The sequence below is a fragment of the Chiloscyllium plagiosum genome, unplaced genomic scaffold, assembly GCF_037043375.1.
Source record: "Chiloscyllium plagiosum isolate Xiang-an unplaced genomic scaffold, Cpla_swu_hap1 HiC_scaffold_50, whole genome shotgun sequence".
Lineage (NCBI taxonomy): Eukaryota > Metazoa > Chordata > Chondrichthyes > Orectolobiformes > Hemiscylliidae > Chiloscyllium > Chiloscyllium plagiosum.
In genome coordinates this window covers 18,386,145-19,539,577 of record NW_028270188.1, presented here as the reverse complement: position 1 = coordinate 19,539,577, position 1,153,433 = coordinate 18,386,145, and the positions used below count along the sequence as shown (strand labels likewise).

Sequence of the window (1,153,433 nt, the reverse complement as noted above, 5' to 3'; positions counted from 1 at the left end):
TCTGTCTGTGATGCTGAAAGATGAGGAGATATATACACTGGAGGGATTATTTCCAGAAAAGGTACTATTAAAGGGAATTAATTGTGAGGCAAGAAAAAGCACATTTATGTTAAGCGAGGATAGAGTGTCCAGTGAAGTGTGGAGAAATTGTGATAGGATTACTGGACAAACTGTCAGCTCCAGGAATACAATTTGCCCTTGTAAAGTATGTAGCTGATTCACCAGTAGGAGTGCTTCCTGCTCTGGTTTAAAAGCCAGTGGAGGCACAGGCAACTGGAGCAATGCAGGAACCTTATCCTGGAATCTTTCCTGATTGTGGGGAAACAAGGTCCCAATGTCACCAGCTGAAACAGGAGATATCAAAAATGTAAAGATAAGTAAGCTTAAGTGGCATTAAGAGAGACTTCGTTCCATCAGACAGTTGAGACAAAACAGGAGTAAATAGGTGATCATTCAAACGTGTTTACTTCAGCTAAACTAATTGAGTTACAGCAGAAAGATGAATTTTTTAAGTAGTTGTATCAAAAGGGCATATACATTAGGAATTCAGAATGTATCCCTGAGTGTTATTACTTTTAAAATGGTGTCTGCATGAAGAATTGGGAACATATTCAAGGAGATGAGAAATGGGCAGAAATTCATCAAATTGCATTTCCAATGGGGTACAGAAAGGAGGTGCTGCAAGTGAAGCATGAATTACTACGTGGAGGTCATTTAGGAGTGAGAAAAACACAGTATAAGATAGAAGGCATTTTTACTGGCCTGCACTGCACCAGCATGTCGTTGAATTTTGCCATACGTATAATATATGTCAGGTAATTAGAAAACCACAGGTGGTAATAAAACCTGACACTTTAATAACTATTCCTGCAGTCGAGGAACACTTTGCAAGAGTTTTAATTGATTGGCTAGGTCCCCTATATCAAACAAAACAGAAAGTGAATCAGTAATTGATAACAATAATGGATGTATGCACGAAATTTCTGGAGGTCATTGCATTAAGCAACATCACAGCGAAAAGGATTGTAGAGGGAATACTCTTTTTTAAGTATATACGGACTATCAATAGAGATACAGTGCAATCAAAGTTCAAACTTCACATCCAAACTATTCAAGGACGTTAAGGGCAGTTCTGTCATAAACCAATTCAAATCTACTGTGAACCATCCAAAATCGCAGAGAGCACGAGAAAGGTAACATCAAACATTAAAGACCATGTTGAATGTTTATGGTAAGGATTATCCAGCTGATTGGGGTAAGGGAATTCCATTTGTGCTTTTTGTGATCAGAGATGCACAAAATGAATCGACCTGATTCGGTCCATTTTAATTAGGTTATTAAGATGTAGGACCGTTTAAATTGATTACGGAGTAATTAGTAAATTAGAATTAAAAGACCACACTATTGGACTATGTCTCAAATTTTACGGAAGGATTGAAAAGCGCTGGGGAGTTGGCTAGATGGCATTTAAAAGTATTGCAGAATGCACCTAAACAGGAAGTGGACAAGAACTCAAAAAAGTGCAGTTTTGCTATCGGGGATAAGATATGCTTGTTACTTCCAGTGATGGGGGGGATCTTGAAAAGCAAGGATTAGTGAACCTTATCAAATCGAAAGAATATTGAGTGAGGGTGACTATTTGTTAGGGACTCCAGACAGAAAGAAATCTCACACAGTATGTCACGTGAATATGCTCAAAATGTATTTCGACAGAGAAGGAGAGCAACAGGAGAAGGTGTTAATGATTACAGTACAGAAGGAAGAACAAAGTTCAGAGGATTCTGAATTGGACATTCCTCAAATTAAAGTGGACAATGAAGAAGTTGTCTAAAATTTGGATAAAGTATTGAGTAACCTTACTGAGGAAAAGCAAATCAAATGACCTGAAAGAGTTGTTAGTATTATATGGGGTGATATGAAGAAATTAAATGGGAAATACTACCTAATTGTGCATAATGTAGAGAAAGGACATACTGCTCCGATAAAGCAGCATCCGTATAGGCATAATCCTCTAAAGTTGGCACAGGTTCAGAAAGGGATTGAACACATGCTCCAAGATGAAATAATCGACCTGAGTTACAGTGACTGAAACTAAGCCAAAGTCATGGTACTGAACCTAGATGGTACCCAACGATTATGTGTGAACTATCGCAAAGTCAATGCAGTTAAAAAAAAAATGCACATCCAATTCCACAGTTGGAAGGCTTGAGTGGGAAGGTGGAACAAGCAACTGACATTTGGTATGAAAACGTGCCACTCACGTTCCAGAGACTAACCAATACGTTGCTGAATTATCCAACATGTTCTGTACATTGATGACCTGGTGATTTTTAGTCACTCATGGAAGGATTTATCAGACTTGTTTAATCAATTTTGGAAGGCAGGCTTGGTGGTAAACCGAGCGAAAAGTCAATTTGGCAAAGCCCAAGTCAATGGTGCCATGAGATGTAAAAGTGAAGGAAATAGGGGAATTTCCCATACAGTCGACAACAGGAGCTTTTCTACGGCTCCTGGGATTGAGTGGAATTTATCGAAAGTTTGTGCCTAATTTTAGCAGTATGGCTGCTCCTCTCACTGAATTGCTCAAGAAAAGCAAGAAACTTCGTGGGCAACGATCTGTGAAAAGGCATTTGACAGCACGCAAAATGTGTTAACCACTGCCCCAATATCAGCTACATCTGATTAAGCAAAGCCTTTCAAGGTGGCTATAAATGCGAGTGATATCGGTGTCGGTGCTGCACACCTGCTGGAAGACGACGAGAAGATAGAAAGACTCATTGGTATTTATCCAGAAAGTTAAACGTTTATTGGTAGAAATATTCAACAGTTGAGAAAGAGACTTTGAGCTTCGTGTTGGCACGACAACGTTTCAGTTTTTATATTATCCGCAACGCATCTGAGACAATTGTAAGTACTGATCATAATCCATTGAAGCTTTTGGAGAAATTTAAGGACAAAAGTGTGAGTCTGTTTAGCTCGATCCTGTAATTGAAAATTGTGCAAGCGGCAGATCTTGAAAACATGATTGCCAAAGCATTGTCGAAACTTGAATGACAGAACGACACACTCAGTGGTAGGTGTATCACACACTGAATTTGGATGTACCTCTGCAAGTTTGCATTTTTATACTATCTGAATGCACATGTGTGTTTTAGGGTATTAACCATTATTTATGGTGATTTTGAGAACTGACGACATCTTTGGATATTAATGATTCAGATTTATATGGTCCCTTCACAAGGTTATGTTGTGACTGATTTTTTTTTCAGAGAGGTTCGAACCGACCCAAGGTTCCAACATGTCTCAATTTTGAACGGCTCATTGGGGTCCTTTGGTTTATACCAAACTGGTAATGCCTCAAGAAGAAGATTTTCAAGTCTTAAAAAAAAAACTGATATAATCAAGGGGAGGTGGACAGCTCTCTATCTGCGCAGTTCAGTCAGTTCGAAGGTTATTTAAATCAGGGTCACTGTTGAAACTGGACGCTCTTCCCGTTCTTCTGTCCTCCGAATTCGTAACCTGTCAGCTTGTGTAATTTTTACTTTTTGTGCCAAGGGGTTTGTTTATTGTGAATGATGAAAGCAATTTGGAACAGCATCATTAAGTCGGGAAGACCTGTCAGGTTCGGATCCGATGGGTTATTCAGGTATTCTATCTTCGGTCGTTTTGTTTCATTGCTTAAAGTTTTAAATAAATTCTGGTTGTTTAAAACTCGGCAGTCTGACCAGCTAATTCACTCGAGGGATATCCACTATACACTAACCTTCAACAATTCGCAAATCTACGGTCTGGGTGACCTGCGTAAAATGTTTTGAAGAGTCGGGCATGGTCCATAAAAATGTACAATAATCTTGTTCATCATAAGTCTTGAATTAACGAGTAAGGGAAGGAATGAATATGATATTGGCTATGACTCAGAAAGGATTGGAGCCAGCAACTGAGGAGACCCGAGGGGAGAACAGTAATATCTCCCAATCCTGAGTATTTAACCATTACTCTTTCTGACAAATGGAATGAAATGCAAGGCAAAGGATGGGAATAGTCACCGGAGACGTTTGAACTACCTTCTTATCTTTCCTGACAGTCACCATTTATCTGACTGCTTTGCTGGGTAGTACCATTTTTCTAAATCTCTAGTCATCCTCTCTGTGGCCTAAAAGCACGATTTTTCACGACACCTTCTATATATGTTACCTTTCATTACCTATAGATAATAATGTTAAAATGGTAGAAAAAAACATATACATATCAAACATATAAAAATTAAATAAAATCATCCCTTTAGCTAATTAATGCAATATAAATATTCATCTTCAATATACTCCTAGAAGAAAAGCCTTCTCCTGAGGTGAAAACAGACAGGACTCTCCGGAAGAAAGCACAACAACTTATTTAAAAAAATAATACTTTTTCGAAACAAAAACAAACTTTCACAGCGTTAAAAAAGAAACCTTTAAAAACATGTGAAAACAGGATGTGTTGGTTTTGCCATCTCTGAGTTTACATTATTATCTCGCTGTTTTCATCCTCTAAGACGCCAATATTTAATTTTAACATTCTTTTACCTTATATCTTCTGGGAGAAATGTTATTTATCAATTCTTATGCTTTCTACTCATTTTGCTTCATAGCCATTTTGATGTTGTTTTTAGGAACCGTTTTCTGGCATTTAAAGCGTTTTTCTTTAATTCATTCATAGGATGAGGGCGTCGCTGGGTTAAACAGCACTCATTGTCCATTCCTAGAGGGCAGTTAAGAATTAAACAAATTTGTGTGGGTTTGAAATCATACATAGGTGAGACCAGATAAGAATGTTTTCTGTCCCTAAAGGACACTCGTGAAACATATGGCTGTTTCCAACAATGAGCAATGCTTTCATGATCATCAATAGACTCTTAATTTCAGGTTCATATTGAATTTAAATGCCGCCATCTACCGTGACAGCATTTGAACCCGAGTCCCCAGAACATTATCTGGATGAGCAGTCGGCGATCATACCACCAGGCCATTGATTTCATGTTATTGTTGACTTCCTTGTGGATCACTTTTCATCTTTTTGCAATTCCTTTTCCACTAAGGATTACACTTCAATTGAGGGGTTTTGATTATCTTGCGAAGTAGTTGCCACTGTTCTTCAACTGCTCTGCCCTTTATTGGTTTTGCCAAGTCCACTTGGGCAAATCGCTTCCTCAGGCCAGTCAAGTTGACATTGCCCAACACTAAACCTCTTGTATGTGACTATCTTCACTGTTTCAATCTGAATGTGAACCTCCAGCATGCTGTGCCACTCTTTCTAAGATGATCCTTACGACAATATGATTTATCACTCCTTCCTCATAACGTAATAACAAAGCAGGTTTTCTGGTTGGTTCCATGACATGTTAATCGAAGAAGCAATCCCTCATAGATTCGACGAGTCTTTCTTTGTGTCTCCCCTTAAAATTGATTAATCCAGTCAATATGTATGTTCAAATTACCCAGAATCACTCGTGTGCCCTTGTCTCAAGCCATCATTGTTCCCTGGTTCATGCTATTTCCTACGTTGCCGGGATGGGGGTTTGTAGGCTGGAAATGCTCCTCCCAATGGGTTTCTTTCAATGTGTTCTATTTCGAACCGGACTGATTCATCATTTTTGTCCCATGTGTTAATATCATTTCTTAATACAGCCTTGACATTACCCTTGACCAATACAGACACTCCATCGACTGTTCCTCCTTGTCTGAATACTCTGTACCCCTGGACATTTAACACCCCAGTCCTGACCTTCGTGTAATCCCCACCATGCCATATCTATTTATCTCTGTTTGAGCTGTCAGCTCATTAATTTTATTCCAAATACTGAAAGCGTTTAGTTAAAAGTTTTGTTACATAAATTCCATTGGTATGTCTTTATTTTTTAATACTTTTGTGCACAGGCTCCATCCTTATTTATTGATCCCCAATAACAATGAGCCTATCAATTCCTCCAACTTTCTACCCATATTTTTAAATTGTTATGATTCTTTCATAACACATGTGAGAGGGCGTGTGTATCTATGTTAAGACACAGACAGATTTGACAGATCCCATTCCCCACACACTCACTTCGTGGTTTCAGAGCTTCCCGTCTCTGAATCTCTGCTCATTTTCTGTTGTTCATGTTACAGACCCAGATGCTGTAACTCCAGTCCCTATGCTCCATCCAGATTTGGGTCACCAAATCATCAGGTCTCTCTGAATGTGAGAGGCAGCTCACAGCACGACCTGCAGCAAACCATCCCCAGCCCATTCACTAAGGTTTCAATAACCGGAGCTGGAAATGTGTTGCTGGAAAAGCGCAGCAGGTCAGGCAGCATCCAGGGAACAGGAGAATCGACGTTTCGGGCATAAGCCCTTCTTCAGGAATTCCAGCAACACATTTTCAGCTCTGATCTCCAGCATCTGCAGACCTCACTTTCTCCTTTCAATAACAGGAGACAGTCAAATGCTCCTCAGTTACAAGTTAGATGTCTGGTCCTTTATAATGATTGTCGAGGGGTTCCCTCGTGTTACTGACTGCACGGTCAGCTGAGAGCGACAAACAGAGGCATTCAGTGCACACGCATGTCTCTCAAAGCTACTGGAACCCCCTGTCCAACATGGATAAGCATTTGGGACACGCCAGGAAGTGAACAACAGCCCAATACACACTATTTCATTGTTTAAGAGCTTCACAATGCCAGCATTCGATACACTCAGAAGCCAAAAATAAAACAACAGGAAACGATACAGAAAAACAAACAATCAATTAATTGATAACATGTCGTGAAAATATGGATCAGGAGACAGGGGAGTGAGAATAACAGGAGAAGTGAGACAATGGTGGATCCAATCACAAAAATGAGAACATCAAATGAAAACATTGTCAGATCAGTTAAAATGCTTGGTTACATCAAAATCTGAATCATCCTCACAGAACCAACCCAGACACCATAAGGTGGGACAAGGTACCAGCCAGAATGGAGAGCTGTGCAGACCATACTAGTGGAGTACTCCATAAACTGGACTACCTGTCCAGCATGGCGACCATTGCAAACCTTTGCCAGTATATTGCTACTATACCTTCACTACAGAAATGCTTTAGACGGGAAGATTTGCAACCCATGCAGTGAGTGACAGTAAATGGGCTCCAACAAATATATGGCTATGTATCTCCACTGCATCAATGTAAGGCAAGAGATTGCATGTGTTTGTGTGTGTGTGTGTGTGTGCTTTGATGGCAATAAATATGAAAATTGTTGTTTGAGAGAGAACACACGGAGGAAATCAGTTTAAATGAGAACAACTGGCAAGGGTTTGAGTAATCAATATAGAGACACTGAGGATACTGCCACAGACAGAGGAAAAGATGTGCTTCAAAATATTAAATTAAAGGCATTGCCAGACCCAGCAACAATATAAATCGATCCTCAAAGAAATGATGGGATTTTGGCGTGAGGTGAGAACCGAGCCATGGAATATCGACTCAGATTTTCAGGTTTGAACTTGGGAGTGTCAGCAGCAGATTATTGAGATCATTAAGACTATATTTCATAGCTCAGGTTTCAAATCGCAGATAGAATAAGCCAGTGAAGTATCTTCAGGAAATGTTAATAATTACAAATAGGAATGGTTAAGATATGGGTTCCGAATCAGCTCATGGCCAAAGGGATCACCATAGTTGTGACTCATCTGTTTCAGCCTCAGATAATGGCCAGGAATGGATGAAGTCATAGGAACGAAATGGTGTTTGCAACCAGAACAGAAGACAGTGACCTCCAAGCTTTCGATATTTAAATAGGGCTGTGAAACAATGAATTTTGGTTCATAGCTGAAACTGAGTAGGTCAACCGACAAGGCACAGTGCCAGAACGAAAGAAGGAGTGAAAGAATGAACAAGTTCACTGTTCTTGTTCGTGGTGGTTTGGAGAGTGAATGTTTACAGAGTAGAGTAAATGAAAAGAACAATAATACAGTCACACATGATTAATGCAAATAATAAAGGGACAGTGAAACTTACCAGGTACACTAACAATAGCCAGGGTAGGATAATAAAAATATTGATTAATATGAAGTGCATATTCGATCCGCCAGGGTAATGGCCATAAATGATTTGTAGAAAGAATCCATACATAATAGGATAAACTCCTGTTCATTGTTGTTACATTCCCATCTAATGTTCTCAGATTCAGATATCCCATTCCCCTCTCTCTGTAGCTGCTTATCCCTGTTAGTGCTGTCGGTGATACTCCCACTCATGCTATGGGATAACACATTGAACGGTGCCCATTTTATCATCAAAATATGGAAACCCTCCACTGGGATAAGTCCAATCTATGGAGACTGATATTAATCACAGTCACCAAACAAACAGGTCCAGTTAACCAGTTCCTTACATCATTTTACACCTCCCAATAAAAGGGAACATTTACTCAGTCTGGATTGAGTGGATGATGGTGGCCGAGGGATAGATCATAAATCTTTCAATCTATTTAATCTTTCTTCCTTGTACGTAGGAGTATTGCTGGAACATTGCAGCAAAGTATTCCAACCAGTTATATATGTTCCACCCTGTTTATAAAAGGAGACAGGGATAGAATAACAGATCAGATGCATCAAATGCCTGGTAGGGAAATTTCTAGATACCTTGAGTAATGCTGCTCATAGCTTGAAATGCCCTGGCATCAAAATAATTCATAACCTCGAGGCACCAGTCAGCGCATTGAAATTGCTGCTCAGGAACAGGGAGAAACAATTCCGTCCCCACGTGCTTGCTACAGAGACAGAGGAAGACATAGGCCTTTCGGCCTGGACAGGAGGAACTGATCAGCCTCTCGAAACTGTTACTTGTTCACCTTCTCAGACCTTTATAACAAAAGTAGAGTCATCAGCATGATTGCTCAATTACTGAGAAATAAAATATAAATGCAACATTCTGATTTTGATTTTATTTTACAGAAACAGCAGAAAGGTTTTCAGTCAATACGAACTAAATGGAATGTGAAAAAGCCATTCAGTCACATTACACAAGAGCAGCAGGAGAGCACACCCATGCACACCCATGCATTGGAGCCGGTTACAGAGGAGCTGCAGGTGGAGAGCACACACCTATTGGAGCCTGTTACTCAGCGGCAGCAGTTGGAGAGCACACTGCTATTGGAGCCTGTTACTCAGGAGCAGCAGGAGGAGGGCACACAGCTATTGGAGTCTGTTACTCAGCGGCAGCAGTTGGAGAGCGCACTGCTATTGGAGCCTGTTACTCAGGAGCAGCAGGTGGAGAGCACATAGCTATTGGAGACTGTTACTCAGGGGCAGCAGTTGGAGAGCGCACAGCTATTGCAGCCTGTTACTCAGGAGCAGCAGGTGGAGAGCACACAGCTATTAGATTAGATTAGATTAGATTAGATTACTTACAGTGTGGAAACAGGCCCTTCGGGCCAACAAGTCCACACCGCCCCGCCGAAGCGCAACCCACCCATACCCCTACATTTACCCCTTACCTAACACTATGGGCAATTTAGCATGGCCAATTCACCTGACCTGCACATATTTGGAGTGTGGGAGGAAACCGGAGCACCCGGAGGAAGCCCACGCAGACACGGGGAGAATGTGAAAACTCCACACAGTCAGTCGCCTGAGGCGGGAATCGAACCCGGGTCTCAGGCGCTGTGAGGCAGCAGTGCTAACCACTGTGCCACCGTGCCGCCCACTATTGGAGCCTGGTACTCAGGAGCAGCAGGTGGAGAGCACATAGCTATTGGAGACTGTTACTCAGGGGCAGCAGGTGGAGAGCACACAGCTATTGGAGCCTGTTACTCAGACGCAGCCGGTAGAGAGTACACAGGTATTGGAGCCTGTTACTCAGGATCAGCAGGTGGAGAGCACATAGCTATTGGAGACTGTTACTCAGGAGCAGCAGGTGGAGAGCACATAGCTATTGGAGACTGTTACTCAGGGGCAGCAGGTGGAGAGCACACAGCTATTGGAGCCTGTTACTCAGACGCAGCCGGTAGAGAGTACACAGGTATTGGAGCCTGTTACTCAGGAGCAGCACGAGGAGGGCACACAGCTATTGGAGACTGTTACCCAGAGGCAGCAGTAGACGGCACAGCTATTGGAGCCTCTTACTCAGGATCAGCAGGTGAAGAGCACACAGCTATTGAAGCTTGTTACTCAGGAGCAGCAGGAGAGAGGCACAGCTATTGAAGCCTGTTACTGTAGAGCAGCAGGAGGAGAGCACACAGCTATTGGTGCCTGTTACTCAGGAGCAGCAGGTGGTGAGCATACAGCTATTGGAGCCTGTCACTCAGGGGCATCTGGTGGAGAGCACACAGGTATTGGAGCCTGTACTCAGGGGCAGCAGGTGGAGAGCACACAGCTAATGGAGAATGTTACTCAGCGGCAGCAGGTGGAGGGCACACAGCTATTGGAGCCTGTTACTCAGGAGCAGCAGGAGGACAGCAAACAGCTATTGGAGCCTGTTATTCAGGAGCAGCAGGAGGAGGGCACACAGCTATTGGAGCCTGTTACTCAGGAGCAGCAGGAGGAGGGCACACAGCTATTGGAGCCTGTTACTCAGGACCAGCAGGAGGACAGCAAACAGCTATTGGTGCCTGTTAAAAAGGAGCAGCAGGAGGAGGGCTCACAGCTATTGGAGCCGGTTACTCGGATCAGCAGGTGGAGAGCACACAGGTATTGGAGCCTGTCACACAGGAGCAGCAGGAGGAGGGCACGCAGCTATTGAAGCCGGTTATTCAGGAGCAGCAGGAGGAGGGCACACAGGTATTGGAGTCTGTCTCTCAGTTGCAGCAGGAGGAGAGCACACTGCTATTGGAGCCTGTTAGTCAGGAGCAGCAGGTGGAGAGCACGCAGCTATTAGATTAGATTAGATTTGATTACTTACAGTGTGGAAACAGGGCCTTCGGGCCAACAAGTCCACACCGCCCCGCCGAGGCGCAACCCACCCATACCCCTACATGTACCCCTTACCTAACACTATGGGCAATTTAGCATGGCCAATTCACCTGACCTGCACATATTTGGAGTGTGGGAGGAAACCGGAGCACCCGGAGGAAGCCCACGCAGACACGGGGAGAATGTGAAAACTCCACACAGTCAGTCGCCTGAGGCGGGAATCGAACCCGGGTCTCAGGCGCTGTGAGGCAGCAGTGCTAACCACTGTGCCACTGTGCCACCGTGCCGCCCACTATTGGAGCCTGGTACTCAGGAGCAGCAGGTGGAGAGCACATAGCTATTGGAGACTGTTACTCAGGGGCAGCAGGTGGAGAGCACACAGCTATTGGAGCCTGTTACTCAGACGCAGCCGGTAGAGAGTACACAGGTATTGGAGCCTGTTACTCAGGATCAGCAGGTGGAGAGCACATAGCTATTGGAGACTGTTACTCAGGAGCAGCAGGTGGAGAGCACACAGCTATTAGATTAGATTACTTACAGTGTGGAAACAGGCCCTTCGGGCCAACTAGTCCACACCGCCCCGCCGAAGCGCAACCCACCCATACCCCTACATGTACCCCTTACCTAACACTATGGGCAATTTAGCATGGCCAATTCACCTGACCTGCACATCTTTGGAGTGTGGGAGGAAACCGGAGCACCCGGAGGAAACCCACGCAGACACGGGGAGAATGTGCAAACTCCACACAGTCAGTCGCCTGAGGCGGGAATTGAACCCGGGTCTCAGGCGCTGTGAGGCAGCAGTGCTAACCATTGTGCCACCGTGCCGCCCACTAATGGAGCCTGGTACTCAGGAGCAGCAGGTGGAGAGCACATAGCTATTGGAGACTGTTACTCAGGGGCAGCAGGTGGAGAGCACACAGCTATTGGAGCCTGTTACTCAGACGCAGCCGGTAGAGAGTACACAGGTATTGGAGCCTGTTACTCAGGAGCAGCACGAGGAGGGCACACAGCTATTGGAGACTGTTACCCAGAGGCAGCAGTAGACGGCACAGCTATTGGAGCCTCTTACTCAGGATCAGCAGGTGAAGAGCACACAGCTATTGAAGCTTGTTACTCAGGAGCAGCAGGAGAGAGGCACAGCTATTGAAGCCTGTTACTGTAGAGCAGCAGGAGGAGAGCACACAGCTATTGGTGCCTGTTACTCAGGAGCAGCAGGTGGTGAGCATACAGCTATTGGAGCCTGTCACTCAGGGGCATCTGGTGGAGAGCACACAGGTATTGGAGCCTGTACTCAGGGGCAGCAGGTGGAGAGCACACAGCTAATGGAGAATGTTACTCAGCGGCAGCAGGTGGAGGGCACACAGCTATTGGAGCCTGTTACTCAGGAGCAGCAGGAGGACAGCAAACAGCTATTGGAGCCTGTTATTCAGGAGCAGCAGGAGGAGGGCACACAGCTATTGGAGCCTGTTACTCAGGAGCAGCAGGAGGAGGGCACACAGCTATTGGAGCCTGTTACTCAGGACCAGCAGGAGGACAGCAAACAGCTATTGGTGCCTGTTAAAAAGGAGCAGCAGGAGAAGGGCACGCAGCTATTGAAAACGGTTACTCAGGAGCAGCAGGAGGAGGGCACACAGCTATTGGAGCCGGTTACTCGGGTCAGCAGGTGGAGAGCACACAGGTATTGGAGCCTGTTACACAGGAGCAGCAGGAGGAGGGCACGCAGCTATTGAAGCCGGTTATTCAGGAGCAGCAGGAGGAGGGCACACAGGTATTGGAGCCTGTCTCTCAGTTGCAGCAGGAGGAGAGCACACTGCTATTGGAGCCTGTTAGTCAGGAGCTGCAGGTGGAGACTGGAACACAGGAACTGGAGGCAGTCATTCAACTGCTCTAGATTGGGACACAGGAGCAGGAGGCCGTCACTCAACTGCTCGACATTGGGACACAGAGATAGGAGGCAGTTATTCTCTGATCTGATTGTGATTCTCTCATTCCATTTTGAAGAGATTCCCCTCTCTGCAGTATCTGCTTCTTTTGATGGTCATGTTGCAGATCCAGATGCTGTCACTACAGTCACCATGACTCATCCAGAGTGGGTCACCAAAGCATCTGGTCTTCCTCAATTTCCACAGCAGCTTAAAGCACAGACTCCAGGAAACCTTCCCCATCTTTTCCACTAACGTTCCAAAACTAGAATTAAGTTAAATGTCACTCATGTGGTAGTGAGAAGCCTGGTCTGGATCACTAACAGTGGAAAGGATTCCTTGTGTTACTGAGCACATGATCAGGAGAGTGTGATTAATACAGGCGTTCAATTGATAGGCGCAGAGCAAGTTAGAAAGTCTGCATCAAAACTGCTGAAACTCCACTATCCAGCATGGAGCACAGGGCAGGATACCGAGAAGTCAAATAAAACACACGCTGTGATTTTTGAACATTGTTTCTAAGCTGCTTAATGTTGGAAGCTGATGCTCAGTTTAAATATCAACAGTTTAAATAGCAACAAATGGGAGGGATTTGGGAAATAGTCAGACGGAGAGAGACTCAGAGTCAGTGTTGTGGAAGGATGTGTTTGCAGGTTTCAAAATGCTGAAGTGAAGACATTTCGATAGCATCAAGAACAAAGGCTAGTATTTCCGACAATGGTGAATTCATGGGATATTGGTGTACGGTCAGACAGAATCATAGACTCTCGGAGATATACAGCGCAGAAACAGACCCTTCAGTCTAACTCGTCCATGCCGATGGGATATCACAAATTAAACTAGTCCCATTTGCCAGCATTTGGCCAATAATAATGTAAACCCTTCATCTTCATGTACTCATCCAAATGTTTTAGTCATAACAGCCTCCACCACCTCCAAACGCAGCTCATTCCACCATTGCACCATTCTGTGTTCGAAAAGTTTGGTCCTTGAGTCTCACCTGATATCCATGCCCTCTCGTTTTGGAAAAAGATCCTGGCTATTCACCCTATATATGCGTCTCATACTCCAAGGAAAATCACCCAAACCTACTCACCCTCTCCCTATAGCTCAAATCCTGGCAACATCCTTGTAAATCTTTTCTGACTCCCTTCAAGTTTCACAATATCTTTCTGATAGGAGGGAGTCCAGAATTGAATACAATACTCCAAAAGAACCGAAGTAATGTGCTGTACAGCAGCAACATGGCCTCCCAATTCAAATAGTCAAAGCACTGACAAATAAAGGCAAGCATACCAAATGGTTTTAACAGTATTCTGTAGAATGTAACACAACCTTCAAGGAATTTTGAACCAACACTCCAAGACTTTTTTATTCAGCAACACTTACCATTAAGTGTATACATCATGCCCTGATTTGCATTTCCAAAATGCAGTGCCTCACATTTATCTAGACTAAACACCATTCGCTGCTCCTCAGCCGATCAGCCCACCTGATCAAGATTTAATTGTACTCTGACGTAAACCTTCTGTGCTGTCCACTACAACATCAGTTTTGGTGTCATTTGCAAACTAACCAACTATCGCTGCTGTGTTCACATCCAAATGACCTATATAAATAATTAAAAACAGCACTGATACTTGTCGCACACCACTGGTTAAAACCCTCCAGTTCGAAAAGCAATCCTCCATCACCACCCTCTATCTCCTACCTTCGAGCCAATTTTGTATCCACGTGGCTAGATTTCCCTGCATTCCATGTGAACGAACCTTGTTAACCAGTCTACTATGCAGAAAGTTGTCAAATGCTTTACTGAGTCTATATCGGCAATGTGCACCTCTGCCTCAATGAATCCTCTTCGTCAGTTCTTCAAAAAATCGCAGTTAATTTAGTGAGACACCATTTCCTATGCTTAAAGCTACGTTGACCATCCCGTATCAGTCCTTGCCATTCAAAATACATGAAAACCTTGTGACTCATAATTCACCAACAACTTGCCCATCACTGACGTCAGGCTCACCGGCTTTTCCTTACCATCCTTCTTAAACTTTTTAAAGTAATGACATCACTTTATCAAACCTACTATGTTCTGGCACCTCACCTGTGACAATCAATGACACAAATATCTCAGCATGCGGCCCAGAAAAACCTTCCCTAGCTTCCCACAGAGTTCTAGGGTACACCTGATCAGGTCTTGGGGATTTTACCATCTTTGCAGGCTTTACGAACTCCAGCATCTCTTCCTCTGAATTTCAGACACTTTTCAAGATGTCACTGTTTACTTCCGAAGTTCTTTAGCTTCCATATCCTTCTGCACAGTAAATACTGATGCAAGGTTCTTGTTTAATATCGCCTCCATCTCCTGGGGTTCTGCACATTGGCATCTTGGTGATTTGAAAGTGGTCCAAAACTCTCCCGAGTTACTCTTTCGTCCTTAATGTATTTGTACAGTCCCTTTGAATTCTCCTTAACCCTATTTATCAAAGCTATCTCATGCTCCATTTATGGCCTCCGGATTTGCCTTTTAAGTGTACTCCTACTGGCGATAGAATCTTCTCGACAGTCATTTTAAATCTGGAATTCAGAGGCTGATGACGATGATATATCTAGTTTTTATTGTTTGAAAAACCCAACTAGTTCGCTGATGCCCTTGAAGGAAGCAAACAGTCATCCTTTCCTGGTCTCGGTTACATGTGACTCCAGGCCCACAACAATATGGTTAACTGTTAATTGCCCTCTGGACAATTAGTGATGGGTAATAAATGCAGGCTAAACCAGTTACACTCTCATCCCGTGAATGAATACAGTAAAAACATCGACTCCTGATACCTCTACATGACATATGCTTCCCTCTTATCCGTGACAAGGCCATCAATTTCTCCAGTCCTCCAGCATTCCTTACACATACCAGCCTTACCGTTCACCCTAACAGAGGCATACTGTCTCTGGGCTCCTGACATCTCATTTTTGAAGGCTTCCCTCTTCTCAGCTGACCTCTTATCTGTGAATATCTATTCCAAACCAGTTTGAAAGTTAGAATCACAGAGTCATAGAAATGTTCATCATGGAAACCGATCCTTCTGTCCAACTCGTCCATGCCGCCTAGATACCCCAACCTAATCTAATCCCACCTACTAGCATCCGGCCTTTCTCGCTCCAAACCCTTCCGATTCATGTACCCATCCAAGTGCCTCTTAAATGTTGCAATTGTACCAGCTTCCACCACTTGCTCTGGTAGCTCATTCCATAGACGTATCACCCTCTGTGTGAAAATATTGTCCCTTAGGTCACTTTTATATCTTTCCACTCTCACCCTAAACCTATACCCTCTTGTTCTGGACTCTCGGACCCCAGGGAAAAGACTTTATCCATTTACCCTATCCAAGTTCTTGCCTAATATCATCAAGTTCGCATTCGTCCAAATTAAAACATTATCTTTTAGACCCAGTTCATCCGTTTCCATCTCTGTTTTAAAACTAATAGAATTATAATTACTTGTTCCAAAGTGTTTCCCCACTGATAACGCAATCTCCTGCCCGACCTTATTTCCCAAGTGTAGGTCAAGTTTATGTCCTTCTCTGTGATGGAGAGCATGGGACAAGCAGCTGCAGCTTTGTGACTGTTAGTGGTTTCAACAGAATCTATGACTCACTGGGCTGAATCTAACAATAATTTGTCTCAGTGACATTTTCATTGAGTGCGACAGAGGGATCGTCTGTACGAGGCTGAGCAAGTTTCCTGGTGCTATCTTATCAAACTCACCTCATTAACTACCCCCCCATCCCATGGTGTGCCTCTTATTCAATACCAGCCCGATTCTCCCACTCATCATGGCTAGAGGTACACACCATCCCTCGGATGCCCCGAGAAATTCCGTGATCTCTGGCACTGGTGCCATCTTCAAAAGGCCAAAGGGCACGCGGTTGAGCTTTCTTAGTTAGAAGTTGCCCTGCACAGTTTACCCTGAGCATGGCAGATAAGGGGCAATTATACCACGGTTTTTTTGACAGGGATTTGGAAGTCCTGGTGGATGGGCTAGTACAGAGGTGAACCATTCTCTTCCCAGAGGGAAAACCACCACCAGACCCACTGAGCACGGTCCGAGTTTACCACCCAGATCAGTGCAGTATTTTCGGTCTGAGAAAATGTCCAGCAATACAGGACAAGCATCAATAACCTTCCCTGCTCTGTCAGAATAAGGGTCACTGTATTCTCTCTGCTCCCTCAAACTCACTGTATATTTGTTATAGCACCAACCACCGAACTAGGCTCATGCTCCACCACTCTCACTATTGCACTTTCTCTTCCTCTCTCTTCCAATTTCCCTTCACTATACCACCCACACTAATAACACAGCATGGACATAACACTATGGACTGACTCCCTCCTGACACCTCACCATTTCTCCTACCACACCTACACTGGCACTAAGAGCAGGGCCACCCACTGCAACCTTCCCTCCCTCCCTCCCTTTTTTCCCATTTCGAGAGAAACAGCCTGGAATAGGACAGAAAGGGTCAAGCCAGGCGGTGGAGTGCCAGATATCCGCTCCCTCATCCCCCCGCACCCCCGCCACATGGGGATGCCCCTGGTACGAGTCGGAGAGGACTGGAATGCCCAGTGTGGAGATTCTGAAACATCCATGTCCCACCAACCGAGTAAGAAGCAATGTTCAGTGAAGGGCAATTCTCACTTTAAACCCACTGGCAGTTCCGTTTCCCCCCAGCACAACTTAGAAGCCGTGGTCCTGATGCCATCTTTCTTTTGTGTCGAGCTGGTACAAATGGAAACCCCAACGTCTCGGTGGGCAGGAGGGTGGGCTTACATCACATCGTCATCACTACCTCCCAGGATGGGAGCACGGAGGCTCCCTCCCATACCTCCTCCTGTAAAAAGCTCAGATACTGAAAATAATCTGAGACATTTACTGCTCCCCTAATTTGCCCTGCCATTAACAAAAATCCGTCCTCATATGCATCCAGCATCCTGTGCTCCTGCAGCCCTTTTAAAACAGTACAGATGTTTTATATTGTCTGTCCATGTTATTCCTACCAAAGTGCATCATCTCACACTGCTCTGCATTGATGCTCATCTGCCATAATACTGAACACTACACCAATTTGTCACTGCCCTTTTGGAGTTCCACACTGTCCTCCACACACTTTACAATTCTTCCAGGTTTGGTTTCTGCAAGCATTGAAATTGTCCGACAATCACACTCCACACATAAATACTGACTCACTCACAAGTGTGAACAAGCACAATGCGAACACACTCCCCAAGAACAGACTGAAAAAACTGACACACACCAGAGAGCAAGTGATATATTGACAAAGTTACCGGAGCAATAGAAATACTGAGACACTCCATGTTTGTATTCGTGTCAGTGTATGAGTGAGTGTCTCTATGTCTCTGTGTTCGTGTGTGTTTATCTGTGTGCATCAGTGTGGGGCGAGTCTGGCAGTTTCTGTGGTGTTAATGTGATGAACTATCCCCCTGACATGAGTTTCTGAGGAAGGGGTACTCAACCCAAAACATTAACTTTAATTTCTATCCACAGATGCTGCCAGGCTCGCTGAGCTTTCTGTTGCTGTCCTCCCCACACCTCTGTACAGGTGGTAATGTAGGGCGAAAATCATAGGGAGTTAGTTTAGGAAGCTCAGAGGGAGTGTATCAGCTCACAGCACCATCCAAACTGAGAGCACCGTCAACACACATATACGCACAAACACGCACTACAAACACGCTCACACACAGACATGTACACACATAGAGCTGCACATAGACAATCACGCACAGATACACAATACTCATAGCCACCCCCACACACACACTTACACACACACTACAAACGCGCGCTCGCACAGACACGTATACAAGACATATACAGCTGCACGCAGACACTCACACACAGATACACATACACATAGCCACCCAACACACAAGCTTACATACAGACACACCCGACACACACACCCAGACGCAGAGAGCCACACAGACACAAAGAGACATACACACGCCCATGACACACACAAACACACACACACATGCTTACACTCATGCAGACATATATACCTTCACGCACACATACGCATGTACTCACGCAGACACACACACACACCCGCAAAACACACACAACCACAGATTTCACCCGTTTCTTCATTCCCCCCCCACCCCAACTTATCCCATATCCAAACTTCCAACTCGGCACGTCCCTTTAAAACCCTACTACTGTCCATCTTCATTCCAACTATCCACTTCACCCTCTGCTCCGACCTATTACCTTCACCCCACCTTCATTTAATTGTCGCCTTCCCAGCTACCTTACCCAAGCAACACCCCCGCCCATTTATCGTTCAGCCCACTTGGTCCACAAGCCTTATTACTAATGATGGGATTATGCTCGAAATTACAACTTTCCTGCTCCTTGGATGCTCTCTGAAATTCTGTGCTTTTCCAGCACCACACTCTTTGACACAGACACATACGCACACACAGACACAGAAACACACACAGACACACACACATACAAACACAAAGACAGCCATGCTACCCACACACGAAAATATCCACTCTCCCCACACAGAGACACCCACACTGCCCACACACACACGCATACACTCACACACAGACACATACAGCCAGGTATACTCAATCAAACATGAACACATTTTAACACACACAGAGACACACATATTCCCACACGCACACGCATACACTCACACACAGACACACGCATAGATAGACAGACATACACACTCAAACAAACATGCACACTAACACACACAGACACCCACACTCCTCACAAATGCACGTATGCTCCTCACGTATGCTCATACACGGACAGACGCACTCAGCCAGACACACAACTAACACACATGCAGACACGCAAAAAGCACATTTACGTACATATATGCACAATGAAACACACACAGACACAAGCAAAAACACACACACAGGCACACAGATACACACTGATATGCACATGCACACGCACACAGACAGAGGCATACACACATTGACACATAGAAAACACCCTTACAAACCCCCTGCACACAGACACCCACAGTCCTCACACACATGCAGAATCACAGATACACACAGACACACAGGCACTCGCACACACACACACAAAACAAACACAGATATTATCACACAGACACACAGAGATACACAGACACATGTACACACCGACACACGCAAACACAGACACACAGACAGGCACACATAGATGCAGACATACATTGACACACGCGCACAGACACTTCCTGTAAAATGCAATGTTTAGTAACTTACTCTTCCATATAATCTTATGCATGCGAAAGGATTGAAAAGTCCGAAAGCAGACCAGCAGAGTGTGGCATTGTATCACTTTAAACAAAGGTGGGACAGTCAGAGGGAGAGGGAGGGAGGGAGAGAGGATTTGAACCCCATTTCAATGATTCACCCCCAAAACTAAAGAGTTCCTATTGCTCAGAGATGCAGAGAAAGAGTTACAAACATATATACACACATTAATGCAGGAGCACAGATAAAATGCACATAGAAATACAGACACACGGAGACACATATAGACACACACAAATGTACAAGCGCAGACAGAAATATGCAGATAGAAGCTTGGGCACACAAACACACATGGTGTCATAGAGTTATACAGGGGGTTTGGAAACAGAACTATCTGCCCATAAACTCAATGCTAACCTGAAACTCGACTGTTCCCACGTTTCTGGGCTTGGACGTTATATTTCCAAAACTTCTCGTATTCTTTTACTTTAAAAAGTCTTCTAAATGTTGTGACTTTACCCACATCCATCATTTCTCAGGTCGTTCACTCCATTTACGAACCAAGTGATGTGTAATAAAAATGCACTTCATGGATCGTGATCAGGTATATACAAGAACTCTGTGGGAAGCTCGGGAAGTAATTGCTGGGAATCTTGATGACATGTTCTTATCATCAATAGCCACAGGTAAGGTGCTGGAAGATACGAGATGACCAACGTGGTGATATTATTAAACAAACTGGGAAGGAAAAGACAGGGAACAATAGACCAGTGAGCCTGACATCGAAGGTGGGCAAGTTGTTGGAGGGAATCCTGAGGGACAGGATGTACATGCATTTGGAAAGGCAAGGGCTGATTAGGAATAGATAACATAGTGTTGTGCGTGGGAAATCATGTCTCACAAACGTGTTTTTTGTTTTGTTGAACTAACAAAGAGGATTGATGTGCGCAGAGTGGGAGACGTGATCTATTTGGATTTCCATAAGGCATCCGAAAAGGTTCCCCATGGGAAACTGGTTAGCAGGTTAGATCTCACGGAATGAAGGGAGAACTAGCCATTTGGATACAGAACTGGCTCGAAGGAAGAAGGCAGAGGGTGATGGTGGAGGATTTGTTTACATACTGGAGACTTGTGACCAGTGGAGTGCCACAAAGATTGGTGCTAGGTTCACTGCTGTTCGGTGTTTATATAAATAAATAGGATGTGAAAATAGGTGGAATGGTTAGTACGTTCACAGATGACACCAAAATTGGAGGTGCAGTGGACAAAGAGGAAAGTCACCTCGGATTAAAACAGGATCTTGATCAGATGGGCCAATTACCTGAGGAGTGACAGATGGACTTTATGTAAATGTGAGAATGCTGCATTTCGGATAGGAAAATCAAGGTTTGACTTATACATTTAATGTTAAATCTCCAGGAAGTGTTGCGAAACAAAGAGACCTTGGAGTGCAGGTTCATAATACTTTGAAAGTGGAGTCGCAGGTATATAAGATAGTGAAGAAGATATTTGTTATGCTGGCGTTTGTTCGTCAGTGCATTGAATATAGGATTTGGAAGATCATATTGCGGCTGTACGAGACATTGGTTAGGACATTTTGATTACTTCATGCAATTACCGTCTTGCTCATAGAGGAAGGATATGTGAAAACTGAAAGGGTTCAGAAAAGACTTACAAAGACGTTGCAAGGGTTGGAGGCTTTGCGATTTATGGAGAGGCTGAATAGGCCAGTGTTATTTTCCCGGAACATCAGCGGTGGAGAGGTGATGTTAGAGGATTATAAAGTCATACATGGAATGAATAGTGTGAATAGCTAAGATCTTTTTTTCTGCAGGGTAGCACGTTCCAAAGCTAAAGGGCAGAGGTTGAAGGTGAGAGGAGAACTAACTAAAAGCTATCTAAGGGGCAATGTTTTCAAAGAGAGAGTGCTGTGTATGTGACGAGCTGCCAGAGGAAGTTGTGGAGGCTGGGACAATTACAACATTCAAAAGGCATCTGGATGGGAACATGAATAGGAAGCGTTTACGAGGATATTGGTCAAATGCTAGCAAATGGAACTACGTTACTGTAGGACATCTGGTCAGTAGGACGAGTTGGATAGAAAGGTCGGTTTCCATGCTGGGCATCTCTATGACACTATGTCTTCTGTAAAACCTACTCTTCTCATCTTAAAATCATACCCTTGTATTGAAATCCACCACGCTAAGGAAAGGACACCTGCCATTAAACACTACATTCCCAGCAACATGCTGGTAAATATTTTCGGAACTGTCTCCAGTTTAATAATTCCCTCAATGTGACTGGGTGGCCAGAACTGGACACAGTACTTCAGGAGAGAAGTCACGAATGCCCAGCACAACCTGAAGATAATGTTCCACCTCCTGTACTCAAAGGTCTGAGCAATGAAGGCCAGCAAATCAAAGGCTTTCATACCCACCCTGCCTACACATGATGCAAACTTCAAAGAACCCCTAGATCTCTCTGTTCTACAACACTACCAATGGCCTGACATTGAATTGTATATGCCCTCTCGTTGCTTGTTTTACCAAATTCTGATAACTTGTATTTATCGAAATTAAACTCCATCTGCCACTCCTCAGCCCAGTGAGTGATAGTACTGGGGTAGAAAGGTTTGAATGTAGTCCGCTGCCTTGGATCATTTCGTGGTTTTAAGAAGAGGGCAGTCACACGTTACAGGTGGAAAAGAGTGATGGGTGTTTTTGATCCAGAAAGAATGCTCTTTCTTCATCCCTGGTGTTCAGTGATAAGTATCTGTTCCAGATCCTTTATAGTGCAGAGTGTGTCTGCAGGATGTCTTTCCCTCATATTGCAGATGTCAGATCATAGCCACTTAAGGTGGAAATCATAGTTAAACAATTAAAGATCTTCATAGTTTTTCTCGAAGGCAGAGCACATAAACACAACATCCTATATTTGAGGTGAGTACCTATCATCTGTTAAACAATGTAATTCTTTTAACTGTGTAATTCAGTAAAAGTGAAACAAATTTTAATGAATCCACACAGAGTTGAAAGCTGACATTTAAAATGTGACCCAAAATCTGGGAATGGTTTAAGACTTGTGTATTGTGCAATGCCCATGCAGCTGAGCCAGAGCTCTGGGTTAGATTCCAATACCTGAACTTGCGTGGTAATGCCTCTCACTCTGGAACAGAAGGTTTGGATTCAAGTCCTGCCGGTCACGGAGGTATGTCACAGAATTTCAAAATTTGATGGACAAACACTCAGGAGAATAATATTACAGCTTTAGGGATTGTTGCCAAGTGGTGATAGTTTAAGCCCAAAAGTCTAGATTCAAATCCCATAGAGGTGTTTTGTAATGTGACTGAACAAGTTGATTAAAATGATTTTAGAATTGAGATGTGGTGGAGAAGGAAGAGATGTCAGAATTGAATTTCAGAATTTAGGCCTGGGATGACTGAAAACACAGCCATTCGTGTTAGTTTGAGTCACATTTGCACCTTCTGGAGGTTTATAACATCATGAAGACCTTGGATAGGGTGAATAATCAGGGTCTTTACTCCAGGGTAGGGAAGTCCACAACTAGATGACATAGAATTAAGGTGAGATGGACAAGTTTAAATGGGACCTGAGGCGTCAATTTTCAGAGACTGGTGCATATATGCAATAAACTGCCAGAAAAAGTGGTGGAGGCTGGTACAATTACAACATTTACAAGGGATCTGGGTGGGGACATGAATTGGAAGCGTTTAGATTGATATGGAAGAAATGCTGGAAAATAAAACTAAGTTAATTTACAAGATCTGGTTGGCACGAATGAGTTCAACTAAAGGTTCTGTTTCCGCGCTGCACGTCTCAATGATTCATTGATCTAATTAATTATGATATGCTTGCAACCTTCTTCACCTTCCACTATATAACTAAATTTGGTGTAATCCGTAAACTTGCTAACCATGCCTTCTATAATACTCATCTATATCATTGATATAAATGAAAACCAAAAGTGAATCCAGCACTATACCCTGTGGAACACCGCTGGTCACAGGCCTCCAGGCCAAAACACAACCCTCCTCCACTAACCTCTGTCTACTGTCAATAAGCAGAAACATTCGCATGCATACAGACGTGCAGAGACACAGACACAGTTCTGTTTTTTTTTCAGTCAGAGGTACATCCGTGTTGATTGATAAGGGGATCAAGGGTTACACTGAGAAGGTAGAAACATTTTGTTGAGAAACATATCAGTGATGACCGAATAGCTGATCAGACTCGACGGTCCAAACAGTCCAGTTCATGGTTTACACAATCGGAAATATTGACCCAAGAGAACAATGGAGGTTGAGTTTGATAAATACTTTAATGAACAGAGTCAATGGGAACGTGGGATAGGTTTGAGAGGCTGGATGATCTACATCTTTCCAATTGGTTGTACCCTCATTTCTAAAATAAAAGATAAGTTAACTTGCTCTGAGATTCATACACCTTTAAATTTAGAGGTTCCACCGTTTAAAATTGAGAAACGGATGTTCCTATCTCCTTGTGATTGTATTTTCTGTGGTATTCTCATCCCCCGGGAACGGTGAAGACTCGGTCATTGAAGATATTCAAGTCTGACCTTGACTGACCTTTGTTCGACAGGGAAGTCAGTGTTTGTTAACAATAGACAGGAAAGGGCTTTTCACTCGCAAACAGACCAGCCAGGATCTTTATAAACTGAGCAGCCGGCTGGAGCGCCTATCCCATGTTTTCTCACTGCACCCATTGAGGCGATCAGAATGGAAGAGGGAGACCCCATTAAGCCAGTCAGTATTACTGCAATGAGGCAGGAGGAGATCATTCTGCCCCTCTTATGAGATACATAGGAATAGAGTGAAGGAGTTGGACATAGTGTAATAGAGATACATATGGAAAAAAGACTCTCTAGTCCAACTCATCCTTGACAATCAGATGTCCTAAAGTAATTTAGTATCATTTGCCACCATTTCGCCCATATCCCCCTGAATCACTCCTTTCAATATATCCATCTGGATTATTTTTAGATGTTGTAATCACACCAGCCTCCTTCACTTCCTCTGGCAGCTCATTCCATACACACATAATAGTCTGTATGATCAAATTGCCCCTTAGTTCCCTTTTATATCATTCCCCTCTCACCTTAAACCTTTCGGTCTGGACTCCCTTACCCCAGGGAAAAGACTTTGCCTATTTACCCTATCCATGCCACTCAAGATTTTATAAACCTCTATAAGGTCCCCTCTCAAAGACAATAGTTTATTTTAATTTTACAGCAGCAATTTTTCAACGAAGCACAAACAGCCAAAAATGTAATTAATGATGAAGATTATTGTTTGTGTTGTTAAATGGACGAATGTTAATCAAGCTAATAAGAAACCTCCCCTCCTCCTCAGTGTCTGTATGGTGAAATTTGAGCACGACTGATCTTGCGGAATGGTTCTATTACTGCATCTAAAAGAAAGCATTTTTGACCTGACAGCAATCCCGTCAAACGTTAGTCTATATTCAGTGCTCATCTTTTAAACTGTCAGGGGCCTGGATCATTGATGGTACGAACTTCACCTGATCATATGACAACAAATGGCCCGAATGGACGACCGCTTAGCTCAGGAACAACTCGACAACCAACTGCACATTATAGCAGGAGGCCATGTAAAGTTTGTAAGGGAGCCCTGGTTAGAACCAGGAAATATGGAGTAGAGAAAATTACTTGTTTTCAGGTTGGAAAGCTGTAACTAGTGGAACTCCTGAGGGATCAGTGTGAGTTTCTGAACAGTTTACAATCTAGGTTAAGGATTTGGATGGAGGGGCTGAATGTATTGGAGCTCAGTTTGCTCATACACCAGGATAAACATTCAATAAGATGTGAAGTGGTGGCAGAGAGTCTGCAACCTTACGCACAACAAAAATGTACAATGTCAGTGATGGGAAGTTTGTTTTGGAGGAAGCATAAAACAGCAGTAAATTGTATAACTGGAGGCAGAATGCAGAATTCGGTGGGACAAAGGGATTCGTGTGTCCTGGGACATACATCGCAACAAGTTCATCGATAGATGCAGCACGTGATTTGGAAATTAAATGGAATGATACTTTTTCTTACAAAGGGTATCGGGTATGATTTGAAGGTTTTTTTTTACTGCATTTGGACAGGCCATTGCTGAGACGGCATCTGATGTACTGTGTGTGGGTTGTAATTCCACTGAAGTAAAAAACAAATTGCTTTTGAAACTTTTCACATTGTTTCCCTTTACTCGTTCTTGAGATGAAGGCATTATGTTTTGAACAATCAGAAGTTTAGGCCTGACAATGAGAAATGTTCTTATTGACCATGTACGATTTTGTGCGAGTGAATACCTGATGAATATTTTATCTTCTGTGGGAGAATAAGACTGGGAAAGTAATTTAAGAATAAAATGCCTTCATTTAAGTACGGATATTGTGAAGATATTAAAAGTTGTATTATAAAAGTGTACGGGAACATAGAAACACATCTTCAAATCTAATGGGGCGATTTGTTATGAAAGAAATGGCTGTGTGTCCTACGGCAGCAAAGATGTACCTACATGGAGCAGGGAACGTGATGGAGTCGTACAGTTCCGACACTGTTCAAAGAGACCTCATCTGGTCCAGTTTGCATCTGGATAACGTTAATATGTAATTCAACTCAGCGAGTGGGGAAATGTAGCCTTCCTGAGAAGGAACAGCCTGTTGTTCCCTCTCTATTCATCTTCCTTTTCCCAGCAATGTGTGTGAGCTGAAAACTTTTCAGTCATCTTTACCACTCAAGGAGGATTCCTTTCGAGGAATCACTGGAATCACCCCACTACCTGAAGTAAAGGGAATTCAGCTAAATCCACCTGTTCCAGGAAGTTATCCCATTACCAGTAGCTTGTAAGAGCAGAATAGCTCCATAAGCTGAATGGTATTTGGAACAATCACTCATGTTTCCTGTCATCATGACTTCAATTAATATTTGGTCAAAGTTCTTTCAAGCTAACTCTCTGCAGAGATTTCATTTTTCAGTTTGTCATCAAACGTGTGCATCTGTCAGTATTTTTAGAGAGGGAAACATCGGTACTCAGATTTGCACTATCCAAAATGTTTGTCATTCATCTTTCCATCGTAGTTTGAGTAACTTTGTTTCGGTCATAAACTTGTTAATTGTAGAAGATTAATGAATTCTACCGATTTGTTCCTAATTCTGACTCAATCTGAGACCTATATTGTTGGTCATATCACCAACTTATTTATATTAACAATTACAGTGATCAGTGGAAGCATGGGACGAGGAAAGGGAATAGTGACCTAAACTATTGATTAGTGAGCCTGCCGTGGGCACGTTGTTGGAGAGGATTGTGAGGGATAGGATTTACATGCATTTTCGGATGCAACTACTGATGAAGGATAGTCAACATGGCTTTGTGCATGGGAAATCTTGTCTAACAATGTTGATTGCGTTTTTTGAAGAGGTGGGAAGAAGAAAATGAAGGCAGTCTAGTAGATCCTATCCATACAGTCCTCAGCAAGGTGTTCAACAGGATTCTACATGGCAGACAAATTAGTAAGGTTAGATGACAAATGGATCCAAGATGAGCTAACCAATCGACTACAAAATTAGAGTGAAGGTAGGAGACAGAGGGTGGTAGAGGACAGCTTTTCAGATTGGAGCACTGTGACCAATGCTTTAACACAAGGTGCTGAGTCCACTGCATTTGTTATTTATATAAATGATTTGGGTATGAATATTTGCCTTTTTATTATGTTTATAGATGACATCAAAATTGGAGGTGCAGTGGCCAGCAAGATTTACCTCTGAGTTTAATGGAATGTCGATCAGATGGGCCAAGGAGTGACAAATGGAGTTAAATTTAGACAAATGTGTAGTGTTCCATTTTTAATAAGATAAAACAGGGCAGGATTTACATAATTAATGGTGGAGCCATGGGGAGTGTTGTCGAATAAAATGGTGCAGGCTCATAGATCTTTGGAGATTCAGTCGCAGGTAGACCGGGTGGGGAAGGAGGGGTTTGGGATGCTTGCATTTACTGGTCAGTGCATTGGGTATACGAGTTGGGAGATCATATTTCGACAGGGCAGGATATTGGTGAGGCCAGATTTAGAATACTCTGTTTAATTCAGTTCTGTCTGCTGTAGGAAGGATGCCTTTAAACGCGAGAGGTTGCAGATACGTTTTACAACGATATTGCCGAGCATGGAGGGAATGAGCTGCAGGGAAAGGGTGGGCAGACTAGGGTTTGTTTACTCTGGAGCAACGGAGGCCGAGGTGTGACATTACAGATGTTTATAAAATCGTGAGTGACATGGACAATCTGAATAGCAAGGTCTTTTTCCCAGTATCCGGGAGTCCAAAACTATAGGATAAAAGCTTAAGGTGAAAGGAGAGAGATCGTAAATGGACAAAAATTTCATGCAGATTGTGGTGTGTGTATGGAATGAGCTGTCAGAGAACGTGATGGAGGCTGGTACAATTTCAACATTTAAGAAGCATCTGGATGTGCATATTAATAGGAAGGATTTAGAGGATATGAGCCTAATTCTGGCTTCACAAGAATGAGGGAAAGCCATTCAGCCCATCAAAACTGGGCAAGAAGATGGTCAGTCCTTTCAGTCCCTCCCGGCGGTTACACAGAAAGACAAGGACTCTGCTCAGCCCCACACGTCATTTACACGGGATCTGAACGTGACCATTTTACACCTGGAGTCACTTAGAAAGGAACAGGAAGAGGTCACTCAGCTTCTCAAGTCACTAACACAGGAACAGGAAGGTGTCAATACATAAATACATAGAGCAGGAACTGCACAGAGAGACTGTTCAATGTTATTCCCCGTCATTACCCAAAATACATCCGTGTTGTGTTATCGTGGTTTGTTTGGCAGGGGGAATGAAGCCATTTTTTAAACCTGTCTCAAAAGCATCTTCCACAGCTGAGTGATGTTCTTTCTGAAAGTCAAGTGGGTGAGAAATGGCGAACTGTTTCAGACTGAATGTATTATAACTTCTGACAGGATTGTGAACAATGTAACGTTGAGTGGAGGCTCACACAGTAACTGCGCATTAAAGTGCATTCAGAGCCCGTACATCTCTGTCAACCGAAATGAGGGTTCTTCACAGGCGTGTAAACTATTGGGAATCGAGCATCCTGTGGGAAATCTGGAATTTCTCACCTTATCAATGGCTGTTTGAAACATCGTAATGAGTGTCTGTCCATACCCATTAAGTTTCAACTTCTTATTCTCTCACAGTGCTACGGGTTAAACACATAGTTACTGCACTACCTCCTGATTGTACTATCATGCCAGGGTTTGATCTGGTGAAAATCATTTGCACCGTCTCGGTGACATAGAGATCATTATTTATAAAGCATCACTGACAAGGGTAGCATTTGTTATCCACCAATAATTGCTCTTGACTGTGAGGCTATTTGTCAAGACAATATAGAGCCAACCATATTGTTGTATGTCTGCAGTCACACTTAGATTCTTTACTAAAGGCTATCAGTAAAATAATTTTAGAAATACTGATGTCTTATTGTTGATGTAAGTAAAATGAGGTTTAATTCCAATGTTTGCCAAACGAATTTAAGTTCTATCATTGGCTCTGGTAGAATTTGAAACAATGTATTTAAAGCCAGAACCTGTGCCTCTGAATTACCCATCCGGTGACATTATTACTCTGATATCGGGTCCCTATTATGAAATAACTGGAGAGACAAGAACAAGCTTATTGTCAAGATATTTGTATCTGGAAGACTGATCAGAAAAGAACTGGAGCCATAAAATTCGAAGTTAACAAGGGGACAGGTGACTGCTAATTCAGCAACAGCACTGAGGCTGAGAAAATACAGAGACACATAACAGTTCAGAGGTAAAGAAGATTTAAGTGTCTGAATAGCCTTGTTCCTTCTTAGATGTTTATGAATGAGGAGTCTGAAATTAATGGAATGGTTTTTGTGACTGAAACTAAGGATAACAGTTTATGTATTTGTTAAATATAAATAATTGAAATAGCAATAACTTTCACCATTGCTTATAGAATTGACAGGTCTTGGCTCACCAGGATCACCAACAACAGTAAGGATGGGGTAGTAACCTACCTGAATAATCATCAGTACGGCTTCTATCAGCAACTCTAACCATGGCCAAACTCGAACAAGATAGTAAAGACACAAGGATAAACTCCTGTCCATTATCAGAACATTCCAGTCTAATGTTCTCAGATTCTGATCCACCGTTGGAACATTCCAGTCTATTGTTGTAAGATTCTCTTTCTCTCCCTCTTTCTGTCCTGCAGATCCAAATCATCTTGAGGATGACACTATTGCTTATACAGTGGGATAACAGGTTGAAGGACGCCCCGCATTAATAGAAGAGGAAACCCTCCAGTGACGCAATTAGGTTCCATGGAGACTGACATCAATCACAGGCACTGAACAAACAGCTCCAGTTAACCTCCATTCACTATAACCCTCATATGCCACAATAATACTTGGTCTGGGTGGGATGTTGACATCGCTGACTATTGGGTGAATGGCACATATCCAGTTGCAAAGTTAGGGGTGAAGCAGAGAGTTGATGTTTTCTCTTCACAAGCTCGATGGTTCCACTGTGTTTTGGCAGAGTTGGAATTGTTGGGCTGCCGAGGCCGTCTGTGTCTGATCACGAGGACTGCTGCATCCTTTCGTTTCATTTATTTATGTTTTACTTCGACATTTATCTGGCCATCACTTAATGGCTTAGGCAGGGTTAGGCATTTTTAAGAGGCTCCGACAGTGCCATAGACAGTGTAGATACAGTCTATTCCTTGTGGTCCTTGCAGCCGCGGCCGAGTCCTATGGAGCGATGGTCAAACTCTCACAGAGCCAGGATCTAAGTTTTACCTTTCGCCAGTTATTGCTGGGGTCTCAGCAGGGTTGGAAGGTAATAAATCGCTGCAGGATGCTACACACTCTCTCTGAGATTTCTCTCAGAATTGTCTTTTGATGTGCTTTCCTCCTTTATTGGAGAACTGCTTGTGAGACAATCTGTTTCCTGCATGTGCTTTTGACAAGTGTGTGTTTATGGGATGTTACCATATTGGAACAGTAACTGTTTAGCACTTAAATAAACTGTTGTTCTGTTAAGTTTTCCAATAGTTATTCCAGGTTCCTCTTGTTGTTGCTGTATTTTGTCGACTGTGTTTGAATAGATTGTGTTTTGCTCAAAGTTGAATATATTGCATCTGAAATTGTATCTGAATTGTATCTGAAATAAATCACCTCGCATTTACCTTTAAAATAAGAATGTGTTCGGGTCGAGACTACCTTTTCCATGTGCATTGAGAGGATCTGCTCGGGTCCATAATAAGAGGGATAGATATTTACGTTTTACTTGGGTAATTACATAATGGAAAACATGTTGCAGAAATATGGGGTTTGACAGCAACATGTGCCTTGCAGGAGGATTGATAGCTCTACGAGGAAATGGACCGGATACTTAATCCACCTCACAGACCTAGCCCAGACACGTATAAGCCCAGTATGGAACATTGTACAGACCAGGATCTGTACAAACCAGCAAACTGTCCAGGATGGAATACTGTGCAAGTTTCACCAGTCCACAAGCTATCCCTTCAATACGAGGAGCAAACCACACAGGGGCACTGATTCAGAAACCCGGATGAAATGGTCTATCCAGCATGAACATGCAGTATGCAGCCCACACCAGTGTCTTGCTCTACAAATGCGGACAAGGTACCTGCTCAGTATTACAGCTGTACAGTGGATAGCAGTGAATTGATCTGTAAACTAGGAGCAGTTACCGTCCCAGCATGTCGGGCTGTGTACACCACCCCAGTGCATTGCTCCATAACGTTGTGTTAGATCACTGCCCAGCGTGAGGAATCTTACAGCCCATGCTGGAAGTGACAACATGTGCAGCTCCCATCCATTTCCAGCTCCATGTCTCCATTGTGCCATGACAACCGGTGCTGTGGGTATAAACATCACTGCCACAGAGAGATGGTATGGGGGAGGGTTGTGGGGAGACAAATTTAAATACCAATAAGCAAAAAGATTTTGGGAAAAAGAGAAAAGGAGATGGGGGAGACAAATTCATGGAAAATCAGAGGTTTCAGAATGCTGAAATAAAGATATTTCGGCAACATCCAGCAATATGAGCCAATATGCTCAGGAATGATGGGTGAACGGAATATCAGTGTGAGTTCTGGTGTTGGAGATTTTGATGAGCATTTGGTTTGCAGCTTTATAACTGGGAGTGGCCTCAGGAGAGTCTTCGACTTATTGGGTTGAATCTGGCAATAATTTGCCTCAGTGACATTTTCTTTGAGTGTGACAGAGGGATTGTGTGCACGAGGCTGAGCTAGTTTCCTGGTGATATCTTATCGAACTCACTTCATTAACTGCCCACTCCACTCCATGATGTCCGTATCATTCAATAACATCCCGATTCTCCCACCCACCATGGCTGGAGGTATTCACCATCGCATGGATGTCCCTGGATATTCTGTGGTCCTTGCACGGCTGCCATCTTTAAAGACCAACGAGCTCATGTTTGAGCTTTCTCAGTTTGGATCTGTCCTGCTTAGCAGATAAGGGGCAATTGCACCATGTTTTGTCGACAGGGGCAGATGGATTGGCTACTACAGACAGGGATCATTCTCTTCCCAGATTGGGGTACACCACCAGATCCACAAGCACGGTCTGAGTTCACCAATCCAGATCAGTGCAGTATCTGCAGTGTGAAGAAATGTGCAGCAATACAGGAAAAGCATTAATAAACTTGTCCACTCTGTCAGGATAAGGATCATCGTATTCTCTTGTTCCCTCACACTCACTGTTACAGCACCTATCACTCTCACTACTGCATGCAGCACCTTCCCTTCTTCTCTGACTTTCTCTGTCTCTCTGTCTGTCTCTCTCTATCTGTCTCTCTCTCTCTTTCTCATCTTTGCAATACCCCCACAAGGTGGTAGAATATTCTGGATCATGCCGATTATAGAATGTTCAGATAATGTTCCAATCAATTCACATTTTCATAAAAAAATGTCGATGTTCCCGTATGTGATGCATAAAGCGAAGGATTAGAAATGTGCGTTTTTCAAATCGCATATAATTCAAATCCATCATGAGACTATTCAGCCCTTCAAACATGCTCTAGCATGTCATAAGATCGTCGCTGATTTGATGGTTTTCTCAGCTCCATGCTACAGGAACGTTCAGCCATTCAACCCTCTGGGTTCCTGTCACTAACCAGACGACACTCAGGCACTTCTACCCCGGTTTTCTTCAAGTGCCTGTTCGAAGGCCTTTCCCACGGGAACAGACTCTCATAACAATGTATTCCATCAGCTCTATACTTCTCCATAATGGCAAGCACATTTTATATATACCCATCAAAAATATGTTCTTATTTAATTATTGTTGATATCCAATCACTCTGGTTACTTCACTTCTCTCACCTCAGTATATTCAGCCAAAGACAGTTTTAAATCATTTGTCTCCTTATAAAATGCAATTTCTAGCAGACAACATTTTTGTCCTCAGCTGTTATCTAGACTGATATCTGAATTGCATCTTCTTTCCTTGTTATGAAAGTTTCTCCTACCCGTTGTCAGTGACTGTTTCTGTCTGTAGCAGTGACACAGTCTTCCACTCAGTTGGCTGGACGTCTGGCTTGTGATGCAGAGGGAAGCCAACAGCGCAGGTTCAAGTCCCCCCCGACAGAGTTTACCATGAAGGGGACGCTCTCTCACCCTCAAACCATCACCCGAGGTGTGGTAACCCTTAGGGCAAATCACCACGAGCGGTCTCTTTCTCATGACAGAGCAACCCCATGGTCATCTGGAACTGTATTCTATCACTGTTAACATTTTAAAATGTCATCTATGTTATAATTTCGTTTTGCATTATATTCCTAGATGTTCTGCTGCCATTTCATTTGTACCGATGTCAGCATTTCCACCACACTGCACATTCCTGCCCATTTCACGATAATCCTTGACTCTGTTGTTATTTACGAACCTTCTGTCTGTGCTTCAAAAGCATTCAATGTTTCAATTTTTCTGCCTCTAATGCTCTGCGGAGAAGAGAGTTCCAAAGACAGTTCGAGAAAACGAAAATTACTCTCATCAGGATTGTGAGGTATTTTTGGCTCCTTACCTGAGAAAAGATATAATTCCATTGGAAACAGTTCAAAGATGTTTTACTTCATGTATTCCAGCGATGAAAGGCTTATATTGTGGAGACTTTAACAGATTACTCGTGTAATAAGAGGTGTTCTTATTGAAACATACAAGATCAGGTATTATACAAACACTGGGTGTTTGTATAATCCAAACTTGCTGTCATTGTCAGAGAAACTCTCCAGAGTGGAAGAAGGACATTCTGCCCATCGAGTCCACACTGACCCACCAAACAGCATCCCACATAGCCCTGTCCCCAACCCTATGCATGTAACCCTGCGTTCCCCATGTCAAACCCACACATCCATGGGCACTATAGGCAATCGAGCATGTCCAACCTACTCTCAGCAGCACATCGTAGGACTTTGAGTGAAACTGGAGCTCTGGCAGAAAAGCAACAGAGACATGTGGAGAATGTTCAAACTACACATAGGGGGTCGCCCGAGGTTGGAATTGAACTCAGCTCTGTGGTGATGTGAGGCAGCAATGGTAATCACAGATTCAACATGCTACTCCGTTAGTTCTATTAGTTACTTGTGGCTCACTGAAGAAATCAGTCTGACTTGTTCCTATCACTGAACCTGACCCAGTCTGAGACCTTTATCATTGGCTATATCACCAACCTGGTTACATTTAAAAATTTTTGTGAGCAGTGGAGGAGTGGAAATAGGAAAGCAAACAGTGACACCCTCCAAACTCAGTCAGAACATGAATGAGGAAAAATTCACAAAATGGGATTTCATTCCTGTGGTAATTATCTTTCCCAGAAGTTTGGGATGGCTGAAAAATTATATTATATCGAAGTTGGCTTTGTCTGATTGTCCATATACAGATGAATCAGGAAAAATGGTGCATGGAGGGAAAAGTGCAGTTGGGACCACAATAAGATGCGCCAAGATCTTATTTACTGGTGTAGTAGAGTCAAAGGGCCGAATGGCTCATTCGTGTCCCTCAGCCCCATGTTCCGATGTTCCATTCAGCCCATGAGACCAGCTACACAGGAGCATATCGAGGCCACTCCGATGGTTAGGTGTAGTTTCAGAAATGTACTTGGAAAATCCAGGATTGGTCAGGAAGTGACACCCCGCCCACAGGCTTCCCCTCTCTGTAACGTCTGCTGCAGATGTGGGTCATGTTATAGACCCAGATTCACTGTGAATAAAGCCTCCTACCTCACCCAGGGTTAACTCAAACAAGTCCTCTTCTCCTCCTGAATGCAATTGTACTGCATGACTTCCATCAAAATATCCAGTTACTTTCCAAAAGAATAACATGAGAACATAAGAAATAGGAACAGGAGCAGGCCATTCAGCCCCGCACGCTTGCCCTGTCATTTAATATGAACATAGATGACCTACTCCAGAGCTCAACTCCGCTTTCTTGCCGACACCTTGTACCCCTGCACAACTCTCTGGGTTTGAGAATTCCAGACATTCACCACCTTCTGAGTGAATACATTACTCTGCATCTCAGTTTGAAATCGATCTTCCAGATTCGGTATCTACATTCCTGAGTTCAATACCACACCCAGCAGTGGAAACACGTTCTCAACATCTAACTTGTCATGTCCCCTCGGTATCTTGTATTTTTCAGCAGTATTACTCCTCATTCATTTCAACCACATTGAGTAATTGCCTCCCCATTTTAGATGTTCTCAATAACACAACCCTTTCATCCCAAGAACCCACCTAAAGTACCAAACTAGTTACTTGCTGTATCAGCATGCTGACGTTATGTTTCATACACAGGAACACTCCAATCCCTTTGTACTGTTCCTTTACTGGAAGTCCTCTCCATTGAATTGCAGCCTGCCTTTTGATTCTCAGCGTCATCCTCCATCTCGGATGTACATTGCACTCAGCCCTCTTCTTCATGCTATCAGTATAGATTAACTAGGAGAAAGTGAGGACTGCAGATGCTGGAGTGCCAGAGTTGAAAAGTGTGATGCTGGAAAAACATAGCAGGCCAGGCAGCATCCGAGGAGCAGGAGAATTGACGTTTCGGGCATAAGCCTGAAGAAGGACTTATGCCCGAAACGTCGATTCTCCTGTTCCTCGGATGTTGCCTGGCCTGCTGTGTTTTCCAGCATCCCTTTATTTCAACTATTAGTACAGATTGTAAATAACTGATGCCATCGGACTGATATCTGTGATACTCCAGCAGATACACTTTTATCATAATCCTGATTCTCCGATTTCTATGTGTTAACCAATCGTCATCCCATGCTCATACATTATCCGTCAAACTATGATCTTCTGTCTTGTGTGAGAACCTTTATTTTGTGATACCTTGTGGAAAATCTCTGGAAAGCATCGTGTCCGCCAGTTCCTCTTTATCAAGTCCGCTTGTTACGTTCTCAGGGTTTTTCCAGAAATACATTACATGATTTTAAAGGGCAAAATGTAATTTCCCGTTCACAAAACGACACTGAATCTGATTGAAGCTTTTCTAAATGTCCATGCTGGCCAGCTTTTCCAAAATAAATTAGTCCCATCTGCTTGCATTTGGCCCATATGCCTCTAAATGTTTCCCATCCATATGTTTGTCCAAATGACTTTTAAATGTTACGGTTGTACATGCATCTACCACTCTTCCTCTGGCAGCTCATTCCATACCTTCACCACCCTCTGTTTAAAAGTATTGTTCCTTCATCCCTTTTAAATCTTCCCCCTTTCACCTTAAACTTATGCTTTCTATGATTGAACTCCCCCAACCTGTGGAAAAGACCTTGGCTATTCATCCTATCCATGCCTCCCATGATCTTCTGATTTCTATAATGTCACCCAGCAACCTCCTTCACTCCATCTGATACTAACTTCAAGATCAAGTATTTAAAAATAAACATCGCAAATTTGAAAAAAATACTAAAAGTGACTGGTAAACAACACACAGTCCAAACTTCATATTGTGATTTGCTTTTCTCTATGTTACAATACTGAGGCAGCATGAAACTTTTACTAGTGTCAATATGTAGTCAAACACCTGAATTCATTTTTGCGAAGAGGGTGATGACCTTACTTCTGGCCAGATCTACATAATAGCACATAGTTAACATTCTCCCTCCTGACCTTGTCTGGTTATGTCTCCTTCTCTTGCACTCAAGAGAAGGAACCCCTTTCCCCCATTCATATCTTAGTTTAAACCCGTTTTACATCATCTTCTCGTTCACCACTGCTAAACATCCGTTTATCTGTTGCCACATCCTCTTTTCCTGTCATCCATCCCCCACCTCTGGCAAGGGATTACAAGCCCATTTTCCAATCATTTTCAGTTCGGAAGAAGCATCATATTAGACTTGAAACTCTAACTCTGTTTTTATGTCTCTGCAGATGCTGCCAAACCTGCAGAATGTCTCCAGAAATGAATAGGAACAGCACAAATGTTCAATTAAACAAATAATTATGGATACTGGACCTAAAAATGCAAACATTGCTGGACAGACTGTGCGAATTAAATCACAGATATTGCAGATATAGTTGGGTTATCAGGTGCTGCTGTAAACAACAGCAGCAGAAGAAGCAGAATTTTACTCAATCATAGTCTGAAACCTTTTCCCAAGTATAATCCCTCAGTCTACCATTACCATCAAGACAATCCATGGTTAAGTGACGAATGTGTGTGAACATGCCAGAGTCAGAACTGTGTGTACCTAAACTTGACGATACACTCCAAACAACAGTACTCACATCTGATAGAGAGGGAAAATTGATCCCAATTCAAACAGATCATATCTAAAATCTGCATTACTGCAACATCTAGGGATAAAGGTCGATGGAACATTAAACAACTTACTGGCGGAGAGGACTCCTGAAATATCTCTATCCTAAATAACGGAAGAGCCCGGTACATCGTGCAAAAAAACAAGGATGTAGTATCCACACCGTCCGCAGCCAGAAGTGTGGAGTTGATGATCCACCTCATCCTCACCACGATGCCCTCAGAATCTCAGATGACAGTCTTCAAGCAATTCGATTCGCTTCCCGTGACATGAAGAAACAGCTGAAAACAGAAGTTACGACAAAGGCAATGGTCCCTGACCTCATTCGGACAATAGAACTGAAGACTTGTGCTGCACAACAAGCCATGTCCCGGGGGAAGCTGTTTCATTCCAGCTCCAATTCTGACATTTCCCTGGCAATGCGTAAAATTACTCAGGTATGTCCAGTCCCCTAAAATGGTTTTAATTACAATCTGACCAATTACCACCCCAACTGTCCCATCACGATACGAGTAGGAGTCATTTCCGACAAAGCTATCAAGTAGAACAGACATACTCTGCTTAATGTGGTTTCTGATAGGTACCCATGTGGAGATGGTGCGGTTGTGGAAATGTCATTGGATTACTAATCCAGACCAGGCCAATGCTCTGGCAGCTGGTGGAAGTTAAAGACAATTAATATAACATCGTGTTGTAAAATCTGGTCAGTAGTAGTGACCTTGAAGACAATTTGTAAACACCAATTTCCTTCCCCAATGTACTTTGAGGAAGTGAATCTCCCCTGCTTTCCTGATCTTGCCTAAAAGTAACTCCAGACACACAGATATGTGATACACTATTCAATGGTCCCTAAATTGGCCAAGGAAGATGCTCAATAGCATCAAACTGCTCCCAGGTCTGAAAGGATAAAGCTGGCCACAACACCCGGCACCAACGTCAGTATCAGAAAAGGGAATGGGACTCACAGTCTTGATGACCCTGCAGAGGCCTCCTTACTCACATCTGAGAGCTTCTGACAACATTTACCGAGCTTTCCCAGAAACTGCACAGAAACATCGGGAAAGGAATAGGCCATTCATCACACTGAGCATTTCCCCCATTCTAGCTCATGAAGGAAATCGCCTCAATTCAGTATTCCCATACAATATACATATCCCGTAATGTGATTAACCATCGGAAAAATACAAAATAGGAACTGCAGTCGTAGAGTTTTCTACCCCATTCATTACAATGACAGCTGGTCCTTTATCTCCACACCATAAGTCTGTTATCGTCACCCTTTTATGCCTTGGTTTCCACAGCCTGAACTGGGTCCCTAGGTTCGCCAGTTTCTGAGTGCAGACATTTATTCTCATCTCAATGCAGAATGGCCAGTCTGCACCTAACACTGTGGCCCGTGGTTTTAGACGTCCCAGCCAGGGTAATTATCATCTGTGCTTCCAATCTGTCTCACCCTGTCAGAGTTTTATATATTTCACTGAGATCTCCGCGTACATTCCTTAACACAATGGAATACAGGCCCAGTCGCATCAAATTCTGCTCCCACAGCAAGCCTGTCATCTCAGAGATCAGTCTGATCATCCTTCACTGCTCTCCCTCAATGTTAGGTTTGTCCTTTATTAGGTAAGGAGACCAACACATCACACAATACTCCACAATATTTGAGATGGGGTCTAACGAAGGTCCCCGACAGCTGCAGGTAAACACCCTTACTCCTGGACTCAAATCCCCCTGAAATGAAGGCCAGCACATTATTTATCTTAATAACTGCTTTCTGTTCATGCAATATTGCTTTCAGCGACTGGTGTAAAGGGAGATCCAGATCCTTTTCAATGTTTCAGCTCCCCACTTACTCGGTCCATATACCCTGGTCAGCGTGCCAATGCCATTCCCAGTATTGACTTCAGGGTTCAGAACTCACTGCCCTGCATGGACCTCGGAGGGCTGCGCAGAAGGAAACAAATAAAGGAGCATAAGTCCCTTTATAGATCAACATTTTAGAACCAATTCCTTTTCAAATGGCCGGCTGTTGTTCTATATATTCAACGAAGTGCACAACATCACATCTACCCATAGTGATCTGCATCTGCCAAATACTTACCCATTCACTCCACTTGTCTCAATCAATTTAGAGCTTTTCTACATCCTCCTTACCCACTGACAATCCAACATGGCTTAGTGCCGTCAGCAGGCTGGGACATATTGCATTTGGTTCCCTCAACCAAATGTTGGATGTGTGTTTGGAATAGCTGGGACCCAATCCCCGATCCCTGTGATATACCATGAGCCTTCGTCTCCAATAAAAGGGTCCTTTTATTCCGGTGCTTCTGGTTCAAGGGCTCCTTTGCTGGAGCTTGTACACTCTAACTTGTTTTTTTCCCTTATTTTCTCCCCCTCTCTTTTATTTCTGTAACTTACTGACCTTGTAGCTTGGACAGCATCAGCAGCAATGACAGCCTAAACATGCAGACTTTGAGTGAACTCGGGGCATGGACCTCGAGAGGTCTCAAGCGGAGCAGTGTCAGAACCTTGAGCTGGACCCAGTGCAGAGGAGAGTGTGTCCCTGCTTACTTTTCCGGAGCAAGCACAGGACCTTGAATTGGCGACTTCTACATCAGCAGAGGCAATGTGTGCGAGGGAGGTCCAATAGCAAAAGGTGATGCCGCAGGATCGGGAATTCGTTGTTGGTTGGGTGCTGCGCTGGTGCTGCTGAAGTAGACGGTGGAAAAGCATCATAGAATCATCGATGAGATGGGCACAACAGTAAGACACATGTCTCTGACATTGGTGGGTCTGGCATTGAGGGCGACTAGGCGGTTATGGAAGAGTATTGGCCCAGCAGAAAAGATGGCACCTGAGGATCAGCAACTTCGATGTTGGTGGCCTCTGGTGTCGATGGTGATGAAGCTGGTGTCCAGTGATGGGGGATGCAGGTCTCACCGATAGTAAGGAGCTGACTCAGGACCCATGGACTTTCTTCCAGCTACACCCTTTCTTTTTCAAGATGCAATATTCAAATTATTTATAACTTTGCCAGTTTGAGGCAGAAATTTCTTGTATTTATGCTGTAAACTACACATGAGAGTAAACTCAAAATCTATATCAAAATATTCCACTCATTGTTTCCTTCCAGCTATGTCGTGCTAAGGCCATGTCCATATGTTAGCCCTAGTTCCATAAGATGTGATGCTACACACTAGTTTTGGGACTTTACGGAAAAACATTCCAAAAATTCAAATAGATTACATCCATTGCTTCACCATAATTAATCTACCAGCCAGTATCTCAAATATGATTCCCATTTTAAAAATTTATGCTGACGTTGTCTATGTTCTTTACTTTCAGTCCCAATATTTTCTTCAAAACCATGAGTTTACTAATTTCATTCTATTCCTTTTTTTCACCTGACTTGGGTTTCCTGGTCGTGCTGGGAAGTGTTTTTTTTTGTTGATGTTTTGTTCTGTGAAGACAGATTGAAGTATTTGCTTCACAGTTCTGCCATTTCCCTGTTTTCCATTCTCCATTCTCTGGTTTCAGATTGTAATAAGCTGCTATTTTTCATTTTCTTCCACAATAGCATACTTTTGGAAGCTATTGCAGTTGAGTCGCATAATCTTTATTAATAGTGTTTTCAGAAACCCTGCAATTTCTGCCTTAGGCTGCTCAATAACGACCTTTCCACCATCATACAATCAGAGGAGGAGATATTCTACACGATCAGAAATGCATCACGATCTACACTATTCCCACTTTCCTATATGCAGCCTGTAGCCGGGAATGTTATGAGAGTTTGATGCTGGTCCATGTACTTCTTTACGGTTGTGAGGTGACCCACGACAACTCCCCTCTCAGAGAGTACATTCCAGACCACAACACACTCTGGGTGAAAAACATTTTTTCAATCCTCTCTAAGCCTCAAAGTCTTCAGTTTAAATGTCTTATCCCTTGTTCTTGGCCCTTTGACTAAAACAAACAGCTGCTGTCTGTCCACCATGTCCATGACCTTTGTAAACTTATCCTTCTGAATCACGTCCCACTCAGCCCGATCTGCTCCAAAGTAAACAACACGAGCTTATCCAATGTCTCTTCATCCGTGATAAGCTCCATCCCAGGGAACATCCTGGTGAATCTCCTCTGTGCCCCCTCCAGCGCAATCACATTCTTCCAGTAATGTAGCTCCCAGAACTGCACACAGCATTCTATCTATGGCCTAACCAATGGTGTGTTTAGATCATATTACGTATGCCTCGATGAATAAACAAAATGCCTACAGTCCCATGTGCTTTCTTAACTAGCTTATTACCCTGTCCAATTGCATTCAGAGATCTGTGAAGACTAACCCTCTGAGCTTCCTAGTGTGCTGCCATTCATTGAGTATTCCCCTGTCTGGTTCCTTCTTCTAAAGTGCATCACCTCATATTTATCAGGGTTATATTCCATCTGCCATCGATCTTCACATCTGACCATTCCATCTGTATCTTCCTGTAAAATAAGGCTTTCCTCCTAACTATCAACCAACTAGCGAACCTTTGTGTCAAACACAAACTTACCGATCACACTACCCAATTCTCCCCTCTCACTGCCCCTCCACATTCAAATATACGTCATTTATGAATACCACAAAAAAAAGATACACGGCACTACTCCCAAAAGACACTGGTCTATCTCCACCACATGTTTTGCAATGTGGGACCACATTAGCTGCTCTCCAGTCCTCTGGAAATTCCCTTGTGGTCAGATGTGTCTTGAATATTTGGGCCAGGTCATTTCCTCCCTTGGCTGAAACATTATCCTGTGATACAACTCGTCTTGACTTTACTTCATCCCAAATTGCATCTTATTTGAGAGCTCACAATGCGTCTTCTCGAATTCTGTACCTGCATCCTCCGTCTCCCAGGTCATACAGATACGAAGCTCTCATGAAATAATCCATCATTGTTCTCCAGCTTCACATGCTGATTGACCCCTTCATTTCTAATTGGCTTTAATTGTTCCCTGGTTATTCTGTTCTACTTGATTATTTTTGGTAGAATATCTTGGGATTTTCCCTAACCTTGCCTGCTGCACTTCTACAAGCGCATGTGTTAGTCAGTCTCCTGTGTGTGAATTTTCTAAATTTCCCTGAAATCACGTCGTATTCTTTGAAACAGTACAGAACACAGGTATAATCTCATCCGCACTCCATGCAGCCTGTGCAGAATGTCTTTAACTCTATGTTCCCGTTCCCTTTAAATGAAGGCCAACTTCACTTTTACCTTTCCATTTCCAAATGTTCCTCCTGAACCGCTTTGGTTTAATATTAGTTCCTACTTACTGTCTGAGCTCTTAGACCTAAATATCTGACTACATCACATCTACTGGTTTTCCATTGTCTCTGTCTACAAGAAACACCTTCAAACATTTTTAAAATAAAGTCATTAAAGGTGATTTCTTTTCGGGGGAGATCCAAGATATTGGCGACCCAGTAGGTTTGCCCTGCTCAGCAATACACCAGAACCCAGACAAAGTGGTGCATTCAACGTTTTCTTTCTGACACATTGTGTAAAAATACTGACCCCCTGTATTGCTGTATGTCAGTTGAAGTGAGTAAGGAAAATGACTAACTGTAAAGGACCATGTGGATCGCAACTAGTAGGCACTGCCCTGCAGCCATGGAAACACCCGCGGCCGTGGCGTCCGCCTCTGCGAACCCGCCAGGGGACTTACCATTAGAGCAGAGCTTGGTTATGGAGTACGTAAAAATCCGATAGAAGATTGATTCAGAGATGGAGGAGACCCAGACCAGGCTGGAACCGATCTCGGCCATGCTGCAGAAACATGACTAGTAGATCCAGCGTCTCAGACACATGCCATGGAGGTGGAGCAGCGGACAGTGTCCTCTAAAACTGCAGTAGTCATGTAGTCGGATCCAGGCCTTGGGATGGCGGGTACGGGCCTTGGAGGAGCAGGTTGACTTTGAAAATCGAGGCCATCATAAGATTATCTGCCTGTTCGGGATGGCGGAACGGGAAGAAGAAGGTCAGCCGTCAGTTTTTGGAGCAATGGCTCCGGTAATTTTTGAAGCTGGAATTCGAAGCGGGCCGGGTGCAGTTCGAGCAGGCCCACCAGGTCGCAGTGTGCAAGCTCGGGTCAAACCAGCACCCCCGCCCCGTCCTTGTACAATCCAGCACTATGGAGAGAAACCAATGTGTCTTCAGCACTGGGGAAGAATCCACAGGCTCAAAGATTCATAGGATCACGAATTACGTTTTTCCAGCATCTTTCTATGGCCATGGTCTACAAGAGGCAGGCCTTTGATAGCGTAAAAAGCGGGCTGAGGGAATTGAATATTCAGTATACTGTTAGATACCCGACAATATTAGTTTCAACCACGGAGGGTCCGTTTTTAATTTTCACTCACTAGAAAATGCAATGGACTTCCAGGACACCTTTAAATAGATTGGCTGGCTCACATAAAATGGGCAATCATGTTCTCTTTGTTTCTTCTGTCATTTGCCTCATTTACCTGTTTTTTTTTTTAATATATGGGGGACCCATTCATTTCTCTTTCTCTCTTTTCTCATTACATCCTCCCCTCCCATTAACCTTTGATGTTTCCATAATATCCCTCCATACCCTTCCTATTCATGTATCCATCCAAATGCCTCCTAAATGTTGCAATTGTACCAGCCTCCACCACTTCATCAGGCAGCTCATTCCATACACGTACCACCCTCTGCGTGAATAATTACCCCTCAGGTCTCTTTTATATCTTTCCCCTCTCACCCTAAACCTATGCCCTCGAGTTCGGGACTCCCTGACCCCATCAATAAGACTTTGCCGATTTACCCTATCCATGACCCTCATAATTTTGTAAACCTCTATAAGGTCACCCCTCAACCTCCAATGCTCCAGAGAAAACAGTCCCGGCCTGTTCAGCCTCTCCCTACCGCTCAAATCTTCCAACCCTGGCAGCATCCTTGTAAATCTTTTCTGAACCCTTTCAAGTTTCACAACATCTTTCCGTTAGGAAGGAGACCAGAATTGCACCCAAAATTCCAATCGTGGCCTATCCAATGTCTTGCACAGCTGCAACATGACGTCCCAACTCCTGCACTCAATACACTGACCAATAAAGGAAAGCATACCAAATGCCTTCTTCACTATCCTATCTACCTGCGACTCCACTTTCAAGGAGCTGTGAACCTGCACCCCCACGTCTCTTTGTTCAACAACACTCTCTAGGACCTTACCATTAAATGTAGAAGTCCTGCTAAGATTTGCTTTCCCAAAATGCAGCACCTCGCATTTATCTGAATAAAACTCCATCTGCCACTTCTCAGCCCATTGGCCCATCTGGTCAAGATCCTTTTGTAATCTGAGGAAACCCTCTTCGCTGTCCACTACACCTGCAATTATGGTGTCATCTGCAAACTTACTAACTGTACCTCATATGCTCGCATCCAAATCATTTATGCAAATGTCAAAAAGTAGGGGACCCAGCACCGATCCTTGTGGTACTCCATTGGTAACGGGTCTCCAGTCTGAAAGACAACCCTCCACCACCACCCACTGTCTTCTTCCTTTCAGCCAGTTCTGTATCCAATTGGCTAGTTCCCCCTGTATTCCATGAGATTTAACCTTGCTAATCAGTCTCCCATGGGGAACCTTGTCGAACGCCTTATTGAAGTCCACATAGATCACATCCACAGCTCTGCCCTCATCAATTCTCTTTGTTACTTTTTCAAGAAAACTCAATCAAGTTTATGAGACTTAATTTCCCACGCACAAAGCCATGTTGACTATCCCGAATCAGTCCTTGCCTTTCTAAATACATGGACATCCTGTCCCTCAGGATTCTCTTCAACATCTTGTCCACCACCGACATCTGGCTCACCGGTCTATAGTTCCCTGGTTTGTCCTTACCGCCCTTCTTAAACAGTGGCACCACATTTGCCAACTCCAGTCTTCCGCCACCTCACCTGTGACTATCGATGATGCAAATACCTCAGCAAGAGGCCCAGCAATCACTTCTCTAGCTTCCCACAGAGTTCTCGGGTACACCTGATCAGGTGCTGGGAATTTATTCCCTTTACCCGTTTCAAGACATCCAGCACTTCCTCCTCTGTAATCTGGACATTTTGCAAGATGTCACCATCTATTTCCCTATATCTTCCATATCATTTTCCGCAGTAAATACTGATGCAAAATATTCATTTAGTCTCTCCCCCATTTTCTTCAGCTCCTGGCTGATCTTTGAGGGGCCCTATTCTTTCCCTAGTTACCCTTTTGTCCTTAAAATATTTGTAAAAAATATCATTTGCATTATCCTTAATACTATTTGCTAAAGCTATTTCATGTCCCGTTTTGCCCTCCTAATTTCCCTCTTAAGTGTACTCCTACTTCCTTTATACTCTTCTAAGGATTCACTTGATCTATCCTATCTATACCTGACATACGCTTCCTTCTTTTTCTTAACCAAACCCTCAATTTCTTTAGTCACCCAGCATTCTGTATACCTACCAACCGTTCTTTTCACCCTGTCAGTAATATAGTTTTTCTGGATTCTTGTTATCTCATTTCCGAAGTCTTCCTATGTTCCAGCCGTCCCTTTACCTGCGAATATCTGCCCGACCCTAGCTTTCGAAGATTCTTGCCTAATACCGTCATAATTGGTCTTTCTCCAATTTCGAGCTTCAACTTTTAGATCTCGTCTATTCTTTTCTATCAGGATTTTAAAACGAATATAATTATGGTCGCTGGCCCCAAAGTGCTCCCCCAGTGACACCTCAGTCACCTGCCTTATTTCCCAAGAGTAGGTCAAGTTTTGCACCTTCTGTGGTAGGTGCATTCATATATTAAATCTGAAAATTGTCTTGTACGCACTTAAGAAATTCCTTTCCATCTAAACCTTTAACACTATGGCAGTCCCAGTCGATGTTTGGAAAGTTAAAAATCCCCTACCATAACAACCCTATTATTCTTACAGGTAGCAGAGATCTCCTTACGAGTTTGTTTCTTAACTACCCTTTGCCTATTGGGGGGGTCTATAATACAATCCCAATAAGGTGATCATCTCTTCCTTATTTCTCAGTTTGATCCAAATAACTTCCCTGGATGTATTTCTGGGAATATCCTCCCTCAGCACAGTTGTAATGCAATCCCTTATCAAAAATGCCACTCCCCCTCCTCTCTTGCCTCCCTTTCTATCCTTCCTGTAGCATTTGTATCCTGAAATATTAAGCTGCTAGTCCTATCCATCACTGAGCCATTTTTCTGTAATTGCAATTATATCCCAGCCCCATGTTCCTAACCATGCCCTGAGTTCATCTGCATTCCCTGTTAGGCCCCTTGCATTGAATAAATGCAGTTTAATTTATTAATCCTATATTGTCCCTGCATGCCCTGATTGTTTGACTCACTTCTGTTCTCAACTGTACCAGTGTCAGATTGATCTTTTTCATCACTATCTCCCTGGATTCCTCCCCCCCCCCCCCCCACTACCCACCTTATTAGTTTAAATCCTCTCGAGCAGTGCTAACACATTTCCCTGCCAGTATATTAGTCCCCTTCCAATTTAGGTGCAGTCCGTCCTTCTTGTACAGGTTACTCCTACCCAAAAGAGATTCCAATGATCCAAAAATATGAATCCTTCTCCCTTACACCATCTCCTCAGCCATGCATTCATCTGCTCTACCCTCCTATACCTACCCTCACTTGTTCGTAGTACTGGGAGTAATCCAGATATTACTACCCTTGAGGACCTCCTCTTTAAATTTATGCCTAACTCTCTGTAATCTCCCTTCATAATCGCAACCTTTTCCCTTCCTATATCGTTGGTTCCAATGTGGACAATGACCTCTTGCTGGCCGCTCTCCCCCGTGAGAACATTCTGCACCCTCTCTGAGACATACTTGACTCTGGCACCAGGGAAACAACACTCCATTCTGCTTTTTCTCCGCTGGCCAGAGAAACGTCAGTCTGCACCTCGGACTACAGAATCCCTTAACACAATTGATCTCTTGGAAGTCGTCGTATCCCTTGTTGCATTAGAGCCAATCTCAATACCGGAAACTTGGCTGTTCGGGCTACGTTCCCCTGAGAATCCATCACCCCCTACATTTTCCAAAAGAGCATGCCTGTTTGAACTGGGTATATCTACAATCGACTCCTGCCTTCGGTGCCTACCTCTCTTACACTTCCTGGAGTTAACTATGTGACTGTATCTGAGACTTCCCCCCCCCCACTTCCTATAACTGCCATCCATCACATACTGTTGCTGTTGCAAATTCCTCATCGCTTCTATCTGTCTCTCCAACCGATCCACTCGATCTGGTAAGATTCGCATCCAACAGCATTTATGGCAGATATAATCCGCAGTAACCCTTAAACTCTCTTCAAACTCCCACATCTGACAAGAAGTACATAACACTGCAAAGGCCATTTTTGGTCCTTCACAGTCTAGAGACCCAGAAAATAACACCGCCTTATTCCTCTGCAAAACACTGCACCGGGTTAAATTAATAGTTATGGCTTATATTTTAAGTTTAATCAAGATACTTATCTCTAAAAAGATATAATCAAGAAAGAACCCACTGCACTCACTACTGCAGCCTTTCTACTGCAGCCTTTCTAATCGTTAAAACAACGATTAACCTATCGGATTCTGTGTTGTGAACTTCACCCAAACAGGCTTCTCCAAGATAAGTCGTGAAATTCAATGTTTGTTAATTTTCCCAGATGCACTCCGATGTCCAGCGATATATGAATTCAAAAACAGCAAAGGGAATAACTGTGTAGGTTCTCTCTCTCTCTCTCTCTCTCTCTCTCTCTCTCTCTCTCTCTTTCTCTCTCTCTCTCGCTCTCTCTGTCTCCCCTCCACTGCCGGCACCATCTGCTTCCTTTGTCTATTCTTCTCCCTTTTTAAACTGCTGTTGTTTTGACTTTTTTCTCCAAAGTTCCAAAACAATGCAACAGCATAAAACAGCAATTGCTGCTCCTGGAATTCGAGGAAATAATCTCCACCACATAAAACACCTCAAAAAAGGTGGAGCTCTTCCAGCCAGAAATGTTTCCTGCCCCTGGTACATCCCTCAAATTTGTAACAGATACGCTCTCCAGGTTGATGTCCCTTGGGGGTGCGTCATACAATTATAGGGGGAGACTCTAACCCGACATCTGGATCCCAAGGTAGATAGCATGTTTCAGGTTCTCGAGGATATTTCCCTGCAATCCAGGCAGCTGGTGGATCTAAACAGGGATTTGTGCCTGGTGGATGTGTGGAGATGGTTCTCTCTAAGGGTCGGTACTTCACCTTTTTACCTAAGCCACACAACTGCCAAACTAGGATTGACATGTTTTTGCCTGATTGGCCTTTTGAATTCAGTGCTGTTTTGTAGAATTGGGAACATAGCCATTTCTGATCATGTGCCAGTTTACATGAAGGTTAAGGATGGTGGCGACAGGACTGAGTCGCAGCACTGGTGCATGGATACTTTCCTCCTGAAGGATAGCTAGATTATTGAATATTTTTCATGGGATTTAATTTTTTTGTACATTAATTTGGACAGCCAGAAATCCGAACGTGCTCTGGGAGATTGCCAAGGCATGTGCAAGGGGTTTGATTATTTCTTACTCGGCGACTCGGAAGTGGTAGAATAGTGCAGCTGAGACCGCATATTTTGAAGACCGTCTGTAACTAAATTGCAGCAGAATACAATGCTCCGGGCTGCTCTGAACGCTGCCTTCATCCGGACAGCAAAGAGAGTGATTTCATTTGCGAAACAGAGGTTATTTGATTATGGTGATAATCCGGGTAGATATCTGGCATACTTGGCCAGAAAGAAGTGTCCCCAGTCTATCACATTCATTCGTGACTGTTCTGTTAATATGACCTGCGATTCCAGAAAGATTAATGCAACATTCAGGAAGTTATTTTCTGTGTTGTTCCAGTCAGAGGGCTGTGAGGACAGATTGGCGATGATGGAGCTCTTTGTTTGGACCCTGGATCAGGCCCAGATGGATTTTAGAGTTAGATTTAAAAGGAGTTCATAGATTTGCTGGCTGGGCCAATGTTGGATATGTACAATACAGTCAGGATTGCCTCCCATCCTCTCTGAGAGAAATAAATATTTATCTTATTCTCCAGAAGATTGCACTTCATGTAGGCCTATATCACTATTAAACGTGGACTATCATATTTTGGTGAAAATGCTGACGTTGAAGCTGGAGAAGTTCTTGCTCTTCATTGTGAAATAACACCAGACAATTTTTATTAGGGGTCACAGGTCGTATAATAATATTAGGAGAGTGCTAACATGGTTCAGGTGTGCCAGCAAGGGTCGATTCCAGGCTTGGTAGTGGATGCAGAGAAAGCAGTTGACTGAGTGGAGTGGCCGTACTTCTTTTATGTCCTGGAAAGGTTTGGCATTGGAGGGGTCTTTGTCAGGTAGGTGGCTGTGTTATATAGGGACCCTAAATCAGCGGATTTCACTTATGGTGTAAAGTCTGAGAATTTTACCAATGGCTGAGGCAGCCGTCAACGGTGTCCCGTTTCACTGTTACTATTTACAATGGAGATTGACCCGTTGGCAGAGACCGTCCGGAGGGACCACAATATAATTGCCCTGGAGGCAGGATCAGGAAGGCATAAGATCACCCTTTACACAGATGATGCTCTTCGCTTTCGAACTAGTTCGATGATATCTATGCCCCATTTAATATAAGTGATTAATTTATTTGGATTTTTTTCAGAGTATAAAATCAATTTTATGAAATCAGAGGCCATGCCTGTCTCGGATCATATTAGAGTATCTTTTCAGATTCCCTTTCAGATGGTCAGAGGGAGGTTTCCTGTATTTTGGCATTTTTATCACCCCGGCCTCAATCAATTAGATAAGGCTAACTTCCTGGGAGGATCTTCTGATACCATAGTTGGGTAGAATTGCTCTGGTCGAAATTATATCCCATGCAAATGCACCTTTTGATGCTGCCCAGGTAGCCTATACGGAGGTTTACAGTCGGCTTTGATCTTTTATTTGGCATCACAGGCGGCCTCTTATGGAGCTCACCCTATTTCAGCTTCCGCGGGTCTGAGGGATGTGGATTTTACACACTTTAAGAAATATCAATTGAGTTCCCTCCTAGCCTATGTGGCTGATTGGGCTTGCCAAGACCCGCGGTCAATGTGCTTGGACATCGACGTCTCCCAGGCAAAATGTCCCCACATTAATCTGTTGTTCATGGACAAGATGAGGACTGTTATGGACCATTGCAGAAATCCACTATCCTTAACACAGATAAAACATGGAGAATGATGCAACAATGTGAGGGCAATCTACAAAAAAAAACTTACCCTTTTACTCCCATTGTAGGATTGTTGGATTCTGACTTCTGGCTTTGGGAGTCTGGAGGAGTTTCTTGTTGGGGAGACTTATTTGATGGGGAGGGCATAACGTCTTTCGAGCAGCTGAGCCAGAAATATGAGCTATCTAGAAGATTAAGGATTTTTATACAGGAAAGGACTACATTAATGGTTAGTCCCCATAAGTCGAATATCGAGGTGAGAGTCCTTCAGTCCACGGTCTCTCTCTCTCGGTCAGTACTCTCAGGCATTTAATAGGAGGTAGTGTCTCAAAGGACATCGAGCAGCTGTGTGGATTTTGCGTTCAGCAACTGGGGGTGGATATCTTCACCAGAGGAGTGGGCAAATATTTGGAAGAATGTCTAGAAGATTTCGATTTGCAATAGGACGCAAGCTATGCAACTGAAGGTACTCCACAGGGTTTATTTGGCATCGGAGTGGCTTGCCAAATTTAAGAACGTCCCCAATGTGCCCAAATGTAAAACAGATGTTGGTACTCTTACTCATTGCTTTGGCCACGCCACAAAAATCGTAGATTTTGGGGCGCTATAGCGAATGTTTTGGAAGGGGTCTTGGGAAACGAGGTCAAGATAGATCTGATGTCCCGCCTCTTGGGTTCGCCGAATCTTTGTGAAGAGATTGTTTAGTATCCTTTCATTTTGTGCGAGGAAGAACATTCTGATGAGGTGGGTGCCGGAAAATTCCCCAGGATTCTCGGGGTGGTGTAGGTTAGTTATTGAGTACATCTCCCTGGATTTCCTTGCAATTATCTTGCATCAGAAAATTGAACTTTTTGATAGGACGTGGCGGCCCTTTTTGAACCATGTAGGCGGGGACTTATTGGCTATTTTGTTCAGGGCCTTTTTGTAACCATACGCATTGTGTCTGGTGTCCTAGATGCCTCATGGGAGGAAATATTCTCAACAAACACGGCTTCACAATGCCAACTCTCGATACACTAAGAAGCCAAGTGGGACCCACAGACGGAACATGCAGGACAGCTCAAGCCATATGTCTTGCACATTATTTCTGAGCCTGATAATGATGTCCTTGGGAATCCAGGGATATGAGCACCAACTGCTAGGTTAAGGTGCAGAAGGACGGATATTCATGTTATAATTGGATGATTACTTCACTGACAAATCGAATAAGCGTGGCTCTTCTCAGAGAAATAGGACTAGTTGGAGATATCAGACTTTGGGGGCGGGGTCCAGTAACAAGAATGAGAACATAAAATAAATATGCTGAGCGATAAGTTCAAATGGTCAGTTATATGAGATGTCTAATCCGGCGCACAGGATCAAGCACCATAATTCAGATGAGATATCTGTTTAGCATGGAGCACAGTGCAGACCAGGCTAGTGTACTGCTCAATACAACCCACTACTCTGCACAGACAGTGCAGACCACACCAGTCCATTGGGGCGCTGTGCAGTGTATAACAGTGAATTGCTCTGTAAATCTAGAACAGGTACCCTCCCAGCATGTAGAGTTGTGTACATCACCCCAGTGCATTGATCTGTAAACCTGGAGCAGTTACCCTCCCAGCATGTAGAGCTGTGTCCATCACCCTAGTACATTGTTCAGTAACATTGTGTTAGATCACTTCCCAGCGTGGGGAAACTTGCAGCCCATGCTGGAAGTGACAGGATATGCAGCTCCCATCCATTTACAGCTTCATATTTCTATTGAATCAAGTAGAACAACTAGTCAAAAGGAAGGAGGAAGTTTACTTAAGGTTGAGGAGGCAAGGATCAGACAGGACTCTAGAGGGTTACAAGTTAGACGGGAAGTAACAGAAGAATGAACTCAGGAAAGCAAGAAGTAGGCATGAAAAACCCTTGGTGGGTAGGATTAAGGTAAAAGCGAAGACGTTCTACACGTATGTCAGCAACAAGAGGACGGCCAGAGTGAGAGTAGGCTTTATCACAGATTGTGGAGGGAAATGGAAGAGGTAGGGAATGCCCTTAATGAATGCTTTGCTTTAGCATTCACTACTGAGAGGGGTATTGAAGTTTATGGGGAGAGCGTGAAACAGGCTGCTATAATAGAACAGGAGGATGTGATGAAAAATTTGAGAAACATAAGGATAGATAATTCTCCTTGGCCAAACAGAATGTAAGCAAGGATGCTACAGGAAATGAGAGAAGAGATTGCTGCGCATTTGGCAATGATCTTTGCATCCTCACTGTCCACTGGAGTCAGGCCAGATGAAAAGAGATTGGCAAATGTTACTCCCTTGTTCAAGCAATGGAATAGGGATAATCTTGGGAATTATAGACCAATCAGTCTTACGACAGTGGTGGGCAATGAATTGGAGAGGATTCTGAAAGACATGATTTATGAATACGTGGGAAAAAAAAATCGTTTGATTGAGATAGTCAGTATGAATTTGTGAGGGGCAGGTCATGCCTCACGAATCTTTTTGAACTATTTGAGGATGTGACAAAACACATTTATGAAAGTAGTTCAATGAATGTGGTGTATATGGATTTTCGCAAGATTTTTTTATAAATTTACCCACAGTAGGCCCATTCAGTAAGTAAGGAGGCATGGGGTGCAGGGAAATCTGGTTGTCTGGATACACAATTCCTGGCCCATAGAGGACAGAGGGTGGAAGTAGATCGAAGCATTCTGTTTGGAGCTCTGTGATCAACGGTGTGCCGCAGTATCAGTTTTAGGACCTCTGCTTTTTGCGATTTTTATTAATGGTTTGGATGAAGAAGTGGAAGTATGTGTTAGTACGTTTGCCAAAAACACAAAGGTTGGTGGAGTTCCGGATAATGTTGAGTTATGTTGTAGGTTGCAATGGAACATTGACAGGATTCAGAACTGATCAAATTAAACCTGGAAAAGTGTGAAGTCATTCACTTTGGAAACTCGAAATAGAATGTAGAATATTGGGCTAAAGGCAGTATTCTTGGCAGTGCGGAGGAACAGAGGGATCTTGGGCTCCATGTCCAGATATCCCTCACATTTGTTACCCAGTTTGATGGCAAATCGGCAAAAGCGAGGACTGCAGATGCTGCAGAAAAATCGACATTTCAAGCAGGAGCTCTTCATCATCTGATGAAGAGCTCCTGCCCGAAACATCAATTTTCCCACTCTTCGGATGCTGCCTGACCTGCCGTGCTTCTCCAACTCCACCCTAATCTGGACCCAGGTTGATGTGCTTGTTAAGAAAGTATATAATGTGTTGGCTTTCACAAGCTAGGGAACTGAGTTTCAGAGTTGTGAGGTTATGCTACAACTCTATAAAGCACGGATTAAACCACTTTTTTTTAAGTTGAAGGTGTGTGTAGTACCTTTTAAGAGACAGTGAATGTTGCTCTCCTCTGAGAGCTTGCAAGCACCTGCTGCATGTGACCAGCTAGCAGTCCCAGAGTATACTGGAAAAGATAAAACATGCAACGTTTGACGGTGAAACAGATACCTTGAGTTGTGGCTGCTGTTTGACAACAATTCGAATTTAACCAATCAGTTTAAATTATGCCCCAGGATACTAAAGTCCATCGATTTTGAATTTATTGTTTTGCCAACATCCAACCAAAGAGATGATCTAATATTGAGGGGCATAATAGAAACAGGCAGTTCGCGAGTTAGGCTGAGAGTAACTGCCATCTAGTGAGAAACTGCCATGCAAAACTCTCTCTATCAAAGATACTGTTTTTGTATGAAACATCCTTGCACTAAAATTCAGAAGACAACCCAGGAAGATCTTCAGTTGAAAGAAGGAGAACACTGGAGATGACAGTAGCTGTGTGGATTTGAAATTAAGTAGATGCAATATTAATATGGGCTTTTCTTGTTGGAACATGATGTTGTTATAAAGTTGGAGGCAGATACCAATCAGTTCAGAGAAAGAGGGGCTTAGAGTTGTGAATAGTTGTTCAATGTTCACTTTTAGAGTTAAGGAATAAACTGATATTATTTATCCTTAAAGAGTGAAATTTGGGATTTGTCACTCGTACTTTAACAGCTTACGAGGCCACTTGAGCTTTTCTGGCTGTTTGGTTTAATTAGTGGAAGGGTTCATCGCCATGATGTAATACTACACGTGGAACATTGTGTTTAGTTCTGGTCGCTTTGTCATAGAAAATGAGTGGAAGCTATAGAGAGGGTGCAGAGGAGTTCCTGCAGTGAAATAGAAATATTGACACACAGCACACAGAGCAAGTGAAATATTGAGAATGTCACCACACGAAAGAAGTAAATACTGGCAGATTCTCCATGTCTGTATAAACATCAGTGTGTGAGTGTGTGTATAGTATTTATGTATTGATTATAGTGTATCTGTGTGTGCATATGCATCAGTGTATCAGTATGTATCTCTGTATGTCTGTATTAGTATCTGTGTGACTGCATCAATTTCTGTGTGTGTGTGTGTCTGTGTATCTATATTCATTACTGTGTGTCTTTCCGTGTCTTTATTCGTCACTGTGTGTACCTGCGTGTCTCTGTTTGTATCCGTGTGCATAGCAGATATGTCAGCCTCTGTGGTGTTTAAAGTGAAGCAATGCCCACTCGGTTAGCCTTCACACTCTACTACGTCGACGGCATTCCTGGTGAAGTGCTCCGGCCCAAAACATTGATTTTCCTGCTCCTCGGAAGCTGCCTGACCTGGGTGCTTTTCCAGCAGCACACTCTGGATTCTGATCTCCAGCATCTGCAGACGTAACTTTCTCACATCAGAGTTTCAGTCTGGGAGGGAGACAGCTCACAGCACCATCCAAACTGACAGCACCGTCACCACACACACGCGCACACACATATATGCAGGTATAGGGAGGATCGTAATTGTACTGAGGACCCTCAGAGTGGAGAATGCTCATGTAGAGTAATGTCTGCGCTCCCACTACAACCTGGAAGTGATTTGTCTTTGAAGATTATTCACAGATTGTACACAATAAATAGTATTTCCATTGCAACTGTATCCAATCAAGGTCGACTGAAACATTTGTAAGGTGATGTAATGCGTTTATTGCACGTTCTTTAACTTGAAATCTTTTGTAATGCACTCTTACAAATTATAAGTGAGAAAGGATTGAAAAGTTCTGAAACTGACCCGGTGATGTTGGTAATATCTCTCGAATAATATCACTAGGCATCAGTCGAAACTGTTCTGTGCTTAAAAAGGGGTTATTTGAAAACCCAAGCAGCCGTGCAATCTGAGAGATTCACAGAATTTGATGTCCACTGAGAGAGAAAAAAATCTGACATTGTGCAGGGGAGGCCAGCAGAGGGTGGCATTGTATGGATCTACACTTAACATTGACAGACAGTAGAGATGGAGGAAGGGGGAGGGTGTTGGTGTTAATTTCAGTGGATTTATCCCAAAAACTACAAAGACCACGTTGAACAGAGATGCAGATAGAGATACACACAAACATACATAGATACATTGAATACAAAACATATTTTGATACAGGTATGAACACTTACACACGAACACGTGCACACTCCTGCGCACAGAAAATGTAGTTTACTTACGATAAGAGATAAATACGTTTTTCATTAATAAGGGAATCATTTGATCAGTTGGCGAAGGCAAAAGAATGCGGCTGAGAAACATTTCACCCCTGATCAAACGGCACAGCAGATCCGATTGGCTAAATGGCTTAATTCTGCTCCATATTCCTATTTTCTGAAATGATTCATTTTGGAAGATCGAATTCAAATGCAGATTACAGGGTCAAAGGTAGCATTCTTGGCCGTGTGGAGGAAGAGACGGATCATAGGGTTCAGGTCCGGAGGTACCTCCAAGTTGCCATTCAAGTTGATAGGGGTGTTAAGATGAGTATGGTGAGTTGGTTTTCGTTAACAGGGAGATTGAGTTTAAGAGCCGCATGATTATGCTGTAGCTCTATAAAACCCTGGTTAGACCACACATGACGTATTGTGTTGAGTTCTGGTCGCCCCATTACGGAAAGAAATTGGAAGCTTTCCAGAGGGTGCAGACATGATTTACTAGGCTGTTGTCTGTGCAGGAGGGCATGTCTTATGGAGAATTTCCAAGGGAGCTAGGTTTTCTCATTGGAGCGAAGAAGGATGAGAGCTACATAATATAGGTGTGCAAGATGATGAGGCATAGATAGAGTGGACAACTGGAGACTTTTTAGCGGGGTGGAAATGGCTATCATGCAGGAAACATAATTTTAAAGTGATTGGAGGAAGGATGGAGGAGATCTCAGAGACAGTTTTTTTTTCTACAGATAGTGGTAGGTGAGTGGAATGCACAGCCAGCGGTGGTAGTAGAATCAGATACATTAGGGACATTCAAGCAACGCTTGGATAGACACATGAGTGATATTAAAATGAAGGGTATGAAGTTTAGTTTAGTCTTAGACGAGGATAAAAGATTGGCACAACATCGCATTCTTAAGGGCTGTGCTGTGCTGCACTGTTCTATGTTCCAATTTCCTACAATCTTGTGAGCTTATGGTATCTGGAGTTCATCTAACCTCATTTGAGGCTAAACTTGGAAAGTATTTGATTGTCAGTTGTTAAACAAAATGTGGACAGGTTTGAGTTTTGAATGGCCCATATCTGTTTCTAATTGTTGTGTCCCTGTGTCAAAAGATTGGTGATTGGCTAGAGGGGGATACATTTTAAGAATAAGGGCATTCCCATTTCTGACTGAGACAGGGATGTTCCTTTCTCTTTAGGGTTGTGTGATCTGTCATGTTCCCACGCCCAAGCAGCAGTGAAGACTGGGTTTCTAAAAACATTCAAAATTGAGTTTCATAGATCATTAATGAACAAAAGAATCCACGTTTATTGGGAAAAGACAGGAAAGGGATGTTTCGTTACAATCACATCAACAATGCACATTCTAAATGGAGTAGCAGGCGCGAAGGGCTGAATGGCGACCTGCTGTTCCTAACCCAGGTCTTGTTCTCTCTCTCAAACTCTCGATTCTGTTACAGAGGGAGAGGAAGATCCAATTCAGCCCGTCAGCAATGAGAGACGAGGAGAACGTTTTGCCCTTTAAGGATTTACAAAGGAATTGATAAAGTCATTCAGCCATTTGAGTACATTACAAAACACATGAGGAGGCCATCCAACCTTTCTGAGCTGCTACTCATGAACAGGGAACCCTGAGTATCTATCAGGAAATAGACAGTAGTGATTGATGTTTGTTTTCAAACATCTTTACCGTGGTGGAGTTCCTTAGAGATGAGTGCAAGATCAACAACTATTTCGAACCTGTCAATGATTTGGATGTGGGGACTGATTGGATTGGAGCTCAATTAGCTTAGCCACCAAGGTATTCTTTCAATAAAATGTCAAGTGGAGGTAGAGAGTCTGTAATGGGGTAGAGACAGGGGAGGTTACTGTGTAAACCTACAACAGAAACAGTATAACCTGGGCTCATGAAGTATATGCTGTGACAAAAGCGTAAAACAACAGTAAACAACTTAAAAGGAGAGAGATCACAAAACTCAGTGATACAAAGGGATTTGTGCATCTTGGTACATGCATCACACAAAGTTATTATGCAGATGTGGTAAGTGGTTAGGAAAGTATATGGAATGATTCTATTCCATGCAAAGGCTATCAGGATATTTTACTGCATCTGTACAGGGGCTTTCTGAGGCCACATCTGATGTATTGCGTGTAGTGATGATTCACTAAACTGAAAAATAAATATACTCAATTGATTCTGAAGCTTTGTCAAGAAGGCCTTATTCTGTCTTACAGTTCAGAAACAGACCTTTCAGTTCACCTTGACCATGACGACCTGGTGTCCTCAATTAATCTCGTCCCATTTGCCAGCACTTGGCCCATAACCCTTCCTATTCAAGCATCCATTCAAATGGTTTTTAAATGTTGTAGTTTTCCCAGCCACCAATACTTCCTTTGGCAGCTCATTCCATATACTCCGAGAAAATATTACCACTTTTATTTCTTTTAAATCTTTCCCCCTTTACCTTCAAACTATGTGCTCTAGTTTTGGACTCCCTAAACCTCAGAAAATTTCCTTGGCTATTCACCATTTCCATGCCCCTCATGATTTTATAAATCTCTACAAGGCTAGAGCACTTCAGGTTTGAGAATGAGATATTTGCGTACTGAACCATATAAGATCTTGAGGAGAGTGCATCAGGTGCTTGGCTGATGGACATTTCCTCTGGTGTGGGAAACTAGAACTAAGGGTTCAAATTTAAGAGAACAATGTATTCATTTTAACACAGATGGTCCAAAGGCATGAATTTATTGGACAAAATTATGAGGACACATACAAACGCATCTTCAAATAACAGCTTATAAATTGCGCCTACATGGAGCAGGGAACAAGGACGAATTTGTACAGTCCCAAGCATGTTCAACGAGGCTTCACATGGTCCAATTAGGTGTTCAGATAACATTATTGCATATTTCATATAAAAAGTGGAGACGATGCAACCTGCTAGGGAAGTCACGGCTTATTGTTTCCTTTGTTTCCTTGTTCCTTCTCACAGCAACGTATGAGAGGGGAAAACTCATCTTTAGCACTCGTGAAGGATTCTTGTTGAGGCTTCATTGGAATCTCCACACTGCCAGTCGCAAAGGGAATTCAGCTAAATCCAAATGTTCCAGGAAGGAATCCGATTGACAGCAGCTTGTGGGAACAGAATGACCTCAGATGCAGAATACAATTTAATATTTCCTTTTGTCTTGAATTTAACTTTTGCTACGAAAAGCTCTTTCAAACTGATATTCTGCAGAGTTGTTTTTCTGTTTGTGTTCATGCATGTGTATGTGTGTGACTGTGTACACCTGTGTATGTGACACTGTGAGTGTGGCAGTGTATGTGTATGTGCACGTTTCTGTGTATACAAACTGCGTCTCAGTATACATTGAAAGATAAATATTAAAGTACATATTTGTCCACACTGCTTTTCATGTACCTTTTCAACATAGGTTGAGTAAGTTTACTTTGGTAAATTACCTTTCCAAATTTAAGCTATCTACCTCACTTGTCCATAACAAAGAACCTGACCTAGTCTGAGAACTACATCATTGGTCATATCACCAACCTAGTCATATTTAACATGTGTCATGACCAATGGAGGAGCTGAAGTAGAAAATAAAACAGAGACATCTCCATGCCCAGTCTGAACGTGGATGAGTTGAAATTCACAAAGGTCTGTTTGAGTGGGAATGGTCTTCCCCAGAAGTTTGTGGTGCTTGTGTGTTTGCATTTATTCAAAGCCATGCTACTACGATTTCGGATAGTTAAAGGACAATGAACTACAGACAGGAAAATGTGGCTGAAGCCACAACCCGATCAGCCACAATCTTAGTGCCTGGTGGAGAAGGCTCAAAGTGTCGAATGACCAATCCTTCTCCTCTGTCCCATGTTCCTATGTTCCACTGAAACTCTCAAACCTGTAGGACAGGAACAGTTGGAGGCCATTTACACCAATAACCTGGTGCACAGAAACAGCGGAAACCATTCAGCCGATGAAGACTGTCACACACATTTTGACATGGCGTTGGAAAATATTCTTGGGAAAAGAAAGGGTAGGTGACGGAGTGAAACATCTCACTCCCTGATTGCAACATCCAATAACAGAATTGCCAGGAAAATAACTTCCCAATAACAGAATGACAGAACGTCAGATACACGAATAGGTCATTCAGCCCTTCTTGTCTTTTTTATTCCCGTCAATATGATCATAGCTAATCTGCAAAATCCTTAACTGTTCTTTTATGCTCAATCCCTGCAGCCCTCAATATTCTGATGCCTCACATATCCATTGTGCCCCCTTCCAAACATCATAGTGATCTACCTTCCCTATCTCTCTGGAATACAGAAGTCCTGACAGTCACGACCCTCTGTGAGAAGGAAACGCCCCTCACAAACTCACTGTGACCTATTCACATGAATAAAAGATATGAACACGCGATAAGAGTGACTGGCCCTGATATCAAGGCCGGATTTAACTGTGGATGGTATCAAGGAACCCGAACAGAACTGAATGCAATGGGAATGAATTGTAAACTCCCCACTGGTTAGATGCATTCAGAGGACAAGGGAAGATATTTGACGTTGGTGAGGATCAATCATTTCTGTCACAGGACATATCAGGGCGCATCCTCAAGGTAGCTTCCTTCAGCTGCTTCAACGTCTTTCCCACATCATACGGTCAGAAGTGGGAGATGTACACTGAGGATTTTTAAGAATAATTTGCCATCTGTCCACTGCTGAAACAGTCCATGTCCATGTGCAGCAAGGCCTGTGTTGCTAAAGTGAAGGTAACATTCATGTCGCAGTCCAACTTGTCCCACAGTTAAATAAGAGGAGCTCAATCAGCACCTCAAGCTGGTTGCAACGAAATGTATTCAACCCACTGAAACTATTGGACAAGAACAGGGGTAGCCCATTCAGTCCCTCCTGCCGATTACACAAGGAGGGAAGGAGTCGAGACAGAACATCGAGGTGCTAAACAGGAGACAGGAGTTGCCAAATCAGGTCTTTGAGTCTCTTCCATGTGAACAGGAAGAGGCTATTCAGCCTGTCAAGTCAATTATACAGAAATAGGAAGATGTCATTGATGCCCCAACATGAGAGACAGTGAAGCAGAGACTACACAAATAAACTGCTCTATGTTGTTCCTCCTGGATCCATTATCAATGGGGCACGTGTCACTTTAACTTGGTTTACTGAAGGTGAGAAAAGAAGGTGGATGGTTCATGCCAAGTCTCAACTAAATAGCTTCTGTCTCAGAGAAGACAGACTGATGTTTTGTTTGAGAATAGAAACTGGTGGGAATGGCTACCTCTTTCAGGAGTAAGGTATTGTGGCTGCTGACAGATTTGTAAACAGTGCAGGTTCGCACACCAATTGCATATTGACACTGTCAGAGTTCATTCAGAGCCTGGAGCTGCCTCTCAACCAACACTGGGGCTCCGTGCAGGTATTGGGAATCAAATATGGAAAAATTTAATGTTTCACATGATCACTGTCTTTGTCTTCACAATATGAGTGTTAGTTCCCAATCTTCAAGTTTAAATGTTACAGACTGTCATTCGCTCTCAGCGTCACGGATTAAACACACATTTTCCTCACACTTTCCTCACGGTACCATCATCCCAGTAATAAGTCTGGTGAAACTACTTTGCACTATTTCAGTTGCAACGAAATCATTCTTTATAAAGGAGAAAGAATCTGCACTCTGGCTTAAATACTGATCAAGCAACACTCGACAACTGCAGGAAGATGAATTTACTTCAACACTTGAATCATTTTGTAATGAAGGACAACATACCATTTACTGTCCTGATTATTTGCTGGCTTGTGTGAATTGTGTAAGTGATAACTGCAGTTCCTAATCTCTCATCTTCTATTGAATTCAAACCGAAAAGGACTGTATTTGTTGCTCACATTCAAATCATTTTTTTGCCTTGTGAGAGGCTGTGCTCCAAGCACTGATACATGTGATCCATATCAGCAATGGCCTTTAGTTCAGGGCAGGACCTTACTCTCAGTATTCTCACAATTATCCAATTCTCAATCCATTTAGTATATTCACCTCTTACACAAGGACTCTAACGTTCTTCCTTACCCGTCAAAAGCCTCCTAAAAATCCAAATACACTGTTCCCATTGGTTGTCATTTGTCGATGTCACAATCAACATCCTCCACAAACACCAAGTGATTTATCAAAAACGATTTCCCTGTCTAAAATCTAGGCTGACTCCGCAAATCATATCATTATTCTCCAAAGATGTAGTTATTATGAATTACTAAAAAAATCTAATATTTTCCCTCACATCTGAGATCGATGTATTCATCAATTGGTATTCTGTTTTCCCTCTCTCTCCTGTTTTAAATATTTGTGGCCACAGTAGTTACTTCTAAGTCTGCAGGATCCTTTCCATGATATAGAAAGCTTTGACATACTTTGTCCTCCCTCATAGAGTTAATGAATTGACAGTAAAGATCTAAGCCACAGACCCATCGTGTCTGTACCTGCTCCCGAAAGAACTACCCGGCAAACACAACTCTCCAGCCCTAACTCTGGAACCCTCGAAATTCATAACTCATTTAGTCCAGTTACTTACCAATATTCAATACAATGAGCTTTGTTTTTTTTTTCCCAGTACTTTCTCTTTGATAATTCTAACTTCTTGCAGTTCCACATTTTCGCCAGTCACCCGAACATTTCGGGAAGATTTTCTATTCCTTCCTCTGTGGAGACAGAACCAACACATTCACCACACCGGACGGAGATGGCCTCTGTCACCTTGTGAGTACATGAGAGGATCGCACTCTGGCAAAATGGATGCTTCACCCACTCCTGTCTGGATAGTTTCAGAATCAAGACAGTTGATGGGCATTTTGAGTACTGTCCTCTCCCTGGTGTGAGACTACAGTTTGTGCGGATGGAGGTTTCACAGCTCTGTGACCTCATTGCTGAAATTAACTGGCTTCACACTTTGCAAATGGGAAAGGTATAACATTGTGAAATATTTGTGGAAATCTCAGAAAGGATAGTGCAGTGTCCTGCTCCTTCCTATGCAGTTTCTGCAGACCCAGACTCTCTCCAAAATTCAGTGCCCAAACCTTGTCCAGAGTGGGGCCACCAGACCCTCAGGTTTCCCTAAATCATTGCAGTAGCTGATAACACAAACCCAAGGAAACAATCCAGAGAACCTCCACTCACTTTCCAGTGACGGGTACAAGTCAAATCTCTGGATACATGTCACACCCACTCAGAGTTAAGAAATGACCTTTTCTCCTCAGTTTCTTTTCCTGGCTGACAAACCATTGCAGCTCTGCACAGTCACCGTGAGCTGAAATATTACTGCTTCTGTTCTCCATGGAAATAGTTGACAATGTAACTGAACAATTTTCTGTACCTCAGTCACACTAACAGCAACACTACCATTACCAGTGTAGATGCTGGGGATCCGATGGTACAGTACTATTATCTCCAGACTATTAACCAAGGGGCCCAGCGAATGACTCTGACATGGACTTGAATCTGCCTCCTCAGATTGTGGAATTTGAATTCAATGTAGTATTTGGGTTAACAATCTAATGAAGATTGTCAATTGTCAAATAAAAGCAAACACGTGGCCCACTTGTTTCCTTAGTGGAAGGAAATCCGTTATCTTCACGTGGTCAGGTATACATGTGACACCAGACCCAAAACAATGTGATTGACTCTCAATTGCCCTTTGAAATGGCCAAGCCAGCCATTCAGTTATATCACTACAAGATCTCAAAGAAATGAATGCAGGTAGATCTAAGCACTGGCAGCCAACAGCATTTGGACTGCATTGGTTCAAGCAGGCAGCTCACCAACACCTTCTCATGGGCAACCCGGAAAGTGAAATATATACTGGCCCAGCCAGTAACAACCATGTTCCATTATTGAGTAAAAGAAGATGACCACACTCAGGGAAGAGAGAGAGAGGGAACATACCTCGTTTTAAGCAAGGACTTGGATATATATCTACAAAGGCATGATACTCAGGAATATGGAAAGATTAAAAAAACAATGAGATTAATATCACATTTTATTTCCATCCCAGCTGATTATCAACAATTCCTTTCTTTGATTATTTTTCTCCATCTCTCTATTTCTCCATATATTCACCTCACTCGACCAACAGAATTTAACTTTTTCCCAGCTGCTTTCAGATCTGATGCATGGTGAGTGGACTCAAAATGTTAACTCTGTTTTTGTCTCAACAGAAACTGCCAAACCCGCTCCGTTTCCCCAGCACTTTGTGTCTTTTTGTTTCAGATCTTCAGTAGCTTTCTTTGTTTGATTTAATGTTTTATTTTTGGTATTTCATGGATATCATCATCACTGCCAAGGGCAGCATTTGATGAGCATCAATTATTGCCCTTAATTGAGACCATTCCACAAGGCAGTACAGGACCAAGCACATTGTTGTTGGTCTGAACTCACTCTCAATCGAGACATGGTAACGATGTTAGATTTCTTTAGCAAAGTACATCAGTGAAACAGGTAGATTTTTAGATAAAATGCTCCTTGTTTTATAGTTACAGTTTGTGCATTTGTTTTTATTTAGGTTCTTATCCTTTGAATTTAAGTTCTGCGATCAGCTGTGGTAGGATTTGAAACAGTATTTTTAGTTCTTGTGGTTCTGTTCGCCGAGCTGGAAATTTTTGTTGCAAACGTTTCGTCCCCTGTCAAGGTGACATCCTCAGTGCTTGGGAGCCTCCTGTGAAGCGCTTCTGTGGTGTTTCCTCCGGCATTTATAGTGGCCTGTCCCTGCCGCGTCCGGTAGTCAGTTTCAGCTGTCCGCTGTAGTGGCCGGTATATTGGGTTCAGGTCAATGTGTTTGTTGATGGAGTTTGTGGATGAGTGCCATGCTTCGAGGAATTTCCTGGCTGTTCTTTGTTTTGCTTGCCCAAAAATGGTAGTGTTGGCCCAGTCGAATTCATGTTGCTTGTCGTCTGCGTGTGTAGCTACAAAGGATAGCTGGTCGTGTGGTTTTGTGGCTAATTGATGTTCATGGATGTGGATCGTTAGCTGTCTTCCTGTTTGTCACATATAAATTTTTGTGCAGTCCTTGCATGGGATTTTGTACACCACATTAGTTTTGCTCATGCTGGGTATCGGGTCCTTCGTTCTGGTGAGTTGTTGTCTGAGGGTGGCTGTTGGTTTGTGTGCTGTTATAAGTTCCACTGGTCGCAGTAGTCTGGCTGTCAGTTCTGAAATGCTCCTGATGTATGGTAGTGTGGCTCGTCCTTTGGGTTGCGGCATGTCCTCGTTCCGTTGTCTTTCTCTGAGGCATCTGTTGTTGAAATTGCGCGGCTATCCGTTTTTGGCGAATACCTTGTACAGGTATTCCTCTTCCTCTTTTTGCAGTTCTGGTGTGCTGCAGTGTGTTGTGGCCCTTTTGAACAGTGTCTTGATGCAACTTCGTTTGTGAGTGTTGGGGTGGTTGCTTTCATAGTTCAGGACTTGGTCTGTGTGTGTGGATTTCCTGTTTCCCTTGGTGGTGAATTCTCCGTTCGGTGTTCTCTGTACCATCACGTCTAGGAATGGGAGTTGGTTATCCTTTTCTTCTTCTCTCGTGAATCGGATTCCTGTGAGTGTGGCGTTGATGATCTGGTGTGTTTTCTCTATTTCTGTGTTTTTAATGATTACAAAGGTGTCATCAACATATCTGACCCAGAGTTTGGGTTGAATTTGTGGTAAGACTGTTTGTTCTAACCTTTGCATTACTGCTTCTGCTATGAGTCCAGTGATTGGTGAGCCCATGGGTGTTCCGTTGATTTGTTCGTATATCTGGTTGTTGAATGTGAAGTGTGTTGTGAGGCACAAGTCCAGTAGTTTAAGTATGCCGTCTTTGTTGATAGGTTCAACGTCCTGTTGTCTGTTCTGTATGTCCAGCAGGTTGGCTATTGTTTCTCTGGCTAGGGTTTTGTCAAAAGAGGTGAACAGTGCCGTTACGTCGAATGAGACCATAGTTTCTTCCTTGTCTATGTGTATATTTCTGATGATGTCCAAGAATTCTTGTGTTGATTGTATCGATTGTCTGGATCCGCTGATCAGGTGTTTCAGTTTCTGTTGTAGTTCTTTAGCCAGTTTGCGTGATGGTGTCCCTGGTAGTGATACTATGGGTCTGAGTGGGATGTCTGGTTTGTGCACTTTAAGTAGTCCATAGAATCTGGGGATGTTGTTGCTTTCAGGTTTCATTCTTTGTAGGTCCGACCTCGTTATCTGTCCGTTTTTTATAGATTCCTCAGTGTGTTATTTATCCTATTGGTGAGCTGTGGGGTGGCGTCAAACTCCCTCTTTTGGCAGGTGTTGGTATCTGCAAGTAGTTGTTGTGCTTTTTGGGTGTACTCTGCTTTGTACAGGATGACCGCCATCCTGCCTTTGTCTGCTGGTAGTATGATTATGTTCTTATCGTTTCTTAGTGATTTTAGTGCTTCCCTCTCCTTGGTGTTGAGGTTATGTATATGCCTTTTCCTTGTTATCCGGGTTACGATACTTTCCCTCATTGTTTGATGTGTCTCTTCTGTCAGTCCATTGTTCCTGAGTGTGCATTCTAGTGCTGCGAGGAAATCTGCTGTCTTGGCGTCCCAGTGGTTGTAGTTGAGTCCCTTGGCCTGTATTGTTCTTTCCGTTTCTGTGAGCTGTCTGTGGGAAAAGTTTTTAACGCAGGTGTGTGTTGTGGTGTCCTCTTTGTTGTGTGTTAGTTTGGCCATTTTTTCTTTTAGTGCCTTTTTTTTGCGGTGTGAGGTCCTGTTCTGTTCTACGGTGACAGCCCGTTCTATGGTCTGGGTCCATTCCTGATTAGTGGTTTTTGAAATTAACGACATTTGGCGCGCAATTTCTTGTCTGTATTTGTGAAGTCTGTTGTGGAAGGATTCGATTTTTTCGGCATTCATACAGGAACCGGAGTTGTTCGTATGTAGTGCATCAAGACACTATTCAAAAGGGCCACGACGCACTGCAGCACACCAGAAATGCAAATAGAGGAAGAGGAATACCTGTACAAGGTATTCGCCAAAAACGGATACTCGCGCAATTCCATCAACAGATGCCTAAGTGAAAGACAACGGAAAGAGGACTTGCCACATCCCAAAGGACTAGCCACACTACCATACATCAGGAGCATTTCAGAACCGACAGCCAGACTACTGCGACCAGTAGGACTTAAAACAGCACACAAACCAACAGCCACTCTCAGACAACAACTAAACAGAACGAAGGACCCGATACTCAGCATGAGCAAAACAAAAGTAGTGTACAAAATCCCATGCAAGGACTGCACTAAACACTATATAGGACAAACATGAAGACAGCTAACGATCCGCATCCATGAACATCAATTAGCCACAAAACCACACGACCAGCTGTCCTTAGTAGCCACACACGCAGACGACAATCAACATGAATTCGACTGGGACAACACTACCATTATAGGGCAAGCCAAACAAAGAACAGCCAGGGAATTCCTAGAAGCATGGCACTCATCCATAAACTCCATCAACTAACACATTGACCTGGACCCATTATACTGGCCACTACCGCGGACAGCTGAAACTGACAACCGGAAGTGGCAGGGACAGGCCACTATAAATGCCGCAGGATCCACCACAGAAGCGCTGCACAGGAGGCTCCCAAGCACAGAGGATGTCACCTAGACAGGGGACGAAACGTTTGCAACAAAGATTTCCAGTTCGGCGAACAGAACCACAACAACGAGCACCCCAGCTACAAATCTTCTCCCAGACGTTGAACGCCTTCCAGCAAGAGACGCTAAGACAAGCCAGGAAATGCGAATCCTGCGCTAACCACCTAATCGCCACATACGAACAACTTCGGTTCCTGCATGAATGCCGAAAGAATCGAATCCTTCCACCATGTGTCTGATACAGACCACCAGTTAAAAGTCCACAAGCCAGGGACACAACCAGACAGAACGGACTCAGGATGATCCAGGTAATGATTACAGACGCGCACAACAGACTTCACAAATACAGGCAAGAAATTGCGCGCCAAAAGTCGTTAATTTCAAAAACTACTCATCAGGAATGGACCCAGAACATAGAACGGGCTGTCACCATAGGACAGAACAGGACCACACACCGCAAAAAAAACGGCACGAAAAGAAAAAATGGTCAAACTAACACACAAGAAAGAGGACACCACAACACACACCTGGGTTAAAAACCTCTCCCACAGACAGCGCACAGACACGGAAAGAACAATACTGGCCAAGGGACTCAACTACAACTACTGGGACGCCAAGACAGCAGACTTCTTAGCAGCACGAGAATGCACACTCAGGAACAATGGACTGAGAGAAGAGGCACAACAAACAGTGAGGCAAAGTATCGTACTCCTGATAACAAGGAAAAGGCAAACACATAACCTCAACACCAAGGAGAGGGAAGCACTAAAATCACTAAGAAACGATAAGAACATAACCATACTACTAGCAGACAAAGGCAGAATGACGGTCATCCTGGACAAAGCAGAGTACACCCAAAAAGCACAACAACGACTTGCAGATACCTACACCTGCCAAAAGAGGGAGTTTGACGCCACCCCACAGCTCACCAATAGGATAAATAACACACTGAGGAATTCACAAAAAAACGGTCAGATAACCAGGTCGGACCTACAAAGAATGAAACCTGAAAGCAACAACACCCCCAGATTCTATGGACGACCTAAAGTGCAAAAACCAGACATCCCACTCAGACACATAGTATCACTACCAGGGACACCATCACGCAAACTGGCTAAAGAACTACATCAGAAACTGAAACACCTGATCAGCGGATCCAGACAATCGATACAATCAACACAAGAATTCTTGGACATCATCAGAAATATACACATAGACAAGGAAGAAACTATGGTCTCATTCGACGTAACGGCACTGTTCACCTCTATTGACAAAACCCTAGCCAGAGAAAGAATAGCCAAACTGCTGGACATACAGAACAGACAACAGGACGTTGAACCTATCAACAAAGACGGCATACTTAAACTACTGGACTTGTGCCTCACAACACACTTCACATTCAACAACCAGATATACGAACAAATTAACGGAACACTCATGGGCTCACCAATCGCTGGACTCATAGCAGAAGCAGTAATGCAAAGGTTAGAACAAACAGTCTTACCACAAATTCAACCCAAACTCTGGGTCAGATATGTTGATGACACCTTTGTAATCATTAAAAACACAGAAATAGAGAAAACACACCGGATCATCAACGCCACACTCACAGGAATCCGATTCACGAGAGAAGAAGAAAAGGATAACCAACTCCCATTCCAAGACGTGATGGTACAGAGAATACCGAACGGAGAATTCACCACCAAGGTATACAGGAAATCCACACACACAGACCAAGTCCTGAACTATGAATGCAACCACCCCAACACTCACAATCCAAGTTGCATCAAGACACTATTCAAAAGGGCCACAACACACTGCAGCACACCAGAACTGCAAAAAGAGGAAGAGGAATACCTGTACAAGGTATTCGCCAAAAACGGATAGCCGCGCAATTTCATCAACAGATGCCTAAGAGAAAGACAACGGAATGAGGACATGCCGCAACCCAAAGGACGAGCCACACTACCATACATCAGGAGCATTTCAGAACTGACAGCCAGACTACTGCGACCAGTGGGACTTATAACAGCACACAAACCAACAGCCACCCTCAGACAACAACTCACCAGAACGAAGGACCCGATACCCAGCATGAGCAAAACTAATGTGGTGTACAAAATCCCATGCAACGACTGCACTAAACACTATATAGGATAAACAGGAAGACAGCTAACGATCCGCATCCATGAACATCAATTAGCCACAAAACGACACGACCAGCTATCCTTAGTAGCTACACACGCAGACGACAAGCAACATGAATTCGACTGGGACAACACTACCATTATAGGGCAAGCGAAACAAAGAACAGCCAGGAAATTCCTAGAAGCATGACACTCATCCACAAACTCCATCAACAAACACATCGACCTGGACCCAATATACCGGCCACTACAGTGGACAGCTGAAACTGACAACCGGAAGCGGCAGGGACAGGCCACTATAAATGCCGGAGGAAACACCACAGAAGCGCTTCACAGGAGGCTCCCAAGCACTGAGGATGTCACCTGGGCAGGGGACGAAACGTTTGCAACAAAAATTTCCAGCTCGGCGAACAGAACCACAACAACGAGCACCCGAGCGACAAATCTTCTCCAAAACTTTGAAGTATTTTTAGTATTCAGACCTGTGCCTCTGAATTACTCATCTAGCGACATTACTACTCTGACACAGTGTCCCTGAATGAACTTACTTTAGAGACATTACAAGTTTGCAATCGATCTATTCGTAACTGGCGCATTGGCTAGACGAGAACTGCGTCTGTAAAATCTGATCTTTACCAAAGCATAGATATTGGTTTATTCAGCAACAGCACTGACACAATGGTGAAGACTCAGGGTATTATGAAGCATTTAGTGTGCAGGTTTGGTGATGGATACAATACCAAGACATACATCAGTTCAACTCAAAAAGCTTCCTCTCAGTTTTGTTTCAGATGTTTGTAAGGAAGCTGTCTGAAATTTGTGGATAATGAATGGAATTTTTAATGAAACGAAATACAGTATTTTCTGTTTTTACCAGATATATATAACAAAAAAAAAATGAAGTTGAACATGGTTTATGTAATTAATAATCGATAGAATTGGAAAAACTTACCAGGAACACCAACAATACCGAGGATGGGATAATAACCTGCCTGAATAATCAACAGTACACCATATATTTGTAATGCTAATGTTGACTGAGGCCAGGAAAACCAGAAAAGACCACCGGATATACTCCTGTACATTGTTGTAACATTCCAGTCTATTGTTCTCAGATTCTGGTCGATTATTGGAACATTCCAGTCTAACATTCTTACATTCTGATCCATTGTTGTAACATTCCAGTCTAATATTCTCAGGTTATGATCCATTACTGGAACTTTCCAGTCTGTTCTTCTCAGATTCTGATCTCTGCTCTCCCTGTCTCTGCAGCTGCTGACTCCGTTAGTGTTGGAGGTGGTGTACCTGCTGCTACCAAGGGATAAGGCACCGAAAGAAGTCCCTTACTAATAGGAAAGGGAAAGCCTCTGTTGACACAGTTGAATCCATGGAGGCTGACATCAATCACAGTTACTGAACAAACAGTTCCACTTCACCCTTTCACTACTGCACTTGCAGCTCACATTAACAACTGGACTGGATTGGATGTCGAAATCTCGAGTTGTTGGTCACATCTCCAGACACTAATTGCTCTTACAAAGTCAGTGGCGAGGTGAGGACGGGATGGGAGTGATGGATGTTTTCTTTTTGCAGGTTAGATGATTCTGCCGTGCTGATAATGTACAATGTTGTAATGGCTTGCAGCCCCAAACCTCACACAATCAAGTTGTTGCTATTGTGTTGTTCCCTTCTGTCCTCCACTAGCACAACTGCAAACCAAAAGATTGTCCCTGCGCATAGTTGCTATTGACGTACAAAGAAAGTTTGGATAGGTCTGGACATGACTCTGACTGCTATCTGAAGGCAACACTGCAATGTCAACACACAATGCGCTTCAGTTTTTTTTTAATCGACAAACATTTTATTGCTGTTTTATTCGCTTTAAAACTGAGATTTACAGTTTTAGACTTCAGTCCAAAGAAAAAAACCGGAATGTATAAAGAACTGATTAATGTGCCAGGGACAGAATGAAAATAACATTATTTCCGAGACAGAAAGGAATGGGGGCAGTGGTTGTGGAGATTTGAGGGGAAGACAATGATATTCCCCCAGACACCATCACGCTTTCTGGCAGACAGAATTAAATGCAAAGCAAAGCAACCAAAATGTGATAGAATGCTGATTGCTGATGTGGCTCTGTGGGTCAGGGATTAGCACTTCACATTCACAGTGCTAGGGCCTGGATCGATTCCAACCTCAGGCGAATCTTTGTGTGGGATTGCATATGCTCCCCAGGTCTTAATGTATTTCATCCCACAGTTCAAAGACGAGCAGATTAGATGAATTGGCCAAGCTAATCTTCTCATTGTGTTCACCGATGTGTAGGTTAGGCACAATAGTGATGGCTCAATATCCGGGGCGGGTGGGGAGGGGTAGACGAATGGGTCTGGTCTGGTTACTTTTCCAAGGACCTGTTTCCACACTACATGCATTCGATGCATGTGAACAGGGCTATTTCAAATGGAAAGAATAGTATGCTATATAAGTATTTCAATTATTGGATATACAGTTTGACAGGGTTGTGCACATAGAGAACATAGAACATTACAGCGCAGTACAGACCATTCTGCACTCAATGTTGCGCCTATGAAACCAATCTGAAGCCCATCTAAACTACACTACTCCATTTATCATCCATGTGCCTATCCAATGATCACTTAAATGGTTTTAAAGTTGGGGAGTCTACTACTGTTGCAGGCAGTGCTATCCACACTCCTGCTGCTCTCTGAGTAAAGAAACGACCTTCGACATCTGTCTTGTGGCTCACAGTGAGAACGAAAGTGTTAGGTTATAGGAGGGTACAAAAGGATTGTTCAAATGGCCACATCAATGACCGAAAAACTTAGCACTGCAATATGTGAGATGCTGCACTTTGAAAGAAATAACAAAACAAGAGAGTACTCAAACCATGGAGATAGGCTAGATTTGCTTTTGCTTTATTTTGGAGCAGAGAAGGTTATGGGGTGAACCTGATCGAGGTATATAACAGCATGAGAGATATAGACAGAGGGAACAGACAGCAGCTGTTGCCCTTCGTCAAACGGTTAAATACAAGGAGATACACGTTTAAAGTGAAACATAAGAGATTGAGTGATGATTTGTGTAATCTGTTTTGAACCCAGAGGGTGATATGGTTCTGGAATGCATTGCCTGTGATGGGGGTTGATGAAGGACCCGGACAAACTTGGCACAGCACTTGTATCAAAACTTGATGGTGCCCGATTTGATAGGCATCTTCTTTATTATACGATTCCATGATATATTGTGAAGCACCACCCTCTACCAGCTGTTCATCACAGTACAGCAGCTTGTTTAACACACCTCCACCACCAGTAATACTTACTCTCAGCTAAACTGGCACGAGATGCACAGCTGGCAGTCCCTCCCAACAGCCACTTTGGGTGGACCAACACCAACTGGACTGGAACTTCTCAACAGCAATTAATGTTGGACTAGCTCCATTAAAATCCCTGATGATTTTTTGAAAATCCTATTTACTAATAATAATTGAACAATGTAACCATGCTTATTCATCTGATGGAGGAGAAAGTGAGGTCTGCAGATGCTGGAGATCAAAGTTGAAACTTTATTGCTGGAACAGCACAGCAGGTCAGGCAGCATCCAGGGAACAGGAGATTCGACGTTTCGGGCACAGGCCCTTCTTCAAGAAAGAAGAAGGGCCTGTGCCCGAAACGTCGAATCTCCTGTTCCCTGGATGCTGCCTGACCTGCTGTGCTGTTCCAGCAATAAAGTTTCAACTTATTCATCTGATGAGCTTGTTGCGGACATTGAAGTAGTGTGATGCATTTGCAGACACCATTTCGTGAATACATTGAAATAAAAGGCCAACTGACAGCCCAAATCACGAATAACCACAAGTTAATGCAGCATTTAATCAGCAACTGAATGCGCACAAAATGCCAGAGCAGAGTCGGCCATGCGCCTTGAGGTAACTTTCATTAATGCAGATTGGTGTTTTCTGGCTGGTGTAGACATGTTGCGCTGAATGGCCTGTTTGGGTGCCATAAGACTCTATCACTTTAATTCTTGAAAACAGAAAAAAGTCTCACCATTTCAATAGCTTGTGAGCATCAATTGGTGAAGAATATAATCTCCAAGGTCACGTTGCATCCTGACTTGAATAGAAACCATTGTCCCTTGACTGTCATTTGTTGAGAATTCTGTAACTCTCTCTGAAACAAAAATGTTAGTGTTCATGCACCACGAGGACCACTGTGGTTCACTAACACATTATGAGTGGAAATTAAACATAGGCAACGGACCGGTGGCTTTGCTAACGAAACTCATCTCACAACAACAATTGAAAGGAAGCTGCACTATTAACACATCTATACGACATTCTATAATTTCTAAAGCAGTTTCAAAGGAGTTTTTCCCTTGTTTAAAAAAACACATTTGAAAAGTTGTGCCCATCAATCTGAAAGGAAAAGTCTTCATGTTGATGAGAATGATCTCCTAAGTTTTCGGAAGCTGAAGACAACAAAAAAGTGGAAGCTATCATCAGGCGTAAGTGTTCCTTCCTTGCCTATACAACGTTAGTGTGTCATTCTTAGTCAAGAATCTGCCTGCCTCTGCCTTAGGAATATTAAGTGTCCTAGCCTTCATCGCTCTCTGGGAGGATAGTTTCACAAATACCCAACACTTTCAGAGGGCTGAAACAACCCGCATCTTATGAAATTAGATTTTCTTCAGTTTTAATTTCCATCCACTTATTGAAATCTCTCATACAAACTGAAGTATTATTTCAGAATTCAACTTAAAAAGACTATTCGGAATATTCTGAGGTTAACAAGATCACATATTGTCCAGCTAAACTCCAGGAGATCCAGGGCCAGTCTGGTCAATATTTCCTCCTGAAGTACAATTCTTCACAGGAGTCAGTTGAGTGAATCTTCTCTGGACTGCTTTGCATGTCATTATGGCGATAGTTCTTTTGTTGTGGTCTCACTAGTACCCTGTAAAACTGTAAACAATTCTTCCTACTTCTGAATGAATTCTGTTTCAAAAACGTTTCAACATTTGTCTGGCCTCTCTAAAACCTTGATATACCCGACCTTTTTTGTGTGATCCACGTGCCTGATTCCTCTGTGCCTCAATCCAATCTCATCATTTAAATAATTCGTGCGTTTCCACTAAACTTTCAACATGTTTGAACAGACACATGTTCCATTCTATCTCCATACAGCAATATTTGTTCATTTGACCTACTTGTATCTCTTTATTAATTCGTGTATTCTTCATATACAAATAAAAACAAAACAAAAAAAATGACATTGTCAATTCCATTGGAATGTGGCGACAGCCAATGTCTTTGACCAAATATTCTGTCTGTATTATGGAAGAATAGAAACATTTGAAATTGTCTGTGTCCTCTCAAGCAGGTTCACATATTTATATTCTTTCATAATGCAAACAGAATATTTCGTCAAAGACATAGGTTGACGCCACAATTCATTAGAATCGACAATGTCATATATTTAGTCCATGTCCAAGCTATAAATTAGCGACAATGCTAAAGTGTTTTGCAGTCCCATCACTCAGTTCCCAGCACTGAAACATGGACAGATGGTGTAGAATCTGTGTGGGTGGAATTGAGAAACAACTAAGGTTAAAAAGGCAGAAAACAGTGAGTGAGGATAAAAATGGTCATGACAGAATGGGAGCTAGTGACATACGATATTCCACAAGGCTCAGTGTTGGGACCAGGACTTTTTACTTTGTAAATTAATGATCTAGATGAATGTTCTAAGGGCATTCTGATTAACTTTTCAGATGATATAAAGATGGGTGGAGAGACAGGTAGCATTGCGGAAGTGGAGAGGCTACAGAAGAGTTTAGCCACGTTAGGAGAGTGGGCAAGGAGTGGCAGATGGAGTACAATGGGGGTATGTGTGAGGTCATGCACTTTGGTAAGAAGAATACAGGAATGGACGATTTTCTAAATACTGGAAAATTCTTCAGTCTGAAGTGCAAAGAGACTTGGGAGTTCTCGACCAAGGTTGTCTCAAGGTAAACCTGCAGGTGAACCAATTGTTAGGAAACTTTTATATCACGACACAGTGTGTTTTAAAATCTTACATTCACCAAAAGAACTGTGAGTCGACTCATAAACAACAACATCTGTTTATTGAACTCAATTAATATTAGTACAATAAATTGTACTATAACGTAACGAAACACACTACCAACTACCATATGCTTTAACCTAACTCTGTATGATCATATACCACTCCAACAGAATATTGCCGGGCTCCACGTGCTGATTTCTCCTTCTTACGATGGACTTGGAGGTATCGCCTGCTTTGGTGGTTATTCTCGATTTACTGCGCTAAGTGGGGTTTTGCAGTGATTCTCATTCTTCAGAGACTTCGCCTCATTTTGAGAGGATTTGCAATGATCTGTCAACAGAATGACCATGTTGGATAACTCTGATCAATCAGACCCAACCAAAGGTTGGCGCATTTATGGCCTAAGGGCGGCATTCCATTGTCCCATTAAAGTTCAACTCCAGGATTGTATTCCGTGGTCTGTAGTTGTCAAGTTTGTTTACAAACCGTCTGTGCGTAGCTGCAGCCTGTCTGGATTCTGCAGCATATGGATAAGCACAGAGTTTACTCAAGGCTGTAACCCATTTCCCAGCATGCATTAACCATTGTTCATTTTTGTAACTCCATGCAAATTTGTTATTGTCCATCATAAGTTCATTATTTCAGATGGCACAAAGGTAAATATAATGATGACATTGATTTTGAGAGCACTTGAATATAAAAGCATGGATGTACTTCTGAGACTCTATAAGGCTCTAATCAGACTACATGTGTATTATTGTATGATGTTTTGGGCCCCATATCTCAGAAATGATACACTGCCCTTGGAGCGTGTTCAGCAGCAGTTCACAGGAATGGCCTCAGGAATGAAAAGCCTAACATATGAGATCTCTGGGATTAAGCTCGCTGAAGTTGAGAAGGATGAGGGGATCTAATTGAATCATACAAAATACTAAATGCCTGGCCAGAGTAAATGTCAGAAAGATGCCTCCATTGTTAGGAGGGAAAGGACCCAAAGGCATAGTCTCATAGTTCAGGGAGGACCTTTTATACCAGAAATAAGGAGAAACGTCTTCAGTCAGAGAGTGGTGAATCGATGATAACGATGGAAGTTTCCTTCCTTAAAGGACATTAGTGAACCAGATGAGTTTTCCCTTACAATCGGTTCATGATCACTATCAGTCTCTTAATTCCACATTTGAATTCCATCTCCACCATCTACTATAGCGGAGTTCAAATCCAGGTCATCAGAACATTAGCTGGGTCTCTTGCTTCACAGTTCAGCGATACCACCACCAAGCCACTGCCTTGTCCAGTCCTCCAGAGTGTGAGTAACTTGTGTAATATGATTTGCCCGAGACTTTTCCCTCAAGCTGTTATTGATTTCCGTGTCAAATCATGGATGATTTTTCTCCATTACGCAATTCATCTGCCTCTCACCAATATACTTTAATTGAGAGGTTATTTAGTATCTCCTTGTGTCTTTTTTTATCTGTCCTGCCCTTGATAGTTTTGTTTTTTTTTGTTTCCGGGCCATTCCAGCCAAGCCAACTCCTTCCTTAGCCCAATATAATTATCATTGCTCAACACTAAAACCGTCATATGTGATTCTTGCCTTTTACATTCAATCTGAGTTTGAAACTACAGCATGTTGCAGTCACTGCTTCCAACAGTATCCTTAACTGAAAGATCATTTATTAATCCTTCCTTGTCACATAATATCAAACCTGAAGTAACCCGTTCTCTGGTTGAATCCATAACATGTTGCTCTCAAAAACAAGCCTTCATACAGTCTATGAATTGTTCTTCGAGGCTACCTTTGCCACGTTGATTAATTGAGTCAATATGCATGCTCATCCCACTGTTGTGCCCTTGTCACCAGCCTTCATTATTTCTGACCTCAGAAATACTTCGGGGGGACAGTTTAAGAACATTATTCTTACCAAGAGATTTCTTCTCTTGCTTTTTATTTACGCCTGGACTGATTTACATGCCGTTCCCTCCTGCCAATATCATTTCCTAGTGCAGCCTTGATATCATACTTAACCAATACATCAATTCCACCTCTTGCTCCTCCTTGTCTAACCTTCCGGAAAAGTGAGTGCCCTCGGACATGTCACTGCCCTGTCTTGATCTCCCTGTAACCATGTTTCAGCAATCTGTACCAGGTCATGCACATTTGTCTCTGTACCCATTGTCAGCTCATCAGTATTTTTCCAACAACGTTGTGCTTTTTAGGTACAAAGTACTTAAATATGTTTTATTGGTTTGTCTTTCGCTTCTCATACTTTAGCTTCCTGATCTCACACACTTCGCTCCCTCACATCCCCAACACTGTCCAATTTTAATTGTTAATCCCTGATAATTATGCGCCTCATCTCTATGATTTATTCCAATCTCCAACTCACATTTTGAATTGACATGTTCCATCCTTCATCATGGTCATGAGACTGGCCATGCCTGCTGTCCTATTCACCTTTACCTTCTGCTCAGCTTCTGACTAGCTGCTTTGGTTCCTAGCCTCCTGGTTTATTCGTTTAAATCCACCCGATTTCCACTAGCAAACCTTCACATAAGGATGTTGGTGCACCTCCAGTTAAGATGCAACCTGTCCACTTTTGAAAGCTCTCGCTTGCCCTGAAAGATAACCTAATGATCCAAAAATTGAAACCCTCGCCCCTGTACTCGTTCTTTAACCACATGTTAAACTAAACCACCTGCCTATTCATTACCTCTTTTCTATGTGGCACCGGGAGTAATTCAGACATTCCAGCGGATTGCTCTCTCTCTCTCTCTCTCTCTCTCTCTCTCTCTCTCTCTCGCATACACACACACGCACACACGCATGCACACATGCACACACAAACAGACGTATGCACACAAATGCACACATGAACACACACACAGACACACAGACAAACACACACCGCATTACTTTGTAGAAGTATATCCAGTAACCTTATAGATAATCAGAATGACAACTAGAATGAACGAACTTGTTAAAGGTAGGATGCGAACAATTCGGGTTACTCTTCATTAAGCAGAACAGACAAAGCTGTGAAATTATTGCAGGACTCAAAATTATGGAAAAAATGACAGCTTAAAATACGAATACTCTGTTTCTGTTCGTTGGCATTACAGTGTCTAGGAGTCTTAGTTTCAAGATTGTCAGCACAAGAGCTAGGAGTGAGATAAGGAAAAACCACTTTATTGAGAGATTTGTTAGAATTTAGAATGCTCTTCCTGGGAGAGTTGCGAATGAAGATTCAAAAGGGAACTGGAGATATATTTTGTAAGTTACGAATATAAAGGGCTGCAGAGACCGGGTGGCAAATGGGAGGAGTTTGGGAGACATTTCTGGAGCTGATGCATACACAGTGGCCCAATAACCTCATTCTGTTCATTAAAGTTTTGCACTCTATCATGTACAGATGCAAGTGAACATCAGTATCTGATTATTTCCTGTTGTAAATGCTGGCAAATATCTGATCAGATTTGCTGCAGCATAACTATTTAAAATGGAAGTATTGCAATGTCAGCTGATGATGAAGTCTAATTATTACTCAGCATATAAATATTTTAAATCTTGTATCCCAATTACTAAAACAAATATTTCTTTGCTTTCGCACAAAACACTTCGTATATGTTTGGACTTTTCTCTCATACGGAAATATGTTCATCTTTTTTTATTATTAACCTAATTTCGCATTAAATGCCATTCAATCTTTTAAAGAATGCAAGATTTCAAATTATTGTTCTCTTCAACGTAATATCACAAATCATTTATTTAAGTTAATATTCACAGTGCATGTAGAATTATTGTCATTTCTCAATTGTTGGTAAATAGCTGAAGCTCGTACATTTAAGTTAGAAATCAAACTGATTGTTATTTAAAATTATAAGAATGCTTTTTCTTTATGATTGTTCAATTATTTTCTCAATCTGAATATGCAATCGGTCAGACGCCAAGCACTTTCCAAATGTTGGTGTGACAATGCATTTATTTGAATACCGACAATGAGTATGTAATTGTAATCACGTTGAAAGTCGGATAGCATATTCTTTGTTCAAAATAAAATGTCCATCTTTATTTTTGAATCATTAAATGTTGACAGGAGTTTGTATTTTTGTTCCTTTATTATAACATCAACCTCATTGTTTTCAGAGATTATACAATTATTGTTTGGTTGAATAATAATACTTCACATCTTATTTTTGCGCAATTCATGAAACATAGTAAATATCTGATTATTTTTCAATTCAGAAACTCATCACCTTGCAATCATAAGCTTCGGTGAAAATAGATTTAAAAGGATTTGAATTCAGACAGATTGTTACTGAACCTCATAGCTGCCTGTCGCACTTAGTGAGAACCTGGCCTGCACCTAAATGTACCCAGAGCACGACCAGGTGATTCAGGGCAGTCAACCAAGAATTATTTCACAACAAATCATTTGGAATCCACCTTGGGCCGGGTGGAAACTAGCCACCAGGCTATCATTGGTATCTATGTAAGTACGAATGCTGTCCAAATTAGACATCATTGACTCGCTAGCAACCAAGCTTTACAAATGCATTTCCAGTCAGACCCTGGCCCAGAGAGCAGATGTGTGGACATGGAGTGTCAGAAGCACACCACACAAATTACTAACGGTGATGAAATCTGGCCTACCTCCCAGACTCCATACATCTGCAACCTGGACAGGCACTGAGTGGAGACGTGAACAAAGCGAAAGCGATGCTGCAAGTTAGAGTCGTGAGGCTGGAGCTGGAAAAGCACAGCATCTCAGGCAGCATCCAAAGAGCAGGAAAATCGACGTTTCATGCATCAGCAATAAGAATGGGATCCATGAGGGTGGAGTGATAAATGGGAGGGGTTGGGGCTGAGGCAAGATAAATGAGAATGCGATAGTTGGACGAGGTGTTGGTAATGGTGATACATTGGAGGGGAGAGGGGAGCGGATAGGTGAGAAGGAAGATGGACATGTCGGTACGGTGGGTCAGTGCTTATCGCTGCTGTCTCACCAACATATTTTACCGACTCCCACAGCTACCTGGATTACACCTCTTCCCACCCTACCTCCTGCAAAAATGCCATCTCGTATTCCCAATTCCTCCGCCTCCACCATATCTGCTCCCAGGCGGACCATTTCCACCACAGAACACACCAGATGGCCTCCTTCTTTAGAGATCGCAATTTCCCTTCCCATGTGATTAAAGATGCCCTCCAACGCATCTCATCCACATCCCGCACCTCCGCCCTCAGACACCACCCTTCCAACCGTAACAAGGACAAAACGTCACTGGTGTTCACCTTCCACCCTACTAACCTTCGCATAAACCAAATCATCCGCCGACATTTCCGCCACCTTCAAACAGACGCCACCACCAGGGATAAATTTCCCTCCCCACCCCTTTCTGCCTTCCGCAAAGGCCGTTCCCTCCATGACCACCTGGTCAGCTCCACGCCCCTCTTCAACACACCCTCTCATCCTGGCACCTTCCGCTGCCACCGCAGGAATTGCAAAACCTGTGACCACACCTCTCCCCTCACCACCATCCAAGGCCTTAAAGGAGCCTTCCACATCCATCAAAGGTTTACCTGTACATCCACCAATATCATTTATTGTATGCGTTGCTCCTGATGCAGTCTCCTCTACATTGTGGAGACTGGACGCCTCCGAGCAGAGCGCTTTAGGGAACATCTCCAGAACACCCACACCAATAAACCACACCCGACTGTGGCCCAACATTTCAACTCCCCCTCCCACTCTACCAAAGACATGGAGGTCCTGGGCCTCCTTCACCACCGTTCCCTCACCACCACGCCTGGAGGAAGAACACCTCATCTTCCGCCTCGGAACAGTTCAACCCCAGGGCACCAATGTGGACTTCAACAGTTTCCTCATTTCCCCTTCCCCCACCTCATCCCAGTTCCAAACTTCCAGCTCAGCACTGTCCCCATGACTTGTCATGACTTGTCCTACCTGCCTACCTTCGTTTCCACCTATCCACCCCACCCTCCCCCCGACCTATCACCTTCATCCCCTCCCCCCACTCACCTATTGTACTCTATGCTACTTTCTTCCCACCCCACCCTCCTCCCACTTATCTCTCCGCAATTCAGGCTCTTTGCTTGTATTCCTGTTGAAGGGCTTCTGCCCGAAACGTCGATTTTACTGCTCCTCGGATGCTGCCTGAATTGCTGTGCTCTTCCAGCACCACTAATCCAGAATCACAGTGCCAGGGACCAGTTTCGATTCCAGCCTCAGGCGACTCTCTGTGCGGAATTTGCACATTCTCCCACATATCTGCATGAGTTTCCTTCGGATGTTCCGGTTTTGTACCACAGTCCAACGATGTCCAAGCCAGGTAAATTGGCCATGTTAAATTGCCCATAGTTATCGGTGCATTAGTCAGAGAGAAATGGCTTACTCTTCGGAGGATTCGACCGGACTTCTTGGGCCAAAGGGCCTACTTCCACCCTGTAGGAAATCTAAAAAAAAATCCACTCCTACTTTGAATAAAGAGATGGGACGGGTCACGAAGTCGGTACTAAGCTGGAAGTTTGGAACTGTGATAAGATGGGAGGAAGGGAAATGTGGAAACTGGTGAAATCCACATTGATGCCGTGGGGTTAGAGTGTCCCGAGGTCGAAGATGAGGTGCTAAGGGAGTAACGATGGATGAAGCCCTGGACCTGCATGTCCTCAGCAGAGTTGGATGGGGAATTGAAGCGTTCGGCTACGGGGCAGTAGGGTTGCTTGGTGCAGGTGTCCCAGAGTGGTTCTCTGAAGTGCTGTGCGAGTAGAGTTCCTATCTTCCCACCGTATAGAAGATCGCATTTGGAACAATGGATACAGTAGCTGACGTGTGTAACTGCAGGTGAAAGTATGATGGATGTGGAAGGATCTTTAGGGCCTTGGGGATGTGGGAGGGGTAAGTGTCGGCACAGATCTTGCATTCCTGTGGTGGTAGGGAAAGGTGCCTAGACAGGAGGGTGAATTGTTTGGGACCTGAGGAGCACTACCTATCTTTTATCCTGTTTACTGCATTCAAATTTGGTTTTCCAGAATGAATCGCTTCACACTTTTCCAGGTTGAAATCCACCTGCCACTTATCAGCTCCGTTCTTCATCCTGTCAATGTCCCAGTGCAAACTACAACAGCCCTCCACACTATCCACAAGTCTACCGACCTTTGTTCCATTGACAAATATAATAGCCCACCCTTCCACTTCCTCATCCAAATCATTTATTAAAAACACAAACAGCAGAGTTCCCAGAACCAAATCCTACAGAACACCACTTTTCAGCGAGCTGCAGACTGAATACTTCCCGTTTACTATCACATAGTGTCTCTATGGGCCAGTAGCAGGACAGACAGGTTTCTCCGTATCCCAAGACTCCTTACTTTCTGAATGAATCTACCATGGGGAATGTGGTCAAACGCCTTGTTAAAATCCATGCACACCCATCCACTGCTCTACCTTCTTCAATGTGTTTGATCTCATCCTCAAAGAATCCCATAAGGTTTGTGAGGCATTACTTGCCCCTCACAAAGCCATGCTGACTATTTCTGATCAAGCTATGATTTTCCAAGTAATCATAAAGTCTGTCTCTCAGAATCCTCTCCACTACTTTGCCCAATACTGATGTAAGACTATCTAGACTTTAATTCTCAGGATTATCCCAATTCCCTTTCCTGACCAAGGGTGTAACATTTGCCACCCTCAGTCATCTGGCACTCCTCCAATGGCGGGTGAAGACGCAAAGACCATCGCCAAAGGTGCAGAAATCTCTTCCCTCTCTTCCTGTAGCAATCTAGGGTGTTTCCCCTCTGGCCCAGGGGATTTATCTATTCTTATGTTTGGTACTTCAATTAGTCTGTACTTCACCTGAAATTGTCTACTCCCTGTCCAACCAATTGATTGACTGCTTTCCATTTTAAGGCTATATACCGTGCTGCTACACTTAACATGTATGGTTCCCAATATCTTGTGAACCATGCAATTAAAAATATGGGAAGGCATGAATACGCTCCTAATGAAGGGGTGATGCCCAAATCTTTGATTCCCTTGCTCCTCAGATGTTGCTTGACTGGCTGTTCGTTTTAGTGCCACACGTTTCAACTCTGATCTCCAGCATCTGTCGTTCTCACTTCCCCTGACCAAACCTGTGCTGTACCGGGCAGGAAGATCGCTCAGAGTCTCGCACTCCTCAGGGATACGATTGCCTACGTGCAGGACAGAGGGTTGGACACCTACCTGATCAGCCTGGACCAGGAGAAAGCCTTTGACCGGATATCGTAGACGTATATGAGAGATGTTCTCTCCAAAATGGGCTATGGGAAGGGAATCTCCAATTGAATCAGACTGCTCTACACCAACATTGCCAGTGCAGTCTCAATCATTGGGTGGGAAGAAGACAGCTGCCCAGTCAGATCTGGAGTCAGGCAGGGCTGCCATCTCTCTCCTGCCTTGTTTGTGTGTTGCATAGAGCCATTTGCCGAGTCCATAGGGAAGAATGCGAGCCTGAGAGGGGTGAGTATTCCTGGCAGCGGGGGCCTACAGGTTTAGGCCTCAATGTACATGGATGATGTCGCCATTATCTGCTTGGATCCACTATCCATGCGCAGGCTCATATGCACATGCGACCAGTTCGAATGGGCCTCGGGGGCCAAGGTAAACCAAGGCAAGAGTGAGGCCATGCTCTTCGGGAACTGGGCTGACCAATCCTCAATCCCCTTCACCGTCAGGACCGACAACCTGAAGGTGCCGGATATTTGGTTCGGGAGTGCTGGGGCGTGCGCGAAGTCTTGGGAGAAGCATATCAGCAAAGTGAGGCAGAAACTGGGCAGATGGAAGCTGCGGTCGTTCTCCATCGCGGGAAAAAACCTGGTCATCAGGTGTGAGGCATTATCATTGCTGTTATATGTGGCACAGGTTAGGCCTACTTCCCAGAACGTTTGTCGCTTCCGTCACCCGACCCATCTTCCAATTTATATGGAAGTCAAAGATGCTTTAGTGCGGTGGTCACGCCCAAGACTCACGCCTGGCCATGTTTCCGTAATGACTATAATGGCACAGTCCCACATAAAGATGCATGCCCTGAGATCATCAGTCTTACATGTCAGCCCTGTTGCATTTAAACAAACACAATTTAATCCAACAGACAGTCCTTGCTCCTTATCGTGTTTCAGGCAGAGAGTAGATTTGGGATGGGAAAGCGAGTAGGCAGAGAGTGCAGCTCTCCCCTGTGGCTATTCCCCTCGAACACAAGTATACCATTTCAGATAGTATTGAAGGGAACGACCATTCAAGGGAAAGCAGCAGTAGCCAGGTTGGTGGCACTACCACTGGCTCTGGGGTACAGCGGGAAATGGTAAATTGAAACAGGGTCTTAGAGATAGGAGAGTCGATTGTTGGAGGGACAGATTGAAGATTCTGGGGCCGTAAACTGGAATCCAGCAAGTTGTGTTACGTCCCAGGTTCCAGGTTGCAGGAGGTCTCCGAGCAGTTGCAGAACCTTTTCAAGGGGGAGGGTGAGTAGCCAGAAGTCATTCTGCACGTTGGCATCACAAATGATACACGTAGATATAGGAATGAGGTCCTCCAGAGTGATTACAGAGAGTGAGGACAAAAGTTAAAAACCAGACCTCGAAGTGGTAATCTCCTCATTACTTCTTGTCTTATGAGCTCATGAAAGTAAGAATAGAAGGATATGACTGATACACGCATAATCAAAGAACTAGTGCAGGGGGAGTGACTCAGATTTATATACCATTAGGGTCTTTTCTGTAACAGAGTCGACGTTTTCAAGAGGGAAAGGTGGCACATACAATGGAGGGCGGAACAATATCTGGCGACCAGGTTTGCTGGTGTTCCAAGGGAGGGGTTAAACCAGTTTGGCAGGGTGTGGGATCCTCAAGAGCAGAGAGGCAAGTGTGGGGCTGGAAGGAGATACAATAATCAGAAACAATAATGTGAAGAGACGGGTCAGACTGGAATACGATAGGGAGCAAGGAATGCCTTTTGGATTTCTTTCAATGCAAGAGGGCTGACAGGTAAGGGTAATGAACTCAGGGCATGAATAAGTACGCGGGAGTGGGATATTATAGTCATTACAGAAACATGGTTAAGGGAGGGACAGGACTGGCAGCTTAATGTGCCAGGGCACAGCGGCTTTAGGCACGACAGCGATGATGAAAGGAGGGGAGGGGGAGTTGCATTTCTGATGAAGGGAAGTATCACAGCAGTAATGACAGATGAAATAATTGAAGGAACAAACAGCAAGAATTTGCAGATAGAGCTAATAAAAAGTAAGGGGAATGGTGATGTTATAGGGGTTGTGCTATACGTGATGCTATGGGTCCCCAAATAGTCAACAGGAATTAGAGTAACAAATATACTTGAAGAGAGGTGGGACATTCAGGAGCAAAAGGATTGTCATAATTGGATATTTTAATTTTTATAAGATAGGCTGCGACTGCCAGAGCGTTAAGGGATTTGGTCGGGTCAAATCCATTAATTGTGCCAGGAAAATTTCCTCAAGCAGAATATAGAGGGTCTACTGATAAAGGGCAAAATTCGACCTACCCGTAGGAAATAGTACAGAACAGGTGACGGAGGTGACAGTGGGGGAGCACTTTGGAACCAGTGACCGTAGTTCTATTAATTTTCACGTAGTTATGGTTCACAGCTTCAAGTTCTAAATTGAGACAAGACGAATTTAGATGGAATTACATAGGACTGTAAAGTTTGTGAGAAGATGTGTAGCTCGGGTGCTCATTGCTGTGGTTCTGTTCGCTGAGCTGGAAGTTTTTGTTGCAAACGTTTCGTCCCCTGTCTAGGTGACATCCTTAGTGCTTGGGGGCCTCCTGCGAAGCGCTTCTGTGGTGTTTCCTCCGGCATTTATAGTGGCCTGTCCCTGCCGCTTCCGGTTGTCAGTTTCAGCTGTCCACTGTAGTGGCCGGTATATTGGGTCCAGGTCTATGTGTTCGTTGATGGAGTTTGTGGATGAGTGCCATGCTTCTAGGAATTCCCTGGCTTTTCTTAGTTTGGCTTGCCCTATAATGGTAGTGTTGTCCCAGTCGAATTCATGTTGCCTGTCGTCTGCTTGTGTGGCTACTAGGGATAGCTGGTCGTGTCGTTTCGTGGCTCGTTGATGTTCGTGGATGCGGATCGTTAGCTGTCTTCCTGTTTGTCCTATATAGTGTTTTGTGCAGTCCTTGCATGGGATTTTGTACACTACATTAGTTTTGCTCATGCTGGGTATCGGGTCCTTCGTTCTGGTGAGTTGTTGTCTGAGAGTGGCTGTTGGTTTGTGTGCTGTTATAAGTCCTAGTGGTCGCAGTAGTCTGGCTGTCATTTCAGAGATGTTCTTGATGTATGGTAGTGTGGCTCGTCCTTTGGGTTGCGGCATGTCCTCGTTCTGTTTTCTTTCCCTTCTGCATCTGTTGATGAAATTTCGAGGATATCCGTTTACCTCACCGGACAGAGTTGGCATTTGGCACCTCGTGAATACGGGAGAGGATGGGACTTTGCCACCCATTCCTGCCTGACAAGTTCCAGGATAAAAATTGTTGATGGGCATTTTAAGTGCAGTGCTCTCCCTGGTGTGAGACTGCACAGCTCTGTGACCTCCTCATTGTTGAAATAAACTTGCTTCGCTCTTTGCACCTGGGAAAGGTATACCATTGGGAAACATTTGTGGAAATCTCAGAAAGGATAGAGCAGTGTCCTGCTCCTCCCTACGCAGCTGTAAAATATATCCCCATACCTTGCATAGAGTAGGCACACCGGGCCCTCTAGTTTCACTGGATGAATGCAGCAGGTGACAACACAAATCCAAGAAAACCATCCAGAGAACCTAAACTGACTTTCCAATGACAGGAGCAAGTCAATACTTACATATATGGTACACCCACTCCGTGTTGAAAATGCCTATTTCTCCTCTGTTTCAATTCCTGGCTGATAAACTGTTACATTTCTGTGCCGTCCCTGAAATATGAATAGTTCTGCTCTCCATGGAAATAGTTGACAATGTAACTGCACAATGTTTTATACCTCAGTCACGATAACAGCAACACCACTATTGATGGTGGAGATGCTGGGGAGGTGATGGACAAGCAGTGTTTTCTCTAGACTATAAATTCTGAGATCTCCACAATTATTTCCCAATGGTATACCTTTCCCAGGTGATGACCCAAACCCCGACTTCAATCTCGCCACAGCAGATGGTGGAATTTTAATTCAATAAAATATGTGGAATTAACAATCTAATGAAATATTGATGGTTGTCAAAACTAAGAACATCTGGCTTACTAGTGTCCTTCAGAAAAAGGGAATTTCACTTGTCTGGCCTACATGTGATTCCAGACGTCAGCAGTGGTAGACTCTCAAATGCTCTTTGCAATGGCCAAGTCTGATATTCAGTTATACACTACAAGGTCTCAATGAAGTGAAACCAGACAGACCTGAGCACTGCCAGTCTACAGCACGTCGACGTGCAGAGGTTCAGAGATGCAGTTCCCCAGCACTTTATAAAATCAACTCGGAAAGAGAAATAAATACTGGCCCAGCCACCAACACCCATGTCCCATCAATGAAGAAAAGAAGATGACCACACTCAGGATGGAGAGATAGAGGGGAGAGAACTCCCTTGAAACAGGGACTTGGATATATATCTGCATGGGTATGATACTCAGGAATATGGGAAAAGGTGAAAAACAAGTGAAAACGATCTCCCAATTTATTTCCATACCAGCTGATCATCCACAGTTCCTTTGTTTATTTTTTTTCTATGTATCTATTTCTCCATATTCAACACAATCCGCCAACACATATTACACTATTTCCTAGCTGCTTTCATGTCTGATGCATGGTGAGTGGACTCAAAATGCTAACTCTGTTTTTCTCTCGACAGAGGCTGTCAAACCTACTCCATTTAGCCAGCACTCTGTTTCCTTTTGGATCAGAACCCCAGCATCTTTAGTTGTTTCGGGTCTCGGTGGGTTGCTCTTCGGAGGGTCGGTGTGGACTTGTTGGGCCGAAGGACCTGTTTCCACACTGTAGGGAATCGAGGGAATCTAAAAAATCTAAATAGTTTGTGGTAGAGAGTACTGACCGCAGGTGGACCCATCGGCCGAAGCACCCTCCTTCCCCTATCTGATTTATATGGAATAATTATCAATGTGGTCTTCTTTTTTATAATGTCTCGTAATTGAAAATATTTAAAAAGATCTTTACTCGGCAGCACAAATTTCTGACGCAGCTGTTTGAAGAACATCATGACCTCCCTATCGAGCAGTTCTCCCAAACAGGAGATACCTCTCGACTCCCAAGTTCTGAATACAGCATCAGTCGGCCCTGGCTGGAATCCCAATGTTCCCACAATAGGGGGGGGTGGGGGATTTTTGTAGGTTGCCCTCATCCTGTCGCATTATCCTCCAGGCTTTGATTATATATAATAGAACATATAACATAGAAAAGTACAGCACAGAACAGGCCCTTCAGCCCATGATGTTGTGCGGACCACTGATCCTCATGGATGCACCCTCAGATTTCTGTGACCATATGCATGTCCAGTAGTCTCTTAAATGTCCCCAATGACCTTGCTTCTACAACTGCTGCTGGCAACGTATTTTATGCTCTCACAAGTCTCTGTGTAAAGAACCCGCCTATGGCATTCCCTCTATACTTTCCTCCAACCAGCTTAAAACTATGACACCTCGTGTTCGTCATTTCTGCCCTGGGAAATAGTCTCTGGATATCGATTCTATCTATGCCTCTCATTATCTTGTTTACCTCAATTTGGTCCCCTCTCCTCCTCCTTTTCTCCAATGAAAAAAGTCCGAGCTCAGTCAACCTCTCTTCATAAGATAAGCCCTCCAGTCCAGGCAGCATCCTGGTAAACCTCCTCTGAACCCTCTCCAAAGCATCCACATCTTTCCTGTAATGGGGCGACCAAAACTGGACACAGTATTCCAAATGCGGTCAAACCAAAGTTTTATAGAGCTGCAACAAGATCTCACGACTCTTAAACTCAATCCCCCTCTTAATGAAAGCCAAAACACCATATGCTTTCTTAACAACACTGTCCACTTTGGTGGCCATTTTAAGGGATCTATGTACCTGCACACCAAGATCCCTCTGTTCCTCCACACTGCCAAGAATCCTATCCTTAATCCTGTACTCAGCTTTCAAATTCGACCTTCCAAAATGCATCACCTCGCAAGGGTGAACTCCATCTGCCACCTCTCAGCCCATTTCTGCATCCTGTCAATGTCCCGCTGCAGCCTGCAACAGCCCTAAATACTGTCAACGACACCACCAACCTTTGTGTCGTCTGCAAAATTGCAAACCCATCCTTCAATGCCCTCATCCAAATCATTAATAAAAATTACATACAGTAGAGGCCCAAGGACAGATCCCTGTGGAACACCACTCACCACAGACCTCCAGGCAGAATATTTTCTTTCTACTACCACTCGCTGCCTTCTGTAGGCCAGCCAATTCTGTAACCAGACAGCTACGTTCCCCTGTATCCCATTCCTCCTGACATTCTGAATGAACCTACCATGGGGAACCTTATCAAATGCCTTGCTGAAGTCTATATACACCACATCCGCAGCTCGACCCTCATCAACTTTTGAGTCACATCCTCAAAGAACTAATTAATAAAATATGAGTTTTACAACGATCGTAACAACTGTCATCTTGTCCATAAATAGTCGATTGATATGGAGATATTTTGCTTGGGAGGCCTCAGTATCTGACCAGATTGATTGTGGGTCACAAGAGACCCAATCAGCGACGTAGGATAATAGAGAGCTCAATTGGCACCTCCTGAAACCCGAAAAATCCAGCCCACCCCTTACTTGTGGAAGCTGCGGCTTTTCTAATTTAATAAGGGGCCGTCTATGACTCCAAGTAAAGGAGCCAAGCCAAGAATAAAGGTTACATAGCGCCTGTCTCGGCAGCTTCAAGGGGAGTATTCTCATATCGTATAACAGGCGAGGTAGGAGATTCATGTTGAACAAAGCTATTCTACCTATCTAGAATTTCGGGACATCTTCCCAGCGTTGAAGGTCCTATCTTATTTTCTCCAATAAATGTGTATGTTCGGCTTTATGTAGCTGACCGAATGCCAGAGTATTAAAAATATCTATGTAAAGAAAATCTCCCAGTGACCACCGAAAGGGGAAACGGGATACATCAGCAAAATTGGATATGCTGGCAAGACCTCCCAGCAGCATGGCCTCCGATTTCATAAAATTGATTTTATAACCTGAGAACATGCCGAATAATTTAACCGCTTGAATTCAGCGGGACACAGATGTCAATGGATCATTTAAGAAAAGGAAGACATCATCCACAGAGAGAGGAATTTTGTGCTGACCCTATACAACATCCGGAGCCATTATATTAGGGTCAGCTCGTATAGCTTCCGCCAACGGCTCAATCACTTGTGTAAATAATAATGGTGAGAGAGGGCATTCCTGACGACAACCTCTGCCAACGTGAAAGCTATCTGAACTTAAACTGTTGGTGATCACCGCTGCTTTGGGGATCATTATATAATTCTGTAACCCATTTAGTAAAGTCCTCTCCAACATCAAACTGTTCCAGCGTATAAAAGAGATATGGCCATTCTACCCGATTGAATGCCTTCTCTGCCTCGAGGGAGACAACTAATCCCGGTATCGCTCCCTGCTGGCAGGCTTGCACCATATTTAAGACTCTTCTAATGTTATTAGTTGATCTGAGACCTTTTTTAAAACCCAGCTGGTCTTCTTTAATAAAATGGTAAAACCCTCTCCAGTCTTAATGCCAACATTTTTGAGAGAATTTTAAAATCCACATTCAACAAGGATATAGGTCTATATGAAGAGCAGTCATCTGGGCATTTCTCTTCTTAAGAATGAGAGAAACATTTGCTTCTCTCAGAGAAGGCGGGAGGCAGCCCTGACTATGTGAATAATTAAACATATTTATAAGTGGCCCGACCAATTCCCAATCAATTCTTTGTAGAACTCAGCCTGGAATCCATCTGGTCTGGGCGCTTTGCCACTCTGGAGATGCCTCACCTCCTCCTGTACATCCTGAGTTGCCGGGGGGCATTAAACAAAAATACCTGTTCAGAGGTTAGGCCTGGGATGGCCAGATTTTTAAAAAAGACTTTATCTTCCTTGTTCTATCCTCACAGCCCTGTGATCTATACAATTCGAAATGCAACTTTCTAAATGCTGCATTGATCTTTTTACGATCACAAGTCTGGTACCAGCACTCTTTCTAAAGACGTTATGGAATGGGATACCTTTTTCTTTCTGGCAAGGTATGTTAGATACCTGGGAGGCTTAAAACTGTATTCAAATAATCTCTGCTTCACAAGTAATAGCTCCCTCTTTGCCTTTTGAGTAAGTGTGGTATTCAAAGTTACCCTAAGGGCTGTGATCCGCTGTAGTTTAGTAATGGAGGGTCTATCAACATACGCTGTCTCACCCGCCTTCAGGCGAATCTCGAGCAGAGGGCTTTGGTTCTCCCTTTTGTCTTTTCGGGGTCACAGAATATGAGATAATCAAGCCTCGCACATATGCCTTAGCAGTTTCCCACATCACCAATGGGTTACTGGCCATGTTCGAGTTGATAACCCAGAAGGTTTTAAATTCCTGAGATAAATATTTTATGAACTTACTATCCTTCAATAGGAAAGAGTCCATACGCCAATGTCGGGAACCTATCTCATCATCACGATTCTTAACCTCCATATATATTGTGGCAAGGTCGGAAATAGTTATATTACCTACTTTACAAAACAATATTGAGTTCGAAAGGGACGAGGGGACAGAAACATATCGATTTCGGTATGGCACTTGTGTGGGTTAGAATAAAAAGTAAAGTCTCTAGCGTCTAGGTGAAGACACCTTCACATTTCTACCTGCCCCAACTCCCTACTCAGATCCGCCAACTGACTAAATCTCAAAGATATGCCCACAGAGCTCTTAGGTATTCTGTACACCCCTGGGTCGATGATACAATTACAATCTCCCCCTATAATTGTGTGGTGCACCCCGAGAGCCATAAACTAAGAACTACTCCTAAAAACAAATAACATAAAACTTATTTGAAAGGAGAGTTTCCCCCTTGTTCAGAGGGGGCACTACGACCTTCCAATAATCCCACCATAACATCTCCCAGCCAGAGGCATGCCCTCGGCCCAGCCATTCCAAAGTAGACTAAATACTATACAAAGAAATTAATGGTGGGCGACACCCCACACAAACAGCTCGATCCACTTAGCAAAACAACACAAGATTAAAATATATAAAATTACAAAATTACAATCCCAGCAAGTAATAAGCAACTAAATTTAAAAAATATCAGAAACGTCCCCCAATAATCAAATAAGCCGCACGAACTATAGATAAGAGTCCATAGAAAGGATAAGGAACTAGCATTCCCTCTGTCCACACCCCCCCCCCCACACCCCAAACCCCCATCCACCATGGAAAGATAGCGAAGAGAAAAAAAGGAAGAAAGGAGAAGGAAGAAAAGAGAAAGGGGAGAGGGCAAAATAAAGTCATTATCCATACAGTTCAAATCCTGCAGTCTATTTGAGAGCATCCAGGAATACTTTTATTTTTTTCCGTTGATCTGAAGTCATATACAGATCCTCCATGACTGCAGCATAGCATTGCCGGGTATCACCTAGAATATTGAATATTTAAATCCCTCAGACGCTTCTTCGCCTCATCAAATGCCTTTCTCCTGCGGACCACAGCCAGAGAAAAACATTGTCCTGGAGCCCTTGTATATCATGGCATGGGCATCCTTCCCCAACACTGTAGTGGACTACAGCAGCATCTGTCTTTCCCTCTAATGTTGAATTTGAACGAGGACCTGGCGCGGGCGCTGGTCTGACGTGAGCCGGCGCATTGCAACACGATGGGCCCGCTCAATCGGCACCCGGCCCAGCTCTGACTCCAGTTTCAGCCGCTGTGGGAGTCATTGCTCCAGGAAATCAACAAGCTGCCTTTCCTCCTCGCGATCAGGAAGGCCCAGCACCAAATAATTTCCCAATGAGCTCGATTGTTGAGGTCATCAATATGTTCATCTAAGGTCCGGACTCGATGTTCCAGAGCCCAGACCTGACCCATGGATGACTCAGCAGTGGTCTCGGAGGCCGTGGCCCGTTGCTCTGCCTCATCCCGACGCGCTGCCCGAGTTTCTCGATCTCTCAGTCATGTTTCTGCAACATGACTGAAATTCACTCCCACCTGGACAGCGTCTCTTCAAAGGACTCATCAATCTTCTCTCAGAGGCTAAGAAACTCCGAGATTAGGCTCTCCCCTGCAGGTCAGGCCCCCAGTGCGGCCACAGATGTCTCTGTTGCTACGGGGTAGTGGGAGAGAAGTCCCTGTCTGTTGTGAACTGCGAGAGCCTTTACCTTTGTTCGTTTTAAAAAGCATCAGAATGCTAAAGTTTGATATAGAATGGCCAAGGCTGCTGGGCAAAAACTCTTTTAGCAATTTAACAGGTGAGGTGAGGGTGGGTACCCCACTGGCTGAGACTTGTGCAGAGCCCTGCAGACTCAGACCTACTGGGACGCGCCGCCATCTTGGATCTCGCTGACACCCTGTTTAAAAGGGGAATAAGGCAAAAGACAGAAAATTACAAACTGATCAGCCAAACCCCGGCCGTGGCTACGTTCCTGGAATCCATTGTGAAGGATGAGATTTCTGAATAATTGCCAGTGCATGGTAAAGTCGGGCGAAGTCAGTGTGGTTTAATCAAGGGGAGGTCATGCTAATGAATCTGTTAGAACACTTTGAGGATGTAACAAGCAGGTTAGACCAAGGAGAGCTAATGTATACTATGAGTCTGGACTTCAAGAAGGACGTTGGCATGTGCTTCACCGGAGGCTGCTGAGTAAGATAAGGGCCCATGGTATCAGAGATAATGTACTAGTGTGTACAGCAGCTTGACTGTCTGGCAGAAGGTAAAGAGTGGGAATAAAAGGCTTCTTCTCAGGATAGCAGCCAATGACAACTGGTGTTCCGCAAGGGAACCACAACTTTATACTTTGTACATTAACAATCTAGATGAAGGAACTGAGGGCAATCCAGCGAGGTTTTTAGATGATTCAGAGGTAGATAGAGGGACAGGTATCATTCAGATGGCAGGGAGGCTGCAGCAGGATTTAGACAGGGTGGGAGAGTGGGCAAAGATGTTGCAGATGGAGTACACTTGGGAAAATGCGAGGTGATGCACGTTAGTAGGATGAAGAGAGGCATGGACTATTTTATAGCTGGGGAGAAAATTCAGAAGTCTGAATTGCAGAGTGTTGCGAGTTCCAGTCAGGATTATCTCAAGGTAAACGTGCAGGTTGTGTCAGTAGCTGTATCTGGCACACAGTGTGTTTGAAATCTTATATTCAGCAAAAGAACTGAGACAACTCTTATAAACAATGGTATTTTTTTATTGAACACAATTAATATTAGAACAATAAAACGTATTACAATGTAATGAAAAACACTACAATCTATCTTATGGTTTAACTTAACTTTGGATGATCACATACCACCCCACTAGAGGTTGACCGGATTCTACGTGGTGAAGTCTTCTTGTTCTTCTGATGGTCTTGTAGGTGTACTATCTTTCAGTGGTTATTCTCGAGTTACCACTCTCTAAGCGGTTTTACGGTGATTCTTATCCTCCCAAGTCTTCACGCCTTTTGGGATGGTGTGGAGAATGTGCCAATGAAATGATCAGGTTCATTTACCCTGATCAATCAGATCCAACCTGGGTTGTCACATTGATGGCCCAAAGGCGACATTCCATTGCCCCATTCAGGTCCAACGTCAGGTGTGCATTACAGGGTCAGTAGCTGTCAGGTTTGTTTGCAAACCATCTCTGGGTAGCTGCAGCCTGTCTAGATTCTGCAGCATGTGGATGAGCACAGGGACTTTGGTCAAGGCTGGGTTCTACTTCCCAGAATGCTTTAATCATTGTCCATTTTTGTAACTCCATGGTAAATTTATTATTGTCCATCGTAAGATTATTCTTTCAGTTGGCCTGTCTGGTCAGAAAGGCAAATACAATGATGACATTTCTTTTGAGTTGACTTGAATATTACAGCAGGGATCGATTTTCGCGGCTCTATAAGACTCTGGTCAGACCACATTTGGTGTATTGTGTACCACTTTGGGCCCCATAACTCAGGAAGGATATACCACCCCGGAGCGTGTTCAGAGGAACTTCATACGAATGGTCCTAGGAATGAAAAACTCAACATATGAAGTCTCTGGGTCGATACTCGCTGGAGTTTATAAGGGTGAACGGGGCTCTACTAGAAGCATATTGAATCCTGGTTGCCTGGTCAGAGTAGATGTTGGGAAGATGCTTCCACTGTTAGGAGAGAAAGGACTCAAGGACATAGCCTGAGAGTCAAGAGAAAATCTTTAGAACTGAGATAAGGAGAAACGTCTTCAGCCTGAGAGTTGTGAATATATGGTAGAATGGCAGTTTCCTTCCCTAACGGACATCAGTGAACCAGGTGAGTCTTTCTAGGCAATCGATTCATAACCATCATCAGTCTCTTAATTCCAGATTTGAATTCAAGCTCCGCGACTTACTGTGGCAGGATTTGAACCCAGATCACCAGAACATTATCAGTGATAACACCAAGAGGCCACTGACTTGCTAAAGTCCTCCACAGTGTGACTAACGTGTGCAGTATGATATGCACTGGGATTTGCCTAAATGTTATCCTTGACTTCCTTATCAAGATATGGATGATTTTTCTCCGTAATGCAATTCCTCTTCGGTCCGTAGCCAAATTTCTTCAGCTGTCCTGCCTTTGACTATTCTTTTCTCCCCCCAGACCACCACAGCCAAATCCTTCCTTAGGCCAGTATAATTAGCATTGCCTAACAGTAAAACTCTCATGTATGACTCAGTCTTCACTCTTTCAATCTGAATGCGAAACTCCAGCATGTTGTGGTAACTCCTTCCAAGGCAAAGCTCATCCACCAATCCTTCCTTGTTACATAATATCAAATGTATATTAGATTAGATGCCCTACAGTATGTAAACAGGCCCTTCGGCCCAACAACTCCACACCGACCCTCCGAAGAGTAACCCACCCAGTCCCATTTCACTCTGAGTAATGTACCTAACTCTATGGGCAATTTAGCATGGCCAATTCACCTGACCTGCACATCTTTGGACTGTGGGAGGAAACCCACGCAGACAGAGGGACAATGTGCAAACTACCCGTAGACAGTCCCCCGAGGCTGGAATCGAACCTGGGGCGCTGTTGTTGTGCTAACCACCGAACCACCGTACCGCCCCATTCTCTGGTTGTTTTCACGACATCCTGCTCTCAGAAATAATCTCTCATACATTCTATGGATATTTATTCAAGGATATCACTGTCAAGTTGATTATTTGAGCCAATTTGCATGTTCAAACCACCCATAGATACTATTGTGCCCTGGGTACAAGCCCTCTTTTCTACCTCAGAAATACTTTGGGGGGACAGTGGCTGAAAATTACTCTTTTCAAGCGGTTTCTTCTCTTGCTTTTTATTTGAACTGAGACGGATTTCAATTTTTTTGGCACAAAACACTTTGCAAAGGTCAGGGTTCCCACTCGCACGAATAAATATTTATTTTCTTTTCACTAGTTACATTTCACAGTAAATATCGACGATTTAAGAGGGCTAAAAGTAGTCATGAGATATTGATAGCAAACAGGGTTTAGGAAAATCCCAAAGAATTATTTTTATGTATAAGGAGCAAGAGGGTAACTAGAGAAATGTTTGGCCCACACAAGGACAAAGGAAGAAAGTTATACATGGAGTCAGGGACAATGGGTGAGATTTTTAGCGAGTACTTTGCATCTGTATTCACCAAGGAGAGGGATGTGACGGATGTTGAGGTTAGGGATAGATCTCTGAGTACTCTGGTTTAAGTCGACATAAAGAGGGAGGAAGTTTTGAATACTCTAAAAGTTATTAAGGTAGGCAAACCCCAAGTCCGGTTGGGATCACCACATATACTGAGGGATGTGAGTGTGGAAATAACTGGGGCTTTAACATATATCTTTGCAAGATGATTGAACATGGGTGAGGTCCCGGAGAACTGAAGAATTGCTAATATTGTCCCTTAGTTTAAGAAGGATAGCGGGGATAATCCAGGTAATTGTAGACCGGCGAACCTGAGATCAGTGGTAGGGAAGCTGCTGGAGAAGATTCTGAGGGACTTGAGGAAGGTGTTTTATTAGGTTCCCCATGGTCCGCTGATGGCGAAGGTGAAGTCACATGGGGTCCAGGGTGTTCTATCCAGATGGATAGAGAACTGGCTGGGCCACAGGAGGCAGAGAGTAATAGTGGAACGGGATTTCTCAAAATGGGGACCTATGCCCAGTGGTGTGCAACAGCGATCTGTGCTGGGACCACTGTTGTTTATGATATATATATCAATGATTTGGAAGAAGGTATCAGTTGCCTGATGAGCACGTTTGCAGATGACACTAAGATTGTTGGAGTAGCAGATAGTGAAGGGGACTGTCAGCGAATACAGCAGAACATAGATAGATTGGAGAGATGAGCACAGAAGTGGCAGATGGAGTTCAATCTGTGCAAATGCGAGGTGATGCATTTTGAAAGAACCAGTTCAAGAGTGAACAACATAGTAAACAGAAAAGTCCTGGGGAAAATTGACTTAGAGCGAGATCTGAGTGTTTGGGTCCATTGTTTCCTGACCTGTCAACACAGGTCAGTAAAGGGTCAAAGCAGCATATGCCATGCTTTCCTTCATTGGATCAGGTGTTGAATACAAGCGCTGGCAGGTCATGTTACAGTTGCATTGGACTTTGGTTTGGCCACATTTGGAATACTGCATATAGTTCGGGTCAACACATTAACAAAAGGATGTGGATGCTTTGAATAGGGTACAGAGTAGGTTCACCAGGATGCTGCCTGGGTTGGACGGTGCTGGTTATGAAAAAAGATTGAGTAGATTAGGACTATTTTCATTACAAAGTCGAAGGTTGAGGTCTACAAAACAAGACAGATATACACAGGGTGAATAGCAAGAAGCTTTTTCCCCAGATTGTGGAACTCAATTACTCGGGTCCTGAGTTCAAAGTAAGAGGGAAAAGGTTTAGAGCAGATAAATGTGGGATGTTCTTTACACATAGGGCGGTGCAGCCTGGAATTTGTGGCCAGCGGAGGTGGTAGGGGCAGGAACGATAGCGTTATATAAGATGTACTTAGCCAGAAACATGACTGGGCAGGGAGCAGAGGGATACAGACCCTTAGAAAATAGTTGGCAGGTTTAGAAAATAGCAGGATCTGGATCAGCACAGGCTAGGAGGGCCGAAGGATCTGTTCCTGTGTTGAAATGTTCTTTGTTCTTTATCATTCATTCTAAAAATAGCAAGTTATAACTTATTGTATGCTACAATTTAATAATGTAAACGATTTATTTATTTGATAGTGCATGTCAAATTATTGTCATTTCTAAATTACAGTCACAGGGTCAAAGCGATGTACAGCATGGAAACAGACCCTTCGGTCCAACTTGTCCATGCCGATCAGATATCCCAACCCAATCTAGTCGCACCTGCTAGCACTCAGCCCATATCCCTCTCAACACTTTCTATTCATATACCCATCCAGACGCCATCTGAATGTTGCAATTGGACTAACCACCACCACTTCCTCTGGCAGTTCACTCCACGCACGTACAACCCTCTGAGTGAAAAAAATTCCCTTACATCTCTTTTACATTTTTCCCTTCCTAACCGAAACCGATGCCCTCTCGTTCTGGACTCCCCCACCCCAGGGAAAAGACCTTGTCTATTTACCCTATCCATGTCTCTCATGATTATTTAAACCTCTATAAGGTCACCCCTCAATCTCCAGCGTTCCAGGGAAAACAGCCCCAGCCTGTTCAACCTCTAGCTATAGCTCAAACCCTCCAACCTTGGCAACGTGCACGTAAAACTTTTCTGAACCCTTTCAAGTTTCACCTGATCGATCAGGTCCTGGGGATTTTTGCATCCTCATGTTTTTCAAGACATCGAGCACTTCTTCCTCTGTAATATGGACATTTTTCATGATATCACCATCTATTTATCCGTATATCTACATCTCCCATCTCCTTTTCCTGAGTATACACTGATACAAAATGTTCGTTTAGTATCTCTCCCATCTCCTGCGGCTCCACACAAAGGCCGCCTTGCTGATCTTTGAGGGCTTTTTTCTCTCCCTGTTTACCCTTGTGTTCTCAATGTATTTGTAAAATCCTTTGGATTCTCTTTAACTCTATTTGCCAAAGTTATCTCATGTCCCTTTTTTGCCTTCCTGATTTCCCTCTTTAGAATACTCCTCCTGCCTTTATACTCTTCTAAGGATTCACCCGATCTATCCTGTTTGTACCTGTCATATTCTTCTTATTCTTAACCAGCCCCTCAATGTCTTTAGTCATTCAGCACTCTCTATACCTACCAGCCTTTCCTTTTACGCTAACAAGAATATACTGTCTCTGGACTCCGGCTATCTAATTTCTGAAGGCTTCCCATTTTCTAGCCGTCTGCTTACCTGCGATCATTTGCCGCCAACAGCTTTTGAAAGATTTTGCCTAATACCGTCAAAATTGACCTTCCTCCAATTTAGAACTTCAACTTTTAGATCTCGTCTATCCTTTTCCATCATTGTTTTAAAACTAATAGAATTGTTGGCAAATAACTGAAGCTGACACATTTCAGGTGAGAAATTAAATCGATTGATTATATTTAAATGTTATAATTCTATTTGATTGTTCAATCAAATGCTCACTCTGAATATTCAATCTGTCAGATGTCAACTATTTTGCAAATGATAGAGCGACAATATAAGCATTTGAATACCGAGATTCAATGTATAATTGTGATCACCAGCATAGTCAGACAACATGTTCTTTTTCGATACAAACAAAATGTGCATTCTTTACTTTTGGATAATAAAAGGACATTCGGTGTTTATATTTTAATTCCATCAACATAGAATCAATTTTATTGTTTTCAGAGATGATGCAGATATTGTTCAGTTGAATAATTGTATTTCATACCTTATTATTGCACAATTCACAAACATGGCAAACTCCTGATTATTGTGCAGGTCAGTAAACCCATCACTTTGCATCATGACCGACATTAAATGTGGATTCCAAAAGGGTGAATTCGTGTACAGTGTTACTGGACCTCACAGCTGCATGTAGCACTCAGAGAGACACTGGCCTGGCCCTGAATCTGTGAAGAGAGTTTCCAACCTGGGTCAGAGCAGTCATTCAAACATTCCCTCACAGAGAATCATTTGGAATCCACCTTGAGCAGGAGGAAACTAGCCAAGAGGCGATCTCTGCTCTCAGTGTAGGTATAAATGCTGTCTAAATTAGATACCAATGACTGACCAGGAACCATGCCTTTTAAATTCAACCTCAGTCAGAGCCTGGCCCAGGGAGCAGATGTATGTACATGGAGTGTTAAAATCATATCGCACAAGTTACTTATGGTGATGACATCTGGTATGTGCCCCAGAATCCATACGTCTGCACCCTGGACCAGACACTGGGTGAAAACATTCACAATTGACAGTTTATTGCAGCATTATGTTTCTCACAGTGATCCCTCTGAAACTATATCCAATAAATGTACCTTCACATTCAACAGTATCAAAATAAAATTATACATGCTTGTGGATACTCAGATACTAAATCATAGGTCACCCAGCAGAATGCATCTGAAGAAAGCAGGAACAAACGGGAAGCCAAAGATCGTTTTAATAACACAACTTGGTGGATTTTGTCTGGTCGTGGTAACCACAAATATTGTTCTGACACTCAGGTGAATGTAACAATGCACATCAAAACTGGACCTCTTGGTCTAACGGCCCTCCCCACCTTCCTGACCTCACGCACCTCATTCCCTCACACATTCACCAACTGATGAGAATCCACAAGCTGAGTAAAACTTGGAACATAGAACGGTACAGCACAGTGCAGGCACTTCAGCTCTCAATGTTTTGGCAGCCTTTTATCCTACTCTAAGATCAGACTAACCTCCACAACCTTCAATGCACTAACGTTCATGTGACAATCCAGGAATCTTCTGAAATATCTCTATTGTATCGGACTCTACTACCACCGTTGGAGGAAAGCCCTAGCTGCTCAAACTTTCATTGTAAGACATGCCCTCAAATTCAGGCAGCACCCTGTTAAGTCTCCTCTGCGCACTCTCTGAGGCTTCCACGTGTTTCCTATAATGAGGCAACCAGAACTGAACATAATATTCCAAGTATGGTTGAACCACAGCTTTATAGAGCGAAGAAATAACGTCGTTGCTCTTAAACTCAATCCCCCTCATAATGAAAAACATCACACCGTATTCCTTCTGAACAACCAAATCAATTTGGGTGGCAACTTTGAGAGATCTATGGACAATGACCCCAAGTTCCCTCTGTCACTCCACACTGTCAAGAGTTCTGCCTTTAACCCTGTATTCTTTATGCAAATGCAACCTCCCAAAATAAATTGCTTCACACTTTTTAAGGTTGAACTCTAGGTGCCACTTATCAGCCCAGCTCTGCATCCTGTCAATATCCTGTTGCAACCTACAATAGCCCTCCACACTATCCACAACCCGACCAACGTTCGTGTCATCGGCAAACGTACTAACCTACTTGTCCATTTCCTCATCAAAGTAATTCATAAAAATCAATAAGGGCACAAGTCCCAGAGCCGATCCCTGTGGAACACCACTGGTCAACTGAGCTCCATGCTGAATACTTTCCATCTGCTACCATCTTCTGACTTCTATCGGCCAGCCACACCTGTATCCACAGAGCCAAATTTCTCTGCGCCCCATGCTTCCGTACCTTCTGAATGAGCCTACAATGGGGAATGCCTTGCGAAAGTTCTTGTTGACCACATCTACTGGTCTACCTTTATCAATGTGTTTTTTACATCTTCAAAGAATTCAATAAGGTTTCTGACGGATGACCTGCTCCTCACAAAGCCATGCTGACTATCTGTAATCAAACTATTGTTTACTAAGTAATTGTAAATACTGTCTCTCAGAAACGTGTGCAATACTTTGCCCACCACTGATGTAAGACTGACTGTTCGGTCATTCTCAGAGTTATCCCTATTGCCTTTCCCGAACAAGGGAATAACATTTGTCACCCTCCAACCATCTGGATGGCACTGCTCCAGTGGACAGTGAGGACGCAAAGACCATCGCCAAAGGCACGCCAATCTCTCCCGTCACTTCCTGGATTAACCGAGGGTAACCCCATGTTGTCTAGCGGATTTATCTATTCTTATGTTTGTAATTCATTAAATCAGTGGATACTTCCCTTCAACTTTACTACACCCTGACCAACCAACTGATTGACTGTTTTCCATTTCAGTGCAATATACAGTGCTGCCTTCCTGAGTAAGTACAGTTTACAACATTCTGTGAATCATGGAATGAAAAAAATAAAGGAATGCACCAATGCTTTCCTGATGAAGGGTTTACGACCGAAACATCGACTCTCCTACCCCTCGGATGCTGCCTGACCTGCTGTACTTTTCTAGCACCACACTTTTTGATTCTGATCTCCATCAACTGCAGTCCTCACTTTCTCCATGACTGAGGGCTGTCCCCTCTGCACACTGAGTGGGCAATTAGCCATCAGAAACTCATTGTATGTGGAGCTGACTGCTCAGTTCTCAAAAGTTGCACTTGATGAATGCATTTTTTAAAAAAGAAATTACAATTCCGCAGATATTCATTCAGTGCCAGAGTTAGAAATGTGGTTCATGGTTTCAGCAGCTTGATATCAAAAAGGGAATGACTGAAGAACTCTGAGGTACAGGGTACTCCAGGTATTATATTGCAGCTTACATTAAGCTGAGAGTATTTTCAGACAGGCGGACAGATGTGATAAGGGAATGAGTTGACATGTGGAGGTGTGACATTTTTACCATCACAGAGGCGCATTTGAAGGAGGCCAGGGCTAACAACTCAATACTCTATTGTACTGGAACTATAGACAGGACAGGGCAGGGTGTTAAAGATGAGGTGGTGTTGCTTTATTAAATAACAAGTCAGTTACTGGTGAAAGGATGGACAATATCTTGGAAGGGTCTTCAAATGAGGCTTAGAGGGTCGAGATTTGAATCAAAACGTTGACACACACACTGCTTTTTAAAGCACACTTTAGCTTACAGTGTGTAAACAGGCCCTTCTGACCAACATGTCCGCACAGACCCTCCGAAGAGCAACATTAAAATTGACAAGTCGCCAGGCCCGGATCAGATTTGTCCTCGGCTGCTTTGAAAAATGAGAAATGTGATTGCTTCATCACTTGCGAAGATATTTGCATCCTTGATCTCCACTGGAGTCGTTCCTGAGGACTGGAGAGAGGCAAATGTAATTCCTCTCTTCAGGAAAGGAAATAGGGAATTCCCGTGCAATTACTTTCCAGTAAGTCTCACGTCTGTTGTCTGCAAGGTGTGAGAAAGGATTATGAGGGATAGAATTTATGACCATCTGGAAATGCCTGGCTTGATTAAATGTAGTCAACACGGCTTTGTGAGGAGCAGGTCATGATGAGGGTCGAGCTGTGGATGTGGTGTTTCCGGACTTCAGCAAGGTATTTGATAAGGTTCCCCATGGTAGGCTCATTCAGAAGGTCAGGAGGAATGGGATACAGGGGAACTTAGCTGTCTGGATACAGAATTGGCTGGCCTACAGAAGACAGCGAGTGGTAGTAGAAGGAAAATATTCTGCCTGGAAGTCAGTGGTGAGTAGTGTTCCACAGGGCTCCGTCCTTGGGTCTCCATTGTTTGTCATTTTAATTAATGACTTGGATGAGGGGATTGAAGGATGGTTCCGCAAGTTTGCAGACGACACAAAGGTTGGATGTGTCGTTGACAGTATAGAGGGCTGTTGTAGGCTTCAAGGGGACATTGACAGGATGCAGAGATGGGCTGAGAGGTGGCAGATGGAGTTCAGCCTGGATAAATGCAAGGTGATTCATTTTGGAAGGTCGAATTTGAAAGCTGAGTACTGGATTAAGGATAGGATTCTTGGCAATATGGAGGAATGGAGAGATCTTGTTAGGCAGGTACATGGATCCCTTAAAATGGCAACCCAAGTGGACAGGATTGTTAAGAAAGCATATGGTGTTTTGGCTTTCATTAACAGGGGGATTGTGCTTAAGAGTTGTGAGATCTTCTTGCAGCTCTATAAAACTTTTGTTAGACCGCACTTGGAATACTGCGTCCAGTTTTGGTCGCCCTATTATAGGAAATATGTGGATGCTTTGGAGAGGATTCAGAGGAGGTTTACCAGCATGCTGCCTGGAATGGAAAGCTTATCTTATGAAGAGAGGTTGACTGAGCACTGACTTTTTACATTGGAGAAAGGGAGGAGAAGAGGGGACCTAATTGAGGTATGCAAGATAATGACAAGCATCGATAGAGTCGAAACCCAGAGACTATTTCCCAGGCCAGAAATGGCTAAAGCGAGGTGTCATAGTTTTAAGCTGGTTGGAGGAAAGTATAGAGGGGATGTCAGAGGCGGGTTCTTTACACAGAGAGTTGCGAGAGCATGGAATGCGTTGCCAGCAGGAGTTGTGAAAGCAAGGTTCTTGGGGACATTTAAGAGACTGCTGGACATGCATATGGTCTCAGAAATTTGAGGGTGCATACATGAGGATCAAGGGTCAGCACAACATCGTGGGCTGAAGGGCCTGTTCTGTGCTGTACTGTTCTATGTTCCATTTTCAAAGTACTTGCACTTAATAATAACTTGGTCTTGGGTGTGGAACTGAGGCCCATCATTTCAATGCTCCATACTGAGTTATGCACTGTTTTCACCATATTGTTAGAAAGATGAACTGAATAAAGGAGGGATTTTGTGTTTATTGGACAATCAAAAAGTTGGTATTACGAAAGGATGTCGGACCTTCAGTAAAAAGATTTTGCTGTTAATGGTTAGAACAATGGTGCAAACATTTACACAGAGATTTCCGGCTCAAGTCACACACAAAGATGTTGGGCTGGGATAATACTGGCCATCAATGGAGCTGCACAATTCTGTTTGGATACTGACATTATGGAAATAACATACACTGGATATGGTTTATGAGGGATTCAATGTAAGATGCCATCTGCTGCAGGAACCCTTCATCTTTATAACACATTCATTCAGGATTGGGTCCAAGGTACAAAATTACAGAAGGGATATACTTGCAAGACATGGTTGTTTACTGGTCATTGTTACAAATGTTGAACTGCATCTGGACCAGCGCCATGTGCTAGTCCATTGACCAGTCTGCCCCACACACATCTCCCTGTTGTTCAGGAATGTCTCTAACCAGCCTATTGTGAGGGATTGTGTGACTAACTATCCAGCTCAAGTTAGGAAGCTCACTGAACAGATTTTGGAGATGGCCAGTGTTTTTGGAGGTCATGGTGAGGGAGAGTAAAACTGTGCCTGAATGTAGGTATTTTTCTCAATGTCATTTCCAACAGCTTTTCTGCCTGCAAGATGGTGTGTTCACTGAACTGGACATGAATTGGCTGTTTACTGTAGTCACTGAACTGTAATACTTAGGTGTGCGCTCTGGTAAATCAAGTATTGTTCACTTCAATTGTTTTCAACTGAAAAACAATGATGTTTGGTTTATTTTAAAATATGTAAGAAATAAAGTGATATTAATTCATCATAATAGAGAATGTAAAAGTGACCTGCTGTATATTTCCCACAGACTAATCAAGCAACAATCAGATATTGTCTGGAAAGCAAGATTATGTGAACAGGACTATGTCCCAGGCAACATCACCATCCTTTGTGGTAGGTTCGGTCCCACTGACAGGACACAGCCAGGCAGAGACGGACAGCTCCTTGACATATAGTCAATATGGGGAGGCATGGTGGCTCAATGGTTAGAATTGCTGCAGTATCATAGCACCAGAGACCCAGGTTTGATTCCAGCCTTGGGCCACTGCCAGTGTGGAGTTTGCACATTCTCCCCGTGTCTGCATGGCTTTCCTCTCACAGTCCAAAGAAATGCAGATCAGGTGAATTGGCCATGGTAGTGGGTTGCTCTTTGGAGGGGGTTGGCTTGGAATGGTTGGGCCAAAGGGTCTGTTTCCACAGTGTAGGAAATCTAAAATAACCATAGTGCTCAGCATTGATGTTGGATCCTGTGGCGGCTGGACTTCTCTGCGGCAGGTTATGGGGAACCAATAAAAGGGAAACCAAAAATTGACGACATCATCACCGATCTGCTTGCTGCAGATACTCCTCCATTTCATATATCGGTAAGAATGGTAACTGCACAGTCCTAATGGGGAACAAGGGCTAACTTCATATTTTGCAGACACTCCACACCGTGATATCTACTGAATGGTACAGACTTTAAACAGATGAAGCAACCAGTGACGATGCATCCATGAGGTATAATTGCCCAACGGCAGCAGCACAATCAGATTCTGTACAACTCATACAACTTCTTGGACAGACATAAATCCCACTGTACAGTAACCACCACGACCCGACAACTCTCCCACTGTACAGTAAGCATCACGGCCCGACATACCTCCCACTGAACCGTAAACATCACGGCCCGACATACTTCAAACTGCACGGGAACCATCTCGGAGCGACATACCTCTCACTGTACAGTAACTATCACGGACCGACATGCCTCCCACTGTACAGTACCCATCACGGTCCGACATACCTCCAACTGTACAGTAACTGTCACGGTCTGACATACCTCCCACTGTACTGTTACCGTCACGGCCGGACATACCACACATTGTACAGTAACCATCACGGTCCGACATACCTCCCAATGTACAGTAACCATCACGGTCTGACATACCTCCCACTGTACTGCAACCGTCACAGCCCGACATACTCCCACAGTACTGTAACCATCACAGCTCGACATACCCCCCACTATACAGTAACCATCACGGCCTGACATACCTCCCACTGTACAGTAACCATCACGGCCCGACATACCTCCCACTGTACAGTAACCATCACAGCCCAACATACCCCCCACTGTACAGTAACCATCACGGCGCGACATACCCCCCACTTTTCAGTAACCATCATGACCCGAAATATCCCCGACTGTACTGTAACCGTCACAGCCCGACATACCACACATTGTACAGTAACCATCCCGGCCCGACATACCTCCCACTGTACTGTAACCGTCACGGCCCGACATACCTCCCAATGTACAGTAACTGTCACGGCCCGACATAACTCCCACTGTACAGTAACCATCACAGCTCCACATACCTCTCACTGTACAGTAACCGTCACGGCCCGACATGCCTCCCACTGTACAGTAACCATCACGGCCCAACATACCGCCCACTCTACAGTAACCAACAGAGCCAGACATAGCTCCCACTGTACAGTAACCATCACAGCCGGACATACCACCCTCTATACAGTAAGCATCATGGTCCGACATACCACCCACTATACAGTAACCGTCACGGCCCGACATACCTCCCACTGTACAGTAACCATCACACACCGACATACCTCAAACTGTACAGTAACCATCACGGCCCGACATACCCCCCACTGTACAGTAACCATCACAGCCCGACATACCTCCCACTGTACAGTAAGCATCACGGCCCGAAATACCTCCCACTGTATAATAACTATCACGGCCCGACATACCTCCAACAGTACAGTAACTGTCACGGGCTGACATACCTCCCACTGTACAGTAGCCCTCACAGCTCGACATACCACCCAACATACAGTAATCGTCACGGCCCAACATGACTCCCACTGTACAGTAACCATCACAGCTCGACATACCTCAAACTGTACAGTAACCATCTCGGAGAGACATACTTCCCATTGTACAGTAACCATCGCAGCCAGACATACCCCCCACTACACAGTAACCATCATGTCCCGACATACCTCCCACTGTACAGTAACCGTCACGGCCCGACATACCTCGCACTGTACAGTAACCATCACGGTCCGACATACCTCAAACTGTACAGTAACCATCTCGGTGAGACATATTACCACTGCACAGTAACCATCACGGCCCGACATACCTCCCAGGGTAGAGTAAGCATCACGGCCCGACATACCTCCCACTGTACAGTAACAATCACGGCCCGACATACCTCCCAGGGTAGAGTAAGCATCACAGCCCAACATACCCCCCACTGTACAGTAATCATCACGGCCCGACATACCCCCCACTATACAGTAACCATCATGACCCGACATACACCCGACTGTATTGTAACCGTCACGGCCCGACATACCACCCATTGTACAGTAACCATCCCGGCCTCACATACCTCCCACTGTACAGTAACCATCACGGCCTCACATACCTCCCACTGTACAGTAACCATCACGGTCTGACATACCCCCAACTGTACTGTAACCGTCACGGCCCGAAATATCACACATTGTACAGTAACCATCCCAGCCCGACATACCTCCCACTGTACAGTCACCATCACGGTCTGAAATACCTCCCACTGTACAGTAACCGTCACGGCTCGACATACCTCCCACTGTACAGTACCTGTCACGGCCCGACATACATCCACTGTACAGGAACCATCACAGCTCCACATACCTCCCACTGTAGAGTAACCGTCAGGGCCCGACATACCTCTCCCTGTACAGTAACCATCACAGCCAGACATAGCTCCCACTGTACAGTAACCATCAAGTCCCGACATACTTCAAACTGTACAGTAACCATCACGGAGAGACATACCTCCCACTGAACAGTAACCATCACGGCCCGACATACCCCCCACTGTACAGTATCCATCACGGCCCGACATACCTCCCACGGTAGAGTAAGCATCACGGCCCGACATACCTCCCACTGTACAGTAACCATCACGGCAAGGCATACCTCCCACTGTACAGTAACTGTCACAGCTCGGTATACCTCCCATTGTACAGTAACTTTCACGGCCCGACATACATACCAACCCACTGTACAGCAACCATCACTGACCAACATACCCCCCACTGTACAGTAACTGGCACGGCCCGACATGCCTCCCACTGAACAGTAAGCATCAAGGCCCGACATACCCCCCACTGTACAGGAATCATCACAGCCCGACATACCCCCCATTATACAGTAACCATCATGACCCGACATACCCCCCACTGTACTGTAACCGTCACGGCCCGACATACCTCCCAACGTAGAGTAAGCATCACAGCCCGATATACCTCCCACTGTACTGTAACAGTCACGGCCCGACATACATCTCACTGTACAGTAACTACCACGGCCCGACATACCTCCGACTGTACAGTAACTGTCACGGCCCGACATACCTCCCACTGTACTGTAACCGTCACGGCCCGACATACCTCCCACTGTACAGTAACTGTCACGGCTCGACATACCTCCCACTGTACAGTAACCATCACAACCCTGCATACCTCAAACTGTACAGGAACCATCTCGGAGAGACATCCCTCCCACTGTACAGTAACCATCACACCCCGACATACCTCAAACTGTACAGTAACCATCTCGGAGAGACATCCCTCCCACTGTACAGTAACCATCACACCCCGACATACCTCAAACTGTACAGTAACCATCTCGGAGAGACATACCTCCCACTGTACAGTAACGATCACGGCCCGACATACCTCCCACTGTACAGTAACCATCACGACCCGACATGCCTCCCACGGTACAGTAACCATCACGGCCAGACATACCGCCCACTGTACAGTAACCATCACAGCCAGGCATACCTCCCACTGTACAGTTACCCTCACGGCCTGACATACCTCTCACTGTACAGTAACCATCACGGCCCGACATAACTCCCACTGTACAGTAACCATCTCGGAGAGACATACCTCCCACTGAACAGTAACCATCACGGCCCGACGTACCCCCCACTGTACAGTATCCATCACTGCCCGACATACCTCCCACGGTAGAGTAAGCATCACGGCCCGACATACCTCCCACTGTACAGTAACCGTCACGGCCCGACATGCCTCCCACTGTACAGTAACCATCAAGGCCCGACATACTGCCCACTGTACAGTAACCATCACACCCCGACATACCTCAAACTGTACAGTAACCATCTCGGAGAGACATCCCTCCCACTGTACAGTAACCATCACACCCCGACATACCTCAAACTGTACAGTAACCATCTCGGAGAGACATACCTCCCACTGTACAGTAACGATCACGGCCCGACATACCTCCCACTGTACAGTAACCATCACGACCCGACATGCCTCCCACGGTACAGTAACCATCACGGCCAGACATACCGCCCACTGTACAGTAACCATCACAGCCAGGCATACCTCCCACTGTACAGTTACCCTCACGGCCTGACATACCTCTCACTGTACAGTAACCATCACGGCCCGACATAACTCCCACTGTACAGTAACCATCACGGACCGACATAACTCCCACAGCACAGTAACCATCACATCCCGACCTACCTCCCTCTGTACAGTAACCATCACAGCCAGACATAGCTCCCACTGTACAGTAACCATCACGTCCCGACATGCCTCAAACTGCACAGTAACCATCTCGGAGAGACATACCTCCCACTGAACAGTAACCATCACGGCCCGACGTACCCCCCACTGTACAGTATCCATCACTGCCCGACATACCTCCCACGGTAGAGTAAGCATCACGGCCCGACATACCTCCCACTGTACAGTAACCGTCACGGCCCGACATGCCTCCCACTGTACAGTAACCATCAAGGCCCGACATACTGCCCACTGTACAGTAACCATCACGGCCCGACATACATCCCAATGTACAGTAACCATCACAGCCCAACATACCCCCCACTGTACAGTAACCATCACAGCCCGGCACTCCCCCCACTATACAATAACCATCATGACCCGACATACCCCCGACTGTACTGTAACCGTCACGGCCCGACATACCACACATTGTACAGTAACCATCCCGGCCCGACATACCTCCCACTGTACAGTAACCATCACGGCCTCACATACCTCCCACTGTACAGTAACCATCACGGTCTGACATACCTCCCAATGTACTGTAACTGTCACGGCCTGACATACCTCCCACTATACAGTAACCATCATGACCCGACATACCCCCGACTGTGCTGCAACCATCACGGCCCGACATACCACACATTGTACAGTAACCATCCCGGCCCGACATACCTCCCACTGTACAGGAACCATCACAGCCCAACATACATCCCACTGTACTGTAACCGCCACGGCCTGAAATACCTCCCACTGTACAGTAAGTGTTACGGCCCGACATACCTCCGACTATACAGTAACCATCATGAACCGACATACCCCCGACTGTGCTGTAACCATCACGGCCCGACATACAACTCATTGTACAGTAACCATCCCGGCCCGACATACCTCCCACTGTTCAGGAACCATCACGGTCCAACATACATCCCACTGTACTGTACGGTCCGACATACCTCCCACTGTAGAGTAACCGTCACGGCCCGACATACCTCAAACTGTTACAGTAACCATCTCGGAGAGACATACCTCCCACTATACAGTAACCATCACGGCCCGACATACACACCACTGTACAGTAACCGTGACGGCCCGACGTACCTCCCACTGTACAGTAACCATCACGGTCTGACATACCCCCAACTGTACTGTAACCGTCACGGCCCGAAATATCACACATTGTACAGTAACCATCCCAGCCCGACATACCTCCCACTGTACAGTAACCATCACGGTCTGAAATACCTCCCACTGTACAGTAACCATCACGGACCGACATAGCTCCTACTGCACAGTAACCATCACATCCCGACGTACCTCCCTCTGTATAGTAACCATCACACCCCGACATACCTCGCACTGTACAGTAACGATCACGGCCCGACATACCTCCCACTGTACAGTAACCATCACGATCCGACATGCCTCCCACGGTACAGTAACCATCACGGCCCGGCATACCGCCCACTGTACAGTAACCATCACAGCCAGGCATACCTCCCACTGTACAGTTACCATCACGGCCTGACATATCTCTCACTGTACAGTAACCATCACGGTCCGACATAACTCCCACAGCACAGTAACCATCACATCCCGACGTACCTCGCTCTTTACATTAACCATTACACCCCGACATACCTCGCACTGCGCAGTAACCATCACGGTCTGACATACATCCCACTGTACAGTAACCATCACAGCCAGACATAGCTCCCACTGTACAGTAACCATCACGTCCAGACATAAATCAAACTGTACAGTAACCATCTCGGAGAGACATACCTCCCACTGAACAGTAACCATCACGGCCCGACGTACCCCCCACTGTACAGTATCCATCACGGCCCGACATACCTCCCACGGTAGAGTAACCATCACGGCCCGACATACCTCCCACTGTACATTAACCATCACGGCCCGACATACCTCCCAGTGTACAGTAACTGTCACAGCTCGACATATCTCCCACTGTACAGAAACCGTCACGGCCCAACATGCCTCCCACTGTACAGTAACCATCAAGGCCCGATATACTGCCCACTGTACAGTAACCATCACGGGCCGACATACCTCCCACTGTACAGTAACCATCACGTCCAGACATAAATCAAACTGTACAGTAACCATCTCGGAGAGACATACCTCCCACTGAACAGTAACCATCACGGCCCGACGTACCCCCCACTGTACAGTAACCATCACGGCCCGACATACCTCCCACGGTAGAGTAACCATCACGGCCCGACATACCTCCCACTGTACATTAACCATCACGGCCCGACATACCTCCCAGTGTACAGTAACTGTCACAGCTCGACATATCTCCCACTGTACAGTAACCATCACAGCCCAACATACCCCCCACTGTACAGGACCCATCACAGCCCGACACCCCCCCCCCCCACTATACAATAACCATCCCGGCCCGACATACCTCCCACTGTACAGGAACCATCACGGCCCAACATACATCCCACTGTACTCTAACCGTCACGGCCCGACATACCTCCCACTGTAGAGTTACTGTCACGGCCCGACATATCTCCCGTACAGTAAGTGTTACGGCCCGACATACCTCTCACTGTACAGTAACCATCACACCCCGACATACCTCAAACTGTTACAGTAACCAACTCGGAGAGACATACCTCCCACTATACAGTAACCATCACGGCCCGACATACACCCCACTGTACAGTAACGATTACGGCCCGACATACCTCCCACTGTACAGTAACCGTGACGGCCCGACGTACCTCCCACTGTACAGTAACCATCACACCCCGACATACCTCTAACTGTACAGTAACCATCTCGGAGAGACATACCGCCCACTGAACAGTAACCATCACGGCCTGACGTACCCCCCACTGTACAGTATCCATCACGGACCGACATACCTCCCACTGTACAGTAACCATCACTGCCCGACATACCTCCCACTGTACAGTAACTGTCACAGCTCGACATATCTCCCACTGTACAGAAACCGTCACGGCCCAACATGCCTCCCACTGTACAGTAACCATCAAGGCCCGATATACTGCCCACTGTACAGTAACCATCACGGCCCGACATACCTCCCACTGTACAGTAACCATCACAGCCCAACATACCCCCCACTGTACAGGACCCATCACAGCCCGACACACCCCCCCACTATACAATAACCATCCCGGCCCGACATACCTCCCACTGTACAGGAACCATCACGGCCCAACATACATCCCACTGTACTCTAACCGTCACGGCCCGACATACCTCCCACTGTACAGTTACTGTCACGGCCCGACATATTTCCCACTGTACAGTAACCATCATGACCCGACAAACCCCCGACTGTGCTGTAACCATCACGGCCCGACATACCACACATTGTACAGTAACCATCGCAGCCCGACATACCTCCCACTGTACAGGAACTATCACGGCCCAACATACATCCCACTGTACTGTAACCGTCACGCCCCGACATACCTCCCACTGTAATGTAACTGTCACGGCCCGACATACCTCCCACTGTACAGGAACCATCACGGTCCAACATACCTTCCACTGTACTGTAACCGTCACGGCCCGACATACCTCCCACTGTACAGTCACCGTCACGGCCCGACATACCTCCCACTGTACAGTAACCATCACACCCCGACATACCTCTAACTGTACAGTAACCATCTCGGAGAGACATACCTCCCACTGTACAGTAACCATCACGGCCCGACATACACCCCACTGTACAGTAACCATCACGGCCCGACATAGCTCCCAATGTACAGTAACCATCACATCCAGACGTACCTCCCTCTGCACAGTAACCATCACACCCCGACATACCTCCCACTGTACAGTAACCGTCACGGCCCGACATAACTCAAACTGTACAGTAACCATCACGGAGAGACATATCTCCCACTGTACAGTAACCATCAAGGCCACATACCTCCAACTCTACAGTAACCATCACGGCCCGACATACTTCCCACTGTACAGTAACCATCACGGTCTGTCATACCTCCCACTGTACATCACACATCACGGTCTAACACACCTCCCACTGTACAGTAACCATCACGGACCGACTTACATCCCACTGTACAGTAACTGTCATGGCCCGACATACCTCCCACTGTACAATAACCATCAAGGCCCGACATACCTCCCACTATACAGTAACCATCATGAACCGACATACCCCCGACTGTGCTGTAACCATCCCGGCCCGACATACCTCCCACTGTACAGGAACCATCACGGCCCAACATACCTTCCACTGTACTGTAACCGTCACGGCCCGACATACCTCCCACTGTACAGTCACCGTCACGGCCCGACATACCTCCCACTGTACAGTAACCATCACACCCCGACATACCTCTAACTGTACAGTAACCATCTCGGAGAGACATACCTCCCACTGTACAGTAACCATCACGGCCCGATATACACCCCACTGTACAGTAACCATCACGGCCCGACATAACTCCCACTGTACAGTAACGATTACGGCCCGACATAGCTCCCAATGTACAGTAACCATCACATCCAGACGTACCTCCCTCTGCACAGTAACCATCACACCCCGACATACCTCCCACTGTACAGTAACCGTCACGGCCCGACATACCTCCAACTCTACAGTAACCATCACGGCCCGACATACTTCCCACTGTACAGTAACCATCACGGTCTGTCATACCTCCCACTGTACATCACACATCACGGTATAACACACCTCCCACTGTACAGTAACCATCACGGACCGACTTACATCCCACTGTACAGTAACTGTCATGGCCCGACATACCTCCCACTGTACAATAACCATCAAGGCTCGACATACCTCCCACTGTACAGTAACCACACGGTGTGACATACCTCCCACTTTACAGTAACCATCACGGCCCGAATTTCCTCCCACAGTACAGCAACCATTACGGCCCGACACCCGACATACCTCTCACAGTACAGTAACCATCACGGCCCGACATACCTCTCATAGTACAGTAACCATCACGGGCCGACATACCTCCCACTGTACAGTAACCATCACGGCTCGATGTTCCTCTCACTACAGTAACCAATACGGTCTGACATACCTCCCACTGTACTGTAACCGTCACGGCCCGACATACCTCCCACTTTACAGTAACCATCATGGTCCGACATACCCCCGACTGTACAGTAACCAGAACGGCCCGACATACCACACATTGTACAGTAACCATCACGGCCCGACATACCTCCCACTGTACAGTAACCTTCACGGTCTGAAATACCTCCCACTGTACAGTAACCATCACGGCCCGACTTACCTCCCACAGTACAGCAACCATCACGTCCCGACATACCTCTCACAGTACAGTAACCATCACGGCCCGACGTGCCTCCCACTGTACAGTAACCATCACGACCCAACATACCGCCCACTGTACATCATCCATCACGGCCAGACATGCCTCCCACTGTACAGTAACCATCAGAGCCAGATATACCTCCCACTATACAATAACCATCACGGCTCGACATACCTCCCACTGTAAATTAACGATCACACCCCGACATACATCCCACTTCACAGTAACCATCACGCCCCAACATACCTCGCACTGTACAGTAACCATCACGGCCCGACATACCACAAACTGTACAGTAACCGTCAGGGAGAGACGTAATTGCCACTGTGCAGTAACCATCACGGCCGGACACACTACCCACTGTACAGTAACCATCACGGCCCGAAAGACCTCCCACTGTAGAGTAACCATCATGGCCCGACATACACCTCCTCCCCCTTGTACAGTAACCATTACGGCCAAACATACCTCCCACTGTACAGTCACTGTCATGGCTCGACAGACCCCCCACTGTGCAGAAACCATCACGTCCCGACATACCTCCCACTGTACAGTAACCATCACGACCCGACATACCCCCCACTGTACAGTTACCATCACGGCCTGACATACCTCCCACTGTACAGTAGCCATCACGGCCCCATACACCTCCCACTGTACAGTAACCATCACAGTCCAACATACCCCCCACTGTACAGTAACCATCACGGCCCGACATACCCCCCACTGTACAGTAACCATCACAGCCCAACATACCCCCCACTGTACAGTAACCATCACGTCCCGACATACCCCCCACTGTAAAGTAACTATCACGACCCGACATACCCCCCACTGTACAGCAAACATCACAGCCCAACATACCAAACACTGTACAATAACCATCACAGCCCAACATACTTCCCACTGTTCGGTAACCATCACGGTCTGACATATATCCCACTGTACAGTAACTGTGACGGCCTGACATACCTCCCACTGTCGAGTAACCATCACGGCCCGACATACCCGCCACTGTACAGTAACCATCATGGCCCAACATACCTCCCACTGTACAGTCACTGTCGTGGCCTGACATACCTCCCACTGTACAATAACCATCACGGCCCGACATTCCTCCCACTGTATTGTAACCCTCACGGCCCAACATACCTCCCACAGTACAGTAACCATCACAGCCCGACATACCTCCCACAGTACAGTAACCATCACGGCCTGATATTCCTCCCACTGAACAGTAAACATTATGGCCTGACATATCTCCCACTGTACATTAACCATCATGGTCCGACATACCTCCCACTGTAGATTAGCCATTGCAGCTCGACATTCCTCCGACTGTACAGTCACTGTCACACGGGCCAACATAACTCCCACTGTACAGTCACTGTCAAGGCCCGACATATCTCCCACTGTACAGTAACCATCACGACCCAACATACCTCCCACTGTACAGTAACAGTCACAGCTCGACATACCACCCACTGTACAGTAAGCGTCACGGCCTGACATACCAACCACTCTACAGTAACCATCACGGCCCAACATACCTCCCACTGTACAGTAACCATTATGGTATGACATACCCCCCACTGTACAGGAACCAAACCGTCCCGACATACCTCCCACTGTGTTGTAACCCTCACGACCCAACATACTTCCCACTGTACAGTAACCATCATGGCTCGACATACCTCCCACTATACAGTAACCATCACGGCCCGACATACCTCCCACTGCACAGTCACTGTCATGGCTCGACATATCTCCCACTGTACAGTAACCATCACCGCCTGACATGCCTCCCACTGTACAGTAACCATCACGGCCCGACATACCTCCCACTCTACCGTAACCATCACCGCCCGACATACCTCCCACTGTACAGTAACCATTATGGCCTGACATACCTCCCACTGTACACTAACCATCACTGCCCGACATAACTCCCACTGTACAGTCACTGTCACACGGCCCAGCATACCTCCCACTGTACCGTCACTGTCATGGCTCGACATACCTTCCACTGTACAGTAACCATCACAGCCCGACATACCTCCCACTGTCCAGTAACCATCACGGCCCAACATACCTCCCACTGTATTGTAACCCTCATGGCCCAACATACCTCCCACTGTACTGTAACCGTCACGGCCCAACATACCTCCCACTGTACAGTAACCATCACGGCCCGACATTCCTCCCACTGTGCAGTAACCGTCAAGGCCCGACATACCTCCCACTTTACAGTAACCATCATGGCCCGACATACCCCCGACTGTACAGTAACCAGAACAGCCCGACATACCACACATTGTACAGTAACCATCACGGCCCGACATACCTCCCACTGTACAGTAACCTTCACGGTCTGAAATACCTCCCACTGTACAGTAACCATCACGGCCCGACTTACCTCCCACAGTACAGCAACCATCACGTCCCGACATACCTCTCACAGTACAGTAACCATCACGGCCCGACGTGCCTCCCACTGTACAGTAACCATCACGACCCAACATACCGCCCACTGTACATCAACCATCACGGCCAGACATGCCTCCCACTGTACAGTAACCATCAGAGCCAGATATACCTCCCACTATACAATAACCATCACGGCTCGACATACCTCCCACTGTAAATTAACGATCACACCCCGACATACATCGCACTTCACAGTAACCATCACGCCCCAAAATACCTCGCACTGTACATTAATCATCACGGCCCGACATACCACAAACTGTACAGTAACCGTCAGGGAGAGACGTAATTGCCACTGTGCAGTAACCATCACGGCCCGACACACTACCCACTGCACAGAAACCATCATGGCCCGAAAGACCTCCCACTGTAGAGTAAGCATCATGGCCCGACATACACCCCCTCCCCCTTGTACAGTAACCATTACGGCCAAACATACCTCCCACTGTACAGTCACTGTCATGGCTCGACATACCCCCCACTGTGCAGTAACCATCACGTCCCGACATACCTCCCACTGTACAGTAACCATCACGACCCGACATACCCCCCACTGTACAGTTACCATCACGGCCTGACATACCACCCACTGTACAGTAACCATCACAGCCCAACATACCTCCCACTGTTCGGTAACCATCACGGTCTGACATATATCCCACTGTACAGTAACTGTGACGGCCTGACATACCTCCCACTGTTGAGTAACCAACACGGCCCGACATACCCGCCACTGTACAGTAACCATCATGGCCCAACATACCTCCCACTGTACAGTCACTGTCGTGGCCTGACATACCTCCCACTATACAATAACCATCACGGCCCGACATACCTCCCACTGTATTGTAACCCTCACGGCCCAACATACCTCCCACAGTCCAGTAACCATCACAGCCCGACATACCTCCCACAGTACAGTAACCATCACGGCCTGATATTCCTCCCACTGTACAGTAAACATTATGGCCTGACATATCTCCCACTGTACAGTAACCATCATGGTCCGACATAACTCCCACTGTAGATTAGCCATTACAGCTCGACGTTCCTCCGACTGTACAGTCACTGTCACACGGGCCAACATAACTCCCACTGTACAGTCACTGTCAAGGCCCGACATATCTCCCACTGTACAGTAACCATCACGACCCAACATACCTCCCACTGTACAGTAACAGTCACAGCTCGACATACCACCCACTGTACAGTAAGCGTCACGGCCTGACATACCAACCACTGTACAGTAACCATCACGGCCCAACATACCTCCCACCGTACAGTCACTGTCATGGCCTGACATACCTCCCACTGTACAATAACCATCACGGCCCGACATACCCCCCACTCTACAGTAACCATCACGGCCCAACATACCTCCCACTGTACAGTAACCATTATGGTATGAAATACCCTCCACTGTACAGGAACCAAACCGTCCCGACATACCTCCCACTGTGTTGTAACCCTCACGACCCAACATACTTCCCACTGTACAGTAACCATCATGGCTCGACATACCTCCCACTATACAGTAACCATCACGGCCCGACATACCTCCCACTGCACAGTCACTGTCATGGCTCGACATATCTCCCACTGTACAGTAACCATCATGGCTCGACATACCTCCCACTGTACACTAACCATCACTGCCCGACATAACTCCCACTGTACAGTCACTGTCACACGGCCCAGCATACCTCCCACTGTACCGTCACTGTCATGACTCGACATACCTTCCACTGTACAGTAACCATCACAGCCCGACATACCTCCCACTGTCCAGTAACCATCACAGCCCAACATACCTCCCACTGTATTGTAACCCTCATGGCCCAACATACCTCCCACTGTACTGTAACCGTCACGGCCCAACATACCTCCCACTGTACAGTAACCATCACGGCCCGACATTCCTCCCACTGTGCAGTAACCGTCACGGCCCGACATACCTCCCACTTTACAGTAACCATCATGGCCCGACATTCCCCCGACTGTACATTAACCAGAGCGGCCCGACAAACCACACATTGTACAGTAACCATCACGGCCCGACATACCTCCCACTGTACAGTAACCTTCACGGTCTGAAATACCTCCCACTGTACAGTAACCATCACGGCCCGACTTACATCCCACAGTTCAGCAACCATCACGTCCCGACATACCTCTCACAGTACAGTAACCATCACGGCCCGACGTACCTCCCACTGTACAGTAACCATCACGACCCAACATACCGCCCACTGTACATCAACCATCACGGCCAGACATGCCTCCCACTGTACAGTAACCATCACAGCCAGATATACCTCCCACTATACAATAACCATCACGGCTCGACATACCTCCCACTGTAAATTAACGATCACACCCCGACATACATCCCACTTCACAGTAACCATCACGCCCCAACATACCTCGCACTGTACAGTAACCATCACGGCCCGACATACCACAAACTGTACAGTAACCGTCAGGGAGAGACATAATTGCCACTGTGCAGTAACCATCACGGCCCGACACACTACCCACTGTACAGTAACCATCACGGCCCGAAAGACCTCCCACTGTAGAGTAAGCATCATGGCCCGACATACACCCCCTCCCCCTTGTACAGTAACCATCACGTCCCGACATACCTCCCACTGTACAGTAACCATCACGACCCGACATACCCCCCACTGTACAGTTACCATCACGGCCTGACATACCTCCCACTGTACAGTAGCCATCACGGCCCCATACACCTCCCACTGTAAAGTAACCATCACAGCCCAACATACCCCCCACTGTACAGTAATCATCACAGCCCAACATACCACCCACTGTACAGTAACCATCACAGCCCAACATACCTCCCACTGTTCGGTAACCATCACGGTCTGACATATATCCCACTGTACAGTAACTGTGACGGCCTGACATACCTCCCACTGTTGAGTAACCATCACGGCCCGACATACCCGCCACTGTACAGTAACCATCATGGCCCAACATACCTCCCACTGTACAGTCACTGTCGTGGCCTGACATACCTCCCACTGTACAATAACCATCACGGCACGACATACCTCCCACTGTATTGTAACCCTCACGGCCCAACATACCTCCCACAGTACAGTAACCATCACAGCCCGACATACCTCCCACAGTACAGTAACCATCACGGCCTGATATTCCTCCCACTGTACAGTAAACATTATGGCCTGACATATCTCCCACTGTACAGTAACCATCATGGTCCGACATACCTCCCACTGTAGATTAGCCATTACAGCTCGACATTCCTCCGACTGTACAGTCACTGTCACACAGGCCAACATAACTCCCACTGTACAGTCACTGTCAAGGCCCGACATATCTCCCACTGTACAGTAACCATCACGACCCAACATACCTCCCACTGTACAGTAACAGTCACAGCTCGACATACCACCCACTGTACAGTTAGCGTCACGGCCTGACATACCAACCACTGTACAGTAACCATCGCGGCCCAACATACCTCCCACTGTACAGTCACTGTCATGGCCTGACATACCTCCCACTGTACAATAACCATCACGGCCCGACATACCCCCCACTCTACAGTAACCATCACGGCCCAACATACCTCCCACTGTACAGTAACCATTATGGTATGACATACCCCCCCACTGTACAGGAACCAAACCGTCCCGACATACCTCCCACTGTGTTGTAACCCTCACGACCCAACATACTTCCCACTGTACAGTAACCATCATGGCTCGACATACCTCCCACTATACAGTAACCATCACGGCCCGACATACCTCCCACTGCACAGTCACTGTCATGGCTCGACATATCTCCCACTGTACAGTAACCATCACCGCCTGACATGCCTCCCACTGTACAGTAACCATCACGGTCCGACATACCTCCCACTCTACCGTAACCATCACCGCCCGGCATACCTCCCTCTGTATAGTAACCATTATGGCCTGACATACCTCCCACTGTACACTAACCATCACTGCCCGACATAACTCCCACTGTACAGTCACTGTCACACGGCCCAGCATACCTCCCACTGTACCGTCACTGTCATGGCTCGACATACCTTCCACTGTACAGTAACCATCACAGCCCGACATACCTCCCACTGTCCAGTAACCATCATGGCCCAACATACCTCCCACTGTATTGTAACCCTCATGGCCCAACATACCTCCCACTGTACTGTAACCGTCACGGCCCAACATACCTCCCACTGTACAGTAACCATCACGGCCCGACATTCCTCCCACTGTGCAGTAACCGTCACGGCCCAACATACCTCCCACTGTACAGTAACCATTATGGTATGACATACCCCCCACTGTACAGGAACCAAACCGTCCCGACATACCTCCCACTGTATTGTAACCCTCACGACCCAACATACTTCCCACTGTACAGTAACCATCATGGCTCGACATACCTCCCACTATACAGTAACCATCACGGCCCGACATACCTCCCACTGTACAGTAACCATCGCGGCCGGACATACCTCCCACTCTACCGTAACCATCACCGCCTGACATACCTCCCACTGTACACTAACCATCACTGCCCGACATACCTCCCACTGTACAGTCACTGTCAGACGACCCAGCATACCTCCCACTGTACCGTCACTGTCATGGCTCGACATACCTCCCACTGTACAGTAACCATCACAGCCCGACATACCTCCCACTGTGCAGTAACCGTCACGGCCCAACATACCCCCCACTCTTCAGTAACCATCAAGAGCTCAGTGCTTCTTACTGCTGCCTCACAGCACCAAAGTCCTAGGTTCAACTCCAGCCTTGGGTGTCTGTGTGGAGTTTGCACATTCCCCCAGCGTTTGCTCCAGATGCTCCGGTTTTCTCCCACCGTCTAAAGATGTGAAGGTCAGACGAATTGGCCATACTAAATTGTCCACAGTGTTAGGGCAATTAGTCAGGGTTAAATGTAGGGCAGGCGAATTGATCTGATTGGATTGCTCTTCTGATGATTTGTGTGGATTGGTTGGGCTGATGGACCTGTTTCCACAATGTAGGGAATCTAATCTAAACTCCAATGTTCAAGTCAGGAATATGATGGAATAGTCACTTGTCTGAATGAGTGCAACTCCAACAGTACTCTAGTGTGGACTTTCGAGCAACAAGCAACACAGTTGTGTGGGGAATATCCTGTCTCACAAACGTAATGGATTATTTTGAGGAAATGACAAAATTGATTGATGAGGGCATGGGGCTCGATGTTGGCCGTTTGGACCTTAGCAAGGCCTTTGATATGGTTCCTCATGGCAAGCTCATACAGAAGATGAAGTGAAATGGGATCAGCGGTCAGTTCGTAAGATGGATAGAGAACTGCTTGGTCATAGAAGACAGAGTAGTGATGGAACGGTGTTTTTGTGACTGGAGATGTATAAATAGATTGGTGGAGTTGCAAATTATGAGGATGATTGCCAGAGAATACAGCAGGATTTAGGTCAGCTGCAGACTTGGACAGTGAAAACACGGATGTAATTTTATCTGGGCAGTTGCGACGTGATGCGTTTTAGAAGGTTTCATGCAGGAGAGAAGTATAAATTGGATGGAAAAATTACTGGCCGCATCAACATCCGAAGTGATCTAGGTGTACAGCTCCTCAGTTCCCTGAAAGTGGCAACATGGGTGGATAGGGTGATCAAGAAGACTGACGGCAAACTTGCAGACATACACCGCAGCATGCAGTATGAACATTAGCAGGTCATATTGCAGTTGTTGAGAAACTTAGTTCGAGGTACATTTAGAATATTGTGTTCAGTACTGGTTGCCACACCAGTAGAACGATATGGAAGTGTTGGAGATGGTATGGAAAGGTTTTACCAGGATCTTGTCTGGTCTGGAGGGTATTCGCCAGAAGGAGATATTGAACAAACATGGTTTGTGTGCAGCTGGGCATCATTGGCTATGGGGCTACCTGATAGATATTTAAAAAAATATCAGAGGCATAGATAGAAGGACAGTTTGGTTTTAGGTAAAAGGGAGAAAGTTCAGGAGATGTGATAGGTAAGGTTTTTTTTCGCTGTTCCAGACAGAATGTGAAAGTGCCTGGAATGCACTGATAGAGGGGACGAAGCTAATATAGCAAGATTTAAGAGGCATGTTGGCACAAGTATTACTAAGTAGAGAATAGAATGACATAGAAGGTATCAGAGCAAAAACTTTTATTTTAACTTTAGAATGGCATCATGTGTCAGTGCGAGCTTGCTGGGATGAAGGGCCTGTTCCTGCGCTGGACTGTTCCTTAAAACAAGATTTGTGCAGGAATGGCAAGATGTTGACTGAATGATGACTGATGATCAACAGCCACATTCAATTGATATCTCAACAACTTGCAGCTTCATACCCTCCCACCCACATCAGGGAAAATCAATATGGAGAATTGGACGTGAAAGTCCGAGCTGGTAACTGGTGACTTCATCTCGCCCCTCGCTCCGACGGCCTTCTATCTTGGACACCAACATCTCGGCGGACACTGCACAGACAGAAGCTGCATGTACTCCACACCCACCAATGCAGGCATCTGACGCATGCCAGCCTCACCATGTCATCTCAACACATTTCCGACACACTGACAGTATGCTTCTGTACTTCAATGCTGCAGCTCAGGGTGCACTGACAACACTCCTTGCAATACTCCTGCAAGGACACTGTGCTCAGGGTCACACATCCAGCTCAGTGACTGTCCCTCTGGGCCTGCTCACTCCGTGTTTGTACACACTCAATGCTGCTGCAAGGACATTGTGCTCAGGGACACACACCCAGCTCATGGACTGTCCCTCTGGGCTGCTCACTCCGTGTTTGTACACACTCAATGCTGCTGCAAGGACACTGTGCTCATTGACACCTATCCAGCTCATGGACTGTCCCTCTGGGCTGCTCACTCGGTGTTTGTACACACTCACTTTGAAGTGACTTGAATACTCACAGAATTATTGCCTTGCCTTACCCTGCCCTCAGCAGTGTCTCCCCTTAGCCAGAGCTACCAGGCTCACCGCCTGCTGCATTGTTTTGGTGTTAAGCACAGACACAAACCCAGGTAGCTTGATATCATTGTCCACAGTCAGTCACGGTGCCCAGTGCAGTGAGACAAGAGGTGTATCAGATCTCAGTCCGGGAGCTTGGACACGGTCAGTCAGCCTTTCATGGTTGTTAGGGTCAGGAGCCTTCCCCTGTGATGGGGTGAGGAGCTTAATGTTGTGGAAACCCCTATTCCTCTTGGCTCTTTCTACTCTCGTGTGGGGTGGTTCATTCCAGGGAGGTGGAATTGCTTGTAACAGTTGGTACAGATCGAGAGAAGGTGCTGCTTTCAGTGACAGTGGGAGAACATGAGCCTTTGTGGGAGGTGGGTGCAGTAACAGAGAGACAGTGAGGGCGAGGTCACAAAGTGCAGATGGTGACACTTACCATGGTGACGTGGAGATGGTCACTGACCTCCTTCCGACACTGCTTGGCATTCACTGACACAGGGATCAACCTCCAACCAAGCTGGCAGGGTGTAGTGTTATGGCCTCCCTTGCCAGTCCTGGAGGAAGATAATGTCCCTCTCTTGCACCGTGCCATCCACCAAAACCTCAGCGGCTTGGTCTCAAAGTGAAACCACAGTTTTACCCCCTCTGCCATGTCCAGGCCAGTTTCGGATTGACAATCCAAGAGTATAATGACTTTTTAAAGATGACACCTGTAACAGGAGGGCTGGTGCATTCTGGGATATCCAGGCAGTGGGCAGTTGTTATGACAAAGGGAGAAAAAAAATCTGCTTAGTGTCAAATGAGAGGAAGACCATGTGGGCAGGGAAGGTAGTTAATGAGACAGATTGGGGATGGTATTATGAGAAAATACACTTCACCTTGTGGAGAGAAACCCTTCATGAAACCCGTCTAAAATGAGACTTGACCAAATCATTAGATGGCTTCGGCCTCTGTCTGTCTGATCAAAAATAGGGATGCAGTGTGAAATATTGGGAGCAACAAACTTGGAGCAGAGAATTTTACAGGAGATTCAAATCCTTAAAATAGGGGTAACACAATGTTTGAGACTGTTAAAACGAGCCGGGGAAAATCCCCTGCCTTATAGTTACCCACATTATCCAACCCTCACTGGATGCAAGGATGGTGCCGGAGGACTGGAGAATGGCTAACACCGCAGCTTTGTTCAATGCGGAGCGAGGGAATGACTGAATTCGTCGCGGCTGGAATTCAGAGACAGTGGATAAACGGTCACTGAAGAAGTCCCTGGGACTCCAGGACGGTCAGTCTGGATTTGTTCAAGGAAGATCGTGTGTAATTAATTTAACTGTGTCGGTCTGAGGCAGTAACCTGTAACTGCATGTGACTTACTTGGATTTGACGAGAGATTCCATGGCAGACAGTTTAAAAACAGAAACTATAGGATCCAGGTGAATGGAGCAAACAACCCAGAGAAGTGCAAGACAAGGCATTTGGGGACATCAACAATAGAGAGATATGTACAATAAATGACAGTATAGTCAGTGTGGGCAGAAGGAAGCTGGAAACATTAATAATCTTGTTAATATAGCAAATGGCATTATTTCCTCTATCAGAAAAATACGGAACTTCAAAGCAGCAAGCTTATGCAGGAACTGTATAAATAATGAGTTCAGTCACAGCTTGGGCACTGTGTACAGTTCTGGTCACCCCATCACATGGAAGGATGGAATTGGACTGGAGAGGGTACAGAGGAGATTAGTTATCCTGTGACAGTGGAAGTGCAGTTATGAGGAAAAATTGAAATGGTGGATGCTGACAGGATATTTGATTGGGGTGCACATGTTGTCAGGAGCCTGGTTAGAAAGGGAGAGAACACCTTGTTCCTGTTGAAGAGCTCAGTTACGAGCGGCGAATATTTAATGTAATTTGTTGAAATATTTGAGAAGTGGTGAGGAAAGTTGTTACTTCACCCAGAGTATGGTTGGGATCTGGGGGTCACACATGGAAGCGGAGTAGAGGCAGAAACTCTCAAACCATTTTAATAACGTGCCTGGATCTGCACTTGAAGTCCTACACTGTCCGGGGAGACAGAACTAGGGCTTTAAAAAACAACGTCACATCTTTACCAACACAGACAGTGGACAGAGTGATCTCCTCTATACTGTGCTATTTTCTGAATTTTTCAAAGGTTACCAATGTTTGACATAATCAATACGCAAGGATGAGCGGTGAGGGCAGGGAGGAGCAGTGTGTAAATTGATTAGAATCACGATAATAATGATCCCATTCTTTATACACAATGCTACTTCACTGTGTTGGCCTATTTAACCTACCTGTAAAAATGGGGAAAACGTTTGTTTATTCAGATCTCAGTCATGGTCACACTGCAGCAACATTTCCATAATCCCAGCTCAATCTGACCTGGGTTCACTCTATTGAAAGCTGCAATTTCACTGGCCTTGTTGAAAGATTCCCAGCTTAATTCTTGCCCCATTGAAGGCTGCTCCGGTAAACTAATGTTTCTCACTCTCAATTATTGCACATCATTCTCTACCATCACCCTGATCTTTACAATAAAATGATCGCTGCGCCCTAAAACGTTCCCCGACTGACACTGGATCCACTTGCCCCACCTCTTTCCCAAGGACCAGGTCCAACAGTACATGCCCTCTTGGGCTGGAAACATACTCCTGCAGTCAGCCCTCCTCCATATAACCCAGGAACACTTGCCACTCGTGACCTTTCACCACCAGTATCCCTGTCTATATCTGGAAACATTAAGTTTCGCAGTATAATCGATCTGTAGTATTGTCATCGCTCTCAAATGAACCTGCCTATTTATTCTCTCCATCCTTTCCGATGGTTGCTGGCTGAAGACTGTACCTCACAGTGTAATTGTACACTTGTTGTTCTGTAGCTCCAGCCAAATTCATTCTGTTCTTGGACGGATCCTCTTTCTCTTGGACTCCTTAACTAACGCTAATCTAAACCAATAATTCTACCTTCATCCTTTCCCTTCCCTTCTATCATTTTAGAATCCCTTATACCCAGCAATATTAAACACCCAGTCCTGCTATTCCTTGAGCCAGCTCTCGGTGATCCGTCCATCAGATTTCCACAATCTGCATCTGGAACTCTGCACATTCCGAGTATTCACGTCCATGCAGAGTACCTTAGATTAAGGCTTTCGTTTTTACTCCATCTTCCACTGATAAACTTGTTGTTGTAAATTAGTACCAACTGCATCTCCCATTATTTTGAGAATCCTGGTAGTCTCCTCTACTATTCCGTTTTGGATCCTAAGCACACACCAAGTTATTTTCAATCTCTCCCACACACCCCGTAAGGAATTCAGTCCCAGCTCTGTCACGTTAGCCCATCCAGCTTGTACAGTTGCTGCCTTCTCCAGAACAAGTCCCAGGAATCTGAAGCCACTCCTGCAGCACGATCGTTCCAGTCACACTCTCATCTACCTAAAACTCCGAGTCCTGTTCTCACTTGGACACGGCAATGGGAGTATTCCAGGGATTGCTACATTTGCGGACTGGCTTGATAACCATCCACCTAGCTCCCTAAATTCTGACTCCCAGACCACTTCACCCTTCCTACCCAGGTCATTCCTACCAACAGGGACATGACCTTTGACTGCTCATTGTCCCCCAGACAAATGTCCTGCAGCCACCGTGACATTCTTAACCCCACTATCCTGGAATTACAGAAACATTGACACCTTCTTCACTTTCCTGACTCCCCTGTGCCTGTTGCTCATCCTTCCTTCTCCCTCCACTCCTGTACAGTCAGGCTGCTTGTGGGGCCACAGACATGGCTCTTACTTCACTCCTCTGAGTAGCCAATACCTTCATCAGCTTCCAAACTGGGAATCTGAATTGGGAGGGAGACACCAGGATATTCCTGTATTCCCTGACTGTTTCTCTCCGATTGCTTAGTTCCCCAGACCCTTCCTTCTTCCAGGCCGTCATGTCTGCAGAGTGATCTGCTCTGCGTGTGTGTTATCCACCTAACTCTCAGCATCACAGATCTCCAATAGGGTCTCTAGTCACTGTCTGAGCTCCATGACCCAGTGTCCATCTAGGACACAAGCAGGGGGCTATGACTTGCTGACAAGTATGTCTTACCATGTCTTAAAGTACAACATGTCTGGAGTAACTTAATTAATTACTTAGAATGAAGTTAACGTTCGGGAAATAGCAATATGGTTAAGTCCCTTATTCAGCTGTGGCTTACTGAGGGTAATTTATTATATTGGCTCACAATTTCACTTGTCCCTCTTATTTCTGTGTTCAACCCTTATTTCAGAAGTTGAAAAAATAAATTTGCTGACTTACAACAATTAACTGACAGTCACTAATAACAGTGTATTTATCAGCCAGTGACTTTACAGCCTTTTCTGTGATGGCTCCTGCATTTCTTTCAAACTCAGTGCAGGTAGGTCCCAGCAGCAGAAAGTTATCTCTGTGACTCCCAGGTGTGTGTAATCCTTCAGCTCCCACTCCACTCTGCTCCCTCACAGGGTCACCATCTCGGTGACTCCCAGGTATGTGTAATCCTCCAGCTCTCACTCCACTCTGCTCCCTCACAGTTTCACCATTTCTGTGACTCCCAGGTACATGTCCTCCTCCAGCTCCAACTCCACTCTGCTCCCTCACAGGGTCACCGTCTCCGTAACTCATAGGTGCATGTAGTACTCCAGCTGCTACTCCACTCTGCTCCCTCACAGGATCACCGTCTCTGTGACTCCCAGGTTCGTGCAATACTCCAGCTCCACCTCCATTCCGCTCCCTCACAAGGTCACCGTCTCTGTGACTCCTAGGCACGATAAGGCCTTGATCCTCAGTGCTGATTTATATCCTCCCACGTTGCTGCCTCTGTAACTCCCAGATATGTTAGCCTCATGCTCCTGCTTCAAGTTGCTCCCTCACATGGTCACTTCCTCTGTGACTTGGTGCTGATTTCGAGCATCCTGCTCTGCTGCTTCTCTAACTCCAAGTCCCAGCCGGCCTCGATCCTCGCTGCTGATTTATATTCACCCACTCTGTGCTGATCTCTCTCAGTTTCTCTCCCTTTGTGACTCCCAGGTAATGGTAGGCCTCAAGCCTCAGCTGAGATTTATAACATCCCATTCTGCTCTGCTCTCTTACAGGATCGCTGTTGTGTCTGGAAGACAGTGGGAAAGAGGAGGATTACACAGAGCAGAGGGTTCTACAGTGATTGAGCGAGCTATATGAGATGGAACAGGTTATCTAGGGAGCTAGGCAGACCTGCAGCAACTAAAGAAGCTTACTGGAAGATACTGTGAGAGTTTCAGACACTGAAGAAGGCAAAGGAAATAGAGAGATGGTGGCTTGTTCATGACGGAGCTTTGTACAGTCTAAAGGGCTTTTCCTGAACTGGTTACATTGATGTGTAGACATCAATAAAAGGAAATTGACATCCAGCAAACGTTGTCTGGTCCTGGAGACTTGGATGGAGACTTGGATGTGACAGACTTGAATGTGACAGAGTGAGAAGATTTGCAGTAACTGGGGGGAAACATAAACCTTTGGGGCATGGTGGTATTCAAGTACCCTCAGAACATGAGGAGGTACAGAGAATGGGAGCATTCCAAATAGTGTGATTGTAGGGGCTGGAAGTCTTGAGATGTATAAGGAGGAAGAAAAGCGCCAATTTAACACGTACAACCATTATAATTATAGACATTTAGGAAAGGAACCTGTGCTGTCATTGATTACAGTTATATGGAGAGTAACAGAAACTGAAGGAGTTACAATTTTAAAAAGGGAGAGATTTTTGGTGATCAGAAGTTTAAACAAGAATAAAGAAATTTTAGTGATCTCTAGCACAGATGAGAATGGAGGAGGTGAGATATTGTGAGGAACCGTCAGATTTATATGGCGGGGAGGATGTCAGATATGAAAGGGAGAGCTGCATTATCTGTATGCAGTTACAGACATGAGGAGTGTTGTAGTGCCTGCTGGAGTGTACACAGATAACAATAGCAGTGGCTCAGGAAGGCAGCTCACCACCACCTTCTCAGGGACAACTCAAACTCAACAATAAATGCTGGGTCAGCCAACAAAGCTCGTGTTCATTAATGGATGAAGGAATAAAAGATCTACAAGTAGCACTGAGGTCACTCAGGCAGGGTCTTTCAACAGCCGTTCATAAACCTGGAACCACTATACCCTGGAAGGACAGGAGCTCCAGGTACACGGGAACACCAGCATTTCCAAGGTGCCCTCCAAGACACGCACCATCCTCCCAGCACTGTGTCTGTCCCGACAACCAAAGGACTGCAATGGGTCAGGAAGGCAGCTCAGCACCACCTTCTCCAGGGAATTACAGATGGGAAGGTAATGGTGAAACTCTGCTGTTTACAGCCAGACTGAAAAATAAATCCTGTAGTGGGTGTGAAATGAAATTTCCATTTCAGAACAACATGCTTAGCATGGATAGAGGATTTGTTAGATTGGCACAAGGCAGAGAGTGTGAAGAAAGGGGTCTTTTTCACGATGGGAACTGGTGATGAGGGGAGCTCCGCAGGGGTCAGTGTTGGGACTACACTCCACGCGTTATACATTAAGAGTCTGGACAAAGGAAGTGAATGGGCACGAGAAATGGGTTTCCAAGAACAATCCCAGGGATGAAAGTTGTGTCATATGCGGAGCAGGTGAAGTCTCTGGGTCTGCACTTGATGAAGTTTCATAGGCAGCGGCAGAATCTCATTCAAACTTACAGAATACTGAGGGGCCTGGATGGTGTGGACGTGGGCAATACGTTTCCATGAGCAGGAGAGACTAGGGGCCAAGGGCACAGCTTCAGAGTGAAGGGACGACCCTTTCGAATAGAGATGTGGAGGAATTTAATCAGCCAGAGGGTGATGGATCTGTGGAACTCACTACCTCATGGGGCTGTGGGTGCTAAGTGATTCAGAGATAGCTAGGTTCTTGATGAGTAAGGAGATCAAGGGTTACAGGGAGTGAGTGAGAGAACGAGGTTGAGAAACAATTCAACCATAATCGAATAGTGAAATAGACCCGATGGACCGAATGGCCTAATTCTACTCCTATTAGTGATGGTCGTATGGACTGCGCTTTTTTCCATAGGTTTCTAACTGTGCAGTTCGCATTTGTGGCATATCGTTTACCATACATTCCAGCACCTTCCTGATTATTGCTGTCACTTGTTGGTTTCAGATCAACTGCAGAAAGCTACATCACAGAGTAACTTGGGAATCCTTGTGTATAAATCTCAGAAAGGTGGTATACAGGGCAAGCAGGACATAGAGATGGCAAATGGAATGCTGGCATTGATTCCAAAGGGAATGGAGAATAAAAATAGGGAAGGCTTGTAACAACTATAGAGGACTCCTGTCAGCCCGCACTGAGAATACAGTGAACAGATTTGGTCCCCTATCTGGAGGGAAAATGTCCTTGCATTGGAGGCAGCCCAGAGAAGGTTCACCAGGCTGATCTTCAAAATGGAGGGATATTGATAAGAAGAGGTGGAGAAGGTTGAACTTGCAGTCATTGAATTTTAGAAAATGAGGCAAATCTATTGATACAACGAAGATTCGTGTGTTCTTACAGATTCAGTTCTGACACATTGTTTCCCTGAGCAAGGATCTGTAACTGGAGATAAAAGGGAATACAGTTACCAGAGAAACTAACAGAGAAAAGCTGGGTTGTAGAGACTGGAGAATGTTACAGAGTTCGGGTGGTTTGAGATCACTGTTGGTGATTAGAGTTCAGATCGGTTGTCGGGCTGAAAGATGTCAAGGAGAGTTACAGGGTTATCAGTCCTGAAGGAGTTACAGAGATCAGGAGGAATATAGGGACTAGAGATTACTCAGATAGGGGTGGTCGTTGGAGCTTCAGGAGATACAGAGACTGGGAGGGTTGTCGGGACTGAAGATTACACAGATATTGGTGGTAGTTGGAACTATAGAAGATTTTAGAGAAAGGGACAGTTGTAGGCACTGGAGATTAGACAGATTGGGTGATATATGGAGCTTCAGAAAGGGAGGTTTGGACGGACTAGAGATTACGCAGATTGGGGTGGTAGTTGGAGCTGCAGGAGTTTATAGAGAACGGGAGGATTGTTGGTGCTGGTAATTACACTGAAATGGACAGTAGTTGGAGCTGCAGGAGTGAGTGAGATAGGAAGGGTTGAAGGGGCTGGATCAGTTCACACAGCCAGGGAGAATTGTAGGGATTGGAGGAACCAGAGACACTGAGGGTTGTAGGGCTGCAGGAGTTCAGAGAGATACTGAGGACGCTGAAGGCTGGTTTACAGCATTCTCATCAGTTACACAGAGATGTGGAGTGCTGTTCTGCAGGAGGTTACAAAAATCAACAGGGTTGCAGATACTGGAAGATATTACTAAGACAGTGAGCTGTAGCATTTGAGAAGGTTACAGCAACAGGATGCATTGAGGAGTTGGAGGCCGCTACAGGTGTTAAACATGCTCTAATAACCTTACATCAATCAGGAGGATTGGAAGCTCTGGAAATAAAGAATTAGAATTGCAGTAACTGAAGAATATCACAGAGACGGGGAGTAACATATGAGGTAGAGGAGTTATAACATGAGATGACCTGTATTAAGTTGAGTCAGGGAAGATACAGGGAGATCTGAAGGGACCACAGGTGATCAAAAGGACAGTGAGGCTTCTCAGTATAGGATTGGGGTAACTTACGCAGACAGGGAGTATTTTATGGAATGGTGCTATTTACAGAGACTATGAAGTTGTATGAAATTGAGGGATGAACAGAGAGATGGAAGGCTGTAGTTAATGAATTCATTTGTTGATGTCGGATGCTGAGGTTCTGGAAATTATATGGACTGGAAAGCTGGACAATCTGTCAGAGCCTACAGAGACAGGAACAGCAATAGAGCCTGGAGACACTAACACAAATAGGGAGTATTGCAGACACTGGAGGAGGTTTCTGCTTTAGGGATGGTTGTAGGGGAGTGTAACGTTTACACAGATAGGGGTGTAAGAGCTGGAGACGATTATGGAGATGATTAGATTGATGGGGAGACTGGAGGAGCTTACATTGACAGGGCTGGTGAGAGCGACGGGAGGATGTTACATAAGTCTTGTAGAAACTGATCGGGGGAGTCACAAGCATTGGAGTTGTTTCCACACATCGAGGGTGTTGCAGGGACCTGAGAGGATTATGCAGATAGGGAGGATTGTAGGATGTCCACATTTTCAGAGTGTTTCAGGACTGAAAAAGGTGACATAGAGAAGGAGGGATGTTGGAGCTGTGGGAGTTCACACAGACCTGGAGGTTTGAAGGGTTTGGGGCTGTTTATGGATAGAGGGATATATTTAGGGACAACAATATGGAACGCAGAGGGAGAGTTTAGATTAGAAACCCTACAGCATGGGAACAGGTACTTCGGCCCAACAAGTCCACACCGACCCACCAAAGAGTAACCCACCCAGATCCACTTCTCTCTGACAATGCACCTAACACTATGGGCAACTTAGAATGGCCAATTCATCTTTGGAGTGTCGGGGGAAACCCACACAGACACGGGGACAATGTGCAAACTCCACGCAGACAGTCACTCAACGCTGGAATCGAACCTGGGTCCCTGGCGCTGTGAGGCAGCATTGCTCACCACTGAGCCACCGTGCTGCCCCAAATTGCAGAATTACACAGAGACAATGTTTGAGGTGCTGGGAGGACTATAGGGAGTGGAGGAGCAAACAGAGATGTGGAGTGTTGTTGTGGCTTGAAAAGTGTCTGGAGGTGTTTATGCAGATAAGGTACTCAGGACGGTTGGGAGCAGGTTACTGAGGTCGTGTGGTACTATAGGCCAGTAGGCAGGAGTGTTATAGGGCTGCAGAAGTTACAGTGATATTATGTTCTCTTGGGGCTTGAGGAAGGTACACAGGAGGGTATTTTGGTCCAGGCTGGAGGAGTGCACAGAAACGGGGGCACGTAAGTATTGTGCAAGACTACAGAAATAGGAATTATTGTACTGAGTGAAGGATGAGATTATTGAGATTGGGCATGTTATCGACACTGGAGCAATTTACACATAGGGAGAGTCGTCAGCATTGGAGTAGGTTTGAAATATACAGCGGGAATATGAGAGGGGTGGAGGTTATAGAAACAGGAAATTTTCTGGGAATTACAAGTATTCTAGACACTGGCACAAATGAGTTGGACCGAAAGGCATGTTTCCTTCCTGTATGACTCTATCACACGACAAGAACCAATGTGTGAATATAGAACAGAAATATCCCAGGGTTCAATACCATCTCCTTGAGGGAGACCTGCTTTCCCCTCTGTTGTACTGATCCTCACTAAGACAGCACAGGCCTGGATTGATTACTGTCAACTTCCTATATTGACACAGGAAGGCTCCGTACAGCAGAGATGAAAGTAAACAAGAGGGTGGGGATTGAGCCTGGGACCATCATGCTCTGTGTTCGTGTTTCAACACTGAATCTGTGTCATGTCTTCTGGACCAAAGTTCGATGTATTAAATACACTCTGCTCTGTCCACTGTGAGTGATCTTACCTCACTGCAGGATTTACTGAAGGCTCCAGATCTCACTCTCCATCTCTCTGGCTGACCAACTGTCTTCAGTGTGGTGGTGGACGAAACAGGAATTGGGAATTCTGCTGAGTCAGGAGCATCCTGAGTACCTACAGGAGACAGAGAAATGAACAGAATGGGAAATCAGACTGATGCAGTGATGGTTAAACATGGAGAATGGCACCGAGTCTCACAGAGACGTGGAAAATCCCAGTCTCCATCCCTGGTCTGTGCTGCTGCGTCTCCCTGGAATGGAGAATTCTGTTGGTTCAGGATCTGGAGTAGCTGCAAAAGGTGCAGTCACCGGCATCAATTAAACCCTCACAGTGACACATATCACATGGAGAGAGACTGTGTGACATAACCAGAGTGCAGGAAGTTATCAAGATCAAATCACGGTCAGGAAGAAGGTGCACTGGGATCAGTACTCAGGGATGAGCGAGCTATCAGTGGGCCAGGCAATGGCCTCGTGTTACTCTCACTAGACTGTTCATCCAGAATTTAATGCCGGTAGTCGGGATACCCATCTGACTACTTCATACCCTTTAAGTAAGGAAATCTGTTATAGGCTGCCAGTCTAGACTACATATGAATCCAGACCCAGAGCAATGGGATTGACTCTCAAATGCCCACTGTAATGGTCTGGCAAGCCACTCAGCTCTAAGGCTGGTCAGGGTGGGCATGCGATGCTGGCCAGCCAGAGACAGCAACATCTCACGATTGAATTAAAACTAACACTGCTGGGACCGGTGTCCTGGCCAGTCATGTCGGTAGGTTTATGGACAGGGCTTTAATCTGACATGGAGGGTGCAGGGACAGGGTACAGGTGAAAGGAGCTTTCCCAAATCCAAAGGGTAAATGTGAAGCCTCGGAACAGCATGGGAATGTGGCTGAAGACAAGCAGAAAGGAACAGGAAGGGACAGAGTTTAACGAAAACTGTACATCAATGAATCAGTTTGTGACAGGACATTGTGGGAAAGAGGAACCTATCATTTTTTTTTTGAATGGGCAAAGTACCGACAATAAGGTAATAGACTTGTGACACAGAGAAAAATGAAACTTAGTCACCAGACAGACGTGGTTACAGGTTGAACAAAAGGTGGAACATAAATATTCAACAGTAAACAACCTGACAGGATCTCAGGCAGAATGGAAAAACAAGATGGGAACCCTGACACTAATGGATAACAAAGGGATTACAGAGAAAGCATTTGGCCTCAGATTATGAAGCTGAATCAGCCTGAATGTGTGTCAAGAACACAAGCAGGAGAACAGTTTTTATGCTGCCTAATAGTATTTCATTGCTCATCCCTGCATTAAACAGGAATTCATTAGAATTTGTAGCAAAGGTGGTGAGATAATTTTTGGAGACTTCAATCTTTGTATAATCTGGGACAGACACATTGGCAAGGGTGATATTATCCGAGATCCTCCTTGAATGTTTTTGTCAGTGTTTCTTTGATTAATACATTGTGCAAATAGCTAGGATGTAACTATCTCAGATCGAACGTTGGATGATGAAGCTGAGTGAATGAGTAATATCACACCGAGATCCTCCAAGAAATTATACCGGAATTCAAAGAGATTATGACACTTTAAAGTGACCATAAAGCACACCCGTGCATCAGTAACAAAGCCAATTACATGATTTTGAGAGAGAACTGACCAAGGTAAACAGGGGAAACAGACTGAAATGTCAGTCTGTAAATGAACAGTGGAAAACATTTAGACCCAGAGAGTCCTAGAGACGTACAGCACATAAATGGACCATTCGGTCCAATTTGTCCACGACACCCAGATATCTTATCGTAATCTCGTCCCATTTTGGCCCATATCCCACTAAACCCTTTTTTATTCATATACCAATTCAGATGCCTTTTGAATGCTGCAATTGTACCAGCCTCCATCACTTCCTCTGGCCGTACATTCCATACATAACCACACTCTGCGTGAAAAGGTTGCCCCTTAGGTCCCTTTTAAATCTTTCATCTCTCACCCAAAACCTATGCCATCCAGCTCTGGTCTCCACCACCCCAGGGAAAAGACCTTGTCTGTTTATCCTATCCATGCCCCTCATGATTTTATAAACCTCAAGAATGTCACCCCTTAGCCTCTGATCCTCCAGGGAAAACAGTCCCAGTCATCTCAGCCTCTCCCGATAGCTCAAATCCTCCAACCCTGGCAACATCCTTGTAAAACCTTTCTAAACACTTTCAAGTTTCACAACATCCTTCCAATAGGAAAAAGAACAAAAATGCACGCAATATTCCAAAAGTGTCCTAACCAGTGTGCTGTACAGCTGTAATATGACCCCCAATCTCCTATAATCAATGCAATGGCCAATAGAGGAAAGCATACCAAACACCATCTTCACTATCCGCTTACCTGCGACTCTACTTTCAAGGAGTTATGAACTCCAAGGTCTCTTTATTCAGCAACATTCCCTAGGACTTTCACATGAAGTGTACAAGTCCTGCTCAGATGCGCTTTCCCAAAATGCAGCACCTCACATTTATCGAAATTAAACTCCATCTGTCACTCCTCAGCCCATTTGCATATCTGATCCAGATCCCGTTGTAATCTGAGGTAACCTTCTTCACTACCCACTATATCTCAAATTTTGGCGTCATCTGCAAACTTGTTAACTGTACCTCCTATGTTTATGTCAAAATCATTAATATAATGACGAAACATAGTGACACCAGCACCAATCTTTGTGGCACACCATCGTCCTCCAGTGTGATTAGATTCGATTAAATTACAGTGTGGAAACAGGTCCTTCGGCCCAACAAGTCCACACCGACCCACCGAAGCGCAACCCACACATACCCCTACATTTACCCCTTACCTAACACTGCGGGCAATTTAGCACGGCCAATTCACCTGACCTGCACATCTTTGGACGGTCGGAGGAAACCGGAGCACCAGGGGGAAACCCACGCAGACACGGGGAGAACGTGCAAACTCCACACAGTCAGTCGCCTGAGGCGGGAATTGAACCCGGGTCTCTGGCGCTGTGAGACAGCAGTGCTAACCACTGTGCCACCGTGCCGCCCACAAACGCAACCCTCCACCACCACCCTCTGTCTTCTACCTTCGAGCCAGTTCTGTATCCAAACAGCCAGTTCTCCCTGCATTCCATGAGATCTAACCTTGCTAACCAATCTTCCATGAGGAACTATTTCAAGCACCTCACTGAAGTCCATAGAAATCACATCCAATGATTGGCCCTCACCAATCCTTTTTGTTACTTCTTCAAAAAACGCAATCAATTTTTTTGAGACATGATTTCCCACACACAAAGCCATGCTGACTATCCCTAGTCATTCCTTGCCTTTCTAAATACATGTAAATCCTTTCTCGCAGGATTCCCTTCAACAATTTACCCACTACTGATGTCAGGCTCACTAGTCTGTAGTTCCCTAGCTTTCCCTTACCACCTTTCTTAAATGGTGGCACCACGTTAGCCAACCTCCAATCTTCAAGCACCTCACCTGTGATAATCAATGATACAAATTTCTCAGCAAAGGGCCCATCAATCACTTCCCTAGCTTCCCACAGATTCCAAGGTACACTGATCAGAGCCTGGGGATTTATGCGCTTTTATGCATTTCAAGACATCCAGCACCTCCTCCTCTTCGATATGGACGCTTTTCAAGACGTCACCATCTACTTCCCCACATTCTATATCCTCCATTTCCTTCGCCACAGTAAACACTGATGCAAAATACTTATATAGTATCGCCACCATCTCCTCCGGCTGCACAAAAGGCTGCCTTGCTGATCTTTGAGGGGCCCTATTTTCGCCCTAGTTACCCTCTTGTCGTTTATGTGTTTATAAAAACCCTTTGGATTCTCCTTAACACGATTTGTCAAAGCTATCTCATGTCCCCTTTTTACCCTTCTGATTTCCCTCTTAAGTATACTCCTTCTGCCTTTATATTCTTAGAATTCACTTGATTTCTCATGTCTATACCTGCCAATTTTTTTCTTCTTTTTCTTAACAAAAATCTTCATTCTCTCGTCATCCAGCATACCCTACACCCACCAGCATTTCCTTCCACTCTAACAGGAATACTATGTACTGTCTCTGGAAAGCCGTTATCTCGTTTTTGTAGGCTTCCCAATCTCCAATGATAAAGGTTTCATTCTCTTAAAATGGAATCACCCCAATTCCTGCATCTCATGAAACTGTCACTTGAAAATAATCATAAAAAAGAACATTCTAAACGAAGGCTTTGATGAGGTGAGCTCTGGTCAGTCCTGTCGATCTGGAGGTTACCATATACACGGAGAATACTTTCTATTAGAGCAGCACCAGGTCAGTGTCAGGCACACAGACAGAATGGGCAAATAGATTCACATCTGAACTCACATTTCCCAGCCTGGGAATCTGAAGCTGTGCACAGCCAATTCTGGTAAACATCAGCAAAATTAGGTCATCAAGATCGGCCCAATAGTCTAATAAAAAAAAAAATGAATCATTCAGACTAAAATATCCTTCAGGTTCCACAACGCAGTCTCTGTCCCATCCTGCAGGTTATATGAATCCCGCTACCTCTAACCTCCTGAAGGATCCCCGTCTCTTCCTACATTTGTACCATCCTCCAGGTTCTGCTGCCCTTCCTACCTCTGTAACATGACCCGGACTCTACAACTCTTCCTTCCTCTGCAATGTTCCCCAGAAGGGTACTGGAGGAATATCAGGACTGGAGTTAGTAATTAGTAATATTGAAGTGGTTAAAATTGGCTTTGGTAGTTTTGAGGGTTCACATCAATAAAGAAGGTTACAGAGATAAGGAGGATTATAGAGACCGGAAGACGCTTCACAGTTTATGAGTTTTGTGGGGACTGGAACAAGGTACCAAAACAGGGAGGGTTAAAGATTGAAGGATTCTGCAGAAAACCTCTACTGGGTTAAATGCAGGAGTCTTGGTAGTGTGGAGCAACAGAAGTTTCATGGGGTCCACGTCCATAGATCCTTAAAAATGCCAGCCATGTTGATAGGGGTGGTAAGAAGGCGTGTGATGTGTTAGCTGTCATTAGCAGGGTGATGGAGTTTAAGACCTGTGAGGTTATGTTGCAGCTCCATACAGCCCTGGTTAGTCCACACTTGGAATATTGTGTTATGTTCTGGTCGCCTCATTATAGGAAAGATGTGGAAGCTTTGAAGAGGGTGCATAAGAGATTCGTCAGGATGATTTCTGGATTGGAGGGCAGATCTAATGGAGAAATGTTGGGGAATCCAGGGCTTTTCTCATTGGAATGAAAAAGGATGAGAGCTGACTTGATAGAGGTGTACAAGCTGATGAGAGGCAGACAGAGTGGATAGCCCGATAATGTTTCCATTGTGAAAATGGCTATAACCTTGGGGCATAAGTTTAAGGTAATTGGAGGAAGGTTTATGGGAGGTGTCAGAGGTAGGTACGTTACACAGAGAGTGGTGGGTTTGTGGAATGCACTGACAGTGTTGGTGGTAAAGACATTAGGGATATTTAATTAACTTTTAGATATGCATATGGATGAGAGTAAAATGAATTTCTTAAAATGGAGACCTGTGCCCTGTGGTGTTCCACCAGAATCCGTGCTGGGTCCACTGTTGTTTGTGATATACATAAATGATTTGGAGGAAGATATCGGTTGCCTGATTAGCAAGTTTGAACATGACACTAAGATTGGCAGAGTTAGAGACAGTGAAGGGGACTGTTAGAGAATACAGCAGTGTATAGGTTGAAGAGATGGGCAGAGAAATGGCAGATGGGGAGTTCAATCCGGGCAAATTTCAGAAGATCCAATTCAAGAGCAAAGTAAATGGAAAAGTCCTGGGGAAATCTGACGTACAGAGAGATCTAGATATTCAGGTCCGTTGTTCCTTGAAGGTGACAATGCAGGTCAGTAAAGGGGTTAAGGCGGCATACGACCTGCTTTATTTCACTGGAGGGGATAATGAGTAAAAGAGTTGGCAGGTCATGTTACAGTTGTATTGGACTTTGATTCGACCATAGTTGGAATATTAGGTACATTTCTGTTCACCACATCAATAAAAGGATGTGGATGCATTGGAGCGGGTGCAGGGGAGGTTCACCGGGATCTTGTCTGGTACAGAAGGGGCTGGCTTTGAAGAACGTTTGAATAGATTCGGATTATTTTCATTAGAAAGACAAAGGTTGACTGGGGACCTGATTGAGGTCTACAAAATCACGGGATGTACAGACAGGGTGGATAGCAAGAAGCTTTTTCCCCCAGAGTGTGGTGAATGGAACAGATTGCAGAGATAAAGTGGGTTGTATAGACTGGATGACCAAACAGAGATGGAGGGTAGTCGTGACTGAAGATGTTTAGAGATAAAGGAAGGTTTACTTCTGCAGATTATTTGGACATGGAGGTTGTGGAGTCTGACAGATTTTCCAGAAGTACAGTAATTTTGGTTGGAACCAGTTTCAAAGATAAGAGAGCATTTGTAACCTCCTCCAGTTTGGTCAAAGTGGGAAGGATTGTAGGGGAGCGTGACATTTCCACAGATAGGGGTGTAAGAGCTGGAGAAGGTTATGGAGATGTGTAAATGCATGGCAATACAGGAGGAACTTACATTGATAGGGTGGGTGCTGGCGACAGGAGGATTTCACACATATATTGAGTCTTGTCGGAACTGGATCGGGAGAATTACAGGCTTTAAGTGGGTTCTGCAGACCGGGAATGCTGCAGGCACCTGAAAGGATTGTCGAGTCTCCAGCGAGTGATCTTGTCTTTAGGACTTGAATAGGGTACATAGATACGGAAATATTGAAGGCAATGTATACTATTTTCATTTTCTTGAACAGAGCGTCAATATCCCTCATGAGCCAGGGATCGCTAAACCTGCCAGCTTTTCCCTTCACTCGAACAGGGACACATTGGCCCTGGATTCTTGAGATCACACTTTTAAAAGCCTCCCATTTGTCCGTCATTCCATTTCCTTCAAACAGACTCACCCAGTTGATGGGCGCATAATGTGGAGAAGTCGATGTTGGACGGGGTGGGGGGGTGGGCAAAGTTAAAAATCACACAACACCAGCTTACAGTCCAACAGGTTTACTTGAAGGCACTAGGTTTCATAGCGCTTCTCCTTCATCAAGTGGTTGTGGAGCACAATCATAAGGCACAGAATTTATAGCAACAGGATGGCAGTGTCATGGAATATAATAACAAACACATTTAGTGGAAGTTTTATCTTTAAGGCTGATCACCTGCGCTTTGAAAGCTAGTGCTTTGAAATAAAGCTGTTGGACTATAACCTGGTGTTGTGTGATTTTTAATTCACCCAATCGACCTCTGCTCGATCCTGCCTCATGGCCCCAAAACTGTCCCTGCTCCAGTTAAAGACATTAATCTGTGGAACTGTCTGATCTTTTTCCATAACTATGTTAAAACTAAGACAGTAGTATTCACTGGACCCAATGTGCTCTCCGACTGACACTTCAGTCACTTGCCTGACCTCGTTTTCTGAGGGGAGGTCCAGTGTTGCACCCGCCTGAGTAGAGTGGGACCCTCGATATATTGGTTTAGGAAAATTTCTTGGACACATTTGACAAATTCCACTCCATACGGGTATTTTACACTCTGGGTGGCCAAGTCAATAGACGGGAAGTTAAAATCTCAAACCAATACTATGCTACCATTTCTATAGGTATCTGCAATCTCTCTACACATCTGCCCCTGTAGTACCCGCTGGTTATTTGGGGTCGAGAACACCATCCCAGCAGACTAACCATCCCCTTTCTGTTTCTAACCTCTCACCATATGACCTCATTTGATCACGTCGAAAGAGTATCCTGAGCACTGTTGTTCTGTCCTCCCTTTTCAAAAGGGCAGCTCCCTCTCCTCACTTACTTGTCCTTCTGTCACGCCTGTAGCTTCTGTATCGTGGAACACCGAGCTGCCAGTCCTGCCCATCTCTCAGCCATGTTTTTGTTAGGGCTATAATCCATGATCTGAGCTTGTCTGCCTTACCAGTCAGGCCTCGTGCGTTGAAATGAATGCCTTTTAAACCAGAATTTTTTTCCCTCCCTTGACTGTGCCCCAGGATATCCTGGATAGGAAACTTGCTCTTGATGGCTGATGCATTTTTGCCTTGACTGATCGATGGTACCTCTCTTATTCAGAGTCCAACCCCCTGTCAAACTAGTTTAAATCCTCCCTGCATAACACTGGCAAATCTCCCTCCTGTCAAGAGGTTTTAACAATTGATTGTTGAGGGTATTCACAGGTAAATGACGTCAGGCAGGTGGGAAGCATTCAAAAGGGAGATTAAATGAGAGTTCAGGGCCAGCATATTCCTGTTAGTGTGAAGGACAATGCCGATCACAAATAGAAACCACTGGATGACTGGGGTTATTAAGTCTCTGGTCAAGAAAATTGGGGCGCGTGTCATAAACATTGTGGGTGGAGTAATTCACTTAAGATGGAAATCAGGAAGGACCAAAGGGGACCATAGAAAGCTTTGGTAGATCAGGCTGAGGAAAATCCAAAGACAGTCTACCAGTATATTAACAACAGAAGATCAACTAGTGGTCGAACATGGATTCATGTGACCATCCATGTGTCGAACAACAGGAGATGGGCGAGACCCGAAACGAGGATTTCATGTCAGAACGTACTGTGGACAAAGACGAGGAAACAAAGGGAATAAACAGAGATGACTTGTAAACAGTAGAGGTCTTAGAACACAAAGGTACAGAAAGTGCTAGATCCTAAACAAGCGTATCCCAGAACATTGTGACAAAGTAGTGGCAGGGATATGAGCAGAAATATTTTCATTCTTGTCTTTTGCATTTCCACTGGGCGTAGGTGGCTGAGGGGTGACCTTATAAAGGTTTAGAAAACCCTGAGGGGTACAGGTAGGGTGATTAGCCAACGTCTTTTCCCCAGGGTAGAGGGATCCATAAATTGATGGGATTGAACTGCAGAAGGAGAAGGTGTTAGCAATTCTGGAAAGTGTAAAAAGAAAGTTCCTTCGGCCAGATGGGATTTATCCTTAGACTCTGGAAAGCCCGGTAGGAGATTGCCAAGCCTTTGGCTTTGATCTTTAAGACATCATTGTGTACACGAATAGTGCCAGAAGCCTGGAGGACAGCAAATGTTGTCCCCTTGTCCAAGAAGGGGAATAGAGACAACCCTGGTAATTATAGAGCTGTGAGCCTTACTGCGATTCTGGGTAAAGTGTTGGAAAGGCTTGTTAAAGCTAGCATTTTCATCAGCAGGAGATGAATAAGTTGATTAGGGACAGTCAGCACAGTTTTCTGAAGAGTAGGACATGCCTCACGAACCATATTGAGTTCTTTGAGATGGTGACCAAAGAGGTGGATGAGGGTAAAGCAGTTGGTGCGTATATGGATTACAGTAAGGTGTTTGTTAAGGTTCCCCACGGTAGGCTATTGCCGACAATACAAAGGCATGGGATTGAGGGTGATTTCGCTGTTAGGATTGGATAATTGGCTCGCTGAACGAAGACAGAGGGTCGTGGTTGAAGGGAAATACTCATGCTAGAGTTCACTTGCTAGTTGGAACTGCCACGATCTGTTTCGGAACCACTATTGTTTGTCATTTATATAAATGAATTGCGTAAAGGCATTGAAGGATATGTTAGCAAATTTGCGGATAACACTCAGGTCGGTAGAGTTGTGGATAGTGACAAAGAATGTTGTAGGTTATAGAGAAGCATAGATAAGCTGCAGAAACTGGACTGAGAATGTGAGGTGATTCACATTGGAAGAAGTAACAGAAACACATAGTACTGGGATATGCTAAGATTCTTGGTAGTGTAGGTGAACAGAGACATCTCTCTGTCCATGTACATAGATCCTTGAAAGTTGCCACGCAGGTTGATAGGGTTGTTAAGAAGGCATTCGGCGCATGAGCTTTTATTGGTACAATCATTAAGTTTCGGAACCATGAGATAATGCTACAGCTGTACAAAATGCTGGTGCGTCCACATTTGGAGTGTTGCCTATGGCTCAGGTCACCGTATTAGAGGACGGATGTGGAAGATTTGGAAAGGGTTCAGAGGTGATTTCCTAGGATTTTGCCAAGTCTGGAGGGAAGGTCTTATGAGGAAGGCTGAGGGACTTGAATCTGTTTTTGTTCGAGAGAAGACATTTGAGACCAATTAATTGAGACATATAAGATAGTCAGAGGGTTAGATAGGTTAGACAGTGAGAGACTTTTCCCTCGGATGGCGATACCTAGCACGAAGTAAGACAGCTTGAAATTAAGGTAGTAATTAATATTAATATTAATTAATAGATATGGGATAGATGCCAGAGGTAGGTTCTTTACTCAGAACAGTAGAGCCATGGAATGCATTGCCTGCAACAGTAGTAGACTCGCCAACTTTAAGGGCATTTCAACGGTCATTGGACAGGCATATGGATGAGATTGGAATAGGGAAGGTTAGATGGACTTCACATTGGTTCCACAGGTTGGCGCAACATCGAGAGCAGAAGGACCTGTACCGGGCTTCCATGTTTTGTGTTCTGTCTTCGAGAAGGCATAAGTGTGAGATGGGAGAGAAAAAAACTGAAAAAGGGATCGGAGGAGAAGATTTTTCACACAGAGGATGGTAAGGTATGCAATGAGCTTCTGGGGGAAGTGGTAGAGAAATGTAAAACAACAACAACAACAACAACATTTAAAAGACATTTGGGCAGGTATGGAGAGAGGAGAAGGTTTGAAGAGATTTGCGTCAAATGCAGGGAAACATGACTCATTCAGGGACTCTGTTCAGCATGGACGAGTTGGATTGAAGGAACCGTTTCTATGCTGCATGACCCTGTCTCCTGTTAATTTAGGAGGAGACTACCGAGATAAGGCATGATTCGCAAATGCCGGTGTTGGACTGGGGTGTACAAAGTTAAAAATCACACAACACCAGGTTATAGTCCAACAGGTTTAATTGGAAACACACTAGCTTTCGCAGCGACGGTCCTTCATCAGGTGATAGTCACCTGATGAAGGAGCGTCGCTCCGAAAGCTAGTGTGCTTCCAATTAAACCTGTTGGACTATAAACTGGTGTTGTGTGATTTTTAACGAGATAAGTCATGTTATAGACACTGAAGCAAATTACAGTGATAGGGATAATAGTCTGGAATGCAGTACTTTTCAAATATGTGTAGGGACTATCGGGAAGGGAGGAGGTTATAGGGAATGGAACTGTTATAGTAGTTGCAAACTATTGAAGATACTAGTCCACAAGACATGCCGCAGATACAGTGTTGCTGAGTAGTGAGTCTTAGTACAATAGAACTTACAGTGGGAGTGGTGATTTAGCCTTCGGTGTGTCTGTACTGAGCTCCCCTCCAACACTGTATCTATATCATGTCTTGTTAGCCGATGTTTGGAGCCCTCGGTAAGGGCTGGAAGTTACATACATTGTGGACAAGATGACACACAATGATTTTGGTAGCGCTTTGGGGATAGTGGACATAACACTAAGTGTCAGAGTCATTTTGGAAAGAGATAAGGATAGTGCAGAAGTGAAGATTCCAAATTTGGGGAAGCCCCCTAATCGTTAGAATATCACTGTCACTGGGTGTTCTCACGATCATGATACAGCACCTGGCAAACACAGACTAGGAGGAACTATCTGCAGTTGGGCTCATATTTGGAAAAAAAGAAGTATGTTAAAGTGATACGGTGAGAATTCAGGTCCGGTATGGTCCCCGATGAGTGAATGTCAAAGGCAGTAACTCCAGCGAATACTGATCAAGCGATGTCGTGATCCTGATCAAGAAAGTACACTGCGACGAAAACAGGCGAAGCCCTTCAAATGTATAGAACATGCAATGGGGTCCTTCAAATTGAGGGTCAAAGAATGGACATGAAATATCCTTGGCAGATACTGTTAAGGAAAGGCCACGAGGTATTTATCAGTATAGTTAGAGGGTTGCGCCTGTTACAAACCAAAGGAACAATCTGTACATGGAGCCAGAGGAAGTAGGTGAGGTCTTCAATAAATGCCTCCCGTCCTTATTCACACAGGAGAAAGGCATTGTAGCCAGGGATTTCAGTCGAGGATGGTGAGGTTCTCGAACATGTGACGACCAATAAGGAGGAGGTATGAAACGCTTTCACAAGCATAAAGGTGGATAAACCCCCAGTACCCAATGAAATATATCCTGGGCTGCTATGGTAAGTAAGGGAAGAGATTACTGGGGCCCTGGTGGGTACTTTGCTGGTCACAGGTGAAGTGCCGAATTACTGGAGGATAGGTAATCTGTTTCCTTTGTTCAGGAAGGGCAGCATGGATAGGCCAGGTAATTACAGAGCAGAGAGTCTGACAACAGGGGGAGGGACATTATTGGAAAATATTCTGAGGATGGATCAACACTTGCAAAGGCAAAGGTCAACTTGGCTGCGTCATCACGGATTTGGTAGAGGAAGATACCGCCACAGAAATCAGTTGTGTTTTTTGAATTGGCCTCTCAAAATATTGAGGAGGGCAGTGCAGATTAAGTGGTTTACATGCACCTGAATAAGGCCTTTGACAAGGTCCCAAGTGGAAGGCTGATCCAAGATTCAAGGCATGTTGGTAATTTGGGTACAAAATTGGGGTATAAACTTCTTCGTGTTTGAAATTCTTTCACCAGCGGGTGTACCACAGGGGTATGTGCAGGGACCATTGCTGGTTATTCTGTGGAATAATAGCTCTGATGTGAAAGCAGAAGATATCATTAGTCGGGTTGCAGATGACATGGAAGGTGAGGGTGTTGTTCACAGTGAGGGGGATGGTCTCTAGCTACAGTTTGATGACGATCAGATGGTAATCTGACCAGAGTTTAGTTCTGATGAATGTAAGGTCTGTGGGAGGTATGATGAGCAAAGGGCAGACATAATGAATGCGCGATCCTTTTGAAGTACTGAGGAACACAGGGACCTTAGTGGACAGGTGCCTAGATTCCTGAAGGTGTCAACACAGGGAGACAGGGTGGAAAAGGCACCTGAACTGGGAGCGGGAAGGGTTCCATACCCTGGTTGGGTGAATTGCTTGAGACGATATAACCTGAAATGGTGTTGGACCTTAAACAGCCATAAGGCCAGAAAGAAGATTGAGGCCAGTGCACATGTTAAAGAGAGAACATTCAACAGCCAAGGCAGGCAAGAACATCGCAGAGAATGTGGAAAAACTGATGTTTAAACTGCATTTATTTCAATGAAAGAGGCCCGACAGATGAACTCGGGGCATGGATTGGAACATGGGACTGGGATATTATAGTTATGACAGAAACACAGCTGAGGGAGGGGCAGGACTGGCTACTCAATGATTCAAGGTAGAGATGCTACAGGAAGCATCGAAGGGGAGGAAAGAGAGGACGCATGGTCGTGGGTTTTGATTGCGTGAATCATCCCAGAAGTACTTAGAGTGGATATTCCTGTGGGATCACCCAGTGAAGCGATGTTAATGGAAATGAGAAATAAGAATGGGTCATCACTCTGACATGATTGTCCCACTAACCCCGAATAATCCGTGGCAGACTGCGGAACAAATATGTCGGGAGATCTCAAATATCAATCATAATAATAGGGCTGTTATGGTTGGAATTTTTAAACTTTCCAAACTGAGACTGGGACTGCCAGTGTTCAGTGTTTGCAAGGGAGGAATTTGGTAATTGTGTTCCAGAAACTCCCAATCAATATGTAAATGGCCAGAAAAGAGAAAGGGGCAAAACCTGACCTGCCCTTTGGAAACAAGGTAGGAAAGGGACTGAGGTATAAGTGGGAAAGCATTTTGCCAAAGTGACCACAGTTCTATTAGTTTGAAAACAGCGATGGAAAAGGACAGGCCTGGTCCACAAGTTCAAGTTATAAAACGGGGCCAGACCAATCTTGATCGTAATGGGCAGGAACTTTCCAAACGTGACTGGGGAGTCTAGTTGCAGGGAAAGGGAAGTCTGGCAAGTGAGAATATTTTAAAAGTGAGATGAATTGTGCGATCAGCGCCAGCATGTTCCTGTTTGTGTGTAGGTCAATGCTGACAGCATTCGGAAACACTGGCTGTCTACTGAGGGTCTGATCAAGGAAAAGGGGACACGTGTCAGGTAAAGCCAGCTGGATCAAGGGAATCCCTGAGGATCACAGGGGCTGTAGGAATACAATTTGTGTGGAAATCAGGATTGCAGAAAGGGTACATGAAATAGCCTTGGCAGAGAATGATAAGGAGAATCCAAAAGTGATTGTATAAATATATTGAGTAAAAGAGTAACTCTAGACAAAGTAGCGTCCCTTCAAGATCAATGAGACCATTGATGTGTGGAACCATAGGATATGGCTAAGACCTTAAACACTTTTTTTTACTCCAGAACTTACTGTGGACAACGACTGGGGAATTCAAGGAACAAGAGTAATATGTTAGACCACATTTGGAGTTTTCTGCATTCCAGTATCCCCGCTATAGGAAGGATGTTGTGAAATTTGAAGGTGCTCAGAAAAGCTTTACAAGATGTTGCCAGGATTGTTGCTGAATAAGCTGGGATTATTTTCCCTGGAGGACCGGAGACTGAGTGGTGACATGACAGAGATTTATATAAACATGAGGGGTATGGATTGTGTAAACTTTCAAGGTCTTTTCTCGGGGTTGGAGAGTCCAAAACTAGAGTGCACAGGTTTAAGGTTAAAGGGGAAAGGTTTAAAAGGGACTGAAGGGACAGCTTTTTAAGCACACGGTGATGTGTGTATGGAATGAGCTGAGAGAGAAAGTAACAGATACTGATACTATGAAAACATTTAAGAGATATATGGACGGGTATATGAATAATAAGGGTTTAGAGATACATGGGCCAAATGCTGGTAAATGGGTTGGATTTATTTACGTCTTCTGGTCAGCATGGACGAGTTGAAACGAAGGATCTGTTTCCATGCTGTACATCTCTATGACTTGAATAGAGTGCATGTTACAGAAGAGGTGGTGCTTGAGGTTTTAAGACACAAAGGTATGGAAAGCCCCAGGACCTGAATAAGTGTATCACAGGACCTTGTGCGATGCTCGGGAAGAAATTGTGGAGCCCCGAGCAAAGGTATCTGTACCATTTACACCAATGTGCAATGTGCTGGAAAGGCTGGAGGGTGGCATAGTGGACAGTGAAGGAGGTTTTTTGAGATTACAAAGTGATCTTGATGAGTGAATGGACTAAAAAACTGTAGATGGAATTCAATCTGAACAAATGCAAGGTAATGCACTTGGGAAAACACACAAGGTTATACAATTAATGTTCTGGCCTCGGTTAGTGTTTTAGAGCAGAGCGACCTCCGGGTTCAGGAACATAATTCTTGAAGCTTGCATCACAGGATGGATACGGCAGTGCTTGGCATGCCTGACTATTGCTCAGTCCATTGTATGGAGGATTTGGGACGTCATGTTGAGATTGCACAGACATTTGCGAGGCCTGTTTTGCAATACTTCATCCAGTTCTGGTCGCCCAGTTATAGGGAGGATATTATTAAGTTTCAGGGGTTCAGAAGAGATTTACCTGGACGTTGCTGGACATGGAAGGCTTGAGTTCTGGAAAATGGCTGGATAGGCTGAGTCTTTTTTTCACTGGAGCCTGGAGGTTGAGACGTGATGTTATAAAAGGTTATTTTTAAAAATGAGGTATATAGATCGATTTAGTGGTGGTTGCCTTTTCCGCAGGATGGGGGAGTCTCAAGAGGAAGGACCACATTTTTACGGTTAGAAGAGAGAGATGTTCAAAAAAAAAAAGACACGGGGGCAAATTGTTACCCAGAGGGTGTTTTGATTGTGGAATGAACTTCCTGAGGATGTGGGTACAATTACAATGTTTAAAAGACAGAGATACTAAACGAGCATTTTGCATCAGTTTTTACTGTGGAAAAGGATATGGAACTTATAGAATGTAGGGAAATAGATTGGTGACACCTTGAAAAATGTCCATATTACAGAGGAGCAAGTGTTGGATGTCTTGAAATGCATAAAAGGGGGTACATTCCCAGAACCTGATTAGGTGTACCCTTGACCTCTGTGGGAAGCTCAAGAAGTGATTACTGGGCCTTTTGTTGAGATATTTGTATCATCGATTGGTGAGGTGCCGGAAGACTGGAGATTGGCTAACGTGGTGCCACTGTTTCAGAAGGGAGGTAAAGACAAGCCAGGGAATTATAGGCCAGTGAGCCTGACGTCGGTGGTGGGCAAGCTGTTGGAGGGTATCCTGAAGGACAGGATGTACATGTATTTGGAAAGGCAAGGACTGATTAGGGATAGTCAACATTGCTTTGTGAGTGGGAAATCATATCTCACAAACTTGATTGAGTTTTTTGAAGAAGTAACAAAGAGGATTGATGAGGTGTGATGAGGGTAGATGTGAACTATATGGACTTCAGTAAGGCGTTAGACAAGTTTCCCCATGGGAGACTGACTTGCCAAGTTTGATCTCACGGAATACAGGAAGAATTAGCTATTTGGATACAGAACTGGCTCAAAAGGTAGAAGACAGAGGGTGGTGGTGGAGGGTTGCTTATCAGACTGGAGACCTGTGACCAGTGGAGTGCCACAAGGATTGGGCCTAAGAATGGTGAATAGCTAAGGTAAGGGAGTCCAAAACTCGAGGGTACAGACGGGAGGTTAGAGAGCAAAGATTTAAAGAGGGAGCTGAGGGGCAACATTATCCACAGAAGATGGTGCACAGATAGAACGGACTGCCAGAGGCACATGGATAAACAAGAACAATGACAACATGGAAAACACATTTGGGCAGGTCCATGGAGGGGAGAAGGTTTGAAGAGCTAAGGGCCAAATGCAGGCAAATGAGATTCATTCGGTATATGAAACATGGGCAGCATTGATGAGTTGGACACAGATTCTGTTTCTGCGCTACATCACTCTGTATCCAGCGAAAGAGGATTACAGTACCGAAATAAAGCATGTTGTAGACACTGAAGCAAGTAACAGCGATGGGGATGGTAGTCTGGAATGCAGTACGTTTCAAATATGTGGAGGGACTATCGGGAAGGGAGGAGGTTACAGGGACAGGAATTGTTATAGGCGTTAAAATGACTGAAGACACTGGTGCACAAGCCATGCCATAGGTTCAGAGTTGCAGAGTAATGAGTCTTATTACAGTGATGGAGGGAGAACACAGAACAGAAAGATCCCAGGCAGCATTCCCAACCTCTCATCGGAGGCCTGCTTTCCCCTCTGTTGTCCTGATGTTCACTAAGACAGCACAGGCCTGGTTTGATAACTATGAATTCCCCATGCTGTCCCAGTGCAACGTAAGTTAATGTAAACGTGGTGTTTGAGCCAGGGGTGTGTCTGTACTGTACTGTGCTCCCCCTCCAGCACTGCATCTATATCATGTCTTGTTAGCAATATTAGGAGGCCTGTCATTGCTCCCTGCTCTGTGCACTGAGTGATCTTACCTCACTGCAGGATTTATTGAAGGCTCCACAACTCCATGCCTTTTGTCTCTCTGGCTGACCAATCATCCTCAATGAGGTGCTGGACGACACACCCAGCATTTGGGAAGTCTATTGAGTCAGGAACTTCCTACGTACCTACAGGAGACAGAGAAATGGACAAAATGGAAAATTAGACTGATGCAGTGAGGGTTATACATGAAGAATGGGAATGAGCACCACAGAGATCTGTAAAATCCCACTCCATCCCTGGCCTGTGCTGTTGCATCTCTCTGGAGTGGAGAATTCTGTTGGCTCAGGATCTAGAGTTACTGCAAGAGCAGGAGGCGCTGACAGAGGCGGCAATAAGATCCACACAGTGAGGGATACCACATGGAGAGAGACTGAGTGATATCACTAGAGTGCTGGAAGACCTCAGGATCACACAGTCATGTTGGAAGAATGGGTTTAACTTCACGATGCCCTGGTATCAGTGCTCAGGGCTGAGCAACCAGTGAACAAGCGAAGTGATAGCTGAGTGGTATTATTGCTAGAGCATGTATCCAAAACCTCAGCTAATATTCAGGGGAAGTGGGCTTGAATCCCACCATCAGAAATGGTGGAATTTGAAATCAATAATTTTAAAAATAGTAATTAACAATCCATAAATAAATATGTAACCATTGCTGATGTACAAAAAAAAACAAACACTTGTCCTTCAGATAAGGACATCTGCTCATCCACACATGATCTGCACGACGTACCCACAGCAAAATGTTTGCTTCTCAATTTCCCTCTGAAATGGCCGAGCAAGTTACTCAGCTCGAAGGCAGTTAGAGCTGGGCAAGAAAGGCTGGTCAGCCAGAGACACCCACATCCCATACCTGATTTTTAAAAATAATCCATTAGGATGATCCCACTGGAACTGTGCTGGGACCAGTGTCCTGGCCAATCATGTCGGTAGGTTTATGGACTGGGCTTTCAACTGACAGAGAGGATGCAGGGACAGGGTTCAGATGAAAGGAGCTTTCCAAATCCAAACTGAAAAGGTGAAGTATGGGAGCAGCATGGGAATGTGGCTGAAGACAAGTAGAAAGGAACAGGAAGGGACAGAGTTTAACTAAGACTATGCATCAGGGAATCGGTTTGTGACAGGAAATTGTGGGAAAGAGTAAATTATGTTTTTTTTTGGAATGGATAATGTCTCATCAATAAGATAGATTGATTTGTGACACAAAGATAAAAGAGATTTAGACACCAGGGTGACATGGTTACAGGGCGAACAAAAGGTGGAACATAAATATTCAATGGTTCAACACCTTGAGGAAACTCAGGTAAAATGGGTAACGCTAACAATAATGGATAATAAAGGTATTACAGAGAAAGCATTTGGCCTCAGATCATTAAGTAGAGTCAGCCTGAATGTAAATTCTGGCTACTATTTACAAAGGACACAAGCAGCGGAACAGTTTTCGCCACCGAACAACATTTCATTGCTCATCACTGCATTAAACAGGAACTCATTGGATTTTTTTATTGTGATAATTTTGGGAAACTTCAATATTCACATGATCTGGGACAGTCACACTGACAACAGTGATATTGGAAGATGAGGTCAGAGAATTTTTTTTCAGTGTTTCTTTGAATAACAAATTGTGCAACTGGCTAGGGACAAAACTATCTCAGAGCGATCGTTGTGTGATGAAACTTAGTGAATGAGTAATGTCACCTGAAGAGGTCCTCAGGGAAATTGTGATAAAGTTCAGTTTAAAGAAATATAAAGTTTGAAAGTGAATCACAGAAAGGACAAGTTACAACTAGAAACAAAAACAGCCAATTACATGGGTTTGAGAGGAGAACTGACCAAGGTAAAGAGGCGAAACAGACTGAAATATGTGCCTGTAAATGAACAGTGGAAAACATTTGAAGTAACGGTGTAAAACACTCAACAAAAGGACATTCCATTGAAATAGACAAAATCTCAGCAAGAAAGTCCCACCAGCCCCTCTCTCAGGACAAAATGGATCATATTAGATTAGGAGGATTAGAGGATCACCAAAAAATACTTAAAATCCTGCAGTGAGAGAGTGTTTTAGGAGTAAGATTTAAAGGTATTGCAAAGGGCCTGCTCGCAGGAGTTGGGCAGTGGGAAGAGGAATCAGTGTAAGGGTTTAATGTCACAAAAGGAACAGGGAGAGGTGAAGGTGCTGGAGGTGGTGAGAGTGTTACATAAAGTGGTCAGGACCTGAACGGTGTTACAAAGCCAGTCTGAATTGCTGCAGCTGGAGGTGTTTGCAGAGGTAGGGAGGGACATATGTATTTTTATTTATTCATTCATGGGATGTGGGTGTCATTGTTAATTACACAGAGGACAGCTCAGAATCAGCCATGTTGCAGTGGGTCTGGAGTCACATGTTAGCCAGGCCAGGTTAGAATGTCAGATGTTCTACACAAAACGAGGTCAGTAAACCAGATGAGTTCTTCCCACTGATCAACAATGCTTTTATGGTGGTCTCACCAATGTCCACCATGACATGACATGCTAACTCCTACTCTCAATGCTCTGCCTAATGAAGGTAAACATCCCAAATGCCTTCTTCACCAGCCTGTCTGCGTGTGAAACCACTTTCAAAGAACTGTGTACCTGCATCACTGGGTCACTGACTAACAACACTACCCAGGACCCGAACATTAACTGTACAAGTCCCGACCTGGTTTGTTTCACCAAAATGGAACACTTCACGTTTATCTAATTAAACTCCATCTGCTATTCTTCAGCCCACTATCCCAGCAGTACTGTTCATCCTGTTGTATCACAGATAACCTTCATCACTGAAAATGTGTTGCTGGAAAAGCACAGCAGGTCAGGCAGCATCCAAGGAACAAGAGAAACGACGTTTTGGGCATAAGCCCTTCTTCGACTTCTGCCCGAAACGTCGATTCTCCTGTTCCCTGGATGCTGCCTGACCTGCTGTGCTTTTCCAGCAACACATTTTCAGCTCTGATCTCCAGCATCTGCAGTCCTCACTTTCTCCTCGAACCTTCATCACTGTCCAGGTTACCACCAATTTCAGTGTCACCCAAACAACTTACTTAATAATATTCCCATCCAAACTATTTATCCAAATGACAAATAACAGGGGACCCACTCCACCACTGGTCACATACCTCCAGTCAGAAAAACAATATGTCTAGCATCACCCTCTGTCTCCTACCATCAAGCCCAATTTTCTGTCCAGTAGACTAACTCCTCCTGAACGCCATAACCTTTTTACACTGATCTGAGCTTATTACCCAGTTCACCATATGACACATAGAACACAGAACAGTACAGAACAAGACCCTTCAGCCATGATTATATGCCAATCTTTTATCTGACGGTAAGATAAAAAAAAACGTGGCAGATAGAGTTTAATTCAGATAAATGCTAGGTGCTGCATTTTGGGAAAGCAAATCTTAGCACGACTTATACAGTTAATGGTAAGGTCCTAGGAAGTGTTGCTGAACAAAGAGACCTTGGAGTGCAGGTTCATAGCACCTTGAAAGTGGAGTCGGAGGTAGATAGGATAGTGAGGAAGGCGTTTGGTATGCGTTCGCTTTTTTGGTCAGAGTATTGAGTACAGGAGTTGGGAGGTCATGTTGCGACTGTACAACACATTGGTTCGGCCACTGTTGTAATATTGCATGCAATTTTGGTCTCCTTACTATCAGAAAGATGTTGGGAAACTTGAAGGGGTTCAGAAGAGATTTACAAGGATGTTGCCAGGGTTGGAGGATCTGAGCCACATGGAGAGGTTGAACAGGTTGGGGCTGTTTTCCCTGCAGCGTTGGAGGCTGAGGGGTGACCTTATAGAGGTTTCCAAAATTATGAGGGGTATGGATAGGGTAAATAGATAAAGTCTTTTCCCTGGGGTTGGGAAGTCCAGACCTCGAGGGCATGGGTTTAGGATGAGAGGGTAAAGATATAAAAGAGACCTAAGGGGCAACTGTTTCATGCAGAGGGTAGTACATGTCTGGAATGAGCTGCCAGAGGAAGTGGTGGAGGCTGGTACAATTGCAACATTTAAGAGGTATTTGAATGGGTATATGAATAGGATGGGGTTTGGAGGAATATGGACCGGGTGCTGGCAGGTGGGACTAGATTGGGTTGGGATATCTGGTCGGCATGGACGGGTTGGACTGAAGTGTCTCTTTCCATGTTGTACATCTCTGTGACTCTAACTTCCATACTCTTCATTTTAGTATCATCCACGTGCCTATCCAGAAGTATATTAAACGTCCCTAATGCATCTAATTTTACTGCCACTGCTGGCAGTGCACTCCACTCAGCCACCAATCTGTATGTTACGAACCTACCTCTGAAATCTCCCCTTAACCAGCCGCTAATCACCTGAAAATTATACCCCCTTGTAATAGCTATTTATGTCAGGGTAAAAAAAAAACCTCTCTCTATTCACTCTAACTATGCTTCCCCTCACCTTGTTCACCTCTGCCAAGTCACCCCTCACCCTTCTTCATTCCAATGAGAAAAGCCTTAGCTCCCTCAACCTTTTTTCATAATACATGCCCTCCATTATAGACAGCATCCTGGTAAATCTCCTCTTTACCCTCTCTGAGGCTTCCAAATCCTTCCTGTAATGAGGGGATCCAAACTGAACACAATATTCCAAGTGGAGTCTAACCAGGGCTCTATAGAGCTGAAGCATAACCTCACAGATTTAAAACTCATTCCCCAGACTAATGAAATCCCACACAATATATTTCTTCTTAACAAGCCGATCAGCTCGGGTGGCAACTTTGAGGGATCTACGGACTTGGAACTCAAGATCCCTCTGTTTCTCCACACTGCAAAGGATCCTGCCTATAACCCTGCATTCTGCATTCAATCTTTCAAAATAAATGACTTCAGGCTTTTCCAGATCGAACTCCATCTGCCACTTCGCAGCTCAGCTCTGCATCCTCTCAATGTCCTGTTGCAGCCTACAACAGCCCTCCACGCCATCCAGCACTCCACCAACTTCGTGTCATTGGGAAACTTAGTAACCCACTCTTCCACTCACACATCCAAATCATTCATCAACTCAGAAAGAGCAGAGGTCCTGTAACCACTCCCTGCAGAAAACAACTGGTCACTAAGCTCCAGGATGAATGCTTGCCATCTATCATCACCCTCTGTCTTCTGTGGGCCAGTAATCCAGTATCCAGACAGACAGGTTTCCCTGTACCCCATACCTCCGTTTTGTCACGTTCTCAATAGATTCAATAAGACTTCTAAGGCATGACCTGCCCCTTACAAAACCATGCTCACTATCTCTAATCAAACTATGGTTTCCCAAGGAATAATAAATCCTGTCTCCCAGCGTCCTCTCCAATAACCTGCACACCACAGACACAAGACTGACAGGTGTGCAATTCCCAGGATTCTTCCTATTCCCTTTTCTGAACAAGGGAATAATATTTTCCTGCCTCCAATCATCTGGTCCGACTCCAGTGGACAGTGAGGGTGTAAAGGTCATCACCAGGTGCGCAGCAATCCATTCCCTCACTTCGTGTAGTAACTTCGGACGCATCCAGTCTGGTTCAGCGACTTATCTATCCTTATCTTTTACAAACTTATCAGCACATCCTCCTTCTTAACATCAGCCTGTTCACGTACATCAGCCTGATTCACGCTGTCCTCACAAACGACAAGACCCTTCTCAGCAGGGAATACTGAGGCATAGTATTTATGAAGGACCTCCCTACCTCCTGTGACTCCAGGCACAATTTCCTTCCACTGTCCCAGATTGGCCTTATCCTCACTCTGACCATGCTCTTGTTCCTCGCATAAGTGGAGAATGTCTCGTGGTTTTCCTTAATCCTTCCCAACAAAGCATTTTCATGCCCCCATCTTGTTGCCCTAATTCCATTCCTTAGTTCCTTCCTGGTACCTTCAGAGAATCCCTCCAGTGTGGAAACGGGCTATTTGACCCAGCACCTCCATATCAACCCTCCAAACAGTATCCAACCCAGCCCCATTCCCCCACCCTATTACTCCCCATTTGTCCTGACCAATGCACCAAACCTACACATCCATGAACAATATGGGTAATTTAGCATGGCTGAGTCACCAAACTGGCACATCTTTGGGCTGTGGCGGGAAACCGGAACACCTGGAGGAAACCCACAGGGAGAATGTGCAAACTCCACACAGACAGTCGCCTGAGGCTGTAATCGAAATGGAGTCCGTGGTGCTATAAGGTAGCAGTGCTAACCACTGAGACACCGTGCCACCCAATGCAAGTCTCTGGAACCCTGTCTGATCCTTTCTTCCTCAACCTTAAGTAAGCTTCCTTCTTCCTCTTGACTAGATGCTAAAGTCAATGTGGACAACGTTGACTGCTCTGCCTTCATTTAAGTTTGGCCTTCCTCGAAGAGTCAATCCAGTTTGAGAAACATGGTTATCCACTCACAAATCCATGCTGACCATCTACTACAAACCAACCGACTCCCACAGCTACCTGGACTACACCTCCTCCCATCCTGCCCCCTGTACAAACGCCATCCCATTCTCCCAATTCCTTCGTCTCCGCCGCATCTGCTCCCAGGAGGACCAGTTCAAAATACGTACAACACAGATGGCCTCCTTCTTCAAGGACCGCAATTTCCCCCCCGACGTGGTCGACGGTGCCCTCCACCGCATCTCCTCCACTTCCCGCTCCTCCGCCCTTGAGCCCCGCCCCTCCAACCGCCACCAGGACAGAACCCCACTGGTCCTCACCTACCACCCCACCAATCTCCATGTACAGTGCATCATCCGCCGTCACTTCCGCCACCTCCAAACAGACCCCAGCACCAAGGATATATTTCCCTCCCCTCCCCTATCAGCTTTCCGTAGAGACCACTCCCTCCGCGACTCCCTTGTCAGATCCACACCCCCCACCGACCCAACCTCCACTCCCGGCACCTTCCCTTGCAACAGGAGGTGCAACACTGGCGCCCACACCTCCCCCCTCACTTCTCTCCAAGGCCCCAAAGGAAACTTCCATATCCGCCACAGATTCACCTGCACCTCCACCCACATCATCTACTGCATCCGCTGCAGCCGGTGTGGCCTCCTCTATATTGGGGAGACAGGCCGCCTACTTGCGGAGCGATTCAGAGAGCACCTCTGGGCCACCCGGACGAACCAACCCCAACCACCCTGTAGCACAGCATTTCAACTCCCCCTCCCACTCCACCGAGGATATGCAGGTCATTGGACTCATCCACCGCCAAACCACAACAACTCGACGGTCGGAGGAGGAGCGTCTTATCTTCCGACTGGGAACCCTCCAACCACAGGGGATGAACTTGGACTTCACCAGTTTCTTCATCCCCCCTCCCCCTACCTTGTCTCAGCCGAATCCCTCCAGCCCGGCACCACCTTCCTGACCTGCAGTCTTCTTTTTGACCTCTCCGCCTCCATCCTACTCCGACCTATCACCCTCACCTTGACCTCTTTCCACCTATCACATTTCCAACGCCCCTCCTCCAAGTCCCTCCTCCCTACCTTTTATCTTCTCCTGCTGAACACTCTCTGCTCATTCCTGAAGAAGGGCCTGTGCCCGAAACGTCGAATCTCCTGTTCCCTGGATGCTGCCTGACCTGCTGTGCTGTTCCAGCAATAAAGTTTCAACCACTATCCACTCACAAAGCCATGCTGACCATCTCGAATCCGCCCTTGCCTTTATAAATGTGAGGAGCTCCTTTCTCTTACAATTTCCTCCAACAATTTCCACAAGACTGGTCTAACTGGGGTTGTAATTTCCTGGCTTTTTCCTGCAGCCCTTAAGCGATGGAACGGCACTAGCCAACCTCCAGTCTTCCAACATCTCACTGTATTTCTGTGAGGGACACTGCTATCTCTTCCCTAGCTTCCCTCAATATTCTAGGATCAACTTAATGAGCTACTGAAGATTGATCTATCTTTATTTGTTTTAAGATTCCAGCAGTTTCTATTCTATGGTCAGTATTCTTTCCAAGACATCACTATTTATTTCCCCATGTTCCCAAGCTTCCATGTCTTTCGCCACAGTAAATACTAACAAGACTATTTTGTTTCACATCTCACCCATCTCCTCTGGTTCCACACATGGGTGACGTTATTGATCTTTAAGATGCCCTATTCTCTACCAAGTTACTCTTTAGCCCTTATTGAAACTTGCGTAAAGGCTTCTGGTAATTCAAATAAACCATATCCCCCGTACCACTGCACCCCTCCTGTACCCTTACAATTCTGCCATTTATGTTCACACCAAGAAATTAAATCTAACAGGCTCAAGAACTAATTATCGATTATCAAATGTGTTTCTAAGTGGCCAGTTATTGTATCTTGATATATCCTTTCTAACAATTCCAGTATGCTCCCGACTTACTGTCAGGCTAACACTGTTTGGTTTCAGACGCAGTTGAAAGGGTTGAGGGAATTCTTGTTTATCAATCTGAAAAAGGTAGTTCACAGGGTCAGCAGGTAATAGAGAAGGCAAATCAAATGCTGGCATTTATTACAGAGGGAATGGAGTCTAAAAACGTGAAGGTCGAGCTAAAACTATACAAGGTACAAGTCAGACCACACCTAAAATATTATGAACAGTGTGAGTGCCCGAAAGAAAGATATTTTCGAATTGGAGGCTGTCCAGAGAAGGTTCACTCGGCTGTTCCTGGGAATGGAGGGATTTTCTAATGAGAAGAGGTGGAGTAGGTTGAGGTTGAACCCATTGAAGTTTAGATAATGAGAGAGAAATGGAATGAACCATCCAAGATTCTGATGGGGTCTGAACGGACAGATGCTGGGAAGTTAGTAAATAGAACAGTCGAGCAAAGCAACAGGCCCTTCGGCCCACCACCTCTATGCTGTCTAATATACTATTCTAACTCATACCATCTGCCTGCACATGGGTCTATATCCCTCTATTCTCTGCCTGTTCATGTTTCTGTCTAAATACTACTTCAAAACTTTACTCACATTTCTGCTTTTGTGACTTCCCTCGGTAACATCCACTCACGTTAAAAAAAAAACTTGCTTCACACATCTCGTTTAAACTTCCTCTTTCTCACCTTAAAACTATGCACAACCGTATTTGAAACATACACATTAGAAAGAGATTCTGACTATCCACATTATCTATCCCTGTTCCAAATGTTATATTCCTGTACCTGGTCACCTGTCAGCCTCTGATACTCTCACAAAACAATCCAACTTTGTTAAACTTCCTCTTACACCTAAAACACCCTTAAAAATCCCCAACACAGGCAACATGCTGATAAACCCCTTTTGCACCCTGTCCAAAGCCTCGACCTCCTTCCTATTGTGTTGAAATGAGAACTGCACACAGTACTCCACATGTGACCAAACAAGCATTTTATACAATTACAACATCAGATGCAAATCACTATACTTAACCTTGTGACCAATGAAGTCCAGTGTTCCATTTGCTTCCTTCCCCATCTGAAACACGTCTGTTGCCATTTTCTGGGAGTTACTGACTTGCACCAAGATCCTTCAGTATATCAATATCCCTCAGTATGCTAACTTTCTACTTGAATTTGACATCATCTCACACCTCTCCAGATTAAACTCAATTCGCCATTTCTGTCTATCTTTCCAACTGTTCTGTAACCTCCTGCAGATTTTAATGAATCAGGGAAACAAAGGTTTTGAGGAAAAGGCAGGAAAATACAGTTGAACAGTATCAGATCAGGCACGATCTTACTGAAGGACATAGCATACTCAATGAGCCAAATGGCCTCATTCTCCTACATCTCATAGTCTAAACACAAACTGAATATGTCCTGCATAATATTAAGGGTGTCTGCTCACAAAACGCCTTTATAATGGGATTATTGGATATTTATTAGTACACAGCATTTGATCTACAAATATGATATGACGTGATAGAAAACCATCTCACATTCAATCCAGGATTCTATCCGTTACAGCACTGATAGTCAGGCCATGGAGAATGCCAGGTTTCTGGGTTGGAGACAGTTACACAAATGGGGAGGGTTGCACAAACTGAAGGAGGTTCCTGTGGTCGCGAGGTATCGGGAATGAGGATGAAATTTAACAAGATAAAAGTTCAAAGAATTGGAGAAGGATAAGGCGATTACAATTTTTTCACAGCTAAGGAAGGGCTGTAGGAGCTGGAGAAGATTACATAGGTAGGGAGCGGTGTAGAGGTTAAAGACAAATACATTGACATGGAGGTGGTATTGGTGGGAGGAGCTTACAGGGATAGACAGGACTGTCAGGGTTTACAGGGATGAAGGAATTTAGCATCTACTGGAGAAGGTTAGGAATTAGTGCGTTAGGGATTGGAGAACCTGACAGAGACAAAAACAGAGGTGTAGTGTGGACAAGAGGAGATGTTAAACAGAGGAAGAATTATCGGGACTGGAGGATATTACAGAGATCACGAATACAGCATGGGTCTGGATTGATGCCTGCGATCCTCTGTGCTATCGCATCGAGGACCAGTGCAGCAGAGGTGAAGGCAGGACCCTCACAAGATGGTTGGAGTGAAGCTTAGAATGTTGCCGTTCCTTGCCCAGCTCTGTATCTATGTCCTGTCTTCCAGGTCTGAACGTAGAAGTCTACTACCTCCACCCTGTGCTGTTTACTGTGAGTGATCTTACCGGCTGCAGGATTTACTGAAGGCTCCAGATCTTCCTCTCCATCTCTCTCTGGCTGACCAACCAGATTCAATTAGGTGATGGATGAGACACGAATTAGGATCATCCTGATTACCTGCATGGGAAAGAAATAGACAGTTTGGGAAATTAGACTGATGCAATGAGGATAACTCATGCAGAGTGGCACTGAGTCCAGCAGAGATCTTGAAAATCCCAGTCTCCATCCCTTGTCTGTGCTGCTGCGTCTCTCTGGAGTGGACAATTCTGTTGACTCAGGATCTAAGATGGAGAAACACTGACAGAGGCAGCAAATAGACTGACACACCGAGGGATACCACATGGAGAGATACTGAGTGATGCCAAATTATTAGGCACTGCATTAACAGGGAATTATTGGAATTTGTTACAAAGGCACTCGGATAATTGTGAGGGGATTCAAATTTCCTATCTCATCATCTCATTGGCGGTGGGTCTCAGACGAGGCTGACTCTCTCGGGGAGTGGGGGGGAGGGGAGCGGTCTGGAGTTGGCTGTGCAGACCAATGTGGCCTTCCACACTTCCACAGACTCTGTTACACTTGGGGCAGAAGGTGGCTATGGGAAGGGTGTGGGTGGGGCATTGTTGTGGTCACGCGCTCCTTGTGCTGTTTTCTCCTGGATTCCCATTTTCCTCACGGAAAGTGTCGAGGTATCAACACCTTCCCAATGCTCCTCCTCCCACTTCGGTCGTTCTTGGCCCAGGACTTACCAGATTTGATTCAGAGATGAAAAAAAAACCTATCAATTCTGAAGAAGCCAACATTTAGAAATGTGGACGCATTTGTTAAAGAGATCGCCAAGAATTCTCCTAGTAGGAGGAGTGCAATAGGAAGAGGAAACGTTGCCAGCGTTTAATCAGATGATCAGAACAGGAAGAGCTTAGGTGCTGGAGGTGATGAGGGTGTTACAAAGCAGGGCAAAGGCCTGAACAATGTAACACAGCCAGGACGGATTGCTGCAACTAGAGAGGTTTGCAGAGATAGGGGTGGACATCTGTATTTTCATTGATTCATTCATGGCCTGAGGCAGTCAGCGGAAGGACCAGCATACATTGCCCTACTGCAAATTGCCTAGAGACAGCTCAGAGCTAGCAATATAGCTGTGGGATAGGTGTCACATGTGAGCCAGACCAGGTAAGAATGTCCTTCTCTAATGGACATACGTGAACAAGTTGATTTTTTCCAGATAATCAACAATGCTTATACAGAGGCCTCACTAATGTCCTGTACAGATATACCATTACATCCATACTCCTACTCTCAATGCTCTGCCGAATGAAGCGTAACCATCCCAAACGCCTACTTCACAACTAACAACAGGGCAATTCCAAACTATTCTTTCAAACATACTGGAGCCTTAGTGCACCACCACTTTCCAGACAATGCTGAAAAAAGAGAAAGAACATAATAAGAATGGGCCATAAAAAGTGAATTTCACCAATCACAGTCTCGATTAGATTACCTTTCCCTTCCGATGTCTCCAGGACGGAAATGAAGGAAATGGGAAACATTCAATAACATATGACATCGAAATTCATTGGAACGATTTTCCCATCGCCAGAAAACCAAATAACGATGAGTCGAGTCACCGCACGACTTTGTATCACAACAGCGATGAAATAACAGTCACCATTCGGTTCAAGTAAAGCCTCAACTGGCCTGGAACAGCAGAGCTGCTTGCGATTTTCCGCGCTGGAGGCGAACACGATCATGACACGTTGAAATATTAGGCATTATTCCACACCACAGTTAATTCCCACTTTTCTTTTAAACATCAGTACAGTGGGGACCGAAACAGCATACGAACAAGATGCAGAGTCGATCAGCAGAAATGGCAGTGGTGGGATTTGAACCCACGCCCCTCTCTAGGCTGGAACCTGGATTCAGCGCCTTAGACCGCTCCGCCACGCGACTAGCCGATGGATGCTAACATTTCCTTGCAATTCCAATTGTGCTCCTGCATAACAACAGATACAAAGTCACATGAAAAGGGTTCCATGATCCCTCTCCGACTCGCACAGCTGCTGGGATGTGACCGGCTACAATGTCAATTTCGCAGCAGATAATGATAGCCCATCAATCCAGACAAAAACCAATGGTAAGCTGAGTCTATCTTCTCAGACTCTTTTCAGCTACAAATGTATCTGTGAGTGCGTGAGAATACATGTTCGCTTATGATTTGGTGGAATAACCATGAACTGCTTGACATTACTGCAATTTCGATTCTTGCTTTGCTAAATGATTTCACCCATTGCTCGAAACAGGTCGACTTTCACATTTACACGGAACACGAAACACTCTGGACTACAGGGAAAATGCACAAAGCTGAGCAGGCCTGGTTCCACATCATACCGTGCAGCATAGTTTCAGTCACTGTGTCTGTTTTGCAGAATAAGAGTCCCAAAGAATGTTCTCCACCCTAAAACCGGAGGTAGCATTACAATCCGAGAACGACAGATCACATCGTGAGGATGCTCTGACCTCGGAGCCAGTTCGAGATGCCACTTTCCTTGCCTTTTACCTTAACCGTGCAATTTGCTGCAGAGATGTTCACTCCAAGAAATGAGCTATATGGATACCAACTGAATTGGAAACCTGTGTGGGAATCGATGAGAAGCGACTCAATAAATTTTGCAAAATTCCATGTTGCTTATTAGAAATGCAGTTTCTGTTCACGTCAATCTAAAAGGCAGTTTCTGAACATAGTAACAGAAGTCAAAAGGTAATTACTTCACCCCACCCCCCACTCCGGAAGAGGTGCTAACTGCACTTGAGTGCTTTTTGTTCTCGATGTGAAGCGCTCTCATGCCTGAGTCACCCTCACGTCTCTTGTTGCTGAGTGAATCACAAAGAAGGAGTTTCACCAGAGCTGCAACTGCCTCACTTCCCCACTCGCCCTCCCCGTTAACATTTTCCTGCTCGTCAGCGATTTAAAGAAAACCAAATGGATGCGATGTCATTCTGTAGCCTCTCTGTCGCTTCCTCCGTTTCAGTTCCAACATGACTGAGATCTCGGGGCGCACCTTAATACTAGCGACGCTATGAAAGCACAAGTCCAAAGGTTCCTCTGAGAGTGTAATTTCTTTCATTGCTGTTGCTGATTGAATGAGCCACTAACGTGCGAACTGCCCCAAAACATGACTCAGGACCTCTGGTGCCAATTCTCACACGTTGAATAACGACAGACAGCTTCCAAACGAGGCCTTTCTGAGACGACTTTAAGGTACATTTGACAGACAGACAAGTTCAGGAATTCGTGGTGCGCTGTGACACCAGCGCATCAGCTTCTTCCCTGTCATTGAACCGAGCCGCCTGCGCAAGGAATGCAAATGCGGTACTGCTTTTCGTGGAAGGATCAGAACGCGGTAACTGCACTCTCAAACAGAATGGCATATGATCAGAACCAGGTTGGAGAAAAACTTTGCAATGCTTTGCATAGTAATTAAATGAAATGCCATTACATTTCACTACGAGAGCAGATTTGTTCAAGCAAATTCGAAGGTAGGTTTGCAGATGGGAAAGTAAGCAAGAAAGCTCCGTTCTTGTCCATGTAAAAGGCTGCAGTTGAAGAACAAAGCAGTATCTGCCCAGTTTCGAACTGGGGACTTTTCGCGTGTTAGGTGAATGTAATGACCACGACACTACAGAAACAAGCCTCAACCGGCCACCCTGCGGCTCAGTGGCATCCAGCACTGAAAGTTGAAGCCATTCTACGTTTAACCTTTCGGTTTCCAATACCTCGTTGTTGTCCAGCGTAATTGACATCTTGAAAACGTAGAAAAAAGACACGTGAAATTGTTGATAAAATATGGACAAGGATGTCGTCAATGTTTGGACCGTAGGGCGAGGTGGAATAGGTTGGGACGACTTTCCCTGCAGCGTAACTGCTGCGACATGATCTTAAGGAAGGGTTGTAAACTGAGTATTTACGTGTTTTACCCAAGTTGGGGTGAGTTGAAAACTCGAGAGCATAGGTTTAAGGTGAGTGGGCTGAAATTGACAAAGGGCCTGAGGCACATTTCCCACACAGAAGGTTGTGAGTGTATGGAATGAGTTACCAGAGGAAGTGGAGGAGGCTATTTCACTCAGAAAATTGCAAAGGTAATTGGATGATTTCTGGATAGGATGGGTTTAGAGGGATTGGGGCCAAATGCTGGGGAACGGGACTTGTTTAATTTTGGCGATGTGGTGAGCATGGACGAGATACACCGAAGTATCTGTTTCCACGCGGTGTACCCCAATAGCATTGTGTTGCTTACACCGGCTTTAAAGGATTACTTTTTAGCATAGCTTGCCGTCGCAGTCTGTGGCACAATCATTTAGTCTGTTCGACTACTCACGGGAAAGGTAGTATTGTGAAACACTGCAGAAACGAACGACTTTCTTACTTTTGCTCCGACAGACCATACTCCGTGAAATTTTCCCAGATCCTCAGTTGAGGATTTTTGCTGCTGGAAGTTACCTCAGAAACCCTGTTAACTCGTAATGTATTGAGGGAATCGCAAAACAGAAAGCATTTAACACGCAACATAAACAAAACTGGCATACCTAATGCATTTTCAGACACAGCGAAGCATGAATGCTAAATGTGAGACAATCCGAGGACATGAGCCGTAAAGTAATCTCACAACTAACAACGGGGGAATTCCAAACTACTCTTTCAAACATACTGAAGCCTGAGTGCACCACCACTTGCCAGACAATGCTGAAAAGAGAGAAAGAAAGAACATAATAAGAATGGGCCAGAAAAAGTGAATTTCACCAATCACAGTCTCGATTAGATTACCTTTCACTTCCGATGTCTCCAGGACGAAAATGAAGAAAATGGGAGAAATTCAATAATATATGACATCGAAATTCATTGGAACGATTTTCCCATTCGCCAAAAAACCAAATAACGGCGAGTCGAGTCACCGCTCGACTTTGTTTCACAACAGCGATGAAATAGCAGTCTCCATTCGGTTCCAGTTAAAGCTCAACTGGCCTGGAACAGCAGAGCTGCTTGCGATTTTCCGCGCGGGAGGCGAACACGGTCATGCCAGCAGAGACACTTTGAAATATTTGGCACTATCCCACAACACAGTTTATTCCCCGGGAAGCAAACCGATATGCCTTTTGTTTTCAACATCAATGCAGTGGGGACCGAAACAGCATTTTAACAAGCCGCCGCGTTGGCGTTGATCAACAGAAATGGCAGCGGTGGGAGTCGGACCAACGCCCATTTCGAGACTGGAACCTGGACCGAACGCCTTAGACCGCTCAGCCACACCACCAGCCGGTAGCAGCCGCTCTTTCCTTGCAATTCCAATTGTGCTCCTGCATAACAACAGATACAAAGTCACATGAAAAGGGTTCCATGATCCCTCTCCGACTCGCACAGCTGCTGGGATGTGCCCGACTACAATGTCAATTTCGCAGCAGATAATGATAGCCCATCAATCCAGACAAAAACCAATGGTAAGCTGAGTCTATCTTCTCAGACTCTTTTCAGCTGCAAATGTATCTGTGAGTGCGTGAGAATACATGTTCGCTTATGATTTGGTGGAATAACCATGAACTGCTTGACATTACTGCAATTTCGATTCTTGCTTTGCTAAATGATTTCACCTATTGCTCGAAACAGGTCGACTTTCACTTTTACACCGAACACGAAACTCTCCGGACTACAGGGAAATGCACAAAGCTGAGCAGGCCGTCTTCCACATCATACCGTGCAGCATCGTTTCAGTCACTGTGTCTGTTTTGCAGAATAAGAGTCCCAAAGAATGTTCTCCACCCTAAAACCGGAGGTAGCATTACAATCCGAGAACGACAGATCACATTGTGAGGATGCTCTGACCTCGGAGCCAGTTCGAGATGCCACTTTCCTTGCCTTTTACCTTAACCGTGCAATTTGCTGCAGAGATGTTCACTCCTGGACATGAGCCATATGGATACCAACTGAATTGGAAACCTGTGTGGGAATCGACGAGAAGCGACTCAATAAATTTTGCAAAATTCCATGGTGCTTATTAGAAATGCAGTTTCTATTCAGGTGAATCGAAAAGACAATTTCTGAACATAGTAACAGAAGTCAAAAGGTAATTACCTCACCCCACCCTCACTCTGGAAGAGGTGCTAACTGCACTTGAGTGCTTTTTGTTCTCGATGTGAAGCGTCCTCACTCGCCCTCCTCGCCTACAGTTTCCTGCTCGTCAGTGATTTAAAGAAAACAAAATGGATGCGATTTCATTCTGTAGCCACTCTGTCGGTTCCTCCGTTTCAGTTCCAACATGACTTAGATCTCGGGGCGCACCTTAATATTAGCAACGGTATGAAAGCACATGTCCAACGGTTCCTCTGAGAGTGTAATTTCTTTCATTTCTGTTGTTGACGGCAGCTCCAGACCAATGTGAGGAGAGTCTGTGTGGTCCTACAGCCATTGGGAGCGAATTAGGGGTGTGGCCAGCAAGACAACACATGTATATGAGCTGTGCAGGTGCAGTGTCACTGGGTGGGGGTGGGAGAGACAGCAGAGACTGGGACAGAGGCTGTTGGACCTGAATTACAAACTCCCGGTAAATTAAAACCAAAAGAACTGCGGAAGGTGTAAATCAGAAACAACAACCAGGATGTTCTGGAAAAGCTCAGCAGGTCTGGCAGCATCTGTGAAGAGAAATCAGAGTTAAAGTTTCAGATCCGGTGTCCCTTCCTCAGAACAAATCCTGAGAGAAGAAATTGTTGGTTTATATGCAGAAGGTAGGGTTTAGGGGAGGATGTAAGGAGTAAAGACTAAGTGGGATAGAGCGAGAAGAAGGTTTGGATAAAGGAGTCGATAACGATCTGGCTGGGGGAGGGCGACTAGCTGTTAATGGAGACTGTTAGTGGCTAACCTTAGGTAGTGTGTAATGACAGGCTGTGAGAGCAAGGCCTGGTGTGTGGGGTCGGGGACTAGGACATGGGATTGCTAAACTATGGTTAGTCACTAACTGTCTCCGTTGTAAGCTGTTCCCCACAGACATCACTCTATGATTAGAGCTGCAGAGGACAGAGCTGCAGATGAACGGCATGGTGGCACAGTGATTAGCACTGCTGCCTCAGAGCCAGAGACCCGGGTACCATTCCCGCCTCAGGCAACTGTCTGTGTGGAGTTTGCGCATTCTCCCCGTATCTGCGTGGGTTTGATCAGGTTTCCTCCCACAGTCCAAAAATGTGTTGGTTAGATGAATTGGCCATACTAAATTGCCCATAGTTTTAGATGTACGGGAATGGGTTTGAGTGGGTTGCTCTTTAGACGGTTTGTCTAAGTAATCTAATCTAAAAAAACCTCTTGAATATCGTTCTTAACCCCCTCTTTTTTCCTCAAAGATGTATCTTAAATTTGTTCTCTTTAGTCAATGTTTCCAGCATTCGTGAAGCACTTTAGGAGAATTGTCATGTGAAAGGCTCCATACAATGCAGGTAGTTGTTGTTAATATCTGACATTAGGAGAAACTTGAATGAACCCTGTCTCTTTTATCTGATGAACAGCAGCAAAATCAGGAAACACTGAGCATGCTCCAGCTCACAATGGGCCTCTGGTGATTGATCTCAGCGCAGGACCAATAAGACGATGGGGATGGGGATGGAAGACCAGGCAGTGCCGGTTGGTCCTCCAACCAGTCTGAGTGAATGAGGGGCGTGGCTATACTCAACCACGTGATAAGCTTCACTGGCAGCACAGTGTGTGTTGTGACCAAGGCATTGGAAATATGTGAATCTGCAGGGCACGGTTAAGGAAAGGCATATTGACCAGGAAGAGAAGGAAAATTTAATGGAATGGGCTGAGCCGGTTTACACATGCACTTCGGAAAACACAAATTTGAAAATCCCAGGTCCGTGTTTGTGGCAAGTGGGAAATGCTTCAAATGGTGAATGGTACGAGTGAGCGCTGCCACCTTTATTAGGGACAGTGATTCATGGGACATGTGTGTGGCCGCCAACTTTGTGAGGGGCAAGCTGCAGGGGGACGCATGCGCAGCCTTCCTTGGCAGGGAGTGATAGAGTAGGATTTATATAGTATCAGAGTCAGGATGTTTTCAATGTCAGAGTGTGATGCTGGAAAAGCAAAGCAGGTCAGGCAGCAGCCGATCGGTGGGAAGGAAGATGGACATGTAGGACAGGTCAAGAGGGTGGTGCTGAGTTGGAAGGCTGGATCTGGGATAAGGTGGGGAGAGTGGAAATGAGGAAACTGGTGAAATTCACATTGATCACATGTGGTTGGAGGATCTGAACACAGAAGATGAAGCGTTCTTCCTCCAGGCATCAGATGTCTGGGATTTGGCGGTGGAGGTGCTCCAGGACCTGCATGTCCTTGGAGGATCGGGAAGGGGAGTTAAAGTCTTTGGACACAGGGTGTTTGGCTTGTTCAGTGTTTTACTGTTACTTTCACAGACCTTTTATAAGTTAATTTTCCTCTGCTGCCCAACCCCTGACAATGTGCTGCTCTCTAAACGGACTGAATTTTCCACAATCACTTTGTCAGTGAATAATTCCTTTTTACAACAAAAGAGTGCATTTTCCTTCCATTTCTGACCATCAAATTCTGACCATCATTTTCATTCCCTGTAATGCATTTTGCACTCCCTGAAATATCAACTGTGTTTCTCCCTCCACAGATACCAGTGATCAGTGCCAAAGCCCATTACCTGTGGAGAGGGTGATGTTTGACTTCCTTGTACAGCTGCAGTTTGTGTGGTCAAGGTGCTCCCAAAATGTGGTTGGGTAAGAGATGTTACAGATTATTCACTCAGCGACAGTGAAAAGTTGACAATGTGTGTGCAAATCAACAACAGTTTGTATTTTTATCATTTTTATAATTTCACAGAAATACTATTGATAATTTCTGACATTAAGCAACAGATGGGGATATAAGGTCAGGTGATCAAAAGAATTGCCAAATAAGCAGGTTTTCGGGAATACCTTAAAGGAGGAAAACAGATATGAAAAGGTTAGGATAGGAATTCCAGACCTTGTTACCTTGGCAACAGTAGAAATAGCCAGTCCGGTGAAGCAATGAATAAATGCATCGTTGGGAGTCTGAAAGCAAATGAATTGTCGAGGTCTCAAAGGTTGTGTGGTGCAGGGAGACAGGGATGTTCATCGCCAGGAATTACATCAAGAGTGAGAATTTTAAGTTGCTTGTAAATGGGAGCTTTTTGATGGATCAAGCTTTAGAACAAGTGAGCACTTGGGCAGTAGAGCTTTAGATATTCGTGAGATTACATGAATGTAGGATGCTGGCCAGGAGTGTGTTTGGATCATGAAGTTTGGAGATAACACAGGGATGGACAAGTATTTCAGTAAATGAGCTGAGACTAGGGTGAGGTTGGGTGATGTCACTAATGTAGAAATAGCAGTTTTGGAGTCAGGCTCCTCCTCCTCCTCCTCATCATCATCATCATCATCAATCCCCCTCACCAATTCACAGATATTGTTCCTTGTTTTGTCTGTCTTTTCTGGTTATGTCCAGCTCACCCATACTGCTACTAACTAATATTTGACTTCAAGGTTGTTGGAAAATCCTGCTCCATCTTCACTCTCCATTTCCTTTCTGAATTTCTTGTATTTGGTGTCCCTCAAGGATCTATCTTTGGCCCCTCCTGTATCTCACCTACATACTGCCAGGAGGTGACATTGTCCAAAAGCACAGTGTTAGGTTTCACATGAACACTGACAATGTTCAGCTCTCCCTCCCCATCATTCCTCTCCATTTCTCCACTGTTATTCTGTTATCAAACTGCTTACCACACTCCCACTACTCGATTAGCTGCAATTTCCTCCAATGAAACATTGCAATGGTTAAACCCATTGCCTTCAGTTGCTGTTACAAATTCTTTTCCCTTACTGCTGAGCCCCTCCCTCTCGCTGGGAACTGAGGCAGAACTATACACTTCACAATATTGCTCTAATATTCTGAACCCAAGGTGACCTTCTGATCAGACATCTACACAATCACAAACACAGGAATTCCAATCTGTAAAATGTTGCTTGCCTCCCCCTCGCCCCAGCTCCATTGCTACTGAAACCCCTTGCCATCTCTGTGTTGCATTAAAGTTGACAAAACTAAAACAGAACCCTTGATACCGTGACTGACCCAGATTCGAGTTCTAGGTTTCCTCATGATGGGATACATCCTCTCGGTATTTACCTTGTCAAACCCCTTAGGAAGCCTATATGTTTGAAAGAGTTCACTTCTCATTCTTCCCAAATCGTATGAGTAGAGTCCTGACTTCTTCAGCCTTTTCTTAAAAGAGAATCCCTTCAAACCAGGGATCATCCCAGTCAATCTTCTCTGAATGCTTCCAATGAAGTGATGTATTACCTTAAATAAAGGGACCAAAACTTCTCTCATTACTCCAGATGTGGTCTCACTCGCACTATATAAAGTTGTTCTCAGGTATATACTTCAAACTCTTATATTGCAAATCCTTTGAAATCAGGAACAATATTCCATTTCCCTTCCTGATGACCTGTTGTAACTTTGTGCGAGCCTGCTTTGTTTCCTGCACATTTACCTCTTGGTCCCTTTATGGTGCAGCTTTCTACAGTTTCCACCAATTAAATAGTACTCTGTTCTTTTATTATTTCCTCCAAAATGAACAACGTCACATTATCCCAAGTTATACTTCATTTGCCAACTTGTTGTCCACTTCTCCAATGAATCCCTCTCCGTAAACTGTTTATAATCCTTTTGGAACTCTACTGTTCTGCCTTTTCTAGGAGATTTCCCCCATCATTCTTCCAAACTTTTCCTGGGAACACTGGGCAGTGGGACGCATGCAGAGTTGCTGTCTTTTACGGGATACTCTATGGAATGCCTGGGAGGAGCTTACTGCCCATTTGGTCAGAATGGTGACAACTTGCCCATCAAGCTGCATGAGCCTTTCACGCCCCATGTCTTACTGATGAGGCACACGGCAGCACGGAAGGAAAGAAGACGAAGCAAATCCTGCTCTCCAAATCTCACTAACACTTGGAAAGTTCTGTCCCACGTGTCAAAGATCTACTCTGTTTAGTCACATGAAGTCCCAAGGTGGAAACTCATAGAAACCCAGATAGATTTCCCTCTGAATTGACTGCTGGTCTCCACAAGGGGTAATGTGTCACAGTCATCCTGGGACAAGAGGAGGGGATGGTGTGAGTTTCTAACCTGATCTGACAGTGGCGGACTTGATAAACTTATATTACAGGTGGACATTCAGATGGTTTACTCAGTATTTGTAGCACCAAACTCTCTCAGAATTACTCAATTCATCGGGACCTGGGTATTTGCGTTTAGTTGTGAGTATTGTGTTCCAGCTCATTCCTATTTGATGCATAAAAGTTCTCCTTTGAATCAAACCATCCTGTCAATAGATATCCCCCAAGTCTTCCATATATGTCTTGTCAACAGTTTATGATGAGCTGATGAGTGTAAGGTTGATTATTCGAATGTATAATTTCTGTAAACCCCTCTGTCACAGTGCACCCACAATTTCCTCTGCTACAAGGAGAACAATCTCAGTTTCTCCAAACGCCTGATTCTGTTTGCTCTCTATAAGGTACACATCAGGATTGTGTTGGAACATTCTCCACTTGCATGCATCGGTGCAGCCCCCAACACTATTAAAGAAAGTGAACATCCTCCAGCACAAGGCATTGTGCCTGAGTGGTGTCCCATCCACCACCTTCAGCATTCCCTCTCTCCACTCCCGAGGCACAGTGGCATCACTGTGTAAAAGGTAAAGTCAGCATTGTCCTACCAGACCTTAGTGCTGCTCTCTCATGAGGGAGAAATGACTGGTGGTGGGTTTAACCTGAAGGTTACCCAGCCCAGGCAAGGGGAGAGGTTGGAAAGGAGAGTCCATCTATTGTAGATGGATATTCTTGATATGTACCATTAACACTCATGTCCCTGCAACTAAAATCCCCCATTCCTTGTACCATCCTAGTAAATCTCCTGTGCCCCCTCTCAGGGACCCTGCCATCCTTCCCAATGTGTGGGCGACCTCTGGTTTGCACAGCTGCTCTGTGTTCCTGTGGGTGATGTCGTCATAGAGCAACAGTTGCACTAAACCTCACTGTCTGTTATGGTGGGAGACACAGAAATCCCGGTTGTATTTAAGAGGTATTTAGTGTGCACTTGCGATGCCATGATAGATGGCACTTTTCCACAAGTACTGGAAAATAGATCAGGATAGTTCGGTGGTAGTTTTATTTCTCACAGATGGATCACCAGAGTCTTTTTCTGTTCTGTATACCGCTGAGATGTTTATTATAGGAATATGACAGGCTCCATTGGACATCAGGTCAGAAAAGGTGATACGAGAATAGATGACACTTGGTTGGTCGATTGTTTTTGGGAGGAAAATGAGACGGAGAGTTTTAAGAGGACATTCAGAAGCTCAGCTCAGGAATCAGAAAGGGCCATCAAGTTAGAAATAAAATTTGGGCGTCCTGAAGGCAGGAAATAAAGAAAGGCACATATAGCAAAGTTTTGAGAGAGTGGAGGGGATTAGAAATAGGGAAGATAATGAAGCTGGAGGACATGAAAGTTGGAAAGGATTGTGAGGATGGAGGATGTTACAGAGATAGATATTTGTAATAGAGATTTTTGGGTTTTGAGGCTGGAGAGGAATTATTGAGATATGGAAGAGTTGTAAGGCTGGATGAGGTGGCATTGACAGGGATAGTTCCGAGCATAGAGGAATTTAAGGAGGTAGCGAGCGTTAGAGTCATAAAGTTATACAGCATTGACACAGACCATGTGGTTCAACCACTCCATGTTGACCATAATTTTGAACTGAACTAATCGCATCTGCCTCCACTTGGTCCAAATCCATCCTAGCATTCCCTATTGATATATGTGTCCAAATGTTTTTTCCTCTTTAGAATCCCATTCCCCTACCTTTTTACTCTACATTTACCCCTGACTATTTCATTAATCCTAATCATCCCTGAACACTATGGGCAATTTAGTACGGCCAGTTTACCTCCCCTGTATATCTGTGGTTTGTGGGAAGAAACGGGAGCACCTGGAGGAACACACGTTGACATGGGGAGGAATATCCAAACTCCGTATGGACAGCCACCCAATACAGGAATTGAACCTGTATCCCTGGTGCTGTGCGGCAGCCCTGCTAGCCATTGAGCCACTGTGCCACCCTGGAATTGTAATTGCATTCTCAGCTACCACTTCCTCTGCAAGTTTATTCCACACGTGAACCACTCTCTATGCAAAAACAAAAAATAAAATGCCAAACTTCGTTTAAAGCCTTCCTTCTCTCACTTTAAAATATGTACCCACTCTTGAATCGCGACCCCTCCTGGAAAGGGCACCTACTGTTCACATTACTGATAGTCTTCAGGACTTTATAAATCTCTAATAAGGTCACCCCTCAGCCTCCTACGCTCCAGTGAAAGAAGACCCAGCCTATCCGGATTCTGCTTAAAATTCAAACCATCCATTCCCATCAACCTCCTGGTAAAACTCTTCTGAACCCGCTCCATCTTCATAATATCATTCCCATGATAGCACAACCAGAACTGGGCACAGTATTCCAGAAGAGGCCTCCCCAACATCCTGTACAACCTCAACATAACGTCCCAACTCCTATCCTCTGAGGTCTGAGCAATGAGGATAAATGTGCTAAACACATTTTGAACCGCCCTGTCTACATGTGACACATACTTCAAAAATCTGAACACGGAGGTCTCTTTGTTCCATATCACTTCTCATGGCCTGACTTTTCATGAGTGTAAATCCTGCCTTTTTTTTATCAAGATGTAATATTTTGCATTTATTCCAATCCAAAACATCCTTCGAGTATAAAAGCAGTAGGAGAATACTGAAGAGGGAAATCAGGAGGGCAAAAAGGGCACAGGACGCAGCTTTGGCGAATAGGGTTAAGGATAATCCAAAGGATTTTTTATAAATACATTAAGAACAAAAGGGTTACTAGAAAGAGAATAGGGCTCCACAAAGATCAGCAAGGCGGCCTATGTGTGGAGTTGCAGGCAATGGGGGTGTTGGAGGGCGAGCGACTAAACGAGTATTTGGCATCAGTGTTTACTGTGGAGAAGGACATGGGAGTTATAAAATGTCGGGAAGTAGATGGTGACATCTTGAAAAATGTCCATGTTACACAGAATGTGGTACTGGATGTCTTGAAACGTATAAAGGTGGATAAATCCCCAGGATCTGTTAGGTGTACCCTAAAATTCTGTAGGAAGCTAAGGAAGTGATTGCTGGGCCCCTTGCTGAGATTTTTGTGTTATTGATAGTCACAGCTGAGGTGCCAGAAGACTGGGGGTTGGTTAATATGGTGCTACTGTTTAAGGAAGGCGGTTTGGACAAGCCCGGGAACTACAGATGCGTGACCCTGACGTCGGTGCTAGACAAGTTGTTGGAGGGATCCCTGAGGGACAGGATTTACATGTATTTGGAAAAGCAAGGACAGGTCAAGATTGATGAAATTGATGTGCTGGAAATTTTGGAAAACATTAAGATTGATAAGTCCCCATGCCAGACCAGATTTATCCTAGGCTGCTCCAGGAAGCGAGAAAAGAGGTTGCTAAGCCGCTGGCAAGGATATTTGCCTCTTCAATCTCTACAGGAGTCATACCGGAGAATTAGAAGGAGGCAAACGTTCCTCTTTTCAAGAAGGGAAATAGGGAAATTGGTGGCAATTACAGACCACTTCGTCTTACATCTGTTGTCAACAAAGTTGTGGAAATAATTCTGAGGGATAGGATTTATGACAATTTGTCAAATCATAGTGTGATTATTGAGTTCTTTGAGGAGGTATCAAGATAAGTCGACGAATGTAGAACAGTGGATGTGGTATAAATGGAATTCATCAATGCATTTGTTAGGGTTCCCCATGGTAGGCTCATTCATAAAGTCAGGAAGTATGGGATACAGGGAGATTTGGCTATCTGGATTCAGAATTGGCTGGCTGACAGAAGGCAGACAGTGGTTGTAGATGAAAGCCTGGAGGACAGTTTTGAGTGGGGTCCCGCAGAGCTCTGTTCTTGGGCCTCTGTAGTTTTTATAAATGACTTGGATGAGGAGGTTTATGGCTAGGTTAGAAATTTGCCGATGACACAAAGATTGGAAGTGTTGCCGATAATATAAAGGGCTACTCCAGGCTGCAGCGCGACATAGACAGGATGGAGAGCTGGGCTGAGAAATGGCAGATGAGTTCAACCTGGATAAATGCGAACTTGAATGCTGAATATAGAATTAAAGACAGGATTCTTAGCAGTGTGGAGGAACAGAGGGATCTGGGTGTCCAAGTACATAAATCCCTCAAAGTTGCGAACCAAGTAGATAGGGTTGTTAACAAAGCAAGTGGTTGTTTGTGTTTGATTAACATGGGTATAGAGTTTAAGAGCCGTGAGGTTTTTCTACAGCTCTACAAGTCCCAGGTGAGACCACACTTGGAGTTTTGTGTCCAGTCCTGGTCTCAATATTATAGGAAATGTACAGAGGCTTTGGAGAGGGTGCAAACAAGGCTTACTAGCATACTTCCTGGACTGGATGGCTTCCTGTATGAAGAACGTTTGAATAAGCTCGGACATTTCTCTCTGGAGAGAAAGAGGAAGAGAGGAGACCTGATCGAGGATAATGTGTACAAAATAATGACAGGAATAGATATTGTCAATAGCCAGAGACTTTTCCCCAGGGCAGGATTGACTTGTATGAGAAGTCATACTATGAAGATATTAGGAGGAAGGTATAAAGGACGCGTCTGAGGTAGGTTTGTTACACAGAGTTGTGAATGCATGGAATGCGTTACCAGCGGTGGTGGTGGAAGCGAAGTCATTGGGGACATTCATGCAACTGTAGGACATGCACATGGATAGCAGTGAGTTGAGGGGTGCGTAGGTTAAGTTACTATGTTTTACCTTAGGATTAAATCTCGGTACAACATCGTGGACATAAGGGCCTGTTCTGTGCTGTACTTGACTATGTTGTATGATTATGGATATTCGGCATGGCTTTGTGCGTGGGAATTCATGTGTCACGTACTTGATTGAGCTGTTTTTGAATAAGTAACAAAGTGGATTGTTGAGGGCAGAGCGGTAAATGTCATCTGTGTGGACTTCAGTAAGGCGTTCGACAAGGTTCCCCATGGGAGACTGATTAGCAAGGTTAGATCTCTCAGAATACAGGGAGAACTAGCCATTTATATACAGAACTGGCTCAAAGTTAGAAGACAGAGGGTGGTGGTGGAAGATTGTTTTTTCGACTGGAGGCCTGTGATCACTGGAGTGCCACAAGGATCGGTGCTGTGACCTCTGCTTTTTGTCATTTCTATCAATGATTTGGATGTGAACATAGGAGGTATAGTTAGTAAGTTGGCAGATTAAACCAAAATTGAAGTTGTAGCGGACAATGGAGAATGTTACCTCGGATTACATTGGGATCTTGATGGGCAAAAAGGCTGAGGAGTGGCAGATGGAGTTTAATTTAGATAAATGTAAGGTGCTGCATTTTCGAAAAGCAAAGCTTAGCAGGACTGATACACATAATGGTCAGGTCCTGGCGAGTGTTGCTGAACAAAGAGACCTTGCAGTGCAGATTAATAATTCCTCGAAAGTAGAGGCGCTGGTAGATAGTGCACTTGAAGAAGTGTTTAGATGGTCACACCAAGCACGACTGATGCTGCCTGACCTGAACACAATGACCAGTATGGATAAGATGGGGCATTGCTGGAAGTCAGAATCTATACTATGTGGACCTGGGGAGGTGCAGCAGGTCAGGCAGTATCAGAGGAGCAGGGAAGTTGATGTTTTAGATCAGGACCCTTTGTCAGTCCTGATAAATAGTCCTGACCCAGAAAGTCAGCTTTCCAGCCCCATCGTATTCATGCTGGTCATCAAGCACCTATTTATTCCCGTCCCACGTTCTGGCACTCACCGTGTAATCGTTATTGTAGTGCTTGGTGTGATCATCTAAACACTTCTTCAAGGCTGCAATGTTTCCTGCATCTGTCACCATTTCCGGTGCTGCCAGACCTGCTGAGGATCTCCAGCGCTTTTTGTTTTTATTGTGGATTTCCACCATTTTGCTGAGGCACTTAGAGTCAGAGAGTCATCCAGCACGGAAATAGACCCTTCAGTCCAACTCTCCATGTCGACCAGATAACCTAAACTGATCCAGCTCCATTTGGGAGAGTTGGCCTATATCACTCTGAACACTTCCTATTCATGTACCCCTCCAGATGCCTTTTAAATTTAATTTGGCCTGCGTTCATCATTCCGAAAGCATCTCATTCCATACGCTCACCAACCTCTGAGTGAACCGTTTGGCCCTCAGGTCCATTTGAAACCTTTCGCCTCTCACCTAAAACCCAATGCCCTGTAGTTTTGAAACCCCGACACTGGGTGGAAACAAAGACCTTGGCTATTCACCTTGTCAGTGCTTCTCCGTAAGGTAACCCCTCAGTCTCTGACGCTCTAGGGAAAAAGCCCCAACTCTACAGTCCTAACAATAGCCTTGCAGATATTTTCTGAAATCCTGCTCAAGTTTTGTAAAACAGAGTCATCGAGATGCACATAATGGAAACAGACCCTCTGTCCTAATCGTCCATGCCAACCAGCTCATTTATACATTTAGCAAGCAAGTTGTTCCTAGGGTCCCCTTGAAGTCTTTCCCCTCTCACGTTAAACCTATGCCCTCTGCTTTTGGACTCCCCTATTCTGGGAAAAAAGAAACTGACTAGTCAACCTGTTGTTGCTCCTCACAACTTTGTAAAGTTGTATAATGCCATCCCACAGCATCTCCTGCTACAGGGAAAATAGCCTCCGCCCCTCCCTATGTTTCAAATGTTCCAATACTGGCAACACCCTTGTAAATCTTTGCTGAACTTTTTCAGGTTTCCTAACATCTTTCCTGTAGCAGGGAGACCAGAATTGAAAGCAGTCTGGGGATTCCAAAAGTGGCCGAGCTAATAAACTGTACAACCGAACCATGATCTCCCAACTCCTATACTCAATGCACTGCCCAATAACTGCTAGCATACCAAACACCACTTTCACCGACCTATCTATCTTCAACCCAACTTTCAAGGAATTATCAACCCACACTGCACAGTGTATTTGTTCGTGCACACTTCCCAGGAACTTGTCATTATGAGGTTGAGTCCTATTGTGGTAATATTCTTTCCGAAATCAGGGAGAATATAATTAAATGTAATATTCTAAAACTGGCCTCAACAATGCCCAGTACAGCCACAACTGTAACTAACCCCTTTACTCATTGACCAAATCCTTACAGTGTGGAAGCAGGCCATTCGGCCCATGAGACTATGACAGCTATCTGAACTTGTGTATTTCCACTATCCATGCCCCTCATGATTTTATAAACCTCTACAAGGTCACCCATCAGCCTCTGACGCTCCAGGGAACACAGCCTATTCAACTTCTCCCGGTAGCTCAAATCCTCCAGTCCTGGCAACATCCTTGAAATTCTTTTCTGACCCCTTTCAAGTTTCACAATATTGTTTTGATAGGAAGGAAACCGGAATTGTATGGATTATTCCAACAGTGGCCTAAGCAATATCCCGTGCAGCCGCAATATGATCTCCTAACACTTGTACTCAATGCTCTGACCAATAAGGGAAAGCATACCAAACGCCGCCTTCAATATTCTATCTACCTGCGACTCCACTTTCAAGAAGCTATGAATCTGCACTCTGAGGTGTCTTTGTTCAGCAATGCTCCCGAGGACCTTATCATTAAGTGTATAAGTGCCAACTGCATTACCTCACATTTTTCTAAATAAAACTCCATCTGCCACTCCTCAGCCCAGTCGTCCATCTGATCAAGTTCCCATTTTACTCTGAGGTAATATTTTTCACTGTCCACTACACCTCCAATGTTGGTGTGATCTGCAAACTTACTAACCATACCTCCTATGTTCGCATCCCATTCATTTATATAAATGATGAAAAGTAGTGGATCAAGCAGCGATCGTTGTGACACTCCACTGGTCACAGGCCTCAAGTCTGCAAAACAGCCCTCCACCACTCTGTCTTCTACCTTTGAGTCAGTTCTGTATCCAAATGGCTGGTTTCCTCTGTATTCCATGAGATCTAACCTTGCTAACCAGTCTCCCTTGAAGAGCCTTGCGGAACACCTTACTGAATCCACGTAGATCATGTCCACCGCTCTGCCCTCATCAATCCTTTGTTACTTCTTCAAAAGGCATTATTCCCTTTGGAAAGTCTAACAGTTAGCACCAGAATAATCGGCCCACCATGTCTGTGCGGATCATGATGCCATTCCAAACGAATTCCATCTGCCTGTACATGATCCATATCCCTGCCAACTCATGCCTGCTTATGTGTCTGCCCAAATACCTCAAAAACGTTGTGATTGTTTCTGCTTTTACCATCTCCCAGAAGAGTACATTCTAGTCAACTACCACCTTCTGCTTAAGAAACTTACCTGACATATCTCCCTTTAAACTTGCACAGATATTGTTGGAAATGCCCAGCAGGTCATGCAGCATCTGTGAAGAAAAATCAGTTAATGTTTCGGGACCGGTCACCCTTTCTCAGAAACGTTAACTCTAATTTCTCTTCTCAGATGCTGCTGGACTTGCTGAGCTTTTTCAGAAACCTTTGCTTCTCTTTCTGGTTTACAGCATCTGCGGTTGTTTTGGTTTTCATTTCCTTTAACCTGCCCCCTCTCCTCTTAAATGTGTGGCTCTAGAATTTGTCACTTTCACCTTGGAAAAAAGATTCACATTATTCACTCTCTGCCCCTCGGGTTACCCCGCAGCTACTGACTTGCCAAAGACAAAAATCTATGTTTTTCCAACCTCTCCCAATCCAATATTCATCCTAGTAAACCTGTTTTCACCCTCTCCAAAACCTCCAAACTCCTTGAAGTCTTTCCCCTCTCATGTTAAACACATGCTTTCTACTCTTCGTCTCCCCTACCTGGGGAAAAAAAGAAACCATGACTAGTCACCCTATCGTTGCTCCTCATAATTTTATAAAGTTCTACAATGCCACCTCAAGCATCCAGTGCTCCAGAGAAAATAGCCTCAGCCTATTCAGCCTCTCCCTATGGTTCAAATGTTCCAATACTGGCAACACCATTGTAAATCTTTTCTGAACTCTTTCAAGTCTCCCAACATCCATCCTATAGCAAGGAGACTGGAATTGAAAGCAGTATGGAAATTCCAAAAGTGGCTGAGCCAAAAAACTGTACAACCGAAACATGATCTCCCAACTCCTATCCTCAATGCACTGCCCAATAATAGCTAGCATACCAAACACCACCTTCACTGACCTGTCTACCTTCAACCCCACTTTCAAGGAACTATCAACCCACACTGCACGGTCTGTTTGTTCATGCACACTTCCCAGGAACTTGTCATTGAGGTTGAGTCCTATTGTGGTATCATCTTTCTGAAATCAGGTAGACTAGAATTGAATGTAGTATTCTAAAACTGGCCTCACCAATGCCCTATACAGCCACAACGTGACCTCATAACTCATATACTCAGTGACAGAATCCCTACAGCGTGAAAACAGGCCATTCGGCCCATGAGACCAGACCAATCAACGGAATAGCATCCCACCCAACCCATGTAACCTCTCATTTCCCACAGCGAATCCACCTTACCTGCAAGTCTTTGGATTGAGGGAGGAAACCAGAGCACCCAGAGGAAGCCCACGCAGACACACACTGGGAGAACGTGCAAACACCACACAGACAGTGGAATTGAAACAAGTCCATTTATTAATCAGTGCCCTAACCAATAATGGTCACCATACCAAACGTCAACAAATGATCTCCCTGAAACTCTACTTTGCAGGAACTATGCAGTTGTTCTGAGCCCTTCAGAGGGATTGAAGGGAATGGAGAGAAAACAGCAACAGGGTTGAATTTTGATCTGTAAAAATTCTCTCCATCTTCCCCCTCTGTCTGTCTCCCCTGTCTGTTTGTTCCCCCGTCTCCCCCTCTCTATCTATCCCCATCTGTCTGTCTGTGCCCCCGCACCTGTCCCCTTCGCTTCCTCTATCCCCACTGTCTGTTCCCCATCTCTCTTTTTCCCCCTTCTCTGTCCCCACCCGTCTCTGTGGAACCCTCTCTATCCTGCCAGCCTCTCTGTCTCCCCACCCTCTGCCACCCCATCCCTGCCTACCCTCATCTCCCTATTCCCTGGGTCTGTACTCCCTCACCACAGGGAAAATACCTCGTCTGTTTAACCTATCCATGTCCGGCCTGATTTTATAAATCTCTAAGAGGTCACCCCTCAGCCTCCGACACTCTCGGAAAAACAGCCTATCCAACCCTGGCAACATCCTTCTAATTCTTTTCTGACTTCTTTCAAGTTTGAGAACATCCTTCTGATCGGAAGGAGACCAGAATTTCATGGAATATTCCAAAGGTTGCCTAATCAATGTCCTGTACAGCCACAATATGACCTCCCAACCCCTATACTAAACACACTGACCAATAAAGGCAAGCAGACCATTGCCGCCTTCACTGTCCTATCTACCTGCGACTTTACTTTCAAGGAACTATGAACCTGCACTCCAAGGTCTCTGTTCAGCAGCACTCACCAGGAATTTACTATTAACTGTATACGTCCTGCAAAGGTTTGCTTTTCCAAAATGCAGCACCTCACATTTTTCTAAACTGAACTCCTCGGTCCATTTGCCCATGTGATCCAAATGCCTTGGACTCTGAGGTAATCTTTTTCATTGTCCACTCCAACTCCAATTTTGGTGCCATCTGCAAACTTACTAACAATATCTCTTATGTTCACATCCAAGTCAATGATATAAATGACGAAAAGTAGTCGATGCAGCACCGATCCTTGTGACACTCCACTGGTCACAGGTCTCCAGCCTGAAAAGCACCCCTCAACCACCACCCTCTGTCTTCGACCTTTGAGCCATTTCTGTATCCAAATGGCTCGTTCTCCCTGTATTCCATGAGATCTAACCTTGCTAAACAGTCTCCCATGGGGAATCTTGTCAAACGCCTGACTGAAGGCCATGCAGATCATGACCACTGCTCTGCCCTCATCAATCCTTGTTGTTACTTCTTCAAAAAAAACTAACTCAAGTTCATGAGATGTGATGTCTCACACACAAAGCTGTTAATAATATCCAGGATTTAACTCAGTAACTCTGCGTCGTCCAGTTATAGATGTTAATAATCTGGATAAAGTTCACGTACATCAGCTTTATGTTAGTGACTGTGTATTGAGTCTTGTTAATATCGCCAACACAGGTGAGTTCCTTCTGAATGGCAGGCCCTATATCCCTAACCCCCACCCACCTGCTCTGTCTCCTCCATCCCCACCGTAGACAGTAAGTGGGAGGAGCTCATGGTGTTTCCATGTGAGTGAGATTGAGAACATCATCCCTTCTTTCCACAAGCCCACCAAGAAATGGTGGTAGTGTCCTTACCTCTGGACCAGGAGGATCGGATTCAGAGTTGAGTAACACCATCTTTGAAGAGGCTGATTAGAAAACATGCCCAAGCCACCAGGCCATACTGTCTCCCAGCTGTCCCTGCCTGAGTCTCAACAGAACCTTCCTGTAGTTTCTCTCCTGTCAGCCTCTCCCATTTCTCAGTTTGTCCAGGATCCCCTCCTGCTGCTGCACTGATCCTGTCCCTCACTGACCTGTCCATCCCCCAGTGTCCTCCACATTCATTCATCGTTTACAATCCCATTGTCCCAGTCCTCCAGCCACGCCCCTATAACCCTATTGGGCTGCAACTGCTGTCAATCACCCAAGCTTCTGTGTGATCTGGAGCATGTACTGTAGGAGGGGAGACTAGTGCACGGGCGCAGTGCTGGGCAATTGTTGGCGTATGTGCAAAATGGGTCAGTGCCAGGGAGGCTGTGGGTGTGTGGGATTAATCTGTCATTGGCAGTTCCTCCCTCTGAAAGCAGGACCCAGGGAAATGGCCCCTCCCCTGGTATCCTGACGAGTGGTCAAAGTATCAATGGGGAAGCATTTTGAAGAAAGGTATCGAACTCTTGTGAAGATTCAGGAATGTTATGGAGAGGGACAGGGGTGGGCCTGTAATTAGAGTTCTAATCTGTTTCATTTTAGTTCAACCAGATATGATTTGGCCAGTGTGTGCAGGATGGTTCTCATCAGAGATCGGAGTGGGGGAAATAAATAAGAGCTTCCAAATTGGGGAAAAAAACAATGTGGGTCTGACCAGGAAGGAAAGCTTGGGAGGTGGCGAAAGGATTCATCAACACCCCGGAGGCTCCGAGAAAGACTCATTGATTAGATTAGATATCCTACAGTGTGGAAACAGGCCCTTCGGCCCAACCAGTCCACACCAACCCTCCGAAGAGCAACCCACCCAGACTCATTTCCCTCTGACTAAAGTACCTCACACTATGGGCAATTTAGCATGGCCAATTCACCTGACCTGCACTGTCAGTCTTTGGAATGTGGGAGGAAACTGGAGCACCCGGAGGAAACCCACGCAGACACGGAGAGAATGAACCGGAGGCTGGAATCGAATCTGGGACCCCAGTGCTGTGAGGCAGCAGTGCTAACTACTGCGCCATCGTGCCGCCCCTTTTTTTTGTTCTTAGTCTGCAGACAGGAGCGAGGAAACTGAATTCAAAGAGAGGAGAGAGTGTTAGAACTGGGTGTGGAGGGAAGGAGTGAGGAGATTGGTTTGGATTTCAGTTCACAGAAGAGAGAAATTGTGAGACTGAGATTTAAAGCTTTGGGGGAAACAAAGAAACTACAATTTAATAGTCACACTGTCTTATGAATTTCCATTCTGTGTTAACGGTGGTGACCTGTTTTCTCTATTATAGGGTTCTGAAAGGGCGGATTTGTGGATGAGAATTTCAAATTGAACTTCCTGTTCAGTTTTGATGTTTACTTGATCCGTGCCGATCTGAATATCATTGGCCTTTTCATGTGGAAGGAAAGGTGTGTATTCTGTCCGTGGGCGAATATTTCAAATGTCAGTGTGACTGGAAAAGTACTGAGACGCAGCCAAGTCCATGTTAGCGTGGTGACTGTGGAGAGAGAGTTCATTTGCTTTTAAAAGTCTGAAAAAAACATGTCACATTTCCCAGGAACAATTAAGCTACAGATTTGTTTTGTATGAGGACAAGTTTTAAATTAATCATGCAACCAGAAAGACACAAGGATACATGCAGCATGGAAAATGCTATGAAAACGGGATTGTTGAAAAGGAGTTAATTCTCGATCATGGTTTGTAATCCATTGTCGTTGTCACGTCAGTTCCAATGCCGTGGGAAAACACTGGAAATGTGATGAATGTAATGTAGGTTTCAGTTATTAAATTGTAAAAAGTGCAGAAGAAATTTACAAGGATGATGCCAGGTCTCAGGGGTCTGAGTTCGAGGAAGAGGTTGGACAAGCGAGGATTTTTTTTTGTTTATAGCAGAGGAAACGGGGGGGGGGGGGATGCTTTCTGGAAGTGTATAAGACCATGAGAGGCCTGGGTAAGGTGAATGCACTCAGTCTTATTTCCCAGGGAATCAAGGAGTGGAGGGCATCAGTTTAAGGTTAGACGAGAATTTATGAAAGTGAACCTGAGGGGCACCTGTTTTACACAGAGGGTGGTATTTATATGGAATGAGGTGCCAGTGGAAGTGGTTGAGGTGGGTACATTAACAACATGTAAAAGACATTTGGACAAATACATGGATAGCAAAGGGTCAGAAGCAGATGGGCCAAGTGCAGGGAAATGGGGTTAGCGTGGATGGACATTCTGGTCAGTATGGGCCAGTTTGGGCCAAAGGGCCTGTCTCTGCTTTCGGACTCTGACTCCAAGTATATTTACTATTTCTCCCGCTATCTCTGGTAGTACCCTGGGATGTATTCCATCAGGGCAAAGAGACTTGTCCACCTTTAGCTCCATTAGCTTGCCCAGCTCTAACTCTCTCGTGATAACAGTTATTTCTAGGTCCTCACCTTCCTCAGTCTCCTTGTCAATTACTGGCATGTTCTCCGTATCCTCCACTGTGAAGTCTGACTGTTGTGCACTCATATTCCTAAACCCTGCTGAATAGGAATAACTGAGCACAGAACTCTGAGAGGTCTTCTTTGAGTCTTTTATTGATGAGACATGGCAGTTACCTGGATAGTGTACATGCAGAACACCTCCAGGCAGCATCAGGTAACTCCCCGCCTGTCTGATGTGCCACTCCCATTCTTATACCTTTGTGGTTTGGGACTTTGAATTGACGCTGTCTCTCAGTATTATCTCCATGCAACGGTAGTTAAAAAGTACAGTTCAGCTCAACACTTTGTGGTTAAACCACATACCCCTTCCCCACACCCCTGTGGCTCAGGTATCTGACAGGAACTTCAGTTTCAGTGGGGCTGTCTGTCAGGATTCTGATGTGGAAGTACTGGTGTTGGACTGGGGTAGGCAAAGTTAAAAACCACACATCACCAGGTTATAGTCCAACAGGTTTATTTGGAAGTACAGGCTTTAGGAGTGTGCTGTGAGTTTTAACTTGATCAGGATTATCTCCATGATAACAGTTAAGTGGTCCTCCTGGGAGCAGATGCGGTGGAGACGAAGAAATTGGGAATATGGGATGGCGTTTTTACAGGGGGCAGGGTGGGAGGAGGTGTAGTCTAGGCAGCTGTGGGAGTCGGTCGGTTTATAGTAAATGGTTCAAGACTGCAGCTCTCTACCATCTTCTCAAGGGTAACTAGAGATGGGGAATAAATGCTGGCTGAGACAGTGATGCCCATATCCTGGAAATGGTTTCTATCTCAAGTTGCTGAAACCCAGTTGCTGTTACTGCAGGATGATGAGGGATGCTGAGTGCATCCTCCAGGGGGCAGCACCATCACGTTACCCATGCCTACACCCACACAGTAACACAGCAATGTCACTGGAACAAAAGGCAGTGAAACCAAAGGAGGGCTTGGATATAGTTCTTCGAGGGAAAGTCATGAAAGGGGATTGGAGCACAGCAGGAACAGGAGACTGAGCTGGATGGTCAGCTGTTTCCCATTGAATGGTGGAGCAGGATTGAAAGGCCGAATGGTCTCCTCCTGCTGCTATCTCCCAGGTATGTATATAGCCATGGAGCCCAGGTAGGAAGAAGTGGGCAGGGATTCTCCAGGAGATTGCACCTCCACAACAGTTTTCAGTGAGGGATGGTTTGATGGATTTTATTTAACATTTATCTTTAAAACAAGGTTTGGAAATTTTGGTTTTAAAATGTTGTAAAAGCTTTTTGCACAGCAAATAAAATTAAAGAAAATAACGTAAACTGTCTGAATATAACAGTTTTAAAGCTTTCAACCTCTGTAAAACAAAATCCTATCTATTCCCGGACACCATCACTTTCCAGCTACTCAAACTCCAGGGAAATATTCCCTCCCTGTCTGAACCTTTGGTTTGATTTAACTGCTTTTCAGTTCTCGTTCTATGAGCTGTGAAGCGTTCTTTTCCCCATTTCTCCGACCCAGAAATGTGATCACAGCAACCTTCCCACCATCAAAATCATCATTACGCCAGTTTGCTTTTGGTTAATATGTAATCACCAGCAGTGCAAAAGTGAGGACCGCAGATGCTGGAAACCATAGCCGAGATTAGAGGGGTGCTGGAAAAGGGCTTTTGCCAAAACGTTGATTTTCTGGCTCCTCGGATCCTGCCTGATCTGCTGTGCTTTTCCAGCACCACTCTAATCTAGACATATAATCACCAGCAGTAAACCATTTGTGTAACCAATTGAATATTGCCAAACAAAGCCCATTACCGGCCAAGCAAACCATTACAAGTTACAAAGTGAGAAGGGACTAAATCAAAGTAGAGTTGTTGGGAGGGGGACAGCGGTGGAGTTAAAGCACTGTATCCCCTGAGATGCCCACCTCTATCTGAAGGCATCGAGAGCATTGATACACACTACATGCTCCTTCTCAGGGGACACCCTGCTGTGTAACCTTTATCCTCAATCATAGAATCAAATCCCTACAGTGTGGAAGGAGAGCATTGGCCCATCAAACCCCACCGACCATCCGAAGAACATCACGCCCAGAGCACTCTATCACTATAACACTGCATTTCCCAATGCTGATCCACCTAGTCTGCACAATCCTGGATACTGTGGACAATTTAGCACAACTGATCCACCTAACCTGCACATCTTTGGACGGTGGAAGGAAATCAGAGCATCTGGAGGGGACCCACACTATCATGGGGAGAATGTAGGAGCCCCACACAAGCCGTTGGCCAAGGCTGGACTCCAACCTTGTACCTGGTGCTGTGAAGCAGCAGTGCTACAATCACAATTTAAATCAAAACAGATGATCCCTGTTTATTGTCACATTGCTGTTTGTGGAGACTTACTGCCCAAAGAGACACCCTGTGGTTCAGAAAATGGCAATGTAAGTTCAGTCAACTCCAGCTCAGTTAATGTGATTAACAACCACAACATCAATACTCCAGCAGTGTCATGATGGACAAGATCCACTCCTGACTCTGATGAACAGTAACGTCAGAATCAGAGTCCTGCAGTCCACACGGAGCAGGTGGATGACCACTTCCCTGTGAGGACTCACTGGGCTCTCAATCGTGTTGAAGACGCAGCAAATCCCTTGTCACACAGAGAGGTGAACAGCTCCTACCCAGTGTGAACACGCTGGGGGCTCAGGGACAGGATGAATCACTGAATTCCTTCTCCCACACTGACCATCTGAATGGCCTCTCCCCCTGTGTGGGCTCACTGGGAACTCCGCAGGTGCTGCATTTGAGTGAATCTTCCCCCACACTGGGAACAAGTGAATGTCCTTTTCCCAGAGTGGGCTCGCTAGTGTTTAAGCAAGTCAGAGGACTGAGTGAATGCTTTCCCACACACTGAGCAGGTGAATGGCCTCTCCCCGGTGGGAATGCACTAATGTCTCCGCAGGTGAGAGATTTGAATGAATCCTTTCTCACACATGGAGCAGGTGAAGGGTCTAAATCCACTGTGCCATCTCTGGTGCCTCAGCAGATTGTAAGATCGAGTAAATCCCTTCCCATACGTGGGGCAGGTGAATGACCTCTCCGCAGTGTGACTGTGTCGGTGAGTGTCCCACTGGCAAGTGTAAGTGAATTCCTTATTCTGAATGAGCCCGTCCTCCTGTTTCTCTCAGTTCTTATTGACAATCTCAGACCAGAACCTGTTCCAGAGAGTGTTGCAGAACAGGCAGAATGGTCAGCTCCAGCTGGTCACCTGACCGGTCACTGGTCCTGAAAGGTTCACTCTCCACAGCTGCTGCTAGTTCTGCTGAATTTTTCCAGCAATTTCTGTTTTTATTTCTGATTTCCCAGCATTTGCAGATGTTTAGTTTTCTAATAATCATCTTGTCTGTTGCAAAGGAGTTTATTGATGAATTGGAGGGTTTTGAAAATTGTACGTTAAGTCACACATCAGCTGTGATCATCATGAATGGCAGAGCAAAGTCGAGAGGCTGAATGGCCTCCTCCTGTTCCAATGAAAGTTATCCATCGGCAACTTGTGGTAACATTTCCCCTCACTGCTCACTTCATCTCCATGTCGAACACACTGTTACTGACTGAACAAACCTCCTGTGTTTGAGCTAAACCTACTAATGTCCAGTGGCTCCCTTTCCTTCCACCCGGGTTTAACTCTCATCATGGATTGCTGTCTCGTATTACTGCGGCAATGCCCACAAGGACTAATCCTGGAGTCTATATCCTCTGGGATCCACAATCACCGTTTATTTCCTTCTTCCTCTCTCAGTCTGGCTATTGAACTCTCGGTTTCAATCCATTCTCCTGTCATGCTCTTCAACGTGCCCATGTGGGTGGACTAGAGGCAGCTGGGATTTAATGAAGGGAAATGGGAATTAGGCGGAGTAAGAGGAGAGGTGACAGCAAAGAGAGTTCTCATTGTAACGGCAGAGTTTCTCTGTGACCCAGTGAATGGTGAGGCACCTGAGTTTGTGGGGGAGACAGATTCAATCAAGGATTTGGTAAGACACTCAAACATTGACCTGTTCATCTGATTGTAAACTCAGACAGATAGACGAAAGAAAGATGCACATTTAGATAACACCTTTGATGATCTCGTGCAATGAAACATGCTTCCAACCCAATGATTTCAACCACAAATCTCTGAAAATACAGACACAAAGCTTTCTACTTGCACCAGGCTGTCTCTGAGCCTCCTCTTTTCTTGAGAAAAGCGTTTTGAGCTGTTCAGCCTTTCCTGGTGATTATAACTGCTATGTTCCTGTAAGATTTGTGACTGAACCTCGATTTTCCTGTTCCTTGTGAGTGATGAAAGTAGCAGAAACAGTTCCTGACCTGTGAGGGGTTTTGGTTAGAGTATATATATTTACAAATCCATTCCCATCCTCACATGCAGTGTGAAATTGATGTAAAACTGAAGGGAAGGAGTGAGTGAGCACCCACACAATCATATGTATCTGAGTTGAATGAACGTGGCATTAGGAAAATGTGACAACATTCACAACTAGTTAGAATCACAGAATCTAGTGGGTGCAGAAAGAGTCTATTCGGCCCACCGAGTCTGAAATGACCTGCTCACCTACCCGACCCCCATAACCCCACATTAACCATGGCTAGCCCAACCCACCTAAATTGCACAGTGCGGCCATGTTAGCATGGCCAAGCCAATAACGTTACACATCTGTGGGAGGGTCACAAATTACATCCAAATGCTCAGACCTGTGGATGAAGGCTCACAAAACTTGACTCTGATACATATGCTCTGCTTCTAAAAATAAAATCCGGGGGAAACTTCAACCGGAAAGATTTCTGATAATCTCAGGAGGAAGAGAATTCAAAACTTGCGCCGTTGACCCAGGGGGTGCAGTGAAAGTTATAGAGGTCTGGGAACCATCAGAAATGTAACAGGTTGTGAACAAGATGGGGATGAGACAAGGACAAAAAGACAGTCTGTCACACGGGGGAAGGCACGAGAGATTAAATAGCAGAAATGGTAGTCCCTCAAGGCCACGGGGAATGGAGTGAGGGCTGGGAAAGAAACAAGGAAACAAAGTGTGCAGCTGACAAAGAAATATGTTAAAAACAGATGATAAAAGCATAGAGGGCAGAGGACAGTCTAAAATTGTTGCTCTCAATGGTGAGTACAAAAAGCTGTAAAGCCTGGGGAGTTCTATTACAGCCAACAAATACCCAGGATTGACCAAGTGGCCTCGCTCTGTGCTGTAACTTTCTGATAATTGTTTTTCTGACATTTGTAGTTAAAGTCTGATGACGCTAGTAACTGTTCAAATTTTACTGGAGTTTAATATTCTGGAGCAGTGTCAAATAAATCATATTGATCACATTCTGCAGATCTTAGTCCATTACCCTGCATGTTCCAGTATTTCAGTTACATCCATGTCCCCTGCCGGTGGGACAGGACATACAGGGATGGTGACGATGGTGTCTCGGACATTGTAAGCTATGATTCTGTGTGTATGACTGTGTCAGCTTGTTGCTTGACTAGTCTGCGTTCCAGCTCACCCAATAAGATGTCGGCAGGGTGACACACTACAGTTCGAGCTCTTCTGCTCGCCAGTTCCTTTCCTTTCTGCATTTTTAGAATTTCATTCTCTCTCACTCTCACCTTTGCAGACTCTGACACAAGTGTCTCAACATTGAATCATGACATTTTCTTTTTAAAGAACATGTCTCGACAAGAAAACCATTGGAGGAAAATATATTATTCTTGCATCAACTGCATTTTTAAGCAAAAACAATTCTGTTCAATAAACACTCTCATTTTTTTCTTCAATTCTATCAAGCGAGCTATTATATTTTGTCCCTCAGTTTACCGATCTTAATAAATATCCAATCAATTTCAGAGCAACATGCTTACAAATTATTGAACCAATTTACCTGTTTAGGTTTTAGCATTAGATATTAAGTCATTACCATTACAATAATTGCATAATAATTGGTCTGGGTAAAAAGTATACTGAGGTTCACAATTTAATTTATTGACTGTTTGAAGAATGGTACAGGATATCCTTTTTTTCAGGATTCTAACAGTAATTATTAAAGAATTTGCATGACAATAATTATTATATGGTTTAGTTTATCTTGCTAACAACGACAGTGAAGTTTATATTTGAATTTAATCCAATCTTCCCTAGTACCTATATTTATATTATACAGTTATATTATATTTTATATATTATATTATTATTATATTATACAATTATATTATATAATTTTATATTATACAGTAATATAAAAATCCATTTTATATCCAATCAACACACCTACAAAAGAACCCATTATTTCTGATGGAACACGCACTGTTAATAATATGACTTTTGCTCATTTGAATGATCTGTGTAATCCCAGCCTTATAAATTTAGAAAAACCTAATTACTTCTCCCTGCAACAATTCCTGGTCATTTTTGCAGATAGCACAGTCAAATAGCAAGATGAAATTTATCATTATTCGTAAGTATGCTAATACAATTTTGAAATTCTATATGTTGCTAATATATAAATGTTCATTTCCGTCCATAGAATATAGAAAAGTACAGCACAGTACAGGCCCTTTGGCCACGATGTTGTTCCGACCTTTTATCCTACTCTAAGATCAAACTAACCAACATGCCCTTCATTTGCTATCATCCATGTGCCTATCCAAGAATCACTTAGATGTCCCTGATGGATCTGAATCTACTACCACCCCTGGCAGTGCATTCCACGCACCCACCACTATCTATAAAGAAACTATCTCTGACATCTCCTCACAACTTGCCCCATTCACCTTAAAATTATGCCATTTTGTGGGGAAAAGTCTTTCATTATCCACTCTATCTCTGCCTCTCATCATCTTACACAAAGCTATCAAGTAGACTCTCATCCTCTTTCATTGTAATGATCAAAGCCCCAGCTCCCTCAACCTTTCTTCATAAGACATGCCTTCCAGTCTAGGCAACATCTTGATGAATCTCATCTACACCTTCTCTAAAGCTTCCACATCCAATGTGTAATGAGGTGATCAGAACCGAACATAATATTCCAAGTGCAGTCTCACCAGGGATCCATAGAGGTGCAGCATAACCTCGTGGCTCTTAAACTCAATCTGCCCACTAATGAAAACCAACACACCATGCACCATCTTAATAGCCCTATCACCTTGGATGTCAGTTATGAGGGATCTATGGTCGTGGACTCCACGATCCCACTGTTCCTCCACATTGTCAAGAATCCTGCATTTAATCTGAAAATATGCATTCAACTTTGAAATTCAAAAATGAATAACTTCACATTTTCCCAGGTTGTACTCCATCTGTCACTTCTCAGCCCAGCTCTGCATCCTGTCAATGTCCTCTAGCAACCTACAAAAGCCCTCCACACTATCCACAACTCCACTAACCCTCGTGTCATTGGCAAACCTCCTAACTCACCCTTCCACTTCATCATCCAAGTCATTTGTAAAAATCACAAAGAACAGAGGTCCCAGAACTAATCCCTTCAGAACACCATTGGTCACCGTGCTCCAAGCAGAAAACTATCTATGTAATCTCACCCTGTCTTCTATGGGCCAGCAAATTTATTGTCTAACCAGGCAGGTTTCCCTTTATCCCAAGCCTCATTACTTTCTAAATGAGCCTATCATGGGGAACCTTATCAATAACCTTGCTAAAATCCATATATACCACATCCACTACTCTATCCTCACCAATGTGCTTGTCACATCCTCAAATAATTCAATAAGGCTTGTGAGGCATAACCTGCCGCTCACAAAGACATACTGATCATCTCTAATCAATCTATACTTTTCCAAATAATCATCAATCCTCTCTCTCAGAATCCTCTCCAATAATTTGCCCAAAACTGATGTAAGACTGATGATTCATCGATGATTCCCAGGATTATCCCAATTGCCTTTCTTGAATAAGGGAATAATTTTTGCCACCCTCCAATAATCTGGTTTGACTCCAGTGGACAGTGAGCTGGCAAAAATCATTGCCAAAATACAGTAATATCTTGTCTCCCTTCCCAAAACAACCTAAGTTATATCCTTTCTGGCCCAGGGGACTTATCTATCTCCATGACTTTTCAATATTTTCAGCACATTCTCAGACTTAACATCGACCGGTTCGACCATATCAGCCTGTTTCACGCTGTCCTTACAAACAACAACGTCCCACTCACTCGTGAATACTGAAGCAAATTACTCATTAAGGACCTCCCCTACCCCGTCTGACTCCAGGCACAAGCTTGCTTCACAATAAGGGGTATAAATGTGGAATTACGCCTCAGCACTGAATTTATGTAAAGATATTGCAGTGTACAATCACTCAATTACTTTGAATATTGAACAGTATTTTAACTGAGAAAACACAGTTGAATTGATTTGATTATATTTCACTTCATGCTAACGTTTATTGTATCTCGAACCACAATAAGAGTTTCATTTTTACATATATAAATCATACTTAAAATTCATCGCACGTTTATGCACAGAAAATAGAATTACCATCTGCTTGTTCCTTCCTTTTTCAATGCGTGTTCACTTTGAATTTGTGGAAGTTGTACATTGTTGAAAGGAAGGGAAATTGTCTTCAGCTGAATATTCAGCTGAAGTAAGTAATTAGATTGATTTTCTTTTGTTGCAAAGGGGCAAGTCCAAACAATTCAAACACATTAAACATTATTATCTCGTGTTATAAATTGGAAATAAAGTTGATAGCTTCTTCAGTAAACTAACAAATGCTACCACTTATTACTTGTCAGTCAGCTGATTGCCTACTTTATAACTAAATGTTGTGATTCATCTAAATATTACTCTGTCCTTTGATCAAAGTGAATTTGTAATTGTTGTTCATTTTATGAATTGTCAGAAACTTGTTTTTATTTTTCCATTCACCTGTTAATTTTGACCGTACGATTGAAATGCTTTGAAAATATTAGAGTTTGTTCGTCTAAAAATAAGGTTTGCATATCTCTCACATATCTCATTTCTTGTATTATGATTCAAGAATGTTTCCTGGTGGAATTCAAGTAAATTCCAAACATATGTTCACTTCAAATAAGATCCTTAACACCCAGTTATCAATCTGTTGTTAATGTTTCAGCTGTTTACATTGACATTGATTAGGCACTCATTCAGAGAGATCAACTCACAATTATAAACTATTTGCAGCATTATTGAATTGAAAGAAAGATGCAGACGTCCAAACATTTTTTGGAAGGAATTGCTTTTTCATTCAAATGTGTAGGCTGTTCAAGAATTCTATATCGCCTTCCACTGGTTTTCTTGTCGAGAAATCAAATTTATAATTCATGTGAATTTTAATGTGTTCTGTATTTTGAAATTTGTATCAGATTTAAGAAGAAAAAGAGGAGCAATTAACATGAAAACTTCAGTGAATAGAAAGCACAGTAAATTAAATTGACAGAGGCAACATTGAGTATTAACTCTGAATATTCAGTCAAATATTTCTAATGTCAAAAGAGCGTGGTGTCGGAAAAGCACAGCAGGTCAGGCAGCATTCGAGGAAAAGCAGAATCGACGTTTTGGGAATGAGAGCTTCATCAGGCATCATTTCTGAAGATGGCCTAATGCCCGACAGGTCGATACTCCTGCTCTTTGAATATGCCTGCTCTTTTCCAATGCTACAGCTTTCCTCACTTTCTCCAAATACGTTTAATGAACATGAACTGAAAATGTTAGCATCAGCAGTTGAACAAGACCAAATTGACACATCTTTTTGCCATATTTATAGTGAAAACCTGTTTGCGAACATGCAACAAATACGATCGAACAACATCTCTTGCCGTTAGAACCCTTGGCCATTCATAATAAAGAATAACTATGCTTTGAACAACCAGTGTGGTGTGTAACTACTGAACTGAAATACCAGAGGACAACGATTGCATTTATTGAAGGGACTGATAACCAGATCCTTACTGTGATAGTGGTGATTGATCTCAGGAACAATAAGATATTTACTGTGATTATCCCACTGAACAGTAATTAGATGGTCATGAAGATCTTTGTGTGGCTTTATGTGCAGTGTTTTGTTTGAACATTGATTTCAGTAACATGGCGATATTTTACAAGATTGACAATTGACTGTTAAAGATAAGTTTTAAATGCAACATTTAAAAAAAAAATAGTCAGTTTTGTTTAGCGAAACACAATTCTAAGGTTATGGAATCCCTACTGCGTGGAAACAGGCCATTTGGCCCAATAAGTCTACACTGACGTTCCAAAGAATAATCCACTCAGCACCATTCTGCTCTCAGATTACTGTACATTTATACCCCTGACTAATGCACATAACCTACACATCCCTGAACAGAACGTGCTGCTTAGCATGGCCAATTTACCTAATCTGCACATCTTTGGATTGTGGGAGAAAACCAGAACATACAAACTCCACACAAAAACGTGGCCGAGGATGGAATCAAACCCAAATGAATAACATTGTCAGACACGAGTGCTAGCCACTGATCCTCTGTTCTCAATGCCCAACCCCATGCAAGAAGTAAGATAAGTGAGAAATGCGCAAAGTCAAATTTCAAATAAACATTCTCTGATGTTGACAAAGCGTATTAATCTTACATTCAATATGAATAGGTGAATCGAAAACAAAAAAATAGAAATCCCTGACAAATCATGAATGAACAATAATTAGAAAATTAATATGATCAAAGGGCACAACAACATTCAGGTGAATTGCATTGTTTAATTACAAATTTGGGAATTAGCTAACTAATGAATAACGGGAAGTGACATTTGTTTACTTCACTGATGAAGACATTGACTTGCTTTTCATCTTTGTAACACTGCAGAATAGCAATTTATGTGCCTGCAATTTTTGAATTAAGCTCTTTCCAATGCAAAAAAAAAAATCAGTACAATCACATTGATTTCTCCATCTTTAAGACTGCAACAATATCAAGTACTTTCCAGGAATTTAGAACCAGCAGAATTAGTTAATTTGGTTGCTTGGGAACTCGCAGAGAATAACAGCAGATTCTGTGATTTAGGCATTTAATGCGATTAGTCAGCTGAAGACAACGTCCCTTCTTTCCAAAAATGCTCAACTTCGAAAAATTCAAAATGCATTGTTATTGTTTAATGAGACAATACAGAAACGTTAATTCTTTTTCATTTGACTTAACAAAACGCAGGAATTTTACATGATTTTGTGTCATGAAAAATACTTAAATCTTATTATGATTATAAATACAGTAAGTGTTTGCATCAAAATGAAATATATTTAAATGAATTCAACTATGTTTCCGCGGGTAAAATAAGAATGAATATGAACAGTGATTGAGATATTGCACACTATAATAGTTATTCGTGTGAAGAGCCGTAATTCCACATTTACAGCACGTACTGGAGTGAATAATTATTCGGTATGAGCAACAACTGAATTATAAAATGCGATGCATGAATTTAGAAATAATGAGAAATCTCGTTTTGCTATGTGACTGAGGAATATGTGCAAACAAACATGAATTATTGAAATGAAAAGTAATTGCAGGTCTGTGAATTTAAAGTCTGTGGTTACGGAGATCATTCAAATAAGCAAACATTAGACATTCATAATTCATATTGGATGGGAAGTCCTTGGATCCATTGTGGGAAACTTTACCTGAAAATAAAGTTTCATATTGCAGTGTTGGTACTCAGAAACAAATGGTTAAATTAAATGTGAATCTCACTTGTTCAAAACACTTTCTTAAATAATTGCGCAATTATTATCATGGCAATGACTTGATAATATTGTTATATGAGCAATTAAAATGATTCAATATTTCAAAAATACTTTGCTGTTATGTTGATTGGATATTTATTACAATTGGTAAATTGTGGAATTAAATATAGTAACTAGCATTATGAATTGAAGAAAAAATGAGCCATTCAGTGATTATAGAAAAACGTTTTCTTCCTTTACTAAAAAATGAAGGTAACACAAGAAATATGAATTTCTATCAAATGGTTTCCTCATAGAGTCATATTATTTTACTTTAGATGATTAATATTATGATCAGAGTTCAGACATTTGTGTCAGAATTTGGAAGAAAGTTAATAGATAATGAAAGTGAGCATGAAAGTGAACAAATGATGCAGTCAATGACATTTGGTACATAAAGGAATTATAATAATTGTCATTATTGTGCAGTGATGAATAATGTTGGAATAGAAAAGACAAAAAGAATTAACATGTTCAAAACAGTTCTTTTCTTACAATTAAATGAAAGCAATAATCATTTTGCAGAGCGCGTGATTTGGAAAAAAAACAGTCATTTAATGTGTTTATAAACTGAAACCGACTTCCATTTTGCAAAAATTGAGACTTTTCCAAATTCAAAATTTAGGTTTGCTGAATTACACAACAAAAATGGTTGTAATTTGAAATATCTCTTACACACAAATTTAAAATAAGTAAACTTAATGATTTTTAGAATGACAAAAGGTTTATTGTTTGCATGATTGTATTACAGTCAATATCCGTGATAAAGTAGAAGCATTGTTTTAAGCAACATAAATCATCTTTAACTACTGAACTGAAATAGAAGATATCAATTGCACTTGTTGCATGGAATAGTAAACAAGTGCTTACTGTTGTCATTGGTTTCAGGAGCAATAAGGTACTTACCCAGGTTATTCTACTGAACAATAATCAGATGGTGATGGAAGTCTTTGTGTTGCTTTATGTGTAATGTTTAGTGAGAACATTGGGTTCGATAAAATTGAGATATTTGCATGAATTAGGAACAGAGTGATATTTGAGTGCGAATGATCTGATTTAAAATCAGAAAGTTTTTGATTTTTTTTGAGGATTGCTGAGTGAATCATTCTTAAACCATCATGCAATCAACGGGATAAGTGAGAGATATGCAAATTGAACTTTCAAATGAACACACCCTGATATTTTCACACCATTTTAATATCACATTCAATATAAATAGATAACTGGAAAGCTAAAAACAAATCTCACACAATTCATAAACGGACCAATAATTAAAAATTGATAAATAATATCAAGTTACATTTGTTTACTTTACTGAGAAGTAATTGATCTTTTCTCATATTTATAACACTGGAGCATAACATTCTGTGTTGTTTTAACTAAGATCTACAGAACAAGAGAAAATTAATGACTGTCATTACTTTGTATATTTCAGCTTTATGACTCAAATATTTTCTGAGGAATATTGATTGAGTGGAATTAGATACATTTTGCTATGAGTGACCAGAAGAAAGTATATAGCAGATACTGTGATTATTGGAATGGACGATGATACCTCCAAATAATCTACTGATATTGTGATTGGATATACAGTAAGTGTCAGCATCGAAGTAAATTATAATCAAATCAATTCAAAAATGTTTCCAAGTTTAAAGTAAATACAATATTCACAATGATTGAGAGATTGCACATTGCAATGTCCTTGCAGTATTTATTGTACAGAAGCATAATTCCACATTTGTAGCCCTTACTTAGATATAAGATATATTAGCAACAAATGGATTTTAAAAATATATATATTCGTGAATTTGAGAATAATGAGATATCTCATCTTGATATTAGACTGAGTAATATGTAGAAATGAAGAGTAATATCGCAGGGAAAAGGACTTGGAGCTCTCTGAATTTCAAAGGCTGAGATAATTGTTATATTTCACCTGAGCAAAAATCAGACATTCACAAAGAATTTTGCAAGGGATATTATTGGTCGTTTTTTATGTGCATGGGCCTGAACAAATAGGTATTAATATAGTAGCATTGACAATAAGAAATAATGAATGATTTTTTAAAAAAAAACACTGTATTTTTACAAAGTCTACATTAAATTGCTGTGCAATTATTGTAATTGATAATTGTTTTAAGAATCCTGACAGATAAATTGACTTAATATTTTGAAAACACTTTGCTCCGATGTTGATTGGATATTCATTAAGATTAAGAAACTGAAAATTAAAGCATAAAACTTAGCTGTATGATGTGAAAAAAATCATTCAGCAGCAATTGAAAAAAAATATTTTGTTTAATAATACAGGCAATGCAAGATTTATATGCTTCCAATAGTTTTCTTGAAGAGTCATGTCAACTTTGTTGATGTAATTTTTACCACAATAAACGTTTCGATATTTATTTCAGAATTAGGAGGAAAAGAATTAGGCCATGAAAGTGACTATTATTGTGAACAAAATATAGAGTCACTGACATTTGATACGGAAAGGAATTCTCATAATTATGTGATTTTGTTTACTGACATCTAATATAGGAGGAAAAGGAGAATTGTCAACATTTCCAAGCAATTTTTTTCTTATAATGAAATGAAAATAAAAATCATTTTGGAGGGCAATTTGTTTGAAAAAAGGAAACAGTCATTTCATATGATATTTTAGCTGAAGACTCGTTCCGTTTTCCACCATTGGAGTCTTCACAATAATTTAAAACTTAGTGTTGGTTAAACAAAAGAACAAATTGATATAATCGATATGTTTTCTTGTACACCAAATAAAGTAAATGTAAAGCAATTTTATCATGAAAATTATATTGTCTGAATGTAATCATTTCACACATAATAAATGTTTGTATTGAATCGAAATGTCATCATAGTTGTAGAAGTGTTTTTCCCGGACAGGGAATGAAGACTCAGGAGGCAGGCAGAGCTCAGGCATGTGGAAGATGTTTCCTCATGCAGCAATCAGTTAATGAAGGGATCGTCCCCCGAGGCCAATCTCGGAAGGGAGGTCCATGACACACTGTAACGTACAATAAAAATCAGCATTTTTATGGACTTCCTGCATCACAATAGCCACATGCAATGTGGTTACAGCCCTTCCATCCTCATCCAGCCACCCAATTGAAATACATAATCGCAGATGGGCATTCTAATGGACATTCCCAGATTCCTATAATCTCATGTTGTTTAACACGTACTATAATCTTCAGGCTTTGCGATCTTTCCACGCATCTTATTAAGTTAGATTCCAAAGTTGTTCCTGCACTCCCTCGGACCTCTCAGGATGCCTTATCAGTTGGGACATCTTGAATTCTGCTATTTATTATATTTTATTTTATCAAAGTCAATTACTCCTCATACTCCTCACTGTCCTAATTATATATGTACAAAAGACATTTAGTTTTAACTTACTTGCTATAAGATTCATAATATGACTTGTGTTATAAAGTTCGTTATATTGTGTAAAATTATACAGCCAGTCGTACTGTCAGGACTTTATAATTAATGGGCAGTGAACATCATACCTTGAAGCTAATTCCAAAAACTAGCTAACTTCACATCTAAGTCTAAATGCTTTTCTATAATGTTTTTAGTAGGTATTGGTGCATGTATCAAACTTATGTTGCAAATTACCCGTATTATACTCAAGAATCTGTAATTAGAACCTTTTTTTAATATTCTGAGCAACTTTAAAATAATAATTATTTCTGACAAACGAACTCTTCTGTTATCATGATAGCTGCTTAGTGAGTTAAGTGGGCTGCATCCTGCAGCTGCTGTTTATTCATTTACTGGGACAATTATCCTTTCATTTATGAAGATCAGGATTGGTCATTTGTCTGTATGTCGGCATGCTCTTATCAAGAAATGTCTGGAATGCTGTAGTCCTGGCGTTGGAGTAGGTCCATTGATAGTGTGCTTTCTTTTAATTAAAGGCTGGAAAAGAATATTAGTCTAGTTTATCACCCCCTGACACCTTGTATTTTAGTTCTAAGGTAGCTGCCTGTTTTTGAATGTCAGGCATTTTGTATGAGCCAATATGGACCATTCTATTCCGGAAGGGGGCAGGCCATGCCCACAACAGCAAATCAACTAAGATTCAAGTATTAAAATAAAAATCACAATTCACTACCATTGGTATCTGTACAATGCAATACGTTTACGTTACTCAGCATTCATTTTACACTTAAAGCCAGATGTACTGGATTTGATCAATTCTTAAATATTAGATATAAGCAACAATTAATCTTAAAAACATTTCATAGCAAACTTAAAAATGATTAGAAATCTCATATAGCTGCCCATCATGTGTAAAAATGAACAGCATTTATTGGAGTGTAAAATAATCAGACGTCTCTTAATACGTAAGGCCGAATATTAATCCAATGATTTCTGTGAACATTCAAATGAGAAGGGACCAGATATCATCTGTGAGTGTTGGATAAGGAATCGTTAATTAGTTTGTGTTATCCTGGAATAAGAGAACTATTATTCTTTTTTTAATATTGACACTAAGAAATACTGGATTAAATTAAAATGTGAATTTGACGATGTTTGTTACAAAACCTAAACTGAATTGCTGTGTGATTTTTGGAATGACAATGAATTGATAATTATATTTAGAACATTGGCAAAGTAAATGATTCAATATTTCCAAATGGATTTGCTCTGATGTTGACTAGATATTTCTTAATCTGTCAGCTGAGAATGCACACTCTGACATGATAATATGGAAAGACATTAGATATTCAGTGAACCTTTTTCAGAAATGGTTTGTCATTCACAATTCTCAGATCTTCAAGATTTCTGTACTTAGTTTCTCTACTTTTCTTCTGGAGAAATATAACATATAATAAGAACAAATTCTGCATTGTATTTAATTCATGCAATTTTTCATATCATCAATATTTAGACATTTGAGTCAGAATTATAAAGAAAATAAGTCAATATGGAAGATTTATTTTCACAGAAACATACAGTGCACAGCATTTATCAACGTATTGGTTTCAATATTGTCTCTAAATAAACGGATAAATACTTTAATGGGGATCTGTTGACAATGTAATGAGCCACAATTATATTTTTATCATAATGTTTAGATTGGAAACCTATCAGAAAAAATTCCTATATTCAGGACTTGCTTCATCTCGATACATGTTACGTGTAGTATCCTCAGGCATAAGAAATAAGGTGTCATCATTGGTCTGGGAAAGATGTAGTGTGTAAATTATAATAAGGTTCTCTTACATATCTTTGGATCTGGTGAGACTGTGATGTTTGCTGTGATTATTCATCCTGAGAACAATAAGGCACGTACAAAGTGTTTTTCGCTGAACAGTAATTAGGTTGTCTTGAAGACCATGACGAGTACTTTGATTTCAATAATGTTGAGCTAATTTCCATGATCTGGGAAATGTTTCACAACATTTTACCAAAATTCTGGATTCTAAGCGTTCAATGGGTTTCGTGCAAACACCCTTCACTTGTCGTCCTTCTCAAGCAAGGTGGATAACGCGCAGGCACTGGCTGCAAGTCAAGGTGCCAGGAAGTCTGCTTAAAACTCTCCAAAGCACAACTCTCGGGCTGGTTGTGACTGGATCTCTCTAAGCTTTGTGATCTCTTTGACCGGGCTTTCCACAGTTTTCTGGAGCTGATTATTTTGTCGAATGTTTGCTTTAGTTTGGTCTTTTTAGCTCCGATTTCTCCAGCTGTAGGAATATTTAGAATGTTGAATTATGGGCGACAGGTCACTTGACCTTAGTGCACATGTAAAATATGGTTCACTTATTGTTTTAATAATAAATTGAGAATGAATCGTTGCATTTTAACAAATAAAAGTTTCAATTTTTTCAGTGGTTTACAATGATATTGATTAGATACTCATTAAGAGAGATCAACTAACAATCATAAGCTATTTGCAGGATTGTTGAATTGAACAAGGAGACAGACGTGCAGAGATATTTTTGGAAGGCATTGCTTTTTCATTCTAATATCTCGGATGTTCAAGAGGTCTATGCAGCTGTTCATTGGTTCTCTTGTCCAGATACTAATTTATAATTCATATCGCGGTTATTGTGCCTGGAATTTTGAGATTTGTCTCAAAGTTAAGAAGAAAACGAGGAGCAATTAATATGAGAAGTTGAGTGAATAGAAAGCACCGTAAATTTAAAATACCGAGTGTGAGAAACAAAGCTCACTCACTTCAATAATTTCAGTCCAAGACAAAATCTGAAGCAAACAGTGTGTTTATTAGACGCTTGCAAGCGTGGTGACTGAATAAGGCACATAGAGTTTAGCAAATACATACCTTATATAGGACTCACTACTCCAAACCCGGTGCCCATTACTATTGTTTCTCTCTTGCCTTCTCCGGCCTTGTGCATAACAAAGTAGAGTTTTACTTGGCCGTTTCACCACATCCTGCTGTGGCCCATTGTTAGGTATATCCTCCTTCACTACTATCTAAATTCCCCCACTTGTGACATTTCCTCCCTTTCCCCAACCATATTGATCCTTATGACCTTTTAATTGGGGTTTGTTTTTGTGTTTTTGCAAAAGTGGGAAACAGATGCTTATAACTACTGCTTGTACAAGCATATCTGGCTTAACCTATATCCTCACAGTACCTTAACTCGTTGTCTGTAACATCTACCATTGTTTGCAGGCACGTTTCATTCTTGTTATGCACATGTTAGCTAATGCAAAAACAATTATATATTTCCTTCACATTATATATTTCCTTTTCATTCTTGTTGACTCAGCTCTTGGTTGAAACAATTATACACTGGTGTGAGTTCACTTACAATGCATAAATAATTATGATCCCAGAAGTAACAATACTTTACCTATATCCCACAATTTCCCCCATTTTTTTTAGTTACCATTTGCTATCTTCTGCATTTTTCATTTAAGCATTGCCCCCAAAATTCACAAGCATCATTCCGGAGATTTCATCCATCTTGGTCTCACTCATCCCCTCATTATTTAATCCACAAAGTTCCTCTGCCTGATTGCCTTTTCGGGGCATCTGTTTTATTAAGGCTGCCTCAATCAGTCTTTGGGTGAGTCCTCATATACAGGGCATGATACAACAGCCAATGTCTACCAATATCCCGGCTACTACTATCAGGGAAGTAAGGATGGAAACCACCACCCCCTTCTATTTTCCAAACCATGATTCAAGCCATCCCGTGAGAGATGTGTCTACTCCTGAACTCACAGCCAGTTCCTCTGCTAAGGTAGTCAATCCCCTAAACGCCCGAGTAATTGAACCATCAGGTGCAGTGTTATTAGGAATAAAGGTGCAAGATTTTCCTCCTAACATCACACACACACAGACTTTTTTCCGCTAAAATCATATCAAGGGCCATCCTGTTTTCCCATGCCATCCTACTTGTCGCATCAAGCTGTTCTGATATTCCTTTAACCGCATCTCTTGTATAATTTATAAATCGCTGTTGATTATAGAAAATGTAATTTATCCAATCTACGTTTTTATTAATTGTTACCCACCAAAAGAGACCTGACTCAAAGGGTGCTGCAATCTGATTATGAGCCTTGAATTAATCAGGTACTCCCCTCGGGACTCCTACAGAATCGAGATAAATCCTGTCATCGAAAGAAGTGCCTAATAGTGATCTCTTACTCCTCCCCTTTTTCCCCACTATCTTTTCCTTCTCAAATGCCAGGGTAAATGGAATTGCCAATTGTTCAATTGCACATATCCCACTCCAATCTGGTGGTAGGGTGGGACTCAATATTTTGCCTCCACAGTACCACCACAGATCCGCTCGGGGAGACTTTGGTGCTGAGTAGTTCCCTCCCTTGTCCGTTTCAGTGACATTCTTATTCTCTGTACATACTTTCAGCTCCCCCAAATCTCTAGACCGATTTGTACTTGTCTATGCACACACGTCGTGTGATTTCCGACTCCGGCTGAAAACGCAGTGGAGGTGGGGGGTGGGGGGGGACATTTAAATCTCGCTTCTCCAAGGGAGCGAACATCAGATATAGGGAGGTACAATTCCTATCATTCCATGCAGTCTTATCCAGTTACAGGGCTATCATACATTTCATGCCCTTCCTGTCGCGCTTCCACCCAAGTGGAAAGGGAGCCACCTGGGCCACTGGTCTACCGGAGGCACATGCATAGCAATTGCTCTTGTTCAGACTTTTTACAGTATACTTTACTCATTCAAACCAGGCATTTGCATCCCCATACCCAGTTTCTATTTCGATGGTCTGTTTCAAGTCCTTTACCTCTATAATTTTTACTACTTTAGGGTCATCAGGAGGGGTGAAAGGTTCTACCTTATTATCCAATAGTTCTGTCCGTTTTCGCTGTCCTACGCTAATTTGAAAACAACAGCCCGAGAAATCCTTCCCGTTTGCTTACATTTCTATCCCAAATGTTTCATCTAATTGTATCTCATAGGTCCCCCCCACCCCGAGAATTGCTTTGTGCCATGTGGTTTTATTTATCATTCTGTATATTAGGCTACGCTCTTTATCTGGACAATTGAGAAGTGATCGGAAGGTGGCCCGGTGTATTGTGACAAGACCATTATACCAAGTGCCATCCCCAAAGGACTTAAGATGTATCTCTGAGCTGCGGTACTGTCTCTGATTATTTACATCCCCACAATTTACGAAATTACATGCATCAGGTCTATTACTTGCAGATTATCAGACTCAGGGACCGTTAGTAACACATATGAAAATTATATTTGACAAAATCCCAATACAAAGAGAGCTAGCATCACAACTCTAAGCATCCCCAGCATTCTAAAAATTGTGCTGAAGCACAAAAAAACTTATTACACAATCCTACAGAAATAATCCCGCGCTTGCGTCGCCACTGTATAATCAGTTAGTCTAAGTCTCTTCACCCTGAGTTTCAGCGGGTCTTGAGTTGATTCGGCTGTCCAGACTTCTTCCACAAATGGAGATTTCACTGGCCTTTTGATCCGAGTGTAGTGAGTCCAGCCTTTCTCCGCTGTCCTTATCGCCGTTTCGGTAATCAAAGGATCCTGATACGGCCCTTCGCAGTCCGGCTGCAATTTAGTCTCTGTCCATGATTTTACTAAGCCCCAATCTCCTGGCCAGATGGGATGAACGGTGAATTCAAGGGGCGGAGTCTGTGCCAATTAACTCTGTTTCCTGAGGAGAGACAAAGAGGCGGACAAGCCGAGTACATACTTCTTTAGAACAAGTTTTAGTTTCGGGAATTGTCAATTCACCGTTCGTTCCCATGTAAGGTAATCCAAATAAGATTTCATAGGGGGATAGTCCCAAATCTTTCCTTGGGGCTGTTTGTACTCGCAAGATAGCTATAGGTAAACATTTGGTCCAAGGGAGTCTGGTTTCTATGATCAATTTAGAGAGCTGTCATTTGAGTGTTTGGTTCATTCTCTCAAACCTTTCTGATGATGGTGGGTGCCATGGAGCATGGTACTCCCAGGAAATTCCCAACCCTTTCGTTATCTCCTGTAACAATTTAGGGGCAAAATTAGTTCTTTGGTCGGAATCTATACGGTTCACTAGCCCATATCGAGGAATTATGCGCTCTAAGATTGTTTTAGACACCCCACCCGCAGTGGCAGTAGCTAGGGGGTATGCCTGAACACAAACAGATAGATGATCTACTATGACCAGCATATATTTTAGTCTTCCTACTCAGTATAATCTACTTGTATACTCTGGAAGGGTCTCAAGCCCGGGTCTCTTCCTCCTGGGGTCTGTTTTCTCAAGTCTTTCTTATTTACCTTTGTGCATATTATACAGCCCTCACATATTTGTTTAGCATTTGTATGTATTCCTTTACATCCATATTCCCTAAGAACTAAATCGCACATTGCTTGTACTCCCCAATGGCTGCCTTGGTGTAGGACAGCCATAATTTCTCATATCATCATTTTGTTTAACATTTCCCTTCCATCAGGTAACATCCATTGCCCGTCTACGTTTTTTGCAGCCCCTAAAATTTTTAATTCTTTTTCTTCTCTTTCAGTAAATGTAGGAGCTTCCGGGGATCAGGGACAGCAGGTATTCGGGAGTGAATCAGCACTCCTTCTGGGTCCAGGCCTGTTTCCTTAGCCACTTCATCGGCTAATCTATTCCCCTTAACTTCTGGTTCATTTCCTTTCTGATGACCATTTACATGCACTACCACTATTTCTCGGGGGAGTAATAGGGACTCCAAGACCCGTTTAATCAACTCCTCGTGTGCTAATTCCTTCCCCCGCCTATTGATCAGTCCTCTTTCCTGCCATATCTTTCCAAAAGTGTGCACAACAACAAATGCATATTTAGACTCACTGTATGCTGCTCTCTCTTTATTTTCAAACGCCCTAAAGGCTCTTTCCAATGCGTAGAGGTCGCAGGTCTGAGCTGACCACCCATTTGGCAACCTTTCTGCCTCTACCACCCTACCTTTCGTCCCGTCTACATCTGCATACTCATTATGTCTTTTCCCTTCAGTCACCCGGGATGATCCGCCTATAAAAAGTCAGGCCCCTGCATGAAATGGAACATCTCTCAGGTCCATACAGACCTTAGTTTGGTATTCTATAACGTCAAGGCAGTTGTGCTCTGGATTCTGAGGAGATTCTCCTTATCCTTTCCAAAGAAAGGCAGCTGGATTTAAACAATTGTCCGTGACCAACACTAGATAATTCTTTTCTATTAATATTGCCTCATATTTCAGAACCCGCGAGTCTGTCAACCATCGCCCAGCTTTTTGGTTTAAGATCGTTCTCACTTGGTGTGGGTTGCTTACTATTAGGGCTCCCCTAAATGTAAGCTTTCCGCTTTCCTCCACCAACAGTGCATTGGCAGCCACGGCCTGCACACACTCAGGCCATCCCCGGGATACTGGATCCAATAGCTTCGAAAGATATGCTACTGGCTGTTTCATTCCTCCCCACCTCTGGGTTAATACTCCCAAAGCCGGTCGCTTAGCTACGGTAGCAAAGAGCTGGAAAGGTTTATCTAGAGAAGGTAAGGCTAACATGGGGCATGATTCAGATCTCTTTTGAATTCTTAAATAGTTCTTTTTCCTCTTCTTCACAACTCAGACACTTTGTTTCCTCCTCTAATAGTTTGAGATATAATTTCTTAGTCTGTTGAGCATAAGAATCAATCCACAATCAATATCCAGTTAAACCCCAAAAAAGTACGTAATTCCCGTTTAGTTCTGGGCAGCGGAATTCCCACTGTTCCCTCTAACCGTTCCGGGCTTATCTTTCGCTTTTCCTCACTAAATGTCCCAAGTATTTCACATCTCGCTCCACATATTGTATTTTGTTTTTAGATACTCGCATCCCTGCTGACCCAGGAAATTAATTTCTTTTAGTTGCTTCAACTACTCTTTCTCTTCTCTTTCCTGTTTTGCTAGGAGGTCGTCTACATACTGCAACAGTTCCCTTGGGGCTGTTAAATTTCTCCACTATTTGTTCTAACATCTGTCCAAATAAATTCGGGGATTGCATAAACCCCTGGGGAGCACGGTCCACTGGTATTGCTGTTTCCATCCTGTCTTGGGATCTTCCCATTCAAAGGCAAAAAAATCCTACTTACCTCCGCCAAGGGACAAGCCCAAAGGCATCCTTTAAATCTATCACACTAAACCATTTGTGGTCATAAGGGATCTTACTTAAAAACGTATAGGGGTTTGGCACCACTGGGTGCCTGACCTGTTCTCTTCGATTCAATGTTCTCAAATCCTGCACCAATCGATACATTCCATCAGATTTTCACACTGGTAGAATTAGGATATTATAACGAGACATACATGGCTCCAACACTCCATCTCTAGCCCCTCAATTACTGGCTGCAGTCCTCGTTTACCTTCTATGGAAATGGGATATTGTTCCGCATAAACAACGACCCCTTTCCTTTTTAAACTTATTTCTAGGGGACGGATCTGTACTTTTCCACGATTCCCTTCTCTAGCCCATATAATAGAGTCTACCTCTCTCTCCACATCTTCTGTCAACATTGCCATTTGTACAACTAATTCTTTTTCCTGAATTCAAATCTCCAGTCCGAAGAGGATAATTAAATCTCTCCCTAGTAAGTTACTTCCTATATCAGGGATATACAACAGTTCCCCTGTGACCCTATCCTTAGGACCTTCTATCATCATAGGTTCAAATACTGGAACAGTAAATCCTTCCACTTTTACTCCGGAAACAGCAATTGACCGTGTTGACATTCCTACCTTCTTTGGTTTAAAATTCAGCAATGACCGTGCTTCCAACGTGTCTACTCGGAAGTCGACCTCTTCACTACAGGGTCCCACCTTCAAGTTTATCAAGATTTCCTGGTGGCTCCCCGGGGACAGGAACCCCTGACACCCCTATTCTTCATCAAAATTCATAAGCGGAATTGCCCTTTCTTTCTTGTGTAGATCAGGACACTCCCGCTTAAAATGCCCGAGTTTCTACAATAATAGCATCCTGCCTGTGGAGACTTCCATCTCTTCCCCTGTCGCCCGAACCCTCTATCAAATGCTCCCCCTTGTCCTCTCCCTCTCCGTCTTCCTCTCTGTCCTACATGCTGCCACACACCGCTCAGGTTGCTCACTATTGGTTCCATTCTTTTCTTAACTACCTCATCAACCGTAGCTACCACCATTTTTACCTTCTGTTTTTGTCTCTCATCCTCTCTCTTTACAAACATTTTCTGTGCCACTCTTAACAATTCATCTTATAGTTTTTCGCTCCACTCTTCTATCTTCTGTATCTTTCTCTGTATGTCTGGCCATGCCTTTGTCACAAAATGTACTTTCAAAAGACCCTGTGCCACTGGGTCCTCAGGGTTCATTCTCGAGTATTTCCGCATTGAGTCTATTAATCTTTGCAAGAAAGCTGAGGGAGTGTCCTCTTTCTCCTGTCTAACTTCAAAGGCTTTAGTCAAATTCTGTGACTTCGGTACTGCCTCTCGTATTCCTTTTAGAATCAGTTCTTTCAATTCCCTCATTTCTTCTCGATGCTCCGGGTTTTGATTTTCCTTCTGGGGGTCTCTGAAGGGAAACTTCATCTCTCCCTATCCAGCATCCCCATCTCCAATGGCGTGTTCCCTGTCCCATATTTTAATGGCTGCTCCTCGTATAAGTCCTATTTCTTCCCCAGTAAATGGTATATACAAAGTACACATTAACTCAGCCCACGTATACAGATTGGGCCCCACAAATTGATCGATTTGTTCAGACAACCCGACTGGATCCTCAACCAGGACTTTCATCTCCTTTTTGAATGTTCTGACCTCCCCACTGGTGAGGGTGGCACTTACAAATCCAATCTCTTTGTCCCCTATTGATACCTCCCGAAGGGGATCATTCGTTACGTTTTCCCCATTTTTTTCCTGTTTTTGTTTTCCCCCTTCGGCTTTGGTTTAGATCCTCCGGAGGCCTCCTCTACCTCTACTTTATCTTTGCTTTCTTTTGTTGAGGATTGAGGGTAGGGAACAACAACATCCCGGTCCACCGCCCCTTCCTCCTCCTCTTGTAAGTCATCCGTTCCCTGTCCCTGTCTGTCTGTCTCTCCTCCTCCCCCATTTTCACCTAATCTGATTTTATGGTGTGGTGGTGGTGGTGGGGGGGGGGGGGGGGGAGCAGCCAAGAGGATCCCAGGGTCGGGGTGGGGCAGAGGGGGAATCCCTTATCTTTACTACCATACTACCATCATTCCCAAACTGCCCTTCCAACAGGACGCATAGTCCACCTCCTCTTGACTAAAAGGTTATTTTTTATTCACATACAAATCTAAATACTGACGGACCCAATCCTCGTCCGAACCATACTTTGGCCAGAAGACAGCCGGACAAAGGATTGGTTCTTTGGTCCATAATAAACAACAATATTTAATCATTTTCTTTTTATCTTTTGCCCTTGTACAAGTGTTACTTGTCCATTCCCACAACATCCTCCCCAACGGACTTTCTGGAGGAATGTTACTTTTTCTTCCTTTCCTCCGTGACAGTTACTCTGCCTACCCCCCATTTCCCGGGCCTTCGCCAGTCCCTCAGCGATTAAATACCCCTTTTCCCGGCCACCAAGGCAATACTTAAAAACCAGTTTTCTTACCTTGGTCTGTGCACAGAGTTGCCTGGCCCCTTTTCACTGTATTTTCTATCGACCTCGTGTCAATGTCTGATTCAGATGTCTCTCTTGTGGGATTCATACCAGTCGCCCAAGGGAGCGGACCAAACCGGGAAACGAGACCGCTCCTTAATTGGGAACGGGACGCATCTTTCCAGTGTCCAGGGCCAGCCACTCCCCCCGGCGATGGAAGAACATCCCGGACAGTCCCCAGTTGTGAGAAACAAAGCTCACTGACTTCAATAATTTCAGTCTGAGACAAAATCTGCATCAGTAGTGTCCTTTATTTTACTCTTGCAAGAGGGTGTGATGTCTACTGTGTACAAGGCAAGGGACACACACACTGAATTCAACTAATACACGATATGTATGTTATTTGGTTCCTTTTTTTATCCCATTGTTCCACCCTGTTTACATCTTCCACTTCTCCAAGACCGGCACCCATTACCCCTGATTATCTCTTGCCTTATCCGGCCTTTTCTGTACCAAAATGCTTTTTTTCTGGCCTCACAAGGCCGTTTGACCACATCGCACTGTGATCCATTGTTAGGTATATCCTTTTTAACCATTATCTACTCCCTCCATCTGTGCTTTCCCCAACCATACTGATCCTTATGACCTTTTAATTGGGGTTTGTTCCTGTGTTTCAGTAAAAGTGGGCAACAGATGCTATTGTGTACTCCTTGTGCAAGCATATCTGGCTTAACTCCCTCCGCTCACAGCACCGTATCTATTTGTCTGTAACATCAATCATTCTTGACAGACACATTTCAGCTAATACAAAAACAATTACGTATTTCCTTCACATAGTTTCCATTCTTGTTGACTCAGCTCTTATTTGAAACAATTACACACTGGTGTGAGTTCACTTACCTTGCATAAGTAATTATAATTGCAGAAGTAACACTACTTTACCTATATCGCACACTAGAGGTTGCCTAATAGATGCCACTACTTAAATGATTTAAGATTTAAGGGTGATAGGGAAAAGCCAGTGAGCCTGATGTCAGTAGTGGGTAATTTGTTGGTTGGGATTATGAGGCATTGGATCTGCACGTATTTTGAATGGCAATAACTGATTAGGGATCTTCAACATGCCTTTGTGCAAGCGATATTGTGTCTCACTAACTTGTCTGAGTTTTTTTGAAGAAGCGACTAAGATGACTAATTAAGGCAGAAAGGTGTACATTGTCAATATAGACTTTGGTAAGGTGTTTAATAATGTTGTGCATGGGCATCTGGTTAACACTGTTGGTTCATATGAATATATGGAGAACTAGACATACGGATATAAATTTTGTTCAAAGGTAGGAGACAGACGGTAGTGGCGGAGGGTTGTAATATACTGGCAAAAGTTTGCAATGCTGGGCAGATAGTCCAGTTCCGGGAGTATTCTCTGAGCACAGTCTGTACAGCTTTCCATCCTGGCTGTTACCTTGTCCCAGTATATGGTGTCAGGGTTGGTTCTGTGCGGCAGATTCAGACTTTGAGGAAATGGAAATTCCAGCTGCTCTGGCAATGTCTTTATTCAATGTTTGCATTCTTGTGAGTTGTCCCATCATATTCTCCCTTCTCCAGTTACATCTATTCCCATGCCTCCTTAATCATATTTTCTCGAAGTTATCAGTTTATTAATAATTTGTTTTTTTTTTCTGTATCTTTCCCTGACTTTGGTTTTTGGCTACTTTCTGTATCGTGTGCTGGAATTATGAAGCTCAAAAACATTGAAATGGTATGTGTCGGGCTGTTGTTCACTTCCCGCTGTGTCCCATGTGGTGTTCCATGGAGGGCAGGGGGATTCCAGTAGCTTTGACTCATGCCTTTGAAACTTGGTCTGTGCCTGTCCACTGAACACCTGTGTTTGTCCCTCTCAGCTGATCGTGCGGTCAGTTACACTAGGAAGCCCCTCGAATATTATTGTAAAGGAGCAGGCATCGAACTTGTAGCTCAGGGGCTTTTGACTTTCTCCTGTTATTGAGAGATTAGTGGAGCTGCTGGGGATGGTTTGCTGGAGATTGTGCTGTGAGCGACCTCAGACATTCAGGGAGACCTGATGATTTGGTGACCCAACTCTCGATGGAGCATGAGGACTGTAGTTACAGCATCTGGGTCTGCAACATGAATAACAATGGAGCAGAGATTGCAGAGAGGGAAAGCTCTGAAACCACGGAGTGAGCGTGTGGGGAAATGGATCTGCCAAATTTGTCTGTGTCTTCGTCTTGGCAAGCACACGTTCTCACTCTCGCCTTTACATACACTGATGCACACTCTCCCTCCGCTCCACACACACACACGCACATTCATAATCCTCCTGTCTCACATGTGCACACGCACACTCTGCTCTGTCACACCCATGCCCACATCCACTCTGTTTCCCTCCTGTACTCACACACACATAACCCCTTAGTCTCTCTCACTTACACACATTGTCTCTCTGCCCTTCACACAGACACCCTCCTTCACACACATATGCATGCACGTATAAATTTGTGGGGTGAAATTGCATATGCACGTTTACATTTGCAGATACACTTTATTTTGTTCCAAAAACATACAATTTGGAGGCAGTCAGTCAATGCTGTATTTTATGAACTCGTACTTTGGAAACAAGCCCAATCTGACTCCAGGCGAAGTCACAGACAGACTCCCAACAAGACCTCTCGCCTGACTGGAGGGGTCACCTCTTTTACATTAATAATGCCTGAAGGTATCTCCAGGCAGTGACTTGAAATAAATTCTGCGATTTGCATTTAAACAATCAAGACATGAACCTCCATTCTAAGTGATTAATGATTTAAGAGCCATCCTAGGTGCGTACCATTCATGCGCATGAGTTGTACAATCCTTATAACTTCAGTGTTTAAGGTAGTCCTCTCTCTAACACTTAATGAAGCAGCAGCAGCGCTATGGAAGCTTGTGTTTTCAAATAAACGCGTTGCGCTAAAACCTACTGTCGTGTGAATTTTGACCTTGTCTGACCCAGTCCCAGCGGCTCCATATCATAGCTTTTTATTGCTTAGCCAATCATCTCTCTTAGCAAATAAATCTTTCCTTTCTCCATGTGATCTTCTCGCGCATATAATTCTTTTATGAAGCACGTTTCACACTGCTGTCTGGAAATCCAGGTATAATACATCTATATGATCCCCATTATCCACCCTGTTTGTCAACTTTTAAGAAAGTTAGTCAAATCATTCAAACATGATTTATCCTTTATAAAGCTATGTTGACTGTGCTGGATTGTGTCTTGACATTGAAAATATCTTGCTATTAATTGCTTCCTAACGGATTCTAACAATTTGCCTTCATTACCAATACATTTCTCATTACTTTTCATTCCCTAGAGAAGTTGGTTATTCTAAGTTCTTTGCTTTCTATAAACTCTATGATTCCTTTCACAATTCCCATATAACAAGCACAAGACTGTAAAAGATCTGCTCCAATTGCTGTGTAAAAGGCATGAGTGGCTGATTGGACTCATTATGTTCCTGCTTTACACACTTACTAGGCTGAATGTACTCCTGCTATCACTATATTATAGTCACGATGGCTGGCATGACCTGCTCCTGTTCCTGACCAAACCGTTCAAGATCTCAATGCCGTCCTCCTTTCGCTCAATGACAGTTTTGGGGACTTATGGAATCTCCCTACTCAACTGTCACTTTTCAAGAGCTGAAATATGCAGGCAAATTGTGTTGCTCACATTGGATAGCTCAGTGGTTAACACTGCTGCCTCACTGCACCAAAGATTCATGTTCAAATACAGTCTCCAATTTCCTCCCACAGTCCCAAGATATGTAGGTAAGGTGGATTAGCCACGCTAAATTACCCATAATGTCCGGGGATGTGGAGGCTAGGTGCATCAGTCATGGAAAATGCCAAGTTATAAAGATTGGGTGGGGTGGGTGGTGGGGTTTGGATGGGATGGTCTTCGGAGGATCAGTGTGTTGTCGATGGGTCAAATGGACTGCTTCCACACTGCAGAGATTCTTGCAGAAATCAATTGAGGGAACAATCCTCGAGTTAATTCCAATATCCTTTCCTCAGTGAGGAAATTAACTCTGTTCACACTACTCGAGATGTGATCTCACTGAGACCCTGTACAGCAGCAGCAGCATTTTGCCAGCCTACTGTAAGGTTCCCACCCAGGTTAGAGCAATCTCAGCTCTCTGGGAATACACAGCATTGCTGAAAGATCTTTGTCCTTTTTAACTCCACCAGCATAACGGGAGATCTGGTGATAATGTCACAATGACACTTAAGAAGAACATGTCATGTGTGTTGAGATGATATCAATGTTGAGATATGCCTTGCCAAACATCTCGCCTGAATCTACCGTTAACCTCCCCAGAGCCCACGTCACTCAGATTCCACGGAAGCTGGTAAGGTGGAGCTTTGAAACAGCAAACATTGATGAGAGTTATATATCAAAATCAAAATTGTGATACAAATGTTGGGCATGTTATAAAACAGGAAATTAGATATACAAGTTTGTCGGTACTGCAGTAATAATGGACAGCTTTACGTTACTTCTGAACAAGTAAACCCAAGTGAATATTAATGCTGGGAAAATGGATTTCATAACCATGTATGAGATGGGTTGTTTTGACAATATGTCGACCACCGAGCTAGATATCAGGCTGTTTTGGAATTGCTGATGTGTGATCAGAAGAGGTAATTAAAGACTTTGCTGTAAAGGAGCTTTTGGGAATAGTAAGCTTAATATTTTGAATTTAAATGAGATCTGAATACAAAGCAGTTTTTTTTCCTTATATTACTGGTGTATACTGAGTCATGCACGCCATTAAGATACGAAGAAAAAGTTGGCTTCAGTGAATTTGAAAAGTATATTAAAATGATTTAATGAAAGACAGACAATGGCTGTTATTTATACAAACATTGTGAGGTCTGTAAGGACTTTCTCGAGATTAATTCCTCAGGTAGCAAGATTGTCTGATGAGGAAACTCCGCCGATGTTCCAGAGAGTTTCAGAGAATGAGAGGTTATCGAAATGAAACATTTTTTAAAAACTCACGCAGAGGGAAGTGATGAACACAGGGGCATTCACAAGTGAGAGCAAGAGTACCGAGAATCCTAAGGCATTCCAGAAGGGCATCACGCAGAACAGAATAACCAGGGAATGTTTGGTGATGGAGAGAATACCGGGAAATAAATGAATTCAAGGCAAAAGATACGTTTTGGATGGTGAACAGTCTAGTTCTCAGTTAGAAATCACACAACACCAAGTTATAGTCCAACAGGTTTAATTGGAAGCACATTAGCTTTCAGAGCGACACTCCTTCATCAGGTGATAGTCACTATCACTTGATGAAGGAGCGTGGCTCCGAAAGCTAGTGTGCTTCCAATTAAACCTGTTGGACTATAACCTGGTGTTTGTGATTTTTAACTTTGTCCACCCCAGTCCAACACCGGCATCTCAAAATCAAGTCTAGTTCTCAGATGTTTGTGAGGACTGGGGTGTTGGGTGGTTCGGAAGTTTATGGTAATGATGGAATTTGTATTGAAAACTGAAGACAGTAGTTTATGTCTTTGTCAAATATAGGTAACAGAAATAGCAATGAAGTTCAGCATAGTTTATGGGATTAATAAATGGATACAGATGGAGAGACTGACCAGGAACACCAGCAATAGCGAGTATGGGATTGTAACCCGCCTGAATAATCAACAGTACGGCTTCTATCCGATCTTGTAATGTTGACCAATACGACGAAAGATAGAAAAGACCCAAGGATAAACTCCTGTCCATTGTTGCAGCATTCCAGTGTAATGTTCTCAGATTCTGATCCATTAGTGTAACAATCCACAATATTCACAGATGTTTATCACTCCTCTTCCCGTCTCTGCAGCTGCTGATCCCCGTTAGTGTTGGAGGTGATGCATCTGCTGCTACAATGGGACAAAGCATTGCAAGAAGCCCCTTACGAATAGAAGATGGAAACTATCCAGTGACACAATTGGAATCCATGGAGACTGTCATCAATCACAGTCACTGAACAAACAGATCAGTTAGCTCCTTTCAGTGTGGTACATTCAGATCACAATAACAACTGGACTGGATTGAATGCTGGCATTGCAGGATGTTGGTCACATCTCCCATCACCAATTGCTTAGGTGAAGTTAGTTAGGAAGGCGAATGATGGATATTTTCTTATCGCAGGTTAGATGATTCTGGTGTGTTGTTCATTTGCAATGCTGTAACCACCTGAACCTCCCACCTCCAAAAACACAATCTCGATGTTGGGGTTAGCGTGCTCCCCTCCATTAGAACAGGCACCAAGCTATAGATTGGCAGTGGGCAGGAAGTCTGGATTTGCCTGGGCATTCTTCTAATTGCTCTCATAAGGCAAATTCGTATCTTCAACGCACAATGCACTTCACCTTAATACACTTTATTGGATTCAAAACAGTAAGACTTACATTTATTGAATTCAGTCCATAGTGAAATATGGCATGTTGGCACAAAGCTGGTCCCTTTACAAGGATATGTTTTTCGTGAGACTTTTTAAAGAGGTTCTAAATGACCAATATGTCTGAATTCTAAAAGGTTTATTGGCGTCCTTTTGTTTATACATAACAATAATGCCGTAGACAGACAACTTTTACGTCTTTAAAAAGAAGTTTGTTTCATAAAGAAGACGTGACCAGCTCTCTAGTTGGACAGGTCGGTTCAATCTGGGATTAGTTGAGTGAGCTAAAAATGTGCTGCTGGAAAAGAGCAGCAGGTCAGGCAGCATCCAAGGAACAGGAAAATCGACGTTTCGAGCATGAGCCCTTCTTCAGGAATCCTAAAGAAGGGTTCATGCCCGAAACATCGATTCTGCTGCTCCTTGGATGCTGCCTGGACTGCTGCGCTTTTCCGGCAACACATTTTCAGCTCTGATCTCCAGCATCTGAAGTCCTCACTTTCTCCTATTAGTTGAGTGAGGGTCACTGTTGAAATTGTATGCTCTCCCCTCCTTCTGCCCTTCTGACTTCATATCCTGTAAGCCAGAAGCCTTTAGACAATGTTTCAGGAATCTAAGCAGGTATCCTGGTCAAGACTATTTTGAGTTTGAAAGGATCAAACAAAGTCATTTTGATAGATTGATAAGAGCTTTAAAAATCAAGCAAATCTACGATGCTCGGCGAGAGACAATTAGTTGGAGGAGTCCAAAAGTGCTTGCCTGATGTAGTGCAAATTCATTTGGAACAGCAGAGAGTTGAAACAGCAAGGTTAGCAGCTGAAGTAGTTGATGATTATGAATTGACCCATACAACGCGGTTTGGCTTCCAGAATCAATTTCAGCCCATGAGGGATAGAAATTGGGCCAATGATAAATCCTCACGTGAAAAGGGAAAGGAAGATCACAGTGAAGGTCATAAGAACAACTTCCTATAGGATAAAAAGGAAACCCGTGAAGAGCACAATGAAGTTAGAAAACCTCCGATGTTTTTATTGCAACAAGTTAGGTCACATGAAATCACTCTGTTGGTTGGCTATTGAAAATAAAACAGATGTAGGAAAACAGGATAAGCCTGGGAGTTTTGTTGGAGCGGCAACAGAAAGCACAGTGGAAGCTAGAAAGCTGCATCAGAATGTTAAGCTTATTGGAGTTTGGTTAATGAGGAAGTGCCAGATCTGCTTATAAAATGTACCGACCAAGTTTATTCACATAGTCCAGGAGTAACAGGTAAAGAAAATGCGATATTAAGGGACACAGGATCCTCTCAGTCTGTGATGCTGAAAGATGAGGAGATATGTACTCCGAAAGGATTATTTCCAGAAAAGGTCCTGCTAAAGGAAACTCATGGTGAGACTGAAAGCACAAAATTACATCAAGCAAGTGCACAATGTCAAGAAGAGTGTGGATAAATTGTGGTAAGAGTGTTGGACACACTGTCAGCTCCAGGAATACAAATTGCCTTTGCAAAGTATATAGCTGATTTACCTGTAGAAATACTACCTACTCTGATTAAAAACTCAGCAGAGACACAGGCAACTGAAGCAATTCAGGAGTCTTATCCTGTAATCTTTCCTGATTGTGGGGTAACAAGGTCTCAATGTCACCAGTTGAAACAAATGTAAAAATGTTGAATCAAAAATGTAAAGATAAGGAAGCTGAAGTGGCATTAGCAGACACTTTATTCCATCAGTTAGTTGAGACAAAACAGGGGCAAACAGGGTCTCATGCAATATTTTTTGGCTCAGCTAAACCAATTAAGTTCCAGCAGAAAGATGAATATTTAAAGCTGTTATAACAAAAAAGTTTGTACATTAGGTATTCTGAATATATCACTGTTTGTTATTACCTTACAATTTATGTTCTAATGAGAAATGGAGACTATCACATAATCAAGGAGAGGAGAAATGGGCATTAAGGCATCAAATTGTATTGCTAATGCAGTATAGAATGGTGGTTTTGTGAGTGGCGCATGAGCGACCACCTAGAGGTCATTTATGAGTGAGGAAAACTCAGGCTGAAATACAAAGACATTTTTGCACACCTGGACTGCACCAGCATGTCGTTGAAGTGTGCCAGGTGTGGCATAGATGTCATGTAATTGGAAAATCACAGGCGGTAATAAAACCTGCACCTTTAATAATTATTCCTGCATTTGAGGAACCTTTTACAGGAGTCTGAATTGACTGGTAAGGTCGCCAACCTCAAACAATAAAGTGGGAATCAATACTTCTGAATAATAATGGATGTATTGACTAGATTTCCAGAGGCCATTCCCGGACGCAATATCACAGCTAAAAGGACTGTAGAGGAATTACTCTTTTAAAAAGAGATACGGTCTACCAATAGAGATACAGTGAGATCAAAGTTCAAACTTCACATCCAAACTAATCAAAGAAGATAATGGCCGCTTAGGAATAAAGGAATTCAAATCTACTGCGTCCCATGCAAAATCGCAGGGAGCAGTAGAAAGGTGACATCAAACATTGAAGACCATGTTGAGGGCTTATGGTCAGGATTATCCTGATGATTCGGGTAAGGGAATTCTCTTTGTACTTTTTGCGATCAGAGATGCATCAAACGAATGCACCAAATTTAGTCCATTGGAATGAGTTTTTGGGAATCAAGTGAGAGGACCGTTAAAATTGGTTAAGGAGAAATTAGTAAATCAGAATTCAAAGGGCACACATTTGGAATAGGTCTCGAATTTTATGGAACGAATAATAGCGCTGGGGAGTTGACTCGTCAGAATTTAAAAGTATTGCAGCATGCAATGAAACAGGAAGCGGATAGGAAATCAAACATTTGCAAATTTGTTATTGGGGATAATGTATTAGTGTTACTTCCAGTAATAGGTGAACCTTGAAATGCAAGGTTTAGTGGACCTTATCAAATGCAAAGGAAATTGAGTGAGGGTAATTTGATAGAAACTCCAGACAGAAAGCAATCTCACGGAGTATTTCATGTGAATATGCCCAAAAGGTATTTTGACAGAGAAGGAAAGCAAGAGGAGAAGGTGTTAATGATAACAACAAAGAAGGAAGAACCAATTCAAAGGATTCATCCCAACACCATCTACCTCCTACTGTCAAGCCAATTTTGTAACTGCATTGACTTTGCGATAGCCCACACATAACCGTTGGACGTTTTCTGGCTTTGGCACCATTTCTCAGGGTGAGTTCCAGTCACTGTAACTCACTTCAATTCCGCCATCTTGGAGCATATGTTCAAACTTCTTCTGAACCTGTGCCAACTTTAGAGGGTTATGCCTATAAGGATGTTTCTTAATCGTAACAGCATCTCCTGCATCTATACACAATTAGGTAAGTACTTCCCAGTTAATTTCCACATATCTCCCCATGTGATAGTAATAACTCTTTTATTTCGATTTTTCTCAGGAAGGTAACACAATAATTTATCTCAATTTTAGACTACTTCCTTATTGTCCAATTTAACTTGAGGAATATCCAATGAGATCTTGAGCAACTGGGAAAATGGGCTGAGGATTGGCAGATAGAGCTTAATGCAAATAAATGTGAGATGTTGCATTTTGTTAGACAAACTAGGGCAGGATTACTACCGTTAACGGTAAGGCATTGGGGAGTGTAATCAAACAGAGAGACTCAGGGTGCAGGTACATAGTTCCTTGAAAGTGGAGTCGCAGGTAGACAGTGCAGTGAAGAAGGCATTGGGCACGCTTACCTTCATCAGTCAGAGCATTGAGTACAGAAATTGGGACATCATTTTGTGGCTGTTCAAGAGAATGTTAAAGTCACATTTGGAGTACTGTGTACAATTTTTGTCGCCATGTTATAGGAAGGATGTTATCACCTGGAAAGGGGATAAAAGTATTTAAAATGATGTGACAGAGATGGGAGGTTTTGAGATATATGGAGAGGATGGGATTTTGTTCCTTTTGCATAGGAGACTGAGGGTGAACTTACAGAGGTTCATAAAATCGTGAGTGGCATGGAGAGGATGAATAGCAAAGGTCTTTTTTCCCAGGGTGAGCGTGTCAAAATCCAGGCAGGATAGTGTTAAGATGAAAGGGAAGAGATTTAAAAGAGATCTAAGGGCAGCTGTTTCTCACAGAGAGTGCTACAGAGACATGTAGCGAAATGTCAGAGGAACTGGCATTGGTGAGTGCAATTACAACAATTGAAAGACAATTTGATGTGTACATGAATAGAAAAGGTTTGGAGGGGAATGTTCCAACAGCAGAAAAATAGAACTTGTTCGGTTTAGGAAACCTGGTGAGCATGGATGAGGTGGGCCGAAGGGTCTGCTTGCACACTGTATGACTAAGAGTCTATGACTTGCAAACTCCTCTTTCAGCACTAATTCCTCGTTGCACTCAATTCATTTTCAAGTCAAAACCTCTCTGTAAATACCTTCAATGATATAACTATGTGAACGTTCTTAAATACAGAATTCCTGACATTGATGTGGTGCTGTAGACCATAGCAGAAGCAGTATTATATTCAAGCACAATCCGTAACTTTTTGACTGGGATAATCCCTCAGTCTACCATTACCACCAAGATGAAATCTCTGACATCTCCCTCACAAAGCCGATAATTACTTAGCTACATCCAATTCCCAAAGAGAAGAATAGTTACAATCTGACCAATTTCCATACCCTCAGTGCCATAATGTCACATTAGTGGTTGTTTTTCTGACAGAGCTGTCAAGCAGAACAGAAATAACGTGCTCATTGTGGTTTCCGATAGGTCACCATGTGGAGATGGTGCTGTTGAGGAAATGTCACTGGATTACTAATCCAAACCAGGCTAACGCTCTGGCAGCTGGTGCAAGTTAAAAACAATTAATAACATATCCACATTTAAAATCTGGTTTCATTAATAGTGACCTTGAAGCCAATGTTGATTGTAAACACCAGTTTCCTTCCCGAATGTACTTTCAGGAAGTGAATCTCCTGCACTTCCTTGGTCTGGCCTAAAAGTGACTCCAGAGACACAGACGTGTGATAAACTCTTCAATGGTCTCTAAAACAGTCAAGCAAGACACTTCAATGTATCAAAGTACCCAGAGGTTTGGAAGGATAAAACCGACAGAAAACTCTGTGTCAGAAAAGGGAATGGGAAACACAGTCCTGTTGACACTGCAGAGATCCTCGGAGGTCTGCACAGAAGACACAAAAAAAGAGCATAAATACCTTTAAAGATCAACATGTTTCAACTAATCCTTTTTGCAAATGATAAGATGCCGTTCTTTTGATCCCCCACCAAAGTACACACCGTCACATCCATCCCCATTTTTCGTCATCTGCCATGTATTTGTCCAGTCACTCCACTTGTCTCAATCACCTTGGAGCTTTTTTAGCATACTCCTCACCCACTCACAATCCGACCTCAGTTAGTGCTGTCAACAGACTGGGAAATATTGCATTTGATTCCCTCAACTAAATTTTTGGCATGCATTGGAATAGTAAGAGCCCAAGCACCAATCCCTATGACACGCCATGATCGTTTACTTCAAAACATATGGCTTTATTCCTGTTCACTGTTTCCTGTCAGCTCTCCTATTCTAAAACCATGTCCATATTTTAGCCCCAATCCTGTAACATTTGACTTTGCACAATAAGCCAGAGTCTGTACCATTATCTTTCTGAAAATTCAAATGCATTTCATCCATTGATTCTCCGTATGTATTGACCAGTCCGTTTCTCAAATATAATTCTCATTTCGTATTGACCCATTACATAAGAACTAGGAGCATCAATAAGATCATGGCCTCAGCTCCCTTACCCGCCCACTCACCATAACCTTTTGTTCCTTTACTGTTCAAAAAATTATCTATCTGAGCTTTAAAAACATTCAATGATAAAGCCTTTACTATTTTACTGGGCAGGGAATTCCACAGATTTACAACCTTCTTGGTCAAGAGGTTCCTTCTCAGTTCAATCCTAAATCTGCTCCACCTAATTTTGAGATTTGTACTCTTGTCCTAGTTTCACCTGCTACTGGAATCATCATCTTTATTTCCATCTTATCTATTCCCTTCCCAATTAAATGTGTTTATATCCGATCCTCCCTGATTCTTTCAAATTGCAATCAATATATAATTCCAGTCTAATCAGTTTCTCCTCATACACCAAATGCCTCAACTCTGGAACCAACCTAGCGAACCTCCTCTGCATCCACTGTAGTGCCAGGGTATACTTTCTCAAGTAGGGACACCAAAACTGCACACAGTGTTGCAGATGTGACCTCCCCAGCACCCTGTACAGCAGCAACATAATCTCCCTGTGTTTAAACTCAATCCCTTTCTCAAAGAAGTACAACATTCCATTTGACGTGATAATAACTGCTGCACCTGCAGACCAACTTCTGCGATTCATGCACAAAGACACTCAGGTCCCTCTGCACAGACGCTGTCTTTTTTACTGTTATTCCGACCAAAATGGATGACTTCACATTTATTATAATTGTACTCCATCTGCCAGACCTTTGCCCACTCACTTAAACTATTTATGTTGTTTTTTAAAGTTTATCAGTCCTCTGCACATTTACTCTGCCACTCATTTCCATATCATCTGCAATCTTTGAGACATTACACGTGGTCCCCAACTCTAAATCGTCGATGTAAGCTGTGAATAATTGCGGTCCCAGCACTGATCCCAGAGGCACACCACTAGTCACTGATCAGCAACCAGAAAAACACTAATTTAATCCCACTCTATGTTTCCTGTTAGTTAACCAATCCTCTACCAATGTGAATTCATTACCCATAACGCCACGCATCTTTCCCTTATGCAGCAGTTTTTTTTTCTTTGGCGGCACTGTATCGAATGCCTTTTGTAAATGTCGGTACACCACATGTTCTGGGATCACCCTGGTCATAATGTCTTCATAGATTTCCATTACATTTGTTAATCATGACCTGCCTTTCATGAACTGATGCTGTGTCTGTCCAACGGAACAATTTCTAACTCAATGCATTGCTATTTTTTCCTTGATTACAGATTGAAGTATTTTCCCCACTACACATGTTAGGCTAACCAGTCTATAATTCCCCACTTATTTTTCTACCCTTTTTATATAATGGCGTCTGATTTCCTGTTTTCTAATCTGCTGGAAGTGCACCAGAGTCCAGTGAATTTAGAAAGAATCCACAAATGCATTTGCTATTTCTTCCACCACCTCTGCTATTACCCTTGGATGCATTCCATCAGGGCTGGGAGACTTATCTACCTTTAGATCCATTAGCTTGCCCAACACTATCTCTCTCGTGGGAACGACAGTTTCCAGTTCTTCAAATACCTTCTTCTCTTTGACAATTCTGGCACGTTATTGGTGTCCTTCACTGTAAAAACCGAATAAATATGTGTTCAATTCCTCGGCCATTTCCTCACTGAATCCCCCTTCTCACCCTATAAAGGACCAATGGTTAACTTACCCATTCTTTTTAATACATATATTTTTAGAATCTTTTGCTGTCTTTTTTTTTTAATAATCTGAGGTAATTTACTCTCATAATCTATCTATCTGATGTTTCAAGATAGTTTTTTGTTGCTTTCTTTTAACATTTATAGTTTTTCCAATCTTCTAGTTTCCCATTGTTCTTTGCCATTATTTATGCCATTTATTTCATTTTGATAGCCTCCCTTATTTCACGAGACATCCATGGTAGCTTACCCTTTTCCGAAAATCCTTCCATTTCACTGTTGTATGCTGGTGCTGACCATGTGGTAAAACTGCTTTGAAAGCCTGCCACTGTTCATCAATGGTTCCACCTTAAAGTCTTTGCTTCCAGCCACCTCAGCCAAATCCTCCCTCATCCTATTGTAGACTCCTTTGTTTCAGCACAGGACCCTGGCATTGGACTTTATCTTCTCACCCTCCACCTGTACTCTAATTTCAACCATACATTCAGTTCCACTAATATCTCCCAAAACACTTATTTACGAATTTCATTCTTTTTCTCTTGTGACTTAGGCTTTCCAGTCTTGCTGGGAAGATTTGATTTGTTTGGTTTGTTTTCGTCTGTTAAGACTGAACTGAAGTATTTGCTTCATAGTTCTGCTATTGCCCTGTTCTCTATTCTCCTTCCTCTGAGTTCAGACTGTAACGAAGTCTGCACGTGTTTTCTCTAACTTTTCCATTGACTTTTCACTCTTATAATTCTTATAAGATTCTCTTCAGAAACCCATCAATTCGTGTCAACACCATACAATCACTGGAGCATAGTCCTTGTACCGTCAGGAATATCACATGCTCTACAGTAGTCCCACTCTCCGACATCAAGCCCATAGCTGTGAATGTTATGACACTTCCAGACCTTGTCCAAGTCCTATTTAGAAATTATGAGGTTACCAGGACAACTCCACCTCAGGAAGTACATTGCAGATCCCAACACCCTCTGGGTGAATAACATTCCGCAAATTCTCTCTAATCCTCAACCCCTTCACTTTAAAAGTGTGCTCCCCTGTTCTTGCCTCTTTGACTAAATGGAACAGCTGCTGTCTATCCATCCTGTCCATGCCCCTCGTAATCTTATCTTTCTGAATCACATTCCCCTCAGCCTTCTCTGCTCCAATGTAAACAATCTGAGCTTATCCAGCCTCTCTTCATGGCTGATAAACTCAATTCCCGGGAACAGCCCGGTGAATCTCCTCTGCACCCCCTCCTGTGGAACCACATTCTTCCTGTAATGTGGCTCCCAGAACGCCACAAAATATTCCATCTTGGCCGAACCAAAGTCCTGTATAGATCGTATAATCTATGTCCCGATGAGTCAAGGCTATTGACTATTCACAATGCCTTCTTAAATCCACTATTACCCTGGCCAGTCACATCCAGGGATGTGTAGAGAAGGACCATCTCAGTTTCTAAGTGTGCTGCCATTCATTGAGTCTTCCCCTGACTGGTTCCTTCTTCCAAAATGCATCACCTCATATTTATCAGAGTTGCATTCTATCTGCTATTGATCTGCTCATCTGACCAATCCATCTCTATCTTCCTGTAAGATAAGGCCTTCCTTCTCACTGCCAATCACCTGGTCAATCTTTATGTCGAACATACACTTATTTATAACACTTTACCTCCCCCCTACACATTCACATGTACATAACTTATGAAGACCACAAACAATAAGGGATACAGCACTGGGGTACACCACGGGTCACAGATCTCCAGTCACACAAAGAACCTTCTCCCATCACCCTCTGTCTCCTGCCCAGAAGAAAATTTGAATGTCATTTACCAAGTTACCCTTGATACCATGAAATTGTACTTTCTTTATCAGTTTTGCATGTGAGGATTTGTCAAAGGCGTTGCTGAAAATAAAAACATATAAACAACCTCCTTGAAAACAATCAATAAAATTCGTTCGGCGTGACCACCCTCTGACAAGTTCATGCTGACTATCCCTGATCAAACATCCCCACTACCAGCTCCATAATATTCACAGTTCCCACCTTGACGTCAGTGCGGGCCCTAAATACATCATTATCTATGCCTTAATAAAATTCAGATTTTATGTTTCCAGTTCTCTTCTCAGCATTTTGTTTGTTACAAATATGTCCATTAGAGCCTTGTTCTTATACCTATAATAAGTTCATGAAAGGGACAGTGTGTCAGAGAAGCAATGTCGCTGGACATGTAACTCAGAGGCCCAGGTTACTACACGAAATACACTGTTTCAAATCCTACCTCAGATGATGTCAGAACTTAAATTCAAATGACAAGAATTGGAAGTTAAAGCTAATTTCATTAATATCAACAATAATAGCACAACTGTTTGTCTATTTCACTGATGTTCTTTGGTAAAGAAATCTTACATTATTACCTAGTTTGGCTTCAGACTGATGTCAGACCCACAACAATGCGCTTGGCTCTTAACTGCCTGAAGGAATGACCTCACAGTAAAGAGCTTTTAGTGAGGTCCTTACCAGCGATGCAGACATCGCATGTTATAACAATATGGAAATTTAAATAAAATAAAGAATGATGCAAGAGGTCAGAAACAAAACAAAGTCGAAAAACTGCCACAGAAACTGAGCAGACTTTGCACCCTTGAGTCGAGGGAAAAATAGAATTGACATTTCGAGCCCACTGCCCATACATCATAACTAAACACAGCTTGAAAGTATTGTGATTGAGGTTGGTGACAGTGATGTCTATTATGAATGGGAGAAGGAGAAATTTGAATAGATAGAGAAAGAGAGAGATAAAAGAACATTTGTTGCATAGGGGAGACGGAGTGAGTTGAATCGATAAAGAGAGTGAGAGAGAACAAGAAGCAAACCTTATTTGAGAAGGTGACCAAACAGGTAGATGAGAGTAAACCAGTTGATGTGTATATGGATTTCAGCAAGGTGCTCGATAAGGTTCCCCACAGTGGGCGGGGGACAAAACACAGAGGAATGGGATTGTGGGAGGTATAGCAGATTGCTGAAAGAAGACAGAGGGTGGTGGTTGATGGGAAATGTTTATCCTGGAGTCCAGTTCCCAATGGTGTACCGGAAGGGTCGGAATTGGGTCCACTGCTGTTCGTCATTTTTATAAACGACCAGAATGAAGGCGTAGAAGGGTGGGTTAGTAAATTTGCAGACGACACTAAGGTCGGTGGAATTGTGGATAGTGACGAAATAAGTGGTAGGTCACAGAGACATAGATAATCTGCAGAGCTGGGCTGCGAGGTGGCAAATGGAGTTAAATGCAGACAAGTGTGAGGTGATTCACTTTGGTCGGAGCAACCGGAATGTAAAGTACTGAGCTAATGGTAAGATTCTTGCTAGTGTAGATGAGCAGAGAGATCTAGGTGTCCAGGTACACCGATTCCCGAAAGCTACCACCCAGGTTGACAGGGATCTTAAGAAGGCACGCAGTGTTTTATCTTTTATTAATACAGGGATCGAGTTCCGGAATCACAAAGTTATGCTACAGCTGTAAAAAAAATCTGGTGCGGCCGCACTTGGAGTATAGAGTACAGTTCTGGTCACCGCATTTTAAGAAGGAAGTGGAAGCTTCGGAAAGGGCGCAGAGGAGATTTACTAGGATGCTGCGTGGAATTGAGGGATGGACTTACGAGGAAAGGCTGTGGTAATTGAGGCTGTTTTCGTTAGGGAGGAGACGGTGGAGAGGTGACTTAATAGAAACATATAAGGTCATCAGAGGGTTAGATAGGGTGGACAGGGAGACCTTTTTTCCAAGAATGGTGACGGCGAGCACGAGGGGGCATAGCTTTTAATTGAGGACTGAAAGATAGTAGGGCAGATGTCAGAGGTAGTTTCTTTACTCAGAGAGTAGTAAGGGTATGGAATGCTTTGACTACAATGGTAGTAGATTCGCCAACTTTAAGTACATTTAAGTCGTCATTAGACAAGCATATGGACGCGCATGGAATAGTGTCGGTTAGATGGGCTTCAGATTGGTATGACAGGTCGGCGCAACATCGAGGAATGAAGGGCCTGTACTGCACTATAATATTCTATGTTCTATGTTCAAACAAAGGGATTGTGGATGATCAGCTGGAATGGAATTAAAAACGAGACTAATCTTATTTATTTTTATTTTGTTCTGATATTACTGAAAATCATACCCATGCTGGGTAAACACCAAAGTCACTGTTTAAAGTGAGCTATGCCGCTTTGTCTCTCTTCCCTGTGTGTATTCCTTATCTTCATTTATTCATTAGTGGGATTCTGGGCCAGTATTAAATTTCCTTTCCTCATTGTCCATGAGATGGTGTTGGTGAGATGCCTTTCCGACCCACTGCAGTCCGTGGGCTGGAAATAGTCAGTGCTTAGGACCGTTTGCTTTCATTTCTTTGAGACTTTGTGTGAGTGATATAACTGAGTGGCTGGCGTATCCATTTCAAAGGGCAATTGAGAGTCAAATGCATTCCTGGAGTCACATGTAAGCCCGGCCAGCTGAAGGTGGTATATTTCATTCCCTGAAGGATATTAGAGTGCTAGGTGGGATTTTCTGACAATTGACAATGGTTTCATAGCTTCATGTGACTTTATTGAATTCAAATTCCACCATTTGCCGTGGTGGGATTCGATTCCAGGGTGGGGATCAGCATCTAGGTTCCTGGATTAATAAACAGGAAATAATACAACAAAGACACTTTCCTTACATCTCCAACCATCGCCACTGGCAATAGTGATGTTGCTGTTGGTGTGGCTGTGATTGAAGAGCAGCTGTACTCGAGGCTAATGGATGATTTTGTAAAACATGCCATCCTTCTTAATGTTGTATTTATTAGAAGATTAGAGGGTCGGAAGAACCCTTGGCGAAAATGAGCTGTGTGTCTTTGATCATGAGTCACGAACAGAATTCATACCAGGCAGCAAGTAATCATCACAGTAAATTGCATACTGTCTTTCATTGCAAAATGATTCAAGTACAGGGGTGAAGGCACATTCCTGCCATCGAAGAGTGTTGTTCAGAAAGTACTTTGGGCACTGTGTGCAGATTATCTCTCCTTTATAATGAATGATCACTTTGCCACAGAGAGTCTGTGTAAAGGAGTTTCACTGGACTAATCCGTGTAGTGATGGTATCATGAGGAGACTGGGAAGGAAATAATCTGCCCCACTACAAAAAAAGGTGATTGTATTAAAATTTGAGGGTTATGGATCAACACTCTTTATTTTCAAAACAGAACACTGATAGCGTTATCTAAAGATGTGGTTTTTTTTCATAATACATGTTTTCACAATTTGGCAAATATATAGAAAGGAAACGATTAGATGGATACGGGAAAAATATAGGGAAATGGGGTTCGCATGGATGGACATTTTGGCCAACATGGACCAGTTTGGGCTGAATAGCCTGTCTCCACTCTGTGGACTCTATGATACTATATTTACCTGAGTGGGACCTCATATTCGTTAAGCGAGAGCTCCAGGTTCTGAATGAACTCTTACTGCCTCAATGTACAGCTGGTGTGTGATCCTGTGCTGACGTCATGTTGTTCACAAATCTGTAAGCATCCACACTCTGATAGAGTTCGCCATTACCATAGCTTCTGACCTCCATGCAGAACACTAGCCTGTCTTCTCAGCGATGGGAGATGCCTCCTTGAGACTTGGCACAAACCATCCGCTGTCACTCCTCACTGTCAGCAAACCATGGTATTGTAAATGTAACACGTTTGTACCATGAGCAATGGAGCTAGGAAGAACACCATGGAGCAGTCTGTCTGCGCAGTCTATGCTTCACTGATTTGTCATGTTGGAGCATCAGTGACATCCTCCTTTGTGTTACAGTCTGAAGGGGATGAATGGCCTCTTCTCTTCATGAATTAGTGTTTTGAGGGGCTGAAGGGGATGAATGGCCTCTTCTCTTCATGAATTAGTGTTTTGAGGGGCTGAATGTCCTCCTCCTCCTCCAAGGGAAAAGGTTCATGTACATTACTGGGCGACCCTTGCTTCCCGCTTACCAGTGTGATGTACTGACAAGACTCCTTATCTTCCTGTGTAATAGCAGACAGGCAGGGGCCTGAAAGAACATAGCAAGCCAGACAACACTGAACTCTCCAATTTCAGGTAATCTTTCTTCTAATCCACCAATTCCCTTCCCAGCCCCCTCCCTCTCCCCTTCCATTCCTGTGATCAACCTTTTTTTCCAGCTACCACCAAGATTCAGTCCTCCCATCGTCCAACCCAGTGGTATCCCTTTACCTGTGTTCACCTATCCCCACCTCACCACCCTGCCTCCTCGTATCTTGCCCCGGCCCTTTATCTTTAGCCCCTTTACTGTACCCGCAGCCCTGAAGAAGGATTATACCCAAGGCGTTGTCTTCTCCACCTGCTAATGTTGCCTGGCTTGTTGTAATCTTCAGCCACTTGCATGTCTACTTTGGATTCTAACGTTTGCGGATTTTTTTTTCATAATCTCTTCCTGTGTAGTCAGCCAGAGAAAGTGAATGGGCTGTGTCTCTTCTTATCCAATAGTTTTGATGGCTTGAGTGGCTTTCTCACATTCCTGTAAAACCAGCTTGAGATGCTGCATGAGCTTTTTTCTTTTAACCACGGAAATGTGCAGAGCCTGATCGCACAGTTACATGAATGTTGCCAGCACTTTAACAGCACAAGTTTGAATGTTTTCTGTCATTGATTCTTTAGCAGCTGAGGAGGAGACACAATGTTCTGAACATTGTGTGATCTTCACCGAACATCCTCACTTCTGATCGTATGATAGAGGGAAAGACATTGATGAATCAGCTGAAGTTGTTTATGCCGAGAAAGTTTCCCTGAGGATCGCCTACAGAGATATCCAGGGACTGAGAGGATTGATCTCCACCAGCCATATTGTGTTCTGAATGACCCAAACAGTGGGGATTTCAATTTTGTTCAGGCTCCTTGACACCTTGCACCGTCAAATCCTGCCGTGATCTCAGGGTCAGTCACTCTGACGTTGTGTTCATAACTTTTGTTCATGTCAATAGGCCAAGGTACATGTGTGGGGAATGTTTCCTTCTCTCAGAGGGTAGTGACTTTTGGGTCCTCTCTATTCCAGACAGCTACATCACTGAAACGTTTGAGGTCGCGGGGCGGTGTTAATGGATGTTGACACGTCCGGGAGTTGAGGGCTACAAAGAATTGGGCATGAAAGAGAAATTCCGGCCAAGAACATATCAGCCATGACCTAACTGAATTGAAGGGCAGGCCTGAGGGGCTATGTGGTCTGGTGTTATTCCAGTATACCCCATAATCCAGTCATTTTGTGGCCTCTTCCATTTCCTATGTTACTGACTTGAAGTAGCTGAATAGACTGATACTGTCGTTGCATGATCTAAACTGGATCTAGTTCTATCGACTTGAGGGACTGATAAGTCTTCTTCTCTTACTGCATATCAGGCTCCATGGGCTGAAAAGGTTCATCTTGTTCTGGTGTAACTGAAATCTATATAATACAACTCTACCACCTTTGGAGAAAGTTAGCACTGCAGATGCTGGAGATCAGAGTCGAAAGGTGGGACACTTGAAAAGAACGGCAGATCAGGCAGCATCCGATAAGCAGGAGAATCGATGTTTTGGACATTACTGATGATGACTTTATGCCCAAAACGTCGATTCTCCTGCCCCTCCGATGCTGCCTGACCTGCTGTACTTTTCCAGCACCACACATTTCGACGTCTACCGGCCCGCCCGAGTCAAAATTCCTGATCATGTCATCAAAGAACTTTAACATATTCATCAGGCGTGAGCTTCCACTCATGCTTACTATTCCTAATCAAGCCCTGTTTTCCAAATGCATTTTATCCCTCAGAATCGTCTCAAGTAATTTACCTTCCACAGATGTTAAACTTACTGGTCTATAGTTCCCTGGCTTTATTTTTCAGTCCTTCTTTAGTAAGGGTACAACATTTGCAATCCCCCAGTCTTCTGGGATCTCACTTTTGGTAAATGATGATAAAAATTATCAGCCAGGGCCACCGCAAGTTCTTCTCTAGCCCCTTGCAGTTTTCTTGAATATATCCCGTAAGGACGATGAGATTTATGCAACTTCAACATTCCAGTGCATTCTGTATCTACTCTACTGTGAAATGGACTGTCCGTAAGATATCATATTCAACTTCCTCAAATTCCCAAGTATTCATGTCTTTCTCCACGTTAAACACGGAGAAGAAATATTTGTTAAGGACATCGCACATCTCTTATGGTTACACACATACGTGTTCACTTTGGTCTTTGAGTGGTCCTATTCTCTCAATAGTTAATGCTTTTCCTTAAATATACTTAAAGTACCTCTTTGAATTCACCCTGATCTTCTCAGCCAAGGCTATCTCATAGCCCTTTATTGCTGTCCTGATTTCTGTCTTCAGTAAAGTCCTGTATCACTTATAAACATCCAGGAGTTCCATTGATCGCATCTGCCTGGACTTGAGCCACACCTCCACATTTTTTCAGGTCAAAGCCTCAATAATTCTTATCATTCAGGTTTCCCCATTCCTGACAACTTTCCTTTCACGCTCACAGGAACATATACTGTAGATTTTAAACTCTAGCTGTCTCCTATTTGCCAGTTTCCTTTGCCTGCAAACAAAATACTCCAACCAACCCTACAAGCTCCTGTATAAATCCATCAAAATTCATTTTTCCACAATTTAGAACTTGAACGTGTGGAGCAGATTCATCTTCACTCTCCATAACCATTTGAAAATTAATAGAACTATGGTTATTTGTCGCAAAATGCTCACCCACTTTCACGTCCGTCACCTGTCCTGCCCTATTTCTTAAGAGTAGGTCAAATTTTGCCACTTCTCGAACAGGACCCTCTATATAATGCTTGAAGAAACTTTCCTGACACACTTAATGGATTCCATTCCATCAAATCACTTAATGCTCTGGCAGTCCCAGTCTGCCTTATTAAAACCCCTATTATGACAACACTATTGTTCCTGCAAGTCTCCCCTCCCTCCCTGCATATTTGTTCCTCTAATTACCATTGACTATTTGGGGACCGATAGTACAAACCCAATAATGTCACCATCCCCTTCCTATTTCTTAGCTCCATCCACAAACCCTCACTGGTAGATCCTTTATATATATCATCTCTGATCACTGCTGTGATACTCGCCTTAATCCAAAATGCAACGCCCACTCCACTCCTTCCACCACCTCTGTCCCTCCGAACGCACGTTACCCTGGTACATTAAGCTGTTAGTCCTGTCCGTCCTTTAGCCATGTTTCTGTAATGGCTAAAATATCCCGGCCCCACGTACCTATCCATGCATGAGTTCACTGGCCTAACCGGTCAGCTCTTTTGTATTGAAATAAATGTAATTTAATCCAGCAGGCGTTCCTTGCTCCCTATCGTGTTCCATCCTGAACTGTCTCACCAGCTAACTGTTTCTGATTACTGTATCCTTCCAGCCTTGCATTTTCCTCCACGATCTTGAGGATAACTCACCACCCCACCCCACCCCACCTTGCCAATCTAGTTTGCACTTTCCCGTGTTGCACAGTTAAAACTGTCTGCCAAGTTGTTGGTCTCCCATCCATTGCATGTGCTACCTGTCCCTCTTGAACAGGTCAACGCTTTCACAGAAAAGATCGCAATAATCTAAAAATCTGAATGCCTCCTCACTGCATCGATTCGTTAGTCACATATTTATCTGCCATTTCCTCCTATTCTTACCTTCTCTAGTTCAAGACACTGGAAATAATCTGGAGATTACCACTGTCAAGGTCCTGGTTTTTAACTTTTCTCCAAGCTCTCTGTAATCACTCTGTAGGACCTCATTCCTATATCTGTCTGTGTCATTTGTGCCAACGTGCACAATGACTTCTGGCTGATCACCCTCCCCTTCGAGAATATTCTGCAGCCGATTGGAGACATCCTGGAGCCTTACACCTGAGAGGCAACATACCATCCTGGTTTCCCGTTTGAGGACACAGAATCTCCGATCTGTCCCCCTCACAATCGAATCACCTATACCTCAGACCATGTTTACCTTTATCGTTTCCTGCTGCTCCCCAGAGCCAATCATAGTGCAACCAACCTGGCTACTGCTGCTTTCCCCTGAACGGTCATTTCCTGACACCCATCCACCATCTCCCAACAGAAACAAAATTAGTATCCAAAATGATATACTTGTTTTCGAGAGGAATGGCCACAGGGGATTCCTTCACTCCCTGCCTACTCCCTTCGCCATTCCTGGTGTTCGCCAAGCTACTCTCGGCCTGGAACACGACAGGAAGCAAGGAACGCCTGTTGGATTAAATTGCGTTTATTTAAATGAAACAGGGCTGACAGGTAAGGCTGATGAACTCAGCGCGTGGAGCATTACATGGGACTGGGATATTATAGTCTTAACAGAAACTTGGCTAAGGAAGGGACTTAGGTGTGGCCACCTCGCTAAAGCTCTTATCTATGAAGTGCTCTGTATCTGGGTGATCCGGAAAGCAGCCAGGTACAGGTCCCGAACATGGTCCCCCAGGAGCTACAGCTGATTGTACTGCTCATACGTGTAGTCATCAGGGACGGTGGAAATGTCCCTGAGCTTCCACATCCTGCAGGAGGAATGTGCAACTGCCCTAACAGCCAGCTCAAGTGTTACCAGTCTAGCGTTAAAAGGACTTTACCTGAGCTTACCTGTACTTTGTGGAGAGTTGCTGCTCACTGAACCATAAGACCATAAGACCATAAGACCATAAGACATAGGAGCGGAAGTAAGGCCATTCGGCCCATCGAGGCTCCTCTGCCATTCAATCATGGCTGATGGGCATTTCAACTCCACTTACCCGCATTCTCCCCGTAGCCCTTAATTCCTTGTGACATCAAGAATTTATCAGTATCTGCTTTGAAGACATTTAGCATCCCAGCCTCTACTGCACTCTGTGGCAATGAATTCCACAGGCCCACCACTCTCTGGATGAAGACATGTCTCCGCATTTCTATTCTGAATTTGCCCCCTCTAATTCTAAGGCTGTGTCCACGGGTCCTCGTCTCCTCACCTAACAGAAAGAATTTCCTAGCGTCCACCCTCTACAAGCCATGTATTATCTTGTAAATTTCTATTAGATCTCCCCTTAACCTTCTAAACTCCAATGAATACAATCCCAGGATCCTCAGCCATTCCTCAATGTTACACCTACCATACTGGGGATCATCCTTGTGAATCTCCGCTGGACACACTCCAGTGCCAGTATGTCCTTCCTGAGGTGTGGGGACCAAAACTGGACATAGTACTCCTAACCAGAGCTTTATAAAGTCTCAGTAGCACAACGGTGCTTTTATATTCCAACACTCTTGAGATAATTGACAACATTGCATTCGCTTTCTTAATCACGGACTTAACCTGCATGCTTACCTTCAGAGAATCCTCAACTAGCACTCCAAGATACCTTTGTACTTTGGCTTTACGAATTAGCTCACCGTTTAGAAAGTAGTCCGTGCTTGTATTCTTTTTTCCAAAGTGCAAGACCTCGCATTTGCTCACATTGAATTCCATCAACCATTTCCTGGACCACTCTTCCAAACTATCTAGATCCTTCTGCAGCCTTCCCACTTCCTCAGTACTACCCTGCCTGTCCACCTAACTTCGTATTTTCGGCAAACTTCCCTAGAATGCTCCTCGTCCCTTCATCCAGATCATTAATATATAACGTGAACAGCTGCGGCCCCAACACTTAACCCTGCGGGACACCGCTTGTCACCGGCTGCCATTCCAAAAAAGAACATTTTATCCCAACTCTCTTCCTTCTGTCAGACAGCCAATCCTCAATCCATACCAGTCGCTCACCCCGAACACCATGGGCCCTCACCTTGCTCAGCAGCCTCCCGTGTGGCACCTTATCAAAGGCCTTTTGGAAGTCTAGGTCGACCACATCCACTGGGTCTCTCTGGTCTAACCTACTTGTCACCTTTTCAGAGAACTCCAACAGGTTTGTCAGGCACGAACTCCCCTTACTAAATCCATGTTGACTTGTTCTAATCTGACCCTGCTCTTCCACAAATTTAGAAACCTCATCCTTAATGATGGATTCTAGAATTTTACCAACAACCGAGATTAGGCTAATTTGCCTATAATTTTCCATCTTTTGTCTTCATCCTTTCTTGAACAAGGGGGTTACAACAGCGATCTTCCAATCATCCGGGACTTTCCCTGACTCCAGTGACTTTTGAAAGATCTCAACCAACGACTCCACTATTTCATCAGCCACCTCCCCCAGAACTCTAGGATGTAGCCCATCGGGGCCAGGAGATTTATCAATTTTAAATCCTTTTAGCTTTTCTAGCACTTTCTCTTTTGTAAAGAACCCTATCGGACCAAAACATTACTACATACTCAGCTACTAACAGAAGGTCAATAGACCAGTCCACGTTCAGTTTGGGTGAGAGAAGGAGGGAGACACTAAACTGATGTAACATTTGGGCCTTATGCACTCTTTGACATCAGGCCCGTACTTGGACTTGGGGGGTGTTTTGCTGAGGTCTTCCTTCCAGTAGTGGTGACTGCGCTGATGCAAATATTCGCCCCGACAGCTAATCCACGTTGTCGCAGTCCTTTGGGCTTTTCTGTCTATTAGTACTGCATTTATGAATTCCTTGAATCTATCGATTGCATTCCAAACTGTGTCGCACTCCGGAGGGAGAGAGGTTGATTGTCCAGTGAACACAAGCTATTACAAAAAGTTTGCCATTAGACAGATTGGCGACAGCATACCCATCTGCTCGCTGAGTCTGCTTTTCCTTTCAGTTCGCGTATATATATTCTGATAACCTTCCATTCCATTTTCCTGCGTTTTCCACATAACTATTGTTTAAAAATCTGTCCATCTCAGCCTTAAAGATAGTTAGTGATCCAACCTCAAAAACCTTCACAATTTTCTCCAATTGTTCCCTCCCACTGATGTGAAACTTAGTGGTCTTTAATCCCATGGTTTTTTTTTTCTCGCACTCTGTGTGGAAGTTGAACCTACATTAGATGTTCGATTCCGGTTCGATCACACCACCTCTTTGGCCAGAGACAAAACAATAAACAATACTAAGCTTAAGTGCCTGTAATCTCCTCCCTCATTTTCCACATACAGTTCATCCAGATCGAGGGATTTGCCCACTTTTTATCCTGCATCAACCTTCAATCCTTCCTCAGCTTCTGTGTCAATTTGCTTCAGTTCACTCTGGCAGAACAGACAGCGAATCCAGGAACTGCTTCTCCAAATTGAAGACCAATATATAGTACGCGTTTGACATATTATCTGGCTCTATGCACAGGTTGCATCCTCGACTCCTAATACTGTCTATTCTTTCTCATGTTACCTTCTTACCCTTAATAAACCGATAAAACGTCTTTGGATTCTTGAAAATATCGCCCACTAATGCTTTTATCAAGCCCCCTCCCCGCTTTCTGCTCTTCTACTTACTTTCTTGAGTTTTGCCCTACATGGTCAATTACTCTTCTGGGACCACCATTTACCTGCTCACTTTATTTCTCCTTTAATCTTCTCTTTCATTGTTAATTCCGTTCTGAATATTTGTAGACATCCAAGCTTCACTGGGCTGGTTTTCCGAGATTTCACCTTCGGTGTAACATGTTGCCGTGACATTCTCATCAATTCCATTTTGAGCATGTGACACCCCAACCCCACCCCCACGCTGTTTTGCTACAGTTTCACCCAGAAGTAACTGTCTTGTGGCCAGATCCTGTCTAATTTTGATAAAATCGGCCTCATTTTTCGAAATTATTCTTATTTTTCAAACATTTTCCTTTTGGTCTTTTCTTTAAGAAGCTAAAGTACATGAGTCACGGTCACTGATCCGACAATGTTCTCCTAATTCTGCCTGAAACACCTGACTGGCTTTGTTCCCCACAGTCAGACCCGGCACAGCCCCGCCAATTGTTGTATCTGCTACATGTTGATATTAGAGGCTCTCTGGAATAAAGATCAAGACATCTGCCCCCTCTTTAAAAATTATCACTGCCCGAATGAATGTTTGGAATTGAAATGCCTGAATACAATGATCCTTTTATTATATTTACACACTTCAGTGAATTGGTTATATATCTGCTCCTGTATTTTCTTTTATCTGGGGGTCGATAATATCTCCGCAGCAGTGTGTCTGCCACTGTTTTGATCCTAACCTCAACCCAGAAGGCGTTATTTGAATACCCTTCCAAGACATCATCCGTCCTTACTGCACTCATTGACTCCATAACTAACAATGCAACACCACTTTCTCTTTTACCCCTCTCCCGTGCTGCCTATTGTTCTTGTACCACAGAATATTGAGTTGTCAGCCCTTACCTCCCTCAAACACATCTATGTGATGGCAAAAATGTCCACTTCTCTATGTCACCATTTTCACATCAGTCGGTCCGATAATATTCCCTGCACCTCGGTAAATGACTTCCAGTCTGGAATATAGCACTGGAATACTCTGTACCCCAGAGTTGTTCTGCCATTTACTGTTTGTTATCAAGCTGAATTTCCATGAACGAGAACTGCAACTCTGGGACTGAATGAATAATTGTTGATTTGTAATTTCTTTTTAATTAATCAAATTCAACGTTCCATAATTGAACAGTTAGCTCCACATGCAATGAACTTCTGCTGAATAATTCCCTGCTCAGTATGCAGAGGAGTCAGCCCTCAGTAATGGAGAAAGTGAGGACTACAGATGCTGGAGATCAGAGTCGAAAACTGTGGTGCTGGTAGGTCACAACGGGTCAGGCGGCATCCGAGGAGTGGGAGAGTGAAAGCTTTGAACATAAGCCCTTCATCAGGAAGACATTGGTGTGGTCACATTTGTTTTCCATTCCATGATTCACAGGGTATTTGAAACTGTGTTTGCTCAAAAAGGCAGCAGTGTATATAGCCGGAAATGGAAAACAGTCAATCAGTTGTTTGCACAGGGAGTAGACAAAGTTAAGTGAAGTACAGACTGATTAAAGTACAAACATAAGGATACATAAGTCCCCTGGACTAGACTGGAAGCACCCGAGGTTACCAGAGGAAGTGAGGAAAGCGACTGCTGCGCCTTTGCCGATGATCTTTGCATCCCTTCTGTCCACTGAATTATTGCCTGATGATTGCAGGGTGGCAAAAGTTATTCCCTTGTTCAGGAAAGGCAATCGGGATAATCCTGCGAAATACAGGCCAGTCAGTCTTACTTCTGTCTTGGGCAAAGTATTGGAAAGGATGCTGAGAGACAGAATTTATGATTACTTGGAAAATCATAGTTTGATTAGAGATAGTCAGCATGGGTTTTGAGGGGCAAGTCATGCCACACACATCTTATTGAATTCTTTCAGGATGGGATCAAACACATTGATGAAGGTAGAGCAGTGGATGTGATGTATATGGATTTTAGCAAGGTGGTTGATGAGTTACCCTAAGATCGTCTCATTCAGAAAATAAGGCGGCGTGGGATGTAGGGAAACAGGGAAATCTGTCTGTGTGGATACAGAATTGTCTGGCCCGTAGAAGACTGATGGTGGTAGAACATGGAAAGTATTCAGCCTGGAGCTCGGTGACCTGTGGCATTCTGCAGGAATCGGTTCTGGGACTGCTGTTCTTTGTGATTTTTAAATGACTTGGATGGTAGGGTGCTTTCGTAAGTTATACAATGTAACAAAGATTATTGGATTTATACGTGGTGTGGAGGGCTGTTGTAAGTTGCAATTGGACATTGACAGGATGCAGGACTGGGTTGTTACATGACAGATGGAGTTCAACCTGGATACGTGTGAAGTGATTCATTTTGGAAGGTCGAATTTGAATGCAGAATGCAGGGTTAAAGTAAGGATTATTGGCAGTGTGGAGGACCATAGGGGTCGTGTGATCCATGTCATAGGACGCTCAAAGTTGTCACCCAAGTTGATAAGGTTATTAAGATGTATGGTGTTTTCATTAGCCTGAGATTGAATTTAAGAGCCGCAAGGTTATGCTGCAGCGCCAAAAAACTCTGGTGGGACTACACTTAGAATATTGTGTTCTGTTCTAATCGCCTCATTACTAGAAAGACGTTGAGGCTTCGAAGGGGGAGCCGAGGAGATTTACCAAGATGCTGCCTAAACTAGAGGAATGTCTTACAAAGTAAAGTTGAGAGAGCTCGGGCTTTTCTCCTTGGAACAATGAAGAATGGGACGTGACTTGATAGAGGTGTACAAGATGATGAGAGGCATAGATAGAATGGGTAGTCAGAGACTTTCTCGCAGGGTGGAAATGGCTATCTCGAGCGGGCATAATTTTAAGGTGATTGGAAGAAGGTTTGGGGAGATGTCAGAGGTAGGTTCTTTACTCAGAGAGTGGTGGGTGCTTGGAATGCACTGCCAGCGGTAGTAGAGTTAGCTGCATTAGGGATATTTAAGTGACCAATGGATAAGCGCATGAATGATAGTACAATGAAGGGTATGCCAGTTAGTCTGATCTTCAAGTAGGATAGAAGTTGGGCAGGAAGTCAAGGGTCGAAGGGTCTGCAATGTGCTGTACTGTTCTGTGTTTTATGTTTCACGCAGCCTGTGGATTCTTATCAGTTGCTGAATGTGAGGGAGTGATGTATGTGAAATCAGGAAGCTAGGGAGCGTCGTTAGCCCAGATCTTCCAGTTATGTTGTTCATTGTTACATTCATCTGAATGCCATTACAGTATATGTAGTGTCCTACACCAGGCAGGCTCCTCCAAGTTCAGTTATTAACGTGATTCTTGACTTGTCATTTGCTGCTGTTTTCTTCAGGTACAATCTGTTGGGTGACCCATATATTGATTAGACGTTTGCTAAGTTGCATGAATTGGGTAAAACATAAGACATCAACTATGATTATTCAACTGAGCTATAATCTCTGAAAACTATTAGGTCGATTCTATATTTATGGAACTATAATATAAACTCCTGTCAAGATTTTCTAACACAGAAATAAAGAATGCACATTTTACTTTCTGTGGAACAAACAACATGGATGTAACTCTTTTGGCGATCAGAATTACACACACAATGTCAGGATTCAAAACAATGCATTGTCACTCCAACATTTTGAAGGTGGTTGGCTTCTGAATGATCAAATGTTCAGGGCGAGCAAACGATTGAACAATCAAATAGAATTAGCGTTCTTATACATTTACACATAACCAATCAGTTTAATTTCTCACTGAAATGTACAAGCTTCAGCTATTTGCCAGCGAATTAGAAATGGCTATAGTTCAACATGCTCTTTGAATATTAAACTAAATAAATGATTTGTGCTATCAAATTTTAGTGAACAATAATTTGAAAACGTTTAACTTTTAGAAAGAATGTTATTTAATTTGAAATGCAGACAGTGAACAAAAACGATGAACATATTATCGTGTGAGTGAAAAATCAAACCTTTTCAAAGAGATTTGTGCCAAAGCAATTACAGATTTGTTTGAGTAATTGGAATACAACATTTAAAATATTCATATTCTGAGCAATAATTAGACTATATAGTGAAGCTGGCCTTGCAATAGTTACATTTTAAATGCTTATGCTGCACTAAACAATCAGATATTCATGAACATTTAGAATGGGAAATAATCGGATCCTGACTTTTATTCGTATCAGACACATGATAGAGTGCAAAACTTTAAAGTACATTAGATTAGATTACATTACAGTGTAGAAACAGGCTCTTCGGCCCAACAAGTCCACACCGACCCGCCGAAGCGAAACCCACCCATGCCCCTACATTTACCCCTTACCTAACACTACGGGCAATTTAGCATGGCCAATTCACCTGACCCTGCACATCTTTTGGACTGTGGGAGGAAACCGGAGCACCCGGAGGAAACCCACGCAGACACGGGGAGAACGTGCAAACTCCACACAGTCAGTCGCCTGAGGCGGGAATTGAACCCGGGTCTCTGGCGCTGTGAGGCAGCAGTGCTAACCACTGTGCCACCGTGCCGCCCATACAGGAGGAGACATTGACCACTGTGTGTGCATCAGCTCCAGGAATGTCTCCCAAGTCCCTCCCATTTGCCAGCCCTATCTCTTGCAGCCTGATAAATTCATATTTCCAAATACATATCCAGTTCTTTTTTTTAATGTTCATCCACAACTCTCCCAGGCAGTTCCATTCCAAATCCTAACAACTCTCTCAATAAAGAAGTTTTTCCTTATCTCATTCCTTGCTCTTTTGCTGACAAGCTTGAAATTAGGACTCCATGATGATGCAATGCCAACTAACGGAAACAGAGTATTCCTGTTATACTCTCCAACTTTTTTTTCATACGTTTGAGCACCGCAATTAGTTCACATATTTGTCTGTTCTGCTCAAGGAAGAATAAGCCTTGCAAGAACTGTTACAAGCACTACATCGGAAAAACAGGCAGAAAACTAGCCATCTGGATACATGAACAACAACTGGCCAGAAAAAAAGACATGACCCACTATCACTAGTATCCTTACATACAGATAAGGAAGAACACGATTTAGACTGGGTCTGCATATCCATCTAGGACAAGCCAAACAGAGACACGCACGAGAATTCCTAGAAAAATAGCATTCCAACCTGAACTCTATCCTAAACAAACATATCGATTTCGATTCCATCGAAAACTCTCTGACAAAAAGAACCGGACATAAAATCACCAATACTTGAAATTACATCACTGACTCATAGAAACCTAAACACGTAAATAGCAACCATGACATAACACCAGCACTTCACCAGAGGCTCACTGATTATGCTCCCTAGTATAGTGATGAACCATCTGAAACTAAACTCTCCAACTCAGCGAGCAAACTGACTTCCAGAAGAAGCACAATTTCTCTCATCCTCCCGTTAACTCAACACTTCATTCCACTTGTCATTCCGATTATTTTAAGGTTATTTGTATTCTTCTGCAAAGTAATATAGTATCTTTCTGTGTGTGGTTGAATGTGTGTCTGTGTATGTGTGTGTGTGTGTGAGAGAGAGAGAGAGCGAGAGAGAGAGAGAAAGAATAATCCTCTGTAATCTCTGGATTAGTCCCCGTGCCATGTGGAAAAGAGGGAAGAATGAGGAAGACAGTAGAGCTTAACATGTTAAAAATCTAGTTCAGGGGTGAGAGTTCCAGATTGTTGTATCATTGGGATCTCTTCCAGGACAGGTGGGGCCCTGTACAAAAAAGACAGGTTGTATCTTAACTGTACAAGCACCAACATCCTTGTGAGGAGGTTTTATAGTGCAAGTCAGATGGATTTGAATAAACCAGGAGAGTGAGAACCAAAGCAGAAGATCAGGAACTGAGCAGAAGGTAGAGGTGAATAGGACATCAGGAACGGCCAGTCTAATGACCATGCCGAGAGAAGGAATCAAAACAGTGAGTTGGGAGTTGGAATAAATTATAGAGATGAGGCGTAGGTTTTTCAGAGATTAACAAGTAAGGATGGAGAGTGTGGGGGATGTGAGGGAGTGAGGTGTAAGATCAGGGAGACAGTGCACAAGAAAACGGGAAAGAGGTTGGGGTGGGGAATTCCGTGATAAACAACTGGCAGCAAAAGACGGGAAAACTTGCTGCTTGTCAAAGTGAATACCTGGGAAAGAATTTATTATGCTTCAGATAAATAACACCCTTATTGCTAGAGGTCTGTATTATAATGGAGAAAAAGATGTCTTCATATTATGGCTGTAGCTTTAATAATGGTTGCATACAGCTAGAATAGTGTCAGTGTTGTTGGACAATGCGTGCACTGAGCATATGAATTACACTGGATGATCCCAGAGATGGCTGGACTGCCTTTGGTTAAGTGATTGCTGAAGTTGCATGAGATGATGCTGGTTTGTAATACAGCCACTTACTGAGTACGTCAAAGGAACTTCCATTGTTAATTGTTTCAGAATATACCAGAGTGTTCATGGCTGCCACTGCAAAGAATCATGCAATGAAAAACAGGCCTATCACGTCTGTGCAAGCAAGTGCAAATCCAAAGACATTTTAAACGTCTGTGAGGTTACCTGCCTCAACCACCCATCCTGACGACGCATTCCAGATTCATACCCTCATCTCAGTTCTAAACACATTCCACAAATCCTCTCTCAATCCCCTGACGTTCACTTTAAAAGTGTGTCCCTTTGTTTTTGATCCTTTGACTAAGAAAAATAGCTGCTGTCTGTTCATCCTCTCCATACCCCATTTGCTCTTGTACACCTGTACCATATTCCCTCCTCAACCTTCCCTGCTGCAAAGAAAAAAACGAGGACATGTAGCCCTCCTCTTTCGTACTCACTTTTGAGTCCTCTCTTGTCTTGATACTTCTGACTTGCATCTTCCCAATTTATCGGTGTTAAATTTCATCAGGCCATTTATCTGGCTATCTGAATAATCTGTTTCTATCCTCCTATAGTCTAACACTTTCCTCCTGACTGTGATCCACCCAGCTCATCTTTGTGTCATCCATAACATTGGTCATCATTCCACTGCTACCCACATTCCACATTCTCACAATCGTCATTTCTGGATATCACAAATAAACCGTGATTTCCTTCCTGTTCTCCAGATGTTATTCAGAGGATGATTGAACAATTCCACTCTCTTGCTTTTCCTATTTTGGTGAATTTATGAGTGATGTAGTTAACACATTTTATGAGGGATCCACAAATAGCATTTTCGACACAGAGTTGAATTCACCTTTTACACTCTGCCCCTCTGCATGTTTTGTTTATAAACATTGTAAATAATTTAGGGTAAACTAGGGTTTGGCATCTTGCGGTGTAACATTAGCATTTTGCGTGGCACTGTTCTTTGTAACATTCCCTGCAACAGCCAGAGCTGAAGAAAGTTTTCATCTGCAGGATGGACATGCACGCATTCATTGTTTGTTTTAATCAGCGAGTGTGATGAGGATAAATATTCAAATAAATTCTATATTATGGGCAAACTGCAGAAGATCAAATCATATTCTCATATCCACCTTGAATTGGAAGCAAATATATACTGTAAAAAATCAAAAATATTGAAACACCGCCATAGGAGAGAAAGAAACATGTCGTCTGCACTTGATGGAGATATAGAAATATATAGTACATGCCCAACCTGAACAAGAATCAAGTGATAGAAGAGAAAGTACAAGAAATCCTTTCTTAATTTTGAATGGAATCCAGATCCCGATTTTCTTGTACAGTGATGTTTTCTCATCCAATCTCACTTTCTCAAAAGCAAGCTTTTCCCTGTCACTAAAACTTCATCTGCCTTTCTTCCTCCTCCGTCCTACACTTTTCTTACACTCCTACTTCCCTTGCACTACCCCCATGCTGCTACATACTCTTCCACTGATGATCCCCCTTCACACTCTTCTTTTGCCACTCCCACTGTAAGTTACACCAATTCCCAGTTACTCCCACTTTCTCTGGCCAGTCCTTCTCCTTTTTGCTTTCCAACTGGGATGATGGGAACCGCTGGCTACTGTGCTGCTATTGGTCATCAGTGAATGATGAGATTGAGATGATCAATGTCCAATAGGAACAGACAATAGTGTGTTTCTGTCACTGTCTGATGCACCGTGAGCAGGCTGGTTTTGTTCCCCATGGTACAGAGTGGAGTGTGTTTCTGTCTCTCTGTCACAGCGCTTAACTAAAGAGCCTCATCACAAATAGGACAAACCTCTCCTCACAGTCAGAAATCCATGCATCAGTTTTACCTTAAACATTGTGAGTAGAGTGAGCACATTGTTCAAACAGGCTGTGTACTGGACTTTTGTTCTTTATTCATTTAACTGATCTTCCAATGTCAGTTGAGGTGTGATCAGAGTAACTTGTGTTGCATTAAAGTAGTATTTGACTCATGTGACATCAGAAATCCTGAGTAAACTGTGGTCACTGGAAATCACAGGAAATTCTGCGCTGGTAATTTCCTCACTGAACAATGACACTTTCCCCAGAGCTATTGTGAATTACAAATAAACTCTGCCCTTGCTAGTGCCTTCCAAAACCATAGATAATTTTTTCTTGTTAAATTTATTTCAAGACATATTATATTTTCACACTTTGGTCTAAAGTCTCTAAAAAATAAAACTTGCTGCTTGAGTGTCACTCCAGTGAAATCAGGACGTTACAATAAGATTACCTTCCCAATTATTTTCAATCAGCAACTTTCTGAGGTCTGATCGTGCGATATCCGTACCACTGAGATCAACGTTTTCTCTGTCCAGCAGAATCGCATTATATTGTCTCAAGGCTGCACCACTCCACAATTCTAATTTATTCACGGGCTCATTCGTTGTGCTAAACAGATGCACTGGGCACACAAATTGCAGCAAGGTAGAGATGCCCTTGACCCTCTGAAACCATCCTCCCCTCCCATACCTCCCCACTGACTCCAGGCCCTCCCCCAACGCCACCTCCTGTCGTTTATTCACCATCCCTCCATAACTTCCACTCTCTGATGCTGAATGTTCTGTACGAATCAAATGTCTGAACTTCACCTCTCTGTGCCCCCACTTTAATGAATTTTAGGCATGATAATTAGTTGAGCTCTTCCGCTGTCTTCGCCTCAGTGCCCATTTCTTTCGGCAAGGTTCCTCTCCTTGTCCCATATACCCTTTACCCAGCTGCAACACTCTCCCTCCACCTGGATCCCTCCCTCTGGCCTTTACCTGAAATAAATCGGTTCATTGAGAAATCTCAACATGACATTGGTTGTCTTAATTTATCTGCACTCCCCTCACCAAATCCATACTATCAATGTCCAAACAGCCTACACTCCATGTGCTTAGGTCCAACCCTGACTGTGTTATTCAGCCTGTGCCGACAAGGGTGATGCTGCTATAGTCTGGTGGATTCTATTCGACATTGCAGAGGTTGAACGCCCACTCTCAGGTACCTCCTCTAATCTCCCCCTGGACCATGACCCTACCATGGCACATCAGGCCATTGTATCAACTACAACAACTGACCACATTTCAACTGGAGATTTCTTCCCCACTCGCCCCACCCCCCTAACTGCCCTCGAGCTGATGGTCCTCTGATAGCAGAGCTCGCTTCTATCTAGTCTCAAAAATTCACAAACAGAACTGCCCGGGCAGACCCATTGCTTCAGCCTGCTCCTGCCACACAGAGGAAGTGCATGGATACACACTTGGGCCCCAGTTATGCCTGTTTCTTCTTGGGGGACGTCGACCATTCCCTGTTTCAGTTCTACTCCAGCACCCATCCGCAAATCTTTGTCCGGTACATAGATCATATCATCGCTGCTGCATCTCTTTCTTGTCCGGAATTTATAAAGTTCACCGATTTCGCTTGGAATTTGAAATTCTCCATCACTTTCACCTGGTCGATCTGTGGCTCCTTACTTTCTTTCCTCAACATTTCTGCTTCCATTTCTGGGGATAGACAAGCCGCTGATATCCAATATTAACCCACCGACTCCCACAGCTTCGTGGAGTATAGATCCTCACACCTGGTTTCCTGCATAGACTCAATTCCATTCCCCCAGTTCCTCCATCTCCATCGCATTGCTTCTGATGATACTAAATACAACAAGGAAGCCTTTGAAATGTCCACCTTGTTCCTCAATCAAGGGATTTCCCATCATTGTTGTCAATAGGGTCCTCAACCGAGTCTGACCCATCTGCACTTCTAGACTACCCCTCCCCTTCCCTCTAGCAACAGAGTTTCCATTGTCCTTGCCTACTATCCCAGCAGCATTCACATGCAAAGGATCATCAGCCCACATTTTCCCCACCTCCAGCGAGATGTCCCCACCTGCAGATATTCACCTCGCCTCCATTGTCCATCTTCGAGAGGGATCATTCCCTCCAGGACACACTGGTCTACTCTTTATTTACTCCCACCACAGGTCCACTTCACTTTCCCGTGCCGGAGGTGTGACATATTCCCATTTACCTCCCTCCTCATCAGTATCAAAGGGCCCAACTATACCTTCGAGGTGAAGCAGCACTTTACCAACAATTCCCACAATCCGGTCTACTACATGCGTTGCTCACAATGTGGTCTCCTCTACATCGGGGAAATGAAGGGTAGACTGGGTGACCGCTTCACAGAACATCCAAGTTGGACCCCTGCAAATGACTCTGAGCTTTCAGTTGCCTGCCAGTTTAACAGAGCTGAAAATGTGTTGCTGGAAAAGCGCAGCAGGTCAGGAAGCATACAGGGAACAGGAGAATCGACGTTTCGGGCATAAGCTCTTCTTCAGGAATGAGGAAAGTTTGTCCAGCAGGTTAAGATAAAAGATAGGGAGGAGGGACTTGGGGAGGGGCGTCGGAAATGTGATAGGTGGAAAGAGGTCAAGGTGAGGGTGATAGGTCAGACTGGGGTGGGGGCGGAGAGGTCAGGAAAAAGATTGCAGGTTAGGAAGGCAGTGCTGAATTCGATGGATTTGACTGAGACAAGGTGGGGGAAGGGACTACACTGGCAACTGCACTGGCCCCACCCCCCACCTTTTCCTCCGCTACATCGATGACTGCATCGGCGCCACCTTGTGCTCCCACGAGGAGGTTGAACAGTTCATCGACTTCACCAACACCTTCCACCCCGACCTCAAATTCACCTGGACAGTCTCAGATACCTCCCTCCCCTTCCTCGACTCAACCTCCTGCCAGTTTAACAGTCCATCCTATTCCTTGACCAATATCTCTGTGTCAGGCTTGCTGCAGTGTTCCAGGCAAATTCAGCGCAAGCTGAAAGAACTACACCTCCTTTTCCATGTGCAGACTCTGCAGCCCTTTAGACTCAAAATCAAGTTCAATAATTTTCGGGCTGAACTCCCCAATGTCCTAGCCCCCTACCCATACACCAGGCCGAGTTGTCACATAGCCTTACATTACTCAAACCCTATTGATAGCTACTAACAGTCTCCATTAAGAGCTATCCAGTCTCTTCTGCATATAAACCAAAATTTTCCGTGTTACTATCAGTTCTGAGGAAGGGGCACTGGACCGGAAACGTTACCACTGATTTCTTTACACAGATGCTGACAGACCTGCTGAGCGATTACAGCAACTTCTGGTTTGTTTCAACATTGTCATCGCAAGGTCTCACAATGCAATACCTCATCGATATTTAGAGCCCTGTCAAAGATAGGAACTTTGTAATTTCTCATTTAATGTCCATAACAAATTACTCGAGATTCATCTGAGATAACAACTTTGCTGCTTTCATTCAGATCAGACACTTTGTCACAGTTCAGAAAGAAGAAAGAAATCAAAAGAGCTGGAGCGAAACTCAGCAGATCTGGCAACATCTGAGCTGAGATGCAAAAAACCCCCTTTGATTCTAATAGGACTTTTCAGAACAGTGTCACATCATATGACAGATGTTAATTCTGTTGCTCTCTGCAGACACTTCCTCACCTTTTTCGTTTCTCCAGCATTTTCTGTTTGCATTTCATGTTTCCATTATCTCTATTATTCATGTTTCTTGACAGGTCTACATGGTGACCTTGGTAATATTTGGACAATGTGGTACTTTCATGTTTCTATTACAGTTGGTGTGTCTGTGACACCTGAATTACAGGAGAAAGTGAGGGCTGCAGATGCTGGAGATCAGAGCTGAAAATGTGTTGCTGGAAAAGCGCAGCAGATCAGGCAGCATCCAAGGAACAGGAGGATCGACGTTTCGGGCATAAACCGTTCCTGAAGAAGGGCTTATGCCCGAAACGTCGATTCTCCTGTTCCTTGGATGCTGCCTGACCTGCTGCGCTTTTCCAGCAACACATTTTCACACCTGAATTACAGCCGAAATCTGTTTCTTCTTTAAGACAGAAAGTAAAAACTAATCTGAACATCTTGTAAATCTCAGAATATCTATTTTGTTTGAAAACACATTTTAGAGGCAGCTGAACTTCATGAAACAATAGGGATAGATTTTTGATGATGGAACACTCCGTGTCCTTCACTGAACTAGCTTGTCTCCCCAATCTCCAAAAGCTTTCAAAGCATAACATAGAATTATTACAGCAAAGGTGGTGAAAACTCAGCCCATTGTCGCTTCCAGTTTGGAATGAGCGTTATTTCTACTATTATTCTCCTGTATTGTCCCCATAGCCCTATACATTTTGTTATTAGCATCTGCTTTTAATTGTAAGAATCCTGCCAGATATGAACAACATGATCAATCTCAAACAAAAACAGACGTTTGAGGGAAAGCTCAGCAGGTCTGGCAGTATCTGTGAAGAGACATCAAAGTTAATGCTTCAGGTGCGGTGACCCTACTCAATCTGTATTCCCAATTATTAAATGGTGTGTATATAAAATATAGTTCACTTTATCACATTTAAAGTGATCCTGTTCAGTTCACATTGTCATTGAGCATTGCATCTCCCAAACGTTGGCTCGTTCCTTGTTGTGAACTACATTCAATTCTATATGACGTTAAGAGTGATGATGACTGGGGAATATCATTGTACTCCCCATGCAGTCTCCACAGCCACTACCCCCCTTCCCCCCTATCTACTAGCTAAACCTGACTTATTAATTCATAAGTCTTAATGAATAAGTTCACTTTTGGTTTTGGACTGAGGGCAAAAAAGGTTAAAAATTACTGCTTGACAGCAAATAAAACTGCATTAAAATGTTTGTCAATTTGTATAAATTAATTACTGAAGCATATTCCATATGGAAGGTCCAATGTTTCTTTATTAGAGCAGTTAGAGGACCATTCAGAGAAATCCACACTTCCTGTCTATGTTCAGGGCAACTGTGCCCAGTGACAGTCTGTTGGCTGGGGTTTGTTCCCGTGGAGGAGAGATCAGCACATTAACAACATCCTGATTGTGTTTCTTTTTTTGTGTGGAGGGGCGGAGATTCGGGGTAAGATGGTGACAGCATTGCAAGCGTACAACAGGACAGAGTCATCTAGCCTGCAATAAGAAAACGTCCATCATTCTCCCTCACAACTGACTTCACTAGAGGAATTGCCAGCGATGTCAGCCTCAAGTCCAGTCCAGTCCAGATATATTGTGAACTGAATGTGCTGCATTGAAAGCGAGAGCTGTTTGCTCAGCGACTGCGATTGATATCAGTCCCCATGCATTGTAACTGTGTCCTATTGGTGAGGGGCTTCACTCAGTGCGGCATCCCAGCCTAGGAGCAGATCCATCCGCTCCAACAGTAACAGAGATCAGCAGCTGCACAGACGTGGAGAGGACAGATCTGAATCTGCGAATAATGGACTGGATAATTACACAAATGGAGAGGAGGCTTTCCTTGGGTCTTTTCAACATTTTCCTCTGTTGGAAATGTCTACATTATCAGATATTAGTGGTGCTGATTATTATTTTGGGCGGGGTGGAGAGTGTGTTACTGACCTATGGTGGAGGAGCAACGCTCCGAAAGCTAGTGTGCTTCCAATTAAACCTGTTGGACTATAACCTGGTGTTGTGTGATTTTTAACTTTGTACACCCCGGTCCAACACCGGCATCTCCAAATCATAACCTATTCTCGCTATTGTTGGTGTTCTCTACTTCTGTCCATTCATTAATTCCATAAACAATTTTGAACTTCGTTACAATTTCTGTTATCTATGTTTTCCATTGAAAGAAACTTTTATCTTCAATTTCAATTGCAGTATCCATTCATCTGAATTGCAGACCACTCCCTTACAAACATCTGAGAACAAAACTGTGCACAACCTCGAGATCCCTTTTTGCCCTGAACTGAATTATGTCTCCTGTTCTCTCTGTCACGAACCCTGTCCACGACCAGCTCAAAATATCCCCAGTCTCCATCTCTGCGTCAGTGTTGTGGCTGAACAAACTATTGTCTGCACGTTGGTAAAATTCAGACTTTATGTTTCAAGCTCTCTTCTGGCCACTTTTCCAGTTACAAGTATTTCAATCACAAAATTGTTCTTGTCTCGGACGTTGCTTCATGATTAGGACAATGTATCAGAGTAGGAATGTCGCTGGATGTAATTCAGGAGCAAAGCTTATTAAACGAAAGACATTTTTTCAAGCGATTTGTTTCAAGGCCTACCACAGCTGATGGCAGAACTTAAATAAAAATGCTAAGAATTGGAATAAAAGTGAATTTCACGAAAAACAACCATAAAACCCACATTTTGTCTGAAAACCTTCCTGTTTCACTGATGACCTTCGTTAAAGAAATCTAATGCTATACCCGGTCTGGGTTAAGTGTGACTTCAGACCCATATCAATGTGCTTGACTTTATACTGGCTTGTGGAATGGCGTCAGAGTCAAGGCAATTAGTGATGATTAACAAATGATGCCCTGGCAGACATGCCGACTTCCCATGGAATAACACATTTGAAGGTTAAACCAAATAAAGAAAGATACCGGAGATCTGAAATTGCATAAATAATGCAAAGAAAAGATCAGAAAGTGCTGGGAAGCTTTTCTGAACTGAAAGCAGTTGGAAAATAGTGTGAACAATGCTGGTCGCAGGGAAGTCTGCTTTGAAGGGCAGGCGGAGTGAGTTGAATCGATAGAGAAAGAGAGAGTGAGAAGAAAAAGAGCAAACAAAGGGAATGATGATCAGCTGGGATGGAAATAAAATGTGAGATCCTCCTCATTTATGTTTAACTTTTCCCATCTTCCTGAATATCATGTATCCCCCGCTTTTCAAAAATTCGCTTTTTGCCACTTCCCTTTCCTAAAATCCTCCATTACATCCTGTTTTCACGAATCAAACGAAATCCGAAGAGGATTTTCACTTTTAACAAGAAAAGTAAATTTTTCGCACATAAATTAATGCTACTTTTCTTTATGCCGTATCAGCTTATGAAAGGCTTTGTAGGAACACTCTACTTTCAGATACCGAGGAAATCTCTATCTATCTAAGATCATGTTTAAAGCGATTTGATCCCACCTGTCTGTGTTCCCTGAGTGTCGTCATGTTCTTATAATTACTGATTGGATATAGGAATCGCTGGCTGGGCCAGCATTAGTTCACTTTTTTGATTGCCCTTGAGAAGACCTTGAGCCTCACAGGGCACTTAGACAGAGTGAGGCACACAAGGTGACAGCTGCACAGGAGCTGTGCAAAGCAAGATCGACGTTAGCAAGATTAATATTATTTGAAAAGTTGGAGATGTCAATTCGTCAGTCTAATTACGGTAGGGAAGAAGGTGTTCCTGAGCATACTGGTCCATGTTTTCAAATCTCTGTATCTCCTCCCTTTTGGAAGAGGTTGTAGGATATCATTATTAGTTTGGGAGAGATATTTGATGTTGCCAGCCTTTCACTGACAATGAGAAGCATGAATGGATGGAAGGCAAATTTAAATTATGTCTAAGATACAAAACATAATTGAGTTTATTGTATTGCCAACATCCAACCAAAGAGCCATCACATTCTTCAAAAGGATAGAGAAGCCATCACCATCACAACGCGAGAGAGAGACGGAGACGTATAAGGAGAGAGAGAAAACACAGCGAGGCAAACAGAAGGACAGTCAGTAAAACAGAGAAAGGAAGCAAAACAAGAAACAAACAGTCACATGGACATGGAGAAGGGGAGATAGTAAGTTCTGGGAAATAAACAGAAGACAGAGAAAAGGAAAACACAGGGAAACAGACGGTGTGAGAGAAATAGTGAGATACAAAGCACACAGGGAGCTGGGGATGGGGTCACAGTGTGCTGGGGGTGGGTAATGGGAGGTTCTGGGGTGATGACCAGAGATAGCTGGCGGTGAACACAGTAGGAACTGGAGCAAGGGAGGTGAGGATTTACTTTGACCTGTACCAAGATATACAGGCAAAGCATAGTAAACAATGATGTACAGAACAATGGCTATAAAGTATGTTTGAGAGTCATGCAGGTTACGCTGCACAGGGCGTGGGCGAGGCGAGATCAACAGAAACAAGATCAGCATTATCTGAGATTAGGAGTACACTCATCAGTCTAATAACAGTCAGGAAGAAGCTGTTCCTGAACCAGATGCTCAATGTTTTCAAGCTTCTGTACCTTTTAGCCTGATGGAAGAGGTCATAGGAGAACATTACTGGGGTCTGATGGGTCATTGATAATGTTATAACAAAGAACATTGCAGTACAGAAACAGGCCATTCGGTAGTCCAAGCATGCGCCGATCCAAATCCTCTATCTAAGCCTGTCGCCAATTTTCTAAGGATCTGTATCTCTTTGTTCCCTGCCATTCATGTATCTTTCCAGAAACATCTTAAACTAAACCACTGGTCACAGTTCTCCATTTTGAGAAACTCCCTCCCCCGACTATTCTCTGCCTCCTGTCGCCCAGCCAGTTCTTTACCCACTAGCTCGCGCACCATGTGACTTCACTTTCAACATACCCCGACCATGGGGAAACATACCAAAGACCTTCCTGACGTCCACGTACAAGACATCTACAGACCCTCCCTCATCAATCAACTTTGTCACTTCCTCAAAGAATTCCATTGATTTGGTAAGACATGACCTTCTCTGCACAAAACCATGTTGCCTATCATTGATAAGACTATTTTCATTCAAATAAGAAAAAATCCAATCTCTGGACCCTGTCTTCGTGGAGTTTTTTACAATCTCCCCGTGTCTGCATTGGGAGAATTAACTATTTTCTCTCTCTACAGTATGTTTCTATGTTTGTTTCAGGTTTCTGCATCTGCAGTTTTATTACTTGTATTTGATGGAGAATTGCTGCAAATATGACGGGTTTATTGTAAAAATGGCACTGGTGCTCGGGCTTCCCGAGGACATGGGAATCTTGCCCAGCTACTTATGGGAATGCATGTCTCTGATTATCTGCTCTCTCTCTCTCAATCCCTGAGTCCATCCGTCACTGCATGCAGCCTTTCATCAAGCCATCCCAGGATTCCCCACACCACATCGCCTGGTACTGGATGCTCCTGACGCAAGGAGCGCACAAAGACACTGGGCACTTTCTGAACCGCTAGGGATGCGAGGCAAAGTCTCAGCATTAAAAGGAACAGAATAGCTAAAATCTAATTGAACAGCAAAGCAGAGTAAACAGGCTGAATGGCAGCCATCTGTTCTGACATTTTCTGGTCTTTTGGACTAATTCCATACGTATACCTTGTCACACAGGTTTGGTGAAGGTGATAGATTTCAGATCCTATGGTCATTGCGACTGATTCATTGGTCTCCATTTTCCTGGTTAATGAGATCACACTAAGTTTTTATTGTCAAGTCTATACATTTCAAAGTAAAGATCTTGCCGGAGTTGTGCAGAAAGGATTTTTGAATGTTGGAGAGACTAGATTATGCCACGTGGCAGTGAGGTTAGGAATAGGAAGGCAGTATAGTTAAAAACATGGCCAAAGAGCTGGGAGGGTAGGCTGCACTTCCAATATGTGGATCATTGGGATTCCCGGGTCAGTAGGATGTACACAAGAAGTACGCGATGCATCGGAACTAGCAGCAATCTCCGATATGTAGGTCATTGGGATTCCTGGGTCGGTATGAAATTCACAAGAAGGACGGGATGGACGTGTACTGGCAGCAATCTCCTGACAGTCAGGTTTGCTATTGTCACTATGGAGGGTTTCAACTAGTGTGGCGGTGGGGGGAAGGAGGGGGAGAGCCAGAGCAGTACATCTACAAGCACAGTGACTGAAGAGTAGTTGGAGACTAATCCCAGTAGAGCTAAGACCAACAACAAACTGGCAGTGTGGAGTGAACACAATGGGACTGGCAGTCTGAAGTGTGCTGATTTTAATGTGAGCAGTATGACAGGCAAGACAGATGAGCTTGGAGTTTGAATGAGTATATGTAACTATGATATAAATATTACAGAGATTTGGTTGAGAGAGGGATCAGAAAACAGTCAATCCAATGGGTCCAGAGAGAGATGAAGAATGTGCAGTGAGAGGCTGGAGACTGTTGTTTGAAGCATAATAATTATCCAGCAGTTTATTGGAAGTGGACAGTGTGTGATGCAATGTACAGATTGAAGGGACAAGGGAGAAAACTGAAATTGTATGTATTACAATATTTTCTGCTTTGCTGACAGTCTTTTCTAATCTCCTATTACCAGAGAATAGACGAGGAGAATTTACATCAGGGAAACTCAAACCAAATATCAGGTCAGGATCTGATGGAGTTGGGCTGAAGTGCATTTATTTCAATGGAAGAATTATTATGGTTAAGACCGATGAACTGACAGCCTGAATCCGTGCATGGGACTATGATGTTGCAGCTTTACAGAGACTTGGTTGAGAGAGGGAAAGGACTGGCCGTTCAACATTCCAGGGTTTCATTGTTTTATGCGAGATGGAGAGGAAGGTAAAAGAGGTGGACGAGGTGTTTTACGAATCAGGGAGAATGCTACATCTGTACTTGAAGAGGACATACAGGAGGGACCATCCACTGCAGCAATATGGGTAAAGCTCAAAAATAAGATGGCTGCAAGCACTGCGTTACTATAATCCCTCCAACAGCCACAGAGGGATTGAGGAACAGATGGGCTCACCCATCTCTGGACTCATAGCAGAAGCGGTAATGCAAAGATTAGAACAAACAGTTTTACCGCAAATTCAACCCAAACTCTGGGTCAGATATGTGAATGACACCTTTGTAATCATTAAAAACACAGAAATAGAGAACACACACCGGATCATAAACTCCACACTAACAGGAATCCGATTCACTAGAGAGGAAGAAAAGGACAACCAACTCCCATTCCTAGGCATGATGGTACAGAGAACACCGAACGGAGAATTCACCACAAAGGTATACAGGAAAGGCCCACACATACAGACCAAGTCCTGAACTACGAAAGCAACCACCCTAACACACACAAAAGAAGTTGCATCGAGACACTATTCAAAAGGGCCTCAACACGCTGCAGTACACCAGAACTGCAAAAAGATGAAGAGGAACACCTATACAATGTATTCGCCAAAAACGGATACCCGCGCAATTTCATCAACAAATGCCTAAGGGAAAGACAATGGAACGAGGACATGCCACAACCTAAAGGACTAGCCACACTACCATACATCAAGACCATTTCCGAACTGACAGCCAGACTACTGCGACCACTAGGACTCATAACAGCACACAAACCAACAGCCACTCTCAGACAACAACTCACCAGAATCAAGGATACGATACCCAGCATGAGCAAAACCAATGTAGTGTACAAAATCCCATGCAAGGACTACACAAAACACTACATAGGACAAACAGGAAGACAGCTAACGATCCGCATCCATGAACACCAACTATCCACGAAACGACAAGACCAGCTATCCTTAGTAGGCACACACACAGATGACAAGCAACATGAATTCGACTGGGACAACACTACTATTATAGGACAAGCCAAACAGAGAATAGCCAGGGAATTCCGAGAGGCATGGCACTCATCCACAGATTCAATCAATAAGCACATCGACCTGGACCCAATACACGGGCCACTGCAACGGACAGCTGGAACTGACAACTGGAAGCGACAGATTCCAACCACTATAAATGCCGGAGGAAACATCACAGAAGCGCTTCACAGGAGGTTCCCAAGCACTGAGGATGTCACCTCGACAGGGGACGAAACGTCTGCAACACAAATTCCCAGCTCGGCGAACAGAACCACAACAACGAGCACCCGAGCTACAAATCTTCTCACATACTTTAAACACATTTTATGACTGAGGAAGAAAGGACGTGTTCCGATGGGACAGTCTTCGTCTGAATTGTGCTTGGACCAGAGTCCGTGTGAATCCTAACCAATGATGTAGACAGAGTTTTAAACTGATTAGGAGTGTGTGTGTGCGCGGGGTGGGAGTTCCGTTATAGGGTTTAATTAGAAAAGAGTAGGTAAGAGTACAGAGCTCAGGAGAGGTTATTAAAATCTCCAGCATAGACGCAAATAGGACAGAGTGTGTGGAAAGTGTAACCAATCAAACTTCAAGCACACAGGACAAATAAATGGCAATAGAAGAGGGACCGTTAATACAAGATTGAAGGGTTATATCTGAATGCGTGTAGTATAAGGAATAGGGTAAAATAGCTTGTGACAGAGATTGCAATTGGTAGGTATGACGTGATGGGCATCACAGAGAAGTGGCTGCAAGGGGATCAGGATATTCAAGGACATATACCCTATGGAAATGATAGAGGGAGTGGGTTTACTTTATTAATAAGAAATGAAATTAAATCAACAATAAGAAAGGAAATAAGGTCAGATGGTGTAGAATCTGCGTGGGTAGAATTGAGGAACCACAAAGGTAAGACAATCACAGTTGGAGACTTGCACATGCCTCCAAAGAGTAGTCAGGAGCTGGGGCACAAGATACACCAAGAGATAGAAAAGATCTGTAGGAAAGGCAAAGTTACAGTGATCACGGGGAATTTCAATATGCAAGTGCAATGGGAAACCAGGTTGGTAGTGAATCGCAAGAAAAGGAATTTGAATAATGTCTACGGGATCGCTTTTTGGAGCATCATGTGGTGGAGCCCACTCGGGAACAGATGACAGTGGATTTAATGACGCAGGATGGACAAGGGAACTCAAGGTGAAGGAAAACTTCAGAAGCAGTGATCAGAGCATGGTTGAATCTATTCTGCAATTTGAGAGAGAACATAGAATCAGAATTAACAGTATTTCAGCTGAATAAAGGCAACTGGAGAGACATAAGGGAGAAGCTGGGTAGAATTGACCGGGACAGGCGTCTAGCAGGAAAGACAGGGTAAGAGCAATGGCTGGAGATTCCACGATAATTTAAACGACACTGCAGAAATTCATGCTGTGTATTAGAGGCATGGTACAGGGAGGATGAGGCAACCAGGGCTGACAAGGGAAGTCAGGGATTGTATATATGCAAAAGAGCAAGCAGAGTGAAGGGCAGTGGGAAACTGGAGAATTGAGACCAACAGAAGGCAAGAAAAAATAAATAATGATGGAGAAGAATAAGTATGGGGGCAAGCTAACCAGTAATATAAAGGAAACTGTCAGAAATTCTTTCGATATATAAAGTGAAAAAGAGAGGTAAATGTGAATATGGACCACTGGGAAATGATGCTGGAAAGACAGTAGTGGGAAGCAAAAAAATGGCTGAGGAATTTTGCATCAGTCTTCACGAGTAATTTGCCAGGAATTGAAGAGAGTGAGAGGGCAGTCCTAAATACAGTGGCCATCACCAAAAAGAACATGTTAGAAAACCGAATGGCCTGAATGTGGATAATACACCTGGACAAGATGGACTACACCCCAGCCTTGTAAGGGAGATCGCTGAAGAGTTAGTGCAAGTGTAAGTGGTAATCTTTCAGGAATGACTAAAATCAAGAAAGGGCCAAGAGGCTGTACAATTGCTAACATGACACCCTGCTTAATAAGGGAGTTAGGCAGAAGATGGAAAACTGCACACTGATTAGCCTAACCTTGGTTGTGCGTAACATCATAGAATCCATCGTGAAGAATGGGATTTCTGAATACTTGGAGGTCTTTGGTAAAATAGGACAAAGTCAGCATGGTTTCATCAAGGGAGGTCATGCTTGACAAACCAGCTAGAATACTTTGTGGGAGTAATGTGCAGATTTGATCAAGGAGAACCGATAGATGTTATCCATCTGCACCTCAAGAATCCTTTGACAAGGTGCCATGCATGAGGCTATTGAGAAAGATATGGGTCCATGGTGTTAGAGGCAAGGTGGACGTTGAAGCTTGGCTCTCTGACAGAAAGCAGTGGGTGTGGATTAAAGTGTCCTTCTCAGGATGGCAGCCAGTGACAAGTGATGTTCCGCAAGACTGAGTTTTGGGACCACAACTTTTCACTTCGTGCATTCATTATTGATGTGAAGGAAATGACGGCATTCTGGCCAAGCTTTCAAACAGTGCAAAGATAGATAGAGGGACAGGTAGCATTGAAGAGGTGGTTCGGCTGCAGGAGGGTGCTCTAGCGCATCTCCTCAACTGCCCAAAACTCCGCCCTTGAACTTCACCCTTCCAACTGCAACAAGTTAGATCCTCTCTGGTGCTTGCCTTCCATCCCACCAACCTCAGGATGCAACGCATCATCCTCCCCATTTCTGCCACTAACAGTCAGACCCCACCACCAGAGATATACTTCCCTCCCTACCCCTATCATCATATTGCTGAGACCATTCCCTCACAGCTCCCTCATCAGGTCCACGCAACCCCAACAAGCCACCTTCCACTCCCGGCACTTTCCCTTGCCACTACAACAGGTATGAAACCTGTGCTAACATTTCCCTCCTCACCTCCACTCAAGGCCCCAAAGGATCCTTCCACATCAGACAGATAACATCCTGTGCATCCAAACACCGCTTCTAGTCTGTCCATTGCTCCTGGTCTCAACTACATTGGCGAGACAGGATGTCAACTTGCAGAACGGTTCAGGGAACACTCTCGGATACACACACCCAACAACCCCACTGCCCTGTGGCTGAATACTTCAACTCCCCCTCCGACTCCGCCAAGGCTTTGCAGGATTGTGGCCTCATCCACTGTCAAATTCTAGCCACCTGACGTCTGTAGGAAGAACGCATCATCTTCTGCGTTTGGACCCTTCAAACACACGGTATCAAGGACAGTTTTACCAGTTTCCTCATCTCCCCTCCCTCCATCTTATTCCAGATCAAACCTTCCAACTCAGAACCGCCGTCTTGAACTGTCCTACCTGTCCATCTTCCTTCCCGTCTATCCACTCCACCTTCCACTCTGACCTAACACTATCACCACCCACCTTCATCTAGCTGTCACCTTCCAAGCTACCTTCCTCCCAGCACCAGCCCCTCTCATTTATCTCTCTGGCCCCTTCCGCCCACCCCACATTCCTGACGAAGGCTTTATGCCTGAAACGTCGAATCTCCTGCTCCTCGGATGCTGCCTGACAGGCTGTACTTTTCTATGACCACACGTTTTGACTCTGATCTCCAGCATCTGCGGTCCTCACTTTCACCTGTTGAAGGATTTTTACAGGTTTGGAGAGTGAGCAACGAAGTGGCAGATGGAGTACAATGTGGAAAAGTTTGGAAAAACATTTTGCCAGGATGAATAGAGGCATAGACTATTTTATAAATAGCAAGCAAGTTCAGAAATCTGAAGTGCACAAAGACTAGGGCGTTCTCGTCCAGGAGTCTTTTAAGGTAAAGTTGCAAGTTGTCAGTAGTTAGGAAGGCAAATACAATGATAGCATTTATTTCATGAAGGCTTAAATATAAAAGCAGGGATGTACTTCTAAGGCTCTACAAGGCTTTGGTCATGCTACATTTGGATTATTGTACGCAGTTTTGGGTCCCATATCTCAGGAAGGATGTACTGGTCTTGGAGCGTTTTCAGACGAGATTCACGAGAATGGTGCCAGGAATGAAAAGCTTAACATATGAAGAATATTTGAGGGCTCTGGGTCTGTATTTGATAGAGTTCAGAAAGATGTTAGGAGGTCTACTTGAAACTTACAGAATACTACATATCCTGGGACAGAGTGGATTTTGGGAAAATATATCCAATGGTAGGAGAGACGAGTACCAGAAGGAACAGAGTAAAGAGAAGACCTTTTCAAACAGAGATAAAGAGAAACATCTCTAGCCAGAGAGCAGTGAATCTATGGAATTCACTGCCACAGAGGGTTGTCGAGTCCAGATCATTGAGTACATTGAAGAGTGAGACAGATAGGTTATTGACTGTAAAGTGGATCAAGGGTTTCAGGTAGAAAGCGGGAGAATGGAGTTGAGAAGTTTAACAGCCATCATTGAATAGCGGGGCAGGCTCAATGGGCCTAATGGCCAAATTGCTGCTCCAATGTCTTCTGGTTGAATGGTTAATATTGGGTCTCCTCATTCCTCATTGGGGTTGTACACTGGAATTTGATCTTCAAATGATTTACAAAGAGTAACGTTTCACTACTGATGACTGGGAAATATCATATTCCCTCACTCCAGTCTCAGCAGCCATGTCCCCAATATCTTAATCACACTGCAATTGAAATCCAATGGTACTTAATCACAGTTGATTGACATCGATAGCATTAACAGCATGACCCTCTCCTGCCCTCTCTGATTCTCGAATAACCATCTGAATTGTGTGTCACGTCATGTTATCTGTTAACATATCCATGTTAGTTGTCCGTTATCACTCGTGTTATCGTAGGCACATTTTCCTGTTAGATTCAAGACTAGAAAAGTTCTCTCCATAGTTTACTGACATTATAATCACTGATCAGTAGTTACAGACTGTATGTTTCCATTTATAAACGGAGAAACTTGTTTATGTTCTGGAAATCCTTTGTCATGACTCCCATATCCATCATTGAATGATATCCTGTGTTATGGTGGACCAGGTATTTGGAGCAGGTGACCTCCATCTGCTAATATCAGGAGCTGTGAGGAGCTGAATAGAACATAGGTCATAGGACTGAGCAGCAGGAGTGGGCTATTAGACACTTTGTCACCGCTCCACCACTCATAAAATCCATGGGTGATGTGAATGTGGTCTCAGCAGCATTTTTCTGTCTGTACACCATTTTCCTACATTCACATGTCTGTCAAATGTCACCAAATATAACTTTGAATAAATGCAAGCATCCAGGCACCACAAACTTCTGGGGAAGGGAATTTCCACTTGAACAGCCCTTTTAAAATTTCTCATTTGTGTTTCAACCAATGTTGGAAGGTCACTACGTCCTTTTCCAGTCCCTCTCCTCCACTGGTTACACCAATCTTAAATGCAACCAGTTTTGTGATGTGACCAATGATGTAGGTCTCAGAGTATGCCATTTTCTAAAAATGTGTGAGACCCAGAAAGTTGAACTCATAACAAATGGTAAAATGATAGAGTGCCCCAAAAGTTATTCTGCCTTTGAAGTTATTCTGCTCACACAAGCTACTGGTAGTGGGATTTCACTCTGGAACAGTTGAATTTGGCTGAATTCCATTTGCTTCAGTCAGTGGAGAGATTCCAGTGAATTCTCACCAGAAATCCTTCACAAGTGGTATAGATAACTCAGGGATTTTATGGTCTCACACTTTGCTATTGGATGGAACAACATAAGAGAGAGAAATCAATAGGCTGCTGCTTCTCAGGCAGGGGACATTTTTCTCCCTTTCTGTGTTGAAACATACGATAATGTCAACTCAACACCAAACTGGACCATATGTGCACTTCTGAAACATTCTCTGGAAAACCCGATTATAGATTATATGCAAGTGCATTCGTTTCAATCGCAAAAAAAGTCCCCACTTTATAATTTGATGACATGCTTAGATGTGTCTGTGTAAGTTGTAAATATTGGTAGATGTCTTTATAGTATGTGTGTTTATATCAATGCAAGTTTTTCTTAAAGTTTATTCTCTAGTGTTAGTCTCCATGACAAGAAATAATATGCATTCAGTTGATACACTCTTCAGAAAGTCATGGATGGTTCAATACTATTTCTCAGCTAAGATCGAAACTGATAATCCCCCATAATAAAAGGCCAGCATTCCAGGAATGAGTAAAGGAAACCTCTTTGAAAATCTTCGAGAAGAATTACATCCTTTCATTTTAGTTTCGGGGATCAAAACAGCACACAGTGCATCAAATGTGATCTCAGCAATGCCCTGTACAGATGCAGTTAAACATTCCTGCGATTAAATCTAATACCTTTTGCCAAAAACAGCATCATTCCACTTACCTTCCAAATCACTTGCTGCATCTGCAGACTGACTTCATATGATTCATGTCCCAGGAACATGGAAACCGCCTGAATCACAGAGTTCTGCAATCTCTCTGCATTTACATTGTTTTCCATTGTTTTATTCTTCATGCTAAAATAGACAACCTACCTTGTGTTATTTCTGCTGAAGGTTTGCTCACTAACATTCCCTGTTTGTTTCTTCATTTGATGACACATGAAATAACCATCTTGGTGTACGAGCTAATTGAGCTCCAAGCAATTCCCTCTCTTTCTTTCAGTTCTTTGAAACAAATTGTTGATCATTGATGACCCCACAGTGACCTCTGAGGCACTCCATCAGTTACAGCTTTGCAGCCTGAAAATAAACATTTGTCTCTACTCTCGATTTCCTGTTAGCGACTGATCTTTGCTGGACATGAGAGTCAATGTTCCCTGCTCCTGGGTAGACGTTCAACGGGTTGATGGCCTCCTGCTGGGCTGTGTAATGTACTCAACGGGCTGAATTACTTCAGTCTATATTGCTGTGCAATTCCTTAGAGTGACAGAATGGTCTCCTCCTGTCTCATTGTATCGATCCTGTCTGATTGAATGGGGTGGACCCCTACCATGTAATAGCGTCGAGGGTGAATTGAGGGAACAACACATGGGGTAGTGGCAACAGTTGGTGATTTGGCTGCACCATTCAGAATGCTCATGGCTGATCCGAGTGTGTCTGTCCATCCGTCTCCTTTCTGTTCCCAATGAACATTGACTCTCCTGTCCAACAAAGATCAGTCAAGCGCAGACTTATGCACTTAATGGCAAGGTCCTTGGGAGTGTAGCTAAACAAAGAAACCTTGGAGTGTAGGCTCATAGCTCTTTGAAAGTGGAGTCGCAGGTAGATAGTATAGTGAAGAAGGCGTTTGATATGCTTTCTTTTATTGGTCAGAGTATTGAGTACAGGAGTTGGGAGGTCATGTTGCTGCTGTACAGGACATTGTTGAGGCCATTGTTGGAATATTGCGTGCAATTCTGGTCTCGCTCCTATAGGAAAGATGTTGTGAAACTTGAATGAGTTCAGAAAAGATTCACAAAGATTTTACCAGGGTTAGAGGATTTGAGCTACAGGGAGAGGTGAACAGGCTGGGGCTCTTTTAACTGGAGCATCGGAGGCTGAGGGGTGACTTTATCGAGGTTTACAAAATTATGAGTGGCATGGATAGTGTAAATAGGCAAAGTCTTTTCCCTGGTGTCCGGGAGTCCAGAACTAGAGGGCATAGGTTTAGGATGACAGGCGAAAGATACAAAAAAGACCCAAGGAGCAACATTTTTCACCCAGAGGGTGTACTTGTATGGAATGAGCTGCCAGAGTAAGTGGTGGAGGCTGGTACAATTGCAACATTTGAGAGGCATTTGGGATGGGTATATGAATTGGAAGGGTTAGGAGGTATATGGGCCAGTTGCCGGCAGGGGGGTTGAGATATCTGGTCGGCATGGACGGGTTGGACTGAAAGGTCTGTTTCCATGCAGTACATCTCTATGACTCTATACACGAGTCTTAACTGCTCCCTGAGGATGAGGACACCACAGATAGCACAACACTTAAGTGAAAGTTATGTCCTTACTTCTTGGTGGGACCTGTTATTTTAAAACTTTGTTAACTGAACTTCAAATCACCACCTCTTTGCAGATATAAGGACAGAATAATTATGAATAAACATAAACCATTCAGGGCTCCAAACCTGTCCCACATTCCCACTGAACCTTTCCAATTGAATATGTATCAAACCCAGCCTCTGCTGCTGTCTCAGGAAGAGAATACCTGTTAGCATAGCACCACATGAAAAAAGGAGCAGAATTAGGTCATTCGGCCCATCGAGTCTGATATGCCATTCAATAATTTCTTATATGTTCCTCAACCTCATTCTCCTGCCTTCCCCCAAGTATCCTTGATCCCGTTATAAAACAAAAAACTTATCAATTTGTATCTGTGTCTACATGTGCGTATGTTTGTCCATCTGCTTGTCATCTGTGTATTTGTGCATCTACGTTTGTCTTTCTGTGTATCAGCCTGTGTGTTTCTATCGATGTTTGTGTGTATTTGTGTGTGACTCTATATGTCTGCGTGTGTTCTTACGTGTGTGTATGCCTATTCCCTTGTATGTATTGTGTTGTTCGTATATTGGGGTGATACCAATAATTCTGTGTATTTCTGTGTCTCCATCTCTGTGCAGTGAGGTAACTGTATTTGGGAGGAGTGAGGGCAGGAGTGGATGGCCTTGCTGTTAGTGCTGGTGGAGGTGGATCTGGGAGTAATTGTGAGGCGTCCGGAATGAGGCAGTCGACAGTTTTGAATCCATACTGTATTATTAATGTGTGGGCGTATTGAGTAGGTGACAGAGAAAGTGTGGGAAGGAAGTTGCTGAATTCAATAGTGAGAGTGGTAGTGCCTGAGCCTTATTTGGAGTTAGAGCATGAGAATTTTCTGGGGGTAGGTGCTATAACAGATATACAGACAGGGTGACGGAGCAGAGAGAATTCGGTGACCATTATCTTGACAGAGTGGGGAGGATATTGATGCTTGTCCTGTACTGATGGAGATATCGTCAGATCATCTCAGCGTCGAGATGAACCTCCCCGAATGTCCTGTCCAAGTCTATCACTAATAATGACACAGACCTGTCCCTCAGATTCCACAGAATCAGTTTATGTAGAACTTACAAATAGCAAGGCGCAGCAAATATTGGTGTGTTCTATATCGGTTGCAGAAAATCTGAGCATCATATGCTCTGGAAATTAGATATGCAAGTAATATGGATACTGCAGTTTTATTGGATGTTCTCAAGTTGCATCTAAACTGTATTAACTCAGTGTCTGTTTATGCTGTGCAAAATAAATTCTGCACGTATATGTAAGGTGGGTTGAAGAGTATGTTGTGAAGCAAACTATAGAGCAGGTTATTTTGGGTTTGGTGTTGTGTGATCAGAAGGAAGAATTAATAACCTTGCTCTGAATCAGCTTTGAAAGAATAGAGACGTTAATAAGGTGCATTTTACACGGTGTCTGCATGAATATAGAATGCTTGAACGTTCTGGTTAAACATCATGGTCGCCTGGAGGCTAGAGGGTCAAGTTCACTCCAGTGAATTGGGAAAGTACAATATAACATATAGTGGGAGCCAAGCAATATTTGTTGGAGTCATAGAGTCAGACAACACGGAGACAGGCCCTTCGGCCCAAACACGTCCATTCCGACCGAAATGTCCATCCACGCTAACCCCATTTCCCTGCCGTTGTCCTGTATCTTTCTAATCCTTTCCTGTCCATGTATTTGTACAAATGCCTTTTAAATGTTGTGAATGTTCCCGCCTCAACCTCTTCCGCTGGCACATCATTCCATATGCATATCACCCCTGTGTGAAAAGCAGTTGGTCCTCAGGTTCCCTTTTATTGTTTCCCCTCTGACCTTAAACTGATGCCCTCTTGTCCGTGATTGCCTAACCCTGGAAAAAAAACAGAGTGCACTCACTCTGTCCGTCCTTTCCATGATCTTATACACTTCTCTCAGATTCCCCCTCAGCCTCATACATCTAAAGTAAAAAGTTCTATCTTGTCCAACCTCTCCCAATAACTCAGACCATTGAGTCCTTTGCAACATTCTTGTAAATTTCTTCTGCACTTTTTCCAGTTTAATACCATCCTTCCCATAGCAAAGTGAACACAGCAGACCATAACGCTCCCAGTATGGCCTCACCAGCATCCTTTATAATTGTAACGTAACTCCCTAATTTACATACTTAGTGATATACACTGATGAAAGCCAGCGTGCCAAAAGCTTTCTTCACTGCCCTGTCTACCTCTGAATCAATTTTCAGAGAACTATGCATATGAATTCCAAGGCCCGTCTGTTCCACTACACTCCTTCGGACCCAACCATTCACCATGAAACTCCAACCTTGATTTGACTTCCTAAATTGCAAGAACTTACACTGATCTATATTAAAATCCATTTGCCATTTCTCAGCCAGGTGATCAAGCTACTGCTGTATTTTCTGAAATTTCTGATAATCTTCCTCACTCTCCATGTTGCTGCCTATTTTACTGTTGTCTTCAAACTTACAAATCATGCCTGTACATTCTCATCTAAACCATAGATATATGTAATATGTAGTGGACCCAGCACTAACCCATGAGGCTTTCCATTAATCACAGGCTTCCAGGCTGACAAGCATCCTTCCACGATTACACTCTGCTTCCCACCATCAAGACAATTTTGCATCTAATTTGGCAGCTCCTCCTCAATTTCATGCGATCTAACCTTCCAGAGCAGCGTACCATGTGGAACCTTATTGAAGGCCTTACTGGAATCCATAAAGACGACATACACCATCCTGCCCTCCTCAAAGTTGCCAGTCACTTAATCAAAGAATTCGAAAAAAATTGTGAGCCATGATCTCCCATGCACAAAGCCGTGCTGGGTTTGATGGTGGGCTTTTCCCCAAAACGTTGATCTTCCTGTTCCTCGGATGCTGCTTGACCTGCTGTGCTTTTCTAGCACCACTCTAATCTTGCTCCTAATCACACCCTGCCTTTCAAAATGCATGTTTATCTTATCTCTCAGAACCTGTTCAAGTAAGTTACCTACAACAGATTTTACGTTTCGTGGTCTATAGTTCCCACGTTTTTCTTTGTAACCCTTCTTGAGTAAGGACACAGCATTCGCTGTCCTCCAATCCTTCGTGACTTCGCCCGTTGGCCAGCGATGATGCAAAAATATCAGCCAGGGCTCCGGCAATTCGTTCTTTGTCGTCCTGCAGTGTTCCTGAATATATCTGGTCAGGACCAGGAAATTTATAGAAATGTTGCAAAGTATTTTTATTTCAGATACAAGCACCAAAGAATGGGAAAGTGACACAATGATGTTTAACATAACAAATTCGAAAATGTAATAATCATAGGAAATGACTTCAGAAGAATTTCAGTCATTGTGGAAACCTGAGAACTCTCAGAAATTCACGACCCAGAAACAAGGGACATGAAACTGACAAGGAAATCAAAAATAGAACATGAATGCTAACAAACAGGAACAAAAACACTGCATTAATCTACAATGTGTATTTCAAAGGAAACAAAGTAAAAACAAGTTCAAATATGGAAATTGGTAATTGGGAGAGGAGAGAGTTTATTGTGAAGAACAAGGAAATGGCCAAGAAAATAATCATTTGTTTTGTATCTGTCTTCAAGGCGAAAGATCCATAAAATCAGCCAGTAATACCAAGTGATCATGTAGCGCTTGTGCAACTGAAGACAAAAAGTCAATTTATATCAGTAACAAGGTAGTATTTGAAAGTGTAACTGGATTGAGCATTGCTGAGTCTGACAAACCTGACGTACTTCATATTAAAATGTGAGACATAAATCAGCAACAGAAGTATTAATTGCACTGTCGATGACTGCGTTTTATTTTCCTGTGCATTCTGAAGAGGCCGGAAGCCATTCCGGATAAATGGAAGTTAGTAAACGTGGTCCAAGCACTATAGATTAATGCAAGGGATCCAAACATCTATAAAGAGAAAAAGACATAGTTTGGAGAACTGCCGACCAATTAAATTGACATCTGCAGGGAAACTGTTTGAATCTATTATGCAGCATGTGATATTGGATATTTAGAAATTAATAGGATCAATGGAGAGAATCCACATGTATTTCTGGCAGATGTTTAACTCGATGTGCTATTAGTTGTTAGACCCCATCTACCAGCCCCTGAGTAAAGGAACAGAAAGTGACTTGGCCACAGGAAATGACATCAACAACCCAAAGAAACCCTTTAAAAGAAAGCAGGAATGTGTAGCATCACTTCGCCAGAGGTCCAGTGAAGATGTTACCTAGTATGGTAAGGAAACGTCGGGAAATGAACCTGCCTGCTTAGCGAGCAAACCTGCATCCATTGTGTACAGTGTTGGTGACCCAATCTGAGAAAGAATATACTGACCACAACAAAACTGCAATGGACGTTCTCCAAATTAATCCCACAGATGGCGAGAATGTCTGATGAGGAAACTCGGCCTATGTTCTCTAGCGTTTCAACGAATGAGAGGTGGGTCACAGTGAAATTTACAAAATTCACAAAACATATGACAAATTGGAAATTATCGGGATGTTTCCCTGGCTGCCCAATCCAAACTCAAGGCAAATAATGGCAAGATAAGGGATTGGCCACTTAAGACCGTAATTTTGAGGAAATTCATCACTCGGTGAGAACTGCCTAAAACAGGGTCATAGAAACCTGCTGGCAGGGTAAGATTAAGGAAAATCTCCAGATATTCTGCAAGTGTGTCAAGCAGAAATGTATAACAAGGGAACAGGTACGAGTCATTAATAACTTGCCAAATGCATCCAAATCAACTTAGGGTTAGGAGACAGAGGGTAGTGGTTGAAGGCTGTTAGTGTGACTCGAGACCGATGTCCAATGGTGTATCACAGGGATCAGTTCTGTGATTCGGAGGTGCTGGTGTTGAACTGGGGTGAACAAACCTAAAAATCACATAACACCAAATTATAGTCCAGCAGGTTTATTCAGAGGCACGAGCTTTCAAAGCGCGCAACCACCTAATGAAGAAGCAGTGTTTCGAAGTTAGTGCCTCCGAATAAACCGGTTGGACTGTAACCTGGTGTTGTGTGATCGTTAACCTTATTATTTGTGGTATTCATAAATGATGCAGCTATGAATATAGACGGGAGTAGTGGGAGTGTGACAACTAAGTTTGTGTTTGATACAAAGATTTGCCGGGTGGTTGGCAGTGAGGAGGAAGGTCTTATGTTACAGGAAGATACAGATGAAGTGGTCAGATGGGCAGAGCAATGGCAGATGTAATGTAACCTTGATAAATATAATGTGATTCACTTTGGATGAAGGAACTGGACAGGGAGTACTCAATGAATGGCAGCACACGAGGAAGCTCAGAGGGTGTTTCTCCACACTTCCCTGAATGTGACTCAACACGTGAATGCACAATTTTGAGAAAGCATAAGGGACCATAAACATAATCTTTATTCATCAAGGCATAGATTATAAGAGCTTTGCGGAACTTTGGTTTGGCCAAGATGGAATACTGTGTGTAGTTCTGGGAACCACATTACAGGAAAGATCTGATTGTAGTGGAGGGGGCTCAGAGGAGATTCACCAGGATGTTACCAGGGATGAAGCATATCAGTTATGGAGAGAGGCTGAATAAGCTCGGGTTGTTTAGTTTGGAGCAGGGAAGGCTGAGGGGGCCGTGATTCAGATTGATAGGATTCCGAGGGACATGGACAGGGAAGATAGACAACAGCTGTTCTTTTTAGTCAAAGGGCCAAGAACAATGCAGCACATTTTAAAGTGAAGGGTTTGACATTTGGAGGGAATTGAGGTTTGTTTTTCACCCAGAAGGTGTTGGGGTCAGGAATGCCCTTCCTGAAAGAGGAGTTGTCATGGTAACTTCACAACCATTAGAAAATACACGTCTGTGCACTTGAAATGCCATAAGATTCACGGCTATGGGTCTTGTGTTGGAAAGCGGGACTAATGTAGACCGTGCTGTATTGTTGATGGTACAAAGTCTGTGTTTCTGTGTTTGTATGGCTGTGGAAGGTCAATCATTGAGTAGCTGAAGATAGGAATTAATGGGTTTCTGAAGAGTATATTAACAAGGGTTTTAAGATTGAACTTGTAATATCTTCTGAAAATATGTCAATGGCAAAATTAAGGGGAAAAAAGGTGCAGCTTTCTTACAGTCTGATACCAGAGAATTGAGGACAGGGAAAAAGGCAGAACAATGGAGCAAATACTTTAGTTATGTCTTCACAGAAGAAAACAAAACAAAAAAGAAAACTTCCCAACAATACTAGTGAACATTAGTCTGTTGAGAAAAAGGGAATAGAATGAAATTTTCAACCAAACAGTTTTAGAGGACGTATTGGAACTGAAAGTAATGGGCACAGACAATTTCAACAGAGATTGATCAAATGGGAATCATAATTGAGAAAGTGACGTTTAGCATAATTATGGAGAAGCAATCAATGCAAAATGAATGCATTTTCAGAAAGATTTTTGACAAAGCCCCAACACTATTATGCAAATTCAAATCCTCTGGGACTGGGACTAATATGGTTTTAGAACGGGACAGCTGGCTGGAAGCAGTGAGTAGGAATAAAACAATATGTTTTTTTGAAAGGAAGGCTTGGAGGATATAGCAAGGATCGGGGTTTGGGCTCCAGCTATTCCCAATACACATCATACATTTGATTGAGTGGATCAAATTCAATATTTCCAAGTTTGCTGATGGCACTGAACAATATCGGATTGTGGATGAGCAGGATGTCAAAAGCTCCAAGGTGATTGAGACAAGTGGAGTGTCTGGGAAAATGCGTGGCAGATGGAGAGCAACGGGGAGGGGAGGTGTGGGATATGTGATATTGTGACCTTTGATGGGAAAAAAGAACGGGAGCCTATCATTTGAAAAGGGATTTTTTTGAAAAATGTTGATCTATAAATGAACTTAAGCTGCATTTTTGTTTCCTTCTGTGCAGCCCTCCGAGTTCAGTGTAGTGCAGTCAGATCTGAATCCAAAAGTATATACTGGGAATGGCATTGGGACGCTGACCAGTGTACACAGACCCAACAAGTGGGGAGCTGTAACATTGAAAAGGATCTGGATCTCCCTGTGCACCAGTCACTGAAAGCAATTTTGCAGGAGCAGAAAACAGAAAAGCAGATAAATCGTGTATTCACCTTCATTTCAGGGGATTTGAATCCAGGAGTAAGGGTGTTTTACTGCAGCTGAGCAGGGCCTTGGTGAGACCTCATCTCGAACATTGTGCAGTATTTTGTGCAGTTTTACCTAATAAAGGAGAAACCTGACATTGAGGGATAGCAGTAAAGGATAACCAGACTGATCTCTGGGATGACGGGCTTGTTGTGGAAGCAGAGTTTGGGGCGGCTATGCCTGTATTCCATGGGCTTTAGGAAAATGAGTGGAGATCTCAGTGAAATATATAAAACTCTGCTAGGGCAGGACAGATTGGAAGCAGGGGTGACAATTCCCCTGGCTGGGACATCAAAACAAGGGGCCACAGTATTAGGTACAGACAGGTCACTCTGAATTGAGATGAGAATAAATGTCTGCACTCAGAGACTGGTGAACCTAGGGTATTTTCTCCCAGATCAGGCTGTGGAAACCAAGGCACTGAATATAAATAAGGATTTCTGGAAACTAAAGGGATAGGGAGAGGCAGGGTATGGTATAAAGATAGAGGATCAGATATCATTACTGAATGTTCTCCAATAACGTGATAGCTGTCTTCCTGTGCAACACTGTGTTGCAGAAAATCATGCAATATTAATGATGTGATCTATGGGGAAAAGAGGATAATGGGCGAACCGCAAAATATCAGAAAAAAAACAAATAAAGTTCGTCTAACACACACTAGCACAGTCTAATTAAATATTTAAATCAGAAATTGTAATGAAATAGTGCTCATAATGACAATGCAGTCACTGATTACATCCCCGTACCTTTCACCAAGCTCTTCACCAGAAAGCGCGCAGGGCTGACTAACCACGTGATGCCAAAATGGAATTCCAGTTCTCCTGAAGATTCTCCCCCGGTCTGAAATAAAGTTTCTTCTAATTGGAGAGAACAATTCCCCGTTTCAGGCCCAGGTTCAATGCTTGCAGAGGGGATTGCATTCCTATTTTAGCTGAATACTCAGAGGGTGCATTTTGCAGACAGAGGATCCTGAAGCTGGGTTTTGTTGTTCAGCTGGTGCCTGGCAAGGAATCGCGTCACAGTGAGCGGGAGTTCACTTTATAGAAAAAAGGTGCGCAATTCACGAATCGCATTGCAGTCAAATCACGTTTGATAAACACACGTTATCAGAGAACTGCCTGTATATTGAATCGAGGAGCAAGATTGATGGACTGAAGGGACTACAACAGTTCTTATTTTATATTTCACAATGTTTAAACATATTAATGGATATGAACACTGTGTCGGGAAAACTGCATTGAGGAGATTTTCTCCATGAACTAGAATGGGGAAGTCTCAATGTGTTGAATGGCCTACTCCTTTCGCGATGCTTCTGTGCAGTCTGTGGGAAAGCTCTGTAAATATTGTCACAAGCTGTCAGATGTTAGGAAGGAGGTCTCTGCAGGATCAACAGGACTGTGATTCCCATTCCCTTTTCTGATATTGAGGCTGGTGCCGGGTATTCTGTCTGTTTTTTCCCTTAAAGACCTTGGAGCAGTGTGATACAATTGAGTGTCTTCCTTGGCCGGTTCAGGGATCATTGAAGAGTTTATCACATGTCTGTGTGTCTGGAGTCACTTTTAGGCCAGACCAGGAAAGCACGGGAGATTCACTTACTGAAAGTACGTTGGGGAAGGAGATTGAAGTTTACAATCAACATTGAATGCAAGGTCACTGTTACCATCACCAGATTCTAGATCTTGATATTTTATTAATTATTTTTAACTTCCACCAGCTACCAGAGCATTATCCTGTATTGGATTAGTAATCCAGTGACATTTCCACAACAGCACCATCTCCACATAGGAACCTACTGGTAACCACACTGAGCGGGTTATTTCTGGACTGCTTGAGAGCTCTGTCAAAAAGAAGTCCCACCAATTTGATTATCGTGAAGGGACTGAGGCGGTGTTAAATGGTCAGAATGTAATTATTCACCTATTAGAGGACTGGACATAGTTGAGTAATTTTCCACATTGCCAGAGAGTTGTCAGAGTTGGAGCTTCCAGGGACACGGCTTGTTGTGCAGCATAAGACTTCAGTCCTATTGCAGGAATGGTGTCAGGGTCCATTGTCTTTGTCGTATCTACTGTGTTCAGCGGTTTCTTCATGTCACATGCAGCGAATTGGTTTAACACTGCCATCTGTGATTCTGTGGATATCATGGCGAGGGTGAGGTGGATCATCCATTCTACACCTCTGGCTGAGGATGGTGCAGATGCTACATCCTTGTCTTTTACACTGATGTACAGGGCTGTTCCGTTATTTAGGATGGGGATATTTCTGGTGGCCTCTCCTCCAGTAAGACATTTAATAGTACACCGACATTTATGTCTGGATGTGACAGGACTGCAGAGCTTAGATCTGATCTGTTGGTCTTTGGATCATTTCGTCCTCTCTTTCAGATGTTAGTTCTGCTGTTTGGAATGAATCCACTCAAGCGCCGTAGCTGTAACGGTTGTCATCAGCTTTAGGTACTCATGGTTCTGACCTTGGCATGTTCACCCACACTCCTCACTGAGCCATCACTCGGCTTGATGGTAATGGTAGACTGATGGAATATCCTGGAGAAAATGTTACAGATTATGTTTGAATACAATCCTGCTTCTGTTGCTGCTGTTGTCTACAGCATCACGTGAACGCCCAGTTTGAGCTGCAATATCTGCAATTCAATTCTCCTGACTGTCCCCAGTTCACATCGAGACCCAGTCCCCGATCAGCAGTGTACTCAGTGACCTCACCTGGTTTCTGATGCCGTGATACGTCCATTTTCATATTCTCATTCTGCTGAGGGGTCTCCTTGGTGTCATGCTTCCAATTTGTTACGTTACTCAAACCCTTTAACATATTAATCCGAATCTTTTCCTTGCTCGTCGTGCCATCTGCGTTTGAATTGAATGTGTTTCCCTCTGGTTTTCTCCCTGACCATGATTAAGAGCTCTGTAGTGTCAGTGATGCCAGCCTTTTGCAGTTTCTGAGCGAATGAATGTGTGCACTTCAGTTCCCAGTGTAGGACGCTCCGTATTGGACAGGGCATTTGAGCAGCTTTCAAACACGTCATTGGAACTTGTTCAAAAACAGAAATTGCTGAAGAAATAAAGCAGTTCTGGCGGCATCTTCTGTAGTGAATGTAGAGTTAATCCTTCGAGTCCAGTGGCCCTCTACAAAGCCCGCAGTTTCTTCAGCAATTTTTGTATTTATTTTGTATTTATTTCCTTTATCCATAGTTATTTGTTTCATTGAAGATTTGTACTGTGCGTATTCGTTTCTGAAGAGCCTCAGCAGGTCTGGCAGAATCTGCAGAGACAGAGAAACAGAGCTAGCGTAATAAGTCCAATGTGACTTGTTCTGAACTGAAACGGGTTGGACACTGGGCTTTTTAATCCCTTGCCGGAGATGGGGGATGGGTGACTTGGAAAAGAGGGTGTGGCAAAAGATAAACGGGCTATTGGCACTTGTGAACGAGAAGATGATGCAAAATGGCTTTAAATTAAGGTGTGAATGGAGGAAATGGGTTCTCTCTAACTGAGTCAAAAGATAAAGAAGACAAAACCACACAGGGCCATAGGGAGAACAGGAGAGAGAATGTTGACAATGTGGTATTTTATAGATCTAGATCTATTCGTTTTCAGAGTATACATCATCACTGCCTTCACATTATGGAATTCAGGTGCTTGACCTCTTATTGGCACTTGTAAGAGTTTCATGCTGCCTTAGTTTTGTAACATAGAGCAAAACTAACAGTATGAAGTTTGGGCTGTTTTCTACACCTGTCATTTTTAATATTCTTTCAAACTTGCAGTGCTTATCGTTAAACGTTTGATCTTGAAGTTAGTATCAGATGGAGTGTTCGAGGTTGAGGGGTGGCATTCTAGAAGTTTATAATGTCATAGGAGGCATGGATAGAGTAAATCGAGAAGATCTTTTCTGCAGGATCGGGGCGTTCAAACACAGATGCATAGCTTTAAGGTGAAAGGGGGAAAACTTGAAACGGACGAAGGGGCAACATTGTTTGCACAGAGTGTGATGTATGTATGGAATGAGCTGCCAGAGGAACAGTGGGAGATGCAAGTACAGGTACAATATTTCAAAGACATTTGGACCAACATATGAATGGGAAACGTTTAGAGGCATATGGGCCAAGTGCAAGCAGATAGGATTAGTTTAATTTAGAAAACCTGGTCAGCATGGACAAGTTGGACCAAAGGGTCTGGTTGTGCACGATATGACTGTGTGAATGTAGAAATTGAGGAAGATGTACGAAAAGACATGATGTAATCCCTGAGAAAGTGACAAGCAGATTTGATAAAGGGAACTGGTCAACATGAGGCTTTCCAGAAAGTTTTCACAAGGTATCACAAAATAAACGTGATAGAGGCTTGTAGTATGATGAATAATATATTTGCATGGGATAATGGTTGCTTAACACATAGAAATCGGAGAGTCAGGATTAATGGATCTTTATGATAAAGGTGTATCGACTGGATTACCACAAATATCAGGCCGATGGCATCAGTTATTTACAATCTATACTGATAGTCTGACGGCAGGAGCTGAGTGCAATATACATCGGAGTTTGTGGATGACTTTGAGAACCAAAATGCAGGCTGCTATTTAATGAAGAGGACTCCCAAAAACGGAGTAGTACAAAGGGATTGGAGTGTTCCTGAGTATGAAACGTAACGTCAGCATGCTGATGCAGCAAGTAACTAGGTTGGTTCATGAGTCGGCTTCCTGGGATGGAAGGGTAAAATTATTGAATACATTTAAAATAGTGAGGAGATTATTCATTGTGGTTGAAATGAATGAGGGTGATATTACTGAAATGTACAAGATACAGAGGGGGCTTGACAAGGTAAATGCTGAGAAGGTGTTTTCCCTGAGTCTCGAACTCGAGGTGATAGATACCGAATAAGGAACATCGATTTCAATCTGAGGTGAAAAATGATGCATTCTCTCAGAAGGTAGTGAATTTCTGGAATTCCCTAACCCAGAGAGTTGTGGAGAGATGTAGGAAATTGGGTAGGAAAGTGGAGTTGAGCCTGGAAGTATATCAGCCATGTTCTTATTGAATAAAATTTCAGTCTTGAGGGGCCGAATAGCCGTCTCATGTTCCTACTTTTTAGTTTTTTATGTCTTGCTTTTGGAAAGTAATTGGTTATTTTCCTGGAAGTCGTGTTGTACAATGTTGCATTCGGGAGAGGAGAAACTTTGCCTGAGTTAACACTGGATGGGATATGGGAGCTGCATTCAAAGCAATTCCAGAGCAGAAGTTAGAGAGTGGGGAAGCATGGAAAAAGGGATAGCGGCTGGGGGTCACTTGCTGACCGAGCCTGGAATTTCCAAGTGCATTTCCGAAACTACACCTAACCATCGCCGTGGCTTCGATCTGCCTGTTTGTAGCAGGTCCAAAGGGCTGAATGGAACATCAGAACATAGGGCTGAGGGACACGAGTGGGCTCAACGGCCCTTTGACACTACCCCACCAGTAAATAAGGTCATGGCTCATCTCATTGTGGCCCCAGCTGCACTTTTCTCTCCATGCAGCATTATCCCTGATTCACCTGTCTATGGAAAATCAGACAAAGCCAGCCTCTATATAATATAAAGATTCAGCCATCCCAAACTTCTGGGGAAGGGAATTCCCACTTGAGTGAAATCCGACTTTGTGAATTTTTCCTCACTCCGGTTCTGACTGAGGTTGGAGGGTGTCACTGTTTCCCTTTCTAGTCCCACTCCTTCACTACTCAGAACAAATTTTAAATGTAACCGGGTTGGTGGTATGACTGATGATAAAGGTCTCAGACGGGTTCAGGTTCAGTGATAGGAACAAGTCAGGCAGATTTCTTTCGTCAGCCGCAGGTAACTAATAGGGCTAATGGAGCAGCATGGTAGATTTTTGGTTAGCACTGCTACCTCATGTCAGCAAGGAGCTGAGCTCAATTCCAACCTCGTCTGACACTCTATGTGGAGTTTGAACATTCTTCCCGTGTCTGTGTGGGTTTCTTCTCAGTACTCCAGTTTCCTCCCACAGTTCAAACATGTGCTTAGTTTGATTGGCCATGCTAAATTACCCAGAGTGACCAGAGTTGTGAAGGTTAAGTGGGTTAGTCATGAGAAATGCAGGGTTAAATTGATAGGGTAGGGGGACAGGTCTGGTGGGATACTGTTCGGGAGGTTGGTATGGACTCGATTGGTCGAATGTCCTGCTTCCACACTGTAGGGGTTCAATGACAACAGCATCAAGTTTGGGCTCTACAAACTCCCAGTCAGTATATATCTGGTTCACTCGCCTCAAGGCTTTGTATATTTCAATACGATCAGCTCTCACTCCAAGGGTAACCTGTTAAAGTCCCCATAATATCAGCTCTGCATGCATGGAATAAATTAAATGAAACTCCTATGAATTGCTTCCAGTGTTACTATATCCTTTCTCAGATAAGAATGCAAAAATAAAACTCATCTCACACACCGATGAGTCTGTTTAGTTTTGTTTTCTCAGGGTGTAGTGAGTCTTTGGAACACTTCCCGGCAGACCATTCGAGGCAGAGATATTGAATATTTTTGAGGCAAGGTTCACGAATCACAGATGAGTCAAGGATTATCGAGGAGTGGGCAGTAATGTGCAGTGTTGGGGAAACTGTAGACAGTGGTACTGAATGACACCGCTCCAGAATATCCAGGAATTAAACAAAATAATAACATCGATAAAGTTTTAAAGGGGAAACAAAATGACAACGATCTGAAAGGTCAGCTTTGCTGATCTCTGCATCACAATAATGCTCTATCGCACCCCACCACAGTCATTTACTTACAATTGAACACTAAAAGAGCGATAGAATCCTTACTAATGCCATTTTGTCAAGTGGAAATGACAAAACATGGGAAAGGATCGAGTAAGTCCCAACACGCAGCGCACCCGTCAGAAGCTGTCAGTATGCCTGGGGCCTGTAACAACCTCTGCTCGTTCAATGGACCGAGTTACTCACCAGGCCTTGGGCACCGAGTTCACCAAGTTATGGAAATGATTGAAACCATGATTGAAGAAAAAATCAGCAGGAAGATAGAACCACTCTCAGCCGTGCTCCAAAAACATGAACAACAACTTGAAAGCCTTGGAAACAGAACGGATGAGGTCGAGAGCCAAACTGCAGGGGCAGAGACTGTGATCGATTCCTATAAGGAGCGGATCCTCACCCTTGAAAAACAGATCCGTACCTTAACTGAACAAGGTGACGACCTCGAGAACAGGGGCAGGATGAAGAATGTTCATATCATCGGTCTGCTGGACCAGACATAAGGTGATCAGTCAGTGAGTTTTTTTGCGAGAACTGACTGCAGAGATTCCTTCACTTTAAACTGAAGAGTGAAGAGTGAGACAGTTCATCGGGTTACGGTGCGCAGGTCAAGCTCAGACCAACGCCCTCACCCTGTCCTTGTGCGATTACATTGTTGCAGGGACAAACAAAGACTTAGGGAAGCTTCCAGAACACAGGGAAGAGACCCGAAGAGGGCTCCATGATTATGTTCTTCCAGGTCTTTTCAGCGGCAGTGATTCAGAAAAGAAAATCTTTTGATGATATCAAGAGAAGATTAAGGGAACTTGGGATTCAACATTACTTAATGAACTCAGCGGTGCTCCGTATGCACTAGTGGAGCTTTCAATAGATCCACTGACTCTCCAGAGAATGTGAAAACTTTGTGGACACTTTAAAGTAGGCTGGATGCGTTAATGGAAAGCGATAACCTTGTTTCTCTTTTTTAAAAGAAAGTTTGTTGAACCTTTCTGGTATTAAGCTGTGTTAAATTATAGTCGGGAATGGGTAGAGTACATACTTTTAACTTCTTCATTAGTATCACTACTCGTTTTTCTCCTGCTTAGTTTGTGTGTCGGGTTCGGCTAAAGCTTGAGGGAGTTACGAAGGTGATCGTGATGACTGAATGCCTACCTAAGGACAGTTCAGTCCCGATGTTTGTGATTAATTGTCCTGGATGCAGTATTGATAATGGGGCAGAAGATAGAGATTTGTGACGTGCAAATGCCCACAGTCGACGGGGGTAAATGCCCCTCCTGAGTGCCATTGGCAGTTTGTATCTTTTTTTGTTTTTGTATGTATTTGGTTTTGGAACGTTTTGAGAGCTTGTTCGTTGTAGTAGCTTTAGTTTGCATGTTTTTTAAGCTCTACGATTCTTTTTTCATTGGTGCTCAGTGATTTGTAATTCGAGTTCTTCCTCTCTGGATTTCAAATATTGTTTCAGTCTGTAATGGCTAATGTCGTGCTTAAATGGTGTATCTGGAACATTAAGGGGAGCCATTCGCCAGTTAAGAAAAAGGAGAGGGTGGATATTGTCGTATTGTAGAGATGCACTTTGATGACAAGGAACATTTGACATTAAAGCAAGGTGGGTTTGATCGGGTTTATTTCTCGTCTTTTAATACTAGGAATAGGAGAGAAACCATACTGGTGAGGAAGAATCTTTCATTTAAATTAGTAGATTGTATTAGACACCCACGGGAGGATCATCACCCTTAAAGATATATGGGGAAGAAAGCAGTAGTTTGAATGTTCATTGCCCCCAGCTCACTGCCTTAAATTCCTTATAGATGCATTTTCCAAATTAAGTAATCTTTATTCGTAGCACTTTATTGTAGGAGGAGATTTCAATTGTCTTTTGCACTCACGGTGGACAGCATGCTCAAAGGCTCCCAGCACCATCTTTCCAATCTAAGCAATTCGTGGATTTTTGTGTGGAACTGGGGCTGGTGGATGTATGGAGGCAGATCTACCTCATAAATAGGGATTTTACTTTCTTCTTTAAACCGCAGAAATACAACACTAGTGTTGATCTCTTCCTCACCTTGCAGCAATCTTCGATTCAGTGGTTTCTGTACAATTAGGAATATTACCAATTCTGACCACGCAGCAGCATACTTACTGGTTAAGATTAAGGGCTATATAGTAGGTTCGAGACAGTAGCGAATCCCTTTATTCTTAAGGATAGTAAGTACATTGAGTATTTCTGTAATGAATTCAGATCTTTCTTAGCCATTAATTCAGATTCAACCAGTAACACATCCATTCTATGGAAAATTGCTGAGGCTTATGCCAAAGGAATAATTCCTTAGGATGCGGCAGAAGCTGGAGCAGGAACACTTGCTCCAGATATGGTTGAAGGCAGCCGAGAGGGCATACTGTGGTAGACCCTCGGTGGCTAGGCTGCAGAGGATCACAACGCTTCGGTCTGCAGTATATAGCCTATCTTGCAATGAAAAAGAGACCCCAAAGCCATTACCTCAATTAGGGAAGGTACTGGGACCCTTTTCTGCGATCCCATAAAGATTAAAGCAGCATTTCGGAGATTTTACTCTGAATTATATCAGACTGAGCATTATGTGGATAGATGGATTAAGATGGAATCTTTCTTCAAGAACTTGGACATTCCAGAGTTAACCCCCAAATAAGCGTCTTGCCTTAATGCACCATTGCCAGTGCTGTGGGGTGTAAAACAGCTTCCAGGCGGAAAGGCGCCCAGTCCTGACGGATGTCCACGTGAGTTTTATGAGGAATTTATAAACCTGTTAGAGCCGATGCTTACTATGTTCGTCACTCACACAGTCACGACTGCGTCCCACCATCCTTAAAAGAGGTTCATATCTCTCTTATTTTTAAGAAAAGGAAGACACCAAAAGATTGTGCTTCCTATAGGTCCATCTCACTTCTAAATGTTGATTTCAAAATTCTGTCTGAGTCCCTTACATTAAGGATGGAAACTATTTATCCTTCCATTGTCGAAGTATAACAAACCGGCTTCTAAAAGGCTGCAGATATTCCAACAATGTTTGGAGATTACTCAATATGATCCAAGTGTGCCAATAGCAAATTATACAGGTATTAATGATTTCTTTAGATGTAGAGAAGGCAATTGCTTGGGTTGAGTAGCTGTATCTCTCCTATACATTAGAATGGTTTGGTCTCGGCAAAGTTTTTATCAAGTGGGTGAGTGTCCTTGAAAGTGACCCACTGTGTACGATCCTGTAAAACTAATATTTCTAGAGGCAATAGACAAGGTTGTTGACGCCAGTGTTGTTTACGATGGTGATTGAGCCACTGGGGAAGGCCATCTGCAGGGACCCCCACATATCTGCCCCAGAAGTGGGATAGAAGTCACGTAAGATTAAATTGTCTGCAGATGATGGTCTTAAATTTTTGTTAAATCCCACAGTTTTGTTACCTCACCTCATGCAATGCATTAGTTCGTTTGGTGCCTTTTCCGGCTATACCATTGATTTTACAAAGTCGGAGGCCATGCCTCTGGGCGAACTCAGGGAAATAACTGATGCCGTGGGAGAATCCTGATTTCCTTTTCAATGGTCCCGGGGGTAATGGGGATGTTTCCTATTTAGGTATATTCATTAATCCTATCTTTGAATTTATATTTAACGTGGGATTTGTCCATTTGTTTTACAAAATTAAACAAGACCTTCTAAGACGGGAGGCAGTTCCAATATCATGACTGGGTCAGATAGCTCTTATTAACATGAATTCCCTCCCTTGTTTGCTATACCCCGTGTGAATATTTTCTTTGATGTTTCCCAGACAGACATTTAGGAGACTAAATGGATGATGTTGCCTTGATTTGTCACCATAAGCGGTCCCTTACCAAGTTAACCAAATTACAACGACCCCACAGTTTGTGGGGAGTCGATCTCCCGGATATTAAAAGTTATCAATTAAGATCTTCTTTACCCGGTGTTAGTGAGGCTTCGGCGTTAATATGGTTAGATATTGAAGCTTCTCAGGCAAAGTGCTCCCTTATTAGGCTGCTACTCATAGACAAAATGAGGACAGTTATGAAGTATTACCATTTCCCAATACATATCAATAATTTTAAAGTAGGGAGGGCAATGAGTCCGATCTAGGGCAATATAGCCAAACCTCATTTCTTACCCCAAAACATGGTGTACCATGTTTCCGACCGGGGGTACTGGATTCCATGTTTAAACTATGGACAACTCGTGGGTGTATTTTGCTTTGATGGTTTATCTGAGGGAGAAACAAGGCTGTTCTTTGACCAAATAAGTCGTAACTATAGACTACCGAGTAGAGATCTCTTCTGTTTTCTTTTTATCAGATTAGAGATGTTATTCAGAAAAGAACCACGCTTTTAACGGACCCGTACATATCCGATACAGAGAAGAGGATGCTTATTGCTAAGAACACACTCTCTGACAGTACCCTTTATCATTTGTTGGAGAGTGCCCCCTTAGACGAGACTTTGTGCCTTTCTGATGTCTGCAAAGAGTTTTGGGGGTTCAGGTCTCTTCTCTTGCAAGAAGTATTTCGATCTGTAAGAAGACTCTTACCCTGAAGTTGAAGATTCTTCATAGAGTCTATCTGGCCCCAGATACTCTCTCAAAATTCAAGGTGGGAGTATGTCTTAAATACAAAATGACGATGGACACTTTTACTCATTGCTTGTTGACCTTCCACCGGCGCTATAGGAGCGGTGTGTTCGCTGGTATGGAGAAGATCTTGCAGACAGAATTGGACATGGGTCAGGTTTCCCTTTTCCTGGGCCTGCCCAGTCTACTTTACTCAGATGTGCACAGGAAAAAAATACTTCAATACCCTCACTCTCTGAGTTCAGAAAAAAAAGGTTCTGTTGTGTTGGGTGTCTGAAAACCCCCTGGGTCTGTTGAGTTGTCGTAACCTCGTCATGGAGCATAGCCCTTTGGACTTTTTAAAGGTATGTTGCACCATAAAATAGAGGATTTTTATACGACATGGCGGCCCTCTTTGAATTACCAAGGTACAGGCTGATCTGCCACTCTAATAAGGACATTTATATAGCTATGATGAACTTGACTAATGCATCTAATGTTCAGAAGGAAGAATTGCAAACAAATGAACATGTATTAGTTAATGCTCTTGAAGTTTGAGAGCTATAGTTTTGTTACACTGAGTTCTACTATTCGTTTTTTTATTTTTTTTTTATTTCTCTTCGGTCCGTTGATTTACCTTTTCTTATGTACATGCCACATGGGTGTAATTGTGTTCAATTTGCATTGTTTTGTGAGTTGGGTACTTATTGGCTCATTGAAGCATTAAAAAGATTTTCTCTGAATAAAAATATTTTTGAAAAAATTAAAATGTTAACATGGATAGAATAGAGTCCCAAAGGACCACTTTCTCATTAGTGAGACCACAAATTATCGTTTATTTTAAGGGTCATCACACCTCGGGTGACAGGATGATGTTGAGAGGGTGTGCCCTTCGTGGCAACCTCCGTCTGTGTGGGGAATTGAACATTCGCCCTTGGCTTTACTCTGCATCAAAAGCCAACCATCCAGCCAACAGATTACGAGACTGTGTAACTGTTATAGACAGAAATAGCCAAAGTCAAAGTGAAATATAAACTTTGATAAGAAGGAAAAAGAAAGGTTCAATTCAGATAACGGTCAAGATAATGGCTGAGGAAAAAAAATCTCCGCTGGAAATTGTACTTTATAACGAGAGAGTTGACTGGATGCTGACTTTGGTTGAATAAGTTGACCCAAGCAAAATAATCAGAATTACTAATTGTGATTAGATATCGATAACTATAAAATATGAGTGCATTTTTGATTGGTCTGTGTGAAGCATGCTAACCATTGTATGAAAGTAAAAAGCTGATGGAACATATTTTTTGGAGGGTTGGTCCCCATGGGAAATGCCTGCCAAACACATGCTTGAAGAAACCCAGGGTAGAAAGTGCGTGAGAGTCGTCTGGTTTGTGACAGGAAACCAAGGGGCTGAACGATTGAACGTTCCTGCAACGTGAAGCTCAGGAGACAGTCAGATCACCCCGATCTTATTAAATGGTACAGCACATTTGAAGGGCTGAATGGACTCATTATGGATTTTAATTGCATATGATTAAAAAAAAAACACTCTGTTCCTTCACCTAATGTTTTACACACTGGGGCACTGTCATTTTCCTGAAACTGGGAATTATTTGGAATATTATCTGGAACATTCCATAATCAACATTCTCCGGAGCATTCTACAATATGTGGAGATATTACAAAGGAAAGAGAGACGGGGGGGGGGGGGGGGGGGGGGGGGGCGGGGGGGGAGGGCGTGCTGCATGCAAGAGGCAAGAGTGAGAGTGGTGGAGCATGAGCATTGTTCGGGTATCGGTGCTGGAACAGACATACATTGAGTGTGAGGGACCAGACAGCATACGATGACCCTTATCCTCACAGAGTTGGGAATGTTATCGATGTTTGTCCTGTATTGTTGGACATTGCTACAGATCGCAGATACTGCACTGAGCTGGGTGGTGAGCTCAGATCCTGCTCGGTGGGTCTGGTGGTGTGGCCCACTCTGGGAAGAGATGTTTTAACCAATCCGCCAAGATATCTGTGACCCTGTTGACAAACCGTGGTGTAATTGACCCTTATCTGCTATGCTGCTATGACGTACATGGCAGCTCCAAACTGAGGAAAGATCAATCGAGTGCCCATTGTCCTTTTAAAGATGGCACCAGTGCCAGGGATAATGGAATATCCAGCACCATCTGGGCAATGGTGGGTACCTCCAGCCAAAGTGGGTTGGAGAATCGGGTTAACATTGAATGGGAGTGACACCATGGGTTAGGGTGGGTAGTTAATGAGGTGAGTTCGATAAGATAGCACCAGGAAACTAGCTCGGCCTCGTGCAGAGAATCCCTCTGTCACACTCAATGAAAATCATTCAAAGATTAATTATTGTTAGAATCAGACGGATAAGTTGAAGACTCTACTGAGCCCATTCACAGTTACAGAGCTGCAGAACAAATCCTCATCCACAACTCTCCATCATCAGAACTCACACCTATATTCTATTCAACATCATTCCTGGTAACACTGACTTATTTTGCCTGATGCTATCGAAATGTCTATATCTCAGCATCCTGAAACCTGTGAGCACATCCTTCCATGATATTGTTGCTCAATCTCACCCGCTCTGTCTATACCCAAAACCACTTTCATTTGCAGTCATGCACAGGGACAGGCCCTTCAACCAAAACTGGTCCATACCAACCAAAATGTCCGTCCACATTAACCCCAATTCCCTGCACTTGGCCCATATCCTTCTCTGCCTTTCCAATTCATATATTGTTCGAACAAAGTGCAACGAGGTTTTGTGACGTCAAGGAAGGCGTCAGGAAAGATCTCGCTGAATCTACCATTTATCTCACCCTAGCAATCAGATTACACAGAAACAATTTGACTGGAGGTTATAAACGAGAAGTACAAGCAAACACTGATGGGAGATGTGTATGGAAGTCAAGACTGCAGGGAAAAATGTGTACGTTCTAAACAGGAAATTAGATATACAAGCGTTTGCAGGCAAACTCCTAGGGGTCTGGTACCATTTGAATAGCATATCAGGTTAGGGTGCATCCAAGGAGCAGGAAAGTCTATGTTTCAGCCATAAGCCCTTCATCAGGAATTCACTTCAGAATTCAATTTTTTCCTAATCCTCTGAAGGAAGAGAGTGAATCAACATTTTTAATTTGGGAATTCTTCATCAGAACAGCTTTTGTTTTTGATCTCCAGTATATGCAGCTCTTTGTTTTATTTTAGATCAGCAAATATCTTGCATGCTGCAGTATTAATGGACAACTTGATCTGGGAAGAGGGGAAGGGGTGAGGGCGAAGATCAGGCATTGTGTCAGTCACAGCTTAAGGCCCTGTGGAGGTAAAGGAAGGCTTCTTGGAAGCACCACACTGGAATTCGGCATCATTTGAACAGATGTGACAGATCCGGAGAAAGTGGGAGGATGCAGATTCTCGCGCAGCTGGTCATTGAGTGTCACACTGGCTAGCAATACTGCCTTACAGCATCAATTACCTGGGTTCGATTCCACCCTTTGGTGACATTCTGTGCGGTGTTTGCACGCTCTCCTTGTGTGTGCGTGAGTTTCCTCTGGGTGTTTGGTTTTCCTCTCACAGCCAAAAATGTCCAGGTTAGGTTCAATGACCTCACTAAATTGTTCCGCAGTATCCAGGGATGTGCAGGTTCGTTGGATTGTCTATGGGAAATGTAGAGTTACCGGGGTAACGTTTGGGTCTTTTGGTCGGGATGTTATCTCGAGGGTCAGTGTGGACTCGGTGGGCCAAATGGCCTGGTTCCACACTACAGGGCTTCTATAATTTCTATGTAGCTGTCTGTGTTTGAAAACACTTCCCAGGATCCTACCTATAAGTGCTAACACAATTTGCCTCAACAAAATGTTACACCTTCCGTTTGTCTAACATAAACTCCATCAGCCACTCCTCGGCCCTTTAGTCTATCTGACCAGCGTCCCGTTTTACTCTGAGTAAACCATTTTCACTGTCCACTACCTCACCAATGTTGGTGTTATCTGCAAACTCACTAACCATTCCTATTGTATTCACATCCAAATCATTTATATAAAATGACGAAATCCATTCGAGTCTTGTGGTACACTGCTGGTCACAGGCCTCCAGTCCAAAAAAAATAACAGTTCATAAACATTTACTTCGTCTATTACCTTCGAGCCAATTACCTCCAACTCTCCCTGTATTCCATGTGATCTCACCATGCTAACCAGTTTACCATGCGGAACCTTTTTGAATGCTTTACTAAAGTCTGTATTCTATTCCACAGTTCTATTTCTGTGCCTTCGTCAATCTTATTCGTCACTTCTTCAAAACACTAAATCAAATTAGTGGGACACGATTTCCCACACACAAACTCATGTTGACTATCGCTAATTGGAATTTGCATTTCTAAACAAAAGTAAATGCTGTCCCTCAGAATGCCCTCCAACAACTTACCCACCAAAGACATCAGTCCCACTTTGTCTACAGTTTCCTGGCTTTTCCTTACCAACTGTTCTTAAACAATGGCACAACCTTACCTGCGACTGTCCATGATACAAATATCTCAGCCAGAGACCGAACAATTACTTCCCTAGCTTCCCACCAGATCTGGGGTACATCTGATTAGTTCATGGATCATAGAACAGTGCAGCACAGTACGGGCCCTTGAGCTGCTGATGTTGTGTCGGCAGTTTATCCTACTCAAAGGTCAGACTAACCTTCATGCCCTTCATTGTACTAAAATCCATGTGCCTAACCAAGAGTCACAGAAAAGGACAGAGGGGATTATCCACCTTAATGTATTTTAAAATATCCAGCTCCTCGTCTTCTGTAATATGGACAAATTTCAAGATATCACTTTTCATTTCCCCAAGTTCTCTACCTTCCATATCCTACTCCACAGTAAATACTGATGCAAAATATTTATTATCTCACCGATCTCGTGTAGTTCCACACATAGGTCACTTTGCTGAACTTTAAGGGGTCCTGTTCTCTCTCTAGTTACTCTTTTGACCTTAATGTATTTGTAGAATCACTTTGGAATATCCCTTACCCTATTTTCGAAAGATATCTTATGTCCCCATTTTGCCCTCCTGATTTCCCTCTTGGGTATTAGCCTACATCCCTGGTACTCCATAATGGATTCCCTCGATTCCTACTGTCTGTACCTATCATATGCTTCCGCCTTTTCTTGAACAGAGCCTCAATTCTGCTCGCCATTCAGCATTCCCTACACCTACAAGCCTTACCCTGCTCATGGACAGTAACATGCTGTCGCTAGACTCTGTAAATCATTCGTGAAGGCCTCCTACTTTCCCGCCAATAGCTTCTCCAAAGCAGCTTTTCAAAGTGCCAACATAAAACGTTCAGAGTTGGCCTGACTCAACTTAAAACTTGAAAATTTATATTAGGAGTATTCTTCTCCATAAGTATTTTACAACTGATAGTTACTGCATAACAGACTCAAGAAACAGAATGACCTCCTCCTGTGCCTCTGTTACAGACTTCAGAGGCTGAATGGCCTCCCCTATCCCTATGTAACAGGGGCGTGTGGACAGAATTACTTCCTCCTGTTCCTGCGCAGCAGTCTCGATGCTCTGAATGATGTCCCAAGGTTATGGAAGAAATTGACAACAGTGCACATAAAACCAGGAGCAAAATTACACAAAGTAAATGGACAATAAATATATATCCTGGTTTATTGGCTCTGGAAATTACCCCACCAGTCACCTTATGCAGCGGGTCTGTTACTTTTTCACTTTCGCCATTTATAAACAGTATGTAATATACACAGTCCTGCAGTGTTTTGGCACTACTCCCACATACAAAAGAAGCAATAAGAATCTTTAAAGATTTATGGTCCATCCCTAAGCAATGCCCATCCATTCCACCCACTCCGAGGAAATGTTCACTTTTATTGGGATATGAAAAGTGATGTCAGGAAGGGGTTAACTGGACCTGTTTGTTCTGTGACTGTGATTAATGTTAGTCTCCATGGGTTGCAATTACCCCAGTGGACGGTTTCCATCTTTTAATGATAAGTGGGTTCCGTTCAATGTGTTATCCCACAGTATGGTGGGCGCATCACCAACAGTGTTAACAGGGATCAGCAGCTCCAGAGAGACAGGGGGGAGAGATCAGAGTCTGAGCACAAGAGTCTGGAATGTTTCAACAATGAATCAGAATCTGAGAACATTAGACTGGAATGTTACAGCAATGGATCACAATCTGAGAACATTAGACTGGAATGTCCCAAGAATGGACAGGAGTTTAAACTGGGATGTTTGTTTTCTTTCTACGTATTATGATCGAGGGTCATTATTGTGGCGGATCAAATATTCACTTTACATTATGCAATATTTTTATTATCCAATCCTGGCTTTTGTTAGCGTACCTAGTAAGTCTCAATGTTCAGTCATTAATTCTATAAATCATGTTTGACAGTATCATTCTTAGCACTGTTATTGTTCCTGCTAGGACTCTAAATCCACATATTCATTTGACAAACCACTACTAAATTGTTAAATCGCTCTCTCCCTCCTTGCTTCTGGCAGTGTTACTCATGGGTTGCTATGTTAACCTGCACAGTTTCAGCTGTGAACCATGATTCGTTGTATCACTGAACTTGCTATCTAAATATTGAAAACATTGAGGTCACTATCTTCTGTTCTGGTTGCAAACTGCATTTCCTTCCTCTGTCTCCGTCTCATCCCTGGCCAATATCTGAAGCTGAAATAGACAAATGACAACAGTGGTGATCCCTTTGGCCATGAACCAATTCCTGACACTACATCCTGACCATTCCTAATTATAACTGCTGATAAATCCAGCATACACTTCACTGGCTCATCCCATCTGCTATTTGAACCATGAGCTGTGAAATACAGTCTTAAAGATGGCATTCGTCGGTTGCTGACACTCACAGCTGCAAACCCGCAGAAACAAATCTGCGTCAATACTCCACAGCTCATATCTGATATCACACAGAACTCCCCATCCATCCATCATTCCTGTGCGTACTGATCTATAATGCTATTGGGTCCGGCAATGCCTTTACTTTATTATTCTCAAGCACGTCATTAACAGCTGCCCATGAACTATCTCTCTCTGTCCATTATACCAAGCCCTAACAGTTGTTCACATTTGAACTGATTTCCATGTGTGCACTCTCTTAGACAATGATTTTCACATCTAACACTGCCCCAGAACCACACACACGCACAAATAAAACCCCTTGCCTTGAACTGATGCATGAAGATACAGAGACATTATTTTGAGGGAGCCTATTTACTGTCATTCGCAGTATAGGCGGTAAATTTTCCCGTGTTAGTCAGTTGCGTAGTGCAAATGTGGCAACAATATACTGGCAAAGCTTTACAATACTGCTATGCTGGACAGCTGGTCCACCTTACCGAGCAATACACTAGCATGGTCTGCATAGTTCCACATGCTGGCCAGATAGTCCACCTTACTGAACAATGAACTGGGATAGTCTGCACAGTTCTCCATGCTGGGCAGATAGTCCACCTTACTGAGCAATGCACTGTCATAAGCTGCGCTGCTCTCCATGCTGCCTTGTCTACTTGTCGCAGTTCAATAGTTTCTGCGTTTGTTCAGTGAGGCAGATTCAGAATTTAGTAGAACAATTTTGGTCAGCTGCTCTGGCAATGCCTTTATTCAATGTTCTCATTCTTGTGAGACCCGCCAAGGTCTCACTGCTCCAGTTAGACCCACTCCCTTGTTTGTTCCTCATATTTCAACAACATGCTCTGTTTTCTGTCTGGATTGTCCGTTTCTATCGCTAATATGAATGTCTCTGTCCATCTGCATCTTTCCCTCGCCTTGGTGTTTGGTTATGCATTGTATCGAATACTGGCATTATAAAGTTCAGAAATAATGTAATGGTGTGTGTCAGGCTATTGTTCACTTCCCGTTGTGTCCCATGTGTTACTCCATGGACGGGGAGTGTGTGTTGGGCTGTTGTTCACTTCCTGGAGTGTCCCTTGAGGTGTTTCATGAAGAGGTGTGTGTGTGTGTGTGTGTGTGTGTGTGTGTGTGTGTGTGTGTGTGTGTGTGTGTGTGTGTGTGTGTGTGTGTGTGTGTGTGTGTGCAGGGCAGCTGTTCACTTCTCGGTGTGTCCCACGTCGTGCTCCATGTTGAACAGGGAATTTCAGCATCTTTGACTCATGTCTTTAAAACTTGGTCTGTGCCTGTCCACTGAACGCCTGTGCTTGTCCCTTTGAGCTGATCACGTGGTCAGAAACACAAGGAGGACCCTGAAGTATAATTATAATGGAGTAGATATCTCACTTTTAGTGGAGGGAAGTCTGATTGTCTCCTATTATTGAAAACTTAGTGGAGGGGCTGGGGATGGTTTGCTGGAGGTTGTCCTGTGAGCTGCCTCAGACATTCAGGGACACAAGAGGATTTGGTGACCCAACTCTGGATGGAGCATGGGGACTGTAGTTACAGCATCAAGGTCTGTAACATGAACAACAAATGGAGCAGAGGCTGCAGAGCATGGAAGCTCTGAATCCAGGGACTGGGTGTGTGTGGGGAAAGGGATCTGCCAAATCTGTCTGTGTCTTAACGTGAGCACAGGCTCTCGCTCTCATCCTTAAACATACACACACACACCCTCTTTCTCTCACAGACGGACACAAAGATACACACCCGCACCCCCACCTCCCCGCCCCCCCCCATACACACACACACTCCGCATCTCTCGCACAGTCACACATATAAATCTGGGGACCTAATTTGCGTTTGCAGATTTATATTTGTGGAAAGATGTATTTCCTTCAAAACAACATTCAATTTGTACTCAGCCAATCATTGTGGCATTTTATAAAGTCCTGTTTTGGAAATAAAACCAGGATGACTCCAGGGTAAAACAAGTCGGACTCCACATGATACGAAAGTCGGAGGAGTTGTAGACAGTGAGGAAGGACGTGGCAGTTTACAGCAGGATATAGATAAGCTGCAGAACTGGGCAGAAAGGTGGCAAATGGAGTTCAATGCAGCTAAGTGTGAGGCGTTTCACTTTGGTAAGAGTAACAGAAAGATGGGGTACTGGGCTAATGGTCGGATACTTGGTAGTGTGGATGAGCAGAGGGATCTTGGTGTCCATGTACACAGATCTTTGAAAGTTGCCACCCAGGTAAATAGTGCGGTGAAGAAGGCATATGGCGTACTGGCTTTTATTGGTAGAGGAATTGAGTTCCGGAGTACTGAGGTCATGTTGCAGTTGTATAAAACTCTGGTGCGGCCGCATCTGGAGTATTGTGTGCAGTTTTGGTCGCCATACTTTCGGAAAGAAGTGGAGGCACTGGAACGGGTGCAGAGGAGGTTTACCAGGATGTTGCCTGGTATGGTAGGAAGATCGTATGAGGAAAGGCTGAGGCACTTGGGGCTGTTTTCATTGGAGAAAAGAAGGTTTAGGGGTGACTTGATAGAGGTGTACAAGATGATTAGGGGTTTAGATAGGGTCGACAGTGAGAATCTTTTTCCACGTATGGAGTCAGCTATTACAAGGGGGCATAGCTTTAAATTAAGGGGGGCGGGGGTAGGTATAGGACAGATGTTAGGGGTAGGTTCTTTACTCAGCGAGTCGTGAGTTCGTGGAATGCCCTGCCAGTAGCAGTGGTGGACTCTCTCTCATTATGGGCATTTAAGCGGGCATTGGATAGGCATATGGAGGATAGTGGGCTAGTGTAGGTTAGGTGGGCTTGGATCGGCGCAACATCGAGGGCCGAAGTGCCTGTACTGCGCTGTATTCTTCTATGTTCCATGTTCTATGTTCCACACAAGACCTTCCATGATTTGTGCAGGGAAGGTCACATCTTAGCAAACATAATAGAATTCTTTGAGGAATGACAAAGTTGATAGTGGAGAAAGGGCTGTAGATGTCATATACCTGGACGTTAGTAAAGCGTTTGATGAGATAGACTGATGGAAAAGGTGAAGTCGCAAGGCGTCCATGGTGTACTAGCTCGATGGATTAGAGAACTGGCTGGGCAACAGAAGACAGAGAGTAGTAATGGAATGGAGTTTCTCAAAATGGACAACTGTTCCGTGTGGTGTTTCACAGGGATCCCTGCTGGGACCACTGTTTGTTGCGATATACTTACATGATCTGATGGAAGCTATAGGTGGTCTGATTAGCAAGTTTGCAGATGACACTATGATTGTAGAGTAGCAGAAAGTTGAGGGGACTGTCAGAAAACACAGCTGAATGTAGCTAGATTGTAGAGTTTGGTGGAGAAAGGGCAGATGTGAGGTGATGCATTTTGGAAGATCCAATTCGAGAACGTATTATACAGTAACTGGAAAAAGCCCTGGGGAAAATTGATGTACAGAGAGATCTGGGTGTTCAGGTCCATTGTTCGCCAAAAGTGGCAGGTCGATAGAATGATCAAGAAGGCATACAGCATACTTTCCTTCCTGCATCCGAACAATTTATGAAGTGGAGAACCACAGACCAGTTAACTCGTCACCCACAGGAGGGAATCTGTTGGAACCTATTGCGTACAAGGGTAGGCAGGCCATATCACAGTTGTATAGTACTTTGGTTCGGCCTCATTCAGAATACTGCGGACAGTTCTGATTGCCACATTACTGAAATGATCTAGATGCTTTGGAAAGAGGGCAGAGGAGTTTAACCAGAATGTTGCCTAGTATGGAGAGAACGATATATAAAGAGAGGTTTGGTAGATTAGGATTATTTTCATTAGAAAGACGGAGGTTGAGGGAGGACTTGATTGAGGTCTACAAAATCATGAGAGATGTAAACAGGGTGGATAGCAAGAAGCTTATTCCCAGAGTGGGGGACTCAGTTACTAGGGGTCAAGAACTCAAGATGAAAGGGGAAAAGTTTATTGGAGATATGCTCGACAAGTTCTTTGTGCAGAGGGTGGTGGGTGGCTGGAATGAGTTGCCAGCGGAGGTAGTAGAGGAGGGGATGATAGCGTCATTTAAAATGAAGAAACAGAGGGATACAAACCATTAGAAAATAGGCGACAGATTTAGATAGAGGATCTGGATCGGCACAGGCTTGGAGGGCTGAAGGGCCTCTTCCTTTGCTGTGATTTTCTTTTTTAATTGTAAATACTGGCGAAAAGCGTCTGTTGATACTTGAAAGGAAAATAAAATCAAGATCAAGTGGGGCACAACGAATGTGTGGATATGATAATTTATTGCAGAGAACGAAAGGAGACAAGGAGACGAAACAGTGACATTGCATCTGTCTTCAAAGAGAAAGGTCCAGAAAATCTCCGAGAAATACGAAGTCACCACGGGACCTTTGTAACTAAAGACTAAAATAATTCATATACAGTTACGAGGTGATATTTGGAAACAGAACTGGGATGAGGATTAATAAGTCTGATAGACCAGATATAATTCAAACTGAAAGTTCTGAGAAAACGGCAATATACATATTGATTGCAATAGGGACCACTGTATTTCTCTGTATTCACTTTGGAAGGTTATAAATGCATTCAAATGATTTACGAAGGGAACAAGTGGGAGAGTGGAGGACTACAGGCCAGTTAGTTGTCATCCACAGTAGGGAATCTGTTGCAACCTATTGTAACGAAGATCTTTTTGGACACTGAGAAAGTTATAGCAAATTTCAAGTGAATTGTTCTGCATTTATGAAAGGGAAGTTATAATTTTTTTTCTGGAAGATATCTCTTGTATTTGTAAACAATGGCGAATCAGTGCATGTGGTACAGTCAGATATTCAGGACGAGTTTTAATCAGCACATAGTAAGTTAGCAGAAAACATTAAAGCAAAGTGTATTGGTAGGAGCATATGCAAACTGGGGAAGTTAAGCATTAGAGAAACTATTGGAGAACATAGGTGGTGGTATATGGTTGCTTGTGTGACTGAAGACCGGTGTACGCTGGTGTGCCACAGGTTTCAGTGCTGTGTCCCTTTAAAAGCCGTCATTTAAAGGGAATCCGAATACAGACGATGAAGAATCAACTAGACTCAAAGTGTTAGATTGCTCTCTCTTTACGAATGCTGTCTGACTAACTGTGATCTTTAGCAAGTGTTGGTTACAGTACAGATTCAGCTTCTGCAGTGATTTGCTCCTACTAGAAGTAAAGACATTCTGCACTAGTAACAGAGAGTTGGGGAGACTGAACCTGGACTGTACCTGTACAATTTTGATGTCGTGATCTAAGTAAAATACACTGATCGCATATACTGAATGGGCTTCCTCCAGATTAATCTCTCAGATGGCACGATGATCTGCTGAGGAGACTTGGTCTGGGAACAAGGCGGAAATTTGTGTGTGAAACTGGAGACGCTGCTTGATTGTTATATGAGAACTTCACGTCTGTTTACTTGGGAAAAGGAGGGGGCTGGTACAGAATTCAAGAAGATGCACAGGGAAGCTCTTATACAGATTGTTGTAAGATGTGAGCAGGGATTGATGTATTGGCTGGTATAAAATTGGACCAGTGCCCATGTCCAGATCAGTTACATCTCAGGCTGTTGCTGGAGACAAGGGATGAAAGGCGCTGATGCAAATGTTTAAACATAATCTGGTCACAGGTGAGGTGTCTGAGGACTGGAGAACACCCTTTATTGGAAGGGTTGTAGAGATAGAGGAGGGAACTATACACCAGTGTGTTGCAGATCAATGTTAAAGAAAATTTTGCACAAAGTAGGTGGTGGTAGAAGGCTGTTTGTGTGACTGGAATCCGGTGTTCCCTGGTATACCACAGTGATCAGTGCTGTGTCCCTTATTACCTGTGGTATTCATAAATGGTACAGGTGTGAATGTAGAGGGAGAGTGGGAGTGTGATAAGTAAGTCTGTGTTTGATACAAAGATTGACCGGGTGGTTGGCAGTGAGGAGGAAAGTCTTATGTTACAGTAAGATACAGATGGAATGGTCAGATGAGTGGATCAATGGCAGATGGAATGTAACTCTGATAACTGAGGTGATGCACTTTGGAAGAAGGAACTAAATGGGGAATACGCAATGAATTGTAGCACACAAAAAGCTCATAGGGAGCTTTTCCACACATTCTTGAATGTGACGTGGGAGAATAAAAGGTTACGTGAGAAGTCAATTGAAGCAGGAGGCATAACATTTGCTCATCGAGGCATAGATTACAAGATCTATGTAGCACTTTGGTGTTGCCAACATGGAATACTGTGTGGAGTTCTGGGAGCCACATTACAGGAAGTATGTGATTATTCTGGAGGGGGTGTAGAGATTCACCTGCATGTTTCCAATAATGGAGCATATCGGTTATGGAGAGAGGCTGGATAAGCTCGGGTTGTTTAGTTTGAATGAGAGAAGGCTGAGGGGGACGTGATTCAGAAGTATAAGATTATGAGGGACATGGACTGGAGAGATAGACAGCAGCTGTTCCTTTTAGTCAAATGGCCAAGAACAGGGGAGCACACTTTTGAAAGGAAGGATTTGAGGTTTAGAGATGATTCAGTGATTATTTTTCACCCATGGGATCTGGAATGCACTTCCTAAGGAGGGCAGTTATCACGGGTCACCTCACAGCCATTAAAAATTATTTGGACGAGCAATTGAAGTGTCATACCATCATTCATGGCTACGGGAGTGATGTAGGAAATTTGGAATAATATAGATCATGCTGTATTTTTGATGGTACAGAGTCTATGCTTCTGTGATTTTATGGCTGTGGAAGGTCAATCATTGAACAGCTTAAGACAGGAAGTAATGGGTTTTGGAAGAGTGCATTAACGAGCGTGAAATGTAAAATCTTCTCAATGTACAATATATCAAGGTGAAATGTTGGAGAAGATAATTGTAGCTTCCTTACAGTCCAAAACCAATGAATGGAGAACAGGGAAATGGCAGACTATGAAGCATCTACTTCAGTTCTGCCTTCATGATCGGGTTTTTTTTTTCACAAAAAAGCTTCCAAACAATTCTAGGTCAACAGAGAAAGAAAGGAAATACAGCCAAATTACTAAATAAGCAGTTTTGGAGAAATTATTTGTACTGAAATCTGATAAATCCCCACGGAATGATAATCTATATCTCTGATTCCGAAAGGAGGTGGCCATGGGAATAATGGATACTTTGCTTGCCGTCTTCCAAATTCCTGATGATTGAATTGACAGATTTGAGAGCAGCAAATGTAACCCCAATATTTCTAAAGGAGGCAGGGAGACAGCAGGGAATTACAGTCTGCTTAGCACCAAAGAAGCAGTCAGGACAATACAAGAGACTATTAGAAAGAATGCTTTGCCAGGGAACTTTGAGCATTATGTTAATTTGAAAGTAATGAACATGGATCAAGTCAATATTAAATTATTAATGGCGAATCATATTTAAGAATCCGATTGCGAAATAAATTATGGCGAAGCAATATATGCAGTGAATTTGGATTTACAGAAACATTTTTGATGACGTCGCAAGTGTAGTGTTGTGACAATGCTACTCCTTTAACAAGGTTATGCTGTCCTTGTTTTTCTGTCATAGCGGTCTTAAAAGCACCGAATCCAAAGAGTCTGGGTTTGAACTGGAAATGTGTTGCTGGGAAAGGCGCAGCAGGTCAGGCAGCATCCAGGGAACAGGAGAATCGACGTTTCGGGCATAAGCCCTTCTTCAGGAATGATATATTGTACATTGAGAAGATTTTACATTTCACGCTTGTTAATGTACTCTTCCAAAACCCATTACTTCCTGTCTTAAGCTGTTCAATGATTGACCTTCCACAGCCATAAAATCACAGAAGCATAGACTCTGTACCATCAAAAATACAACAGATTGGAGGGAGGACTTGGCAAAAGTCGACTGGGTTTGACAACTTGGAAATGCTTTCAAGTCTAAAATTAAAACACGTACAATGAGGAGTAAAGTATGCTAGATCCGGTCCTGTGTAATGAGACAGGAATAATTAATGACCTCATAGTTAGGAATCAACTTGGAAGGAATGATCACAGTATGGTTGATTTTAAAACACAGATGGAGAGGGAAGATGAAATTCAATACCAGGGTCCTGTGCTTAAACGAAGGAGACTACAACAGAATGGAGGGAGGACTTGGCAAAAGTCGACTGGAAATAAATACTTTATATTGAAAGTTGACGAGCAGTGGGGGATTTTCAAAGGATTTTTTCAAAGTCCTAAGCTAAAAGTATATTCAGTGAAAAGGAAAGACTCTAAGAAAAGGGGAAGTCTGCCGTGGGTGTCTAAGCAAATACGAAAGGTTATCAAATTGACAGAGATGGAATGCAAAATGGCTAAGAACAGCAGGAAACTAGAAGATTGGGAAAAGATCAAAGGTCAACAGAAAGCCACGAAAAGAGCTATAAAGAAAAGTAGGATAGAACACGAGAGAAAAAAAAAATCGCACAGTATATGAAGACAGATAGCAGATGATTCCCTAAATATATAAAATGAAAATTAGTGGCTAACTTAAATGTTGGTCCTTGAGAAGATAAGAAGGAGCATTTAGTTACAGGATATGATGAAATGGCTGTGGCATTGAACAGGTATTTTGTATCAGTCTTCATAGTGAACGACACTAATAACATGCCAGTGATCGACGAAGAGATGAAGATTCTAGATTAGAGTGGTGTTGGTAAAGCACAGCAGTTCAGGCAGCATCTGAGGAGCAGGAAAATCGACGTTTCGAGCAAAAGCCTTTCATCAGGAATGCTCTGGACTGTTGTGCTTTACCAGCACCACTGTAGAAACTGGTTTCCAGCATCTGCAGTCCTTGTTTTTACCAAAGAGATGAAGGTAGGTGAGGACTTGTGAACAATCATTATTACAAAGGAGGTAGCATTGGGAAAGCTAATGGAGCTAAGGCTAGACGAATTCCCTGGCCCTGATGTAATGTATCCCAGGGTACTAAAAAGATAGCAGGATACTAGTTAACTTAATCTGAGTAGTGGGGAAGATGCCTTGACTGTATTATCAAGGAAGAAATAGCAAGGCATTTTGATAGAAAACGGCCCATTGCACAGATGCAGCAAGGATGCATGAAGGGCAGATCATGCTTGACAAGTCTTTTGGAAATCTACGAAGACATTACGAGCAAGATAGACAACGAGGCCGCAGTGGATGTGGTGTATCTAGGTTTCACAAAGGCTTTGACAGGGTGCCACATAGTAGGTTGCTGCAGAAGATAAAGATGGATGTCGTTACGGCTGAAGTATTAGCATGGATAAAAGATTGATTGACTAACGGGAAGCAAAGAGTTGGTATAAATGAGTGCTATCCTGGCTGGCAATCAGTGCTGAGTGGTGTGCCTCAGGGATCAGTGTTGGGGTTGCAATTATTCACAATTTATATAGATGATGTGGAGTTGGGAGCATGCGTAGTTTGTCAAAGTTTGCAGATGGCACGAAGATGAGCCGCAGAGCAAAGTGTGCAGAGTACTGTGAAACTTTGCAGAGGAAAATAGTTTCATTGCATGAATGGGTAAAGGTCTGGCAGATGGAATACAATGATAATAAATATGAAGTAATCTATTTTGTTAGGAGTACCAGTAAAAAGGATTATTATTTGAATTGTGAAAAGATGCAGCATGCTGCTGTGCAGAGGGACCTGGGTGTCCTTGTGCATGAATCACAGAAGATTGAGCGACAGGTACATCAAATAATTCGGAAGGTAAATGGTATTTTGTTCTTCATTGCGAAAGGTGTTGAATTTAAAAGCAGGGAGGTTATGTTGTAGCTGTACAGGGAGCTGGTGAGATCATACCTGGAGTATTGTGAGCAGTTTTGGCCCCCTTACTTGCAAAGCGATGTACTGGTAGTGGAGGTGGTGCAGAGGAGATTCACTCTGGTGAATCTGGAGTTGAGGGGGTTGTCTTATGAGGAGAGACAGAGTAGATCAGCATTATATTCATTGGAATTTAGAAGAATGAGGGGTGGATCTTATAGAAACATAAAAAATATTATGAAGGGATGACGTAAGAAAAGTAGAAAGGATGGTTCTACTGGCAGGTGAAGCTCGGACAAGATGGAATAACCTCAATATTAGAGGGAGCAGATTTAGGATTGAATTGAGGCTTGTAATTGTATGGAATGCCCTGCCCAGTGAATTAGTTGACGCTACTTCAGTAAATGTTTTTCGAGCTGAGATAGATACGTTTTGAACAATGAAGTAAATTACGGATACAGTGAGAGCGCGGGTAAGTGGATATGAGTCCATGAGTAGATCAGCCTTGATGTTACAGAATGGCTGAGCAGGTTAGAAGGACCATATGGCCTACTCCAGCTCCTAGTCCTTCTGTTCTTATGAAAGGGGAGTGGCCAGTTCTCCCAGCGCAGACCCTCTGCTTTGATTTGTTTGGACTGATTTCTCACAGACTGGCTGTTTACTGAAAGCAGGCAGCCAGTTGTGAAGCATTCAGGCTAAAGAAGAAGGTCCATGCGATCCCCCCTCTCTCTCTGCCATCTCTCCTGGAAGAACCTGGGTTTGATTTTTCCTTTCGAATGTTCCATGGGGTTTTTATGGGGATTGTTTCAAGTACTTCGAACAACACCTTAGATTATTTAGATACAGATGATTTACAGTGAGGTAACAGGCACTTTGGCCCAACAAGTCCACACCGACCCCCCAAAGAGCAACCCACCCAGATGCATTTGCCTACATTTACCCCTTCACCTAACAATACGCGCAATTTAGCATGGCCAATTCAGCTAACCGGCGCATTTTTGGACTGTGCGAGGAAACCGGAGCACCTGGAGGAAACCCACACAGACACGGGGAGAATGTGCAAACTCCACACAAACCGTTGCCTGAGCCGGGAATTGAACCCGGGTCCCTGGCGCTGTGCGGCAGCAGTGCCAACCACTGTGCCACGGTACCACCCAATGGCTTTCAACCATTTTCAGATTCTCAGTTGAGAAGTGGAGTGCTATTGAAGACCAGAAAGCTTCACCTGGAAGATTAGTTGAGTAGCCAACTTTTAATATTTTTTAATATTTATTTATAAAACTTTAAAATGACAAAAGCTGGGAATAGTCACTTTAGTTCTACTTACTGTGGAACTAGTAGCGTGGATATGGCTTCTAATTGGCTGTCTCTTGGTATTGTCATTCCTAATCATGTTACACAGTAAGGCCCTACATTTTTGTAGGCTGGATTGAAAGTCAGTTCTTGGTCTTCCCATGTACCCACTCCTTATGAATTTAATTTGCTAACATCATTAAGTTAGGATAATCTGTTGGGATTTCGGATAGGTTGTTATTCTGCATGCTATTCTCTTCTGTTTGTGTTTCATTCCGTAACCTTGAAAATAAATTCTGTTTTATTTAAAACTAAGTGGCTTTACCAGCTGCGTCACTCCTGGAATATCTGCCTTACACCTGCTTAAGGCAACAAGCAAAGTTTGAGTCTGCACTGCTTCCTTGAAATGACTTGAGGTGGTCTGTCCTGGCCCATAACAGTGTGCAACAGTGATATCTAATATACTGGCATGGGTTGAGAATGGTAGAGAGCTGAAAGAAAAAGTGAGTCAGAATAAGCAGTTCCTTTTTTTGGAGTGGAAAGCAATTACGAGCAGGATGATCTCGGAATTGATGTTTGCACCCATCTATTCAGGAAGCAGATTAAACATCTGCTCGAGGGTACTAAATGTAATGTTTCAAAATCTGCTGATGGCACCAAACTGAGAATTGATTGGGTGAGGCGGATGTAAAGAAGTTCAAAGTAATTGAGACATGTGGAGGGAATGGGCAAATAAGTGGTAGATGAACAGCAATGTGGATGGACGTAACACTGAACATTTTGGAAGGAAAAATATAATATCAGGCTAGCATTTCAAAAGGAATTGATGTGAAAATGTTGATCTGTGAAGATACTAACGTGCATCCTTTTGTTGACTTCTTCACCGAACTCTGAGGTCCATTCACGGCGGTGAACTCTGAAGCCAGAAGTCAATACTGGGATTGGCAGTGGCACGCTGCTCAGTGTACATAGACCCACCAATTGGGTATATGTAACATTGTAAAGGATCTGGATCTCCCTGTACACCAGTCACTGAAAGCATTATTGAAGCAACTGAAAGCAGTAAGGAAGGTAAATGATGTGTTGACCTTCATTTCCGGGGAATTTGAGTCCAGGAATAAGGGTATTTTATTACAGCTGTACATGACCTTGGTGAGACCCCATCTCGAACATTGTGCAGTATTGTGCGCAGTTTTGGTCTCCTTACCTAATAAAGGACAAACCTGACATTGAGGGAGAGCAGCAGAGAATGACCAGACTGATCTCTAGGATGATAAATTTGTCGTGGGAGCAGAGTTTGGGGCGACTGAGTCTGTATTCCATGTGGTTTAGGAAAATGAGTGGAGATCTGAGTGAGATATATAATACTCTGACAGGGCGAGATATATTGGAAGCAGGGATGATAATTCACCCGGGTGGGACGTCGAAAACAAGCAGCCACAGTATTAGGTACGGTCAGGGCACTCTGCATTGAGATGAGAATAAATGTCTGAACTCACAGACTGGTGAATCTGGGCATTCTATGCTAACCAAGCCTGTGGAAGCCAAGGCACTGAATTTCATTCAGTATTTTTTGACACAAAAGGGACAAAGTTGCAGCAGAAGTTTGGTATGGGGAGAAATGATCAACCATCGTTGTATTCAATGGGAAAGCAAAATTGATGGACCGAAGTTCCTAATTCATACTGTTCCAATAATTAATCACTTCAAAGGATATACAGTATGCAGTGTTTGTGAAAAAAATTGAAGAGAAGTTAGACCAAAAAATAGAATGGGGGAGGCTCAATGTGTTGTATGAACTACTCTTTCCCGATGTTTCTGTGCAGTCTGTGGGGAAACTCTGTAAATGTGTCACAAGCTCTCAGCTGTTGGGAAGGAGGCATCTGTTGGATCAACAAGACTGTGTTTCCCATTCCCTTTTCTGATACCGAGACTGGTGGTGGGTGTTCTGTCCAATTTTATCCATTATGGGCTCGGAACAGTTTATACAATAGAATGTATTGCTTGGCATTTTAGAGACTGTTGAAGAGTTTGCCACATGCCTCTCGTTTGGAGGAACTTTTCGGCCAGAACAGGAGAGCAGGGGAGAATCACTGCCGGAAAGTACATTGGGAAGGCAATTTGTGTTTACAATCGACATTGGCTTCAAGGTCACTGTTACTGACAGCAAAGTTTAGATTTCGATATCTTATTAGTTGATGTTAACTTCCACCAGCTGCCAGAGCATTGGCCTGGTCGGGATTAGTAATCCAGTGACATTTCCACAACAGCACCATCTCCACATGGGGACCAATCGGAAACCACACTGAGCAGATAATTTCTGTGCTGCTTGACAGAACTGTCAAAAATAACTCACACCATTTTGTCTATCGTGATGGGACTGAGGGGGTGGTAAATGGTCAGACTGTAATTATTCTTCTCTTAAGGGACTGGACATAGTTGAGGAATTTTCCACGTTGCCAGGGAGATGTCAGAGTTGGAGCTGGAATGGAGCAGTTTCCCATGTACACGGCTTGTTATGCAGCACAAGTCTTCAGTCCTATTACAGGAATGGTGTCAGGGCCCATTGCCTTTTTCGTACCTACTGTGTTCAGCTGTTTCTTCATGTCAGGTGCAGCGAATCGAATTGGTTGGAGACTGGCATCTGTGATTCTGTGGGCATCATCTAAGGAACACTTCTGGCTGAGGATGGTGCAGACATTGCATACTCTCTTTTACACTGATGTGCAGCAAAGTTCCATTCTTTCGGGGAATGGCAAAGTAATAACCTAGTGGTATTTTAGCTGTTAGTCTAGCGACCCAGGCAATGCTCATGTGACCTGAGTTCCAATACTGCCACAGCAAATGGTGGAATTAAAATCCAATAAATGTTTGGAATTAAGAGTCTAATGATGATCATGAAACAGTTGCTGATTGTGTGGGAACCCCATCTTGTTCGCAGATGCCCATACGGGAAGGAAACTGCCATTCATTCCTGCTCTGGCCTCCTTGTACGTCCAGACCCACAGCAATGTGTTTGACTCTTAACTACCCTCCTGTCAATAAATGATGACCTACCCAGCGACACACTAATCCCATTGAACATTTTTTTAAAAAAATATTTGTGGAGTCCTCTTCTTTCGTCTGTTATTTAATAGTTCAACTCCATTTCTAACTGGCTGTGGCAGGACTGCAGAGCTTCGATCTGATCTGTTTGCTTTGTAATCATTTCGTCCTCTCTATCAGATGTTAGTCCTGCTGTTTGCAATGTAAGTGAGTAGTCAAGTTTGGTAGCTTGAAATGGGTTGTCATCAGTTTTAGGTACACACGACTCTGACCCTGGTATGTTCACCTACACTCGTGACTGAAACATCATTCAGCTTAATGGGAATAATGGACTGAGGAATTATCCTGGACAAAAAGTTACAGATTGTGACTCAGTACAATTCTCCTTCTGTCCAACTGTGATCTACACTACTACATGAATTCCCGGGTTTGAGCTTCAGTTTCTGCAATGCAATTCTGATGTCTGTCGCCCAATTCATACCGAGACCCATTGACCCGTACCCCGTGAGCTACTCTGGTTTCTGATGTGGTAGCATTTCCATTTTCATATTCTCATTCCTTTGAGCGTTTGTTTATTGTGTCACACCTCTTACTTGTCATGTTTTTAAAAACTCCAAAACATATTCCATGAGGTAGCACCATGGCTCAGTGTTTAGTGCTGCTGCCTCACAGCGCTATGGACCCAGGTTTGATTCCATCCTTCAGAAACCGTCTTTGTGGAACTTGCACATTCTCCCTGTGGGATTCTTCTGAGTGCTTTGGTTCCCTCCCACAACCCAAAAATTTCCAGGTTATGTGCATTATTCAGGGGTAAATATAGCATAAGAAAATGGATGTGCTTGGTTTACTCTTCAGATGATCGGTGTGGACTTGTTGAGCTGAAGGGCCTGTTTCAACACTGTAGAGATTCTAATTTTAACATTCATCTGAACGTTTTCCCTTGCAGTTATGCCATTTTCGGTGTTTAAATTGAATGTGCTTCACTCAGTTCTCTCCATGGCTTATAATAATAACTCTGTAGTGTCAATGATTCCAGTCTTATGCAGTTTCAGAACCAAGATATTTGTGAATCTTTTGTTATTTTTCACTTCCCAGTGTAAGACAATCCAAGTGGGTCAGAACATTTGAGCAGCTTTGACATATACCTTTGAACATGTTCAAAACCAGAAATTTCTGGAGAAACTCAGCAGGTCTGTCAGCAACGGTGGAGACAGAGAAACTGTTTCAAGTCCAGCATGGCACTTGTTCAGAACAGAAAAGGGCTGCTTAATGCCTTGGCAAAAGTGGACGAGGGATGATAGGAAACAGAGCATGAGGAGACGCAATGGCACAGAGGGATGGGCTTTTGATTGTGGTGAAAGAGAAACAGATATAAAATTGGTGTAAATAAAAGTGTGGATGGCAGAAATGGGTTGCCTCTATTGAGTGCAGGAAAAAAAAGACACAGACGAGATCATTGGGAGGCCAAGAAGTAGAATATATGAAAAATGGAGAGCAGCCATAATGGAGTCAGGCTGTGAATATGGAATTGTGTATTAACTCCTGCAGGCTGTGACACATCAAAGTGTAAAGTTCGCTGTTACTCGAGCTTGGGTAATGTTTCACTGGAACATTGCAGCAGCTCAGGACCGAAATGTTAGGATGAGCGCAAGGTCGGTTATTGAAATGAGAAGCAATGAGAGGCTCAGGGTTATTCCTACAGACAGAGTGAAAGTGGTCCTCGAACCAGTCTCTGTTTGGTCTCCCCAGTGTAAAGGAGACAGCATTGTGAGCAGCAATGACAGGAGACCGGATTGAAAGAGTAAAAGTGAAATGCTACTTCACCAGGAATGTATGTTTGGGGTCTTGGACAGTGAGGAGGGAAAGGTGAATGGGCAAGTGTTGAAGCTTCTGTAATTGCATGGGAAAGTGTCATGGGGGATTTGGGAAGTGTTCGGGATGATGGAGGGTGTCACAGAAGTAATGGTCCCTATGAAATGCTGTCAGTGGTCGTGAGGGAAAGCTGTGTGTGATGGTGCTGTCCCATTGGAGATGGTGGAAGTGGCGGAAGATGATTCTATGAATGTGGATTCAAGTACAGTAGAAGTGAGGACGAGGGGAGATCTATCATTGTTCTGGGAAGGAGAGGACGGAGTGAGGGCAGAAGCGCGGGAGATGGGATAGTCACAGCTGAAGGCCCTGTCCACCGTAATTAGCGGATTTCTAATTTGAAGAAAAAGGAAGTCACGTCACAGGCAGTTCACTGGAATGTGGTGTCATCAAACAGAAACTACAGGGACGGAGAAACTGGGAGAATGGAGTCACCCTCCGCTGATCATGTGTTCAGCTACATGTAGAAGTCCCCCCGAATGATTGAAAGAAACAGACATCTAAATTGAGGCTTTCTATCTCGCATCTGATCTGAAGCGGGAAGTGGAAGTACACCCAGAGGAAGGTCAGTAGGTATGCCTGGGCAGAAATTCAAGCAGATATCCAATAACGCTCAGAAATTATTGTTTCTGTTCAAAAAGAAGGACTCGATAAGAAAATGTACCACCCATGGTTGCAAGGATACTATGATGAGCATTAGTGTAAGGCCTGATTTAGGATGTTTATTTCAGGGACCATAAGCAGATGCTGGGCATGACTTTCAGCATTGCTTCCTGAATTCCCCCCATAAACTTTCAGTAAATTAGATTAGATTAGAATAGATTGGATTGGGTTAGATTAGATTAGATTAGATTACTTCCAGGAAGGTACCTGAAAGGTCTGTTAAGGAATGTTGCAGTCAGGGAGCCCAGAGGACTTTGTGAGCCATCTCTGGGTGAGGTATGGGGGCTGTATTCACAGTAAATCTGGGTCTACTAACAAATGGAGCACAAGTTGCAGAGAGGGGAAACTCAGTAAAGAGAAATGACGGACTTCTTTCATATCCAGCCTGGGTTTTCCAATTACATTTTCCAAATCTCCCAAACCGAGTGTGACAGTACTGAGGGAGTGAATGTTCTCCTCTGTTTCTGTGCACCAGGTGATAGCAGTAAGTGGCCTCCAACTGCTCAGATCCAGCAGGATTGAGGGTCTGAATGGAACATAGAAACAGGGGGCTGACGAGTAGGAGTGGGTCCTGAGATACTTTGAGCCTTCTCCACCAGGCACTAAGATTGTGGCTGATCAGGTTTGGTTTCAGCCCAACTTTCTTGTCTGTATCTCATCAGCTATGATGCAGTCTCTGTGAAATCTTTAACTAACTCAACTGTGAATACTTGCAATCAGAGTGGCACCACAAACTTCTGGGGAAGAGAATTCCCATTCAAAAGCCCTTTTAGCATTTCTCCTCATCCCTGTGATAGAATAGGAGAGTCATACAGCATGGAAACACATCCTTTTGTCCAAATTCTCCATGCTGATCAGGCATCCTAACCTGACCTAGTCAATGCCAGCAGTTGGTCCACATCCCTCTGAACCATTTCTATTTATGTATCTATCCAGATATATGTTAAACATGTAATTGTACCCGCTTTCACTACTTCCTCTGACAGCACTTTCCGTGCACCCACCAGTCTCTGCTTGAAAACTTTTCCCCTCAGGTTCCGTCTAAATCTTTCCCCTGTCCTCTTCAACCTATGCCGTCTAGTTCTGGAGGTCCCTACACTGGGAAAAAAGATGTTGGCGATTGAGACTATAAATGGCCCTCAGGATTTTATAAGCCTCTGTCATGTCACTATTCAGCCTCTTTTCAGTACAGGGGGAAAAGCCTCAACCTGTTCATTCTCACCTGCAGCTCAATCCCTCAGGTTCCAGAAAATCCTTGTATTTTTTTTCTGCACCCTCTCAAGCTTAGCAACATCCATCCTTTAGCAGTGCCAACTGAATTGTACGCAGTATTCTTAACGTGGCCTCACCAACGTCCTGTAGAAACGTAATATGCTACCCCATCTCCTATACTCAATGTTCTGACTGAACATTAATACTCTGTCTACCTGCTACTCCACTTTCAAGTAACTATGAACCTGCATCCGTAGGTCTCTTTGTTCAGCAACATTCCCCAGGGTACTACACTGCTTTAACTTACCAAAATGCAAAACCTCACAAATGTCTGCATTAAATTCTATCTGCCAGTTCTTGATCCTTTTTTTGTCAAGGGTGCCTTTGTACTCTGAAATAATCATCACTCTCCACTGCCCCACTTTTTTTTATGTTACCTGTAAACCTACTAACCATGCCTCCGATAATCACATACAAGTTGTTTATATACATGATAAAAAGCACTGAGCTCAGCACTGATTCGTTCAGCACACCCCGGCCCATAGGCCTACAGTCTGGAAAACAACGTGTTACCTTCAATCCAATGTTGTATACAATTGGTTAGCCTTTCCTGAATTCCATATGACCTAACCTTAGTATTCTGTGTACGATGAGGAACCTTATTAAATGCCTTGTTGAAGTCTGTGTGAACAATGTATACAACAGTGCCTTCCTCAATCTTTTTCATCACTTTTTCAAAATACCAATCACATTAATGAGACATGATTTCCATCGTACAAAGCCATGTTGACTATTCCTAATAAGTCCTCGTCTTTCTAAATGCATGTAAATCCTATCCCTCAGATCCCCTCCAAAAATCTCCTCTACACTGGCATTAATTAGGCTGACTGAGTCGATAATTTCCTGTGTTTTTGGATCGCTGTTCCCTTTTCTAGTCCCACCCGTCCACTAGGCACAAAAAAAAATGATACCTAGATTGGTGATATGGCCAATGATATAGTCCTCAGAGTGTGTCAGGGTCAGTGTTAGGAACAAGTCAGACAGATTTCTTTAATCTGTTAAAACAACATGTATATGACAAAAGCAAAGTTGCTCACACTATGATGGAAAGAAGAATGACGAGTGGATATTGCACATACGTACATTGATATGGCATTGAGGGTGAGTTGGAGGTTTGGATTAGGAATTGGCTGGATGGAAGAAGACAGAGGGTAGTAGTTGATGGCAAAGTTTCTTCATGGAGTGCCGTCACTAGCGGTGTTCCGCAAGGATCTGTTTTGGGACCATTGCTGTTTGTCATTTTTATAAATGACCTGGAAGAGGGGTTAGAAGGTTGGGTGAGCAAGTTTGCGGATGATACGAAAGTCGGAGGAGTTGTTGACAGTGAGGAAGGATGTGGCAGGTTACAGCAGGATATAGAGAAGCTGCAGAGCTGGGCAGAAAGGTGGCAAATGGAATTCAATGTAGCTAAATGTGAGGTGATTCACTTTGGGAAGAATAACAAAAAGATGGGGTACTTGGCTAATGGTCGGATACTTGGTAGTGTGGATGAGCAGAGGGATCTTGGTGTCCATGTACACAGATCTCTGAAAGTTGCCACCCAGGTAAATAGTGCGGTGAGGAAGGCATATGGCATACTGGCTTTTATTGGTAGAGGAATTGAGTTCCTGAGTCCTGAGGTCATGATGCAGTTGTATAAAACTCTGGTGCGGCCGCATCTGGAATATTGTGTGCAGTTTTGGTCGCCATACTATAGGAAGGATGTGGAGGCACTGGAACGGGTGCAGAGGAGGTTTACCAGGATGTTGCCTGGTATGGAAGGAAGATCGTATGAGGATAGACTGAGACACTTGGGGCTGTTTTCATTAGAGAAAAGAAGGTTTAGGGGTGACTTGATTGAGGTGTACAAGATGATTAGGGGGTTAGATAGGGTTGACAGTGTGAATCTTTTCCCGCGTATGGAGTCGGGCATTACAAGGGGGCATAGCTTTAAATTAAGGGGGGGTAGATATAGGACTGAAGTTAGGGGTAGGTTCTTCACTCAGCGAGTCGTAAGTTCATGGAATGCCCTGCCAGCAGCAGTGGTGGACTCTCCCTCTTTATGGGCATTTAAGCGGGCATTGGATAGGTATATGGAGGATAGTGGGTTAGTATAGGTTAGGTGGGCTTGGATCGGCGCAACATCGAGGGCCAAAGGGCCTGTACTGCGCTGTATTCTTCTATGTTCTATGTTCTATGTTCTATGTTCTATATTTCCCTTTGAAAAATACTGCAGAATACACACACACACACATACACACAAACACATACATACACACATACATACACACACACACACACATACACACACACACACACACACATACATACACACATACATACACACACACATACACACACACATACATACATACACACATACACACACACATACATTCACACATACATACACACACACATACACACACACACGTACGTCTGTTTGATATCAAACTGAAAAGGAAAATCTCTGCAAAGTTATCTTGAAAGAACGTTATCCAAGTATTATTAGAACTCATGACCAAAGGAGAGTTTGACCCAAATGCTATTCTACTTATGGAGTCATCAAGTCCTACAGCATGGAGAGAGGACCTTTGGCCCAAACTGGTCCATGCTGACGCAAATATCCATCCACATTAACCTCTTTTCCCAGCACATGTCACTTGTCGTCCTTTCACGTCCATGTCATTGTCCAAATGCCGTTTAAATATAGTTAATATAAATGCTTCAACGACTTTCGCTGGCAGCTCATTCACTTTGTCTACCACTCTCTGTGTAAAACGTTTCCATCTGTTTCCCTTTTATTCTTTCCCATCTCACCTTAAATTGATGCTCTCAAGTCCTCAATTCCCCAATTCTGGGAAAAAAGGCTTAGTCCATTCACCCTATGCATGCATCTCATAATCTTGTACACTTCTATAAGATCCCTCTCAGTCTCCTACGCTTTAAAGAAAAAAAGTTCTCACTTGTCCAACCTCTTCCTATAATTCAAACGATTGAATCCTGGCAACATCTTTGTAAATTCCGTCTGCACACATTTCAATTTAAAAACATCCTTCTGATCGCAACGTGACCAAAATTGAACACAACACTACCAGTGCAGTCTCACCGACATCCTGTATAACTGCAACATAGCTTATCAACTTCTCTCCTCCATGTTCTGACCGTTGACTGCCAGTGAGCCAAAAGCCTTCTTCACTGCCCATGTCTACCTGTGACTTCACTTTCAGAGAACGGTGGACCTGAACTTCATGGTTCCCTCTGCTCAACGACACTGCTTAAGGCCTTACCATTCACCATGAAACTCCTACATTGATCTAAGTTTGCAAAAAAATATTCCTCAGCCCAGTTCTCCAGTTGATCAAGATCCTGCTGCAATTTCTGATAACCTTCCTCACTGTCCACAATACCACCAATTTTAGTGTCACCTTCAAATTTACTAATCATGCCTTATACATTCTGAAGAATATCATTGAAAGAGATAATAAACAACAATGGGTCCAGCACTGACCCCTGAGGCATTTCATGTGTCACAGGCCTCCAGTCGGAGAGTATCCTTCCACTATAACCCTCTGTTTACGACCATCAAGCCAATTGTGTATCCAATTTGTCAGCTCCCTCTGGATTCCATGTGATTCTAACCTTCCAGACCAGCTTATCAAGAGCAATCTTGTCAGAGGCCTTACTGAAAACCATACAGACTATGTCTGCCGCGCTGCCCTCATCAACATACCTGGTCACTTCATCAAAAAACTCAAGCAAATTTGTGAGGCATGATCTCCCACTCACAAAGTCATGCAATCGTTCTAGTCTAAAAACAACTATTAATAATAATTATTAAAATAAATAACAACAAACAATAATAAATAATAATAAGATGACATTTTCAGCGGTGAATAAATTATCCATGGTATGTGGCATTGGAACGTGCATCATTGGTGAAGGGCAGAATAGATTTTGTCCCTGCGTCATTGACCTGCGTTGACAAAAAGCAAGGGTGGCATGGTGGCTCAGTGGTCAGCACTGCTGCCTCATAGTGCCACAGATCCGGGTTTGATTTCAGCCTCGGTTGACTCTCTTGTGGAGTTTGCACATTCTCCCTGCGTTTTCTGGGAGCTTCATTTTCCTTACACAATCCAAAGATGTACAGGTCAGGTGAATTGGCCACAGCCTCATGTGCATTAGTCAGGGGTAAATATAGGATAGGGGCATGGGACTGGGTGGGTTGCTATTCAGAGGATCGGTGTGGCCTTGTTGGGCGAAATGGCCTGTTTCCATACTGTAGGAAACTGAAAAAAATAAACTATTTCAAATCAAACCTTGTCTTTCCAAACATGTTCATATCTTATCCCTCAGAATCTTCTCAAGTAACCTACCTACCACAGATGTTTAGGCTTCCCGGTCTATAGTTCCCAGATTTTTCTTTGTTTCCCTTCCTGAATAATGGCACAACGTTTGCTACACTTCAATATTCTGGAACCTATCCTGCGGCTAACGATGATGCAAGAATATCACCCAGGTCCCCGTAGTTTCTTCTGTAGCCTCTTGCAGTATGTTTGGATGCATCTGTTTAGGACCAGGAGATTTATCCACCTTCATACATTCTAATGCATCCAACACGTCCTCTCCTGTGATATTAACTAATCCCAAGATATCACCACGACCTTTGTTAACCTCCCAAGTCTTCTTGTACTTCTCCACGGTAAAGAGAGAGGTGAAATATTTGTTGAGAATCTCATACATCTCCTATGGTTCTAGACATGCATAGGACCTCGAGTGGTCATATTCTCATGTAGTTATTCTTTTAACTTTAATATACTTAAAGAACCTCTTTGGATTCACCCTAATCTTCTCAGACAAGGCTATCGTGTGCGCCCTTTTCACACTTCTGATTTCCTTGAACTCCAGCCATTTCACTTTTGAAGTCCTCTCACTTGCCCGAGGTCCCTTCTCCTGCAAACAAACTCCTCCAACCAACCCCTACAAGCTCCTATCTAATTCCATCAAAATTCGCCTTGCCCCAATTTAAAACTTGAACATGCGGGCCAGTTTTGTCCTTATCCATAAGTATTTTAAAACTAACAGAACTATGGTCCCTGTCCCAGCGTGCTCCCCGACTGTCACCTCAGTCACCTGTCCTGCCATATTTCTTAGAGTAGGTCAAGTTTTACCCGTTCCCGAATTGCACCCTCTCCATAATGCTTGAGGAAACGTTTCTGAACCCACTTAATAGATACACTCCATCTCAGTCCTTAATTCTATGTAATTCTCAGTCAATGTTAGGAAAATTAAAATACTCGATATGGCAATCCTATTGGCCCTGCAAGTCTCCACAATCTCTCTACATATTTTAATTATTCTAATTCCCCGTTTACTATTTGGGGGCTTATAGTACTCCCGATATAATATCATCATTCCCTTTTTATTGCTTAGATTCCCCCACAAATCCTCACTGGATGATCCAACTGTTATTTTATCCCTGATTACTGCTGTGGTACTCGCCTTAATCAAAAATGAAACCCCCACACCTCTTTCCACCATCTCTGTCTCGCAAAAAGCACCTGTACCTTGGTACATTAAGCTGCCAGTCCTGTCCCTCCCTTAGCCATGTTTCTGAAATGGCTATAATATCGCAGTCCCACGCACCTATCCATGCACTGAGTTCACCGGCCTCACCTGTCAGCCATCTTACATTGAAACAGATGCAATTTAATCCAACAAGCATTCCTTGCTCCCTGTCGTGTTTCTGCCTAACCTATCTCTGCACTTTACTATTTGTGATTACGGTATCTCCTTCCAGCCTCGCACTTGCAACCCTGCTGGTGAGGATCCCACGCCGTCCCCCACGCCAGCCAATCTAGTTGAAACACTCCCTTGTCGCACTAGCAAAACTGCCTGCCAGGATATTAGTCCCCGTCCAATTCAGGTACAACCTGTCCTTCCTGAATACGTCACCTCTGCCCCACAAAATATCCGAGTGATCTAAAACTCTGAATCCCTACCTCCTGTACCAATTATTTAGCCACGCATTCCTGTACCATGTCCGCCTGTTCTTACCCTCACTAACACGGAACACTGGAAGTAAACCGGGTATTACCACTGTCGTGGTCCTTTCTTTTACTCTTTTTCCTCGCTCTCTATAATCACTCTGCAGGACCTCATCACTACTTCTACCTGTGTCATTTGTACCAATGTGCACAATGACTTCTGGCTGCTCCCCCCACCCCGGTGAGAACGTTCTGCAGCTGCTCTGAGACATCCTGAACCCTGGCACGTAGGAGGCTATACATCATCTTGGATTCCCGTATGCAGCCACAGAATCTCTTGTCTGATCCCCTCACATATCGAGTCTGAATAATTACTTCTGAAGTTATTCGTCTCGCATAATACTTCTGACAATGGGATTTCTTCCTGAAACAGTTGTATTTGGCTGAATTGCTTTGCTTCAGGCAGTGGGGAGATTCCAATGAATCATCATCAGGAATCCTCCATAAGTGGAAAAGACGACTAGGCTTTTTTTCACTCCCACACAGTGCTGTGTTGAGCGGCAGGGAAACAGAAAAGGAGCAATAGGCTGTTCCTTCACAGGTAGGCTACATTTTTCTATCTGTAACTTAAATCAGTAATGTTATCAGGTCCCAAACGGGACCATCTGAGCTCTCCTTTAATATTGTCCGAACTATATGACTCCATCATATTCTCGACTCCAGGTCAGTGCATTATTGCTGTTGCCATACACTGAATCAATTCATTAACAATAAATGGCCCTACTCGTTTTGAAGATGTGTTAATATGTGCCTGCATAATGTAAACATAAGCGTTTGATGACTTCACAATATCTGTGTTAAGATGAATATGTTTTATTCTTAAACAAATAAAGAAATTCCTGGAAAAGCTCAGCCTATCTGGCATCAGATATGAACAGAAATCAGAGTTCAATTTTTCAGTCCAATGACTTTTCCTTTGAAACTGACTTATTCTTAAATTATTTCTCCAATTTTATTCTCCCACACAAGAAGAAATATCCATCAGGTATTCACCAACTACACTCTTCTCAAGATGTTATACGGTCAATAAAACATCTCTCATTCTCAGGTCGAACTGTTACTTCTTCGTAACATAATGCCTTCCTCCCAAGAATGAGTAAAGAGAAAAATCTTTGAAACGTTTCGAAAGCAATATTGTTTTTATCAGTTAAGGCAATTAAAACGACACATAGTACATCAGATGAGATCTCAGCAATGCCCTGTACTGATGCAAAAATCATCGCTAAGATCAAACACAACACCCCTTACATGAAATAGAATAACTCCATTTACTTCCAAATCACCAGCTGCATCTCCAGAGTAATTTGATGTGATTCATGTACTACGACACACAGATCCATCTGTACCACTCACTTCTGCATTCTCCTTGCATTTAAATAATTTTCTGCTGTTTTGTCTTTTCCCCAAAAGAGAAAATTCCCATCACAGAAATGCTGTACTTTTTTTTCTGCTTAAGGTTTGCTCAAAACTGTCCTCTGTCTGTATTCCATTGCTTGATGCTCTGCCCCTCCCCGTCTGAATCCCATTGCAGATGATCCGACCTCCCCCTGTCTGTATCCCATTGCAGACGCTCTGCCCTCCCCGTCTATATCCCACTGCAGACGCTCTGCCCTTCCCCTGTCAGCATCATATTGTAGACGGTCTGCCCTCCCCCTGTCTGTATTCCACTGTAGATGCTATACCTTCCCCTGTCTGTATCCCATTGCAGACGCTCTGTCTCCATTTGACATCTTATTGATTGACTAACCTGATGTATGACCAAACTGACCTCCATCCCCTTCATCCAATTCATTGGTGTGGATTGTAATTTATTGATGACCTCACACAGATCCCTGAAGAATTCCACTTTTACAGCTTGCCAAAAACAAAATGAGTAATGATCTCTTCTCTGTATTTCCTGAGGCTGCCCAAGGCGCCCCTGCTCCTGCGTAACAGCCTGGGATGGTTATATGGCGTCCTCCTGTGCTGTGTAATTTACTGAAATGATTTGAATACTTCATTCTATTCCTGTCTAAACCCATAGAGGTGCATTATGGCCTGCCCCTGCTGTATTCCCACGATGCTGACTGGCTGAATGGGATCTTTCTCTCCCTCTGTAACAGCCTTGGTGGTGAATTGACAGAACAACGGATGAGGTCTGTGCAGCAGTTGGTCATTCGTCCCCTCCAACTTGCTGCCCAATTTAGAAACATCATGGTTGGTCTGATTGTAACTGAATACCCCTTTCCTGTCAGTTCCCAATAAACATTGACCCTCCTGTCCATCAACGGTCAGTCAAGGTCAACCTTGAATATCCTCAATAACCCAGACTTCACTGTTCTCGGGGGATGAGAACGCCACAGATCGCATAATCCAAAGGAGAAAGGAGCAACGTTATCTCAAATGGAAATGGGAGACCTCTTTTATATTAAAGCGTGTTAACCTCACAGCAAGTCACCTACTCTTTTTAGAAACAAGGGCACAGCAAGTTGGAACAAACATATACCATTCAGCCCCTCAAACGTATCCCACAGTCCCATTGACTGTTCAGTCAAGTATTTATCAAACTTCGCTTCTACTGCACCCTTGGAAAATAATCCTGACACCTTAAGGCCACAGAGCATAAGAAATTGGAATTATGCCATTTGGCCCATCAAGCCTACTTTGCTATTTGATCCTGTCGGATGTGTTTCTCAACACATCATTCCCACCTTCTCACTGTAACTCTCGATCGTTGTTTTAATCTAACCTTTGTCATAAAGACATGGTTGTGTCAGTGTCTCTGTATGTGTGTGTGATTGCGTGTGCGTCTCTGTGTATATCTGTTGAATGGCAGGAGACAGGCTGGTGGTGGATGGTTGTTTTTTTGAAATGGAAGCCTGTGGGCAGCGATGATCCAGAGGCAAAATTGTTGGGTCCACTTTTCTTTGTCATTTATATAAATGATTTAGATGAGAGTTACAGAAGGTATATTTCGCAAATTTGCGGATGACATCAAGTTTTGGTGTACAGTGGACAGTGTTTGTATAATGGTGAACAGCTGAAGATTACAAAGAGACCTTCATTAATTAAATCAATGATTCATAGAGATGTACAACAGGGAAACAGACCCTTCAACTTGTTCATGCCATCCGATTATTCTAATTTAATCCACTCCCATTTGCCAGCATTTGGCCCATGTCCCACTAATCATAACTCCATCCAGTTGCCTTTTAAATGCTGTAATTGTTCCAGCTTCCACCAGTTTCTCTGGCAGCTTATTCCATAGAAGCACCACCCTCTGCAGGAAAAAAACGTCGTTCTTCATTGTCTTTCAAATATTTCTCTTCCCACCTTAAACCTATGCCTTCTAGTTTTAGACTCTCCTACCCTGGGGGGAAGGAACCTTGACCACTCACCCTATCCATGCCCTTCATAATTTTATAAACCTCTAGAAAGTGTAAATGTGACTCCAATCATGCCGCGTGTTTGTTGGCTCCCGAGGCAGAAGATGATGTGTTACTGGTTACATCCTGGTACATCTCTTCTGAAACTTCTTCAGCTTAACAATCTCCTTCCTATAACAGAACTGCACACAGAACTACAGAAGAGGCTTTATCAATGTCCTGCACAATCTCAGCATGCCTGCTCAGCTTCTAAACTCAAAGATCTGAGTTGCTTTCTCAACCTTGGATCTCATTAACATTGTGGTTCTATGGTGTACTGATGGTTATTCAAAATGGTTACTATCCCATCCTCATTATAGTTGGTGTTCCTGGTAAGTCATTCTATATGTTCATTAAGCCAGGTTAGACTGAATTGCTGCTCATATTATTTAAAATTTAGAAAGGTGAACGTCAATATTTTCAATTCCAATGAAATATTCCATTCCTCACAAATTATAACGAGCAAATTATTCATGACAAATTACTCACCAATATTCGAGGAGGAACCAGACTGTTCTCAAACTCCATAATCCTTCTAGCCCTGCACAGATCTACATTTCTGTATCCTCCCCACTCACTAATTCTGTCCAATATCGCCATCATGATATCCCCATCTCCTCCCCAGCCTCAGTGCATCTTCTGAATAAACCATCAATTGTGCCTTTGTTCAATCTGTATACAACTTATCAAGTCCCTTGTGACCACATGTCAGTTGCAGAATAATTGCTCTTGAGTATGTTTACCTTATTCACTACACAGAACCTGTCAGACAGGCAATACTGCATGCTGCGTAAATCATTGACACATAATCTAGAGGCACAGAATAATAATCTGTTGATAACTCAAGAAGGGAATTGATGTAATTGAAGTGAAACCATCATCATTTGTGATAAAAAAAAGCCCATCTGCTTGCTTCATGTCCTTCAGAGAAGTCAATGGGTTATTCTTCCCCAGTCATGTCTGTGCAAACCCACATCAATATGTTTTACTCTTTACTGTCCTGTGGAGCAGCTGAACCAGGCACTCAGTTCAAGATCAGCATGATATGCTGGCCTTGCCAAGGTTGCACACATCCCGTGAGGGAAGTACTAAAGTAAAGTTAGTTCCCTTCCTCTGCCTGTTTCCCTTATTTCTACACTACATTTCCATTCAGGTAGATGACCATTCCCTATTTCAAGTGCAATCTTTCTGACTGAGTTTCTCCCCAAGAGTGATGTTCATCTCCACAGGCACCTTTGGTGCTGGATTTACGATGCTGACATACAGATGTAAGGAACTTTTAAATTCCACATCGATGGCAGTACATAGAGACGGAATGGGTTTTTATGTCATAATAAAAAAACGGAGACCGTCAGTGTGGGAAAGGAATTATTGTGATCATCACTGAGAGTGTGGTTGAGACAGCATTTGGGGTATTATGGACAGATTTTTTTATCCTTAGAACGAATGATCTCATTGCTATAGAGACAGTGTCAAGGAGTTTCACCAGAATAATCCCTGAGCTGATGGTAAAAGAGGAGTGAGTGAAGGTTAATCTGTAGCACTGTCAGAGAATAAGAGGTCATTGCATTGAACCTTGATGGTGATGGGCAATCACCCGTTATGTTCTACACAGACACTGAGAAGGTGATAAATTCCATGGCTTGTACTTTTTATTTTATTCGGGATGCATGATTCTGGATGTTTAAGTGCCTCTGAGGATAAAACCTTCAGTCAAATCCTGTCTTGATATCGGGGTCAATCCCTCTTACCTGAGCAGGTCAGCTAACCCTTTTTGTTAATGTTAATACGTGATGGCGAATCTGTGGAGAGCGTTTTCTTCTCATAGAGGGTAGTGAATGTCAGGAATTCTCAGGTATAGAAAGTTAGGGGAGCTAGATCACTGCAAGTTTAAAGAGGAGGTAGATGGATTTTTAACCTGTCAGAGAGCTGAGGGGAGGGAAGAATTGGGCATTAAAGATGAGTTAATACCAACAGTAGGTCAGACATGATCGCATACAATGGCGTGAGCATCGGAATTATGTACTCCTGTTTCTTATGCTCTCATATTCTGTCATTGGAAAGTGAATGGTTGTAATTTACCCACTTCTCTGAAGTGCTGTTATTGAATGTTGAGGACAGTGAGAGAAAAGTATCTGGTGAGCCATCTCTGGGCGAGATGTGGGCCCGATATTCACAGTGAATCTGGGTCTACAAGATGACCAACAAATGAAACACCAGTTGCAGTGAGGAGACACTCTGTAAAGAGGTGAGACGCCTCTTTTGTATCCAGCCTGGATTTCCCATCACATTTTCCAACCCACACCAAATCACCCAGTGTTGAGGGACTGAATGATATCCTGTAATACTGTGGATCAGGTATTTGGAACATGTGGCCTCTAGCTGCTCTTGTTCAGGTGGTTGTAAGGACTGAATGGAACATAGGAAATAGGATTGAGGAGCAGGAGTGGGTCATTAGACACGTTGTCATTGCTCGGCCAGACAGTAAGATCATGGCTGATCTGAGTGTGGTCTCCGCAGCACTTTTCTGTCTGTCCACAATGTTCCTCCATTCACATGTCTGTCAAATGTTGAACAAACCCCACTTTGAATAAATGCAAGCACCCAGGCACAATACGAGGGAACTGCACAAAGTCAAAGTACACAGGCAGCACAATTCTGGAAGGCACCAGGCTTTTGTCTAACAGTCTTGTTCCCATCCAATTAATTCTGCTGCTGTTCATCATTTTTTATTTATTCATGGAATGTGGGTGTTGTTGATAGGCCAACATTTATGGGCCATATTTAATTACGCTGGAAGTAGCGGTATTGAGCTGCCAAATCGGGAATAAACTTCCAGGGAAGAGAATTCCCATTTGAACAGCCCCGTGAGAATTTCTCATTCCTGCTCTGACCAATGTTGGATGGTCACTGTGTCCTTTTCCAGCCCCACTTCTCCACTGGTTACAACAGGTTTGAAGTGTAACCCAGGTCATTTTCTCGAAAAATGTGAGACATAGAGTCACACACATACAGACACATACACCAACGCACATGTCTGAAGACGATAAAGAATAAGGAATAGTTTCATAGTATTTTTACTTATATCAAATGGAAAAGAGATAATGTGTCCCAACTGCTATTCTGTCTCCGACATTATTCTACTCAAACAAGCTGCTGGCATGAGACTTCTTCCTGGAACAGTTGGATTTGGCAGAATTTCCTTTCCTTCAAACAGTGGAGCGATTCCCATGAATCCTCAATAGGAATCCTCCACATTTGTTAAAGATGACTCAGGGACTTTTTTAATCTCACTCTTTGTTGTCAGGAGGGACAAAGTAAGAGAACGGGAGCATCAGAATGCAGCTTACGACCATATGATCATCGAACAACGGAGCAGAAATGAGGCCATTGAGCCCATCAAGTCTGATCCGCCATTCAATTATGCTGACAAGTTTCTCAACCCCATTCTCCTCCTTTCTCCCTGTAACCCTTGATCCCTTTGATAATCCAGAAGCAAACTATCTCTATCTTTAATATACTCAATGATCTGACCTACAATGCCTTCTGTGAAAATGAATTCCATAGGTTCTCCACTCTCTGGCTGAAGACATTTCCCCTTACCTCCGTTCTAAAAGGATTTTCCTTTACTCTAAGGTTGTATCCTTGGGTCCTAGAATCTCCTACCAATGAAAGTTTTCTCAACATCCACACTGTGCAGGCCATTCAGTATTCTGTATGTTTCAATTAGATCCACTCACATCCCTCTGAACTCCATCATGAACAGACCCAGAGTCTTCAAACGTTCTCATATGTTTAGCTTTTCATTCCTGGGACCATTCTCGTGTACCTGCTGTGAACCCATTCCAAGGTCTGCACATCGTTCCTGAGACATGGGGCTCAAAACAGCGCATAATACTCCACATGTGGTCTGACCAGAGCCTTACAGAGACTTAGAAGTACATCCCTGCTTTTACGTTCAAATCCTTTCAAAATAAATTCCATCACTACATTTGCCTTCCTAACTACTGACTCAACCTGCAAGTTTACATTGAGAGAAGCCTGGAGTAGAACTCCAAAGTCCCTTTGCACTTCAGACATCTGAATTTTCTCGGTAGTGCATGCTTTTATTCTTCCTACCAAAGTGCATGTTCCCAACATTTCCCAGTTTGTACTCCATCTGCCACTTCTTTGCCCATTATCCTAACCTACCCACATCCTTCTTGAGCCTCCCTGCCTCTTCGACGTTTCCTGACCCTATACCTATCTTTGTATCATCTTCAAACTTAACCAGAATGCATTCAGCTCCTTCATCTGGATGGTTAATGTATAAAATGAAACGTTGTGGCCCCGACACTGAGCCTTATGGAACATCACTTGTCATCCTGAGAAGGACACTATTATTGACGCTCTCTGCTTCCTGCCAGACAGCCAAATTTCTATCCATGCAAGCACCTTGCCTCTAATACCATGGGCCCTTGCCTTACTCAGGAGCCATTGTCAAAGACCTTCTGGAAGTTCAGGTGGATGACATCATTGGCTCTCCTTGTTCGAAGCTGCTCGTTACGTCCTCAAGGTTTTCTAGCAGATTCTCCAGGCATGACCTCCCCTCGATGAAACCATGCTACCTATGTCCTACTTTACCATCCACATCCAACTATTCAGAAATCTCATCCTTCACAGTGCATTCCAGGATCTTACCCAGAGCCAAGTTTTGATTAGACAGTCAGTGATTTCCCGTTTTTTACTTTACTTTACTCCCTTTTTAAACAGGGGTATCACATTAGCGATTTTCCAGTCCACTGGGAATCTCCCTGATTCGAGAGATTCCTGAAGGATCTCCGCCAACGCCTCCACTTTATCATCAACTATCTGCCTTAGAAATCTGGAGTGGAGTCCATCTGGTCCTGGTGATTTACTTACCTTCAGGTCATTCAGTTTTTCCAGCACCTTCTCCTAGGTGATTGGCACCTGACTCAGGTCTGTCCATTAAGTTTTTTCAATGTTTGGGATATTACTCGTGTTTTCAACCGTGAAGAGTGACACAAAGTAATTTTTCAGCTCCTCAGCCATTTCCTTGTTCGACATTCCTATGTCTCCTGTGTCAATTTCTAGCGATCAGATGCCCATTTTTGCCTCTCGTTTGCCATTTCCATATCGAAAGAAGCTCTTACAGTCTTTCTTTATATTTAATCATCTCACTACTTACTTCTGTTATTTTTTGCTCTCTGTTGGTCTTTATAAATGTTACGACAAAGTGGTGAATGCCTCTATTAATTAAACCAAACACCCAGGAAAGCTCAACTCACCTCGAAATCTGTTAGAATATGAATGACAGTGAACTCCCAAATTCCACTATTTAAAGAAAATAAGAAATTAACTGTAAAAGTGAACATTATGCCACAACTATTTACAACTTTCTCCAACCCCCCACCACACAACTGCCCCCAACTCTATAACAATATGCTGTTTCAATTAGACACTTATGAAGATGACATCAACTTAATTTCATAACCACACAGCCACTGCCGTCCTCTGTGATGTTACTCTCCTGGCTGCTGAATTCCCTGGATCGTGGTATTTCTGTTTACTGTGAATATGTTTCATATGAAAAAATATCTTTGATAGTGAGTATTTCCTAATTTCTTGCAGAGCAAGATGGTTGATCCCCAGGCTTCTTCCGTCCCGATGGCATCTGCTGCCTCCCCAATTTTCAAAATGTTCGCATTTTTATGTCCCCAGCATCAAATTGTCTCACTGGTTCAATGTTGGCAAAACAATAAATTCAATCTCGATTTGCTTTCAGTGACAGAGAGAGTGAAGGAAAGAGGGTGTTGCATGCAACAGTGTGACTGGTGGAGCAGGTGCTGTAACAGATATACAGAGAGTGTGAGCGAGTAGAGAGAATAGGGAGACATTTGTCCGGGCCGAGCGGGGAAGGTTATTGATGCTTGTCCTGTATTGATGGGCATTTCTTCAGATCATCTCACCATCGGGGTGAGCCTCCCCAATGCCTTGTCCACGTCTATCACTAATAACACCACAGAGCACAGCCCTCAGTTTCTTCAGAATATGTTTGCGTGGATCTTGCAAACAACAAGGAGGAACAAACATTGGTGCCTTACATATCTAAACCAAAACTGTTGTGCATCCGATTCTCTGGAAATTAGATATGCAAATATCGTGGGTGCTGCAGTAATACTGGATGATCTAAAATTTCATCTTATCTGCGTTAACAAAATGATTGCTAATGCTGTGAAAAATACATTTCACAAGTGTATATGAGGTAGGCTGAAGAGTATGTTGTGAACCAAAGTAGAGAGCAAGTTATTTCGGGCCTGGTTTTGCGTGGTCAGAAGGACTAATTATTTACCGTGCTCTGAGGAAGCTATTGGGCAATTATGACATTAATATGTTGCATTTTACATGGCACCTGCAAGCAATATAGAATGCTTGAACATGACACGCAAATATCATGGAAATCCGAAGGCTAGAGGGTCAAGTGAATTGGAAAAATACAATATGACATTTAGTGTGAAACAAACACTGGTTGTTAGTGATAGAAATACTGTAAAGTCTGAAAAATGCGTACATATCACTAAGTTACAAACAGCAAAGAAAGAGAAGATGAATCAATAATGGTTAACGTAAGAAAGCAAAGATTGCATTAAATCTAAGGAAGCAGCTTCAGAAGAATTCCAGATATTGTGCAAACCTGAACATTCTGAGAGATTTACTTTTCTGAAAATAAGAACGAAGAAAGTGTTAAGGAAATCAAAATGAACATTAATACAAACAAACAGGAAACACAAAGACTGCTCAAATCTCCGAACCATATACCAACGAAAATAAAAGTAAGGCCAAATGTGGAAATTTGTAAGGTATACGAGAATTTATTGTGGGGAACAAGGAAATGGCAGAGAAAATAACAAGCTACTTTGCATCTGTCTTCATGGAGAAAGCACCAGGAAATCTCCGTGTAAAAGCAAGTGATCACATGGGACTTGTGGAACTAAAGACATAAAGTCAATTCATATCAGCAACAAGGTAGTACTTGAAAATTGAGCTAGATTGATCATTGCTAAGTCTGATGAGACAGATATGCTTCATATCAAAATGTCAGAAATAAAACAGCATATTAATTGAACTGTCGGTGACTGTGTTTTATTTTCTTGCAGATCCTGCAAAGGCCATAGCCATTGTAGATAACTGAAAGGTATTAAACATGCTCCATCTTTGTACACAGGGAAGAAGAGATAATGTGGAGGACTGCAGAGCAATTAATTTGACATATGTATGGAAACAGTTGCATGTGATATAAGATGCGATATTGGGTACTTAGAAATGAATTGCAAAATTGCAGAGAATCACAATGCATTTCTGACAGAGTAATCTTGCCTGACAAACTTCGGAATTATTTGAAGTTGTTTCTTGCAGCATAGACCACGGACAACTAGTGGAAGTAGTGTGTTTGAATTTTCAGAAGTCTGGGCGGGGAAAGGTTCTGGCTGTAATAGTTGCTCCCTTTTTTGAGATATTTTAGGTGTTGGAGGTGATTTCCTCGAATTCCAGAAGCAGCAATTACTGTTTTGTATACTGTTGCATTGTTTTGGAACTTTGGGAAAAAAAGTCAAATTACAAGCAGTTTTAAGAGGGAAAAGAACACACAAAGGAAGCACATGGTGAGGGAAAGAAACTGACAGGACATTATACCTGCTCATTTACTGCCTTTTGTATTTGAATTCATGTATTGCTGGATATCGGAGTGCATCTAGGAAAATTAACAAACAGTGAAATTTACAACTGGTTTGGGGGAACTGTTTGGGCAAAGTTCCCTGCCAGATAAGTGAATTGTTTTAACTGTGTCCTACAGAAAGTCTGAAGAAGTGAGTAGAGTGGGCTCTTCCTCAATGATATGTTTTTGAGATATGCCTCTTGATTAATCTTAAAATATAAGCCATAAATATTAATATAACCTTGGGCAGTGTTTTGCAGAGGAATGAGACAGTTTTCTTTTTCTGGGTCTGTAGATTGCGAAGGAGCACACATGGCCTTAGTAGAATCATATGCGCTTTTTGTCAGATGTGGGAGTTGAAGGAGGATTTAAGGGTTACTGCGGATTATATCTGCAATAAATGCTTCTGCTTGTGAATCCCATCAGATCAAATGGATCGGTTGGAGAGACAGTTTAAGACAATGAAGGATTGGTAACAGCAACAGTATGTGATGGATGGCAGTTATAGGAAGGAGGGAAAGTCTCAGATACAGTTACGTAGATGGGTTAACTCCAAGAAAGGCAAGAGAGTTAAGCAGCTAGTGCAGGAGTCTTCTGGCGCTGTCCCCATTTCAAATAAATATGCTTGTTTGGAAAATGTAGCGGGGTGATGGATTCACAGGGAAACGTAGCACGAACAGGCAAGTTTCTGGTATGGAGACTGGCTCTAATGCAACAAGGGATATGTCGGATTCCACGAGGTCAATTGTGTTAGGGGACTCGCTATTCCGAGGTACAGACAGACGGTTCTATGGCCAGCAGAGAAATAAGCAGAATGGTGTGTTGCTTCCCTGGTGCCAGGATCAAGGATGTCTCAGAAAGGGTGCAGGATGTTCTCACGGGGGAGAGGGGCCAGCAAGAGGTCATTGTCCAAATTGGAACCAACGACAAAGGAAGGCAAAGGTTTGAGATTATGGACGGAGATTGCAGGGTGATAGGCAGAAAGTTAAAAAGGAGGTTCTTGAGAGTAGTCATATCTGGATTACTCCCGGCGCTACGAGCTAGTGAGGGCAGGAATAGATGGATAGAGCAGATGAATGCATGGCTGTGGAACTGGTGAATGGGAGAAGTATTCATAGTTTCGGATCACTGGAATCTCTTTTGGGGTAGAAGGAACCTGTACCAGAAGGACGGATTGCAACTAAATTGGAAGGGGACGAATATACTGGCATGGAGGTTTGGTAGAGCTAATCTGGACGATTTAAACTAGTAAAGTGGGGGTGGGGGGGGGGAGGGGAGGGGGCTGGGGGCAGTGAGGAAATAGATCAATCTGAGATTTGTACAATTGAGAACAGAAACGAGACAAACAGTCAGGGCAGGCAAGGATAAGGTAGGACTAATGAAGTACTGCATTTATTTCAATGCAAAGGGGCCGAACGGGGAAGGCAGATGAACTCAGGGCATGGTTAGGAACATGGGACTGGGATATCATAGCAATTACAGAAACATGTCTCAGGGATGGGCAGGACTGGCAGCTAAATGTTCCAGGATCAAATGCTACAGGAAAGATAGAAAGGGAGGCAGGAGAGGAGGGGGAGTGGCGTTTTTGATTAGGGATAGCATTACAGCTGTACTGAGGGAGGATATTCCTGGAAATACATCCAGGGAAGTATTTTGGGTACAACTGATAAATAAGAACGGGATGATCATCTTTTTGGGATTGTATTATAGACTCCCTAATAGTCAGAGGGAAATTGAGAAAGAAACTTGTAAGGAGATCCCAGCTGTCTGTAAGAAAGTCGGGTGATTATGGTAGGAGATTTTAACTTTCCAAACATAGACTGGGACTGCCATAGCGTTAAGGATCTAGATGGAGAGGAATTTATTAAGTGTGTTCAAGAAATTTTTTTGATTCAGTATGTGGATGAACCGACTAGAGAAGTTGCAAAACCTGACCCACCCTGAGCAAATAAAGCAGGGCAGGTGACTGAGGTGTCAGTGGAAGTGCACTTTGGGGCCAGCTACCATAATTCTATTAGATTTAAAATAATTATGGAAAAGGATAGACCAGATCTAAAAGTTGAAGTTCTAAATTGGAGAAAGATCAACTTTGACAGTATTTGGCAAGAACTTTCAAAACCTAATTGGGGGCAGATGTTCACAGGTAAACGGACGACTGGAAAATGGGAAGACTTCAGAAATGAGATAACAGGAATCCAGAGAAAGTATATTCCTGTTAGGATGAAAGGAAAGGCTGGTAGGTATAGGGATTGCTGGCTAACTAAAGGGTTTGATTAATAAAAGAAGGAAGCATATGTCAGGTATAGACAGGATAGATCGAGCAAATCCTTAGAAGAGTATAAAGGCAGTAAGAATATAGTTAAGAGGGAAATCAGGAGGGCAAAAAGGGGACATGAGATATCTTTAGAAAGTAGAATTAAGGAGAATCCAAAGGGTTTTTACAAATACATTAAGGACTAAATCATAACTAGGGAGAGATCAGCAAGGCATCCCTTGTGTGGAGCTGCAGGAAATGGCAGAGATAATAAACGAGTATTTTGCATCATTATTTACTGTGGAAACGAATATGGAAGATACAGAATGTCAGGAAATGGATGGTTACACGTTGAAAATGTCCATATTACAGCGGAGGAAGTGCTGGATGTCTTGAAACGGGTAAAGGTGGATCAATCCCCAGGACCTGAACAGGTGTACCATAGAGTTCTATGGGAAGCGAGAGAAGTGATCGCTGGGCTTCTTGCTGAGATAGTCACAGGAGAGTCACAGGAGAGGTGCTCGAAGACTGGAGTTTGGCAAACGTGGTGCAACTGTTTAAGAAGGGTGGTACGGATAAGCCAGGGAACAATAGGCCAGTGAGCCTGACGTCGGTGGTGAGCAAGTTGTTAAAGGTAATCCCGAAGGACAGGATGTACATGCATTTGGAAAGACAGGGACTGATTAGGAATAGTCAACATGGCTTTGTGCATGGGAAATCGTTTCTCACAAACTTGATTGAGTTTTTTGAAGAAGTAACGAAGAGGACAGAGCGGTAGATGTGATTTATATGGACTTCAAGAACGCGTTGGATAAGATTCTCCATGGGAGACTGGTTAACAAGTTTAGATCTCACAGAATACAGGGACAACTAGCCATTTGGATACAGAACTGGCTAAAAGGTTGAAGACAGAAGGTGGAGGTGGAGGGTTGTTTTTCAGACTGGAGGCCTGTGACCAGTGGAGTACCACAAGGATCAGTTCTGGGTTCTCTATTTTTTGTCATTTACGTAAATGATTTGGATGCGAGCTTAAGAGGTATCGTTAGTAAGTTTGCAGATGACAACAAAATTGGAGGTGTAGTGGACAGCGAAGAAGGTTACCTCAGAGTACAACAGGATCATGATCAGATGGGCCAATGGGCTGAGAAGTGGCAGATGGAGTTTAATTCAGATAAATGCGAGGTGTTGCATTTTGGGAAAGCAAATTTTAGCAGGACTTATACACTTAATGGCAAGGTCCTGCGGAGTATTGCTGAACAAAGAGACCTTGAAGTGCAGGTTCATAGCTCCTTGAAAGTGAAGTTGCAGGTAGATAGGATAGTTAAGGCGGCGTTTGGTATGCTTTCCTTTATTGGTAAGAGTATTGAGTATTGGAGTTTGGAGGTCCTGTTGCGGCTGTACGGAACACTGGTTAGGCCACTGTTGGAATATTGCGTGGAATTCTGGTCTCCTTCCTATCGGAAATATGTTGTGAAAATTGAAATGGTTGAGGAAAGATTTACAAGGATGTTGACAGGGTTGGAGGATTTGAGGTATAGGAAGAGGCTGTACAGTCTAGGGCTGTTTTCCCTTGAGCGTTGGAGGCTGATGGGTGACTTTCTCGAAATGTACAAAATTATGAAGGGCATGGAGAGGATAAATGGATAAAGTCTTTTCCCTGGGGAGTCCAGAAATAAAGGGCATAGTTTTAGGGTGAGAGGAGAAAGATGCTGGGTGGCACGGTGGCACAGTGGCACAATGGTTAGCAATGCTACCTCACAACACCAGAGACTCGGGTTAAATACCCGCCTCAGGCTGTGTGGACTCTGTGTGTAGTTTGCACATTCTCCCTATGTCTGCGTGGGTTTCCTCCCACAATCGAAACATGTGCACGCTAGGTGAATTGGCTATGCTAAATTGCCTGTAATGTTAGGTTAAGGGGTAAATGTAGGGGGATGGGTCTGGGTGTGTGGCGGGTCGGTGTGGACTTATTTCCACACATTAAGAAATCTAAACGTAAAAGAAACCTAAGGGGCAACTTTTTCACACAGACGGTGGTACGTATATAGATTGAGCTGCCAGAGGATGTGGTGAAGGCTGGTACAATTGTAGCATTTAATAGGCATTTGGATGGTTATATGAATAGGAAGAGTTTGGAGGGATATGGGCCAGGTGCGGGCAGGTGGGACTAGATTGGGTTGGGATATTTGCTAGACATGGATGGATTGGACTGAAGGGTCTATTTCCATGCTGTACATCTCTATACCTCGATAACTCACACAGTGAGTTCGGAACTGCAATTAGTGTGAATGGTATTTGGAGGAATATGTTCAATTAGAAAGTTAAACTTAGGTTGCAGTTTGTTTAAGGGAATCGGAATATAGAGGTAAAGACCTCATGAAGCAGTTGCATTGAGTGTTGGTGAGAATGTACCTGAGGTATTGAGTGCAGTATTGGTGACCTAATCTAAGAAAGATTACACTGATCACAGAGGACGTGCAATGGACATTCTCCAGATTAATTCCTGAGATGACAAGATTTTCTGATGGGGAGATTTGTCTTGCGACTTCTCCAGTTTCAAAGCATGAGAGGTGATCGCAGTGAAATTTCAACAATCTATGATACATGCGCTGAGATGGAAATAAATAGGATGTTTCTCTAGCTGTCTACTCTATATTTAAGGCAAATAATGACAGGATAAGGGTTATGCCATTTTATACCGTAATAAGGAGGAATTTCTTCCCTCGGAGGGGACTGACTAACACAGGGGCATGGAAGCCTTTTGGCAGGGCAAGATTAAGGAGAATCCCAAAATATTCTTCACGTATATCAAGTGGAACGGAACAACCAGGGAACATGTAGGGCCTATTAGCGACTTGCCAAGTTGCATCCCAACTCAATTCATGGTAGAAGGGTGTTTGTGCGACTGGAGCCCAATTTCCCCTGGTGTACCGCAGAGATCAGTGCTGTGTCCCTTATTATTTGTGGTATTCATAAGTGATGTGAATGTGAAGTGGGTAGGGGGCGTGTGATAAGTAAGTTTATGTTTGACACAAAGATTGGCCGGGTGGTTGGCAGTGAGGAGGAAGGTCTTATGTTACAGGAAGATACAGATGGAATGGTCAGATGGTCAGATCAATGGCAGATGGAATGTAACCCTGATAAATGTGAGGTGATACACTTTGGAAGAAGGAACCGGACAGGGAAGTACTCAAAGAATGGCACCACACTAGGAAGCTCAGAGCTTGCTTCTCCACGCATCCCTGAATGTGACTGGATATGATAATTGATGGATTCAGCATGACTGTAGATAAAGCCTTTATTCATTGACACAAAGATTATACGAGTTTTATATAGCACTTTGGTAAGGCCAAATGAAATATTGTGTGCAGTTCTGGGAGCCACATTTCATGAAGGATGTGATTGTCCTGGATGAGGTGCCGAAGAGATTCACCAGGATGTTCCCTGGGATGGAACATATGAGCTCTGGAGAGAGGCTGGGTAAGCTCGTGTTATTTATTTTGGAGCAGAGGAAGTTGAGTGGGTAAGTAATTCAGGTTTAAGATTACAAGGGGCATGCACAGGGTGAATAGACAACAGCTGTTCTTTTTAGTCAAAGTTTCAGCTTCCTTACAGTCTGAAACCAGGGAATGGAGAATGGAGAACAGAGAAACATGACACAACAACTTCACTTCTGTCTTCACAGAAAAATACATAAACAAAGCCTTCCCAGCAATAGGAGAAAATCTGAGTCTGACGAGAAAATGATGCAGAATAAAATTAGTAAATAAACTAATTTTGAGAAATTATTGGACCTGAAAATCATGGGCATAGAAAAAAATCAACACACATTGATGAAATGGGAAACATATTTGAGAACTGACTGGTAGATTAATTACAGAAAAAACGATAGAGGCACTGAACTTGGATTTTCAGCAATTTTTTTTAATGGAGTTCCAAGCTTAGTGTGCAAAGTAAAAGCACATGGGATAGGGGGTAATATATGAACATGGTGTTAAAATAAGAGTGTTGACAGGAAACAATGCGTAGGAATAAATGGATGGTTTTCAGTTTGGAAAGCTCATGAGGTATCGCAATGATTGGTGCTGGGGCGCCAGATATTCACAACACATCTCGAACATCTCGTTGAGGCAATCAAATGCAAAGTTTCTAAGTCTGCTGACGGAACTCGGATTTTGAAAAGTGAGGAGGATGTGAAAAAAACTTCAAGGTGATTGAAACAAATGGAGTGAATGAGTAAATATGTGACAGATGAAGAGAAGCGTGGATAGATGCTTTGTTGTCTACTTGGTTGGGAAACATTAAAATACCAGCCAACCAGTGGAAAAGGGAGTGGTTGAGATATGTCGATCTATGAAGGGAACTGCACTTTTCTTCTGTTATTGTTTGGACAGACATCTGAGTTCCATTCAGGGCAGTGAGTTCTGAAGACAGAAACCAATACTGGGAATACATTGGCACACAGACCAGTTTACGCAGACCCACCATGTGGGGAGCTGTAACATTGAAAAGGATCTGGGATCTCCCTGTACACAAGTCACTGAAAACAAGATTACAGGAGCAGAAAGCAGACAGGAAGATAAATGGGGTGTTGACCTTCATTTCAGGGGGACTTGAGTCCAGGAGTAAGGGTGTCTCAGTGCAGCTGTACAAGCCCTTGGTGAGACCTCAACTCGAACATTGTGAAGTATTGTGTGCAGTTTTGGTCACCATACCTAATAAAGGACAAACCTGACATTGAGGGAGTGCAGCGAAGGATGACCAGACTGATCTCTGGGATGACAGACTTTTTGTGGAGCAGAGTTTGGGGCGACTGAGCCTGTATTCCATGGGGTTTAGGAAAATGTGTGAAGATCTCAGTGAGACATATAAAACACTGACAGGGTTAGATAGATTGGAAGCAGTGATGATAATCCCCCTGGCTGGGACGTCTAAACCAAGGGGCCACAGTATTAGGTATAGGGAGGATAAGAATAAATGTCTGCACTCAGGGACTGGTGAACCTGGGAATTCTCTCTCACATAAGGCTGTGGAAGACAAGGCACTAAAGACGAATAAAGATGTCTAGACACCGAAAGGATGGGAGAGAGAGAGCAGGAATTAAGGGTCAGCCATCACTATATTGAACTGGATAACAAACTCGACAGACCAAAGGGACTACCGCAGTTCCTATTTTATAGCTTCACAAGGTTAATCACATTAAGGGATGTGTACAGTGTGTGCGGAAAGTGCATTGAGGAGATGTTAAAACATTAACTAGAATGGGGCAGGCTCAATGTGCTGTATGGCCTATTCCATTCCCGATATTTCTGCGCGGTCTGTGGGAAAACTCTGTAAATGTTGTCACAAGTTCGCAGATGTTAGGAAAGAGGTCTCTGCAGGGTGAACAGGACTGTGTTTCCCATTCCCTTTTCAATATTGAGGCTGGGGCTGCGTGTTCTGTCCGGTTTTATCCTTTAAGACATCGGAGCAGTTTGATACAATGGAGTGTCTTGCTTGGCTTTTTCAGAGACCATTGAAGAGTTTATCACGTGGCTGAGTGTCTGGAGTCACGTTTCGGCCAGACCAGGAAAGCACGGGAGATTCACTTCCTGAAAGTACATTGGAAAAGCAAATTGGTGTTTATAATCGACATTGACTTCAAGGTCACTGCTACTGACACCAGATTTGAGATCTCGATATTTTAATAATTGTTTTAACTTCCACCAGCTGCCAGAGCATTAGCCTGGTCTGGATTATTAATTCAGTGACTTTTCCAAATCAGCACCATCTCCATGTGGGGACCGATCGGAAACCGCACTGACCAGGATATTTCTGTGCTGCTTGACAGCTCTATCAAAAAGAACTCCCAATTTGACTATCGTGATGAGACTGAGGGGATTGTAATTGGTCAGATTGTAATTATTCCCCGTTCAGGAACTGGACATAGCTGAGTAATTTTCCACATTGCCAGGGAGATGTCAGAGTTGGAGCTGCAACGAAACAGCTTCCCCAGCGACACGCCTCGTTGTGCAGCACAAGTCTTCAGTCCTTTTGCAGGAATGGAGTCAGGGCGTATTGCCTTCGTCATCTCGACTGTGTTCAGTTGTTTCTTCATGTCACGTGCAGCGAATCGAATTGGTTGAAGACTGGCCTCTGTGATTCCGTGGGCATCATGATGAGGGTGAGTTGAATCGTCGACTCAACACCCCTGGCTAGGACGGTACAGATACTATTTCCTTGTTTTTTACACTGATCCATTGATAGACTGGGAATAATTTTGGAGCCCTCTCCACCAATTAATTGTTTAATCGTCCATCACGATTTTTGGCAGGATGTGGCAGGCTGCAAAGGTTTCATCTGGGTGTATTGATCTTGTGACAATTTCTCTCTCGATCCTATGATTTGGTTTCATTTGATTTGATAGGAGTCATTGTCGGATGTATCTAAGTAGAGTGAAACTTTTTTTTATATACACAGTTCTGGCAGATCAGAGTGAGAGTTGGAGCTGCCTTTTTTTAGGGACATGGAGTGGCCGACATTTAAAAGTCTACTTCAGCTGTCTGTTTTTGAAGAGCCACAAAATAGCTAGAAATTAAAATAGATTGCTTCAGCATTAGTGAAAAAGTGCATTTGATAAGGAAATAATTCCAAGGCCAAGGAAAGGACAATCTGATTCGCAAGATTCTGGAACATGCCAACATAGTGATAAAGAAGGTTATTTTTTTTTTTAAATGATGATTTGTAACAGAACACAGATGAAATAATGAAATTGTAGCACAAAAACTTTGAAGAATCACTACAAAAAGTAACTTACTCTGATCTCAGTAAGGATTCTTTTCATCCACAAAAACAGCATCTCAAGTTATCTTTCAGAAGCTAGCTGCGCCTTTGAAACTATTTACAATAGTAATAAGTTCTACTTAAATATTTTGTAAATAATCATGGGCACAGATTTCAACGTAATTATAAAACCTTAAAAAGATGCCTGGCATGTCTTGTCTAATTCGCTAAGAAAAAGGTTAACATAGAAATAATAATAATATTACGAATTTCGTAACAGAATCAACTTTTTTAATGTAAAATATGATAACAGAATTTGATAAGAGATAGCCTGCCCATTGGAGAATAGAATTCATGCAATCCTTCAAGATAAACAATGAGGGGTATGACTAAAAAGAGCACAGCCACGAACTTTGGAATGCATTATAGAAAGATCCCAAGGACTAGAGATAACAACAATCGTTAAACATGCGAAACAAATAAGAACCTCGGGCTGTCTATGCGAGTGTCCATCATTGATCAGTTGTTTTACAAGATTGGTTCTGCAGAAGGGGAGTGGAGGGTACACTGACAAGGTTGTATACGATCATTGCAACACAAAACGTATAAAAATACTGTCTTTTACTGCAAAATCGAAGTGGGTCATTGATTTGCCTATTGATCTGAGCTAAAGGTTAAGGAAACGATTGTATTCTCATGTCAAAGCCAGATTCAAGGAAGATCCTTTGGTATTCTCCCAGCATTAACCAGGTTTTGCTTGAATTAAAGTCCATTCCGTGCCAGTGCCCTGTCTGCCTCCAGAGTCTTTGACCCTCGCTGGGGAATCTAGCTTCTACAATAAGCAAGGACATGCAGATCATAGGGTAAAGGAAAAACTGAGACTGAGGCACAGAGGCTACACCTGAAAGGGAATGCAATAGGCAACATCAATGTGAGCAAGATCAGCATTATTTGAAGTTAGAGAGTCTATTCCTTAGTTTAATACTGGCTGGGAAGATGCTGTTCATTAGCCGCTGATTGTGTGTTGAAGCTTCTGTAGTGTCTGCATGATGGAAGAGATTGTAGGAGATCCAGGGTGCGATGGGTCTTTGATAATGTTGTCAGCCTTTCCGCGGCAGTGAGCTGTGTAAATGGAGACAATGGATGGGACGTTGGTTTCCGTGATGGCATGGGCTGTGCACACAACCTTCTGTCATTTCTCTTACTGTCCTGGACAGGGCTGTGGCTACACCAGTTCATTATGCACCCAGATAGTTTGCTGTCAGTGGTGCATTTGTAGACATTGATGAGGGTCCTTGTGGACATGTCAAATGTCCTGAACTGCCAGAGAAAGAAGAGGCGTTATTGTGCCATCTCGACGGTCACATCTACATGGGAAGTTGGTTATCATCACTCCAAGCAATGCTTTCCACCCTTTCAACTTCAGTTCCATTGATGCAGATGGGGGCATGTTCTCCTCCTTTCTTTCTGAAGTCATTGATCAGTTAGTTAGTTCTGCCGACGTTGAAAGAGAGGATGGTCTCAGTGCAGCATATCATCAAGTCCTCTATTTCCGTTCTGTAATTTGACTTGCCATCATTACATACCTGTCCTACTATGATGGTGTCATCAGTGAACATGTCGATGGCATTCGTTCAAAATTTGGCAATACAGTCGTGGGTGTACAGGGGTATAGTAGGGGGCTGAGGACACATCCTTTGGGATTTCCGTGTAGAATGTTATCATGGAACAGATACACTTACCTATTTTCACTGATTGTGCACTGTAGGTCAGAAAGCTGAGGATCCAGCTTCAGAGGGCAAAGCCGAGACTAAGGTCAGGGAGTTTTGTGATCAGTCTGAAGGGAATAATGGTGTTGAAGGTGAACCTATAGTCAATGAGCAGGAATCTGTCGTGGGTGTCCTTGTTGTCCAGATGTTCCAGGGATATGGCACCCGCTATGGACCCATTCCACTGGTAGGAAAATTGTAGGGGATCGAGGCAGGCTGGGAGACTGGAACTGATGTGGGCTATGACGAGCTTCTCGAAGCACGTCATGCCCCCCTCAGTTTCCTGCGCTCTAAAAAGAAATCTCCCAGCTTATCCAACCTCTCCCTATGACTCGACCCTTGAGTCCTGCCAACATCCTTGTAAAGTTACAGTTTAATATCATCCTTCCTATAGCATCCTTCCAAAACTGAACACAATGCTGAACTTGGAAATATTTGGAACTGTAAATTTTACTCTGCTGCCAATTATTATGCTGCTGTGATATTGTTTTTTTGTGTGTTATTCTGAAATCTTATTTTTCATTGAATCCTCTGACGGCAATCCCCTCGGGTGTACATCATCCTGACTGCTTGAATTTGAATCTATCTATTTTGTTTGGACTGATATTTTGAGGCCGCTGTATATCAAGAAAACAGGTAAAGATGATGGATGATTGTGCAGTGTGTATCCTTTACTGGACCAGCTTGTCTCTCCAGGTACCTCAAGCTTTTATTGTGGGTCAGAGTACCTCAGAATCGTTACATCACAGAAGGAAGCTATTTAGCCCATTGTAGGTCCATGCACATAGAACATTACAACTCAGTACCTGCAGCATCCTTCAGCACTGCCCACAGCTTCACCGACCTTACTGCCAACCGTAAATTTACTAACTCATCCTTCTATTCCCTCATTAAGGTCATTTTCAAAAGTACAAACAGCAGTCACTCCAAAGTAGATCCTTGCAGTATACCACTAGTAACTAAACTCCAGGATGAATATTCCCCATCAACTACTACCTTCTGTCTGCTCTCAGCTAGCCGATGTATGATCCAAACGCTAAATCACCCACAATTCCTTGTCTCCATATTTTCTGGGAGATAGTAAGGACTGCAGATGTTGAGATCAGAGTCGAGAGTGTGGTGCTGGAAACGCACAGCAGGTCAGGCAACATCCGAGGAGCGAGGAGAAAATGAAGACTGCAGATGTTGCAGACCAGAAAACTGATTCCTGATGAAGCGCTTCCAAGAGAAACATCAACCTGCATGCATCTTGCATGCTGCCTCATCTGTTCTGCTTTTCCAACACCACACTCTCCATATTTTGTCAATAGCCTACCATGGGGGACCTTAGCAAACGCTTTACTGAAATCTATCTACCCCACTTTACCCTCATCCACCTGGTCACCTTCTCAATGAGCTCGGTAAGATTTGTGAGGCATGACATACACTTCACAAAACCTTGTTGACTATTCCTAATCTAATGATTCCTTTCTAGATGATAGTAAAACCTATCGCTTATACTCCTTTCCAACACATTACCTACAACTAAAGTAAGACAGGGAGACAATTACCAGGGTTGTTTCTTCTCCATTTCATGTGCCAGGGGACAACGTTTGCTGTCCTCCAGTCTTCTGGCACTATTCCTGTAGACAATGGCGATGTAAAAATCCGAACAGATGGTTGTGTAAACTCCTCCCTCGCTTCTCAGAGAATCCTAGGATAAATCCCATTTGGCCAGGGGACTTATCTATTTTCAAACTCTCCAGAACTGCTGTCATCTCCACGTTACGAACTTCAATCCCGTCTAGTCTAATAGCCTGTATCTCAGTATTGGCCTCGACAGCATTCTCTTTTTCCATTGTGAATACTGATTCAAATATTAATTTACTGCCTGTCCTATCTCCTCAGACTCCACACACAACTTAACACTACTGCCCTAAATTGTCATTAATCTGCATTTGGTCATTCTTTTATTCGTGACATACTGATAGAACGCTTGAGGGTTTTCCTGGATCCTACTTGGCAAAGACTTATCATGCTCTCTCCTGGCTATTTTTAGCTCTTTCTTAAAGTCCTTCCAGGCTAACTTGTAACTCTCAAGCATCCGAACTGAGCCTTCACGTTTCATCTTTACATAAGCCTCCTTCTTCCTCTTGACAAGAGATTCAACTGCTTCAGTAAACCACAGCAGCCTCACTCGACCACTTCCTCCTTTCCTGACAGGTATAAACTTATCAAGGACACACAGTAGCTGTTGTTTGAAAAAGCTCCCCACTTAAATTGTACCCATTCTCTGCAGTTTCCTTCCCCATCCTATGCATCCTAAAACCTTTCCTAATCGCATCATAATTGCCTTTCCCCCAGCTATAACTCTTGCCCTGCGGTATACACCTGTCCCTTTCGATCGCTAAGGTAAACATAACTGAATTGTGGTCGCGACCAACAAAGTGTTCACCTACCTCCAAATCTAACAACTGGTCTGGTTCATTGCTCAGCACCAAATCCAATTTGTTAGGCCCTTGTTAGCCTATCTACATACTGTGTCAGGAAACCATTCTGCACACATCAGACAAAAGCTCATCCATATAAAGTAATTGAACTGTAGCATTTCCAGTCAATATTTGGAAAGTTAAATTCTTCCATAAAAACTACTCTGTTACTTTCGCTCCTATCCAGTATCATCTTTGTAATCCTTTCCTCTACATCTCTGGAACTTTTCAGACGGCAATAAAGAACTGTCAACAGGGTGACATCTCCATTTTTGTTTCTAAACTCTTCCCATACTACCTCAGTAGACGAGTCCTTATCAAGCATCCTTTCTACCAACGTAACGCTGTCTTTGAATTTCAATGCCACCCCACCCCAACCCCCACCCCCAGCCCACGTTTAGTACCTTCCTTGTTCTTAATGAAGCATCTAAACCCCGGACCCTCCAACGATCAGTCCTGTCTCTGCTCTATCCATTTCTCCAAAATGGCCACCACACCAAGCTGTACAACTGCACAATTTGGAAACAGGGACTGATTTGGAGGGATGTTAAACGAGGGCGAGTTGGATAGATCAGAAGATAGCATGAGGGGAGATAGACAGGAACAGACAGAAAATGGAAGTTTTATTTAGGAATTCTCGCGGACTGCAAGGCCTTTATCTATTGCCACTGCATGAGCACTATGCGGATACTGGCTGTGGTCCCAGATCATTTATCGCCAATAATATCACAGAGGTGAGTTGCTGACAGTTAATCAGAGTCCAAAAGGCCAAGTGATTTTTTTCCACCGTGAGAATGTGATTTAATTTATATAGACTGGGCGAACAACAGCAGGAACTGAGAACCCCCTCAGTACTGAGATACTGCACCAGAGAATCTCAGTGAGGTGGATCACTGACAGAGGGGAAATCAGCATCTCAGCTGTGGGCCAAATAATGATTGATAAAGATTGCACACCATTTCCGTGGTTTTGTAATACACATTTCAATTTATGTAGCTCAATATCGTGAGTGTATCTTATTTATTTGTACTTCCCATAGTTTAGTATGGACAGAAAATCATTTTATCCCCGTATTTTGTGTTTAATAAACAAATTTTACTCCTCATTCCTCACTTTAGATATATCATTGAATCCGTTCTTCATATGATTTATAAAGAGTAACATTCCAATACTGATGACTGAGGAATATTATTGTCCATCCCTCCAGTCTGAACTGCCATGTCCCAAAATTCTCTGTTTTCTGTCTCCTCCACAATGCCATAATCACACTGTAATTGAAGTCCAGTGAATGACATTTCATCACAGTTCACTAACATCGATAACATCAATAGCACAGGCCTCATCTGCCTCTCTCTGATCCTGGAATAACAAACTTAATTGCATTTGTCACGTTCAGTTCTCTGTTAACATATCCATGCCATTTGTCTGTTACAACCCCACGTTTCTCAGACACACATTCCCCTCAGATTGTGAACTATAAAAATTGTCTCAATGTTTAATTGAAATTATGATGCTTGATCAATTGTTCCAGGATGTATGTTTCCATTTATAATCAGAGGCGCATGTTTACGTTCTGATTAACTTATGGCATTACTCCAGCATCCAAGACAGATTGTATGGTTACACTTAATTGATCTGCCAGCCTCAAGATTTGTTCCATCAGTCACCCTCACATAGCCCATCCAGAAAATGACAGTTTGAATCATTGTTTTGAATTTGAATAAAACAATATTGAATTGAAAGGCGTTGGCTGGAGCTATTTGTTCAGTGACTGTGATTGATGTCTGTCTCCGTGGATCCGAGATGTGTCACTCTGGAGGGTTTGCCTCTTCTATGAATTAAGGACTCGATTCAATGTGTTACGCCAGTATGGGCGGGAGCATCAACGACTGGACTAACAGGGATCAGTAGCTCGGGAGACGGGGAGAGGAGAGCAGAATCTGAGAACATTACACTGGGATGTTCCATTAATGGATCAGTATCTGAGAACCTTAGACTGGAATATTACAACAGACAGGAGTTTATCCTTGGGTCTTTAATACCTTTCTCAGCCTTGGATATCATTAGCATCACGGATCGAAGATACCCTTTGGATTATTCAAGGTGGTTACTATCCCATCCTCGAGATAGTTGGTGTTCCTGGTAAGTCATTCCATCTGACCATTAAGCTGAGTTGAACTGAATTGCTGTTCATATTCACATTTTAAAATTTGGAAGTCATCATTTTCAGATCAGGTCAAAAAAATTATTCCTTACAGATTATAACTAGCATATTACTATTCAAAACTTACTCAACAATACGCGAGGAGAAACCAGACTCTTCTTAAACTCCATTATCTTTTTTCTCCATTCATATTTAAATTTCTACATAATGTCCCCACTCACCAATCCTGCCCAAGACCACTATCAGGATATTTCAGTCTCCTTCTCAGCCTCAATGCAGCTGCTGAATAATCCGTCGTTTGTGCCTTTTGTAAATCCAGATATAACCATTTCAAGTCCCTTCTAACTATGCTTTCGTCACAAAATATTTGCACTTGAGATGGTTAATTTGTCCTCTCCACAGAATCTGTCAGATGGGCAGACAGTGCATGGTGGTCAAGTCATTGACTCATAATCAAACGACACGGAATAATAATCTGTTGGTGTCTCATGAAGGAAGTTGATGGAATGCCTCATGTCCTTTAGAGAAGTCAATGGGTTATCCTTCCATGTTCAGGTCTCTGTGTGACTGAAAACCCACAGCAATGTGGTTTACTCGTTATTATCCTGTACAACAGCTGAATCAACCATTCAGATAAGAGATCAGCGTAACATGCTGTCCTGTCCAGGGCTGCACACATCCCATGAGAGTAGAACAAAAGGAAAGATAGCTCCCTTCCTCTGCCTGATTTCCATGTTCCTGCAAGTAATTTCCATTGAGGTAGGTGACCATTCCCTGTTTCACGTGAATTCTTTCTGATTGAGTCTCCCTCTGAACGTGATATGCATCTCCATCGACAACTCTGGTGATGAATGACACAAAGATGTAAGAGACTTCAAAATTCCACATCATTCGCCGTGTAGAGAGAAGGAATGGCTTTTTTATACCACAGGAAAAAAGCCGAGACAGCTAAGTGAGGGAACAGAATCATTGTGATCAACCCTAGAGTGTTGTTGCTATAGTATTTGGGGTATTGTGCACAGATCGTCTCTCCTTTATAAGGAATAATCCTCATGGCAGAAAGAGTGGAAAGGAGTTTCACCAGACTAATTGTTGGGATAATTGTACCATCGGGAATGCATGAGGATTAATCTGTAGCACTTTGAAGAATAACAGATGATTGCATTGAACCTTAAGGTGATGGACAATCACTCATTATATTCCAAGCAGAACTAATACGGTGATAAAATTCCACGTTTTATTACTTGGTTTACATGATTCCCGATGATTTAAAAGGCTCTGAGAACGTTCCTCTCACTCAACGCCACTCCCCATTTCGATTGAGAGAGAGAGAGAACCAGTCTTTAACTAAACCCTTCCAACATTAATACAGTGCATTTGGTGTGTGATCATACATCGAACTTCATGTTATCCACCAGCCCGTCAGGAGCCACAATACCTTCATTTTAAAACAGTTAATTATTCCCACCAGCTTCTGACCCCACGGAGAACATAGGATCTGTCTTCTGGGAGATGGAAGATGCCTCCTTGAGGCTTGGCACAAAACATTTGACTTCCTTCCTCACTGCCGACAAAACACGTTAAAGTATCATTTGTTCCACAGGCAATGGAGCCACGAAGAACATTGTGAGCAGTCTATGAGTGCAGTCTCTGCTCCATTCGTTTTCCAGGTTAGAGCATCAATGACACCCTCCTATTCCTGTGTAAGTGTCTCGAGGGGTGAATGGTCTCCTCCTGGTTCTATAGAACAGGTTTAGGGGTCTCACTGGACTCTGCCTGTTCCTGTTTAACAGCTCAATGTACTGACCAGACGCCTCCTCTTCCTGTGGAACAGGCAGTAGGATTGAATGGGCTGTCCCTCTTCTTGTTCAATCATTTCGATGGGCTGGATGATTTCCACATATCCATGTAACCAGCTTGAGATGCTGAATGAGCTCGTCTTTTAACTGTGGAAATGTGCAGTGTCTGGCAGCACTGTTACATGAATGTTACCGACACTTTAACAGCACAAACGTGAATGTTGTTTGGGTCTTGCTGAATATAGACACAGACCGGTTCAGGAGCTGAGTGAGGACAACATGTTCTGAACATTGCGTGATCTTCAGTGATCACCCTGCTTCTGATCTTGAGATAGATGGGGTGGGGGGGGGGGCGCCGGGAATGGGGGCACATAGACGTTGAGAAAGAGCTGAAGATGTTTGTGCTAAGGAAGTTAATTTGAGGGTCTCCTGAAGAGATGTCCCGGGACTGAGAGGATTGTCGGCCACCGACCACAAACATCTGCCTTTGCGCTCTGAAAGACCCCAACCAGTGGGGAGGTGAGACCTGATTCTCATTAAGCTCAGATAAGTAGGTGGTCCCGATGACATCCTCAGTCAACTACTGCTTTGATATCAAGACCATTCACTCTTTCCTGAGCCCCTGTGTTCAGCTCTTGTTCATATCAATAGGTGACGGTGTATGTGTAGAGAGTGTTTTCCTCTCACAGAGGGTAATCAATGTCAGGAATTATCTGGACTAGAGAGTTCGGGGAGCTACATCACTGAAAGAATTTAAAGAGGTGGTACATGAATCTTTGACCTGTCAGAGAGCTGAGGGCTGTGAAGAACTGGGTACTAAGGATGAGTTAATGCTAACAGTAGATCAGCCATGATCGTATACAATGGCTTGACCGTCCGAATTACCTATTCCTGTTCCTTATGTTTTCATTTTCTGTAATTTCAAAGTAAACAGTTGTAATTTTCCTGGTTGTACTGTTATCGCATGTTGTAATCAGAGAGAGCAAAGCACTTTTGAGTCATCTCTGAGTGAGGCTCTACCATGCACTATGATCTGATTAAGGTGTCAGCAGCACTTTTCTGTCAGTGTACAATTTTCCTACATTCATTTGTGTTTTAAATGTCTTACATACACAATTTTGAACAAATGGAAATATCCAGGCATCACAATCTTCTGTGGAAGGGAATTCACACTATGAGAATCTCTTGTTTGTGTTCTGATAAATGTTGGAGGGTCACTCATGTCTCTTCCCACTCCTCTATTGGTGAAAGCAAAATGTAAATGTAACCAGTTGAGTGCTGTGTCCAATGATATAGGTATCGGACTGGGTAATTTTTCTTGAAAAATCTGAGAAACAGAAAGTTGAACTGTGAACAAATGGTAAAATGATAGAGTGTCCCAAATGTTTTTCTGACTTTGAACTTATTCTGCTCACATAAATGTCTGGGAATGCGGATATCTTCCATGAACAGTTGGATTTGGCTGAATTCCCTTTGCTTCGAGCTGTACAGAGATTCCTATGATTCCTCATCAGGAATCCTCATCAGGAAAAATTCAAGAATGTCAACTGAAAACCAAACTGGACCATGTGCTCTCTCCATGTACATTCCCTGGAATGGATGATAATAGACTGTATGCTGTATGCAGCATCATTGCTGTTGTTGTGCACAGTGCCTTTCATTAGCAAAAGAAAGTAATGTGCCCGTTTTATGATTTGATGAGATGTTTATATGCATCTGCGTAATTTTTAAAAATGGGTTGATATCTTCATAATATTTGTGTTAATACCAATGCATCTCATTCAAAAAATTATTATCTCGCTTTAGTCTTCTTAACAAGAGAAAATATATATCCAGCTGAAAGACTTCTCTGAAAATCGTGGTTCAATAAGATTTCTCATCTAAGATCTAAACAGATAATCCCCGATAACAAAAGGCCTTCATTTCAGGAATGAGTAAAGGGAAGCATCTTTGAACATCTTTGAAAGGAATTGTATCCCTTTTTTTTTAGTTTAGAGGATTAGAACTGCACCCAGTGTATCTGATGTCGTCTCAGCAATTCCCTGTACAGATACAGTGAAATATTCCTAATTAAACCCAATACCCGTTGCCACAAACAGTATCATTCCACTTACCTTCCGGATCACTAGCTGCAACTGCAGATAGACTTCATATGATTCATGTACCAAGAATATGAAAAAATCTGCATCACAGAGTTCTGCAATATCTCTCCATTTAATTTGTTCCCGACTGCAATAGACAACTCACAATATATTATTTCTGCTGAGGTTACGCTCACTAACCTTCCCTGTCTACATCATAATGCAGAATCACTACCTCCATTTGAAGATCCATTGAATGATCATTTTGGTTTACTAGGTAGTTCAGCTTTGATCCATTCAATCCCCTCATCCAGATATTTTACATAGATCATTGATCATTGATGACCCTACAGTGATCTCTGAGTCAAAACTAGTTACAGTTTTGTTTAAAAAATCATATATCTCTACTGTCTACTTCCTGTTAGTGACAGCATCCCTGTTCCTATGCAGCAGTTCAGGGGGGTTGAATGGCCTGTCCTGGGCTGTGTAATGTACTCAACGAGCTGAATTACTTCATCCTCTATTCCTGTGTAATTCTTTGGAGGGGCAGAATGGTCTCCTCCCGTCTCATTGTAAAGATCCAGTCTGGCTGAATGGGATGGTCCTCTACCCTGTAATCGCACTGAGGGGTGGATTGAGGTAACAACACATGGGGTAGGCACAGCAGTATATTCCTGTAACGGCCTCGAGGGTGGATTGACGGATCAACGCATTGGAAAGGGGCAGCAGTTGGCCATTTGGCTGCACCGTTCAGAATGCTCATGGCTGTTCCGAGTGTGTCTGACCATCCGTCTCCTGTCTGTTCCCAATAAACATTGATTCTTCTGTCCGGCAAAGATCAATCAAGCTCAAACTAAAATACTTTCATTAACCGAGTCTTCACTGCTCCCTGAAGATGAGGACACCACAGATAGCACAACATTAAAGGGAAAGGGACATCCTTCTTTCACTGCGGGACACATTTTTTAAAAACTGTGTTAACCTCATATCAAATCACTGCCCCTTTTCGGATATAGTGGTACAATAACTAGGAATATCCATTAACCATTCTGCCCTCCAATCTTTTCCCCATTACCACTGACTGTTTCCAATCAAACATGTTGCTGCTGCTGTCTTAGGAAGAGAATACCTGATAGCATAACACCACATGAGCATTAAAAAAAAGGAACAGAATTAGACCATTAGGCCTATCGAGTCTGATATACCATTCAGTCATTTCTAATATGTTCCTCAACATTATTTTCCTATCTTCTCCCTAGAATTCTTGATCTCCTTATAAACCAAAAACTTATTTATTTGTGCCCTAATGGCACTTGCGTCTGTGTCTTAATGTGTATTTAAGTGTGTGTGTGTGTGTCCATGTACTTGTTACTTTTGTATTTGTGTGACTATGTCTGTCTGTCTGAGTATCAGCCTGTGTGTTTCTATCTGTGTTTGTGTGTGACTTTTTATGTCTTTGTGTGCTTCTACGTGTGTGCATGCTTATCTCCTTGTATGCATTGTGTATGTTAGTATATTGGGGTATTTACCAATACGGCTGTGTATTTCAATGCCTGCATCTCTGTGCAATGGGGTATCTGTTCTTTTGCGAGTGAGACAGATGAGGTTGGAACTGACAGTAGGTTTGAATTGAGAATTGCTCTTTACTGAACACTGCTCCTTATTCGGTTGGTGGGACGTGGATGTTTCAGAATCTCCACCCAAGGCCTCCTGGTCCTCTCCAGCTCTCTCCAGGATCCTCCCCACTTATCAGAGTAGGGGGATGAGGGAACGGATATCCAGATATCCAGCTTGGCCCTTTCTGTCCTATTCCAGGCTGTTTCTCCTGGAATGGAAGAAAGGGAGGGAATGAGCGAGGGTGGGAGTAGGATGGCCCTGCTGTTAGTGCTGGGGTAAGTGAGGTGTGACATGGTGAGGTGGCCGGAGGGAGTCTGTCGATAGTGTTGTATCCATGCAGTGCTATCAGTGTGCGGGGCTATTGCATCAGGGACAGAAAATGTGGGGGAGGGAAGGTGCTGAATTCAACAGCCGGAATGGTCGTGCTTGAGACTTATTTGGAGAGTGTGAGCCTTGGTCGAGGGTAGGTGCTACAAGCGACATACAGTGAGTGTGAGGGAACAGTGAAAATATATGTTGACACTTATCATGACAGAGCGGAATGGATATTGATGCTTGTCCTGTATTGCTGGTCATGTCTTCAGATCATCTCAGCATCGAGGTGAGACTCCCCGAATGTCTTATCCAAGTCTATCACTTATAACGACATAGGCTCTGTCCCTCAGATTCCACAGAATTAATTTGGGTGGGTCTTACAAATAGCAAGGAGAAACAAACTTGTTGTGTTATATATCTGAACAAAAACTGTCGCGCAAATATTTTGCATCATATGCTCTGGAAATTATATATGCAACTATATGCAAAGGGAAGCTATGACATACTGATATTGTCGCTGGGCTCTTAACCCAGAGACCCAGGTAATGTTCTGGGGATATGGTTTCAAATCCTGCCATGGCAGATTGTGGAATTTGAATTCAATACGTATCTGGAATCAAGGGTTTCTGATGATCAGGAATCCATTCCTGATTGTTGGAAAAACTCATCTGGTTCACTAATGTCCTTTAGGGAATGAAACGGCTGTTCGTATCTGGTCTGGCCTGCATGTCACTCCAGATCCAAGGCAACGTTGTTGACTCTTAACTGCCATCTGGCATGGTCAGTAAATGCTGGTTATAAAGCTAAGTCCTCATTCTGTGAATGAGTAACAAATACTCGTGGGTTCTGCAGTAATAATGGATGGTGTCAGGTTGCATCGAAACTGAGTTAACTAAGTGACTGCTAATGTTGTGAAAAATAAATTCCTTAAGTGTATATCAGGTAGGTTGAAGAATATGTTGTGAACCAAACTAGAGAGCAGATTATTTCGGATTTGGTGTTGTGTGATACTGATTAAGGATGATCAACCATGATCATATTGAATGGTGGTGCAGACTCGAAGGGCAGAATGGCATACTCCTGCACCTATTGTCTATTGTCTATTGTGTGGTCGGAAGGACTAATTACTAACCTTGCTCTGAAGCAGCTTTGGAGGAATAGTGACATTAATATGGTGTATTTTACACGGCGTCTGCATTCAATGTGGAATGTTTGAACATTCTGGTCAAACATCATGGAAGCCCAGAGGCTAGAGTGTCAAGTTCGCTCCAGTGAATTGGGAAAATACAATATAACATTCAGTAGGAGAACAATGGTTGTTAGACCCATATAGTCTTACAGCACGGAGACAGGCCATTCGGTCCAAACTGGTCCATTCCGAACAAAATGTCCATTCACACGAACCACATTTCCCTGCCATTTCCCTTATCCTTCTAATCCTTTCCTACCTGTGTATTTGTCCAAGTGTATTTTAAATTTTGTGAATGTACCGGCCTCTACCACTTTGCTGGCAGCTCATTCCATATGTATACCACCCTGTGTGTAAAAGAAATTATCCCTCAGGTTCCCTTTTACTCTTTCCCCTCTGACCTTATATTGATGCCTTTTAGTCCATGATTGCCCAATCCTGGGGAAAAAAGAGTGAGTGCATTGACACTATCCATGTCTCCCATGATCTTATACACTACTATCAGAACCCCCTTCAGCCTCGTACATTCTAAAGTAGAAACGCCTAGTTTGTTCAACCTCTCACTATAACTCATACCATTGAGTCTTGGCAACATCCTTGTAAATTTCTTCTGCACTCTTTCCAGTTTAATAACATCCTTCCTCGAGCAAAGTGAACAAAACTGAACATGACGCTACAAGTATGGACTCGCCAACATCTTGTATAATTGCAACATAACTCCCTAATTTCGATACTCAGCGCTCTAACTGAAGGCCAGTGAGTCAAACGCCTTTTTCAGTGCCTTGTCTACCTGGGACTCCACTTACAGACAATCGTGCACCTGAATTTCAAGGTCAGGGTGCAGGACCTAGAGTGTAGGGAGGTTAGGAACATGGCATCATTTTCAAAGGAGAGTGCCTGTAACCAGGGAAGTGGCTTGAAGTGTGTATACGTCAATGCAAGAAGTATACGAAATAAGGTAGGTGAACTTGCAGCGTGGGTTGGTACCTGGGACTTCGATGTTGTGGCTATTACGGAGACATGGGTAGAACAGGGACAGGATTGGCTGTTGCAAGTTCCAGGGTTTAAATGTTTTAGTAGGGTCAGAGGTGGGGGCAAAAGAGGGGGAGGTGTGGCATTGCTTGTCAAAGATAGTATTACAGCTGTGGAAAGGACGATGGATGAAGACTCGCCATCAGAGGTAGTTTGGGCTGAGGTTAGGAATAGGAAAGGTGAGGTCACCCTGTTAGGAGTTTTTTACAGGCCCCCGAATAGTCCTAGAAACGTAGAAGAAAGGATTGCGAGGATGATTCAAGAGAAGAGTGAAAGTAATAGGGTGGTTGTTATGGGGGACTTTAACTTTCCTGATATTGATTGGGAAAGCTATAGCTCAAGTTCGTTAGATGGGTCAGTGTTTGTCCAATGTGTGCAGGAGGGTTTCCTGACACAGAATGTAGATAGGCCAACAAGAGGTGAGGCCATACTGGATTTGGTTCTGGGTAATGAACCAGGCCAGGTGTTAGAATTAGAGGTAGGTGAGCACTTTGGGGACAGTGACCACAATTCGGTGACTTTTACTCTAGTGATGGAGAGGGATAAGAGTGCATTACAGGGCAAGAGTTATAGCTGGGGGCAGGGAAATTATGATGCGGTGAGGCATGACTTAGGATGTGTGGCGTGGAAAAGTAAGCTTCAAGGCAAGGATGTAATTGATATGTGGAGCTTGTTCAAGGAGCAACTATTGAGTGTCCTTGATAAGTATGTACCCGTCAGGCAGGGAGGAAAGGGTCGTGTGAGGGAGCCGTGGTTTAATAAGAAATTGGAATCCCTTGTTAAATGGAAGAGGGCGGCCTATGTAAAGATGAGGCGTGAAGGTTCAATTGGGGCGATTGAGAGTTATAAGGTAGCCAGGAAGGACCTGAAGAGAGAGCTAAGAGCAGCAAGGAGGGGACATGAAATGTCCTTAGTTGGTAGGATTAGGGAAAACCCTAAGGCTTTCTATAGGTATGTCAGGAATAAAAGAATGACTAGAGTAGGAATAGGTCCAGTCAAGGATAGTAGTGGGAATTTGCGTGTGGAGGCTGAAGAGATTGGGGAGACACTGAATGAATACTTTTCGTCATTATTCACTCAGGAACAGGACATTGTTGTCGATGTGAGTACCGAGTCACAATTAAGTAGAATGGATGGCTTTGAGGTATGTAGAGAAGAGGTGTTGGAAATCCTGGAAAAGGTGAAAATAGATAAGTCCCCTGGGCCTGGTGGCATTTATCCTAGGATTCTCTGGGAAGCAAGGGAGGAGATTGCAGAGCCATTGGCCTTGATTTTTATGTCCTCGTTGTCTACAGGAGTAGTGCCAGAAGATTGGAGGCTAGCAAATGTGGTTCCCTTGTTTAAGAAGGGGAATAGGGATAACCCTAGTAACTATAGGTCGGTGAGTCTCACTTCTGTTGTGGGTAAAATCTTAGAGAGAATTGTAAGGGATAGGATTTATGAACATCTGGATAGGAATAATGTGATCAAGGATAGTCAGCATGGTTTTGTGAAGGGCAGGTCGTGCCTCACAAACCTTATTGAATTCTTTGAGAAGGTGACTAAGGAGGTGGACGAGGGGAAAGCAGTAGATGTGGTGTATATGGATTTTAGTAAGGCGTTTGATAAGGTTCCCCATGGTAGACTACTGCACAAAATACGGAGGTATGGCATTGAGGGTGAGTTGGAGGGTTGGATTAGGAGTTGGCTGGCTGGAAGAAGACAGAGGTTAGTTGTTGATGGCAAAGGTTCATCTTGGAGTGCTGTCACTAGCGGTGTTTCGCAAGGATCTGTTTTGGGACCATTGCTGTTTGTCATTTTTATAAATGACCTGGAGGAGGAGTTAGAAGGTTGGGTGAGCAAGTTTGCGGATGATACGAAAGTCGGAGGAGTGGTAGACAGTGAGGAAGGATGTGGCAGGTTACAGCGGGATATTGATAAGCTGCAGAACTGGGCAGAAAGGTGGCTAATGGAGTTCAATGTAGCTAAGTGTGAGGTGATTCATTTTGGTAAGAGGAATAAAAAGATGGGGTACTGGGCAAACGGTCGGATACTTGGTAGTGTGGATGAGCAGAAAGATCTTGGTGTCCTGTACACAAATCTTTGAAAGTTGCCACCCAGGTAAATAGGGCAGTGAAGAAGGCATATGGTGTACTGGCTTTTATTGGTAGAGGAATTGAGTTCCGGAGTACTGAGGTAATGTTGCAGTTGTATAAGACTCTGGTGCGGCCGCATCTGGAGTATTGTGTGCAGTTTTGGTCCCCATACTATAGGAAGGATGTGGAGGCACTGGAACGGGTGCAGAGGAGGTTTACCAGGATGTTGCCTGGTATGGTAGGAAGATCGTATGAGGAAAGGCTGAGGCACTTGGGGCTGTTTTCATTGGAGAAAAGAAGGTTTAGGGGTGACTTGATAGAGGTGTACAAGATGATTAGGGGTTTAGATAGGGTCGACAGTGAGAATCTTTTTCCACGTATGGAGTCAGCTATTACAAGGGGGCATAGCTTTAAATTAAGGGGGGGGGGGGGGTTAGGTATAGGACAGATGTTAGGGGTAGATTCTTTACTCAGCGAGTCGTGAGTTCATGGAATGCCCTGCCAGTAGCAGTGGTGGACTCTCCTTCATTATGGGCATTTAAACGTGCATTGGATAGGCATATGGAGGATAGTGGGCTAGTGTAGGTTAGGTGGGCTTGGATCGGCGCAACATCGAGGGCCAAAGGGCCTGTACTGCGCTGTATTCTTCTATGTTCTATGTTCTATGTCACTCTGTTCCATTGCATTCCTTAAGGCCCTGCCATTCACCATGAAACTCCTGCCTTGATTTGACTTTCTAAAATGCAAGAGCTTACACTTGTCTGAATTAAACTCAATTTGCCATTACTCGGCCCACTTCCCCACCTGTTGTAATTTCTGAAATTTCTGATAACCTTCCTCACTGTCCACGATACCACCTATTTTAGTGTCACCTTGAAACTTACAAATCATGCCTGTACATTCTCATCTAAATCATAGATATGTGTAATATATGAATATATGGTCCCAGCACCGACCCCTGAGGCATTCTACTCATCACATACCTCCAGTCCGACAAGCATCCTTCCAAGATTATCCTCTTCTTCCTATCATCAAGCCAATTTTGGACCCAATTTGCCAGGTCCCCCTCAATTCCATGCGAACTAACCTTCCAGAGCAGCGTGCCATGTGGATCCTTATTGAAGGTCTTACTGAAATCCATATATACTATATATACAACCATGCCCTTGCCAAAGTTACTGGTCACTTCATCAAAGCAGTCCAACAAATTTGTGAGCCATAATCCCCAATTCACTAGGCCCTGTCTTTACAAATGCGTGTATACCTTCTCCCTCAGAATCTTCTCAAGTAACTCTCCTGCTACAGATTTTAGGTTTACTGGTCTATAGTTCCCCGGTTTTTATTTGCAGCCCTTCTTGAATAACGGCACAGCATTCACTACCCTCCAGCCCTCCAGGACTTCACCCGTTGGCTACCGATGATGCAAAAGTACCAACCAGGGCCCCAGTTATTTCGTTCCTGTCCTCCTGCAGTGTTCTTGAATATATATGGTCAGGACCAGGAGATTTATAGAAATACTACAAAGTCTGAAAAATATGTCTATTTATTTCAAGTAAAACACTCAAGAGTGTGAAAGTGGGTTAACAATGATTAGCATAATAAATTAAAGAATATATTAATCACAGGAAGTGACTTCAGCAGAATTCCAGACATTGTGGAATCCTGAGAATTCTCAGAAATTTACGATCCAGAAAAGGAGGGTCATGAAATGGATAAGGAAATCAAAAACCGAACACGCATGTAAACAAACAAGATGCATAAATCTATGTTCTACATTTCAAAGGAAAGAGAAAGCATAGTCAAATGTGGAAATCTGCAATCTGGAGAGACGAGCTTATTATGGATAACAGGAAAATGGCCAAGCAATAACCAGTTACTTTGCATCTGTCTTCCTGGAGGAAGATCCAAAAAATCACCCAGAAATACGACGTCATCATATAGGACTTGTGGATCGAAAGACATAAAGTCAATTTATATCAGTAACAAGGCTCTACTTGAACATGCAGCTGGATTGAGCATTGCTAACCTTGACAAACCAGATGTACTTCATACCAAAATCTTCAGAAATAAACCACTAATAGAAGTATTAGTTACACTGTCGATGACTGTGTTTTATTACCCAGTGCATTCTGCATAGTCTGTACCCAAGCACTATAGATGAACGGTCGTGATCCAAGCATCTAAAAAGGAAAGAAGAGATATTGTGGAGAACCGCAGACCAATTAACTTGACATTTGTGGGGAAACTGTTGAAGTCTATTATATAGGATGTGATATTCGTTATTTAGAAATTAACAGTAACATTGGAGAGAATCAGTATGCATTACTGAAAGGGAAATCATACTTGACAAGCTTTGGAATTGTTTGAAGTTGATTCTTAAAGCATAGATAATGGGGAACGAGTACAATTGGCATATTTTAGATTCAGAACACTTTCTATAAGAACTCGCACAATGAGTTCGTAAATGCGATGAATGTGAAGGGTGTTTGGAGGAATATATGCAAGTAGTAAGTTAAAGTTTGGATTGCCTTCCTTTAAGGGAGTCAGAATATAGATGTAAAGACATGTTGAAGCAGTTTAACAGCGTGTTGGTGAGTACTGCACCTGGAATATTGAGTACAGTTTTGGTCACCAAATCTGAGAAAGAATATACTGACCACAGAGGAAGTTCAATGGACATTCTCCAGATTAATCCCTCAATTGGCGAGATTGCGTGATGAGGAAACTCGGCCTGTGTTCTCTAGAGTTTCAAAGAATGAGAGGTGGATCACTGTGAAATGTATAAAATTCACAAAACATGTGACAAGTTGGAAATTAACAGGATGTTTCTCCAGCTGCCTAATACATAATCAAGGGAAATAATGGCAGGATAAAGGTCAGACCATTTAAGACTGCAATAAGGAGGAAAATCTGCACGCGGAGGGGACTAACTAACACAGGGGCATGGAAATCTGATGGCAGGGCAAGATTAGGGAGAATCCCCAGATAATATACAAGTGTGTCCAGCGGAACAGAATGACCAGGGAACAGGTAGGACTCATTAGTGTCTTGCCAAATTGCATCCAAATGAAGTTTAGTGGTAGGCGACACAAGGTGGTGGTTGACTGCTTGTGTGACTGGAGACCAGTGTCCAATGGTATATACAGGGATCAGTGCTGTGTCCCTTATTATTTGTGATTCGGAGGTGCTGGTGTTGGACTGGGTGAACAATGCTAAAAATCGTAGAACACCAGATTATAGTCCAAGGTTTATTCGGCAGCACTAGCTTTCAAAGTTCTGCTTCTTCATCAAAGCGCACAATCACCTGATGAAGAAGTAGAGCTTCGAAAGCTAGTGCCTCCGAATAAACCTGTTGGACTCTAACCTGATGTTGTGTGATTTTCAACTGTAATATTTGTGGTACTCATAAATGATGTCGCTGTGAATATGGACGAGGTGTGGGGAGTGTGATAAGTAAGTTTGTATTTGATACGCAGATTGGCCGGTTGGTTGGCAGTGAGGAGGAAGGCCTTAAGTTACGGGAAGGTACAGATGGAATGGTCAGCTAGGAAGATCAATGGCAGATGGAATGTAACCATGATAAATATGAGATGATGCACTTTGGAAGAAGGAACCAGACAGGAGAGGACTCAATGAATGGCAGCACACTAGGAAGGTCAAAGGGTGCTTCTGCAGATATCGCTGAATGTGATGGACAGGTTATTACACAATTTGGGAAAGCATAGGGGACTGTAAACATAACCTTGATTCATTGAGGCACAGATTATAAGAAATATGTGGAACGTTGTTGATGCCAAGATGGAATACTGTGTGTAGTTCTGGGAATCACATTACAGGAAGGATGTGGCTGCACTGGAGGGGGTGCAAAGGAGATTCATCAGGATGTTCCCTGGGATGGAGCACATCAGCTATGGAGAGAGGCTGGATAAGCTTGGGTTGTTTAGTTTGGAGGAGAGGAGGCTGAGGGGGATGCGATTCTGAAGGATAGGATTATGAGGAGCATGGACAGTGTGGATAGACAGCAGCTGTTCCTTTTAGTCAAAGGGCCACACTTTTAAAGTGAAGTGTTTGCGGTTTAGTGAGGCTTTAAGGATTGCTTTTCACCCAGAGTGTGTTGGGGTCTGAAATGCTTTTCTTGAGAGGCGAGTTGTCATGGTAACCTCAAAACCATTAGAAAGTACACGGCAGTGCACTTGAAATGCCTTAAGTTTCACGGCGACGGTTATTGTGTCGCGAAGTGGGTCTAATGTAGACCGTGCTGTATTTCTGATAGTACAGAGTCTTTGCTGCTGTGATTGTATGGCTGTGGAAGGCCAATCACTGAGTACCTTAAAATAGGAATTGATAGGTTTCTGAAGAATATCTTAACAAAGTTTATAAGACAGAACTTGTAATATTTTCTGAAAATATGTCAATGGCAAAAGTAAGGGAAATAAATGTGCAGCGTTCCTACAATTTGATACCAGATAATTGAGGACCGGGAAATAGCAGAACTATGGAGCAAATCCTTCAGTTATGCCTTCACAGAAGAAAGCAAAACAAACAAGAAAACTTCCTAGTAATACGAGGCAACTTTAGTTTGGTGAGAAAAAGGGAATATAATTAAATTATCAACTAAACAGTTTAGAGAAAGTATCAGACTGAAATTAATGGGCATAGACAAAGTCAACAGAGATTCATGAAATAGGAATCATTTTTGAGAAAGTGGCTTTTAGCAAAATTGTGTAGAAGCTATCAACGCAATACGAGTGGAATTTCAGAAAGATTTTTGATAAAGCCCCAAGCCTATTGTGCAAATTCGAATCCTGTGGGACTGGGGCTAATACATGGACATGGTTCTCGAAGGACAGAGCTGGCAGAAAACAGTGAGTAGGAATAAAACAACGTTTTTTTTTAAATGGAAGCCTAGGAGTATATAGCAAGGATCGTGGCTTGGGCGCCAGCTATTGCCAATACACATCATATATTTGGTTGAGTGTCTCAAATGCAATATTCCCAAGTTTGCTGACAGCACTAAACAATGTCAGCTTGTGAGTGGGTGAGGAGGATGTAAAAAAGCTCCAAGGTGATTGAGACAAGTGAAATGACTGGGCAAATACGTGGCGGATGAAGAGCAATGGGAGAAATGAAATGCTGTGTACTATGATGGGAACAATAGAATGGCAGCCTATCATTTGAAAAGGGAGTGGTTGAAAAATGTTGCTCTATAAAGGAACTTAAGCTACATTTTTGTTTATTTGTGTGCAGACCCCGAGTCCATGGAAGGCAGTGAGTTCTGAATCCAGGAGTCAATAGTTGGAATGGCATTGGCACGCTGACCAGCGTATATAGACCCAGCAAGTGGGGAGCTGTAACATTGAAAGGAATCTGTATCTCCTTGTACACGAGTCACTGAAAACAATATTTCAGGAGCAGTAAGCAGGTAGGAAGATAACTGCAGTATTCACCTTCATTTCAGTGGGATTTGAGTACAGGAGTAAGAGTATCTTACTGCAGCTGTAAAGGGCCTTGGTGAGACACCATCTAGAACATTGTGCAGCATTGTGTGCAGTTTTGGTCTCTGTCCTAATAGAGAACAAACCTGACATTGAGAGAGAGCAGGAAAGGATGACCAGACTGATCTGAAATGACAGACTTGTTATGGGATCTGAGTTTGGGGGGACTGGACTTGTGTTCCATGCGGTTTAGGAAAATGAGTGGAGATCTCAGTGAAATATATAACACTCTGACTGGGCGAGACAGATTGGAAGCAGGGATGGTGATTCCCCTGGCTTGGATGTCTAAAGCAAGGGGCCACAGTATCATGTACAGACAGGCCGCTTTGCATTGAGGTGAAAATAAATGTCTGCACTCTGAGACTGGCGAACCAGGGGTACTCTGTCCCAGATCAGGCTGTGGAAGTCATGGCGCTGAAAATAAATAAGGATTTCTGGAAATTAAAGGGATAGGGATAGAGCAGGAGTACGGTGTGAAGATAGCAGATCAGCTATCAGTCCAGGTTGTTCTCCAATAACACGGTAACTGTGTTTCTGTGCAACACTGTGTTGTCGAAAATCTTTCAATATTAATAATGGGGTCTATGGAAAAAGACGGTAAGGGGCGAACCCCCAAAAATATCAGTAAAAACCAAAAAGTAAGTTTGGTCGAACAACCACACTAGTTCAGTCTAAATAAACCTTTAAATCACATGTTATAACGGAACAGTGCCGTAAATGTAACACTTTCACACTACAGTCACTCACTGGAGCACTGTACCTTTCACCAGAGAGCACGTGGGGACTGAATAACCACGTGGTGCCAATGGGGAATTCCAGATCTCCTCAAGATTCTCTCCACAGTTGGAAATAAAGTTCTTTCTAAATGTAGTCTACAATTTCCAAATTCAGCCTCAGTTTCAAGGCTTCCTGAGTGCATTGCATTCCTGTTTTAGCTGAACACATTGTTTGTACATTTTTCAGAGAGAGGATCCTGAGGCAGGGTTTTGCTGTTCAGCTGGTTCCTGGCAAGGAATCGCGTCACAGTGAACGGGAATTCACTTTATAGAAAAAAGATTCACGAATCACATTGCAACCAAATTGTATTTAATCAACACGTGTTATTGGAGAACTGCCTGTATATTGAATGGAGGAGCAAAACGGATGGGCTGAAGGCTCTACAGCAGTTCTCATTTTATATTCACAATGTTTAAACATATTAAGGGATATGACTATTGTATGGGGAAAACTGCACTGAGGAGATGTTCGGCCATTAACGAGCACAGGGAAAGCTCAATGTGTTGTATGACCTGCTCCTGTCACAATGTTTCTGTGTAGTGTGTGGGAAAGCTCTGCAAATATTGTCACAAGCTCTCAACTATTAGGAAAGAGGTCTCTGCAGGGTCGACAGGATTCCCTTCTCTACTAACGAGGCTGGGGCCTGGTGTTCGGTACGGGTTTATCATTTAAGACCTCAGTGCAGTTTGATATAATCTTGTTTGGCCAATTCAGAGATCATTGAAGAGTTTATCACATGTCTCTGTGTCTGGAGTCACTTTTAGGCCAGACCAGAAAGCACGGGAGATTCACTTCCTGAAAGTACATTGGGGAAGGAAATCGAAGTTTACAACTGATATTGAACACAAGATCACTATTACTGCCACCAGATTTTAGATCTTGATATTTTATTAATTGTTTTTAATTTGAACCAGCTGCCAGAGCATTAGCCTGGTCTGGATTAGTAATCCAGTGACATCTCCACAACAGCACCATCTCCACATGGGAACCTAGCGGAAACCACACTGAGCAGATTATTTCTGTGTTGCTTGACAGCTCTGTCGAATTAGAACACCCACCAAATTAACTGTCCGTGATGGGACTGAAGGACTAGTAAAGAGTCAGTTTGCAGTAATCCTCCTCTTAGCGGATTGGATATAGTTGAGTAATTTTCCACATTGCCAGGGATTTGTCAGAGTTGGAGCTGGAATGAAGCAGCTTCCCCAGGGGCACGGCGTGTTGTGCAGCACAAGTCTTCAGTCCTATTGCAGGAATGGTGTCAGGGCCAACTGCCTTATCTACAGTGTCCAGCTGTTTATTTCATGTCACGTGCAGTGAATTGAATTGGTTGAAGACTGGAATCTGTGATTCTGTGGGCATCATGGTGAGGGTGAGGTGGATAATCGACTCAACACTTCTGGCTAATGATGATGCAGATACTGCATCTTTTACACTGAAGTACAGGGCTGTTCCATTATTTAGGGTGCGGATATTTGTGGAGTCCTCTCTTCCAGTAAGTTGTGTAATGGTCCATCAACATTTATGCATGGATTTGACAGGCCAACAGAGCTTAGATCTGATTTGTTAGTCTTGGTATAATTTCTCCCTCTGTATTAGATGTTAATCCTGCTGTTTGGAGTGTATCCAGTTAGGTGTGGTCGCATTAATGGGTTGTCATCAGGTTTAGGTGCACGTGATTCCGACCCTGGCATGTTCACCCACACTCGTCACTGAACCATGGATCGGCTTGATGGTAATGGTAGACTGATGAAGTATCGTCGGCAAAATGTTACAGATTGTCATTGAATACAACTCTGCTTCTTCTGCTTTTGAGATCTACAGCATCAGATGATAACCCAGTTTTACCTGCATTATTTACAATTCAATTCTACTGACTGTTCCCCATTTCACACCGAGACCCATTCACCCATCAGCCCTCTATTCAGTAACCTCCTCTGGTTTCTGATGCGGAAATACTTCCATGTTCATATTCTCATTCTGCTGGATTCTTTCCTTGGTGCCTCGCCTCCAATTTGTTGCATAAACTCAATCCATTTAAGGTACTAATCTGAATCTTCTCCTTTTCATAATGCCATCTTCTGTGTTCGAAGTGAACGTGTTTCCCTCTGTTTTTCTCCCTGAGCATGATTCAGAGCTCTGTAGTGTCAGTGATGCCAACCTTATGCAATTTCAGAGTCAACGAACTTCTGCACCATGCGTTATTGTTCAGTTCCCAGTGTACGGCGCTTCATGTTGGACAAAATGTTTGGGCATCTTTGACATACGTCATTGGAAATTGTTCAAAAATAGAAGTTGCTGAAGAAATTGCGAAAGGTGTTGCACCATTTTCTGGAATGAATGCAGATTTAAACTTTCAGGTCCAGTTAATCTTCTATAAAGCTGCCAGTATCTCCAGCATTTTTGTACTCTTATTTCCAATATCCATAGTTATTTGTTTAATTGATTTTTTTTCTGTGCCTATTCATTTATGGTGAAACTCAGCAGGTCTGTCAGCATCTGCAGAGACAGAAAAACAGTGTTAGCGGTTCCAGTGTGACACTTCTTCAAAACTAAATACAATTGCAAAATGGTCTTTTAATCCCTTGCCAGAAGTGGGGGATGGGTGGCAGGGAAAGGAGGGTGTGGCAAAAGGTAAACGGGCTTTCAGCAGTGGTGAATGAGAAGATTCTGTAAAATGGGTTTAAATTAAAGTGTAAGTGGGGGAAAGGGGTTCTCTCTATTGATTGCAAGATAAAGAAGACACAACCACACACAGTCACAGGGAGGCCAGGAGGGAGAATGTTGACCATATGGTATTATATAGATATGGCCACAGATACGTTTTCACTGTAGTGATCATCATCCCCTTTAGACAAAGGAATTCAGTTGCTTAACTTCTTATTGCCACTAGTAAGCGTTTCATGTCGCCTTAGTATTGTAACATGGAGAAAAAACAAATAACAGTATGAAGATTGGGCTGAGTATTGGTTACCTGTGATGTTTAATATCGCTTCAAATTTGCAGTGCTTATCTTTAAATGCTTGTTCTTTAAGTTAGTATCAGATGGAGTGTAGAAGGTTGCGGACTGACATTGTAGAAGCTTATAAAATCATGAGAGGAATGGATAGGGTGAATAGCCAAGATTTTTCCACGGGCTGGGGGAGTTCAAACATAGAGAGAATGGGTTTAAGGTGTTAGAGGGAAATTTTAAGAGGGACGAAGGGACAACGTTTCTATGCAGAGTATGGTGTGGGTATGTAATAGGCTGCCAGAGAAAGAGTGGTAGATTGCGTGTACAGCTGCAATATTTAACATCATTTGGACTAATATATGACTGGGAAACACTTAGAGGCATATGGGTCAAAGGAAAGCAGATGGGACTAGTGTAGTTTGGAAAACCTGCCCAGCATGGACATTTAGTAAAGCTTCACGCAGAGCCAGTGTGGGTCTGTGAAAGGGAAATGATATTTTGCCCTGTAAAATCATGCAAAGTACTTCTGGAGATGCCTGAAAATGTAAAAAGCGGACTTGATAAAGGGGATCTGGTAGACGCAAAACTTTCCAGAGATTTTCCACAAGTATTACAAAATGAATGTTCTTACACAAAACAGATGTTCGAGGACGTCAATACTGTATTAACATGGGATGATGATTGGTTTACACAGAAAGCGAAGAGTCAGGATTAATGGATCTTTATGATAAGGGTGTATCTGCTGGAGTACCACAAATATCAGTCGGCATCAGTTATTTACAATCTATACTGATAGCCTGAAGGACGGAGCTGAGTGCAATATGCTTCTGAGTTTGAGGATGAAACTGAGAATCATAAGGCAGGCTGTTATTTAATGGAGAGGACTGCCAGAAAAGGAGCGGTACAAAGGGTTTGGAGTCTTCCTGTGTATGAAATATTACGTCAGCATGCTGATGCAGCAAGGAACTAGGTTGGTACATTAGGAATTTTCCTGCGATGAAAGGATTTAGTTATAGAGAATCTCTAAAAAGGTGACGCGATGATTCATTGGGTTTAAATGAATGATGAGTGATACTGCTGAAACATACAAGACACAGCAGGAGCTTGAGAAATTCGATGTTGAGAAGTTGTCTCCATTCTTGGGCAAAGTGTCAAACTCGAGGATATAGATTTCTAATAAGGAACATCGATTTCAATCTGAGATGCAAAACGATGTCTTCTCTCAGAAGGTAGTGAATGTCTGGAATTCCCTGACTCAGTGAGGTGTGGAAGGATACAAGGAGTCGACAAGAAAGTGGAGTTGAGCCCTGCAGTAGATCAGGCATGTTCTTTTTAAATGAGAAGGCGAGCTTGAGGGGCCGATTGACCTACTCCTGTTCCTATTTATTAATTTCACATGCTATGCGTTTGGAAAGTTATTTTCATGGAAATCGTGTTGTAAAATGTTGCATTCAGGGAGGGCAGAGGTTTTGTTGTTTTAACCCTGCATGGGGGGTATGGGGTTGTATTCCCAGCGTATTTGGGGCTGCAATATGTTCCTCATCTGGAGCGGAATTTACAGAGAGGGGAAGCCTGGAAGCAGGGATTGGGGGTTGGGGGGGGGGGGGGGGAGGGGGAGTTGTGGGGGGGCACTTTCTGGCCCAGCCTGGATTTTCCAAATACATTTCCGCAACTGCACCTAACCGTCGGAGTGGCCTCGATCTGCCCCTGTGCAGCAGGTCCGAAGGGCTGAATGAAACATCAGAACACAGGGCTGAGGAACACAAGGGGGCCATTCGGCCCATTGACATGACTTCACCAGTAAATAAGGTCGTGGCTCATCTCATTGTGGTCCCAATTGCACTTTACTCTCCATGCACCATTATCTCTGATTCACCTGTCTATAGACAAAGCCAGTCTCGGTATAATTTTAATATCTGGCCATCCCAAATTCTGGGAAAGAGAATTCCCACTGGAATGAAATACCACTTTGTGATTTTTTTCTCACTCCAGTTGTGACTGAGGATGGCGGGTGTCACTCTTTCCTTTTCTAGTCCCACTCTTCCACTGCTCACAACAAATTTTAAATGTAATCAGGTTGGTGATATGGCTGATGATAAAGGTCTCAGACTGGGTCAGGTTCGTTGACAGGAACAAGTCAGGCAGATTTCTTAAGTCAGCCACAAGTAAGTAATAGAACTAACGGATTCACATAGTGGATATGTGGTTAGCACTGCTACCTCCCATCGCTAAAGAGCTGCGTTCAATTCCAACCTCTGGCAACCCTCAATTTGGATTTTGAACATTCTCGCCATGTCTGTGTGGGTTTCCTACCAGTGTTCCAATTTCCTCCCACAGTCCAAAGATATGCAGCTTAGAGTGGATTAGCCATGCTAAATTTCCTATAGTGCCCAGGGATATGTAGGTTAGATAGGTTAGTGATGGGAAATGCAGGGTTACATGGATAGAGTAGGGTGGCAGGTCCGGGGGGAATACAGTTCTGAGGGTCAATGTGGACATGATGGACGAAATGTCCTGCTTCCACACTGTCGAGATTCTATAAAAATGAATAGAAGTTTGGACTATACAAACACCCAGTGGGTATCAATCTGATCCACTCTCCTCTAGGTTTTGTATGTTTCCATAAGATCACCTCTCATTCCAAGAGTAACCTGTTAAAGCCTTCATAATATAAAACCCTCATCATTGGAATACATTAAGTGAAACATCTCTGAACTGTTTCCAAATTAATTATATCCTTTCTCAGGTGAGGGGACAAAAATGATCTCACACACAGTTGAAGTTAACTTTTGTTTTCTCAGTGGTGAGAGTATTTGGAACTCTCTTCCCCGCAGAGCTTTGGAGAAAGAGATATTGAATATTTTTGAGGAACAGACAGAAGGTTCATAAGTAACAACAGAGTCAAGGATTATCGAGGAAAGGGCAGCAATTTGCAGTGTAGGGGAAAATGTAGACAGTGATACAAAATCACACTGCTCCAGAACATCCAGGAATTTAATGCAAACCGAAATGATAATATTGATAAAATGTTCAGGGGGAAATCCAAGATAGTGGTGATCTGGAAGGTTTGCTTTGTTGGGCTCTGCATCACAGCACGGGCAAAATGGTTCCCGAACCCACTCCACCCCAGCAACTTACTTAAAATTCAACCCTAAAAGAGTGATAGAATCTTTACTGATCCCGGTTTGTCAAGTGGAGATGACAAAACATGGGAAAGGATCGAGTCAGTCCCAACACACGGTGCTCCCATCAGAAGCATCGAGCATGCCTGAGGCTGTAGCTGCAACCCACTCTGCTCGTTCCATGGACCCAGTTACTCACCAGGCCTTGGTCACTGAGTTCACCCAGTTATGTGAAATGGTTGAAGCTATGATTGAAAAAAGGTTCAGCCGTGGCTAGAACCACAACGGCTCTCAGACGTGCTCCAAAAACACGAGCAGCAACTGGACGATGTCAAGCGCCGAACTGCATGACAGAGTCTGCGATAAATTCCTCACAAGAGAGGATCCTCACCGTTGAAAAACAGGTCTGTATCTTAATTGAACATGATGACGACCTTGGGAACAGGGGCAGGATGAAGAATGTTCACATCGTCGGTCTGCTGGCCCAGACAGCAGGTGGTCAGCCAGTGAGTATTTTTTGAGAACTGGCTGCAGCGATTCCTTCACTTCGAAACTGAAGAGGGACGGGTGAAGACTGAGACAGTCCATCGGGTTACGATGCACAGGACAGGCTCAGACCAGCGCTCTCGCCCTGTCCTCGTGCGGTTACATAGTTATGGGGATAAACAAAGACTAATGGAAGCTTCCAGAAGCCAGCAGAAAGATCCAATGCCTTTAATTCACGGGCTCCAGGATTATGTCCTTTCGAAACGTTTCGGCGGCGGTGATTCAGAAAAACATCTTTGATGAAATAGAACATAGAACATTACAGCACAGTACAGGCCCTTCGGCCCTCGATGTTGCGCCACCCTGTCATACCAATCTGAAGCCTATCTAACCTACACTATTCCATTTACGCCCATATGCTTGTCCAATGACGACTTAAATGTACTTAAAGTTGGCGAATCTGCTACCGTTGCACGCAAAGCATTCCATGCACTTAATACTCTCTGAGTAAAGAAACTACCTCTGACATCTGTCCCATATCTATCAGCCCTCAATTTAAAGCTATGCCCCCTCATCTTCACTGTCACCATTATTGGACAAAGCCTCACCCTATCTAACCCTCTGATTATCTTATATGTCTCTATTAAGACACCTCCCAACCTTTTGCTCTCTAACGTAAACAGCCTCAAGTCCCTCAGCCTTTCCTCCATACCAGATAACATCCTAGTAAATCTCCTCTGCACCATTTCCAAAGCTTCCACATCCTTCTTATAGTGCGGTGACCAGAACTGTACACAATACTCCAAGTGCGGCCACACTAGAGTTTTGTACAGCTGTAGCATAACTTCATGCTTCCTGAACTTGATCCCTCTATTAATAAAAGCTAAAACACTGTATGCCTTCTTAACAACCCTGTCAACCTGGGTGGCAACTTTCAAGCATCTGTGCGCCTGGACACCGAGATCTCTCTGCTCATCTACACGACCAAGGATCTTACCATTAGCCCAGTACTTTGCATTCCGTTTACTCCGACCAAGGTGAATCACCACACACTTGTCCACAATAAACTCCATTTACCACCTTTCAGCCCAGCTCTGCAGTTTATCTATGTCTCTCTGTAACCTATAACATCCTACGTCACTATCCACAACTCCACCGACTTTAGTGTCATCTGCAAATTTACTAACCCATCCTTCTACACACATCCAGCTCGCTTATGAAAATGACGAACAGCAGTGGACCCAACACCGACCCACCACTAACTTGACTCCAGGATAAACATTTCTCATCAACCACGACCCTCTGTCTTCTTTCAGCAAGCTAATTACTGATCCGAACTGCTATATCTCCCACAATCCCATTACTCCGCATTTTGTACAATAACCCACTGTGGGGAACCTTATCGAACGCTTTGCTGAAATCTATATACATCACATCAACCCATTTACTCTCATCTACCTGTTTGGTCACCTTCACAAAGAACTCAATAAGGTTCGTGAGGCACTACCTACCCTTCACAAAACCGTGCTGACTATCCCTAATCAATTTATTCTTTGCTAGATGATTATAAATCCTATCTCTTATAATCTTTTCCAACACTTTATCAACAACTAAAGTAAGGCTCACTGGCCTATAATTACCAGGGATGTCTCTACTCCCCTTCCTGAACAGGGGAACCACATTTGCTATCCTCCAGTCTTCTGGCACTATTCCTGTAGACAATGACGATTTAAAGATCAATGCCAAAGAGTCGGCAATCTCCTCCCTGGCTTCCCAGAGGATCCTAGGATAAATCCCATCCGGCCCAGGGGACTTACGGACTATCACACTCTGCAGAATTTCTAATACCTCCTCCTTGTGAACCTCAATCCCAACTAGTCGAATAGCCTGTATCTCAGTAATCTCCTCGACAACATTGTCATTTTCCAGAAAATGTTGAAAATATTGTTGAAAAACATTCATTTAGTGCTTCCCCTATCCCCTCTGACTCCACACACAACTTTCCACGAATATCCTTGATTGGCCCTAATCTTACTTTCGTCATTCATTTATTCCTTAAATACCTACAGAAAGCCTTAGGGTTTATCCTGATTCTATCCGCCAACAACTTCTCATATCTTCTCCTGGCTCTTCTGAGCTCTCCCTTTAGGTCTTTCCTGACTACCTTGTAACCCTCAAGCGCCCTAACTGAGCCTTCACATCTCATCCTAAAAAAAAGCATTCTTCTTCTCTTGACCAGAGATTCCATTTCCTTTGTAAACTATGGCTCCCGCACTCTACAGCTACCTCCCTGCCTGACAGGTACATACCTATCTAGGACACACGGTAGCTTTTCCTTGAATAAACTCCACATTTCTTATGTGCCTATCCCCTTCAGTTTCCTTCTCCCTTCTATGCTTCCTAAATCGTGCCTAATCACATTGTAATTGCCTTTCCCCAGCTGTAACTCTTGCCTAGTGGTATACACCTATCCCTTGATATCACTAAAGTAAACATAACAGCATTGTGATCGCTATCACCAAAATGCTCACCTGCTTCCAAGTCTAACACCTCTCAAGAGAAGAGTAAGGAAACTCGGGAATCAGTATTCCCTCTGGTACCCACCGATTCTCCGTATTGCATTTAATGGATCCATGAACTCGTCTGATTCTGCAGAGAAAGCGAAAACTTTGTGGACATTTTAAATTCCCCTATCGATTTTTTTAGTTTTTTTGTTTTTTTTTATATGTTTAGTTTTGGAAAGTTTTGAGAGCTTGTCAGTTGTAATAGTTTTAGATTGTGTAGTTATTTAGCTCTATGAGACTTTGTTTATTAATGATCAGTAATTCGAGTTCTTCCTCTCTCGAGTTCAAATGTTGCTACAGTCTGTTCTGGAAAATGATATGCTAAAATGGTGCACCTGGAATATTAAGGGGAGCCATTGCCCAGTCAAGAGGAAAGACTTACTTTCTAGTCTTAACAAAGAGAGGGTGGATTTTGTCCTATTGAAGAAGATGCACCTCGATGACTAGGAACATTTGACATTATAGCAGGGCGGGTTTGAACGGGTTTTTATTTTCGTCTTTTAATACTAGGAGTGTGGGAGAAGCCATACTGGATAAGAAGAATCTCCCAGTTAAATTACTAGATTGTCTTTGATACTCACGGAAGGATCATAATCCCCCAAGCCTTGAACTATGGTAAATAATCCAATATTTTGAATAGTAATTGCGACCCCTCACCCCCACCCCGGCGCACCCTCTTAAAATCCTGGAAGATGCATTTTCCAAATTCAGTTATCTTGCATCATGGCTCATTATTGTAGAAGGAGATTTCAACTGTCTTATGGAACCCACGGTGGACAGAATGTCCGAAGGTCCCTCAATACCCTCATTATAATGTAACCAATTGGTGGATTTGTGTGCTGAACTAGAGCTGGCGGATGTCTGGAGGCACATCTACCTCACAAATAGAACTTTTAATATCTTCTTTAACCCACAGAAATGCCACACCAGGTTTGATTTCTTCCCCATCCTGCAACAATCTTAGATTCGGTGGCATCCTGCACAATTGGGAATATTACCATTTGTGACCATACTTATTGAGAAAGATTTAGGGAAATATAACAGATTCGAGACACTGGCGAACGTATCCCTTTATTGTTAAGACTAGCTAGTTCGTTGAGTATTTCTGTAATGAATTCAGATATTTCTTAGCCATTATTTCAGATTCAACCAGCAACCCATCCATTCTATGGGAAATTGCTAAGGCTTATGCCAAGGGAATAATTATCCCTTAGGATGCAGCAGAAGTGGGAAATATCTGTCTTTGATCATTTATTTAACGTGAACTGTGTCCATTTGTTTGACAAAATTAAACAAGACCTTCAAAATGGGAGGCATTTCAAATATCCTGGCCAGATCAGATATCTGTTATTAAAATGAATGTCGTTCCTCATTTCCTAGACCCCGTGCGAATGCTTTCTTTGATGTTTCCCAGACAGATACTGAGGAAACAGAATGGCTAGTTTAGCTCTTTTATTTGGCACCATAAGTGATTCCTTATCAAGCTAACAAAATTGCAACTGCCCCACAGATTGTGGGGGGTAGATATCCCAGATTAAAAGCAATCAATTAAGCTTTTTTCTATCATCCTATGTTAGTGCCTGGGCCGCTGAGGACTCGGCGTCAATACGGCTAGACATTGAGCCCTCTCAGAAAAAGTGAACCCTTATTAGTCTGTTGTTCTGAGATAAAATGACAACATTTATGGAGTATTGTCAAAAACTAACGATTATCAATACTGTTAAAACTTGAAGAACTATGCGTCAGATCGAGGGCAATACAGCCAAAACCATGTTTCTTACCCCGTTAATTGGTATACCTGGTTGTCAACCGGGGATAATGGATTCCAGGTTTAAACTGTGGGCAGCGAGGGGGGTACCTTGCTTGGGTGATTTAGAATTCGTAGAATCCCTACAGTGTGGATACAAGCCCTTGGGCTCAACAAGTCAACTTCGATCCTCTGAAGAGGAACCTACCCAGACCCATTCTCCTACCATTCTATATTTATCCTGACCAATGTCTGAACTGACAGATTCTGGAACACTATGAGCGATTTCGCAATGGCCAATTCATCTAACATGCAAATGTTTATGACTGTGGGAGGAAACCTACGCAGACTAAGTTGAGAACATACTAACTCCACACAGCCAGTCACCCAAGACTGGAACCAAACCCGTGACCCGGGTGCGGTGAGTCAGCAGTGAAAACCACTGAGCCACCACGTGTGACTTGAGGGAGAAACAATGATATCATTTGATCAACGAACTCGAAAGTATGGACTACCTAGGAGAGATTTATTCTGCTTTTTTTTTTCCAGATTAGAGATTTGACTTTAAAAACACACACTTTTAACAGACTCTTACAGATCTGATACAGAGAAGCGGGTGTTTATTGCTAAGAATACACTCTTTCTCAGTCCCGTTTATCATTTGTTGGAGAGTGTCCCCTTAGAGAAGACTGTGCAGCTTCGTGACATCTGTGCGAGAGAGTAGGGGGTTCCAGATCTCTTTGGAGACATTGGAGAATATTTGTGAAAATGCTCGAAGGATTTTGATCTGCAATAGGACCCATTCCATGCAGTTGCAAATTCTTCATAGGGTCTATCTGACACCAGATTTTCTCTCAAAATTCAATGTGGGATTATCGTCAGCATGTCCTAAATACAGAATGACCACAGGCACTCTTACTAATTGCATGTGGTCCTGCTGCAGGCTTCGTATATAATGGAGCTCTGTGTTAGGTGTGGCAGAGTGGGTCTTGGGGACCGAATTGGAGATGGACACGATTTCTCTTTTTCTGCACCTGCCCAGAGTATCTTACGCAGAAAAAAAATATATCCTTACTTTCTATGCTAGGAAATAATATTCTGTTGTGTTGGATGTCTGAAACTCCCAGGATGTGTTGGGTCTTTGTAAGCTCATCATGGAGAATATCCCTTTGGAATTTCTCACCAGTATGGTGTACCAAAAAACAGAGATTAATATAAGTCATAGAGTCATAGAGATGTACAGCATGGAAACAGACCCTTCGGTCAAACGCGTCCATGCTGACCACATATCCCAATACAATCTACTCCCACCTGCCAGCACCCGGCCCATACCCCTCCAAACCCTTCCTATTCAATAAACTCATCCAAATGCCTCTTAACTATTGCACTTGTACCAGCCTCCCCCACTTCACCTAGCAGCTCATTACATACATGTACCACCCTCTGCGTGAAATAGTTGCCCTGTAGGTCTCTTTTATATCTTAACCCTCTCACCTTAAAATTATGCCCTCCACTCTGGAACCCCTGACCCCAGGGAAAAGACTGTCCTTATATACCCTATCCATGTCCCTTATACTTTTGAAAACATCTATAATGTCATCCCTCAGCATCCGAAGCTCCAGCGAAAACAGACCCAGCCTATTCAGCCTCTCTCTATAGCTCAAATCCTCCAATTCTTATAAATCTTTTCTGAACCCTTTCAATTTTCTCAACATTTTTCCGATAGGAAGGAGAGCAGAATTGCACGCAATATCCCAACAGTGGCCTAACCAATATCCTGTACAGCTGCAACATGACCTCCCAACTCCTGTACTCAATACTCTGACCAATAAAGTAAAGCATACCAAACGCCTTCTTCACAATCGTATCTACTTGCGACTCCACATTCAAGGAACTATGTACCTGCACTCCAAGTTCTCTTTGTTCAGCAAAACTCCCTGGGACCTTGCCATTAAGTGTATAAGTCCTGCTATGATTTGCTTTCCCAAAATGCAGCACCTCGCATTTATCTGAATTAAACTCCATCTGCAACATCTCAGCCCATTGGCCCATCTTGTCAAGATCCTGTTGTAATCTGAGGTGACCTCTTCGCTGTTTACTGTACCTCCCATTTTGGTGTCATCTGCAAATTTACTGACTGGACCTCTTATGCTCGCATCCAAGTCATTTATGTCAATGACAACAAGTAGTGAATCCAGCAACGATCCTTGTGGCACTCCAACAGTCAGATGCCTCCAGTCTAAAAAAACATCCATCCACCACCACGCTCTGTCTTCTACCTTTGACCCAGTTCTGTATCCAAATGGCTAGTTCTCCCTGTATTCCATGAGACCTAACATTGCTATAACAGACACACAGTGAGTGTGAGGGAGCAGAGAGAATATGGTGACCCTTATCCTAACAGAGTGGGGAAGGTTATTGAAGCTTGTCCTGTTTTGCTGGACATTTCTTCAGACTGCAGATACTGCACTTCGGTGGGTGGTGAGCTCAGACCATGTTCGGTGTGTCTGGTGGTGTGATCCCTCTGGGAAGAGTATGGTCCCCCTCTGTACTAGCCCATCCACCAGGACCTCTGTGTCCCTGTCGACAAACCGTGATGTAATTTCATCTTATCTGCCATGCTCGGGGTAAACTGTGCAGGACATCTCCAACTGAGAAAGCTCAACTGTGTGCCCCTTGCCCTTTTAAAGATGGCCCCAGTGTCAGGGGTCATGGAATATCCAGGGGCATCCGGGCGATTTTGAGTACCCCCAGTCATGATGGGTGGGACAATCGAGCTGGCATTGTATGAGAGGGACACCATAGAGTGGGGTGGGTAGTTAATGAGATGAGTTTGGTAAGATAGCATCAGGAATCTATCTCAGCCTCGTGCATACAACCCCTCTGTCACACTCAAAGAAAATGTCACTGAGACAGATTTTTGTCAGATTCAGCCCAGTGAGGTGAAGACTCTGCTGTCCTCACTCCCAGTTACAAAGCTGCAGAACAAATGCTCATCCAAAAGTCTCCATCGCCTGAACTCACAGCAATATCCCTTTCACTCATAATTCTTCTTAATACTGACCCGTGTTGCATGATACTATCGAAATGTCTTCATTTCAGCATTCTGAACCTGTGAACATGTCCTTCAATGACATTTTTTCTCAGTCTCCCCCACTCTGCATTCACTCCATAACACACTCATTTACAGTCATATTGTACGAGACAGCCAGTACGACTCGCCATTTGGCCCAGCTGGTCCATGCCAAACAAAATATCCATCCACACTCACTCCATTTCCCTGCCCTTGCTCTGTATCCCTCTAATCCTTTCCTATCTGTGAATTTGTCCAAATGCCTTTTCAATGTTGTTATTGTACCCACCTCAATCACTTCCACTGGCAGCTCAGTCTGTATGCATACCACACTCTGTGTAAAAACGTTGCCCCTCAGGTTCGTTTTTATATTTTTTTATCCTTTCCAAACATTAATGGATGTCCTCTAGTCCTCGATTCCCCAAACTTAGGAAAAAAATTGAAGTATTCACCCCATGCACGCCCCTCATGATTTTATAAGAGTTACACTTCAATAAGAACCTTCTCAGTTTCCTACGCTGTAAAGAAATAAGTTCTAACCTGTCCAACCTCTGCCTATAACTTAGAGTCTTTAGCCCAGGAAACATCTTTGTAAATTTGGTCTACACTCTTTCTCGTTAAATACTATCCTTTCTAGAGCAAGATGAACAAAACTGAACACAATACTCCAACTGCAGCCTTACCACCATCCTGTACAACTGCAACATAACGTCCCAACTTCTATACGCAATGCGCTGATGAAGACCAGTGTGCCAACAACCTTCTTCATTGTCCTGTGTATCTGTGACTCAAATTTCAAACAACCGTGCACCTGATCTCCAACGTCCTTTTGTTCCATTACAATCCTTAAGGCCCTCTCATTCATCATTAAACTCCTACCTGGATTTGACTTTCCAAAATGCAAGACGTCACACTTATCTGTATTAAACTCAAATTGCTATTTCTGAGCCTACTTCCTTAGCTGACCAAGGTAATGCTGCAATTTCTGATAATGTTTCTCATTGTAAATGATGCCTCCTAATTTAGAGTCATCTGCAAACTTACTAACCTTGCGTTGTGCACTCTGGTCCAAATCATTGGTATAAGATAACGAACAGCAATGGGACCAGGACCGACCACTGAGGCACTCCACTAGTCACAGGCCTCCAGTCCGACAAGCATAACTTCACTATAGCCATTTGTTTCATAACGTCAAGCCAATTGTGTTGCCAATTTGCCAGTTTACATTGGAGTCCATGCGATCTAACCTTCCAGAGCGGCTTACCATGTGGAACCTTATCAAAGGCCTTACTGAAATCCATATAGACTATGTCCACCACCCTGCCCTTGTCAACCTTTATGGTCACTTCCTCAAAATCTCGAACAAAAATTCTAAAGCATGATCTGCCACAAAGCTATGCTGACTGCTCCAAGTCAAACTCTGTTTTTCCAAATGCATACATATCTTTTACCTCAGAACCTTCTCAAGCGGTTTACCGAAAACAGAAATGAAGCTTTCTTGTCTATCTTTCCCAGGCTTTTCTTTGCAACCCTTCTTGAATAAGGGCACAACATTTGTTATCGCCCAGTCTTCCGGGTGCTTGGCCCCTGAACTGTCTTCTCTCGCTACCTGCAGTGCTCTTGGATATATCTGGTCAGGACCAAGAGATTTATCTCACTTTATGCATTCTAATATGTCCATCAGCACCTCTACTGTGATATGGACGGTACCAAGATATCACAACTAACCTCCCAAAGGTCACAGGTCTTCATGTCTTTCTTTATGATAAACACAGATGGGAAATTGAGGACCTCACCCATCTGTTGAGGTTTTACATATGCATGCCCATTTTGGATTTTAAGGCGTCCTATTCTCTCTCTAGTTGTTCTTTTTCTTTCTTATACTGAATTTGGATTCACATTAATCTGCTCAGCCAAGGCTATCTCATACCCCCTTTTCACCTTGCTGATTTCCTTCTTCCATAAGCTCCTGTATCCCCTGTGTAACTCCAGGGATTCCCTTGGTCCCAGCGGTCTGTACCTGAGCCACGCCTCATTTTTTTTCTGGTCAGAGCCTCAATATTTCTTGTTATCCAGGGTTCTCTCTACCAGTCTCACTTTCCCTTCATTCTCACAGGAATATATAGACCTTGATCTCGAGCTGTCTCACTTTTGAAGCCCTCCCTTCCCCAATAGGAACCTCTCTATATTGCTTGTGGAAGCTTTCCTGAACACACTTAACAAATTACGTTCCATCTAAGTTCTTAACCATCTGGAAGTCCCAGTCTATGTTAGGAAAATTAAAATCACCTATTATGACAACACTATTGCCCCTGCAAGTCTCGCCAGTCTCCCTGAATATTTGTTCCTCTAATTCACATTGATTATTTGGAGGCTTATAGTGCAACCACGATAACATCACCATCCCCCTCTTACTTCTTTGCACCGTTCTCAAAATCTCATTGGATATTATCTCAGTTATGTCAACTTTAAATACTAGAGTGATATGCACCTTAATCAGAACTATTGGTATTTAAATTGTTTCCATTTATATCTCTTCCTCACATTGATTTTCACATTCGCAGCACCCCTTGTCAAGGTACAGTGCAGATATGGAGCTGTAAATGGATGGGAACTGGACATTCAGTCACTTCCTGCATTGGTTACATTTTTAACGACACTGGGCAGTGATCGAATACAGTGTTACCGAACAATGCAACAGCCTGGGTTTTTATATAAATGAACCAGTGCGGACTGCACAGCTCCCCACGCTGGGTATTTAGCCCAGGATTATATATCAAGTATTGGTGTAGGCTGCACAGAGTTTCACTCTGCACATAGCTGGGTTGCATACAGCTGTACACTAGCCGGATCAACACAGTGCTCCATCCTGAATATGTAATGGATCGGCTGATTATGCGAGTTGGATTGCGAATGTGAGAGTACGGAACATCTGACAATACCTTTATTTTGTGTTTTCAATCTTGTCATTGGACCCCTCAAATCCTGACTTATCCTGTTTGACCCATCCTTCTGGATGAGTCATGGTGAGTGTTGTTGCAGCATCTGGGTCTGCTACATGACCAAGAAACGGAGCAGAGGCTGCAGAGAGCGGAGTTTCCGTAAAATGGAATGAGGGAATCACAATCAGATCAGCCGTGGTCTTAGTGAATGTTGGGGCAGGATTGAATGGACTACTATGCAACCTATTCATATATTTCTATTTGCTCCAAGCAAACTCCCCTTCTCTCCCAGTGTCCCATACTGGTGGGGAGTGAGTCACCTCCTGCTGTCCTTGCATAACAGGATGCTGGGGCCTCACTAACCTCCAGACTTCCCTGTGCTTCAGTTTCGAGCTCTTAGTGACTGCCTCCTGCCCCTGTGTCACAGTCTCAAGCAGTTGAATGACTGCGTCCTATTCCTGTGTCCCAATCTTGGGCAGTTGAGTGACTGCCTCCTGATCCAAGGTTTGCGAAAGTAGATGTCCTCCTCCTGCTACTGACTGACAGGCTCCAATAGCTCTGTGCTCACATGCAGCTCCTGTGGAATGGGGTCGAGGGCCTGAATAGCCTCTTCACATTCCTTACAGCTTCTCTTGGCTAAAAGCCTTTCTCCTGTTTTTGTAAAACTCCATCAAAATCTGAATGATGCATTTTTGTATTGTACTCTCAGCAATTGAACAAACAAGTTGCCTGACAGAATTCAGAAGCTGAATAGCCTCCTCCTGTTCCTGTGTTATACACTCAAAAGGCAATAGAGTTTCATAGATGTACAGCACGGAAAAGTACCTTTCGGTCTGATCGCCCATACCGACCAAATATCCTAAATAAATCTCGTCCCGCTTGCCAGCACTTGGCCCATCTCCCTCTAAACACTTCCAAAGCAACTATCCATCCAAATGCCTTTTAAATAGTGTAACTCTACCTGCCTCCACCACTTCCTTTGGCTGTTCAATCCATACACACAGTAGTCTCTGTGTGAAAATGTTGTCCCTCATGTTCCTTTTCAAATCTTTCCACTCTCACCTTAAACCTTTGGCTTCTAATTTTGGACTCGCCTGTCCTGGGTAAAAAATGATGATTGCTTACCTTATCTATGCCCCTCATGATTTTATAAACGTCTTTAATGTCACCCCTCAGCTTCAACACTTGAAAATAGTCCCAGCCTATTCAAACTCTCCCTGTAACTCTAACCATCCAACACCTGCAACATTATTTTAAGTCTCTTCTGCACGCTTTAAAGTTTGACAACATCTTTCCGACAGCAGGGAGACCAGAATTAAAGGCAATATTGCAAAAGTGGCCAAAGCAATGTCTTGTACAGATGCAACACGTCGTGAAAATGTGAAGACTCAAAGCACGCACCAATAAAGGGCAGGTCACCAAGTGCCTTCTTCACTGCGCTGTCTACCTGTCACGGCACTTTCAAGGAACGGAGAACCTGCACCACAAGGTGACACAGTCGCTCAGTGACTAGCATTGCTGCTTCAGAGAGCAGCGAGCTGGGTTTAATTCCATCCTTGAATGACTGCCTTTGTGGGGTTTGTACATTCTCCCCGTGTCTGCATGAGTTTCCTCCGGATGTTATGTTTTCCTCCGACAGTAAAAAGATATACAGATAAGGGCAGATTGGCCATGCTAAGTTGCGTTAAGTACCCAGGGATGTGTAGGCGAGGTGGGTTAGCCATGGGAAATGCAGGCTCAGAGGGTTCGGGTAGGGGTTTGTCCAATGGGATGCTTTTTAGAGGGTCGGTGTGGCCTCGATGGGCCGAATAGCCTGCTTCCTCACTCTAGGGATTCGATAATTTCTATGGAGTTCTCCTTGATTGGCAGCTTTCTCCAGGACCCTACCTCCATGTCTTGCCTTGATTTGTCTTGCCAAAATGCAACAGCTCACATTTAAGTAAAATAACCTTTATCTGCCACTTCTTGGACCACCTAAGCAAAGTCCCATTATAGTCTGAGAGATCATTCTTCACTGTCGACTACACCACCAAATTTGGTATTATCTACAAACTTACTGACCATACTTCATATACTCAAAAGCAAATGATTTGTATAAGTGAGAAAAGGCAGTGCACTCACTATTGATCTTTGCGGCACGCCACTGATCGCAGTTCTCTAAATTTAAAGAACAAATGTCCACTGTCATGCCCTGTCTCCAATATTCAAGAAAATTCGGGATCTAACAGGCGAGCTCGCCCTGGATTCCAGGCAGTCGAACCTAGCTAATCAGTCTACCATGTAGAACATTTTGGTTTTCATATTGAATTCCATTAAGTCAACATCCACTGTCCTGCCTTCATCAATCATCTTCATCGCTTCCTCAAAAACTTCCACCGAGTCAGTGAGACGTGATCTCCAATGTACAAAGCCCTCTTCAGTCCTTGTCTTTCCAAATGCATATACATCATTTTCCTCAAAATCCCCTCCAACAATTTAGTCACCATTGATGTCAGGCTCACGAATCTATAGTTATCTGGTTTTTCCTTACTTTTTTAAATAATGACACTATGTTAGCATCCCTCCAGTCTTTTGACACCTCACTTGTGGAAATCAATGAACAAACATATCAGCAAAAGGCTGAGCAATCTCTTTCCCAGCCTCCCACAAACTTCTGGGATAGAACTCATCAGTCCAAGGAATTTGCTCACCTTCGTATGTTTTAAAATGCCCTACATCTCCTTGTATTATAGATACTTTTCAAGATATCACGATATATTTTTTCATTCTCTCGCTCTTGTAACCCCCTCCACATTAAATACTGTAGAGAAATACTTGCTTCGTATCCCTCCCATCTCATGTGGTTCCACACATAGGTAGCCTTACTGATATATAAGGGGACCTATTCTCTCCCTAGTTAATCTCTTGCCATTAAAGGATTTGTAGAATTTCTTCAATGCCTCGTTAACCCTATTTCTAAAGCCATCTCATGTCCACATTTTTCTGGCCCGATTTCCCCATTGATTATGCACATTCTGCCCTTATACACCCCTCGGGATTTTACTTGATCTCAGCTCTGTTTACCTGACATTTGCCTCCTTCCTTACCTTCACCAGGGCATCAATATATCTAGAGATTCGACGTTTCGGGCACAGGCCCTTCAAGGGCCTGTGCCCGAAACGTCGAATCTCCTGTTCCCTAGATGCTGCCTGACCTGCTGTGCTGTTCCAGCAATAAAGTTTCAACTTTGATCTCCAGCATCTGCAGACCTCACTTTCTCATCAATATATCTAGCCATCCAGCACTCGCTGCACCCACCAGCCTTGCCCATCTCACAAAAAGGAACACGTTGGCTCTGGACTCTCTGAATCCAAGTTTTGATGGCTATGCATTTTCCAACAGTCCCTTTACCTGTGAATAGGATATCCCAAGCAGCCTTTCACAGGGCTCGCCTAACACTTTCAAAATTGGCCTTCTTCAAAGTTAGAAATTTACATCAGGTCTTTCCCATTCCACAACTAGCGTAAAACTAATATTTATGCGTAACAGATATGAAAGTTAAATAGACACTTCCTGTCCCTCTGTAACAGGCTTGAGAGGCTGAATGGCCTCCTCCTGCCCTTCTGTAACAGGCTTGAGAGGCTGAATAGGCTCCTCCTGTCCCTCTGTAATAGACTCAAGAAGCTTAATGGCCTCCTCCTGTTCTTCTATAACACATTCGACAGGCTTCATGGCCTCCTCCTGTCCCTGTGTAACAGACCCGAGACATTAAATGACACAGCAACCCGTGGATTACGAGCAGCGGTTAAACTGTATCTGACGGAAGTCCATCCCTTCTCAGTTACAGAAACACAGATAACAAAATGTACTCCAGGGGCCCTCTCAGTAACACCTCATACAGCTGCAACGACACATCTCTTTGTTTTGAATGATTCTGTTGGCAACATGTGCCAATATTCCAGCTTTCCACCTTTCAATTAGCAACAGGCTAATATGGGGCTGAATGGTCTTCTCTTATCCCTCTGTAATAGGTCCATAGGGACAGAATTGCTTCGGCCTGTTCCTGAGCAGCAGTCTCAATGCTCTGTCTCAAGGTTATGAAAGGATTTGATAACAGGTCATTAAAACCAGGAGTAGCCTCACACTGGTCATTAAGTACCGTACTTTGTGTTAAGGTATCTAGAAACTTGTCCACCCGACATTTTCTTTATGCAGGTAAAAACAATGACTGCAGATGCTGGAAACCAGATTCTGGATCAGGAATGCCTGATGAAGGGCTTTTGCCCGAAACGTCAATTTCGCTGCTCATTGGATGCTGCCTGAACTGCTGTGCTCTTCCAGCACCACTGATCCAGAATTTTTTTATGCAGCCGATCTGTTATTTTATAACTGCCTCCTTTCATAAACTGAGTGGAACATATATAGACCCCTGCAGTGCTCTGTTAATACTCTCATATACAAGGCAAAAAAGATTAAAAACATTGAAAGATTTATGGTCCATCCCTCAGTAACCTTCATCCATTCCATCCAAACTCAGTAAATGTTCCCTTTTATAGTGTTATGGAAAGTGATGCCTGTAACTGGTTAACTGAGCCTACTTGTTCAGTGACTGTGATTAATGCCAGTGTCCATGGATTCTAATTATCCCAGTGGAGGGTTTCCATCTTTTAATGATAAATGGGCGCCGTTCAATGTGTTATCCAATAACATGAGCGGTGCATCGCCGACAGCACTAACAGGGATCAGCAGTTCCAGAGAAAGGCGGAGGAGAGATCAGAATCTGAGAGCATTATACTGGAATGTTCCAACAATGGATCAGAATCTGGGAACATTATACTGGAATGTTCCAACAATGGATCAGAATCTGAGAACATTATACTGGAATGTTCCAACAATGGATCAGAATCTGAGAACATTATACCGGAATGTTCCAACAATGGATCAGAATCTGAGAACATGAGACTGGAATGTTCCAACAATGGATCAGAAAATGCGAACATTAGACTGGAATGTTTCAACAATGGATCAGAATCTGAGAATATTAGACTGGAATATTCCAACAATAGACAGGAACTTATCCGATTATGTTTGGTATCTTTCTGCATTGGATTGGTTGTCATTATCATTGCGGATCTATTACGCTCTTCTCATTATTCAATACTTTTATTACCCCTTCCTGGCTATCGTTGGTGTTCCTGGTAAGCGTCACTGTCCAGATTTTGTTTTCTATAAACCAATTATGACTGTATTATTGTTCTTTTATATAGTCTACACTTCTTGTCACTATTATTGTTCCTGTTGTAACTCTGAATCCAGATATTCACTCTACAGACCACTACTAACTACATTCATGAAGGTGTTCAATTATTGTTTTCCTCTCTGCTCTGGCAGTGTTATTCACGGGTCTCTATTTTGACCTACACAGTTTCAGCGGAGAACCATAATGCATTGTATCATTGCTTTCGTTATTTAAATATTAAGAGCATGGAGGTCACTGTCTACTGTTCTGGTTACAAATTCCACTTCCTTCCAATGTTTCCATTCCATCCCTGGCCAATATCTGCGACTGAAGCACACAAGTCCCAACTGTGGGGCATCCCTTTGACCATGAGCTGAATCTTGACACCATTCCCTGACCATTTCTAACATGAAATACTCACCACTCCAGAATATATCGCACTGGCTTATTCCATCTCCTGTTTAAATCTTGAGCTATGAAATACAGTATTAATGAAGCCAATAATCTGCTGCTGACGCTCCTGGCTTCAAACCTGCCGAAGCAAATCTGATTCGAACTCACACCAAACTCACATCCATCTGTCAGTCATGTGCACGCCGATGTATGTTGCTGTTATGTCTGGCAATGACTTTATTTAAACATTATCAAACACTTTACCGCATCTGTCCATGAAACTTCTCTCGTTCTCTCTGTTGATTAACAAAAAGCCTGCCAGTTGTTCGTATTTAAAATAGTTTCCTCCATGTGCGTTCCTCCTCAAACAATGAGTTTCACATTCAACCACGCCTATCGCGCGCACACACACACACACACACAAACACACAGGCAGAGAGATCAAACCTTCCCATTGTAGGCAGTAATCTGATGCGAATATAGTTAGCATATGGTAGTAAAGTTTGCAATACTCTTTATGCTGGGCAGATAGTGCAGTTTACTGAGAAACACACTAGCATGGTGTGCACAGCTCTCCATGCTGGGCTGTCATCTTGTCCCAGTTTATATTGTTTGTGGTGTTCTGTCAAGCAGATTCAGAATTTGATGTAACAAACCATTTCAGCTGATCTGGCAATGCCTTTATTCAATGTTCTCATTCTTGTAATTTTAATCTCGAAGGTCTCACTTCTCCAGTTACTCCCACTGCCCTGTCTTTTTCCACATATTTCTACAACATCTTCTCAGTTAATTAACTGCCTTTTTCTGTCTTTACTGTGAATCTCTCTGTCCCTCTGTATCTATCCCTGGCCTTGGGTTTTGGCTCCCTAGTGTATTGAGTGCTGGAATTGTGTAGCTCAGAAATAATGAAATGGGATGTGTAAAGCTGTTGTTCCCTTCCAGTATGTCCGATGTGATAATCCATGAACAGGCGTCTTTCAGAAGTCATGAGACACATTCCTGTAATTTGGTCTGTACCTGTGTTTGCCCCTCTCAGGTGATCTTGCTATCAGTAACACGAGGAAGCCCCTTGAGTAAAGGACCAGGCATCTAAATTGCATGACAATACTGTCATTTTGTTTGTTAAAAAAGGTTATTTTCTTCTTTTTTTGTAGAAAGCGATCTTAAAGGCCAAACTGCCTACTGAAAACGGTTCAAGTAAACAACTTGTGAGGCTTTCAGTGTTTTTAATAAATAGTAGTAACAATGGCCCAGCTCGCACAGACCGGTTTTCCAGATTTTTTCTTGTAGATGTAAAAGTTACCAAGTGCTTGGGGTCCCAGAAGGGTTGGGAGTTTTAGAAAATATTCCTCTATGCTATTCTCTCTGAAACCTCACTTGATACTGTTTCCTCCTGGATTGGAGAACTGTGTGCAAGAATGTCTGAATGGATTGGATTACTGACAGTGTGGAAACAGGCCCTTCGGCCCAACAAGTCCACACCGACCTGCCGAACAGCAACCCACCTAGACCCATTCCCCTACATTTACCCCTTCACCTAACACTACGGGCAATTTAGCATGGCCAATTCACCTAAGCTGCACATTTTTGGACTGTGGAGGAAACCGGAGCACCCAGAAGAACCCCACGCGGACACGGGGAGAATGTGCAAACTCCATACAGTCAGCCACCTGAGGTGGGAATTGAACGAGGGTCTCTGGCGCTGGGAGACAACAGTGCTAACCACTGTGCCACCATGCCACCCACGGTGCCGCCCTGTGATGTTAATAAATTGGAACAGGTCATTTGTGGAAGGAACTGTATCCATCATTCAGTTAAGGTTTCGAATAGTTAAGTTATTCTAAATTCCTCTTCATTTTTTATGGCTTTTCATTAGAGTGTTTAAATATATTGTGTTTTGCATAATGGTGAGTGGTTTGACTAGTAGAATCACATCTGTAACACCCACTTCCCATTTACCTATAAAATAAGAAAGGTTTGGCATCCAAGCTACCCTCTTAAACTAGTTTGAGGCAGTCCAGTTCGTCTATAGTAAACTGGGGACTCTTGTCTGGTTCTAAATCGATTTTACCAAATTGGGTTGAGAATTACCATCCCTACAGTGTGCAAACAGGCTGTTCGATCCAATAAGTCTACACCGACCCACCAAGGAATAACCTACCTAGACCCATTCCTCTACCCTATTATTACACATTTACCCCAAGGCAACTAACCCACACGTCCCTGAAAACTACGAACAATTTAGCATGGCCAATACACCGGACATGCACATCTTTGGGTTGTGGGAGGAAACCAGAAAATCCAGAATAAGCTCATGCAGACACTGGAGAGTATGCACCAGGAGGCTATTAGGTTTAAAGGTCGTGTATGGTAGTTGTTCATGTCTTTGGTTCCGGATGTTGAATTCGGTTGGTTTAATCAGTGTTTTTGTGCATAAAAATTCTTTCAGTCACTAAGAGTTGTCTGGGTGTGGAAGAAGTGAAGTTGGGGGTTTTACAATAGGTAATGAAGACAAGGCTGTCGGAATTGACAGACAAGCTGGTGTTAGGGTTGCATTTGTCTGTGCGAAAATAAGAGATAATTACAGCTATAGCTCGGCAATTACATTTGGTGGAACCGCCATCAGACTCTTTGGAAATGGCGAGAATTCAATTTCAAATGAGGGACGTTGAACATGAGAAGGAATTGAAACAGTTTGAATTATGATGAAAAGTAGAAATAAAAAAAGGAAATGAAGAAGAAAGAGAGAAAAGGACAGAAGAAAAGCAGAGAGTTCCAACTTAAAATGTTAGCAATTAGAGAGTAAAGTTGACATAGAAGGCGGAGATGAAGGTAGACGGTCGGCGGGATGAGGAGGAGAGTGAGGTTGAGCAACCCTATAGTAGCCAATGGCCTGATGGGGTTCTGTTTAAATACATCCAGACATTCTCTAAATTTGATGAGAAGGATGGGGAAGCCTTTTGAATTTCATTTGAGAAAGTGGCTAAACCAATGCAGTGGCCAATAGCCATGTGGATTTAGTTGATCCAAACAAAGCTGGAAGGTACTTGCATCCCTATCGGAGGAGGTATCTGGGGAGTATGAGGTGGTGCAGAAAGCCATCTGAAGTGCATATGAGCTTGGGCCAGAAGCCGACAGACAGCGTTTCAGGGATCTAAAAAAAGGGTAGCTGCTTAAACGCACATTGAGTTTGAAAGGATCAAACAAAGTAATTTTAAAAGGTGGGTATGGGTGTTAAAACAGGGCAAACCTACGACCCTCTTAAAGAGATTCTTATTTTGAAGAAGTTCAACAATTCACTTCCTGCAGTCGTGAGAATTCGTGTGGAAGAGTAGAGAGAAACAATGGCAAGCTTAAAAGCTGAAATGGTTGATGATGATGATTGAGTTCAGAAATCAAAGTTTGATTGCTGTGAGAGATTGAGAAGAATGTGCGAGATCTTATTGTTTGTCTAAGTGTTCCAACATATAAGCTATCCCAAAATGTTCTTTTTTTGATTGTATTTTAACTAAAGCATTTGAATAGATTATATTTTGCTTAATGTCGAGTGGTTTGACCAGTCACAACATATCTGGAATGCACACTGCTGACTCTTAACTGCCCTCAAGCATGGGCAATAAATACTCGTTATCCAGCGACGCCCTTATCCTGTGAATGAGTAACAAATAATCGTGGGTGCTGCAGTAATAATGAATGGTCTCAAGTTGCACCGAAACGGCAGTGACTACTAATGCTGTGAAGAACAACTTCCGTCAGTGTGTATGAGGTAGGTTGAATAGTATGCTGTGAACCAAACTAGAGAGCAGGTTATTTCAGATTTGGTGTTGTGTTGTCAGGAGGACTAAGTAATAATTTGCTCTGAAGCAGCTTTGGAGGAATAGTGACATCAATATGTTGCATTTTTACACGGCGTCTGAATACATATCGAATGTCTGAACATTCTGGTCAAACAACATGCAAGCCCGGCGGTGAGAGGATCAAGTACGCTCCAATGAATTGGGGAAGTATAATTTAACATTCAATGGTAGAAGCAATGATTGTGAGAGTCAGAGTCCGACAGCACAGAGAAAGGCCCTTCAGCCCAAACTGGTCCATTCCAAACAAAATGTCCATTCACATTAACCCCATTTCCCTGCCCTTGCTCCATATCCTTCTTATTATTTCCTATCCGTGTATTTGTCCAAATACATTTTAAATTTTGTGAATGTATATCCCTCAACCACTTCTGCTGGCAGCTCAATCCATGTCTATACCACCCTCTGTGTAAAAGAAATTGCCCCTCAGGTACCCTTTTAGTCTTTCCCCTCGGATCTTAAATTGATGCCCTCTAGTCTGTGGGTTGCTCAATCCTGTGAATAAAAACCTGAGTGCATTCACTCTATCCATGCTTCCAATGATCCTATACACTTCTATCAGATCCCCCTCAGTCTCGTACATTCTAAAGTAAAAACTCCTAGCTTGCCCAACCTCTCACTATATCTCAGGCCATTGAGTCCGGGCATCATCATTGCAAATTTCTTCTGCACTATTTCCAGTTTAAGAACATCCTTCCTACAGCAAAGGGAACAACACTGAACATAACACTACCAGTATTGCCTCACCATCATCCTGTATAACTGCAACATAACTCCCTAATTTCGATATTCATTACTCTGACAGATGAAGGCCAGTGTGCCAAATGCCTTTTTCACTGCCCTATCGACCTGTGACTCCACATTCAGAGAACCTTGAACCTGAATTCCAAGGTCCCTTTGTCTCAATACACTCCTTAAGACCCTGTCATTCACCATGAAACTCCTACCTTGATTTGACTTTCTAAAATGCAAGACCTGCCACTTATCTGTAAATATATATACAATTTCCATGCATAAGACAAACAGTAGTAGTCCCAGAACCGACTCCTGAGGCACTCCACTCATCACAGGCCTTCAGTCCAACAAGCATGCTTCCACTATTACTCTATGTTTCCTACCATCAAGCAAATTTTGTATCTGATTTGCCAGCTCCCCCTCAATTCCATATGATCTAAACTTCCAGAACAGCCTACCATGTGGAACCTTACTGAAGCCTTACTGAAATCCATATACACTACGTATACCACCATGCCCTTACTGGTCATTTCACCAAAGCACTCTCACGATTTTTAAACCATGAACCCCCATGCACAAAGACGTGCTGACTGTTCATAATCACACGCTGCCTTTCCAAATGCATGTATATCGTCTCTCTCAGAATCTTCTCAAGAAACCTACCTACGAGAGATGTCAGGTCTACTGCTCTATAGGTCCCAGGTTTTTCTTTGTAGCTCTTCTTGAATAAAGGCACAGCATTCGCTACCCTCCAGTCCTCCAGGACGTCACCCTTTGGCTACCGATGCTACAAAAGTACCAACCACGGCCCCCGCTATTACTTCTCTGTCCTCCTGCAATGTTCCTGAATATATCTGGTCAGGACCAGGACATTTATAGAAATACTGCATAGTCTGAAAGATATGTCTGCTTATTTCAGGTGAAAACACCAAAGAGTGAGTAAGTGACTTAATGATGACTAACATAACAAATTAAAGAATATATTAATGACAGGAAGTGGCTTCAGAAGAATTTCAGACATTGTGGAATCCTAAGAATTCTCAGAAAATTGCAATCCAGAAAAGGAGGGCCATGAAACTGATCAGGAAATCAAAAAGCGAACATGCATGCAAACAAACAGGAACACAAAGTCTGCAAAAATCTATAATCTATATTTCAAAAGAAAAAAAAAACATAGTCAAATGTGGAAATTTGCAATCGGGAGAGACGTGTTTATGGTGGATAACAGGGAAATGGCAAAGCAAATGATCAGTTACTTTACATCTGTCTTAATGGAGTAAGATCCAGAAAATCACCCAGAAATACGAAGTGATTGTATAGGACTTGTGGAAGTAAAGACATGAAGTCAATTCATATCAGTCACAAGGCAATATTGAACATGCAGCTGGATGGAGCATTGGAAAGCTTGACAAACCAGATGTACTTCATACCAAAATCTTCAGAAATAAATCACAAATAGAAGCATTGATTGCATTGTCGATAACTGCGTTCTATTTTTCTGTGCATTCTGCAGAGTCTGGAGTCTCGATAAATGCACATTAGTAAAGGTGATCCAAGCACAATAGATGAATGGTAGGGATCCAAGCATCTACAAAGAGAAAAAGAGATAGTGTGGAGAACTGCTGACAAATTAACTTGACATTTGTCGGGAAACTGTTGGAACCTATTATATAGGATGTAATATTGGTTATTTAGACATTAACAGCAAAATTTGAGGGACTCAGTATGCATTTCTGAAAGGGAAATCATACTTGAAAAACTTTGGAATTGTTTGGAGTTGATTCTTACAGCATAGATAATGGGGATCCTGTAGAATTGGTATAGATTTTAGATTATCAGAAGGCTTTCTATAAGAACTCACGCAATGAGTTCGAAAATGCAATGGTGTGAATGGTATTTGGAGGAATATATGTAAGTGGAAACTTAAAGTTTGGTTTGCCTTCCTTTAAGGGAGTCAGAATATAGATGTAAAGACACGTTGAAGCAGTTTCACAGTGTTGGTGAGACTGTACCTGGAGTGTTGAGAACAGTTTTGGTGACCGAATCTAAGAAAGAATATACTGACCACAGAGGAAGTGCAATGGACATTATCCAGACAAATCCCTCAGGTGGCGAGGTTGCGTGATGAGGAAACTCGGCCTATGTACTCTAGAGTTTCAACGAATCAGCGGTGGGTCACTATGAACTTTATAAAACTCACAACACATACGGCAAGTTGGAAATTAACAGGAAATTTATCAGGCTGTCTAATCCACATTCAAGGCAAATCATGGCAGGATAAGGGACAAACCATTTAAGACTGCAATAAGGAGGAAATTCTGTGCGTGGAGGGGACTGACTAACACAGGGGCAAGGCAGGGCAAGATTATGGAGAATCCCCAGATAACCTACAAGTGTGTCAAGCGGAACAGAATAACCAGTGAACACGTAGGACTCATTAGATTAGATTAGATTAGATTACTTACAGTGTGGAAACAGGCCCTTCGGCCCAACAAGTCCACACCGACCCGCCGAAGCGCAACCCACCCATACCCCTACATCCACCCCTTTAACCTAACACTACGGGCAATTTAGCATGGCCAATTCACCTGACCCGCACATCTTTGGACTGTGGGAGGAAACCGGAGCACCCGGAGGAAACCCACGCAGACACGGGGAGAATGTGCAAACTCCACACAGTCAGTCGCCTGAGTCGGGAATTGAACCCGGGTCTACAGGCGCTGTGAGGCAGCAGTGCTAACCACTGGGCCACCGTGCCGCCCAACTTGCCAAGTTGCATCTAAATCAACTTTAGTAGCAGGAGAAAGAGGGGAGTGGTAGATGGCTGTTTGTGTGACTGGAAGCTAGTGTCCAATGGTGTACCACGGGCATCAGTGCTGGGTCCCTTATTATTTGCGATTCGCAGGTGCGAGTGTTGGGCTAGGGTGGACAAATCTAAAAATACCATAACACCAAACTATAGTCTAACAGGTTTATTCGGCAGCACAAGTTTTCGAAACGCAGCTTCTTCATCAAAATGTGCAACCACGTGATATAACTGATGTTGACTGATTTTTAACCTTATTATTTGTGGTATTGATAAATGATGCAGCTGTGAATATGGACGAGGGATGGGGTGTGTAATAAGTAAGTTTGGATTTGATACAAAGATTGGCCGGATTGTTGGCAGTAGGAGGAAGGCCTTATGTTATGGGTAAATACTGATGGCATGGTCAGATGGGTGGATCAATGGCAGATGGAATGTAACCCTGATAAATATGAGGTGATGCAACTTTGGAAGAAGGAACCAGTCAGGGGAGTACTCAATGAATGGCAGCACACTAGGAAGCTCAGAGGGTGCTTCTCCAGACATCGCTGAATATGACTGCACAGGTTAATACACAATCTGAGAAAGGCTATGGGAATGTAAACATAGCCTTTATTCATCGAGGCATAGATTATAAGAACTATGCGGAACTGTGGTGAGAGCAAGATGGAATACTGTGCGTAGGTCTGGGAACAACATTACAGGAATGATGTGATTGTAGTGGAGAGGGTGCAGAGCAGATTCACCAGGATGTTCCCTGAGATGGAGCATATCAGCTATGGAGAGAGGCTGGAAAACCTCAGGTTGTGTAGTTTGGAGGAGAGAAGGCTGAGAGGTCTGTGATTCAGAGGGATAGGATTACGAGGTACATGGACAGGGTGGATAGACAGCAGCTGTTGTTTTGACTCAAAGGGCCACACTTTTAAAACGAAGGATTTGCAGTTTAGTGAAGATTTGAGAATTGTTTTTCAACCAGAGGGTGTTGGGGTCTGGAATGCACTTCTTGAGATTAGAGTTGTCATGGTAACCTCAAACCATTAGAAACCACATGGTTGTGCAGTTCAAATGCTTTAAGATTCACGGCTACGGTCTTGTGTCAGAAAGTGGGCCTAATGTTGACCGTGCTGTATTTCTGGTAGTACAGAGTCTGTGCTTCTGTGATTGTATGTCTGTGGAAGGTCAATCATTGAGTAGCTTAAGATAGGAATTGATGGGTTTCTGTAGAATATCTTAGCAAAGTTGTGAAGAGAGAACTTGTAATATTTTCTAGAAATATGTCAATGGCAAAATTAAGAGAAAAAAGTTGCAGATTTCTTAGTCTGATTCCAGATAATTGAGGACCGGGAAATAGCAGAACTATGGAGCAAATACTTTAGTTATGCCTTCACAGAAGAAAACAAAACAAAAAAGAAAACTTCCTAGCAATACTAGGAAATTTTAGTCTTGTGAGAAAAATGGAATAGAATGAAAATAGCAACTAAACAGTTTAGATAAAGTATTGGACTGAAATTAATGGGCATAGACAAAGTCAACAGAGATTTATGACATGGGAATCATATTTGAGAAAGTGGCTTTAAGGAAATGTATGTAGGAGGTATCAATGCCATGCGAGTGGAATCTCAGAAAGATTTTTAATAAAGCCCCAAGCCTATTGTGCAAATTCGAATCCTATGGGTCTCGGGCTAATATATGGTCATAGATTTAGAATGGGAGAGCTGGCAGGAAACAGTGAGTAGGAATAAAACAATGTTTTATTTTTAAATGGAAGGCTTGGAGGATATTGTAAGGATCGTGTCTTGGGCTCCAGCTATCCCCAATACACATCATATCTTTGGGTGAGGTGCAAAAATGCAATATTCCCAAGTCTGCTGACAGCACTAAACGATGTCAGCTTGTGAGTGATTGAGGAGGATGTAAAAAACGTTCCAAGGTTTTTGAGACAAGTGGAGTGACTTGGCAAATACGTGGCAGGTGGACAGTAATGGGGGACATGAAATGTTGTGTACTTTGATGGGAACAATAGAATAGCCTCCCATTTGAAAAATGAGTGTTTGAAAAATGTTGCACTATAAATGAACTTAAGCTGCATTTTTGTTTATTTCTGCGAGGCCCTCAGAGTCCATGTAGGGCAGTGAGTTCTGAAGCCAGAAGTCAACGGCACGGTGGCACGGTGGCATAGTGGTTAGCACTGCTGCCTCAAAGCGCCAGAGACCCGGGTTCAATACCGTCTCAGGCGACTGACTGTGTGGAGTTTGCACGTTCTACCCGTTTCTGCGTGGGTTTCCTCCGGGTGCTCCGGTTTCCTCCCACAGCCACAAAAGATGTGCAGGTCAGGTGAATTGGCCATGCTAAATTGCCCACAGTGTTAGGTAAGGGGTAAATGTAGGGGTATGGGTGGGTTTCCCTTCGGCGGGTCGGTGTGGACTTGTTGGGCCGAAGGGCCTGTTTCCACACTGTAATGTAATCTAATCTAATCTAATACTCGGAATGGAATTGCCACGCTGTATATAGGCCCAGCACGTGGGGAACTGTAACTTTGAAAGGAATCTGGATCTCCCTGCACATCAGTCAGTGAAAGCAATATTGCAGGAGTAGAAAGAAGGAAGGAAGATAAATGCTGTATTCACCTTCATTTCAGGGGGATTTGAGGACAGGAGTAAATGTATCTTACTGCAGCTGTACAGGGCCTTGGTGAGACCCCATCTCGAACATTGTGCAGTATTGTGTGCAGTTTTGGTCTCTTTTCCGAACAGACGACAACCCTGACATTGAGGGAGAGCAGCAAAGGATGACCAGACTGATCTCTGGGATGACAGACTTGTTGTGGGAGCAGAGTTTCGGGCGACTGGACCTGTATTCCATGGGCTTTAGGAAAATGAGTGAAAATCACAGTGAAATATATAACACTCTGACAGGGCGAGAGAGATTAGAAGCAGATCAGTAAATCGCCTGGTTGGAACGTCTAAAAAAAGGGGCCACAATATTAGGTACAGACAGGCCACTTTGCATTGAGATGAGAATAAGTGCCTGCACTCGGAGACTGGCAACCCAGGGGTATTCTCTCCCAGATCAGGCTGTGGAAGTCAAGGAGCTGAATATAAATAAGGATTTCTGGAAACTAAAGGAATAGGGAGAGAGCAGGAGTATGGTGTGAAGATAGAAGATCAGCTATTATTCCAGGTTGTTCTCCAATAACTCAGTAACTGTGTTCCTGTGCAACACTGGGTTGTACAAAATCGTGCAATATTAATAATGGGGTCTCTGGAAAAAAGAGGGTAAGTGGCGAACTCCCCAAACTATCACTAAAAAACAAAAATTAAATTTGGTCTAACACACAATAGGACATTCTAAATAAATCTTCAAATTACATGTTGTAATGGAACAGTGCTGTAAATGTAACGCTTTCACACTACAGTCCCTCACTGGTGCACCGTACCTTTCACCACAATATTCACCAGAAAGCGCGCGGGGGCTGACTGACCATGTGATGCCGATGCCGAATTCCAGTTCTTTCCAAGATTCTCCCCACAGTTTGAAATAAAGTGCTTTCTAAATATAGACTACAATTCCCAGTTTCAGGCTCAGTTTCAAGGCCTGCAGAGCCGATTGCATTCCTGTTTTAGCTGAACACATTGATTGTACATTTTATAGACAGCGGGTTTCTGAGGCAGGATTTGCTGGTCAGCTGGTGCCAGACAAGGAATCGCGTCACAGAGAACGCCCGTTCACTTTATAGAAAAAGGTTCATGAATTGCATTGCAGCCGAAATGTATTTAATCAACACGCGTTATCAGTGAACTGCCTGTACATCGAATGGAGGCGCAAAACTGATGGGCTGAATGGACTACAGCAGTTCTCATTTTATGTTTCACAATGGTTAAACATATTCAGGGATATGAATATTGTATGGGGAAAACTGCGTTGAGGAGATGTTCAGCCATTAAAGAGAATAGGGAAAGCTCAATGAGTTGTATGACTTATTCCTTTCCCGATGCTACTGTGCAGTTTGTGGGAAAGCTCGGTAAATGTTGTCACAAGCTCTCAGCTGTTAGGAAGGAGGTCTCTGCAGGGTCGACAGGATTGTGTTTCCCGTCCCTTTTCTGATATCGAGGCTGGTGCCGGCTGTTCTCTCCGGGTTTATCCTTTAAGACCTCGGAGCAGTTTGATACAATTGAGTGGCTTGCTTGCCCGTTTTAGAGACAATTGAAGAGTGTATCACATGTCTGTGTGTCTGGAGTCACTTTTAGGCCAGACCAGGAAAGCACGGGAGATTCACTTCCTGAAAGTACACTGGAGAAGGAGATCGACGTCTATAATCGACATTGAACACAAGATCACTATTACTGACACCAGATAATATATCTCGATATTTTATTAATTGTTTTTAACTTGCACCAGTTGCCAGAGAATTATTCTGGTCTGGATTAGCAATCCAATGACAATTCCATAACAGCACCATCTCCACATGGGGGCTTATCGGAAACCACACTGAACCGATTATTTCTGTGCTGTGTGACAGCTCTATCAAAAATAACCCCAACCAATCTGACCATCTTGATGGGACTGAGGGCGTGGCAATTGGTCTGATTGTAATTATTTCCTTCTTCGGGGATGGGACATAGTTGAGTAATTACCCACGTTAGGAGAAAGTGAGGACTGCAGTTGCAAATTACCCACATTGCCAGGGAGTTGTCAGAGTTGGAGCTGGAATGAAACAGCTTCCTCAGGTACATGGCTTGTTGTATAGCAAAAGTCCTCAGTCCGATTGCAGGAATGGTGTCAGGGCCAAATGCCTTTGTCGTATCGATAGTGTCCAGCTGTTGCTTCATATCACGTGCAGTGAATTGAATTGGTTGAAGACGGGCATCTGTAATTCTGAGGGTATCGTAGTGAGGGTGAGGTGGGTAATCGACTCAACACTTCTGGCTGAGGATGGTGCAGATACTGCATCTTCTACATGGATGCACAGGGCTGTTCCATTATTTAGGATGCGGATATTTGTGGAGTCCTCTCCTCCTGTAAGATATTTAATGGTCCAACGACTTTTATGCATGGATTTGACGGGACGACAGAGTTTATATCTGATTTGTTAGTCTTGGGATCATCTCTCTCTCTCTCTGTATCAGATGTTAGTCCTGCTGTTCGTAGTGTAACCAGTCAAGTGCGGTAGCTTTAATGGGTTGTCATCAGGTTTATGAGCACGTGATTCCGACCCGACCATGTTCACGCACAGTGTTAACTGACCCATGGATCGGCTTGATGGAAATGGTAGACGGATGGACTATCCTGGGTTAAAAGTTACAGGTTGTCATTGAAATCGACAGCATCAGATTTCAGCTGCAATATCTACAATTCCATTCCACTGGCTGCCCCCCAGTTCTCACCGAGACCCATTCACCCATCAGCCCTGTAGTCAGTGACCTACTCTGCTTTCTGATGCGGAAATACTTCCATTTTCATTCTCATTCTGCTGGAAGTCTTTACTTGGTGTCACGCCTCCAATTTGTTACACAAACAATATCCATTTAAGGTACTAATCTGAATCTTTTCCTTTCAGTAATGTCATCTTCTGTATTTGAAGTGAATGTGTTCCCTTCTGTTTTTCTCCCTGACCATGATTCAGAGCCCTGCAGTGTCAGTGATGCCAATCTTATGCAGTTTCAGAGTGACACCATGCGTTACTGTTCACTTCCCAGTGTACGGCACTCCATGTTAGACAGGATGTTTGGGCAACTTTGACAATATGTCGTTGGAAATTGTGCATAAACAGAAATTGCAGAAGAAATTGCTGAAGATGTTGCAGAATTTTCTGGAGTGAATGCAAAGTTATACTTTCAGGTCCAGTGAACCTTCTATAATATTTTTTTCCAGTATCCATAATAATTTGTTTAATTGAAAAATTGTTCTGTGCCAATCCATTTCTGGAGAAACTCAGCTGGTCTGTCAACATCTGCGGGGAAAGAGAAACAAGGTTAGCGTTTCCAGTCCAGTGTGACAATTCTTCAAAACTGAATACAATTGCAAAATGGTCTTTTAATCACTTGCCAGATGTGGGGGATGGGTGGCAGGGAAAAGAGGGTGTGGCAAAATATAACGGACTTTTAGCAGTGGCGAACGAAAATATTCTGTCTCACGGGTCGGATTTAAGGTGTGAATGGGGGAAAGGGGTTCTCTCTATTGAATGCAAGATACAAAAGACACAACCACACAAAGTTATACGGAGGCCAGGAGGGAGAATGTTGACGATGTGGTATTATATAGATTTGGCCACAGATACGTTTTCACTGTTGTCATCATCGCCCCCTTTAGATAAAGGAATTCAGGTGCTTGACTTCTTATTGGCACTAGTAAGCGTTTCATGCTGCCTTAGTATTGTAATATGGAGAAAAACAAATCACAGTATGACATTTGGGCTGAGTGTTGGTTACCTGTCATTTTTAATATTGTTTCAATTTTGCAGTGCTTATCTTTAAACGCTAGTTCTTGAAGTTAGCATCAGATTGAGTGTAGGATGTTGAGGAATGACATTATAGAAACTTATAAAATCATGAGAGGTATGGATAGGGTGAATAGCCAAGGTCTTTTCCAAAAGGTAGGGGAATCCAAACATAGAGGGAATAGATTTAAGATGAAAGAGGGTAGATTTAAAAGGGACTAAAGGGCAGATTTTTTACACAGAGGGCGGTGTGGGTATGGAATGAACTTCCAGAGGAAGAGTGGGAGATGCAAGCACAGCTACAACATTTAAAACTCATTTGGACACACATATGAATGGGAAACATTTAGAGGCACATGGACCTAATGAAAACAGATAAGACTAGTATAGTTTGGAAAACCTGGCAAGCATAGACATTTAGAAAAGCTTCACTCAGAGTCAGGGTGGTTTTGTGAAAGGGAAATGATATTTTTCCCGGTAAAATCATGCAAAGTATTTATGGAGATGCCTGAAAATGTAACAACGGACTTGATAAAGGGGATCTGGTGGACATGAGGCTTTCCAGAGATTTTCCAAAAGGTATTACAAAACAAAAGTTCTTACACAAAACAGAAGCTCCAGGACGTCGGATACTGTATTAACATGGGATAGTGATTGGTTAACACAGAAATCGGAGAGTCGGGATGAATGGATCTTTATGGTAAAGGTTTATCTGCTGGGTGCCACAAATATCAGTCCGATGGCATCAGTCTGAAGGAGGGAGCTGAGTGCAATATACATCCGAGTTTGAGGAAAACAGTAAGGATCAAAAGGCAGGCTGTTATTTAAAGGAGAGAACTTCCAGAAAAGGAACAGTAAAGGCATTGGAGTCTTCCTGTGTATGAAGCATAAAGTCAGCATGCTGATGCAGCAAGTAACTTGGTTGGTACATTAGGCGGTTTCCTGGGAAGAAAGGGTTGTGTTTTTGAGAATCTCTAAGGTGGTGAGGCGATAATTCATTGGGGTTTAAATTAATGAGGAGTGATAATGCTGAAACATACAAGACACAGAAGGTGTTGGAGAAGGTAGATGTTGAGAAGGTGTTTCCATTCTTGATCAAAGTGTCGAACTCGATGATATAGATACCGAATAAGGAACATCGATTTCAATCTGAGATGCAGAGTCATGGCTTCTCTCCGAAGGTAGTGAATGTCTGGAATTCCCGAACTCAGAGGTGTGTAAGGATACAACGAGTCGGGAAGAAAGTGGAGTTGAGCCCTAGAGTATATCAGCCATGTTCTTATTAAATGACAGAGTTAGCTTGAAGGGCCGATTGATCTACTCCTGCTCCTATTTATTAATTTCACATGTTATGCTTTTGAAAAGTAACGGGTATGTGACTGTATTCCCAGTGTATCTGGTCTACAACATGACCCACATCTGGAGCAGAAGTTACAGAGAGGGGAAGCCTGGAAACAGAGATTGGGGGGGGGGGGGGGGGGGGGGGGGATGGTGGTCACTTCCTGATTCAGCCTGGATTTTCCAAGTACATTTCCAAAACTACACCTAACCATTGAAATGGCCGAGATCTGCCCCTGTTTAGCATGTCCGAGGGCTGAATGGAACATCAGAACATCGGGCTGAGGAAAACAAGTGGGCCATTCGGCCCTTTCACACTACTCCACCTGTAAATAAGGTCATGGCTCATCTCATTGTGATCCCAGCTGCACTTTTCTTCCCATGCACCATTATCCCTGATTCACCTGTCTATGGAAAATCAGACAAAACCAGCTTCGATGTATTATAAAGGTTGAACCACCCCAAACTTCTGGCGAAGAGAATTCCCACTTGACTGAAATCCCACTTTGTGGATTTATCCTAATTCCTGCTCTGACGGATGTTTGAGGGTGTCACTGTTTCCTTTTCCCGTCCCATTCATCCACTGCTGACACCAAATTTTAAATGTAATCAGGTTGGTGATATGGCCGATGATAAAGTTCTCAGACTGAGTCAGTTTCAGTGACAAACAAGCCAGGCAGATTTCTTTAGTTAGCCACAAGTAACTAATAGAACTAACAGATGCGCATGGTGGATCTGTGATGAGCACTGATACCTCCCGTCACCAAGTAGCTACGTTCAGTTCCAACCTCGGCCAACCCTCTATGTTGATTTTGAACATTCTACCCATGTCTGTGTGGATTTCCTCCCAGTGATCTAGTTTCCTTCCATCGTCCATAGATATGCAACTTAGAGCGGATTGGCCATGCTAAATTGCCCATAGTGCCCAGGGATGTGTAGGTTAGATAGGTTAGTCATGGGAAATGCAGGGTTACATGGATAGAGTAGGGCGGCATGTCCGGGGGAGGGGAGAATCCTGTTCCGAGTGTCAATGTGGACTTGATAGACGGAATGTCTTGCTTCCACATTGTAGAGATTCTACAAAAACAACAAGAGGTTTGGACGATACAAACACCCAGTGGGTATCTATCTGATCACTCTCCTCTAGGTTTTGTATGTTACAATAATATTGCCTCTCATTCCAAGAGGAACCTGTTAAAGCCTTCATAACATAAGACCATCATTCCTGGAATACCTGAAGTGAAATATCTCCGAACTGCTTCCAATTTAATTATATCCTTTCTCGGATAAGGAGACAAAAATAATCTCTCACACAGATGAAGTTATTTTTTGTTTTCTCAATGGTGAGAGTATTTGGAACTCTCTTCCCTGCAGAGCATTGGAGGCAGTGATATTGAAAAAGTTTGAGTCACAGTCAGAAAGTTCATAAAGAATAAGGAGTCAAGGATTATCGGGGAATGGCAGAAGTGTGCAGTGTTGGGGAAATGCTGACGGTGGTAAAAAAACATCACACTGCTCCAGCACATCCAGGAATATAATGCAAAATGAAATGATAATATCGATAAAATGTTAAGGGGAAATCCAAGATGGTGGCGATCTGGAAGGTCTGCTTTGTTGGGCTCTGCATCACAGCACGGGCAAAGTGGTTCCCTAACCCACTCCATCCCAGCCATTTACTTAAAATGCTTAGTTTTTGTAAGTTTTGAGAGTTGGCAGTTGTAGTAGCCTTAGTTTGTGTAACTTTTAAGCTCTATGAGACTTTGTTTATTAATGATCAGTAATTCGAGTTCTTCCTCTCTCGAGTTCAAATGTTGTTACAGTGTGTTCTGGGTAATGATGTGCTTAAATGGTCTACCTGGAGCATTAAGGGGAGACATTGGCCAGAAGAGAGGAAAAAAATACTTTTTAGTCTTAAAAAGAGAGGGTGGATGTTGTCCTATTGCAGGAGATGCACCTTGATGACAAGGTAATGCATTGAAGGTGTGAGGTTAAAGTCTGTGTCCCAATGTTCGTTCAGACTGATTGCATTTCTAAAATGGGATTGTCAGAATCTTAAATGAATAATGCAGTTTTCGCGCAAAATAAAATGTTGTGCAGCAAGTACAAATTCATACAAAAATCTTTATATATGTGTGAGTGCAGGGTAGACCAAGTGAGTGTGTGCATGTGGATGTGTATGTGGGCATGTGAGTGTCTATGAGAGCGTGTGTGTATGTGTGTGCAATGGGGTATATGTTATTGAAAGGGTGCGTGCGTGGGTTTGAGTGTGGGGATATATGTATGCGTGCATGAGGGAGAGCTTTTGTGTGAGAGAAAGTTTGTGTGAGTGTCCAGGTCTATGGCTGTATTTGTATATGTGCGCACGCGCCTATGTGTTTACGTGCACGCGTGTGCTCGTGCTTGCACTTGTGTGCATGGTTGTGAGAGAAATCTCAGTGCAGTGAGGTCACCTGTAGTGTGACATGAACTCAAGTTTATGCTTGACGCCATCCCCATGGGTACCAAACTTGGATGGCAGCCTCTCCACGGCCACTTTGCATTTTTGCCTAGCTCACAGTCAGCCTTGGAGGATGGAAAACCGAAGATTCAAGGCCGAATGTCCTGGACCACTGAAGAGCTCCCCGACTGCGAGAGAACACTCCTGGTTGGTGATTGTTTCCGGTTTCGACTCAGCCTTTGTTGTTGCCTCTGCTCTTTATCACCAAAAACACATATAACAGTGCACCACGGTTTATGTTGCATTCTCATGGACTCCTGTTCTATTATTGTCTTTTTCATTTTTCATTCTGTTAGTTTGTTATGTCTTATATTGTTATGATATTCAGTTCTCATGTTCTTATTGTCTCGTTCTCTTACTACTATACCTTTCCTCTGTTTTGGTTTTATTCTCTCATGTTCTCATGCATTTAAACTTATGCTCTGATTGTATTCTTTGCTTACGTCCTAACTGTCATGATCTTATTCATTCATATGTCTATGTTCTGATTCTATTATTCACGGTCTTCTTCTCCAATGTTCTTATTCACTTATGTTTCTATGTTTCTACTCGGTTATATTCTTATTCACTTATAGATTTTTCACTTCAGTTCTAAAATGTTTATATCTTCTGCGTTTAAGTTTATGATCATAAATGTTATTATGTTTTTATTCCCTTATTCACGTATGTTTTTAACTCGTCATTCACTTTGGTTCTTATTTAGTCACAATGCTATTCTCTTATGTTCTAATTCACATATTGATGTATGTTCGAATTCACCTATATTCTTATTATCTAACTTTCACATTCCCTTATGTCAGTATTTGGATATTCACTTATGTTGTGTTGCCTTCGTGTATTCTAATTCGCTTTTGTTCTCGCGGTCACACACACCTGTGTTCCTATTCAACTATTTTCTTATTTTCTGTTTAACTTATGTTCACATTATATTATATACTTATTCAGTCCTATTCTTCTTCTCTTCTGTTTTTATGTTGTTTGTCTCTTATTTTCCCCTTCATTCTTCCCCATGATTTTGCGGGCGTATTTTACCAATCACTTATGTTCTTATTCGTTTGCTCTTGAAATATTTTAGAGATGTTCTTGTTCTTTTATGCTCGTCTGTTCTTGTATTTGCGTGTTTTTATTCTCTTGTGTTTTATTCCATTATGTTCATATGTTCCTAATGTCCTATGTCCGCTCTAGCGTCTCTATTTTTTCTATTCTTGTCTTGTTCTCATTTTAGGGTTCGCAAATGCTATGTCGGTGTTATTTTCTTATTTCTGTATGATCTTATGCTCTGACCTTGCTAATCACTAATGTTTGTACTGTCTTACCTTCATGTTCTCTTTTTGTTCTTATTCACCGAGACACTTATTTTCTAAGTCGCTATTGTACGTATTCCATTATATTCTCATTATATTATGTTCTTATTCTGTTGTGTTCTTCCTCTCTGATATTCTGTTTTCTGTTCTACCCTTATATCCTTATTGTATTTTTTTATCAGTCAGTGTTATTCTTATTGTTTTTGTCTTGAATTTGAGTATTCATGTTCGGAATCGCTTGTGCTGTGATGTTCTTGTTCTCCTGTGCGCTTATCCTCTTGTGTTCTTTTTTCTAAAATGTTCATATATTCCTGATATGTTATGTTGGTCTTTAGATATGCTGTTTTTCTCTTTTTTGTGAATTTTCATTCTCTTACGTTCTTACCTGAATATTTACACATGTTCTTATGGTCTTATTCTCTTGTGTTATAGTTCACCTATGATATCATTATTGTACCTTCCATTTCCCTTATGTTTTATTTGCATATTTACTTATGTTCTGATTTGCTTCTGTACTTATTCTCTTTCTTTATTAACTTACATTTTTATTTTGTTGTGTTCTTATTCTCCAATGTTAATGAACTTATTCTCTTTTGTTGTCGTTTTTTTATTCCCTTATTTTCTTCATAATTTATTGTCTTATTATTTTATTCTCATGTACTGTCATTCTCTTATGTCCTCATTCTCTTCTTCTGTTATTCATTTGGAGTGGTATCGTCTTCATCTCTAAATTTCTTATTCACTTACGTTTTTATGCTGTTATTTATTATTGCCTTATGTTGTATTCTCACGTATTCCTATTCTCGTCAATTCGTTTTCTCCTACGTTAAAATTCTTTTATTCTCTTTTTCTAATATTCATAATCTATACGAATCTTTTGTTTTCATTCTTTTATGTTCATCTGCCACTAAACATATTCTTAATTTGTCTGTTTCAAATTCTTACATTCTTCTGATTATCCGTGTTATTCTCTCTTATGTTCTCACTGCTTGACGTTCCTATGTTCTGCTCACTTATGTTCTTAGTCAATTACTTTGAATTCTATTTTAATCTCCCAATTTTAGTCTCTTATGTTCTTCTTTTCCTAATCATAAATAATCTTATTTACTTATTCACTTACATTCTTATTCTGCTGTTCTCTAATTCTGATATTCTTTATTTATTCTCAAATGATCTTGTGTGTTTTTCTTATGTTCTTTTTCTTTTATTTTCCCATGTTGCTGCTCTCTTATGTTCTTGTTCACATCGATTAATTTCTTTTCCGTTCTTATTATTTTATCTTATGTACTCCTTTTCTTGTTCATAAAGCTTTTGCTTTTGTTTTCTGAAGGTCTTATTCTCGTACCATCTTACGTTCTTATACTCTTACATTTTAAGCTCTACTGTACATTGTATGTCCTAGTATATTTATGTTCCTATTCACTTATTTTCGTATTTTCCATTTATGTAATTCTCTGGTTCATGTGCTTATTCTCTAATGCTCTTCTGTTTCTGTTCTCCTGTTTAATTATTCCACTGTGATCCTATACTGTTATGGTTCTATTTTTATACTCACTTATGTTCTTTCTCACTTATATTGTTTTTTTTTCGATTTAGATCTCATGTTTTTTATTCTATATTCATATTTGCATATTCATAAATGTTCTTATTTTCTTATTATCTTATACTCGTATGTTGTCATTCTTTTATCTTATTATTCGCATAGGTTCTTCTTATTTTATCACCTTCTTCCCTTTTGTTCTTATTCGCATATATAACTCTGCTCAAATTTTCTAACGTTATCATTGTCTTACCTTCCCATGCTCTTATCTTCTTATTCATATATTGACTTATAGTCTGATGTTTTTGTTCCCTTATGTTTTTGTTCACTGTTGTTCTCACAGTCTCACGCTCTTATTTGCTTACTCACTTGTGTTTTGTTTTCGTATTTTCGTAAATATTCCTTTACGCTGTTCGTATCTTATGTTTTCGTTTCGTTCTGGTATTATTTTCTTATGTTCTCCATCTCTTACATTCTCATATTCTCTTCTTCTGTTATATCCCTCTTCACATATTTATTACTCACTTATGTTCTTCTTCTTTTGATCTCGAAATCTGTCACTCTTTTTTATATACACTTCTGTTCTTGTTCTCCCATGTTCTTATGCCCTTGTGTTCTTGTTCTGTTAAATTCATATATTTCTCCTCTCTTATTTTCTTATTCACTAATGTTGTTTTTCTCGTTTGTTTTGTGTTTATATTCTCTTCTGTTCTGAGTTTTATATTCATAAAATGTCTTGCGTACTTATTCAACTCCTGTGTGTCATATGCTCTTATCATGTTGTCTCTGATGCTCTTATTATCTTAGAGTCCTGTTCGGTAATGCTCTTATTTTCATGTTCACTTATGTTCTGATTCGCATAATACTTAATGTTGTCATTATCTTACTATGTTAATCTGTCCTGTTCTAATACACTTTTGTTATTCTATTCTTTATCATAGTTTTATTAAGATCTCATTCCCTAATGTCTTACTCGTTCATATGTTATTATCTCATTGTCTTTGGGCTCATTCTCCTTTGTCCTCATGCTCTTATTTTGTTATTCTTTCAGAGAAATATTCTCTTAATCTCTGATTTTCTTATTAGAACTCAGAACATAGAACATCACATCACAGTATAGACCCTTCGAAACTCGATGTTGCGCTTCTCATGTCGTCCATGTCTGAAGTCCATCTATCGTACACTTTTTATTTTCATCCCCATGTCTAACGAAAGACCATTTAAATGCCCTTAAATTTGAGGAGTCTAAAACTACTGCAGAGAGTGCGTTCCACGCTCCTACTACCTTCTGAGTAATGGAACTACCTCTCAAATCTGTCGTACATCGACCACCCCTCAATTTAAACCTATGTCCTCTCATGTTAGTCATCAGCATCAGAGCAAAAAGGCTCTCACTGTCTACACTATGTAATCCTCAAATTATCTTGTATGTCTCTATTAAGTCACCTACAACGTTCTTCTCTTTAACGAAACTGCCTCAAGTCCCTCCCTTTCCTCATGAGATCTTCACGCCACACCAGGCAAAATCCTTGCAAATCTCCTCTGAATCCTGTCCAAAGCTTATACATCCTTCCTATAATGCAATAATCAGAATTGTAAGTAATACTCCACTTGCGGCAGCACCAGAGCTTTGAATATTTGCAATACGACATCATGTTACCGAATCTCAATGCCTCCAGTAACAAACCTGACACACTGCATGCCTTCTTATCAAAACTAACAACCTGAATGGCAACTTTCAGGTACACTGAGACCCATCTCTCTCTGCTCATCTGCACTACGAGGAATCTTAGCATTATCCCAATACTCTTTATTCCTGTTGCTCCTTCTACTTTTCACACTTTTCCGCATTAAATTCCAGTTGCCACGTCTCAGCCCAGCTCTGCATCGTTTCTGTGCCCCTCTGTCACCTGTCACATTCTTCAGCACTATCCCCAACTCCACCGACTTTGATGTCGTCCAGAACTCAATTACCTTCCCTTCTGCGCCCTCCTCTTTGCAAAAAATGAAAAATAGCAGTGAACACCAAAACAGATCCTTGCTCTCCCATCCTAGTAATTGGACTCCACCATGAAATTTCTCTTCAACCAGCACCAGCTGCCACCAGTCTTCTTCCAGCCAGCCAAATTCTAATCCAAACCGCTCACTCACCCTCAATCTCATGCCTCCGTACTTTGTGCATTCGCCGACCGTCTGGAACCTTATCAAACGCCTTAATGAAATCAATATACACCACATCAATCGTTTCAGTCTCGTCCACGTGTTTGGTCACCATCTCAAGAACTCAATAAGGTTTGTGACGCATGGCGTACACTTTAGATACTGTATTGATAATACTGAATCAACTTATTCCTCTGCAGATGGTAATAAATCCTGTCTCTTCTATCCTTTTCCAAGACTTTACCCATAAGCCATGAAATGCGCACTTGTCAATATTTACCAGGGTTGCCTCTACTCCACTTATTGAACAATGGAATAACATTTGCAACCCTCCAGTCGTCTCGCACGATTCCCTTGACAAATACCAAAATTAAGGCTCTGTATTCTCCTCACTGGCTCCCAGCGAATCCTCGGATAAATCCCATCTGGCACAGGGGTTTCATCTATTTTCACACTTTGCACAACTGCTAACACTTTCTAGTTACAAACGTCAATTCCATTTAGTCTAGTTGCATTTGTCTCAGTGAGTTCCTCGAAATTATCTTATATTCCTTAGATTTTGATTTCTCTTGTTTTATTCTCTTATTCTGTTGTGCTCGAATTCCCTTCAGTTCTTTTTCTCATACCTTCTGATGATCTTACTCTCTTATCGAATTACTCCTGTACACTTATTTTCTTAAGATTTTTCATCTTCTGTGTCTTTTGTTTGGAATCGTAATCTTCATTTGTCTTTTCTAAGTTCTTATTCTCTTATGATGTTACGTTCTTGATCTCATATATTCTTACTCCCTTCTGTTCCTGTGTTATGCCTCACGTATATTCTTATTTACCAATGTTGATTTCTCTTTAGTTCTAATGATTTTATTACGGTATTTTATCTTAAATGTACTAGTGGCTTGAAGTAGCTTTAATTAGGGCAATATTTGGATCAGTATATTATTTTGGGTTTCAAGGCAGAAAATGTTAAGAGAATGTGGGTTAGAATTAAAATTGTTTGTTGTCTAATGATGAATTTTAGAGTTAAGAGACAAATTGTTTTTTTACAGTGGAAATTAGGAGTTTTCTGTCACTCTTACTTTACCAGATTATGAAGTGAGATGGGATTTGTTGGGTGATTTCTTCACTTAGCAGAAGTGCTCACCGCCGTATCGAAACAGTTTGGGGCTCGAGTCCATGGTTTCGACGGTTTTAGACAAAGCCAATCTGGATTTGGAGAGAGTTGAGTTGATGTTTGGTTGGAAAGGTTCAAAAAAATGTAAACACATGCCAATTAGTGGCCCACAGCTTTAAGAAAAAGTGAAGGTGAGAGTTTAATTTCGGTTACTTGTGTTCGGTTAAATGGAAAGTGAGATAAATGGCTCTTAATATTACAAACATCGCTCTGGGATTTGAAGACTATTTCCAAATATTTTTGTAAAGTTCAGAAAGACAGAAATACGACACAAGTTTTAAATTAGCATAGAGGTTAGAATGTGGTTTAACCAATGACAAATGTAATACTGAAAGTGCTAGGGAGTTAATCAAGCAGGTAGGTCTGTCAGAAAAACAAACAACTGCAGCAGAGTTAGAAAAAACACAAACTTATATTACATGTTCGGAAAATGGAGTTAGAAGATAAAGAAAAGGAAATAGAGACATAAAGAGAGAGAGAGATACGAGATAGAAAGAAGTGAGAAGAGACAGAAAGAGTAAGAGAAGGAAAAAATACAGTGAAAAGAACTAAAGAGAAGGTGCTGAGTTGAACAAGGCGACATCGAAGACAGGGGAAAAAAAAGAAGAGCGAGAAAATAAAGAGAAAAGGAGAGAGAAGCTAATCTTCAGAATTTGCACCATTTCCAGGAAAGTCAAGTTAACCAGGAGGATATGAAGAGAGAAGATTGTGATACACACAAATATGTTAAAGCGCATCCACATTTTGATGAGAATGATGTAGAAGCTTTCTTTATTTCATTTGAACAATTGACTCGGTTTTTGATGTGTTGAAATTGTGGGAAATGTTCGTTCAAACTAGGTTGGTAGGCAGAGCGAGTGAGCTATTCACAGTGCTGCCAGTTGAGTGGTCAAGTGATTATGAAGATGTCAAGCAGTCTGGTTTTGATTACTTATGAATTCGTACCAGAGGCGTATCGACAGCGGTTGAGAAAAGTAAGGAAGGAACAAGGTCAGACCTATGTTGAGTTCGATAGAATTAAAAATCGTAATTTTGATATTTGGGTGCCGTAGTTACAATAGCCAAGGCCGACGTGGCTCTCAGAGAGATTAATCTTCTGGAGGAGTTTTGAAGAACTCACTCTCAGAGATGACAACAATTTGTGTGGATGAACAATGACAAATAAGCGAGAATAGCAGCAGAGTTGGCAGATGAATACGCACTGTTGCATAAGGCAACGTTCAGCTTTTGACAAGAAATCCATCCTGTGAGGGACAGAAATTTGGTGAAGTACTGATCTCAATCTACAAAACAAAATTAAGAGCACGTTGGCACTAGTCTACAACAGGTTAACAAGGAAGCCCAAGAGGAGGAAAAGGAAGTGATATCCGACAAGTGTTTCCACTGTGATAAAGGAGGACACATGAAGTCACTGTACTGGTCATTGAATTAAGCCACTGTGGGAAAAGATGTGATGAAAGACGCGAAGCCATTGGCATTCGTGAATGTAGTAAGAGAAGCCCCCAAGTAAAATCGAGGAGCTACTGGATAGTGCACAGCTTATATACGGGCTGGGTAAAGAGTGAGTCCCTGATCTGGAAAATAATTCATCTCTCTGGGTAAAGTTTAATCAGAAAGAACACGGAGATAAGGGAAATGTTTTACTATTTTCAGACATACAGGATCGAGAGGTGAATGTTTTTGCACACGTTCTGACATGCTACCCGAGAGAACAGTGATTCGGGGGATAGTGGACAGGAATTTAGCGAACATTGTAAGATCAGTTTGGAAAGCAAACTCAAGACAAGTTGGAGTAGTGATCGAGTGTGAGTTCCAGGAATACAGTTTTTTCTTGGGATCTATTCATCAGTATCCAACGTGGGAGTGCCACCAGTGTTGTGGAGACACCAACGGAGACCAGGGAATTGAAGAGTTAAAAGGTAAATAACCTGGCATGTTTTCAGACTGTGTAGTAAAACGATCCCGCTATCATAGGTCACTGCACGTAGCAGAATGTGAAGAGAAAGGCGAAGAAATTGAGGTTCAATTAGCAGGCACACTGTTTGATGCAATGGTTCAGGAAAACTGGAACTGACAGGGGGTCAGGCAGAAGTGACTAAATGGAAGGCTAATGGACTTACAACTGAAAGACGAGACAATAACAGATATATATGTCGACGAAAACTCAGAAAATAAGTCAGAGATTATTCCTGATGGTTATTATTTTAAAATGGACACCATTCAGAAGAGCGTAGGGGGGAACTGGGCTGAAATGCACAAGCTTGTGTTGCAAATAGCAATAAATGAAATATTATGGGTAATACATGAAGTACAAGTACGAGGTCAACTGTGTGGAAATACGATTCAGGTTGAGGTACAAAAGCATTTATATTGGCCTCAAATGCAATTAGGATGTAAATAACGTTTGCCATACATGTCATATTTTCCAATAGCTACGTAAGCCACAGCAGTAACAAAAGCAACAACTTTATTGCCAATTAACACATTGGAAGAAGCTTTCATGCAGGTGATGACTAACTCTACACATCTCCTACCCAAATTAGAAGCGAGAAGCAGTGCTTGTTAACCATAATGGAAATGGCAAACAGATTTGCAGAGGCAATTCCATGACGGAGGAAGACGAAAAAAATAATGGTCGTGGAATCAATAGCTTTCTTCACATGGTATAGGCCACCCAGGAATATTCAATCAAACTAAGGCCAAATTTTACTCGTCGGCCATCTGACGAAATGGTGGATGGCTTAGGAATACAGCACTTTAAAACAAGTGCGTTCCATCCTGAATTCCAGGGAGCTTCAGAAAGGAGGCATCAGATGCTGAATACCGTGTTAAGAGAGCACTGCCAGGGCTGCCCGAATGTTTGAGATAAAAGTATCCTATTTGCATTGTTTGCCATTGGGCATGCCTCAAAACAAGTCTTCTAAGTTTATGCCCTTTGATGTAATATTCGGACATGGAGTGAGAGGCCTTTTGAAAATAATTACGGAGAAATTCATAGGGCCAAAGTAGGAGACCGCGCACTTGGATTATGTATCGGAGGTGATGCAGGGATAAAATCGGGTAGGTGAGTTAGTTAAACAACACGAAGTGGCACAGTGTAGAAAGGGACAGGGGGCAGATAAAATCTCTGAAATTCGGACGTTTTCCCGTGGGGATGACGTATAACCAGTTGTAATATTCACTCAAAAGCCAGCTGTAGTGATCCTTATCAAATTGAGAAGAAAAGTTGAGTCAGGAAAAACGGTCTCATAAAGATGCTGAATTCAGTGTTGGGGTCCCAACTTCAATTTATACATAAATGATCTGGAATAAAAGGCTGGTGGCACACTGGCGAAGTTCGTCGATGATACGAAGTTAGGTGGACAGGCAGGTAGTTCTGAGGGGTTGGGGAGGCTACAGAAAGGCTTGGACAGTTTAGATTAGATTACATTACAGTGTGGAAACAGGCCCTTCGGCCCAACAAATTGACACCGACCCGCCAAAGCGAAACCCACCCATACCCCTACATTTACCCCTTACCTAACACTACGGGCAATTTAGTATGGCCAATTCACCTGGCCCTGCACATCTTTGGACTGTGGGAGGAAACCGGAGCACCCGGAGGAAACCCACGCAGACACGGGAAGAACGTGCAAACTCCACACAGTCTGTCGCCTGAGGGGAGAATTGAACCCGGGTCTCTGGCGCTGTGAGGTAGCAGTGCTAACCACTGCTGGAGTTTAGTGTTTAGGAGTATGGTACAAGATATAGCTGATAGAATTTAATATGAGAGAATGCGAGGACTTGCAGTTTGGAAAAAAAGAACAGAGTCAACGACTACTTTATAAACGGTGAGAAAATTCATAAAGGCAAGGCACAATGGTATCTGGGAGTGCTAGTACACTGCGGAGTGATTTGCAGGTTGAGTACGTGGTTAAGAAAACAAATGCATTTTTTGTCATTTCTCTCGAGAGAATGTAAAAGCAGTGAGTTGCTACGAAGACGTTATAAAGCTCTGGTTTCAGCTCCATTTAGAACATTGTGTCCTGTTGTGGACCAAACCTCAGGAAGGACATACCGGCAGTCGAGCTTCTCCAACGGAGATTCACACAAATGATTGCTGGAATGGTAGGTCTAACAAACGATGAATCATTGAGGATCCTAGGATTGTATTCGTTAGAGTTCAGAAGGCTGAGGGGAGATCTAATATTATCATACAAGATGGCTTGGAAAAGGTGGACGCTCGGAAATTGTTTCTGTCTCGAGAGGATACTAGGACTCGTGGGCGCAGCGTTAGACTTAGAGGGGGTCAACTTAAAAAGGAAATGAGGGGACATTTTATCAGCCAGAGAATGGCAGGCCTGTGGAATTCACTAACTCGGAGCACAGTGGAGGCGGGGGCATTAAATGTCTTCAGTGAAGAGATTGATAAATTCTCAATCTCACAAGGAATTAAGGGGTACGAGTAGGTGGCGTTGAAATGCCCATCAGCCATGATTGATTGATGGGGAGAACTCGATTGTCCAAATGACCTTACTTCCACTCTTTTTTTTTAAATGGTCTAATGGTCTTATGCGGATAGAAGAAAACTGTGACGGGCATGTAATATGAACAGGTTGAAACCTTGTTACAACAGACAGGGCACTGAAAAAAACAGTTGATTACTGCCCCACAGAATGAGAAAACAAATTCAGGCGATGGGGATTTTGATGGACAGCAAATTAAACAATGAGGAAGTCCCTGAGTCCTGTGAAGCGTCAATGAGCTAACTGTCTCAGGGAAAAAACGCAGTTGAAACATAGCAGCAGTATGACGACAGTTGCAAGAATAACATGGGGAGGACTAATGCCATTGTGTATGGGCTAGAAGTAGGGAATGCTGTTCTGGCAAAACAACACCCCTATAGGATTAATCCTTTCATAGTCACGCAAGTGTGTAAGGAAGTGGATGGGAGCTCAACGAAAATATCACCGAACCGACTCAGACTGTACCGAGAAATTTGGATAAGCTAGTAACGTTAGGTAGTGGGAGCTACTGCGGAGTGATGGGCAGATACCTTTATCAGAGAAATGCAAAGAGTTTTTGAGTGTTTCTGACTTCAGATAGGTTACATCAATTCGAAGTGATGCACTTTGGAATGAAAAATGCACCAGCCACATTCCAAAGGCTCATAACCTTATGGCTTATGGCTGCGTTAGGAAACCGTGCAGTCCATCCAGATCATGTAATGACCGTTAGTGAGTCATGGGGAGATCACATGCTGCAATTGGCAGAGCTCTTTGAACGAATAAGAGAAGCAAAACTAGTAATAAACTGAAGGAAATCAACATTCACGAAAGCAGAGGAGAGGTTCTTGTTACATAACATCGGTCATGCAATTTGGACACCAACAACATACGCGTTGGAGCTGTACAGCTGTTCGAAGATCATGATGGAATTGAACGCCAGTTGTTTACTGCACACTAAACTCCACACCAAACAGATAAATTATTGAGTTTCGTACTGGCCTTCCAACAGTTTAATGTTTATGTGGCAGATTGAAATCCTTTTACATTCTTGGAACGAATATAAGACAAGAATGTGAGTTTTATGCGTTGGAGTCTTTTGTTGCAGACTCTTAATTTAGACATTGTGCATGTTATGGCTCATAATAATTTGGTTATAGGTGCGTTATTGCTGATTTAACAGTAAACCTATAGATAAGGTTGAATGGATAACAATATTTTGTGTGTATATATATATATATGTGTGTGTGTGTGTGTGTGTGTGTGTGTGTGTGTGTGTGTGTGTGTGTGTGTGTGTGTGTGTGTGTGTGTGTGTGTGTGTGTGTGTGTGTGTGTGTGTGTGTGTGTGTGTGTGTGTGTGTTGTGTGTGTGTGCGCGCACGCAGGAATTAATATGAAGTAACATTAAGGCCCAACGCGTTTCCTTGCAATGGTGGATAAAACCTGAAAAAAAAACATATTTTCATTGCAATGGTTCATATCGTTTTCGTAAGTGGAGAGATGTTATAAATTTACGTGTGTCAAATGTACATTAAAACGAGAGGGAAGGCTGTTTGGCAATGAGAGCGTGCAGGTACCAGTCATGTAACTGACTAGCAGTATCAGAGTGTACTGGAAATTTGAAAATATACCATATTTCATTGTGAAGCAAATACCTGAATATCGGTTGTTGTTTTTGCAATGATTCAAATTGATAAAAAAAACATCAGTTTAAATTAGGCCCAGCAAATTAAAAACTGATTATTTTGAATTTACTGTTTTGCAAATATCATACCACTGATATAATCCAATGCGTGGGCAGTAAAGAGTCAGACATCTTGACAGTTAGACAGAGTGAGACTTAATGTCGTCGATAGAGTAAACTGTCCACAAATTATTCCCGATCGTGGTTCCTTTTTCATCTGAAACATCCTTGAACGAAAATATCGAAGATGACCCATGGAGACCTATAGCCAGAGGGAGATGGAAACTGTCACTGAAAGCCGTTGTGTGGTTTTGAAATTAAGTTGATATAATTTTAATACATGGTTATTGGAAAAGTATGTTGCTGTACAGTTGATGGCCAATAACAATTATTTAAGAGAAACTGGGTTTAAAGTTGTAAATGATTTTGCTAAATGTTCACTTTTAGAGTTAAAGAACAAATTGAGTTTTTAAAATGTACTCGAATTTAGGAGTTCTTTGTCACTCATACTGCGACAAATTCTGAGGCGAGACCAGTTTCCTGGGTGTTTGGTTTGTTCAGCAGGAAGGTTTTCCACGTTGTCGACGCAGTGTCAAGCAAAACAAAGCTGACACAACCAATTACCGCAGAGTATCCTGAAAAGTTAACAGAATAATCTCAGTGATTCCTATGGGCAGGGACTACTGAACTGCCTTCCCATGCATCATGTGCAACAACGACACCACGTTCTTTTTCTCTGTGACTGCCTTTGGGAGTTTGTGGTGGAAGTTGTACGAGAGGATTAAGGTTGTCAGCATTCCAGTGATATATTATCGTTAGTCATTGTTTATCTGCAGCTGATATACTATCTACTGATAAATGCACGTTCTTGTTTAATATAGAAATGAAATCCCTGCATTCTGTACGTGTTTCTGTGTTTGAAAACATATATATATATATATTTATATATATATATATATGTACAGAGGCTAATTGGATTTGTGTTAGCCATGTGAATTGGAAAATATGTCAGCTCGGGAACAGGCAACTGCAATTTGCTGACGACAATAAGACAATTACTATCTGAAAGTTCAGAATGTTTGACGACGAGCAGAAGTGCATTGGCACAGTCGGGTCTGGGCTCAACATAGAGTAATAGGGTCACAGAGATGTATAGCATGGAAACAGACCCTTCGGTCCAACCTGTCCATGGCAACCAGATATCCCAACCCAATGCAGTGTTACCTGCCAGCACCCGGCCCATATCACTCCAAATTCTTCCTATTGATATACCTATCCAAATGTCTCGTAAATGTTGCAATTGTATTCGCCTCTACCACATCCTCTGGCAACTCATTCCAGAGACGTACCACCCTCTGCGTGAAAACGTTGCCCCTTAGGTCGTTTTTATATCTTTCCCCTCTCACTCTAAAACTATGCACTCTAGTTCTGGACTCCACGACTTCAGGAAAAAGACATTGTCTATTTATCCTACCCATGCCACTCATAATTTTGTATACCTCTATGAGGTCACCCCTCAGCGTCCGATGCTCCAGGGAAAACAGCCCCAGCCTGTTAAGCCTCTCCCTGTAGCTCAAATCCTCCAACCCTGGCAACATCCTTGTCAATTTTTCAGAACCTTTTCAAGTTTCACGACATCTTTCGGATAGGAAGGAGACCAGAATTGCACGCAATATTCCAATAGTGGCCTAACCAATGTCTTTGCACAGCCGCAACATTACCTCCCAACTCCTATACTCAATGCTCTGCCCAATAAAGGAAAGCACATCAAACGCCTTCTTCACTATCTTATCTACCTGCGACTCCACTTTAAAGGCGCTATGAAGCGGCACTCCAAGGTCTCTTTGATCAGCAACACCCCCTAGGACCTTACCAATAAGTGCATAAGTCTGCTAAGATTTGCTTTCCCAAAATACAGGACCACGTATTTATCTGAATTGAACTCCATCTGCCACTTCTCAGCCCATTGGTACATCTGGTCAGATCCTGCTTTAATCTGAGGTAACCCTTTTCGATGTCCACTGCACCTCCAATTTTGGTGTCACCTTACTAACTGTATTCTTATGTTCGCATCCAAATCATTTATATCAATGACAAAACGTTGAGGACACAGCACTGATCCTTGTGGCACTTCACTGGTCATAGGCCTCCAGTCTGAAAAGCAACCCTCCACCACCACCCTCTGTCTTCTACCTTCGAGCCGGTTCTGAATCCAAACGGTTGGATCTCCTCAACTTGCTAACTAGTCTCCCATGTGGAATATTGTCGACCTCCCTTATAGAAGACCAGATATCCCGTAAAGGAGTCTGCCCTCATCAATCCTCTTTGTTAATTCTTCAAAAAAGAACTCATTCAATTTAAGGAGACATAATTTCCTACGCATCACGCCATTGCTGACCATCCATAATCAGTCTTGCATTTCCAAATACATTAAATCCTGTCTCTCAGGTTTCCCTCCGCAATTTACCCACCGTCGACGTCAGAGTCACAGGTCTGTCGTTGCCTGGCTTTTTCTTACCTCATTTCTTAATTAGTGGTGTCATATTATCCAGCCTAGTCTTATGGCACCTCACTTGTGATGATCGATGGCACAATATTCAGCAAGTGATGCATAAATCACTTGTCTCACTTTTCACAGAGTTCTGTGGTGTGACCTGATCACGTCACAGGGATTTATTAACTTTTAGCCGGTCCAATACGTCCGGCGCTTCCTCTTCTGTAACAGTTCTTTTACTGCAGATAACAACATCCATTTCCCCACAGACTACATCTTTCATGCCACAGGTGAAACGTTATCGATGGGGCAAGGGCAATTATAATGCGATTAGGCAAACTTAAGATGCAAAGAATAGGGTAGCAAAATGCGAGGCATGCAGACAATGGAAATGTGGAGCTGGTTTAAGGAACAGATATTGCGTTCCCTTGATAGGCATATCTCGATCAGGCAGAGAAGAATTAAAAAGGTAAGGGAACCATGGAATACTACAGAAATTGCATCTCTTGTTATTAAGAAGATTGAGGCTCATGTGTTGAGAGACATGGTGGTTCAGATGATGCGATGGAGTGTTACTGATTAGCTCGGAAAGATTTAAAGTGATTTTTCAGAAGACGAGCAGTCTTCAGCAAATAGAATAAAGGAGAAACCGAAAACCTTCTGTAGGTATGTGAGGATTAAAATGATGACTGGGGTAGGAATAGGGCCAGTCAAAGACAGAAGTGGGATGTTGATTGGGGACCCTGTGGAGTTGGGAGAAGTACTAAACGAACATTTCCCATCGGTTTCCACTCAGGTAAAGAGAATAATGTCGGGGAGAAGAATGAGATAAGCGATATTAGAATAGAAAGGATCGATGTTAGTTAAGAAGAGGTGTTATCAATTCCAGAAGGAGTGAAAGTAGACTAGTCCCCTGTGCTGGTTGTGATTTGTCCGAGGATTCTCTGGAAACCTAGGGAGAAGATAGCAGAGCATTTGGCTTTTATATTTGAGTCGTCATTGTCTACAGGTTTAGTATTAGAGGACGAGAGGATCGCAAACGTTGTGCCCTTGTTCCAGAAGGACAGCAGAGATGACCAAGGTAATTATATATCAGTGAGCCATACTTCTGATGTAGGAAAGGTTTTGGAAAGGATTATGAAAGGTAAGATGTATAATCATCTGGAAAGCAATAATTTGATTTCAGATAGTCAACATGGTTTCGCCAAGAGTAGGCAGTGTCTCACAAACCTCATTGAGTTTTTTTTGATAATGTGACCAAGCATGTAGATGAGGGGAGAGCAGTTGACGTGGTATACATGGATTTCAGACAATCCTCTGTTAAGGTTCCATGTGATAATCTGTTTGAGAAAATGCAGAGGCATGGGATTGAGGGTGACTTAGCCATTTGGATTAGAAACTGGCTTCCTGAAAGAAGGCAGCGAGTGGTAATTGATGGAAAATATACAACCTGGAGTCCAGTTACTGGTGGTGTGTCACAAGGATCTGTTATGGTGCCACTGCTGTTTGTTATTTCTATAAATAACTTAGACGCATCATAGGTGTATGTATGAGTCCATTTGCAGATGACACTGAAGTTGGTGGAGTAGTGGACAGTTTGGAAATATGTCACAGGTTTCAGGGCGACTTGGATGGGCTGCAGAATTGGGTTGAGAGGTGGCAAATGGCGTTCAATGCAGCTAAATGTGAGGTGATGCACTTTGGGAAGAATAACAGGAAGGCATCGTATTGGGTCAATGGAAAGATTGTTGGTAGTGTGGATGTGAAGAGGGATATTGCAGTCCATGTGCATAGATCCTTGAAAGTTGCCACCCAGGTTGAGAGTGCTGTTAAGAAGGCATGCAGTGTGTTAGGTTTTGTAGAGGGATTGAGTTCCGGAGCCGCAATATCATGCTGCAAATACATAATACGCTAGTGTGGATGTATGTCGGGAAGAATGTGAAAGCATTGGGAAAAAGTGCAGAAGAGATTTAGATTAGATTCCCTACAGTGTGGAAATTGACCCTTAGGTCCAACAAGCCCACATCGACCCTCCCAACATAAACCCACCCAGACCCATTCTCCTATATTTACCCCAGCTAATGCACCTAGCAATACGGGCAATTGAGCATTGCCAATTCACCTGAATTGCATATTTTGGGACTGTGGGAGGAAACCGGAGCAAACCCACGCAGGCACAGGGAGAATATGCAAACTCCATACGGACAGTTGCCCGAGTCTGGAATTGTAACCGGGTCCCTGGCACTATGAGGCATCAGTGCTAACCAGTGAGCCAGCATGATGCCTGGTCTGGAGGGAAGGCCTAATGAGTTAAGGCTGAGAAACTTGGGTCTGTTCTCATCGGAAAGAAAAAAAACTCAGAGGGGATTTGATAGACACCTACAAGATGATCAGAGAATTAGATAAGTAGACATGAAAGTCATTTTCCTAGGATGGTGACGTCAGTTTGTATGAATGTACATAACTACAAATTGACATGTGATAGATTTGAGACAGATGTCAGAGGCAGGTTCTTTACTGAGACAGTGGTAAGGGCGCTGGATACCCTGCCTGTCAGTGCAGTTAACTCAGCCACATTAGGGAGATCGAAACAATCCTTGGAGAAGCACATGGGTGATGATAGTTTCTTGGAAGGGGATGAGCTGAGAACAGTTCAAAGGTCGGCGCAACACTGAGGTCCGAAGGGCCTGTTCAGCGCTGTATTTTTCTATGTTCTGTGTTCTATGTTCTTCCCCACAGTAAGCATTCATACAAAGCACAGGTTTCATATCTCCCCCATCGAGAGCAGCAACAAGCAGAGACGGGCTTATTGATTTTTATGATATCCCGGTACTCTTCACAGACGCCTCCTTGCCCATAATGAATTTATAAAACCAGTTATGACTGACTTCAACAAAGCAGCATGCTGCAATTGAGTTACGTAGAACTCAAAACTACAATAGACCGATTCAAATTCAGACGTGTTATACATTACACCACAGGGCCGACCGACAGTCGACTCCCTTTCATCTTTTCCATGTGTAATGGAGATATTTATATCGGGGGGATACTAGATTACCAAGGTGAAAAACCAGCAAAGATAATTAGCGTCACTGCTTTAATTCAATACGTCACACTTTGTGGTGCAGTGCCTTTCACTGGCAACTTGAACACATTCGTCTTCACGTGTCTCCTCCAGTGTTGCCTGCATGTCTGCTGGACGTTTCCATTGCTGTATTCACAGTCACTACGCGATTACATGATCCACTCCAGTGAAATGTACTTTCATAGTCTGAGTCATGGCCTCTTCCTTTCAAGACCCTAAACAAGTTCAGCGAGAAAACTCTGGTCATTTCTAGCCCGGGATCTGGAATCAGACAAGTATCACGACACCCTTATTGGTGCTGCCAGCTCACCGGATACCAGCACATCAAAATGAGGCCCTGTGACCACCAGCCTGTTCTGTGCCTTCCTGCAGTACATCTGTTGAACAACATCAGATTATCACAGCTCCTCTTTCTTCATATTGAAATCCAGTTCGATAATATGAACTTTTTCGAAACTTGGAGTGAGCAACTTTGCAGCTGAAGTTTGTTATGGAGTCAACGACAGACACAAGAGTGTCTACAACTCAGGTTTTAATTTTACAGTCATCATCACAGGAGGTCCCTGTTTCGGAGTCCGAGTTTGCATCGCACAGACCTGGATATAATTCCCACTCAGGTAATGAAGATTTATTTCTCTTTTTGTGAATTATTAGAATGAAAACAAATCTTGCTTGCATACAGAGCACACACCCAGATCCTGCCAGAATCGGTCAGTAATTGCTTCCATCCGTATATGACGACAAAGGCAGCAGGTACACTGGAAAGGACCACCGCAAATGCCCATTCAATCATATCATCTTTCCGAGTTGGATGTATCTCGCTGATCCTTCAGTGTCGCTGAGTGTAAATCCTGGAAATACCCCACGAGCTGCATGTCTGTGCTGAGGCGTTGAAAGCTTCAGGAAAGTAATTCATCCCCTCCATCATTGTGGTAATTCTGGATATGCAGTGAATCCTTTCCCATTGAGTGACGACTATACTCCAGGAATCCGTTTCGAAAATGTAAAGGTTCCTATCAGACATCTGTAACCGTTTGAAATAAGTTGAGACGTGGACGAAGACAGTGAAATAAAGTGATAGACAATGATGCCTGGGAGGCATAAGGCAGGAAGTCAGCGCGGAACTGATGGTGCAAAACTCAATGTCGGTGCCATTGGGTCAGCTTTTACTGCCCAATGCTTATACTTACTTACACATTACAGCTAGTCAATTCACCGCAATGACCTTGTTCCTCTTGATGTGATGTCCCTTCTGTGTGTATTAACGTGGTTCATGGGCCCCGATAGATTGAGCACATCCTCTTTCTCCTGTCACTTTAACCAGGTGAAAATACCAGTTTTAAATGAATGCAGGAAGAGATTATGTTTTTTCTGTGCCTTTTCAGTGGATAATTTTCAGCTATAAACTGTTTGTATTTGAAAATTCGAGGATTGAATACAATTCTCTGTGAGCAACATTGATCCGAAAACACATGTCCAAAGACTGTGAGGAAGTGGTTAAGCAAATCCACATATGGATGAGTGAGGGGATGAATGCTGTGGCGCCGTGGCTTAGTTGGTTAAAGCGCTTGTCTTGTAAACAAGAGAATCCTGGGTTCAACTCCCAGCGGTGCCTATTTGTTGCGTTCATACTTGGGCTTGGTGTTTCGCAAACATTACTGAGCACCTTTTTGGACTTTCACCCAATTATGATTTGGTGATCCGGGTTAAGTTCCAACAGTGAATGCCATTTTTTAATGTTCCGAACTATTACTTATGTCTGAGGTTTCTTTCCATTATTCCACAAGCACTTCTGCTTCTGCTCCTCTTTTATTCCCCCCCCCCCCCCGCCCTTCATTACCAGATATCGGAATAATGAGATGAGGCAGGAGACGCTGCCGATTTGCCGGGGAATTTTGTGGGAATGGCAGAGATACCAACAACTGATCACTCTCATTCTCTGATGCCACCGTTCATACATTTAAACCAACAATATATCCATCAATGTGCGTCTTTATTTGTAGAATAATTGCATTTTTTCTTGTGGATTAGGTATTCAATTTTGAATTCGAAACAGTCAGAATTGTTTGAGGAAGAAGTGTCGCCTTGCCTGGTTTGAAGTGACAGACCCATTATCCGGAGAATGTGAGCCCAGTTCAACGCACTCCAGTCAGTGGGCAAAAAGCCTCTCAGTAGCTGCACACTCAAATTGTCTCGAAATGTCGCACTGCTGCTTCACAGCGCCAGAGACCCGGGTTCAGTTCCCGCCTCAGGCGACTGATTGTGTGGAGTTTGCACGTTCTTCCCGTGTCTGTGTGGGTTTCCTCCGGGTGCTTCGGTTTCTTCCCACATTCCAAAGATGTCCAGGTTAGGTGAATTGGCCATGCTAAATTGCCCATAGTGCTAGGGTAGGGTTAAGGGTGGATTGCGCTTGGACTTGTTGGGCTGAAGGGCCTGTTTCCACACTGAAAGTAATCTAATGTCAGACTTTTCACAGGGCCGAAATAGGTAAAGAGCTATATAGACAGGCAGAGTGTCGGAGAATGTAACAGGAAGAGGGTGAGGTGGATGCACAGAGACAAAGAGAGACATATGGAGACACATGCTGAGTTAGACACCGAAATGACCAATTCTCTATTCGACATTGCTGCAAACTGAGAGAAAGGAAACGAAAGAAGGCAATCATTTCTGCACAGCCTTTCACCAGCTGAGAGCAACGGAAACAGCATTATAGTCAATAAAGTCCTTCTGAATTTGTAAAGGTGACGGTTGTCTGTCATTGAGATAAAAATCCTGATACAAAAGATAAGACTGATAATTTTCCCAGCATTATTATATAGAAATGTATAAGTAACGTGTTTCTGTCGATATAAAACTTTAACTCAGTTTCTCTCCACAGATGCTGTCAGGTCTACTGAGTTTCTCCAACAATTCATATTTTTGGTTCAGATTTACATTATCAAAGTAAAATGAAAATCAACATTCTGTTGATCGCTTCATTTTTAAAATCCATCAGAAAATATAACTGGTTACACTTTCAGACACAAATATACACGACAACGACTATGCACATGCAAACTCACTTTCAAATTTAGGCCGTGGAAGACCCAAGACCGAACGTCTCCGTATCGTATTCGAGTCTGAACAATGCATTGGGAATTCACGTTTTCGCGACCTGCCAAATGCACAACTCTCAAATTGACCGACTGTAACAAGCTCCATCGAAACAGCCTGTCCTCGGCAGAGTGGGATCGGGAGAATAATATTGATTTCAACTACAAATTCACTCTGTCATCACGACCACGTTATTACCTCTCAGGAACCGTACCTGAATGTACCGCACCTCAGCAGAAAGTGATAACTTCAGATGCTGGAGATCAAAGTCAATAAGTGTAGCACTTGGAAATCACAGCCTGTAAGGCAACATCTGAGGCGCGGGGAATCGACGATTCAAGCATTCCTGACGAACATCTTGTACGCGAAACATCAAATTTCCTGCTCCCCGGATGCTGCTTGACCAGCACCACACTTTTTGACTCTATTCCCACCTCAGCTGATCTGCTTCGGAAAATTGAAGTTTGAATCTTCTGTCACATTTTTGACAGCTTGCAACATTCCATTCCTCATAAAACTCAGATCATCCAAATTACTAAATAAAAATAAACTGTAGATGCAGGAAATCTGAAACACAAGCATAATTGCTGGAGAAAATCTACATTCTCTGATCTCAACTGAATAGTTGAACATTAAACTGAACAGGCAAAGAAAAAGCTGCAATTTGATAAATGCAACACTTCGTTTCTCCAAAAAAAGACATCATGAAATGCAGTGTTTCGACCAGGCTCTCACCGTCTCAAATACCGATAGGAGTGGGGAAATAAATGTTGGCCCAGTCATTGCTGAACAAATGAATAAAAAGACTTATTGCGTTCCTAATCAGTTGGTCCCCCGGCAGACCATGTTAATGTGATCCACAAAGCAGGACAGCCAGGTCTCTCTGTATTTCAGATTCCTGTAATATCTAATTTAAATAAAAGGGTCGTTTTTGAATGTTCCTGCGAACATCTCATTCTCCACTTCATACTGCATTGGTCAATATTTTACTCACAAACTTCCTCATCTCGACATCACTCATTTTTTATATCCTTAACGTTCTCTTCATGGTTTACCTTTCAAACTATTTTCCCAAGTACATGCCCATTTTTATTAAGTCGAAAACTAAGCTGAGATGATGTCTGTTGGAAATCCAAATATCGCTCTATCACACTTTGTCCCTTGTTTAGTGTGTCCGTGTAAAACACGTTAAACTTGTGCCCTCTCGTTTTGAATTCCACCATCCTGGGTAAAACCATGGCCTAGGCCAGTCACCGATCCAACCCCAGTCATGAGTTTATAAACGTCTAGAAGTTTACACACCAGCCTGGAACACTGCCGGGAAAAGCCCCTGCTCAAACACTCTCTACTTACCACTCAAGCCCTCTCGACACTGTAACATCCTTGTCAATTTATTCTGCACTCTGTCAAGTTTTACAATATCTTTCCGTTTGAAGTTGATCGGAGTTGTCAGCAGTATTCTAAATGTGGCTCCACTAATGCTCTGTACAGCCAGAACGTGACATGTGAACTCCAATAATCAATGTTCCGACTAATGAAGGCAGGCGTGCTAAATGCTTTCTTCACGAACTTTTCGACATGTGACACCTATTTTCCTGCTCTCGCAATATTAGCCGTGACTGAGAAGTCGTGCTTCTCTTCTTAACTACTATATTCTGCTGCCTTCACGAATCTGCGGACCCACATGCAAAGTGACTCTGTTCCTTTGGGTTTCCCAGTGCCCTACCGTTCTTTGAGTACTTCCATGACGTGTTACTTACAAAATGCATCGCCTGATGTTTTTATTGTTATTGTCAGCTCCCCCATCTGCTCATTTGACAAATCCACCTCTGAAATCCTGGAACCTAAGATCTTCTTCCTCACTGTTAACCACTTTGCCAATCTTCATATCCTCCTCAAATTTTCTTATCATTTCCCCAATATTATTTCTATATTGTTTATGTGCAATCACAAACATTAAGGGACACAGTATTGATCCTTGTGGTACACCACTGAATACCCGTTCCACGTCACAGAAACAGCACCTTCCTTTGGGTTCCACCACCCAAATAAGTTTGGATCCAACTTAACACGTGACGCTGTATCCCTTTTATATTAAACTTGTTACCAGTCTCCGTTGTGGGATCTTGTCAAAGGCTTTCTAAAATCCTCATAAACTGAATCAATTTCACTATCCTCGTTTACACATCTGATCACGTCCTAAAAACATTTGTTCTGTCAGGCATGACCTCCTCTGACAAAACCATGCTGACTCTCGCTGGTCAAACTTTTTCTGAAGAAATTGCAATTAATTCTCTCCCTAAGGGGCTTCTCCAAACGTTTCCCTACATGTGATTATCGACTCACTGCTCTGTAATTTGCTGCATTATCTCTGCCAGCCTTCGTGAAAACTGGAACTGTGTTAGTAGTCCTGAAATCCTCTAACTACTCCCAGGTGGCCAAAAAGGAATGTAAAACATTGGTCAGAACACGTGTAATTTTCTCTCTAGTCTCACAAAGCAACATGGATCATAACTCCATCCCGAACTGTGCATTTGCCCACTTTTAGCCTGTCAAAACTCCAATACCGTCTCAGTCACGATGTGAAACGGCTCAAGAAACTCTCAGTCCCTCGTCCATGCATTATGTACCCATATATTACCACACAAGGACTGTTCCCCGGCTGCATATGTAAGGTGAATCGCTCAGTTATCCCATTAACTGACACAACTGTACTATCACACTGGAGGAAGATCATTCAGGTATTATAAGTGAAAAAGCTGTTTCAGCCTTTGCGCTTATAAATCCTTTTAGCTTCGATAACCAATGGCACATTGTCAGAGTGAGAAAGTGTTTTAGTTTTCTCTATCTGAAAAAATGTCACTAAGTTCCACCTCCTGCAGAAACTCCAGTCTGTTCAGATTTGACATGAGTTTTCTTTTCTCTCTTTCTCTGTTGTTGATCGCATTCAAAATAGATCTGCGATACAAATCCCATGCTGAATTAATAGACCAAAAGGTTGATGCCTGTGGCTCACATTGTAATAGGATCAATCGACAAGAGAAGTTTTCAAAAGGAACAGAGGACTGTCTTTGGCGCAGAGGATCATTGAGCACGGACAATCTTAGGCTACTAAAAGGGCACACGCATGACCTTTGTTCCTTGATCATTCACAGTGTCAGATGGCCTGAGACAGAGATGTGGGCCAAGGAACATGTTCAAAAGCAGAAGGTGCTGGAACAGCCAAGCAGGTCTGGCAGCATCTTAGAAGAGAAATAAGAGTTAGCATTTCCGGTCCAGTGACCCTTCTTCAGAACTGATGGTACTTACGAAATGTTGACCTATATGCAGAAGATAGGGTGGTGGGACTGGGGTAAGAAGTAAACGGTAGGTTGTTGTTGAACTCAAAGAGAGAGAAGAAGAATTGGGCAAACTAATGGATAATGATCAGGCTGGGAGGGTGAGTAGCTTTATATGGCGACTGTTCGTGACTAAACATGGATAGTGTGTAATGGCTGCATTTGTGAGAACAAGGAGTGGCGTGTGAGGTAGAGGGCGAGGAGATGGATGAGTTCAGGTCCTAAAAGTATTGAAATTGATGGATTACAGAGGTCTGCAGCATCCCCAAATGGAAAATGAGATGTTGTTGTTCACGCATGTACTGAGCTTCTCCGCAACACTGCAGTTAGCCTGAGACAGAGATGTTGGCGAAGGAACGGGCTGGTCCGCTAATGGGGCGGGGAAGTGATAGTTTAGGGACTTTCTAGAAGATGGAACTTGGATTGTCTGAAAAGCAGTCACTTAGTCCACACTTCATTTCCCAAGATAGTGCAGACCACATAGCGATCAGTAAATGCAGTAGACAGGGTTGTGCGAAGTGCAGGCAAAGTGTTTCTTCATCTGGAAGGTGTTTTTGGGCCATTGGGTACTTAGGAGGGAGGACGTAAATGGACAGTTGAGGAGAAACAAGATGTTAAAAGGAAGGATTATTCAGGAGATGTTCTGAGAGATATTGGAAATCATGAGGCTAAGAAACCTATCATGAAGTCAGTTTCCCAAATGATTGTAGCAATTGGAACAAGGTTGAAGAGTTAATGACACAAATGAATAAGTTTTAGTAGCCATTACAGAGACATGGTTACAGGGTGGTCATGACTGCGAGTTAAATATCCAGGGTTTTCAGACTTTTCGGAAGGACAGACAGGAGAGACTGATATTCAAGAACAACTTCAACGCAGAACTGTGAGATGGTATAACTTCGATAGAGAATGAGTTTGAATCCATTTTGTTGGAAATTAGAAATTCTAAGAAGAAACGTTCACTGATAGACGTAGTCTGTAGACCACAAAACAAACGATTACATTGCGGGAATAAATACACAAAGAAATAAGTAATGCTGTTCAAAATGGGACGGATATTAACTTTGAGGATTTTGATCGACATTTAGATTGGTTGAACTAGCTCAGTCAATGTTGCCTTGAGGAGGACGTTGTTGGACTTAATCGTGACAGTTTTCTGAACACTATGTCAAAGAAACGGCGAGGTCGCAAGCTATCGTCGATCTGGTCCTCTGTAGTGAGACAGGAAAAATTAAAAAAACTCATCGTTAAGGATCCGCTTGGAAGGAGAGATTACAGTATGTTTGAATTGAGAATGCAGATGGAGAGCGTGAAGTTAAAAGCCAATGCCAGATTCCTGTGCATATGCAAGGGGCTCTGCAATAGATAGGGGAGAGCCTGGCTAAAGAAGACTCAAAACAAAAAAAAATGGTGGGCCAGCTGATGAGCAAAGCTTTCAATTACATTTTTCAAAGGTCTGAGCCCAATTATATTCCAATGTAAAGGAAGGCAGTAAAAAAAGGTGCAATCTGGCATGGTTATCTCAAGAAATAAGGGAGACTGTCAAATTGAAGGAGAAGGCATACGAAGTGGTTAAAATCAGCATGAAACTGGAAGATTCGGAAAGCTTTCTCGGTCAAAAAAAGCCACAAAAGTGCTGTAATGAATAGTAAGATTATAAAGATTATAAAGACGTTTAGAAGAAGTTTCGACAAAAATATACAGCGAAAAAGAGTGGTTAAAGTGAATGTTGGTCCTTTCGGCATTTAGTTATGGAATGTGATGAAATGTCTGAGCCATTGAACAGTTATTTTGTATCGTTCTTCACAGTGGAAGACACTAATACATGGCAGCAGTTGAAAAGAGATAGATGTTAGTGAGGACCTGAAAACAATCTTTATTTCGTGTTGGGCAAATTAATGCAGCTAAGGATAGACAGTCTCCTCTCGCTGAAGGAATCCATCCCAAGGTGTTAAAAGAGTCGGCGGGGGAACTAACAGGTGTACAGGCGGAAATCTTGCAAATTCGCTGGACTTTGTGGCAATTCGAGCAGATTGGAAACAGTAAATCTGGCGCCACTGTTTAAAAAAAGGAAGGAAGACAAGAGAGTGGGTTATAGACCCACTAGCTTAACTTCTGTATTAGAGAAGGTGCTTGAGTCCACTATCAAGGACGGGGATAAAAGGTCACTGCGATAGAGATTGAACAGACACAGCACGGACTCATGTAGAGCAGGTCATGCTTTACAAATATATTGGTATTCTGTGAAGACATGACGAGTATGGTGGACAACGAGGATACACTGAATGCGGTGTACCTAGAGATCCAAAAGACCTTCGACAAGGTGCGCACAAGAGGCTGATGCGTAAGTTGAGGATGCATAGTGTTAGTGGTCGAGTATAAGTATCTATCTAGGTTTGGTTAAATAACAGGAAGCAAAAAGTGGCGATAAATGCGTAGTATTCTGGTGGCCAGCAGTGAGTAGTGGTGTGCCTCAGTGATGTGTTTTGGAACTGCAATTATTTACAATTTATATAAATAATTTGCAGTTGGGGACAATTTGGAGCACGTCCAACTTTACAGATGACACGAAAATGAATGGCAGAGCACAGAGTGCAGAGGAATGTCAAACTTTGTAGAGGAAATAGTTACATTAACGAAATGGGCAAAGGTTTGGCAGATAAAATATGAAGTCATCCATTTTGTTAGAAGTTACAGGAGAAAGGATTATTACTTGTCGACTAAAATGTTGAAGCATGCTGCTGCACAGGGGGACGTAGGAGTCCTTGTTCATGAATCACAAAGGTCGGGTCTGCAGGTACAACAAGGAATTAGGTATGCAAATGGAATGTTGTCTTTCATTACGAAAGGGAGAGGTTATGTTGCAGCTGTACAGGGTGCTGATGACGACATTCTTAGAGTACTGTGAGCAGGTTAGGTCTCATTACTTGAGAAAGGATGGACTGGCACTGGAAGGGGTGCAGATGGGGTACACTGGGATAATGCTGGAGTTGAGGGGATATGGTTATGAGGAGAGACTGAGTAGATTGTGATTATATTCATTGGAATTCAGAAGAATTAAGAGATACCTTATAGAAATATGTACAATATTGAGGGAATATGTAAGATAGAAGTAGAAAGGATGTTTCCACTGGCGGGTGAAATTTGGAAAAGAGGGCACAGGTTAAAATGTGCTGCTGGAAAAGCGCAGCAGGTCAGGCAGCATCCAATCGGAAGATACATTTCAGTCAGAACCTCCTTGAGGACTCCTCAGTGCTTTTCCAACAATAATGCATTACCCAACACCACCCAGAACAGAACAGCCAAATTGATCAGCATCGCATGAATGACACAATATCGACACAGATCCACTTCCTCCTCCACCAAATACTCAGACAGGCAGGTTGTACCATCCACAAGATGAAGCGCAGAAATTCACCACGCCTCCTTAAACAGTACCTTTCACATTCACAATCACGTCCATCTCAAAGAGGGCACAGCCTCAAGATTAGACGGAGCAGATTCAGCACACAATTGATAAGGAACATTTTAAACAAAGGGTTGATACTCTTTGGAATCCTCGATTCCTGATGAAGGATTTTTGCATGTAAGGTCAATTTACCTGCTCATCAGATGCTGTCTCACCTGCTATGCGATTTGCAGCACTACACTCTTACATCTAATCTACAACATGTGTAGTCCTCACTTTCATAATTAGAATTCTTTGCCCAGTGAAGTAGTTGACACCATTTCAGTAAACGTTTTTTAGGCCATGACCTTATTTTTGAACAATAAAGGAAGTAAGGGATACAGTGAGAGGACGGGTAAATGGATCTGAGCGCACGAAATGATCAGCCATGAACGTATTGAATGGTGGAGCAGACTCGAAGGGCTGTAGGGCTTACAGCTGCTCCTATTTCTGAGATTTCAGGACTGCATGTTTCACATCTTCAGCAATTGGAGGGGAAGATTCCACAGTGCCGTGTTGGGAGGTGTTGTGAGTGAAGACAGAATGCATCAGTGTGTCCCAGACGGAAGGTTACATGCGGAAAGCAGAGAAGGGAGGTGAGAGGAATATGTGTGTGGTGATGGCATTTTGCTGGAGCTAGTGGAATTGCAAAAAGCAATCGATGATCACTTGAAGCACCACAGCGCATAAAGCTAGAGAACAAGTTCTGGAAAATAGGATGACAGTGGATAGGCGCTTGATGCCTGACATTGGCAAGAAGGGCCAAAAGGCCTCTCTACTTGCTGTGAAAGTCCCAGTCTCTTTGAGAAATTAATTGAACCAGCCTTTTGTGGCGACAAGATCAGTCAGAATCCGGGATTTCTTCAGCAAGTAATACAATTCTTTATTCCTTGAAGCCTATCTATCAGATTACCTGCCATTACACACCACCTACGAATAGCAACTAAATATCTCCATTCACCGATTTTCTCACTCCGAGTCAGATCGTTATCCATTCCATTGTCCAACTGTTCTTCTCCTTCTTTGGGTTCTTTCCCTACCTGTCGTTTATTCCTTTACAAGCCAGAAATAAGAAACATAACTAAATACTTCCTATTCGCCTGAATAAGTGGAGTATTGCAAACCTTGTTGCAGGAGAAGCACAACAGATAAGGCAGCATCAAAGTCGGAAGATAAAATTTCAGTCAGAACCTCCTTGAGGACTCCTCAGTGCTGTTCCAACAATAATGCATAGCCCAACACCACCCAGAACAGAACAGCCAAATTGATCAGCACTGCATGAATGACACAACATTGACACAGATCCACTTCCTCCACCACCAAACACTCAGACATGCAGATTGTACCATCCACAAGATTAAGTGCAGAAATTCACCACGCCTCCTTAAACAGTACCTTTCACGTTCACAATCACGTCCATCTCAAAGGTAAAGGACGACAGGTAGGTAGGACAACCCGAAAAACCAGTTGCCATACTGACCTGGAAATATTTTGCCATTCCTCCCCGGCACTTTGTCAACATTCTGGATTTCCTTCCCTTACAATGTGGATGTACTGATAGCCCATGGAAAACAAGGGTTCCAGAAGGCTGCTCATCATCACCTTGTACAGTCAAATTAGGAATGAGCAATACATCCTGAGACTGTCTTGAATCTTCCCATCCGAAAGAAGAATGATAATTAAATGATTTGGTGTTTTTTTTTAAAAGCTAGCCCTTACTAAGGTATTTCTGTTTTCATTTCAGAATTATTAAAGATGAGGATTTTCATTGGAAACTGACACGACACATCACATCGGTATCTGATGGAGTTGTTCAGTTTAAAGGAGCCTGAATACGTCGGCCTTTGAAAATGAAGGAGAAAACAACATTGCGAGTCGAGTGAAACCATTCACGTGTGCTGTCTATGGGCTGGGCGTCAGCCAATCATCTGGACTGCCAAGATATAACTGGAAGAACGCTGGAGAGAACCTTTGGACATGTTCTCACTGTGGAAAGTATTCAATTATTCGCCTACCATGACAATTCACCCGGCCACACTGGGGAAAAGCATTTCACCTGTTCTGAGTATGAGAAGCGATTTGTGCAGTCATCTAACCTGCTTTGCACTAATGCATTCACACTGAGGAGAGATTTTTTACTTGTTCAGATTGTGGGAAATGCTTTGAAAAAAAAGTTCTCCAAAACTGGTGTCACAAATGTGTTCATACTGATGAGAAATAAATCAAGTATTCTCATAGTGGAAATGGGGTCAGCCCGTCATCTGATCTCACTTTTCATCTGGGAACTCACTGAAGAGAGACCGTATACCTGCTCTAAGTGTGGGAAAGGATTCACTCGAGTATTTGGTCAGCTGAGACACCAGCAGTTTCACAGAGAAAAGAGACCATTTGTCTGTTATACGCGGGAAGAAAGTACTTGATTTCTGCAACCTGTTGAAATACAAGCGAGTTCACACCGTTGAAAGGCCATTCACCTGCTCTGAATGCGGGGAAGGATTCACTCCATTAACACACTTGCTGAGACTTCAGCGAATTAACATTTGCAAGGGGTCATTTATATGTTCAATTTTTGGGAAAGGATGCACTTAAATCTTCCATTCCGGTAATACACCAATGGGTTACAAGTGAAAAGAAACCGTTTAAATGTCCAGAATATGGGAAGTGCTTTATATGTTCCCAGGAACTGAACTCCTTTCAACGTGTTCACATTGATGAGAAACCATTCACGTGCTCTCACTGTGGGACTGACTTCCCACTGTGTATCGACACAATTTAACTGCTGCATCTCCTCAAGCAGTGATTACATTTCTCAAGGACTTCCATTGCAGTGAAACACAGTCCGTAATTCTGAATGCATCAAATACATTTTTTATACACATCAACTTTGAATAACGAAGAAAATGCTCAAGAACAGAGTGCAAATGCATATCCACCAGTCTCCTCTCATTGGAGAGAAATTGGGGAAAACAGTATATTTGATGTGATTGATACTTGAGCAATTAAAACCCAGTTCAATTAAAGAAGCTATTCACATCCAATGAAGTAAACGTCTACTGATAGAATGAACACAGTTCATTTCTGGATGCAATAACAGCAGGATACAATCACATTTGACCTCACTGGAATGTGGGTGCCACCGTCGATATGCAGACTATAGGAACTATTCTCTTCATTAGACAGACAAGTGACTGGTGGTGATTTGAAAATGTGTTGCTGGTAAAGCACAGCAGGTCAGGCAGCATCCAAAGAACAGGAGATTCGACGTTTCGGGCATAAGCCCTTTATCAGGGATCACTGGTGGTGATTTAACCAGTGGGCTCCAAGACCTCAGGCAACGGAAGAGGTTGAGAAGGACAGTTGCTTATGGTATTCTCAACCCGTTGATGGGAACGGAACCCATGATTTCAGCATCACACTACTTTACAAACAAGCAACCCAGCCACCTGAGCTAAACCAATCTGGTGCATCACATGTGCGGATGAATTATTGAATTCATTGCTACACATAGTGTAGATGAACGGCCTCTACCCACAAAGCGTTTACTGTCGTTTCATCAAAGCATTGTTACACCTGACGCTCTTCTCACAGTCATAGCATTTACTTTTTCGCGCAATGGTATGAACAAGCCCATATCTGCTGAGATTGGAGAACCAAGTGAATCCCTTACCACACAAGGGGGAAGTGTTTGTCACTAATGTGAATAATCTGTGCTCACTGAGTACAGATGACCACGTGAATCACTTCCAAAACTCAGTGGAGGTGTATGGTCTCCATCCAGCTTTTATCAAGTTTGTGCATCTGAAACTTTACTGATTTAATACACCTCTTCTCAAGCACAGAGCAGAAGGATGTACACGCTCTAGTTTCAATTCGACTGGTTGACATTAGAATGGATTGTGGAGGTGATCTCTGCCCAAACGGAGCGGAAAAGCTTCTCTCCCAGTGACGAAGACATATGTGCGACATTAGGCTGGATCCCCTAGTGAAAACTTGCCCACTCATGGAACACTGAACGAGTTCTCGCCCATGGGAATAACTTGATCTTGAATTCAGACCCCTGAATTTCAGATCTGAGAAAATCTTAAAGAGTTTTCCCCACAACCAGAGGAAAGGTCTCTTGTCAGTTTAAACCCACAGCTGTCACACGTGGCTGAATGACAGAGTAAATCTCTTCCCACACATGGAGCACGTCAACAGTCTATCTTTAGAATGTCTGTGTCGCTGAGCTTCCAGCTGCTCTGAGCAGCTGTAATCCTTCCCACAATCCAGAAATGTCCATGTTGCTGATCTCCTTTTATATCTCCAAATCCAATGATCTGTTGAATCCTTGCCTTTGAACACAACAAAGGTATGGCTTCTCTTCAGATCTTTTAAAGAATGTTAATTGGATTTTGTGATATACTTACTGCAGTCGTTGCACTGGAACACTCACAATGTAGAGTGTCTGTGTGCGAGTGTGTGTGTGTGTGCTTGCATGTGTGTGTCTGTGTTTGCATATGTGTGTGTGTGTGTGTGTGTGTGTGTGTGTGTGTGTGTGTGTGTGTGTGTGTGTGTGTGTGTGTGTGTGTGTGTGTGTGTGTGTGTGTATTGACGTTTAACAATCACACTGCTATTTGAAATCTTTTTCCCACAGACATACCAGATAAATATATAGCCTTCATGGCCTGGTGAATTTAGTGACTCCGTTGGATCTTGGATCAATATATTCATGCTTGATTTGACTCACTCAACTTCAATTCTTTCAATCTCGGTATTTGCCGAGAGGTGCGAGGGAGGAGCGAAGGACTCCTGGGAAGGTGAATTTAACAGTTAAAAATCCTTAGATCAGGCGTCGGGGCCTCAATTTGACCAGAGGTGTGAGGCAGGAGCGAAGGACTGCTGGGACGGTGTGTCTGAACTTTTAAAAACCTTAGTTCAGACGTCGGGGCCTACATTTGCCGAGGGTTGCAAGGGAGGAGCAAAGGACTTCTGGGAAGGTGAATCTAACGTTTTAAAAACCTTAGATCAGGCGCCAAGGCCTCCATTTGCTGAGAGGTGCGAGGGAGAAGCGAAGGACGCTTGGGAAGGTGAGTCTAATATTTTAACAACCTGTGTTCAGGCATCGGGGCCTCCATTTGCCGAGAGGTGTGAGGGAAGAATGAAGGACTTCTGGGAGTTTTTAAGTGTGTGACATCTAAACCCGAGGTCATTCACCATCAAGCCGCCCTCCGACCTACCTCTTCCAACCTTCCTAAGATTCTGTAAACTGGGTAAGATTTCAGGTTTCTGATTTTTTCCCTCTTCTCTTCCTTTGTTTAGATCTGTGCGGATTTTTAGACTACTGGGATATGGATGTCAGTGCAGTTGCATGTTTCTCCTGCAGAATGTGGCAGGTGAGAGACACTTCACATGTTCCTGTCGACTACGTCTACGGGAAGTGCAGCCAACTTCAGCTCCTTGAAAATCAAATTAGGGAACTGGAGCTGGAGCTGGATGAACTACGAATCATCCGGGATGCTGAGGGGAAATTGAGAAGATGTACAAGAAGGTGGTCACTCCCCAGACACAGGATAAGACAGCTGGGTTACTGTCCGGGGAAGTAAATGGAACCGACGGTCACAGCAAGGATTCCCTGTGGTCAATCCCCTCAGCAATAAGTATAGCGATTTGGATACTGCTGGTGGGTACAGCCTACCAGGGGAAAGCCATAGTTGTCAGGTCTCTAGCACCGTGGCTCAGAAGGGAAGCGGGGGAATAGAACAGCGTTGGTGGTATTGGATTCAATATTTTGGTGGTTTGACAGGGGATATTGTGGTCAGGAATGGGACTCCTGGAAGGTATGTTGTATCGCTGGTGCCACGGTCCGTGATATCGCCCATCGAATTTGCAAGATTCTGAAGTTGGAGAGTGAGCATCAGAAATCATAGAACATATTGGCACCAATTATAGACAGGAAAGTGATTGAGTATCTCAAAAGTGACTACAGAGAGTTAGGTTGGAAGCCGAAGAGCAGGTGGAGGAGAGTCGTGTTCTCAGGTTTGCTACCCCTGCCACGTGATAGTGAGATGAGGAACAGTCAGCGAATGGAACTTAACACGTGACTGCGAGACTGGTGCAGGAGGGACGGCTTCAGATACCTCGATCATTGGGATAGACTTCTGGGGAAGGTGGGACCTGTACATGAAGGACGGGTTGCACCTGAACTGTAGTGGTACAAATGTCATGGGTGGGAGATTTGCTCGTGCGATTCGAATGGTTTTAAACGAGTTTTGCAGGGGGTTGGGAATCGGAGCCACATGTCTGAGAGGGGGTCAGCGGCAGACAGGACAGTGACAGGATATATTGAATCTATCTGGAAGGTTTCTATTCAATAGTACACCCCAGAATGTTGTTCATGGAGGATTCAAGAATAAATTTGGTGTTGAATGTCAAAACGGGAAACTCAAATTGTATCTTGATGAAGATGGTCATTGCAAGGCATATATGTGATATGACTATTATTTGCCACTTGTGCAGATTTTGTATGATATCTAGGTGTTGTCACAAATTGATATACAATTTTTGGGAAGTATTTTTTTTACCGCATGTTGAGATTCTGGCTGAAAAGTTGTTCTCAATTAGAACACATCCACTAGCTCAGCTGGCAAACATACAACCTGAACATATGCATATGCGCGACTTCAGTATCTGAGCAGTTGAAAATGATGTTGAATGTTGTCAAACCGTCAACCAACATTCCCACCTTTTACATTACATTATTTACAGTGTGGAAACAGGCCTTTGGCCCAAAAAGTCCACACCGACACACCGAAGTGCAACCCACCCAGACCCATTCCTCTACATTTACCCCTTAAACTAACACTACTGGCAATTCACCTAACCTGCACATTTTTGGACTGTGGGAGGAAACCAGAGCACCTGGAGGAAAGCCACGCAGACACTGGCAGAATGTGCAAACGCCACACAGTCAGTTGCCTGAGGCGCGAATTCACCCGGGTCTCTGACGCTGTGAGGCAGCAGTGCTAACCACTGTGCCACTGTGTCGCCCACTGTGCCACCGTGCCGCCCACGGTGAAGGGAAAGTCATTGACAAAGCAGGTGAAGATGGTTGGGCCAAGACACCGACCAAAGGAACGCCAAAGGGCAAGTGTGGACTGTGTATGTTGGAAATCAGAGTAGAGAGGTTGTTCCTGGAAAAGCGTGAGATATCAGGCAGCATCCGAGGAGCAGGAGAATGACGTTTCGGCCATGCGCCCTTATTGCTTTTGAAGTTCTGATGCCGGAAAAGTCGACTCTCCTGCTGTTCGAATGCTGCATGACCTGTTCTGCTTTTCCAGCAACACATTCTCGACCCTTTGTAACTCCACTCTGACAAAGAAGGTCTGGATTCTCAAGCACCACCGGCTTCGCAACACGTCTGAACAGGTTGATTAAAAATGTCACCTGCAGAAAAGTCAAAGCAGACTGTGGTATTTTTTGACAAATGCACCTGTATGTTATGCAGCTAAAATGGCTATCAGCCAGGATAGCGCACCACCAAGGAAATGGATTCTGAAGAAAAGGCACACAAGACTGGAATTGTTAACTGTGCTTCTCTGTCCATGTATACTGCCAGACCCGCTGACTTCCTCCATCCCTTTCTATTTTAATCTCAGACTTTCAATATTTGCATGAATCACACTCAGTTACAAACCCGTACTAGGACGTCACCGTTCCGCCCACCCATGCGTCCAGAACCTTAGCCAGAATGGCAGCTGTTTACCTTGGAACTGTAAAACATTTACCCACTATTTATTTTTCAAGGTGCTCGATTTTCTCTAGAAGCGTTTTTAACGCTCTCGGCCTGAATCCCTCTCTCCAGGCTCTACAGCCTTAACGTCTGGAAAAGTGCATCTCTCCCATTGACCACGGAGGTGAAGCCAGCATGCGAATGCCCCTCCCTCTCCTGTAATGATTAAAGTCTCAAGGCGTGGAATGCTGGGTACTTACCCAGCCATTGAATCTAATTGTTATAGAGAGTTGATTATATTCATTCCTAATTTTCTTTTTCCTGCATTTCAAGCTTCTGCTTCCAAATGATCATTGGAAAATAAAATTGGCTCTTGAAAAGACATCTTAAATTGCATGCATCTATCACATCTCTTAAACCCTCTCGCCAACATAACCTTTTCATTAAAATACCTGACTCCTCAAACCATTTGGTAAATTCCCATCCTGAACTGACAGTGCTGGATTTTGGAAAGTTCTTTAACATTTGGATGGTTGGAACTCAAACGAAGAGGTGTATATGTCTCTTCTGAATGTCTCTCAACACATTTATTTATCATCTCATTTTACAGAAAAGCGGAAGGCAAGAAAACTGAAGTGTTTCTCTGCCCCCATTACTGTGTTATATTTTCAGCTACAGTGGATGTGAATCCATGATCATCCATAGCTCTGCTCGCGATCTTTGCCATTGTCCAAACTGTCGTATCTTTAATAATGAATAATTTCATTTTGTGTGTTAGTTTGTTGTTATTTCTTCCAGTCATGATTAAATGAGGGTTGCATCACTGCAGGTCCCTCAGCTATGTGCTGCAAATTTATTCCACTCGTATACGTGGTCTCTTTCACAAGCATCACTCGGACTCTCCTCAGCTCCTGCTTGCTCCTGCTTGGGTTTTGGGGATGAGCCTATGGGGACACACAGAAGGATAGGAATTCAAGGGTAGAAAGAGAGATAGTTGTCCTTTTGACAGAGTGAGGGGACTCGGCAGGAACACTATCCCACTATGGACATTCACCAGAGAAACAGAGAACCCACTTATATTTTTATGGGTGACGATTGGGCCTTCGGGATGAAGGCGTTTGTAACAGACATTTTCTTGACACCTCTTGGCTCCACTCCACGGGGAAATGGAAACATGTATGGGAAATACAGTTGTGAACCAATTATAAGGGAGGGGAAGGAGTTTCATAACTCTCCTAAAACAGTGCAAAAGGATGTGCGGTTTTCTCTTTGTTTGGTGAAAGGATCTCTCAGAGTGGTTACATGATATTCTGACAGAATGAGGGGTGAGTGAAGGGCGAATATTCAATAGTCGTCGGGCACATTGGCACCAACACTATGTGTGCAAAATAGGGGTGAGAACATAGGGGCAGACAGCAGCGTGTTGGGAAGCAAGCTCAACATTGTGATCTCAAATGGGGTGATCTTAGGATGATGTGAAGTGCCACCTGCCCATTAGTGTAGAAACAGCAAGGTATATCGGCAAAGATATGGCCAAAGAGATGGCGCTAGAGGGAGAAGAAGTGGAGTGGACGAAGTGAAGGAATGAATTCACACTGGACGCATGACAACTGGGCAAGGTCTGACATCATTGGGGTCGTGGGGTGGTGTGTTAGTTATTCACCCAGGCATATACAATGACTGTTCATCCAGAATGGCAGTGTGCATCGTGTAGCAAACCTGGTAAGAATTGGCCGCGGGAAAGCAAAAAGACAGGATTCCATAGGAAACTGGATATTTCGCGTTATAAAACGCTGTAAGCAGCTCTGAAGAGTTCCAATTTATAATCCTCTGGTTTAATGAGGACTGTGATTAACAATGCCTATTTATAATGTGAGTTTAGCAGTTCACTGCTGTTTAGTAAGAGTCTGTCCGACGATCTGGAGAAATCGAGGCCATTACCTTTGGTCTAATTCTAGCTGGAGCTGAAACGACGAGAATCATTGCTTGCAAGTCTGTTTCTGAGTGAGGCAGTTTGCTGGAGTAGTGCAGCTGGCGTTCGCTGCGGTGGTTTGGGTCCACCTATGGGCATGAGCAATGCGACATCACTCACCATGAATGGCCTAAGAAGGCACTGCAGGAAGAAACCTCTCACTCAGCGTTAAGTCATTCGTATGAGGAACAGAAAATTGAGCAAAGTGTCGAACAGAATTCCTAACAGATGTTTCTATGACCCCTATCCATGTGCAAAATCGTCTGTTTGCAAAAGTTTATTCAGCAAGTGAATTAAGTTTCTAACCAGTAATGAAATCTAGAGGACAAGGCGAAATCTTCATGGGAGATGTTACTGCGTGAATTTACATTGACAACGGTCACATCAAATGCGTTCAGATCTCCCCCACCCCCACAGCCCCTCACTCTGCTGGAAAATTTGCCATTTTGTTTCCCATGTGGAATGGACAAACTTGTATTCATCTTAAAATGTGTTAGTGTTTGACAATGTATCTCTGAGAGTCATTGAGAGCAGATATTGGAAAGGTAAGATTTAAAATTACAGACCGTCGTCCAAACTCAGGATGACTTTGAAACTAGCAAAACTGTGCCAGAAACAAGAACATATTTTTAGACATGCTTGGCCAATTTTTAAACCTTTGGACTTAATGTGTTCAGTTTTCCAAATATTAGCTGGATGCCTGAAATGTTTACTCCAACTCAAGGTGTGCAGTTGCGTACCAATGTTTCAATCACACTTTTTTCACTTTTCTGTACACTGAAATTACTCCATAGAGGCCAGCATCCTATTACTCAGACAAACCTCATGACAAGTGTGCAAGACTTGACATAAGTTCGTCTTCGTCAGAGCCAGCTCTCAGACAGGATAGAATCTCCCACACTTTAATTGGACCTGCCAGCCAATAATCTCTGTATGAATCATATTAAATCAATCTCTATGAATTACACATGGCTGACCTTCACATCACATTACATTACATTACAGTGTGGAAACAGGCCCTTCGGCCCAACAAGTCCACACCAACCCGCCGAAGAGAAATCCACCCATACCCCTACATTTACCCCTTACCTAACACTACGGGCAATTTAGTATGGCCAATTCACCTGACCCTGCACATCTTTGGACTGTGGGAGGAAACCGGAGCACCCGGAGGAAACCCACGCAGACACGGGGAGAACGTGCAAACTCCACACTGACAGTCGCCTGAGGTGGGAATTGAACCCGGGTCTCTGGCGATGTGAGGCAGCAGTGCTTAAGCACCGTGCGGACTTTGTTTTAAAAAAATTATCATTAGCTATTCAAACATAGAAATACCTCATAATCATACACGTGGATAAAAACTAATTCAGTTGCATTGATTGCCTCACTTGCAATTGTCGCAGCAGGAAGAGGAATTCAACTTTTAAGTGGAACAAACAGTAAGACAGAGAGAGATATGGGTGGGGGGAGAGACAGACAGAGAGAGAGAGAGAGAGAGAAAGAGAGAGGGAGAGAGAGATTTGTCGCTTGCACAACCACAACAGCTACAGAAAGCTGAAACTAAAACTGTGATTTTGTGGGATACGTCACAAATCTGGCTTCTTCTTTTGCATCAATATAAATACAAGGCTTCATAAACGTTTTGATTTTGTATGTTTCTGGTAGTGATCTCGCCAATTCTGTCTCAACTTCCATTTCTTTCAGAAAAAAGACAGGGGTCAAAGTCATAGCATCGCCCCATTCAGTGATGGTTATGGAACAGATTTGTTTTGGCAAATGTGATTGATGTAAGGCTTAGTGCGGATCCTGATGATAATGTTCTCAAATATCAACTGTCCTTGCTCTCGTAGACAATAGAGAGTATGAGTTTGGAAGGCGCTGCCTAAACAGTATTGATTATTCTCTAACCTATGTACGGCTGTGACATAAGCGCTGGCGTTCGAGGAAGAGGAATTTTAGTGTTGCCAAAGACGACAGCTACTTTGCCTGGGATGCCATCAGACTTCTTGGGCATTATTGAGGAAGATTCCAACTGGTAAGTTTTGTTGATTATGGTTTGCTGATAGTTGGATTCCATCCTCGGGCGACTGTCTTTGTGGAGAATGCACATTCTCTCCGTGTCTGCTGGTTTTTTCCCTGAATATTTCAGTTCCTCCGACAGTCCAAAGATGTGGTGGTCAGCTGAGTTGGCCTTGCTAAATTGATCACCGTGTTAGGTGCGTTAGTCAGGCGTAATTATATGGAAGAGGAATGGGTCTGGGTGGGTTACACTTTGGACGGTCGGTGTGGACTTGTTGGACCGAAAGTCCTGTTTGCATGCTGTCGGGAATCTAATCTAATAACAGTGTACTGGTTCTCCTGCGAAAATTATTTTGCCAGAATTTTGTTGCAATGTCTGCTTCAGAAACAGTGGGTAAACAGCATTGAGATCGTTGAATTGTTGTGTTTTGTTGAATTAAACAAAAGCTGCACATGTGGATGGACGGGCGCTCGCGGGGACACAGGTTTTTAGTTGTCCCAGCAGTTTAAGTTGGGGGGGGGGGGGCAGGTATTGATGAAAGATTGAAGCAGATAGACACAGATCTGTCCGTTTTGGTGAAAAAAACGGCATACTCTCTCGACTGTTGTAGAGTTTTTCTTTTGCATTTTTTCTTTCTCCATGACTGAAGATAACCGGTTAAAACGAAGAATCTGTGCTTATGGAAAAAAAAACAACAAATGCTGGAAAACACAGCAGGATTGGTAGCATCTCTGGAGAGTAACCCGAGTTAAAGTTGCGTGTCCAGTTACACTTCATCAGAACTCATGGTTTTTGGTACTGCTGCTGCATTTTAACAGTTGAGGATTTGTAGTTGAACAAAATATGTAAAACATAGAACATAGAAGAATACAGCGCAGTACAGGCCCTTCGGCCTTCGATGTTGCGCCGATCCAAGCCCACCTAACCTACACTAGCCCACTATCCTCCATATGCCTATCCAATGCCCGCTTAAATGCCCATAATGAGGGAGAGTCCACCACTGCTACTGGCAGGGCATTCCATGAACTCACGACTCGCTGAGTAAATAACCTACCCCTAACATCTGTACTATACCTAACCCCCCCCCCCCCCTTAATTTAAAGCTATGCCCCCTTGCTGACTCCATAGCTGACTATGTTTGGTCATCCTTTTAATGGATTGGAGGTGATGCCAATTTTACATTCTTTGTTGTATGTTAACTTTTTTAAAAAAAGAATAATGTGTATTTTGTTTAAAGCCAAGTAGCTTGAAGAAATCGTACACATCTGGAACACTACACGTTTTGCATGCCTTTAAATCAATACAGGTCAAGGTCTAGGGTATCATCTTGATTAATTTTGAACGGAGCTTGTCCAGTTCGTTATACTTCCCACACCTATCACTGGACTAGATTCTGAAGTTTCAACTTAATCAAATATTCATCAGAGGAACGATTGAAAATCAGAATGAGAAAATTCAGGAAGACAATGGAATCGGTCTCACTCTGTGAGTGACTTCTCTACTTTTGGCAACTACAACAGTAACATTTTTAAAAGAAGTACAAAAGATGTGTACTGTCTGTAAAATGTAAAAAAAATAAACAAAATCTGTATGGGAAACTCAGCAATTCTGGCACCATTCTGTGGAGAAAAAGCAGAGGCAACGTATCGAGTCCAGTGACTCTTCATCAGAAACGTCATTGAGATAAGTTGGTACCATGAGGCTGCCCATCATTGTTGAGGGATCACTCCTTAACGAACTCCGCTATGCGTGCTTTGCTCGGGAAGTTTTGTCATCAATTTGTGTTTTTACTTCTTGAGCAGTTATAACATGTTTTTGAAAACAGTATCATAGCAGCTGATGTCATGTTTTTGGTCAAGTAAGTGCAACGCAGTTCAATGATGAGATTCACAGCCATGTTAGTGAGGATGTTAGTGAGTTCCAGGGCCCACTTGAATGGATCAGTTCAGAGAATCTTGTTAAACTATCACTTTAGATTATGTTGTATCAGCAACGTGTTTGCTTTATTAATTTCTAGCATTCAGTCCGAGTTTAACAAAAGGGACATACTTCTTTCAAAAATGTGCTAGTTCTTCTTCTCTCTGTGGCGGTTGTGAGTCTTCAGAATTCTGGGCATCAAATAATAAATGATTCTTTTTATGAGAAGAAATCATGATGGCAGAGCTAGTTTCTTGATAAACAATGAAGTGAAAGAAAAGCAGAGATATTCAGAAATATTCAAGAAGTTCGAGACGAGGATAAACGTGTGTGAGTTATGAAATTATCGAATAGCAAAGGATGCTCTAAGGGAAAAATGATCAACTTATGGAATATTGGTTGTATCTTCAAATGGTTAACGAAATGTGATTTTCCTTGAGTGTTTGTGTTTAGAAATGGCTTCTGGTCAAGTGTCAGGGAGCGGGGAATCAGCAATTCTTTCGACATTTTACTTGTGAGCCTGGCGATCAGAATAAAAATGATCAAATACCTTTCGTGTGGAAGCAGGCCATTCGGTCCACGGAATCCACACCAATCCTTCTAAGAATATCCAACCTAGCTACCCAAAGCCTGTAACACGGATTTCACACAGCTGATACATCGACACTGCACATCCCTGGATATTATGGGCTATTTACCAAGTGTAACCCACGTTCTGTGCACATCCTTGCACTGTGGGAGGAAATCGGAGCTCACGCAGGAAATCCATGCAGACACAGGGAAAATGTACCAACTTTGCGTGGTCGCCTGAGGATGACGTGTCTGGCACAGTGAAGCTGCTGTGCTAACCACTGAGACACTGTGACAAGAAAAATAGTTTAATATAAATACTTTCAGGAAGAAATCTGTGCTTACCCGTCCCAAAATTATGCAGACGAAGCTGGAAATCGTCTCACCCTAATCAGAGGCTTATGTGTATTAGGATTTAACAATATTGACTATCAGTCTGATCTTATATAATATTTTTCATAACTAAGCCTGAAACAGATTGGCGTAAGATTTCAAATAAGGTGAAACAAAGATGAGAGATTAATGTAAGTTAGAAAGAGAATAACGTAGAGCACCTGCAGGCACAGAAATTGATCAGGAAGAAGTCAGTACAGGTATGGATCTGGGTGGAGCGAGCATGATCAGTAACAAATTAGGAGAGATCATGGATGAAGAAATCACACAGATAGAGTGAAGAAAGACACAGAAGGAAGCAACTGCTGGTTTGAGAGGAGACTGTTTTGCAGAGTTGAGATGCAGACGCAAAAAGGCAATTGTGAGTGCCTGAGAGAGAGTGACAGCGAGGGATGGAGAGTAATTTCGAGGGATAGAAAGACATGAAAAGGTATTGAGATTGATGGGAGAAGCTGTGAAACTAACAGACCATGCACAGTAATTCACGGCAGAAGCTGTGTTTTTTTCTGTTTCTTGACAGAATCCTGTCTTATTGAATGATATTGCAATTTGGCATTACTTGCTATAACTATGTTCCTTTCAGTATGGCAGGCTCAAATAAGAATGCGGAATACAGGGTTAATGGTAGGGTTCTTAGTCAGGTGGAGGAACAGAGGGATCTTGGGGTCTATGTACATAGATCTTTGAAGGTTGCCACTCAGGTGGATAGAGTTTGTAAGAAGGCCTATGGAGTATTATCGTTCATTAGCAGAGGGATTGAATTCAAGAGTCGTGAAGTGATGTTGCAGCTGTACAGGACTTTGGTTAGGCCACAGTTGGAGTACTGTGTGCAGTTCTGGTCGCCTCACTATAGGAAAGATGTGGAAGCTTTGGAGAGGGTGCAGAGAAGATTTACCAGGATGTTGCCTGGAATGGAGAGGAAGTCGTACGAGGATAGGTTGAGAGTTCTCGGTCTTTTCTCGTTGGAACGGCGAAGGATGAGGGGTGACTTGATAGAGGTTTATAAGATGATCAGAGGAATAGATAGAGTAGACAGTCAGAAACTTTTTCCCCAGGTACAGCAGAGTGTTACAAGGGGACATAAATTTAAGGTGAAGGGTGGAAGGTACAGGGGAGATGTCAGGGGTGGGTTCTTTACCCAGAGAGTGGTGGGGGCATGGAATGCGCTGCCCGTGGGAGTGGTGGAGTCGGAATCATTGGCGACCTTTAAGCGGCATTTGGATAGGTACATGGATGGGTACTTAATCTAGGTTAGAAGTTCGGCACAACATCGTGGGCCGAAGGGCCTGTTCTGTGCTGTATTGTTCTATGTTCTATGTTCTATGTTCTATGTTCTTCCACAAACCTGTTACCATTCCAAAATCTAAACCGCATTTGTGTCCAATGTCGGATCAATTCTTCATAACACAGGATTTGAAACTGAACATAAAAAGGCCTTTCCCACAGAAACCGAAAACAGCCCAAGTCTGATGGGCTGGAAAGCAATTTAATTCTATAAAAGTCCGCCGTGTGGAATTAATAAACTTGGTTTGCACCCTTCGCTTACCTGTCACTAACATCAAAGGCCATAGCGATTAATGATTGATACGGCTCTTGAACCATTTACTGTTAGTTTAGTTAAAGAAGCACGGCTGCACTTTAATCCTTCACAGATTGCCGACAGTGTGGAAACAGGCCATTTCGCCAAAACGTCCACACCGACCCTCCGAAGAGTAACCAGTTCCCTAGTCTATTACTCTAACTTTACTCCTGACTTTTGAACTAACCTACATACCCTTAAACTATGTACAATTTATCATTTACAATTCACCTTACCAGCATATCGTTGGATTAAGGAGGAAACCGGAGCTCACAGACGAAACCCGCGCACACAGGGAAAATTCTTCTTTCTCTTATTGTTTTAAATTGAATCGTGTGGAAACAGGCAACTTGGCCCAACAATTCCACTTTGATCCTTCGAGGAGTACCCCATTCAGATCCAACCGCTGGCCCGATTACTCTGAATTTCGCCTCAGGAATGCACCTGAATTGCACATCCCTGAACATTATGGACAGTTTCGCTTGGCCAATTCACCTGACGTGCACATCTTCGGAATGTGGGAGGAATAACACTCACGTGCAACCTCCACACAGGCTGTCGCCCGAGGCTGCAACTCAACGTGGTTCTCTGGTACTGTGAGGTAGCAGTGCCCACATATTAGCCATCAGGCCACTGAGCTTTGATTGCGTTGAAATATAAGCAAATGTGCCAGAATTGTGGGAGCATCACAGATATCGTAATCTCAGCGTCTCTGTACGGACATCGATTCTAATCCATTCATAATAGACACATTTGAATTTAATGATTAAATAGACTCGCATAATTGGCAAGTTTTCTCCCTTGTTTAATTTCATGGAGGAAATCAGTCGGCCTACGTGCGACATCAGAAGAGACAAACAAAAGGCAGATGCTGAAATCCAAGGCAGATAAGCAGGAGGCTTGGAAAACAAAGGAAGTCAGGTAGCATCAGGAGGTGAAGATATCAAAGTTTCGGTGTAACCTTCCTTCAGTCATTGGGCTGGGTGCAAATGGATCCGCAGATTAAGCGGGTAGTGGTTGAGGATGGCAGTGTGTTGTGTTCAGGACAGGTGAAATAAAATAGAGGGCATGGCCTGGTTGGTTGATTGGAACAATACATTTGTTTATTTCTGGAGGAAATGCTTGATTAGAGGAATGGAAGATAGGGAGAGGGGAGGGGCTGGGAATGCTGCGAGCGGATAGGAAAGGAAGCTGTTTGAAGTTCGAGAACTCAATGCTGCGTGTCCGGGCTACATTGTCAACAAGCAGAGGACGAGGTGCCATTTCCCACAACCTGCAGTCAGATTCCCTGTGACAAAGAAAGAGGCTAAGGATGGTCATGTTGAAAATGAGTAGGAAAGGGAATTACAACAGACAACGACGAGGAGGTCAGGTCGGCTCCAGCAGGCCAAGCTGAGATGCTGAGTGAAACGTGGACTCAATTTACGCTTGCTCTCATTGATGACGAGTAGACCAAATCGGGACCACTGGATACAGTAAACGAGATTGCAGGAGGGGCAGGTGAACATCAGTTTCACCTGGAAAGGTTGTTTGTGGCCCGGGATGGAGGTGAGTGAGTGGCAGTGCGCCAATACGTTTTGCATGCCTTTCAGTCGTATGGGAAGGTACATTTGGGTTCAGGAGTGTTTACAGGGCAATGTCCCCAAACATTTGAGGAATGGAACGATACTTGACGTCCTCAGGAGAGGTGGTGAGAGCAAGGTATTCTTAATGTTGTGGTCTAATTAGAGTTGTCAGAAGAGTTTAAGAATGTTTGGTTGAATATAGAGACTTGTCAGCTGTTGGGTGAGAACAAGGTTGAACTTATCTTTACTGTGTGTAAATTGGTTTTGAGAACAATGCAATGGGGAATGGAGGAGGTGCGCCCGTGTGCTCTCTGGATGACAGGGCAGAGCAACATGTTTACCAAAATGGATGGGCATCTGTGACATTTGAGAGTGGAATGTCTCCTCATCCACGCAGATTCGGTATAGGCTGAAGAATTGCGTGAATGCTGTGGACTGCTTGACGGTTATTGGCAGGGAAAAGTTGTCAGTCAAGTAGCGATGAGAGTCTGTGGGTTTTCTTATACTCATCCGCCTGGAGATTGCACCCGAGATAGAAACGGAGATGTTAAGGCAGGGGAGGATGATGTTCAGGATGGATCATGTGCCTCATTGTTAACTGACCTGATGCAGTTGTAGGTGAGTGATAAAATACTACATATTATACTACTCAATGCATAAACTATTAATAGAACATTTCCATTTTTGCTTCAAGTATTTGGAACTACCTAATTTAGTCAAGCTGACTTCACTTGCGTTTCATAACCGTTGCTCTCTCGAGAAACCCAATGTTCGTTTCAAAGTTACAAACCACACAACACCAAGTTATAATTCAACAGGTTTATTTGGACGCACTATCTTTCTGAGCGCTGCTCATTCATCAGGTCTTTGCGGAGTTTCAAACATCTTAGAAAAGATTAATTCAATTTGCACATTTCTCATGCATTCTGCCTTGGCAGAACGCAGTCTCCTCTTCTATTTAACATGTTGAAAGGAATATTTTGCCGTCAGACTTCACCAGCTTTCAAACTGGTGCCAAATCCGAACTTGTACCATTGGATAATCTGATTGACAAAACATTTTGCCAGTTGCATTGTCTACTGCATTTTACTTCAGCAATTCAAGTGGATCCCATGCAATTTTTAAAAATTAAATTACGGTACTGAGTAATTTTTTTTTAATCAAAGCAAATTGGACAGAAATAGAGAGAAAAATATCATCGTCCATAATAGAAATCGCGAAAAACGATAAAAAAAGTAATCCTAGAAATGTTAATTGCGACTTTGAATCTGCTTACAATCCAAGTATATTTTGTCTCGTTGGGATAACCTCAGTTGAATCTTTTTCCTGTCCCGCTGAAAGTGTGCTTTGATACTGTCGAATAGCCTGATTTATAAAACATTTAATCTCTACCTCACTTCACTGCACCTGACTTCGGCCATTCAAATGGATCTCGTGCTTTTCTTCCTCATTTCCGGTATTAAGTAAATCAATGAGAAGTGATTTCCCATTTCCACCAAAGGAAATTGAACAGAAATACAAAATAAAATTTTACTTTCCTCATTGAAGGTGCAGACTTTCGTCTAGACATGTTAATTGCGTCGTTGGCTTTGTATCTGATAAGAAAGCTCTGAGATTTTTTTCAGTCTCCTTCAGTTCACCACATTTCAGTTGTCATCCTTTCCCCCGCAGCAACTGTTCTTTCTTCAAAAACGTCCTTCACAATCGCCTGGTCATTCTCACGGGAGTGAGAATTTATTTCCGAGATTCATCCCTGCACATCACACCTGTTTGTTCTCTCATAGCCACTTTGAACTTTGCAGCCACCGTTGTTTCACTGGCTCACTGTGGTTTCCCCTCTGATTTATTTTTCTGGCCATTTGCTGTGAAAAACTTAAAACAAAGCTCTGCACTGAAAAAAAAGAAAGCAGCGATTTTGAGTCTAACAACAGTGAGCGTACTGGGCTCTTTGGAACTTCTTCCCCGAAGGTTTACACAAGAAGCTCGATTTATGATTGGTATTATTCCGTGGAAATGCAGTTTGAAACACAAACTTGTTGGTTACAAGTCATGGCCCGCATTTATCATGTTTCATTGCTCCCGTCCGCTCTTGTTCTGCTGCTCACGACATTCACAACGTAGTTACCACTACAGAATGACATGGGCACCAGGACTGCACCACTGGAGAGAATGACAAAGAAAAACAAATGGTAAAGGGAAGGATATACATTATTTTACTCTTCAGTATATCTGAATTTTTCATGCTTTCATTGGCTACTCAGCTTGTTTATGATATGTACGTGCGAATTGAAAGCATTGAGTTGTATCCCTCTGATTCAGATCACCGAATGATAACACTACGTGGATCTGCCATGATACAGCTCATCAGTATATGTGCCATCATTTCCATTGCACTGTAACACAGCAACAATTCTGAAATGAGCTCAATTATACTCTGAATTATCTATGCAAATGCATTGTAAAATTAGTAATAGCTTCTGACCGTTTACAGCGATTGTAGACTTGCTCCTGGCTCAAATATGCTGACCACAACACTGGAACAATGTCGAAGACAGAGTAATCCTCAATGTGCAAGCAAGTTTACATATCACTGCAGTCATCAGCTTTTGTCTTATTGAGTGACAAGTATGAGGCGGTGAATTCCTTGAATGGACAAGTTACGAGTTGAAACCTGCGGTGTGAATGCGGCATTTAGTGTGCCGTATATTCGGCTCTGCGTTGTTTCCTTAATTCTTTTTGTTGTTTTTGTAGTTAATATTATGCATACTTAAGTAATGTATTAAATATTTATCTCGATACACATTTAGCCTGTTCTCTTCAGTCACTTCCGACTTGATTTTTTTTATTCATATCCCCGAAAGCAGACACAATTACATGAGGGAGAGATGCATTTGGAGATTCGAGAACAGCGGGATTCTGTCTGAAGAGGGGTGCAAGGGACTGATAATATCGAACGGTTGATTTTAAGAAGGAGGATGCGCTGGAAAATGTTTCAACATGATAATGCATAAATCCCTTGGGGAGACGGGTCGTATCCAGGGTTTTCACGAGAAGGGAGGGAAGACATTACTGTTTCAGCTATGATCTTTTTCAGTCCACTTGAACAGTGCTAGATGATTGACGCTTGCTCATGCACTTCCGTTGCTCAAGAAGAGGAAGAGGAATAACCCTGGAAATTATGGACAAGTAGGTCTTATATCATTGGTGGGCACAATATGGGAGAGGTTTCTGAGAGTTACGATTTCTGATTGTTCGTTAAAACATAGTTTTGTGAGACGAAGAGTGTGGTGCTTGAAAGCCATAGCAAGTCAGGCAGCATCCGAGGAGCAGCGGAAATGACGTTTCAGGCATAAGCCCTTCATCAGGATTGTGGCTGGGAAAGGAGCTGAGTGATAAATGGAAAGCAGTCGTGTTGAGGTGAAGTTCACTGGGTAGCCAATAGGTAGATTCAGATAGGGGTGTGTGATTGTGATAGGTAGGAACAGAAGGTGGTGTGGATAGTTGGGCAGTAACATGGAGAGGTGGAACGGGTCAAGAGGGCAGTACCACGTTCAAGGTTTGAATGAGGGACGTGGTGGAGGGAGGGGAGATAAGAAAACTGGCGAAGTCTACGTTAATGCGTGTCATTCGATGGTGCCAAGGCGGATGGTGAGGTGTTCTTCCTCCTGGCGTTGTCTGGCAAGTATTTGGCAGAGAAGGAGGTCCAGGACTTACATGTCCTTAGTGGAGTGAGAAGGGAATTTGAAGTGATCAGGAACAGGACAGTGGGACTGTCTGTTGCATCTGTTCTGAGATGTTCACTGAAGCATTCCAAGCATTGCCGCCTTGTCTCCACAAAGTAGATGAAGCCATATCGCCACCAATGGACAGAGTAGATGGCGTGGTTGCAAGTACAGGTAAATCTCTGCTGGATGGGAAGGATCGTTTACGGCCTTGGATAATTTGGGGGGGGGGTGGGTGGGGGAGGCGGAGGTATAGGCGAAGGTTTTACACCTCTTGCTGCGGCAAAGGGATGCTGCCGTGAACAGACGATGAGTTGGAGGAATGCGTGGATTTAACGAGGGAGTCGTTGGTGGCATCATCTCTGCAGAAAGGTGGACAGGGAAATGTATCTCTGGTGGTTGACTCTGCCTTTGGTGGCGGGTGTGGCAGAAGATTATGCGCTGTATCTGTATGTTTGGGGGTTGGAAGGTGAGGTGCAGTGGCGTTCTATTCTTCTTATTATTTGGAGGCTTGGTGTTAAAGGGCGAGGGTCGGAAGTGGAGAAGATGCGCTGGAACGAATTCTGTTCCTGTGGGAGGGGATGCTGTTCTCCTGAAAAAGAAACGATCTGTCGTGATCTTGAGTGGAGCTGCTCCTGCTGGATACAAATATGGCCGGGACGGAGGACTTGGGATTAAAGGAACAGCGTTTAAACAGGAGGTGGGCAGGGAACAATTGTAGACAGTTAGCTGCGGGAATGGTTAGGATTGAACCTCATGTCCGTGTTGGAAATGGACATGGAGACGTCCAGGCAGAGAAGGGAGTTGTCTGAGAATGTCTGTGAACTTGAGGTCAACGTGGAAGGTGCTTGTGACATTGATAAACTGTTAAACTTCCTCACGGTCGCACAAGGTGTAGCCCACAGAGTCATCAATATAACGAATGGAAATACATCAGAAATGGTGGAATGTTCACTCCTGAAGGCGGGTTGATCCATTATATCTGATGAAGAAGCAAGCATACCTTTGGCTCACAGTCTGACCATGGCTGCTGTTTTGGTCTGAAAATAAATGGAAGGATTCGAAGGAGAGGTTGCTGAGATTGAAGACCATTTTCGCCTCTTGAATGAGTGTGTAGGTGGAGGGATAATACTTGGATCAGCGGGAAAGGATGAAACGTTGGTTTTAGAGGTTTGCACCACGGTGAAAGGATGTGAGTATGGAGTGATTGTCCATGGTGAAGATGAGGCATTGTGAGCACCAGGGAAACGAAAGCCCTTGAGGAGGTGAAATGCGTGGAGTGTATTTCCAATTTATATAGGGATGTATTGGACCAAGGGGGATAGGACATTGGCAAGATAAGGAAAGGTAGGATCTGTTGGGCATGGGTTGGCGGAAACCGTGTTTCGACAGTGGCAGTAAGGTTTATGAATTTGGGTTCAGAGATAGAAACAACCACCATGGATTTTCAGGACGATGAGACTAAAGGGTGTGCAGGAGACATCCCTGAGATGATGAGGTTGTGGATAGTATGGGAGATCATGGTTTGCTGATGGAAGGTGCGGCCGTAGCTGGGGGGTAGTAGGAGGAGGTGAGATGGCAACTGGCTTCCATGGTTTCGAAGTCAGGACACCAAATGAAGAAAGCGCACCCACAACCTCCCGTCACATGGTATTATGCTGACTTTTGGCTTGGAGTGAAGGGAACTGAGGACTGAGCACTGTGAGAGTGAGAGTTCGGAGTGCGTTAAAGGGGTGGACAAGTTGAGGTGACCAAAGTGATGGCGGCAGTTTGTGGTGTTGCGGTCTGGGGCGGGCAACAGTCCAGTATAATGTATCCAGCTGATACAGTATTTTGAAGGTCGCAGAAGGGATCGTCGCAGGTTGGATGGACAAAGTAAGGGCGTGGTTAGAAGCAGAACAAGAAAGTGGGATGTTGCAACACCTGTTGAACTTTTGTATCCCGGAAAGGAGTGCAATGAAGGTCAGAAATTTACTGAGGACTGAACGTTCATGCTCAGCAAGGGGGAGGTGTGAGGGATGGTTTCAAGAAGGACTCATCAAGGCTGCAATTAAGGACCTGGTGCAGAGTTAGAGTTAGGAGTTGTGGCAGAGACTGTCTCGCTGGCGAATGTGATCATGGCATTGTTCGAGACATCATCAAATGAAGTACAAATAACCATGTTCATTGGTGGGCGGAAGTGCTGCGTTCAGTGGCATCCGAGGCAATGGAAGTGTCCTTACTAATGACTTTCGTGGTGTCTTCAGCCGTGGCTGCGTTGATTGACATCACTGAGGGTGGAAGTGCCTTAGGGGCCAGCAACATCTGGGCTGTAAGTGGCGTTGCATATAGTCTTGGCAGTGATTTCATCAGAGGGGGACAATCCTGCCTTCAAATTATATTATGGTTCCTGCAGCGTGATCGAGTTTATCTCTCGGAACGCCCTCCCTATTGGAAATGAGGCTGCTCTGAAAGCTTAAAACTCTGGCCCTCTGTCACACGTAACATGCCTTTCCAATTCTTCAATTCAGTCTTTTTCTAGTCTTAGCCTTATTCCTTCTCAGCCTTTTCTGTGACAGCAAAATACTTGCATGTCAGCCTTGTCTTCTCTTCATGTATGTTGTTGCTTGACTCTCCATCTATCTCTCTGTTCCCCCCCCCTCTCTGTTTTTCCCTCTGTCAGTGCACCTCTCTGTCCTTCAATGTGTCTGGTGCCTCTCTCCATCAGTCTCCCTCCATTTGTAAATAATTTGATGTATCACGTATGACAAGTATCCACTTCGGTACTTTATAACTCACAACACGACCCTTCAGTATTCCAGAACACACAATATTACAGTGCAGATACAGGGTGCTTAATCCCTCGTGTTTGTGCCGTCAATGGTGCAGTTCAAATTAATCACAAAGTCCTACACATTGCCCATTTCCCTCGACGTTCACGTCCACGTTCGCCACCGACTGTTCAAGCGTCTACCGATATGCTCCTTAAACGCTGAGACCATATCTGCTTCTACCGCTACCCCGGAAGCTAGGTCCACGCCCCCTACCAACATCTGTGTTGATAAAAACATCTCTATCCTATCACATCTGCTATAAACGTGTCACCTTCCACACTAAACATTGCATTTGACACTTCCAGTCTCGGACAAGAGATTGTGATTATCCACCCGATGGATGTCTCTCATAATTGTAGGGGCTGTTGTCCGTTCCCAGTCAGCTTCCGACTCCCAGCGAAGATAATCCAAATTTCTAAAACTTCTCTTTTCAGATATTATATTAAATTCCAAGAAACGACCAAGATACTTCGATTGCACCCGCCTAAAAGCAACCAGATTGTTGTTCTGCTGTGGTGACTAAACTGTACTCATTGCAACAGTTTGCAAATATTATGGAGCTGCAACATGACTTGCCGAGTTTTGTACTCAGTGCCCCAACCTGATTAAGATAAGCATGTTGTTCGTCTTTGTTACCTTGTGCAATAATGATATATCACATCAAGGAGCTACGGACTTCTAACAAAGGCCCGTCCTGTGTCAATAGTCCTCTCTGAGTCATACTGTTTTTTTATACTGTCTCCTTACAGTCAACGTCATGAAGTGCGTCTGCTGCCACTTGCACAGATGATGTTTCATCTGCCATTTCTCCATCTATCTTCACACCCACACAAACAAACTAATTTATAGAGCAGAAGTCCCAGCACTCCTTACAGATTACCATTTGTTACATAATTAAAGTCAGAAACAACCCACCATAACGATACGTTCTTCCTCTGACCAAGCAATCTTATTATTGCTTATTATTTCATTGACATGCCACCTCAGTTAATGCTATGTCCCAGTCTTCCATGCTTGCTTGAAGTTTTCGAAAAGCCCACTCAGGTAATATTATGCAAGTTAATCTGGCAGTTATGTATGTAACTTAGTGATGTAATGCATACCCGGGATCATATCACAGGGCGCCAGTCACAGATAAAGGTCGTGCACTGTGATAGGCTAGTTAATTCACTGCGAGATAAGCTACTGCTGAAGGTGATGGTAGGACAATGTGATAGGTTATGTGTAATGTAGGGAACCAGTCTGGTAGACGATTATTAATTTAGAAAGGTAATGGAAGCCAAAATGATTTGTTATGCTAATGTCATCCGATAGGCCAGGGAACAACAAATGTATGAACTGCAGTGGAACAAAGGCTTGTTGGGCAATCATGCAGCGATTAGATGATTGTCACACCTTTTCCTCGCAAATTTAAATTTCTCCAAGTAATTTTTGGAAAATATTGAGTGATTCAACGACAAAAACGTTAGCATGCCAGATGAGACTCGGAGAATCATTCCCCTCTAAAAAGATGCTGCAGCTACAAGGCACTCACAGTTCTGCTGAAAGCTCTCCTGAGAAAGACAGAGTAAAAGTGCTGTCTACACACAAAAGAATGGCAAACGTTTTGCTGCTAATTTGACGATATTCTGTCAAATAAGGGAGGTTTTCAGAGTCGAAGAAGTGCAGAGAAAGCTGCTGGTGGGTCAGTCTGATCCAAAGAATGAAAGGATGAACGGTAATTTAAAGTTTGAGGATGTTCAGCAAAACTGCACGGGGAGGGGGGTGATTATGTATAGAAAAGAGAGATGTGACAAAATTCCATGTCGTGCATATAAATTCTGTTTGTTCCGCCCTGAAATAGTAACGGTAAATAAAGAAGAAAAAAAACAAGATCAGGTGACTGAACCCTCAGAGCTGGTGAGGACTGTTTTGTTGTTAGTACTATTGAATTTCAATGAAATTGAAAGCGGGCAGATTGGTAGTAGACTTAGAAGTAAAATAATAGAAACGAGACAAGTTTTCTAAAATGCTACTGGATGCTTGAAAAAAAGACTGGATGATAATCAGACCGATGTAATTCTACACATGAACAAAGGATCTGCTAAGACAGAAACGTTATTTGTGTAAGAGAGAGAGAGAAGCTCTGACTTGCAGAATTACTTTGTGTGCGTCTGTGTGTGTGTTTGAGAAAGAGAGACTCTGGAGTATAACCATTGCGGTCTGGTTTTTGTGAACAATTTCTGGTTCGCTAAATGGTCTTGTTCCTCAGAGCTCGATATGCGGGAGTATTTTGATCTTGTTTTGCACTGTAGGAATTCAAGATCGAGTTTTTCTTAAAAGTTTTTTTCAAGGAATCATCAGTGATTACTGTAATCTGCAGATGCAGTCTTGGAGTAGTATAGGTAGAACGAACGAAAATAGAATGTCTTTATTAATTAGTTGAAACTAAGAATGTTTTGGGACTGATGAACTGATGAGGGATGACTGTGATTTGTAGAGTTGTGGAATATTCACAATAATGGTCGACTTGCTGCCGGATATGAGAGGCATACGGGAGTGGATTGTGAGAATAGAAGCAATAGAGCAGCTGGACTGTAATATATGTCAGGATGAACAAAGTTGAAATACTGCGAAAGAAATTACCAATAGAAAGAAAGGATATCATAAAAACAACCTGAACAATGGGAATAAAGAAATGAGGGTTTAATACCTTAATGGCCAAAAGAGTGTACTTAGGATGAAAATCTGTGCGATGAAATGGAAGGATTAATTAAGAATTTCAGACCTCAGGATCAATGCTTCCGTGAGTTGCTTTGGGGGTACTTGTCTGCATACGTTTAGTATTGTGACTGCGGTACCTTGACGTGGCCGTGTGATACATGATGAGCTCATTATGAACTCTCAGTTTGTTCCCTTGGCCGATACCTGATAATTGTGTGGTCTCGAAGTTTGGGATGTATCTGACTCTTCCCTTTGTTTGGCATGGCACCCGTGTGATGCTTCTCCTTGAGATTGTTACCTTGCCACGGGTTTACTTTGATGTTCTGTCCCCGCTGACATTGCATCGACCGAAACGGAAGAGTGTCCTGATTCTGCGGTGCCAATGGACAGTTTTGATCAGCGACCGGGTATTCCCAATGTATTCAAGGCCAAGAATGAGATATCTGTGGGCTGGGAGTCACTTATCCCTATCATTGGTACGAGCAAGAATGCTGAGTGGATTAATTATATCTATTAAAATCATCCGAGATTTATTTATTGCTTTAATTATGGCCTTTCCGCATTAGCTGCGCAGTCGGATGGCGTGGCAGACAAGGCAGTCCTTCGACTCGTTGTTGGCTGAGAAAGGTGCGCTCTGTGTACAGATTTGGGGACATTCATAGCGCGGAGGGATACTTTACACGGGCTGTAGCGAGGCTGTGGAATTTATGGAAGGAGCTTAAGGTGGATGCTGGGTCTGCCCATCGGGTCTTTTGTCTTGTTGAATTGTATTTTGAGTGGATGGGGAGCTTGGTTCGTTAAGACAAGGGTTGTTGCGCGTATCCTGGTGCTTGTTGTCTTTTGCTGTCTTATACCTCTATTTGAATCTTTTCAGTGTGTCTTGCTGCGTGAGAATTCTCTGTTGTTCCAGTGGACTCTGGCCCGGCCCGTGCTCCACTATGGATCCACTGCTTGACCACTATGATCTGAAATCTGGTGCAGTGCTGAAGTCTTCTTCCGATCGAGACACCTGACTTGCATGTGCTTCACGCGCATTTAGATTAAGTGGAGTCTTTGGGGGTTTTTTTTCTATGCCAGTAATTGTGGGACAAGTTTTTGACGTGTGCTTCCAGGTGCAGAGGAAGGTTCCTTTGAGATCTGCACCCTGGAAATTGTTCTTGACCGGTTTTGCAACTATGCGAATGGATTTGGTCTTTGCGCATTCAGTTTCCTTTTATTCTTCATCTGCGTGAGAACTTTTAACCTCAAAGGGATAAATGCATGGATGTTAATTTGGCAGTTATACCGCTCAGTTAGTGTTGCAATGCATGCGCAGGATCTATCAGATAAGCACAGGAAAAACAACTCTCTCAAGTGCAGCGAAAGAAAAGGCGCGTAGACAGACAGGGAAACGGTTTTATAGCTATCACAGCTTTGATTTCACAAGAGTAAAGTTTAATTTTTGAAGGATATCCCGTGTCTACTGGTTTTTCTTTGGAATATTGAGTGATTCTCCCACAACAGTACACCGTGGACCCCATGCGACTTCATCGTCTCCATCAGCCTACGATGAGAAACCTAATCAAAATGTTTTATTGAAACCCATGGAAATGACATCAAGGACGCTTCCCTCATTCATCAACTTTGTCACTTCCTTAAAGAATTCTATGAAGTTGGGAAGACATGACTTTTCCTGCACTAAAACATGTTACCTGTCAATGCTAGCACACTTTATTCCAAGTGGGAATGGATCCTATCCATCACTATCTTCTCCAGCAGCTTCACTACCACTGACGTCAGGATGACTGGGCTGTAATTACCTGGATTATCCCTGCTAGCTTTCTTCAACAAGGGTACAAAATTAGCAATTTTCCAGTCTTCCGTATCCCCACCCATCTTCAAAGATGTTGCAAAGATATCTGGTAAGACCCCATTTATTTCCTCTCTTGCATCCATCAGAAAACTGTGACAGATCCCATTCAGATCTGAGGACTTTACCACTTTAACGCCTTTTAGAATATGCACCACTTCCTCCCTGCTTATTCCGTTTTGACCGAGAGTAATCAAACATCTATCCCTCCCGTCAGCATCCGTCATACCCTTTTCCTCGATGAATACAGATGTAAAGTACTCGTTAATAATCTCACTGGTTTTCTCAGACTCCACGCATAACTTTCCTCCTTTGTCCTGAAGTGGGCTAACCCTTTTTCTATTTCACCTCTTTCTCCTTATGTATGAATTTAAACAAATGGAAAAAAGTTTTCCTTAACCTTGCTTGCAAAACTGATTTCATGACACCTTTTGACCGCCTAAATCCTTCGTTTCAGATTGGTCCTACATTCACGATATTTTTCCAAAGCTTTGTTTGTTTTCAGTCGCCTCGAGCGTATGTACGCTTCTGTTACCTCATTGCTAGTCTCACGATTTTACCTGTCATTCAGGTTTCCATAACCTTGACATTTCAGTGCCGCATTTTGTTTGTAAGAGCCAGCGTGACGAGGATAAAGATTCTCTTTAATTCTAGGTTATAGGTGCACGGCAGGAGATCAAATCATATCGTCATGCATAACCAGAATTGGAGGCAAATTATTAGAACATATGCCCACTGTTGTTCATATTGGAAAGCAAAGTTTGAAAAAAAAACTTCTTAGAGAAGCATAGATCTTACAGCTGCTCCTGGAACGACAGACATAGTTAAATATTAATTATAGTTTTACTGCAGTTAATACACTCATTATAGTCTATTTATAAAAGATTTGCTTTGCATTTTGTTTAATTAACATGCAAAAAAAGCAAAAATCCAAAACATAATTCATAATTATTTTCAAACGGACATCTTTTTTTAAGCAAGGTGGAATATAATAATATGAGAAATGTCTGTATACGTTTTAAATTGTTTCTTTTTTCACTGCAAATCTTTTATTTTTGTTTTGAAAACCAAACAGTTTAGTGTTAATTAAGAAGTTGTGCCTAGTCCTTTCTGTCTGCCAGCCAATATCATATTCATTCTATTCCTGAATCATTAATCCTTGAATTTTACTAAAGATGGTTATAGTACGTAGGTATGGAGCAGACCCGACCACTGCATACATTTTCAACCTAATAGTTCAGACCAAAACTTCGCCATTTGTTTTAGGTAAGTGTATCATGGATATCCCCAGAGAGAATTAGCTGGTCCGACTGCCGAATTTTAAGCAATCAGAACTTACTTACAATATTATGAAATGAACACAAAATACAATACGGAATAACTTAACCTATCCGAACTTGACAGGCTATACAGACTTAACAATGCTGTTCCATACTATTTACAACATTCCCAAAAAACAAACCAATGAGTACAAAGAATAAAAAATGGCAAAAAAATTTCAGGTGACGATGTCAAAATGACAGAAGGAGGGGGAAAAGCGTCCAGTTTCAACTGTGACCCTGACTCAACTAAACCCCGAACTGACCTTACCTGCGCACTCAGAGTGCTGGCCACTCTCGCTTGGTTGTACCAGTTCATTTTTAAGTCATTTGCATGAAACATTATAGGCTTGGTATAAACAAAAGGGCCCCAGTGATCCACTCAACCTTCAGACATGCTGGATCCTTTGGTTGGTTTGGAAATCTCTGAAAAATTCAAGGACATTATAACATTTTAAAAGGACCCCTTACCAACCCCCTAAAAAATTGACCATCATTATCCAAAGAATGCTTCATTTGTCAAAACCAACCAATGTTTGGTTAATACTCTAAAAGAACGTATATTCACTCACTGTAAATATGCAAATATGTGCAGCGAACTTCGGATACAGACTTTCGAACTCCATCCACTGAACCCCTTCGGTGTTGTAATCATTAACACCTTCTCCAAATGCTTTCCTTCCTTATCAACATACCGTATGCGCCTATTCACATTCTCACCCTGTGAGATTTCTTTCTTTCTGGAGTTCCTAACAAGAATTTCACCTGTTCAATTTCCTTTAGAATTGAACGTGTACACAAAAACTTGGTTTTAAATGTTCACGTATCGATTGAATTAACAATATCACCTTAACCCTGAGACCAAAATTTCAAATTTTTGATTTCTTGCCCGTTAGCGAGTTCTTTGCATGATGTCATGGTTTAAAATGCGGTCGAGAAAACTCCCCAGCTCTGTTTAATCTCTCCCTAAAATTTGACACAATATCCATTTCTGTGGTACCTGCATTCTGATTTCGGAATTTCTCCTTAATCAATTTTAACGGTCCTTTCAATTCATGCTCAAACACTAATTCAAATGGACTGAATTTGGACGATTCATTTGGTGCATCTCTGATCATAAAAGGTACAAACGGAATTCCTTTATCCCAATTCATGGGACATCCTTGACATATGCATCAAAATCGTCTTTAATGTTTGAGGACACCTGTCTAGCCCTCCATGAGATTCTGGATGGTATGCAGTAGATTTGACTTGTTTTATACATAATCTGTCAAGAAGGACTCTGAATACTAGGGATGTGAAGTCTGAACCTGGATCACACTGTTTCTGTATTGGTAGTCCTTTTCTAATTGCAAATTTGAATAATTCGTCAATAATTCTTTCAACTGTAATAGTACATAATAGGTTGGCCTCTAGAAAACAATTAAAACATGCATTATGGTTAAGAAATAGTGATTCCATCTTTTCGTGTGAGTTAGGCCACCGAAGAAATCAATTAAGACTCTTGTAAAAAGATCCTCAAATTCTGAAATTGGTACGAAAGATGCAGGTTTGATTATCGCCAGCTGTTTTCCAATTCTCTGGCATGCATGGCATGTGTGACAAAATTCAACTACGTCCTTCTGCAATCGAGGCCAGTCAAACTGTTTTTGTACTTTAGCCTGTGTTTTCCTAACTCCTAAATGACCTCCAAGTGGTTGCACATGCGCCACTCACAGCACCTCCCTTCCATACCCCACTGGCAAGATAATGTGATGAATACATGCCCATTTGTCATCAGGTTAAATATGTGATTGTCCGCATTTCCTTATTTAGACATGATTTTTCAAATGATGACACCCAGGGATACATCCAGTGCCGTCCCAGCCCCACTGTATGAGTTTTTTGATACCAGTGCTTTAAATGTTCATTTTTCTCATGTAACTAAATTAGTTTAGTTGAGTTAAAATGTTACATGGTCACCTGTTTGTTCCTGTTTTGTCTCAAATAGCTGAGCAAAGTCTCTGCTGATGCGACATCAGCTTCATTATCTGAAGCTTCTCTATCCTGTTTAAAATGGTGAATTTGTGACCTTGTTAAAATACAATCAGGAAAGATTCCAGAATGAGTGCCTGACTTGCTTCAGTTTCCTGCGTCTCCACTGGCTGTTCAACCACAGTAGGCAGCACTCCAACTGGTCAATAAGCTACATCATTCAGAAGGACAAATTAGATTCCCGGAGGTGAGAGTTTGTCCAGTTCTCCTAACACAAATTCTCAATTTTTTCTTGACGTTCTCACGTCACGTTTCATAACTAAGCTCTTTATTTTGGTCTTAAACGCTCTCTGTTTTTCTTTTTCCTTTTTCTTCAACTAAACCCATTTGTTGTTTTACTATTTCTTCTGCTAAAACCGTTCGCTTGCTTTCTCTTCTGATTTTCATCGAAATTCAAAATGTTTTATTTCTGGAGCAAGCTCAAGCTACTCTATTTTCATTTGAGGTTGTGCCATCTCTACAGATCCTGATGGATTTTCAGCAAATTTAAAAGCTGAGATACTGCAGCGAACCTCCCATTTGTCCTCACGTTAGGAATTAGCTTCAATGCCAGCTTGTCTCCTAATTCCAGAAGCTTGGTCTTATTAGGTTTTTGTGAAAACCTCAATGTCACTGTTTCCACCTCCAGAACGTTCTTGCTGACTGAAATATTCATTGCTGTTCGAAGATATTTTTACTCAACCAAATGAACACCTGAAATAAAAGACACCAACACCTCCCACTCTCTACCTAAATCCGGCATTGAACCCACAGTGTATTATGGACCGGGCCCAACGGGTGAAAACAGTTTTAAGCTGGTCGCACTTGCCGTAACTTATCTTTTTGTTGAAAGTAAGTGGACAGTGTCTCCTGCTGGAGTGAATTAGCTGGTCAGATTGCCGAGGTTTAAACAAACAGAAATCATTCTGAAGGCGAAGGAATGGAGCACAACGAACCGAAAACACTATACCCGAACAAACCGTCCTCTTAGAACATGACAGACTACCCTGAAGTAATAACGTTGCTCGAAAGTACGAGCAAAAATCGCAATAAATGAACCCCTTTACACAAAAAATATACATGACACAAAAAGAACACTTGTCAGAAGCGCAGAAGGAGGCGTGACCGTTCAGTTTCAAGTGACATTCTCTCAAAGAACTCCCGAACTGAAATGAAATGCCCAGCTGCAGACGTGTCCATGTTCCCTTGATTATAAGTGTTTCTTAAGGCGTTGAAAGCCTTCTGACTGCGGCATTATCTGTTGGGTATAAACAAACGGACCCCTAATTACCATTCAAATATTTTAAAACTTGGATCGTTTAGTTCCTCCCTGAAAAAAAATCAAGGATAACATAACCTTGTCAAAAAGACCAGCTTTGTTACAGCATGCTACATTTGGCTTTATTTAAGATAGAAACTTGCCTCCGAGATGAATGTCCAGCGAAATCCACACTTCCTGTATCTCGTCAGGACAAATATGTCCACTGTAAATCTATTGGTAGGTACGTGTTCCAGTGAAGGAGAGCTCAGCACAGTAGCAACATCGTGATTGATTTTTTCGGGGGGCGTGGTATGGGATCAGGCAACTGTGGCATTGAAAACGGAAAAAAAACAGCACTATCATCTAGCCAGTGATAAGAAACATTTATCATTCTCCCTCCCGACTAACGTCACGACGGAAAATGGGAATGGAAGATGAAACCAATTGACAACGATCTGGATTAGTGGTGATGGAAGAGCACGGCAGTTCAGGCAGCATCCAAGAAGCAGTAAAATCGACGTTTCGGGTAAAAGGTTCTTCATTACCAATAGAGGCAGAGAGCCTGAAGGGTGGAGAGATAGGTGAGAGGAGGGTGGGGAGAAAGTAGCATAGATTACAATAGTTGAGTGGGGGAGGGGATGAAGGTGATACGTCGGGGGGAGGGGGAGTGGATAGGTGGAAAAGAAGATAGGCAGGTAGGACAAGCCAAGACAAGTCATGGGGGTAGTGATGAGCTAGAAGTTTGGCACTGGGGTGAGGTGGGGAATGGGAAATGGAAGGGGACATTGATGCCCTGGGGTTGAAGTGTTCCGAGGCGGAAGATGAGGCGTTCTTGCTCCAGGCGTCTTCTGGTGAGGGAGCGGCAGTGAAGGAGCCCAAGGACCTCCATGTCCTCGGCAGAGTGGGAGGGGGAGTTGTAATGTTGGGCCACAGGGCGGTATGTTTGATTGGTGCTGGTGTCCCGGAGATGTTCCTAAAGCGCTCTGCTAGGAGGCGTCCAGTCTCCCCAATGTAGAGGAGATCGCATCGGGAGCAACGGAAACAATAAATGATATTGGTGGATGTGCAGGTAAAACTTTGATGGATGTGGAAGGCTCCTTCAGGGCCTTGGATGGAGGTGAGGGAGGAGGTGTGGGCGCAGGTTTTGCAATTCCTGTGGTGGCAGGGGAAGGTGCCAGGATAGGAGGTTGGGTTGAAGGGTTGCGTCGACCTGACAGGGAGTCATGGAGGGAACGGTCTTTGCGGAAGGCGGAAAGGGTAGGGGAGGGAAATATATTCCTGGTGGTGGGGTCAGTTTGGAGGTGGCAGAAATGTCAGGGAATGATTTAGCTTATGCGAAGTTTGGTAGTGTGGAAGGTGAGCACCAGGGGCGTTCTGTCCTTGTTACGGTTGGAGGGGTGGGATCTGAGGGCGGAGGTGCGGGATGTGGACGAGATGCGTTGGAGGGCATCTTTAACCATGTGGGAAGGGAAATTGCGATCTCGGGCGCAATTAGCCATGCGGCTGCTGCAGCTACCAGCCCTACGCTGATTGATGATGTCACTTCCGCCCCATCATGGCCACTCCCACAGACACTTCGGCCCCTCACAATTCCTCCGGCACCACACTTGACATCACTTCCGCCCCTCACATCATCGCTGATATCACACGCTCATTGACTTCTGCCCCCTCCACTGCCGTGGTCACCACCACTTCCGCCCCCACAAACGCCACTCACCTGCATTCTGCTGACACGCCCCCCCACAGATACAACTGTCACCGACCCCGCCCCAGAACCCTGAGGGGAACACTACGCCAGCTCATGACTCCACCCCATTCCCCCCATCACCACACTCACTCCAGTTACAGGCTATGTCCCCACTCCAGGCTCCACATTCACACCAGATCCCAGCTCCAGCCCTGCCGAGTGTTTATCATCCCTCCAGACCTTCCCCTCACTGAGAGCAAACGATCAGTCCTCACCAAGGACTCACCTTCATCCCCCTCCGTCCACGCAACAAAGAATTTAATACATGCCGTGACGTCGAACTATTATTCCGCTGCCTCTGCCTCCAGGTTTACTTTCACAATCAGGACTCTGCGCCCACCATCCGAAGACACCTTCGCCTACCTCCAACACATTGCATCCACCTGGACACCCCGTGCTGGCCTATTACCTGCCCTCGACCTCTTCGTTTCCAACTGCCGCCGGGACATTAACCGCCTCAAACTGTCCACCTCCCTCTCCCACTCCAACCTCTCAGCCTCACAACGCGCAGCCCTCCAATCCGTCTGCTACAATCCTGACCTCACCATTAAGCCAAAAGATAAAGGGGGCGCAGTGGTACTCTGGCGCACTGACCCCTACACCGCTTTAGCCACATGCCAACTCGAGGACACCTCTTCCTAACGCCCCCTCGACCATAACCCCACCCCCATCACCAAACCATCATTGCCTAGACCATACAGAATCTCATCAGCCCAGGAAATCTCCCACCCACAGCTTCCAACCTCATAGTCCGGGAACCCCGCACTGCCCGTTTCTCCCTCCTTCCCAACATCCACAAGCCTGACCACCCTGGCCGACCCATTGTCCCAGCATGTTCCTGCCCCACTGAACTCATTTCTACGTACCTCGACACTGTCCTATCTCTCCTCGTCCAGGAACTCTCCTCATACCTTCGATACACCACCCAAGCCCTCCAGCTCCTCCAAAACTTCTGTTTGCACGGGTCCAATGCCTCATCTTCACCATGGGTAGCCAATCCCTCTACACTTCCATTCGCCATGATCAGGGCCTCCAAGCCCTCCGTTTCTTCCTCTCCTGATCGCCCCCAACAGTACCCTTCCACCGACACTCTCATTCGTTTGGCCGAACGCTTAACCATTTCTCTTTTGAATCCTCCCACTTCCTACAGACCAAAGGGGTAGACATGTGCACCCGCAAGGGCCCACCTATGCCTGTCTCTTTGTTGGCTCCGTCGAATAGTCGGTCTTCCGTAATTACACAGGCCCCACTCCCCACCTCTTCCTCCGCTACATTGATGACTGAATTGGCGCCACCTCGTGCTCTCGCGAAGAGGTTGAGCAATTCATCAAATTCAACAGCACATTCTCCCCTGACATTAAAGATACCTGGACCATCTCTGACACCTCCCTCCCCTTCCTCGACCTCTCCATCTCCATTAATGTCGACCGACTTGATTCCGACATTTTTTACAAATCCACCAACTCCCACAGCTATCTGGATTACACCTCTTCCCACCCCACCTACTGCAAAGATGTCATCCCGTATTCCCAATTCCTCCGCCTCCGCCGTATCTGCTTCCAGGAGGACCAGTTCCACCATAGAACACACCAGATAGCCTCCTTCTTTAGAGTTCGCATCAATGTGGACTTCAACAGTTTCCTCATTTACCCCTCCCCACCTCACCTCAGTGCCAAACTTCCAGCTCAGCACTGTCCTCATGACTTGTCTTGACTTGTCCTACCTGACTATTTTGTTTTCCACCTGTCCACTCCACTCTCTCCACCCGAACTATCACCTTCATTCCCTCCCCACTCACCTCCTGTACTCTATGCTTCCTTCTCCCCACCCTCACCCTCCTCTCACTTATCTCTCCACACTTAAGGCTCTCTGCCTGTATTCCTGATGAAGGGCTTTTGCCCGAATTTCGATTTTACTGCTCCTCGAATGTTGCCTGAACTGCTGTGTTCCTCCAGCACCACTAATCCAGAATCTGGTTTCCTGCATCTGCAGTCATTATTTTTATCCAATTGGCAGCGATTTCAGCATTCATTCCAGTACAGTTCTTATTGTCAAATACATGTGCCATGTTGCAAGGGGTTAACCAGAAGTGTTTCCACTGTGACTGTGATTGATGTCAGTCTCCATGGATTCTATTTTTTTCATTGGAGGGTTTACCTTTTTTATGAGTTAGGGGGTTCTTGAAATGTTTACTCCCATTGTAACAGTAGATGTATGACCTCCGACACTGACAGGGATCAGCAGCTACAGATACAGCGAGAAGAGAAGTCAGACCCTGGGGATAGTCTGGAATGCTACAGCAATAGATCAAAATCAGAGAACAGAAGCTTGGTATGTTGGAACAATGGAGCAAAGTTTGAGAACAGCAGACTGCAATGTTGCATAAACGGATCCGAATCTGAGAACAATAAACTGGGAAGTTACTAAAGTGGATCCGGATCTGAGAATAGCAAACTGGAATGCTGCAGTCAGAGACAGCACGTTATCCACGGCTATTTTCTATCTTTCCTAGGTTTGGTCGACATTATCCGATCGGATATTCGGTGCACTGCTGATTATTCCGTTGGGCTACTATCCCATTCTCGCTACTGTTGTTGTTTCTGATATGTTTCTCCATCACTATTAATTTCATAATCCCAAACACCTGTGGTGAACTTCTTTGCAATTTCATTATCTTTCTTTAGCAAAGATGGAAAAAATTGCCATCAGTTCCAATTGCAAACGACATTTATAATCACATATTTGCAAAGGCCCACACCACCCCGCCCACGCCTGTCAAACAGCTGAGAAGAGGACTGGTAGCATTCCCAAATTTCAAAGGCCCTGATCCGAAATTCGCGGCTCCACACCCACCTACAGATGACAGCGACACTCTCTGAGAGTAGTAATTTCGTTGGAGATGTAATAGAGAGGCGCAGGATATTACATTAAAAACAATGGTCCACATCCTCTCGCAGAAGATAGAGACACTGTGCCAGAGTAGTTAGGTCACTGGAGACGTAATTAAAAGGGAAAGGTTATTCCACGAAAGACACTGTTACACATACTCCCACCAACGATATTGACACATGTGTCAGTGTATTAATGTCGCTGGAGGCATAATTCAGACAGATTTTTACTCAAAAGATACAGTTTCGCATTGTCCTATAGATGACAGGAACATTGTGTCAGAGTAGCAATGTCGCTGGAGATGTGATTCAAAGGAGCAGGTTATTATACTAAAAGCACTGTTTACCATCCTCCAACAGTAACAAGAACACTGTATTAGAGTAGGAACGTCGCTGGAGATGTAATTTAGAGGGAAATGTTTTTACACTAAATTTTGTGTTTTGCATCATCCCATAGATGACAGTGTCACTCTGTCGGAGTAGTATTAACGCTGGACATGTACTTCAGAGTCCCAGGCTATTAAAAGAAAGGTACTGTTTCACTTCTTCCACAGGTAGTAAGGAAACTGTGTCAGTGTTTAATGTCGTTGCAGACAAAATTCAAATGGAACAGGTTATTACGGTAAAGACACTGTTTCATATCCTCCCACAGATCACAGGGGCACCTTGTCGGAGTCAGGATGTTGCTGGAAATGCAGTTCAGAGGGAAATGATATTTCACTAAAGGAACTGTTTCATAGTATCCCACAGCTGATACGGGCACTGTGCCAGAGTAGAAACGTCTCTGGAGATGTCGTTCTCAACGAAGGACTATTGCACGAAAGATACGTTTTCACATCTCCTACAGATGATAGAGACACTGTGTCAAAGTAATAATATCACTGGAGATGCAATTCGCAGGCCCAGGTTATTACACAAAGCACTCTGTTTCAAATCCTACCATAGATGATATGAGTACGTAAAATCAAATGGCAGCTATTGGAAATAAAATCGAATTGCATGAATATCAACCATAAGACTGCCAATATTTTCTCCAATTTTCAATATTTTTCACTTCTATCATGTGGAAAATAAATCTTTCATTAATACCTAGCCTAGTTTAAGACTGATTGCAGACCCACAGAAACATGCTTGGCTCTGGACCGATCTGAAGAAATAGTTTCATAGTAAATGGCATTTAGTGAGGTCAACAAACGTCTGCGATCCGAGCAGCCCATATAATAACAACATTATTATGAATTAATGAAAGAATGATGCAAAATATAGGAAACAATAAAGTCGAGCAAGTGCCAGAGGATCTAATTTGGCAGGCTCGAGTGAAAAAAAACACAGGTGGCACTGTGAGTCCGATGACCATAGATCAGAACTGACCGCAGCTGGGGAATAGCGTGATTGATGCTGGTCACAAGGACGTCTGTTCTGAAGTGGAGCAGGAGCGATTTGAATGGGTAGAGAAAGATAGAGATTAAAGAAAAATCAAAAACCGGGATGATTGACAATCAGTTAGAGTGGAACTGAAAAACGCGATTAATTTAATTTATTTTTCTCCGGTTCCCATCTTCGAGAATATCGTGCCCATGTAGGTAATACATTAAAATCATTGTTAAAGTGAGATATGTCCCTTTGCCTCTATTCCCTGAGTGTGATCACTTTATTTTGTTCATTAACGGGATGCTGTGCCAGCATTTAATTTCCTTTCACAATTGTTCCTTTGAAAATGTTAGTGAGCTGCCTTCTTGACACATTGCAGTCCGTGGGTTTTAAGTAGTCAGTCAGTGCTTAGATACATGTGGTTTCATTTCTTTGAAGCTTTGTAGTGAAGTAATATGACTGAGTGGCTGGCCTGCCATTTCAACGTGAATTCCAAAGTCAACCACACTGCAGGAGTCACATGTCAGTCCAACCAGGAAAAGGTAGTAGATTTTCTTCCATGGAGGATGTTAGACAGCCATGTAGGTCTTCTTTACGACCGTCAGCAAAGGTTTCATAGTTTCGTTTGATTCTTCATTCCCGATATTTTATTTAATCCAAATTCCACCATTTGCTGTCGTGGGATTCGAATCCGTGACTTCGGACATTACCAGGGTTCCTAGATTAATAATCTTGAAATAATACCGTGAGGCCATGTTCTCCCCAGCATCTCCAACCGTCTTCATTGGCAACTTTGTTGTTGCTGATAATGTAGTTGTGCTTGAAGCAGTGCTGTTTGCAAGGTAGTTCAAATGTTTTGGCAAAATATACGATCATTCCTAATTTTTTATTTACTAGAAGGTTAGAGGATCGGACGTGGTCTCGGCGAAAATGAACTGGTTGGCCTTCGTGATGACTCAATGACAGAATTCACAAAGTAATCTGCACATTCCATGATGTGCTGTCCTTCGTGGCAAGATTATTAAAGTATAGGGGTGAATATGCCTTCCTATAGTAGTAATGTGTTGTTATGACAATACTTGTGACACTGTGTACAGATGTTCCCATCATTTAAAGGAATGATATTTTTTCCACAGAGGGACAATGTAAAGTAGCTTCACCAGAATAATCTCTTTGGTGATGGTCCCATGCGGTAAGCGTGAAGGAAACGTGGTTTTAGTCTGGATGGTTATAACTGAATAAAAGGTGTTTATATTAAAACTTGAGTGCTTTGTACCAACAGAGTTAATTCAGAAACGAAACATTGATAGCGTGAAATGTAGCACATGTTTTCACGCAATTCGCGATTTCACATTTGGACAAAGAAATGGAAAGGAAATGTTTAAAATGTGGGTTCAAGGGCAGGAAAATGCTGTAAGCGTGGATGTACATTTTCATCGACAAGGACCGGTTTGGGCTGAAGAACCTGTCTCCGTTCTGTAGCACTCTATGACTGTAAGATATTTGCTGCGTAGAGCCCAATGTTGTGCGAGTAAGAGCTTCAGGCTCTAAACGTCTCCCACCGTCTCAATGCGCAGTTGCTGTGTGTACCTGCATCGAGCGTCATATTTTTTCCCAAGTCTGTCAACAACCACTCTCTGAAAGAGTTAAACATTCCCACCCGCTTCTGACTTCCAAACCGAGCACTAACCTATCTTCTCCGAGATGAAAGATGCCTCGTTGTGACTTGGCACAAACTATATTAACGTAACACGTATGTACCATTAGCATCAGAGCCAGGAGGAGTAATGTGGAGAAGTCTTCCTGTGCAGTCTCTGTTTCATTGGATTGTCATCTCGGAGCATCTATGTCAACCTCCTGCTATTGTGTTTCAATGGCCTCTTCAGTTAATGTGTTAGTGTCTCAAGTGGCTGAATGACCTCCTCCTTGTCCCAGGGAAGACGTTCAATGACAGTATTGGACGTCCCGTGGTTCCTCCTTATCCGCGTGCTGGACTCACTGGACTCCTTAAATTCCTTTGTAATTGGTGGCAAACAGGAAATTGAGGGACTCTGCACGATAGGCAGCAACATGAGGTGGAGAAGTCAACATTTCAGGTAAAACCGTTCTTCAGGACTTCGGGTGGTTTCGGAGCACCTGCAGTTAAAGAGGGAAGGAATGGTTCGGGTGGCGAAAACAGTAGAATGATGAGGTAGGAATAGGTGAACAGAGGTCGTGGGTTCAACTTGATCGGTTGATGGGAGGGGTGAATCTGGTAGGTAGCTGGGAGACAGGGTGGTTCGGTGGAATGGAAGGCAGGACGTGAGACTGGAAAGGGAGTTGGGGCATGGTTGGGAAGAGTATTTGAAATTGGAGAACTTACTGTTGAGTCCTCCAGATTGTAGACTGCCAAGGTGGAATGTAAGCTGTGAGAACATTGAACATTGCAGTACAGTTCAAGTCCTTCGGCCCTCAATGTTGCTCCGATCTGTGAAACCAATTTGAAGCCCTTCAAACCCACACTATTCCTTTTTCACTCGTATGTCTGTCCAGTGATCATTTTGACTAGTTTGCCACAGTTGTAGGCAGCGTATTACACGCCCATTAGACTGTCCCAGTAAAGAAACTACACCTGGCATCTGTCCTACATCTATCGTCCCTCAATTTAAAGCTATGCCCATCGTGCGAACTATCACTATCCAAGGAAAACACTTTCACTTCTCCCCCATCTAACCCTCCGATTATCTTGTATGTCTCAATTACTTTCCCTCTCAACCTCTTCTCTCTGACGAAAACAGCCACAATCTTCTGCGTTTTTACTATTAAGAACTTCTCTCCGTAACAAGCAACATCGTCGTAAATCAATCTCTTCTGAACCCACTCCAAAGCTTTCGCATCCTTCCGATATTGCAGTGACCAGGGCTGTACACAACACTAAGAGTTTTGTAAAGCTCAGCATGACCTAGTCGTTCCAAAACACAATCACTCTGTCAATAAACGTTTAGGGCACCGTATGCATTCTGAACAAATGCACCAACCTGCGTGTAGAAGACAGTGCATGGATCAAGACCATGAAGAATTTGAAACTATACATAAGTTTAAATTTAAAACGTGAGATGGCTCTGAGCCAGTTAAGATCTCAGTCCTCTCTCGATAAACACAAATTTAAGTTTACCCGCCTTGTCCAAACAACATTAAATGGGACTTGTATTTGCGCTGTGCATATCTCATGATTTCACAAAATATCGTCGTTTTATGAATGGAATAAAGTGCGATTTCCAACGTTTCAGTAATATATTAAATTGCAGTTAACATAAATGATCAATTTTCAAAAATTATCTTCCAACATCCAGACTGATACAATGGTCAAAGCAGATTTCTAAGAACAGAATAGGTTTTTCAGAGGGTTAAACCATTCCGTGTCCTTAACCTAGATTCCGTTTTAATCATATCAGTTGTATTTTGGATACCCCATTTGCAAAACGTTCCCATATTCAAATCCACATCTTGGGTCCTGCTTTAAAATAGCACATGTATTGCTCCAGTTTTTTAAAAATCTTACTTTCATCAGGATAGCTGCAGGAATATCAACATAAAGGGGAACAATATTTTACACTGCACAAGAAAAGAGTTCTGATGGGTTGGAAAGTGTGCACCATGATTGATGGAAATGTTATCAATGGAAAACGGACGAGTTAAATGAGGATGGACAGTTGACAGCTTACCGTTGCTAAATTTTAAAAGGGCAGGTTGACTGATTAGTCAAGGCATTGTCCTGCCAAATAAAACTGAGAATGGAAACCGTCGATTTGTTGAATCAGAACAAACAACAAGGCTTGGCAGTTCTCGTCCAATCTCTATGCTTTTACCAATCAGCACTCATTGCCTCGAGAGTTTGAACGTTTTCTCCCTTTGTGTTGCTACTGTTGAAAATATCCTGATCAGTAAAGGCTTCCATTTTTTTCCATCAATACTCAAACTTCTAAGTAGCACCCCAGATTGCAGGTGAATCTTAACCAAAACGTGTAGGGCTTACAATTAAATTGGAGAGATTTGCACAGATCTCAGAGGAACACGAGCAACAATGTCCTTGTGGAGAGAGAAGAACGGCAACATTACGTTGCCTTTGAGCAGATACAGCAAGAATTGCAAGCTACTGAGGAACAGAAATAAATAGAAACAAAACAAACACACATCGACACAACACACAATTATTTAAAGCAACAAAGCTGGTAAAAGGGAAAATCTCAGCAGGTCTGGCAGCATCTGTCAGGAGAGAAAAGAACAGAAGTTTCGAGTCTAACTGACCCTTTGTCAAAGCTTTGACAAAGGGTCAGTTAGACTCGAAACGTCAGCTCTTTTCCCCTGACAGATGCTACCAGACCTGCTGGGATTTTCCAGCATTTTCTCTTTTGGTTTCAGACTCTAGCATCTGCAGTAATTTGCATTTATAAAGCTGATAAAAGTATTTTCTCTTCGAGTAATTGTGGACTAGCAGAAATATTAAGTGTAATTCTGAATATTGAGTGTGGCATCAAAGAACACCCTGGTGAGAACAACAGTTTGAAAATCTAGCCCTCATTGGATTGCAGCAGTTGAAGCGTTTGTCATACTATTTTGTGCCATGTTCAGTTCCTATACCGTTTTGTGACCATATATTCAGATATTTTGAGAAGCAGATATCAGCATGAAGTTGCAAGTGAGCAGAAGCAGGGCTATCATCTGGACAGCACTAAGGAGATCCCACACGCATTGGCTTTTTATTAAAATAGTGGGGTGATATTTAACTGGTGAAGGCCAATACAAGAGGAAATAAATGGGAAGAGAGAAACCACTTCCACGATTTCATCTAATCAAATAGTTAGCGATACCTGACCACCAAAATCAGCTGCCATCTTTTGAAAAGATGCAAGAAGTCCAATGAAGAGATAGGACAGCTTCAACTTGAATCTATATCGCATTATTTCAACAGATTTTAGAGTTGCCTTCCAGCAGGCATTTTTCCATAAGCTACGTAGGTTTTACATAAAAACATTGGTTCTGCTCACAGATCAGAGCCGAATAGTACAAAACCACATCATAATTAATTTTGAGAAACTGTATCAATGGGCGTTTGGGGTTGCAGTGCCTCTGTGTTCTGAGCTTCGACTGCAATCTCTTGCCATTCCCTAGTTTTTCTGGGTACGTTGCAGTTCCAGTCTGTTTGTATTTCATCATTCCTGACACAATATGTCGACAAGTAAATAAGGGTCGAGGACACATTGAATTTGGAACTGGGGAATGAACCCGGCCAGTTGTTAAATTTGAAGGTAGGTAAGTACTTTAGTGACATTTCCCACAATTCGGTTATATTTACTTTAGCGCTGGAAACGGATGTGCATATACCGCAGGGCAGGAGTTATAGCTGGGACAAAGCTATTATGATGTGATTAGGCAAGATTTAGGATGCATAGGATGTTGGAGGAAACTGTAGGGCATGGCACAATTGAAATGTGAAGCTTATTCGAAGAACAGCCACTGCATGTCCTTGATAAGTATATCACTGTAAGGCAGGGATGAGGCTTTCGAGTGAAGGAACCATGGTTTACTCAAGAAGTTGAATCTCTTGTCAAGAGGAAGAAGAAAACTTATGTTTGGACTAGATGTGATGCCTCAGTTAGGGTGCTGGAGAAGTACAGGTTAACTAGGAAAGACCTAGATCGAGAGCTGAGGAGATCCAGGAGTGGACATGAGAATCCATTGGCGGATAGTATCAAGGAAAACCCGGAAGGTTTATCAGGAATAAAAGAATGGCTCTAGTAAGATTAGGTCCAATCAAGGATAGTAGTAGGAAGTGTATGTGGAATCATAGGAAATAGCTTAAGCACGAAGTGAATATTTTTCATCAGCATTCGTGATGGAAAACGACAATGTTATTGAGGTGACTATTGAGATACGGGCTACCAGACGAGATTGAATTCGGGTTCACAACGAGGTGGTGTTAGCAATTCTCGAACGTGTGAAAGTAGATAAGACCCCTGGCACAGATGGGATTTATCCGATGATTCTCTAGGAAGCCAGAGACGAGATTGCAGAGCCTTTGGTTTTGATCTTTATTTTGTCATTGTTTACAGGAATAGTGCCAGACAGCAGGAGGATGGCAAATATTGTTCCCTTGTTCAAGTAGGGGAGTTGAGACAACTCTAGCAATTATAGGCCAATGAGCCTTACTTCGGTTGTGCGTAAAATGTTGGAAAGGGTTGTAAGAGATAGGATTTATAACGATTGAGAAAAGAATATGTTAATTAGGGATAGTCAACACGGTTTTGTGAAGGGTAAATCATGCCTCACAAAACATAATGAGTTTTTGGAGAAGGTGATGAACAGGTGGGTGAGGGTAAAGCGGTTGATGTGATAAACATGGATTTCCTAAGGCGTTTTATAAAGTTCCCTACGGTAGGCTATTGCACAAAATATGGAGGCATGGGATTGAGTGTGATTTAGCGGTTCAGGTCAGAACTTGGCTAGCTGAAAGAAGACTAAGGGTTGTGGTTAATTGGAAGTGTTCATCCTGGAGTTCATTAACTTGTGTTGGACCACAAGGATCTCATTTGGTGCCAGCGGTGTTTATCATTTTGACAAATGACTGGGATGAGGTTGTAGAAGGATGGTTTCGTGAATTTGCAGATGACACGAAGGTCGATAGAGGTATGGATAGTGCCAAAGGATGTTGTTCGTTCCAGGACGACATAGATAAGCTGCAGAGCTCGGCTGAGAGGTGGCAAATGGAGTTTAATGGTGAAAACTGTGAGGTGATTCACTTTAGAAGGAGTAACAGGAAAGCAGAGGACCGGGCTAGTGGTAAGTGTCTTGGTAGTATAGATAGATAGAGAGATGTCGGTGTCCATGCACAGAAAGTTGCTATCCAGGTTGATAAAGATATTAAGACGACCAACGTTGTTTTGGCTTTTATTAATAGAGGAATTGTGTATCGGATCCATGAGGTTATGTGCAGCTGTGCAAATCTCTGGTGCGGCTGGTGTTGGAGTATTGCACATAGTTCCGATCACCACATTATAGGAAGAATGTGGATGCTTTGAAAAGGGTTCACAAGATATTTACTGAGATGTTTACTGGTATGGAAGGGAGGTCTTACGATGGAAGGCTGAGGGACTTCAGGCTGTTGTCATTAGAGAGAAGAAGGTTGAGAGGAGTCTTAATTGAAACATATGAGATGATCAGAGGTTTGGATAGGGTGGACGATGAGAGCCTTTTTCCTCAGATGGTGATGGCTTGAACGAGGGGACATACCTTTACATTCGGGGCGTGATAGAAATAGGACAGATGTCAGAGGTAGTTTCTTTACTCAGAGAGGTGGAGGGTTGTGGAATGCCCTGCCTGCAACAGTGGTACACACGCCAATTTTAAGGACATTTAAATGGTCATTGGACAGACATATGGATTAAAATGGAATAGTGTCGGGTAGACTGGGCTTCAGATTATTTTGACAGGTTCACACAACATCGAGGACCGAAGGTTCTGCATTGCACTGCAATGTTGAATGTTCGATTCTCTATTTTCTATGTATGGAACGAACTACCAGAGGAAATGTTAGAAACAAGTATAACTAAAACATGGGGGAGACACTTGAGCAGGTACATGGAGTGGAGAAGGTTTGAAGAGATATGGGCCAAACGCTGGCAAATGCGTTTAGGAAACCTGGTTCGCATGGACGAGATGGATTGCAGAGTCTGTTTCTGTGCTACATGTCTCCAGTTACTGGAAGAGAAGGATACCGAGACAAGACATGCTATGGAATCAATCACAATTCACAGAGATAGGGATGATCGTCTGGGTTGGAGTACGGTTCAAATCTGTGGAGAAATAAGCGAGAGGCGAGAAGGTTACAACGATGGTAACTGTTATAGGAATTAGAATGATTGAAGACACTGGTCGACAAAATGTGCCATAGATACAGTTTCAGAGAGGGAACACAGAACACAAGGATCCCTGGAAGCATTGCACCGTCTCTTGTTAGCGCTGCTTTCACCTGTGTTGTACTGATGCTCACTAGACAGTACAGGACTGGATTGATGACTGTGAACTCCTTATGCCGTCTTACTACAACATACATTAAATTAGGGATGGTGATTAAGCTTGGAGTGTGTCCGTACTGTGCTCCACCTCCAGAAATGTATCTATGCCACACTTTGTTAGCCGATGATTGGAGCACTCCTAATGATCTCTGCTCTGTTCACAGTGAGTGATCTTACCTCGCTGCAGGATTTATTGAAAGCTCCAGGCCTCCATTAACGTTTGTCTCCCTGGATAACAAACCATCTTCAATGACGTGATGGACGAGACACTCAGCAACTGTGAGATCTGTGGAGACAGGAACTTCCTGAATACATACAGGAGACAGGGAGATAGACAGAATGGGAAATTAGACTGATGAAGTAAGGCTGACATATAGATAATGACACTGAGTACCACAGAGACCCTGATAGACAGAGGTAAGTTTGGAAACAGAATTGTTAGGAGTTATCAGTTATCTGTAAGAATAATAGGATGGTTATGGTAGGTGATTTCCAACCATTGACTGGGACTGCCAAAGTGTTAAGGGTTTAAATGGAGAGGAAATAATTAAGTATGTACTAGAAAACTTTCTGATTAACTGTCTGGAAGCACATATTACAGAAGGTGTAATACTTGACCGAATGTTCGGAAATAAGGCAGGGCAAGCGACTGGGCTGTCAGTAGGGGAACACTTTGGGGCCAGTAATAGTATTAGTTTTAAAATAGTGGTGGAAAAGGGTAGACCAGATCTAAAAGTTGAAGTTCTAAACTGGAGGAAGGCTAATTATGATTATATTAGGCATACACTTTCAAAAGCTGGTTGGGGCAGATATTCACAGGTGAAAGGATGGCTGGAAAATGGGAAGCCTTCAGAAATGAGATGACGAGAGTCCAGAGACAGCATTTTCGTGTCAGGTTGGGGGGAAAGATTGGTAGGTGAAGGGAATGCTGGATGAGTAAAGAAATCGTGGATTTGGTTAACAAAGCAAGGTAGCATATGTCAGATACAGACAAGACAGATCGAATGAATCCTTGGAAGAGAACAAAGGCAATAGGAGTACACTTAAGAAGGAAATCAGGAGGGCAAAAAGGGGGCATGAGAGAGATTTGGCAAACAGAGTTAAGGAGAATCCAAATGCAAAACATGAAATGTATGCAGTATGAAGCAGAGCGGGCACAGCCTCGAATGAGAAACTGAGTTCAGGTTTCAAATCAAATCAAAGATATGTTCATTTTATTTTGCTGGATCTCTATCAATACTTTTCACACGTCTTCCAGGGGAATGAATTCGCTGGCTCAACTCTCATGCATCCACATTGGAGTTATCATATAACCTCTCATCCTGTTAGCAACGTGTGCAGCAATATCATAGAGCCAATAGATATGGACAGCAGGGAAAACACAGACTTCAGTCCAACTCGTCCATGTCCAACAGATCTCCTAAACCGATCCTGCCGCGATTGCAAGCACTTGGCCCATGTCTCTCTAAACCCTTGCCATTCAAATACACGTCCAGAGTACTTCAGAGTATTGGTATTGTACCAGCTGCAATCAACTCATCTGGTAACTTATTCCAGACACTCACCACTCTCGGCGTGAAGCCGTTGCCCCTCACTGCCATTCGAATTTTCACCCTCCCACACAAGATCTATACCCTTTATGTCTGCACTGCCCCACCTGAGCGGAAGGAACTTGTCTATTTACCCTATCCATGCCCATCATGATTGAAAAACCTCTATAAGATCAGCTCCTAGCCTCTGACAGGCTACTCAGCCGATAAATGTTTCCATCTTTTCCACTTTCAAATGTAGGATGGAGCGCTGTCTGAAGCATTCATCTTAGCAGCTGATCTGTCGCTGACAAACGCTGCAGGAAGGCTTGATAACTTGCTGAATCTGCTGTCAAGCGAAGATTGCATAAGCAACATGAGCCACTGAACAAAACGCGCAGCTGAGTTCTGAGCTGTTGCTGACACCAAAGTAACTGTGTCATTCGAGAGCGAAAAGAATCCCACTGTTAGATTACAATGCAAATGCATTTGGCATAAGGGTCGTAGCAGTTGCTCAGCAGCATATCACCATGACTCCAAAGGTCTGTGAGTACCAAGGAGCACAGTGTGTGATCGTTGAAGGTACGGTTCTCCTGACGATATTTGTCAACATGACAAGCTGTAGCTGGGCTGGTGGCATTGCGATTGAAATTGCATGTGTCTGGCATTTGTGGACAATTTTATATATCAGAGCAAATGGTTATCTCGAGTATGTGCGTTTGGAAAGGTAATGTGGAAGCATTGGAAAAGTTGCGGAGGTGATTTACCAGTATGTTGCCTGAGAGATTTGGGGCTGTTCTCATTGTAAAGAAGAAGGCTAAGGGGGATTTGATAGAGACATGAAAGAGGATCAGGGGGTTAGATAGGGTAGACAGTGAAAGCCTCTTTCCTACGATGATGATGTCAGTTTTTATGAGGGGACATAACTACAAATTGAAGACTGATAGATTTAAGATGATATCAGATGCAGGTTCATTAAATAGAGAGTAGTAAGTGCATGGAATGCCCTACCTGCCAATGTAGTTAACTCAGCCACATTAGGGAGATTGAAACAATCCTTGGATGAGCACATGGTTGATGATGGAATAGTGTAGGGAGATGAGCTGAGAATAGTTCATAGGTCGGCGCAACATTGAGGGCCGAAAGGCCTGTTCTGCGTTGCATTGTTCTATGTTCTATGTTCTGGAAGAGATCCCCTCAAATATCAACAAGGCGGCCATTGTGTGGCGTTGCTGGCGATGGAGGAAATAATAAACGAGTGTTTTGCGTCAGTGTTTACTGTGGAAAAGGACATGGAAGATATAGAATGGAGGGAAATAGATGATCACACCTTGAAAAAGATCCATATGAGAGGAGGAAGTGCTGGATGTCTTCACACATATAAAAGTGGATAAATCCCCAGGTCCTGATCAGGTGTACCCGAGAACTCTGTGGGAAGCTGGGGAAGTAATTGTTGTGCCCTTACTGAGATATTTGTAACATCGACAGTCACAAGTGAAATGCAGGAAGACTGAAGGTTGGCAAACGTCGTGTCACTGTTTTAGTATGGTGTTAAGTGCAAACCAGGGAACTATAGACCAGCGGGCCTGACGTCTAAGACAAGAGTAATGGAGAACAGTTCTGAAAAATATTTTCACACTTAGAATAAACTATCGTGATGCAGCATTGGTTGAAATAGTTTCTAATCTAGGGATAGAACTCATCGCATTTGAGTGGACAGTGTTATTGCTGTAAAATTCCAGATTCTATGTTTTTCTTATTTCATGATGATGTACTGAGCAATAACATTGGCATTAAGCTTGTTATTGTAATTAAATTGCTCATTGACAGAAAATTGAAAATCAGCAAAAAAAGCTGCGAAATAGAGTCAATGTGTAACATCGATCTCCCCAAGGCGCTTCCACACAGTAATAAGGCAGCATTTCGGAGAATGCATCAGCTCAGAGTTTCAAACAATGAGCTTGCCAGTTGCCTGAAGGGACTGATCATCTCGCATGGAAGAAATGTTTCGGCCAATTGATCACCTGGTCTTCGACACCACCCTTGCCTTTGCTGGCATTCCTGGTATGGCTTCATGTCAATTGAATTTGTTTAGATCTGCTGCTGATATGCTCTCCACTTTTTGCTGTTGAAGAATAACATCTCCAATTCACTACTGGTTAGCCTTATCCAGAGACCAGAACAGTGATAGCAATTCACTGAGTAGCATTCTTGGTACAATTCTCCACTGACAGAGATGTCCAACTCCACTGCTGCTGCAGCATTTTCAGATGTCAGTGTTGTATCAACTGTTCCACTTTCGCATGATTTGAAGTTATGCGGAGCGATCAGACAGGTTAGTTCTGAAGAAGGGTCACTGGACTGGAAACATTAACTCAGCTTTCTCTCATATAGATGTTGTCAGACCCACTGTGAAATTTCTGCTTTTGTTGTCCAAATAGAGACTGATACCGCTAGAAAATTGAAGTTTAAAGGATGATCTGAGTGAAATCCTTCAAAATATTAATGGGAAAAGACAGGCAAGAATAGCTATTTCCATTTCTTGTAGATTCTACAATGAAGGAGCACAATATGAATATTGGGGAGAGAAAGTTAAGGAGAGATGTTAGGAAGCACTTCTCCACACAAACGATAGGAAATGTTTGGAATCTCTTCCGCAAACAGCAGTGGATGCATGATCAGTTTTGAACATTAAATCGGTTGTCATTTTTTTCTGGAAGCAAAGGAATCGAAGGATATGTCCTGCACGGTAGTTTGCAAAGCTTTATCTAACTAACATATCTTCTGGAAAATCTTTCTTCCTCACTGTCTTTGGTCAATAATTCCAGTCTGGAGAGGTTTCCCTCCTCCTCCCTGCATGTTGAGATGCTTGTCATGTACAGATGTGTAGATTTACAGTGTAAATATATCATCAGTCCTAACACGCACAAATTGTCCTTAACCAGCCCGTGCATGCTGTGGAATGTTGTCCTGTGTGTCTTGTTTGAAACCTTGTGCAGTTTTTAACAATCATATTTTCCTGATCCTGTTGTGACTCTGATCATAATTTCATTCAGTAATAAGAGCGGGAAATAATCCAATCAAAGGAGGTTTGAGTTTGCTTTATTGACAGTCCAATCACCAGCCCTATGAGTGAGGTGGGAGTGAGTTTTCTAATGGGGTTCTCCTCTTGCCAGAGTTGGAGCTGAGAACTTAAAGAGTCTACTCCAATCATTCAAATAGTTACTTGGAATTCCTTTTGCTCGCCTAGCATGCGCTCAACTTCAGTCAAAACCCCATAATCTCTGAAACAACTGGGCTGGAGGAGCATCTGAGGTGGCTGCAAAGCCCTTCGACTTCAAACCCACTCAACACCAACCACTTCCACTCACACAGTGCACTGGGTTTCGGTGGTAAAATCATACTGTTTTTCTTTGGAACAGGCGAAGTAGTTTCTAATCAATCATTCATTGCTTCTGTTCCCATTTGTCTTCCACAGTTAATTTGCTGGTGATTGTTATCCTTTCCCGGGGAAATTGCGGAGTTTCTCGTTCCACTACTCGTTACCTGGTGCTGATGGCAGTTGCCGATCTGAAGGTCATTATCGCTGGTGTTATACTGAGGAGATTTACCTATTATTATTACCCACTCTGTTTTTTGGCCATCCCTCCTGTGTGTAGCATTGCGAGGGTTCTGTCTGGTTCACCGTCACTTTCTCCTTTGACAGATTTGTAACAATTTGTTGTCAGAAGCTGAGAACAAAATATTGCACTGAGAAAACTGCGACTGTGGTTCTAACAACAACATGCACCCTGTTCTTTTTGACAAATATCCCTATCTATTTTACAATTGAGCCTCGGTGGATTATCATTAATGTGCCATTCTACTGTAAAACAAAGTCAAGCTACTATACTGAGACTTGGTGGGTGGCATTCGATTGGCTTGATATGGTTTTAACCCCTTTACTGCCATTCGTTTTAATTCTGTTGCTCAATGCTCTAACAGTCAGACACATTTTAATAACCAGTCAAGTCCGGAAGGGGTTAAAGTGTCAGATCAAAGGATAGAAGCGCAGAGACCCAGAGATGGAGAGCAGAAAGAAATGTATGATTTTGCTCTTCGCCATATCTGGGAGCTTCATCCTCCTGTAGTTAATCACTGTTGTAGATTTCTTATATTATGTCATTCAAGGAATCCATCCTGATGATTACTCGCCTTTTCTATTTCACTTGAGGAAAGTTGGTTTCATGTTGCGGAATCTAACTTGCTGCACAAACACATTTATTTATGTAGTAACATTGTCTAGATTCAGAGCAAAGATCAGTCACACATTAAACTACCTGATTACGCGAATTCCTTGTGTTATGAATACATAAAACTCATTAAGCAAACGCACAGGAGGGTCCTTTTGTTTCCCGACGGATAAATGAGTTTTAGAAGTTCACTTATTGGATATGGGCATCGCTGGCTGGGTTAGTGTTTATTACCCTTCCCTAGCTCCCCGCTGGGAAGTTGTTTTGAGCTGCCTTCTTGAACTGCTGCTGTGCATATGCTATATGTCAACCCACATAATTAGTAGGGAGGGTAGTCCGGGTATTTAACCCAATTTTACGAAACAACCCGTGCTATATTTGCAAATCAGGAATGTGAGAAGCTTGGAGGGGAACTTGCTGGGGTGGTGTTCCCATGTATCTACTGGCCTTTTACTTCTGAATAGAAGTGGTCAGTTGCTGTTTGATGATTTGTGGTGAACATCTACCGTGCACCTTGTAGATGGTACACACCGCTCCTCCTGAGCATTGGTTGTGGAGGCACTCGATGCTTGTGGATGTGGTGTGAAAGAAGCAGTTTACTTTGTCCTGGAAGGTATCGAGCATCTTGAATGTTTGTTGGAGCTCGATCAATCCAGGCAAGTGGGAAGTATTCCATCACACTTCTGACGGACTGTCTTTATACCAATGCAGGCAAAGCGTGGAGCTGAGAACGTGCGGATTCCCTATTGTAGCACAATGCAAATGAATTGGCCAGGTAAATAGAATTTCTTCCTGGGCAATTCTTTCAGCTTAGAACCGTCTGTCACCTTCCATCAAAATTACATTATTCAGTGGGTTCTAATGAAACTAAACAGAATGGGTTAAACAGAAAATGTTTCATTATTAAATACATGATCTCACTGTTCAGTAACAGTTCAAGAAACCACATACAAATTCACACAGAGCAACATATGAACTGTTTCGACGTGTGAAATCGCAGCATGCTATCACAAATTGTTATCAGGACCCAACCACCAAAGGAATGATTACAAATGCCTTTGCTCCCTATTTTCCAACGTCAAGCTGGTCAGTTCCAATGGGCTGCTACTCCAATGTGGTCTAATCAGAAATTTTCTGTCCCCGGGAGCAGAGTTGAAACAGTGCAAAAAAGTTCCTCTCTACTGGCCTTCCCACGCCATTGCATGGAGTTGGTGGCGGGTGAAAACACTGAAGGATTCAGTCAGAGAGGAATGATTTGGAAGTGCCAGTGTTGGACTAGGGTGGACAAAGTTAAAAATCACGCAACGCCTTGTCATAGTACAACACGTTTATTCAGAAGCCCTAGCTTACAAGGCGCTGCCTCCTCATCAGGTGGCTGTGGAACGTCATCGTACAACACAGAATTTACACGAAAATTGTTACAGGGTAATGACAACTTTAGTTGTTTCAACAAGAAACCACACAACACCAGGTTATACTTCTTAAACAAATTTAAATTACGCCTATCATCTTTTGAAATGGGATGTGATGGTTTAGGTTCTTTAATATGTAAATGTCAGAATTGCATTCTCAAGGTGGGGTCAGCTTATCTAATAATAGAACATATGACATAGAACATAGAAAAGTACAGCACACAACAGGCCTTTCGGCCCACGATGTTCTGCTGAGGCTTATTCCTAATCTAAAATAAATAACCTAACATACGCACTTCTCAATTTACCGCTGTCCATGTGCGTGCCCAGCAGTCACTTAAATGTGCCTAATGATTCTGCTCCCACCACCGCCACTCGCAATGCAGTCCATGTGCTCATAACTCTCTGTGTAAATAACCTATCTCTGAAGTCTCCTCTGTAACTTGCTCTAAAACCTGAAAACTATGACTCCTCGTGCAGTCAATCATGCCCTGGGGAAAAGTGTCTGACTATCATCTCGATGTTTGCCTCTTCAGAGAGAATTGTCCGAGCTTTATCAATCTCTCTTCATAAGACAGCCTTCCAGTCCAGACAGTACGCTGGTAAATCTTCTTTTCACCCTCCCCAAAGCCTCAGTATCTTTCCTATAATAGCGCGACCAGAACTGGACACAGTATTCCAAGTGTAGTCTCACCAGGGCTTTGCTGAGTTGCATCAAAACCTCGTGGCTTTGAAACTCAATCGCACGTTAAAGAAAGCCAAAACAGCATATCCTTTCTGATCACCCTATCCACTTGGGTAGCAACTTTGAGGGTTCTCTGCATTTGAACACCAAGACCCCGCTGTTCCTCCACACTGCCAAGAATCCTGTTTTTAATCCTATATTCTCCATTCAAGTTCGACCTTTCAAAATGCATCACTTCGCATTTATCCAGGTTGAACTCCATCTACCATTTCACAGCCCAACTCTGCATCTTGTCAATGTCACGCTGCAGTCTGCAATAAACCAGGATATTATCAACGGCACGTACAACCTTTGTATCATCGGCAAATTTAATTACCCACCCCTCAACCTCCACATCCATGTCATTTGTAAAAAGAACAACGCGCAGAGGCCCCAAAACACAGATCTGCGGGAAACTATTCGCCACTGACCTCCAGGCAGAATACTTTGCATCGACAACTACTCTCTGCCTACTGCCAGCCAAGTAATTCTGAATCCAGGGAGCCAAGCCTCCCTGTATCCCATACTTGCTGTCTTGAGGAATGAGCCGACCATTGGGAACCTTACTAAATGCCTTGCTGAAGTCCATGTAGACTACATCCACTGATCGACCTTCGTCAACCGGTCTCGTCACCTCCTCAAATAACTCAACAAGCTTTGTGAGGCATGACCTGCTTCTCACAAAGTTATGCTAACTGCCTTTAATCACGCTATACGTCTCCAAATAATCATGAATCCTATCCTTCAAAATTATTTCTAAAGCCTTGCTGACCACAGACATAAGACTGACTGCTCTATAATTGCCAGAGATTTCCCCATTACCCATCTTGAAAAGAGGAATAACAAGCGCCTCCCTCCAATGCTCTGGTACGACTCCCGTGGAGAGTGAGGAAGAAAAGGTCTTCGTCAGCAGGTTAGCAACCTCCAGTTTCTCTTCCCAGATCAACCTAGGAGAAATCTGGTCTGGCCCTGGAGGCTTATCAATCTCAATGATTGCCAAAATTTCCAGCACATCAACTTCCTCAACCTCTATCTGTTCAAGCCTATTTCCCAGCTCCTCAAAGTTCTCATTAAGGCCCCTTTCCTTCGTGAAAACTGATGCAAAATAACTCATGTAGGGCTTCCCCTATCTGCTCAGACACCACGCACACAAGTTCCCCATGCTATCCCTGACCGGCCCTACCTTCACCTTGATCCTTCTTGTATTCCTGACGGATGAGCCTTTTCCATGCCAACTCACCCCAGATCTCCTCATTCCATTTCTGAGCTCTTTTCTACAGCTTGTAATCCTCTGAAGCTGTGCTGGATCCTTGCTTCCTCCACCTTACATAAGCTGTCTTCTTTCTTTTGATGAGAATCACCTCTGGTCTCGTCATTCAAGGCTCCTGAATCTTACTCCTTCTTGCCTGTTTCAAAGGAATAAATTTATGCATCACTCGCTCCAACTGCACCTTAAACTTTCTCCACATGGCTGTTGTGCCCTTTCTGTGGAACAATTGCACACAATCTGCATTTTCCAACTCCTGTCTGATAGCGTCATAATTTCCTTTTCCCCAAATAAATACCTTCCCATGGTAACAGCTCCTTTCCCCTTCCATGGGTATGGTAAATCTGAGGCAGTCGTGATCACTGTCACCAAAGTCTTCTCCATTGCTCATTGCCGTGCACCAAATCCAAAAGAGCCTCTCCCCTTGTCGGCCTGTCTATATACTGAGTAAGGAAACCCTCCTGAACACAGACAAAAACCGGCTTCATTCAAACCATCTGAAAGAAGGAGGTTCCAGTCAATATTGGAAAAGTTGAATTCACCCATAACAACAACCCTGCTCCATCTGCATTTTTCCTACATCTGCCGGCCTTTGAGTTCTTTGATCTCCCTCCTGCAATTGGGGGGTCTACAAAAAAATGAGGTAGCTGCTCATTTGCTGTTCCTAACTTCCACCCATCTAACTCAGTAGACAAGCCTTCCTCGACAATCTTCCTCGACAATCTTCATTTCAGTAGCTATGACGTATTCACTGATTAGCAATGCTACACTCTCTCCACTTTTTCCAGTTCTAAATCCTGGAACATGTAGCAATCATTCCTGCCTCTGCCACAACATCATATTCCCAAGTACTGATCCATTCTGCAGTACTTTTTATTCCGAGTACTCAATCCAAACTAAATCACTTCACACGTTTCCCCGTTGAATTCCTTTTGCCACCATTCAGCCCGTCTCTGCAGGTTATCTAGGTCCCTCAGTAATCCATAACATTCTTCTGTACTATCTACAACTCTACTAACTTTAAATCTGCAAATTTAGTATCCTATCCTTTTAGACTCAACTCAAGTCGTTCATAAAGATAACAAACATCAGTGACCCCAAAACAGATACTTGAGGTACACCACGAATAACTGAATTCCGGGATGAACATTTCGCATCAACCACGACTCTCTATCTTCTTTCAGCTCGCCGATGTCTGACGCAAATCGCTAAATCACACTCAATCCAATGCCACCAAATTTTGTGCAATAGCCTACCGTGTGCAACTTTACCAACACCTTCTTGAAATCCATATACACCCCATCAATCGCTTTACCCTCATCCACCGGTTGGTCACCTTCTCAATGCACTCAATAAAGTTTGTGAGGCACGGTCGATATTTCACAAAATCGTGTTGACTGTCCTGAGTCAACTTACTCCGTTCAAGATGATTATAAATCCTGTCTGTTGGAACCTTTTCTAACACTTTACCATAACAGAAGTGAGGCTTAGTGGTCTATCGAAACCAGCATTTTCTCTACTCCCCTTCTGGTACAAGGGGACAACACTTGCTATCCTTCATTCTTCTGCACTGTTCCTGCAGACAATGACGACATAAATTTCAACACCAAAAGCTCTGTGGTCTCCTCCCTTATTTCTCAGAGACTCCGAGGGCAAATCCCAAATGGGCTCAGTGGGCTTATTTATTTTCACACTTTCCAGAATTGCTAACATCTCCTCCTTGGGAACCTCAATCCCATCCAGTCTAATAGCCAGTTTCTCAGTATTCTCCTCGACAACATTTTTCTTTTCCAGGGTGAATGCTGATGAAAATTATTCATTTAGCTATTCCACTGTCTCCTCTGACTTTACACACAATTTCCCACGACTACCCTTGATTGGCTCTAAACTTACTCTGTCATTCTTTTATTCCTGACAAACAGCCAAGAAACATTGAGGGATTTCCTCGATCCGACCTGCTAACAACTTCTCAAGTTCCCCAAACCCCCCGACTCTTCATAGCTCTCTCTTTAGGTGTTTTCTGGCTAACATGTTACTCTCAAGCGCAGTAACCTAGCCTCCCCGTCTCAGCCTTCCATAAGCCTTCTTCTTCCTCTTTCAGGAGATTCAACTTCTTTCATGAACCACTGCTCCCTCGCTCGGCCACTTCCTCCATGCTTGACAGGTACATAGTTATTAAGGACACGCAGTAGCTGTTCCCTGAATCAGCCACAAATTTCAATTGTGCCATTCTCTAAAGTTTCCTTCCCCATTCTATCATCCTAAATCTTGCCGAATCCTGTCATGATTGGCTTTATCCCAGTAATAACTTTTGCTCTGCTGTATCTAGTTATCCCTTTCCATCACAAAGATAAACAGAACCAAATTGTGGTCACTACCAACAAAGTGCTCACTTGCCTTAAAATATAAGATTTGGCAAGGTTTAATATCCAGTACCAAATTCAACGTGGCGCCGCACCTTCTTGGCCTGTTACACACGGTGTCAGCAAACATAACTGCACGCACTGAACAAAAATTGACCGATTTAATGTTTCGAACTATTGTATTTCCAGTCAATATTTGGAATGTTAAAGACTCCCATGACAACTACCCTGTTACTCTCGTCCCTATCCAGAATTATTTTTGCTATCCTCGCCTCTACATCTCTGGAAGTATTCGGAGGCCCATAGAAAACTTCCACCAGGGTGAATGCTTCTTTCTTGTTTCTAACCTTAGCCACTAATACCTCAGCAGGTGATTCCTCAACCATTTTCTGTACTACCGTTATGCTGTTCTTGACTAACAATGCCACCCCGCCCCTTTTACCATCTTCTTTGTTCTTTACAAAACAACGAAACTCTGGAACCTGTTACAGCCATTCCTGTCCCTCTTCTATCCATATCTCTGCAAAGGCCACAACATCAAAATCCCAGTTGAATACCTATACTGCCTGTTTACACACCTTATCCAGGATGCCCCTGGCACTGGCGTAGACACACTTTAAACCACTTTCCTTCTTGCCGGTGCACACTTGCAACCTTGAAACCATATTTCTCACATCACTGAAACCATATTTCTCACATCATTTAAAATGAATAGGGAGGGGGGAAGAGGTGGGGTGTAGCACTACTAATCAGAGAGGGTATCACAGCGACAGAAGCTTCCATTGTCGAGGAAGATCTGCCTACCGAGTCAGTATGGGTGGAAATTAGGAACAGCAAGGGAGCAGTCACCTCGTTATGGGTTTACTACAGGCCCCCCAACAGCAGCAGGGAGATGGAAGAAAGCATAAGACGGTAGATTTTGGAAAAGTGTGGACGTAGTAGGGTTGTTGTAATGGGTGACTTTAACTTTCCCAATATTGATTGGAACCTCCTTCGAGCAGAAGATTTGATTGGAGCTGTTTTTGTAATGTGTGTTCAGGAGGCTTTTCGAAATCAGCACGTTGATAGGCCGATGAGGGGAGAGGCCATTCTAGACTTGGTGCTCGGAAACGAGCCGGGGCAGGTATCATATCTTGTGGTGGGAGAGCATTTCGGAGATAGTGACCATAACTGCCTCACATTCTACATAGCTATGGAGAGGGAGAGGATTAGGCAAAATAGGAGGATATTTAATTGGGGAAGAGGAAACTATGATGCGATTAGACATGAGTTAGGAAGCATGGATTTGGAGAAATTGTTCCATGGTAAAGGCACTATAGACATGTGGAGACTGTTTAAGGAACAATTGTTGCAAGTGATGAATAAATATGTCCCTCTGAGACAGGCAAGAAGTGGTAAGACAAAGGAACCTTGGATGACGATAGCGGTGGAGCTTCTCGTTAAAAGGAAAAAGGTAGCTTACGTAAGGTGGAGGATGCTAGGGTCAAGCTCAGCTCTAGAGGATTGTAGGCAGGCGTGGAAGGAGCTCAAAAATGGTCTGAGGAGAGCCAGGAGGGGGCACGAGAAAGTCTTAGCTGAGCGGATTAGGGAGAACACAAAGGGATTTTACACTTATGTGAGGAATAAGAGAATGATCAAAGAAAGAGTAGGGCCGATCAGGGATAGCATAGGGAATTTGTGTGTGGAGTCTGAGGAGGTAGGGGAAGCCCTAAATGAGTTTTTTGCTTCAGTCTTTACGAAAGACACGAACTTTGTCGTGAATGAAACCTTTGAAGAGCAGGTGTGCATGTTGGAATGGATAGAGACAGAGGAAGCTGATGTGCTGAAAATTTTGTCAAACATTAAGATTGAAAAGTCGCCAGGCCCGGACCAGATTTGTCCTCGACTGCTTTTGGAATCTAGAAATGCAATTGCTTCTCCACTTGCGAAGATCTTTTCATCCTCGCTCTCCACTGGAGTCGTACCTGAGGACTGGAGAGAGCCAAATGTTATTCCTCTCTTCAAGAAAGGAAATAGGGAAACCCCCGGCAAATACAGACCAGTACGTCTCACGTCTGTCGTCTGCAAGGTGTTAGAAAGGATTCTGAGGGATAGGATTTATAGCCATCTGGAAGAGCATGGCTTAATTAAATGCAGTCAACACGGCTTTGTGAGTGGCAGGTCATGCCTCACAAACCTTATCGAGTTCTTTGAGGATGTGACTAGAAAAGATGATGAGGGTCAAGCTGTGGATGTGGTGTATATGGACTTCACCAAGGCATTTGGTAAGGTTCCCCATGGTAGGCTCATTCAGAAGGTCAGGTGGAATGAGATACAGGGGAAGTTAGCTGTCTGGATACAGAATTGGCTGGCCAACAGAAGACAGCGACTGGCAGTAGAAGAAATGAATTAGGAATTCTACTTTGATTTCAAAAATGTGATAATATATTGAGGAAGAAATGTCTCCTGACCTCAGGTCGAAGGGACAGACGCATTAATCAGAGAATATGAGCTCAGTTCTAAACACTCCAGCCAGCGATTGGAACACTGTGCTTTTGAATTTGAAAGTTGCACCTGGACCCCTTGCCCATTTTCAATTCCAGCTCACCGCAACGTCTCTCATTGACTGTGCAACTGGCTTGTGTTCCACCTAAAGCTGCCTCTGTATTATTTAAGATCACAAGGAGAATCTCATTGACATTTACACTGGGAGTATCAAAACACTCAAGGTTATGTGTCAAAGCTGGTAGCTGGGACTAGTCCAGATGGATGCCTGATGAACCGCACTGCATGATGGGCTGAAATGTCTTTTTGCACTCTGTAAATGCTCGAATGCATGTAGAGACTGCTCTGCAGATGAAAAGATGAAAAATAAAAATGCAGAAGCAGTTTCATTGAGAGTAAATGCGACAGATTCGGTCCACTTCCCATGAAAGAGAAGGGTGGTCCTAAAGGAAGAGGACTAAATTGGTGGAAGGCCAACTATGTCAGCATTAGACTGGAGCTGGGGAATGCAGACTGGGAACAAGTGTTAGAACGTATATCCATATTCAATATGTGGGTGGTTTTTAAAGAAAGGTTGATTAGCGTTCAGGAGAGAGGATGTTCCTGGAAAATGAGGGATAGAAATGGCAAGGCAAGGGAGCCATGGATGCCAGGTGAAATGCCAGCCTAGCTAAGAGGAAAAGGGATGCGTACTTAAGGACCAGCTGACTGAAGACAGTCGAACTTTTGAAAGAACATGAGGAATGTCCTGCCAATCTGAAACGATGAGTTAAGAGGCCAAAGGATAGGGATATGGTGGATCTTAATGTTAGGGATAGATGTTTTATTACTCTAGGTCAAGCTGGCATAAGGAGGGAGGAAGTGTTGGGTATTCCAAAAGGCATAAAGGTGGGTTAGTCTCCAGGTCTGGATCGGATCCAGCTCAGGTTTCTGAGGGAAGTGAGAGAGGAGATAACCGAGGTTTTAACAAATACCTTTCCAACATCATTGAACACGGGTGTGGACCTGGAACATTGGAGAATTGCTAATGGTGTCCCCTTGTTTAAGAAGGGTAGAAGGAATACTCCAGCAATTACAGACCTGTGAGCCTGTTGTCAGTGACAGGGAAGTTACTGGAGAAGATACTGAGGATTGGGAAAATTTCCATTTGGAAGAAAATGGGCTAATCAGTGAGAGGCAACATGGTTTTGTGCAGGAAAGGTCATGTCTTACAAACTGAATAGAATTTTTTGCAAAGGTGACAAAGTTGAATGATTAGGGAAAGGATCCAGATGCCATGGACATGGACTTTAAACAGGCTTTTGATAAAGTACGCAGATGGAGAAGGGGAAGTCACATGGAGTCCAGGATGCTTGAACGAGATCGCTGGAGAACTGGCTGGGCAACAGGAGACAGAAAGTGGTAGTTGGAAGGGACTTTCTGAAAATGGAGATATGTGACAGTGGTTCCATAGAGATCCGTATTGGGTCCACTGTTCTTTGTGATATATAAAAGTGACTTCGAGGAAGGTATAGATGCCTCATGAGCAAGTTTACAGATAACACTAAGGTTGCTGGAGTAGCAGATAGTGATTGGGACGGTCAGAGAATACAGCAAAACAAACAAACGTAGGAGAGTTGGGCAGAGAAATGGCAGTTGGAGTTCAATCCATGCAAATGCAAGGTAATGCATTTGGAAGATCTGATTCAATAGCGATCTGTTCAGAAAAATGACATGTCCTGGGGAAAATTGATGGACAGAGAGATCTGGGTGTTTATGTCCATTGTTCCCCGAAGGTGGCGACGCAAGTCATTAGAGTTGTCAAGAATACATACGGCATTAATTCCTTCATCGGACGGAGTATTGAGTACAAGAGTTGGCATTTCGTGTTACAATTGTTTAAGACTTTGGTTCAGCCACATTTGGAACACTGTGTACAGTTCTGATTGTCACATTGCCAGAAAGGACGGGAAAGCTTTGAAGCGGGTGCAGGGGAGGTTTACCAGGGTGTTGCCTGGCATGGATGACACTAGCTATGAGGAGAGGTTGAGCAGATTAGGATCATTTTCATTAAGAAGCCGGAGGTTGGGGGAGGAACTGATAAAGGTCTCCAAAACCGTGAGAGGTTTGCAGGGAAGATAGCAAGAAGCTTTTTTTTTCCCAGAGTGGGAAACTCAATTACGAAGGGTCACGAATTCAACGTGAGGGGAAGAGGGGCGATGTTTAAGGGAGATATGTTTGGTACTTTCTTCACACAGAGGATGGTGAGTTCCTGAAACACGTTGCCGGCGGAGCTGGTAAGGGTGGGAACAATAACATAATTTAATATTCATCTGGGCAGGTACATGAATAAACAGGGATCAAAGGGATACAGACCGTTAGAAAATAGGCAGCATGTTTAGATAGAGGATCTGGATTGGCACAGGCTGGGAATGCCAAAAGGCCTCTTCCACTGGGGTAAGGTTATTTGTTGTTTGTTCTTTGTTCTATTCAGCTCGCCAACAGGCTAAACCGTGCAAACCTGACAACATCCCTGCTAACATTTCCTGAGCAATTTCACGTGATGTCCTTTAATTTTTCAATAATGCTGAATGACAATGATCTCCTTGAAAGAGTAAGTTAATGCATTGAATGGCCGCAAATGTCAGTGAGTTGGGTAGGACAGCGAGTACAGTTGCACTTCAGATTAGTGGTCCTCACGCTTGCCTCATGCGCAAATGTATCTGGCTCAAGTCCCCACAGGGACACACATGTTCCGTTGTTCATAGTGGTAGCTTTTGGGATTGGCGTGAAGGGTGCTTTCTTTCTCGTTGATCTCATCAGCAAACCTCGCTTTGAATTTGCTCGCGCATATCTGCTGCAGTGCTGACAAGGCATACAATTCTGATTAATTGCTGAGTGAAACTTTGTTAAATTTCTCTCCTCGCTGGTCCTGAATATGTACCACTGTGTATGGCACCGATGGACATTCTATTTTAAGAGCGCAGTTGTTGGGCACTGACTTTTCTGCAACAGTAACTCCGGATTCTCCCATGCGTGCAAAGGCGGCCCAGTTCACAGATAAGGAGATCCCGCAGTGAATACTGGATTACTGGTATACACTCTTTTCCAACTGATTCCCAAAGTAGGCTCTCTATGGCCTCATTGGGCTGCTGTGTGCTGTTTGTCAACGTGTGTGAATCAAAACCAGAAATCCTCAATCATGCTTTGGAGCAGTTCACATGTTCAAGAGTTTTAAGCACCGGCTTTGTTTGCAGCTCATTCAGTCAACAACCTGAATGTGGGGATTTACAGTCTCAGATGAACCTCTTAACTCGTGCTCTCATACAGTCGCTAATATTAACATGTGCTCTGAAATCTAAGCCGTGTGGGAACTGAAGCTGAGGAAATGACAGGCATGCTGCTGCATGACATTGTATCCATTTTATTTTCATTCACATCACAGAGGAGCAGGAACGTCTAAACTGAGAGAGATAAGAAAGTGGACCACATGCAGGTCTGGTGAAAGAGGTAAAAACCAGGAATGTGATGCTGCAAACCATAGTGTAGATTAGAGTGGTGCTGGAAAAGCACAGCAGATCAAGCAGCATCCGAGGAGCTGCCCTGGTCTTCGGATGATGCCTGACCTGCTGTGCTTTTTTCGGCACCACTCTAATGTAAGCTCTGGTGAAATACCTACTTTCTGATTCAGTCAGCAACAAGAGACGTGAAGGTGACTCAGGCGTGATTCTGTGGTGCCAGTGTTGGAATGGGCTGGACAAATTTACAAGTCACCTTTCAGGCAAACGTCCTTCATCAGGCCCAAAACGTCGATTTTCCTGTTCCTCGGATTCTGCCTGACTTGCTGTGTTTTTCCAACACTACTCTTATTTTGACTCTAATCTTCAGTATCTGCAGTACCCACTTGCACCAAGCTAAAAGGCACACAATACCAGGTTAGGGTCCAACAGTTTTATTTGGGATCACTAGCTTTCGAACAACTGCTTCATCATCAGGAAGTTGTCACCTGATGAAGAACAACATTTCGAAAGCTAGTGCCTCCAAATAAGGCAATTGTACTATAACATGGTGTTGCGTGATTTTCAGCTGTGACTCAGTCGGGAGAGCTTTTCACACCTCCAATAAAAGAGCAATCACGTGCAGTTTGCAGTTCTTTGAGATCTTGCAATGACTTTAATCCTTCTGTCAATACGCATAGACACTGCCTTTTGTATATCTCTGTTGGGCCGATTTCTTATCTTACAATGTGTCAGATCGAGGCAATACAGCCAAAACCATGTTTCTTACCCCTATAATTGGTATACCGGGCATAATGGATTCCAGGTTTAAACTGTGGGCAGTGAGGGGGATACCTTGTTTGGGTGATTTAGAATTAGTAGGATCCCTACAGTGTGGAAACAGGTCCTTGAGCCCAGCAAGTCCACTTCGATCCTCTGAAGAGTAACCCAACCACACCCATTCCCTACCACCTTATATTTACCCTGATTAATACCCCAACTTACAGATCCTGGAACACTATGAGCGATTGAGCAATGGCCAAGTCATCTAACATGCACATGTTTGAGGAAACCTACGCAGACACAATTGAGAATATACTAACTCCACGCAGCCAGTCACCCAATGTTGGAACCAAACCTGTGATCCTGGTGCGCTGAGTCAGCAGTGCAAAACACCGAGCCACCACGTGTTACTTGAAGGAGAAACAATGATACCGTTTGATCAAATAACTCGTAAGTATGGACAACCTAGTAGAGACTTCTTCTGTTTCTTTTTTCCAGAATAGAGATTTGATTAAAAAACACAATTTTACAAAACACTTATAGATCTGATACTGAGAAGCAGGTGATTATTTTAAAGAATACCATCTCTGTCAGTACCCGTTTCCATTTGTTGGAGAGTGTCCCTGCAGACAAGACTGGGAAGCTTCGTGACGTCTGTGCGAGAGAGTTGGGGGTTTAGATCTTTTCAGAGACATGCGAGGATATTTGTGAAAATGGTCAAAGGATTTTGATCTGTAATAGAACCCATTCCATGCAGTTGAAAATTATTCATAGGGTCTATCTGACCCCAGATTTTCTCTCAAAATTCAAAGTGGGATTATCTTCAGCATGTCCAAAATGCAGAATGACTACAAACACTCTTACTCATTGCATGTGGTCCTGTTGCAGGCTTCGTATACATTGGAGCACTGTGTTAGGTGTGGTAGAGTGGGTTTTGGGGACCGAATTGGAGATGGACCCGGTTTCTCTTTTCCTGGGCCTGCCCAGTGCATCTTACGCAGATGCACATGGGAAAAAAAATCCTTACTTTCTATGTTAGGAAAAATATTATGTTGTGTTGTATGTCTGAAAACTCCCCGGGTCTGTTGAGACTTTGTAAGCTCATCGTGGAGAATATCCCTTTGGACTTTCTCACCAGCATGGTACACCAAAAAACCGAGATTAATATAAGTCATAGAATCATAGAGTCATGGAGATGTACAGCATGGAAACAGTCGCTTCGGTCCAACCCATCCATGCCGACCAGATATCCCAAACCAATCTAGTCCCACCTGCCAGCATCTGGCCCATAACACTCCAACCCCTTCTTATTCTTTCACCCATCCAAATGCCTCTTAAATGTTGCACTTATATCAGCCTCCCTGACATCAACTGGCAGTTCATTCCATACACGTACCACTCTCTGTGTGAAATAGTTGCCCCGTAGTACTCTATTATATCTTTCCCCTCTCACCCGAAACCTTTCCCCTCTCATTCTAACTCCCCTACTCCAGGGAAAAGACTTTACCTATTTACCCTTTCCATGCCCCTCATAATTTTGTAAACCACGATAAGGTCAGCCCTCAGCCTCCGACGCTCCAGGGAAAACAGCCCCAGTCTGTTCAGCCTCTCTCTATAGCTCAAATCCTCCAACGTTGGCAACATCCTTGAAATATTTTCTGAATCCTTTCAAGTTTCACAACATCTTTCCGATAGGAAGGAGACCAGAATTATCGCAATATTTCAACACTGGCCTAACCAGTGTCCTGCACAGCCGAAACATGATCTTACAACTCCTGTACTCAATACTCTGACCAATAAAGGAAACGCCTTCTTCACTATCCTATCTACCTGCGATTCCACTTTCAAGGAGCTATGAACCTGCACTCCAAGGTCTCTTCGTTCAGCAACACTCTCTGCTACCTTAAAATTAAGTGTATAAGTCCTGCTAAGATTTTCTTTCCCAAAATGCAGAACCTCGCATTTATCTGAATTAAACTCCATCTGCCACTTCTCAGCCCTTTGGCCATTTGGTCAATCTGAGGTGACCCTCTTCGCTTTTCACTACACCTCCAATTCTGGAGTCATCTGCAAAGTTACTAATTGTACCTCTTACGCTCGCATCCAAATAATTTATGTCAATGACAAAAAGTAATGAATCCAGCACCGATCCTTGTGGTGCTGCACTTGTCACAGGCCTCCAGTCTGAAAAACAACCCTCCACCACCACCCTTTGTCTTCTACCTTTGAGCCAGTTCTGTATCCAAATGGCTACTTCTCCATGAGATCTAACCATGCCAATCAGTCTCCCATGGGGAACCTCATCAAAACCCTTACTGAAATCTGTATAGATCACATCTACCCCTATGCCCTCATCAATCCTCTTTGTTACTTTCCCAAGTTTGTGAGACATGATTTCTCACGCACAGAGCCATGTTGACTATCCCTAATCAGTCCTTGCCTTTCCAAATACATGCAATTCCTGTCCCTCAGGATTCCCTCCAACAACTTGCCCACCACCAACGTCAGGGTCACTGGTCTATAGTTCCCTAGCTTGTCCTTAACACCCTTCTTATACAATGGCACAACGTTAGTCAACCTCCAGTCTTCTGGCACCTCACCTGTGACTATCTATATTACAAATATCTCAGCAAGAGGCCCAGCAATCACTTCTCTAGCATCCCACAGAGTTCTAGGGTACACCTGATCAGGTCCTGGGGATTTATCCACCTTTATCCGATTCAAGACATCCAGCACTTCCTCCTCTGTAATATCGACATTTTGCCAGGTGTCACCATCTATTTCCCTACATTTTATATCTTCCATTTCCTTTTCCACAGTAACTACTGATGCACAATACTCCTTTCGTATCTCCCCCATACTTCTTGTGCTAGTAAAAATATTATGTTGTGTTGGATGTCTGAAAAACCTCCAGGTCTGTTGGGTGGTTGTAAGCTCGTCATGGACAATATCACTTTGGACATTCTCACCAGTATGGTGCACCGAAAAGCAGAGATTTATATAAGATATGGCAACCCTTTTTGGATTACCACGATACAGGCTTATCTGCCACTCCAGAAAGTGCTTTTATATAGCCATGACGATATTGTCTAATGAATCACATATTAAGAATTATGAACGTATGAATGTGTGTCAGCTCATGCTCTCGAAAAACGAGAGCTATCACTTTGTTATGCTGAGGCGTATTATTTATTTATTATTTATTGTTTATTGTTGTTTTTCTTCTGTCCGTTTAAAAACTAACTTATTTTGTATATACATGCACATGGGTGTAATTTTGTTCAGTTATTTGAGTTGTTTTCTTATTGGTTTAATATAATAATAACAGATCTTTTTCAATAAAAAAAATTGTTAAAAAATTAAAATCCTAACATTGATAGAATAGAGTCCCAAAGAACTCTCATTAGAGAGACCACTCATGGTGATTTATGTTGAAAGTCACCACATGGGTGATGGGGTGAGGTTGAGAGAGCATCCCCTTCATGGTAACCTCTGTCAGTGTGGGGAATTGAACCTGCGCTGGTGGCCTCCCTCTGCATCACAAACCAACCATCCAGCCAACTGAGTGGGAGACTGTGTAATGTTGCACACAGAATCAGTCACAAAAAAAGGGCAAGAGAAATTTTAATGACAAGGGAATTCGAGATAAAGATGTTCTCTGCTAGAAATTATATTTTATAATGAGACAAGTGTTTGGAAGCTGTCTTTGGTTGAATACAATAAGGTGAGACAAGTGAACGACCAATTGTGATTGGATGTCGATAACTATAAAATAAGTGCGTGTTTTTGATTGGTATATGGAAAGCATGCTGACTGTTGCATGAATTTATAAATCAGATAAAATATATTTTAAGGAGAGTCCGTCCCCATTAGAAATGCCTTCTTAACACATGCGAGAAGAAACCCGGGGTATGAAGTGTCTGAGATCGTCTGCTCGGTAGCAGGAACCTGGGGGTTGAATGACTGGAAGTTCCTGTAACATGGAGCTGAGAAAACCATCAGATCACCCCCGAACGAATTGAACGTTGGAGCATATTTGATGTACTGAATGGCCTCATGATGGATTTTAATTGTGTGTGATTTGAAAAACGTACATCTCTACTCCATCCTGTTACGTGTTACGCACTGGGGCACAGTTTTTTTCCTGAAACTGGGAATAAGTTGGAACAATACCTGGAACATTCCATAATTGACATTCTGCAGAATATTCCCTAACTATGTAGGGGGCATTAGAAAGGCAAGAGAGAAAGAGAGTGAAGGTGCTGCATGCAATAGTGTGAGTGGTGGAGCATGAGCCTTGTTCGGGGCTCGGTGCTATAACAGATATACAATGAGTGTGAGGGAGCAGAGAAAAGATGGTGACCCTTATCCTGACAGAGTGGAGACGCTTATTGATGGTTGTCATGTTTTGCTGGACATTTCTTCAGACCCCAGAAACTGCACCGAGCTGGGTGGTGAGCTCAGTCCATGCTCGGTGGATCTCGTAGCTTGCCCCCCTCTGGGAAGAGAATGGTCCCCTTTTGTACTACCGCATCCACCAGGACCTCCATGCTGCTGTCGACAATCCGTGGTGTAATTTCCCCTTCATTGCTATGCTTGGGGAAAATGTGCAGGGCAGCTCCAAACTGAGAAAGCACAATCGTATGCCCATTGATCTTTTAAAGTTGGCACCAGTGTCAGGGGTTACGGAATATCCAGGGGCATCCGGGCGACTGTGAGTACCCCCAGTCATGATGGGTGGGAGAATCGGGCTGGCACTGTATGAAAGGGACACTCTGGAGTGGGGTGTGTAGTTAATGAGATGAGTTTGGTAAGATAGCACCATGAAACTAGCTCGGCCTCGTGCAGACAACCCCTCTGTCACACTCAATGAAAATGTCACTGAGACAGTTTTTTGTTAGGTTCAGCCCAGTGAGGCGAAGACTCTGCTGTCCTCACTCCCAGTTACAAAGCTGGAGAACAAAGGCTCATCCAAAACTCTCCATCGCCTGAACTTACAGCATATCCCTTTCACTCATAATTCTTCTTAATACTGACCCGTGTTGCATGATACTTTCGAAATGTCTCCATTTCAGCATTCTGAACCTGTGAACATATCCTTCCATGACATTTTATCTTAGTCTCCCTCCCCTACTCTGTCTTCACCCCAAAACACACTCATTTACAGTCATATAGCACGGGACTGCCAGTATGACTGGCCATTTGGCACAGCTGGTCCATGGCAACCAAAATGTCCATCCAGACTCACCCCATTTCCCTGCCCTTGTTCTGTATCCCTCTAATCCTTTCCTATCTGTGTATTTGTCCAATTGCCTTTTCATTGTTATTATTGTACCCACCTCAATCACTTCCACTGACAGCTCAGTCCATATGCGTACCACACCCTATGTAAAAAAAGTTGCTCCTCAGTTTCCTTTTTATATTTTTTATCCTTTCCACACATTAATGGATGTCCTCTCGTCCTCGATTCCACAACCTTGGGAAAAAATTTGAAGTATTCACCCCATGCACGCCTCTCATGATTTTATAAGGGCTACACTTCTATAAGAACTCCCTCGGTTTCCTACGCTGTAAAGAAATAAGTTCTAACCTGTCCAACCTCTGGCTATAACCTAGAGCCTTTAGCCCAGGGAACATCTTTGGAAATTTGTTCTACGTACTTTCTTGTTCAATAATATCCTTTCCAGAGCAAGATGAACAAAACTGAACACAATACTCCAATACAGCCTTACCGACATCCTATACAACTACAACATAACGTCCCAACGTCTATACTCAATGCGTTGATGAAGGCCAATGTGCCAAGAGCCTTCTTCATTGTCCTGTATATCTGTGACTCAAATTTCAGACAACTGTGCACCTGATCTCCAACGTCCTTTTGTTGCACTACACGCCTTAAGGCACTATCATTCGTCATTAAATTCCTACCTGGATTTGACTTTCCTAAATGCAAGACACTTATTTATATTAAACTCCATTTGCTATTTCTCAGCCCACTTCCCCAGCTGATCAGGGTACCGCTGCAATTTCTGATAACGTTCCGCACTGTAAATGATGTCTCCTAATTTAGTGTCATCTGAAAACTTACTAATCTTGCGTTGTGCACTCTGGTCCAAATCACTGATACAGATAGCAAACAGCAATGGGCCCAGGACCGACCTCTGAGGCACTCCAGTCGTCGCAGGCCTCCAGTCCGACAAGCAGATCTCCATCATAGCCATTTGCTTCATAACGTCAAGCCAATTGTGTCGCCAATTTTCCAATTTACATTGGAGTCCATGTAATCTAACCTTCCAGAGCGGCTTACCATGTGGAACCTTATCAAAGGCTTTACTGAAATCCATATAAATCATGTCCACCACCCTGCCCTCGTCAACCTTCCTGGTCAATTCCTCAAAATCTCTATCAAAATTTGTCAGGCATGATCTGCCAGGCACAAAGCTATGCTGACTGCTCCAAGTCAAACTCTGTCTTCCCAAATGCATGCATATCTTATATCTCTGAAACTTCTCAAGTGGTTTCCAGAAACAGATGTGAAGCTTACTGGTCTATATTTCCCAGGCTTTTCTTTGCAGCCCTTCTGAATAAGGGCACAACAATTGCTACTGCCCAGTCTTCCGGGACCTCGCCCTTGAACTATATTCTCTCGCCTCGTGCAGTGCTCTTAGATATTTCTGGTCAGGACCAAGAGATTTATCTGACTTTGTGCATTCTAATATGTCCAACAGCACCTCTACGTTGATATGGACTGTACCAAGATATCGCAACTAAACTCCCAAAGATCACAGGTCTTCATTTCTTTCTTCATGATAAACACAGAGGGGGAATTGAGGACCTCACCCATCTCATGAGGTTTTACACATGCATGCCCATTTTGGATTTTAAGGCATTCTATCTCTCTCTAGTTGTTCTTTGTCTTTACGATACTGAATTTTGATTTACCATAATCTGCTCAGCCAAAGCTATCTCATACCCCACTTTAGCCCTGCTGATTTCCTTGTTCAGTAAACTCCTGTATCCCCTGTGTACCTCCAGAGATTCCCTTGGTCCCAGCTACCTGTACCTGAGCGACGCCTCCTTTTTTTCTGGTCAGAGCCTCAATATCTCTTGTCATCCAGGGTTCTCTCTTCCAGCCTTACTTTCCCTTCACCCTCACAGGAACATATCGACCTGGAACTGGAGCTATCTCACTTTTAAAACCCTCCCACTTTCACGGGATCCTTTCACCTGGAAACACACTACTCCAATCAAGCCCTGCAATCCCCTGCCTAATTCCAACAAAATTCGCCTTGCCCCAATTTAGAACTTGAATCTATGGACCAATTTTGTCCCTACCATACCTATTTTAACATTAATGCAGCTCTGGTCACTTTTCCCAAAATGCTCCTCCACTTTACCTCCGTCACCTATCCATCCCTATTTCTCAACAATAGGTCGAGTTTGTCCCTTTCCGAGTAGGATACTCTATATATTGCTTGTGGAAACTTTCCTGAATACACTTAACAAATTACGTTCCATCTAAGTTCTTAACCCGCTGGAAGTTCCCGTCTATGTTAGGAAAATTTAAATCACCTATTATGACAACCCTATTGCTCCTGCAAGTCTCGCCAGTCTCCCTGCATATTTGTTCCTCTAATTCCCATTGACTATTTGAAGGCGTATAGTACAACCACGATAACATCACCATCCCCCTCTTACTTGTTTGCATCATTTACAAAATCTCATTGGATATTATCTCAGTTATTTCAACTTTAAATACTAGAGTGATATGCACCTTAATCAGAACTATTGGTATTTAAATTGTTTCCATTTACATCTCTTGTTCGCAGTGACTTTCACATTCGCAGCATCCCTTGTCAAGGCACAGTGGAGATATGGAGCTGTAAATGGATGGGAGCTGCACATCCTGTCAGTTCCAAAATTGGCTGCAAGTTTCCCCACACTGAGCTGAGATCTAAAACAGTGTTACCGAACAATGCAACAGCCTGGGTTTATATATGAATGAACCAGTGCGGACTGCACAGCTCCCCACGTTGGACATTTAGTCCAGCATTATAGATCAAGCATTGGTGTGGGCTGCATAGAGTTTCACTCTGGACATTGCTGGGTTACATACAGCTGTACACTAGCCGGATCTACACAGTGCTCCATCCTGAATATGTAATGGATGGGCTGGTTATGTGAGTTGGATTGCGAATGTGAGAAAACTAAACATCTGGCAATGCCTTTATTTTGTGTTTTAATTCTTGTGAATGGACTCTTCAAATCCTGACTATTCCGGTTTGACCCATCCGTCTAGATGAGTCATGGTAACTGTTGTTACAGCATCTGTGTAGGCAGCATGACCAACAAATGGAGTAGAGGCAGCAGAGGGGAGAGTCTCTTTAAAATAAAATGAGGGTATCACCATCAGATCAGCCGTGTCTTAGTGAATGTTGGGGCAGGATTGATGCAATTTATTCATATATTTCCGTTTGTTCCAAGTAAACCCCGCTTCTCTCCCAGTGTCCCGTATTGGTGGGGAGTGAGTCACCTCCACCTGTTCCTGCGTAACAGGATCCTCGAGCCTCAGTAGCCTCCAGATTTCCCTGTGCCCCAGTTATGAGCAGTTGAATAACTGGCTCCTGTTCCTGTGTCCCAGTCTCGAACAGTTGAGTCTCCTTTTCCTGTGCCCCACTTTCAAGCAGTTGAATGATTCCCTCCTGATCCCAAGTTTGTCAAAATACATGTCCTCCTCCTGCTCCTGAGTAACAGGTTCCAATAGCTCTGTGCTCACCTGCTGCTCCTGTGGAATTGAGGTGAGGGACTGAATGGCCTCTTCACATTCTTTACAGTTTTTCTTGACTAAAGACCTTTCTCCTGTTTCTGTAAAACGCCATCAATTTCTGAATGATGTATTTTTGTATTTGACTCTAAGTCATTGAGCAAACAAGCCGACTGGCAGAATTCAGATGCTGAATAGCCTCCTCCTGTTCCGGTGTTATACACTGAAGAGCCAATAGACTCTCAGAGATGTACAGCAAGGAAAAAGATCGTTCGGTCTGGTCATCCATACCGCCAAATATCCTAAATCAATCTCGTCCCCCTTGCCAGCAGGTGGCCCATCTCCCTCTACACACATCCCATGCATATATCCATCCAAATGCCTTTTAAATGGTGTAACTGTACCTGCCTCCATCACCTCTTTTGGCTGTTCAATCCATACACACATCCAACTCTGTGTGAAAATGTTGTCCCTCATGCCCCTTTTTAAATCTTTCTCCTCTCACCTTAAACCTTTGTCTTCTATATTTGGACTCGTCTATCCTGGGAAAAGACATTGACTGTTTACCTTATCTATGCCCCTCATGATTTTATAAACACCTTAAGGCCCCCCTCCGCGTCAACACTTGAAAATAGTCCCAGCTTATTCAAATTCTGCCTGTAACTCTGACCCTCCAACACCTGCAACATTCTTTGAAATCTCTTCTGCACCCTTTCAAGGTTGACAACGCCTTTCCGACAGCAAGGAGACCAGAATTAAAGGCAATATTACAAAAGTGGCCAAACCAATGCCCTGTACAGATTTTGTCATGCAAACGTTTCACTCAAAGAAAACACCAATAAAGGGAAGATCACCAAGTGCCTTCCTCGCTGCGCTGTCTACCTGTGACGGCACTTTCGAGGAACGGAGAACCTGCACCACAAGGTACCTCACAGGGCAGCGACCTGGGTTTAATTCCCTCGTTGAATGACTGGTTGTGTGGAGTGTGTACATTTTCCCCGTGTCTGTGCGAGTTTCCTGCGGGTGCTATGTTTTATTCCGACGGTATAAGGATATACAGGTAAGGGTAGATTGGCCATGCTAAATTGCGCACCATACCAAGGGATGTGCAGAGAAGGTGGATTAACCATGGGAAATGCAGGCTCAGAGGGATAGGGTAGGGGTTTGTCAAGTGGGATTCTGTTTAGGGGGTCGGTGTGGCCTCCAAGGGCCGAAAAACCTGTTTCCTAACTGTAGGGATTCGATAATTTCTATGAAGTTCTATCATGTCTTGCCTTGATTTGTCTTGCTAAAATGCAACACCTCACATGAAACTAAAATATACGCTATCTGCCACTCCTCGGCTCACCAAAACAAGGTCCCATTATAGTCTGAGGGATCATTCTTCACGGTCACAAAATTTGTTATGATCTACAAACTTACTGACCATACTTCATATACTGAAACGCAAATGATTTGTCTAAGTGACAAAAGGCAGTGGGCCCACTATTGATCTTTGCGGCATGCCACTGGTCACAGGTCTCCAAGTTCAATGAACAAATGTCCACTGTCACGCCCTGTCTCCAATATTCAAGAAAATTTTGGATCTAAATGACGAGCTCTCCTGGATCCCAGGCAGTCTAACCTTGTTAACCAGTCTACCATGTAGAACATTTTGGTTTTCTTACTGAGTTCCATAAAGACAACATCCACTGGCCTGCCTTCATCAATCATCTTCATCACTTCCTCAAAAGATTACACCGAGTCTGTGAGAAGTGATCTCCAATGAACAAAGCCCTCTTCAGTCCTTGTCTTTTCAAATGCATACACATCCTTTCCCACAAACTCCCCTCCAACAATTTAGTCACCATTGACGTCAGGCTCAGCGACCTATAATTACCTGTTTTTTTTCCTTACTTTCATAAATAATGTCACTATGGTAGCAGCCCTCAAGTCTTTTGAAAGCTCACTTGTGGAAATCAATGATACAAATACATCATCAAAATGCTGACCAATCTCCTTCTTGGCTTCCCACAAACATTTGGGATACAATTGATCAGGTCCCAGGGATTTGTTCACCTTTATGTGTTTTAAAATGTCCAACACTTCCTTGTAATATAGACAGTTTTCAATGTATCACTATATATCTATTCATTCTCTCGCTCTTGTAACCTCCTCCTCATTAAATACTGAGGATAATTTTTTGTTTCGTATCCCTCCAATCTCCTGTGGTTCCACACATAGGTAGCCTTACTGATCTTTAAGGGGCCCTGTTCTCCCCCTAGTTAATCTTTTGCCATTAAAGGATTTGTAGAATTTATTCAATGCCTCGTTAATCCTATTTTTAAAGCCATCTCATGTCCATATTTTTCTGGCCTGATTTCCGCATTGACTATGCACTTGCTGCCCTTTTACACCTCTCTGAATTTACTTGATCTCAGCTCTGTTTACCTGACATATACCTCCTTCCTTACCTTGACCAGAGCATCGATATATCTAGCCATCCAGCACTCCCTGCACCCACCAGCCTTGCCCCTCTCACTAATAGGAACACGTTGGCTATGGACTCTCGAAAACGAAGTTTTGATGGCCTTTCATTTTCCAACCATCCCTTTACCTGTGAATAGGGCTCGCCTAACACTTTCAAAATTGGCCTTGTTCAAAATTAGAACTTTAATGTTTACATCAGGTCTTTCCTATTCCACAACTAATTTAAAACTAATATTTATGCGTAACAGAAAGTTAAAGAAACACTTCCTGCCCTTCTGTAACAGGCTCGAGAGGCTGAATGGGCTCCTCGTGGCTCACTGTAATAGACTGAAAAGGCTGAATGGCCTCCTCCTATCCTTGTGTAACAGACCCGAGACATTAAATAAGACAGCAACCGATGGATTACGAACAGCCATTAAACGGTATCTGATGGAGGTCCATCCCTTCTCAGTTATAGTAACACAACCAACGCAATGTACTCCAGGTGCCCACTCAGTAACACCTCATACAGCTGCAGCGACACATCTCTTTGTTTTGAATGATTCTGTTGGCAAAATGTGCTGAAAAATGTGTTGCTGGAAAAGCGCAGCAGATCAGGCAGCATCCAAGGAGGAGGAGAATCGACGTTTTGTGCTTTTCCAGCAACACATTTTTCAGCTCTGATCTCCAGCATCTGCAGTCCCCACTTTCTCCTTGTTGGCAAAATGTGCCAATGTTCTAGATTTCCGGCTTTTCTAGTAGCAACAGGCTAATGTGGGCTGAATGGCCTTCTCTTAGCCTTCTGTAAGAGGCCCATAGGGACAGAATTGTTTCGGCCTGTTGCTGAGCAGCAGTCTCAATGCTCTGTCTCAAGGTTATGAAAGGATTTGGTAGCAGGGCACTTAAAACCAGGAGTAGCCTCACACTGGTCAATAAGGAATCTAGAAACTTGCCCACCCACGTTTTCTTTATGCAACCGATCTGTTATTTTATAACTGTTTCTTTCATAAACAGAGTGGAACATATATAGACCTGTGCAGTGTTCTGTTAATACTCTCATTTCCAAGTTTTAAAAAAAGATTTAAAGATTTATGCTCCAACCCTCAGCAACCCTCATCCATTCAATCCAAACCCAGTAAAAGTTCTCTTTTGTAGTTATATGAAAAGTGATGTGTGGAACTGGTTAATTGAGCCTGTTTGCTCAGTCGTGATTTGGAGATGCCGGTGTTGGACGGCAAGTCCAAATTTATCCCACAAAATATATGTGTGCATGTGGGTCTTTGTCGGTTTGTATATGTGTGCCTGTGTCTGTCTGGGTTGGGGGGTTGTGAGTGTGAGAGAGAATGTATATGTGTGTGTAGTGATGTATAATGTGAGGGGGTGCATGTGTGGGTGTGGGAGTTTGTGTGCGTGTCTGAGGTGGGGGGGTTTGAATATCAGTGAGAGAGAGTGGTCTAAGTTTCTGTGAGAGTGCCGTGTGCGTGTGGGAGTGAGTGCATCTTCAAGGGTGTTTGTGAGTGTCTGTGTACGTGCCAATGTAATGTGTGTCCGTATGTATGTGTGTGTAAAGGAGTGCCTGTGTGTGTATAGTGCACTGGTGGTCACCTGGAATGTGACACGAACCCAAGGTCCCAGTTGAGGCCCTCCCTATGTGTATCAAAATTCGCTATCAGCATCTGCTCGGCCACTTTTCGCTGCTGCCTGTCCTGAAGTCCGCCTTGGAGGATGGTCACCAGAAAGTCCGAGGTTGAATATCCAGCACCACTGAAGTGTTCCCCAACTGGGAGGGAACACTGCTGTCTGTTGGTTGTTGTGCGGTGCCCATTCATCTGTTGTCGTAGCCTTTGCTCGGTTACCCAGTGTTTATTCAGTGACTGTGACTAATGCCAATCTCCATGGATTCTAATTATTCCAGTGGAGGATTTCCATCTTTAAATGGTAAAGGGGCGCCGTTCAATGTGTTATCCCATAAATGGGCGGGAACATCACAGACAGCACTGACAGGGATCAGCAGATTTGGAGAGAGGGGGAGGACAGATCAGAATCTGAGAACATTACACTGGAATGTTCCAATAATGGATCCGAATCTGAGAACATTACACTGGAATGTTCCAACAATGGATCAGAATCTGAGAAAATTAGCCTGGAATGTTCCAACAATGGATCAGAATCTGAGAACATTCGATTGGAATGTTCCAACAATTGATCAGAATCTGAGAACATTCGACTGGAATGTTCCAAAAATACATCAGAATCTGAGAACATTAGACTGGCATGTTCCAACAATAGACAGGAGTCTATCCAATTATGTTTGGTATCTTTCTGCATTTCATTGGTTGTCATTATCATTGCGAATCTATTACGCTCTTCTCATTATTCAATATTTTTATTATCCTTTCCTGGCTATCGTCTGTGTTCCTGTTAAGTGTTGCTGTCCAGATTTTTTTTCTGTAAACCAGTTATGACTGTATTACTGTTCTTTCATATAGTCTACACTTCTTGTCACTATTATTTTCCTGTTGAAACTCTAGATCCATAGATTCACTCTACAGACACTAATAACTACATCAAGGAATGTGCTCAATTACTGTCTCCCTCTCCGTTGTGTCAGCGGTACTCATGGGTCTCTATGTTGACCTACTCAGTTTCAGCGGAGATCTACAATTTATTGTACCATTGCCTTTGTGAATGAAATATTAACAGCATGCAGGTACCTCTCTACTGTTCTGGTTACAAACTCCACTTCCTTCCACTGTTTCCATCTCATGCCTGAACAATATCTGCGGCTGAAGCAGACAAGTCACAACTGTGGGTGATCCCTTTGACCATGAGCTGTTTCCTGACACCATACCCTGACCATTTCTAACTTGAAATACTCACCACTCCAGAATATATCTCACTGGTTTAGTCCATCTGCTGTTTGAACCTTGAGCTACGAACTACAGTCTTAATGAAGCCAATAATCTGCTGCTGACGCTTCCGGCTTCAAACCTGCTGAAGCAAATCTGATTCGACCTCACACCAAACTCCCATCCATCTGTCATTCATGTGTATTGCCGATGTCTATTGCTATTGTGTCTGGCACCGCCTTTATTTTGACATTCTCAAACACTTTATCTCATCTGTCCATGAAACTTCTCTCGTTCACTCTCTGTCGATTAACAAAAAGCCTGCTAGTTGTTCTTATTTAAAATAATTTCCTCCCTGTGCGTTCCTTCTCAAACAATGAGTTTCGCATTCAACTACGCATATTGCGCGCGCACACACGCACTGTCCCTCAGTTTCTGATGAACACACACTCACAGCAAATCTTCCCATTGTAGGCAGTAATCTGATGCGAATATAGTTTGCATATGATAGTAAAGTTTGCAATACTCTCTATGCTGGGCAGATAGTGCAGTTTACTGAGCAACACACCGGCATGATCTGCACAGCTCTCCATGTTGGGCTGTCATCTTGTCCCAGGTTATGTTGTTTGTGGTGTTCTGTGAAGCAGATTCAGAACTTGATGCAACAAACCATTCCAGCTGATCTGACAATGCCTTTATTCAATGTTCTCATTCTTGTCATTTTACTCTCGAAGATCCCACTTCTCCAGTTAGTCCCACTGCCCTGTCGTTTTCCCCATATTTCCACAACATCTTTTCAGTTAATTAACTGTCTGTTTCTGTCTTTAATGAGAATCTTTCTGTCCCTCTGTATCTTTCCCTGGCCTCGGATTTCAGCTCCCTAGTATATGGATTGTTGGCATTGTGTAGCTCAGAAGCAATGAAATGGTGTGTGTCAGAGATGTTGTTTCCTTCCCGGTATGTCCCAAGTAATCGTCTATGGACAGGCGTGTTTCAGAAGTTATGAGACACATCCTTGTAACTTGGTCTGTACCTGTGTTTGCCCCTCTCAGGTGATCTTGCTGACAGTAACACGAGGAAGCCCCTTGAATAAAGGAACAGTCATTTAAATTGTGTGGCAATGCTGTCACTTTTTTTATTAAAGAAAACGTTATTATTATTATTATTACTTGTTTTTCGTAAGACGTCTTAAAGGCCAAAGTGCCTACTGAAAACGGCTCAACTAAAAAAGCTTATGAGGCTTTTATTTTTTTTTTAATAAATATTAGTAACAATGGCCAGCTGGCACAGAGCAAGCTTTCTAGTTTTTTTTCCTTGCAGATGTAACAGTTACGAGGTGCTTGGGTCCCAGAAGGGTGGGAAGTTTTAATAAATTATCCCTAGCTGCTATTCTCTCTGAAACCTCATTTGATACTGTTTCCTCCTGGACTGGAGAACTGTATGCAAGAATGTATGTCTGAATGCTCATTTTTGCCAAGGGGTGTGATTAGGTAATGTAAGTATATTGGAACAGTTCATTTGTAGCGGGTTCTGTGTCCATCATTCAGTTAAGGTTTCCAATAGCTAAGTTATTCTAAATTCCTCTTCATTTTGTATGGATTTTCATTAGTGTGTTTAAATATAGTGTGTTTTGCATAATGGTGAGTGGTTTCACGAGTGGAATCACATCTGGGACATACAATTCCCATCTATCTTGTTATTAAGGAAAGGTTGGCATTCAAGCTACCTTCTGAAAATAGTTTGATGCAGTCTAGTTGGTCTATAGCAAACTGGAATCTCTTGTCTGGTTCAAAATCGGTAATTGGATTTAGAATTACAATCTCTACAGCGTGCAAACTGGTTATTCGACCCAACAAGTCTGCACCCGACCCTGCGAGGAGGAACATACCCAGACCCATTCATCTCCCATATTATTACACATTTACCCTCACTAAGGCACCTAACCCACACATCCCTCAAAACTATGAACAAGCTAAGCATCGTCAATTCACCTGACGTGCACATCTTTGGATTGTGTGAGGAAACCAGAGCATCCAGAAAAAGCTCATGCAGACACTGGAGAGTACGGACCAGGAGGCTATTGGGTTCAAAGATCACGTACGGTAGTTGTTAGTGTCTTTTGTTCCTGATGTTGAATTCGGTTGGTTCAAACAGTGTTTTGTGTATAAAGATTCTTTCAGTCACTAAGAGTTATCTGTGTGTGGAAGAAGTAAACTTTTACAAAAGATAATGAAGGCAAAGCTGTAGGAATTGGCAGACAAGCTGGAGTTGGGGTTGCGATTGTCTGTGAGAAAATGAGAGATAATTACAGCGAGAGCTCGGCAATTACATTTGGAGGATCTGCCATCAGACTCTTTTGAAATGGCTCGAATTCAATTTCAAATGAGGCACCTTGGACATGAGAAAGGATTGAAACAGTTTGAATTATGATGAAAAGTAGAAATAAAAGAAAAGGAAATGACGAAGAAAGAGAGAAAAAGAAAGAAGGAAAGCAGAGAGCTTCAACTTCAAAATTAGTAATTAGAGAGGAAAGTGGGCATAGAAGGCGGTGATGAAGGTAGACGGTAGGCTGGATGAGGAGGTTAGTGAGGATGAGCAACCCTATAGTAGCCAAAGGCCTGACGGGGATATGTTTCGATACATCCAGGCATTTATCTAAATTTGATGAGAAGGATGAGGGAGCCTTTTTAATTTCATTTGAGAAAGTGTCTAAACAAATGCAGTGCCCAGTGACCATGTGGATTTAGCTGATCCAAACAAAGCTGATAGGTATTTGCATCGCTATCGGAGGAGGTATCTGAGGAGTATGAGGAGATGTCGAAAGCCATCTGAAGTGCATGCGAGCTCGTGCCAGAAGCAACAGACAGCGTTTCAGGAATCTAAAAAAGCGTCCCTGGTTAAACGCACATTGACTTTGAAAGAATCAAAAAATAATAATTTCGAAAGGTGGGTAAGGGTATGAAAAACTGAGCAAACCAATGACACTCTTAGAGGGATTCTTATTTTGGAGAAGCTCAACAATTCACTTCCTGCAGTCGTGAGAAGTCGTGTGGAAGAGCAGAGAGTTAAAATGCCAAGATTAGAAGCTGAAAAGGCAGCTGATGATGATTTAGTTCAGAAATCAAAGTTTGGTTTCTGTGAGGGATTGAGAAGAATGTGCAAGATCTTCTTAAAACATATCCCTGTGAGAGTAAGGTTTACTGGCATAGGCCAGGAGTAGCAGGTAAAGAGGTTACAGCATTAAGAGGTACAGAAGGATGTAATTCTTTTATGCTCAGACATGAGGAGCTATGTCATTCAGAAGGACTATTGGAGAGATGAGACGTGCTCCATTATGTAACGTGTGGTTGGAGCGTCCAGTGGAAACATCAACAGATTTATTCCACAAAGGGGAAGGAGGTCTTGAGCTTGACGTGAGCGTTACAACATTTCAGCATTTAAATTGTGAATAACATACTTGAGACAATTTTTTTTATCACTGATTGTGACCCCGTAAAGTCTTTTTGGAGAGGTTTGGGAAGAATAATACCTGTCTGTTTCGATTGAGCTTATTATTGCTGCCATTCAATTTGAAATTATGCAGGTGACAGGGCGAGAAAACCTAAGTTTTGACACGTTGTGGAGACTTGGATGAAGAAAGACAAAGACATTCTGTGGCAGGAGTAAAATGACGGAAATCGAAACTACTTGTGAACATTTGTATGCTCACATTCAATGTAATATATATATGCATTTCAGTCTGCAAATAGAGGAAGATTAGGAGGTCTAAACTGAATCCACTGTTGTATATTGATGGATCATTTTATTGATAGTGGAGTTGTGAGTATACTATCACTATAAAAAGGTGATTGTCTCTTGAGTTTTTTTTAAGAGAGGTTTTAAAGGCAGAGGTGCAGAACTGCTGTCTGAAAACAGTTTAAGTAAATAACTGAGGGAGCCTTTAGGTTTCATTAAAACGGTGGTAACAATGGATGGGCAGTGGCCAGCTCTCCCAGACCAGGTTTTCTTGTTTTGTTTTTAGCTGCAGCATTCAGAAGCTGTTGGGCATCCCAGAAGGGTTGGAAGTTTCAATACATGATCCCTAGCTGCTTTTCTCTCTGATATCTCTGTTGATGGTGTTTCCTCCTGGATTGGAAAACTGCTGTAAGGATCTGTATTTGAATATATCTTTGTGCCAAACGGTGTAAACCAAGAAGGTACAGTATCTATTGTTTGTGTAAGTGTTCCAACATATAAGCTATCCCAAAATGTTTTTTCCTTTGATAGTATTTTAACTAAAGTATTTGAATAGATTATATTTTGCTGAATGTCGAATGGTTTGACGAGTCACAACATATCTGGAAAGCACACTTCACATCTATATTCAAACTAAGGAAAGGTTTGTGTCTAAGCGGCCTTCTTAAAATGTTTTGCGGGGATCTGGTCTGGTCCACAACACTTGTAGCCGAGGGGTTTATGACTGACTCCTGTTATGAAAGATTTGGTGGAGTGGCTGGGGATGGTTTGCTGGAGGTTGTGCTGTGAGCTGCCTCAGACATTCAGGGAGACCTGAGGATTTGGTGACCCAACTCTGGATGGAGCATGGGGACTGTATTTACAGCATCTGAACCTGGAACATGAACAACAAATGGAGGCTGCAGAGAAGGGAAACTCTAAAACCATGGAGTGAGTGTGTGTGGGGAAAAGGATCTGCTGTATCCACCCCAAGTATTCCAGGAACAGCTTCCCACGCTACACTTAACCCAGGAGCAGATAGTGAGGGGACCCTGACTGAACAGGGAGCTGGTCACAGAGCGGTGTCACCTCCTTCAACACGTCCTGCAGCTTCACACCAGGGGGAGGGTGGTGCTGCTAGTGGCTGTGAGGGTCACTGTTTCATTCAGCTTCTATGATCCATAACTTTCCAGGCAGGACGAGGTGAAATATCCATCATTTCCAAGTATCTCAACATCAATGTCACCATTCGGTGATTGAGAATATATTTGGTGGATGAGGTAAATAGATTGTTTCTCCCACAGCAGGGAGCTGCCGGGTGTATCCAGTATAGTGGTATTCCCGATGGTGTGCATGGCATCTGTAGAATACCCATGTCAATGGGGAGAGGTAGGAACTGAAGGAGCTCTCTCTCTATTCATGTTACAGTGTACGGATCTGAGTGAACCCCCAGTACACAGTATCGATAAGTCCTAAAATCCCTCTCCATTTCAGTAACATATTGCTTTCCGTTATTCCTGTAAATGAAATGACATGTTATATCATGTTAAATTCCACCTGCCAAACTATTATCTATTGCCTTTACCTCTCTGAATCTATTTTCAGACTCTCCACCCTCTCTTGATAATTTAATCTCTTGCTTACCACAGCGACATCACCAAACTCAGCATCTGTATATCTGTTCCATCCTCCTGATCATTAATATAGATTGTAAATAGTTGAGAACCAAGTCCTGGTTACTCTGTGCCCTTACTGGTTACGTTCTCTCTAACTGATTGAGACTGATTTATCCTGAGTGCCTGCTTCCTATATGATACCCTCTACTTCCCCATTCCTGTGGCAGGAATAAAATGCCTGAAATCGAAACTAGTTGTGAACATTTGTATGCTCACAGTCAATGTAATGTATATGCATTTCAGTCTACTAATAGAGGAAGATTAGGAAGTCTAAAATGAATCAACCTTTGTATATTGATGGATTATTTTATTAAAGATGGAGTTGTGAGAATATTACCACTGTATTTTCTCTTTTTCTGAAGAGAGGTTTTAAAGGCAGAGGTGCAGAACTGCTGTCTGAAAACAGTTAAAATAAATAACTGAGATTTTAGGTTTCATTAAAACGGTGGTAACAATGGACGGGCAGTGGCCAGCTCACCCAGACCAGGGTTTCTATTTTGTTTTTAGCTGAAGCATTCAGAAGAAGCTGGGGATCCCAAAAGGGTTGGAAGCTTTATTACAGGATACCTAGCTGCTTTTCTCTCTGAGATCTCTGTTGATGTTGTTTCCCCCTGGATTAGAAAACTGCTGTAAGGATCTGTATTTGAATATATCTTTGTGCCAAGCGGTGTAAACCAAGAAGGTACAGTATCTATTGTTTGTGTAAGTGTTCCAACATATAAGCTATCCCCAAAATGTTATTTTCTTTGATTGTATTTTAACTAAAGCATTTTAATAGATTATGTATTGCTTAATGTCGAATGGTTTGACCAGTCACAATATATCTGGAACACGCACTTCACATCTATATTCAAAATAAGGAAAGGCTTGGGTCTAAGCGGCCTTCTTAAAAGATTCTGGGGGGAATCTGGTCTAGTCCACGACACTTGCACCCAGGGTTTTCTGACTGGCTCCTGTAATTGAAAATTTAGTGGAGGGGCTGGGGATGGTTTATTGGAGGATGTCCTGTGAGCTGCCTCAGACATTCAGGGAGACCTGAGGATTTGGTGACCCAACTCTGTATGGAACATGGGGACTGTATTTACAGCATCTGAGCCTGCAACATTAACAACAAATGGAGCAGAGGCTGCAGAGAGGGGAAGCTCTGAAACCACACAGTGAGAGTGTGGGGGGAAAGGAATCTACTGTATCCACATCGGGTTTTCCAGGAACAGCTTCCCAAGCTTTACTTTACCCAAGAGCAGAGTATGAGGTGACCCTGACTGAAAAAGGAGCTGGTCACAGAGCGGTGTCACCTCCTTCAACACGACCTGCAGCTTCACATCAGAGGTAGGATGGTGCTGCTAGTGGCTGTTAGGGTCACTGTTTCATTCAGCTTCTATAATCCAGAACTTTCCAGGCCGGACGAGGTGACATATCCATCATCTGCCAGTATCTCAACATCAATGTCACCATTCGGTGATGGAGGATATATTTGGTGGATGAGGTAAATACATTGTTTCTCCCTCAACAGGGAATTGTTGGGCGTATCCAGTATAGTGGGATTCCCGATGGTGTACATGGCATTTGCGGAGTACCCATGTCAATAGGGAGAGGTAGAGGAACTGTAGGAGCACTCTCTCTATTCATGTTACAGTGTGTCCATGCACAGTACATCATATTGGTGAATACCCACTGTCCTGGCAGCAGTCACGGCCTCTTCGTTCAGAAACAGTCAGCCATTCCCATCGCCATCGGGTCTCCACGTGGAAAGAAATGACTATATCTTGAATAAAGGCCGTCCCCTTGACGCACGTTTCAAAACACCATCCCCACCATCAATCAACCACATCAAAGTATTCCATGCATGCGGAGAGCAATGGGGTCATTTGGAGTGTCTGGGAGCTGATGATCAGGGATGGAGCAAAACCTCCCATGTCTGAACGGATCTGAGTGAACCCCCCAGTACACAGTCTCATAAAGTCCTGTAATCCCTCTCCATTTCAGTAACATACTGCCTTCCACTTTTCCTGTATATGGAATGACAGGTTATATCATGTTAAATTCCACGTTCCAAACAATTATCTATTGTCTTTACTTCTCTGAATCTATTTGCAGACTCTCCACCCTCTCTTGATAATTTAATCTCTTGCTTATCACAGAGACATAACAATTATTTGAAGAGGTGACAAGTAGGTTAGACCAGGGAAACCCAGTGGATGTGGTCTATCTAGACTTCCAAAAGGCCTTTGATAAGGTGCCACACGCGGGGCTGCTGAGTGAGGTGAGGGCCCAAGGTATTCGAGGTGAGCTACTGGCATGGATTGAGGATTGGCTGTCTGACAGAAGGCAGAGAGTTGGGATAAAAGGTTCATTTACAGAATGGCAGCCGGTGAAAAGCGGTGTCCCGCAGGGTTCAGTGTTGGGGCCGCAGCTGTTCACATTATATATTAATGAGCTGGATGAAGGGACTGGGGGCATTCTAGCGAAGTTTGCCGATGATACAAAGTTAGGTGGACAGGCAGGTAGTAATGAGGAAGTGGGAAGGCTGCAGAAGGATCTAGACAGTTTGGGAGAGTGGTCCAAGAAATGGCTGATGGAATTCAATGTGAGCAAATGCGAGGTCTTGCACTTTGGAAAAAAGAATACAATCATGGACTACTTTCTAAACGGTGAGAAAATTCATAAAGCCAAAGTACAAAGGAATCTGGGAGTGCTAATCGTGGATTCTCTAAAGGTAACCATGCAGGTTGAGACCGTGATTAAGAAAGCGAATGCAATGTTGCCATTTATCTCAGAAGGGTTGGAATATCAAAGCAGCGATGTGCTACTGAGACTTTATAAAACTCTGGTTAGGCCCCATTTAGAGTACTGTGTCCAATGTCGGGGCCCACACCTCAGGAAAGACATACTGGTACTGGAGCGTGTCCAGCAGAGATTCACACGGATGATCCCTGGAATGGTAGGTCTAACAAACGAGGAACGGCTGAGGACCCAGGGATTGTATTCATTAGAGTTTAGAAGGTTAAGGGGAGATCTAATAGAAACTTACAAGATAATACATGGCTTGGAGAGGGTGGACGCTAGGCAATTGTTTCCGTTAGGCGAGGAGACTAGGACCTGTGGGCACAGCCTCAGAATTAGACGGGGTCAATTCAGATCAGAAAAGCCGAGACATTTCTTCAGCCAGATAGTGGTGGGCCTGTGGAATTCATTGCTGCGCAGTGCAATGGACGCCGGGATGCTAAATGTCTTCAAGGCAGAGATTGACAAATTCTTGATGTCACAAGGAATTAAGGGCTACGGGGAGAATGCGGTTAAATGGAGTTGAAATGCCCATCAGCTATGATTAAATGGCGGAGTGGACTGGATGGGCCGAATGGCCTTACTTCCACTCCTATATCTTATGTCCTCATGGTCTTATGGACATCTCTAAACTCAGCATCTGTATATCTTTTCTATCCTCCTGATCATTAATATAGACTGTAAATAGTTGAGAACCCAGCGCTGGTCACTGTGTGACCCTACTGGTTACGTTCTCTCTAACTGATTTATCCTGAGTGTCTGCTTCCTGTATGATACCCAGTCCTTCTCCATTCCTGTCCAACACAGTAGAAGAGTTGAATAAGAACAAGGAGCATCTGTGAGGAATCCAACCCCTCGATGAGGCTGATGTCAACGCAGCCTTTGTTCCACTTTCTTGCCATCTCTCCATCCTAAAACTCTCGTCTCTTGTTGTAGATTGCGCCAAATGAAAAAAATCCACTCCACATCTACACTTTCAATTACTTTTAGCATTTTACAGACGTCAATTAGATCTCCTTTCATTCTTATAAAGTCGAAAGTATAGGCCTAAACTGCTCAATTTCTCTTCGTAAGACAAACACTTCAAATATGGAATCAATCTAATGAAGCCCTTCTGAATTGTCTCCAATGGAAATGCCTCATTCTCCAGGACACCCAAACTGTACTCCGGTTGCAGCCTCACTAATGCCTTGCATAGCGACACCAACATTCCCTACCTTTCTACTCTATCCTTTGATAAATAAACACTGAAATTATGCTTGCATTTCTCATTACTTGCAGTACCCGCCCGCAGGTTTTCTGTGATATACAAGCAGACACCCAGATCCCTCTGCACCGAAGCACTTTGAACTTTCTCTCCATTTAGATAATAATTTGTCTTTCTATTATACTAGCCATCTTGAATAGCCCCATTTTTATTCACTTTAATTTTCCTTGCTAAATATTGGCCCATTCACCCAACACATCCATATAGTTTTAAAATATCTTGCATCATCACTCAAGTAATTTCCCATCGATGTTAGTGTCATCTGAAAATGTGGCATTTTTTTTTCTCTCCCATCAACCAAGTACAGTAATACCATCGATTGCAAATGCTTGAGGCATGAGAACTGAAATCAATGGCACAAACTGCATTTGCCAAAAGAAAATTACACGTTTATTCCATCTGACTACATTTTGTTGGTTCACCAATCCTCTATCCAAGCCAAAAAAATTACTCCTAAACCCATGTTGTCTGATCTTACCATTTACTCTTTGGAGAAGCGACATATCCGATGCCTTCAGGAAGACCAGATATGGTCCATCTCCAGGATTCCCTCTATCCACCTTTTTTTTGACATCTTCACATAACTCAAGCAAACAATTCAAACACGGTTTAGCCTTCGAAAAAACCATGTTGACTCTGAGGAATTGTGGTTTGAATTTGCAAATGTCCTGAACAATGGACTCTAACAATTAGCCTTAAATTACAATAGTTTATTGTTACACTTTAGTCCCTAATGTATATCATTATTATTAGTTCTTCCCTTTCGATAACCTTTACGTTTTCTTTTAATTCCTATTTAATGGGTAAACGTTTTTAAGAGATCTGCTCCAATTGCTGTGTAAGGGGCATGTGTGGGTGAATGGACTCATCATCCTGCTGGTGTACAAACTCGATGGGCTGATGTGTTTCTGGTCTTCCCATGTTGCCACCTCCTAGGCCAGAATGACCTCCTCCTGTTGATGTTTTAGAGGATTGGGAGATTATGGAATCTTCCTGTTGCTGTGTAACATTTTGAGGGGCTGATGGGTCTTCTCATACTTCTCCGTAACAGGTAGATATACTGAACGGTCTCCTCAGGTATCCCGGAGATGGGACCGAGGGATTGATTGGTCTTCTTTTGTTCCCATACAACAGTCACGTATTTAAATTACCTCTTCCTTTCTCATGAAAGAAGTCTCAGATAGTTTTTATCCTTATCCAATTCCCTTGCAATAGGGTCGGTGGGTCTGAATGGCGTCCTGTTACCCCAGTGTAACAATCTCCAGTCACTGTGTGACCTCTTCCAGTTTCTATGTTACAGACTTGAGGAGGCTGAATGGACTGATCCTGTTGCTGTTTAACAGGATACTGGTGCAGCATGGCCTACTGTTATAGGCTCGAGTGGCTGATTAGGTTCCTTCTGTAAATGTATATCAGGCTCCAGGGGCTGACTCGCCTCGTCCTGTTTTGGGGTAACAGGTTCGAAGGCCTGAATATCCTCCTGTTGTTCCCGTGTAACAGGCTGGAGAACGGAATGGATTCCTCCATTATCTGTGTAGTTCGCTTCACTTGTTGACTCCTTCTGTCATCTATGTTCAAATAAGATCATCTTTATTTTTTGTAAACTCCAATGACTACTGGGTCAACCTGATCATCCTTTCGTTATAAGAATTGATGTTTCTTTTAACGTGAGGAGGATGTAGAAAAGCACCGCGAAGACTAAGACAAGAGGAGTGAATGGGTAAATGCGTGACAGATGGAGAACAATGTGGATAGAGGTGACGTTGTGCCCTTTGATGGAAATGATAAATTGGCAGCCTACCATTTGAAAGAGATTGGTTGAAACATGATGATCTACAAAGGGACGTATGCTCCTTTAAGTCGTTTCCTTCTGCATAAACCTCTGAGGCCCATGCAGCGCAGCGAGTTCTGTAACCAGAAGTCAATACTGGGCATGGCATTGGCACGCTGCCCAGTGTACACAGACCCACCAAGTGGGGAGCTGTAACACTATAAAGGTTCGGCATCTCCTTGTACACCAGTCGCGAAAAGCAATATTGCAGAAACAGAAAGCAGTGAGGAAGATAAATGATGTGTTGACCTTCATTTCAAGGGGATGTGAGTCCAGGAGTAAGGGTGTCTTACTACAGCTGTACAGGGCCTTGGTGAGATATCATCTTGAACAGTGTGCAGTATTGTGTGCAGTTTTGGTCTTCTTACCTAATAAAGGACAAACCTGACATTGATGGAGAGCAGTGAAGGATGACCAGACTGATCTCTGGGATGACGGGCTTGTTGTGGAAGCAGAGTTTGGGGTGACTGGGCCAGTATTCCATGGGATTTAGGAAAATGAGTCGAGATCTCAGTGAAATATACAAAACTCTGACAGGGTGAGACAGATTTGAAAGCAGGTATAATAATTCCCCTGGCTGAGACTTCTAAAACAAGGGGCCACAGTAGTAGGTACAGGCAGTCACTCTGCATTGAGATGATAATAAATGCCTGTACTCACTGATTGGTGAACCTGGGGAATTCGCACCTGGAAACCGAGACAATAATTATGAATAAGGATTTAGAGACAGTAAAGGGATGGTGGGAGAGCAGGAGTACGGTGTGGAAATAACCGGCCAACCATCATTATATTGAATTGGTTAGCAAACTCGATGGACCAAACGTACGACTGCACCGCCTATTTTATAGCTTCCCAAGGTTACTCACATTAACGGATATGTATACCGCGTGGGGTAAATGCATTGAGGAGATTTTTTTCCATGAGCTAGAATCGGGAGGCTAAATGTGTTCTCCATACCCGATGTTTCTGTGCAGTCTGTGGGAAAGCTCTGTCAATGTTGTCACAAGCTCTCAGATGTTAGGAAGGAGGTTTCTGCAGGGTCGACAGGACTGTGTTCCCATTCCCTTTTCCGACGTTGATGCTGAGGCCGGGTGTTCTGTCCGGTTTCATCCTTTCAGACCTCGGAGTAGTTTGACACAAATGAGTGCCTTGATTGGCCGTTTCAGAGAGCATTGAAATGTTTATCATATGTCAGTGTCTTTGGAGTCAGTTTTAGGCCATCCCAGGAAATAATGGGAGATTCACTTCCTAAAAGTACATTGAAGAAGGAAATTCTGTTTACAATCGATTATGGCTTCAAGGTCATTTTACTGACCCTAGATTTTAGATCTCGATATTTTATTAATTGTTTTTAACTTCCACCCACTGCCAGATCATTAGCCTGGTCTAGATTAGTAATCCAGTGACATTTCCACAACAACGCCATCTCCACATGGGGACCTATCAAAAACCACACTGAGCAGGTTATTTCTGTGCAGCTTGACAGCTCTGTCAAAAAGAACTCCCTCCATTTGACTGTCATGATGGGACTGAGGGGTTGGTAATTGGTCAGATTGTAATTATTCTCGTCTTAGCGGACGGGACTTAGCTGAGTAATGTTCCACATTGCCAGGGAGATGTTAGAGTTGGAGCTGGAATAAAACAGCTTCCCCAGGGACACGGCTTATTGTGTAGCACAAGGCTTCAGTCCGATCGCAGAAATGGTGTCAGGACCCATTGCCTTTGTCGTATCTACTGTGTTCAGCTGTTTCTTCATCTCACGTGCAGCAAATCGAATTAGTTGAAGACTGGCATCTGTGATTTTGTGGGCATCATGATGAGGATGAGGTGCATCATCGACTCAACACGTCTGGCAGAGGATGGTGCACATAAAACATCCTTCTCTTTTACACTGATGTGCAGATCTGTTCCATTATTTAGGATGGGGATGTTTGTGGAACCCTCTCCTCCATCATTTGTTTAATCGTCCATCACCATTTATAACTGAATGTGACAGGACTGCAGGGCTTCGATCAGATCTGTTGGTTAAGTATGGTAGCTTTCTTGAGTGAGCATCAGTTTAAGATTAATGTGATTCTGACTCTGACATGTTCACCCACACTCGTCACTGAGCCATAGATTGTGTTGGTGGTAATGACAGACTGAGGTGTTATCCTGGCAAAATGTTACAGGTTGTGGTTGAATGCAGGTCTGCCTCTCCTGCTGCTGTGGTCTACAGCTACATGAATACGCAGTTTTGAGCTGCAATATCTGCAGTGCAATTCTGCTGTCTGTTCCCCAATTCTCACTGAGATCCATTCACTCATCAGCCCTGCACTCAGTGACCTAACCTGGTTTCTGATGTGGAAATACTTCCATTTTCAAACTCTCATTCTGCTGAGGGTCTGTCCACCGTGTCTTGCTTCCAATCTGACACATTCCACAAAAGCATTTAACTGATCTTAATTCAAATATTTAATCCATCTGAATCTTTTTCCTTGAGAAATGCCATCTTCTGTGTTTAAAGTGAATGTGTTTCCTCTGTTTCTCTCCGTGACCATGATTAATAGTTCTGTAGTGTCAATGATGCCAGCCTTATGTAGTTTCAGAGCCTATGAATCCGCTGGATTTCCAATCATCTTCAACACATTGTATGTTTCCTCTTTTGGTTTGATGCCTTATCACTCTGGCTGCCTTGTACTCCCATGAGTGTGTTTCATTTTCTTGGTGTTGAATTTCTGGTGTTATCTTCCGAATTATCCCCACAAACTCCTGCTATTGCTGCTCCATGGAACTTCCTGCTCAGCTTCCCTTCTAATTAACTCTGGCCAGCTTCTCCTGCATGTGTTTGTAGTTATACTGCTTAATTATAACCACATTACATCTTGAAGAGAGCATTAGGTATAAACTGAAAGAAGGAGTTTTGAGAGATAGGCCACTTTTGATCCAATTTTGATCATATCTACCTTCCCTTGAACAAAAAACTGGAAATGACATCACGCACCTTAAGAAACCAAGACCTATAAATTGAGAGGCGGGACATACCACCAGTGCATCACCAGAGACTCTCACTGATGATGTTACCTCGTCATGATGACGAAACATCTGAAAACAAACCTCCAAGCTCAGCGAGTTAACAAACATACTTATTAATTGATATTTTTCTCTTAATAGTGGAATTTGTGACTACTTTGTCACTCGTGTTTTAACAGATTACGAGGTGAGGTGAGCTTTTATGGGTGTGTGGTTTTAATTAACAGGGAAGTTCAACATCGATATCATACCAGTTTGAGGGCTTGTTGTATGGGATTTAGACAGATTTGAACAGATATGGGGTACAAAAGGTCCCAGCAGATTCCATCACTTGGCAGTTAGTGACCTGGATCTTCAAATAAAACAGGTGACAACATTCATTTAATGCGGTTTCCGTGTGGTTGGTTAATTTAAAAGAAATGGCTTTTATTATTACTAAAGAGGTTCTGAGGTTTAAAGATGATTCCCAAATTTGACAAGGAAGTGTAGAAAGACAAAGAAAGGGCATACTTTTAGTATTAACATGTAGATTAGAATTGGGTTTCACCAGAGACAAAAGGAAAGCTGTCATCATAATGGAGTTGGTCAAGCACTTTGATGTATCAGAGAAACAGGCAACTGCAGTCGAGTTCGAAAAAACTTCAATTGCAAATATGACAACTGGAGTTAGAAGATAAAGAGACAGAAAGAGAGAGAAGATATAGAAAGAGAAAGAGAGGAAAAAGGAAGAGAGGGAGAATTTGAAATTCAGAAGTTTGAAATTAGATAAGAAGATTAAATTAGCAGGATGAAGATGAAGGGAGAATGTAGGAATGTATTCAACTATGTTAATGCATTACCATATTTCGGTGCGAAAAATGCCAAAACTGTTTTTATTTCATTTGCGAAATTGTCTTGGCAGATGGCGTGTCCAGTGAACCGGTGGATAATACTCGTTCAGACTAAGCTGGTGGGTACAGCTTGAGAGGTATGTGCAGTGCTGTCACATGAGGGAGCAAGAGATTATGCAGGTATCAAACAGGCTATTTTGAGTGCTAATGAATTGGTACTAGAAGAATGTAGACAGCGGTTCAGAAATATAGAGATGGAACCAGGTCAGACTTATATTGAGTTTGAAAGAATTAACCACAGTCATTTTGATAGATTGGTGAAGGCCTTAAAAATGGATAAGACCTGTGAGGCTCGACGGGAGATTATTCTGCTGGAGGAGTTTAAAGACTCACTTCCAGAGATGGTAAGAATTCATGTGAATGAACAGAAATTTCAAGAAGTGAGAAGCACGGCAGAAATGGCATGTGCGTATGCATTGGTGCATGTAGATGAAATTTAGCTTCTGGGAGGATTTTCATCCTGTGAGTGATAAAAAATTGGGAGAAGGGGGAGATCCTACACTACAAAACACAGAGAAAAACAACTGGCAATAGTTTACCACAGGTGAAAAAACAAGTCCAAGGGTTTGAAAGGAAGTGAAAGGCCTCAGGTGTTCTTACAATAACGTAGTGGAACACATAAAAATCACAGTGCCGATGGTTTAAGAAGGGCACTGTGTAAAGGTGTTTTCACTGCAGTAAGCTGGGACACACAGTTCTGGGGGTTGAAGGAAGACACTTTGGGAAAAGATGTGGTAAAAGAGTTTAAGCCAGTGGCATTAGTGAACATGGTAATGGAGACCCCAAGTGGAGCCGAGGAGCTGCAGGAGAGTGCACAGCCTAGGCAGGGGATGTGTATGGAGTCAGTGCCTGATCTCTATAAAGAATTCGCCTCCGTAGAAAAACCTTACGAAGGAAAACCACGGTTTGGGAGGAGGACAAGTAGTTATAATTTTCCAAGATACGGGACCTGCTCAGTCTATAATAGTTGAATAGTAAGGGACCTGAAAGGCACAACAGATCAGGCAGCATTCGAAGAGCAGGACAATCGACATATCAGGCATAAACCCATCATCAGGAATGTGGCGGGGGACAAGGGAGCTGAAAGATAAATAGGAGGGTAAGAGCTGGGCTGGGAGGAGGCTCATTGGGAGGGAGATAGGAAAATGTAGGTGGGAGTGACAGTGATATGTCGGAGGGGAGGGTGGAGTGGTTGGGTGGGAAGGAAGATTGACAGGACAGTTCAAGAGGGCAGTTCTAAGTTGAACGGTTGAATTTGGGTTGAGGTTGGGGGTGGGGAGATTGGGAAATTGCTGAAGGCAACGTTGATGCTGTATAGTTTGAAGGTTCCAGCTGTCGTACCACCTATCCACTTCACCCTCCTCTCCGACCTTTCAACATCAGACATCATCTGCATCTACTGATGGCCTTGCAAGATCCCTTCAACCCAGCTCCATCCCCACCCTCCTATTTAATTCTCAGACGCTTTCCCCGTCCCTTACCCCCACATTCCTGATGAAGGACGTCGGCCTGAAACGTCAACTCTCCTGCCCCTCGGATGCTGCCGGCTTGCTATGCTTTTCCAGCCCCACACTTTCCAACTCTGATCTCCAGCATCTGCAGTCCTCAATGTCCCTCAGCCTCTAATAGTAAGAGATGGAAGTATTTTCACTCTTTCTGACATGTTACTCCACAGCGTGATAATTTGTGGGATGGGGACTAAAATTAAGCTTTCCCTTGTGTAACATTACGTTGGAGTGCCAAGTCAAGGTTAGGGAAGTAACAGTGAGATTGAGTGACAGGGTGTCAGTTCCAGGAATACAGTTTGTTCTTGGGAATGATTTAGCAGGATTCAATGTGGGAGAGGCACCCCTTGTGGTGGAGAAACCAAAGTTATGCCAGTGAACAGGGGAATTAAAAGAAAAATACCCAGGGATTTTTCCAGACAGTGTAGTAACAAGATCCCACTGTCATAAGTTACAACAGGAAGGAAAACCGAAAGAAAAAGCCAAAGGAGTTGATGCACGGAAGACTCAGGCTAAAGCATTTCTAGTGGCTGGAATGCACAAGGACTTGGTTTATTTTCATTGTACATGTCATACATGCCAAATGGTAGGTAGGTCACAGGCAGTAATGAAACCAGCAACTTTGTTGCCAATTCCTGTATTCAAAATTTCTTTCACATGGGTTATGAATAATTGTGTAGCTCCCCTTTTTGAAATAAAAGTGGAAACCAATATCGGCCGATCATAATGGATGTGTCTACCCGATTTCCAGGGATAATTCCATTATGGGGTGTAAAGGCAAAAAGGGAGGTAGAAGAGCTTTCTTTACTCGCTGTGGGCCATGCAGTGTGATTCAGTCAGACCAAGGGTCTCATTTTACCGCGCAGCTGTTTAAGGACGTCATGGATAGCTTCTGCATACAGCAGTTTGAATCAAGTGCGTCCCATCCCGAATCTCAGGGAGTCTTGGAAAGTTGGCATCAGATGCTGAAGACAATATTAACAGTGTACTGTCAGAATTACCCGAATGATTGGAATAAAGGCGGCTCATTATATTGTTTGCCATTGGAGATGACCCAAATAAATCTACACACTTAACTTCCTTTGAGTTAATATTCGTACATGAAGTGAGAGGTCCTTTGAAATTAATTAAATATAAATTGACAGGACCGAAGTTGGAGAACTCACACTTGGATTATGCGTCTGAGGTGAGGGAGAAATTAGATGGAGGAGGTGAGTTAGCTAAACAGCACCTGAAGAGGGCACAGTATAGAATGAAGCAGGTGGCAGATAAAATCTCTGAAACTTTGATGATTTCCCGTGAGGGTGAGGTATTAGTATTGCCAGCAGTCGTAGGAAATCCCTTCAAAGCCAGGTATAGTGTCCCCTTTAAAATTGAAAAAAAAATGTTGAGTCTAACAGTTAAACTATCTGGTAAAGGTACCGGATATGACAAAAAACTGTTAGAGAATGTCATGTGAATGAATAATGCTCCAGCCACATTGAAGACTTAGGAACAGAGTTGTGGCCAGATGAACAAATTGTGCAGTTTATCTGTATGATGTAGTGATATTTAGCAAGTGATTGAAAGCTCACATGTTACAGTTGGCAGAGCATGTTGAACGATTACAAGAAGCAAACTTGGTAATAAACTTAAAGAAAACAGAATTCGCGAAGGCAGAGGTGACGTTCTTAGGACATTACATTGGACATGGGAGGTTGACCCCATGGAACACAAAGACAAAGGGCTTTGAGGAATTTCCACGACAATCTTCGAAGAAAAATTTGCGTCGATTTTTGGAACTGAGTGGATTCTATCCAAGTTTGTTGCAAACTTCAGCAGCGTATTGGCACCACTGATGGATTGATTAAAGAAGAACACAGAATTATAGTGGACAGAACAATGCCAGGCGGCATTTGAGAATTTTAAAGCAGGTTAATCACCGCACCAGTCTTAGCTGCACCAAATATTTTGAAAATCTTTGAAAATTGTATTTGATACTAGGGATATAGGGCTCGGAGATGTACTGCTACAGAAAGATGATAGACATAGAAACATAGGACAGTACAGCACAGAACAGGCCCTTCAGCCCACGATGTTGTGCCGACCACTGATCCTCATGATGATTGAATTGAATGGCCAATTGGCTACTTGTCGATACTTGTCAATATCTACCAGAACGAAATACAAAATGTCCATTATTGAAAAAGAATGATCAAGTTTCGCACTGGACTGACAATATTTCAATGTTTATATGACAAATAAAATGTCGGAGATGATTGTGGATAACGACAAACCCCTTGCATTTTTTTGAATATTTAAAGGCCAGAATATGAGAGTATTTAATTGGAGTCTTATCTTACCGACTTTAAACTGACAAAATGTACATGCTGTGGGTCCTAAAAGGGGATAGCAGATGTGTTATCGCAGATTTAAAGGAAAACGTTCAGATAAGGTTTGACTTTTTGCAGTGTCATTGGAGATGACCCAAATAAATCTACACACTTTACTTCCTTTGAGTTAATATTCGTACATGAAGTGAGAGGTCCTTTGAAATTAATTAAATATAAACTGACAGGACCGAAGTCGGAGAACTCACACTTGGATTATGCGTCTGAGGTGAGGGAGAAATTAGATGGAGGAGGTGTGCAGAATTAATATGTATGATATAGCTGAGATTAATACTTCTGAAATTCATAACAATGGAATTAAGAATTAGAGGAAAAGAAATGAAGCCGCCTTTTCATTCTGCTGGTGCATGTTTTTTTATTTCTGAAGGAGGGAGATGTTAATAAGACAAAAGCATGTCCGGTCAATTTAAGGCAGAACTAGTTTTGCTAAATAGAAAGTACAGCCACAAAGGCCAGCTAAAGGTCAGCCTGTTCCACGTGTCACCATTAGCTGGGAAATGGATACCTGAGTTTTGGTTGCTGTTTTGACAACAATTCAAATACAACCAAAGTGTTTAAATAACGCTCAGGACACCAGAAGCCAAAGGAATGTGAATATTATTGTTTGGACACCTGGAAAGCAATCGATTATGAGAATTATTGTATCATGGGAAGTATATAAATCTAGCATTTTGAAACTAGAGGGAAAGCCACTGCCACCCAACAGCAGAGTAACAGCTGTAGACCAGGAGTGCTAACTGGCCATCTTAAACAGTTTCTATCAAAGATACATGTCCATGTAAAAGCTGCTTACAATAAAAAAAACATGACCCAGGGAGATCAGCAGCTGGAAGAGTGAACACAATGGGGAAGGTGGATTCTGTGTGGTCTTGAGATTGTAATGTTTAATATGTGGGTTGTTGGACTAGCATTTTTTACAGAGTTGCAGTCAGATAGTAAGTAGCTCAGAAAAAAAGGGGCTTGTATTTGTGAATAGGTGTTGTTTAGTATTCACTATTAAAGTTAAGAAAATAACTTGTTATTTCTTGTTTAAATAGTGGAATGTAGGAGATCTGTGTCACTCGTATTTTAACCGATTATAAGCTGAGGTGAGCTTTTCTGGGTGTTTCGTTTTAATTAACAGAGGGGTTCAACTCCACCTTGTAAATGTCCATCCACGCTCACGGCATTTCCCTGCAGTTGGCCCGTATCCTTCCAGTCCTTTCATATCCACATATTTATCCAAATGCTTTTGAAATGTTGTTAATGTACCCTCCCCCCAACCACATCTTCTGGCAGCTCAATGACGTACCGTCCTCTGTGTAAAGAAGTGGCCCCTCAGGTTCCCTTTTATTCCTTCCCCTTTAACGTTAAACTGATCCCATCTAATCCTCAATTTTCTACATCTTGGAAAGAGTAGTAGAGCATTAACCCAATCCATACCCCTTGTGATCTTATACAGCTCTATAAGGACTCCCTCAGTCTCCTACAAGCTAAAGAAAATGTCCTAGCTTGTCCAAACTCTCCCTATAACTCAGACCATTGGGTCCTGGCAACGTCTTTCTAAATTTCTTCTGCACTCTTTCAAATTTAATAGCATCCTCCCGATAACAAGGTGACAAAACTGAACACAATACTCCAAGTGCGTCCTTCCCAAAGTGCTGTGTAACTGCAACACAAATTCCCAACGTCTAAACTTAATATCCTGCCTGATGAAGGCCAATGTGCCAAAAGCCTTCTTCACTGCCCTATTTGCCTGTGACCCCACTCTTAGAGAACCGTGTGCTCCTGAACACCAAGGTCTCTCTGCCCACTGCACCCCTTAAGAACCTCCCATTCACCATGGAACTCCTACCTTGATTTGAGTTTCCAAAATGCAAGACCCCACACTTCTATATTAAATTCTATTGGCCATTTCTAGGCCCACTTCCCCACCTGATTAAGGTCCTGCTGCAATTTCTGATAAACCTCCTCATTGATCATGCTCCCACTTACTTACTAATGATACCGTGTACATTCTCAACCAAATCATCGATCACAAACAGCAGTGGACCCAGTCTCCAGTCTGACAAGCATCTTTCCACGAAACCCTCTGCTTCCTACCATCAAGCCAACTGTGTATCCAATTGTTCCGTCACCCAGCATTCCACGTGATGTAACCTTCCAGGGCAGCCTGCCATGTGGAACCTTATCAAAGTCCTTACTGAAATCCATAGAGACTACATCTACCACTCTGTCCTCATCCATCTTCCTGGTCACTTCATCAAATAACTCTAACAAATTTGGGAAGCATGATCTCCCACTCACAAGACTATTTTTTTCTTTTTTTTTCTTTTTTTTTCCTTTTTTCTTCTTGTAAATTAACCCCCACACTACCCCCTAACCGTGGTAGTGCTTATTTTTTCCCCAGCACCCATGTGTGTGCAGGTGTGAGACACAGTGAAAGACACAAAATGCACGAATCTTTATTCAATTTCCACCACCAGGAAGATAGGAAAACACCCGGGTGGCCAGTGACAAACACTGCCCTTCACATAGAAGGACAACGTTATGTGATCAAAACAGTGAAGGGGAGGGTAGGGACTAAATCAAAATAGAGTTGGAGGGAGAAATGATGCACTCCACTCCTTGCGGTGCCCACCTCTCCCTGAACAACTCCAGGGTGTTGGTGGACACCGCGTGCTCCTTCTCCAAGGACACCCCGGCTCTAACAGAACCGCAGAAGAGGGGCAGGCAGTCGGCCCTGACGACCCCCTCCACGGCCCGCTGCCTGGACCTGTTGATGGCCAGTTTGGCCAGGCCCAGGAGCACACCCACGAGGATGTCTTCAGACCTGCCCTCCCTCCTCTGTACCGGGTGCCCGAAGATCAGGAGCGTGGGACTGAAGTGCAACCAAAAGCAGAGGAGGAGGTTTTTAAGAAAATCAAAGAGGGAGTGCAAACGCTCACACCCAACATATACATGGTCCACGGACTCCACAGCGCCACAGAACAAGCAGTTGAGCTGGGAGTCCGTGAACCACGCAATCTGCGGTTGCAGGCGACTGTTGCGTGCAACACCCTCCACCCCAGATCCCCGAGAGAAAGGGGGAGGACTCCCGCGTAGGGAGCCCTCCAATGGGGATCCCCACCGCCCGATGGCAAATAGGCACGCCAAGGCGTATCCGGACGGTGGATGAGTGAGAGGAGGTGGACGGTGTGCAGCAGCAGTCTATACAGGGCCCTCCTTTTTACATCCCTAAAAGAGACAAAGTTAAAATTTCGGAGGCGGCTCAGGTTGTGGGGGCACAGGCTCCCGCGGGAAGTACGGGACCTTGGGGCCAATGTGAAATTCCGTCCGGGCTGGGGTGAGCGCGGACGGGATCCCACCGCACACCTGAGCGTCCTCCAACTGGTACACTAGGTCGTGTCCGAGCACCGCCGTTTTAAGGCGTCGGATGGCGGTGGCCACGTACTGGACGTCTACCGCTGCCCTGCTCACTATGTCCTGCGGCAGCGTCCAGCCCAGGTCCCCGGCACCCAGCACGTCCCCGACCCTGGTCGCCCTCGCCGCCACGGCCCTCCCCTCCGACAGCCACTCGAACCCGCGTGCTGGTTCGTACGGACGTGCGGATTCCTGAGCAACGGCTCCCTGACGACAGCCGCTACTCCAGCCGGAGGGTAGGCGCGACGCGATTCGACCATGTTACAGACAGTGCTCAGGTCCTGGTAAAAGACAGGCAGCGTCTTGAGGGCGACCTCCAAACCGTCACGGTCGACGAACAGGAGCTGCGTGTCGTAGTTGAGGCAGCACACCTGGGGGAAAAAATACGTCGCCAGGGCGCACCACCTAGGAGGAGGCTCGACATAAAGGTATCGCCGCAAGGTCTGAAGGCGGAACGTCGCGACCTGGGTGCGGACGCACACCAGCAACTGACCGCCCTCCTCAATAGGGAGACTCAGAACCTGCGCGGCGACCCATTGCATCCTTTTGTCCCAGAAGAAATCGACCAACGTTATCTGGATGTCAGCGACAAAGCCAGGAGGAGGGACCAAAGTGACCAGCCGGTACCACAGCATGGCGGCCACCAGCTGGTTTATGACCAGCACTCGACTCCTGTAAGATAGCACTCGGAGCAGTCCTGTCCAGCGGCCTAGGTGAGCCGAGACTTTGGCCACTCACAAGTCTATAGTGACTGCTCCAAATCAAAGCCTGTGTCAGTAATGGGTGTAAACATTGGTATGCTGTCCATCATTGTATGATGATTCGAGTACATCTGTAAAGCCATCTTCCTGTTATTGTCGAACCTCGCTGAGAGAGCATTTGAGGCATTCTCTACAGAGTTGATCTCCTTTGTAAGGAATGATCTTCTAACCACAGACACGGATGATGGTAACATGAGGACAGAGTTAATAAGCTGAGTGTTTAATCTGTGGAGCTGTGCGAGACGAAGGTATTGTGATGCTGAAACACGAGGAGTGGCAGCGATCACTTATTTCCAAAAGAGACATTGATAAGGTGAGAAATTCCATACTTTAACCAGGGTTGGTTGGATTGATTTATTGTCACGTGTATCTCAGTACAGGGAAACATTTTATTTATGAGCAGTAGAGGCAGGTCATAGTAAGCATGGCCAGACAGATCATAGGTTGGAAATAGACTTGGACATGGAAAGGCATACACTGAATAGGACGTGCACTAGACAAGATCAACATGAGCAAGATCAGCATTATTTGAACTTAGAGAGTCCATTCATCAGTCTAACGTGAGTTTCCTAATAGTTTATATGCCTAAATTAACTCTCCCCACATTATTGTGCAGTCGGCGTGTGAACGTACTGAATGCATTTTGCTCACAATCCCCAACAGCAGCCATAACATCTGAAACAGGTGGCCATTCTAACCACCTTCCTCCCTACATAGAGAACACCAGGCTGGCTTCTCGGAGATGAAAGATGCCTTCTTGAGACTTCACACAAGACATATGGCTTCCCTCCTCAACTTTCGTAAACCACGTTAAAGTCCCACGTGTGTGTCATGAGAATCGGAGCTAGGAGGAACAACGTGGAGCAGTCTGTCTGTGCAGCCTCTGCTCCAATTGTTTATCATATTAGAGCATCACTTTGGAGACAGTGAGAACTGCCGATGCTGGAGATTGGAGTAGAGAGTGGATTGCTGGAAAAACACAGCAGGTCAAGCAGTATCGAGAAGGAGGAAAATTGATGTTGCGGGCATAAGCCTTTCATCAGGAATTAGCATCAAATAGTTCATTCTGTCCCTGTGTAAGTGCGTTGAGGTGGAATTGTCTCCTCCAATTCCTGTATAGGTGACTTCAGGGGCTGAATGGCTTCCTCTTGTTCCTGTGTAATTGACTCAACGGGCTGAATGGCCTCATCCTCTTGCTGTGTCAGTGACTCAACGGACTGACTGGCTTCTTCCTTGTCCAATTGGACAGGGTCAAAGGCCTGACAGGGTTATCCCTGGTTCCTGTTTGACAGCTCGATGTACTGACAAGTGTGATGATGCTGCAGCTTTAAGAGGTTATTATGTCCTGGTTTCTTTTAAGAGAGAGATTGGACGACCGTTACCAAGCTGGCTAGTTAAGTGCACTTGAGTAAACAACGAGGGAGGCCTTGAGTTTGAGGAAGTGACCGAGTTAATAGTTGAAAGAAGGGCTGTTAATATCATAGACATGGACTTTAGTAAGACGTTTGATAAGGTTCCCCATGATAGACTAATTGAAGTTATATGGTGTGCAGGGTGTTATAGCGATTTGGATAAAGAACTGGTTGAGAAACAGGAGACAGAGAGTAGTAGTTCAAGGGAGTTTCTCAAAATGGAGAAAGGTGAGCAGTGGTGTTCCACTGGGGTCAGTTTTGGGGCCGTTGTTGTTTGTAGTATATATAAATGATGTGGAAGAGGGCACTGTTAATATGATCAGCCAGTTTGCAAATGGCACGAAGATTTGTGAAGTAGCAGAAAGCACAAGCCACTGTCAGAGAATACAGGAGGGTATAGATAGACTGGAGAGTCGGGCAGAAAAGTGGCAGATGGCTTTCAATCCAGACAACTGTGAGGTGATCCATTTAGGCAAGACTAATTCTAGAGTGAATTATATAATAAATGGAAGAGCCTTGGGAAAAGTTGATGGGCAGAGAGATCTGGGAGTGCAGGTCCATTTTACCATGAAGGTTGCTGCACAGGTGGATACAGTGGTCAAGAAGGCATATGGTTTGGTTGCCTTCATTGGGCAGGGTACTGAGTATAAGAAGTGGCAAGTAATGTTAACATTGTATAAGACATTGGTTCGGCGTTATTAAGAATACTGTGTACAGTTCTGGTCGCCACATTACCAAAAAGATGTGGATGCTTTGGAGAGGGTGCCAATGTTTACGGATGCTGCCTGGTGTGGAAGGTGCTAGCTATGAAGAAAGGATGAGTAGGTTAGAAAAAAGGAGCTTGAGGTTTACAAAATCATGAAGGGTATAGACAGGGTGGATAGAGACAAGCTTTTTTTCCCAGGGTGAAGGATTCAGTAACGAGAGGTCACGGTTTCAAGGTGAGAGGTGGAAGGTTTATGGGAGATACACTCGGCAAGTACTTCACAGAGGTTGGTGGGCATTTGGAACGCGTTGCCAGCAGAGGTGGAAGAGACAGGCACGACAGAATCCTTTAAGATGCATTTGAATAAATGCATGAGTAGATGGAGAGCATACAGATGCTTAGGAATTGACCGACAGTTTTCGACAGTAGATTTGATCAGCTCAGGCTTGGAGGACCGAAGGGCCTGTTCCTGGGCTGTAAATTTTCTTTGTTCTTTGTACTCGCGCACACACACACACACCCGATAAACAAAATCTCTGCAATTTCAAGTTGAAAGAACTTTGCCGAGATATTAGTTTGACTCATGACAAAAGTAAAAATTGAGAGTTTGTCCAAAATGCAATTCTGCTTCTGAAGATATTCTACTCACACAAGCTCCTAGCAATGGGATTTCATTCTGGAAAAGTTGGATTTGGCTGAATTCCCTTTGCATTAGGCAGTGAAGAGATTCCAATGAATACTGGTCAGGGATCGTCCAAAGAGTAGCACGGAGGCTTAGTGGTTAGCACCGCTGCTTCACAGCACCAGGAACTTGGGTTTGATTCCTGCCTCGGGCGACTATCTGCGTGGAGTTTGCACATTCTTTGCTGTCTTTGTGAGCTTCTAATGGGTGCTCCAGTTCCCTCCCACAGTCCAATGCTGTGCAGGTTAGGTGGATTGGTCATTCTAAATTGTCCACAGTTTTCAGGGATTTTTAGGTTCGTTACATTCGTCAGGGATAAATGTAGGGGAACGGGTCTGGGAAGGTTATTCATTGGAAGGTTGGTATGTACGTGTTGGGCTGAAGGGCCTGATTCCACACTGCAGGAAATATATAAAAACAAGAATGGTAACGATGACGGTAGAGTTTTTTTTTTAGCTCGCACACATTGCTGTGATGAGGAACAATGAAGGAGAGAGAGTGCAATAGGCCATTCCTTCTTGGGCAGATTACATTTTCTCCCTCTCCGAGCTGAGTCATGCAGTAATATCATCCTCTCCCAAACTGGACCATGTGAGGTCTCCTTGTACATTGTCCAAACTATGTCTCCATCACATTCCCTGTTCCTCCATTTTGATGTCGAACTGGCTCAAAGGTAGATGACAGAGGGTGGTGGTAGAGGGTTGTTTTTCCGAATGGAGGCCTATGATCACAAGGATCGGTGCTGGGGTTTCACAAGGATTGGTACTGGGTCCACTACCTTTCATCATTTATATAAATGATTTGGATGTGAGAATAAGAAGTATAGTTAGTAGGTTTACTGATGACACCAAAATTGGAGGTGCAGTGGACAAGGAAGGTTACTTCAGATTACAACGGGATCTTTTACAGAAGGGCCAGTGGACTGAGAGGTGACACATGGAATTTAAATTAGATAAATGTGAGGTGCTGCATTTCGGGAATGCGAATCTTAGCAGGACTTATACAGTTAATGGTAAGGTCCAAGGGAGTGTTGCTGAACGAAAATACCTTGAAGTGAAGGTTCATAGCTCCTTGAAAGTGGAGTCGCAGGCAGATAGTGAAGAAGGCGCCTGGTATGCTTTCCTTTATTGTTTAGAGTGTTGATGACAGGAGTGGGGAGGTCATGTCGCTGTTGTACAGGACATTGGTTCGGACACTTTTGGAATATTGCGTGCAATTCTGGTCTCCTTCCTATCGGAAAAGATGTTGTGAAACTTGAAAGTGTTCATAAAAGATTTACAAGGATATTGCCAGGATTGGAGGATTTGAGCCATCGGGAGAGATTGAAACGGCTAGGGTTATTTTCCCTGGAGCATCGGAGGCTGAGGGGTGACCTTATAGAGGTTTATAAAATCATGAGGGGCTTGGATAGGATAAATACACAACGTCTTTCCCCTGGGATGGGGGAGTCCAGAACGAGAGGGTATAGATTTAGGGTGAGAGGGGAAAGATATAAAAGAGACCTAAGAGGCAACATTTTCACTCAGAGGGTGGTATGTGTATGGAATGAGCTACCAGAGGAAGTGGTGGTGGCTAGTACAATTGCAACATTTAAAAGACATTTACATAGGTATATGAATAGGAAGGGTTTGGAGGGATATGGGCCGTGTGCTGGCAGGTGGGACAAGACTGGGATGGGATATCTGATCGGCATGGATGAGTTGGACACAAGGGACTATTTCCACGCTGTACATCTCGATGACTTTATGAGTTTCCACGAAATCCACGAAATCACTGTAAGAATGATGAGAATAGGGAGTATGTGATCACACAGAATGGTTGAAGTGAATACCTTAATATATTTCAAGTAAACTAGGCAAGCATATTGAAGGGAATGGAATAGGGAAATACAATATCCAGTTTAGATGAGGGAATGTGTGAAATATCTTGAGTGGAACATCAGCATTGGCATGAACTGATTGCACCAACTGGTCTGTTTCTGTTCTGTATGTCCTCTGTAAGCCTTTGTCTAAATTCGCAACTCCTCGAATACTGAAACTGTCCTTGCTCAAACGCAACAAGAGCTGTACAATTTCCAGGCTTCTGCTGATACATGCAAGTAACATACGCAACGCGCAATTACCAGGCAATGACCATCACCAATAAGAGACAATCAAGCCGCAACCCCATGACATTCAACGGGACTACAATCACTGAATCCCCACCTTTCAACATCCTTGGCATTAGCATTGACCAGAAACTCAAGTGGACTTACCACATAAACACACTGGCTACAAGAGCAGGTCAGAGCCTACGGACACTGTGGTGAGTAACTCACTTCTTGACACTCCAAAGTCTATTCACCATCTACAAGGCACAACTCGAGAGTGTGGTGGAAGACTCCCGACTTAGTGTCATAGAGTCATAGAGATATACAGCATGGAAACAGACCCTTCGGTCCAACCCGTCCATAACGGCCAAATATCCCAACCCAATCGAGTCCCACCTGCCAGCACACCGCTCATATCCCTCCAAACCCTCCTATTCATATACCCATTCCAATTACTTTTAACTGTTGCAATTGTATAAGCCTCTACCACTTCCTCTGGCAGCTCAATACTCTGACCAATAAAAGAACGCATACCAAACGCCTTCTTCACTATGAAGTCTACCTGCAACTCCACTTTCAAGAAGCAAAGAACCTGCAGTCCAAGGTCTCTTTTTTCAGCAACACTCCCTAGGACCTTACCATTAAGTGTCTAAGTTCTGATAAGATTTGTTTTCCCAAAATGCAGCAGCTCACATTTATCTGAATTAAACTCCATCTGCCACTTCTCAGTCCATTGGCCCAACTGGACAAGATCCTGTTGTAATCTGAGGTAACCTTCTTCGCTGTCCACTGCACCTCCAATTTTGGTGTCATCTGCAAACTTACTTACTGAACCCAATATGCTCGCTTCCAAATCATTTATATAACTGACAAAAAGTCTAGGTCCCAGCACCGATCCTTGTGGCACTCCACTGGTCACAGGCCTCCAGTCTGAAAAACAACCCTCCACCACCACGCTCTGTCTTCTACCTTTGAGCCAGTTCTGATCCAAATGGTGAGTTCACCATGTATTTAAGATCTAACCTAGCTGACCAGTCTCTTCCGGGGAACCTTGTCGAATGTCTTACTGAAGTCCATATAGATCATGTGTACCGCTCTGTCCTCATCGATCCACCTTGTTATTTCGTCAAAAAAACTCAATCAAGTTTTGTGAGACATGATTTTCCACGCACCAAGTCAAGTTGACTATTCTTAAAAAAATCTTTGCCTTTTGAAATACATGCACATCCTGTCCCTCAGGATTCCATCCACCGTTATCCGTTTCAAGACATCCAGCACTTCCTCCTCTGTAATATGGACATTTTGCAAGGTGTCACCAGCTATTTCACTACATTCTATATCATTTTCCATATCATTTTCCATAGTAAATACTGATGAAAAATACTCGTTTGACATCTCCTCCATTTTCTGCGGCTCCACACAAAGGCTGCCTCATTGATCTTTGAGGGGCCCTAGTTACCCTTCTGTCCTTAATGTATTTGCAAATACACTTTGGACTCTCCTTATTTCTATCTACGAAAGCTATCTCATGTCCCCATTTTGTCCTCCTAATTTCCCTCTTAATTATACTCCTACTGCCTTTATAGTCTTTTAAGGATTAACTCGATCTATTCTGTCTATACCTTACATATGCTTCCTTCGTTTTCTTAACTAAACCCTCAAAATCTTTACTAGATGGGTGCAGCTCTGACAATCCTGAACAAGCTTGACACAAAGCTGGTCGCATGTTTGGCACCACACCCATAAACATTCAGTCCTCCACCACCAGCACTCAGTGGCAGCAGTTATTACTATCTACAAGGTGCACTGCAGAAATTAACCAAAGATTCCAAGACAGAATCTTCCAAACACATAACCACTTCCATCTAGAAAGACAAGAGGAACACGTACTTGGGAACACCACCACCTGCAAGTCCCCTCCAAGCCACTCACCATCCTGACTTGGAAATATATCGCCATTCCTTCACAGTCGTTGGGTCAAAACCCTGAATTTCCCTCCCTACTGGCATTGTCGGTCAACCCACAGCACGTGGACTGCAGGAATTCAAGAAGGCAGCTCACCAGTACCTTATCGAGGGCAATTAGGGATGGGCTATCAATGCTGGACAGCCAGCGACGCCCAAGTCCCACAAATGAATAAACAATAAATCACCATTGTGTGAAACGAATTGAGTTTTAACAACATTATAAATCCTTTCGCACAAACACAGACAAAAACGTCTCAAGTGTACAGCACTGAACGTGAATAATTTTTCTCGCATGGCTGTTCTTCAATTTTAAAATGTGAAGCTTATTCGAGGAACATTCACTGCGTGTTCTTGATAAGTATATGACTGTCAGGCAGGGATGAGGGTGTCGAGTGAAGGAACCAAGTTTACTCAAGAAGTTGAATCTCTTGTGAAGAAGAAGAAGAAGGCTTATGTTAGGATGAGATGTGATGTCTCAGTTAGGGTGCTTGAGAAGTACAGGTGAACTAGGAAAGACCTTGATCGAGAGCTGAGGAGATCCAGGAGTGGACATGAGAATCCATTGGCGGATAGTATCAAGCAAAACTCGGAAGGTTTATCAGGAACAAAAGAATGGCTCTAGTAAGATTAGGTCCAATCAAGGATAGTAGTAGGAAGTGTGTGTGGAGTCAGAGGAGATAGTTTAAGTACGAAGTGAATATTTTTTATCAGCATTCGTGATGGAAAACGACAATGTTATCGATGAGAATATTGAGATACGGGCTACCAGACTAGATTGGAGTAGGGTTCACAACGAGGTGGTGTTAGCAATTATCGAACGTGTGAAAGTAGATAAGACCCCTGGCACAGATGGGATTTATCCGAGGATTCTCTGGGAAGCCAAGGAGGAGATTGCAGAGTCTTTGGTTTTGGTCTTTATTTTGTCATTGTTTACAGGAACAGTGCCAGAAAGCTGGAGGATGGCAAATGTTGGTCCCTTGTTCAAGAAGGGGAGTTGAGGCAACTCTAGCAATTATAGGCCAATGAGCCTTACTTCGGTTGTGCGCAAAGTGTTGGACAGGGTTGTAAGAGATAGGATTTAGAACGATTGAGAAAAGAATATGTTAATTGGGGATAGTCAACACGGTTTTGTGAGGGGTAAATCATGCCTCACAATACTTACTGAGTTGTTTGAGAAGGTGATGAAACAGGTGGGTGAGGGTAAAGCGGTTGATGTAATGAACATGGATTTCAGTAAGGCGTTTTATAAAGTTCCCTACGGTAGGCTATTGCATAAATTATGGAGGCATGGGATTGAGTGTGGTTTAGCGGTTGAGGTCAGAACTTGGCGAGCTGAAAGAAGACTAAGATTTGTGGTTGAATGGAAGTGTTCATCCTGGAGTTCATTAACTCGTGTTGGACCACAAGGATCTCATTCGGGGCCACTGGTCCGTGTCATTTTTACGAGTGATTGGGATCAGGCCGGAGAAGAATGGTTTAGTGAATTTGCGAATGACATGAAGGTCGGTAGAGTTGTGGATAGTGCCAAAGGATGTTGTTGGTTCCAGGAGGACATAGATAAGCTGCAGACCTCGGCTGAGAGGTGGCAAATGGAGTTTAATGTTGAAAACTGTGAGGTGATTCACTTTGGAAGGAGTAACAGAAATACAGAGGACTGGGCTAGTGGTAAGTGTCTTGGTAGTGTAAATAGACAGAGAGATGTCGGTGTCCATGCACAGAAAGTTGCCATCCAGGTTGATAAAGGTATTAAGACGCCCGACGTTGTTTTGGCTTTTATTAATAGAGGAATTGTGTATCGGAGCCATGAGGTCATGCTGCAGCTGTGCAAATCTCTGGTATGGTTGGTGATGGAGTATTGCACATAGTTCCGATCGCTACATTATAGGAAGAATGTGGATGCTTTGGAAAGGGTTCACAAGATATTTACTGGGATGTTTACTGGTATGGAGGGGAGGTCTTACGAAGGAAGGCTGAGGGACTTGAGGCTGTTGTCATTAGAGAGAAGAAGGTTGAGTGGAGTCTTAAGTGAAACATATGAGATGATCAGAGGTTTAGATAGGGTGGACGATGAGAGCCTTTTTCCTCAGATGGTGATGGCTTGCGCGAGGGGACCTAGCTTTAAATTCGGGGCGTAAGAGAAATAGGACAGACGTCAGAGTTAGTTTATTTACTCAGAGAGTAGTAAGGTTGTGGAATGCCCTGCCTGCAACAGTGGTACACACGCCAATTTTAAGGACATTTAAATGGTCATTGGACAGACATATGGATTAAAATGGAATAGTGTCGGGTAGACTGGGTTTCAGATTATTTTGACAGTTTCACGCAACATCGAGGACCGAAGTGTCTGCATTGCACTGCAGTGTTGAGTGATCGATTCTCTGTTTCCTATGTATGGAACGAACTGCCAGAGGAAATGTTAGAAACAAGTACATCGAAAACATGGGGGAGAAACTTGAGCAGGTACCTGGAGTGGAGAAGGTTTGAAGAGATATGGGCCAAACGCAGGCAAATGCGTTTAGGAAACCTGGTTCGCATGGATTGCAGAGTCTGTTTCTGTGCTACATGTCTCCAGTTACTGGACGAGAAGGATACTGAGATAAGACATGCAATGGAAACAATCACAATTTACAGAGATAGGGATGATAGTCTGGGTTTTGAGTACGTTTCAAATATGTGGAGAAATAAGCGAGAGACTAGAAGGTTACAATGATGGTAACTGATATAGGAGTTAGAATGGTCGACAAAATGTGCCACAGATAGAATTTCAGAGAGGGAAAACAGGACACAAGGATCCCAGGAAGCATTGCCACCGTCTCTTGGTAGCGCTGCTTTCACCTGTATTTTACTGATGCCCACTCGACAGTATAGTTCTGGATTGATGACTGTGAACTCCTTATGCTATCTTACTACAACATACATTAAATTAGATGTGGTGATTAAGCTTGGAGTGTGTCCGTACTGTGCTCCACCTCCAGAAAAGTATCTATGCCACACTTTGTTAGTCGATGATTGGAGACCTCCTATTGATCTCTGTTCTGTTCACAGTGTGTGATCCTACCTAGCTGCAGGATTTATTGAAAGCTCCAGGCCTCCATTAACGTTTGTCCCCCTGGATAACAAACCATCTTGAGTTACGTGATAGAGGAGACACTCAGCAACTGGGAGGTCTATGGAGCCAGGAACTTCCTGAATACATACAGGAGACAGGGAGAGAGACAGAATGGGGAATTAGACTGATGAAGTAAGGCTGACATATAGAGAATAGCACTGAGTACCACAGTGACCCTGATTGACAGAGGTAAATTGAGAAACAGATTTGTTAAGAGTTATCAGTTATCTGTAAGAATACTAGGATGGTTATGGTAGGGGATTTCCAAACATAGACTGGGACTGCCATAGTGTTAAGGGTTTAAATGGAGTGGAATTTCATAAGTATGTATTATGAAAATGTTCTGATTAACTATGTGGGTGCACGTATTACAGAAGGTGCAAAACTTGACCGAAAGTTCGTAAATAAGGCAGGGCAAACGACTGGGCTGTCAGTGGGGGAGCACTTTGGGGCCAGCAATCATAATATTATTCGTTATAATACGGTAAACGGAAAACGGTAGACCAGATCTAAAAGTTGAAGTTCTAAACTGGTGGAAGGCTAATTATGATGATATTGGGCACACACTTTCAAAAGCTGCTTGGGGCAGATATTCACAGGTGAAAGGATGACTGGAAAATGGAAAGCCTTCAGAAATGAGATAACGAGATAACGAGAGTGCAGAGACAGCATATTCCTGTCAGGTTGGGAGGAAAGATTGGTAGGTGAAGGGAATGCTGGATGAGTAAAGTAATCGTGGATTTGGTTAACAATGCGAAGGTAGCATCTGTCAGGTATAGACAAGATAGATCGAATGAATCCTTGGAAGAGAACAAAGGCAATAGGAGCACACTTAAGAAAGAAATCAGGAGGGCAAAAATGGGGCATGAGAGAGATTTGGCAAACAGAGTTAAGGAGAATCCAAATGCAAAACATGAAATGTATGCAGTATGAAGCAGAGCGGGCACAGTCTCGGACGAGAAACAGAGTTTAGGTTTCAAATCAAATCAAAAATGTGTTCATTTTATTTTGCTGGATGTCTATCAAGACGTTTCACACGTCTTCTAGGGGAATGAATTCGCTTGCTCAACTCTCAGGCATCAAAATTGGAGTTATCAAATCACCCTCTCACCCTGTTAGCAAAGTGTGCAGCAATATCATAGAGCCATTAGATATGGACAGCACGGACAACACAGACTTCAGTCCAACTCGTCCATGTCCAACAGATCTCCGAAACCGATCCTGCCGCGATTGCAAGCACTTGACCCATTTCTCTCTAAAACTTTGCTATTCAAATACACGTCCAGATTCCTTAGAAGTATTCGAATTGTACCAGCCGCCAACAACTCATCTGGCAACTTATTCCAAACCAGCACCACACTCTGCGTGAAGCCGTTGCCCCTCACTGCCTTTCAAATTTTCACACTCCCACACCAGATCTATGCCCTCTAGTTCTGCACTGCCCCACCTGAGCGAAAGGAACTTGTCTATTTACCCTATTCATGCCCCTCATGACTGACAAACCTGTATAAGATCAGCTCCCAGCCTCTGACGCGCCCGGGAAAATAGTGACAGGCTATTCATCCTATAAATGTTTTCATCTTTTCCACTTTCAAATGCAGTATGTAGCGCTGTCTGAAGCAATCATCTTAGCAGCTGATCTGTCGCTGAAAAACGCTGCAGGAAGGCGTGATAACTTGCTGAATGTGCTGTCAGGCGAAGATTGCAGAAGCAACATGAGCCATTGAACAAAACGCGTAACTAAGTTCTGAGCAGTTGCTGACACTAAAGCAACTGTGTCATTCGGGAGCGAAAAGAATCCCACTGTTAGATTACAATCCAAATGCATTTGGCATAAGGGTCGTAGCAGTTGCTCAGCAGCATATCACCATGAATCCGAAGGTCTGTGAGTACCAAGGAGCACAATGTGCGATCGTTGAAGGTACGGTTCTCTCGACGATATTTGTCAACACGACAAGCTGTAGCTGGGCTGGTGGCATTGCGATTGAAATTGCATGTGTCTGGAATTTGTGGACAATGTTGGATATCGAGTATGTGCGTTTGGAAAGGTAATGTGGAAGCATTGGAAAAGTTGTGGAGGGGATTTACCAGTATGTTGCCTGAGAGAGTTGGGGCTGTTCTCATTGGAAAGAAGAAGGCTAAGGGGGATTTGATACAGACGTAAAAGAGGATCAGAGGGTTAGATAGGGTAGACAGTGAAAGCCTTTTTCCTAGGATGATGACGTCAATTTGTATGAGGGGGCATAACTACAAATTGAAGGCTGATAGATTTAAGATCATGTCAGATGCAGGTTCATTCAATAGAGAGTGGTAAGTGCATGGAATGCCCTACCTGCCAATGTAGTTAACTCAGCCACATTTGAGAGATTGAAACAATCCTTGGATAAGCACATGGATGATGATACATTAGTGTAGGGAGATGAGGTGAGAATAGTTCATAGGGCGGCGCAACATCGAGGGCCGAAAGGCCTGTTCTGCATTGTATTGTTGTATGTTCTATATTCTGCAATAGGGCCCCTCAAATATCAACAAGGCCGCCATTGTGTGGCGTTGCTGGCGATGGAGGAAATAATAAACTAGTGTTTTGCATCAGTGTTTACTGTGGAAAAGGACATGGAAGATATAGAATGGGGGGAAATACATGATCACACCGTGAAAAATGTCCATATGACAGAGGAGGAAGTGCTGGATGTCTTCACACATATAAAAGTGGATAAACCTCCAGGTCCTGATCAGGTGTACCCTAGATCTCTGTGGGAAGCTACGGAAGAGATTGCTGGGCCCCTTGCTGAGATATTTATATCATCGATAGTCATAGGTGAGATGCTGGAAGACTGAAGGTTGGCAAACGTCGTGTCACTGTTTTAGTATGGTGTTAAGTACAAACCAGGGAACGATAGACCAGCGGGCCTGACGTCTAAGACAAGAGTAAAGGAGAACAGTTCTGAAAAATATTTTCACGCTTAGAATAAACTATCTTGATGCAGCATTGGTTGAAATAGTTTCTAATCTAAGGATAGAACTCATGGTGTTTGCGTGGACAGTGTTATTGCTGTAAAATTGCAGAGTCTGTGTTTTTCTTATTTCATTATGATGTACTGAGCAATAACATTCCTTGACAATTGGCATTAAGCTTGTTATTGTAATTAAATTGTTCATTGACAGAAAATTGGAAAACAGCAAAAAAAAGCTGCGAAATAGAGTCAATGTGTAACTTCGATCTCCCCAAGGAGCTTCCACACAGTAATAAGGCAGCATTTCAGGGAATGCATCAGCTCAGAGTTTCAAACAAGGAGCTTGCCAGTTGCCTGAAGGGACTGATCATCTCGCATGGAAGAAATGTTTCGGCCAATTGATCACCTGGTCTTCTACACCACCCTTGCCTTTGCTGGCATTCCTGGTAAGGCATCATGACAATTGAATTTGTTTAAATCTGCTGATAATATGCTCTTATCCTTTTGCTGTTTAAGAATAACGTCTCCAGTTCACTACTGGTTAGCCTTATCCAGACACCAGAACAGTGATAACAATTCACTGAGCAGCATTCTTGATACAATTCTCCACTGACAGAGATGCCCAACTCCACTGCTGCTGCAGCAGTTTCAGATGTTAGTGTTGTATCAACTGTTCCACTTTCACATGATTTGAAATTATGCGGATCGATCAGGCAGGTTAGTTCTGAAGAAGGGTCACTGGACTGGAAACATTAACTCAGCTTTCTCTCATATAGATGTTGTCAGACCCACTGTGAAATTTCTGCTTTTGTTGTAAAAATGAAGCCTGATTTCGCTCGAATTTTGAAGTTTAAGGGATGATCTGAGCGAAATCCTTCAAAATATTAATGGCAAAAGAGAGGAAAGATTAGCTATTTCCATTTATGGTAGGTTCTAGAATTAAGGAGCACAATATGAATATTGGGGAGAGAAAGATAAGGAGAGATGTTAGAAAGCACTTCTCCACACTAACGATGGGAAAGGTTTGGACCTCTCTTCCGCAAACGGCAGTTGATGCTTGATCAGTTTTGAACTTTAAATCGGATGCCATTTTTTTCTGTAAATAAAGGAATCGAAGGATATGTGCCGCACTGTAGTTTGTAAAACTTTATCTAGCTAACATATCTTCGGGAAAATCTTTCTTCCTCACTGTCTTTGATCAAGTAATTCCAGTCTTGGGAGATATCCCTCCTCCTCCCAGCATGTTGAGATACTTATCATGTACATATGTGTAGATTTACAGTGTAAATATATCAGCAGTCCGAACACGCACAAATTGTCCTTAACCAGCCCGTGCATGCTGAGGAATGTTGTCCTGTGTGTCTTGATTGAAATCTTGTACAGTTTTTGATAATCATTTTTTCCTGATCCTGATGTGACTCTGATCAGAATTTCATTCAGTACTAAGAGTGGAAAATAAACCAATCAAAGGAGGCTTGAGATTGCTTTATTGACAGTCCAATGACCAGCCCTATGAGTGAGTTGGGGTTCTCCTCTTGTCAGAGTTGGAGCTGATAACTTAAAGAGTCTACTCCAATCATTCAAATAGTTATCTGGAATTCCTTTTGCTCTCCGAGCATGCGCTCAACTTCTGTCAAAACTCCATAATCTCTGAAACGACTGGGCTGGAGGAGCATCTGAGGTGGCTCCAAACGTCTGAGACTTCAAACCCACTCAACACCAACCACTTCCACTCACACAGTGCGCTGGGTTTCGGTGGTAAAATCTTACTGCTTTTCTTTGGAACAGGCGAAGTAGTTTCTAATCAATCATTCATTGTTTCTTTTCCCATTTGTCTTCCACAGTTAATTTGCTGGTGATTGTTATCCTTTCTCGGGGAAATTGCGGAGTTTCTCGTTCCAGTACTCGTTACCCGGTGCTGAAGGCAGTTGCCGATCTGACGGTCATTATCTCTGGTGTTATACTGAGGAGATTTACCTGTTATTATTACCCACTCTTTTTTTTGGCCATCCCTCCTGTGTGTAGTGTTGCTCGGCTCTTAACGTTTGCTGCTACCGATTGTTCTGTCTGGTTCACCGTCACTTTCTCCTTTGACAGATTTGTTGTCAGTAGCTGAGAACAAAATATTGCACTGAGAAAACTTCGACTGTGGTTCTAACAACAACATGCACCCTGTTCTTTTTGACAAATATCCCTATCTATTTTCCAACTGATCCTCGGTGGATTATCAATAATGTGCCATTCTACTGTAAAACAAAGTCAAGCTACTATACTGAGACTTGGTGGGTGGCATTCGATTGGCTTGATACGGTTTTTACCCCTTTACTACCATTCGTGTTCAACGCCCAGGAGGATCATTTTGTTTCCCGACGGATAAATGAGTTTTAAAAGTTCACTCATGGGATATGGGCATCGCTGGCTGGGTCTAGCTCCCATGTGGGAAGTTGTTTTGAGCTGCCTTCTTGAACTGCTGCTGTGCATGTGCTATATGTCAACCCACATAATTACAAGGGAGGGTAGTCAGGGAATTCAACCCAATTTTACGAAACAAACCGTTCTATATTTGCAAATCAGGAATGTGAGAAACTTGGAGGGGAACTTGCTGGGGTGGTGTTCCCATGTATCTATTGGCCTTGTACTTCGGGATGGAAGTGGTCAGCTGCTGTCTGAGGATTTTTGATGAACCTCTACCGTGCACCTTATAGATAGTACGCACCGCTCCTCCTGAGCATTGGTTGTGGAGGCATTTGAAACTTGTGGATGTGGTGTGAAAGAAGCGGCTTACTTTGTCCTGGAAGGTATCGAGCGTCTTGAATGTTTGTTGGAGCTAGACATATCCACGCAAGTGGGAAGTATTCAATCACACTCCTGACAAAGTGTCTTTATACCAATAAGCGATGAGCTGAGAGCATGTGGATTCCCTATTGTAGCACAACGCAAATGAATTGGCCAGGAAAATAGAATCTCTTTCTGGGTAATTCTTTCAGCTTAGAACCGTCTGTCACCTTCCATCAAAATTACATTATTCAGTGGGTTCTAATGAAACGAAACAGAATGGTTAAACAGAAAATGTTTCACTATTAAATACATGACCTTACTGTTCAGTAACAGTTCAACAAACTCACACAGAGCAACATATGAACTGTTTCGACGTGTGAAGTTGCAGCATGCTATCACAAATCGTCACCAGAACCCAACCACCAAAGGAATGATAACAAATGCCTTAGCTCCGTATTTTTCAACGTCAAGCTGGTCAGTTCCAATGGGCTGCTGCTCCAATGTGGTCTAATCAGAAATTGTCTGTCCCTGGGAGCAGATTCGAAACGGTGCAACAAAATTCCCTCTCTGCTGGCCTTCCCACGCCATTGCATGGAGTTGGTGGCGGGTGAAAACACTGAAGGATTCAGTCAGAGAATGAATCTAAATAATCATAATAATTATTTAGATTAATCAAATAATCATAAATCCTATCCCTCAAAATTATCTCTGAAGTGGCCGGCATGGTGGCACAGTGTTTAGCAGTGCTGCCTCACAGCGCCAGAGACCCGGGTTCAACTCCCGCCTCAGGCGACTCTCTGTGTGGAGTTTGCACATTCTCCCCGTGTCTGCGTGGGTTTCCTCCCGATGCTCCGGTTTCCTCCCACAATCCAAAAATGTGCAGGTTAGGTGAATTGGCCATGCTAAATTACCCGTAGTGTTAGGTGAAGGGGTAAACCTAGGAGTATGGCTCTGGGTGGTATACGCTTCGTCGAGTCGGTGTGGACTTGTTGGGCCGAAGGGCCTGTTTCCACAATGTAAGTAATCTAATCTAATCTAAAGTCTTGCTGACCACAGACATAAGACTGACTGTTCTGTAATTTGCCCATTACCCATCTAGAGAAGAGGAACAAAAAGCACATCCCTCCAATGCTCTGGTATGACTTCCGTGGAGAGTGAGGAAGAAAAAGGTCTTCGTCAGCAGGTTAGCAACCTCCAGTTTCTCTTCCCAGATCAACCTAGGAGAAATCTGGTCTGGCACTGGAGGCTTATTACTCTCAATGTTTGCCAAAATTTCCAGCACATCAACTTCCTCAATCTCTATCTGTTCAAGCCTATTTCCCAGCGCCTCAAAGTTCTCATTAAGGCCCCTTTCCTTCGTGAAAACTGAAGCAATAATACTCATGTAGGGCTTCGCCATCTGATCAGACAACACGCACACAAGTTCGCCATGCTATACCTGACCGGCCCCACCTTCTCCTTGATTCTTCTTGTGTTCCTGACGGATGAGCCTTTTCCATGCCTACTCACCCCAGCTCTCCTCATTCCATTTCTGAGCTCTTTTCTACAGCTTGTAATCCTCTGAAGCTGTGCTAGATCCTTGCTTCCTCCACCTTACGGAAGGTGCCTTCTTTCTTTTGATGAGAATCACCTCTGTTCTCGTCATTCAAGGCTCCTCAATCTTACTCATTCTTGCCTGTTTCAGAGGAATAAATTTATGCATCACTCGCACCAACTGCACCTTAAACTTTCTCCACATGGCTGTTGTGCCCTTTCTGTGGAACAATTGCACACAATCTGCATTTTCCAACTCCTGTCTGATAGCGTCATAATTTACTTTTCCACAATTAAATATATTTCCATGGTAACAGCTCCTTTTCCCTTCCGTGGCTATGGAAAATCTGAGGCAGTTGTTATCACTGTCACCAAAGTCTTCTCCATTGCTCATTGCCGAGCACCAAATCCAATATTGCCTCTCCCCTTGTTGGCCTGTCTATATACTGAGTAAGGAAACCCTCCGGAACACAGACAAAAAACGGCTTCATTCAAACCATCTGAATGAAGCAGGTTCCAGTCAATATTGGGAAAGTTGAAGTCGCCCATAACAACAACCCTGCTCCATCTGAATTTTTCCAACATCTGCCGGCCTTTGAGTTCTTTGATCTCCCTCCTGCAAGTTGGGGGTCTACAAAAAAAAAAGACGATTAGGTAGCTGCTCATTTGCTGTTCCTAACTTCCACCCATACTCACTCAGTAGACAAGCCTTCCTCGACAATCTTCATTTCAGTAGCTGTGATGCATTCACTGATTAGCAATGCTACACCCTCTCCACTTTTTCCACTCTCCGTGTTCTTTTTAAAAGTTCTAAATCCTGGAACATGTAGCAATCATTCCTGCCTCTGTGCAACGCATGTCTCCGTTATGGCCACAACATAGAGTCCCAAGTACTGATCCAATCTATAAGTTGATCAATCTTATTTCTGACACTCATTGCGTTTAAGCAGACACACTTTAACCGATCCCTTTGTTTCATTGCATGAAAAACCTTCCCGATAGATTCACTACATCGTGTCACTGCCTCATCTACAATACCCCCCTCTCAGATATGTAACTCTGGTTCCCAGTCCCCTCCTGAACCACAAGAGCAAATCGCATACACAGGAGATGTGTGCCCCTCCAGTTCAGCTGCAACTTGTCTTTCAGGGACATGTCGCACCTTGATGAGAAGGCAACCCAATGGTCTAAATACTTGAAGATCTCTCTGCTCATCGACACTACCAAGAATCTTACCATTACTGCAGTACTTTTTATTCCTAGTACTCAATCCAAACTAAATCACTTCACACGTTTCCCCATTAAATTTCATTTGCCACCATTCAGCCCGTCTCTGCAGGTTATCTAGGTCCCTCTGTAATCCATAACATTCTTCTGTACTATCTACAACTCTACGAACTTTCAATCTGCAAATTTAGTATCCTAGTCATTTAGACTCTCCTCAAGTCGTTCACAAACATCAGTGAACCCAAAATAGATACTTGAGGTACACCACGAATAACTGAATTCCAGGGAGAACATTTCACATCAACCACCACTTTCTATCTTCTTTCAGCTAGCCGATGTCTGACCCAAACGGCTAAATCACATTCAATCCAATGCCACCAAATTTTGTGCAATAGCCTACCGTGTGGAACTTTACCAAAACCCTCCTGAAATCCATGAACACCACATCAACCGCTTTACCCTGATCCACCGGTTGGTCACCTTCTCAATACACTCATAAAGTATGTGAGGCACGGCCGATATTTCACAAAATCGTGTTGACTCTCCTGAGTCAACTTACCCCTTTCAAGATGATTGTAAATCCTGTCTGTTGGAACCTTTTCTAACACTTTACCATAACAGAAGTGAGGCTTAGTGGTCTATCAAAACCAGCATTTTCTGTACTCCCCTTCTGGTACAAGGGGACAACACTTGCTATCCTTCAGTCTTCGGGCACGTTTCCTGCAGACAATGACGACATAAATTTCAACACGAAAATCTCTGTGGTCTCCTCCCTTATTTCTCAGAGACTCCGAGGGCAAATCCCAAATGGGCTCAGTGGGCTTATTTATTTTCACACTTTCCGAAATTGCTAACATCTCCTCCTTGTGAACTTCAATCCCATCCAGTCTAGTAGCCTGAATCTCAGTATTCTCCTTGACAAAATTTTTCTTTTCCAGTGTGAATGCTGATGAAAACTATTCATTTAGCGATTTCACTGTCTCCTCTGACTTGACACAATTTCCCACGACTACCCTTGATTGGCTCTAAACTTACTCTGGTCATTCTTTTATTCCTGATACACGCCGAGAAAGATTGAGGATGTTTCTCGATCCTACCTGCTAACAACTTCTCAAGTTCTCCACTCCCCCTCCCCCCTGATTCTTCATAGCTCTCTCTTTAGGTTTTTTCTGCCTAACATGTAACTCTCAAGCGCAGTAACCCAGCCTCCCTGTCTCAGCCCAACAGAAGCCTTCTTCTTCCTCTTTCAGGAGATTCAACTTCTTTCATGAACCACTGCTCACTCGCTCGGCCACTTCCTTCCTGCTTGACAGGTACATAGGTATTAAGGACACGCAGTAGCTGTTCCTTGAATCAGCCACAAATTTCAATTGTGCCATTCTCTAAAGTTTCCTTCCCCATTCTATCATCCTAAATCTTGCCTAATCTTGTCATGATTGTCTTTACCCAAGTAATAACTTTTGCTCTGCTGTATATAGCTATCCCTTTCCATCACAAAGATAAACAGAACCAAATTGTGGTCACTATCAGCAAAGTGCTCACCTGCCGTAAAATCTAAGACTTGGCCAGGTTTAATATCCAGTACCAAATTCAACGTGGCGTCGCACCTTCTTGGCCTGTTTACACACGGTGTCAGCAAACACACCTGTACGCATTGAACAAAAATTGACCGATTTAATGTTTCGAACTATTGTATTTCCAGTCAATATTTGGAATGTTCAAGACTCCCATGACAACTACCCTGTTACTCTCGTCCCTATCCAGAATTATTTTTGCCATCCTCCCTTCTACATCTCTGGAACTATTCGGAGGTCCATAGAAAACCTCCAACAGGGTGAATGCTTCTTTCTTGTTTCTAACCTTAGCCAATAATACCTCAGCAGGTGATTTCTCAACCATTTTCTGTACTACCGTAATGCTGTTCTTGACGAACAATGCCACCCCCCCTCCTTTTACCATCTTTTTGTTTTTACAAAACAACGAAACTCTGGAACCTGTTACAGCCATTCCTGTCCATCTTCTATCCATATCTCTGCAATGGCCACAACATCAAAATCCCAGTTGAATACCTATACTGCCTGTTTACTCACCTTACCCATGATGCTGGCGTCGACACACTTTAAACCACTTTCCTTCTTGCCGGTGCACACTTGCAACCTTGAAACCATATTTCTCACATCACTTAAACCATATTTCTCACATCATTTAAAATGAATAGGGAGGGAGGAAAGAGGAGGGGGTGTAACACTACTAATCATAGAGGGTATCACAGCTACAGAAGCTTCCATTGTCGAGGAAGATCTGCCTACCGAGTCAGTATGGGTGGAAATTAGGAATAGCAAGGGAGCAGTCCCCTCGTTAGGAGTTCAGTACAGCCCCCCAAATAGCAGCAGGGAGATGGAAGAAAACATAAGTCGGTAGATTTTGGAAAAGAGTGGACGTAGTAGGGTTGTTGTAATGGGTGACTTTAACTTTCCAAATATTGGTTGGAACCTCCTTTGAGTAGAAGATTTGAATGGAGCTGTTTTTGTAAGGTGTGTTCAGAAGGGTTTCCGAATTCAGTACGTTGATAGGCTGACGAGGGGAGAGGCCATTCTAGACTTGGTGCTCGGAAACGAGCCGGGGCAGGTATCAGATCTTGTGGTGGGAGAGCTTTTTTGGGATAATGACCACAACTGCCTCACATTCAACATGGCTATGGAGAAGGAGAGGATTAGGCAAAACTGGAGGATATTTAATTGCGGAAGAGGAAACTATGATGCGATTAGACATAAGTTAGGAAGCATGGATTGGGAGCAATTGTTCCATGGTAAAGGCACTATAGACATGTGGAGACTGTTTAAGGAACAAGTGTTGCAAGTGATGAATAAATATGTCCCTCTGAGACAGGCAAGAAGTGGTAAGACAAAGGAACCTTGGATGTCGATAGCGGTGGAGCTTCTCGTCAAAAGGAAAAAGGTAGCTTACATAAGGTGGAAGAAGCTAGGGTCAAGCTCAGCTCAACAGGATTGCAGGCAGGCGAGGAAGGAGCTCAAAAATGGTCTGAGGAGAGCCAGGAGGGGGCACGAGAAAGTCTTAGCAGAACGGATTAGGGAGAACACAAAGGGATTTTACACTTATGTGAGGAATAAGAGAATGGTCAAAGAAAGAGTAGGGCCGATCACGGATAGCATAGGGAACTTGTGTGTGGAATCTGATGAGGTAGGGGAAGCCCTAAATGAGTTGTTTGCTTCAGTCTTTACGACAGAAACGAACTTTGTAGTGAATGAAACCTTTGAAGAGCAGGTGTGCATGCTGGAATGGATAGAGATAGAGGAAGCTGATGTGCTGAAAATGTTGTCAAACATTAAGATTGACAAGTCGCCTGCCCGGATCAGATTTGTCCTCGACTGCTTTTGGAAACGAGAAATGCAATTGCTTCGCCACTTGCGAAGATCTTTGCATCCTTGCTCTCACTGGAGTTGTACCTGAGGACTGGAGAGAGCTAAATGTAATTCCTCTCTTCAAGAAAGGAGATAGGGAAATCCCCGGCAATTACAGACCAGTAAGTCTCACGTCTGTCGTCTGCAAGGTGTTAGAAAGGATTCTGATGGATATGATTTATGACCATCTGGAAAAGCATAGCTTGATTAAATGCAGTAGACACGGCTTTGTAAGGGACAGGTCATGCCTCACAAACCTTGTCGAGTTCTTTCAGGATGTGACTAGAAAAGGTGATGAGGGTCAAGCTGTGGATGTGCTGTATATGGACTTCAGCAAGGCATTTCATAAGGTTCCCATGGTAGGCTCATTCAGAAGGTCAGGTGGAATGAGATACAGGGGAACTTAGATGTCTCGATACAGAATTGGCTGGCCAACAGAAGACAGCGAGTGGTAGTAGAAGGAAAATATTCTGCCTGGAAGTCAGTGGTGAGTGGTGTTCCACAGGGCTCTGTCCTTGGGCCTCTACTGTTTGTAATTTTTATTCATGACTTGGATGAGAGGATTGAAGGATGGGTCAGCAAATTTTCAGACGACTCAAAGGTTGCAGGTTTCGTTGACAGTATAGAGGGCTTTTGTAGGCTGTAGCGGGACATTGACAGGATGCAGAGATGGGCTGAGAGGTGGAAGATGGAGTTCAACCTGGATAAACCTGGATCAACCTGGGTTTCACCACCAACGGTCATTTGAGTGGGAGCAGCGGCCGAGTTGAGGTGAACCCGGGAGACTACAGCTAAGGTAAGAGTTTTTTTCAAAATTACTTACCTGTAGCGGGCATCGGTGTTTTGTTTTCTCTCTCCTTCACAGAAAGAGCGGGAGCAGCAGAGGAAGTGACGGCAAGCAGAGGGGCAGCCGGGAAGGAGAACTGTGAGTATAAATACTCACTGTTTCACCACCAACGGTCATTTGAGTGGGAGCAGCGGCCGAGTTGAGGTGAACCCGGGAGACTACAGCTAAGGTAAGAGTTTTTTTTCAAAATTACTTACCTGTAGCGGGCATCGGTGTTTTGTTTTCTCTCTCCTTCACAGAAAGAGCGGGAGCAGCAGAGGAAGTGACGGCAAGCAGAGGGGCAGCCGGGAAGGACAACTGTGAGTATAAATACTCACTGTTTCACCACCAACGGTCATTTGAGTGGGAGCAGCGGCCGAGTTGAGGTGAACCCGGGAGACTACAGCTAAGGTAAGAGTTTTTTTCAAAATTACTTACCTGTAGCGGGCATCGGTGTTTTGTTTTCTCTCTCCTTCACAGAAAGAGCGGGAGCAGCAGAGGAAGTGACGGCAAGCAGAGGGGCAGCCGGGAAGGACAACTGTGAGTATAAATACTCACTGTTTCACCACCAACGGTCATTTGAGTGGGAGCAGCGGCCGAGTTGAGGTGAACCCGGGAGACTACAGCTAAGGTAAGAGTTTTTTTCAAAATTACTTACCTGTAGCGGGCATCGGTGTTTTGTTTTCTCTCTCCTTCACAGAAAGAGCGGGAGCAGCAGAGGAAGTGACGGCAAGCAGAGGGGCAGCCGAGACCCGGAAGCAGTTAGTGTAAGCTTAGCTGGGTTAGTTTTTTCCCCCTTTAAAAGCGTGAAGGAGAGGAACCCGAGGCACTACACGGGTAGTGCCTCCCACCCGCCCTCCTCCTCTAACCTAATAATAACATCTGTTGTGGCAAGCAGCTAAGTGCTGAATTTTGCTGGTATTATTTAGACACAGTTTTTTTTAAACAGTTAGCTTTAGAGGGATGGCAGTGAAGGCAGTGCAATGTTCCTCCTGCAACATGTGAGGTGAGGGATGCCATCGACGTCCCTGCCGATTACACTTGCAGGAAGTGCACCCATCTCCAGCTCCTCCAAGACCGTGTTAGGGAACTGGAGCTGGAGTTGGATGAACTTCGGATCATTCGGGAGGCAGAGGGGGTCATAGATCAGAGTTATAGGGAAGTAGTAACTCCAAAGATGGCAGATAGATGGGTTACAGTGAGGGGGACTGGGAGGAAGCAGCCAGTGCAGGGACCTCCTGCGGCCATTCCCCTCAAGAACAAGTATACCGTTTTGGATACTTGTGGGGGGGATGACTTACCAGGGGTAAGTAACGGGGCTCAGGTCTCTGGCACGGAGCCTGTCCCCGTTACTCAGAAGGGAAGGGTGAAGAAGAGCAGAGCAGTAGTAATTGGGGACTCGATAGTTCGTGGCACAGATAGGCGGTTTTGTGGGAACGAGAGAGACTCACGTTTGGTATGTTGCCTCCCAGGTGCAAGGGTACGTGATGTCTCTGATCGTGTTTTCCGGGTCCTGGAGGGGGAGGGGGAGCAACCCGAAGTCGTGGTCCACATTGGCACCAACGACATAGGTAGGAGGAGTGCTGAGGATGTTAGACAGGCTTTCAGGGAGCTAGGTTGGAAGCTCGGAGTTAGAACTAACAGAGTTGTTGTCTCTGGTTTGTTACCCGTGCCACGTGATAGAGATTTGAGGAATAGGGAGAGAGAACGATTAAATGCGTGGCTTCAGGGATGGTGCAGGAGGGAGGGGTTCCAGTTTTTGGATAACTGGGGTTCTTTCTGGGGACGGTGGGACCTCTATAAACAGGATGGTCTACACCTGAACCTGAGGGGAACCAGTATCCTTGGGGGGAGGTTTGCTAGTGCTCTTGGGGGGGGGGGGGGGTTTAAACTAACTCGGCAGGGGCATGGGAACCCAGATTGCAGCTTCAGGGTGCAGGGCCTGGAGTGTAGGGAGGTGAGGAACATGGCATCAATTTCCAAGGAGGGTGCCTGTAAACAGGGAAGTGGCTTGAAGTGTGTATACCTCAATGCAAGAAGTATACGAAATAAGGTAGGTGAACTTGCAGCGTTGGTTGGTACCTGGGACTTCGATGTTGTGGCTATTACGGAGACATGGCTAGAACAGGGACAGGATTGGCTGTTACAGGTTCCGGGATTTAAATGTTTTAGCAGGGTCAGAGGTGGGGGTAAAAGAGGGGGAGGTGTGGCATTGCTTGTCAAAGATAGTATTACAGCGGTGGAAAGGACGATGGCTGAGGACTTGCCATCTGAGGTAGTTTGGGCTGAGGTTAGGAATAGGAAAGGTGAGGTCACCCTGTTAGGAGTCTTTTACAGGCCTCCTAATAGTCCTAGAATCATTGAAGAAAGGATTGGGAAGGTGATTCAGGAGATGAGTGACAGTAATAGGGTGGTTGTTATGGGGGACTTTAACTTTCCTGATATTGATTGGGAAAGCTATAGCTCAAGTTCGTTAGATGGGTCAGTGTTTGTTCAATGTGTGCAGGAGAGTTTCCTGACACAATATGTAGACAGGCCAACAAGAGGTGAGGCCATACTGGATTTGGTTCTGGGTAACGAACCAGGCCAGGTGTTAGAATTAGAGGTAGGTGAGCACTTTGGGGATAGTGACCATAATTCGGTGATTTTTACACTCGTGATGGAGAGGGATAAGTGTGTACTACAGGGCAAGAATTATAGCTGGGTTAAGGGAAATTATGATGCGGTGAGGCATGACTTAGGATGTGTGGCTTGGAAAAGTAGACTCCAAGGCAAGAGTGTAAATGATATGTGGAACTTGTTCAAGGGGCAACTATTGAGTGTCCTTGATAATTATGTACCTGTCAGGCAGGAAGGAAAGGGTCGTGCGAGGGAGCCGTGGTTTAATAAGGAATTGGAATCCCTTGTTAAATGGAAGAGGGCGGCCTATCTCAAGATGAGACGTGAAGGTTCAATTGGGGCGATTGAGAGTTATAGGGTAGCCAGGAAGGACCTGAAGAGAGAGCTAAAAGCAGCAAGGAGGGGACATGAAGGAGGCGGAAGAGATTGGGGAGACACTGAATGAATACTTTTCTTCAGTATTTACTCAGGAACAGGGCATTGTTGTCCATGAGAATACTGAGTCACAAATAAGTAGAATGGATGGCTTTGAGGTATGTAGAGAAGAGGTGTTGGAAATCCTGGAAAAGGTGAAAATAGATAAGTCCCCTGGGCCTGATGGCATTTATCCTAGGATTCTCTGGGAAGCAAATGATGAGATTGCAGAGCCATTGACCTTGATTTTTATGTCCTCTTTGTCTACAGGAGTAGTCCCAGAAGACTGGAGGATAGCAAATGTGGTTCCCTTGTTCAAAAAGGGGAGTAGGGATAGCCCTAGTAACTATAGGCCGGTGAGTCTCGCTTCTGTTGTGGGCAAAGTCTTAGAGAGAATTGTAAGGGATAGGATTTATGCACATCTGGATAGGAATAATGTGATCAAGGATAGTCAGCATGGTTTTGTGAAGGGCAAGTCGTGCCTCACAAACCTTATTGAATTCTTTGAAAAGGTGACGAAGGAGGTTGATGAGGGGAAAGCGGTAGATGTGGTATATATGGATTTTAGTAAGGCGTTTGATAAGGTTCCCCATGGTAGGCTACTGCAGAAAATACGGAGATATGGCATTGAGGGTGAGTTGGAGGTTTGGATTAGGAATTGGCTGGATGGAAGAAGACAGAGGGTAGTAGTTGATGGCAAAGTTTCTTCATGGAGTGCCGTCACTAGCGGTGTTCCGCAAGGATCTGTTTTGGGACCATTGCTGTTTGTCATTTTTATAAATGACCTGGAAGAGGGGTTAGAAGGTTGGGTGAGCAAGTTTGCGGATGATACGAAAGTCGGAGGAGTTGTTGACAGTGAGGAAGCATGTGGCAGGTTACAGCAGGATATAGAGAAGCTGCAGAGCTGGGCAGAAAGGTGGCAGATGGAATTCAATGTAGCGAAGTGCGAGGTGATTCACTTTGGGAAGAATAACAAAAAGATGGGGTACTGGGCTAATGGTCGGATACTTGGTAGTGTGGATGAGCAGAGGGATCTTGGTGTCCATGTACACAGATCTCTGAAAGTTGCCACCCAGGTAAATAGTGCGGTGAGGAAGGCATATGGCGTACTGGCTTTTATTGGTAGAGGAATTGAGTTCCGGAGTCCTGAGGTCATGATGCAGTTGTATAAGACTCTGGGACGGCCGCATCTGGAATATTGTGTGCAGTTTTGGTCGCCATACTATAGGAAGGATGTGGAGGCATTGGAACGGGTGCAGAGGAGGTTTACCAGGATGTTGCCTGGTATGGAAGGAAAATCGTATGAGGAAAGACTGAGGCACTTGGGGCTGTTTTCACTAGAGAAAAGAAGGTTTAGGGGTGACTTGATTGAGGTGTACAAGATGATTAGGGGGTTAGATAGGGTCGACAGTATGAACCTTTTCCCGCGTATTGAGTCGGGTATTACAAGGGGGCATAGCTTTAAATTAAGGGGGGGTAGATATAGGACTGATGTTAGGGGTAGGTTCTTCACTCAGCGAGTCGTTAGTTCATGGAATGCCCTGCCAGTAACAGTGGTGGACTCTCCCTCTTTATGGGCATTTAAGAGGGCATTGGATAGGTATATGGAGGATAGTGGGTTAGTGTAGTTTAGGTGGGCTTGGATCGGCGCAACATCGAGGGCCCAAGGGCCTGTACTGCGCTGTATTCTTCTATGTTCTATGTTCTAAATGCGAGGTGATGCATTTTGGAAGGTCGAATTAGAAAGATGAGTACAGGATTAAGGATAGGATTCTTGGCAGTGTGGAGGAACAGAGGGATCTTGGTCTGCAAGTACACAGATCCCTTAAAATGGCCACCCAAGTGGACAGGGTTGTTAGGAAAGCATGTGGTTCTGGCTTTCATTATCATGGGGATTGGGTTTAAGAGTCATGAGATCTTGTTGCAGCTCGAAAAACTTTGGTTAGACCGCACTTGGAATACTGCGTCCAGTTCTGGTCGAACTATTATAGAAAAGATGTGGATGCTTTGGAAAGGGTTCAGAGGAGGTTTACCAGGATGTTGCCTTGACTGGAGGGCTTATCTTATGAAGAGAGTTTGACTGAGCTCGGACTTTTTTCATTGGAGAGAAAGAGGAGGAAGGGGACCAAGTTGAGGTATGGAAGATAATGAGAGGCATAGATAGAGTCGACAGCCAGAGACTATTTCCCAGGGCAGAAATGACTAACACGAGGAGTCATAGTTGTAAGCTGGTTGGAGGAAAGTATAGAGGGGAAGTGAGAGGCAGTTTCTTTCCACAGGGACTTGTGAGAGCATGGAATGCGTTGCCAGCAGCAGTTATGGAAGCAAGGTCATTGGGGACATTTAAGAGACTAATAGACATGCATATGGTCACAGAAATTTGAGTGTGCATACATGAGGATCAATGGTCGGCACAACATCGTGGGCTGAAGGGCCTGTTCTATGCTGTACTGTTCCATGTTCTGTGTTCTACTAATTTCAACCTCCTGGACGCGAGAAGAACAATTTACGTTACCATTTCCCTGCTGCAATACTTAAAACCATCCCAAATAGCATGAGGTTTCTAGACATCAATATGTAAATCCCAGAATTTCTTTTAAGTCACACTCTCGAGACAACTTGAGATTTGAGATGGGAAGTGTTAATAGGGATATGGATCAAATGCAGGCAGTTGGGAGAAGCTGAGTGAGCACCATGATATGCATGGACCAGTCTGAGCTGAAGAGCTTGTTTCATATTGAATTTCTCTATAACTTGACTTTGTCCTTCAGTTCACCTCTGGAATTCAACCGTTTTTCAGATTGTGAATCAAATTTGTAGCAAACTCAGGATCTGAGTGATACTGGAAGAACCCAATATGGCCGTCGCTGAGCGGGTAATTGCTGAGCAGATGCGGCTTGATGGCACTGTTGATGACATCTTTCATCACGTTACTGATGATTGAAAACAGACTGATGGAGGCGAAATTGGCCAGGTTGTATTTGTCCTGTGTTATTGTGCTGAATATACGTCGGCGATTACCCACACTGTCGGTAGATGCCAGTGCCGTACTGGTACTGAAATACCTTGGCTTGGCAGGTGTCAAGTTCCAGAGCGCACGTCGTGAGTATTATTGCCAGAATGTCGGTTGCATCCAGAACTTTGCACTATTTGTTCATTTCTTTGTTATTATTTGAAGTGATGGCGACTCAGCGTCAGCTCCCTCAGGCGGCAGAGCATAAATCTGAAGGTGTGAAATCGAGCGCCACGCTCGGTACATTCATTTTACAGCTTAGTTTTCCTAGTTGGATCCCAGCTCTCCATTCCACTGTCAATGTCACCAGCCAAAACATGCTCTCTCTTGCTCTCTATCTCACACTCTCTCTCTGTCTCTCTCTCTGTCCCTCAACCCCTGTCTCTGGTGCTCTCTCTCTTTCTCTCTCTCTCTCTCTCTCTCTCGCTATCTCTTTCGCTCTGTCTCCTGTTTCTGAGTGAAAACTGTCCCCGCTTTACTGGAAATGCTAGAGACAAGTTTGTAGGTGTACCCGAATGTAAAATGCAAGAAATCCCCTTCAAGGGTGCAGGTTCCACTCCAAAACTGCAGCAAGCAGCATGTCCAGAGTCGCAAAATGAGAATGATTCCTTCACCACGCTGCCCCCACTACCCTCTATATCTGCAGCTTCCCTTACACTCAACACCTGATCCCGAAGAAGGGTTACACCCGAAACGTCGACGTCTCCACCTCCTGATGCGGCCTGGTTTAGTGTGTTCTTCCAGCCTCTTGCCTGTCTATTTTGTATTCCATCTTCTGTCGTTTTTGTTTTATTGTATCTAACGGAATTAGAATGGCCGCTTCCTGAGGGGGACTAACAGTGACGGCTGCATCCCAAATGGAGCTGAACTAGAATTAACTGATTCAGAAGGTTCCGATACAAAGCGACGGGAACTCTCCCCGAACGTGACGCAGTTCACACGGAAAGTAGTCTTCTTTTCTGACTGTGTGGGTTTACACAATGAACGGTTTATTCTCCGAGACGGAAGGACAGGATTACGAGGTTTCAGTGTGAGGCAGAAGTGACCTGGGGAACGGGGAAATCAAACATTCCCACACCAGAGAGAGCTGATTGATCCAAAAACCCTCTCCCATCTTCTGTTTCTGAAACAAAACCCGAAATTGCTGTAAATTCCCAGCAGGCCTGGCAGCATCTTGGAAAGGAAAGCAGAGTTAACATTTGGGGGCCAGTGATGCTTGTGATTTCACATCCATCTCCCTCTGCCTTTCAGCACCCTCCAATTTTGGTTGAATCTCTCGTGTCTGCAACCTTCACACTGAGCTTCTCTTTCATTATTTCCCTTATTTACCTCATAGAAGATTTTAAAATCACAACGGTCACACGTAGAGACAATAGTCAAGGATGTTTATTTCCTCAGGCAGATGAGTTAAAAACTAGAGGGTTTAAGGTGAGAAGGGTAAAATTTAAAAGTGATCCGAGGGACTTTTTTCACATGAAGTTTGTGCGTGTGTGGACTAAACTTTCAGAGGAAGTTGCAGAGTTTGGTACACTCACACCATTTCAACATTTGGATGGGTACATGGGTAGGAAGAGTTGAGAGATATGGGGCGAGAAATGGCAAATAAGACAAGAATAATTTCGAACATCTTGACTGCATGGACGAATTGGACAGGAGGGCCTGTTCCTGTGTTCTGCACCTTTGTGATACTCCAACTGCTGAACACTGACTTTAATAGATTGTTGGCAGGAGCGTTGGGCGCCAGGCACTGTGGTGTAATAATTTAGTGTGTTCGGCGGGTTTATCAGAAGGTCGATGTTTCCAAACTGCCCAGAGCCGAAGGCTTTCCTGACTTTTGCTGCTAAAAGATCATTACACTTGCACATTGTCAACTTCTCAGTGAAAACTTTTGGCTGCAGAAAATACCTCTGACCCAAGTGTGAATGCTGTCTGTGAGACAGTTCGAGTAGTCTGGGTTACGAACTGCTCAAACAAATGGCATAGAGCCAATTCCAAACCATGCTTCCAAAGATACTGAAAGTGTTGAAGTAACATCAGAACGAATATAATAACAGTTAACCATGAAAAGTGAAGATTACCGATTCCAGTCTCGATTAGATTAGATCGACAATGTGCTGGTGCTTCCACCGGATCGAAAAGACAAGTCACCAGTCTCCCTCACCAGGACAGAAATGGAGGAAATGAGAGAAATTTAACAAAGTTTCACAACAAAATTGCCCTCCTTTCCACCACATTACCAAATAATAATGAGTAGATTCAATGCAGGATTTTGTTTCACAACAGAGGTGAAATAATGATCTCCATTCACTTTCAATGATACTGGTGAATATAGAACATAGAACATTACAGCGCAGTACAGGCCCTTTGGACCTCGATGTTGCGCCGGCCTGTCATATTAATATGAAGCCCATCCCACCTATACTATTCCATGTACGTCCATATGTCTGTCCAAAGACTAATTAAATGCACTTAAACTTGCTGAATCTACCACCGTTGCAGGCAAAGCATTCCATACCCTTACTACACTCTGAGTTGAGAAACTATCTCTGATATCTGTTTTAAGCCGATCTCCCCTCACTTTAAAGTTGTGAACCTCGTGTTTGCCGTCCACATACTTAGAAAAAAGCTCTCCTTGTCCACCCTATCTAACCCTTTGATTATCTTGTATGTCTCTATTAAGTTGCCTCGCAACCTTCTTCTCCCTAACGAGAACAGCCTCAAGGCCCTCAGCCATTCCTTGACCCACCTTGACTGGAATATGAAACAGCAGCACAGCCTGCATGTGCCAGGGATTATGCCAGGGGACTTTCGAGTAAGAGGTAAAAGTGAAAACCACAGCACCAAGGGAACACAGCGTGGAGACTGACTGGTTAGAGGTTCTGTGCTCTCCCACTTCACCGAATGGTTTGTCGGTAATGATTATGTTTTACTGCATTGAACTTCAACGCAGCACCCCCCCCCCCCCCCCCCCACAGCCTCACTTCTTAAAGTTGCCATAATAATCAGTCAGCACAAGTGGGACTCAAGGCCCTGTTTTCTTTGAAACTGGAACCTGACCTCAGCGCCTGAGATTGCTCAGCCAGGCTACCAAACACGCAAAGCTCACAAAGCTAAGCAGGTAAGCACCCAGATGATACCCTCCACCATACAGTCATTTCAAGCGCCTGTTCTGCAAGATTAGCGGTTCAAAGGAGGTCCTCCGCCTCAAATCTAAGTTAGCAGCAGAATCCTAGATGGAGAGATCAGATTTCGAGGTTGTTGGATACGGTGCTGGTACAAATTGGTATTTTCCAGATCTTTGCCCTAAACCAGGCGTTTCCCTGCGCAGCTTTCCACATCAGGGCACGATCAATTGTCACATGGCTGCCAGCTGAGTTGGAAACCAATATGGGAACCGAAGAGAAGCGAACTCACTGAATGTTACTAAATCCCACGGTTCTTACTGAGAGATATACAAAAGGCAGTGTCTATGCGTATTGACAGAAGGATTAAAGTCATTGCAAGATCTCAAAGAACTGCAAACTGCACGTGATTGCTCTTTTATTCGAGGTGTGAAAAGCTCTCCCGACTGAGTCTCAGCTGAAAATCACGCAACACCATGTTATAGTACAACTGCCTTATTTGGAGATACTAGCTTTCGAAGAACTGTTCTTCATCAGGTGACAACTTCCTGATGATGAAGCAGTTGTTTGAAAGCTAGTGATCCCAAATAAAACTGTTGGACTCTAACCTGGTATTGTGTGAATTTTAGCTTGGTGCAAGTGGGTACTGCAGATACTGAAGATTAGAGACAAAATAAGAGTAGTGCTGGAAAAACACAACAAGTCAAGCAGAATCCGAGGAACAGGAAAATAGACGTTTTGGGCCTGATGAAGGACGTTTGCCTGAAAGGTGACTTTTACACTTGTCCAGCCCATTCCAACACTAGCACCACAGAATCACGCCTGAGTCACCTTCACGTCTCTTGTTGTTGACTGAATCAGAAAGTAGGTATTTCACCAGAGCACAGATTAGAGTGGTGCTGGAAAAGCACAGCAGGTCAGGCAGCATCCGAGGAGCAGGGCAGGGCTTTTGACTGGAAAGTCGATTTTCCTTTTTCAGCACCACTCTAATCTAGACTATGGTTTGCAGCATCTGCATTCCTGGTTTTTACTTATTTCACCAGAGCTGCATGTGGTCCACTTTCCTATCCCTCTCAGTTTAGATATTCCTGCTCCTCTGTGATGTGAAGGAAAATAAAATGGGTACAATGTCATTCAGCAGCCTGTCTGTCATTTCCTCAGCTTCACTTCCCACACGGCTTAGATTTCAGAGATGAAAATGTGTTGCTGGTAAAGCACAGCAGGTCAGGCAGCATTCAAGGAGCAGGAAAATCGACGTTTCGGGCATGAGCCCTTCTTCCGGATTTCAGAGCACATGTTAATATTAGCGACTGTATGAGAGCACGAGTTAAGAGGTTCATCTGAGACTGTAAATCCCCACATTCAGGTTGTTGACTGAATGAGCTGCAAACAAAGCCGGTGCTTAAAACTCTTGAACATGTGAACTGCTCCAAAGCATGATTGAGGATTTCTGGTTTTGATTCACACACGTTGACAAACAGCACACAGCATCCCAATGAGGCCATAGAGAGCCTACTTTGGGAAACAGTTGGAAGAGAGTGTATACCAGTAATCCAGTATTCACTGCGGGATCTCCTTATCTCTGAACTGGGCCGCTTTTGCACGCATGCGAAATGCAGTATTACTGTTACATAAATGTCAGTGCCCAGCAACTGCGCTCTTAAAATAGGATGCCCATCGGTGCCTACACATTGGAGCATATTCAGGGACCAGTGAGGAGAGAAATTTAACAAAGTTTCACTCAGTAATTAATCGGAATTGTATTCCTTGTCAGCACTGCAGCAGATATGCGCGAGCAAATTCAAAGCAAGGTTCGCTGCTGAGATCAACGAGAAAGAAAGCTCCTTCCACGTCAATCCCAAAAGCTACCACTATTAACAACAGAACATGCTTGTCACTGTGGGGACTAGAGCCAGATACATTTGCGCATGAGGCAAGCGTGACGACCACTACACTGAAGTGCAACTGTACTCGCTGTCCTTCCCAACTCACTGACATTTGCGGCCATTCAATGCATTAACTTTCTCTTTCAAGGAGATCATTGTCATTCAGCATTATTGAAATTGCTCAGGAAATGTTAGCAGGGATGTTGTCAGGTTTGCACGGTTTGGCCTGTTGGCGAGGCTGAATAGAACAAAGAACAAACAACAAATAACCTTACCCCAGTGGAAGAGGCCTCTCGGCCTTCCCAGCCTGTGCCAATCCAGATCCTCTATCTAAACCTGCTGCCTATTTTCTAACGGTCTGTATCCCTTTGATCCCTGTTTATTCATGTATCTTCCAGATGAATATTAAATTATGTTATGGTTCCCGCCCTTACCAGCTCCGCCGGCAACGTGTTTCAGGAACTCACCATCCTCTCTGTGAAGAAAGTACCAAACATATCTCCCTTAAACATCGTCCCCTCCTCCCCTCACGTTGAATTCGTGACCCTTCGTAATTGAGTTTCCCACTCTGGGGAAAAAAAAAGCTTCTTGCTATCTTCCCTGCAAACCTCTCATGATTTTGTAGACCCTTATCAGTTCCTCCCCCAACCTCCGGCTTTTTAATGAAAATGATCCTAATCTACTCAACCTCTCCTCATAGCTAGTGTCCTCCATGCCAGGCAACACGCTGGTAAACCTCCCCTGCACCCGCTTCAAAGCTTTCCCGTCCTTTTTGGCAATGTGACAATCAGAACTGTGCACAGTGTTCCAAATGTGGCTGAACCAAAGTCTTATACAATTGTTACACGAAATGCCAACTCTTGTACTCAATACTCCGTCCGATGAAGGAATTAATGCCGTATGTATTCTTCACAAATCTCATGACTTGCGTCGCCACCTTCGGGGAACAATGGACATAAACACCCAGATCTCTCTGTCCATCAATTTTCCCCAGGACATGTCATTTTTCTGAACAGATCGCTTTTGAATCAGATCTTCCAAATGCATTACCTTGCATTTGCATGGATTGAACTCCAACTGCCATTTCTCTGCCCAACTTTCCAACATATGTTTATTCTGCTCTATTCTCTGACAGTCCCAATCATTATCTGCTACTCCAGCAACCTTAGTTTCATCTGCAAACTTGCTAATGAGGCATCTATACCTTCCTCGAAGTCACTTTTATATATCACAAAGAACAGTGGTCACAATACGGATCCCTGTGGAACCACTGTCACATATCTCCATTTTCAGAAAGTCCCTTCCAACTACTACTTTCTGTCTCCTGTTGCCCAGCCAGTTCTCTACCGATCAAGTTCAAGGATCCTGGACTCCATGTGTCTTCACCTTCTCCATCTGCGTACTTTATCAAAAGCCTGGCTAAAGTCCATGTCCATGGCATCTGCATCCTTTCCCTCATCAATTAACTTTGTCACCTTTTCAAAAATTTCTATTCTGTTTGCAAAGAACAATGTTGCCTGATTAGCCCATTTTCCTTCAAATGGAAATATATCGTAATCTTCTGTATCTTCTCCAGTAACTTCCCTGTCACTGACAACAGGCTCACAGGGCTGTAATTACTGGATTATTCCTGCTAACCTTCTTAAACAAGGGGAGACCATAAGCAATTCTCCAGTACTCCAGGTCGTCACCCGTGTTCAATGATGTTGCAAAGGTCTTTGTTAAATCCCCAGTTATTTCCTCTCTCACTTCCCTCAGAAACCTGGGATAGATCCGATCCAGACTTGGAGACTAACCCACCTTTATGCCTTTTGGAATACCCAACACTTCCTCCCTCCTTTTGCAAACTTGTTCTAGAGTAATAAAACATCTATCACTAACCTAAACATCCACCATATCCCTATCCTTGGTGAACAGCGATGCCAGGTACTCAATAGGAATTTCACCCATTTTCCCTGACTGCACGCAAAAGGTTCCTCCTTTGTCCTGAGTGGGCCAATACCTTCTCTAGTACCCTCATGCTCATTATGTCTGAAAAAAGGCACTTTCCTTCACCCTGCTCACTGAGGATATCTCATGACACCTTTTAGGCCTCTTAACTCATCGTTTCAGATTGGCAGTACATTCCTCAAGTTCGTTCAAAAGTTCGTCTGTCTTCAGTCACCTGGACCTTAAGTACGCATCCCTTTTCCTCTTAGCTAGGCTGGCATTTCTCCTGGCATCCATGGTTCCCTTGTCTTGCTATTTCTACCCCTCATTCTCCAGGAACATCCTCTCCCCTGAACGCAAATCAACCTTTCTTTAAAAACCACCCACATATTGAATATGGATATACGTTCAAAACACCTGTTCCCAGTCTGCATTCCCCAGCTACAGCCTAATGCTGACATAGTTGGATTTCCACCAATTTAGTCCTCTTCCTTTAGGACCACCCTTCTCTTTCATGGGAAGTGGACCGAATCTGTCACATTTACTCTCAATGAAACTGCTTCTGCATTTTTATTTTTCATCTTTTCATCTGCAGAGCAGTCTCTACATGTATTCCAGCATTTACAGAGTACAAAAAGACATTTCAGCCCATCATGCAGTGCGGTTCATCAGGAATCCATCTAGACTAGTCCCAGCTACCAGCTTTGACAAATAACCTTGTGTGTTTTGATACCCCCAGTGTAAATGTCAATGAGATTCTCCTTGTGATCTTAAATAATACAGAGGCAGCTTTAGGTGGAACACAAGCCAGTTGCACAGTCAATGAGAGACGTTGCGTTGAGCTGTAATTGAAAATGGGCAATGGGTCCAGGTGCAACTTTCAAATTCAAAAGCACAGTGTTCCAATCGCTGGCTGGAGTGTTTAGAACCGAGCTCATATTCTCTGATTAATGCGTCTGTCCCTTCGACCTGAGGTCAGGAGACATTTCTTCCTCAATATATTATCACACTTTTGACATCAAAGTAGAATTCCTAATCCACTAGGAAAAAAAACACACACAATTACACTACAACTATAGGAGCACAATGATGTATTTGCTGTGGTTGTGAAATGAATGAACGGTGACAGCAGAGAATCAGGGGGGTCGGCTCTTACCGATATGTGCAGTCCTGTAACCACCTGGTCACTAACTCCGAAATGTGTTTTCTGTATCAATGTTGCTCAGTGAGAATTGCAATCAACCTACACTTTTGCAAAAACAGTTCACAGCTGAACATTCTTCACTGAAAATGGACAGAAAAAAAGACAATCTCCTTTTGCATTGGCTTCAACATGATTCTTTCGATCTGTCTAAACTGACAGGGTAAAGAGGATGTGTTCAACTTATTGGCCTCCCTTAATCATATTAATACACACTCAGGGAACCTTACACCAAGAGGAACAGGGTCATTGAGGTGAATTGGCCAGGTATGGTGTTTGAGTCAGTGTAAACAGTGCGCAGTGAAGACTGACCCATGAACACCGACACTGAGCCTTGTACCACCAGCTCCACCACACATCCTGCCTCATGCCTCCCAGACATCTTTGCTGTTGTCATAAACCTGGTCCCTTTTTGCCAAAAGTTGTTCCTTCTCTCAAGCATACTCTGTCCTTGATTTTTTTCAGATGGATAATAAAGCAGGTCAGGCTTACGATGAGACCGGTTTAGTACAAGGTTAAAAGGGTTTAGAGAAGCCTTTTGTTGATATATATACAGATGAGACTTCAGGCCAAAGTGGTCATGTCTGAGATGTCATCTGTGGAAGTGGTGAGCTCTCGTTGAGCAGTTCATTTCAGTCCAGGACTGGTTGGAAGTTCAACAGTGAGCTGTGTGGAAACTCTCTCTTCTGCCCTTCTAACCTCAACCTGGAAGCATTTGACCTGTTTTTGTACTCTGTTTTAAAGGGGGTTTGCTTATTGGGACTGTTGTGTATATTCGGAACTGCACACTAAGGTCAAAGTTAGATAGACTGAGTTCTGTAGGGGTTCCTAATTGTGTTGTTCGTGTTTCATTGTGTAATTTTGTGAATAATTTTATTCTCTGATTTAAACCTGGTAGTTAACTTCGTAAACTTAATCTGGACAATTGTAACTGTACACTTACCGATACAAATTGCAAAGTTATGGACTGGGCTGGCTGCTTAAGAACGTTTTGAGCGCTCTGGCCTAGTCCATAACACGGTTCATTTTTATTTCACTTCCCCGCTCCACTTCTCAACTTCAACCCGGCCGATTGCAGGTGTCTAAATAGACCCTATCACCATTAGAAACGCATTCCTGCGATATCGCTGTCACTCAATGTGCTAGGACTCACTGCCCATCCCGAAAAACCCCAGAGATGCAGGTAATGCCTTACTTTCCCGAACACTTGAATTCCTCAGCGCGTTTGTACAGCCATGGACCTCGGGAGGGAGGTCCAGGATTTAGAACCAGCCACACTGAAGGGACATCGACACATTTCCAACTCAGAACGGTGAGATGATTGGAGGGGGATTTCCTTTGATAGGTTCCCCCTGTATCTGCTGCCAGTGTCCTTCGAAATCGATGCATACAATCACTGGACTGATTCTCGCAGAAACCACATGCGTCTTCTCTGTGCAACGAGGAACGCATTCTCATTCAGGCAATTCACACAAAGAGAAATAAATCTTCATTCCCTGACTGGGAATCGTATCCAAGTCTGGGCGATGCAAATTCGTTCTCTTAAGCAGGGATCCGCCCCCCCCCACCCCCCCACCCCACCCCCGTGCTGCTGACTGTCACCTTTCTGACCTGACCTTTTTTTAGATTAGATTCTCTACCGTGTGGAAATAGGCCCTTCGGCCCAACAAGTCCACACTGCCCCTCCAAAGAGAAACCCACCCAAACCCGTTCCTCTTACCTCTATTAACCCCTGACTATCGCACCTAACACTGTGGGCAATTTAGCATGGCCAATTCACCTGACCTGCACATCTTTGGATTGTGGCATGAAACCGGATTACCCTGTCCCTGTCCTTTGGGTTATAACCACCTTCGGCAGCAATGCTTCTCTCTCCAAGTTTCCAAACAGTTCATGTTATCGCCCTGGGTTTCAATGTGAATAAAGTGAAGCATTGATAAATTGATGTTGTTCAGGAGTAGCACTGAAGGAAGGTACAGAACAGGCGGATGATAACATGGGCTCGTTCTCAGGCGATAGGTTGTAGTGACGTGTCCGCATCTATAAATGGGTCATTCAACTCGTCTGATTCTAGATCCCGGGGCTAGAAATAACTGGAGCTTTCTCGCGGAATTTCTTCACGGCTTTGACTGGAAGAGAACATAACGCCAAGTATGAAAGTACATTTCACTGGAGTAGATCATGAAATCGCGCCGTGACTGTGAATAAAACGCTGGAAACGTCCAGCAGAGGAGCAGGCGACCTCGAAGTAGGCACCTGAGAATAGATGTCTTTCCTTTTCCACTGAAAGGCACTGCTTCACAAAGTGGGGACTTCCAAGTGAAGCAGTGACGGGATTATCTCAGCTGGTTGTTCACCTTGTGAATGCTTTCTCTCCCCAATGTCCGTGTTTACATTCCATGTTGACAAGCTGTGGGCACGTTCATTGATCTATTGGCGTAATCGATAACGCGTTCTGCACTTCGGATCAGGAGGTTGTCGGCTCGAGTCTTATCAAGCTCGAGTTCTGTGGGTTCCCTGTGGCACGTTTCATCTCTCCACGCCTTCAGGCACTCTGCCTGTATTCCTGATGAAGGTATTTTGCCCGAAACGTCGATTTTCTTCTCCTCGGATGCTGCCTGAACTGTTGTGCTTTTCCAGCACCACTCTGATCTACCGTCTGGTTTCCAGCATTGGCAGTCATTGTTTTTATACAGTTGCATGCCCTTACCTTGTCTGTATTCGCCAGGGTGCAGGGATTCATTGGCGTGCTTTTGAAATTGGAAGTTGCATTTGGGGATATTGCATTTCATTGCCAGACAAGTGGATGGTAGGTCCTGTTATGTCAGGTTCTGAGGATCTGTAGGAATGGGATCAGTGGGGATTTTTTTTCGAATTTGAAAATTGCATTTGGGTCCATTTCAGTTCATTGCCAGAGAGGTGTACGACACGTCCTGATTTGCCTGGTCCTAAGGAGCTGCACGGATTCCATCCAAGTGTTTTTGAATTTGAATGTTGCCTTTGGGTCCATTGCAGCTCATTGTCAGAGAGGTTTGTGACAGGCCATGTTATGTCAGGTCCTGAGGAGCTGCAGCGATTCGGTCACTGTGCTTTTGAATTTGAAAGTTGCACCTGGACCCATTGCACATTTTCAATTCCTGCTCACCTCAATGTCTCTCATTGACTGTGCAACTGGCTTGTGTTCCACCTAAAGCTGCCTTTTGTCAGAGAACCTTGTGTGTGAAGACAAAGGGCGCAAGTGAAGCACAAAGAGCGGATATAATCCTGAAACCTTTGACCCTCACAGGGAATGTGTCTGTTTATTTCCCGCTGTGGGTGAAAAAGGAGATGTGTTCGTCAATGTGGTTACAACACAGTGTGAACAGGCCAAACGTCGGTCCAATTTCTGTTTCATTTAAGATCACAAGGAGAATCGCATTGACATTTACACTGGGAGTATCAAAGCACACAAGGTTTTGTGTCAAAGCTGGTAGCTGGGACTAGTCTAGATGGATGCCTGATGAGCCGCACTGCATGATGGGCTGAAATGTCTTTTTGAACTCTGTGAATGCTCGAATGCAAGTAGAAACTACTCTGCAGATGAAAAGATCAAAAATCAAAATGCAGAAGCAGTTCCATTGAGAATAAATGCGACAGATTCGGTCCACTTCCCATGAAAGAGAACGGTGGTCCTAAAGGAAGAGGACTAATTTGGTGGAAGGCCAACTATATCAGCATTAGACTGGAGCTGGGGAATGCAGACTGGGAACAAGTGTTAGAACGTATATCCATATTCAATATGTGGGTGGTTTTTAAAGAAAGGTTGATTAGCGTTCAGGAGAGAGGATATTCCTGGAAAATGAGGGATAGAAATGGCAAGGCAAGGGAGCCATGGATGCCAGGTGAAATGCCAGCCTAGCTAAGAGGAAAAGGGATGCGTACTTAAGGTCCAGCTGACTGAAGACAGACGAACTTTTGAAAGAACATGAGGAATGTACTGCCAATCTGAAACGATGAGTTAAGAGGCCTAAGGATAGGGATATGGTGGATGTTAATGTTAGGGATAGATGTTTTATTACTCTAGGTCAAGCTGGCATAAGGAGGGAGGAAGTGTTGGGTATTCCAAAAGGCATAAAGGTGGGTTAGTCTCCCGGTCTGGATCGGACCTACCTCAGGTTTCTGAGGGAAGTGAGAGAGGAGATAACCGAGGTTTTAACAAATACCTTTCCAACATCATTGAACACGGGTGTGGACCTGTAGCATTGGAGAATTGCTAATGGTGTCCCCTTGTTTAAGAAGGGTAGAAGGAATACTCCAGCAATTACAGACCTGTGAGCCTGTTGTCAGTGACAGGGAAGTTACTGGAGAAGATACTGAGGATTAGGAAAATTTCCATTTGGAAGAAAATGGGCTAATCAGTGAGAGGCAACATGGTTTTGTGCAGGAAAGGTCATGTTTTACAAACTGAAGAGAATGTTTTGTAAAGGTGACAAAGTTGAATGATTAGGGAAAGGATCCAGATGCCATGGACAAGGTCTTTAACCAGGCTTTTGATAAGGTACGCAGATGGAGAAGGGGAAGTCACATGGAGTCCAGGATGCTTGAACTAGATCGGTAGAGAACTGGCTGGGCAACAGGAGACAGAAAGTGGTAGTTGGAAGAGACTTTCTGAAAATGGAGATATGTGACAGTGGTTCCACAGGGATCCGTATTGGGTCCACTGTTCTTTGTGATATATAAAAGTGACTTCGAGGAAGGTATAGATGCCTCATGAGCAAGTTTACAGATAACACTAAGGTTGCTGGAGTAGCCGATAGTGATTGGGACCGTCAGGGAATACAGGAAAACAAACATATGTTGGAAAGTTGGGCAGAGAAATGGCAGTTGGAGTTCAATCCATGCAAATGCAAGGTGATGCATTTAGAAGATCCGATTCAAGAGCGAATTGTTCTGAAAAACGAATTGCCCTGGGGAATCTTGATGGACAGAGAGCTCTGGGTGTTTATGTCTATTGTTCACCGAGGGTGGCGACGCAAGTCAGCAGAGTGGTCAAGAAGACATACGGCACAAATTCCTTCATTGGACGGAGCATTGAGTACAAGAGTTGGCAGTTCATGTTACAGTTGTATCAGACTTTGGTTCAGCCACATTTGGAACACTGTGTACAGTTCTGATTGTTACATTGCCAAAAAGGACGGGTAAGCTTTGAAGAGGGTGCAGAGGAGGTTTACCAGGATGTTGCCTGGCATGGATGACACTAGCTATGAGGAGAGGTGGAGGAGATGAAGATCTTTCTCATTAACAAGCCGGAGGTTGGGAGAGGACCTGATAAAGGTCTACAAAACCATGAGAGGTTTGCAGAGAAGATAGTAAGAAGCTTTTTTTCCACGAGTGGGAAACTCAATTACTTCGTGTCACGCGTTCAACGTGAGGGGCGGAGAATGGAATGATTAAGGGAGATATGTTTGGTACTTTCTTCACACAGAGGGTGGTTGGTGCCTGAACCGCGTTGCCGGTGGAGCTGGTAAGGGTGGGAACAATAACATCATTTAATATTCATCTGGGCAAGTACATGAATAAACAGGGATCAAAGGGATACAGACCGTTAGAAAATAGGCAGCAGGTTTAGATAGAGGATCTGGATTGGCACAGGCTGGGAAGGCCGAAAGGCCTCTTCCACTGGGGTAAGGTTATTTGTTGTTTGTTCTTTGTTCTATTCAGCCTCGCCAACAGGCCAAACCGTGCAAACCTGACAACATCCCTGCTAACATTTCCTGAGCAATTTCACGTGATGTCCTTTAATTTTTCAATAATGCTGAATGACAATGATCTCCTTGAAAGAGAAAGTTAATGCATTGAATGGCCGCAAATGTCAGTGAGTTGGGTAGGACAGCGAGTACAGTTGCACTGCAGTGTAGTGGTCGTCACGCTTGCCTCATGCGCAAATGTATCTGGCTCAAGTCCCCACAGGGACACACATGTTCTCTTGTTAATAGTGGTAGCTTTTGGGATTGGCGTGAAGGGTGCTTTCTTTCTCGTTGATCTCATCAGCAAACCTCGCATTGAATTTGCTCGCGCATATCTGCTGCAGTGCTGACAAGGCATACAATTCCGATTAATTGCTGAGTGAAACTTTGTTAAATTTCTCTCCTCGCTGGTCCTGAATATGTACCACTGTGTATGGCACCGATGGACATTATATTTTAAGAGCGCAGTTGCTGGGCACTGACTTTTCTGCAACAGTTATTCCGGATTTTCCCATGCGTGTAAAAGTGGCCCAGTTCACAGATAAGGAGATCCCGCAGTGAATACTGGATTACTGGTATACACTCTCTTCCAACTGATTCTCAAAGTAGGCTCTCTATGGCCTCATTGGGATGCTGTGTGTTGTTTGTCAACGTGTGTGAATCAAAACCAGAAATCCTCAATCATGCTTTGGAGCAGTTCACATGTTCAAGAGTTTTAAGCACCGGCTTTGTTTGCAGCTCATTCAGTCAACAACCTGAATGTGGGGATTTACAGTCTCAGATGAACCTCTTAACTCACGATCTCATACAGTCGCTAATGTTAACTTGTGCTCTGAAATCTAAGCCGTGTGGGAACTGAAGCTGAGGAAATGACAGGCATGCTGCTGAATGACATTGTATCCATTTTATTTTCATTCACATCACAGAGGAGCAGGAATGTCTAAACTGAGAGGGATAAGAAAGTGGACCACATGCAGGTCTGGTGAAAGAGATAAAAACCAGGAATGCGATGCTGCAAACCATAGTCTAGATTAGAGTGGTGCTGGAAAAGCACAGCATATCAAGCAGCATCCGAGGAGCTGCCCTGCTCCTCGGATGCTGCCTGACCTGCTGTGCCTTTTTCGGCACCACTCTAATCTAAACTCTGGTGAAATACCTACTTTCTGATTCAGTCAGCAACAAGAGACGTGAAGGTGACTCAGGCGTGATTCTGTGGTGCCAGTGTTGGAATTGGCTGGACAAATTTAAAAGTCACCTTTCAGGCAAACGTCCTTCATCAGGCCCAAAACGTCTATTTTCCTGTTCCTCGGATTCTGCCTGACTTGCTGTGTTTTTCAAACACTACCCTTATTTTGACTCTAATCTTCAGTATCTGCAGTACCCACTTGCACCAAGCTAAAAGGCACACAATACCAGGTTAGGGTCCAACAGTTTTATTTGGGATCACTAGCTTTCAAACAACTGCTTCATCATCAGGAAGTTGTCACCTGATGAAGAACAGTTCTTCGAAAGCTAGTGCCTCCAAATAAGGCAGTTGTACAACATCATGGCGTTGTGTGATTTTCTGCTGTGACTCAGACGGGAGAGCTTTTCACACCTCGAATAAAAGAGCAATCACGTGCAGTTTGCAGTTCTTTGAGATCTTGCAATGACTTTAATCCTTCTGTCAATACGCATAGACACTGCCTTTTGTATATCTCTCAGTAAGAACCGTGGGATTTAGTAACATTCAGTGAGTTCGCTTCTCTTCGGTTCCCATATTGGTTTCCAACTCAGCTGGCAGCCATGTGACAATTGATCGTGCCCTGATGTGGAAAGCTGCGCAGGAAAACGCCTGGTTTAGGGCAAAGATCTGGACAATATCAATTTGCACCTGCACCGTATACAACAATCTCGAAATGTGAGCTCTCCTTCTCGGATTCTGCTGCTAACTTAGATTTGAGGCGGAGGACGTCCTTTGAACCGCTAATTTTGCAGAACAGGCGCTTGAAATGATCGTATGGTGCGGGTATCATCTGGGTGTCGACCTGCTTAGCTTTGTGAGCTTTGCGTGTTTGGTAGCCTGGCTGAGCAATCTCAAGCGCTGAGGTCAGGTTCCAATTTCAAAGAAAACAGGGCCTTGAGTCCCACTTGTGCTGACTGATTATTATGGCAACGTGAGGAAGTGGGGTGGGGGGAGCTGTGTTGAAGTTCAATGCAGTAAAACATAAACATTACCTCCAAACCATTCTGTGAAGTGGGAGAGCACAGAACCTCCAACCAGTCAGTCTCCACGCTGTGTTCCCCTGGTGCTGTGGTTTTCACTTTCACCTCCGACTCGAAAGTCCCCTGGCATAATCCCGGGCACATGCAGGCTGCGCTGCTGTTTCATATTCCAGTCCAGGTGGGTCAAGGAATGGCTGAGGGCCTTGACGCTGTTCTCGTTAGGGAGAATAAGGTTGCGAGGCGATTTAATGGAGACATAAAAGATAATCAAAGGGTTAGATAGGGTGGACAGGAAGAGCCTTTTTCTAAGTATGGGGACGGCAAACACGAGGGGACACAACTTTAAAGTGAGGGGAGATCGGTATAAAACAGATATCAGAGATAGTTTCTTAACTCAGAGTGTAGTAAGGGTATGGAATGCTTTGCCGGCAACGGTGGTAGATTCAGCAAGTTTAAGTGCATTTAGGTCGTCATTGGACAGTCATATTGACCTACATGGAATAGTATAGGTGGGATGAGCTTCAGATTAGTATGACAGGGCGGCGCAACATCGAGGGCCAAAGGGCCTGTACTGCGTTGTAATGTTCTATGTTCTATGTTCTCCAGTATCTGTGAAAGTGAATGGAGATCATTATTTCACCTTTATTGTGAAACCAAATCCTGCATTGAATCTAGTCGTTATTATTTGGTACTGTGGTGGAAGGGAGGGCAATTGTGATGTTAAACTTTGTTAAATTTCTCTCATTTCCTCCATTTCTGTCCTGGTGAGGGAGACTGGTGACTTGTCTTCTCGATCCGGTGGAAGCACCAGCACATTGTTGATCTAATCCAATTGAGACTGGAATTGGTAATCTTCACTTTTAATGATTCACTGTTATTATATTCTTCCTGATGTTACTTCAACACTTTCAGTATGTTTGGAAGCATGGTTTGGAATTGGCTCTCTGCCATTTGTCTGAGCAGCTGGTAACCCAGACCATTCGAACTGTCTCACAGACAGCATTCACACTTGGGTCAGAGTTATTTTCTGCAGTCAAAAGTTTTCACGGAGACGTTGACAATGTGCAAGGAGAATGGTCTTCTAACAGCAAAAGTTAGGAAAGCCTTCGGTTTTGGGCAGTTTGGAAACATCGACCTTCTGGTAAACCCGCCGAACACACTAAATTATTACACCACAGTGCGTGGTGCCCAACGCTCCTGCCAACAATCTATTAAAGACAGTGTTCAGCAGTTGGAGGATCACAAAAGTGCAGAGCACAGGAACAGGCCCTCCTGTCCAATTCGTCCATGCAGTCCAGATATTCGAAATTATTCTTGCCCTTTTTGCCATTACTCGCCCCATATCTCTCTCAATTCTTCCTACACATGTACCCATCCAAATGTTGAAATAGTGTGAGTGTACCAGACTCTGCAACTTCCTCTGAAAGTTTATTCCACACACGCACAAACTTCATGTGAAAAAAGCCCCTCTGATCACTTTTACATTTTACCCTTCTCACCTTAAATCCTCTAGTTTTGAACTCACCTACCTGAGGAAATAAACATCCTTGACTATTGTCTCTACGTGTGACCGTTGTGATTTTAAAATCTTCTATGAGGTAAATAAGGGAAATAATGAAAGAGAAGCTCAGTGTGAAGGTTGCAGACACGAGAGATTCAACCAAAATTGGAGGGTGCTGAAAGGCAGAGGGAGATGGATGTGAAATCACAAGCATCACTGGCCCCCAAATGTTAACTCTGCTTTCCTTTCCAAGATGCTGCCAGGCCTGCTGGGAATTTACAGCAATTTCGGGTTTTGTTTCAGAAACAGAAGATGGGAGAGGGTTTGTGGATCAATCAGCTCTCTGTGCTGTGGGAATGTTTGATTTCCCCAATCTACAGGTCGCTTCTGCCTCACACTGAAACCTCGTAATCCTGTCCTTCCATCTCGGAGAATAAACCGTTCATTGTGTAAACCCACACAGTCACAAAAGAAGACTACTTTCCGTGTGAACTACGTCACGTTCGGGGAGAGTTCCCGTAGCTTTGTATCGGAACATTCTGAATCAGTTCATTCTAGTTCAGCTCCATTTAGGATGCAGCCATCACTGTTAGGCCACATTGGGTTCTTCCAGTACCACCCAGATCCTGAGTTTGCTACAAATTTGATTCACAATCTGAAAAACGGTTGAATTCCAGAGGTGAACTGAAGGACACAATCCAAGTTATAGAGAAATTCAATATGAAACAAGCTCTTCAGCTCAAACTGGTCCATGCGTATCATGGTGCTCACTCAACTACTCCCAACTGCCTGCATTTGATCCATATCCCTATTAACACTTCCCATCTCAAATCTCAAGTTGTCTCGAGAGTGTGACTTAAAAGAAATTCTGGGATTTACATATTGATGTCCAGAAACCTCATGCTATTTGGGATGGTTTAAAGTATTGCAGCAGGGAAATGGTAACGTAAATTGTTCTTCTCGCGTCCAGGAGGTTGAAATTAGTAGAACATAGAACATGGAACTTTACAGCATAGAACAGGCCCTTCAGCCCACGATGTTGTGCCGACCATTGATCTTCATGTATGCACCCTCAAATTTCTGTGACCATATGCATGTCTAGTAGTCTCTTAAATGTCCCCAATGACCTTGCTTCCATAACTGCTGCTGGCAACGCATTCCATGCTCTCACAAGTCTCTGTGGAAAGAACCCGCCTCTGACTTCCCCTCTATACTTCCCTCCAACCAGCTGAAAACTATGACCCATCGTGTTAGTCATTTCTGCCCTGGGAAATAGTCTCTGGCTGTCGACTCTGTCTATGCCTCTCATTATCTTCTATACCTCAACTAGGTCCCCTTGCTCCTATTTCTCTCCAATGAAAAAAATCCGAGCTCAGTCAACCTCTCTACATAAGATAAGCCCTCCAGTCCAGGCAACATCCTGGTAAACCTCCTCTGAACCCTTTCCAAAGCATCCACATCTTTTCTATAATAGGTCGACCAGAACTGGACGCAGTATTCCAAGTGCGGTCTAACCAACGTTTTTCGAGCTGCAACAAGATCTCATGACTCTTAAACCCAATCCCCATGATAATGAAAGCCAGAACCACGTGCTTTCCGAACAACCCTGTCCACTTGGGTGGCCATTTTAAGAGATCTATGTACCTGCACACCAAGATCCCTCTGTTCCTCCACACTGCCAAGAATCCTATCCTTAATCCTGTACTCATCTTTCTAATTCGAACATCCAAAATGCATCACTTCGCATTTATCCAGGTTGAACTCCATCTTCCACCTCTCAGCCCATCTCTGCATCCTGCCAATGTCCCGCTACAGCCTACAAAAGCCCGCTATACTTTCGACGACACCTGCAACCTTTGAGTCGTCTGAAAACTTGCTGACCCATCCTTCAATCCTCTCATCCAAGTCATGAATAAAAATTACAAACAGGAGAGGCCCAAGGAGAGAGCCCTGTGGAACACCACTCACCACTGACTTCCAGGCAGAATATTTTCCTTCTACTACCACTCGCTGTCTTCTGTTGGCCAGCCAATTCTGTATCCAGACAGCTAAGTTCCCCTGTATCTCATTCCACCTGACCTTCTGAATGAGCCTACCATGGGAACCTTATGAAATGCCTTGCTGAAGTCCATATACACCACATCCACAGTTCGACCCTCATCATCTTTTCTAGTCACATCCTCAAAGAACTCGATAAGGTTTGTGAGGCATGACCTGCCGCTCACAAAGCCGTGTCTACTGCATTTAATCAAACCATGCTTTTCCAGATGGTCATAAATCATATCCCTCAGAATCCTTTCGAACACCTTGCAGACGACAGACGTGAGACTTACTGGTCTGTAATTGCCGGGGGTTTCCCTGTTTCCTTTCTTGAAGAGAGGAATTACATTTGGCTCTCTCCAGTCCTCAGGTACAACTCCAGTGGGAGCAAGGATGCAAAGATCTTCGCAAGTGGCGAAGCAATTGCATTTCTCGTTTCCAAAAGCAGCCGAGGACAAATCTGGTCCGGGCATGGCGACTTGTCAATCTTAATGTTTGACAAAATTTTCAGCACATCAGCTTCCTCTATCTCTATCCATTCCAGCATGCACACCTGCTCTTCAAATGTTTTATTCACCACAAAGTTCGTTTCTGTCGTAAAGACTGAAGCAAAAAACTCATTTAGGCTTCCCCTACCTCCTCAGATTCCAAACACAAGTTCCCTATGCTATCCGTGATCGGCCCTACTCTTTCTTTGACCATTCTCTTATTCCTCACATAAGTGTAAAATGCCTTTGTGTTCTCCCTAATCCGTTCTGCTAAGACTTTCTCGTGCCCCCTCCTGGCTCTCCTCAGACCATTTTTGAGCTCCTTCCTCGCCTGCCTGCAATCCTCTAGAGCTGAGCTTGACCCTAGTTTCTTCCAGCTTATGTAAGCTACATTTTTCCTTTTGACGAAAAGCTCCACCACTATCGTCATTCAAGGTTCCTTTGTCTTACCACTTCTTGCCTGTCTCAGAGGGACATATTTATTCATCACTTGCAACACCTGTTCCTTAAACAGTCTCCACATGTCTATAGTGCCTTTACCATGGAATAATTGCTCCCAATCCATGCTTCCTACCTCATGTCTAATCGCATCATAGTTTCCTCTTCCGCAATTAAATATCCTCCGGTTTTGCCTAATCCTCTCCTTCTCCATAGCTATGTAGAATGTGAGGCAGTTGTGGTCATTATCCCCAAAAAGCTCTCCCACCACAAGATCTGTTACCTGCCCCGGCTCGTTTCCGAGCACCAAGTCTACAATGGCCTCTCCCCTCGTCGGCCTATCAACGTACTGAGTTCGGAAACCCTCCTGAACACACCTTACAAAAACAGCTCCATTCAAATCTTCTGCTCAAAGGAGGTTCCAACCAATATTTGGAAAGTTAAAGTCACCCATTACAACAACCCTCCTACGTCCACACTTTTCCAAAATCTACCGACTTTTGTTTTCTTCCATCTCCCTGCTGCTATTGGGGGGGCTGTACTAAACTCCTAACGAGGGGACTGCTCCCTTGCTGTTCCTAATTTCCACCCATACTGACTCGGTAGGCAGATCTTCCTCGACAATGGAAGCTTCTGTAGATGTGATACCCTCTCTGAGTAGTAGTGCTACACCCCGTCCTCTTTCCTCCCTCCCTATTCATTTTAAATGATGTGAGAAATATGGTTTAAGTGATGTGAGAAATATGATTTCAAGGTTGCAAGTTTGCACCGGCAAGAAGGAAAGTGGTTTAAATTGTGTCTACGCCAGCGCCAGGGGCATCATGGATAAGGTGAGTAAACAGGCAGTATAGGTATTCAACTGGGACTTTGATGTTGTGGCCATTACAGAGATATGGATAGAAGAGGGACAGGAATGGTTGTAAGAGGTTCCAGAGTTTCGTTGTTTGTAAAAACAAAGAAGATGGTAAAAGGAGGGGGGGGGAGTGGCATTGTTAGTCAAGAACAGCATTACGGTAGTACAGAGAATGGTTGAGGAATCACCTGCTGAGGTATCACCTGCTGAGGTAGTATTGGCTAAGGTTAGAAACTAGAAAGAAGCATTCACCCTGTTGGAGTTTTCTATGGACCTCCGAATAGTTCCAGAGATGTAGAGGGGAGGATGGCAAAAATAATTCTGGATAGGGACGAGAGTAACAGGGTAGTTGTCATGGGAGTCTTTAACATTCCAAATATTGACTGGAAATACAATAGTTCAAAACATTAAATCGGTCATTTTTTGTTCAATGCGTGCAGGTGTGTTTGCTGACACCGTGTGTAAACAGACCAAGAAGGTGCGACGCCACGTTGAATTTGGTACTGGATATTAAACCTGGCCAAGTCTTAGATTTTACGGCAGGTGAGCACTTTGCTGATAGTGACCACAATTTGGTTCTGTTTATCTTTGTGATGGAAAGGGATAGCTATATACAGCAGAGCAAAAGTTATTACTGGGGAAAAGCCAATCATGACAGGATTAGGCAAGATTTAGGATGATAGAATGGGGAAGGAAACTTTAGAGAATGGCACAATTGAAATTTGTGGCTGATTCACGGAACAGCGACTGCGTGTCCTTAATAACTATGTACCTGTCAAGCATGGAGGAAGTGGCCGAGCGAGGGAGCAGTGGTTCATGAAAGAAGTTGAATCTCCTGAAAGAGGAAGAAGAAGGCTTATGTAAGGCTGAGACGGGGACGCTGGGTTACTGCGCTTGAGAGTTACATGTTAGCCAGAAAACACCTAAAGAGAGAGCTATGAAGAATCGGGGGTGGAGGGGGTGGAGGGAACTTGAGAAGTTGTTAGCAGGTAGGATCGAGAAAAACCCTCAATCTTTCTCGGCGTATATCAGGAATAAAAGAATGACCCGAGTAAGTTTAGAGCCAATCAAGGGTAGTCGTGGTAAATTCTGTGTCAAGTCTGAGGAGACAGTGAAATCGCTAAATGAATAGTTTTCATCAGCATTCACACTGGAAAAGAAAAATTTTGCCAAGGAGAATACTGAGATACAGGCTACTAGACTGGATGGGATTGAGGTTCACAAGGAGGAGATGTTAGCAATTCTGCAAAGTGTGAAAATAAATAAGCCCACTGAGCCCATTTGGGATTTGCCCTCGGATTCTCTGAGAACAAAGGGAGGAGACCACAGAGCTTTTGGTGTTGAAAGTTATGTCGTCATTGTCTGCAGGAAACGTGCCAGAAGACTGAAGGATAACAAGTGTTGTCCCCGTGTACCAGAAGGGGAGTAGAGAAAATGCTGGTTTTGATAGACCACTAAGCCTCACTTCTGTTATGGTAAAGTGTTAGAAAAGGTTCCAACAGACAGGATTTATAATCATCTTGAAAGGAGTAAGTTGACTCAGGACAGTCAACACGATTTTGTGAAATATCGGCCGTGCCTCACATACTTTATGAGAGTGTATTGAGAAGGTGACCAACCGGTGGATGAGGGTAAAGCGGTTGATGTGGTGTTTATGGATTTCAGGAGGGTTTTGGTAAAGTTCCACACGGTAGGCTATTGCACAAAATTTGATGGCATTGGATTGAGTGTGATTTAGCCGTTTGGGTCAGACATCGGCTAGCTGAAAGAAGATAGAAAGTGGTGGTTGATGTGAAATGTTCTCCCTGGAATTCAGTTATTCGTGGTGTACCTCAAGTATCTGTTTAGGGTTCATTGATGTTTGTGAACGACTTGAGCAGAGTCTAAATGGCTCGGATACTAAATTTGCAGATTTAAAGTTCGTAGAGTTGTAGATAGTACAGAAGAATGTTATGGGTTACAGAGGGACCCAGATAGCCTGCAGAGACGGGCTGAATGGTGGCAAATGAAATTTAATGGGGAGACGTGTGAAGTGATTTAGTTTGGATTGAGTACTAGGAATAAAAAGTACTGCAGTAATGGTAAGATTCTTGGTAGTGTCGCTGAGCAGAGAGATCTTCAAGTATTTAGACCATTGTGTTGCCTTCTCATCAAGGTGCGACATGTACCTGAAAGACGAGTTGCAGCTGACCTGGAGGGGCACACATCTCCTGTGTATGCGATTTGCTCTTGTGGTTCAGGAGGGGACTGGGAACCAGAGTTACATATCTGAGAGGGGGGTATTGTAGATGAGGCAATGAAACAAAGGGATCAGATAAAGTGTGTCTGCTTTAAAGCAGAGTGTCAGAAATAAGATTGATCAACTTATAGAATGGATCAGTACTTGGGACTCTATGTTGTGGCCATAACGGAGACATGCGTTGCACAGAGGCAGGAATGATTGCTACATGTTCCAGGATTTAGAACTTTTAAAAAGAACACGGAGAGTGGAAAAAGTGGAGAGGGTGTAGCATTGCTAATCAGTGAATGCATCACAGCTACTGAAATGAAGATTGTCGAGGAAGGCTTGTCTACTGAGTGAGTATGGGTGGAAGTTAGGAACAGCAAATGAGCAGCTACCTAATCGTCTTTTTTTTTGTAGACCCCCAACTTGCAGGAGGGAGATCAAAGAACTCAAAGGCCGGCAGATGTTGGAAAAATTCAGATGGAGCAGGGGTGTTGTTATGGGCGACTTCAACTTTCCCAATATTGACTGGAACCTCCTTCATTCAGATGATTTGAATGGAGCCGTTTTTTGTCTGTGTTCCGGAGGGTTTCCTTACTCAGTATCTAGACAGGCCGACAAGGGGAGAGGCTATATTGGATTTGGTGTACGGCAATGAGCAATGGAGAAGACTTTTGTGACAGTGATCACAACTGCCTCAGATTTTCCATAGCCACGGAAGGGAAAAGGAGCTGTTACCATGGAAATATATTTAATTGAGGAAAAGTAAATTATGACGCTATCAGACAGGAGTTGGAAAATGCAGATTGTGTGCAGCTGTTCCACAGAAAGGGCACAGCAGATATGTGGAGAAAGTCTAAGGTGCAGTTGGTTCGAGTGATGCATAAATTTATTCCTCTGAAACAGGCAAGAAGGAGTAGATTAAGGAGCCTTGAATGACGAGAACAGAGGTGATTCTCATCAAAAGAAAGAAGGCACCTTCCGTAAGTTGGAGGAAGCAAGGATCTAGCACAGCTTCAGAGGATTACAAGCTGTAGAAAAGAACTCAGAAATGGAATGGGGAGAGCTGGGGTGAGCAGGCATGGAAACGGCTCATCCGTCAGGAATACAAGAAGGATCAAGGAGAAGGTGGGGCCGGTCAGGGATAACATGGCGAACTTGTGTGCGTGGTGTCTAATCAGATAGGGGAAGCCCTACATGAGTTTTTTTGCTTCAGTTTTCACGACGGAAAGGGGCCTTAATGAGAACTTTGAGGCGCTGGGAAATAGGCTTGAACAGATAGAGATTGAGGAAGTTGATGTGCTGGAAATTTTGGCAAACATTGAGATTAATAAGCGTCCAGGGCCAGACCAGATTTCCCCGAGGTTGATCTGGGAAGAGAAACAGGAGGTTGCTAACCTGCTGACGAAGACCTTTTCTTCCTCACTCTGCACGGGAATCATACCAGAGCATTGGAGGGATGCGCTTGTTGTTCCTCTTCTCAAGATGGGTAATGGGCAAATCTCTGGCCATTACAGAGCAGTCAGTCTTATGTCTGTGGTCAGCAAGACTTTAGATTAGATTAGATTACTTACAGTGTGGAAACAGGCCTTTCGGCCCAACAAGTCCACACCGACCCGCCGAAGCGTATACCACCCAGACCCATACTCCTACGTTTACCCCTTCACCTAACACTACGGGTAATTTAGCATGGCCAATTCACCTAAACTGCACATTTTTGGATTGTGGGAGGAAACCGGAGCACCCGGAGGAAACCCACGCAGACACGGGGAGAATGTGCAAACTCCACACAGAGAGTCGCCTGAGGCGGGAGTTGAACCCGGGTTTCTGGCGCTGTGAGACAGCAGTGCTAAACACTGTGCCACCGTGCCGGCCACTTCAGAGATTATTTTGAGGGATAGGATTTATGATTGTTTGATTAATCTAAATAATTATTATGATTATTTAGATTCATTCTTTGACTGAATCCTTCAGTGTTTTCACCCGCCACCAACTCCCTGCAATGGCGTGGGAAGGCCAGCAGAGAGGGAATTTTGTTGCACCGTTTCGAATCTGCTCCCGGGGACAGACAATTTCTGATTAGACCACATTGGAGTAGCAGCCCATTGGAACTGACCAGCTTGACGTTGAAAAATCGGGACATAAGGCATTTGTTATCATTCCTTTGGTGGTTGGGTTCTGGTAACGATTTGTGATAGCATGCTGCAACTTCACGCGTCGAAACAGTTCATATGTCGCTCTGTGTGAGTTTGTTGAACTGTTACTGAACAGTAAGGTCATGTATTTAATAGTGAAACATTTTTTGTTTAATCATTCTGTTTCGTTTCATTAGAACCCACTGAATAATGTAATTTTGATGGAAGGTGACAGACGGTTCTAAGCTGAAAAAATTACCCAGAAAGAAATTCTATTTTCCTGGCCAATTCATTTGCGTTGTGCTCCAATAGGGAATCCGCATGTTCTCAGCTCATCGCTTATTGGTATAAAGACACTCTGTCAGGAGTGTGATGGAATACTTCCCACTTGCGTGGATGGGTCTAGCTCCAACAAACATTCAAGACGCTCGATACCATCCAGGACAAAGTAAGCCGCTTCTTTCACACCACATCCACAAGCATCAAATGCCTCCACAACCAATGCTCAGGAGGAGCGGTGTGTACCATCTACAAGGTGCACGGTAGAGGTTCATCACAAATCCTGAGACAGCAGCTGACCACTTCCATCCCGAAGTACAAGGCCAATAGATACATGGGAACACCACCCCAGCAAGTTCCCCTCCAAGTTTCTCACATTCCTGATTTGCAAATATAGAATGGTTTGTTTCGTAAAATTGGGTTGAATTCCCTGACTACACTCCCTTGTAATTATGTGGGTTGACATATAGCACATGCACAGCAGCAGTTCAAGAAGGCAGCTCACACACAACTTCCCACAGGGGAGCTAGGGAAGGGTAATAAAAACTAACCCAGCCAGCGATGCCCATATCCCATGAGTGAACTTTTAAAACTCATTTATCCGTCGGGAAACAAAATGACCCTCCTGTGCATTTAAAACGAATGGTAGTAAAGGGGTAAAAACCGTATCAAGCCAATCGAATGCCACCCACCAAGTCTCAGAAAAGTAGCTTGACTTTGTTTTACAGTAGAATGGCACATTATTGATAATCCACCGAGGCTCAATTGTAAAATAGATGGGGATATTTGTCAAAAAGAACAGGGTGCATGTTGTTGTTAGAACCACAGTCGCAGTTTTCTCAGTGCAATATTTTGTTCTCAGCTACTGACAACAAATCGTTACAAATCTGTCAAAGGAGAAAGTGACGGTGAACCAGACAGAACAATCGGTAGCAGCAAACGTTAAGAGCCGAGCAACACGACACACAGGAGGGATGGCAAAAAACAGAGTGGGTAATAATAATAGGTAAATCTCCTCAGTATAACACCAGAGATAATGACCATCAGATCGGCAACTGCCATAAGCACCAGGTAACGAGCAGTGGAACGAGAAACTCCGCAATTTCCCCGAGAAAGGATAACAATCACCAGCAAATTAACTGTGGAAGACAAATGGGAAAAGAAACAATGAATGATTGATTAGAAACTACTTCGCCTGTTCCAAAGAAAAGCAGTAAGATTTTACCACCGAAACCCAGTGCACTGTGTGAGTGGAAGTGGTTGATGTTGAGTGGGTTTGAAGTCTAAGACTTTTGGAGCCACCTCAGATGCTCCTCCAGCCCAGTCGTTTCAGAGATTATGGAGTTTTGACTGAAGTTGAGCGCATGCTAGGAGAGCAAAAGGAATTCCAAGTAACTATTTGAATGATTGGAGTAGACTCTTTAAGTTATCAGCTCCAACTCTGACAAGAGGAGAACCCCAACTCACTCACAGGGCTGGTGATTGGACTGTCAATAAAGCAATCTCAAGCCTCCTTTGATTGGTTTATTTTCCACTCTTAGCACTGAATGAAATTCTGATCAGAGTCACATCAGGATAAGGAAAAAATGATTATCAAAAACTGCACAAGATATCAATCAATACACACAGGACAACATTCCACAGCATGCACGGGCTGGTTAAGGATAATTTGTGCGTGTTAGGACTGATGATATATTTACACTGTAAATCTACACATATGTACATGATAAGTATCTCACCATGCAGGGAGGAGGAGGGATATCTCCCAAGACTGGAATTACTTGATCAAAGACAGTGAGGAAGAAAGATTTTCCCGAAGATATGTTAGCTAGATAAAGCTTTACAAACTACAGTGCGGCACATATCCTTCGATTCCTTTACTTACAGAAAAAAATGGCATCCGATTTAAATTTCAAAACTGATCAAGCATCAACTGCCGTTTGCGGAAGAGAGTTCCAAACCTTTCCCATCGTTAGTGTGGAGAAGTGCTTCCTAACATCTCTCCTTGTCTTTCTCTCCCCAATATTCATATTGTGCTCCTTAATTCTAGAACCTACCAGAAATGGAAATAGCTAATCTTTCCTCTCTTTCTCCTTTAATATTTTGAAGGATTTCGCTCAGATCATCCCTTAAACTTCAAAATTCGAGCGAAATCAGGCTTCATTTTTACAACAAAAGCAGAAATTTCACAGTGGGTCTGACAACATCTATATGAGAGAAAGCTGAGTTAATGTTTCCGGTCCACTGACCCTTCTTCAGAACTAACCTACCTGATCGCTCCGCGTAATTTCAAATCATGTGAAAGTGGAACAGTTGATACAACACTGACATCTGAAACTGCTGCAGCAGCAGTGAAGTTGGGCATCTCTGTCAGTGGAGAATTGTACCAAGAATGCTGCTCAGTGAATTGCTATCACTGTTCTGGTGTCTGGATAAGGCTAACCAGTAGTGAACTGGAGACGTTATTCTTAAACAGCAAAATGTTAAGAGCATATTATCAGCAGATTTAAACAAATTCAATTGTCATGATGCCTTACCAGGAATGCCAGCAAAGGCAAGGGTGGTGTAGAAGACCAGGTGATCAATTGGCCGAAACATTTCTTCCATGCGAGATGATCAGTCCCTTCAGGCAACTGGCAAGCTCCTTGTTTGAAACTCTGAGCTGATGCATTCCCTGAAATGCTGCCTTATTACTGTGTGGAAGCTCCTTGGGGAGATCGAAGTTACACATTGACTCTATTTCGCAGCTTTTTTTTTGCTGTTTTCCAGTTTTCTGTCAATGAACAATTTAATTACAATAACAAGCTTAATGCCAATTGTCAAGGGATGTTATTGCTCAGTACATCATAAGAAAAACACTGAATCTGGAATTTTACAGCAATAACACTGTCCACGCAAATCCATGAGTTCTATCCTTAGATTAGAAACTATTTCAACCAATGCTGCATCAAGATAGTTTATTCTAAGCGAGAAAATATTTTTCAGAACTGTTCTCCTTTACTCTTGTCTTAGACCAGGAGTATCTCAGCAAGGGGCCCAGCAATCACTTCCGTCGCTTCCCACAGAGTTCTAGGGTACACCTGATCAGGACCTGGAGGTTTATCCACTTTTATATGTGTGAAGACATCCAGCACTTCATCCTCTGTCATATGGACATTTTTCACGGTGTCCCCATGTATTTCCCCCCATTCTATATCTTCCATGTCCTTTTCCACAGTAAACACTGATGCAAAACACTAGTTTATTATTTCCTCCATCGCCAGCAACGCCACACAATGGCGGCATTGTTGATATTTGAGGGGCCCTATTGCAGAACATAGAACATAGAACAATACAATGCAGAACAGGCCTTTCGGCCCTCGATGTTGCGCCGACCTATGAACTATTCTCACCTCATCTCCCTCACCTCATATAATAGTGTACTATTATATCATCATCCATGTGCTTATCCAAGGATTGTTTCAATCTCTCAAATGTGGCTGAGTTAACTACATTGGCAGGTAGGGCATTCCATGCACTTACCACTCTCTATTTAATGAACCTGCATCTGACATGATCTTAAATCTATCAGCCTTCAATTTGTAGTTATGCCCCCTCATACAAACTGACGTCATCATCCTAGGAAAAAAGCTTTCACTGTCTACCCTATCTAACCCTCTGATCCTCTTTCACGTCTGTATCAAATCCCCCTTAGCCTTCTTCTTTCCAATGAGAACAGCCCCAAATCTTTCAGGCAACATACTGGTAAATCCCCTCCACAACTTTTCCACTGCTTCCACATTACCTTTCCAAACGCACATACTCGATATCCAACATTGTCCACAAATTCCAGACACATGCAATTTCAATCGCAATGCCACCAGCCCAGCTACAGCTTGTCGTGTTGACAAATATCGTCTAGCGAATCGTACCTTCAACGATCGCACACTGTGCTCCTTGGCACTCACAGACCTTTGGATTCATGGTGATATGCTGCTGAGCAACTGCTACGACCCTTCTGCCAAATGCATTTGGATTGTAATCTAACAGTGGGATTCTTTTCGCTCCCGAATGACACAGTTGCTTTAGTGTCAGCAACTGCTCAGAACTCAGTTACGCGTTTTGTTCAATGGCTCATGTTTCTTATGCAATCTTCGCCTGACAGCACATTCAGCAAGTTATCACGCCTTCCTGCAGCGTTTTTCAGCGACAGACCAGCTGCTAAAATGATTGCTTCAGACAGCGCTACATACTACATTTGAAATTGGAAAAGATGGAAACATTTATAGGCTGAATAGCCTGTCACTATTTTCCCGGGCGCGTCAGAAGCTGGGAGCTGATCTTATACAGGTTTTTCAATCATGAGGGGCATGAATAGGGTAAATAGACAAGTTCCTTTCGCTCAGGTGGGGCAGTGCAGAACTAGAGGGTATAGATCTGGTGTGGGAGGGTGAAAATGTGAAAGGCAGTGAGGGGCAACTGCTTCACGCAGAGTGTGGTGCTGGTTTGGAATAAGTTGCCAGATGAGTTGTTGGCGGCTGGTACAATTCGAATACTTCTAAGGAATCTGGACGTGTATTTGAATAGCAAGGGTTTAGAGAGAAATGGGTCAAGTGCTTGCAATCGCGGCAGGATCGGTTTCGGAGATCTGTTGGACATGGACGAGTTGGACTGAAGTCTGTGTTGTCCGTGCTGTCCATATCTAATGGCTCTATGATATTGCTGCACACTTTGCTAACAGGGTGAGAGGGTGATATGATAACTCCAATCTTGATGCCTGAGAGTTGAGCAAGCGAATTCATTCCCCTAGAAGACGTGTGAAACGTCTTGATAGACATCCAGCAAAATAAAATGAACACATTTTTGATTTGATTTGAAACCTGAATTCTGTTTCTCATCCGAGACTGTGCCCGCTCTGCTTCATACTGCATACATTTCATGTTTTGCATTTGGATTCTCCTTAACTCTGTTTGCCAAATCTCTCTCATGCCCCATTTTTGCCCTCCTGATTTCTTTCTTAAGTGTGCTCCTATTGCCTTTCTTCTCTTCCAAGAATTCATTCGATCTATCTTGTCTGTACCTGACAGATGCTACCTTCGCATTGTTAACCAAATCCACGATTTCTTTACTCATCCAGCATTCCCTTCACCTACCAATCTTTCCTCCCAACCTGACAGGAATATGCTGTCTCTGCACTCTCGTTATCTCGTTATCTCATTTCTGAAGGCTTCCCATTTTCCAGCCATCCTTTCACCTGTGAATATCTGCCCCAAGCAGCTTTTGAAAGTGTGTGCCCAATATCATCATAATTAGCCTTCCTCCAGTTTAGAACTTCAACTTTTAGATCTGGTCTACCGTTTTCCGTTTACCGTATTATAACTAATAATATTATGATGCTGGCCCCAAAGTGCTCCCCCACTGACAGCCCAGTCGTTTGCCCTGCCTTATTTCCTGACGTCTGTCCTATTTCTATTACGCCCCGAATTTAAAGCTAGGTCCCCTCGCGCAAGCCATCACCATCTGAGGAAAAAGGCTCTCATCGTCCACCCTATCTAAACCTCTGATCATCTCATATGTTTCACTTAAGACTCCACTCAACCTTCTTCTCTCTAATGACAACAGCCTCAAGTCCCTCAGCCTTCCTTCGTAAGACCTCCCCTCCATACCAGTAAACATCCCAGTAAATATCTTGTGAACCCTTTCCATTCTTCCTATAATGTGGTGATCGGAACTATGTGCAATACTCCAACACCAGCCGTACCAGAGATTTGCACAGCTGCAGCATGACCTCATGGCTCCGATACACAATTCCGCTATTAATAAAAGCCAAAACAACGTCGGGCGTCTTAATACCTTTATCAACCTGGATGGCAACTTTCTGTGCATGGACACCGACATATCTCTGTCTATTTACACTACCAACACACTTACCACTAGCCCAGTCCTCTGTATTCCTGTTACTCCTTCCAAAGTGAATCACCTCACAGTTTTCAACATTAAACTCCATTTGCCACCTCTCAGCCGAGGTCTGCAGCTTATCTATGTCCTCCTGGAACCAACAACAAACATCCTTTGGCACTATCCACAACTCTACCGACCTTCATGTCATTCGCAAATTCACTAAACCATTCTTCTCCACCCTGATCCCAATCACTCGTAAAAATGACACGGACCAGTGGCCACGAATGAGATCGTAGTGGTCCAACACGAGTTAATGAACTCCAGGATGAACACTTCCATTCAACCACAACTCTTAGTCTTCTTTCAGCTAGCGAAGTTCTGACCTCCACCGCTAAACCACACTCAATCCCATGCCTCCATAATTTGTGCAATAGCCTACCGTAGGGAACTTTATAAAACGCCTTACTGAAATCCATGTTCATCACATCAACCGCTTTACCCTCACCCACCTGTTTCATCACCTTCTCAAACAACTCGGTAAGTTTTGTGAGGCATGATTTACCCTTCACAAAACCGTGTTGACTATCCCCAATTAACATATTCTTTTCTCAATCGTTATAAATCCTATCTCTTACAACCCTGTCCAACATTTTGCGCACAACCGAAGTAAGGCTCATTGGCCTATAATTGCTAGAGTTGTCTCAACTCCCCTTTTTGAACAAGGGAGCAACATTTGCCATCCTCCAGCTTTCTGGCACTGTTTCTGTAAACTATGACAAAATAAAGACCAAAACCAAAGACTCTGCAATCTCCTCCTTGGCTTCCCAGAGAATCCTCGGATAAATCCCATCTGTGCCAGGGGTCTTATCTACTTTCACACGTTCGATAATTGCTAACACCACCTCGTTGTGAACCCTACTCCAATCTAGTCTGGTAGCCCGTATCTCAATATTCTCATCGATAACATTGTCGTTTTCCATCACGAATGCTGATAAAAAATATTCACTTCGTACTTAAACTATCTCCTCTGACTCCACACACACTTCCTACTACTATCCTTGATTGGACCTAATCTTACTAGAGCCATTCTTTTGTTCCTGATAAACCTTCCGAGTTTTGCTTGATACTATCCGCCAATGGATTCTCATGTCCACTCCTGGATCTCCTCAGCTCTCGATCAAGGTCTTTCCTAGTTAACCTGTACTTCTCAAGCACCCTTACTGAGACATCACATCTCATCCTAACATAAGCCTTCTTCTTCTTCTTGACAAGAGATTCAACTTCTTGAGTAAACTTGGTTCCTTCACTCGACACCCTCATCCCTGCCTGACAGTCATATACTTATCAAGGACACGCAGTGAATGTTCCTCGAATAAGCTTCACATTTTAATTGTGCCATGCTCTACAGTTTCCTTCCACATCCTATGCATCCTAAATCTTGCCTAATCACATCATAATAGCCTTTCCCCCAGCTATAACTCCTGCCCTGCGGTATATGCACATCCGTTTCCAGCGCTAAAGAAAATATAACCGAATTGTGGGAACTGTCACCAAAGTGCTCACTTACTTCAAATCTAAAAACTGGCCGGGTTCATTCCCCAGTTCCAAATTCAATGTGTCCTTGACCCTTATTTACTTGTCGACATGTTGTGTAAAGAATGATGAAATACAAACAGACTCGAACCGCAACGTATCCGCAATGGGACAGGCTGCAAGGTCGTTCAGTGAATAAATGGCTGTAAAATTTCAAGGGAAGGAAAGAGTCAAGATTAGAGTGGTGCTGGAAAGGTACAGCAGGCAAGGCAGCATTTGAGGAGCAGGAACATCGGCGCTTTGGGAAAGAGCCTTTCATCAGGAATGGTGAGGCCTGCTCATTGGTTGCTGCCCGAACTGCTCTGCTTTCATCGAATCACTCTAGTCTTGACTCAACTCTCCAGCATCCGCAGTCCACACTTTCACCGAAAGGAAGGAAGGAGTTGCAGGGTCTCTTATATTTCCATCTGAATGGTGTTTTATTGATTTCAAAACAGGGAAATGATGGCCACTCAGTTGGACAATGTGGAGTCTGTTCCCATCAATGCTTGCGTTATATTAGCAGTCGGTGGGTCCTCCATTGTGTGGGATACCATATCCTGAATGCTAGAGGCACGCCTGAAAACTCAGGATGTCCCACCTAAACAAGACCATATAGCTAACAGCAGCGTATCCCAACTGCATACTGGAACAACCTCCTATCCATGATCGCGGTCATTACTGGAATTGGAAATCCAAGCAAATGAGTAGATGAGGCCATGGGAGGCGGAGTGTACACAATGTTGCCAGGGCCAGGTTGGCAGGTTCTACTGAGGGCATTAATGATTCATTTAACATCTCCCCAGTTGGCACATGGACCTTCACCGAGCGGGAGTATTGTGAACACAGCTTTTTCAGTATTATCAAGCTAAAATTGAAGAACAGCCATGCGAGAAAAAGTATTCACGTTCAGTGCTGTACACTTGAGACGTTTTTGTCTGTGTTTGTGCGAAAGGATTTATAATGTTGTTAAAACTCAATTCGTTTCATACAATGGTGATTTATTGTTTATTCATTTGTGGGACTTGGGCGTCGCTTGCTGTCCAGCATTGATAGCCCATCCCTAATTGCCCTCGATAAGGTACTGGTGAGCTGCCTTCTTGAATTCCTGCAGTCCACGTGCTGTGGGTTGACCGAAAATGCCAGTAGGGAGGGAAATTCAGGGTTTTGACCCAACGACTGTGAAGGAATGGCGACATATTTCCAAGTCAGGATGGTGAGTGGCTTGGAGGGGACTTGCAGGTGGTGGTGTTCCCAAGTACTTGTTCCTCTTGTCTTTCTAGATGGAAGTGGTTATGTGTTTGGAAGATTCTGTCTTGGAATCTTTGGTTAATTTCTGCAGTGCACCTTGTAGATAGTAATAACTGCTGCCACTGAGTGCTGGTGGTGGAGGACTGAATGTTTATGGGTGTGGTGCCAAACATGCGACCAGCTTTGTGTCAAGCTTGTTCAGGATTGTCAGAGCTGCACCCATCTAGTTAAGATTTTGTGGGTTTAGTTAAGAAAACGAAGGAAGCATATGTAAGGTATAGACAGAATAGATCGAGTTAATCCTTAAAAGACTATAAAGGCAGTAGGAGTATAATTAAGAGGGAAATTAGGAGGACAAAATGGGGACATGAGATAGCTTTCGTAGATAGAAATAAGGAGAGTCCAAAGTGTATTTGCAAATACATTAAGGACAGAAGGGTAACTAGGGCCCCACAAAGATCAATGAGGCAGCCTTTGTGTGGAGCCGCAGAAAATGGAGGAGATGTCAAACGAGTATTTTTCATCACTATTTACTATGGAAAATGATATGGAAAATGATATAGAATGTAGGGAAATAGCTGCTGACACCTTGCAAAATGTCCATATTACAGAGGAGGAAGTGCTGGATGTCTTGAAACGGATAACGGTGGATGGAATCCTGAGGGACAGGATGTGCATGTATTTCAAAAGGCAAAGATTTTTTTAAGAATAGTCAACTTGACTTGGTGCGTGGAAAATCATGTCTCACAAAACTTGATTGAGTTTTTTTGACGAAATAACAAGGTGGATCGATGAGGACAGAGCGGTACACATGATCTATATGGACTTCAGTAAGACATTCGACAAGGTTCCCCGGAAGAGACTGGTCAGCTAGGTTAGATCTTAAATACATGGTGAACTCACCATTTGGATCAGAACTGGCTCAAAGGTAGAAGACAGAGCGTGGTGGTGGAGGGTTGTTTTTCAGACTGGAGGCCTGTGACCAGTGGAGTGCCACAAGGATCGGTGCTGGGACCTAGACTTTTTGTCAGTTATATAAATGATTTGGAAGCGAGCATATTGGGTTCAGTAAGTAAGTTTGCAGATGACACCAAAATTGGAGGTGCAGTGGACAGCGAAGAAGGTTACCTCAGATTACAACAGGATCTTGTCCAGTTGGGCCAATGGACTGAGAAGTGGCAGATGGAGTTTAATTCAGATAAATGTGAGCTGCTGCATTTTGGGAAAACAAATCTTATCAGAACTTAGACACTTAATGGTAAGGTCCTAGGGAGTGTTGCTGAAAAAAGAGACCTTGGACTGCAGGTTCTTTGCTTCTTGAAAGTGGAGTTGCAGGTAGACTTCATAGTGAAGAAGGCGTTTGGTATGCGTTCTTTTATTGGTCAGAGTATTGAGCTGCCAGAGGAAGTGGTAGAGGCTTATACAATTGCAACAGTTAAAAGTAATTGGAAAGGGTATATGAATAGGAGGGTTTGGAGGGATATGAGCGGTGTGCTGGCAGGTGGGACTCGATTGGGTTGGGACATTTGGCCGTTATGGACGGGTTGGACCGAAGGGTCTGTTTCCATGCTGTATATCTCTATGACTCTATGACACTAAGTCGGGAGTCTTCTACCACACTCTCGAGTTGTGCCTTGTAGATGGTGAATAGACTTTGGAGTGTCAAGAAGTGAGTTACTCACCACAGTGTCCGTAGGCTCTGACCTGCTCTTGTAGCCAGTGTGTTTATGTGGTAAGTCCACTTGAGTTTCTGGTCAATGCTAATGCCAAGGATGTTGAAAGGTGGGGATTCAGTGATTGTAGTCCCGTTGAATGTCATGGGGTTGCGGCTTGATTGTCTCTTATTGGTGATGGTCATTGCCTGGTAATTGCGCGTTGCGTATGTTACTTGCATGTATCAGCAGAAGCCTGGAAATTGTACAGCTCTTGTTGCGTTTGAGCAAGGACAGTTTCAGTATTCGAGGAGTTGCGAATTTAGACAAAGGCTTACAGAGGACATACAGAACAGAAACAGACCAGTTGGTGCAATCAGTTCATGCCAATGCTGATGTTCCACTCAAGATATTTCACACATTCCCTCATCTAAACTGGATATTGTATTTCCCTATTCCATTCCCTTCAATATGCTTGCCTAGTTTACTTGAAATATATTAAGGTATTCACTTCAACCATTCTGTGTGATCACATATTCCCTATTCTCATCATTCTTTCAGTGATTTCGTGGATTTCGTGCAAACTCATAAAGTCATCGAGATGTACAGCGTGAAAATAGTCCCTTGTGTCCAACTCATCCATGCCGATCAGATATCCCATCCCAGTCTTGACCCACCTGCCAGCACACAGCCCATATCCCTCCAAACCCTTCCTATTCATATACCTATGAAAATGCCTTTTAATTGTTGCAATTGTACTAGCCACCACCACTTCCTCTGGTAGCTCATTCCATACACATACCACCCTCTGAGTGAAAATGTTGCCTCTTAGGTCTCTTTTATATCTTTCCCCTCTCACCCTAAATCTATACCCTCTCGTTCTGGAATCCCCTATCCCAGGGGAAAGACGTTGTGTATTTATCCTATCCAAGCCCCTCATGATTTTATAAACCTCTAGAAGGTCACCCCTCAGCCTCCGATGCTCCAGGGAAAATAACCCTAGCCGTTTCAATCTCTCCCGATGGCTCAAATCCTCCAACCCTGGCAATATCCTTGTAAATCTTTTATGAACACTTTCAAGTTTCACAACATCTTTTCCGATAGGAAGGAGACCAGAATTGCACGCAATTTTCCAAAAGTAGCCGAACCAATGTCCTGTACAACAGCGACATGACCTCCCCACTCCTGTCATCAACACTCTAAACAATAAAGGAAAGCATACCAGACGCCTTCTTCACTATCTGCCTGCGACTCCACTTTCAAGGAGCTATGAACCTTCACTTCAAGGTATTTTCGTTCAGCAACACTCCCTTGGACCTTACCATTAACTGTATAAGTCCTGCTAAGATTCGCATTCCCGAAATGCAGCACCTCACATTTATCTAATTTAAATTCCATGTGTCACCTCTCAGTCCACTGGCCCTTCTGTAAAAGATCCCGTTGTAATTTGAAGTAACCTTCCTTGTCCACTGCACCTCCAATTGTGGTGTCATCAGTAAACCTACTAACTATACTTCTTATTCTCACATCCAAATCATTTATATAAATGATGAAAGGTAGTGGACCCAGTACCAATCATTGTGAAACCCCAACACCGATCCTTGTGATCATAGGCCTCCAGTCGGAAAAACAACCCTTTACCACCACCCTCTGTCATCTACCTTTGAGCCAGTTCGACATCAAAATGGAGGAACAGGGAATGTGATGGAGACATAGTTTGGACAATGTACAAGGAGACCTCACATGGTCCAGTTTGGGAGAGGATGATATTACTGCATGACTCAGCTCAGAGAGGGAGAAAATGTAATCTGCCCAAGAAGGAATGGCCTATTGCACTCTCTCTCCTTCATTGTTCCTCATCACAACAATGTGTGCGAGCTAAAAAAAAACTCTACTGTCATCGTTACCATTCTTGTTTTTATATATTTCCTGCAGTGTGGAATCAGGCCCTTCAGCCCAACACGTACATACCAACCTTCCAATGAGTAACCTTCCCAGACCCGTTCCCCTACATTTACCCCTGACTAATGTAACGAACCTAAAAATCCCTGAAAACTGTGGACAATTTAGAATGACCAATCCACCTAACCTGCACAGCATTGGACTGTGGGAGGGAACTGGAGCACCCATTAGAAGCTCACAAAGACAGCAAAGAATGTGCAAACTCCACGCAGATCGTCGCCCGAGGCAGGAATCAAACCCAAGTTCCTGGTGCTGTGAAGCAGCGGTGCTAACCACTAAGCCTCCGTGCTACTCTTTGGACGATCCCTGACCAGTATTCATTGGAATCTCTTCACTGCCTAATGCAAAGGGAATTCAGCCAAATCCAACTTTTCCAGGATGAAATCCCATTGCTAGGAGCTTGTGTGAGTAGAATATCTTCAGAAGCAGAATTGCATTTTGGACAAACTCTCAATTTTTACTTTTGTCATGAGTCAAACTAATATCTAGGCAAAGTTCTTTCAACTTGAAATTGCAGAGATTTTGTTTATCGGGTGTGTGTGTGTGTGCGCGAGTACAAAGAACAAAGAACATTTACAGCCCAGGAACAGGCCCTTCGGTCCTCCAAGCCTGAGCTGATCAAATCTACTGCCGAAAACTGTCGGTCAATTCCTAAGCATCTGTATGCTCTCCATCTACTCATGCATTTATTCAAATGCATCTTAACGGATTCTGTCGTGCCTGTCTCTTCCACCTCTGCTGGCAACGCGTTCCAAATGCCCACCAACCTCTGTGTGAAGTACTTGCCGAGTGTATCTCCCATAAACCTTCCACCTCTCACCTTGAAACCGTGACCTCTCGTTACTGAATCCTTCACCCTGGGAAAAAAAGCTTGTCTCTATCCACCCTGTCTATACCCTTCATGATTTTGTAAACCTCAAGCTCCTTTTTTCGAACCTACTCATCCTTTCTTCATAGCTAGCACCTTCCACACCAGGCAGCATTCGTAAACCTTTGCACCCTCTCCAAAGCATCCACATCTTTTTGGTAATGTGGCGACCAGAACTGTACACAGTATTCTTAATAACGCCGAACCAATGTTAACATTACTTGCCACTTCTTATACTCAGTACCCTGCCCAATGAAGGCAACCAAACCATATGCCTTCTTGACCACTGTATCCACCTGTGCAGCAACCTTCATGGTAAAATGGACCTGCACTCCCAGATCTCTCTGCCCATCAACTTTTCCCAAGGCTCTTCCATTTATTATATAATTCACTCTAGAATTAGACTTGCCTAAATGGATCACCTCACATTTGTCTGGATTGAAAGCCATCTGCCACTTTTCTGCCCGACTCTCCAGTCTATCTATATCCTCCTGTATTCTCTGACAGTCCCTTGTGCTTTCTGCTACTTCACAAATCTTCGTGCCATTTGCAAACTGGCTGATCATATTAACAGTGCCCTCTTCCACATCATTTATATATACTACAAACAACAACGGCCCCAAAACTGACCCCAGTGGAACACCACTGCTCACCTTTCTCCATTTTGAGAAACTCCCTTGAACTACTACTCTCTGTCTCCTGTTTCTCAACCAGTTCTTTATCCAAATCGCTATAACACCCTGCACACCATATAACTTCAATTAGTCTATCATGGGGAACCTTATCAAACTTCTTACTAAAGTCCATGTCTATGATATTAACAGCCCTTCTTTCAACTATTAACTCGGTCACTTCCTCAAACCCAAGGCCTCCCTCGTTGTTTACTCAAGTGGACTTAACTAGCCAGCTTGGTAACGGTCGTCCAATCTCTCTCTTAAAAGAAACCAGGACATAATAACCTCTTAAAGCTGCAGCATCATCACACTTGTCAGTACATCGAGCTGTCAAACAGGAACCAGGGATAACCCTGTCAGGCCTTTGACCCTGTCCAATTGGACAAGGAAGAAGCCAGTCAGTCCGTTGAGTCACTGACACAGCAAGAGGATGAGGCCATTCAGCCCCTTGAGTCAATTACACAGGAACAAGAGGAAGCCATTCAGCCCCTGAAGTCACCTATACAGGAATTGGAGGAGACAATTCCACCTCAACGCACGAACACAGGGACAGAATGAACTAATTGATGCTAATTCCTGATGAAAGGCTTATGCCCGCAACATCAATTTTCCTCCTTCTCGATACTGCTTGACCTGATGTGTTTTTCCAGCAATCCACTCTCTACTCCAATCTCCAGCATCGGCAGTTCTCACTGTCTCCAAAGTGATGCTCTAACATGATAAACAATTGGAGCAGAGGCTGCACAGACAGACTGCTCCACGTTGTTCCTCCTGGCTCCGATTCTCATGACACACACGTGGGATTTTAACGTGGTTTACGAAAGTTGAGGAGGGAAGCCATATGTCTTGTGTGAAGTCTCAAGAAGGCATCTTTCATCTCCGAGAAGCCAACCTGGTGTTCTCTATGTAGGGAGGAAGCTGGTTAGAATGGCCACCTGTTTCAGATGTTATGGCTGCTGTTGGGGATTGTGAGCAAAATGCATTCAGTACGTTCACACGCCGACTGCACAATAATGTGGGGAGAGTTAATTTAGGCATATAAACTATTAGGAAACTCACGTTAGACTGATGAATGGACTCTCTAAGATCAAATAATGCTGATCTTGCTCATGTTGATCTTGTCTAGTGCACGTCCTATTCAGTGTATGCCTTTCCATGTCCAAGTCTATTTCCAACCTATGATCTGTCTGGCCATGCTTACTATGACCTGCCTCTACTGCTCATAAATAAAATGTTTCCCTGTACTGAGATACAAGTGACAATAAATCAAACCAACCAACCCTGGTTAAAGTATGGAATTTCTCACCTTATCAATGTCTCTTTTGGAAATAAGTGATCGCTGCCATTCCTCGTGTTTCAGCATCACAATACCTTCGTCTCGCACAGCTCGACAGATTAAACACTCAGCTTATTAACTCTGTCCTCATGTTACCATCATCCGTGTCTGTGGTTAGAAGATCATTCCTTACAAAGGAGATCAACTCTGTAGAGAATGCGTCAAATGCTCTCTCAGCGAGGTTCGACAATAACAGGAAGATGGCTTTACAGATGTACTCGAATCATCATACAATGATGGACAGCATACCAATGTTTACACCCATTACTGACACAGGGTTTGATTTGGAGCAGTCACCATAGACTTGTGAGTGGCCAAAGTCTCGGCTCACCTAGGCCGCTGGACAGGACTGCTCCGAGTGCTATCTTACAGGAGTTGAGTGCTGGTCATAAACCAGCTGGTGGCCGCCATGCTGTGGTATCGGCTGGTCACTTTGGTCCCTCCTCCTGGCTTTGTCGCTGACATCCAGATAACGTTGGTCGATTTCTTCTGGGACAAAAAGATGCAATGGGTCGCCGCGCAGGTTCTGAGTCTCCCTATTGAGGAGGGCGAACAGTCGCTGGTGTGCGTGCGCACCCAGGTCGCGACGTTCCGCCTTCAGACTTTGCGGCGATACCTTTACGTCGAGCCTCCTCCTAGGTGGTGCGCCCTGGCGACGTATTTTTTCCCCCAGGTGCGTAGCCTCAACTACGACACGCAGCTCCTGTTCGTCGACCGTGACGGTTTGGAGGTCGCCCTCAAGACGCTGCCTGTCTTTTACCAGGACCTGAGCACTGTCTGTAACATGGTCGAATCGCATCGCGCCTACCCTCCGGCTGGAGTAGCGGCTGTCGTCAGGGAGCCGTTGCTCAGGAATCCGCACCTCCGTACTCGCGGGTTCGAGTGGCTGTCGGAGGGGAGGGCCGTGGCGGCGAGGGCGACCAGGGTCGGGGACGTGCTGGGTGCCGGGGGCCTGGGCTGGACGCTGCCGCAGGACATAGCGAGCAGGGCAGCGGTAGACGTCCAGTACGTGGCCACCGCCATCCGACGCCTTAAAACGGCGGTGCTCGGACACGACCTAGTGTACCAGTTGGAGGACGCTCAGGTGTGCGGTGGGATCCCGTCCGCGCTCACCCCAGCGCGGACGGAATTACACATCTGCCCCAAGGTCCCGTACATCCCGCGGGAGCCTGTGCCCCCACAACCTGAGCCGCCTCCGAAATTTTAACTTTGTCTCTTTTAGGGATGTAAAAAGGAGGGCTCTGTATAGACTGCTGCTGCACACCGTCCACCTCCTCTCCCTCATCCACCGTCCGGACACGCCTTGGCGTGCCTATTTGCCATCGGGCGGTGGGGATCCCCATTGGAGGGCTCCCTACGCGGGAGTCCTCCCCCTTTCTCTCGGGGATCTGTGGTGGAGGGTGTTGCACGCAACAGTCGCCTGCAACCGCAGATTGCGGTGGTTCACGGACTCCCAGACCAACTGCTTGTTCTGTGGCGCTGTGGAGTCCGTGTACCATGTATATGTTGGGTGTGAGCGTTTGCAATCCCTCTTTGATTTTCTTAAAAACCTCCTCCTCTGCTTTTGGTTGCACTTCAGTCCCACGCTCCTGATCTTCGGGCACCCGGTACAGAGGAGGGAGGGCAGTTCTGAAGACATCCTCGTGTGTCTGCTCCTGGGCCTGGCCAAACTGGCCATCAACAGGTCCAGGCAGCGGGCCGTGGAGGGGGTCGTCAGGGCCGACTGCCTGCCCCTCTTCTGCGGTTCTGTTAGAGCCGGGGTGTCCTTGGAGAAGGAGCACGCGGTGTCCACCAACACCCTGGAGTTGTTCAGGGAGAGGTGGGCACCGCAAGGAGTGGAGTGCATCATTTCTCCCTCCAACTCTATTTTGATTTAGTCCCTACCCTCCCCTTCACTGTTTTGATCACACAGCGTTGTCCTTCTGTGTGAAGGGCAGTGTTTGTCACTGGCCACCCGGGTGTTTTCCTATCTTCCTGGTGGAGTAAATTGAATAAAGATTCGTGCACTTTGTGTCTTTCACTGTGTCTCACACCTGCACACACACACCATGGGTGCTGGGGTAAAGAATAAGCACTACCACGGTTAGGGGGTAGTGTGGGGGTTAATTTACAAGAAGAAAAAAGGAATAAAAAAGAAAAAAAAGAAAAAAATAGTCTTGTGAGTGGGAGATCATGCTTCCCAAATTTGTTAGAGTTATTTGATGAAGTGACCAGGAAGATGGATGAGGACAGAGTGGTAGATGTAGTCTCTACGGATTTCAGTAAGGAGTTTGATAAGGTTCCACATTGCAGGCTGCCCTGGAAGGTTACATCACGTGGAATGCTGGGTGACTGAACAATTGGATACACAGTTGGCTTGATGGTAGCAAGCAGAGGGTTTCGTGGAAAGATGCTTGTCAGACTGGAGACTGGGTCCACTGCTGTTTGTGATCGATGATTTGGTTGAGAATGTACAAGGTATGATTAGTAAGTAAGTGGGAGCATGATCAATGAGGAGGTTTATCAGAAATTGCAGCAGGACCTTAATCAGGTGGGGAAGTGGGCCTAGAAATGGCCAATAGAATTTAATATAGAAGTGTGGGGTCTTGCATTTTGGAAACTGAAATCAAGATAGGAGTTCCATGGTGAATGGGAGGGTCTTAAGGGGTGCAGTGGGCAGAGAGACCTTGGTGTTCAGGAGTACACGCTTCTCTAAGAGTGGGGTCACAGGCAAATAGGGCAGTGAAGAAGGCTTTTGGCACATTGGCCTTCATCAGGCAGGATATTAAGTTTAGACGTTGGGAATTTGTGTTGCAGTTACACAGCACTTTGGGAAGGACGCACTTGGAGTATTGTGTTCAGTTTTGTCACCTTGTTATCGGGAGGATGCTATTAAATTTGAAAGAGTGCAGAAGAAATTTAGAAAGACGTTGCCAGGACCCAATGGTCTGAGTTATAGGGAGAGTTTGGACAAGCTAGGACATTTTCTTTAGCTTGTAGGAGACTGAGGGAGTCATTATAGAGCTGTATAAGATCACAAGGGGTATGGATTGGGTTAATGCTCTACTACTCTTTCCAAGATGTAGAAAATTGAGGATTAGATGGGATCAGTTTAACGTTAAAGGGGAAGGAATAAAAGGGAACCTGAGGGGCCACTTCTTTACACAGAGGACGGTACGTCGTTGAGCTGCCAGAAGATGTGGTTGGGGGGAGGGTACATTAACAACATTTCAAAAGCATTTGGATAAATATGTGGATATGAAAGGACTGGAAGGATACGGGCCGACTGCAGGGAAATGCCGTGAGCGTGGATGGACATTTACAAGGTGGAGTTGAACCCCTCTGTTAATTAAAACGAAACACCCAGAAAAGCTCACCTCAGCTTATAATCGGTTAAAATACGAGTGACACAGATCTCCTACATTCCACTATTTAAACAAGAAATAACAAGTTATTTTCTTAACTTTAATAGTGAATACTAAACAACACCAATTCACAAATACAAGCCCCTTTTTTTTCTGAGCGACTTACTATCTGACTGCAACTCTGTAAAAAATGCTAGTCCAACAACCCACATATTAAATATTACAATCTCAAGACCACACAGAATCCACCTTCCCCATTGTGTTCACTCTTCCAGCTGCTGATCTCCCTGGGTCATGTTTTTTTTATTGTAAGCAGCTTTTACATGGACATGTATCTTTGATAGAAAGTGTTTAAGTTGGCCAGTTAGCACTCCTGGTCTACAGCTGTTACTCTGCTGTTGGGTGGCAGTGGCTTTCCCTCTAGTTTCAAAATGCTAGGTTTATATACTTCCCATGATACAATAATTCTCATAATCGATTGCTTTCCAGGTGTCCAAACAATAATATTCACATTCCTTTGGCTTCTGGTATCCTGAGCGTTATTTAAACACTTTGGTTGTATTTGAATTGTTGTCACAACAGCAACCAAAACTCAGGTATCCATTTCCCAGCTAATGGTGACACGTGGAACAGGCTGACCTTTAGCTGGCCTTTGTGGCTGTGCTTTCTATTTAGCAAAACTAGTTCTGCCTTAAATTGACCGGACATGCTTTTGTCTTCATAACATCTCCCTCCTTCAGAAATAAAAAACATGTACCAGCAGAATGAAAAGGCGGCTTCATTTCTTTTCCTCTAATTCTTAATTCCATTGTTATGAATTTCAGAAGTATTAATCTCAACTATATCATACATATTAATTCTGCACACCTCCTCCATCTAATTTCTCCCTCACCTCAGACGCATAATCCAAGTGTGAGTTCTCCGACTTCGGTCCTGTCAGTTTATATTTAATTAATTTCAAAGGACCTCTCACTTCATGTACGAATATTAACTCAAAGGAAGTAAAGTGTGTAGATTTATTTGGGTCATCTCCAATGACACTGCAAAAAGTCAAACCTTATCTGAACGTTTTCCTTTAAATCTGCGATAACACATCTGCTATCCCCTTTTAGGACCCACAGCATGTACATTTTGTCAGTTTAAAGTCGGTAAGATAAGACTCCAATTAAATACTCTCATATTCTGGCCTTTAAATATTCAAAAAAATGCAAGGGGTTTGTCGTTATCCACAATCATCTCCGACATTTTTTTTGTCATATAAACATTGAAATATTGTCAGTCTAGTGTGAAACTTGATCATTCTTTTTCAATAATGGACATTTTGTATTTCTTTCTGGTGGATATTGACAAGTATCGACAAGTAGCCAATTGGCCATTCAATTCAATCATCATGAGGATCAGTGGTCGGCACAACATCGTGGGCTGAAGGGCCTGTTCTGTGCTGTACTGTCCTATGTTTCTATGTCTATCATCTTTCTGTAGCAGTACATCTCCGAGCCCTATATCCCTAGTATCAAATACAATTTTCAAAGATTTTCAAAATATTTGGTGCAGCTAAGACTGGTGCGGTGATTAATCCTGCTTTAAAATTCTCAAATGCCGCCTGGCATTGTTCTGTCCACTATAATTCTGTGTTCTTCTTTAATCAATCCATCAGTGGTGCCAATACGCTGCTGAAGTTTGCAACAAACTTGGATAGAATCCACTCAGTTCCAAAAATCGACGCAAATTTTTCTTCGAAGATTGTCGTGGAAATTCCTCAAAGCCCTTTGTCTTTGTGTTCCATGGGGTCAACCTCCCATGTCCAATGTAATGTCCTAAGAACGTCACCTCTGCCTTCGCGAATTCTGTTTTCTTTAAGTTTATTACCAAGTTTGCTTCTTGTAATCGTTCAACATGCTCTGCCAACTGTAACATGTGAGCTTTCAATCACTTGCTAAATATCACTACATCATACAGATAAACTGCACAATTTGTTCATCTGGCCACAACTCTGTTCCTAAGTCTTCAATGTGGCTGGAGCATTATTCATTCACATGACATTCTCTAACAGTTTTTTGTCATATCCGGTACCTTTACCAGATAGTTTAACTGTTAGACTCAACATTTTTTTTTTAATTTTAAAGGGGATACTGTACCTGGCTTTGAAGGGATTTCCTACGACTGCTGGCAATACTAATACCTCATCCTCACGGGAAATCATCAAAGTTTCAGAGATTTTATCTGCCACCTGCTTCATTCTATACTGTGCCCTCTTCAGGTGCTGTTTAGCTAACTCACCTCCTCCATCTAATTTCTCCCTCACCTCAGACGCATAATCCAAGTGTGAGTTCTCCGACTTCGGTCCTGTCAATTTATATTTAATTAATTTCAAAGGACCTCTCACTTCATGTACGAAAATTAACTCAAAGGAAGTAAAGTGTGTAGATTTATTTGGGTCATCTCCAATGGCAAACAATATAATGAGCCGCCTTTATTCCAATCATTCGGGTAATTCTGACAGTACACTGTTAATATTGTCTTCAGCATCTGATGCCAACTTTCCAAGACTCCCTGAGATTCGGGATGGGACGCACTTGATTCAAACTGCTGTATGCAGGAGCTATCCATGACGTCCTTAAACAGCTGCGCGGTAAAATGAGACCCTTGGTCTGACTGAATCACACTGCATGGCCCACAGCGAGTAAAGAAAGCTACCAACTCTTCTATCTCCCTTTTTGCCTTTACACCCCACAATGGAATTATCCCTGGAAATCGGGTAGACACATCCATTATGATCGGCCGATATTGGTTTCCACTTTTATTTCAAAAAGGGGAGCTACACAATTATTCATAACCCATGTGAAAGAAATTTTGAATACAGGAATTGGCAACAAAGGTGCTGGTTTCATTACTGCCTGTGACCTACCTACCATTTGGCATGTATGACATGTACAATGAAAATAAACCAAGTCCTTGTGCATTCCAGCCACTAGAAATGCTTTAGCCTGAGTCTTCTGTGCATCAACTCCTTTGGCTTTTTCTTTCGGTTTTCCTTCCTGTTGTAACTTATGACAGTGGGATCTTGTTACTACACTGTCTGGAAAAATCCCTGGGTATTTTTCTTTTAATTCCCCTGTTCACTGGCATAACTTTGGTTTCTCCACCACAAGGGGTGCCTCTCCCACATTGAATCCTGCTAAATCATTCCCAAGAACAAACTGTATTCCTGGAACTGACACCCTGTCACTCAATCTCACTGTTACTTCCCTAACCTTGACTTAGTACTCCAACGTAATGTTACACAAGGGAAAGCTTAATTTTAGTCCCCATCCCACAAATTATCACGCTGTGGAGTAACATGTCAGAAAGAGTGAAAATACTTCCATCTCTTACTATTAGAGGCTGAGGGACATTGAGGACTGCAGATGCTGGAGATCAGAGTTGGAAAGTGTGGGGCTGGAAAAGCATAGCAAGCCGGCAGCATCCGAGGGGCAGGAGAGTTGACGTTTCAGGCCGACGTCCTTCATCAGGAATGTGGGGGTAAGGGACGGGGAAAGCGTCTGAGAATTAAATAGGAGGGTGGGGATGGAGCTGGGTTGAAGGGATCTTGCAAGGCCATCAGTAGATGCAGATGATGTCTGATGTTGAAAGGTCGGAGAGGAGGGTGAAGTGGATAGGTGGTACGACAGCTGGAACCTTCAAACTATACAGCATCAACGTTGCCTTCAGCAATTTCCCAATCTCCCCACCCCCAACCTCAACCCAAATTCAACCGTTCAACTTAGAACAGCCCTCTTGAACTGTCCTGTCAATCTTCCTTCCCACCCAACCACTCCACCCTCCCCTCCGACATATCACTGTCACTCCCACCTACATTTTCCTATCTCCCTCCCAATGAGCCTCCCCCCAGCCCAGCTCTTACCCTCCTATTTATCTTTCAGCTCCCTTGTCCCCCGCCACATTCCTGATGATGGGTTTATGCCTGATATGTCGATTGTCCTGCGCTTCGAATGCTGCCTGATCTGTTGTGCCTTTCAGGTCCCTTACTTTTCAACTATTATAGACTGAGCAGGTCCCGTATCTTGGAAAATTATAACTACTTGTCCTCCTCCCAAACCGTGGTTTTCCTTCGTAAGGTTTTTCTACGGAGGCGAATTCTTTATAGAGATCAGGCACTGACTCCATACACATCCCCTGCCTAGGCTGTGCACTCTCCTGCAGCTCCTCGGCTCCACTTGGGGTCTCCATTACCAGGTTCACTAATGCCACTGGCTTAAACTCTTTTACCACATCTTTTCCCAAAGTGTCTTCCTTCAACGCACAGCACTGTGTGTCCCAGCTTACTGCAGTGAAAACACCTTTACACAGTGCCCTTCTTAAACCATCGGCACTGTGATTTTTATGTGTTCCACTACGTTATTGTAAGAACACCTGAGGCCTTTCACGTCCTTTCAAACCCTTGGACTTGTTTTTTCACCAGTGGTAAACTATTGCCAGTTGTTTTTCTCTGTGTTTTGTAGTGTAGGATCTCCCCCTTCTCCCAATTTTTTATCACTCACAGGATGAAAATCCTCCCAGAAGCTAAATTTCATCTACATGCACCAATGCATACGCACATGCCATTTCTGCCGTGCTTCTCACTTCTTGAAATTTCTGTTCATTCACATGAATTCTTACCATCTCTGGAAGTGAGTCTTTAAACTCCTCCAGCAGAATAATCTCCCGTCGAGCCTCACAGGTCTTATCCATTTTTAAGGCCTTCACCAATCTATCAAAATGACTGTGGTTAATTCTTTCAAACTCAATATAAGTCTGACCTGGTTCCATCTCTATATTTCTGAACCGCTGTCTACATTCTTCTAGTACCAATTCATTAGCACTCAAAATAGCCTGTTTGATACCTGCATAATCTCTTGCTCCCTCACGTGACAGCAATGCACATACCTCTCAAGCTGCACCCACCAGCTTAGTCTGAACGAGTATTACCCACCGGTTCACTGGACACGCCATCTGCCAAGACAATTTCGCAAATGAAATAAAAACAGTTTTGGCATTTTACGCACCGAAATATGGTAATGCATTAACATAGTTGAATACATTCCTACATTCTCCCTTCATCTTCATCCTGCTAATTTAACCTTCTTATCTAATTTCAAACTTCTGAATTTCAAATTCTCCCTCTCTTCCTTTTCCTCTCTTTCTCTTTCTATATCTTCTCTCTCTCTTTCTGTCTCTTTATCTTCTAACTCCAGTTGTCATATTTGCAAATTAAGTTTTTTCGAACTCGACTGCAGTTGCCTGTTTCTCTGATACATCAAAGTGCTTGACCAACTCCATTATGATGACAGCTTTCCTTTTGTCTCTGGTGAAACCCAATTCTAATCTACATGTTCATACTAAAAGTATGCCCTTTCTTTGTCTTTCTACACTTCCTTGTCAAATTTGGGAATCATCTTTAAACCTCAGAACCTCTTTAGTAATAATAAAAGCCATTTCTTTTAAATTAACCAACCACACGGAAACCGCATTAAATGAATGTTGTCACCTGTTTTATTTGAAGATCCAGGTCACTAACTGCCAAGTGATGGAATCTGCTGGGACCTTTTGTACCCCAAATCTGTTCAAATCTGTCTAAATCCCATACAACAAGCCCTCAAACTGGTATGATATCGATGTTGAACTTCCCTGTTAATTAATGCCACACACCCATAAAAGCTCACCTCATCTCGTAATCTGTTAAAACACGAGTGACAAAGTAGTCACAAATTCCACTATTAAGAGAAAAATATCAATTAATAAGTATGTTTGTTAACTCGCTGAGCTTGGAGGTTTGTTTTCAGATGTTTCGTCATCATGACGAGGTAACTTCATCAGTGAGAGTCTCTGGTGATGCACTGGTGGTATGTCCCGCCTCTCAATTTATAGGTCTTGGTTTCTTAAGGTGCGTGATGTCATTTCCAGTTTTTTGTTCAAGGGAAGGTAGATATGATCAAAATTGGATCAAAAGTGGCCTATCTCTCAAAACTCCTTCTTTCAGTTTATACCTAATGCTCTCTTCAAGATGTAATGTGGTTATAATTAAGCAGTATAACTACAAAGACATACGGGAGAAGCTGGCCAGAGTTAATTAGAAGGGGAGCTGAGCAGGAAGTTCCATGGAGCAGCAATAGCAGGAGTTTGTGGGGATAATTCGGAAGATAACACCAGAAATTCAACACCAAGAAAATGAAACACACTCATGGGAGTACAAGGCAGCCAGAGTGATAAGGCATCAAACCAAAAGAGGAAACATACAATGTGTTGAAGATGATTGGAAATCCAGCGGATTCATAGGCTCTGAAACTACATAAGGCTGGCATCATTGACACTACAGAACTATTAATCATGGTCACGGAGAGAAACAGAGGAAACACATTCACTTTAAACACAGAAGATGGCATTTCTCAAGGAAAAAGATTCAGATGGATTAAATATTTGAATTAAGATCAGTTAAATGCTTTTGTGGAATGTGTCAGATTGGAAGCAAGACCCGGGGGACAGACCCTCAGCAGAATGAGAGTTTGAAAATGGAAGTATTTCCACATCAGAAACCAGGTTAGGTCACTGAGTGCAGGGCTGATGAGTGAATGGGTCTCAGTGAGAATTGGGGAACAGACAGCAGAATTGCACTGCAGATATTGCAGCTCAAAACTGCGTATTCATGTAGCTGTAGACCACAGCAGCAGGAGAGGCAGACCTGCATTCAACCACAACCTGTAACATTTTGCCAGGATAACACCTCAGTCTGTCATTACCACCAACACAATCTATGGCTCAGTGACGAGTGTGGGTGAACGTGTCAGAGTCAGAATCACATTAATCTTAAACTGATGCTCATTCAAGAAAGCTACCATACTTAACCAACAGATCTGATCGAAGCCCTGCAGTCCTGTCACATTCAGTTATAAATGGTGATGGACGATTAAACAAATGATGGAGGAGAGGGTTCCACAAACATCCCCATCCTAAATAATGGAACAGATCTGCACATCAGTGTAAAAGAGAAGGATGTTTTATGTGCACCATCCTCTGCCAGACGTGTTGAGTCGATGATGCACCTCATCCTCATCATGATGCCCACAAAATCACAGATGCCAGTCTTCAACTAATTCGATTTGCTGCACGTGAGATGAAGAAACAGCTGAACACAGTAGATACGACAAAGGCAATGGGTCCTGACACCATTTCTGCGATCGGACTGAAGCCTTGTGCTACACAATAAGCCGTGTCCCTGGGGAAGCTGTTTTATTCCAGCTCCAACTCTAACATCTCCCTGGCAATGTGGAACATTACTCAGCTAAGTTCCGTCCGCTAAGACGAGAATAATTACAATCTGACCAATTACCAACCCCTCAGTCCCATCATGACAGTCAAATGGAGGGAGTTCTTTTTGACAGAGCTGTCAAGCTGCACAGAAATAACCTGCTCAGTGTGGTTTTTGATAGGTCCCCATGTGGAGATGGCGTTGTTGTGGAAATGTCACTGGATTACTAATCTAGACCAGCCTAATGATCTGGCAGTGGGTGGAAGTTAAAAACAATTAATAAAATATCGAGATCTAAAATCTAGGGTCAGTAAAATGACCTTGAAGCCATAATCGATTGTAAACAGAATTTCCTTCTTCAATGTACTTTTAGGAAGTGAATCTCCCATTATTTCCTGGGATGGCCTAAAACTGACTCCAAAGACACTGACATATGATAAACATTTCAATGCTCTCTGAAACGGCCAATCAAGGCACTCATTTGTGTCAAACTACTCCGAGGTCTGAAAGGATGAAACCGGACAGAACACCCGGCCTCAGCATCAACGTCGGAAAAGGGAATGGGAACACAGTCCTGTCGACCCTGCAGAAACCTCCTTCCTAACATCTGAGAGCTTGTGACAACATTGACAGAGCTTTCCCACAGACTGCACAGAAACATCGGGTATGGAGAACACATTTAGCCTCCCGATTCTAGCTCATGGAAAAAAATCTCCTCAATGCATTTACCCCACGCGATATACATATCCGTTAATGTGAGTAACCTTGGGAAGCTATAAAATAGGCGGTGCAGTCGTACGTTTGGTCCATCGAGTTTGCTAACCAATTCAATATAATGATGGTTGGCCGGTTATTTCCACACCGTACTCCTGCTCTCCCACCATCCCTTTACTGTCTCTAAATCCTTATTCATAATTATTGTCTCGGTTTCCAGGTGCGAATTCCCCAGGTTCACCAATCAGTGAGTACAGGCATTTATTATCATCTCAATGCAGAGTGACTGCCTGTACCTACTACTGTGGCCCCTTGTTTTAGAAGTCTCAGCCAGGGGAATTATTATCCCTGCTTTCAAATCTGTCTCACCCTGTCAGAGTTTTGTATATTTCACTGAGATCTCGACTCATTTTCCTAAATCCCATGGAATACTGGCCCAGTCACCCCAAACTCTGCTTCCACAACAAGCCCGTCATCCCAGAGATCAGTCTGGTCATCCTTCACTGCTCTCCATCAATGTCAGGTTTGTCCTTTATTAGGTAAGAAGACCAAAACTGCACACAATACTGCACACTGTTCAAGATGATATCTCACCAAGGCCCTGTACAGCTGCAGTAAGACACCCTTACTCCTGGACTCACATCCCCTTGAAATGAAGGTCAACACATCATTTATCTTCCTCACTGCTTTCTGTTTCTGCAATATTGCTTTTAGCGACTGGTGTACAAGGAGATGCCGAACCTTTATAGTGTTACAGCTCCCCACTTGGTGGGTTTGTGTACACTGGGCAGCGTGCCAATGCCATGCCCAGTATTGACTTCTGGTTACAGAACTCGCTGCGCTGCATGGGCCTCAGAGGTTTATGCAGAAGGAAACGACTTAAAGGAGCATACGTCCCTTTGTAGATCATCATGTTTCAACCAATCTCTTTCAAATGGTAGGCTGCCAATTTATCATTTCCATCAAAGGGCACAACGTCACCTCTATCCACATTGTTCTCCATCTGTCACGCATTTACCCATTCACTCCTCTTGTCTTAGTCTTCGCGGTGCTTTTCTACATCCTCCTCACGTGAAAAGAAACATCAATTCTTATAACGAAAGGATGATCAGGTTGACCCAGTAGTCATTGGAGTTTACAAAAAATAAAGATGATCTTATTTGAACATAGATGACAGAAGGAGTCAACAAGTGAAGCGAACTACACAGATAATGGAGGAATCCATTCCGTTCTCCAGCCTGTTACACGGGAACAACAAGAGGATATTCTGGCCTTCGAACCTGTTACCCCAAAACAGGACGAGGCGAGTCAGCCCCTGGAGCCTGATATACATTTACAGAAGGAACCTAATCAGCCACTCGAGCCTATAACAGTAGGCCATGCTGCACCAGTATCCTGTTAAACAGCAACAGGATCAGTCCATTCAGCCTCCTCAAGTCTGTAACATAGAAACTGGAAGAGGTCACACAGTGACTGGAGATTGTTACACTGGGGTAACAGGACGCCATTCAGACCCACCGACCCTATTGCAAGGGAATTGGATAAGGATAAAAACTATCTGAGACTTCTTTCATGAGAAAGGAAGAGGTAATTTAAACACGTGACTGTTGTATGGGAACAAAAGAAGACCAATCAATCCCTCGGTCCCATCTCCGGGATACCTGAGGAGACCGTTCAGTATATCTACCTGTTACGGAGAAGTATGAGAAGACCCATCAGCCCCTCAAAATGTTACACAGCAACAGGAAGATTCCATAATCTCCCAATCCTCTAAAACATCAACAGGAGGAGGTCATTCTGGCCTAGGAGGTGGCAACATGGGAAGACCAGAAACACATCAGCCCATCGAGTTTGTACACCAGCAGGATGATGAGTCCATTCACCCACACATGCCCCTTACACAGCAATTGGAGCAGATCTCTTAAAAACGTTTACCCATTAAATAGGAATTAAAAGAAAACGTAAAGGTTATCGAAAGGGAAGAACTAATAATAATGATATACATTAGGGACTAAAGTGTAACAATAAACTATTGTAATTTAAGGCTAATTGTTAGAGTCCATTGTTCAGGACATTTGCAAATTCAAACCACAATTCCTCAGAGTCAACATGGTTTTTCGAAGGCTAAACCGTGTTTGAATTGTTTGCTTGAGTTATGTGAAGATGTCAAAAAAAAGGTGGATAGTGGGAATCCTGGAGATGGACCATATCTGGTCTTCCTGAAGGCATCGGATATGTCGCTTCTCCAAAGAGTAAATGGTAAGATCAGACAACATGGGTTTAGGAGTAATTTATTAGCTTGGATAGAGGATTGGTTAACCAACAAAATGTAGTCAGATGGAATAAACGTGTAATTTTCTTTTGGCAAATGCAGTTTGTGCCATTGATTTCAGTTCTCATGCCTCAAGCATTTGCAATCGATGGTATTACTGTACTTGGTTGATGGGAGAGAAAAAAAATGCCACATTTTCAGATGACACTAACATCGATGGGAAATTACTTGAGTGATGATGCAAGATATTTTAAAACTATATGGATGTGTTGGGTGAATGGGCCAATATTTAGCAAGGAAAATTAAAGTGAATAAAAATGGGGCTATACAAGCTGGCTTAGTATAATAGAAAGACAAATTATTATCTAAATGGAGAGAAAGTTCAAAGTGCTTCGGTGCAGAGGGATCTGGGTGTCTGCTTGTATATCACAGAAAACCTGCGGGCGGGTACTGCAAGTAATGAGTTGAAACTTTATTGCTGGAACAGCACAGCAGGTCAGGCAGCATCCAGGGAACAGGAGATTCGACGTTTCGGGCACAGGCCCTTCTTCAGGAATGAGCAGAGAGTGTTCAGCAGGAGAAGATAAAAGGTAGGGAGGAGGGACTTGGAGGAGGGGCGTTGGAAATGTGATAGGTGGAAAGAGGTCAAGGTGAGGGTGATAGGTCGGAGTAGGATGGAGGCGGAGAGGTCAAGAAGAAGACTGCAGATCAGGAAGGCGGTGCCGGGCTGGAGGGATCCGGCTGAGACAAGGTGGGGGGAGGGGGGATGAAGAAACTGGTGAAGTCCAAGTTCATCCCCTGCGGTTGGAGGGTTCCCAGTCGGAAGATAAGACGTTCCTCCTCCGACCGTCGGGTTGTTGTGGTTTGGCGGTGGATGAGTCCAATGACCTGCATATCCTCGTTGTAGTGGGAGGGGGAGTTGAAATGCTGTGCTACAGGTTGGTTGGGTTGGTTCGTCCGGGTGGCCCAGAGGTGCTCTCTGAATCAACCCAACCCAACCAACCTGTAGCACAGCATTTCAACTCCCCCTCCCACTCCACCGAGGATATGCAGGTCATTGGACTCATCCACCTCCAAACCACAACAACCCGACGGTCGGAGGAGGAGCGTCTTATCTTCCGACTGGGAACCCTCCAACCGCAGGGGATGAACTTGGACTTCACCAGTTTCTTCATCCCCCCTCCCCCACCTTGTCTCAGCCGGATCCCTCCAGCCCGGCACCGCCTTCCTGACCTGCAGTCTTCTTCTTGACCTCTCCGCCTCCATCCTACTCCGACCTATCACCCTCACCTTGACCTCTTTCCACCTATCACATTTCCAACGCCCCTCCTCCAAGTCCCTCCTCCCTACCTTTTATCTTCTCCTGCTGAACACTCTCTGCTCATTCCTGAAGAAGGGCCTGTGCCCGAAACGTCGAATCTCCTGTTCCCTGGATGCTGCCTGACCTGCTGTGCTGTTCCAGCAATAAAGTTTCAAGTTTGATCTCCAGCATCTGCAGACCTCACTTTCTCCTACTGCAAGTAATGAGAAATGCAAGCATAATTTCAGTGTTTATTTATCAAAGGATAGAGTAGAAAGGTAGGGAGTGTTGGTGTCGCTATGCAAGGCATTAGTGAGGCTGCAACCGGAGTACAGTTTGGGTGTCCTGGAGAATGAGGCATTTCCATTGGAGACAATTCAGAAGAGCTTCATTAGATTGATTCCATATTTGAAGTGTTTGTCTTACGAAGAGAAATTGAGCAGTTTAGGCCTATACTTTCGACTTTATAAGAATGAAAGGAGATCTAATTGACGTCTGTAAAATGCTAAAAGTAATTGAAAGTGTAGATGTGGAGTGGATTTTTTTCATTTGGCGCAATCTACAACAAGAGACGAGAGTTTTAGGATGGAGAGATGGCAAGAAAGTGGAACAAAGGCTGCGTTGACATCAGCCTCATCGAGGGGTTGGATTCCTCACAGATGCTCCTTATTCTTATTCAACTCTTCTACTGTGTTGGACAGGAATGGAGAAGGACTGGGTATCATACAGGAAGCAGACACTCAGGATAAATCAGTTAGAGAGAACGTAACCAGTAGGGTCACACAGTGACCAGCGCTGGGTTCTCAACTATTTACAGTCTATATTAATGATCAGGAGGATAGAAAAGATATACAGATGCTGAGTTTAGAGATGTCCATAAGACCATGAGGACATAAGATATAGGAGTGGAAGTAAGGCCATTCGGCCCATCCAGTCCACTCCGCCATTTAATCATAGCTGATGGGCATTTCAACTCCATTTAACCGCATTCTCCCCGTAGCCCTTCATTCCTTGTGACATCAAGAATTTGTCAATCTCTGCCTTGAAGACATTTAGCATCCCGGCGTCCATTGCACTGCGCAGCAATGAATTCCACAGGCCCACCACTATCTGGCTGAAGAAATGTCTCGGCTTTTCTGATCTGAATTGACCCCGTCTAATTCTGAGGCTGTGCCCACAGGTCCTAGTCTCCTCGCCAAACGGAAACAATTGCCTAGCCTCCACCCTCTCCAAGCCATGTATTATCTTGTAAGTTTCTATTAGATCTCCCCTTAACCTTCTAAACTCTAATGAATACAATCCCTGGGTCCTCAGCCGTTCCTCGTTTGTTAGACCTACCATTCCAGGGATCATTCGTGTGAATCTCTGCTGGACACGCTCCAGTACCAGTATGTCTTTCCTGAGGTGTGGGCCCCGACATTGGACACAGTACTCTAAATGGGGCCTAACCAGAGTTTTATAAAGTCTCAGTAGCACATCGCTGCTTTGATATTCCAACCCTTCTGAGATAAGTGGCAACATTGCATTCGCTTTCTTAATCACGGTCTCAACCTGCATGGTTACCTTTAGAGAATCCACGATTAGCACTCCCAGATTCCTTTGTACTTTGGCTTTATGAATTTTCTCACCGTTTAGAAAGTAGTCCATGCTTGTATTCTTTTTTCCAAAGTGCAAGACCTCGCATTTGCTCACATTGAATTCCATCAGCCATTTCTTGGACCACTCTCCCAAACTGTCTAGATCCTTCTGCAGCCTTCCCACTTCCTCATTACTACCTGCCTGTCCACCTAACTTTGTATCATCGGCAAACTTCGCTAGAATGCCCCCAGTCCCTTCATCCAGCTCATTAATATATAATGTGAACAGCTGCGGCCCCAACACTGAACCCTGCGGGACACCGCTTTTCACCGGCTGCCATTCTGTAAATGAATCTTTTATCCCAACTCTCTGCCTTCTGTCAGACAGCCAATCCTCAATCCATGCCAGTAGCTCACCTCGAATACCTTGGGCCCTCACCTCACTCAGCAGCCCCGCGTGTGGCACCTTATCAAAGGCCTTTTGGAAGTCTAGATAGACCACATCCACTGGGTTTCCCTGGTCTAACCTACTTGTCACCTCTTCAAATAATTGTTATGTCTCTGTGATAAGCAAGAGATTAAATTATCAAGAGAGGGTGGAGAGTCTGCAAATAGATTCAGAGAAGTAAAGACAATAGATAATTGTTTGGAACGTGGAATTTAACATGATATAACCTGTCATTCCATATACAGGAAAAGTGGAAGGCAGTATGTTACTGAAATGGAGAGGGATTACAGGACTTTATGATACTGTGTACTGGGGGGTTCACTCAGATCCGTTCAGACATGGGAGGTTTTGCTCCATCCCTGATCATCAGCTCCCAGACACTCCAAATGACCCCATTGCTCTCCGCATGCATGGAATACTTTGATGTGGTTGATTGGTGGTGGGGATGGTGTTTTGAAACGTGCGTCAAGGGGACGGCCTTTATTCAAGATATAGTCATTTCTTTCCACGTGGAGACCCGATGACGATGGGAATGGCTGACTGTTTCTGAACGAAGAGGCCGTGACTGCTGCCAGGACAGTGGGTATTCACCAATATGATGTACTGTGCATGGACACACTGTAACATGAATAGAGAGAGAGAGCTCCTACAGTTCCTCTACCTCTCCCTATTGACATGGGTACTCCGCAAATGCCATGTACACCATCGGGAATCCCACTATACTGGATACGCCCAATAATTCCCTGTTGAGGGAGAAACAATGTATTTACCTCATCCACCAAATATATCCTCCATCACCGAATGGTGACATTGATGTTGAGATACTGGCAGATGATGGATATGTCACCTCGTCCGGCCTGGAAAGTTCTGGATTATAGAAGCTGAATGAAACTTTGACCCTAACAGCCACTAGCAGCACCATCCTACCTTTGATGTGAAGCTGCAGGTCGTGTTGAAGGAGGTGACACCGCTCTGTGACCAGCTCCTTTTTCAGTCAGGGTCCCCTCACACTCTGCTCTTGGGTAAAGTAAAGCTTGGGAAGCTGTTCCTGGAAAACCCGATGTGGATACAGTAGATTCCTTTCCCCCCACACTCTCACTGTGTGGTTTCAGAGCTTCCCCTCTCTGCAGCCTCTGCTCCATTTATTGTTAATGTTGCAGGCTCAGATGCTGTAAATACAGTCCCCATGCTCCATACAGAGTTGGGTCACCAAATCCTCAGGTCTCCCTGAATGTCTGAGGCAGCTCACAGGACATCCTCCAATAAACCATCCCCAGCCCCTCCACTAAATTTTCAATTACAGGAGCCAGTCAGAAAACCCTGGGTGCAAGTGTCGTGGACTAGACCAGATCCCCCCCAGAATGTTTTAAGAAGGCCGCTTAGACCCAAGCCTTTCCTTATTTTGAATATAGATGTGAAGTGCGTGTTCCAGATATATTGTGACTGGTCAAACCATTCGACATTAAGCAATACATAATCTATTAAAATGCTTTAGTTAAAATACAATCAAAGAAAATAACATTTTGGGGATAGCTTATATGTTGGAACACTTACACAAACAATAGATACTGTACCTTCTTGGTTTACACCGCTTGGCACAAAGATATATTCAAATACAGATCCTTACAGCAGTTTTCTAATCCAGGGGGAAACAACATCAACAGAGATCTCAGAGAGAAAAGCAGCTAGGTATCCTGTAATAAAGCTTCCAACCCTTTTGGGATCCCCAGCTTCTTCTGAATGCTTCAGCTAAAAACAAAATAGAAACCCTGGTCTGGGTGAGCTGGCCACTGCCCGTCCATTGTTACCACCGTTTTAATGAAACCTAAAATCTCAGTTATTTATTTTAACTGTTTTCAGACAGCAGTTCTGCACCTCTGCCTTTAAAACCTCTCTTCAGAAAAAGAGAAAATACAGTGGTAATATTCTCACAACTCCATCTTTAATAAAATAATCCATCAATATACAAAGGTTGATTCATTTTAGACTTCCTAATCTTCCTCTATTAGTAGACTGAAATGCATATACATTACATTGACTGTGAGCATACGAATGTTCACAACTAGTTTCGATTTCAGGCATTTTATTCCTGCCACAGGAATGGGGAAGTAGAGGGTATCATATAGGAAGCAGGCACTCAGGATAAATCAGTCTCAATCAGTTAGACAGAACGTAACCAGTAAGGGCACAGAGTAACCAGGACTTGGTTCTCAACTATTTACAATCTATATTAATGATCATGAGGATGGAACAGATATACAGATGCTGAGTTTGGTGATGTCGCTGTGGTAAGCAAGAGATTAAATTATCAAGAGAGGGTGGAGAGTCTGAAAATAGATTCAGAGAGGTAAAGGCAATAGATAATAGTTTGGCAGGTGGAATTTAACATGATATAACCTGTCATTTCATTTACAGGAATAACGGAAAGCAATATGTTACTGAAATGGAGAGGGATTTTAGGACTTATCGATACTGTGTACTGGGGGTTCACTCAGATCCGTACACTGTAACATGAATAGAGAGAGAGCTCCTTCAGTTCCTACCTCTCCCCATTGACATGGGTATTCTACAGATGCCATGCACACCATCGGGAATACCACTATACTGGATACACCCGGCAGCTCCCTGTTGTGGGAGAAACAATCTATTTACCTCATCCACCAAATATATTCTCAATCACCGAATGGTGACATTGATGTTGAGATACTTGGAAATGATGGATATTTCACCTCGTCCTGCCTGGAAAGTTATGGATCACAGAAGCTGAATGAAACAGTGACCCTAGCAGCCACTAGCAGCACCACCCTCCCCCTGGTGTGAAGCTGCAGGACGTGTTGAAGGAGGTGACACCGCTCTGTGACCAGCTCCCTGTTCAGTCAGGGTCCCCTCACTATCTGCTCCTGGGTTAAGTGTAGCGTGGGAAGCTGTTCCTGGAATACTTGGGGTGGATACAGCAGATCCTTTTCCCCACACACACTCACGCCATGGTTTTAGAGTTTCCCTTCTCTGCAGCCTCTGCTCCATTTGTTGTTCATGTTCCAGGCTCAGATGCTGTAAATACAGTCCCCATGCTCCATCCAGAGTTGGGTCACCAAATCCTCAGGTCTCCCTGAATGTCTGAGGCAGCTCACAGCACAACCTCCAGCAAACCATCCCCAGCCACTCCACCAAATCTTTAATAACAGGAGTCAGTCATAAACCCCTCGGCTACAAGTGTTGTGGACCAGACCAGATCCCCGCAAAACATTTTAAGAAGGCCGCTTAGACACAAACCTTTCCTTAGTTTGAATATAGATGTGAAGTGTGCTTTCCAGATATATTGTGACTGGTCAAACCATTCGACATTAAGCAAAATATAATCTATTCAAATACTTTAGTTAAAATACTATCAAAGGAAAAAACATTTTGGGATAGCTTATATGTTGGAACACTTACACAAACAATAGATACTGTACCTTCTTGGTTTACACCGTTTGGCACAAAGATATATTCAAATACAGATCCTTACAGCAGTTTTCCAATCCAGGAGGAAACAGCATCAACAGGGATATCAGAGAGAAAAGCAGCTAGGGATCATGTATTGAAACTTCCAACCCTTCTGGGATGCCCAACAGCTTCTGAATGCTGCAGCTAAAAACAAAACAAGAAAACCTGGTCTGGGAGAGCTGGCCACTGCCATCCATTGTTACCACCGTTTTAATGAAACCTAAAGGCTCCCTCAGTTATTTACTGAAACTGTTTTCAGACAGCAGTTCTGCACCTCTGCCTTTAAAACCTCTCTTAAAAAAACTCAAGAGAAAATCACCTTTTTATAGTGATAGTATACTCACAACTCCACTATCAATAAAATGATCCATCAATATACAACAGTGGATTCATTTTAGACCTCCTAATCTTCCTCTATTTGCAGACTGAAATGCATATATAAATTACATTGAATGTGAGCATACAAATGTTCACAAGTAGTTTCGATTTCCGTCATTTTACTCCTGCCACAGAATGTCTTTGTCTTTCTTCATCCAAGTCTCCACAACGTGTCAAAGCTTAGGTTTTCTCGCCCTGTCACCTGCATAATTTCAAATTGAATGGCAGCAATAATAAGCTCAATCGAAACAGACAGGTATTATTCTTCCCAAACCTCTCCAAAAAGACTTTACGGGGTCACAATCAGTGATAAAAAAAATTGTCTCAAGTATGTTATTCACAATTTAAATGCTGAAATGTTGTAACGCTCACGTCAAGCTCAAGACCTCCTTCCCCTTTGTGGAATAAATCTGTTGATGTTTCCACTGGACGCTCCAATCACACGTGACATAATGGAGCACGTCTCATCTCTCCAATAGTCCTTCTGAATGACATAGCTCCTCATGTCTGAGCATAAAATAATTACATCCTTCTGTACCTCTTAATGCTGTAACCTCTTTACCTGCTACTCCTGGCCTATGCCAGTAAACCTTACTCTCACAGGGATATGATTTAAGAAGATCTTGCACATTCTTCTCAATCCCTCACAGAAACCAAACTTTGATTTCTGAACTAAATCATCATCAGCTGCCTTTTCAGCTTCTAATCTTGGCATTTTAACTCTCTGCTCTTCCACACGACTTCTCACGACTGCAGGAAGTGAATTGTTGAGCTTCTCCAAAATAAGAATCCCTCTAAGAGTGTCATTGGTTTGCTCAGTTTTTAATACCCTTACCCACCTTTCGAAATTATTATTTTTTGATTCTTTCAAAGTCAATGTGCGTTTAACCAGGGACGCTTTTTTAGATTCCTGAAACGCTGTCTGTTGGCTTCTGGCACGAGCTCGCATGCACTTCAGATGGCTTTCGACATCTCCTCATACTCCTCAGATACCTCCTCCGATAGCGATGCAAATACCTATCAGCTTTGTTTGGATCAGCTAAATCCACATGGTCACTGGGCACTGCATTTGTTTAGACACTTTCTCAAATGAAATTAAAAAGGCTCCCTCATCCTTCTCATCAAATTTAGATAAATGCCTGGATGTATCGAAACATATCCCCGTCAGGCCTTTGGCTACTATAGGGTTGCTCATCCTCACTAACCTCCTCATCCAGCCTACCGTCTACCTTCATCACCGCCTTCTATGCCAACTTTCCTCTCTAATTACTAACTTTTGAAGTTGAAACTCTCTGCTTTCCTTCTTTCTTTTTCGCTCTTTCTTCGTCATTTCCTTTTCTTTTATTTCTACTTTTCATCATAATTCAAACTGTTTCAATCCTTTCTCATGTCCAAGGTGCCTCATTTGACATTGAATTCGAGCCATTTCTAAAGAGTCTAATGGCAGATCCTCCAAATGTAATTGCCGAGCTCTCGCTGTAATTATCTCTCATTTTCTCACAGACAATCGCAACCCCAACTCCAGCTTGTCTGCCAATTCCTACAGCTTTGCCTTCATTATCTTTTGTAAAAGTTTACTTCTTCCACACACAGATAACTCTTAGTGACTGAAAGAATCTTTATACACAAAACACTGTTTAAACCAACCGAATTCAACATCAGGAACAAAAGACACTAACAACTACCGTACGTGATCTTTGAACCCAATAGCCTCCTGGTCCGTACTCTCCAGTGTCTGCATGAGCTTATTCTGGATGCTGTGGTTTCCTCACACAATCCAAAGATGTGCACGTCAGGTGAATTGACGATGCTTAGCTTGTTCATAGTTTTGAGGGATGTGTGGGTTAGGTGCCTTAGTGAGGGTAAATGTGTAATAATATGGGAGATGAATGGGTCTGGGTATGTTCCTCCTCGCAGGGTCGGGTGCAGACTTGTTGGGTCGAATAACCAGTTTGCACGCTGTAGAGATTGTAATTCTAAATCCAATTACCGATTTTGAACCAGACAAGAGATTCCAGTTTGCCATAGACCAACTAAACTGCATCAAACTATTTTAGGAAGGTAGCTTGGATGCCAACCTTTCCTTAATAACAAGATAGATGGGATTTTTATGTCCCAGATGTGATTCCACTCGTGAAACCACTCACCATTATGCAAAACACACTATATTTAAACACACTAATGAAAATCCATACAAAATGAAGAGGAATTTAGAATAACTTAGCTATTGGAAACCTTAACTGAATGATGGACACAGAACCCGCTACAAATGAACTGTTCCAATATACTTACATTACCTAATCACACCCCTTGGCAAAAATGAGCATTCAGACATACATTCTTGCATACAGTTCTCCAGTCCAGGAGGAAACAGTATCAAATGAGGTTTCAGAGAGAATAGCAGCTAGGGATAATTTATTAAAACTTCCAACCCTTCTGGGACCCAAGCACCTCGTAACTGTTACATCTGCAAGAAAAAAACTAGAAAGCCTGCTCTGTGCCAGCTGGCCATTGTTACTAATATTTATTTAAAAAAAAAATAAAAGCCTCATAAGTTTTTTTAGTTGAGCCGCTTTCAGTAGGCACTTTGGCCTTTAAGACGTCTTACGAAAAACAAGTAATAATAATAATAATAATAACGTTTTCTTTTAAAAAAAAAAGTGACAGCATTGCCACACAATTGAAATGACTGTTCCTTTATTCAAGGGGCTTCCTCGTGTTACTGTCAGCAAGATCACCTGAGAGGGGCAAACACAGGTACAGACCAAGTTACAAGGATGTGTCTCATAACATCTGAAACACGCCTGTCCATAGACCATTACTTGGGACATACCGGGAAGGAAACAACATCTCTGACACACACCATTTCATTGCTTCTGAGCTACACAATGCCAACAATCCATATACTAGGGAGCTGAAATCCGAGGCCAGGGAAAGATACAGAGGGACAGAAAGATTCTCATTAAAGACAGAAACAGACAGTTAATTAACTGAAAAGATGTTGTGGAAATATGGGGAAAACGACAGGGCAGTGGGACTAACTGGAGAAGTGGGATCTTCGAGAGTAAAATGACAAGAATGAGAACATTGAATAAAGGCATTGTCAGATCAGCTGGAATGGTTTGTTGCATCAAGTTCTGAATCTGCTTCACAGAACACCACAAACAACATAAACTGGGACAAGATGACAGCCCAACATGGAGAGCTGTGCAGATCATGTCAGTGTGTTGCTCAGTAAACTGCACTATCTGCCCAGCATAGAGAGTATTGCAAACTTTACTATCATATGCAAACTATATTCGCATCAGATTACTGCCTACAATGGGAAGATTTGCTGTGAGTGTGTGTTCATCAGAAACTGAGGGACAGTGCGTGTGTGCGCGCGCGATATGCGTAGTTGAATGCGAAACTCATTGTTTGAGAAGGAACGCACAGGGAGGAAATTATTTTAAATAAGAACAACTAGCAGGCTTTTTGTTAATCGACAGAGAGTGAACGAGAGAAGTTTCATGGACAGATGAGATAAAGTGTTTGAGAATGTCAAAATAAAGGCGGTGCCAGACACAATAGCAATAGACATCGGCAATACACATGAATGACAGATGGATGGGAGTTTGGTGTGAGGTCGAATCAGATTTGCTTCAGCAGGTTTGAAGCCGGAAGCATCAGCAGCAGATTATTGGCTTCATTAAGACTGTAGTTCGTAGCTCAAGGTTCAAACAGCAGATGGACTAAACCAGTGAGATATATTCTGGAGTGGTGAGTATTTCAAGTTAGAAATGGTCAGGGTATGGTGTCAGGAAACAGCTCATGGTCAAAGGGATCACCCACAGTTGTGACTTGTCTGCTTCAGCCGCAGATATTGTTCAGGCATGAGATGGAAACAGTGGAAGGAAGTGGAGTTTGTAACCAGAACAGTAGAGAGGTACCTGCATGCTGTTAATATTTCATTCACAAAGGCAATGGTACAATAAATTGTAGATCTCCGCTGAAACTGAGTAGGTCAACATAGAGACCCATGAGTACCGCTGACACAACGGAGAGGGAGACAGTAATTGAGCACATTCCTTGATGTAGTTATTAGTGTCTGTAGAGTGAATCTATGGATCGAGAGTTTCAACAGGAAAATAATAGTGACAAGAAGTGTAGACTATATGAAAGAACAGTAATACAGTCATAACTGGTTTACAGAAAAAAAATCTGGACAGCAACACTTAACAGGAACACAGACGATAGCCAGGAAAGGATAATAAAAATATTGAATAATGAGAAGAGCGTAATAGATTCGCAATGATAATGACAACCAATGAAATGCAGAAAGATACCAAACATAATTGGATAAACTCCTGTCTATTGTTGGAACATGCCAGTCTAATGTTCTCAGATTCTGATGTATTTTTGGAACATTCCAGTCGAATGTTCTCAGATTCTGATCCATTGTTGGAACATTCCAGGTTAATTTTCTCAGATTCTGATCCATTGTTGGAACATTCCAGTTTAATGTTCTCAGATTCTGATCCATTATTGGAACATTCCAGTGTAATGTTCTCAGATTCTGATCTGTCCTCCCCCTCTCTCCAAATCTGCTGATCCCTGTCAGTGCTGTCTGTGATGTTCCCGCCCATTTATGGGATAACACATTGAACGGCGCCCCTTTATCATTTAAAGATGGAAATCCTCCACTGGAATAATTAGAATCCATGGAGATTGGCATTAGTCACAGTCACTGAATAAACACTGGGTAACCGAGCAAAGGCTACGACAACAGATGAATGGGCACCGCACAACAACCAACAGACAGCAGTGTTCCCTCCCAGTTGGGGAACACTTCAGTGGTGCTGGATATTCAACCTCGGACTTTCTGGTGACCATCCTCCAAGGCGGACTTCAGGACAGGCAGCAGCGAAAAGTGGCCGAGCAGATGCTGATAGCGAATTTTGATACACATAGGGAGGGCCTCAACTGGGACCTTGGGTTCGTGTCACATTCCAGGTGACCACCAGTGCACTATACACACACACACACACACAGGCACTCCTTTACACACACATACATACGGACACACATTACATTGGCACGTACACAGACACTCACAAATACCCTTGAAGATACACACAGTCCCACACGCACACGGCACTCTCACAGAAACTTAGACCACTCTCTCTCACTGATATTCAAAACCCCCCACCTCAGACACGCACACAAACTCCCACACTCACACATGCACCCCCTCACACTATACATCACTACACACACATATACATTCTCTCTCACACTCACAACCCCCCAACCCAGACAGACACAGACACACATATACAAACCGAAAAAGACCCACATGCACACATATATTTTGTGGGATAAATTTGGACTTGCCGTCCAACACCGGCATCTCCAAATCACGACTGAGCAAACAGGCTCAATTAACCAGTTCCACACATCACTTTTCATATAACTACAAAAGAGAACTTTTACTGGGTTTGGATTGAATGGATGAGGGTTGCTGAGGGATGGAGCATAAATCTTTAAATCTTTTTTTAAAACTTGGAAATGAGAGTATTAACAGAACACTGCACAGGTCTATATATGTTCCACTCTGTTTATGAAAGAGACAGTTATAAAATAACAGATCGGTTGCATAAAGAAAACGTGGGTGGGCAAGTATCTAGATTCCTTATTGACCAGTGTGAGGCTACTCCTGGTTTTACGTGCCCTGCTACCAAATCCTTTCATAACCTTGAGACAGAGCATTGAGACTGCTGCTCAGCAACAGGCCGAAACAATTCTGTCCCTATGGGCCTCTTACAGAAGGCTAAGAGAAGGCCATTCAGCCCACATTAGCGTGTTGCTACTAGAAAAGCCGGAAATCTAGAACATTGGCACATTTTGCCAACAAGGAGAAAGTGGGGACTGCAGATGTTGGAGATCAGAGCTGAAAAATGCGTTGCTGGAAAAGCGCAGCAGATCAGGCAGCATCCAAGGAGCAGGAGAATCGACGTTTTGTGCTTTTCCAGCAACACATTTTTCAGCACATTTTGCCAACAGAATCATTCAAAACAAAGAGATGTGTCGCTGCAGCTGTATGAGATGTTACTGAGAGGGCACCTGGAGTACATTGCGTTGGTTGTGTTACTATAACTGAGAAGGGATGGACCTCCATCAGATACCGTTTAATGGCTGTTCGTAATCCATCGGTTGCTGTCTTATCTAATGTCTCGGGTCTGTTACACAAGGATAGGAGGAGGCCATTCAGCCTTTTCAGTCTATTACAGTGAGCCACGAGGAGCCCATTCAGCCTCTCGAGCCTGTTACAGAGGGGCAGGAAGTGTTTCTTTAACTTTCTGTTACGCATAAATATTAGTTTTAAATTAGTTGTGGAACAGGAAAGACCTGATGTAAACATTAAAGTTCTAATTTTGAACAAGGCCAATTTTGAAAGTGTTAGGCGAGCCCTATTCACAGGTAAAGGGATGGTTGGAAAATGAAAGGCCATCAAAACTTCGTTTTCGAGAGTCCATAGCCAACGTGTTCCTATTAGTGAGAGGGGCAAGGCTGGTGGGTGCAGGGAGTGCTGGATGGCTAGATATATTGATGCTCTGGTCAAGGTAAGGAAGGAGGTATATGTCAGGTAAACAGAGCTGAGATCAAGTAAATTCAGAGAGGTGTATAAGGGCAGCAAGTGCATAGTCAATGCGGAAATCAGGCCAGAAAAATGTGGACATGAGATGGCTTTAAAAATAGGATTAACGAGGCATTGAATAAATTCTACAAATCCTTTAATGGCAAAAGATTAACTAGGGGGAGAACAGGGCCCCTTAAAGATCAGTAAGGCTACCTATGTGTGGAACCACAGGAGATTGGAGGGATACGAACCAAAAAAGTATCCTCAGTATTTAATGAGGAGGAGGTTACAAGAGCGAGAGAATGAATAGATATATAGTGATACATTGAAAACTGTCTATATTACAAGGAAGTGTTGGACATTTTAAAACACATAAAGGTGAACAAATCCCTGGGACCTGATCAATTGTATCCCAAATGTTTGTGGGAAGCCAAGAAGGAGATTGGTCAGCATTTTGATGATGTATTTGTATCATTGATTTCCACAAGTGAGGTGTCAAAAGACTTGAGGGCTGCTACCATAGTGACATTATTTATGAAAGTCAGGAAAAAAAAACAGGTAATTATAGGTCGCTGAGCCTGACGTCAATGGTGACTAAATTGTTGGAGGGGAGTTTGTGGGAAAGGATGTGTATGCATTTGAAAAGACAAGGAGTGAAGAGGGCTTTGTTCATTGGAGATCACTTCTCACAGACTCGGTGTAATCTTTTGAGGAAGTGATGAAGATGATTGATGAAGGCAGGCCAGTGGATGTTGTCTTTATGGAACTCAGTAAGAAAACCAAAATGTTCTACATGGTAGACTGGTTAACAAGGTTAGACTGCCTGGGATCCAGGAGAGCTCGTCATTTAGATCCAAAATTTTCTTGAATATTGGAGACAGGGCGTGACAGTGGACATTTGTTCATTGAACTTGGAGACCTGTGACCAGTGGCATGCCGCAAAGATCAATAGTGGGCCCACTGCCTTTTGTCACTTAGACAAATCATTTGCGTTTCAGTATATGAAGTATGGTCAGTAAGTTTGTAGATCATAACAAATTTTGTGACCGTGAAGAATGATCCATCAGACTATAATGGGACCTTGTTTTGGTGAGCCGAGGAGTGGCAGATAGCGTATATTTTAGTTTCATGTGAGGTGTTGCATTTTAGCAAGACAAATCAAGGCAAGACATGATAGAACTTCATAGAAATTATCGAATCCCGACAGTTAGGAAACAGGTTTTTCGGCCCTTGGAGGCCACACCGACCCTCTAAACAGAATCCCACTTGACAAACCCCTACCCTATCCCTCTGAGCCTGCATTTCCCATGGTTAATCCACCTTCTCTGCACATCCCTTGGTATGGTGCGCAATTTAGCATGGCCAATCTACCCTTACCTGTATATCCTTATACCGTCGGAATAAAACATAGCACCCGCAGGAAACTCGCACAGACACGGGGAAAATGTACACACTCCACACAACCAGTCATTCAACGAGGGAATTAAACCCAGGTCGCTGCCCTGTGAGGTACCTTGTGGTGCAGGTTCTCCGTTCCTCGAAAGTGCCGTCACAGGTAGACAGCGCAGCGAGGAAGGCACTTGGTGATCTTCCCTTTATTGGTGTGTGCTTTGAGTGAAACGTTTGCATGACAAAATCTGTACAGGGCATTGGTTTGGCCACTTTTGTAATATTGCCTTTAATTCTGGTCTCCTTGCTGTCGGAAAGGCGTTGTCAACCTTGAAAGGGTGCAGAAGAGATTTCAAAGAATGTTGCAGGTGTTGGAGGGTCAGAGTTACAGGGAGAATTTGAATAGGCTGGGACTATTTTCAAGTGTTGACGCGGAGGGGGGCCTTAAAGGTGTTTATAAAATCATGAGGGGCATATATAAGGTAAACAGTCAATGTCTTTTCCCAGGATAGACGAGTCCAAATATAGAAGACAAAGGTTTAAGGTGAGAGGAGAAAGATTTAAAAAGGGGCATGAGGGACAACATTTTCACACAGAGTTGGATGTGTGTATGGATTGAACAGCCAAAGGAGGTGGTGGAGGCAGGTACAGTTACACCATTTAAAAGGCATTTGGATGGATATATGCATGGGATGTGTGTAGAGGGAGATGGGCCACCTGCTGGCAAGGGGGACGAGATTGATTTAGGATATTTGGCGGTATGGATGACCAGACCGAACGATCTTTTTTCGTGCTGTACATCTCTGAGAGTCTATTGGCTCTTCAGTGTATAACACCGGAACAGGAGGAGGCTATTCAGCATCTGAATTCTGCCAGTCGGCTTGTTTGCTCAATGACTTAGAGTCAAATACAAAAATACATCATTCAGAATTTGATGGCGTTTTACAGAAACAGAAGAAAGGTCTTTAGTCAAGAAAAACTGTAAAGAATGTGAAGAGGCCATTCAGTCCCTCACCTCAATTCCACAGGAGCAGCAGCTGAGCACAGAGCTATTGGAACCTGTTACTCAGGAGCAGGAGGAGGACATGTATTTTGACAAACTTGGGATCAGGAGGGAATCATTCAACTGCTTGAAAGTGGGGCACAGGAAAAGGAGACTCAACTGTTCGAGACTGGGACACAGGAACAGGAGCCAGTTATTCAACTGCTCATAACTGGGGCACAGGGAAATCTGGAGGCTACTGAGGCTCGAGGATCCTGTTACGCAGGAACAGGTGGAGGTGACTCACTCCCCACCAATACGGGACACTGGGAGAGAAGGGGGGTTTACTTGGAACAAACAGAAATATATGAATAAATTGCATCAATCCTGCCCCAACATTCACTAAGACACGGCTGATCTGATGGTGATTCCCTCATTTTATTTTACAGAGACTCTCCTCTCTGCTGCCTCTACTCCATTTGTTGGTCATGCGGCCAACACAGATGCTGTAACAACAGTTACCATGACTCATCTAGACGGATGAGTCAAACCGGATGAGTCAGGATTTGAAGAGTCCATTCACAAGAATTAAAACACAAAATAAAGGCATTGCCAGATGTTTAGTTCTCTCACATTCGCAATCCAACTCACATAACCAGCCCATCCATTACATATTCAGGACGGAGCACTGTGTAGATCCGGCTAGTGTACAGCTGTATGTAACCCAGTAATGTCCAGAGTGAAACTCTATGCAGCCCACACCAATGCTTGATCTATAATGCTGGACTAAATGTCCAACGTGGGGAGCTGTGCAGTCAGCACTGGTTCATTCATATGTAAACCCAGGCTGTTGCATTGTTCGGTAACACTGTTTTAGACCTCAGCTCAGTGTGGGGAAACTCGCAGCCAATTTTGGAACTGACAGGATGTGCAGCTCCCATCCATTTACAGCTCCATATCTCCACTGTGCCTTGACAAGGGATGCTGCGAATGTGAAAGTCACTGCGAGGAAGAGATGTAAATGGAAACAATTTAAATACCAATAGTTCTGATTAAGGTGCATATCACTCTAGTATTTAAAGTTGAAATAACTGAGATAATATCCAATGAGATTTTGTAAATGATGCAAACAAGTAAGAGGGGGATGGTGATGTTATCGTGGTTGTACTATACGCCTTCAAATAGTCAATGGGAATTAGAGGAACAAATATGCAGGGAGACTGGCGAGACTTGCAGGAGCAATAGGGTTGTCATAATAGGTGATTTAAATTTTCCTAACATAGACGGGGACTTCCAGCGGGTTAAGAACTTAGATGGAACGTAATTTGTTAAGTGTATTCAGGAAAGTTTCCACAAGCAATATATAGAGTATCTTACTCGGAAAGGGACAAACTCGACCTATTGTTGAGAAATAGGGATGGATAGGTGACGGAGGTAAAGTGGAGGAGCATTTTGGGAAAAGTGACCAGAGCTGCATTAATGTTAAAATAGGTATGGTAGGGACAAAATTGGTCCATAGATTCAAGTTCTAAATTGGGGCAAGGCGAATTTTGTTGGAATTAGGCAGGGGATTGCAGGGCTTGATTGGAGTAGTGTGTTTCCAGGTAAAAGGATCCCGTGAAAGTGGGAGGGTTTTAAAAGTGAGATAGCTCCAGTTCCAGGTCGATATGTTCCTGTGAGGGTGAAGGGAAAGTAAGGCTGGAAGAGAGAACCCTGGATGACAAGAGATATTGAGGCTCTGACCAGAAGAAAAGGAGGCGTCGCTCAGTTACAGGTAGCTGGGACCAAGGGAATCTCTGGAGGTACACAGGGGATACAGGAGTTTACTGAACAAGGAAATCAGCAGGGCTAAAGTGGGGTATGAGATAGCTTTGGCTGAGCAGATTATGGTGAATCAAAATTCAGTATAGTAAAGACAAAGAACAACTAGAGAGAGATAGGACGCCTTAAAATCCAAAATGGGCATGCATGTGTAAAACCTCATGAGATGGGTGAGGTCCTCAATTCCCCCTCTGTGTTTATCATGAAGAAAGACATGAAGACCTGTGATCTTTGGGAGTTTAATTGCGATATCTTGGTACAGTCCATATCAACGTAGAGGTGCTGTTGGACATATTAGAATGCACAAAGTCAGATAAATCTCTTGGTCCTGACCAGATATATCTAAGAGCACTGCACGAGGCGAGAGAATATAGTTCAAGGGCGAGGTCCCGGAAGACTGGGCAGTAGCAATTGTTGTGCCCTTATTCAGAAGGGCTGCAAAGAAAAGCCTGGGAAATATAGACCAGTAAGCTTCACATCTGTTTCTGGAAACCACTTGAGAAGTTTCAGAGATATAAGATATGCATGCATTTGGGAAGACAGAGTTTGACTTGGAGCAGTCAGCATAGCTTTGTGCCTGGCAGATCATGCCTGACAAATTTTGATAGAGATTTTGAGGAATTGACCAGGAAGGTTGACGAGGGCAGGGTGGTGGACATGATCTATATGGATTTCAGTAAAGCCTTTGATAAGGTTCCACATGGTAAGCCGCTCTGGAAGGTTAGATTACATGGACTCCAATGTAAATTGGAAAATTGGCGACACAATTGGCTTGACGTTATGAAGCAAATGGCTATGATGGAGGTCTGCTTGTCGGACTGGAGGCCTGCGACGACTGGAGTGCCTCAGAGGTTGGTCCTGGGCCCATTGCTGTTTGCTATCTTTTCCAGTGATTTGGACCAGAGTGCACAACGCAAGGTTAGTAAGTTTTCAGATGACACTAAATTAGGAGACATCATTTACAGTGCGGAACGTTATCAGAAATTGCAGCGGTACCCTGATCAGCTGGGGAAGTGGGCTGAGAAATAGCAAATGGAGTTTAATATAAATAAGTGTCTTGCATTTAGGAAAGTCAAATCCAGGTAGGAATTTAATGACGAATGATAGTGCCTTAAGGCGTGTAGTGCAACAAAAGGACGTTGGAGATCAGGTGCACAGTTGTCTGAAATTTGAGTCACAGATATACAGGACAATGAAGAAGGCTCTTGGCACATTGGCCTTCATCAACGCATTGAGTATAGACATTGGGACGTTATGTTGTAGTTGTATAGGATGTCGGTAAGGCTGTATTGGAGTATTGTGTTCAGTTTTGTTCATCTTGCTCTGGAAAGGATATTATTGAACAAGAAAGTACGTAGAACAAATTTCCAAAGATGTTCCCTGGGCTAAAGGCTCTAGGTTATAGGCAGAGGTTGGACAGGTTACAACTTATTTCTTTACAGCGTAGGAAACCGAGGGAGTTCTTACAGAAGTGTAGCCCTTATAAAATCATGAGAGGCGTGCATGGGGTGAATACTTCAATTTTTTTCCCAAGGTTGTGGAATCGAGGACGAGAGGACATCCATTAATGTGTGGAAAGGATAAAAAATATAAAAAGGAAACTGAGGAGCAACTTTTTTTACATAGGGTGTGGTACGCATATGGACTGAGCTGTCAGTGGAAGTGATGGAGGTGGGTACAATAATAACAATGAAAAGGCAATTGGACAAATACACAGATAGGAAAGGATTAGAGGGATACAGAACAAGGGCAGGGAAATAGGGTGAGTCTGGATGGACATTTTGGTTGCCATGGACCAGCTGTGCCAAATGGCCAGTCATACTGGCAGTCCCGTGCAATATGACTGTAAATGAGTGTGTTTTGGGGTGAAGACAGAGTAGCGGAGGGAGACTAAGATAAAATGTCATGGAAGGATATGTTCACAGGTTCAGAATGCTGAAATGGAGACATTTCGATAGTATCATGCAACACGGGTCAGTATTAAGAAGAATTATGAGTGAAAGGGATATGCTGTAAGTTCAGGCGATGGAGAGTTTTGGATGAGCCTTTGTTCTCCAGCTTTGTAACTGGGAGTGAGGACAGCAGAGTCTTCGCCTCACTGGGCTGAACCTAACAAAAAACTGTCTCAGTGACATTTTCATTGAGTGTGACAGAGGGGTTGTCTGCACGAGGCCGAGCTAGTTTCATGGTGCTATCTTACCAAACTCATCTCATTAACTACACACCCCACTCCAGAGTGTCCCTTTCATACAGTGCCAGCCCGATTCTCCCACCCATCATGACTGGGGGTACTCACAGTCGCCCGGATGCCCCTGGATATTCCGTAACTCCTGACACTGGTGCCAACTTTAAAAGATCAATGGGCATACGATTGTGCTTTCTCAGTTTGGAGCTGCCCTGCACATTTTCCTCAAGCATAGCAATGAAGGGGAAATTACACCACGGTTTGTCGACAGCAGCATGGAGGTCCTGGTGGATGCGGTAGTACAAAAGGGGACCATTCTCTTCCCAGAGGGGGGCACGCTACGAGATCCACCGAGCATGGACTGAGCTCACCACCCAGCTCGGTGCAGTTTCTGGGGTCTGAAGAAATGTCCAGCAAAACATGACAACCATCAATAAGCGTCTCCACTCTGTCAGGATAAGGGTCACCATCTTTTCTCTGCTCCCTCACACTCACTGTATATCTGTTATAGCACCGGCCCCCGAACAAGGCTCATGCTCCACCACTCACACTATTGCATGCAGCACCTTCACTCTCTTTCTCTCTTGCCTTTCTAATGCCCCCTACATAGTTAGGGAATATTCTGCAGAATGTCAATTATGGAATGTTCCAGGTATTGTTCCAACTTATTCCCAGTTTCAGGAAAAAAACTGTGCCCCAGTGCGTAACACGTAACAGGATGGAGTAGAGATGTACGTTTTTCAAATCACACACAATTAAAATCCATCATGAGGCCATTCAGTACATCAAATATGCTCCAACGTTCAATTCGTTCGGGGGTGATCTGATGGTTTTCTCAGCTCCATGTCACAGGAACTTCCAGTCATTCAACCCCCAGGTTCCTGCTACCGAGCAGACGATCTCAGACACTTCATACCCCGGGTTTCTTCTCGCATGTGTTAAGAAGGCATTTCTAATGGGGACGGACTCTCCTTAAAATATATTTTATCTGATTTATAAATTCATGGAACAGTCAGCATGCTTTCCATATACCAATCAAAAACACGCACTTATTTTATAGTTATCGACATCCAATCACAATTAGTCGTTCACTTGTCTCACCTTATTGTATTCAACCCAAGACAGCTTCCAAACACTTGTCTCATTATAAAATATAATTTCTAGCAGAGAACATCTTTATCTCGAATTCCCTTATCATTAAAATTTCTCTTGCCCTTTTTTTGTGACTGATTCTGTGTGCAACATTACACAGTCTCCCACTCAGTTGGCTGGATGGTTGGTTTGTGATGCAGAGGGAGGCCACCAGCGCAGGTTCAATTCCCCACACTGACAGAGGTTACCATGAAGGGGATGCTCTCTCAACCTCACCCCATCACCCATGTGGTGACTTTCAACATAAATCACCATGAGTGGTCTCTCTAATGAGAGTTCTTTGGGACTCTATTCTATCAATGTTAGGATTTTAATTTTTTAACAATTTTTTTATTGAAAAAGATCTGTTATTATTATATTAAACCAATAAGAAAACAACTCAAATAACTGAACAAAATTACACCCATGTGCATGTATATACAAAATAAGTTAGTTTTTAAACGGACAGAAGAAAAACAACAATAAACAATAAATAATAAATAAATAATACGCCTCAGCATAACAAAGTGATAGCTCTCGTTCTTCGAGAGCATGAGCTGACACACATTCATACGTTCATAATTCTTAATATGTGATTCATTAGACAATATCGTCATGGCTATATAAAAGCACTTTCTGGAGTGGCAGATAAGCCTGTATCGTGGTAATCCAAAAAGGGTTGCCATATCTTATATAAATCTCTGCTTTTCGGTGCACCATACTGGTGAGAATGTCCAAAGGGATATTGTCCATGACGAGCTTACAACCACCCAACAGACCTGGAGGTTTTTCAGACATCCAACACAACATAATATTTTTACTAGCACAAGAAGTATGGGGGAGATACGAAAGGAGTATTGTGCATCAGTAGTTACTGTGGAAAAGGAAATGGAAGATATAAAATGTAGGGAAATAGATGGTGACACCTGGCAAAATGTCGATATTACAGAGGAGGAAGTGCTGGATGTCTTGAATCGGACAAAGGTGGATAAATCCCCAAGACCTGATCAGGTGTACCCTAGAACTCTGTGGGATGCTAGAGAAGTGATTACTGGGCCTCTTGCTGAGATATTTGTAATATAGATAGTCACAGGTGAGGTGCCAGAAGACTGGAGGTTGACTAACGTTGTGCCATTGTATAAGAAGGGTGTTAAGGACAAGCTAGGGAACTATAGACCAGTGACCCTGACGTTGGTGGTGGGCAAGTTGTTGGAGGGAATCCTGAGGGACAGGAATTGCATGTATTTGGAAAGGCAAGGACTGATTAGGGATAGTCAACATGGCTTTGTGCGTGAGAAATCATGTCTCATAAACTTGGGAAAGTAACAAAGAGGATTGATGAGGGCATAGGGGTAGATGTGATCTATACGGATTTCAGTAAGGGTTTTGATGAGGTTCCCCATGGGAGACTGATTGGCATGGTTAGATCTCATGGAGAAGTAGCCATTTGGATACAGAACTGGCTCAAAGGTAGAAGACAAAGGGTGGTGGTGGAGGGTTGTTTTTCAGACTGGAGGCCTGTGACAAGTGCAGCACCATAAGGATCAGTGCTGGATTCATTACTTTTTGTCATTGACATAAATTATTTGGATGCGAGCGTAAGAGGTACAATTAGTAACTTTGCAGATGACTCCAGAATTGGAGGTGTAGTGAAAAGCGAAGAGGGTCACCTCAGATTGACCAAATGGCCAAAGGGCTGAGAAGTGGCAGATGGAGTTTAATTCAGATAAATGCGAGGTTCTGCATTTTGGGAAAGAAAATCTTAGCAGGACTTATACACTTAATTGTAAGGTCGCAGAGAGTGTTGCTGAACGAAGAGACCTTGGAGTGCAGGTTCATAGCTCCTTGAAAGTGGAATCGCAGGTAGATAGGATAGTGAAGAAGGCGTTTCCTTTAGTGGTCAGAGTATTGAGTACAGGAGTTGTAAGATCATGTTTCGGCTGTGCAGGACACTGGTTAGGCCAGTGTTGAAATATTGCGATAATTCTGGTCTCCTTCCTATCGGAAAGATGTTGTGAAACTTGAAAGGATTCAGAAAATATTTCAAGGGATGTTGCCAACGTTGGAGGATTTGAGCTATAGAGAGAGGCTGAACAGACTGGGGCTGTTTTCCCTGGACCGTCGGAGGCTGAGGGCTGACCTTATCGTGGTTTACAAAATTATGAGGGACATGGATAGGGTAAATAGGTAAAGTCTTTTCCCTGGAGTAGGGGAGTCAGAATGAGAGGGGAAAGGTTTCGGGTGAGAGGGGAAAGATATAATAGAGAACTACGGGGCAACTATTTCACACAGAGAGTGGTACGTGTATGGAATGAACTGCCAGTTGATGTCAGGGAGGCTGATATAAGTGCAACATTTAAGAGGCATTTGGATGGGTGAAAGAATAAGAAGGGGTTGGAGTGTTATGGGCCAGATGCTGGCAGGTGGGACTAGATTGGTTTGGGATATCTGGTCGGCATGGATGGGTTGGACCGAAGCGACTGGTTCCATGCTGTACATCTCCATGACTCTATGATTCTATGACTTATATTAATCTCGGTTTTTTGGTGTACCATGCTGGTGAGAAAGTCCAAAGGGATATTCTCCACGATGAGCTTACAAAGTCTCAACAGACCCGGGGAGTTTTCAGACATACAACACAACATAATATTTTTCCTAACATAGAAAGTAAGGATTTTTATTTCCCATGTGCATCTGCGTAAGATGCACTGGGCAGGCCCAGGAAAAGAGAAACCGGGTCCATCTCCAATTCGGTCCCCAAAACCCACTCTACCACACCTAACACAGTGCTCCAATGTATACGAAGCCTGCAACAGGACCACATGCAATGAGTAAGAGTGTTTGTAGTCATTCTGCATTTTGGACATGCTGAAGATAACCCCACTTTGAATTTTGAGAGAAAATCTGGGGTCAGATAGACCCTATGAATAATTTTCAACTGCATGGAATGGGTTCTATTACAGATCAAAATCCTTTGACCATTTTCACAAATATCCTCGCATGTCTCTGAAAAGACCTAAACCCCCAACTCTCTCGCACAGACGTCACGAAGCTTCCCAGTCTTGTCTGCAGGGACACTCTCCAACAAATGGAAACGGGTACTGACAGAGATGGTATTCTTTAAAATAATCATCTGCTTCTCAGTATCAGATCTATAAGTGTTTTGTAAAATTGTGTTTTTTAATCAAATCTCTATTCTGGAAAAAAGAAACAGAAGAAGTCTCTACTAGGTTGTCCATACTTACGAGTTATTTGATCAAACGGTATCATTGTTTCTCCTTCAAGTAACAGGTGGTGGCTCGGTGTTTTGCACTGCTGACTCAGCGCACCAGGATCACAGGTTTGGTTCCAACATTGGGTGACTGGCTGCGTGGAGTTAGTATATTCTCAACTGTGTCTGCGTAGGTTTCCTCAAACATGTGCATGTTAGATGACTTGGCCATTGCTCAATCGCTCATAGTGTTCCAGGATCTGTAAGTTGGGGTATTAATCAGGGTAAATATAAGGTGGTAGGGAATGGGTGTGGGTGGGTTACTCTTCAGAGGATCGAAGTGGACTTGCTGGGCTCAAGGACCTGTTTCCACACTGTAGGGATACTACTAATTCTAAATCACCCAAACAAGGTATCCCCCTCACTGCCCACAGTTTAAACCTGGAATCCATTATGCCCGGTATACCAATTATAGGGGTAAGAAACATGGTTTTGGCTGTATTGCCTCGATCTGACACATTGTAAGATAAGAAATCGGCCCAACAGAGATATACAAAAGGCAGTGTCTATGCGTATTGACAGAAGGATTAAAGTCATTGCAAGATCTCAAAGAACTACAAACTGCACGTGATTGCTCTTTTATTGGAGGTGTGAAAAGCTCTCCCGACTGAGTCACAGCTGAAAATCACGCAACACCATGTTATAGTATAACTGCCTTATTTGGAGGCACTAGCTTTCGAAATGTTGTTCTTCATCAGGTGACAACTTCCTGATGATGAAGCAGTTGTTCGAAAGCTAGTGATCCCAAATAAAACTGTTGGACCCTAACCTGGTATTGTGTGCCTTTTAGCTTGGTGCAAATGGGTACTGCAGATACTGTAGATTAGAGTCAAAATAAGAGTAGTGTTGGAAAAACACAGCAAGTCAGGCAGAATCCGAGGAACAGGAAAATCGACGTTTTGGGCCTGATGAAGGACGTTTGCCTGAAAGGTGACTTGTAAATTTGTCCAGCCCATTCCAACACTGGCACCACAGAATCACGCCTGAGTCACCTTCACGTCTCTTGTTGCTGACTGAATCAGAAAGTAGGTATTTCACCAGAGCTTACATTAGAGTGGTGCCGAAAAAAGCACAGCAGGTCAGGCAGCATCCGAAGACCAGGGCAGCTCCTCGGATTCTGCTTGATCTGCTGTGCTTTTCCAGCACCACTCTAATCTACACTATGGTTTGCAGCATCACATTCCTGGTTTTTACCTCTTTCACCAGACCTGCATGTGGTCCACTTTCTTATCCCTCTCAGTTTAGACGTTCCTGCTCCTCTGTGATGTGAATGAAAATAAAATGGATACAATGTCATGCAGCAGCATGCCTGTCATTTCCTCAGCTTCAGTTCCCACACGGCTTAGATTTCAGACCACAAGTTAAGATTAGCGACTGTATGAGATCGCGAGTTAAGAGGTTCATCTGAGACTGTAAATCCCCACATTCAGGTTGTTGACTGAATGAGCTGCAAACAAAGCCGGTGCTTAAAACTCTTGAACATGTGAACTGCTCCAAAGCATGATTGAGGATTTCTGGTTTTGATTCACACACGTTGACAAACAACACACAGCAGCCCAATGAGGCCATAAAGAGCCTACTTTGGGAATCAGCTGGAAAAGAGTGTATACCAGTAATCCAGTATTCACTGCGGGATCTCCTTATCTGTGAACTGGGCCGCCTTTGCACGCATGGGAGAATCCGGAGTTACTGTTGCAGAAAAGTCAGTGCCCAACAACTCCGCTCTTAAAATAGAATGTCCATCGGTGCCATACACATTGGAGTATATTCAGGGACCAGCGAGGAGAGAAATTTAACAAAGTTTCACTCAGCAATTAATCGGAATTGTATGCCTTGTCAGCACTGCAGCAGATATGCGCGAGCAAATTCAAAGCGAGGTTTGCTGATGAGATCAACGAGAAAGAAAGCACCCTTCACGCCAATCCCAAAAGCTACCACTATTAACAACAGAACATGTGTGTCCCTGTGGGGACTTGAGCCAGATACATTTGCGCATGAGGCAAGCGTGAGAACTACTAATCTGAAGTGCAACTGTACTCGCTGTCCTACCCAACTCACTGACATTTGCGGCCATTCAATGCATTAACTTCCTCTTTCAAAGAGATCATTGTCATTCAGCATTATTGAAAAATTAAAGGACATCACGTGAAATTGCTCAGGAAATGTTAGCAGGGATGTTGTCAGGTTTGCACGGTTTAGCCTGTTGGCGAGGCTGAATAGAACAAAGGACAAACAACAAATAACCTTACCCCAGTGGAAGAGGCCTTTCGGCCTTCCCAGCCTGTGCCAATCCAGATCCTCTATCTAAACCTGCTGCCTATTTTCTACCGGTCTGTATCCCTTTGCTCCCTGTTTATTCATGTACCTGCCCAGATGAATATTAAATGATGTTATTGTTCCCACCCTTACCAGCTCCGCCGGCAACGCGGTTCAGGCACCCACCACCCTCTTTGTGAAGAAAGTACCAAACATATCTCCCTTAATCATTCCATCCTCCACCCCTCACGTTGAACGCGTGACCCTTAGTAATTGAGTTTCCCACTCTGGGAAAAAAAAAGCTTCTTACTATCTTCCCTGCAAACCTCTCATGATTTTGTAGACCTTTATCAGGTCCTCCCCCAACCTCTGGCTTGTTAATGAAAAAGATCTTAATCTCCTCCACCTCTCCTCATAGCTAGTGTCATCCATGCCAGGCAACATCCTGGTAAACCTCCTCTGCACCCTCTTCAAAGCTTACCCGTCCTTTTTCGCAATGTAGCAATCAGAACTGTACACAGTGTTCCAAATGTGGCTGAACCAAAGTCTGATACAACTGTAACATGAACTGCCAACTCTTGTACTCAATGCTCCGTCCAATGAAGGAATTTATGCCGTATGTCTTCTTGACCACTCTGCTGACTTGCGTCGCCACCTTCGGTGAACAATCGACATAAACACCCAGATCTCTCTGTCCATCAAGATTCCCCAGGGCAATTCGTTTTTCAGAACAATTCGCTCTTGAATCGGATCTTCTAAATGCATCACCTTGCATTTGCATGGATTGAACTCCAACTGCCATTTCTCTGCCCAACTCTCCTACGTTTGTTTGTTTTGCTGTATTCTCTGACCGTCCCAATCACTATCTGCTACTCCAGCAACCTTAGTGTTATCTGTAAACTTGCTCATGAGGCATCTATAACTTCCTCGAAGTCACTTTTATATATCACAAAGAACAGTGGACCCAATACGGATCCCTATGGAACCACTGTCACATATCTCTATTTTCAGAAAGTCCCTTCCAACTACCACTTTCTGTCTCCTGTTGCCCAGCCAGTTCTCTACCGATCTAGTTCAAGCATCCTGGACTCCATGTGACTTCCCCTTCTCCATCTGCGTACTTTATCAAAAGCCTGTTTAAAGTCCATGTCCATGGCATCTGGATCCTTTCCCTAATCATTCAACTTTGTCACCTTTGCAAAAAATTATATTCAGTTTGTAAGACATGACCTTTCCTGCACAAAACCATGTTGCCTCTCACTGATTAGCCCATTTTCTTCCAAATGGAAATTTTCCCAATCCTCAGTATCTTCTCCAGTAACTTCCCTGTCACTGACAACAGGCTCACAGGTCTGTAATTGCTGGAGTATTCCTTCTACCCTTCTTAAACAAGGGGACACCATTAGCAATTCTCCAATGTTACAGGTCCACACCCGTGTTCAATGATGTTGGAAAGGTATTTGTTAAAACCTCGGTTATCTCCTCTCTCACTTCCCTCAGAAACCTGAGCTGGATCCGATCCAGACCTGGAGACTAACCCACCTTTCTGCCTTTTGGAATACCCAACACTTCCTCCCTCCTTATGCCAGCTTGACCTAGAGTAATAAAACATCTATCCCTAACGTTAAGATCCACCATATCCCTATCCTTAGGCCTCTTAACTCATCGTTTCAGATTGGCAGTACATTCCTCATGTTCTTTCAAAAGTTCGTCTGTCTTCAGTCAGCTGGTCCTTAAGTACGCATCCCTTTTCCTCTTAGCTAGGCTGGCATTTCACCTGGCATCCATGGCTCCCTTGCCTTGCCATTTCTATCCCTCATTTTCCAGGAACATCCTCTCTCCTGAACGCTAATCAACCTTTCTTTAAAAACCACCCACATATTGAATATGGATATACGTTCTAACACTTGTTCCCAGTCTGCATTCCCCAGCTCCAGTCTAATGCTGATATAGTTGGCCACCAAATTAGTCCTCTTCCTTTAGGACCACTCTTGTCTTTCGTGAGAAGTGGACCGAATCTGTCGCATTTATTCTCAACGAAACTGCTTCCGCATTTTGATTTTTGATCTTTTCATCTGCAGACTAGTTTCTACTTGCATTCGAGCATTCACAGAGTTCAAAAAGACATTTCAGCACATCATGCAGTGCGGCTCATCAGGAATCCATCTAGACTAGTCCCAGCTACCAGCTTTGACACATAACCTTGTGTGTTTTGATACTCCCAGTGTAAATGTCAATGCGATTCTCCTTGTGAACTGTTTTTGTAAAACTGTAGGTTGATTGCAATTCTCACTGAGCAACATTGATACAGAAAACACTTTTCGGAGTTAGTGACCAGGTGATTACAGGACTGCACATATCGGTAAGAGCCGACCCCCCTGATTCTCTGCTGTCACCGTTCATTCATTTCACAACCACAGCAAATCCATCATTGTGCTCCTATAGTTGTAGTGTAATTGTGTGTTTTTTTCCTGGTGGATTAGGAATTCTACTTTGATTTCAAAAATGTGATAATATATTGAGGAAGAAATGTCTCCTGACCTCAGGTCGAAGGGACAGACGCATTAATCAGAGAATATGATCTCAGTTCTAAACACTCCAGCCAGCGATTGGAACACTGTGCTTTTGAATTTGAAAGTTGCACCTGGACCCCTTGCCCATTTTCAATTCCAGCTCACCGCAACGTCTCTCATTGACTGTGCAACTGGCTTGTGTTCCACCTAAAGCTGCCTCTGTATTATTTAAGATCACAAGGAGATTCTCATTGACATTTACACTGGGAGTATCAAAACACACAAGGTTATGTGTCAAAGCTGGTAGCTGGGACAAGTCCAGATGGATGCCTGATGAGCCGCACTGCATGATGGGCTGAAATGTCTTTTTGCACTCTGTAAATGCTCGAATGCATGTAGAGACTGCTCTGCAGATGAAAAGATGAAAAATAAAAATGCAGAAGCAGTTTCATTGAGAGTAAATGCGACAGATTCGGTCCACTTCCCATGAAAGAGAAGGGTGTTCCTAAAGGAAGAGGACTAAATTGGTGGAAGGCCAACTATGTCAGCATTAGGCTGTAGCTGGGGAATGCAGACTGGGAACAGGTGTTTTGAACGTATATCCATATTCAATATGTGGGTGGTTTTTAAAGAAAGGTTGAGAAGCGTTCAGGGGAGAGGATGTTCCTGGAAAATGAGGGGTAGAAATGGCAAGAGAAGGGAACCATGGATGCCAGAAGAAATGCCAGCCTAGCTAAGAGGAAAAGGGATGCGTACTTAAGGTCCAGGTGACTGAAGACAGACGAACGTTTGAACGAACTTGAGGAATGTACTGCCAATCTGAAACGATGAGTTAAGAGGCCTGAAAGGGGTCATGAGATATCCTCAGTGAGCAGGGTTAAGGAAAGTGCCTTTATTCAGACATAATGAGCATGAGGGTACGAGAGAAAGTATTGACCCACTCAGGACAAAGGATGAACCTAATGCGTGCAGTCAGGGAAAATGGGTGAAATTCCTATTGAGTACCTGGCATCGCTGTTCACCAAGGATAGGGATATGGTGGATGTTTAGGTTAGTGATAGATGTTTTATTACTCTAGAACAAGTTTGCAAAAGGAGGGAGGAAGTGTTGGGTATTCCTGAAGAAGGGTCTGTGCCCGAAACGTTGAATCTCCTGTTCCCTGGATGCTGCCTGACCTGCTGTGCTGTTCCAGCAATAAAGTTTCAACTTTGATCTCCAGCATCTGCAGACCTCACTTTCTCCTATTCCAAAAGGCATAAAGGTGGGTTAGTCTCCAAGTCTGGATCGGATCTCTCCCAGGTTTCCGAGGGAAGTGAGAGAGGAAATAACTGGGGATTTAACAAATACCTTTGCAACATCATTGAACACGGGTGAGGACCTGGAGTACTGGAGAATTGCTTATGGTCTCCCCTTGTTTAATAAGGTTAGCAGGAATAATCCAATGATTACAGCCCTGTGAGCCTGTTGTCAGTGACAGGGAAGTTACTGGAGAAGATACAGAAGATTACGATATATTTCCATTTGAAAGAAAATGGGCTAATCAGGCAACATTGTTCTTTGCAAACAGAATAGAAATTTTTGAAAAGGTGACAAAGTTAATTGATGAGGGAAAGGATGCAGTTGCCATGGACATGGACTTTAGCCAGGCTTTTGATAAAGTACGCAGATGGAGAAGGTGAAGTCACATGGAGTCCAGGATGCTTGAACTTGATCGGTAGAGAACTGGCTGGGCAACAGGAGACAGAAAGTAGTAGTTGGAATGGACTTTCTGAAAATGGAGATATGTGACAGTGGTTCCACAGGGATCCGTATTGTGACCACTGTTCTTTGTGATATATAAAAGTGACTTCGAGGAAGGTATAGATGCCTCATTAGCAAGTTTGCAGATGAAACTAAGGTTGCTGGAGTCGCAGATAATGATTGGGAGTGTCAGAGAATAGAGCAGAATAAACATATGTTGGAAAGTTGGGCAGAGAAATGGCAGTTGGAGTTCAATCCATGCAAATGCAAGGTAATGCATTTGGAAGATCTGATTCAATAGCGATCTGTTCAGAAAAATGACATGTCCTGGGGAAAATTGATGGACAGAGAGATCTGGGTGTTTATGTCCATTGTTCCCCGAAGGTGGCGACGCAAGTCATTAGAGTTGTCAAGGATACATACGGCATTAATTCCTTCATCGGACGGAGTATTGAGTACAAGTGTTAGCATTTCGTGTTACAATTGTTTAAGACTTTGGTTCAGCCAAATTTGGAACACTGTGTACAGTTCTGATTGTCACATTGCCAGAAAGGACGGGAAAGCTTTGAAGCGGGTGCAGGGGAGGTTTACCAGGGTGTTGCCTGGCATGGATGACACTAGCTATGAGGAGAGGTTGAGTAGATTAGGATCATTTTCATTAAAAAGCCGGAGGTTGGGGGAGGAACTGATAAAGGTCTACAAAACCATGAGAGGTTTGCAGGGAAGATAGTAAGAAGCTTTTTTTTCCCAGAGTGGGAAAATCAATTACGAAGGGTCATGAATTCAACGTGAGGGGAGGAGGGGGCGATGTTTAAGGGAGATATGTTTGGTACTTTCTTCACACAGAGGATGGTGAGTTCCTGAAACACGTTGCCGGCGGAGCTGGTAAGGGTGGGAACAATAACATAATTTAATATTCATCTGGGCAGGTACATGAATAAAGGGATCAAAGGGATACAGACCGTTAGAAAATAGGCAGCATGTTTAGATAGAGGATCTGGATTGGCACAGGCTGGGAATGCCAAAAGGCCTCTTCCACTGGGGTAAGGTTATTTGTTGTTTGTTCTTTGTTCTATTCAGCTCGCCAACAGGCCAAACCGTGCAAACCTGACAACATCCCTGCTAACATTTCCTGAGCAATTTCACGTGATGTCCTTTAATTTTTCAATAATGCTCAATGACAATGATCTCCTTGAAAGAGAAAGTTAATGCTTTGAATGGCCGCAAATGTCAGTGAGTTGGGAAGGACAGCGAGTACAGTTGCACTTCAGTGTAGTGGTCGTCACGCTTGCCTCATGCGCAAATGTATCTGGCTCTAGTCCCCAATGTGACAAGCATGTTCTATTGTTCATAGTGGTAGCTTTTGGGATTGACGTGGAAGGAGCGTTCTTTCTCGTTGATCTCAGCAGCGAACCTTGCTTTGAATTTGCTCGCGCATATCTGCAAAAGTGCTGACAAGGAATACAATTCCGATTAATTACTGAGTGAAACTTTGTTAAATTTCTCTCCTCACTGGTCCCTGAATATACTCCAATGTGTATGGCACCGATGGGCATCCTATTTTAAGAGCGCAGTTGCTGGACACTGACATTTATGTAACAGCAATACTGCATTTCGCATGCGTGCAAAAGCGGCCCAGTTCAGAGATAAGGAGATCCCGCAGTGAATACTTGATTACTGGTATACACCCTCTTCCAACTGTTTCCCAAAGTAGGCTCTCTATGGCCTCATTGGGATGCTGTGTGCTGTTTGTCAACGTGTGTGAATCAAAACCAGAAATCCTCAATCATGCTTTGGAGCAGTTCATATGTTCAAGAGTTTTAAGCACCGGCTTTGTTTGCAGCTCATTCCGTCAACAACCTGAATGTGGGGATTTACAGTCTCAGATGAACCTCTTAACTCGTGCTCTCATACAGTCGCTAATATTAACATGTGCTCTGAAATCCGGAAGAAGGGCTCATGCCCGAAACGTCGATTTTCGTGCTCCTTGGATGCTGCCTGACCTGCTGTGCTTTTCCTGCAACACATTTTCATCTCTGAAATCTAAGGCGTGTGGGAAGTGAAGCTGAGGAAATGACAGACAGGCTGCTGAATGACATTGGACCCATTTTATTTTCCTTCACATCACAGAGGAGCAGGAACGTCTAAACTGAGAGGGATAGGAAAGTGGACCACATGCAGCTCTGGTGAAATAAGTAAAAACCAGGAATGCAGATGCTGCAAACCAGAGTCTAGATTAGAGTGGTGTTGAAAAAGGAAAATCAACTTTCCAGTCAAAAGCCCTGCCCTGCTCCTCGGATGCTGTCTGACCTGCTGTGCTTTTCCAGCACCACTCTAATCTATGCTCTGGTGAAATACCTTCTTTCTGATTCAGTCAATAACAAGAGACGTGAAGGTGATTCAGGCGTGGTTCTGTGGTGCCAGTGTTGGAATGGGCTGGACAAATTTAAAAGTCACCTTTCAGGCAAACGTCCTTCATCAGGCCCAAAACGTCGATTTTCCTGTTCCTCGGATTCTGCCTGACTTGCTGTGTTTTTCCAGGACTACTCTTATTTTGTCTCTAATCTTCAATATCTGCAGTACCCACTTGCACCAAGCTAAAATTCACACAATACCAGGGAAGAGTCCAACAGTTTTATTTGGGATCACTTGCTTTCGAACAACTGCTTCATCATCAGGAAGTTGTCACCTGATGAAGAACAGCACTTCGAAAGCTAGTGTCTCCAAATAAGGCAGTTGTACTATAACATGGTGTTGCGTGATTTTCAGCTGTGACTCAGTCGGGAGAGCTTTTCACACCTCTAATAAAAGAGCAATCACGTGCAGTTTGCAGTTCTTTGAGATCTTGCAATGACTTTAATCCTTCTGTCAATACGCATAGACACTGCCTTTTGTATATCTCTCAGTAAGAACCGTGGGATTTAGTAACATTCCATGAGTTCGCTTCTCTTCGGTTCCCATATTGGTTTCCAACTCAGCTCGCAGCCATGTGACAATTGATCGTGCCCTGATGTGGAAAGCTGCGCAGGGAAACGCCTGGTTTAGGGCAAAGATCTGGAAAATACCAATTTGTACCAGCACCGTATCCAACAACCTCGAAATCTGATCTCTCCATCTAGGATTCTGCTGCTAACTTAGATTTGAGGCGGAGGACCTCCTTTGAACCGCTAATTTTGCAGAACAGGCGCTTGAAATGACTGTATGGTGGAGGGTATCATCTGGGTGCCGACCTGCTTAGCTGTGTGAGCTTTGCGTGTTTGGTAGCCTGGCTGAGCAATCTCAGGCGCTGAGGCCAGGTTCCAGTTTCAAAGAAAACAGGGCCTTGAGTCCCACTTGCGCTGACTGATTATTATGGCAACGTTAAGAAGTGAGAGGGCGGGGGGAGCAGTGTTGAAATTCAATGCAGTAAAACATAATCATGACCTCCAAACCATTCGGTGAAGTGGGAGAGCACAGAACCTCCAACCAGTCAGTCTCCACGCTGTGTTCCCCTGGTGCTGTGCTTTTCACTTTCACCTCCGACTCGAAAGTCCCCTGGCATAATCCCGGGCACATGCAGGCTGCGCTGCTGTTTCATATTCCAGTCAAGGTGGGTCAAGGAATGTCTGAGGGCCTTGAGGCTGTTCTCGTTAGGGAGAAGAAGGTTGCGAGGCAACTTAATAGAGACATACAAGATAATCAAAGGGTTAGATAGGGTGGACAGGGAGAGCCTTTTTCTAAGTATGTGGACGGCAAACACGAGGGTCACAACTTTAAAGTGAGGGGAGATCGGCATAGGTAGTTCCTATACTCAGAGAGTAGGAAGGGTATAGAATGCTTTGCCTGCAACGGTGGTAGATTCAGCAAATTTAAGTGCATTTAATTCTTCTTTGGACAGACATATGGACGTACATGGAATAGTATAGGTGGAATGGGCTTCAGATTAATATGAAAGATCGGCGCAACATCGAGGGCCAAAGGGCCTGTACTGCGCTGTAATGTTCTATGTTCTATGTTCTATATTCACCAGTATCATTGAAAGTGAATGGAGATTATTATTTCACCTCTGTTGTGAAACAAAATCCTGCATTGAATCTACTCATTATTATTTGGTAATGTGGTGGAAAGGAGGGCAATTTTGTTGTGAAACTTTGTTAAATTTCTCTCATTTCCTCCATTTCTGTCCTGGTGAGGGAGACTGGTGACTTGTCTTCTCGATCCGGTGGAAGCACCAGCACATTGTCGATCTAATCTGATCGCGACTGGAATTGATAATCTTCACTTTTCATGGTTAACTGTTATTATATTCGTTCTGATGTTACTTCAACACTTTCAGTATCTTTGGAAGCATGGTTTGGAATTGGCTCTATGCCATTTGTTTGAGCAGTTCGTAACCCAGACTACTCGAACTGTCTCACAGACAGCATTCACACTTGGGTCAGAGGTATTTTCTGCAGCCAAAGGTTTTCACTGAGAAGTTGACAATGTGCAAGGGTAATGATCTTTTAGCAGCAAAAGTCAGGAAAGCCTTCGGCTCTGGGCAGTTTGGAAACATGGACCTTCTGATAAACCCGCCGAACACACTAAATTATTACACCACAGTGCCTGGCGCCCAACGCTCCTGCCAACAATCTATTAAAGTCAGTCTTCAGCAGTTGGAGTATCACAAAGGTGCAGAGCACAGGAACAGGCCCTCCTGTCCAATTCGTCCATGCAGTCAAGATGTTCGAAATTATTCTTGTGTTATTTGCCATTTCTCGCCCCATATCTCTCTCAATTCTTCCTACCCATGTACCCATTCAAATGTTGAAATGATGTGAGTGTACCAGACTCTGCAACTTCCTCTGAAAGTTTATTCCACACACGCACAAACTTCATGTGAAAAACGTCCCTCTGATCACTTTTCAATTTTCCCTTCTCACCTTAAACCCTCTAGTTTTGAACTCACCTGCCTGAGGAAATAAACATCCTTGACTATTGTCTCTACGTGTGACCGTTGTGATTTTAAAACCTTCTATGGGGTAAATAAGGGAAATAATGAAAGAGAAGCTCAGTGTGAAGGTGTCAGACACGAGAGATTCAACCAAAATTGGAGGGTGCTGAAAGGCAGAGGGAGATGGATGTGAAATCACAAGCATCACTGGCCCCCATATGTTAACTCTGCTTTCCTTACCAAGATGCTGCCAGAGCTGCTGGGAATTTACAGCAATTTCGGGTTTTGTTTCAGAAACAGAAGATGGGAGAGGGTTCGTGTATCAATCAGCTCTCTCTGCTGTGGGAATGTTTGATTTCCCCGTTCCCCAGGTCACTTCTGCCTCACACTGAAACCTCGTAATCCTGTCCTTCCGTCTCGGAGAATAAACCGTTCATTGTGTAAACCCACACAGTCACAAAAGAAGACTACTTTCCGTGTGATCTGCGTCACGTTCGGGGAGAGTTCCCTTTGCTTTGTATCGGAACCTTCTGAATCAATTAATTCTAGTTTAGCTCCATTTGGGATGCAGCCGTCACTGTTAGTCCCCCCTCAGGAAGCGGCCATTCTAATTCCATTAGACACAATAAATCAAAAACGACAGAAGATGGAATACAAAGTAGACAGGCAAGAGGCTGGAAGAACACACTAAACCAGGCTGCATCAGGAGGTGGAGATGTCGACGTTTCGGGTGTAACCCTTCTTCGGGATCAGGTGTTGAGTGTAAGGGAAGCTGCAGATATAGAAGGTAGTGGGGGCAGCGTGGTGAAGTAATCATTCTCATTTTGCGACTCCGAACATTCTGCTTGGTAAAGTTTTGGAGTGGAACTTGCACCCTTGAAGGGGATACCTTGCATTTTACATTCGGGTACAACTACAAACTTGTCTCTAGCATTTCCAGTAAAGCGGGGACAGTTTTCACTCAGAAACAGGAGGCAGAGAGAAAGAGATAACGAGAGAGAGAGAGAGAGAAAGACAGCGAGCACGAGAGACAGGGGGAGAGGGACAGAGAGAGAGACAGAGAGAGGCAGAGAGAGAAAGAGAGAGAGAGAGATAGAGAGAGAAAGAGAGAGAGCACCAGAGACAAGGGGTGAGGGGCAGAGAGAGAGACAGAGAGAGAGTGAGTGATAGAGAGAAAGAGAGAGCATGTTTCGGCTGGTGACATTGCCAGTGGAATGGAGAGCTGGGTTCCAACTAGGAAAACTAAGCTGTAAAATGAATGTACCGAGCGTGGCGCTCGATTTCACACTTTCAGATTTATGCTCAGCCGCCTGAGGTAGCTGACGCTGACTCGCCATCACTTCAAATAATAACAAAGAAATGGACAAATAGTGCAAAGGTACTGGATGCTACCGACATTCTGGCAATAATACTCACGACGTGTGCTCTGGAACTTGACACCTGCCAAGCCAAGATGTTTCAGTACCAGGACGGCACTGGCATCTACCGACAGTGTGGGTAATCGCCGACGTATATTCAGCACAAAAACACAGGACAAATACAACCTGGCCAATTTCGCCTCCATCAGTCTGTTTTCAATCATCAGTAACGTGATGAAAGCTGTCATCAACAGTGCCATCAAGCCGCGTCTGCTCAGCAATTACCCGCTCAGCGACGGCCATATTAATGTCCAGAAACCTCATGCTATTTGGGAGGGTTTAAAGTATTGCAGCAGGGAAATGGTAACGTAAATTGTTCTTCCAGCGTTCAGGAGGTTGAAATTAGTAGAACATAGAACATGGAACAGTACAGCATAGAACAGGCCCTTCAGCCCACGATGTTGTGCCGACCATTGATCCTCATGTATGCACACTCAAATTTCTGTGACCATATGCATGTCCAGCAGTCTCTTAAATGTCACCAATGACCTTGCTTCCACAACTCCTGCTGGCAACGCATTCCATGCTCTCACAACTCTCAGTGTAAAGAACCCGTCACTGACATCCCCTCTATACATTCCTCCAACGAGCTTAAAACTATGACCCCTCGTGTTAGTCATTTCTGCCCTAGGAAGTAGTCTCTGGCTGTCGACTCTATCTATGCCTCTCATTATCTTGTATACCTCAACTAGGTCCCATCTCCTCCTCCTTTTCTCCAATGAAAAAAGTCCGAGCTCAGTCAAACTCTCTTCATAAGATAAGCCCTCCAGTCAAGGCAACATCCTGGTAAACCTCCTCTGAACCCTTTCCAAAGCATCCACATCTTTTCTATAATAGGTCGACCAGAACTGGACGCAGTATTCCAAGTGCGGTCTAGCCAAAGTTTTTTCGAGCTGCAACAAGATCTCACGACTCTTAAACTCAATCCCCATGTTAATGAAAGCCAAAACCATATGCTTTCTTAACAACCCTGTCCACTTGGGTGACCATTTTAAGGGTTCTATGTACCTGCAGACCAAGATATCTCTGTTCCTCCACACTGCCAAGAATCCTATCCTTAATCCTGTACTCACCTTTCTAATTCGACCTTCCAAAATGCATCACCTCGCATTTATCCAGGTTGAACTCTATCTACCACCTCTCAGCCCATCTCTGCATCCTGTCAATGTTCCGCTGCAGCCTGCAAATTCCATTTATACTGTCAAAGACACCTCAAACCTTTGTGTCGTCTGAAAATTTGCTGACCCATCCTTCAATCCCCTCATCCAAGTCATTAATAAAAATTACAAACAGTAGAGGCCCAAGGACAGAGCCCTGTGGAACACCACTCACCACTGACTTCCAGGCAGAATATTTTTCTTCTACTGCCAGTCGCTGTCTTCTGTTGGCCAGCCAATTCTGCATCCAGACAGCTAACTTCCCCTGTATCTCATTCCACCTGACCTTCTGAATGAGCCTACCATGGGGAACCTTACCAAATGCCTTGGTGAAGTCCATATACACCACATCCACAGCTCGACCCTCATCATCTTTTCTAGTCACATCCTGAAAGAACTCGACAAGGTTTGTGAGGCATGACCTGCCACTCACAAAGCCGTGTTGACTGCATTTAATTAAGCCATGCTCTTCCAGATGGCTATAAATCCTATCCCTCAGAATCCTTTCTAACACCTTGCAGACGACAGACGTGAGACGTACTGGTCTGTATTTGCCGGGGGTTTCCCTATTTCCTTTCTTGAAGAGAGGAATAACATTTGGCTCTCTCCAGTCCTCAGGTACAACTCCAGTGGAGAGCGAGGATGAAAAGATCTTCGCAAGTGGAGAAGCAATTGCATTTCTAGATTCCAAAAGCAGTCGAGGACAAATCTGGTCCGGGCCTGGCGACTTTTCAATATTAATGTTTGACAAAATTTTCAGCACATCAGCTTCCTCTGTCTCTATCCATTCCAACATGCACACCTGCTCTTCAAAGGTTTCATTCACGACAAAGTTCGTGTCTTTCGTAAAGACTGAAGCAAAAAACTCATTTAGGGCTTCCCCTACCTCCTCAGACTCCACACACAAATTCCCTATGCTATCCCTGATCGGCCCTACTCTTTCTTTGATCATTCTCTTATTCCTGCACATAAGTGTAAAATCCCTTTGTGTTCTCCCTAATCCGCTCAGCTAAGACTTTCTCGTGCCCCCTCCTGGTTCTCCTCAGACCATTTTTGAGCTCCTTCCACGCCTGCCTGCAATCCTCTAGAGCTGAGCTTGACCCTAGCATCCTCCACCTTACGTAAGCTACCTTTTTCCTTTTAACGAGAAGCTCCACCGCTATCGTCATCCAAGGTTCCTTTGTCTTACCACTTCTTGCCTGTCTCAGAGGGACATATTTATTCATCACTTGCAACAATTGTTCCTTAAACAGTCTCCACATGTCTATAGTGCATTTACCATGGAACAATTTCTCCCAATCCATGCTTCCTAACTCATGTCTAATCGCATCATAGTTTCCTCTTCCCCAATTAAATATCCTCCTATTTTGCCTAATCCTCTCCCTCTCCATAGCTATGTAGAATGTGAGGCAGTTATGGTCACTATCTCCGAAATGCTCTCCCACCACAAGATATGATTCCTGCCCCGGCTCGTTTCCGAGCACCAAGTCTAGAATGGCCTCTCCCCTCATCGGCCTATCAACGTGCTGATTTCGAAAAGCCTCCTGTACACACATTACAAAAACAGCTCCAATCAAATCTACTGCTCGAAGGAGGTTCCAATCAATATTGGGAAAGTTAAAGTCACCCATTACAACAACCCTACTACGTCCACACTTTTCCAAAATCTACCGACTTATGCTTTCTTCCATCTCCCTGCTGCTGTTGGGGGGCCTGTAGTAAACCCATAACGAGGTGACTGCTCCCTTGCTGTTCCTAATTTCCACCCATACTGACTCGGTAGGCAGATCTTCCTCGACAATGGAAGCTTCTGTCGCTGTGATACCCTCTCTGATTAGTAGTGCTACACCCCACCTCTTCCCCCCTCCCTATTCATTTTAAATGATGTGAGAAATATGGTTTGAGTGATGTGAGAAATATGGTTTCAAGGTTGCAAGTATGCACCGGCAAGAAGGAAAGTGGTTTAAAGTGTGTCTACGCCAGTGCCAGGGGCATCCTGGATAAGGTGGGTAAACAGGCAGTATAGGTATTCAACTGGGATTTTGATGTTGTGGCCTTTGCAGAGATATGGATAGAAGAGGGACAGGAATGGCTGCAACAGGTTCCAGAGTTTCGTTGTTTTGTAAAGAACAAAGAAGATGGTAAAAGGGGCGGGGTGGCATTGTTAGTCAAGAACAGCATTACGGTAGTACAGAAAATGGTTGAGGAATCACCTGCTGAGGTATTATTGGCTAAGGTTAGAAACAAGAAAGAAGCATTCACACTGTTGGAAGTTTTCTATGGACCTCCGAATAGTTCCAGAGATGTAGAGGCGAGGATAGCAAAAATAATTCTGGATAGGGACGAGAGTAACAGGGTAGTTGTCATGGGAGTCTTTAACATTCCAAATATTGACTGGAAATACAATAGTTCGAAACATTAAATCGGTCAATTTTTGTTCAGTGCGTGCAGGTATGTTTGCTGACATCGTGTGTAACAGGCCAAGAAGGTGCGGCGCCACGTTGAATTTGGTACTGGATATTAAACCTTGCCAAATCTTATATTTTAAGGCAAGTGAGCACTTTGTTGATAGTGACCACAATTTGGTTCTGTTTATCTTTGTGATGGAAAGGGATAACTAGATACAGCAGAGCAAAAGTTATTACTTGGATAAAGCCAATCATGACAGGATTAGGCAAGATTTAGGATGATAGAATGGGGAAGGAAACTTTAGAGAATGGCACAATTGAAATTTGTGGCTGATTCAGGGAACAGCTACTGCGTGTCCTTAATAACTATGTACCTGTTAAGCATGGAGGAAGTGGCCGAGCGAGGGAGCAGTGGTTCATGAAAGAAGTTGCATCTCCTGAAAGAGGAAGAAGAAGGCTTATGGAAGGCTGGGACGGGGAGGCTAGGTTACTGCGCTTGAGAGTTACATGTTAGCCAGAAAACACCTAAAGAGAGAGCTATGAAGAGTCGGGGGGTTTGGGGAACTTGAGAAGTTGTTAGCAGATCGGATCGAGGAAATCCCTCAATCTTTCTTGGCTGTTTATCAGGAATAAAAGAATGACAGAGTAAGTTTAGAGCCAATCAAGGGTAGTCGTGGGAAATTGTGTGTAAAGTCAGAGGAGACAGTGGAATAGCTAAATGAATAATTTTCATCAGCATTCACCCTGGAAAAGAAAAATGTTGTCGAGGCGAATACTGAGAAACTGGCTATTAGACTGGATGGGATTGAGGTTCCCAAGGAGGAGATGTTAGCAATTCTGGAAAGTGTGAAAATAAATAAGCCCACTGAGCCCATTTGGGATTTGCCCTCGGAGTCTCTGAGAAATAAGGGAGGAGACCACAGAGCTTTTGGTGTTGAAATTTATGTCGTCATTGTCTGCAGGAACAGTGCAGAAGAATGAAGGATAGCAAGTGTTGTCCCCTTGTACCAGAAGGGGAGTAGAGAAAATGCTGGTTTTGATAGACCACTAAGCCTCACTTCTGTTATGGTAAAGTGTTAGAAAAAGTTCCAACAGACAGGATTTATAATCATCTTGAAAGGAGTAAGTTGACTCAGGACAGTCAACACGATTTTGTGAAATATCGACCGTGCCTCACAAACTTTATTGAGTGTATTGAGAAGGTGACCAACCGGTGGATGAGGGTAAAGCGATTGATGGGGTGTATATGGATTTCAAGAAGGTGTTGGTAAAGTTGCACACGGTAGGCTATTGCACAAAATTTGGTGGCATTGGATTGAGTGTGATTTGGCGGTTTGCGTCAGACATCGGCGAGCTGAAAGAAGATAGAGAGTCGTGGTTGATGCGAAATGTTCATCCCGGAATTCAGTTATTCGTGGTGTACCTCAAGTATCTGTTTTGGGTTCACTGATGTTTGTTATCTTTATGAACGACTTGAGTTGAGTCTAAAAGGATAGGATACTAAATTTGCAGATTTAAAGTTAGTAGAGTTGTAGATAGTACAGAAGAATGTTATGGATTACAGAGGGACCTAGATAACCTGCAGAGACGGGCTGAATGGTGGCAAAAGGAATTTAACGGGGAAACGGGTGAAGTGATTTAGTTTGGATTGAGTACTCGGAATAAAAATTACTGCAGTAATGGTAAGATTCTTGGTAGTGTCGATGAGCAGAAAGATCTTCAGGTATTTAGACCATTGGGTTGCCTTCTCATTAAGGTGCGACATGTACCTGAAAGACGAGTTGCATCTGAACTGGAGGGGCACACATCTCCTGTGTAGGCGATTTTCTCTTGTAGTTCAGGAGGGGACTGGGTACCAGAGTTACATATCTGAGAGGGGGGTATTGTAGATGAGGCAGTGACACGATGTAGTGAATCTATCGGGAAGGTTTTTCATGCAATGAAACAAAGGGATCGGTTAAAGTGTGTCTGCTTAAACGCAAAGAGTGTCAGAAATAAGAGTGATCAACTTATAGAATGGATCAGTACTTGGGAATATGATGTTGTGGCCATAACGAAGACATGTGTTGCACAGAGACAGGAATGATTGCTACATGTTCCAGGATTTAGAACTTTTAAAAAGAACAGGGAGAGTGGAAAAAGTGGAGAGGGTGTAGCATTGCTAATCAGTGAATACGTCATAGCTACTGAAATGAAGATTGTCGAGGAAGGCTTGTCTACTGAGTTAGATGGGTGGAAGTTAGGAACAGCAAATGAGCAGCTACCTCATTTTTTTGTAGACCCCCCAATTGCAGGAGGGAGATCAAAGAACTCAAAGGCCGGCAAATGTTGGAAAAATGCAGATGGAGCAGGGTTGTTGTTATGGGTGAATTCAACTTTTCCAATATTGACTGGAACCTCCTTCTTTCAGATGGTTTGAATGAAGCCGGTTTTTGTCTGTGTTCAGGAGGGTTTCCTTACTCAGTATATAGACAGGCCGACAAGGGGAGAGGCTCTTTTGGATTTGGTGCACGGCAATGAGCAATGGAGAAGACTTTGGTGACAGTGATCACAACTGCCTCAGATTTACCATACCCATGGAAGGGGAAAGGAGCTGTTACCATGGGAAGGTATTTATTTGGGGAAAAGGAAATTATGACGCTATCAGACAGGAGTTGGAAAATGCAGATTGTGTGCAATTGTTCCACAGAAAGGGCACAACAGCCATGTGGAGAAAGTTTAACGTGCAGTTGGTGCGAGTGATGCATAAATTTATTCCTTTGAAACAGGCAAGAAGGAGTAAGATTAAGGAGCCTTGAATGACGAGACCAGAGGTGATTCTCATCAAAAGAAAGAAGACAGCTTACGTAAGGTGGAGGAAGCAAGGATCTAGCACAGCTTCAGAGGATTACAAGCTGTAGAAAAGAGCTCAGAAATGGAATGAGGAGAGCTGGGGTGAGTTGGCATGGAAAAGGCTCATCCGTCAGGAATACAAGAAGGATCAAGGTGAAGGTAGGGCCGGTCAGGGATAGCATGGGGAACTTGTGTGCGTGGTGTCTGAGCAGATAGGGGAAGCCCTACATGAGTTTTTTTTGCTTCAGTTTTCACGAAGGAAAGGGGCCTTAATGAGAACTTTGAGGAGCTGGGAAATAGGCTTGAACAGATAGAGATTGAGGAAGTTGATGTGCTGGAAATTTTGGCAATCATTGAGATTGATAAGCCTCCAGGGCCAGACCAGATTTCTCCTAGGTTGATCTGGGAAGAGAAACTGGAGGTTGCTAACCTGCTGACGAAGACCTTTTCTTCCTCACTCTCCACGGGAGTCATACCAGAGCATTGGAGGGAGGCGCTTGTTATTCCTCTTTTCAAGATGGGTAATGGGGAAATCACTGGCAATTATAGAGCAGTCAGTCTTATGTCTGTGGTCAGCAAGGCTTTAGAAATAAGTTTGAAGGATAGGATTCATGATCATTTGGAGACGTATAGCGTGATTAAAGGCAGTTAGCATAACTTTGTGAGAAGCAGGTCATGCCTCACAAAGCTTTTTGAGTTATTTGAGGAGGTGACGAGACCGGTTGACGAAGGTCGATCAGTGGATGTAGTCTACATGGACTTCAGCAAGGCATTTAGTAAGGTTCCCAATGGTCGGCTCATTCCTCAAGACAGCAAGTATGGGGTACAGGGAGGCTTGGCTCCCTGGATTCAGAATTACTTGGCTGGCAGAAGGCAGAGAGTAGTTGTCGATGCAAAGTATTCTGCCTGGAGGTCAGTGGCGAATAGTTTCCCGCAGAGCTGTGTTTTGGGGCCTCTGCGCTTTGTACTTTTTATAAATGACATGGATCAGGAGGTTGAGGGGTGGGTAATTAAATTTGCCGATGATACAAAGGTTGTACGTGCCGTTGATAATATCCTGGTTTATTGCAGACTGCAGCGTGACATTGACAAGATGCAGAGTTGGGCTGTGAAATGGTAGATGGAGTTCAACCTGGATAAATGCGAAGTGATGCATTTTGAAAGGTCGAACTTGAATGCAGAATATAGGATTAAAAACAGGATTCTTGGCAGTGTGGAGGAACAGCGGGGTCTTGGTGTTCAAATGCAGAGAACCCTCAAAGTTGCTACCCAAGTGGATAGGGTTGATCAGAAAGGATATGCTGTTTTGGCTTTCTTTAACGTGGGATTGAGTTTCAAAGCCACGAGGTTTTGATGCAACTCAGCAAAGCCCTGGTGAGACCACACTTGGAATACTGTGTCCAGTTCTGGTCGCCCTATTATAGGAAAGATACTGAGGCTTTGGGGAGGGTGAAAAGAAGGTTTACCAGCATACTGTCTGGACTGGAAGGCTGTCTTATGAAGAGAGATTGATAAAGCTCGGACAATTCTCTCTGAAGAGGCAAACATCGAGATGATAGTCAGACACTTTTCCCCAGGGCATGATTGACTGCACGAGGAGTCATAGTTTTCAGGTGTTAGAGCAAGTTACAGAGGAGACTTCAGAGATAGGTTCTTTACACAGAGAGTTATGAGCACATGGACTGCATTGCGAGTGGCGGTGGTGGGAGCAGAATCATTAGGCACATTTAAGTGACTGCTGGGCACGCACATGGACAGCGGTAAATTGAGAAGTGCGTATGTTAGGTTATTTATTTTAGATTAGGAATAAGCCTCAGCAGAACATCGTGGGCCGAAAGGCCTGTTGTGTGCTGTACTTTTCTATGTTCTATGTCATATGTTCTATTATTAGATAAGCTGACCCCACCTTGAGAATGCAATTCTGATATTTACATATTAAAGAACCTAAACCATCACATCCCATTTCAAAAGATGATAGGCGTAATTTAAATTTGTTTAAGAAGTATAACCTGGTGTTGTGTGGTTTCTTGTTGAAACAACTAAAGTTGTCATTACCCTGTAACAATTTTCGTGTAAATTCTGTGTTGTACGATGACGTTCCACAGCCACCTGATGAGGAGGCAGCTAGGGCTTCTGAATAAACGTGTTGGACTATGACAAGGCGTTGCGTGATTTTTAACTTTGTCCACCCTAGTCCAACACTGGCACTTCCAAATCATTCCTCTCTGACTGAAGCCTTCAGTGTTTTCACCCGCCACCAACTCCATGCAATGGCGTGGGAAGGCCAGTAGAGAGGAACTTTTTTGCACTGTTTCAACTCTGCTCCCGGGGACAGAAAATTTCTGATTAGACCACATTGGAGTAGCAGCCCATTGGAACTGACCAGCTTGACGTTGGAAAATAGGGAGCAAAGGCATTTGTAATCATTCCTTTGGTGGTTGGGTCCTGATAACAATTTGTGATAGCATGCTGCGATTTCACACGTCGAAACAGTTCATATGTTGCTCTGTGTGAATTTGTATGTGGTTTCTTGAACTGTTACTGAACAGTGAGATCATGTATTTAATAATGAAACATTTTCTGTTTAACCCATTCTGTTTAGTTTCATTAGAACCCACTGAATAATGTAATTTTGATGGAAGGTGACAGACGGTTCTAAGCTGAAAGAATTGCCCAGGAAGAAATTCTATTTACCTGGCCAATTCATTTGCATTGTGCTACAACAGGGAATCCGCACGTTCTCAGCTCCACGCTTTGCCTGCATTGGTATAAAGACACTCCATCAGAAGTGTGATGGAATACTTCCCACTTGCCTGGATTGATCGAGCTCCAACAAACATTCAAGATGCTCGATACCTTCCAGGACAAAGTAAACTGCTTCTTTCACACCACATCCACAAGCATCGAGTTCCTCCACAACCAATGCTCAGGAGGAGCGGTGTGTACCATCTACAAGGTGCACGGTAGATGTTCACCACAAATCATCAGACAGCAACTGACCACTTCTATTCAGAAGTAAAAGGCCAGTAGATACATGGGAACACCACCCCAGCAAGTTCCCCTCCAAGCTTCTCACATTCCTGATTTGCAAATATAGCACGGGTTGTTTCGTAAAATTGGGTTAAATACCCGGACTACCCTCCCTACTAATTATGTGGGTTGACATATAGCATATGCACAGCAGCAGTTCAAGAAGGCAGCTCAAAACAACTTCCCAGCGGGGAGCTAGGGAAGGGTAATAAACACTAACCCAGCCAGGGATGCCCATATCCAATAAGTGAACTTCTAAAACTCATTTATCCGTCGGGAAACAAAAGGACCCTCCTGTGCGTTTGCTTAATGAGTTTTATGTATTCATAACACAAGGAATTCGCGTAATCAGGTAGTTTAATGTGTGACTGATCTTTGCTCTGAATCGAGACAATGTTACTACATAAATAAATGTGTTTGTGCAGCAAGTTAGATTCCGCAACATGAAACCAACTTTCCTCAAGTGAAATAGAAAAGGCGAGTAATCATCAGGATGGATTCCTTGAATGACATAATATAAGAAATCTACAACAGTGATTAACTACAGGAGGATGAAGCTCCCAGATATGGCGAAGAGCAAAATCATACATTTCTTTCTGCTCTCCATCTCTGGGTCTCTGCGCTTCTCTCCTTTGATCTGACACTTTAACCCCTTCCGGACTTGACTGGTTATTAAAATGTGTCTGACTGTTAGAGCATTGAGCAACAGAATTAAAACGAATGGCAGTAAAGGGGTTAAAACCGTATCAAGCCAATCGAATGCCACCCACCAAGTCTCAGTATAGTAGCTTGACTTTGTTTTACAGTAGAATGGCACATTAATGATAATCCACCGAGGCTCAATTGTAAAATAGATAGGGATATTTGTCAAAAAGAACAGGGTGCATGTTGTTGTTAGAACCACAGTCGCAGTTTTCTCAGTGCAATATTTTGTTCTCAGCTTCTGACAACAAATTGTTACAAATCTGTCAAAGGAGAAAGTGACGGTGAACCAGACAGAACAATCGGTAGCAGCAAGAGTTAAGACCCGAGCAACACTACACACAGGAGGGATAGCCAAAAAACAGAGTGGGTAATAATAATAGGTAAATCTCCTCAGTATAACACCAGCGATAATGACCTTCAGATCGGCAACTGCCATCAGCACCAAGTAACGAGTAATGGAACGAGAAACTCCACAATTTCCCCGGGAAAGGATAACAATCACCAGCAAATTAACTGTGGAAGACAAATGGGAAAAGAAGCAATGAATGATTGATTAGAAACTACTTCGCCTGTTCCAAAGAAAAACAGTATGATTTTACCACCGAAACCCAGTGCACTGTGTGAGTGGTAGTGGTTGGTGTTGAGTGGGTTTGAAGTCGAAGGGCTTTGCAGCCACCTCAGATGCTCCTCCAGCCCAGTTGTTTCAGAGATTATGGAGTTTTGACTGAAGTTGAGCGCATGCTAGGCGAGAAAAAGGAATTCCAAGTAACTATTTGAATGATTGGAGTAGACTCTTTAAGTTATCAGCTCCAACTCTGGCAAGAGGAGAACCCCATTAGAAAACTCACTCCCACCTCACTCATAGGGCTGGTCATTGGACTGTCAATAAAGCAAACTCAAACCTTCTTTGATTGGGTTATTTCCCGCTCTTATTACTGAATGAAATTATGATCAGAGTCACAACAGGATCAGGAAAATATGATTGTTAAAAACTGCACAAGGTTTCAAACAAGACACACAGGACAACATTCCACAGCATGCACGGGCTGGTTAAGGACAATTTGTGCGTGTTAGGACTGATGATATATTTACACTGTAAATCTACACATCTGTACATGACAAGCATCTCAACATGCAGGGAGGAGGAGGGAAACCTCTCAAGACTGGAATTACTTGACCAAAGACAGTGAGGAAGAAGGATTTTCCAGAAGATATGTTAGTTAGATAAAGCTTTGCAAACTACCGTGCAGGACATATCCTTCGATTCCTTTGCTTACAGAAAAAAATGACAACCGATTTAAAGTTCAAAACTGATCATGCATCCACTGCTGTTTGCGGAAGAGATTCCAAACATTTCCTATCGTTTGTGTGGAGAAGTGCTTCCTAACATCTCTCCTTAACTTTCTCTCCCCACTATTCATATTGTGCTCCTTCATTGTAGAATCTACAAGAAATGGAAATAGCTATTCTTGCCTGTCTTTTCCCATTAATATTTTGAAGGATTTCACTCAGATCATCCCTTAAACTTCAATTTTCTAGCGGTATCAGTCTCCATTTGGACAACAAAAGCAGAAATTTCACAGTGGGTCTGACAACATCTATGTGAGCGAAAGCTGAGTTAATGTTTCCAGTCCAGTGACCCTTCTTCAGAACTAACCTGTCTGATCTCTCCGCATAACTTCAAATCATGCGAAAGTGGAACAGTTGATACAACACTGACATCTGAAAATGCTGCAGCAGCAGTGGAGTTGGGCATCTCTGTCAGTGGAGAATTGTACCAAGAATGCTACTCAGTGAATTGCTATCACTGTTCTGGTCTCTGGACAAGGCTAACCAGTAGTGAATTGGAGATGTTATTCTTCAACAGCAAAAAGTGGAGAGCATATCAGCAGCAGATATAAACAAATTCAATTGACATGAAGCCATACCAGGAATGCCAGCAAAGGCAAGGGTGGTGTCGAAGACCAGGTGATCAATTGGCCGAAACATTTCTTCCATGCGAGATGATCAGTCCCTTCAGGCAACTGGCAAGCTCATTGTTTGAAACTCTGAGCTGATGCATTCCCCGAAATGCTGCCTTATTACTGTGTGGAAGCTCCTTGGGGAGATCGATGTTACACATTGACTCTATTTCGCAGCTTTTTTTTTGCTGATTTTCAATTTTCTGTCAATGAGCAATTTAATTACAATAACAAGCTTAATGCCAATGTTATTGCTCAGTACATCATAATGAAATAAGAAAAAAAACATAGAATCTGGAATTTTACAGCAATAACACTGTCCACTCAAATGCGATGAGTTCTATCCCTAGATTAGAAACTATTTCAACCAATGCTGCATCACGATAGTTTATTCTAAGTGTGAAAATATTTTTCAGAACTGTTCTCCATTACTCTTGTCTTAGACGTCAGGCCCGCTGGTCTATAGTTCCCTGGTTTGCACTTAACACCATACTAAAACAGTGACACGACGTTTGCCAACCTTCAGTCTTCCAGCATTTCACTTGTGACTGTCGATGTTACAAATATCTCAGTAAAGGCACAACAATTACTTCCCCAGCTTCCCACAGAGTTCTCGGGTACACCTGATCAGGACCTGGGGATTTATCCACTTTTATATGTGTGAAGACATCCAGCACTTCCTCCTCTCATATGGATCTTTTTCAAGGTGTGATCATCTATTTCCCTCCATTCTATATCTTCCATGTCCTTTTCCACAGTAAACACTGACGCAAAACACTCGTTTATTATTTCCTCCATCGCCAGCAACGCCACACAATGGCTGCCTTGTTGATATTTGAGGGGATCTCTTCCAGAACATAGAACATAGAACAATGCAACGCAGAACAGGCCTTTCGGCCCTCAATGTTGCGCCGACCTATGAACTATTCTCAGCTCATCTCCCTACACTATTCCATCATCAACCATGTGCTCATCCAAGGATTGTTTCAATCTCCCTAATGTGGCTGAGTTAACTACATTGGCAGGTAGGGCATTCCATGCACTTACTACTCTCTATTTAATGAACCTGCATCTGATATCATCTTAAATCTATCAGTCTTCAATTTGTAGTTATGTCCCCTCATACAAACTGACATCATCATCGCAGGAAAGAGGCTTTCACTGTCTACCCTATCTAACCCCCTGATCCTCTTTCATGTCTCTATCAAATCCCCCTTAGCCTTCTTCTTTACAATGAGAACAGCCCCAAATCTCTCAGGCAACATACTGGTAAATCACCTCCGCAACTTTTCCAATGCTTCCACATTACCTTTCCAAACGCACATACTCGAGATAACTATTTGCTCTGATATATAAAATTGTCCACAAATGCCAGACACATGCAATTTCAATCGCAATGCCACCAGCCCAGCGACAGCTTGTCATGTTGACAAATATCGTCAGGAGAACCGTACCTTCAACGATCACACACTGTGCTCCTTGGTACTCACAGACCTTTGGAGTCATGGTGATATGCTGCTGAGCAACTGCTACGACCCTTATGCCAAATGCATTTGCATTGTAATCTAACAGTGGGATTCTTTTCGCTCTCGAATGACACAGTTACTTTGGTGTCAGCAACAGCTCAGAACTCAGCTGCGCGTTTTGTTCAGTGGCTCATGTTGCTTATGCAATCTTCGCTTGACAGCGGATTCAGCAAGTTATCAAGCCTTCCTGCAGCGTTTGTCAGCGACAGATCAGCTGCTAAGATGAATGCTTCAGACAGCGCTCCATCCTACATTTGAAAGTGGAAAAGATGGAAACATTTATAGGCTGAGTAGCCTGTCAGAGGCTGGGAGCTGATCTTATAGAGGTTTTTCAATCATTTCTGGCATGAATAGGGTAAATAGACAAGTTCCTTCCGCTCAGGTGGGGCAGTGCAGACATAAAGGGTATAGATCTTGTGTAGGAGGGTGAAAATTCGAAAGGCAGTGAGGGGCAACGGCTTCACGCCGAGAGTGGTGAGTGTCTGGAATAAGTTACCAGATGAGTTGATTGCAGCTGGTACAATTCCAATACTCTGAAGTACTCTGGACGTGTATTTGAATGGCAAGGGTTTAGAGAGACATGGGCCAAGTGCTTGCAATCGCGGCAGGATCGGTTTAGGAGATCTGTTGGACATGGACGAGTTGGACTGAAGTCTGTGTTTTCCCTGCTGTCCATATCTATTGGCTCTATGATATTGCTGCACACGTTGCTAACAGGATGAGAGGTTATATGATAACTCCAATGTGGATGCATGAGAGTTGAGCCAGCGAATTCATTCCCCTGGAAGTCGTGTGAAAAGTATTGATAGAGATCCAGCAAAATAGAATAAACATATCTTTGATTTGATTTGAAACCTGAACTCAGTTTCTCATCCGAGACTGTGCCCGCTCTGCTTCATACTGCATACATTTCATGTTTTGCATTTGGATTCTCCTTAACTCTGTTTGCCAAATCTCTCTCATGCCCCCTTTTTGCCCTCCTGATTTCCTTCTTAAGTGTACTCCTATTGCCTTTGTTCTCTTCCAAGGATTCATTCGATCTGTCTTGTCTGTATCTGACATATGCTACCTTGCTTTGTTAACCAAATCCACGATTTCTTTACTCATCCAGCATTCCCTTCACCTACCAATCTTTCCCCCCAACCTGACACGAAAATGCTGTCTCTGGACTCTCGTCATCTCATTTCTGAAGGCTTCCCATTTTCCAGCCATCCTTTCACCTGTGAATATCTGCCCCAACCAGCTTTTGAAAGTGTATGCCTAATATAATCATAATTAGCCTTCCTCCAGTTTAGAACTTCAACTTTTAGATCTGGTCTACCCTTTTCCACCACTATTTTAAAACTAATACTATTACTGGCCCCAAAGTGTTCCCCTACTGACAGCCCAGTCGCTTGCCCTGCCTTATTTCCGAACATTCGGTCAAGTATTACACCTTCTGTAATATGTGCTTCCAGACAGTTAATCAGAAAGTTTTCTAGTACATACTTAATTATTTCCTCTCCATTTAAACCCTTAACACTTTGGCAGTCCCAGTCAATGGTTGGAAATCACCTACCATAACCATCCTATTATTCTTACAGATAACTGATAACTCCTAACAATTCTGTTTCCAAACGTACCTCTGTCTATCAGGGTCTCTGTGGTACTCAGTGTCATTATCTATATGTCAGCCTTACTTCATCAGTCTAATTTCCCATTCTGTCTATCTCCCTGTCTCCTGTATGTATTCAGGAAGTTCCTGTCTCCACAGATCTCACAGTTGCTGAGTGTCTCGTCCATCACGTCATTGAAGATGGTTTGTTATCCAGGGAGACAAACGTTAATGGAGGCCTGGAGCTTTCAATAAATCCTGCAGCGAGGTAAGATCACTCACTGTGAACAGAGCAGAGATCATTAGAAGTGCTCCAATCATCGGCTAACAAAGTGTGGCATCGATACATTTCTGGAGGTGGAGCACAGTACGGACACACTCCAAGCTTAATCACCATCCCTAATTTAATGTATGTTGTAGTAAGACGGCATTAGGAGTTCACAGTCATCAATCCAGTCCTGTACTGTCTAGTGAGCATCAGTACAACACAGGTGAAAGCAGCGCTACCAAGAGACGGTGCAATGCTTCCAGGGATCCTTGTGTTCTGTGTTCCCTCTCTGAAACTGTATCTGTGGCACATTTTGTCGACCAGTGTCTTCAATCATTCTAATTCCTATAACAGTTACCATCGTTGTAACCTTCTCGCCTCTCGCTTATTTCTCCACAGATTTGAAACGTACTCCAACCCAGACGATCATCCCTATCTCTGTAAATTGTGATTGATTCCATAGCATGTCTTGTCTCGGTATCCTTCTCTTCCAGTAACTGGAGACATGTAGCACAGAAACAGACTCTGCAATCCATCTCGTTCATCCGAACCAGGTTTCCTAAACGCATTTGCCAGCGTTTGGCCCATATCTCTTCAAACCTTCTCCACTCCATGTACCTGCTCAAGTGTCCCCCCCATGTTTTAGTTATACTTGTTTCTAACATTTCCTCTGGTAGTTCGTTCCATACATAGAAAATAGAGAATCGAACATTCAACACTGCAGTGCAATGCAGACCCTTCGGTCCTCGATGTTGCGTGAACCTGTCAAAATAATCTGAAGCCCAGTCTACCCGACACTATTCCAAATAATCCATATGTCTGTCCAATGACCATTTAAATGTCCTTAAAATTGGCGTGTGTACCACTGTTGCAGGCAGGGCATTCCACAACCCTCCACCTCTCTGAGTAAAGAAACTACCTCTGACATCTGTCCTATTTCTATCACGCACCGAATGTAAAGGTATGTCCCCTCGTTCAAGCCATCACCATCTGAGGAAAAAGGCTCTCATCGTCCACCCTATCCAAACCTCTGATCATCTCATATGTTTCAATTAAGACTCCTCTCAACCTTCTTCTCTCTAATGACAACAGCCTGAAGTCCCTCAGCCTTCCATCGTAAGACCTCCCTTCCATACCAGTAAACATCCCAGTAAATATCTTGTGAACCCTTTTCAAAGCATCCACATTCTTCCTATAATGTGGTGAACGGAACTATGTGCAATACTCCAACACCAGCCGCACCAGAGATTTGCACAGCTGCACATAACCTCATGGATCCGATACACAATTCCTCTATTAATAAAAGCCAAAACAACGTTGGTCGTCTTAATATCTTTATCAACCTGGATAGCAACTTTCTGTGCATGGACACCGACATCTCTCTGTCTATCTATACTACCAAGACACTTACCACTAGCCCGGTCCTCTGCTTTCCTGTTACTCCTTCTAAAGTGAATCACCTCACAGTTTTCACCATTAAACTCCATTTGCCACCTCTCAGCCGAGCTCTGCAGCTTATCTATGTCCTCCTGGAACGAACAACATCCTTTGGCACTATCCATACCTCTATCGACCTTCGTGTCATCTGCAAATTCACGAAACCATCCTTCTACAACCTCATCCCAGTCATTTGTCAAAATGACAAACACCGCTGGAACCAAATGGAGTTCATTAACTTGTGTTGGTCCAACACAAGTTAATGAACTCTAGGATGAACACTTCCAATTAACCACAACCCTTAGTCTTCTTTCAGCTCGCCAAGTTCTGACCTCAACCGCTAAATCACACTCAATCCCATGCCTCCATATTTTGTGCAATAGCCTACCGTAGGGAACTTTATAAAACGCCTTAGGAAATCCATGTTTATCACATCAACCGCTTTACCCTCACCCACCTGTTCATCACCTTCTCCAAAAACTCATTATGTTTTGTGAGGCATGATTTACCCTTCACAAAACCGTGTTGACTATCCCTAATTAACATATTCTTTTCTCAATCATTATAAATCCTATCTCTTACAACCCTTTCCAACATTTTACGCACAACCGAAGTAAGGCTCATTGGCCTATAATTGCTAGAGTTGTCTCAACTCCCCTACTTGAACAAGGGAACAATATTTGCCATCCTCCTGCTGTCTGGCACTATTCCTGTAAACAATGACAAAATAAAGATCAAAACCAAAGGCTCTGCGATCTCGTCTCTGGCTTCCTAGAGAATCATCGGATAAATCCCATCTGTGCCAGGGGTCTTATCTACTTTCACACGTTCGAGAATTGCTAACACCACCTCGTTGTGAACCCGAATTCAATCTCGTCTGGTAGCCCGTATCTCAATAGTCACCTCAATAACATTGTCGTTTTCCATCACGAATGCTGATGAAAAATATTCACTTCGTGCTTAAACTATCTCCTATGATTCCACATACACTTCCTACTACTATCCTTGATTGGACCTAATCTTACTAGAGCCATTCTTTTATTCCTGATAAACCTTCCGGGTTTTCCTTGATACTATCCGCCAATGGATTCTCATGTCCACTCCTGGATCTCCTCAGCTCTCGATCTAGGTCTTTCCTAGTTAACCTGTACTTCTCCAGCACCCTAACTGAGGCATCACATCTAGTCCAAACATAAGTTTTCTTCTTCCTCTTGACAAGAGATTCAACTTCTTGAGTAAACCATGGTTCCTTCACTCGAAAGCCTCATCCCTGCCTTACAGTGATATACCTATCAAGGACATGCAGTGGCTGTTCTTCGAATAAGCTTCACATTTCAATTGTGCCATGCCCTACAGTTTCCTCCAACATCCTATGCATCCTAAATCTTGCCTAATCACATCATAATAGCTTTGTCCCAGCTATAACTCCTGCCCTGCGGTATATGCACATCCGTTTCCAGCGCTAAAGTAAATATAACCGAATTGTGGGAACTGTCACTAAAGTACTTACCTACCTTCAAATTTAACAACTGGCCGGGTTCATTCCCCAGTTCCAAATTCAATGTGTCCTCGACCCTTATTTACTTGTCGACATATTGTGTCAGGAATGATGAAATACAAACAGACTGGAACTACAACGTACCCAGAAAAACTAGGGAATGGCAAGAGATTGCAGTCGAAGCTCAGAACACAGAGGCACTGCAACCCCAAACGCCCATTGATACAGTTTCTCAAAATTAATTATGATGTGGTTTTGTACTATTCGGCTTTGATCTGTGAGCAGAACCAATGTTTTTATGTAAAACCTATGTAGCTTATGGAAAAAATGCCTGCTGGAAGGCAACTATAAAATCTGTTGAAATAATGCGATATAGATTCAAGTTAAAGCTGTCCTATCTCTTCATTGGACTTCTTGCATCTTTTCAAAAGATGGCAGCTGATTTTGGTGAAGAAGGGCCTGTGCCCGAAACATCGAATCTCCTGTTCCCTGGATGCTGCCTGACCTGCTGTGCTGTTCCAGCAATAAAGTTTCAACTTTAATCTCCAGCATCTGCAGACCTCACTTTCTCCAGCTGATTTTGGTGATCAGGTATCGCTTACTATTTGATTAGATGAAATCGTGGAAGTGGTTTCTCTCTTCCCATTTATTTCCTCTTGTATTGGCCTTCACCAGTTAAATATCACCCCACTAGTTTAATAAAAAAGCCAATGCGTGTGGGATCTCCTTAGTGCTGTCCAGATGATAGCCCTGCTTCTGCTCACTTGCAACTTCATGCTGATATCTGCTTCTCAAAATATCTGAATATATGGTCACAAAACGGTATAGGAACTCAACATGGCACAAAATAGTATGACAAACGCTTCAACTGCTGCAATCCAATGAGGGCTAGATTTTCAAACTGTTGTTCTCACCAGGGTGTTCTTTGATGCCACACTCAATATTCAGAATTACACTTAATATTTCTGCTAGTCCACAATTACTCGAAGAGAAAATACTTTTATCAGCTTTATAAATGCAAATTACTGCAGATGCTAGAGTCTGAAACCAAAAGAGAAAATGCTGGAAAATCCCAGCAGGTCTGGTAGCATCTGTCAGGGGAAAAGAGCTGACGTTTCGAGTCTAACTGACCCTTTGTCAAAGCTTTGACAAAGGGTCAGTTAGTCTCGAAACTTCTGTTCTTTTCTCTCCTGACAGATGCTGCCAGACCTGCTGAGATGTTCCCTTTTACCAGCTGTGTTGCTTTAAATAATTGTGTGTTGTGTCGATGTGTGTTTGGTTTGTTTCTATTTATTTCTGTTCCTCAGTAGCTTGCAATTCTTGCTGTATCTGCTCAAAGGCAACGTAATGTTGCCGTTCTTCTCTCTCCACAAGGACATTGTTGCTCGTGTTCCTCTGAGATCTGTGCAAATCTCTCCAAGTTAATTGTAAGCCCTACACGTTTTTGGTTAAGATTCACCTGCAATCTGGGGTGCTACTTAGAAGTTTGAGTATTGATGGAAAAAAATGGAAGCCTTTACTGATCAGGATATTTTCAACAGTAGCAACACAAAGGGAGAAAACGTTCAAACTCTCGAGGCAATGAGTGCTGATTGGTAAAAGCATAGAGATTGGACGAGAACTGCCAAGCCTTGTTGTTTGTTCTGATTCAACAAATCGACGGTTTCCATTCTCAGTTTTATTTGGCAGGACAATGCCTTGACTAATCAGTCAACCTGCCCTTTTAAAATTTAGCAACGGTAAGCTGTCAACTGTCCATCCTCATCTAACTCGTCCGTTTTCCATTGATAACATTTCCATCAATCATGGTGCACACTTTCCAACCCATCAGAACTCTTTTCTTGTGCAGTGTAAAATATTGTTCCCCTTTATGTTGCTATTCCTGCAGCTATCCTGGTGAAAGTAAGATTTTTAAAAAACTGGAGCAATACATGTGCTATTTTATAGCAGGACCCAAGATGTGGATTTGAATATGGAAACGTTTTGCAAATGGGGTATCCAAAATACAACTGATTAAAACGGAATCTAGGTTAAGGACACGGAATGGTTTAACCCTCTGAAAAACATATTCTGTTCTTAGAAATCTGCTTTGACCATTGTATCAGTCTGGATGTTGGAAGATATTTTTTGAAAATTGATCATTTATGTTAACTGCAATTTAATATATTGCTGAAACGTTGGAAATCGCACTTTATTCCATTCATAAAACGACGATATTTTGTGAAATCATGAGATATGCACAGCGCAAATACAAGTCCCATTTAATGTTGTTTGGACAAGGCGGGTAAACTTAAATTTGTGTTTATCGAGAAAGGACTGAGATCTTAACTGGCTCAGAGCCATCTCACGTTTTAAATTTAAACTTATGTATATTTTCAAATTCTTCATGGTCTTGATCCATGCACTGTCTTCTACACGCAGGTTGGTGCATTTGTTCAGAATGCATACGGTGCCCTAAACGTTTATTGACAGAGTGATTGTGTTTTGGAACGACTAGGTCATGCTGAGCTTTACAAAACTCTGAGTGTTGTGTACAGCCCTGGTCACTGCAATATCGGAAGGATGCGAAAGCTTTGGAGTGGGTTCAGAAGAGATTGATTTACGACGATGTTGCTTGTTACGGAGAGAAGTTCTTAATAGTAAAAACGCAGAAGATTGTGGCTGTTTTCGTCAGAGAGAAGAGGTTGAGAGGGAAAGTAATTGAGACATACAAGATAATCGGAGGGTAAGATGGGGTAGAAGTGAAAGTGTTTTCCTTGGATAGTGATAGTTCGCACGATGGGCATAGCTTTAAATTGAGGGACGATAGATGTAGGACAGATGCCAGGTGTAGTTTCTTTACTGGGACAGTCTAATGGGCGTGTAATACGCTGCCTACAACTGTGGCAAACTAGTCAAAATGATCACTGGACAGACATACGAGTGAAAAAGGAATAGTGTGGGTTTGAAGGGCTTCAAATTGGTTTCACAGATCGGAGCAACATTGAGGGCCGAAGGACTTGAACTGTACTGCAATGTTCAATGTTCTCACAGCTTATATTCCACCTTGGCAGTCTACAATCTGGAGGACTCAACAGTAAGTTCTCCAATTTCAAATACTCTTCCCAACCATGCCCCAACTCCCTTTCCAGTCTCACGTCCTGCCTGCCATTCCACCGAACCACCCTGTCTCCCAGCTACCTACCAGATTCACCCCTCCCATCAACCGATCAAGTTGAACCCACGACGCCTGTTCACCTATTCCTACCTCATCATTCTACTGTTTTCGCCACCCGAACCACTCCTTCCCTCTTTAACTGCAGGTGCTCCGAAACCACCCGAAGTCCTGAAGAACGGTTTTACCTGAAATGTTGACTTCTCCACCTCATGTTGCTGCCTATCGTGCAGAGTCCCTCAATTTCCTGTTTGCCACCAATTACAAAGGAATTTAAGGAGTCCAGTGAGTCCAGCACGCTGATAAGGAGGAACCACGGGACGTCCAATACTGTCATTGAACGTCTTCCCTGGACAAGGAGGAGGTCATCCAGCCACTTGAGACACTAACACATTAACTGAAGAGGCCATTGAAACGCAATAGCAGGAGGTTGACATTGATGCTCCGAGATGACAATCCAATGAAACAGGGACTGCACAGGAAGACTTCTCCACATTACTCCTCCTGGCTCTGATGCTAATGGTACATACGTGTTACGTTAATATAGTTTGTGCCAAGTCACAACGAGGCATCTTTCATCTCGGAGAAGATAGGTTAGTGCTCGGTTTGGAAGTCAGAAGCGGGTGGGAATGTTTAACTCTTTCAGAGAGTGGTTGTTGACAGACTTGGGAAAAATATGACGCTCGATGCAGGTACACACAGCAACTGCGCATTGAGACGGTGGGAGACATTTAGAACCTGAAGCTCTTACTCGCACAACATTGGGCTCTACGCAGCAAATATCTTACAGTCATAGAGTGCTACAGAACGGAGACAGGTTCTTCAGCCCAAACCGGTCCTTGTCGACGAAAATGTACATCCACGCTTACAGCATTTTCCTGCCCTTGAACCCACATTTTAAACATTTCCTTTCTATTTCTTTGTCCAAATGTGAAAACGCGAATTGCGTGAAAACATGTGTTACATTTCACGCTATCAATGTTTCGTTTCTGAATTAACTCTGTTGGTACAAAGCACTCAAGTTTTAATATAAACACCTTTTAGTCAGTTATAACCATCCAGACTAAAACCACGTTTCCTTCACGCTTACCGCATGGGACCATCACCAAAGAGATTATTCTGGTGAAGCTACTTTACATTGTCCCTCTGTGGAAAAAATATCATTCCTTTAAATGATGGGAACATCTGTACACAGTGTCACAAGTATTGTCATAACAACACATTACTACTATAGGAAGGCATATTCACCCCTATACTTTAATAATTTTGCCACGAAGGACAGCACATCATGGAATGTGCAGATTACTTTGTGAATTCTGTCATTGAGTCATCACGAAGGCCAACCAGTTCATTTTCGCCGAGACCACGTCCGATCCTCTAACCTTCTAGTAAATAAAAAATTAGGAATGATCGTATATTTTGCCAAAACATTTGAACTACCTTGCAAACAGCACTGCTTCAAGCACAACTACATTATCAGCAACAACAAAGTTGCCAATGAAGACGGTTGGAGATGCTGGGGAGAACATGGCCTCACGGTATTATTTCAAGATTATTAATCTAGGAACCCTGGTAATGTCCGAAGTCACGGATTCGAATCCCACGACAGCAAATGGTGGAATTTGGATGAAATAAAATATCGGGAATGAAGAATCAAACGAAACTATGAAACCTTTGCTCACGGTCGTAAAGAAGACCTACATGGCTGTCTAACATCCTCCATGGAAGAAAATCTACTACCTTTTCCTGGTTGGACTGACATGTGACTCCTGCAGTGTGGTTGACTTTGGAATTCACGTTGAAATGGCAGGCCAGCCACTCAGTTATATTACTTCACTACAAAGCTTCAAAGAAATGAAACCACATGTATCTAAGCACTGACTGACTACTTAAAACCCACGGACTGCAATGTGTCAAGAAGGCAGCTCACTAACATTTTCAAAGGAACAATTGTGAAAGGAAATTAAATGCTGGCACAGCATCCCGTTAATGAACAAAATAAAGTGATCACACTCAGGGCATAGAGGCAAAGGGACATATCTCACTTTAACAATGATTTTAATGTATAACCTACATGGGCACGATATTCTCGAAGATGGGAACCGGAGAAAAATAAATTAAATTAATCGCGTTTTTCAGTTCCACTCTAACTGATTGTCAATCATCCCGGTTTTTGATTTTTCTTTAATCTCTATCTTTCTCTACCCATTCAAATCGCTCCTGCTCCACTTCAGAACAGACGTCCTTGTGACCAGCATCAATCACGCTCTTCCCCAGCTGCGGTCAGTTCTGATCTATGGTCATCGGACTCACAGTGCCACCTGTGTTTTTTTTCATTCGAGCCTGCCAAATTAGATTCTCTGGCACTTGCTCGTCTTTATTGTTTCCTATATTTAGCATCATTCTTTCATTAATTCATAAGTAATGTTGTTATTATATGGGCTGCTCGGATCGCAGACGTTTGTTGACCTCACTAAATGCCATTTACTATGAAACTATTTCTTCAGATGGGTCCAGAGCCAAGCATGTTTCTGTGGGTCTGCAATCAGTCTTAAACTAGGCTAGGTAATAATGAAAGATTTATTTTCCACATGATAGAAGTGAAAAATATTGAAAATTGGAGAAAATATTGGCAGTCTTATGGTTGATATTCATGCAATTCGATTTTATTTCCAATAGCTGCCATTTGATTTTACGTACTCATATCATCTATGGTAGGATTTGAAACAGAGTGCTTTGTGTAATAACCTGGGCCTGCGAATTGCATCTCCAGTGATATTATTACTTTGACACAGTGTCTCTATCATCTGTAGGAGATGTGAAAACGTATCTTTCGTGCAATAGTCTTTCGTTGAGAATGACATCTCCAGAGACGTTTCTACTCTGGCACAGTGCCCGTATCAGCTGTGGGATACTATGAAACAGTTCCTTTAGTGAAATATCATTTCCCTCTGAACTGCATTTCCAGCAACATCCTGACTCCGACAAGGTGCCCCTGTGATCTGTGGGAGGATATGAAACAGTGTCTTTACCGTAATAACCTGTTCCATTTGAATTTTGTCTGCAACGACATTAAACTCTGACACAGTTTCCTTCCTACCTGTGGAAGAAGTGAAACAGTACCTTTCTTTTAATAGCCTGGGACTCTGAAGTACATGTCCAGCGTTAATACTACTCCGACAGAGTGACACTGTCATCTATGGGATGATGCAAAACACAAAATTTAGTGTAAAAACATTTCCCTCTAAATTACATCTCCAGCGACGTTACTACTCTAATGCAGTGTTCTTGTTACTGTTGGAGGATGGTAAACAGTGCTTTTAGTATAATAACCTGCTCCTTTGAATCACATCTCCAGCGACATTGCTACTCTGACACAATGTTCCTGTCATCTATAGGACGATGCGAAACTGTATCTTTCGAGTAAAAATCTGTCTGAATTATGCCTCCAGCGACATTAATACACTGACACAGTGTCAATATCGTTGGTGGGAGTATGTGTAACAGTGTCTTTCGTGGAATAACCTTTCCCTTTTAATTACGTCTCCAGTGACCTAACTACTCTGGCACAGTGTCTCTATCTTCTGCGAGAGGATGTGGACCATTGTTTTTAATGTAATATCCTGCGCCTCTCTATTACATCTCCAACGAAATTACTACTCTCAGACAGTGTCGCTGTCATCTGTAGGTGGGTGTGGAGCCGCGAATTTCGGATCAGGGCCTTTGAAATTTGGGAATGCTACCAGTCCTCTTCTCAGATGTTTGACAGGCGTGGGCGGGGTGGTGTGGGCCTTCGCAAATATGTGATTAGAAATGTCGTTTGCAATTGGAACTGATGGCAATTTTTTCCATCTTTGCCAAAGAAAGATAATGAAATTGCAAAGAAGTTCACCACAGGTGTTTGGGATTAGGAAATTAATAGTGATGGAGAAACATATCAGAAACAACAACAGTAGCGAGAATGGGATAGTAGACCAACGGAATAATCAGCAGTGCACCGAATATCCGATCGGATAATGTCTACCAAACCTAGGAAAGATAGAAAATAGCCGTGGATAACCTGCTGTCTCTGACTGCAGCATTCCAGTTTGCTATTCTCAGATCTGGATCCACTTTAGTAACTTCCCAGTTTATTGTTCTCAGATTCGGATCCGTTTATGCAACTTTGCAGTCTGCTGTTCTCAAACTTTGCTCCATTGTTCCAACATACCAAGCTTCTGTTCTCTGATTTTGATCTATTGCTGTAGCATTCCAGACTATCCCCAGGGTCTGACTTCTCTTCTCGCTGTATCTGTTGCTGCTGATCCCTGTCAGTGTCGGAGGTCATACATCTACTGTTACAATGGGAATAAACATTTCAAGAACCCCCTAACTCATAGAAAAGGTAAACCCTCCAGAGAAAAAAATAGAATCCATGGAGACTGACATCAATCACAGTCACAGTGGAAACACTTCTGGTTAACCCCTTGCAACATGGCACATGTATTTCACAATAAGAACTGTACTGGAATGAATGCTGAAATCGCTGCCAATTGGATAAAAATAATGACTGCAGATGCAGGAAACCAGATTCTGGATTAGTGGTGCTGGAGGAACACAGCAATTCAGGCAACATTCGAGGAGCAGTAAAATCGAAATTCGGGCAAAAGCCCTTCATCAGGAATACAGGCAGAGAGCCTTAAGTGTGGAGAGATAAGTGAGAGGAGGGTGGGGGTGGGGAGAAGGTAGCATAGAGTACAGTAGGTGAGTGGGAGAGGGAATGAAGGTGATAGTTCGGGTGGGGAGAGTGGAGTGGACATGTGGAAAACAAAATAGTCAGGTAGGACAAGTCAAGACAAGTCATGAGGACAGTGCTGAGCTGGAAGTTTGGCACTGAGGTGAGGTGGGGAGGGGTAAATGAGGAAACTGTTGAAGTCCACATTGATGCGAACTCTAAAGAAGGAGGCTATCTGGCGTGTTCTATGGTGGAACTGGTCCTCCTGGAAGCAGATACGGCGGAGGCGGAGGAATTGGGAATACGGGATGACATCTTTGCAGTAGGTGGGGTGGGAAGAGGTGTAATCCAGATAGCTGCGGGAGTTGGTGGGTTTGTAAAAAATGTTGGAATCAAGTCGGTCGACATTAATGGAGATGGAGAGGTCGAGGAAGGGGAGGGAGGTGTCAGAGATGGCCCAGGTATCTTTAATGTCAGGGGAGAATGTGCTGTTGAATTTGAAGAATTGCTCAACCTCTTCGCGAGAGCACGAGGTGGCGCCAATGCAGTCATCAGTGTAGCGGAGGAAGAGGTGGGGAGTGGGGCCGGTGTAATTACGGAAGACCGACTATTCGACGGAGCCAACAAAGAGACAGGCATAGGTGGGCCCTTGCGGATGCACATGTCTACCCCTTTGGTCTGTAGGAATTGGGAGGATACAAAAGAGAAATGGTTAAGCGTTCGGCCAAACGAATGAGAGTGTCGGTGGAAGGGTACTGTTGGGGACGTCAGGAGAGGAAGAAACGGAGGGCTTGGAGGCCCTGATTATGGCGAATGGAAGTGTAGCGGGATTGGCTACCCATGGTGAAGATGAGGCATTGGACCCGTGCAAACAGAAGTTTTGGAGGAGCTGGAGGGCTTGGGTGGTGTATCGAAGGTATGAGGAGAGTTCCTGGACGAGGAGAGATAGGACAGTGTCGAGGTACGTAGAAATGAGTTCAGTGGGGCAGGAACATGCTGGGACAATGGATCGGCCAGGGTGGTCAGGCTTGTGGATGTTGGGAAGGAGGGAGAAACGGGCAGTGCGGGGTTCCCGAACTATGAGGTTGGAAGCTGTGGGTGGGAGATTTCCTGGGCTGATGAGATTCTGTATGGTCTCGGCAATGATGGTTTGGTGATGGGGGTGGGGTCATGGTCGAGGGGGCGTTAGGAAGAGGTGTCCTCGAGTTGGCATGTGGCTTAAGCGGTGTAGGGGTCAGTGCGCCAGAGTACCACTGCGCCCCCTTTATCTTTTGGCTTAATGGTGAGGTCAGGATTGTAGCAGACGGATTGGAGGGCTGCGCGTTGTGAGGCTGAGAGGTTGGAGTGGGAGAGGGAGGTGGACAGTTTGAGGTGGTTAATGTCCCGGCGGCAGTTGGAAATGAAGAGGTCGAGGGCAGGTAATAGGCCAGCACGGGGAGTCCAGGTGGATGCAATGTGTTGGAGGTAGGCGAAGGTGTCTTCGGATGGTGGGCGCGGAGTCCTGATTGTGAAAGTTAACCTGGAGGCAGAGGCAGCGGAAGAATAGTTCGACGTCACGGCGTGTATTAAATTCTTTGTTGCGTGGACGGAGGGGGATGAAGGTGAGTCCTTTGCTGAGGACTGATCGTTTGCTCTCAGTGAGGGGAAGGTCTGGAGGGATGATAAACACTCGGCAGGGCTGGAGCTGGGATCTGGTGTGAATGTGGAGCCTGGAGTGGGGACATAGCCTGTAACTGGAGTGGGTGTGGTGATGGGGGGAATGGGGTGGAGTCATGAGCTGGGTTAGTGTTCCCCTCAGGGTTCTGGGGCGGGGTCGGTGACAGTTGTATCTGTAGGGGGGCGTGTCAGCAGAATGCAGGTGAGTAGCGTTTGTGGGGGCGGTAGTGGTGGTGACCACGGCAGTGGAGGGGGCAGAAGTCAATGAGTGTGTGACATCAGCGATGATGTGAGGGGCGGATTTGATGTCAAGTGTGGTGCAGGAGGAATTGTGAGGGGCCGAAGTGTCTGTGGGAGTGGCCATGATGGGGCGGAAGTGACATCATCAATCAGCGTAGGGCTGGTAGCTGCAGCAGCCGCATGGCTAATGGCGTCCGAGATCGCAATTTCCCTTCCCACATGGTTAAAGATGCCCTCCAACGCATCTCGTCCACATCCCGCACCTCCGCCCTCAGATCCCAACCCTCTAACCGTAACAAGGACAGAACGCCCCTGGTGCTCACCTTCCACACTACCAACCTTCGCATAAGCTAAATCATTCCCTGACATTTCTGCCACCTCCAAACTGACCCCACCACCAGGAATATATTTCCCTCCCCAACCCTTTCCGCCTTCCGCAAAGACCGTTCCCTCCATGACTCCCTGTCAGGTCGACGCAACCCTTCAACCCAACCTCCCATCCTGGCACCTTCCCCTGCCACCACAGGAATTGCAAAACCTGCGCCCACACCTCCTCCCTCACCTCCATCCAAGGTCCTGAAGGAGCCTTCCACATCCATCAAAGTTTTACCTGCACATCCACCAATATCATTTATTGTTTCCGTTGCTCCCGATGCGATCTCCTCTACATTGGGGAGACTGGACGCCTCCTAGCAGAGCGCTTTACGAACATCTCCGGGACACCCGCACCAATCAAACATACCGCCCTGTGGCCCAACATTACAACTCCCCCTCCCACTCTGCCGAGGACATGGAGGTCCTTGGGCTCCTTCACCGCCGCTCCCTCACCACCAGACGCCTGGAGCAAGAACGCCTCATCTTCCGCCTCGGAACACTTCAACCCCAGGGCATCAATGTGGACTTTAACAGTTTCCTCATTTCCCCTTCCCCACCTCACCCCAGTGCCAAACTTCTAGCTCATCACTACCCCCATGAGTTGTCCTGGCTTGTCCTACCTGCTTATCTTCTTTTCCACCTATCCACTCCCCCTCCCCCCGACGTATCACCTTCATCCCCTCCCCCACTCAACTATTGTAATCTATACTACTTTCTCCCCACCCTCCTCTCACCTATCTCTCCACCCTTCAGGCTCTCTGCCTCTATTGGTAATGAAGAACTTTTTACCCGAAACGTCGATTTTACTGCTTCTTGGATACTGCCTGAACTGCCGTGCTCTTCCATCACCACTAATCCAGATCGTTGTCAATTGGTTTCATCTTCCATTCCCATTTTCCGTCGTGACGTTAGTCGGGAGGGAGAATGATAAATGTTTCTTATCACTGGCTAGATGATAGTGCTGTTTTTTTCCGTTTTCAATGCCGCAGTTGCCTGATCCCATACCACGCCCCCCCCCCCCCCCCGAAAAAATCAATCACGATGTTGCTACTGTGCTGAGCTCTCCTTCACTGGAACACGTACCTACCAATAGATTTACAGTGGACATATTTGTCCTGACGAGATACAGGAAGTGTGGATTTCGCTGGACATTCATCTCGGAGGCAAGTTTCTATCTTAAATAAAGCCAAATGTAGCATGCTGTAACAAAGCTGGTCTTTTTGACAAGGTTATGTTATCCTTGATTTTTTTTCAGGGAGGAACTAAACGATCCAAGTTTTAAAATATTTGAATGGTAATTAGGGGTCCGTTTGTTTATACCCAACAGATAATGCCGCAGTCAGAAGGCTTTCAACGCCTTAATAAACACTTATAATCAAGGGAACATGGACACGTCTGCAGCTGGGCATTTCATTTCAGTGCGGGAGTTCTTTGAGAGAATGTCACTTGAAACTGAACGGTCACGCCTCCTTCTGCGCTTCTGACAAGTGTTCTTTTTGTGTCATGTATATTTTTTGTGTAAAGGGGTTCATTTATTGCGATTTTTGCTCGTATTTTCGAGCAACGTTATTACTTCAGGGTAGTCTGTCATGTTCTAAGAGGACGGTTTGTTCGGGTATACTGTTTTCGGTTCGTTGTGCTCCATTCCGTCTCCTTCAGAATGATTTCTGTTTGTTTAAACCTCGGCAGTCTGACCAACTAATTCACTCCAGCAGGAGACACTGTACACTTACTTTCAACAAAAATAAGTTACGGCAAGTGCGACCAGCTTAAAACTGTTTTCAGCCGTTGGGCCTGGTCCATAATACATTGTGGGTTCAATGCCGGATTTAGGTAGAGAGTGGGAGGTGTTGGTGTCTTTTATTTCAGGTGTTCATTTGGTTTAGTAAAAATATCTTCGAACAGCAATGAATATTTCAGTCAGCAAGAACGTTCTGGAGGTGGAAGCAGTGACATTGAGGTTTTCACAAAAACCTAATAAGACCAAGCTTCTGGAATTAGGAGACAAGCTGGCATTGAAGCTAATTCCTAACGTGAGGACAAATGGGAGGTTCGCTGCAGTATCTCAGCTTTTAAATTTGCTGAAAATCCATCAGGATCTGTAGAGATGGCACAACCTCAAATGAAAATAGAGTAGCTTGAGCTTGCTCCAGAAATAAAACATTTTGAATTTCGATGAAAATCAGAAGAGAAAGCAAGAGAACGGTTTTAGCAGAAGAAATAGTAAAACAACAAATGGATTTAGTTGAAGAAAAAGGAAAAAGAAAAACAGAGAGCGTTTAAGACCAAAATAAAGAGCTTAGTTATGAAACGTGACGTGAGAACGTCCAGAAAAAATTGAGAATTTGTGTTAGGAGAACTGGACAAACTCTCACCTTCGGGAATCTAATTTGTCCTTCTGAATGATGTAGCTTATTGACCAGTTGGAGTGCTGCCTACTGTGGTTGAACAGCCAGTGGAGACGCAGGAAACTGAAGCAAGTCAGGCACTCATTCTGGAATCTTTCCTGATTGTGTTTTAACAAGGTCACAAATTCACCATTTTAAACAGAATAGAGAAGCTACAGATAATGAAGCTGATGTCGCATCAGCAGAGACTTTGCTCAGCTATTTGAGACAAAACAGGAACAAACAGGTGACCATGTAACATTTTAACTCAACTAAACTAATTTAGTTACATGAGAAAAATGAACATTTAAAGCACTGGTATCAAAAAACTCATACAGTGGGGCTGGGGCGGCACTGGATGTATCCCTGGGTGTCATCATTTGAAAAATCATGTCTTAATGAGGAAATGCGGACAATCACATATTTAACCTGATGACAAATGGGCATGTATTCATTACATTATCTTGCCAGTGGGGTATGGAAGGGAGGTGCTGTGAGTGGCGCATGTGCAACCACTTGGAGGTCATTTAGGAGTTAGGAAAACACAGGCTAAAGTACAAAAACAGTTTGACTGGCCTCTATTGCAGAAGGACGTAGTTGAATTTTGTCACACATGCCATGCATGCCAGAGAATTGGAAAACCACTGGCGATAATCAAACCTGCATCTTTCGTACCGATTTCAGAATTTGAGGATCTTTTTACAAGAGTCTTAATTGATTTCTTCGGTGGCCTAACTCACACGAAAAGATGGAATCACTATTTCTTAACCATAATGCATGTATTAATTGTTTTCTAGAGGCCAACCTATTATGTACTATTACAGTTGAAAGAATTATTGACGAATTATTCAAATTTGCAATTAGAAAAGGACTACCAATACAGAAACAGTGTGATCCAGGTTCAGACTTCACATCCCTAGTATTCAGAGTCCTTCTTGACATATTATGTATAAAACAAGTCAAATCTACTGCATACCATCCAGAATCTCATGGAGGGCTAGACAGGTGTCCTCAAACATTAAAGACAATTTTGATGCATATGTCAAGGATGTCCCATGAATTGGGATAAAGGAATTCCGTTTGTCACATTTATGATCAGAGATGCACCAAATGAATCGTCCAAATTCAGTCCATTTGAATTAGTGTTTGAGCATGAATTGAAAGGACCGTTAAAATTGATTAAGGAGAAATTCCGAAATCAGAATGCAGGTACCACAGAAATGGATATTGTGTCAAATTTTAGGGAGAGATTAAACAGAGCTGGGGAGTTTTCTCGACCGCATTTTAAACCATGACATCATGCAAAGAACTCGCTAACGGGCAAGAAATCAAAAATTTGAAATTTTGGTCTCAGGGTTAAGGTGATATTGTTAATTCAATCGATACGTGAACATTTAAAACCAAGTTTTTGTGTACACGTTCAATTCTAAAGGAAATTGAACAGGTGAAATTCTTGTTAGGAACTCCAGAAAGAAAGAAATCTCACAGGGTGAGAATGTGAATAGGCACATACGGTATGTTGATAAGGAAGGAAAGCATTTGGAGAAGGTGTTAATGATTACAACACCGAAGGGGTTCAGTGGTTGGAGTACGAAAGTCTGTATCCGAAGTTCGTTGCACACATTTGCATATTTACAGTGAGTGAATATACGTTCTTTTAGAGTATTAACCAAACATTGGTCGGTTTTGACGAATGAAACATTCTTTGGATAATGATGGTCAATTTTTTAGGGGGTTGGTGGGGAGTCCTTTTAAAATGTTATAATGTCCTTGAATTTTTCAGAGAATTCCAAACCAACCCAAGGATCCAGCATGTCTGAAGGTTGAGTGGATCACTGGTGCCCTTTTGTTTATACCAAGCCTATAATGTTTCATGCAAATGACTTAAAAATGAACTGGTACAACCAAGCGAGAGTGGCCAGCACTCTGAGTGCGCAGGTAAGTTCAGTTCGGGGTTTAGTTGAGTCAGGGTCACAGTTGAAACTGGACGCTTTTCCCCCTCCTTCTGTCATTTTGACATCGTCACCTGTAATGTTTTTGCCATTTTTTATTCTTTGTACTCAGTGGTTTGTTTTTTGGGAATGTTGTAAATAGTATGGAACAGCATTGTTAAGTCTGTATAGCCTGTCAAGTTCGGATAGGTTAAGTTATCCGGTATTGTATTTTGTGTTCATTCCATAATTTTGTAAGTAAGTTCTGATTGCTTAAAATTCGGCAGTCGGACCAGCTAATTCTCTCTGGGGATATCCATGATACACTTACCTAAAACAAATGGCGAAGTTATGGTCTGAACTATTAGGTTGAAAATGTATGCAGTGGTCGGGTCTGCTCCATACCTACGTACTATAACCATCTTTAGTCAAATTCAAGGATTAATGATTCAGGAATAGAATGAATATGATATTGGCTGGCAGACAGAAAGGACTCGGCACAACTTCTTAGTTAAAACTAAACGGTTTGGTTTTCAAAACAAAAATAAAACATTTGCAGTGAAAAAAGAAACAATTTAAAACGTATACAGACATTTCTCATATTATTATATTCCACCTTGCTTAAAAAAAAAGATGTCCGTTTGAAAATAATTATGAATTATGTTTTGGATTTTTGCTTTTTTTGCATGTTAATTAAACAAAATGCAAAACAAATCTTTTATAAATAGACTATAATGAGTGTATTAACTGCAGTAAATCTATAATTAATATTTAACTATGTCTGTCGTTCCAGGAGCAGCTGTAAGATCTATGCTTCTCTAAGAAGTTTTTTTTTCAAACTTTGCTTTCCAATATGAACAACAGTGGGCATATGTTCTAATAATTTGCCTCCAATTCTGGTTATGCATGACGATATGATTTGATCTCCTGCCGTGCACCTATAACCTAGAATTAAAGAGAATCTTTATCCTCGTCACGCTGGCTCTTACAAACAAAATGCGGCACTGAAATGGCAAGGTTATGGAAACCTGAATGACAGGTAAAATCGTGAGACTAGCAATGAGGTAACAGAAGCGTACATACGCTCGAGGCGACTAAAAACAAACAAAGCTTTGGAAAAATATCGTGAATGTAGGACCAATCTGAAACGAAGGATTTAGGGGGTCAAAAGGTGTCATGAAATCAGTTTTGCAAGCAGGGTTAAGGAAAACTTTTTTCCATTTGTTTAAATTCATACATAAGTAGAAAGAGGTGAAATAGAAAAAGGGTTAGCCCACTTCAGGACAAAGGAGGAAAGTTATGCGTGGAGTCTGAGAAAACCAGTGAGATTATTAACGAGTACTTTACATCTGTATTCATCGAGGAAAAGGATATGACGGATGCTGACGGGAGGGATAGATGTTTGATTACTCTCGGTCAAAACGGAATAAGCAGGGAGGAAGTGGTGCATGTTCTAAAAGGCGTTAAAGTGGTAAAGTCCTCAGATCTGAATGGGATCTGTCACAGTTTTCTGATGGATGCAAGAGAGGAAATAAATGGGGTCTTACCAGATATCTTTGCAACATCTTTGAAGATGGGTGGGGATACGGAAGACTGGAAAATTGCTAATTTTGTACCCTTGTTGAAGAAAGCTAGCAGGGATAATCCAGGTAATTACAGCCCAGTCATCCTGACGTCAGTGGTAGTGAAGCTGCTGGAGAAGATAGTGATGGATAGGATCCATTCCCACTTGGAATAAAGTGTGTTAGCATTGACAGGTAACATGCTTTAGTGCAGGAAAAGTCATGTCTTCCCAACTTCATAGAATTCTTTAAGGAAGTGACAAAGTTGATGAATGAGGGAAGCGCCCTTGATGTCATTTCCATGGGTTTCAATAAAACATTTTGATCAGGTTTCTCATGGTAGGCTGATGGAGAAGATGAAGTCGCATGGGGTCCATGGTGTACTGTTGTGGGAGAATCACTCAATATTCCAAAGAAAAACCAGTAGACACGGGATATCCTTCAAAATGTAAACTTTAATCTTGTGAAATCAAAGCTGTGATAAGCTATAAAATCGTTTCCCTGTCTGTCTATGCGCCTTTTCTTTCTCTGCACTTGAGACAGTTGTTTTTCCTGTGCTTATCTGATAGATCCTGCGCATGCATTGCAACACTAACTTAGCGGTATAAATGCCAAATTAACATCCATGCATTTATCCCTTTGAGGTTAAAAGTTCTCATGCAGATAAAGAATAAAAGGAAACTGAATGCACAAAGACCAAATCCAATCGCATAGTTGCAAAACCGGTCAAGAACAATTTCCAGGGTGCAGATCTCAAAGGAACCTTCCTCTGCACCTGGAAGCACAGGTCAAAAACTTGTCCCACAATTACTGGCATAGAAAAAAAACCCAAAGACTCCGCTTAATCGAAATGCGCGTGAAGCACATGCAAGTCAGGTGTCTCCATCGGAAGAAGACTTCATCACTGCACCAGATTTCAGATCATAGTGGTCAAGCAGTGGATCCATAGTGGAGCACGGGCCGGGCCAGAGTCCACTGGAACAACAGAGAATTGTCACGCAGCAAGACACACTGAAAAGATTCAAATAGAGGTATAAGACAGCAAAAGACAACAAGCAAAAGGATACCCGCAACAACCCCTGTCTTAACGAACCAAGCTCCCCATCCACTCAAAATACAATTCAATAAGACAAAAGACCCGATGGGCAGACCCAGCATCCACCTTAAGCTCCTTCCATAAATTCCACAGCCTCGCTACAGCCCGTGTAAAGTATCCCTCCGCGCTATGAATGTCCCCAAATCTGTACACAGAGCGCACCTTTCTCAGCCAACAATGAGTCGAAGGACTGCCTTGTCTGCCACGCCATCCGGCTGCGCAGCTAATGCGGAAAGGCCATAATTAAAGCAATAAATAAATCTCGGATGATTTTAATAGATATAATTAATCCACTCAGCATTCTTGCTAGTACCAATGATAGGGATAAGTGACTCCCAGCCCACAGATATCTCATTCTTGGCCTTGAATACATTGGGAATACCCGGTCGCTGATCAAAACTGTCCATTGGCACCGCAGAATCAGGACACTCTTCCGTTTCGGTCGATGCAATGTCAGCGGGGACAGAACATCAAAGTAAACCCGTGGCAAGGTCACAATCTCAAGGAGAAGCATCACACGGGTGCCATGCCAAACAAAGGGAAGAGTCAGATACATCCCAAACTTCGAGACCACACAATTATCAGGTATCGGCCAAGGGAACAAACTGAGAGTTCATAATGAGCTCATCATGTATCATACGGCCACGTAAAGGTACCGCAGTCACAATACTAAACGTATGCAGACAAGTACCCCCAAAGCAACTCACGGAAGCATTGATCCTGAGGTCTGAAATTCTTAATTAATCCTTCCATTTCATCACACAGATTTTCATCCTAAGTACACTCTTTTGGCCATTAAGGTATTAAACCCTCATTTCTTTATTCCCATTGTTCAGGTTGTTTTTATGATATCCTTTCTTTCTATTGGTAATTTCTTTCGCAGTATTTCAACTTTGTTCATCCTGACACATATTACAGTCCAGCTGATCTATTGCTTCTATTCTCACAATCCACTCCCGTATGCCTCTCATATCCGGCAGCAAGTCGACCATTATTGTGAATATTCCACAACTCTACAAATCACAGTCATCCCTCATCAGTTCATCAGTCCCAAAACATTCTTAGTTTCAACTACTTAATAAAGACATTCTATTTTCGTTCGTTCTACCTATACTACTCCAAGACTGCATCTGCAGATTACAGTAATCACTGATGATTCCTTGAAAAAAACTTTTAAGAAAAACTCGATCTTGAATTCCTACAGTGCAAAACAAGATCAAAATACTCACGCATATCGAGCTCTGGGGAACAAGACCATTTAACGAACCAGAAATTGTTCACAAAAACCAGACCGCAATGGTTATACTCTAGAGTCTCTCTTTCTCAAACACACACACAGACACACCGACGCACACAAAGTCATTCTGCAAGTCAGAGCTTCTCTCTCTCTCTTACACAGATAACGTTTCTGTCTTAGCAGATCCTTTGTTCATGTGTAGAATTACATCGGTCTGATTATCATCCAGTCTTTTTTTCAAGCATCCAGTAGCATTTTAGAAAACTTGTCTCGTTTCTATTATTTTACTTCTAAGTCTACTACCAATCTGCCCGCTTTCAATTTCATTGAAATTCAATAGTACTAACAACAAAACAGTCCTCACCAGCTCTGAGGGTTCAGTCACCTGATCTTGTTTTTTTTTATTCTTTATTTACCGTTACTATTTCAGGGCGGAACAAACAGAATTTATATGCACGACATGGAATTTTGTCACAATCTCTCTTTTCTATACATAATCACCCCCCTCCCCGCGCAGTTTTGCTGAACATCCTCAAACTTTAAATTACCTTTCATTCTTTGGATCAGACTGACCCACCAGCAGCTTTCTCTGCACTTCTTCGACTCTGAAAACCTCCCTTATTTGACAGAATATCGTCAAATTAGCAGCAAAACGTTTGCCATTCTTTTGTGTGTAGACAGCACTTTTACTCTGTCTTTCTCAGGAGAGCTTTCGGCACAACTGTGAGTGCCTTGTAGCTGCAGCATCTTTTCAGAGGGGAATGATTCTCCGAGTCTCATCTGGCATGCTAACGTTTTTGTCGTTGAATCACTCAATATTTTCCAAACATTACTTGGAGAAATTTAAATTTGCGAGGAAAAGGTGTGACAATCATCTAATCGTTGCATGATTGCCCAACAAGCCTTTGTTCCACTGCAGTTCATACATTTGTTGTTCCCTGGCCTATCGGATGACATTAGCATAACAAATCATATTGGCTTCCATTACCTTTCTAAATTAATAATCGTCTACCAGACTGGTTCCCTACATTACACATAACCTATCACATTGTCCTACCATCACCTTCAGCAGTAGCTTATCTCGCACTGAATTAACTAGCCTATCACAGTGCACGACCTTTATCTGTGACTGGCGCCCTGTGATATGATCCCGGGTATGCATTACATCACTAAGTTACATACATAACTGCCAGATTAACTTGCATAATATTACCTGAGTGGGCTTTTCGAAAACTTCAAGCAAGCATGGAAGACTGGGACATAGCATTAACTGAGGTGGCATGTGAATGAAATAACAAGTTAGAAACGTTTGCTTGGTCAGAGGAAGAACGTATCGTTATGGTGGGTTGTTTCTGACTTTAATTATGTAACAAATGGTAATCTGTAAGGAGTGCTGGGACTTCTGCTCTATAAGTTAGTTTGTTTGTGTGGGTGTGAAGATAGATGGAGAAATGGCAGATGAAACATCATCTGTGCAAGTGGCAGCAGACGCACTTCAGGACGTTGACTGTAAGTAGACAGTATGAAAAAACAGTATGACTCAGAGAGGACTATTGACACAGGACGGGCCTTTGTTAGAAGTCCGTAGCTCCTTGATGTGATATTATTATTGCATAAGGTAACAAAGACGAACAACATGCTTATCTTCATCAGGTTGGGGCACTGAGTACAAAACTCGGCAAGTCATGTTGCAGCTCCATAATATTTGCAAACTGTTACAATGAGTACAGTTTAGTCACCACAGCAGAACAACGATCTGGTTGCTTTCAGGCGGGTGCAATCGAAGTTTCTTGGTCGTTTCTTGGAATTTAATATAATATCTGAAAAGAGAAGTTTTAGAAATTTGGATTATCTTCGCTGGGAGTCGGAAGCTGACTGGGAACGGACAACAGCCCCTACAATTATGAGAGACATCCATCGGGTGGATAATCACAATCTCTTGTCCGAGACTGGAAGTGTCAAATGCAATGTTTAGTGTGGAAGGTGACACGTTTATAGCAGATGTGAGAGGATAGAGATTTTTTTTATCAACACAGATGTTGGTAGGGGGCGTGGACCTAGCTTCCGGGGTAGCGGTAGAAGCAGATATGGTCTCAGCGTTTAAGGAGCATATCGGTAGACGCTTGAACAGTCGGTGGCGAACGTGGACGTGAACGTCGAGGGAAATGGGCAACGTGTAGGACTTTGTGATTAATTTGAACTGCACCATTGACGGCACAAACACGAGGGATTAAGCACCCTGTATATGCACTGTAATATTGTGTGTTCTGGAATACTGAAGGGTCGTGTTGTGAGTTATAAAGTACCGAAGTGGATACTTGTCATACGTGATACATCAAATTATTTACAAATGGAGGGAGACTGATGGAGAGAGGCACCAAACACATTGAAGGACAGAGAGGTGCACTGACAGAGGGAAAAACAGAGAGAGAGAGAGGGGGGGACAGAGAGATAGATGGAGAGTCAAGCAGCAACATACATGAAGAGAAGACAAGGCTGACATGCAAGTATTTTGCTGTCACAGAAAAGGCTGAGAAGGAATAAGGCTAAGACTAGAAAAAGACTGAATTGAAGAATTGGAAAGGCATGTTACGTGTGACAGAGGGCCAGAGTTTTAAGCTCTCAGAGCAGCCTCATTTCCAATAGGGAGGGCGTTCCGAGAGATAAACTCGATCACGCTGCAGGAACCATAATATAATTTGAAGGCAGGATTGTCCCCCTCTGATGAAATCACTGCCAAGACTATATGCAACGCCACTTGCAGCCCAGATGTTGCTGGCCCCTAAGGCACTTCCACCCTCAGTGAAGTCAATCAACGCAGCCACGGCTGAAAACACCACGAAAGTCGTTAGTAAGGACACTTCCATTGCCTCGGATGCCACTGAACGCAGCACTTCCGCCCACCAATGAACATGGTTATTTGTACTTCATTTGATGATGTCTCTAACAATGCCATGATCACATTCGCCAGCGAGACAGTCTCTGCCACAACTCCTAACTCTAACTCTGCACCAGGTCCTTAATTGCAGCCTTGATGAGTCCTTCTTGAAACCATCCCTCACACCTCCCCCTTGCTGAGCATGAACGTTCAGTCCTCAGTAAATTTCTGACCTTCATTGCACTCCTTTCCGGGATACAAAAGTTCAACAGGTGTTGCAACATCCCACTTTCTTGTTCTGCTTCTAACCACGCCCTTACTTTGTCCATCCAACCTCCGAGGATCCCTTCTGCGACCTTCAAAATACTGTATCAGCTGGATACATTATACTGGACTGTTGCCCGCCCCAGAACGCATCAACACGAACTGCCGCCATCACTTTGGTCACCTCAACTTGTCCACCCCTTTAACGCACTCCGAACTCTCACTGTCACAGTGCTCAGTCCTCAGTTCCCTTCACTCCAAGCCAAAAGTCAGCATAATACCATGTGACGGGAGGTTGTGGGTGCGCTTTCTTCATTTGGTGTCCTGACTTCGAAACCATGGAAGCCAGTTGCCATTTCACCTCCTCCTACTGCCCCCCAGCTACGGCCGCACCTTCCATCAGCAAACCATGATCTCCCATACTATCCACAACCTCATCATCTCAGGGATGTCTCCTGCACACCCTTTAGTCTCATCGTCCTGAAAATTCATGGTGGTTGTTTCTATCTCTGAACCCAAATTCATAAACCTTACTGCCACTGTCGAAACACGGTTTCCGCCAACCCATGCCCAACAAATCCTACCTTTCCTTATCTTGCCAATGTCCTATCCCCCTTGGTACAATACATCCCTATATAAATTGGAAATACACTCCACGCATTTCACCTCCTCAAGGGCTTTCGTTTCCCTGGTGCTCACAATGCCTCATCTTCACCATGGACAATCACTCCATACTCACATCCTTTCACCGTGGTGTAAACCTCTAAAACCAACGTTTCATCCTTTCCCGCTGATCCAAGTATTATCCCTCCACCTACACACTCATTCAAGAGGCGAAAATGGTCTTCAATCTCAGCAACCTCTCCTTCGAATCCTTCCATTTATTTTCAGACCAAAACAGCAGCCATGGTCAGACTGTGAGCCAAAGGTATGCTTGCTTCTTCATCAGATATAATGGATCAACCCGCCTTCAGGAGTTAACATTCCACCATTTCTGATGTATTTCCATTCGTTATATTGATGACTCTGTGGGCTACACCTTGTGCGACCGTGAGGAGGTTTAACAGTTTATCAATGTCACAAGCACCTTCCACGTTGACCTCAAGTTCACAGACATTCTCAGACAACTCCCTTCTCTGCCTGGACGTCTCCATGTCCATTTCCAACACGGACATGAGGTTCAATCCTAACCATTCCCGCAGCTAACTGTCTACAATTGTTCCCTGCCCACCTCCTGTTTAAACGCTGTTCCTTTAATCCCAAGTCCTCCGTCCCGGCCATATTTGTATCCAGCAGGAGCAGCTCCACTCAAGATCACTACAGATCGTTTCTTTTTCAGGAGAACAGCATCCCCTCCCACAGGAACAGAATTCGTTCCAGCGCATCTTCTCCACTTCCGACCCTCGCCATTCAACGCCAAGCCTCCAAATAATAATAAGAATAGAACGCCACTGGACCTCACCTTCCAACCCCCAAACATACAGATACAGCGCATAATCCTCTGCCACACCCGCCACCAAAGGCAGAGTCAACCACCAGAGATACATTTCCCTGTCCAACTTTCTGCAGAGATGATGCCACCAACGACTCCCTCGTTAAATCCACGCATTCCTCCAACTCATCGTCTGTTCACGGCAGCATCCCTTTGCCGCAGCAAGAGGTGTAAAACCTTCGCCTATACCTCCGCACCCCCCCGAAATTATCCAAGGCCGTAAACGATCCTTCCCATCCAGCAGAGATTTACCTGTACTTGCAAACACGCCATCTACTCTGTCCATTGGTGGCGATATGGCTTCATCTACTTTGTGGAGACAAGGCGGCAATGCTTGGAATGCTTCAGTGAACATCTCAGAACAGATGCAACAGACAGTCCCACTGTCCTGTTCCTGATCACTTCAAATTCCCTTCCCACTCCACTAAGGACATGTAAGTCCTGGACCTCCTTCTCTGCCAAATACTTGCCAGACAACGCCAGGAGGAAGAACACCTCACCACCCGCCTTGGTACCATCGAATGACACGCATTAACGTAGACTTCGCCAGTTTTCTTATCTCCCCTCCCTCCACCACGTCCCTCATTCAAACCTTGAACGTGGTACTGCCCTCTTGACCCGTTCCACCTCTCCATGTTACTGCCCAGCTATCCACACCACCTTCTGTTCCTACCTATCACAATCACACACCCCTATCTGAATCTACCTATTGGCTACCCAGTGAACTTCACCTCAACACGACTGCTTTCCATTTATCACTCAGCTCCTTTCCCAGCCACAATCCTGATGAAGGGCTTATGCCTGAAACGTCATTTCCGCTGCTCCTCGGATGCTGCCTGACTTGCTATGGCTTTCAAGCACCACACTCTTCGTCTCACAAAACTATGTTTTAACGAACAATCAGAAATCCTAACTCTCAGAAACCTCTCCCATATTGTGCCCACCAATGATATAAGACCTACTTGTCCATAATTTCCAGGGTTATTCCTCTTCCTCTTCTTGAGCAACGGAAGTGCATGAGCCAGCGTCAATCATCTGGCACTGTTCAAGTGGACTGAAAAAGATCATAGCTGAAACAGTAATGTCTTCCCTCCCTTCTCGTGAAAACCCTGGATACGACCCGTCTCCCCAAGGGATTTATGCATTATCATGTTGAAACATTTTCCAGCGCATCCCCCTTCTTAAAATCAACCGTTCGATATTATCAGTCCCTTGCACCCCTCTTCAGACAGAATCCCGGTGTTCTCGAATCTCCAAATGCATCTCTGCCTCATGTAATTGTGTCTGCTTTCGGGGATATGAATAAAAAAAAATCAAGTCGAAAGTGACTGAAGAGAACAGGCTAAATGTGTATCGAGATAAATATTTAATACATTACTTAAGTATGCATAATATTAACTACAAAAACAACAAAAAGAATTAAGGAAACAACGCAGAGCCGAATATACGACACACTAAATGCCGCATTCACACCGCAGGTTTCAACTCGTAACTTGTCCATTCAAGGAATTCACCGCCTCATACTTGTCACTCAATAAGACAAAAGCTGATGACTGCAGTGATATGTAAACTTGCTTGCACATTGAGGATTACTCTGTCTTCGACATTGTTCCAGTATTGTGGTCAGCATATTTGAGCCAGGAGCAAGTCTACAATCGCTGTAAACGGTCAGAAGCTATTACTAATTTTACAATGCATTTGCATAGATAATTCAGAGTATAATTGAGCTCATTTCAGAATTGTTGCTGTGTTACAGTGCAATGGAAATGATGGCACATATACTGATGAGCTGTATCATGGCAGATCCACGTAGTGTTATCATTTGGTGATCTGAATCAGAGGGATAAAACTCAATGCTTTCAATTCGCATGTACATATCATAAACAAGCTGAGTAGCCAATGAAAGCATGAAAGATTCAGATATACTGAAGAGTAAAATAATGTATATCCTTCCCTTTACCATTTGTTTTTCTTTGTCATTCTCTCCAGTGGTGCAGTCCTGGTGCCCATGTCATTCTGTAGTGGTAACTACGTTGTGAATGTCGTGAGCAGCAGAACAAGAGCGGACGGGAGCAATGAAACATGATAAATGCGGGCCATGACTTGTAACCAACAAGTTTGTGTTTCAAACTGCATTTCCAGGGAATAATACCAATCATAAATCGAGCTTCTTGTGTAAACCTTCGGGGAAGAAGTTCCAAAGAGCCCAGTACGCTCACTGTTGTTAGACGCAAAATCGCTGCTTTCTTTTTTTCAGTGCAGAGCTTTGTTTTACGTTTTTCACAGCAAATGGCCAGAAAAATAAATCAGAGGGGAAACCACAGTGAGCCAGTGAAACAACGGTGGCTGCAAAGTTCAAAGTGGCCATGAGAGAACAAACAGGTGTGATGAGCAGGGATGAATCTCGGAAATAAATTCTCACTCCCGTGAGAATGACCAGGCGATTGTGAAGGATGTTTTTGAAGAAAGAACAGTTGCTGCGGGGGAAAGGATGACAACTGAAATGTGGTGAACTGAAGGAGAATGAAAAAATTCTCAGAGCTTTCTTATCAGATACAAAGCCAACGACGCAATTAACATATCTAGACGAAAGTCTGCACCTTCAATGAGGAATGTAAAATTTTATTTTGTATTTCTGTTCAATTTCCTTTGGTGGAAATGGGAAATCACTTCTCATTGATTTACTTAATACCGGAAATGAGGAAGAAAAGCACGAGATCCATTTGAATGGCCGAAGTCAGGTGCAGTGAAGTGAGGTAGAGATTAAATGTTTTATAAATCAGGCTATTCGACAGTATCAAAGCACACTTTCAGCGGGACAGGAAAAAGACTAAACTGAGGTTATCCCAACGAGACAAAATATACTTGGATTGTAAGCAGATTCAAAGTCGCAATTAACATTTCTAGGATGACATTTTTTTATCGTTTTTCGCGATTTCTATTATGGACGATGATATTTTTCTCTCTATTTCTGTCCAATTTGCTTTGATTAAAAAAAATTACTCAGTACCGTAATTTAATTTTTTAAAATTGCATGGGATCCACTTGAATTGCTGAAGTAAAATGCAGTAGACAATGCAACTGGCAAAATGTTTTGTCAATCAGATTATCCAATGGAACAAGTTCGGATTTGGCACCAGTTTGAAAGCTGGTGAAGTCTGACGGCAAAATATTCCTTTCAACATGTTAAATAGAAGAGGAGACTGCGTTCTGCCAAGGCAGAATGCATGAGAAATGTGCAAATTGAATTAATCTTTTCTAAGATGTTTGAAACTCCGCAAAGACCTGATGAATGAGCAGCGCTCAGAAAGATAGTGCGTCCAAATAAACCTGTTGAATTATAACTTGGTGTTGTGTGGTTTGTAACTTTGAAACGAACATTGGGTTTCTCGAGAGAGCAACGGTTATGAAACGCAAGTGAAGTCAGCTTGACTAAATTAGGTAGTTCCAAATACTTGAAGCAAAAATGGAAATGTTCTATTAATAGTTTATGCATTGAGTAGTATAATATGTAGTATTTTATCACTCACCTACAACTGCATCAGGTCAGTTAACAATGAGGCACATGATCCATCCTGAACATTATCCTCCCCTGCCTTAACATCTCCGTTTCTATCTCGGGTGCAATCTCCAGGCGGATGAGTATAAGAAAACCCACAGACTCTCATCGCTACTTGACTGACAACTTTTCCCTGCCAATAACCGTCAAGCAGTCCACAGCATTCACGCAATTCTTCAGCCTATACCGAATCTGCGTGGATGAGGAGACATTCCACTCTCAAATGTCACAGATGCCCATCCATTTTGGTAAACATGTTGCTCTGCCCTGTCATCCAGAGAGCACACGGGCGCACCTCCTCCATTCCCCATTGCATTGCTCTCAAAACCAATTTACACACAGTAAAGATAAGTTCAACCTTGTTCTCACCCAACAGCTGACATGTCTCTATATTCAACCAAACATTCTTAAACTCTTCTGACAACTCTAATTAGACCACAACATTAAGAATACCTTGCTCTCACCACCTCTCCTGAGGACGTCAAGTATCGTTCCATTCCTCAAATGTTTGGGGACATTGCCCTGTAAACACTCCTGAACCCAAAGGTACCTTCCCATACGACTGAAAGGCATGCAAAACGTATTGGCGCACCGCCACTCACTCACCTCCATCCCGGGCCACAAACAACCTTTCCAGGTGAAACTGATGTTCACCTGCCCCTCCTGCAAACTAGTTTACTGTATCCAGTGGTCCCGATTTGGTCTACTCGTCATCAATGAGAGCAAGCGTAAATTGAGTCCACGTTTCACTCAGCATCTCAGCTTGGCCTGCTGGAGCCGACCTTACCTCCTCGTCGTTGTCTGTTGTAATTCCCTTTCCTACTCATTTTCAACATGACCATCCTTAGCCTCTTTCTTTGTCACAGGGAATCTGACTGCAGGTTGTGGGAAATGGCACCTCGTCCTCTGCTTGTTGACAATGTAGCCCGGACACGCAGCATTGAGTTCTCGAACTTCAAACAGCTTCTTTTCCTATCCGCTCGCAGCATTCCCAGCCCCTCCCCTCTCCCTATCTTCAATTCCTCTAATCAAGCATTTCCTCCAGAAATAAACAAATGTATTGTTCCAATCAACCAACCAGGCCATGCCCTCTATTTTATTTCACCTGTCCTGAAAACAACACACTGCCATCCTCAACCACTACCCCGCTTCATCTGCGGATCCATTTGCACCCAGCCCAATGACTGAAGGAAGGTTACACCGAAACTTTGATATCTTCACCTCCTGATGCTACCTGACTTCCTTTGTTTTCCAAGCCTCCTGCTTGTCTGCCTTGGATTTCAGCATCTGCCTTTTGTTTGTCTCTTCTGATGTCGCACGTAGGCCGACTGATTTCCTCCATGAAATTAAACAAGGGAGAAAACTTGCCAATTATGCGAGTCTATTTAATCATTAAATTCAAATGTGTCTATTATGAATGGATTAGAATCGATGTCCGTACAGAGACGCTGAGATTACGATATCTGTGGTGCTCCCACAATTCTGGCACATTTGCTTATATTTCAACGCAATCAAAGCTCAGTGGCCTGATGGCTAATATGTGAGCACTGCTACCTCACAGTACCAGAGAACCACGTTGAGTTGCAGCCTCGGGCGACAGCCTGTGTGGAGGTTGCACGTGAGTGTTATTCCTCCCACATTCCGAAGATGTGCACGTCAGGTGAATTGGCGAAGCGAAACTGTCCATAATGTTCAGGGATGTGCAATTCAGGTGCATTCCTGAGGCGAAATTCAGAGTAATCGGGCCAGCGGTTGGATCTGAATGGGGTACTCCTCGAAGGATCAAAGTGGAATTGTTGGGCCAAGTTGCCTGTTTCCACACGATTCAATTTAAAACAATAAGAGAAAGAAGAATTTTCTCTGTGTGTGCGGGTTTCGTCTGTGAGCTCCGGTTTCCTCCTTAATCCAACGATATGCTGGTGAGGTGAATTGTAAATGATAAATTGTACATAGTTTAAGGGTATGTAGGTTAGTTCAAAAGTCAGGAGTAAAGTTAGAGTAATAGACTAGGGAACTGGTTACTCTTCGGAGGGTCGGTGTGGACGTGTTGGCTTAATGGCCTGTTTCCACACTGTCGGCAATCTGTGAAGGATTAAAGTGCAGCCGTGCTTCTTTAACTAAACTAACAGTAAATGGTTCAAGAGCCGTATCCATCATTAATCGCTATGGCCTTTGATGTTAGTGACAGGTAAGCGAAGGGTGCAAACCAAGTTTATTAATTCTACACGGCGGACTTTTATAGAATTAAATTGCTTTCCAGCCCATCAGACTTGGGCTGTTTTCGGTTTCTGTGGGAAAGGCCTTTTTATGTTCAGTTTCAAATCCTGTGTTATGAAGAATTGATCCGACATTGGACACAAATGCGGTTTAGATTTTGGAATGGTAACAGGTTTGTGGAAGAGCCTGCCATACTGAAAGGAACATAGTTGTAGCAAGTAATGCCAAATTGCAATATCATTCAATAAGACAGGATTCTGTCAAGAAACAGAAAAAAACACAGCTTCTGCCGTGAATTACTGTGCATGGTCTGTTAGTTTCACAGCTTCTCCCATCAATCTCAATACCTTTTCATGTCTTTCTATCCCTCGAAATTACTCTCCATCCCTCGCTGTCACTCTCTCTCAGGCACTCAAAATTGCCTTTTTGCGTCTGCATCTCAACTCTGCAAAACAGTCTCCTCTCAAACCAGCAGTTGCTTCCTTCTGTGTCTTTCTTCACTCTGTCTGTGTGATTTCTTCATCCATGATCTCTCCTAATTTGTTACTGATCATGCTCGCTCCACCCAGATCCATTCCTGTACTGACTTCTTCCTGATCAATTTCTGTGCCTGCAGGTGCTCTACGTTATTCTCTTTCTAACTTACATTAATCTCTCATCTTTGTTTCACCTTATTTGAAATCTTACGCCAATCTGTTTCAGGCTTAGTTATGAAAAATAGTATATAAGATCAGACTGATAGTCAATATTGTTAAATCCTAATACACATAAGCCTCTGATTAGGGTGAGACGATTTCCAGCTTCGTCTGCATAATTTTGGGACGGGTAAGCACAGATTTCTTCCTGAAAGTATTTATATTAAACTATTTTTCTTGTCGCAGTGTCTCAGTGGTTAGCACAGCAGCTTCACTGTGCCAGACACGTCATCCTCAGGCGACCACGCGAAGTTGGTACATTTTCCCTGTGTCTGCATGGATTTCCTGCGTGAGCTCCGATTTCCTCCCGCAGTGCAAGGATGTGCACAGAACGTGGGTTACACTTGGTAAATAGCCCATAATATCCAGGGATGTGCAGTGTCGATGTATCAGCTGTGTGAAATCCGTGTTACAGGCTTTGGGTAGCTAGGTTGGATATTCTTAGAAGGATTGGTGTGGATTCCGTGGACCGAATGGCCTGCTTCCACACGAAAGGTATTTGATCATTTTTATTCTGATCGCCAGGCTCACAAGTAAAATGTCGAAAGAATTGCTGATTCCCCGCTCCCTGACACTTGACCAGAAGCCATTTCTAAACACAAACACTCAAGGAAAATCACATTTCGTTAACCATTTGAAGATACAACCAATATTCCATAAGTTGATCATTTTTCCCTTAGAGCATCCTTTGCTATTCGATAATTTCATAACTCACACACGTTTATCCTCGTCTCGAACTTCTTGAATATTTCTGAATATCTCTGCTTTTCTTTCACTTCATTGTTTATCAAGAAACTAGCTCTGCCATCATGATTTCTTCTCATAAAAAGAATCATTTATTATTTGATGCCCAGAATTCTGAAGACTCACAACCGCCACCGAGAGAAGAAGAACTAGCACATTTTTGAAAGAAGTATGTCCCTTTTGTTAAACTCGGACTGAATGCTAGAAATTAATAAAGCAAACACGTTGCTGATACAACATAATCTAAAGTGATAGTTTAACAAGATCCTCTGAACTGATCCATTCAAGTGGGCCCTGGAACTCACTAACATCCTCACTAACATGGCTGTGAATCTCATCATTGAACTGCGTTGCACTTACTTGACCAAAAACATGACATCGGCTGCTATGATACTGTTTTCAAAAACATGTTATAACTGCTCAAGAAGTAAAAACACAAATTGATGACAAAACTTCCCGAGCAAAGCACGCATAGCGGAGTTCGTTAAGGAGTGATCCCTCAACAATGATGGGCAGCTTCATGGTACCAACTTATCTCAATGACGTTTCTGATGAAGAGTCACTGGACTCGATACGTTGCCTCTGCTTTTTCTCCACAGAATGGTGCCAGAATTGCTGAGTTTCCCATACAGATTTTGTTTATTTTTTTGTACATTTTACAGACAGTACACATCTTTTGTACTTCTTTTAAAAATGTTACTGTTGTAGTTGCCAAAAGTAGAGAAGTCACTCACAGAGTGAGACCGATTCCATTGTCTTCCTGAATTTTCTCATTCTGATTTTCAATCTTTCCTCTGATGAATATTTGATTAAGTTGAAACTTCAGAATCTAGTCCAGTGATAGGTGTGGGAAGTATAACGAACTGGACAAGCTCCGTTCAAAATTTATCAAGATGATACCCTAGACCTTGACCTGTATTGATTTAAAGGCATGCAAAACGTGTAGTGTTCCAGATGTGTACGATTTCTTCAAGCTACTTGGCTTTAAACAAAATACACATTATTCTTTTTTTAAAAAAGTTAACATACAACAAAGAATGTAAAATTGGCATCACCTCCAATCCATTAAAAGGATGACCAAACATAGCCAGCTATGGAGTCAGCAAGGGGGCATAGCTTTAAATTAGGGGGGGGGGGGATAGGTATAGTACAGATGTTAGGGGTAGGTTATTTACTCAGCGAGTCGTGAGTTCATGGAATGCCCTGCCAGTAGCAGTGGTGGACTCTCCCTCATTATGGGCATTTAAGCGGGCATTGGATAGGCATATGGAGGATAGTGGGCTAGTGTAGGTTAGGTGGGCTTGGATCGGCGCAACATCGAAGGCCGAAGGGCCTGTACTGCGCTGTGTTCTTCTATGTTCTATGTTTTACATATTTTGTTCAACTACAAATCCTCAACTGTTAAAATGCAGCAGCAGTACCAAAAACCATGAGTTCTGATGAAGTGTAACTGGACACGCAACTTTAACTCGGGTTACTCTCCAGAGATGCTACCAATCCTGCTGTGTTTTCCAGCATTTGTTGTTTTTTTTTCCATAAGCACAGATTCTTCGTTTTAACCGGTTATCTTCAGTCATGGAGAAAGAAAAAATGCAAAAGAAAAACTCTACAACAGTCGAGAGAGTATGCCGTTTTTTTCACCAAAACGGACAGATCTGTGTCTATCTGCTTCAATCTTTCACCAATACCTGCCCCCCCCGCCCCCAACTTAAACTGCTGGGACAACTAAAAACCTGTGTCCCCGCGAGCGCCCGTCCATCCACATGTGCAGCTTTTGTTTAATTCAACAAAACACAACAATTCAACGATCTCAATGCTGTTTACCCACTGTTTCTGAAGCAGACATTGCAACAAAATTCTGGCAAAATAATTTTCGCAGGAGAACCAGTACACTGTTATTAGATTAGATTCCCGACAGCATGCAAACAGGACTTTCGGTCCAACAATTCCACACCGACCGTCCAAAGTGTAACCCACCCAGACCCATTCCTCTTCCATATAATTACGCCTGACTAACGCACCTAACACGGTGATCAATTAAGCAAGGCCAACTCAGCTGACCACCACATCTTTGGACTGTCGGAGGAACTGAAATATTCAGGGAAAAAAACCAGCAGACACGGAGAGAATGTGCATTCTCCACAAAGACAGTCGCCCGAGGATGGAATCCAACTATCAGCAAAGCATAATCAACAAAACTTACTAGTTGGAATCTTCCTCAATAATGCCCAAGAAGTCTGATGGCATCCCAGGCAAAGTAGCTGTCGTCTTTGGCAACACTAAAATTCCTCTTCCTCGAACGCCAGCGCATATGTCACAGCCGTACATCGGTTAGAGAATAATCAATACTGTTTAGGCAGCGCCTTCCAAACTCATACTCTCTATTGTATACAAGAGCAAGGACAGTTGATATTTGAGAACATTATCATCAGGATCCGCACTAAGCCTTACATCAATCACATTTGCCGAAACAAATCTGTTCCATAACCATCACTGAATGGGGCGATGCTATGACTTTGACCCCTGTCTTTTTTCTGAAAGAAATGGAAGTTGAGACAGAATTGGCGAGATCACTACCAGAAACCTACAAAATCAAAACGTTTATGAAGCCTTGTATTTATTTTGATGCAAAAGAAGAAGCCAGATTTGTGACGTATCGCACAAAATCACAGTTTTAGTTTCAGCTTTCTGTAGCTGTTGTGGTTGTGCAAGCGACAAATCTCACTCTCCCTCTCTCTTTCTCTCTCTCTCTCTCTCTGTCTGTCTCTCCCCCCACCCATATCTCTCTCTGTCTTACTGTTTGTTCCACTTAAAAGTTGAGTTCCTCTTCCTGCTGCGACAATTGCAAGTGAGGCAATCAATGCAACTGAATTAGCTTTTATCCACGTGTATGATTATGAGGTATTTCTATGTTTGAATAGCTAATGATAATTGTTTTGTCGGGATTAAAACAAAGTCCGCACGGTGCTTAAGCACTGCTGCCTCACATCGCCAGAGACCCGGGTTCAATTCCCACCTCAGGCGACTGTCAGTGTGGAGTTTGCACGCTCTCCCCGTGTCTGCGTGGGTTTCCTCCGGGTGCTCCGGTTTCCTCCCACAGTCCAAAGATGTGCAGGGTCAGGTGAATTGGCCATACTAAATTGCCTGTAGTGTTAGGTAAGGGGTAAATGTAGGGGTATGGGTGGGTTTCTCTTCGGCGGGTCGGTGTGGACTTGTTGGGCCGAAGGGCCTGTTTCCACACTGTAATGTAATGTAATGTGATGTAAAGGTCAGCCATGTATAATTCATAGAGGTTGATTTAATATGATTCATACATATATTATTGGCTGGCAGGTCCAATTAAAGTGTGGGAGATTCTATCCTGTCTGAGAGCTGGCTCTGACGAAGACGAACTTATGTCAAGTATTGCGCACTTGTCATGAGGTTTGTCTGAGTAATAGGATGCTGGCCTCTATGGAGTAATTTCAGTGTACAGAAAAGTGAAAAAAGTGTGATTGAAACATTGGTACGCAACTGCACACCTTGAGTTGGAGTAAACATTTCAGGCATCCAGCTAATATTTGGAAAACTGAACACATTAAGTCCAAAGGTTTAAAAATTGGCCAAGCATGTCTAAAAATAGGTTCTTGTTTCTGGCACAGTTTTGCTAGTTTCAAAGTTATCCTGAGTTTGGACGACGCTCTGTAATTTTAAATCTTACCTTTCCAATATCTGCTCTCAATGACTCTCAGAGATACATTGTCAAACACTAACACATTTTAAGATGAATACAAGTTTGTCCATTCCACATGGGAAACAAAATGGCAAATTTTCCAGCAGAGTGAGGGGCTGTGGGGGTGGGGGAGATCTGAACGCATTTGATGTGATCGTTGTCAATGTAAATTCACGCAGTAACATCTCCCATGAAGATTTCGCCTTGTCCTCTAGATCTCATTACTGGTTAGAAACTTAATTCACTTGCTGAATAAACTTTTGCAAACAGACGATTTTGCACATGGATAGGGGTCATAGAAACATCTGTTAGGAATTCTGTTCGACACTTTGCTCAATTTTCTGTTCCTCATACGAATGACTTAACGCTGAGTGAGAGGTTTCTTCCTGCAGTGCCTTCTTAGGCCATTCATGGTGAGTGATGTCGCATTGCTCATGCCCACAGGTGGACCCAAACCACCGCAGCTAACGCCAGCTGCACTGCTCCAGCAAACTGCCTCACTCAGAAACAGACTTGCAAGCAATGATTCTCGTCGTTTCAGCTCCAGCGAGATCGTCGGACAGACTCTTACTAAACAGCAGTGAACTGCTTAACTCACATTATAAATAGGCATTGTTAATCATAGTCCTCATTAAACCAGAGGATTATAAATTGGAACTCTTCAGAGCTGCTTACAGCATTTTATAACGCGAAATATCCAGTTTCCTATGGAATCCTGTCTTTTTGCTTTCCCGCGGCCAATTCTTACCAGGTTTGCTCACACGATGCACACTGCCATTCTGGATAAACAGTCATTGTATATGCCTGGGTGAATAACTAACACACCGCCCCACGACCCCAATGATCTCAGACCTTGCCCAGTTGTCATGCGTCCAGTGTGAATTCATTCCTTCACTTCGTCCACTCCACTTCTTCTCCCTCTGGCGCCATCTCTTTGGCCATATCTTTGCCGATATACCTTGCTGTTTCTACACTAATGGGCAGGTGGCACTTCACATCATCCTAAGATCACCCCATTTGAGATCATAATGTTGAGCTTGCTTCCCAACACGCTGCTGTCTGCCCCTATGTTCTCACCCCTATTTTGCACGCATAGTGTTGGTGCCAATGTGCCCGACGACTATTGAATATTCGCCCTTCGCTCACCCCTCATTCTGTCAGAATATCATGTAACCACTCTGAGAGATCCTTTCACCAAACAACGAGAAAACCGCACATCCTTTTGCACTGTTTTAGGAGAGTTATGAAACTCCTTCCCCTCCCCTTATAATTGGTTCACAACTGTATTTCCCATACATGTTTCAATTTCCCCGTGGAGTGGAGCCAAGAGGTGTCAAGCAAATGTCTGTTACAAACGCCTTCATCCCGAAGGCCCAATCGTCACCTATAAAAATAGAAGTGGGTTCTCTGTTTCTCTGGTGAATGTCCATAGTGGGATAGTGTTCCTGCCGAGTCCCCTCACTCTGTCAAAAGGACAACTATCTCCCTTTCTACCCTTGAATTCCTATCCTTCTGTGTGTCCCCATAGCCTCATCCCCAAAACCCAAGCAGGAGCAAGCAGGAGCTGAGGAGAGTCCGAGTGATGCATGTGAAAGAGACCACGTATACGAGTGGAATAAATTTGCAGCACATAGCTGAGGGACCTGCAGTGATGCAACCCTCATTTAATCATGACTGGAAGAAATAACAACAAACTAACACACAAAATTAAAATATTCATTATTAAAGATACGACAGTTTGGACAATGGCAAAGATCGCGAGCAGAGCTATGGATGATCATGGATTCACATCCACTGTAGCTGAAAATATAACACAGTAATGGGGGCAGAGAAACACTTCAGTTTTCTTACCTTCCGCTTTTCTGTAAAATGAGATGATAAATAAATGTGTTGAGAGACATTCAGAAGAGACATATACACCTCTTCGTTTGAGTTCCAACCATCCAAATGTTAAAGAACTTTCCAAAATCCAGCACTGTCAGTTCAGGATGAGAATTTACCAAATGGTTTGAGGAGTCAGGTATTTTAATGAAAAGGTTATGTTGGCGAGAGGGTTTAAGAGATGTGATAGATGCATGCAATTTAAGATGTCTTTTCAAGAGCCAATTTTATTTTCCAATGATCATTTGGAAGCAGAAGCTTGAAATGCAGGAAAAAGAAAATTAGGAATGAATATAATCAACTCTCTATAACAATTAGATTCAATGGCTGGGTAAGTACCCAGCATTCCACGCCTTGAGACTTTAATCATTACAGGAGAGGGAGGGGCATTCGCATGCTGGCTTCACCTCCGTGGTCAATGGGAGAGATGCACTTTTCCAGACGTTAAGGCTGTAGAGCCTGGAGAGAGGGATTCAGGCCGAGAGCGTTAAAAACGCTTCTAGAGAAAATCGAGCACCTTGAAAAATAAATAGTGGGTAAATGTTTTACAGTTCCAAGGTAAACAGCTGCCATTCTGGCTAAGGTTCTGGACGCATGGGTGGGCGGAACGGTGACGTCCTAGTACGGGTTTGTAACTGAGTGTGATTCATGCAAATATTGAAAGTCTGAGATTAAAATAGAAAGGGATGGAGGAAGTCAGCGGGTCTGGCAGTATACATGGACAGAGAAGCACAGTTAACAATTCCAGTCTTGTGTGCCTTTTCTTCAGAATCCATTTCCTTGGTGGTGCGCTATCCTGGCTGATAGCCATTTTAGCTGCATAACATACAGGTGCATTTGTCAAAAAATACCACAGTCTGCTTTGACTTTTCTGCAGGTGACATTTTTAATCAACCTGTTCAGACGTGTTGCGAAGCCGGTGGTGCTTGAGAATCCAGACCTTCTTTGTCAGAGTGGAGTTACAAAGGGTCGAGAGTGTGTTGCTGGAAAAGCAGAACAGGTCATGCAGCATTCGAACAGCAGGAGAGTCGACTTTTCCGGCATCAGAACTTCATAAGCAATAAGGGCTCATGGCCGAAACGTCATTCTCCTGCTCCTCGGATGCTGCCTGATATCTCACGCTTTTCCAGGAACAACCTCTCTACTCTGATTTCCAACATACACAGTCCACACTTGCCCTTTGGCGTTCCTTTGGTCGGGGTCTTGGCCCAACCATCTTCACCTGCTTTGTCAATGACTTTCTCTTCACCGTGGGCGGCACGGTGGCACAGTGGGCGGCACAGTGGCACAGTGGTTAGCACTGCTGCCTCACAGCGTCAGAGACCCGGGTGAATTCGCGCCTCAGGCAACTGACTGTGTGGCGTTTGCACATTCTGCCAGTGTCTGCGTGGCTTTCCTCCAGGTGCTCTGGTTTCCTCCCACAGTCCAAAAATGTGCAGGTTAGGTGAATTGCCAGTAGTGTTAGTTTAAGGGGTAAATGTAGAGGAATGGGTCTGGGTGGGTTGCACTTCGGTGTGTCAGTGTGGACGTTTTGGGCCAAAAGGCCTGTTTCCACACTGTAAATAATGTAATGTAAAAGGTGGGAATGTTGGTTGACGGTTTGACAACATTCAACATCATTTTCAACTGCTCAGATACTGAAGTCGCGCATATGCATATGTTCAGGTTGTATGTTTGCCAGCTGAGCTAGTGGATGTGTTCTAATTGAGAACAACTTTTCAGCCAGAATCTCAACATGCGGTAAAAAAAATACTTCCCAAAAATTGTATATCAATTTGTGACAACACCTAGATATCATACAAAATCTGCACAATAATAGTCATATCACATATATGCCTTGCAATGACCATCTTCATCAAGATACAATTTGAGTTTACCGTTTTGACATTCAACACCAAATTTATTCTTGAATCCTCCATGAACAACATTCTGGGGTGTACTATTGAATAGAAACCTTCCAGATAGATTCAATATATCCTGTCACTGTCCTGTCTGCCGCTGACCCCCTCTCAGACATGTGGCTCCGATTCCCAACCCCCTGCAAAACTCGTTTAAAACCATTCGAATCGCACGAGCAAATCTCCCACCCATGACATTTGTACCACTACAGTTCAGGTGCAACCCGTCCTTCATGTACAGGTCCCACCTTCCCCAGAAGTCATCCCAATGATCGAGGTATCTGAAGCCGTCCCTCCTGCACCAGTCTCGCAGTCACGTGTTAAGTTCCATTCGCTGACTGTTCCTCATCTCACTATCACGTGGCAGGGGTAGCAAACCTGAGAACACTACTCTCCTCCACCTGCTCTTCGGCTTCCAACCTAACTCTCTGTCGTCACGTTTGAGATACTCAATCACTTTCCTGTCTATAATTGGTGCCAATATGTTCTATGATTTCTGATGCTCACTCTCCAACTTCAGAATCTTGCAAATTCGATGGGCGATATCACGGACCGTGGCACCAGCGATACAACATACCTTCCAGGAGTCCCTTTCCTGACCACAATATCCCCTGTCAAACCACCAAAATATTGAATCCAATACCACCAACGCTGTTCTATTCCCCCGCTTCCCTTCTGAGCCACGGTGCTAGAGACCTGACAACTATGGCTTTCCCCTGGTAGGCTGTACCCACCAGCAGTATCCAAATCGCTATACTTATTGCTGAGGGGATTGACCACAGGGAATCCCTGCTGTGACCGTCGGTTCCATTTACTTCCCCGGACAGTAACCCAGCTGTCTTATCCTGTGACTGGGGAGTGACCACCTTCTTGTACATCTTCTCAATTTCCCCTCAGCATCCCGGATGATTCGTAGTTCATCCAGCTCCAGCTCCAGTTCCCTAATTTGATTTTCAAGGAGCTGAAGTTGGCTGCACTTCCCGTAGACGTAGTCGACAGGAACATTTGAAGTGTCTCACACCTGCCACATTCTGCAGGAGAAACATGCAACTGCACTGACATCCATATCCCAGTAGTCTAAAAATCCGCACAGATCTAAACAAAGGAAGAGAAGAGGGAAAAAATCAGAAACCTGAAATCTTACCCAGTTTACAGAATCTTAGGAAGGTTAGAAGAGGTAGGTAGGAGGGCGGCTTGATGGTGAATGACCTCGGGTTTAGATGTCACACACTTAAAAACTCCCAGAAGTCCTTCATCCTTCCCTCACACCTCTCGGCAAATGGAGGCCCCGATGCCTGAACACAGGTTGTTAAAATATTAGACTCACCTTCCCAAGCGTCCTTCGCTTCTCCCTCGCACCTCTCAGCAAATGGAGGCCTTGGCGCCTGATCCAAGGTTTTTAAAACGTTAGATTCACCTTCCCAGAAGTCCTTTGCTCCTCCCTTGCAACCCTCGGCAAATGTAGGCCCCGACGTCTGAACTAAGGTTTTTAAAAGTTCAGACACACCGTCCCAGCAGTCCTTCGCTCCTGCCTCACACCTCTGGTCAAATTGAGGCCCCGACGCCTGATCTAAGGATTTTTAACTGTTAAATTCACCTTCCCAGGAGTCCTTCGCTCCTCCCTCGCACCTCTCGGCAAATACCGAGATTGAAAGAATTGAAGTTGAGTGAGTCAAATCAAGCATGAATATATTGATCCAAGATCCAACGGAGTCACTAAATTCAGCAGGCCATGAAGGCTATATATTTATCTGGTATGTCTGTGGGAAAAAGATTTCAAATAGCAGTGTGATTGTTAAACGTCAATACACACACACACACACACACACACACACACACACACACACACACACACACACACACACACACACACACACACACACACATATGCAAACACAGACACACACATGCAAGCACACACACACACACTCACACACAGACACTCTACATTGTGAGTGTTCGAGTGCAACGACTGCAGTAAGTATATCACAAAATCCAGTTAACATTCTTTAAAAGATCTGAAGATAAGCCATACCTTTGTTGTGTTTAAAGGCAAGGATTCAACAAATCATTGGATTTGGAGATATAAAAGGAGATCAGCAACATGGAGATTTCTGGATTGTGTGAAGGATTACAGCTGCTCAGAGCAGCTGGAAGCTCAGCGACACAGACATTCTAAAGATAGACTGTTGACGTGCTCCATGTGTGGGAAGAGATTTACTCTGTCATTCAGCCACGTGTGACAGCTGTGGGTTTAAACTGACAAGAGACCTTTCCTCTGGTTGTGGGGAAAACTCTTTAAGATTTTCTCAGATCTGAAATTCAGGGGTCTGAATTCAAGATCAAGTTATTCCCATGGGCGAGAACTCGTTCAGTGTTCCATGAATGGGCAAGTTTTCACTAGGGGATCCAGCCTAATGTCGCACATATGTCTTCGTCACTGGGAGAGAAGCTTTTCCGCTCCGTTTGGGCAGAGATAACCTCCACAATCCATTCTAATGTCAACCAGTCGAATTGAAACTAGAGCGTGTACATCCTTCTGCTCTGTGCTTGAGAAGAGGTGTATTAAATCAGAAAAGTTGCAGATGCACAAACTTGATAAAAACTGGATGGAGACCATACACCTCCACTGAGTGTTGGAAGCGATTCACGTGGTCATCTGTACTCAGTGAGCACAGATTATTCACATTAGTGACAATCACTTGCCCCTTGTGTGGTAAGGGATTCCCTTGGTTCTCCAATCTCAGCAGATATGGGCTTGTTCATACCATTGCGCGAAAAAGTAAATGCTATGACTGTGAGAAGAGCGTCAGGCGTAACAATGCTTTGATGAAACGACAGTTCACGCTTTGTGGGTAGAGGCCGTTCATCTACACTATGTGTAGCAATGAATTCAATAATTCATCCGCACATGTGATGCACCAGATTGGTTTAGCTCAGTTGGCTGGGTTGCTTGTTTGTAAAGTAGTGTGATGCTGAAATCATGGGTTCCGTTCCCATCAACGGGTTGAGAATACCATAAGCAACTGTCCTTCTCAACCTCTTCCGTTGCCTGAGGTCTTGGAGCCCACTGGTTAAATCACCACCAGTGATCCCTGATAAAGGGCTTATGCCCGAAACGTCGAATCTCCTGTTCTTTGGATGCTGCCTGACCTGCTGTGCTTTACCAGCAACACATTTTCAAATCACCACCAGTCACTTGTCTGTCTAATGAAGAGAATAGTTCCTATAGTCTGCATATCGACGGTGGCACCCACATTCCAGTGAGGTCAAATGTGATTGTATCCTGCTGTTATTGCCTCCAGAAATGAACTGTGTTCATTCTATCAGTAGACGTTTACTTCATTGGATGTGAATAGCTTCTTTAATTGAACTGGGTTTTAATTGCTCAAGTATCAATCACATCAAATATACTGTTTTCCCCAATTTCTCTCCAATGAGAGGAGACTGGTGGATATGCATTTGCACTCTGTTCTTGAGCATTTTCTTCGTTATTCAAAGTTGATGTGTATAAAAAATGTATTTGATGCATTCAGAATTACGGACTGTGTTTCACTGCAATGGAAGTCCTTGAGAAATGTAATCACTGCTTGAGGAGATGCAGCAGTTAAATTGTGTCGATATACAGTGGGAAGTCAGTCCCACAGTGAGAGCACGTGAATGGTTTCTCATCAATGTGAACACGTTGATAGGAGTTCAGTTCCTGGGAACATATAAAGCACTTCCCATATTCTGGACATTTAAACGGTTTCTTTTCACTTGTAACCCATTGGTGTATTACCGGAATGGAAGATTTAAGTGCATCCTTTCCCAAAAATTGAACATATAAATGACCCCTTGCAAATGTTAATTCGCTGAAGTCTCAGCAAGTGTGTTAATGGAGTGAATCCTTCCCCGCATTCAGAGCAGGTGAATGGCCTTTCAACGGTGTGAACTCGCTTGTATTTCAGCAGGTTGCAGAAATCAAGTACTTTCTTCCCGCGTATAACAGACAAATGGTCTCCTTTCTCTGTGAAACTGCTGGTGTCTCAGCTGACCAAATACTCGAGTGAATCCTTTCCCACACTTAGAGCAGGTGTACGGTCTCTCTTCAGTGAGTTCCCAGATGAAAAGTGAGATCAGATGACGGGCTGACCCCATTTCCACTATGAGAATACTTGATTTATTTCTCATCAGTATGAACACATTTGTGATACCAGTTTTGGAGAACTTTGTTTTTGAAAGCATTTCCCACAATCTGAACAAGTAAAAAATCTCTCCTCAGTGTGAATGCATTAGTGCAAAGCAGGTTAGATGACTGCACAAATCGCTTCTCATACTCAGAACAGGTGAAATGCTTTTCCCCAGTGTGGCCGGGTGAATTGTCATGGTAGGCGAATAATTGAATACTTTCCACAGTGAGAACATGTCCAAAGGTTCTCTCCAGCGTTCCTCCAGTTATATCTTGGCAGTCCAGATGATTGGCTGACGCCCAGCCCATAGACAGCACACGTGAATGGTTTCACTCGACTCGCAATGTTGTTTTCTCCTTCATTTTCAAAGGCCGACGTATTCAGGCTCCTTTAAACTGAACAACTCCATCAGATACCGATGTGATGTGTCGTGTCAGTTTCCAATGAAAATCCTCATCTTTAATAATTCTGAAATGAAAACAGAAATACCTTAGTAAGGGCTAGCTTTTTTAAAAAAAACACCAAATCATTTAATTATCATTCTTCTTTCGGATGGGAAGATTCAAGACAGTGTCAGGATGTATTGCTCATTCCTAATTTGACTGTACAAGGTGATGATGAGCAGCCTTCTGGAACCCTTGTTTTCCATGGGCTATCAGTACATCCACATTGTAAGGGAAGGAAATCCAGAATGTTGACGAAGTGCCGGGGAGGAATGGCAAAATATTTCCAGGTCAGTATGGCAACTGTTTTTTCGGGTTGTCCTACCCACCTGTCGTCCTTTACCTTTGAGATGGACGTGATTGTGAACGTGAAAGGTACTGTTTAAGGAGGCGTGGTGAATTTCTGCACTTAATCTTGTGGATGGTACAATCTGCATGTCTGAGTGTTTGGTGGTGGAGGAAGTGGATCTGAGTCAATGTTGTGTCATTCATGCAGTGCTGATCAATTTGGCTGTTCTGTTCTGGGTGGTGTTGGGCTATGCATTATTGTTGGAACAGCACTGAGGAGTCCTCAAGGAGGTTCTGACTGAAATTTTATCTTCCGACTTTGATGCTGCCTTATCTGTTGTGCTTCTCCTGCAACATGCTTTGCAATACTCCACTTATTCAGGCAAATAGGAAGTATTTAGTTATGTTTCTTATTTCTGGCTTGTAAAGGAATAAACGACAGGTAGGGAAAGAACCCAAAGAAGGAGAAGAACAGTTGGACAATGGAGTGGATAACGATCTGGCTAGGAGTGAGAAAATCGGTAAATGGAGATATTTAGTTGCTATTCGTAGGTGGTGTGTAATGGCAGGTAATCTGATAGATAGGCTTCATGGAATATAGAATTGTATTACTTGCTGAAGAAATCCCGGATTCTGACTGATCTTGTCGCCACAAAAGGCTGGTTCAATTAATTTCTCAAAGAGACTGGGACTTTCACAGCAAGTAGTGAGGCCTTTTGGCCCTTCTTGCCAATGTCAGGCATCAAGCGCCTATCCACTGTCATCCTATTTTCCAGAACTTGTTCTGTAGCTTTATGCGCTGTGGTGCTTCAAGTGATCATCGATTGCTTTTTGCAATTCCACTAGCTCCAGCAAAATGCCATCACCACACACATATTCCTCTCACCTCCCTTCTCTGCTTTCCGCATGTAACCTTCCGTCTGGGACACACTGATGCATTCTGTCTTCACTCACAACACCTCCCCACACGGCACTGTGGAATCTTCCCCTCCAATTGCTGAAGATGTGAAACATGCAGTCCTGAAATCTCAGAAATAGGAGCAGCTGTAAGCCCTACAGCCCTTCGAGTCTGCTCCACCATTCAATACGTTCATGGCTGATCATTTCGTGTGCTCAGATCCATTTACCCGTCCTCTCACTGTATCCCTTACTTCCTTTATTGTTCAAAAATAAGGTCATGGCCTTAAAAACGTTTACTGAAATGGTGTCAACTACTTCACTGGGCAAAGAATTCTAATAATGAAAGTGAGGACTACACATGTTGTAGATTAGATGTAAGAGTGTAGTGCTGCAAATCGCATAGCAGGTGAGACAGCATCTGATGAGCAGGTAAATTGACCTTACATGCAAAAATCCTTCATCAGGAATCGAGGATTCCAAAGAGTATCAACCCTTTGTTTAAAATGTTCCTTATCAATTGTGTGCTGAATCTGCTCCGTCTAATCTTGAGGCTGTGCCCTCTTTGAGATGGACGTGATTGTGAATGTGAAAGGTACTGTTTAAGGAGGCGTGGTGAATTTCTGCGCTTAATCTTCTGGATGGTACAACCTGCCTGTCTGAGTATTTGGTGGAGGAGGAAGTGGATCTGTGTCGATATTGTGTCATTCATGCGATGCTGATCAATTTGGCTGTTCTGTTCTGGGTGGTGTTGGGTAATGCATTATTGTTGGAAAAGCACTGAGGAGTCCTCAAGGAGGTTCTGACTGAAATGTATCTTGCGATTGGATGCTGCCTGACCTGCTGCGCTTTTCCAGCAACACATTTTAACCTGTGCCCTCTTTTCCAAATTTCACCCGCCAGTGGAAACATCCTTTCTACTTCTATCTTACATATTCCCTCAATATTGTACATATTTCTATAAGGTATCTCTTAATTCTTCTGAATTCCAATGAATATAATCACAATCTACTCAGTCTCTCCTCATAACCATATCCCCTCAACTCCAGCATTATCCCAGTGTACCCCATCTGCACCCCTTCCAGTGCCAGTCCATCCTTTCTCAAGTAATGAGACCTAACCTGCTCACAGTACTCTAAGAATGTCGTCATCAGCACCCTGTACAGCTGCAACATAACCTCTCCCTTTCGTAATGAAAAACAACATTCCATTTGCATACCTAATTTCTTGTTGTACCTGCAGACCCGACCTTTGTGATTCATGAACAAGGACTCCTACGTCCCCCTGTGCAGCAGCATGCTTCAACATTTTAGTCGACAAGTAATAACCCTTTCTCCTGTAACTTCTAATAAAATGGATGACTTCATATTTTATCTGCCAAACCTTTGCCCATTTCGTTAATGTAACTATTTCCTCTACAAAGTTTGACATTCCTCTGCACTCTGTCCTCTGCCATTCATTTTCGTGTCATCTGTAAAGTTGGACGTGCTCCAAATTGTCCCCAACTACAAATTATTTATATAAATTGTAAATAATTGCAGTTCCAAAACACATCACTGAGGCACACCACTACTCACTGCTGGCCACCAGAATACTACGCATTTATCGCCACTTTTTGCTTCCTGTTATTTAACCAAACCTAGATAGATACTTATACTCGACCACTAACACTATGCATCCTCAACTTATGCATCAGCCTCTTGTGCGCACCTTGTCGAAGGTCTTTTGGATCTCTAGGTACACCGCATTCAGTGTATCCTCGTTGTCCACCATACTCGTCATGTCTTCACAGAATACCAATATAGTTGTAAAGCATGACCTGCTCGACATGAGTCCGTGCTGTGTCTGTTCAATCTCTATCGCAGTGACCTTTTATCCCCGTCCTTGATAGTGGACTCAAGCACCTTCTCTAATACAGAAGTTAAGCTAGTGGGTCTATAACCCACTCTCTTGTCTTCCTTCCTTTTTTTAAACAGTGGCGCCAGATTTACTGTTTCCAATCTGCTCGAATTGCCACAAAGTCCAGCGAATTTGCAAGATTTCCGCCTGTACACCTGTTAGTTCCCCCGCCGACTCTTTTAAATCCTTGGGATGGATTCCTTCAGCGAGAGGAGACTGTCTATCCTTAGCTGCATTAATTTGCCCAACACGAAATAAAGATTGTTTTCAGGTCCTCACTGACATCTATCTCTTTTCAACTACTGCCATGTATTAGTGTCTTCCACTGTGAAGAACGATACAAAATAACTGTTCAATGGCTCAGACATTTCATCACATCCCATAACTAAATGCCGAAAGGACCAACATTCACTTTAACCACTCTTTTTCGCTGTATATTTTTGTCGAAACTTCTTCTAAACGTCTTTATAATCTTTATAATCTTACTATTCATTACAGCACTTTTGTGGCTTTTTTTGACCGAGAAAGCTTTCCGAATCTTCCAGTTTCATGCTGATTTTAACCACTTCGTATGCCTTCTCCTTCAATTTGACAGTCTCCCTTATTTCTTGAGATAACCATGCCAGATTGCACCTTTTTTTACTGCCTTCCTTTACATTGGAATATAATTGTGCTCAGACTTTTGAAAAATGTAATTGAAAGCTTTGTTCATCAGCTGGCCCACCATTTTTTTTGTTTTGAGTCTTCTTTAGCCAGGCTCTCCCCTATCTATTGCAGAGCCCCTTGCATATGCACAGGAATCTGGCATTGGCTTTTAACTTCACGCTCTCCATCTGCATTCTCAATTCAAACATACTGTAATCACTCCTTCCAAGCGGATCCTTAACGATGAGTTTTTTTATTTTTTCCTGTCTCACTACAGAGGACCAGATCGACGATAGCTTGCTACCTCGCCGTTTCTTTGACATAGTGTTCAGAAAACTGTCACGATTAAGTCCAACAACGTCCTCCTCAAGGCAACATTGACTGAGCTAGTTCGACCAATCTAAATGTCGATCAAAATCCTCAAAGTTAATATCCGTCCCATTTTGAACAGCATTACTTATTTCTTTGTGTATTTATTCCCCCAATGTAATCGTTTATTTTGTGGTCTACAGACTACGTCTATCAGTGAACGTTTCTTCTTAGAATTTCTAATTTCCAACAAAATGGATTCAAACTCATTCTCTATCGAAGTTATACCATCTCACAGTTCTGCGTTGAAGTTGTTCTTGAATATCAGTCTCTCCTGTCTGTCCTTCCGAAAAGTCTGAAAACCCTGGATATTTAACTCGCAGTCATGACCACCCTGTAACCATGTCTCTGTAATGGCTACTAAAACTTATTCATTTGTGTCATTAACTCTTCAACCTTGTTCCAATTGCTACAATCATTTGGAAAACTGACTTCATGATAGGTTTCTTAGCCTCATGATTTCCAATATCTCTCATAACATCTCCTGAATAATCCTTCCTTTTAACATCTTGTTTCTCCTCAACTGTCCATTTACGTCCTCCCTCCTAAGTACCCAATGGCCCAAAAACACCTTCCAGGTGAAGAAACACTTTGCCTGCACTTCGCACAACCCTGTCTACTGCATTTACTGATCGCTATGTGGTCTGCACTATCTTGGGAAATGAAGTGTGGACGAAGTGACTGCTTTTCAGAAAATCCAAGTTCCATCTTCTAGAAAGTCCCTAAACTATCACTTCCCCGCCCCATTAGCGGACCAGCCCGTTCCTTCGCCAACATCTCTGTCTCAGGCTTACTGCAGTGTTGCGGAGAAGCTCAGTACATGCGTGAACAACAACATCTCATTTTCCATTTGGGGATGCTGCAGACCTCTGTAATCCATCAATTTCAATACTTTTAGGACCTGAACTCATCCATCTCCTCGCCCTCTACCTCACACGCCACTCCTTGTTATCACAAATGCAGCCATTACACACTATCCATGTTTAGTCACTAACAGTCGCCATATAAAGCTACTCACCCTCCCAGCCTGATCATTATCCATTAGTTTGCCCAATTCTTCTTCTCTCTCTTTGAGTTCGACACCAACCTACCGTTTACTTCTTACCCCAGTCCCACCACCCTATCATCTGCATATAGGTCAACATTTCGTAAGTACCATCAGTTCTGAAGAAGGGTCACTGGACCGGAAATGCTAACTCTTATTTCTCTTCTAAGATGCTGCCAGACCTGCTTGGCTGTTCCAGCACCTTCTGCTTTTGAACATGTTCCTTGGCCCACATCTCTGTCTCAGGCCATCTGACACTGTGAATGATCAAGGAACAAAGGTCATGTGTGTGCCCTTTTAGTAGCCTAAGATTGTCCGTGCTCAATGATCCTCTGCGCCAAAGACAGTCCTCTGTTCCTTTTGAAAACTTCTCTTGTCGATTGATCCTATTACAATGTGAGCCACAGGCATCAACCTTTTGGTCTATTAATTCAGCATGGGATTTGTATCGCAGATCTATTTTGAATGCGATCAACAACAGAGAAAGAGAGAAAAGAAAACTCATGTCAAATCTGAACAGACTGGAGTTTCTGCAGGAGGTGGAACTTAGTGACATTTTTTCAGATAGAGAAAACTAAAACACTTTCTCACTCTGACAATGTGCCATTGGTTATCGAAGCTAAAAGGATTTATAAGCGCAAAGGCTGAAACAGCTTTTTCACTTATAATACCTGAATGATCTTCCTCCAGTGTGATAGTACAGTTGTGTCAGTTAATGGGATAACTGAGCGATTCACCTTACATATGCAGCCGGGGAACAGTCCTTGTGTGGTAATATATGGGTACATAATGCATGGACGAGGGACTGAGAGTTTCTTGAGCCGTTTCACATCGTGACTGAGACGGTATTGGAGTTTTGACAGGCGAAAAGTGGGCAAATGCACAGTTCGGGATGGAGTTATGATTCATGTTGCTTTGTGAGACTAGAGAGAAAATTACACGTGTTCTGACCAATGTTTTACATTCCTTTTTGGCCACCTGGGAGTAGTTAGAGGATTTCAGGACTACTAACACAGTTCCAGTTTTCACTAAGGCTGGCAGAGATAATGCAGCAAATTACAGAGCAGTGAGTCGATCATCACATGTAGGGAAACGTTTCGAAAAGCCCCTTAGGGAGAGAATTAATTGCAATTTCTTCAGAGAAAGTTTGACCAGCGAGAGTCAGCATGGTTTTGTCAGAGGAGGTCAGGCCTGACAGAACAAATTTTTTTAGGACGTGATCAGATGTGTAAACGAGGATAGTGAAATTGATTCAGTTTATGAGGATTTTAGAAAGCCTTTGACAAGATCCCACAACGGAGACTGGTAACAAGTTTAATATAAAAGGGATACAGCATCACGTGTTAAGTTGGATCCAAACTTGTTTGGGTGGTGGAACCCAAAGGAAGGTGCTGTTTCTGTGACGTGGAACGGGTATTCAGTGGTGTACCACAAGGATCAATACTGTGTCCCGTAATGTTTGTGATTGCACATAAACAATATAGAAATAATATTGGGGAAATGATAAGAAAATTTGAGGAGGATATGAAGATTGGCAAAGTGGTTAACAGTGAGGAAGAAGATCTTAGGTTCCAGGATTTCAGAGGTGGATTTGTCAAATGAGCAGATGGGGGAGCTGACAATAACAATAAAAACATCAGGCGATGCATTTTGTAAGTAACACGTCATGGAAGTACTCAAAGAACGGTAGGGCACTGGGAAACCCAAAGGAACAGAGTCACTTTGCATGTGGGTCCGCAGATTCGTGAAGGCAGCAGAATATAGTAGTTAAGAAGAGAAGCACGACTTCTCAGTCACGGCTAATATTGCGAGAGCAGGAAAATAGGTGTCACATGTAGAAAAGTTCGTGAAGAAAGCATTTAGCACGCCTGTCTTCATTAGTCGGAACATTGATTATTGGAGTTCACATGTCACGTTCTGGCTGTACAGAGCATTAGTGGAGCCACATTTAGAATACTGCTGACAACTCCGATCACCTTCAAACGGAAAGATATTGTAAAACTTGAAAGAGTGCAGAATAGATTTACAAGGATGTTACAGTGTCGAGAGGGCTTGAGTGGTAAGTAGAGAGTGTTTGAGCAGGGGCTTTTCCCGGCAGTGTTCCAGGCTGGTGTGTAAACTTCTAGACGTTTATAAACTCATGACTGGGGTTGGATCGGTGACTGGCCTAGGCCATGGTTTTACCCAGGATGGTGGAATTCAAAACGAGAGGGCACAAGTTTAACGTGTTTTACACGGACACACTAAACAAGGGACAAAGTGTGGTAGAGCGATATTTGGATTTCCAAAAGACATCATCTCAGCTTAGTTTTCGACTTAATAAAAATGGGCATGTACTTGGGAAAATAGTTTGAAAGGTAAACCATGAAGAGAACGTTAAGGATATAAAAAATGAGTGATGTCGACATGAGGAAGTTTGTGAGTAAAATATTGACCAATGCAGTATGAAGTGGAGAATGAGATGTTCGCAGGAACATTCAATAACGACCCTTTTATTTAAATTAGATATTACAGGAATCTGAAATACAGAGGGACCTGGCTGTCCTGCTTTGTGGATCACATTAACATGGTCTGCCGGGAGACCAACTGATTAGGAATGCAATAAGTCTTTTTATTCATTTGTTCAGCAATGACTGGGCCAACATTTATTTCCCCACTCCTATCGGTATTTGAGACGGTGAGAGCCTGTTCGAAACACTGCATTTCATGATGTCTTTTTTTGGATAAACGAAGTGTTGCATTTATCAAATTGCAGCTTTTTCTTTGCCTGTTCAGTTTAATGTTCAACTATTCAGTTGATATCAGAGAATTTAGATTTTCTCCAGCAATTATGCTTGTGTTTCAGATTTCCTGCATCTACAGTTTATTTTTATTTAGTAATTTGGATGATCTGAGTTTTATGAGGAATGGAATGTTGCAAGCTGTCAAAAATGTGACAGAAGATTCAAACTTCAATTTTCCGAAGCAGATCAGCTGAGGTGGGAATAGAGTCAAAAAGTGTGGTGCTGGTCAAGCAGCATCCGGGGAGCAGGAAATTTGATGTTTCGCGTACAAGATGTTCGTCAGGAATGCTTGAATCGTCGATTCCCCGCGCCTCAGATGTTGCCTTACAGGCTGTGATTTCCAAGTGCTACACTTATTGACTTTGATCTCCAGCATCTGAAGTTATCACATTCTGCTGAGGTGCGGTACATTCAGGTACGGTTCCTGAGAGGTAATAACGTGGTCGTGATGACAGAGTGAATTTGTAGTTGAAAACTTATCCGTGAATCAATATTCTTCTCCCGATCCCACTCTGCCGAGGACAGGCTGTTTCGATGGAGCTTGTTACAGTCGGTCAATTTGAGAGTTGTGCATTTGGCAGGTCGCGAAAACGTGAATTCCCAATGCATTGTTTAGACTCGAATACGATACGGAAACGTTCGGTCTTGGGTCTTCCACGGCCTAAATTTGAAAGTGGGTTTGCATGTGCATAGTCGTTGTCGTGTATATTTGTGTCTGAAAGTGTAACCAGTTATATTTTCTGATGGATTTTAAAAATGAAGCGATCAACAGAATGTTGATTTTCATTTTACTTTGATAATGTAAATCTGAACCAAAAATATGAATTGTTGGAGAAACTCAGTAGACCTGACAGCATCTGTGGAGAGAAACTGAGTTAAAGTTTTATATCGACAGAAACACGTTACTTATACATTTCTATATAATAATGCTGGGAAAATTATCAGTCTTATCTTTTGCATCAGGATTTTTATCTCAATGACAGACAACCGTCACCTTTACAAATTCAGAAGGACTTTATTGACTATAATGCTGTTTCCGTTGCTCTCAGCTGGTGAAAGGCTGTGCTTAAATGATTACCTTCTTTCGTTTCCTTTCTCTCAGTTTGCAGCAATGTCGAATAGAGAATTGGTCATTTCGGTGTCTAACTCAGCATGTGTCTCCATATGTCTCTGTGCATCCACCTCACCCTCTTCCTGTTACATTCTCCGACACTCTGCCTGTCTATACAGCTCTTTACCTATTTCGGCCCTGTGAAAAGTCTGACATTAGATTACTTTCAGTGTGGAAACAGGCCCTTCAGCCCAACAAGTCCAAGCGCAATCCACCCTTAACCCTACCCTAGCACTATGGGCAATTTAGCATGGCCAATTCACCTAACCTGGACATCTTTGGAATGTGGGAAGAAACCGAAGCACCCGGAGGAAACCCACACAGACACGGGAAGAACGTGCAAACTCCACACAATCAGTCGCCTGAGGCGGGAACTGAACCCGGGTCTCTGGCGCTGTGAAGCAGCAGTGCGACATTTCGAGACAATTTGAGTGTGCAGCTACTGAGAGGCTTTTTTGCCCACTGACTGGAGTGCGTTGAACTGGGCTCACATTCTCCGGATAATGGGTCTGTCACTTCAAACCAGGCAAGGCGACACTTCTTCCTCAAACAATTCTGACTGTTTTGAATTCAAAATTGAATACCTAATCCACAAGAAAAAATGCAATTATTCTACAAATAAAGAAGCATATTGATGGATATATTGTTGGTTTAAATGTATGAACGGTGGCATCAGAGAATGAGAGTGATCAGTTGTTGGTATCTCTGCCATTGCCACAAAATTCCCCGGCAAATCGGCAGCGTCTCCTGCCTCATCTCATTATTCCGATATCTGGTAATGAAGGGGGGGGGGGGGGGGGGAATAAAAGAGGAGCAGAAGCAGAAGTGCTTGTGGAATAATGGAATAAGTATTAGTTCGGAATATTAAAAAATGGCATTCACTGTTGGAACTTAACCCGGATCACCAAATCATAATTGGGTGAAAGTCCAAAAAGGTGCTCAGTAATGTTTGCGAAACACCAAGCCCAAGTATGAACGCAACAAATAGGCACCGCTGGGAGTTGAACCCAGGATTTCTTGTTTACAAGACAAGCGCTTTAACCAACTAAGCCACGGCGCCACAGCATTCGTGCCCTCACTCATCCATATGTGGAGTTGCTTAACCACTTCCTCACAGTCTTTGGACATGTGTTTTCGGATCAATGTTGCTCACAGAGAATTGTATTCAATCCTCGAATTTTCAAATACAAACAGATTATAGCTGAAAATTATCCACTGAAAAGGCACAGAAAAAACATAATCTCTTCTTGCATTCATTTAAAACTGGTATTTTCACCTGGTTAAAGTGACAGGAGAAAGAGGATGTGCTCAATCTATCGGGGCCCATGAACCACGTTAATACACACAGAGGGGACATCACATCAAGAGGAACAAGGTCATTGCGGTGAATTGACTAGCTGTAATGTGTAAGTAAGTATAAGCATTGGGCAGTAAAAGCTGACCCAATGGCACCGACATTGAGTTTTGCACCATCAGTTCCGCGCTGACTTCCTGCCTTATGCCTCCCAGGCATCATTGTCTATCACTTTATTTCACTGTCTTCGTCCACGTCTCAACTTATTTCAAACGGTTACAGATGTCTGATAGGAACCTTTAAATTTTCGAAACGGATTCCTGGAGTATAGTCGTCACTCAATGGGAAAGGATTCACTGCATATCCAGAATTACCACAATGATGGAGGGGATGAATTACTTTCCTGAAGCATTCAACGCCTCAGCACAGACATGCAGCTCGTGGGGTATTTCCAGGATTTACACTCAGCGACACTGAAGGATCAGCGAGATACATCCAACTCGGAAAGATAATATGATTGAATGGGCATTTGCGGTGGTCCTTTCCAGTGTACCTGCTGCCTTTGTCGTTATATACGGATGGAAGCAATTACTGACCGATTCTGGCAGGATCTGGGTGTGTGCTCTGTATGCAAGCAAGATTTGTTTTCATTCTAATAATTCACAAAAAGAGAAATAAATCTTCATTACCTGAGTGGGAATTATATCCAGGTCTGTGCGATGCAAACTCGGACTCCGAAACAGGGACCTCCTGTGATGATGACTGTAAAATTAAAACCTGAGTTGTAGACACTCTTGTGTCTGTCGTTGACTCCATAACAAACTTCAGCTGCAAAGTTGCTCACTCCAAGTTTCGAAAAAGTTCATATTATCGCACTGGATTTCAATATGAAGAAAGAGGAGCTGTGATAATCTGATGTTGTTCAACAGATGTACTGCAGGAAGGCACAGAACAGGCTGGTGGTCACAGGGCCTAATTTTGATGCGCTGGTATCCGGTGAGCTGGCAGCACCAATAAGGGTGTCGTGATACTTGTCTGATTCCAGATCCCGGGCTAGAAATGACCAGAGTTTTCTCGCCGAACTTGTTTAGGGTCTTGAAAGGAAGAGGCCATGACTCAGATTATGAAAGTACATTTCACTGGAGTGGATCATGTAATCGCGTAGTGACTGTGAATACAGCAATGGAAACGTCCAGCAGACATGCAGGCAACACTGAAGGACGCACGTGAAGACGAATGTGTTCAAGTTGCCAGTGAAAGGCACTGCACCACAAAGTGTGACGTATTGAATTAAAGCAGTGACGCTAATTATATTTGCTGGTTTTTCACCTTGGTAATCTAGTATCCCCCCGATATAAATGTCTCCATTACACATGGAAAAGATGAAAGGAAGTCGACGGTGGGTCGGCCCTGTGGTGTAATGTATAACACGTCTGAATTTGATCGGTCTATTGTAGTTTTGAGTTCTACGTAACTCAATTGCAGCATGCTGCTATGTCGAAGTCAGTCATAACTGGTTTTATAAATTCATTATGGGCAAGGAGGTGTCTGTGAAGAGTATCGGGACATCATAAAAATCAATAAGCCCGTCTCTGCTTGTTGCTGCTCTCGATGGGGGAGATATGAAACCTGTGCTTTGTATGAATGCTTACTGTGGGGAAGGACATAGAACACAGAACATAGAAAAATACATTGCTGAACAGGCCCTTCGGACCTCAATGTTGCGCCGACCTTTGAACTGTTCTCAGCTCATCCCCTTGCAAGAAACTATCATCACCCATGTGCTTCTCCAAGGATTGTTTCGATCTCCCTAATGTGGCTGAGTTAACTGCACTGACAGGCAGGGTATCCCGCGCCCTTACCACTGTCTCAGTAAAGAACCTGCCTCTGACATCTGTTTCAAATCTATCACATGTCAATTTGTAGTTATGTACATTCATACAAACTGACGTCACCATCCTAGGAAAATGACTTTCATGTCTACTTATCTAATTCTCTGATCATCTTGTAGGTCTCTATCAAATCCCCTCTGAGTCTTTTTCTTTCCGATGAGAACAGACCCAAGTTTCTCAGCCTTAACTCATTAGGCCTTCCCTCCAGTCCAGGCATCATGCTGGCTCACTGGTTAGCACTGATGCCTCATAGTGCCAGGGACCCGGTTATAATTCCAGACTCGGGCAACTGTCCGTGTGGAGTTTGCATATTCTCCCTGTGTCTGCGTGGGTTTGCTCCGGTTTCCTCCCACAGTCCCAAAATATGCCATTCAGGTGAATTGGCAATGCTCAATTGCCCGTATTGCCAGGTGCATTAGCTGGGGTAAATATAGAAGAATGGGTCTGGGTGGGTTTATGTTGGGAGGGTCGATGTGGACTTGTTGGACCTAAGGGTCTATTTCCACACTGTAGGGAATCTAATCTAAATCTCTTCTGCACTTTTTCCCAATGCTTTCACATTCTTCCCGACATACATCCGCACTAGCGTATTATGTATTTGCAGCATGATATTGCGGCTCCGGAACTCAATCCCTCTACAAAACCTAACACACTGCATGCCTTCTTAACAGCACTCTCAACCTGGGTGGCAACTTTCAAGGATCTATGCACATGGACTGCAATATCCCTCTTCACATCCACACTACCAACATTCTTTCCATTGACCCAATACTCTGCCTTCCTGTTATTCTTCCCAAAGTTCATCACCTCACATTTAGCTGCATTGAACGCCATTTGCCACCTCTCAACCCAATTCTGCAGCCCATCCAAGTCGCCCTGAAACCTGTAACATATTTCCAAACTGTCCACTACTCCACCAACTTCAGTGTCATCTGCAAATGGACTCATACATACACCTATGATGCGTCTAAGTTATTTCTAGAAATAACAAACAGCAGTGGCACCATAACAGATCCTTGTGGCACACCACCAGTAACTGGACTCCAGGTTGTATATTTTCCATCAATTACCACTCGCTGCCTTCTTTCAGGAAGCCAGTTTCTAATCCAAATGGCTAAATCACCCTCAATCCCATGCCTCTGCATTTTCTCAAACAGATTATCACATGGAACCTTAACAGAGGATTGTCTGAAATCCATGTATACCACGTCAACTGCTCTCCCCTCATCTACATGCTTGGTCACATTATCAAAAAAAACTCAATTAGGTTTGTGAGACACTGCCTACTCTTGGCGAAACCATGTTGACTATCTGAAATCAAATTATTGCTTTCCAGATGATTATACATCTTACCTTTTATAATCCTTTCCAAAACCTTTCCTACATCAGAAATATGGCTCACTGATATATAATTACCTTGGTCATCTCTGCTGTCCTTCTGGAACAAGGGCACAACGTTTGCGATCCTCTCGTCCTCTAATACTAAACCTGTAGACAATGACGACTCAAATATAAAAGCCAAATGCTCTGCTATCTTCTCTCTAGGTTTCCAGAGAATCCTCGGACAAATCACAACCAGCACAGGGGACTAGTCTACTTTCACTCCTTCTGGAATTGATAACACCTCTTCATAACTAACATCGATCCTTTCTATTCTAATATCGCTTATCTCATTCTTCTCCCCGACATTATTCTCTTTACCTGAGTGGAAACCGATGGGAAATGTTCGTTTAGTACTTCTCCCAACTCCACAGGGTCCCCAATCAACATCCCACTTCTGTCTTTGACTGGCCCTATTCCTACCCCAGTCATCATTTTAATCCTCACATACCTACAGAAGGTTTTCGGTTTCTCCTTTATTCTATTTGCTGAAGACTGCTCGTCTTCTGAAAAATCACTTTAAATCTTTCCGAGCTAATCAGTAACACTCCATCGCATCATCTGAACCACCATGTCTCTCAATACATGAGCCTCAATCTTCTTAATAACAAGACATGCAATTTCTGTAGTATTCCATGGTTCCCTTACCTTTTTAATTCTTCTCTGCCTGATCGAGATATGCCTATCAAGGGAACGCAATATCTGTTCCTTAAACTAGCTCCACATTTCCATTGTCTGCATGCCTCGCATTTTGCTACCCTATTCTATGCATCTTACGTTTGCCTAATCGCATTATAATTGCCCTTGCCCCATCGATAACGTTTCACCTGTGGCATGAAAGATGTAGTCTGTGGGGAAATCGATGTTGTTATCTGCAGTAAAAGAACTCTTACAGAAGAGGAAGCGCCGGACGTATTGGACCGGCTAAAAGTTAATAAATCCCTGTGACGTGATCAGGTCACACCACAGAACTCTGTGAAAAGTGAGACAAGTGATTTATGCATCACTTGCTGAATATTGTGCCATCGATCATCACAAGTGAGGTGCCATAAGACTAGGCTGGATAATATGACACCACTAATTAAGAAATGAGGTAAGAAAAAGCCAGGCAACGACAGACCTGTAAGTCTGACGTCGACGGTGGGTAAATTGCGGAGGGAAACCTGAGAGACAGGATTTAATGTATTTGGAAATGCAAGACTGATTATGGATGGTCAGCAATGGCGTGATGCGTAGGAAATTATGTCTCCTTAAATTGAATGAGTTCTTTTTTGAAGAATTAACAAAGAGGATTGATGAGGGCAGACTCCTTTACGGGATATCTGTGGTCTTCTATTAGGGAGGTCGACAATATTCCACATGGGAGACTAGTTAGCAAGTTGAGGAGATCCAACCGTTTGGATTCAGAAACGGCTCGAAGGTAGAAGACAGAGGGTGGTGGTGGAGGGTTGCTTTTCAGACTGGAGGCCTGTGACCAGTGAAGTGCCACAAGGATCAGTGCTGTGTCCTCAACCTTTTGTCATTGATATAAATGATTTGGATGCGAACATAAGAATACAGTTAGTAAGTTTGCAGGTGACACCAAAATTAGAGGTGCAGTGGACATCGAAAAGGGTTACCTCAGATTAAAGCAGGATCTGACCAGATGTACCAATGGACTGAGAAGTGGCAGATGGAGTTCAATTCAGATAAATACGTGGTCCTGTATTTTGGGAAAGCAAATCTTAGCAGACTTATGCACTTATTGGTAAGGTCCTAGGGGGTGTTGCTGATCAAAGAGACCTTGGAGTGCCGCTTCATAGCGCCTTTAAAGTAGAGTCGCAGGTAGATAAGATAGTGAAGAAGGCGTTTGATGTGCTTTCCTTTATTGGGCAGAGCATTGAGTACAGGAGTTGGGAGGTAATGTTGCGGCTGTGCAAAGACATTGGTTAGGCCACTATTGGAATATTGCGTGCAATTCTGGTCTCCTTCCTATCCGAAAGATGTCGTGGAACTTGAAAATGTTCTGAAAAATTGACAAGGATGTTGCCAGGGTTGGAGGATTTGGGCTACAGGGAGAGGCTTAACAGGCTGGGGATGTTTTCCCTGGAGCATCGGACGCTGAGGGGTGACCTCATAGAGGTATACAAAATTATGAGTGGCATGGGTAGGATAAATAGACAACGTCTTTTTCCTGAAGTCGTGGAGTCCAGAACTAGAGTGCATAGTTTTAGAGTGAGAGGGGAAAGATATAAAAACGACCTAAGGGGCAACGTTTTCACGCAGAGGGTGGTACGTCTATGGAATGAGCTGCCAGAGGATGTGGTAGAGGCTGGTACAATTGCAACATTTATGAGACATTTGCTTAGGTATATGAATATGAAGAAATTGGAGTGATATGGGCTGGGTGCTGGCAGGTAACACTGTATTGGGTTGGGATATCTGGTCGCCATGGACAGGTTGGACCGAAAGGTCTGTTTCCATGCTGTACATCTCTGTGACCCTATTACTCTATGTTGTGCCCAGTCCCGACTGTGCCAATGCACTTCTGCTCGTCGTCAAACATTCTGAACTTTCAGATAGTAATTGTCTTATTGTCGTCAGCAAATTGCAGTTGCCTGTTCCCGAGCTGACATATTTTCCAATTCACATGGCTAACACAAATCCAATTAGCCTCTGTGTATATATATATATATATATTTTCAAACACAGAAACACGTACAGAATGCAGGGATTTCATTTCTATATTAAACAAGAACGTACATTTATCAGTAGATAGTATATCAGCTGCAGATAAACAATGACTAACGATAATATATCACTGGAATGCTGACAACCTTAATCCTCTCGTACAACTTCCACCACAAACTCCCAAAGGCAGTCACAGAGAAAAAGAACGTGGTGTCGTTGTTGCACATGATGCATGGGAAGGCAGTTCAGTAGTCCCTGCCCATCGGAATCACTGAGATTATTCTGTTAACTTTTCAGGATACTCTGCGGTAATTGGTTGTGTCAGCTTTATTTTGCTTGACACTGCGTCGACAACGTGGAAAACCCTCCTGCTGAACAAACCAAACACCCAGGAAACTGGTCTCGCCTCAGAATTTGTCGCAGTATGAGTGACAAAGAACTCCTAAATTCGAGTACATTTTAAAAACTCAATTTGTTCTTTAACTCTAAAAGTGAACATTTAGCAAAATGATTTACAACTTTAAACCCAGTTTCTCTTAAATAATTGTTATTGGCCGTCAACTGTACAGCAACATACTTTTCCAATAACCATGTATTAAAATTATATCAACTTAATTTCAAAACCACACAACGGCTTTCAGTGACAGTTTCCATCTCCCTCTGGCTATAGGTCTCCCTGGGTCATCTTCGATATTTTCGTTCAAGGATGTTTCGGATGAAAAAGGAACCACGATCGGGAATAATTTGTGGACAGTTTACTCTATCGACGACATTAAGTCTCACTCTGTCTAACTGTCAAGATGTCTGACTCTTTACTGCCCACGCATTGGATTATATCAGTGGTATGATATTTGCAAAACAATAAATTCAAAATAATCAGTTTTTAATTTGCTGGGCCTAATTTAAACTGATGTTTTTTTTATCAATTTGAATCATTGCAAAAACAACAACCGATATTCAGGTATTTGTTTCACAATGAAATATGGTATATTTTCAAATTTCCAGTACACTCTGATACTGCTAGTCAGTTACATGACTGGTACCTGCAAGCTCTCATTGCCAAACAGCCTTCCCTCTCGTTTTAATGTACATTTGACACACGCAAATTTATAACATCTCTCCACTTACGAAAACGATATGAACCATTACAGTGAAAATATGTTTTTTTTTCAGGTTTTATCCACCATTGCAAGGAAATGCGTTGGGCCTTAATGTTACTTCATATTAATTCCTGCGTGCACGCACACACACACAACACACACACACACACACACACACACACACACACACGCACGCGCACACACACACACACACACACACACACACACACACACACACACACACATATATATATATATATATATACACAAAATATTGTTATCCGTTCAACCTTATCTATAGTTTTTTCTGTTAAATCAGCAATAACGCACCTATAACCAAATTATTATGAGCCATAACATGTACAATGTCTAAATTAAGAGTCTGCAACAAAAGACTCCAACGCATAAAACTCACATTCTTGTCTTATATTCGTTCCAAGAATGTAAAATGATTTCAATCTGTCACATAAACATTAAACTGTTGGAAGGCCAGTACGAAACTCAATAATTTATCTGTTTGGTGTGGAGTTTAGTGTGCAGTAAACAACTGGCGTTCAATTCCATCATGATCTTCGAACAGCTGTACAGCTCCAACGCGTATGTTGTTGGTGTCCAAATTGCATGACCGATGTTATGTAACAAGAACCTCTCCTCTGCTTTCGTGAAAGTTGATTTCCTTCAGTTTATTACTAGTTTTGCTTCTCTTATTCGTTCAAAGAGCTCTGCCAATTGCAGCATGTCATCTCCCCATGACTCACTAACGGTCATTACATGATCTGGATGGACTGCACGGTTTCCGAACGCAGCCATAAGCCATAAGGTTATGAGCCTTTGGAATGTGGCTGGTGCATTTTTCATTCCAAAGTGCATCACTTCGAATTGATGTAACCTATCTGAAGTCAGAAACACTCAAAACTCTTTGTATTTCTCTGATAAATGTATCTGCCCATCACTACGCAGTAGTTCCCACTACCTAACGTTACTAGCTTATCCAAATTTCTCGGTACAGTCTGAGTCGGTTCGGTGATATTTTCGTTGAGCTCCCATCCACTTCCTTACACACTTGCGTGACTATGAAAGGATTAATCCTAAAGGGGTGTTGTTTTGTCAGAACAGCATTCCCTACTTCTAGCCCATGGACAATGGCATTAGTCCTCCCCATGTTATTCTTGCAACTGTCGTCATACTGCTGCTATCTTTCAACTGCGTTTTTTCCCTGAGACAGTTAGCTCATTGACGCATCACAGTACTCAGGGACTTCCTCATTGTTTAATTTGCTGTCCATCAAAATCCCCATCGTCTGAATTTGTTTTCTCATTCTGTGGGGCAGTAATTAACTGTTTTTTTCAGTGCCTTCTCTCTGTTGTAACAAGGTTTCAACCTGTCCATATTACATGCCCGTCACAGTTTTCTTCTATCCGCATAAGACCATTAGACCATTAAAAAAAAAGAGTGGAAGCAAGGTCATTTGGACAATCGAGTTCTCCCCATCAATCAATCATGGCTGATGGGCATTTCAACGCCACCTACTCGTACCCCTTAATTCCTTGTGAGATTGAGAATTTATCAATCTCTTCACTGAAGACATTTAATGCCCCCGCCTCCACTGTGCTCCGAGTTAGTGAATTCCACAGGCCTGCCATTCTCTGGCTTATGAAATGTCTCTTCATTTCCTTTTTAAGTTGACCCCCTCTAAGTCTAACGCTGGGCCCACGAGTCCTAGTATCCTCTCGAGACAGAAACAATTTCCGAGCGTCCACCTTTTCCAAGCCATCTTGTATGATAATATTAGATCTCCCCTCAGCCTTCTGAACTCTAACGAATACAATCCTAGGATCCTCAATGATTCATCGTTTGTTAGACCTACCATTCCAGCAATCATTTGTGTGAATCTCCGTTGGAGAAGCTCGACTGCCAGTATGTCCTTCCTGAGGTTTGGTCCACAACAGGACACAATGTTCTAAATGGAGCTTAACCAGAGCTTTATAAAGTCTTCGTAGAAACTCACTGCTTTTACATTCTCTCGAGAGAAATGACAAAAATGCATTTGTTTTCTTAACCACGTACTCAACCTGCAAATCACTCCGCAGTGTACTAGCACTCCCAGATCCCATTGTGCCTTGGCTTTATGAATTTTCTCACCGTTCATAAAGTAGTCGTTGACTCTGTTCTTTTTTCCAAACTGCAAGACCTCGCATTCTCTCATATTAAATTCTATCAGCTATATCTTGTACCATACTCCTAAACACTAAACTCCAGCAGTGTGGGCGGCACGGTGGCACAGTGGTTAGCACTGCTGCCTCACAGCGCCAGAGACCCGGGTTCACTTCCCGCCTCAGGCGACTGACTGTGTGGAGTTTGCACGTTCTCCCCGTGTCTGCGTGGGTTTCCTCCGGGTGCTCCGGTTTCCTCCCACATCACAAAAGATGTGCAGGGTCAGGTGAATTGGCCATACTAAATTGCCCGTAGTGTTAGGTAAGGGATAAATGTAGGGGTATGGGTGGGTTTCGCTTCGGCGGGTCGGTGTGGACTTGTTGGGCCGGAGGGCCTGTTTCCACACTGTAATCTAATCTAATCTAATCTAAAATCTAATCAGTGGTTAGCACTGCTGCCTCACAGCGCCAGAGACCCGGGTTCAATTCTCCCCTCAGGCGACTGACTGTGTGGAGTTTGCACGTTCTGCCCGTGTCTGCGTGGGTTTCCTCCGGGTGCTCCGGTTTCCTCCCACAGTCCAAAGATGTGCAAGGCCAGGTGAATTGGCCATACTAAATTGCCCGTAGTGTTAGGTAAGGGGTAAATGTAGGGGTATGGGTGGGTTTCGCTTTGGCGGGTCGGTGTCAATTTGTTGGGCCGAAGGGCCTGTTTCCACACTGTAATGTAATCTAATCTAAACTGTCCAAGCCTTTCTGTAGCCTCCCCAACCCCTCAGAACTACCTTCCTGTCCACCTAACTTCGTATTATCGACGAACTTCGCCAGTGTGCCACCGGCCTTTTAATCCAGATCATTTATGTATAAAGTGAAGCTGGGACCCCAACACTGAATTCAGCATCTTTATGAGACCGTTTTTCCTGACTCAACTTTTCTTCTCAATTTGATAAGGATCACTACAGCTGGCTTTTGAGTGAATATTACTACTGGTTATACGTCATCCCCACGGGAAAACGTCCGAATTTCAGAGATTTTATCTGCCCCCTGTACCTTTCTACACTGTGCCACTTCGTGTTGTTTAACTAACTCACCTACCCGATTTTATCCCTGCATCACCTCCGATACATAATCCAAGTGCGCGGTCTCCTACTTTGGCCCTATGAATTTCTCCGTAATTATTTTCAAAAGGTCTCTCACTCCATGTTCGAATATTACATCAAAGGGCATAAACTTAGAAGACTTGTTTTGAGGCATGCCCAATGGCAAACAATGCAAATAGGATACTTTTATCTCAAACATTCGGGCAGCCCTGGCAGTACTCTCTTAACACGGTATTCAGCATCTGATGCCTCCTTTCTGAAGCTCCCTGGAATTCAGGATGGAACGCACTTGTTTTAAAGTGCTGTATTCCTAAGCTATCCACCATTTCGTCAGATGGCCGACTAGTAAAATTTGGCCTTAGTTTGATTGAATATTCCAGGGTGGCCTGTGCCATGTGAAGAAAGCTATTGATTCCATTTCGTCTTCCTCCGTAATGGAATTGCCTCCGCAAATCTGTTTGCCATTTCCATTATGGTTAACAAGCACTGCTCCTCGCTTCTAATTTGGGAAGGGGATGTGCAGAGTTAGTTATCACCTGCATGAAAGCTTCTTCCAATGTGTTAATTGGCAAAAAAGTTGTTGCTTTTATTACTGCTGTGGCTTACGTAGCTATTGGAAAATATTGCATGTATGGAAAACGTTATTTACATCCTAATTGCATTTGAGGCCAATATAAATGCTTTTGTACCTCAACCTGAATCGTATTTCCACACAGTTGACCTCGTACTTGTAGTTCATGTATTACCCATAATACTTCCTTTATTGCTATTTGCAACACAACCTTGTGCATTTCAGCCCAGTTCCCCCCTACGCTCTTCTGAATGGTGTCCATTTTAAAATAATAACCATCAGGAATAATCTCTGACTTATTTTCTGAGTATACGTCGACATATATATCTGTTATTGTCTCGTCTTTCAGTTGTAAGTCCATTAGCCTTCCATTTAGTCACTTCTGCCTGACCCCCTGTCAGTTCCAGTTTTCCTGAACCATTGCATCAAACAGTGTGCCTGCTAATTGAACCTCAATTTCTTCGCCTTTCTCTTCACATTCTGCTACGTGCAGTGACCTATGATAGCGGGATCGTTTTACTACACAGTCTGAAAACATGCCAGGTGATTTACCTTTTAACTCTTCAATTCCCTGGTCACCGTTGGTGTCTCCACAACACTGGTGGCACTCCCACCTTGGATACTGATGAATAGATCCCAAGAAAAAACTGTATTCCTGGAACTCACACTCGATCACTACTCCAACTTGTCTTGAGTTTGCTTTCCAAACTGATCTTACAATGTTCGCTAAATTCCTGTCCACTATCCCCCGAATCACTGTTCTCTCGGGTAGCATGTCAGAACGTGTGCAAAAACATTCACCTCTCGATCCTGTATGTCTGAAAATAGTAAAACATTTCCCTTATCTCCGTGTTCTTTCTGATTAAACTTTACCCAGAGAGATGAATTATTTTCCAGATCAGGGACTCACTCTATACCCAGCCCGTATATAAGCTGTGCACTATCCAGTAGCTCCTCGATTTTACTTGGGGGCTACTCTTACTACATTCACGAATGCCAATGGCTTAGCGTCTTTCATCACATCTTTTCCCACAGTGGGTTAATTTAATGACCAGTACAGTGACTTCATGTGTCCTCCTTTATCACAGTGGAAACACTTGTCGGATATCACTTCCTTTTCCTCTTCTTGGGCTTCCTTGTTAACCTGTTGTAGACAAATGCCAACGTGCTCATAATTTTGTTTTGTAGATTGAGGTCAGTACTTCACCAAATTTCTGTCCCTCACAGGATGGATTTCTTGTCAAATGCTGAACGTTGCCTTATGCAACAGTGCGTATTCATCTGCCAACTCTGCTGCTATTCTCGCTTATTTGTTATTGTTCATCCACACAAATTGTTGTCATCTCTGAGAGTGAGTTCTTCAAAACTCCTCCAGAAGATTAATCTCTCTGAGAGCCACGTCGGCCTTGGCTGTTGTAACTACGGCACCCAAATATCAAAATTACGATTTTTAATTCTATCGAACTCAACATAGGTCTGACCTTGTTCCTTCCTTACTTTTCTCAACCGCTGTCGATACGCCTCTGGTAGAATTCATAAGTAATCAAAACCAGACTGCTTGACATCTTCATAATCACTTGACCACTCAAATGGCAGCACTGTGAATACCTCACTCGCTCTGCCTACCAACCTAGTTTGAACGAACATTTCCCACAATTTCAACACACCAAAAACCGAGTCTATTGTTCAAATGAAATAAAGAAAGCTTCTACATCATTCTCATCAACATGTGGATGCGCTTTAACATATTTGTGTGTATCACAATCTTCTCTCTTCATATCCTCCTGGTTAACTTGACTTTCCTGGAAATGGTGCAAATTCTGAAGATTAGCTTCTCTCTCCTTTTCTCTTTATTTTCTCGCTCTTCTTTTTTCCCCTGTCTTCGATGTCGCCTTGTTCAACTCAGCACCTTCTCTTTATTTCTTTTCACTGTATTTTTTCCTTCTCTTCCTCTTTCTGTCTCTTCTCACTTCTTTCTATCTCGTATCTCTCTCTCTCTTTATGTCTCTATTTCCTTTTCTTTATCTTCTAACTCCATTTTCCGAACATGTAATATAAGTTTGTGTTTTTTCTAACTCTGCTGCAGTTGTTTGTTTTTCTGACAGACCTACCTGCTTGATTAACTCCCGAGCACTTTCAGTATTACATTTGTCATTGGTTAAGCCACATTCTAACCTCTATGCTAATTTAAAACTTGTGTCGTATTTCTGTCTTTCTGAACTTTACAAAAATATTTGGGAATAGTCTTCAAATCCCAGAGCGATGTTTGCAATATTAAGAGCCATTTATCTCACTTTCCATTTAACCGAACACAAGTAACCGAAATTAAACTCTCACCTTCACTTTTTCGTAAAGCTGTGGGCCACTAATTGGCATGTGTTTACATTTTTTTTGGACCTTTCCAACCAAACATCAACTCAACTCTCTCCAAATCCAGATTGGCTTTGTCTAAAACCGTCGAAACCATGGACTCGAGCCCCAAACTGTTTCGATACGGCGGTGAGCACTTCTGCTAAGTGAAGAAATCACCCAAAAAAATCCCATCTCACTTCATAATCTGGTAAAGTAAGAGTGACAGAAAACTCCTAATTTCCACTGTAAAAAAATAATTTGTCTCTTAACTCTAAAATTCATCATTAGACAACAAACAATTTTAATTCTAACCCACATTCTCTTAACATTTTCTGCCTTGAAACCCAAAATAATATACTGATGCAAATAATGCCCTAATTAAAGCTACTTCAAGCCACTATTACATTTAAGATAACATACCGTAATAAAATCATTAGAACTAAAGAGAAATCAACATTGGTAAATAAGAATATACGTGAGGCATAACACAGGAACAGAAGGGAGTAAGAATATATGAGATCAAGAACGTAACATCATAAGAGAATAAGAACTTAGAAAAGACAAATGAAGATTACGATTCCAAACAAAAGACACAGAAGATGAAAAATCTTAAGAAAATAAGTGTACAGGAGTAATTCGATAAGAGAGTAAGATCATCAGAAGGTATGAGAAAAAGAACTGAAGGGAATTCGAGCACAACAGAATAAGAGAATAAAACAAGAGAAATCAAAATCTAAGGAATATAAGATAATTTCGAGGAACTCACTGAGACAAATGCAACTCGACTAAATGGAATTGACGTTTGTAACTAGAAAGTGTTAGCAGTTGTGCAAAGTGTGAAAATAGATGAAAGCCCTGTGCCAGATGGGATTTATCCGAGGATTCGCTGGGAGCCAGTGAGGAGAATACAGAGCCTTAATTTTGGTATTTGTCAAGGGAATCGTGCGAGACGACTGGAGGGTTGCAAATGTTATTCCATTGTTCAATAAGTGGAGTAGAGGCAACCCTAGTAAATATTGACAAGTGCGCATTTCATGGCTTATGGGTAAAGTCTTGGAAAAGGATAGAAGAGACAGGATTTATTACCATCTGCAGAGGAATAAGTTGATTCAGTATTATCAATACAGTATCTGAAGTGTACGCCATGCGTCACAAACGTTATTGAGTTCTTGAGATGGTGACCAAACACGTGGACGAGACTGAAACGATTGATGTGGTGTATATTGATTTCATTAAGGCGTTTGATAAGGTTCCAGACGGTCGGCGATTGCACAATGTATGGAGGCATGAGATTGAGGGTGAGTGAGCGGTTTGGATCAGAATTTGGATGGCTGGAAGAAGACGGGTGGCAGCTGGTGCTGGTTAAAGAGAAATTTCATGGTGGAGTCCAATTACTAGTAAGGGAGAGCAAGGATCTGTTTTGGTGTTCACTGCTATTTTTAATTTTTTGCAAAGAGGAGTGCGCAGAAGGGAAGGTAATTGAGTTCTGGACGACATCAAAGTCGGTGGAGTTGGGGATAGTGCTGAAGAATGTTACAGGTTACAGAGGGGCACAGAAACGATGCAGAGCTGGGCTGAGACGTGGCAACTGGAATTTAATGCAGAAAAGTGTGAAAAGTAGAAGGAGCAACAGGAATAAAGAGTACTGGGATAATGCTAAGATTCCTCGTAGTGCAGATGAGCAGAGAGAGATGGGTCTCAGTGTACCTGAAAGTTGCCATTCAGGTTGTTAGTTTTGATAAGGAGGCATGCAGTGTGTCAGGTTTGTTACTGGAGGCATTGAGATTCGGTAACATGATGTCGTATTGCAAATATTCAAAGCTCTGGTGCGGCCGCAAGTGGAGTATTACTTACAATCCTGATTATTGCATTATAGGAAGGATGCATAAGCTTTGGACAGGATTCAGAGGAGATTTGCAAGGATTTTGCCTGGTGTGGCGTGAAGATCTCATGAGGAAAGGGAGGGACTTGAGGCAGTTTCGTTAAAGAGAAGAACGTTGTAGGTGATTTAATAGAGACATACAAGATAATCTGAGGATTACATAGTGTTGACAGTGAGAGCCTTTTTGCTCTGATGCTGATGACTAACATGAGAGGACATAGGTTTAAATTGAGGGGTGGTCGACAGATGTGAGAGGTAGTTCCATTACTCAGAAGGTAGTAGGAGCGTGGAACGCTCTCTTTGCAGTAGTTTTAGACACCTCAAATTTAAGGGCATTTAAATGGTCTTTCGTTAGACATGGGGATGAAAATAAAAAGTGTACGATAGATGGACTTCAGACATGGACGACATGAGAAGCGCAACATCGAGTTTCGAAGGGTCTATACTGTGATGTGATGTTCTATGTTCGGAGTTCTAATAAGAAAATCAGAGATTAAGAGAATATTTCTCTGAAGGAATAACAGAATAAGAGCATGAGTACAAAGGAGAATGAGCCCAAAAGACAATGAGATAATAACATATGAACGAGTAAGACATAAGGGAATGAGAACTTAATAAAACTATGATAAAGAATAGAATAACAAAAGTGAATTAGAACAGGACAGATTAACATAGTAAGATAATGACAACATTAAGTATTATGCCAATTAGAACATAAGTGAACATGAAAATAAGAGCATTACCGAACGGGAATCTAAGATAATAAGAGCATCAGAGACAACATGATAAGAGCATATGACACACAGAAGGAGTGGAATAGGTACGCAAGACATTTTATGAATATTAAACTCAGAACAGAAGAGAATATAAACACAAAACAAACGAGAAAAACAACATAAGTGAATAAGAAAATAAGAGAGGAGAAATATATGAATTTAACAGAACAAGAACACAAGGGCATAAGAACATGGGAGAACAAGACCAGAAGTGTATATAAAAAAGAGTGACAGAATTCGAGATCAAAAGAAGAAGAACATAAGTGAGTAATAAATATGTGAAGAGGGATATAACAGAAGAAGAGAATATGAGAATGTAAGAGATGGAGAACATAAGAAAATAATACCAGAACGGAACGAAAACATAAGATACGAACAGCGTAAAGGAATATTTACGAAAATACGAAAACAAAACACAAGTGAGTAAGCAAATAAGAGCGTGAGACTGTGAGAACAACAGTGAACAAAAACATAAGGGAACAAAAACATCAGACTATAAGTCAATATATGAATAAGAACATAAGAGAATGGGAAGGTAAGACAATGGTAATGATAGAAAATTTGAGCAGAGTTATATATGCGAATAAGAACAAAAGGGAAGAAGGTGATAAAATAAGAAGAACCTATGCGAATAATAAGATAAAAGAATGACAACATACGAGTATAAGATAATAAGAAAATAAGAACATTTATGAATATGCAAATATGAATATAGAATAAAAAACATGAGATCTAAATCGAAAAAAAAACAATATAAGTGAGAAAGAACATAAGTGAGTATAAAAATAGGACCATAACAGTATAGGAACACAGTGGAATAATTAAACAGGGGAACAGAAACAGAAGAGCATTAGAGAATAAGCACATGAACCAGAGAATTACATAAATGGAAAATACGAAAATAAGTGAATAGGAACATAAATATACTAGGACATACAAAGTACAGTAGAGTTTACAATGTAAGAGTATAAGAACGTACGATGGTACGAGAATAAGACCTTCAGAAAACAAAAGCAAAAGCTTTTATGAACAAGAAAAGGAGTACATAAGATAAAATAATAAGAACGGAAAAGAAATCAATCGATGTGAACATAAGAGAGCAGCAACATGGGAAAATAAAAGAAAAAGAACATAAGAAAAACACACAAGATCATTTGAGAATAAATAAAGAATATCAGAATTAGAGAACAGCAGAATAAGAATGTAAGTGAATAAGTCAATAAGATTATTTATGATTAGGAAAAGAAGAACATAAGAGACTAAAATTGGGAGATTAAAATAGAATTCAAAGTAATTGACTAAGAACATAAGTGAGCAGAACATAGGAACGTCAAGCAATGAGAACATAAGAGAGAATAACACTGATAATCAGAAGAATGTAAGAATTTGAAACAGACAAATTAAGAATATGTTTAGTGGCATATGAACATAAAAGAATGAAAACAAAAGATTCGTATAGATTATGAATATTAGAAAAAGAGAATAAAAGAATTTTAACGTCGGAGAAAACGAATTGACGAGAATAGGAATACGTGAGAATACAACATAAGGCAATAATAAATAACAGCATAAAAACGTAAGTGAATAAGAAATTTAGAGATGAAGACGATAACACTCCAAATGAATAACAGAAGAAGAGAATGAGGACATAAGAGAATGACAGTACATGAGAATAAAATAATAAGACAATAAATTATGAAGAAAATAAGGGAATAAAAAAACGACAACAAAAGAGAATAAGTACATTAACATTGGAGAATAAGAACACAACAAAATAAAAACGTAAGTTAATAAAGAAAGAGAATAAGTACAGAAGCAAATCAGAACATAAGTAAATATGCAAATAAAACATTAGGGAAATGGAAGGTACAATAATAATATCATAGGTGAACTATAAAACAAGAGAATAAGACCATAAGAACATGTGTAAATATTCAGGTAAGAACGTAAGAGAATGAAAATTCACAAAAAAGAGAAAAACAGCATATCTAAAGACCAACATAACATATCAGGAATATATGAACATTTTAGAAAAAAGAACACAAGAGGATAAGCGCACAGGAGAACAAGAACATCACAGCACAAGCCATTAAGAACATGAATACACGAATTCAAGACAAAAACAATAAGAATAACACTGACTGATAAAATAATACAATAAGGATATAAGGGTAGAACAGAAAACAGAATATCAGAGAGGAAGAACACAATATAATAAGAACATAATATAATGAGAATATAATGGAATACGTACAATAGCGACTTAGAAAATAAGTGTCTCGGTGAATAAGAACAAAAAGAGAACATGAAGATAAGACAGTACAAACATTAGTGATTAGCAAGGTCAGAGCATAAGATCATACAGAAATAAGAAAATAACACCGACATAGCATTTGCGAACACTAAAATGAGAACAAGAAAAGAATAGAAAAAATAAAGACGCTAGAGCGGACATAGGACAGTAGGAACATATGAACATAATGGAATAAAACACAAGAGAATAAAAACACGCAAATACAAGAACAGACGAGCATAAAAGAACAAGAACATCTTTAAAATATTTCAAGAGCAAACGAATAAGAACATAAGTGATTGGTAAAATACGCCCGCAAAATCATGGGGAAGAATGAAGGGGAAAATAAGAGACAAACAAAATAAAAACATAAGAGAATAAGAATAGGACTGAATAAGTATATAATATAATGTGAACGTAAGTTGAACCGAAAATAAGAAAATAGTTGAATAGGAACACAGGTGTGTGTGACCGCGAGAACAAAAGCGAATTAGAATACACGAAGGCAACACAACATAAGTGAATATCCAAATTCAGACATAAGGGAATGTGAAAGTTAGATAATAAGAATATAGGTGAATTCGAACATACATCAATATGTGAATTACAACATAAGAGAATAGCATTGTGACTAAATAAGAACCAAAGTGAATGACAAGTTAAAAAGATACGTGAATAAGGGAATAAAAACATAATAACATTTATGATCATAAACTTAAACGCATAAGATATAAACATTTTAGAACTGAAGTGAAAAATCTATAAGTGAATAAGAATATAACCGAGTAGAAACATAGAAACATAAGTGAATAAGAATATTGGAGAAGAAGACCGTGAATAACAGAATCAGAACATAGACATATGAATGAATAAGATCATGACAGTTAGGACGTAAGCAAAGAATACAATCAGAGCATAAGATTAAATGCATGAGAACATGAGAGAATAAAACCAAAACAGAGGAAAGGTATAGCAGTAAGAGAACGAGACAATAAGAACATGAGAACTGAATATCATAACAATATAAGACATAACAAACTAACAGAATGAAAAATGAAAAAGACAATAATAGAACAGGAGTCCATGAGAATGCAACACAAACCATGATGCACTGATATACGTGTTTTTGGTGATAAAGAGCAGAGGCAACAACAAAGGCTGAGTCGAAACCGGAAACAATCACCAACCAGGAGTGTTCTCTCGCAGTCGGGGAGCTCTTCAGTGGTCCAGGACATTCGGCCTTGAATCTTCGGTTTTCCATCCTCCAAGGCTGACTGTGAGCTAGGCAAAAATGCAAAGTGGCCGTGGAGAGGCTGCCAGCCAAGTTTGGTACCCATGGGGATGGCGTCAAGCGTAAACTTGAGTTCATGTCACACTACAGGTGACCTCACTGCACTGAGATTTCTCTCACAAACATGCACACAAGTGCAAGCACGAGCACACGCGTGCACGTAAACACATAGGCGCGTGCGCACATATACAAATACAGCCATAGACCTGGACACTCACACAAACTTTCTCTCACACAAAAGCTCTCCCTCATGCGCGCATACTTATATCCCACACTCAAACCCACGCACGCACCCTTTCAATAACATATACCCCATTGCACACACATACACACACGCTCTCATGGACACTCACATGCCCACATACACACCCACATGCACACACTCACTTGGTCTACCCTGCACTCACACATATATAAAGATTTTTGTATGAATTTGTACTTGCTGCACAACATTTTATTTTGCGCCAAAACTGCATTATTCATTTAAGATTCTGAAAATCCCATTTTAGAAATGCAATCAGTCTGAACGAACATTGGGACACAGACTTTAACCTCATACCTTCAATGCATTAACTGATCTGAAATGGCTCCTATTTTTAAAACTATGTTGATCATATAACTTTTAAAAAAATCTGGGATTTACATCTGAAGGAACTGAAAATAACATGATTATTCCTAATGATAAAAGACTAAAGCTAATTATGTTTAACATTTAATTCCATGACAATTCAATCTTGTGGCTTTAAATTCTGTGTCCTATGATTCTGGTCCACAACCACCTGATGACGAAGCAGCGCTTTGAAAGATAATGCTTCCAGTGAAATCTGTTCACCTCCAAACTGGTGTTGTGTAATTTTAACTTGACCCATTGTGAAAATAATAGAATAAGCACATACAGAAGCAAGCGAATAAGAGAATAAGAATGTTCGAGATTATGAATAAGAGAATATTAAAGCGTAAGAAAAGCGTAAGAACAGAATGCACAATGACCAAATAAGTGCATCTGGTAATAAGATAATAAGAATATAAGAGCGTAAGAAAGTGAGAATATAAATGCAAAAGAGATTAAGAAAAATACGAGAATAAAAATAGAAAAGAATAAACTCTTAACATAATGAGCACTCCAGAGAAAAAGCACATAGGTGAATGAGAAAATAAGGACATAAAGGAAGTAGAACGTAAGTGAATATGCGAATATTAACATAAGGGTACATGAATTTAAAATAAGAAACACATTCGAGTTTAAAATGTCGGAGGAGAATAGCATACGAGAGTAATAGGATTATACCTTCAGATAAATGAGACATCAGAGCATTTATGAATAACAAAATAAATGCAGAAATTAAAATCATAAGAATGAAAGAGAAATCAACATAAGTGAAGAACTACGTATGTGAGGAGAAACAGAATAACATAAGAGAGCATGCTCATAAAATGTGATGGGGATGTGATGGCTTAATTGTATAATCAGTGTCTGTAAATCCAGCGAACCATGACAAAATGTGGAAGTTGATTTCAACACATATTTGGAATTAAAAATCTAATGACTGCTCTATATACATTGCCTCTGCTCGAAATAAAAGCTCCATCTGTCACACTAATGCCCTTTAGTGAAGGAACCTGTCAATACTTAAGTGGTCTGGCCTACATGTGACTCCAGCTCAGTAACAAAGTGGCTGACATTCAGCTACTTGCTGGGCTATTAGGGATGGGCAATAAATGCTGCCTCACCAGCGATGCTCACATCCTCATAAAGAATACAAAGAAAAATAATAAGACAAAAACAACATAATATCATAAGAGAACAAAGCTTTAAATATGAGTTCCAGCGAACAAGATAATAAGAACATAAGTTGAGAAGACCATAAGACGATTTATGATCATGAAAAGAAGAATATAAGGAAACAGAGTTTGGGAGATGATTTGTAGCTCGGGTGCTCGTTGTTGTGGTTCTGTTTGCCGAGCTGAGGATTTGTGTTGCAGACGTTTCGTCCCCTGTCTAGGTGACATCCTCAGTGCTTGGGAGCCTCCTGTGAAGCGCTTCTGTGTTGTCATCGCTATACATGCCGGACGAAACATCACAGCATCACAGCGCCAGAGAACCGGGTTCAATTCCTGACTCAGGCGACTGACTGTGTGGAGTTTGCACATTCTCCCCGTGTCTGCGTGGGTTTCCTCCGGGTGCTCCGGTTTCCTCCCACAGTCACAAAGATGTGCGCGTCAGGTGAATTGGCAATGCTAAATTGCCCGTAATTTTAGGTAAAAGGGGTAAATGTAGGGGTATGGGTGGGTTGCGCTTCGGCGGGTCGGTGTGGACTTGTTGGGCCGAAGGGCCTGTTTCCACACTGTAAGTAATCTAATCTAAACAATACAGAATAATAGCAAGAGAAGAACATAAGACTCTAAGAGAATAATAATAATATAACAGAAGTCAAACATAATAGAAATTACCAACGTAGAAGAGCCTTTCGGAAAGAGAGATAGCAGCAAAATCGATTTTCAGACAGCAATGGAGGGTGAAGTGATGTCATGCAAAATCAGTACATTATGCTAAATCACGGGAAGCTATGGAATGAAGAAGGAGCTGGCGAAATTAGACGACGAAAACAAGTTCTATGGCGAAATATCTGAGGAACACTGGAAGACTTTAAAAGAGATATTTTACAATGTTCATCGATAGCACATTCTGGTCTAAAAGAAAGATAACAGCGGTACGAAGTGCCAGCTTTGGCCAATCAAGGAAATAATGGAAGGGATCCAATGAAATGCCCAGGTTTACAAAGAAGCCAAGATTTCTGGGAAACAGGAAGATTGCAAATTAAAAAAAAACATTAAGCAAGCAACAAAGAAAGGAAAGCTAGATTTTAAATGTAAACCAAACACAGAATATAAACAGATGCAGGAAAACTGTGATTTTTATAAATATTTGAACCGGAAAATGGTTCCTGAAGTGGATGTAACTGCCTTGCAGGATGAGAAAGGTGAAATGATACTGGTTCATGATGAAACGGCTGAGGCGCTGAATAACTACTTTATGTCCGTCTTCACAGTGGAAGATATGCCTAACTTGTCAAGGAATAACTTTGAGGACACGATAGACCGTGAGGACCTTAATTCAATTTTTCTCATTAAAGGTTTTATTCTTGGACAAGCTAGAGATTCTAAATGTAGTTACGTCGCCTGATCCTGATGGAATACATCCCAGGGTGCTCAAAGAAATGGTAAAAGTTACATTCGATGCGTTAATGATAATTTACCAGAATTCACTGGACTGCGGGCAGGACATGTCATACTGGAAGACGGCGAATTTCACGCCAATGTCTGTAAAAAGGGTGAAGGCGAAAAAGAAGTAACTACAGGCCAGTTAGCTTAATATCTGTAGTCGGGGAAATGCTGGAGGAAATCATGAATGAAGAAAGAGTGAGACATCTAGTGTAAAGGGTTCCATTCACACAGACGCAAAGAGAGCCTTGTGTTTGTTATATTTTCTGGAATTTATTGAGGATGAAGCAAGCACGATGGATGGAGGGGAACAGGTGGATGATATGTACTTGGATTTCCAGAAGGCCGTAAATAATGTCGAGAGTGTGGTGCTGCATGTCAGGCTGCATCTGAGAAGTAGGACAGTCGACGTTTCGGTCATAAGCCCTTCACAATTTCACATAAACATATGAAATATATAGATAACGTAGAGGAAGTCAAGTTATTTCCGTCAATGGATGAGACTCCGACTAAGATGTCCTCAAGATTAGCAGGAGCAGTTTTAGGACAGAGATGAGGAGGAACCGCTTTCCTCAGAGAGGTGCGAACCTAAGGAATCGTCTGCTTCCATGAGGTGGCAGAGGCACCTTCACTAAAAATATTCATGGTTGGGTAATTATGGGTATGAGGAGCACAGACGATGGATAAATCAGCCATGATCTTAACGAATGTCGGTACAGGCTTGACGGACTAAAAGGCCCACTCTTGGTCTATTACTATGAATCTATGAAACTAAAAAAATATGAATTAAACGAGAAGAGAATAAGAGAACAAAAACGTAAGAGTACAACAACGCAACCGTATTAGAAAACGAGTACATAAGAGACTATGAAAATAAAAGAATGGAAATGAATAGGAGTTTGCGAATATAAGAAAATAAGAGCAGAAAGGAATGACCATTTAAGAGAATAAGAACATAAGATAACACCAGATTAGAATAAACGAATGAGTACGTCAAAGATAACCAACATCAGAGAATGTGAAGGGAGATTAATCAGAGCATGAGAAAATAAAATTGCAAGATTATAAGAAAATAATAAAATACGATCATTCGACACGAGAATTGGAGCACAACAAAATTATACTATAACAGTTTAAGAACTGAAGATATTAAGACCATCATGACACCAGTGATCGATAAGAGAATAAAAACATAAGAGTAAAAGTACAGAACACAGTAAGAACATAGGAGAATAAGTACATAAGAACAATGGAGAACAACAACATGAGAAGTGAAGAACTTAAGAAAAAATAGAACAAGAACATTAGACAAAAAGACATAAGAGGTTACAACCTGAGACAAAAATGGACACAAGGTAATAAGAACATACGAGAATAAGAATATTATGAATAAGAATATAAGTGAATGTGAACTAAAGAAAAAAACAATAAGAAAATGAGTGAATCGGGACATCAGAAAGAAAAGGCATAAGAGAATAATTCTAATGCGAACTAATGTAAACCCCTCTCCTATACTATCTCATCATAATGTTTATTCTCATCCAAGGACTGCTTAAATGCTCCCAATGTGGCTGAGTTAACTACATTGGCAGGCAGGGAATTCCACGCCTTTACCACTCTCTGAAGAAGGAACCTGCCCCTGACATCTATCTTAAATCTGTCACCAATCAAATTGCAGCTGGGACCGCACTTACAAGACGACGTCATCATCCCAGGTAAACGACTCTCATTGTCCACCTTATCTAATCCTCTGATCTTCTTGTGCGTCTCCTCTTAGACACGTGCTCTCCAACGAGAACAGACCAATGTCCCTCAGCATTTCCTCATAAGACCTTCGCTCCAGACTAGGCAAAATACTCGTAAATCTCCTCTTCAACATTTCCAGTGCTTCCACATCCTTCCTGTAATTGGGCGACCAGAACTCCACGAAATATCCCATGTGAGGTCGCACTAGTGTTTTGCACATGCGCAGCATGACATCATGGCTCCGGAATTCAATTCCACTTCCAATACAAACTAACAAAACATATGCTCTTTTAACAGCACTATCGATCTGTGTGGCAACTTTCAGGGATCGATGCACATGGATACCAAGTTCCCCCTGCACGTCCACACTAACAAGAGCCTTTCCATACACCAAGTATTCGGCCTTCCTGTTATTCCTCTCAAAGTATATCACCTCACATTTATCTGCATTGAACTCCACTTGCCAACTCTCGCCCAATTCTGCTATTTATCCAAATTTCACTGCAACCTACAAAATTCTTCCACACTGTCCATTACTCATTCGACTTTAGCATCATCTACAAACTTACTAAACCATTCACATACGCTGGCGTCCAAGTCATTTGTAAAAAATGACAAACGGTATTGTCACAAAACACTTGGTTGTGACACACCACAAGTAACTGGACTTCAGGTTGAATATTTTCCATCAACCACCACTTCATTTCTAGTTACAGAAAGCGAATTTCGAATCTAAATTGCTAAATCACTCTCTATACCATACCTCTGCGTGTTCTTCAAAAGCTTAGGTTGTGGAACCTTTTCAAAGGCTTTACTGATGTCCATGTACACCACGCCAAGTTCCCTACCCTCATCCACATGCTTGGTCACTTCCTCAAAACTTTCAGTGCTGTCTGCCCGTGACGAAATCATGTTGACTATCTCCAATCAAATTGTTACTTACTCGATGATTATAAATCCTATCACTTATAATCCTTTTCAAACCTTTTCTTCCAACCGACGTAAAGCTCATTGGTCCATAATTACCTGGGTAATCTGGAATACCCTTCTTACACAAGGGCACAGCTTTTGCAAACCTCCAGTCCTCTGTTACTAAACCTTCAGACAATGACGACTCAAAACTCAAGGTCAACGTTTCCACTATTTTCTCCCTCGTTTGCCGGATGATCCTTGTATAAAGTTTGTGAGAAGATTTGTAGCTCGGGTGCTCGTTGCTGTTCTGTTCGCCGAGCTGGAAGATTTTGTTGCAAACGTTTCGTCCCCTGTCTAGGTAACATCCTCAGTGCTTGGGAGCCTCCTGTGAAGCGCTTCTGTGCATAGCTGAAACTGACAACCGGAAGCGGTAGGGACAGGCCACTATAAATGCCGGAGGAAACACCACAGAAGCGCTTCACAGGAGGCTCCCAAGCACTGAGGATGTCACCTAGACAGGGCACGAAACGTTTGCAACAAAAACTTCCAGCTCGGCGAACAGAACCACAGCAATCCTTGTATAAATCCCATCTGGCCAGGGGACCTATGTCCTTTCACAGCTTCTACAATCGATAATGCCTCATACTTACTAACCTCGACGCTTTCTCGTCTAATAGCCCGTTTCTCAGTATTCTCAGTGCACTGTTAAGTACTTTTAAAATGTTATGACACTTCCCGCCTTGTCACCCTTGTAGGTGATTACGTTATTTTGTTGCCACCCAATTGGAGAAAATATGTTTTGGTCACATCTCCTCTAAACATGCTGCCCCTTACGTTGAGTTTAATCTGGCTGATCATTGATCCCTCCAATAATGGATGATAAAATGCAGTATTTCCCTCAATCTATCTCTTTTGAGGAAAACCAGCTCAGTCGATTCAATCTCTCTTTGACACTGAAACTTGCCCCCGAAGGAAGGAAATAAGCCATGAAACAGAGCTTGATGATCCCGCATAGTGAACTCAGTTTGAGTTATTAACACTAAATTGAAGTTGTTAAATTAACAACAGAACGATGACGGCTCTTTCCACAGCGAGAAACAGATGAAGACTGCTGACTTTATCCAGATGATCAATACATGTCAGATGAAGGGCAAATTTCGAGAAGTAAATAATTTCATGGAAAAATCAGGCAATGTGTCTTACATTGCAAAGCAACCGATCCAGCCAAGTAAATGAACTGCCTACTATTAACCGCCCTTGGTCCACTTTGTCTGTGGGTGAACAACTACTGATTAACTATCCCAATTTCATTTGCCAGCACCTGGCCTACTGCGCGAGATGCATTGTCAGCGCTGAGCGAGTTCGCTTCCAGCCTCGGTTGACTATCTATGTGGAGATTGCAGATTCTCCCCATGTCTGCGTTGGTTTCCTTTGGCTCTCTGCTTTCCTCCCACAGAGTAGGAGAATGGATCTGGGTGTATTATTTGATGGAAGGTCGGTATGATCATTTTGGGCCAATTGGCCTGTTTCCACAAAGTTAAGTTTCTATGAATTAGTGCATGTCTATTTCTATTGAGCAAAATTAGAGAAACACCAATATATTTCACTTCACAAAGTCACGGTTGAACATTTCAATTCAGAAAGCAAATGCATTTTCAATCTATTGCACTGAAAATCAAACGAAACAAAATTAAACGTGGTAAGATAAAACACATTGATCTCATTGCAGACAAATTTTCCTTAAAAACAAACATTTGGTGCTGCTCAGAAAAAAAGTTAAATTCCAATTATTCCTGTTGTTTTCATCAGGCCAATTGTAGGAGTAACTAAAATATGGGGTACACCAACAGCACAGAAGGGTGGTAATGATTGTTAGGAAATGACGGCTGACGAGCAGAAAATGTCCATTTTGATTATTAATGATAGTTGTGTTTTTTGGAAGACCATTAATAAAAGGCAATGACCGAATAAGTTAAATTCTGAATCCTCACACTTCCCTGACAGATGAACGGGAGAATTTGACTCAGCGAAGTAGCAAATTGTTAACGTGGATTACCTCGAGCTACCTTTCATGACTCCATTCTGTGAGTTACTGTCCTCTTCTCTGTGGCCTGTTCACATAATAGTCTTCTAAATCTATAATCTTGATAATTCAGGGGCGTTTTGACGTTCGGTGTCAATCGAGTGACTGCAGAAAATACTAAAAATAAGTGAAATGATGAATTCTACGTTGGACAAGAATTTGTGAACCATCACAGTCTCAACCAAGAGGGCGGTTCCTTAACAATTCCATATCTAAGTAATGGTTGTAATCACTTAGCAGCAAGTCTACTAGAAGCAAGATACATGTAATATATCTTCAAAACATGTTGAATTCGAAGATGCATTTGCACTATTACTATCTTCTGACCCCTCATTTATTGAATGTGTCTGCATCAAAGTTGGAAATATTTCATTTACATCCTGTGCAATCACGTTGGGGATACAAAGACTCAATCTTAATTTTTGATAATGAAGATGCAAGTAACTTCAAGAGGTAAAATCACGCAACTGATAAATCATATTCGCCACTGAGATTAACGGTTCAGTTACCATAATAATTATTATGGAAAAAAAATGAGAAGGTGCGTTTTGCCAGGAATAATCATGCCCACACAAGCATAAAATGTGCCATTAGCAATATGTGAACAGGAGTATGGTTTTCGTCCTCTCGAGTCCTTTCCGGTATTTAAATGAACTCATAGAATCCTGACAGTGCAGATCGAGGCCATTTGAGTAATTCAGTCTGTAATAACTCTCCGAAGATCATCTCACCCATATCCATTCCTCTCATTCAATTCCCAAAACTTTTTATTTTTGATGACTATACTGTAACTCTTTTGCCTGTGGGAAGAACCCAGAGTGCCAAGTAGAACTACACAGACCAGATTTATAGCAAACTCCACAGAAACTCCCAAAGTTGAAAGAGGGCTCAAGTCCCTGACAGTGAAAGACAGCAACGCAAACCACTCAGCCACCCCACTGTTAATTTTGGGAATAAATACACATATCTGTCTTTGTAACTAACTTTTAATAACTTTGTTTGGGAAACAAACGTTTTCTTGCTCAACTTGTGTTTTTTTTTCAGTGTCCATCACCTATATGTAAATATTCAGTAACTAAATTGCAAATGGAACAGGGTGTCTCTCTCGTGCATATATGAATGTAACCTTTGATTTGAACAATAGATAAGGAGATTTGCCGTTGGAGTGTATATGTGAACAGGAAAAATATGAAGTCATCATCGTTCAACTAGACAACTGTGCGTTTCTGTCATGAGAGAGAATTGAATGATTTAGTTGAACCGAGGGAAATATGGGAGGTACAACGCTGTGGAGACGGAGAGGTACATATATTAGTTAGGTAAATGAGGAGCTAGAGGTTCAGAGGGAATCAGAATAAAAACAAACGAGCAACGAATGAGACAATTCTGGAATGCACTGCTTGTTGCGCTGAAGACGTAAAATTGAATTATATGTGTAACTATAATGCCAAGATATGCATGGCGATGCGTGAATTCCCGTAAAATAGAATCAGAACGGGTCGGGCTTTCTTCTATAATTAGTAGTGCAGACAGCATCTACGGAAGCATTTTTTTGTTTCTGAGCTGTAGACCTCATTGTTTGTATATTCCATGGCAGAAGATTAAAAAATTGCCTTGAAATATACATATGTACAATGGAGGTGTTTCAGAAATTATATGGCGAAAGTAGGTTTAACTGCAATTGCAGCTGGTTTAGCTGCATCAGTGGACAGAAAGCAGAGGTAATCACACATCGTCATGTGCATTGCTTAAAATGACTAAGATAAATGGTGTGATATTGTTACTTTTATGTTGATTATCTCTTACACTGAGATACTTTGAAAATATATTGTCTTATGAGCTCTTCAGGCTGTTCATACTATATAAGTGCACCAACATCTTCGAACAGAGTTCACCATACATGTTACAGCTGGCGATAAGTTGCAGAGAGCGATCAGCATGAACGATAAAGAGGTCAGTTCAAAAGTCTAGTAACAGCAGAGAAGAAATTGTTCTTGAATCTGTTCTTCCGTGTATGCAAACGTATTCATATTCTGTCCAATGGAAGAGGATGGTAGAGAGGACGAAAAGAGATGGGCAGTGTCGTTGATAATATCGGTTGCTTTCTGGAGGCAGTGAGAAGTGTAGATGGAATCAATGAATGGAAGGTGGATTTGCTGTATGAAATGGTGTAGATTCACAATTCTCTGGAGTTTCTTTTATCTTGAGAAAAACAGTTGCGTTGCCACACTGTGATGCATCCCAATCGGATGTTTTATGTGCTATCTTTATAAAACATTGAATGGAAACTCTATGGACATGCCGAATTCCCTTTGGCTACTGAAGAAGGAGAAGTGTTGCTTTTCTTTCTTGACTGTAACGCTAAAGTGGATGGACTAGGACAGTGTGCTGCTCATTATCTCTGCCTGAAAACTTACGCTGTCGACCATCTCCACTTCAGCATATTTGATGCAGAGAGGGATGTGTTCTCGTACTCCAGCTGCAACCTAACCAAAGCCATGTACCACTGGAGAATATCGTGGTTGTTCTTATAAGTGATCTGAGGATTCCACTGAGCTGTCTTCTTAAAAGCACCTCTTTTGATGCAAATGCACTCACATGTTTAGTCGGGGGCTCTAAAACAAAGAATCTTCAAGAATAACTAACTGAAGCAAAAAATGCAAAATTGTTGGTGCAAATCAGCAGGTATAACAGTATCTGTGTACACAAATAAAGAGAATACTGTGATTCGAGGTAAGGTTTCCATAACTGGCAACTGCTAAGCAAAGGTGACAGTTGTTCTGAAGACCTTTTTGAGTGGTTTGGTTAGAATGATTAATCTACTGCGTGGGGATGGAGCCCAGAAGGAGGGAGAGAAAATGGCAGGCAGCCAAAGGGTCTATTTCGAGCGAGCCATAAAACAAAAACAGCTCGATATGCGGTAATGTGAAAAAGAAATAAAGAATTGAAAATGTGTTTATTTACTGAAGGCAAGCTACCTGCGGAAATGTTCTGGCCATGTAATGCTAAGTAATAGGCTGGCAAAAATGTATTCACACTCAGACTTTGGTGAACTCGATATTGAGTTCTAAGGGCTGTTAGTTGTCTTGTAATTATTGTACCTTGGAAAAACAACTGCTTGCAAAGCGACGCTCACAAGACGCTGCCTCAATTTTGCTTTCATTGGACAGTTCCAATGAGGATGTTGTAAAATCTTAATATCACTTTGAAATGTCAGCCTTGTAAAACACCTCAATTTTGTGTTGTGTTTTATGTGATAGAATTATTGGCTTTCATGCGATCAACCGTTAAAGTTGAAAGTCCCAAGGTAATTTCCATCTGAAAAGATACCATAGATTAGCATTCTAACTGTACTGGAATTTTGTGCTGCAAATATTACATTGTTATCAGGTGCGTATCAGCTGAAAATGAGGCAACGACTGTTCTTACACTGATGCTCGAACACAAAACTTGCATTTTGCCCTTACAACTGAAGCAAGCATATCACGAATTAAATCATCTTGGGAAATTCTCAATAAGTGAAGGGAGCATTCTCTCTTGCAGAACCATCCCAGCTCAGAATGGCATGTTGGTTATAATGTATTTTAGCATTATGATAAAATGTGATTAAATAGAATAGTAAAATCGCACATCAAATCTGTTCAGCCAAATAAATAATAGAGTCAGGAGGCTGGAAGAACACAACAAGCCAGGAAGGATCAGGACGTGCAGAATTCGATGTTTCGGGTGTGAACCTTCAAGTCTGCGGGTGTGGGGAAGTTGCAGATCATGGAGGTGGAGGGGACAGCCTTTTGAAATGGGGAGATGTGAAGACAAGTAGAGGATACGACCTTGTTGGTCAATGGGAGGAATTAATCCATTTGGTGGCAGGAAGAAATAGAAGGGATGGCGAAGGTATAGGGAGTCGGGGGATGGGAATAAGGCTATCTTAAATTGGATATCTTAATTTTGGACCCTCCAGGCTGTAAGCTGCCCAGGCGGAAGATGTCGTTCCTCCGACTTAATATGGTCACGTTGAGGCAATGGAGGAGGCCAAGGATGGTCATGTGGGAAACGGAGTAGTAATGGGAATTAAAATGGACGGTGTCTAGGAGGTTCTGTAGACATTTGTGGTCCTGGATACAATTCTCACTCAACCGATTCCTATGTTAAGTTCAGTTTCCCCGATGTAGAGATGCACCTGATGCAGTAAGCTAGGTTGGAAGAAAGGCAGGGGAATCTCTGTCTCACCTGGAAATACTTTTGCGGGGTACTGGACGGAGGTGAGAGGAGTGGTGTACGAACAGATTTTGCATCTTTTCCGGTTGCAGGGAAAGGTTTGTTGGGATTCACGGGGGTTGGTTTGAAGAATGGCGCAAACCAAGAACAGTTGAAGGGAACAGTCCACGCAGAAGGCAAAAGAGGCGTGTCAAGGGAAAGCTGTCCTTCGTGATGAGGTCTATCTGGAGTGGGCGGGAGTGTTCCTAGATGGTGTGTTCTGTGCGGAGACTGATGGAGTGGGATATGAGGACAAGGGGGGAACTGATTTATTGCATTGGGAGTGGGACGTAAGAGCAGTGGAACGGGAAATCAAATGGTGTGGTGGAGCGTTATCTGAATTACAGGGGGAGGAAAAGCACTTTGGTCTGTCGGGGAAATTAAATTGACTCGACTCAACTATTAACAAGAGCAACCAAAATGAGCTTTAATAATTTTAACCTCTGCATTGCAGAGGGACCACATGCACTTGACAAAAATGCCTTGTTCAAGGGCCCTGAGCATAATACATATACTAGTCTGACACTGTTTCTTATCACACTCTCAAAGACAAAGACTGTGAAGGTTTTAATTGTAGCTTATTTCCTCGAACCTGCGTGGGTCAGGCAACTGCCCATTGGCACTTTCCAAATCCTTCATGGTCCATGGTCTGTGGAAAAGCACTGCGCACCCTTCTGGGCTGCAACTTCAACCGTTTGGGCTTGCAAAACGACCTGGTCAGCTGATCGTACGCCAATCCGCTCATCGTCTGACTCATCATCCATCCTGGGGACATTGCGAGCAGGGCCTGGATGACTTTCTCTCTTGGTGTGGCCGTTGTCATTTAGGGATTCTTGCTTCAGTTGGTTGCAGGTACGATTTGCTATCGATGGTTTAGCAGACCCTGAGGTGGAGTCTGCTGGCTGGAACCATCGCCAGGTGGTTCTCGTAGGGGTGCTGAAGATCTTGGAGGGCAGTCATCAAGGTCAGGATCTTGAACAGACTGAAGAGACTGTACAGCATCGTTAGGTTATTTCCTGGGCATATCTGCGCGTGCACGAGTGTTTGTACGTGTATTTGATCTATCTTTTACTTGAGGCTTTCTTTCCCTGATATTAGCCTCAGCCTTCTACATGTTATAAGCACTCAAATTCACAGATGCTATTTTTCCCTTCCATTTCTCCTTAATTCTCTCTCCTCCAACCTCGAACTCAATTTCCAACTGTCTTTTACTAAAATATTCCCCCTCCAGCAAACCATACTCCTTGATCATTAATTCTAACTGCTTTAGAGACTCTGGGCCATAATTATTTATCACGTAATAAACTTTTGGTTGATCATTCAAATTCCTCTCTGTACTCTCTTTTTGTTTGCTCTGGCCGGAGCCCATTTTCAGTGTGACTGAAAAAGCGTTCAGCTCTCTCTATTTCACTTATGGTACCGTTATCTTTTTCCCTTTGACTTGCGTTTTACAGCCGATGGTCTCCTCTCGCATTGGGCGGGTCCGCCTCAACTCCTTGGTTTTCATAAACAACGAAACCACGTACCTGGTACGTTCTTGGAGATTCCAACTCAGTCAGTTATAGTTCCAGTTCGAAAACCACCCTTAAACATGCTGTCTCTCAAACACTCTAGAGACGGCAATCCTTTCTCTTTAGTTTTGCTCGAATACCGCTTGAGGGTTTACTGAACCGTTTTCCTGATTCATTTATTCGCTTAGAATGAGTCTCTATATAGGATTACTTAAGCCACGACTCTTACCCCGACCCGATTCAGTCCAGACCCCGGCGCCGGGGCGATCCACAGATTCCCAGTCCTCTCACGCAGTGGGGCCAATTTAGCGTTCGAGATGAAGTAAAAGTCCTTCAAGGCGCTGCCGCCTGCATATCCTGGGAATCCTCAGAATCTTAAACCGTGATGGGGCGCTTGGCGAACCCCAAGTTTACCGTTGTTGAAATTAAATTGACTAGACTCAACTATTCACAAGAGCAACCAAAATGAGCTTTAATAATTTTAACTTCTGCATTGCAGAGGGACCACATGCACTTGACAAAAATGCCTTGTTCAAGGGCCCTGAGCCTAATTCATATACTCGTCTTATACTGTTTCTTCTCACACTCTCAAAGACAAAGACTGTGAAGATTTTAGTTGTTATTCTTTTCATTCCCTTGCTGTGGGCATACTATTCTTATATTTTTCTCTTGTTGAATGTTTACAAAGTTCCACAGAGACAAGGCGTCCCTCGACTGCAGACTTCTGCGATGTGTCAGAATGTTTTAAATTTCGTAAAGCATTGTTTTTCAAATGTTAGAGTAACTCGATATCAGTGTAAATGTTAATTTTGTTAATTTTCCATTACAGGTCGAAATAGGTGGACATCTGGGATGCTCGCGAATGTAATGCCTCCTCGTCCAAGCAAATGCAGTGGAGGTGCAGGAATTGGTAAACTTCTGACATGACCATTCTTGGCCTCCCAACGAACCACACCGCAAATTGAAGGAACCAATCCTCACTTTCCGATTGGGAAGCCAACTTCTCGGAGCAGACAACATCGAATTATCCAATCTCAAATAACCACCTTTCCCATACGTGGACTCCCTTCCCAGCGCCGCCTCCCATCCACTGCTCCCTGCCACCAATCAGATTCATTCCTCCCGTTGACAAAACAGTTAGTACCCTCCACATGACTTTACCTATCTCCACTTCACCACCTTATCCCTGCAACCCCCATTGTCTGCAGCTCCCCTGTACATATTCATAGTCCTGAAGATGCGTTAGAACTGGAAAAACGACTTCTACACATCGTGATGCTGTATGGCTGATTGTCTGTTTTTGATTCCAGCATAAAAAGTTTATTTTTATCTTCTCTGCCGCATATATAAGGCAACCAAAAGGAAGCTCACATTTTCTGGAGGAGCCCTGCAGCTCAGAATGATACAACACTTTCCATAGCCAATGTAGTACTTTGTAAATTCTCTGAGGTTTCCCACCTCACAATTCTTTGAGAGTAGGAGTTAGGATGTCACGTTAATATTGAACAGAGTATCGCTGAGACATCTTCTGCAATACTGTGTTCAGTTCTGCTTGCCCTGTTATTGAACTCGAGAGAGTTCAGATGAGATTGACAAAGATGCTGCTCTGTGGAAGGTTTGAGTTACATTGAAAAGCTGGATAGAATGGGATAATTCTCACTGGGATATACGAAGTGGACATATGAGCTTATAGAGACGTATAAAATCAAGAGGTATGTGGATAGAATTAATGTTGTGTTGTTGGCATTGACTTTCAAGACTCGGAACACGTTTTATCGTGAAAGGCTGATGATATAATAAAATGTGAGGCAATAGTTTCAACAGAGGGTGGTTTCAATGTTAAAGGTACATCCGAGAGATAAGATATTTACGGCTATACCAGTTCCTATGGGAAATAACGAGTATAAATGCATGAGAAGGGCTAAACCATAAAGACCATTAGTGAACTATTGCAAGTGGTCGGTGAAATGTTACACTAATCATGATGATGTATCAAAGGGACTGTGGAATGTGGCTACACCAATTAGCGGAGTCAGGCTGAATCTAAAAGATCATTGAGACAGGATAAGATAGCAACAATCAGTGAAGGTAGACTCGCTTGCTCAAGATCAACGTTGGAACGACGTAATTGTAAATATTTAATCAGCAGTTAGCAGGGTCAGCATGTCAGGTTGCTGGAGACCATTATGGCAAAATGTGACCGCACTTACTGAATTAGTAGCTTGCAGGGTTAGCCTGAGATCAAAGACCATTTTGGTAAATGCGAGAGCAAATATCTATCATGACAGATTAGAATAAGATTAAGTTTATTGTAGTAAAGGTTATAATGGCTGTCGTAGAGAGGTGGGCGGCACGCTGGCACAGTGGTTAGCACTGCTGCCTCATTGCGCTAGAAACCTGGGTTCAATTCTCGCCACAAGCGACTGAGTGGAGTTTACACATTCTCCCCGTGTCTGCTTGGTTTTCTTCCGGGTGCTCCTGTTTCCTCTCACATTCCAAAAATATGTGGGTGAGGAGAATTGGGAATGCTAAATTGTCCGTGGTGTTGCGTGACGGGTTAGGGGAATGGGTCTGGATGTGTTGCGGGTCAGTGGAGACTTGTTGGGCTGAAGGGCCTGTTTCCACACTGTAAATAATCTAATCGAATTTTGTAATCTAAAGAGAAATAACAGGAACTAAGCCTGTATATGTCTACTGAGATAACCCTAACTAACATCGTTGGACACGCTGATAAGATGGAAGGAAACATGATAAAAAAAATGTATAAAGATCAACAGACCCCGAGGTCCGTGGACAATCAAGCGTTCGTTTGTTGGTTGTCACAGCTTTTGTTTGCAAATAAAATATTATCTTCTTGAAGAACACTGTTCGTCCCCTGGTAGTTCGCAACAATTCTCTACGACATTACGTTTACAAAAACACTTAGATATGTACATGAATAGGAATGTTTTGTGGGAATCTGGTTTGGGAGAGGCAAGTCGGACGAGTTTAGTTTACAATTACTTTCGGCAAGCACTAGTTGCACAAAACTGTCTGTTTCCAAGCTGTATGAGTCTGCGATTCAATAACTCCATAGCTATCCTTCCAGACAGTGCATCCCAGACGTCCAGCACTCGAGTGGTAGGATCTTTTTTTTTCAAATCTTCTGACAATCTCCTTGGTTATTAAACCTGACTTGATCCTTCAACAAACGGCCACCTTTACTTTCTATCCATCAAGACTATCTCCCTCGGAATCGTTTGGACTTCCGTCACTAAGCCCCTCAAATGTTCAGAATTAAAGAAAACAACTTAAGATTACGCAGCCTCTCTTCATGGCTGAAACATCCCATCCCGTTAACAGCCTGTTGAATCTTAATTACACCCTTTTTAGTACAAACACATCTTGTTCTATGAAGTTCTATCATGTTCTTCCAACCTATTTCACAACTGATGAAGGCCCGCATCCTGGTTGCCTTATCAAATAACTTGTTGATTTGTCCTGCCAACCTCAGAGATCCCTCTGTTCTGTATTTGTTGATATCACTGAAAGTGTTAGCAGAACTGCAGGCGTGAAACAACTTCCAATTGGAGGAACAGCCCCATTTAATATCTTCCACAGGTCCGCTCCTAGAAATAAAATTTTGGCCATGAGGCCAGCTGGAGTGTTTGGACTTCCGCATGATGGCCTCGGTCCTGCCATTTTGACAAACATGTGAGACCATATATTTTTTGATAAATTTTAGTGTTGACGTCCGATGATTTCCACAGAGTGCCCATGAATTAAGCGTACGATCGTTTCTTTGTGTGGAATTACTTCCAGGGCGAGCGAAAACATGGTCATAGATGTGATTTGTGACATAGCAATGAGCCCAAATGTGAATCTAGAGTGCTACAAAATATACACTTTTCACCTCTAACTCCAGCTACACACGTTTTAAAATTTGAATCAGAATTTCGTGTCAGATTTTCAAAAATTGACTGTCAATTCTCAGAAATTCAGAATCTAGATTGAAATCATGATGCTTATAACAGTCAAATCTGAATTTGCTTCAGGGTGTGTGTGAATTCTGTATCATTTCAAGGGTCAGTGTTTTTGTTAGGATCTGTATCATTTTCAGTGTTTCTATTAAATTAGTGTTGGGCCCTGGCTTCAGAATCTGGATCACTGTAAAGATTTATGCAAGTTACAAAATTTCTATCAGTTTCAGGGTCTGTCTTCGCGTCAGTGTTTTATTGATTTCAATTATTTTTGGACTCTGCATCAGATTTTCCCGGGCTCTATTCGTTTCACGGTCCGTATGAGAATTACATTCTGAATTAGATTCAGGGATTGCATTTAATTACACTTCGAAAAGAAGGAACTTATGTCAGTATGGCTTTGTGCAGGGAAGCTGGTGTCTTAAACATTTGGTTCAGCTTATGCGGAAGAGACACAAGTGTTTGGTAAGTGTGCAGCTACAGATATTATCCACATAAACTTTCCTAAAATTTGTGACGCTGTTTGTCATGATTGGGCGGTCTAGAATGTTAAGTCACTCGGGATCCATGGAACGTTTGTATGATTAAAACAAAATTAACTTAATCATCGAAGAAAGATAAGAATATTGGTGGATTTTTGCATAATGGCGAACCCTACCAAATGCTCTAGCGAAATATAGATATATTGGATGGAACAGTGTCAAATGGTGGTTAATCTGTTAATATATTAAATGATGGATCTTGAAGTGGACTAGAAGAAGTCTGTATAAATTAAACACAGAACCATTAGAAGTATTGAAATACAGAAGGATGTTGGGGTCCAGAAGTGTAAATACTTCAGAGTGGTAATGCAACTGGACAAGGTGGTAAAGGAAACATGCTTGCCTTCATTGGTGGTTGCATAGAGTATAAATGTTGGAAAGCTGGCAGCCGGATGAAACTTCCGATCGGCTACATTTGTCTTGCGGGCTTCTGGTCCCGGGACGAGGAAGGATATGGACATTGGAAAGTTTACTAAGGTGGTTTCAGGGATTCTGTTGGATTGAACTCTATCACATTTCAGAAGATTTGGGACAATCCGAGATTGTTTTCGCTAGAGCATTGGAAGTTGAGGGCCAATCTGAGAGAAGTACATAATATTATGCAAGACATTGATCGAATGGGTAGTCAAAACCGTTCCCCAGGATGGAAGTATCAAATGGTAAGGGTCGTAGATTTGAGGTAAAGGCCCGGGGTGAAGATGCTAAAGGAGATGCGTGGGGTAGTGTATTTTTCACGCAGATGTTAGCTGCCTCAAATGCACGACCAGATTGCTTGAGAGAAGCAAATGAGGTAACAACAGTTAAGTGAGAACTGGATACAAACCTGAAGAGGCAGGGAATAGGGGAATGTTGATCATATGATTCAAGACTAGAATTTTTTACAATGGCAGCATGGTTGACACAGACAAGTTGGGTCTGTTGGTCTTCAATGTTATGTTAGAATCTGGGGCTTTATCAGAATCAATGCAAGCATCACCTTAACGTTCATTATTCGTGTCAGGGCTTTCATTTATCCCAGAGGAGAAAGTGAGGTCTGCAGATGCTGGAGATCAGAGATGGAAATGTGTTGCTGGAAAAGCGCATCAGGTCAGGCAGCATCTAGGGAACAGGAGAATCGACGTTTCGGGCATTAGCCCTTCTTCCTGAAGAAGGGCTAATGCCCGAAACGTCGATTCTCCTGTTCCCTAGATGCTGCCTGACCTGCTGCGCTTTTCCAGCAACACATTTCCATCTTTCATTTATCCCAGACCTGTGCGAGTTACAGGGTCTGTGTTAGGTTCATGATTTTGCACTGGATTTTGGCATATATGTGTTCTGGATCTGTCTTGATTTCATGGGTTTAATCATTTTCAGCGTCTCTACTACTTTCTGAACACGTATTAGGTTTAAAAGACTCGCAATATTTTTCACAGACTGTAAAATTCCAGCACCTGCCATGGGATGAGTCAGTATTCCATTCTGTGTCTGCAATACCTTCACAGCTGCAACTTTTAGGAATCATTATCATACTTCTTTTTACCGATTTGCAAAGCAATTTGGTGCTAAGACAAAGCAAACACACAAGCTTGGTGTATGAAGGTAATAAATCATTATGGTTAATCATCTGTCAGCTCTGCAAAGTATTGGAGACGATTTTGAGAGGATTTATGAGTACTTGGAAAACCATATTTGGTTCGAGGTCGCCAGTTTGAATTTGGGAGGTGCACGTCATGCCTCAAAAGCCTGACTGAATACTTTGATAATGTAAAAATAAATGATTATGGTGGAACAGTGGATGTGGCGAACATGAATTTTAGCAAGTCATTTGCGAAGTTTCCACATGGTATGCTTATTTAGACAGCAATGAGGCATGAGCTTCAGTGAAGTCAGGCAGCATGTTTACAGATTGGCTCACTCAAAGACGGCAGAGGTTGGTGTGGATGGAATACGTTCAGACTAAGACTCGGTGACCAGCGGTGTTCCGCAGGGAGAAATTCTGGAACTTCTGCTCTTTGTGATATTTAGGAAACATTTGGATAAGGAAGTGGAAGGGTGGGTTAGTAATTTTCCTGTTGACACGAAGTTTTGTGGAGTTGTGTACAGTGTGAAGTTTTACTCTCGGTTGCAGCGGGTCATTAGCCGAATGCTGATAACAGGCAGAAGATTTTCAACCTGAAAAATTGCGAAGTGTTTCACTTTGGATGTTCTAATTTGAACGCAAAGACAGGATGAAAGACAGAATGCTTGCGGTGAGGAGGGGCAGAGGGATCTTAGGGCCTGAGCCCACAGATGTCTTAAATTACCACTCAAGTCAACATTATTGTTGATAAGGCATATGATGTTTTGGCTTTTATGAGCGGTGGGCTTGTGTTGAAGAGCTGCGAGTTTATGCTGCAGCTCTATGGAGCCCCGGTGAGACTATGCTTGGACTATTGTTTTCAATTCTGTCCGCCTTAATACAGGAAAAATGTGGAAACTTGAGTAAGAAAGTGCAGAGACGTTTTACGAGTTTGTTCTGCGACTTGAGGGCAGGTCTTATGGAGAAAGTTAAAGGATCTAGGGCTGTTCTCATTGGAGTGAAGAAGGATATGTAATGTCTTCATAGAGGTATACAAGATGATGAGGTACATTGACAGAGGGGATAGACAGACACCTGACTATGGTGGAAATATCTACTGGAAGGGGATATAAATTTAAGGTGATTGGAGGAAGATTTATGGGAGATCTCGGAGGTCAACTTTTTGTTTCACAGAGAGTGGTGGCTGCGTGGAATGCACTGTCAGCTTTGGCAGTCGGATTAGATACATTTAGGGCATTTAAGCAAATCTTGGATAGGTACATAGAAGATAGTACAATGAAACATACTAATTTAGTCTAAACTCAGACGAGGATTAAAGCTCGCTATAACAATGTGGGGCTAAAGACCATGACTATTGTCTACCCTTTTAAGTTCGACAACAGACATCAGCGACTCTGTGTGCCATCTAGAGATTGACTTGGTGGACATGTTCAGTGAATCATTACAGTTGAGAGGAGACATCTTAGAAAATGCATTATTAAAACGAAACAATCAGAACTTTTATTCACCAATGCTCAGTGTTTTATATATTTTCATGTGAAGGTTGAAAGTTCAACGAGTTAACATTTTGTTTATAATAATAAATCAAACAATCCAGGGTTGTGAATATATATGCAATAAATGAAGAATGAAAAGTAAAGTGCCTATCTCAGAAATTACCCTGTAGAAAATGGGCATTGTGTGGGGGTGCAGAAATGTACACCATGAAGTTGGGTGTGGCCTTGTTCAATAAGATTGCTTGCATTCAACACCAGAGAGCTAAAATAGAGTTGATGGGAAACATATAGATTAAAAAATCGAAACAATCCATATCAAAGCCAAAAAGGCCTCATGATGCACAATGTCAAGATGGAAAAAACATACACCAAACCAACTCTGCAGCCTTGCACATCTTTGCATTCCAAGTGTCCATCTAAATATATGCTTCTCAATTGAATTTCTCAAACTTTGAAAACGTTATAGAAAAAGGGATTTCACTGTACTTTCGTCATATGTTTGCTTACATTATTCAGTATAACAATTATAGTTATAAACATAGCATTTGGAATCTTTTGAGACACCAAATGTCCCCCGCGGTCATGCTTGTCTGCTAATTAAATGCTCATGACTGTCATTCTTCAGATTGTTGGAGGATGCAATTCAAACCAGAAAGCATTGGCAATACCGAGCAGTTCTGAAAGGGCATTAGGGTGAGAAAGGGAATTACTGTTTTGCTTTGGATATGCTTCCTCTTCCTAAACTTGATAGTAATAATTTGCGGAATCCAGCATATTTTTCCGTCAGTCAATACAGAGAGATTGTCACGAGGGTGCAGGCGACTTCACTCAGAAAGTGCATCAATCAATGGACAACATAAGAAAAATATACTATACCATATTAGCTATCATTGGTGTTCCAAGTAAGTGATTGTAAACTTTTCCAATGTTATAGATCTGAGGGTTCTTTTCTCCCAGTTAGTTGTACAATTGGTTTACAGTACACATTCATGCCAACAGCGAATGTTCAGTTCCATGAAACTTGCCAAGTTGGTCCTTATTCTCAAGTTCTCCCCTTGACTGAAGTTTGGTACTATTAGGCTGAAGCAACCACTTGTGATCTTTGAATGCAATGGTGTAAGGTCTTTTGAGATTTTGGTGATGTTCATGACTTACGTGTGAGGGATCTCCATGCAGATTTCACTCTTTTACCACGGTATTAGACATGTTCCTCCAGTTATGAATTATTATTCAAAATTTTAAGTTCAAATGGTAATTTCTGTAATTCAGAAGACTTGATTGGCTTCTGAGTATTCATTCCATTGGGTGATCGATAGTTAGACATGTATTTGCAGATCAGGCCGTCGAGTAATTCGTAAAAAATGTCAACACTTTCCGATTTCGGGTATTTATAATCTTACCAAATGGTTAATTCTGTTCCATGTTATGAATGATGGATCATTTTGCAGAATGGTCTACTCTCTGTTCAGATTTCTGCTCAGCGAAGCTTATCCCTTCATAAATCAATGTGCAATAACCTAGAACACAAAGAGGAGCGATGCCCAATGGAAATTTGATGTCAAAACAAAAGGACACCAGTAACGCCAACATAAAATAATCTCATTGACACACTGAACAGGTCTGGCTGCATCTGTATTAAGGTTAATCATGTTTAAGCAAATAAATCAACGTGGAAATTGGATTTATGCTGATTACTTGGTGCAGGTTTGGGAAATTGAAAGAATTAAATAGAAAAGTGAAAAAAAGAGAGAAAGAGAAGCATTACTGATAAGAGGAGCGGGAATAAAATGTTTTATTCGTGAGCCGAGGATCAGACGTACAGTCACGGAGACCTAGCGCATATAAAAAGGCCATTTGTCCCATCATATCAGTGCCACCCAGCAACAACTTTCTCACTCCTCTAATCCCATTTTCTTGCCATTAGCCAAGAGACCACGAGCAAAAATATGTAAACATTTGAAAATAGCCCACTGTCTGCCAAAAGAAAAAAGCCATTGAAAAGCAGACATAATGTTGTGGACATGGGAAATCAACATGAAGGAGATGCAACAAAACCACACAAAACAGAAAACGTCAGAAAAGCACGGCAAGTCTTGCAGAATCTGTACAGACAAATCACAGTTAAGATTTCTGATTCAGTAACACTGACTCAGAACTAATCTAAGGAGAGTGTGTGCTCCTTCTCCTAACCTAGCATGACTTCACACCCTCAGACCAATCTAGCGCCCCAAAGTGGATCTTTCCCACATAAGTGGCAGTGCTTGCCTGTCAACCTCCTCCCTCATCTTGCATCTATCTATATTACAGCCTTGAGTACTCAATATTCGGTTTTACAATTTAAGAATATGAATTCAGGCCTGCATTCTTCTCGCATATCAGTAGAAATCCCCTCACATTTTTTCGCTGCCTCTTTCGGCAACATCTCCATGCAATGTATGAATTGAATCCATACAGTTTGGAAACAGACCATTTCAATTCCAATCCTTTTTTTTTTTGCAGTAAACCTGGTGGCAATTGCGATCCTATCCCGGGGAAGGTGCGGCCTCTCAGCCTGTACCACTCGCTACTTGGAGCCATGGCAGCAACTGATCTAATGGTCATCATTGCAGAAGTCGTGCTGAGGCAATTCGGGTATTATTATTTCCCATTATGTTTTCTCGACATCACTCCAGTGTGCAGTGTGACCTATTTCTTGGCTCGTGCAGCTGCCGATTGTTCCGTCTGGTATACTGTGACTTTTACGTTTGATCGATTTGTCCTCATTTGTTGCCAGAATCTGAAAACAAAATATTGCACCAGCAAAACTGCAGGCTTGGTTTTAGCTGCAACCAGCCTTCTGCTTTGTTCCAAAAACGTTCCATTCTACTTTGCATATGAACCTGGAATTATCATTGACAACGTACCATGGTATTGTCACACGAAACCAAGCTATTACTCTGATCCTGCATGGTTGGGATTTGACTGGCTCGATACAGTTTTAACGCCATTGCTCCCATTCACTTTAATTCTCCTGCTTAACGCTCTGACAGTCCGATACATTTTAATGTCTAGTCGAGTGCGCAAGTGTTTGAAGGGTCACAGCAAGGGAAGAGACATAGAAATGGAAAGCCAAAAGAAATCAGCAATTTTACTGTTTACTATATCGGGAAGTTTTATACTTCTATGGCTAAACCGTGTTATATATTTCATATGCTACAGAATTACAGGAACTGATCCCTTGAATTACAACAGTTCATCGTATGTCTTTGGGGAAATTGGATTGATGCTTAGAAATTTAAGTTGCTGCACAAATACAGTAATTTATGGAGTGACCCAGGCTAAGTTCAGAGAACAGCTCAAGATTGCAGTGAAGTATCCATATAGAACGAAAATTCAATTTCTCACTGAACAGCACAATTCAAATTAGTGGAAACGTGGTTCATAATTACGACGTGCTTCGTAGTGCAGCAATACCGTAGAAAGTTGAATGGTGGAAAGGTATGAGTGACGAAATTTCTACATCCTAAACTTATACACTTGAGGGTGAACAATATGTCTATCCTCAACACACAGCAACGCCGTCGAGGTTTTGTGTGTGTGTTGCCCTTCCTTTGCACTCAGCTTGCAACAGCCTCAGGGGTCTGAAGAATTTACTTTCAGTCTGTTTCACACTTTCTCCTCCCTGTGCTCTGATATCGTCGACTTGAAAGCCTTTGTTACTACACCAAATCTTTGCAACGCTCAAAGTCTTGCAATATTTTAAAAAAGTGAAATATTGCCAGCCATCATCCGACATTTCAGATCTTGCTTAACTCTCCATCTCTGTATAGCTGACATTTCGAAAATGGAATCCACATTTACGTCCTCCAGCACTGACAACCTCCCCTCCAATATCCCCGACAGTTTCCTGTTTCATTTAAAATCTTCAAGTAATGCAAATCTTTCAGTTTCTTAGTCGTGTCCATCTCTTAACAATATATGTCGCAGTAACAATGAGAAATCCCTGCAAAAAATGGATTTCAGGGACATTGCAACATCAAAAGACACACACAGACTCTAACACCAGAGAAACTATTGCCACGATCTGGAGATTCTCCAGGCTTGGTTATCATCTCCAGACCTTGTGGTGGCCCACACATTCTGTAGTCTCATCGACTCTCAATATCCTTCACTATCTGTCTTACTCTTTCAGAATCTGTACCCTTTCCAATCAATCTCATCTCTTCCAGCTCACTTTCGCCTCCATTTCTGTAAAACCACGATGGATTTCTCTGTATCTCTCTACATTTCTGAAAGCTCATTGTGTTCCGAAAACACTCGCTGTTTCTTTGTTGCATGCTCCAGTCGCTACACTCAGTTTGCTGACTGTCATCTTTTACGGCTCTGCAACCCTGAGTCTCACTGTGTCATACATTGCAATCAACCAACCTTCCTTTTTCTCATCATCGAAAAAAGTGCCCATCCTCATTCCATATGAAACCTTACATGGACATTACAATGTTCCCATTCAATGTAATCGTCTCCTAAGTTTCTCCAACTTTCCTCCTCTTTGTAACCTCCGCCGACAATGCAACCCACCTTCTATCTTTGATATAACTCATCCCTTTAACATCACATTTCTTTCAACTATGCCGGATCCTTAATGTTCTTGACTTACCTCGACACCGTTATTTTTTGAGTCCTTTAATGCTTAATATATTCACAATTGGTGGACATATGAGCTCAGGTACCTAAGAAGTTCCTTCCGAAAAGTATCAGCGAGTCACAGATCCACAAAACACGGAAGCAGCACTTTGAATGCTTCTCATCCTGACCGCAGGGTGGGGGAGATTGAGAAAAATGAAGCAGGGAATAACCTTCAAATCACTTAGAGCTGTCAGCTTCTTCAGAATCTGCATCGTGAACTAATATCCTTCTTTATCTGGATTATAGAGGCCAAAGACCTTCAACACTGTAAGATAAAATGGACAATTAGGTCTGCACTGATGGAATGCAAATACGACACGACTCGAATGCAATTCTCAGCCCTTGGCACTGCAAATAACGCTCTAAATACTTCTTCAATGTTGCAAGGTTTTTTGCCCCCAGCAGCCATACAAGCATTAAATTAGTTGCCCACCACCCTTCAAATGAAATTGTATTTCCTCAAATCTTCTATAAACTCGCAACAGCTTTCGTTAAATTTATGCACCTCTGTCATTAATCCTTTGGCAGAAATATTTCGTCATCTCCACGCTATCTTTACATCTCCAAATTTTCTTCACCACAATAGTGTCCCTTTTCATTGTTGCCTGTTCTGGCGTGAACCATAAACAGTGTTTCCATTTTCACTTAACAACTGGAACTATCCATCCCGGGTATAATTTTTCAAAATATCCTTTACGTCGTCTCCAGTGCACTCACATACATCCTGCAACATAGATTCTGGGACTGCACATAATATTCAAATTATGGCCCAACTAACATTTTCTACATTTGCGGAATTGCCTCTCGGTTCTTAAACTCTCTATTAAAGGATAGACCTCCATCTGTCTTCTTACCTGATACATTAAGAAAATTATATGCATGCATATCAGAGTCTGTCGGCTCTTTCATGCGAGCCATGGTCCGACCCGTCATGATGTATTCCCTGGTCATTTTGTCCTGCCCAAGCACACCATCCAACATTGAAAGAGGTTCTTCGTGCTGACTGATCGGTGATGCTGAGGGAAGACGGACCTTTATGGATGAAGTTATTTTGATTTGATGGAATTTAACTGACACTACAAGAGATGTCGCCTGACTCTCGTTTCAGAGCATCAGTGCACATTACCAAACTAAATAATAAAAACTGTAAATGACATTAAACCGAAAATGACATCGATATCTTTGCACACTTTACAGGAGGTACTGGAATAAACAATGTAATTACAATGTAATCGACGAGAACAGCCCCACTCAAAATATGTCAAATGAATACCTTAGACAGTTAGTTTTCTAATCTTGAAGTCAAGTATCAGGCGTTGCGTTGACATGAAATTTGATTGTGCAAAACAATCAAGCATGAAGGAAAATACGCGCTATTCATGTCTTACCTTTAACGCAAAGACAAAACCAGAGGAAACAAAATGGATTGGATTATCTACTGAAATATTTTACAAAATACTAAACAGCTGTTAAATATCTGCTCCAGTATAGTAACATTCCTCTGCAATGGCACAGTCAGTAAAACAGATCGCATCAAATATATCTCTCGCAACATTATGAGAACCCCAGCTTTTAGCTGGTCGAAACAGAACTTCCACTTCCAGCGTCAAGTGCCCAGTGCTGCGACTGGAAGCTAACCTAAAAATCCTGAAGATCGTGAAGTATGGTCTAATGCATTCGCTTACTTTAGTTGTTCCAGTTTTGAAAAGGATAAAGAACCAAACACTCACAGGTTGCTGAATTAATTGACTGAATCAACTACGCTTTATTAGGAAACATACAGCGCTTAAAGCCATAGTACATCCATGCTTCCTTCGTTGAAAACAAAGATTGCTTCACTTTCTAAGCAAAATCGGTCTACCATTTTTAGAACCTGACAATACATGCACATTATATTGACGGTAGGCATGCGAGTTTTACCTACTACAGTCCATGTCAATCCATTGTATCTGACACCCCTGAATATCAACGTCTATGTTCATCAACATTACGACAATGCGTTGGCAATTTTGTTCTCTCAACCTGCCGTTTGTATAATTTTCAAATTGTATGTTTACAATTGTAAGCTCCAAGTTTATATCATTGTATGTTTACCTTTTATTTCACCAAAACGTTAAGGGATAGAATCAGTCATAAATCAGTAATTGTCTCCCACACAATATTGGCGAAGTAAATTTTGAAAGGTTGAAACATCTGCACAAAATTCAAGATGTCCCTCTCAATTGTAGAATATTTCTCTTAATGATGATTTATTTTTCCTCAAAAAATATCCAGTAGGTCTAGCTTCTCATCATCCTCATTCGAGGTATCGCCATGACACCAATATCACGCATGTGAATAGCAAATTTGAATGGCTTTGCGCAATTAAGTGTGGCTAACACTGGGTCAATGTTAACTGTAGCTTTCACAGCTTTGAATGCATTATCACATTCCTCACTTCTTCAAACCGTCGGTCGGTAGAACAACCAGACAGCTAATCTTCAGTCCAAACTTCGGATATTAAATCAGTCGTTCCCAGAAATCGTGGTATTTTCCGCTTCATCAATGATCCTGGAAACTCTCCAGTTATGTTTCTTCTCACATCCCGTGGTGTCATATATCCATGTCCAACTATATCGTCCAGGGAGGTAACCTGGACTTGTTCCGACTCATTCCTCAGCATCTTTATAACCAGACACACCTCCCAAAATCAATGTACCAATTCTGATTGATGCTCCAGTTAATTATTACACGTGTGACTGAAAATTGCCAGATCGTTGATGCACACCACACCACACATCTGCGTAATCCTGAAATGACATTACTGGTCATGTTTGAAATGTAGCTGACGCATTTTTACTTAAAAACGCATATCTTTGAACGCCATTCCATGCCATGAATACTGCTCTTCTCGCCATGAATTCCATCAAGTTCAACATTATTTTAGCAAAATATCCTCCGAATCCCATGTCTCCTTATCTCACACTTTCAAAGATTGATTGTAATAGCAGTTTTCAAAAAATACGTATTTATTTGATGCCCGTGAGTAAGCATTGCTTACGGAAGTAAAATCTGGAAAGAGATCTGTCACTTTCTTCTCACCAGTTTCCTGATAAGTTCGCATATTCTCCAGCAGCTTTTTAACTTTCAATGTACTGTTCTTTGCGAATTCAATAAAACTCTGCAATTAATCCTGTTTTCCAGCATTTGTCTTCCCAGTGTATTTTTCTATGATGCGGAAGAACCGGTGTTGGGCTGTGTCGGACAAAGTTAGAAACCACACAACACCGAAAGGTAATGTTTTCGCAAAAACCTGTCGGACTCTCACCTGGTTTTCTTCAAAACATTCAATGCTTCAATTTCATGTGGCTACGTTATTACAGTGAAAACACTCGAGATATCTTACCACCCATTGGGCCTCATAGTTTTCTTTTACCCAATTTTCAGCTTGTCTTCAATGAGATAGGCTTTTCCTTTAACACCTGAGGATTTCTCTTTTCACCAATTTATATTCCCCAAAATTGGTGCTGGAACACCAAATGTATTTATGATACAGCTCCTTATCATATTCCAGTTCAACTGCAAATCTTAAAGCCTTAATTGTCTGCTCTTCACAAGAGTTTTAATTGCTTCAAAAACTGATTTTTTTAACTGCTTCAAAATAAGTGCCGAAAAGCGTCAAATGCTTGGTCGATTTTCAATGCCTTTATAAATGCATTGCGTTGTTTGCTTCTTTTAAATTCCATTTAACTGATTTCCTTCTTAGATGCCTAAAACTCATGCTGTGTCAGAGAACTCTCCACCACACATTCAATAAAAACTGACCCATGTAAAACAACTTGAACTATATTATTCCCACTCAATATTGGTAAAGGTAAAGAGCCCACAACAACTACTCTGTTACAAGCATTCCTTTGAAAATCATCTTTGGTATCCTCTCCTCTCCATCCCTGGAACAATTCAGAGGTCAGTAGAAACCTCACAACAGGTGACCTGATCTTTCCTGATTCTAAACTGAGCCCAGTCTACCTCAGTGGGCGAGTTTTCAACCATTTTCTCAGCTGCTACAATACTACACTTGATTAACATGGCAAAATGTATCGTTTATCATCGTCTCTGTTATTGTGGGAACATTTAATTCCTGGATTCTGCAACAGCGAATCCTGTCCCTCCTCGAGCCATGTCTATGAATTGGTCACAAATTCGAAATGCCAGGTCCCAACCCATGTTCATGCACCTTATTCTGGATGCTGCTGGAATTAACACAACATCCTGCAACACATTTACGCAACATCCTGCAAACCTGTCTTTGACCTCACTACTCTCAACCTTCTGTAAAATGGAACTACAATTGAAGTGTCCATCTCCCTGTTGCAATAGTTTAATCTCCCTGAATTTAGCTGGAATGGCCATGCTGAACTACCCATGGTTTCAGGGATGTGTAAATTGGATGACTCAGCCATGCAAAATGCAGGGTTACAGGTATCGACAGCGGGAGGTGTTGGTGGATGCATTTGTTTGTATGAAAGGCCCGTTTCCAATGCAACACCTTGCCTTCATCCTTCAGCTACGGGAACCCGCTTTTATTTTATTTATCTGATTCATGGCCTTTATAGATCCATAAATGGATTAGGTCCCTCACTCAAATTTCTATGCTCTGAAGTAAAGAAACCGAGATTATTCTGCCAAGTTAATTAGGCTTCATACATAGTATAATCCACGCACAAACAAAAACAGACTCACCCACAAACTGGTACATACTCACACACTCACGCAGACCCTCCCTCATATGTACGTTCTCTCTTAGACACATATATATATACACACACAGGCAGATACACACACACACACAAAATCTTGCAGTCTTATACTCCATCACTGTCACGCAAAGACGCTATCTGGCATGCATACAAACGCTACCACACACATTTTCTCACTTTTTCTCTCCCTCATACACACACACACACACACACACACACATACACACACACACACACACACAAACACACACACACACACAACAAACCCACAGACACACACATGTTAGTCGATGGGATGAATTGCATTTGCAGAAACCATTCAACTTTGTTGAAAATGCATAAAATCCGCATGCAGTCAGGTTCATTTTTTATAAGCCATGAGGCATTTTATAAAATCCTACGTTCGAAATAGAACTAGTCAGGCTCAGGATTGGAATATATGCACACTCTGACCACACACCTTTAATATATTTTCTGAAATAAGGTGTGGTCTTCCTTTTATGAAACTTTAAGTATTCTCTGGCATATGGCTTGAAAGAGGTTCTGGGATTCATATATGGATTAATTGAAACCTGCAGTCCATTCTAAAATATGAAAGACTGAAGAGCAATCCAGGTTAGTTCAATGTATTGCATCAGTGTATGATATTATTGATATTTTGCTAAAAATTCTGTATCCTATAATCCGACTGCAATAGCTACATGACGAAGGAGCAGCGCTTCCTTTGTACTTCCAAAAAGACATGTTGAACAAAAAACCTGATGTCATGTGATCTTGAACTTTGTACAATCCAGTCCCACACAAGCATCTCTAAAATTGCATAAACAGTTCGTGACTTTGAAGAATAGACAGTTCTACAGGAGAATCATGGAATCCTAATTCGAAAATGTGAAATCTTGGATCAATCAAATGAAGCAACTTGAATTCAATCACCTGCTCCTCAGTTTCTCTCATGCAGTTGCTCATTAAAGCGAAATAATCAGGATCACTTTCAACAAGTGATGCAGATGAGATTGCCTTCCATAGATTGTTTTGCATTTGAAGAAAGAATTATAACTGAGCACTCCATGGCCAGGTTATCTTGATTATCAGATCAACTTGGCAGGAATTTCAGGACATGAGCATTGAAGAGAAACATTACTTCCTACTTTCCCCAGTTATTTGATCAGAATCACACGTGCCAATGCAATCCATATCATTCTGTACCTACATCAAAATATCCTCAATACTTCATTACTGTATCACTTTCTGGTATCCAGAATTAAGTATTACTAAGTATTGGACATGGTTAAGAAGCGCTTTCAGAAAATGAAGCAAGGTTTATACAATTCGAACTTCTGCAATAGATGGGGAAATCTCAAGTTGTCTCCTTGAAAAATAGAAGGGTCACAGGAGAGATCGAATTGAAATATTCAGAACTGTGAGAGGAGTGCAAAAAATGTAGAGATTGTTTCGAAACCTGAAATGATTATCGAATCATCGAATCATACAGCACAGATACAGAGCGTTTGATCCAGCCCTTCCATGCCCAACCATAATTCCAATCTAAGTTAGATGCCACTGACTGTGGTTGGCCCTCACCCCTCCACACGTTTCTTATTGGTGTCCTTATCTAAAATACTTTAAACATTGTAACTCTACCATATCCATCACTTCATCTGAAAGTTCAATCCACATACTAACTATTCTCTGCAAAAAAGGCTTTGTTTCAGTTTTAATTCTTTCTCCTCTCCATTAAAAAAATCGGAACATTTTCGAAATGCCCCACCTGAGTGAATATAGAAACTGTTGATAATCACATTATCTATGCATATCATTATTTTATAAGCCTTAATAACGTCACCTGTCAAGTTGCTACGCTCCACACAATGCATCTTGTGACAGATTTAGGAAGAAAATTCATGGGGCAAAGATGTAAATAAATATTGATACGAGAACATTTGAATAAGGCGGAATTTCACGTTGTAAGTGTTTCGCACAGAGAAATCTTGGACCTGAAATAATGTACGATGGTGAGTCAACAGAAACTCTGAAGAAGCAATTGAACAAATCTTGGAAAGCAATGACGTGCAGTATTACGGGTGCAAGTTAAAAGCATGTTCCGACATGGTGAAGTCTTAAGATCAAGTCTGGGAATGTTGAAGGAAGTATCTCAGTCTGGCTGGACAATTCTTTGACATGCGGGAAACCGGAACTGAACAAGAGGTATTCTTTTTCGGATTGCCAACGTTTAGTCAGTGGAATTCCACACGGTTCTGTAATCTAAACTATTTGCAATATGTATTAATCAATTGGAAGAATTAGTTAAACGAACCGTAGTCAAATTTTCAGACTGCAAAAATTAGTTGTAAACCTAAGTTGCAAGGTAATAAAGTTTGCACAGTGATTTCGATTGGTTATGTAAATTGCACAAAGTTGACAAAGGGACTGTACTTTGAAAAAATGTTGACCATGGTGGAAAAATAAAAGGAGCCAAATCATGATGATTTAATTGTGGAAATACTGCAGGAATTTGCAACACATCGGGATGTCGGGTCACTCGCGCATGAAACAATGAAAACTAACACGTGTGAAGCAAGCAATCAGTAAGGCGAAACGAATATTGATTCTTATACGAAACTGATTGTATAATTAGAATGCAAAGTGCGAGTGAGACCACCCGTGGAGAATTGTGATAGGATTCTTGGCAAAGTCCAGGTGACTAACAAGAACATTTTCCTACGTGTGGATGACCTAAAACGTCCAAGGAGTAATTTTAAGTTCAGAGGAGGAAGGTTTTTAATGAAAAACAGAGGCAATTTTATTTCACAAACACATGGACGTGGACTGACCTACTAGAGGAAGGAGTGAGTCCAGGTACATTTATAATGTTTACTCACATTGGATAAGTAAAGGAAATGGAAATTTTCAGAGGGATTCGCATCAAACTCAGTGAAGCAAACTGCTGTGGCTTTGGGAACAAAAGTGGCCGTTCACAAATGAATCATAGAAGACAAAACATAGAACGTCATAACGCCCTTCGGCACTCGATGTTCCGCCGACCTGAGATACAAATGTGAAGCTCATCGAACCGACACAATTTTCTTGTCATCCTGTGTATATCCAATCATCATTTAAATGCTCGTAAATTTAATGATTCTCTTGCTGTTGCAGGGAGAGTGTTGCATTCAGTTAAATCTCTACGTAAAGAAAATACCTCTGACATCTGTCATGCCTCTGTCTCTCTCATTTTTAAGCTTTGTCCCTTCGTGCTAGACATCACCCACCGAGGAAAAAAGGCTGTCTACTGTCTACCCGATCTAATTTTCTGATCATCTGGTATGTCTCTATTAAGTCACCCTTAAACCTCTTCTCTGTAACGAAAACAGCCTCTAATCCCTTCGACTTTGCTCATAAGACTTTACCTGGTAAATCTCCTCGGCACACTTTTCAATGTTTCCACGTCCATCCTATAATGCAGTGAGCAGAACTGGACGCATCATTTACGTGCGACAGCATCAGAGCTTTATATAGCTGCAACATGACCTTATGGTTCAAAACTCAATCTATCGACCAATTAAAGTTACAAATCTTATGCCTTCGTAACAAACCTATCACGCAGCGTGGCAACTTTCAGGTATCTACGTACATGGACACCTAAACCTCTCTGCTCAACCATACTACCCTGAAACTTACTATGAACAGAGGTCCCGGTATTCCTGTAACTCCTTCTGAAGTGGATCACCTCGCAATTTTCCGCATTAAACTGCATCTGCATTCTTTGACCAAATCTACAGTTTATCTATGTGTCTCTGTAACTCTATTATATACTTCAGCACTATCCACAACTCAACGGACCTTAATGTCATCCGTAAATTTACTCGTCCATCCTTTCATGCCCTCATCCAGATCTTTTATAAGAATGACAAACGTCAGTGGCAGCAAAACAGAGCCTTGTGGTACGCCACCAGTAACGGATCTCCACGATGAACATTTCCCATCAACCACCACCCTCTGTCTTCTTTCAACCAATCACTGATCCAAACCGCTACATTTCACTCAGTCCCACGCCACCGTACTGTCTGCAATCGAGTTCCATGGGAGCCTTATCGAAGTGTTTACGAAAATCCAAATGCATCACAACAACCGCTTTAATCACCTTCTGAAAGAACGGAAGTAGATTTGTGAGAAACGACCTAACTTTCACAAAACTTTGTTGACTGTCCCCAATCCAATTACCCGTTCAGAGATTATTATAAGTCTTGTTTCTTACAATCCTTTTCAACACTTCAGCCACAACTGAAGGGTCGCTGGTCAATAGTTAACTGGGTTGTCTCATTTAACCTTATTGAACAAGGTGACAGCATTTCCTTCTCCAGTCTTCTGGTATTACTCCTCTAGACAATGACGGAATAAAAAGCAACAGCAAACTTACCGTAATGTCCACCAAGCTGCCCATAGAGTAGCAGGTTAAAATCCATCCAGCTCAGCGGATTTATCTATCCTTACACGTTCCACAATTGCTGACATCATCTCCTTGTCAAGCTCAATCCCGTCTTGTATAATAGCCTTAATCTCAATATTCTCCTTCACAACATAAGATTTTTCCAGTGGCAAAACTGACGATGCACATTCAGTCAGTGTCTTTTCGACTTCCGCAGACTCCACGCACAACTTCCCACTACTGTCCTTGACTAACCCTAAATTTTCTCTTGTCATTCTCTTAGTTCTGACATATTTTAGGTTTTTTTCTTTGCTCCTACTTATCAAAGACTTTCCATGGACCCTTCTGGCTCTTCCTAGCTCTCTCTTCACGTCTTTGTTGGCGAACATGTAATTCTCAACTGCACTCACTGAGCCTTCACATCTCCTCTTTACGTAAGCTCCATTCATCCTTTTGACAAGAGATTCAACTTATTTCATAAAACAAGTCTCCATCAGTCGATCACCTCCTCTCTGCCTAACATATACATAATTCTCAAGGGCACGCAGAAGCTGTTCCATGAACAACCCACATATTTCAATTATGCCCATCCTTAGAAGTTGCCTTATCCAGTCTGTGCATCCTAAGTCACATCCATAATTAACTTTCCTCTCGCTGTAACTCTTGTCCTGCGGTATCTACTAACCCCTTTCCGGTGCAAAAGTAAACGTAAAAGAATTGTGTAGGAGAAAGTCATGATTGCAAATTGGTGGAGATCAGAGTCGAGAAAGGGAGACTGCCGATGCTGGACATCAGTGTAGCAAAAATGAAGACTGTAAATGCTGGATATTAGAGTCAAGAAAGTGAAGTAACATATTACATCTACGAGTGTTGTAGTGTTTGGACTCAAAACCCCTACTCAAAAAGCATAGAATTTAAACACAGCACGACAGAGCGGTCAGCCATAGTGGCACGTGCCGCATTTGTGCCCTGGCCTCCAGGGTGAACACTTCAACTCTCCCTCCCACTTGACCCTGGACATGCAGGCCTGGAAGCACGTCCAACGCCTAACCCTTCACTCTCAGCGCCAGGAGAACACATCATCTTCAACCTTGGGACCCTGCAACCACACGGAATTAATGGACCAGTTTGCTCATTTCCCCTCCCCCAACTTATCCCAGTCTCAAGCATACAACTGGGTCACACCCACGCGGCCTGTCCTTGTCCTTCCCATCTATCCACTGCACGATCCTCGCCTATCCATCACATTCTCCCCCACCTTCACTCATCTATTGAATTCTTAGCTACGATCCTACCACTGCTGCCCCATCCATTTATCTCGCATCTCCCCTCAGTGCACAAGCATCATTCATGATGAAGGGATCGTACCCTAAGTGTCGATTCTCCTGCTCCTCTGATACTGACTGACCTGCTGTGCTTTTCCAGCACTGCACTCTCGATTCTCAAGGTCTGAACCTGTCGTAGCTGATCGGTCTATTTTCCACTCTCCTCACAAACGACAAGAGCACCTCACCAGTGAATACAGAAGGAAAGTATGGATTGAGATTTTCGCTATCTCCTGCGACTAAAGGCACAGATTTCCATCCCTGGAGAGACAGAGGTGGGAAAAAGGGTTTGGCGAGTTGCATTACTGGTTCGAGAGGATATCACAGATGTGCTGAAGGACAGCATTGTGGATGACTAGAGCAGTGAGGGAATATGGGTAGAGCCCCGAAATAGGAATGGTGAGGACAGAATGTTAGGGTTAGATAGGCCTCGTAACAGCGAGCATGAGATGTGGGAACACATATATTGACAGATAATGGAAAGATGTAGAGGCAATAGAGTGATGGTGATGGGACTTTCATACTTTTCCCAACATTGACTGGGATTCATATAGTGGTCGAGATCTCAAGGAAGCAGAATTTGTAAGGAACATCCAGGAGGGTTTGATAGCGCCGTATATACGACGTCATACTCGTGAAGGGGACATTATGCATCCGATTTTGTGGAATGAACCCGGCAGGCCGTTGAAGATTCAGTACCAGAATACTTTGGCAATAGTAATCACAATTCCCGAAGTGTCAGAATTCTCATCGAAACAGACAGCAATGGTCGGAAATGAAGAATGCTAAATTGGGGGAAGGCCAAATATCCAAATGATTCAGCAGGAGCTTAAGCATTTGGATTTGAAGCAGTCCTTTAAGTTAAATCCGCATTTCATATGTGGGTGGCTTTTAAAGAGATGTTGATTAGAGCGTGGGACAGACATGCCCCAGCGAAAATTAGGGATACAAAAGGCGATATTAGCAAACGATGAATAACAGTTGAAATTGTGAGACCATCTAACAGGAAAAAGGAAGCATTCATATGGTTAAGGCGACACATGCAGATTTGGAAGAGTTTTGGGAAAATAGGACCAATCAGAAAAGATCAGTTGAAGGATCAGTAATGAGTTATGACATTTCTTTAGTAAACAGAATTAAGGGAAAACATGAAGTTTTTTATTCGTATATTGGAACGAAGAGAGTAATAGAGAATAATGGAAAGTAATAGAGAATGGGGTTGACCTCTCAACGACAAAGAAGGGAAGATAAGTGTGGAGTGAGGGAAAAAAGTGCGACACTTAATAAATACTTTGCGTCGCTCTTCACAAACGAGAGGGACATGACAGCTGTTGAGTTCGGAATTGAAGGTTGATTACTCATATTCAAGATGATATAAGTAGGGAGGAAGTGTTGTCTATTTTCAAAAATCTCCAAGTCAGCATGGGATGCCGAGGGAAACCAGAGAGGAAATACTTGGGCCTTCAACTAATGCCTTTGCAGAATCCTAGAAGACGGGTGAGTTTCCGGCGGACAGAAGTTTTGTTAATGTTGCATCCTTCTTCAATAATGGAAAAATGAATAATAATTTATTCAGTTAATTATAAAGACGAGAATCTAATGTGAATGAAAGCGAAGCTAGTGAAGAAGGAACTCGGGGTAGAATCTATATGCGTTTGCCAAGAAAGTAGGCTTATCACTGTTAGGCAGCATGTTTTGTGCAGGGAAGTTTACTTCTTAATAACTTTATTGGATTGTTTGAGGAAGTGAAAAGGTTGATTGGCGAGGGACGTGCTGTAGTTGTCATATACATGGATATTAGGAAGGTGATTGAAAATGTTTCCCATGGTAGGCTCGTGGAGAAAGTCAGGCAAAATCGACGTTTCGGGCAAAAGCCCTTCATCAGGAAGGGCTTTTGCCCGAAACGTCGATTTTGCCTGTCCTCGGATGCTGCCTGAATTGCTGTGCTCTTCCAGCACCACTGATCCAGAATCTGGTTTCCAGCATCTGCAGTCATTGTTTTTACCTCGTGGAGAAAGTCACCTTGCGTCGGGTTCAGTGTGTACTAGCTAGATGAATAGAGAACTGGCTATGCCACAGAGTAGTTGTGGAACGGAGTTTGTCAAAATGGAAGATGGTGACCAGTGGTATTCGACAGGGATCTGTTCTGGGACCACTGTTGTTTGTGATATGCATAGATTATCTAGAGGAAGGCGTAGGTGGTCTGATTAGCAATTGTGTAGATGACAGTAAGATTGGTAGATGAGCAGATCGTGAAGTGGACAGCCAGAGAATGCAGCAGATCATAGATATATTGGAGAGTTGGGCAGAGAACAGGCAAATGGAGTTCAATCCGACCAAATAGGAGGTGATGCATTTTAGAAGACCAAATTTTAGCGCTAACAATAGAGTAAATGGGAAATTCCTGGATAAAATTGATGAACACATAGAAATTTGGTTGTTTAGGTGCATTGTACCCTAAAGGTGGCTACGCAGGTTTAAGAATATTCAAGGAGGCAGACAGCGAGCTTTCCTTCATCAGACGGGGTATTGCGTACACGATATGACCAGTCATGCTACAGTTCTCGAGGACTTTGAAATACTGCGTATTCCAAATTGGCCCAACTTGGAATACAGTTCACTGTTCTAGATGCGACATGACAGTAAGGATGTCAATGCTTTGGCAAGTGTGCAGAGGAGGTTCACCAGGATGTTGCCTGATATGGAGGGCGCTAGCCATGAAAGAGATTGAGTAGATTAGAATTGTTTGCATTAGGAAGGCGGAGGTGGAGGAGAATTGGTTTGAGTGGCCATAAGTATGAGTGGTATAGACGGGGTGGAAAGTAAGAAGCTTTCTTTCCAAGACTTGGGGAATCAATTACTATAGGTCAAGAGTTCAAGGCGAGGGGAAAGTATTTGAGGGAAATATGCCGGGAAAGTTTTTTTCAGCAGAGAACGGTGGGTGTCTGGAATGTTTTAGCAGCAGAGATGGTAGAGGCGGCCAAGATGTCGTCATTTAAGACGTAACAAGACAGATATATGAATGGGCAGGGCGCGAAGGGACACATCGTCTTGCAGAATAGGCAACATACTTAGATAAGTAATAATTTATCAATAATTTGGATCGCCACAAGCATGGAGGGCCAAATGACTTATTACTGTGCTGCAATTTTCTTTGTTCATTTTTCGTTAATCTTTGTTGTGCACTGTCACTGATAGACACGATTCTCACTCAGAACATACTTCTCTTTTTCTGACAAATCTCGAACTCCTTGCAGTATTCCTTAATCTTACCATCCAAGGTTTATTTTTCATGTCTCCATCTTGCTTTCCTCAGTCCATTCTTCAGTTCCTTCCTGGATATCTTGTAACCCTCTCGAGACCTCCCTGGTCGTTGCTTCCAAATTCTTAAGTAAACTTCCTTTTTCCTCTTGACTGGATGTTACAGATCTCTTGTCATTCATGGTTCCTTAACCCTACCATTTCTTCCTTAACTCACTTGACCAACCTATCCAACACTCGTAGCCAGCAGTCCATAAACAACCTCTATTTCGGTCTTGCCTTTCTATTAAAATGTCTGTTCTCAATTTGTGCTTGACAGTTTCTATCTCATAGCATTGTAATCCCCCCTCCCCAAATTAATAGTAAGTCTCTCATCGTCTGCACCAATCTGTCTCCATGACTATAGTAAACATCAGAGAGTTTGTTCATTATCGCTGAAATACGACTCTATCAGAGATCTAACCCCTGACCTGCTCGTTTCCGAGCACCAATTCAAATAAGACATCCCTCCCGATGGCATAACTACATTAGGAGTCAAGTATCTTTCCTGATGCACTGAACAAAGTCATTTGAATTCAAAATAGTTGCACGAAGAAGGTAGTAATAATTATGAGGGAAGTTGACGTCACCCACGACAACAATATTTACATTTCAGCACCTTTTCAAGCTCTGCCTCCCAATCTGCTCTTCCGAGTCTCTGTTGTTATTGAGAGCGGGCGGGGATGGGCGTGCTGTTGTATAAAAAACCCCGAATCTCATGACTGCTCATTTCCCGTGTCTGCCTTCCAAACATACTGACTCAGTCGACAAACCCTCCTCGATGAACTCCCTTCATGTAACTGTGATGTTATACTTATTTAGCAAAGCCACTCTCTCACCTCTTCCATCTTTCTCGCTATTAATTTTGAAATAGCTAAACCCCGGCACATCCAACAACCATCCTGCCCTTGTGATATCCAAATCTCTGGAATGGCCACAACTTTGGAGTTCTCACTACTGATCCGTACTCGAAGTTCTTCACCCTTATTTCTGGCAGTTTTTTTGCACACATCAAACTATCACACTGACTGCAACTTTAACGTCTCAACTATCTGTCTTTTCTGTCGGACTCGCTGCACTCTGTATCTGCCTGTTCACCAGCTAACTCATCATCTGCGTGATTGCTCCGGCTCCCATGCCCCTGCCAAAGCATTTGACCCCTTGCCAAGGCCTCTGGCAAATCCCCCACCAAGGATATTTTTACCGTTCCAGTTGAGTTGAAAGGTGTCTTCCTTTTACAGATCCCACCTTCCCCCTATATATCCCAATGATATCGAAACATATCAAAAGTTGTCCCTCCTACATCATCTCTGTAGCCACGTGTTCAGCTGCACCCACTCTCTGTTCCTTGTGTCAGTAGCTCTTGGTACCGGTAGCAATCCTGGGATCGCTTCTCTGCTCGTTCTAACTCCTACCTTACAACCTGACTGCCACAATTTTCACTTCAGATCCTCATGCTTTCTTTCTACGTACATCATTGTACCACGACTTCTGCCGGCTCACCCTACCCTTTGAGATTCCTGTAGACTTGATCTGAGACATTCCTGACCCGAGCACCGAGGAGGCAACATATCATTGGGAGTTTCCTTCAGGACCACAGAATTTCCAGTCACGATCGCTGTCCTACCCTACTTCATCCCTTCTTCCTGAAACGCACAGTAAGGCTCAGTGCCAGTGAACGCACCACTCTAACTTGCCTCCGCTCGGTCGAAACCCTCAACACTGTCCAAGATCATATGTTTGTTAATGAGGGAACGGACACAGGGGATCCCAGCATTGTCTGCTGGTTCCATTTCAATCTTTTCACTGTCACCGCACCCCCACCCTTCTCTCACTTGTCTCTCCACCTTCAGGATCTCTGCCTGTATTCCTGATGAAGGGCTTTTGTCCGAAACGTCGATTTTCCTGCTCCTCGGATTCTGCCTGAACTGCTGTGCTTTCCCAGCACTACTAATCCAGAATCTGGTCTCCAGCATCTGCAGTCATTGTTTTTACCTAGTTGATTTTAACCCTACTGCGAATACTCTTGCAAGGATGCCTGCCTTGGAGATGTTTTCTCTCTACAAGAATCTCAGGGACTCCCTCTCCCACTGCAACTGCCAGGTCATTTCCTCTGCCCTGAAGCTCTTCAACCATGTCCTGAAACAAACTCGAACCCCAGGGCATGAATGTGGACTTCAACAGTTTCCTCACTTCCCCTTCCCCCACCTCACCCTTGTTCCAAACTTCCAGCTCAGCACTGTCCCCATGACTTGTCCTGACTTGCCCTACCTGCCTATCTTCTTTTCCACCTATCCACTCCCCCCTCCCCCCCGACCTATCACCTTCATCCCCTCCCCACTCACCCTTGGTACTCTATGCTACTTTCTCCCCACCCCCACGCTCCTCTCACTTATCTCTCCAGGCTTCAGACACTCTGCCTGCATTCCTGATGAAGGGCTTTTGCCCGAAACGTCGATTTTCCAGCTCCTCGGATGCTGCCTGAACTGCTGTGCTTTTCCAGCACCATTAATCCAGAATGTGGTTTCCAGCATCTGCAGTCATTGTTTTTACCAGGGGTATATACAGAGTCCGGCTGTTATTTTGTTGGCTGACCTGGTAGATCTATTCTCAGACGTTTCAGCACCATGCTAAGTTAAATCACCAGTTAGCCTGTGATGAAACGCTGGTGTTCTGTCACGAACATTTTCTTGCCCAGACCGTTCTTCTTCATAGTTTTAGAGTGGGTTGTTGTCATTATTCATTATTTCTCCGAGCATCCTGCGGCACTTCTGTTCTGCTGTGTTTCTGGCTGGTTGGGTGTTGACAGCTGGTGTGCTTTTGAAACATCGTGGTTGTTCCTTTTTCCTGAGGCATTCGTTTGGGAAGTAATGTTTTAGCGGGTAGAGCTCAGTCATATGACATTGGTTTCCCATCGTCGGGCTGATTTGAACACATTGCACGCATAGGAATTATCCTCAACATAGAAAGTATTATAGAGCCAATTTGAGTTTGCCATTCTCGTAATGATGCGGCTATAAAGCGTCCATCTACACGAAATAGCGTTCTTGCCTTGAACAGCGAGAGAGATAGCTTACAACAGGAGGGTTGATATCTTTGAAGAAGACTGCATTTGTTTCGTCAGAGAAGTGCGCAGTCCTGATCACCACACTAATAAACAATTCACATCATCCCAATCTGCTATAGGTTCGAGCTCTGAAGCAATATATGACGAGAAAAAGAATGTTTTAATCGTGATTTTCCAGGTATCACTAGAGTGTGGCAGCGTCGCAGAAAACTAGAATCGCGAAAGTATCCCCAGGTTTAAGTAGGAAACAAGGTGGAGGGGGAATGGAAATTTACATGCCAATTATCCTAACCTAAATTGGTGGTAGAAGTCTGCATTCTATTTAGAAAGATTAGATATCCGAATATTAGGAAGTATGTGGTACAATGAGACAAAGTTATCATCGTTTAATTAAGTGGAAGTCATGCCTGACAAAACTGTTAGAGTTCTTTGAGACGTTAACGATCAGCTTAGAGCAAGGATAGTCAACGGCCGTTATCAGTCTCGACTTCCAGGAGGCCCTTGATAAGGGGTGGTGCGAGAGGCTGCGGAGATGGATCAAGGCCCATGGTGAAAGGAACAACGAACTGGTATGGATAAAAGATTGGCTATCTGCAGAAGGCAGAAGGGGGATAAAAAGTGTCCTTCTCAGGATGGAAGTGGTGATTAGTGGTGTTAAAGAAGAAACAGTTTTGGATCCAAAATTTTTCGCTTCATCCACTCATGATCTAGATGAAGAATCTCAGAGTACTCTAGCCATGTTAGCAGCTGAAGCAAAGGGAGGTGGAGGGAAAGATTGTGTTGATTTGCAGAAAGACTGCAGAAAGATATAGATAGATTAGGAGAGTATGCAAGTCATTCACAGATGAAATGCAATGTTTCGAAATGTGATGTTATGCACTTTGGTAGGAAGAATAGAGACATATACTATTTTCTAAATGGGGAAAAGAATTCAGAAATCTAGCGTGCAAATGGGATTGGAACCTTGTCCAAGTTGCTCTTAAATTGAACTTGAAGTTGGAGTCGATCGTTAGGAGGGCAAATACCATGTTGCCATTTATCTCGAAACGATGGAAAAAAAGATATGTTGCTCAGACTTTACAAGGCAATGCAGATTTCTCAAGCTTTCTCATTTCCCCTCTCCCCACCTTATCTCAGTCCCAACCCTCGGACTCAGCACCGCCGTCTTGACTTGCAATCTTCTTCCCGACCTCTCCGCCCCCACGCCCTCTCCGGCCTATCACTCTCACCTTAACCTCCTTCCACCTATCCCATTCCCAACACCCCTCCCCCAAGTCCCTCCTCCCTACCTTTTATCTTAGCCTGCTTGGCACACCCTCCTCATTCCTGAAGAAGGGCTTATGTTCGAAACGTCGATTATCCTGCTCCTTTCATGCTGCCTGACCTGCTGCGCTTTTCCAGCAACACATTTTTCAGCTCTGACATCAAGCATCTGCAGTCCTCACTTTCTCCAAGGAAATGGACGATCCACATTTAGATATTGTGAATAACCTTGAGCCCTACACTCAGGATAGATGGATTTGCTCCCGATCTGATCCAGACGAGCTTCACAAGAATGATCTCAGGAGTTAAAGGCTTAATATATGAGGAACATTTGAGAACTCTGCTATTGATGTTGATGGTCTTAGAAGGATGAGGGGGAATCTGATTGAAACTTACAGAATACTGAACGATGTGGTCAGAGTTGACATTGGGAAGATGTTCCCATTGACACAGAAATAAGGACACGTGAGCACAGGCTAAGAATAAAGGAATACCCTTTTGAACAGTGACAAGAAGAAACATCTGTCGCCATAAACTGGTGAATCAATCGAGTTCAAAGCCACAGAAGTCTGTGGAGTCCAGCTCATTAAGAACAATTAAAGCAAAAACAGATTTCATGATTGCCAAATGGATCAACGGTTCTAGGCAGTAGCCAGAAAATGGGGTTGAAATATCTTTCAGCGTGGATTTAATGGTGGAGAACACTCGATGGACCAAACAATATAGTTCCTGTCCCTATATCTTAAGGCCTTCAGGACAGAAGTGATTGCACTTCATGGGTTGCCAAGGACACTCACCATGACGTTGCCGAAGTTAGAGCATGTTCAGCACTGAAAAGAAGTTTGGCTATTTATTTGGAGCAGAGAATGTTGAGGGAATATCTTATTCGATTGCATTAGATCTTGACAGGAGTGTGCAAAATTTATAGAAAGCAATTGACAATCCTCCCGCATTTAGTCGAATAATCAAAATATATATGTATATATCTAATTTTAAAATACATTCGATTGGATTGGAAGAACTGTGTATACGTGTGTGTGTGTCTACACACACACACACATATATATGTATATATAACATTTGCAAGTGTGTGTGTGTGCGTGCACACACACACACACATACATAAGTCTTGAAAAGTCGTAAATGTGGATTAGGTTATGCCTTATCGCATTGTTCGCAGTACAGACTCAATAGCTGAAAAGCCTCCTCAGGATTACATTATACTTTGTCTTTACGATTTAATATTCCATACATCTGATAAATAGCCATCATAAAACTAACACGATCGAATGCAATCTGTAGATTTGAAGAAGCCTCTTTGCAAAGAAAACGTAGCACTGTTTTATCGCAGAAAACGTACGAATATTCAAAGTTACAACTTTGGAAATCAGGGCAAGAAAACAGAGTTACTGCGTGTTGTGCCTCTTTGCAACACCTTGCTATAGACAGCTGTGGGGTCTGTCTCATTTCGTATATTGGACACTGCTTTGTAAATTGTTAATCAGGAGGGGATTGTTTGATCATGGTGAAAGACAAGGACGTGAATATGATGTATGCTATTCTGACCTAAATCGTAGGGAATGGGAGAGCAGGCTCAACGGCCTACACTGCTAACAGCTGTTCTTACTTGTTAAATGTGCATTTCGTCGAAATTCATAATGCTGGTCCAGGACCAGGACATTTTAGAAAATTAGGCAAGCTGGATTTAAACATGAGGAGAAAATAATTCTGACGTTGACTGTGCGGAGAGATTAAGTAGCTGGAGCTGAAGACAAATATTGAATGCTATATCCATGATAACTGACTCGATGGTGTTTGCTACGTGAAATAGACGTTCGAACGTACAACAGAGACAGAAATAAAAGTGACGGGCCAATTAACAACTGTGATTAGTTACTTCAACGTTTTTCTCTCAACACGTTTGGATCGAAAATATCCGCAAGTGATGTCTCTGAGTTTAACCACTCCACTACAACAACATAGTTATATGGTACTTCCAGTCTTTCAACATGAAATGTTATCCAAGCACATTATCCAATTCAACAATTCGGTATTTCAGATTATCATCCCACCGTGTCCAAATGTGAAGAGAATCATGCCACTTGTTTCAACTGCAAAGGCAGTCTCGACCATAAGACAAAGCAGATAACGACTTAAAAATTAGCTGTCTCTGCTACTTTGATGATATATTGGAGAACACGATGAAAACAACGATAAGGCTTGCTCATTATGCAAATGAAATCTACTATTTGTAAAATGAATTGTAATGAGTTGTCCATTTCTGACCAAAATTATATCAAAAATTTCAGAGAAATAGCCTTCATAAATCAACACTGCAGAAAGTTACCAAAACTCAAACTGATTGTTTTAATGCATCTCCAATTTTATATCCAAATGTACACCTTGGCACCTGCCCTTTCACAGGGAGGTAAATAAGACAATGACAGGAGTTGAAACACTGACCTAATCACAGCTCATACCTCCAAACCCGTTGGCCATCCACCATTTTGCAAGAATCCTCGTAAGCATTCCCACTCGTTGCACGTGATAGATCAGGGACGGAGATAGCGGAAGTGCTGAATTTCATCGATTTCTTGCAGGAAGAGTCCTTGGAACCAGGTGGAAAATTGATGTGTGGAATGTTTATGGATGTTGCTTAAAACCACTTTCAGTACAGATTCAATAAATTAACATACAGAGATTTTTAACTAAGGTAGAAACTCACAGAACTAAAGATACATTTCCAATAGACATCGATAAATAATTGTTTCAGGCTCATGAGCAGGCCTCAAGTTAGCAGGCGGTGACTAATAATGTCTGGCACAGATCTGCAACCTAGGCTCCTTTGCGCCAATCGGTTAATAACGGCATGTACAATGAAGTAGACAGGTTCATATCTAAATTTACCGATGACAGAAAGTTACACAACCCCATGGGCAGTTTAAAAGACTTCATACACTTAACACAGGAGTAAACATAGTGAACGGGCACAACTGATCTAGATATTGATATAGCTATTAATGAAAGCAAGTGACAGTTTATGAAGTTTGTATTGAAACATAATAGATCAGAGTACTTTCTTAAGGGAAGATGGATGTACACGGTACGACCAAGTAAGGAACGAAATGTTAAGTCCCTCGGGTAAGCATTTATAAATTTAGGGAAACAATTTAGCTTTCACCATATTAATGGACATAATCTGACCAGGACTTCAACCGACAGTGGTGTTGTTTCGGATAGTTCCAGTGTTCGGTCATTCTACAGGATTATTCTTCGAAAGTTTACTGCTCACTTTTACGTTATTATAACTGTTTTGTCCTTCAGCCTCTGAAGGGATACGTTGATGATTGCCAAACTTGTCATTATTTTCCAAGGTATTCAAGGTTGATGATTATTGTTTAAGGTCCTTTCAGCCAAATTATTGCAAGTCTGCAGTTTGTCTTCCGATCAAACGTTCTCCATCTTTTCAAGATTTCGTGTTTACAATAGAGTCGAAAGACATAGATTACCTGTTATTAATTCCGTAAAATCTTCTACAGTGAAATCAATTGTCCTGTGGCGTTAAGACATCCAGTTTATCAAGCAAGAGTCAGAGCAGGTTTGTTTATATAATCTCAACAACGCATGGGTACCTGCTTGAGTCGTTAAGTAACAACTTGCCTTTGTAACTTAACAATTTATTCCAGACAGATTTATCACTGTGTGACAATATTCATCTTGTGTTGAATCAGTCTACGAATAGTTATTACATTTCTGACGTGTATAATGTCATTATCTCATGCAATGGCTGAACAGCGTGGTCCTATATTTCTAAACTCCTCTGTTTGAACAAAGGACTTTTCTCTCCAATTTACGTTTAGAATTTTCCACAAGTGAAATGAAATTTATACCAAATTATTGTCTCTATTAGGACACTGATCAAGTTGGCTCAAATGAAAGCGTCCAGCATCGAGAGTAAATTGGAATGTTAATCTCGAATTGCCTTCGCTGTACGAAGCAGGGATGGGGGCCTAAAATTGTTTGTATGCATGAACGATCCATGTAGGTGTAGATTAGAACATGGTAGCGGTGTGTTCAAAATTCGTTTATGGATTTTTTTTGGTTGTTTGACGTTGAGGTTGAAGATCTTGAATGAAGTATGAGTGACTAGGTTCAGGCTAACGTAGATACATAGTTTTGATTTTTACTTTCCGTCGTTCGACTATTAAAGTTGGCGTTGTGCATGCACCTTTCTCTCTCCCGCTCTCACTCTCAGCAAATATAACAACCTCGAAGTCTTTTTCCACTGAAAAATTCATTCTTCCGGTATTCCTTTCAAACAATTCGGTTTTTCTGAATTTGGCTTTGCGTCAGTACCTGCTGCTGTATTGGAGTAGTAGATCAAATTGAATTATTTTCTATAATATCTAGATAGGTTTCCAATTATGGTTGAAACTTTATTGCTGGAACAGCACAGCAGGTCAGGCAGCATCCAGGGAACAGGAGATTCGACGTTTCGGGCACAGGCCCTTCTTCATTCCTGAAGAAGGGCCTGTGCCCGAAACGTCGAATCTCCTGTTCCCTGGATGCTGCCTGACCTGCTGTGCTGTTCCAGCAATAAAGTTTCAACTTTGATCTCCAGCATCTGCAGACCTCACTTTCTCCTCGAAGGTTTCCAATTATGCCAATTTACTTGTTTTGTATCACAACTACTATGTTAGACTCAAGTGTGTTGAGCCGAAAGCTTAATCTAATCACATGCAGAACGCGACAACGTCTGTTAACCCTGGAATAAAGAAATGTATCCGTTCATTCTAGTTCAGAGAATGTTTACCAGGATGATCCAAGCCACAGAGGACTTATCTAATTCTAAAAAGTTAAACAGATTGGGAGAGTAGTCAGTCGAGTTTCAACGAATAACAGATGATTTCATTTGAATCGATGCAATTCTGAAGAAGCATTCGGGTAAACACGATGAGGACATCTCCCATCAGTACAGAATCTAAGATCAGAAAAGTTAGTCTCAGATTGACAGGGCACCAATTCCAGACTATGGAACAAGAGGATTTTGTTTTCTCAGAGAGTCGTCAACTACTGGGCACTGAGAGCTGTGGGGACAGATTACTTGGGAGTATTTAAGACTAAGAGAGATAATGTTTTGATCAGTCGGGGAATCATGGGTTCCAGGAAAGCTAAGAAAGCAGACACGGTGAATGTCGGTTTGATCATGATCATATTTAATGACAGAACGGGCTCCTGGATGCAGATTTCCTTGTATGGTCTTTTCCTGTCATCAACCCTATTTCCTGTCGTGTTTCGTTTATTGAGAATTCCCACTGGTCAATGATAAACATCAGATTAGAAATTATAATGTAGAATATAGGAACACCGAGGACATAAAGTAGCATCCGTTTCCAAAAACACATGCAGTCTACCAGAAGGCAAACTTACTTTCAGAATTGGAAATATTGTAGGCTCACGGAGAGATGGAATTGGAAGTTGGGTTAGATCGATTGGTGTCTTGATCCTGCTCCCGACTTGGATAAAATCATGCGATGTCTGATAAACGTCTTTTCAAACATTTGTCAGTCGCAAATATCGCCCTCAATAAAACCAATGTTACTTTCTTACTGCTCCTCGAACAAGCAACCTTTGAGAAGACTTCCCCTTTGATTTTGTTGAGTGACTGTTTTTCAATTCACAAATCAACTATTGTATGCCGTTCTGGAATCCACATAATAGGGGGGTTTAGATTTTACTGAAACGTGTACAGAGGAGATTTATCTAGAAAGTTAGAGTTAATCGTTGAATGAAATGCAGAATTTCATTTATGAAAAGAGACTGAATAGACCGGTATTTCTCTCCTTACAGCGGAGGTTATTGGGAAATGAAATTATTATGAGACAACGAATTATGAGGACTATTGACACGTTCAGCAACCCATATTCCATATTCATAAGGAAATTGCCTGGCCATAGCGTTGTAGAATCATAGAGATGTACAGCACGGAAATAGGCCATTTGGTCCAACTTGTCCATGCTGAACAGATATCCCAACTCAATGCAATCCCATTGCTAGCATGGGCCCATATCTCTCCAAACCCTTCCTATTCATATACCCATCAAGATTCCTTTTAAATTTTACAATTGTACTAGACTCTACCACTTTCTCTGGCAGCTCATTCCATACACGCACCACCGCCTGTATAAAAATCTTGCCCATTATGTCTCTCTTAAATCTTTCCAGTCTGAATCTAAACCTATGCCCTCTAGTTTTGTACTCGCCCACCCCAAAGAAGAGACTTTGTCAACTTATCCTACCCATGTCGCCCATGGTTTTATGAAGTACTATAAGGTCAGTCCTCAGCCTGCGAAAACAGTTCCAGCTTATTCAACCTCTTCCGGTATCTCAAATCCCCGTCACAGGAAAAACGCTTGACAATCTTCTCTGATGTTTCACAACATCTTCTGCACTTATCTTAGGACTGTGACTAATTTACACTCTAATAAACGAGAAAAGATCAACAGAAATGATAAAAGTGCAAACTTATAAGAACTTATGCAAGTATGGATTTGAAACAGGACATTGGAAGGTAATGATGATGATGTGACATGATCATAGTAATCTAAACAGAAGGTACACAGCCTGCTCACGACGAATAAATCAGGCGACAACTCTATTTCTTCAAAACCAACACAACATTACTGTAGTGCTGAAATAAACATTGTATTGCTCTTCCAGTAAAATAAGATTTTTTATCAATTAATTCCGAATGTTTCAATTTATGCAATTTATTTTGTTTCTATAATCTAAAATAGCGCCACAGCATGGCCACATTTTGAAGCTTTCAGTATACCAACTTGCAAGTGACAATATTAAATAAATCTTCATACATATATAGATTTCAATGACCTCTTTCAATCAGTGCTGGAATTCAATGAGAAAGAAGTAAAGTTGTTTCAATGATAAAGAAAGCATTTGTGTTCAGCTGGAATTGCCACACTAAATACAAATAATCGTACAAAAGTTAATGCACACTTTCACTGCAATGTGAAACCAACTTCCTCGTGAGCTGTGATCACATGATTGAAGATGAGTGATGTTGACAACTTGACAAGCCATCAATGCAGTTGCTGCCCGGACTGCTCACATCTCGTCAGTAATATGATGTGCCAAAATCACTAATTCTCATACAGTGGCCACTTTCAGCATTGAAACTGTTGATCTTATATTCCTTTGCATTACAGAAGTAGATCTCATTTCTCGAATTTCAGTTCAGATATGAATTTGGTCCCGTGAAAAAAAATATATTCATTGAAAAGAAAAGCAACATTTTGCTACAGTTATCCTGTTTGCATCAAGGCCTGCATTTTATTTTTAGAATTAAAGAAAATGAGCTAATTATCTCCGGGACACTGCCATTAGGCATTATTATGACTCATAAATTTATGTATCAGAATGGAAAAAGAGTTCCTGATGAAAAATGAGCAACTCACTGTTGCTGTTTGCCATTTACTACCCTGTCATTGCGGTGATCTGGAATCCAGGTATAGCATTCAGTTTTGTTGAAGGCAATAATTGTGATATATATCAGTGTTAAAAGTTACCGTCGGGATTTTAAGTAAACGGCATTTAATCTTGTGGTTCACTGCAGTGTATTATTTCTTGTCTCCCTTTTCAGAACGTCTTGCAAGAAAGACGAATCTTATTCTCGTTGAACAGCATTTATTTTCGATTCAAGAATTTTTGTTCTCACTTCCACAAACAAAATTTGACACAGATTCAATCTATTAAAAGTTCCATTACTACGTTACAACATCTTTGATTCTTCACTCTGTCCGAATTATGAACTTCTTCTGCACAGTTCACGAACTTTTTCATGCCGTTAACATTCTTTTCATTCTGAAGAATGGTCACCGGACACAAAGCGTTAACTCTGCTTTCACTCCACAGACGTTACGATGCTGGGGCGATAACGGAGTTATGGATTTCACGGGGGCAGCGATGGTTGCTGAAGTTTACAGGGTTTACGCCTAAGAAGGGTAGGGTTGTAAAGGAATAGGGGAATATCATTGCTAATTGGAGAGTGCATCACAAACGCAGAAAATGAGTTTGTAAAAGAGGGTTTGTCTACTGAGCTAATAAGGTTAGAACTCAGTAACAGGAAAGTAGCAGACAATTTATTGGACGTTTTCTATAAACGCCCCCCCCCCCAACCCCCCACTCCCCCACGCCCCACACTGCAGCAGAAACATGAAAGTATAGATTGAGCAATAGATCTTGCAAAGGTGCATATGTAACAGAGTTGTTGTATTGGTTGAGTCCAATTCCACAATATTGATGAGAACCTCCTTGGTGCAAATTGTCTGGATGGAGCCGTTTGTGTTACATGTATCCCGGAAGGATTGCTGACTCAGTATGTAGATCGGCCGACTGGGGCTAGAGGGGTGTGGGTGTATATTAGACTTGCTGCTAGGCAACGCGTCAGGCTAGGTGTCAGACATGTCGATGGAAGAATATTTCAGTGACAGTAACAACAGCCTCACACTTACCATAACCATGGAGGGGGATAGGAGCAGGGAGTATGGGAAAGTACTTACTTGGAGGAGTGCAAACTCGACGGCTATTAGACAGATGCTGATACTTATAGCCACTTGTAGATTATAACTCGAGAACAATTGTTCTACAGGAAATGTACAAAATAAATGTTGAGGCTGTTGTGGAGTACTTGCTGCCAGTGCTGAATATCTTTTCCCCACTGTGGCAGGCAAGTAATGGTAAGGTGATTGAACGTTGGACGACAAGAGTAGAGGAGCTTCTCATCGAAAGGAAGAGGGAAGTTTACTTAAGTTTGGGAAAGCAAGGATGTGGAACAGCCTCAGAGATAACATTTTAGCAAAGAAAGAACTCGAAAATGAACTGAGGACAGCTAGGCGATGACATGAAAAAGCCTTGGCTGGAAGGATTAGGGGAAGCTCAAAGGGTTATGCACGTACGTGAGGAATAAGAGATTATCCAGACAAACGGTAGGAACGATCATGGATAGTGAAGTGAACTTGTGCTGGAGTCTGAAGAGATAGGGAAGGCTTGAAATGTGGTTTTTGCTTCCGTATTCACTAGAGAGAGGGATATCATTGATAGTGAAAGCACCGTGGACCTCGTTGGTAGATTTAAACAAAGATATTTCCGAAATGGAAGTGCTGTACATTCTGGGAAACGTCACAATAGATATGTCGCCAGGGCTAGAACAGATCTGCCCAAGGTTACTGCAGAATGCGGGAATGGGATTGCTATCCCTCTAACCATGACCTTTGCATCCTCACTCTCGATGAGACTAGTCCCTGCTGAGTGGAGGGAGGTGAATGTTGCTCCGCTGTTCAAGAAATTAAATAGGTAGGTCCCGGCGAATTACAGAGCAGTCAGTTTCATGTCTGTGGTAAACAAGTTACTGGAAAGGATTCTGCGAAATATCGTAGATGTATTTTGGAAATACATAGTTGGATAATTTAGTCAACATGGCTTTGCCATGGGTAGGGCATGTCTCACAAGCACTACTGAGTTTTTTGAGAACGTGACTTGTCAAGTTGATGAAGGGCGAGCAGAGGAAATTCTGTATATAATTATCAGTAAGGCACTTGAAAAGGTTCACCACAGTAGGCTTATTTAGAATGTTATGAGGTATGAGATACAGGGAAATTTGGCTGTCTGAGTGCAGAATTTGCTGGCCACAACAAGGCAACGTTTGGACGTAGATGGAAACCCTTCCTCCTTTAGTTGGGTGGCCATTTGAGCGCCGCATGGAACGGTTATTAAGCCTCTGATCTCTGTAGTTTGATTAGAGAAAAGACTTGGATGAAGAAGTGGAAGGGTGGTTGAGCAAATATGCTGATAACACTAAGGTTGGCGGTGTTGCACATCATGTCGAGAGCTGTTTCAAGCAACAACAAATCTTTGACAGGCTGCAGAGCTGTGATGAGAAGTGACAGATGGAGTTCACCCTGGAGAAATGACAAGCGATTCATTTTGGAATCTTGAATTTGAATACTGAACAAGGATATAAGACAGAATTCTTCGCAATGTGGAGGAACAACTGGATATTGTGACCCACGTACATTGATCCGTCAAAGTTACGACACAAGTTGATAGCATTGTCAAGAATATATACGGTGTTTTCGCTCTCATTAACGGGAGATTGATATCATGACCTACGATGTATTGTTGCAACTCTAGAAAGTTTTGGTTCGACAATATTTGGAATAAAGTATGCAATCTGGTCACTTTGTTATAAGAATGGATGGGGGTTGCTTACGGATGTGGCAGAGGACATTTATCCGGATTCTGCCAGTTTTGGAGGTTCTGTCTTATGAAGCGAGGTTGAGTAACCTCAGGCGTTTCACACTGGAGCGAAGGAAGAAATAAACTGATTTGATAGATGTGTGCAAGATAGTGAGAGACATGGACAAAGTAGATAGCCAGAAACCTTTCCCCATGGCAGAAATGGCTCTCACGAGGGTCATAATTTTATGGTGGCTGGAGGATGGTGTGGGGAGATGTCAGAGATGGATTCTTTGAGCAGAGAGTGCTGGGTGCTAGAATGATCTGCAAGCGGTGGCAGTAGAGTAAGTGACATTAGGGACAATAAAGCAGCAGCTGGGCAAGCACATGGATGGCAGTAAATTGAGGGGTGTGTATTTTACCTTGATATTGAATTAAGGGAAATGCTCGGTACAACATCGTGTTCCGAAGGGCCTATGCTATACTCTACTGTTCTGTGTTGCCTGCTCTGTGCTGCAAGAACTGCTGACCTTTTCCAAACAATTCCTTACTTTCTTACATTCTTTTTATTTCGTTGAACATATAAATCTGGATCAGCACCCACCAGTCGACATATCCTATTGAACTGCGTCGTTTGCACGTTTCCTTCGTAAGAAATTATTGAACTGAACTCACATGGTAACGGCGTTAAAGTTTTTTATGTTTTTTCTGCAGATTAAGCTCAACACTTTTATCATAGTCGATTAATATTTACAGAATCAGTATAATACCTGATCAACGAATAACTGGTTAAAACGAAAAAGCTGAGTACTCTCCAATTATTATACCTCCATCATTATTAAAACGAAAACTATTCAAAGAGTTGAACGTGAGTCAAATAATAAGCACAATAATCAGATCTGTTCTTGAATACTTTCTGTTTCCCCCCGAATAGGAGTATTCAACGTTTTTGCTTTCAATTGGTTTGGTCTCCTCTGTACCCTTTCTCCACGACACTTGACTGAGGTTCCTCTGCAGTAACGTTTGCTGTGCAATTTTGTTCTTCCTCCTTCTACTCTCTGAAAATGTTCTGCACTCTCCCCTTATTCTTTACCTTTTTTTTAATCTGATAATGACACAGATCACCAAAGTCGTTTGTTTTAAATTTTCATTATCAGGGCAATTAGCAAGAAATAATAACACGAGTTGTAAGTATTTTACTGCATGACAAGACAATCCGTTTGCCTGGCCAATTAATTGGAACTGGGGAGTTTTTTTTTTAGCAATATTCCAGTTCTGTCCAACAAAAGAACCATTTCTTGTCTTCGCTGTTTTTAAAAGTCACAGTGTGATATCATCGTCACTCTATTCAGCGTACTTTCAGTATCTGGAATATGAGAATGGCTATGACTTGTTTTTTATTGAAGGCAACAACGCCTACTATCATTGAGGGAGTATTGTATGGCAGGACCTCGATGGGTAATTTCTCTGAATGAGAATAAGAACCAGAGAATTAAAATCCATCCTTTTTCCGATTTCCATGTTCCTAAATCCTTCCATTTGCACAAAAATGACCTGACAGCTATGTAATCCGTTAGCCAAAATCCTCTCCAGAAAGTGCAAAACAAAAAGTTTCAGTTCTTTTCGCTTGCATGCAAGACATTTACACGCGCGTTTCTAAAGAAAACTAAATGTTTGACTCGATTAGGATATCGTTGTTTTGTCAATTGACCTCTTTTTGAATAGATTCTACATTTGTTGTTGGTGCATTAACTGTATTCACACTTCTATTTTCTCACCAATATGGCAATGGTAACAGGCATGCATGTGTTGTCACAAAGCTGTAAACCTTAATCAGTTCCTACAAATCTGGTCAATTTGCTGAAAGCCAGCAAAGCTTCTTTTGATATACTCACTCTCTTTGTCAGTCACTGTGTGTCGCTGTCATACACCCGTGCACACAAATCACCTCCCACATCACTTTTTAACCATCTGGCTCAGCGTCCCCATTTCAATCTGATTATCTCTTTTGCACCGAACATTGTAGTTATTATAATAATTTCTCGAGGAACATTTGGTCACTCCAGTTGTATCACTGGCTGATTGGTGTCCATGTCAGTGACGGATCTCCTGGTCCTCATCACTGATGAAATACGCAACCGAATCACTGGTATTGATGAGAGTTCAGTTTCATGGCGTTCACACCTATCTGCAGTCTGCGGACTGGTTTAATATGTGGATCATAGGCTGCTTTGTCTGGTTAACAATTGCTTTCAGCTTTGATCGATTTGTGTCCATTGGATGCAAGAATTTGAAATTTAATTACGGCACCGATGAAACAGCTCCATGGATCATCGGAATAGTCTCCCCACTGAGCTCTCCAAGACATATCTTCTCGTATTTCATATTTGAGTGTCTGTCCATAATTGACAATGTTTCCTGATTCTGCTTTGTCACATTAATATTTTATAAGCCACCAGCATGGGTGCATATCGCTTAGTTATCGTAATTTTTACTTCTTGCCTGCCATTTGTGGTTATTTTACTGCTCACTGCATTTACCGTTAGGCATATTATAGTGGCTATTCGAGCTTTCAGAAGCGTCCGAAATCAAAGAAATTGAGACATTCAGAGCGACCCAGAGATGGACAAACACAGAAAATCCATTGTTTCACAATATTAGGCTCTTTATATTTTATGACCGTAGTTTACGTCTGGACTGCAAAGGTTGCTTACTAAAGCAGTTGTGATTTCAGTGACTCAACATTTACTTTCGAAGAAAATACGCGCATGCTTCAGTTTCTGTGTTCGTGTGTTAATACATTCATTGATGCGGGAACACACAATAGGTTGAGAGAGGTGTGAAAGAGCGAAATATTGCATCGGTTCACTATGATTCGGAAATTAAGCAGTGGATGATTTCAGTGGAGAAACTCATTATATCTATCTTATGTTCTTGTTGCTTCATACTCCTACTGGATTCAAACATGACCTCAAAGTTAGAATCTATAGTGGTTTGTTTGGAAGCAGTCGCACTCTGCAAGTTGCGTAATGTATTAAGAAAGTTGTAGATACCTACATCACAATTTTGCAACTTGCTCCCACTTGCTTTCCAGCCCATTTCCCAGAGCTGATTGTATCTTGATGAGGACACAAACGACTTAAGTTTTAGGTTCTGTGAAAAACAAAAACTCTGAACTCTTATTTGTAATTGAATACCATTGTCAACTATTATGAGGAAACTCAATTTTTCTCCACCGTCGTGCATATTGATTATATGTTGTTCTAATATACTCTGATGTAAACAGATATGTTTTACTCCAACGTTTCTCTCTACTCACTGTCAACCAACCTGCAGTCAGTTTCCATGTTTGCAAATGTGGTATCAGCGAAAGTAAGAATACAATGAATAAATAAAATACAAAGATCACCTTCTGTTACTATTGTTAAATTACGAAGTCACCCCCATGGATCATAAATTAGTTTCAAAAATAAGCAATTACAAACGTTACAAACTAGAAGCAATGAGGTTTAACAAGTTATCTTCTTAATGTTGATTCATTGACCACCTGAAACTTGAACTTTGATTTGATTGTGATTCACAAGCGGTCAAACAGATAAAATGGCAATTGGTTCATAAATTTAGAATCGCAATGAAATGTTACTTTTTTTCCCAAAACGGACTTAATATTTAACATTCTCTTCCTGTATTTACTGAAAGCTCTGTGTACCTGAACAGTTCAATATCATCTGTTAGGAACTACATTATTGTCAGTTATTGTCTGAACTGTTGGATCAGCCGATGGCAGGCCCTCAAGATTGGCTGTGTTTTCTGTTCTCGCTCTGCATTGTATTTCTCTCTGTCTATGAACCGCGTCTTCTACCCCTCCCTCGATCAGACTGTCCCATCCTACGTTTTCCCGTAATGTAACCATCTTTAACCTTTTCTTTGTGAGCAAAATTAAAAAGGTCTCCAAGAGATGTGATTTTTGATGTAATGTGTTTCAGAATTGAAAACAACTTTGTCATGATTGTCCCTTTAACTTTTATGCTTCCCATAAATAGTGTGGCGAAGTTCTTGCAAAGCAGCATCGAAGAGCATATTAACAGAACTTAGTGATTGCGTTGCTAACATCTCAACTAGACTTCTTAAGATTTGTACGTAACATCATTGACAAATTCGGTGAACATCACGAACACTCGAGAAACTAATGGAAATGTTAACCTGATGAAATCAGGTCAATAATAGTTCTGAGAAAGGTCTATGTTGTCTGCAGCTGTGAAAAAGTTCACGTTCGCATACACAGGGATCAATCTCAATCTCTCCTCCTTCATTGACTGTATTTTCCAACTTATGCAATCCAATGTAGATCACACTGGCATTTCCATTGGAAAGCAGAAACGCGCTTTGGGACATTGTTCAGTCATTGCAGGGCACAAAAGCAAATTTCTTAGAGAGGTTGCGGCACGAACATCTTTTGTGTAAAGATATGGAAATAAGGAGGAGATTTTTTTGCTGAAGTAAAGACTAAACGCAAAGTTGCTAGTGTCCTTTCAGTTCACAAGCTTCCCTCTCATGATAGAGAAAATAGTGTTGGTGGTTTAACCTAAGCGTCACCACGCCTCAGGCGACGAAACACCCTGAAAAGAATAGCGCATCAAAGTAACCTCAGCCGATGCAGGAATTCAAACTATGCCATGTGCATCTCTCTGCATTGTAAATTAGACATTCAGCCAAATTATGGAACGGAATCCAGACCATGGAGAGTTGTTGCAATTCTTTAAGTCATTGGTGAGACCATGTCAGGATTAATGTGTAGAATTTCACTTCCCCTTTCTTGAGGAATGGTATAATGCAGCTCCATTGGAAACAATTCAAAATATGATCACTTTATTGGTTACCAAGGCAATGATTGTCTTATGAGGAGACCTTGAGCAGTTTGGATCAGTAGTTTTGAGAGTTCTGGACAATGAGTGAAAGTCTACTTGAGGTACATTACATATTAAATGGAACTGATGAAGTAAATGTAGAGTGATTAAATTTTTTTCGTGTATGGTGCCTGATAAACTTTCTATCATCCAACACCATGGGTTCTCATAAATGACCAGACAGCACACGGGCATTTATTGAAAACAGCAGCTTTTTTAACTCGAGTTGAATAGCGAAATCTCTAAACAACATAAAGCACTCTTTAGGTTTTCTCAATAACCATGCAAACATATCTGTACTTGATAGTCATGAAGATCATTTGCAATTATTGTTCCTGGTTATTCCATTTGTCTAATATTATTGGAGTCAACACATTCCAGAATACACAAGAGTGTCGAAAGACAACAGCGAATTTCTAACAGAGCACATTTATTTAATTATATATTCCAAACTCGTTTTGATTTCGCTGTTTGGATCTTGAACATCGTTTGAAACATTGACGTTTGAATGCCTTATGATAATCAGTTGTTTGTTTGGCCCATTATATTACCTTTATCTCTGTCATCAACAATTTCTCATTGCGTTACTTTCAACATTTTCGCTGACAGTATGCATGCTTGCACCCCCTCCTACACACAAACAACAAAATATCACTTCGACACTTGGCATTAATATTGATGCTGAGAATACCGTTACAAATGCTTTTGGCTAGCCAACCATTCAGATGTGGCGAGGTGACATAAGCTAATCGCCAACGACTATTTAATTCCAATTTATCCCCTGATTTCCATATTGAAGCCGTGATGTATTTCCCAGAATAACCAAGGCCGAACTTTAAAGTGCGTCACTGGATGAAGCATGTTGTCTTCGACGTTAAATCCATTACTCCTATTGCTACCATGATCATCATCCACAAAGAAACATTCCCCCAAGACAATTGGATATTTCCTACAGATTCTTTGCAAAAGGAATTCAAGCACTCCCTTGTTCTGAACTAGTTTATCCTAATGGCTGACCAAGTGGCAAGTTGCAGTTTTACATGTGTCGAAACTGTGGACATATTTTGGGCAGTTTTGGTGAGTATACTCAAAATATTATCTGATTATCTTTGCTGGTTTCACTGGAAAACGATATGCTCAACCGCCTACCTTTAAACGTACATGATGAGGCTCTGGCTCGTAGGTGGAAATCGTACATCTTGAATGAATTTGTCACTTTAATGTAGACGATGGAATAAACTAAATCCCAAAAGATTTATTCGTTCCACCTTTCATAAAACATATTGACTCGGCGCTATCTTTTTAGGTTTGAATGCCTCTGACAATGGTAAAATATAAATTATTATTTGGCTGCCTGTGTGTGGGGCTCTAACTATGCATGTATACGAGGAGACATGTTTGTTAGTGTCACATATTCCCTTTTCATAACCATGCTTGCTGAAGATCTACGACGTGAATATTCCGAGGAGTAGTCACGATATTCATCACCTTTACAATGGCCAGTTCAGATATGTCCTCCATAGATGTGACATTTCCGAAGTACAGTTCGACGACAAAGAAATGGTTGTATATGATGTCTCTCTCTGTTCGTGCCCTTGCGTACAGGTGTCGGCCCTCACTGATATTCTCTTTCGAACTCTGATGAACGCAGAATAAATCCTACCCTGGAATGATACCTGGCTTGATGAACCAGAGCCTTTGTGCTTGTATTTTGGCTATAAGGTGGTTCGTCTTTGACAAGAGGCTTCGAATGCTCTTTTTAGAAAAGGCAAACGATTATTGCACTAGAACGTAGCCCAAATTCACAAGCAATCCGGAATTGTCCACAGGTTTGTTCAGGGCGAAACACATTAGCGTGAGTCCTATATCAAATGCATGATACATAAGGGAAGGTAAGGATGGCCGACTCGCCTACCACGGTACATCAAGAAGTTGGCGGGCTATTTTTCTGGCCTGAATATACATTAGTTCTATTACGGTCATTGAATACGGTTCTGCTTGTTCTAAAACGGTTCGGTAAGATTTGCGCTGTGACATTACCTGGACATCATCACCTCCCAGTGCAGTGAGAGAGTAGAGTTTAACAGCAAAATGTGTTCTTTCTCTTCCGTTCAATATTCCGTTCAATTAGCTATTGAATGATGTCCAAACTTGTGATTCTCCAGGTATGTCGTGAGAGATCTATCATCACAAGCAATCCGAGAACAAAGAACAATACTTTTCAAGTTTTTTTCATTTGCCCTCAGAAAGGCAATGCGCAGATAGGCTCGGGGCTGCTTTTTGCACAATTTACCGAATAATTTCAAAATTAACAATTAAGCACTCGTTAACCACTGGTTTTGGAGGTATTATTTCATCGTCAATAGTAAGACTGTCTTGTGCAGAAAGTTAACAATGAAAATTGAAATGAATCTTTTACTTTCTGGACAGGTCATCAGTGTGCGAGAATTGAGGACATGTGCGAAAAATTGTTGAATTTTCAAATTACTGAACTTAAAAAAAGCCCAAATATTCACATTCCATATATGAAGCTGGGCTGTTCCTGTTGCTAAGCTATTTGATCAAAGATTTAAAAAATGGAGTGTAGGTCAAGTTTCTCGCAACTGGATTGCTTTCTATAAGCTTTTCAGATGCTGCCTGAATTGCTGTGCTCTTCCAGCAGCACTGATCCAGAATCTGCTTTCTACTCTATGTCGCTTCATGCAACAAAGAGTGTACATGTTCTCAGTAGTGGATGATTTTAAGTTAGGAGGAGAGAGTGCATAGGCTGAGACCTCTCTGACTGCAGCATAGAAGGTCTAGGGATGACTTCACAGAAGTTTATAAAATCATAAAAGTTATAGATAAAGTGAACAACAAAGATATTTTAACTTGGATAGGAGTGTTCAAAACTGGTAAGAAGTAACGGGAAACAAAGGTCAACGTTTTTCCCAGAGGATGGATTGCATAATAAATACACTGCCAGAGCAAGTGGTACATACAGGTACTGTTATAAGATTTGTCAGACATTTGGACAGGTGTATGAAGGGTTTAGAGAGATACAAGGTGCATGCAGGGTGGAATAGTTCAGTTTCGAAAATCCGATTCGCATAGACTAGTTGGACTGAAGGAGGCGTCAGAACTCAGGGAAATGAATATTAATTGTTTTGAAAATCGTTCCAATTTCAAGAGACGAAGTGCTCTCGGTTAGAGAAAATAGAAATGGTGGATAAATCTCCAGACCCTGACCGAGTGTATCCCAAATATGTTGGGAATTCAGGGAGGAACTTGTAAGGATCCATGCTGAAATAATTGCGTAATCTGTAAATATGTGTGAGGTTCCGAAGACAGACAGTGCCTATATTATACCTTTGGTGAAGAAAAGAATGCAGAGAGAAGACTGGCAACTATGGAGCTGTGAGTGTGACTTCCGTGATGGTAATGTTGTTGCAGGTGATTCTGAAAGATACAATTTACAGAGGCAAGGAGCGATTAGGGATCATCAGCATGGCTTTGTGATATGGCATCTGCGTCCTGCAAATTTGTTCGAGTGTTTGATCAAGTAATCAAGAACATTGATGAGGCCAGAAGAATAGGCATTGCTTACCTTGTCTTAAGTAAAGCCTTTGAAAACTTTCTGAATGGTAGACAAATCTGTAAACTTAAATCCCATGGTGTTCAGAATGAGATCTTCTAACTGGAAACAAAATTCACTTAATAACAAGAGAAAGGGTATAGTGCTGATGGGTTTATTTCTGGTCTGGAAGCCTGTGGCGAGCGGTGCTCCAAAATGATCAGTGCTGGCACTTTTGTTTGTCATTTATATGCTGTAAGTGATTTGTAAAAGAATAGCGAAGGTAGGAACAATATTTTAGCAGATAGCACCAACACTGGCAACATGTATATGGAATGAGACGCCACTGGAAGTGTTGATGTTTGTACATAAACAACATTAAAAAGGCATTTGGGCAAATGGATGGGTAGAAAATGATGAGAACGTTATAGGGCAGTAGCTGGGAAATCGGATTAGTGTGGACAAGTATTTTGATCGAAATTAACCAATTTCGATAAAAGGGCCTCTGTCTGTGCTGTACACGTATATGACTCTCCATGGTGGCATCGCAGACAGGGAAGAAGGTTACCTAAGTTTAAATGATACATTGGTCACTTGGGTCTATGGGCTGAGGAGTTGCAGATAACGTTGGATAAATGTAAGGTATTTTACTTTGGGAAAAAACAAGAGATGCAGGACTTGTACAATTAAAATTACTGCCTTGAAGAGTGCTGCAAACTAGATTGATTAAAGGTTCTGTGACTTAGTTACTTGAAGTTGTGTTTCATGTAGATAGGGTGGTTAAAGATGCTGTTAGTGTGCTTACCTTCATTGCTCAAACCGTTGTGTATAGGAGTTGGAACGTCATGGTGAGATCGTACAGGTTATTCGTAAGGCATCTTCTCATGTACTCTGTCCAGTTCTGGTTGCCCTGTTATGGCAAAACTATTATTCAGCTGGAGAGAATTCAGAAGAGATATACCAGGGTGGTGCAAGGAATGGATGGAGTCAGTTAGAAATAATGCTAGATAGGCTGCGGTTTGTTTCACAGGAGTGATGAAGGTTGAGGTTTACCCAAAAGATGTCTATATAATCCTGAGTGGTATAGATATCTGGATATAGGTTTTCAGACGTTTCGTCACCATACTAGGTAACATCTTCAGTGACCATTGGGCGAAGAATTGCTGATGATTCCTGCTTTCTCTTTATATGTTTGGGTTTCTTTGGGTTGGTGATGTCATTTGCTGTGGCGATATAATTTCCTGCGGTGATGTCATTTCTTGTTACTTTTCTCAGAGGGTGGTAAATCGGGTCCAAGTCAATGTATTTGTTGACAGAGTGCCGGCTGGAATGTCATACTTCTAGGAATTCTGGTGCATGTCTCTGATTGTCCTCGGATGGATCAGTTGTCACATTCAAAGTGGTTTCCTTCCTCATTAGTATGTCAGGATATTAGTGAGAGAGGTTTATGTTGTTTTGTGACGATATATGAACATCAACTAGCTGAAGATGTTGCACAGTATGATGACGAATCATCTGAAAATGAACCTTCCAGCTCAGCGAACAAACCTACATGCTGAAACTCAACCTGACCTACAAATCTTCTCAAAACCCGCTGGGGTACAGATATAGTTAACTACATCTGTCCTTTCCCTCGTTTGGGGAATTTTAAAACCAGTGGGCCTATTCTTAAGGCGAGAGGAGGAAGATTTAAAAAAAGAGATGACGATTTTTTTCCAGAGTTTACACAGGAAGTAATGAATGACGATACAGTTGCAATATTTATAAGACATTATCCAAGGAGCAGGATAATTGCATTAATATGAAATGTTTAGAGGGAAATGGGCCAAGTTCATGGAGGCGGAACTATATTAGGTTTTCAACTTGCTCAGCACGGACTTGTTGTGAAAAAACAATCTGTTTCATTGTTGTCTGACTCGATGACTAGGTGCGATTGAAATTTACAGAATACTGATTACAGTTCATTTGAAGAAAATGTTTCAACTGGTATGAGGTTCTTGAACACATTGGCACAACCTCAGAGTAAAGGGATAATGATTGTGAACTAAGTTGAAGATGAATTTCTTCAGTCAGAGGGTGGTGCTTATGTCGAACTCATTGTTATATTGTGTTATATAATTCCTCTGCTAATTCAACAAACATCATAAAGACGATTCACCTCAAGGTTTAATGTGTTAAAATTTGAAAGGCAAAGAACTATCCCAAAAGTCACTATTTGAAGTAAAATTAACAACTTTATTCTTTATGTCTAACAGAGAATATCCAACAATGTCAATTTGCAATTCCTTTCTCTTAGAACTATCTTCTACGTCGCACTCGACAATACTAGTAAATAAAAAATATCTCGATTACCGATTCACAGAAAAACAATCACGTTTGCAAACCAGTCAAATTTGCCAAATTTCCTCTGTAGATCTTCTCTCCAGGTTGGGCTTAATATTCTGCTGCACAAAAATATTAACAGGTACCGTGCAGAGACCTGTTCTGCAGGCAGCATGTACTTGTTGTTGGTTTCGCAGTTCTTTCTCAACTGTTCAGAATTGTCTCGTTATATACCCCAGAACGTCGGATCATTTCATTGGTTTAATATTATCAAAATATTAAATTCAATTGATTGTAGTTTGGTACCTTGAGCACAATTTAAACTGATTGGCCAAATTTGAATTTGATTTTGTCTCATAGCAGGAGAAAGTGAGGACTGCAGATGCTGGAGATCAGAGCTGAAAATGTCTTGCTGGAAAAGCGCAACAGGTCAGGCAGCATCCACGGAGCAGGACAATCGACTTTTCGGGCATGAGCCCTTCTTCAGGAATGAGGAAAGTGTGTCCAGCAGGCTAAGATAAAAGGTAGGGAGGAGAGACATGGGGGAGGGGCGTTGGAAATGCGATAGGTGGAAGGAGGTCAAGGTGAGGATGATGGGCCGGAGTGGGGGTGGGGGCGGAGAGGTCAGGAAGAAGATTGCTGGTTAGGAAGGCGGTGCTGAGTTCGAGGAATTTGACTGAGACAAGGTGGGGGGAGGGGGAATGAGGAAACTGGAGAAATTGAGTTCATCCCTTTGTGGTTGGAGGGTTCCGAGGCGGAAGATGAGGCGTTCTTCCTCCAACCATCGTGTTGCTATGATAAGGCGAGAGAGGACTCCAAGGACCTGCATGTCCTTGGTGGAGTGGGAGGGAGAGTTGAAGTGTTGAGCTGCAGGGTGGTTGGGTTGGTTGGTCCGGGTGTCCCAGAGGTGTTCTCTGAAACGTTCAGCAAGTAGGTGGCCTGTCTCCACAATATAGAGGAGGCCACATCGGGTGCAGCGGATGCATTAAATAATGTATGTGGAGGTGCAGGTGAATTTGTGGCGGATATGGAAGGATCCCTTGGGGCCTTGGACGGGAAGTAAGGGGAATGTGTGGGCGCAAGTTTTGCAGGGGAAGGTGCCGGGAATGGAGGTTGGGTTGGTGGGGGTTGTGGATCTGACGAGGGAGTCTCGGAGGGAGTCGTCTTTTCCGAACGCTGAAAGGGGAGGGGAGGGAAATATATCCCTGGTGGTGGGGTCCGTTTGGAGGTGGCGGAAATGACGGCAGATGATACGTTGTATATGGAGGTTGGTGGGGTGGTAGTTGAGGACCAGTGGAGTTCTGTCCTGGTGACGGTTGGAGGGGGGGGGCTCAAGGGCGGAGGAGCGGGAAGTAGAGGAGATGCGGTGGAGGGCATCGTCGACAGAACCCCACTGGTCCTCATCTACCACCCCACCAACCTCCATATACAGCGTATCATCTGCCGTCATTTCCGCCACCTCCAAACGGACGCCACCACCAGAGATATATTTCCTTTCCCTCCACTATCCTATCAGCGTTCCGAAAAGACCACTCCCTCCGTGACACCCTCGTCAGATCCACACCCCCCAACAACCCAACCTCCATTCCCGGCACCTTCCCCTGCAACCGCAAGAAATGCAAAACTTGCGCCCACTCCCCCCCCCCCCCTTACTTCCCTCGAAGGCCCCAAGGGATCCTTCCATATCCGCACAAATTCACCTGCACCTCCATACACATCATTTATTGCATCTGCTGCACCCGATGTGGCCTCCTCTATATTGGGGAGACAGGCCGCTTACTTCTGGAATGTTTCAGTGAACACCTCTGGGACACCTGGACAAAACAGCCCAGCCACCCCGTGGCTCAACACTTCAACTCTCCCTCCCACTCCACCAAGGACATGCAGGTCCTTGGATTCCTCCATCGCCAGACCATAGCAACACGACGGTTGGACGAAGAACGCCTCATCTTCCGCCTCGGAACCCTCCAACCACAAGGGATGAACTCAGATTTCTCCAGTTTCCTCATTTCCCCTCCCCACCTTCTCTCAGTCAAATCCCTCGAACTCAGCACCGCCTTCGTAACCTGCAATCTTCTTCCTGACCTCTCTGCCCCCATCCCCACTCCGGCCTATCACCCTCACCTTGACCTCCTTGCACCTATCGCATTTCCAACGCCCCTCCCCCAAGTCCCTCCTCCCTACCTTTTCTCTTCGCCTGCTGGACACACTTTCCTCATTCCTCAAGAAGTGCTCATGCCCGAAAAGTCGATTCTCCTGCTCCTTGAATGCTGCCTGACCTGCTGCGCTTTTCCAGCCAACACATTCGCAGCTTTGTCACAGAGCAACCTAGCTACTGCTACATTTTCGACCAAACTTTCATTGTTACATTCTTCTAACACATCGTGTACTGTCAGTTCTGCTAGCTTTTCAACCCTCTTAAGAGCGTAGTATTTCTACACCTTTGTAACACCTCCCACTTTAAGGGAAAGTAAACCATCATAATGAAAATATGGCTTCTTTATTTCTCTATTCCTTAAACACAATTTAACGTCATATCATCGTCTTCGTACTGAAGTACAACAATGGATAGATATCAATATTATCTGTGGTTTATCAGTTAAATCCGGGATAACACATCTGCAATTACATTCATAAGACCCCAATATAAACGATATGTAAATCAACCGTCTGTAACTTGAGATTCTAGAATATGGTCACATATTTTTGTGTTTATAGAGTTCCCAGAACGTCAGAGCAGTGTACTCCGTGTAGAAAACCGACTCTGATAAGTTGTTCGTAAGATACACATTAAAATGTCGTCAGGCCAGTACCATCACTCAATATTTCGTTTTCGATCGTGCAGTATTTCGTGGATGTTAAATTTTTTCGAAAATAAACCAACTGCCAGTACAAACACATCATCGTCTTCCTGTGGAAGTACAGTTCCAACTTCTTTGTCACGAACATCGATGGCAACTTGATAACGTTTTGAAACGTTTGATGTCGCTCAAACTGGTCCATTTGTTCATATTGATTTCAAATGTTCGAATGCCTTCTGACATTGTTCTGTCCTCCCAAGCATTGTGTTCTTCTTCAGAAAATCGATTAACCATTCCACTTCACTGATGGGTTTTGGGAAGAAAATCTTCCAATAGAATCCGTTTAGTCCTAAGAATCGAAGCTCCTCGTCAATCGAGTTTAGTCGTGCAAATTCTTCGACGGCTTTTGTCATTGCTTTCCATTGGATCAACATTCCAAGACCGACCCTTTGGCTGATGAAAGACAGCTCTCTTTTTGTGATTGCAGTTTTGTTGAAGTTTATTATGTGTTTTCCTCTACATAGTAGTTCACACAGCTCTGCCTGTAATACCATGTGATGTTTCCAGGACTTAATAATGATCACTACATCGTCCAAACAGAGTGTACAGTCGATTAAACCCGCCACACCCGTGTTCCTGTGATTTTGAAATATGGTGGGTGCGTCCTTCATTCCAGAGGCAATACTTTAAAGTGACATCGCCCATTTGGGGTGACAAACACGGATTTTCATTTCGCCATCTCCACAAAGGATACCTGCCTTTAACCACACAGTGATTCAACCTTGGTGATGTAACTGATTTCGAAATGTATTGATACAGTCCTCGGAATTGGATATGAGTCCGATTTTATAAAGGCGTTGACCTTCCAATAGTCCACGCCAAATCGTTGAGCACCGCCCAGTTTGGGAATTAAGATGATCAGTGAACTCCACTCGCTCTGGCTCAATCATGGACTCTACTTATTTCTGGACCTGTCTGGATTTTAAAGGATTAAGCCTATAAAGGTGTTCAAAGTTTGGGAGAAGATTTGGAGCTCTGGTGCTCGTGCACTGAAGGTTGCTGCACAGGTGGACAGAATTGTCAAGAAGTCATGTGATATGCTTGCCTTCATCGGACGGGGTATTGAGTAAAATAGCTAGCAGGTCTTGGTAAAATTGTACAAGATTTCGTTCGGCCGGATTTAGAATACTGTGTCGTGTTGTGGTCGCCACATTACCAAAAAGATGTTGCTGCTTTGGAGAGGGTGCAGACAAGATTTACGAGGATGTTGCCTGGTATGGAAGATGCTAGAAATGAAGAGACCTTGAGTAGGTGAGGATTGTTTTCATTCGATTATAGGAGATTAATGGAGGAACCTGATTGAGGTCCACAAAATCATGAAGGGTATATAGAGATAAACTTTTTCCCATGGTGAACGTTTCAATACCGAGAGATCACGCATTCCAGGTGAGAGGTGAAATGTTTAAAGTGGATACACGCAGTCGGTGCTTTCCACAGCGGTTGGTAGGTGACTGGAAAGCGTCGCCAGCAGAGGTAGTAGAGGCAGGCACAGTAGATTCATTTAATATGCGTCTAGCCAGACGCATGAGTCGATGGGGAGCAGAAGGATATAGATGGTTAGGAATTGGGCGACTGGTTTAGACAATGGATTTGGATTGGCTCAGGCTTGGAGGGTCAAGAGGCTGTTCGTGGGCTATACATTTTTTTTGTTCTTTCTTCTTTGTTCTTAGATTCGACTCAATGTGCCAAATGGCTAAGTTCTGCTCCACTTTCGTACGCTGTATGTTTTACGGTAATGGAAATGTTTACCCAAGAGTGCACTGAACATAGAGTTTGACAAATAGTTTGCTGAACAATCAATAAAAATGTGGGATAGGTTTGAGGACCTAAATGGTTGATGTCTATTCGTAATTGTTGTGTACTTATTTCTCACAAGAGGAGGTGACTTGCTGTGAGGTTGATACACTTTAAAATTAAGAGGGTCCCCATTTACGATTGAGAAAACGTTGTGTCCGTCTCCTTCATGTGGTGTTGTCTGTGGCGTTTTCATCCCAGGGCACAAGGAACAATGGGTCATTGAAGATATTCAAGTCTGACCATGACTGACCATTTATGGACAGGAGAGTCAATATTTACTGGGTATAAACAGCAAATGGTGTTCATTCACAAACAGACCAGCCATGGTCTTTCTAAAATGATCTGTTTCTCATGGGGCCGAATGGCAACTGCAGTATCTACTCCATGCGGTGTTCTATCACTTCACAATTCGAGGCTATTACAGAGGGAGATGAGAATCCCATTCAGCCAGTCAGGGTCGTGACAATGAGATGGTGGAGACCATTAGTCCTCTGTAAGAGTTTACACAGAAATGGAATTAAATATTCTGTCACTGTCAGGGAATTATACAGTACTAAAACTGCTCCTTCAGTCCAACTCGGCCACGCCAAGCAGACATCCTAAACAAATCTCGTCCCACTTGCGAGCATTTGATTCATATCCATCCAAAACCCTTCCGTTTCATACCTCCACTCAAATGCCATTTAAATCATGTAATTTTACTAGTCTGTAATATTTCCTCTTGGCAGCTCACTCCATACATGCTCCACGCTCTGGATGAAAAAGTAGCCGCTGAGAAACTTTCTTAATCATCGCCGTCTCACCCTAAACATATGCCCTTTCGTTCTGCACAACCTCACCACAAGGAAAAAAAAAAGACCTTGCTCGTTCACTCTACCAATGTCCCTCATGATTTTCTGAACCTGTATAAGGTAACCCCACAGTGACATTTTTTTAAAAAAATTTAATGTTCAGTGACCGCGGGAAGCTTTCCACACAGTATACACGGCCAAAATTGGAATTAATGATGAAAATTATCTGTATTGGTTGCGTTGTTAAAGGGATGCAAATTAATCAGGCGAGCGGGAAATCTCTTCAGAAGGAGTGCACATGAGGCGTTCTTGCACCAAGCGTTGGATTGGAAGGGTTTGGCGAAGAAGGAGGCCTAGGATATGCATGTCGTTGGTGGAGTGTGCGGGCAGTTGAAGTGTTCAGCTGCATAACTGTGGGGCTGGTTGGTGCAGGTCTCCTAGACATATCCCAAATTGGCACTGCCTTCATGACCTGTACATCACCTTTCCCGTCTATCCTTTCCATCTTCCTCTCCGACTATCACCTTCTGCCCCACCTTCACGTATCTATCGGATTCCCAATTACCTTCCCCTGACCCAACACCCCTCCCATTTTTATCTCATCCCTCCGGACTGGAAGCGTCATTCCTGATGGACGGTTTACGCAAGAAATTTCAATTCTCCTGCTCCTCGGATGCTCCCTGACCTGCTGTCGTTTTCCAGCACCACTCTATTGGCTTTAATGTGATATTTCCTCTGCTCCTCAATATATGTCCGGGGTAAATTGAACACCTGACTGAGAAAGCAAACGAGATTGATTGCTGCAGCTGAAAGACAGCGTTTTGACCGTGCAGCATTCAAATCAAATGTTATTCTACATTATGTGCTTATCTTTTAAACTATCAGGGATTAGTAACACTGATATTACGACTTCTACCTGGTGATCTGACAACAAATGTCCTAATGGAGTATTGTTGTGCTCAAAAACATCGTGACAGCCAGCTACACAGCATCGGAGGAGGTAATGCTGCCTGTCCAAGAGTACAACACAGGAGCAGGGGACCCCAGTTTAGCTAGTGGAAAGTAAACAACAGAGATAATTACTTATTTTCAGGTTGGCAAGCTGTACCTACTGGAATTCCTCAGGGATGAATGTGAGGTCAGAAGCAATTTACAATATCGATTAATCGTTTGGATGAAGGAGTTGAATGGAATGGAGCTCCGTTTGCTCATACACCAGCATAACCATTCGATAAGATTTAAATTGGAATCAGAGCAGCTGCAGTGTGGTACAGACAGGGGAGGGGACTAACAATGCCATCGGCAAGAAAAGAACAGTACAATGTGGGCGATGGGAACTTTGTGTTTTGGGGAAAAGATAAAGCAACTGCAAATTATTTAAATAAAGAAATAATGCAGAACATGGTGGTACAGTGGGATTTATGTGTCCTGCTATATGAATCACATGAAGCAGGTCTGAAGATGCATCAAGTCATTTGGAAGGAAAAAGGAATTCTACTGTTTCTTGCTCTGGGCATTGGGTATGATTTCAGGGATGTCTTTCAACTGGACATTGTTGAGATCGCATCCGATGCAGTGTGTCGGTATGTATCCCTAAACTGAAAAAGATAATTGTTTTCAAAACAATTAAACGATGTTTCTCTTTTCTCGCTCTTGAAATGAAGGCATTATGTTATGAATAGTTAAAAGTTTAGCACTGAGAACGAGAGATGTTCTTATTGACATACAAGATCTTGAGAAGAATATAGCTAGTGAATACCTAGTGGGTAGTTAATCTTGAATGGCAGATTTAAAGTTCAGAAGTAGTTTAAGTATAAGACACATTCATTTCAATATACGTATTGTAAGATATTAAACGTTTTTTTAAAACTTAATTGGAACATATAAACGTGTATTCAAATCAAGTGAGGTCTCTTGTTACAAAGGAAATGGTTCTGTGTATGGCAAGAGCAATGATGCATCTACATGGAGCAGGGGATATGATGGGGTGAAGTTCAGGCACTGTTCAAGGAGAGTCTCGTGGCCCAGTTGGAGGTCGGATAACATTATTGTGTGATTGAACTCGGAGAGGAGGAAATTCTAACTTCCCGAGAAGGGAAGTTGCTCCCTCGCTCTCTCCGTGTTCCTCCACAGCAATGTGCACAAGCTGAAGACTCCTCTGTCATCTTTCCATCTTACAACCTGTTGAGGACTAATTGGAATCTCCCATTGCCTGAAGCAAAGGGAACTCATCCACATCCATCTGTTCCAGGGAGGAATACCGTTGCTACTGCTGGTAAGAGTAAGAATAACTTCATTAGGTGAATATATTTAGCGAATATCCCTAATTTTTCCTTTCGTCATGAGTCCACCTCATATTCGGCCAAAGTTCTTATAAGTAAACGATTCACAGATATTTTCTTTCTCAGTTTATTATCTTAAATGTGCGTTTGTCAGTATTTTTAGAAAGGGAAACATTGCTACCCATATTTGCAATATCTAAACTGTTTGTCATTCCTCTTTCCATCAATGATCGAGTAATCCTGTTTTGGTCATATGCTTAATTTTAGCAGATTAAAATATCTGCTTGATTTATTCCTAACACCGACGCTGCTTCAGTGTGAGCCCTGTATTATTTGTCACACAACGAACTTGTTTATATTTAGCATTTGCTGTACCCCCTTGTGGGGACGGACGAGAAAAGGAAATCGTGACTGAAAGCCAGGTAATGATGGACCGGTGAGCCTGACATCAATGGTGGGTGTGATGTTGATGGGGATTCTGAGGGATAGGATGTACATTTACTTCGAAATGGAATGACTCATTATAGATCTGGTATTACACATGGAAAGTCGAGCCTTACTGGCTTGATTCAGTTTTTTTCAAGAGGAAACGAAGAAGATTAATCAAGTCAGTGTGGTAGATGTTATTCATATTGACTTCAACAAGGCATTCAACGAGATTGTGGGCGGCAGATAAGTTAGTACGGTTAGGTCATAAATGGATCCGAGATGAGCTCGCGAATTGATCACAAAATTGGATTGTAGATAGGAGACAGAGTGTGTGGGTCGAGGATGTTTTTTTACAGGAGGCCTGTGACCAGCAGTGTGCAGCAATTATCAGTGTTGAATCCGTGATTTTCATCATGTATGAAAATGATTTGGATGTGACTATTTCCATGATTATCATGTTTGCTTATCAACAAAATAAATAATATCGTAGACGGTGAAGAAGATCACACTTGGAATTTTATGTTCAATTCTATTTGCCTCATCATAGGAAGGATATGGAAGGTTTCAAGAGGGAGAAGAGGAGATTTACCAGGATGCTGTCTGGATTGGAAAACACGCCTTATGAAGAAAGTTTGAGGGATTTCTGACTGTTCACACTGGAGAGAAAAGAAATGAGATGTGACTTGATAAAGGTGTACAAGATGTTAGGAAGAATAGATAGAATGTGTCGAGAGAGAGACTTTTACCCATGGCGGCATGTCAAACACAGAGCAGAACTGTAATTGGAGGAAGATTTACTGGGGATGTCAGAGGCAGATTCTTTACTCAGAGAGTGGTGAGTGCGTCGAAACCGCTGCCAGCAGTGGTCGTGGAATCATATATATGAGGGACACAAGGGATTCTTGGATAGGCACATGGATGATAGTAAATTGGAGAGGAAATAGGTTAATTTGAGCTCAGAGTAGGATAAAAGATTAGCACGATATGGAGGGCTGAATGGCCTCCATTGTGCTGTACTGTTCTATGTTCTATTATGTCAGAGTTCAATGGGACATCGATAAAGTGAGCCAAAAGGCCAAGTAGTTGCAGGTGCAGTATGATTTAGATAAACATTAGGTTATACATTTTTTGTGAGGTGAAGCAGGGCATGACTTATAAAATTAATGGTGAAGCCCTGAAAAGTGTTGTTGAAAAAAAGCTGCCGGCTCATCGTTCCTTAAAGATAGAATTGCACGTAGACAGGATGGTGAAGAAGGCGTTTGTTGTGCTCGCCTTTATTGGTGAGAGCATTGAGTATTGAAGTTGGGTGTTGCAGTTGGATAGGTTAGTGAGGCCACATTTAGAATACTGTGTTTAACTCGGTTCACCCCCCGCTGCAATAGGAAGAATGCTGTTAAACGTGAGATGCTGCAGAAAAGATTTACAAGATTGTTGCCGGGACTGGAAGGTTTGAAATAAAGGAAGAGGCTGGACAGACTGGGGCATTTTTACCCTGGACCATCGGAGTCTGAGCGATGACATTATAGAGGTTAATAATAATCAAAAAGTGCATGGATAGTATTAATATTCAACGTCCATATCTCAGATTAGTGGAGTCAACAAATAGTGGGCAATATGTTATGGTGAGAGGTGAAAGATTTTACAGCTACAGACGACTTGTTCTCGCAGGGGGTGGTTCGTTTCTGGAGCTGGCGACCAGAGGAATTAGTGGAGGATGATACAATTGCATTAAAAGGCATTATCGTTTTTTTTTCCAACGATTTGTAGATCAGGATGAGTTTCGGTATGTAGGTATGCTCGCTGAGGTGGAAGGTTCATTTTCAGACGTTTCGTCACCATACTAGGTAACATCTTCAGTGAGCGTCCGGAATAATCACTTCTAATGTTCCCTGCTTTGTATTTATATGTTTGGGTTTCTTTGGGCTGGTGATTACATTTCCTGTAATGATGTCATTTCCTATGGTGATGTCATTTCCTGTTCTTTTTCTCAGGGTAGGTAAACGTGGTCTAATCAATGTTTGTTGATAGAGTTCCAGTTGGAATGTCATGCTTCGAGGAATTTTACTGCATGTCTCTGGCTTGTCCGAGGATGGACGTGTTGTCCCAGTCCAATCGGCGCCATTTCTTTTCTGTATATGGGGATACTAGTGAGAAAGGGTCCTATAGTTTTGTGGCTAGTTGCTGGCTAGTTTTCTCCCTGTTTATCCAATATAGTGTGTGTTACAGTTCCTTCACAGTAATTTTTAAATTACATTAGTTTTACTTGTTGCCTTGTTCATGTTGATGTTGATTGAAGAAGGGCTAATGCCCGAAACGTCGATTCTCCTGTTCCCTAGATGCTGCCTGACCAGCTGCGCTTTTCCAGCAACACAGTTCCATCTCTATTTGTGGGGTCTGGTCTACCGCCACTTGTTGTTCACTTTTTCAAAGTAGTCTCTTTGATTTAAAATGACTGTGAAGCGTCATTTGTCTGCTGGTAGAATGCAAATGTTTTATCTTTTCTTAGTCTTTCTCGTGCTTTCCTTTCTTGTGTATTCAGTGTGATTCCTTCCTTTCTCCTGCGTAATGTTGATGTGACTACTTGTCTGCTAGTGTGGTGGGTTTCTTCCGTTATTTGGTTGTGTTTCAGCGCTGTTCCGAATGCTGCGAAAAAAAACTTTCTTGTACACTTCCTGGAAGTTGCAAATTAATCCTTTTACTAAGACGGCTTTCTTAGTGTCAGTTAAGGTTCGATCAAATAAGATTTTTTTAACCATGCTTCTGGATTGTCAGTGTTGTTATTTTGTATAAGTTTGTCTAGTGTTTTCTGCAGGTCCAGTTTACTCATTTTCTGTGTTTGTCGCAGTCTAATATCTGTGGATTGTTGTACTGTGTCTGTGCATTCATGGTCTGTTCCATGAGTGAGTAAAGATTTTTGATGCAAAGTTTCCGGTTTTATTTGTAGATCTGTTGTAGGCACCGTTAATCATTTCTCTAAGCATTCTGCGGCCATTGTGCTCTGCTATTCTTTTGGCTAGCAGGGTGTTAAGAGCTGGTTTGTATTTCAGACATTTCGGTGGTACCTGTTTTCTTTTAGTCATTCATGCACGACGAACAGCTGTTCGTGGTTTGAACTCTGCCAGACGGCATTTGTTTCCCATTTTAGGGCCGGTTTTAGCGTATTTGATACCGTGAAAGACAAACACTACATGAGACAACTCGGCAGAAAACTTGCCACCAGAATGCATGAACATCGACTAGTCACAAAACGACATGACCACTCTCACTAGTATCCTGACATACAGATAAGGAAGGACACCACTTCATCTGCGACAATACATCTATCCTAGGACAAGCCAAAAAGAGACACGCACGATAATTTCTAGAAGCATGGCATTCCAACCGGAAATCTAGAAACAAACACATTGACTTGGACCCCGTTTGACACCCCTGAGAAAAAAAAGAAATGACATCACCACAGGAAATAATATCACCACAGGAAATTAGATCACCAACCCAAAGAAACCCAATCATATAAAAAGAAAACATGAAACATCAGCAGTTCTTAGTCCTCACTCTCACTGAAGTTGTTACCTCGTACGGTGACAAAACGTCTGAAAATGAACCATCCGTCTTAGCGAGCAAACCTACATCCATTGAAAAGACATCTGGATTGGGATATGAATATGAAGGGTGTGAGGTATGTGTGCCAGAAACTTGCAAATGGGACTGGAAATGATTAGGATTTCTGGTCGGCGTTAATAAGTGGGACTAAAGGGTCTCTTTCCATGCCGTTTTAAGATGTGAAAGGGATGAGGAAAAATGCTAAAATGGTCTTTTGAATAGTGATTATCCTCATTGGAAGTTTGTGCTGCCTTTCTGTTTACATGTTTTTCAAAACTGAGTTAGTTAAACATTTGACAGAGACGTCAGTCACGGATAATCTGATTCAGACAGGAGGGTGGGGTTGAGAAAAAGACCAGATCAGCCACAATCTTAGTGGAGAAGGCTCAAAGTGTCTTATGCCCCACTCCTGTTCCTCAGTCCCATGTTCCTGGGCTCCATTCAGTCCCTCAAACCTGCTAGACAGTAGCAGCTGGAGTCTGGATTAGAGTGGTTCTGGAAAAACACAGCCAGTCAGGCAGCATCCAAGGAGCAGGAAAATCGATATTTCGGGCAAAAACCCTACATCAGGAATCCAGAATCCTACCGTCATCAGGAACGGCTGGAGGCCACTTTCCGCTATAATCTGGTGACTGGACAAAGAGAAGACCCATTCAGCCCCTCAACACTGTCGTATAGACTTTGTGTAGTTTGAAAAATATGATTGTTAAAAGAGCCCCTCATCTCTCTTTATAGGTCTTCCTCTTTGTAACATGTGCTTCATTTGTTTTGATGCTGTAGATCGAGATTCACTGTGAATACAGCTCCCATACATCCCCCAGAGATGGCTCACAAAGTTCTCTTGTCTCACTGACTGCAACAATCAATGACAAAACTTCAGGAAAATTGCATCCACTACATTTCCATGAACAGAATGCGAGATCATCTGAACCTGGACATTTCGTTCACCCTCCAAGCATGTATTGACTTTCAGTAAGATCATGGCACATCTTCTGTATTTCTCAAATCATCTTTAATGTTAAACTCTTCACAGCCGCCAACTCTGCTTCAGGTGAAAATCCATATGTCTCCTCTATAAATACTTTCAGTGATCTTGCTCCCTGGTTCTCTGGAAAACAGAATTGCTGTAATTCCCTACCATCTGCTTGAAGAAAGCATTCCCTGTTCCTAAAACATTACCTCATAACTTGAAAAAGTTAGGTCACACAGGGTTTCAGGTCAGAAGCATTGGCCCTATTGTCAGGAGAGTAAATGTGACTGAGGATGACATCAAGGAATTCTGATAAACATTGCTTTGAAGGATAATCGATTGTGATCCCTCGACTGTTTGCAGTCATTTACAGCTCAAGGGAAGATGTTTATTATCAGTGGATAACAATCATCTAAGCCATGGAGTCATATAGAGATGGACAGCATGGAAACAGACCCTTCGGTTCAACCCGTCCATGCCGACGAGATATCCCAACCCGATCTAGTCCAACCTGCCAGCACCCGGCCCATATCCCTCCAAACCCTTCCTATTCATATACCCAACCAAATGCCTCTTAAATGTTGCAATTATACCAGCCTCCACCACTTCCGCTGGCAGCTCATTCCATACCCGTAACACACTGTGTTAAAATGTTGCCTCTTAGGTCTCCTTTATATATTTCCCCACCCACCCTACACTTTTGCCCTCTAGTACTGGAATTCCCCAATACAGGGAAAGACTTTGCCTATTTGCCCTATCCATGCCCTTCATAATTTTGTAATCCTCTATAAGATCACCCCTCAGCCTCCGACACTCCAGGGAAAACAGCCGCAGCCTATTCAGCCTCTCCCTGTACCTCAAATCCTCCAAACCTGGCAACATTCTTGCAAATGTTTTCTGAACTCTTTCAAATTTCACAACATCGTTCCGATAGGAAAAAATCCAGAATTGCACGCAATACTCCAACAGTGGCCTCATCAATGTCCTACACAACCGCAACAGAACTTCCTAAAATCTGTACGCAATACTCTGATCAATAAAAGAAAGCATACGAAATGCCTTATTCACTATCCTTTCTACCTGCCGTGGGACATCTCTGAAGGAGATCCTCAGCGTTGCGTCCTGAGCCCAGACACCTCTCAATGGTCATTATAGAATTCTGACAGTGCATGGAAGGAGGCCATTCAGCACATTGAGTCCACACTGAGCAGAAGTGCGTACACTAATTTAAGTTTCTACAATGTTCCGAGCAATTTGTCGCCCCTCAGCTCCTGAAGCAGTCTGTGTCCATGTGCAACAAGACCTGGCCAACATTCACTATCATGTTGTTCACATTTGAGTAATACTCACGTAACAGCTCATCCAGACACCACATTTCCACCAGAAACTGTGAAGCTCATTCAGGACCTTAATCTGGGTTCACAATAATATTGGCAATTCATTAATCCCAACAAAATTGTTGGACAAGGAGAGGGACCGCCCATTTAGACCCCCTGCTAATTACACAAGGAGGCATGGAATCTGCTCACTCCCACGCTTCACTGACACGGGCTAAGAAAGAAACCAGTTCACACCTGAAATCACTTACAAAGAAACAGGATGACGAATGCAGCTTGTCAAGTCACGAACACACAAGCAGGAAGGTCTCAGAGATGCTCACACACAAATGGAGCAGAGGCTGCACAGGGAGACTGTTCCACATTGTTCCATATGGCTTCATTATTCTTAGTACATTTGCGTTACTTTAACACGGTTTTCTGGCAGTAGGAATGACGCCTTTTTTTTTAAAAAAAACGAGTCATGGGCTGCCTGGAAGAGTTGTGGATGAAAAATGAGAAACAATCTGGACAAATATTTGGAAGTTACGAATATATAGGCGGACAGAGTTAGTGCTGGCAAATGAGAGGAGTTAGGGAGACATTTCTAGAACTGATTCAGATACAGTGACCAAACAGTTTCCTTCTGTACTTTAAAATGCTGGACGCTATCTTGTGCAGATGCTAATAAAAGCCAGTATCCAATTATTTCCCAATGTAAATGCAAGCAAACAGCTGAACATACTTGGTGCTGCAGAACCATGTAAAATACAAGAATTACAGTTCAGGTTAATGATGAAGTCTACTTTGTACACAGATCATAAATATTTCAAAAGTTTTATCCCAATGACCAAAGCAAATATTTCAGTGTTTTCACAACACGCTTTGAAAATACGGAGTTTCCACGCACACTAAAAAAGTGTATCTTTTCTTTCACTTACGGCAATTCACATTAAATAACACTCATTGAAAAAGTCGCAAGTTTTCAACGTATTGATTGCTACAATTTAATAACACAAATCACTTATTAAAATTAATATTCACAGTGCTTGTCGAATTATTGCCATTTCTTAATTGTTGACAATCAGTTGAAGCTCGCACATTTCAGTGCGAAAGTAAATTGATTAATTATATTTGACTGTATAAGAAGGATAATTGTATTTCCTTGTTTAATCGTTTGATCACTGAATATGTAATCAGTCGGAGGCTAACCACTTTGTAAATGATTAGCGGCAATTCATTTATTTGAATACTGACATTGAATAGGAAATTGTGAGCATCGCATTAGACAGATAACACGTTCTCTTTTCTGTATAAAATAAAATGTGCATTTTTTGCTTTTTTATAGTAAAATGTTGGTAGGTGTTTATATTTTAGTTCTGTAAATGTAGAAACAACTCAATTGTTTACGAAGATGATGCAATTATTGTGCAGTTCAGAAATCACACCTCATTTCACAAAACATAGCAAACAAAAGATTATTGTTCTGACCAGTAAATACATCACTTTGCAATCATGACGGACATGGAAAGTAGATTCCAAAAGGCCTGAATTCGGGTACAGTTCGACTGGACCTCACAGCTACTTGTGACATTGAGTGACACACTGCCCCGATCTTGAATCTGTGCAGAGAGTGTCCAAGCTGGGTCAGGGCTGGCACTCAAACATTCCTTCACTAGAAATCATTTGGAGTCCACCTTGGCCGGGCGGGGTGGATGGACATAGTGAGCAGGCTATTACTGTTTTCAGTGTAGATGCTAATGCTGTCCAAATTAGATAGCAGTGACACCACAGAAACTGTCTTCAGTCAGAGGGAGCAGATGTATGGAAATGGAGTGCGGGAATCACACTGTACAGGTTACTTATGTTAATGACATCTGGCCTGCATCAGGGACTCCATCCATCTGCTGCCTCGACCAGAAACTCTATGAAGACGTTACAGTTTGACAGTCTTCTGTAGCAACTTGCGTCCCACAGTGAATCCTCTGAAACCATATCCAATAAATATCACTTTCACATTCTCCAGTAACAAAATAAAACGTGATATCTGTGTTCATGGCCAGAGATTAATAGATGGGTCATCCAACAGAGTGAGTCTGAAGAAAACAGCAGCAACTATCAAGCGAAGAATCACTTTAAAACTGAACTTGGTGGATATTGCCTGGTATATGTCACCACACACGCATTGTACTGACACGCAAATGAATATTACAATGTGCAACATAACTGGAAGCCATGGCTGAAAGCCCCTCCCCAACTTCCTGACCTCACAAACGCTACTCCCTCACACATTCACCAATTGATGCGATTCCACAACCTGAGCGAAACAGTCTGTACTTTTCAAATCAATTTGTCGACAATATCATGTCCTTTTCAACTGACTGACTGACTGCTTTCCAATTCGAAACTATATACCTTCCAAAACGGCCTTCCAAAACGAGTACAATTCCCAATATCCTAGCATCATGCAATAGAAAACATGGGGAAGGCGCCAATGTATTCCTGATGAAGAGCTTATGTCTGAAACATGGACTCTCCTGCTCTTCGAATGCTGTCTGATCTGCTGTGCTTTTCCAGCGCCACACTTTTCGACTCTGACTCTGCAGCATCCGCAGTTCTCACTTTTTACATTACTGATGGCTGTCGTCTCTGCAACCTGAGGGAGGAAATAATCACCACAAACTCATGGCATGTGGAGGTGACTGCTCATTTCTAGGAAGGTGCATTTGATAAGTACATTTTTGAAAAAAAAGATACTGAAATTCAAAAAATATTCAGTCCCAGTGTAAAAGTTTTGGTTCATGGTTTTGGCAGCCTGATTAAAAAAAAGTGAATGAAGGAAGAACTCCGAGGAACAGATGATTCCAGGTGTTATATTCCAGGCTGGATGCGCTTAACATAATGCTGGGCGGATTATCGGACAGGCAGTGGTGATAAGAGAACGAGGTGACATGCGCAGGTATGACACATTTGTCATCACAGAGACGTGGGTGAGGGAGGTCAGGATGGGCAAGTCAGTATTCTGTGGTACGTTAGCTATAGACAGGGCGGGAGAGGGTGTAAAAGAGGAGGTGGTATTGCATTATGAGTTATGGAGTAAGTTAATGCAGTAAGCTGGGGCGATATCTTGGAAGGATCTTCAAATGAGGCAGTGTGATTCTGTTGAAGATCAAAACGATGACAGACGTACTTCTCGTGACATATTATGAACCCCCAGATAGAAGAAACTACAGGAATACATATATAATCAATTCACTGAGGTGTGTAGAAACAGTAATATCATTGCTATATTCAGGCATTTCAATTACCAACGTTTATTGGAACAGTGATGAATTTTGAGGAGGGGTCTGAAATTTATACCAGAGAGTTCCTTATATTAACATGTAGACGACAGAACAATGGACAGTGGAATGATGGGGCCTCGTTATGGAGAAGGAAGCCAGTCAGGAGTTCTAGGCACGTGATGAGAGCATTATCGGACCAGTGACGTTGACTTAAACATTCTAAGTTTGTTCAGCCAAAATAAACGTTTGAAAATTATAAGGTTTTGCATTGTGGAGACAGACTTTTTTAAAATCAAAATTAAGACAGGATCTGACCAAAATACAATAACTTCTAGGTAAAGCTGCAGCAGATCGGCGTGGGGCGTTATCACATGATCAAAATGGAAGTGATGAGATTGTTGGTCAAACATGTTACACCGAAGATAAAATTTCGGAAACAAGTCCAGAGACACTTGGATGTCTACAAATATTCATAACGGAATAAAAGGGGCAAGAGAAGCTTGTAGGTATCAATTGAGCAGGTCAGTGGAGGTGCTGGAAGAGTGTAGAAATTACGGGGCTACACTGAAGAAAGTGAGAAGAAGACCAAACAGGGACGTGTTCAAACATTAACAGATTAGCATAACAGGAATACAAAGATATTCTATCGGTTTATTAAGGGCAAGAGGATAACTTTGGAAAGAATGGGGAGTATGAGAGACTAAGGAGGCAGCCTGTACACGGAGCCAGAGAATGCGTTGAACACATACTTCATATCGGCCTTAAGTCTGGAGAAGCAGTTACTGCATTCAGGGAGCGTGACCGTGTTAACCTTGAGCATAGTGATACAGAAGCTGAGGAAGAACTGGAATTTTGTGTGGGATAAAGAGTGGGCAATCGCCATGATCTGGATGAACTGTATGTTAGGCTGATGTTGGAGAAGACGGAAGAGATGACAGGCTCTGATTTTTTTTTTCCTTTTTGTTTTACCTCTGCCCATAGAGAGGTGTGCAAGGACAGGGCAACATCTAATATAGGTTCACCTTTCACACAGAGTTCCAAAAAAGACCACATAGGATTAAAGACCACCAAGTCTCACATTAGTGGGAGGGAAACATTGCAGAAAGTTCTGAAGACTGTTACGGCTGTATCATTACATATCTTCAACTTTGAGCGAGATAGATTATTAAACAAGAGTAATGGTGGAAAATGCAGGAAATTGGAATGGCAGATTATCAGATAAAAAATAACCGAATTGAAAGGAAAAGCAGACTCAGTGAGCTGATGGGCATATTTTTGCTCCTATGTCTTTGTCTTATGATAATTTCATGCAATAATCCCGTATTCACTGGGACATCAAACTCTCCCTTTGGACTGAGACACAGTTTGGAATGATCGACGAAATCAAGAAAGTAATGAATGCAGAACTAATGGACAGAAAGCACCGCCATAGTCGTACCAGACCATAGGGGTTACACTCATTAGAGAGAAGCGACATTTTTTTGCGATTCAACCTAAGGGCCACCAGACGCCAGGCAAGGGGCAAGGACGAGAAGGAAAGTCCTTCATGTTACCCTCAACCAGGTGATTGGAATTAGAACTCACACTATTGGCATCACACTATTCTGTAAAACAATGATCCAATCAACTGAGCTAAACTGATTCCCATCCATTCTCTTGGAACGATGTTGTTAAACTGGAAAGAGTGCAGAAGAAATTTACAAGAATGTTGCCTGCACTCAAATGTCTGAGTTATCGGGAGAGGTTGGACAAGCGAGAGCATATGTTTCTTTAGAATTTAGGAGACTGGTAGGGGTGGGGGAGAGGCTTATAAAAGTGTACAAGATCAGGGGAGGCATGAATAGGGTGAAATCACTCAGTCCTTTTTCCACAGTTAGGGAAGCGAGGACTAGAGGGCATCTGTTTCAGATCAGAGGGTACAGACTAAAAGGGAATAAAAGAGTCATTTCCTCTTTATTCACAGATGGTGTTACGCATGCGTAATGTTCTGCCAGCAGAAGAGAATCATGTTATTACTGATGTCATTACCAAGGTGTGCTCGGAACTCTGGCTGCTCCCCATCCTCCCCTGAAGACTCGATCTCAGTCATCCCTGACCCTGGCACCCGGGAGGAAACATATCCGACTAGTGTCTCGCTTGTTACAACAGAATCTCCTGTCTGTTCCTCTAACCATTGAGAGTCCTACCACTATCGTTCTTCTATTCTGCCCCATTCTCTGTTGAGCTGCAGAGCTAGGCCCACTGTCAAAGAACTGGCCACTGTGGCTTTCCCCAGTCGTTTATCCAGCCTAACAGTGCCGAAAGTATACTTATTATGAACGGAACGGCCAAGGTGATCCCTGCACGGTCTGTCGTTTCCCTTTCCCTCCCATGACGTCACCCACTTGTCTTTATCCTGTTATGTAAGAGTGATTGACACCCGATAACCACTGACTATCAGCTTCCCGAATGATGTTATCTGCATCCAGCTCCAGTTCCCTTACGCAGTCTGTGAGCAGCTGGAGTTGAGTGCACTTCTCCCAGGTGAAGTCCACAGGGACACTGGTGGTGAACCTTACTATCCACATCCTGCAAGAGCAACATGGAACTGTCCGAGTCTCCATCCGCACTGCCCTAAATTGCCAAAGGAAACTTTAGAAAATCCTTACCTCATGAACCACCACACCTTTTTTCGTGTTCGAGGAGGAAAAGGATGGGTGGGAGACATTACACGTGTCATGTTTTGGATTTTTCATCTTCACTGGCAGAGGCTAAAACAAAATGCATGTGTGAAGATGCTGGAGAAATCTACAGAGGTAGGAGGGCCGTATGTGCGAGAGGGGATTACAGTGATAAGGAGGAGTCTACTAAGTAGCTGGTGGAAGTTACAGAGATAAGGAAGGGAGTTGGTGCTTGTGGGTTGTGCGAGATGGGGAATTATGTAATTGCTGGTGCAAGTTCTTAAATAGGAACGGCCCTCATTATTGATGAGAGTTGCAAAGATAAAGAGGAGTAAAGGGGCGAGAGGATGCTTCAGCGACAGGATTATACCTCCAGAGAAGTGTACACAGAATGGGAGGGTGATTCCTCCATACAGAGATAAGGAGGAACGTAGGAGCTAGAGGAGATTACGGAGTTATTGAGCGAGACATTCCGCACGAGAGTCTAGCGATAGGGAGGAATACAATAGCAGGTAGAGGTTCCAGTGAGAAGGAATGTTTTCGGGTCACCAGCCAGTTCAATAGATAGAGAGGGATGCCAGTTTTGGACGAGGTTACAGAAACAGGAAGAAATGTAGAAATTGAGACTTGTGTGGAGGCTGCATGAGCTTATATGAACGTAGAGGTATGTACCTGCTTGATAAGATTGCACAGAGGACAATGTTTGCCGGGGGCTGCAGAAGAATACAGAGATCAGAAGTTATGTATGGCATCGTGGCGGTTTTGGAGATCGGTAGTAGTGTAGGAGCTGAAGGTCACAGAGAGCGTGTGGGATATATATGTTGTTGGTGGTTACAGTGACAGGAAGAGCTGTAATAGGTGATGGAGTTTACAGTGTTAAGGAGTAGGATAGGACTTCAGAGTGTCACAGAAACAGAGAAATGTGCCTGGTATGAAGGATGCTACGAAGTTAGTGAAGGCTATCGGAGTAGGAAGCGTTTCAGGAATAGTATAGATTGCAGATACTGGAGGGTATTACAGAGATGAGGAAGGGAGCAGTGTCTGGAGGTGGCTACTGAGATATGAAAGTGTGTCGATTATGGTGGAGAAGACAGATCTGGAAGGAAGTATTTTCCGCACGATATTACAGAGACTGGGATGAGAGTGAGTTTCGGGAAAGTTCACAGCAGAGACGAAGGCTGGAATAGCTCTGAAGTTTGCAGAGATAAGGAGGGTGTAGTAGCTTGAGAGGTTACAGAGGTCGGTAGGTTAAAGGGTGAGGAGGGAATTACAGAGATAGGGATGGGAGTTGTCGCTGGAGGAGGTTAAAAGAATAGGGTTGCGTGTAATAGCTGGTTCAGGTTACATTGATAGGGAGGGGTGTAGTCGATGGAGGAGACGACAGAGATAGCGAGAAGTGCAGTATCTGGTGCAGGATACAAAGATAGGGAACAGTGTAGCAGCTGGAGGAACCTACAGAGATAGGAAGGGGTGACTTAGCTGGAGGTGTTTACAGAGACAGCGAGGGGTAGAGCAGCTGAAGGAGGTTTGAGATGGAGAGAAGTGTACACTCAGAGAAAGGTGAGTGTAGATACTGGAGCAAATTACATTCGTCGGTATTTTGATGAAGTTTTTGGAAATGTGGAGCGTCACTTAGATATAGATGGACGTAGCGGCTTGTGATAATGACATGGAAAGATATAGATGGACAGGTGGACAGCTTCAAAACGGAATTGTATGGTGACATCGTGAAGAAAAAAATGTCCATTTCTTTGTAATATGGACTTCGACATTTTTTCTGCAGTCCTGCATTGGCAGGAACAGAAAACGTGACACTGTGTAGTGTTCAATTGCAAGAGCCATAGTGTCAGTGTCATACAGCACAGCAGACGCCCTTCGGTTGACAGTAACATTTTTTTTAAACAGCTCCGTGGGTCCTGCTAACTGCCCCTCCCTAATATCTGGGAGCTGTGGTCAGTGTTGGCAGTTATACAACCTACTCAAGCAACAATGTGACACAATGAATCCTCGTCGTGTCAGATGAAACACTGATAAAGAAACGGCTTGCTGTCTCCACCCCTTCAGACCCATGGCGTAAGATCAAACACTGATACGGGAGCCTCCTGCTGTTTCCCTCCCTCTTCCTCATGTTGTCACATGAATCACTAACATAGAAACCTCGTGCAGACTCCCCTCCCTCAACCTCATTGCATCAGATCAAACAACGACACGGAAACATCCTGCGAACTCCTCTTACTCAGCCTCATGATGTCAGATGAAATATTGATACGGACCCCTCCTGCTGACTCCCCCTCCCTCAGCTGATAGATCACTGACCCTCCGCATTGGACAAAGCTTGGAGGGAGTAATGAGAGGCAAAACTGGAGAATTTCTATTGGATGCATCAATGCAAAACGACCAGTAAAAAGGGGTCAGCAGCAGCATTGCCGATCGAGATGGTCGGGTACAAAAGGACATAGCTCCGAGACTGGATCTGCACCAGGTGGGGAGGGAACAACTAAAAGAGAAACATTACTGATCTCATCTTCACACATCTACCGGCTGCAAACACATTGATCTGTGACTATATTGTCAACAGTGAATAACGCATACAGTATTTTTCTAGACAAATGTCCACTTTTCCTTTGTCAGTACCCTCTATATATATATATATATATGTGTGTGTGTGTGTGTGTGTGTGTGTATGTGTGTGTGTGTGTGTGTAGACCGAATTGGAAGAAATATAAAGAATTGTTGCAGTTACAGAATGTAATGATATTCTGATAAGGCTGTGAATTTATACGTTATTTTCCAAGTGGTCAGACGTCGAAATGCAGTGAATATCTTTCCAGTTCTTGAACTGGTGAAGTGAACAAGATGATGTTCATGGAATGTTTGAAAATAACCATAGAGATGTACAGCACAGAAACAGAAACATTCTGTCCAACACGTCCATGCTGACCAATTATCTTAAATTAACCTCGTGCCATTTGCCAAAATTTGGCCTATGTCTTCTGAAACGCTCTTATCCACACATCAATCCAGATGTCTTCTAAACGTTGTTATGGTACCAGCCTCCACTACTTCCTCTGACAGCTCATGCCGTAGACAAACCACCCACTACATGATTAAATTCAGAATTTTTCAAGTCTCTGTTGCATAGATATTGATCAATAAGCAATAATCATTGGGGACAAGCTCGAGGTTGCTGCAAACGCTCAGCAAACTCAGCAACTCGTGTTGCAATAGCACAATAAATAATTCTTCAGAAGATGTGTCACTGATACCTGGGTCAATGATGTCTCTGATAGTGCTGAGGGCATTTTTAAGGGGGAGTATGAACAGCCAGCGGTTGTGCTACACATTGGTATAAACGACGGAGGCAGGAACAGTGACAAGGTCCTACAAGGCAATTTCAGGGAGCTGGCTGGAAATTGAAAAGCAGGAAATCCAAGGTTGTAATCTTGCGATTTTTCTCTGTGCTACATTGAAGTGAGATAAGGAATATCAAAATATGCTGTAGCTAAAGAACTGATGTGTGGCGTGGGGTTCAGATTTTTGGATCATTGCGATCTCTGCCAGGGTTAAACTAAGAGGTTTTCATCTTCACTGGAGGAGTATCAGTATCCTAGTGGAGAGGTTTATTTGTCCAAGTCTGGAGAACTTAATCAAATAAAAGATGAGGCTGTGAACCAAAGCAGCAGTTCAGAAATTAAAGGTTAATGCGATCAACAGGTTTTCGTGTTTTCTGCTCCAGGAAGAATAAGATGTGAAAATATTGAGGTGCTCACAGTATGAAAAGAATTGCAGGGCAGAAAAAGAAGAATATTCTGAAAAAAGTAATTAGAAATCGTAATTTCAAGATTTTCAGTGAAAAAGCTAAAAGTGAGATGAGGAGAAACTTCTTTATGCAGGGCGTTGTCAGAATTTGGACTGCCCTGCCTGGGAGAGTGAGGAATGTGGGTTCAAAAGAGAACTGAATGCTGTCTGACCCGCTGTTTCTTCAGCACTGGTGGCTTTCAGTACAGACTCCATCATCTCCAGTATTTTTTTCCCGAATGTTTGAAGTGATATCACAGTAAATTATCTTGCCATCAAAGGAGAACTTGACGAAGCGTGGCACCAAAGATCCTGAACAAAACTGTGATCAATGGGATTTGGAGACAATCCTGAGTTTGGTAATATCCTCGGTTGAGCAATGGGAAAACCAGTCCCTGCATGTTGTATTCCAAGTCACTTGCCATCCTGACGAGAGAGTAATTCTTTGTTTGTTAAAACTGTTGGAATCCACTCCAAATCAGCTTTGCGAATGCCTGCGCCACTGGGAGACAAATGGTAAAAGAAGGCAGCTCTCTGCAACCTTCTCCAGAACTGTTGGGGATGACAAATAAATCCAACCCAGGCCAGTGCTGACAAAAAACCCCGGAAACCTCCTGCTACAATTAACAATATATTGACGTTTTTGCAGTTTGCTGTAATGTATCAGAAAGGTAAGACATTGCTGGATACTTATGAGCCCTGCGACATCAGGAACATAACATGAGGTAAAGATTCCCATCAGTTTCAATCTAACAGACGATTGATCATGCGATGTCAGTGCCACTGAGTGCAACATTTTCGTGGCGAGTTATCACAATGCAACACATAATTGATATTTAGGGACGTGTCAAATGCAGATTGTTTGTAATTTCTCATTTATTATCCATAACCAAATACGTGAGAGTCAAATAAAAGTTCAGCTTCAGTATTCCAGTTCAGATCAGACAAATTGCACAAGTTCAATAGATTAAAAAAAAGGAAGGGCTGCAGAAACATATCAGATCTGGCAAAAACCAGAGCAGAGTGAAACAGCAATATTTTTAGACCAATTTGGCATTTTTTTTTTCAGAACAGGCTCATATCAGATTCGATACGTTAATTCTGAATCTGCCTCCAGATGCTGCCGCACCATTTTCTGTTTCGGACACAGACTTCCATTTCCTATGTTTTTGATAGGTCTAGATGTTGAGCTTGACTTTATTTGGAGAATATGATCCATTCCTGTTCGCATTAGAGCTGTTGTGCCAATGACATTTGTAAAACACCAGAGTCTGTTGCTTCTTTATATCCCCAAAAAATCCTTTTTGTGAATATCCCACGAAATGTACGAATCTCTGGAAATTTGTATCTGAATAGACATTTTAGAGGCAGCTGCACTTCACGAAACAAAAGCAATGGATGATTGTTGTTGATGATGATGATGGTGTCTGGGAAACATGACGGTACTCCTTTCCTGCTTCCACAGCCACTTGCCCCATTCCTTTCTGTCTCCGACTCAATGCCATATTCATTCTGTCCCTGATTAATTAAGCCATGGGTTTTAATGAACACGATCATTGTATATGCCACGTTTGGCTTTGGATTGAAGTCAAGACATGTACATGTTACTGCTTAAAGCAAATAAACTACAATGACCTTGGAAACATTGCGTGTTGAAGATACAAAGTGAGAAGAACTTCTAGCGAAAACTACATTTCCTGTGAATGGTCAGGGCAACTACGCCCAGTGAAGATCTTCTAATTGTGCACTTTTATGTGGGGGAGGCGCAGTGGTGCAGGCAGCTGTAGCATTGCACATGGACACCACAGTAGAATTGTCTAGGCGATGAAAAGTGACAACCATTGCGTTCCCTCACCAATGACATCATTAGAGCAATTCGTGATGCGAGATAAGCCCAAATAGCCAGCGACATAAACATCCAATCCAGTCCAGTTATTATTGTAAGCTGAAAGTGCTGTAGTGTAAGGTGTTAACTGGAACTGTTTGTTCAGCAACAGTGATTGATGCTAATCTTCATGGATTCTAATTGTCTCACTGGAGGGTTTCACTCTGCTATTAGTATGGGGCTTCTTCGAATGCATTATTTCATTGCAGAAGCAGCTGCATCACCTCGGACAATAACAGGGAACAGCAGCTGCAGAGAGAGAGGGAGGAACATTTAGAATCTGAGAGCTTTCGACTGAAATGTTCCAACAATGGATCAGAATCTGAGAACAATAGCTTGGAATGTTCGAAAAATGCACCAGAATCTGAGAGCATTAGACTGGGATGTGACAACAATGGACAGTTTATTCTGAAGTCTTCACTATTTTTGCAGGGGAACATTCTATTGCAAGATATGTGGGGTACTGATGAATATTCATACGGTTTGCAATCCCATTCTTGCTGTTGTCGGTGTTTCTGGTAAGTCTCGCTATCTCTGTTGATTTATTGATTGCTAATACCAATTGAACATCATTCCTATGTACTTTATTCACATTTGGCAAAGACAGAAACTATTGTCTTCAGTTTCAATGAAAAATTCCATTCGTTATGCATGAATTTCCACCTTCCTCTCACAAAAGACGGAGAACAAGACGGTTTGCAACCTCGAGGGAGCTTTTTGCCATAAACTTAATTATGTTGCATTATTCTCTCATCACCAAGCACGTTCACTAACAGCTCCAGAAATCCCCAATCTCCACTTCCATGTCAGTGCTTTTGCTAAATAAACTATTACCTACCCATTGGTAAAATTTAGACTTTATGGTTACAGGGCTCAACTGGCCACTTGTCCAATTACAAATATTTTGACCACAATCTTGTTCTTGTCTCTCAAATAACTTTATGAGAGGGACAACGTTTCACAGTACTAATGTCCCAGGGCGCGTAATTCATAGGCACAGACTTTTATATTAACTACAAGCTTTGAAATGCTCCTACAACTAATGACAGAACTTAAATTCAAATGATAAGTATTGTATGCAAATAAATTTCACTAATAGCAGCCTAATACCAACATCATTTTGTCAAAAAAAAACTGTCTGTTTCGCTGATGTCCTTTGGTAATATGTTTAACATTGTTACGTGGTCTGGGTTAAGAGAGACTTCAGACGCACCACAATGTGTTTGGCTCTATATTGCCTTGTGGAAAGGTCACAGCCAAGGGCAATTTCTGATGGTCAACAAATGCTGCCAATGCCAATGATGCTGACATCCTATGTAGTATGAAAATAAAAAGACAAATCAAACGAAGAATTTTGCTAGAGATCTGGAAGATCAGAAAGAGATCTGAGAAACAGAAAGAGAAAGTGGTTGGAACATTGAGAAGATTAGCAGGTTCAGGTGGGAGAAAACCAAAGTTACCATTTCGAAACCACAGACCATATATTGGAACGGACAGCAGCTGGAAAATCGTGCGATTGATTGAGGTGACAGGGATGCTTGTTTGAAAGTGGAGAAGGTGTGAGTTGATTATATGGAGTAACAAAGACTGAGAAAACAAAACCCAGAAGCAAACATAGCTGTGTGGAGTATCAACTAGGATGGAAATAGCATGTGTGACCAATTTAGTTTCTTTTTCTTCAATTTCCCATATCACTAAATATCATGTTGTTATTTATTCCAAATACCTGTTTAAACTGATTTATGTCCCTCATATTCTACTCCCTTCGTATGGTCATCTTCTTTTATTCAGTGATGGTCGTGAATCTCCCTGGTTGGGTGAGCATTTATTTCCCGTTTCGAGATGCTCTTGTGAAGGTGTTCCTGAGCTGCAGCCTTGAACCACTGCAGTCCACGTGCTGTAAATCGCCGGTTCCTATGTCTGTCTGGATCGATCTCCTGTTGATCTTATAGTGATTAATATAACTGAGTCGCTGCCCATCTCTAAAGGCAGTTCAGAGTCACTGGTATATTTCGAGGGTCAGGAGTCACATCCAGGCCATACCGGGTGAAGGTGGCTGGTCACTTTCCATAAGTATATTAATGCTCGAGATGTGTTTTCTGACAATAGAAGAGAGAGTCATTAATTCTTATTTCCAGTTACATAACGAATTCAAATTCCAAAGTCAGCCGTGGTGTGATTCAATTCCGAGGCCTGGGTAATTATCTGTTTCAGTGGATTGATAGCCGAGAAATCATCCTGACGAGCCATCGCTTCCACAGCAACACCATTCATCTTGGACGGCAACACCATTCATCTTGGATGGCAACAGTGGTGTTGCAATGATCATGACTGATGTCCAGAAAATTGTGCAGGTATCTTGTCAACGACCTCAATGGAGAATTGAACTCTTTATATTTAAGGTCACTGGGACTGTGCAGAGATGCAATGTTCAATCCGCCAGGAACATAAACTGACGAGAGGGAGGCACTAAGTGGGTTAACCACGGATACACCAGTTTGAATTACTTCTGTGACTGGAAATTTAGTGAAGGTTCTGCGGATGATGCTCTCGTCTTTTTTGTTGTTGCACGGTGCAATCATTAAGGGATCCCTCAGGGTACGGTTATCCCACTCTGGACAAGGTCTGTTTTCAGCATTTACATTGTATCTGGGTCTGCAACATAGCTAACCAATGGTGGGAATGGATAGAGGCTCGTTCCGTGATTTGGACAGGTTTAGAAACAAACAGTCTGAAATTTAGACACAGTTGAGCAGATTTGAGTAAAATAACCCAGTAGATTTAAATACTTGCCGATGAGTGCCCTCAATCTTTCAATAACACGTGGGTGAGGCAATTTGTTTAATTTCCGGTGCTTGTGTTTGGTTCAATTAAAAGTGAGAGAAATGGCCCTTAAAATTATATAAGACGTTCTGGCGTTTGAAGACAATTCTCAAGTTTGAGAGGGAAGTTTATAAGTACAGAAAGAGGCGATGCACTTAGAATTGGAAAGGAGGTTGGATTTGGATTGACCCAGGGACAAAAGGAAAGCTGAATGTCTCAGGTAATTAGTCACACACTTCGGTGGGTCGAGAAACAGGCAAGTGCAGTAAAGTTACAAAAGCTTAAATTAAATCTGAGCAAAATGGGGTTAGAAGATAAAGAAAGGGAGAGGGAAGAATGAAAAGAGGGGCAATTGGCTACAACAAGGTCGAAATCATAGAGCGGTTAAACATGCGTGGGCAAAAAAAAAAACGGGATCACCAGACTGCCTTTGCCTGTCGCTTTTGGGTGCACTTTACCCGAGTCTCGCAAGATTTCAACAGGGGTCAGTTATTCGAGGCTAACTAAGCTACGTAAGCAAGGTCTTTATTTTTGCATGCCATTGAAGATAGCAGGATGGCATATATGGAATTCGATCCCGCAGATCCAAAACAAAATGAGACATGGGTTCTGAGGAGAACGTTCTGGGTGTTGGAGAAAGAAGCCCGTTTTAACACAGAATTAACAGTTGAGCATACGTCTCTTGTGGCTGACAGCACGGACACGTTACACACTCCCAACGGTTCGGACACGACAGAATTCTCCAATAATTCACTGATAAAAAAGGAAATCGAAAGATGCCAAGTCTGTAAAACAAAGAACCAAACGGTGTCTCCACCACATGGACATGTGACAATACTAAAAGTCTCGTCCAGACCAGAGAAAAGCAGACTGAACCAGACTGTCAAATGCTAAGATTCGTCATTCAGCACATGAGGGAATGAGAGAACATGGACATGGGAACTGGGAATCATTGAATCCCGAAAGTGAGGAAACAGGCCCTTCAGCCGAACAAATCCACATCGAACCTCTGAAGAGTAACCAACCAGAACCATTCCCCAACCCTGTTGTCATTTAATGACCCCTGACTAATATGCCTAACCTCAATCTCCCTGAACACTAACGGCTGATTGGCATGGCCAACTCACCTCACCTGCACATCTTTGGATTCTGGAAGAAAACTGGGGCAGACAGGGGCAGAACGTGCAAGCTCCACACAGTCGCCTGAGGCTGGAATAGAACCCGTGTCCTTGGCACTGTGAGGCAGCAGTGCTAACCACTATGCCATCCCTGAGGATATAATTTTGCCACGCCCCCAGAGACCGAGGACTTGTGACAAAGTCTATTTAAATCTATTTAAGTCTATTTCGTGCCTATTTAAATCATTAGTCAATATGATGAAACAGGTGCTGAGAGCAGCCAAATCAAGGCGTCAGAGATACTGATGGTCTGAATTCTCCTTAATTTCGCATGCCTCCACAGAGCCAGTTCTGCCAAATTATATTCCTATACGCACTGATGGCATTGACCAGATTACTGTTGCTCGGTTTTCCTGACATCGCTCATTGTACATAATTTTCGTTCTCGCTTCTATCCCCAGGTTACAACGACCACCTCATTTTCATTTTTTTTAGCATAATGACCACCTTCTTTGCATCTTCTCTGATCACTCCAATATCATGCCATTTGTCATTGTAAATCGAATTTGGAAAGTACGGCGCTTCTCCACCCGAATTAACATTCCAAATGGGGTTCCCATTGCAGCACAGAAAAGGTGTGGGAAGGTCAGTGTTTTGCATTACACCTACTCTAAACTATTCTGACAATCGATAAGGACAGCTATGGAAACAACGTTGATCTCTCAAGAGGACAAACACGACCACATAGAACATCGTCAAGATCTACTTCGTCGCGATAATCATCAACCTTGGAAACAACAAAAAATAACATCGAACAGACCAAGAGGTGTATACCCATGATAAACAAGGTTTGGCGCAATGGATGAAGGCAAATGTGAGGATGGTCTGTTGTGGTTAAATCCTTATAAAAAATATATATATTTGGATATAAGTATATAAAAACACAAATTGAAGCTCAGCTGATTGTTATCTGAGCACAGAAATTACATATGATTGATGGGGATTCTCAACCAACGTGTGCCCCGAGATGGGATGCTTCGCATCCTGCTCAGATAAGGGATTTGGAACTCGGACAGCGTTGCCCTGGAAATCGTAGAGTGCAAGGTCGTATTGTATGCAACTAGGTACGGCCTAAAACCCAATCCACTTCTCCTGACTCCACCCCCGGTTTACAAAACAGATTAGATTTTACCCCAATTGGAAAATTTCTCTCTAATATCATCGACCATAAAATGTTAACTATGTTGATAATTTTAGCAGAACCCTAAGTGACATAGTTGTACTCTTCCCGACTTAAAAAGACTATATCTCCATTAGACTCATAGATGATTGGGACGAAAGTTAAGGACAGTTGACGGAAGGTCAAACACAGAGCAGAGAAGGGATGATACTCCAACTGTCGGGTTGGAGCAGTCAACCACCACCTTGTGTTACCTACCACTAAACTTCATTTGGATGCAATTTGGCAAGTTACTAATGAGACCTATCTGTTCCCTGGTCATTCTGTTCCGCTGGACACACTTGTATATTATCTGGGGATTCTCCCTAATCTTGCCCTGCCAGCAGGTTTCCATACCCCTGTGTTAGTTAGTCCCCTACGCGTGCAGAATATCCCCCTTATTGCTGTCTTAAATGGTCTGTCCTTTATCCTGCCATTATTTCCCTTGATTGTGTATTAGGCAACCGGAGAAACATCCTGTTAATTTCCAAATTGTCACATGTTTTGTGAATTTTATACATTTCACAGTGACCCACCTCTCATTCTTTGAAACTCGAGAGAACACAGGCGGAGTTTCCTCATTACGCAATCTCGCCAATTGAGGGATTAATCTGGAAAATGTCCATTGAACTTCCTCTGTGGTCAGTATATTCTTTCTCAGATTTGGTCACCAAAACTGAACTCAATATTCCAGGTACAGTACTCACTAACACGCTGTTAGACTGCTTCAACATATCTTTACATCTATATTCTGACTCCCTTAAAGGAAGGTATTCCGAACTTTAACTTACCACTTGCATATATTCCTCCAAATACCCTTCACATTCATTGTATTTACGAACTTATTGTGTGAGTTCTTATAGAAAGCCTTCTGATAATCTAAAATATGCCAATTGTACTGATTCTCCATTATCTATGCTGTAAGAATCAACTTCAATCAATTCCAAAGCTTGTCAAGTATGATTTCCCTTTCATAAATGCATACTCATTCTCTCCAATGTTGCTGTTAATTTCTAAATAACGAATATCACATCCTATATAATAGACTCCAACAGTTACCCCACAAATGTCAAGTTAATTGGTCTGCAGTTCTCCACACTATCACTTCTTCCCTTTGTAGATGCTTGCATCACTACCGTTCATCTATAGTGCTTGCATCCAGACTATGCAGAATGAATGGGTAATAGAACACAGTCATCGACAGTGCAACTAATACTTCTATTAATGGTTTATCTGAAGATTTTGGTATGAAGTACATCTGGTTTGTCAAGGTTAGCAATGCTCAATCTAGCTCTATGTTCAAGTAGAGCCTTGTTACTAATATAAATTGACTTTATGTCTTTCGATCCACAAGTCCTATATGATGACGTCGAATTTCTGGGTGATTTTCTGGATCTTCCTCCATGAAGACAGATGCAAAGTAACTGGTTATTTGATTGGCCATTTCCCTGTTATCCATTATAAGCTCGTCTCTCCTGATTGCAGATTTCCACATTTGACTATGCTTTCTCTTTCCTTTGAAATATAGATCATAGATTTAAGCAGTCTTTGTGTTCTTGTTTGTTTGCATGCGTGTGTGCTTTTTGATTTCCTTGCCCGTTTCGTGGCCCTCCTTTTCTGGATCGTACATTTCTGAGAATTCTCAGGATGCCACAATGTCTGGAATTCTTCTGAAGTCACTTCCTGTGATTAATATATTCTTTAATTTATTATGCTAATCATTGTTAACTCACTTTCACACTCTTGGGTGTTTTACCTGAAATAAATAGATATATTTTTCAGACTATGTAGTATTTCTATAAATCTCCTGGTCCTGACCATATATATTCAGGAACACTGCAGGAGGACAGGAAAGAAATAGCGGGGGCCCTGGTTGGTACTTTGCATCATCGGGAGCCAATGGGTGAGGTCTTGGAGGACTGGAGGGTAGTGAATGCTGTGCCGTTATTCAAGAATGGCTACAAATAAAAACCGAGGAACTATAGACCAGTAGACCTAAAATCTGTCGCAGGTAAGTTACTTGAGAAGATTCTGAGGGAGAAGATATACATGCATTTGGAAAGACAGCGCCTTGTGAATAGGGGATTATGGCTCACAAATTTGACAGATTGCTTTGATGAAGTGACCAGTAACTTTGGCAAGGGCATGGTTGTATATACAGTCTATATGGATTTCAGTAAGGCCTTCAATAAGTTTCCACATGGTACGTGGCTCTGAAAGGTTAGATCACATGGAATTCAGAGGGAACTGGCAAATTAGGTCCAAAATTGGCTTGATGAGAGGAAGAGGGTAATCGTGGAAGGATGCTTGTCGGACTGGAGGCCTGTGATGAGTGGAATGCCTCGGGGGTCGGTGCTGGGACCATATATTCATATATTACACATCTCTATGATTTAGATGAGAATGTACAGGCATAACTTGTAAGTTTCAAGATGACACTAAAATAGGTGGTATCGTGGACAGTGAGGAAGGTTATCAGAAATCTCAGAAATTACAGCAGTAACTCGATCAGGTGGGGAAGTGGACCGAGAAATGGCAAATGGAATTTAATTCAGATAAGTGTAAGTTCTTGCATTTTAGAAAGTCAAATCAAGGCAGGAGTGTCATGGTGAATGGTAGGGCCTTAAGGAGTGCAGTGGAACAGAGTGACATTGGAATTCAGGTGCACGGTTTTCTGGAAGTGGAGTCCCAGGTAGACAAGGCACTGAAAAAGGCTTTTGACTCACTGACCTTCATCAGTTAGAGCACTGAGTATCGAAATTAGGGAGTAATGTTGCAGTTATACAAGATGTTGGCGAGTCCATACTTGTAGCGTCATGTTCAGTTTTGTTCACTTTGCTCGAGGAAGGATGTTATTAAACTGGAAAGAGTGCAGAAGAAATTTACAAGGATGTTGCCAAGACACAATGGTCTGAGTTATAGTGAGAGGTTGAACAAGCTCGTAGTTTTTACTTGAGAATGTATGAGGCTGAGGGGGATCTGATAGTAGTGTATAAGATCATGGGAGGCATGGATAGAGTCAATGCATTCAGTCTTTTTTTTCCCCAGGATTGGGCAATCACGGACTAGAGGGCATCAAATTAAGGTCAGAGGGGAAAGAGTAAAAGGGAACCTGAGGGGCAATTTCTTTTAAACACAGGGTGGTATGAGATGAGCTGACAGCAGAAGTGGTTGAGGCGGGTACATTCACAAAATTTAAAATACATTTGGACAAATACACAGGTAGGAAAGGATAAGAAGGATACAGGGAATTGGCAGGGAAATGGGGTTAGTGTGAATGGACATTTTGTTCGGAATGGACCAGTTTGGGCCGAATGGCCTGTCTCCGTACTGTAAGAGTATATGGGTCTAACAATCATTGTTCTCATACTGAATGTTATATAGTATTTTCCCAATTCACTGGAGCGAACTTGACCCTCTAGCCTCTGGGCTTCCATGATGTTTGACCAGAATGTTCAAACATTGCACATTGAATGCAGACGCCGTGTAAAATACAACATATTAATGTCACTACAAAGCTGCTTCAGAGCAAGGTTAGTAATTAGTCCTTCTGACCACACAATAGACAATAGAGAATAGGTGCAGGAGTAGGCCATTCTGGCCTTCGAGCCTGCACCACCATTCAATATGATAATGGCTGATCATCCTTAATCAGTATCACACAACACCAAATCCGAAATAATCTGCTCTCTAGTTTGGTTCACAACATACTCTTCAACCTACCTGATATACACTAAAGGAATTTATTTTTCACAACATGAGCAGTCACTTAGTTAACTCAGTTTCGATGCAACTTTTCACCATCCATTATTACTGCAGAACCCACGAGTATTTGTTACTCATTCACAGAATGAGGGCTTAGCTGGATAACCAGCATTTACTGGCCATGCCAGACGGCAGTTAAGAGTCAACAGCGTTGCCTTGGATCTGAGTGACATGCAGGCCAGACCAGATAAGAACAGCCGATTCCTTCCCTTAAGGATAGGGATTTTAGCAAGGCGTTTGATAAGGTTTCCCATGGTAGGCTACTGGGAAAAATACGGAGGTATGGCATTGAGGGTGAGTTGGAGGTTTGGATTAGGAATTGGCTGGCTGGAAGAAGACAGAGGGTAGTAGTTGATGGTAAAGGTTCATCTTTGAGTGCAGTTACTAGCGGTGTTCCGCAAGGATCTGTTTTGGGACCATTGCTGTTTGACATTTTTAGAAATGACCTGGAGGAGGGGCTAGAAGGTTGGGTGAGCAAGTTTGCGGATGATACGAAAGTCGGTGGAGTTGTTGACAGTGAGGAAAGATGTGTTAGGTTACAGTGGGATATAGATAAGCTGCAGATCTGGGCAGAAAGGTGGCATATGGAGTTCAATGTAGTTAAGTGTGAGGTGATTCACTTTGGTAAGAGTAACAAGAAGATGGGGTACTGGGCTAATGGTCGGATACTTGGTAGTGTGGATGATCAGAGGGATCTTGATGTCCATGTACTCAGGTCTGTGAAAGTTGCCACCCAGGTAAATAGTGCGGTAATGAAGGCATATGGCGCACTGGCATTTATTGGTAGAGGAATTGAGTTCCGGAGCCCTGAGGTCATCTTGCAGTTATAGAAGACTCTGGTGCGGCCGCATCTGGAGTATTGTGTGCAGGTTTGGTCGCCATACTATAGGAAGGATGTGGAGGCACTGGAGCGGGTGCAGAGGAGGTTTACCAGGATGTTGCCTGGTATGGTAGGAAGATGTGGGCGGCACGGTGGCTAGTGGGCGGCACGGTTAGCACTGCTGCCTCACAGTGCCAGAGACCCGGGTTCAATTCCCGCCTCAGGCGACTGACTATGTGGAGTTTGCACATTCTCCCGGTGTCTGCGAGGGTTTCCTCCGGGTGCTCCGGTTTCCTCCCACTGTCCAAAGATGTGCAGGTCAGGTGAATTGGCCATGCTGAATTGCCCATAGTGTTAGGTAAGGGGTAAGTGTCGGGGTATTGGTGGGTTGCGCTTCGGCGGGTCGGTGTGGACTTATTGGGCCGAAGGGCCTGTTTCCACACTGTAATGTAATGTAATCTAATCGTATGAGGAAAGGCTGAGGCACTTGGGGCTGTTTTCATTTGAGAAAATAAAGTTTATTGGTGACTTGACAGAGGTGTACAAGATGATTAGGGGTTTAGATAGGGTTGACCATGAGAACCTTTTTCCACGTATGGAGTCAGCTATTATGAGGGGGCATAGCTTTAAATTAAGGGGTGGTAGGTATAGGACAGATGTTAGGGGTAGATTCTTTACTCAGCGTGTCGTGGGTTCATGGAATGCCCTGCCAGTAGCAGTGGTGGACTGTCCCTCTTTATGGGCATTTAAAGGGGGAATTGGATAGGCATATGGAGGATAGTGGGCTAGTGTAGGTTAGGTGGGCTTGGATCGGCGCAACATCGAGGGCCAAAGGACCTGTACTGCGCTGTATTTTTTCTATATTCTATGTTCTAGTACATTAGTGAACCAGTTGAGTTTTTCCAACAATCAGGAATGGATTCCTGATCATCATAAACCCTTGTTTCCAGATAATTAATTACTTCAAAGTCCACCATCTACCATGGCAGGATTTGAAACCATGTCCCCAGAACATTACCTGGGTCTCTGGGTGAAGAGCCCAGCGATAATATCAGTATGTCATAGCTTCCCTTTGCATATAGTTGCATATATAATTTCCAGAGCATATGATGCAAAATATTTGTGTGACAGTTTTGGTTCAGATATATAACACAACAAGTTTGTTTCTCCTTGCTATTTGTAAGACCCACCCAAACTCATTCTGTGGAATCTGAGGGGCAGAGCCTGTGTCGTTATTAGTGATAGACTTGGATAAGACATTCGGGGAGGCTGACCTCGATGCTGAGATGATCTGAAGACATGCCCATCAATACAGGACAAGCATCAACATCCATTCCGCTCTGTCAGGATAAGTGTCACCGCATATTCTCACTGCTCCCTCACACTCACTGTATGTCTCTTATAGCACCTACCCTCTAACAAGGCTCACACTCTAACTCCATTAGCGCTCAAGCACGACCACACTCACTGTTGCATTCAGCACCTTCCCTCCCCACATTTTCTGTCCCTGATGCATTAGCCCCGCACATTAATAGCACTACATAGATACAAAACTATGGACAGACTCCCTCCGGCCACCTCACCATGTCACAACTCACCTAGTCCAACACTACCAGCAGGGCCATCAACTCCCACCCTCACTCATTCCCTCCCTTTCTCCCATTCCAGGAGAAGGAGCCTGGAATAGGACAGAAAAGGCCAACCCGGGTGATGGAGTGGCGGATATCCGTTCCCTCATCCCCCTACCCTGATATGTGGAGAGGATCCTGGAGAGCTCCGGAGAAGACCAGAAGGCCTTGTGTGGAGATTCGGAAACATCCACGTCCCACCAACCGAATAAAGGAGCAGAGTTCAGTAAAGAGCAATTCTCAATTCAAACCTGCTGTCAGTTCCAACCTCATCTCTCTCACTCGCAGAAGAACAGATACCCCATTGGACAGAGATGCAGGCATTGAAATACACAGACGTATTGGTAAATACCCCAAAATGCACAAACCTGACTGCCCCGGCCGACCTATTGTCTCCGCCTGCTCCTGCCCCACCGAACTCATCTCCGCATACCTTGACACCGTCCTGTCCCCCTTAGTCCAAGAACTCCCCACCTACGTTCGGGACACCACCCATGCCCTCCACCTGCTCCATGATTTTCGCTTCCCCGGTCCCCAACGCCTTATTTTCACCATGGACATCCAGTCCCTGTACACCTCCATCCCCCATCACGAAGGACTCAAAGCCCTCCGCTTCTTCCTGTCCCGCCGTACCGACCAGTACCCTTCCACTGACACCCTCCTTCGACTGACTGAACTGGTCCTCACCCTGAACAACTTCTCTTTCCAATCCTCCCACTTCCTCCAAACGAAAGGAGTAGCCATGGGCACCCGCATGGAACCCAGCTATGCCTGCCTCTTCGTAGGATATGTGGAACAGTCCATCTTCCGCAACTACACTGGCCCCACCTCCCACCTTTTCCTCCGCTACATCGATGACTGTATCGGCGCCGCCTCGTGCTCCCACGAGGAGGTTGAACAGTTCATCCACTTCACGAACACCTTCCACCCCGACCTCAAATTCACCTGGACAGTCTCAGATTCCTCCCTCCCCTTCCTCGACCTTTCTATTTCTATCTCAGGTGACCGAATCAACAGGGACATCTACTACAAACCGACCGACTTCTACAGCGACCTGGACTACACCTCCTCCCACCCTGCCCCCTGTAAAAACGCCATCCCATTCTCCCAATTCCTTCGACTCCGCCGCATCTGCTCCCAGGAGGACCAGTTCCAAAAACGCACAACCCAGATGGCCTCCTTCTTCAAGGACCGCAATTTCCCCCCCGACGTGGTCGACGATACCCTCCACCGCATCTCTTCCACTCTCTGCAACTGTGCTTCATTTGTTGGTCTTGGTCTAGGCCAGGATTCGTTATGAATAAAGCTCCATACCTTACTCAGAGATGACTCAAAAATGTTTTGCACTCTCTGATTACAATATACAATAACAGTACATCCAGGAAAATTACAGCCGTTTACTTTGAAATTACAGAAAATGAAAACATAAGGAACAGGAATAGGTATTTCGGACGGTCAAGCCATTATATACGATCATGGTTGATCGACTGTTAGCAGTAACTCCTCCTTAATGCCCAGTTCTTCACACTCCTCAGCTCTCTGACAGATCAAAGATTCATGTGCCACCTCTTTAAATACTTTCAGTGATGTAGCTCCCCTAACACTCTAGTCCAGATAATTCCTGACATTGATTACCCTCTGTGAGAGGAAAACACTCTCGACACATGCACCGTCACCTATTGATATGAACAAGAGGTAAACACAGGCGCTCAGGAAAGAGTGAATGGCTTTTTTTAGATTAGATTACTTACAGAGTGGAAACAGACCCAACCAGACCCATTCACCTACATTTACCCCTGCCCCTAACACTACGGGCAATTTAGTTTCGCCAATTCACCAAACCTGCGCATTTTTGGATTGGGGAGGAAACCGGAGCACCCAGAGAAAACCCACGCAGACATGGGGAGAATGTGCAAACTCCACACAGTCAGTCGCCTGAGGCAGGAATTGAACCCGTGTCTCTGCACTGTGAGGCAGCAGTGCTATCCACTGTGCCACCGTGCCGCCCACCGTGCCGGCCTTGATATCAAGGCAGTAGTTAACTGAGGATGTCATCGGGACCACCTACGTATTTGAGCTTAATGAGAATCAGGTCTAACCTCCTCACTGGTTGGAGTCTTTCAGAGCACAAAAGAAGATGTTTGTGGTTGGTGGCCTATAATTTTCTCAGTCCCGGGACATCTCTTCAGGAGATCCTCAGATTATCTTCCTCAACACAAACATCTTCAACTCCTTCGTCAACATCTATGTGCCCCCATTCCCGGCTCCCCGCATCTATCCCAAGATCAGAAGCGGAGTGATCACTGAAGATCACACAATATTTAGAACATTTTGTCCCCACTCAGCTCCTGAACCGGTCTGTGTCCATATTCAGCAAGACCCAAACAACATTCACGTTTATGCTGTTAAAGTGTCGGTAGCATTCATGTAACAGAACGGCCAGGCACTGCGCATTTCCACAGTTAAAAGAGGAGCTCATTCAGCACCTCAAGCTGGTTACACCCGGATATGTGGAAACCATTCCGCCCATCGAAAGGACTGAACAAGAAGAGGGACAGCCCATTCAATCCTGTTGTCTGTTCCACGGGAAGAGGAGGCGTCTGGTCAGTACGTTGAGCTATTAAACAGGAACGGGCAGAGTCCAGTAAGACCCCTAAACCTGTTCTATGGAACCACGAGGAGACCATTCAACCCTCGAGACGCTTACACATGAATAGGAGGGTGTCATTGATGCTCTAACCTGGAAAACGACAGCACTCATAGACTGCTCACAATGTTCTTCGTGTTTCCATTGCCTGTTGAACAAATGATACTTTAACGTGTTTTGCCGGCAGTGAGGAAGGAAGCCAAATGTTTTGTGCCAAGCCTCAAGGAGGCATCTTCCATTTCCAAGAAGACAGACCCATGTTCTCCGTGGGGGTCAGAAGCTGGTGGGGATAGTTAACTGTTTTAGAATGAAGATATTGTGGCTCCTGTCGCGATGGTGGATAACGTGAAGTTCTATGTATGATCACACACCAAATGCACTGTATTAATGTTGGAAGAGTTTAGTTAAAGACTGGTTCTTTCTCTCTCAATCGAAATGGGGAGTGGCGTGGAGTGAGAGGAACATTCTCAGAGTCTTTTAAACCATCGAGAATCATGTAAACTAAGTTTAAAAAACATGGAATTTATCACCGTATTAGATCTGTTTGGAATATAATGAGTGACTGTCAATCACCTTAAGTTTCAATGCAATCACCTCTTATTCTTCAAAGCGCAACAGGTTAATCCTCAAGTATTCCCGATGGTACAATCATCCCAACAATTAGTCTGCTGAAACTCCTTTATACTCTTTCTGCCAAGAGGAGTATTCCTTATAAAGGAGAGAAACTCTGCACAATACTCCAAATACTATCTCAACAACACTCTAGGGTTGATCACAATAATTCCGTTCCCTCACTTAGCTGTCTCAGCTTCTTTCCTGTGGTACATAAAGCCATTACTTCTCTCTACACTGCGAATGATGTGGAATTTTGAAGTTTCTTACATCTGTACGTCAGTCATCACCAGCGGTGTCGATGGAGATATATAGAACAGAGGACATAGGAAGATACAGCGCAGTACAGGCCCTTTGGCCCTCGATGTTGCGCCGATCCAAGCCCACCTAACCTAAACTAGCCCACTATCCTCCATATGCCTATCTAATGCCCGTTTAAATGCCCATAAAGAGGGAGAGTCTACCACAGCTACTGGCAGGGCATTCCATGAACTCACGACTCGCTGAGTAAAGAATCTACCCCTAACATCTGTCCTATACCTACCACCCCTTAATTTAAAGCTATGCCCCCTCGTAATAGCTGACTGTATATCACGTTCAGAGGGAGACTCAATCAGAAAGAATTCACTTGAAATAGGGAATGGTCACCTACCTGAATGGAAATGACTTGCAAGAACATAGAAATCAGGCAGAGAAAGGGAGCTATCTTTCCTTTTATTCTTCCCTCACGGGATGTGTGCAGCACTGGTCAGGCCAGCATGTTATGTTGATCTTGAACTGAGTGGCTGATTCAGCTGTTGCACAGGATAATAAAGACTAAACCACATTGCTGTGGGTTTGCAGACACACCGAGACCTGAACTTGAAAGGATAACCCCCCATTGCCTTCTCTAAAGGACATGAGGCAAACAGATATGCTTCTGTGGAAAACTAATGGTGATGATTTCATTTGCATTCCATCAACTTCCTTCTGGTGACACCAACAGGTTATTATTCTATGCCGCTTGATTATGAGTAAATGACTTGATCACCATGCACTGTCTGTCCATCTGACAGATTTTGTGGAGAAGACCTATTAACCATCTCAAGTGCAAATATTTTGTGACGTAAGCATAGTTAGAAGGGACTTTAAACGGTTATATCTGGATTTACCAAAGGCACAAACGATGGATTATTCAGCAACTGCATTGAGGCTGAGAAGGTGACTGAAATATCCTGACAGTGGCCTTGGGCAGGATTGGTGAGTGGGGAGAATATGTAGAAATATAAATATGAATGAAGAAAAAAGATAATGGAGATTAAGAACAGTCTGGTTTCTCCTCGTGTATTGTTGAGTAAGCTGTGAATAGTAATTTGAGAGTTGTAATCAGTAAGGAATACATTTTTTGACTGGATCTGAAAATGATGACTTCCAAATTTTAAAATTTGAATATGAACAGCAATTCAGTTCAACTCAGCTTAATGGTCAGATGGAATGACTTACCAGGAACACCAACTATAGCGAGAATGTGATAGTAACCACCTTGAATAATCCAAAGGATATCTTCGATCCGTGATGCTAATGATATCCAAGGCTGAGAAAGGTAGTAACGACCCCAGGATAAACTCCTGTCTGTTGTAATATTCCAGTCTAAGGTTCTCAGATTCTGATCCATTAATGGAACATTCCAATCTAATGTCCTCAGATTCTTAGGTCTCCTCCCCTGTCTCTCGAGCTACTGATCCCTGTTAGTCCAGTCAGTGATGCTCCCGCCCATACTGGGATAACACATTGAACCGAGTCCTTAATTAATAGAAGAGGCAAACCCTCCAGTGACACATCTCGGATCCACCGAGACATCATTCACCGTCACTGAACAAATAGCTCCAGCCAACGCCTTTCAATTCAATATTACTTTATTCAAATTCAAAACAATGATTCAAACTGTCATTTTCTGAATGGGCTATGTGAGGGTGACTGATGAAACGAATCTTGAGGCTTGTAGATCAATTGAGTGTAACCATTCAATCTGTCTTGGATGCAGGAGTAATGCTATAGGTTTATCAGAACATAAACATGAGTCTCTGATTATAAATGGAAACGTACATCCTGGAAGTAGTGATCAAGTATTATAATTTCAATTAAACATTGAGACAATTTTTATAGTTCATGATCTGAGGGGAATTTGTGTCTGAGAAACGTGGGGTTGTAACAGACAAATGGCATGGATATGTTAACAGAGAATTGAACGTGACAAATGCAATTCAGATTGTTATTCCAAGTTCAGAGAGAGGCAGATGAGGCCTGTGCTATTGATGTTATCAATGTTAATGAACTGTGATGAAATGTCATTTACTGGACTTCAATTACATTTTGATAATGGCATTGTGGAGGAGACAGAAAACGGAGTGAATTGCGGGACATGGCAGTTCAGACTGGAGGGAGGGACAATAATATTCCCCAGTCATCAGTATTGGAATGTTACCCTTTATAATTCATATGAAGAACAGATTCAATGATCTATTTAAAGAGAGGAATGAGGAGTAAAATGTGTTTATTGAACACAAAATATGGGGACAAAATGATTTTCTGTCCGTACCAAACTATGGGAAGTACAAAGAAATAAGGTACACTCATGATATTGAGCTACATAAATTGAAATGTGTATGACAAAACCACGGAAGTGGTGTCCAATCTTTATCAATCATTATTTTGCCCACAGCTGAGATGCTGATTTCCCCTCTGTCAGTGATCCACCTCATTGAGATTCTCTGGCACAGTATCTCAATATTGAGGGGGTTCTCAGTTCCTGCTGCTGTTCACACAGTCTATTTCAATTAAATCACCTTCTCACTGTAGAGAAAAAAATCACTTGGCCTTTTGGACTCTGTTTGACTGTCAGCAACTCAGCTCTGTGATACTATTGGCGATAAATGCTCTGGGACCACAGCCAGTAAACACATAGTGCTCAAACGGTATGGCAATATATAAAGACCTTGCAGTAGGTGAGAATTTCTAAATAAAACTTCTATTTTCTGTCTGTTCCTGTCTATCTCCCCTCATGCTGTCTTCTGATCTATCCAACTCACCCTCGTTTAACATCCCTCCAATCACTTCCTCTTTCCAAATTGTGCAGTTGTGCAGCTTGATGTTGTCGTCATTTTGGAGAAATAGATAGAGCAGGGACAGGACTGATCGTTGGAGGGTCCGGGGTTTAGATGCTTCATTAAGAACAAGGAAGGTACTAAAAGTGGGGCGGGGGTGGGGGTTTAGCTGGGGGAGGGTGGGGTGGCATTGAAAATCAAAGACAGTATTACGTTGGTAGAAAGGATGCTCGATAAGGACTCGTCTACTGAGGTAGTATGGGAAGAGTTTAGAAACAAAAACGGAGAGGTCACCCTGTTGAAAGTTTTCTATTGCCGTCTGAAAAGTTCCAGAGATGTAGAGGAAAGGATTACAAAGATGATACTGGATAGGAGCGAAAATAACAGAGTAGTTGTTATGGAAGTATTTAACTTTCCAAATATTGACTCGAAATGCTACAGTTCAATTACTTTATATGGGTCAGTGTTTGCCCAATGTGTGCAGAATGGTTTCCTGACACAATATGTAGACAGGCCAACAAGGGCCGAGGCCAAATTGGATTTGGTGCTGAGTAATGAATCAGACCAGGTGTTAGATTTGGAGGTAGGTGAACACTTTGCTGATAGTGACCACAATTTAGTTATGTTTACCTTAGCGATGGAAAGGGACAGGTGTATACCGCAGGACAAGAGTTATAGCTGGGGGAAAGGCAAATATGATGCGATTAGGAAAGATTTTAGGATGCATAGGATGGAGAAGGAAATTGCAGAGGCTGGGTACAATTTAAGTGTGGAGCTTTTTCAAACAACAGCTGCTGTGTGTCCTTGATAAGTTTATACCTGCTAGGAAAGGTGGAAGTGGTTGAGTGAGGCTGCTGTGGTTTACTGAAGAAGTTGAATCTCTTGTCAAGAGCAAGAAGGAGGCTTATGTAAAGATGAAACATAAATGCTCAGTTCGGATGTTTGACAGTTACAAGTTAGCCTGGGAGGACTTATAAAAGCTAAGAATAGCCAGGAGAGAGCATGGGAAGTCTTTGGCAAGTCGGATCGCGGAAAACCCTCAAGCTTTCTATCAGTATGTCACGAATAAAATAACGACCAAATGAAGACTAATGGCAATCAAGGACAGTAGTGTTAAGTTGTGTGTGGAGTCTGAGGAGATAGGACAGGCTGTATATTAATATTTGAATTAGTATTCACAATGGAAAAACAAAATGCTGTGAAGGCCATTACTGAGATACAGGCTATTAGACTAGACGCGATTGAAGTTCGTAACGTGGAGATGTTAGCAGTTCTGGAGAGTGTGAAAATAGATAGGTCCCCTGGGCAAGATGCGATTTATCCTAGGATTCTCTGAGAAGCTATGGAGGAGTTTACGCAACCATCTGTTCAGATTTTTACATCGCCATTATCTACAGGAACAGTGCTAGAAGACTGGAGGACAGCAAATTTTGACCCTTTGTTCAAGAAATTGAGAAGAGGAAACCTGGTAATTATATACCTATCTTACTTTGGTTGTGGGTAAAGTGTTGGAAAAGATTATAAGAGATAGGATTTACTATCATTTAGAAAGACATCATTTGATTAGGAACAGTCAACAAGGTTTTGTGAAGGGTATGTCATGCCTCACAAATCTTACCGAGTTCATTGAGAAGGTGACCAAACAGGTGGATGAGGGTAAAGTGAAGTAAATGGATTTCAGTGAAGCGTTTGATAAGGTCCCCCATGGTTGGCTATTGAAGAAAATATGGAGAGTGTGGTGTTGGAAAAGCAGAACAGACGAGGCAGGGTCCAAGATGCATCCAAGTTGATATTTCTCTTGTAAGCCCTTCATCAGGAATCAGTTTTCTGGTCTGCAGCATCAGCAGTCTTCATTTTCTCCTCGCTCCTCGGATGTTGCCTGACCTGCTGTGCGTTTTCAGCGCCACACTGTCGACTCTGATCCCAAACATCTGCAGTTCTTACTTTCTCCCAGAAAATATGGAGACGTGGAATTGTGGGTGATTTAGCGTTTGAATCACAAATCAGCTAGCAAAAAGCAGACAGAAGGTGGTAGTTGATGGGGAATGTTAATCCTGGAGTTTACTTCCTAGTGGTATACTGCAAGGATCTGCTTTGGAGTGACTGTTGTTTGCCCTTTTGAAAATGACCTTAATGAGGGCATAGAAGGAGGGGTTAGTAAATTTACGGTTGACAGGAAGGGCGGTGGATCTGTCGGCAGTGCTGAACGATGTTGTAGGAACTGAGCTGTAATGTTCTATGTGCATGGACCTACAATGGGCTAAATACCTTCCTTCTGTGATGTAACGATTCTGAGGTACTCTGGCCCACAATAAAAGCTTCAGTCCCTGGAGAGACAAGCTGGTCCAGTGAAGGATACACACTGCACAATCATCCATCTCCTCTTCCTGTTTTCTGATATCTAGCGGCCTCAAAATATCCGTCCAAACAAAATAGATTGATTCAAATTGAAGCAGTCAGGAGGACGTTCACCCGAGGGGTTTGCCGTCAGAGGATTCAATGAATAGTAAGATTTCGGAATAACATAAAAAATAAAACAATATGACAACATCATAATAATTGGCAGCAGAGTAAAATTTACAGTTCCAGATATTTCCAAGTTCAGCATTGTGTTCAGTTTTGGTCACCTTGCTGTCGGAAGGATGGTATTAAACTGGAACTTTAAAAGGATGTTGCCAGGACTCAAGGGTCTGAGTCATAGGGAGAGATTGAATAAGCTGGGACATTTCTCTTTAGAGCGCAGGAGACTGAGCGGAGCTTGATTCGAGAAGCTCGTCATGGGCCACATCATTTCCAGTCTCCCAGCCTGCCTCGATCCCCTACAATTTTCCTACCAGTCGAATGGGTCCATAGCGGGTGCCATATCCCTGGAACATCTGGACAACAAGGATACCCACATTAGATTCCTTCTCATTGACTATAGGTCCACCTGCAACACAATTATTCCCTTCAGACTGATCACAAAACTCCCTGACCTTAGTCTCGGCTCCGCCCTCTGAAGTTGGATCCTCAGCTTTTTGACCCACAGTGCACAAGCAGTGAAAATAGGTAAGTGTGTCTCTTCCATGATAAAATTCTACACTGAAATTCCAAAGGATGTGTCCTCAGCCCCCCTACTATATTCCCTGTACACCCACGACTGTATTGCCAAATTTTGAACGAATGCCGTCTACATGTTCACTGATAACACCATCATAGTAGATCGGGATGTAATGATGGCAAGTCAAAATACAGAACGAAAATAGAGGACTTGGTGATGTGCTGCACTGAGACCATCCTCTCTTTCAACGTCGGCAGAACGAACCAACTGATCAATGACTTCAGAAAAAAAGGAGGAGAACGTGCCCTCATCTACATCAATGGAACTGAAGTTGAAAGAGTGGAAAGCATTAAGTTGCTTGGAGTGACGATAACAGACTTCCCATGTAGATGTGACAGCCGAGATGGCACAAGAACGCCTCTTCTTTCTCTGGCAGGTAAGGACATTTATCATGTCCATAAGGACCCTCATCAATGTCTACAAATGCACCACTGACAGCAAACTATCTGGGTACATAATGACCTGGTGTGGCCACAGCCCTGCCCAGGACAGTAAGAGGAATGACTGAAGGTTGTGTGCACAGCCCATGCCATCACGGAAACCAAAGTCCTATCCATTGTATCCATTTACACAGCTCACTGCAGCGGAAAGGCTGACAACATTATCAAAGACCCATCGCACCCTGGATCTCCTACAATCTTTTCCATCATGAACACATAAATTAGCGGCTCATGAACAGCATCTTCCCAGCCATTTTTAAACTAAGGAATGGACTCTCTAACTTCAAATAATGCTGATCTTGCTCACATTGATGTTGCCTATTGCATGCTCTTTCTGGTGTAGCCTTTTTGTCTCAGTCTAAGTTTTTCCTTTACCTTATGATCTGTACGTTCCTTGCTTATTGTAGGAGCGAGATTCTCCAGCTCGGAACAAAGACTCTGTAGGCAGACAGGGCACAGGCACGGAATGGACTTTAATTCAAGCAAAACCTGGTTAATGCTGGGAGAATACCAAAGGATCTTCCTCGAATCTGGCTTTGACATGAGAAGACAATCCTTTCCTTAATCTTTAAGGCGGCACGGTGGCACAGTGGTTAGCACTGCTGCCTCACAGCGCCTGAGACCCGGGTTCAATTCCCGCCTCAGGCGACTGACTGTGTGGAGTTTGCACGTTCTCCCCGTGTCTGCGTGGGTTTCCTTCGGGTGCTCCGGTTTCCTCCCACAGTCACAAAGATGTGCAGGGCCAGGTGAATTGGCCATACTAAATTGCCCGTAGTGTTAGGTAAGGGGTCAATGTAGGGGTATGGGTGGGTTTCGCTTCGGCGGGTCGGTGTGGGCTTATTGGGCCGAAGGGCCTGTTTCTACACTGTAATGTAATCTGTAAAAAAACAGTATTTTTATACATTCTGTGTTGCAATGATCGTACACAGCCTTGTCAGTGTCCCCTCCACTCCCCTTCTGCAGAACCAACCTTGTACAACAACTGATCAATGATGGACACTCGCATGGACAGCCCGAGCGTCTTATTTGTTTCGGATGTTTAACGATTGTTGTTATCTCCAGGCCTTGGGATCTTTCTATAATGCATTCCAAAGTTCGGGGCTGTGCTCTTTTTAGTCATACCCCTCATTGTTTATCGTGAGGGATTGCATAAATTCTATTCTCCATTGCGCAGGCTATCTCTTATCAAATTCCATGATCACATTTTACATTAAAAAGTTGATTCTGATACAAAATTTGGAATATTATTATTATTTCTACTGTTAACCTTTTCCTTAGCGATTTAGACAAGATATGCCAGGCATCTCTTTAAGATTTTATAATTACGTTGAAATCTGTGTCTATGATTATATACCAAATATTTAACTAGGACTTATTACTATTGTGAACAGTTTCAAAGGCGCAGTTAGCTTCTGAAAGATAACTTGAGTTGCTGTTTTTGTGGATGAAAAGAATCCTTACTGAGATCAGAATAAGTTACCTTTTGTAATGATTCTTCAAAGTGTTAGTGCTGCAATTTCATTATTTCATCTGTGTTCTTTTACTAATCATTTTTTTTAAAAAAAGAACCTTCTTTATCACTATGTTGGCATGTTTCAGAATCTTGCGAATCAGATTATCCTTTCTTTGGCCTTGGAATTATTTCCTTTTCAAAGGCACTTTTTTCACTAATGCTGAAGCAATCTATTTTAATGTCTGGCTATTTTGTGGCTTTTCATAAACAGACAGCTGAAGTAGACTTTTAAATTTCGGCCTCTCCATGTCTCGAAAAACAGGCAGCTCCAAATCTCACTGTGATCTGCCAGAACTGTGTATAAACAAAGAGTTTCACTCTACCTAGATACATACGACAATGAACATAGAACATAGAACATAGAAGAATACAGCGCAGTACAGGCCCTTTGGCCCTCGATGCTGCGCCGATCCAAGCCCACCTAACCTATACTAACCCACTATCCTCCATATACCTATCCAATGCCCGCTTAAATGCCCATAAAGAGGGAGAGTCCACCACTGCTACTGGCAGGGCATTCCATGAACTTACGACTCGCTGAGTGAAGAACCTACCCCTAACTTCAGTCCTATATCTACCCCCCCCCCCTTAATTTAAAGCTATGCCCTCTTGTAATACCCGACTCCATACGCGGGAAAAGGTTCACACTGTCAACCCTATCTAACCCCCTAATCATCTTGTACACCTCAATCAAGTCACCCCTAAACCGTCTTTTCTCTAATGAAAACAGCCCCAAGTGTCTCAGTCTTTCCTCATACGATCTTCCTTCCATACCAGGCAACATCCTGGTAAACCTCCTCTGCACCCGTTCCAGTGCCTCCACGTGCTTCCTATAGTATGGCGACCAAAACTGCACACAATATTCTAGATGCGGCCGCACCAGAGTCTTATACAACTGCATCATGACCTCAGGACTCCGGAACTCAGTTCCTCTACCAATAAAAGCCAGGACGCCATATGCCTTCCTCACTGCACTATTTACCTGGGTGGCAACTTTCAGAGATCTGTGTACATGGACACCAAGATCCCTCTGCTCATCCACACTACCAAGTATCCGACCATTAGCCCAGTACCCCATCTTTTTGTTATTCTTCCCAAAGTGAATCACCTCACACTTAGCTACATTGAATTCCATTTGCCACCTTTCTGCCCAGCTCTGCAGCTTCTCTATATCCTGCTGTAACCTGCCACATCCTTCCTCACTGTCAACAACTCCTCCGACTTTCGTATCATCCGCAAACTTGCTCACCCAACCTTCTAACCCCTCTTCCAGGTCATTTATAAAAATGACAAACAGCAATGGTCCCAAAACAGATCCTTGCGGAACACCGCTAGTGACGGCACTCCATGAAGAAACTTTGCCATCAACTACTACCCTCAGTCTTCTTCCATCCAGCCAATTCCTAATCCAAACCTCCAACTCACCCTCAATGCCATATCTCCGTATTTTCTGCAGTAGCCTACCATGGGGAACCTTATCAAACGCCTTACTAAAATCCATATTTACCACATCTACCGCTTTCCCCTCATCAACCTCCTTCGTCACCTTTTCAAAGAATTCAATAAGGTTTGTGAGGCACGACCTGCCCTTCACAAAACCATGCTGACTATCCTTGATCACATTATTCCTATCCAGATGTTCATAAATCCTATCCCTTACAATTCTCTCTTCGACTTTGCCCACAACAGAAGTGAGACTTACCGGCCTATAGTTACTAGGGTTATCCCTACTCCCCTTTTTGAACAAGGGAACCACATTTGCTATCCTCCAGTCTTCTGGCACTACTCCTGTAGACAAAGAGGACATAAAAATCAAGGCCAATGGCTCTGCAATCTCCTCCCTTGCTTCCCAGAGAATCCTAGGATAAATGCCATCAGGCCCAGGGGACTTATCTATTTTCACCTTTTCCAGGATTTCCAACACCTCTTCTCTACATACCTCAAAGCCATCCATTCTACTTATTTGTGACTCAGTATTCACATCGACGACAATGCCCTGTTCCTGAGTAAATACTGAAGAAAAGTATTCATTCAGTGTCTCCCCAATCTCTTCCGCCTCCACACGCAACTTCCCACTACTATCCTTGACTGGACCTATTCCTACCCTAGTCATTCTTTTATTCCTAACATACCTATAGAAAGCCTTAGGGTTTTCCCTAATCCTACCGACTAAGGACCTTTCATGTCCCCTGCTTGCTGCTCTTAGCTCTCTCTTCAGGTCCTTCCTGGCTACCCTATAACTCTCAATCGCCCCAATTGAACCTTCACGTCTCATCTTGAGATAGGCCGCCCTCTTCCATTTAACAAGGGATTCCAATTCCTTATTAAACCACGGCTCCCTCGCACGACCCTTTCCTCCCTGCCTGACAGGTACATAATTATCAAGGACACTCAATAGTTGCTCCTTGAACAAGCTCCACATATCATTTACACTCTTGCCTTGGAGTCTACTTTTCCAAGCCACACATCCTAAGTCATGCCTCACCGCATCATAATTTCCCTGACCCCAGCTATAACTCTTGCCCTGTAGTACACACTTATCCCTCTCCATCACGAGAGTAAAAATCACCGAATTATGGTCACTATCCCCAAAGTGCTCACCTACTTCTAATTCTAACACCTGGCCTGGTTCGTTACCCAGAACCAAATCCAGTATGGCCTCACCTCTTGTTGGCCTGTCTACATATTGTGTCAGGAAACTCTCCTGCACACATTGAACAAACACTGACCCATCTAACGAACTTGAGCTATAGCTTTCCCAATCAATATCAGGAAAGTTAAAGTCCCCCATAACAACCACCCTATTACTGTCACTCATCTCCTGAATCACCTTCCCTATCCTTTCTTCAATGATTCTAGGACTATTAGGAGGCCTGTAAAAGACTCCTAACAGGGTGACCTCACCTTTCCTATTCCTAACCTCAGCCCAAACTACCTCAGATGGCAAGTCCTCATCCATCGTCCTTTCCACCACTGTAATACTATCTTTGACAAGCAATGCCACACCTCCCCCTCTTTTACCCCCACCTCTGACCCTACTAAAACATTTAAATCCTGGAACCTGCAACAGCCAATCCTGTCCCTGTTCTAGCCATGTCTCCGTAATAGCCACAACATCGAAGTCCCAGGTACCAACCCACGCTGCAAGTTCACCTACCTTATTTCGTATACTTCTTGCATTGAAGTATACACACTTCAAGCCACTTTCCTTTTTACAGGCACCCTCCTTGGAAATTGATGCCATGTTCCTAACCTCCCTACACTCCAGGCCCTGCACCCTGAAGCTACAATCTGGGTTCCCATGATTCCTATCAAATCAAATGAAACCAAATCATTTGATCGAGAGAGAGATATTGTCATAAGGTCAATGCACCCATATGTATCCTCTGCAGCCTGCCACATCCCGCCAAAAATCGTGATAGACGATTGAACAACTAACTGCTGGAGAGGGCTCCACAATTATTCCCTTTCTATCAATGGATCAGCTCTGCACATCAGCGTAAAAAACAAGGAAATGGTATCTGCACCATCCTACCCAGGGGTGTTGAGTGGATGATTCAATTCACCGTCATCATAATACCCACAGGATCACAGATGCCAATATTCAATCAATTCGATTCGCTGCATGTGACATGAACAAACAGCTGAACACAGTCGATACGACAAAGGCAATGGGTCCTGACCCCATTCCTGTAATAGGACTGAAGACTTGTGCTGCACAACAAACCGTGTCCCTGGGGAAGCGGTTTTATTCCAGCTCCGACTCTGACAACTCCCTGGCAAAGTGGAAAATTAATATGCTATATCCAGTTCCTAAACTGGGAATAATTACAATCTGGCCAATTACAACCCACTCAGTCTCATCACGATAGTCAAATTCGGAGTTCTTTTTGATAGAGCTGTCAAGCAGCACAGACAGAACTTGCTCAGTGCAGTTTCCAATAGGTCCCTATGTGGAGATGGTGCTTGTATGGAAAAATCACTGGATTAATAATCCAGACCAGGCTAATGGTCAGGCAGCTGGTGGAAGTTAAAACAATTAATAAAATATCGAGATCTCAAATCTGGTGTCAGTAACAGTGACCTTGAAGTCAATGTCAATTATAAACACCAATTTGCTTTTCCAATGTACTTTCAGGAAGTGAATCTCCTGTGCTTTCCTGGTCTGGCCTAACAGTGACTCTAGACACACAGACATGTGATAAACTCTTGAATAGTCTCTGAAAAAGCCAAGCAAGACAGTCTATTGTATCAAACTGCTCCGAGGTCTTAAAAAATAAAACCGGACAGAACATCCAGCCCCATCCTCAGTATTGAAAAGGGAACGGGAAACACAGTCCTGTTGAACCTGCAGAGACCTACCTTCTAACATCTACGAACTTGTGACAATATTTACAGAGCTTTCCCATAGACCGCACAGAAACATCGGGAATGGAATAGGCCATACAGCACATTGAGCCTGCCCCATTCTGGTTAATATCTGAACATCTCCTCAATGCACTTTCCCCACACACTGTACACATCTCTTAATGCGATTAACCTTGTGAAGCTATAAAATTGGAACTGCGGTAGTCCCTTTGGTCTGTCGAGATTGCTATCCAATTCAGTATAATGATGGCTGACCCTTTATTACGATACCACACTCCTGCTCTCTCCCCCATCCTTTCCATGTCGAGACATCTTTCTTAGTCTTTAGTGCCTTGTCTTCCACAGCCTTATGTGAGAGAGAATTCCCAGGTTCACCAGTCTCTGAGTGCAGACATTTATTCTTATCTAAATGCAATGTGACCTATCTGTACCTAATACTATGGCCCCTTGGTTTAGACGTCCCAGCCAAGAGAATTATCATCACTGCTTCCAATCTATCTAACCCTGTCAGTGTTTTATATAGCTCACTGAGATTTCCACTCATTTTACTAAACCCCATGGAATAAAGGCCCAGTCGCCCCAAACTCTGCTCCCACAACAAGCCTGCCATCCCAGAGATCAGTTTGGTCATCCTTTGCTGCACTCCCTCAATGTCAGGTTTATCCTTTATTTGGTACGGAGACCAAAACTGCACACAATACAACACAATGTTCGAGTTGAGGTCTCACCAAGGGCCTGTACAGCTGCACTGAGACACCCTTACTCCTGAACTCAAGTCCACCTGAAATGAGTGTCAACACCCCATTTATCTTCCTGACTGCTTTCTGCTCCTGAAATATTGCTTTCAGTGACTGGTGTACAGGAAGATCCCAGATCGTTTTGAACGTTACAGTTCACCACATGGTGGGTCTGCGAAAACTGGTCTGTGTGCCAATGTATTCCCAGTACTGGCTTCTGTCTTCAGAACTCACTGCCCTGCATGGAACTCAGATATCTGTCCAAACAATAACAGAAGAAAAGTGCAGTTCCCTTCATAGATCGACATTCTCAACCACTCCCTTTTCCAATGGTTGGCTGGAAGTTTTGTGTTTCCCAACAAAGTAGACAACATCACATCTATCCACACTGCTTTTCATCTGCCACATATTTACACATTCACTCCATTTGTTTCAATCACCTTGAAGTTTTTTTTCGCATCCTCCTCACTTTTGAAAATCCTAGTGCCATCAGCAGACTTGGAAACTTTGCATTTGATTCCCGCAACGAGATATTTGAGATGTATTGTGAATATCTGGCGCCCCAGCACCAATCATTGCGATGCCACATGAGCCTTCCAAACTGAAAACCACTCATTTATTCCTGCTAATTGTTTCCTGTCAACACTCCCATTTTAACACCATGTTCATATATTACCCCCTATCCCATGTGCTTTTACTTTGCACACTAGGCTTGGGACTCTATTAAAATTCTTGCTGAAAATCCAAGTTCAGTACCTCTATTGTTTTTTTTTTTCCTATAATTAATCTACCAGTCAGTTTCTCAAATATGTTTCCCATTTCATTAATGTGTGTTGATTTTTTTCTAATCCCATTATTTTCTGTTCCAATAATTTCTCCAAATTAGTTTATTTACTAGTTTCATTCCACATCATTTTCTTATCAGACTCAGATTTTCTCCTGTTGCTGGGAAGGCTTTGTTTATGTATTTTTCTGTGAAGACAGAAGTGAAGTAGTTGTGTCATGTTTCTCTGTTCTCCATTCTCCATTCCCTGGTTTCACTCTGTAAGGAAGGTGACACTTCCACTAAAATGAACAGCTGTTGTCTATTCACCCTGTCCATGCCCCTTGTAATCATAAATCTGAATTACTTGCCCACTCAACTTCCTCTGCTCCAAAATAAATAACTCGAGCTTATCCAGCCCTCTCCACAGCTCATATGTTCCATCCCAGGGAACATCCTGGTGAATCTCCTCTGCGCCTCATCCAGTACAATCACATCCTTCCTGGAATGTGGATCCCAGAACTGCACACAATATTTCGTTTGGCCTTACCAAAGTGCTATATAAAACTCGTATAATCTTTGGTCAATGAATAAAGGCTTTATCTACAGTTATGCTGAACTCATCAATTATCATATCCAGTCACATTTAGGGATGTGTGGAGAAGCACGCTCTGAGCTTCCTAGTGTGGTGCCATTCTTTGAGTACTCCCCTGTCTGGTTTCTTCTTCCAAAGTGTATCACCTCATATTTATCAGGGTCACATTGCATCTGCCATTCATCTGACCATCTGACCATTCCATCTGTATCTTCCTGTAACATAAGGCCTTCCTCCTCACTGCCAACCACCGGTCAATCTTTGTGTCAAACACAAACTTACTTATCACACTCCCCCTACCCACTTCACATTCACATCACTTATGAATGCCACAAATAATAAGGGGCACAGCACTGATCTCTGCTGTACACCAGGGGAAATTGGGCTCCAGTCACACAAACACCCTTCCACCATGAATTTGAGTTGGGATGCAACTTGGCAAGTTACTGATAGGCCCTACATGTGCCCTGGTTGTTCTGTTCCTCTTGATATACGTGAGGAACACCTGGGGATTCTCCTTAATGTTGCCCTGCCAACAGGCTTCAGTGTCCCTGTGTTAGTCAGTCCCCTCCAAGGGAAGAATATCCTCCTTATTACGGTCTTAAATGGCATATCCCTTATCCTGTCATTATTTGCCTAAAATATAGAGTAGACAGCTAGAGAAACATTCTATTTATTTCCATCTCATCACGTGTATCAAAGATTTTTAAAATTTCACTGCGATCATCTTGCATGCTTTGAAACTGGAGAGCTCGCAAGACAAATCTCCCCACCAGAAAATCTTGTCAACTCAGGAATTAATCTGGAGAATGTCCATTGCACGTCCTCTGTGATCAGTATAATCTTTCTTAGATTAGGTCACCAACACTGCAGTCAATACCTCAGGTACACTCTCACCATCGCTCTATGCAAATGCTTCATAATGTCTTTACCGCTATATTCCGATTCCCTTAAACAAACTCCAACCTAACTTTAACTTTCCAATTACACGTATTGCTCCAAATTACCATTCACACCAATTGCATTTACGAATTCACTATGTGAGATTTCGAGGCATAGAGATGTACAGCATGGAAACAGACCCTTCAGTCCAATCCGTCCATGTCGAGCAGTTATCCCAACCCAATCTCGTCCCAACTGCCCGCACCCGGCCCATATCCCTCCAAACCCTTCCTATTCATATAAGCATCCAAATGCCTTTTAAATGCTGCAATTCCATGCACGTACCACCGTCTGTATGAAAAGGTTGCCTCTTAGCTTTCTTTTACGTTTAGATTTTTTTAAAGTGTGGAAACAAGCCCACACCGTCCCACCAAAGCGCAACCCACCCAGATCCTACATTTACCCGTTAACCTCATCCTACGGGCAATTTCGCATAGCCGACTCACCAAGCCTGCACATTTTTGGATTGTTGTTTTGGATTGGAGGAAACCCGCGCAGACATAGGGAGAATGCGCAAACTCCACACCGCTTGAGGCGGGAATTGAACCCGTGTCTCTGGCGTTGGGAGGTAGCATTGCTAACCACTGTGCCATCCAACATCTTTCTCCTCTTGCCCTAAACCTAAGCCCTTTAGTTCTGGACTCCCCAGCGCCAGGGAAAAGACTTTATCCATTTATCCTCTCCATGCCCTTCACAATTTTGTACATGTCGAGAAGGTCACCCTTCAGACTCCAACGCTCAAGGGAAAACAACCCCAGCCTGTACAGCCTCTCCTTATACCTCAAATCCTCCAACCCTGTCAACATCCTTGTAAATCTTTCCTGAACCCTTTCAATTTTCACAACACAATTTGGATAGGAAGGAAACCAGAATTCCACGCAATCTTCGAACAGTGTCCTAACCAGTTTCCTGTATAGCCGCAACATGACCTCCCAACTCCTGTACTCAATACTCTAACCAATAAAGGAAAGCATACCAAATGCCGCCTTAACTGTCCTATCTACCTGCGACTCCGGTTTCAAGGAGCCATGGACCTGCACTCCAAGGTCTCTTTGTTCAGCAACACTCCCCAGGACCTTGCTATTAAGTGTATAAGTCCTGCTAAAATTTGCTTTCCCAAAACGCAGCACCACGCATTTATTTGAATTAAACTCCATCTTCTCAGCCCATTGGCCTATCTGATCAAGATCCTGTTGCACTCTGAGGAAACCTTCTTCGTTGTCCACTACACCTCTAATTTTGTTGTCATCTGCAAACTTGCTAACCATACTTCTTACGTTCGCTTCCAAATCATTTATGTAAATGGTAAAAAATAGAGGACCCAGCACTGATCCTTGTGGTATTCCACTGGTCACAGGCGTCCAGTCTGAAAAACAACCCTCCACCTCCATCTTCAACATTTGAGCCAGTTCTGTATCCAAATGGCTAGTTGCCCATGTATTCCGTGAGATCTAAACTTGCTAACCAGTCTCCCATGGAGAATCTTGTCGAACGCGTTACTGAAGTCCATATAGATCACATCTATCGCTCTGCCCTCTTCGTTACTTCTTCAAAAATTTCAATCAAGTTTGTGAGATATGATTTCCCACGCACAAGGCCATGTTGACTATCCCTAAACAGTCCTTGTCTTTCCAAAGGCATGTACATCCTGTCCTTCAGGATTCCCTTCAACAACATGCTCACCACCGACGTCAGGCTCACTGGCCTATAGTTCCATGGCTTGTCTGTACCACCCTTCTTAAACAGTGGCAGGACGTTTGCCAAGCTCCAGTCTTATGGCACCTTTCCTGTGACTATCAACGGTACAAATATCTCAGCAAGAGGCCCAGCAATCACTTTTCTAGCTTCCCACATAGTTCTCGGGTACACCTGTTCGGGTCCTGGGGATTTACCCACCTTTACACGTTTCAAGACATCCAGCACTTCCTCCTCTGTAATATGGACATTTTTTCAACGTGTAACCATCTATTTCCTGGCATTCTGTATCTTCCATGTCCTTTTCCACAGTAAATACTGATGCAAAATACTCCTTTTGTATCTCCCCCATTTCCTGCAGCTCCACACAAGGGCTGCCTTGCTGATCTTTGAGGGGCTCTATTCTCTACCTAGTTATGATTTTGTCCTTAATGTATTTGTAAAAACCCTTTGGAGTCTCCTTAATTCTACTGGCTAAAGCTATCTCGTGTCTCCTTTTTGCCCTCCTGGTGTCCCTCTTAAGCATACTCCTACTGCCTTTATACTCTTCTAAGGATTCGCTCGATCTATCCTGTCTCTAACTGACAGATGCTTCCTTCTTTTTATTAATCAAACCCTTTAGTTAGCCAGCAATCCCTATACTACCAGCCTTTCTTTTCATCGTAACAGGAATATACTTTCTCTGGATTCTTGTTATCTCATTTCTGAAGGCTTCCCATTTTCCAGCTGTCCGTGTACCTGTGAACATCTGCCCCCAATCAGGTTTTGAAAGTTCTTGCCAAATACTGTCAAAATCGGCATTTCTCCGACTTAGAACTTCAACTTTAAGATCTGGTCTATCCTTTTCCATAATTATTTTAAATCTGATATAATTATGATAGCTGGCCCCAAAGTACACCTCCAATGACACCTCAGTCACCTGTCATGCCTTATTTCCTCAGAGTGGGTCAAGTATTGCACCTTCTCAGTAGGTTAATCCACATACTGAATCAGAAAATTTTCTTGTATACACTTAATAAATTCCTCTCCATCTAGACTCTTAACGCTATGGCAGTCCCATTCTGTGTTTGGAAAGTTAAAACCTCCTACCATAATCACCCTACTTTCTTACAGAAAGCTGAGCTCTCCTTACAAGTTTGTTTCTCAATTTCCCTCTGACTATTAGTGAGTCTATAATACAATCCCATTAAGGTGATCATCCCATTCTTATTTCTAAGTTCTACCCAAATAACTTCCCTGGGTGTATTTACAGGAATATCCTCCCTCAGTACAGCTGTAATGCTAGCCCCAATCAAAAACTCCACTCCCCCTTCTGACCTGCCTCCCTTTCTATATTTCCTGTAGCATTTGTATCCTGGAACATTTATCTGCCAGTCCTGCCCATCCCTGAGCCGTGTTTCTGTAATTGCTATGATATCCCAGTCCTTTGTTCCTAACCACGCCCTGAGTTCATGCGCCTTCCCTCTTCGGCCCCTTTGCATTGAAATAAATGCAGTTTATTTTATTAGTCCTACCTTGTCCTTGCCTGCCCTGACTGTTTGACTCGTTTTTGTTCTCAATTGTACTAATCTCCGATTGATCTATTTCCTTACTATCTCCCTGCCCCCATCGCCCACCACTTTACTAATTTAAATCCTCCCGAGCAGCTCTAGCAAATCTCCCTGCCAGTATATTAGTCCCCTTCCAATTTAGTTGCAATCCGTCCTTCTGGTACAGGTTCCTTCTACCCCAAAAGTGATTCCAGTGATCCAAAAAAAATGTGAATACTTCTCCCAAACACCAGCTCCACAGCCATGCTTTCATCTGCTCTATCCCTCTATTCCTGCCCTCACGAGCTCGTAGCGCCGGGAGTAATCCAGATATTACTACTCTCAAGAACCTCCTTTTAAAATTTCTGCCTATCACCCTGCAATCTCCGTCCATAATCTCAAACTTTTCCCTTCCGATGTCATTGGTTCCAATTTGGACAATGACCTCTTGCTGGCCCCTCTCCGCGGTGAGAACATTCTGCACCCTTTCTGAGACATCCTTGATCCTGGCACCAGAGAAGCAGCACACCATTCTGCTTATTTCGCTGCTGTCCACAGAACCGTCTGTCTGTACCTCAGACTAGCGAGTCCCCTAACACAATTGACCTCGTGGAATCCAACGTATCCCTTGTTGCATCAGAGACAGTCTCCATACCACAAGCTTGCCTGTTTGTGCTGCGTTCCTGTGTGACCCCATCACCTGCTACATTTTCCAAAACAGCACATGTGTTTGAAATGGGGACAGCCCCAGAAGACTCCTTCACTAGCTGCTTAACTCACTTGCCTTTCTTGGAGTTAACCCATCTATGTAACTGTATCTGAGACTTTCCCTCCTTCCTATAACTGCTATCCATCACATACTGTTGCTGTTACCAATTCTTCATTGTCTTCAACTGTCTCTCCAACCGGTCCATTCGATCTGCTAGGATTCGCAACCAGATGCATTTATGACAGATATAATCCGCAGTAACCCTTAAATCCTCCTTAAACTCCCACATCTGACAAAAAGCGCATATGATTCTACTAAGGCCATTTGTGCTCCTTCACAATCTACAGACCCAGAAAAACAAAACTGTCTTATTACTCTCCAAATCACTGCCCAAGGTTATATTAATATTTATGGCTTATATTTTAAGGTTAATTAAGAGACATATTTCAAAACCATATAATTAAGGAATAACCCACTCTACTTACTTCTGCAGACTTTCTGTAGGATACAGTTAAAACAATCCACTGTCTGGCTGGGAAATTTGCTCAAACAGTTCCTCCAAACCAGTTGTAAATTTCACTGTTGGTTAATTTTCCTAGAGGCACTCCGATATCTAGTGATACATGAATTCAAACAGCAAAGGTAGTAACTGTGCAGGTTCGCCGTCCTGTCAGTTTCTTCCCCTCACCATGTGCTTCCTTTGTCCGTTCTTTTCCCTCTTAAAATTGCTGTTTCTTTGACTTTTTTCCCCAAAGTTCCAAAACAATGCAAGAGCACAAGAAAACAGTAATTGCTGCTTCTGGAATTCGGAGAAATCACCTCCAACACCTAAAATACCTCAAAAAAAGGACTATCTGTTACAGCCAGAAGTTCTTCCCGCCCAGACTTCAGAAAATCCAAACACACTACTTCTATTGGTTGTCTGTGTTCTATGCTGCAAGAAACAATTTCAAATAATTCCGAAGTTTGTCAGGCATGATTTCTCTGTCTGAAATGCATTGTGATTCTCTGCAATTTTGCTGTTCATTTCCAAGTAGCCAATATCACATCTTATATAATGGATTCCAACTCTTTTCATCCATATGTCAAATTAATTGGTCTGCACTCCTCCACATTATCTCTTCTTCCCTGTGTACATAGATGGATCATGTTTACTACCTTTCAGTTATCTACAATGCTGATGGCCTTTGCAGGATCTGCAAAAAGAAACACAGTCACCGACAGTTCAATTAATATGCTGTTTTATTTCTGACATTTTGATATGAAGTATATCTGGCCCATCAGACTTAGCAATGATCAATCTAGCTCCATTTTCAAGTACTACCTTGTTGCCGATATGAATTGACTTTATGTCTTTATTTCCACAAGTCCCATGTGATCACTTGCTTTACACGGAGATTTCCTGGCGCTTTCTCCATGAAGACAGATGCAAAGTAGCTGGTTAGGGTCTCTGCCATTTCCTTGTTCCCGACAAAAAATTCTCCTATACTTACAAATTTCCACATTTGGCCTAACTATTGTTTTGTTTGGTATATGGATCGTAGATTTAAGCAGTCTTTGTGTTTCCTGTTTGCTTGTATTCATGTTCTTTTTGATTTCCTTAACAATTTCTTCGTCCTTATGAGAGTGAGAGTGGTGGAGCAAGAGCCTTATTCGTGGGTAAGTGCTGTAACAGATATACAGAGAGTGTGAGGGAGTAGAGAGAATAGGGAGACATTTGTCCTGGCCGAGTGAGGCAGTTTATTGTTGCTTATTCTGCATCGATGTGCATTTCTTCAGATCATCTCAGCATCGGGGTGAACCTCCCCAATGTCATGTCCACATCTATCAATAATAATACCACAGAGCACATCCCACAGCTTCTTCAGAATCAGTTTGTATGGATCTTGCAAACAGCAAGGAGGAACACACATTGGTGCCTTACATATCTAAACCAAAACTGTTGTTCAACTTTGTGCATCTGATTCTCTGGAAATTACATTGAACATAGAACAGTACAGCACAGAACAGGCCCTTCAGCCCACGATGTTGTGTCGACTACTGATCCTCATGTATGCACCCTCAAATTCCTGTGACCATATGCATGTCCAGGAGTCTCTTAAATGTCCCCAAAGACTCTGCTTCCACAACTGCTGCTGGCAACGCATTCCATGCTCTCAGAACTCTTTGTGTAAAGAACCCGCCTCTGACATCCCCCCTATACTTTCCTCCAACCAGCTGAAAACTATGACCCCTCGTGTTAGTCATTTCTGCCCTGGGAAATAGTCTCTCGCTATCGGCTATATGTATGCCTCTCATTATCTTGTATAAATTAGATATACAAATATCGTGGGTGCTGCAGTAATACTGTATGATCTGAAATTGCATCTAAACTGCGTTAACTAAATGATTGCTAATGCTGTGAAAAATCTATTTCATGTGTTTATGAGGTAGATTGAAGAGAATGTTGTGAAGCAAAGTAGACAGCAGGTTATTTCGGGTGTGGTGTTGTGTGGTCAGAAGGACTGATTACTTACCGTGCTCTGAGGCAGATATTGGGCAATCGTGACATTAATATGTTGCATTTTACGTGGCGCCTGCAAGCAATAATTTTTTAACATTACACTCAAGTATCATGGAAACCCGAAGGCGAGAGGGTCAAGTGAATTTGAAAAATACAATATAACATTTAGTGTGAGACAAACATTGGCTGTTAGTGATAAAAAAACTGTAAAGTCTGCAAAATACGTACATATCACTAAGTTACAAACACCAATGAAAGGGAAGGTGACTCATTACTGGTTTACATAAGAAATTAAATCAAAGGAAGCAGCTTCAGAAGAATTCCAGATATTGTGCAAACCTGAACATACAGAGAGATTTAATTCTCTGAAAATAAGGAATTGAAATGTTGAGCTATAGGGTGGTTGGGTTGGTTGGTCCGGGTGAGCTACAGGGTGGTTGGGTTGGTTGGTCCGGGTGAGCTACAGGGTGGTTGGGTTGGTTGGTCTGGGTGAGCTACAGGGTGGTTGGGTTGGTTGGTCCGGCCTCCTCTATATTGGGGAGACAGGCCGGCTCCTTGCGGAGCGTTTCAGAGAACACCTCTGGGACACCCGGACCAACCAACCCAACCACCCTGTAGCTCAACATTTCAATTCCCCCTCCCACTCCACCAAGGATATGCAGGTATTTGGACTCCTCCATCGTCAGACCACAACAAAACGACGGTTGGAGGAAGAACGCCTCATCTTCCGGCTAGGAACCCTCCAACCACAAGGGGTGAACTCGGATTTCACCAGTTTCCTCATTTCCCCTCCCCCCACCCTGTCTCAATCAAATCCATCAAATTCAGCACCGCCTTCCTAACCTGAGATCTTCTTCCCGACCTCTCCGCCCCCACCCCAGTCTGACCTATCACCCTCACCTTGACCTCTTTCCACCTATCACATTTCCGACGCCCGTCCCCCAAGTCCCTCCTCCCTACCTTTTATCTTAGCCTGCTGGACAAACTTTCCCCATTCCTGAGGAAGGGCTTATGTAGGGAATAGTCGCCTACCTGAATGGAAATGAAGTGTAGGAATAAGAAAACAGGCAGAGGAAGGGAGCTAACTTTATGTTTGTTCTTTTCTCACGGGATGTGTGCAGCCATTGTCAGGCCAGCATGTTATGCTGAGTTTGAACTGAGTGACTGGTTCAGCTGTTCGACAGGACAGTAAAGAGTAAAACACATTGCTGTGGGTTTGCCCTGGATGCTGCCTGACCTGCTGCGCTTTTCCAGCAACACATTTCCAGCTCTGATCTCCAGCATCTGCAGACGTCACTTTTTCCTCAAAGAATAAAAACGTAGACTACCGAGAAAATTCAGATATCTGAAGTGCAAAGGAACTCCAGGATTCTCTCAATGAAAACTTGCAGGTTGAGTCTGTAGTTCGGAAGACAAATGCAGTGATGGAATTTATTTGGAAAGGATTTGAATATAAAAGCAGGGACGTACTTCTGAGGCTCTATGAGGCTCTTGTCAGACCATATTTGTAGCATTGTGCGCTGTTTTGAGACACATATCTCAGGAAGGATGTGCTAACCTTGGAATGGGTACGCAGGAGTACACGAGAATGGTCCCAGGAATGAAAAGCTTAACATATGAGAACGTTTGAGGACTCTGGGTCTGTTCTTGATGGAGTTCAGAGGGATGTGGGGGGAACCTAATTGAAACATACAGAATAGTAAATGACATGGACAGTGCGGATTGTCAGAAGACTTCTATTGGTAGGAGACTCTTTGACCCAAGAATACAACCTTAGAGTAAAGTGAAATCCTTTTAGAACGGAGGTCAGAAGTAACGTCTTCAGCCAGAGTGTGGAGAATCTGTGGAATTCATTATCACAGAAGGCAGTGGAGGTCAGGTCATTGCGTATATTTCAGGTAGAGGTAGTTAGCTTCTTGAGTATCAAAGGGATCAAGGTTAACAGAGAGAAAGCAGGAGAATGGTGTTGAGAAACTTGTCAGCCATAACTGAATAGTGGATCAGACTCGATGGGCTGAATGTCCTAATTTCTGTTCCTATATCCGATGATCTTATGGTCGTAAGCCACAGTCTATTGCACCCTCTCTCTCACTTTGTCCCTCGTGACAGCAAAATGTGAGATTATAAATCCCTGAGTCATCTTTACCAAACTTCAAGGATTCCTGTTGAGGAATCATGGGAATCGCTCCACTGATCGAAGGAAAGGAGATTCTGCCAAATCCAACTGTTCCAGGAAGAAGTCGCATACCAGCAGCTTGTTTGAGTAGAATAACGTCGGAGACATAGTATCAGTTGGGACACATCATCTCTTTTCCATTTGAAATGAGTTCAACTACTATGAAATTCTGGAAATCTTTTCCTATTCTTTTTCGTCTTCAGACACGTGCGATTGTGTATGTGTCTGTACGTGTGTGAGTCTGTGTCTCACATTTTTCGAGAGACTGGGCTAGGTTATACTTCAAACCTGTTGTAACCAGTAGAGAAGTGGGGCTGGAAATGGAAACAGTGACCCTCCAAAATTGGTTGGAGCAGAAATTAGAAATTCGCACAGGCTGTTCAAACGGGAATTCTCTTCCCCAGAGGTTTCCTTCCCAAAATGGCAGCTCAACACCACTACTTCGAGTGTAATAAGACATGGTCCATAAATGTTGGCCTATCAAAAACACCCACATTCCATAAACAAATCTAAAATGATAAACTGCAGCAGAATTAATTGGATGGTAACAAGACTGATAAATAATATCTGTTGCCTTCCAGAATTGTGCTGCCTGTGTACTTTGGCTTTGTGCAGTTCCCTAGTATTGTGCCTGGATGCTTGCATTTATTCAAAGTTGTGTTTTGCAACATCTGACAGACATGTGAATGGAGGAACATTGTGGACCGACAGAAAAGTGCTGCGGAGACCACACTCAGATCAGCCATGATCTTACAGTCCAGCCGAGCAATAACAAAGTGTCTAATGACCCACTCCTGCTCCTCAGGTCTCTGTTCCTATGTTCGAATCAGTCCTTAAAACCACTTGTATAGGAGCAGATGGAGACCACTTGCTCTAAATACCTGGTCCGCAGTATTGCAGGATATCATTCAGTCATCAACACTGTGTGGTTTGCTGTGGGTTGGAACATGTGATGGGAAATCCAAGCTGGATATGAAAGTGGTCTCCCACCTCTTTAAAGAGCGTCTCCTCTCTGCAAGTGGTGTTTCATTTGTTGGTCATGTTGTAGGCCCAAATTCACTGTGAATATCGGGCCCATATCTCTCACAGAGATGGCATCAAAATTCTTTTCTCTCACTGTCCTCAACATTCAATAACAAAACTTCCAGGAAAATTACAACCATTCACTTTCCAAAGACAGAATATGAGAACATAAAAACAGGAATAGGTAATTTGGATGCTCATGCCATTGTATGCTATCATGGCTAACCTATTGTTGGCATTAACGCCTCATCTTTAATGCGCAATTGTTCATACCCCTCAGCTCTCTGCTGGGTTTGACTGAAGATTTTATCCTCCGAGGCACTTAAATATCCATAATCATGCATCCCGAGTAAAAATAAAAATACAATCCATGGAATTTATCATCTTCTTAGTGTCTGTGTAGAACATAACGAGTGATTGTCCATCACCATCCAGTTTCAATGCAATGACCTATTATTTTCTGACAGTGCTACAGATTAACTTTCACTCACTCCTCTTTTACCATCAGCCCAGGGATTAGTCTTGTGAAATTCCATTACACAGCCCTTATTGCAATGCGATAATTCATTTTAAATGAGAAAAAATCTGTCCATAATACCCCAAATACTGCCTCAACGACACTGTCATGATGATCACAATAATTCCTTTCCCTCACTTACTTGTCTCGGTATCTATATTATAACATAAAAACCCATTCCTTCTCTATGCACTGCCACTGTTGTGGAATTTTAAAGCTCCTTATATCTGCATGGCAGCATCAGTAAAGCCAGCTACAGAGGTGCCCGTGGAGATGAACACCACGCTTGGGGAGAGACTCAGTCAGAAAGACTCCACTTGAAGTAGGGAATAGTCGCCTACCTGAATGGAAATGAAGTGTAGGAATAAGAAAACAGGCAGAGGAAGGGAGCTAACTTTATGTTTGTTCTTCTCTCACGGGATGTGTGCAGCCATGGTCAGGCCAGCATGTTATGCTGAGTTTGAACTGAGTGACTGGTTCAGCTGTTCGACAGGACAGTAAAGAGTAAAACACATTGCTGTGGGTTTGCCCAGACATGACTGGGGAAAGATAACGCATTGACTTCTCTGAAGGACATGAAGCAAGCAGATGGGCCATTTCTCACAAATGACGATAGTTCCAGTTCAGTTACATTAATTTCCTTCATGAGATATCAACAGATTATTATTCTGTGAGTCTATATTATGTATCAATGACTTAAGCAGTATACAGTCTCTGCCGATCTGACAGAATCTGTGCAGTTACAAAGTTCAACATACTCAAGAGCAATTATTCTGTAAATGACATGTGGTTAGAAGGGACTTGATAATTTGTATCCAGATTTAACAAAGGCAAAATTGATGGTTTATTCAGAAGATGCACTGAGGCTGAGGAGGAGACGGGATATCATGATGGTGGTATTGAACAGGATTTGTGAGTGAGGAGGATATAGAAATGAAGATCTGTGCAGGCTAGAAGGATTATGGAGTTTGAAAACAGTCCGGTTCTCCTCATACATTGTTGAGTAATGTGTCTTGAATAATTTGCTCGATATAATTTGTGAGGTCTAGAATATTTTATTGGCATTGAAATTGTTGACATCTACCTTGTTACATTTTAAATAGTATCGGCAGCAATTCAGTTAAACCTGTCTTAATGAACAGATACAATGACTTACCAGGAACACCAACTATAGCGAGGATGGGATAGTAACCAGCTTAAATAATCATCAAAACATCATAGATCTGAAAAACTAATGACATCCAAGGTTGAGTAAGCCAGTAAAGATCCCTAGATAAATTCCTTCCCATTGTTGGAACATTCCAGTCTAATGTCCTCAGATTCTGATCCATTGTTGGAACATTCCAGTCTCATGTTCTCAGATTCTGATCTCTCCTTCCCCTCTCTCTAGACCTGCTGATGCCTGTTAATGCTGTCGGTGATGCTCCCGCTGATACTATGGGATAACACATTTAACCGAGTCCCAAATTATTAGAAGAGGAAAGCCCTCCAGTGACACATTTAGGTTACACGGAGACTGACATCAATCACAGTCACTGAACAAATACCTCGCGTTAACCCATTTAAATTCAATACTTTTTATTAAAATTCTAAATTATGATTACAATTTACACATTCTGGATGGGACATGTGGGGGTGACTGAGAGAACAAATGTTGGGTATGGTAGATCGATAATGTTATTAGATTAGATTAGATTAGATTACAATGTGGAAACAGGCCCACAAGTCCACACCGCCCCGCCGAAGCGTAACCCACCCATACCCCTACATCTACCCCTTACCTAACACTACGAGCAATTTAGCATGGCCAATTCACGTGACCATGCTAAATGTGTAAGCATTCAATCTGCCTTGGATATGGAAGCAATTCCAGAGGTTTATCAGAATATAAGCATGCTTCTCCGTTTATAAAATGAAACATAGATTCTCAAATTTTGTGCGAAGATTTGTAGCTCGAGTGCTCGTTGTTGTGGTTCTGTTCGCCGAGCTGGAAGTTTTTGTTGCAAACGTTTCGTCCCCTGGCTAGGCGACATCATCACTGCTTGGGAGCCTCCTGCGAAGCGCTTCTTTGATGTTTCCTCCGGTGTTTATAGTGGTCTGTCCCTGCCGCTTCCGGTTGTCAGTTTCAGCTGTCCGCTGTAGTGGTTGGTATGTTGGGTCCAGGTCGATGTGTTTGTTGATGGAGTTTGTGGATGAAGGCCATGCCTCTAGGAATTCCCTGGCTGTTCTCTGTCTGGCTTGCCCTATGATAGTAGTGTTGTCCCAGTCGAATTCATGTTGCTTGTTGTCTGCATGTGTGGCTACTAAGGATAACTGGTCGTGTCGTTTCGTGTCTCGTTGATGTTCATGTATGCGGATTGTTAGCTGTCTTCCTGTTTGTCCTATATAGTGTTTAGTGCAGTCCTTGCATGGTATTTTGTCCACTACGTTCGTCTTGCTCATGTTGGGTATCGGGTCCTTCGTTCTGGTGAGTTGTTGTCTGAGCGTGGCTGTTGGTTTGTGTGCCGTTATGAGTCCGAGGGGTCTCAGTAGTCTGACAGTCAGTTCCGAGATGCTCCTGATGTATGGTAGTGTGACTCGTCCTTTTGGTTGTGGTATGTCCTCGTTCCGTGCTCTTTCTCTGAGGCATCTGCTGATGAAGTTGCACGGGTATCCGTTTTTGGCGAATACCTTGTATAGGTGTTCCTCTTCTTCTTTTTGAAGTCCTGGTGTACTGCAGTGTGTTGTGGCCCTTTTGAATAGTATCCTGATGCAGCGTCGTTTGTGTGTGTTGGGGTGGTTACTTTCATGGTTTAGGACTTGGTCTGTATGTGTGGCTTTCCTGTATACTCTTGTAGTGAATTCTCCGTCTGGTGTTCTCTGTACCATCACGTCTAGGAATGGGAGTTGGCTATCCTTTTCTTCTTCTCTCATGAATCGGATTCCTGTGAGTGTGACGTTGATGATCCGGTGTGTTTTTTCTATTTCCGTGTTTTTAATGATTACAAACGTGTCATCGACATATCTGACCCAGAGTTTGGGTTGAATCTGTGGTAGGACTGTTTGTTCTAACCTTTGCATAACTGCCTCTGCTATGAGTCCCGAGATTGGTGATCCCATGGGTGTTCCGTTCATTTGTTCGTATATCTGGTTGTTGGACAGGAATTCTTGGACATCATCAGAAATATACACATAGACAAAGAAGAAACCATGATATCATTCGACGTGACGGCACTGTTCACTTCGATTGACAAAACCCTAGCCAGAGAAACAATAGCCAACCTACTGGACATACAGAACAGAAAACAGGACGCTGAACCTATCAACAAAGACGGCATACTTGAACTACTGGACTTGTGCCTCACAACACACTTTCACATTCAACAACCAGATATACGAACAAATCAACGGAACACCCATGGGATCACCAATCTCGGGACTCATAGCAGAGGCAGTTATGCAAAGGTTAGAACAAACAGTCCTACCACAAATTCAACCCAAACTCTGGGTCAGATATGTCGATGACACGTTAAAACTGGGGAAATAATTTCAGAATATGTCAGTTTGAAAGGAAGAGTCATTGGACTGAAAAATTGAACCATGATTTCTCTGCATAAATGCTGCAAGACAGGCTGAGCATTTCCAGTAATTTCTGTATTTGTTTAAGAATAAAACATATTCATCTTAACACAGATATTGTGAAGACATGAAACGCTTATTTTTACATTATGCAGTCACAGATAAACTGATCTTCAAAAAACTTAGGGCGATTTATTGTTAATGAATTGACTCTGTGTACGACAACAGCAATAATGCACTGACCTGGAGTCGAGAATGTGATGCAGTCATATCGTTCGGACAATGTTCAAGGAGAGCTCACATGGTACAGTTTGATAACGTTATTGATTTAACTTAGGGATGGAAAATGTAGTCTATCTGTGAAGGGACAGTCTATTGCTCTCTTTCTGTTTCCGTGTCGCTCATATCAGCAACGTATGGGAGTAAAAAAAAGAACAGTCGCCTTTCCCATTCATGGAGGATTCCTGATGATGAGTTATTGGAATCTCCCCACTGCCTGAAGCAAAGAAATTCAACCAAATCCAACTGTTTCCAAGACGAAATCCCATTGTCAGAAGGTTGTGCGAGCAGAATAACTTCAGAAGTAAGTACTCAGACTCGATAGTGAGGGTGACAGGCAAGAGATTCTGTGGCTTCAAACTGGAATCCGGGATGGTGTTTAGCCTCCCACGTGCCAGGGTCCAGGATGTCGCAGAGCAGCTGTAGAACGTTCTCACGGGGTGGGGAGGCAGCCAGAAGTCATTGTGCAAATTAGTACAAATGAAACAGGTTGAAATAGTGATGAAGTCCTGCAGAGTGATTATAGAGAGCTAAGAAGAATGGTCAAAGACAGGACCAAGACAGTGCGAATATCCAATTTACTTCTAGTGCTCCGTGCTAGTGAGGGTAAGAACAGGAGGATAAGGCAGATGAATGTGTGGCTAAAGAATTCGTGCAGGGGGCAGAGATTTAGATTTTTCGATCACTAGGATCTATTGTGGGGCAGAGGTGATCTGTTCGGGAAGGACGGGTTGTAACTGAACTGGAAGGGGACCAATATCCTGGCAGGCAGGTTTGCTAGTGCTGCAAGGGAGGGTTTCAACTAGTTTGGCTGGGGTTGGGGATGGCTGGGATCCTCAACATCAGGAAGGCCAGTGTGAGGCTAGATAGAGATACAGTAATCAGAAACAGTAAAGTGAAGAGACAGGTCAGGCTGGAACACGACAGGGAGCAAGGAATGTCTGTTGGATTAAATTACAACTGTTTCAATGCAAGATGGCTGACAGGTAAGGCCGATGAACTCAGGGTGTGAATAAGTATTTGGGTCTGGGATATTTTCGCCATTACAGAAACATGGCTAAGGGAGGGACAGGACTGGCAGCTTAATGTACCAGGGTACAGGTGCTTTATGCGGGACAGAGATGGTGGAAGGAGGGGACGGCGAGTTTCGTATTTAATTGAGGTTAGTATCACAGCAGTAATCAGAGATAAAATAATTGATTGATCAGCCAATGAGGATTTGTGGGTGGAGCTAAGAAATAAGAAGGGAATGGTGGTAGTATTTGGGTTGTTATAGAGGCTCCCAAATAGCAAACTGAGAATTGGGGGAATAAAAATATGTAAAGAGATTGGGGAGACTTGCAGGGTCAATAGGATTGCCGTAGTAGGAGATTTTAATTTTCCTAACATAGACTGGGAATGACATAGAATTAAGGACTGAGATGGAGTGTATTTATTAAGTGTGTTCAGAATAGTTTCCTCAAGCAGTATGTAGAGAGTGCAACTCGGAAAGGACGAAACTTGACCTACTCTAAGATCTAGGGCAGGACAGGTGACTGAGGTGATAGTGAGGGAGCACTCTGGGATAAGTGACCATAGTTGTTTTAATTTTTAAATAGTTATAGAGAATGACAAAACTGGTCCACATGTTCAAGTTCTAAATTGGGGCAAGGCGAATTTTGACGGAATTAGACAGGGGCGTGTAGGGGTTGGTTGGAGGAGTTTGTTTGCAGGCGAAAGGACATCTGGCAAGTGGGAGGACTTTAAAAGTGAAATGTCTACAGTTCAAGGTCTATATGTTCCTGTGAGGGTAAAAGGCAAGGTTGGGAGGAATAGGGAACCCTGGATGTCAGGAGATATTGAGGCTTTGACCAGCAAAAAGGAGGCGTGGCTCAGGTCCATGCAGCTGGGATCAAGGGAATCCGTGGCGGTGTGTAGGGGATACAGGAGTTTACTTTAGATGGAAATCAGTAGGGCGAAAAGGGGGCACAAGATAGCCTTGGCTGAGAAGGTTAGGGTGAATCCAAAGACGTTATTTAAGTATATTAAAGTAAAAGGAATAATTAAATAAGAATATGACACCTCGAGGTCCAAAGTGGACATGCATGTCTGGAACCATAGGAGATTTGCGAGATTCTCAATGCATATTTCTCCTCTGTCTTTACCGTGGATAAATACATGCAACCTGGGAGGTTAACAAAGGTCGTGGTGTTATCTAGGGGTGAGGCATTATCACAGGAGAGGACGTATTGGCTGTATTAGAATGTATGAAGTTGGATAAATCTCCTGATCCTAAACAGATACATCCAAGAACACTGCACGAGGCTACTGAAGAAACTACGGAGACCTGGTTGATATTTCTGCATCATCGTTAGCCACAAGTTAGGTTCCAGAAGATTGGAGGGTAGCACATGTTGTGCCATTATTCACGAAGTGAAGCAAAGAAAAATCTTGGAACGATACGCCAGGAAGTCTAACATCTGTGGTACGTAGGTTACTTGAGAAGACTCTGATGGCGAAGATATACATGCATTTGAAAAGACAGCGTTTGATTAGAAATTGTTTTTTTTTTCCCAGTTTCTCTGCAGAATGGAAACAGGCCATTTGGCCCAACAAGGCCACACCGACCCTCCAAACAGTTACCCACCCAGTCCCATTGCCCTACCCTTTATTTATCCCTGACGAATGCACATAACACTATGGGTAACTTAGTATGGCCAATTCACATAACCTGTACATCTTTGGATTGTGGGAGGAATATGAAGCACCTGAGGAAACCCACACAAACATAGGGAGAATGTGCAAACTCCACACAGAGAGTCACCGGAAACTGGAATCAAGCTCAGATCCATGGCACTACGAGGCAGCAGTACTAACCACTGAGCCACCATGCTACACTTGCTTTTTGGGAAAACATTTCAATGACACAGGTACAAAATCTATCTGCCCTTCACCCATGATGCAAGTTCCAATACAGCATACCATGGATAGTTTATTCTCCACTGAAAATGTCATCTTATTATTATTAATTATTATTGTTGTTATTATTAAATTTAATAATTATTATTAATTGTTGTTTTTGATTGAACAGATTGCATGGTTTTGTGAGTGGGAATTCATACCTCACAAACTTGTTTGAGTTCATTGACGAAGTGATCAGTACTATTGATGAGGGCAGGGCGGTAGAAGTAGTCTGTATGGTTTTCAGTAAGGCCTTTGAAAATGTTACCATTGATAGGCTGTTCTGGAAGGTCGAACCGCATGGAATCCAGAGGGAGCTGGCAAATTGGATACAGAATTTGCTTGATGGTAGTAAGCAGACCGTAATAGTGGAAGGATGCTCTTGGACTGGAGGCCTGAGACACATGACGTTCATCTGGGGTCAGTGCTGGGTCCATTGCTGTTTATTATCTATGTCAATGATATTCTTGAGAATGTACAAGGCATGATTAGTAAATTTGAAGATGAGACTAAAATAAGTGGTATCGTGGACAGTGAGGAGGTATATCAGACATTGCAGCAGGACCTTGATCAACTGGAGAATTGGGCCGAGGAATATTTTTAGGAGAATGTGAAGACTGCAGATGCTGGAGATCAGAGCTTAAAAATATGTCCCTGGAAAAGCGCAGCATCAAAGGAGCAGGAGAATCATATTTTCTGGCATAAGCCTAGGAACCCTCCAACCACAAGGAATGAATGCAGATTTCTCCAGCTTCCTCATTTCCCTCCCCCCATCTTTTATCAGTCCCAACCCTCAGACTCAGCACCGCCTTCTTGACCTGCAATCTCCTTCCCGAACTCCCCGCCCCCACACCATCTCCGGCCTATCACCCTCACCTTCACCTTCACCTTCTTCCACCTATCGCATTCCCAACGCCCCTCCCCCAAGTCCCTCCTCCCTCCCTTTTATCTTAGCCTGCTTGGCACACCCTCCTCATTCCTGAAGAAGGTCTTTTGTCCGAAACGTCGATTCTCCTGCTCCTTTGATGCTGCCTGCCCTGCTGCGCTTTTCCTGCAACATATTTTTAAGCGAGGAATATATTTAAAAAGTTAGATCAAGGTAGGAGTTTCTTGGTGAATGGTAGGGCCTTAAGGAGTGCAGTTGAGCGGAGGGACCATGAAGTTCAGGTACATCATGCTCTGAAATTGGAGTCACAGATGAACATGGCAGTGAAGAAGGCGTTTGGCACACTGGCATTTATCAGTCAGCACATGGAGGAGAGAATTGGGAAGTTGTGTTGCAGTTATACAGGATGCCGGTGAGACTGCACTTGTAGTGTTGTGTTCAGTTTTGGTCAAATTGCGATAAGAAGACTGTTTTTAAATTGGAATGTGTGCAGACGGAATTTACAAAGATGTTGCCAGGACTCAACAGTGTGACTTATAGGGAGAGTTAGGACAAGCGAGAACTTTTTTCTTAAGAGTGTAGGAGACTGAGAGGAATCCAATAGAAGTGCACAAGATTATGACAGGCATGGTTAGGGTGAATGGACTCAGCCTATTTTCCCAGAGTTGTGGAATTGAGGACGAGAGGACATCAGTTTAAGGTGAGAGGGGAAAGAATAAAAGGGAAACTGATGGAAACTGTTTTCCACAGTGAGTGGTACGCAAAGGGAATGAGCGGTCAGCTGAACTCGTTGAAGCATTTATATTAACAATATTTAAACGTCATTTGGACAAGTACATGGCCAGGAAAGGAAGAGGAGTCTATGGGCCAAGTGCTGGGAAATGGGGTTAGTGTGGATGGACATTTGGGTCAGCAATGACCCGTTTGGGCCAAAGGGCCTTTATCCATGCTGTAGGACTTGATTACTCTATAAATAGCATTTTGGTGAAAATCTCATTTTTCCTTTGGTCATGAGTTCGAATAATGTTTGGACAAAGATCTTTCAAGTTAACTTTGCAGATATTTTGCCTTTCAGTTTGTTATTAAACGTGTGTGTGTGTGTGTGTGTGTGTGTGTGTGTGTGTGTGTGTGTGTGTGTGTGTGTGTGTGTGTGTGTGTGTGTGTGTGTGTGTGTGTGTGTGTGTGTGTGTGTGTGTGTGTGTGTGTGTGTGTGTGTGTGTGTGTGTGTGTGTGTGTTCCACAGGATTTCCAAAGGGAAATATCAATGTACATATCTTGTCATTCTTGTTTCCATCTTGTTTTAGCAGACTAAAGAAATCCATCTGACTTGTTCCTAACACTGACCCTGACACATTCTGAGAACTATATCCTTGGCCACATCACCATATTGGTTATATTTGTTGTGGCCAGTGGAGGGGTGCGACGAGAAAAGGGAACAGCGGTCTAAAAGCACATGAAATTATAGACTCAGTGAGCCTAACGTCATTGTAGAGGAGTTTGTTGAAGGGGATTCTGAGGGATAGGACTTCCATCCATTTAGGAAGACAAGGACTGATTTGGGATAGTCAACATGGCTTTATGTGATGAAAATCATGTCTCATTTATGTGTTTGAGTATTTTGAAGAGGTGACAAAGAAGAATGAAGAAGGCACTGTTATATATATTGTTTAAACAGACTTGAGCAAGGTGTTTAATAAGGTTCCCCATCGGAGACAAGTTACTAAGGTTCGGTCACAAGGAATCGAGGGAAAGCTAACCAATTGGTACAAAATTGTCCTGAAGGTAAAAGATTATTTTCCAGACTGGAGGCCTATCGCCAGCGGTGTGCTGAAAGAATCAGTGCTGACCTCACTGCTTTTCATCATGGATATAAACGAATTGGATGGACATATCGGAGGCATGGTAAGTAAGTTTACAGATAACATCAAAATCATGGTGCAGGAGACAGTGAAGAAGATTATCTCAGAGTACAACGGCACCGTTGACCATCAAAGGACCAAGGATTAGCAGATAAAGTTAATTTAGATATTTGTGAGTTTTTCCATTTTGGTAAGTTAAAGCAGGGTCGTGCCCTGGGGAATCTTGCTGAACAAAGTGACCCTCATATTTCCTTACAAGTATAATTGCAGGTATACAGGGTGATGAACAATGCAGTTGGCATGCTTGCCTGAATCGGTCACAACATTGTGTATAGAAGTTGTGGTGGCATGTTGTGCTTGCATAGGGACGTTTTTGAGGCCACATTAAGAATACTGCGTACAATGTGTTTGGTTTTGCTAACGGATTGATGTTGTTAAGCTTGAGAGGGTGCAGAAAAGATTTATAATGGTTTTCTGGAACCTGAAGGTTTCATCGACAGGGAGAGGATGAACAGGTTGAGGCTTTTCCCCCTGGACTGTCGGATGCTGAGGGGTGACATGAAAGTGGTTTATAAAATCATAAGGGGTATGGATAGCCTGAATGGCCAAGGCCTTTTTTCCAGGGCGGCGGAGTCCACAAGGAGAGTCATAGGTTGAAGATGACGTGGGAAAAGTTTAGAAGGGACCTTAGGGGTAACTGTTTTCATGCAGAGGGTGGTGCATGTACGGAAAGTGCTGTCAGAGAAAGTGATGGAAGCGGGTACAGTTGCATGTTTAAATTCATCTGGGCAAGTACATTAATAGGAATGGTTCAGAGCGATGTGAGCTAAATGCTGGTAAGTGGGCCTAGATCAGATTGTGATATCTCGTCAGCACGGGAAAACTGGAATAAAGGATCTGTTTCCACGCTGTATGACTCTCTGATTGAATAAGAGGAATGAGGAAAAATTCTAAAAAGGGCCTTTCAAGTGAAAATGTTCTTCCCCAGATGTTTGAGGTGTCTCTCTGATTACAAGAATTCAAAGCTGAGTTAGTTAAATATTTGGCAGAGAAGTGAGTCACGGATAATGTGATACAGACAGTAAAGTGGGGCTTACAACACAACCTAATCAGCCACAATCTTAGTGCCTGGTGGAAAAAACTCGAAGTATCACATGACCCACTCCTGCTCCTCAGTCCCATGTTTCTGTGTTCCATTCAGCCCCTCACACCTGCTAGATAGGAGCAGTAGGAGACCACTTGCTGTTATAAACTGGTGCCAGAAACAGAGTCTACCATTCAGTCCCTCAATACTGTCACATACAGTTTGGGGTGATTTAGAAAATGTAATTGGAAATCCCAGGATGATTATGGAAGAGAACCCTCATCTCTCCTTACAGAGCAGCCCCTCTCTGCAACTTGTGTGTCATTTATTGGTCATGTTGTAGACCCAGGTTCATTTCGAATACAGCCCCCATAAATCAACCAGAGATAGCTCACAAAATTCACTGGTCTCCCAGGCCACAACATTCAAACAGACCTTCCAGGAAAATGTCACCCACTAACTTTCTAGTAACAGAATGTGAGAACATCAGAAATAAGAGCATATTGTTCACCCCCCCCCCAACACACACACACACACACCGCCCGCAAGCCTGTTTTGCCTTTCATTAAGATCGTGACTGATCTGCTCTTAGTCTCAAATCCTCTTTGAAGTTCAAATCTTCATAACTCTCAACTCTCTGACAGGTCAAATTCCATCTCCAGCCTCTACAAACACTTCTATCGAACACAGAACATTGAACAGTACAGCACAGTAGAGGCTCTCGACCCTTGATGTTGTACCATCCGTTTATCCTACTCTATGATCAGACTCACCTACATTCCTCCGTGCACTTTCTTCCATGTGTCTATCCAAGAGTCTCCCAAGTTTCCCTCACGTATTTGACTCTACTCCCACCGCTGGCACTGCATTCCACAAAGCCACCACATTGGATGCAAAAAGAAAACCGCTGACATCTCGTCTAAACCTTCCTTTAATTACCTTAAAATTATGACTCCTGGTGATAGACATTTCTGCCCTGGTGAAAAGTCTCTGGCTATTCACTCTCTCTTTGCCTCTCATTACCTTTTATCCTCGATCAAGTCACCTCTCATGCTTCTTAACGCAAATAAGAAAAGCCCTAGTTCCCTCAACCTTTCTTAATAAGACCTGCCCTCCAGTCCAGGCAGGATTTCTAAATCTTCTTCATCCTTCCTATAATGGGGTCACCAGAAGTGAACAAAATACTCCAGGTGCGGTCTTACCAGCGCTCTACAGAACTGCAGCATAACCACATGGCTCTTAAAGTTAATCTCCCTTCTAATGAAGGCTAACACACCATTCGCCTCCTTAACAACCCTATCAATTTAGGTAGCAACTTTGAGGGATCTATGGACATGGACACCAAAATCCCCCTGTTCTTCCACACTGCCAAGAACCCTGCCAATAACCCTATATTCTGCAAATATGAGCTTTCAAAGGGAATTACTTCACGCTTTTCCAGCTTTAATTCCATCTGTCACTTCTTAGCCCAGCTCTGCATTATGTCAATGTCCTGTTGCAATCTACAAAAGCCCTGCAAACACCCATGTACCACTTCAAAAACCTACGTGTCATCGGCAAACTTACTAACCCATCCTTCTACTTCCTCATACAATCAGTTATAAAAATCATAAAGAGAAGAGTTCCCGGAACTGATCTCTGTGGGACACCACTGGTCGCTTTCAATGATCTTGCTCCCCTACCTCTCTGTGTAAGAGAATTCTTGACATTCACTACCCTCTGTTTGAAGAAAACATTCTCTGCTTTACACCATGACCTATTGATATGAACAAAAGACGGTACACGAGGGATTAGACAGAGAGACCGGCCCTGAACTCAAGGCAGTATTAGACTGAGGTTGACATCAAGGAGTCTGAGGAAAATCGCACTTATTGAGAATTGATTACGACCTCATCTACTGTTTGAAATCATTCACAGCACAAGAGATGTTTTTTTATCATCAGTGGACATCAGTCACCTCAGTCGTAGGGCAGCACTGCAGGAGATCCTCAGAGTAGCTCCCTCAGCCCAAGCGTCCCCAGTTTGTCATCATAGAATCCTTACAATGGGGAAGGAGGCCATTTATCCCACAAGTCCAAAGTGAGCAAAATTGAGGATATTCACTGACGTTTACATAGTTTTCCGAACAAGGTGACCCTCCTCAGCTCTTGAAGCTGTCTGTGTCATGTGTAATAAGAACTGGACACTATTCAAGATCGTGCTGTTAAAGTCTGGATAATATTCATGCAACAGCACTGCTAGACACTGTGCATTTCCACAGTAAAAGGTGCAGCTTATTCGGCACCTCAATCTTTGTTCACAAGAATATGTGGAATTCATTCAACCCATCAAACTATGGACAAGATGTGTGATAACTCATTCAGTCCCTCCTGCCAAATGCACACTAGAAGAAGGAATCTGCTCATTCCCTCACTTACAAGGGATCAGAAAGAGAGTGTTGTGCACCTGGAGTTACTTACTGAGGGACAGAAAGCGGTCATTCAGGTTCTCAAGTCACTAACCCAGGAACTGGAAGTTGTCAGAGATGCTCCAACTTCACGAACAACTGCAACAGGGACTAAACAGATAGACTGCACCATCTTGTTCCTCGTGGCTTAATTGCTCATAGTACATATGTGTAACTTTAACATGGTTTTCTGGCAGTAGGAATGAAACCAAGGTGTCTTGCATCTCCATGATAGTAGAACCATGGTCTCCATATAGGTCAGAAGGTGGTGCGGAATTGTTAACACTTTCAGAATGATGGTATTGTGACTGCGGACAGGATTGTGTCCAAAGTGACATTCAATTTAGTATCACACAGTAACTGTGCATTAAAATGTCAGGGACAATTAAAGTGTCAAGCATACTAGCGTCGCACCGTCATCAGGTGGTAGTGGAGGGCTCGATCCTAACACACAGAACTTATAGCAACAATTTACAGTGTGATGCAACTGAAATTATACATTGAAAAATTGAAAGGCTGTTAAGCATTTCATCTGTTGGAATACCGTGATAGCTTAAATCACAAAACCTTTTTTTAAACAGTTGCGTTCTCGGGTTAGCTGTTAACAACGGTGATAGCTAGACAATATGTTGAAGGTGTTGGCCCCCTGTGTTCTCTGTCTATGCCATGATGTTTAGGGGGTCACCACATGTTTGGGTCTCCCTGATTGGACGCAGCAGCTGATATCACAAACCCGAAAAAAGGCGCCCATAGAACCTCTCTTTACTCTATAATGACAGGAGCAAGTCAAATCCGCACACACACGGTGCGCCCATTTAGTGTTGAGAGCCGTTACATCTCTCCACAGTACCACACTCACAGTCCCTCTCTCCAAAGAAGCAGTTGACAATGTAACATTACCTTTCTCTGTATCTCAGCAACTATAATTGTAGCACTTGTATTGCAGATGGAGTAGATCACCACATTTAGAGAAGAAGGACCGAGGGAATATAACTCAATTTAAACAGGGACACATCAAAATTAACATCATTTTCAGGAATATGGGAAAACGGAAAATTTTAGAATTAGCTCCCACTTTATTTTCCTTCTGGTTCATCATCAGCAGTCCCTTTATTCACTTTTCATTTCTCGTGCTCTCTCTCTCTCGCTCTCTGTCTGGACATTTCTGCATCCATTCAACTAACCTCCCGATCACTCATCCGGCCATCTCTGAGAGAAATAATATTATTTCCCAGTTGCTTTCAGTTGTGATGTAGGGTCACTAGATTCGACACTTTATCTGTTTTTTGCTCCTGACAGACGCTGCCATACTTGCTGAGATTCTCCAAAATTTTCAGACGCTGGAGAATTGTATTTCTTATCGCCATCATCCACGGTTCCTTGGTTTATTTCACCTTTAATGGTGTTGTTTCACAGGATGTCAGCATCACTGGCAAGGGCAGCATTTGCTATCCGTCACTAATTGCCGTTGACTGCGAGACCATATGTGCAGACAATGTGGAGCTGATTTTTTTGTCACACTTAGTTTCTTTACCAAATGCTATCAGTGAATTAATAAAATAAATACTGATTGTTTATGGTTGCCGGTGTAAAATGAGGTTTCATTCCAATTGTTCCCATTCAAATTTAAGTTCTAACATCGGCTGTGGTAGGATTTGAAACAATGCTTTTAAAGTCATAACTTGTGCCTGTAAATTGCATCTGAATTACACAGCCAGTAACATTATTACTCTGATATGAGATCCCTATTATGAAATAACTGGAGAGACAAGAAAAAGTTTGTGGTCAAGATATTTGTAATTGGAAGAGTTGTGAGAAAAGAACTGGGGCCGTAAAATATGAAGTTCTGAAGGAGGCAGATGATGGCTAATTCAGCAACAGCACTGAGACAGTGTTGGAGACTGGGGATATTATAAAGTTAGGTGCAGGCAGGTTTGATGACAGAGAGAATACAAAGACATAAAACAGTTCAGGGCAAAAGGGAAACTCAAGGGTCTGAATAGTCTTGTTACTTCTTGGATGTTTATGAATAAAGAGTCTGACATTGATGGAAATGAAGTGGAGTTTGTGACTGAAACTGAAGATAACAGTTTATGCATTTTTAAAATATAAATAAATGAAATAGCAATAACCTTCACCATCGCTTATAGAATGGGCAGAGATTGGCTTACCAGGAACACCAATAATAGCGAGGATGGGATAATAACCCGCTCGAATAATCATCAGTATGGCTCGTATCCGCAAGTTTAACCATGGCCAATCCTGAGAAAGCAAGTATAGATCCGCAGATAAACTCCTGTCCATTGTTGGAATATTCCAGTCTAAAGCATTCAGATTCTGATCCATTGCTGGAGCATTCCAGTCTGTTGTTCTAAGATTGTCTTCCTCTCCCTTTCTCTGTAGCTACTGATCCCAATCACCTTGAGGATGACACTGTCGCTGATGCTATGAGATAACACGTTGAAGAAAGTCCCTTATTAAGAGAAAAGGAAAACCTGCAGGGACACACTCAGGATCCATGAAGGCTGACATCAATCACAGTCACCGAACAAACAGCTCAACTTAACCCCTTTCACAACAACCATGACAAATGACAATAATACGTGGTCTTCCTGAGATATTGACATGGCACGTCAAAAATTGTAAAGTTAGAGGTGAGGCAGAGAGATGATGCTTCCTCTTTACTAGCTCAGTGATTCGCCTCTGTTTTGACATGGCAGGAATTGCTGGGCTCCTGAGGCTGTGTCTGATTAGCAGGCCTGCTGCATCCTTTGGCTTTATTTATTTCTATTTAACTTTGGCATTTATCTTACCAACATTGCATGGCTTAGGTGGATTTAGGCATTTTTGAGAGACCTGCTTCAGTTGTACAGACGGTTAGATACAGTCCATTCTTGTTGTCCTTGCAGCCGCGACCATCGAGAGTGATGGTCAAACTCTCACTGAACCAGGATTCTTAGTTTGACCTTTCACGAGTTATTGCTAGTGTCTCAGCAGGGATGGAAGGCAGTAAATCTCTTCGGGCTGCTACACACTCTAGATTTCTCTCAGAATTGGCTTTTGATGTTCATTCCACCTGGATTGGAGAACTGCATGTCAGACAATATGTTTCCTGAATTGGTTTTCGAAAAAAGTGTGTGTTTCTAGGATGTTACCATATTGGAGCAGTTACTTTTTAGTAATTAAATAACCTATTAATCTGTTAAGGTTTCCAATAAATTAAATTATTCCAAGTTCCTCCTGTTTTTGTTGTATTTTGTCTACAGTGTTGGGATAAATTGCGTTTTGCTTAATGTCAAATATTTTGACCAAACGAAGTGCATCTGAAACACAGCACATCACAATTACATTAAAATAAGAAAACGTTCGGGTCGACACGACCTTCTTCATATATTATGAGAGGGGTGTGTTCGGATCCATAACAAGAAGGACAGATATTCATGTTTTAATTGTTTAATTATTTAGTGGACAATAATTTTCAGGATCGCGGGGTTTGACAGCGGAATGTGCCGAGCTGGATGAGTGATAACATATCAGATACACAATCCACCCCACAGTTCCAGCCCAGATACGTATAAGACCCCGATGAGATATCTGCTCAGCACGGAGCACTGTGCAGACCAGGCTCAGTACAATTCAGCAATCTGTCCAGGAGGGAATACTGTGCAGCTCTCTGTAATCTACTAGCTATCTGTCCAACATGAGGAGCAGTACAGACCACACCAGTGCATTGATTAAGAAGCCTGGACGAAACGGTCTGTCCATCATGGGTGATATGTAGAGTATTGCTCTATAAACGTAGACAAGGTATCATGTTCAGTGTGGGAGCTGTGTTGTGAATAACAGTGAATTCATCTGTTACTCTCCCACCATGCAGAGCTGTGTACACCACCCTCGTGCATTGTTCAGTAACATTGGGTTAGATCATTGACCGGCGTGGAGAAACTAGCGGCCCATGCTGGAAGTGACAGGATATGCAGCTCCCATCCATTTATAGCTCCATATCTCCGTTGTGCAATGATAAGGGGTGCTGTGGGTGTGTAAATCACTGCCAGAGAGTGATGACAGGGGAATCAGTTAAAATACCTACAAAATAAGCATTTTGTGAAAAAAGGGAAAGGGAGATTGAGAGACAACTTCATGGAAGATCACTGGTTTCTTAAATGAAGATATTTCGAGATCATCCTACAAGATGAGCCATTATTATCAGAAATGATGGATGAATCTGCTATTGGTGTCAGTTCAGATGATGGAGAATTCCGGATAAGCATTTGTTCTGCAGCTTTGTAACTGTGAGTAGGGTCAGCAGAGTGTATGACTCATTGGGCTGAATCCAACAATAGTTTGTCTCAGTGCCATTTCCATTGAGTGTGATAGAGGGATTGTCTGTACGAGACTGAGCTAGTTTCCTGGTGCTATCTTTTCGAGCTCAACTCATTAACTACCCACCCCACCCCGCCCCACCCTATGGCTGGAAGTACTCACCATCGCCCGGATGTCCCTGGATATTCCGTGACCACTGGCACTGGTGCCATCTTTAAAAGGCCAATGGGCACACGGTTGAGCTTTCTCAGTTTGGAGCTGCCCTGCACAGTTTACCACGAGCATGGCAGATAAGGGGCAATTATACCACGGTTTGTCGACAGGGGAATGGAGGTCCTGGTGAATAGACTAGTACAGAGAGAGGCCATTCTCTTCCCAGAGGAGGCCACAGCATCAGACCCACCGAGCATGATCTGAGCTCACCACCCAGTTCAGTGCAATATATGCGATCTGATGAAATATCCAGCGATACAGAAAAAACATCAAAAACATTCCCTGCTCTGTCAGGATAAGGGTCACCGTATTCTCTCTGCTCCCTCACACTTACGGTATATCTGCTATATCTATTATAGGACCTATCCCCGAACAAGGTTCATGCTCCACCACTCCCTCTATTGCATGCAGCACCTTCCCTCTCTCTCTGTGTCTCTCTCTCTGTCTCTATCCCCAACCCCCCTCCCCCCACCTTTGCAATACCCCCACACGGCAATGGAATGTCCTGGAGAATGCCAATTATGGAATGTTCCAGACAACTTTCCAAGCAATTCCAATTTACAGAAAAATGTCAGTTTCCCAGTATACAATACATCAGGGGAAGGAGTAGAGATCTATGTTTTTAAAATCACACAGTATTCAAATCCATCATGAGACATTTCAACCATTTAAACGTTCTCTAGTATTAATAAGATCGGGGGTGATCTGATTGTGCACTGAGCTCCATGTTAGAGGATCTTTCAAACATTCAACCACCGGGTGTATGTCACTGACAAGACGACACTCAAGCACTTTTACCCCGGTTTTCTTCAAGCACCTGTTTGAGGTCATTTCCCATGGGGGACGGACTCTCCTAACAATATATTGCACAAGCTTTATACGTCTATGTATTGGTAAGCACATTTCACACAGACCAATCAAAAATATACGCTTATTTTATGGTTATCAATATCAAATTACAATTAATAATTCTGGTTATTTCACTTGTCTCATCTTATTGTATTCAGCTAAAGACAGCTTCTAAACACTTTTCTCATTATAAAATACAAATTATAGCAAAGGAAATTTGTATCCTCAGCCATTATCTTGACCCTTCTCTGAATTGTACCTTTTTCCTTGTTATGAACATTTCTATTGCCCTTTTTCTGTGACTTTTTCTGAATGTAGCAGTTACACGGTCTCCCATGCAGTTGGCTGGACGGCTGGCTTGCGATGCATAGGGAAGCCAACAGCCCACGTTCAATTCCCCACCCTGACAGAGGTTACCATGAAGGGGACGCTCTCTCATCCTCACCCCAGCACCCGAGGTGTGGTAACCCTCAGCGTGAACCAACACATGTGGTCTCTCTTTCTATTGACAGAGCAGCCCCATGAACCTTTGGAACTGTATTCTATCACTGTTAACATTTTAAAATGTTATCCATGTTATCATTTTTTTTTACCTTATATTCCTGGATGTTGTGGAGCAGTGTCATTTTGTACCACTATCAGCATTACTACCACACTGTACATTCCTGGCCATTCCCCAAAAATCCATGACTCCATTGTTATTTATGAACCTTGCGTTCTGTGTCTCAAAATATCTCTGCCTCCAATGATCTGCAAAAAAATTAACAAATTAACAAAAAAAATTAACCTCATTTCTATGAGTCAGAATTTTTTTTGTCACCTTACCTGAGAAAGGATATAATTACATTGGAAGCAGTCCAGAGAAATTTCACTTCACTGCGATGAAGAGCTTATATTATGGAGGCTTTAACAGGTTACTCTTGGAATGAGACATGATTTGATTTAAACACACAAAACCTTGAGGACAGTGGATCAGGAAAATACACACTGGGAGTTTTTATATTACAAACTTGTGTCTTTTTCAGAGAACTTCGACAATGTTGAAGCACGACATTCTGCCCATCGAGTCCACACTGACCCACTGAAAAGCATCCCAGACAGCCCTGCCCCTTCCACGTAACCCAGCTTTTCCCATGACGAACCCACCTAACCTCCACATCCCCGGGCACTATGGGCAATCAAGCATGGCCGATCCACTCTTAGTTGCACACCTTTAGATTGTGGGGGGAAACTGGAGCACTGGGAGGAAACCCACACAGACACAGGGTGAATGTTTAAACTCCACATGTGGAGTTTGGAATTTCCAAGGTTGGAATTAAGCTCAGCTGCTTGGTGATGTGAGGCAGCAGTGCTGGACACAGATCCGCCATGCTCCTCTGTGGCTTAAGAAAGAAAACTGTCTGACTTGTTCCTGTCACTGAACCTGACCCAGTCTGAGACCTTTATCATCGGCCATATCACCAACCTGGTTACATTTAAAATTTGTGGTAAGTAATGGAGGAGTGGGACGAGAAAGGCAAAGTGTTGACACCCTCCAACCTCAGTCAGGACCAGAATGAGGAGAAATTCACAAAGTGGGATTTCATTCAAGTGGGAATTCTCTTTCCCAGAAGTTTGATGGCTCAATCTTTATGTTATATCGATACTGGATTCGTCTGCTTTTTCATTGACAAGTGAATCAGGAATAATGGTACATGGAGAGCAAAGAGCTGCTGGGAACACAATGAGATAAGCCATGTCCTTATTTACTGGTGGAGTAGTGTCAAAGGGCCGAATAGCCCAATCGTGTCTGTCAGCCCTCTGCTCTGATGTTCCATTCAGCCCTTCGGACCTGCTATACAGGGGCAGATCAAGGCCACTCCGATGGTTAGGTGTAGTTTCAGAAATGTCCTTGGAAAATCCAGCCTGAGTCAGCAACTGACCCCCACCCCCCAATCCCTCTTTCCAGGCCTCCCCTCGCTGTAACTTCTGCTCCCCACTTGGGTTATGTGACAGACCCAGATTCGTTGTGGACACAGCCCCCACCCCCACCCAGGGTACAAATCCTGTACTCTCCCTGGAGGCAACATTGTACAACACGACTTCCAGGAAAATAACCAGTTACCTTCCAAAAGCATAACATAAGAACGAAAGAAATAGGACCAGGAGCGGTCTATTCGGCCCCTCAAGCCTACACTGTCATTCAATAAGAACATGGCTGATCTACTCCATGGCTCAACTCCACTTTCCTGCTAACCCCTTGTCTCCTTCAACTCGCTGATATGTGAAAAAAACCATTCCACTCCGTCTGTAAACACTTTCTGTGTCCCAGCCCCCACAACTGTCTGCGTTAGGGTATCCCATACATTCACTAACGTCAGAATGAAGACATTTTTTGCATCTCAGTTTGAATTCGGTATCCCTTATTCTGTGCCAATATCCCCGAATTCAAGACTCTGGCCAAGAGTGTGCCCATATTCTCTACATTTACCTTTCAGCCCTCTCTGTATCTTGTAAGTTTCATTAATATCACCCTCATTCATTTCAGCCATAATGAATAATCGCCTCACCAATTTAGATGTACTCAATAATTCAACGTTTCAACCCAGGAACCCGCCTAATGAACCAACCTGGTTATTTGCTTTATCAGCATGTTGACTTTATGTTTCATACACGGGAACACTCCAATCCCTTTGAACTGCTCCTTTTTTGGAACTCATTTTCATTAAATAACAGCCTGTCTTTTGGTTCTCAGTGTCATCCACAAACTCGGGTGGAAATTGCACTCAGCATCCACCATCAGGCTATCAGTATAGATGGTCGATAACTGATGCCATCGGACTGATATTTGTGGTAATCCAGTTGATACGTTTTATCATAAAGCTCTATTAATCCTTACTCTCCAATTTCTATGTGTTAACCAATCGTCATTCCATGCAAATATATTATCCGTCATATTATGAGCTTCTGTATTGTGTAAGAACTTTTATTTTGTGATACCTTATGGAAAATCTCTGGAAAGCCTCATGTCTATCAGTTCCCTTTCACCAAGTCCGCTTGTTATATTCTCAGTGGTATCCAGATAAACCTTGCATGATTTTTTATAGATCCCCTTGCATAAAATCATACTGTTTCTGCGTGAAGCTTTAATAAATGTCCTGCAATTCCCTCCTTAATAACAAACTCTCGCAGATTCCCAGCAATAATGGTGAAGCTAAATGGTTCCTGCTTTCAGTCTCGTTCATTTCTTGAAGACTGGCGCCACATTAGAGATACTCCAGTTTCGCTGGAACACTCCCGTAATCCATAGAGTTATGGAATATTTTACACAGTGCCACCAGTCACTCTGCAACCACTTCCTTTAAAACCAGCTATGAATTTCTGCTGACCTGACCCCCGCCCCCTTGCACTTCTCTATTTGTTTTTTTTTTTTTTAAAACATATTCCTTTTGTTAGAACATCCCTAGTAATACCATTTTGTTTATAGCATTGAAATATTTACAGTGCCTCACGTTGTGAGGACCAATGTAAAATATTGGTGTAAATTACCTGCAAATTCCCTCTGGGCAATTGCCCCGTCACACCCTTCAAATATCCTCAATATATTTTCCTGACTTCATTTCCACAAAACGTCACGCACTCATTCTGAATTTTTTTGTTAAAAACACAGAAGAGCTCATGCAGCCATATCACCCACAAACAGACCCTTTGGTCCAACTTGTCCATTCTGACCAGGTTTCCCAAACTAAACTAGTTCCACCTGTTTGCCCTTGACCCAAATGCCTCTGTACGTTTCCCATTAATATGTTTGTCCAACTGTCTTTTCAATATTGTATCTGTATCTACCACTTTTCCTCTGGCAGCTCATTCCATGCACACGTTACACTCTGCATAAAAGAAGTTGCTTCTTCGTCCCTTTTAAATCTTCCCATTTCACCTTATAGCTGTGTCCTCCATGTTTGAAATTCACTAACCTGTCGAAAAGCATTGGCTATGCAACCTATCCATGTCTCTCATGATTTTATACACTTCAATAATTTCACCCCTCAACCTCCTACACTCCATCTGATATTAACTTCAAGACCAAGCATTTAAAAATAATTACTGCAAATTTGAAACAATATTAAAAGTGAATGGTAAACAAAACTCAGCCCAAAACTTCATACTGTGATTTGTTTTTCTCCATATTACATTACTAAGGCAGCATGAAACTCTTACTAGTGCCAATAAGAAGTCAAACACCTGAATTTCTTTGTCTGAAGGGGGTGAAGATCTCTGCAGTGAAAACGTATCTCTGCCCAAAGCTATGTAATGCCACATAGTCAACATTCTTCTTCCTGGTCTCCCTGTGTGGTTATGCCTTCTTTAGCTTGCACTCAACATAAAGAAATCCTTTCCCAACTCACATCTTAATTTAAACCCATTTTACATCATCTTCTCGTTCACCACTGATAAAAGCCCGATTTGTCTTTTGCCACACACTCTTTGCACTATCATCCATCCCCCACCTCTGACAAGAGAATAAAAAGCCCATTTTCCATTCATTTCAATTCCGAACAAGTGTCACACTGGACTTGAAACGCTAATTCTGTTCCTATGTCTCTCCAAATGCTGTCAGACCTGCTAAGTTTCTCCAGAATAGGCACAGCTCAAAATTTCAATTAAATAAACGACTATGGATACTGGAAATAAAAATATACAAATTGCTGCAGGATCTTGGAGCTTTGTAGAACGGCACTTAGCCAAAAGATTAACTCTGAATTCACTCCAGAATATGCTGCCAGACCTGCATAGTTTGTTCAGCAATTGCTTTTTTTGAACAAGTTCTAAAATTATGTGTCAAAGCTGCTCATACGCCCTGTTCAGCATGGACTTCCATACACAAGGAAGTAAACGATAACACAAGGTGCACAAATTCCTTGGTTCCATAAGTTTGGCATCACTGATACTACAGAGCTCTTAATCATGGTCAGGGAGAGAAACAGGGAAATACATTCACTTCAAACACAGAAGATGGCATTGCGGGAAAGGAAAAGATTCAGATGAATACGTTAAAGTGTTTGAGTAATGTAACAAGTTGGAGGTGTGACACCCGTGAGAAACCCTCAGCAGAATGAGGATATGAAAATGGAAGTTTTACCACATCAGAAACCGGTTTAGGTCACTGAGTACAGGGCTGATGGGTGAATGGGTCTCGATATGATCTGCGGGACGGTCAGGAGAATGGAATCGCAGATATTGCAGTTCGAACTGGTTCTATCATATGATGCTGTGGACAATTTTTCGTCACTGAATGAGGGGTGAACGTGCCAGAGTCAGAATCATGTGTATCTAAATGTAATGATACCGTTAAAGCTACCACACTTGACTGTTAGGATTCCAAACATCAGGGCTAACATCTGGGAGAGAGGGAGATATTATCCCCAGACTAACTGATCAGATCTAAGATTTGCAGTCCTGCCACATCCAGTCATAAATATCAACGGACCATTCAAAAACTTACTGGAGGAGTGGACTCCAGATATATCCTAAATAATGGATCCACCCTGTACATCAGTGTAAAAGACAACAATACAGTGTATGCACCATCCTCAGCCAGAAGTGTTGTTTGGATGATGCAGATCACCCTCGCCATGATGCACATGGAATCACAGATGCCAGTCTTTCATCAATTCAATTCGCTGCACGTGAGATGAACAAACAGCTGAACACAGTAGATACGACAATGGCAATGAGCCGTGACACCATTCCTGTAATAGGACTGAAGACTTGTGCTTCACAACAAGCCGTGTCCCTGGGGAAGCTGTTTCATTCCAGCTCCAACTCTGACATCTCCAAGGCAATGCGGAAAATTACTCAATTATGTCCAGTCCGCAAAGAGGAGAATAATTAAAATCTGACAAATTCCCACCCCATCAGTCCCATCTCGATACTCAAACTGGTGGGAGTTCTTTCTGACAGAGTTGTCAAGCAGCACAGAAATAATCTGCTCAGTGTGGTTACTGATCGGTCACAATGTGGAGATAGTGCTGTTGTGGAAAAGACACTGGATTACTAATCGAGACCAGGCAAATGCTCTGTCAGCTGGTGGAAGTTAAAAACAATTAATAACATATAAATATCTAAAATCTGGTGTCAGTAATGGTGACCCTAAAGCCATTGTCGATTGCAAGCATCTATTCCTTTCCCCAATGTACTTACAGGAAGTGAATCTCCCGTGTTTTCTTTGTCTGGCCTAAAATGGACTCCAGCCACACAGACATGTGATAAGCTCTTCAATGGTCTCCGAAACGGCCAAGTAAGACACTTAATTGTATCAAACTGTTTCGAGTACTTCAAGGGTAAAACCATACCCAATGCCCAGCACTAGACTCGGTATCGGAAAAGGGAATGGGAGACACAGTCCTGTCGACCTGAAGTGATATCCTTCTGAACATGTAAGAGCTATTGACAACATTTACAGAGCTTTCCCACAGACTGCACAGAAACATCAGGAAAGGAGGAGGACATTCAACACATTGAGGCTTCCCCATTCTAGCTAATGGAGAAAATTTCCTCAGTGCAGTTTTCCTTACACAGTGTTTCGTATCCCTTAATATGGTTAAACATCGTGAAATATGTGATATGCTGTCGTCACTATTGCCCATCAATTTTGCGCCTCCAATCAATATACAGATCGTTCTGTGGTGACAAATGCCTATTAATCATGATATGGCTGCAATGCCGTTCATGAATTGCCATCCCAACGTTGGCTGAACAGCAAAACCCAAGCTCGTGATCCTCTATCTGCAAAATGCACACTCAGTGTGTTCAACTAAAACAGGGATGCAATCCGCTCTGCAAGCCTTGAAACTGAGCCTCACACTGGAAATTGTAGTCTACGTTTCGAAGAAACACCATTTCAAACTTGGGGAGAATTTCGGGGAGTACTGGAATTCCATGGCAGCATCCCTGTGGTGCACTTTTGGACATCAATCTCCAATCTCAAAGCAGCATTCTAACACCATGCTCTGTATTTTAACACTAAATTGACTTGGATGCAATATGGAAAGTCCTTGATGAGTGCGAATTGTTCCCTTTTTAATAAGAATAGATCCCGTACAGTGTGGAAACAGGCCCTTCGGCCGAATCAGTCCACAAGGAGTAGCCCATCCAGACCCATTTCCCTCTGGCGCTTGCACCTAACGCTATGGGCAATTTAGCATGGTCAATTCACCTTACCTGCACATCTTTGGGCTGTGGGAGGAAACGGGAGCACCCGGAGGAAACCCACGCAGACACAGGGAGAACTGGCAAACTCCACACAGACAGTCGTCCAAGGAGCGAATTCTACCTGGGACCCTGGTGCTGTGAGGCAGCAATGCTAGCCACTGAACGACTGTGCCGCTTGAGGTGCCTGCAGAATACCTGGGGATTCTTCTTAATCTTACCCTTCCAGCAAGTTTCCATGCCCCTGTTTTAGTCAGTCCCCTTCAAGTGATTGATTTGCTTCTTCTTTCTATTTTAAATGGCCTGCCACTTATCCTGCCATTATTTGCCTAAAACGTAGATTAGACAGCCAGAGAAACAGTTTGTTTATTTCCAACTTGTCATATGTTCAGTGAATTTTCTAAATTTCACTGCGGTCACCTCTCAATCTCGCCGTTTGAGGGATTAATCTGGAGAATGTCCATTGAACTTCCTCTGCCGTCAGCATATTCTTTCTCAGATTGAGTCACTAACACTGTACACAGTACTCCAAATACAGTCTCACCAACATGCTGTGAAACTGCTTTAACATGTCCTTCCATCTATATTCTGATTCCCTTAAATGAAGGCGAACATAACTTTAACTTTCCACTTACATATATTCCTCAAAATCCCTTTCACATTTTTTTTATTAACTCACTGTATGAGTTCTTACCGAAAGTCTTCTGAAAATCCAAATATGCCAATTCTACTGGTTCCCCATTATCTATGCTGTAAGAAACAATTTCAAATAATTCCGAAGTTTGTCAAGTATGATTTCTCTGTCAGAAACACATGCCGATACTCTCAAATGTTACTGTTAATTTCTAAATATCGAACATAATGTGATACGTAGTAGATTCCAACGGTTTTCTTACAGATGTTAAGTTAATTGGTCTGCAATTCTCCACACTGTCTCCTCTTCCGTTGCAGATGTTCGGATCCATTCCATTCACCTACAATTCTTGGAACACGTTTTCATCCTTCCATTTATCTACAATGGCTTCAGGCCTCTGCACAAAGTGCAGGAAAATAAAACACAATCATCGACAGCACAGTTAATACTTCTCTGCTGATATATTGCTAATATTTTGATGTGAAGTACATCTGGTTTGTCAAACTTAGAAATGCGCAATCCAGCTACAGGTTCAGGTCCTACCTTGTTACTGACATAAATTGACTTTATGTCTTTAGTGTCAAAAGTTCCATATGATCATTTGGTAATTCTGGGTGATTTTCTGGCTCTTCCTCCATGAAGACACATGCAAAGTAACTGGTTGATATCTCGGCCATTTCCCTGTTTCCAACAATATATTCTCCTCTCCCGATTACACAATTTCCTATTTGACCTTGCTTTATTTTGTTTTATTTGAAATACAGATTGCAGATTTATGCAGATTTTGTGCTCTCTCCATTGTGAAAACGGCCCTTGGGCCCAGCAGTTCCACGCTGCCCCTACGAAGAAGAACCCACACAGACCCATTTCCATACGATTCTACGTTTACGCCAGACTAATGCACCTCATGCACACATCCCTGAACACTATGGAGCAATTTAGCATGGCCAATACACCTAACCTGCAGATCTTTGGATGGTGGGAGGAAACCGAAGCGCCCAGAGGAAACCAACAGAAACAGGGGGAGCATTGGAAACTCCACACAGACGACTTTCTGAGTATTCTCACGTTTTCACAATGTCTGAAATTCTTCTGAAGTCACTTCCTATGATTAATATAATTTTTAATTTCTTATGTTAACCATCATTAAGTCACTTCCCCTGTCTTTGGTAATTGTACCTTTAAAAAATAGACGTATTTTTAAGACTATGCAATATTTCTATAGATCTGCTGGTCCTGAGCAGATATATCCAATAACACAGCAATCGGGGAGAGAAGAAATTGCGGGAGCCCTGGCTGATAATTTTGCATCATCGTTAGCCTCAGGTGAAGTCACCGAAGGCTGATGGGGAGCGAATGTTGTGCCCTTATTCAAGAAGAGCTGCAACGAAGAACATAGGAACTATAAACCTGTTAGCTTCACAACTGTGATAGGTATGTTAATTGAGAAGGCTCTGAGATAAGATATACGTACATTTGGAAAGACACCGAGCGGTCAGCACGGCTTTGTGCATGGAAGATCACAAATTACTAATGTTTAGCGTTCTTTGATGAACTGACCAGGAATGTTGACGAAGGTAGGGGGAATAAACGTCGTCTACATAGATTTCAGAAAGTCCTTTAGATTAGATTAGATTCCCGACAGTGTGAGAACATGACCGCCGGCCCAACAAATCCACACCACCCCACCGAAGAGCAAGTCACCCTGACTAATGCACCTAACACTACGGGCAATTTAGCATGACCAATTCACGTAACCTGCAAATCTTTGGACTGTGGGAGGAAACCAGAACACCCGGAGGAAACCCACGCAGACACGTGAGAATGTGCAATCTCCAAACAGTCAGTTGCCTGAGGCGGGAATTGAAGCCAAGTCCCTGGCGCTGAGAGGCAGCAGTCCGAACCACTCAGCCACCGCGTCGCCCCAAGTTTCCACGTGATAGGCTGCTCTGAACTGTTCGATCACATGGAATTCACAGGGAGCTGGAAAACTCAACACACAATTGGCTTGATGGTAGGTAGCAGAGTGTCATGGTGGAAGGATGCTTGTCGGACTGGAGGCCTGTGGCAAGTGGAATGCCTCAGGGGTCTGTGCTGGGACCATTGCTGTTATCTCTATCAATGATTTTGTTGAGAATGTACAAGGCACGATTAGTAATTTTGCTGATGACAATAAAATAAGCGGTATCGTGGACAGTGAGGAAGGTTATCAGAAATTAAAGCCGGACCTCGATCTGCTGGGGTAGTGGGTCGAGAAATGGCAAATGGAGATTCATATAGATTAAGGTGAGGTCTTGCATTTTGGAAAATCAAATCAATGTAGGAGTTTCATGGTGAATGGTTAGGCCTTAAGGAGTGCAGTGGAACAGAAGGTCCTTGGAATTCAGGTGCACGGATCTCTCAAAGTAGAGTCACAGGTAGACGACAGTGAAGAATGCTTTTGACACACTGGCTTTCATCAGTCAGGGAATTGAACATCGAAGTTTGGGAGTAACGTTGCAGTTATACAGGATGTTGGTGAGGCTGCGCTTGGAATACTGTGTTCGGTTTTGTTCAATTTGCTCCAGGAAGGATGTGATGAAATTGGAAAAAGTGCAGGAGATATTCACAAGGATATCGCCAGGACTCAATAGTTGGGTTATAGGGAGAGTTTGGACAGGCTAGGTAATTTTTCTTTAGAGTGGACAAGACTGAGATGATATATTACAAAAGTACATAAAATCATGAGAGACATGGATAGGGCGAATGCACTCAATCTTTTTCCCAATGCTGTGAATCATAGACTAAAGGGCATCAGTTTAAGGTCAGAGGGGAAAGAATTAAAGGGAACCTGAGGGGCAACGTTTTTTACACAGAGGCTGGTACACATTTGGAATGAGCAGCCAGTGGTTGAGGGGGTTACATTAACAACATTTAAAAGGAATTTGGACAAATGCATGGATAGGAAAGGATTAGATTGAAACGGGGGCAGTGGCAGGGAGATCAGGTTACTGTGAATGCACAGTTTGGTTGGAATGGACCGGTTTGGAACAAAGGATCTGCCTCTGTGCTTTAGGACTCTATGACGCTAACAACCATTGCTTGTCTCCCAATGAATGCCATATTGTACTTTCCCAATTCACTGGAGTGAACATGACCCTCCAGCCTCTAGGCTTCCATTATGTTTGACCATCATGTTCAACAGTCGATATTATATGCAGATGCCGTGTAAAATGCAACATATTAATGTCACTTTTCGTCAGAACAAGTTTATTAATTAGTCCTTCTGAGCACACATCACCAAATCCAAACTAACCTTGTCTCTAGTTTGGATCACAACAGACTCTTCAAGCTACCTGATACACACTTCTACATAGAACATAGAACATCGAACAATACAGCACAGAACAGGACCTTCGGCCCGTGATGCTGTGCCGAACATTTGTCCTAGCTTAAGCCTCCATTCATGTATCTATCCAATTGCCGCTTAAAGGTCACCAAAGATTCTGATTCTACCACTCCCACAGGGAGCGCATTCCATGCCCCCACCACTCTCTGCGTAAAGAACCCATCCCTGACATCTCCCCTATACCTTCCACCCTTCACCTAAAATTTATGCCCCCTTGTTACACTCTGTTGTACCCAGGGGAAAAGTTTCTGACTGTCTACTCTATCTATTCCTCTGATCATCTTATAAACCTCTATCAAGTCACCCCTCATCCTTCGCCGTTCCAATGAGAAAAGGCCTAGCACTCTCAACCTATCCTCGTACGACCTATTCTCCATTCCAGGCAACATCCTGGTAAATCTTCTCTGCACCCTCTCCAAAGCTTTCACATCTTTCCTAAAGTGAGGCGACCAGAACTGCACACAGTACTTCAAACTTGGCCTAACCAAAGCCCTGTACAGTTGCAACATCACTTCACCACTCTTGAATTCAATCCCTCTGCTAATGAACGCTAATACACCATAGGCTTTCTTACAAGCTCTATCCACCTGAGTGGCAACTTTCAAAGGTCTATGAACATAGACCCCAAGATCACTCTGCTCCTCCACCTCACTAAGAACCCTACCGTTAACCCTGTATTCTGCATTCTTAATTGTCTTTCCAAAATGGACAACCTCACACTTGGCAGGGTTGAACTCCATCTGCCTCTCCTCAGCCCAGCTCTGCATCATATCTAAGTCCCTTTGCAGCCGACAACAGCCCTCCTCACTATCCACAACTCCACCAATCTTTGTATCATTTGCAAATTTACTGACCCACCCTTCCCTCATCCAAGTCATTAATTAAAGTTACAAACAGCAGAGGACCCAGAACTGATCCCTGCGGAACTCCACTTGTAACTGGGCTCCAGGATGAATATTTACCATCTACCACCACTCTCTGACTTCGACCGGTTAGCCAGTTTTCTATCGAATTGGCCAAATTTCCCTCTATCCCCTGCCTCCTGACGTTCCGCATAAGCCTACCATGGGGAACCTTATCAAATGCCTTACTAAAATTCATGTATACTACATCCACTGTTCTACCCTCATCCACATTCTTGGTCACCTCCTCAAAGAATTCAATAAGACTTGTAAGGCAAGACCTACCCTTCACAAATCCGTGCTGGCTGTCCCTAATCAAGCAGTGTCTTTCCAGATACTCTTAAATCCTATCCCTCAGTACCCTTTCCATTACTCTGCCTACCACCGAAGTAAGACTAACTGGCCTGTAATTCCCGGGGTTATCCCTATTCCCTTTTTTGAACGGGGCACAACATTCGTCATTCTCCTGGCACCACCCCCGTTGACAGTGAAGACGAAAAGATCATTGCCAACGGTACTGCAATTTCCTCTCTTGCTTCCCACATAATCCTAGGATATATCCCGTCAGGCCCGGGGGACTTGTCTATCCTCAAGTTGTTCAAAATGTCCAACACATCTTCCTTCCTAACAAGTATCTCCTCTAGCTTACCAGTCCGTTTCACACTCTCCTCTTCTACAATACGGTCCCACTCGTTTGTAAATACTGAAGAAAAGTACTCATTCAAGACCTCTCCTATCTCTTTTGATCGGACCTACCCTTGTTCTCGTCATTCTCATGTTTCTCACATAACCAAGAATGCCTTTGGGTTATCCTTGATCCTATCCGCCAAATATTTTTCATGCCCTCCCTTTGCTCTCCTAATCCCTTTCTTCACTGCTCTGTCTGAACCCTGTTTCCTCAACCTTATGTAAGCCCCCTTCTTCCTCTTTACAAGACATTCAACCTCCCTCGTCAACCAAGGTTCACTCACACGACCATTTCTTTCCTGCCTGACATGTACATACATATCAAGGACACGTGGTATCTGGCCCTTGAAAAAGTTCCACATTTCCACGACATCCTATGCTCCCAACTTATGCTCCTCAGATCCTGTCTTACAGCATCGTAATTACCCTTCCCCCAATTGTTAAACCTACCCTGTTGCACGCACCTATCTTTCTCCATAATCAAGGTGAAAGTCACAGAATTGTGGTCACCATCACCAAAATGTTCACCCATTCTGGAATTTATTTTTCACAGCATTAGCAGTCACTTAGTTTACGCAGTTTAGATGTAACGTGAGATAATTCAGTATTCCTGCAGCACCAACAATGCCAATTTTCCACAGCATAAGATATACAAAATTGGCACGACAATTTTGCACGGCAGAACACACCAATGCTTGTTTCTCATTGCTAAGATTCTCCCAAACCGATTCTGTGAGGTCTGAGGGGCAGGGTCGGTGGCATTATTAGTGACAGACTTAGAGAAGACGTTCATTGAGGCTCACCTCGACTCTGAGATGATCTGAAAAAATGTCCAGCAATGCAGGACATTCTGCATCCTCGTTCTGCCAGGATAAGTGTCACCGTAAACTCTCTGCTCCCTCACACTCACTGTATATCTGTTGTAGCACCTACCCCGAACAAAGCTCATGCTCTATCTCCAAATAAAGTTAATGTACACCCACTCTCACTTGAATTAAGCACCTTTCTTCCATCATTTGTCTGTCGCCTATGCAATACCTCCACACAAATAACACCTTATGGATTCTGCACTGTGGACTGACACCCTCCAGACACCTCACCATTTAGCAACCCTCTCCCCCACCACCACCTACAACAGTACGAGCAGCTCATTCCCCAGTTCCCTTTCTCCCATTCCAGGATAAACAAGACAGAAAGGGCCAAGCTGGATGGTGGACTGTCCGATATCCGTTCCCTTTCCCCCCTCTCCCAGCCATGTTGGAAGGACTCCAGCATGAGCCGGAGGGGACCGAGTGAATTGCATGGAGATTCTGTAATATCCACATCCAACCAACTGAGTAAGAAACAATGTTCTGTGGAGGGCGATACTCACTTTAACCGCTCTGTCTGTTCTGCTACTTCTTTTCCTCCCAAAACAACAAATATCCCATTGAAGAATGATGCAGAAATACTTAGAGAAATATGTAAACACTCCAATGTACTAACACTCACAGCACATGCGATGAGACGGATCCGCACACATGTAGAGGCATACAGAGACATACCCAGTCACACACAAACAGACTTAAACAGATAACACGCAGAGGCTAATACACGGAAGAACAAATGTATACAGACAAATACACAGATACACAAATACATGAACAAACAGACGCACATGCAGACAGAAACAAAGAAACACAGGCACTCGAGTCTATAAGCCAGAGACAGATAGGTTTTTGATGAATAAGGGTACCAAGGGTTACAGAGAGAAGTCACTAGATAGATGTTGAGAAACGCTTCAGCCATTATTAAATGGCATTCAGACTCGATGGGCTGAATGGCCTAATTCTGCTCATTTTTTTTTCATGCTCGTGTGGTGTTATGCTATCTGGTATTCTCTTCCTGGGACAGGAATGGAGAATGAGTTTAATACATATTTGATTGGAAGGAGTCAGTGGTAATTTTGGACAGGTTTTGAGGGCTGTATAGTCTATGTCTATTCCTACTTATTCTGTCCTTATGTTTCAAAAAAGGTGGCAATTTGATGTTAGTTTAACACAGTTTTAAAATAATGGGTCCTGCAATAAATAAGGACGTTCGTTTCCCTTTTGTGTTGTGCTATCTGTGGTGCCCTTTTTCCTCAGAGAGCTAAAAAGACGCGATTAGTGAAGATATTCAAGGCTGAGCTCGAGTGATCTTTGCCAGACAGGGGAGTCAGTGTTTATTGGGAACAGACCGGAGATGGGTGGTCAGTCACACTCGGATCAGCCATGAGCATTCTGAATGGTGCTCCGAATGGCCAACTGCTGCTCCTATCCATGAAGTTAGTCTGCAGATGTAGCAAGTGGTTTGAAATGATGTTGTTTCTGGGAAAAGGTATCGGGTTTAATCGTAACAATGTTCTACTGCATTTGGACAGCAAGATTGCAGATGCTGGAGGTCAGAGTCGAAACGTGTCGCACTGGAAACGCACAGCAAGTCAGGCAGCATCAGAGAAGTAGGAAAGTCAATGTTTCGGGCATAAGCCCTTCATCAGGAATGTGCCCGAAACATGCCTCTCCTCCTTCCTGTACACACGTTCCTGGGAGGTCTTTTGATATGAAGAATTATCAGTTTAGGTATTGGATGCGAAATATTTTTGAACCACACACGATTTTGAGAAAAGGATACCTGGTCGTGTCGTTTCGTGGCTAGTTGGTGTTCATGGATGCTTTCTTCCTGTTTGTCCTATGTAGTGTTTTGTGCAGTCCTTGCATGGCATTTGCAAAATCACTGTAAATGCCGGAGGAAACATCACAGAAGCGCTTCACAGGAGGCTCTCAAGCACTGAGGATCTCACCTAGACAGGGGACGAAATGTCTGCAACACAAATTCCCAGGTCGGCGAACAGGACCACAACGAAGGGCTTCACACTCTGTCATAACATTGATTTTAACGCAGATATAATGAAGACATCAACCGATTTCTTAAAATTATGCAGACACATGTAAACATCCCATCAAATTCTACAGCTGGGATTTTTTTTTGTTGTTGTTGCTAAGGAAAGGCACTATGTACAACAGCAATAATGTTGCATTTGCATATAGCACCTTATCATCAATTACAGAGAATGTTCAAGGAAATCACACATGATCCTTTTTGGTGTTCAGTTGGCATTATTGCATATTTTAGTACAGGGAGGGAGAAAAATGTTACCTGCCTCAGAAGCAGCAGCCTAGTGCCCTCTCTCTCTCTCTCTCTCATTTTGTTCCGCGTGACAAGAGAAAAAAAATCCTGCGCCATCTTTACCAATCGTGGAGGTTTCCTGATGAAAGATTCTTTGGCATCTTTCCGCTATCTGACGCAAAGCGAATTGAACCAAATCCAACAGTTCCGGGGAGATATCCCATTACCAGCAGCTTGTGTGAGCGGAAGAACTTCAGAGGACAGAATAACATTTGGGACATTCTGTCATCTTTCCATTTGTTACGAGTTCAGCCATTATGAAACTCTGGAAAGTTTTCATTTTTCTGTTTTGTCTTAAAGTTTGTGTGTTCATGTGTGCATGCAGCTGCACGTTTGTGTGTTTGTGACATTTTTCTAGAAGATGAGCCAGGTTGATATTTATATTATTGGCCTAATCACTAAACTTTGAATTTTCTTTTAACCAGTGGAGGTGTTTGACTGCAAAAGGAATCAGTGACCCTGTAACATTGGATGGGACACGAATGAGAAATTCTGAAAGTGCTGTACAAGTGGGAATTCCTTTTCCCAGAAGTTTGTGATGTGTATGTGTTTGCATTGAACAGAGAATTGAATGAAGGAAAATGGTGCATAAGAAAAGTGCTTCTAAGACCACAACCAGATCAGCCACGAACGTAGTGCCTGGTACAGCAGTGGCAATGTGGTTAATAACTCACTCCTGCTCCTAACTAAAATATTCCAATGTTCTATTCAGCCCAGCACGGGAGCAGATTGGTGTGGGTTGGGAAATGTTATTTGGAAATCCACTTTAGGTTCGAATGACGTCTCAGGTCTCTTTACAGAGAGCCTCCTCTCTGCAACTTGTGCTTCATTTGTTGGTCACATAGTGAACACAGATTCACTGTGAATACGGCCCACAGACATCGCTCAGAGATGATACACAAAATACTTTGCTCTCTCTGACTGCAATATTCAGGAAAGTTACAGCCAGTAACTTTCCAGTTACAGGATATGAGCACATAAGGAACAGGATGAGGTAATTGGGCCAGTCAATCCTGCTGTGCCATTGTATACCAACATGGCTGATCCACTGTCGGCATCAGCTCCAATCAATTCCCAATTCTTCACACCCTTCAACTCAATGATAGTGTGCAAAAAACAATCTACCTCCTCTCTTTCAGCGATCTAGCTCCCTGGACTCTCTCGTCCAGATAGTTCCTGGCATTCACTACCCTCTGTGAGAAGAAAACACTCCCCACATAGACACAATAATCTATTGATATGTTCAAAAGAGGTGAACACAGGAGCCCATCTAAGATTGACAGACCATGACATCAAGGCAGGAGTTGGCTCAGGATGGTATCAAGGAACGCTGACTATATTAAGTTTAGTGGGCGTCAGCCACAATATCTCCTCTGGTTGGGATCATACGTAGCACAACGGAAGATAAGCGTGGTTTGTGGACATCAATCCTTTCAGTCCCAGGACATCACTGCCGGAGATCCTTAGGGGAACTTCCTTAGCACAAACAGCTCCAGCTGCTGCATCGATCCTTTCCTCCACCATAAGATCAGAAGTTGTGATGGTCACTGACGATCAAGCAATTTTCAGAACATTTTGTCCACTATCAGCTCCTGAACTAGTCTATGTCCATATGCAGCAAGACCCGGACAACATTCAGGCTTATGCTGTTAATGTGTCAGTAACATGCATGTAACAGCACGGCCAGACACTGCACATTTCCACAGTTCAGAGAGGAGCTCATTCAGCATCTCAAGGTGGTTGCACATGGGTATGTGGGAGTCATTCAATCCATCAAAACGAATGAACAAGAAGAGGGACAAACCATTTAACCCTTCTGCCTGTTCCACAGGAAAAGAAGCAGTCTGGTCAGTGCATCTAACTTCTAAACAGGGACGTGTAAAGTCCAATCAGACCCTTGAACGTGTTCCATGCGACCAGGACGAGAACATTCATCTCCTCAAGGGCTTATGCGGGAAAAGGAGGGTGTAATTGATGCTCCAAAGTGACAAACCAATGGAGCAGAGACTGCACTCAGAGACGGCTCCATGATGTTCCTCATGGCCCCATTGCATGTGGAACGTGTGCTATTTTAACATGGTGTCGTGATAGTGAGGAGAGAAGCCAAATATTTTGTGCGATATCTCAAGGAGGCATCTTCCACGTCCGAGAAGACAGACCCATGTCCTCCATTGAGGACAGAGCTGTTGGAAATAGTTAACCGTTTTAGAGTGAAGGTATTGTGGCTGCTGTCAGGATTGTGGATAACATGACGTTCAGTGCAAAATCACACACACCGAATGCACTGTATTAATATGGGGAGACTGTATGCAAAGCCTGAACCTTTCTCTGTCAATCGACATGGAGAGTGGGGTTGATGTAGGGGAAACGTTCTCAGAGGCACTTAAACTATCGAGAATTGTAATCTGAGTAAAAAACCAAACAATGGAATTTATCACGTTCATAGTGTCTGTTTAGAACATAACGAGTGATTGTCCATTCCCCTCAAGTTTCAATGCAATCACCTCATATTCTCTCACAGCGCTACAGATTAATCTTCACTCACTCCTCATGGTACCATAATCCCAGTGATTTGTCTGTTGACACTCTTTCACACTCTCTCTGTGACGAGGAGATCATTCCTTATAAAGGAGAGAAAATCTGCCCACAATACCCTAAATACTGCCTCAACAAGACTTTCACGATAATTCAATTCCCTCACTTTGCCGTCTCTTTCTTTCCTGTGGTGTGAAAATGCCATTCCTTCTCTGTGCCCTGAAACTGACGGGAAATTTACAAGTTCCTTACGACTCTACATCAACATCAATAAAGCCAACACCAAACATGGAGATGAATATCACTCTTGTGAAGAACTTCAAAGATATAGAATACACCTAAAACAAGGAATGGTCACCTACCTGAATGGAAATGAGCTGTCGGAATATGATAAACAGGCAGAGGCAGGAGCTATCTTTCCTTTGTTGTTCCCTCACGGGATGTGTACAGCCCTGGGCAGGCCAGCATGTTATACTGATCTAAACCTGAGTGGCTGCTTCAGCTGTTCCACGGGACAGTAAAGAGTAAACCACATTGCTGTGGGATTGGAGTCACACGGAGACCGGACCAGGCAAGGATGACCCATTGCCTTCTCGAAAGGACATGAGGCAAGCAGATGGGCTTTTGCTCACAAATGATAATGGGTTCATTTTCATTGTATCAACTTCCTTCACGAGATATCAATGGATTATTATTAGATGGCAGTAGGTTAAGAGTCAATGAATTGAGTACTATACACTGTTTTACATCTGACAGATTCTGTGCAGAGAACAATTTAAACATCTCAAGTGCAATTATTTTGTAATTGACACGTGGTTTGAAGAGACTTGAAGAAACAGCTGTATCGGATTTAACAAAAGCACAAACGATGGTTCATTTAGGAATTGCACTGAGGCTGAGGGGGCGTCTGGGATATCATAATGGTGGTATTGGACAGGATTAGTGGATGGGGAGGATATGATAATGTACATCTGTGCAGGACAGAAAGGATTATGGAGCTTGAGAGCAGTCCGGTTCCTTCTCGCATATCAGTGAATAATTTGTAAATAGTAATTTGCTTTATATACTTTATGAGCAAAGGAATTTTTGATTGAAACCGAAGACATTGATTTCCATTTTCTAAAATTTGCATATCATGAGCGGAAATTCAGTTCAACCCAGTGTAACAGTCAAAGAGAATGACTTACTACGAGTACCAACTATAGTGAGGATGGGATAGTAAGCACCTTGAATAATCCAAAGCATTTCCTGGATCCGCCATGCTAATGATATCCAAGCCTGAGAAAGAACGGATTAACTCCTGTCCATTGTTGGAACATTCAAATCGAATGTTCACAGATTCTGATCCATTGATGGAACATTCGAGTGTAATGTTCGCAGATTCTAATCTCTCCTCCCTTCTCTTTGGAGCTGCTGATCCCTGTTAGAGCTGTCGATGATACTCCCTCTCACACTACGGGGCAATGCATTGACAGTGCCCATTTATCGTTTAACAATGGAAACCCTCCACTGGGATAATTAGAATCCACAGAGATTGACAATAATCACAGTCGGTGAACAAATAGCTCCAGTTAACCCCTTTCAATTCAATATTAATTTTATTAAAATTCAAAATAACGTTTAACATTTACACTTTCAGCATGGGATATGTGGGAGTGACTGGGAGAAGACATGTTGGAGATACCACATTATTTGTGTGTAATCATTCAATCTGCCTTGGATATGACAGTAATGACAGAGGAGTGTTGGAACATAAACCAGTTTCTCCATTTATAAATGGAAACTTATCGCCTGAAATTATTGATCCGTGATTCTATTGATGATGATTTTTTTAAGCCATAATCTGATGGGAAAATGTGTTTAATAAACATGGATTATAACAGGCAAACTGCATGGATATGTTACAGAGAATTATACGTGACAAATACCATTCAGATTATTATTTGAGGATCAGAAGGGGCAAGTGAGGGTCATGTTGTTGAGGTTATTGATGTCAATGAGCGATGATGAAGTATCATTTATTGGACTTCAATTACTGTGTGATGATGACATTGGGGAGGAGACAGGGGAATTGGAGGAAATGGCTGCTGCGACTGGAGGGAGAGATAATTATATTGCCAGTCATCAGTATTGGAACGGGCCTATTTTTAAATCATAAGGTCAGAATCAGGACGCATCTATAGTGAGGGATGAGGACAAACAACATTAACCATAAGACCAGAAGACATAGCAGCAGAAATTTGGCCTTTCAGCCCATTGAGTCTGCTCCGCCATTTGATCATAGCTGTTAAGGTTCTCAACATCACACCCCGCTTTCTCACCATAACCCTTGATCCCCTTGACAATCAAGAACCTATCGATCTCAGTCTTAAATATACAGAATGACCTGGTCTCTACAGCTTCTGTGGCCGTGAATTCCATAGATCCCCGACTCTCTGGCTGAATATGTTTCTCCTTATCTCTGTTCTAAAAGGTCTTCCCTTTGTGCTGGGCCGAGTCCTAGTCTCTCTTATCAATAGAAACATCTTTCCAACATCCTCTCTGTCCACGCCATTCAGTATTTAGTAAGTTTCAATTAGATGCCGGGATCATTCTAAACTCCATCAAATATTTACCCAGAATCATCAAATGTTCAACATATGTTAAGCTTTTTATTCCTGGAACCATTCCTTTGAATCTTCTAAGAACATCCTCCAGTGCATGTGGATTCTTCCTGAGATACGGGGCCCAAGACTGCACACAATACTCTAAATGTAGTCTGACCAGAGCCTTATACAGCCTCAGATGTATATCCCTGCTTTTATATTCAAACCCTTTTCAAATGAATGGCATCATTGTATTTGCCTTGCTAACTACTGACAAACTGTAAGTCTACCTTGAGAGACTCCTGGACTATAACTCCCAAGGTTCTTTGCACTTCAGTCTTCTGATTTTACTCTTAATATTGAAAATAGTCCATGCCTCTTGTCTTTCTGGTAAAGAGCACGACCACACACTTTCGCACACTACACTCTATCGAGCAGGTCTTTACTCAATCTCCCAAACTGCCTACATCCTTCTGCAGGGGAACGTGAGGACTGAAGATGCAAGAGATCACTGTACCCCCAAAGGTGTGGCGCTCGAAAAGGACAGCCTGTCAGGCAACATCCGAGGAGCAGGAGGTGCGACATTTCAGGCATAAGCTCTTCGTCAGGATTGAGGAGGGTGGGCGGAAGGGGGCTGAAAGATAAATAGGAAAGGGTGAGGCTGGGGGGATGGTAGTGTGGAAGGTGATAGTTAGACGAAGGTGGGTTGTGTCGTGAAGGTCAGAGAAGATGGACAGATTGGACAGTTCAAAGGGACAGTGCGAAGTTGGAGTGTGAGATCTGAGATAAGGTGGGGGAAGGTGAGTTGAGGAAACTGGCGAAATTGACATTGATACCGTGTGGTTGCACGGTCCCAAGATGGAAGACGAGGTGTTGGGTGACTTGGGTTTGGCTGTGGAGCAGCCCCAGGACTGGCATGTCTTTGGCGGATTGGGAGGGAGAGTTGAAGTATTCGGCGATAGGGTGGTGGGGTCATTGTGTGTGTGTGTGTGTGTGTGTGTGTGTGTGTGTGTGTGTGTGTGTGTCAGAGATGTTCCCTGAAACGTTCCAAAAGCTGACATTCTACCTCCTCAATGTACAGGAGACAGGGAACAATGGACACAATACAATGTCTGCAGGGTGTGGACCGGTCCTTTGTGGCCTGAGATGGAGGTGAGGGGGAGATGTAGGCACGCGTTTTACACAACTTGGGATGGCAAGGGAAGATGCTGGGAGTGGATGATGGCTTGGTGGAGGATGGGGGCGGGACCTAATGAGGGCGTCGTGGAGGGAATGGTCTCCGCAGAATGCGAATAGGGGTGGGGAAGGAAATATATCTCTGGTGGTGGTGTCTGACTAGAGGTGGCAGAAATAGTGGAGGATGATGACTTTTATCTGTACATTGGTGTGGTGAAAGTTGATGACCATGGCGGTCTATCCTTGTTGTGGTAGGAAGGGTGGTGTTCACGTACAGAGGTGTGGGAAGTTGAGGAGAATCGGTGGAGCACCTTTCTGCAAACTCTCCTCCTCTTTAATGCTATCTGACTCTCTTCATAGCTTTGTACTATCTGAACATCAGGCTGTGAGTGGCAAGGTAGCTTAGTGGTTATTACAGTGCCAGGAAACCAGATTCGATTCCCACTTCGGGTGACTGCCAGTTTGGAGTTTGCACATTCTCCCCATATCTGCATGGGTTCCCTCCGGGTGTTCTGGTTTCCTGCTGCAGTCCAAACATGGGCAGATTATGTGAAATGGGTATGCTTAATCGCCCATAAATTACGTTATTCGTCAGCAGAAAATGGGTCTGCTTGGGTTACTCTTCGGAGGGTTGGTGTGGTGTTATTTTGCCAAAAGGCCTGTTTCCACGTTCTGGTTATTTTAATACTAAAAATTAGCCAAAGTGCCCTCAGTTCCTTCATCTAGATCGTAAACTGTATAATGTGAAATTTGGTGCGCCCAACATTGAGCCTTGTGGAACAATGCTTGTCACTGACTTCTATCGTGGGAAGGCACATTTTACCCTTACTCTCTGCTAGCTTCAATCGATGCTAGCACGTTGCATCTGACACCATGGGTCCCCTTTCTCAATAACCTCCAGTGTAGCAATTTGTCAAAGGACGTCTTGAGGTGCAGGTAGATAATATCCATTGGTTCTCCTAACTTGCTCAGTACTTCCTCAAAACATTCTAGTGGGGTTCTCAGGCATGACCGCCCCTTGATGAAACCATGCTTACTCTGCCCTATTTTACCATCTACATCCAAGTATTCAGAAATCGCATCCTTCATGATGTATTTCAGGATCTTACCCACAACTGAGGTTAGGTTAATCAGTCTGTAATTTTCTGTTTTCTGCATTAATCCCTTGTTAAATGGGGTGTCACGTTAACGATTTTCCAGTTCCACTTTGCCCTTTCCTGATTCTAGTCATTCCTGAAAGATCACAACTAACGCTTGCACTACACCTTCAGCTATCTTCCAAGGCTTGTGTGTAGTCCATCTGGTCCAGATAATTTATCTGCATTCTGTCTATTCAGTTTTCTAACCCGATCTCTTTGGTGATGACCACCATACTCCGTTCATCCCCTCACTCTGTTGAATTTTTGGGAAATTAATCATGTCTTCCACTGTGAAGACTGGTGCAAAGTTCCTCAGCCATTCCTTTGTCCCCCACCACTACCTCTCTGGCATCATTGCCATTATCTACTTTTGCCTCTTTTTTGCACTTTATATATCTAAGTGGCTAGCTTACCCCTTATTTATTTTTTTCCCTCCTTATACATTTTTGTCGCCCACTGTTGGTCTTTGTAAGCTTCCCAATACTCTGGTTTCACACTGTCTTTCACCACATTATATACTTCTCTCTTTTGGTTTGATGCTACCCCTGACTTCCCTCGTCAGCCATGGTTGCCTCATCCTCCCTGTACCATGCCTCTTTCTCCTTGCAATGAATCTCTGCTGTGTCTCCTAAGTTACTCTTAGAGCCTTCTGCCATTGCTGTTCTACTGTCTTTTCTGCTAGGCTACTGTCACCGTCAATCCTACCGAGCTTCTCCCTTATGCCTCTGCAGTTGCCTGTATTCAGCTGAAGTACTGTTGCCTCTGATTCTGTCTTCTGCCTCTCAAATTGCAGTATAAATTCAACCATGTTATGGTCGCTGCTTCCGACGGCTTCCTTCAATTTAAGCTCCCTTATCTAGTCTGCCTCGTTGCACAACACTAAAACCAATATTGCCTGTTCCCTCGTGGATTGCACGACAAGATACTCAAAAACAAAGCATCTTGTAGACATTCCATTAATTGCTTTTCTTACAATCCACTACCAATCTGACTTTCTCAGTCCCCCTCCATATTGAAATCGCCCATGGTCACTGTAACCTTGCTTTTCCTACACATTTTTCTATCTTCTGATGTTTCTGATGGCCCAGCTCCTCACTACTTTTTGTCGGCCTGTATAAGACTCCAACTGTGGTTGCTTTAACATTGTGCTTCCTCAATTTTACCCATGCAGATTCTACACCATCCGACCCTATGTTATTTCTTGCTATTGATTTAATTTCATTTCTTACTAATAAGGCAACCTCACCTCGTCAGCACACCTGCGTAGCTTTTGGATAGGGTGCATACCCTTGAATATTTAGCTCCCAATCCTGATCCCCTTGCAGTCATGTTTCCGTGATGCCCATCACGTCATACCTGCCAATTTGATCTGGGTCACGAATTCATTTACCCTATTCCTTATACTGCATGCATTCACCTACAACACTGTCAGTCCTGTATTAACCAACCCTCCTCTCATTGTCATCCGTCTTCCAATGTGCTTGAAGTTTGTTTTTTAATCATTTCTAGATACTCTATCCTATTTATGTCTGTGATGGAGATTTTAATAATCTATCCTGAATTCTGCACTTTTAACCTTTCTACCGCTCTAGTTATGCGATTCATTCGGACTCTGGTCCCAGCATGGATCCGATAAAGGCTGTCCCATCAGAACATCTACCGCAAACCTGCAGACAACCCCGCAATGCTACACTTCTCCAGCTTCCACCTAAAATATATTAAAACAGCCATCCCGATGGACAAGCCCTATGCATACACCGGATCTGCTCAGATGAGGAGGGACGTGACGGACACCTGGAAGTACTCAAGGATGCCCTCACAAGAACGGGTACGATGCTCAACTCATCGACTGCCAGTTCCGATGTGCCACAGCAAGGAACCGGAATGACCTCCTCAGGACACAGACACGTGCTGCAACTGACAGGGTACCCTTCGTTGTTTAGTACTTCCCTGGAGCTGAAAAATTACGTCATGTTCTTCGGGACCTGCAACACTTTATCAACGAGGATGAGCACCTCACCAAGACCTTCCCCACACCTCCACTACTTGCCTTTAAACACCGCCAAACTTCAAACAGACCATTGTTCGTAGAAAGCTGCCCGGCTCTCAGGACAACTCCATACAACCCTGTCACGGTGCACGCTGCAAGGCGGATCAGAGTGTGGACATAGATACCACTATTACGCGTGGGGACACCTCCTACTTGGACATGTAAGGTACTCATGTGACTCAGCCAACGTTGTCTATCTTATAGGTTGCAGGCAAGGATGCCCGGAGGCATGGTACATTGGGGAAACTGAGCAAAGGCTACGGCAACGGAAGAATGGGCACTGCACAACAATCAACAGACAGGAGGGTTCACTCCCAGTTGGGGAACACTTCAGTGGTCCAGCATATTCAGACTCGGCACTTCGGGTGACAATCCTCCTAGGTGGACTTCGGGACAGGCAGCAGATAATAGTTGCCGAGTTCAGAGGCTGATAGCTAAGTTCGGTACCCATAGGGAGAGCCTCAACAAGGACCTTGGGTTCATTTCACATTGCAGGTAACCACCATTACGCTATACTCCTACACACACACACACACACACACACACAAACACACAAACACACACACACACACATACACCCACATACACACGGACACACGTACACACAGACACGCACACAGACACCCACAAACTCCCTGACAGAGACACACATTCCCACACGCACCCAATCACAGAGTTAAGACATTCTGCACTCACTACACAGACACATACACTTTCTCACACTCACAACCCCCAACCCAAACAGACACACACACAGACAGACAAAGACTCACGTGCACACATAAGTGGGGTGAATTTGTCCTTGCAGGGTTACATTGTACTTTGCTCAAAAACTGCATGCATTCATGGAGAACTCTGATCTCAAAATCTGCATGAATTTATGTAAAACTCCGTTATCTCACTTTTTAGATTAGAATCAATCTAAGCATTGTGGCATAGACAGAGAACACAGGGGGCCAAAACCTTCAACATATTGTCTCGTTATCACCATTGTTAACAGCTAACTCGAGTATGCAACTTTTCTAAAAAAAAGGGTTTTGTGATTTAAACATGAAAGAAATGAAACTATCACTGTATTCTAACAGATGAAAGGCTTAACAGACAATCACTTTTTCAATATCTGGTTTCAGTTATGTCACATTGTAAATTTTTGTTTTCAATTCTGTGTTACGATTGAGCCCTCCACTATCACCTGATGAAAGAGCGTCGCTCCGAAAGCTAGAGTGCTTCCAATTAAACCTGTTGGACTATAACCTGGTGTTGTGTGATTTTAAACTTTTTACACCCCAGTCCAACACCGGCATCTCCAAACCATCAGAATGGGTCCTTTCTTCCACAGAAATGTGTTTATTTTGTGTTTATTCAACACAAAATACAGGGACAAAATGATTTTCTCGACAAACCAAAATATGAAATGTACAAAGAGATAAGATTGTTAAATACACTCATGATATCGAGCTATATGAAATGAAATGTGGATTACGAAACCATGGAAATGCTGTCCAAACTCAAATGCATAAAAATCTAATTGAAGAGATAAATCAACCATGGCTAATGAGGCTGGTACAATTGCAACATTTAAAATGCAACTGGATGGGTATATGATTAAAAAGGGATATGGGCTGGATGCTGGCAAATGGGACGATATGAGATTGGAATATTTGCTTCGGCATGGACGAGATGGATCGAAGGGCCAGTTTCCGTATTGTATATCTCTCTGACTCTTCTCTGCGGCCTCATTGTTAATTGTGGGCTCGGAAACCCGATTAATGACCGATGTCAGGCTAATTGCCTTATGATTTCTTGTCTTTTGCTTCCCTTCTTTCCTTGCACAGAGATTTACATTCCGATTTGCCTGGTCTCTGTGACGCTTCCTGAGGACATTTATTTCTGAAAATCCACCACCACTGTCTCCACAATCTTCTCCTCTATCTCCTTCAGAACTTTGGGTTGTTAGCCTTCCAGTCTGTGTGATTTATCCAGCTTCAAACATTGCAGCTTCCACACCACTTTCTCATCAGCACCGATCACTACACTCATCTCTCGCCCCTGACTGTCTTGAAGTTCTGGAATGCTGCTAGTTGTCAACCATTGTGAGGACGTTGCAAAGCACCTATTCATTTCATTCTCCAATTCTTTTCTTCTCCGTTTCTCTGTGGCTGGCCTCGTTTTCAAGTTGCCCAATGTTCACTCTTGCATCTCTTCCTGTTATAAATCTTACCTAAACGCTTGCAGTCTCCTTTCCTATGCGAAGCTAGCTTATACGTTCCATATTCCCCACCTCATTGTTTCTTTTGAATTGTCCTCTGCTGCTATAGAAAGGCTTCCCAGTCTTACCGAGACTGAGGGAGACCATTCCGGGGAATTGACTGCAGCAGGCAACATGTAACTACGCTAATCCTGTTAGCCATCATTGGGTGGCATGATGACACAGCTCTGCTGCCTCACAGTGCCAGGGAGTCGGGTTCAATTCCAATCTCTGGAGCCTATCTGTGTGGCGTTTGTACAATCTCCCCATGTTTGCATTAGGAGAATTAACTCCTTTCGTTTCTCCATTGTCTATCTCTGTGTTTATGCCATCGGCAGTATTTTTGCTTCAGGTCGATGAAGAAATGCGGCAAATGCAACCAGTTTTCGTAAAAAGAGACCCTGGTGTTCAGGCTGCCCTGGGAGTTCAGGAGAATTGCCTGGCCACTTGTGTGAGTGCAGTGTCACTAGTTCCCAAGCTATCCCTCTCAGTCCCTCAGTCCATCCATTTCTGCATGCAGCCTTTCCTCGAACCACCCCTGAGACTCCTCAGAACTCATCGCCTGGCATTGGATGCTCACTAAGCAGGATTGTGTACCCAAAGACACTGGGCACTTTGTGACCCACTGGGGATGCTGGGTAAAGACCCTGCCATTGAAAGGAACAGAATAACTACAATTCAGTTGAATAGCAAAGCAGAGTAAACGGGCTGAATGGCATCCAATGGCGTGGTCTTCATCCAAACCGTGCTTGGATCAGAGTACTCGGGGATCGCACATCCAGGGCTGTAGACAGGACTTTAAACGAAATGGGGTGAGGGAGGGTAAGGTCAGATATTGAGGGAATTAGAAAACCCGAGTTAAAGGAGGAGGTAAGAGTGCTGAACTCAGGAGAAATTATTAAAATCTCCATCACAGACATAAATATGACTGAGTGTATGGAGAGTGTTAGCAACCAAGCTTCAGGCACACTGGACAAACGAGTGACAACGTGAAGAGGAACGGTTAACACATGACTGGAGGTGTTATATCTGAATGTATGCAGTGGAAGGAATCGGGTAAATGAGCTTGTGGCGCAGATCAGAATTGGCAGGTATGACGTCGCAGGCATCACGAAGACATGGCTGTAAGGGTATCAGGTTTGGGAGCTGAATATTCAAGGATATACATCTTGTTGAAAAGATAGGCAGGTGGGCAGAGGAGGTGGGGTTGCTTTATTGGTAAGAAATAAAACTAAATCAATAGTAAGAAATTAAGTCGGGTCAGATGATGGGGAATCGGTGTGGGTAGAATTGAGGTATCGAAAAGGTGAAATAAAAAAACATAATTTAATTCTTGTACAGGCCTCCAAACAATAGTCAGGAGCGGAGGCACAAGATACACCAGAAGAGAGCAAAGATGTGTGGAAAGGCAAAGTTGGAGTGATCATGGGGATGTAAAAAAGAAAGGTTGTTGAGAGTGAGGACGGGCTCAGCCAGTTGGAGGATGGTGGTGGTGTTTGGGTGCAGCTCAGACCTTTGTTCCAGGAAGAAGCGGACAGTCCTGAGACCATCGTAATGGGGATGGGGGGTGGGGAAGCTTTTGGTGGATGTGTCATGGGATGGTACGTCCATGGAAAAGAGGAGGTGGGTGGAACCTGCAAAATGGAAATTCTAAATTGGTGTAAAGTGTCAGATGAATCACGGATGTACGTGGGCAGGGACTGGACCAGGAGGAATTACTGAGTCAAAGTAGGAAGAGATGAGTTGTTTGTAGAAGGTGCAGACTGAAGCAATGTGTCTGCCTGGGCCACCCTGTTGTGGATGTCTGTAGGAGATGGAAATGACCTGTGCAATCAGAGGGCCATCAGCTTGATGCCATTGGCTGGTGTTTGGGAGGGCAGTGTTGGGGGAGGAGGGGATCACCAGGAGAAATTAAATCAGTTATCTCAGTTGATAAAATGGCCTGATGTGCCATGCTGGGGGTCATGGTCTAAGAAAAGACTTGTTATATGTTTTTTTTCTGTCACTTGATTCTTGTTCAGATTGTGCAGCTATTCTGAATTTCTGTATCTCCATCAAGCGTAGACGGCATGTATTTTCTCGCCTAGTGTGGCGTCTAAAGATTTCTTAAACTTTTTTTTTACAGTATGTGCAACAATGGGCGTTTGTTCTAATAATTTGCTTCCAATTCAAGGAAAATGTGAGAATATGATTTCAACTCCGGCAGTGTGATCATTATGTGCAATTTAATTGAATCTTTATCCTCATCACACTCACTCTTTCAAACAAACAATAAATGAATTCATAAATTCTGCAGATTTTCTTTTTCAGCTCGCTCGATTGTTGGGAATGTTACAAAGGACATACTTCAGTGTCACGGAAAATACAAATGTTCCAGTACAAGATGCCAAATCCTGGTCCATTCTAAATTATTCACAAGCTTTATAAATAAAACATGCAGAGGTGGCAGAACGTACGTAAAAAGAGAGTTCAGCTCTGTGTTCAACATGCCATTTCAGGCTCCTTCATAAAAGAGCTTAACTACATCACTCTGCAAATTCCCCAAAATAAGAACAGCAAGAGAATGTCCCACTATTTCCATCGCTGTGAGCATCAAGTGGTGAGGAACACAATCTCCAAGGTTACACAGCATCCTCACTTGAATCAATATCATTGTCCCTTCACCGTCAGTTGTTCATAATCGTGTGGCTCTCTTTGAAACATATCAGTTAGTGTCCCTGCACCACGAGGATCACTGGGGTTCACCACCATATTCTGAATGGAAATTAGACATCGGCAATAAATGCTGGTCTTGCTAACGGAATTCACCTTACAAGAACAACTGACAGGAATCTGCTCTATTAAAGGCATCCATTCTAACTTATCTGATTCCTAACGCAGTTTTAATGAGGCTTTTACTTTGACGTAAGCATCTGATCTTTCCATAACTCCATGCAACTTCCACAAGTGCTTTCGCAATGCTGATTAAAAATCACATTTGCAAGTTGTGCTCATCATTCTGAAAGGGAGAGCCGTTGTGCGCTTGAGAACGCTTTCATTATTTGTCAGTATATAAAGGCAATATCAACGGAGAAACTAAGATCAGGAGTAAGTGTTTGGGCAACTTGAACCAAGTCTGCCATGTGATAAGATCATGGATGATCTGATTGTGGCCAGAAACACACATTCTGCTATGCCCTATAACTTTAATTCATAATTCATAGCCGATAAACTGTCTGACTGTGTCTTAAGTATATTCAAAGTCTCATCTTCCATCACTCTCTGGGAGGGAAGTTCCCACAGACGCAGAACCCTTTGAGATGGTTAAAACAATCACCAACTCCTTCACTGCGATATTCTCCAGTTTCCAGGAGTCCATCCATTTGTGGAAATCTTTCGCAAAAATTGAAATATTGTTTCAGCATTTAACTTGAATAGACTACTCAGGATTATATGGGTTTAATGGGATCATGCGTCATTTGCCTAAACTCCAACTGAACCGATCTGACAATGTTTCCTCCAGAGATAAATGCTCCTTACAGGAATCAGTTGAGTGAATCTTCTCTGGACTGCTTTTCATGTCATTGGGCCCTCAGCTCTCCTGAAGTAGTCTCACCGTACTCTGCAAAACTGTAGGAAATCTTCCCTACTCGTGAATGTATTCTCTTTCAAAAGGTTTGAAAATTTATATTGCCTCCCTATGATGTTTTCCACGCAACATAATTTTTTTGCGATCCAGGTGCCTGATTCCTCTGCGCCTCAAAATTGCAATCTATCCATCGGATTAATGCACGGTTTTTCCATTCAAAACACCAATCTATTCAAACACAGACACATTTTTCCTCCCATATACCAATATATCATTCACTTGACCCCCTTCGAAATCTTTATAATATTATGAAGTGGAGGTCAACATCAATCTGATAATTAGAAGCAATGCACCCAGCGAAGATCTCCTCGCCTTATAATGTGGTAAGGGAGTGTGACAAGTGATGTAACCCACCTGCTTTTTGACACCCAGTTTGTTATAAAGGAGTGGTTCAATGAAATGGAATCCTTTCACGCATTCTGTAATTAACAATTACTATTTGCCTGTCTAGGGATGACACCGTGGCTCAGGGTCTAGCACTGCTGCCTCACAACGCTAAAGACCCAGGTTCGATTCCAAACTCTATGTGGAGTTATCACATTTTACTCGCGTTTGCGTGGGCTTCAAACACGTGCTCCTGTTTCCTCTCACAATCCACAGATGTGCAGGTTACTTGAATTGGGAATGCTAAATTGCCCATAGTGTTCACGGATGTGTAAGTTAGCTGCATTATTCAGGGGTAAATATAGTTAATAGGGTAAAGAATGCATCTGAGTGGTTTACTCTTTGGAGGGTCAGTGTGGTCCTTGTTCGTCTGAAGGGCTTGTTTCCCTACTCTCGGTATTCTGTGATTCTAACTTTAACAGTGAACAAACCACTAACAAACTGAACAATCTCTCTGTAACTAATTACTTATTCTGGAATAAAATAAGATTTTAGTGATATGTGGTTTCACTAATGCAGATTCTACTCATAAATCCATTCTTAGTAAGAACAAAATTAATCTTAGTTTCTCAAAGATCATCCAGAATGGACTCTCTTGAAATTTCTGTATCTTATTCCCTCGTCTTTCTCTGTCTGAAATGCCTTCGCAGTTGTTTTCTGGTTTCAAGAATATTTGCTCAGCGTGTTGTGCACCTTTATTGATGGATAGAGCTTTTTAGGCAGAGTATAGAGATTTCTTTGTGAGACCCCAATATTTCTTTCGCAGATGACACTTCCCTGTCATTATTTTTTTCAGATAGCAGTGGACTCTCCCCCTCTGTCCAATTGCCTCGCTGTTATATACATCTCCTTGACAAAATAAATTCTTATTAAATGATTGGTTTCATATCGTTAGCACTAAAATGGATCCTTAATCTCCAAGTGTCGTTTTAAGTTAATTGGCAGCATTTGAACTGTTGCCTGGGTAAAAATGCTGCTTGGGCCAGCTAACTGAACGGGTTTGATCCATTCTGTCAATTTGGGTACCTGCAAACTGCTTGTCCACAGACATTCGTTCTTCTGTTTAATAACCGAAAAGCAACTTATCTTTTCTAAGGTCAAATGGTATTGCCCAAAATTTTGCAAGTTCGCGTTTTCACGTACCAATCGACTGATATGCACACTGATACTTCCACCTCTACAATAATAGTCCGATCAAAGAATCCTGATTACCATTTTAAAAAAAGTCTTATTTCAAAACCAGGCAGCTGTCGATTCTTCTCCATATTCATGTATTCTTTTCTTATTTTTGGGGATTCTGCTTCCCAGGTCTTTGGTTGATAAAGGTCCCTGTCAAAGAGCAGATCTTTCTGCTATCAGGCTGGACTTGTTGGCGGCGTGCTGCTCTTTGCCGCCCTCGCCAACTGTTCAAAATGTTTGATATTTATACGCCAAAAGATTGGATGGTTTCACAGGCTTTAATATTGTCAAAACACTAAATACAAACTTGATTAGCGTTTGGCATCTTGGCACATTATTTAAACTGATTGGCTGAATTTGAATTTGAATTTGTCTCATAGCAACCCAGATACTGCTAGCTGTTTGACCAAATATTGCATTTTTAATTTTTCCAGTACTCTGGCCAGCCTTTCAACTCTCTTGAAGGTATAGTACACTTAGAAATTCATTGCACTGTCCACCTTATCTCACCCTCTGATTATCTTTTCTGGATCAATTCAGACAGCTCTCAACTTTCTTCTCTCGAATGAAAACAGCGACAACTACCTCAGACTTTCCCTCCAATCAGGCAACAATCTCGTAAATCTCTTTTGAATCCTTTCCAAACGCTCCACGTCCTTCCTGTAATGTAGCAAGCAGCAATATACAGTACTCTAAGTGCGGTATGATCGCGTGGGTCCAAAATTCTATCCCTCTTCCAATGAAAGCTAACATAATTTACGCCTTATTAACAAGCTTATTAACCAGATTGGCAACTTACTGTGACCTACGCACATTGACACCAAGATCTCTCTGCTCATCGACGCTGCCAAGAAACTTACCATTGGCCCAGTACTCTTTATTGCTTTTGCTCCTTCCAAAATGAATCACCTCACACATTAGTCTCAAATTGCCACCTCTCAGCTCAGCTCTGCAGCTTATCTATGTCCCTCTGTAGCCTGCAACATCCTTCAGGTATCTACACTTCATCAACCTTAGTATCATCATTAAATTTACTTACACATCATTTTATGCCCTTATCGAGGTAATTTATAAAAATGACAAACAGCAGTAATCCCAACAAGATCCTCTGTAGGAACTACAGTTTTTAGTATAGTCCATGTAAACAGAAAGTATTGTTTTTGTGCCTTTGCTATTTTTGTGTTTCTCATCGTTACCTTGTCAGTTTCATCACTTAGTTTCACTCTGCGATTCTTTTTATGTACTAGTGATTTTTTATTGCTGTTTCAGTGGTTTCTTCTTGCCTCCTTCACATCTTACCCACTCTCTGTCTCTATTTATCTTTCCATTCATTTCCTGTCATAGCTTCTTTTAATGTTGTGTGTTAACCCTTTGACGATATATTTGTTTTCATTAATTCACAGGAAGTGGGCATTGCTGCGTAGGTCAGCATTTATTGCTCATCTTTGATTTCCCAGAGGGCAGTTAGGAGTTATCTACATTGTTGTGGGCCTGGAGTCACATATCGGTCAGACCAGGTACGGATGGCAGTTTCCTTCCCCATAGGACATTAGTGAAACAGGTGAGCGTCTCCTCACAATCTATTCATGTTCACCATCAGTTTGTTAATCCCAAATTTGAATTCAAACTCCACCATCTGCCATAGCAGGTTTCGAATCCAGCTCCCAGAACATTGTCTCTCGATGAACGGTTCAGCTATAATGCACTCGGCCACTGCCTTACCCAATCCCGTGGAGTGTGACTAACTTGTGCAGTATTATTTGCCGTTGTTTTTGCCCTCATGCTGTCAATGACTTCCTTATCTAGACATGGATAATTTCTCTCTGTCATGCAATTCCTCTTCTCTCAAAAATATACTTTAATTAAGTGGTATTTAGTATCCCCTTAAGTATTTGCCAAATTTCTTCATCTGTCCTGCCTTTGATTGATTCCCAAGACCCCAACCCCCAACGACACCTCCCTTAGGCCACTGTAAGTATCATTATCCGACACTAAGCCTCTCGTATGTGACTCTGTTCTCACTCTTTCAATCTGAATTTGAAACTACAGTATGTTGTGATCATTCTTTCAAAGACGATCCTTTACTACAAAATCGTTTTTCATTTCTTTCTTTATATCAAATCTAAAGTACCCTGCTCTCTGGGTGGTTCCATGACATGTGTTCTCAGAAACATTCCTTCATATACTCTACGATTTGTACTTGGAGCCTACCCTTTGCCAAGTTGATTAATTGATTCAATATGCACGTTCATCGCACCGTTGTTAACTTGTCACGAACCCTCATTATTTCCGACCTCAGAAGTATTTTGGTGAGACGGTGGCTGAAAATTACTCTCCAAAAGAGGTTTCTTCAGTGGCTTTTTATTTGCACCTGAACTAATTTTCATTTTGTTCCCTCGTGCCAATATCAGTTCTTAATATAGCCTTGATATTATCCTTCACCAATACACCAATTCCACATCCTTTACCTTCATGTCTATCCTTTCGGAATACCACGTACCAATGGACAGTTCACTGTCCAGTCCTGATCTGCCTGTAACCATGTTTCAATCATCCTTACCAGGTCATACCCATTTATCTCTGTATCTACTGCCAGCTCATCAATTTTATTCCAAATGCTGTGTGCTTTTAGACCAAAGAATTTTAAATAACTTCTTTGATTTGGTTTTCCACTTTAATGTTTTCTTGAGTACGAGCTTCCTGATCTCACACACCTCACTCCTTCACGTCCCCCGTACATTCCATCTTCATTTGTTAATCTCTGATAAACATCTCTGTCATTCATTCCAACCTCCAACTCACATTTTGGATTGAATTGATTACTTCTCGCAGCATGGTCATGAGTCTCGCCGTGTCCTACTTGCCTCTACCTTCTGCTCAGTTCCTGACCTGCTGCTTTGTTTCCCAGCCTCCTGGTTTATTAGTTTAACTCCACCCAATTTGCACTAGAAAACCTCCCCACCAGGATATTGGTGCTCGTCCAGTAAAGATGCAATCTGTCCATTTCTTAAAAGCCCCCACCTGTCCTGGAAGGGGGCCCAATGATCCAGAAATCTGAAAACCTTGCCCCTGAGATAGCTCTTTTACCATATGTTAATCGTTACCTAATCCCTACCCCTTTTACACGAGGCACTGGGTGTAATTCAGACATTACAGAGAATTGTGTTCTCTGTCTCTCTCTCCCTCTCTATCTCCTTCTCTCTCTCCCTCAGACACACACACACACTCGAAAAGAAAAACCGGGTAAAATAACAATACTCAGTTTCTGTTGTCTGGCATTACAGCATCAAGATCGTCAGCAGAAGACCTCGGAGTGAGATAAGTCAAAATTTATTTATTGAGAGAGTTCGTAGAATTTGGAATGCCCTGCCTGGGAGATTTGTGCATGAAGATTCAAGAGGGAACTCGATATATATTTGAAAGTTCAGAACTTAAAGGGCAACAGTGATAGAGGTGGTAAATGGGAGGATTTGGGAGACACTTCACAAGCTGATGCATACACAGTGGCCAAATAGCCTCCTTGAGTACATTAAAGTTCTGTACTCTATCATGTACATATGCAAGTCAAAGCCAGCATCAGATTATTTCCAGTTATAAATATTGGCAAATATCTGATCAATTTACTGCAGCATAGCCATATAAAATGCAAATATTGCAAGGTTAGCTTGATGGTGAAGTCTAACTAGTACTCAGCAAACGAATATTTAAAATCATGTATCCCTACAAATAAAACAAATATTTCCTTTGCTTTGCCACAAAATTCTTTGAAAATGTCTGACTGTTCACTCACATGGATGTATGTTCATCGTTCTTTTTCACATTTCACATTAAATATCATTCATTCTAAAAATTGCAAAGTTTCAAATGATTGTCCACTTCAATTTAATAACACAAATAATTTATTCAAACTAATATTCTCTGTTCATGTTGAATTATTGTCATTTTTCATTTGTTGGTAAAGAGCTGAAGCTTGCACATTTAGTGAGAAATTTAACTGATTGATTATATATAAATATGTAAGAATGCGATTTCTATATGATAGTTCAATCGTTTCCTCACTTTAAAAATACAATCATTCAAATGCCAACGAATTTCCACGTATTGTAGCGCCGATGTATTCTTTTGAATACTGACAATGGTATGTAATTGTTGCGAGTTTTGAGAATATTTGTAGCTCTGGTTGAGGTTTTGGATGTAGGCTTGCTCGTTGAGCTGGGAGGTTCATTTCCAGAGTTTTAACCATCTTCATCTTCAGTGGGCCTCAGGCGAATCAATGCTGAAAATTCCTGCTTTCTATTTATATGTTTGGGTTTCTTTGGATTGGTGATATCATTTCCTGCTGTTATGTTATTTCCTGCGGTAAAGTCACGTCCTGTTTCTTTTCTCAGGGGTGGTAGTTGAGGTTTAACTCCATGAGTTTGTGGTTAGAGTTCTGGTTGGAGTGCCATGCTTCTAGGAATTCTCGTGCGTGCCTCTATTTGGTTTGTCCTTGGATGGATGTGTTGTCCCAGTCGAAGTGGTGTCCTTCCTCGTCTGTATGTGAGGATACCAGTGAGAGAGGATGATGCCCTTTTGTGGTTAGTTGGTGTTCATGTATCCAAAAGTATGTAATTGTAATCAGCACTATAGTCAGATAACATGTTCTTTGCTCGATATTAAATAAAGTATACATTCTTTATTTTTGTATCATAAAATGTTGGCAGGAAAGTATATTTTATTGACATAAATATAATATCAACCTAATTGTTTTCAGAGAATTGTTCGGTTGAATAATGATAATTCACATTTTTGTGAAGCACAATTCACAAACATAGCAAATATCTGATTTTTGCAGATCAGCTTGCAATCATAACCTACATTGAAAAAAAAGATTTTGAAAGATTTGAATTCAGTCACAGCTGCGTGTGATACTGGGTAAGACATTGCTCTGCTCTTAAATGAATGCAGAGAGCTTACACCTGGGTCAGGGCAGTCATTCAATCATCAGTTCACAACAAATTAGTTCGAATCCATCTTCGGTCTGAGCCTTGCCCGGGGGCAGCTGAATGGACATGGAGTGTCAGAATCACATCGCACAAGTTACTAATGATGATGGTATCTGGTCTGCCCCCCAGACTCCAAGCATCTGCTACCTGGACCAGGCACTGGGCGATGACGTTATCAAGTTGACTGTATTCTGCAGCACATTGTGTCTTGCAATGAAACCTCTAAAACCGTGTCCAACAAATTTTACCTTCACATTCACCAGTATCAAAATGAAACTGTACATCTCTGTTGATGGACAAAAATTAATACATGGGTCACCCAACAGAATATATCTGAAGAAAACAGCAGCAAATGGCAAGTCCAGCATCACATCAATAACTGAACTTGACGGATTCTGTCTGGTGTCGGTCGTCACACACATATAGTCCTGGTACCCACGTGACTGTACGAATTCACACCATAAGTGGACGTCTTGGTCTAACGCCCCTATAAAGCTTCCTGATCTCACACACATCACTCCCTCACACATTCAATAATTGATAAGAATCCTCAAGCTGTTTGAAGCATGAAACACAGAACAGTACAGCACAGTGCAGACCTTTCGGTCCTTGATGTCCAGCCAACCTTTTATCCTTCTCTAAGATCAGATTAACCTACATACCGTTCATTATGCTATCATTCATTTGCCAATCCAATAGTTGCTTAATATATTCCCAATGCAGCTGACTCTACTACAGTTGCCAGCTGTACATTCCACCCATGCACCATTCTCTCTGACATCTCCATTAAAACTTCCTCCAATTACATTAAAGTTTTTCGCCCTCGTGATAGATATTTCCACCATGGGAAAAAGTCTCTGGTTATCCACTCTATCTTTGACTCTCATCATTTTGAACACATCTATCAAGTCATCTCTCATCCTTCTTTACTCCAATGAGAAAAACCCTGAACTCTTCTTTGTTAGCATCCTGATAAATCTCCTCAGCACCCTCATTAAAGTTTCCACATCCTTCCTACAATGAGGCGACCAGAACTGATCACAATATTCTAAGTGTGATCTCACCAGGGTTCCATAGAGCTGCAGCATATCCTCGCAGCTCTTAAACCCTAACCATATGCAAATGAAAACATCATACGCCTTATTAACAACCTTATCAAACTGGATGGCAACTCTGAGGGAGCTATGACATGGACCACAAGATCACCATGTTCCTCCACAATGCAAGAATCCTGCCTTTTTTCTGCATTCAAATTCGACCTTCCAAAATGAATTGCTTCACACATTTCCAGATTGAACTCCATCTGCCACTTATCAGCCCCGTTCTGCATCCTGTAAATGTCCCATTGCAAACTACAACAGCTCTCCACACAATCCGACAACTTCAACAATGTTTGTTATATAGACAGACTTAGAAACCTACCCTTCCACTTCCTCATCTAAGACAGTTATAAAAGTCACAAACAGCAGAGGTCCCAGAACTGATCCCAACCGAACACCACTGATTACTGAGCTCCAGACTGAATACTTCCCATTTACCACCACTTTGTGTCTTCTGTGTGCCAGCCAATTCTGTATCCAGACAGACAGGTTTCCTTGTATCATATTCCTCCTTCCTTTCTGAAAGAATCTGCCTTGGGGAATATCATCAACACCTTGTTAAAATACATGCACTCCACATCGATTGCTCCACCTTCTTCAATGTGTTTGATACCATTCTCAAAGTTTTTTATAAGTTTTGTGAGGCATGACCTGCTCCTCACAAAGCCATGCTGACTATTTCTAATCAATCTATGATTTTCCAAGTAATCATAAATTCTGTCTCTCAGAAACGCCTCCAATACTTTGCCCAATACTGATGTCAGACTGGCTGGTCTGTAATTCTCAGGATAATCCCTAGTACCTTCATTGAACAAGGAGTAACATTTACCGCCCTCCAGCCATCTGGCACTCCTCCAGTCGACAGTGAGGATGGAAAGGGCGCAGGAATCTCTTCCCTGTCTTCCTGTAGTAACCTCGGATTTTGTCCGTTTGGCTCAAGCGATTTATCAGTTATTGTGTTTGTACTTGAATTCAATCTGTACTTCACCTCAAAATGTCTACTCCCTGTCCAAACAAATGATTGACTGCTTTCCATTTCAGGCCTTCTGGAACACGTATGGTTCACAATATCCTGTCAATCGTGAAGTGGAAAACATGGGATGGTACCAATGCCTTCCTGATGAAGGGCAGATGCCCAAAGATTTGACTCTCCTGTTCCTCAGATGCTGCCCGACAGGCTGTGCTTTACCAGCGCCACACGTTTCGATTCTGATCCCCAGGACGGTCAGTTCTCACTTTCTCCATTACTTAGAGCTGTCCGCTCTGCACACGGAACAAGGAATTAATCAGCAGAAACTCATTACATGTGGAGCTGACTGTTTAGTTCTGGAAAGTTGCATTTGATGAATACATTTATTAAAAGAGAAATTACAATTCAACAAATATTCATTCTTTCCCAAAGTAACAGTTTTGTTCATGAATTGGGCAGCTTGAGAACAAACAATGAATGACCGAAGAACTCCACGTTATAGAGTATTCCACGTGTTATATTCCAGGCTGGATGTCATTTACCTAAATGCTGGGAATATTATCCGACAGACAGATATGATAAGGGGACAAAGTGAAATGGGGAATTGTGACATTTTTACCATTACAGAGGTGTGTTTGAGGGAGGTCAGGGCTGACAACACAATATCCAGTGGTACAAGAACTATAGGCACGACAGGAGAGGTGGTAAAAAAGGAAGTGTTGTTACATTATTAATTATGGAGTCAGTTACTGCAGTAAGAAGGTTCTTCTGATGAGGCTTGGTGGTTAGGGCTCAGGATGAAAACCATGACAGACACACCGTTGGGGATTTATTGTAGACTCCCAGATAAAAGAAAGTACAGGAGCTGATATAAAACCAATTTCCTGAGGTGTGTTAATATAACAAGAGGATCATCATTTTCAGGCATTTCAATTCCAAACATTCATTCAGGCAGTGATAACTTTTTTAGAGGGGACAGATGCCTCGAAAAGTATTCCACAGAGCTCCTTATATCAACAATGGGCGGGGCTGTGCTGGGCCTCACCGTGGGGAAAGAAGCCAGTCAGATGTTGCAGGCAAGATTGGGAGAGCATGAAAGGACTAGTGGCCGTGACCCATATGTTTTGAGTTTGCTAAGGAAAAGACCCAAACATGTTTGAAAAATGAAAGCTTTTTGGATTTGGGAGACCTATTTTAGGAAAGAAATATGACAGGATCTGGCCAAAGTGCAGTTGCTTCTGGGTGAAACTGTAGCAGAACAGCGTGGGGCGGGGGTTGAGGGATCAATTGGTCAAAATGGAATTGATGACCGTGTCGGCCCAGCATGATTTAGGAAAACAAGCCAAGAGAACCACAGATGTCGACACAAATTTCGAACAGAATTAAAAAGGATAGTGAATCCGAAAGCTGTTACAAGGTGAGCCGGTCAGTGGAGGTCCGAAAAGAATATAGAACGTGTGGGGCTAAACTTAAAAAGTCAGTAGAAGAGCAGAAGTGGAGGCGGGGAGTTAAAACATTCGAGAGTAAGAGTACCAAGAATTCAAAAACATTCTTTAGGTTTATTAAGGGGAAGAGGATAACGCGGGAGAGAAGTGGGACTATTATGGATCTAGCGGGTGCACGGAGCCAGAGAGTATGTTAAACAGGGACTTTCTTTCGGTCTTCAGTTTGAGGAAGGAGTTCCTGCATTCAGGGAGAGTGACCGTGTGATCCTTGAGTGAATTGATACAGAAGCTGACGAAGAATTGGAAGTTTATGCGGGATAGAGAGTGGGAAAATCCACAGGTCAGAATGAGCTGTATCTTAGGCTGACGTGGAAGACGAGTGAGGAGAGTACAGTCTCTTAACCTTTCATTTTTGTTTTGCATCTGGCCACAGAGAAGATGTGATAGGACAGGACAATATCTAATATTGGTACAACTTTCATAAAAAAATGCTAGAAATACAGCATGGGGTTAAAGACCACCATGTCGCATATCAGTGAAAGGGAAAAATTGTAGAAGATTCTGTGGGCTGTTGAGGCTGGCTCATTAAATATATTCAGGGTTGAGGCAGACTGATTTTTATACAAGGTTATGGGGAAAATGCAGAGAAGTGGAATGGGGGATTATCAAAATAGATCTCATCTAATTGAGTGGAAAAGCAGACTCAGTGAGCGGATAGACATACTGTTGTCCCTATGTCGAATTGTATCATTTTTACTATAGCCTTGTATTCACTGGAACGTCAACCTCTCTCGCTGTGGAGTGAGACACAGTTTGGAATGCAGTCGACGGATTCCAAGAATTCATAAATGCAGTACTATTAGACAGAAAGGGCCAAGTGACTGAGACAATGCGGATTGGCTGTCGGGATGAAGATTAGCATCTGCGCAGTCAGCACTACCAAAAGGAAGATCTCAGTAAGACACTCTCCAAGACCAAGCAGTGATCTTGGCTGGAGAGCAGGTAGTCAGTGGCCAGGCGTCAAGGAGTGCTTAAAGCTCAAGTGCTGCATCATTGCAGTGTCTCCATCTTTCCCTAACCAAAAGTAAGTGCGAAGGGGTTGAGAGACACGCTTTTGGTAGCAGAGTAAGGAATAATGTTTGGCTCAAGATGCTTTGCAAAGCAACAGCTCAGCAAAACCGACAGAGAAGCTCAAGTATAATGTCCATTCAACTTTAGTGTTGCAGCAGTGGTGAGACCAGTTAGGGCAGTTGCACGTTCCTCCTCCTGGATGTGGGATCTCAGGTAAATTTCCACCATCCCTGAAGACTACACGTGTGAAAAGTGAACCCAGCTGCAACTCCTGGGAGACCGTGCTCGGGATCTGGATCTGGATTCAGGATCATCCGAGACACTGAGAACTTCATAGGTAAGAGCTTTCTTGTTGTGGTCACACCCAAGACCCACACCAATCATGTTACTGCAATGACTATAATATCCCAGTTCCACGTTAAGATTCATGCCATGAGTTCATCAGGCTTACCTGTCAGTCCTGTTGCACTGAAATAAAGGCAATTTAATCCAATAGACAGTCCTTGCTTCCTGTTGTGTTCAAGACAGAGAGGACGTGGACGACGAACTGGAATGGCGAACGGAGTAGGCAGACTGCTGGAATCTCCTGTGGCCATTCCCGTCGAAAACAAGCACACCGTTTTGGATACTGCTCAGGGGAATGACGGTTCAGGGAAAAGCAGCAGTAGCCAGGTTGGTGGCATTGCCATTGACTCTGGGGCACAGTAGGAAAGTGTAACGGTAAATAGGACCTTAGAGATAGGAGAGTCGATTGTTAGAGGGACAGATCGGAGATTCCGTGGCCTCAAACGGGAATCCAGGACGGTGTGTTACCTCCCAGGTGTCAGGATGTCTCCGAGTGGCTGCAGAACATTCTCCAGGGGGAGGGGGAGCAGCCAGAAATCATTGTCCACGTTGGCACAAATGACACAGGTAGATATAGGAATGAGGTCCTACAGAGTGATTACTGAGAGCTAGGAGGAAAGTTAAAAAATAGTACCTTGAAGGCGGTAATCTGCTGACTACATACAGTGGGATGAGCTAATGATAGTAAGAACAGGAGGATATGGCAGATAAATAAGTAACTAAAGAATTGGTGCGGGGGTGGGGGCAGAGCAATTCAAATGTTTAAATCATTGGGGTCTTTTCTGTGACAGGGTTGACCTGATCAGGAGAGACAGATGGCACATGCAATGGGGAGGAGACCAATATCTTGTTGGCGAATTTTGCTAGTGCTACAAGGGAAGATTTAAATTACATTGGCGAGGAGGGTATTCTCATGATCAGGGAGTCAAGTGCGAGTCTGCAAGGAGATACAGTAATCAGAAATAGTAAAGTGAAGAGACAGGTTAGGCTGGAAAACGACAGGGAGCAAGGAGTGCCTGTTGGATTAAACTGCATTTATTTCGATGCAGGAGTGCTGGCAGGAAACACCAATAAACTAAGGGCGAGGAAAGGAAGGTGCGATTGGGATAATACAGCCTTTATAGAAACATAGCTAAGCGAGGGACAGGACTGGCTGCTTAACATACCAGGATACAGGTGCTTTAGGCGGAACAGGGATGCTGGAAGGAGGGGAGAAGGAGTTGAATTTCTGATTAAGGGTATTATCACAGCAGTAATCAGAGAAAAAATAATTGACCAATCACCAGTGAGGCTTTGTGGGTGGAGCTAAGAAGTAGGAAGTGGATGATGATGTCACCGGATTGTGCTGTCGGCCTCCAAATCGCCAACGTGAATTAGAGTAACAAATATGCATGGAGAAGGGAGACATGCAGCAGCAATGTGGTTGTCATAACAGTGGATTTTAATTTTTTTAGCAGACTCAGACTGCAGGAGCGTTAAGGAATTTGATGGAGTGGAATCAGATAAGTGTGTTCAGGAAAGTTTCCTCAAGCAGTATGTAGAGGGTCAAAACTGGAACAGCTCTTGAGAAACAGAGCAGGACAGGTGACTGAGGTGACAGTGGGGGAGCACTTTGGGACCAGTGACCATCGTTCTATTAATTTTCAAATAGCTATGGAGATGGACAAAACTATGGAGAGGCTCAAGTTCTAAAATGGGACAAGGTAATTGTTGATGGGATTAGACAGAAGCTTGCAAGGGTCAACTGGAGTAGTATATTTGCAGGTGAATGGTCCCCTGGCTAGTGGGAAGCCTTTAAACGTGAGATAGCTAGAGTTCAAAGGTTTTTATGTTCCTGTGACAGTGAAGGGCAAGGTTGGCAGGAATGGGGAACTCAGCATGACAAGAGATATTTAGGCTTTGACTGAAAAGCGGGGAATGTGTGGCTCAAGTACAGGCAAATGGGATCAAGGGAATCCCTGTCAGCATATAAGGGATATAGGAGTCTACCTCTGATGGAAATCAAGAAGGGGACAAAGGTGCGAAAGAACCTTGGATGAGAAAATTAGGATGAATCCAAAGAGATAGTTTAAGAGTATGAAACGAAAGAAATAACTAAGTGAGGGACTAGGAACCCTCAAATACCAAACTGGACATATATGTGTAGAACCATAAGAGGTGGAAGAGGTCCTCAACAAATATTTCTTCACTGTATATACCGTGGAGAAAGACATAAATACTTAGGAACTTGAGGAAGTTAGTGATAATATCTTAGGGGCAGTCCATATCACAGTGGAGGAGGTATTGGGCGCACAAGGATGTTTGACAGTGGATTAATCTCACGGTCCTTAACAAGTATATCCATGAACACTGCAAGGAGCTAGAGAAGAACGTGTGGGGACGCTGGTGAAAAGTTTTATCACCATTAACCAAATTTGAGATTCTGGAAGACTGGAGGATAACAAATGGTGTGCCTTTATTCAAAAAAATCTGTAAAAGAAATGTCTGGGAACTCTAGACCAGTACGTTTAACATCATTGGAAGGTACATTACTTGAGAACACACCAAGGAATAAGATGTACATGCATTTTGAAAGGTAGGGTCTGATTAGGAATAGTAAGCATGGCTTTGTGCCCGGCGGTTTATGCCTAACACCGTTTTAAACCTAATTGAGGATGTGACCCAGAAGGTTAACTTTGGCTGGGTGTTAGACGTCGAAACATATGGTGCTGAAAATGCACACCAGACCAGGGACAGCATTCAAGGGACAGGAGAATCGATATTTCAGATATAAGCCCTTCATCTGGAATGTCCAAACATCGATTCTCCTGCTTCTCAGATGCTGCCTGACCTGTCGTCCTTTTCCAGTGCCATACGTTTTTCGCTCTGATCTCCAGCATCTGCAGTGCTCACTTTCTCCTCGGACGGTAGAATTAGTCTGTTTGATTTTCAGTTACAACAGAGTAGGATGAATGTTTTCAGCCCCTGGACACTGATATACAGTTGCAGGGGGAGACTAATCAGCCCCTCGAGCCTTTAAAACTGTACCCAGAGTAGATCACGCAGCACCAATATCCTGATACACAGCAACAGGATCAGTCTGTTCAGTTACTTGAATTCTGTAACACAGGAAATCGAAGAGACCACAAACTGACTGGACTCTGGGTTATGCTGGAATAACACGAGGCTACTTAGCTCCTTAATCTTGCCCTTCACTTCAGTAACATCAGGACTGATCTGGTCTCGGCTGCAATTTTTCTTTCATGCCCAATTCCTTGTAGCCCTTGAATCTCTAACGTGTCAAAATCCATTGATACCCACTCCCACCCCTCCCAATCATTTCTGTTATGCAGCTGTGTGAGACATGGAGTCCCCAACATTCTCTACCGTCTGAGAGAAGGCATCACTCCCCACACATATACCTTGGCCTATTGACATGAACAAAGATACAAACTCAGCGTCAGAATGGGTGGCCATGACATTATGGCAGGATTTGATGGAGCAAGGTGTCAAGGAGTCTGAATAAGTTTGAACTGAATGGGATCAGGTGTAAACTCCCCACTGGGTCATTCAGAAAACAATGTGGTTGGTGGACAGCTATCCTCTTAGTCCCTGGATATCTCTGTGGGCAATCCTCAGGATAGTTTCCTCGGCACAACCAACTTCAGCTGCTTCATCATTGTCTTTCCCTACGTCATTCTATCAGAAGTGAAGCTGTTCTGTAGAAATCACATAAAACTTCAAAACCTGAACAACATTCAAGCTCATGTTGTTAACGTGTAAGTAACATTCATGTAACAGCACTGCACAACCCTGACCATTTCCACAGGATAAAAAGAGGAGCTCTTTCAGCATGTCAAGCTGGTTTCACAAGAATGTGAGAAAGCCATTCAACCCATCGAAACTATTGGACAAGCAGGGTCACAGCCGATTCACTCTGTTCTGCCAATTACACCTGAAGAGATTTTTAAAAAAAGGTAAAAATTGAAACCTAGGAGGCTGGAAGACCACACAAAGCAAAGCAGCATCAGGAGGTGCAGTAGTCAGCACCTTGGGTGCAACATTTCTTAAGGAGTAGGGATGGACGTTAGGAGGTTTACAGATAAAGAAGCGGCGTGGGGAGGAGGAAGTGGTGTGGTGAGTTGGGGATAGATTAACACTGGTTGAGGGTACCACCGGATTAGTCGATTGCAGGAATGAATCAAGTTGTAAGCTGGAAGAAGGGTGGATCAGAGGAATGGAAGGGAGGTGGAAGGGCTGGGAAGGGAGGGGAATGTGATGGGAAGAGAGTGGGAGGAATTCGAAAGGGGGTCAGCAGATTGGAATGGACGTTAGTTGAAATTGGAGAACTCAGTGTTTTCGAGACACTCGAGACACTGACACATCAAACAGAAGAGGCCATTCAGGCCATCTAAACTGTGGTACTGAAACAGGAGGATGTCTTTGATGCTGCAACATGACAAACTAATGAAACAGAGACTGCAGAGACAGACTGATCCATGTTGTTCCTCCTGGCTCCATTGCTAATGGTACACACGTTAAGTTCAGTAAGATCAGCCATGATCTTACTGAAGGGCAAGTCAATATTGAGGGGTGGGGGTAGGGAGCGAATGACTTGCTTCTGTTTCTATGTTTTCACACTCTATTATTGGAATGTTAGTGGGTGTTATTTTCCTGTAAGTTCTGATATTGAATGTTATAGTCAGGGAGTCCAGAGGATTTTCTGAGCCATCTCTGGGTGAAGTACCCGAGCTGTGTTCACAGTGAGATTGTTCGATAACGTGACCAACAAATGGAACATATTTTGCAGAATGGGGAAGTTCTGGAAAAAGAGATGAGGGGCCTCTTTCGTAGCCAGCCTGGGTTTTCCAACTACATTTTCCAAATCACCCAAACCGTGTGGTAAAGTATTGAAGGAGAGAATGGTCTCCTCTGTTTCTGTGCACGAGGTGATAGCAGTAAATAGCCTCCAATTGCTCCTGTCTTGCAGGTTTGAGAGGCTCAATGGAACACAGAAACATGGGACTGAGGAGCAGAAGTGGGTTATTGGACACTGTGTGCCTTATACACTCGGAACCAAGATTGTGGCTGATCAGGTAGGGGTCTCAGCCCGACTGTCCTGTCCTTATCCCATTATCCATGACTCACTTCACTGTCAAATATTTAACTAGTTATCATCTTTGAATAAATGTAAACAAAGAAGCACCACAAACATTTGGGGAAGAGAATCTCCACTCTAAAGGCCTTTTGGAACTTTTCCTCATTCCTCTGATCGAATCAGAGGGTGAAACAGCATGGAAACAGACAATTTTGACCAAATTATCTGCGCCGACGAGACATCCTAATCTGATCTCGTCTCATTTGCCAGCATTTTGCCAATATACCTCTGAACCATTCTTATTTATGTACCTATCCAGATATATTTTAAATGTGTGATTATATCCGCTTTCATGGTTGCTGTTGTATTCTAAGGTAATCTTCCTCACTATCCACTGCACCAGATTTTGCTGTTATCTATATAGAAATGATGAAAAGTGATGAAAAAGCTCAACACTGATTCTTTCAGTGCAACACTGGCCATAGGACTCAAGTCTGGAAAATAATCTGTTACCTTCAAGACAATTTTTGCATCCAATTGCTTTACTTTCCCTGGATTCCATGGGAGCTAACTGCGTTAAATGTTCATTTTTATGTTGTAACTCAATTAGTTTAGCTGAACTAAACATATTTCCATGGTCACCTATTTACTCCTGTTTTGTCTCAACTATCTGATAGAACAATGTCTCTGACAATGCCACTTCTGCTTCCTTCTTATTGCATTGTTGATCTCTCCTGTTTCAGCTGGTGACATTGTAAACTTGTTGCCCCACAATCAGGAAAGATTCCAGGATTCATCACCTGCATTGCTTCAGTTGCCTATGTCTCCACTGGCTTTTCAACCAGAGCAGGCAGCATTTCTACTGGTGAATCAGTTAGATACTTTGCAAGGACAAGTTGTATTCCAGGAGCTGTAAATTTGTCCAATACTTCAACCACAACTTATCCACACTTTACTGGACATTCTTCCCCGCTTTACATAATTGTGCGATTTTTGTCTCACATGAATTCACTTCAGCAGTACCTTTTCTGGAAATAGTCCTTCAGGAGTACATACCTTCGTATCTTTCAGCATCACAGACTGAGAGCATCCTGTGTCCCTTAATATTGCTTCCTCTTTATCTGCTACTCCTGACCTTTGTGAATCCGTTTACCCTTTGCAGGTATGTTTTATACGCAGATCCGGCACTTCGTCCTTAAACCAACCTCCAATCAGCTTGCACTCTCTGATGCAGCTTTCTAGCCTCCACTGTGCTTTATGTTACCACTCCAATAAAACTCCCAGGCTTATTCTGTTTTCCGACATTTTTTTTATCGATAACCCACCAACACAATGATTTCCTGTGACCTAATGTATTGCAACGAAAACACCGGAGCTTTTTATCTTCTTTGTCCCCTTCAAGGGTTTCATTTTACCCTGTGGTAATTTATCCTTCTGATCTTCTCTGAGATCTACATATTCTTTCCACGTGAGGATATCTCTTTGCCCCAATTCCTATCCCTCGTGGACTGAAATTCATGCCTAATTCTTCTTAGCACTCAACTCTCTGTCAGGTCAAAATCCATCTCATGCCTCTTTAAATACTTTCGTAGAACAGAGAACATAGGACAGTACAGCACAGTACAGGCCCTTCGTTCCTCCATGTTGTGCTGATCTTTTATCTTATTCTAAGATCAGACTCATCGACATACTTATGTGCATTATCCTTCATGTGCCTGTCCAATCAACACTTAAATGTCGTGAAGTTATAACAGAATGAAGGTATTGTGGCTGCTGACAATGTAACATTCAGTGCAGGGTCACACAGCAACTGTACATTAAAGTTAATTCAGAGTCTGTACTTCTCTGCCTTTAGACATGGGGTTCTGCAGAGGCATGGATACTACCGGGAAACAAGCATCCAATGAGAATCATGGAATTTTTACCCTATTCAATTACTTGGGACATAATGAGTATCCAACTATAACCATCAAGTTTCAACTTCTTATCGCCTCATATTGTTACATATTAAACACGAGTTTCTTCACTTTCTCCTTCTAGTAACATCATGCCAGGAATTATTCCGGTGAAATCTCTTTGGACTGTATCGTTGACAAGATCATTATTTATTAATCAGATTCTGCCTGTACACAATATCTCAAATAGTCTCCAAACAAAACACTACCATTGGGAAAGATGCATTTACTCTGGTACTTTAATCATTTTGATTGAAGAGCCATATATCATTTACTTGCTGATGCGTAAACAATCTGACAGTGATTTAAGAGCAAGTGCATCCAGGTCTGTTTCAACAACAGCACTTCCCACCTTCTCAATATTTAATTAATACAAATGTGAATAATGATATTTGTTGTTCCTGTCTGAAACATTTTATGTTTTGCGAAGAGCTATTGCCCAAACACTGATCCTACTGATACCCCAAAGTGTTCACTCCAGATAAAAAAAAAACTACTCTCTTCATTCCCTCGATTATCCAGCTTTTAATACATTCGGTGTATTCCACCCCTACCTACCCACGTACTCTAACATTCACACCTCACCTGTATTCAACCATGTCAAATGTCGGCTTAAAGTGCAAACACTCCACTCCCATTGGTTCTCAATTGTCGATGTCACAACAGACAACCTCCACAAAACCCAGCAGGTTTATCAGCAGGTATTTCCTCTTCCTAAATCTAGACCGAATCATGTCATTATTTTCCAAGTGACTAGTTGTCACATTTCTCACAAAAGGTAACAATGTTTTTTCTCACAACCGATGTCAAGCTAACCACTATTTAGTTATCTGTTTGCCCTCTCCGTCCTGTTTTAAATATTTAGGTGTATAATAGCTGCTTTCCAGTCTGCAGGATCCTTTCCAGAATCGAACCAAGGTTGAAGAATAATCAATAATTCCTTCACTCGCTCTACTGCCACCTCCTCAATACTCTGCGATGTCGCTCATCAGATGCAGCAACATACCAACCTTCAATTCAATTAGATTTTCAAAGAAATACCATTTTGTTAATTCTAATTTCCTGCTGTCACTCATTTTCACCAGTCACTGTGTTCCCTTGTATCTCTGGAAGGTGGTTTTTGTACCTTCCTCAGGGAGAGGGACTCAATATATTGCTCTCAGCGGAAAGGTGGCTTCTGTCAGCCAGTCAATACATCAGAGGACTGCATTCGGTGATGATGGATATGTTACTCGCTCCTGCCAGAAGTTCCAGAATTAATCCAGGTTAATTCATGGTCAGCATCAGCACAGGCCTGTCACTGGTGTGAAGCTACATAGTATACTGAAAGAGGGGACAAAGCTCAGTGACCACCTCAATTTTGAAACAAACTGGTTTCATACCTTACACTTGGCCCAGCTTAGACAAATATTCCGGGAAATCACAGGGAGAATAGTGCACTATCCTGCTCCTTCCTATTTATAGAGCTTCCCTTCTGTGGAGTTTCATCTACATTTGTTCACCATGGACGCAGACATTCTGTAAATGCAGTGTACAGAGTGGGGTCACCAGACCCAGCGGCTGACAATACAAACCCGAGATAAGCGTCCACAGAAACTCCACTGATTTTCCAAAGTCAGAAACAAGTCAATTCCCGACATGCATGGTGCACGCATTCAGTTTTGAAAACTAGTTCCACTCCTGAGTTTCTCTTCCTGGTTGAGAAAGCCTTTGCATCTCTGCACAGTCCCACAGTAAACGTTTCTCTCCTCAAAGAAGCATTTTACAGTGTAACATTACCTTTCTCTGTATGTCAGCAACGATAAGGGCAGCACCAGTATTGCCAATGGATTTGATCATGACACTCAGAAAAGAGGGATAGAGCAACTTAGCTCACTTAAAACAGGGACATATCTAAATGGACGTGATATTCAGCAATATGGGAAATGGGGAAATGTGAGAATAACTTGCCATTTTGTTTTCCTTTCAGTTCATGATCAGCAATCCCTTTGCTCACTTTTAATTTATTTTCCTCTCTTTTTCTGGCAATTTTTCCATCCATTCAATTTAAACCTGGCCCCCACCTCACTCTCCAACCTAACCATCCCTGATGCCAGGATTAAGAATATTATTTCCCAGTTTGCTTTCAGTTGTGAAGCAGGGTCACTGGACTCCAACCGTTACCTGCATTACTCCTGACAGAGGCTGCCATTCCTGCTGAGATTCTCCAACAATTTCCGACGCTGGGGAATTTTAATTTAGATCTCTAGCACCCACCGTTCCTTGGTTTATTTCACCTTTAATGCTGTTGTTTCACGGGATGCCAGCATCACGGGCAAAGGCAGCATTTATTGTCCATCACTAATTGTCCTTGACCACGCAGCCATTTGTCAAGACAAAATGGAGCCAACAATTTTGTTGTGGGTCTGAAGTCACACTAATTTCAGACTGGGCAATAATGTTGAGTTTCTTCACCAAAGACAATCATCAAACAATAAAAATAAACCCTGACGGTTTCTGGTTTCCATGAGTGAAATTAGGTTTCATTCTAAGTTTTGTCATTCGAATTTAAGCTCTGATATGGGCTGTGGTAGGATTTTAAACACTGCTTTGGAGTCACAGCCCGTGCCTCTGAATTACCGGTCCAATTACATTATCACTCTGATGCAGAGTCCTTATTCCCTAATCCGTATTCCATAGTCCCTGCCAGAGTGAGTAGGCAGGGAAATCAGTTAAACTACCAACAGTCAAAAGCATTTTGGGAAAATAGAGAAGGAGAGATTGAGAGACAATTTCATGCAAGAGCACAGATTTAAGAATGCTGAAATGAAGACATTTCGACAGCATTCTGCAACATGAGCCTTTATTTCCTGTAAAGATAGATGAAGGAGACATTGGTGTTAGTAAAGATGATGGAGAGTTTTGGATGAGCATTTGTTTTGCAACTTTGAATCTGGGAGTGAGGTTAGCATAGTCTTCGACTTATCGGGCTGAATCTAACAATAATTTGTCTCAGTTACATTTTTATTGAGTGTGACGGGGGATTGTCTGTACGAGGCTGAGCTAGTTTCTTGCTGCTATCGTATCAAACTCACCTCATTAACTACCCACTCAATCTCATAGTGTTCCACTCATTCAATGCCAGCCCAATTCTCCAAACCAACATGGCTGGAGGGACTTACCATCTCACTGATACCCCTGGATATTCCGTGATCACTGCTATTGGTGCCATCTTTCAAACCGTTGAACTTTCTCACTTTGGAGCGACCCTGTACAGTTGACTCCGTTCATGGCGGATAAGGGGAATTAATACAACAATATTTCATCTCTCTCTCTCTCTCTCTCCCTCCCTCTCTCTCCACTTATGTTATATTCAAACATAATTAGTAATTCTGGCTCACTCTGTCTTATTTTATTGTATTCAGCCAAACACTGCTTCCCAAAACTTGTCCCGTTATGAAATACAATTTCAAGCAGAAAACGTTTTTATCCTCAGCTGTTATCTTGACCGTTATCTGCATTGTACCACTTTCCTTGTTATGAACGTTTCTTTTGCCCTTTATCTGTGACTGTTTCTGTTTGTAACAGTAACACTGTCTCCCACTCAGTTTGCTGGACTGCTGATTTGTGATGCAGAGGGAGTCCAGCAGAGCAGATTCAATTCCCCACCCTGACAGAGGATACCATGAAGCGGACGCTCTCTCAACAATGGGCAATCTAGAATGGCCAATCCACTCTAAACTGCATATCTTTGTACTCTGGAAGGAAACTGGAGAATTGGGGGGAATACATATAGATAAGTGGTGAATGTTCAAAGTCCACATAAAGGGTCACCTGAGCTTTGGAACTGAACCCAGCTCCTTCGTGACGTGAGGCAGCAGTGCTAACCACATATCCATCATACTCCTCAGTAGGTTCTATTAATTACCTGTAGCTGACTAAAGAAATCTAACTGAGTTGTTCTGGTAAATGAACATGTCTTAGACCTTCAGCATTGGCCATATTACCAACCTGGTTACATTTAAAATCTGCTGTGAACAGTAGAGGAGTGGTACTAGAAAGGGAAACAGTGGCACCCTCCCACCTCAGTCAGATCCGGCGTGAGGAGAAATTCGCAAAGTGGGAATTCATTCAAGTGGGAATTCCGTTTCCCAGAAGTTTGGAAGGGCTGAATCATTAATTATTTTGAGGCTGGCTTAATCCGATTGTACATAGACAGGTGAATCATGGATGATGGCGCATGGAGAGAAAGGTGCAGCTGGGAATACAATCAGCGAGCCATGAGCTTATTGACTGGTGGAGTAGTGTCAACCGGCCGATGGCCTACTTGTGTCCCTCAGCTCTGAGTTCTGATGTTGCTTTCAGCCCTTCGGACCTGCTGCACAGGAGCAGATCGAGGCCACTCCGAAAGTTAGGTGTAGGTTGGGAAATGTACTTGGAAAATCCAGGCTGGGTCATGAAGTGAACCCCCCCGCAACCCTCCACCTAATCCCTATTTCCAGGCTTCCCCTCTCTGTAACTTCTACTCCAGATGTGGGTCATGTTACAGACCCAGATTCGCTGTGAATACAGCCCCCATACCCCACACAAGGTCAACTCAGACAAATTCTCTGCTTTCCCTGAATGCAACATTTTACATCATGACTTCCAGGAAAATAACCAGTTATTTTCCAAAAGTATAACATGAGATTGTACGAAATAGGAACAGTAGCGGGCTATTCCGGCGCTCAAGCCTGCACTGTCAATCAATAAGAACATGGCTGGTCTACTCCAGGGCTCAACTCCACTTTACTGCTAACCCTTTGTAAGTCTCAAATGGCAGATATGTAAAAACCAATCCAGCCCGCCTTTAAAGACATTCAGTGTCCCAGCCTCCATACTCTCTGGGTTCGTGAATTCCAGCCATCTACTACCATCTGAAAAGGATAATCATTTACATCTCAGTTTAAAATCGATGTCCCTTATTCTGTATCGACATCCCTGAGTTCGAGACTCTGCCCTGGTGTGGAATCACATTCTCAACACCTACCTTGTCAAGCCCACTCTGTATTTTGTCTATTTCAGTAATGTCACCCTCATTCATTTAAACCACAACGAATAATCGCTTCAGCATTTTTGATGTATTCAATAAATCAACTCTTTCATCCCAGGAATCAGTCTAATGAATCAACACTTGTACATCGTCATGCTGACGTTGTGTTTCATATACAGGAATACTCCAATCCGTTGTACTGCTCCCTTTTTAGGAATCTTCCCCATTAAATAACAGCCTGCCTTTTGGTTGTCAGTGTCATCCACAAACTTGGATGCATATTGCACTGAGCTCCCGCCGTCAGGCTATCAGTATAGATTGTAAGCAGCTCTCGCCATCGGACTGATATTTGTGGTCTTCCAGAAGATTTTTCTTTCATAAAGATCGATGAATCCTGACTCTCCGATTTCTAAGTGTTGACCAATTGTCATCCCATGCTAATGCATTATCCGTCATACTATGAGCATCTGTCTTGTGTAAGATCATTTGTTTTGTGATACCTTGCGGAAAATCTCTAGAAAGGCTCATGTCTACCAGCCCACCTTTATCAAGGCCACTTCTTACATTCTCAGGGATCTCTAGAAAAACTTTGCATGATTTTACAAGCAAAATGTAGTTCACCTTTAACAAGACCATGCTGACTCTGTGTGAAGCTTTTCTAAATATCCTGCAGTCCCTTCCTTAACAACAGACTCTCAGAGATTAGTAGCAATACTGTTTCGGCTGAATGGTTCCTGCTTTCAGTCTCGCTTCTTTCTTGAAGACGGTCGCCACATTGGAGGGTCTCCAGTTTCACTGGATCATTCCTTTAATCCAAATATTTATGGAATACTTCACACAGAGTCACCAGCCACTCTGTGACCACTTCTTTTAAAACCAGCTATGAATTGCTGATGACCTGTTTACCCTTGGTCTTATCTGTTTGAGAAATGCCTTGTTCCTTTTGTTAGAGAGAGTTCAAGAACTTCCCTCCTATTACCATTTTGTTTATATCATTGAAATATTTACAGCACCTTCACCAGTGAGGAACGATGTAAAATACTGGTGTAAGTGATCTATCTGTTCCTTGTCGCAAGTTTCCCAGTCACAACCTCCAAATGTCCTCAATATACCTTTCTTTTTACCAAAGATCTCGCGGACCTCTTGAACTCTTCTTACATACATAGAAAAGTTCGTGCTGCTTGCTTTTATATTTCTAGCCAATTTGCTTACATCACATCTTTTATTTCCCTTTCTTCGTTTTCGAGATTCATACAGTCATATCGCGCACACATACAATCTTTGATGCAACATATCCGTGTCAGTCAGGTTTTCCAATATAATCTAGCCCCATCTGCTTGCATTTGGCCCAGACGCCTCAAAACGGTTCCTTTTCATATGTTTGTCAAAATGCCTTGTAAATGTTGGAGCTGTACTTGCATCTGCCAGTCCTCCTCTGGCAGCTCATTCCATGAACACATTACCCTCTGTGTAAAAGAAGCTCCGTCTTCCTCCCTTTTAAATCTTCCCTCTTACACCATAAACCTATTCTCTCTATGATTTCATTTTCCTGTGCCAAATCTTCTCACAAACTTCATTTTCCTTTCCTGTCGAAAAGACCTTGGCTATTCACCCTATCCATGCCTCCCATGGTATTATTAACTTCTAGAATGTCACCTCTCAACCTCCTACACTCCATCTGATTCCAGCTTCAAGAAGAAGCATCTAAAGATAAACACTGCAAATTTGAAACAATATTAAAAATGATAGGTAAACAGCACTCAGCCCAAACTTCATACTGTTATTTGTTTTCTCCATGTTACAATACTAAGGCAGCATGAAAATCTTACTACTGATAATAAAAAAGTCAAACACCTGAATTCCTTTGTCTGATGGCTGTGATGATCTCAACAGTGAAAATGTATCTCTGGCCAGGTCTATATAATATCACATCTTCAAAATTCTCCCTCCTGGCCTCCCTGTGACCTTGTGTGGTTGTGTCTTCTTTATTTTGCACTCAATAGAGAGAACCTCTTTCCCCCATTCATATTTTAACTTAACTCATTTTATATCATCTTCTCGTTCACCACTGCTAAAGGCCTGCTTATCTGTTCTGACGCCCTCTTTTGCCTGTCACTTACCGACGCCCCCCACCCACCCCCACCTCTGCCAAGGGATTAAAATTCCCAGATTCCAATCCTTTTCAGTTTTGAAGAAATGTCACACTGGACTTTAAACGCTAACTCTGTTTTTATGTCTCCGCAGATGCTGCCAGATCTGCTGATTTTCTCCATAAATAAATAGGCACAGAATAAATTTTCAATTAAACAAATAATTGTGAATACTGGAAATAAAAATAGAAAAATTGCTGGAGAAACTGGGAAGGGTCACTGCACCTGAAAAATGAACTCAGCTTTCACGGCACAAGATGCAGCCAGACCTGCTTAGTTTCTTCAGCAATTTCTGTTTTTGAACAAGTTCCAATGAAGTGTGTCAAATCTGCTCAAACGCCCTGTCCAGCACAGAGCTTTGTACATTGGGAAGTGAACAATAACGCAAAGTGCACAAATTCATTGGCTCTGAACCGACATAAGACTGGCATCACTGACACGACAGAACTCTTAATCATCGTCAGGGAGAGAAACAGAGGAAAAAACATTCACTTCAAACACAGAAAATGGTATTACGGGAAAGAAAACGATTCAGATTAATATGTTAAAGTATCGGAGTAATTTAACATATTGGAGGCGTGACATCAGGGAGAGGCCCTCAGCAGAATGAGAATATGAAACTGGAAGTGTTCGCACATAGAAACCAGATTAGGTCACTGAATACAGGGCTGATGGGTGAATGGGTCTCGGTGTGAACTGGGGGAAAGTCAGTGGAATTGATTTGCAGATACTGGGTTATCATGTGATGCTGTAGATCACACCAGCAGCCGCAGTACAATTGCATTCAATCACAATCCATAATTTATCCCCCAGGATAATCCATCAGTTTATCTATACCATCAAGCCGAGTGATGGTTCAGTGGCGAGTTTGGGTGAACTTGCCAGAGTCAGAACCATGTGTATCTAAACCTGATGACAACCCAATAAAGCTACCGACCTTTACTGGTTACATTCCAAACAGCTGAATAACCATCTGATGGAGAGGGGGAAATGATCCCAAGATTAACAGGTAAGATCGAAGCTCTGCAGTCCTGTCACATTCAGTCATCAGTGTCCATGGACTATTAAACAACTTACTGGAGGAGGGGACTCTACAAATAACCCCATCCTAAATACCGGAACGGCCCTGCACATCAGCGTAAAAGACAAGGATGCAGTGTCTTCACCATCATCTGCCAGAAGTGTTGAGTCGATAATCTACCTCATCCTCCTCATGATGCTCACAGATTGATAGATGCCAGTCTTCAACCGATTGGATTTGCTGCACGTGACATGAAGAAACAGCTGAACACAGTAGCGACAACAAAGGCAATGGTCCCTGACCCCATACCTGTAATAGGACTGAAGTCTTGTGCTGCACAACAAGCCGTGTCCTTGGGGAAGCTATTTCATTCCAGCTCCAACTCTGACATCTGACTGGCCACTTGAAAAATTACTCAACTATATCCAGTCCCATAACAAGGGAATGACTACAGTCTGACCATTTACCACACCCTCAGTCCCGTAGCGATAGTCACATTGGTGGGAGTTATTTTTGACAGAGCTGTCCAGTCGCATAGACATAAACTGTTCAGTGTGGTTTCTGACAGGTCCACATGAGGAAATCGTGCTGTTGTGGAATTGTCACTGGATTACAAATCCAGAGCAGGATAATGCTCTGGCAGCTGGTGGAAATTAATAACAATTAATAAAGTATCGAGATATAAAATCTGGCGTCAGTAACAGTGACCTTGAAGCCATTGTCGATTCCCCAATGTACTTTCAAGAAGTTAATCTCCTGTGCTTTCCTGGTTTGGCCTAAAAGTGACTCCAGACACACAGGCACGTGAGAAACTCTTCAATGGTCTCCTATCGGCCAAGCAAGACCCTCAATTGTATCAAACTGTTCCGGGTCTTAAAGGATAAAACCGGACAGAACACCGAGCACCAGCCTCGGCATTGGAAAAGGGAATGGAAAACACAGTCCTGTCATCCTGCAGAGATCTCCTTCCTAACATCTGAGAGCTTGTGACAGCAGTTATAGAGCTTTCCCACAGACTGCACAGAAACATCGGGAAAGGAGAAGGTCTTTCGACACATTGAGCTTTCTCCATTCTAGTTCATGGTGAAAATCTTCTCAATGCAGTTTTCCCCACAGTGTTCATAACCCTTAGTATGTTTAAACATCGGGACATATAAAATAATTATTACTGTAGTCTCGTCGGTCCATCAATTTTGCTCCTCCATTTAATATACAGGCCGTTCTCCAATAATGTGGGTTTATCAAAAACTATTTGGCTGCAACACGATTATGAATTGTGCACCTTTCTTTATAAAGCGAGCTCCTGTTCACTGTGACGTGATTCCATTCCCGGCCCCAGCTGAACAGCAAAACCCAGCCTCAGGATTCTCTGTCTGCCAAATGCACCCTCAATGTGTTCAGCTAATCCAGGAATGGAATCCGTTTTGCAAGCCTTGAAACTGAGACTGAAACTGGGAATTATTATCGAGTTTTGAGAAGATATGTGGCACAGGGTGAGGTTCTCCATGTATGAAACTTCCAGCGAGCAAACCTGCATCCAGACTGGGAATTGTAGTCGACATTGAGAAGAAACTTTATTTCAAACCAGGGGAAGAATCTTGGGGAGAAATCTTGGGACGGCAGAGTGGCTCAGTGGTTATCACCAGGGACGCGGGTTCAATTTCCTCATTGGGTGACAGTCTGTGTGCAGTTTGCACGTTCTCCCTGTGTCTGTGTGGATTTCCTCCGGGTGCTCCAGTTTCCTCCCACAAAGATGTGCTGGTCAGGTGAATTGGTCATGCTAAATTGGCCATAGCGTTAGTCACGAGTGAATATAGGGTCGAGGAATGGGTCTGTGCGGGTTACTCTTCGGAGGGTGATGTGGACTTGTGGGGCCGAAGTGGCTATTTACATACTATAGGGAATCTATTCTCACGTGGTCAGTCATCTCGCGTGCTTTCTGGTGAAGACCTCTATGAAAGGTACAGTGCTGTAGTCTGTAACTGTAGTGTGAAAGTGGTACATTTACAGCACTATTACATTACAATATATGGTTTAAAAATTTACATAGACTGTTGTTTGTGTTACGTTGACTATCATTTTTGTTTTGATTTTTCCTGACATTATTGGGCGTTCGCTCCGTACCCGCTTTTCCCCATAGCCCACATTATTTATATTGCACTGCTTTCTATAATTCGGTGTTACACAGGAACACAGCTGCCGCGTTATCAGAGAACAACCAGTAATGATCGCCAGCCCTCTATCGCCACACCATTCTCCTGCTCTCTTCCTATCCATTTCCTGTCTAAAAATCATTATTTATATTCAGTGCCTTGTCTTCCACAGCCTGATCTGGGAGAGAATTCCCCAGGTTCAGCAGACTCTGAATGCAGACATTTATTCTCGTCTCAATGCAGCGTGGCCTGCCTGTACCTAATACTGTGGGCTCTTATTTTAGACGCCCCAGACTGGGGAATCATCATCCCTGCTTCGATACTGTCTCCCCCTGTCAGAGTTTTATATATTTCACTCGTTTTCCTAAAGCTCATGGAATACAGGCCCAGTCACCCCAAACTCTGCTCCCACAACAAGCCTGTCATACCAGAGATTGATCTGGTCATCCTTCACTGCTCCCCCTCAATGTCAGTTTGTCCTTTATTAGGTAAGGACACTAAAACTGCACACAATACAGCACAATGTTTGAGATGGGATCTCACCAAGGCTCTGTGCAGCTGCAGTAAGACGCCATTCGTCCTGTACTCAAGTCCCCCTGAAACGATGGTTAACGCACCACTTATCTTCGTAACTGCTTTCACCGTCCATAATCAAACAATCAGAGAAGCCTATAATCTGTACTGTCAGAAAAGCAATACGATCTACATTAGTCCCACTTTTACATGAGATCTGTAGCCATAAATGTTATGATACTTCAAGTACATTTTAACGGTTGTGAGGTTACTCATCACAACTATCCTCTCAGGAAGTTTAATACTGACCCAACACCCTCTGGGTAAAAAACAATCCTCATATCTTCTCTAAACCTCAACCCCTTCACTTTAAAAGTGTGCTCTCTTGTTCTTGTCCCTTTTGACAAAATGGAACAGTTGCTGTCTATCTACCCTGTCCATGCCTCTTGGAATCCCATCCTTCTGAATCACGTCCCGTCAGCCTTCTCTGCTCCAAGGTAAACAACCCGATCTTATCCAGCCTCTCTCCGTAGCAGATATGCACCATCCCAGGGAACATCCTGATGAATCTCCTCTGCAACCCCTCCACTGCAATCGCATACTTCCATAATGTGACTCCTAGAACTCCACACAGTATTGCATCTGTGGCTGAATCAAAGTTTTGTAAAGTTCTTACAATCTATGTCTCGATGAATAATGGCTATGCGAAAGGCGCATGTGACTTCTGAACTAACCTATTACCCTACCTAGTGACATTTAGGGATGTGTCGAGAAGCACTCTGAGCTTCCTAGTGTGCTGTCAGTCATTGAGTCCTCCCCTGGCTGGTTTCTTCTTCAAAGGTGCATCACCTCATACTTATTGGGTTACATTACATCTGCCATTGCTCTGCACATCTGATCATTCCGTTTGTATCTTGCTGTAACATAAAACCATTCTCCTCACTGAAAACCACCCGGACAATCTTTGTGCTAAACCCAAACTTACTTAACACACTCTACCCACCCACCCCCTCCACATTCACATCTAACTCATTTCTGACCACCACAAATAATAAGGGACACAGCACTGAACCCTATGGTACGCCAGGGGAGACTGGTCTCTAGTCACACAAACAATTTTCTACTCTCTGTCTCTTGTCAGTTAGACAATTTGAATATAACTTACTAAATTAGACTTGATAGAATGACATTGTAAGTTGTTCTTTAGTTTCCCATGCGGGGCTTTGACAAAGGTCTTGCTGAAAAACCATATAAATGACCTCTTCAAAAACAAAATCAATAAAATTCGTTCGGTACGACTTCCCTCTGATATCTTCATGCTGGTGATCCTGATCAAACATTGCCTCTCTAAATGAAGATCAATTTTCACCTTCCCTATTTTACCCAGTAGTTTCCTTGACACTGATCTGATACTGATCTACAGTTCCCTCGTCTACCTCCACCCGCACTTCTGTAAAGGCTCCAGTCCTCGAGCACCTCCTACGTGACAGGATCCTACTTAAACATTTGAATCAGTGCCTCTCCTCCCTTGCCTCCAACAGCAGCCAGTGAAATAATTCATCCAGACCTGAGGACTTGTCCAATTTTATACCAGCCAAAAACCATCAATCCCTGCTCGCATTTTATATCCATCTGTTTAAGAACTTCCCAGTCCATCTTCTTGAACTATGTATCTGCCCCCTCATTCTCCCAAGTAAAACAGATGGGAAGCTCTCATGTCACAATCTATCAATGTTCTCCAGCTTCACACACAGATTGCCCCCTTGGTTTCTAATGGGCCCTGATTGTTCGCTGGTTATTCTGTTCTGCTTGATGTTCTTGTGGAACATTTTGAAATCCTCGCTAATCTTGCTCACACTTTTCAATGCCCCTATGTTTGTCACTCTCCTCTGAGTTTCATTTCGATCACCTCTCATTCTCTGAAACTCTCCAGCATACAGGCAGAGTTCCCTCATTGGACAATCTTGCCATCCGAGGGATTACTCTGGAAAATGTCCATTAAGTATATGAGATCAGTATGATTTATTTGGATCAGGAAATCAAAGCTGTACTCAATACTCCAGGTACAGACTCACCAACATTCTGTGTCACTGGTGCAGAACATTTTTACTCCGAGTCGGTGCAAATTACTTCAGAAGCTGGACTCTGTACTGAAACCAATACATGCTGTAGATCGCAATGACTCAGACATCATGCGTGGAGAGAGAACACAGAGCCCTTCATCGCCTATATTCTGATTCCCTTCAAACAAAGGGAAACGTAACTCTTATCTTCCCCATTTGCGTATGTTTCTCCCAATACAATTTTCTTTCTTGTTTTAGGGCTAACTTACTATATAAATTCTTTTAAAATCCTCCTGATATCCAACTAGACCACATCCACTGGTTCTCCATTGTTTATATCGACAAGAGACATCTTCAAGCAAAAATTTGGTAAATGCTGCCTTCCCTTTCAGAAATCTAGCATCATTCTCTAGATTATGCTATAACATTCCAAGTGTCCAATATCACATTCTTTATAATAAATTCCGACAGATTCCCCACTGTGAACAAGAAGTTAACTGGTCTGTAGTTCACCATTCTCCCTCTTCTTCGCTTTGTAAATCCTTAGAATGCATTTATAACTTTCCAAATTGAATACGGAAAAATAGAATGATTCCCAATGCAATTTATATCTCCATTTCTGCTTTCTCTGAAATTCTGGTATGAAGTACATTTGGTCTGTCAGGCTTATCAATGCAGTTATGCTTTCAAATGCTACTCGTCACTGATTTTAGTCTTTAGTTACACAAGTCCCATGGTCACTTGGTGTTTCTGGGAGATATTCTGGACCTTCCTCCGTGAAGGCAGATATAAAATAACTGTTTAGTTTCCCTATCATTTTTCTGTTCTCGCAAAAAAATATCCTGTCCACACATTCACTGTTCCACATTTGACCTTGTTTTTATTTTCCTTTCAAAAATTCATAGAGGTTTTTCGTCAGTCCTTTTGTTTCTGGTTAGTTTGTATTGCTGTTCTCTTTATACTTTACTTATCAGTTTATAAGTCCTCTTTTGTTGCGTCCAAAATTTCAATGAATGCACAATATATGACCCTTTCCTAAGGCAATTTCTTCGATCTAATGTAATTTCTAACTTCTTTTGTTCACCATCGTTGAGTCACCTTTGACTTTTGCGAATTATGCTTTGGAGGGATATAGCTATATTATAGACCTTACAGTGCTTCTGTAAATAACAGATATTGCCTGTCTTTCATTAAGTCATTTTAATGTACTTTCCAAATTCACTAAAACCAACTTTACTCTTGTATCTTAATGGCTTGCACGACTCAGGTATATACCCGTAATATAAGAAAAAGAACTGCTTGCATTCAGACGTCATGTAAAATTAAATATATTAAGATCTCTATTCCCCAAAAATCCTCAAGAGCAAAGTATTCAATTTGCTCTTCGGATCACACAACACTAATTCCAAACTTTCCAAATCAACAGCTCGGTGCTCAACATACTACTAAAGCAACCCGACTCATACACTCTCAACATTAACATTCACTTGGGGAAAACTGGTTAGATGTAACTTGAAGCAGTCCATTATTACTGCAGTACACACAAACAAGTGTGTCTAATTTCCTGTTTTATAACATAGCCAACATTTGTATTGCAGCTTTCAATTTGATATGTAACTCTCATGAATGTTTGCTTCTCCTTGCTGTTCCGAAGAACTCCTAAACAGATTCTGTGGAATCTGAGTGACGTGGGCTCTGGTGAGGTTAATGGTGGATTCAGGCGAGATGTTTGGCGAGGCATATTTCTACATGCATATTATCTCACCACATCTTACCCTTTCTTCTCAAGCGGCATTGTGAGATTTTCTCCAGATCTTCCGTTATGCTGGTGGAGTAGAGAAGGACAATGATCTTTCAGCATTGCTGTGTGTTCCCCCAGAGAGCTGAGACTGCTCTAACCTGGGTGGGAACATTATAACAGGCTGGTAAAGTGCTGCTGCTAGTGTACAGGATCTTCGTGAGATAAGGTCGCAACCCCCGAATTCAGCAACAGCAACAAATGGGAGTGATTTGGGAAATAGAGAGAAATGGGGAGAATCTGAGACAGTATCATGGAAGGATGTGTTTACAGGTTGCAGAATGCTGAAATAAAGGCATTGTGATTGTATCCGGCATCATGGGCCAGTATTCCCAGGAATAATGGGTGAATGGGACTTGGGTGTGAGTTCAGATGATGGAAAGTTTTGGATCAGCATTTTTTCTTCAGCTTTCTAACTGGGTGTGGGGTCGGCACGATCGTCGACTCATTGAGCTGAATCTAATAATAATATATCTCAGTGTCAGTTTCATTGGGTGTGACGGAGAGATAATCTGCACGACGTTGAGCTCGTTTCCTGGCGCTATCTTATTCAACTTAACCCATTTTTACCTACACCAACCTATGGGTTACCCCTCATTCAATGCCAGGTCGATTCTCCCACCTATCATGGCTGGAGGTACACACCATCGCCCAGATACCCCTGAATTTGACGTGGTCCCTGGCAGTGGTGCCATCTTTAAAAGGCAAATGGGCAAACGGTTGAGCTTTCTCAGTTTGCAGCTACCGTGCGGTTTACCCGATCATGGCAGATGGGAACAATGACACCGCGATTTGTCGATAGGGGCACGGTGGTCCCGGTGGATGGGCTAGTACAGAGGAGTGTCATTCTCTTCACAGAAGGGGCTACACCACCTTTTCCACCAAGCATTGTCTGAGTTAACTACGCAGCGTATTGTGTTATTTGCGGTCCGAAGACATGTCTAGAAATACTGGACAAGCATCAATAACCTTTCCCGCTCTGCCAGGATAAGTGTCACCATATTCGCTATGCTCCCTGATACTCACTGTATATCTGGAATGGCAACTCCCCCGAACAAGGCTCATGCTCCACCACTTTCAGTACTGCGTGCAGCAAATTCTCTCTCTCTCTCTCTCTCTCTCACTCTCTCTCTCTCTCTCTCTCTCTCTCTCCTCTCTTTCCCTCGCTCTGTCATTCACTCTCTCTCTCTCGCTTCCACTATACACCCCACAACATTAATACAACGTGGATACAACCCTGTGGACTGATTCCCTCCGGACACCTCACCATTTCCACCCCACCTACACCGGCATTTAACAGCAATGCCACCCTCATTGCCTGCCTCCATTTTTCCCATTCCAGGAGTAACTGCTTGTAAAAGGAGCGACAGTGCCCAACCGGGTAGTGGAATGTCAAATGACAATTCGTCAGATGGCCTTTCCCCACCATGTGGAGAGGACTCTGACACGAGCCACCTGCTAGGAAGGGAGTACAGAGGCTCCCTCCTACACCTCCTTCTGTAAAATGCTCAGCTCCTGAAACTAAACTGTGATATTTATTGCTCTTCACACTTGTCTTGACAGTTTTAATAACCTGCGATGATACACATCTAGGGCTCTCTGTTTCTGCACTCGCTTTATAACTGTACAGCCTATTGATTTTATCTTCAACGTACGTCATCACACACAGCTCTTCATTGATCCTTATCTGCCATATGCCTGAACAATGCACCAACTTGTCACTGTACTGTTACCATTCCAAACTGTCCATCAAAAACGTTGCCATTCTTCAAGGATTGTTGTCTGCAAGCATAGAAATTGTACTAGAGTCGGACTTCACATCGAACAACTGAAATGCTGACACACTCAAATGTATTAGCAAGGATAAAACTGGCACAGTTTGTTCATAGCCAGTTAAATAGTGACACACTGCTAACCAAGTAACAGACTTCCTGGCACAAATAAGTGAGTGAATGAAGCATTGACAAACTAATCACGGAGCAGGAGTAATTTCGACAGACTCCCCATTTCTATATACGTGCCAGTGTCTTTATATGTGAGAGTAAATTGAAGGTTTGGCAGTCACTGTTTAACGAGATGCAATGTCTCTCTCTGCTGGCCCTCCGACCCTCCAGCATACGTGGTGGAAGAGGTTGAAAACCATCAAGGGCTCAAACATAGAGGGATGGGGAGGACAGCAGTGCACAGCTCAAATTAAACTGACAGCACAAGCATACATACAATTACACAACAGGCTTACTTAGTGAAGAATCTAATTCTACTGAAGACCCTCCAAGTGGAATATTCATGTGTAGAGTAATGTTTATGCATGACCTGCAATTTGAAAATGTTCTGTCCTTGGACTGTATTCCCAACACAAATTTGCACATTAAAGTGCATTTCCACTGCGATTGCATCCAGCACCCTCGGAGTGAAGCATTTCCGAAGTTGGAGATGAATTTTATTGCACTTTCTCTAACTTCCAACGTTTTGTGATGCAACTGTAGGACAATATTGTAAACGTAAGGTCATCCATTTAGTTCTGAATAATATGTTAAGGCCCCGTGTAAATACCTCTGCTAATTGAAATCAGGCAGACAGAAAAGCTCACCTCGCACTGTAATCTGTTAAATTTGGAGAGGCAAAGGACTATCCCAAATTTCACCACTTAAAGAAAACAAAACCAATAATTTCATTCTTTAAGTTCAAAAGAGAATATGAGACAACGACTATTTGCAAATCTTTCTCTTAAATCTATCATTTACCTTCCACTCTACAATATTGGTTTGTTAAAACACTGTAAGAGATTTACAATAAAAAACAACACATTTCAAAGCTAGCCAGCTTTTTCGATTCTCGATGTCGACTTTCCTCTGTCGATTTTCCTCTCTCATTTTTCCTGTGTCTATTTACCTCTGCCGATTTTCTTTAACGATTTTCCTGCGTCATCTATTCTTCGGCCTTCAGCCGCACAAATTTCTAATGGGCTTCTGGATCAGTGGTGCAGGAAGAGCACAACAATTCAGGCAGCATCCAACGAGCAGCAAAATCGGCGTTTCGGGCAAAAGCCTTTCATCAGGAATAACCTACCTTTCAAAGAGCTATTCTGTTAGCAGTCGGTTGATACATCGCTGTTCTTTGACGTTCTCGCAACTGATTAAAGTGCCTGATATTATACCCCAAAACATCAAATCGTCTAATTGGTCTGATATCACCAAAATATTAAAATCCAAATTCGATTGCAATTTAGTATGTTGAGGCATAATATAAACTGATTGTTCAAATTCGAATTCGATGTGTACGATGGCAACGCAGCTCAAGTTATTCTTTTCAAAACCAAATGTTACATTTCTAAATTGTTCAGCACACTCTGTGATTTCAGACTTTCCTTGCGAGGTTTCACGCTCTCTTAACTGTACAGTACGCAAGTACACCTTCATAACAAACAGCAAATTGGACTATTATTTAAATCGTAAAAACATTGCAGCATGCTGCAGTGCGGAGGTTCCTGAATGTCCTTGTGCATTAATCACAATAAGTTGGTTTGCAGGTGCAACAGATAATTAAGGCGGCATATGGAACACGTACACACACAATGACACAGAAGAACACAGATACAGACACACATACACAAAACCCTAATCACAGAGTCAGACAGAAACAGTATTTTTCTAAATACGGAAATAAATTAGTTTTTCATTTATAAGGGATCAAGCATTACGGGGAGAAGGCAGGAGAATGGTGCTGAGAAACATCGCAACTATTATCGGGCAGCAGAGCGGACGACGTGGTACAAATGACCGCATTCTGTTCCTTTTTATTCTCTTATGGTATTATGGGATCTTCAAAGGTGTCGTCCGAGTCCAGAGTCAATTAAAGCCGTTGAATATTTCATTGGGGATTCAATGGTAATGTGGGATAGGTTTATGGGCTTGAATTGTGTATGTCTGTTTCTAATTGTTGTTTGTGAGTGTTGAAATAGTTCGTTCGTTAGTGTAAGTTCAACACACCTTTACCATAATGTATCCCCGATTGCGATAAGGATGTCCCTTTCTCTTTTGCACTGTGCTGTCTGTAGTGCGCTCTTCCCGAAGGAACAGTGAAGACTGGGTCTTTGTAGATATTCAAGGCTGAGCTCGAATAACATTTGGGCATTGCGATCAATAATTACTGGGCAAATAATGTTCAGACATAATCATATCAAAAATGAACATTCTGAATGGAGCAACAGACTCACGGAGCCGAATGGCCAACTCTATGCGTTACTCTCTCACTCAAGCCCTCAACGCTGTTGCGCAGTGAGAGGAAGATCCTATTCAACCAGTCAGGAGACAGGAGACGACAATTCTGTTCCTCGGGAGTTTCACAGGATAGAATGAAGCCATTCAGCTCTTTACGTAATTACAAAGCAAGGGACGAAGCCATTCAAACATTCTAAATTGTGGCGCAGTAATAGCTCCCCCCGTTTTCCTCAACATGTTCCAATTTGGGGGTTGAGTTACATTATTGTATCTTTCAGCTCAAAGAGTGTGAAAATTGAACCTGCCTGAGAGGGAATTGTATACTGCTCGCTCTGTCGTTCCTTGTTCCTCCTCACGCCAAATTGGGGGAGCTGAAAACTTTTCATGTTCTTTACAACATGTAGAGGATTCCTATAGAAGATTCAGTGGAAATTCCCCACTGTCTGAATCAAAGTAAATCCGGCCATATCTATAAGTTCCAGGAGGAAATCCCATTGCCAACAGAATGTTTGAGCAGAATAACTTTCAGGTTCAGAATACAATTTGGGCAATCAGGAAGAAGGGTTCATGCCCATACCGTCGATTCTCCTGCTCCTTGGATGCTGCCTGAACTTCTGCGCCTTTCCAGCAATACATTTTCAGCTCTGATCTCCAGCATCTGCAGTCCTCACTTTCTCCTGGGAAGCATTGCAGTCAGGGGGACCGGAGGATTTCGTGAGCCATTTCTGGGATGTGGGGTCTGTACTGACAGTGAATCTTGGTCTGCAAAAATGCCAGTAGATGAAGCAGAAGTTTCAGAGAGGGGAACCTCTATAAATTGAAAGGAGGGGAATCTTTTGTACCCAGGCGTATTTTTCATGAGCATTGTCCAATCCATACCAAACTATACGTGATTGATTTGATCTGTGACTGATCTCCTCTGTTGCTCTGCACCAGATAGAAGGAGGGGGTAGGGGCTGGACATTGGAGAGATAGAGAGGGGTGCAGAGGCTGGTGCATGTCAAAAAGATCGGAAGAGGTGTGGGGTCTAACAGAGTTGAGATTGATCGGGAACATTGTCTGTTCTGGATTTTGGATATATAGGATTTTTTTAAAAGGCTGGAGGAGATCAGACATATCGGGAGAGGTGGAGGGACAGGTAGAGATTCTGGAGACAGGGAGACAGGGAAGGGTAAAGGTGTTGAAGAAAGTCAGAGAAATAGGAATGGGTGCATGGGACTGGATGTTTTAGAGATAGGGAGGGGTGTGGGACTGGAGGAGCTTACAAAAATAAGGAGGCACATTGATTTTGGGGAGACGATATAGGCAGCGTTTTTTGTCGTGTCTGGAAGACTGTACAGAGATAAGGAAGATTGTAGAGGCTTAGGGATATTACAGAGATAGGGATGGATATGGAGGTTGTAAGTGACACAAAGCGAAGTAAATGCGAGAGGATTTTCCTGGGAGATGGTTGGAACGGAGTAGGAATGAAGAAAGCATTGAGGAGCGATGTAGATGCTGGAGAGTTTTACAGAGACAAACTGGAATGGAATCTTGAGGAGGTAATCGTTGATTTTGACTGGAGGATGTTTCAGAAACATCAAGGCATGCGGGTGTTGGAGCACGCCACTGAGATTGTTTTTATTCATTCACAGGATTGTGGTGATGTGTAGCGGCTGGAGGTTACAGTGATTGGGAAGGATGTTACGGCTGGAGATATGTTACAGAGATAGGGAAAGGCGCAGAGGCTGGAGGATGTCAGAGAGAGAGAAGGAGGTTTAGCGGGGCTGGAAGAGGTGACAGATAAAAGGAGGAATGGCACGGCTGGATGCGGTCATAGGGACAGGGAGGGGTGGAGAGGCTGAAGCAGGCGTGAGAGATATAGGAAGATGTGCAGGGCAACAAGGGATAGACAATGAATACTGACCCAATCACATTCTATGAATAAATTACAACGAACAATATTGTCTCTGCATGCCGAAAACTGGGCACAGAGTTTTTGGTTTTGTGAGCACAGGCTGGTTCGGTTCAGTCAGTGCCTTGCTTGTTGTGAACAGTTGAAGGGTGCGTTGTTTGAAGCAATCTGTCAGTCTGTCAGAGGCATCACTTGCACACCTAGTTTCACACAGACAGTCATATTCACATATCGCATTACTGAGCTGTGAGATAGACAGAAGCAATTGAAAATGTACTCATATCTGACTGGAGAATGCTGAGACACTCGGTAATATTGTTGCTATCTAAATGATTGTGTGAATATTAGCATGCTACGTTAGTACAAGCGAAAATGACTGCACATTTTCCAATCACTTGCATTTGATAATAATATGGTTTGGGCTGTGGCAATAAGAATAATCTTTTCAAAGAACTTTACCATTATTTGTGCACTGTTTTCATTATATTGTTGACTTAAAATGAACTGAAAACATCGGTGGATTTTGAGCTTATTGGAAAATCAAAAAGTGTATATAAGCAAAGGATGCCTTTAATATTAATGGTCTGAACAATGTTGAAAGCTTTTACACAGAAATTTCTATCCTGAGCCATGTAAAAAGGACGCTGGGCTGGGAATGTGCTGGCCATTAATGGAGCTGCATAATTCTGTTTGGATAGTGTTGTTGTGGAGCTCGCGTGCACCGGATATGGTGAATGATGGATTCAATGCCAGACGCCATGGACTGCAGGAGTCCATCTCCTTAATAACACTTTAATTCACGATTTTGTTCAAGGTGTAGAATTACAGTGTTTAGGTGGCACAAAAGAATAGACAAGCCTGCAGAGTCCTGTGCCTGTCCGTTGTACAGTCTGCCCCACACATTTCCATGTTGGTCAGGTATGTTTCTGAGTGGAGTGTTGTGAGAGATTGTGTGAATAACTCTCCAGCTCCAGTTTGAAAGCTGCCTGGACAGATTTTGAAGGTCGAGGTAAGGCGCAGTAGCACTGTGTCTGAATTCAGGGTTGCTTTTCAAAGTAATTTCAACAGCTTGCGTTCACCGATTTGAACATAACTCAGTGCTTATTGCAGTCAATGAACTGCGCAACAGCTAGATTTGTACTCTGATAATTTAACTGTTGATCACTCCAATTTTTTCAACTGAAAAATAATTATGTTTTGTTTATTTTAAACTATGTAAGAAATAAAGTGGTATTAAATCTTCGTTGTGCGAAAGGTATGTAATGTGAAGGAATCTAACATGTATTTTCTATTGACTCATCAAGCATCAGTCAGCCATTGTCTGTAAAGCAGGAATCTGTGGAAAGGAAAAGTTCCCAGGCAACGTCACACACTCTCTCGTATGTTCTGTCCCACTGACACGACACAGCCAGGCAGAGGGGTCAGCTCCATGATATGTAGTAGATATAACAGTCGGCATTGATTATGCATCCTGTGGTTGCGAGAAAGCTCTGCAGCAGGACATGGACAGAGTTCAGTGATCACCCAGATAATGGTTCAGATCTATCGGTGTGGTCCTGCCACATTTAGTCATAAAAGTTAATGGACAATGAAAGTCAACATTGGAAGAGCAGGCTGCTATCCAGCAATGGAATTCCCAGTTATGGGGGACCGTGGCACATCAGGGAAAAAGAAAGTACAGCTGCTTCATTTGTAACAATCTTCAACCAGAAGGGCTGTTCCGATGATCCATTTCCGCCTCCCTCAGAAGGCCCCAGCGTCACAGACCTCAGTCTTCAGACAATTCGATTCACTCCACACGATGTCAATATCAGTGGCTGGAGGCCATTGTGATTTAACTCCAGAGATTACCACATCTCCAGCCAAGCAGTTCCATTTCAGCAAGAACGCTCACGTCAACTAACAATGTGATATAATGGCCAAATATGTCATTTAAACAATTAAGCAGGGCACTTGTATTGCAACCAGTCAATGAACCATTGGTGTACAGTCTACTATGTAACTATGAAGGAGGGTGTCAGCAATAATGTGACCAATCAGCAATAACCTGAACAGTGTCATTCAGTTATTGTCCCATCAAGCTCACTCAGCATCTGACCCCATTGCAAGCTTTGTTCAACAAAATGGATCTCTGACGGATCAGTGAGAGTAATTACTCTTAACACCAAAATGCCATTTAACAGCGTGTAACAATAGGAAACGGGGTAACATTATACTTAATCAGAATTTGGGGGGTGGACACTACTGGTTGGAATTTTCATGAGGAAAAGAAAATGATTGTTGTCAGTATCAGTAATAGGAACTCCATGACAACTCGGCAGCCATTCCTCAGGGAAGAGATTATCTGAAGCTCAAACATTTTCAGCTGCTGCAATGAGCCTCTCTCCATCATAAGATCAGACGTGGGAATGTTCATTGATTATACATTTCCTGAAACTGTCCATGTCAAATGCAACAAGACATGGAAAATATTCAAGATTATTCTTACAAATGGCAAGTAATGATCACTCCGCATAAATATCAGACAATAAGATAATAAAGAAGCAAACTATTCTTTCTTTGATTTTCAATGGCATTAACATCACTGAGACCCCACCACAGTATTTATCAGCATCAGAATTCTGGATGTTATCATTGAGCAGAAATTGTCCTGCACTTGGCATACAAATAACACTGTCCTCAAGAGCAGGTCAGAAGCCAGTAATTCTGCAGTGAATAATTCACCTGCTGCCACCCCAAAGCCTTTGATGGTTTACATCCCAGGACTAATCCAGGACAAAAGGAGCCCATTTAATTGCCATCAATTCCACGACCTACCGTGCCCTCGACCATACGCTCAGTCGTATCAGTACGTATCATCTGCAATATTCACTGCACCACAACTTATGAGACAGCACCTTCTAAAAACCCTGCCATCTTGAGGAACAAGGGCATCAGGCAATGTGGAACACCAGGTATCAGCAAGCTGGCTCCTTCGCATTGTCAGATGTGATGAGGTTTCCTCATGTGTTCTTAACTTTCAACTCCTCAGATCACAAATTCAATCCAAATACAGAAATACTCGAACAACCGCCAGGTTTGGGTTGACAAGTGACAATTAACATCTGTGCGATACAAACGCCAACAATGACCATAATAAAGCATCTCATCATCGCTATTCAACATTCAACGATAGTACCATTCCTGAATTCATTGGCACTAACATTCTCAGGTATATCCAAGACCATATCGCTGCTATGGTGAAACCATGAGAACAGAAGTTGGGAATTCTGTTGCTAGCAAATTTTCTCCTGTCTTGCCAAAGCCTGTCCAATATCACCACGTCAGGAATACTTTGGAATAACTGAATGAATGCAACTCCAATAGTGCTCAAACAGTTTGACGCAATTAAAGATTAAGCAGCCCACTTAAATGGGCACCGTCTATAATCACGCCCTCCGTCCACTAATGACACTAACCCGCAGGTGTGATTACCGTGGTACTTCTCACAGGGGACCACTCACACTCATTGCCACTGCCAGCTGGAAGAAAACGGGCATTAAGGGGGGAATAGTGGTCATCATTCATTTCATTCAAACATAAGTATGTCAAGGACATATTTAGATAAAAGCTGGAGTCTTCGTCTGACCGAATTCCATTTTATTTAACTGAGAAAAGATTTCATACATGTGAACAGGAAACAATAACGAGAAGATTAAACAGAATAAGAGACCTGGCTGGTATTATGAAGGGAGATTAAAGTCGTTCTGAGAAAATGTGTTCTCACGTATGAAATGGTAGGCTGTTAAATGCAGAGCTCCCCGGAAGTTTGGACACAAGCAAGCAGAACAGGAGAACTTCTGTCAGACTGTGGGAACTCAATACTGCAGAATGCCGAGAGGAGAGTGGAATGTGGCAGCATACTGACATACACCTCCAGCAGGTCCTGGCCAATCAAGTCCCATAGAGCGGAATAGAGCTCGACTGGTAAGCCGTCGCTTCCGGGAGTTTTATTCTTTTTGAAGGACTCGAGGGCCTTGGTCAGCTCGTCCAGATATAGCGGCTGGTCCAGCCTCTCCCATGTTCTGTCGTCTAAGACCTCCGTGATAGAGGACAGGAACAACTGGGAGGCCACGCTGTCAGTCGGCTTCGCGTCGTACAGACTGGCATAGAAGGATTTACTGATCCTCATGACGTCAACCTGAGATGACGTTATCGAGCCACCTTCTTCCTTCAGGCTGCTGAGCACGGAGCTCTCTTTGTGCACCTTCTGGAAGAAGAAACGTGAGCACGTCTCGTCCTGCTCCACCGAGCGGACCCTGGGCTGGGAAGCTATCTGATTCCCACCCATTGATTGGGACTGCACTGACAATGTTGGTGTAGAGCAGTCTTAACCAAATTGCAGATTCCCTCCCCAAAGCTCATTTTGTAGAGAACATTTCTCATATACCTGTGTGGTATCCTGTCAAAGACTTTCTCTTGGTCCAGGCTGATGAGGCAGGTGTCCAATACCCTGTCCTGCACGTAGGCGATTGTTTCCCTGAGGAGTGTGAGACTCTTAGCGATCTTCCTGCCCGGTACAGCACAGGTTCGGTCAGGGTGGATCACTGATCCCAGAGCAGACCTGACCCGGTTGGCGATGACCTTTGCCAAGATTTTGTAATCCGCATTTAATAGTGAGATTGGTCTCCAATTTTTGAGTTCCTCCCTCTCCCCCTTCCGCTTGTAAATGAGGGTGATGATGCCTTTTCTCATGGATTCACTCAAGGTACCTGCGGGGTAACATTCAAAAAGAAATTAGGAAGCAAATAGTGTGTGTGAAATGATGTAGGCAAGGTACATCAAACAATCTTTAGCAGATTTATTTTCAATGCAGAGAACTAAAATAAGTAGAGGAAGGAACATAAAAGGCAAACAACAGAAGCCACCTGTAGATGCAAAAGGTTTGTATATGATTCTGAATTTGAATTGAACATTAAAGGGACTTCACCAATGTGGGCTGTCGTGATGAGTCTGGGAGAATTGACTGAGATGCCCATCAGAACATCCGTGATATTACTGCGTTTCCGATATACATCTAGTCACTGAGATATAGTGGTAACGATGACAAGATTTAAAAACACCAGGACTTTAGAGAAACGATGAGCTCAGTCAATAGAGAAAGGAAGCGCATCGAAATGTTAGGAAGCAGAAGAAAACTGAAGGCCTCAAAAACAGAAATAAAAATAGAAAATACGTAAACAAGGGGTGAGGAGGGCGAAAAGGCAACATAATATATCTTTGGCAAACAGGATTAAGGAAAATCCTAAACTAGTTTATCGGGCTTAACAGGGTAGCCAAGGAATGAGCAGACCGTCTGATGGATAAATGAGGAAATTATTGCGTGGAGGAAGAAGGTGAAGTACTTTATGAACACTTTGCACCGGTTTTCAAAAAGGAAGAAGGACATGGTGAATGGTGAGTCTCGAGAAGGATATGCTGACATTCCAGAGCCTTTCGACATTTAAAAATGGATGATATGCTGTCCGTTTCGAAAAAAGCATTGAAGTAGTCAAGTCTCCAGAATGCGACACAATAAATTGAAGGATACTGCGGTAAGCGAGCGAGTGAATTGTTGGGGCCTTGTGTGCACTGCTTATATGCTCTTCAGAGACAGGAAATGTTGCAAAGAACTGGAGAATAGCTAATGTTCTTTCCTTAGTTGAAGAAGGGCAAAAGGGTTAAGCGAATAAATTTCAGGGCATGAGAGTTGCGTCAGTGTTATGAACATTATTGAAGATTCATGGAGATAGGACTGACTCACATTGCGAAAAACATTGACTGACTCACGAAAGGCGACATGGCTTTGTGTGTGGAAGATCGTGCCTCACAAAATAGATTGTATATTTTGCGAAAGTGACAAAAGTAATTGATGAGGGCATAGAACTGGATGTTCGCCAAATGGACTTTTCAAGTCCAATGATACGATTCCTATGGCAGGCTCACACATAAAGCGAAGTAAAATTGAATCAGTGGTCCGTTGGTAAAGTGGATCCAGAACTGTTAGATCAAAGAAGACAGTGGAATGATGTAAGGGTGTTTTTTCTAACTGTTATTTTTAAATAGATTGCGAATTTGCGGATTGCGAAGATGATTGGCAGAGAATGTAACAGGATCTAAATAGGCTGGAGACTTGTTTGGGGAAAATGCAAATAGAATTTAACCTGGACAACTGCGCAGTGATGCAGTTTATAAGGTCTGCTGCAGGAGAAACTAATACAGTAAATGAAATAATCTAAGTAGCTTCAACATCCGAAGGGATCTGGGAATGCAGGTCCACATTTTCCTGAATGTGGCAACACAAATGAACAGTGTGGTTAAGAAGACCTATCACATGCTTGCATATATCAATCATACCATAGAATATCAAAATTGGAATGTCATGTTGCTGCTGAATGGGAGTTTATTTCGGCTCGTTTTGGGATATTATGTAGAATACTGGTAACAAGATCAGCAAAAGGATGTAGAGGTGTTGGAGAAGGTTTTTAAAAAAAACGTTTACTAAGATGTTCTGTAATTGGGAGGATATTCGTCCTGAGAGAAACTGAACAAAATTGGCTTGTTCTCAATTGGATATCAGTGGCTAAGGGCCACCTGCGGGAGGTTCACAAAACCCTGAGAGGTATGGATAGAATAGACAGTGGGAGACGTTGTTCAGATTAAATTTGACAATTACTCGGGGGCATAGTTTGTACGTAAAAGTGGGAAGGTTTGAAGGATCGTTTGAGAAGTGAGTTTTTTTTTCTGTTCCAGACAGAATGTGAAAGGGCCTGAAATGCACTGATAATGGAGGTTGTAGAAGAAGATACAATAGCAATGATGAATATATATCTTGACAACAACAGAAGTAAAAAGGAAATAAAATGATCGGTCTTTTTATACATTCCAGAAGGCATCATATGTCAGTTCACCATTTGGTGGGCCGCATGGCCAGTTCTTGTGCTGTACTGATCTTTATGACAAGATTTCAGCAAGATAGTGGTCAGCTGCTGTCTGATTCATTACTGATAATCAACAGACGCATGAATGTAGATATCTCCTCATCAATTTGTAGCTTCAAATCATCCCTCCCACTGTGAGGAAACTCAATATTGAGAATTTGACTTGAAAGTCAGAGATGGTAACTGGTGACTCCATCTCGCCCCTCGCTCCTGCAGACTTCTATCTTGGACACCAATGTCTCGGGGGACACTGCACAGATAGAAGCGGCGGGTTCTCTACACTCACCAATGCTGGCATCTGTCATACGGTAGCCTCGCCATGCCATCGCAGTACATCTCCGACCCATTGAAATTACGATTCTGTACTTCGGTGCTGCAGATCAGGGTGCACTGACAACTCTTTTGTAATGCTGCTGAAAGAACACTGTGCTAAGGCATATACACCAGGCTCCTGGACTGCACCTGTAGTCTGCACACTCACTTTATATTCACTTGAATGATCACGGAATTATTGCCTTGTCTTACCCTGCTTTTAGCATTAGTTCCAATTAGCCACAGCCACCATGCTCATCCAACTGCTGTATTGCCTTGTGATTTAGCACAGCCACAAAACCAGGAAGCTTGATATCATTGCTCCGAGTCAGTCAGGTTTCCCTGCACAGTGAGTCAACGGGAGTCTCAGATAACAGTCCATCATTATCGTTTCTTTAATGGACACAGGGATGGTGCCGGAGGAACTGAGAATGGCAAACACCGGAGCTTTGTTTAATATGGAACTGGAAGTTACTGAATTGATTGACGCTACAATTCTGAGACACAGGAAAACAGTCAGTGAGGAAGCTTTGGGGATTCCAGTACAGTGTATCTTTATTTGTTCAACGAAGACCGTTTGTAATTAATCTGACTCGGATGGATTAAGGTAGTAATTTGTAACTTAATGTGACTTTCTTGGATTTAACAATAGATCACATGACATATATTTTAAAAGCAGAATCTACAAGGTACAGGTGAATGTAGCATGAAACGCAGAAAAATGCAAGGCAAGGCATTTGGTGACATCAACAATCGAGAGAAATGCAAATTAAGTGAAATTACGTTCAGTGTGCCCAGATGCCTGATGGTAGTCGGAAACACCAATAATCTCTTTACGTATCACATGGCATCATTCCCTACATCTGCCAATGTCAGAATATAAGCGCAGGACGCTTATGCTGGAACCATATAAATAACGAGTTCAATCACAGCTTGTGTATTGTGTGCATGTCTGGTCACCCCATCACGTGGAAAAATGAAATTGGACTGGAGAATGTACAGAGGAGATTCATTACCCTGCAAAATTGAAAGTGCAGTTACATGGAAAGATTTGATTGGAAGTTGCTGAGAGGTGTTTTAATTGGGGTGTACATGTTGTCAGGTGCCGGGGTAGAGAGGGAGTGAATACAGTATTCACGTTGGAGGACTCAGTTACCAGCGGCAAATGTTTCATGTAATTAATTGAAATGTTGGAGATGTGGTGAGGCAAGTTGTTATTTCGCCCAGTGTATAGTAATGACATGGAAGTAACGCATGGATGCGGAGTCGAGGCAGAAACTCTTAACTCATATTAAAAAGGTGCCGACATCTGCACCGAACTCCAGTAGACTCGAGGGTGTCACAACGAGCGTTTGAAAACAGCAGCATGTTTTGTCCAATGCAGGCAGTGTTCAGAATGATTTCCTCTGTATTCGCTATATTCTGATTTTTCAAATGTTGCCAATATCCGTTTGCATCAATATGCAGGGCAGAGCGGAGAGTGCAGAGCGGAGCAGTGTGTAAATTGATTAACATCAAAACAATACTGATCTCATCCTTTTTACGCTATACTACTTCACTGTGTTGGACCATTTGTCCTTCCTGTATAAATAGTGAAAACCCTTGAGTATTCAGTGCTCAGTCTTGGTCACACTGCAGACACATCTCCAAAATGCAGCTGCATCTGACCTAGTTTCTCCCGTTAAAGCTATCAATTCGTTTGCATTATTGAAAAATTAGGAAGGAATTGAATGATCGCAGCAAGTGCCAGAGATGGGGATGGCGGCAGGTTCCAGCGGAGCTGAGAGAGATATGAATGTGCGTTAAGGCTTGTGGATATTACAGTGATAGGGCTTGTTGTCTGGGCTGAAGGAGATTACAGCGACAACGGTTTTACGTTTTGTTTGAAGTGAAAAAGGAGCTGGACCAGCCACATGAATATTCTGTGAATAAGAGCATTTTAAATGGAAACGCTTAATTAACATAATACCGGGACAAAATGCCGTGTGACTTAGTTCCCTGTATTTATCTACAGAAGATATAAAATGGGAGGCAGTGAGAGGGCAAACGGGTACATGAGGCGTGTAGATATATCCCACAATCTGACTGGAAAGGTGAACTGCCTATATTTACAGAATATGGTCATTGATGCACATTCAATTCTCACCAGCTGAAATAACTTAGCTTTTCAATTGGAACATTTCAGGGATTGAAAAAAATATTCTAATCAGAAGCTCTGTTAAGCAAAACACTGGTCTGGAATTCATATCTGGGAGTTGTTGCTGCATTCATTCCTGCCTGTGTAACAGTTTCATTTCAGAATGAAATGACTGGTAAATACATTCAGAACTGAACAAGCACCAGTAAATTAGATATTTGCAGCTTCGCACATCCAGTCTGGAAAACAGACCCACATGGAGATCTGTAAGATCCCAGGCTCTCTCTCTTGCCGGGGCATGGTCAGCTGCTCTCATCTATCCTAGAACTGTGCTCCAAATCTGACCAGGAAGATCATAGACTCTCTCCCCAGCCTGTGGAGATACTGAGCCCCGTAGCCGAAACAACCAGATACCAGGCTCGGGCATGGGGTTAATGTGTTTGCATCTCAAATGCTTTTTTATCCATCTTGAAACACAGAATCAATCAGGCAAATTCCAAATTCTTTCTCTGTTCATGGTTTGGGCAAATATTGTGGCACGGGAGCTAGTTGACATGTTTGTGGTTATGGTTGCTGAGCTGGGAAGTTTCGTCACAGTCTCGGTAACATCTTCTGTACTTAGGAACCATCTGTGAAGCGCTCCTGTCCTGTGTGTTCTGGATTTTATTTGGTTACGTTACTGCTCCTTCCACTTTCTGGTTCTGATTGTTTACTGTAATGGCTGATATTGTGTCCAGGTCAATGTGTTCGTTGATAAAACTGCGGGTTAGTGCCAGGCATCTAGATTTTCTCTCGCTGTCCCTGTTTATCTTGTCCTATGTGTTTCCCTAGTCGAATTTGTGGTCCCTGTCATCTGTGCATATAGCGACGAGGGACAGCTTGTCCTGGTGTTTAGTGGTGGACTCGGATTACGAGGTGTCTCCCTGTTTGTCCCATGTAATATAATATGATATCTTTCCATGGAATCTTGTAAACTCTGAGTTTCTTGCACATGATCGGTGTAGGATTTTTTTTTTTACCTTTGCTGTTGCCTAAGGGTGTCTGTCAGTTAATGGGCTTTCATGATTCCTAGTGGTCAGAGAATTCTGTCTGTCCTTTCCGAGATTTTTTTCAAGGTTGCATAACAAACAGGTAGACAATTACTAATCAACATTCACCAATACCAACTAGCAACTAAGTGCTGATTAATTCAATGTATTTATCTCAGAGATAGATGGGCTGTTGACGATTAAGGGGATCAAAATTTAGACGGAGCGAGTGAGAAATGAGATTGAGAAAACAGTTTAACCATAATCGAATGGCGGAGTTGACTCGATGGTCCAAATGGAAAGGAGAATAAAATTGGGAACGTTTGTAATAATTGAGAGGGCTCCAGTCTGCCCAAACCGAAATACTGTCAACAGGTTTGGTCATCTTACTAGCGGGAAAATATGATTGTTTTGAAGGCAGCAGAGAAAAAAAACTCACCAGACTGATTCTCAATGCCTTGATATTGAAATGAAGAGGTGGAAAAATTGAACTTGAAGTCATTACAACTTAGAAGATGAGGCAAGTTTACTGATACACCGAAGGTCCATGTCTTCTTAAAGGATCGGTGCTACGACAATTGTTCCTCTGAAAAAGGATCTATAACCGGAGATAAAGGGACTGCAGCCATTAGAGAAAGTTACATAGAATAGATGGATTGTAGAGAGCGGGGGAAGATCGGTTGTTTTGAGATGACTGTTGGCGGACGGAGATCACATAAGTTGCTAGGATGATACATGTCACATAGACGTACAGGTTTCGCAGTCCTCAAGGGCGTACAAAGAAGTAGAGTTTTAAAAGCGACTGGGCATTACACAGATAGGGGTGGTATTTAGAGCTGAAGGCGTTAGAGAGAGCGAAATTTGTAAGGACTGAAGAGCTCACAGGCAGGGATGGTAAGCGGAATTTCAGGAATTAGAGACATGGAGGATTGGACGGATTGGAAAGTTCATAGAGAGTGATTGTAGTTAGAGTTGCAGAGATAGAGTGGGTTGTCGAGACTGGAGATTACAAAGATGGGGTGGTTGGTGGAGTTGCAGGTGTTGACTGTGGTAGTGAGTTTCCAAAAGACTGAACCAGTTTCACACAGCCAGGAAGAGGTGTGCGGATTGGAGGAGCCTGAGAGTCAGAGGGTTGTTGGACTGCAGGAATTCAGAATGTTCGTGAGCGCTGTGAAGTCATGTCTGCTACATTGCTATCAGTCTTGCCGGGATGTGAAGTGCTGTTGGAGGGGGGAGTTATGGAAATCGAGAGTTTTGCAAATGTTACCAATATTAATACACCGTGAGCTATAGTAGTTTTGGAGGTTGCAGAGACAGGATGGGTTGAAGGTTTGGAGATCGCTACAGGTAGTAAAATGCTGAAAGGGATAAATACCCTGACATTAGTCAGGCAGATTGGAAGGTCTGGAGTGAGAAAACGAGAATCGCAATGACTGAAGAACATCACAAAGGTGGCGACTGACATGAGGGAGACGAATTGTAACTTGAAAGAAGCTGTTCCAATGGAGTTATGGAAGATACAGGGATATCTGAAGGGATTGCAGCTGATAAACACGGCAGTGAGGCCCTGTGTTTCGGATGGGTGACCTTTACACAGACGTGGAATATTTTATGAATTGAAGAATTTCAGAGATGTGGAGGGCTGTATAGTATTGTGGGACTATCAGGAATATGGAATTTGCAGTTAATGATTGTATTTGCTGACATCGGATGTTTACATTCTGAAGGTTGCACAGAGCGGAAGGCGGGAGAGTCTGGCAGAGCTGATCGACACAGCAACAGCAATTGCGGCTGGAGAGAATTACACTGATATGGAGCATTGCAAAAACTGGAGGAGTTTCCTGCGGTAGGGATCGTTGGAGGGGCGCATGAGGTTTACACAAATCGAGGTATAAAAGCTGGAGAAGGTTATAGAGGAGAGCAGATGGATGAGGATACTGTAGGTGCTGACATTGACAGGATAGCACACGGAGGATGTTAAGTAAATTGTGAGTTTGTCGGAACTGAAACGGGAGAGTCAAAGGCATTGGAGTGGGTGCTTCAGGTCTGGAGTGCTGCAGGCTACAGAAATGTTTATACAGATAGGGATCATTGTCGAGTCTTCACACTTTGAGAGTGTTTCAGAACTGGAAGAGGCAACATAAATAAGCAGGGATATTGGAGCTGTAGGAGTTTACGGAGATAGGGAAGTTTGGATGATTTGCAAATGTTTGTGGACAGAGGAATACCTTGAGGGGCAAAGGGAGAGTTGCAGACGTTCGCAAGGAGAGCATCTTTGAGGTTTTGGGTGAGCTACAGGGCATGGAGGATCAAACAGAAATGTGGAATGTCGTTGTGGCTGGGAAAGGGACGAGATGAGTTTATACAGACAGAGAAGTCGATAGGAATGGGAGATGGTTAGAGAGGTCGCGTAGTTATAGAGTCATAGAGATGTACATTATAGAAGCAGACCCGTCGGTCCAACACGTCCATGTCGACCAGATATCCCAAACCAATCTAGCCCCACCTGCCAGCACCCGGCCCATATCCCTCCAAACACTTTCTATTCACATACTCATTCAAATACCTTTTAAATGCTTCAATTCTACCAGCTTCCACCACTTCCTCGGGCAGCTCATTCCATACATGTGCCACTCTCTGCGTGAAAAAGTTGCGTCTTAGGTCTCTTTTACATCATTCCCCTCTCACCCAAACCCTCAGCACTCTACGTTTTGGACTTTCAAAGCGCAAGAAAAAGACCTTGCCTATTTATCCTATCTATGACCGGCATGATTTTGTAAAACTCTATAAGGTCACCCATCAGCCTCTGACACTTCAGGAAAAACAGACCCAGATTTTTCAGCCTCCCCCTCTTGTGCAAATCCTCCAACCCTCGCAACGTACTTGGAAATCTTTTCTGAACCTTTTCAAGTTTCACAACATCTTTCCCATCGGAAATAGACAGAATTGCACGCAATATTCCACCATTTGCCTGATCAATGCCCTCTACAGCCATATCATGACCTCCCTACTCCTGTACTCAATACATTAACCAATAAAAGAAAGCATAACAAACGCCTTCATCATTATCCTATCTACCTGAGACTGCACGACCAAGGAGCTATGAACCTGCACTCCAAGTTCTCTTTGTTCAGCAACTCTCACGAGTACCTTACCATTAAATGAATAAATCCTGCTAAGATTTGTTTTTCCAAAATGCAGCGCCTCACATTTTTCTGAATTAAACTCCATCTGCCACGTCTCAGCCTATTGGCCCATCTGATCAAGATCCTGTTTTAATCTGAGGTAAACGTTTTCACTGTCCACTATACCTCCAAATGTGATGCAATCTGCAAACGTACTAACTATGCATACATGCTCACTTCCAATTCCTTTATGTAAATGACAAAAAGTCGAGGACCCAGCACCGATCCTTGTGGCATTCCACTGGTCACAGGTCACCAGACTGAAGGCAACCCGCCACTACCACCCTCTGTCTTCTACCTTTGAGCCAGCTCTGTGTCCAAATGGCTAGGCTTCCCTGTATTCCGTGAGATCTCACCTTGCTAACCAGTCTCCCATGAGGAACCTTGTCGAACGCCTTACTAGAGTCCATATCGATCACATCTATCGCTCTGTCCTCATCAATCTTCTTTGCTACTTCTTCAAAATACTCAATCAAGTTTAGGAGACATGACTTCCCACACACAAAGCCATGTTGACGATCCCTCGTCAGTCCTTGCCTTTCCAATTACGTGTACATCCTGTCCCTCAGGATTCGCTGCAACAACTTCTCACCGCCGACGTCAGGGTTAATGGTCTATAAATCCGTGGCTTGTTCCGGCCACCCTTCTTCAACAGTGGCATCACGTTAGCCAACCTCCAGTCTACTGGCACCTCATCTGTGACTATCGATGAAAAATATATCTCAGCAAGAGGCCTAGCAATCACTTCACTAGCTTCACACAGAGTTCTAGTGTATACCTGATCAGGCCCTGGGGATTTATCAAACTTTATGCGTTTCAAGACATTCAGCACTTCCTCCTCTGTAAAAAGGGCATGTTGCAAGGTGTCAGCATTTATTTCCCTACTTTCTATATCTTACATCTCCTGTTCCACCTTAAATACTGATGCAAAATATGCGTTTCGGATCCCCCCATTTTCTGTGGCTCCACACCAATGCCGCTTTCCTGATGTTTGAGCGGCACTATTATCTCCCTAGTTACCATTTTGTCCTTAATGTATTTGTAAAAATGTATTACATTCTCCTTAATTATATTGGCCGAAGTCATCTCATGTCCCTTTTTCCCCTCCTTATTTCCCTCTGAAGCAACCTCTTACTGCCTTTATAGTCTTCGAAGGATTCACCCGATCTATCAAGATGATGACTTACATATGTTTCCTTCTTTTTCTGAACCAAAACATCAATTTCTTAGTCATCCAGCATTTCCTTTAACTAATAGCTTTTCCTTTCTCTGGATTCTTGTTATCTCATTTCTGAAGGCTTGATCTATTTCCTCAGTCGCTCCCTGGGTCCCACCGCTCCTCTGCCCACCTTACTAGTTTAAAATCTCCCATTCGGCTGCAGCAAATCTCCCTGCCAATGTATTCGCCCCTTCCCATTTAGGAGCAATCCACCCTTCTTCGACAGATTAATTCTACCCCAAAAGAGATTCCAATGATCCAAAAATGTGAATCCTTCTCCCGTGCAGCAGCTCCTCAGTAATACATTCATCTGCTGAATCCTCCTAATCTGCCCTCATTAGCTCGCAGCACCGGGAGTAATCCAGATATTACTACTCTCGAGGACCTCATTTTTAAATTCCTGCCTAACTGTCTGTAATCACCCTTCAGAATCTCAACCTCTTTCCTTCATATGTACTTAGTTCCAATATTGACAATTACCTCTTGCTGTGCCCTCTTCCCCGTGAGATCATTCTGCACTCTCTCTAAAACATCCTTGCTACTGGCACCAGGGAAGCAAACACCGTTCCAGTTTTTCGCTGCTCGCCAAAGAAACGTCTGTCAGTACCTAAGGCTAGAGAATCCCCCAACACAATTGCTCTCCTGGAACACGACGTACTCCTCGTTGCATTAGTGCCATCGTCAATAACAGGAACTTGGCTGTTCCTGCTACGCTGGCATGAGAATCCATCACTTCGTACGTTTTACAAATAGCAGCATGCTCGTTTGGAATGCGTATAGCCACAGTAGGCTCCTACACGAGGTGAAAGTGAGGTCTGCAGATGCTGGAGATCAAAGTTGAAACTTTATTGCTGGAACAGCACAGCAGGTCAGGCAGCATCCAGGGAACAGGAGATTCGACGTTTCGGGCACAGGCCCTTCTTCAGGAATGAGCAGAGAGTGTTCAGCAGGAGAAGATAAAAGTTAGGGAGGAGGGACTTGGAGGAGGGGCGTTGGAAATGTGATAGGTGGAAAGAGGTCAAGGTAAGGGTGATAGGTCGGAGTAGGATGGAGGCGGAGAGGTCAAGAAGAAGACTGCAGGTCAGGAAGGCGGTGCCGGGCTGGAGGGATTCGGCTGAGACAAGGTGGGGGGAGGGGGGATGAAGAAACTGGTGAAGTCCAAGTTCATCCCCTGTGGTTGGAGGGTTCCCAGTCGGAAGATAAGACGCTCCTCCTCCGACCGTCGCGTTGTTGTGGTTTGGCGGTGGATGAGTCCAATGACCTGCATATCCCCGGTGGAGTGGGAGGGGGAGTTGAAATGCTGTGCTACCACTCTTACCTTTTGTGGAGTTAACCCATTTATGTGACTGTATCTGGGACTTACCCCCACATACTTCGTATAACTGCCATGCATCACATACTGTTGCTGTTGCACATTCCTCATTGTTTCTAACTGTCTCTCTAACCAATCCGTTCGATCTGATAAGATTCGCAACCAACAATATTTTTTGGAGATATAATCCGCAGTAAACCTTAAACTCTCTTTGCACTCCCACGCCTCACAAGAGGTACACACCACTCTACTAAAGAACACTTTTGATCCTTGATAGTTACTGACCCAAAAAATAACACAATTTTATTCATCTACAAAAAACCGCCCCAGGTGAAATGAATAGTTATGGCTTTTATTTTAATTTTAATCAAGAAACATATATAAAAAAATATAATCAAGAAAGAATCAACTTTACTCACTGCAGCAAGCTTTCTGCCGGCCAGTTAAGACAATTAACTTATCTGATTCTGTGCTGTAAACTTCGCCCAAACTGTTCCGACAAGATCAGTTGAAACTTTCACTGTTTCTTAATTTTCCCAGATGCACTGCGATGTCCAGCGATACATGAATTCAAACAGCAAGTGAATAACTGTGCAGGTTCATTGTGGTGTCAGTTTCTTTCTATCTCCCTCTCACTCTCTCTCCTGCACTGACCTCTGCATATGCTTCCTTTGACTGTTCTTCTCCTGTTTAAAACTGCTGGTGTTTTGACTTCTTTTCCCCAAAGTTCCAAAATAATGCAACAGCATATAAAACAGTAATTACTGCTCCTGGAATTCGAGGAAATCACAATTCTGTAGGACAGCAGACAGCTATAGCGCCTGGAGAACGTTTCAGTGATACCATGTTCTCGAGGGACTTCTGCAAGGGGCACAAATGGGCAGGTTGGTGCGGGCTGGAGGATGTTACAGAGAAACAGTGGGCTCGACATATTGGAAAAATGTAGAGAAATAGCGATTATAGTAGTGACTGAAGTAGAAGGTTTTTGAGGTTGTATATGTTTTTGAGACTGGAGTAATTTACAGAGCCAGGGAGTACAAATAGCATTGGAGTACGTTTCATATATACGGCGGGAATGTGGGGATAGGAGGTTAAAGAGAGAGGGATTGTCCAGGGAATTGGAAGCATTCAAGGCGCTGGAGCAGATGAGGTGGAGCGAAAGGTATTTTTTCTTGCTGTGTGACTCTGTGACATGAACACAGAGAGTCCTGAAGATGGAATAGAGAACAGAAAGATCTAATGTTTTCTACCACCTTCAAAATGGAAACATTCATTCACCTCTCTTTCTTGATCCACACTAAGACAGCACATGCCTGGATTGATAACCGTGAGTTTCCTATGCTGTCTCAGAAAGGATCAGTATCACAAACTGTAGAAAAATCCTCTTACAAGAGGGTAGCATTTCAGCCTGGGATGTTTACGCTCTGTGTTCACCCTTCAGCACGATATCTATGTCATGTCTTGAGGGCTGAATTAACTCGTCCTTTAAATGCTCTCTGTTCTGTTATCTGTGAGCGATCATATCACGCTGCAGGATTTCTTGAAGACTCCACACCTCCCTGCCCTTTTCTCTGTGGCTGCTAAACTATCTTCAATGTGATGATGGACGGGACAGTAGTTAGGAATACTGCTGCTTCAGGAAATTCCTGAATGCCCACAGGAGACAAACTCAAAATAGACTGGTGCAATGAGTGGGACAGATGTAGAATGGCATTGAGTCCCACCGAGATCTGGACATTCCCAGACTTTAAATGTGGCCTGTGCTGCCTCATAGCTCTGAAGTGTACAATTGTATTGGCTCTGGATCTGGAGTAACTACAAAAGATGCAGTCAGTGGCAGCATTTCGACATACACATTGAAGACTATCCGAGTGATATCACCAGAGTGCGTGCAGGTATCAGGATCAAATAATTGTTCGGAGGAAAGGGTTTGAATCATGGTGCGCTGTTGTCAGTACTTAGGGTTGAGTGAGCTATGAGTGGGGCAGGTGATGGCCTGATGTTATTCTTACTAGATTATTAATCCAGACACTAATGCTGTTATAGGCAGCTCGTCTGCCCATATGTCTCCAGATTCGCAAGGATGTTGTTCACTCTCAACTGCCTTCTGAAATTGCCTAGAAATTCACTTAGTTCAAGTGCAGCTAGGGACGGCCAATGAATGCTGGTCAATTGGAAAACCCACATCCCAAGCATCAATTAAAAGCAACTGGAACCATGCTGGGCACATATCATATCCATAGGTTTGCAGCCGAGCTCCAAGGAGAGAAAAAGATGTCGGAACCGAGTTCAAGTGAAATGAACTTTACAAATCCAAAGAGAATATGTGAAGACTCACATGAGCATGGGGATGCAGGTGAAGCAGAAAAGAACGGAACGGGACAGAGTTTCATCAAAAGTGGACATCAGCGAATCGGTTTGTGACAAGAGATTGTGAAAAGAGTAAATTATAACACTGTTTTTTGACATTGACTAAGTATCTGCATTAGGGCAGAAAGACATTTGGCTCTTAGACTTCAAAGCGGGAGAATCAGTTCCAAGTTAAACCACGCCCCCACAATGGCCAACAAACAGAACCATTCCGTGTGACACATTCAAAGCTAAATCATTTGTGCACCATGAAATTAACCTTGCGGAACTTCACGTTGCTATTACTGGAAGGTCAAGTGGTACAGTAATTACACATCTGCAAAAACTGTTGCCTGGCATTTTCTTTCAGTAGTTACTGATAAGACTCAGAATATGACTGAAGAATAATAAGGTACAGCCAACAAACAGCTGAAACTGCTACAGAGTCTAGCCACAATAGTATACATAACATTGAATTCACATACTGACGCCCATCGAGGCTCAGACCACAGAGGCACTGATTCAAACAGAAATTTGGATACTTACAGAAATCGTCGCACAACGGAACGTTCTGAAACTGTTAGATATTCTGACTTTACCATAAAAGCCGACGTTAATTCATATTCTGACTGTAATTAAGACCATAACGTTTACATACGTAGCATTAATCTGAGTTTGGCTTCTTATTTAAATTTTAAATTAATTGGGGAAATTAATTAGGTTTCAACAGCTGTTGCATTCTCGATTTCAAAGTCTCGATCACATAAGTTGCCTTTCAGTCAGCAATCTCATTCTACAATGACCATTTAGGTATTTTTTCTTTAGTTCGTTATTCTAACTTCAACAGAACACAATTAGTCTCCGTGCAAAAATTATAAACTCAACATTGATACAGACTGGATTCTCTCACTGAGGCTATATTTGGTGGATATTCTATCCTGTAAGGCTAAACCTGGACGAAAATTGATTTGTCAGCCAGTATTTGGGATTAAAGTGTCAAAAATTCAGAGATGTGAAGAAAGCAGCAGGTAGCCTTTAGGCTTATTGAATCGTAGCTGATAAACATCAACCATCAAATTATTCTGGCCGAATGTCCAGCATTTGGCACATTGTCTTGCATGCATTTGCATTATAAGTACACATTTACTTTGTGTTCAGTGTTCCGAGGTAGCCTATCTCGTCCAGAATAAGCGACAGAGTGTTCTGGATTCCGATTAGCGTCTGCTTTTTTAAAAAAAAATGGTTCTGCGATTGCCTTGTATCCTTCTACTCGTTTTATAAATTTTGAGGGTTTCGTCATTGATCTTTATGCCAAAGCAAATCTTTAATTGTGTCAAATCTGTCTATTACCCTCATAATTTTAAACATGTTAATCACAATTGTCCTATATGCCTGCTTCACCACTTTCCTACCTGCCCGGGCACACCTTGGATGGGTGGGCATACTTTCCACAGGTCTTCTATTCGTCATGCAATCCCTTTCCTTGTATGTCTGCCCAGGTGCATCATGTCACGCTTTAAGTTTTATTTGATATGAAACAGACATTCTGACCCGTTGTCTACATCCTCTGTGATCTCAAGTTACCCTCCTCATTGTTTACCGACACAACAATCGTTTCATCGTCCTTAGCCTTACTTTTCTTCATTTGGGTAGAACATGATTACATATAACACACACGGTCGGAGCAAGGACATTGATCCTAACCGAACTACCATTGAGACAGATGTATGAAGGAGTCGGCAATTGATGGCAATTAGATAGCTCAGATACATTCCCGTTCACCTGATGACCTTAGACTTTTAACTGTAGAGAATCCACGTTGAAGATTCACAGACACTTCCTTCTGTTTGAATCTGTCTATGCTTTCAACTCTGTTGGGTCTATCTTCAGAATGTAAAATTGCTGGCATTTTAATTCAGTACCAAAAACATCTGAATGAGCGTATGTTTCAGTGATTTTCGTCCAAGTTACAAAGTCTGAGGGACAGTGTATTCAATTAAATTTCTCCCTCCTCATTTCTGGGTCGAACGTTTGTTCCTCGCTCAAGACAAGAAAAACAAAACACTGCAAATTCAGGAATCCAAAGTAGACAGGCAAGAATCTGGAAGAACACAGCAAGCCAGGCAGCCACAGAGGTGGAGACGTCGATGTTTCGGGTGTAACCATTCATCAGGACTGGGTGTGGGTTTGGAAGAGCTACAAATGAAGGACTAGGCAGGGTCAGCGTGGTGATTTGGGGAGAGGGCAAGAAAGTTGGAGGGCGCGACCTGGTTGGTCAATGGGATGAATTAATACAATAGTTGGCAGGGACAATTGTCAGGAAGTACGAGGGACAGGGCAAAGAGTGGAGGATGGCGAGCGAAGTTATTTGAAATTGAAGAACTCAAAGTAGAGTCCTCCGGTCCATAGAGTGCTTAAGCTGAAGATAAAGTGTTTTTTTCTCCAACAGTCGCTCGGGTTTTTGGCGATGGAGGAAGCCAAAGTCATGTCAGAATCGGAGTGGTTTGGGAAATTGAAATGGGGGGTAACCATGAGGTCTGATACTCCCCTGTGAACTCTGCTGCGATGCTTTGTGAGCCATTCACTAATTTTGCTTCTGTCTCTCCAGTGTTGAGATCACGCTGGGAGCTCCAGATGCATTAATCTATATTGGGAGAGAGCCAGATGAACGTTTGTCTCCACCTGGAAAGTATGTTTTGGGCGTGGATGAACCTGCTGTTGATTGTATACTTTCATTTTAAGCATTTTTTTCTGGTTGCAGAGGAAGGTACATTGGCGGGGGTGACGTTAACGGAGGCACGACAGAGGGAACAGGCCTTGCGGAAATATGACAGGGGTCGGGACATGTTCTTGTTGGTGAGGTTCATTTGGGGTTCGTGGAAGTGTTCGAGAATGATGCGTTGCATGCAAAGACTGGTGGAGTGATAGGACAACAAGGGGGACTCTCACCTTATTACGTAGGGAGTGCGTGCATTCAGAATGGTCGAATGGGATTAGAATCGGTGCAGTGAAGGGCTGGACGGATGATGGAGTCAGCAATAGCACGATGTTCAAAATAGGTTGACTGCTGGGATGATTTCGAGTGGAATTGCACCTCGTCCAAGCGGAAGCAGCGGAGGCGGTGCAATTAGGAGAATGGGATGCAATTCTTGCAGGATACGGGTTGGAAGGAGGAATTGTTCAGGTAGTCTGCAGTAGATGTCCGTTTGAATTCTCTCGCCAGTGATGTGAATGGTGAAGTCAGGAAATTGGCAGGAGGTTTCCGAGAATTTGAGGGTGCTGAGGGAGATGTAGGTGAAATCGATGAAATGCTCCAGTTCAGACTGTGCGCAGGACGCTGCACCTTCAAGCCAACGATTTAACGGTGGAAACGTTGAGGTGCCGTGCTTGTCCAAGTGCTGAAGCGGGACTGTTCGATATGGCCAACAAAGAGGCAGGTGTAGCTGGGGCCCATCCGGGTACACATCCCTGTGTAACCATCACAGTCAAGATCAGGTACAATGCTTCCATCACTACCCACGTCATTGAATTTTTGACAGGCAACACGACTGAAAGTCGGAATGAGTCGCACTCGTGCAAATTAGAAGCTGCAGAGAGATAGAGCTCGGAGAAACATGCAAATAAGTAGCCCCTCCGGGCCATTGTGTAACAAATGAGATGCTGTTATTTTTATTCAAATCTAAAGTTGCTCCCTTTGAGGGACAGGCGTTGTTTGGAAGTGGGAAAAGATAACAGAGCACAGACTTCAAAAGAACGTATTCAAATAGTCAGAAGACATGTCACGATCGTCACAGGCTCCGTATTTCTTCTTTGTTTTGAAGTGTAGAAATTAGCCGGAAAGGTTTTAAGTAAAAAGGCAAAAAAGAAGAAAGTCGATCATCCTAGATCTCGAAGCTCAGGATTTAACCATGTGATTGTTGTGTACATTTTGGGTTTTGCCTTTTTATGTATCATGGCAGAATATTGATAATTCGAGAACAATTTTCAATTGACATGGAATTCTGAACTGAGGGAGTTTACAAAACGTAATACGCACAAGTGTAAGTAAAAGAAGAGAAAGCGAAAGAGCTCGAAGATTACTTGTTCAGAACATGTGAAGTTGTGGAACTCCTGAGCAAAATGCACAAAACAACACACTGAGTTGTGTGCACTGAATAATACTGGAAATAAAATGCGGTCATTTTATTTATCAAAAATCACTGTGTCACCAACGAATAATTAATGGAATTTTAAATTTCAGTTCGGGTGTTGAGTGCATAGAGAACCGAGGCTAAATTTAAAGCGCATTTCCTAACTTGTGGTGACCCTAGTACGGATACACACTCCGAAACTATAAATCTCCACAATTCTAACAGAGACGGCGAAACTATCCAGAACAGGAAATTCCTGCGGATACTAAAGGTCTATCAGACAGTTAAATTGATGTCCGCACTGAAATTAATCTATTCCATGAAACTAATGCATCTTTTTAATCTAATAGAGAATTTGGAACTTCTCTGCTTAATATTGTTACTGATTCTGAAACCTATGCAGATGTTCAAATTAATGCAACTCCTGAGTTCAATAGGTATTGCGCAACTTGCATAGTTAGTGACACAGATATTGAAACTAGCACAGACCCTAAAAGAGAAAATAATACAAAACGTAAATGTAAGGAAAATCTTGCAAACTTGCATTTCATGAACGTGATGCAAACCCTAAAAATGAAACACTGAAAGCAATAAACACTCTGAAAGTAAAGAAAGGTAAGAGGGTTAATCTTCGTTGATTGGGGAGCTCAGGATTTAAAAAAAACACTTGCTCAGTCAAGATTGGAATTTAGTATATGTTTGCTCACAGAATATTGATAGAATGAGAACAATTGTGAATTGATATGGTATTAATGAATAAAGGATTGCAGAAAACACATTCAGCAGCAAATTCAAATAAAAGAGCAGAGAATGAAAGAGCTGCTATAGTGTCTGATTTTTGCAGAACATGCAGGTTTGTGGCAATCGTGAACATAACGAAAAGCCTAAAATATTGACTGCACTGCATTGAGTAACATTGAGAAACGCTACTTGCGGAGCGTTTCAGAGAACACCTCTGGGACACCCGGACCAACCAACCCAACCACCCTGTGGCTCAACACTTCAACACCCCCACCTACTCCACCAAGGATATGCGGGTCTTTGGACTCCTCCATCGCCAGACCACAACAACACGACGGTTGGAGGAAGAGCGCCTCATCTTCCGCCTATGAACCCTCCAACCACAAGGGAAGAACTCGGATTTCACCAGTTTCCTCACTTCCCCTCCCCCACCTTGTCTCAGTCAAATCCATCGAATTCAGCACCGCCTTCCTAACCTGCAATCTTCTTCCTGACCTCTCCGCCCCCACCCCAGTCTGACCTATCACCCTCACCTTGACCTCTTTCCACCTATCACATTTCCGACGCCCCTCCCCCAAGTCCCTCCTCTCTACCTTTTATCTTAGCCTGCTCGACAAACTTTCCTCATTCCTGAAGAAGGGCTTACGCCCGAAACGTCGATTCTCCTGTTCCCTGGATACTGCCTGACCTGCTGCGCTTTTCCAGCAACACATTTTCAGCTCTGATCTCCAGCATCTGCAGACCTCACTTTCTCCTCTAACATTGAAACTATAAATTCTCGAAAAACTGTGAGTATATTTAAATGAAGACTTGCTGTGTAACAAACGGTGGGCGGCACGGTGGCACAGTGGTTAGCACTGCTGCCTCACAGCGCAAGAGACCCGGGTTCAATTCCCGCCTCAGACGACTGTCTGTGTGGAGTTTGCACATTCTCCCCGTGTCTGCGTGGGTTTTCTCCGGGTGCTCCGGTTTCCTCCCACAGTCCAAAGATGTGCAGGTCAGGTGAATTGGCCATGCTAAACTGCCCGTAGTGTTAGGTTAAAGGGGTAAATGTAAGAGTCTGGATGGGTTACGCTTCGGCGGGTCGGTGTGGACTTGTTGGGCCGAAGGGCCTGTTTCCACACTGTAATGTAATCTAATCTAAAAGGAGAGGATAATGAAGGATTACGTTATACTTTCGTGTGGAGTGGTTCGTGGAGTGGAGCTTAATTGGCAGCACGTTACCTTAGGGAATGATGAGATAATATTCATACCTAGTATGAAACTAATACAGATGAATCAAAATCAGCCAGTCAAATTGATATATACTATGAGATGGATATATGCCTTGAACGTGATGCAGATCCTTACCCAATTAGGGAACCTGAAAGTCATACGGTTCCTGAAATTAAGGAAAAGCCTGAATCGAATCCAAAACCTGAAACTGAAACAGATATAAATATATTACTGATCCTGACGCAATTAAATTAGCTGAACTTGATACACGACTGAATCGAATAACAACTGAAACTTACAACGTAAGTGGCACAGGTCTTGAAACTAATACACAACCTAAAACAGAAACTAATACAAAACTTGACAGTGATGTAAACCCTGCAATAAACACTCTAAAAGCAAGTCAGGCCTTGTATAGAGAACAGATCGTGAAACTGACATGGTCCCTGATTCCCATTTAGACGTTGTACCTGATACAGACTCTGAAACTAATGCACATATTAAATCCTATACGCTTCCAAATGCAGATTCTGTTACTCATACAGTCCTGAAAGGAATGCGTCCCTGAAACTGATGCAGGTACAGAAAATAATGTGGATCCTGTAAAAATCCTACTGATCCTGAAACTGATCCAGACTCATAATCAATAGGGCTTTAAAATTGATACAAAGCCAAAAGATAATGCAAGCTTTTCAATTGAAGTACAACTTACACAAGTGTTGACTGTGAAAATGACAACGGCCCTAAACCAGAGACAGGGGCTGAAACGTAGAGAATATGTATCGAGGAGAAAGTGAGGACTGCAGATGCTGGAATTCAGAGCTGAAAATGTGTTGCTGGAAAAGCGCAGCAGGTTGGATGCTGCCTGACCTGCTGCGCTTTTCCTGCAACACATTTTCAGAATCTGTGACGACCCTGCTTCGAGGGCAGAGCCTGAAATTTATACCATCCTTCAATTAATATATAACCGGGTAATAACATATTTCCTGAAAATTATAAAGTCCTTAAACGGGAAGCGCCCTCTAACACTATTTTGCAACTTTACACGAATAGTACTATTATGCTTATTCAGACGCTATCACCATTTGAGAACTTCATTGGACTTGACGACGTGACATTGATGAAGACCGTCTCCGAGTCTAACAGTGAACATGGAACGAATGTGATGTTGGCCATGACAACATCATGGGCCCGGGCTGCAGTGTTTATTGACTGATCACCAGTATACAGCCTGGTCGGCCTTGTAAGGCCCCTGGTATCTCAAACGCAGCAAGTTTTCAGGTCTGCTGCTGGAGCTATAAATCCGTTGTAAGTGCCATAATAGGAGCCACTAAATCCAGGATGCGTTGACATTGTCGTGTACGGCATGGGCACATACTCTGCCAATACTAATATTCCTGCACCATTTGTGGAAGTGGGGAGTGTGGGTGTTGGGAAATGCAGGGACCATTTCTAACAAATGTAACCAAACATCCACAGCCATTAAACCAGTTCCAAACGCCACGAAAGATGTTTCCTTGTTCTCTTTCTGTCTTCTATTTCATGTAAAATACTACACTTGCATTGATTTTGCTACAATTTATAATATTGATGAATGAAAATTATGCAGTAAACCAATACATTGTTCAGAGTTTCATGACGACGTTGTGCGAGCATGTGGTCAACTGGCACAACGCATAGATGAGTTTAGATGAGCCGAGAAAGGTAGCAGCTGGACTGGAATAGACGAGAGCGAGACCGACTTCAAAGCGACAGGTAAGCTTGGAGGAACTAGAGGAATTTGTCAAGAAGCTCAGAAATGTGTCACTTATGTTAGTTTGATTTGGTTATGGGTGAACTCTTTGCCCTATCCTGTTTGAGGTCTGAGCAATTGGACCTGTTCTCACGGATTAACAGATAATGATGCAAGAGAAGGAGCTGTTTGACTATTCAGAGCATAACATTCAAGTCAGTTGAGGTTCTTGTAATTATGCGATGTTCGGAAAACAATTACCGTGAACAAGAAAACGACATTTGTACACATAAGATGGAAGAGGTAAGGACGTGCATACGCAGACTTTATGCTGTCAGAGAGTTGGTGATAACTCCGTTGATGATAACAGTCATAAAGAAGTTCGATCACACGCAGTCTGTGGAAGTCCACGTCCGACATAGAGGAGCATCTGATTGTTTCTGCAGTTGTTCCAGTGCAGGAACACACTCAACATCATTAATGTCCAAGGATGGCTAATTCTTAATTTATCTTCTATCATTTCCCTCTTCTATCGGCGCTTTCTAATAGTAATTCTTTGTTCCCAGTTCCAGAATTTCGGACATGGCATATGGACTCCACTGCTGGATGTCAGTTTTATGAGTACATCCCTTGACATTCATTCAGACTTCATCCTGTTTTAGCTATTTTAATCACACAGAAACACCACCCGTGGTGCTTTTGTGACTTTATTCAAAAAGCTATTCTATTTGCAGTACCTGCAAGATCTAATCGTACAGAGAGAAAAAAAACAGGCGTAATATGCGGAATCGAATGATTTCCCTTGTGGTTCACCGTTCGAACAAAGATTTTGATTATTTCAGAAAGGACACAATAGTGGCCTTTCTGAATGAAACAAATCAATTAAAAAATGTTCGCAGATTCATATGCATCCTGTGCACAGGTGCCAACAGAATCGTTATCGAAGAGGAGGAGGCCAACAAACACACCTTGACTCGACTCTGCTGAGAATGTGTCATTCGCCAGGTATCAGTTTTCTGCAATCACTTCATAACCATTCACCTCCTTCCTGTTCCGATACGAATCCAATTCCACCTCGAATACCTGGATTGAGTTTGCCCACATTAGACGACTGGGCCAACATTCCTGATACCAGCCAATAGCTGGGGAGAACAATTCATCTGTATTTTGGAATGTCATTATTTGTCAATCGATGCAAATATTTGTTTTCTGGTTTTAAATATTTGTGTCAATCTGGTGACTATTCATCAATAATAATCCGCATTTGCAGCACAAACATTTGGCACTCTGATTATGCAAAAGAGGAGCACCTTGCTCTACTCTGGTATTCGCATTATTCTATTAATTAACACGAATAGGACAGTGTCCTATTTCAAAGTGATTCAGCCAAACGTGAATGAGACATTCGATGTGAGAGTGTTAACCATGAGGTAATGTATTATTCTCGACAGACGTCTCTATCAAATGAATTAATGAATATTGGCTTCACAACCACATGGACGGATATTGACGTGAATCTCTCTTACGTGTTTAATTGGATAAAGCTCGGTAAAGATTTGAGGATAGAAGCTGAGAGATTAATGTCAATGAGTGGACATTTTTAGTTCATGTTCGAAAGCTTCTGTGAGTATAAACAGTTGAAAGAACTCAGTGGAAGGAATGACCACTTTCTATGCACTAAATGCTCCGTAAAATCCTGAAAATATTTGAAACTGGGACAAGGACGAGCAAGAGATACCCGGGATGAAGGGCATTAATTCACACTGCGTGGACATACACAAAAGGGGCACAGATTTTGGATCTCTCGGCAATTCTATTAATTCAGTAGCATATGTAATCAGGTCAGGAGCTGACTCTGTGATTTTTATCTCAGTTTTGGTGAATGGATGGTTCCAAAGAATGTTATCCCAATTGATCACTGCTACAAATGGAGTACAAGCTTGTTAAATGGCTTAAAGACATATTAAACTGTCATATGCAGTTCTCCATTCAGCGCTTTCCATCATTTCCTTGCCTTGTTTTGCAAGCAATCATCCCTGTATGACTGAAGAGTAGGTCAGCAGGAACTTCTGGTTTAATTGGAATCAGTATAACTGTTATAACAACCAAAACAAAATTGTGGGATATAGGTAAACAGTATTACTTCTGCAAATATAATTGAGTACTAATTGTGGGAATAAGGCAAATAATTACTCACTTTTGTGTATAATTGTGGATAACGGGGCAATAACTTTAGTGCATAATTACTCCAGCAAACAATTTCTTTCATCATGATAGTTTAAATGACTTACAGTCTCAGCAAAATAGCTGAGATAGCTGAAACGCATAAACTAGGCAAGAAAGAAAAACACCTTGTTAAAATGTATATTCAGGAAGGAAATGTACCGATGAACAATGGAAGATGTTACAAGCAAACAGATAAAGTGAAAAGAACATCAAGATCCAAGTTTAGCAAACTCTCCCTTATGTCAGCACTTACAGAGGGGAGGGTCGCCAAATTGGAGAAGGGGGGGAAGTCATAATGGCGGAGCGCAGCTGGGTAATGGCAGAACACAATAAGGGAGATTGATAGGTCTGAAGATCTATGAGGTAAACGGGGAGTACCAAAAATTAATACTGAAACAATTGTAAAGCAATTTGTGTGAATGTGTGTGCCCACTGGTCACCCCTTCTTGCAAGAAGGTTTCAATAAAATTCGCTGCTTCAGATTTTGACTCGGACTGAAAGTTATTAGTCTGTGAGCTCTGCTTCTCCCAATTTGGGGGCTTCGTCCGGGATGTCCTTCATCACCCGCAGGCTAAAGCACCATTGATGGCTGGGAAGACGCGTCCTATTCCTTTTAGAATGGTCAGGTCTTCCTCGGCAGTGGGCTCCCCCTTCTGGTTGACTGATCAAGATCCGATGAGTGTCCATGTGAACCAGGCGAAAGGTTGAAAGTAGGCATAGTGAGCCAGGCAACTCCGTACGAAAATTGAATTTTAAGTAATCCCTTGGTGGCTGGGATTGAATTCTAGTAGTTAATAAGGGACTAACGAAGGAATTCAATATGGGCTGTGTCGTGGGCAAGGAAAAAGCCTCCAAAAAAGAAAATGAAAAGGGGCGGGATCCCTGACAACAAACCACCAGAAAGTCCGTTGGGCAGAATATTGTGGAATTGGAAAAAAGTAGTAATTTTAAAGGGGAAAAGATAGGAAAAGGATGATTAAATATTGAAGCTTTGTATACACTGACCAATCCATTCTTCCTCCTGCCTTCTTCTGGCCAAAGTACGGGTCAGATGAAGACTGGGTTTGTAGATATATGAATTTGTGTGTCAATGGAAATCAACCTTACAGTCTGGTGGAATAAGATTATGCTTCGTGTCTTGAAGGGTTAGTAGCTGAAGGGCTACTGAGTGTACACTTCGCAATTAACTTCTGGACAGACATTCAGAAAAATATTCAAAAGCTAGAGGAGTCGTTGCGGGAAACTCAAAGTGTCTGTGAGATACGGTGTCTGTGTGTGTGTGTGTGAATGTGTGTGTGTGAGAGAGAGAGAGAGAAAGAGCTGTACAGCTGAAAGAAAGTTTAACCCTTTGTGATTCGGTTTGAATGTACATTTGTTTGTTGGTGATTGAATGTTTGTGCTTTGTTCCCTGGAGCTTGAGATCCGGGACTATTTTGTATCTAATTTCTATTATGGAAGTTTTAACACGATTTCTTTTAACGTTAAGGATTTTGCAGATTATGAAATAAAATTTTAACTCCAGTTCTTTCAACCGGTCAAGACTGCCTTAATATCAGTTTATAACTAATCTATTTTATCCTCACATAAAAGCGATTTATGGAAGACAGTTGAAGTGTCAGTTCAACATTAGATTGTAATAAATCAAAAAAAAAATCTATGGTTAAAATCGGTGATCTTGGTATCGGCCATTATTTATGCATTTGAATATTTTTAAATTTGAATAGAGAAATCCTTTTTAAGGCAGCTCTGGTTATTTCACGACTTATAGCATTGTTATTGAGTAATGACTTGTCAGGTCTACTTAAGAAAACTAATTTTGGATTTAAATCAAGGAACTAAATCCGGGCAATTATAGTGGATTTCAAAGTTGGGAACTGTGTGCATTTTACAATTTAAATATTAAACACTGAAAAAATACATTTATAATATATAAATATATGTTTACAAGTAAAATTCCAAAATGTATAGTTAGGAACATGCGTTAACGTTAGACAAGCATAAATTGAAAAAAATGTATGTGAGATTACAAGGGGAAAGAGGGTCGTTTTATTTGAGGTTACAGGGAGCAAGAAATATTGCAATATTTCTTTAATAAAACATCAAAGGCTAAATAAAACATTGGGCGAGAGGGAATGGCCATTAGGTGGTCCTAAAGCTGTTCAATTGGTTAAATAGGCTCAGCAATTGATCTAGCAATTTAACATGAGAAGCAGAAACAGAGGACAAAAATAATGATAGCCATGGTTGATGAGGTCATAAAGGAAAGGACAAAACTAAAAGGAGAAGGAAACCGGAATGGTGGTGGACAACATGTTGAATATAAAGGGAGGAGAACAGATCGTGGAGGAGATGTTAAGGGGTCTGGTAGACAGGAACATGGATCAACGTGGAAATACCCACAGGTGGGATATTATTACTGTGGAAGGTCAGATAACTTTAAGAGAGAGTGCCCAGATCTGAAAAAGGAAGGAAAGGCAGTGTAGTTTATTAACCTTGGTATAGAATAGGGAATTCAGAGGTTCCTGCCCCCCGGGGACCCACCAGAAACCGTTGATAAGTTTAAACGTGGGACCTTACAAAGAGGACGTAATTTTCCTAATCGATACGGAGGCAGCAATGTAATCCTTAAATATTTAGCCCAAGGGAGCGGGAACGAAAAAGTTAATTGGATTATGGTGACAGTTTTGAGATGAGCAGCACGAAGAATGAGTTTTGCGCTCATGACAAGATACTGCCACCAAATTGGGAATTGAATTAACTGCAAATGGTGCTATGAAATCTGTTGATGTACTTAAAAATGAATGTGCTCGAGCAAAACGATTACAGAAACACAATGAGCAGTCGCAAGTGCCTGATAAACAAACAAAACTCAAATATAGTTTTTAAAATGTTTTGCTCACTTGTTGCGTTTCCACCATGAATTATTTAATATATATAATTGCTAATTAGTATATATAATAAATCAATTGTATTAGACTGAATCAATATTAATTGGCAGGATTCTTTCACACATTGTCAGTGACGTGTCATATTGATTTATGGTTAATTTAAAACATTAACTGCTTTAAATCACTGTTAATTAAAGAATGGAAAGCTACATTCCAGGTCAGAATGTGTGCAGGCCGTGGCAGCAACAGCCTTATTGGTAGTGTTGAGTCGGAAACTTACTTTTGGGGGAGCCTTAGTATTCTGCACCCCACATCAGGTACGGATCATATGAAATCAGAAAGCAGGAAGATGGCTCACAGTCTCTAGGATCTTGAAATATGATGCAACATCAATAGAACAGGATGACCTTGTATTAGTCACAGACAGTTGCTTGAATCCAGCTGCATTTCTGTTTCGGGGAGAGGGGTGGCATTTGACAATCCAGAACACGACTGCCTTGGTATTATTGAAGATCAGACTAAAGTGTGAATGGACTTAAGAGACTTACCGTTGCATGCGGGAGCTTGGTTGTTTATCGATGGGTGCTCCTGGGTGATTGAGGGGAAAAGGCACAATGGATATGCTGGAGTAGATGGGATAGAGGAAAGCGTTATTGAGGCTGAAATACTACCTGACGACTGGTCAGCCCAAAATTGTGAACGCTCTCGTCTAGAAAGAGCTCTCAGAACCTTACGAAACAAAAATAGGAGCGATATATACAGACGCCAATTATGCGTCTGGATTGGTACATATGTACGGAAACCTTTGGCTAGATAGAGGACTGATAAGTAGCAGAGGAAAATAATTAGCACATGAGGAATTGATAAAACAAATACTGGAACATCTGTTACTCCTGACATAAATAGCGGTAGTTCATTCAAACAGACACCAGAAAGGGAATGAACCGGAAGTAAGGGGAAATAGACTGGCCGGTGAGGTAGCTAAAGAAGCGGTACTGAATTTACAAGAAGCACTGATATACTCCCTTATTCCTGCAATTCCAGATCTTCAAGGTACCCTGTTGTTTACTGCAAAGGACGAAAAGGCACTAAAAGATTTAGGAGCTGCAAAGACAGCGGATGGACGCTGGATGTTACCCGACAGGAGGGACATGTTGAATAAAATGATGATGCAAGAGATTATGGCTGTCCTACAACATAGGAGTCACTGGAGAGTGCAAGCAATGTGTGATTTAGTCTTAAGGAAATATCGATGCAAAGGGATATATCCGTTAGCCAAACAGATATGTGAGGGATGTATAACATAAAAAGACAACAACGAGGTGTTAAGGATACAAGTCCCAGGAGGGAGAGAACCTGAGCTCAGACCATTTCAGAGCATTCGAGCAGATTATACCGAAAAATCCCGATTGGGAAGACTGAGGTATATGCTGGTGATGGTTGATCACCTGTCTGGATGGGTGGAAGAATACCGGTTAGCCACTGCCACCGCAAGTTGGGATTCCAAGATAATACTCGAACAATAAATCCCCCGATACGGTAAAATGGAATGTATAGATTCAGATCAGGGAACTCATATTGCTTCCAGGAATTCCAGGGGAAAATGGAGGGATAAGGAATCTCCTGGAAGTTCCCACACTCCTTGGCACTTCATCAGGAAAGGTTGACTGAATGAACCAGACACTCAAGAAACAGTGTTAGAAATTACTAATAGAAACCAGACTCCCTTGGACTAAGAGTTTGCCTTTGGCAATTGTGCAAGTATGAACGGCTCCAAGGAAAGATATGAGGCTGTTCCCTTATGAGATATTATGTAGCCTGCCCTATCTGGGAAAAAAAGGGGAACTGCCAACTCTGGAGACTAAAGATCTGTTCTTGAAGAAGTATATACTGGGCTCGTCCTTCTCCTTATCTTTCCTCAGAAAACAGTGTTCGCTGGCACAGACTCCACCCCCTGAATTTGCCATCCATCTGATCCAACCAGGGGATTGAGTCCTCGTCAAATCATGGGCTGAGACGAAATTGCAACCAGAATGGGAGGGACCATACCAAGAACTCTTCACCATCGATAAGAACGACAGAGAAAGGCTGGACTCACTACACTCGGATCAAAGGGCCAGTGGAATCTCCAGTGGAGACAGAAGTCTGGACAACTGAATCGACAGAAGAGCCACTTAAACGTAATTTGAAAATACTTTAAATAACTGATTATACAGTAGCAGTGCGAGCGCGGGATAGTTTCTGTACTATTGTATGCTAAGTCTCTCCGTGCTTCAATACCACTGTAAAATGGGAAGAATGTTTACGTACACTATATTAGTTTTTCTAGTCGTTGGATTCTGTCAGGCCATGGTGTGGTCGTCTTACTTAGTGATAACGTTTCCACAAAGTACAAATGCACAAGTCGGAGAAACAGATGCCTGTGGGGGTTGGTGTGCATGGGATAAAACTAACGGGATGAAAGTGTCCCGGAGAGAGAAGTGTCAGAGATATCTTTGGGATTAAGAATGTAAAGAATGGCGGAGGCAGGAAGATCTCAGAAATAATCCATTCGTTACAGTACACCGAGGACTCTTCCAGCCAGCTCTTGACTGTCCCGATTAAAAGTATAATCCAATATATTTAACAATAAAGAAAACCTCATGGAATGAAACAGTTTTATGGGAGAAACCCATTACGTCCAATTAGACCAAATATTTGGGATAGAGATGAAAGCAGACGGGAAGAATTTCCTGGGATGTTGTTTTAAAATACAGGTGAAAGACAGAACCCGAGTAGAAGAAAGGAATAGTAAAGTCCCTCACTCTGACCTAAAGGTGATAAAAATTGTAGAGGTATAGGACTTAAAGCAGACCATTGAAGTAGAAACATGATATAGGGATTTAAATGTCTGGATTCAATAGGTAATGTACACTGTGAAAAGTTTGAATAAAATCATTTGTTTTGCATGTGCCTCTGGGAGACCAATGGCCCATGTGGTCCCATTTCCGCTCAGGTGGAAGCGAGACACGAGGGGCATGACATGCATGATCGCTCTTATCAGGATGAAACTACATGGAGTAATAAAGATTGCATGCCCCTTGTATTAAAGTTCCTTCCTGTAAAGATGCAAGTCTTGAAGACGCCTCACCCCATGCTTTCCGCCGTGAATGGAAATCACACATCGTGTGTAAACAGGCAAGGAACCGACCGATCCAGATATTTGGCGGAGTTAAAATCAGGTACCGAGAATTAATACGTGACGGAAAAGGCAGGGAACTACTCATCATTAAGGATTCCCTGAGCGGATCTGTGGTGGGACTGCAGAGGGATAATATTGAGACCTGATGAAGGGCTTTTGCCCGAAATGTCGATTTTACTGCTCCTTGGATGTTGCCTGAACTGATGTGCTCTTCCAGTGCCAGTAATCCAGAATCTGATTTCCAGCATCCACAGTCATTGTTTTTACCTAATATTGAGACCCAACCTATTTCCAGATTGGAGGGGCATGTGTGCAATTGTACAACTGGCAATTCCATTCACCCTGGCATTTGAAAAGGAAGAGATAGCAAAGGGAGGGGGACGAAGTACGAGCTCACTATTGGGTACTTTGTTTGATGATCAGGTATATCCAGACCCTATAGGAGTCCCAAGAGGGTTACCTGATGAGTTCAAGGCTCACAACCAGATCACAGGATGCTTTGAATCAGTTCTCTTTTGGTGGGTAACCGTTAACAAAAATGTGGATTGGATAAATTATATTTTCTATAATCAGCAAAGGTTTATCAATCACACTAGAGATGCAATTAAATGAATAGCTGAACAAGTTGATGCAACCAGACAAATGGCATGGGAGAATAGAATGGCCCTTGATATGTTCCTAGCAGAAAAAATGCAATGTTAGGAGGGAGCTGTTGTACTTATATTCCAAATAACGCAGCCCAGATGGATCGATTACTCGAGCCCTGCAATGTCTGACAACAGTAGCCGAAGAACTAGCTGAAAATTCAAGAGTCAGAACATCATTCACTGGGTGGCTGGAATCGTTGTTTGGAAAATGGAAGGGTGTGGTGATTTCAGTCCTTACCTCTTTGCCTCTTTGATCGTAGTGGTGGGAGTACTAATCGCACTAGGATGCTGTATTGTACCCTGCACACGGGGGTTAATTCTAAGGTTGATTGAAACATCTTTAGCCACACGAATGCCTTTAAAGAACAAGCGGGTGGAAGGACTCTACCTGTTGAACAATGACGGAATAAGTGACCCCGGGAAGAATTCCAGAATGAATGAAATTTCGGGAAAATTTGTGGGTCAGTTTGGAAGCAACATACTAAAACAACGGTGCAGAAGATAACAAAGGATAATGAAAAAGCAAGAGGGAAATTGTGGGATATAGGTAAAACAATGTTACCTCTGCAAGTATAGTTGAGTACTAACTTTAGTGTGTAATTGTGGGATATAGGTAAATATTTACTAACTTTCGTGTCTAACTGTGGATAATTGGGTACTAACTTTAGTGCATAATTATTCTCGCAAATAATTCCTTTCATCATAATAGTTTAAATAATTCACAGTCTCAGCAAATTAGCTGAGACAACTGAAACGCATAAACGAGGCAAGAAAAGACACATTGTTAAAATGTATATTCACGAATGCAATGTACCTATGAAAAATGGAAGATGTTATAAGCAAACAGACAAAGTGAAAAGAACATCAAGATCCAAGTTTAGCATACTCCCCCTTATGTAAGCACTTACAGAGGGTGAGGGTCGCTAACTTGGAGAAGGCGAAGTAATAAGTGCGGAACGCAGCTGTGCAGCGGCAGAACACAATAAGGGAGATTGATAGCTATGAAGACCTATTAAAACTGAATAAATTGTAAAGCAATCCCTGAATGTGTGTGCCCAATGGTCACCCCTTCTTGCAAGAAGGTTTCAATAAAATTCGCTGCTTCAGATTTTGACTCGGACTGAAGTTAATTATACTATAAGCTCTGTCTCTCACATCATCATTAAGAACTGTTCCACTTCCTTTGTGTATGAGTTGAAGCCGACACCCTTCTGTAATGTTCGATATTTTGCAAGTACATCGTATCAAATTAATCACCCACACTATGATTCTGAAATATCACGTGTTGCCATTGAAATATTACATACACCATTCATTCTGCATATGAACACACGAAAATGAGATTAGTCACGATATGAACCTATTCCTACTATCTGGAGGAAATAATTTGTTCTCCATGTCACTCACACTCCATCTCCGAGGCACCCTACAGATTACAGCAGAGAAAAAGTGTAAGGTTGTAACTTGCTCGCTGAAAGGGTGGCTTTGGCCACAGACGTTTCGTCACAATGTTAGGTAACATAATCAGTGATCCTCAGGTGAAACGCTCGTGTTAAATTGCGCTATTTATTTCTGTCTCTTGGTCTTCTAATGTGAGTGATACAAATTCCGGTTCGTTTTCTTTTATTCAGAGGTTGGTAAATGCGATCCAAATCGATGTGTTTATTGATGGAGTTGCTGTTTGAATGCCATGCCTATTAGGCACTCCCGTGCATGTCTCTGTTAAGCCTGTCCCCGAATGGGATTTGATGTCAAATCGTAGTGATGTCCTACTTCATCTCTGTTTCAGGAAAGTAGTGATAGCTGATCATGTGTTTTGATTGCTACTTAGTGTTCATGTATCCTGGTGGCTAGTTTCCCGCCTGTCCGACAGCGTACTGGTAGCGACAAATCTACTGACAAAGTGAAACTGCTACTGATGAACCTAAAGCACCCTTGAGCAACAACGAGCAAAACGAATGCCATTTACAAAAAGTACGATAGGGACTGCATGAAACATTACATTGGAGAAACAGTTAGATATCTAAACTCAAGGATACATTAACACCAATTAGCCACGAGAAGACATGACTAGCTATCACTAGTATCCTTATACGCAGACGAAGAAAGACACTCCTTCAACTGGGACATCATATCCATCCTCGGACATGCTGAACAGCGATACGCATGGGAATTCTCGGAGCTCTGGCATTCAAACCGGAACTCCATCATTTAATACATCTGAATGGATCACATTTAACAACTTCTGAGAAAAAGAACTAGAAAAGATATCACCCACCTTAACAGACAAAGAGAAATTAACAGAAGATAGGATAGAACACCAGCGCTTCAACTGAGCTCAGTGATGATGTTCCCTCAAATGGTGACGAAACCTCTGAGAACAAACTACCAGCTCAGCGAGCAAACTTAACTGAGTGGGTATTGGTGGGAAGTCACATCTGAGAGAAATGTGATGTAGTGTCCCAATGGAGTGGAACTTAATGACTGAGGTGATCAGGATGCAGTGAAAAAGGTGAATTGAATGTAATGACTCAAGAGAGAGAACACAGAGTTTTTGATTCCAGTCGTAATGCAGAGGCCATTCGACCAACGGTATACTACCACTTTCATAAATCTCACTTTCTCCAAATAAACCCATAGTCTTGGATATTATGATACTTCAAGTGTTGCTTCACTACATTTTACTGTTTGAAATGTTTCCCACCTGAACTGTCCTCCCAGCCAATGCAGCACAAACGCCAATACCGCTTCTGCAAATATGCTTTTACTCGAAAAGCCTCATGAGACTCCTATCTTTCACTTCAAAATTGCGTTTTTTTGTTATATTAGTTTCGATCAACGGAAACAGGCTTTTTTTTATTCTTTCAGCATGTCCATGCTCTTTCTAATTTCTACTCCGCTGCCAGGCCTACAAGCAATATCTTCCTCTCCAGAGAAGACGACTCGAACAATTCCCACCCTCCTTCAAAGCTCCATTTCAGGCAAATTCGTGTTAAATATTCTGTGCACTCCCTCCAGTGTTGTCAAATCTTTCTGTTGTGCATTGACCAGGCTGTTCTGAGAACTCCAGCAATGTCCTAAGCAAAGTTATTTCCAGATGAAGCCCTGCGTTTATGACCGAAAAGGACACATGGGAAATGGAACAATCCGAAGTGCTTCATCAATTGACTTCTGAACCTGCCTTGACGCATTCGCGAATCTGTGTCTACACACAGCAAGACATCTCAGTTCCTCTCTGATTCGAATTTCCAGCCATTCATTCTTCCTTCTTCGAAATTGGATCATTACACACATATCTGTGTAACATTTCGTCTGGTACACAACCGCCCCCTTTTGAAATCATTTGCATCCACTTGTCACCAAATCGCTTGCCCGTTCCTGTAGTTACTTGGCCAAACGTTGGACCGCCGCAATCTTAACATAAATCTGATCAATAACTGGGAAGTCCATTCAGCAACACTCTCTGCTTGCATTGTACTTATCCAGAATAAAGGAGGAGACAGTGTGGTCTGCCGATGCTGGGGATTACAGTTAAGAGACCGTTGCTGGAAAAGCACAACCGGTCAGGCAGCATCCAAGTATCAAAAAAATTGACTTTTCGGGCTGATATTCCCGATGAAGGGCTCCGGCCCATAAGGTCGATGTTCCTGGTCCTCGAATGCTGCCTGACCTGCTGTGCTTCTCCAGCAAAACACTCCGAACCCCGATCTCTAGCATCTGCAGACCCCATCGTCTCCGAGTCGATTTCAAACTTACTGGCAAGCCTCTTTCAAGGATGCCTACCTTGAAGAAGTTCTCCTTCTCTCTCTATAAAGAAGAGTCGATGAAGCTCTCTGGCCCGAAACATTGATTTTTCTTCTCCACGGATGCTTCCTGACCTGCTGTTCTTCTTGGAAATAAAGTCATCTACGAAGTAATGTTTTCACATTTTATAAATGTGCTTCAGTTGAAGCAACAATTGCGCTCTTAGAACTCAGCAGGACCAAATCCTACCTGAATGTTCCTTTTGATATAATCGTAAAATACGTGAATATTCTCCTTAATGCTACCCGTCAGCGTTATTCTATCCACTTGCCTCACCATGTAAATTCTTTACTTACTTATCTATCGAGAGTTTAATTGTTTCGGCGTTCATTTGCTTCCGGGAACTTCTTGTCAACTTGTGCTCTTGTGATGACTCATCAGATTCTATCACACCGCCCACAGACAGTGCATTAATGAGACACACGATGCATTTCTTTGAGAAATTAATGCAGTACATAATCGTTTTGTGTTCCTCTAAAATCGTACACTGTACCCTTTTTTAAAGCTGATATTCCACCTTCATTTCTTTCCATTGCAGAGACAGTGACAACTCAGGGGGTCGGGTATGTTTTGGCTCTGCCCTTTTGGCGCCGATCATTTGGCCCCGCCGTTTTGGCTGTAAACTTTTTTGAGCGCTCATTACGTTGGCGCCAATTCAGAATTAAAAAAAAACATCTTGTTTGGTTAAAGAAGAGACCCGATGTGATTTTCTCAAATTGCCAGAGTTGATAGTCAAAGCTGTAATGACCCACTGTAGATTCAAGTCTAATTTTGTAATCATTTTCTCATTCAACAATTGTTAGTAGTCATCTACTGCCTTGACGACACTTAAGCTCATCTGTCTTAACGTTGAAAACATTCTAAGCAAGAGAGACAAACCAATATTTTCACATGATGGTTATCCAAATGTATTGGCGCCAAGACAGCGCCAAAGTAAAGAGCGCAAAAACAGTTCAGAGACAAAACGGAGGGGCCAAATGATCGGCGCCCAACTGGCGACGCCAAATATTCCCATTCCGAACTCAGGGATCCGAGGACATATTGACAACATGTTTGATTGACATTGCCTCGACTGCCTGTACAGGATCTGAAACTTTGACTTTGAAATCGTTTACTCCTCAACCTAACACAGCAGAAGCACATAATCTTCAGATTGATTCTAAGCAAGTTGAGGAAATTTTGGATTATGTAAAAATTCAGGGAAAGCATCTGAACACCAAAGCTGTGAGGTGCGAAGACCTGTGGAAAAGATGCAGAGATTTCGTACCATTTGCACAAGTTGAATGATTGGATATAAGAATACAGAATGAAATCCATTGTGGTAACAAATCGGGGGAAGACAGTTTTAAATCAAAATGGCGATAAATTGAGAAAGTGTGATGTCCAAAGAGACTTACTTGTCCTTGTTGCAAAAGCAAAGCATGCAGGTAGGACAAGAAGAAGGAAAATGAAACGTCGGCTTTCAGAGCAAACAGTACCGAATGCAGTGTCAGCGACATCTTGCGCCAAATGCATAGGGCTTAAAAGAGATCACGAATGAATACTGCATGCAGTTTTGGTCTACGTAACTGATAAAGGATGGATATGCTGGAAAGGCAGTGCCAGTGACTTGACCAGATTGATTCCTTGACTGGCTGAACTGACTTGGAAAGTTGTGAGTAAGGTGATTGAATAGTGACTGAGGGAAGGAGGATGTAGTGACTAAGTGCAGTTCGATTTAATGACTGAGCAGTTTAGAACGTATTATTTGAAGCGTGTAGAAATTAATGATTCAGAGTAGTGGAGACGGGAATGAAAGATTATACAAGAGCCTATTTGACACTTCAAATCGGTACTGACAATAGTAATAATACCAACTTCACAAGTGCAACGTTACAACACGAGGCGCATAGTATTGAATCATTTGCCACTTTGAGTGATCCTCTAAGTACTTTCGAATAATTGTTACGTTTCCCACTAGTACTATCTTCGCTGACAGTGCAATCAAAACGGCAATGACACTCTGTTGAAAACTATATTCCGTCTTAATCGTCGAACATGGAAAACAGAACAGAGAACATCGAACAACCCAGCGCAGAACCGGCCCTTTAATCGGCGAGGTTGTGCCGACTTTTGAACGAAACTTAGTCCATCTCCCTACCCTGTCCCATCGTCATCCATATGCTTATCCAAGGACTGTTTAAACACCCCAAATGTTTCTGACTTATCTACACTGACAGATATGCCGTTTCACGTTCTTATCACTATGTAAGTAAAGGACCTGCCTCTGACATCTGTCATAAATCTTTCATCCCTTGGTTTGTACCCATTTCGCCTTGTACAAACCGACATCAGCATCCGAGGGAACAGTCTTTCATATTCCATCCTAACGAATCCTCTGATAATCTTGTCTGTCTCTATTAAATCCCCTCTTAGCTTTCTTCTCTCCAGACATTACTCATAAGACCTTCTCTCCAGACTAGGCAACGTCCTGGTAAATCACCTCTACTCCTTCTCCGATGCTTCCACATCCTTCCTGAAATGGGGCTCGCAGAGCTGGATGTAATATTCGAGGGGAAGCCGCATTAGCATTTCGTACAGTCGCAGCATGACCTCAATCTCTCTCCGACACAAAACCTAACTCATTGTTGTGGTTCTGTTCGCCGAGCTGGAAGTTTTTGTTGCAAACATTTCGTCCCCTGGCTAGGCGACATTATCAGTGCTTGGGAGACTCCTGCGAAGCGCTTCTTTGATGTTTCCTCCGGTGTTTATAGTGGTCTGTCCCTGCCGCTTCCGGTTGTCAGTTTCAGCTGTCCGCTGGAGTGGTTGGTATATTGGGTCCAGATCGATGTGTTTGTTGATGGAGTTTGTGGATGAAGGCCATGCCTCGAGGAATTCCCTGGCTGTTCTCTGTCTGACTTGCCCTACGATAGTAGTGTTGTCCCAGTCGAATTCATGTTGCTTGGTGTCTGCGTGTGTGGCTACTAAGGATAGCTGGTCGTATCTTTTCGTGGCTAGTTGATGTTCATGTATGCGGATTGTTAGCTGTCTTCCTGTTTGTCCTATACAGTGTTTTGTGCAGTCCTTGCAAGGTATTTTGTACACTAACTTCGTTTTGCTCATGGTATTTTGGACACTACATTCGCCTTGCCAGGGGACGAAACGTTTGCAACAAAAACTTCCAGCTCAGCGAACAGAACCACAACAACGAGCACCCGAGCTACAAATCTTTGCACAAACTTTTAAAACCTAACTCATCGTATGCCTTTTAAGAGCACTATCAATCTGGTTGGCAACTTTCAGAGATCTCTGTACATAGACAATAAAATCCGTCTGCATATCTAGACTCCCAATAATCTTTCCATTGACCCAGTATCTCTCTTCCTGTTGTCCTTCTAAGAGTGAATCACCTCACATTTATCTGCATTTGAACTCCTTTTGGCACTTCTCAGCCCAATTCTGCAGTTTATCCAAATCACCCTGCAACTTGCCACATTCTTCCACACTGTCCATTACTCCATGGACTTTCGTGTCATCTGCAACATTTACTAATCCATCCACGTAGGCCAGTGGCCAAGTCATTTACAAACAAATGACAAACATCATTGGGCCCAAAACAGATCCTTGTGGCACACTGCTCGTAACCGGAATCCAGAATGAATATTTTCAATCAACTACCACTTGCTGCCTTCTTGCGGAAAGCCAGTTTCTAATCCAAACTGCTAAATAACCCTCAATCGCATGGTTTCGAATTTTCTCCAAAAGCCTATCATGTGGAACCATATAAAAGACTTTACTGAAGTCCATGTTCAGCACATGAACTACCCTACCCTCATCCATATACTCGGTCACCTTCTGAGAAATCTCAATGAGGTTTGTGAGACACGACCCGCCCGTGACGAAACCATGTTGACTATCTCCAATCAAATTGATGCTTGTTCGTTGATTACGAATCCTATCTCTTATAATTCTTCCCAACATTTTTACGACAACAGAAGTAATGCTCACTGGTCTATAATAGCCTGGGCCATCTCTCCATCCTTCTTATGCAAGGTCACAACATTTGCAGTTCTTCAGTCCTCTAAACCTGCAGAAGATGACGACACAAATATCAAGGTTAAAGGCTCCGTTATCTCCTCCCTAGATTCTCAGAGAATCCTCGGATAAATCCCTTATAGCCCAGTGAACTTACGCACTTTTACACCTTCTAGCATTGATAACACTTCCTCCTTACGAACCTCAATTATTTGTAGTCCAATAGCACGTATCACAGTCTTGTCTTCTACCATATGCTCCTTTTCCTGAGTGAAATCTGATGAGAAATATATGCTTAGCAGCTCTGCGATCTCCACAGTGAGCACACACAACTACCCACTTCTGTCTTTGGCTGGCCATATTCCAACATGAGTCATTCTTTAATTCCTCGCATACCAATAGATAGCTTTAGGTTTCTGTCAGCCTTCTGCCTCACACTTTAAAATTTATTTCGCTTAATGTTGATATTTCGACGAAGAGAACAGCGTCCTTGACTTCACCCTGTTCATGCCTGTGCTACGCTCATCCACCTCCCCGTAGTCCCCATTTAACCACCGACGCTCAAAGAAAAATATGACATTATCCATATGTAGTTTCATCAAAGGCGACATATTCCTGAAACATATTATTTTCACCCCCTCTCGTATAACCACAGCTTCCAAATCTGCACACAAACTTCAGCAATGACCTAAGCAAAAGTTTTTGCAGCTCCAAATTGACCAACGTGTTGTTCTAACAGTGGCACGCCTCAAAATGGCAAGAATATAATACTCCTTCTCAATTATCCTCTTCAACTCTCCTGTCATATTCTTCGATCTGTGTTCAAGAGCACCAAGATGAATTTTCGCCTCTCTGAAACCAGTTGTCTTGCCATTAAATACGTAACGCTTTGCCTGTTCATTCGTCATTGTGTATCAGGTTTAAATTCAAACAGGCAAAATCGATTCATCTAATAATTTTTAAAATATATTAATTGTCACCTACTTGGCTAATCTTTGTATACTCTGCAGGCTTAATTTGCATGGCATTGTAATCCAACTCCGAAGTTCTCATCACCACATGTCAGTTATTTATGAATATCACGAAGATTAAGTGACACAAAAATGACCAATGTGGTATCCATTAATGCCAGTTTCATAAATTGTCCTTGACCATAACCATCGCGTCTGATTCTGAGCTTTTTAAAATCGATATTCCCAAAGACCTCTGGATCCTTTGCGATTTTAGCTTCTTGCCTTTCTTACATTTGGGATTGTATCAGATTTATTGTTGAAATGCCGATTAATCAATTACCTGCCAAACACTTGGTTTCCTACTGAAAATAATTAACCAGGTTTTTTAGCCATGACTTCGAGCTCGCAAGGTTATGTGGACTTGCACATTCAAAAATTGTGTCTCATTTAACATCCTTCCCGTGTGTGCCACGTTGTCGCAAATGTTGCCAATTTGTTCCATATTCGTGACTGTTCATTCCCTGGTTATTCGCTTCATCTTGATATAGTTGTGGAATATCTTTGGATTAACCTGTAAGTGGATCACCAGTGTTTTTTCATGCCGATGATTTGCTCCTTTAATTGGTTTCTTGAACATTCACCAATGTACCAGGGTGGAGTGACTGAGGTTGCATTCTGACAATCATTGATTCACTTGTATCATCTGTATCCTTGCAATGACTGCTGGAACATCAATGCAATGCTTCCAGTTCCTTTACGGACGTATAGAATCAAAGCTATTGACTGGGGCACATACTGCAGTGTGGAACGGTTATGGTAGAACGTTAAAAACGGTGCAAGAAGCTTTGTCTTTAATGTCAAAAGCCACGTTCTGTGCTTTCTTTGGAAATCCTCCGTATTTTCTCTTCCCATCTTTATATTTCTCTCTACAACTGTGTCTCCATGGCCCCATGTGTCTTTTATTGATCACTCCAAACACGAGACGAGGGGAAAACCTAAAGTCAGGAATTGTACAGATGGAAATAAAGTGCTTGTGAAATTTAAGCAATGAAAAGTAGCCTATTAGAAGCATAGAGTGAAGAATAGTAATTGAGAGATTAGAGAGGAGGAGATAAGAATATTGAACGAAAGCCAGAGTAACAATATACAGATATACAGAGAGAAGAAACAATTCCCGAGCAGGATAAAAGTAAATTCGGTCAGATGAGGAACTTTCGTTTAAATCAGCGCTATTCCCTGACCTGAGTTATGTGTGTGTCTGTGTGATTTGTTTGACGTTGTAAATATTGCATTTAGGTACTCCGCATCAGTGGTTTAATGTGGTGATCACCTCGGAGGCAGAGATTGACAACAAAGTGCTGAAGAAATTCGCGATGATGAATGCAAGAGATTCCACAAACAAAGAGGGCAGCACAGATTCAATACACCCAGTGCCACACCACATGGTGGCACTCCCACACTCCCACCAACCACAGTACACAATCACTGTTTGGAGGCAGGGGCTCAGCAATTATAAACATGTCGTACGTTTGCGTCACACGGACCCAAACATTGATTGAGCAAACGAGGTACTGTCCTTTGAGGGTTCGAAGGTCCTCATTAAGACTGAAGACGTTGATATGGCTGCATGCACCAGCACTTTTCGTATGCAGCAGAATCGAGAGGAGAGCTAAATGTCATTCTTTTTTTTTCTTTTGTTTTGATTTTTAAAATCCCCCGTCAACTCTTGTGTTCCATTTCTCTTGCATTTATGGTCACACTCACCAATTCTGTATGTTTCTCAAGCAGGTTTCTTTGCTAATCACTGATTTTACGAAATCCTGCCGTTGCCTCTCTTTCTTCTACACTCCTTGCCTCAGTCTGTCATACAAGATAACACTTTCAGCTTCACAACCTCCGTTCTTCCCCTCCCGACCCCCGTCTCCTTTTGACTGTATCTCTGACTCTGCTTCATCTACTACCCTGGATATAAACACTTTGTTTTTCACTGTGCACTGCAGCTTAAGTTGATCATCAATGAGCGAGCCGCTCGCGATGTGGAATTGGTCCATGATGAGACATATTGCTTGGCTGTGTTCGCTTCAGAACCTGAAGTAAACTGAGCGTATTCATGAGTCCCTAAAACCCGGGAATCACCTTGCCACGATAATCACAGAGTTGTTATCATTGGATTGGCCTTGACACTTCCGACTTAATCAGAGCAAACAATTAGTAATGGGTTCTGCTTTTGAATAGAAAAGTTCTTAATTATTCTACTGTTGAGTATATTTTCCGCATTATGTGCCGCATTTGAACATGGATGGCCATTTTAACAAACCAGCGAACAAACCAGGATGTCAATTGAGCCTGTTGAACAATTCAATGAAATCCCCGGATCTGATTTTAACCTCAGGTCAAAATTCCTCTGGAAGTCTTTCATCCATTCAGTATTCAATAAGCATTCAACAAAATATTGAAATTGCCTACATCCAATCACCTTTGAGGAAGGAATAAAACGAAGACTCACAGGTCTATGATATAACAACCAGAACATGCCTTTTTTCTATCTTAAATGGTCGCCCTATTTAAAACAAGTGCTCATGGAACCTTTTGTCCTTAGAATAGGAAACATTTTGTCCAGTTCCACCAATTCAATCAGGTCTTATATGTATGAATATCTCACGTATTGGTTAAACAGCCATAATCATATTGAGTCGTGGAACAGGCTCCTGGGGACCGAGCATTCTTTGCTTGCATCTTAAATATTCAAGTAAGACAGATGTCTGAGAGCAAGAAATTAACAACACAAAGAATGACACTTTCAACTTTGGTAAACTGGCCAGACAGAAGGGAAATAAGACAATGAACATCTAATTTCAGGGTGGTTGATCAGGCAGATTTTGCGGGGGAAGGGGGAGATGTGGCGGCGTCATTGCGCGTTATAAATACAAAACCAAGTTAATTCGGGCTTCTGTTGAAGATTTTGGTCCATCTTCGTCAAATTCGTGAGGTTATGGATGTGCTTTCAATTTCAGACACATTGGGACTAAAGTTTCAGTAATGCTGGTGAGAAATGTCGGCCTTCAGATCGGCTTTGTGATCCTGTATGGAAATATTTCAGTTTATCCGTTAATATCAGGAGTGTAGTCATATGCTAAGGTGTTTAAGGCTCCTCAATAGCCAGGTTTAATTTTTCAAGTCGCAGTTGCAAAATGCGTTCACCAGGGAGAGTCATAAACAGATTGAATGGAAATTCCACTTTACTCCCACAGTCCAAAGAGGTGAAAGATAGTTGAATTAGCCATGCAAAGTTGGTAATAGTGTTCATGGCTGTGTAGATTAGGTACTAAAGCCAGTGGAAATGCAGCTTTACTGTGATGAAGTGTGGGGATGATAATGTTTGTGATGCTGTCCGGATGGTGAGTGTGGATTTTGGGGCTGAATGGCCTATTTGCATGCTCTGGGGATTCCATAATTCCGTCTATGTTTCTGAATGGGCGGTACAACTGTATTTTGTGTAAAGAATTTGCGACTGCTTGAATTTGTTGTATTTGTGCTTTGAGAAACTCCCCACATGCATTTAAATAATCCACTTCCCTTTCAAACACGAGCTGCTAGATGTCAACTCTTTTGTTTCACACTGTCCAATTCCACTTAGGCTAGATTCCCTCCAGTGTGGAAGCATATCCTTCTGCACAATCTGTCCACACCGAACCTCCGAACGGTATCCAATCCAGACCCATTTCCCTATGAGTGATGCACGTAGCACTATGGGCAACTTAGCATGGCCAATTCACTTGACCTGCACATCTTTGGACTGTGGGAGGAAACCAGAGGAAGCCCCCGCAGTTACGGGGAGCATGTGCAAACTTCACACAGAGAGTCACCCGAGTCTGGAATCGAACCTGATGCTATGAGGCAGCAGTGCTCATCACTGAGCAACCATTAGATTAAAAGCTGTGAGAATATGTCGTAATATATCTGATGAGGTGACGTCATCTTGATCAGCCAATTTATGTCAGCAAAGCAAAGGGATGAATCTTTGAAATTTCCTCACCTGAAATCATATACATAAAAGTTTGGGAAAAAAAGGAAACAGCAATCACATTGCATGGAATGCATTACAAACATCCACAACAGCCCGGGAGAAATGGAAGAACAGATCTGTTGTCAAATTTGAGGCAAATGTTAAAGCAAAATGGTTTGTGAAAATAAGGGATTTGTACTTTCCAACATTTAATTGTATCGTCATGGCGAGAACGGTATACGGCGAGATTTTTTTTTTAAAATGCATGTATTTTCCCATCTGTTCGTCCCCTTTCGAATAGAAAAGTCCATTTTGACAGGCCTTCACTCGATATTTCCATTTTTTCTCATCCCTTCTCACATAAGTGCATAAGTTCATAAGATAGAGGAGAAGAATTAGGACATTCGGCCCATCCAGTCTGCTCCGTCATTGGATCATGGTTGATATCTTCACCACTCTCATTTTTCTGCATTCTCTCCATATTCATTCAATCCATTACCATGTCACAACACGTCTAACTCGTCCTTAAATTGACTCACTTCCCCAACATCCATCGCACTTTGGTGCAGCGAATTCCACAGATCTCTGATACTTTGGGAGAAGGAGTTCCTCTGTGATAAATCTACAATTGCTCAGATGCTTTATATTGCTTTAGAAACTTCCAGTCTGATTCACCATCCAACATTCGTCCCGCATGTAATTTGCTAATGCGTGTCCCTCCTCTGGCCTAACTGTTTTAGAGCTATCACATTTTACCAGGAAAGTGTCTCTGAACCATTGCTTCCCACTACCATAGACTGTAAGGCATGGTTAGACTACACCCATTTGCTTCATCCAGAGACGGATACTGCCTTTCCAAGTTAGACAGAGGTTCACCTGCATCTCTTCTCGTCTAATTTACTGCATCAGGCGCTCCCGATGTAGTCTTCTCTCTGTTGGAGGACAAAACGTAAACTATCGGAAAGTTTCACCAAAGATCTCAGCCAGGCCTGCACGGGCCGACATGATCTCCAAGTCAGGCCAAGTTTTAGATTATCTTCCCACATGACGGCACGGTGGCACAGTGGTTAGCACTGCTGCCTCACAGCGCCAGAGACCTGGGTTCAATTCCCGCCTCAGGCGAATGTCTGTGTGTCTGCATGGGTTTCCTCCGGGTGCTCCGGTTTCCTCCCACATTCCAAAAAAACGTGCAGGACAGGTGAATTGGCTATGGTAAATTGCCCGTAGCGTTAGGTGCAGGGGTAAATGTAGGGGAATGGGTCTGGATGGGCGCGCTTCGGCGGGTCGGTGTGACTTGTTGGGCCGAAGGGCCTGTTTCATCACTGTAAGTAAACTAATCTAATGACCATCCTTGACCTGGTCCATTGCCACAACGAATCAAACCGCAAATTGGGAGAACAACACCTGATCTTCCACCTAGGCATCATGCAGTCAGGATGACACACAGCTGAGTTTTCCAATATCAAAAAACGTCCTTTCCCATAAACCAATACCCATCGGGGCTTCTTCCTCCTCACTTTCATTCGTCTCATCGGTTCTCCCTTCCATGTACCAACCTGATTCTTTCTCTAAGCGGCCAAAGATGTCATGCCCTCTACCCGTGTTCACCCATCCCCAATTCATCATCCTGCCCACCCAAAACCCGTTATGCGCAGCGCCCGTTTCACCTACAACCAGTCCAGAAGAAAGGTTACACTTGAAAAGTTGAAGTATCCACCTGCTGATGCTGTCTCGCTTGTGTTCTTCCATCATCCCCATTATCTCTCATGGCACAGAAACTGGCCGATATGGAGACACAGATTCATTCACAAACTTACACACTCCCACACTCACAGACCAGATGCATACACAGAGAGAGCACGATGAAGATCCATGTAATTGTACACACATTAACACACACTCGAAATCAGCGTCAAAGATTCACAGACAGAAAACGGGCAATGCTCAGCAACAGGAACACACATTCACAAAAATAAACATCCACTCACAGGAAAACAGAGCCATGCCGAAACAGAAATGGAAACAAACATACTTTTGGAGAACTCATTGGCCTTTTTAAAATCAATTTTGGTTTGCAGCTGATAACTGTACAGAGTAAGCTAAAGGTCGGTTTGGACTATGTACAACAGCAACTCTTAAAAGGAACAGAGACCAAACATGCTTTTGCCTATTTGGGTGTTCACGCTTAACGTCCAACGCGGATTGTTTCCTGTACAAAAGACCTAAGCAAGAATTGCGTCCAAACAATACCTTATTATAAAGGAAATGACAGATGATGAATGATGGAAGAAAACTCGTGCAGAAGATGGACAGTCTCTGAGTAAGTCAGCAAGCTTCTAAACGATTTTTGGACTTGTTCCTCTAATAAGAACAATTCCTTGCTATCGATGCAGCATAAAACCTTGAAAATCCTTGTTTAACATCCCCCGAACGGCTCTTGGAGGTTTCAGAGAAAAGAAAATTACGATATTTGTTTTATGCCCTTTTTATTGGTTGAACTGTAAAGATTTTCCTAAGAAAATCAACGAGGAAACGGTTATCTATGCCTGCGGAATTATGTTCCGTGCAAACCGGCCAAGTACTGAGTTAGAATTTGTGTATACTTCAATTTCATTCATCTATTGACATGATTGTGTGTTTTCCGGTCTTGAACGAATATGGCTGATAATAAAGCCTTTTTGGTTCATTGCATTGACCAATTAGGTGACGTTGTCGTTTAATTTTACGCAGATGAATGTGGTATGGTTGGGAGAAATTGCTAAGTATTTTGCTTAAGGTACAAACACGAGTCTAGAATTGAGTGCTCGCAAAGACTGAGATTTGCGATTTTAAAGTCTAGTTTAGAAACTTATTCATACATTTGAGGATAGCGAAATTTTGTAATTTGACGGTGTTGTGAATGCAAAAAGAGAAAGGCTGACTGATTTCGGCTCTCTCTTCCTTTTTGTATAAACCCACAAACACAAGAAAAAATGCGTTAAAATGCAGACACTTTCGTATGTATGCAGACGAGCAAATTAACATTTAAATGGCCACAAAAAGGCAATACTCACTCTCACTACTACCCTTACATACAGATGGGGATGGACACCACATCGACCGGGATAACACATCCATCGTTGGACAAATCAAATAGAGACACTTTCGGAAATGCCAACGGGAGCTTTCTCAACGATCACATTGACATGGATCCCATTTACTACCCCTTGAGAAAAAGAACTGCAAATGATATCACCATAGGAAATAATGTCATAACTGCAAATGATATCGCCAACCTTGGGAAACTCAAACATGTAAATAGAAAACGGGGAACACCAACACTGCTTCATTCGGAGGCTCACTGAAGATGTTACCGAGTATGGTGACAGAACGTATGAAAACGAAGCGTCGAGTTCAGCAAGCAAACGGATATTCAGACCTTCAACCTGAGCTACAAATCTTTTGAAAACACACGGATCCACAAGTATATGCAAGGATATGTGTGAACAAACAAAAATGGATATAAATAGATAGAAACGAAGATACACACAGACAGATGCATAAACATTATTAAACATTCAAAAAAATGACACAGTCATAGACAAACATAAAACACCAGAGAAAATATCACGCAGTCTCACATCGAACACTGACATATGCAAAGAATTAATCATCAATAAATGTGAAATATATATGTACATTCACAGGCAAAGCTACATTATCACAGACATGTAAATATTGAACCAGCGATATAAACTCATTCATAAATGTAAAGTAAAAACATATAGAAAGACAAAGATATGCTGGAGGGAAGCGCACTTACAAATGCAGACTCACAATAATTCGTCATGATTATAAACGTGCACACAGAGACAGCAACAACACAAACGGATGCTAACCAGATGCAGAGACAACGAAGAAGACTCTGTGGACAGATTTAGCATCAGAACAGTGCGATTTATTAAAGATAAGTAGGAATGATCGTCGATGGATTGAATGGAATATCTGTAACAAATTGGGCAGGCATGGGCTTTGGTGATCCAGTGAAACGCTCAGCCACAATTCGGAATTTTGATTTTGATTTTATTTTTACTTAATTCCAGGACTTTTAGTAAAGTTTCAAACCATTTATTTGATCAGGCATTCCTTCGGTCAGTTCGAACGCACACATTGAGGATTAAAAAAAAACAATCGGGAAGATGTGTTCTCAAACTTGGCACTTTCTATTTGTTCGATCACAACTTGATCGAATGGATTCCTAAGTAAGCCCAGTAAGAAAACGTGAATTGACTTATGTACCTGATTTGCTGAGGCAACCGTCAGTCAACAGGAGGAGATTTATGTTTCGGCGATTTTGCAAACAAATCATTTGAGTGAGCTCGCTAACGGTGGAATATGCCACGAAGTGTTGTTCAGGTTTGATGTTTATTTTGTATTTCAAAAAGAGATGTGACTGGGCATTTCAGTACATACTGGAGCAATTCCCGAAACGTAACTGTGTCACTGTATAAATAAACATACTTGTACAGCTGTCCAAATTCAGCACCATCCCTCTGACATGTTGAAATTTAATTTAAGATTGTGCATAATCCCTGGGATCTCTTCCACTTATGTACTATTATATGACTTCTGTTGCATACATATACCACAAGAAGGCACAAATGCGAAGTATGCTGAAAAGAAAATTTACAGATTTCTTTCTTCTGTCCATCTCTGTTTCACGACGATTCACTCCATTGCTCAGACCCTTCAGTCCCTTACGGGCACTACTGCTTACTCAAACATGTCTGACTGTCAGAGCATTAATCGAAAGCACCAAATTGAATATTGGAGAGTGAGTTAAATTCTTAAAAAGAAGCAACGGAAAAAAACATCCGTCCATGTTTAGTATATTAGCTTGGCTTGCAGAACAGAACCAGTGTACATTTTGATTATCACCCGAAGATCAAATATAAAGTAGAAAGCAATGTTTTTCAAACAGTGTAGAACACTCGTTGGTGCGAGAACACCAGTTACTATTGTCGCCTTGGAATATCTTGTTTTTAGTTGCTGGCAACAAATGACAACAAATCATTCGAACGAAAACATAACAGTAAACAACCTGATGCTGAAGGAAGAAGGTCTGCAATAAAACCTCACACAAGAGTGATATCCAGGAAAGACAATGGGACGCAATCATTACGAACATAACTCAAGATGTCCTCGGTGACAATGAAAAAGAGATCGGCTGCTGCCATGGCTACAAGGTAGTGAGAGGTTGGCATGGACATAGACTACAAAACGTTTAGGTTTAAAGATTTTTAGGGCCATTATGATCACAGCTAACAGATACCACCGAACGCAAAAATGCTTTGATTTTAAAAGAAACACCTGCATAATGAAAGTGGAGTAAACGGTTGTTCTTCTTTATCCAGCTGGGTTTTTCTCTGCTTTCATTTAGTGTTTGGTCGTGTCGTTGTTCACTGAAAGCAGGGAGACAGATTAAACGCTGCTGGTCCATTCTTGTCAACTCTCTGTGCCCTCTCTTCTGTGAGATCTTTTGTTTGATTTTAACTTTTATGTCAAGGGGTATGTAAGGTATTGCTGCAAGCAATTGAAACAACAAGAGAATGTTGTGATAAACATTTGTATTTTCTGTGTTCTGTTCTCTTTTTTTTTGTTTCCTTCAGTAATTATAGAAATAAATCATGTTTTGTTTAAAACTAAGTGGGATAACCAGCTGCATTCCTCCTGGGATATCCGCCGTAAACTCCTTAAAACAAGTCGCAAAGTTAGGGTTTGGGCCACGTTCTTGAAATGCTTTGAAGGTGTTTGATCTGATCCAAAACAGTGTTTATTTATGAGAAATGGATATTATTTGCGTGACTAAGTTATAGGAAAATGTTTATTCCTCAAATTTGATTTTGAGATTTTTATCACGACCCGAAAACAGATGTAACACGTCTGGTTCCCTTCCATGAGACAAGAATTAGCTAAGCAACACTAAGAAAATGTAAACACAGCAGAAAACAGAGAGATGAAACGTGGGGAAAGTTGGTGAAACAGCAGATGTGGCAGTATCAGTGCAAAGAGAAATGAGGTAACGTTTCCAATTCTATATTCCTCGTCAGCAGAATAACAATGAATGGACAATACTATTCAGTAATGCACTTTTCGTAGAGGAGAGGAGCGTTTGGATGCTCTCCAGCTTCAGTCATGTTCTCCATACAGATCTTCCAACTTTCTATACTCCATCCGCAGCTCCGAAAACTTGCTTGAACTTCACCTCATTGAAAAGGTAGCTATTTTATATTAATTTGCACTTTGTTTATCAGATGAACTGCGAAAACAAATCATTAAATCAAAATAAAAGAAGCCTTCTTCAGGTTACGATTGATGCACATTTTTGAGACACGTTGTCAGCCCTGTGTTTTGCAGCTCCTGGTTCATGACAGCGTTCCGATGGGGAGGAACCTGAGTCTGCGCACATGTGGAGTTTCTCCTTACAAGTAATAACTGATTGAACTGCGGATTTCGGATATATTGTTGACAAAATTCTTCTGGCTGAGAGTAACTATGTTATGGCTCTGTAAAGCTAAACGGCTTGGGTTGTGAACAAAGCGTTCAGAGGTAATCAGATCTTCACAAAAGCAAGAGTTGCTTCTACTCTCTCAAATGCAATAACTTGATGAAGAAAGAAAACTAGTTATGTGTTTTCAGCAAGTGCTGTGAATTTAACGTTTAATGGTAAAGTGAATAGTTCAGAGACGTTTGTAGCATCACTCAGCCTGCACGTCCAGCAACCAAGTGAAATATGCCAAACTAATTTGCACAGAAGCATAGTTCTGTGCAACTTCGAAACAGTACACAAAATATATTAATGGAAGATATAGATAAGTTGAGGATGGGGATAATAAATGGGTTTGCAAATGGCAGGACGTTGTGGGTGGTCAAATGTGCAGTAGCAGATGTGAGGTTCAAGAAAGTTTTACACAGGTTGCTCAAATGGGAAGATCTGTAGGCGATCGACATTTGCCATGAAAACTGTGAGATAATACACTTTGCAAGATGTAACACGACAAGCAGTTAGTCAATAAATGGCAGGACGTTAGAAAGCTTTGAGAAACAAAGGGAGCTCGAGGTCCTTGTCCATTGATAATTGAAATTGGCACCAAACGTTGAAAAATGTGGTGCTGGAAAAACACAGCAGTCCAGGCAGCATCCGAGGAGCAGGAGAATCGACGTTTCGGACATAAGCCCTTCTTCAGGAATGAGGCTGGTATGCCAAGCGGGCTGAGATAAAGGATAGGTGGGGAGGGAATTTGGGGGATGGGCGCTGAGAATATGAATGGTGGAAGGAGGTGAGGGTGAGGGTGATAGGCCGGAGAGGGGGTGGGGGCGGAGAAGTCGGGAAAAAGACTGAAGGTCAAGAGGGCGGTGCTGAATCCGAGGGTTGGGACTGAGATAAGGTCGGGGAGGGGAAACGTGGAAGCTGGAGAAATCTATTTTCATCCCTTATATTTGGAGGGTTCCTGGGCGGAAGATGAGGTACTCTTCCTCCAGGCGTCGTGAAGCCAGAGTCTGGCGATGGAGGAGGCCAAGGACCTGCATGTCATTGGCGGAGTGAGAGGGGGAGTGAAAGTGTTCAGCCACGGGGCGGTTGGGTTGGTTGGTGCGGGTCCCAGACGTGTTCCCTGAAATGTTCCGCAAGTAGGCGGCCAGTCTCCACAATGTAGACCACATCGGGTGCAGCGGTTACTGTAATTGATGTGCGTGGAGGTGCAGGTGAATTTGCGATGGATATAGGAGGATCCATTGGAGCCTTGGAGGGAGGTGAGGGCGGAGGAGTGGGCGCAGGTTTTGCACGACTTGCAGTTGCAGGGGAAGGTGCCGGAGTGGAGGTTGGGTTGGTGCGGGGAGTGGACCTGACGAGGGACCCACTCCGCCAATGACATGCTGGTCCTTGGCCTCCTCCATCGCCAGACCCTGACCACACGACGCCTGGAGGAAGAGCGCCTCATCTTCCGCTTAGGAACCCTCCAAGCACACGGGATGAATGTTGATTTCTCCAGCTTTCTCATTTCCCCTCCCGCCATCTTATCTCAATCCCAACCCTCGGATTCAGCACCACCTTCTTGACCTGCAATCTTCTTCCCGACCTCTCAGCCCCCACCCCCTCTCTGGCCTATCACGCTCACCCTCACCTCCTTCCACTTATCGTATTCCCAGCGTCCCTCCCCCAAATTCCCTCCGCCCTAACTATTATCTCAGCCCGCTTGGCACACCAGCCTCATTTCTGAAGAAGGGGTTATGCCCGAAACGTCGATTCTCCTGCTCCTCGGATGCTGCCTGGCTTGCTGTGTTTTTTCCAGCACCACATTTTTCAACTCTGGTACTCCAGCATCTGCAGTCCTCACTTTCTCCGAGTTGAACCAAACGTTGAAAGTGTATTTCAGAAAACAAATAAAGCTGCTGCTTTTTCCTGCCATGCGTACGTCAACGCAGAGAGCAGGGACGTTCTATTAGAATTGTACAAATCTTCGCATATGCTGGAGCTCGATTGCAGTATGCAGTTCCATTAGCCATGCTTTATGATGATTTGGATTCCCTGGCGGGGGTGCAGCACATATTCACCAAGGATTAGCTTGACAGACGAAAGTTAGCCAGAAAGACAGTTTGGATAGACGTGAGGGGTTTCTTTTGAGCAGAGAGAGCTGTGCGGTTCCACATTGAGGGTTACGAGGTTATGAGAGGCAAGGGAGTGATGGAATGAAGTAGCCGTTTATTCAACTTTTGGGTGAATAACGAAGAGGACATAATTTTACGTTAAGTGTTTAGAGGCCATCAAGGATTTTTTTTCGCAGTCAAAGGGTTTTGGATATCTGAAAGTGGCTGCCCCAAAGTGTGGGTGTCATTCAAAGTGCTTAACCTCACCAATGTTAAAAATTATAGCAATGAACACTTGAACTCTGATGGCAGACAAGTGTTGGAATGTGGGATTAGTGACAATAAGACAGTGCAGGAACATTTTCGGAAGTTCATTTTCATTGCTCTTTTACCCATGACACTATGCATTTCAGAAACATGTCAGCTGATATGTGAGCAGTGAGCATGGCTTTCCGATTCTTTCCCTTTAACCAAAACTCGTTGAATATACTCACCAATCTACGGAATGTAATTCCGTCTTTGCAAGTCTCTCTGCATGGGTCACGACATGGGAATCGATGCAGGAATGACAGGATATGACATTGCCAAATTGGACCGAGCACTCATATCTGATGCATCAAAGCAACTTTTCTTAGCTTGTGATCTTCCCACATAATTTAATATTGTGCAATAAGTAAGACGTATGGCTCGATGAGACACAGGTAAGGTTTGTACTGGGTAATCTGTGGTTGGAAATGCATCAGAGAATCATGAGTGGGGAATCTGATGGAGGCATGCACGATTTTGAATGGCATCGACTCGGTTTCACAAAAACTTTTCTCCTTCGTCGAGATGTCAATGAGACAATGGCGTACTTTTAAAGTGGAAGACTTCTTGTTAAAACAGTACCTTGCTTTACAATGAATCAAAGTAGGCAAGCACACGCACACAGGTGTGTCAGTTTCATATAATTGTGTGGCACATTACAGCGAAAGCAATGATTTTAATTGCATTTGCTGCATGGTAGGAGACATAGGCGAAACAACAAAACAAGTTCACCTGATGAAACTCAGCTGTTCTAGAAAATTCTTTGGAGAGAAGCCACCCCAAATGTTTTGAACACCGATTCCGTTCTTCAGAATATATGAGACAGACCTGAAGGGCATCAGTGTCATGCCACGCAGAATAAATGATCTAGAGCATATGAAGCAATGTTTCCACCCTTTCAAATATCTTCCAAACCCCCCGAATTACAAACAAGTATAGTTAAAAATCTGTTTCGGGTTGGCATAACTTGGGAGAGACATTAAGTGTGCAAAGCAACATGTAATACCACAATTTCTTCTCAAATGCAATATGATGTGAAATGGACATGGAAAAGAATACATAAGAATTCAAACTGAAGTTGATGTTAAGTTGAAACGTCATTACAAGCATCTGAATATTACGTTTGATCAGGATTAAAAACTGTGTCGATCAAGGAACACGTGTTTCATAACTGATATAAATTTCTTAGCAATTATAAACGGAATTTTTAATGGGGATTTGGTTTGGAGATCATTGGAAGAACATTACCTCTCAGCTCTGCTGAACTAAGGCGTACCTGCGGTTTCATGCACCTCATGAATTGAGATGGAGTGCGAGAATACAGAGATGGGAGAAGGCAGCATTAATTCTGAACAGGACAGAATATGGAATTAAGGACACTGTCGAACAGATCATTAAGTTTCTGAATGTTTTGGTTTCCTCCTGTGAAAATCTTCATCATCAGGTGGGTGGCTTTCGAGTGGCTTCTGACAGAGACAAATCTGAATGGTTTCCATCTTGCAAAGGGTTTGGAGCAACATTTTTTGTATATTGTTTTCAAAAGCAATTAATGACCAGAAAACATATTCACAATGCCACCAAAAAGAAGTAGAGTCGATGCAAATGACAAGAATGTTTGGATCTTGTTAATTTTCTTTCAGGTGATATTTGAAAGGGGCACACAAGGCAGACCGGATGCGATTAAGTACTTAATCGTCTTAAGGGAAAAAGATTCTGTACGTCGGAGTTATTGGTATTATTATTTAAAATTTTAAAAATCAAAAAATGAACTGAGTATAAACCAATGTCCAAGCTCATACCGTGATAATCAACGTTTGGTCTTTGGTCAGATTCTGACATATTGCCAGCAAATTCCAGCTTACTGTTTTTAGATGAAGATTGAATGCTTAAATCATTGCATAAATTGTGTCAGGATCTGTTTTCTCCAGCTATGACTGCATTAGTTCTTTGTTGTCTGTTTTGGTGGTCATTCTGAAGGGAGTATAGAATAAAGCATTGAAAATCGCTGCTGAGGAACCGAACCAGACAGTACAGAGATGTCATTTAAATAATTGTTTCCGGTATCCCATGTCTCATATTTGTTTTTGCGTGCGACCAAAAGAACGTGGAAATGGCATAGGAAATTTCATGGAGGTTACATTTGCGACAAAGATTGTGGAGAAGCGATACAATTTCCAGATTTAAAGTTAGCACTAGAAAAGGAATAAAATTTAACAAGCCTTGTGTTTTTAAGAGTTTGGAAAATGAGTAAGACCGCACACAAAGCAGGATTCAGAATTCAGAAGCAAGAAAGCCATGCACAAAATATACATTCCCCTATCAAAGTAGTCGTACTTTCATTTCTTTAATTAGGATATACCGTTTTCGCCTTCTAACGCATCGCTGGGTCAACCGTGACACATCTACTCTGCACAAATATCTCATAGTGCATGAATCAAATTAGAAAGTCTAATTTTACTTCCTTGCATCTGAGAAGTGATGATTTCAAGATGAGGTACTCTGTCCTTTCTGCTAATGTTATAGTCCATCGTTGATTGTAAACATATATTACCATAAGCGTACAATTTGTAAGGGTTGTGGAATGTTCGTTTAATTCATATTCTGCAAGTACGTCATAGACATCATTGACTTTTACAGCAAAATCAAAACTGAAAGGTGTTAATGACCCAGCAACAAGTCGATGTGACTTTTTGAATGAGATTTATAATTATGATACAAACTAAGATCACAGGACACCTTTACACGTATGGTAAGCTATTTCCCCATAAAAACAACAGATACTCTTATAAGCCTGTTAAACTATTTTCGCATAATTAGAAGGACATTGTATCACTTGTTTCGGAACATAGAGTTTTGCTGATAATAACATCCAACATATTTCCAGCGATTCCACTGGGAACACTATTTCATGACAGCCTCTTTGCACTTCCTGATTTCTCATCCTGATGTTTTATGACATCCCTTATAAAATGAGTGCAATATTCGTTTTAATAGTATATTGTAATACATTTTAAATCAGCATTTCTCATTAGATGTTCCCTTTTAACTTACTATGGGTGCATTTTCAATTTGAACTTTGCGACCACCATGTACAGGGTTACTCCCTTCTGCATTTTTTATGCATTTGCAAGTTCTCCACCAATTAATCAGAATTGGAAATTGTTGACTATTACTTCCATAATTGGCAGTATTCATTGACAAAATCATCTAATTAGATTTCACACGTAGGTGGCACATGTTGCATTTTACAACAGAAATGAAATTTAGTGGATGCACGAGTTATAAACTAATTTACTGGTCTCAAGAATACATGTTGCAATTAACCTTGTAGCATTCCACTTAAGTCACGTAATGTATAACTCTTACATTTGTGGGCAATTCTTGCAATAATATCTCACATTGTGTCGTGTCAGTTATCAGCTCCAGGGATTTGGTGGTATTGAAACCTGAGAGCCATAAACTGAGACGTTTACATGAGGGGTCAGAGTTTGAGACTTTAACTCGAGTTCCAAGGAAATATACTGGAGTGTATCCTGTTTGTCCGATTATGTTTGTGCAGGTTGTTTGACGCTAGAAGATGGCATTGAGTTTGCTCGTCTGATTAGCATTTTTTTCATCATTACACTCTCGCTGTTTTTGGCGTCCATGGTAAGTCCCAGTTCAGTGCCGGGTTCTAAACCTTACGAGTTGCCATGCATGACATGTAGTTGCCTCTCTGCTCTTCTATTCCTGTGTCTCCTGAATGCACAAACCAGTTCTTGAGTATCTGAGGCAGCCATGTTCTGCAAAAGGGCGTGATACCGAAACGTAACCTGGTGTGGTCTCCTCTAAATCGGGGAGCCAGGATGCCTTCATGCGGATTCTTTCAGAGAACCTCAATGGTACTCCCGCAACTAGCAACCCCAATGCCCCGAGATGGAGCACTTGAACTCATCCTTCCACTCCGTCAATGACGTGCAGGTGCTGGCCTCCTCCACCACCTAACCATTATCATCCGAGGCCTGGAAGAAGAACGCCTCAAATTTGGCCTTGGGACCATGAAACCACACGAATAAATGTGGATTTCAACAGCTTCCTCACTTCCCGACTCCCGACATTATCCCAGTCTCAAGTGTCTAAATCGGCACCACCCTCTGGACCAGTCCATCACTCCCCATCTGACCTCATCTTCATCAACCAATAGCTTTTGCAACTACCTTCCCGCAACACCACACCCTCCCAGTTATTCTCAGCCCTGAACCACAAGCCTCATTCCTGCTGAAGCGCTTATTGCCGAAACATCCATTCTCCTGTTCCTTGGATGTTGGCCGAGCTGCCGTGCTTTGCCTGAACAACCTTCTCGATTCTGATCTCCAGCATCTGTCGTCCTCACTTCCTGCCTAGACCGAAGTCCACCTTCCTTACCACCCTTAGCAACACCTCAACCAACTGCTCATTGCAATTCTGTTAAACTCCACCTTCTATTGTCTCAATATTGCACAAGCCACCTCAATATGCTCCGGTGAATTCCGCAATTTTACAACCATTTTGGAACGGCAATTCATCCTCAACTTAGTTTTCAGGCTGCCATCCTGCTCCATTTTTTTCACATGAGGAAATGACTATTCCATATTTACGTTCTGTACTGGCAGGCAGACTGAAAGTATTTAATGGTTTCCTTAAGGTTTTCACAAAATGCATGGAAGGAGAAACGTGCAAACTTGTGAGGTTCTATGTCCTCGTCAATCCTTGAAAGACTCTGTAAGTTCCACTTTAGAAGCAGAACCAGTCTGACTCAAGATTTGGATACAGACAGTCAATAACTTCACACAGACAGAATGTAACCCGTTCTACTCTGAAGGGGTTCAGTTTACCCTGGACCCTCAGATTGTGATCTCTGTGTTTTCGACACACATACACACAACGTCGGGAGCATCCTCCCTGTATCTATCCTGTCTAGTTCTGGTAGAATTTTATAACTCGGTAAGAGATTCCCCCCTCATTCGTTTGAACCTTTGTGAAACAATCCTAACCAAACAATCTCTCCTCATACACCAGTGCCAGCCTCCCTGGAAACAAACTGGCAAACATTCATTGCACTCCTTCGACAGCCACTCTATTGAGACCAAGATATGTGCAGTATTACTGTTTCTTTGCACTTACAGTCCATTATGAATATTCTATTTTGCAGAAATCAAGGTGCAACTAACTCCAGTTGGTTCTGTGAAAAGTACAGAAAAGAAAAACTTCGATGGATTATCAAAATTATACAGTTGCACTTGCTTCCCCAACCACACCTTATTGAAAACAGGATGTTTTATTTCTTCCAGCAGTTCTACCTTTGTGAATTTTCCACTTCGTATTAAATATTCATTGTCATGCCCATTAACCCTTATTGTTCTGGTTACCAGACATGAAGTCAATACACACTATGAACTATGCTAACCCCTTTAGCACATTAATCATCTCAATTATATGTTCTCTCATTCTTCAAAACTCAAGAGTGTATGGGCCTAAAATATTTAATTACTTGACAATAAGATTCGTTCCTCAGCTCTGGAGTTAGAGCAGAGAACCTTCAGCAGCATATCACACAGCTTCAGAATAACGATCCAGAATTACCATACATTTTAATTTTTCTACTATTTATATTTATAAAAAATCCTGAATGTTTCATTTTATCTTTTTTTCAATATGATCAGCCGTATGACAGACAAAGACTCTGATCTCCAGCATCTGCAGTATTCACTTCCTCCTATATGCCTGGCAAAGGCTTACATATGCCCGTGACGTCCTGTTCTCTCTTGTTTTTTGAAGTTGCAGCATTTCTTTCCGACGTTCCATCGATTACGTACATGTAGAACCAGGTTAAAGCAGTCATCTTTTTTGTTATGCATTTTGTGAAACAGCCAAAGTCTGCAGAAATATAATACTGAATTTCTCAGTGTTCACGACATTATTATCGTCCGATGGATGAAAAGGAAAGAAGATAAAAATATTGCAGAAGAAAGTGAACATAAACCAAATAATTTTCTTTGAACTATGCAAGGGATTGGTTTATTTGCATCTGGATTGCTGTGTAGAGTTTTGGTCCCCATCTAACGTTATCTATCACACAACATTCGAATGTAGTACAACAGATTTATTTGTAAGCACGAGCTTTCGAAGCGCTGCCTCTTCATTAGGTATTTGTGGAGCTGCACGTTAAGACACAAAATTGAAATTCAAAGTTCAAAGTGTAATGCAGCTCAAATGTATTCATCGCATGTGGAATAGGATTTCGAGTTTCTGTTCATCGATATGCAAATCCCAAAACTCACTTTATGTCACATTCTCAAGATAACTTCAAATTTTCTAACAAATAGTGTAATCTCAGCTCAGACAATGCATTAAAGGTGTGAAGTTATAGTGTGTTTGAATTCAAATCTTGAGTCAGAATTTATAGAATCTTACAAGGATTGATAGTACCTTATGCATTTTGAGCAAAATAAAATACAGATTCTGCAAAAATAAAATAAAGCCCATAAACGTACACGTGTGTGCGTGCATGGGGCACAGAGTGTGCATCTGAGTGTTTCCATGTGGTAAGCATTTGTGTGTAAGTAAGTGTATGAGTGTGTGTGTGTGTGTGTGTGTGTGTGTGTGTGTGTGTGTGTGTGTGTGTGTGTGTGTGTGTGTGTGTGTGTGTGTGTGTGTGTGTGTGTGTGTGTGTGTGTGTGTGTGAGAGAGAGAGAGAGAGAGAGAGAGAGAGAGAGAGACAGAGAGAGAGAGAGAGAGAGAGAGAGAGAGAGAGATAAAGTGAGAGCGTGTGTATCATGCAGTGGGGTCACCTGTAGTGTTACATGAACCCAAACTGCCTGTTGAGACCATTTTGAGGTTACCAACTTGGCTATCAACCTCTGCTCGGTTACTTAACGTGTTTTTTTTCCTCCGAAGTCTGCCTTGGACGATGGTGATGCGAAGGTCACCACGTATAATGGTGGGATCTGTGTCGACATCCTGACACGTTTTGCAGCGTCTGCCCTGACAGTCTTGTAAGGTGTTGTGGTCGATGTCGTCCTGAAAGCTGAGCAGTTTGCTGTGAGCAATGATCTCTTTATGATTTGGCGATTGTTTAAAGTTGCGATAGAGGAATGTCCATTGGCGAGACGGAGCAGACAACTGATGAATGAACACTGCACAACAATCACTAGGCAGAGGTTTTTCCTCCCAGTCGACATTCAGTCTCAGACCTTCGGGTGATTACCATCCAAGGTGGACTTCAGAACAACCAAGAACGCAAAGTGACCGTGCAGTCATGATTTGGAGGTGCAGGTGTTTGACCACGGTTTACTCAGTTAAACACCACAGAATACAAGTTAATACTCCCAAACCTTTATTATGAAGCACCAGCATTCCAAGAAGGAGCGTTCCTCCTTCATCAGGTGGCTGTGAAGTTTGAGGTCGCAACGCAACGAATTTATTACAAAACTTTACAGTGCGATGCAAATGAAATGACATATTGAAAAACATCTGGATTGTTTTTTTTTAAAGTCGTTCATCTTTTAGAATGCCAATGTTGGTTTCATTTCTTTCAATGTAAATCACAGAATCCGGGTGTGACGCTCCTTCATCAGGTGATTGTGGAGGGCTCGATCGTAACACAGAATTTATAGCAAAAATTTGCAGTCTGATGTTTCTGAAATTATACATTGAAAAATTGATTGTCTGTGAAGCCTTTTATCTGTTAGAATACAGTGATAGTTTCACTTCTCACATGTGTAAATCACAAAACCCTTTTGTTTTAAAGTTGCATTCTCGGGTAAGCTGGTAACAATGGTGATAGCTAGACAATATGTTGAAGGTGTTAGCCCCCTGTGTTTTCTGTCTATGACCGGATGTTTCGATTGATTCTCATCTAAAAAGTGAGATAACAGAGTTTTACATAAATTCATGCAGTTTTTGAGCTCAGAGTTCTACATGAATAGGCTAATAGCTAAGTTCGGTACCCAGAGGAAGGGCCTCAACAAGGACCTTGGGTTCATGTCACATTACACTACCCACCATTGCACTACACACACACAGATATTCCTACACACACAAACACTCTCACATACACACGGGCACAGGTACACACAGACGCGCACACAGACACCCACACACACCCTTACAGACATACAGCTGAAAATGTGTTGCTGGAAAAGCGCAGCAGATCAGACAGCATCCAAGTTGCAAGAGAATCGACGTTTCGGGCATGAGCCCTTCTTCAGGAATTAAGTTTTTCTAATCCTTGTAGAGGGAGGAAGAGAGCTTCTTCAAGGAAGGCATCTTTGCAAGAGATTTCGCAGAAGGTTAAAATCTTCGAGGAGAAAGTGAGGACTGCAGATGCAGGAGATCAGAGCTGAAAATGTCCGAAACGTCGATTCTCCTGCTCCTTGGATGCTGCCTGAACTACTGCGCTTTTCCAGCAACACATTTCCAGCTATGATCTCCAGCATCTGCAGTCCTCACTTTCTCCTTATAGACACACACACGCCCACATTCATACATGCACCCCCTCACAGACTTAAGACACTCTGCACTCACTACACACACACACACACACTTTCTCACACTCACAACTCCCACCCCAGACAAACGCACACACAGAGACAGACAAAGACCCACATGCATACATATATGTTGTGTGGTGAATTGGTACTTGCAGAGTTACATTGCACTTTGCTCAAAAACTGCATACATTCATGTAGAACTCTGAGCTCAAAAACTGCATGAATTTATGTAAAACTGTTATCTCACTTTTTAGATTAGAATCAATCTAAACATCAGGTCATCGACAGAGAACACAGGGGGCTAACACCTTCAACATATTGTCTAGCTATCACCATTGTTAACAGCTAACCCGAGAATGCAACTTTAAAACAAAAGGGTTTTGTGATTTACACATGAAAGAAGTGAAAATATCACTGTATTCTAACAGATGAAAGGCTTAACAGACAATATTTTTTTCAATGTATAATTTCAGTTACATCACACTGCAAATTTTTGCTATAAATTCTGTGTTACGATCGAACCCTCCACAATCACCTGATGAAGGAGCGTCGCTCCGAAAGCTAGTGTGCGTCCAATAAACCTGTTGTACTTTTACCTGGTGTTGTGTGATTTTTAACTTTGTACACCCCAGTCCAACACCGGCATGTCCAAATCATGTCAATCACATTCGTCAGGTACACCTTGTGACTGTAGTCGATATCATTAACATATTTCCATGCTGTATATCTCTGTCACTGTATGACTCTAATAGACAATGCAGTACTTTGACAGCCACTATGCGTGTATTGAATCAGAAAATGAATAACAGTTGTGCTCATGAGTGCCATCTTACCTGGTCGCATGTCTAGCTTGCTGTCAGCTGTAACTTGCATATACATTCAGAATAGTACAGTCCCAGATTCATACAACTTGGAAACAGACTTTTCAGACAAGTTTTTCCAGGCTACCTCAACTAAAATATTCGTACTTAGATTAGGTTAGATTAGATTACATACAGCGTAGAAACAGGCCCTTCGCCCCAAAAACTCCACACCGACCCTTGTCTGCATTTGGCCAATATTCCTCTAAGCATTTCCTACCCATGTATGTGTAAAGCTGTTTTCCATAGATGTTGTTATTGTACTCGCATTTATCACTTCCTTTGTCAGTTCGTTCCGCATACCGACCACCGTCTTGGCCCCTTAGGTATCTTAATTTTCTCCTCTCTCCCCTTAAATCTGCGACATCTAGGATAAGAATGCCATAATTAATTTAAAAATCTTGGCCATTTAAAAATCTAATCATTTCTCCGAATCTGTAAAACCCTCCCTTCGTCTCTACTCCCCAAGGGAAAGCTGTCCCCACCTATCCTGCTTCTTCTTATAACTCAATTCCTCCAATCTTACACAGTTGAAACCTTTTCTGCATACTCAGATGTGACATAGACTTTCAGCAGAGAGATTATATTTGAGTTGCATCAGACTTTGAATAGACAACAACTGGAGTATTTCGTGCATTTCTGATAACAACATGACGGGAAGGATGTGATTGCAATGGAGTTGGTGTACACCAAATTCAGCCATGTGTTGCACGAGATGGCACGAGATAACCTTCTATGGAACAGCGAAGTTGAGAGTGTGAAGACCTGATACAACAATATGATATTATGAGGTGCAACGGCAGAGTGCATGAGACGCAGCTGTTCATCTTATTTGAAGAGAGCTTCGCAAGGGGCCATCATTTAATATGGCAGGAGATTTGAAGGGGCTTTGATGAAAAGTACTTTTCACACAGAGTATCATGGGTGTTTGGAATGCATTGCCAACCGGATCGCAGAGGTGCAAACCTGACATTGATTGAAAATATTAGTATGATTTCTTTACATGCGATAACATTGGAGCTGATGGGACGAGTGAAGAATTCATGTCACTTCGATAGTACCCACCAGGTGTGCTGCAGTGCCTCTTACATGAATTCTCACTCCATGGTTTACTTTTTCTTGTTACTTATTGCTCGGACATGTGTGTTGCTGCCTATTCCAGAAGTGATTGCCAGACCCATTTTGCCAATAGATGTGTTTAGAATTAAGTAAAGTGTTAATGATCTTGTATAACCTGCAGGCAAGAGCAGCTAATGCCTTCCTAAAGGACAACAGTCAATGGGATTTAATTGGTTTCTTTTTATCCTGAAAATCGGCAATGGTCTCAAGGTCATCATCTGGATGAAGTATTTCCTTGTGTTGAAATGCCTGATAAGTATTCCCCCTCTTGATAGATATGCCTATCTTGGGAAACAGTCTATGTCTATCTATTCCATCTAAGACTTTCAACGTCTTATACACCTCTATCAAATCATCTCTCATCCCCCTTCACTCCGATGAGAATAGTCCTCTTTCGCTCAACCTTTCTGCATAAGACATGCCATCCAGTCCAGGCAGCATAACATTATATCTCCTCTGCACCTGCCGAAAGCTTCGACATCTTTCCTGAAATGAGGTGACCGCAACTGAACACAGTATTCTAAGTGTGGTCAAACTAAACTCTACAGATCTGCAGCATAACCTCGCAAATCTAAAACAAAATCACATTTGCGAATCAATGCCAGCACCCCACATGTCGTCCTAACAATCCAATTAACATGAGTAACAACTTTTAGGGATGTATGAATATGGACCTAAGATCCCTCTGTTAACTCCACACTGTCAAGAATGTTGCATTCACCCATGTATTCTGAATTCAAATTCGAACTTCCAGTGTGAAAAAGTTCAGACTTTTCTACGTTGCACTCCTCCTGCCACTGATCAGCCCAGTTCTGCAATCTGTTAATGATCTCTTGCAATCTACTGCAGCCCTTCACACTACCCACAATTCCACGAATCTTCGTGTTATGGGGAAACGAACTAATCCTTTCTTCCAGTTCCTCATCCAAGTCATGAATAAAATCAGAAACAACAGAGGTTCCTGAACCGAAGCCTGTGGAACACCACTGGTTAACGAGCTCCAGCCAGTATACTTTATATATAAATCTGCCTTTTGTCTTTTATGGGCCATCCAATTCGGCATCCAGGCAGACACTTTTCCCTGTATCCAATGCCTCGTAATTTCTGAATGAGCCTGCCATGGTAAACATTTGTAAACGCGTTGCTACGCTTCATGCACATCATCTGTAAGTAATATAGCTTCAATACAAAGTTAGTTGCTGAACTGAACATGAGACTTCATTAATCTATTCATCAAAATTAACAAACCACGCAAACAACCAAAAATCCATAAAACTATATGAAATTTGCATTTTAGTTCATTATCTTTCGATTAGTGTTCATGTCACTTTGAGAGAAATGATAAAGATGTTCATCAAAATTACCAATTCCACATTACATTTTCCAAAGTATGGAAGGATTTTGTCAATTTGTTGAAATTTTTTCACTAAAGATAATGTTAAGGATACAATTAAAAGTATTGATACAGCATCTGAACAATTAGGATTGCCTTTCAGAATGAATTGTCAAATTCCTTTGCCCTTGTGGTATCTCAGCAACTATAAAAATGCATTTTTTCTGATTAGCGATATTTTCATTTCCAGAGTCTAGCTTGTAACAAATGAAATGTTGAATTGAATTTTCGAGCAATTTGCACGTGACTGCTCTGTGCAACGTTTTTTATGATAACTTTTAATATCTGTGAGCCGAATACTTTATGTAATTTTCTGTGGTACAGAAGATATTTTGTTTATTTGCTTATTCAAACTCTTAGTTTTGTATTGTATTACCTCTTCAAACATCTTTTAATTTACAACAACAATTTCCTCAAATATGTTTCAACCTGTGTTGATATCATGTGAGTCCTTGCTCATGCACAATCTCATGTCTCCCAAACTCTTCTATGGAATTTTGGAATAACATAGTGCAGAAGAGTCACTTTGGACCATCGATTCTACTGTACCTTAACTATGACATACCTACAGATATCCAACTTACGGACCTGGTCAGCAGGCATGGACGTCATGACACTGTAAGTATTCACGCAAGTATCCCTAAAAGTTTAAATGATACCATTCTGAAATAAACTCCGAGGCAATCATTTCGAGAATACCAGAACTTCTGGGTTTAAATGATTAGCCATCAATTCCCCGGTAAACATTCTGTTTTCCAAGATAACTGTGCCCCCTTTGTATTGCCCTTTGATCGAAAGGAGTCGCCGACTTCCTTATCACCATGACAATGCCTCTCATAGACAGTTATTTCTCCACCAAGTTGCTCCATGGCAAGAAACACGAGCTTATGCAGACTTCATCCAGAGCCCCCTCTTCCAGTTATGCACTACTATGCTACAATCTTCATGATGCAGGCCCTTGTGCCAATTGTATTCCCTCCAACATACTGGCAACATTCCAATACAGATATATCAAATTTATTCCCTCTGCAGTCTACCAACCTCACAGTCTCAGTGAGCTCCTATAGGATAAAATCCTCTCTGAATTCTCTGTTGAGTTTCATGCCTTCAAAACAGTTATAAAAATACATTTTATTCCTGTTTTAGTTGAAAGACGAGGCAAGAATATCTTCTTCTGGAGAACGACATTAAATATATTCCTTATCATTTCTTCAAAACAACCTGCCACTCGACCCATATTATAATATGTTTCCAGAGTAATTTGACAGAGACGAATTCGTCCATTCCTCGGCCTTATCCATTGACAGAATGAATCAAGAATTCGAAGTGAATATTTTTTTTTTATATTTATGAAGGCAGCACCTTGTGATTACCTTATTCTCTGTCGAAAATTTGCTTTGATCTTCTTTGAGATCCCGAATTTTGCCCTGTTGACATCTACCTCCTTTCGCTGCAAAAGTGTGTTATGCAAAGTGCTCAAACGAACAGGACAGACCCTTCTCCCTACGCCATGTCACATGCCCCTTCACAAATATAATAACCCATAACTTATACAACATTAAAAGCGATATTTCACCCTCCACATAACATGAAAACCCTTTCGCCAACACAGAAAAAAACTTCAACCAAACAATTTCCACGACCCTACACCACCAGTAACGTAACTCAACAACATACTTTTCATTGATCCAATTCTGATAGCCTACCAAACACTCAATATTATTCAGTTTATTGGCCAATACCGTTCCTGCTTCCTGTTTTTTTGTGGGGTTTTCGCAACAGTTTCTTGCAAGGGAGATGATCCTTCAGCATCTCCTCTCCCTGCGGAGAGAGATGATTGATCGATGAGGAGTCAGGTATGAAAGTAAGGAATTGCAGTTTTACCACAAATGACAGAAAGAAGTCAGGAAACATTACTCAGTCTCTTTCAACATTGATAGCGCTTTCGTCAAAAGAAAGAGTATTCCTGTCCAATCAATACCTGAGATACCCCTTTCTTTAGAAGTTAGGATATGGGGAACCAATTCCCAATCCATCATCGAAAGTTCCATCAATGAATGAGAAAGTGAACTGTCATCTTCCCGAAATCATCATGCGATTGGTTAACAATGTAGCCCTGGATGTGTTAAAATTTACAACTGGAGATGATCCGTTAATGCTGACTAGAATTACAGCAGAATAGACCCCTTACCTTATTTTCAGGAGGGTCGAGGTTGGTCCTGCTAACGTACATCACGTGAAATTGGGCACCGATGAGTTCACAATCTTCGTTTGACAAGTCTACCCAGACTATAATGTTGAGAGGATGAGTACTTAGTTTCAGCCAGTCAAAGCCCCCGGGTATGATAAGTAGCTCAGCTGCAGAGTGGGCAGAAGGGATTAACTGGGATGTTACTGGAAATGAAGGGTTTAACTGTTCGGTATTCACGGGACATGCAGGGATATTTTCAATCAAGTTTGTGCCGTTGAGAGATGACATTAGAGAGGTTTATAAAATCATGAGGTGCATAGATGAGGAGAATTTCAGGTGTATTTTCCATCATGTGGGGAAGTTTAAGACAACGTCGCATATTTTTAAGGTGAGAGGAGTAAAATTTAAAATTACATGCTGGTATTTCTTTACACAAAGAGCGGTTCGTTTGTGGAATGAACTTCAACATGGAGAGTTGGACGTCGAGTGACGACTTTTGAACGTCATTTATGTCAGTATGATAATAACAATTGTTTGAAGGTAGATGGGCCAAGCATAGTCAAGTGGTACTAGTTTAGTTTTGATTATGGTTGGCATGAATTGACTGGATGAACGATTCTGCGTTTGTGCGATATGACTGATACTATGCATTATTTATGTGATCATGTTGTCATGGTCTGAGAACAACCGTTCATTGATATTTTTATCTGCATGTAAAGATAAAGGGAAACAACGCTAAATGCCTTTCCTCCACCTGAAGACCCTGCATTAGCATATTTAGTATTCCCATAACAATTTCAAAAGTAAAAGAAGAAAGTACAATATACTTTAAGGCAGGCAAAAAAGTGAGAAATTACGTTTGTCTTAGACAGTGATTGGAAATTCACCTAATTGACTAAAATATCAAGTATTAGGGTTAGCATCAGATACCCTTTCTTTATGTTTGAGAACAAAAAAAAAGGAGGGTCCATCAGATTCCACAACGCTACTGCGAGCTGGAGCCATGTGACACAGTCTCAGAAGATGACATAGAATATTCACGACTTGGATTAGGTTATTTGCAGTGTGGAAACAGGCCCTTCGGCCCAACAAGTCCACACCGAAGCACTACCCACCCAGACCCATACATTTACCCCTTCACCTGACACTATGGGCAATTTAGCATGTCCAATTATTCTAACCTGCACATTTTTTGGATTGTGGGAGGAAGCTGGAGCAAACCCACGCAGACACGGGGAAATGTGCAAACTGCACACAGAGTCACCTTAGGCGGGGCATGAACCCGGGTCCCTGGCACTGTGAGGCAGCAGTACTAACCACTCTGCCACCGTGCCACCCTGGATCTTGAGCGAGGTTTCAAACAGAGACTATGGAGTTCTCTGTCCCAGAGACCGGCTGTGGTCATTTCATTAAATATATTAAAGAAATAGCAATGCGTATTTCTGAGGGCTCCAGGGATGCTTATGCATGCACAGACTACGAAAAAAAGCAGACTTGAGAGGGATGATCTTCCTTAATTTCGATATGTCCATGAGTCTACGTTAGTATACTCATCACTGAGTGTTATCGGCACCATTCCTGTGTACAAAGTGGACTGATTGACAAAGATTATCTGCTCCGTCTGTTGCATGAGTTGATGTTCCGTTCTGTATCATACAAGAGCCACGACCACATGAACGAACATTTCCTTTATTTCTTTTTATCTGTTTGATGTGATCGACTATGGCCTTACAATGTGTATTTTTTTCAGAATATCAATTCCCTTTCTTGCAAAATTTAAACAAAAATAGCCAGTTTCAAATTTGAAGCAACAATATCTTTGATTATTTCTACTGACAGCAGTAAACATGAGTACGATTTTAAAATGACGTATTTGATTACTGTGACCATTTTATTTTCATGTAATTATGTGTAAAATATTACTGCTCAAGAGATGTTTTCGAACATTGACTCCTGAGTCCACTTTTCAATGGATATGCAATCTTTATATTTCAAACAAAAATCGTACAAAACAGAAATTAGCACACATCAAATGTCTGATTGAAAATCTAAGAAATAACAATGAAAGACATTTTGAACTGCCCGGGGAAGTAAGGGTGTCCCATTGCGGAATACAGGGTGAAATCCATCCTCAGCTACAAAGGGATTCCCTTAAAATATGTTTCTTCTGTCCGAAGTTTTTATAACTAATCTGAGAGCTGGTTCCAATAGCGATTCCATTGTATTCTTCAGTTCAGCTCTGATTTTTTTCTGGGTTGTGGCATAAATACAGGGATTCAGGAAACAACTCAACAACTTGAGGATATTTCCTGTTTCTGTTGCGATATATTCAGAGTCGTGAAAGTCACCTCTGTAATAATTCGGGTTTGACAGTCTGGTAATGACCAAAGTAGCAGAATATGTCAACCAAAGCAACATGAAACTGACAGATACTGAGAATAATAAAACGATGGACTTCCTTCGGTTCTCCGTCTGTGCATTGCTTTCATTGTTCTTTCTGTAACCATGGAGTCTAACGCGAGTTCTATTCGCCATCACAATACGACGGATGGTGAGAGAATTAAACGAGAAAATTAAAAGAAATGGAAGCCAACCAATCCAGACGCTATAAAACCAGATAAACGCTATCCATGCAGTTGAATTTACATTTGATCGGCAGCCCCAATGGATTTTATTAATGATTTGTTGTGGCTCATATGCAAACAAGACTGGAATATTCTTTGACAAGATCAAGACCGAAATGATTATTATTACAGTAGTTGCACCTTTTTCGTTACAATATAATGTTTTAAACCTCTGGCAGCAGATCATCACAAACCTGTCAAATGTGAAGGACACAGTGAACCAAACAGTTAAATCGAGACTGATGGCAGTCATGTATAGAATGAGAGTGCAAACAGGAGTATGGGAAAAGAAGGAAAATGGAAAGTGATAACTGAAAACGCGATATAATACGACATTATTGATAACGACCAATAGATCCGATGTCGCCATGGCCACTATATAAGCAGAGATGCATTTGGAAAAACCACAGTTTCATCGTAAAAGAATTAAAACAGTCATCATGTTAGCTGCAATAGAGAAATATATAAGAGACAGTGTCGGCAATATTGTAATGCATGATTGAAATAGAGGTGAAGATATTTATTAAGAAGAAGTGAAAACATTCTGAGTGATTTACAAAACATGAAATTGACGCAAATGTCTAATATGTTCCTGTAGTCATCATTTTGTTTGGTATTATCAGACTGTCTGAAGAACTCTTTGCAGGAGGCACTTCGGGGACAATTGTCGTTACACTAGTTATGCTTCCACATAAAATGGAGAAGCCGAAGGTGTTCAGACACTAGTTTGATAATCTTCTGTGAACACTGACCGTGGAAAATTAGAGTATTCGACGCTTACAAAATCAACCAGAAAGAAACAAGATCAAGGGCTTACCTGGAAAACTAACAGCTGCAAGAAGTGGATAGTAAATCTCTTTCAACAGCAAAACCGGTGGTTTCCTCATTTCTGAAAATGAATGACTGCTGTACGTGTTGAAGTTCGCTGGCTGTTGTATGACCAACATATGAAAAGGGTAACCTGTAATTATGCACTCATCAGACGCCCAGTGAGTAAATTACGTCAATCATCACTCACATTAGTTCCGCTCATTGAGAATGTTTTTTTTTTTGCATAACAAAACGAAACAAAGTAATATCTGGCCCTGACATTCCTGACTTCACTTCCGTTGTCTTCTCTAAGCATTGGACGCCAGATGTCATGTATATCAAATTATTGCAGAATATAGACAGATGTATTTTGTGAAAAATAACACTGCTTCCTGAGTCTTTTGTTATTAGCACCTTTATCAATTGTACTCTTCTCTTCCTAGCTGCCAATCGCCGAATCCTTACGTGTATTGTAGCTCATCAAATTCGAATATTTCTACAGTTTTTGAAATTGCATACTTAGTGACGAATAGAGGAAAAATGAACACGAAGAGATTGAATACCCATATTGGAGATTTTTTTCATGCATCACATGTGATGAATGCCATGCTCGTAGCCAGTAGCACATTCCATACCAGCTGATAATTCACTATGGCTCATCTGAAGGCCTGGGAGTGGACACAGAGCACTGAATGAATATCAACATTCCTTTCTGAAAACATACATGGGTTCTACAATCTTCAAGCAACCTATTTATGATAAAGTATATGGGGTTGGAATTAAATATCAATACTATTGCGAGAGAAGTAGAATCAGTAAAAAAAATGCTGTCACTTTTTCAATGATATTCTGTCTTTTTTTCTAAAGTGGTCAGAAAGGCAGAGGTGCCGCAGTGTCAGGTTTGAGAATGATTTGGAGGGGTTGCTGTTGGACTACAACACCAGTTTATAATCCAACAGATTTATTTGGATGCATTAGCATTCAGTTTAACACTGGAAAAGGAGTGGCCGGTTCTCTCAGTTCATGCCTTTTTTTTTTCAACTTTGCTCCAGCTGCAGCAGACACAGGATGGTGGAGTGCGTGGAAGTTGTAAACTTCATGAAAGGATTTTTCAGACTTTCTATTGAAGGTTTTGGGCATGTGTATGGGCTGCTAAAGTATTAGAACAGTTAATTACTCATACCTGTTAGAGCGGATTGGTGAAGTTTTTCAACAGTTAAGTTATTCGAAATTCAGTTTCCCTTTGTTTGGGATTCAACTGTTATGCTTAAATGACTTCTTTTTTCTTAATATCGAGTGCTTTGAAGACTTGTATCAGATTGTAACAACCACTTCACATCAACGTATTAAAAAAACGAGTCAGGACCACCTTCAAAAAAATCTTCGAGGGGGTCAAGCATGGTGCATTGCACTTGGTTTGTTTTGTTGCGATGTTTTGTTAATTCCAATTTGGTTTTCGAGTATTTGGCCTCAAAGGCGAGTGTTATATGACGGTTTCTTTTGATCTGCGTTTTCAATGCGCGGAGTTTAAATAGTGCTTTGCACTGGAATGGCTCTTTCTGCCAGTGAGAATTTTCTGCGGGGAGAATGAAGTGATTTGGTGATTTTACAGAAGGTAAAGATAAAGGTAAAGGTATTGAAACTGGCTGACTGCAATGGACAGACAAGGTGGAATGTTTTTACATTCGTCTGTGAGAAAAGGAGAGGTAATTACAGCAATAGCCCAAAATATAAATTTGCTGGAAACTTTGGAGTTGACTAGAATTCACTTGTATATGAAGAAGGTTGAACATGAACCTTAACTGAAATAGTTTGCATTAAGTTCAAGGCAGGAGAAAAAGTAAAAGGACCGAATCACTCTCACAGAAAAATAAAAGAAGCGAAGAGTGCCCTCACAGAAGAAAGAGAACAGAGAGAGAAAGAATGGGGAGAAAGGGATTGTGTTTGGTCTTCACAATTTGGTACTTTGGAGGGAAAGTTGATGTAAATAGGTGAAGGTGAAGTTGAAAGCTAGACTTAGTTAAGAAGTTAGTGATGATGAGCAAATTCATCGTAGCTAAAGTCCTGGTGGAAGTCGGTTGAAATGTATCCAGACAGTATTTCCATTTGATGAGAGGAGTGCCTGAGCCTTTTCCATTTTATTCCAGAAACAGGTTAAACAAATGAAGTGGCCACTCACGATACGGGTTTTACTAAAGCAAAGACATTTGGTAAGCAGAGCTACTAGTGTATCAGCATCACAACCAAAAGAGGGAGTTGGGGAGGTGACAAGGTGAAGGAAGCAATGCTTAAGTGCATATGATATTCTACCCGAAGATCACAGACAATCTAAGAGTGGACGCCATACGAACCTATATTGAATTTAAAAGGATAAAACTTAGCTACTGACAATAATTTCAATTCATGGGAGATTGAAATAATGTTCAAGAGAAATCTTCAGCTGGTAAGGGAACACTAGATGTTACTGAAGTTAATAAAGATAGTTTACCACAGGGTAAAACGGAAACCATGAAGGGGGAAGATTACTTAAAAGGCTGACGTCCTTTCACTTCAAGAAAATAGGTCGCATTATTTGTGGTTTAGTAAAAGCATTAGGAAGAAGAAAACAGCATAAAGCAGGGAATTTTGTCAAAATTGCAAAATTAATCATGATGGATGCGAAGATGTTGCATCAGAATGTACTTCCCAGATGGATTTTAATTGAGAAGCAAGTGGTACTTCTTCATCAACTATTTACTCGCGAAAATTTGATTCCTTCGCATAGACTGGGAAAAATATCTAAAGATGTAGTATTCAGAGATACGGGATCAGATCAATCTGAAATGATGACGGATAAAGAGACATGCAACGCGGAAATAATATTAGTGGAAAACGTGATAGCACGTGGAATTCCAGTGATCCGAGAAATGCCCCATATATGTAGCTTGGAGTATGAAAGGAATTGTGGAGAAGTATTGATAGGAATACTGGAGAAACTCTAGGCACCTGAAGTACAATTGGTGCTTCGTAACAATATACCTGGGCCACAGGCAGGTTTGCTGCCTACTGTGGTCAAGCAGTGGAGAAGCAGAATTCTGTAATAATGCGTTATTACAGAAGGTCAACCATGTGCTTTTTCCGAACAATGTGATAACAAGGTCAAAATATCACCAGTGAAAAAAAAGGATGAGAAATCAAACAATGAAGATAAAAATGTCAAAGTAGAATTGTGTGTAATCGTGTTTGGTGGGATGTTTGAGCCATCTCATGAACAGGTGGAGGACAAAGATAATGTTTTTCATTCAGAAAAAATAACTAAGTTACAACATAAGATGGAGAACTGAAATAATTGTATCTAAATGCGTACACAGAAGAAGAAACTATGTATTTCGGCATGCGACCATCTTAAAAAAGTCTTGATGAGAAAATAGAGGCCATCTTAAATAGATGAGAGATGGACAGAAGTTCAAAAAGGTGTATTGCAAATGGTTCACTGAAAGGAGGTGTTGTAGGTAACATATGAATTACCAGTAGGAGAAAAACTCATGCTAATGCAAAAAGAAAGACTGTTTTGACTGCATGAAGATGTGTTTAAATTTTGCCGGAAATTGAAAAAATTGTGTCAGGCAATTGAAAAAATTGAGGCAACAATAAAACCAGTGGTTTTAATACACGTTTCTGCATTTAAGAAAGCGTTTGCAAGGATTTTAATTGTTTCAGTTGGACTAATACCTGAAATGAATTTGAGAATATATAAGCACATGCATAAAATTTCGTGCTGAATTTAGAACACATCTGATCTAAATCCTTGGCACGTTTCAAGAAGCATCCAAGGTAACATATTGATTTATTTTTTAGAAACTGAAATGACAGAGCAGGCACGTCCATGAGTACACTTCAGCACATCGCACTCAAATGGAAGGAGTTTCCAAAAGATATTGCATATGTTAAAAAGGAGAACACTAGTCTGCTCCAACAGTTTGTCCAGAAAAGGTATTTCTGTGTCCGTTATGCCTCTTACATGGGATTATTCGGTCTCAGTTCAGTCTACCTGCACTGGCTGCATTGTTGAAATAGGCAATGACACGATACAAAATTAACCGTTGGTCGGCTCAGAGAAGCTTTAGTCAGTATGTGTCACATATTTTACAAAAACGAATCAATAATGTGTAGTTTTATTGTTCATTCAGCGTTTTCGTTAGTTATCCATAATTGTCCTGGTGAAAATGAAAATGAACTGCTGCTGTCCTTGTGTTGTTGGTAAACTCACCCTGCTATTCCAGAATTCTTCCCAGCGAAGGAACTTGGGGAAATGATCAATCAGGTGCTGAGTGGTTCACAGAGGAGATTTCAGAGGGAGGTGTTCCAATTTATGCCCAGTTCCATGCGTGGTAATGGTCGTGAAAACAGAAGGTGGTCCTTCTTCAGAAAAGTAGGTGATTCCTCATAAATACTGTGATTTTTCTAAAGTGTATCTCGTAGATCGTGTCAAGTGCTTTAATTAGCCCTCAATGTTGCAGGGAGCAAATGCACTGCCAATCAAGCGAGGTGCTTTATTTCGCATGAGATCCAGTACAAGACAGATTTAAGGCAATTTTAATAACCATAGAGATATGGCCATCATTAAACATTTAGTGGGAATAAAGCGCAGTGCCATAGGAGATTACCCAACTCTTTGCATTACTCATTTTGTCGTCGACATCACAATTGCGAATTGAAATTGCAGAGCATTTGGCTTTAATCTTTGTGGCTCATTTTCGACAGGAACAGCGCCAGAAGACAGGAGGAGAGAAAATGTTTTTCATATTGTTCAAGATGGAGAGTAGAGGCACCACTGGAACATATGGACCAGTGAACCTTGCTTCAGTTGTGGGTAGAGTGTTGGAAAAGGTTATAAGTGATTGATTTATAATCATTGAGAAAGGGAGAAGTTGAGTGGAGACGTGGAACACGGTTTTGTTGCATATACAGTACCTCAAAAACCTTATTGAGTTCTTTCAGAAGGCGAACAACCAGTGTATAAGGTTGAAGTTTTTGATTCCAAGAAGTTGTTCGAAAGGATTCTTCAACGGAGGCTATTTAACCAAAATTAAGAGGCATGGGATTGAGGGTGATTTGGGGTGTGCATCAGAAATCGGCGAGCTGAAAGAAGACAGAGGTTTGTGGTTAATGGAAGGTGTATATCCTGGAGTTCAGTTACTAGCAGTGTAATGAATGGATCTGTTTTCGGCCACTGCATTGTGTCATCTTTATACAGGACCTGGATGACAGCGTAGAAGAATGGGGTTAGGAAAATTGCCAATGACCCTAAAGTTGGTGGAGTGGTGGATAGCGTAAAACGATGTTGCAGGTTACAATGTGACAGAGACGCGCTACAGAGGAGGTGAGAAATCGAGTTTACAGTGGAAAAGTGTGAGGCGATTCACTTTGGAAAGAGCAACAAGAATACTGAGTGGTGGGCTGGATGAAAGGTTCTTGATAGTTCAGATAAACAGAGAGATGTTGGTGTCCATGGGCATAGATCTCTGAAAATTGCCACTCAGGTTGATAGGGCTGTTAAGAAAGCATATGCACTACTGGCTTTTCTAGGTAGAGGAGTTTATGTTCACAGCCATGACGTTATATTTCAGCGAAACAAAATTCTTGTGCGGTCATACTTGGCGTATTGTGTGCAGTTCTGGTAAGTGCATTACAGTAAGGACGCGGGAGCTGTGGAAAATGTTCACAACAGATTTACTAGGAAGTTGTCGAGTATGGAGAGAAGTTCTTCTGAGGAAAGGCAGAGGGACTTGAGGCTGCTTTCTTTACACAGAAGAAAGTTGAGATGTGACTTAATTGAGACATGTAAGATTATCACAGAGTGAGACAAGGTGCACAGTGAGAGCTTTCTTCCTCGGATTGTGATTGCCAGCACGATGGGGCATCACTTTACATTTTGGGCTAACCGATATAAGTCTGATGTCAGATGTATTATCGTTACTCAGAGACTAGAAGAGGCATGGAATGCCCCGCCTGCAACATTAGTAGACCCGCTAAATTTAAGGGCATTTAAATAATCATTGAGTAAACAGATGAATGAAAATTGAATAGTGTCGGCTGAATCGGCTTCAGCTTGGTTTCACAGGTCGTGCAAAAATCGAGGGCAGAAAGGCCTGTCATGTGCTGTAATGTTCTATGTTCTTTGTTCTATGATTGCATTTATACCCAAATTAAAGGAAGGAAAATCAACAATCTAATGAAACTGAAGTACCAAGAGTTAAGTGTACATGTTTATGACTTCTTATCTTTTATGGGAGGTTTCATTAGAGTACAGATGGCTCAGATGCTTGAAAGAAACATACAATATAGGCATTTCCTGAAGCTAAGGGTTTGGAAAATGGAATGATTTGCCTCAGAGTGCAGGGAGAATTTGATGCACACCTGGAGAGGAGATAAACAAGCACTGCAGAAGGACGATCACAGAAATTCGAATCGTTGTCTGAAATTTGTTTCGTTGCCATATGAAAGCCATGTCCTTTCATTTTAGAACAATCGCTTTACTCTTTGACACCAGACAGCTTATTAAGACATCCATATTAATTTAGGTCATTAATTGATCACTGTCGGTTTCGCACAAAAAAAAAGGGAAACACACATCTTCCCATAAAACAACATGGGTAAAGCAGCGCTCTGAAGAAAAGGAGTAGAAGTAATGATTGAATTGACTTCAATTGAGTTAGATCAATTGTCACAGATACTCAAATGCGTGTTGTTAAATCTTTACTCTTCCCTCGATGTCGGGTCATCTTAGATACAAAAGTTCATGACTTCGGGATCTTGAAACATCGAACTTGGACCTGGACAGAACAGAAACGTGCATTTCGACTGAAGATGTTGCCCTGAACATGATTCCAAATTGAACTAATTCATTCTGCCTGCCCTTTCTCCATATTCCTACATGACTTACATTCACATGTGCATACCTAAATGTTTCCTAAGCGCCACTTCTGACATCCCGACAGTACGTTCCAGTCTCCAGACACTCACTGCATTACATTAACGTGTCCTTCACATCTCCGTTAAACTTTGCCACGCTCACCTGAAATGCATGCACTTTAATGTCAGATACTTCACTGTGGGGAACCGACTCAGGCCAATAACCCGATGCATTAATTCTACACTTTTATAGCCTTTTGTAAAGTCTCACCTCATCCTCCACCTCTCCTGAGAAAACAACCCGAGTTTTTTTTTAATTGCATTTCCTTATCGCTCAAATCCTCAAATGCTGGTAGCATCCTGGAAAACTCTGCTGCACCTTCTCCAAAGCCCCCTCATCCTTACCGTCGCATGTCAAACAGAATTGATCTAAAATTCTGGCCGAACTAATGTATTATCAAGCTGCAGCATGATATTCTGACTGTTACTCACAATTCGACGAACAATAAAGATCAGCATGTCAGACACCTGCTCTACCGCCCTATCGATTTGCGTGGCCACTTCCAGGGAGCATTGGGCTGGAAACCAAGATCCCTTTTCAAATAAAGGTTATTCAGGTTCCTACATATATATATACATCTTCTTAACACTTGATCTGCCCAGTGCTGCACTGGATTAAACACCATCTGCAAAGTCTCCACGCATTCCTGGAACAGATTTACATCCTTCTCTATACTTTGACAACTTTTTATACTATCCCAGCCTCCACTGAACCTTATCCTATTTGTGAACTTACAAACTCACCCATCTGAATTTTCATCCATATCCATAATGCAAACCAGAAAAGTCAGAGTTGGCAGTAGGGATTACTATCGACCACTACTTGCCATGGACTTCCATTCAGAAAAAAAGAAGCCGCCATTCCACCACGTTCCTCTGCCTAGTATCGGCAAAACCAATTCAGAATTCATACGACACAATCACCGTGGATACCATGCATTTAAATCTCTGAATGACTCTATCATGAGGGCCCTTGTTGAAAGCCTCAGTAAAATCCATGTCGATATTATCCACATCTCTACCATTAATGAACAGTACCATCACCTCCTCGAAACATTCAATCATGTTAGTAAGACATGACCTTGCCTGCACAAAGGCATGCTAACTGTGTCTAATTAGACCAGGCGGTTTGAAACGTCAAAAGTCTGGTCCATTAGAATTCTCTCCAACAGCTTTCCAAATGCCAATACAAAGCTGACTGTTGTTTACTTTTCTTAAATATCGTTATTTACTTTCTTGAACAGAAGATCAACAATAAACGAATAAAGGCGTTATGTCCCACGTCAAGACGGTTATGATCAAGGGAGTCCCGAGAGGTTTACAGTGGAAAAAGGAGTTTATTGATGAAGGCAATCAGGAGAGGGAAAAGAGGTACCAGGTATCTTTGGCTCAGAGAAATAGGATGAGATTTCCGAAATTCCTTCAGTACATTAAAGGAAAAGAATAATTACAGAAAGAATGTGGCCTCGCAAGAGTAAGAGTGTGAGTATATATTTTTGTGGAACTGAAGGAAATGGAAGTGGTTCTCAGTGAATATTTCTTCCCTGTGTTTGAAGTCTTTGTTATGACACAGGTTATAACGCTCTGCAAATTCTAAAACTGACACAAAGAGAACCTCACCACTTGCTGCAAAGTGTACAATTTCGAGAGGCAAACAATCATGCAAAAAATCTACATTTCAAGTAAAAATTTTAGAAAACCTTATTTCCGTCTGAAGGAGAATACGAAAACCAAAAACTATTTATTACTTTCGCTTAAAACTATTTTTAAACTATCACTCAGCAATAATGGTCCGATAAATTCACTCAGCAATTTACGGGAAAATCAATTTGAATATGCGTTATCATCTCCAGATGTCGACCATTCTTTGTAGATTTCTCTAGTTCGAATTTCGTGTTCTTCTGCACAAATTTGTTTTTAGACACGTAACGTTCAGAGAGGTATATAGCTATCAGTTGTTTTGTTGGTGTCGTGGCTATTCTCTACTGATCTCTTCAAAATGTTTGATTTTATTCCCCAACACATGGTCTCATTTCATTGGTTTGATGTTATCCCCAATAGTGAAATTCAAAATCGATTGTTTTTTGTTAGCAGGAGTATGACTGAAACTGATTGGGCGAGTTTGAATTTATTAGCTACATTGCAACACCGTGCAAAGTATTTGTGGCCACCAAATGTTACATATTAAGTCTTTCTGTTCACTGTGTGCTTCTCTTTATGTCCGCACTAACTTGTTCTCTCCTTTGAAAATACAGTACACACATAAACCTTCATGACACCTTCCCCGAAGAAAAAGAGGACCATCATAATGAAAAAAGTGGCTCAATTTCTTCTTTGCCTAAACAGCATTACCACGACATGTGTATGACTTTAATCTATGTTCACATTAACTTCTTGCCAGATAAATATATTTAATAATTGAACAAATACCAATCTTATCTCAACTTTATCAGGTAGAATTTCCTTGATGGCCTTCATCTTTGCGTTCCGTGGGGTCAGCTTTCCAGGTGCAGTGCTGTGAGCCAAGAAGGTCACCTCTGCTTTCGTGTCTTCTGTATTATTTAATGCTATTGCCAATTTTGCATCTCGTAGTCGTTCAAACAGCTCTACCAACTGCACAAGAAGATCGTACCGGGGCTTAAGAAACATCATTACATTGCCCAAACAGACTGCACTGTTTGTTAACCGATCCACAATCTTGTGTGAGGTTTTGAAATGTGGCCGGTGTTTTATTCATTCCAAAGGGCATCACTTTGGTTTGATATAGCTCATTCCGGTTTGGAAGCGCAGAAATTTATTTCACTGTCTCTGATAAAGGTACTTGCCATAACCACACAGTAAGTCCAAGTTGATGATATGGCTTCTAGTCAAAGTTTCTCCATACAGACCTCCAATCTCGGCATTGGATGCGGGACCGATGTTGTAACGGTGTGGACCTTCCGATAATCCACGCAGAATCGTTGAGTCCTGTCTGGTCTTGAGTCCACTCTGTTTGCCTTAATTCTCGTGAGTGGAACTGACTCTTGAAATCTGGTAGACACAACCATTATGGCTGTTTCCCACATTCATTTCCTGGCAAGGGTCTGTCACAATGATTCAAAGTCCGTGTGAAACATTCTTCACATGCGGGAATTGGTAATTGAGAACATCATTGAACGTCATGCGCTTCAGTTCAAGGCCATCCTTGTTGAATTTGGCTACCACTCCCTTCTTTACCTAGCTGGCTTTGGAAGTGTTAAGCTAATGGGGTTGTTTCTTTATCGGAACAGCATTCCCTACTTCTACTTCATGTACAATCGCATTCTTCCCATTGTTCTGATTGATACTTATGTCCATATTATACAGTAAAAAACTTTCAACTGTGATATTTGCTCCTGACGAAGATAGTGTATTAACCTGTTCCCACTACTCAAGTCCTTCTTAGTGTTAAAGATATTATGAGTCACATCAAAATCCACAACATCTGGATTTGATTCCTCCTCTGCTATGCAGTAACTAACATCTGGTTCTTCAGTTCTTTCTTTCCAGTATAATGCGATTTCAACATGTAAACAAGAATATGAGGTAGTTCACCGAACTCAACTTTTTCCAAATTTATCCGGTGCTATTAAACCTGGCTTTAAATTATATCCTCATAACCTCAAGGCAACGGCAGAGTCTGTGTTTTCATCTGCATCTGCTTCATTGTGTGCTGTGGGCCCTTTTGGTACGTTTTAGCTAAATTACCTAATCGACTTAATTTCTTCCATTCACCAGATGCATAATCTAACTGTGAGGTCGTGGGTTTTGGTGTCGTCAAGTTTTCTTTAAATAATTTCGTGAGGCGTCACCTTCATGTCCGAATATTAACTCGAAGGAAGTAAGCTGATTAGATTCATTTAGCGCATTTGTGATGGGAAACAATACGATTCAATACTTTTATCTTCATCATTTGGGTAATCCTGACAGTATGCTCTAAAAATGGTCTTCATGGTCTAATGCCAGCATTCTAAAGCTCTCTGAGATTCAGGATGATACGTATTTGATTTAAAATCCGAATCCATAAAAAGCCTCGCAGTAAAATTAGTACCTTGATTCAAATAAATCTCTCTGGGTCGCCCATACCACGTGAATAAAGCGACGAACACCTCTTCCACTCATTTTGCCTGAATTCGCATGATGGAATTGACTCTTGAAATCTGGTAGACACAACTATTATAGTTAACGAAAACAGTTTCCCACTTTTATTTCTCGGCATGTGTCCGAAACAATCATTTGTAACCTGAGTGAAACGTTCATGCGGGGATTGGAAACAAAGATCCTGGTTTTATTTCCGTCCGCAACTTACCTACCATTTGGCATGTATGACAAATTTGGCGAAGTTTAACAACATCCTCGTGCAGTCCAGGCAAATAAAAATGATCTTGTACCTAATCCTGAGTCTTTCATACACTATGGTGGACACCTACATTTTATTTCATACTCTACGTCTAATAATTCCGCTCTGTAATACACAGACTACACAATCTACTGCATTTGGGATCATTTCTGTTTTGCCCTCCCCTGACATGGTCTCCATTTCTGTCTCAAGCTTCTACCTTTCTAATAGTTACCCTCAGGAGTATATTCCTTCTTCTTGGAAACTGTGTTCGACGTTATGCTGTCGGAAAATTCTGGAATTTCTGTTACTCCACAGGAATACTCCATATGAATTTTCCACTACTCCAGCAGAATAATCTCTCTTTGAATCTCACAAATCTTATCTATCTTTAATGCATCCATTAGTCAAAATGACTGCGTTTAATTCCTTCAAACTCAACATACCTCTGTCCTAATTCCATCTTAATGCTTCTACAAAGCTGTTTATGCGCTTCTGGTATCAATTCACAAGCACTTAAAATATCCTGTTTGACCTATTTATAATCTCTTATTCTCTTATCTGACAGAGCAGCAAATACGTCACTAGTCCATCCTAACAGTTTAGTCTAAATGAATATGATCCATAAATATTTGGACCACGGCATCTGCCTCGCCAATTTTTCAAATGAGTTAAAGAAGGCTTTCGATACCTCTCTCATCAAAATATGGCTGATATTTGAAATATTTGTGTACATCACGAACTTCTCTTCTAATCTCCATCCTGTTAACTTGACTCTGATGATGAAGTTGCAATTTGGCAAGTCCAATTCTCTGTCTTTTTGCTCAGTGAACATTTCCTGTCTCTTTCTCTCACGCTTTGCTCTCTCTCTTTTTCTCCCCCTGTCTTCTGTCTTTCTCTCATCCTTTATTCTTTATCGTCTAACAAAATTTCCCTCAATTGTAATTTCAGGTTTTTCTAAGCAGACTGCCCATGTCTGCTTCACTGATATCTAAGTTTTTGAGTAAATTCCTTGATAATTTCAGCTTTACTTTTGTCTTTGGTTAACCAAATTCTAACCTCTGTTTGTAGTTCTAAGACTATTTCCTTTTATTTTTCTTTTCTTTCCAAACGTTCTTGGCAATCTTGGAATCGTGTTCAAACCCCACATAACCTTTACCAATTTAACAAACATTTCTCTCACTATTTATTAACCAATCATATGTAAACAAAATGAAACAAATTGTCCCACCTAAGCTTTTTTTTAAATATCCTGGTCACTAACCTGCAAATGCCTTATCAACTGGTCTTTTATCGAACCCCACATCTATTGAAATCGTTCCAAATCTAAGTTAAAAATCACACAACACCGGGTTATAGTCCAACAGGTTTAATTGGAAGCACACTAGCTTTCGGAGCGACCATTGTTAACAGCTAACCCGAGAATGCAACTTTACAAAAACGGGTTTTGTGATTTACACATGAAAGAAGTGAAACTCTCACTGTATCTTAACAGATGAAAACTTAACAGACAATCAATTTTTCAATGTATAATTTCAGTTAAATCACACTGCAAATTTTGGCTATAAATTATGTGTTACGATCGAGCCCTCCACAATCACCTGATGAAGGAGCGTCGCTCCGAAAGCTAGTGTGCTTCCAATTAAACCTGTTGGACTATAACCTGGTGTTGTGTGATTTTTAACTTTGTACACCCCAGTCCAACACCGGCATTTCCAAATCATTTCCAAATCTCAGACTGGATCTGCATAAACCCTTCGAAATCACAGGCGAGAACCTCCACACGACAAATCCTCTGTTATTCTTTTTTCAAAAAGGCACACAAAGAACCTCACCTTTCACCGTAATCTGTTAAATTTTAAGAGAAAACGAATCATTCAAGAAGGCACAACTTAAAGTAAAAAGTAACTTTTTTTATTCTGCACGCCCAACAGAGAATATTAAAACCAACAACTATTTACAACTCCTTTCTCCTCAAACTATCTTTTATTCACACGATACAATTCTGGACTGAAAATTTTCCATTAAATTTAAGGCAAAATCAATTTCAAACCCAGCTACAGATACACACACAAACGCAGACCTTCTCTCATCCACATACACTCCTACACTCAAACACGCACCCTCTCACAGAGTTATACCCATTTATATTCCAATCAAACACAAACACATAATCCCTCTCACTGATACATAAAAATCACACTCCACCACACATACACATACACAAATAAATTTGTGGGGTTTATTTGGACTGCAGAATTACATTTTACTATGCTCAATAACTGTATGATTCCATGTAAGATTCCGTAAATCCCCTTTTTGGTTTAGAATCAGTCTGACCAATGTGGCACAGATAGCCTTACATAAGGAAACTCATACCTTTAATACATTACATGGGCCATCGTTTTTTTAGATATTAGATTAGATTCCCTCCAGATTGGAAACAGGACTTTCGGTACACCAACTCCGCACCGACCCTCCGAAGAGTAGCCCAGCCAGACCAATTTCACTCTGACTAATGTACCTAACTCTATGGACAATTTAGGAAGACCAATTAAACTGACCTACACACCTTTGGACTATGGGAGGAAACCCGAGTACACGGAGGAAACCCACGCAGACGCGGGGAGAGTGTGCAAACTCCATATAGACAGTCGCCCGAGGTTAGAATCGAGCCTGGGTCCCTGGTGCTGTGTGGCAGCAGTGTTCACCGTGTCATGACACCGATTGTTACAGTTCACTTGAGCATGTAACTTTTAAAAGACGTAATGCGATTTACATGTGGAAGAACTTAAAGCAACATGGTCATTCTAGCAGAAAAGAGACTTAAAAAATAATCCAGCTTTTTTGTCAATATTTAATTTCAGTTTTATCACACTGCAAAATATTGCTAAAATTCTGTGTCTTGCAAACGTTTACTCCACAACCACCTGATGAAGGAGCAGCGGTCTGAAATCAAGTGCTTCCACTTAAACCTAGTGGACAATAACCTGGTGTTGCGTGACGGCATCGCCAAATCATTGCTTTCAATGGAGAGTGACTGTTAACCAAGTTCGGTACTGATGGGGATGGCCTCAACCAGGACCTTGGGTTCACGATACACAATAGGCACACATACACTCACACATTCTCTCATTGTCCCTCTGTCTCTCTCACACAGACACACACACACTGAGACACACACACTCACGCAGACCCTCACTCATACCCTGACACATACCCTCTCATACTTACACCCATACTGAAATCTCTCACGCACGTATACCCCTTGACACTCACACTCACACATATACACATACACACACTCTTTCACAGACAGTCATGCTACCCCCCAACGTACGTAGCCGCATTTTCACACACACACATTAATTTGTGAGGCGAGTTTGTACTTGCAGAATCATATTTTATTTTGCTCAAAAACAGCATGAATCCATATAAGATCCTGTGAACCCCTTTTGATGATTAGATTCAGTATGAACATTGGGACTCAGCTAGCTTCAAATAGGGCACCTCAAACCTTTGCTGCATTTTCTGCGCTGACATTGCACCTATTGTTAAAGTTCATTTGAGAATGTAACTTTAAAACAATTTCTGCGATTTTACATATGAAAGAACTGTAAGCCACATCGGCATTCGAAAAGCTAAGAGTTAACAAATAATCCAGATCTTTATCAATATATCATTTCAATTGCATCAGTCTTAAACCTTGTCATAAATTATATGTCTTAAGAACTTATAGTCCCCAACAACCTGATGAAGGATCAGCGCTCCGAAATCTAGTGCTTTCCATTCAATTTGTTGGATAATAACCTGGTGTCATGTGATTTTTAAATATTTGCACTGATATCGTATGCTCAGCTCAACATGACAAAGAATTCGGATGGGCGTCCACAGAATTTCACATCTTACATGTTTCAGCAGAGAGTTAAAGCTCCCCTTCTGTTTCTTCTTTTATGAAGTTTTGATCGTTAATCTTCTAATGTCTGAGTGCTGGCTTTACAGTGGAGGTACATGGAGCTGAATATTCATTTCTGACCCATGATCAGTGAGATTGATTTGAGTATGAATTTGTTTTAATAATCGGGTAGCTATTTCCGAATAAGTTTACAATGCGTGGTAGATTGCAGTCTTGCGAACTGTCAACGATACTTAACACATCGATAACTAGAAATCGTCATGGCCTCTGAGTTTCTGAAGGGCTATCGATTGGAAAAATACATTATATTTTCCTTTCTGATGTTCACACAAAATTTCAGTAAATGCCAACTGACTATGCAGGGATGCTACCTTTTTCGATTACATTAAAATAATCTCTCTTTTTTACACAAAGAGCATTCATAGCACCTGGCTAATATGTTAAGGCAGCAGCCCACGCATAAAACGATGAGCAAAAATAAAAATTTTGAACCACGAAGTGGATTTCACTCTGATGTCCGACTTTGTCCGGCAAGTTATAACTTCAAATTAATAAATCCATGAGGTGACCAGAAGGACGAAGTATGAGAGTCAATCCATCATTGAGTCATAGCCTTAAAAAAGTATGTAAAATATGCTTGACTGAATGTGGCCATGCCAACCAGATATCCCAAACTGATCTCCTATTTGCCAGAACTCGGTTATATCTCTGTAAGCGCTTCCAGATGCCTTTCAGATGTTGGAATTGTACCTGCCTCCAATACTTCCCCTGTACGTGCATCACTACTTGAGAGAAAACGTTCCTTCTTTTCCGTTGTATTTCTTTCTGCTCTCACATTAATCTTCTGCTCTCAGGGTTTGTACTCTCCTGCAGTGAGAAGAAGACCTGAGTTTCTCCCACTTCCCATGATCATCATGACTTATAAATTTCGAAAGGTAAACCCGTCATCCTGTTGCGCTTCAGAGACCCTGACGCCTCCAAATTCAGCATTCCAGGCAACCTTTTCTGAAATTTCATGCTATCCTTTCGATAGCAAAGAGATCATTTTCGAACACGTTATTTTTAAATGGCCTCACCAATGTCTTGCACACCTGCAACCTCACAATCTTCTAATCAATGCGCTGCCAAACAAAATCAGAGTTACAAATCACCTTCTGTGCTATCCTATCTACCTACGACTGCACTTTCAAGGAACTATGAAACTGCACTCCAAGGTCTTTTTTACAGAGTAACGCATCCCAGGCCCTACCATTAAATATACAGAGAAAACTGAGCACTTAAGATGCTGAAGATCAGAGTCAAGAGTGTGGTGATGGAAAAGCATAACAGATCAGGCAGCATCCGAGGAGCATGGAAATCGACATTTCGGGCAAAGCCCTTCATCACTAAGTATATATGTCTGGGTGTTTTGACTTTCCAAATACATTACCTTACATGTAATTAAGATAAGCTATATTTAAACACTCCACCACCCAGTGGCCGATCTGCCTCAAAGTACCGTTGCATTCAGAGATAATCTTCTTCACTGGAAACAACACCACGAATTTTGGTGTCATCTGCGAAAATACGAACCATAAAATAGAAGTGTTGATCAGATTGGTAGGCCAATCGCAGATGCTTTGAAGCCTTGTTAAGGAAATAAAGATGCCGTAGAATTTAATGCAAGGCAGGACGCTGGGAAGCTTGGAGGGATACAGGGATCTTTGATTAATTATTCACATTTTCCTGAAGTCAGCAGAGGACGTGGATATGATAGTTAATGAGGCATAGGCCATACTTGACTTAATAAATTGTGTCATTGTGTAGGGGAAAGGAGATGTTTTTGGTGTTTTGCATAGCGTTAATCAGTCTGCGGCCATGTGCAGTTTCGCTCTCTATACTACAGGAACGATGTGATAACATTAGAGGACGTCATACAGCGATAGAGATGTACAGAATGGAAACAGACACTTCAGTTTAACCCATTCATGACGACAAGATATCCCAACTCAATCTAGTACCACCTGCCAGCAACTACTCAATATCCTTAAAACCCTTTCTATTCATAAACCCATCCAAATGCCTCTTAAATTTTGCAATTGCATCACCCTCCACCACGTCCTCTGGCAGCTCATTCTATACAGGTACCACCACCTGCGTGAAAAAGTTGCCCCGTCAGTGCCTTTTATATATTTCCTCTCTCACCCTAAACCCATGCCCTCAAGTTCTGGACTCCACGGTCCCAGGGAAAATACTTCGTTTATTTATCCTATCCATGCCCCTCATAATTTTGTAATTCTCTTTCAGGTCACCCCACAGCCTCCGACGCTCCAGGGAGAATAGCCCCAGCCTGTTCAGCCGCTCCCTATAGCTCAATTCCTCCAACCCTGACAACATCTATGTAAGTCTTTTCTGAACTCTTTCAAGATTCCCAACATCTTTCCGATATGAACGAGATGAGAATTGCACGCAATATTCCAGCAGAGGCCTAACCCATTGTCCTGTGCAGCCGCAACATGACCTCCCATTTCCTGTACTCAATATTCTGACCAATAGAGGAAATTAAATCAAACGCCTTCTTAACTATCCTCTCTATTTGCGACTCCACTTTCGAGGAGTTTTGAACCTGCATTTTAAGGTCTCTTTGTTCAGCAACACTCCCTGGGAACTTACCATTAAGTGTGTAAGTCCTGCTTTCCCAAAATACAGCACCTCTCATTTATCTGAATTAAACTCCACCTGTCATTCCCCAGCCCGTTGGCCCATCTGATCAAGATCTGAAGTTACTTTTTCGCTGTCCACTACACCTCCAATTTTGGTCTAATCTGCAAACTTACTAACTGTACCCGTTACGCACGCATTCAAATCATTTATATAAATGAGAAAATGTGGAGGACCGAGCACCGTTCCTTGTGACACTCCACTGGTCACAGATCTCCAGTCTGAAAAGCAACCCTCCACCACCTCCCTCTGCCTTCTACCTTTGAGCCAGTTCTGTTTCCAAATGGCTAGCTCTCCCTGTATTCCTTGAAATCAAGCCATGCTAACCAACCTCCAATGGGGAACCTTGTCGAACGCCTTACTAAAGACCATATAGATCACATCTACCCCTCTGCCCTCATCAATCTTCTTTGTTACTTCTTATAAAAACTCAATCAAGTTTGTGAGACATGATTTCCCACACATAAAGCCATGTTGACATTCACTCATCAGTCCTTACCTTTCCATATGTATTAAATCCTGTCCCGCAGGATTCCCTACAACAACTTGCCCAACATCAACGTCAGGCTCCCTGAATGTTATAGTTTGCAGGGGGATTTGGATAAACTGCAGAATTGGACTGAGGTGGCAAATGGAGTTTAATGCAGCTACATGTGAGAAGATGCACTTTGGGAAGAATAAGAGGATTGCAGAGAACTTGGTTGTGTGGATGTGCGGAGGGATCTTGGAGTCCATGTGCATAGATCCCTGAAAGTTACCACCCAGGTGGATACTGCTTTTCAGAAAACATACGGTGTGTTAGGATTCATTGGTAGAGGGATTGCGTTCCGGAACCGCAATATTATGCTGCAACTATGCAAAACGATGGTGCGGCCACACTTGCAATATTGTGTACAGTTCTGGTCTCCCCATTACAAAAAGGATATGGAAACGTTGGAAACGTTGCAGAGGAGATTTACCAGGATGTTGCCTGGTCTGGAGGGAAGGTCTTATGAGGAAATGCTGAGAGACTTGGATCTTTTCTCATTGGAGAGAAGAAGGCTAAGGGGGAATTTGATAGGCATACAAGATGATCAGAGGTTTAGATAGGGTAGAAAATGTGTTGCTGGAAAAGCGCAGCAGGTCAGGCAGCATCCAGGGAACATGAGATTCGATGTTTCAGGCATAAGCCCTTCTTCAGAAGAAGGGCTTATGCCCGAAACATCGATTCTCCTGTTCCCTGGATGCTGCCTGACCTGCTGCGCTTTACCAGCAACACATTTTCGGGTTAGATAGGGTAGACAGAGAAAATTTTTTATTTTCCCTGGGAAGATGACGTCAGCTTGTACGAGAGGGCATAACTACATCTTGAAGTGTGATAGATTTAAGACTGGTGTCACAGGCAAGTTCTTTACACAGAGAGTGGTAAGAACGTGGAATGCCCGACCTGCTAAGGTCGTCAACTCAGCCACATTAGGGAGATTTAATCAATCCTTAGATAAGCTCATGGATGATTTTGGGAGAGTGTAGGGGGACGAGCTGAGAAAAATCCACAGGTCGGCGCTACATCGAGGGCTGCGGGACTGTTCTGCGCTGTATTGTTCTATGTTCTATGTTCTTTCGTTCCCTGGCTTGTCCTTACCACCCTTCTTAAACAGTGGCAACACGTTAGTCAACCTCCAGTCTTCCGTACCTCACCTGTGACTACCGATGACACAATTATCACCGCAAGACTCCCAGCCATCACTTCTGTCGCTTCCCACAGGGTTCTAACTTATACCAGATCAGGTCCTGGGAACGTATCCACCTTTATGTGTATCTAGACATGCAGCACTTCCTCCTCTGTAATATGGACATTTTTCAAGGTGTCGCCACCTATTTTCCTACATTCTATACCTTCCATATTCTTTACCACAGTAAATACTGATGGAAAATACTCTTTATTATCTCCCCCATTTTCAGCGGCTTGACACAAAGTCCGCCTTGCTGATCTTTGAGGGGCACTATCCTCTCCCTCGTTACACATTTGCTTGTAATGTATTTGTAAAAATGCTTTGGATTCTCCTCAATTATATTTGACAAAGCAATCTCATGTCCTCTTTTTGACAGCCTGATTTTCCTCTTCGGTACACTTCAACTGCATTTATACACTTCGAAGGATTCACTTGACCTGTCATGTCTATATCTTACATATGCTTCTGTCTTTTTTTGACCCAATCCTCAGTTTATTTAGTCATGCAGCATTATCTAAAGCTACCAGCCTTTCTTTTCATCCGAACAGGACTATATAGTCTCTGGATTCTCGTTATCTCATTTCTAAAGGCTTCCCATTTTCGAACCGTCCATTTACTTGTGAGCATCCGCCCCCAAGCAACTTTTGAAAATTCTTGCCTTATACCATCAAAATTGGCCTTTCTCCAATTTAGAACTTCCACTTTTAGGTCTGGTCTATCATTTGCCTTCACTATTTTAAATTTGATTAAATTATGGTCGCTGGCCCCACTGTACCCTCCCACTGACACCTTCCCCGCCTTACTTCCCAAACGTAGTTCAATTATTGCGCCTTCTCTCGAAGGTACATCCACATTCTGATACATAAAACTTTCTTCTAAACCTCTCCATCTAAACCCTTAACACTATTCAGTCCCAGTCTATGTTTGGAAAGTTAAAATCCCCACCATAACCACCCTATTATTCTTACAGTCAGATGAGATCTACTTCCACGTTTGTTTCTCATTCCCTTCCGACTATTGGAGTGTATGTAGTACAGTCTCAATAAGGTGATCATCCCTTTCTTATTTCTCAGTTCCACCCTATTAACTTCACTGGATGTATTTTCCACGAATATCCTGCCCCAATGCATGTAGAATGCTATCCCTTATCAAAGACGCCATTTCCTCTCCTCTCTTGCCTCTCTTCCTAGTCTTCCTGCAGCATTTTTATCCAGTAACATTAAGCTGCCAGTCCTTCCTAGCCCTGAGCAATGTTTCGGGAACTGCTGAGATATTCCAGTCCTGTGTTGCTAACAATGCCATGAGTTCATCTGCCTTCGCTGTTAGGCCACTTGCATTGAAATAAATGCAGTTCAATTTATTAGTCCTATCTTGTCCCTGCCTGCCCTGACTGTTTGACTCGCTTCTATTCTCAACTGTACCAGTCTCAGATTGATCTCTTTCCTCACTATCTAACTGGCTCCCACCCTCCCACCATACTAATGTCAATCCTTCCGAGCAGCTCTAGCAAATCTCCCTGTCAGCATATTATTCATCTGCCAGTTTAGGTCCAATTCGTCCTCCTTGAACAGGTCACTTCCACAATAAAACCGATTCCAATGATCCAAAACCGTGTATCCTTCTCCCATACACCAGCTCCTCAGTCAGCAATTCACCTGCCCTATCCTTCTAATGCTGCCCTCACTCGCTCGTAACACTGGGAGTAATCCAGATATTTCTACTCTCAAAGTCCTCCTTCTAAAATTCCTGCCTAACTCTCTGTAATCTCCCTTCAGCACCTCAACCCTTTCCCTTCCTATGTTGTTGGTTCCAATGTGAAAAATGACTTCATACTGGCCCCTCTCCCCCTTGAGAAAGTTCTGCATCCACTCTGAGACATCCTTGACCCTGGCCCCAGGGAAGCAAAACACCATTCTGATCTTTTTTTTTTGCTGCTGGCCACAGAAACGTCTGTCTGTACCTCCAACTAGAGAATCCATAACACAATTGATCTCTTGGAAGCCGACGTGCCCCTCGTTGCATTAGATACAGTCTCAATGCCCAAAACTTGAGTGTTTGTGCTACGTTCCCTGTGAATCGATCACACGCTACTCTTCCCAAATCAGCATACTTGTTTGAAATGGGGATAGCCACAGAAACTGCTGCACCAACTGCCTACCTCGCTTAACTTTCCTCGAGCTAACCCATCTATGTGACTGTATCTGAGACGTTCCCTCCCTTCCTAGAACTGTCATCCATCACATACTGTTGCTGTTGCAAATTCCTCATTGCCCCTAACTGTCTTTCCAACCGGTCCATTCGATCTGATATGATTCGCAACCAACAGCATTTATTGCATGTATAATACGCAGTAACACTTAAAGTCTCTTTCAACTCCCAATTCATGTATTGCTGGACATGAAAGTGCGATTGATAATGAGAGAGAGATTTTGAGGTTAGGGTGTTCACATGAACCATTGAAGAGTTTGGGACATGCTCAGAGAGTAGCTCATGACTCCCCAGCAGCATCCCTGAAATCATAACAGAAAATATACAACACAAAACCAAAGACGTTATGTCAAATCTTAAAAAGCACGAGCTGGACTTTTGGTGGATTAGTCAGTCAATTCTCAGCATTATCGTACAGCAAGAATGATCATAGCTTGCAGTGGTTGCGCATAATATTTCCTCCAATGATGGGAGGAACTTGGAGAGAATGGTGACGTTTGGCTTGTTCTCTTCAAAACAGAGAAGGAGAAGCAGAATTTTAAATCAAGATATTCAACGTCCGGATGGTTTTGGATAGTATGAATAGGGAGAAAGCATTTTAGTTGTTGTAAGGTTAAGACAATTGTCTAAAGTATCAGAGATAAGATGAAGAAACATTTTTCTTCTGCGCAGTGATGTGCAACATGACGAACAAAAATCTGATATTCAATACGTCAGCTCCCAAGGCAATGGAAATAGTTTCAAATACAAATTTGAAGACAACCGAATAAACGTACAGGGCGTTGGGGAAAGTTTAGTGGCAGTGAAACTAACTAGTTAACTCTCATGGATCGGTTCGTCTTCAGTTGGCATCTCTGTGAAATTCTATCAGAGATCTAAAGCCCTGCGTCTATACAGCAGAGAAAGTTATCTACTCAAAATGATTGCAGAGAACCTGAGTGACCGGTTCTGGTCGTTTAATCGTTGCAGCGAAGATGCTGAGCATTTATTTCCGACCCACCACTCTCAGAAAAGTCCTGAAATCACACTGGAAACATTCATAGTAAGTAGCAGCAAGTCCCAGTCAATCAATAACATTATACTGACAGAATTCCCCCTCACCAACTCATAGTTGTTCTCCGACAAAGAAACCCTTCACCACTTCCGCTAAACATCCACGCCCCCTCTTTAAACTCCACCTCCAAAACACCACGTGCCCGTCTACTTCAAGTGCAACCTCTCCCTCCCCCAGCCCAAATACTTTTAACATGAAGTTAGAAGAATTCGGGGACGTACAAGAAGTGAAGTTGTCGATGCCTAGCTTAATAAGGGGAGCAGGGGATACATAGGTTTCGTTCTTTAACCATGCGAAATGCAATGGTACAGCAATAGGATAAGTATGTTTTACTGAGTAATATACTCTTAGAAATGTCGGTGTGGACTGGATGGCTGAATTGTTTGCTTTCACACTGCCGGTATTCCATGATTCTATGAACAGCAGTCAATTGTGAGGAGACTTGTCAAAGGATGTAATGGGATAACGATCAGTTTGTAAGATGGGGGGAAAATTGTAGTTAAAGTTTGAACAAGCGAAATTGTTATCATTTTGGCCTCAGTGCCAGAGACCAGGATTCGATTGCCTCCTCGAGCGACTGTCTGTTTGGAGTTTGCATAATAGTCTTCAAGTCTGAGTGGGGAGTCTTTGGTTGTTCAGGCTGTCTGTCACAGTCCAAATATGTAAACGCACGGTGGATTAGCCATGAGAAAGATAGGAATACAAGGATACCTTAATGACAAAGGTTTGGTTAAGATGCTTATTGGATTGTCCTTGTGGACTTCGATGGTTAAATGGTCTTCTTCCACACTACATTTCTGTGATTCCATGTATGCGGTGATGTATTTTGGGAGACCTAATGCAAAAATAAAATGTGTACTGGAAATGGCAGAACCCAGAGGTGCATTAATATGCAGAGGATATTGAGGTGCATGTCAGTTGCTCTCTGAAAGTTCTGGATGCAACATTAAAGGTAGGTTGTGAGCCTTTAGACTCATACAAAAGGGTACACAGGATGTTGCTAGGCGTTGGACTGTATTTGTTATATATTTGCCTTGCTCACACGTAGATTCTGGGAATTCCTACAAAAAACAAACTAAATGCATTCCCTCAGATTATGAATTGCAGCCACTTCCGATTCCAGATTATATTCATGATTCACAGAAAAATATTCGCCAATGTAGCTCACATTTAACAGAGGCAAACGCGGCCCGGGTCTGGTAATAAAGTGACAGCCTTGAATCTTCGTTGCTTTTTTGTCTGGTCCTTCCTGTCGACGTCACGAGCTTCCACAAATTCCCATACTATTCTTTCTGTAAAAATATAGTGTGACAGTATTACCCATCCCCGAACCCTAACCCTCGAACCGCACCATGCTGAACAATGTACCGCAGTGTCCCCAAGTCGAAAGCGCAGTGACAGTGATTGATGACGTCTTCGACTCCAAAATTGAGCCCTGAAGACAATGTCTAATGTTACGACGGGAAGCGAAAAATCAGATAAGTGCAGCAAAGAGCATTTATGGGAAAAAGTTTGAAAACTAATGGCAAAGGGTGTCTCAAAAACGTCTACCACCGTTCAATGGCAAACGGCTGTTAGTAGAGTAGTCACACTGGTAAGAAAGCAAATAGTGAATTTAGTCCTGCAGAAAACGAACGTGTGTGTGGTGTTAAATTAATATTTTGCGCTGTCACTTGGTGACATCGGTTATTCTCGCAAGACCATGGATCTGTGCCTTGGGATTCTTGATCCAATCATTGTTGAGCATTGTTGTGGCTATGGGAGCCCACGCAGGAATGGCAGTCTCACGTGAAGCGTCTGGATTTCAAAGCCGTGTTCTCCGGTGTTGTCATGGTGATCTTCCATTTTGGCCCGTCCAGTTTTCTTCCACAACAGTCCTCAGCTTCACTTTTCCTCTTTTTAGATTGCTGCATAATTCCAGCCTCCAGCGAGGGAGATCGCTTTTAATGTCATCCTACCTCCCTCAGTTTATGTTCAATGACTTCATGTCTCTCTTGCTGACATCTTTGAAATGAAGATATCGCCGCCCTTGTACTCTTTTGCTGGAGGCCAGTTCCCCTTACAGCAGGTCTTTCAGCATCCTCCTCTCTGACATGCAGATTAAGTGGCCTTGCCATCAGAGACGGTGTTGTTGGAGCAGGGTAAAATTGCTGTATCTGGGCGTGGGCCAGGAACTCAGTGTTGGTGACTCAGTAAATCGAGGATGCATCTCAGGCTGCAACGGTGGAAGGCGATGAGACGCCACTCTTGTCTGGAATACAGGCTCCAGTTATCGCTGCCATAAAACAGTGTGCTGATGACGCAGGACCAGTTGGATGCAATCTTGGTATGCGTCATCACCTTTCTGTTCTCCCAGGCTCTCTTTGTTAGACTGCCAAATGTTGAGGCTGCAGTTACGATCTGTCTGTTCAGTCTAAGGAGAGACTGTCTGTGATGGTGAAGCCAAGGTATGAAATCTCAAAGGCCACCTCCAACACGTGTTGTGGATAATGTCCCTGAGACACTCCCATCTCTGCTGAAAATCTCCTTCGGGTGGGTCTGAAAGGAATGGATGTTCCATTTACGTGATGTACACTTTTGTATTTTCTGGGTGTTGAATCTTACTGGTATCGATGCACGTATTTTTTTTCTTGGATTCTTGGCGTAGTGCATTTTGGTTGGCCAACTTCTGACCTTGTGATAAACGAGAGAGTGATCTGTGTCGCAGTTGGCACTCCGAAAAGAGTGCATCGTAATGACGTTCCGTAGGTGGGAACCTCGAGTCATTATCACGTCCATCTGGTGCCAGTGTTAAGAACATGGGTGTCCTTTACCACCTTTCTTTATACAACGAGAGAAATTCTACAGAGTCAAAAGAGTCCACCACAACATAAATGTTAAGAACTGCGGTAAAGACAAACTAGGGAACTAAATACCGATGAGCCTGACCTCGGTGGTGGGAAAGTTGTTGGAGGGAATCCTGAGGAACAGGACGTGCATGTATTTGGAAAGGCAAGGATTCATTATGGATAGTCAACGTGGCTTTGGGCGTGGGAAATCATGTCTCACAAACTTGATTGAGTTTTTTGAAGAAGTAACAAAGAGGATTGATGAGGGCCGAGCAGTGGATGTGATCTATATGGACGTCAGTAATCTGTTCGACAAGGTTCCCCAGGGGAGACTCATTAGCATGGTTAGATCTTATGGAATATGGGGAGAACTAGGCATTTAGATTTAGAACTGGCTTAAAGGTAGAAGACAGAGCGTGGTGGTGAAGAGTTGATTTTCAGACTGGAGGCCTGTGACCGGTGGAGTGCAACAAAGATCGCTGCTGGATCCTCTACTTTTGGTCATTTACGTAAATGATTTGGATGGGACCAAAAGAGGTACAGTTTGTAACGTTGCAGATGACACGAAAATTGGAGGTGTAGTGGAAAGCGAAGATTTCAACAGGATCTGGACCAAATGGGCCAATGGGCTGAGAAGTGGCAGATGAAGTTTAATTCAGATAAATGCGAGGTGCTGCATTTTAGGAAAGCAAATCTTAGCAGGACGTATACCCTTAATGGTAAGGTGCTCGGGAATGTTACTGAACAAAGAAAACTTGGAGTGTAGGTCCATAGCTCCTTGAAAGTTGAGTCGAAGTTAGATAGGACATATCAGAAGGCGTTTGGTATGTTTTCCTTTATTGGTAAGTGTATAGAGTAAGGAGTTGGGAGGTCATGTTGCGGCTCTACACGACATTGGTTAGGCCACTGTTGGCACATTACGTGCAATTCTAGTCTCCCTTCTAACGGAAAGATATTGTGAAACTTGAAAGAGTTCAGAAGAGATTTGCATAGGTGTTGCCAGTGTGGGAGGATTTAAGCTACAGGGAGCAGTTGAACAGGCTGGGGCTGTTCTGAGGGGTGTCTTGATAGAGGTTTACAAAATTATGAGAGGGATGGATAGGGTAAGTTGGGAAAGTTTTTTTTTCCCTGTGGCCTGGGAGTCCAGAACTAGAGGGCCTAGGTTTACGGTAAGAAGGGAAAGATATAAAAGAGACCTAAGGGGCAACGTTTTCACGTAGAGGGTGCTATGTGTATGGAATGAGCTGCCAGAGGAAGTGGTGAAGGTTGGTACAATTGCAACATTTAAGAGGCATATGGATGGGTAAATGAATAGGAAGGGTTTGGAAGGATATCGGCTGGGGGCTGGTAGGTGGGACTCGATTGGGTAGGGATATCTGTTCAGCATGGACGGTTTGGACCGAAGGGTCTGTTTCCATGCTGTGCATCTCTGTGACTATAAAGTGGAACTCAGTCACAAAAAGATTTCAACATTGATAGGGGAGCGGTGTTGGATAGAATCTTATCATTTAATGCTAAGCATGCACTGAGACTGATAAGATGCACTGAAGAATTTGTAATTAGGGGCTGTGGAAATTACTTTGGAAACAAAGTTACGGTTTTACCTTTCCATGGTGGCCGTGTCAGAAAGTTGAACCGATTCAAACATTGTAGTTTTATTCAGGAAAACTCTTTTGATTACTTCACTCTGATTTCCAGTTTTTTTTTAAAGTAGACGAAAAGTTCAGATCTTGAGCAACTGTTAAGAGAATAAATCCACAGGATTCCATATAAATGAAGAAAAACAAACAGGCTTCATTATCGAATTTAGAATAGTAATGCACAGTCATTGTTTCTGAATTTCCTGAATGAGCATGTCATCAATTTGGGAATACAGAGCTCATATCAAACAGAAAACTGTCATCAAGACAGATTCCACACCTTTCTTCGTGATTCCATCCACATATTAATATTACAGTGGATTATCCAAGAATTTGATCCCCACAACGGCTTACCATCTTACCGACCTGGCTTGGAAACCCCTTTCAAATTCAATACTGAAGTGGAGAAAGTAAAAGAATGGTCATTGGTTTGGCTATGTAAGTGCTATCACACATTTCAAACAGGCAAATGGGTTCTCTCCAGTGCGACATTATTGATGCATGTTTCAATAAATCTTGTCTCATACTCGGAGCAGGTGAATGCTCTCTGGCCAATGTGAATTCGCTCATGTTTCAGATGGTGGGAGGCCTCAGAATAGATGAAAGGCCACTTTCCAGGATGTCGTCGTTGCATATCGGTTGGGAAATTGTACGAATTTTTTACCACATTCAGAGCAGGTGAACCGTCTCTACCCCAAGAAACCTGGCCGATGGTTTGGAAGACGGATCGCTTTTTGTATTTGGAGCAGTTGAATAATGTGTTGTCAGTGTGTACGCGGTAACGTTTCAGCAGGATCATTGTTTGAATGAGTATCTTAACTTGCAAAGAAGACATGACAGTCTTCTCCCTTGTCTGAACTCCCTGGTGAACTGCACTTGGATTGATCGCGTGTACTGAGACCTTTGAATGACTTTCCTTTTTATGACGTGTAAAAGGTTTCTTCTCTATGAGAATGCACTGATATTCCAGTTCATGGGCGACCGAGCAAATCTCTTCCCACACTGAGAGTAGCTGAATGTCCTGTACCCTGTGTAACAACACTGATGCCAATCCAGGACAAGTGGATATTTGAATTTCAGTTATAAGATTGCCAGCAAGAGAATTATGAGTATGATGTGGAAGAAAGTCTTTATTTGGAAAGATGTTAAGATTAAAATGCATTGCCTGGGGGAGAGCGTGTCATTGGATTTCATTAGACGTTTCAAAAGAGTACTGCATCTCAATTTGGAAGTGGCAAATTTACAGGTGCGCTTCTCAGATACAAAAGAGGAATATAAGTTTTAAAAAGTAGCATTACTAACAGAGTTTAAAATAGGTTAGAAGTAAGGTACAATCGTCATATCTTGTTGAAGGATCGACATTGCAGACCAGTAAATAGTTGCAGATTGATATTATTACAAACGCATTGTCCAAGCACAGAGACCAGGTGTTCTGACCGCTCACGCCAAGTCCAAGGCCAACAAAAGATTCGCTCCACTCCATGCCTCCAGTCAGTTCAGCCAGGTATTCAGCTGCACCAAGGTAAGTTGCACTGCTACTGAACTCACTTCTCCTCGCGCTGATAGTTAATAACATGCAATGTTTCTGGAATGGCAATTGCTTCGCTTACACTCGCGCTACTCTGGGAATTACTTCCCTTACCACTGTCGCTATGTTGCAGGAATAAAAATGGTTTCTAAGCGTTGTTTCAATCCATTGTGAAGGTGATTCCGGAATTTTGACGCAGCGTTAGTGAAGGAATGACAGCATATGTACAAGTAAAGATGATGAGTGGCTTGGAAAGGAAATGGAATGTGATGGTGTACCCCTGTATCTGCTTCCCTCGTCCTTCTAGATGGTCGTGGTTGTGCATTTGCAAGGCGCTCTCTGGAAACTTTTGATGAATTTCGTCAGAACATTTTGTAGATGGTACACACTGCTGCTGCTGAACGTCCATGATGGAGGGAGTGGATGCGTGTGGATGTATGCAAACTAAGCGGTCTGCTTTGACCTGGATTTTGTCAAGATTCTTGAGTGTTACTGTAGCTTCCCTCATCCAGAAAATTGTGGTATTAATCACCACACTGTTGACTTGTGTCTTGGAGGTACAATGAGCAATTTCCATTCAAGAAACATTGCATTATATTAATGAATCGCCCAATCTGCTGTTAGCTGGGAACTCAGTTTGTGATCCTGGCAGGAAAGGGCACCACTCCCTCTGGGGAGCAAACATGTACATGCTGTGTGTGTGCAAGAGGCTTCAATCAGTCAGTTGTTCTATCAGAACATCTTTGCATTGACAGCCACGCTAAAGCGTGGAATTGTGCGGATTGTAGGAATTCATATACATTCCCAACTGAGAAGCCAGTGTTGTTCCCCTGCCTGGAGTGTGGGAGAATTTATTATGCCACTCATCCTATTGAAACATCAGCGTGGTTACGTGGATGAGAGAATTTTCAAAATCCCAGAGGGCGGGAAATATTTAAAACGTTCCTGGAAAATAATGTGTTAAAGAACGAGTAGCCACGACTACAGTTGGTTCCACACTCCATTCAAATTCACTAAACACTTGCAATTTCAGATTGGAGAGAGCCCATTTCCCTGCTCGACAACCTGCTGAAAGATCAGTGAGTTCACACCGCAGAGAGGCAGATCAATGGTCTAGTGACCTGCAGAAAAACTAGCGTGTTCACCCAGGGAAAATGTAACTCACTTGGTCTGTATTTAGGACGGGTCTCCACCCCTCTTCTCCACGCCACTCTTTCCTTTCTCCTCCCCTCTTATCACCACTCACTGTACTGGATGACGACTGAAATTGAGGTCAAGAAAGTGAAGGAGGCCTGTTTTTGTTGTGGCCAGCTGGATTGATTGAATTGCTCAAGGATAATAGGGACAGTAAGCGAGAAAAAATGGGACATGAGATATCTTTGGAAAATAACATTCAAAATAATTTAACGGGATTATAGAATTGCATTATGTGCAAAAATGTAACTTGACAGAATAGGGCCCCTAAAAATCAAAAAAGGCTCTCTAAGCATCGAAACACATGCGATTGATGAGATTGTAAACTCATATTTTGTGTCAGTACTTATTGTGCCGAATGCTATGGAAGCAAGAGAACTTGGAGAAATAAATAGTGCAAACTTGATAGGTGTTCACATTAGAGAGGAGGAGGCGCGGGATGCCTTCAAAATCGAATAAATACTCAGACCCAGACCAGGTGTTTCCGAGAACATTGTGTAAAACAAGGGAAATGAATGGTGGGCCATTAGGGGAGACAGTTGTGTCATTGATAGTCACGAGTGAGGTATTGGAAGACGGAAGTGTGCTTTTCTTTTCATAAGAAGACGTGGTAAGGAAAATTCAGATACCTCTTGACCAGTGAATGTGACATAGATGGTGGATATATTGTTGGAGATTCTGAGGAACTGGATATTCATATTTCTGGAAAGGAAAGAACTCATTACTGATAGTGAACATCATAAATCTTATCTCACTAATTAGATTTTTTGTGAAGATCTGACGAAAAGTGGACGGCACAGTGACACAGTGTTTAGCACTGCCTGCTCCCAGCGCCAGATACCCGGGTTCAATTCTATGCCTCAGGCGACTGACTGTATGGAAGTTGCACATTCTCCACGTGTCTGCGTGGGTTTCCTCCAGGCGCTCCGGTTTCCTCCCACAGTCCAAAAATGTGCAGGTTAGGTGAATTGGCCATGCTAATTTGCCCATAATGTTTGGCGAAGGGGTAAATGTTGGGGAATGGGTCTGGGTAGGTTGCGATTCGACAGGTCGGTGTGGACTTGTTGGGTCGAAGGGCCTGTTTCCACTCTGTAAGTAATCTAATCTAATCTTGGTGCTTGAACAGAGCTGTTGACGTGTAATACATGGATGTCAGCGAGGCGTTCAATAGGTTTCCGCATAGTAAACTGAAGAAAGGTTAGATCACATGAAATCCAGGGAGCGTTCGCCACCATTTACAGAATTGGCTTGACATAGAAAACAGCGTGTGAAAGGGGATTGTTGCTTTTCAGACTGTCCAGGGAACAGCAATGCAATGCAGTGATCATTATTTGGTTCACAGCTTCTGTCATTTATATTAATAATTCAAATGCGAATATTGCTTGTCGAGTCAGTTCAATTCTAGATTATAGTAAATTTGGCAGTGTGTTGGACAGTGTTATCTCAAAAGAAAACATAGCACCTTGATCAGGTAGGCCGATTAGTGTCAGATGGATTTTCATTTAGTTTGAGGTGTTGCATTGTGATAAAGTAAATCGTGGCAGAATTTATACGCGTAATGAAATAAGCCTGGGGAAAGATACGAAGCAAAAAGTATTCGTTTACATGTTTATTTTTCCTGAACTGTAGAATCGTATGTAGAAAGAGTCGTTTTGTAGACATTTGGGACACTTGCTTTTATTGGTCAGTGCACTGCGTCTCGGAGTTGGGGCATCATGCAGCTATGAAATAGAAGATTAGTGAGACCACCTTTGGAATATTGCATTCAATTCTCATTCCTGAGCTATAGGAAAGATGTTGTGAAACGTTCAAGGGTGCAGAAAATATTTACAGCAATATTGTTAGGATTGGAGGGTGTGAGCTACAGTTAAACACTGAATAGGCTCGGACTCTTTTCTCTGTTGTTTCAAAGGCTGTGTGGTGACATTATAAAGGTTCATAAAATCAACAAGGGCTTGGAAAGAGAGATTAGGCAAGATTTTTTTCCCCACATAAGGGAGTCCAACATTAGATGTCATAGGTTTAAAGTTAGAGAGGAAAAAAATAAGCGGAACCAAAGAGGCAACATTTTCAGGCAGACTGATGCATTTATCGAATGAGCAGCAAGATGTAGTCGTGGAGGCTGGTACAAGAACAACGTTTACACGGCTTCCGGACGGATGCATGAACAGGAAAGGTTAAGATTGATATGATTCAAATGGTGGCAAATGGAATTAGATTAATTTAGAATATCTGATTGGCAGGCTTGGGTTGGAATGAATAGTCGGCTTTCGTCGAGGACATCTGTCTGACTCTATTTACAATCCATACGAATATCATTAATTACCAGTGTATGTAATGTTGCTGAGTTTGGCGATAGGAAATACTGATGGGGAGCCGAGTTATGAGGATGCTAACATGAGCCTACTGTTAAAGAGGTACCTTAAACAAGTGGACAAAGACTCTGCAGCTAAAAACTAACGTGAGAAAGATGGAGGTTTATACATTTGTAAGAGATGAATATCATGTAACTGTGGAGAAAAATACAGAAATCCGAATCACAGAGCGAATTGTGGATTGTCGTGTCTGAAAATGAAAGAGTCCACGTTCAGCAGTTCACAAGAAAGTCAAATGTTCTAATATTCATCACTTCAAGGGATAGAGCGTAAACACAAGGAAATCTTGCTAAAACTGTGCAAATACCAGTCAGATCGCACCTCGAAAACTCAGGACAGCTTTAGTCTCCGATTTTGGGCAAGATGGTTCAGAGAAGGTTCACGGTAATGGTGCAGAATATGGAAAGATATCCTCATTGGATGAAAGGAAACCATATTAAATGATAAAATGTTCTTGGGGGCTTGACTGGATAGACTCATGCTAATTGTTTTTCACTGTTTCAGAGGCGAGGACCAAACTCAGTGTTCATCTCTCTAAGATTGAAATTCGGAACAACTTCCTCTTTGGGGCTATTGATTCCGTGAGATTATTAACCGCAGAGAACGGTAGAGACTGGCTCATCAGTATATACAACGCTGAGATCAACATATTCTGAAATCAGTAGGATAATGAAAGGTTAGGGGATAGGAGAGGAAAGGGAAGTCGTGTCTTACCAGCTAAGCCCTGATTTCATTGAATGGCGAGACCACGTTTAATGAATGAAATTGCATACTTTTTGCCCTGTTTATGTTTGTTTCTCTCTCACTCTCCTTTGTCTATTTTCAACCAATTTCACAGGACATTAATGCAATAAGGTTTTCAGTCTGAAGACTAGAAAACAGACATAACTTCAACATCTGACAGAGTCGCACAGTTATTTTGCAGCCTGAATATCTTTGGATTTCGAAAATGAAAGGATATATCAAATGAAAGGACGAGGACTGTAGATATCGAACATAGAATAATACAGGTGAGGAACGGACTCTTCAACCCAAAAGGTTTTGCCAAACCTGACGCTAAATTTATCTCGTGACTTTTCCCTGCCCTTGTTTCATTTTTTCCCATTTCAGGCATAATCATGTGCTTATTTAATGTTTCTTCAGCGTCATTTCTGTATCTGTCTCCTCCACCAACCTTGCCAATGCATTCCACAATCCTACCACCCTCTGTGTAAAAACGAACTTGGACCTCACATCTCCATTTAACTCACACTTTAAATGTATGTCCGCTAGTTTTGAGATATTTCAACTCTGAGAAAATGATTGTGACTGCCAATCCTATTTTAGCATCTCATAACTTTATATACTTCTGTCATGTCTCCCCATAGCCTCCGCTGCTCAGGTGACAACAACTAGTTCAAACACTTCAATCCAGGTAGACTCCAAGCCCTCCATATCCTACCTGGACTGTGGTGACCAGAACTGAATGCCATATTCTAAGCGTGGCCAAACCAAAGTCTTTTAAGGCTGGAAGATGACATCCTGTTGAGGGTCAGGAACTCGCAGATTTCAGTCAAAACAGGGTTAATGATTCAAATGGCCTTGAGGAGATGTCTGTTCACTGAAGTTGTTAGTCGTTCATGATTTCCAAGTGATGGGCCCTCTGACTTGAAATCCTTCTTTTGCACACCAATCTTGAACTCATCTATGAACTCGTTTTCCTCTCCAAACGGCTGGAACATGGTGTCTTCCAAAAATCTGTCCCTGGCCCTTTCTATTCTCATCTGGATCCTAGTGCTAGGTGATATCATATAAAGCCACAATGTGCATTTTCATACATTCATTAACTTGATCCAGCTCAAAACCACCACAAACCCCATCCCACCTTTTCCATTCCGGTCATGTTGTGAACGTTTCTGATTCAGTCTTACGCATTCTTACATAGCTTCAGTTACCCTTACCACACATCGACGCATCATCCCCAACATCAGATCGTGCAATCTCCAATGGAGAGGTTTCATTTGATTGCTACAGACTGAATTTTTAGCAAGAGCTTCTAGGTCTGAATTAACCAGACAAATGCTGCCATGCTAAAAAAAAAAGGTTATCTCATGATGTCACCCGACTTCAGCGCTGTGCCCATGTTAGTCGAATGGAGTAATGAGGTTAATAGTTGTGTGACCCTGGGACAACACACAGCATCCGTGAGCTGGTTATTGCCGAGTGAGTACGGTTTGATGGTACGGTTGTTTTCACTGCCATCAGTGATTATGGAGAGTAGAAAGAAAGGATGATAACTGGAAGTAATATAAGTGTCATGCTATTTTTTTGGATACAACAGAGCTGGACAACCTTTTGTTTAATTTGCTGTATCAATGGAAAATTTGCAGCTGGACGGGAACCGATTGGGTGGGGCGAAAGTGGGAAAAGGGAAGGAAGTAGAATGATTATTCCTCATTATATCAGTGACAGAGCAGGCTCAACGAGCCAAGTACTCTGTTCCTGCTGCGATGCGGGCGATCGAACGAGGAGACCAATTTTGAATCAGCGAGAGCTACGACACAGAGAAAGTCGTATCAATTCATAGCATCAGTACCTGGATAATCCTCTCACAATCCCCCTGAAGGTTCTTGGAAATCTATCGCACTGTTTATGTTGGACTCGCTCCACCTCACACCTCACAGATGCAGTCTTTGGGACGAATTGTTTTCCAATCTGTTTTGTTCTGAATGAGGACAGAGTGAAACACCTCCCTAACCAGTTCAAACCATCAACAGGCCTCAGCCTCGCCATCCAATAATTCTTATTAATTGAAGCACCAGCCTTTGCTTTATGGACTTTCAATTTGACTGTCTTTTCCTATTGGTCAGAATTGCGTCAATTAAGAGCTGATCTTGCATTGTATATAACTGAAGTGAGACACGGTGCTCACGGTGGCAGAGACACACATTACTGGAGTGGAGAGTGAGAGGGAGCAGTCGGTGAATGCATCGGTGCCGCATCCTGTACTGAGGCTGAATTGGAGCAGTTCTTTGATTCCACTGACAACTTTCACCCCACATTCAAATTCACTTGGTCCATCTCAGACACATCCGTCCGCTTTGTTGATCTTATCGTTTCTATCTCCGGCCACAGTCTCCAGGTGGACGTTTACGACATACATGCATACTCACATAACTACCTGGGTTACACCTCCTCGCACTCTATTTTCCTCAAGAGCTCCATCCGATTCTCCCAATTCGTCTGCCTGCTAGACGTTCACCTATTTTCAGCGACGTGTTTTTCCTTCGCCCCGTCATCCAGATAGCCATTTGCTGCACCACCTCCATGCCCTGTTCCACTGCTTTGAGGCTCTCCTTTCTCAACACAACAAAGATAGAGACCCCGGTCCTCAACTAGCACTCCAAAAGTCCCTGCAACCAATGCATCATCATTACACACATTGACCAACTCCAACTTAAACCCACCAAGATCATCCTGCACTCCCCCACCACTCATTTCATTCCATAAGGACCATTTGATTTGACACTCCTTGCTTTGCGCAGGTCTCCCCATTGAATTTCCCGAACACCCATGTACCGACTCCTGCAAATGGAAAAGATGTGAAACCCGCTATGTATACACGCTCACCTCAATTCAGCGCCGTAAACAGTCCTTACAAGTGAGGCAATCATTCATCCGGCTCTATTTCAAACTAGTTATTGCATCAGGTGCTCTAGTGAGTCCCTCTCTATATGGAGGGACCGTATGTAAGCATTGCGAACAGTTCAACGAGCATTGCTGCCAGCTCCACAGGAGCCAATCGATGTCCCAGTCATCGTCCAATTCTGTTCCCCCACCATTCCCTTCTGACATGACAACAATTTTTCTCTGCCATTCCCAAAAACGAACGACAGTGCAAATTAGTGGAACAACACCTCATCTTCGCCCTTGTAGCCTGCAGCTCGGAGGACTCCAATTTCACATAATCGCCTTCCTCACTCTCCGACTCCGTCTTCTTTCATTCCACTGCTCCTTACCACCAATGGATTCATTCCTCTAAATGACAGATCAGATCGTAACCTCAACCTGTCTTCAACTATCTGCAATTCACCACCCTGCCCAAGCCACACCCCTCTATATGCCACTTGCTCTGCACCAAAGAATGTTTTCACCTGACACGTCGAGTTCTCCACCTCCTAATGCTGGCGGGCTTGCTGTGGTTTTCCAGCCTCCTGCCTGTCTCTTTCAGCTCCAGCATTTGCAGTGTTTTGTTTTTGTCTGCAACCAGCTTTGTGGTGAGGGCATAGTCCTGTAGCGTGCCAGCACAACTTTCATCTTCAAGGTGTTAACAAACCCGGCTGAAGAACAGACTAGAAAAATAAGCAACAAAGAGTATGTCGGAAAATGAAGCAGGAGGCCACGGTTGAATTTAGCAACAACTCTAATTGCATTGCACCTGTGATCTGAATCAAAATTCTCACACATTTCAGAGGAAGAAGGTAAAACGAGTTCTTTCATGGAGCCTACATGAGGTCACAGCAGGGTAGTTGAACAAACACATTGGAAAAGAACGATGTGTGAAAGACGAAAGTGAGAATGAGAGGGAGAATTCCAGATCTTGGGGCTGAGGCAACATAAGGTGCAGTCACCAATTATGCAACAATGAAAGTACGGAATGTGCAAAAGGCCAGCATGGGAAAAGACCACATTTATCGGAAATAAATATTACAGAGATAAAGTTCGGAGGATCCATGGGAGTAATTTGATAACAAGACTGAGCGTTCTAAAATCTCGATGTTGCTTGAATTGGAGTTAGTGTAATCAGTCTACAGGGTAGTTATCGAGGATTGAGAACTGTTGGAACATAATAACTGCAAAGTTTTAGATTACATCAAGTTTGCAGAGAACAATATGGATGATCATTGAGCACGGAATTTCAGCTGTCGAGCCTAGAGGTAAGGAACAAATGAATGTGTGTTGCAGCAGCAGATGCAGTCAGAGAGAGAGACAGGCTGCAATGAGATTAGATTGAATTAGATCACCGACACTGTGGAAACAGGCCCTTTGGCCGAGTAAGGCCACACCGACGTTCCGAACAGTAACCCGCCCAGTTGCATTTCCAAATTACTAATCCACCTAACCCTCTGGGCAATTTAGAATGACCAATTCACCTGATCTAAATATCTTTGGACTGCGGGCGGAAACTGGAGCACGTGGATGAAGCCCCAAGCAAGACACAGGAAGATTGTGCAAACTCCACACAGGCAGTCGCCCAAGGCGGGAATCGAACCTGGATCCCTGATGTTGTGAGGCAGCAGTATTAACTACTGAGACACCGTGCCGCCCAATAACAGAGGTGGATCCAGGGGGTCTTCGTGTTGACATAGAAAGGAGATCAGAAGCTGTCATCGGAATCAAATTCAGCACCAAATTCTTGGCAGCATAGCTGAATCTCAAAAAGTCACAAGAAAGTAGGTTGGAGGAAATGATTAGGAATTCAGATTGGAGCATGGACTGGAAACTTTGGCTGAGTTCTTTCCACTGTTTAATTGAAATTAACTGTTCAGCACAAAGACAGTCAGGAACCAGAAAATATATTATTCCGGGTTGAAGTTAATTTCAGCGGGAGAGGAGCCAAAAATGTGAACACGAGGAAGTTTGGAGAAACCATCTTTATATAAGTGACTCTAGCAGTGGGGACATTTCAGCAGTAAGGTTAAAATAGAGAAGGCGAAAAGGAATTTTAAAATAAGCTTTCAAAATCAGAAATGTACTGTACAAGGTGGACAGTGTGACATTGTTCACCGTGTTAAAAGCATAAAAGGCAAGTTTTCAACTAAATTACAGAGACGGAAATGTGAGGAGAGAAAAAGCCTTCAAAAAGTAAGCAGATACATCTAGAATAAAAATCAGGGAACTGTGAATTTGGTATATTTTATCAAGGTCAGGAGACAATTATTTGAGATTTAAAAATTGCAAGGTTGCAAGGAAAAGTCAGGTGAATGGAGAAACGTCGGAAAGTCCATTTAAAGAATTGCATGGCCCGTTTCTGTACTTCAGTAATTCTGTGTTTTGCAATTGCTCACTGGATCTCTGCACAGTAAGTTCGGAACATCAGGTTAAATTTTACTATTCTGCACAGGGACCTCAATCAGGTTAATGTTTTGTGTTGATAAATTACTGCGGTAACACAGGAATTGGTAAAACGATCTCAGTTTCCCAGAATAATGTAGAACTTCCGGACCAAGGCACAGTTTCAAGAGAAAGTGTTGGATGGGTGTAAAGTGACAATGTTTTGTAGAAATTTCGATAAATCCATGGATAGGAAAGGACTGGAGAGGTCCTGGACAAACAGAGGCAGGTGGGACTCATTCAGTATGGGAACATTGTCAAAATAGACTGGTTGCGTCAAAGCCTCCACTTCTATGCTGCTTTATAATATTTTACTGCTTAAGCTGTGACGACACTGACAAGTTGGATAAGTAGTCGGATAGATAACAGATAAAGTGCAGAAAGAACATGAAAAGTATAAAATAAAGCACGACTACTGTAGAGATAGCTTGAGCAGAGCGACATGGATGTAGATGTGCACAAGCTATGAAAGGCAGCAGGACAGGTAGAGAGAGTCATTGGTGAAGCCCACAGAATTCTAGACTTTGCTATTAGTGGCATAGATTAGAAGAGTTATGCTGAGCTTCTGTAAGTCATAAATGAAACTTTGGCTGGATACCTTTTTTCTGTTCTCGGTACCACATATCAGGACGAATGATAACTCATTAGAGAGAGTGAATAAATTTTTTACAGGAATGATTCGAAGGGGGAGGAATTTATAATACGGATAATGTGAAGAAACTGCGACCGTTTTCATTACAGAAGAGATGGCTGAAAGGAGATGTTTTTGAAGTTTTCAAAACTATGAGGGTCGACACTCAAGAGGTAGGGGGATGTTTTCTGTTCATATGTTGCTCGAGAACCATAGAAACTGACTTCAGACTAAAATACAAAGAAAGGAAAACATGCAAGTTGGTTAAACTTTGCGACAGCAAATATTTGGAATGTGCTGCCTGGACGTGTGGTGGCAGAATTTGTAACTAAGATGTTCAAGACTGGATCATATAGTCATGATAACAGGAGCAATATGCAGGGCTAGGTGTGAAGGCATGAGAATGATATTAAGTTATATTCCTCATTTGGAAAGCGAGACAGATGCAACAGTTCAAAAGGCCTCTTTCAGCAGCGAAATAATTCTGTGATTTTGTAATAAGCTTTCCACACAATCTGCGGTCTGGCTGTTCAGTTGATATAGCCTGACTACGTTTAGCCTGCGGATTAGCCAGACAGTGATGGATGGCAAGTGTGATACAATACATAAATCAGTGTGTAGCAATTAAGCTCACCTAGACAAGACAGCCAAATGTAAGCAAGTGATGTTCTCCGAGGAGTAAGCCTGAACCTACTGTTCTTAATAACTTACAAGAGCTTGGGTATTAGAAATCTGAACTGCAATTTTAAATCTTGAAACAGACTCGCACTAAACAGCAAATAGAAACTTAACTTTAACAAATTATGTTACAATAGCTCATTTAGTCTTGGAAACATTTGCTGACTGAAGAAGACATGAGGAAGTCGTCAGTTGCTTTAGTTCTTTATGGACTGATGATCAAATTCAAAGGTAACGAAGGACTACTGCGACTTTCTGATAACTGACATGCACACATCAATAAAACGGTGGATTCCTCATAACACGCTGCAGATCCTGTCTTATTTGGACATCAAACATTTGTTGTACTTGGACCAACAGTTACCAGATCCTCTGAACTCTTCGGGTGGCGATTTAAGTGCATTAGTTCGTCACGTTTTCTTATTCATTCATCAGATGTCGACATCCTGGCTCAGCCATTTTTATCGTCCATTCATAATTGGTTTGCAAACTGTGACAATACGTTGCTTTTCAGAAGTCCATGAAGTATATTGACACTCACAATGCTGACGGGAAGTGAGTTCCAGGGATTTCAACATAGCAACAACAAAGAAATGGCAATATATTTTCTAACTCACGATGGTGAATTCTTGCAGTGCAACATATAGGTGCTGAGTTTGCATGCATCTGATGCGATTGTCCTTCCGAAAGGTCGATGTTACAGGTTTGGAGATGAGTCGCTCATTGAGGAATTTCCAGGCTCTGACGAGTTCTTACTGGATGATAAAAGTGCTATGTTAGTAGTTTTTGATGGTTGTCAAAAATGGATGCTCTGGACTGTCACAAAAACATATTAGAGTATTCACAAAAGTCATCACTGCCATGTTAAAGCTGCAAATTTAATTTTTGCAATTCAGAACATTCACCTTTCCAATATTTATGACCGTCTTCAAACTGGAGGTGAATTGGGGAAATGACGTGTTTATCAGATCTCAGGAAAGCAAATTTGTGGAATTTGCACAAGATGTTATTTTCAGAGCACCTTATCATCGAGCTCATAAGGGAACTGGCAATTCTGGATTTGGTGATCTCTAAGGAACTGGTTTGAATTGGGCACTGAAGATGCAGGAGGCCCGGCGGGGCAGTTGCCACAGGATGACAGAATTCACCTTGCAGTTTGGGAGAAACAACTGAATCAGACGTAATGGTGGTATATGAGAGAGGAGTAGACTAGCGTTGTTTGTAATGAGCGCCTAACACGGAAGAGAATATAACGCCAATGGCAGGAGTTTCTGCGATAATTGAAGACACACAACAGACATCCATTCCACTGAAGGAAAATATATAACGGGAGGATGATGCAACCATGACAATGAAAGTCAGGGGCATAGCAAAAGCTGAAGCATAGAGGTGGTTAAAGTCAGTGGAGGCGAGAGGATTGTTAAGCTTTACAAAGCAGCATATGATACTTAAAAAGGAAGTCAGAGTGTGATTGATCAGTGGAACTGACTGCGACAGAAATCTCTCGGCATCAATTCATTCAACATGATCAGTGCACCAACAGATAATTGTGGATTGGAATGGAAATTAAGAGTCATGATAAGAAAGAAGGAGAATGGGTTTGGGAAACATATCAACGACCATTAAATGGTGGATCAGACATGGTGGCCAAATGGCTTCATCTTGCTCATATAACTTATGGAAAACACAGATTTGTACCAATCTCTGATTTCACAGATTGTATCCATTCCCCTTGCCTAGAAATACAGCCGTGACGTGGAGATTGGAATGGTATGATGGTTACTGAACAGAAGCCAGACACTGATTCACAAAGGATCTGGAATAATTGTTCTAGCCATTCTGCCCTGCCACATCATACAAATTGACCTTCAACAACGCCAAAATGTATTGGACATATCGGCTATCCAACATTTTATCCACATAAAATGCTGCTTGTCGTTCTCAGTGTTCCGCTGAAAGAACATGACATGGTTGAATTTCTGTTCTTAGTGTATGATCCTTCCGCAGTTTGTCTTTTCTGATCTCACTCCTGATGGTGTCAAACACTCGGGTGGAAGAGTTACAAAATTGCATCAATGTGTTTGAAATAATGGTGACATTCTGTTTGGCAGTAAACCACAATATTAAGCAGCAACTCGTATTTCTATTTCAAAGTCATTAGATATGAGCCTAACCTGTGAGAATGAAGGAATTTAGTACTTACCGTGATGATCAGTGACAAAAGTCACTGCAGCAAACACCTGTGATTACTTGTGCACTCGCTTGCTAACTGTGTGAAAAACTTCCTACACACAGAACATTAGCATTGTTTCTCTCCAGTGTTATCTCTGTGGTATCAGCTGATTTTTGAAAAATAAATGTCTTCTCACAGACAGAGCACTGAAAAGGTGCCTATACTGTCTAAACGTGTTGATGTGTCTGAAGGTGGGATGACCGAGGAAATCCATTTCTGCATATGGAACAGAAAACAGCTTCTCCCCAGTGTGAATGCAGTGATGTGTCAGTAGATTGGATTGCTCATTATCGCCTCTCCATCTCCCAAATACCCAACTGCCGGAAGGACAACACCAGCTGGTCCATGGGAAAAACCATAAGTCCCACGATTTTTACCAACGATTCACATTGCAGAGAGGCTCTTCACTTGCTCAGAGCATTTGTGAAATAGTTTAATCAAACATCCGCCTCACGGAGAAATCAGTGGTGATCTGCTGTGACTGCATGATGGGATTTTCCTATCAATCATTTCTAGGACTGAATCAAGTTTTCACTGAGAGATTCACGTTAAATTCTGCTAATACTAAAACAAAAATAACTGGCATAGAACTCACCATTTCGACATTTTTTTTTCCTTTACCTCGTATGATATTAATCCTATAGCCTAACAAATCATAACATGATTTTATAACCCACACAGCCAAAAAAGGACTTTTTCTAGGGCATTTTACCAAAATTTTGGAGTTGAAAGAAATGCGTCATTTGTCTGTACTTCTTGTAATTTATTGACCTGTATTAATGCTTATGATCAGCCTTGGGAAGATCAAATAGGGGTTGGGTGATCACTTTGTGGAAAAGTTACATTTATTCTGCCGGCTGACCCTTAGTTTCTGGTCGAGAGAGTGGTGCTAGAAAAAACACAGCATGTCAGGGAAATTCGACGGACAAGGAGAATCGATGTTTCGAGCATTAGCCCTTCATTATGAATCTGCTTGTGGAGAGAGGAGGAGAACATCTTCACGGTCGGCATCCTTGGAAGAAGCTTCGCAGTCAGTTTGAAATCAATTAGGAGAAAGTGAGGACTGCACATGCTGGACATCAGAGTTGAGATTGTGGTGCTGAAAAAGCGCAGTAGAACAGGCAGCTACCCAGAGCAGCACAATCGACGTTCCAGGTATAAGCACTTCGTCAGGAATTAGCTTTAGCTTCTGTTCCCTTGTCGTTTAATTCTCTGCCACTCTGACTCTGACCTGTGTATCCACGATCTCCAGATATTATACCAATGAACCTAAATCGGATCTGTTACAACAGCAGCTCATAGATTTATAGAGCATTTTACAACTATACACTCAACATTGAGCTCAGATGTTTCTGTACCAAAACAGAGGGTTGTTGAGATCTGGAAATCTCGCGCTGTCAGGTTCATCTGTGCCCCATGTCCCCGAATACCTTAAGTTAGCAAAGGTCCTTCAGCACCAGATGTTGAATTATCATTGAATAGACTTTAAATTCTGCTGGGGAAGAACAGTTCAAGATTCTAACTAATTTACCTGATAAAGTGTCTCTTAGTTTTTCAAGTTCAAGCTCACAGATGGTTGCGAGTTTTGTGAGAGATTTGTATCTTCAATAGACACGGCTGTTCGTCCAGATGCTTGAAATTTGGCTAATATGAAGCCATTCTTTAGGATAGGTAGTAAGGAAGAACCACTGAAACTTCAACCGCTGAGCCGAACATGAGTGGTGGGTAAATTGTCGGAGAGATTTCTGAGACATAGGAATTTCATGCATTTTGAAAGGCAAAGACTGATGAAGGATAGCCAGCAAAGCTTTGCCCTTAAGAAGTTATTGCCATGACTGACTTTATTGAAAAGGTAAAAATTATGATTTAAACGGCATAATTGTAGACATTATCTATTGATTTCAACAAATGACCAGTAAGGATCTGCATGGTTGACTGGTTAGTTACCTCAGACTTGATAGGGTCCAGAGGGACCAATCAAATTGGATTCAAATTAGCTTGAAGGCAGAATGGAGATGGTGGTGGTAGAGGATTGAGATTTGGTCTCCCAGCCTGGAACCAGTCCTGTGCTATAAGGATAGTGCAGGATCCATTGCTTTTTAGAATTTATATAAATGATTTGGATCATAAGATAAGAGGTATCGATATTAAGGTTACAATTGACATCAAAATAAGTGGTGCAATGCACAGCGAGGAAGGTGATCTGAGAGAACAACGGAATATTATCATATGGGCAAATGGACCGAGGAGTGACAGATGCAATTTAATTGTTATGAATGTGAGGTGCTATATTTTGGTAAGAGAAATCAAGACAGGACATTTACAGATAATGGTTGGAACATGGGGTATATTACCAAACAAAGGGATTTTGGAGCGCTGGTACATATTTCCGAGAAATTGGAGTTGCAAGTGGACAGCGTTGTGAAGTAAGCAACTGGCCCATTTCGCTGCATTGGTCACCACACAGAGTATGAAAGTTTGGGTGTCATGGTCAGAATATTGCATTTCGTGCTGTTCTCCCTGTTGCACATAAGATTTTCCAAAACTTGAGAGGTTGCAGAAAAGATTTAACGAGTTTTGCCGCGAAAGGCAGGATTTAACTACAGGGGAAGCCTGAATAAGCTGCGTTTTTTTTTTATTCTGGTTGTGAGTGTACAATGCTGAGGGGTCACCTTACAGGGGTTTATAAAATCATGCGAGGCATGAATTATATGAATAGCAAAGGTGAACAAATTCAACGTTATCTCCATGCTCTTGTATTCTGTGCCACTGTGATAAAGCTGAACACACTGGATGTTTTATTAATGTATCACTCTCGAACTGTCCTGTCACCTTTAGTGAGGCATGTATACATCCACGTCCTTGCGCTCCGACACCATCGTTGGAATTGTACCTCATATTTTACATTACCTTTCAGTCTTCATATTATGCTGCATTGGACATCTCCTGCGTCCTATCTGCCCACTACACCAACTCGGGAAGTTTCAACAGAAAATCAACTCCAATCTAAGACCCTTGATACAACACTTCCCTGACCAGTTTATGTTTGGCATGCTGATACAATATTTGAAACCAAGTTAAACCTCAAAAACATATGGAAACCGCATCTGCTCCCTACCCCTCAGTCCTTGATTTGATGCACAATTTTCTTCAAATTTGGTGCGTGCTGTCATTGAAATTCGTCCATGGTTCATCTTACAGAAATACCATTTATCGCTCATTCCACACATCACGGTGATAGGGAAAGATGGGACCATGGGATGATGCTGCATGGTATGTATTCACTCCTCTATTCCTCACATCATAGGGATAGGAACGGGTGACTGTATGTGGGGAGCTTGCTTGAACTGCACTAAGCCCTCTGTTCTCCACATCAAGGGGATATAAGATAATGGAGCCATAGTTTCTGTGGGAGAGAAGGCACTCTGAGCTGTGTCTGCTATCGGTCACATTATCGAGAGTGTGGCGTTGGAAAATCACAACACGGCAGGCAGCATCCAAGGAGTAGGACAGTCGATGTTTTGGGAATCAACCCTTTATCAGAAATGCAGGCTTATGCCCGAAACTTTATAGTCCTAGCAGAAAGTCAGGATTGCAGATGCTGGGGATCAGAGCTTAAAAATGTGTTGCTCGAAAAGCGCAGCAGGTCAGGGAGCATCAAAGTAGAAGGAGAATCGACGTCTCGGGCATACGCTCTTCTTGCTCCTCAGATGCTGCCTGTACCGTTGTGATTTTCCAACACCACATTCTCAACTGTGATCTGCAGCATCTGCAGTCGTCATTTTCTGCCTTTGGAACAAATTATCACAGACTGATCCTGGTGGAAAATACAACAGCAAGATTGTGAACAAATTGATTCGTCTTTAGACAGTTTCCAGAATTGGACATTAGCGAAAGTAACATTCAGCGGCAAACAAAGAAGACAGCTTTGATTCGCTGAGTTTTAAGCGGAAGATATTCATGAAGTACCGGAATGGAGATGGAGCATGGTGAGGTATATCTAGGTCATTTCAGTGGTAATGTGAAAACGAGCAGCGCATGGTGTAATTCAAACAGTGGAAGCGTGTTAATGAGGAATAGGACAAACAAAGGCTTAATCCTTGGCGACACCATGTGCAAGTAGTGGAAAGGGAGGTCGCAGATGTGTCAGTACTCTGTGTGGACGAGAGAACGCGGTTATTTCTGGGGATGGATGCTGACTGTGAATCTAGAAGAGGGAAGGACGATACCAGAAGACAGCGAGAGGACAATTACAATATCAGTGAACATGGGGGAATTGGATCACAGAGACATACAGTCATAGAAATGTACAGCATGGAAACACACCCTTCGGTGCAACCCGTCCATGCCGACTAGATATCCCAACATAATCTACTCCCTGCTGCCAGCATATGGCTTATATCACTCCAAACCCATTCTATTCATATACACATCCAAATGCCTCTTAAATGTTGCAATTGTACCAGCCTCCTCCACTTCCTGGCAATGTCTGGGAAGAAGGCAAATCAGTAAATTTGTCCAAGATGAGCTCTGACATTGCTCGATAAAGTTACATGTGCAGGTCTTTTATGAAAATCCAGAGACTCAAATGAAAGCAAAATGATGCCGATAATGGAAATTTAAACTAGAAACACAGATACTAGAGAAATTCGGTGTGGTGAAATCTCTGAAGAGAGAAACAGAGTGAGCATTTTGTGCTGAGTATGACTTTTCTTTGGAATTATGTTACTCTACAGATACTGTGGGACCTGATGTCTTTCTCAGGACTTCGTATTTTTAAAAGGTAATTTAGGGACTTGTCCAATGATGGGTGGTTGGAGGGAAGCAGCTGATCAGATCCCTTCCATTTCACTGTCAGAAAAGCTCCATGAGCTCCTTGCTCTTGTTGCTGGAAGTGACGATGGAGAGACAAGGCGAGCAATTCAAAAAGACAACCTGCCATCTGAGATACCAAAAAAAAAACTCGGCATCATCTACAGTTAACACGCAAGCTGGAGGAACAGTCTTCAGGATTCAACACTGAGTTCAAAAACTAAACACCAGGAACTCTGTCCTCCACTCTGAATTACCATGTTTGAGTTACCACTAATCTCTCTTTCAACGCTCCCTCTCAGCAACCTCCCTCTTCTGATACCCCCTCTCTACTCTCAACCTGCGAGCTACCCAGTGTCATGGATATTACGTTTGCTCTCAGCAGAACCAACCTATTTTCTTTCTGTAAACTGACCTCTCGCAGTGCCTATAAATCTATACATCCCAATACCACCACTAGCTTTCTCGGCACATTTACAATATTTCACGTCCTCTACCTCCTCCTTTGCTGCACCATAATAATTTCCACTCCACTTCAGTGCAAAAGCACAGTCGGATCAGACTTAAAACATTTAATACTTTTACCTCTCCACTGATGATATCAGACCTGTTGAGTTTTTCCGGCAAGCTGTTAATTTTTCTTTCAGGCCTCGATCATCTGCATTATTTTAAAACAAAGCAGACTGATTTCTCATTATCCAGAATGTTCACACAAATAGCTCGCCGAGAGGCAGTAATAATCAGCAGAGATAGATCCTGGTTAACAAGGTTCAATTCAGGCTGCCAGTGTCAACAAAATTCAATCATGGTAAATTATTTGGGTACTTGCTCATGCTTGAACATTTGATGACTGAGAGAAACAATCCCCAGACTTGCAGCAGGCGAAGTGTCTCTCCTCAATGAGAATATGCTGGTGCTTTAGCAGATTAGAAAAAAAAGTAACGTTTTCTGCATTTGGGGCGGCTGATTGGCATCTGCATGGTGTGAACTTGCTGGTGAACCCAGTACCAGTGGAAACATCCAAACGGCTAACAAGTTCCGCCGAATATTTAAATCATTCCAAAATACAGCAGTTAAAGTGGTCTTGCATTACTGTGAACCTGTTCGTGTTTCAGTTGGTAGGATGGCTGAGTCAATCCCTTTCCACATTCGGAAAACATGAATAGTCTCTCCACAATGTGAACTCTCTGGTGTTTTAGTGAGCGTGTTGCTTGAGTACTTTTTTCCCCACACTCTGATTAAATGAATGATCTGTTCTCAGTGTGAACTTTCTGATTTGCCGTCAGGTGGGATAACTTTGTGAATCCCTTCTCATGTTCTGCACAGGTGAACCGCCTCTCTACAGTGTGACTGCGCCGATATGTATCCCGGTCAGATGGGTATTGATTCGCTTTCCACAACCAAAATATTTACACAGTTTCACCCGTCTATGACAGTAGAGCAAGTGAGCACTGCAGATTTGGAGATCAGCGTCGAGTGAGGCGTGTTGGAAAAACGGAGCTGGTCAGACAGCATCCGAGGAACAGGGAAATCGAATTGTCGGGCACAAACCCTTCTTGATGAAGGGCATATGCCGCAAATATCGAATCTTCTGTTTCTCGGATGCTGCCTGACCTGTTTGCTTTTTCAGCACCACACTTTCTGATATGACTGCACTTGTGTCTGGCCATCGACAGAGTCTTGCCATCCAGGGGACAAAATATTGGTTTCGGCCGACTGTAAATGGTGATTTTAACTTTTCTGTTCAAAATCCAAAATATTCAGGTTTCCAGAAATGTGTAACACTATGAGATTCTGATGTGATATTTGATTTGCATTTCCTAATGTTAAATTCTCCACTTCCAAAATCCTGTGAACGTGACTGAAATGAGAAAGAAGTGCATGAGAGATGTCCGCCAAAACAGAAAATCCCATTTGAGCTCTGCCTGAAAGCTGTTTGATTTGTCCACAAACGTCTTTCAAGGAAGGAAGGATAATATCTGCTGTGGTGTTGATTGGAGGAGCGAAAGAGAGAGAGATTGGGAGAGATTATGGTTATGTTGGGTTCCAAAGAGGGATTTTAGAAACACAACCTGAACCTGCTTTAATTACCCTGGCGAGCAGTTGTATGTAAATAACGTTGTTACCAAATTCACTTTCCAGTCACACACTTTACTGCAGTGTGTGACTTCCACTGCTAAATTTCCATAATTTAACCAGTAAGAATCGGGAATACTGAAGTCAGTATCTTTAGTCCTAGCTATAAACTCCACGCGAAAACAATTTCATGTCGCTCCTTGTTCAGCATCTGATGCGGACACCTATTGCACAATCGTGAAAACGTGTAAGAGTTGCACACGCGTCTGGTAGTTTTGGGTAAGGCAGATTTTAAACCTTCTTCGTAATTGTTGACTCTAAAAGTGATATATTACATTAGTTACAGTTTACGGCGTGCTTTCTTGGGAGACCTTCACTGTCAATGCAGAGTTCACAACATTTTCTCCTCCTGTGAGAAATTTCACAATGGCCACACCAATGGAACTGCTGAACATTGTCCATCTTGGCTATTGGCGGATTCGTTATTTGTCGATAATGTTTATTCAAGGTCGTAAGTTTCGGCTGAGAGCCTACATGTGACTTAACAGAGCCGCAGATAATTGAACACGTATTGCTGTATGGCAGAGGGAATTGGAGTGCAAGATTTAAGGTTCACTAGACTTAAATCTATACCTGCTTTCTCTCCATAGTTCGTATCGGTCTCTAATTTTACTCCAGGAGTTATTGTTTCTCTGTCAATATTTGGTATTTTATCCTTCAATCTTTGCTTTAGTACTGACTAATCAAAAATATGTTAGACCTCATCAGTTTGGTTTAGAAATTGTGATAATTCTGAGCAAGTCAGTTGTTTGTGATTCTTCTAAGCTGGTAAGTCTCTTCTTCGCTACCAAAATAGTTGCGTTAGATTTCATCACACCTCCTTGTGCCTCAGTAGGATGGCTGGCTTGAGCAAAGACCCAACATGGAAGATGAGATCCCGCTCTCCTTACTTCGTGTAAGGGAGAGATAAGTTCGTGATTGGGGTTGGAAACAGACTTACACAACATGTTTAGACAGTCTGATGAACATTCTCCAGATCCATTGGTCTCTCCTCATGCCATAATTTTTAACATTTGTAAACGAAAATTTTGATCATCTCTCTGCTGTCATTCATCTTTCTGCATATGTCCTCTCCACATTTCAACATTACAACTGCACATTGTTTTACTATTTTGTAGATAGCAGACGTTCAGCAGCACGCTGGGTTTAGATGCAGCCCTTGAATGATCGAATCGTATTGTATTAATTTGCTTTTCTGTAACTATGGACGGAGTGTGACGTTATTAAATTGGTAAATACATGTCTTACCAACGTTACCCATTACCTCCGTTCTCTTGTTCGTCATATTATATCGTTATGAATGCCAAATGGTAGATCTTCTGTTCATCATCAAATATAATTTGGCAGGTTGCTCGGATTATAAAACAAAAGAGAATTGTTCCTGTATGTGTTTTATCACAGTACATATTTGTTTAATTTCAATAGCTTGAAGTTGATCATGTGCAGCGCTAATCTACTTGAACATTTTAAATAAATCAGTGTACGTTGTCTTCTGGTTTTGCCTCAGACTCCCGTGTCCATTTTTACTAATTATTTTAATTTTAGCTCATTATGTTACTTTATAACCACTACAGAGTTCCATTACCTTTCTGAGTCCAAACAACAATTCAGCTGTTGTTCCCAAAATAGCTAACAGTACACGTTATGCCATGCAAAATGTCAAATGACACTACTTCTGGTGGTGGGTGTTGATTTTTCAATATATTACTGCAACATTAATCAAACCAAACAAGATAAAGTCTCACTTTAAATACGATTATGCTACTGCTGGAATGAGTAACCAAGGTTAAGCTCAAAAAGCAAGGATTCAAAGCTACATTTGTGAAAAATTGGACGTGGGATTTAAAATCCCTTGTCCACCAGCTGAGATGTCCGAATACACAACTCCCTCCAAGGCGATTTGAATGGTTATAAGATGCATCATCTGCAAACATAGCCAGAATGCCCTTCACTTCTTCTTATGGCTTGTTAATGTATCAAGTGAAATGTTGTCGTCCTGACACAGAACCTTGCAGGACACCACTTGTTAGCTGCAGACATTCTGAGAAAGACAGTTTTCATCACCACTCTCTGCTCTCTGCCAGACAGCCAATCGCCTATCCATGCTCGTAATTTAGCTCTATTACCATGGGCCTTTCATCTTTCTCAGTAGGCTCCATGCAGGTATTTGTCAAAAGACTTCTTGAAGTCCAGCGTTGACTGCCCTTGGTCTAAGCTGCTCGTTCGTTCTTCTAAGAATTATACGAGCTTTGAGGCATCACCTCCCCTTGATGAAACCATGCACTTCGAAGCATTTAAAAATTTCATTCTTCACTTCTGTCACCAAGGTTAGGCTAATCGGTTTGTAATTTTCCATCTTTTGCCTCACTCACTTTTTAAACAGGAGAATCTAGTTAGCGACTTTCCAGTCCTTTGTGAGCCTGCCTGATTTGAGCGATTTATCAGAAAAACCACGATCGTCTCTACTGTCTCAGCAATTCAGCAATTTCCATTAGGACTCAGGTCTGTAGTGAATCTAACCCAGGTACGTTATCCATCTTCCAGCCATTCAGCTTTTCTAACTCCTTCTCATTGTTTATGGCCAGGATACTCAGCTCTATCCTCTCACTATGTTGAAGTTTTGGGATATTTCCCCTGTCATTCACAATGAAGACTGACACGAAGTTATTTTTCAGTTCCTCAGTCATTTACTTGTTTCCCACAACGATCTCTCGAGCGTTGATTTCCAGCGGCCCGATGTCCACTTCTGCCTCTCTTGCCCTTTATATATATCATGAAACTCTTGAAGTCTCCTGTTATATTACTGGCTCGCTTACTCTCATATTTAATCTTCTCCCTCTTTATTTATTTGTTGCCATCTATTGTTCTTTGCAGGATTCCCAAACCTCTCATTTTCTATCGGCTTTCCCAACATTATACACTTGCTTTTTGGATTTAGTCATTGTCCTGGCTTAACGGGTCAGCCATACTTGCCTCACACTCCCTGAGTCATGCTTATATTTCCTCTGGGTGAATCTCTGCCATGTCTACTGAATCACTCCCACAAACTCCTTTCATTGCTATTCCACTGTTTTATTGTCCTGCAAGGCTCCTCTACGACTTATATTAACACAGTTACTCCATTATGTTTCGAATCATTTCCTTTATTCAGCTGTAATACCATGACCACTGATTCTACTTGCATCCTTTCACATTGCACAGCAAGTTCAATCATGTTATGATCAGTGGCCGCGAAGCATTCTTTCACCTTGACTCCCCTTATCACATCTGCCTGAATTAACAATACTAAATTTAATATCGCCTGTTCCGCAGCGGGGTCCAATACAAGCTGCTCCCAAAACAGCATCGTGTCCACAATCCACAGGTTCGATTTCCTGCAATCCACTACCGAACTTTCTCTCAGTCTATCTGCATACTGAAAACACCCAGGATCGGTATAACTGATGAAAGATCTGCTGTGTTTCTAATAACATTCCACACTGTCTATGATATCGCGTTAGAACCAAGAAGAACATAGAAAATTTGTAAACCAGGAAGAGGTCCTTCACCCTTCCAAGCCTGTGCCGATCCAGATCCACTGTCTAAACCTATCACCTAAATCTATGCATTTGTATCCCTCTTCTCCCCATCTACCCATCGCCCTTTCAAGGAATTTAGCATTCTTGCCATTACTATCTCTGATGGTAACACGTTCCCGGCACTTACACCCTCTTTGGAAAGTACGTTCTGCGTGTATCTCCCTTAATCCTTTCACCTGTCACATTGAACGCGTGACCTCTCGTTATTGAACACCTCCCCTGGGAAAAAAAGTCTTATGTCTATTCACCCTGCCTATGCCCTTCATGATTTTTTAAGCTTCATTCAAGTTCAACCTCAATCTCATTTTTCTCTGATTAAAATAATCCTAACACACTCAACCTCTCTTCATAGCGAGCACCTTCTATGCCAGGCAGCACTCTCATAAATCGACTCCAAACCCACGCCAAAGGTTCCACATCCTTTTGGTAACGTGGCGACCAGAAATGTACACAATATTCGAAATGCAAACGAACTAAAGTCTCTTGCAATGCTGGCGTGACTTGTCAGCTCTTATATTCAATACCTCGTCAACGAAGGCAAGCACACCATACGCCATCATGACCGCCCTATCCATGTATGCAGCCATCTTCAGTGCAGAATAAACCTGAACTCTCAGATTTATCCGCTCATCAACGTTTTTACCCCAAGGCTCATCCGCTGACAGTATAGTTGGCTGTAGATTAACACTTCTTAAAATACATAGCCTCACATTTCCTTCGATTGAACTCCATCCAACTCTCCATTCTATCCATGTACACTTGAAATCTTTGACAGTCCCCTATACTTTGTATTCCTCCATATATCTTCGTCCATCTGCGAACTTACTGGTCAGACAAACAATGCCCTCTTCCAGATAATTGACATACATCACAAGCAATAGTGACCCCAATACTGAACCCTGTGGAACACCACTGGTCACTTTTCCACACTTCGAAAAATTCCCTTCAGTTGGAATTTGCTGCTTCCTGTTGCTCAACTAGTTCTTTATCCACCTCGCTAGAACATCCTGCTAACCATGTGACTTCACTTCATCCATTAGTTTGCCGTTGAGAACATTACCATATGCCTTCTGAAAGTCCATGTTCATGACATCTGCAGTACTTCCTCCATCTATCAACTTGGTCACGTACTCAAAGAACATTATGAAGTTGGGAAGGCACAGACTCCCCCGTACAAACCACGATTGCCTTTTACTGAAAAGCCCATTCTTTTCGAAACATTAACAAATTTTATCCCCAAGTACCTTCCCCAGCAACTTTCGCACCACTGACGTCATGTTCACTGGTCTGTCATTACCTGGAATATCCCCACTACCCTTCTTGTACAGGGGGACCACATGAGCAACCCTTCAGTCCTCAAGCAGTTCACCTGTGTTTAAGGATGCAACAAAATGTTTTCAGGGCCCCAGCTATTTCCCGTTTCGCCTCCCACACCAATCTGGGATAGTTCCCATCCGTTCCTGGGCATTTGTCTTACTTAATATCCTTTAGCCGACCCAAAACATCTTCTCTCCTTACATCAGCGTGATCCAGAATAAACAACTGCGATCTCTATTTTAGTGTCATATGAAACTTACTAATGATAACTTGTACATTCTTGTCCAAATCATTGATTATAGATAACAAACAGTAATGGGCACAACACCAGCCCCTGAGATTCTCCACTACTCAAAGGCCTCCAGTCCGACAAGAATTTTCCACTGTTGCTCTTGGCTCCTTCCCATCAAGAAAATTGCATAAGCAATTTGCCAGCAGCACCGGATTCCATGCTATTTTACCTTCCAGAGCAGCCCGTATTGTGGTTCCTCATCAAAGGCCTTCCGTTTTTTCTATGTGCACAGAATCCGGTAAGATGGAGCTTAGGAACCACAATGAGAAGCAAGCATCGATTTGAGTTAATGTATAAAAGTGAAAACTGCAATGTAAACGTTTGACATGCTATGAAACAAGAAATCCAAATTCAGGCTTGTGAGTACTGCAGTAAAAAGTAGACGATTTCATGTTGCATCGAAACTGTGCTAATCCAAATGAATATTAATTCTGGGGAAATGGTTTCTCTCATTTAATAGGACGTTGCACACTAGTATAGAGATCAGGTTGGTTTAGAATTGGTGTACTGTAATCAGAGTGCTAATTGAAATCTTGCTGTAAAGGAAATGTTGGGAGTCGTGTTCATAAAATGTTGAATTTTAAAGGATTTCTTGAAACAAAACGGTTTTGTTTGAAAGAATTATCGGTGTACGCCTGAGTCATTCAAGACATGAAGGCATGAGGGGCAAGTTGGCTTCAGTGAATCTGTAAAATACTTGAAACAAATTTAAAGGAAGATGGGCAATGTTTGTTCGTCGTAGAAAAGCTGTTCGTTGACCTGTGTCCATATGTCCCTCAAAGATGTAAACAGCAAAAGGAAAAGTTGACTCAACGATTGTGAACAAAATAAGATAAATTTTTCATGAGTTCAAAGGCAACAGTTGAGACAAAATTGCTAGGTATTGTGGGGATACAAGGATCACTTGACACTTAGGACCGTGCAAAGGATAACCAATAAACTGATGAAAATACTAAAAAAAAACAAACCACAATTTATCAAGAAATATAACGCCTGCCGGAAAGATTCTGCTAATATTTACAAATAAATACTAAACACAAGTTCAAATGTGTTACGGTGAATGCGCAGACAGGATAATTTATTTTACAGATCTGAGGAATTGCAGCGACACGAAACAGCTGTTTTGTTTGTATCTTCGTAACATAATACCAAAAGAACTAAGAGCAGGAGAAGGCCATCTGGCCCTTCATGTCTGCTCAAACATTCCATAAGTTCATGACTGATCTTCTCATGAACGCCACTCCAACGTGCTCTCACCGTATTACTTAATTCCTTTATTCTTCAAGAAAATAGTTGTTTTAGCCTTATAAAAGATTACAGAGGTCGGCAACGCCATAGATAGACCACCCGCTGGGTGAAGAAGTTGATCTACAATTCCGGCCTAAATCTGCTGTCTCTAAGATTGAGGATATATCTTCTTGCCCTCGTTTCACTTGTTATCGGAAACATCCTCATTGCACCTATACTTTCTCTTCCCTTTAAAATTTGATGTGCTTCTTCAAGACCCGCCCTCCCCCATTCTTCAGAATTCCAACAAAGATAATCCCAATCCACTTAGTCTCTCCCCAAAAGCCAAGCCCCTCAGTTCTGGAACTGCCTAGGGAACCTACTCTGCAGCCCTGTCTAGTGCCAATGTATCCTTTCTCAAATTATGAGATCGAAACTCCACCCAGCATTCCAGGAGTGGCCTCACGAGCCTAAAGTACAGCTGCAGGATAACTTCTCTGCTTTTAATGTGGTGGAAGATCCCGAAATTCCCTGAGAAACACTAAGTGGCCATTGGATTGTCATAACTATCGAGGAAAATTATTCATATCAGTAGCGACGTAGCATTTTAAAACACAGTTGCATCGGACCTTGATCAGTCTGACGGATCAGATGTACTTAGAGCCATAGAATTATACAACACAGACAAAGGCTCTTTGGCCCCAACTGGTCCATGCTGAGCGAAAAGTCCACCCACGCTAACCTCATTTCCCAGCATTTGACAGAAATCATTCTATATGTTTCCCAATCATATATTTGTCCAAATGTCCTTTAATTGTTATTTAATACATAATTGACCATCACGCGCCCGCTAGCAATTCATTCCATATGTGCATCATGTTCTGTGCGAAAAGCTTGCTTCTCAGGATCCCTTTTGCTCTTTCCCCTCCAGCCTGAAAATGATATCCTCCTGTCCTCGATTCCCCAACCCTGTGAAAGGTAGTGAATGGATTCACCGTATCCACAGCTCTCATAATTTTATACATTTCTCTAAGATTTCCCCCTTACTGTCGTACACATTAAGGAGCTTTTCATATCATTCCCTACAACGCAGACAATTGGATCCTGGCAACGTCTTTGTAATTTTTTTTTGGCACTCTTTCCAATTTAGTAACATCCTCCCTCTAGCAAAATCTCAAAACTGAAAATAATATGTCAATTGCGGCCTTACCAACATCCTGTACTACTGCCATGTAACTTTTCAGTTTAATACACAATGCATTGAATAAGTAAGACCGGCGTTTCAAAAGCCCTTTTCACTGCCCTGTGTAGCTGTGTGGAGGTGGAGATACCTTTTGTTATATTTGTTTAGCGTCGAGTACAGTAACCAATCGAATTGCATCTGGAACACCAATTCTGGCATTCATCTTTGAAACAAAAAACGTTTGGGCCGAGGCTCCCTTGTTCATATGTTTTGAGTGGATCTGCTCGGGCCCAAAACAACAGGGTTTGAGATTTATGTTATCACTGAATAATTGCTCAGAGGCAGTTATCCTCGCAAAATGAAGAGTTGTGTGCACTTCCACACTACTGCATTGTTCTGTAACAATGTCTTCAATCGCTGGCCAGCGTGGGAAAACATGCAGCTCCCATCCATTTCTATCTTCATACCTCCATTCTTCCATAAGAAGGGGTCCTGTAGGTTCGAAAAATAATGACAAAGAGAGCTGTCGTAGGAAGCAGGTTAAATACCATCAAATGGTAGAGGTTTGGGATGTAGACAGAAGAGGGTAGACTGAGAGACAATGCCATGCAAGGACGCATCACGGGATTTATAATGCTGAAATGTAGACATTTCGTTAGCATCTTGCAACACGGGCACGTGTTTCCAGGAATGATTGTTCAATAGGATTTTGGTGTGTGTTCAGGTAATGGAGAGCATTGGATAATCATTTATTCTGCAGTTTTGAGGCACGAAATGGGTTCAGCAGAATCTTTGCCTCATTGAGCTGAATCTAACAAAAACTTGTCTCAGTCTTATTTTCATTGAGTGTGATAGAGGGATCGTCTGTACGAGGCCGAGCTAGTTTCCATGTGCTATCTTATCAAACTCACCTCGTGAACGACTCATCTCATTCCATGGTGTCCTTCTGATTCAGTGTCAACTGATTCTCTCACCATCACAGCTGGAGGTATTCAACATCGCCCCAAAGCCCCTGATATTGTGTGATCCCTGGCAATATTACTCTCCTTAAAATGCCAATTGGCACACGGCTAGGCTTTCTCAGTTTGGAGCTGCCCTGCACAACTGAGTTCGATCAAAGCAAATAAGGTGCAATTACAACACCATATATCGACAGGGCATGGAGGGCTTGTTGGATGGGCTTGTGCAGAGGTGGACGATTCTCCTCACAAAGGAGATCACACCACCAGTCTCACCAAGCTTGTTCTGTGCTCAGTGCAGTATTTGCGATCTGAAGAAATGTCCAGCAAAATAAGATAAGCATCTATAGCTTCCTCCACACTTTCAGGATAAGTGTCACCCTATTGTCTCTGCTGCCTCACACTAATTGGATACCTCCAATATCACGACTGCACGTCATACCTCCGTCTCTCACATTCTGTCTCTCTTGCCTGCTATATAACCCCCACACTAATGACACTGCATAAATACAACACTGTGGATAGTGTCCCTCTGGACACCTTACCATTTCCCTTCTCCTCAACGGCATCAGTACTAAAAGCAGGGCCACCCACTGTCTCCCTCCCTTTCTCCGAATCAGGAGAAACAGCTGGGAATAGGATAGCAAGTGCTCAACCAGGTGGTGAAGTGTCCGATACTCGTTCCGTCAAATCCCTCCCCCCTCTTATGGGAAGAAACTTGGCACGAGTCGGAGTTGACCAGGATGATTCGTTTGGAGTTTAGGAAACAGCCACGTTCCACCAACTGAGTAATCAGAAGGACAATTCTCACTTTAAACCGATTGGCAGACTGGAACAACTTAGAAGCCATGGCCCTGATGCCATTTACCATTTGTGTCGAGCTTGAACAAACGGAATCTCCAAGGTTCTGGGTGGGCAGCAGGGTTTGCCCACAACACATCGTTTCCACCACTTCCCAGGATAGGAGCACAGTGTCTCCCCCTACACTTCCTCCGGTAAACAGCTCAGGTCCTGAAACTAACCTGAAACATTTACTGCTCTCCCTACTTGTGAAATCTTCAGTAATCTGTGCTCATATACACCCAGCGATCTCTGCTCATCTGGCCACTTTATTATGGTCCAGACATGTTTCAATTGTCTTTCAAAGTTCTTCCTACGAAAGTGCATCGCCTCACATTGCTCTGCATTGTTCTTCATCTGCCATATATCTGAACATTGCATCAACTTGTCACTGTCCTTTTGGAGTTCCACACTGCCCTCCACACTCTTGACAATTCTTCCAGGTTAGATCTCATCTCTATGATTTGGCTTTGTAAAATACACACAATCCTCACACAATAAGTGAACCCTGGCGCAGTCATCCATGTGAGCATGTTATGCACTAAACCACTTCACATAGAAAGACTGAATTATTGACACACTTCCAACAATAATGACAGGCTGCCAGCTGAGCAACAGAAACGGTGGCACACATCTGATGAATGAAGTGCAATAGTGGCAAACTCAATTCAATGCAAGAGAAATACTGAGACGCCCTATATCTGCATTCATGTCAGTGCTTTAGCTTTCCTTTTTATCTGTGCGCCTATTGTTATGTCTGTCTTTGGTGGTTATGTGCATTTGTAAGCGGGAGAGTGCATGCATCTCTGTGTGTTTGTGTGGACTTCTGTGCGCAACAGGACTGGTGCGTTGTGCGCTGTTTAATATTAAGCAGTACTACTCTGTTCTGGTCTTCCCACAGAGTGCATGGACTGATACGGAGGACAGTGAAAACCATCAGTGAGCTCGTTTCTTCTAATGTAATCAGGGGTGTGACCATGGCTGGCTGGCCATGTTGCTTGTTTCTAGTTGCGCTTGAGCTGCTCAGTGATGTGTAGGTTTGGTGTATTGCTTGGGAAATGCAGGGTTATGGGACTAGGGTAGGGTGATAGGTCAGGGTGGAACTTTCTCGAGATATTTTTATAGATTAATTACAGTGTGCGAACAGGCCCTTCGGCCTAACATATCCACACCGACCCGACGAAGCGCAAACCACCCAGACCCATTCCCCTACACCTAATACTACGGGCAATTTAGCATGACAAATTCATCTAACCTGCACATTTTTGGACTGTGGGAGACACGGGGAGAATGTGCAAACTCCAGACAAACAGCCGCCTGAGGCGGGATTTGAACCCGAGTCTCTGGTGCTGTGCAGCACCAATGCTAACTGCTGTGCCACCGTTGCTTGGGATTGTTGGGCCGAGTACCCTGTTCCTACTCTGTAGGGTTTCATTGATAATCCGGCAGTCAATGTTCTGTAGTAAGACCCACATACCAAAAGTTGGCTTAATTTTAGAACTCAATAATCGAACTCTTCAGTATACCACAACACCCATATAGATGATATTGACGATAAACATACAAACATGCACAATGCATTCTATTGCAGCCTGGTTTACTCCCTTCATCGAATGCTTCCGTTTCTCATCCAAGTCTCGAAAATTCGTCAGCAATCACGTTTTCTCGTTGTGTTACATTCGTAATTTTCAAATTGAATTGCTGTAACAACGTAAACAATCCGGTATTTTTGTCCTTAAATCTCTCCACAAAATTCAATGTTTTACAATCAGGGGATATAATTGTCTAAGACACACTATTGATTACATAAGCATTGAACTGTTGTAATGCCAAAAACGAGTGCAACGTCTTCTTCTCTACAGTCGAATATTTTTGCTGATGAATATTCAGTTTCTTGAGAAATACCCCGAGGGTCTTTTATCTTCTCATGAGCACCTTGCACGAGCTCACGCCCGACACACACATCACTTGCATCATTAACCACCTTAATTGGCTTTGACTAATTACGTGTGGCTAATACAGGCACTGTGGTTTTCACGGATTTTAGGTTGTCAAATACTTTCTGACAGTCCACTGTTCACCGGAACGCCTTGCCTTTCTTCAGCAGTTCAGTGCGTGGAGCATCCACAGAGTTAAAATTTGGTCCAAAATTTTCATTACATTCACTCAATCGCAGGAACAATGACACCAGTCCTTTTGTAGATGGGTTGTGAAACTGTCCAATTGCCTTCTTTTTGCAATCTGTGGGGCCATTTACTCATATCCAATAACATGGCGTATAAAGGAGACAAGGGCTTTCGAAAATGGAAATGTCATTTTTTTTAGTCCGGTTTATTTTCAAGACTGCCTCCCGAAGTCAATTGAACAATTCTGACAAATGTTGCAAATGTTCCTTCCATGCGTGACTAAAACTCACCAGGTCATCGATATAACCAGCACTGTTATGAAGCTGAAGGCGTGTACTGTACCTTTACGAGAGAATGAAAGCTGAATGCTGGAAAGCAACTGTCATTCTCACAGCCTCAATCTTACACTCACTCCGTCACTGTAACACGGACCCCCTCACACTCATTACTTCACCATCGCCCTGATCCCCTCACACCTCTCTATCACTGTCACTCTGATCTCCTCACAAATCAGTCTGTCACTGTCCCCTAACTCTCTGACACTCACTCCAACAATGTCATCTCGATCCCCTCATGCTCACTCCATTTCTGTCACCCTGACATACTCACACTCATATTCACTCTGACACTGTCACGCTGACCCCCTCACACTCATTCCATCACTGTCACTATGAGGCCCATGCACTCACTCCAACATCATTACAATGAAGCACGCACATTCACTCCGTCACCGTCACCCCGAACACCTGACATTCACTTCATCAAAATCTCCCTGACCAGCTCACTCTCACTCCATTACCATCACACTGACGCACTCACATTCACTGCATCACCATCACACATTTCGAAAATCTTTCACACTGACTCCCTCACACTTACTGGTCACTGTCACACTGACTACTGCACATTCATTCCAATACGGTCTCCCTGACACCCTCACGCTCATTGCATCACCGTCACACATTTCGATCACTCTCACCCTGACTCCCTCACACTCACTCATCACTGTCACACTGACAACCTCAATTTCACTCCATCACCATCACCATGACACTCTCACACTCACTCCATCATCACTCTGAATACCTCGCACATCAGTCTGTCAGCGTAAACCTAACCTTCTCATTCTAAATCCATCAATGTCATTTGACCCCCTCATACTCACTTCTTTCCTGTCACTGTGACACCCTCAATCTCACACTCAATCTGACAATGAACCCATAGCACACTCCATCACCATCACCCTGACCGCCTCACAATCACTCCTTCATCGTCTGCCTGACCCCCTCACACCTCTCCATCACCATCACGCCTACCCCAGCACATATCAGTCTGTCACTGTCACCCTTACCCTCTCATACTCACTCCATAAATGTCATCTTGAACCCCCCATGCTCACTCCGTTACTGTCACAATGAAGACTCACTCTCACACTCACTCCGACACTGTCACCCTGACCACTTCACACTCACTCCATCACCGTCAGTATGAACACTTCACACTCACTCCAACACCGTTACTGTGAAACACTCATGCTCACTCCATCAACTTTACCCCGAACACCTCACACTCATTCCGTCAACTTCACCCAGAACACCACACACTCACTTCATCTCCATCTCCTTGAACCGCTCACCACACTGACGAACTCACATTCACTCCCTCACTGTCACCCTGACCTTCTCAGACTCACTCCATTGCCATCACCCCGTCACCCCTTGCACTCGCACTGTCATGGTCACCCTGATTCGCTCACAAAAATACATCACTATCACCCGGACACTCTCAGACTCACTCCGCCACAGTCACTCCGACCCACTCACACAAACACCATTAGTCTAACCCACTCACACTCACTCCCTCACCATTATCCTGACTACATTACACTAGGTCTATCAATTTCACCCTGACACACTTACATTAATTCCATCACTGTCACATTTATCGCTTCACACTCACTCCATCACCGTCACTCTGACCCTCTCTTACTTACACTATCACCATGACCCATCAGTCCATCGGCATCACCATTCCCCCTCATACTCACTCGTCACTGTCACACTGACCCCCTTGTACTCTGTACGTCACTGTAATCTTGAACGTTCAATCTCACACTCACCTTTCACCCTGACACTCTCACGCTCACTCCATCACCGTCACCATTCCACTCTCACACTCACTACATCACAATCACTCTGAATACCTCACATTCACTCCATCACTGTCACACTGACTCCCACACATTCACTGTATCACCGTCACCCTGGCCCCATCACACAAACTCCTTCATCATCACCATTATGGCTAAACACATCAGTCTGTCACTGTCACCCTAAGCGTCTCACACTCACTCCATCACTGTCATCTTGACCCCCTCATACTTACTCCGTTACTGTAACTTTCATATCCTCAATCTCACACTCACTCCGTCACTGTCACCCTGACCAGCTCACACACACTCCATCCCCATCACCACGACTCCCTCCCACTATCTTCGTCACTGTCACTATGACCCCCGCACACTCACACTGTCACCGTCACCCTGATCACCTCACACTCACTGCGTAACCATTACACGGACACCTTACCCACAATGCATCAATGTCACCCTTACCCCATCACACACCCAGTCACCATCGCCATGAACCCATCACACTCACTCCGTCACCCACAACTTGATCCCCTCAAACTCTCTCGCTGCCACCCCGCCCTAGTCCCACTCACAACCTCACGATGACCCTGATCTCCTCACACTCAAGTCATCATGACCACATTCACCTTCCTCACACTCACTCTTTTAGCATCACCCCGAGCCGCTCACAAAAATCTGTCACTGTCACCCTGGCACACTCACACTACTCCATGACCGTCACTCAGACTCCCTCACACTCACGCCAAAACAGATACCCTGACCCACTCGCACTCATTCACGCACCACAACCCTCACATCACACTCACTCGATCACGGTCACACTGACTTCACCACACTCACTCTTTCACCATCAGAATGACTCCCTCACGCATTTTCGTCAGTTTCACGCTGGCCACTCACATTCATTCCATCACTGTCAACCTGATCCCCTTACACTTACTTCATCACGGTCAACCTTACACTCTTACACTCACTCAGTCCCCATCACTTGAATATCTCTCACTCTCTCCATCAACATCACTCTGACCTGTTCACTCTCCATCACCTCACACTCACTCGGTCATGGGCAACCTAACCCCCTCTCACTCACTCCATCACCATCACCCGGACGTTCTCACACTCCCTCCATTACTGTCACAACGACCTCCTCACATTCACTCCATCAGTATCACACTTACGTCAATGCAGTCACTCCGTCACCGAGAAAATGTATGTGATGAGGTCAGTGTGATGGAAACAAGAGTGAGTGTGAGGACGTGAGGGTGATGGTGACAGTGAGTGTGAGCAGGTCAGTGTAACAGTGATGGAGGAGTGTGATTGGTCAGCACGACTGTTGCGAAATGAGAGTGAGGGGGTTAGGGTGACGTTGAGATTTTTAGTATGCGGGGGTGAGGTTGGCGGTAAGGGAGTGAATGTGAGGAAGTGATGAAGAAATTGCTGGAGTGACTATGAGGAGGTCAGTGTATTGGTGACGCACTAAGTGTGAGCGGGTCATGGTGACGTTGACAGAGTCAGTCTGAGTGGGAGAGAGTGACGGTGATGGAGTAGGTGCAAGTAGGTCGGGATAAAAGTGATGGAGTGAATGTGATAAGTCAGGTTAATGGTGAAGGAGTGTATGTGAGGGTGTTCGGGTGGCAGTGACGAATACAGTGTGAGACCATCAGTTTGAAGGTGATGCAGAGACTTTGAAGTCATGGTTTCAGTTGTGTCATGACTGTGAAGGGGTCAGGCTGATGCCAACAGAGTGAGTTTGAGGACCTGAGGCTGATGGTGACAGAGTGAGTGAGAGGAGGTCAGTGTGGTGGTAGTGTGTGATAATGGAATAACAGTGAGCGGTTCAGTGTGATGATAATGGATTGAGTATGATTTGTTCAGAGTTGATGATGACTGAGTGAGTGTGAGAGTGTAAGTGTCACCGTGATGAAGTAAGTGTGAGGGGAACAGGGGAACAGTGATGGAATGAGCGTGAGGGGGTCATGGTGAGAGTGACAAAAATGTGTGAGTGGGTAAGTTTGATGGTGAATCAGTGAGCGCGATGGAGTCAGCATGACCGTAATGAAAGTGATGGAGTGAATGCGAGGGGTCAGCTTAATGGTGAGGGAGTGAGTGCGAGGATATCAGGGTGACAGTGACGAAGGGAGTGTGAAACGGTCAGTGTGATGACGATGGAAAGAGTTTGAGACGGTCATGGTTCCAGTGGTTTACTGTCTGTGAAGGGGTCTGCCTGATGGTGGCAGAGTAGTTTGAGGGTGTCAGGGTGACAGTGATGGAGTGTGTGGGAGGCATTCAGGGTGAATATTACGGAGTGAGTGTGGGGAAGTCAGCGTCACGGTTATGGAGTGAGTGTGAGAGCTTCAGAGTAAGGGTGATGGAGTGAGGGTGAGGGGGTTCAGCGAGATGGTGACAGATAAATGTGAGGGTGTCAGTGATGGAATGGGTGAGAGGAGTTCAAGATGAATGTGATGGATTAACTGTGGGGAATTCCGCGTCACTGTGATGGAGTGAGTGTGAGAGGATCAGGTGATGGTGATGGTGTGAGTGAGAGGGAGTTAGGGTGACCATGACCGAGTAATGAATACAATATGAGATCAACAGGTTAACAGTTATGGAGAGAGTTTGATGGAGTCATGGATTCAGTGGAGTAATGACTGTGAAGGGGTCAGGCTGATGGCGACAAAGTGAATGTGAGGAAATGAAGCTAATTGTGACAGAGTGAGTGTGAGAAGGTCAGTATGGTGGTGATAGGGGAGTGTGAGGGGGTCACTGTAATGGTGACCGGGTGACTGTGTGGACGTCAGTGTGGCAGTGATGGACTGAATGTGAGGAGGTCATTGTGACAGTGATGGAGGGACTGTGAGAGCATCAGAGTGATGGTGATGGAGCGACGGAGAGGGAGATAGGTTGACCATGTCCGAGTGAGTGTGAGGTGGGCGGACTGATGGTGACTGCGGGAATGTGAGGGAGTCAGAGTGACATTTATGTAGTGGGTGAGAGGCGTGAAGGATGAAAATGATGGAGTGAGAGTGGGGAGGTCTGCGTCACCGTGATGGTGTGTGCATGAGAGCGTTAGGATGATGGTGATGGTGTGAGTGAAAGTGAGTTAGTGTAACCATGACTGAGTGAATGTGAGGGGGTGAGGTTGACAGTGACGGAGTGAGTGTACTGAGTTAGAGTAACAGTCACGGAGTGAGTGTGAGGGTGTCAGCGTGATTCTGATGGAGTGAATGTAAGTGAGCCAGGGCGACGATGATGGAGTGAGAGTGAGCGGGTCAGAGTGATGATGACTGAGTGAGTGTGAGAGTGTAATGTTGACCGTGAGGAAGTAAGTGTGAGGGGTTCAGGATGACAGTGATGGAATGAGTGTGAGGACGCCAGGGTGAAAGTGACGGATTTTTGTGAGTGGGTCGAGGTGATGCTGAGAGAGTGACTGTGAGGAGTACTAGGGTGGTGGTGATGGCGTGAGTGTGAAGAGGTCAAGGTCATGGTGAGAGTGTGAGCCGGAGTCGGGCAGGGTGACAGCGAGCAAGTTTGAGGGAATCTTAAATTATGGGCGACGCAGTGAGTGTCATGGGTTCATGGTGATGGTGACTGCGTGTGATCGAGAAATAGTGACATTGATGCATTGAGTTCAAGGGGTCAGTTTAATGAGTGTCAGGTGGTCAGGGAGACGGTGATGACGTGAGTGTGCGGGCGTCATAATGACAGTGACGGAATTAGTGTGAGTAGTTCAGGGCACAAATGATGGAGCGAGTGTGAGGGTGTCAGGCTGGGAGTGACGAATAGAGTGTGAGACGGTCAGTTTGACAATGATGGAGAGATTTGAAAGGGTCATGATTACAGTGGTGTATCACTGTGAAGGGGTCAGGTTGATGGTCACAGAGTGAGCGTGAGGACATGAGGCTGATTGTGACAGAGGAGTGTGAGGAGGTCAGTGTGATGGTGATAAGGGATTGTGAGGGGATCACTGTAACGGTGATGGAGTGACTGTATGGACATCAACTCTCCATTGCTGTCATCCTGACACCCTCACATCCCATCTCTCAACATCACTCTGACCCCCTCAATCTCACTCCATCACCGTCACACTGGCGCACTTACATTCACTCATTCGCAATCCCCACACTCACTCCATCATATAACCCTGGACGCCTCTCACACACTCCATCACTGTAACCCTGAAACCCTCACAATCCCCTGTCACCAGCAGCCTGACCCCTTCACAGTCACTAAACCATTTGCAATCAATACCATCTCAAGCTCTTTCCATCACCATAACATAGGTCGTTTCACACTCTCTTCATCATTGTCACCCTGACATTCTCATGCTCACTCTCTCACTATTGACCTGACCACTCACGCTCACTCGATCATTTTCACCCTGACCTACTCGCACTTATTCCATCACCGCCACTCTGTACCCCTCAGACTGACTCTGTCAACGTCACCCTGACCCCCTCACACTAACTGTATCAACATGACACTGAGCTCCTTATGCTCACTTCAGCAATTTCTTCATCACCTCCTCACACTAACACCTTCACCGTCAAACGCACCCCTCCTACTCTTACTATCACCGTCACCCTGACACCCTTACACTCAGTGACTATCATGCTGACCCCCTCACACGCTCTCATCACCATCACACTGGCCACCTCATACTCTCTCCATCACCGTCACAAAAACCTCTTCATACTTCCTCCATCACCGTCACACTGACCTCCTCAAATTCACTCCATCAGTGTCACACTGGCGTCTTCACAGTCATTCCATCACCGTCACCCTGACCCCCTCACACTCCCTCTATCAGACCACACTGAGCTGCTCACACTCACTCTGTCACCATCAGCCTGACCCCTTCACAGTCACTAAAGCACTGTAAACATGACCCTTTCAAACTCGCTCCATCACCGTCAAACTGACCACCTCACAGTCATTAAACTGACCTCTGACACTCAATCCATCAATATTACGCTTACCCCATCACACGCAGTCACCATCACCATGAACCCATCACAGTCACTCCGTCACCCACAACTTGAACCCCTCATCCCTGTCACCCTACCGAACTCCCACTCTCACCCTCACCATGACACTAACCCTCTCACACTCACGCCATCAACATCAACCTGACAGTCCTCACAAACCCTCCCTGAGCATCACACCGACTCGCTCACAAAAATCCACCACTGTCACCCAGGCACCCTTACACTACTCCATGACCGTCACTCAGACACCCTCACTCTCACGCCAAAACAGTTCCCCTGACCCACTCACCATCACTCCATCACCATCACGCTCACTCCCCCCGGTTACACTGCCACTGATAAGCTCACTCCCCCAGACATTCTCCCACATCTTATTCACTGCACCACACACTTCCTCACTTTCTCGCTCACTTCCCAACACACACCCTCACCATTACGCACGTATACTTGCATACTGCACAACCTTTACACTCACTCCACAGCACACACCAGGACTGCCACGCATACTCCCCCAGCATCTCACAACATCATGCTCAATCCCCGGAAAATCTCCCACTGTTATGCTCTCTCCCTTGCACAGTGGTCCACTGTTATACTCACTCGCCTGCCCTCACACTCACTGCAAAATACAGACCCTCACCATCATACACACTACCCCGCACACTGTCATGCTCATTCCGCTGTGCAACTCCCCTTTCATCATAGTCACGCTGCACAAAATCCTCCAAAGTCAAGGGCACTGTTACACTGACTCCCTCACTGTCATCCTTAATGTTATGCGTATTCCCCTACCAGCACGCTCACTGTCCTGCACAAAACCCCACTGTCACGATCAATCTCCTATACACTCGCCACCGTCATGAACACTCCCCCATATGCCCACCCACTTCATGACCATACTCCCACATGTACCACCAACATCTAGATCACTCTCCCGTGAAGTCATCTTCACGCCAACTTCCTCCCCATACACACCCACTGAAATGTTCACTATCCCGAACAACCCCATCATCATAGTCACTCATCCAATCATTCCCCTACCGTCGTCGTGCTCAATTTCCTGCACACACCGCGAACATCACATTCACACATCTCCCATATACACACCATTACCAGAATTACTCCAGCACACACACACACCCATGCACACCATCCAACTCGCCCACACTCCTGCGTACATACCCACATCATCACTCTCACTCCTCGGCACATTTTCTCACCGTCGCTGTCACTCTTTGGCACACTCCAATACTGACACGCTTCCTTGGTAGCTCACACTCAGTCCCCCACCGTCATGCACATCATTACACTTATTCCTCTGCACACTTCCCTGCCATCACGCTCACTCCCCGTCATACACCACAACCATCGCGCTCGCTCCCCTGTCCACTCTTTACTGTTACAGTCACTCTATCGCTCACTGGGCTACAGTCACACTCACACTCCACTGAGACACACACTCCGCCACCATCATTCTCACTCAACTGCACAAACCTCCACCATCGTGCTCACTTACCACAAACTCCCACACCGTCATAATCACTCTCCCAGACACTCTCCCATCGCTACCTTTACACTCCCGCAGACTCCCCCACCATCACCCTCACAACCCTGACACAATCCCCTTCTATCACGCTGTCTTCCGTGCACTGTCCTAAAATGTCATGATCACTCCCCTGCACATTCCCTACCATCACGTTCAGTTCCCCACACTCTTCCCCACAGTTACCCTACACATTCCGCCACCAACACGTACACTCCCCATGCACACTCCCCCATCCGAATGCTCTTTCCGTGCAAAATGGATAACTATCACAGTCACTCTCCCAGTGACACGCTCACTTCGCTGCACACACTCCAACTAACATGCTGACTCCCCTATATTATTGGGTCAAAAACAATGACTGCAGATGCTGGAAACCAGATTCTGGATTAGTGGTGCAGGAAACGCACAGCAGTTCAGGCAGCATTCGAGGAGTATTAAAACCGACGTTTCGGGCAAAAGCCCTTCATCTGGAATACAGAGAAGTGGATAGAAGAGTGAGTTCAGCGTGACAGAGCGGGATTGCACAAGTGTTTGAGTCAGATGGTGGAGGAGAGTGCGGGCGAGGGTACATTACGGTGTGGTAGCGTGTTGGGGAGTGTGCGAGGTGGTGTGGGAGAGTATACAGAAGTTTGCCTGACAATGTGGGAGTGGCGAGAGATTGAATGTGATGGTCATGGATTTGCGGCTGTGCAAACGTGACGGTGGATCTGTATTCCTGATGAAGGGCTTTTGCCCAAAACGTCGATTTTACTGCTCATCGGATGCTGCCTGAACTGCTGTGCTTTTCCAGCACCATTAATCCAGAATCCCCTTCACTATTCCCCACCGTCACTCTGACTCCCCAGCACACTTATCCCGACACACTCCCTCCACACCTCACTCCCCCGCCGTTACTCACACTGGCCGTGAAATCCCCCAATGTTGCGCTCACTCTTCCACATATTTCACGACTGACACATTCAACTTCTGCACACTCCCCCACCGTCACTCGAACTCCCCTGCTCTCACCCCACCATCATGCTCATTCCTCCACACATACCTCCACCGTCATACTCACTCCAAAGCACACTCAACCACAATCATTCCTCCTCCTTCGCACACTACCCCTCCATCATGCTCTCTCCCCACGAGAGTCCTACATTGTCACGTTCTCTCGCCCACACACACCAACTACTACATTCACTCCAATGCACAATTGTCCAATGACCCAGTCACTCCCCCACTGTCTCACGCACTCCCCCGCACACACCAACCATCACACTCACTCCCCCACACGCTACTCCACCATCATGAGCCATTCCCCGCAGGCTGCTACACAGTCATGCTCATTCCCCTGCAAACACACCTCCCGTCACTCCCACTCCTCTGCCGCGTCCCCAACATCACACAGTCTCCGTCACACATTCCCCACCGTCAGCTTCACTACCCCACGCACTGCACCATTGTCATTCTCACTCCTCCATAATAGCCCACCGTCGCGCTCATCCCAACACATAGCACCACTGTCACACTCACTCCTCCACAAAATCTCTACTGCCATGTTCTCTTCCCAGACAGTACCTCCCACAATCACAATCATCACTCCGTACCATCACGCTCACTCCACTGCATTCTCTGCACCGTCAGGCTAACTGCCCCATAGATTCCTCTGCTGTTTTACTCACTCCCCCGTACACTCTTCCCTGTCAATTCCCTTCTTCACACAATCCTCCAATGTCACACTCGCTCCCCGCTCACTGTCCACTATCAGACTCACGTCCCTGCAAACTCACCTACCATCACTCTCACTCCTCCACAGAGACCCCCAACATCACGCATACTCTGTCACACATTCCCCACCATCAGGCAACCTCTCACACAGATTACAGTACTGTCACGCTCACTGTCCTCAAACACTCCCAGCGTCACACTCACTTATCCGAATATTCCCCCACCATCACACCCTCTCCTGCAAACGACTTCACCATCGCACTCATTCCCGCACACACTCCTCCACCATCAGTTTCCCTTCCCGACACAATCGTTCAAAGTCTTAATAACTCCCCCACACACTACTAACAATCACACTCACTCATCCATATTTTACCCAACGTCACACTCACTCCCCCCACTCAATGCACCACTGTACTTGCACTCTCTCTCGCCGACGCACCTATCTCGCCGTTATGCTCACTCCACACACACTCTCCCACCGTCACTCCCACTCCCCATACACTCCCAAAAGTTACCCTCACTCCCACGCACACACGCCACCATCACACTTGCATCCAAACTAACTATCCCATCATCATGATCATTCCCCCACACACACTCCACACCCCATCATGCACTCACCCCTACACACTCCCTGAGCATTACTTGTCTGGAGGGACAGTCTTATGAGGAACGGCTGAGAGACGGCCTGTTCTCATTGGAAAGAAGAACTCTCAGTGGGGATTTGTTCTCATTGGAAAGCAGATGTCTGTGGGGCGATTTAATCGAGACATACAGGATGTTCAGGTGATGAGATCAGGCAAAAAGTAGAAATCCTTTTCCGAGGTTGATGATGTCAGCTTGTATGAGAGGGCAAAACTACAAATTAAGGGATCCTAAATTTAAGAAACATGTCAAGGCCAGGTTGTTTATTCAGAGAGGGCTAAGGGCGTGGAGTGCCTTACCTGCTAATGTAGTTAAACAATCCTTTGATGAGCACATCGATGATGACTGGATAGTGTAGGGGGACGAGCTGAGAATAGTTCACAGGTCCGTACAACATTGACGTCCGTCGGGCCTGTTCTGCGCTGTATTGTTCTATGATCTATGTTCTCTGTCCCATCTCACTCGCTACGCCGCTCACACGCCCGCCATCGAACTTATTCCCCGACACACTGATCGACTGTCATGTTTGCACAGCCGCAAATCTATCACCATCACATTCACTCTCTCGCCCACTCCCACATTGTCAGTCAAAATATCGCATACTCTCCCACACGCCCACGCACACTCCCAACACTCTTCGGCACCGTAATGTTCCCTCGCCCGCACTCTCCTCCACCATCTGACTCAAAAGCTTGTGCAATCCCACTCTGTCACGCTCACACCCACGGACCCTGCTCAACCGTCACACTCACTCCCCCATCTACTCTCTGGCAGTCAGGCCCGCTCTCCCATAAACTCCACCACCGTCACGCCACGTCGTCCACACATAAAATCCACCGTCAGTTGTATTCCATGCACACTCACACACGTTCGCACGCACTCCCACACCATCTTGTTGAATCCGCTCAAACCACTTACCATCACGCTCACTCCAGTGCACACTGTCGGACCATCACGCTCACTCCCCTATACACTATTCCAGTGTCACCTTCACTTCTCCAGACACTCCCGCCGTCACTCTCACTGTTCCGTACACTTCCCAGAAATTAAAATCTATCACCTGCACCCTGCTCCTCAGTCAGGCTCGCTGCCCGTACACACCAGCAACCTCACACTCATTCCTCCACACACTTCCCCACCGTCAAAGGTTTTCCCTGCAAAGTTATCCACTGTCACACTCACTCCCACGCTGGCATGCTCACTCCCCTGGAACTAAAATATTCTCGTGACCCACCGTCACATTCACCAGCTTACAAGCTACCCTAATTTCACGATCACTCGACCGGACACTTCCTCAGTGTAAAAACTACTCCCCCGCACCCTCTGCCACCGTCGCAATCTCTCACTCTCTCACTCTCTCAACCAAACACTCCTCCAAGGTCACGCACTCTCTATTCAAACTCCAACATCGTCATCCACACACCTCTGGACGCTGCCCCGCCGTCACCCTCGCTTCACTGCTGACTCCCCAACCGTTACGGTCACTACCCACTAACGCCTCCACCATCAAGCTCAAGCACAGCATACTGCCCCACCGTCATAATCACTCACCCGCTCACTCTCCTACTGACATGTTCACTCCCCAAAACACTCCCACAGGGTCAGAACCTCTCTCCACACATCTCCTTTCTGTTAAGTTTTCACCTCTGCATACCTCAGACTGTCACCCTTACTCTCTGAAACTCACCACCTCTGTCACATTCACTGCGCAACACACTGACCAATGTGACACTCACTCTCCTGCATAAACACACACCATTATGCACACTCCCCCGCACATCCCCGTCTGCCACGCTCACGTCTCTGCACACGGCCCGCTCTCGCTCACTCACCTGCAAACTCCCCAAATGTCATGATCACTCTCCGGCATACACTCACACCATCATTCTCACTCTCCCACATAAAACCACTGTCACACTAAGTGCCCTGCAGTCACCCCCAATGTCACACTCACTCCCCCACATTCACCCCCACCGTCATGCCCACTGCACTGCACATGTTGCCACCATCAAGCTCACTTCCCCACACTCTCATCCACCCTCGTAATTACTGCGCTGCACACAGCCCCAACGCCACTCTCACTTCCTTGCACACTCGCCCACTGTCACGTACACCTATCTCCACTGTCCCCCACCGTGAATCTCATTGCCCCACGCACTGACTCTGACGTGCTCAGTCACCCACAGACTCTCTCAGCATGACATTCACTTTCCCCACGCACTTATCCACCGCCACTCTCACTCCACAGCACTCTTGTCTCTGTCATGCTTACCTCCCTGCATATGCCACACTAACTGTCCCGCACACGCCCCCACTGTCGCGCACACTCCCCCTCTGTCACGCTGTCGCCCTGCCATCATCCACGAGCATCACCTTCAGTCTTCTGCACTCTCAAACATTAGCCCGCTCCGTTCACCATACACTGCCACATTGTCACCTTCACTCACCTGCACACTCCCCCAGAGACAGGCATTTTCCTCCACACAATTCTTTTGTGTCATGCTGGTTATTCTGCCCACTCCCCTCAATATCACTCCACGGCACACTATTCCACCATCTCGCTCACCACCGCAGACAATCCTCCACTGTCACACTTGTTGCCCTGCACATTCACCAACCGTCACACACTCTCTCGCGCGTCCTCCTCCACCGTCATGCTCATTGCTCCATGAACTCCATCATCCTCACGTCAATTCTCTGCACACTCACTCATTGTCACACTCTCTCCCACACCGTTATGGTCATTGCCCCGACACCACCTACAAGCGAGCTCACTCCCCAGGACACTTGCCCACTCCCCCACTGTCATGTCTACTCTCTGCAAACTCCAACAGCCATCACTCACACCCCTGTGTACTCTGCCCTACCGTCACTCTCACACCCCGACACACTTCCCCCCTATTGCATTCACTCCACAGACACTCCACCACCTGCACCCTCACTGACGAACACACTCCCCCACGGTCCCACTTGCTCCTCCACCTCGCTCCCACCGACACATCACTCCCCCGCACTCTGCACCTCTGAAACGCTCACCTTCCTGCACACTGGCCACCGTCACACTCACTCTGCTGCAGACACTCACACCATCATTCTCACTCTCCACGTACCAAACCACTTACACGCTCACTGACTTTCACACTCCCGCAGTGTTACACTTACACCCCCACACATTTTTCCCCACCCTGCTCACTCATACTCATGCACCATCATGCACACTCTCCTGCACACACTCACACCATTATCCTCACACCCAACAGACCAAACCTCTGTCACATTCACTGCCCTACACACAACTCCAATATAACTCCCCCTCCACTGCCCACTTCGCCACTGTCACTGTCGCTCCACCACACACAGCATCACTGTCAATCTCATGCCTGTACATTGTCCCCCACCGTCGCACTCACTTTTCCCACATGCTCCAAAACTGTCACACTCACTCTCCCGCACCCATTCACACCATCATGCTTACTCTCCCACACACACACCCACCGTAATATGCACTCCTCTGCACATTCCTCCACTGTTCCGCTCACTCCCCTTCACAATCTCTCACTATCACTCTCACTCCCCACACACTCCACAGCTGCTACATTCACTCTCCCACACGAAATCTCATAATCATGTGCACTCCACACACACTCCCCCATCATGACACTCTCCCCCCGCACATTCCCCCACCTTCGCTCTCTCTTATCCCACAAACACCCGACCACCACTCTCACATCCACGCACACTCACCACTGTCGCATTCACTCCCCAGCCCAATCCCCAACTGTCACACTTAAATCCCAATTCACTCCTCTACCATCTCTCTCACTCCTCAACACAATCCCCTTTGGCTCTCCCACTCACCCGCTCACTCCCCCACCGTCACCTTTTCTGCTCCGCATTCTTCCCCACCGTCACGCTCACCCCCACACGCACTCTCCGACTATCACACGTTCTTTCCGTATGCTCTCCCACAACATCACTCTTACTACCCCACACACTCCCTCACCGTCACTCTCACTATCCAGCCGACTTCACCACCATCATCCTCACTCTCCCACACACACATCTGCACTGCAACCTGCACACTACACTATCCCTCATAGTCATACTCACTTCCCCGTACTCTCCACACTGTCAATCTCACTACCCCGTGCTCTCTGCCACCATCATCCTCAGTCCCCCAAACACTCTCCAACATGACACTCCTTCCTCCATACACTCTCCCACTTTCGTACTCACTTGGCCAGCGTACTCCCGCACTATCACTCTCACTCGCCCACTCACACCCCCATCGTCACTCTCAGTACTCCGCGCACACCCCTCTGTCATGTTCTCTCACCCGCACATCCCTCAGCATTTTCTCACTCCTGTGCAGTATCCCCTTCTGTCATGCTCACTCACCCACACACTGCGACACTGTCACATTCACTCTCCCAAACGCTCCCTCTTCATCACACACGCACACACACCTCTGCACTGTCCTCTCTGTCACATTTACTCCCCTTCATATTCCCCTACAATTACCCTCACTCCCCACACATTCCCCAACTGTCACACTCACTTCCCCCCTTCTCTTTTACACCATCATGCTCACTCCCCAACAGACCAAACCATTGTCACACTCACTGCCCTGCAAACCCCGCCACAGTAATACTCAATGTTCCATACACTCTGCCACTAAGGCGCTGACTCCCCTGCACAATTACCTACCATTTTGCTCACGTGCCCGCACACCACGTCTCCGTCACTCTCACTGCCCTGCACGCTCTCTCCCAACATCAGTCTCACCTCTCCTGCACACTTCCCCACTGTCACTCCCCAGCACAATCCCCCCAAATTACTCTCACTCACTTGCTCACTCCCCCACTGTCAGCTTCATTCTCACAGACTCTCGTCTCACGTCACCAACTGTCCACTGCACACTCTGTTACCGTCACGGCTCACAATCCCGCATACGACTCCACCCTCATCTTCTCAATCCTGCACACTACCAACCATCACACCTACGCCCCATCTGCGTTGTCCATCGTCACGCTCACTCCAACGAACGTTCCCTTGCAATCATTCCCTCTCCACCACACACACTCCAGCGTCACGGACACTCCCCAACACATTACCCCAGTGCAACCAATCACGCTTACTACCCCACAAATCTCGTCACCATCACTCTCAAGCCCCCATTGACTCCGTTATCATAATGCTCACAACCCCACACACTCCCCACGGTCACACTCACTTCCACACACACTCCCTCACTGTCACGTTCACACTGCTACTCACTTCCTCAAACACATACTCAATCTCCTGCTCACTACCCACCATCACGCCCAGTCCCCCGCATAGCCCTCGCTGTGGCATTCACTCCCCACCGTTATGTTCACACCGCCTCTCAATTCACCAACTTCATGTTCACTCCCCCACTGTTATTCTCACTCCCACATTCACACACCCACAATCACACTCACTCCCGCCGCACAAATTGCCACAGTGAACCTCACTACCCCACACACCGCCCACCATCATACCCGCTCATCCGCATACTCACCCACCGTCACCTCCACTGCCCTGCATTATACTGTCACTCTCGCAAACCGGTACACTACCCCAATGTAACACTCACTCCTCAACATGCTCCCCCTTTGGGACACTCAACAACCCAGACACATCTCTTCCATTCCACCCACTCTCACGCACACTCCCCGACCATCGCACTCACTCCCCTGCACACTACCCATCACTACACTCACTCCCAACACACACACTCACCATCACACATTACCGGTACACAGTTTCCCACAGTGAAAGTCACTCCCCCACACACTGTCCCACCATAATACTCACACAACATCACACTAAACCACTGTCACCCCTACTGCCCTGCATCAAACTGTCACTCTCACAAACCTGTATATTAGCCCAATGTGGCAGTCACTCCTCAACACGCTCCTCACCGCAGCATCCAATCCCCGAGGCACACCACTACTGTCACACGCACTCTCGCGCACCGTCCCACACAATCACACTCACTCCCCTGCTCACTCTGCACCACCACACTCACGTTGACACAGTATGCATCGTCAACTTACATCCCCCGTACTCAACCCCACTGTTACTTCCACTCTCCTGCATTCCCCCACCCTCACTCTCGCTTGCCAACTCATTCTGCCACCATCACTGTCACTACCTTTGGATTGCACCACCGTCACTCTCACTTCCTCACACACTCTGCCACCATCATGGTATGTCCCCTGCACAACCTCCCACCACTATGCTCACTCCCGTGCTTATCCCCCATCATCAGACCGTCATCCGCAGTCTCTCATCCACAACATCCCTCACACTCATCACCGTCACACTCAGTCCGATGCACAATACCCCATAGTCACTTTCACTACCATGCACAATGCCCAGTCATCACTCTCAGCCCCCCCACACACGCCCACTATTATACTGTCTCCCTTGCACAGTCCCAGTATATCAGCCCCACTCCCCGCATACTCGTCCACTTTGACGCTCACTCTTCTGCACACACCCCTAGCCTCATGCTCACTCCCCATCACTGTACCCCACGATCGCTCTTACACCCAAATATGCTCACCACCATTACTCTTGATCCCCTCTACACTCCCCCATTATCACACATACTCTTCACAGTGCCCACTACTGGCAGTCTCAATTCTCCTGTCATTTCATCACCGTCGTGCTCACCCCTTCGCACTCTCGCCCACTACCTCACACACTCAATTCGCATTCCCCCACCGTCATGTTCAATCACCCAAACCCTTTCCCACCGTCATACTACCTCCTCGGCACAACTGTCACCCTCATTCCCCTGCACAATCCGCAACAATCACCCTCATTCCCCTGCATGCTCGCCCACCATCTCACTCACTACCCTGCTCAATTCCCCACCGTCATACTTCCTCTCATGCACACCCACCATCACGCCACTCCACCGGGCACTTACTCTAACTATTGCACTCGTTCGTCCACATTAGACCTCAACGTCGTATTCACTCCCGAGTCCACTGAACCACCGTAACGTTCACTTGCTTAGACACTCGCCCAATGACACACCCATTCCACGACACTCTTCCCAACTCTAACTCCCATTTGCACGCATACTCCCACATATGTCAGTAACTCCCCGTCACGCTTCCCCACTCTCACACTCACTCGCAGAGCACTCGCCCACTGTCACAATAAACCCCTGGACACTCCACAACCATCACACTGACTCCCTAACCTACTCACTGAATGTCACGCTCCCACTCACCCACTCTCGTGCTCAGTCGCGTGCATACTCCCACACCATCACGCTCATTCCCGTGCACTTTTCTTCACTGTCACACTCATTACCACACGCAATCCCCCACCTTCATTCTCACTACTCTGCCATGCTCACAGGACTGCATACTCTCCCACTCTCATGAAACCTTCCCTGCACCATTTCGTTTGGTCCCCTGCACCAACCACACTCACCCACTCACACTATAAACCCACATATTCACCCATCACACTTCCCCACCTTCATGCTCACTCACCCGTATCCACACCGCCATCACACATACTCCCTAACACGCTCCAGCAGTGTTGCACTCAAGCCCACACACACTTCACCACAGACAATCTCATACCACCAATCACTTCCTCAAACTCATGCTCACTCACCTTCACACTCCACCACTGTCACTCTCACACTCTGCACTCTTCCCCACCATCATATACATACCCACCGTTACTCTCATTCCGCCGCCCACTCCCCCAATGTCGGACTCACTACCCTGCACACTCTTCCACTGTCACACACACCTCCTCGAACGCTGTCACACCATCATGATCAGTACTTGGCACAAGCCCCCACCGTAATGCCCCCTCCCCTGCACGCTGCACACTGACAAATGTACTCCCCTCGCACGTCCCCACCGTCAATCTCACTCCCTGCTCAGTCCCTCAGTGTCACACACACCACTGCACTCAATCCCCTGCGCACGACCAGACTGTCACATTAAACCTCCACCCTCCCCATCATCATGCTCACTGCCCGCACATCAACTCACTGTCACAATGTCTCCCACCCACAGAAGCCCACCATCACGCCCACTCTCCTAGGCACTCCCGGAATGTAATACTTACTCCCATGCACATTTCCCCACGGGCACGCTCACTGTCTCACCCAGTCGCTCAATATTGCACTCACTTGCATCCACAAATACTCACGGTAAATCTCACCTGCTCACATACTCGGGCACCAAAGCACTCACTCCCCCACACACGAACCCAACGTCACACTCACTCCACCGCACTCACCCCCACCGTCACACACATCTCCTGCAGACTCCTCCACCGTCATACATCTCCTGCACACTCCCCAATTCGCACCAGTACTCTCTCGGACACCAACCAACATCCGGTTCCTCTCCTGCTCTCCACCCCACTGTCACACTCATTCTCCTGCACAGTCCTCCAGACTCCTGCTCACGTCTGCTTCACAGTATTGAACTGACATGCTCACTGGCCGCACTCTCCCCACCACCACACTCAATTTCCCACAACAAACTCACTATCATGCTCACACCACACACTCTCCCACTGTCACGCTCACACGTCTACACACTCCTTCACCATCATGCTCACTCCCTCACACACTCTCCCACTGTCACATTTAGACAGTCACACACTCCCGCTTGTCACACTCACCCCACTGCACGCACTCCCACTATCATAATAACATGCCTGCCCACACCAACATCATTCTCAGTCCCCACGTGTCACCCCAATGTCACATTCACTCTCGCACACACATCTCCAAATTCGTCCTCATCCCTCACACATTTCCCCAGCGACACGCTCACTCCATTGCACACTCTCACTGTCATACTCATGCTTCCACACATTCCCACGCTGCCGTGCTCACTCTCCCACATCACACTAATGTTACAATCACTACCCCGCACGTTCCTCACCGTCACACTGACTGCTTTTCACACTGGCACCGTCTTGCTGACACCCCTGCACTGTCCCCTACCATCATTTCACTCTCGCACACTTCCCGTCATCATGCTCACACCACTGTTACACTCACTCCACCGCACAGTGCCTACTATCGAGGGACACCTCCACACACTTCCCATCATCATGTTGACTCACCCATACACACCTCACCATTATGCTCACTTTCGCGTTCACTCCCTCCATTTTCATGCTTAATCCTCTGCATACTCCCCTACTATCTCATTAACTCCGCTGCACACTTCCCATTGTCAGGCTAACTACACTGCACACCACTCCATCATCAGGCTCACTCCACTGCACTACTCCACAAATTAATGCTAACTCCCCTGCAATCTCTCTAACTGTCACACTCACTGCCCTGCTCACTTCACCCTCCTGACGCTCTCTCCAGCGCACAGTCCTTCTATTTCATGCTCACTGTCCTGCAGACTCCCCCGCAATCTTGCTCACTCCCTGCAAACTGAACTACCGTCATGCTCACTCCACTGCACAATTCCCCACAGTCATACATACTCCCCCACCGTCAATCTCAGCACCCCACACAAACCCTCACTGTCATGGACACTCCGCTGAATAAAACCTACTGTTACTGTCACCCGCCCATTCACTCAATCACTGTCACTCTCACTACCCTCCACACACTCCAAATGTCACGCTCATGCCCCCGCATTCTCCCCCACACTCATGCACACTGCCATGACATTCCCCGACTGCGCCACGCTGTCACACACAGTCACCCACACACTGCCCCACCGTCATGTTCACTTCCCCGCACAATTTGGAGTGGGGAAATCCAGAGGTGAAAGCAAGGACAGAGGGATTTCTTTGAAATCCAGAACTTGGGGCTGAGTCGGTCTCTCCAGCTCATGTCCTTCAACGCAAAGACAAACAATATTTGTTCACTCTGCTGTGTGGTACTTTTTAATGAACATTTTTATTTTTAAGAATTGGAAGATATTGATACAGTGAATGGGATGGTGCCTTTTGTCACTGGCCCCTGAGTTGCGAGATACATTGAAATGTGTCCCTATAACACTCCGATGGGATAAGGTTGGACAATCCAGCGCTGTCCTCAGTCCGTTACCAAAGGGACTGACTGCTTCATCGCTGAAACATTGAATTGAAATGAGAAAATCCTGGGTGGATTCATTGATGAGTGTATTTTATTAATTGATGAATTTGGGTAAAGGGATATTTCAGTATATTCACCAGCTGCTGTCTGAACTTAGTCTGGGTCACCACATAAATAATACTGTTTGTGCAGCAACTGAGGAGCTGCAGCATGAATCCCAGTTCGCGCACAAAGTAATCTAGATACACAGTCCCATGCCCAATATCCCATATCCGTTTCGATATAGAAAACACAATTAACGTCGACCATAACAGGATGAAATTGGCCGAGATCGCAAACATTAAAATTATGGATTTTTTTCGGTTTCTCATTTCTGTGTCAGATTGAGCGTCTCCATTGATCTGAGCACGGAGTCTTCTGCGGACCCTGCTGGTCACTAAAATGTGCCTGACAGTGAAAACGTTGAGTAGAAGAATCAGGACAAATGGGAGAACCGGAGTCAGAATGTGATGGAGGAATTCGATTGCGGCCCAGACACGGGAGGATCGAACAGCGTATGTTATACCACAGAAAAAGGGGGTATTCCCCAGCATATATCGACTTGTGACCATAAAATACCAGAAAATGTTCTTTAAACAGCTTAGCACAGTCACTGTTCCCAGAACGACAGTTGCAGTTTTCTCATTGCAATATTTACTTTTCAGCTTCTGGCAACAAATGGCTACACACCGATCAAAGGTGAAAGTGACGGTGAACCAGACAGAAGAGTCAGTGGCTGAATAAAGCAGAACAGCGTGGATATTACACACGGGGACGGAGCGCCTCAGGAAATAAAACTCTTCCCTATAAACAATGGGAATGTGTCGCAGTATCAGGTCGAGGATAATGACCAGTAGATCCGCCACTGCCATAGCCCCCAGGTAACGTCTAACACATGGGGACAATCCACAATCTTTATAAAGCAGGACGCAGATCGTCATTACGTTAACTGTAAGGAAGGAAAAAGAACATCATACACTTCAGCCTTGAGGTAAAGTGACCAGTTTGATTCATGACCCAGTGAGATTTTCAAGTATGTCATTGTATTCAGTGATTTAATAAAATAATTGGAGCTCAAGTAACCAATGGGAAGGTCTGACTTACTGAACAAAATGTCATAAAACACAAGAATCCATTCCTCTCCAAACACAGAGAGACATATCTATAAGAACAGATGGTTTTTCAGAACATTCACACACACTCGATCATTCGAGAGCAGACACAGGCCACTTCTTCCCATTTCCTAATACGGAGCGTGAAAAGTTGCTCTCCTGAAGGATTATCTCCCAGTTCCTTGTAGAAAAACAGTATTTGGAAATTTCTATATTTTTTTCCCCAATTGTGGTCTATCCTGTGCCGCAAAAAAAATGTAAATTCATGGAAAATGCATTCATCTCTTTAACTACCTGAGTGGACTTCGGAACAGTGGCACCACCTCCCGCGAACGGAATCTATTTCTTCGGGATCTAATCGCTTATACAATTCACTAACGTCCGGCCGTTCACAAGTATTGTCTGGGAAAAAACATTCTGGGGAATGTCGGGTAATGAATGTTGGGTACAGAATGTTCCGCGGAATGTCAGTTATAGAATGTTGGGTACAAAATGTTTTGGGGAATCTTCCGCGGCTGCACCGGCATCATTCCTCACCTTTTCCTTCACTACATCGATGACTGTATAAGCCCCACGTAACGTGAGGTGGTTGAACAGTTAATCAACTTCACAAACGCATTCCACTCGACCTCAGGTTCGTATGGATCATATCAGACACCTCCCTCCCCTTCCTGTACTATCTCGGACGCCTCCTTCCCTTTCATAGACGATTTTAGACACCACACTAACCTTCGCGGATCATCTCCAACACCTCTCCGCCCTTCCTGGACAATCTTTAACACCTCCTTTCCCTTCCAAGACCATCTCGGACACCTCCTTATCCTTCTCAGACCATTTCGGACATCTCATTCCACTGCGTGGGCAATATTGGACACATCTGTCCCCTTCCTGGACCAACTCAGACAGCTCGCCGCCTCCTTGGACAATTCTGGACACATTCCCCCCCTTCCTCGACCTTTCCAACTCCATCTCAATCTCTCGCCACTGACTAATGACGGACACCCAATATAAGGCTACTGACTCCACAGCTATCTGGACGACATCACCTCCCATCCTAACTCCTCTGAAAACGCCATGTCTTTTTACCCAATTCCTCCACCTCCAAAGCATTTGTTCCCAGGATTATCATTTCTGGCAAAGAATATCCGAGATGGCATCCTTTAACAGGGATTGCAAATTTCCACTGCACATGGTTGATGATTCCCTCTAGTGCATCCTCTCCACTTGCCGCACCTCCGCCCTCGAATGCCACCCTTCCAAACGCAGCAAGGATAGACTCCCCTCATCCTCAACTTCCATCCCATCTATCACTGTATACTTCACATTATCCTCCGCCAATTCAGCCAATGACAAACAGACCCCTACACGAGGTATTCTTTTCCGTCCCACTTCCGAACAGTGTTCCAGAGATACCATTCCACCTACAACTCCCATGTCAGTTGCACGTGCCCCACCAGAACTCACCCCAATCCTGGCAGCTTCCACTGACACAGCAGAAGGTACAACATCTGCGCCAACACACCTCTCTCAGCTCCGTGAAATGCCCCAAACGATCCTTCCACTTCCAACCGAAGTTTATCTCTCCCTCCACAAATGTAATCTACTGTATCCATTGCTCCCAATGTGGTCTCCTGTACATCGGAAAGACCGGACGCCAACTTGCGGATCATTTCAGAGAACATCTCTGGGGCACATGTACCAACCAACGCCACCGACTCTTGGCTGAACAGTTGCACTTCCCCTTCCAATCCACCAAGGCCATTCAGGTCTTGATCCTCCTACATCACCATACTCTTACCACTCAAAGCCTGGAGAAAGAATATCTCAACTTCCACCTTGGGACCCTGCCATCACACTGGATTAATATGAGTGTCACCAGTTTCCTCCTTTCCTCTGCACATCCTTCTCTCATGACCAAGCCTCGAATTTACTTATGCAGTCCACCCTCCACTCCAACCAATCACTTCTCCCCTTCCTCACCTACCTTCGCATTATCAGCTAACTTCCCCAGTTCCATACCCACCCATTTTTCCCTCAGCACCCCGCCCACAAGTCTCATTTCTCACAGAGGGTGCATGCTTGAAAGTTCGATTCTCCTGCTCCTCGGATGCTGCCGGAACTGCTTTGCTTCTCCTGCACCACACTCCCGGTCCGGAAACAGTATGGGAGTTTCATAGACACATAATTAGATCTGATTGATGAGATTTCATGAAGACTCAATACTATCCCTGATTACATCTTGTCGCAACAACAGGATAGACAGCACGGTGGGGACACCAGGGGATACGGTCAAGGAAGGAGTTACCCTGCATCCCCAAAATTGCTTCCAGAATCTGAGACATATCACGGTTACAGTTCAAAGACAATCAAGTAAATCACCTGATAATGGACATCTCTTGCCCCCCATATCAATCCTTCGCAATAACTCAGATCCCCTCGATTTTGTAAATGAATCGAAGTCAGCTTTGAGGGTGACAAGGACACAAAACGCTCTCTGGGTGTGGGACTTCAATGTCGATCACCAAGTGTGTCTCCACTGACTCAGCATCGAAAGGCCTCAAATATACAGCAGCTGGACTGTGAGAAGTAAAGGAGGAACCAACAGGAGAGAAACTTTCTCACCAAACTACTTGTCACAGCTAGATCTGTCCATAATATTATCTGCAGGAGCAGACAGTACACAGTCCTGGCAGAGGGAAGTCTCATCCTCATATTTAAGATACTGCCCACTATATTATGTGTTTCTAGCACCTGTGAATCAAGGCAAACCTCTGAAGGACCGATCAAATGCAAAGTGGGCATCCATGAGGAACTGTGGGCCGTGTGCAGCTGCAGCATCAATGGCCTTCATTCCATCATAAAGTCAGTATTCGGCTGTTCACTGATTCCACCTATCAACAGTTTTAAACAGGTAAACAATGTGGCCTTTCAACCATTGGGGACTGTAACTCAGCAATTGGTGCAGATCTTTCAATCTCTCATGTCTGTTCCATAGGAAAGTGTTGGGCTCTCTCAGCCTTTCTAATCTGCAACATAGGAATATGTGGAGGATTGGTGCCTGAGGCGGGAGCAGGGATAAATTGAGGAGAAATTTATACGTTTAACACAAAACGTCGACTGCAGTGAGACAGTAAGCAATGCTGGGAGCACAGTTACTTCCAACTCAACCAACGTTTTAGACAAATGGAACAAATATATTCTCACTATGTTAGGCAGTAAACTAAGTAATCAAGAGACGGTTGAGAATCGCGAATTGGACAAGCAATGAACAAAAACCTGGCAGCAGCAAGAGAACGTGGGTAACCGTGAAATTTTGATTTTTTTCGGGAACACTAAAAAGGCTGTATATTACATCAATGGAGAGAGATTTTGATGTGGTTGTTTGGCGCTGGGGACTGGTAATGTGTTTTTAGTCGCGATTCAAGCGGATAGCATTTATCCAAAACAGCATCATTTCATTCCATGGCGCGATCCGAAGACGATCTGAATGAAGAGGCTGCGCCTGCTGCCAGGACAGTTAGTATTCACCAACATGATGTACTTTGTATGGCTACACTGTAATATTAATGCAGTGAGAAACAGAGGGTCCACTCACAAGAATGAGAAAAAAACACATTGTCAGATCAGCTGATATGGTTAATTATATCACATTGTCAATCCAGCAAAGAGAACCATTAGCCCAGAGGAGATATCTTTCAGCTCAGAAACGGTGTGAATCAAGCCCTTCGGGATGCAAACCATAAATCTGCCGAGTGCAGAAAACGATGCAGACCACAGCAGTGCGTTAATCTACAAACCTGGACAAGACAACTGTCCAACACGGCGACCTGTTCAGATTACAGCAGTGCATTCATCAAGAACACGGACTAGGTATCTGTCTAGCAGCGGGAGCTATGCAGACCACAGCAATGCATTGATCTAAACACCCGAACCAGATGACTGTCCAGCACCAGGAGCAATGCAGACCACAGCATGCATTGAGCGAAAAACGCGGACTGGATATCTGTCTCGCGCTAGGAGATATGGAGTCCATAGCAGTTCATTGATCCATAAATCCGGATTACGTGTCGATCCAGCACCACAACAGTGCATTGTTCTGTAAACACGGACGAGATATCTATCCAACACCAGAAGCTGTACAGACCACAGTAGGACTTTCATCTGTAAACCCGAAATCGATATCTGACTCGGACGGGGAGCTATGCAGACAACAGCAGGGTATTTATCTTAAACTCGGACTTAGGTATCTGTCCAGCACTGGCAGCTATTCAGACCACAGCAGTGCATCGATCTATAAAGGCAGACTAGATATCTGTCCAGCAGTGGGGACAGTGCAGACCACAGCAGTGCATTGAAATATAAACTCGGATTAGATAGCTGTCCAACACTGGGAGCTATGCAGACTCCAGCAGTGCAACTATATCCAGGCCACTCTGAATGACGCACCCTGTAAGAGGTTCATGTGAATTTTATTTCATTTTCCTTAACTTTCAATGATTTGGATGCATGCTCCAAATTACAGTGAGAATGGATTGTACAATGCTGAATGAAACGCAATGGCAGCAAAGGGGTCAGCAACGGCCGTGTTCATCTCCTTCTATTCGTAACTGAGGTACAGCATTGCAAGAAATTGGACAAAACAATTCTAAGTCTCTAAGGCATTTTTTTTTTGAAGAAAGAAACAGCCGTGAGCTGTCCTAAAGATTTTTGCAGAGTCATAATGTTCGAGCTGAAACTTCTCTTTTCTGCCCACATTTCGTTTATCTGATTTGCATTCGGTTTTCTGTTTGCAAACTTTTAACATTTAATGCAGGTGATAAGTCTCAGACCGGAGGCGAGGCCTCGAGACTTAAAGCACAGTGCAGTCTGGAGATGAAGCCGGGCGTGGTCTATTGCCTGAGCCCAGTGTGGTCTGGAGACAGGAACCAGAGATGTCTGGAAACTGGGCTTGGTCTGATCTGGACACTGGGTTCGGCATGACCTTGATACTGGATCCAGCTTGGCTAGGAGACTGGGCCTGGTGTGGTATGAAGTCTGGGCTGGCAACACACTGGAGACTAGGCCCAGCACGGTCTGGAGACAGTGCCTGGCATGCAGTGGAGATTGGGCCTATCACAGTCTGGAGACTGGGACTGGTGCAATCTGGAGACTAGGTCCAGCACGGTGTGAAGACAGGGCCGAGCATGGTCTGCAGATTGGGCTAGCACGGAGATTCGGCTCGACATGGACTGGAGGCTGAGTCTGTTGTGGCCTGACATCTGGGCCCAGCGCAGCCTGGACACTGGGCCCGACATTGTCGGGAGACTGGGCCCAGTGCGGACTGAGGCCGGGGTCGGTACAATCTGGAGGCTGGGTCTTGAGCAATCTGGGGACTAGGCTCACCACGGTCACGAGACTGGGTCCGGAGCGACCTGGAGACTGGACCCAGCACAGCCTGGAGATTGGACCTGTCCCGGCCTGGAACTGAGCACAGCGCAGCCTGGAGACAGGGCCCAGTGCAGTCTGGAGACTGGGCCGTCTACAGTCTGGAGACTAGCCCTGTCGTGATCTGGAGACTTGGCCTGGTGTTTTCCAGAGATTCAGTGCTGGCCCAGACTGAGGTCGAAAGGCCTGTATTTCGAGTTCGTTCATTTTTTGTCCTTCTACTGGACATTCATTTGTGGTTCATTCAATTTTTCATACAATACTATACTATCTGTACCAAGATTTCTTGCACTTGACCTGGCGCCATAAACAAAAAATATTGCAATCTTTTCACTGCACACATTAGAATGCACGTGACAATGAAGACAATTCAATTGAAACATGTGAGAGTGACTGTCTTTGATGCCTTTTCCAAACAATGCTGCAGTGCCATGGGTCGTCCAGGAGAGGGTGGAATTACGTCACTTCAAAAGCCAGACGGAACAGACAGACAACGAGAGATTGAGGGAGCGAGAAGGGACATTTTGGTTGCCCACTTCAATGGATTCACTCCCAAAACAACACAATCGCAAATGTTCAGAGAAGCAAAGTTACACGCATTGCAGTAATACACTAACAGACACAGACACACAAACACACACACACACACTCCAATAAATATACAGGTATTTGGCGACATTTGGCCCCTCAAGCCTGCATTTACAATCAATAAGACCATGGCTGACGTGATCGAGGCTGCAACGTTATTTCCTCTTGGGAAATAGGGCAGGGCAAGGGACTGGGCTATTAGAGTGAGGGCACATTAGGACCAGTGACCGTAAATCTATTCGTTCTGGAAACGGATAATCCTGGTCCACAAATTAAACGTTATGAATTGGGGTTAGATTCATTGTGATGCTACGAGGCAGGAACTTTAAAAACATGATTGGGAGAAGCTGGTCGCAAGTAAAAGGACGTCAGGCAAATGGGAGGCTTTCAAAAGCGAGATAGAGTTCAGGAAGAGCATTTTCCTGTCAGTGTGAAAAGTAATGCTAGCACGAGGAGAGGCAGCTTCAATCAAGTGAAACCCTCGAACATACAGTGCATAGGAGTACACATACCGGGGAAATGATGAGGGCAAAAAGGGGGCATGAGATAGCTTTGGCTGATAAAGTTAAGGAAAATGTAATGATATTCTAGAAGTAGATTAAGGGCAAAAAATAAATTAGTTCGAAAATATGACGCCTTCCAAATCAAACAGCCATTTATGTGTGGTTCCACAATGGACGGATTCCATTTATTAGCTTTATTGTCACATGTATTCGCAAGAAGTCAAGTCGCCACATGTGACGCAATCTTATGTACCAAGTTCCACTCTCACTTCACACTCCCCGCAACGTACAGAATCTTGATAAAAAGTTGGAAAATACAGGAACACTGTTGCCAGTTCAAGGACAGTTCATAAGCTCCTGGACAAACCGGGCCCGCATTCCTCAGAAGGACTCGGCCTCCCCCACTCCACTGCCTTACAGACTGTTCCTGCTCGATGGGTGAGATCCCACTCTGGGGAAATAAACGCTTCTAGCTATCCACGTTGTTTAGACCTCTCATGATTGTGAAGATCTTAATCAGGTCCTCCCAACCTCAATCTTTCTAATTAGAATTATCTTAATCTACTCAATCTCTCTTCATAGCTAGCGACCTCCACGACAAGCAACATCCCGGTGTACCTCCTCTGCACCGTCTTGGAAGCATGCACTTCCTTCTGGTGACCGGAACTGTACATTGTATTCCAAGTCCGGCCGAACCAAAATCCAATTAAACTGTAACAAGATCTGCCAACTCTTGTACTCATTGCCCTGTTCAGTATAGGAAGGCTTGCTGTATGCCTTCTTGACCACTTTACTGACCTGAGTTGCCACCTTCAGAGAACAATAGACTTGAACACCCATGTCTCTCTGTACGCTAATTTTCACCAGGACCTTTCCATTTACTGTATAGTTCGCTCCTGAACTGGATCTTCCAAAATGCATTAACTCGCATTTGCCATGATTGGACTCCATCTGCTTTTTCACTGCCCATCTTCTGTATTCTGCTGTATTCTCTGATAATCCCCTTCACTACCTGCTACTCTACCAGTCTAAGTGCTATCTGAAAATTTGCGTTATAGTGGTCCCAGCACGGATCCCTGTGCACCACAACTGGTGATAGGTCCCCATTTTGAGAAACACATTTCCACTTCTACTCTGTTTCCTGTTGCCCAAAATGTTATTTATCCCAATTGCTTGAACATCCTCGATCCCATGCAATTTCACTTTCTCCATCAGCCTACCATGGGGAAATTCATCAAACGCCTTCTAAAGTCCATCTGAAGCCCTGTAGCCATCATTCAACTCTGTCACCTCCTCAAATAATTCCATTTAGTCTAAAATAAGCTTACCACAGTGTAAGAAAGAAATACTTGAAGGGGACAAAAAGCAAAAGCTCCGGTGATTTTGTTGTTGTTACGCGGACCGCACAATATCAGAGTGTTGGTGGTGCAGGAGAAAGCCAGATGGAGCACAGTTAAGATACTTGCACCTTAACCGATTTGCTCCTGCTCTGTCCCTCTTTCCAGATCAAAGCATTCTCAAACAAAGGAATTTCTGCTTTCTGGTTTGTTTCCTTTGATCTCGTCTGCTTCAACGTGTGCCTCTGTGAAATCGTGAAGGCACAATCTGGGAAGATTTCCCAATAAGGCTCCTGCAATGCTTCCGTTGCCTGACTCTGTACTGGCATGTTAAATACAGTAGGCAGCATGCCTACCGATTAATCAGGTACATCATTTGCAAGGACAAATTGCATCACTGGAACTGAGAGTTTGCCCAGGACTCGAACCACAAATTCTCCCCTCTTCCCCGGACATTCTAGCCTCACGTTATACAGCTGAACAATTTCCCTACCATGAATTTATGTTACCAGTACCATTTCAGGCAATATTCCCTCAGATGTAAAGATCTCCTCAACCTTCTGCATCACAGATTGAGAGGATCCGTTTTCCCTTAATATTGTAATCTCTTTATCTGCTAATCCGGGCTTATTTGAAAAAACTTGACTGACCTTGCACTTCGTCCTCAATCAACCTCTGATTCAGCTTTCTAGCTGCCATTGGGCTTTCTGTTATTTTGAACTGGAAAATGTGCTCCTGGAAAAACTCAGCAGGTCAGCCAGGATCCAAGGAGTAGGAGAATCGACGTTTAGGGTATAAGCCCTTCTTCAGGAAGGAGGAGAGTGCGCCAAGTAGGTTAAGATGAAAGGAACGGAGGAGGGACTTGGGGGAGGGGCGTTGGGATTGCGATAGGTGGAAGGAGGTTAAGGTGAGGATGATAGGCCGGAGTGGGGGTGGGGCGGAGAGGTCGGGAAGAAGATTGCAGGTCAAGAAGGCTGTGCTGAGTCCAAGGGTTGGGACTTAGATAAGGTGGGCGGAAGGAAAATGAGAAAGCTGGAGAAATCTGCATTCATCCCTTGTGGTTGGAGGGTTCCTAGGCGGAAGATGAGGCGCTCTTCCTCCAGGCGTCGTGTTGTCATGGTCGGGTAATGGAGGAGGCCAAGGACCTGCATGTCCTTGGCGGAGAGAGAGGGGGAGATAAAATGTTCAGCCACGGTATGGTTGGGTTGGTTGGTCCGGGTGTCCCAGACATGTTCTCTGAAAAGTTCCGCAAGTTGGCGGCCTGTCTCCCCAATGTATAGGAGGCCACATCGGGTGCAGCGGAAGCAGTAAATGATGTGTGTGGAGGTGCAGGTGAATTTGCGACGGATATGGAAGGTTCCCTTGGGGCCTTGGAGGGAAGTGAGGGGGATGGTGTGGGCACAAGTTTTGCATTTTTTGGGGAAGGTGCCGAGGGTGGAGGTTGGGTTGGTGGGGGGTGTGGACTTGACGAGGGAGTCGCGGAGGTCGTGGTCTTTCCGGAACGCTAATAGGGGAAGTGAGGGAAATATATCCTTGGTGGTGGGGTCTGTTTGGATATGGCCGAAATGACGAAAGATGATAATATGTACCTGGAAGTTGGTGGGGTGGAAGGTGAGGACCAGTGGGGTTCTGTCCTGGCCGCGATTGGAGGAGCGGGGTTCAAGGGCAGAGGAGCGGTAAGTGGAGGAGATGCGGTGGAGAGCATCGTCAACCACGTCTGGGGGGAAATTGCACTATTTGTAGAAGGAGGCCATCTGGGTTGTTCGGTATTGGAAATGGTCCTCCTGGGAGGAGATGCGGTGGAGACGAAGGAATTGGGAACATGGGATGGCGATTTTACAGGGGGCAGGGTGGGAGGAGGTGCAATATCCGTCACAAATTCACCTGCACCTCTACACATATGATTTACTGCATCCGCTGCACCCGATGTGGCCTCCTTTACATTGGGGCGACAGGCCGCCCTTCATGTGGAACGTTCAAGAGAACACCTCTGGGACACCTGCACCAACCAACCCAACTGCCCTGTGGCTGAACACTTCAACTCCCCCTTCCATTCCACCAAGTACATGCAGGTTCTTGAACCACTCCATCGCCAGACCATGGCAACAGGACGTCTGGGGAAAGAGCACCTCATCTTCCGCCTCGGAACCCTCCATCCACAAGGGATGAATGCAGATTTCTCCAGCTTTCTCATTTCCCCTCCGCCCACCTTATCTCAGTCCCACCCCTCGGAGTCAGCACCGTCTTCTTGAACTGCAATCTTCTTCCCGACCTCTCCGCCCCACCCCCTCTCCGGCCTATCATCCTCACCTTAACCTCCTTCCACCTATCGCATTCCCAACGCCCCTCCCCCAAGTCCCTCCTCCCTTCCTTTTACCTTAGCCTGTTGGCACATCTTCCTTATTCGTGAAGAAGGTCTTATGCCCGAAACGTCGATTTTCCTGCTCCTTGGATGATGCCTGACCTGCTGTGCTTTTCTTGCAACACACTTTTCAGCTCTGATTTCCAGCATCTGCAGTCCTCACTCTCTCCTTTCTGTTATTTTCCCAACAAAACCTCCAAGCTTGTCTGATTTTCCTCCATCTGACTTTCTCCTACCCACCAAAACTCTGGCAATATGAGGGATTAATCTAGAGAATGTCCATTGAGTATATGTGGTCAATATATTCTTCATTAGATCAGGTCACTAAAACTATCCACAATACTCCAAGTACCATCTTACTAACATTTGGTGATTGTGGTGCAGGACAGATTGACGTTTAGAAGAAGTAAATTATTGCAGTACAATGCATGCTGGAAATCACAGCGAGTCTGACAACACCCATGGAGAGAGAGCAAGCTAACGCTTCTAATCTGGATGATTTTCGCCATCTACATTTCGATTCCCTTTCAAAGAAGACACACCTGCCTTTTATCTTCCTATTTGCACATGTACCTCCCAATACACATTGCATTTTTTTCCAAATACCTTACTGTCTGAATTCTTAAGAAAAAGAGCTCCTGCTTATCCAACTGTATCACATTCATTGGTTCTCCATTGTTTATGTCGACCAGAGATATCTTCAAGCAATAAGTTTGTAACGAGTTTTGAGAACATTTGTAGGTCAGGTTGAGGTTTTGGATGTGGATTTGCTCGCTGAGCGGAAAGGCACAAGCCAAACAAAGACATGCACGAGAATTCCTAGAAGCATGGCATTCCAAACAGAACTCTATCAACAAACACATCGAGTTAGACCTCATATACCATCCCCTGAGAAAAGGAACAGGAAGTAACTTCACCACCGGAAATAACATCACCAAAGGAAATGACGTCACCAACACCAAGACACCCGAACACGTAAATAGAAAGCGGGAAGTTTCAACATTGCTTCGAGTGAGGTCTACCGAAGATGTATCCTAGTATGGTAATTAAACTTCTGGAAATGAACCTTGCAGATCAGCGAGCAAACCTACATCCGATAGGTTTGTAAATTATAACATCTGTTTCATTAATGCAGAATCATTCTATTGAAGTTTTTTTATTACGTTCTAGATGACAAATATCATATTCGTTATAATACATTTCAACATTTTCCCTTATTGGGATGACGAGTTAACTGGTCTGTTGTTCTCCATTCTCCCTCTTCTTCCCAGTTTGAATCGTTGGAATATATTTTTAAAGTTCCGAATTGATTACGGACAAATAGAATGCTCCTCAGTTCAATTAATATTTGCATTTCTGCTTTCTCTGACATCTCAGTGTGAAGTATATCTGGTCTGTCAGAATTATCAATCCTCAATTCGGTTATGTTTTCAAACACTACCTCATCACTAATATGAATAGCTTTAATATTCAATAACACAAGTCCCTTGGTCGCTTTACATTTCTGGGAGATGTTCTGTACCTTCCTCCATGAAGACAGTCAGAATGTAACTGATTAGTTTCACGTCATTTCTCTGCTCTCAACAATAACTTACCCTTTCAACACATTCACTGATCCACATTTGACCTTGCTTTCATTTTTCTTTCAAATATTAATAAAAGATCTTCGTAAGCCTTTATGTTTCTTGTTAGTTTGCATTCTTGATCTCACTTTAATTTCCTTACCAGTTTCTTAGCCCTCCTTCGGTCCAATGAATCGACAATATTTTGTATTTTCTCTGAGCCATATTCCTTGATCTAATCCACTTTCTATCTTCTTTTAACCATGGTGGAGTCACCTTAACCTTTTGCTGTGTGCACAATGGAGGATGTACGTATAATCTACATCTTCTAGTGTTTGTATGAATAGCAAATATTGCCTGTCTTCCTTTAAATCATGTTCATGTACTTTCCAAATTCACTGAAATCACCTTGCTCTTTATACTTTCAGGGCTTCCATATATACGAAAAATGAAGAAAAATATACTGATTTATTAATGACATCATGTAAAAATCAATAAATTAAGATCAGTATTCACAAACGCTAATTTATCACAAGGTTTTCAATGCCCACTTCTGATCAGACAACACCAATTCAAAAAGTGCCTGATCGGTGAGCTCCTTTAACCATAAAGTTTCCTTTAACCAGAAAGCTCGGTGCTCACGTATGGTTAAAGGAAACCAGCTCATACACACTCGTGAAATCAATTTTCCCAGCATTAACATTCATTCGTATTATCACAGTTTTCATGCTATTTCACTTTATCCACCATTACTGCCATATTCACAATCTTTCCTTTCTAATTCCCTGTTTTGTGACATCCCCAACATTTGTAGAAGCTTTGTGTTTGGAATTTCACTCCCATCGATGTTTGCTTCTCCTTGTTGTTTCTCAACTCCACCTTAACAGGTTCTCTGGAATCTGAGCAACGTGGACTCGGAGGAGATTAAGGGCAGAATCAGCTGAGATGCTTGGCGAGGCATATCTCAACATTAATTTTATCTCGCCACAACTTTCCCGTTTTTCTCAAGCATGATTATAACATTTTCACCAGATATCCCATTGTGCTGACAGATAGAGAAGGACAATGATATTTCAAAAATGCAGTGCATTCCCCCGACAGCTGAGACTGTTTAAGCAGGGCTGGAATCTTCCAGCAGCTGGTAATGTGTTGCTGTTGCTATACAGGACCTTTGTGAGATCACATCTGAAGTAATGTGTTTAAATATAATCTCTGCCCGTGAAGACAGGATTTTGGAACTAACTTGGTGTTTGTTCCATCAACTGATTTGTGCAACGAAGGTGTTTCTCATGGAAACCCTACAGCGTGGAAATAAGCCATTTGACCCATGAACACCACACTGATCAGTCAAAGATCATCAAAAGCTTACCCAAACTTTACCTAATCGCTGTAACCCTGAATTTTCATGACTACTGCATTAACCTGCACATCCCCGTACATTATGGTTAATTTAGCATAGCCAATCGAACTATCCTGCACATCTTGAGACTTTTGGAAGAAACTGGATACCCGATGGAAATCCATGCCCACACTAGGAGATTGTGCAAACTCCACGCAGACAGTCACTTGAGGCTAGAATTGAATCCTGATCGCTGGTGCTGTGAGGCAGCAGTGCGAACCATTGAGCTAACCAGTGCAAGTATGACAACTCGCCTTCCGCATGAAGCAGCAGCACCACCTTGTTTCTGCCCAGGGACGTTTGACATATGAGGTGAAATGTGATCACCACGATACTGCAGAAACACAGTGTGACCGCTGACTCTCTGAACGGTCTGTACTGTCACTCATCATAGATCACTTTGCAAGAAACAGATCACATTTTGACGTGTTCAATTCAGACCGAAGTCACTCAGACCAACATTCAGGATAACACCTATCAGCGCATCTGGCAGTCGTGGAATTCAAATCCACACGTCAATTCATACTGAAGCTTAAATCCAGCACCGTTGCGGGCTCAGCCACGCTACCACACTGAATTAAACACATGAACAGAATTTGAATCCAGCTCCCGAGGACATCACTGCATCACTAGCTGCATAGCGAAGTGATAATACCAGAGCGGCATTATCTTAACTGCATTCACCATTCTCTGAAAGGAGGCAAACTCAGGCAACAGGAGTGGAAGGCAATGTTTCCTTTGAACACGAGAATCCCGTTCAACCGATCACATTTTGCCTCCTTCCACAGCACCAGATTGGATCAAAACCCAATGGAAGAGCTACACGCCATTTCAGAGAAATTTAAACAAGGAATGGTTAAGGTGACGTTCAGGAACTTATCGGGTTTGAGCCGCCGATCGACATGTTTACAAAGCAGGCATTTTAACCAACTAAACAAGAGTGTCACGTTAACTTATGGGGGAAGGATGAGCAGATTGATTCAATACCTATTAAAGTTTACAGGAATGACAGAGGACCTTGTTATAAGGCTCAGCAACAGAAAGCAATTGCACTGCAAATTCAGGAATCCGTTCCAATTCTCGAACCTGGAGCAGCAGAATTTGTTTCCTTTGCCGTTTTGCAGCAGAAGAGGAAGAGGCTGTTTATTTTCTGGATCCTGATACACCGATTCAGGAAGAGGCCAATCAGCCCCTGCACACTACAACACAGGACCCACAATAGACCATGGTGTATCCTGTTGCACACTATCAACATGAGACAATTCAGCCTTCACAATGGTGCAACGCAAGAACTGGAAAAGGCCAAAAATGACTGGAAATTGTCACACTAGGATAATACCATGCAGCCCATTGAGTCTGTTGCACAAGAACAGAAGGGTACAGAAGCGTTTTAATACCTTCTGTGATCATAAGGAGGTAATTCAGTTTTGTCTCTGTTCTATGGGAACAGCAGAACATGGAATACAGAACATTACTGCGCAGAATAGGCCGTTCAGCCCTTGATATTCGCCGACCTGTTGAACCAATCTGAAGCCTACCTCTCCTACGCTGTTACATTTTCGTTCATATATTTGACCATTTTGGTGCCCTGAAAGTTGCCTAATCTGCCATTGTTGCATGCCATGCATTCCACGCCCCTACTAATCTCTGAGTAAAGAAACTACCTCTGACATCTGTCCTATATCTGTCACACTTCAAAGTAAGGCGATGTGTCCTCGTGCTAACCATCACCATCTGAGAAAAATGGCATTCAATATCCAACATATGCAAAACTCTGGTCACCTTATATGTGTCAATTAAGTCACCTCTCAATCTTTTTCTCTCCATCGGAAACAGCCTCAAGTTCCTCGGACTTTTCCCATAAGTTCTTCCCTGCACACCAGGCAAAATCCTCGAAAAACTCCGCTGAACACTTTCCAAGTATTCATCCGTCATCTCATGTATTGACCAGAACTGTACACAATACTGCAAGTGCGGCCACACTGGAGTTTTTTACAGCTGCAGCATGACTTTGTCGCTCCGAATTTCAATCCCTCAACGACCAAAGCTAACACTACATTTGCCTGCTTAACAACCTTACCAACCTGCGTGGCAACTCTCAGGGGTCTCTATATATGGACAGAGAGATCTCTCTGCATATTCAAGAAAAGAGTTCATGGCGGTAGAAAAAAAACTTATTTACTTGGAGACAGGGTTAGCAAACCAATAATAGCCAGGATGTGGAGGTACCGGTGATGAACAGCGGTCGTCAAGATGAAAAATCACACAAGCCAGATTACATTCCGACACACTTATTTGAAAATTCTAGCTTTCAGAGAACGGCTACGTTGCCAAGTGTGAAAGAAAGGGAGGAAGAACATTGACACAGAATTTAAAAGGAAACCTTCGGAGGATCGTACAACTCATGCACATGAATTGTATGCAACTAAGCTGGCTTTTAAATCTTTAATCAGTTAGAATGGAGGTGCAGGTTTTGAGTAATTAGTATGGAAATCCGAGAGAGTCTTATAAGTCACTGCCTGGAGATAAATGAAAAGGAGGTGACCCCTCCGGTCAGACATTGTATTTTAGGCGTGAGGCCTTGTTTGGAGTCTGTTTCCGTCTTTACCTCGAACCGAAAACCAAAGCCACGAAAAGATATGGAGGATATTGACATGAAAAATAGAAACAGATAATTAAATAACTGGGAACGTGGTGTGGAAACATGGGCAAAACGAAAAGACAGGGAGTGGGAAGAATTTAGGAGTTAGACGTGATGGGTCCAATCTCAAGAATGAAAACATGAATAAAAACATTGCGAGATGCATTGAAATTGTTTGTTTATACAATTCTGATTCTCCCCCACTAAATCAGCCCAGACACCATTAACTGGGACAAGGTAATAGCCCATCATGGAGAGCCTTGCAGACTATGCTAGTATATTGTCCAGTGAACTGGACTACCTGCCCGGCATGGAACGTACTGCTAAGCTTTGCCAGTATATTGTTGCTACGCTTGCCCTGGATATCTGCTGAGCATGCGAAGAGATGCAGCCCATACTAAAAGTGACAGTATATGGGACTCCCACAGATTTATGGCTCTGTAACTCCATTCATCAGTTCAAGGCATAAGATTTTATGTCTGCATGTGTGTGTGGGTCTGGGAAAGTGATAGATGTGAATATCATTGTCTGACAGAGAATACACATGGAAAAAAAATCAGGTTACGTACGAACAATGGCAGGGATTGCGAGAATGGATACAGCAAGATAGAGGAATAGACGATGGACAGATGTGAGGATGTGCTTGAGTATGTTATAATAAAGGCAATGCCAGACACAATATCTATATAAATCAATCCGCACAGGAATAATACATGGATGGTAGTTTTGTGTGAGTATGGATCCTAACCATGGAATATCGACTCAGAATTGCTTCTGCAGGTTATCCCTGTCTCCCTGGGAAAGCCAGCAGCAGATTATTGCCATAATGAAGGCTGTATTGCGTAGCTCAAATATTAAATAGCAGATGAGACGAAACAGAGGAATGTGTTCTGAAGATGCCAGTTCACACTTGTGATTCGTCTCTTTCAGATTCAGATATTGACCAGGGATGGGATGGAGTCAGACGCAAGAAATGGAGTTTATAATCTGAAATTACCACAGTGACCTGCCAACACGTAGGCAATAAGGGCAGTGAAACTATGAAACGTGGTTTCCAGCTAAAAATGAGTAGGTCAACACAAAAATCTATGAGGGACACTGCCAGAAGGGAAAAGAGAAAAAGTGAACAATGAAGTTCCCTGATGCAGTTAGTAGTGGTCTCTGGATTGTATATCTGGATTTAGGGACTCAGCAGGAACAATATCAGCTGCAAGGATAGTAGAGTCAATGAAAAGAACAGTATTACAGTGAAACACGGTTTATAGAATCAATGGTTAAGCAGTGAGACTTACCAGGGACAGAAGCAATAGCCAGGATTGGATAGTAAAAATATTGAATAATATAAATTGCACGTATGATCCGAAGTGGTAATGACCATCGATCAAAATATGTAGAAAGAAGCCAAACATCCCAGTGTAATTTCCTGTCCATTCTTGGAGCATTACAGTCGAAGGTGCTGAGATTCTGATCACTCCTTCTCTCTCACTAAAGCTGCTGATCCGTTTTAGCGCTGTCGTTGATAGTTCCACTCAGGCTATGGGATAACATATCGAATGGAGCGACGTTTTCATTAAAGGTGGAAACTTTCCACTGGGATAATGCGAATTCCATGGAGACTGACATCAGTGAAATTTACCGAACAAACAGGTTCAGTTAACCCCTTCCTTATCACTTTTCTTCACAATAAAGGGGAATATTTACTCGGTCTGGATAGAATGGATGAGTGCTGCTTAGGGAAGGACTATAAAACTTTCAATCTTTTTAAAATCTTTCTTCCCAGTATGTGAGAATAGTGCCAGAACACTACACAGTTGCATATGTTGCACCATGATCGCACAGGGAGACAGGGATAATGTAACTGACCAACTGTCTAAGATGATGATGGGAAATTTCCAGAGACCATATCAGGGCTAAAATATTTATTGCCCATTGACATTGTGTAGTGCTGCTATTAGTTTAAATTTACAATTGTGAAACCCTTTCATGACATGAAGACATCATTCACAGCGACAGGACTGCTGCTCAGGAACAGGAGGAAGGAATTCTGTCCCCACAATGCTTGAAATCGAGGAATAGGTGGAAGCCATTCAGCCTCTCGAGTGTGTTATAGAGGGGCAGAAAAAGACAATTCAGCCTCATTGTGGGTGTTACAGAGGGACAGACGGAAGCCTTTCAACCCCTCAATCGTGTTCCAGAGAGACAGGAAGAGGGCATTCAGTCTTATTGCGCCTTTTCAAAGGGAACGGAGGAGGCCATTTAGCCTGCTGAGCCTGTTACAGAATGGCAGAAGGAGACAATTTACCCGCTCAATCCTGCTACAGAGGAACAGAAGGAAAACATTCAGCTCTCTATCCTGTTACAGATGGACAGAGGGACCATTCAGTCTTTGGATCCATTTACAGAGGGACAGGATGAGGCCATTCAGCCCCATCATGCTCGTTCCAGAGGGACAGGAGGGGATTATCCATCCCCATGGTACCAGTTACAGAGTGACAGTAGGAATCTATTCAGTCCTATCATGCCTGTTATACGGAGACAAAGTGACCTCATTATGCTTCTTGAGACTGGTGCAGTGACTATTAGTTTTAATATACTCATGGAGAAGAATATTCCTTATGTCGAGCCTCAAGTTCTAAATTGAATAAGGCCAATTTTGAACGATTGAGGCAACCACTTTGAAAAAGGATTTGGTAGAAGCGGGTTGACAGGTTGAAGGCTGGAAGAACACAGCAAGCGAGGCACTGTCAGGAAGCTCAAATATCGCAGCAAGCCAGGCAACTTCAAGGAGTTGGAGAAATCGACATTTCGGGTCTAACTCATTTTCTGAACGCGAGGTGAGTGTCGGGGGAGGCAGGGGCAAGTGGTGATATGCTGATAGGTTGAGACAAGTAGAGGGCATGACCTGTTTCGTCAATGGGATAATTGAATCCGATTGGTTGCAGGGTGCAATGGAAAGGAGAGCGACGGGCTGGGTTCTGAGGAAGCAGAGAACATCTTCAAAGTGCGCATTCTTTGAAGAAAGTTTGCAATGGGATGAACTCGGTTAAGGAAAAAAAACGTGTCTCTCTTGGCCTCTCCCGACTTCACCACATTGCTCTTCTAGCTCCTTTGTCTGCAGCTATTCCCCCCTCCTCCACTTTCCCACAGTCCTGAAAAAGGATCAATCCGAAACAGTTGACTTCTCCAGCTCATGAACCTGTCAGGCTTGCTGTGTTCTTCCACATCCGGATGGGGGCTGGCTTGCTGTATTCTTCCAGCCTCCTGCCTGTCTATTTTGGATTCCATCATCCGCAGTTTATCTTGCCTCTGGGCGAAGCTAGTGGCAGAAGGTGGGGCACCTTCACAAATGAGATTACAGTGTTTAGCGGCAGTATGTTCCTGTTCAGGAGGAGGTCAGGGATGATAGGCGTGGGGAATACTGGTTGCCGAGCCGAATTGTGGTTCTGCTCAAGAAAAATAAGGAGTAGCTACAGACAGCAGGAATCATTTGAATCAAGGGCAGTGGTATAATACTCAAGAGAGAAATCAGGATGGAAAATGCAGATATGCCTTATCTTCAGCCAACGGGGTGAGGGAGAATCCAATGTGGTACTGCAAATCTATGAACGTCAAAAGAGTAGCTAAAGAGAGAATAGGGTTTTGAAGATCAGCAAGGCCACCTATTTGTGGAAACACAGGACATGGGTGAGATGCGAAGTGAATATCCTTCATCAGTATTTACTACGAAGAAGGATCTGTGAAGTAGTGAACTTCAGGAAATAAACAATGATGTCTTGAAATGTGTCCATTTTACAGAAGGGGAGAAACTGGAAGTCTTAAATTTCATAAAGGCAGATAATTCCCTGTGAAGTGATCAAGTGTACCTAGAATGCTGTGAGAAGGTGGGGAAAGTGACTGTTAGATACCTTGCTGAGATATTTATAGCATGGAATGTCCAGGTCAATTGCTGGAACACTGAAGGGGGGTGAATGCTGTGCCTTTAGTTCAGAAAGGTGTGAAGGAAAAGCTTTTAAAGGGACCCTCTTCACTTGACAAAATGCCTTATGCAAGGGGTACTTGAGCATAATTCAGTTACTTGTCTTCTGTTACTGTTTCATATCACGCTCTCAAGGGCAAAGACAGGTAAAAATTAACTTGTTATTCTCTCATCCCTTGGCCTTGGACATAACAGTTCTTCAGCATTCGCTGAACTCGACTGTCGCAAGGTCAAGTCGAATGTTTACAAAGTTCAAACAGAGACAGTCTGGCTGCAAACCTCATCAAAGTATTGTTGGCAAAGCTCAGCACAGCATTTAATTTTAGAAACGCATCCGCTTCCAAATTTCACAGTAAATGTTAAATTTGTTAATTTTCCATTACATTTCCACCCCTTTTGTCCTTTTATGTCAACAAAAAAGAGGCAGATTTTAAAAAATGCAAAGCCAGTTAACAAAAAATCGGCGATCTGAACAGTTGTTTGTGTTGTAAGGATCACTTGAAATGGTCCCGGACATCTCTTCGCCTTCCAGTTTTTAATCATGAAGTTTTTCACCACTATCCAGTCTCAAGGGTAAAATCGTGCAGCTTCCCTTCTGCTGGTTGGGGTAGTTTTGCTATCACTTAATTTTATATTTGAAATAAAAGTGCAGAGAGATTTAGATAGTGACACAACATCTCATACTCACAGCGGCTCGTTACCTGTCTTACCTTAGGTCTTGGGCCAATTCATCTCCACGCTTCAGGCTCACTGCCTTTATTCTGATGAAGGGCTTTTGCCCGAAACGTCGATTTCGCTGCTCCTTGGATGATGTCTGAACTGCTTTGCTCTTCCAGCACTAATCCAGAACATGGTTTCGGCGGCCAACCGAACAAAATCTCAAACGGGCTAACGTTAGCTCTTCCTCTCCTCCGAGATCTGAAAAACGCCAGCACCATTTCAAGTTCCTTTGTCCATGCCACCCCTAGTTCCACACAACATTTTGTGAATTTAGTTTTTTTGTAGCGTAGCAATTTTCTCTTTCCATTGCCCCACCACTCCCTGGATTGTAGGCACAGTGTTTTCTAATGTTTATTCCCAAATATTCACTGATTTGCTGTGGAGCATTTTTGATAAATGGTGTCCCATTATCGCTACTAAGACTTTCAGGATTACCCCATCTCCCGATTATTTAAGTTAGCAGAGTCTTGGCGACTCATTGGCATCCTTTGTCGACGTGGGGAATGCTTCCACCGATTTGGAAAACATATCAAATATTATCAGACAATATTTTTTCCCTTTGCTGTGTGTTAGTTCAATAAAGTCCGTCTGTAAATGTTCAAAGGGCTTTGGGTTGGGGGTGTGCTGTCTGACTTATCTCTATTTCCCAGCCCACATAACTAGTGGCACAGACAGCACATCGTACGCAATACTTCTGCGAGTAAAGAGTAAATCCCTCAGTTAACCGATGTGTTGAAATACTGTCATACATCCCCTCTTTTTATTCATGGTCCTTAACGTTTGTGTGTATGGCATAGAATGGAAATAATGGTCGTGGTAGACATGGTTTGCCATTGGGGTCACACCATACCTCTTCCCTCACACTGCATCCTGCTTTCATCAACTCTCGCTTTTCTTCCGGCGTGAACTGTGACTTTAAGTCCTATACGTCCGCTTTTGGGTCACAAAGTTTTGTCAAACGTTTGTCAATGCGATCACTTGGCGGCTGCTGGACTGTCGTTCTTGCTGCTGAGTCTGCCCTTGCATTGTCTTGAGAAATAGAAACTTAATTATTTTGTGTGGGCTTCGCATTTTCACACAGACATTGATTCGGACAATAGGGCCGCTTCCAGGAGGTCATAAATCAGACCACGGTGTGTGATGGGCTTTCAGGTGGAGGTTTTGAAATCCCTGTGTTTCCACAGGGTTCCAAAATCATGAACTACCTCGAATGCGTATCTGCGATCGGTGTAAATGTTCACTGTCTTTCCCTCAGCCAATTTACACGCCTCTGTCAAGGTAATCAGGTCCGCTGTTTGCACTGACAGAAGAGAAGGGAGTGATCCCGCTTTGACAACCTCATAGGTAGTCATTACAGCATATTCAACACAGTACTGGTCTGTCTCCTTGTTTATGAATGTTGACCCTTCCAAAACAAATCCTCCATAATCGGATTCTGAAGTGGTGAATCCTGCAAATCTGGTCTGGGCCTGCAAATGTCATGAGTTACAGCGACACAATAATGTGTGTCTCCGTCTCCTTCTGAGGGGAGAAGGCTAGCAGGGTTTCTGTAAGACAATTATTGTGCTAAAGTCTAATGAGAATGATTCTAGTCTCCATAATCTCCTCTCATTATTAAACCCTATCAACTCTAGAAACTCTTCTGTACGCACTACAGTGCTGGTGTATTCATTCACATGTAAGGAGATCAAAATTGTTAACAGTACTCTAAATGTGGTGTTACCCGCACCGTGTGCAGCTGCAACAGAAACTTCTTGTTTCTAATCGGCATCCCTTCAGCAATAATGGATAATATTCCATTTGCCTTCTCATTTCCCTCAAAACCAACCTTTTTTGAGTTCTGCACAAGGACACTGAGCTCCGTCTGCACATCAGCATGCAACAATTTTTCACTATTTTAAAAACTGTGCTTTTGACAGTTAGGCCAAACAAAAATGGATGACCTTGCATTTACCAACATTGTACTCCGTCTGCCACACCTTTGCCCACTCGCTGAAGCTATCTTTCTCCGTCCGCAGACGTTTAGTGCCCTCTGCACACTTTGGTCTACCACTCATTGTCTGTCATCTGCAAACTTCGTCACACACGAAATCTTTCTGCAATTCCTTGACATTTGATGTAGGGTGCGACTTTACAATCATACAGACGTCGTCCTTTTATTGGGAGAGCTACCCTAAGTCAAACCTTCACTTTTGTAGAACATAGCTAAATATACAATATGCTGGACGTTCATTTGCTAATAGTGGTAACACTATCACCATGTCTCTCTGATTGTCATATCCATTCCTCAATCTTCAGTCAAAATAGGAAACCCATTGAGATAGAGTGCCTTTCAATCAACTTTTATACGCATTATTTCTTGATCTATTGTCGCCTGTATTCCTCACATTGACCCGGTCAGAAACCGTCTGATACTTGATTCTCACAGAATCAGACATGATGGGACATATTTCATAAAACCCAATCCCAATCCTGGGGTATATCCTGTCCCACCGGAAGGACAGACCCACCAGCGGCGGGGATACCGTATAATATCCTCAGAAAACGTGTTACCCTGCAATTCCACAGGATTAATTCCAGAAACAAGGAATTCCCATGGCAACACGTCAAATATCGTCAAGGAAATCGCCTGATGATGGACATCAACTGCCCTCCACATCCACCCATAGTGACAACTCAGTTCCCCTCTCTGCGGAAAAGAAACCAGCGGCAGCAGTGAAGGTGACAAGGTCACAGAACGTACTCTGGCCGTGGCATTTCAATGTCCATCACCAACAGTGTCTCACATGGTCTTCACTTACTGAGCATGGAGAGGTCTCAAATACACGGCAGCTATGCTATGGGAAGTGATGGAGGAACCGACACGAGAGAAACATTCTCACCACACTTCTTGTCACTGATGGATGTGTCCTTAAGTGTATCTGAAGGAGGAGCCAATACGTAGTCCTTGTGGAGGACAAGTCTCGGCCACATATTGAAAATACTGCCTCTTGTTTTACGTGGCACTATTTCCTGCACATATTTGTAAAGAATCGAGCAAATGGAAACTGGGTATCCACGAGGCACTGCGTGCCATCATCAATGACCTTCTCTCCGTCAAAAAGAGAGAAGTGGGCTGATCATTTATGGGTCCTAAATGTTCAGCACCATTCACAACGTCACCAACACTGGAGCAAGCTATTCAGCCAATCAATAGTTTTTTTTTACATCAACAGGGTCCATACAGCCATTTGAGGCTGTTACTCAGGAATTGGAGCTTTTAATCTCTCATACTTGTTTCATAGGAAATGGAAGGGAATATGCAGCCTATCAAAAACGCGGCACAGGCATACGGGAAACTATGGGCTGCAACTGCACAGTTCCTTGAAAGTGGAGTGGCAGGTAGAGACAGTGGTGCAGAACACATTTGACACATTTACCTTAATTAGTCAGTGCATTGAGTATAGGAGTTGTCGTGGCATGTTGCATCGGCACAGGATGTTGGTGAAGCCACGTTAAGAATGCTGCATACTATTAGATTGGCTGCAGAATTACACGATGTTCCAGGACTGGACGGTTTGAGCTGTATGGAGAGACTGAATGGATTGAGGTGTTTTCCGCTGGAGTGTCAGAGGCTGAGGGATGACATTATGGAGCTTTATAAAATCATCACGGTATGGATACTCGGAATCGCCATTGTCTGTTTCCCAGGATAGGCGAATTCAAAACAATTGGGCTGAGGGTGAAGTCAAGAGGGAAATGATTTAGAAGGGAACTTAGTGTCAAATATTTCACGCAGAGAGTAGCGTGAGGGCAGAAAATGCTGACACAAGAGGTGGTGGCGGGAGGTACAATCGCACATTTTAAAAGTGTCTGAAATAGGAGGGATATTGGCCAAATGTTAGCAAATAGGACGAGATCAGATTTGGATATCTGGTCGGACTGGACAGATTGGAAGAATGACTCTGTTTTCATCCAGTATGACTCTCTGCTTCGAAAGAGGGATGAGGAGAAAGTCTGAAAGGTGTTTTGGAGAGAGAACTGTCTTAATTGGAAGCTTACCGTGCCCCTCTATTCACAATGATTCAAAAGTGTGTTAGTTGAATATATGACAGATAGTGAATCATGGATAATGGGATACAGAGACGAAAGTGGGACAGAGACACAACCTCATCATCCACGATCTCAGTGCCGGATGAATAAGGTTCTAAGTGTCTAATGACCCTCTGCTGCTCCCAGTTCCATGTTCCTATGTTGCAATCAGCCCCCCAAAGCTGCTGGACAGGAGCAATCAGATAGGTCACTTACTGCTATAATCTGGTGCACAGAAACAGAGGAGACCATGCAGCCCTTCAAGACTGTTACACACGGTTTGAGGTTATTTGAGAAATGTAATTGGAAAATCCAGGCTGCTTATGAAACAAGCGCCTCCCCCCACCCACACCCCACATCTATTGACAGAGCTTCCCTTTTCTGCACTTTATGCTCCATTTGTTGTGTGGTTGCACACTCAGATGCACTGTGAATACAGCGCCGATACCTCATCCTGAGAAGGCTCACAACATCATCTGATTTCCTGACTGCAAAGTTCCATAATAGACATTCCAGGAAAATGCCAGCCACTAAATTGCCAATAACAGAATGTCAGAACATCGGAAACAGGAGAACGCCATTCACCACGCACCCCCCACTCCCAAACCCAAGCATGACTTCCACTTCACTAAGATTATGGCTAATCTGCTCTCCGTCATAATCCTTTTAAATGTCCAATTCTGCTTAGCTCTCTGACAGATCAATATCTATCTACCTTCTCTTCAGATACTTTCAGTGTTCTAGCTCGGCTCATACTCTGGAAAAGAGAAAACCTGACATTCAAAGCCCTCTGTTGGAAGAAAACATTTCCTGTTCCTCAACATGACTGGTTAAGATGAAAAATTGATATAGACACAAGGGTTCAGGGAAGAGTTACTGGCCCGGATTGACTGTGTGGTTGACTGAGGTTGACATCAAAGAGCTTACCAACACTGGAAATAATGGGAATCATAGTAAATTCTCCAGTGTATGGAGTCAGTCATAGCACAAAGGAAGATGTTTGTGTTTCCTGAATGTTAATCATCTCTTTACTGGGTCATTTCAGTGTGAGATCATCAGGGGAGTTTCGTTGGCACAAGCATCTTCAGCTGCTAAGTGGGGATGTTCACTGAGTATTCCACAATATTCAGAATATTTTGTCCCTGACCTGTCTGTGTCCATGTGCAACTAGACACGGAAAAACAGTCAGGCTTGCACGATTTAAGTGTCGGTAGCATGACTGTGATAGTAACAGTACTGTCTGACACTGCACTTTGCAAGAGTAAAATGAAGAGTTCATTCAGCACATCACGCTGGTTTCACAGTAATATGAGGAAGTCATTCTGGTCATTGACAAATTGCAGAAGAACATAATAGCCCATTCAATCTTTCAAGCCTATTCTATTATTCAGGATGAGATGCAGTCTAAAGTTATGGACCGCACGAGAGCCCTCGAAAATATTTGAAGACAATATCCGAGACTGTAATGTCTTATGTTATAGGAAATGAAATGCATCTGTCCCAGATGCAATGTGACTGGTGAAACTACTCGGAGTGAAACACAAGAATTAACTTAAACGCTGCAGATGAAATTAAAACAAAGAAAGAGGAATTTTAAAGAATGTAATTCTATTGGACAACTAACAGAATAATAGATTCAGGAACTATTGCTAATTAACTGTTCCAATATGGGAACATCCCCAAAACATACCCTTTAGCAGAAAGGAAAATTCACAGAGGGAGATTGTCACAAACATTTCTCTAATCCAGGAAGAAAAAAAAAGCATCAAGAGAAAATTCAGAGAGAGTAGCAGAATGTAGACATTCACGAAAGCTTTAAATTCTGTTGCGACCCCATTAGTTTGTGATGTTACTGAGAAACCAAAACATAACAATCCTCATCTGTGAGAGCTGAACACACCCATTCAGGCTGCGTTAAAATAAACCTAAGACGACCCATGCTGTTAATGCAAGTGGAGTTAACTTACCTGCTGGGCAACGACCGTTTAATCTCTCTTAAAAGGACCCAGGATAAATTAAACTCTTGAAGTAGCAACATTTTCACAGTAGCCAGCACATCCAGCTGTTATACGGGAACGAGTGGTAACACAATGAGGCCGTTGATAGTGTCCAATCGGACGAGGAAGAAGCCATTGACTCCCTTAAGTCACTCACACAGGAATAGGAGGAGGCCATTCAGCCCATCAAGTCACTTCCATAAGCACAGAACGAGGTAATTGATGCTGGTTCCTGTTGAATGGTTTACGCCCGGAAATGTCAATTGTCTTGCTCCTTGGATGCTGCCTGACCTACTGGACTTTTCCAGCACCACACTGTCTACTCTGATCTCAAGCATCTGCAGTCCTCACTTTCGTCTAACTGTTGCTCTAACATGATAAACAAGTGGAGCAGATGCTGACGCACACTGTTCCTTGTGGCTAACTTGCTCATGGTACACACGTGGGACTTTAATGTGGTTTTCCAGCTTTGAGGGAGGAAGTAAAATGTTTTCTGTGAAGTCTCCAGAAGTCATCTTCCATCTCTGAGAAGACAAACTGCAGTTCTCTGCAGAGGTCAGAAGCTGGTGTGAATAGCTACCAGTTTCCGAAGTAAGGTACTTTGGCCGCTATTGGGAATTGTGAACAACATGGCATTCAGTCCAGATTCATAAGTCAACAGCACATTAATGTGGGGAGAGTTAATTCAGGCAGATCAGCTATTACGAAAGCCGTGTTAGACTGATGAATGAACTCTCTAAGTCCAAATAATGATGATGTTGTTCATGTTGAGCTTGTCGAGTGCGTGTCCTGTGCATTGCAACTTACATACTTTATGCTGTCCAAGTCTATTTTCAACCTATGATCTGTCTGTCCATGCTTACAATGATCTGCTTCTCCTGCTCACAAATAAAGCATTTTTTCCCTGTACTGAGGTACACCTGATAATTAATCAAACCATTCAATCCTGGTAAAGTCTGCACTTTCTCACCTTTTCCATGTCTCTTTTGGAAATAGATCACTGCCAGTCCTCAAGGATCACTGCAACCATTTCTTTTTCTCTCACAGCTCTACAGATTAAATAGTCTGCTTCTTCATTCTCTCCTCATGGTACGATCTTCTGTTTCTCTGGTAAGGGGATCATTCCTTACAGAGTAGAACAAAACTGTAGAGAGTGCCTCAAATATTCCCTCAGCGAGGCTCTACGACTGCAGGAAGGTGGCTTTATTCATATACTTGAATCGTTTACAATGTAGGACAGCATGCCATTCACTGCACCTGTTGCTTACACAGGGTTTGATTAGAAGCAGTCAGCATAGTTTTGTGAGTGGGAGGTCATGCTTCGCAAATTTGGTGGAGTTCTATGGTGAAGTTACCAGGAAGGTTCATGGGTGCAGAGCGGTAGACATAATCTCTGTACATTTCCGTAAGGCCTTTGGTAAGATTCCACATGGTAGACTGTCTGTAAGGTTGCATCGCACGGAATCAAGGGGGAGTTGCCAAATTGCTTTCACAGTTGGCATGTTGGGAGGAAGTAGAGGGTAAATGTGAAAGGATGTTATTCAGACTGGAAGCCTGTGATTAGTGGAGTACCTCAGAGTTCGATTCTGTGATCATTACTGTCATCTATATCAATGGTTTAGGCATGATTAATAATTTTGTAGATAACACTAAAATAGGTGGTATCGTGGTAAATGAGGACATTTAGCTGAAATTGCAGCAGGAACTTGATCAGCTGAGTAAGTGGGCGAAGAAATGTCAAATGCAATTTAATATAGATTTGTGTGAGATCTTGCATTTTAGAAAGTCAATACAAGGTAGGAATTGCACGGTCAATTGTAAGGGTTAAGTGGTGCGGTGGACCTGAGAGACATTGGAACATTTGGAGTACTCAGATCGGAAAGATGTCATTAAATTGGAAAGAGTGCTGAAGAAAGTTGCCTGGACCTAACGGACTGAATTCTCGGGAGAGGTTTAACCAGCTCGGACTTTTCATTTCAAGTGTAGGAGAATGAGGGCGGATCTTCTAAAGTTTTATGTGATCACTTCGAGCATGGGTAAGGTGAACTCTCTCAATCGTTTGCCAAGATTTGTAGAATTGAAACCAGGAGGACATCCGCTTATGGTTAGAGGGGAGGAATAAAAGCGGAACCTGAAGGGCATTTTTTCTTTTTAAATAACTGAAGCTGGTACACGGATGTGCTGTCAGTGGATATAGTTGAGGGCATGGGGTAAATTAACACTATTTGAAAAGCATTTGGGCAAATTTATTGATAGGAATGAACGAGAAGGGTAAGGCCGAAGTGCAGAGAGATATGGTTAGAGTGGATGGACATTTAAAAGGCGGAGTTAGAATTCCTCTTTTAATAAAACAAGAGCACTTCTTTCTTCGAGGTTGTTGGTGGAAATCCCTCAATGGACTTCCTCTCTACGTTCCTTCTGGTCAACGTTCAATGTCCAATGTAATGCCCCAAGAACGTTGCCTCTGCCTTCGCTAATCATGTTTTCTTTAATTTTATTGTCAGTTATTCTTCTTATAATCATTTAATGTGTTCTGCCAACTGTAATATGTTACCTTTCAATCGCTTGCAAAAGATCACTACATCATGCAAATACATTGTCTAATGTTTATATCTGACCACAATTCTGTTCATGAGTCTTTGAAATGTGGCTGGTGCATTATTCATTGCAAAGATCATCACTTTCAATTGATAAAGCCCATTTGGGTAACAAATGCAGAAACTTGTTTCCCTTTCTCTGATTATCTTATCTGCCAATAACCATGCTGTAAGTCCAACTTAGTCAGATGTGGGGCTTGTGAAACTATATGTATGCCG

General features: G+C 43.1%; 2 non-coding genes and 1 pseudogene across 2 annotated transcripts; 2 read left to right on the top strand and 1 right to left on the bottom strand.

Moving 5' to 3' along the window:
- Positions 1-423,580: 423,580 nt before the first annotated feature.
- Positions 423,581-423,655, top strand: trnat-ugu (transfer RNA threonine (anticodon UGU)). Its single transcript has one exon. It is a non-coding gene; the product is annotated as a tRNA-Thr (tRNA).
- Positions 423,656-726,706: 303,051 nt separating this feature from the next.
- Positions 726,707-726,780, bottom strand: trnat-ugu (transfer RNA threonine (anticodon UGU)). Its single transcript has one exon. It is a non-coding gene; the product is annotated as a tRNA-Thr (tRNA).
- Positions 726,781-768,598: 41,818 nt separating this feature from the next.
- LOC148135250 (putative G protein-coupled receptor 139) lies at positions 768,599-771,163 on the top strand (annotated as a pseudogene).
- The last annotated feature ends 382,270 nt before the right edge of the window (positions 771,164-1,153,433 follow it).